Raw genomic sequence first — 1,153,433 nt, 5'->3', positions numbered from 1 at the left:
CTTTAATTATAATATGATTATTTCTCTTTCCTGTTCGTTTGGGTTAAAGATTAACTGGCCAGTTATTATTAGCCTTCCAGTTGGTTAATTTCTTTGAAAATAATTCATCTCTGTTCTTTATTTTGTCAAAAATTTAATTGGTGTTAATTAATTTTGATACTAGTGTTCTGTTAAAACAGGCATCAATGGAATCCAGTCCCATCCGCGTAATGGTACACATCAGTTATGTTTACTTTGAAATCACTTTATATTTATCATGTATTAAAGTAAAAACAGCCATATTTCGTTTTGTTAGATAATACAGTAAAAAGTCCGATATCCGTCCGATAACTCGTCGGGACTGCGAATTTGGGATATTTACCGATATTAGAGCATACGTTTAAATCTAGTAAGATGACATGTAGAAATTATAAAATTAGAAATATGAAATAGCGGTTTATGAAATATTTGAAGCATTTATGACCTTAACAAAATTAAAATTCACACCAACATAACAACAACAACTTAAAAAAAAAAAAAAAAAAAAAAAAAAAAAACTCGAAATTTATTTGTTTGCTTTATTAAACATTTCTTTCAACGTAATTTGTTTAATTTAGTTGTTTTTTGTGCTAATACTTTACATACGTTTTTTTGCCCTTTCTGTTTCTATAGACAAACATATTTTCTTGTTCAGTTACAAAGTTCCGTAGCTCAAGTCCTGTAATTGCTGCGCCGAGAATCCTCCCCCCCCCCCAAATTGTCAGTCGAAATTTTTTCGTTCTCAACAGCCTTTCTTTTAGCGATATTTTCTAGATTTAGAACCATACTACAGATTTCGCCTCGCCAACCGTTAGTTGATTGATGCCCCACCAGCGGCCGAGCAGTAAAATCCCTGAACACTGGTAGTTAGGTTCGAACAGACTGGTTGCATGGACGTTTTCAAGGATTTCCCCATGTGTAACGTGTTAATACGAGCCAGTTTCCCTTACAATGTGCTCTACGAAGGCATCTCTTCCTTCCTTGTAGTGCCCTTAGGGCGGAAAACGTAAATAATAATAATGTTAGTTGATCGATGATTGGGGCATTGTCATCGGAATGAAGTTTTATCATCTTCATCAATTACCACTTCTTCACGAATTCCCATAATTGGAAAATTTCGCTTTTGTTTGCGATATCTAAATACTTTCAAATCATCGCAGCTATCATCATAAAGCTTAGCTAGCGTCCGCTATACGCTGCTGGCGATGTATCATGAGACTGACGACCAAAGACATGCTCTTCCGCTACATGTTATTTTGCATCTATCGCACGCTGACGAAGTTAAAGCTGAGTTATATTAGTTAATTAATTAATTATATTATATACGATTACTTCCTGAACAGGCTTATCCGAGTGCCCGAATAAATAAATTCGGTTACAGCCGAAAACATCGCGGCAAAAACATCGCAGACGAAAATGTCGCGGAGAAAACAACGCAAGGCGAAAACGTTGTGCTACAAAACATCGTGGGAGAAAACATCGCAAAGAGAAAACATCGCAGTTCTAAAATATCGTGGTACAAAACATCGTCATCGAAAATAAAGCGGTTTAAAAACATCGCAGTTTAAAAACATCGTCGTTGAAAATATCGTGGTAAAAAATAAAGTATCTACAAATCATCGCATGACGATAACATCGCAGACATGCTTTTTTCAGGCATGCTTTAATAAGTGTAAATGGATATTCCCATAATGATTTGTGAGCGCAAGATGGAAAGAAGGAAAATTTTTACTTTCATATTTTTTATTAATTAATAAATTTTTGCTGAGAAAATAAAAAGGAAACTTAAGCATAAAAAATTAATGCAACTTATAGCACTTAATAGAATTTTAAACAGACATAGTTAACTAACAAAGGCCATTAATAAATCATTTTTATGAAGTTTTTACTGGTAATATTTCATGAAAAGTATAATCTATAAGTTACATTTAATTTTCTATGCTTAAGTTTCCTTCTTACGTTTTCAGCAAAAATTTATTAGTTAATAAAATATGTGAAAGTAAAATTTATCCTTCTTTACACCTTGCGCTCACAAATCATTATGGGAATATCCATTTACAATTATTAAAAACCTGAAAAAAGCATGTCTGCGATGTTATCGTCATGCGATGGTTTGTAGATACTTTATTTTTTACCACGATATTTTCGACGACGATGTTTTTAAACTGCGATGTTTTTGAACCGCTTTATTTTCTACGACGATGTTTTGTACCACGATGTTTTAGAACTGCGATGTTTTCTCTTTCCGATGTTTTCTCCCACGATGTTTTGTAGCACGACGTTTTCACCTTGCGTTGTTTTCTCCGCGACGTTTTCGTCCACGGTTTTTTCCGCGATGTTATCAGCGGACACCATAAATTCTCACATATACTTAAAGTTTATCCATGACCGGCGCTAGACCTTTCGAATCCCTACACAGCCTCTGCGAATCCGAAATTCGGCTACCAAGCGTATGTGTAACTTCTAAAATTTTGCTTCCGGTTTCTTCCCCCCCCCTATATTCTAAAGATTTGGGCATCCCTTAATTTCCGGTGCTTCTTTAAATTCTAAAAGTTTGCCTTCCCTAAATTCTACCACTCGGTGAGGCCGCAAATGTCTCTGAATTCAAACAGCACTATAATTTTTTGGCCTTGAGTATCATTTAGAAAATCCATTTTGGGGGACATTGTACTGCATATGATATATATAATATACGTTGCAGTGTATTTAAATATCTTCCTGTGAGGTAAAGATAATTTACTTGTAGTGCTGTTATGTTCGGCTTCGTCAGGAGTATTAGCCGTCCCTGACGATTCAGATGTTTAAATTTCAGCCCAAGGTGAAATTTAACAGAAACATAAACTAAACTGCTAAACTTCATTTATCTAGTTGACTATGCATTTAAAAGAGAAGCTATCCATTTCAGGCGATAAATTATTAATATTTTTTTAGCATCTGTAGACGTTTTCGGTAGTACCTAAAATAACCGTTTTCTTATACCTTTAATTACCTTTAATTATTTAAGTATGAAGCTCTTAAATGTGGTGCCAAAGAAATTATCATCTCCGGTATATAGGTATCAGACAGTTTCTTTTGGAGTTGGGATGAAAATTACATGTTCTAGCGTGCTTTTTTTACTTTAGAACAGCGCTTCTTAAACCTTTTTCAATCGGGACCCCTTTTCTTCTCTGAGATTTTTTCTCTACCCCAGATATTAAATATAAAATAAAAATATAAATAAATAAATATATAAAATCTGAAAGGTTTCAGATTTGAAATTACGTCCAAAGAGGCGTTTTTTCAACATATCATGATCTACATACTCAAACTATAAAATTCAGTTCAAGAGCAATATCGCAAATTAATTTTAAAATGAGCACATCTTTAGAATTTACGATACAGTCTCGCGCGCTGAAGATAAAAATGCTTTTCTTTTTGTACAGTGTTGCCATTACCTGCTTTGAAATCGTTTAGTTTTTTAATCAAAAATTCGTTGAAGTGTTACAAAATCTGAAATCGATAATAAAACAAATTTCAAATTCAAATTAAGGCTTCCACATTCTATGGAAGATTATGTTATCCAAATTTTGATGGCTCTAGGTACCGTTGTTTTATCACAATGCGAGAAACATACATACATTTATGCAGATTCTTCATTATTTAATCTCTTTAAATATAAGATAGGGCGATAATATATGGTGGCAACGATTTGAAAAGTGATACAGCCTTTTAAAGATTTCAACACAAAATGCCAAAACGAAATTAATAGTCCTTCAGGGTAAATTGCCCCTTTGGACTAAAAGTAAATAGCCTTTCGTAAATACGTAAATTTACTTTTTTGGTAAACAATATAACGTATAAAAAGAGGTATTTTGGGATTTATTTTTAAGGAAACAAAAATTAAAGGAAATTCTATTGAGACAGATGCGATCCTTTTCTGTTGCATAACAAATGTTGGTACGATATTTGACACTGCTGGACATAAAGCATCTTCAACATGTTTCAACACTGAACGACATTTGGTTTTAATTAGCGTTAAAGCTGAAAAAGTAGCGGAAATATGTGGAACATTTAATGCCACTTCAAAAATAGTGAGAAATTTGGTTCTAACCCTGATTCAGAATTCATCAAGGATTTTTGTGAAAACTCAAGTTTTAATTTTGAATCGCTAGATAGCTTAAAGTCATTTTGCACTTTACAGAACAGGTAATTAATCTCATTAATATAATGTTTTTAAAAGTCTAATCTAATTAATCTAATCAATTCTAATCTAGTCTATTCAATTCTAATCAATTCTAATCTGATTCTAGTCTAATCTAATTAATTCTAATCTAATTCTAGTCTAATCTAATCAATTCATATAATTATTTAAAAATCTTATGAATGCAGTTTCTTTAAATTCAACTATCGAATTGAATTTTCGCGAATCCAAAATCTCGATTTGCGACTCCGTTCGGGGTCGCGACTGATAGTTTAAGAAAAAAATATCTATAGGCTCAGTAATTACTGTTCCGTTTTTCTGGTAAATTAATACAGTTGTTTATTCAAAATTCTGTCACTTTTCTTAATTTTCTGAGAAGATTTCTTGATTCACGCTTTAAATTAACGAAACAAATACACTAAAAAAAGCAGTTTAATGATATACGATAGAAACATTATTAACTAGACCACTATCAAAACAGGTCTCTGTGAACTGAGACGGCAGTACATTCAGAGAAGTAATTGGGGAAAATATAGTAATTTTAGAAAAGTACAGCGAAAAATTACTAAAAATGTTGAATTACATTAGTGACTGAGCTTAATGGGTCAATTAACGGTCAGCTTATTGTGCATTTTAATAAAAAATATGATTTGCATTTGTTAAAAATGAAAGCAACGTTAAATGACCATTAATACTTAGATGATACTTAAAAGATAAAAAGGATGGCGTTTTAGAATGGTTAAATATAGAAAACGGAGAAATATTTTTTCAAATTTTGTGTGACGAAATCATTCACGACGTAGATCCAGAGAACAATAAAAATTGCATCGACGCTGAAACGAAAACCATTGAAATCAGTAGCTTTGGTTAAATTTGAATATGGCAAGGCAGACGAAGGCCTAAAGTTAGGGATGCCTTCGTAGAACATATTTTAAGGAAAACTAGCTTGTACATAATATTACATATATGGAAAACCATGAACGCTTCTGTACCGACAGTCCTTTCCCTGGAATTTTGAGCTAACCCTTTTCAAATTAGTAGAAATCCAAATGTTTTACTGCTCTACCACTAAAACACACGCAAAGTTATTTAGCATTAAGGTAGCATCCTGATGCTTCTTTCGTTGGTCAAAAACTGGCATGAATGTGCGGCAGCTGATATAGTTATATAGAAAACCCTATCTCTGTCACAAGAAATTGTTAACATACTTTTTCGGTCGGGAGAAGTCTCATAAAAGTGCAAGCAAAAAAGTTTACAAAATTTTACAATTTGCATAATTTTGATGCAGTTCATGCATTTTCAGTTTTTTAATAAATACTTTTGTAATGAAATAAAATACTTTGTGGATTGTTTGTTTACTGAAGGAAAGAAATTTTATCTAGTAATGAATAAGTCTGTTAAAATATTAGTCGTGTTTTTGCACTTAATTTAGAATCTAATATAAAATAATTCCAGCAAAATTTATAGAAAGGAAAATTGGAATGATATAAAATTTAGTCTTTATTAAGAGAGGTTTTGATTATCCGAAGTAATTACAGTTCCAGATAACGAAGATCGAAGTTCCACTATATTTTTTAATTCTTTCCTTGCTACAAATTCTTTTAGATTTGCGTGCACCAAAAAATATGCAGGTATTTAAGTAAAGAAATTGCTTTGTCATTCCAAGAAAAAAAAATCTGATGTGTACACCACATGACTTCCTTGTAAGGAATATTAAATTATACACATTTTTTCTTGAATTTCATTTAAATTGATTGGATTGAATTAAATCTACTTCGTCGACAGCGCATAAACCACAAAAGAATAAATGCACTCTTTAAAATTCACTATATTTGTTTACTATAACGACACTCTGAATGCACAAAATTTATATCATTTGAAGAATTATCGTTGCCACATGTTCTATTCAAACACTATAATAAAGCTAAAACGATGTATGAAAGAAGTTAAGGAAACAAAACAGAAAAGAAACAGTTTTTCACGGACGATTTTAGTATTTCTCATTCAATTAATTCATTTCTCACTTCGCGACAAGGCAAAAATACATAAAAACTCAAAATATCTGCATTAAAAATTACGAATTAAATCTTAAACACTTATTTCCTCGAAAAAATTCCAGAAAGGCTTAAGCATGATTTAATTGGCAATAATAAATGAAGGCGTTATCTTTGTTGTTGCGAAGCTTAGTCTTTCTAGATTGGCAAGAAATCTACAATTCTGCTGTTTCAAATGTAAACAAATATGTCCGCCATGTTGTTTAAAACTTAACCGCACCTAAACAGCTTTTAAATTGTTGATAATTGTACAAATATTGCTTCCAGAAGGCATAAAAACCTAAACCGGAAGATAAAAACAACATAATTCAATCATTTTTAAAGAAAAAAATGTACAATTTACAAACATATAAGAGTAAAGAAACTGAGATCACTGAGCCGGGTAACAGGGTGGATATATATTTAAATATATTTATATACGTTTGGTGCGGCCGATTGCAACCAAAATACGAGGTGCACATCTACATGTTATAGCAGTCCTATATACAAAATTTCAACGTTCTGAGGTTACTCGTTTTTGAGTTATGCGAGATACGTACGCACGCACGTACGTACATACGTTCGTACAGACGCCACGAAAAATTCTCTTCAGAATTAATTTAAAAGCAGTTTTATAATTTTTTTGGAGGAAAAGAGTCTTTTATTCTGTCCCTACGTACAGATATCACGCAAAAACATCGTTAAATTGCATTCGAAAGCGGCCAAAATGGATATTTTCGTTGAAATATGTTGCCTGAAACTTTTCGCGATTACAATACTTCCTTTTTACTTCGTACAAGGAAGTAAAAAGTGATTAACATAAATTCCAATCTATTATTTGGTGAAACTGAAACTTTCATCCACGGTAAAGGAAACCGAAGATAGGCAATGCTATGTCAGCTTTTTATCTACTCAAAAATCAGTTCGTAATAGAGACATTATATTCCACTCATAGCAAATGTGTGCTTTTTCTGCGAAGGAAATAAAGGTATTGCCCAAGTTTTCTGAGCATACTTTTTAAGCGTTCGGATAACTCCTAAAGGATTTCTTATGAGTTTCTGATGATGCGTAATGGAAATTTGACTCCTCCTATTTGTGGTTAGTTTATGATTTTATGCTGCCATAAGTGGTGTCGGCTCACCGGATTAGACGATTCGCCCGCAAATCGCCGAGTTGTTTGCTTTAAAGGGCATGTTATTTTGCTAACTGATATCTCAATTTAATGATTATAGTGACATGTCTATTTCGCGTTTTCCAAAAGTTGTATTGCAAAGGTGAATTGAATTTTTGAACTGAAGAATTTAGTTTATTGCGTGTATAATATTCTGCGCGTTTCATGAAATTGATTGAAAACACTCCATCAAACTAATTCTCTTGATTAATTATTCAATACAGATTCTTACTTAATATTTATGGTCAGCTAATTCAATTATATATTATAATTTTATAAATGATAATTAATAATAATATTTCTAATTGAATCAACCATTACTTTATTCACATGCACGTACACATAAAGAGAGAATAAAATGAAATTTCAGCTTTAATTTGTAACAGCCCTTTAAGTCTCATTTTAATTTTATTATTTCTTCTTTCTATTCTAAAAGTAAGAGCATGCTTATAATAAACCATTTTGAACTACGCGATTTCAAAATTAGTTCTTGCCGTACGATTCGCATATAACGTTCATGATGCATGTATTTACATAACGCGGAAGTCTTTTAATTGATACTTAATTTTGAAAGCCAAAACCTTAACCAAAAGAAATAAAATGGATCTATAATTTTACTAACATCTACATTGTAATCGACGCGTTTGTTCTTAGCTTCTCTGTCTTGTTATCCTTCGTCTAGCTTCTTTGTACTTTTTTAAGGCCATTTGAGATGCTATGGCAGCATCAAAAATGTATATGTTAGCATTGAAATCTGTATATGTTAGCATTATTGTGCTGCTAATCATTAAAACATCTCTTCTTCTCTACATATAATAAAAGAAATAGTCTGTCTGTGTGTTTGTCTTTCGTTCGCGCTGCGCGTAAGCTAATAGACCCACGGCTACGAAATTTGGTACAGGTGCATCTAGACAAAAGCCAGTGCACCTCGAAGCGATATTTTCCAAATTCGAATTAGATTTTTTTAATTTTATGTTTTGTAACGAAATCGCGTTATTTTGAGACATAATGGGCTATAGGAAAGCGAGATTTTACTCTACACCCTCCATTTTCACATCGTCATGAAACGTAGGCACTTAGCTATTTTACGAACTTAAAATAAATTTCGTGTTTCAATAAATCGATTAAATGCGAATTTATTTAACAAAAGGAGCTAAATACCTTTTCAGCGGGATTTTTTCTAAAAAAATTATTTTTAAAAATGTGCAGTTTATTTTTCTTTGATTTTTGGACACGTTAAACTTTCATCCTTGCGAATGCTTTTACAAAAAGAATATTGGAAAAATTATAATATTTTGTATTTTTAAAAATTTTTTAAATGAAGCTTCCGATTACACTTCTCACATCTCACATCTTTAAACATGTGAGATTGGTAACAATTTTCCTGTCATATTGTTGTTGATAGAATTTTGATGAAATCGCATCATTTTGAATAGTTTCATTCTTTTAGAAATATGGGTTTGGCAACAATTTTTCGTCGTATTTCTTATGTCATTGTTTTTAAGAGATTGGCATATTTCATTGTCATTTTTTTATATATATAATATATTTTTATTGGTTTTTTTTTTTTTTTTTTTTTTTTTTTTTTTTGATAAAGTTGTTCTGCAGAGTAAAATTCTGCGCGGAATTTTATGTTTTTTGAGTTTCTTTCCTGTTATTTTTTGCTTATTTCACTGTTTGTAAGATATTGAAAAGTATTGCGCAATTTTTTTTTCTTCAACGGAAGTTGGTTAAGTTTTTTATTAGGATAATTAATATTTGTATTAAGGGATATAGCTTATTTCATCGTAATTTTTTTTCTCTTGAAAATATAAGATAAAATATCATTAATTATATTTACTTTGCTTTTCAGATTTCTTTTTTTTTTTTTTTTTTTTTTTTTTTTTTGTATTCTTTTATGTTATTTATTGCTCATTTCACTGTTTTTAAGATATCGAAAAGTTGTGAGTGATTTTTTTAGGAAACAGAGTTCTTAACCTCCTTTATACCATTTGAGTTCTTAAGATTTTGCAAAGGGAAGTTGGTTAATTTATTTATTAGGATAATTAGCATTTGTATTAAAGGATAACTTTTTTTTTATGAAGTTGTTCTGCAGAGTAAAATTGTACGCAGTTTTTAAATTTAACGTTTGGTGTAACGTTTAGTTTAAATTTAACGTTCCGGTACATTTAAAATCCGGACGAAGGCTGGCAGCGAAGCTGCTAGTATATAAATAAAAATAATAAATTGAAACTATCTTCATAGATCTTGTTCTTCGGGATTTTCAACCTCAGCCGCCAAAATTTCTCATTAGATGTATGCGAGATAAAATTCTAACTTAAAATTATAATTACCCTCAAGTTCCCTTTTTAATTTGGTTACGTCCCTTTTCACTTCTGAAAATAGTAATATGTTTATAATAAATACTATTTCGAAAGGGCTTCATTTCAAAATAAAATTCTATCATATAATTCTTATATAACATGGGGGATGCACGTACTTATCTAGAGTATAATTTGCGCTTATTTCTGCATTTTGAACATCTTGTCCACTACTTCTGTTCTGTACCTTCCCCTAGATTCAATTTTAGTCGATTAAATATGGCAAAAAAGTTATCATAATTGATTAGAAATCAATAACGTGAACAAACAACACACAAACAGACATTCTTCTTTTTATAGAGAGATATTTTATAAAATTAAAAAATTTTTGATTACCAAACTCTGCGATTTGAAAGCGAGCTGTAGCAACACTCTTCGAAATAAAGCATTATCTCCAATGCACGAGACTGCTGCCACTCGGAAAAATGAGCGCGAAAATTAATGTTTTCAGAGTTTTTAATTAATATCTCTGCTTATTAAAGTCATACGAAGATGGGAACAGTTGAAATGGCTTCCCAAGAATTTTTGGAATCGTGAATTATGTATTTAATATTTGGCAATGCTATTTTTATTTCATATTTTGTAAAACTTCGAAATTTACTGTCAATAAACTGTACGATTTGAAAGCGAGCTGTGGCAACACTTCTCGAGATAAAGCAGATTTTTATCTCCAGCATGCGAGACTGTTGCCACTCGGAAAAATGAGGGCGAAAATTAGTGCTTTCAGAGCTTTTAATTAATATCTCTAATTTTAGCTATTTTTTTGGGGGGGAGGGGACATCAACCTTTCCCAGGACCCAGAAAAGAATTGTAGAAAGTTTGGTGATGATAGCTGTAGTAGCGACTGAGTTAATCGCGAACAAACACACAAACAAACATTCTTCTTTATATATATATAGATTATATATTATATGATTGGTGTATATGATGCGATAAAAAACCTAAGCTTCCTAAATTTTGCTTAAAGTGTTACTGGGGATATTTTACACGTCTTAAGCTGCTTGGTGTAAAACAAAATTTACTTTCTGTGCTTGAAGAAGGAGTTCGTACTTCCCGTAACTCTTCCATCTCATACTTAACTCTTCCCTGTTTGGGAACACTCATACGGAGACTTCGGCTCATAATCTTACATAAACCTTTCTAAGCACTGAAGTAGAAAACGCATATTACTTCAAGGGAGAACTATATATATCTCACCTCCATTTCACTGTCAGACACATGGGTATCACAGGATGTCCTCAGAATGTGAATTTTGTTATTCAGTAACCCAAAGCCTGCATGATGCTCTTGAAAAATAAGTGTTTCTTAAAATAGTTTGTTTTTGTTGCAAATAGAATCTGCGCTTAGCACTGAATAAAAAAAAAAAAAATAATTAAAAAAAAATTTCACTTCCGTTTCAATTATTAAATATAGAACAGTTTTAAAGCTATGAAATGACGATTATATAGATTTTATGTTGCCAAATGGCGAGTACTTATAATAATGATTAGACTGCGAATCCCTGGAATCTTAAACAAGTTTCGAAAACTTGAATCTTCACACTTTTTTTTGGTCATTCGAATTTTTCGAATTATAATTTGAAAAATCATTAAACGTTTTAGTTGTGGAAAGATTAATTATATTTATTATCGATAGAAATGTTTATTGAGAAAAGAACATGATTGTTACAGTTTCTCTTGACATGACGCATCAGTATCACCTCGTTCGAATTTATCTGCCACACTTTTAGTTTTCTGGAGAGAATTTAGCGGTGTATATTTAGTATTATGCGTGATAATTCTTGAAACAGTCTTCTTCCGTTTACGCTTGCGTTGATTAAAAAAAATAATTCTAAAATATGTTAAGAATTTGAATTGTTACTCAAGTAGCTTTATATAGCGTCTTGCATGCTTGGGTTTCATAAACTGATCTCTAGAAGACTGTCTAGTGAATAATCACGAAGTCTTAAAGTACTGCAAATCAGGAGAAGGGTGTATAGAGCACTTTAAACTCAAATCAGGTACATAGATGGCACCAATTCGTGCTTGCAAAAGCGAACACTTTTGGCTTAACTCTAGAGGTTAAGTTAAGCCTAAAGCTTCACAGTTTAACTATCGCGCAAACTGGCTCTGACTCGAAAAATCGGCATAAACAAGCTTGACGGCAAGAGCCACAGAAATCTAACCGCCAGAAATCAAAAGTTAGCAACGTGACCTACAGGCAAGCAGAATACTCTCTGATCTCACCTTCCAAAACCTTCCCTTAAATACTAACTTCTTTCTGCCTCATCTGAATACACACGCGCTAGACAATTTGCGTTCTGAAGAGTTGAAACAAGAGCAATAGGAAAGTCTCTTAAACAAAATAATCATTAATACTTGAATAAATCCCCACAGTTTTATCAAATTATATTAAGAAAAAAATGAACCTCATTTATTAAATTTTATTTGCAGTTTTGAAATAAATAATAATATTTTAAAAAATTGTAGTCTTAAATTTGTTCTTAACATTAAACATAGATTTCAAATTTTGCTTTAATTGAAAGCTTTTGACATTAAATACTTTCTTAAAGCTTTTCTTACGTAAACTCTAGCTCTGTGAAATGAACGAAACATTCTTCGCTAAAGAATAAAAATAGTTCGTGTACACATGAAAGTACAAGATTTCTTTTAAGCATGTAAGAAAGACGTTGCTGATTATATTGGTCATATTGACTAGTATGCGCTGCGCCAAAAAAAAAAAAAAAAAAAAAAAAAAAAAAAAAAAAAAAAAAAACACTTTCTTTTTTTCTTTTTCTTTCTTTCTTTCTTTTCTTTCTTTCTTTTTCTTTCTTTTTTCTTTCTTTTTCTTTCTTTCTTTTTTCTTTTTCTTTCTTTCTTTCTTTCTTTCTTTTTTTTTTTTTACTTTCTTTCTTTCTTTTTTTTTCTTTCTTTTCTTTCCTTTCTGGGGGGCGGAAGGACAGTTCTATATCTCCCGTACTATTGAGCTGATTGCCGAAATTTAGTTTGCATTTTTCATGTCTCCAAAGCGTGACATACGATACTTATTAGATTTATGTATAGTATTGTTCTAACATAGGCAATTTGACACAAAATCGGACTTTTCTGAAATGACATACCGATTTTTTCCATATTTTGATTCTACCTCTCAAATTATGCCTAAATATTAAATTCTGTAAAATTTGGTGAGAAACTTAAAAATGAATCGTGGCGTATATTTTTCAATTTGCTCCAAGAATAATTCACTTGGCGAAATTCTTAATTTATGGTACTTTCATTGTGAACGACTGAAAAAAAGATGCATTATTCATTCTTTCAGATAATTTTAATAAAGTGCATAAACCACATTCGGCGTTATTATCACTTATAACAAATATGAAAAATTTTAAACTGCGCTAATATGTAAATTCACGTATATCGTGCATCTTGGGAAATTTCGAACAGAAAAACTTTGATTTTTTTGCGTGTGTGCCAAAAAATACCTTAAGATGACAGAAAAATTTTATAATATAAAAAATTGTTTAAAAAATTTATAAAATTACTAAAAAATATGAATTTCAAAAATAAATCAGAAAAACGTCTACGAATTTCATTTGTAGTGACCCTAAATTTCGAACTGTGAAAAATTAAATCAAGTAAGTGTAATAAAAAATAAATATTAATAAATACAATGGATGGACAAAAATATGGAAACACCTTGTGAAATGCATGTTTGAAAAAAAAGATTGATTTTAATGAAATATGTAGATGGCGCTGGCGTTTTTGACTACTGACGCCACCTATACAACTTCGTAAATATGCTAAACAGTTCAGTTGTTGTCGGAGTACTGTTATGTGAAGTTGTCATTGCATTATGTCAGAGTTAACAGACTTCGAACGTGGGCAAATTGTTGGAGCACGTATGGTAGGTGCTTCCGTAAGCAAGGTAGCCGAGGTGTTTAGTGTTTCAAGAGGTACTGTATCGAAGATTTATTCCGCATATTTGAAAAGCGGAAAAACATCATCTGCTAAATCACAGCGCGGACGAAAGTGTGTCCTGAGTGATCGTGACAGACGATCATTAAGGGCAATTGTGACGAAAAATAATAAGACCACAGCTGCAAAAGTTACTGCTGAAATGAATGTTGTGTTACCGAACCCTGTGAGTACCAAAACAATTAGAAGGAAGCTTCATAAACAGGGAATTGCTGGCCGTGCTGCAATTGAGAAGCCACTCATCAGTGATGCTAATGCCCGTAACAGGAAAAGGTGGTGTTTAAGTCATAAAGCCTGGACTATAGAGCAGTGGAAGCGAGTAATATGATCTGACGAGTCTTCTTTCACATTGTTTCTCACTTCTGGCCGAGTTTACGTCTGGAGAACGCTATCTCAAGCCTATAATACAGACTGCTTGTTGCCTAGAGTCAAACATGGCGGGGGTTCTGTTATGGTTTGGGCAGCCATATCGTGGTTCTCTGCTAGCCCCATGATAACTGTGTCAGGGCACATGACTGCCAAGACTTATGTGAACATTTTGGCCGATCAAGTTCATCCCATGGTACAAACTTTGTTCCCCGATGGTGATGGTGTCTTTCAAGACGACAAAGCCTCTGTTTACACAGCTCACATTGTCCAGGACTGGTTTTCTGAGCACGGGGATGAGTTGTCCCATCTCCCCTGGCCACCACAGTCACCAGACCTGAATATTATCGAACCTTTGTGGTCTACATTGGAACGGAAAATGCGTTCTCGTTATCCACCGCCAACATCGTTATCTGAACTTGCCACCGTTTTGCAGGAAGAATGGTATAATATTTCCTTGGCAAACATACAAGAACTGTATTTATTCATTTCGAGAAGACTGCAAGCTGTTTTGGATGCCAACGGGTTTCCTACACCATATTAAGCAAAGAAACATGTTTTTGTAAAGGTGTTTCCATATTTTTGTCCAACCCCTGTATATACCAAATTCAATTAACATTGAGGAGCTAAAATTTTGAGAGCTAATTTTTAAAAAATTACTCGTGATATATTTTTTACAAAATTGACACATTGGCATAATCGAAATGTGGAAAAAAAAAATTGTATTTCAGAAAAAGTCCGATTTTGTGTCAAAATGCCTGTTTGATCAACGCTATGCAAAAATCTATTGTATACCCTTGGTCGTGCTTTCGAGACGTATAAAAATATAAATTTCGTCAACCAGCCCAGTAGAACGAGAGATATAGAACTACCCCTCCCCCGCTTTTTACTGTGCAGATTATACATCTGGTTGTAATTTTACTACAGATACAAAGTTCGCTGAGTAAATTGTGATTTTTCTTCTGGGTCTCAAGCTAGAGTTTAAATTAATGATTTCACGAAATATTCGTTATCTTCAGTAGCACTGATAGTTTTGAGAAATTTCCCTAAAAAGGATTTGGGGGGGTGACATTCGCATATGGACGACGCAAGAAGGTTACACGAACGAGGCTAACGAGGTGACCGTGGAACATGGCGGTAAATGTCATAGATATAAAACATACTCCTAAGAAATACCTTAGCAGAAGTTCAAGATGATGGTATCTGTTACAAAATGATTTGTTTTAAATTTCATTGTAAAATTAAACGTGCAGCAATCATTTCATACTGTTACGAATTTTGTACATATGTAAATGATTTTAGGGAAATTCGTAGTATTTTTAACTGGAAAAGTCTAGAGAAGCAAAGCTTTGCCGGAAAAGTAAGTTTACAAAGGTAAGTGTTTTAACATTGAGTGAATGGCTATCTCGCTAAATTGGCGAGATATCGCCAAGCTGTCGACGGTTTATTTTTGTCACCAAATTTGTCGAAAAATAGCGAAAAGTCGCCAAACTTGACGACCATTTGGTGACATTTGGCTTCGCCCATGTATAACTGTAAGCGTGAGTTCGGAGTATTGAAACCCGCTTCCAGTTCTCGCCGATGTTTTCTGCTTTATGGAGGATAACATGTCCTCGCTTTCTATCTTATTTCTGTGATCTTCCCTGGAAAATTCAGTAAAAGAACTCTCACTTTCGTTATGCCCTTCGGCGACTTTCTAAGGAGCTGGTAAGAGCTATTTTATAATAGTTGCATACCAGCAAAACAACTAGTTCTGACTTCCAAGGAGTATTGCGATATCTCTGTGGTGCTTTAGATGCGCTTTGCAATGCTTTCTGTTTTAACTTTCTTAATAGATTGAGTGTAGCTACTGATTGTAATCTGTGATACTTTGAAGAGTTGCACGAGTATTTTTGTGAAAAGTTCTAGAACTGTGAAACGTTTCTTTTGGTAAAATAAATTTTATCAAGCTTTCATCGGTTCTATGTGCATTCTGCAATAACAGAATAATAATAAATCTGCAATAACAGATTGAATAATCTGTTACGAACTCTTACGCACGCAACAGCACTAAAATGTGTATCGCGGTGTGTATTTTTTTCTAGGGTAGAATCTACGAAACAGGTGGACATTAAAAAAAAAAAAAAAAAAAAAAAAAAAAACAGGAAGTAAAAACTTATGAAATACAATTAAATTGTGAAAAGCTTATACATTAAGTTGTCTTCCTCAAAGTTTTTGGAGTATTACTATATGTAATTTTTTAATTCCTCTGTACATTCGGTAGCGGGGAAAAAATTCGTTTTGTGGCAGTACGTAATTTTAAATCCGATAATTTGGAAGTTCGCTGCAAGTGTGAAACTATCGGGGTTTTGACGTATCTTGTAAATAATAACCTCCCTCCTTTCCCCCCTCTTTCTTAATTTCTTGAAAGTGTAAAATACCTAACCTGATAAATTATGTAGACTAATTGATTAATGTACTGTTGTAGAAATTATTCATGCAGAACTTTGGTAGATACTAGAAAAGGGGGTATGAGACAATTATGCTACAAATCGTCATCACTACAATCTCTCGTCATTACTACAATCTTACTACATTATGCTACAATCTCTCGTAAGCAGCATTTGCAATATGCGTTTTAATCCACAAAAATTCCTCTCTCTCTAACCGGAAGAAGCAATAACCCTTTCTGCGTCTAGAATTCGAATCTAATCTTTCATGGACAAATGACGCATCAACCGCTAAACATTTATTTGCTTTTCCGTCTAAGTTCATCTTAACAAGGACTTTGATAAACCGTTCGTTTCCTTGATTTTGCGTTCACGGATTGTTAGTCTGTATTTTATTAGATCGACTTCAAAATGCTGCTGCCATTTTCTTTTTATCGCTAGAAAGATTGCTGTTAGTTTATTATTCGTAGAGAAGCGCAAGGGAAAAGCTTTTTTGCTGACACTACAACCTTTATTGTTGCTGAACCAAATAAACACATTATTGCCTCGGGAAAAAGAATTAATTTTCACTTACTTCACCAGCCTCTTTAATGAATTGGGTACTGTTTTAGGTTTTTATCGTTTGCTGAAACTTAGGCAGGATTATTCTTGTGAAATAAAACCTAAAGAATATTTTGGTATTCTAAATACGTAATTTTTTAATTGCTAAGCTATATTTAGGAGTTTTCAAAAATTGTAGTTTTTAAAATTATTATTAAATTCTTTAAAAATAACTGTAATACGCATGAGTTAATTTCGCATGCAAATTTTTTTAAAAGTTTTGCTACACCCGAGAAAATGGATAGTGTTTTCTGCAAAGATTCTGCTTTAATTTTTAAATCTCTTTCTCCTTTTTTGGGGGAAGGGGTTGTTTCAAATGATTTTTTTCAAAGGCTAGGATGGAATGAGAAAACACTCCTATCAAATTTTTTAAACGCCTTGAAGTTTATTGTTCTTTCAACATATCGAGATTAAAAGTTTGTTTCCATTTTGCGGATTTCGAATGAGATAATAGAAAATTTTGGCACTTGAGAGAAATACTTGTTTTAAGCTTCCCGCCCAATTAATCCAGCGAAATTAAACGTACAGCTACTAGATTTTCTTTTTAATTTTACAAATTCTACATTTTTAAATGTTTTTTTTTTAATTTTTAAACCTTAGTTATAAGACTATAATATAAATTTTTCAGGTTGCAATTTTTATTTCATCTTTTACTTTAGAATTTTAATTTCCAACTGATTAGTTTACAAAAAATTGTATCCTACATATTGTTTTACATCTGCATCTCAAAAGGCATTTGAAACATATTCCACATCTAAAGTTAAAACTGCATGTGAAGTCTTTCATCAGATGTCTTCCCAAAAGAGATTCTTTGCTATTTCTTCGATGAGAAACCAACTGAATGCTGTTCTTAGACAAGCGGAAGTTTGTGCAACCATGTAAAAATAAAGTTGTGGTGTTTCTGTTTACCTTTCTGTATTTCTCATTGCTTTTGACTTTACAGCGGGTAAAAATGTCAAAATTCTCTGAATAAATTGTGAAATTTCTTCTGGATCGTAAGCTTAGAGTTTAAATTAGTAAATTCATGAAAAATTCGCTATCCTGAATTAGCACTAATCTTACGAGTCTCAAATTAACACTAATCTTAAGAGTTTAATTTAACGATTTTGCGAAAAAATCACTATCTTAAATTAGAAACCATTTTAGGGGACGAAATCCAAATATGCTTAAACATTCATGGTCTAAATAGTGATAGTATAAAAGTGTTTAGTAACGTCAGACTACTAGAAAGAGCAATAGGAAGTATAATTTATTACAATAATTGAGGCTTGAGAAATTTTCAAGATTATTTCTTTATTTAAAGAAGTCGTAAAAAGCTGAAGTTTTTCTACGTGAACCTTTTTTATATGAATTAGATTTAAGAAGAATTTAAAAATAAGTATTTCATTGTCTTTCTATGCGTGTAGCTTTGATTTAACTCGAGCGAGCAAAGCTAAAATTCAAATCTTTTGCGACTAAATTCTGAATAATAATTTTTTTTTAAAAAATGGCATAATAATACACACACGCAGGAATAAATTGCATAACAGCTAGTAGAGGAGAATGAAGCGCCTCCCCTCGGCGAGTTGTAAGTCATGTGACTCAACAATATATTAGTTCTTTCTTTTGCTTCCAAGCTGTGTGTGTTTAGAATTTGGAATTTAAATACATTTTATATTACCGAAAGACGTTCAGTATATAGCTCAATTTCAGAACGAGAGAATCTTTAATGAAATTAATGCACATGCAAATTTATTAATGTCTGCAGAAAATAAATGAATTGGGAGTTTACAAATTTTTCACATATTTTTTTATTAATAATAACTGAAATATTTTTCTTTAGTCCTTGTAAAATGTCACATAATTCCCCTATCAACAAAACGAGAAGGGCAGCCATTTCTTTGGAACTTTCAATCCAAATTTTAGATCGTCTTGCAATTGGATAAGCTGCTACGCCTATAGAATAGGAAACAATTTTGGTGTACTTATGGTGTATTTGGTGTACTTTTGGTGTATAAGAATTATAAAAAAATAAAACTGCAATTAGGTATGCTCTGAAACAAAAGTAAGTGTTAATTCATCATCGTATACGAGAGTTAAGAATGGAAAAGGCCCTGGTGATATGGATAGAAATCACAAAAACGAGTACTAATAGATGGAAAGGCCATCAAGCAAATAGCACTAAGAATTTTTAGGCAATTAAAGAAAAGGAACTAAGCACTTCAACTCGATTAAACAGAAAGTATGAATTTTCTGCAAGTATAAGTTGAATGACAGGGTTTTTTTTTAAAAGGTATGTTCTTCTTAATATAAAAATCAAAGCGGAAATTGCATCTGCAGATGTATCGGCTGCTAAAGTTTTCCCGCAGAAGTTTGCTAATATTATTGAAGATGAAAGATTTCTTGAGCAAATGTGGAATGCAGATGAAAGTTGTCTTTTCTGAAAATGAATACCGAAAAGAACGTGCTTAGCTAAATCGCAAAAAACTACAATTAGTTTTTAAACAGCTAAAGATCGTGTGATTTCATTATTTTGCTCCAACGCTTCAGGAATCGTCTATTAAAAACACCTCTGATAAATCAAATTTTGAACGTTCAATGAAAAGTGTAGATATTATAAACTGTCTCTTCGCCTGGATGGCAAACACAAAAGCATCGGTGATCAGTGTCATTTTTACAGAATAGTTCAACAAATGTTTCATCCCAGAAGTCAGATGTTACCTGAATGTGAAAGGTCTCGAATTCAAAGTTCTTCTGACTCTTGATAATGCACGTGGCTATCCTGTTTTAGAATACCCAAACGTACAAATTGTATTTCTGCCACTTATTACAACATCTTTGTTACAACCGCTAGACGAAGGTATAATTGCGACATTTAAAAAAGGTAAAACGAACATTCCAACATGTTATGGATAACTGAATGATGAAACACTAAGAATCATCGATGAGCGAAAGAAATTCCTAACCATGAACTGTATCGATCGAGTTGGATTAGCGATAACTGAATTGAAACTGGCAGCTTTTAATGCGTGTTGGAAAGCAGTTAGGCCACAATGTATGAAAAGCAAGATCTCGTCACTTGTAACAAGACCGAATAATCCCAACATGCTTACAATGACACACACAGTTGGAGGAGAAAGCTTCGTTGATCTGTCATTTCAAGATATTGATGAATTGCTAGTCGACAAAGCTCTAAGCGAAGTTGCAATATTAGAATTTGTCTCTGAGACTCCTAATCCCACAAAACGTAGTGATAATGATGAAAATGATCTAATTCTAAATGCAGGCTTAATGAAAGAAGGTCTAGAACTGGCCAATATTTTATCAAGTATAATCCTAACGAAATTAGGATGGGAAATTTTAATGTGAAATAAAAGTTGTTTAAAGCCTCGCTCATACAGATTTGGTTTGGTTTATTTGATTATGGCAAAGTACTCCCGGGCTGCCTCCCTAAAGGGGAGGGTTGACTTCGCGGAGGACTTTCTAAGGATAGCTGGCTCGTATACACGTTGCACATGGGGTAAGCCACGAAAACGCCCATGCAGCTAGCTCCTTCCAGGGATTCGAACCTCGGAGTGAACTACCAGTATTCAGTGATTTTGCCGCTCGGCCGCTGGTAGGTCCCCTCATATAGAGAATTATATAATAGTCTCAAATACAAACACAACGTTTTATAACTGAACTCTTTCGTAAAATTGGTGAAACAGCAGCACCAGAAGAGACTTGTGCTGATTTTGCTCAAAAGCTCACAGAATTTCATTTATAAGGAATTTTATTTAATGTGGAAGAAGACAATGTCTACAAAATTTTTAGTGATGGCTATGATACTCCAATCGTTAGCAAATTTATGCGTCATTTATTGTTCGAAGATCAATTAAATCTTTCGTGTAAAATAGATTTTATTTTTCGTTCACGAAGAATTTTTTTCATTGCAAATGCAAATTTACTTCAATACATTTTCATTATATATTCGTCACACTTTGTATTTTGATGAAATAAAATACTAAGCTTAATATTTTCGTGTGGTTGTTTTCAAATTCTTTTGCTGATTTTTTAGATCCGAAACCAATCAACATTCCTTCCATGGATACAATTTTTTTTTTTTTTTTTTAAACAAATAATCTCCAGGTACGTATCTATCATATAAAAGCAGAATTAGGTTACTTTGGCTCTTTCGTTATAGCGAGTATGAGAATAAAGAATTTTTGCGCTATTTCTAGCACGTCTACTATGTCCCGAAAAAGGAAACCGCGCAAACAAATCCAAAAACCTAGTTCCTTAGAATTGTAAATTGTGGGGATGAACCTTGTCAGCCAGGAATAGTAGTAAAATCAATAAGGCCAATAAAGTGTTAAATCTTTACTCAGTTTTAAGCTTTGTTATTACATTATGTTCCTCATGTACCATCCAAAGCAGCTGCCCTAAAATTTTAGCCAAATATTTAAGGCCCCTAAATATGCATACGTATTTTATATACTTAGGCAAAATATTTGTGCGTTCAGTACGATACTACTGAAAAATTTTATTGACTTAATGCCATTTCTTATACTTGACAGATGTAGAATCGTGAAAATGTAAAATTTTAGTGATTTTTAATTTTATCATAAAACCCTAGTTTTTCATGTATAATAACGTTAGAATTGAGTTTTTAGATTTATTGTTTCAATTATAACTTCAAGTTTATTTTAAAGAATTTTTGTACATCTTTATTTTTAATATTTAGCATAGGTTAAATGTATTTATATAAAGACAGCATTATTCTAAAACAGATTACATTTCTATGAAACTGTTAGCGAAATGATGATAACCGTATTTGTTCTATATTTATTTAGCTTTATTTCGGAATTGAAAATCATTTTTTCAATACTTAAATCCTTAAATTTAGGGTAGATGGCAGCACGAGCACTCGCACAATTTTATTCAGTTCAGAGATGGCCAACCCGCGGCGCGGCGGAGTATTAAAAGTGGAACTCAAATACTTATTGAAGAATTAAAATATCCGAGAAAATAGTGATATCGTCTGTGTCAACTCCGTCGATAAATATACACATAAACTCCTTAGAATAAATATAATAATTCAATTTCTCTGCAAGACGTTAATTGTTCCCCAACTGAAATCCAAATCGAAATTATTGACCTACAACACCATACTATACTGAAACGCAAATGTGAGGAACTTATTTCAACTGTAAATGATCCAAATTATATTGCAATTTTCCAAATTTACACTATTTGGCTGTCAGGTATTGTTGTAGGTTTGGATCAACATATGTTTGTGAACAAATGTTTTCTATTACAAACAAAATAAAATCAAATCATCGTTTAAGATTTACTGATGTGCACCTAAAACACCTAATTTTGTTAGCATCTTCAAGAACCAGAACCGTTTCTAGATCATTGGCTGCCCGCGTACTTTTCTAAGATCGCCGCCCGCAAAATTAAAAGAAAATGTTCAATCAAATTTTTATTTCATGCTTACTAAGTATTTATATATGACAAATTGTATAAAAAGTACTTACACAAGACTAGTACTTGCAATGAAATTAAAGAATTAAAAATATTTAGGCGTGGTCCGGCCACCCCGGATTTTGCCGCCCGCGTACTTTTACGTGCTGCACATCCACAAGGAACGGCCCTGTCAAGAACTATACCTAATATAGATAAATGACTTCGTAAAAAATTTACATATTAAAAAAACACATTAATTAATACCGACTGTTTAATAGTTATTTAGAATTAAATGTTTTAAATTATTCATTTTTATTTTATACTTTAAAAGTGTTTATTAACAATAAAACTCTAGGTTGTACGTTTCTTTTATTTATTATATTATTTTTTGAATGTCCGCTACTCAGACTTACATAAAAAAATGTGCTATCTGTGAAAAAATCCCATAATCAGACTATAAATAACATTTTTTTGTTGGCCCGTATAACTTTTTTTTTCCCAGATACTGGCAATCTTCCCAAAAAGGTTGCCCCCCTTGATTTAGATAGTAGTTCATTCCAGTCAAAAACATGACATCCACTAAATATTCTTGCAGTTGAAGGTAAAAACTCATTAACTCTTTAAATGCGTTTGGTCAAACTTATCAAATGCGTTTGATTGAACATATTACCAAATTAAAAAAAGCGTTCGTTCTCTGAATGTATTCTCTGTTGCTAAGGTTCTTGTCAAAGACTCCATTTTTTACATATAAAATGGGAGGGGGATTCTTCTTTAATTTTCATTGAAGCATTTGTTTAACTTCTAAATATCATAAATATAAAAACCAATTTAATTTATTAGACCGCATATTCTACATTATTGATATATATTCATATTAATATACTGAGAAGTATAGTAGTAAAACATTTTGCTTTATTTTTAAGAAATTAAAGGCATCACTGTCAGTAAAATGATGAAAAAACTGCATATGTGATAGCATGTATTATTAAACATTAAAAACTCTGTGATGATCATAGACGACATTCTTGAGAAATAAATTTATGCGTTTGGTTAAAAACTTGTTATGTTGAAACATATATAAATCCTTCGCAGAGGATAGCATATTTAGAGTAAAATTTATTTATTGAATCTCCTTGAAAATCGTTATATTTTTTATTTTCACGCTGTTATCTGTTACTCATTGAGATTTTTATGCCATATTTTGTAAAATATAAATAAGATGTTCTGCATGACTAGCATCAAGTTGCTTGTCATCTTCTAGACATATCCAAGTTTCGAAAATAATCACATGTAAAGTTAACTAAATTTCGATCTATATTTTGCTTTTGTTAATTTCGCTCTTTTTATGCATTTCCTTTTATATTTTAGATTATTAATAGGAGCACCTAAAGCAGAAACGATATCTCATAACCGTTCCGGAGCAGTATACCGCTGTCCGTTATCTACTGATACCACCGATTGTACAAGACTATTAATCGACCAAAATATAAGTAAGTGCTTCACATTTTCTTTAGTTTTTCAGCGAGTTATTCTTCAGAACTGTAGATTAGTAACAACAAAAATCAGTTAATTTTCGCAAGTTACAGCCATTTGTGGAAAGTATCTAATATCAAAGTTAAAACAAATGCAAAAAGAAAGGGGAAAGTCGTGATAAGGTTCATTGTAGTAAAAGTACAAATCAGAGCTTAAATTGCACCAGAACCCGGCTCCGGTACTTTTTAGTTTTCACGATAAACCATAATTCTAGCTGGAGCGGAGCCCTAAATAAGAAGGCTTTTATGTAACTGAACAACAATTTCAGTAGAAATTTGATCTCGAAAATTTTATTTTTAGTAATAAAATTATATTAATCGCTTATTCAATTTTGATTTATTTCTTTACATTTTTAGCCTAAAGGGCGTTAGCCCAGAAGGGCTATTAATTTCGTTTTGGCATTTTACGTTGATTCACTTTTTAAACTGTTGCCACCAACTATTACAGCCCTATATTATATTTAAAGAAATTAAATAATGAAGAATCTACAGAAACGTATATATGTTTGTCGCACTGTTGATAAAATCTAGAGCCATGCAATTTTGAATAACGTAATACTCCACGAATATGGGCATCTGAAAGCCATAATTTTGAATTTGTTTTATTATTGATTTCATATTTTGTCAGACAATAAAGAATTTTTGATTAAGAAACTCAACGATTTCAAAGCGAGGAATGGCAACACTGTATGGAGGGGGGAAAAATATATATCCAGCGCGTGAGTATTTCGGAAATTCTTATTTTAAAATTATTTTGCGGTATTGCTCTTGAATTGAATTTTATGGTTTAAGTGCGAAGAACATGATATTTAATAAATAAAGGTAACACACAAAACGTTAAAAAGAATCGCCTCTTTTTAGGCGTATAATTATTTAATGAGTTAAATCATTAATTATTTAATTTTTAATTAGAATATTTAATTTTTAATATGAATCCTTTTATTTATTTATTCTTGTACTTCTTTCCTAATGGTCTTCCTTAGGGCTCCGGCTCTTCTAATTTTAGAACTTTAGCCCTAGTACAAATGATAAATTTTCGGAAATACTTGAGAATAGACTGTAAAATCTTAAAATGAGAACTTTCAATATGTTCTTCAACTTGTATAATTTCGTATTAATGTATATAATTTATCTATTATGTTTTATCAGTAAGATCTGAATGCATTCTTATTAGAATTAGAGAATTAAAGGAAGAAAAGGGTGATTTCTCAATGTTGCTGAAAATTTTAAGCTCAAGCTTCGAATATTTCTTGGGCATTTTTTTAGTCATTATCCTACATAAAGGAAAGACAGCTAGTATTTAATGTTTGATCAGCCAGACCCTTAGTTGAATCTATAGTTCATTAAGAGAAAGAAATTGCTTTTTTCACCGTGAGATTTTAATGCTGTTTTAGTCTTAGAGGGTTCACTTATTTCTTAGAGGGTTATGTTTTCGAATGCCTTCAGAGTGTCGATATTATTTCGCTTGTATTGGGGCAATATGCATAACATTTCTTCTGTTCTTTGGAGAAATTTTTCGTAAGTATCTCCAAATGTAATGAAATTATCGGCAATTGCTACAGTATATTTCGTATAACTGAACTTTTCCAATGAAGGTAAGGTGTCCTACAGTAAAAGCTGGTTATCCGAGTAACCGGAAAGCTCAAGTAACTGGTATTTTCATTTTTTTAACAAAATGTAAACAAACTGAAATATTTTCATTTTTTTAACAAAATGTAAACAAACTGAAATATTTTAATTTTTTTAATAAAATGTAAACAAACGAAACTTCGGTATAAAGCTTGAATAGGACTAGACTCATATCAAACTAAAACTGCCGCCAAACAGTTCGATTTACCTCTGATAATTGATAAGCATGACGCCATAACATAATCGTAAGATCTTTGCCTTGTCTTTATATAAACCCAATTAATTCTCTATATGTCAGTTTAAATTTTTTAAAAAGCAATATAAGTTAACTGATACTTATCTGTTTTTCAATCGCATTTTGAAAATAAATGAGTAACAATGTGGATTTACATTCGCCGAAACATCATGCAGTAGAGTATTTTCAAAATTAAGAGTGTTACATAAATATTGGCTGTGCAACGTGAAAAATTATGACAAGGAATTTAAGTTTTTTTGTGTGGTTATGTCCGCAACTTGTATATTTCAGTTACCTAACTAAATTAAGAACGATTTGTTCCTTCAAATTTTACCGGAATGACTGGTACAAGTTTGGCGAGATGTCTGCCAATTTGCAATGTCAACGGAATTTCGTTATGGAATAAGATGTTTTACTTCCATGTATGAAATGCCCTTTTTACCTTTCTTAATCTCATATAATTTAAATGTGCGCTTTTAAGATAAAATTTAATCGTAAATAAAATGACTCATTTTCTAATTTTAGACCGGAATTTTTTTTCTTTCTGTCGCTTGCTTTTTCTATCGTGAACTGCAATTTTTATACTCTCAATAATCCGAAATTTTCAGGTACCCTGAAATCAACGTTTCTCAAGCTTTTCGGATAGTCGAGCTTTTTTGAATTATTAGAATACAGGAAATAATAAATGGATCTGAAAGTGTAATAATTTATTACATAACAGAACAACTAGCGAGCTCAAGAGGCAGGAAGTGAAATAGTTACTTTTGTCACTATAAATCTGGCAACACAATTGTATGTAAACAATTATCCACGTTGAATTTTTTGCGAGTCAGAATTAAATTATGAAATGATTTGCAAAATCTCGTTTATTCGGGCAGCAAGCATGCTACATTGGAGATGCTTATTAAGCCATTTATTTTATAACCTGTCAAAACTGATGTATGAATTTATGAATAAGATTTGCATGTTTTACGAAAAATGAAAATTTTCAAGCAAATGAAATTATGTATATTTATTTATAAGAACTAAGTTTTCATTGGGGATTATAATAAATTTTATTGTATTTTAATGATTTGAGGTTATTTAAATTTTAAATTATTAATGAGCTATAAAAATATTGTACTCACGAGGTTAGTGAATTGGTTTAATGACACAGTATTTAATTTTAACTTGTTAACTTTTTAAAGACTATAATTTTTTAAATTTAAGCACTTTAGGATTGTTTTAAAATCCTGTAAATAGAATATGACAAGTATACTCTTCTTATATTTTACTTCTTGAAAAAAATAATTGCGATTTAATGAAATACTTTTTTCCTAAAAGAACACTAATGACTTCAATTCTCTAAAGCATGCAAATAGTTATTGAAAAAATTCTGCAGTATTTAATTTTGTTTAAAAAAAATAAAAGACTTATTATGCGCTAAGTTTCTAGAATAAAGTACTTAATATTATAATTTTACATGTAATGTGCTTATAGTTCTGTTTAAAAGTATGTTAACAATTGAAATTCAAACAATTTCCTGTTTTCTAACAATTATAAAATTTTAGGTTTCTGAACTTGTAAGAGAATTAATATATTGTAAAATTTAATGTTATTGAAAAAAAAGCAATCTTAATTTGGCATATATTTTGAATAATACTATGAGTTTTAAAAGTGATCCGATACCTTCTTTTTCAAAAGCAGAACTTTTTTTGCTAATTAGATTTGTGAAAAGTAAAAAAGGTTAATCTTTGGATTATGGTAACTTGGCAATTTTTGACGAAAATTTGGCAACCAACCCTGCTACAGCAACTTTCTACTTTTTTTTTTGGTGCCATTTTGCCTTCACGAAGTAAAGACAGGTTTCTTTTTTTTTATTTACTCAACATTTTTTCCAACAATCTACTAGCCACTTATGCTAGAAATTTTATGGTAGAAATTTTCCTTGCCGCGTTTTTCAGAATGGCACATACACGTTGCTTAAAAAAAATCCCAGAATTGCACAAAAATCGCATTGTGCACACTTTTGACTTTATCCACGTACACTGCTTTTTTCTCATAAATTAGAAAAATTTGCACGAAAATGCAGGAAAATTTTGTGAATCTTTGAAGTCGGTAAAAAGGACATATATGAAATTACCTGATCGCAAAAAAGTATATACCCTTTCCAAGGATGAACATTTGCACATATAAAATAAATAAAATATCCAAAAACTTTTCCCTCTAACTTATCTATTATAAACGTCACCTGCGAATTTATAACGCAAACATTAAAAATGGTTGCAAATACTTAGTGTCAAATATTTAAATTATTTTCATGCACGTTTACTTCTACTGAAACGTATTCCAAAATGCTACAAACATATAATTCACAAAATAACTATCATTTAATTAAAATATAATTAAATTAAAAAACACTACTTAAAATATAAATAAACACATACATTAAATTAATAAAAATTAGCTTAAAATCTTAATTACTTTAAACTAATTCATTGCTAATAAAAATTTTCCAATAATAGCATATTAATTTATTTATTCCTTATATTTAAAACAATGCATAAAAATAATATCCTCAAATGATTAAAAATACTAACTTACCTAATCTTCTACAGAATCTTGAGTGCATGGCAGATCACCAAATGTCCATTTTCACCAGATTTCTTGCACCGCCTTTCAAACTTATCTGTAATATTCTTCCTTTCACGCAATCTGATTTCATTTCCACGTATTGGACATTCATACTTATCCGCAATTAATCCTACACTCATACACCATTCAAGCAATTCTTTTGGATTATCAGATAAACGCAATAAAAATTTCGAATTCACTTTAGATAGGGCCATGGGATCCAAAAATTAAGCAACACTGTTTCACACAACACAGAATGAAGTTAGTAAATACAAAATGATATAAAGTACTGCAGATATTTTTCCAAATTCCCCCCTTTTCTGATTAAAGAGCTGTCATTCGTCCATAAATGTCACATGACATATCTCATGATCTCTCAAACAAAATAATCCGTAATTGGAACTGGGTACTTCTCACATTATTGCCAAAGTCCTAGGTAGTAACCTTTATCGCCTACCAAAATGTCGCCAAACTGCCTGTTACCATATTCCAAAGATTTGCCGTTAAAACTCTTGGCTGTTATCATGCTGTGAATGTTATAAAATCAAATTAACTTATTTTTATTAACCTTGCCGTTCACTAATAATGTATTAAATAATATACTATATAGAGACTTGACAAAGCCATGTGACAAATAGTAAAATGATAATGTGTATGAAATGTGTAACTAAATTAAATGTTATGTAATCAATTTTTCTATTGCACTGGCATCTGGACAAGCCAATAAATGATTTTCCTAGTATTTGGTAATTACTGTAATTTGAAGTTATTGTAACAAAGTGCAAATTGTAACAAAGTTGTTGCGATACCAAACTTTGTTCCCACGTGGTACATCACATAAATGCATAATACTACTACATGCAAATAATACATCAAACTTTGTTCCCACATGAATGACATGATTGTCAAACTAAATAGAATGACATATGATCCATCCACTTCAGACTGTGGTAGAACCCAACTGTAAGAAGATTCACAAAAGAAAAAAAATTCTTTTGTGTATGTAATTGCCATTTTAACAAACTGCTGAAATTTGGGTAATTTAACTTTTTGATAATTTTATATTTAATATCTGTTTTGAGGGAGCAATATGTTATGCATGGCATATAAATCAAGTGTTGAAAGGTAGTACTTTTAATATGTCTCCATAACCATTTGTCTAATTATGCTATGTTTATACAAACATGTTCATAGGTTGTTGCAAATCTGCTCCTGTTTCAATTTGGAAAGAATTTCTTTGTTAAGTATTTGCTGTTTAGTATCAAAAAACGTGTATAATTAAAAATCAATATACAGTCAAAAGTCGTTAATTCGGACACTCATAATCCGGACCTCAAAGCTACAAACTATCTGTGCATGCGTCGCGTTGAAGCATGCGCGTAAGACCTTTACGGCTGCGAATATGCGTGTGCGCATGCACAAAATACGTTTACGAATGCGCGTTTAATGTATAACGGATGGTATAAGCTAAGCTAAAATTATCTAATTCAGTTAATGTTGCAGATTGCGTTGTTCCTTAGTCTTCGAAATGGATCCGGCTTATTATTTTTTGCAGACTGTTAGAGCAATTTTATAAAAGTAAGCTTGAACTTTCGATTATGTCAAATAGAATTTCTGATATATATTTGCTAATATGTAAAAGATCTACAAAGCGAAAGTATGTTTCGAAGTCCATTAAACAAAAAGTGGAATTGCTGCAAAAAATGGATAAAAGCATATCCTTCGTTTATCTAACCATTCCGAAATCTGTTTATCAATTTCACGCTGCTCTGCGTGCGTGTGTGTGTGTGTGGGGGGGAAACGCCGTGGCGCGCAATGAATTGGAAGTTGATCTGCCAGCACTATCCTTATCTTCAGGGCAGATGTTTTCATTTTATTTGTCTTATAATTCCTTACTAAATGTAGTATTTCATCTCGATGTACTCCGTCTTTGATATGATTTAAATGAAATTCCTCGTCATTATAATTCACTTCCGATAGTGAAGAAAGTGACACAGAGGTTATTGAAAATGAAAAAATTTCTATTGACAAATTAGTCTTTATTTTCGACACAGCAGTTATAGGACTTGAACAGTGGAACTTTGTAACTAAACAAGAAATTATGTCTGTTTAATAGAATTAAAAAGAAAGTATTATCACATAAAACGAAGCAACTTAAACAACTTGCATTGAAAGAAATGTTTAATAAAGTAAACAAATAAATATTAAGCTTTTTTTTTTGTAAATTTTGATACGCTTTAGATCATAATTGTTCTTTATTTCATAAATTATGGTTTCATATTTTTAATTTTATAATTTCTGCATGCGATCTTACCAGATTTAAACTGATGATCTATAATCCGGAATCGACGAGTCTGGATTAACGACTTTTGACTGTATATAATAATTAGACTTATGGACAACTTGCATATATTTAAAATTGTAACATGTTCTTTATAATGACTATTGTTTTTAGATTATGGACCTCAGCGTGTGATAAAAGATGACCAATGGCTTGGTGTCACAGTGCGTAGCCAGGGTCCTGGAGGCTATGTTATGGTAAATTACTTTTTAACATGCTTGTGTATTTGAACTTAAATAGGAAGCACTTCCGCAGAGAACCCGGTAAATGTAAACATCGCCAACTGTGGCGATAATAGTTTAAACCAGGTAACCCAGCCGATTTATCGTTTTCGCTTGTTCGAAGTTTGCAACCATTTCTCTTGCGTTCATTTTGTTGAAATATCACTGTTGTTGTTCGCATTTGCAGATTTACATTATTCTTCTCTTATTTATTATTATTTTTTCTGAAATTTTAACAACGAATAGATGAAATATCTTCATAGATAGAGACCAGTTCTCGGTTCGGGATGAAAGGAAGAAAATACGGCGGGAGGGGTGAATGCTAATTTGTAACACGACTGTTCACATTGTGTGTTCTTAATTATTAACAGCTCTAAGAACCATGAGGTTTCCAACCTCTAAAATAATTTGTTTCCATAGGCCGGAAAAATATGCATGTGCATTTTAAATAATTAAATAATGCTTTTATTTTTATTATTGGTTATTGTCATCTAAAATTATGAGAATAAATCAATTTGTATGGCGTAAAATTTTAACAAGATAATATATTGTTAATGCTTTTCTAACAATAACCTTTCAGAGGATGGTAGGTGTGACATAAATAGATGATTAAATTGAAATAAAAAAATATTATTGATTATCTAAGATGACAGAATAGTTTGATGCATCACCATGGTCATCAAAATTAGCAAACCACTGCTGATGTAAGGAATATATTGTTTTCTGTGTTAATTGGAATTTAAGACAAATTTTTTTTTTTTCATTTCTCACGTTTAACCGGTTAATTTCAATACATTAATACTAATTTATAATTTTAAATGAATTTTTATTTCCGTTATAAATGCTTATATATTGTCTTATGCTTAATATATTCTTTTCTGTGCTAACTTGAATTTAATTCAAATTTATTTTCGTATATCACGTTTAACCGGTTAGTTTTACATCTACATGCTTATTATCCGTGAATTTTTACTACCATATGCTTGTTTTGTCTGCTAACTTGAATTTACATGCACTAAAAATCACGTTTACAAAATATCACATTTACGGCTCGGCTCATCGTCGATGAACCGCGAGCTTGGCGAGTAAAAATGCAACGGCGCCAACGGATTCTTTCCCGAAGTGCCAACGGGTTCTCTGCGGATGAAAAGCCCTTAAATAATCATTAGCATTTGTTAGAAATGATAGTTATTTAAAATAATGTATGTGCTATATGAAGATTATTACTTTATGGTACTATAATACAGTGAAACTTTGTTATAGTGAATCATATTTATAATGAGTGAACTTTCTGGTCCCATCTAATTTCCTAGACACTTAATGTTATTTTGTATGGCTATAGTAAACCTCAAAATATAAGAAAATCAGATGCAACAAATTTTATAGATATCTTTGATTTGAAACCTTTTTGTCTTTTTCATATCTTTTTTGTAGAATTTTGCAAGTTTTAATGGAAAAATAACTAATTTGTAAAATCATCATGTTTAGGATGTCAGGATCCACATTCCATCGATCTAAGAATAGCAGAAAAAAAACCTTTACGTTAATATATTATTAAACATCACCCCAAACTTTCTCTGTGTTCTAAACAAAAGCTAAAAGAGGCAGGTGTAACATCTAGTTCTTGGAGAACCTGGATATCAATAAGCATATCTTAGGACACCATGATTGTGTCTATGACCACTGAATGGAAAAGCTTGAATGGGTTCTCTATTCAAATTCTTTGACTGAGCTATCAAAAAAATCAGTAAAAATTTACAGTACCCCTTGGTGAATCATTTCTTTTTTTATGTCAAGATCGCCACCTGGAAGGATTAGCACCAATTTCAAGATGGCCGTTACACAAAACCAAAATGAGAAGTCAAAAGACTTACACAAACTCAGTTTCCATGTACACATCGATCTATTTTTAACTTAATAGAGAATTGCACAAACTAGGCATTGTGGAATTGCACAAACTAGGCATCACTTAACTTTGTTTATCTACACATCAATCTGTTTTCACTTAAACAAAATCAGGAAGTTAAAACAAAGTTATAATATCATCGTAACCAGAAAAAATGCACTGTCTTAACTCACAGATACGAACAAATAACCAAAAATACTTGAACAAAGAGGAATAAATAACCAAAATTAACACACAGAGATGAATAAATAAATGAGACATCAATTTTTGAATGTACCTTTTTTTCACATGCATACATTTAGGCTTCCCACCATCATCTCTTCCATCCTCCAATTAAGCAATTCAATTAAATTTTTCGTTGGTTCGGCTTATTCATATCTATCAGCAATTAAACCAGCTTTCATGCAAAATTCAAACATCTTTCATTTATCATCCAACCCTTACAAAAATTTCAAATTCACAATTTTATCATAATCCAACCCATCAAAATTTACCCTCTTAGTTACCTCAGACATACTCAAATGATGGTACCCACAGCAAAATAATAGCAAGTTCAAAATACAAGACCATACCACGCACGTGAAACTGAACACAGCAATTGAAAAGAATGGTAAGAACCAAAAACCCGGGTTCGTACGAAAGGGGTTACTATTACAAAAATAGCCAAAACCTAATACTTTTGACAATATTCGCAGAAATAACCCCTTTTTAATGACAGAAACTAAAAGAAAACCAAAATTTTCCCCTAGGCTAGTTTTGCCAGCATTATCAACATTAGGGTTACCAAAAAACCTATTTCACACAAGATGCTTTCAGACTATTACACAGGATGCTTTCATGAACAACCAATACCACTAGGCTATATTTTCAGACAAAAACCAAGGGGTACTGTACTGTAAAGTTTATCCAAAAGCTCTAGTTGGGAGCCTATGCTATGATGGAAATTTTGAAATTCTTGCCACTTAAGGAAGGAGAAGTAACGAATAGACGAACTTGGTTATATAAATGGCTCATCTTTTTAAAAATGGAAATTTTTTACTTCATCAGTTTTTTTTTCTGTTTCAGTATTTAAAATACCAGGTGTAGTCCTTAAAAGTACCTAAATGTCTTTACGTTTTTTTGAAATGATTTTTGGATCTTTAGAAGTCCTTAATTTTGGCTAAAATTGACAGAAGGTCCTTAATTTTACTTATCTGACATTTACATTTGTGCTTTTTTTACAACTGCCATTTTGAGGATGAATTAACATTTTGGAGGAATATTTTTGGGCAATGCATTGACAAATATACACTGGTGTGCAAAAATTAAGGACGGAGTCGAAAAATTAGCATATCAGCTGAATGAAGAGGCAGAGCGGACAGAAAGACCAATCAGGAGATTAAGTAAGGTGATGTACGGTAGCACATGCGCAGATATGCAGGTAGACGTAATGGGGGAGTGTCTGAGTATTATAAAGCATGTTGTCGGTATAAGATCAGTATTTCTGGCAAAGAGATTGCATGCCGTATAGCAGTTAAAATCACACAAGTTGCTGCCTCAACGAGAAATGGCGAATAATCAATCTGTTAGACGACATCTGGATGCTTTTACCCGAGGTCGAATCATTGGGAAGTTGGAGGAAGGCCGCAGTGTGACAAGTGTGGCTGCAGAGTTTGGAATTGCTCACAGCATTGTTTCATGACTTTGGAGACAATTTCAAACTACAGGAACAGCTATCCGGGGATTTAGTAGTGGTCATCCACGAGGAACCACACCCGCAGATGACCGGTATATTGCCTTACAGGCCAGAAGAAACAGGCGGCAGACAGCGGGAGAAATCGATAGACACACACAGGCGACTGGACAACCGATATCGCATTTTACCGTGACCAGAAGAAAGCACGGTGGTGGTCTGTTTGCCCGACGCCCTGTACACTGTGTACCTCTAACGCCTGCCCATTGGAGAAAGCGTTCTCTTTGGTGCCGGGATCACCGGAATTGGAGAGACAATGAATGGGGCGAGTACTCATTACAGATGAGAGCAGATTCAGTCTGAGTAGCGATTCTCATCGCATACTCATCTGGAGAGAGCGGGGAAGCCGCAATCATCCCTCGAACATCATTCAAAGGGACAAGTATGGAGGTGGCGGTGTTCTCGTTTGGGGAGGCATCATGCTTGGTAGTCGTACAGACCTTTACATCTTCGACGCAGGTTCAGTCAATGGGACCAAAGTCAATGTAACGAGATTCTTCTTCCATATGTGCGTCTTTTTAGAGGCGGTATGGGTCCGCAGTTCCTTTTCATGGACGACAATGCACCATGTCATCGCACAGTAGCTGCCGAACAGCTCTTAGAGAGTGAGGATATTGAACGTATGGATTGGCCGGCACGATCTCCGGATCTCAATCCCATCGAGCATGTATGGGATTTTCTAGGCAGACGCTTGGCAGCTCGTACCTTACCACCAGTAACGATTACGGAGCTTCGATTGGCGCTGCAAGACGAATGGGCAGCAATGCCTCAACAACTCATTGACACCCTCATTCTCAGCATGGGCAGACGCTGTGAAACCTGCCTAGCAGTCAGGGGTGATCATATCCCCTATTAAAGACCGATGTTTCTTGCTGGACACCCATCACAGGGATGTTTCGGCCTTCAGTCGCATTGCGCTCCATGCTACTTTTTCAATAAAGCTTCTTTTTATCCCTCTGATTTCTCTTTTAGTAAGTGTTGCTTACATTACTCATGTCCTTACGTATTGGGGATCTTACGGTATTAAATGTGTTGATTTGGAAAGCTTTTGTACAGTTATATTGAAAAAACCGTCTCGTCCTTAATTTTTGCACACCAGTGTAATTTCATCGAGCTCGTGAAGGGCGAATGTAAAAACAAACAACACACTATATAACAATAATACTGACATATTGTTTCTTAAGAATGCTATTAAGAATCCTTATTCTACTTATTGTTATAATGTTCCTAACTACTTCGTCTGTGCTGAACGTAGAGGAACCTATTGAACTGTGTAGCGACTTATCCCTTTATTCGATTATATAACGACAAAGTCCAGAGTAGGGTTAAAATACCGTTTTATTCACTCAAAGAAATAATAACAGATGTCCTTTTCTCGGGCTTACAGGAAAGCTACCATTTGGGGTTTAAATCAAGATAAGAAAATAAGACACTAGTCTAATACTAAACTAAACTGACTTCGCCGATGCTAGACACAAAAACCTAACGAGGTTGGCCCTTAATTAAATTAGCCGGTGATTTAAATGTGTTGATTTGGAAAGCTTTTGTACAAAGTTATATTGAAAAAACCGTCTCGTTCTTAATTTTTGCACACCAGTGTATATTTGATAGGTTAATATTTGGTTTCTTTATTACTACATCGTTTATATTATATAAATATAAACATCTATATTATATAAACGATGGATACTCAAGTTTTATGGAAAAAGAGCTGCCTTAATTGAAACATAAACATTTTGAAATTATTTCTTTTTTACAAATGAAGAGTTCATAAAATATTACATCAAAAAAACTTTTTCCTTTTATGAAATATGAGTTTTTTTTTACTATGCAGCGCTAAATTTGGCAACTATCAACATTTTGGCATTTTCCAGATTAGTTTATATACACAATTTTTTATTCGGAGATTTGCAAATTTTTGAAAGATTTCTGTTGCAAACATAATAACATTGATAAATATCATAAAAATAATGATAATATATTAAATTATTTTTAAGAAATAGTAATATTAAAACATTTTTATTTTCAGCTGCCAGATTTTAAAGTGACATTACTTTTCATTTTTCTCATTGGCTCCTGACTCCAAATTAATCTTTATAATTAGAACTTTGTTTCTTTAAATAACTTTAGTCCACATTTTTAATTAAAAAATAATCTTTATTAAAGTTCTTAGCAAATATAAACAATTTTTAGAACAACAAAATTGAATAATCTTTTCGTTTTCAATCCAAAAACAACAAGAAACAAATAAAGCAATATTAACCATTATTTAAAATTTTTGTACAAGTTCAAGCCACAACAGTACTCTCTTCTCCGTAACTATGTTACAGTAGAGCATATTATTACCTTAAAAACACACTATTTACAAAAAATATTATAGATATATGTAAATGCTAATACCGAAATTGAACAGGGGGTTTTATTGTCCATCCTATAACAATTTTATTTCTATACATGACTGTTTTGCAAAAAAGCTTTTTAATTTTAGAAGGTTTGACAGGTTGCCTTATTGACGTTGTTGATTGCTCCGTAGTAATATCTGGCATTTGCAAAAAATATGCAGGTTTTAATCTATCAATAGACACTGTAACATCTTTGTGACTGATTTTTACAGTAAAATATTTTTCTTTCATGTCAATCCCTTGAAAAGGACCATTGTAAAGAGGTTCTAATTGCTTTTTAACTCTATCTTTGTAAGTAAACACATGTGAGTTGTTTTCAAGTGTTTAGGGATGAATATTTTTTGGCCATCTTTATCGAATATGTCCAATTTGTTCCATAGTTTTTTTAGCTGTTTCACAAAAACATCAGGTGGTGTAGAAGTTGTGCTATCTTGGAAAAATTCTCCAGGTAATCATATATTTTGTCCATAAACCATTTGAACAATAGTGTATGCAGAATCTTTTTGCATAGCTGTGCGTAGGCCAAGAAGAGCAGTTGGAAGTGTTTCACTCCAGGCCAGGCTATTGTGCGCCATAAGTGTGATCTTGAGAGATCTATGGAGCAGTATTTTGAATTCATAAATGTGGGTTCAAGAATTTTGATTTCAAACCATGCGCTTGCAGGATATACCAGAATTTTCAATCACCAGCAGTATATGTCTACCCCCATGTAGATCATACTACTCACTTGCAAAGTTTCAAATTCTCAGAGCTTGTGTGTTTCCAGATTATTTTCTGCAAGGCATTGGTATCTGATAAGTACCTGCATGTAGATAATGATTATAATATTTAATATGCATTAAATTTTTATGATGGTTGCCAGTTGAAGGTCATATAAGAAAGGCTTTACTATGTGTGCCAAGCAGTAGCAAATCTTGTAACTGGATTAAAGCAGTCATATTTCTATGGCAATTAATCACCTCACTAATTCAAATGCCTCTTCATTGCCTTAGGTATCCGACCTCGTACAAAAGATGATTTTCGGTCAAAATTTCGACTTTTACTTTATTAAAGATTACATCTTTAGCTATCAAATAGAAGTTTTTGCTTGTTGATAGGTTAATTAGAACTGAAGTTATAAGCATTTTTCTGTAATGGAATAAACGGGAAGTTCCAATATTCTGGGCCGAAAGTGAGTGTTTAAATAGATATATTTAGAAACTTTATTTATCATCACGATTTTGTAAATTATAAACCTTCGTACTAAGTTTAGATATTTTGTAACACATTTTAAGAATCTGGCGATAGTTTTTACTCTTAATTTCGTATTTAGTTTGGTGCAGAGGGTATTCGATGTTGAATAAATGTGTTTCTGCTTTGTCGATTAACCTTGACAAAGTGCTTAATTTGAAAGCTATGTCACATTTTTGCATTATTTGCAACAAAATAAACAGAATGGAATACAATCTTCAGCACGACATACGTAAAGTGTAACATTATTGTTCTACAAATTATAAAGCAGCAGCTTTGGGTACGGAAGCAGTTGGTGCTTATCCGCTTTTTGAATGATCTATTACGTTACGAAAACTGAAGTTTATGGAGTATTATGAGGATGGGGATTCTAAGGGGTTTTTAATACTGAAAAAAATATATGGTAAAGATTCGGTCAAGAAACTGGAATACATTGGACATGTACAGAAAAGGGTTGGTAGTAAACTATGAAAAGTAAAAAACTCTGCTCCTGAATTGAAAGGGAAAGGTAAACTGACTGATTCTTTTATTGATAAACTGCAGAATTAGGGATTGCAATTAGAAGTAATGTTGGAAACTTAATTGAGATGTAGCAAGTTGTACTAGCTGCTTGTTCCATTGTAGCTCTTCTTCGAAGCCAATACCCTCCTCAATTAATGAGTTGGTGCAACTATGAATGTGCGATTGCAGAAATCAGAAAAAATTCGAAAAGAAAAAAATTCCGACAAAAACCTCTGGTATATCAGCATATATTTTGAATTTAATTTAACCTATATATATGGAGTTAACTACTACATAAACAAGAGTTATTAAAAAAGTGCATACATGGCAAAGCTCAAAATATAAAGGAACGTTTTAATGGTATTTTATCGCAAATTGTTCCGAAAGAAATATTCATAAACTTGCGAACATTTATGTTTGGAGCAAATGTAAGTGTTGTATTATTTAATGTTATTTAATGATGGATTTATAGGTTTGCTTGAAGCATTTTCAAGGTTAGGTATGTGTTACACTGAGCAGGGAATTCGGAAACTTGATAAAGTGCAAAATCATAACTTTTGATGGCATTCCACAAGTTTTACAAAAATCCAAAGAAAAAATTACGCTTTGTTCGAAAGAAAAAGTGCAAAGTGTGTGAAGAAAAAAACAAGGTGTCAGTTATAAAGCAGGGAAATTTTAATTATCAGGGATGCTTCTTTCACTAAGAAATTGTTTTATGAAAACTTTAAACTTGTTTTCTGAAAAATGTTTTTTCTTTAAATGTTGCCAATCGTAACAGCCATAACTCAAAATTTTATGGATAAAATTAAATGATGCTTTCTAATTATGTTTCATATAATCTGATGCATGCTCTGAAGTGGAAGATTTTAGAAATATTAATTAGAAGTTAAATTGTTACTTTTTATTTTTAGATTTTGGATGCAATAATAGGAAAATATACAGTAAATACTATACATTTTAACATATCTCAAGAATACGAGGGCTATCCAGAAAGTAGATTACGTTTTGGAATAAAAAAATAAACAAAGTATAGGAAACAAATTTTATTATATACAGATGAAAGCCACACTCAAATACTACTTTTCTACATAGTCACCATACAAATTAAGGCATTTATCGTAGCGATGTACGAGCTTGGAAATTCCTTCGTCGAAAAATTCGGCCGCCTGCGCCTTCAACCACTTCGTTACCTCTTCTTGCAGCTGTGCGTCGTCATCAAAACGCTGCATAGCCAGCCACTTCTTCATTGCTGGGAATAGGTGGAAGTCGCTCGGTGCCAGGTCGGGACTGTACGGCGGATGAGGAAACAACTCCCACTTAAAAGATTCAAGAACTTTACGAGTGACATTTGCCGTGTGGGGCCGGGCGTTGTCGTGAATCAACAAGATCTTAGAGCTCAACATTCCTCTGCGCTTGTTTTGAATTGCTCTTCTGAGTTTTTGGAGAGTTTGGCAATACCTTTTAGAGTTTATTGTAGTGCCTCTTTCCAGGAAGTCCACCAAAATTACACCTTTTCTGTCCCAAAAAACAGTCGCCATCATCTTCCTTGCCGACATTGTTTGCATGCATTTCTTGGGTTTTTGGGGAGAACTTGTGTGCCCCCACTGCATTGATTGCAATTTCGTTTCACAGTTCACATGTTTCACCCATGTTTCGTCACCGGTAACGATGCGATCGAGTAAAGAGTCACCATCCTTATGGTAAGCGTCCAAAAAGTTCAACGCTGCAGCCATTCGCTGATTTTTGTGGTCCTCTGTCAAGATTTTTGGAATCCATCTTGCACAAAACTTGTGGTAACCAAGCTTTTCGCCGATGATTTCGTGCAACAAACTTCGCGAAATTTGTGGAAAACTCAAAGAAAGTTCCGTTATTGTGAAATTTCGATTTTCACGGACTTTAGCATCGACTTTTTCGAGAAGTTCGGCGGTCACTATGCTGGGTCTCCCACTTCGATCTTCGTCGTGAACATTGGTTCGGCCATTTTGAAATCTTATGACCCACTGACGCACTCCACCTTCAGTGATAATGTTGTCCCCATACACTTCACGAAGCTGCCGATAGATTTCTATCGGTTTACAGTTTTTTGCAGTCAGAAACCTTATTACTGAGCGCACCTCGCAGCTCACGGGATTTTCAATTAACGCAGACATTTCAAACCGTCACAGTATCTGAACGGAGCACAGCACGAACCTCTCACTAGCACGGCTAGATGCAGACTGAGCTGCGCAACGCTCTGACCCCAAGATGGCCGTGCTAGCCCCGCCCCTAGCGGACACAGACGGAAACGTAATCTACTTCCTGGATGGCCCTCGTATATGAATATTTCTTAATTATTTTGCTTGATTGCATACAAAACAAGTGTAAACATAAATACAAATTAAAAAAAACTGCATATTTATTTATTTTTACATTGTAATTGTTGCTGTAAAGGTAAAATTTAAGCAAAAATTATCCCTTTTTTCATTATTTTTCAAAATTAAAATTACTTAGCATTACATTTTAAGCTGTTTTCACTCATTAATATGCTTATTTTCAAATTAATATGTTTATAGTTAAAATAAAAACCATTTAAAAAAAAATGGTACCCGAACGAGGTCGGATTTCAGTGTTTAAAGTGCCATCTGTTTGAGCTAACCAAATGTTTTGCGAAATTTTCTATCATACATGTATTTTTGAAAGCAAAATGTGCAATGTACATCTTCCTTTTGTAAAAAGTTGAAGATTACACCATTGAAACTTCATCTCTGTGGTTAGTATAGAGAAGTTTTCTTTTACATGGTAACTCTAGTAGTCAATGGTAACTGTCTGTTTTATGTTAAAGTGCAAGAATTACACAAAGCAGTTGTGCATTTTATGCACATTGTCATATGGTATGATTTTTATGTACAAAAGCTACTTTAATACACAACACAAGAATTGTTTTAAATGGCTGATTTTTCTTTTTAACTTTATTAGTCACATTTTATTTTCTATCTAGTCACATTTTATATATTTTTTGTCATTAAAAAAGAAAGAATAAAGTTTTAATGTGCATTTCAAATTTCAAATTACAAAAATGTTTTGCTGAAGAACTAATAATTTCAAGCTACAGGCAGATTCTTGAAAAGCATTTTCATTTAAAATAAAAATATATAGCAAACACCATCCTATATATAATCAAAATTTTTGTGTCCAAATTATTATGTGAGTTCTTTTTTCTCAGAAAAGAACTACTTAAGTTATAGGAGAAAACTATTTGTGCTTTAGTCTAGAATATGAGTTATTTTGTATATAAAATTTTTAATGGATCAATAATACTTATGTATTAGTGCAACTCCTTGGCTTACTTTTTTATCTTGAGTGAGTATTCCCCCTCCACTCAAGATAAAAAAGAGTTATGACTTAATATTTACAAAAAAAAATTATATATTAAAATTATATATACATGATGAATATATTTTAAATGAATAAGAACAATGCAGTGTATGAGGGTCCTTCATAGATGGTAAATCACGAAGTGGAATTTTTTAAATCTGGAGGATATAAATATAGGTATAAAAATGCATATGTCTAGAGAGAATACATTTAGTTTTAACTACTCAGTTATAATTTCTTAGCAAAATTGAAGGCTATCGAACTTAAGATTTTAAGTTTTATTTTCATTTTAATAATTAAGATGAATAAGAAAATTTTGAATGTATTTCTGAATTTACAAATGTTTTACTTTAGGCTTGTGCTCATCGCTTTATTTTGGCGGGAGATGATTATCAGTGGGGCCAAGGTATATGTTACTCTTTGACACAAGAATTGGAACTTGATAGAGCTTGGGAACCTTGTAAAAACCGTCCTGTTAACAAAGCTCATGAACAATATGGCTATTGTCAAGCTGGAACCAGTGGAGAAATTGCAGAAGTAAGATAAGCACAGTTATTGTCAATTTATTGTTGTTTTATAAATATTAAATCTGTCTCTATAATGATATAATTTACTAAGTTATTTTGCTATACTAAGTGATTAATATACAAATGCAGTAAAATAGTTTAGTCATTTCTTTTTCCGACCAAAAGTAACAGTTTAATTGTTTTAACTAAAATCAGTTAATTAAAAGGTTTTAATTAACTAACTAAAAGCAGTACATTACATGATTATCATTTAGTGATTTACTAGTATCACTTGGATCAATTAATTTACATAATTTTTTACGATTATGTTAAAGCTTGAATTATTTCATTCCGTTTGTTCATATTGGAAGTATTTATTTTTATTGGAAGTAATTGAGTTTTTGTAATATATATATATATATATATATATATATATATATATATTCATTAGCTATAAGTATCTCAGATTGGTTTGTGAATATTTATTATATGGAAGTATTTTATAAAGAAATAAAGTGCAAAATTGTTGTAGGTTATGTAGCAGAAAGAAATTAATGCTAAATAATACATTTATTATGTTGCTATTAATGATCAGATTCTCAAAGGGAAACTGCTTAACTAGAGCTGGTAGGATGTATGTTTGCTATTCATAGCTATCATGGCCCTACTCATTGATAAATATTTCCTACTAAGTTTGGTACATTCCTGTGGGTATATCCTTCTGTTTCTCCTGCAGCTGTGGTGGTTTAATCTGGCTTTTAAAGTGCTGTATTAACTTATCCCAGAGAAATTTAATTGGGTTGACATCAGGGCTTTTGCCAGATCAGTTGAGTTCATTCACTCCCATTTTCTTAAAGCACTTGGTTATAACTTTTACTTTATGAACAGATTAATTGTCATATTGAAAATGATAAGAGCTTCTTTCAAATGCTTTTCTCTGGCTGGGTAGCACATAATAGTTCAGTATTACATAATATAGTTTGTTTTTCAGAGTTCAAAGCATAAAAGCTAATGGGCCAAGAACAAACCAAGAAAATCCAGCCCATACCATAATTCTTGGAAGTTCCACAGGGAAAAGAAACAAAGCAATCTGATAAATAATGCTTATCTTAAGATTTGGCTAGATCCATATATGTTTACAACATATAGCATGATTTTTCATTCTATATGAGGCCCTTCTATTATTCTAGAGCATATGGGGAATTTGTTGTACACTATTGCAATTGATAATGAGTGCAAATGTTTTTTTGATGAATGGTAGGAATATTGACATTGCTTTCCGCATGCAGGTTAAAAGTGTATGTCTATGATATCTGACAAAGTTTTTCATTTTGATTTTCCTTTAGAGTCTGACAGTCACTAATAATAAATTATTTAGGCTTTTCTGCTTGAGAATGAGATTTCATAACTCTGTCATGTTTCCAATTTACTACTATATCCTGATGGTTATTCATGATATCTTGAACTTGCTTAACAAAATAACTGGATCAGTGGGTACCAATAATCATATTCCTTCAAGTCTGAGTTCTTACATGCATCCTTTTTAATAGCTGTAGCTAGTAATATTTCTCTGAAGCTAGTGTATACTTCTGTATATTTTGCAGGCTTACTTTTATGCATTAGTGACTTATAAGAGCTTCTACTTTCCTTTCAGGGAATATCTAACCAGTCTTTAATGATAACTTAGTGTTTTTCATTATACTGAAATTGCACTCGAATGTTTTTAATTAGTGGAATTATTTTATGTGAACTTGAAAACATATTTAATTGAAATAGTTAAAATGTGTAAAAGAAGTATTATAAATAGATTTAAATATTCAACCTAAAATTTTTCTTATCATTTCTTTTCCTGTCAAATCTATCGTAAAGTGATGTTGTAAAGTTACTGAAACTCATACTTTTTTTTAAAAATAGGACAATACTATTGTTATTGGTTCTCCTGGACCTTTCACTTGGAGAGGTACAGTGTTTGCTAACAATGTACGATTCAAACTTCTTGATGATAGACGATGGTATTATGGACCTATCAAGGAAGAAACATCACCTGTTGATAAATACAGCTATTTAGGTATAGTACTTAGGTAGTTTTCTGATATGTATGTTGCTATAAAAATAGGTAAATAAAAATAAGAACTTTAATTTGCAATAATCTCATTAACTCAATTTTAATTTAGTTATTTCATTTTTTTATTCTAAAAACAGTAGCTGCACATAATATAAACCTCTTTAAACTATATCATTTCAAAATTAATCTTTGTCATTTGATTCTTCCATAATGTTACGATGCAGATGCTGTGGTAGCATAGTGGCAAGCAGGGAAGACGAACAAATGATGCCAACACAAAAATGAATTAGACAAATTCCCAGTCTTAACTTTCATGCATATAAAATCATCTCCATAGATATTTATCCAATCATAATGAAATCCAATACATTTCTGTGTATATTGGTTTTTAAAAAGAAATGACATAGGCAGTTAAGCAAAGGCAGTGACTGATGTTGACAGAACAGCAGTTAGGGAAAGGAATAACAACGTAATTAACTCGTCAGCGGTATTTATACTAAGTTTGTGGTATAAGTATGTGGTATCTGTGATTGGTTAATTTGAGGTTGTTTTATAACATAGAAAATTTCAAATTTGGGAAAACAGATGAATTTAGAAGGAGAGCACCAAATCTAGAATGTTAATTTTGAGGTTGCTAATTATTTTTAAAGCAACTGTCGTATTTTGTTATATTTTACATCCCTTCAAAAGAAAGTTTGGGAGAGCAGGGTGGCAGAAAAGCATTAGTGAATTAGTGAAGATATGAGGAAAGACATGAAGCATCAAGGACATAACCTGCAGGTTTTCTTATGCCCCTTCTTGATTCATGACCTTTCTCATATACAGATTATGAAAGGCCTAGCATATAATTTACAAGTAATGTAATTTCTAAAGAAACTAAGCAATAAATTAATACAAATATAATTTTTAAAGTCCTCAAGTTGTCAAAATGTCCAATGTCTTTTGAATGTTGATGAAACTTTTTTTTTTATAAAGTCTCTTGATGAAAAACATTCCACCAGGTAAATGTTCAAATTTTTTCACAAAGTAAATGTTCACATGTTTTTTATAAAGTAAATGTACACTAAAAAGTCTTTCAAATCCTTGTTGATGAAAATATTTCCTTTGTAATATAGCTTAAACTTTCAGTTTAATCTGTAACATGTAGAAATATAATACTCAATTTGTGATTAATTGAATAAATTCTTCTCATTGCGGGTACACATACTTAATACAACAGAAAATCCAATGTAAAAACATAATAATATAATGCAATACTAAATAATACTTTGACGATTAATTTGGCATGTCCTTTCCAACAAAATCAGCGTACCATCTTGCTGATGGTTTGGAGGTGCTTAAGTGCAAGAGATAAAAAAACCCGCATTCCTTAAAAGTTAACTGGTTTTTGGCATTGTATAACTGTCAAAGTTTTTCCTTTAAAATTCTTTCATATTACATAATAAAAATACAATATTATACAAAATTGAGACTGAAATTTAAGAAAAATAACTTGTATAATCAAGTTAAAATCTTTTTAAATTTTTGCAAAAATATAATTAAATACTACCGTACAATAAGAAGAAAGAAAAAGAAAAATTTTTTGTTTTAAAATTTGTGTGTGTGTGGTAGCTCTTCTGCGCTAAACTGTGATCAGAGGACCGTGACTGGTAAAGAAAATACAAAAACCAAATGTCAGTCTCATGGCCATAGTTGAATCTCCTAACAAATAAAAACAGAAAAATTTTAGGGGTGTGTTAGGAGTGTTCCTAGGGGACAGTGGGCATGTGCTATCACTTCTTGTATACCTTTGCTTAACTGCCTACGTCATTTCTTTTTAAAAGCCAATGTACATAGAAATTTATCATATTTCATTATGATTGGATAAATATCTTTGGGGATGATTTTACATGCATGGAAATAAGGATTGGGAATTCGTATAATTCATTTTTGTGTCGGCGTCATCTGTTTGTCTTCACAGCCTGCCATTATGCCACCATGACTACGCTTTAAAAGCATTACGTAAGAAAAAGTCAACAGGATGTTGACAGAGCAGCAGTTAAGGAAGGGAAGAATGATGTAATTAACTCGCCAGCAATATTTGTACTGAGGTATAAGTAGAGCTAATCTGTAATTGGTTAATTTGAGGTTGTTGCATAGCATAGAAGATACTCGAGTTTGGGAGAACAGATGAATTTAGGGGGAGAACACCAAATGTAGAATGTTAATTTTGAGGTCGCCAATTATTTTTAAAGCAGCTATCATATTTTGTATATCTTACATGCATGTATGAATGTACATATAAAAAAGAAAGTGTGTGCGTGTATGGGAGAATATAAAATAAAAAGCATGAAAGAAATCAAAGTAATGAATAGTTGTATTAAATGTTGCGGTCAAATTTAGGGATAAATAATGATTAAAACTCTAAACTTAAGGTATGAATTACTGAATGATTAACCTGTAAAAACAAAAGGCATTTTGAATAAAAATGAAAAAGTAAAACATGATGAAATTTTTTATTAGTAGAGGAATGAATCATAAATAATCATCTCTCATAAATTAATAAACCGTAATGTAACAGCATATCAGATTTTTAAAGCAAAATGTAAAACTTGAAAATATGAAATTTTTGAATGGAAGTCAAACTTTTTTTTGTGTTTTATTTTCTATAAAAAATACAAAATTTTCTTCAATGTAAATACTGGAACCAGATGAACATACGAAGAGTTAGATTTCATAACTTTTATAAAATTGATTTCTTTAAACTAAAAAATACCAAAACATGAATACTTGTGTTATTTAAAACATATTTTGTAATTGAAAGTATGCATGTATGACTAGTGGCTGTGAAAATAAAAGCCGGGTAATGATAGATGCTTGGTAGATGCAATGTATATATGTACCATCCAGTACCAGTTTATCCATTTTTTAAAATTGTATTGCCAATGTAATAATTCTATTCATGAATCCAGCCTGAAATGTGTAAATCAAAAGAAAAATATTTCTCTGTTAATGATTTTTTCCTAAATTACTATTTCTTCTGAGAATTATTAAAACATCAAAATTGGCTGAGATGTAAATTTTAATATTTTATCATGCCTATCATGTTTAAAATTATCTTAAAACAATTCCTTAATTTAATTATAATGCCAGTATAATGATAATTTTCAGTATTCCCTTGTAGTTGTTAAATCAGTTTGAGTACATGTAATAAGTAAAATAATAATTTTAATTTTAAGAAATTTTATTATATAGGTATGTCAGTGACTACTGGTGTATTTTTTGATGGCAAAAGAAGCTTTGTAGGTGGGGCTCCACGATCCAATGGAACTGGCCAAGTAATCTTTTTTACAAAGGGAAAAGTTGGCGAAGCAGTATTTGATGTTCAATTAATTTTAAATGGTGAACAATTTGCATCATCTTTTGGTTACACATTAGCCTCTATAGATATCAACAGTGATGGGTAAGATTAAATTAGATATTTCTATGTGAAATTTATAATTTTTTAATATAGATGTGCAGTACAGTCAAAAGTCGTTAATTCGGACACCCATTACCCCGAATGATCTATAATCCGGACCACAAAGCTACAAACTTTCTGCGCATGCGTCGCGTTGAGGTATGCGCATAGGTGTTTACGCATGTGCATAAGACCTTTACGGCTGCGCATATGCATGTGCGCATGTGCGTTTAATGTATAATGGATGGTATAAGCTAAAATTATCTAATTATCTATTTCAGTTAATGTTGCAGCTTGTGTTGTTCCTTAATCTTCGAATTGGATGCGGCTTATTATTTTTTGCAGACTGTTAGAGCAATTTTATAAAAGTAAGCTTGAACTTTCGATTATATCAAATAGAATTTCCGATATATATTTACTAATATGTAAAGGATCTACAAAGCTTAAATATGTTTCGAAATCCAAAATCTGTTTATCAATTTCACGCTGCTCTGCGGCGGAGGGGGGGGGCAATGAATTGGAAGTTGATCTGTCAGCACTATCCTTATCTTCAGGGCAGATGTTTTATTTTATTTGGCTTATAATTCCTTGCTAAATGTAGTATTTCATCTCGATGTACTCCATCTTTGATATTATTTAAATCAAGTTCCTCCTCATTATAATTCGTTTCCGATAGTGAAGAAAGTGACACAGAGGTTATTGAAAATGAAAAAATTTCGATTGACAAATTAGTCGGTATTCTCGGCACAGCAATTATAGGACTTGAACAGTGGAACTTTGTAACTAAATAAAAAGTTATGTCTGTTTAATAGAATTAAAGAGAAAGTATTGTGACGGGAAACGAAGCAACTTAAACAACTTACATTGAAAGAAATGTTTAATAAAGTAAACAAATAAATAATAAGCTTTTTCTTTTTGTAAATTTTGATACCCTTTAGATCATAATTGTTCTTTATTTCATAAATTACAGATTCATATTTTTAATTTTGTAATTTCTGCATGCCATCTTACCAGATTTAAACTGATGATCTATAATCTGGAAAAATCGATAATCCGGAATCGCCGAAGTCCCGATGAGTCCGGATTAACGACTTTTGACTGTACTTAAATTTTTACTTATGATATGGAAAAAATAAAATTATAATGAGAGAAAATGTGGGTCCATGAAGTATTTTAGATGATATATGAGAAAAAAATTATGAAGGTCAATAAAAAGAAAGTATTTACTTAGTGTTGTTTAAAAATTTTATTCCGAAGAAAATTTTAATAAATGATCTTTACCTAAGTATACCTAATGTTAGAATTTCATCTTTCTAAGGATTCTGTGATAAATATATAAAGGATGTTTCAAAATTACGTTTACAAGCTTTCAGGATTGGTAAAGCACATCAAAAGGAATAATTTGTGATAAGTTTGGGGATGCCAGGCACTTTGTCAATGAATGTGTGCTTACCCGGAGTGCAAGCGAGAAATATTGAAAGAATTTTATGGAAAATTTTAAAAGAACCTATTCAAATTTGAAAGTTTTTGCAGAGACAGTAATGAGGAATATAAATACGAACAAAGATAGAATTGGATTTCGGCACTGAGACCCATAGTTTGGGCTTTATATGTTTTTTCTTATATTTGTCTTTTTTTTCCTGGCCTGTCCTATTTTTTTATCTTATGGTCGGCTAAGAGGATTGGGGCTGTGCCCTTATAATAATACCAATATCTCAAGGCTCTTTCACAGAAACAAATCAATGTTTGATGAATCTGATTAATGCAGGGCCATGTGGTATGTTTACAGTCCCAAATCTGTGAGGCCAATCGATCAGTCCAAATTCTGTTGAATGCAACTGCTATAATGGACTGGAATCCCTTGTTGTGTTGAAATTATATCTGGTTATAAATGCTTGTTGGAACATTGGAGAGTATGTCTAGCGGAACTTCTTCCAGAAAGATCTATTACTTCTAGGAGTGTGTTTGAGTTGGTAACAGATATAACCTGACTAAACAGTCTTGCACAAAATCTACACAGATATTAATTTTTAAGCAGCATTGCATCATATGGAATTTCACAATATGTAAGTTCTCATAAGCCCACACTTGTGCTGAATAAAAGCTCTTTCCATAGTGAACAAAACTTCATCTGTAAACAAGACAATAGCTGGGAAAGTTGTGCCTTCACCAGAGATTGGCAGACTTAACAAAATGGAAGAGACAAACCTGTTTGTTATAACAATAATTTTTAAAAAGTTAAATTTTACGTTGGTATATTTCTTTTCCATTTGAATTTCAAAAATGATTTAAGGGCCATAAATATATTTTTACAAATAAGGAAATTTTAAAGTAATATTATAAGAAGAATTATATTTAGAAAAAGTTATAATATTAATCATTGAAGATCATTAAGTCTGACATTAATAGGCCTTTTACAATGGTCTGCTTGCATTGTGATTAAAATTTCTTCTTCTATTTCAGTACCAAAATTTGCAGATTTAGAGCTCTGTAAGTCTTTAATTTAAAAATTAAATTTAATTTAGAACTCTGTAAGAACTTTGCCTGTTAAGTCTAGCAATTATATTTCAAATTTAATCACAGTGATATCAAATGGAGAAACATTTCTTTTGTATTAGCATTAAGAGGGTTTGCTGTAAAAGTTAGAATCGTTTTAACATTTCTTTGAGTAATCTGTATTACATTTCATCCTGAAGCCTTTGAAGGAAGGATTGTCTTATGTTTAAAACTGTTTGAAATAATATTTATTAATGAGAATATTATTTTCTGAGTAATATTGAGACAAGTTTAGGAAATGATGTTAAGTTCTCTTTAAATCTTTAACATAAAGAATCAGTTCCTTTTCAAATGGAACAACTTCTAGCATTGGAAAAGCTGTATTTTTCTTGACTTGTAATTTATGATTAAGCTGATTCATTTGTGATGTAATATACCATACACTGTACAATATTTGAACTAATGATCTTTTATTTTTGGATGTCGAGTACTTTTCTTATTTCTGGACATCTATTTATTTTTATTTGTGCTGTCAAGTAAAGCTTGATTTTGTTTATTAACTTTCAGTTCATAGTGATTTTGAATATTTAAATAACTGGCGGAAGAGCAGAACTTGCAAGTTTTTCTGCTCTTCTTGGAAAACCAGTATTTAGGTATTAACACAACTACATAATAGAAGTTGCTGAATTTTTGTATGCATTGAACTCTAGAAACGATGTGCATAACAATCTTTAGGCAACCATGCGTATGACAATTCTTCAGTTTTAACAGGCAACATCACCATTTTTATATCTGTTCTTTTAGTTGTATTTCTAGATTCCAACTGCTTTTATAAACAAATTGTGATTTTTTTTCCCTAGTTGTTGTGATTTTTTTCCCCTAGTTAGTTGCCTGTTCAGTTTGAAATATGTGTTTGTAAGATTTGCCTGCAGTTAAAGAAATCATGGCAAAATTTCTGCAGAAATGCCATTTTTCTATAAAATCACTGAAGGGAACAATTAGCTTAAATCTAAGTTTAAAGAGCTTGTCATAAAATATCCACCAGAACAACAACAACAAAAACAGCTTGTAAGTTTGTTTATTGGTTGAGTTTCAGGATTATTAAAACATTACATATTTTTTTTGCAACTGTAAGTCATCGCTCTTTTGTAAAAATTGCCATGATGATTGTGCTAATACATAAGTACTGTTAAGTCTTATATGAAATTATGATAATGCGATGTAGAATAATGCATGAAGTGAAAATTAGGTGATTTAATATAATGGGAAATAATAATATATGATAAACGCTGAAGTTAAAGATGGAAATGAAAATGCTAATGTAGTGCAATGATTAAAAAAAGGGGTTAATATTATATGTTTCATCTAATTTTAAAGGTCAGCTTAAAATTTAGTTTAAATTCTGCTTTAGGATGGTGACAGTTCTTCAAAACTGACACCAGTTTAAGGTTGAATTTTGCCTAATTTTAAATGATTAACTAGTGTGCTGTAACTGAATAATTATATGTTTTTAAAATGAAAGATGGGATTATTTAAATAATCAGAGTTAAAATGAAATTTATTTCATATGAAAAATATATCTTTAATGGTTATTTAATTATTATTTGAAAGATATTTTTAAAGCCTTTCTTTTTTTCATTTTTTCAAAAATTCTCTGTTAGTAATTAACTAGTATAAGTTTATGTATTTTTATTTAGTTATTTAGATCTTGCTGTTGGCGCTCCGTTTTATTATTCTAAAGCAAAAGGAGGTGCTGTATATATATACATAAATTCACCTGAGGTATGTTTATTTATGAATTTTTGTTTAAAATATTGTGATGAATTTTATCATACTTTTTATGAATTCATTAATATTATGTCACTAGGGTATTAAGGAAACTGAGGAATCTATTAAAATAACTGGCAAACCAGAATCAAGATTTGGATTTGCTATTGAGAATGCTGGTGATCTAAACAAAGATGGTTATCCAGGTATATTTTATGTTATATGTTCCTTAATGAAACACAAAACCATGCATTAACATCAGTGAAATGCATTTATATGTAACTTGTATTTTAAACTTTAAATACTTAAAGTAAATTAAAGTATTTTAAACTAAAAGTTTAAAGTTGAGTTAAAAGTCCTTAAAATTTGTAGCTGTTATTTTTTTCAGAATGAAATGCAGTATAATTCTGATAATCCACATTGCCATGGGATTAGAGAATTTTGCAATTATAGGTTATCTTTCTTGAGTTTTGTTTATGTTTGTTCCTTTATGTTTTATATATTAATATGAATTGTTTGTATTTAATGATTAACCTAAAGATACATTTACTATAAATATTTGATCAAGATTTAGTGAATGCAAAACTATTGCATTTTTTTTTTTTATATATTTGTGTACTAAAATAATATCAGTACAAAAGGAAGATGTAATGGGGAGGAAAAGAAATGACTGATAGGGAGATTTTTTTTAAAGAATGAAAGAACAGTTTTGAAAAATACATCAAATTATTTCATGTGTGTGTGTGTGGGGGGGAAGATTTATCCACTGCCAGAATTACTTTGAAAATAATTTTTATACTCTTAAATGAGAGGGAAAAAAGACAAATGAATAAAAGCATTAACCCCAGTAACAAACTGTTCTTAAATAGGCTCTTTACACTAATTCAGCCATTATATTCTGTGCATTGTGCAGGTGGATTAATAACAGTGTTAAAAATTTACTAAAAATGCTAGAATTGAAATTTTGGATTTATTAAAAGAAAATTTCTCTGCTTTTAACAGTTTGTTATCATTGTTTTTATTTTTAATGGGAGAAAAACCATTACAAATGCTGTTTTTAAGAAACTTCCTGTATTTGCCATCGATGTAAACGTTTTTGCTCATTCTCTAATATATAAACAAATCAAGATGTAATAAGATGTAATTAGGTAGGAATTAACATCTGAAAAATTGTAGCTAAAATTCTTTGCATATGGTAACCACTTAATTCAGATTAATTTAAGCAGGATGTGCACCTAAAAGTAATCATTTATCTAAAACAAAATTTTATATTCATGTTTACTTATAAAGAAGAGAATGCTTATAGGTGTGAAAAATGTGATGAGTTTGAAGAATTAAATAACAACAATAATAATAATAAATCCTGTCATCAATCAAAACATGTTACAAATAAAATGTATTTTTGTTAGTAAAGTTTGTTTTCAAATTTGTTAGAGGAAAAAGCTGCCATGCTGAATTTTTTAAGTATTTCTAAATATTATTGTTTGTATCCAAAAATAAGTGTCATATAGAAAATTAATGATTAAATTAATTATTTTGAACATAAACTTTAAGTTAATTATTTAATCAACAGGTGTCAGAGTAAAAAATAAAAGATAAAAAATTGTATAAGCTATGAATCTTAGAACTCATATTAAACTAAATTACATTATCAAGTAAATTAAACTCATTTAAAATTCACTGGAAAGGAAAATGATTGCTTCTTCTCTGCTCCTTTGATATTAAAATCCAATACATATTTCCATTAACGATAACAATGCATCTCACATCAGAATTCTATGAATATTATTTCTGACATAATGTCAACTTACATCATAAAAAATATGAGAGAAGTTAACTGCTTGGGAATATGAACAGCAGTTAACCCTTTGTGGCACGTTCTACACACACCTAAAAATTTCCTTCTGTATGCACAGAAAAATTTAATGAAAAAGGATTTAAAGGTTACTATACGTTACTCTGAACCTTCTTAATTTATAGTAGATGGCAGCTCAACACAAACCAGTCCATATGTTTTATCCATGTTTAGTTTTTTAAGACCCTCATTTTTCAAAGAAATCTTCCATATTGTTTTTAGGGTATAAAAGGAATCATTTGAAAAGAAAATTCTATGTTATTATTTTGGCTGTATGCTAATCTCCTTATTCTATATTAGTTTTAAATTTTTACTTTGAAATCTTGCCTAAAATCAATCAGCAAACCTCTGATGTTCCCAGACTGGGCTCACTGATAAACTAGGACAACTCAGAGACTGTATTCTTTGTTTCTCTGCATATCATCGGTCAGTTCATTGACAACAGAAAGATGGGTTCACATCTGTGTTTCATTTCTTCTTTTTCTCTTTCTTCTTTTCTCTCTCTCTCTCTCTTTTTTTCTTTCTTTCTTTTGGAGGAGACATTTGGTTATCAACAAATTTTTAGGTTGATTTTCTGAAGGTCAATGGTAATTTTATCAGTTAGCTGTTTGGTTTTTCACTAGAGCAGTTCTCTTTTGCTTTCATTCAAAGTTTGCTAGTACTATGTTTAATAGTTTTGAGTTGTAGACGTTTATTTAATTTAATTTTATATTTTATAATTTCTTAATTGTAGATATAATATTAGTTTATTTTTTCGGATTTTTAATTATTTTAGAAACGGAGTGGAGAGGGCTGACCATTTCTAAAACACTGAAAGCTCTACACGAATTGCTTTCAGATAGTGAATCTGATATTTATCCTCGTACACATGCAAAACATGCAATATTGGGTTGTGCTTTTTCAAAAGTGGTGTCACTTTCTTTGAAAAGTACCACCATGAAAAAATAGACTAAAGGGGAAATTTGAAATGTAAATATATACCCAAGTTACTTTTTTTTTTTTCAATTCATAAGCATGTAATCATCATATAACCTAAAAGGAGCTTTTTAGGGGTGGTGTAGAGTTGCAGGTTTTTCGTGGCACACCCTGCATAATGCTAAATCTGCTACGGTATTCAGGATCTAGTGTTTTTTAATCATAGGCAAAATCTCTTCTCTTTTATGCGCTTCCCAGCAATGCTGGTTTCAGCACTCTTTTCGAAGCTCTATTCAATCAGTGTGCCCGCTTCAGGCACACCCACAGAATTAAAACGATAAATGCTATCTTCACAAAATTTTACTTGTGTACTCCTCTAGGCTTAATTAGACTGTCTACCTTTTTTTTTAAATCGAAATTCCAATTTTAAAAGGCAGCTTGCTAGAAAGGGTTAACTCATTAAATATGAATGAGTTATGCAAAATATGTGTCAAAATTTGAAATTTTAACTCTCATCATCCAAGGATTACACATAGCAATGATTTAAATCTCTCTCTTTTCTTAAATATAATGTATTTTCATAAAAGTAATTTTAATAATCTTATCAAATTTATATATTATTATTCCAAAATTGTTTCATTGTCTAAATATCTAAATTTTCTCAAAATTGTAAATTGTTTAGAACATACTTAAAAGTACCATTGGTAAATTTTACAGGAAGGGGGCATTAGACTTAGAGAGGCAAAAATAGTAGAAGTGTTAATATTACATAATTATTAAAAGGAGTTAATACTGAATGGCTATTTAAAACACACCAGATACAATATTTGCACCTTATTTGGTTTAATTTTTATGAAAGTAAATTTTATTATAGATCTTGTTATTGGAGCACCTTATGAAGAAGGTGGTGGGACTATATACATATATTCAGGATCAAAGGATGGCATTATAAAGATCCCATCACAGGTACTTTTAGAAGTTTACTTTTAATGGTCATTTGCCATTGTTTTTGAACAGTATCTTTTTATATACAACTGCATGTGAATTCAATTTATATTACTTGGGTTTCATGTCAGTCCCTTTATATGAACTTCAGAATACAGATTTCATTATTGTTATAGATTATTCGAGCTGAAGATATTCCCAAAGTTGGAAATTTACAAACATTTGGTTATTCATTAGATGGTGGAATAGATATTGATGGTAATGGTTATCCTGATTTACTTGTTGGATCTTATGAGAGTAATGCTGCTGTTCTGCTAAGGTATTCTTTTTTACAATATAATTCCGTTTTCAGTATTTTATTTTCACTTTACCAATTTGTTCTCATATAAATTGGTGTGGAAATTAATTAATGTAACCACATTAAAGGTATAAAAATTATGCAGTGCTTTTTTTCTCTTAATATTATTTTTGAATACTCATCTTAAATTATTTTAAGATATTTTGAAATAGCAGTTCTGTTTTAGATTAAAACAGCATTTTATAGTATTTTAAAATGTATTTGATTTGATTTTGTTTAACATTTAATATTAAATAATTGGCATAGGTTCAAAATTCCTGAATTAAAGCTTTCTGTAAATTGTATGTAACTTAATATTTCTGTTTTTCCAAAAAATATTTAACCGTTCTATCACACTTCATGGATTGTTGCAAAATATGCTTATGGAGCATGTATTTAAAGATATATAATCTCATTCCCAAAGTAAAAAGAGTGTTCTAAAGTATTATTTCGCATTTGTTAGTTAATTATATTGCTAAAATGCGTATGAACAATAAAGTTATGTATTTATTCTGATCCATTTAAAATTAAACATTAGACAAAGTATTCATGTGTGGAATTTTTCATGTGTGTTTTTATGTAAGGTTACTTTTTAAGAGACCTTTAATTATTTTTCATGTGGGACATTTTTATGAATTTATACTTTTTATGATTTTTTTTTTTACAGAAGTTCATTATTTTATATAGTTTCATTCATTATCTTTACTAGGACATATGTTTTACATTGCCAGCTTTAGACAATGGTTGTGCAAGTAAAATTATTTCTGATTCTAGGTCACGACCTGTACTAGACATAGTAACTTCAGTTAGTGGCCAACTTTCAAATATTGATCCTGATAAGAAGGGCTGTGAAATGGATAGAAATGCTGCTAGAGTGTGGTGAGTGATAATTTTGATTTTATTTGTATCTGTGCTTTACTTCTAATGTTGTAAATTTGTTTTACAAAATTTAAAACTTCTTGCTCTTAATTTTCTGCATATTTAGTTAGCCAAGATTTTCATTCTAATCTTTTCTGTTTTAAGCTTTCCGGACAAGAGACATTTATCTTTGTCTCTTTGTAGGTAGTGTTTATGGGCGGAAAACACACAAGCATGATCTAATACATTGATATATAATATTAATTTATTGTATTTGGGAAGAAAAATTTTGAACTTTTTTTGTTATACAGAACTTTATAATTATATGTGTTTGATAGTATTTTTTAATTTAATGCTTCAATTTATTTTAAATTTATTAAATTATAAGAATCACCACATTTGTTTGCTTACATGGTGTAAATGGTTGCAAATTGAAGATCCATGGTTGAAATCCCAAGGAAGTCATAGTTGATTTTTTTTACAATTCTTGTTTAAAAAAAAAAAAAAAGAAAGAAAAAAAGAAAAAAAAAAAACAACACTTGTTTCTAAGTGCTAAAAAAAAAATTTGGTGAATAGTAATTCATTATTACCTAGATTTATTCTTATGCCTCTCTCCATTTGCATTTTGTTGTGGGAAAGAGCATAAGAAATTAGCATATTCGAACAAGCATATTTTTGTGGAGTAAACAATAGCATGTCCACCGTGGTTCGAGTTTTGGTGAGGGCATAGTTGAATTTTTCTTTCTTTCTTGCAAAAAAAAAAAAAAAAAAAAAGCTTTGGAAATTAATTAATCATTATTATGATTGGTTGTTTATACTGTAGATGCTTGGTTGAGATTGCTTACAGTAACAAGTGATTGAAGAAGATATGAGAGAATACACAATGCATCTACAAAGTTTTAATGCTGAATGAATAAGAAACCAAAAAGTCACTGCTTTTTTATATATTCCTTGTATTGCTATATTATTTTTGGCATGTTTTTGGAATTTTTGAATGTTCTTGTAGGAGTGAACTGTTGAAAAGTTCTTAATTTTCTCATTCACTTTGAAAAAAAATAATAAATTGGCATATTCTCATCATATGATAAAATGGAATTTCATTTTTAAGATAAAATTTCTCTTTAGATATTAAATAATAGTCTGTAGGTGCAATACCTGGTGAATAAGTGAGATAATTAAAATCAGTTAACACTATTACTTTTTACTGTGTCTAGTATTTGAATTTATAAGACTGAATACCAACTGCATAAAATTAGGCAAAAGGTTCCACTCAGATTTCGTTTCGTAAGCAGACACTGTTATAAAGAAAACAAGAAGTGTAAGTAAGTTTTGGATGTCTAAATACTGTCAGTAGTTATTATTTAGCAGTTTTGTAGGGGCTGCTTAACAAAATTTAATCCTAAAACTTTGTAGATAAAAGATAATTATGTATTTCTAGCAGATTATTCTAAAAAAATTAAAATATTCATTAAGAATGTGTAAAATATATTTAATTCAAAAGTCAATATATTTTAATGTTTTTTCATACATAAAATTCTGTAAAGAAATATCACAAATGCCACTTACTAAAAAATTAAAAAATAAAAAAAAAAAATTCTGTAAAGAAATATCACAAATTCTGTAAAGAAATATCACAAATGCCACTTACTAAAAATTATTCTGTAAAGAAATATCACAAATGCCACTTACTAAAAATTATTGGATTATATTATACTGGCACTTTTTACCAGTTGGGTATCTTGCATTAAATATTGAAGTAATTATATAATCATCCAGTAACATCCTGGTTAATCTTATTTTAAATAAAAATGACTCAAACCTGTTTAACACCTTCAAATACACCAATCGGTAATAACCAGTGTTTACAGAGAGCTACCAGTTCCATTTAATACTCATGTTGTGATAATGTGAAATATAATATTAAAACACTTAAAATTATGCTTGGTGATACATTTAGTTGACTGCCATCCACTAGTGACTATTTCAGCATGAAAGTGGTTGTCAGTAATTTAGTAGTCATTCAGTAACACATCAGTGCTTGCTTTAGGTTTTCTGCTACATTGTGCACATTGCGTGGCTCCTAAATTCTACTTTCCATTGCCTCTTTAAACTCCAAACATTTTGCTGTCCCTAAATTCTGCAACCTGGTATGACTGTACTGGTTGCAACAGCCTTATAACACCTGAATAGTTTGCCATGGCTGAAAGATTCAAGCAAATACCATTTATTATACTTTTGTGCAGCTGTTACGTTTTAATAATTTTTTTCTTTAGTTTCAAAGTTCAGCTGTTCAGTTCACTTAGGTCTTAATTCAGTTGTGTGAATGATCATTTTAAAATTTTAATGAAAGAAGGAATTATTTCTCAGTGAATTTTTTTCATTATACTATATATTGCTATTAAACGTAATAAGATTTTCAACTGTAAGTATTTTCATATTATTACTTTGCTCAGCAGGATGTATGATAATGATGATTTTTGTTTGTTCCATTTTGTTGCAGCTTTTCCTTCCAAGCATGTTTCCAATTTAATTCATCTGTTTCTACATCAGAAGCCTTAAAGTTGCAATACAAAATTGAAGCTGACACTTTCACTGGAAGAAAATATTATAGAGTTCGATTTAAATCTTCTCTGGATAGTGAAACTCCTAATATTGTGAAAAAACAAATTGTGATGAAAGGCACATCTGTAAACAGACAGCATTGTTCTGAAGAAGTAGTTTATTTAAAAGTAAATATTGATTAAAATACATAATATGATCTCATCTTGTATGAAAATTAATGATATTTCAGTATTATTTTTCAATTTTATAGTTTATGAAATTGAAGCAAAGCAAAGAAAAGCATATATTATTTTATATAGTTTTGTATATAAAATAATTTATGCTTTCTGATGTGTGAGCATAAATATTGCAATTTCTTGGAGTTTGAGTATATGTTTAAATTTTTATATCATACTAAATTATAATAACATTATTGTAGTCCTCATTTGAAGTATGTATTTGAGAAAGTGGCTTGGATTTCTTAATTATGACAAATCTCGTTTAGGCTGTGTTTTTATAAAAAAGGATTGCCTTCATTTAGGATCTTCTTGGGAAATCTGGCACATGATTGATTACATTTACACATGAAGGGAAATCTTAAAACATTCATACAGCTAGCCATTCAATCACTGAACATTGAATCACTGCTTTCTACCAATATTTTACAGCTTTACTAATTGGCCATTGGTGGGTAATGCTACCCACTAGTGAGATAAACACAAAAACTAGATTCTACCTAGATTCTGTATCCATTTCCCAATTCTAGGCACGATCTGGTTTCCACAGGTTTTTGTGTGATTTTCTGCATGTGGTTAACCTGTTCATTCAAAACTGGTGGGTGAAAATAGCCAATTTTCCTTATAAGTAACAGGATAAAAGTAAGTAAAAAGAAACTGGCTTCTATGATGATATCCTTCTTGAGGCAGATAGTCCTTAAGTGTTTTGAAGTAATACACTCTTTTAGAGGGAAACAAAACAAAACAAAACAAAACAAAACAAAAATAAATAAATAAATAAATAAATAAATAAATAAATAAAAAATAAAATAAAATAAAATAAAATAATAATAATAATCAAAGCACCATAAATGAAGTGGTTGTTTCTGATGAAATTGAATATGTGTATAGCTCATACACAGATAATAAAAGATTAAAAAATCATATTACCTCTTCACGGCTCACAACCACCCATTGAGTGTTCAAATTAATAGTTGGTCGAACCACCCCTGGCAGCAATGCATGCTTGAATTTGTCAAGGCAAGGAGTAGTAGAGGTTCCTAATGTCATCCTGCAACATATTCTGCCAGGCATTCATCAGTTGTCGCTCCAGATCTGTGATATTTTGTGGTGCCCGAATCTGGTGGCCTACTATGTCCCAAACATGCTCGATTGGTTAAAGGTCTGGTGACCTTGCTGGCCAAGGAAGAGTATCAAGCGCATAGAGACAGTCCAGAGATATGTGAGTAGTATGTGGCCTGGCATTATCTTGTTGGAAAATGGTCCAAGGATGACGTGCCATGAAGGGTAATGCAACCAGCCGCAGGATGGTATCAACATATCGTCGAGCTGTTAAAGATGTAAGGAGGATGACTACAGATGACCTGCTGTCATAAAAAATAGCTCCCCACACCATCACACCAGGGGTTATGGCTGTATATCCTTTGTAAAACAAAGGCTGATTGGGACCGCTGGCCCCGTCCTCTCCAGACACGAACACGGCAGTTTCCTTGTAGCAACCATTGCTGCCAACACCTTTGCACAGCAGTGTCTGTACGCTGCAGGTTAGGGCCTATTGCTCTGTATGACCACCCAGCTTCACGCAACCCTACAATGTGACCAAGTCTAGTTGTCTGTAAGGTCTTCGATATCGTCGTAACGGCCTCCTTAGTTGCTTCTTTACAGAATTACAATGGCAGGGGGAAAAAATAGCCTCTGTTACTGGTTTTATACTTTGCGAATTGCGCACTAGAAGTGTGCGCTATGATCGCAATTCCTGTTCATTTGCCTTGAAACTTTGATCATTTGCATGTTCGATCAAGATGTTTTTGCATACCAAATTTTGTCACGATTGTAAAAGTCCTTCTTGGTGTTTCGATTTGTTTGCAAAAGAGTGTATATAATCTGCTCTAACATACAAAATGTTAAATGCAGAAATATGTCTAAGATAAAATGCATTTTATTATTCGTTTTTAAAGAATATTTTGCATTTGGTATAACAGTAAATATTAATCTTTAACCTTATATGCACAAGTTCTTTATACAAATAAATTGAGAAGAAAATGTATTAAATTTTTCAACAATGCATTAGATTCAGTAATTTCTGAAGAAATTGCAGAAGTGAATTTGACATCTGATTAAAAAGTGTAAGAAAGAAAAAGAAAATGAAAATTTGGTAATTGGAGCAAAAACAAGAAGATTATATTTAAATTATGCCCAGCTGAATGAAAGTGAAGTAACATTATTTTTTAACTCAATATATTTTTAATAACTTTTTAGATATATATGTATAATTAAATTTAAATATATATAATGAGGAGTGTATCCTGAATTTTTATCAAAGGCTGCTGCTAAAGACCATATTTAAAAAAAGGTTATATTAATGACTGGAAGTCTGAATTTTGTATATTTTAAAGTTTGACTGATATTTATGTATTAATATATAATTAAGGGTACTTTTTTGCTACAACAGCCTTCGAGATTGAATCGTCAATCAACTGAGATATCTCGCCAAAATCTGGCTGTATGTTCATGCGATCGTATATTAGCACGGGCATTTTTGAAGATGTAAAAATGTTCTTTGTGCATCAGTTATGGAATAGTTTTGCTGTCGGTTGGGATCTATGCATACACAACACCCACTTTCTTTTGCTTCTGCCAAGCATTCTTACCTGTATGGAAATTAAAATTCCCACCCAAATACTCACTAAAATTCCTCCTGTCAAACAACATCAAACTTCATATGTATTTAGTAAGTAACACTTTGATTCTGCAATGCAGTGTCATTTAATGTCAAAAATAGGACAAACTTCTCATGCAATCATGTATTCACAATGAAAAATTCAAAGACAGAGCTAATTATAGGCTTTTTATCACCTGGTGCAGTTTCTGTTGTTTTTAATTCTTTCACCCAGTACCTCCTTAAACTCTAAAAATTTTGATGCCCCTAAATTATGCCATCCTCTTTATCTGTTCGGGTTCTAGTGTCAACCCTGGTTCAAAAATTTTATTTTTAATTAATTAAGGAAGATCAAAATAGATCTTTCATTTCCAGGTTTTTTTCAGTTATTAGTGATCAGTGAACAGGAATTATTCTTTTTATAATAATTAGTTTGAATTGATTAATTGTAAAATGTATTATAATTTTTTTAAACAGTTTTGAAAATGCTAATATAATTTTGTAGAATTCCATGTTATTCTAAATGTTAACTTCTGGAATCATGAGAGTCAAATGACTTATCATCCAATCATAACTTCTAAAATACAGAAAGTTAAGCTCAAAATCATTTTTTATTTACTCATTGGCTTGATGGTTACACAATCTAGTAACAATAACAGAAATCAAATCTCTACAACTTGTGAGAATTTCAAATCAAAATTTAAATATCAGGTAATAAGTGCTTTAGCTCAGTAATATTAAGCAGCAGTTATAATTAGAAAAGCTAAAGTCAATTCAAGTAATATTTAATTGTAATAATTTTTAGATTCACCTATCTCAATGTGTTGATGTGATATTTTGTAACCCAAGTAATAAAGTTCTCTAACCATAGATTTACATTACAGTGCATTTACTCAGGGTTGCTGCTTCTTGTAATAGTGTAAAAACTTCTTGCAAATTCTCAGTGCGCTCATTAATCATATTATTGATTACAATTAAGTCATTTAGGTAATAACTTTCTCCTCAATTACTGGTGCAGTGTAAACTGGATATTTTGCTATACTATTTAGCTTCCTGTAACTGACATAGAATTCTCGTTATTTATGGCCTATAGGTCTGGAATGAATTATACTTTTTTTGATATAGAATCACTGCCCTAGTATAGAAACTACTTCTGGGAATAATAAATGTGCTTTTAATTATCTCCTTGATATGCTTTTCAATAATTTCATATTTAATTTTGTTGTACCTCTAAGTGTTTTGCCTTATGGGGGGTTATCACCTGTGTCTGTTTCATAAGTCATTATGTGGATCAATCCAGTGTTCTCGTTAAAAATGCAGCAAAAGTGCTTACCAACTTCTACAGCTTTTCTGTGTCTTCTGGTTGCAGGTTTTACAGGTCCAGGACTGGTGACAATACATCTTTCTGTTGAATTACATTCATATCAAGCTGCACTATATCTGCATGAAAATCCTTGTGCGCATCTACCAGCTTCAAAAAAATCAAAACTTAATGTCACATTCACCTGCAAATTCTTCACTATATAAAACAGAACTCAATGCTTTTATTTTTTAACCTGGGTAGCCAATGTCACGTTATCTATGCATTCTTAATACTGACCTTGTGCCATTGCAACTTTTGTTCCCTCGACTTCAAATAACCTGTAAGTTTTCTTGAAGAACTTTGTTGCACAGACATTACTCTGTAGATCTCTGATCTGACTGATACAGTGGTTAGTGGTTCTAGCTGCAATTTTTTGATTTACCCATCTCAATCTGTTGATGTAATATTTTGTAACCCAAGTAATAAAGTTCTCTAGCCGTAAATTTACATTGATTCCCAGATTTGATTGTTGGGCTCAGATTTGATTCCCAGAGAAGGAGCGGATATTTCTTAGTGTTTGTCTGGCATAGGGATTCGTATAAAGTATTGGCCTAAAGGCCTCTTGATTGGTTTGGTGGGTATGGGAAGAGGGGTGGAGACCTTCAAATACATCTTCCAAGTGTGTTCTCCATCAGAATAAGGTTGTTTAGTTAGTGTTGGGGCATTATACCTATATGACCAATGGTGAAATTTTAAGTGTCCTACTTACTTTTGTCTTTACCAGTAATTCTACAAAGGTAATTCCATTTGAAACTACCTACGTATGAGGCAACTCCACAGTTTTTAACGCTACTGTAGTTAATTGTATGTGAGAGGTTTTCTCCTTATCCTGGGGTGACTTGCCTCTTTGATCTTCAACAACACTTCGTAGTGTAAAATGACTGGTCTTATTTTTTATTTATTTATTTTTTAACATCTGCTTTCCTATTTCTCTCAAAATCTTTCTTGGTGATTGGCAGTTCATTTATCTGAACTTGCTTTCTGCTGGTGGACATCTAAATTTGTTTCACTAAAGCTTACACTGTAGGCATACATAACCATTGATGCCGAGCATCAATATACAGTGCTGCATTATTTTAAATGTTAACTCTTGGAATTGTAAAGATAAATAATTTATTCAAGATTTATCATCTTATCATAACTTCTAAACTACAGAAAACAAACCTCAGAAGAATATTTAAAATAAACCTTTATATTTGCTAATCAGCCTATGATTACACAAAATAAAAGCAATAATTAGAAATCATATCTTTGCAGCTTTTGCGAGTTTTAGCACAACTGTTCAAGTCAAATTTAAATTTTAAATGCCATTTAAAATGAAGCTTTGGCTAAGTTCTCAGTCTGTCAGGAAGTTGTTACAGCTAGCAAAGCTGATTTAAGTAATTTAGTCATGGGAAAAGTATATTGGACTGATTTTTCATGATAACTGCCTAATGCTTTCTTTTTCTTTTCTTTGCATATATTCCTTAACTAGTTTGTATCCTTGATGGAAGTAAAAGTGAAATTACAGACAAAATGATAAGTTGATGGGTTAATTAACATAAAACCTACAAATTTTATTGTTAAACTTATAAAACATGATATTGAATATAAAATAACTTTTAAAGCAAGCAAAGGTATTTTTGAAATGTCCTCTATATGCAGCTAAAAAAGAAATATAGTCTATAATTATTTTTTTAAATTGATCTTTAACCTAAAGAGTAAACATTTCATTTGTGCTAAACTCTTCTGTTAGTATGAAATGTGTAATTGTTTTAATACATAAAACTATTGACAAAATTGCAATATTTGTAATACTGTTAAAAATTAGTTGTGGAAAAATATTTTTCACTGTGTATAATAATATACGTTTCTTATATATGTATTTTTTCCAGGATAAAAGTGACATTCAAAATCCAATACAGTTTAAATTAACTTATTCCTTGATTCAGAAAGATCCTTTATTTCCTTTACCTGGCAGTCCTTTACCAGATATAAATATATATCCTATTCTCAATCAACAAGAAGCTTCTAAAATATTTGAGGTAAAATTTTTCTAATATTATTTTATATTGTAACTTGAATTTTGATTTTAAAAAATGTGGTATTTTTAATCATAATTTAAATTTTAATTGTTTAATCATAATTTAAATTTTGATTAATTTAAATTGTTGTTTCTTGTTTTAGGCAAAATTTTTGAAAGATTGTGGATCCAATGATATATGCGAAAGTGATTTGGATGTAGTTGTAGATATAAATCTTACTAAGTATGTATATCCATTTGGAAATGAAAATGTATTTAATTTTTATTCTTTAACTATGTAAAATATATTTACAAATAAAAATTTTCTATTTCAGAAGTTAGTTTTCCTGTTACTTTGTAGTATGAATGTAGCATATTCCGTATTTTTGTTTTGAAGTGCTTACAATCCATTTTCAGTATGCTTTGTTTTTAATTTATTTCAATTTTGAACTTTAATATTTATTTAAGCATTTTTGAATGTTAAAAATGCTTAAAGATGCTTAGTGATAAAACTAATAAGCAATAAATGATAAAACTATTTCTCAACGTAGCTAGGTCGGTTTTTTATGTCCATTTACAAAATGAATAAATAGTATTAGTAATATATACTACAGTAGAAATCCAGAAATCCGCAAAGCTTAGGACCAGAGGTTGTGCGATTTTAGGATTTTGAGGATTTCAGGACAGAAAAGGTAAATCATAATATTCAGACTAAAAGTGCAAAATAAATAAGGCGTATTAGATACATTTAATTAAATTATTATGTTATATATATTATTTCAGTAACTTATGCATTAAGTTATTATTACATATATAAATTGGATATATATTATTCATTGTATTATATGTACACAGCATCGAGGTTTGCCGATTTCACCTCATGCAGAAATTTCCGGTTTCGGATTCCAGTGTTAGAATCACTGTTGCTGTAAAATTTCAACAGCTTTTTTATTTTTCCATATATCATATACAATTGTGTCACAATTCCATATGATTCTGCTATAAACCGAGGAGTAGTACTTGCCTCCATCTTTTGCAGAATTTGCACTTTTTGCATTACCGTCAATGCAACATGTTGATGTTTTTCAACATTGCAAGTAGTAAAATCATGAGTGCATTTCTTATCTGTCATTGTATTAAAAAGATCTGAAATTTAAAATATTCTTAATTCTTCGTAATATTCACAAAATATCCGGATTTAAAAAAAAGGCAGCACTAAATAATCTTGTGAAATAATATAGCTCAGAAAATACAACAACGTGAATCGTGAACATTAAAAGTTGAGCGAATTGTCTACTTTTTTACCTCGATGCAGATTAGAGGGGAAAAACTTTTATCATGATGTCAATAATTTGGTATTTCCGTTATGACTCGTTATTATTCGGTAATTATGACGTTTAAATTTGGTAAGTATTTTTTCTTCGATATTTCGTACTCAATGTTGCGATTTCCGGAACCTGTAAACCGAACGTTTATATTTTGAGAGGCAACGCGGATTTCAGGAGTTGGCAGATTTCAGGTTCGCAGATTTTCGGTATTTGACTGTATTACATTGCTGTTTTGCAGTTTGCAAGTATGAATTGCATTCCTATCCAAAACTGACAGAGTATCTCAACAACATTATTAAGTGTATAGTGGCCTCTGAAAAGTAGTTTTGAGCCACTGCATTTTTTAAAAATATATTATGGAAAAAAAATAAGTTAAAAAGAATGGAACTTGCTGAATCCAAATAAATGATTTTTTTTTCTGCTGTAATGCATAAAATAGGCAAATATTAATAATAGTGATTTCAGAAGGGAGATTTTATTGTATTAAAAAATGTTACAACCAACTAAAAAGTCAAGATGAGTTTCTTCGAGCAGTTGTGAAAACACTGAAATTAAATTTAACCCTTCCACTAAGTGGACAAGATCTCTGAATTCTAATACTTTAACGTATGTTCATTTCCTGCAGAACAAACTGAATGCATGAATTTTTATTGCTGTTTCTGCATGCAGCATAAATACAAGAATACAAGCCAGTTTTTTGTGGAAAATCTTAAACAGTAGGATGTCTTCCTTTAAAAAGAAAGTATTCGCATGCTTTGCTTTAATCGGTCAAGTTATTATTCTTTGCATGTTTATATACTTACTAGAGTTAGAAAGATTTATAAAAGTATATACAATAGATTCTATATGAGCTCATCTTGGGAAATATTGAGTTCCTTCCTGTTGGTTTGAAAGTAGTGCTTTGTTTTGCATTAATTGTTAGAAGCTATAAAACATATTTTATGTCATAAACCATAAATAAACATATTTTGTGTCATAAGTTAATGCAGAAACTTGTGCATTAACTTATGACATAAACCAATCAGCACCATTTTATAAAACCTGGATTGCCCTGTATATCAAAAAGAACGTAAGTATTATGTGTCTGTTGAGGTATAAAGGGTATGATATATTTTAAGTTACTAACCAGGTATTCTCCACAGAGTATCACTAACTGCAGTGCATCCATTTGAATAATATATTGGAACAAAAGAGATTCATTTATTACCAAAGAACTAGGTACGCATTTTAAATATACTTAATCACATGCTGCAAAGGAAATGAAAATATTTTGAGGTGGTAGATTCTTTGTTTATGAAGGCTGCTGTGCTAGACCCTTTATATTAGATCACTATTAAGAATGAGTCATTAAAGTTTGATTTCTTTTTAAAAATAGCAGTATTCACATTCTGTACATCATTTCTAGGAACTGATTAGCTTCTTAAACACAAATTACTGAAATCCTTATCTGCTGTAATTATTCTGTTCAGGTACTCGGGATCTTTTTTCCAAAACTCATTGTTAACAGATGTTAATAGGCACACATTTCCGAGTTCATACTGCACACTGTATTAACCTTTCTTAAAAGGTTTCCACTACCTGTACAAACAAGTTGTTCATTCCTTCATCATTTCTAATTTCTTAGTTTGATCATTTGAAAAATATCCTGACTTCTTTTGTGTAACTTTACAATATGTGTTCCAATATACTCTTCAGTGGTCTGGCAATTAACAGCATGTCTTTTACATCTGCTAATGTAATGCATGCTGCAGTCTGACTTTTATAGCAAGCAAAGAAATGGCAAGGGTGTGTTGGCTTTATTTATTTAAACACAATCTGTCTCCATCAGCAACAGTCACAAAAACACTGCCAATTCGATAGAATGTTGCCATTTTACAAACTTTTAGAATGGCTTCAAACACTGCTTATTCGTCAGACATAGCCAGGTTATATTATACTGTCCAGGGTGGTTTATTATTTTTTCTGATTACTGCAACATTGCGTAGTTGATATATATTTCATGACAGTCAAATTAGTCTAGAGAATTTGTGAAGATTATTTTTGCTGAATTAAAATTTCCATGTTTCTTCCATAAGAAAATTAATCACTTGTCAGATGAATTAGGCAGAATCATATGAAATAATAGGAATTATTTCAGGCTTTAAATTTGTGATTCTTTGTTAATGTGCTTTGCATTTTGTGAAAATAAAGCAATTAATTAAATTTTCAGGCAGATTAAATAAAAGAAGCATATGTTTTTCATGGATTTTAGTTAAACATGATTTAGTTTTTCCATGATTAAAATTTCTATGGGGAAACAAAATTAACCAACATGTATACATTAACTTCATTATTCTGTTCAGGTACTCGTATTCTGTTCAGGTACTTCATTATTCTGTTCATTATATAAATCTATGTAGATGATAAATTTTTATTCACAAGTATACTAATAAAAATTATCAATTTATAACTGCATTAATTATTTAAATTTTCATCTTTATTTTTAGAGATGGTCAGGGCAGACCAATTTTATATTTGGGTGAGAAACAAGTTGCGTTATCGGTGAAAGTTACAAATTCTAGAGAACCAGCTTATGATGCTATGTTGTATGTTTTTCACCCTGCTAGTCTGAGTTTTGTAGGAAGAAAGATAGTGGTAAGTTTATTTTTAATGACTGACTAATAGGTTTTATCTAATTTGTTCTAATTTTTTAGAATGTGAAAATTCAACTGTTATCCTCAATTGTATTATTTTGGAGCTGCCATTCCTGTTTAGATTTTGTATTCCTAGCAAGAAATGTTAATATATTTACTAAATACAAAGAAATGTTAAATTATAAACTTTAATATATAATAATCGTAGAAGTTGGGTTCTTTCGTTCCCCTTTTTTTTGAGGTGGGAGGGAATAGAAAATATGTTTGCTGAAATATATAATGAAAAATCTATTTTCAGAATTGGTTTAATGAAAAATATATTTTCATAAACTTTTTTTTTTTTTTTTTTTTTTTTTGTTTGTTTGTTTTGGGACTTGACAGGTTCTGTTTGATTGTGATTTGTCTGCATGCGAAAATTTGACATTTTAAACTTGTTATCCTGAATTGTGTCATTTCAAAGCTGGCAGTCATATTCATATTTGGATTTTACTTTTCTAACAAGAAATTGTTAATATTATATTTAAAATAACATTGAAATTGAGTTTCCCTTTTTTACTATACTTTTGAATACTGGTAGTTTGACCCAGATTTGAACCCAAGCTATCTATTTGGGTGTTTTTGTGGTTTTCTACATGAATGAAAAATTGAGCCGTTTTCCCTCAGAAAGCCATACATGAAGGTATGCCTTCCTTTAGGCTGATAGTTGACATGTGCTTCCTAAAATAATGGAATCATCTTTCTTTTTTTTTGGGGGGGGGTAGGGAATATAGCAAAGTGTTTCTAGTTGTGTAACTTAATTAAAAAGAAAATTTTTGTAAACAGTTTCTGTTTTGTTTTGTGCACAAGAGCTTTTTGTATTTTGTGTTTCTCTTTTGTTTATTTAGAAAGGTGACCAAATTGAATGTGTCCCTTTTAACACCACAGTTGTTACTTGTGAACTTGGAAATCCTTTGAAACAGACTGAAGTGAGTATTAGAGTGAATTCTATTTATGTTTAAAGTAAAATATTTGAGTGCAAAAATTTCTTTTGAAATATTAATTGTTGATATTCTGTGTTGCTATATGTTATTTTGTGGAGTTCATGTTTAACTGATGTTACACTGTAAACATTAATTAAAGTTAAAAAAGGGAGTAAGGAAAGAAATGAATAATTTATAGATAATAATAAAAAAGATCTAATGCTATAATATTGCAAAATTAAATTGTAAGAGAACTGTGGTAATATAAAATTTAAAATTAGGCAAAAAAGCAAACCTTTTTTGCCATAGATTTTGATTAAAACTCTTATCAATTTCCAGGATGATCATATAAAGATCCCTTCTTTTTCAGAAGCAAAAAAAAATTTTGTAGAACATGACAGGAGTAACAATCATTTGATATTAAAAGCAACGGGTAGAGTAAACCGAAAATGAACATAGTACCATATCATATGGAGAGAAAAGTAACGATAAAATGTGACAGATTGTGCTTTTTCTGAACAGATGGCACTACCTTCATTTTCATTGCACTATCACTATTGCTTAATGTAAAATGGTAGTCACGTCTCTCGTTCATTATTTACAAAAATTTTTTTGTTCCATAAGAAGAGAGACTTGTGTTGGATTGCACTCAAATTGGTAGAGTTTTGTTAAAAATTTAAAGAAAGGTTGTTTTCTTGCCAAATTGTAAACTGCAAAATTAGTGTGTCTGAGCAAGTGGACTATAATATGCTATTCATATTTTGTCTGTAATGGCTATGCACTTTATTGTAAGAAATTCATTGTAAATGGCTGATCATCTCTTAGCTCATTCATCATTGAGAATATTATCCAGGATGCATCACAGGAGGTAAACGGTTATTTTATCTGTGAAATATTTATCATAAGGTAATGCAAGCTAGCCAAAAAAAAAAAAAAAAAAAAAAAAGAAATGCATGTTTTTTGACTGTTGCATAAAAATCTTATTTATAAATTTTAATAAATTTAAGATGACCATTTCCTTATTCAGTAAATTCTGTGCAAAATTTTGATTGAAAATAATGCCACCACAATTTTCAATCATTGCTTTTTCATTATTTGTATTTTCGTCAAATATATTATCTGGTTTCAATTTTTATGAGCATTTTAATTTCCTTAAATATTTATATCATTCCTTTACGTATCTTTTAAGGGGGAAGGCGTTTTAAAAAGTATTAATTTATAATTTTACTTACAATGTTAAATGTTTGTCAGTTTTTCTGGTTGATTATTATCATTTGTTAAGTAAGAGCTCAAAAACAGTACTTATTTTCTTTAACGTGATTTTTAGCATGCCTGTCGTTTGATACATTTAAATTGTTATCAAATTTTTAAAATAATATGGGAAAAATAAAATGTGTTTCTAAAACCGTAAAAGAGTTTATGAGTGCATGTGATTACTGTTCACTTTATATTAAATGTTATGTCTTTCAGGTTGAATTGCAAATTAAATTTAATCCAAAAGATGTTGCTGCAGATGAAAGAAGTTTAAAAATTACAGTCAAGGCCAATACGTAAGTAAATTCGCAGAATAGCATTTTAGTACGAAATCCGAAATTGGGGCACATTGAAACTTTGGTTACATTAAATTTGGGATTTTTCTGGATGTTAGATCATCAGTTTAAATCTCATAAGATGACATGTAGAAATTATAAATTAAAAATATAAAATGACAGTTTATGAAATAATGAAGTATTTATGATCTCAAGGGAATCAGAATTACCCCCCCAAAAAAGGAGCTCAGTATTTACTTTATCAAACATTTCTTTCAATGCAAGTTCTTTGAGTTGTTTCATTTTTTATATTAATACATTCTCTTTAATTCTATAAATAGTTATAATTGCTTGTTCAGTTGCAAAAGTCCATTGTTACAAGTCCTGTAACTACTGTGTCGAGAATTTCCATTAAATTGTCAGTCAAAATTTTTTCCTTCTGCTAAACCTTTCTTTCATTTTCTTCACTATTGGAAGCAATATTTTCTGGTTTTAGAACTATACTATAGATTTTACCATCCATTTGATGTTTCTGACATTGTCGTTGCAATAAAAAACTTCTGTTATATCATCTACATTTATAACCACTTCTCCACATTTCTTCACAAATTCCATAAATTGGAGAATTTGCCTTTTGTTTGTGATATCCGAAAATCTTCAAATTCATAGCTTTCATCATAAAGCTGAGATAGTTTTTGCTATGCACTATTAGAGATATATAATTAGATTAGCAACTAGAGATGTGTTGTTCTCTGAATTTTCTCCTGCTTCTATCGTGCTCTGAGGAAGTTAGGCCAAAATTACAGTAGCTTAGTTATTCATTATACTTACATCTACTTCCTGCATATGCTTAAGGCTTATTTGAGTCCTGAATAAATAAATTACCATATATACTTAAGGCTTATTTGAACAACAAATCAGTTACTACTAATTCAGACAGCACAAAATATGATCATTTACAAGATCTGTTTTCTGCATATAGAATGAAATTTCTCTAATCATTGTCAGGTGACAGTAAGGGTTAGGATACTGTTTCATATTTAGTTACTAATATTTAAACTACTAATATTTACTAATATTTAAACAAAGGATTGTTTAGACATCGCTCGTGAGTCATTTCTCAAGTTGCTATGTGTTGATATTCAGTGCCATGATGAAAGCAAAAAATAATAAATATTGATTTGCCAGTTTGGCATCAGGGGTGCAAGCTATTTTTTAAGTGTAAAATTAACCATTTTTTGATATAGAATTTTTTGATTTGAGTATGACAAACAAACACTAAGCTGTTTACTTAGTGGGGAAGCAAAAAAGCAGCTACAGATTTAAATTATTGATCATATAGATTTATGCTATTAACTGCTTCTTCAATATGAAAATATTTTATTTAGTGCCGAAGTGAAATAAAGAAGCAAGATTCTCCATGTGTTTTATTATTTTTATTGTGAAAAAAATATCAAATGCAGATGCCTAAAGCATACAAAAATAAAATAAAAAATAAATAAATAAAAAGGGGGGGGGACTGGTGGTCTGGAGGACCAAAAATTTTAGATCATTCTGGGTATTGGATTCTGGATTTTGGACTTTGTACTGTATTAACTTTGACAAAGATTGCTATTTTAAAGTGGAATTCAATCTTATTAACATGGCTTGCTTTACATAAAAAAATCAGGAAAGTTATTGCAGATATAAATGTATTTCATTAAAATAGATGAATGTAATTTATAATATAATTTTGATCTTGACCTTAATTCAGTCAGTAGTATATGATGGCTGAAATAATAGAAACTGAGCAGTTTCATGTTTGATTAGTTCAACTAACAGTGTATACCTGCACGTATTACAATTTCTCTGCCCTTGCACATTTTTTCTGATACTGAAATAATTTAATTGAGGTTGGGAAATTTATATTAATTTTTATTTAGAAGTCACATTGTAATGCAATATTAATGTTTGTGCATAATGAATATATAATTTTTCCATATAATTTAAATATATCATTAAAATGCTGCCTGCATTTTTTATTATTGCTGAAATAATGTTTCACTTTTTCTCTAAAAAACAATTTATTATTGCTATGAAAATAAAAGTTAGATAAAATTAATACTTTCTTAATTTTACCCCCATCTTCTCTTGATAGAATTGAGAAGTTGATTTCATACCAATGGCCTATCACTTGAGGTCTTTAAAACACAGAGAATATTAGAAATTTAACAATGGACTGTAATTTAAAAGAGGGGAATGATTAAAATATTGTAATGTACTTTATTAATAAAAAAGTTAATATAGTGCAAAAACAGACACAATACTAATTAATTCTTGCATTGTTTGTATATGTTAAATGTTTTATTTCAAATGTGTATTTCATGCTTAATATTAATTTAGCTTAGTTATTATCAAATAGCTCTTTCTTCTAATAAATTAAATGTTTCCACTTTTATTTGTGTTATGTTTTTAAAGTAGGCTTTTTTCGTAAACTTTTAGAACAAGTCATGAAGTTTCTTCTCGAGAAGATATTTCCATAGAAGCAGGAATAGTAAAAGTTGCTGAATTAGAAATTAGAGGGTAAATTTTTTATTGTATTTTAGTTCTGTAATTTTTTTTATTGTGCTGAAAGTTTTGTAATTTAATTACTATTATTATTATTATTATTATTTTTACCAAAGGGCATCACAGCCAGAGCAAGCATTTTATGGAGGTGAATCTAGTCGTGTACCTGTATATGTTGATGATGTGGGAAGTGAAATTGTTCATATATATGAGGTAATATTTCCAATATAAAAGTTCATTTGCAGGTATAAAAGTGCTGCTTTATATATAAACTTATATTTTTTGAATTTTTAAAAAATATAATTGATAAATTAAAATGTACAGCTTTAATTATTTCAAAAATTGAATGTATTTAAATTGTAGTAAAAGATAATGAACGTAATCAAACAGTATTAGTATTCATTGTTTTTGTATTATTAGTTTACTAACTCAATATAATGTAATATCGATATGTAAAATCAACAAAGCATTAAGAAATTACATGTTCGTATATTCAAAATGTACTTGATTTATAAAAAAAAAGTTTTATTTATTTATTTGCTACAAAAAAAAAAAAAAAAAAAAAAAAAAAAAAAAAAAAAAAAATGGATGTCATGCTGTAAGCATTTAAGATTTCATGTTTAGTTGAAAGAGTTGATGAAAGCTGTAAATGCTTTTACTATTGTTGAATTTTTCACAAAGTTCAATTACAGAAAAAATGTCAAAAAGAGTCTTTCCATGATAAATAAAAAGATGAGTAAAGAAGTTCCATGATATGGTAAATAAAAAGATGATTAAAGAAGTTCCATAATATGATAAATAAAAAGATGATTAAAGAAATTCCGGTTGATCTTTACATTATGGTAACTTGGCATTTTTTTGGCGAAAATTTGGCGACCAACTCTCCTACAGCAACCCTCTATTTTTTTTTCCCACCGCCATTTTGTCTTCATGAAGTAAAGACATGTTTCTTTTCTTTTTATCTACTGAACACTTCTTCCAACAATCTACTAGCCGAATTACACTTATGCTAAAAATTTTATCTAACAAAACTGCTTAATCATGACAAATATTCACTGCAAAATTGGGAAAAATTGCACAATACCATACTCTTTACGCGTTTTTCAAAATAACACATACACATAAACCATGTACACGCCGACTTATTTTTTACTTAAAAAAACATCCCAGAATTGCACAAAAATGGCATTGCACACACTCTTCACTATATCCATGTACACTGCTTTTTTCTCATAAATTAGAAAAATTTCACGAAAATACATGTCAATTTTCTCAATCTTTAAACCCGGTAAAAAGAACATATATGAAATTACCTGATCGCGAAAAAGTATTTACCCTTTCCAAATATGAACATTTCCACATATAAAATAAATAAAATATCCAAAAACTTTTACCTCTAAATCATCTATTACATTATACACGTCACCAACGAATTCATACCGCAAGCATTACAAATACTTAGTATCAAATATTTAAATTATTTCCATGCACGTTTACTTCAACTTAAACGTGTACCAAATTCCTACAAACATAAAATTCACAAAATAACTATCATTTAATTAAAATATCACTAAACCATGTACACGTCGACTTATTTTTACTTAAAAAAACATCCCAGAATTGCACCAAAATGGCATTGCGCACACTCTTCACTATATCCATGTACACTGCTTTTTTCTCATAAATTAGAAAAATTTCACGAAAATACATGACAATTTTCTCAATCTTTAAACCCGGTAAAAAGAACATATATGAAATTACCTGATCGCGAAAAAGTATTTACCCTTTCCAAATATGAACATTTCCACATATAAAATAAATAAAATATCCAAAAACTTTTACCTCTAAATCATCTATTACATTATACACGTCACCAACGAATTCATACTGCAAGCATTACAAATACTTAGTATCAAATATTTAAATTATTTCCATGCACGTTTACTTCAACTTAAACGTATACCAAATTCCTACAAACATAAAATTCACAAAATAATTATCATTTAATTAAAATATCACTAAACCATGTACACGCCGACGTATTTTTACTTAAAAAAACATCCCAGAATTGCACAAAAATGGCATTGCGGACACTCTTCACTATATCCATGTACACTGCTTTTTTGTCATAAATTAGAAAAATTTCACGAAAATACATGACAATAATCTCAATCTTTAAACCCGGTAAAAAGAACATATATGAAATTACCTGATCGCGAAAAAGTAATGAACATTTCCACATATAAAATAAATAAAATACCTCAAAATCCAAAAACTTTTACCTCTAAATCATCTATTACATTATACACGTCACCAACGAATTCATACCGCAACCATTACAAATACTTATTGTCAGATATTTAAATTATTTCCATGCACGTTTACTTCAACTAAAACGTATACCAAATTTCTACAAACATAAAATTCACAAAATAACTATCATTTAATTAAAATACAATTAAATTCAAAAACACTACTTAAAATATAAATGAGCACATACATTAAATTAATACATACATAAATACCCATTTCGAATTCACTTTAGTTACGGCCATGGGATCCAAAAATTCACGAACACTGTTTCACACAACACAGAATAAAGCCAAATACAAAATTTCCAGATTTTTCCCGATTTCCCCCCTTTTCCGATTAAAGAACCGTAATCCGTCCATTAATATCACATGACATATCCCATGATCTCTCATTTCCCTCACACAAAATAATGCGTAATCGGAACTGAGTACTGCTCACATTATTACCAAAGTCCCAGGTAGTAACCTTTATCGCTTCCAAAATGTCGCCAAACTATCAGTTACCATATTGTAAAGATCAACCGAAATTCCATGATGATTAAGAAAAGTCCATTAGATCAATTACAGATGACCCTTTTTGAGTCATATGAAGCTGTAGGATGCAGTTGGAGCTGTGAATAATTAGACTGTTGAGATTTTTCATCAGGAAGTTTTTGATGTGAAGGAATGATACTAAAGCCTTTGCCAAATCCATGAAAATAATTTTTCCCAGGTCAGGTACAATAATGTTTGTTATGTAGAGACATAAAACATAGAAAAAGCTACTTCTTTGTGGCTAGAAGGAGAAAAAATGTTATTAACATTTAATTTCTTATTAAGGCATGAAATAAAAATTAATGATTTTCAGAATTTCATTGATATGACTTAATGGGAAAACTGCATAACAAGATTCCTAACAATGTAACAGATATTAAAGTAATTTAGGAGATTATCACTATTAATAGTGCTGAAACTTAACAAGCGTTTAGCTTGATAAACAGTACTTTCGCAAGATCTTCTTTAACTGTGGAATATATTTCAGTTTAATGAAAATCTTCTAAAATGGGAAATGTTTAAGAGAATGTAATCTTATCCCTTATTCGAAAATTTTTAAAAATATCAGGACTTAACCTTAGAAACCTGTCATAGGGTAATTGTTTTAAAAGAAGAAGAAACTAATGTGTAGCTGTTTCTGAGTGAATTTTTTATCATTACTCGCTATATTGGGTAATTTCTGTAATATTTTGTAATTAAAAAAAAATTCTCAAATTTCAGATTTTTTTTCCATTTTATTTTATTAGTAACTTATTTATTTATTTTTTGGTACCAATATTTATATTTTCTATCTTTGTAAAAAATAAAGCATTTAACTAGAATTTGATATTTTGTTTATGTGATGAAATGTGAGTCCTTTGTTAAAATTTTGATAGGTCACCACTGTGTATACTCATATAAATTTTAAGAATTGTCACAAAACATTTTACATGCTAGAAGCATTTCAAGTACATATTTGGTCTCAATGACAGAAATATTGTAAATATGAAGAAGAAAAAGTAAAAATTTATTGCATGTAATAAGCTAAGTGTAATAACCTATATAAGTTATTATATAATCGGAATAACCTACATTTATACATTTCTAGCTGTTTTTTGTGTGTTGTGGTTGTAAAAGATATGAGGTGGTAGTAGGTTTGTGTGTACATATCTACAGCTTTGAATTTCCACTTTGTAATATTGTGTATGCTAAAAACTGAATTTTTTGTTTTAAAATGTGACAAAATTTTGTGTAAAAATTCAGTATTTCAGTATTAGTTAGCAGTGTGACTCTACTATGAGCCTGTTTGTATTTCTTACACAGTGTAATTTGAAAGATATGTTCAATTTTATTAAACAATGCCAAATCATTAAGTAAAGTATACATCACGGTAGCAGATAAATTTATATTCTCTGTGTCCATTTTCACCTCTGTGGTCATAAATTATGTAAATTTTAGAGTATTTAAAAAATGAAGGTAAAAGGCAATACTTCTAATATGTTTTTACATTTTCTGTATTGTTTCATATTTATGATATAAAATATAGACCACTGTACTACTAACATTTATTGTGTTCTTAAACATCAATATTTCAACTCCTGATTTATAAAGGCTCTTTATATAAATTTTTCCCCATACAGAGTAATTTCATTAATATATAAGAACACTAAAAACAGTTTGGGATATTACTGATTTTGGCATACTGAAAACTGGCCCATTTATTTTTCATTATTCTCCAATATTACTTTTATGTCCATGTTTTAAAGAAGTATTTATTCATAATTTGTAACATAATCTAAATACAAGTTCTGGCATACTTTTCTAGATTATTAACCATGGGCCATGGTTAGCAACAGGTGTAGAAGTGGTTGTCTCTTGGCCTTATGAAGCTGCAGATTCATATGAGCATGGGAAATGGCTGTTGTATATTGTTGAAAACCCAGAGGTAAAAGTTAAAATTGAAGTTTGTTAAAGATTCTCTTTGTTTATTCGTCAGACGTAGATAAGTATTTGAAATACGTGGATATTTTTATTTTCAATTGTATTTTATATTTAGCATTAGTGAAAAATTTTTAAACAAATCTTTGTTTTTGCATTGAAGCTTCCTAAATATAATTTCTGTTTGTACTAACTTTAGAACTTCTGATATGTTATTAAATTGTTTCATATTATAAAATTTTTACTATTAAACACGATAACAGATTCAACTGAATTTTTTTAAAAATCATAAAAAATAAAAATTTTTACCTGTATGCTGGTTTTAAAATAAATTTTATAAATAAAATTAATAAATCACAGTTTTGTATGAACATAATTGAAGTTTTTGAAAGGAAGAAAATTCATAAAATCCTTCTGTTCTGTAAAAACTTAACTGTTCAGAACACATTTTTTCTTAATTTTCTAGAAAAAAAAATAATTAAAAACACAGCAATTATATTAATAATTCCTGATAAAAATGAATTAGCGTGGTAAGATGCATTCTTGAAGTGCAAAGCATAAGTAAAAACCATAACATTTAATCATCTTAACTTTAGGTATAACAAAAAGGGAGTTCTTTACAGATAAAGGTGAAGGATGCATTTTTTTTTTTTTTTTTTTTTTTTAATCACAAGAATGACTATACACATAACCAGAGCTGTGCTTAGGTAATTTTTCATATGAGGTTAAAGAGGTAAATACACATCCCTGTATTAACCAAATTAAGTATATCTGTATATCTCTATACATTTATATGCAATAAAGTTAACTACTCAAATCAACCCTTATAATATTGTTGAACATAATCTTACCTATGCAAGAAAATTATAGAATAAACAATAATACATGTAACAATTTATAATTTTTAAATGAAAACAATAAAAAATATCTTTTTGATAAACAGCAAATGATATCGAAATAATAGAAAAGTATGGCAATTTTAAACATGTTTTTTTTTAACCAAGTCAAACTGACAGTATTTTTCAAAAAAAATGTTGCAAATTCATATATAATTAAACTAAACTGTATTCCCGAATTATGTTTAAAAGATTTGATTTTGATTTAGTAATGAGAATTATAAAAATGGGGTTTTTTAAAACTTGTTATTGTATCTATAATAACAAGTTTTAAAATAATAGAGTATATAGAATATATAGAGTAGTTTTATCAATTATATATTTAAATGCTAAGTTGATCCTTTGTAAAATACCTACATCCCTCCACTTAGGCAGATAGTCCTAATGTGCTTTCCCAGACTCAGCTTAATATAATCTTTAAAATATCTAAATCTGTTAAATTTTTGCTAGTTAGAACCTGGAAATCAGAAGACATCTGATATCTTCATTTTAGTTTTGAGATTAAAGTATCTATAATTTGTTTCTGCTATAAAAAATATTTTTTTGAAAAATTAGTTCTTTTGCCGATTAATTTTTGACACTGTGATTTCTTAACTTTTTGTGTTAACTTCTTTTGTTGAAACTTCAATCAATTTTGAGTACTTGAAAAGTTTTTCAATTGAATTTGGATTCGTTTTTCACACATTGAGCTTTCTTTTACCCTCTATTCAGAAAAAGAGGTTTCTGTTACACCTTTTTTTTTCTTTCTGAACTGTAATTCCCCTTCATAAGGTAGTTAAGAAGAGGTCAGTTCCTGAGTAGTTGTGTATTATAATAAATAACTATATTATTTAAACAATTTTTTTTCATCCAGTGTAATTCTAGGCTGTTGTGATTTACTTTAAATGCTAAAAGGATAATGCTTTTTATGAATAACATGTTTTGTTATTAATTTATTTTGAAGAATGATCAGTTTTTCCTGGAGTTTGATATATCTTTTTTAAATACCTACCTACTTTGTTGAATGGGTGAAATGCATAATTCCTAAATATATATTTTTTCATTTGCTACACAATAATATGTAAAATAAATTATTATTCTGTTTATAATTATTGTACCATATTTTTAAGGTTAGTCAGAAGAATCATTTTATTTGGTTCTCAAAAGTCAAGTAACAGGGAAATTAAAAGTTGAATTTCACAGGAACCCTGCTTTTTAACGTATACAGTTAGATGTATTAGTGCTGTTTTTTCTAAAATTTATTAATATGATCTAAATTATAATTAATATATTTACTATTTTAATACTAAAATAATAAATACTAAAATAATAAAATAATAAATATATTACTAGGTAATTGGCAATGGTTACTGTGAATTAGAGCAAGCACACCTTAATCCTTTGAAGTTAAAGGTTAGTAAAAATTCTGTTATATATTATTGGAGATTATTGAAACTGAAAGAAAATACTTGATTTTGCTGACAATCTAATTCTGTATCTGAACAGAAACATCTTGAAGAACTGCGATATGCACCACAGAGTTCATACAGGAAGCGTGCAAAGCGAGAAATAGAGCCACAAGAATTACGAATGGATGGTAAAATTGTAAAAGTAGTTAGTTTGGTAAGTCCTTCAAACTAAAATATATGTATAATTGTATTAAAAAGTACTTGTATATAATAATTAAATATTTACTAACTGGAATATTTGTAAACATTGGTTTCATTCAATTCCCATAAAAAAGAAAACAGTTTTTCTCTTATAGTAACATTTATAAACCATTAGAATGTTAAAAATTTTTAAACAGATGTTTCATAGCAAGAAGTAATTTCAGCTGATTTATAAATAAACATCATATATTTTTTTAATGTCCATAATGTTACATATTTTTTTATTGCTAATATATTGACAGCAGTGCTTTAAATGAAATATTTAATGTGTTCATACTTTTTATTTTAAAATCTTTACTTATTGTTTCTATTATTCCAAAGATGGTTCTTCTGTTGGACTGTTATAATATTCTCTTCTGATAATAAATTGTTCTTTCGATTATTTAATTATCTAATTTTGTTTCTGCCTCCTTTCTTTCTTTTAAAATTGTTGTCCTTTTTTTTTTCTTTTTATAAAAGTATAGTATATTTTTTTTAAGACAACACATGCACATCACCATAAAAATAGTGTATTTTTTGGTGGTGATGTGTGTGCCTGATTTATCTTATTATTTTTTTTATTTTATTTTACCTTAATTTGAATTTCTAATTATTTTTAAACATTTATTTTTTTCTGCTGTAACAGCTAACAAATGTTTCTAATAATGATTATTGTTCAATTATTTTCATAAAAACTTTGTTTTTCCCCCCCTAATGTTTCTTTCTCTTAGCAGATTATGCATACCTATCTATCTCTTCTTATATCTATGTCTGTCTATCTACATTTACATTCATCTGCATGCATAGGGTGTTTGAAGAAAGTGATTACAAACTGTTTATCCCTGTAAATACCATAGGCATGTATGTGTAACATATGAATAGAAACTTTTTTTGAGATTATCTTTAACAGTGGTCACATATAAGCAGTATAAAATGAAATACAAGCAAATAAAAAATTAAATTTCTCATATGATCTCCATTGAGCAAATAGTTCAATCAAATTAATATTAGTTATAATGAGTTAAATGTGAAAGGTGTTTTATATCCTTACATGCAAAATTCATTGAGGTATTTTATAAGCAATATTTTCTTGATACTAGCTACAAATTTTTAACTATTGATTTAACCTGTAAGATGCTCTTAATTGCTGGTTTTATTTTGTAGTTGCTTCCTCAAGTTTAAGGAAATATGAAATTTTGCTTTAAAATGTTAAAACATTATCTAAGTCAATGTATTTTTTTCTGACACCTGCAAGAATTTTGTATGGAAAAGTATGAAATTTTTTATATTTAACTTATCAAAACATAATGAATAATTGAAATACTGGATGAATTTTTTTTTCAGGTCATATAAAAAGTTAGATTTTATATTTTAACAATTTGAAAACAAGTGTGTGGTACCCCAGATGGTATAGTGGTTAGGGAAGCCGACTGCGATCCCGAAGGGCCCAGGCTTGAATCCCGGGAAGGGGATGGATGTAAATTGTGTATTCCTTCATAGGATGTAACAGTGGCCGCTTATAAATACCTAATATAAATACCAGAAGTGGTGGCCTTCATAATAAAATGGCCACCACTTCTGGCCTTAGTAGTACTGAAAGCCTAAAAATGGCTAGAGCCCACCTTTAAAAAAAAACATATTTTCATAACTTTTCCCTCCACAATGTTGAAACTGTCTACCGTAAATTTTTTGCCTTACTTTGAAAAACTTTGTAATTGGAAGTAGGAAGGTTAATATGTGAGGAGTTGTGCTGGTTATCACTTGTTTAGATACTCTATATGTAAATTAATGTATGCAAATTAAAGTCATTTTAAATTCAACACTATCTATTATCCACCTTAAAGAGTATCTGCAACTGTATATTAGTACGTCATCATTGTTACATCATTGCAATAGAACATGTGCCATAAAGCAAACATTATAAAATAAAGTTATGATTCATTGAAAAGTAACAGCATTTAAGCCTCTACAAAATGCATAACAGGATATTTGAGAGCAAGTGTAAGCATGTGAAAATATTTTCGATATAAAACTAAAACCCTTAGGCACCATTTTAAGATTAAGCAAAAAAGCAACCCTTGATTCCTATAGATTTTGAATAAGTTCTATTGATTTTGAGGATTATCAGACCCAGATTCATTTTCTTCAGAAGCAAAAATACTGTACTTCAAATTTTTTGCTTCTGAAGAAAAAGCATATTTAACACATTTTATAAATTAAGCTACAAAAGGTATCAATATGTTGATAAATACCAAAACGGGAGTAAAAGTAATTTTTTATATTCATAAACTAAAATGAAATACTTAACAGCTGAATAAAAGGTTGACCACATTCCCCTTCTGAAGCTATAAAACTCCCTTCAAGAGAGAAATCCTTCTGTTGAGAACCACTGTTCTAGCTAGCTACAAGAGAAAACTGTTCTAGCACAGTGTATCTCTTGTAGCTTTTAACTCAATATTAACACCAGAAAAAGAGTTTATTTAGATTTATTTTTTGACACATTTGATGATCATTTGAAGCCTGTGCTCCAAGTAATTGCCTAAATAGCCCCTTCTTATTCTGGCATGATGATAGTAATGTGCTTTGAGATGTGAATTCTAAAACTTGCTCTTTATCAAGATTGGAATTTTCAAGATTTTGTAGTTCTAAATTAATATATAAATTACACAGTAATGCACGTATTTAACTACATAAGTGAAAGTTCTTAGTCTTTACTAATTTAGAGGTGTGGATCATGAAAGTGGCATAAAAAAATTCAGTTGGCTGTCATTTTGATGTAACAGAAGAGGAAGTGGATGTTTAGCTATCACAATCTAATGATAGGAATCTAAGGTAATGAAGTACTGTTGAGGATCTGGCAATATTGCATAACATGTCAGCTGATGGCGGCTTGTAATATGTAATCTTGTATCATGGCAGCATTGGTGGAAATATGCCCCAAATAATCATTTAATAAGATTAATAAAGGTAATTTTAATGAGGTATAAATAGCATCCTTCAATCCTTGTCACATGGTGGGTTGCAGCTACCAAAAGCATGAAAAATGCGTATGGAAACAAGGAAAATTAGGGCGCAAAATGAAGAACTAGTATCATTGTAAGGAGGCACACTCCAGTCCACTTGTGTTACTGATTTTAGTTGAAATTAAATATAAAAATACAGGGATAATTCATTTTTGTCAATAGAGCTGGAAAAAATGATCCTCATCGTTTGAAAGCTACAGCAGTTATGCAGAATTCTCAAAACATGGACATCACATAGCTTATAGGTGTTAAAATGTAATGTGAATTTTGCTGTAACTTCTAAGCAAGTGTCAGTATTAAAAAATAAATTGCGTATTCGGTATTCCGAAGGTGAAATTTAGTTAGAAAAAGCTTAATTTATTTCTTCATTTCAGTTATTCTGAATACTCAACAAGCAAATGTTACATATGGATGGTAAAATGTCACATATTTTTACTATAACTTTTGATAAGAAAATTGCCCAGAATATGAAGTTTACTATGAAAGAGTTTATTTCATCTCTGCAATGGAAGAAAAAATTTTAATTCATAGAAAACTGTTATTAATAATTATCTGAAAGTAATTAAGAAGTGCATTATTAATTTAGAAGTCAAAAAACAATCTTAATTAATTGCATTAAGTATTTAATGCATGGTAATTAAAAGTTTGTTTTTCCTTTTTAGGATTGTGATGCTCATACTGCTAAATGTTTCCAATTTACCTGTCATTTTAAAAGTTTAGAGAGAGACAGTACTGCAGTTATAAAAATTAAAGCAAGGCTATGGAATAATACTTTTGTAAAGGTAATGAATGAACGTGATCATTTTAAAGATCTTGTGATTTAGTTTTTTTTTAATCAGCTTTTTCTTATTTTGAAAATGAATTGATATATCGCATCTATTAATCTATGCAAATTTTATATTATAGGATTATCCAGATGTTGATTGGGTATCAGTGAATTCCAGAGCTCTTATACGTACTCTTTCAGATGATATCAAACAAGAGGATGATGATGATTTTGCTTTTGTAAGTTTGCGTCTTGTTCCTTGATAACCTTCCAGAAATAAGCCTTGAATGTTTTACAGAATTAAAACAGTTCAATTGTGCTTAAAAAATTATGCAATAAATTCACAGATGTGTTTGTCTAACCTTTACAAAATTTAAATAAAAATGTGAAGAATAATCATTGTCTGAGAACTGAAGGTTGTGAAATATGTAAGCGTGCAGTAAAATGATGTAAACACTAATCTGCCACATTTAAATTAATATGTTTACTTTTAACATATGTTGTGTTTAAATGGAGTTTTTGCACTTTTTACAGCATTAAAAAAAGCTTATTGTTTTTAACTACATATTTATTTAATGTCTTTGTATTATAATAGCATCTTTTTCTTGGTAATATGTTACTTGAGAAATTGTTTGAATTTAATTTTAAGCACTGTGCTAGAGTGGTTTACTTCCTGAAAAGTTGATATTGTTATTAATTAAATGATGAAAGGGAATTTCAACCATAAAGAAATGGGGATTTCTGTTTAAAAATGTTGAATTGTGCTTATCTTTAAGTACTTAGATCTTTATTTTTATTACTGATATTTGGTCATTTATATTGATAAACTCCTCTGTCCAGAAGGTTCACAAAAAGCCATGCCACAAGTTTGGCTGTTAAGAGACCATTGACATATTCTGTGTTATAGAAATGAAGTGACATCATTCAGAATTTAAGCTTCAGACCAGTATGATTAGAAATAGATACCTGTCGTACAATAAACATCTTAATTGCCAGATTTGTCAGTTTTTGATCCTGCTGTTCTCTCTTATGAAGATTTATATCATCAGTATTTTTAGACATTTGAAACTATCTGAAATGACATGATAGCCAGTTTATGGAGACATTTTGCCATTACTTTGCCTTAGCAAGTATATGAGTAATATCAGGTGTACTGGAGCAAGTATATGAGTTTAGATCAGTGGTTTTTTAACCTGTTTTGCCCCCCCCCAAAAAAAACAAAAATTATAAAAATCTGAAAAAAATAGGTTTTTATAGTTTTTGGTTTAATTTCACTTTTCTGTAATTCTTATTTTACATATTTATAGGATATTTTGAAATTTATTAATATTGTATTTCACTTCTTTTGGGTATTTGTGTAAAATTGGTTCTAAATTTCTTACTTTTTATCTCTCTCTGTATAAAAAATTAAAAAAAAATAAAATAAAAATAATATATAAGGGTATCTTCATTTTTTAAGCTGTTTTTCAATTTTTGGGCAAAAATTATTGTTCAGTGACACAAGAACAAATATACTTTTTTTTTAAATCCTAAACTTAATTTTTAAAGCATAGTTTATATTTTTATTTTCTATGTTATTATTTCCCTCCCAATTACAAGTTCTCTTTCTCTTTCTCTCTCAATAGGCTGAAACTAAAGCTTATCCTGATATCCATTTATATCAAAAACCTGAAGAAGTTGCTTTATGGATAATCATTCTTGCTGCTTGTGCGGGGGTATTACTACTTGTAATACTTATACTTATTTTGTGGAAGGTAAGTAGTTTTTATTGCCAAATATTATTTTATATGACATTAGTTTTTTTGGGGGGAGGGGTTGATCTAGATAAAGTTACATTTTTCACAACTCTAAAATATTACGAGGGTTGGAACTTTAATAGTGGCAACACAGCTGAAAAAACACTATGCAACAAAACCAAAGAATATCGCGTATACCACACGTAAACTACATACCTACCTTACCTCTCAGCAAAAAGACTCATCCTGCCTACGTCACGCGCATGTGGAGTGACGCGAAGAATGGATCCTTGTATTAGCTCGCGGTCTAAAGTAAAGTAAGTGTTGTCAGGATGTTTTCAAAACAAGAACAACGATGTTGGATAAAAATTGAATGTGCCAGAGGTCATACAGCACGACAGTGTCATCAAGGGCTTCAAGAGGCTTGCGGGGAATCTGCATTGCCTTACAGAACCGTAGCAAGATGGGTGAAAGCATTCAATGAAGGAAGCCAAAACGTGGCAGACATGCTGCGGCCAGGTCGTCCGAGTGTCAGCGATGCAGACATGCAAGCTGTTGCCGCACTAATGGACAGTGATTGCCGCCAAACGATTCGTCAGCTGGCTGGACAAACAGGATTAGCACATATGACTGTGCTGCACATTCTGAAGGAACGCCTGTCCATGAAAAAAATTGCTTCACGATGGGTTCCACATCAGTTGACGGAAATGCAGAAATGGCTACGATACGATGCTGCCCGAGCCTACCTGGAGCACTATGAGCGCGAAGGAGATGCTTTTTTACGCTGGATGAGACTTGGGCCTGAATGCACCAGCCAGAACCGAAACGCCAATCAAACGGCATCATCACAGGTCACCTCGACGTTCGAAATTTCGTCAGAACCACAGCAATGTGAAAGTTATGGTGATTCTCGTGTACGACTGTGATGGTGTCATCCTAACGCATACTGTTCCCCCACAGCAGACCGTCACTGCACAGTATTACTGCTCATTTTTGGAGCACAATCTCCGACCAGCTTAGAGAAAAAAACGGCGACACTTTCTGCAGAACGCTCCTCTCATTTTGCATGACAATGCTCGGCCACATGCAGCGCAAGCTGTGACTGATTTGTTCAAGCGATGGGGCTGGGAAGTGCTTTACCATCCACCATACTCCCCAGATCTAAGCCCTTGTGATTATGACTTAATTCCTAAGATGAAGGAACCACTTCGTGGCACTCGCTTCCAAACTGATCCTGAGATTCTTGCGGCAGTAGACCGGTCCATTCAAACTATCAACAAAACAGGCACTGCTACAGGTATTCTGAGACTTCCACATCGTTGGAAACGGGTTGTACACAATGCTGGACTGTAAAACGGGATTATATTGAACGGGATTATATTGAAGGACTGTAAAACATAGTCACATGAATCACTTTTGTATTCCTTGTAAATAAATAGTTGCCACTATTAAATTATTATTATATTAAAGTTCCAACCCTCGTATATGCACTAAAAATAGATTAAAACATTTTGTATTAATTAAAAAAGTTTACATGCTGTGCTTGGCAGTTTTATGATCATGATCATGAGCGTGAGTGAAGAATTTAACCTCAATATCTGCTGAGCAAGACCTTCCCTCGATCAGAAAATGTGTGTCCTTGTATTGGCTGTTGATGGCAAATATATTTTATTGTACTTTTAAATTTTAAGAATGTAAATTTCATTATAAAGCAAGGATCATTAATTTTTTAGTGGTCAACAGAATATTTTTGAGAAATGTTGTATTCATACACTACATTTTTCTATTTTGCATTATAAGTTGTCTCCCATATGCAGTTTAAAATTAGACAAAATCTAGCCTTAAATTAGTAATGGTTTTAATTAAAATTAGATATATGGATGAATTTCAACAACTTATACCTATCAACAACTATACTACAACCTCCTGGAAATCCTAATATCTGTTTTTATAATATCTCTATTGCAAATAATGTTTGCTGAGAGATTACAGTGCTCATAGTATAAAACAGGATTATTGTGGATAGTAATAGTGGTGGCAAAGCAAATGATCAGCCACTAAATGTGGAAAGACTGGAATATAATTTTTATTCTACTGCTACTCTATCACATTCTCATCATGATGTAATCAGCATTAATCTTTATAATCAATTGACATAACAAGGAAAGCTATTAAAGAAGTTCTAACGCCCAGGTTCACACAACATCATGGTGAACTACACTAATTAATCACAGCTATTAAATTTATAGTCAAGGACATACAAAAGTGTCAGCTGTAAAGAACACTGATTCTAGAAATAACTGGAATTTTTAAATTGCATATTGGAGAAAAATTAATGATGTGTTGGAATTTTTTTACATTATGTATTTTTAAAAAAAATAATTAAAAAATGTTCAGTAAGAAATCATAATGAGATTTTATTCAGTTGTATGATGGGATAGCTTTATCTGTTTAAGCAGTTGAGACTCGACTGTCTCTGGAATTGTTATTAGCTCCCTCCCCCTTCTGTAATATTTACAGTTTCTTTGAAACTCCTGATGGATAGCTGACATTTGCATCGTTTACCAATGACCTCGTTATGTTCTTCCCAGACTTCTAAGAAAATCTACACAGAGCTTTTTTAAATCTCCATGTTCATTAACATTACTAATCCACAAGCCAACATATACTATACAATAGAGAAACACGTGACCAGTCCCTCCAAAAGAATCAGGCAACCAACAAAATTTGGCAAAATGCCAATCAAAGCTGAATATTTCCTTTAATTTCCTCCAGGCTGAGTAAAACCGCGATAAAACAATTCATACTAACAAATTCTGCTTCACCCGAGTTTTCACGGGATAATAATTAACTGCAGTATATACGAACCCAAGATAACTCGGGATAATCAGGCAAGCGGTTAATTTGCGTACATTGAATTTTACACTTGAATTGTATGCTAATACCTTACCCGATTAGGAGAATTTATGTTGTAAAAATAAGGATTAGAGCTGAAAGTAGACTGATATTGTAGAAATATTAGTTGAAGTTACCTATAAATGCATTTACTGAACTGTAACTGAGTACAAAACATGTATTTTATACTCAGTTACAGTTGTAGTAGTGTGATTTAGATTTAGACTCTGAATAATTCAATTAAAGAAAAAAGTTCAAGTTCAAAATCAAGTTCTGTGCCATATTAAAGCAGTTATCAAGACTGCCTCTATTGCCACTATGCAGATTCTTTCAGAAGTTGATCCTGTTTAAAAAAGAGGAAAGAAGAATTCTCTTTTATATTAAAAATTTTAAAATAATTATTATTGAAGGAATTAAGATGCTAAGAAATAGAAGATTTTAAAATTAATGTGTGTTTTATTTAACATGTAAGATTTTTGACATAAGTTGATGTGCTTTTTGGATTTTATAAATCTGCATTGATTTGGAATTGAATGCAACAGTTAGTAAAAATGGAGTGCCTGATTTATGGGTTAGTGTGTAACCATGGAAATTATTTGTAATAAAGATCCTTGAGAAAAATACTTTACATACACTGCTCGACATTGAAAATGCAACACCAAGAAGGAGTGGTGAGAAATTTATGCAAATTTTAGAGTAGACGTACGTCACCGAGTTATGCAAATGATGTGAAATGTGCAGCTCTCCGAATGCTCGTGAAGTAAGATATAAGGAAAGGAACGTGCAGAATGGGCAATATTCATGTCGCTATTTCTGCCATACGAATTATCGATGAAAGTTGGTTTTTGACCTGGAGGATATGTGTAATAGGAGAGAATGCCAGGCCGCCGTCAACGAAGGCACTTCCAGCAGATAGACAATTTTATGAGGGGTATGGTGGTTGGACTGAGAAGAGCAGGTTGGTCCTTACGTCAAATCACAGCTGATACCCACATGGACGCGAGCACGGTGCATCGGCTATGGCAAACATGGTTGGAACAAGGAAATGTGGGAAGAAGGAAGGGTGCAGATGCAGCCAGCGTGACATCAGCACGTGTGGATCGACGCATCCACCGACAAGCTGTGGCAGTCCTCCAAATCAGTTGTACCACAATTCTGCAGCATGTGCAAGATACCCTGGATGTCCCCGTGTAGACCAGAACCATTTCCCGTTGATTGGTTGAACGGGGCCTGCACTCACGGTATCCGTTAAGAAGACTGCCATTGACCCCACAGCATAGACGGCAACATTTAAAATGGTACCGGACTGGAGCAATGTGGATGACAGAATGGCGAAACATGTTCTCAGATGAGTCACGCTTCTGTTAATCCAGTGGCAGTTGCCGCATATGCGGCAATGGCGTTGACATAGAGACAGATCTAACCCGGCAGTAACTGTGGAACGCCCCCACTGCGCGACAATATGGCAAAATGGTTTGGGGCGCTATTGCCTACGATTCCAGGTCACCTCTAGTTCATATTCAGGGCACTATGATGGCCCAACGATACTTGGATAATGTACTGCAGCCTGTGGTAATCCCTTACTTTCAGGGGCTGCCTAATGCAATTTTTCAACAGGATAATACCCGACTACACAGTTTTTGCATCTGCCAACATGCTCTGCAAGGTATACAGGTGCTTCCCTGGCCACTGTACTCTCCTGACCTGTCACCAATTGAACGTGTGTGGGATGTGATTGGATGCCGTTTACAGACTCTGCCCCTGCCTCGTTCAGAAGACAAACTGTGGCAAATGGTTGAAAGGGAATGGAGAGCCATCCCTCAGGACACCATCCGCACTCTTATGACTCTATGCCTAGACGAGTTTCTTCATGCATTGCCGTCCATGGTGGTCCTTATTAGGGGGCTGCTGTCATTCCACAGTGGCAATCATATTAATTGCCATAAACAAGCATCGCATAACAATTCTGTCATGCAAAAGTAGGGCAGCATTGAGAGGTGGCTGGCAAAACAATTCTGTGTACGGATCCAAACTTTGGTGGCTTAAAAAGAAAAATGGAAAAGCCAGTCAACTGCCATGAAGGGGCCAATTTTATTGCAAAAGCATAACAAGGCATGCCATTTCACTTGTCAAAACTATTTGTACATCTCCATTTCGAGAAATTTCAGTAGTCACAGACTTCCAATACAGCATTGGAAAAACTTTACTCCAATACTGAAGTTTCTAGAAGATTTAATATAATATAGCAGTATCCTGAATTCTGGTGGGGACTGTGTGCATATAAATGTACTTATTTAAATTTGGACGAACAAAGATTCCTGAGTATATATTTATGTAGCAGAGCTTGGTTAAGAAATTTCACCCCCCTGGTAAATCTGGGCACAAGGACTTCGTAATGGGATCCTCTTTAAAATGGTACTTTCTATGGCATGGTCAGTTTGTTGAATAGTTTATTACTGTTAATCACTTTGTTTCAAAAATAAAAACTGTACGTATTTATGTAACATTTTTTTATGCAATAAGTTTAAAATTATGTACACATAATTTTCACAGCCAAAGAAAATACAAATACATTAAAAAGTGTAATGTAATACTTCTTACATTAATTGCACACATTAATTACACTGCATAATATTTTCAGTAAAAGTAGTTTAGTATATTTTTAATGAATTCAAAATTATCACACATTTAGCAATTTTAACATGTAGAATTTTAAAACATATGAAAAAATTACATTACTTTAAGATGTTATATTTTACAGCATAGTTCTTTTAGTTCTTTCTTGATTTATAATACTATGCACATTTATATAAAAGTTATAAATCCTTCAAAAAGTTTTTTCAAAAGTTTTTCTGAAGTTTGCATTCAATATCTTCAACACATTCAAATCCCACCTTCTGTCTAGTTACACAGAGTAATTTCACTATCAGCTACACATGACTAGTCACAATTCCCAATGCTTTACAAATACAGAAAAAAGTTAACAATCTTTGCACCACAAAAAAAAAAAAAAAAAAGAAAAAAAAAAAGAAAAAAAAAAAAAAATAATAATAATATAGTTATTAAAGATTTAACTGAATTATTAACAATCAAACTCATTCAATGATCAGATGAAGATATGTAGTGAGTTCTTGAGTTATCTTGAAGAACGTGTGCTTGGGTATGATATTTATCTGTTTTGTATTACTTTCATTATCATATGACTAGAAAGTGTTAATAATATTAGGATAAGAAAAAAATCATTCAGATTTTTTCCAGTGTTTATCTGCAGTTTCATAAAATCCAAGAAAAGGATTCTTCATTAATAATGGGTTTTAAATACCTCTTAAAATTGCAACCAGGTTGTTTTTTTCTTAAATTTTTTTAAAAAAATTACGACTTTGTGTGCAGTTTAGAACCACTGAACGATAGTTGTTTCTGAATGTTTCGAAGTTTGAAGTACCTCAGATTGTCTCTTGAAATGCAGAAATACATATAATCAATGCTAGTGTTTGGATTCTGCTATATTTTAAACTTTTCGTGATCTCTACTACTCATGCGTACTCTAAGAGTACTTGTACCCCATGCACAGTATATTTGTGGTATAAAGCTATGATGCTGAAGGTAATAGGATGGTAAGCTACAGGAAAAGGTTATGTTATATTCATCCTCTGAACAAAAATACCACTTAAAGATCTGTTCTTGACATTTAGATGTCCAAGGAGTGCATATGTATATATATATACTTTAATAATTCATAATAAGAAAATTTTCCATATACCATAAAACTATCCATAAAAGTTAATTAATTACTTTTAATCACTTTATTTTGAATATATATATTCTGCTATTTCTGTGTGTAAAAAGTCTTTTTAATATTAAATTATTAATAATTTACCTTAGAGTTAGAACCGATCATAAAAATGCTTTGTTAATTTTTCTTTTGTTATTTTTATTTCAGTGTGGATTTTTCAAGAGGAAAAAGCCTGGAGAAGGTTATGGACCTGCACCTACGCATGATAAGGAATACATGTAAACTGATCCTATTCTGTGATGTCATCGAAAAAATAAAAGGTTGTGTTTATTGGAGTACAGGAAATATATAAGAAGTAATTAATTTGCAAAATCATGGAATGGTTTACTAATTAATGGAAGAAGTTTGTTGCATAAGCCATTCTGAAACTGTGACTAAGTGCATCATTGTGCCAGTGTTCTTAAAATTGCCTTTTTTAAGGTGTTTTAGTACTGTGATGAACTAGACTAAAGGCACCTGTCTTTCGAACTAACAGTGTGTTCAGAAACCAAATGTGTTGTCAAAAACAGTTAACGTGTGAAACATAAAAAGTCTGCTGCTGAAATGTAGCACCAGGCTAAGAGTTTTTTATAACTTTATTCTACAAAACATGTGATATGTTGGATATATCATACAGATTTTATGCTTTTACTGAAGTAAAATTAAATAATTTTTCATATGTAAGATTTTTTTGAGGACTGTTTCTTTTAACATTTGATTTTAACGAGAAACAGTAAAGTAGCTATTAACTATTTTAAGAACTTATAAAACAAATCATCAGTTATGGTAATCTATCTTTTGGCTGTCTGTGAATTTTGTAAACTGAAAGTTTATTTGAATGAGTAATTATTTTTAATATGAGAATATTTTTAATTTACAAAATTCCTGTAAAAAGAAAACATTTATAGGAATATTCCTTCAACTAATTTTCCTGTGATTAATGGTTATGGATAAACAGAAGGATAATTTAACTGAGCATTGTTTGTTTACGTCATTAATTGTTATGCAGAGTATGCATAACTTGCATTCATTATAGTAAGACAGTCAGCTCTTGAATTGTTTTCAGAATGAATGTGTATTCAACATTTAATACTGAAAATTTTATACTTTAATTAGTTTTTAAATAATAATGAAAAATTTCATTTGTACATACATTTTAAATGTTTTATGTGCATTTTTGTATTTGAAAATTGGCAATTTACATGATAGCCATTCACTTTCTTTTGATGCTATAAGTATTTACCATTGTTGAAGAAGTTTTCATTTTAACTTAGTGAATTAGTTATTTTAAGTTAACATTTTTGCAGTTTGCAATTTAAATAATTTTTTAATGCTTGTAAATAATGAATCTGTTGTGCCTTATCTTGTAGATATCTTTTAACTCCGTACAAATGCAATACGATGAAATTTGTGCGTAGATTTGAAATAATCGATTTTCATTGACAAATTGCTAATTTTGCACATATTGGTCAAAATTATTTAACTGAGTCTACTAAATACAGTGTGATAAATGTATAAGCAAACCTTCAGTTGAATGGATGTTGGAAAGGAGATCTACTGTAGAGTCATTAGGTTATTTTGAAGCAGGAGGCAGGAAAAATGAGCAATGCCCATGCCGGGACTTGAACTTGGACGTCTCGAATGCGTGCTGAGTGTGCTACCACGAAGGCATGCTAAAGAGAGGGAGAAAATACATTATACTACTATATTTTAAAGCTCATTAAATCAGTATGTTTTAAAATTGTATATATTGAATAAAATCTATGGATTGTAGTGTTTAACTTGTTGAATTTATAAAATGTGTATGAAATAATTAAATAAAAGAAATCAAAAAGGCACATATTACGTATTCCATTATGTAAATATTAGTGTTAATTGGATGAATAGCATTTTAAGCCTATAAATTATTTAATATTTTAAGCCCATTAGAAAATACTTTAAGAACTGATGTTTTTCAATGATTAACATTAACTTAGTTTGAGTTCACATAATAAAACACTCAAATGCTACTTTCTCTAGACCTTTTCCCACTGGCCATTTTTACATGTGATCTAATATCAACATGAAAAAAAATCTTGTGCATTATATTTTAAGTGCAAATTGTTTGAAGAGGGTCTCTCTGTGACTTTTGTGAGTATTCCCAGCTTCAGTGTTTACAGCACCCTAAGCAATCAATATAGTTTGCTCTTTATATAAATTAATGTTAATGATTCAAAGCATAAAATATTTAGTTGTCATTAGGGAGAGCAACTTAGCTAGCAAACTCAGAAAATCATTGCCCAAAGCAGTTGTATATTCTGCCTGTTTTGGGAGGCAGCTTCCTTGTAAGCTAAAGCCTAACCAAATTTTAGCAGCTATGATTTTTGTTCATAATTAATTAATCATTAATTATTTCATCATTAAGTTAATGCAGTTTTATAGAACTCCTTTGTGCTTTGTTTATAATAACAAATATTATGCATTTGCAAATAAAAAAAGTCGCAGTTATAAATATAAGAATATTAACAAGTAAATGGAATGTACTCCAATTGCTTATTTCTCTGGAATTTAAAAATGAAGTCGAATATTTTTGGCTGTTAATGCAAAATCTGTTAAATTGAAACTGTGCCATTTTAAAGCACATTACATTTTTTTTAAACCACATTATATTTAATACAAGGATTACATTTTTTTAAACCTTTATGTGGGTAAAGTAACTTCCAATTTAGATTGCATTCCTAAAATATAAAGTTGTATTAAATGAAAGATCCAGGTTTTTGATGTTATTTTTTAAAAAATTAAAATCAGTATCACAAAATTTTGTATAAACAGCTCTGTTAATAGTTGAGTAAATAGTATCTGATTTTAACAAATATATTACAGAAATTTTAGGTGTAGTATGTAGAATGATGTATAACTTAACTATATAGATACATTATTAAGTAACGCATTTTTGGTCTTTTTTGGTATTATATAATCAACACATTATTATAATATTTTATGATGCTAATGTGTTACAGCAGTAATGCCATATTTCATAAAAATCTAAATATTAAAATATTGTGTAACAGTTTTAATTTATACTTGCATATATGTATGTTGTTCTTGATTAACTGCAAAACTATCTGATAATACTGTTAAAAATGAATCACTGATTTCATGAAATTCGCTATTCAAAACTAATTTACATTTTTAAGAAATCGCAGTATTATAAAAGCTACATTCTATGCAAGTCACTGACTGTCTTCAGTTTGACTGTCACTTTAATAATATTTGTAGATAGAACTCTAAACATGATTTATGGTTTGAAAATACATATTTTAAGTATATCAGTCTTTCACAAATTTATTCTTTTAAAATTTTTTTAAATGTTTAGAAAAAATAAATAATAAAACTTAAATTTAACTTTGTTGGAAGAAAGTCAGGTAATTTGGATTAGTCTATACTTTCTAATTAAAAAAAAAATCGGTCTTTAATATATAAAGCTAAAATATATATTGCATGTATATGTAATATATATATTGAATTAATTTAATCGTAACAAGCCATTATCTACATTTTGATAAATTATCTTTGAATTGATAAACAAATAACATAAAAAACTGAGTAAGGATATGCAGGTACTGTCTACTGCAAAAATGAAATAAGTGCCATGTTTTGCAAAATAAAAGGTGATCTGTGTAAATTCTTTTATCCACCTGATTTATGATTATATTAAAATATGTATATATATTTTTTAAAGTGCCAAACTTTTAACATTTAAAGAGTCTTAAACTTGAAAAGCAATTATTATAATTGAAGCTTTTGTTATTACTAAAAGCTTAAGAAATTTTTTATTGCAGTATTTGGACTCGTATTTAAGAAAAAAAATATTTCAACCGAAAATGTGTTTATCAAGTGTAAAATATACAAAACATTCTTTAGAACTGAAATTTCCATTGTTGTTTTACAAATGTATTAAAAAGCAAAGACTATAATTTTTTTATATATTTTATACATGTAAAAAAGAATTTTATTGATATCTAATTATTTGTATCATAAATGTCACTCTTGCATTTAATAAAGATTTATCATCCAAATGTTAGCTTTGGTAACATTTTGTAGTGTTTTTAATGTGAAAGTTAAACATGCATGTTTATATATGCTTGCCCCATATCCGTTGATTCAGTATACGTGTTGCAGTTATTTTCAGCTTACAGCAGTGAAAGGGAGAGAAAGAGGCCACATAAGTTCCAAAACAAGCACCGGGTAACAATGGACCATTTGAAATATCAACTCACAGGCATGCAGTTCTGTCATCTCACAGTAATTATAAGCCGTACATGCCGGTTTCGGACCGATGTAACTAAACTGAGGAAGAAATGGTCACTGTGGGACCTAATATGATTATCAAGCCATAACAGATCATCTGAGATAATAATTTCTCAGATGTAAAAATGCGAAATATTTTCATTTATTTTGCGAAATATTTTCCGTTAAAATCATACCACTAGTTCTTCTTTGTAATTTCATTGGCGTCAAGTGTCACGAATTAGTTGGATTCTTTCTTTTCTATATTTATCTTCAAGATTGTTGCTTGCGCGACTACGTTTTTATTCTAATCAGTTAGGCCGAGTTAAGATTTTTAGATGGCGTAATCACCTAAAAGATTTTGCTGCCGCCACATTCATTTACAGTATAACATAGTCCCCCCTCCCATCTCATCTCCCTCGGTCTTGCTTTAGTAGCAAGTAGCAGCACCCATGCATTTCATGGTAAAACAGAAATGGGACATTTTTGTGGTGAATTCCTTGAATTCCAATAGCTTTTTTGTGATGTCTTAAGCACGTGCTTATTTTGTTAATACTTAATCTAGCTCTGCTTTTATGATTTGGGATTTGCCAACAATTGAAGAAACGGTTAATGAGTATAAAGGTATGAAGAGTAAAAATACAAGGCAGAATAATAAATAATAAGTATATAGGCAAAAAAAAAAAAAAAAAAAAAAAAAAAAAATATGATAAACAGCTATAGACTATTCCCAGCAGTTCCCGTAAATCACGTATAGTTAATTACTGGCCAATACCAGTGAGGAGGAATAACGAAGTATAAAACCACGTACTTCCACATCAGAAGAGTCAAAATATGTACAGAGTTGGGGAAACCAGAAAAGAAAGAAATGAGTGAAGTACAAGGAAAGCCTACATGACTGAGAAGTAGCAGAAAAAGAAGAGAGACCACTGTGAAAACGGGAGAAGAGACAGGAAAAATCGGAATTAGGTAAAAAAAAGGAGTAAAGAATCATTGGCAATGGCACATTAAGCATAATTTAGCTGTGAAAAAAGACATGAGTAAGTCGGCGGAGTCTTGAGATGGACGGCCAATCGGAGTTAATCATCATTTTCAAAAAAGGCTAACATTATTTGGAGGGCTTGAAGTCCTAAAATAATTTTATCCACTTGAGATTTTGTATTTCGCATTTTTTGAACAATTGACAATATACTTTGCAGAAAATTGAGATTGTTGTGATTTTTACAGACATCGAGGATGGGATTAAGTTTTCCATCTTCAGGGATGTTTTTTGTCTGTAGAAAGATTTTTTCGTAGCAAAGCTTATGGAGGAATTGTCTGGGTTAAATATAGGGAAATTTACTTTAGTTTTGCAGGAGCTGGGTTACTTCATTCGGCTTTCATTTGCATCTCGGCGTGTCTTTTCTGATATTCCTAGCATCCTGTGAAACAGCTTACATGATTTCGTCCGCATGAAATACATTTTGGTTCTTGACTATCCTTCAGGTAGAAGATGAGATTTTCCACTTTACAGCATCTTTCATCGTTGAAGCGTCTATGTTGAGTATGTCCAAACCTCTGGCATTTATAGCACTGTGTTGGGTGGTTCACTTTAGGCTTATAACGTTCGATGGTGACTTGGAAACTTTCTGTTGTTGACAGAAAAAAAAAAATTGAGTTCTCTTCTTAGGAGTTGTCAAGTTCAATAAAGTAGATAGACAATTTAACAGTTCCATTTTCAGTTTTCCTAGTGAACTGCTTGACTTTGCGCACAGGGAAATTTCTATTTGCCATTATTTGAAAAACGAATTTCTGAGATCGTGCCTGATATGTTTCTTATTATTGCTTTAGTAGTACGTTCATTTTCCATTTGGTACAAATGAAATTTAAGCTTATTCTGTTCCAGGAATTGAGCGAATTTACGATAAACTTCTACAGACTTGGGAAGTATGAAAATTGAACCTCTACGTAATTGAGCTTCGAATTCGTTAACACAGATTTTCTGTAGAGTATCTTCTAGCATAATCCAATCCATTTTATCATCAGCCAGAACAATCGGGGGGTGATTTTACTTTGCTGTGCCTCAGAATTAACATCAGTTTTCAGTAGTTTCGTTGTCAGTTAGTGCAGCAAATTTCAATACTGGTTGTATGTACAAGACGTATTGTTAATAAACTTTTAAGTTTTATCTTTTTTTGCGCTCTTAAAGTTTTAGACGTCTAGTTAATTTCAAAGATGAGAAGCCGTCGTAAGAACAGAGGGTTAAACAAAGTATAGTTTAATACTTAATTAGATTTAACCTTACAGATTTAATTGAGACAAAACATGTAAAGCCTTTCTATGAAGGAAAGAATGCTTTCGTGGAGGACTTTTTAAAGTACATTGGCTCGCATTCACGTTACACATGGTGAAAATCATAAAAACGCCCATGCTGGGAGCTCGTTTCCCGAGATTCGGTTGAATTACCAGTGTACGATGGTCAGAGTTGTACATCTTCTTAATGGTTAGTATTTCAGCAGAACTCGGTTAGTGTTATTCAAATACCTTTGCATTTTCTGTTCACTATAACTATCAAACAAAAGCTTTAATAAATATTTCGCATTGTAATTAAAATAAGACTTTTTTGACGGATTAAAAAATAATAGTTGAAGCAGCTCTTCGGTAAACTAAAGAAATCTGATGTGTACACCACATGACTTCCTTGTATTGGAATAATATTAAATTATACGCATTTTTTCTTGCATTTCTTTTAACTTATTGGATTGAATTAAATCTACTTCGCCGACAGCGCATAAACCACAATAGAATAAATGCATTCTTTAAAATTCACTTTAGTATTTGTTTACCATAGCGACAGTCTGGCGCTAGATTCACTTAACAGTATTAATAATTATATAACAGTTAACTTATATAATAATTATATAACGGAAACTAAGTTAACTGTTATATAATCCAATAATTATATAACAGTTAACGTGTATATTTCGTTCATATTACAACTCATAATGCACAAAATTTATATCATTTAAAGAATATAATTATCTAATCGTTGCCACATGTTCTATTCAAATACTATAATAAAGCTAGAATGATGTATAAAAGAAATTAAGCAAACAAAACAAAAGAGGAACAGTTTTTCACAGACGATTGAGTATTTCTCATTTAATTAATTCAGTTCTCACTTCGCGAGAAGGCAAAAATACATAAAAACTCAAAATATCTATATTAAAAATTACGATGTAAATCTTAACCACTTATTTTCTCGAATAAATTTTAGAATGGATTAAACATGATTTAATTCGCAATAATAAAAGAAGGCGTTATCTTTGTTGTTGCGAAGCTTAGTTTCTTTAGATTGGCAACAAATCCACTATTCTGCCAAGTTTCAAATGTAAACAAACATGTCCGCCATCGCAAAATTCATTAGGCTTAGCTGCACTTAAACAACTATTAAATTGTTGATAACTCCACAAATATCGCATGCAGATTTACTAAAGGCATAAAAACTTTAACCGGAATATAAGAAAAACATAATTCAATCATTTTTAAAGCAAAAAAATGTACAATTTACAAACATATAAGAGTAAAGAAAATGAGATCACTGAGCCGGGTAACAGAGTGGATATATATATAAATATATTTATATACGTTTGGTGCGGCCGATTGCAACCAAAATACGAGGACTACATGTTATAGCAGTCCTATATACAAAATTTCAACGTTCTGAGGCTACTCGTATTTGAGTTATGCGAGATACGTACGTACATACGTTCGTACAGACGCCACGAAATATTATATTCAGAAATAATTTTAAAGCAGTTTTATAATTTTTTTGAAGGAAAAGAGTATTTTATTCTGTCCTTACGTACAGATATCAGGCAAAAACATCGTTAAATTGCATTCGATAGCGGTTAAAATGCGTATTTTCGTTGAAATATGTTGCCTGAAACTTTTCGCGATTACAATACTTCCTTTTTACTTCGTACAAGGAAGTAAAAACAAAACTCTTAAAAAAAAAAAAAAAAAAAAAATTCTCCCCCCCCCGAAAAAAAAAAGGTACGTCTTTTTTAAATCTGTTTAGGACTTTTTTCTTTTCTTTATTTTTTTCTTTTATCAAAAAGTATTTTATTCAATTCTATTCCTCTAAAAGTAGAGGAAAAGAAAATTTCCAATTAGCTTTACCTAATTTCCCTAGTTTTTGTGTTATCCAAGCGAGCTTAATAAAGTCGTATCCAGGTTTGTACTATTCTCGTGGCTAATGTGTAAAAATAACGTTTTTCTTTTTTTAACATTTAAAAATAAAAAATACCTCTTAGCTAATTTTACTTACGGAAACGATGTAATTAAGTTTAACTTAGCTTTCTGTGAATCAATATCTTTCTTTATTTTCATATATTTTAACAACCTGCAAGGCAAATCTGTTTGTTAAGTTGTTGCTAACTTAGTTTGAAGTATTCTTTCTAGAAGTAATTTTATCAGTTATTACATAGTTTTGGCCATTACGAAAGTTCTTGTGAAAATTTACTTGAGGAAACGCATATTCGAGGAGGAGTCAAAAATTAATTAATTTTAATATCTCCACGACAGTCAAATATGCAAAAATAAGACTGAAGATACTTCATCGTTTTTATTATAATCCTCAATATGTCAGTGCAGGTAAGCTTAAATTCCTCATTCAGAAAAAGTTTCCTTTGATTTACTTCGCAGCCTTTGATGCATTGCCTCTTTTATCTTATTGTCTGTTTTAAACTTCCTACCGGGCAGTGGTTGCTTTAGAATTTTAATTTATGGGTATGCTGAAAACGTATGTAGACATACCCGGCGCTGCTTCTTTGTCTTCCGATAACCCACCAATAGCCGTTAGAAGATTGAAGTAGGGTTTTTCCTATGTAATGCGACTACGAAAATGTTTTCTTAGAAAGTCATGCTTTACCGTTATCCCAATATTCTAATCTAGCTATTAACTAATGAATGTATTCTGGTTTCTCATGTAACATAGTATTCCTATCATACTATATGCCATATGCATACATAGTCGGTTACAGTCTTGTGCAAATAATTTTGGATTTCTTAGAAACTTGTTGTTAAAGTACTCGTACATGTTGCTTTGATTAAGACAAGTGCATTAATTACACTTAAGGGCATTTCCAAACAAAAAACGCATTTATATTTTATATTACGAAATATATTTTAAGCAATATTAATGTATTTTAATATTTAGCATGACGTCTTTTGAATTTTAACAATGCCTGGATTGTTTTAGGCATTCCTTCTGTAACGAATTTACAGTGCTGCTATAGATATTTCTCACAATTCCATGTTCCATGGGCTCTTTGAATCCAGGAATTTGAATGAATAAAATCCAGGAAGAAAAGATAACAAAAATAGATAGATTCATTCAAAGAGCCCATGGAACATGGAATTGTGAGAAATATCTATAGCAGCACTGTAAATTCGTTACAGAAGGAATGCCTAAAACAATCCAGGCATTATTAAAATTCAAAAGACGTCATGCTAAATATTAAAATACATTAAGAATCTATCTATTTTTGTTATCTTTTCTTCCTGGATTTTATTCATGAAAGGGCTGGTTGCCTGAGGACTTGATGGTTCTTCTCATGTGTTACATGAATACGAACCCTTCTTTTAAAACATCCTCCACGAAGACATCCCTTCTCAGAGGTAGATAGCCCTTGCATGCTTTGTTGTAATCTATTCTAATATTATTTTAAACTGAATATAACATCAATGATTCAGTTCCTTGATTAAGCACTTATAGCTACAAGAGTTATAGATCTTTTTTCTTTTCTAATGGATGATGGTGGGAGAAGATGAATATATTGAACATAATGGATGCTTAACTTATTTTGAACGCTTGTTTAAGAACCCCTGTTTTGAATTTAAACTGTATCAGTATCTTTAGCTTTCTACAGAAGTGGAGACGATGACATGAAGTAGTGTTTGAGAAGGCTATATAGTAAGTTCTTTCAGCAGATTTTATAGAAAAAGAACAGCGCAGAGATACTAATGGAAAAATTAAATCCCAACACGCAGAAGTCAGTTTAGAGGAACTGAATGTAGGTAAAGCATTTATGTGGATTACACATTTGATTTATGCTTGAAGGTCAGAGGTTAAAGTAAACCCGAGAAGAGTAATTTCATATGATGGGAATAATAACCGCTGTAGTCCTCACAGTGATGAATGCAAGCATGCAAACGCGTATGCATTGAGTCCTATGTCATTTTATGGAATCGAGTTCCGTGCCTGTTGCTTGTGCTTAATCAAATTAGCAACGGCCCGTGCTGGTTGTAGATGACGTCGGATTTGTCTTCCAGTCATGCCCCATTCGTACTCAGTGGAAGAAAGATCGAGTGATCTCGCAGACCAGGGCAACATGCGGACACTCTGTATAAAACGTTGGGTAAAGCAGCGGTATTTCCTGTTGGAAAATTTCCTGACCAGTGTTTTCCTGTTGGAAAATGCCTCTAGACTATTGTTCAAGAATGGAAGCACAGCCAGTGCAGTCATCAGTCTGAAGTCAAATTTGCTGTCAATGCGGGAGAAAAACGTCGAGAGTGCTTCTACTGTCATAGAAAATTGCTCCCAGACCATAGCTCATGGTGAAGGCCCAATGGTCCATGCCATAAACTGCTTGGTTCTAAGCACTCACCTGGCCATCACTGGAAGCAATACAGGAACGAGTGGTTGTTTCAGAATACAACAGATCTCAACTCCACTCAGCAATGAACTCTAGCGTGAAACCACCGCCGAAGTCGTGAAGTCGCAGATGGCGGTGATTTGGAGTTAGTGGTATAGCCGATACAGGGAATCTGGTTTGGAGCTGTTCCGCAAATAAACGATTTGCGAAGAAAGCCTGGGCAGTCGGTCCTTCGGTCGGGCGCCTTTTTGCCCGCGACCACTGCTACCAACACGCATGCACAAGTCCCTGCCAAGTTTTTCTGCAGTATAGCAAAAAGGAAATTCACCTTCTCGTAGCCTTATTACATAGCTTCGTTCAAAACCCAGTAAGCTGCTGATACCGCCTTCGTCCTCTCCTTATTAAAAGTATTCTTTGATACAAATTCCGCTCACTACATCCAGTGCGGAGATCAATAAAAATAAAGCACGCGAAATTTACGTCGCGTATTTAATGCAAGCGTGCTTTGCGGGTTCATAGTTCATAGAGAAGCTATTAGGGCCACACTTATTCATCTAGCGCAAAATTTAAATAGATGTCATCTTTCAAGTATTCAAATACGCCTTCTAAATTTTGCTTACTAGCACAATACCTTCTTGGTGCTGGGATTTCATTTTCCATCAGTGTAGCTGAATTTGCTGAAGAGAAGGGAAAATTTTGGGTGTAAGATTAATGATGACATTTAAGACTTAATGGTGAAAGCAGTGTAGTCATAAGAGATTTACATCTAGATCAGAGTAGTGTAGAGGGGAAAAACCCAGGTGAAATTTTGAAATTCAAAATTTTGACGTAAAAATATCATAGAACGGAGTTTTTATGCCTATATTTCTGTTGAAAGGAGTGCAAAATTCAAAAGAGACATGCACAAATGTTTATGCTATAAAAAGATATGTCAAATAAAGTCAAGCTCCCCCCCCACAAAAAAACCACCCACTCTTGTTTAATTTGTATTTAATAAAACGGAGGAGAAACAGCTTGCATTATTTAATATTTATATTGAAATGCGTTCGATGTATTACAGCCAACTCCCGATTAACTGGCGTAATATAGGGAAATAGCACACACGGCTAAAACAAAATTACGCTTAATATGAGGACGATTTAAAATATCCATGGGCAAGACGAATAACTCATATTGTAATTAACGGAACATTTGTATTCAATTTGCCTGCATTTTCAAGGAGTTTAACCTGGACAGTAAGTTTATTTGGTTGCATAACTTAAACTAGTGTCCAAAATGAGTGTGTGTCTGTGTGTATTTAATTACGGCAAAGCACACTAGGGCTATCTGCCTAAGAGGAGGGATGCCTTTCGTGGAGGACTTTCTAAGGGAAACTGGCTCGTATACACATTACACATGGGGAAAACCACGAAAACACCCATGCAGCCAGCCCGTTCGCGGGATTCGAACCTCGGACCGAACTACCAGTGTTCAGCGACTTTACCGCTCGGCCGCTGGTGGGCAGTGTCCAAAATGAAAAGAATGCAGTTTTAAATAAAGGAAGTATAAACATCTTTAAGGAATGAAGAAACCATTACGAATGACATTAAAGGACAAATACAGGAAAATTAGAACAATACCACTGAGTTTAAATTCATGTAAAATAGTCGGTTAAAATTTAAAAAAAAACCACTTAACAAAGTTATATATCCTGTATTACATGCAATTAAATTATGTATTACTGGGAACAAACAATTAAATTAGTATGTATTATTGGGAACAAACGCGACTTCTGAATGCTGCGACTTTTTTTTCTATTTATCCTATTTTTTTCTATTTTGCGACTGTTTTTTATTTTATATCGCCCTTATGCCTCGCATTTTTCGTTTCTTTATTAGTACATTTTCTTGAAGGCAGTTTTGTTTTACCTTGATGGTTTGTGATAAGACCTTCATTATTCAGTTGTAAGAAAAAGAGTTTGGTTTTTAAAATAGGGTCCCGTTAATACGCATCCTGGTTAATTAAGAGTCGACTGTATTATTGGATATAATAAGCACATTTTGTTTCATAGAGAGAAAAAAATTCATTAAGGATTAAACTAAATAAATGTAACTAAATAAATAATTCATTTGTTAATAAAGTAAATAAAGTTTTAGAAATTAAATTCAATAAACTACAGCTCAATAATTTCCAAATTTTCCCCCCATTTATAAGTAATTCAGTAAATTAAATTAATTAGCAGTTAATTTTAAAATTAAACTTGTTTTAATATCTGTTAACTATTTAAATAGTGTAATTATTATATAAATTATTTGTATATATTCAAAGAGAATTCTATTTCTTGACGACATGTGTTTACGTTTTTTAGAACTATATTTTATAACCTGCAAACCTTCCAGATGTTTCAGCCTAACCAAAGTAATCCTACACTCTTTTGTAAAAAAATCGAAGCACCAAGAAGGACTTTTGCGATCGTGATGAAATTTGGTATGCAAAAACATCTTGATCGAACAGGCAAATGATCAAAGTTTCAAGGCAAATGAACAAGAATTGCGATCATAGCATGCAATTCTAGTGCGCAATTCGTAAAGTATAAAACCAGTAACAGAAGCGGAAAGTTTATGTCTTTTTGTTGCTGCCATTGTAATTCTATAAAGAAGCAACTAAAGATGTCATTACGACGATATCGCAGACCTTACAGACAACTAGACTTCGAACTTGGTAGCATTGTAGGGTTGCGTGAAGCTGGGTGGTCATACCAAGCAATAAGCCGTCACCTGCAGCGTACAGACACTGCTGTGCAAAGGTGTTGGCAGCAATGATTGCTACAAGGAAACTGCCGACGAAATGGAGGGTCTGGAAGGCTAAGGAGCACGAATGCGAGTCAAGATAGGATGATTGTTCGCCAGGCCCAAACCGCCCCAACGGTATCATTGTCGACTATTCAACGCACTACAGCCAGGTCTATATACCTCCCGTGGTACCGCCCACCATCTCACGGCGTTTGTCTGAGGCGGGGTTACGATCCCAAACGCCTTTAAGATGTTTACCTTTGACCCCGCAACATCGGCAGAGTCGTCTGGAGTGGTGTCGCAGCCGAACATGATAGCTGCCATCAGACTGTCATTGTATCGTGCTCAGCGATGAATCTCGCTTCACTCTTGAAGCAGATGACCACCGTGTTCGTGTCCGGAGAGGACGGGACCAGCGGTCTTAATCAGCCTTTGTTTTACAAAGGCATACAACCATAACTCCTGGTGTGATGGTGTGGGGCGCTATTTCTTATGACAGCAGGTCATCTATAGTCATCCTCTGTACATCTTTAGCAGCTCAACGATTGTTGATACCATCTTGCGGCCGGTTGCATTACCCTTCATGGCACGTCATCCTGGAGCATTTTCCAACAAGATAATGCCGCTCGCATATCTCTGGACTATCTCCGTGCGGTTCATACTCTTCCTTGGCCAGCAAGGTTACCAGTCGAGCATGTTTGGGACATAGTAGGCCACCAGATTCGGGCACCACAAAATATCGCAGATCTGGAGCTACAACTGATGAATGCCTGGCAGAATGTGTCGTAGGATGACATTAGGAACTTCTACCACTCATTGCCTCGAGGAATTCAAGCATGCATTGCCTCCAGGGGCGTTTCGACCAACTACTAATTTGAACAGTCAATGGGTGATTGGGAGCCGTAAACAGGTATTATTCTTGATTCTTTAATCATTTTATTATCTGTGTATGAGCTATACACATATTCAATTTCATCAAAAACAACCACTTCCTTCATGGTGCATCGAATTTTTTGCGAAAGAGTGTATATACCCGCCATCCACAGCTAATCTATTCTCGCAAGAAAATAATAGTGAAAGAAAAATCTTATTTCTGTAGGTATATTTGTATACAAATATGCAATGCGAAACAGGAAAAATATTTTTAGAACTTTTTCCAGGTAACTAAGTCTTTTGGCTCAATAGTTACTCATAAATGTTACTATTTATGAAATATGATATAAAAATGCTAAAACAAAAGCCTGTTCAATCAGCAATCATAACTGATTTCTGTGACGGTAATTGAACCTATTATAGATATTAATCCTGCCGCCCAGACAGTATAATGGTTAGGGGAGCCTGAGTGCGATACCGAAGGGCCTGGCTTCGAATCCCGAAGAAGTCATGGATGTAAAATTATCTGTCCCTTCATAGGAAGGTAGCGGTGGCCGCCTATTGAATGCCTCCACAATAAAAAAGACACCACTTTTGGCCTCAGTAGGGGCCAATGATAGGCAAGTGCTCGCCATTTTGGGGAGGGGGGAGATATTAATCTTTTATTTGCATAACATAATCAGAGACAACTTTACACTTTTGACGATACACAACACATTTTAGCTACATTCTTATACGCAACAAACACTTTTAAAGCGTTAAGTGATACAACTAATTACTAATAATCACATATCAACGAACAATAAGTGAAATATACTCAGGATTGGAGATGAACATTAATCAGTGGGGTCAGGGGGTTAGTTGGTAACTTCTTTACACAAATCGTAGGTAAGGCGAATACTTCATCGCTGCAAAAGTCTGATGACTGTCCCCACTAAGTTAGCTTCATTCATTGTTTATCCTTCGCACAGAGTAATTAGTTGAGTTGCAATTTTCGCAGAGACTACCTCCCCTCCTTTAGGTACATTACGAAGTCCAGCTTTTGGAGAATGTCCAGAATTTTAAAACCTCATTCACTGAACCACTGATGTAGGGAGAAAAACTAACTTGGAAAGGGACCACAAATTCGAGATCGTCTTATACGCAGACAGACCGCAGTTTAGATGTTCTTCGTACCTCATATGCTTTGTGTATTTATTTTCAAGAAATAAAAACACATTTTTTACGCTTTGGCAGGATTTTGGTTTGATTTGGTTCGGTTTATTTAATTTATGGCAAAGTCTTCGAGGGCTATCTGCCTATAAGAAGGGATACCTTCGTGAAAGATTTTCTGAGGGAAACTGGCTCGTACACACGTTACACAACGGAAAACAACGAAAACGTTCATGTAGCCAGCCAGTTCTCTGGAATTTCGAAACCCGAACCGAATTACCAGTGGTCAGCGACATTACCGCTTAACCGCTAGTGAGCCTTGGCAGAATTTTGATTTCAGTTCTAAAAATGAAATCGTTCTTAGTACCTTTTTACTATTCAGCAATAAATCAAAATAAAATTCTGGTGCTTATCTATTAGTGGTACCCACTGCTGTACTGTCAACAACCTGTTGACACCACTTTGTGCTGAAATATATTTTCGATGTCAGAAAATCCATGAAATAGGTTTGATTTCCGGTAGTTATTATTGAGTCGTATTCGGTAGTTATTTATTTCGGTAGTTGTTATTAAGTCGCAGCAGATTATTTTTCTCTGCAACTGATCTCTGACTCCATAGGAAATCTTCTACACAAAATGGCAGGCGACTTCTCTGAATAGAATTTTCATTTCGTATTTTTTACTTTTATCAGCAATTGTTGATATTATATTCCCATTTTATATCTTACGTCATGTGCAATTTCGTTGTGTAAAAACTGGAAAACTCGAGTTTTTTTTTTTTTTTTTTAAATACCGTAAACTTGGAAATAATGGATTGCTTTACTTTTCCGCAAATCTAGTAGAAACATGCTGCAAACTGCAGTAAGTAGTAACACGAGATGTACAAACGCTCTTCTCATCAGTTTTCGTGGAAAAATTATTACCCCTCTCCAAAAAGAAAAGCCTTCTTCACTTTCTCTCTTAGCCCTCCTCAGAAAAGGAAACGGTACTTTTCCGTTTCGCCGGTGCAAATTTCGCCAAGCAGACTTTGTTGGCGAAAACACATAAAAAATGTTAATAAATGTTAGTTCTAAGAATTTTTCTTTTGAAGGCATAAACATTTTAATATCGTTTAAAATTTTGTAAAAAGCCAATAAATTTGTAAAAAGACATTAATTTAAGAATTTACTAAGCTTTCATGGTACATCTTAATTCGCCGGTTCATATCACGCAACCCCAATCTCACGTACGCTACAAAAATATAATTATCTCAGTAATTATCTATATTAATTTCAAGTTAAATCTTACTATGGAATACAAGTTTAAATGCAAGAATTATTTCAATTCGTACAAATAGTTTACTCAGAAATTATGTAAAATCGCAATGCTTTACTTCGCTAGTGCATTCTCATTAGAATTGATGAATTTAACCCTTAATTTTGCCTTTCCTATATTTTCGCCTTCGGGTGAGCGGTGTGATTGCATCCTAATTGACTTAATTACCGCAAATGGTTTAGGGTATAAAATTTAACTATCTTTTGTAAAAATTCTATGTTATTGTATGCCAGTATTGAAAGAAGCAATCAATCTGATAAGAAATGGCTGCGACTTGTTTTGAAAATGAAGAGTAAAAGGTTACCAGCGAAGATTTTCCGCTTGGCATCAGTTGTACCAACCATTATTGGCGACTTTATCGTTTGCACCGGCAAAACGGAAAAGTACCAAGAAAACATTAATATGAAAATAAAAGGCTAAAAAAAAAAAAAAAAAACGTGAAGAATCTGTAACATTTTCTAGAAGGGTTTTCGAACGTTCGCAGGAATCAGTCAGAGGTAGTATTTTTAGTGAACTATCGGCGGGTATAGTTTAATGCAGTAGTACCTAAATATTTAGCTATTCAACAATATTAAAAAAAATATTGTAATCTTTTCATTGTTTAAATGTATGTTTCATTTATCAGTACATTTACTAAAGATAAATCCTCTCTGATAACGGATAGCGGTACTTTTCCGTTTCGCCGGCGCAAATCTCGCCAAGCAGACTTTATTGGCGACAACATACAGTATACACATAAAAAATATTAAAAAAATGCTATTTCTAAGAATTCTTTTAAAAAAAAAGAAGGCATAAACATTTTAATATCGCTTAAAATTTTATAAAAAGCCAATAAATAAAGACAATAAATTTGTAAAAAGACATTAATTTAAGAATTTACTATGCTTTCATGGTTCAACATCCTGATTCGCCGGTTCATATCACGTGACCCCAAGCGATCTCCTCTCAGTAATTATCTACATTAATTTCAAGTTAAATCTTAATTTGGAACACAAGTTTAAATGCAAGAAATATTTCAATTCGTACCAATAGTTTACTCAGAAAACTATGTAAAACTGCAGTGCTTTACTTTGCTAATGCATTCTCATTAGAATTGATCAATTTAACCCTTGACTTTACCTTTTCTATATTTTCGGCTTCGGGTAAGCGCTGTGATTGCATCCTGATTGACTTAATTACCGAAAATGGCCTTAGACATAAAACTGAACTATCTGATAAAAATTCTATGTATTCTATATGCCAGTATTGAAAGAAACAATCAATCTGATAAGAAAAAGCTGCGACTTGTTTTGAAAATGATGCGTAATAGGTTACCAGCGAGAATATTCCGGTTGGCATCGGTTGTACCATTATTGGCGACTTTATCGCTTGAGCCGGCAAAACAGGAAAAGTACCCGGATAGCATTTGAAAATCTGCGTTTCTTTTAAAAATTACAAATTTATTGCTTCGAAGCATTTTCTTAAGTTGGTATTGTAATGAAATTTTTTAAATATAAAAATAACCAAAAGTAAATCATAAGATGTTTGTTTAAATAAAGTAGAACGAAATGATGTCCTTTTAAGACGACAGCAATAGAATTCTTCCATGTAGTAAATTCTCCTATTTATGAAAATATTCGGCCAGCAAAACCCTGACTTTCAGCAGCATATTCATTAATTTGCTATTAAGTCAGTACATTAGATTCCTTTTTATTAAAATTCATTGCAAATAGTACTTTCACAGTGACGTACCAAACCAATCACTATAATGTTTTACAGTACAAATAACAGAAAGAAATCTATTCTATGAGAGTAGTACTTTCAGCGAAAACATTTTAAAGTAGTTACTTTAAGTATCGCATTTTACGCATTGGTTGAATCCAGAATCTGATACACTTTCTGGAGCAATCCATTAAAATATTGAACGACGTATCTTCTTATTTTAAGCGTAATATCGATGTTTTCCCTATCGATTTCATGAATGCTTAAAGCACATTAACCCTTACCGGTGACATTCAAACTATCTGACAGAGAAATAACGATGATTATAAAGGATATAGCACTGACATCACCTCTTCTTTTAGCTATCAAAAGCAACGAACTTTTTACTTTCCAGTAATCAAGTTCCACACCATTTATTTCAAAAAGCTTCACTAGCAGTGGATAATTTATTGATAATTAGATGGTACTAAACGTTGCATCAATCGAGGCTGAATTTCTATCCGTTAAAACATGGTTACAACACGCGAGTTTTAAAGATTATTCCTCCAAAAGCCGGCAGCTGATATATTCCCGTCGGTTTAACTGAAGTTCGATACGTTTGCTGCCGAAGCATCCAATCGATTACAGATTACGAAGGAAGGAAAGGTTTGGGGCTGTGTTGTTGGTTGCGAGATCCATATTCTTCTAGAGTTTGATGCAAAATAGATACAACGGTAATTTTATACGTTACCCAGGCAGTGAATGTTGCTTTCAGAACTTGGAAGAAATAACCGCGTCTATTCCCAATTGAATGCAACCTCGAGTGAGTGAAAGTGCGTGTTAATATAATTCAATTAGTACTGCTACCTTTTATAAGAAAATATAAATATGTATAATAGGATTGTTTTCTTTTCACAAAATAATGTTTGTCCTATTTAGTCCTTCACAACTTATTGTTTTATATGAATGCAAATAAATATGCTAATTTAATCAATAATTTAGTTCAGGAAACAATTTTAAAGTCTAGAATTTGTAATGTGTAAAAGCATTTCTGTCAAGATTTTGATGACTTAATGTTGCGATGCGCTTTCAAGAAATAAGCATATTATTTATTCTCAGAATTTTTGCCATAATTTTTATTACATTTTTTGCTTCTCAGATACATGTGCTTTAACACAAAATTTCACATTAGATTTCATTATTTAATCTTTCAGAATAATAACCGAATTATATGTATAATAATCTAATAACCGAAGGAAAAAGAATTAAATGCCACTAGCTTAGGAGAGACCGAGATTATTATTATCAATTTTTTTTTTCCAAATAATACAGTGGCTGTTTGCAATTTTTTTAGACGATTTTGCTTTGCTCTAAAAAAAGTCGCCTGCTTGAAAAATTTTTTTCAATTGCAAGTATATTTTTGAAAGTATAAATTATCGTCTGCCACTTAACAGTTTTGTTTTTCATGCAGAATGGCGGTTTTAAAGAAGCAATGGATGGAAGGTTATGTTTGTACCCTTTCAGAAGAAAATTATTCATATCTAGTTATTAAAAATACTGTGAAAGCATGATTTTTCGATATCTAAAGCTAGGATAGGTAATATTATCAACAAGAAAGGGAAAAGCGTCAAAGTTCGGCTTCAAGTCGAAAAAATTATCCGTAATTACGTATGAAAGTTAAAAACGAAATGTTCCGAATGTTGCAAAGATCTTTAATATTGCAGAGCCCACCAGCGGTCGAGCGGTAAAGTCACTGAACACTGGTAGTTCGGTCCGAGGTTCGAATCTCGCGAAAGGGCTAAATGTTATTCACTACTCACATTAGTAGCTCAGAAGCGAATAGACGGGCTTCTGTTCAAAAAAAAAAAAAAAAAAAAAAAAAAAAAAAAAAACCTATGATTCTTCAACATCTAAACTAACTATTACTAGTAGAAGTACCCGATGCCAGTTAAATTAGATTGAGAGTAATGCATCTAACAACAGAGAGAACGATACCGTTTTAATCCTTCTCTAATAACGATGCAAAAATTACGATTCATAGTCATACATTTTTAAGTCTGATGCGATATGGAACCCACATAAAAAATTTCGATAGGAAAATAAGCTAATTCTCTCTCATTATATCAGCAACAGTGGCACGCAGTTTTGAATGATTTTCGTCTTTCCAATCAAATGGTTGTAAAAGCTTAAGTTTCTATATTCAATTTTAGTCGATCAAATGTGGAAAAAATTTTACCATATTTGATCAGAAATCAATAATGCGAACAAACAAACAAACACACAGACATTCTTTATATGTATACATTTTGTAAAACTTACAAATTTTTTGATTAACAAACTCTACGATTTGAAAGCGTACAATAGCAACACTTCTGTAGCAATCTGTAGCAATCTTGCTTTTGAGCAAGAAGAAAGGAGGTGAGGACTTTGACGAACGCCGAATAGCAACACTTTTCGAAATAAAGCATTTTTATCTTCAACGCGCGACACTGTTGCCACTCGGAAAATTGAGTGCGAAAATTAGTGCTTTCAGAGTTTTTAATTAATATTTCGGCTGACTAAAGTCGTACGAAGGTGGGAATAGTCGAAATGGCTTCCCACGAATCTTTATAATCGGTAATAATATACTTAATGTTTGGCAATGTTATTTTAATTTCATAGTAAAACTTAGAAATTTTTTATTAACAAACTCTAGAATTTGAAAGCGAGCAGTAGCAACAACTTTTCAAATAAAGCAAATTTTCATCTCCAACTTGCAAGACTATTGCTACTCGGAAAAATGAGAGCTAAAATGATCGTTTTTCCGAGTTTTTAATTAATATCTCTGATGTTAGCTACTTTTGTTTTTTGGAAAAAAGTGGACGTCGACCCCTACTTTTCCAGAACCCAGAAAAGAATTGCAGAACGTTTGGTGACGTTAGTAGCGACTGAGTTAGTAGCGGACAGCCAAGGACACGAACCTTCTTCTAACATATGTTACGGTGAAACACCGAAATCTGGAGAATCTCGTCTTTCACCGGTAAATGTCAACATTCACATAGTCTCTTGGTGTATGTCCGAAATATTTTCCAAATACTCTTATTTCTGACTTACACCGGTCGGTGTCGACATTCACCAAGTACTAATGGTGAAGGTTGAACATATAATAATATTATATTTTCTTCTCCGTAATTCAGTCGCGAATAAACGCACTTGAGACTTGAAATAAGAATATGAGAACCTAAAACACACAATACATTCAAAATGAGAAAGGAAAATAATAGAAGTTAAAAACTTACTTAATTATACAGTACGTTCTAAATGAGAAAATAAAATAACAGTCATAAAAAACTTAATTATGTGATTCAAATCTTATTTATTGCAACAACTTAAACTATTATGGTACTTTATGACCTCTCTTTTTGACTTTCACCAGAGCATATCTGTGATTGTCGACATACACCGGTGAGGGTCCGAATATACAAGAATGTAGTGAAATATTCGGTCTTTCACCGACGTATTTGATGAATGTTGATATTCTCCGGTGAAAGTCGACATTCTCCAATTTCGGTCTTTCACGGTAACATATGCACAGGGTAATTCTAAATTGTGTTTACAAATTAAAAGGGGTGATAGTACTGATCCGGATAAGCAATAATTAACATAGAACATATGGTCGCATAGGCAACATAGGGGCACCCTGTATAGATAACTACCGCTTGAATGTTACATACAACGGGAACCACAAATTAAACTCCCACTATTTGCGGTCTTGCTAGTTGAATACTGACGCCATATTTACAAATCAAAATATTAAAATCCAACTCTTGGAACTTTTAAACAGGATTGCCGCGTACTTGAGTCTAACTTACCAGAGCTCTCTCGCCAAACTTACATTCTTGTTCGTAATTTAAACATATTTAATTTACATTTTCCAGTGGTGTAGAAGTGCAGAAAGCTACAACATAAAAAATGTACATAATTGTTAAAATAAGGTTTTCAGAAATAATAATTAAATACAGAATTTGAGTAAGAAATACAGAAGTTAAAAGAATTGAACATTTTGTTCTTAAAGAACAGAGCGTAAAAGAATTAGAAATTTACAGTCATGAGAAATTGAAAATCGATCCATAAGTTATACTTTAACGCAAAGATTGAAAAAGAGCTAGGAATTCAACAAAACAATCAACAGCACGGAAATCGGTGATGACAGTGATGGCATCTGTCAGATTTGGGTAACAAAGTTAAAGTTTTTAATTAAATATTAATTTTTGCGTTTTCAGAAAGAGAATTTAAGCTATGATGTACATTCATATTTATTCTTCTTCATCATATTTAAAAAACGTTTGACGAGAAAATTTGAAGAACGAAACTTCGGAATTCATTTTTCAATTAATTAGTTCAGTAATTATTTTAGTTTTACCTTCCCATAAATATTTGAGACTCAAATCGTTCAGTTTTGCAGAATGACAGTTCTCCTTATTTTTATAAATTTGTAGGAAGAAGGAAATAAGGAAATTAATAAACACAACTTGCGTGATTTCTTAAAGACGACTAGTGAATGAATTTTGTTTATATATCATTTTTAAATATTTCGTGACAGAAAAAAATTTTTAATATTTTTCCTTCGTTGCAAAATGGATTGCAGTTAACTCTACATTAACCGGGGACTGATTAATCAGGTTCCGAAATGACTGTGTTTTTTTAAAACTTTTTTTTAAGTTTATTTATTGTAAAACGATGGAAAAAATTACTACTACAAACTATTGTCATAAAAAACATAAACTGTTTTCAGAAAATACGAAAAGGTAAAGAAAGAAAAGTAGGGTTAGTTCATAAGTTCGTGCGCATTAAGAGTATGCGTGGAATTCACTATGACGCATTTACTAAAACGATTTTGAACCTGTTGAAACCTGTCATCATTTGCCTAACATATTATTCAGTTCATCACCAGCTTTCGTAAATATCGAACGCATTTTAGTATCCACAGAAGACGAATATAGATAATCAGTACAAACGTGCTGTGCTACATTTTTGATTTTCGTGTGGTGAATCTGCCAGGTTTGCAGCGATAAAAATTAATAGTGTACATGGTGAACACACTATTAGTGTAAGGACTGCCCAGAAATGGTTTAAAAAAATTTAAAGTTGGAAAAAGCAATATTGATGATGAACCCAGTTTCAGGGCGTTTTGAACTGTTAGAACCAAATCAAACGATTCATTCAGAAGTTTATAGGGAACAACTTTGCCGTCTAAACTCAGAATTGATCAAAACAATGCCCACGATTGGTGAATATCAAGAAAGTGGTGTTTCATCATGATAACGCTAGACCGCATACGGCTCGAACAACTCTTCAAAAAATTAGTGGATTTAGCTGGGAGCTTTTGCCACATCCTGCTTACTCCCCAGATATTGCCCCAAGTGATTTTCACTTATTTCGTGCCTTACAAAATTTTTTACCGGGAAAAAAATTAAATTCTAAACAGGATGTACACAATGAACTTTCAAGATTTTTTGCATCAAAACCAGAGTCTTTCTACAGCAATGTCATAAAAAAGCTGCGTGTAAGATGGCGAGACATTGTAGATAATGGAGGAAAATATATAATTGATTAAAATGTTAAATTGTGTTTTTTTATATTATTTAAAAATTTACCAAAAATTGCGCACGAATTTATGGACTGACCTAAATATATGGGTTAGCAGCTGTGCTGCCAAAATCAGTTATAACTTTATTTAATAATGCTTATTCTTCTTCATTTCGTATTTTTTATTTTGAATGTTAATTTAATTTAATTAAACAAAAGATTTTCCTCCCCAGATTAAACTGCTTGGTAATGCAGGTTAATATCGCACAGAACTGTTCTGTTAAATATAGTCTGGACCATTCCTTTTTCTGTGCTTTTAGAACTGTCCTCAAATTAACTATGGTTATGATGAGTTAATCTTAGACGTCATCTACAGTATTACCTCGGTCAATAAGGAGTTGAAAACAGTTCATTCATTAACGTAAAAACACGCTAAGCCTCTCTACCGAAGGCGGTTGTTTTCGTGAAGAGCATTTTGAGGGAATCGGTTTCATATTTACATTACTCATTCATAGCAAAATATATTTAATTATTTATCATTTTGCTCTATGACATTCTTTTTCCAGGTGAATGAATAGAAACTGTGACATACAAGATATCTCCAAAATTTGGAAACCTTTTTAAAAAATCGTGTAAAATCAATTAACAGTATGCGTATCAGACTGCTGTTTGCACCCGCATATTTATGATAAAGGCTGAATTATTATTATTTTTTTTTGACTTACTACAGGAAAAACTTTATTTGTAAATAAGTTTCCTCTATAGACGCGTTTTCATCTGTAGATGAAAACAAGTTTAATAAATTCAATAAGTTTCATCTGTATCTATAAAATTGAATAAATTTCATTTGTAGGTGAATGCTATTTAATTTGATAAATTAGTCATGTAACCCATAATTTATTGCAGCATATGACAACTTGAAATTAACATTTTTATCGTGTGGAATCTTATGAGTTGGATGTTTCGCTATCAGAAGAAAACACATTTCCCCCTCCCCCTTTAAGATCTGACACGATCTTTTAATAGATCATTTTACAGAAAATGGCAGTTTCTAGCAAGTTCTGCTTGTCGAACTGGGTAAGTAAACATACGAGTTTACAAATCAAAAGAAACCATTAGCAGTGCAGGGTTAGTTAGTTGTTGGACTCGGATTTGAATCCCAGAAAAGGCATGAATGTTTACAAGTGTATCGTATCTGAATGACTTGAGGGCACTTAAAATACTGGAAAGTCAAAAGTCTTGTTGAATGGTTTAGTGCTAGGGGAAAAGAGAGAAATACCTCCGGATCTATTCTGCGGGTTGTTCTCCATCGAAACTCGGGCGAAGATGCACAGTTAATGAAGTGGAACCGTAGCTGTATGACTAGTGAAATTCGATTTGGTTTGGTTTATGTGATTATGGCAAAGCCTCCAAGGCTATCTGCCTGAAAGGAGGATGTTTTCGTGGAGGATTTTATAAGAGAAACTGGCTCGTAACACTTTACCACGTGGGGAAAGTTCGCAGGATTCGAACCTCGGACAGAACTACCAGTCTTCAGTGACTTTACCACTTGGCCGCTGGTGGGTCGTTTATGCAATACTCCGGGGATGGGTACGAATGTCTCCCATCCCTCTTGCCCTACAACCAAACCACATGAGAGGACTTTCGGATCGCCATATCAAGTTGACTCATATGTCTCTCTAAAGAAATCTATTTGGCTCATGTTGTCGCTTGACAGAAAAGATCCAAAATTTTGCCTGAATGTGATTTTTTTTAAGGATAAGCTAAGCATGTGATCCCGCTTTTCGGATGATGTCTTTCTTAGATTAGAACTGAAATTTTAAATACATCACAGTAATTTCAACTACTGTTAACTAAATATAAAGTCCCAAGACAGAGCGGAAAATTTAAGACTGGGAAACTTAAAATGCAATAATGAGTCAAAAGAAGCTACACAACTCAGTGCATCTGATGGACTGCTGCACTATTAGAAGAATTCGAATACGTTGGCTAATGATAAGGAATAAGTTCTACAAAGCTTTTTTTTTCATTCTAGTCCTGTAACGGAACACTTCCAGAGATATCTGTCGGCTGAAGGTTTGAACTAAAGTATATTTTTACGCTGTGCCCCCCCCCAAAAAAAAAATCCGTCTTTTTGATAATGCTATAGAGTCATTAGTTTTTTTTTTTTTTTTTTTTTGGAAGCAGACATCAAAAATGAGCAATGCCCTCGCCGGGACTCGAACCTCGGACCTCTCGAATACGCGCCGAGTGTGCTACCGTTACATAACAGAGCCATGCAGAAAGGAGGGAGAAAATATTTTATCTACTCCCCCTTTTAAAGGGCGACTGGGGATAAGCAGGCCCAATGGCAAAATCCTGGTGGTGTGACGAATAATCGTCCACCACCTTTTAGTTCGGGCGCCACTGTAGAATAGTTAGGTTTTTGAAGCAGGAAACTTGAAAAATGAGCAATGCCCTCGCCGGGACGCGTATTTCACAAGTGCACATCTGTGTAGCCACCGAAGGAGTGGCTTCTAGGATGGACCAATAAGTATCCAGTAATATTTCTGTCATGTCACATGACCTTTCGCATCCAGTAATATTTATGTCATGTCACATGACCTTTCACATCCTTTAAGATTTAACCTTTTAACTGTCACGCCCGAGTATTTCTCGGGGTAATTTTTTTTTTGAGTGCATCGTATTGTCATACCCGAATATATATCGGGAGATGTTTATTTCGGCTACATTTGGTTTTTCCAATAACAAAATTTGACAATTTGTGTACCCAAATCATCAAAATAACTTGACAGTTAAAGGGTTAAGCAAGATGGTTGAAAATATTCTGCCACGCAATTTTTTGTTCAAAATAATTAAAGCATCGTCGATTGATTTTGAAACTTTTCATTGCGGTCATTCAAATATAGGAAATTATGAAGATTTCACTACCTGGTTGAAATAAATGCAAACACATGTTGGATACTTCGCAAAAATATCGATGGGAAATATTACTTAATAAGTGGTAAATAAAATGAAGAAAGAAATATGCGATAAACATCTGAGCCCAAGTGCAATCTTTACATAAAACTATGCGTCTGAGAAAATTATTTATACAAATTATATATGTAAATAGAAGTCAGCACTTTTTATTGCAGTCTATATGAAAAAGATGTTCTATAATATTAAACAATGCAGAATTTTATTCAAAGTGAAATTTACTAATTTGCATTCGTATACATTTAGTGCGTTGAATTTCACATTTAATAAATGCTCACTCTGAAATGTACTGTCTACACCAGAAATACTCATCAAACAGAGTGAATTTATCGTATTCACAACGAGTATATTCAAATTATTCATTATGTAATTCAATTATATAATTTTTAATGTTAACAATGGATATAATCAGATCATTTGTGTTCTGAATCTTACACTTTAAAAATCAAAAGAATGCGAGCACTGAAATAAGAAAACACTAAATTCATTGTAACACTTTAGTCATTCTCAGCTCATTTAAAAAAATATACACTTGAATTCTCTTAATCCACATAATATGAATCTTGATATTAATGCCTGATAAAAATTGCGAAAGTGAAATGTCAACGATTAATCAAATTCAGAAAATGAAAGCACTACGAGATTTTCTACTATTACGCCATATATTTATAACTGCGAAACAAATGCAAATTAAAACGTAAACAACATACGCTCACATGCACGAAGATTTAGCGTCACAAGAGCAATAGAAGCTCATTGGTCCATTTTCGAAACCCCTCTCTCAGTGGCTACGCTGATGTGCACTTGTGAAATATGCTCCCGGGACTCGAACCTAGACCTCTCGATTGTGCTGCCGTTACACCACGAAGGCATGCTGAAAGGCGGGAGAAAATACCTTGTAAGGCTTTAGGTGTAAATCACACTCTTTTAAGAAAATTTGTTGATTTTATATGACATTTTAAAAGCCGCTCACATTTATGGGACTGTAATTTTTCCACAATTGTAATGTGTAATTGTAATGTAGAACGTATGCCTTGTAGAGACATTAGGTATTTTTTGGAAGCAAGCAAGATGAAAAATGAGCAATCACCTTCGCCGGGAATCGAACCACGGACCTCTGGAATACCGGCCCAGCGTGCAGAACCACTACACCACGAAGACACGCTAGACAGGCAGGAGAAATACCTTATAACCTGGCCAAACTTTTTTATGCAGTGCTAATAATTTAAGGTAAATCATATACATTTAAAAGAAATTTTAAAGGTGACAGTAGATGCAGAATTTGTTGATAATTTCACTGAAATCCAACATATCTGAAGAAGATATATTGCAAGAAAAGTCCCAACCTTTTTTTGTATTCCTAACTCAGCTAAGATGAAGATAAGAGAAATTTTGGAGTGGAGGAATGAGGTGAGGAATGGATCCCGACGAAGTTATTCCATTTCAGCGAATTTTTAACAATATTCTTCGTCACAGGAATCCTTAAATTTGAATTTGTGCAGTCTTCGATGTACAGGCACTAGCATAAGGAATACATTTTATCCTTCATATCTGTGACATGAAATGATTTAAATTTACCAGAAAACTACGAAAGGAAATTTTATAATTATTGATGATGTTACATATGAAACAATAATGGTATTTTGTACGAGTTGAATGGTTGCCATAATCCATTTGCTTTGTCACAAAACAATCCAATTCATTTAGTTTATTATTTAAATAAAATCAAGGGAGAAAATGGCGCATCTGTTACAGTCTACTCATGTAGACCATCAAAAGGTAAGTATTTTTTGAAATAAAAATGCTTTTGGTTTTTATGTAAGTAAGTTTAAGAATTAAAAGCCTGGAGAAAGTCGGGTAGAAAAATGCATTCCTCGATGCCAGCTACACTGAAAATACCTTATTTCTGGAATTTAGCTTAAAAAAATTCATCTCAAAAACCTTCTTCAATCTAATAGGCAAATGCCAGCATTCACGACCTCTAGCAAGCAAAGAATTCGCTTTATCAGGTCATGGACATATCCAGTTTGGACATCGTGGAGAAGCTGTCATATTCTAATACACAATACGCGGTGTTTGTGCGCATAATAATGCACCCTGATTCGGAACTGAACGAGTTCTGTTCTATTGCCTCGTTTTTATTCACATTCTTCAGCGGGAGAATTCTAAACGCGTCACCTGTTCGTGGCACAGAATTCCATTGTGCGCCTGGAGTAGGCGTCATCGTCTGCGAATGGCATGAAAAGAAGATATGCTAATGAAGTTGCTGCGCCTGGCTGCGTTTCGGATTATAATTAAACACGGTGGCGGGCAGCATTCAGATTAATTTTGATCAAATGAACTCGGGAGGGGGGGCGGAAACGAACAATGCGAATGAACAATGATATTTAAATCAGGCGGGAGCTTATCCTGCAGTGAAAGCAAGTAATCACGAGAGGAATTCCTAAATGATGCTAAGAACGCTTATGTAAATATATCTCTAATTATTTCTAATTACTTCTCAAATGTTTAGTTATCTCTCAATTCGAATGGGGAGCTGGAGAACTAGAAGGTAAGAATAAAATAAACAATTAAACCTGTGATCAGTGAAACAGGATGTTTCATTTATTGAATATCACGGACGTTTCATTTAAAGAACGGAAGTATTGCTTAACCTCTGAAAAACCAATTTGATTGGAACTGACTGAACGGCTTACCGAAAGATGGTTTTCAATAAATAACTTTTTCCGCATTTTCGCAGTTTGGGAAATTCATTGACGAATAAAATAATCTAAAAACATAATTAAAAAAATCTGAAAGCTTGCAGATTTTACAGATTTTCAGTTATTTTAACGTTTTGTATGTTACCTTTATTTATTAACTATCATGTTTTTTGCACTTAAACTATAAAATTCAGTTCAACAGCAATATCGCAAAATAATTTTAAAATGAGCATATATTTAGAATTTCCGATACACAGTCTCCCGCGCTGGAGATAAAAATGTTTTTTTCTTTGACCCGTATAATGTTGCCACTGCTCGCTTTGAAATCGTTGAGTTTGTTAATTGAAAATTCGCTAAAGTGTTATAAATTAAGAAATCGATAATAAAACAAATTCCAAATTAGAGCTTCCAGATGCCCATATTCGGTGGAGGATTACGTTATTCAAAATATTATGGCTCATTGTGATAAAACAACAAGGTACCGTTGTTTTATCACAATGCGAGCAACATCATAAATTTATACAGATTCTTCATTAATTAATCCCTTTAAATATAATACAGGTAGATTGTTGGAGGAGTAAAGTGTTATTAATTTAATTTCAAGAGAAATATACCAATATAAACTTTAAAATTAGGCAAAAAAGTACTCTTAGATTGGTGTAAATATTGAATAAAACTCCATCGATTTTGAATGCGATCAGGTATAGATCTCTCTTCTTCAGTAGTAAATTTTTGAAAAAAATAGGAAAGGAACGTGACATTTATGTTGGGAATTAAGTGCAACCTTCAAAGAAATATTCTCTTTGAGGACACCTGATAGTGAGAAGTCTTTGAAACGGAATCTTCTTCTAAGGAGAATCTCAGAAAGGAAAGTAAAGAGGAGCCCATTGTTTGTGGAATAAACACCAATGTGGCAAATTTCATCCAATGATAGATCCAATGGAAGAGGAACGAGTGATGATGGAGACTGATTCATCCAAAAGTGAGTTAGACATAGAGAGAAGCAATCTTACGAAAGTTGAGCATCTGGAGTTTAAGAAGTAATATGGACATCCGGAGTCCTTAAATTTTTGCTTCTTCGCAATCAATTTTTTCTATCAACAAAACTGAAGATCGAGTTTTCCCTTTTGCAACGTCTTTTTTTCCTTGTTTGAATAGTTCAAGAACCTCATAAAATCCTTCAAATAATTTCGAAGGTATAATAAAAGGACTTTCAGCAGGTCCAATAAAATTTTCCTAGGAGCATTCATGAGCTTATCTTTCCACGTTTTAAGCTGAGGTCTTTTGTCTAGATGGGAGTTTCTTCTTTTGTTTCTTTATCCTTTTGGTACGAGGTATCAGGTACTTTGTCCAAAGTACAAAGTATGAATGAGACTTAACGATCTCCAGAACATCTTATACAGGCAATATTGTCCTCTACGTGGAGGGAAAAATATAAATAAGGTAAGTTTTTTGCACATTTCCAGGCATCTAGGATTACTGAAGCTGTTCGTGTCCATCGGAAACATTGAATGGAGAAATACCTGGTTTTAAACGAGGTGAGCCCAGCTTTCAGACTGAAAAAGAATCTTAAACTGAAGGTGGCTTTTCATTCATATACACGAAGAAATTTCCACACCAAAGGTGTAGAAGTCGTTCATCTTCTTGATTCCGTTTTTTCGCTGACTGCTAATTTTAAAAATAGGAAATGTAAGTTCTTGAATTCTTCCAAAATTTCCTTTTCAGAATAATTAGCAGTTAGGCTTCAAAGAATCATCTAGGTAGGGGTATCAAGATCACTAAACCCCGGCAGTTTAACCCGGGGTCAAATGCCGGCAAACAGTCTGGCTGCATGTGATTTTCCCCATGCTTAGTGTCCACAAAGTGCTTAGTCTTCCACAAAGGTATCCGTATCCTTAAGAAGATACCCTCCTGTGCTTTGCTGTAACCAAAATGACCCAACCCCACAAAAGGATGATTTTACCGAACCATCATCCTCAGCTGTCTAATGGAGGATGATGCTATCCAGGAACTATACTACCCAGGTCTGGTTGTCAGACATTGAACTATACTATCCAGGAAGATGAAAAATTGTCTGGCACTTACGCCATATCCAGTTCAACAATAATACTTTCTCTGAAGATTGAGGAAAACATGTTTTCGAAGAACAGTAGCTAATTCAAAGTATGGGGGACACCAGCGATATACTATGGGTCAACTGGTAATGCCTTCCCATACTAACTCTTAAAAAAAAGGGGGGGGAATTGCAAATTTTATAGGAATTTACATAGACTGAAGCTTTCCAAAAGGTCCAGAGTTTGCCTATTATGGTACGAGTGCAATCATGTGTGATTGCTCGTACATCGTGCAATCACACAGTACGCCCTACATCCAGTATTTAATTAAAATAACGATGTAGGACATAAGTAGATTACAAAATAGTCAGAATACAATTTGAAATTCACAAGATAAATTGAACGTCTGATTTGGTGCAACAAAAATAGGAGATAAACATAATTAAAAAAAAATAAAATCTGAAATTTTTCAGATTTTAAATTACGTCCAAAGGGGCGTTTTTTTAACGTTTTGAGTGTTACCTTTATTTATTAAATATCATGTTCTTTGCACTTAAACCATAAAATTCAGTTCAAGAGCAATATCGCAAAATAATGTTAAATTAAGCATATCTTTAGAATTTCCGATATACACAGTCTCGCGAGCTGGAGATAAAAGTATTTTTTTTTTTCTATATAACGTTGCCATTTCTCGCTTTTAAAGCATTGAGTTTGTTAATCAAAAATTCGTTAAAGCTTTACAAAATATAAAATCTATAATAAAACAAATTCCAAATTTGGGATTTCAGATGCCCATATTCGCAGTAGGATTTCGTCATTCACTCTATGTACCATTGTTTTATCACAATGCGAGAAATAGACAATCATTTATGCAGATTTTTCATTATTTAATTTCTTCAAATATAATGCAGGACTCTAACATTTTGTGGCAACAGTTTGAAAAGTGAACCGACGTTTATGAGTCCGACGCAAAATGCCAAAACGAAAGCAATAGCCCTTCGGGACTGAAATCCCTTTGAACTAATAAACAGATAAACATAATGAGATAATTATAATTAGTACTAGCAACATAATGTTAAAATGCTAAAGAGGTCGGTGTCCATAGGTTATTTCAGATATATTGGTTTATTGCAGTTTGGGCGTTTTCGGGATTTTCCTTATGTGTAACGTGTATACGATCCAGTTCCCTTAGAAAGTCTTCCCCGAAGGCATCCCTCCCCTTAGGCAGATAGCCCTAGTGTGCTTTGCCATAATTAAATAAACCAAAAACCAAAATGTAAGAGTTTGTTAATAAAAATTGAAAGTTGCTGTATTTCGAGAAGTATTGCCACTGTTGGCTTCCAAATCGTTGAATTTGTTAATAAAAAATTCATTAAAGTTTTATAAAATGCGAAATAAGTAATAAAACATATTCGAAAGTCAAAATTCGTGTTTCCAGGTGTACATACTCAAGTGGAGGACTAAAGTACCATCGCCTTGTCGCAGTTCGAGACACATTCATACATACATGCAGATTCTTCATTATTTTTTAAAAATAAATGAAAGCGATATCATTTGGTAGCAACAATCTCAGAAGTGAATTAGCCATATAGAGTGAATCGAAATTTATAGTGATAGGCCGCAAAAATTCGAAAAAAAAAATTGAAAATATAACGCTCATTCGACACTAATAGCCCTTTTTGGACTTAGTGATGGTGAAAAACATTAGGTAAACTAATCTTAAATATCACAAAATAAATAAAGAGGTAAACCTGGATATGGTTACTGTTGTTAAGCAGAAAACAAGGAATTAAAGCATGATATAAAAAAATAGCAGATATATATGTTGTTCTTATATTTTTTTTTAAAGGGAAAAGATCTGTGATGAATGTTTAAAATAAAAACAAAAATTGAACAAAATGAGTAAAAAAAGGGATTCTAAAACATTCATTATATTTATTAGAACAAATTCAGAGAAATGTAAAGGGAATATTTAATAATAATATATCATTTGCAAAAGTAACTGCTATCTTCTTCTCAAAAAACTAGTTTCTAGATATTTTTCTTGGATTAAGCGGTATTATGGAAGGTATTCAAATTAGAGTGAACAACCTTCATACTTGTCTGCGGACATCTGATATCCTGTTTGTGTTCTCGGACTTTTATATCAAGCAACGCTCACGTGTTAACTTAAAACTAATTTACATTCTAGCATAAGAATCAAAAGACTTAACATTTAAATTTGTGCCTATTCTGTGTTTCTTTTATACTAAGAATTAAAATTTCTGAGTCTCAAATTTTGATAGTGTCATTCGATATTGAACCATTTTAGAATAAATTTATGAATATTAAATATGCTTGTAAGTGCGCCGCTTTATATAAATAAATATCGAAACTGCATTAAGTTGTTTAAAATTAGGCAAAAAGGTAACTTTAGACTAGCGTAAATTTCTTGTAGTATACTTTTACTTCTGAAGAAGGGCCTGTATTTAATTGCCTTTGAAATGGTATAGTTTTATTCAAAATCTATGCCATCTAAGGTTATGGTTTTGCTTAATTTAAAATTTTACTCTGACGCGTTTGTTTTCTAAATTTTAAATTGAAATATGAAAGATTCTAAATGGAGATTAATGGAAAGTAAACAATAAATAAAATAGTTATGAACTACTTTTATTACTTTCCAACAAGAAACTTAATATATAACAAAAATGCGTACTCATACGAAACGTCATTTGAAAGCTTATATTATTTTAGATAATTTTTCCGAGTTTGAGGAAAAAAATTAAGTTGGAAAAAATTAACAGAATCTTCAAATGTACAATTACTAAGAACCTCAAATAAGCAAAACTAATCTCAGTTTAATAATTTACTTAAGTTACCTTGAAATTAGAAAAGAAGTTAAATTCATGAATTAAAAATAAAGGACCATTAAATTTTCAGTGGATTAAAATTTAAACATGCAATCATTGATTTAATTTTGATTTAGTCGTTGATTTAATTTAATAAAGAAAGGTATTAAATCTTCTGATTTATGTTGCAAAAATAAATATTTAAGAACGAAAAACAAAAGCAGTTTCTCTGAAGAAGATATTAAGAACATAATGGGAAAAACATAAAGCAGTTTCAACGGGAAGTTGGAAGTTACACTTGACCATTTAACTCTGAAAGTTACACTTGGCGGGACGAATAGCAGAGCACATGAACGGTTTCGTTGTTTTCTCGCGTGTAACTTGAACACGAGTAAGTTTCCCTTAGAAAGGCCTTATTGGTGTATTTAATTATGGCAAAGCACACTAGGGCTATCTGCCTAAGGGGAGGGATGCCTTCGTGGGGGACTTTCTAAGGGAAACTGGCTCGTATACACGTTACGCATGGGGAAAACCACGAAAACGCCCATACAGCCAGCCCGTTCGCGGGATTCGAACCACGGACCGAACTACCAGTGTTCAGCGACTTTACCGCTCGGCCGCTGGTGGGCCCAAGGCCTTATTGTAATTTGGTATGATGGTATTTTAATAGTCCTAATGTGCTCTGTCATAATTCACTAAATAAATTCAATGAATAGTGATAACCAGTTTTGGTTTATGTGTTTTGCCATAGAAAATGTTGGAGGTATATACGATCATTTACAGTTTTCTGTTTCTTTTTCTTTTTTTTTAATGTTGTATATTTCTATTTAAATGCTAAAGAAGATAGTCTATTTTAAACATTTGATATTTAAAAATGTACTACAACTACATTTTTGAGGAAACTATTTTTACTGGAGATAAAATTTCACGAGGTGGACTATAGTTTCGCAGTATGCATTTATCAGTAAAGCTATATAAAGTAAAGCCTATTACCGTTCCCGCACGCTTTATAAATTTTCTGTCTAAAACAGTTTTAGAACTAGGTGTTCTCCACAGCTAGGTTAAAATAAGGATTATACGTTAAGTTCATTGAAAATAATTTTCGGACTAAATTTTATGTTTAATGATTGTAGAGTATATTACTTATACATCTTTCGAAATAACATTTCTAGAAATTCCATAAAACACAGTTAAAGAACTGATAAAGCCCCATCGTAAATAGCATTTTCACAATCATGTTTTTTCTCTAAAACCAAACAGTAGTTAGATTCTAATTCGAATGCTAATGGAATGCAGAATCCATACTAATGGGCTACTTTACATAGTAGTTTTTGTAATTTTCTTCAGGTGTAAGTAGTTTAAATAGTCACCACGAAGCTATTTCCTTTTGGCGGATATTTGCTTTGCTCTCATTGAATAAGCAGAATCGAGAACCTGGAACTAAACTAAAAACGAAGTAAACTAAACAATGGTACTTTTTTCATGCTTCAGAGGAAAGATTTCAAAAAAGAAAAAGCAATCAAAACTAAAAGCAGGAAAAATACTGTAATTTAATGGATATATTAGTACTTTTTAACGTAGTAGTTTAGCTGCAATTAGCAAAATGATGAAATTGCATCTTGATCTAAATGTATAGAAAGAAATATACGTCTTTTTCTGCTCCGAGGTTTTAATAAAGTTACTTTTATTCAGCTATTCTTTTTTAACAATCAACCTTCAGTAGTTCTGTTCATTCGAAAATGGTAAAACATGAGAAATGCTGAGATGCCTTCGTGGAGGGCTTCCTAAGGGAATTTTTGTCTAATATTCTCATTACACGTTGAGAAATCATCAATAATTCTTAGTTATATCACCATTATTCAATCGTTTTTATTTTGGATACTCCAACCTTTTGTTTGTTCAAATTAGAGTATAACGTATCCTATAACTCACCAAAAAAAGTCATAAAAGGTGTGCTTCCTTTTCGCGTAAGTTTTGATACAATTTAAAAAAATGTCATGATAAAGTCGAATGTATTATCTGATATCAACTAAACTTAAAATACCAGATTTATAGTGTGTGTGATTATGGCAAAGCCTCGAGGGCCTAAGGGGAGATGTCTTCGTGGAGGACTTTCTAAGGGAAACTGGCTCGTACACACGTTACAGATGGATAAAACCACGAAAACGCACATGCAGCCAGCCCGTTCGCGATATTCGAACCTCGGACCGAACTATCAGTGTTCAGCGACTTTACCGCTCGGCCACTAGTGGGCCCCAGATTTATAGAATTTATTTTATTTGATTATGACGAGGTCACACAGTGGTATCCGACAAAGGGTATGAAACCTTGTGGAGAATTTTTAAGGAACTGTCTCGTATCCTACACGTGAAGAAAACCACGAAAGTGGCAAGCAGCCAGCCCGTTCCCCGGAATTGGAATCACGGACCGAACTACTAGCGTTCAATGACTTTACCGCTCGGCCGCTGATTGGCTGGTTTCTGGGATTGGACGTCAAAATTGACATTAAACTATTACTTTGATGTTTAAAATTTCCACCTGAGAAACAAATAACAATAGTTGAAGAACAGGAAATTTGTTTCATGAATGGAGTTAGGCTAGATGAGTTTAAGTTACTGGAATGTGGAAAACACACGTAGGTTTCCTGCGAAAGGAAAGGAATGCTTTCGTAGAAGACTTTATAAGGGGGATTGGATCGTATCCATGTTACACATGAGTAAAACCACGAACGCATCCATGCAGCCAAGCCACTTTGCCGGAATTTGACCTCCAATCGAACTATAAGTATTCAGCGCTTGGCCGCATGTTAGTTGAGAATTTAAGAATGAATTTCAAAAATACTTCGTTCCATACTATGAAAGGGAAAAATATACGTCAAGAATAAACGTAAAGAAACGAAAATAAGAGATATTTTTGAAAAAAAAAAATAACAGACAGTTATCAAACTGCTGCAATAAAAAATAGAGGAAAATATAATCAGCTCCCGATTTACCATGGTAATACTAGTGACGGTGTCTAGGATTGATTCAATCACGCCTGATGAGGGCATTTAAAAAATACAGAAAAGAGAAATAACCTATTATAATTACTAAGCAAATGCTATTAATGATTGCCAGTATTTTCAAATAATTTAATCTGGAAAATTTCATTTGTATACTTAAATAAAATCAGTATTCGAAATAAGTAACAGATTAAGAAAACATAACTGAAAATGAAAAACATCTAAGTTATAATAAATGCCGTTAAAGATGAAAATTTACAAGCATCTAACTAATTTTTTCATCAAGCAATAAAAATATTTTAAAAAAAGAAAGGAAAGGGAGCGGTTTAAACCGTAATTCAGAAGTGAATTGTGTCTTTCTAAAAAAGGAACGTTTTTGATACAGTGAAGCTTATCAAGATGAAAAAATCAAATGTTGTGTAATAAATAACTTGGCTACCCGATATTAAAAAAAAAGAAAAAAAAAAAAAATCTGAAATGTTTCAGATATTAAATTACGTCTAAAGGGGCGTTTTTTAACATTTTGTGTGTTACCTTTCTTTATTAAATATCATGTTCCTCGCACTTAAACCATAAGATCCAGTGCAACAGCAATATCGCAAAATAGTTTTAAAACGAACATATCTTTAGAATTTCCAATACAGAGACTCACGCGCTGGAGATAACAACGGAGATATTTTCACGCGCTAGAGATATTTTCTGCACAACGTTGCCATTGCTCGCTTTGAAATCCTTGAGTTTGTTAATCAAAAATTCGTGAAAGTTTTAAAAAATAGGAAATCGATCATAAAACAAATTTCAAATTTCAAATTTGGTCTTCCACATGCTCATATTCGTTGGAGGATTACGTTATTCAAAATTCGATGACTCTATGTACCGTTGTTTTATCACAATACGAGAAATATACATACATTTATGCAGATTTTTCATTATTTAATTTCTTCAAATATAATGCAGGACTCTAACATTTTGTGGCAACAGTTTGAAAAGTGAACCGACATTTATGAGTCCGACGCAAAATGCCAAAACGAAACTAATAGTCCTTCGGGATTCAAATCCCTTTGGACTAAAAAAAAAAAACACAAGGTACTTTTCGGTTTTGCCGACGCAAACGATAAAGTCGCCAATAATGGTACAACCGATGCCAAACGGGATATCTACGCTGGTAACCTTTCACGCTTCATTTACAAAACAAGTCGCAGCCATTTCTTATCAGATTGATTGTTGTTTTCAGTACTGCTATACAATTATACAATTACATAGAATTTTTACAAGACAGTTAAATTTTATGCCCTAAGACCATTCGCGGTAATCAAGTCAATTAGGATGCAATCATACCGCTTAGCCGAAGGCGAAAATATAGAAAAGACAAAATCAAGGGTTAAATTCCTCAATTCTAATGAGAATGCACTAGCAAAGTAAATCAATACGGTTTTACATAATTTCCAAGTAAGCTATTCGTACGAATTGAAATAATTCTTGCATTTAAACTTGTATTCCAAATTAAGATTTAACTTGAAATTAATGTAGATAATTACTGAGAGAATCAGATTTTTGTAGCGTAGTTTACGTGAAATAAGATCACTTGGCGTCAAGAACCGGCGAATCAGGATGTTGAACCATTTTTACAAATTTATTGTCTTTATTTACTGGCTTTTTACAAAATTTTAAACCGTATTAAAATGCTTATGCCTTCAAAATAAAAAATTCTGTGTGTACTGTATGCTGTCGCCAAGTCTGCTTGGCGAGATTTGCGCCGGCGAAACGGAAAAGTACCAAAAACAATAACTAGTGACATTTTAAAATTAATCACAAAATCTTCTTAAAGGAATTTGTAATTAATAATTAAGAAGACGGTCAAACTTCTAAATGTTTGCTGTTAAGATAACAGCAATTTATAATTTTTTCGGTAACCTGTTTTTAGAGTATTTATGAATTGATCCACTATGGAATCCCTAGAAGGGATCTATTTATTGTTAGTAAAAGGCAAACAACAGCGATACTAAACATATCCCAGACAGGCAGACAATCATTCCAACTCGTAAGATAAACAGAAAACTCTTGTTTATGTTAAATACACCAATGGATTCTATTCTATCGGCAGAGGAAGTTCGACATGTCCATAACCTTTTCGAGAAAGTAATAAATTGCTAACTACGAGAAACTCTTCAGTATATTCCTCGCCATATGCTTTCTCCCGTAGAGAAATACGATTATCTACAACTCCTGAGACAGCCAATAAACACGGAGGAAAGAAAGCAGTTTTTTCTGTCATATTTACGTGCTGGTGAAGGACTCAAAAATCATACAAAAATTCCGATCTTTTTTCCTTCTCCTTTTTTTTGAGAAATAATGAATGCAGTTTTCCCGTCATTGAAATTGGTTATATAATTTTGACGATGATATAATGTTTGCGATACCGAGGACGATATCTAGGGTTAACTCAAAATCACGGTTTGTTCCGAAACAGAAAAAAACATAGGAAACAGGAACAACTGCTATTAGGATAATTGATAGAAAAATGATTACTCATAATTTTTATGGAGTTTAATATGGAGAATAGCTTCACTTGACGACATAAATTAAATACGTATTAAAAAAACATAAATTTACAACTGAAAAAAAATAAAGACATTGTATTTCGGTGAGATTCAGTGTCAAAGTGAAGATTAATTGGGTATGTATTACATGGTTTAATTTTACAATCGAGCAATTTACTTCAAGTGGATGATTAAATATTTACATAAATTTAACTAATATATTGTTATGGATAAGATTGGTGTGTGTTTGTGTCTGTGCATACGTATGTAAGATGCAATATGCAAATCAGCTTTATAACTTAATTTAGTAATAGCCTCTTAAGTCCTCCTTTTTAATTTGGATATTTCCTCTATGTATTCTAAAATTTGCAATAACTTTACTGGATTGCGCCATTTCTAGATTAATCTATATCACATGGCTTGCGTAGCTAATTCGGAATCTGAACTCGAAATTTCGAGAACTAAACCTTTCTAACCTAAACAAAAACCTTCTCTTGATGAGCTTCCATATTGGATAATTGCGTACTTTGCTTATAGCTCTCTTGCTGTTCAGATACTGGCGTACTGCTTTTCTTCCGATCGCAATAGTGTTTAAAAATGTAAATGTTCTTGACTAGGCACGATTAGAGTGCCAAGTGAGTTGTGGCAACAAAGGTCAACTGAAATAAAAATTAATATTTAAATTTATTCGGCTGCTAAGTTTCCTAATCGTTACGGATTCAACACTTTAGCATTCTACCGCAGGCAGAATTCTTCCTCTTTTATACGGATATACGTTATAAGTTATCTTCATCTTACGCCATTCAACATATACTACATCTTTTTCTCTTTCCAATTACATGTATGTGGAAACTATTACTTTTCAGTTGTTTGAAATTCACTTCTGTGTACTACTGTATATGGTATTTGCACTGCATTTTTACAGATATGTGTGTATACTGTATTTTTGTGTTTGTATTTTGTTATATATCTGTTGTAGTATATGGATTATTGTACTAATGCAATAGGTATATTTCTTTGTAATGCTTGATAAATTTAGGACTGTAACACTTTTTCTTAACTTTATCAGTTCCATATAGCATCAAAATTGTCTGGTATGCCTTCCTGGCACCAGGCTGTGGTAAGGCAGATATGTTAATTCTCTCGGCTTGGATGACGCTTAAATTCCGTGCTACGTTACGGCTGTATCTGAAATCATCTCAGTGACGCGAAATGCAAAGTATCCTCTGAGAGTACAGAGTAGCATGCAAAAGGCCTTTAAAAAGTGCAGAAAAATCGATTATACGTTAAACCGTCTTATATTGAGGTAGGCTGACAGTTACTATTTCGGAATCATTGGGATTTATAGATTGTTATAATGTTGATGATTATGTTATAACACACGTAAGCCAAAAGCTAATCCATTCTATTTACTTTAAAAATACATTGTCAATCATTGCACGCAAGCTTGTTAAGCGAAAAAAATGTTTAAGGACAAATAATATCAAGTTTACATAATTCTATTGACATACATAAGTAATCCTTGTTTTTAATGCAGAATTTTGCCATCTCCGAGATAGACATGGGGTTCGTTCGAATCGTGGATAACAACAACAACAATAAAGATTTATACCGCAGCTCGTGAACTCAATCACATTCTGGGAACGGGATAAATCCCGTAGGCGTCACCCAACGATGACATTGAACACTCCTGCTGGGCCCAGGGTCCCACATCCCCGAGACACCAACACTTTTAAACCCTCAAATGATCGCTGAACGATCCTCTAGCCCACCGCTAAACACGAGCCAGTCAAGACCACCGTCCCGGCCGGACCGACACCACGGTGGGGTGGGCGATGGAAACTTAGGGTCAATGACCGGCCGTTAATTTGGTTTACCTGCCAGCACTACACGGGATGCCCCTCTCCTTAGACTTTACATGGAATTCCAAGGACAGCAGTGACCAGACGCTCAATGGCCCAGTTTGCTATTTGGCTACAGTAAAGATCCTTTCAGTATAATGAATATTGAATCTTGTAGGAAGAATAAAGCTAATTTTTCAGAATAAACAAAATACTTTTATTTAAATTTTAAAACAGAACCAAAAAAAATAAATACTGCAGCTCTAAACTATCAAAATTTTAAACTCTTAACTACTGCAGTTAAAACTCTTACAACTATTAAAAAACTCAAAAAAATTAAAAACATTCAACTCTCTAAAATAAAAATATATATAAAAATCTTTCGAATCCTCTTCTTGTTGCCACACCGTAAAATGCAAGTTCTTGTCCTATTATTTATATTTCACGTTCTCTTTAAGTCACGATCTTCACAAGTCATGATCTTTACAAGTCACGATCTTTACAAGTCCCCCCACAAGAAGCACATTCGTCACCGTAGAGACAATGTTGCTCAGAGTTCATTGAGAGAGAAAGAGTTAACAGCTAACCTTGACAAAGCATCAGCATTCCCATGTGAACTTCCTTTGCGGTATGTCACAGTCATGTTATACCGTTGTAACGCTAAGGCCCAACGAGACAGTTTAGCACCATGAGGGGCGCTTTGGGTCAAGTAGGTGAGGGGATTGTGATCAGACACAATCTGCACTTTGGCACCGAAAATCCATGTGTCAAATTTTTTCAAGGCTTCGATGACACAAAATGCTTCTCGTTCGATGGTTGACCATCGTTGTTGACAGGGCGTTAATTTCTTGCTGAAAAATGCTTTGGGCATTTATTTGCCATGTTCGTCGTTTTGAGCTAAACACGCTCCAATTGCGAACGCAGATGCATCCGTATACAGTTGAAAGGGCTTGCTGATGTCCGGAGTATGCAGAGATGGCATTTTAATCAACTCTTCTTTAAGTTTGTTAAAAGCTGCTTCTTTTTCAGAGTCCCATGGAATATTATTTGGAACACTCTTCTTTGTAAGGTTTGTTAGAGGTAAAACAATCTCAGAAAAATTTGGGATATAATCCCTATAGTAGCTTACTAGCCCTAAAAGACTCCTGACTTCTTTTTTAGTGGTAGGCTTAGACAGATTTCTGATGACTTCTACTTTCTCAGGATCTGGAGAGTGAGTGCCAGAACCTATTACATGTCCTAGAAACTTCACGTGGCTCTTTCCGAAATCACACTTTTCTAGATTTGCGGTTAGACCTGCGTTTCTCAGTGTCTGAAACACTTGGTCGATGTGATAGAGGTGGCCATCCCAAGTTTCAGAAAATATTGCCACATCATCAATATATGAACGGCAGTAGTTCTTATGGTTTGCAAGCACCTTATCCATCGATTTTTGGAAGGTACTTCCAGCATTTTTCAAACCGAAAGGGAGAACTTTCCATTGGTAATGGCCGGAATGAGTGATAAATGCTGTGTAGGGTTTAGCTTCTTCTTTCATAGGAATTTGCCAATATCCCTTGGTTAAATCGAGAACTGTTATGAATTTGGCTTTCCCTATTTCGAATAGTAAATCTTTAGCAATCTTCATCGGATAGGCGTCCGGAATTGTGAAGCTATTTAAAAGCCTGAAGTCTATGCACAGTCTAACGCCGCCATTCTTTTTTGCAACACATACTATAGGATGTGCCCAGTTACTGTCACTGGGTTCTATAAGATCCCATTCTAACAGTTCTTTAACTTGACGATCGACTTCCTCTTGAAGTGAAACAGGAACACGGTAGGGCCTCAATCTTTTCGGATTACATCCTTCTGTAACCTTGATGTCATGACCATCAACATTGGCTTGACCAGGTTTGCTACTGAAAACATCTACATAAGATTTTAGTACTTTAAATAGTCCTTCCCGTTGGTAATATTTTAAGTCACTTTTCAAATTTTGTAAATGGGTCCAGATATCATCAGCAGATTTATTCATAAGATCTGCTGGTGCATAGTGGATATCTCCAAACTCTTCATCTTGGTCAAAAATGATACCAACGTGATCTACACGAGCAATATATGGCCTTAACTTATTTATATGGAGTTCCCTAATACTTCCGTTTTCCATTTCGATTTTGGCAGAGTGTGGCCTGGTAAGTTTGATCACGGTAGCTGGTCCTTGCCACGTGTTGAGCAATTTATGTGATGATGATGGCATTAACACGAGGACTTTGTCCCCAACATTGAAAGTCTTTTCTTGAGAACGTAAATTGTATCTTGAAGTGTACTCTTCTTGAGATATTTTGGAATTTGCTGATGCAATGTCATGAGCTTTTCTTAATTTTTCTAAAAGGTCTTGTAGATAATTTTCAATTGAACGGGAAGCTGTAACTGGAATGCTACGTCCACCTGTCCATATTTCTTTCAGCAAAGATAATGGTCGTGGTGGTATTCTTCCATATACCATCTGGAAGGGAGACAAACCAGTGGTGCTATGTGGCACTTCTCTGTAGGCAAACAGGAGATAGGGAAGATTCAAATCCCAGTTTCTGCCATGTTCTTGGATATTTTTGTTCATCATCTCTTTTAAGGTTCTATTCCAACGCTCGACAGCACCCATACTCTCGGGGTGTCCTGGAGTGGAGAATCGTGGAGACACACCAAGTAAGTTCTCAAAGGCTCGGGTGAGTTTGGCTGTGAAATTAGTTCCCTGGTCCGAAAAAATCACTTTTGGAAATCCAGTTTGAGTAAAAAACCTCATCAAAACGTTGCATGTTGTTTTCGCACTTATGTCTTTGACGGGGGTGGCTTCTGCCCATCTGGTGCATAGGTCAACTGCACATATCACAAACCGATGACCTCTCCTGGATGGAGGTTCTAATGGCCCGATACAATCCACGCTCCATACTTCAAAGGGTGTTTCCGGCCTAACAATAGGTTGAATTGGGATTCGATCTTTGTACGTAACTGTTCTCCTCAATTGGCATTCTTTACAACTTTCACAGAATTTTTTAACATCTTGCTTAATAGTAGGCCAAAAGAATGAGTACTTGATTCGTTGAATTGTCTTTTTCTCACCGAGGTGGCCGGCAAGAGGGATTTCATGTGCCATTCTTAGGACTTCCCTTCTTTTTTCTAAAGGTAATACAACTTGCTTAATGTTTTCACCACAGATATATTCGGAATGAAGTAATATGCCATCATCGAAAGTATATGAATTTTGATTTTTATTTGCCCATTCAAAGCATTTTTTCAGAGTTTCGTCTTGTTCTTGATGTGTCTTGAATTCTAGTCTTACCTTGTTCGTTGTTTTCAGAGACTCTATGTTTTCTTGGGAAATCTGATTAACAACAGCCAAATTTGTAGTAATGTCTTCAACTGGTGAGGGTTTATCATCTGTCTCTTTGTACTCTAAGGGGGATGCATCCCAATAACGATCACAGTTAAACAGTTCGATATTCCCACAGAGTGTTTCATAAGCTGAAGAACTCAATAGCAAATCGGTAACTAGCTTTTTTGAAACAGCACACGTAATGGACACTCTACCGTGAAAATCATCGTCAATTTTCATCTGGAAAATCTTTAGTGGAGTAATTTCGTTTTCACCAAAAACAGAAGATATCTCTATTTTACTTTCTCCTTCGCAAGGTATGTTGTCAACCAATTTCTCACGGACTACTGAGATTTGTGCTCCCGTGTCTACGATTCCATTTAAAATAATATCTCCACATTTAACTTTGACAAGTTTTAATTCATCTATGTTTCTAGACACGTCCATTGATTTTGAGACAGGAATAGAGATCTTGGCAGTTAGCACTTCTGGTTTTTCTTTTTCTGCAAGGGGTGCTTGTGTTTGTATTAAGTTGTTTTGTGCTGTCGCAGAAGCACTTCTTGGTATCCGATTTTTGGTACATAACTTAGATGTATGACCTTCTTTTCCACAATTATAGCAAGTTAATTTGAAATTAGTCTTTTGTGGTTCGTCACTCTTGAGGGATGGGTACACTCTTGGCGTGTTTTCAGCGTACAGCGATTTATTTCTGAAAGCTCTTTCTGGAAGTGGAGAATGAGGTTGCCATTTTTTATTAGTTCTGTCTGCTGATGGATTACCACCAGTCCGTTTTGAGATATTACGAACACTGTCATATTCGTCAAGTTTATCAGCTAATTTGGTTGGAGAAACGAACTTCGCCCAGTCATCAAGAAGATGGTCTCTTACTTCGTAGGGTACTCTTTTCTTAATTTGGTTAGTAATAATCAAGTCTTTTAACGCGGCAAAATTTGTGATTTCAAGACCATTGATCCATTCTTCAAAATAACTTGTAATTTCGTAGCAAAAATATCTCCATGATTTTTCAGCGCTCTTTTGGTGCATCACAAATTTTTTTCTAAAGCTTTCAGGATTTAATTTAAATCTCTTCAATAAAATGGCCTTAATGTACTCATAATCTTCAAAATTTTCTTCAGATTCCCTACCAATTAATTGAATGATTTCAGATGGCATTAAAGTCAATAAACATGAAACCCAATCTTTAGGATCAATCTTTGTCCTTTTAGCTTGTCTTTCAAATAAGGATAAATAAATCACAATATCAACCTGTCTTAAATTGAATTTGGGAATAAGCTTAATTAAATCAAAATTATGATGTCCATTTTCATTTGTTGGTGGAGTTTGTGTTAGTCGAACACGAGATTCAATTTCGAGTTTCCTCAATTCAAACTCCATTTGCTCTCTTTTCTGCTGTGCTTCTAACTCTTCTTTGCTTCGTTGTTCCTCAATCTCTTCTTTCTCCTTTCTTCGCTGTTCCTCTTCTTTTCTTTTCCTCTCTTCAATAATCGTTAAAAACACTTCTTTAACAAATGCTTCATCATATGTATCACTTTAAATTATTTCATTTTTTATCGCCAGGATTTTCATACTTGGATTTACTTGAATTTCTAATTCAGCAGCTAAAGCCAGCAAATCCTCTTTTTTCCCACGTCCCATAAAAGCCATGTCTCGATTTTATTCAGCCAATAGACTCTTAGTTTAAAAAAAAAAAAAAAAAAAAAAAAATTCTTTTCTCTTTTCTTTTTCTTTTTAAATATAATTCACAATGAATTTAATTTTATTCGGCACGAAAATCAATCAGTGGAATCAATACTTAATGTGTTGTTCACTTACTCTGGCGAGTCAAACGAAATTAATGAACACTGGCGTATTCATTACTTTGACAAGTAAATAAACTAAAATTCCATGACGGAAACAATAATTAACTTTTCATAATCTTAATTAATTATTTTACGTTTACAAGGTAAATTGAGCTCTCACTTGAGTTATTTTCGTTCGTAATTATATGCGGGTAAATCCCGATCCTGTCGACTGCGCCAGTAAAGATCCTTTCCTTATTTCAGTATAATGAATATTGAATCTTGTAGGAAGAATAAAGCTAATTTTTCAGAATAAACAAAATACTTTTATTTAAATTTTAAAACAGAACCAAAAAAAATAAATACTGCAGCTCTAAACTATCAAAATTTTAAACTCTTAACTACTGCAGTTAAAACTCTTACAACTATTAAAAAACTCAAAAAAATTAAAAACATTGAACTCTCTAAAACAAAAATATATATAAAAATCTTTCGAATCCTCTTCTTGTTGCCACACCGTAAAATGCAAGTTCTTGTCCTATTATTTATATTTCACGTTCTCTTTAAGTCACGATCTTCACAAGTCATGATCTTTACAAGTCACGATCTTTACAGCTACCAATACACGATCTTTACAGCTACCCTGGTGGAAAGGACTTACACCTCCCGGCCCATGAAGAGCATGGACTTACCTCATGACCATCGGAAACCGCCAAGTTCATAAATTTCATACCGAGATTTGGCCGAGACTGCCTAGGTACAGATCCTAGCCAGTACTGTGCAGAGTACTCTACGTCGACCCCCGGGGGTAATCGTGGATAAGGCAGGGATGTTTGCAAGTGAATACTTTCTTTACGGCAGTTAAATATTGACAAAAGTCCTCTCGAGAGGTTTGGTTAGAGGCAAAGCAGTGGAAGTCTCTCAAATCCGATCCTTGGGGAGTTCTTCTTTAAAACTAAAACAAAACTTCCCTTTTCTCGAGGACGTAATTCCTGGACAACATGAGATCTTGTGCAACATTCTAGTTGATAAGTCCGCTATATGGCAGATGAGTTTGGCCTTTCCCGAAGAATGCACTAAACTGCGGTTGTTCGGCCATTTGGAACAATCAACTAATCAGTATGGTATACGAGTAGTAATTGTAGCAATTGTAACAATCTTGCTTTTAAGTAAGAAGAAAGGAGATGAAGACTTTGGCGAACGCCGTTTTCTCCAGTCCGTGAGGTTAATTGTAGTTAAAGAATTAATTAAAAAGATAAAACCGCTTTCGCATTAGTGCAACCACTTAGGCGCAGTTTTGACGATTTTTAGGCGAGATAAACAGTGTCAACATATTGCAGAAATTTTATTTAAAATAATTATTTTACTTTTTAATTAGGTATGTTTTCGTAAAATATCTATCAATAAATCTACTTACAAGCGGGTTTTTATTTCTTTTGCTCTGGAGGGAATTTCATGGCGATCGTTTTCAGAATAAATTTAAAGCAATAGTTATCTTTTGGGGTTTCATTGAAAAATATTGTATTTCTGTAGAAATTTTAGATACCTACGTCAACCGTAGAAGGAAATTTTGGCAACGGTTGCCAATTGCCAGTCGTTACTGCGGAATTCTAAAGAACACGTTCATCCATAATTGGCGCTAAATAGCACTAATTGGTTGGTTCGGAGGCATAATACGTACATACCAAATTTTACCAGTTTCTTCCATTATATTTAAATCGAAATATATCAGCTGGTTTTAAAAACCGTTGACGCTAAAAGGCATACAAAAACGGCGATGTTGTTTATTAAAATTCTACTGTGGAGAACTGTTACACAAAAGATTGCCAGAGTTTGGCACTTAATGGAAGATCTGGTGACCTCTACTAATGCGGGGCTTAGAAAGTCCTCCCACGAAGGCATCCCTCCCCTTAGGCAGATAGCCCTTGAGGCTTTGCCGTAATTGAATAACCTAACCTAACCTACTAATGCGGTTGCCCTAGCACATAGGTACCGAGATAAATAAGCTAAATACTAATTTCAATAATCAGATATATAAATTTATTTAACATTATTCAGCCAAATGAAGAAAACGAAATTTCTATGTTTGTAAATTGAGTAACTCAAAAAAAGAATCGTAAGTTTAAAGCACTAAAATGCAAAGAAGGAGAATCGCATAGTCTACTGGAAATTTATGTTAAAAGAAAGTTATATAAGAAAGTTATAAGAAAGTTACGTGTGTCATAAGAAAGTTTGTGAACATTTATTATCTTTTTGGCGAATAATAATTTATTTTATAAATTACACATATAGATAAACATATACAAACAAAAGCAACAGCCACTAAAAAAAATCAAGATAAACGTAACCCTAATATTTTGTGTACCACTAGCTAATAAAATTGTTTAAAAGAACTTATAAATAAGGCTCCATTTCGTAAGCTGCTATCTACCACTTAAAATCGGAATGAATTCTACTATGAGGAATTTTATTTTGCACCAAATTACGATGAAGATTATTTCCCTGATGACGCAGTCTATATTCAAAGGCTAGCAAAATAATTTGTACACAAATCTGCACAATAGAAGTATTTTTAAGTACGAAAAGAATAAGCTGCCATTTATTTTATTTAAATATCAACATTTTATTTAATGTTTCATTATTATTCCAACATTTTCTCGGCGCCTTAAAAGGAATAGAATTCCATGTTTCTCTGTCATCTTGCATAGTATTAAAATTAAACTTTATTTAACGAACTTTTAAATACTCAACCTCTCTTACTCAGAAAAATATAATTTAACTTTAATTTTTTGGCAGGAGATAAGTGGCAAGCAAAGAAACCTTTAATTAAAAACTGAACTTCCATGGATGAAATTTAATGCAGTGGACAAATGGGAAGAATTGTTTTATAGGTATTAAAGATTGTTTTAAGGTGTATTCTTTTAAAACGCAAAACATTTTTAACTTCTAAATTTACTTTGATGTAAAAATAATGGTTTGTTTTGGTTTACTTGATTATGGCAAAGCACTAGAGGGTAATCTGGCTAAGGGGATAGATCAGTGCAGGATTTACGTATAAGCTACGCAAGTTGTAGCTTAGGGCTCCCACTTTTTGGGGGGCCCCAAAATTAAAATATAGTATTAAAATACAATATAACAGACTTACACATATCAAATATATATAAATATATAAAGGGCCCCATACTTTCATCCGGCTCTGGGAGGGATGTATTCAAGGAGGACTTTTTAAAGGAAACTGACTTGTATACACGTTACACATGGGGAACATTTACACATTGCTCACATGAACCTATCCCGTTCGCTGGGATTCGAATCCCGATCATGGCTACCGGCATTCAGCGACTTGCCCGCTAATGGTCTTGTAATTAATATAATAATGTTAATTAAAATTGTTGTCTAAGAAGATATAGTGGCTCACCAGCGGCTGAACGGATGAGAGCCGTGAACACTGATAGTTAGGTTTAGGTTCAAAACAAGCACAACGTGCTGGTTGCATAAGTTTCTTCATGATTTTCTCCATGTACAAAGTGCATAGAACCCTTACCAAATCCAATTCATAGATACATGGATTTCTCCTAGAGGCATTTTATCCCTTAGCCATATAGCCCTCGTGTCCTCGTGTGCTTTGCCTTAACCTATTAACTTAACCTTATAAGAAACAAATTATTAATATTACGCATTTCTTTTTTTAATGTAAAATTTTTTTTTTTTTTTTTTTTTTTTTTTTTTGAGGCTACATACTTTCATGATGATAATCACACAACGAATATTCTTATAATCTATGTTATAAAAGTCCATTTTTGCATTTTCTTGATGCTAATGCCTTTTTTTGAATTTTCTTAATTAAAAATAAGGTAAAAAAGCGATTTTAGGGCAGCGTAGATTTTAAATAAAATTTGCTCGATTTCGAGTGCTGTCAGACTTCGTTTTTGCTCTTGAAGAAGTGGGTCCTACGTCTTGTCGTGCTAGATCAGTCCGCATTACTACATAAAGGAAACTACACTCATGTCCATAAATTAAAAATAATACAAAATCAGGCAAAGGAAGAGTTAGAAGCAAAACAAATTTGACTTATTTTTAAAGCTTATTTATTAAACAAAAGGTAAAGAGCAAAAAAAGATGCTATATGTTTGATATTATTAAAAAAATTAGCGATTTTTTTCTCCCTGGAACAAATTACAAAAGAAAAACCTATTTATAAAAAAACCAATATTACATGGTTGGTATGATTGTTAATACATTGTGTCTTCCAGACGATGCAATACAGTCCGTACAACGCCTAGGCATGCTGAATATCAAATTATCGATCTGATCTTGGGGGATATTACACCACTCAAAAAGCAGTGCTCTCCGAAGTTCCGGTAGACATGTAGGGGGAGGTTGACGGGCTGCAACTCGTAGGCCAAGCATATCCCACACGTGCTCTACTGGATTCAAGTCCGATGAGAATGCTGGCCAGTCCATACGGGTGATATCCTCCGATTGAAGGCATTCGCTTACGATGTTTGCATGCTGAGAACGGGCGTTGTTATCCATAAACACAAATTGTGTGCTCATGACGCCCCGAAACAAACGTACATGTTGTTCCAGAGTGACGTCCCGATAGATTTGGCTTGTCATGATTCCAATTTGAACATGCAGGTCAGTTCTGGAACCCAGAATAATTCCACCCCAAACGAGCACTCCTGCACCTCCGTAACGGTGTCGTTCAATGATGTTTTCTTGGTGGTAACAGGTACCTGGAGCTCTCTATATGAAAGTCCGGCGAGAATCAGACTACAAGCTAAGCCTGGACTCGTCGGAAAACATCACACAAGACCACTGTTGCGGTGTCCACAATGCATGCTCTCTACTCCAGGCTAACCGCAGGCGACAGTGAGTTGCAGTAAGTGGAACGCATCTGACAGGTCTATGAGCATATAGACCAATCTGCCCTAAGCGTCTGTACACGGTCTGCCTTGAAATTGTCGTACCAGTGGCTGAAGAGAGCTGACGAGACAGGTCTGAGGCTGTGCTCCGCCTGTTTTTTTGGCAGTAACTGCCAAATACCGGCCCTCATTCGGCGTTGTAACTCCGGCGTTGTACCTGTGCCGTAACGTCTACTCACATTACCATCATCTTGGAATCGTTGCCAAAGCCTGGAGATGACACTCTGGGCAATTCCAAGTTCGTCTGATACTTCCAGTTGGGTACGCCCACATTCCAGACGGCCGATAAATATACCACGTAAAAAATCATCTAAATGCGTCATTTGTGTCATAACTATTCGGTTATTGCACTGAAATGCTTATAAAGCGCCTGCGAACAATTTTACTTTTGGAACTTTGGAACTTTGCGGTTATACTGGCTTTCAGCAGGAAATTAAAGTCCTGCTCTTGCCAGTTCCTGATGTGATCCCATGTGGGGCCTGACAGAGTAGAAACCTGAAAGAAATTTTCTCTCGTGGAGGTAGAAGTGTGCTGGAGAGAGAAAAAGAGAAAAAGAAGCACTTTGCTCCTGTACTGCTACATCTTGGATGGAATCCGCCAAGCAGGGGCCGGAGAAAGAAACTTCGGATGACCTGTGTAGGATAGCCCGAATACTAACTGTTCATTCGTCGGAGCCAGTCACGTGGGAGGTCACCCTCCCAGAAACTGACCCCGATTGATGCTGCTTGAAAACCAGAAAACTGGAACTTAGAATTCTGAACTCGAGGTGGGTGGCAAATGGGCGGAGGTTTTTGTCTTCAGCCAGGATTTCGTAGATAAGAATGTCCGTGAAATTAGCGGGATTCACATTGATAATATTATTAAAAAAGTTGTTGTTTATTCTGTTGAGGTAGTCCTGAATAGTATCTATTTTTAAGTCGAAGTGGAGAGTCCTATTCCGAACATAGTAAGGAGCTTTTGTGATGATTCTTAGCACCTTATTTTGAAGCACTTGGAGTTTGCTAATTTCGTTTGCTTTGTAGTTTGCCCAGGCTGGGGAAGCATACGTGAGAATGAATCGGATGACAGTTTCATAAATCCTCTTTTTCAGTCTGAGGGTGAGGTTTTCATTCTTTAGGAGAGGAAAAAGCCTGAAAATGATCCCGTGTGCTTTTCCGCTTACTCTAAGCATATGATCCTTCCAATTGTAGTTCTTGTTAAGGGTAACTCCCAGGTAATTAGCTTTATCAACTGTAGGGATGATTTTGCCAAAACGTTTAACCTCAGTTCTGACCCGTTTCCTCTGTCTGCGATTTCGAATGAGTAGAATCTTTGACTTTTCTGGCTGAATGCACGTTTTCCAGCGACTGCACCACCCCTCAATAGCAGGGATTTTCGCCTGAATTCTTGACAAGGCATACTCTGGGTTTAGAGACTTGGTGGCTATCGCTGTATCATCAGCGTAGCTGGCTGCGAGAACATTTGTATCCTCGGAAAAGCAAGGGAAATCGTTGGTATAGATGATGTAAAAAAGCGGGCCTAAAATTGATCCTTGAGGAATACCTGCGTAAATATTTTTGACACATGAAGTTGCATTTCCAACTCCAACGGTGCAAGTTCTATTTTCAAGGAAGGACTTGATAATGAGTATCAGATTTCTGGGGAAACCGAGATGAATTAGCTTATAGATTAGCCCTGGATGCCAGACGCGGTCAAAAGCCTTTGTCACGTCTAGCATCAGGATAGCAACACTCATTCTGTTGTGCATAGCCGCGCCGATGAACTCCGTGAGCCTGACTAACTGCGTTGTGGTCGAAAGTCCTTTCCGGAAACCGTGCTGGTGATCAACGAGAAAGTCCAAGTTTTCTTGCATTCTGAGATAAATAATGCGTTCCAGAATCTTGCTTGTGGAGGACAGCAGGCTGATGGGTCTAAAGTTTGCCGGGTAATCCTGTGTTTTCCCTGGCTTAGGAATCATCAGGATGCTTGCTTGCTTCCAGAAAAGCGGGAAATAATTTTGATACAAACATGCATTGAGAATGCCTGTTAATTTGCATACGGTCTTAAAAGGCATGTTTTTCAGCATCTGGTTCGTGATCTTGTCCTTTCCTGGAGCTTTCTTTAATTTAAGTCCCTTAATAATGTTCTGCACTTCGTGCGGCGTGGTTAGTTTGATAGAAGGTTCCGTAGAAGGGGAGTGCAGCCATTGATCGTTAAGGTAATGAACTTGAATGTCCGAACTATGATCTGAGGGGAAGGAATTTGGAATGAACTTTTTAGAAAGGTGTTCCGCAAAAAGTTCCGCTTTGTCTTGATCGGAGTAAGCAAATCCGTTATCGCATTTAAGCGGTTTTCTGGCAGAGCAGGGGCGTTTTAGTGTCCTTGTATGACGCCAGATGGCGCCAGGTTCGTTATTGATCTTTTCCATCTTATCCTGCCATAAGCTAGAACGATGGTCCTGAATCTTTTGCTTGATTTTCCTATTAAGCCTGTTAATTTGAGTTTTGATAGCAGGATCCCAGGTGAGATTAAATTCCTTTCGGAGATGATTTCGAAAGCAGATTATTTCGCGAATATTGGCAGGAAGCGTGTGCTCATGTCTGACACGGTCAACCTTAGTCGTAGCTAGGGACTTAGCAGAATGCAGGTACGAAGTAAAGTCTGTTATAGCACGTTCAATATCCGAAGTGCTTTGTAACGAGTCACAATTAAAATCAGTGGTCATCAAAGTATTATGATAAAGATTCCAATCAGTATGCTTAATTGGCGGTAGGTTCTTAGCATTTTCCACTCCAAGGTAAGCAAGCACAGGTACATGATCAGAAGACATGTCACATGTTACCGTAATAGCCATAGGAATATTGAACGTCGTAATAAAAATATCCAGAATGTCAGGCCGATGGTTGAGTATATTTGGCCTATAGGTAGGCTCATCCGGCACATGCAGAAAGACAGGGTAATTACACACAAAAGCATGCACTATGCGTCCATTATAATTCGAGTTGCGGCATCCCCAGTCGAGATGCTTGGCGTTTAAATCAATCATCAAATCATAAAATCAAATGCTTGGAAAGGTGGGGGAGTCTGAGTTAATAAGTCTATCCAGAATTTCAGCACTGAGCTTGTTCCCAGGGCGGTTATACACCGCACAGAAAGTGACATCCCCAATGTTGGGTAGATTCACCACCACTTTCCATTCCATCACAATTTTCTGCACTTTTCAGATATGAATCAAATGTCTTTTTAACATAAATGAGCACTCCGCCCTCACGGTGGTGGAGTCTGTCATTACGGTAGCTGAAATAATTGGCTATCCTTAAGGAGTGCGAAGGGTTAGCATGGGTTTCTGTAATTAAGCAGATGTCTACGTCATTTTGCTGGATAAATTCATGAAGTTCCGGTATCTTGGAGGTAACGTTCTGCGCGTTCCAGAGCAGGATCTTAACAGGAGAACTTTGCCGGGAGGTGGGATTATCCATGGTTGGAGGAAGCTGGCCTGACTGTGTCCTCTACCATAGAGGCGGTAGGAATTGCCTTCGCTACATCAGCAAACATAGAGATGGCTGTTGTGAGCTTTTGAATTACCGCATTAGCTTCGTCGAGCTTTGCTTGAAGCTCACTGAGTTGTGAGAAGGTTGCTTGTGGCGCCATCTGTGGGGGAGTAGCATTACTATTGTTGACTACTCTATCTGCATATGATATGCCTTTTTGCACAAAGGATGAGAGAGGCTTGGGGTAGAACGAATAACCTTTAAAACTGGCAGTATGAGGAAGTCCGCAATGACAGCACTTTGGTAGCACATCCTTGGGTTTGGTGCAGTCACGAGACTCATGTTCCTGACCATATTTGACACACCGTGGTGCGTGACGGCATTGACTTTGAGCGTGGTAAAAGTCTTGGCATCGGAAGCACTGCGTGATACCGCGCCTACCTCTGTATCTTTCAACTGTTATCTTTAGCCTCATAAGATACTTTAGATTATTAAAAATGTCTTTGGTTTTCTCATTCCTTTCTAGCAAGATCAGGAATAGATGCATGGGGGCAATTTCAGGACCTTTTCGGCGAGACATTTGTACAACCTTTTTAACAGCGTATCCTTCTGCAATGAGAGCATCTTGGATATCCGTAACTGGGGTGTCAATCGGAAGGCTACGAATGACGACTTTGATGTTTTTGTCTTCAGCAAGCTGATATGAATGAAATTTAATCTTTTTGTCGTCAAGGAGGTCCGTGATGTTACGATAAGTCTCACTGGAATTGACTTTGATTTCAAATTCATCTACGGCTTTCATCTTTGCATTAAATTCACTGTAGCCGGAGTTATCCAATAGATCAGTAATATCCTTCCATTTCCAGTTTGAATCCTTAATGACAATCGGCGGAAGCTTCGAACTTCTTTTCGGAAACTTAAATTCTTCAGATACATGAGCATCACTTATTTGCCCAGCCGGGCACGTGACCTCATCTGTATTTTCGATAGGCCGCACCATGCTTTCCGCCAGGGACGTACTTGCAGCCGGCTTCTCGGAGGATTCACTAGATGGCTCCACTTTAGCGTGGCTACTGGCCGCTACTTTAGATGGGTTTGTGGAGGAGATTTCATTCGGCTTTTTGGATGAATCATCAGCTTTTGCAGCCCTCGGTTTCATCCTGCGTTTTACTGCAACATCGCCTTGGGTAGTTGAGTGAGTACTCCGTTCAGTACCATGGGTATGAGCTTTTTCGGGAGGAAGCTGAGTTAGCACATGGTATTTGTTTTTTAAATCCAATTCGGCTGACTTTTCAGGGCTGAGCGGCCGTTTAACACTGTGGCTGGGGGTAATCCATTCCATGCTTGAATCCACATCGTTAGAATGGTTTGACTCAGATTGAGAGGCCAAATCACTTTCCGTGTTTTGTATTATATCCATAAATCTGTTCAGGAATGCCAATTCAACTTGCTCATAGGGGGTCAGGCTATCATTCCTGGAAGTCAGTGCATGAAAGCGATCCACAATTTGCTGAATAATTGACATTTTCCAGATCAAGTCCAAGTCAAGAAAATTAGAGCTAGGCAAGAAATAGGGCACGCAAGGACCTTTTACAGTCCCCAGAACACAAGGTTCAACGGGAACAAACCTTCTGTATGTGCCAACAAGTGCAGAAATATGCGAGCAGTTAGCAGAGTAACAGCAATCAAGAGCGCGGAAAAACTCACCACCGCGAGCAAGCAGCAAATCACTACCTTTTCGCCCGTCGACTCCGCTGGCATCACCCGTCAATCTCTCCACCATCACAATTTTACTTCTTTGCCTGTATTCCTTATATATCACTCTCTTACACTCTCGTCATTGTGACGTACCATCGGTGTCATCTGGTTACTTCCTGAAATTTGCATATGATTCTTGAAGATGTGTGTAGTGATTTTACAGGTAATATATTTATTTTAGAGGTCGATTTCCGCGTGACTCGGAATTATCCTTAATTTATGGACATGAGTGCAAAATAGGCATTACCATTTGTACTTCCTTATACGAAGTAGAGGAAGTATTGCAATCGAGAAAATTTTCGGATATCCTATTTCAACGAAAATATTTATTTTAACTCCTCTCGAATCCATTTAGACGATTTTTTTGCGTGACATCTATACATACGGAAAGGACTATTTTTTTCGAAAATGGATTCGGAAAGGATTTTTTTTATTGTGACCTCTGTACGGACCTATGTATATATCGCGCATAACTCAAAAAAATGATTAGCCGTAGAACTTTGAAATTTTGTGTATGGGACTGCTATAAGATGTAGTTAAGCACATTCCATTTTTATTGCAATCGGTCGCATCAGACGCACACACACACACACACATATATGTACCCACCTTCTTACCCCGGCTTGGTGAACTCTGTTCCTTTATTCTTATACGTTGGAAAATTGGGCACTTTTTGCTTTAAAAAAGATTGAGTTATATTGTTCTTTAAGCGATTCGCTTTGATCTTTAAGCGATAAAAAGGTTGAGTTATGCTGTTCTTTAAGCGATTCGCGTTGATCTTTAAGCGATAAAAAGGTTGAGTTATGTTGTTCTTTAAGCGATTCGCGTTGATCTTTAAGCGATACAAAGGTTGAGTTATGTTGTTCTTTACGTGATTCGCGTTGATCTTTAAGCGATACAAAGGTTGAGTTATGTTGTTCTTTACGTGATTCGCGTTGATCTTTAAGCGATAAAAAGGTTAAGTTATGTTGTTCTTTAAGCGATTCGCGTTGACCTTTAAGCGATAAAAAGGTTGAGTTATGTTGTTCTTTAAGCGATTCGCGTTGATCTTTAAGCGATAAAAAGGTTGAGTTATGTTGTTCTTTAAGCGATTCGCGTTGATCTTTAAGCGATAAAAAGGTTGAGTTATGTGGTTCTTTAAGCTAAAGTGTTCCGATTAAGGTTTTTATGCCTTTAGTTATTCTGTATATAATATTTATAGAATTATCAGCATTTTAAAAGTAGTGCTATGTCTAACGAGATCGCCATTTGTTTACATTTGAAACTGTTAATAGAAGAGTGAATTAAGTCAGTTCCTGCACCAGCTTCAACCCACTAGAACAGAAACTTAGCTTTCAGTTTTGTGAACCGAAAATTTTGTCTTCTTGCCCGTTGGCCGAATTGCTTGCTTTGGCGGGCAAACTGTAATTGGAACTGCAAAATTTGAGATCTGAATTGACTGAATGAGCATTATATCTCTAATAAAATTCCAGGAAATGCGTTTTAATGAAGTGCCGCAGAAATGTCTGTAATTTAATAGGCCGTACAATGAAGTCTTGATGTGTCGACATAAGACATTTTAAGTTTAAATTGAGATTTTTCATATTACAGCAGAGTACGCCAGCAATATCTGCTTAGGTGAAAGGATGTGTTCGCGGAAAATTTCCTAATGGAAACTGGCTCGTATTTACGTTATGGTAAAAACCATGTAAACTCTCGAGCAATATCACTCCATTTTCCAGGATTTGAACATAGATCGAACTGTTTAGCTATGGTATCTGTTCCGCCTCTGGTAAGCTTGTTCTTAAACTTAGAGTGATCTTAAATAGGGTAGGAACAAAAATAATTTAAAACTCTATTAATAAAAGCTCTGTTAAAACTTGTAGAGACATTAGGATTTTTGGAAGCAGGCAAGATGAAAAATAAGCAACGCCTTCGCCGGAAGTCGAACCACGGACCTCTGGAATACGTGTCCAGCGTGCTGACTACTACACTACGAAGGCACGCTAAGATAAGGCGCGAGGAATACCTTATAAACTATCACTTAATACTTTTAAAAACATTAATTTTATACTACATTTTGTTATTGCAAGTTAAGTTCTTAATTCCTTTATTCACAACTAAGATTTGCAAGCAAGCCATTTTCAGTTTCAAATGGGAAAAGAAACTACTTTTTAATTCTTTAAAAAGACTCCTTTTGCATATTTAACAACACCTGTAGCAGATATTTGAAGTAAAGCTTTCAGGACTGTTTGGGTAACTAAATAAGTGGAAAATCAGAAAAAGTATATTATTATTAATATTATTTTGCTTACAGCGTTGAACTGAATTAAAGCCAATACGGAGAAAGAAATACCTAAAATATGTAATAGGTTTCTGTGTTAGAAAAAATTAACATGTTTACAAGAATGCATTCTAGTCTCAGATGAGGACAAACAGTTATTGTTTTACCATTAGATACATAACATATAAGAATATATTTCATAATATGTATGTAAGATAAAAAATATGTAAATCAGCTTTATTATTTAATCCAGTAATAGCCTTTTACTTGCTCTTTTTTTATTTAGTTTATTTCCTCTTTATTCTAAAAATAATAATAACATTTCTGAACTGCGTCATTTCTAGATTAATCTACGTCACAAAGCTTGCGTAATACTGTGCTGATGACGTAGTTATTTCGGAATCTAAACTCTGAGAACTGAAACCTTTGTTTAAAAAAAAAAAAAAAAACTTTCCTCATTTGGTGAGCTGCCATATTGGATAAATATTTACTTCGCTTGTAACTCTGTTTGTGCTTGGACGTTATTTCACTGTTTCGCTGTGTTCCGTTCCTTTCGCAATTGTATTCAAAAATATAAATGTTCTGAAAATAGGCACGGTTAGAGTGAGCTGTGGATCTAAATGTGAATTTAAATAAAAATGAGATTTAATATCTGCCTGGACTGCCAAATTTCTTATTCATTGTTGATCGGCATTTCAGTATTCTGCGCAATCAGTATGCTTCCTCTTCAGTATAAATCTAAGTTCAACGTCTAACAACGTAACTATGCCTTTCTCTTTTTTATGACATTGTGATTAAATATATGTTAAATTAAAGGTATAATGTTTTAAGACATTCTACGAGTCATCCTGTGATAAATATTAACCATCGAAAATTTAAAAACTGCAGCAAAAATAATTTTTTAATTTCTTATCCTTTATAATGTTAATGGACTTCAAAGACGGAAAGAAGAAACGAATTTACAGTGTCTTCAAACGAAAGCAATTAAATTAAAAAACGTAGTTCAAAATTCGTAGAAGTGATCATTTATGGTTTATGTATTGCCCATGTTCATTATAAGTTACGTATTAACCCGCCAACTGGCCAAGTAGTGTGATTTAGCGTCAGTTATGAGTGACTGTGTCCTTTGGAATTCTGCAATAACGATTGGCGTTTGGCGAACATTGGCGATTGGCGTTTGGCGAAATTTCCGCCAGCGGTAGACGAGAAAATACGTAAGTACCGTTATCTGTAAAACTTGAAACTCCTTGATTATATAGCTTCAATGATTTTGGTTTTAAACCCACTTTTAGTAGTTTGTAGCGTAGTATTCTATCGCTTCTTTCTTAGCGATCATTATTTTGATCAAGTTGTGGTACGAGGATCGCTTCTCTACTCTCAATTTTCGCATCCATGTAGATCATGAATTACTCATCCAAACAAACTTTCAGATACCTAGGCACTATGCGCTTCGAGATCTTTTTCGCAAGATATCGTATCTAGAATTTAATAATTACCTGCATAATTTATTACATTACGATATAGTAGACATCAGGAAATATGAATAGCAGAAATCAGGACTGCCAAAAATATGAACTCGTTAAAAGTTACAAATAAAAAAAAAAAAATCATAATATGATTCTGAATTTTAAAACTTAAAAAAAAAAAAAAAAAAAAAAAAAAAAAAAAGCTATAATGTTACGGCCGAATGAGGTATTTTTAGCTCTATGACATGATCGAAACGAAGATTCCTATGGATTCTAAACAAAATGGAAAGCAACTGAAATGCAAGATCGACTTGTTGTAAATTTAAAGCTATCCGCAGAACAGAACCCTTCATGTAGAACTGTAAAATATGACAAAGGCGATTCGACAAGCATTGAATTTAGCATTGGAGTTGCAACCACTTTGGCTGATGAAGAAGTAACCCAAACAGTATTTAAACTGAGAAGTTCCTAGCAAAGTACTTGAAATACTACAAGAACTGATGACTTGATCTAAGCTCAAAACTAGCTGTGGAAGGGAACCTTCTATTCAAAGTTAACAAAAATGGCTTAGATGACTGGATAAGCATTGAAGTTTGGCACTGAAGTTGCAAACATTTTCGTTGATGGAAAAGCAATCCAAAGATTTTCGGTACGTGATATATAAAGTCTTCCAACTGCAAACATCTTTTCGACCCCAATGAAATTCAGTCTTAGTGAACTGTGAAGGCTTTCAAAAGATGGTTGTCTAGGATGTAAAAGAATGGAAGTGATCAAAATTGCAATGTGAAAGTCTCAAGGGGAATCATGTGAAAAGTGTTAACACAAAGGCAAACCCAAGATGAAATGCAAAGAGCACTTTGAATGGAAGGAAAGATGTTACAGAGATAAGACCCTAATATAAAGCATAAAAATGCTAGAAAATAGCAGAAAAAAGAATGAAATGCAAAGACAAAATGTGTTCTATTCATATTAAGTGAAATTTGGTATATATAATTAATGCAGGATACATTATTTGAAAGTTGAGTTTAAGATTGGTTTGTTTAATCTGTGAAATTGCAAAATGGCTAATTTGAAAATTAAGATTTCTACACTGCGTCATATACCTCATAATTTTATAAAAAAAATTGCCAGATTAAAAAATATTTAAAGATAATAATAATAAAGCTCGTAGTAGTGCAAGAGATGAAACAAGATTTAAAAACATTCCGTCTGAAGATTCTGAAGTAGGGAAAAAAGGGAAAAATACTTCATTACTTACTTTTTGCTTTGATGTGATATTTCAAAAATAAATCAAATAATTAACTGAAAGCAAATCTGTACATTTCTTTTTACTTTGATTTTTGTTACATTATGACTTTATTCATTAAAATTGCTCCTTTTATAGATGAAGCGCACATTATTTAACGAATAAATTGGTTTTGTGTGATTATCTTTTTACTATTTGATTCTCCTCCACGACAAAATGCACACTTTTCAAAAATTAGTTAGTAAAATAACGTATCTGATTTATTAGGAGACATGTATTAACAACAGCATTTATGATTTTGATGGGTCTATGGCATATTACTTTGTAGAGTCATTAGGTTATTTTGAAGCAGGAGACGGGAAAAATGTGCATTGTTCTCCCCGGGATTCGAGCCTTGGACCTTTCGAGTGCGTGTCGAGTGTGCTTCCAATTACACCACGAAGGCACACGGAAAGGAGAGAGAAAATACCTTGTGTATTCCCCCTTTTAAAGGGCTACTGGGAAGGAAGAGAATAGCCAAATACTAGTAATGACAAATTGTCGTCAACTACCTTTTTTCTTCGAGCGCCACTGAAATGAGTCATTCGGGTTTTTTTTTTTTTTTTGGAAGCAGCAGACGTGAAAAATGTGCAACGCCCTCGGCAGGACTTGAATCCTGGATCTCTCGAATACACGTCGAGTATGCTTTCATTTACACTACGAAGAAATGCGGAAAGGAGGAAGAAAATACCTTGTAACATTTTAACTAAGATATAACATTAGAATAATCGGCTAATCTTTGGAATATGGTAACAGGTAGTTTGGCGACATTTTGGTAAGGCGATAAAGGTTATTAGTTAGGACTTTAGCTGTGTACATGGATAAAGTCAAGAGTGTGAGCAATGCCATTTTTGTGCAATTCTGGGATGTTTTTTTCAAGTGAAAATAGGCCGACGTGTACATGGATACCGTGTATGTGCAATTCTTAAAAAGGCGGCAAGGAGTGGGCGATTCTGCACTTTCTCCCAATTTCGCATCTAATCTTCGACATCATTAAGCACTTTTGTTCCATAAAAGTTCTAACATAAGCGTAATTCGGCTAGCAGATTGTTGAAAAAAATGTTGAGTTAAAAAAATAAAAAAAATAATAAAAAAAAAACGCGCCTTTACTTCGTAAAAACAAAATAGCGTCCCCCCCCCCCCCAAAAAAAAAAAAAAAAAAAAAAAAAACTAGCAGGTTGCCGTAGCAGGGTTGGTCGCCAAAATTTCGCCAAGTTACCATAATCTGAAGATTAACCGAATAATCCTCAAATTTTTATTTTTATTTAAGGAGTAGAATTCTCAAAATATCTTAGCCACCAGTCATCTTTAAGAATTGACTTGGTCATATCCTATGCTAATAACAACACTGAACTGTAAATCAAATTATTGAAATAAATCAGGATTACTGTACCACTGTATGACATCAATATTTTATCTAAACACTGTCTAAATGTTTAGATAAAACATCAATTTCAAAATAAGGGGCAGAATGCCATTGAGACATCATATCATACGTATTTCACAGAATGGAACTTTTGGTTACATTTTTGATTTGACGTTGAGCCTGAATAGAAAGACTGAAATGAGACTTATTTAAAAAAAAAAAAAAAGACTCAACTGGGAAAACCTTGAATGGGACATATCCTTTTACATAATTTTCTGGAGTGAATATTGGTATACTAGATTAACCGAGGTAATACTGCGGACAAATCCATGGTTAAATTGACAGTTAAAAAACATAGTAATCAAACAAGCCTATTTCGGTTAACAGAAAAATACTGTTAATAATTTACCTCTAGTTTCGGCCCTCAAAACATAAAGAATATTCTGGAAATAAGGGAAGAATAGACACTGTTAGAAACGAAGTAACGAAGTTATAAATGGCATTAGAGAATAGTACTTACAAGATAAGTCTCTTAGAGGCTTTATTTTTATTGTAATAATGTATCTTCCATATTCCGCAATTAAAATTACGTACAGTTGGGGAAGAGAATGTTCCCAAACGTTTTACGTCATCTGGTGTCACTCATGGACTTTATAAAAGACCTTTCTTATAAGGTCCATGGTGTCACTGCTGTTTCCTGCTCGTTTTAAAATATCTTATAATTTAAAATAAGCTTCCTACTGTTATTAAATATCACGGAACAAAATTTGAGATGACATCTTAAACAAAACATCAGAGTTCATGATTCGGCATTTTTAAATATGAAGAAATTAAAATGAAACATCGTCATTTAATAATTCACAAGTACTGTCAAGTTACAGAAAGTAATTTTGTTAATCTGACCCGCTTTATTTTATAGCTTGCTGTTGCGCCATTGATAAATATTTATTTTATGCTACTTTATTCAAATAATTGAATCACAGATAAGCTTAGAATAGGAAGCTGTTGCCATGGAAATACAGATTTATTTGTCACGAAATTTTAAATTTATTTCAAAGTCTTCGAAAGAAGACTTTATGATGTTGTTTCGAGAACTCTGATTACGAAATTTTGCTTTAGGCGCGTTTGTTTCCGATTCTTTTATTTTATACAGCAATAGAAAACTGGAACAAATTTCTTTTTTCGAAATCTTTCTTGTAACGGTAATACAGTTTTATAAAATTGTGTAGAAATAAGACATTTTATTTCATAATTTATTTAGATTTGCAGGATAAAAAAAATCGAGAAACTTTATTGCAAAAATGTTTTCTTTTAAAGTAACTTTTCAGAAATAAAAGTAATAAGTAAAAAACATAGCCCAGTGATAAAAATTCGATTTGTGATGCAGATGTCTTTTTGTTAGACAGAAAGGTGGAAAGATTTGATTGGTTTGTATATTTTTTATTCCCTTACTTTTTAATATTTACTGAATGTTTTTGAATTTATAAACGCTAAACCTTTTCTTTTCCACATACGGTCATTTCTAATTTTGTTTTTATTATCTGAGCTAAATTCTTTTTATTATATCCCGCTGTTTATGCTGTTGCATGCTACAGGTTGACACAAACCTCCTTAAATAGCTAGGCCAGATGAACAGAAGTCAAATCTTTACTGAGATAAACAGTTGTTCATACAGGAAGATAAGCAGTTATAAACACCCAAATAAGAGAAGCAAAGTGAAGTTCTTTTTAACACATATGGGATATTGCAGATCACCAAAACAGCTTGCAGAGCAAAACATAAAATAGTAGTTACAAATTCAGTAGAGTTTAAATAAACCGACTGCATTGACTCTGTTAATTTAGACTCTATTGGATGTAAACAGCCTCCAGTTTAGGGTGTTGCTTGAGAACGAGGTTAAGCACTTCTAGAAACTTCGAGTGAACTGGTTCATAGGGCTTCAAATGCTTTTTCCAGAAAGTTCTAAAGTATTGGAGAAAAGTTACCAAATGTAACCAACTTGTCGATAAAAACTTGTCATATAGCCTAGTAGAAAGATTTTTGTCGATATCTACTTAAGTTATCGTACTATTCAAACGCCAATCGACTCAAAAGATTTACAATATGATGCATCACAAACTTACATACAAAGAAAGCAAGAGACCGAAAATTCGATTATAAATACGATAAATAAATATAAAACTTTTACGCAGAATACTAATAATTACTAAATAAATAACGATATGTGAAAATACGTGAAAATTAAAAATACGTACAATAATAGACTAGAAGTGAAACACGCTAATGTGGCAATCAAAATCGTAAAAACAACCTTGTATTTAGCGTAAGTATAATGAAACAATCTATTTCGAGGGCAGCTAAAGGTCCCTCCTCATCAGGAGAAAGAAATACCTAGAAAGAAGAAAATAAAGGAGAAGGAGTCTCAGAAACACGTGGTCCTTATCAGCACTGCACGTGGTTAAAACTGGATTTTTAATCAGAGTTGCACTGGCCTCCTACTTTTACTGAGCCAGGCTATCTGATCAAGAATAAAGGACAAGAAAAATTAGCGAAGTTAAAATAGGAAGCGAGGGGCAAATGCACCTTCAAAATCTGAACTTAAAAAAATCTGATGTGTACACCACATGACTTCCTTGTACGGAATATTAAATTATACGCATTTGTTTCTTGCATTTCTTTTAAACTTATTGGATTTAATTAAATCTACTTCGTCGACAGCGCATAAACCACAATAGAATAAAGGCATTCTTTAAAATTCACTCTATTTGTTTAACATAGCGACACTCTGGCACTAGGTTCACTTAACAGTATTATATTTCATTCATATTATAACTCAGAATTCACAAAAAGTATATCATTTAAAGAATTATCTAATCGTTGCCACATGTTTTTTTCAAGTACTATAATAAAGCTAGAACGATGTAAAAAAGAAATTAAGCAAACAAAACAAAACAACAACAACAACACAAAAAAAAAATTTTTTTTCACAGACGATTGAGTATTTCTCATTCAATTAATTCAGTTTTCACTTCGCGACAAGACAAAAATACATAAAAGCTCATATATCTGTATTAAAAATTACTAATTATTAAAAATTAAGTAAATCTTAAACACTTATTTCCTCAAAAATTTTCCAGAAAGGATTAAGCATAATTTAATTCGCAATAATAAATGAAGGCGTTATTTTTGTTGTTGCGAAGCTTAGTCTCTCTAGATTGGCAACAAATCTACAATTCTGCTGTTTCAAATGTAAACAAATATGTCCGCCATGTTATTTAAAACTTAACCGCACTTAAACAGCTTTTAAATTGTTGATAATTGTACAAATATTGCTTCCAGAAGGCATAAAAACCTTAACCGGAAGATAAAAACAACATAATTCTATCATTTTTAAAGCAAAAAATGTACAATTTACAAACATATAAGAGTAAAGAAACTGAGATCACTGTGCCGAGTAACAAAGTGGATATATATATAAATATATTTATATACGTTTGGTGCGGCCGATTGCAACCAAACTACGAGGTGCACATCTACATGTTATAGCAGTCCTATATACAAAATTTCAACGTTCTGAGGCTACTCGTTTTTGAGTTATGCGAGATACGTACGTACATACGTTCGTACAGACGCCACAAAAAATTCCCTTCAGAATTCATTATAAAGCAGTTTTTTTTTTTTTGGAGGAAAAGAGTCTTTTATTCTCTCCTTACGTACAGTTATCACGCAAAAACATCGTTAAATTGCATTCGATAGCGGTCAAAATGGATATTTTCGTTGAAATATGCTGCCGGAAACTTTTCGCGATTACAATACTTCCTTTTTACTTCGTACAAAGAAGTAAAAAAAAAAAAATTGAAGTTCAGATATTGAGCGTGAAGGTGCATTTGCCCCTCGCTCCCTATTTTAACTTCGCTAATTTTTCTTGTCCTTTATGCTTGATCAGATAGCCTGGCTCAGTAAAAGTAGGCGGCCAGTGCAACTCTGATTAAAAATCCAGTTTTAACAACGTGCAGTGCTGATAACGATCAAGTGTTTCTGAGACTCCGTCTCCCTTATTTTCTTCTTTCTAGGTATTTCTTTCTTCTGATGAGGAGGGACCTTTAGCTGCCCTCGAAATCGATTGAGTGTTTCATTATACTTTCGCTAAATACAAGGTTGTTTTTACGATTTTAATTACGTACAATAATGTTTAATTAATTTATAAATTTATATTAATTAGGCCTGGTCATCTATATTTCTATTTTGATTTATTATATCAATCTATTTAGTCCTTTCATATCAATCTATTTTGATCTTTCATATCAAACTTTCGCTTCATTCGCACTTCTGCACGAATGAAGTGAAAGTTTGAATTGGTGAGAATTTATTGTAGCTTGTACATTATTTACAGTGTCGCTCAGACGGTATAGTGCTTAGGGGAGCCTGACTGCGATACCGAAAGGCTGAGTTCGAATCTCGTAGCAGGAGGCATAGTTGTAACTGTCCGTCTCTTCATAGGAGGCAATGGTGGCTCACCTATTAAGGGCCTCCATGATAAAGAAACCACCACATCTGGCCTTAGTATAGATTAATGGACTCTGTTATTGATTAATGTAACTCTCACAAATGATTAATGCAACTGTTCACAATCTCCCGTTGGAAAAAAAAGCATTATTTACAGTCATCTGATAGACGAAGCTTATCACTGTATCTAAGCGACTGTATCTAAGTGGTAACATGTTAATACGCAAGTCCTTAGAGAGCTTACTGCTCCTTTCTTCATGAGGTGACCAGCGGCCTATTGAATACGACCGATAAATTCCGGTAGTTTGACCTTAATTCGAGCGTTTTAAGAGGCAAGCGTTTAACGGAAATAAACACTGGTCATTACCGAGTTCAGTTACCAATGAATGGGCTGCGCCGACGTTTTCAAGTTTATCTTGAATACAAGCCAGTTTCTCGCAGAAACCTCTATACGAAGACATCCATTCCCTTAGGCAGGTAACTCACGTATAGTTTGCCATAATCCAACAAACCCAATCCTAGCCGGGTTTGAATATCTGCGGAGAAGCTGCTTGTAAATGTGCTTTCTCATTTTTTTTTTCTCTTGTGTAACGTAAATATGAATAATTTTCCCGGAAAAGTTTTACATGAAATCATTTCTCTCCTTAAGCAGCTAACATTATTGTACTTTATCATATTCAGTGAAACAAACAATCTTATTTTAAATAGTTTCAACTCCTTGAGATATAAAAACAGTAACGGAAAAGGTCTTAGTAGAAAGTAAAAGATCTGCACCTATTGCAGTTTGTAAAACACGGCGACAAAGCTTAGTCTGATAATTGCAAGTTATCTGTGCGAATGGTGCAGATCGTTTAAATATTAAATCTACATATTTGTCTCCTAATACCTCATTGAAGGCTCACCAACGGCCGAGTGATAAAAGCAGCTGAACACTGGTAGTTCGGACCAGGGTTCGAGTTTCGTCGAACGGGTTGGGTGCATGGGTGTTTTCATAGTTTTCTCCAAGTGTAATGAAACAGTTTCACTAAAAAAGTCCTCCACGGGTCATCCTTCCCTTTCCGTGTAGTATCTAATGGCGGAGCACACAATAAAAACACCTCATTTGTGGAATACTATGAATTAGAATTACTTTAATAAATTTCGAGGATCTTATCCCAAGAAGCAGACTTTATTTTTATCTTATTTAATATAATCGTATGCCTAAAATAATTCGTGAATATTAAAATTCTTTTATCAGGTCATATTGCTGTTACAACTTCTGCAGTATTATATATACATAGTCTATTTCTGCAACATAGTCTAAAAAATACGAAATTCCGACAAGCCGAAAATAAGGTTTTTTGAATACTTGACATTCTGAAGCCTTCAGATCTTTCAAAAATACATGCATTTTTTTTTCAGCCGACAGTTTCTTAACCATATTCACTTATGATGGCCAAAAGGAAAGAAGAATAAATATACTGCTGGAACGTTTTGGGAGGCATTTTCCACTTTTGTGCTTAGCCAAGAAAATTTAAAAGAATGTCCTCGTTTCGTTTAAAGAAACAAAAACTTATGAAATATTAAACAAATTTTAAAGGTCGAATATTCTGAAAAAAGACACAGATTTTCTTTTTCTAAATCTTAAGTTAGTGAGTTAAAAATTCCATATAAAAGTAGAATTTGAGTTCAAAATAGGTTTACTATGCATAACTGAAAAAGATGAATATAAAAGTAATCTTCCTACAGTATCTCAAAATAAACTGCAGCATTTTACGAAGGCAGTCTATAAATGGATCTAAAAGGTTTTTTGTAAATACAACATTAAATTTAAAAAATTGCTCATACATTTCCTTGTCATAATTTAAATATTCCTGCGCATATCAAGTATTAAATTTAAGCAAGAAGAATTGCTTGATTTTTTTTTATTACAAATATATGCAGAATGTGCCGAAATTTCTACCAAAGCCAAAAAAAGTCTTAATGTCCTTCGCCAAAATTTATTTCAGGGGGAAGAAATCCAACCTATGTAATAATAATATTAAAATATAGAAACAAACTAATATATGAAGGGAGTCCACCAGCGGCCGAGCAGTAAAATCGCTGAACACTGGTAGTTCGGTTCAGGGTTCGAATTCCGACGAATAGGCTAGTTACTTGGAAGTTTTCGTGGTTTTCCTCATGTGGATACGAGGAAATTCTCCCTCGAAAGTCCTTCACGAAGGCATCCTTACATTTAGGGAAATAGCTCTTGTGTGTTTTGCCGTAATCAAATAAATCAAAACAAACCAAATCAAATATGAACTGCATTTACAGATAACTTCTAAAGAGTAAGTACGAGTAGTTCTACACATGAGGAAAACAACGAAAACTTTCATATAACAAGCCTATTCGTCGGAATTGGAACCCTGAAATGAACTACCAGTGTTCAGCGACTTTACTGTTCCGCTGCTGGTTTGGTTATAGGTTTAGTTAATTGGATTACAGAAAAACACGCGAGGAATTTATGCTTAAAGATAGAGAGGGCTTCATAGAGGACGTTATAAGGAATATTATTACATATTAAAGTTACACATGGGGAAAACAAGAAAAACTCTGGTGACCGACCCATTGGCCGGGATTTGATTCCGGGTCTCATTACGAGTATTCAGGTATTACGGGCCGTTACTGGACAAAATACAGCCATATTTTGATGCTTGTGAAAAAAAGAATGCAAGCTTATCTCAGCCCTTAAACTTACATAAAGTAGTAATTAACAATTTAATGGCATTTATGTATTTATTTTGCCCTGCAACGCTTGTGATAGTGTCGCAAGGCTGGGTTTGTAAATATCGGTTTGGGAAGAAATATGCTTATTAATGGTTGCAAAGGTTTATTTGCTCTTGCTTTGGATCGAACTTGGTTTCAGTATGTTGCTTTTTGCAACTTTAATTTAGAATTTCTTCTCTTCCTCTTCCAGTTTTATTTTCGATCAATCTCTCTTTTGTGTACTATCCAATCATTTTCTAAACACATTTAGTGACTTTATCTTATAATTTTAGCAATTTCATTCATGACCAGGTTAACCAATTTTCGCTAACTTTAGCATGGAATTCCTCACATCAATACTTGTTTCACGGTAAGGTTTCATATCATCTTCTAAAATCTTAATTAAAGTATAAGAAAATGGTTGTGTCAAGGAAAGAAATTAGGTTTGATCTTTACAATATGGTAACTGGTAGTTTGGCGACATTTTGGAGGCGATAAAGGTTACTACCTGGGACTTTGGTAATAATGTGAGCAGTACTCAGTTCCGATTACGCATTATTTTGCGTGAGGGAAATGAGAGATCATGGGATATGTCATGTGATATTAATGGACGAATTACGGTTCTTTAATCGGAAAAGGGGGGAAATCAGGAAAAAATGTGGAAATTTTGTATTTAGCTTTATACTGTGTTGTGTGAAACAGTGTTGTTTAATTTTTGGATCCCATGGCCCTAACTAAAGTTAATTCGAAATGGGTATTTAGGCATTGTGATAAAGAGAAGTTTGCTTTTCATTTAGCGGAGGAAGTATGGAGGAAAAATTCGCAGAAAAAAATCTTTCAATAATTTTATTGAATGAATTAGAAAAGTGTATCCGCCACGTAATCAAGATTCTGAAGAAGATTAGGTAAGTTAGTATTTTTAATTATTTGAGGATATTATTTTTATGCATTGTTCTAAATGTAAGGTGGAAAGGAATTTGGTATTATTGGGAAAATTGTTATTAGCAATGATTTAGTTTAAAGTAATTAGGATTGTAAGGTAATTTTTATTAATTTAATGTATGTGCTCATTTATATTTTAAGTAGTGGTATTGAATTTAATTATATTTTAATGAAATGATAGTTATTTTGTGAATTTTATGTTTGTAGGAATTTGGTATACGTTTAAGTTGAAATAAACGTGCATGGAAATAATTTAAATATTTGATACTAAGTATTTGTAATGCTTGCGGTATGAATTCGTTGGTGACGTGTATAATGTAATAGATGATTTAGAGGTAAAAGTTTTTGGATATTTTAACCATTTTATATGTGGAAATGTTCATATTTGTAAAGGGTAAATACTTTTCCGCGATCAGGTAATTTCATATATGTTCTTTTTACCGGGTTTAAAGATTGAGAAAATTGTCATGTATTTTCGTGAAATTTTTCTAATTTATGAGAAAAAAGCAGTGTACATGGATATAGTGAAGAGTGTGCGCAATGCCATTTTTGTGCAATTCTGGGATGTTTTTTTAAGTAAAAATAAGTCGGCGTGTACATGGTTTATGTGTATGTGTTATTTTGAAAAACGCGTAAGGAGTATGGTATTGTGCACTTTTTCCCAATTTTGCAGTGAATATTTGTCATGATTAAGCAGTTTTGTTTGATAAAATTTCTAGCATAAGTGTAATTCGGCTAGTAGATTGTTGGAAGAAGTGTTCAGTAGATAAGAAGAAAAGAAACATGTCTTTACTTCGTGAAGACAAAATGGCGGCGGGGAAAAAAAAATAGAGGGTTGCTGTAGGAGAGTTGGTTGCCAAATTTTCGCCAAAAAATCGCCAAGTTACCATAATGTAAAGATCAACCAAAATTAGTTGTTCACAATGATACGAATTTATCGCTTATCGCTAAGTTTTCAGCTTTAAAAAATCTGATGTGTACACCACATGCCTTTCTTGTACGTAATATTAAATTATACGCATTTTTTCTTGCATTTCATTTAAACTTATTGGATTTAATTAAATCTACTTCGTCGAGAGCGCATAAACCACAATAGAATAAATGTACACCTTAAAATTCACTGTATTTGTTTACCATAGCGACACTCTGGTGCTAGGTTCACTTAACAGCGTTATATTTCGTTCATACTACATCTATGTCTATGTCTTATCATTTAGGCAATCGGCCATTAACGGCGTTTATCAATATATTATACTTGACTTTTAAATGCGCGAAGAATCGAATAAGTTGTATCCAATAATATGGAAGTACTTGTGCACATGCTGTGCTAGAACTGAGAGATTACTAGCGACGGAGCCTTCTTTTGCCGCCGTGCGTAGAATAAGTAAACCTTGAACAAATGAGGCGCTCATGTGGCGCCATCTATTAATAGGGATAAAAAGCATTTTAGTTGACTGGATCTCTGGTGGCACCATATCTTGCAGGATGTATTGTAAGGCAATTTTAAAATTTCATAAAATTATTCTTCTGATAAGCAATAATTGGCATGAAGTAAAATGATGAAAAACACAATTTGCCGTACATTGAAATACGTTTCACAAGAGTAAAAACTACTTACACACAAAGTCTACCTGCTTTGGAAGGAACAAAGTCCATAGCGCTTTGTAATTTGATAAGTAAAACTATAAGTAAAGAAAATGAAGTAAAATCTTGGCTAAATAAGAAGACGAAAATATATACATTACCACCGACTATTATGGTGAATAGTGCGGGGCCTTTTGTGACGTTGTTCAGTTGTGAAATCATAATTTCCTAGTTTTTTGATGATATTCTTAGGGTGACTGTCACATTTCGTAAAAAAGTTATGAGAAGCTTTTAGAATTTAAGAATCCGTGGGTTTAAATTTTTCATATTATAACTCATGCACAAATTGAATATAGAATGCACAAAATTTATATCATTTGAAGAATTATCTAATCGTTGCCACATGTTCTATTCAAATACTACAATAAATCTAAAACGATGTGTGATGACCTTACAGATGAATAAGGCACCATAAGGAAAACGACACCAACATTTATTAAAAATTAACTTTCAAAGAATAATGGTAAAAAAATTAACATTTAAAGAATAATGGCAAACTCGGAGCACTACCTCGCTTCTACAACATAATTAACCTACCACCTGCCTCCTCTGAGGCTAATATGCAACTGTTGTCTCTCTCTTGCTGGGCTCTGCCAGGCAGCTGATTGGCTCACCGCTGCCAGATACATGACACCCCCCCCGGTAAGACTGTGCTACGCCAAAACGAAGCAGAATCTGAAAACTGAACCAGCAAATACAAACTTAAATTGTATACTCCACATACCAAATTAATTCAAAATATATGAACATGTATACATGATGTAATAACATACTTTGAAATAAATGCAATAAACATTCATCTCACAACAGATGAACAGATGGCTTGATACAATACCGGAGTTCTGTAATAAAACATATATGCAATACTATTTCAAAACACACTATTATAATGCAATATTAAATGGAAACCAGTAATTTGATTTTCAAAACAGATGGAAAGTAGCTCTCGTACAATTGCGGAACAAAAGAAAGTAACTAATGCAAAGTTTTAAAACATATTAGTTCATACTTAGTTCACACCTATTTCATTCACCCACTAGTCTTGAAAGACCATCTGCATTTTTTAATTGTGCACCAGGGCAATGAGAAATATGAATGTTATAGCGCTGAAGTGCCATTGCCCACCTCTGTAATTTGGCTGAATGCGGTGCCGACTTATACAAATATAATAATGGATTATGGTCTGTGATCAGCTCGATATTCGATCCAAACACCCAACACTGGAACTTTTTTAATGACCACACAACGGCATAAGCCTCGCGTTCAATAGTTGACCAGTTCTGCTGAGTTTTCGAAAGTCTTTGACTGGCAAAGCTGATAGGATGCAAACTGCCTTTGCTGTCTCGTTGTGACAAGCAAGCACCAACACCATATGAACTAGCATCACACTGTATGGTGTAAGGTTTTTCTGGTTCTGGAGTGTACAGTTTTGGTGCTTCACACAGTCGACGTTTCAGTTCTTGAAATGCTGATTCCTCAACATCAGTCCATGGAATTCTCTCAGGAATTTTCTTTTTCGTAAGCTCCGTCAATGGGCGAGCTATTTCTGCATAATTCTTTATGTAATCACGATAATAGTTGAATAAGCCTAATGCACTCTTTAGAGCAGTCTTTGTTTTAGGACTTTTTATAATTTCAATGGCTTGTAATTTTTCAGGATCAGGTTGATGTCTTCCAGCTCCTATTATATGTCCTAAATACTTTATCTCCGAACGTGCAAAAACACATTTCTTCACGTTCACCGTAAACCTGAGATCACTTAATGTAGTTAGTACAGCATCTAAATGTTTGAGATGCGAATTTCAATCTGGTGAAAAGATAGCAATATCATCAATATATGCTTTGCAAAAATCACTATGTTTTCTTAAGGCATCATTCATCACTCGCTGAAAAGTAGAAGCTGCATTTTTTAATCCAAAAGGCATCACTTTCCAACGATATTGGGAACGATGTGTCTTGAATGATGTTAAATCACGACTTTCTTCTTCTAAAGGTATTTCCCAGTAACCTTTCAAGACATCTAAACAGGTAATAACATTCGCGTGTCCAATTTTATTGATTAGATCAGTCACATTCTCCATTGGAAAATCAACAGGCTTGGTTACTTGATTCAACAACCTGAAATCAATACATAACCTCATACTTCCGTCTTTCTTGGCAACACATACGACCGGGTATGCTATTTCAGCTTCACGTGGCTCAATAAGACCCAAGCTCTCCAATTCCTCGATCTGTTTATCTACTTCAGGTTTCAAAGATTCTGGGATCTTATAGATATATGGGTTTTTTCTTTCAGCTCCAGGTAACAACCGAATTCTATGTTCACCAACGCTGGCTATTTGGTTCTCCCCAGAAAATAACGCGATGTGCTTGAGTAAGAGCTCGTGTAATTCCTTTTGTTTGCTATCCTCTAAATGACTAATATCCACCTCGATGTTCCTTCTAGTTACTGCGCAATCTCCTTTATTTGGAGTGGTATGAATTTTCCCAAACTCAGAATCATCTTCAAATATCACTCCCACAGTTTGTGCTCGAACATAAAATTTTCTTATTTTGTTCACATGAACATGCCTCACACTTCCATCGGGTAATTTAACTTTGTAAGAATGAGGATTTACTCTTTCAACAATTTCACCTGGACCTGTCCACCTAGCATATAGCTTGTTGCTAGAGTCTGGTATAAGTAAATATACTAGATCACCATTTTTAAATTCTTTCAAACTTTTGCGACGGTTAAAATAATATGCATAAGCTTCTTGTTTTTCCGCGGCAGATAAAGAAGCGAGATCAGATGCTTTCTCTAAATTTATCTTTAATTCTTGTAGATAATCAACTGCTGAATTACTCACATTAAGAGGTAATGGTATTTCACCGGACCATGATGATTTTAACACAGCTAAAGGACCTCTAGCTTCACGACCGTACATAAGCATAAATGGAGATACACCGGTAGTGCAATTTGGAACTTCACGATACGCAAAAAATAAATAAGGTATGTGCTTGTCCCAATTAACAGGATCTGTGCGAATTACATGATGTAACATTTGTTTAAATACCCGATTCCATTTTCCACTGAGCCGTTTGATGCTGGGTAACCAGGTGTCGAAAAACGAGGATGAGTTCCTAACCTTTTTTCGAATTCTTGAGTTAATTGTGAGGTAAAATTAGTGCCTTGATCACTACAAATTATTTCTGGAATACCGGTTCTCATAAAAATATCTAAAAGAGCCTCACAAGTAGCTTTAGCAGAAAGACTTTTTAAAGGTATGACTTCTGGCCATTTTGAATGATTATCTATCAAACACAAACAATATTTATGTTTCCTTCCTGAAGGAGGTGAAATTTCACCAATAATATCTATATTTACTGTATGAAAGGGATATGGCGCGCGAACAATAGGAGTAATCGGAATTTTATCCGATTGTCTTTCCGGACTTTTTAATTGACATCTTTCGCATGTTCTACAATAATTTTCTACATCCTTGGATATGTTCGGCCAATAAAATGAAAGCTTAATTCTTTCTTTAGTTTTCTTCATACCTAAATGATTTCCGAATATGGAATCATGAGCTAACTGAAGGACTTTATTTCGATAATTCTCGGGCAAAACTAACTGTTGTATGTTTTCCCCACAAATTTTTTCTTTATGAAATAATAATTCGTCCTGTAAAAAGAAATTATTCTTCCCTACTTCTGCGTCCTTAAAAGAATTTATTAACGTTTGGCAGTTTCTCTGATCGACCTTAAATTTATTCGATTCCGAATAACTGTTTAGTCTTTCATCATTCTGATTCGCCACTGAGCTATAAAAAAGATTTACATTTGACAGCTCAACGGCGCCAGCCTCAAGTTGTTTTTGTTCATGAGTTTCCTGTTTCGTTTCAGGGAAGACTGTTGATTCATTCTCGTCTTCAAATATGCGATCCCATACATCTGGTGTAATTAAACATTGGATATTTAGCTTATCTGTCGACGCGAAAAGAGCTTCTACGCGCGAATATAGACAACTGTTTGGTTTTTTGTAATAAATGGGAATAGTTGCTAACGTTGCCTCTATGACGTCGCCAAATGCGGAACTTAAAATGATTTTACCCTTACTTTCTATTTTTAAATCAGGAATTAATGTAGTGTTCAAAATTGGTATTTCCGTACCTGAATCTTTTATAGCTTCTACTTGCTTCCCTGCAATGTAAATACTCGTAGTAATCTTTTCCAAGGAATAAAAATTAAGTTTTCCGTCGGAACACTCGGGTTTTTGTAAATGTTTAGAATTTACATTTGTAACAACCGCATTGTCCTTCGACTTACTTGAAGTGTTAACTTTCGGTTTGACCGGGAAATTATCGTTCTGTTTATTGGACCTCTCAAATTTATTTCGCCTGTTCGGGCAATCCTTAGCCAAATGTAAACTGCTACTACACACGTAACATTCTCGCGGTTTAAACGAATGTTTCTGTTCATTTACCACTAAATCTTTTCTTAGCGCTGGTGGAATATATTTAGAGTTTTTGTTGTATGAATCACGAAAATTAGCGCGTTTTTCACCTCTTATGTCATCAAAAGATTTACCTTTTGCGATGAAGTAAGTGTCGCATTCCTTCGCTAGTTCTTCTGGACGTAGCCAACTTTCACCTTGTCGAACTGCAACATGGCACGCTAAATCACTATCCAATGTTTGAAAAAGTTTGTCAGAAATTATTAAGTTAATTAAAGACTCAAAATCATTGACGTTTCTATTTTTACAGTAATGGATCCAACATGATCTTAAACGAGAGGCGAACTGCAAATGAGTTTCCCCCGTCAACCTTTGAGCTTGGCGAAAATTTTCTAAACATATAATTGGCGATGGTTCATATTCCTTAAGAATTAAAGATTTAATTTTTTCATAATCTTTCAAATCATCATCTTTAATATATACTAGAATATTAGAAGATTTATCACCTATCAGTTTAAGTAAAATTTCAGACTTAAACTCATTTGGTACGTTCTTATGATTAAAAGCCCTTTCTATGGAATCAAAAAATAAGTTCCATGCTTCACCCTTTTTAGGTACAGAAATCGATAATGCCTGTACAGCTTTCAAAAGCTTATCTAATGAAAGTGTATTTTCTACGTTGTTACTTTCGATTTGCATTAAACGCAATTTCAGAATTTCTTCTGACTTTTTCCTTTCTTCAACGGTAATATTAAGGAATTCAATAACAAAATCTTTATCTTTCAAATATTCTTTAGAACTTAAAAGCTTATCTTTTAATTCTACAACTTTTAAACTAGAATCGACTTCTTCACCGAGTTCCTTCAACACCGAAATCAAATCACTTTTAACTACTAAACATATTTAGAAGAAATTTTCCTTAAAGTTACAACAAAAATTTCTCACCTTTTCTCCAAAATCCAGTCGGCTTCGTTAGCTCTGGTTCTCGAAAGAGAGCGTGCTGTGATGACCTTACGGATGAATAAGACACCATAAGGAAAACGACACCAAAATTTATTAAAAATTAACTTTCAAAGAATAATGGTAAAAAAATTAACATTTAAAGAATAATGGCAAACTCGGAGCACTACCTCGCTCCTACAACATAATTAACCTACCACCTGCCTCCTCTGAGGCTAATATGCAACTGTTGTCTCTCTCTTGCTGGGCTCTACCAGGCAGCTGATTGGCTCATCGCTGCCAGATACATGACACGATGTATAATAGAAATTAAGCAAACAAAACAAAAAAGAAACTTTTCACAGACGATTCACTATTTCTCATTCAATTAATTTAATTCTCACTTCCCGACAAGGCCCCCCCCGAAAAAAAAACTTCAAAATATCCATATTAAAAATTACGAAGTAAATCTTAATCACTTATTTTCTCTACTAAATTCCAGAATGGATTAAGCATGATTTAATTCGCAGTAATAAAAGAAGACATCTTTGTTGTTGCGAAGCTTAGCATCTCTAGATTGGCAACAAATCTACTATTCTGCTGTTTCAAATGTACGTAACAAATATGTCCGTACCTAACAAATATGTTTGTATTCTGAAAATACGCCTCGTAAAAAAATATGTCCGCCATGTCATTTAAAAATTAGGCTTAGCCGAACTTAAACAGCTTTGAAATTGTTGATTAATTGTACAAATATTGCTTGCAGATTTACTAAAGGCATAAAAACTTTAACCGGAAGATAAGAACAACATAATTCAATCATTTTTAAAGCAAAAAATGCATAATTTACAAACATATAAGGGTAAAGAAACTGAGATCACTGAGCCGGGTAACAGAGTGGATATATATAGTATATATATACGTTTAGTGCGGCCGATTACAACTAAAATACGAGGAGCACATCTACATGTTATAGCAGTCCTATATACAAAATTTCAACGTTCTGAGGCTACTCGTTTTTGATAAATTGCTTTTGATAAATTTTTCTTTTTCGTTTTTGATAAATTTGCTACTCGTTGAGATACATACGTACAGACGCCACGTTCCTTACGTACAGATATCACGCAAAAACATCGCTAAATTGCATTTGATAGCGGTCAAAATGGATATTTTCGTTGAAATATGCTGCCTGAAAATTTTCTCGATTACTTTACTTCCTTTTTACTTCGTACAAGGAAGTAGAAAAACAGTGGTAGTTTATACGTTTTTTCAGAAATGTAGTCTCAACTTTTTTAATTTTAAAATTTGTGTAATAGTGTTCTAAAATTTCATAAATGAAAACATTTTAACCTAATATTTTCCCTTATATGTACAGAATGTCCTATTGAAAAACTGTTTATACTTTTTTAGTACTTAACAAATTTTCATGAAACAAAAAGCAGTTTATTCCTATGTTTCTAGTTTATTCAGTTTACAATGTAGGAATTTATTATTTGATATTTCATTTATGTCATTGCATGTATCAATGGCAGATCATGGCGCAAGTTTTAACCTTGCTTGAATGGCCTCATCTTGCATCTCAGTACGAAGTATGACAGTCCGTGGTAGAAATACAAAGATGGTGGCAAAGTGTAAAAGGGCGTTATGCCTCAGTAGATGCAAAGACCATAAGGAATAGCCATGTGAAGCTAAAGAACCTAGGTTATGTGGCAGATTATTAGAAAAAACAGTCCTCTCTCAAATTCCAGGTGGAGGGAAAATGTGCAAGCGATTCAGGAAATGTTCACTTGAAGTCCTCAGAAATCACAAAGACAGACATCTCACGAAAGTGGTTTAACCCATCTCACAATCCAAACTGTTCTGATTGAAGAGTTAAATTTTCACCCATGGAAACCACATCACTGCCAGGAATTATCGCCGGAAGACTGTGATCATCGTTTGGAGTATAAAGAGATGATGCTTGTTTCGTATGAAGATTCATCCGATCTTTTAGGTTATATCCTTTGGTAAGATGAAGCAGTAGTCCATGTTGGGGTTTTTTAAAGCGGTTCAGTCTTTATTATTGGGCAAGAGAGGATCCGAGGATAGTTTTAGGAAAAAAAAAAAAAAAAAAAGCCAATATCACTCAAAGTTCACAGTGTAGTGTGGCATGACCTACACGAAAAGGGTTCTGGGTACATACTTCATTCGGGACACAATGAATGCAGAACAGTAATTTGCTATGCTTGAAGATTGTCTTTTCGGTACTATATCTACGTGGGACAATCACAATGGCCTAATTTTTATGAAAGATGGGACCCCCGCTTCATTTCGCACGCTGTGTCTCTGCGTGGCTCGATATCCATTTTTCAGGACATTGGTTGGCATGTCATGGCTTGCAAGGAGTCCTGACATAATGTTCTGCATCTTCTTCCTTTGGGGATGGGCGAAAGATGAAGTCTTTCGCACAAAACCAATCGCAATTGATAAATTAGAGGAGCGAATCTAGGTTCTTGCAAACGTATCGCAGGAATACCTGAAGAAATCTGTAGCAAACATCCCCAACCGTTTACAAAAACTAGTGAATAATGGTGATGCTTATGTGGGATTTTTGCAATGCATAACAATTCCTACATTACAAGGAAAAATTGCTTTTTGTTTCATGAAAAATGGTTAAGTAGTAAAAAGTTGCAAGCAATTTTCAATAGGGCGTTAACAGACACTCAAATATCCACGATATTATGTACAATAATAAAATTTTATATATTTTGATTGAAATTTACCAAATTAAATATAAATATTTGTAAAATAGGAAGTGCATTCTTTTTTTTTTTTTTTTTTTGGAGTCACTCTATATACCAGCTAGATACTCCAGCGAAAAAGCATGGTTTTTCGTCACCTCTAGTAGTTTCATTAAACAATTAATGAAATAGAATGACATACATAATTTTTTTTATATTTACTTTGAAAACACAGAATATTGATGTAGGAGTTTATAGCAGCACATTTAATTCGACGGTGGTCAAAAGACAACATTAGAGCATGTATCTTCCTGCAGATCGTCTGCTGCGTATTTTTATGGATCCCCTGAGTCTATAAATGCCACTATTAATGCATATGACAGAACAGAACTTGTTTTAACACAGTTAAAGCCTACCTTATTGGATTTAAATTTCATATTTAAACCGTGTGTGTACAACGAACCATTTGTATAATATTTAATCTTGAATTTTTTTTAATCGCACTCTATATCATAATTAAAGCAACAAAAAGGAAACGATATATGAAACAACCTACCCCCCCCCCCAAAAAAAAATCAGATTTCATATTACGTCCAAACGAGCGTTTTTTTAACGTTTTTGTGTGTTATCTTTATTTATAAAATACCATATTCTTCGCACTTAAACCACGTAAAACTAAATTCAACATCAATATCACGAAATGTTTAAAGACAGCATATCTTTAGAATTTCCGGTAGACAGTCTCGCGCCCTGGAGATAGAAATGCTTTTTCCGTTCAGTTTTGTCTTTGCTTGCTTTGAAATAATTGAGTTTGGTAATCAAAAAATTCGTTAAAGGTTCACAATATATGAAATAGATAATAAATTCAAAATTAAAAATTCCTGCGTCCAGATGCTCATGTTCGGGTGGAGGATTACGTTATTCAAAATTTTATGGCTCTAGGTACCGTGATTTTTTTCACAATGAGAGAAACATACATACATACATTCATGCAGATTCTTCATTATCTAATTTCTTTAAATATAATACAGGGCGATAATATTTGATGGCAACAATTTAAAATGTTATTCAGCGTTTATAGTGAAACGCCACAAAATGCCGTTTTGAGTCTAATAGCGCTTCTAGGCTACTACACCTTTGGGCAAAAAACCATCTGGGATGAAGAAAATATTACTCATATAGTCTCTCTCTTTTTTTTTCTATACTAAACATTTCTTAGCTGATTGCTGGAAAGGAAAAGTAGAATTTTAAAACAGATAAAAAGATTTCTGATACATCAGTGTATTGCATTGGCGTCAAATCAACGTAAACGTCCTACATGATAATTTTGGCGTAAATAAATTTTCTTCAACTAAATTCTCTTATACGTGTCATTTCTTTTTTAATATTCTCTCTTTATTCTTGTGTTAGTTCTAATTTCATCTAAAAGTAATTCTGTGTTTTCAAAACAAAAGTCTGCAATATATCTTTACTAAGTAAAACAAAAGTTCTTCTGAATAATTTAAATTCTTAAAAATCTTTAGCTAATTCTTGAAGAGAGAAAAAATGTAACATGATGTGTTTTAGGGGGATTAAACAACTACTCTTCTTCTAAAACAAATGGAATAACCCACTTATTGCAGCAGCAATATTTCTTTGAGACATTTGATATTAATCATCTCTTACGTGCAGGTTTGCGTGTGTCTCTGAGTATTGAAGACTTATGATTACAAGTGAAAAAAGTGTATTTTGCTTAAAAATAATACTCAATGAAAAACATTAAAAAAGAAAGCAGCGTAAAATAAATATACTACAAACGTTTCAAATTATTTTTGTCTTTACATATTCTGCTATTTTTATATCAGACATTATAGCCGAAGCAACCGTTTCGTGTAAAATGTATTTTTTTTTAAACTCCGTCACCTCTAGAAGATGGCATGCTGCTAAAAGACTACCGAAAGCATATTATGCTGATTTCCTTCCAAATTCTTGTTTAGATGAAGTCCGAAACCGAGTATGTGGTTTTTACGAGTCCATCAAGCATAATTCTAGCCAACTCACAAATTAACGGAGACTGATTATTCATCGGCGTCAAACAGAATTGTCTACGGAAAGTAAAAAGACAAGTGCAAACGATGATAGTAGTAGTTTAGCAAATGATTCCGTTGCGTTTGAGAGTTGTTCCCATCCAACACAGAACTTAATTTAATCGTATGTAATCCGTAAAATAATATATTATTGAATATATTATTAGATATTATTAAAAGTAAATTGTTCAAACGTAAAAATAAATCAGGTGTACAGCCTTTCTTCCACACTGACTTTTCTCAAAATACAAGAGTAATGTTAATCAGAGTGTGGTACTATTAATTATAAGTTATGCGTCTTTCTTGTTTCCTAAGATTAACAATGATTGTCCTAAAATTAACAATGATTTTGAATTAATCATGAAAGTCGTCTCTAATATTACTGCAGTACATCAAGTGTGTGGTCCATCATTTTTGTAAAGAAATTATGTGAAGCAAAAAGTTGTTAACTTTTATAAAGCGCTCCATCGCTGTACACTGCTGGCCATCCAAATTGCAACACCAAGAAAGACAAGAGATATCACAACAAAATTTATTTAGTAGATAACATGTTGACCAAGCATCAAATGATTAAATTTATAGACTTCTGTGAAGTGTGGTTCCTTCCAGAATCAGTAGCCAGAGTAGCCGCCATTGTTGGAGATCACCGCTGCCACACGCCTCGACATTGATTCAGAGAGACTTTGGATGTGTTCTTGGGGTACAGCAGACCAAGCAGCTTCCACACGTTGCCAAAGTTGATCTGGTGTGGCAGCTTGGGATGTAATCTGGGTCAATCGTTCAGTAGCCATGGACCACATGTTTTCTATCGGCGAAAGAGAGCGAGCCGGCCAGGGAAGCAACTCAATCTGTTGATTGACGAAGAATCCTTAGATAATGCGTGCCACGTGTGGTCCCGCATTATCCTGTTGAAATATGGCAGTGGGCAAGCAAGCCCTGAAGGTAAGGAAGGCCAACTGGCTTGGCTGTTTAAAGTACCGGCAGTGCCTATTAGAGGAGTGCGAGAGTGATATCCAATACCGCCCCATACCATAATACTTGGTGCAGGACCAGTGTGGCGGTGCATAACGCAGCTGTTCAGCATCCTCTCTTCACGGCGTCTCTAGACTCGAATCCGACCATCGTGGTGTTGCAGACAGAAGCTTGATTCGTCAGTAAAGACAATTTTATTCCATTCTGCCGTCCACATCCTTCTTTCATCGCATCACTGGCAACGGAGATGTCTGTGGTTCTGCGTCAAGAATAGACGAAGCAATGGACGTCTTGCGGACAGATCACTCTGCTGTAATGGTACGCGCAGACACTGGATGATGCGTTACAGACTGAATGTGCTGTGCTGTGGTTCGTGATGTGACTGAGCGATCCGTCACTGCCATGCTCACAATATTCCTGTCATCACGTGAAGTGGTGCGCTGAGGTGGATGCGATCGAACACGTCGGTCCGTCTTACCCGCCAGCATCCAACAGTCACATATCCGCATTAAAGTTGTTTGGTTTCTTCCAACACGACTACCGATTTCCCTGAAAGATAATCCACACTCTCGGTAGGCCTTTATCCTTCCTCTGGCGAACTTGGATACTTCATCAAACAATGATTTCTGTTTACTACGAGGCATAATTGATCGTTTTTTTGAAAAAAACCACAAGAAAAACACAATTGTCAATCATGAAATCGTGGAAAACTCCAAACCTTAAATAGCGCTTTGAAGTGGCGCCACAGGCGCGCGTGATGTGCGTCTGCGCTGAAATTCTAACCATTTGCATATCTCACCTCCGCTAATGCATGTTGTAAATTTCAGGTTATTTGCATGCTTCCTTCAGGATGTTGTATTGTACAAGGATCGTGTTATTGATTAGGAACAAGAAATTGATTTTGATTCGAATCTAAGAAAATTTCCGATTTTTCCTTTCAAGTACCTTTCAAAATTGGATTGCTAATGTCAATTAAACTTGGCACCATACTATAAGATTCTCCGGAATATAAATACACTACAAGAAACAGGAACCTTGAAAGTTTTAATAAATTATTATAAAAGCTGCATATTATCAAAGGCATATTTTTTCCTTTTTGTGATGTAATGTTGCGATCCAAAGAAGATCAAAGCGCCAAGTGCCCCTCATCAAGTCCTGCAATTATAATTAATATTTTGCTTAGTAATTAAAAACGAATTATTCTTATTTTACTTGATTTAAATAAAAAAATAAGTATAATATGGAGATGTTGAAGTTTATTTTATTCTAGATGATGATTCATCTGTGGCCGAATAATTAAGACTGCTAAACACTGGTATGACGATTCGCGTTCATATCTTACTATGAAGGTCTCCAAAAAAGATATATATGAATCTACTTACTTAAAATGATCAATAGTAAAAACTTTAGCTGTTTATATATAGATAAACCTAAATACACGGTGTTTATACTCGTAAAGTTCCGGACCCATTTTGATGTTTAATAACTCATAAAATAATGAAGATATAAACAAACTTATGGCATTTATTGACGGAATAACTTATATATTTTAATTTTCAGGTTTGAATATCTTTACTTTTGTAAATATCGTCTGCGCGTATGGTTAATTTCAGATAATTTCATTTTCCAGTCTAAATATCTGTACCTTTTTAACTATCGTCTGCTTATTAATTGCATTTTTCTCTCTTTTGTTTTTGGCATTTTTCTGGCATTGTTAATAGCCAAAATGTGAGCATATGGGGATCTGAAAATCCCCATGAATACCGTGAGGCACAAAGGGATTCTCCAAAGGTTAATGTGTGGTGTGGACTAACGCACGACCGAGTCATTGGGCCTTTCTTTTTTTTACAGAAAAGATGGTATCATCAGTCGTATACTTAGACATGTTGAAAAACTTCGTATTTCCACAGCCACATGTCTTTTTGCAACAAGATGGTGTTTTTAAAAACTACTCATGCGATTTTTACAAAACTTGGCATTTGGGCATACTTTAAGTCGTAGAATAGAAATATGGAAAAAAATTGGCATGTCATTTCAGGAAAAGTCGGATTTTGTGTCAAAATATCTATATTAGAACAATTTTATATATAAATCTAATACATATCCTAAGTTATGCTTTCGAGACATGAAAAACGCAAGTTGAATTTCGTCAATTGGCCCAGTAGAACGGGAGATATAGAACTTTCCCATGTTTTTGGACAGTGTACATTTCATATACCTGAACCATCTGAAGAATGTAATTATATTTTTTTGAAATGACCTTTGAAAATTATTTTTTCAAAAAAGAAGAGCAAGTAAGGCTTCACACATAAATAAATTTAAACTCCAGCTTTAATACCTTTTCAAGTATACTGTATGACTTCAAACTGTAAATTTATTCCTCAAAATATAATACTTTAATCTAAATTTAATACTTCTATGAAAACGTAATTAGAACAATAGGAAAGCTGATAAAAAACAATTGTTGATGCTGATATTTTCAAAAACTCCTGAAGATGAGCAAGTTACCTGCGTATATGCACAAACATATATTTATATACGTGTATATTATTATGTACACAACTTTTGTGCACATAATATATAACCTTATATATTTATCCCACGAATTGCACATTCGCAGATATACTCTTATACCGTGGCTAAAATAAAATTGAATGCTTAGTGTTATAATTCCCAGTCACTGTTTAAATAACACGGCACCCTCCCAGCATGTGTTTTTGCCAGATTGCTGGTTAAAGATATCCATACATTTTTCACAGTACTCCACTGGGAGGGGCTTTTACAGTAATCCATGTATTTGCGATTCGCTCAATAAAACTTTTATCTCATTATGTGAATATCGGACTGTGTGTTGCAGGGGAGTATTACCTACCATTATAAGGATTTAAAGTTATCCTTGTAATTTCTAATATAAATAGAATTTTTAATCTATTAATTTTGCCTATAAAGTACTTACTATTATAAGGATTTTAAGCAAGCCTTATAATTTCGTCTTTACGTACAATTTCTGTTTCAACAGAAAAAGTGCAGTGTTAAAAATAACCTACTTTAATGGATTTGAATGATATATGATTATTTAAAATAAAGCATGGCAGCATATTCTCTTCTGCAACATTTAACTCGTAATCATTGCTAAATTCAATAACATCGCTTAGTTGAAATGGCAGCGAAAAACAGCATTGAATAAACAGTATAGGATCATGTTATTTACTGTTTTTTAATCCCTGATTTTTCATTATATTAGCATTTTCAAATAAATACACTTTTTTGTAAACCAAATAAGTAACAATATCAAAGTATTTTACGAGCAAAATTAATAGACTAAAAATTCTCGCTATCTAGGATATTAGCTCGAAGAACTGGCGTTCATTAATCAGTAATTATACTGATAAAAATTTGCTTTCTTTGAGAGTTCCTTGAAAATAGTTAAAATCTACTTTGCCTTGAAATTTCTATGAAACTTTGAAAATAATCATAGCCAGAAAATCCAACCAGTTTAGTAAAATTTCAAAGTATTCTACAGTACAATTCAAATAATTTTTTGTTGCATTTAATAAAAATATTTATCAGTCGAAAATCTTATCGGTTTGTTTATTGTTTGCTTAACTGGACTGTGGCAATTCTTATGAGTGCTATCTGTCTAAGGAGAGGAGATGCCTTAGTGAAAGCCGTTTTAAGGGAATTGGTTTGGATTAGTTTATTATGGTAAAGCATACTAGGATTATATGCCTAAGGGAGGGATACCTTCGTGGAGGACTTTCTAAGGAAAACACAGGTCGGAGCTACCAGCGTTCAGCATCTTTACCGCTTGGCCGCTGATGTGTCCCATTTTAAGAGAAAACTGGATCAGATTCTCGTTACATATGGGAAAAACGTTGCTAACTGCCATACAGCCAGGTTCTTAACCGGAATGTGAACTCAGGTCGAACTACCAGTGCTCAGCGATCTTACTACTCGACCGCTGGTGGGGTACAATTCATGCTATTAGAATTCCAGAAACTTGAAGTTTACAGTTATTTAGCCAATGTGACCAGTTTTTTTTTTAATCAAATTTTTCATTACTATTTGTTTTTGTGTGCTTACGTATTTTCTCGTCGAGAGTGAAACTTGACCCACTGTAACAGCTGGCTGAGATCCCAACCGAGTATGCCCCGGCCATTCCGGGGAAATTATGAATGAACATATAGTTCTATATTTGATCAGATAACCACAGATTATTCTGTGTTGAATCTTCAAATTATGGTAACTTAGCGATTTTTTGGTGAAGATTTGGCGACCAACCCTGCTACAGCAACCTGCAAGTTTTTTTCTGGACGCCATTTTGTTTTCCCGAAGTAAAGGCATGTTTTTTTTACTCAACATTTTTTCCAACAATCTGCTAGCCGAATTACGCTTATACTAGAACTTTTATGGAACAAAAGTGCTGTGCGAAATTGGGAGAAAGTGCAGAATCGCCCATTGCTTGCCGCGTTTTTAAGAATTGCACATACACGTTAACCATGTACACGTCGACCTATTTTCACTTAAAAAAACATCTCAGAATTGCACAAAAATGGCATTGCGCACACTCTTGACTTTATTCATGTACACATTGACTTATTTTCGCTTAAAAAGTCAAAGAAAATTGACAAAAATCCAATTCTTCTTACTCTTGTAAAAAGCGCTAAACAAATAAGTATGCGATTCTGCACTTTAGCAGCGAAATTGTTTCTAAGTGCTTATTAGCTAAAATCATGATCGGAATTTTCCGAAAAATGTCACATTACATGTCTCATGATCTCTCATTTCTCTGAGACAATAATATTCCAGAATAATGTCACGAAACATTAATAATCTGTGATTCAAACCGTGTACTTCTCAGATTATTGCTAAAGTCCTAGCTAGTAACCTTTATCGCCTTACCAGAATGTCGCCAAACTACCTGTTACCATATTCCAAAGATTAGCCACTCTTTATTTCCTTACATAATCAACACATGCAAATTAAGGATACAGCACATAAAAAATTAAACGAATATGAGCTCAAGTTTTGTTTGAGATTATCTGTCAAATTCATGTAGTTCTAGTCATTCTGGCAGCCAAAATTCTCTAATGACGTTTCAAATAACAAGTCTGTTATTTGAAGTCTCATTGAGTGCAAAACAGTCTCATTCTTTGTAAACTGACGCCACATAAATTTGCTTAATTGCACATCTAAATGATGTTGTGTTGTTCCGTTGTGTTTTTATTGCGCTATATTACCAAATCCCAGAGTCCATCAGTACCGGAATCTAAAATATTATATCGGTGATTAATATTTTCGAATCTTGTAGCGTGTACTTTATTCGTTTCGTAGGCTTTCCGGGAATGAGAAGCAAATGCAGATCAAAATCGTATCGTGTTGAATTTATTTACTTAAATAAAATGAGATCATGAATTAGGCGAACGAATGGTGTTATCAAAAATTACTGAGGTCCATTTAGTTTATACAAATACTCTTATGTGTCACCTTTTTTAACAGTTGTTTCAAAAGTACGATATCAACTCTTTCAGAAAGGTCTCTCTTATAAAATTTGTTAACAGAATTCGGTACTTTTCCGTTTCGCCGGCGCAAATCTCGCCAAGCAAACTTTATTGGCGACAACATACAGTATACACATAAAAAATAATAGTTCTAAGAATTCTTTTAAAAAAAGAAGGCATAAACATTTTAATATCGCTTAAAATTTTATAAAAAGGCAATAAATAAAGACAATAAATTTGTAAAAAGATATTAATCTAAGAATTTACTATGCTTTCATGGTTTAACATCCTGATTCGCCGGTTCATATCACGTGACCCCAAGCGATCTCATCTCACGTAAATTACTCTACAAAAATCTAATGCTCTCAATAATTATCTACATTAATTTCAAGTTAAATCTTAATTTGGAACACAAGTTTAAATGCAAGAAATTGTTCAATTCGTACGAATAGCTTACTCAGAAATTATGTAAAACTGTAGTGCTTTACTTCACTAATGCATTCTCATTAGAATGGATGAATTTAACACTTGATTTTACCTTTTCTACATTTTCGGCTTCGGGTAAGCGCTGTGATTGCATCCTAATTGACTTAATTACCGAAAATGGCCTTAGACATAAAACTGAACTATCTGATAAAAATTCTATGTAATTATATGCCAGTATTGAAAGAAACAATCAATCTGATAAGAAAAAGCTGCGACTTGTTTTGAAAATGAGGCGTAAAAGGTTACCAGCGTGAATATTCCGTTTGGCATCGGTTGTACCATTATTGGCGACTTTATCGCTTGCTCCGGCAAAACGGAAAAGTACCCAGAATTCTATGCTATGGCTGTCGTCGAAATGTTTCTTAATCACAGTGCACGTTAATGTTCACAGCCTGTTATAATAATGGTTTAACTTTCTAGCTAATAGACTGAAGTTTAGTTAACGCCATTTTCAGCAGCTCTTTGAAAAGCCACAACACGCAACGTCTATCCTATCGTGACAAAGGGAATCTCGCAGATGTGCTGAAAACTTCAGCTATTTACTTAAAACTGTTTAGTTTGAATATTACGCTATAAAGCGAGTTTTAAAGTATACCTATATTATCATACTCCCATCGTCATTTCTCTCTCTATACTGTAGAAATTTAAGATCCTCCCTCTGCTATTCTGTGAAAAATTGAAACGCTTCTACGCACGAAGTTTATAATTCTTTCTCAGATCTCTATGAAAATTTATTGCGAGGGTTGATACTCTGTAATTATTTTTGTGAACTGCTAACGAAGCAGTGAGGAGTGATAATTACAGCTTGTTTTCGAGCTCACGAAAATTTATCATTTCTTTTAAATTTATGTGCTTTAACCTAAGCGCTTTTCCTCGCGAATAAGTGTTTGTTTCATGCATATGCGAAAGTATTAGTCACACTTGAAGTGAGAAGTAGTGTTACATATAAATCAAGAAAACAAGCAAATATAAACAGTCGCTAAAATAATACTTTTCATTAACAGTGGTTCAGCTTAATTTTCAAACTGTTTCGTGACATTACTCTGGGATATAATTTATAATGGCTCTGCAGGACAAGTTACCTTTATTTAAAAACCTTACTTTAGAAAATACGACAGCAGATATTTGCTGCTGCTATGAACAAACCTCTATATTACTTGCAAACATTTGGATGAACTCTGGTGGCTAAATTATGATTTTTAACTTGTTAAATATTGTTCACTTCCCACTTAAAATTGTCAATATAGTAAATGGCAAGCGTGGGGTTTTATGTGTCGCGTACTCTTCTATTATTAAGACCGGATTCAGAAATCTCTATATATACGCATGGGTACTGTTCTGTTATAAGGACCGGATCCAGAAATGTATGGCACATGCATGTATATATATAAGCAAGAATATATGTGTGTGTTTATACATATGCACATACGTACATTCATACATTTCTGAATCCGGTCCCGATAACAGAACAGTACGTATGCAAATATGTATGGAAGTAAGTTTTCATGTATGCATATATGCATATACGTACGTATATGTGTGTGTGTGTGTATACAGGTGATTTTAAATTGTTTTTACAAATTAAGAGGAGTGACAGTACTCATCCAGATCAGCAATAGTAACCATAGAACACGGGGTCGCATTCCACTCTCAGAGGCAGAAAAGAAGAATATTAGAATTCTAACCTGAACTTACAACAGTGTTGAGACAGCGAATGAACGATACCACATTTTGCACAATCAGTTTAGTGACAAACATACAGAGTGCACAAAACGGATAAAATCTAAAACTTGGCGTTCGACTGTTAATTCGAGCTTAGAATTTGATGGCAAACACTCAAATGCACATCTTTGGTTGGCAAGGTCTCAGCCTCGCAAATGATTACAACAAGTTAGTTATCCAAATTATTAGGGAGAAATTATCTATTGGGGGGGGGAACTACCTTGATATCAAGTATCAAGAAAGCAGTTTTTTTTCCTTTTAGCCATCTTCTATCCTGTCTTCCTGGACTTAATCTGCTTCGCTCATTCTACTTGAAGCGCTCTTCTATGGGACACGAATTTCTGACAGCCAGAACGCAGCATGAAATTTTCAAGCTAATCTCGGCATGCAGAGGAATAATATTCAGCCCTTGATTAAAGAACTAACTTCTAGCAATCGTTTGCAAGGTTCAGACATTGCCAACCAAAGATGTGCATTTGAGTGTTTGCCATCAAAGTCTGAGCTCGAATTAAAACTCGAAAGCCAAGTTTTCGGTTTTATCCGTTTTATGCACTGTCTGTGAGTTCGTCACTAAACTGATTGTGCAACATTTGGTCTCTTACATTCTCTCTCCTTACAGTGTTGTAGGTTGTAATTCTAATATTCCTCTTTTCTGCCTCTCAGAGTGGAATGCGACCCTATGTTCTATGGTAATTATTGATCATGTGAATGAGTACTATCACCACTCTTAATCTGTAAAAATAATTTAGAGTCACTCTGTATATATACATATATATTAACATACATACACACATTTCTAAATCCGGTTCCGATAAAAGAAGAATACTGTTTGGCGCGCATTTACTATGCAAAACAGTGCAAGGTATTGTATAGCAAATTATACCACATGAAATAGAGATAAAATAATGGTAAAAATTAATAGAAAGTAAATGACATATAGTAAAGATAACTTTTACTTGACTACTTATACGTCTGGTTTTATTTAAACTATTGAAGAACATTCAATTAAATTAACTTAGTGCCATTTGTTTTTAACCTCAAATAGGTGCGCTTTGTTTAACCTCCCTGTACACTTACTGTCTTCATTTCAACCTGAGACCAACGACACTAAAAATCAGTATCAAGAGGTAAAACTCAAAAATTTACAGGCGCTACTACTTATATTCAATTAAAACTTTAAAACTTATCCACTGCGTTTTGCGGAATATTTGGAATACAAAGGCTTAACAGGTATAACGCGTACGAATAACAGAATTTACGTACTCCGGCTACAGCTACTCGCGACCTCTAAGAAGAAACTTCAGCAAATACCAGAAAACATTCACCGAAAACAGTTCAGCCAAATAGTGAATAACTCGCGAGAAAAACTACTTTCCTCGTGCGTTACCAAAACCCAGTTTCTAAATTACACATTCGCTTGCTATTTAAATCATTTCGGAGAGACTGACGGAACTGCGAGAGCAAAGAATTAATATAAAAATAACGTACTAAGATAAAGTTTTCAAGCTTCTACCGATAAGTTAGACTGAGGAATCCTCATTAAAAGATTCGACGTTATTCTCTGAATATCTCGAAACACAATATTTAAACGATGCGCAATAATCGTTCGGTAATTCTCTATAGCCTGCCACTTTCACTTTTCTAGTCAAATGGCACTAATGCAGAAATCTTGTCCTTAGGTTCCATAAGAAATTTAGAATAAAACAAATTATCAAATTGTATTTTTAAAAAACTGAGAATTTCAGCACAAACTGAATTGTGAGAGGAGAGAGAAAAAAATGATGACACGTGTTTGGAATCATAAGGATAAAAGCAAATAAAAAACTTAGGTCCTTAAAAACAAGCTAGTAAGTATTTGTTACAGCATTTGTTTTATTTGATTTTGGTAAAGCACAAGAAGGATATCTGACTAAGGGAAGGCATATTTTCGTCGAGGAATTTCTAAAGTGGTTAGTTCCACGTCACGCATGGGAAACCATGAAAACACCCATGCAGCCAGCCCGTTCACCAGGATTCGAACCAGATCCTAGCTATCAGTGCTTAGCGAATTTGCCGTTAAATCCCTGGTGAATATAAACATTTAAAAGAAAGCCTTTCAAATCATCCGTAAAACCAACTGTGGTTGAATTGTGCAAAAGTTGTCTTCTGTATTTTCATAATCAGTAAATATACGGAAAAATTGGTACTATTCCGTTTTGAGATCGTAAAAAATCGCCAAACTATTCTTGATGCCAGTGCTGTCAAATATAATTGCGGCAACCCTAACGCAAGAAAGGAAGTATAATAGTAAATAACTATCTAAAGATCATTGTTTTAATTTATATGAAAGGTTAATTTCATATAATACTTTATTATTATAATTTATATAAAAAAGACTAAACATAACTGAATGGAAGCATAAGAGTAAATAACTATTTCAGATCATTATTATAATTTACATAAAAAAAAGGCTAACTATAACTGCATGGGTTCCTGCATGGCTATTTCGCTTCCGAGTTATCGCTAAAACATAATTTCATCTCGTTGGTTGTTCAAACATAATTTTCTATAATGAATGATGCCTTTTCTTCGAAAAAATTCTACTGCAGACTTTTCGTCATAGACAATTCCCAAATTGTTAAATCCGGAGGATATCAAAAAACGATTAACTAGTATTCCAATGTCGTCTTAAGATATATAGAACTATCTAAACTTACGCCATTTGAAATCAGCGCGTCCGCTAGATTTGACTCGCTGTTAAATGCGCCCATTTGCTAGATTTGGCGCTTTCGGGCATACATTTTCGCTGCAAATTTTTACGGTCCTCAAAACGGAATAGTACCGAAAAGGGTAACTGATCATTTAATGATTTAGTCTTTAAAAAGTGGCACTACAAGGAATTCGGATTCTTAGCACTATTATACTAATATTGCAACGTTTATGACATATTAATTATTCTGATTAATGAGACTATATCCTACGAGTGAAGCACAAACAGACAGAACTGCTTCTTTTAAAGAACAAACAAACAGACAGAACTGCTTCTTTTAAAGAACAAACAGACAGAACTGCTTCTTTTAAAGAACAAACAAACAGACAAACAAACAGTTTTGCAGAACAAACATGCAATTGTTTTTATGTGTTTCTTGTAACTTGGTATGATGTTCTCTTCTAGCATTATATAGTTGGCAAACGTAGATTTAATTCAATTCATCCATATTCTAAAAATTTGTTATTGGTATTTGGTAAACTGTAGAAAAATAGACTGCGAATAGGTTATTAAATCAGACACAGATATAGAGCAACGACGTAAATACAAAGACTACATTTAAATACTAAAAAGAATAAGACACATGAAACGTGAATCTGATGAGGAAGCAAGTAACAAATAATAACAACAGCAACAGCTACAAGCTATTGGATATTCCGTTTAAATGAGATGTTTGGCAATCATAGATCGGCAGTTAAACTACTTTGCAGTCCCAAGGAATTTTTTAAGCGATTTAAAAAATGTACCCTTCAAAAGCAAGTTATTAAATAAATATTTAAAGTTAACAATTGGTTCCAAATTAGGTATTGATAGAAATTTGTTGCGCGAAGAACATTTGAGTTTATGAAGTTTCATGCGCAAAGAAAATGATAAATCACCTGCACAAAAACTAAACTTTGTTAAAAAGCCCTATGTAATATTGGTTAGAAATTTTTAGGGCTCAAAGACTTGCAAAATTAACTTTTAATTATTAATTTAAATTGATTTAAAAGTGTTTTCATAATTAATATGTTTTTCACCTTTACAAAGAAATTATCATGATCTCGCTATTTTAGTTTTTCCGGGCGGCGATGTAAACATTCCAGTCGAGAAGGCCATATGAATTAAAGCCCACCTTGCGTTTTGAACTATCCAAAAATCCATGAATAGTAGTTACTGCGACACTTAAGAATAAAATAAATCAACAAAAGAAATGCATATTATTCTGCAGCTAAAACGGTATTTGCTCTGTCAATAATATACTTAAGAGCTCTGGTTAGCTATCTAGGGTAAGCCGGTATTCGCCGGTGTTAATATGCTAATACCTGCCATTCTGGACAGTATGATAACAACTGTTGATTCTGATAAAGAGTACAATATATAGAATTGCTTAACCATTACCGATTCGCTCCCGAAATTATCTCCCAAATGCGAGTTGTAAAGCTTATTATAGAGAATGATTAGTTACCCAATGTAATATGTATACTCTTCCTTGATGGAGGATGAGAAGTGTCTACTCTGTCTACGGAGAGTTTCGCGTTAAAAGCATTGTGTTAAATTTATATGGTTTGAGATTGGTAAAAGTTTTAACTAACGAACCTATATAATAGCATTTTAATATCATTTCTAAATATTAATGCAATAATTAATTAAATACCCTTTCTCGTAAGTAAATAGACAGAAAGATCTAAGACAATGTTAAACTCTGATGGCAAATATCTCAGGATCTGAAGATACGAGTGTTAGGAAACAAGCGGTCCATGAGTAATTTTTAAATTAAAATTTGAAATGGTGTTTAATTTAGTTTGAAAAATCTTCATTGTCAAAAATTTCCCATCAGAATCCTGATTTCTTCAGATCTGGATCAACTTGCATACTTGGAGAGGGATCCATTTTCTGTGAAACGTTTTTTCAAGCATAGCTTTTTTATGTTTTGGTTATGCCTGTAAAAACGCATAAAGCATGATCCGAAAGTCTTCATCATTCTCGTTTAAAATTCTTTAATAATAAACTTTTTTCATGCGCATGTAACGGTAGCTTTGTGTGAATAAATTGGAAAGTTTCTTCGTTTAACTATTTAAAAATTTTCGGTGGAAGTTATTTGAATAAAACGGTTTGCAAATTTTCCTAAAATGTGAAATATTAAATACAGTACCGTACAATCTTTAAACGTTTGATTAAAGAAGGTTTGATCAAAGAAGGTCACAGAGTAGGCGTCATATCAGTTCAGTTATTTCTAATGAAATAAGGTTTGCATTGTGTTTATGTGGATTCTTTTCTTTCATATCTGACACTGAAAGGAATGAGATAAGCATTTATGTGTGACACTAGAATCCATTGCAAACGATCCTTTTCGCGCTTGGCAAGTGGGAGTATTAATATCAGAAAATATTACTTTCGTGAAGGAAGAAACATTGAGTTACAAGTATTTGAAATTAAGGAGATGGCAGCACAATGGATCCGGGACTAGCCTTTATGGCTGCTGGCGCCTCACGTAAGTGAAATTTGGCACTCTTTTTAAGAATAATCATAAAAATCTTCAAGAAAAGAAAACTATAAACATAGAAATGAGTTTATTATATTGATTGTTTTTCTCACTGCCCAGCCGACATAGTGGTTAGCGACCAAAATGCCGTCGCATGGACCTCCGACCTAAGGTTCTACACCAATCAGAGGTATGTCCATACGACGGAAAAAGAATCTACCATCCACCGCCGGCGCATTCATTGAATCAATGATAGTAATATTACAATGCTAAATTGACAATGCCATCTTTACAATAATTGTTACATAATAATACGTATGAAAAAATATTATACAATCAATTAATCATTACATTATCATGGATAGGATCCATGCTGTAGAGAGTGGAACTTATAATATATATCAGCCAGTCTGTAACCCTAGTACAGTGGTCGGCAAAGTGCGGCTCTTTGGCTCCTTAGGTGCGGCTCTGGTACAAATATCCACGGAAGGCGCAATAATATTTTAATTTAAAAAAAACTTAGTAAGGAAAAAATTACATCTTATTTTGATAAATTAAAATTCTTCTATAAATCGAGAACATGTATAATTTTTTGTTTGAATAAAAAGATAGATAGGTAATTAAAATTTTATATTGTTGTAAAAATACGTAACGAACATCGAGTTTAATTTTATTAGTTTTCGTAAACGTAAACATAAACCATGTACAAGCTACAGGCATGCGCGTGCATGCTTTTTATATAAAGTAGTGAAGGTACAAATTAGCATCACAGAGCAGCAGTTGCAGTGTAAACAAAATATGTGTAAATCTCTAATAAATCAGACTGGATCGCAGTTAAAGTAATAAACAGAGGAGCGTTCTTCCACACAACATTTATTCACGAACACCAAAGACGAACTGATACATATACATAATTGACATCACAGTTTCTTTTTACAAACAAACACTACCGCCATCTATTGGCAATCTAAAGATATATAATCCTAAACTTAACACAGTGTGAACAGTTTTGTCTTATCTACCGTGTCTGCCGTTGTCCTGTCTTATTAGAAAGTTGTTGTATTTTTTAATCTAGCTGCACATCTTACAGGTATTTTTATACAATTTTATTATACCTGCTATGTATGTTTGTGGTTCTGGTACAAAATTTGTAATCGATTTTTCGGTAACTTCTATTCGTCCAAATATTGGAAGTTTTCTTCCATTTTTGGTCATATTAAATGTTTTCTTATTCTGATGATGGAAAAAATAATTTTTTTCCTTTTTAGTGCAGTTACATATATTAATAAAATTGTATTTTTTAAAAAGATTTTTTAAAATTTTTATTTTCATCAATTTAACAATGTTAATAATTTTGTATTGGTGACTTTAGAAAAAAAAAATATTTGGAATATTTTTATAGGCACCCAAATTAACATGGCTACCAAAAAAATAAATAAATAAATAAAATAAAATAACGGAAGATGAAAACCGCGAATTTAAAGTTGAGTTACCCGAGAATTTTGCGTTTATCCAAAACTTGAAAGGATTTCCGACATGTCTTATTTGTAAGAAGAAATTCGCGCATAATAAGAAGTCAAATTTAGAGAGACACTTTACAAGAAAGCACGCGTCATTTAACACTAAATATCCTACCGGTGATGCAAGGAAGAAAGCAGTTGAGGAACTTCAGAAGAGTCAAGAGTCGTCAACTTCTGTGTTTAATAACTGGATGCAATCTTCCAGCAATATTAATATGGCAAGTTTTACTAATTCAGAAGTCAAACAACAAAAATCAGCGTTAATTTACAAAATTTTCACAGGACTAGTTTCGATGGTTTTACTGAACCATCATCTTCAGCTGCAAAACCGCAAATGAACAAGATAGATAATTTAGATAAGATAAGAAAGCCTGGACAAGAATAAGCAAGTGGCGCCATCTGTTGGCGAAACCAGAACTAAAACATAATTTCTCTAAAAGCCGAAGGCAAATTTGGATTGGAATTAGGATCGTTAACTAGAACAGAAAGATTTTTATGAATGTGAAATGCCTCTAGAAAATCCAGTTCTCCAATGGAAGATGTTTTTTGAATAATTTTGGCAGCAGAAAAATTGAAAGTGTGATTTTCGGACCAACAATGTTGAGCAACAGAAGACTTCTGTGTTTCCTTTTTTTTTTTTATGGCAAGTTTTGTTTGTAGCCAAGAGATTGCTAAGAGAGGAAAACCGTACACAGACAGCGAACACGTAAAAAATTGTTTTATAAATGCATCCGAAGAGCTATTTCGGGATTTTAAGAACAAAGCGGATATTCTGAAAAGAATTAAAGAGTTACCATTGTCTGCCAAAACCATTAAAGATGGAACAATTAAAATGTGTTCGAATATAACCATCCAGCATATCGAAGATCTAAAATTGGTTTCGGCTTTATCAATAGCAGTTGACGAGTCTTATGACATAAATGATACAGCGCAAGTTTCACTTTTTGTAAGATTTATGTCTCATTCAGGCCCTAAAAAAGAACTTTTAGGATTATTGCCACTCGAAGGTCGGACGCGTGGAGAAGATATCGCCAATGCTATAATTGAGTGTATGGATAAATATGGTATTCCCCTCGATGAAATTGTGTCGATTTCAACAGATGGGGCCAAAAGTATGACCAGCGTAAGAAAAGTTGGTTGTTGCTATTTTGAATGAAAAAAATTAATCACGAGATACTTGTTTACCATTGTATCATTTACCAAGAAGCGCTTTGCGCGCAAACATTTCCGGAAGAAATTTGTAAAGTTATGGAATTAGTGATTACCATTATCAACTCCATTTTAGCTAAAGCTCTTAATCTTCACCAATTCAAATAATTTTTATTTGAAATGGAGAGTGAGTACGCTGATCTTCTGCTTCATAACAAGGTACGTTGGTTATCAAGAGGGAACGTTTTAAAACGTTTCGCGTCCCTTTTCCCGGAAATTAAAGCATTTCTCTTTGAGAAGGGCGTTCACTATCCAGAACTAACAGACGATCAGTGGATCCAAAACTTTTATTTCATGGTAGACGTTACGTCTCATCTAAATCAGATTAATCGTAAACTACAAGGGAAAGGAAACTTAATTTTTTTTTTTCATGTTAGAAGAAGTAATAACATTCGAAAACAAATTATCCATTTTTGCACAGGATTTTGAAAGGGAAACAGTGTTTCATTTTCCAAGCCTGTTGAAGCATCGCCAAGAAAATAATTCCTTTATTGATAAACACCACTTTAAAACAATAATTTTAAATATGAGGGAAGCATTTCTCAGCAGGTTTCAGAAATTTAAAAATAGCAGAGCAACTTTAGCAATTGTCAAAAATCCTCTTAATACTACGATAACGGAGTTGAAATTTTCTCCTTTTGAAATTGACATTGGTAGCTTTGAAATACAATTGCTGGATTTAAAAAACAAGGAGATATGGCGCTCTAAATTCGAACGTCTTTGTGTTGAATTGGAAATATTGGAGAGGAAGAAATGTGATCTTAGTTCACAACACAAGTGGTCTGCTTTGAATGACCTAGAGAAGGAAGACATGCTCATTTTCAACGCCTAGAATAGTATTCCTGACTCTTACGATCAGCTGGAAAAGCTCGCGTTTGCTGTTCTTTCCCTTTTCGGTTCTACATACATATGCGAATAATCTTTTTCAAGCATGAACATTATCAAGAGTAAACTGAGAAGTCGTCTTATTGATGAGAACTTGGAACCATGCCTAAAATTAAAAACAACAACATGCAAACCTGACTTACTCAAAATTTCCAAGGAGATGCAAGCACATTGTTCGCATTAATAAATATTTATTAAGTATTAAATTTAGTTTTATTTAGTGTAATAAAAGTTTACCGAACAAGCAGATTTGGCTCCCAATTTTTTTAAAAATTGTTGTAATGTTCATATTTGGCTCTTTGACTAATATGTTTGCTGACCACTGCCCTAGTATATTTTAGTTCAATACGTCATAACTTCGTGTTCTTATCAATTACACACATAATGATGTGCCTCCGTATTGTTGCAGTTATCATAGAGTAGGCGTCACATCAGTTCAGGCAGTTGATAGTTTCACAGCCCAAAGTTTATGATATTGTGTAGACTATTCTATGTTCGTATAAACTGGATTCTAAGTTAACGTTTGAAAAATCCGAAGTACACTTTTGTTAAGTTCAATGTTCGCGTATACACTTGTCCACTTCGATGCATCGTAACTTCGTGTCCTTAGCAGTTTGCACACCTCATTATATATGTTTATAGCATTTTGCACACTGTGCCGTAGTTATCCACTAAGCAATCAAGAAATTGCAGTTGGGAAGTTCATAGTAATATGTACACTATTTTACTATTATCCACAGAAGCAAATGTTGTGTAATAAATAACTTGGCTACCCGATATTAAAAAAAAAGAAGAAAAAAAAAAAACAAAATCTGAAATGTTTCAGATTTTAAATTACGTCCAAAGGGGCGTTTTTTAACATTTTGTGTGTTACCTTTCTTTATTAAATATCATGTTCCTCGCACTTAAACCATAAGATCCAGTGCAACAGCAATATCGCAAAATAGTTTTAAAACGAGCATATCTTTAGAATTTCCAATACAGAGACTCACGCGCTGGAGATAACAACGGAGATATTTTCACGCGCTGGAGATATTTTCTGCACAACGTTGCCATTGCTCGCTTTGAAATCCTTGAGTTTGTTAATCAAAAATTCGTGAAAGTTTTAAAAAATAGGAAATCGGTCATAAAACAAATTTCAAATTTCAAATTTGGTCTTCCACATGCTCATATTCGTTGGAGGATTACGTTATTCAAAATTCGATGACTCTATGTACCGTTGTTTTATCACAATACGAGAAATATACATACATTTATGCAGATTTTTCATTATTTAATTTCTTCAAATATAATGCAGGACTCTAACATTTTGTGGCAACAGTTTGAAAAGTGAACCGACATTTATGAGTCCGACGCAAAATGCCAAAACGAAACTAATAGTCCTTCGGGATTCAAATCCCTTTGGACTAAAAATAAAGCTAATTCTTAAATTTTTTCAATGCAATTCTAAATTGTGCAAAACGACAGATTTGTTATACAATTCCAGTCTATACAAATTGACAGGTATTCCAACAATATAAAGCACATATTCCAAAAAATGCTATAATTTATTCCATTGCATGTATCTAATTGTGCTTATAAAATAGCTACAGTATTACACAATTTCTTCAAGTAGTTAAGAACTTCTACTGAAAAACAGGAACTAATTGCCGATTATAATATACATAAAATATATAATTATTCAGTACATATCATTTACCAATCAATCATACCATATAAATACACGTTTCAAATGCTGCAACTAATGTTTCATTAGAGTTAAAATATTTATTTAAAACAACAAGGAAGCTTAAGCATTCAAAAACTGAGAAGGAGTAAAAAATTAACTTTACATATAGTAGTTAGTAGAATTTTAAATTTATGTACTTAACTATTAAAAGTTCTTATTTAATTAGTCTCTTATGAAGTTTTATTGAAAAATATAGTCTAAAGATATGTAACTGAATAAGTTTACTTATATTTATTTAATTAATTGAAACAAAACAAGACCTAATTTTTACTAAAAGAATATAGGATTAATGAAGTAAAGAAGAATTAATAAAGTGAAAGAGAATAATTTTACAATTTGATAATTAATTAAACAATTTTAATATGGGTAAGTTCATATGGTTACTCATTTTACGTTCACTAAATTTTTAGTCAATATTTTTCATGAAAAACTGCCAATACAACTTCCTGAAAGGAACTAATTAAATAATGACTTTGAACAATTAAATACATAAATTCAAAATTCTATTAACAGCTTTATGTAGGATTAATTTTCTGCTCCTTTTCAGTTTTTGAATTCTTAAGTTTCCTTCTTGCATTTTGAGTAAAAGATTATTAATTAATCTGAAAATGTGAAACATAGAAGCAAAAATATTCCTCATTCTTTCTTATGCTCACAAATTGGTATGCAAACACACATTTACAACTTTTAAAATATGAATTCTTATGCGATGATTTATAAGTGCTTTATTTTTCATCACGATATTTTAAAACTGCGAGTTTTTGAATCACTTTGTTTCACGATATTTTATTCCACGATGTTTCAGAACTACGATGTTTTTCCTTGCTTTTTTGTCTCACGAGATTTGCGTTATTTTCTGCATGACATTTTCTTCCACTATGTTTTTACGGCGATGTTTTCGCCTGGTTTTTCAGTGCATGCCATCGCCCAGAGAGGCAGAAAAGAAAACATAGATGCGTTGTACAATACCAAAGAAAGACGTGAATTTCAGGCAACTTGTCGCTCTGTCACTAACCATTAAGTTTATACTATGATATCCGCATGACATATAAAACGCTCATAGATTTTCTTTCATGATTCTTGCCTGAATTCCTTTATTTTCTCCTTTCAAATCTGAACCGTTATCATAGACCTGGCCTCTTCAGTTCTGTTAAGTCAAGGTTGCCGCCTCTCAAAAAATCAAATTTACTTTCATATAATCCCTGACCTGTTGTTTCTACGACAAGTTCGTAGATACTGCAATATCTTTCATATCTAAAAATCGTATTGCAAACGAAAGCCGCTCCACATGACTACATGACTAATGTCTGGCAAACAGTCTAAAACAAGACTAAAATAATTTGGTGATCTAGCTCAGTTAAGTATATTTTTCTGAACAGAATTTCCCTAAAGTGATTATTTTGTTCTGAATATTTTTATCACGATAAAGAACGTTAGGTGTCTTTAGACACAGCCGACATAAATGTTTACTCATTATTAAATTAAGGGGACTCATACACCTTAAAACCCATAAGATCTTCGAATATGTGACTATTGCACGAATAGGGTTAACTTATTTATTTTAAAAGCAATTATTTTCAACTTTTTACAGCTGACTGGATAATATAGCTGCGTTTTGAAATAGTAATCAGAAAGTTTGTGTTGCCACAAATATTTTTATAATTTAATCCGCTTTGTGACAAAAGTTTTCGTCATGTTTCCACCTTGCGCGCACAGTTTAAAACATTCTGTTGCATAATTTAATTCCATATTTAATATATAGCATTTATAACATTTGGAAACCACTGTGAACCAAAAAATCTAATAATTTTAAGTTAAATTTTTATTTTATTTGGAGTTGAGATTATAAAATGTATTTTATTAAAAAAAATCTGTAATGTTTTCGTGCATAAAATTTTTTAATATTAAAATATTCATCACATTTTTGGTTCAGTTAGAAGATAGTGCCCGTATAAAGAATTCCATCCAATTCCAAGTATGTTGTACTATTAGCCATTTTTAAAATATCATGCACGCAAAGTGGAAACATAACGAAACATTTTGTTCCAAAGCGGATTAAATTACAAAAATATTTGTGGCAACACAAACTTTCTGGTTACCAGTTCCCAAAGCAGCTATATTATGTAGTCAGCTGTAAGAAGTTGGAAATAATTGTTTTTAAAATAAAATAAATATTCCAATTCTTGCAACAGTCACATAATCGAAGATCATGAGGGGTTTAAGGTGTATGAGCCCCCTTAAATTTTCCAAGTGGTTCTAGAAGACTCGAACAATTCCCGTTGTGTGGTGTAAATGATGTATCTGAAATTCCGAAGAGAGCCATAATTGCTCATTTAAGTACTCATTAATCATTCTAAAACTTTGCACCAATGCCCTTGTTCTTTTCCTACTTGTGACTGAAGTTCTTACGAATAAATTTATTAGTCTATAATTGGGGTGATGTTTCAAACAATCTCTTTAGACATTCCAGGTGATTACTGAATTTTCATGTAACTGAACATATTCATGAGCATTTTTCCAGCCATTAATTCCAGATTTTTCTAACATTGATTTGCTGGGGAAGGCAGAAATCTGAAACAAAAGTAATAAATTTTATGGTGGTCTCTGAGTAAATAAGCCACCTTCTCAGGAAGTTCTTCCCATTGTTTATTTTTCTACACATAACAGTGCAAAGAAACTGTTTATTTGAATCTTTTGAAAAACTGCGCAGTTTGTTATGGGATTTAGCCCATTCATAATGATGCAATAATTTCCATCTATTGATAATTCATCTGGCCAGTATGCTGGATCATTGCAGTTGACATTTATTTTGGTTGAGTTTCCAAAGTTATTTTCAACATTCCCAGTATTCTCGGCTATCACTGTGTCTAAGCCTTCAGCCGCAATACAACTGTGATCTTCATCTTTTAATTCATACATGCTGTTATTATTTTTTTCAGAAAGTACAATATTTTTGGTGAGTTTGACTTTCCAATCAACGTATGCCCTATCTTGATGAATATAGTTGAAGAAGTTGACTCTGTGTTATTTCCAGTGTTCGACTTAGGACTAAAAATTTTGATACCTTTGGGTTTTTCTTGTTGTTGAAGACCTGTTTTCTGTATCCGGATAACGTTTTGGAAGTAATTCTCCATCTTAGGAGCAGGAAAAATAAAATAAATCTAAACTGTCTATAGAAAACTAATAAAATATTACGGTACATCATTATAAATGGCAGAAAACAAAAAACACAAGAACAATTTCAGAAGCAAACAACAAAACCCTGATTATAATTCAACATCAGTTCAATACTGCCATCTATACACATTTGTTTATTATGTATATTTAAAAATTTAGTATCTGAAAAAAAAAATGCTGTAGTTCAGAGTGCAAGAAGCTGAAACCGAGTGACATACGGACTTAGAAAAGTGTTAACATCGGACTGAGAATAAATTTTATTTTAATTTTATTTTCACTTATTTTTTTTGGGGGGGAGGAAAGATTCTTGATGGCGCCCAGGGCAACTGTCCATGTTACCGGTACTTTGGCCAGCACTAACGTGAATATCTCTGTAAAATATTCATTTTGCGCATGCTACATGAGCACGTTTACCCCAGAAGTTGAGGCATGAAGGAGTTTTGTCATGTTGAAGAGTTATAGAACATTTTACTGACAAACCTTTACATTATTTTGCGAAAATGAATCAAAGCACATGGAGACTATATAGAGAAATTAAACATCTGAATTGTTCTCTTCTTCAGAAGTGTTTCGAGCCATAAAACGTTGGTAACTTATTTCCAGAACTGGCAGAAAAGGCTATTAAGAAATTAAGTTACTTCTTTATACATAAAACTTTTGAACGTTCTCTTAATCAGAAACAGATATCAAAATTGGTTTAATACTGAATAAGATTTACTTGTAGACGTTTCAAACTTTGAACCAGACATTATAAATCTAGTTGCATCATTTAGAAGGGGAAAAGTAAATATGTTTCACATTTAGTATACTATAAATATAACTTTTTTGAATTTTTAACAAAGCTATTTTTTTTAAAGTTTCTAAGCTACCTAGGAGATCTACCTGACTTTGCTATGCCAATCGTCATGAAACTTTGGGAGTTGATGAAATATATAAACAAAGCGGCAGGTGCAAAATGTGACATTTCGTAATTACTTTCATCTCTCAGAATACTGCGTACGAAGTGGGGCTCTCGCCCTCAATATTTGCAGTTATAGATTGGCAAACGTGATATATCTGTGAGTTGTAATGTAGTTGAGTGATAAGATGCAGTCTTGGATAATGGCATGCGTATCGTGCGGAAGAGACTATTGCTTGAGTATAGAACATAAGCATGTTCGATCGTCAACAAGTTTTTATCACAGTGTGACAAGTCATTAGCTGTATGATTAGCTAAACGATTGCAAAGCACCCTTGTTACAGTTTAAATATTAATAATAAAGGTAGTATAGAAGAATAGCAGATGATTTAGTTCTATAGAGCAAGTGCTTTGCATGGAAGTTATCTTTTTCTAGCAAAACACATCGCAAGCAGCAATTACCTGGAAATATATAAGACAACGCTGAATAAAGTGCGACAAATTTTTATGGAAACTGAGATTAGTTGTACAATAAAACGTAAAAAGGTATGAATTCCCACAACATAAGTACTTAAAATTTCAGAAAGCTAGTAACACAGAATTCACTGACAATAGAATGTTTCAATCTTTACAAGTACGAGGTGTATTCGGAAACTAAGTACCGTTTTGAAAAAAAAAAAAAAGTAAAACAATTTTTTTCGAATCCAATTTTATTTTTACATGAAAATACATGTCTTAAACTATTTTTCAACATAGTTTCCGCCAATGATCAAACACTTGTCATAGCGGGTGAGCACTTTTTGTATACCATCGTCAAAGAAACTTCACGCCAGTTTCGATAACCACGACTCCACAGCATTTTTCGTGTCATCGTCAGATCCAAAGCGCTTGCCACCAAGCTCCTCGCGCTTCATGTGCAGGAACAAGTGATAGTCGGACGGCGCCAAGTCCGGGCTGTACGGCGGGTGATCGAACTGCTCCCAATGAAACTGTCGAATTAACGATTGAGTGACACCAGCAGTATGGGGCCGAGCCTTGTCATGGAGCAACACAATTCCTTTACTGAGTATTCCTCTTCGTTTGCTTTGAATGGCACGCCTTAGTTTTGTTAAAGTATCACAATATCGTGCCGCATTAATGGTTTCACCTCTGGGAAGAAATTCAGTAAGCAAAACGCCCTTCCTATCCCAGAAGACAGTGCACATGACCTTTTGTGATGACATTGTCACTTTGAACTTTTGTTTTTTCGGAGAATGAGTGTGTCTCCACTCCATCGATTGTTGTTTCGACTCTGGTGTGAAATGACTCACCCAAGTTTCATGTCACAATTTGGTTTAAAAAGTTTTCTCCCTCATCACTGTACCGCGTGAGAAATATCAGGGCCCTACCAAGTCGCTTTGTTTTGTGAACATCAGTGAGCATTTTTGGAACCCATCGGGAACACAGTTTGCGATAATTCAAGCGGTCAGACACAATTTCGAACAAAACAGTACGTGAAATTTGTGGAAATGCCTCTGAATGAGTTGTCATTGTGAAGCGTCTGTTCTCATGAATTGCTTCATCAACTTTCCTTACCAAATCATCGGTGACAACAGAAGGCCGACCACTCCGAGCCTCGGCGTGGACATTTGTTCGACATGCATTAAACATTCTTACCCACTTTCTCACCATTCCATCACTTATCGCGTATTCACCGTAAACTTCTGTCACTTGACGATAAATTTCGGCCGGTTTAACATTTCTCGCGTTCAAAAATTTAATCACGCACGAATCTCACAGTCAGCAGGAGAACTAATTGCCTTAAACATTCTGAATGTGCACAACAAACTGAAAACACAACATAGAGAGCAACCAAAATGGCGACAATTGAAAGTCAGTGAACAAGAAAGACTAGTGCGCATGCGCGGGACGCCTACCACAGCGCTACGACGGCGCTAGAATGAAACGGTACTTAGTTTCCGAATACGCTACGTATATTACGTTTGCGAATCTATGGGTGCAAATATCCCGGGATCATTAGCTATTTCAGTTACGCACCTTGTTCTTGCAGTTGGGGGCAGACTACGAAATGCTACAAAACGCATCTCTTTCAAATGTTGTTATCAAATATTTCTTCATTCGAGTTTATTCTCGTAAGATTTTGTTTATTAAATCGTTTTCTCGTTATTTTTATCTTTATTACTTCTATTTTCTTCGTCTGTGGGCCAAATATTCATTCGTGTAGAATAATGCAGGCCACAAGAAACAAAAAGCAGTTTTCATTACCTAATTCTGTAGTTCCTTAAAATTAGAAAGAACATTAAGAAATCCTGGCAGTAGATCGATACCTGCTGTTTATTTTCCGGTACCTCCCATCTTTCTCCCTATAACCAACTATCGGATGTCTGGAGACATGCTGATTGCACTAGCAATTTAATGAAAAAAAATTGTTCCCATTGAAACATACTAAAGAACGCATGCATGTATAAAATTTGGGAATGCCCTCTTTGAAGTTTTGTTTTAAGAGTCCAGTCGTGTTTGATTTTTGTTAATTCCATCTATAAATGGGCTAGCAGATTCTCAACTTCGGTTGAGAAAATACTTTTGTAAAAAGGCCGTCTTCATTCGTTTTTAGCCCAAAAGTTTTAAAGGTACTTTTCCTTTTCGCCGGCGAATCTCGCCAAGCAGACTTTATTGGCGACAACATACAGTATACACATAAAAATATTTAAAAAAATGTTAGTTCTAAGAATTCCTTTTTTGAAGGCATAAACATTTTAATATCGCTTAAAATTTTATAAAAAGCCAATAAATAAAGACAATAAATTTGTAAAAAGACATTAATTTAAGAATTTACTATGCTTTCATGGTTCAACATCCTGATTCGCCGGTTTATATCACGTGACACCAAGCGATCTCATCTCACGTAAACTACTCTACAAAAATCTAATGCTCTCAGTAATTATCTACATTAATTTCAATTAAATCTTAATTTGGAACATAAGTTTAAATGCAAGAAATATTTCAATTCGTACGAATAGCTTACTCAGAAATTATGTAAAACTGCAGTGCTTTACTTCGCTAATGCATTCTCATTAGAATTGATGAATTTAACCCTTGACTTTACCTTTTCTATATTTTCGGCTTCGGGTTAAGCGCTGTGATTGCATCCTGATTGACTTAATTACCGAAAATGGCCTTAGACATAAAACTGTACTATCTGATAAAAATTCTATGCAATTATATGCCAGTATTGAAAGAAACAATCAATCTGATAAGAAAAAGCTGCGACTTGTTTTCAAAATGACGCGTAAAAGGCTACCAGCGAGAATATTCCGTTTAGCATCGGTTGTACCATTATTGGCGACTTTATCGCTTGCGCCGGCAAAACGGAAAAGTACCGTTTTGGTAAATATCTAATTCCAATTTTTATTAATATATTATAACTACACATTTGCTGCTATTTTTTTCGGGGTCAATCAAGGGCAGCGGGAAAATGAGTCAATGGCTACATGCAGCCTGCAGAGTGCGAATTCTATTTGCCTGTTCTAAATTTGCCTGCATCGGCTTTAGCTTTTTGAGCCCTCGCGTGTTTCGAGGGGCCTGAGCCAAAACTATAGTACTTGCCTTAAGAGATGCATATTTAAATTACAAAAGTTTTATCTTGACTCTTAAATTTTGTTAATTCCCTAGGAAGTTGTCATTTGTTTTGTAATTACATAAGCCGTGTAAGCTGTTAAGCTGAAGTCAAAATAGAAAGGTATACGCATTTTAAAGTTTGTTTTAAGATTGATGTTACTTCACTTAAAGGTGATGAAGGGGTGATAGATCACCTGACTACATTCCGTCGGAATTTAGCCCTAAAGAAGTTAAACTCTATGCACTGACCCTTAACGTGAATAATTAAGTACACTTAAAAACTTTTAGTGTAATTCCTATAAGGTTGCGATCTGCAGAAATACCGGTAGTTTGACGGAAAGTTTCGGACTATCAGTTTCGGTGTTAGTATTTTCTTCTCAAAGACTGGAAAAAATTTCTATTTTATCCTTGCCCACCAGCAGCCGAGCGGTCGTTGGTGAGGGTAGTTCGCCCCGGAGTTCGTATCCCGGCGAATGCGCTGCCTGCACGGGCATTTTCGTAGTTTTCTCCACGTGTAACATGTATACGAACCAGTTTCCCTTAGAAAATCCTCCACCAAAACCATACCTCTAACTTCGGCAGACAGCCCTCGATTGACGAAAAACAGAAGGTTACCTTACCAGTTGCCGTTTAAGGCACTGGACATTGAGGTAGGGCTTCAGCAGTCGAGGTGTTAAGAAAGTTAAATGCCGGAGTTTTATCTGGGTTCGATCTCAGGCGAACGTGCTCGCAGCATCGTTAGGTGTCGTTATTTTCCCCATGTGTAATATTAATACCAACCAGTTTCCGTTAAAAAATCCTCCACGAAGGCATCTATCCCTTTGGGCAAAGAGCTCTTGTATGCTTTGCTTAAACTATCCTCGGCGATGAGTTGGTACAAAGGTATGGAGAAATGCGTTTTAGGTGAACACGGCAACGAGACGTATAAATTTGATAGTTTTAAGGCTGCCGTAGTGAAAGCATTTCCTACAGTAAGGGACAAGGTTCGGTTGGAATTCGAGGCTCATCGGAAAGTATCGAGTGCTAGGGTGAAGGATTAACAACATTTTTACTGGGAAAGAAGGAGACTGTGAAACTATTGCATGGAAAGAAACCGGATACTGAAATTTTATAGTTGATTAGGCAGAGGCTGCTATTGCATGAACAGGATTTCGGCGAATTGAGGAATTCCGATACGCGAATTATTCCAGTAAATGAAAAATACGAAACTCGTAGGATCCGGGGTGCCGAAAATAGCCGTAAGAGGAAATACGATGATAAATTCGTCGGTAGCTACAGAAATAAATTTGGAGGAAGAAGTAATGGAAAGTTCGACGAGAAAACTCGAAACGGACACCAGTAGAACTACTCGACGAGGGAATAAAAGGACAATCGCAAACTGGGATTGAGAAAGAACTTTATAGAAAGATAAAAACGGTAGGTGAAACAAAAGGGCGAGTCTTTTGTATTAGGAAGGAGTGCTGAGTGTCATAGGGTTCAGTGAACTCAAGATGAAAGGAATACCTCTCAAATTCAGTTGAACACGATGGTGTTAAAATTTCGAGTTACCTCATAAGGACGTAGTTTTGAATGGAGTTGCGTCAGGATCTCGATGGAAAAATGTTTTAACAAATGTTTTAGAAGGTATAGGTCGTATGAAGTTGTAGGGACTAAAGTGGTCACGGCGCAGAGTCAGCATCGTGAGTGCTTAGGCAGTGGGACATTGAGTATATAAGTTAAGAATGAAAGACATCACGTATTGTTTTATGTAGTCAGAACTTTGCAAGTGAATGACATATTGAGTTTATATTTTTTGAAGTCAGTAGGGGCACGGATTTATTTTAATGCAGATACAATGCAGTCTAATACCACATAGAACCACTGGATGACTACTCGCGAAGAATGGACTGCATTGTCGACGTATTTCACGACGTCTGCCATTAACGTTGACTCATCTCCAACAACGTGTTCTCGAGCCGGGTGACTAGTGAAATGCAGCAGATGGGAGCCGTTTAGTTTTCAACATGAATATAGGCTCTTGCCTGATCCAGATGATGGTAACATTCATGCGAGGGGACGGTCATGGTAACGATGCTGAAATCATGTCACTGGAGAGTGGCATATTTCCATCACTTCTGACATTGCAGTATGGAGTGCTACTGCGCATGGTAACTAGTCACCTTTAGTCACTTGCGCACCACTCTGGCCGACCAATGTTGCGTCGACGATGTACCATGTACCATACTAGTCAGCTGTTTCACACGTTGATAATGACCGTAAGAATGCAGGGTTACAGCCGAAAATATCGCGGCAAAAACATCGCAGATGAAAACGTCGCGGATAAAACAACGCAAGGCGAAAACGTCGTGCTACAAAACATCGTGGGAGAAAACATCGCAATTCTAAAACATCGTGGTACAAAACATCGTCGTCGAAAATAAAGCGGTTCAAAAACTTCGCAGTTTAAAAACATCGTCGTCGAAAATATCGTGGTAAAAAATAAAGTATTTACAAATCATCGCATGACGATAACATCGCAGACACGCTTTTTTCAGACATGTTTTAATAACTATGAATGGATATTCCCATAATGATTTGTGAGCGCAAGAAGGATAATTTTTACTTTCATATTTTTTATTAATTAATAAATTTTTGCTGAGAAAATGAAAAGGAAACTTAAGCATAGAAAATTAATGCAACTTATAGTACTTAATAGAATTTTAAACCGGCATAGTTAACTTACAAAGGCCATTAATAAATCATTTTTTATAATGTTTTTACTGGTAATTTTTTATGAAAAGTATAATCTATAAGTTGCATTTAATTTTCTATGCTTAAGTTTAATCCGATTCTACAGATTTGGGCGCTTGGGCCGCGATGAGCCTAGGAAGAAGCATTATGAATATTACAAAATAAGAGAAGTAAATTTTGTTTCGATTATTTCCACATTGTTACTTCTAAGAATAGTGTTCTATGATACTCTGAATTAAGATGACTAGCTTAAATTCTATTCCTAGAATTTCAAATTCTTTAAAGATTGGGCCTACTAAGTGAATTAAACTTTTACATCAAATTGTGTTTGGAACTTTGGGTGATCGAAAAAATAGAGCTAGATTGCGTAACTTTTGTGATTTTCCATCTGATTTTAATATTGAAGAAACAAAACAAAAATTACTTAAAACTCTTACTGCAAATGATTTTATTTCTGTGTGTAATTTGTTACATCTTAATTATGATTCAAATCCTGATAAAAACTGTGATTTAATATTGAATAGTCTTTGTGATTTTAAGCTTTTAAAATCCGAAAGTGATGACGATGATGAATTATCTGAAAACGAAAGTGTTTATGATTCTGATAAAAATGATGATATTAATTCTGTTCGGTCAGAATCATCTCCCATAAATAACTCAGTGAATGAAAACATTATAATGCCTAGCAATATTTCCTTACATTTTCGTGATATCTTAAAAACTGTTTCTGAATTTAATGGCACTGATACATATCCAGTTGAATCCTTCATTGGTGATTTAGAAGAATCTTTTAAATTATTTAAGTTATCGGAATTACAGAAAATTGTGTTTGCTAAAAAATTGCTTCTGCTAAAGTATTTATTAGGTCTTTGAAGGGTATAATATCATGGGACAAATTAAAAGAAAATCTTTTATCTGAATTTGGTTCTAAAATAAACAGTGCACAACTTCATAATTTGTTACAGAATCGACACTTAAATCCTGGTGAATCACTTTCCGAATATTTAATTGCCATACGTGAAATAGCCAGTCGCGGTTCTGTTGATGATTCATCAATTCTTGATTATGTAATCAATGGGATACCAGATCAGAGTACTAACAAAATTGTTTTGTACGGGTGTAAAAATATTTCTGAATTCAAAGAGAAATTAAAAATATATGAGAAAATTCGCGTTCCAGATACGAAGAATAAGGGTTATTCAAGTACTATCATACAAAATAAGGCACACACTATACCTAAGAGTAAGGAACCAAGGTGTTATAATTGTGGAAGTTTAGGCCATAAGTCGAATTTTTGTAACAATAAGAGTAAAGGATTTAAGTGTTTTAAATGCGATTTGTTTGGACACAAAGCCGTAGATTGTTCGAAACCATCATCTAAATATATCCAAGATGCCAAAGCTGTTACTCCAATAACTCAGACTTGTCAGAAAGAAATGTATAAAACTGTTAATTCAAGTAATTTGCAAATTGATGCTTTAATAGATACTGGTAGTCAAGTAAAGCTAATCCGAGAAGGTATACATAAGAAGATAGGTTCTCCTGAACTTAAGTCGGCAGATCTACAGTTAACGGGGTTTGGTAATGGGAAAATTAAGCCTATAGGAAGATTTGAAGGTGAATTCTAAATTGATGGTTCTTCATTTAGATCAAATATTTAATCAAATATCACATATCTGAGAATGATTCTGAAGAGCAAAAAAATGCTTATTGCAATGAAAATAGTTCTGAAGAAGGATTTGAAAAAGTTGTTAATTATGGTTTTTTACTTCCAAAACCAAAAACTGATCCTGTTAGTATAGTTCCTGTTACAGCACAGAATGTGATCAAACTGGATACTTCATCTACAATCAAAGCAAGTGGCATTGATTCCCCGATTGTGAATTCTGATGATGTCCAGAGTGATGCAGATCCTGCTGTAAATGAAAATGATGCTATTAAAGATGAATTAGTGCAAAAAGGAAACTCAAGCACAATGCAATTAGCTCTGAAGCCAACGAGGAGAAACGCCACTGCAGAAGGAGATTCTGAAGAGAAGCATTTTCCCGAAGAAGAGTCATTTGCTAAAGATGATGAAACAAATGTGAATTCTACTAGAACAATTTCAGTAAAATACCTTGCAATAGAGAAGCAAAAGAAGCCACCGGAGACGAAGAAACTACAGAGACCACCGAAGAAGAAGAGAAGATTGAAAAGCAGAAGTTAGTCAGAAAACCTGATCACAACGACGCTGATACGGAAAGCAAAGACGGAACAAAAGAAATTAAAGAAAGTGAGAAAAAAGAAGCGAAAAAGCAGATTCAGAAGATCCAGGAAAAAATTGCAAATCTTTGATAATGAAATACCGATTTTGATTATTCCTGATTTAGACGTTTTTCCCAAGTTGACAAATTTCTCCCGATTTGACTAATGGACTATTATTTTAAAGACGTGAACTAATTTAAGAAGACTGAAGATGATGTCTAAAGATGAAATGTATGAAGGAAGACGGCTTAAAGAAGATGATTTTGAGAAGACGCATACTAATGACGGATTTTGAAGATATTTAAGACGCATTCAGAAGACGTATCCAGACGGTATCTAAGAAGACGCATTCAGAAGACGTATCCAGATGATGTTTAAGAAGACGCAAATACGAAGACGAATCCAGACGAATTGTTCCAGACAACATGAAAGGAAGACGTGTTTGTAAAATACATGTATTCAGATAGACTGTTCGAGATGAACGAGCACTGAAAGAGCATTTAAGAAGAGCTAACGCCGATATTTCTGAAGATGTTAAGATGATAAATTTTTATCATCTTAATATCTATGCTAAACTACATTTCCGTATGCATTGATGCCCAAGGATACCCTTAAACATATTAATCTGTAATGGTTCTGGACCGCTGTTGCTGCAACAAATAATATTACTGATTCTCTAAAAATTCTCTTGCTTTCCTCATTGTCACACCCACGTTAAAAATTTCCTCATTGTTGTTAAATAGTAACCCTTATCCTTTGTTGGGACAACTAACAAATTCATACAAAAATTAGCATAATAATGTCTGTACGTTGAAAACATGTATTTCCTTTAAGAGCTTTGCTTGCTCATGTTATTAATTTCTACAGAAACATAATAATGCTATTTGTTCTGTCATCCAAGCCCTTGGTCGGAGGAAGATCCATTTCGATGAGTAAATGATAATCTCGTATAGTGAATACCCTGGTTGGGAGTCTGGACAGTGGTGAATAGTAGTTCTTGATACAGAATGTTTTCAAGGGGCTTTAAACAGTCATCTTTGCAAGTAACTTTATAGTGCTCTGGTTAACTCTTCAGTAACTACATTATTTAAGGAACGACAAATTATTGTTTAGTGACATCATTGTCAAAACTGCTTTAAATGTTTAAAATTTAATTCCTTGTTTTTTCATAGCGCACTACTTTAGTACCCTTTAATTATCAAAATGAAGATAAGTATTAAAGGTTTGTTAACCCTTGATTAACAGAATTCCTTAATAGTAAATTTTAATGCTTAATTCTTTTTTTATTTAACTCTTAGTTATATCTTTAAATAATAGTTCCAATGTACTAATCTTTTTTTTATTACAGAGCGTATAACTCTGAATTTTAAGGCGGTAGATAGACTACTAATAAGAAGTAGGCGTTTTTCTTTACGAATAAAAGTTTTTAAGAAATTCAAAACTGTTAACTCATCTGTTAACAACTCAACTGTCAAAACTCATCTGTAAGACGGTCTGATTTACCTGATCTTAATTTGATTTATTAGTAATTTCCAGATATCACAGTTTTCACTTAATTGCTATGAAAGAAGTATTATTATAATTTCTGATATATTCCTTTATATTAGATTTATTCTTCTTGTTTCATTTCAAAGAATTTTGAAATCAGAAAACTGTTACAGCAAGGATTACATGACCTTGGACGTTAAAGAACTGGATATTAACTAAAATTTAAGGAATTAGTAAACCTATAACAAAGAAATGTCACCATATGAGACAAATTGCATTCAATTTATTTAAATTTCTCTTTGAAAATTTTGATTTAAAATCCATCATCATAGCAGGCTCTTGATTTTGTTTTTAATCACATACATAACTAAGACTATTATACAACAGTTAAACGCCTAAAAATAAAAATATTTTTTAATTTTTATTTTATTTAACAAAATCATTTGTAACCTGAAATTTTTTATGCATTAAATTCCTACCTAAATATTGCTTGAATTTGCAAAATTTCCTTGTGCCTAAACATAAAATTATGACATATAAATTTTACTTTTTAATACATTAACTAAACAAATGTAACTTTAACATTGTTTGATATATTGAATTTCTCTTCCTTGTAGATGGTATATGTAAATGTTTTCTAATAACATATTATTGGTTTATTACTTTGCAGCTTTAGCGCAGGCTATCGGCTTATTAATTTACTCTTAATTACTTTTATTTAGAATTTACATATATATTTCATTATTCTTCAGTTTATGCCATATTTCTTACCCACACACGCTAAATTTCTGAAACTAACCTTTGCGAAACTACTGCCGTAGGTGTTCTTTCGGAGTTCTAATTTCTGAGTGAACGAGTCTGTGGATAAATTGCGTGACAGAACATAAAAGGTATTTAATATTTAGTATATGCCCCAGCAGCTGCAAGCGGAATCTGGCAATAACAATATTATGATTTCAAACTGCTTTGAAATGAAACTCGTTCTCATAAATTAGAAAATTAATTAGCTCTCTTTGACAGGATCAGTAATTGAGTAGAATGTTTTCCCATTATAAGTTTGTAAATTTCTACGGAAGTATTTCGAAGCAGGTTTTATCTTTTGCGAAAGCTCAGAAGGAAGGCAGGAATTAAATCCCATCTCATTTGTGCTGTACAATGTCGGTGAAAATGAAATTCGGAAATAAAATTCCTTTACCCGGAAATGTTCAAATGATGAGACACAACTGCTTAAATTTAATAGTTAATTGGTTTCACAAGTGATTTTTTCTATGCAACTTTGTACTTCAGGGCGAACATTTTACTTTCATAATTAGCTTTTCTTGGGTGATGGTTAAAGAAATTGATCTGATTGAAATATAAAATGCTCTGATTTCTAGTATGATTTGATTTGGAGCATGAAAAATGAACCATGTCGTCCTTAGAATTCGAGCCACGAATCTTCCAGTGCTAGGTAACTTGTTGTAAGAATTGTAAGAATTGAAAGCTCCCTTCAGCCCACCTGGACACGAGTGTCCCCATAGCTCAAAAGAAGGGGCCCCTTATCTCCACAAACGAGGGCAGCCAGTAACCCAGCCACCCCCAATAACCAATTGTTAACCAAACTAACTAACATTCTAAACTTATTATCACAACAGCAAGTACTGGACCCACTTCAACTTTCAACAATAGTTGGCTTAACGCGGCCTCCGACCAATACTAAACTGTTTCCAAAGTATATTGGCTCTAAGCAATTACAAATAACAGGGCAGCCTTTTATATAACATTGAAATCAGTTGCAGTTAAACTTCATTAGCATTTTAAGCTCTCTTGCGCATGCGAATATATGTGACATGAATGAAAGGGAAGGATTAGCATTTAAATTAAGCTAAACTATTAGTTAAACTTTAAATATTTGTCACAAGTTGTTCAAACTCTCCTATATAAATTATGGTAGTGTAGTTAATTTCTCTTGATGAAAACCATAAACTAAATTTCAATATAGGCCGATATGTCAGTAACACATCGTTTTTTCGTTTAACTGAGCACGGGAAGCACTGGGGCTACAAGGAAGGGACGCCTCAGTGGAGAATTTTCTGAGGGATTCTGGCTCGTAGTTACGTTACACATGAAGAAAATCAGAAAATTATCCATGTAACCAACCCTTTTTCAGGAATCTGAACATAAAGCCTACAAAAACTTACAGAAGACTTTAAGTATATTTTTAACCCTATATAATGGGTGGTTACAATTAAAGTTACCTTAGTTAGACTTATGTAAAGACTGTTCTGTTAGATCTATTTAGTTCAAACTTGGTGTATACGTTATATGGACCACGTTTACATAAAATTGTAATAAAAAGTGATAGTTCAAATTTCGACCGACAGATGGCTCTTTTCGTTTAAAGTAGACAGGTTTATACAAATTTGGAAGGTTTTAAAAACCTTAAAAAGTCAGTGCCGTAAATTCTCACCATGCCTTTAAAAGAAGAAAAATAGAGTTTTACTGGTAAAGTTGTTTTATCAGAACAATAATAATTTTCCAACTGCACTACGAAAATATAGAGGCGTGAAATTCTTCCGAGAAGAGCCTATGTCGAGGTTTGGAAAAGATGTCTAAAGTTTGGAAAAGATGATTGATAAATTTGTAGAGTTGTAGTTGTCATGTCCATATTACAAGGAACAATGGTTGCCAGAGCCTACTGCGAAGAGACTTTGGACTTCTATTCCCCCCTCCCCAATTTTGAGGAAGAGCATCCCGGCGGGGGGGGGGAATCGCGGGTCTCCCACCTCTCTCCCCTCCTATCCCTCTCTACTCCCTCTCCCATCCCGAATCGCGAAAACGGCCTATGCAGCCACCTGTTCGAACCCAGGTCGGAATTACCAGTATTCACTGACTTTACTGCTCGGGCACTGGTGGACTAAATTTGGAGAGATTGAGGAGTCGTGTGCTATGAGGAAGATAACGGATTCCAAAGGAACTATAAGAAGTCGCTCTTGCCGTGGTAAAAAGAGCATAGGGCTTCCAATATTCTTTGAGAAACTCGAGCGGTGTTACGCAATTCTTCTCTTTCTTGATTGACAGTGTGAAAGGTTCTGCAATCCATTGTAAAATGGTATCCATACAAAATCTGAAAGAGTTGTATTCTGCAGACCCTGACAAAAGCACTGATTTTTCTGGTTTTTTTTCTCCGTAGCCGTTGACAATGCAAGAACTGGAAACATTTTGTGGTCGAAGGACTCGCATTTTACCCTAGATGGAGCAATTAATACTAAAATAAACTATCGCATATGGGGTAAAGCAAGTCCTATGTTATGCGTGGACGATCTCTGCATTCTGATTACGTCACTGCATGGTTTTGTTTTACTGCTGATTTTATTTATGGTCCCTTTTCTTTGAGAAGAACACTCTTCAAGGCTCACAAAGGTGTTCCATTATGGATGTCTGTTGCTTCGCACTTCAGCAGCAAGTCATTTCTGCCTTATAAGAACGAGAATGTTTAGAGACTACCGTCTTCACGAAAAAAGGTGCTCCACATTGCCGGACTAGTGAAGGCACTGCTTCGTGCCCTCTTCGGAGATGATCGAGTAATTACAAGAAGATTTCCTGGCCTTGTTCTCCGGATTTTAATCTCTGTGACTTCTGATTTGGTTATGGGGATTCTTAAAAGATCTTATTAATGGAGGAAGTATATGGATTATGCTCGAATTAAAAGCAAGCATAATACAATGCAATTAATCGAGAAATCATTCGTATTAAGCACGTTGTAATATATTTTGAACGTGTGATTGATGCAAATAGAGTACACAATGAAGAAATGCGAATTAATAAAGTTTTGTGCTTCTAGTATGTGTTTTTTGCTCGTCATGCTCCTCTTCTCTCCTGGAGGTTGAAATTTTAACTGTTACATTTTACTGCAGTTTTCTTTTCCTCATGGTCCATATGTATCTATTTACTTTCAACGACATGGGTCTATCAGAACGGGCTTTCAGTAGGTCTATTCTGGTAACTTTAATTGTAACCATCCTGTACAGTGCAAGCATTGGTTCTTTTAAATTTAGACCCAGTAAAACATTTGAGAGAAAAAAATGGCTTAAAAGCTGTCATTTAACAGTGCAAGATTGCGGCGTGGTATCAAATATGGCCAAACAATATAATCACGCATTGTAATCGATATTGTGAATATTCTGGAAGTGGAATACCAGTTCTTGAAAATCAGTAAATAGTATGTAGGGTTTATATTTATTTTAACTAACATTTATTTTAAGTTTAAACTATCTTTCCTGTCAAGCCTTACTTTCCCCTGGAACTGCCAATGCCAGAATATGTAAATTTTAGTAGAACGCGCAAGGATTCAAATTATCAGCGGAAGTAGTATGATTTAAATAGAGAGGAAACAAGTTCGGTGTGTGATATTCTTACTGCACGAGCGCGGAGGTAGTTAGCGAGAAATTGAAGAACCCCGCGTTGCGGCCTATGTGCTTGGCGGGAAGTAGTGGTAATCGTTCCAGTGAGCTTCAAGTCTGCTGAATTAGCAGCGGTATTGTAAAACGCGGTGAGTTAGTTATCTTAGAGAGCCTCGTAGTTAGAATCTTGTCTTTAGTTTCTTTTCAGGTTATTATTTTTATTTAAATGCCGAGTTGGCACCGTCTGTAAGCGTCAAGAGGACGCAATTGTAATTTATTACGTTGAATAAAAAGGGACTTAAACCCTTCACAAGGCTCTATCTTTTATACAAGTTTTCACAGTCACCTCTTGGTTGCGTGCAAGTTGGAGGCGCGCAACGTTATATTGGCGCCCGAACAATTATCGAACTGAAATGGCCGAAAACTGGATGGAAGCCGCTGGACAACACCAAGAAATGACAAGTCAGTTAGAAGGATTTGGATACCTGGTCCAGACTTTGAGAGCGTCAATCAAGCCAAACGTCTATTTCGACGGAAAAAATTCGGTGTCGGTATTTCTCGAAGGTCTAGAAAATCACTTTCAGCTCTACCCTGTGCCTGAAAGACAAAAAGTTGCCATCGCCACATCAGCACTAAGAGGACAGGCTGCGCTATGGTGGAAAAACATAGGCAAATTTCTACTAGGTGAATTTGGAAGCCCGACGTATACATTTGAAAATTTCAAAAAATCGTTAGTAAAGGCCTTCCCCATAGTGAAAGATCGCGCACGGCTGGAAGCCGAGCTATATAGTTTCTATCAACGGGATACAGCAGAATTGACGGACTTTATTCTACGAAAAATCAAGCTAACGGATATGCTGTATGGAAAGAAACCCGATGCGGAGATTATTGAAATAATATTACCAAGATTGTTACCCGCTGTCCAAGACTACTTTGAAATTAGAAACCCAAGCACATTGCAGGAACTTTTCGAATTGGCGGTGAAGTTTCAAAATCGCAGAATAGCGGAAAAAGCGAGAGGGGAAACATATTCTCAAAGTACCCGAAGGAAGGAGGAAACCAGAAATGGAAATCGCTCTTATGGGGGAAAGAACTATCAAGCTAACGCATCGAAAATCGAAGGTCAAGGCCCAAAAAGAAAATTTGAAAATAAACATCCGCGTACCCAGAAGACACAGATTGAAAAGAAAGCTTTAAACGAGTAGGGGGCCTGTGAAAGGGAGGGTCCAGACCCCGGAAGTTTTAAAAAAACCCTCAAATAGACATTTAAACACGGTCATCGTAAAAAACTCACAACTACCAATTATACAAGTCCTGGTTGGCGATGTACCAGTAGAAGCCCTCATCGATACAGGAGCAGAAAGAAATTTTATGAGTGAAAATTTCTTCAAAAAGAATTTTTATAGGATACGATTATTTAAAACCAGAAATACGGAAATTATAGCGGCGCAAGGAAAAACATGTCACTGCATCGGGAAATTATCATTAAACTTACAGGTAAAAGAGGAAAATCTCAAAGTATTAATTTTTGTGGTGAAACACCTGCAACACTCTCTTATTTTAGGTATGGACTTTTTAAGGGCCGCGAGGGCCAAATTAAATTTTCAAGATAGTTCCGTGGTGTTGGAGATGGACCAGAGGGTGGTGGAACCTGTGGAGACACCTGAATTGGACCTTAGCCATCTGAATGACCATGAAAGTAAAGCAATACAGCAAGTGGTGAGTAATTTTTCTTATTTGTTTTCAGAAAAACCAGGAAACTGCCAAATAATAACACATAAGATTCAATTAAATGCCGAAAAACCTTGTAGGACTAAGCCATACCGTTATGACAAACAAAAAGACTTAATCATCGAAGAACATATTCAGGAGATGTTAAAGAATAAAATAATAACGCCCATAAATAGTGAGTACGCGAGTCCAGTCGTACTATGTAGGAAAAAGAACGAGTTTCCTCCTTCGGATAAAAGGGCTTGGAGGTTTGCTATTGATTACAGAAAACTAAATAGTATTACCAAATTTCCAGTTTACCCTTTGCCGGTTATAGACGAGATCATTAGACAGATCAAATCGACAAGATATATGTCTACTTTGGACTTAACGTCTGGCTACTATCAAATAGCTATGAAACCCGAAGATATACATAAAACCGCGTTTATAACAAAATCGGGCACTTATGCATTTTTACGCATGCCCTTTGGGTTGTGTGGGGCCCCATCAACATTCCAGAGAGCTATGGACATTGTTCTAAAGCCTGTCCTAGGAAAGTCAACTTTAATTTATCTAGATGATATAATTATAACGAGTAGTACGTTGGAACAACACATTAATGACCTCGAACAAGTTTTTAAATTATTAAAAGAGGCCGGTCTTACAATTAACGCCTCAAAATGCAAGTTCGCAACTAAAGAACTTAAATATCTCGGTTATAAAATTTCGCAAAAGGGTATAGAAACGCAAGATTCAAAAATAAAAGCTATTAAGAATTTCCCACCGCCCAACACCGCCAAGAAACTTTCTTCGTTCCTTGGACTATGTTCTTACTATCGATCTTTCGTAAAAGATTTCGCTAATATTGTTGAACCACTCTTAGTAATCAAAAGAAAAGGGCTAAATTTACGTGGACAGCGGAAGCTAACACAGCTTTTGAAAGATTAAAAGAAGCGCTTATTAATGCCCCTGTTTTAAAATTCCCTGAGGGGGACGAAAACCTGGAAATTGCAGCAGATGCGTCAGACTATGCGGTGGGTGCGGTTCTTATGCAAAATAACCATCCGCTGGCATTTTTTAGTAAAACATTGAATCAGACACAAAGGAATTATACAGCTACAGAAAGAGAAACATTAGCCATATTAATGGCTGTACACAAATTTCGAGTTTATTTCGGCAAATCGCCAGTAACAGTCTTTTCGGATCATGCGGCTGTTGGTAGACTTTACTCGGGAAAAAACCTAACGCCCAGGTTAATAAGATGGGCTTTAAAACTCCAAGAATATAATATCACAATAAAATATAAACCGGGTAAGGAAAACAATGTAGCTGACGCACTTTCTCGTATAAAACTGGACGATGAAGGAAATGAACTTAAATGCGCTGTGTTGACTTCAAAAATTTTAGATTCTAGAGATACGGTTATTACTGAACTGAAAGCTGATCCTGAATTTGGAAATATCTATGCTTATTTGAAAGACCCCGAAAGCTTTGAGCATACAGATATCGATGCGATAAGAAATAGAACAAAAAACTATGAAATAATAGATAATTTATTATTCTATACGAAAACAACAAACGAAAATCATGAGTATAAGCCAGTCATCCCAGCCTCGCTTCGATTAAGCATTTTGAAGGAGTTGCACGAAGAAAAAACAGCGGGCCACCCCGGGGTCAGAAAGACTATAAAAAGGGTACGCGAGGCGGTATATTTCCCGCAATTATACAAAATAGTAACGGCGTATGTCAGGTCCTGCAATCAATGTCAGTTAATAAATGATATTAATTACAGACCGGCCGGGTACTTAAATAGCATTCGCGCTACATTTCCGAATGAAATTTTAGGCATAGATCTCCTTGGTCCCTTCCCCCAGAGCGAGTTAAATAAAAATCGTTTTCTTTTAGTAATAGTAGATCATTTTTCAAAATGGATAGAAATTGTTCCACTTAAACGCGCGTCAGCCAAAACAGTCGCAGATGCATTCTTACACAGATACATTTTAAAATACGGTGCACCGATAAAAGTCATTAGCGATAACGGAAAACAATTCATTAGTCAAATATTTGAAAACATATGCAATGGACTTGGCATACGCCATATCAAAATGGTTCCGTATAGACCACAGGCTAACATAGCAGAAAGAGTTAATAAAAACATAGTAAAAATAATTCGCAGTTACGTGAGCACACATCACAAGCGCTGGGATGGCTACATAAATGAATTAGCTTATGCTTTAAGAACGGCACATCATGATACTACGGGAAAAACTCCAGCAGAATTATTTTTAGGCCGAAAATTAATTACGCCTTTAGATAAATTATTCTTTTTGCAACAAAGAGAGCAGGAGTTTAAACAAAAAGATGTGCAAAAGTTGATTGATCAGGCGCTTAAAACCTCGGATACGGCAAGAAATAGGCAGAAACTATATTACGATAGAAAACGCCGTGAAGCAGATTTTAAAGTTGGGGATAAAGTATTGAAGCGGAAATTTTCTTTATCAAGTGCCCCAGACAATTTTATGGCAAAGCTAGCTCCAAAGTTTGAAGGCCCCTATGTAATTCAGGAAATCAAAGGAGTAGTCTTATATCTTAAGAACGAGAGAGGGGAAATCTGTAAAGCAAGTCCCGACCAGGTGAAAAAATACTATAATCCAAATGATTTTGAAATCCTTAAAAGTTTCTTGCAGGACTCAAGTCTAAACGAAAGAGAAGGTCCAGAGACTACAACAACTATTCCACCACCCAAGAAACAGAGAACTGAAGAGAGACCTAGCACTTCTACAACCCGGACGTCGGTATCAAAAAGAAAAAATAATTTTCAAACTCCAGCGTTTAAGAAAAACAAAAATACAGATGCACCGGGTAAAGAAACCGTGGTAAAGAGAAAAACACCACCTACAAAGGATAGCAGGAGAAATTACACATCAAGGAAAACGCGCACACGGCCACAGAGTCAGGTGCCAGCAAGGCCGCCGTTCCGGAAACTGAAACGCCAACAGGAGGCACAAAAATACGAGGAACAGAAGAAATTCAAGAAGGACTCCAGACCGGAGGACGTCAAGACCAGCCGTCCCAGGGAGAAACGGAAAGGTCAACAACCAGACGATTACTCCGTCAAGAGGCCAGCATGTAGAGGACGCAAAAGAAAAAGTCAGGTGGACGACACTCGGAGGGCAGTAAGGAGAAGATTAACATCCATGAAACCTCTAACTTGGGACCAATTCTGCCAAAAACGAATGACGGAGTTTCAAGCATCGAAAACTCAAAGATAAGTTAAAACCTTCTATAATTTTTTTTTCTCTTTTGTTCCGAAATGTTATGCATAAGTACGAAGTTCTATGTTTTGACGAAAGTCAATATGTCTCGGTTGAGACTTAGTTTTGTTTTACTTTATTTAGCTAAGGCAAAAGTATTATTTTCTTTAAGTGTAAAAGCTAAAAACAAGCATTTTCTGTTGGTCGAAAGACTTTATGTTAAAGCCAAAATTTGGCCGAAGATAAAAATAACTTCGTATTCTTGTATTAATAGGAATTTTAGTTTCAGTGCCGCCAGCTTGGCGAAGAATGAGTAAAGTAAAAATTTATTTTCTCTTATTCATTTTATGGTAAATTGTAAAAAGCATATGTATTAAAATTTTGTAAATGTACGTAAATACTTGAATGTTATGTAAAAGTAGAATTTAGTCTAGAAGCATAAAATTGTAGATGCTAAAAGTGAATGCTTAAAAGCAATGAAGTCAAAATTTAAGTATTAAATTGTAGATAAAGTCATGCTTTAGAGAGAAAGCCTGCATGTTTAAAGATGAATGAGGGGGAAGTTAGAATGAATGTGTTTTGTAGGGTTCTCCACCTACATTTGAATTTTTAAGAATATTAAAGTAGCTCATTGAGTTGTAGAATGTCGAGTAAGGTGTGTCTATTTGGTCGTTGAATTCTAACAAATCATGGTGGTTAGAGGAAGTGTTGTAAGACTAAAACACGAATATTCCCGTTTGACACCACACACGGTGGAGAGCCAGGGTAAAGTTAAATTAATGCTTGAAAAATTGAATGAATGTGAATTAAGCAATAACTAAGAAAAACGAATCGTTTTAAAAAAAAATTATTGTGTCAAGAAAGTGTAAATTATAATGTATTTAGAAAGATACTGATACTTATTCCTTCCAGATGCTGGAAGGAAAGACCAAGATTGATTGATGAAGTCCAGGAAAATTTGCTATAAGAAGAGAGAGTTAAAACGAGCAACAGAATACAATTTGTTACATAAGATTTTTTTGTGTAAACGAGGTTCTCGCCAGTTAGTTCAGAATTAGAGAAACTTACAACAGGTCGTTTGTAGGACCTGCTTCCAAGTTTTCCAAATTCTGGCAGCGGCAAATGTAGGGTTTATATTTATTTTAACTAACATTTATTTTAAGTTTAAACTATCTTTCCTGTCAAGCCTTACTTTCCCCTGGAACTGCCAATGCCAGAATATGTAAATTTTAGTAGAACGCGCAAGGATTCAAATTATCAGCGGAAGTAGTATGATTTAAATAGAGAGGAAACAAGTTCGGTGTGTGATATTCTTACTGCACGAGCGCGGAGGTAGTTAGCGAAAAATTGAAGAACCCCGCGTTGCGGCCTATGTGCTTGGCGAGAAGTAGTGGTAATCGTTCCAGTGAGCTTCAAGTCTGCTGAATTAGCAGCGGTATTGTAAAACGCGGTGAGTGAGTTATCTTAGAGAGCCTCGTAGTTAGAATCTTGTCTTTAGTTTCTTTTCAGGTTATTATTTTTATTTGACTGCCGAGTTGGCACCGTCTGTAAGCGTCAAGAGAACGCAATTGTAATTTATTACGTTGAATAAAAAGGGACTTAAACCCTTCACAAGGCTCTATCTTTTATACAAGTTTTCACAGTCACCTCTTGGTTGCGTGCAAGTTGGAGGCGCGCAACATTATAAGTACGCCCGCAGCTGTATGAACATACTCATATTTCAACCAGAACTGTGAACACTACCATTTATGAACACTTATTTACAGTTCCAAACGATAACTGCGTAAGACTTTCAAGGAAAACTGCAAATCTGCAACTCGTTGAAGAAATATTTCAATCATGAGGACCTGTATTTCCTTGATCTGTTTATTGATCGCAGGAAAACCCGAGTACACCATTCACTCGGAAATCGAAGCGTACATTAAAGCAGCGGAAGCATGTATATTCGAAATTTTCAAAGAAGGTTCAAGCAAATGGTATCACCATCTATAATCGACACTGGTATACTAAGAAAGGTAGTTACCAGCATAAAATCGACATGATACATACTACTGTAAGATCGACTAGATAGTTTGATAATGTAGTAATTAGCAAGAGTATCAATGCACATCTGTCACCTGCTCACAGGTGTAGGATCGACACAGGCATCGGACTGATTTCTGCACAGAATGGACATCGGCACAGCATAGAAACTGGCGTACAGTCGACAGGTGCTTGCGTAGACAAGGTATGCGCATAATCAGAAGGGAAAGAAATGAATTAAATCATCGTTTTTTGGGATACCTGTATGGGATTGACATCGAAGTACGATTGACTCTGACACAGAATCAACTGCTTTGTCAATCATGCGATGGTGAAGAAGTTATTGTTCTACACAGTCTCGAACTTATGTCACATTCTCGAAAGGAACATTATTCTCTATTAAAGGAGTAATAATGAAAAAAAAATCTGTAGACTGTGCAATATATTGTACTAATTTTGAGAAAATTGGAACAAATTATTGCAGTGTCATTAAAAATTCGGCTTGATAGAAGTGGGTGAAAAACTGACTTTAAGATTTCGGCCATAAAGGGGAGATGGGGAAAAAAGCACTTAATAAATAGAAATCATGTAATAAAAACTCTTTAAAAAGCGAAACTTGTTTAATATGCGATATTGGTTTGCTAATTATCGATAGCAATAGCAAGAACAAACACGAAATCTTCTTTGCTTGGGCAGAAAAAATAAAACAACATTAATTAATATATTTTCATATTTTCTTCTGTTCATTTTTTTAACGCTGTTAATATGCGTTCTATTCTCTTGTAATTATTTCCTACTCCTAAGTTATGAGAAATTTTCTTTTAAAGAGAGGAGAAAAAGAAAAAAAAATGTGTAGTGGCAAGAACGGAGGACGTCCTGTGTGACAATCTAGTCTTTCCTGAGCGAGCGCTTATGGGCATTTGAAAGTACCTTTTCTCTTTAGATTTTAACAGGCAATTTACGCTTGATGACAGCACTTCATTCACTACTCATTTCCAACAGTAAAATAACTAAAAAAAAATGAGAAAGAAAAGTCAAAATAAAAATTCCTTTGGGCGCTCCTGAAAAATGAGAGATGAGGAGCTGGAAAATAAAAAAAGAAGAAAAACTACTTCGAAGAGAAGTAAAAATATGGCATCGACTTTTGTTCCGATTTTTCCTCACTTCCTTTTTTCCTTTTTTTCGGAAATGGGCCGTGACGTCACGAACGGAAGAAGGATTGTTTAACGGTCTCGTGGCGAGGGGGCGCTGCTGGCGGAAACCGGCAGCCCTTGTGCGACCGGCGACTGATATCAGTTGTGTTTGGGTTAGTAGAACGGTTATGATCGTCTGCCGTGTTCGATACTAGGCATTCGCGAAGTGAAACTGGCAACGTGCAGCAAGCACTCCCTTAATTGTGTAAACGTGATTCTCCAAGAATGGGATAATAATCGCCATTAAATGTAAGTCAGATTTTCGTGTTATACCACACTATTCGAAATTTTTGACTTGTTCTGACTAGATATCGTTCAAAACATCGCTAAGTGGGCGTTCGCCGATTTGTGATTTTTGATGAGAATCAGCTGTTCAAACGATCTCTCCTTGTCGTCAGCTTTGGTAAACATTAGAAAGATGATCCACAGTTTGTTTTTTAAGTAACTTCGATGTAATAAGTCGTGAATAGTGTGACCAGAATTTTACCGGTTTAAAGCTTCTCGGTCGGCACTTTATCGGTAATTTTCCATAGAATATATTTTACTGTTCGTTACCTTATATTATATGACACAGTATTCGGAAAATTTAACGTGTTTTCTGTTTCTGGACAATATTTTGTAAGTAGGATTAAAAAAAATTTCTAATCTGGATTTCAGGGAGATAATAATATTCGAATTTATTTATGTAGTTAATATATTGCTAGCACTAATGACTTCAAGCGATATTTCAACAAGAAATACGATGGCTCGTAATATAATAACACTCTTCAAAGCTAGAAAAAAGTGTGAATTAGAATTTACTATATGATGGGGGGAATTTATTATCATAGTAATCGCCAGGTAACAGTTAAACATTTGAATAAACATTGCTTGGAACTAATAGTAGTACTAACATTTAATAATCGAAGTAGTGATAGTTAAATGTAGACAAATAATAGCTCTATTTAAAAAAAAACTTTCATGATAAAGTATCATCGCTAAATCTATGTAAATGAGGTTAACTGGGACTTTTTCTTGCAGTGGGGGGGAGAAGAACTCCCCCCCACTGCAAGAAAATTATTATCTATTATCGATTACTTTTGGGTACTAAACCCAACAGATCAGTATGCATTTGTATGCTGCTAATTGCACATTATTTTAATTGTTAGAATTTATTTAATTTTTATTTCAATTTCTTTCAAATTCGTAGAAAGTTAATACTGAAACTTAAAAGCCACGAATTCAAACTTTGCGTTATATATAAGCTCTAGGAATTATACATTTTGATAACGTTTCTCATTCAATAATTGCTTCCATTTCTTGGATCAGTTATTTAAGAGATAATGCATAAATTATTAATGGAAAACGTGTCTCTTTATATTTGCAACCGGCATGTATTGTGCATAAAAGTATAGAAAACGTAATTACATAAAATTAAAAGAAAATTGTTTTTTTAAAAGCAACTGCTCGTAAAAAGGCAAAATATAGAATAAATAATAGAAAACTATTGGTATGTTATTCAATAAGTTAGCGATTAATGCATAGTGGACTGTTCGAAATTCGCGTATATCATTCGAATTCTCAAAAATTTCGCTAACTATAGCTTTCACAGTTGATTAATACATAATGCTCTATGCATTATGTGTATCATATATGTTGCTTTAAAAAGATTTCTCACCTTAGTACCTATTCAAGGAGATCAGATATTTTCAGTTTAAATAGGAGACATTTATTTAGCTCCTAAAAATTGCAGTCTGAATAAAAAATATTTACAATAAGAAAATTTCAGTTTACACTATAAGATATCATAGGAAAAAATACCAGAATCCTTTTTAAAATTAAACTATATAACAAAATTTAAAATGTAAAAAAACGTACAGCCTTTTCGTTAGAAAAGATGTTTTCCGTTGCCAGTTTGTAAAACTGAATCGCTACTGCGGAATGTCATTTAAACTCAACCCAAAAAGATTTTCAGTTTTAACAGCGCTGGCGTTTGTTTCTATATTTCTTTTTCTAAAATTAAAACTGCATAAATAAAAAAAAAAAAAAAAAAAAAAAATCTGAAATGTTTCAGATTTTAAATTACGTCCAAAGGGGCGTTTTTTTAACATTTTGTGTGTTACCTTTCTTTATTAAATATCATGTTCCTCGCACTTAAACCATAAGATCCAGTGCAACAGCAATATCGCAAAATAGTTTTAAAACGAGCATATCTTTAGAATTTCCGATACAGAGACTCACGCGCTGGAGATAAAAATGTTTTTTCTGCACAACGTTGCCATTGCTCGCTTTGAAATCCTTGAGTTTGTTAATCAAAAATTCGTCAAAGTTTTAAAAAATAGGAAATCGATCATAAAACAAATTTCAAATTTCAAATTTGGTCTTCCACATGCTCATATTCGTTGGAGGATTACGTTATTCAAAATTCGATGACTCTATGTACCGTTGTTTTATCACAATACGAGAAATATACATACATTTATGCAGATTTTTCATTATTTAATTTCTTCAAATATAATGCAGGACTCTAACATTTTGTGGCAACAGTTTGAAAAGTGAACCGACATTTATGAGTCCGACGCAAAATGCCAAAACGAAACTAATAGTCCTTCGGGATTCAAATCCCTTTGGACTAATAACATATAAATCTGTTATAAGAGCACATCAGCGAATAAAACGAAAAAAAGTAGTTTATATGTTAGCAGAAATTTGCATGATCGATTCATCATGTCATGATGTACCCTTGTTGTGACATTTATGGCATTTATAAGAAGCTTTTGAGAAGTCCAGATAAAATTGTATTTGAATAACGATTCACTTCCTTACAGTAAAGAGCAAGACATTTTTATAAAACTAAAGGTAAATCAAGATCTTTTGGATCATTGATTGGCAACGACATCAGTTTATAAAGGTTAGAATTTTATCGTCACCTGAAAACAATAGCATCTCTGCTTAGATGTTTGTTTTGTAGTTAGCTGGTTATGGCAAAGTAATCAAAGGCCATCTGTCCAAGGGGAAAGGTATCTTTGTATCTCAAGGAAATTGACTATGCATCACACACGTAAGGTGAATCACGAAACATACACGCAGTCAGCTCATCAGGGGTTAGGAAAACGATCGAACCATCAGGTTCAGTGATGTTATCCATTTGGTCCACCTAGGTGTTAAAAAGTCTATTAATATTGTAGATATACCTGTTTATCAACAGAAAATTATAATTTTCGATTATCTATTACACTGCTTACTAGACTTCACAACCTGTTTTTTTAGGAATATCCAGTTACAATTGGGCTGATATTTGTGGAATACGCGTAGGCACGACAAAACTGCCCGGTGAAACATGCAAAAACTTTTAAAATTTGGCAAAACAGCAGCCTGAATTTAGCATAAATTTTGAATAAAACGCTTTCGAACTGTAGAGCTTTCACACACTGGCTCCCTTTTCTTAAAAGGAAAAATAAAAAAGTGGGCAAAATTTTTAAAGCTCTCGAAATTTGTTTGCTTTTTGGAGAAGAGAGATGTGGGTCTCATCGGCTCCGAAATTGGTCAACGAGTGCCCTAACGCGAGTATTTATTTAGAATTCTAGCCAAACTAAAGGTGCATTTTTGCCTAATTTATAAATTTGATGGGTCTTTCCCAGTTTGGTCTTTCACACACTTTACGCTTTACAGCTTGAGCTCTGACAGTTGCAGGCGCTGTTGCCAAATCGAGATGAAAATTGATGGGGTGAATGTCTCTTGAGTGCTCTGCCTTTTCCTCCAGGGATAACTGTCAGATTCCAAGAAGGAATGATCCGAGCATAGTATATTTATATGCAACGGAAAACTCAAGTAAAAATTAAATTTTTATCGCATCGTTATAATATTAAAACCCCGCTTAAATAACTGGCGCGCAAAAGAAAGAAAAAAAAACAGACTATATGAAGGGAAAAACTTATTGTTTATGCATTAAAAATAATTTTGTTACTAATTTTTCAGCACTTATTTTTATTTTGTTCGATTGAAATTTAGTTTATTTCTAAATTTTAAAATCGGATTACAATGAATACGGACTGATCGTAACCTGACCAAGCGAGATACTGCTGCACATTGATTTCAATTTAAAAAATGTACAAGACGCACATTTTTTGACAAAATCAAACGTAATGAAAGTTCTAATTCTTTTACTTGCCTAAATACACAATCCATTTATATTTCAACTCATGAAAAACAATTATATTAATTTTCGCTTACGTAGGTCACCTAAAAATAAAAGCAATCTTCTCTTTTTTTCTTTTCTTTTCCCCTAAAATACGTTACGTAAAATGTTAAACATATTTAGTCTTCTGATAAGAGCGAATATTTACTGTGAAATTGTTTCCATTTCTCGATTTCTTTCGTATTTAACACTTCAACGGAAGATGTAATTCCGTCACCTTTTAAAAATTTGATATTCCGGATATCTGTGTCGACATATAGCTACACACTGGAAGAGTCTGAAAAAAAGATTAGTTTCGCCAAAATTTAGATTTCTTCTAATTTCCTTTCTATCGATGATTTTTGATTTATGTTTTTCAGCATCCCATTGCGATATTTATTATCATAAATTATGAGTCATCTGATTTGTGGTTTCACATTGAACTGGAGAATTTGGATAGCTGCCATTTTACTGATCTTCATTTACAATGAATCGATGGCAACAAAAAAGTGTCCTTTATAATCTCTAACGAGCTACTATGATGAGCTCGCTGTTGTAGCTTACATATCGAAGTTACCATCTTAAAAATCTTAAATTCTAGCTCGGAAACGATATGCACAAAATGCTAATTTGCCCAGATGGGCTATTCATTTCGTTTTGGGGTTTTTCGTTGTCCACTATAAAACGGCGTTTCGCTTTTGAAGTTGTTGCAACCAAATATTAGAGCCATGCATTATATTTAGGGGAAATGAATAATGAAGAATTTGCATAAATGTATGTATGTTTCTCGCATTGTGGAAAAAAAAAAGGTACCTACAGCTATCAAATTTTAAATAACACAGTCCTCTACTTGAATATGGGCATCTGGAAGCCCAAATTTGGAATTTGTTTTATTACCTATATCATATTTCGTAAAGTTTTAACGAATTTTTGTTTAATAAACTCAACGCTTTCAAAACTAACATTGGCAACACTGTACGAAGAAAAAAACATTTTTATCTCCAGCGGGCGAGACTGTGTATCGGAAATTTTAAAGATATGCTTTTTTTAAATAATTTGTGATATTGCTGTTGAATTGAATTTTATGGTTTATGTGCGAAGAGCACGATATTTAATAAAGGTAAAACACAAACGCTCCTTTGGGCAAATATAAAATCTGAAAGTTTTAGATATTCTACTTTTTTAAATTAGTGTTAGAAATGACTTTAGTAGAGCTTTAGAAAATGTTTGGACCCTTACATTGCTCTACTGGGATTTACTTTGCTTTCGAGGGAAAACATAAATTATTTATCTTAATCACGTCATTAATAGCCAATTTTCAGTGTACTGTCATTCGCTAGTTAAAAGGTGTAAATTCAATCAAAGATATTTTTAACTTATATAACATACCACAGTAGAGAATTGCGTGGACTTTTTTAAGTTTACATTTAACTGTATGTCGGATTTTTAACACACAATTTTGTAATAAAAGTGTTAGGCCGAGAATAATTAGTTTAATTTAGTTCAGCCTATTGCAAATTCAAGTAACTTAAAAAACAATAAAATAAAATATATAATGAATGGTATATTCTCTTGTGACTTTCAGAAAATAAAAAATTAGAAAACGTATCTATCGTTCTTTGCGCGAAACAAGCTTGAAGGGAAACTACGAAGCTGCCTTACTTCCACACAACTAAAGCAAATGTTGGCAAAGTCTCAAACAATAGCTTCATCAGAGCTAAACTATAATTAACAAAATGTTCCCAATAATTTCTGCTTCCGATCGCCAGTAAAGGAGCCAACTTCTCAAACTGAACTCAAGACAAAACAAAATATCTGCTTATAAGTGTAAAGAAACATTGCAGGAATTTTCTCCTGTTTTCTCTGTCTGCTAAATATCGGAAATGCAAAACCTTTTATTGTAGCTAAACCTCCTAATCTGAAATGTAGTAAGAAAAGGTCCACAAATTTTATTATACCAAGAAGTAAGGGTTTCTTTTGTCGTTGGCTTTGGCCTTAGGTACGTTATGGCAGAACGATTGCCAAGTTTTTAAAGAGAGTCACCTGTGAGATGGATATGAGGCGATAATCGATGATCATCTCTTCTAACTTAAATAAAATTGGTTTAGGAAATAAAACTCCGCATATTAAAAGCGCATATGTATTTTTAGTTCAATCCAACAGACATAACAAAGAAGTCTGAAATAAAAGATGCTGAGGCTACGTAGCACCGTTGAATAGAGGAATAGTGATTAGAAGAAATAATTATAATGGATCCAAAAAAGTAAATTACCGGATATTTGATGGAGAACTGATCAAAAGATTTTCAAAGATTTTCTCTCACTGTATCTGTATCTTACTGCCAGATTTCGCCGATGCATATGCACTGGAAATCGTCTCCGACACGTAATCAAATTTTAGGGAGTTCGGATAATTTACTTTTTGGATAACTGATATTCGGATATTTCGAGGCTCTATGATACTCCTCATGTGGGAAGTATTTCATCCTACTATTTCAAGGGCTGAAAATTTGAAAGGAATATGTTATTGTTTAAGAGAATATATTTATATTTATCTAGAACTCCAGAAACATATTATTTATGTATTCAATTATGTGCTGTTATATATGTGCAATTATTATATCAAATATAATTAACGAAAAAAGTTGAAAAAATTAAGTGTAGCGTTAATATGTAGGAACAGAGAACAAAAGTATTTTAAACATTGTGAAGCAACCACCACAAAAAAAAGATTCCTCCCCCACCCCGAATACAGTCAACTTCCGATTAACCGAGGAGGGCCCACCAGCGGCCGAGCGGTAAAGTCGCTGAACACTGGTAGTTCGGTCCGAGGTTCGAATCCCGCGAACGGGCTGGCTGCATGGGCGTTTTCGTGGTGTATACGAGTGTAACGTGTATACGAGTATACGAGTATACGAGTGGTGTATACGAGTGTAACGTGGTGTATACGAGTATAACGTGTATACGTAACGTGTAACGTGTTTTCTCCATGTGTAACGTGTATACGAGTCAGTTTCCCTTAGAAAGTCCTCCACGAAGGCATCCCTCCCGTTAGGCAGATAGCCCTCGAGGCTTTGCCATAATCACACACACAAACACACACACCGATTAACTGAGGTAATACGCGAACGGCCGCCCAGACGGAACAGTGGTGAGGGCAGCCTACTGCAGTACCGAAGGGTCCGGATTTAAATCCCTGAGAAGAATAGAATCCCTGTAAATGTATTGTGTCCGTGCAGCATAGGGGCACTCTAAATATGTGGTGGAGTCGAAAGTCCTCTTGAGAGGTTGATTGTAGGGGAAGAGGGATGAGAGACCCTCGAACTCGTCCTCCTGGGGAGTGCTTCATCAAAACTGAGGTCTAACTGAACGAATTCGTATCGTCACCTGTTTGGTGCTCAGTGCTCTTGCCAACAACAAACGCAATCTTTCACTCCTTGCCACGATAAATTTTGAGGGCTTGTTCTGATGTTTCTGTCAGAAAAGTGAGATGAGTCATAACAACAACAGAATGTGCAAACGACATCCGTGGTTAATTTAAAGTCTCAGTTAATCCGAGGATAGTTGAAAAAGCATGAAAGAGGAAATAATCTATTTACAGAAAAATACTATTAGCAATTGACTTGCATTTTCAAACAACTTTACATAGCTTTAGTTTTGCTTTGGAGGATAGCTTTAGATTTTCTTTTCCATTTCATACAGTAAATTATTAAATAAAAATATTTTTAATATCTTTTTTCCCCAAATTTTATGTTTTGGTTTTGCGAGTTGGTTTATGATATGAAATCACTGAGCTTGTGCAACCGTATTCAGAATTCTTAAGAAGTAAAACTATTAATTAACAGGACATTTTTCTTTTGAATTTATCCCGTATTACATAGTTTATAGATGAATCAGCAAATAAAGCGGTAGTTTCACCCAAATTTTGTTTCCCCTTCAAGGTTTGTAGTACGAATTTCACACGATGTGTAAGACAGACATAAGCAATTTTCCTTTACAATGCCCTCTGTAAAAGAAACTCAGTCTTACATAACGGCCCACCAGCGGCCGAGCGGTAAAGTCGCTGAACACTGGTAGTTCGGTCCGAGGTTCGAATCCCGCGAACGGGCTGGCTGCATGTGCGTTTTCGTGGTTTTCCCCATGTGTAACGTGTATACGAGCCAATTTCCCTTAGAAAGTCCTCCACGAAGGCATCCCTCCCCTTAGGCAGATAGCCCTCGAGGCTTTGCCATAATCACACACACACACACACACAGTCTTACATAACGCTCACTAAACTACAAGACGTGGCCAAATTATTACATATTCAAAAGAATTTTTTAAAAATTATTACAGAGAAAATCTAGTAATCCAACCGTACATCACAGTCATTCGGTGTCCGCCGATAACATCGCGGCAAATACATCGCGGACGAAAACGTCGCGGAAAAAACAACGTAAGGCGAAAACGTCGTGCTACAAAACATCGTGGGAAAAAACATCGCAGTCCGAAAACATCGTGATACAAAATATCGTCGTCGAAAATAAAGCGGTTCAAAATCTTCGCAGTTTAAAAATATCGTCGTCGAAAATATCGTGGTAAAAAATAAAGTATCTACAAATCATCGCATGACGATAACATCGCAAACATGCTTTTTTTAAGGCTTTAATAACTGTAAATGGAAATATGGTTCTCATAAGGATTTGTGAGCGCAAGATGTAAAGAAGGATAATTTTTACTTTCACAGTTTTTTATTGACTAATAAATTTTTGCTAAAAAAATTAAATTATTGCATTAATTAAAGGCAACTTATAGATTATACTTTTCATGAAAAATTACCAGTAAAAATTTTATAAAAATGGTTTATTAATGGCCTTTGTTAGTTAACTATGTCGGTTTAAAATTCTATTCAGTGCTAATAAGTTGCATTAATTTTCTATGCTTAAGTTTTCTTCTTATTTCTCAGCAAAAATTTATTAGTGAATAAAAAATATGAATGTAAAAATTATCCTTCTTTCCATCTTGCGCTCACAAATAATTGTGGGAATATCCATTTACAGTTATTAACGCCTGAAAAAAGCATGTCCGCGATGTTATCGTCATGCGATGATTTGTAGATACTTTATTTTTTACCATGATATTTTCGACGACGATGTTTTTAAACTGCGAAGTTTCTGAACCGCTTTATTTTCGACGACAATGCGATGTTTTGTACCACGATGTTTTAGGACTGCGATGCTTTCTCTTTGCGATGTTTTCTCCCACGATGTTTTGTAGCACGACGTTTTCGCCTTGCGTTGTTTTCTCAGCGACGTTTTCGTCCGCGATGTTTTTGCCGCGATGTTTTCGGCTGTAACCCAGTCATTCGTACCATAAGATAATCTAGCAATTCATTCAGTAATATAGTCAAAGTCCGCTGTTATAAACTTCAAAGGAAAGTTTGGTTCATTAAATTCCGTGGTGCGTCATATGCACAGCCATAAGGAAAATGGATTGTTTTCCCAAAACCTGTAAAAATTGACTAATAAATCGAAGAAGAATTGATTAGCATTGCCACATCAATAGTAGTAAACAATAAATATTTGTTTAAATGGATCATATTTGAGTGTAAATTCATAAAAATTGCAATTATGAATTTTTCTTTTCTCATTTTTCCTATCCTCTTTTTTAGTTTCAGCATAGTGTAATTGTACACGACGTAAAGCATAAAAATCATGTTTCAGATCTTTCCTCGAAGTAGAAAGCTTCCTCTAAAATATACATTTATAATTACGAATGTTCATGTGATCCAGTATGATCTCATGAAACTTTTTGTATCCTGGTTTACCAAGAAATGTGTGTCATATCATCTCGAATAGCCTTTATTTTAAAGCATAGGTACAAGAACAGAAGCGTAAAGTTGTTTTTGCTATCCTGATAGTCTAAATATGATAGTCTAAATATGGATAATTTTGAGAATTCGTAATTTTTCAGCTAAAACTTGCATAAGTTTTGGAAAACTATTATGAAAAATGAAAAATAAATTAACTCCGGGTAATGAAAAACCCTTTTCTGTCGAAGATATACATAAAGTTCATTATATCCGATCCTCATAGGCTTGGAGGTTCACTATAGCTATATAAAATAACATTATGTGCATATTGAAACTGGGCGGGAGAGTTTGATTATATTCAGGGAAGACTCAACGGTTGCTTCGCGTCTTTTTACCATTATCAGTTACTCCTTTGCTTAAAACTTGGTGTTTATATGTGTTTACTTTCCTTATCTTTACATAAAATGTTTTCAAAACTCGATAATAAACATGTGATTTTTAACAATTCATCACTTCAGAAACGTAAAATAGAAATATTATATTAAAACGGAGGAATGCGATATTCGATCCTCTATTGAAAACTAATGAAATTTCCTATCAAGTGGATGATGTATTTTATAAATGAATGGGTGCAGAGAGATCTCAAAATGGGCCTATAGCGAGGCCTATGTTAGATCGAAAAAGCTAAGCCGTCTCAACGATTTTACCAAAAGATGAAAAATTAATAATGAGTGCAAAAAATGAATTTGAATGGATATGAGATGACCCCAAAAGATAAGAAATGAATGATGAATTAAAAACATTTGGCAAAAGACTGCTTTCAGATGGAATTTAATTTAGTTTTGCGGCAGTATAAAATTTTAGTCTGATAATTTAACATTACTTAAGTGCAGAAAGTGCCGGGTTATCGGACTTTGTAGATTTAATTTATTAAATACAAGTGTTTCAATCTACCAGGATATAATATTTAATACGGAAATTTTTGCTTTTCTGAGCACTTTAGGCATCCATTCAATTAAAGATAAATTTGTTTAGTATTCATATCATAGTGCCATATTTGAATGAGGCTTTATATAAGCTCCATTCTGCTAATAATTTCTTTTTTGCTTCACTGAAAATTTTATTTAACTCTTTATAACTGATCGAAAAATTTTATTTTGGAATTTTATCCGAACTGTTTATTGGCTAAGGCAATACATTCTATTAATTTTAGTTAAAAAATTAGAAATATTTTTTGTTTTATGTCATAATACATTATTATGCTTGAAAAGCCAATTAGTTTCATTATACAAATATCGTATTTGAGGCTAAAATCGCTTCCCTAAAATATTCAAAATCGTCTGTAACCATAGGTGGAGGATTCAATGCATATCTGGCAACTGAAATTTAAATCATTTCCTTTCTCCAGGACATAAAATTCACGTATGGAAACAATAATACCTTCGGGATGTTTATAATGTATGCGGAGCTCTTCCATGCAGCGAGAACATTATTCATAGGAATTATATGTAGCAAGCGAGAATTACGTAGCTATGAATTATGCAATCTATTGTAACAAAAATACTGATCGTGCTATCATTAAATGTAAGGTTGCCTGTAAGATTTTAGGAAGCTTATGCATACATTAGGTAACTTTCGATGCTTCCGCATTATAGCAGACAAATTTCCATATCCTTGTAGACTGAAGAAAGTTTAGAGTAGCATTTCTCAAAATTTTGATTTCTCATAGTTTTTTTAATTATTTAATTTTTCTTCTTTTATTCTGCTTTTAATAGTCAAAAGATTTTTTTCATTCATAATGTTGAAAAGGTGTAATAACCAGTATATTCATTTCAAAATTCTCTTTCAGTAGAAGATTGAATTTCTCCTGAAATTAAGATTTCAGGTACACTGTTAATAAACAGATACTACAACTAATCGATTAATTTTAATTTCTATATTCTGTGTTCTGGTTTGCATTGCATAGCGGCATTGAAATTTATGTAATCTGTGCAAAATCAAAGCAGAATTGAGAATCAGAAACAGAATCCAGTTTTCGGTTACGAATTTGCAAGATCTGTAGAACTTCTAAACAATCAATATTAATTCGACTCTGTTAACTAAATTGTAGTCAGATTATATAAGGGCTATCAGGGGGTCAGATTTGACTTAAAGTATTCTATAGCATGGAATCAATTTGTTGAATTTAAAGATATATTTCATCGGAAAAAATCACCAATAGACTGTTGTCCTTGTATCAACGGATAATATAAAATACGCAATTTTTTAAAACTAATGAATGGAATGATTTATAATTTAGAAAGCTCACCCCAAGAGAAAAGTTCTTAGATGGCGGGATAAAAATACTTCAGCAGTCCAAATGCATAGAGTATATTACCTTATCAGTGGCACCAGAAGCACAAATCAAGTATCAGTGGGACCAGAAGCATGTGCGGATTCTGGATATTATTTCACTGCTTATGCAGAACTGTGATTAGAAAACCCTGATTTGTATAGTTCTATCGACTCCTGAAATTATACGTTTGGCTAAACAATGAGTTTTGATAATTTATCCTCTTTGAGTTAAGCTGAAACTTAACTCAAAGAGCCACTGCGCACACCCTTGACTTTATCTATGTACACATCGACCTATTTTGACTTAAAAAGTAAAAGAAAATTGACAAAAATCCAATTTTTTTTACCTTTGTAAAAAGCGGCACACAAATAAGTGGACGATTCTGCACTTTACCGAGAATTTTTCAAAGAAAAGGCATCATTCATTATAGAAAATTATGTTTGAACAACTAACGAGATGAAACTATGCTTTAGCGATAACTCGGTAGTGAAACAGCGATACAGGCATCCATTCAGTTATGTTTAGCAAATTTTACATAAATTATAATAATTATTTGAGATAGTTATTTAATCTTATGCTTCCATTCAGTCATGTTTAGCCTTTTTTATATAAATTATAATAATAAAAAGGTATTATATGAAATTAACCTTTCATCTAAATTAAAACATCAATCTTAGATAATTATTTACTATTATATTTCCCTTCTCGAGTTAGGGTTGCCGCAATTATTTTTAGCAGCACTAGCATCAACAATACTTTGGCGACTTTTTACGGCCCTCAAAACCGAATAGTACCAAATATTTTATATGGAGTCATTATAGTCAACTGTGGATTTACCGGGATAGTACCAGGTATGTTGCCGACTGGTAATTTAAAATCACGATTAATCCGAGGACAGTTTATGGGAATTATAGCCTTCCTTATTAAGAAGTTTAATTTTTGGAGAAATGTTCATTTGGTTTCCTAAACTGAATGAATGTTGAAAACAAAAAGAGTTTACTATAAATAATTAAAAAATATATATCATTTGAAATAAAGAAACTGAGGTATAAATGACATTAAAGCACAGTTTTTGCAACAGAACCTCACATTTGTTTTTGTTTATATTACTTTTGTATTTCAATACGATTTTATCGGAAACGGTACACTATTTTGGATGCATAACTTGTTTTTTACTGCGCAGTTTACTGCTAACGGATAATTTAACAATGTTTAAAATTTCGGATTACGTACAGTTAAGTTACGTGCGTAATCCGACGTAGTTAATTTATCCTTTATATTTGCACTATAAGTAAAGCCACTCCTAAACACTGTAACATCATCTGCTATATTACTACTGTTACAGAGAATTTTGTTTTCGATTTTGTATTTTTTGCAGAAGCTGTCTTTTGTGCTGATGGTTTATGATAGTAGTTTTTCCTTCGCTTCGTAACAATAAACTCTTTTGTAGACAAGGCCGATTAATCTGTCCTGGTTGATCGAGAGCTGGCTATAGTTATTTACAGATTTTAGCTTGCGGGTAATCCTCAAATGATTTTGCTTTGCAAGAATTGCATATGGATTAAGTTTGTGTATGAGTGCGTTGTTTGGAGGTAGATATTTACAGATTATACTTTGCAGAGAAGTTAGAACTCATTTTATTTTGCAAGAATTTGGAAAATGGAGTTTCTGAAATGAATGTTTTATGATTTTGAAACCCGACTCAACAAAATTGGATTATACAGTTTTAAAATGCTTCGTGTAGACTTAAAATGTTTCGTGTAGTTTTAAAATGTTTCGTGTAGGAATATTGTTCCATATGAAGTGAGTAAAACTTAGTTTCGTTCAGTCGAATTTTGAAATCTCCAACATGACCGTAGTTCTTCGTTTGGCTTACGTCATTACGGATCGAATAATCGACTTTCAGAGAAATATCCTATTATTGGTTTGTTTCCTACTCCAGAATAGATGACGTTTCGGCTCTGGAATAGATGATGTGAGCTGCCCTTTCGAAGTGGAATTTCAAAATATATTTTCTAGCGTAATGCAAAGCTTACGGGAGTATTTAGATTTTTAAAATCTGAAACTCAAAATTTGACTTAATGAAATTGAAATTTTTCTAAATTTTAGATTTCTCTTAAAGGAGATATTACTTCAAAACGAAGCGGAATATTTTCTAGTTTTCCTTTAAAATTTGCTTTTTATAAGCTTTAATAACGTGTGTGTGTTTCTGGCTAACCTGATTACACGGAGTTAATGATAGTTTCCACCAATTTCTTTTATACATTTGTAAAATATTTTGATTGTTAATAATTAACTTCGCTCCAGCAGCTCTGAGTTTATAGGTATTAAAACCATCGAATATTGTTAATTCGACCAAGCAAGTCTTGGAGAATGGGATACTGCATGAACGGTTTTGCGCTTTTCCGCATATATAGCATGAATAGGAGCCAGTTTCTCATAGAATATCTTCAACGAAGATATCCCTTTGCTTAGGCAGATAGCTCTAGCGCATTTTGCCACCATACAATAAATCCAATCCAGTATTATAATTAATGTTTAATTGGTTATCCAATATTATAAGTAATGTTAATTAACATTATAATGGTTAATCAGGTATCATAATTAATGTTAATTAACATTATAATTAATGTTGGTATATCAAAAAATAATGTAAAATTCAAGAAATCTTTTGCCTTTACATATTTATCGAGAGTTCAAAAATGCTTTCGTTAAACCACATTAAAATGAATTACATAAAAATAGAAACGTATATTTGCCGACGTTGCGCGAAAATTCACGTATTTTGTATTCGCGTTACAAAGAGAAATCTATGAAACACCTTTTTAGCCCGCCTTTTCATCGATGATTGAATCCTGCTGTTGTACCAGTGTATAGCAAGCACTGTCACTAATGTTAGTCAAGTATATGCATAATACCAGCGCTGTGTAGGATCTTTAAGTGTTCTATGTAATGCTCGATTCCTCACTTTACCGGAAACATATATACGATAGTAGGACGTAGATCGACCACTAGAACTTTACCATTATTGATAGAGGTATAATCCTGACACACTACTCCACTGCATAAGAGCAAATGCGTGGTATACTAGGACTGTACTATTAACAATCAGAGCGTGTCCTACATTACAGGGAGGGGGAAATACGTACCTATAAAAATGCATTGCAGGGTGTAATAGAAGAATATATTAGAGCGGATGGAAATAGAGGTACACGCGGCTTAACGAATTCTTGGATGGGTACGTATTTGCGAGTTTAAAAGAATCTAATGATTCGGTAAGAATTACATCGTGAAATGCAGCATGTTCCGATATTTAATTAGTACGTAAAGCATTGTAGCTCTCGTCTCATTTGCCTATTTCGTATAATTTTACGTATGCATCTTTGCTAGTGAATAAATCATTTTGGAATTTCATTGTGGTAATATATTCATAAACAAGTGACTGAGTAGTGCATTGTCTGCTTGATGTGTTTATCAGTACGTATCATTAATTTTTATTTATTTATTTGCTACAGTATATCTTGGAAAATGCAACTTATTATGTGAGTATTGTAAACTTAATATAGCATGTTAATAGGGAACACATTATATATACGTCAGATAAGGTTTATTTATGAATTTTATCAGGTACGTGCAACACATTGCGTACATAACATAACGAAAAACATGAATGAAAGAGTATTAAGTGATGATAAATTTTAAAGTGAGTGCTGATTGAAGGATTTTCAGTGGATATGGCTGTTTAATTAAGCGAATTGAGAATGTATCCAGAAGGCCAAAATCCGTTAGTAAATACCTGATACTTTAAGGAATGAAAAATTCGAAACTAAATTAAAATTACGCCAGTCTCACATTAAGAGCAGCAACTTAGTTAACTGCGGAACTGTGAGTGGATAAAATCTTGTAAACCGCAAAAACTCTGCATCATTTTTTTGCCATTTTATCAAAAGATTTCAGAATTTATTCAAAGATTTCAGGAAACCTAACTGTATTTCAATGTATTTGCGACTCCATTCGGATTTAATACACATTTTTGATTGCAAACTTGTAAAGAGAATATATGGAACACATAATGCAACGCACAGAAAATTTAATTCTATTTTTGTAAGTGACAATTAACAATTTTCTCTTACAAAAAGTTTCCTATGACAAGGGAAACAAAATTTTTAGACGAACATTTGTGATACACAAACCTATCGAACAGCTATAAATGCAGTGATATTCCAGAAACACGTTCTGTACTCCTATTAAAAATTTTATGATCTTGTTTTTTCCAGTACGTATCGTTCGGATTAAATCGTAAATGTGATTGTATTAGAGGCAATAATAGTATTGTAATAGAGGCTATATTGTGCATCGCCAATACATACTGAATTCTATAGCGGTTCTTGACGTCTTTTTATCGGGCATTTGATCATTGGTATATCTTTGTTGAATTATACGAGCCACCAACACCAAAAGGTTGGACGCTGTGGGTTATATTACTTGTATAAAAGCAGAGAAAAGAAAAGGGAGTTTCAAGCAATACATTTGATTTTCCTATGCTTTACGGATCAATGTCTGTAATCTGAACCTTAGAATAAAAAATATGATGTGTACACCACATGACTTCCTTGTACGGAATATTAAATTATACGCATTTTTTCTTGCATTTTATATTGAATTTAACCTACTTCGCCGACAGCGCATAAACCACAATAGAATAAATGTATTCTTTAAAATTCACTTTGTTTACCATAGCGACACTCTGGCGCTAGGTTGACTTAACAGTATTATATTTCGTTCATATTATAACTCAGAATGCACAAAATTTATATCATTTAAAGAATTATCTAATCGTTGCCACATGTTCTCTTCAAATACTATAATAAAGCTAGAACTACGTATAAAAGAAATTAAGCAAACAAAACAAAAAAGAAACAGTTTTCCACAGACGATTGAGTATTTCTCATTCAATTAATTCAGTTTTCACTTCGCGAGAAGGCAAAAATACAGAAAAACTCAAAATATCTGTATTAAAAATTACGAAGTAAATCTTAAACGCTTATTTCCTCGAAAAAATTCCAGAAAGGATTAAGCATGATTTAAATAATAAATGAAGGCGTTATCTTTGTTGTTGCGAAGCTAAGTTTCTCTAGATTGGAAACAAATCCGCTACTCAGCTCTTTCAAATGTAAACAAGATCAATGGCCGCCATTAAATTAGGCTTAGCGGCACTTAAACAATTTAAAAATTGTTGATAATTCTAAAAATATTGCATACAGATTTACTAAAGGCATAAAACCCTTAACCAGAAGATAAAAACGACATAATTCAATCATTTTTAAAGCAAAAAATGTACAATTTATAAACATATACGAGTAAAGAAACTGAGATCATTGAGCCGGGTAACAGAGTGGATATATTTATATACGTTTGGCGCGGCCGATTGAAACCAAAATACGAGGTGCACATCTACATGTTATAGTAATCTTATATACAAAATTTCAACGTTCTGAGGCTACTCGTTTTTGAGTTATGCGAGATACGTACGTACATACGTTCGTTCAGACGCCACGAAAAATTCTTTTCAGAATTAATTTTAAAGCAGTTTTATAATTTTTTTGGAGGAAAAGAGTATTTTATTCTGTCCTTTACGTACAGATATCACGCAAAAACAACCTTAAATTGCATTCGAAAGCGGTCAAAGTGGATATTTTCGTTGAAATATGCTGCCTGAGGCTTTTCGCGATTACAATACTTCCTTTTTACTTCGTACAAGGAAGTAAAAAAATGAAAGCTCTGCGCCATGAACTGGTCAGTTTATTTCGATTGAAATTACGTTAGAAACCGCAGGGTAGTGGAACCAAGTTGTTAGGCTTTAAATCTAAACTGCGATTTGTAAATAAAGTCAATTGTTGTCGTCTACTCAAACCGCTACAAGCGGAAGTTGATTTTGTTAACGCTTCCAGTTTTCCTCTAATTTAAGGTCTAAGATAAGGACGGAATGATTTGATTCTTCCAGCAATCCAAGGAGATTAGAAGCCTGTTTAGATTAAACAATATTGAGTTTACCTTACAACTGAAGAACTTTTTATCTATGTAAAGCGTTCACATAATAAATGGGAGTTGGAACATAACGAAATGTGTTCTTACATTTTACGAGTTTCTTTAGCAAAAAAGTTAAACGAAGAACGTTTAAAAAGAGAAAACTCAGTAATTTATGCAACAGATTTGCTCATACCAAATGCTTTCCTAGAAGCTTTTCTCGCAATCTGACTCTTTCATCTACTCATTTTTTAACGTGTATATTCATATGCTTTAATATTTTATTTGATTCTATGAAAGGCGAATTATTTTTCTTTTGTAGCGATATTCTACGACATAGTCCGAACTAAATAATTTCCATCATAAAGATAATTATGCACGCACGTTATGTTAAAAGCGAGAAGAATGTTATTTATATTATCATTCTGCTGAAAGAAAGAATATTCCGTGAACCCATTTCAACTTGTTGACGGTTTGTTTGCCTCCATTACAAGACCATTTCCCTACACATCCTTCAGCGTTTAATCTAAACAATCTACAACGCTCCTTGTCATAATACGTAGTTTGGAACCAGAATTAAATCCACGCTATGTACTTGGCCATCCACGCTATGTAATTCCATTCGCATTGTACTTGGTGAATCCGTAACGAAATGAATCAGCAGAGATGAGCTTGTAATGACTGTGATTTTGTCGTCTGCAGGAATAAAAAATGTTTTTGCTCTTTTTATCGAATAAATGAACGTAAACCAGAAATGCATTTTAAAATTTTATTTGAGATTTTTTCCGATTTTGTGTACAAATATCTCTGCAGTTCATTCTAATTGTAGAAAACTCTCCCGTAATCATTGAGGTGATCTAGTATCCTTTCAAATACTTACTCGGAAAATGCGATATTTTGATCTTCATTGTCTGATAATCAAACGTAAAAACATATAAATATTTTATTCCCGTTTCACAACCGTTTTTCCTCTTAATCGCATTAAACCAAAAGGGAAATGAAGAGCTTGTTTGAATAACACAGAATTGTTTATCAGAAGGAGTACGTTATATCTAGCTCTCTAACCGGCAAGGCCGTATACATACGGCCTAGAATATTTTTTATGGTATCTGTAAGAACGTATATATACGTGTAAAGAAATTAAGGCAACGTATTAAAAGTACACACATCCAGGTATAAAATACCAGAAGAATTTTTACATTAAAATCAAGAAAATAATTGTTTCTTATAGTAGTTTTGGGAAATTTGTATTTTCTTAGCGAAAACCCTGGCCGGCCAGAGGGCTAGAAGAAAAAAAAAATCTTGTAAGAAAATTAAGAAAACTATGACTGAAAATAATTTATTTATTCTTTAGTTAAAGGTAATTAGTTAGAAATTATTTATTCAAATCAATTTTGTATGGGAAGATATTTATGAAATTTGGGTTTTCTTAAAGTAACAAAAATGTAAAACTTTACCAGTTGATTTTAGTCACCACAGCATAAATACTTGTAAAAGTTGCATAAAACTTTTGTCTTTATATTAACGCACTTGTGCCAAATATTGATTGTCCTTTCATAAAATGAGTAAGAATAAAAGAAGCATGCCAATTTGAAAAATTTACAGATAGACCTTAGACTAAATTTAGTTTCGTAGACAATGCGTCTGAAAAAGAATGTATTTTCTTCAGCCAGAAAAAATATTCTGTAATAGTAATTGGAAGAATAAATTTACGACACTGAATTGAACATATTTTTACGAATTAGAGGTTTAGTGATATAACATGGAAAAGAAACGCTCTTAAAGAGAGGCATTTTAAATATGCGCAATTCTTACGGTAGTAGCTTATGGTAGTTTCGAATAAGGTAAAAATTCTTATAATTCTTATAGTACCATAAGAATTAGATGTTTCTTATGGTAGTTTCGAAAATGATAGAGCTTTATATTTAATCTACGTTAAAGTAAGAGCTTATTAGCCTAGTTTTAAAAACTAAGAGATTGATACTAACGTTTTGTTAATTACAATAAAACTAAAATTGGTACTTATGGAAAATCCCGTCGACCACAAGAGACGGTGCCAATCGCGCCAAACCGAAAAAAAAAACCATTTGCTAAATACAAAAAGAAACGTTCTATTCTTATTTTTCTTTCAAATTTATTATATTATCATTTATTTATATTTAATTTTTCGTTAAAAATTTCCATTATTTTTTATTAAGGAGATATACTGTAAAAGTAATTATTTTCGCTAGGGTTTAATTTTCGCGAGAAAATATTGAGTCTCACGAAATACTTTTTTTTTCACCCCAAATTTTAATCATTTTTTTTGGAAAATGCGTGATAGAGGGGGAAAAAGGTGTCTTTACTCAAGAGTAATAACTAACATGTGTAATCAAGGTTGCACTAAACCCAACGTATTTGAAGAAGTCTTTTCCATTTTTTGGCGAAAAATCGTGTAGTTTTACGTCTTTTCTTTAATAGGCAAAAATGGTGGACGGGATATTCCGTAAGTATCCAAAAATTGATTTAAATTAGGGAAATTACAGTAAATAGACAATCGTTTCAATACTTTTAATGTATTTCAAAAATATGATTTGATTTCTGATTTGTTTTCTTAGGTACATATATAAAAATTTAAGTTTTTTTTTATTTAATCTGAAAAGAAGCTTTTTGATAACGTGAACTTCTTTCACCCAGATATAGTTTAACCATTCATAAAAATTTGTAAACTAAAAAATGAAAACACTAATTACGTGCAACTATAATATATAAGTACTTTTCTGTAATGGTATGCCAGTAGCCAGATTTATGCCAATGCGCCAAATGTGGCAGCCTGTTGGAATCGCGGCATGATAATCTATGCAATAATAATAATTATCATTTACGTATATATGAGATAAATATGCAAATCAAAATTGTAGCTTAAATTTGTAGAAGATCCTTAACTCTTCATTTTAACTTGGGTACTTTCCCTTTCTGTTCTAAAAACTGTAATTGCTTACATATTTTTAGCTTATACATATAGCCGAAATTCGGAATTGCGCACATTAAAAATTACATATATTATATTCATTACATATAAAATAGTTATTCTTTTCATGAAGCTTTACTGTTGCCGCTATTTTAATAAGATTTCAAGCCAGCATTAATATTTGACGCTAAGTAGTAATGTAAAGTACCAATATATATTATTTGTCTTTCGTGTTTTGTTAGAGAAATATGAAGTTTTAAGCTATTAAATTAAGCGCAATATAAATACAATAAAATTACATATTAGCGCAATCATGAATATAAATTTTCCGCTTTCCGTTTGAAGAAATATGTGAAGAATTCCTATTTTCGGGATATTTATTGATAAATTCTTGGATTTGGTATTTTTCAGGTTGCGAAGAATTAAAAACTAGGAAAAAAAGAATCACTTGTATCATAAGGACACCGGCCGAGAGGTAAAATCGCCGAACACTGGTAGTTCCGACCTGGGTTCGAATCCAAGGAACGAGTTGGCTGCATGGACGTTTTCGTGGTTTTTTTACCCATGCGTAACGTTATACGAGCTGGTTTCCCTTAGAAAGCCTTCCACGAAGGCATCCCTTCGCTTAAGCAGATAGCTCTAGTGTGATTTTCATAGTAAACTAAAACCAATTGCATTATACAATACTTAGGATGAGAATAAAATTCGATGAAGCGAATATAAGAAGAAAAACTAAGTTATGTATACAAAGCATGCATGAAGGCCCCAGCGGCAGAGCGGTGAATTCGCTAAAAGACTGGTCCAAGGTTCGAATACCGCGAACAGGCATTTTCGGGTTTTCCCCAAGTGTGACGTGTTCCTAAGAAAGTTCTCCACGAAGGCATACCTTCCCTTAGGCAGATAGCCCTCAAATCTTTCCCGTAATCACGTAAACGAAACCAAACCAAACAAAGCATGCAAATCGATTGATATTCCAGAAATTATTTAAGCAAAAAGGCAAAAACCGAATTGCTGTATCAAATCTTTAAAATTACTTCGATATGAAATCAAGTATCGAAAAATTAAAAATTAATGCAAAGAATCGCATAAAAACAGGAAAAATTACTATTTCAAGAACTGGATTTGCAAGAACTACTTATCGAAATAGATTATTAACTAGTTTAGTGATTCAATAATCCTGTAAATTAGGGGCTGTAGTTACTGATAAAGAATTTAAAATGAACCAGATTAACAATTAAACAATTCAAATAAATTACGCGCTTGATTAATACTGAAATAATCCAGATGCATTTAATGCTAGGTTAGCGATTAAATCATCCAAAGAAATTTTTGATGGATTAAAGTTTAATTGATCCAGATGAATAGAACGCTAGATTACGAGTTATATTTTAAAAACGATTTCCTGAATGAATTTCAGTTAAAATTAGAATTATTGTACCTTATAAATATAGTCAGAATTTTAAACATAACTCAGAATTGTAATAATAAATACGTTGCTACGAAACATCTTAAGATTAATGAAGTGCTTGTTAAGATTTAAAGGCTTTTATATACATTTAAAGGCTTTTATGTTTCATTGTTCTATAAACATTTATCATAAAAAAATATCGGACGCTTGCATTATCGAAATACAAATTTATTAATTTTGTGGAATGGAATATGAATAAATCTTAAGATGGTTATCAATACAAATTTATCGCCATTTCAAAATTTAAAAATTTAACTTTCTTAAGAATACAAACTAAGAACTAACAACAGAAATAAAAAAAAAATGCTAATGGAATATATACGGAATTTTTACTGTATTTAAAAGGTTTTTTTCGAAAAGCGTATCTGTCGTAATTTGGATCTTTACACTGTATGTCTTTGTTTATATTTGTGGAATTATTTTTAAAATTACATGTACTGGAATGCTGTTTAAATTATTTTTAAAATTACATGTACTGGAATGCTGTTTAAATTATTTTTAAAATTCTGTTCTTTTAAGTACTATCTACAGAAAAAAAATTAATGTTGCCACTGAATATTTCAAAGTACAAAGTATGTAAAGGAAATATCAATGAAAACCCTCACTTCCATTAGATTTCTAGAAATCAGATTTTTGAGAAAACGAAAGCCTTATTAATGCTTAAATATTTGTTTAAAATAAATATCTTATTTTAGATACTATTTCTTCGAAATAGAAGTTGCTAGAGAGCAAACATTCGATATCTGAATAATTTCTCTTCGAATTTTAAATTTAGGCATTTTTTAGTTCTTCCAGTTCAATTCACTAGAAGTCTATTAAAACTAGAAGCATTTTTCAAGAAAATGGTTTCGGAAATAACAGGAAATTCACCGAAATGTTTCGTCTTGTATGGTCTTCAAGAAATTGTTTGAGAAATATTTTACTCAAAAGATTACATTTATTCGAGTATGTCAGCAGCATGAATCGATTTCACTGATATTTTATTTAAACAATTTTAATTATTCGTAGATTGAGTTTGTTAAATTCATGAAGCTGTTAAGTTATTTTTCATCTTTTGACTATTAAATAAGCCAGCATTATTAATAATTAGAAATGTAGTGATTGAAGTTTTACCATTGATATACATTTAAGGCATGTACTGGAATGCTGTTTTTAAGTATAAACGAAAGTTCTGTTTTAAGTCTGCATGGAGTTTAACTTTCGTGTTAATTCATCTTAAATTCTTGTTTTAGTTCATCGCGTTGTAATTCAACGATAATATATCTGGAACAAATAATAAACTTATTTGTATGTTTCTTGGTGTATATAAATTCTGATAACTGTTAAGTTTTATATATATACTTTCCGTTTTGGGATAGCATGCGCCTAGCAATTTTCTGCAAAAAGGTAATGCACTAACGTTACCTATTGGCCACCGTTAAATTAACTGCATTATTCTTATATCTTATAATAATATTCTTGTTTTCAGTGTAAGTAAAAAATTTGTGAAGCGTGTGTTTCTATTCCAATTTTTGTTTATTGAAGTAACTATCCAAAGTTATATATTTCTTATGTTTAGTAACATTTAACCCCAGTCAAAAGGAGCTGATAGCGGTAATACGTTTTTTAAGCATAAACATTAAGTTATCTTTCTGTCGAAAACAGTTTGGTGCGTTTTGCCATCTAACGAAAAGGATGCATTTTTATTTGTTTGTTGAGAAAGTACATGAGTTTGAAAGCTCATCTATTTTCAAGCATGTTTAGACCGAAGGAAGTTAAAATCGGAAAAGAAAATATAATTGCTGTTTCCATCCTTTACGGAAGCCCACCACTGGCCGAATGGATAAGATCGTAGGACACATCCGGGTTTAAATCTTTACAAATGCATCGCCTGCCGGGGCGCTTTTGTGGTTTCTCCTTATTTATAACGTAAATATGAGTTAATTTCCCTCAGAAAGTCCTCTATGAAAGCAGTCTTCCTTTTAGGTAGATAGCGTTGCTTTTCAGTGATGAAATACTTCGCATTTTGATTCGAGTGATGATGTGAAGATTTGATAAATTGATAATTGAGGATATCGCTCAGACATAAAATATTTCATATAACAGAAGATTCCTTGTTAGATGTTAACTCTAGAGATGTTAATGGATGTTTGTTAAATTCTTTATGAAAACATTGACAATGACTTTCACTTTACGTTTTGCGCAAGAGAGGTTTCCCAATTATTAAAAATTTATTATTGTTTTGTTGCATCATTTTAACAAATTTCAAATAAAGAGCTTGTAATGATAAATATAACTTTCTATTTCGTTGTGCGCACTAAAGGAAGTATCATAATTGTGAAAAATTTTGGTTATATTTCAACGGAAATGCACATTTTGACCATTTCCAAAAACACTCGGACGATATTTTTGCAGAACGTCTGTGCATATGGACAGAATAAAGAACGCTTTTTCCAAAACGGATTTCCCGTTAATTTTACCAGAAATAGGATCCCAGAAAATTAATGTTTTGAAAAAACGTATGCTTTGTTAAAGTATTAAAAGTCTTTGTTTCAAAATAATTGATTTTTATCTCAGTGTTTACTTGCAAGTAGCATGACTGTAGTAGGATAGTTTACTTATAAATAGCATGACTATTACATTAGTTTCTTAATAATTGACTGCAAAATGTTCTGAGAGTTTCATACAAAATTTTATGTATTTTATCTTCCTTTACTGATTATTTGATCACACGTTTTTTTCTGTTATATATGTAGTTAAAATGTAAGATATATAAACTTAGTTAAAATATAATTTTTATAAACATATATATAATTAAGAGATGAAGAAACTATAATAATGTTGCAAGGGAAGTCTTTAATTTTATATGATAATCTCAGCCGACACCGGCAGTTCCGGATTAAGTCTGTAACGGCCCTAGACAAAATTAAAATTAGAAACGCCGATACAGATCTCAAATAAAAAATAAGTTCCGTTGCAAATGCATTTGTATCATAACCGCTCTTGAAGTGAAGTATTTAATATTGCATTTGTTTTAAAATTGGGTTTAGTAAAGATATCTTTAAATTTTTCTTTTTAGTTTTCGTAATATTTTTGTGCATGTCTCGGGATATTTTTGGTCATCGTTTGTTAATTTAAGAATGATAGTTATTTAATAAGTGGTGTTGGTGTATTTAATTTACGGCAAAGCACTCTAGGGCTATCTGCCTAAGGGGAGGGATGCCTCTTTCGTGGGGGACTTTCTAAGAAAAACTGGCTCGTATACACTTTACACATGGGGAAAACCACGAAAACACCCATGCAGCCAGCCCGTTCGCGGGATTCGAACCTCGGACCGAACTACCAGTGTTCGGCGACTTTACCGCTCGGCCGCTGGTAGGCCGTTATTTAATAAGTAAAATAGCATTTAGATGTTAATCGGCGACATTGTAGTAATTGTTTTAGTATTTTCCAATAAGGTAAGTTTATTTCAAGTTTTCTATCTTTCTTTTGATTAAGTTTACATGTATTATCTCAGATCAGATTGTTATGAGAATTAGAACATTGGCAAGAGTATTTAGAAGCTAAAAGACGTTAACAATAAGTTATGTTTTCTGAAATTGAGGACTATCCTACTGTTCATAAGAGGTGCTTGCTGGTGGTCAAGCGGTAAGAGCATTGAATACTGGTAGTTCGTCTTAGGTGCAAATATGGCGAACGATTTTGCTGTATAAGAGGTTTCGTGATTTTTCCCTTAGGTAACACGAATACGAGCAAGTTTCCATTGAAAAGTTCTCTACAAAAAATTTAAAAAAAAAAAATAAAATAAATTCTCCTCTTGGGATGATAATAGCCTCAACGGGAAATGTAATCCAAGATGTGGTCACCATTCAACCCTGCCTATTTGAAAAGAACTAAAAATTGTCGGAGGTTACATTTATTCCCGTTATCACTCGCGGTCGGTAAACAGCGCCCTTCTGTAGTGATTTGCTGAGGATAAAATCCAAGTATTTTGTTTGAGAAAATTCGATAACTGTGAATTTTCAAGACAGGTCGCGTGATATCTTGCAATTTATTAGCGATAAGTAATCGATGCTTTAATTTGCAATTTCTTGCATTAGTTGTAATCCACTAGGAGTGCACAAATAAAGGTACTGAATTTTAAATCTGCGTTTGTGTGAGTTGGTTATAATTAGAACGGTAACTTTTAAGCTAACATTTAAGATATAACTCCTAATGAAATATCATTAAATGAACATGCTTTCAAGAATGGGTGATCACTGGAGCTACAGGATTAATGAGAAATTAGGGATAAACGGAATTCAAGAGATATTTTTCTGCGAACAGAAGTTACGACGAATACAGATCTAAGAGATTACGATAAATTTGCAAGAGGACAGGAACAGCCGGAACAGACACCGCTATACGCCTCCAACTTATGCGGGAATCTAGGGAAAGGTCGGTCGGGGCGTTTGGTTCAATGTTCTCTATATACGAGGTGACGCAGTTATGAACGGGCTGTTTTGTTCCCGACGGTTGATGCCGTGTGAATTTTTGAAAGGGGAGTTTACACTCGCTGTCATTTCGAGCGTGAAGTTTCGCATACAAAATTCTGCTCGCCACACAAAACGAAATGGGCGGGGTCCTCGCATATTTCCATGATTATTCCATTTCCATGATTATTCCATTCTGTCACAGTAAATTGTTTTCCTTGGTATCTTATTTAAAATTTTGCCTCGGAAGAAATGTGCCGATGTTCATGAATCTCGAGTAAATAGAAAATCCATAAAAGTGAAACCATCGTTCATCTCTAGTAAAGATATTTATTTAATATTCTGAGACAACCAAATGAAATATGATTACTTCGAAAACTTTTAGACAGTTTCAGCCCGATTCAAGAATTAGAAGCTGAAGCGATCTTAAATGAGAGTAATTGCATTTCAAATATGTTTTAAAAGGTTAAATTAAGCAAAATTACACACGAAGTGTATTTTGGTTATTTGAATTACGTCAACGTACATGATGGCTATCTGCCGAAGGGCAGGAGTACCTTCGTGGAGGACCCTTTAACTCTTTGCACTCGAGAGGTGACTATCGGTCATCACTTGATTTGATGTGGTAACTCGAGAGACAACTCTAGGTCACCACTTGGTTTGACGCGATAAATCGAGCAGTATCAATGTTTATTTAGGTTTGGTTTGGGCAATATCGTTTTGTCAGCGTATTTAACAGTACATGCAAGTACAACTGCTAGTCTTTAATCAACAGTACAACTGCGTTTAACAGCAGTACAATTGCTATTCTTTAATCTTAAATGCGTTTTTTAGATTTATTGTTATGTATATATGCGTTCGGCGCTAGTTCAAACTCGACTATCGTGGCAATAGAAATTTTATTTTCAAAGTTAAGGAGACCAGAAAGCATGGAATACGATGAAGGGTTCAAGTGATGATGAAGAGTTTAAATGATGATGAAGAGTTTAAGTAATGATGCGGAGTTTAAGTGATAAATTTTACTTCAAGTGATGATGAGTTCGATGTTTTTCATTGATGAAAAGTTCAAGTGATGATGAGTTCGATGTTTTTCGTTGATGAAGAGTTAAAGTGATAATGAGTTCGATGTTTTTCGTTGATGAAGAGTTAAAGTGATAATGAGTTCGATGTTTTTCGTTGATGAAGAGTTAAAGTGATAATGAGTTCGATGTTTTTCGTTGATGAAGAACAAAATTACGTCTATGCATAGACTACTTGACGATAGAGAGAAGGAAAACAGTGATGAAGATAACGGATAAGTAAAAGGTATAAAAAAGAGAATCATCAGGGTAATAGGTAGTGTAAATGAAAGCGATTGTGATTCCGAAGAAGAGAAAGAAATTCGGAATGGATAATGCGCACAGCATTCGGAGAAATACCGCAAAGAATATCGTTTGTATCCAGCGAAAAAGCCTCAGGACCGCAAGTTTCTTCAGACGCAAAAGAACCATTATATTTCATTAAACTGTGTATGAAATCATTTTAAGTCAGCTGTAAGAAATTCAACAAATGTGCGGAAAATCGTTCCGAGTTGTTTGAACTAAAAAGGCCGCAAATGCGAAGGTTTAATTGAAGCTGACTCTATTCACATTATATGTTATAGGAAAGCTACTACAGTGGAACCTCGATGTATTATTTTCCAGTGGCATGGAGGGGAAAACACTGAGTACGGGAAAATGACGAAGCTGCGGTACAGTAAGACACCGCTTAACGCTGTTTCGTTTAGCGCTGTTTCGGTTTAGCGCTCTTTTATTTCAACCCGGGGATTCTCCGAAATTGTGCGCAGCGCTAGGTTTCCAAATAACATATCCGAAACAGTGTAGTTGTGTTTCTTGCTTTTTATCATTTGAAACAACATTTGTTGACATTATTGTAAGTTTGTATAATACTATAACGATTAATACAGTGACAAATATTATGATCTTTAGTTTTTATCATGGGTGATGATAAAAAACAAGAAAAGAAAGCAACCAGAAAAAGCATTTCACTGCGGAAACTCAAATGCAAGTGATTAGAAGATTAGATTCTGGTGAACGTCAATCTCAAATTAGTGCTGCATTGATTTTGGCAACTTCAACAATAAGGACAATTCTTAAAAATAAAGAAAAAATACTGTCATCGGCAACTGCAACTACGTCAAGCTCTGCAACTAGAATTACCCGTTCTAGAAATAACATTATAAAGGAAATGGAAAAACGACTGTCTATATGGATTGACGACGAAATTGAACGCAATATGCCATTAAGCCAATCTATCATAATGCCTTCTTGACAAAAAGGCAGAAAATTGGAAACCCAGAATAGACTGAATGATCTGACTGAAAATTTTATTTGTTTTTAAAAGTATATGCGTTTATATTGTTTTTATTTTTGTAAGAAATAAATGTTTGATTTTATTTTTATTAAAAAAAACGTTATTAAATTTAATGCCTAACCATTTTTTATCCGTCTTCCCCTAACCTCATTATTTACATGTTAAGATAGCCTCGCTTAGCGCTATTTCGCATTATGCTCTACTTCGATGGAACGTATCCCCCGCGTTAAGCGGGGTCTTACTGTACTTATCTTTTTGCAAACAAGTTCTACCTTGTAAATAAATATTATTGATTACCTTCAACAGGGATACGCTATTCGAAAAAAAATTACTACCCTCTTTTTAAGCCAAAAAAAAAAAAGTGTAGATCGTTCTTTGTTGAGTATTATATCAGTTAAAGTTATTATTTTTCTAGAGTTAAAAGGTTTTTCCACTCAATATCTGAATTTTCTATATAGCAAAAATGTTCCGACGTTTTATAAAGCTTTGCAAATCTCGGAAGCAGCTCGACTCCAGTTTTTGCTCATTTTTATCTTCTTTCTCCTTCCAGAACTTAAATTCCGCTTGAGTCACAACTCAGGTGAGCTGCATTAGTTTGTTGCTTAACTAAATTGCAGTATTAGTTTGTTGCTTAACCAAATTGCAAAAAATTCTGTTATTAACACATTTGAACTAAATTTTCCATGTCAGAATTCTATCTATTCAAAACATTTATGGCTTGAGAAAAGTTTCTTTTATTCCAGTATACCATACATTGTTATAATTCATCGAATTTTTATTTGTTTTTATTTAATTTCATTTTTGGGATGCGTTAATTTAATGCATTATTCATCTAATTATAATTAATTTACATTTGTTTATGAATATTTCTATTAGCCATTTTACATTTTATCTAATTTTATTTATCCATTATGCATTTTTTTATTTATCTGTTTCTTCTTATCGTTCCTGAAGGCTTTCTATAGGGCACAGGCGATTGTAAGTTTAGAAATCGGGCCTCACCTTGCTCTTTATTGACCCAAACTGAAAACAAATTTTGAAACTTCTCATTTACTAACTGAATTTCTTTTTGAAGGGGTTGGGTGGAAATAGTTTCAACTGAATGTTTAAGGGATTTTTAAGTGTTTGCTTATGATGAAATATTACTTTGCTAACATTTATTTTATTTCTAGGACGTCATCTATTTATTGGTTTGTGCCAACATATGTGTTGTTTCAATGAGATATGCTATCTTTCAATTCTTATGAAAAATAGTAAAAACACTCTTCTTTATGGATTTTTAAACTTATGAGGCTTCTCAACTTCAAAGCTGAAGTATCGCATATTAAATTGTTTTTTGAATTAGTTTTCAGTTTCGATAACATTACTTACGGTATAAACAGATGTTGCCAATTATTTATCTTTCTGCATCTATCTGTATCAACTTTGGTATAAAAATGCATTACTAAATACAGGAGTAAGTTAATCATTTTAAAAACACTGTCACATCATTTGAAAGAATGAATTGTCATCGAAAACATACGATATGTTCTCGTCTGATACGAACAAAGTTACACAGGGCTATGTTAGAGCTACGCTCAAGATTCTTTATCCGTGGCCAGGTCTTGAGATTTTTTCCACCTACGTTTAATCGTTTAAAAGGTATTTTATTTGGGCTTCTTAACAGCATTTTGGAAGAGCTCCTATTGTATAACCATGAACGTATAAGGTATTTCTCCCGTCTTCCTAGCGTGCCTTCGTGGTGTAGTGGTTCTGCATGCTGGGCTCGGTATTCCAGAGGTCCGTGGTTCGATTCCCGGCAAAGGCGTTTGCTCAGTTTTCATCTTGCCTGCTTCCAAAAAGTACCTAATGACTCTAAAAACGTCATTAATAAAACAGCTTTCTAACATTAAGTCGCCTGCAAAATTTCTGGCTCTACCTCTTACCTGTCATCTGCATTTGAAATAAAATTTAATGATTACGTTAAATTTTATATTACAAGATTCTTTATGCATTTTCTTTTATACTTTTTACTATTTCAATATTTTCCTTTTTATGTCATTTTACATTTAAAATAAAATAAATACCAGGTCTCCTAAAAGTTGAAACTCTTTTTGAGTTGTAATTTATTGTAAAGATTTAGTTTTAGTAAGTGGAAATAGTAGATATCGCTATTATTTAAGAAGCGAAGCAAAATAGTAGTATTAATTTAAGTCCTTAAGTCCAAAGGGGGCAATTTTCCCAGAACAACTATTAATTTAGTTTTGGCATTTTGCGTTAGTTCACTATAAATGCCGGTTCACTTTTCAGATTGTTGCCACCAAATATTATCGCCCTGTATTATATTTAAAGAAATTAAATAATCAAGAATCTGCATAAATGTATACATGTTTCTTTTATTGGGATAGAAAAACGGTACCTAGAGCCATCAAATTTTGAATAACGTGCTTTTCCACCCGAATACGGGCATCTGGAAGCCAAAATTTGGAATTTGTTTTATTATCTATTTCATATTTTGTAAAACTTTAACGAATTTTTGATTTACAAACTCAACGATTTCAAAGCGAGCAATGGCAACACTGTACAGGAAAAAAAACTTTTTATCTCCAGCGTACGAGACTGTGTATCGGAAATTCTAATGATCTGCTTATTTTAAAATTATTTTGCGATATTGCTGTTGAACTGAATTTTATCGTTTAAGTACGAAGAACATGATATTTAATAAATAAAGGTAACACACAAAACGTTAAATAAACGCCCCTTTGGGCGTAATGTAAAATGTGAAAGCTTTCAAATTGTTATTTTCCTTTTCTGTTTTTATAAATTTATAGTTTTTAAATTTTTATCCAAAGGGCTGTGAGTGTTGAAATATGATTTTGAGTTGTGATTCACCTTAAATGCCATCTACTGTAAATGCGTTGTCACCTTACATTACAATCTGTTGCCATTGAAAAAAGCATAAGACGTTTAGCTTTCAAATTTAAGGTCTTTATTGATTAACAAACTAAGATATTTAAAAGCAGTATGTGCAGATCATAGAAACATTATTATTTTAAATTTTGATCTCTTTGATTCATAATAAATGCTCTTATTTCATGATATATATAAATAAAACATTAAATATCTTTATAAAATTACATCATATATTTTTTCACTTTTCAAATATATTGAATATACAGTGGTGGCCAAAATTGTAGACACTTTTGGAAATTTTTATGTTTTTGAACTTTGTATGCTTATAGAAAACGTTACGTTTCACAAAATGCAAACTTGTATATATCATTTTAAAGAGAATTTATTACTGAATTCAATACAAAACATAAAATTCAATTATTTGCAATGCAAAAAAAGTTAAACGATAATTAACGATAAGTTATATTAAACGATAAGTTATAGATATACATTAGATAGTGATGATTGCAGTGAGTTATCAGTACTTATCAGTGAGATCAGTAGGGTACCCTTTATTTTTGATTACAGCTTCACATCGACGTTTCATTGAGCTGACATTCGTTATTACATGATGTCAGAAAACAATTATAGCCTCAATTAGTTCCCTTTTATTTGACGGGCACCTCATTCAGACAAGAGTTTTCAAACGGTGCCACAAATTTTCGATAGGATTGAGGTCAGGACTTTCTCCTGGCCATGACAACAATTTAATGCTCTTTGTACGAAACCACTCTTTCGATATTTTGACCGTATCGCAAGGAGCAGGATCCTGCTGAAAAATAAACGAAGCATTGTTGGGAAAGAGATCTCTGATGGAAGGTAGAAGTTTTGGTTCTAGAATAGTGTCAATGTATTTTCTGGCATTCAGTGTCCCATCGATGACATGAAGGCGACCAATACCATCTGCTGACATGCATGACCAAATCATAACACTAACTGGGTTCTTCACAGTTGCTTGAATGCAGTCAGGATGTAGCTCTTCTCCTATTCTACGTCTTACATATTTTCGCAAATCACTACCGAATAACGATATCTTAGTTTCATCACTCCATATAACTTGTGACCACTGATCATCTGTCCAATTAATGTGTTCCTTTGCCCACTGTAGTCTTTGTTTTGTTGCTGAAACTTAAGATAAGGCTTTTTTCGTGGAATTCTACCTCTCAGTCCAACATCTGTTAATCTTCTCCCGTTTGTTCTTGAACTGACAGAAACACCAGCATCATTCAGGTCACTTCTGATGGCCGCTGATGACATTTTTCTATCTTGGAGACATAGTCTTTTTATTCTTCTGTCATCAATAGACGTGGTGCACCTTTTTCGGCCTTTTCCTTCTTTGTTTTTTATTGAATTTGTCTCCTGATATCGTAAACAAAACTTTCGGACTCCAGATGTAGGCACTGAACCACCCACCTGTCTTGCAATTTCAGCATAGGAAAGACCACTTTCTCGTAACACAATAATATTACATCTCTTTCTAGGTGTCCAATCTACTCTTTTATTTGATGTCATTGATTCTTGACTAAATATTAAAAATTTTTACAAAAATTCCTACTTGTAATTGCAGTGTATAAGAAACAGGTCCTTCTACATAACAAAGCAAAATAATGAATTGTTTCAAGTGTACACAGGATGTCAGGTTCTACTGGCAGTTACTAACATTTGATTGGTTCTCAGAACAAGAACAGCGATTGGCCAGGAAAGGTAGACATTACAAACCACTTCATAACTGTGTTTTTTATTTATGTTAAAGTACATATAACTTTTTTTGTATTGCAAATAATTGAATTTTGTATTGAATTCAGTAATAAATTCTCTTTAAAATGATATATACAAGTTTGCATTTTGCGAAACGTAACATTTTCTGTAAGCAAACAAAGTTCAAAAACGTAAAAATTTCTAAAAGTGTCCACAATTTTGGCCACAACTGTATATGATGTTCTCATGTTAGTCTAAATATACGCTCATGCAGTTTCCCATAAAAGGTTTTGCTGTTCCACATCTGTCACTTATATTCCTTACCGCGTCCGATAAACCATATTAAACTTTGAAACATCCCTTCTGCATGACCGTTAAAATCTCAACCCTTTCAGAATTTTACATATTTTAATTAAAAAAAAATCTAAAAAAAATTCCGCTCGAATGCTTCTGATTAGTTGAATTTATTTTTGAAAATGTTTAACTAATCAGAAGCATTCGAGCAGAAATTTTTAAAAATCTGTTAAGAAAAATTTTGACTTAAAGCTGTACATTTAATTGCAAATACTGAATTCCTTTCATGTTAGAATGGTCAAGTAAGGAAATGTTTGCATTTAAAATTGCCTACATTAGACAGAATTACTCTTTCTCTCTGCAAATCATTCCTATATCCTTTTGAAGCAGATATAAAGGGAGGCCGACTTTTCATCAAGTTTCAAACGGATATCCGATGCTGCCGACATCAGTAAAGTTTCGAAATTGCAAACATTTCCTTTAAACACTACTAATTACGTTTTTAACGCAAAATCATGCTCTACTAATAACGAGGAGTATCATAGTTGCATGTTATTATATAAGTTAATTAATTATGGAGGAATATCTTATTAGTGAATGCCAAATAATATAATCCGAACTATTTGAACAGTATATACACCATTTTAATGGAACATAACTTCAGTAACATCAATTACTCCAAAAACATCGATATAAAAAGTCAACTAATGTTTTTTAAATATAAATTTTATTCCATATTATAAATTAGAAAGAGATGCAAGGTTGCGTTGCTCATATTTGAAATTTTTTAATTATTCGAAATGTAATCCTCAAGTTTGAAATTGCCATATTTTGTGTCACTGGAATGATGTAATTTCATTATACCGTTTAGGACAATGAAATTTTAAATTTCTTTTTAACAAGACTTGTAGGTTTTTACATTTTGGCTGCAATTTTATCAAAATTTTTAATTTCAGTTTTTAACTTGTTATGGTTCTAGCTAAATTAAAGATGCCTTGTTGGCTAGATCTTTACTTGAACTCTGAAGCAATTATTCGCTAACGTCAACCGTATTAATAACAACACGTGGAAAGGCTGAAAAGACCCTTTTATTCACTCAAGAAAAGTATTTCCAGTCGGCACTGCTGCTGTTTACAAATCCTCGCCAGTACTTTTGGCGGCAACTCAAAACAGAAATATAAAATTAAAACTAAACCTAAGTTGAATAATCAGCCGAAGCTGCACAGAGATGGTTTAAAGCGTAGTTGGCTGTTGACCATACCACCGACGTAGACTAAACGGCAATTATAATAATTACAATAATATAGACGGCCGTAAAATAGCAAGTTTAAGTAGCAGAGGAACAACGTGACCGAAAAGCAGAACACGCTCTGTCTTAAGTAACTCAGACACCAGCTTAAATAGCATCTTTCTACCCTGCTTTGCATAACACGCGAAACTGAAATCTCGTTCTGGCAAGAAAGCGGGGTTTGAAATCGAGAGCAATAGGAAAGATTGCTTCAAAATAAAATTAACTGTTCACTAAGTTAAATATATCCCCACAGACTAAGTAATTGTTCTTCAAAACATGCTTTTCACTTTTAGATAGTTATCTAATTTATTTCAGAAACTTTGGTTTTCCAAATATATAAGGTAAATGCGATTCAGTTCCCTTTAGAAAATCATCCACGAAAACAAATCTCCTTTTGCCTGATAAATTTTGTATGCTTTTCCAGTTGACTCTTTAAACGCCGTGTCGGCTCTCAACGAAGACCCATATAGCAAGTAAAACAGGCTTTCCTTTTAACATGTTCAAAAATCAAAGTCTGAAGGAAATTTCACGAATATATTGATTAGCGAGTTAAGTTTAAACAGTAGTTCGTTCCTTAAAATCATTAATTTCGTGCTAAAGTTTTGACTTTATAAGGTATTTCTCCCGCTTTCTTAGCATGGCTTCGTGGTGTAGTAGTCTGCACGCTGGGCGCGTATTCCAGAGGTCCATAGTTCGATTCCCGGCGAAGGCGTTGCTCATTTTTCAATCTCTCTTGCTTCCAAAAAACTCCTAATGTCTCTACAACCTCTTAGATGAAAGCCTCAATTTACTTATTAGATACAAAACCAGTGAGATTAAGGGATTAAAGTTGCGACATAATAGCTGCATCTTAGATTAGTCCTGAGGCAGAACGAGGTGGTTACATGCTTGCTTTCGAGTCTTTCTCCAGATGTAGTATTAATATGAGCTAGCTTCCATTTGAAAGTCTACTACGAAGGTAATTTGTAGAAAGCAGATAGCATCTGAATACTTTCTTTTCAGTTAATCAATCAACTAACCAGCGAACAAAGCTTGAGCAGTTTCATATACAAAAATTTTGTTAGGGAAAAATATAAAAGTCAACCTAATTTTTTATGTTATTAAATGTATTTAAATTTTTAGTTAAATTAAAATTTACTAAAGTTTCTGTTTCTGTTTTAGTTAAATTAAAATTTACTTAATTTTCTGTTTTAGTTAAATTAAATTTTACTAAAGTTTTTGTTTCTGTTTTAGTTAAATTAAAATCTACTAAAGTTTCTGTTTCTGTTTTAGTTACATTAAAATTTAATAAAGTTTTAAAAAATTAAATAAAGTTTTAATAAATTAAAATAAAGTTTTAATAAATTTAATAAAGTCTTTCTGTTTTAGTTAAATTAAAATTTACTTAAGTTTCTGTTTTAGTTAAATTAAAATTTACTAAAGTTTCTGTTTCTGTTTTAGTTAAATTAAAATTTACTAAAGTTTCTGTTTTTGTTTTAGTTAAATTAAAATTTACTAAAGTTTCTGTTCAAACTGCATTAAATCCCCTTTTTATGAAAATTAATACCAAACAAAAATTGATTTTGAAATACTAAAAGTGTCACGGATATCTTATATTCATTTGAGTATTTCTATACATTAGTTTCCCTCTAACAGATGACCCCTAATGGGGTAAAAATAAGGATAAGGTTTTTGGATGCAATGATATGCTGAGAATCCTAATAAAATGTACCTTAAATCTGCTAATATTTTTCACAGATGTTGGCTTTCTTTTTGAAATAAAATGAAATGCGAAATAGCAAGAAGAATTTAATTTCTCTGAGCTATTTTTCTTGGTTCTTACTCTTTTAATCATTGCTTTTAAAAAGTACGAGATTTTCGAAAGATGAATTACTGTGGAAGCATCGAAATTACTTTTGAAATGAAAAGAGAAAAGGGCATTCAGCAAGAATAATTATTTTCTTGACATTTCCCCCCTCTTATTCGGCTCTATTGTTAGTTGAGAAAGCGGATTTGTAAATGGATAAATATGCGAATTTTTGGTTATTACTTTTCTCATTTTATAATCTTGGGGTTCTCTGATCTGTGAAGATTATTCACTAGAAAATTCATCGCACCATTTTCTGTGCAGTACGTCTTTAACTCAAGTAATTTATGGACTTCATTGTACACCATTGCTTTCATTTCGGGACTTCATTGTACACCATTGCTTTCATTTCGGAGGTATTTAAATACATCTTCGAATTCTAAAATAAAAATGCTTACGGTGAGAAAATTTCCTTGATAAATATCAAGTGTTCCTCGTTTTAAAGAAAGCATTTATAAATTAACGTCCTTTAACAGAGATTAGTTTAGATGAGCTCTGAATTTGTGCTGGTGGAAAATTTAGTAGAAATGATGGTTCAGAGTTTTTTTTTCTTTGTCGTTTTTTAAAAAATTTGTTTTTGAAATGTCGGATATACTATTTTAAAATACAGCATTTTACAAAGCTCAGCAAACAGATTTCTTTATCTTCCTTTTTTTACTAATGCAAGGATATAAAATTACGTTCTCCCACATCCTAAAGTTAGGTACATCATTATTCATCTATCCTGCTCTTAAAAAAGAGAACACCCCTAATAGCTCTACAGTGGCGCCCGAACTAAAAAGGTGGTGGATGATGATTCCCCACTGTAAAGATCGTGACTTGTAAAGATCATGACTTGTGAAGATCGTGACTTAAAGAGAACGTGAAATATAAATAATAGGACAAGAACTTGCATTTTACGGTGTGGCAACAAGAAGAGGATTCGAAAGATTTATATATATATTTTTGTTTAGAGAGTTGAATGTTTTTAATTTTTGAATAGTTGTAAGAGTTTTAACTGCAGTAATTAAGAGTTTAAAATTTTGATAGTTTAGAGCTGCAGTATTTATTTTTTTTGGTTCTGTTTTAAAATTTAAATAAAGGTATTTTGTTTATTCTGAAAAATTAGCTTTATTCTTCCTACAAGATTCAATATTCATTATATTGAAAAAAGGAAAGGGATTTTTACTGGCGCAGTCGACAGGATCGGAGTTTCCCCGCATATAATTACGAACCAAAATAACTCAGGTGAGAGCTCAATTTACCTTGGAAACGTAAAATAGTTAATTAAGATTATGAAAAGTTAATTATTGTTTCCGTCATGGAATCTTAGTTTATTTACTTGTCAAAGTAATGAATACGCCAGTGTTCAAATGTAATTTTCAAAGTAATGAATACGCCAGTGTTCAAATGTAATTTTCAAAGTAATGAATACGCCAGTGTTCAAATGTAATTTTCAAAGTAATGAATACGCCAGTGTTCAAATGTAATTTTCAAAGTAATGAATACGCCAGTGTTCAAATGTAATTTCGTTTGACTCGCCAGAGTAGGTGAACAACACATTAAGTATTGATTCTACTGATTGATTTTCGTGTCGAATAGAATTAAATTCATTGTGAATTATATTTAAATAGAAAAAGAAAAGAAAAAAAATAGCTTTTCATAAAACTAAGAGTCTATTGGCTGAATAAAATCGAGACATGGCTTTTATGGGACGTGGGAAAAAAGAGGATTTGCTGGCTTTAGCTGCTGAATTAGAAATTCAAGTAGATCCAAGTATGAAAATCGTGGCGATAAAAAATGAAATAATTCAAAGTGATACATATGATGAAGCATTTGCTAAAGAAGTGTTTTTAACGATTATTGAAGAGAGGAAAAGAAAAGAAGAGGAACAGCGAAGAAAGGAGAAAGAAGAGATTGAGGAACACCGAAGAAAGGAAAAAGAAGAGATTGAGGAAAGACGAAGGAAAGAAGAATTAGAAGCACAGCAGAAAAGAGAGCAAATGGAATTTGAATTGAGGAAACTCGAAATTGAATCTCGTGTTCGACTAACACAAACTCCACCAACAAATGAAAATGGACATCATAATTTTGATTTAATTAAGCTTATTCCCAAATTCAATTTAAGACACGATGATATTGTGATTTATTTATCCTTATTTGAAAGACAAGCTAAAAGGACAAAGATTGATCCTAAAGATTGGGTTTCATGTTTATTGACTTTAATGCCATCTGAAATCATTCAATTAATTGGTAGGGAATCTGAAGAAAATTTTGAAGATTATGAGTACATTAAGGCCATTTTATTGAAGAGATTTAAATTAAATCCTGAAAGCTTTAGAAAAAAATTTGTGATGCACCAAAAGAGCGCTGAAAAATCATGGAGAGATTTTTGCTACGAAATTACAAGTTATTTTGAAGAATGGATCAATGGTCTTGAAATCACAAATTTTGCCGCGTTAAAAGACTTGATTATTACTGACCAAATTAAGAAAAGAGTACCCTATGAAGTAAGAGATCATCTTCTTGACGACTGGGCGAAATTCGTTTCTCCAACCAAATTAGCTGATAAACTTGACGAATATGACAGTGTTCGTAATATCTCAAAACAGAATGGTGGTAATCCATCAGCAGACAGAACTAATAAAAAATGGCAACCTCGTTCTCCACTTCCAGAAAGAGCTTTGAGAAATAAATCGCTGTCCGCTGAAAACACGCCAAGAGTGTACCCATCCCGTAAGAGTGACGAACCACAAAAGCCTAGTTTCAAATTAACTTGCTATAATTGTGGAAAAGAAGGTCATACATCTAAGTTATGTACCAAAAATCGGATACCAAGAAGTGCTTCTGCAACAGCACAAAACAACTTAATACAAACACAAGCACCCCTAGCAGAAAAAGAAAAACCTGAAGTGCTAACTGCCAAGATCTCTATTCCTGTCTCAAAATCAGTGGACGTATCTAGAAACATAGATGAATTAAAACTGGTCAAAGTTAAATGTGGAGATATTATTCTAAATGGAATCGTAGACACGGGAGCACAAATTTCAGTAGTCCGTGAGAAATTGGTTGACAACATACCTTGCGAAGGAGAAAGTAAAATAGAGATATCTTCTGCTTTTGGTGAAAACGAAATTACTCCACTAAAGATTTTCCAGATGGAAATTGACGATGATTTTCACGGTAGAGTGTCCATTACGTGTGCTGTTTCAAAAAAGCTAGTTACCGACTTGCTATTGAGTTCTTCAGCTTATGAAACACTCTGTGGAAATATCGAACTGTGGAACTGTGATCGTGATTGGGATGCATCCCCCTTAGAGTACAAAGAGACAGATGATAAACCCTCACCAGTTGAAGACATTACTACAAATTTGGCTGTTGTTAATCAGATTTCCCAAGAAAACATAGAGTCTCTGAAAACAACGAACAAGGTAAGACTAGAATTCAAGACACATCAAGAACAAGACGAAACTCTGAAAAAATGCTTTGAATGGACAAATAAAAATCAAAATTCATATACTTTCGATGATGGCATATTACTTCATTCCGAATATATCTGTGGTGAAAACATTAAGCAAGTTGTATTACCTTTAGAAAAAAGAAGGGAAGTCCTAAGAATGGCACATGAAATCCCTCTTGCCGGCCACCTCGGTGAGAAAAAGACAATTCAACGAATCAAGTACTCATTCTTTTGGCCTACTATTAAGCAAGATGTTAAAAAATTCTGTGAAAGTTGTAAAGAATGCCAATTGAGGAGAACAGTTACGTACAAAGATCGAATCCCAATTCAACCTATTGTTAGGCCGGAAACACCCTTTGAAGTATGAAGCGTGGATTGTATCGGGCCATTAGAACCTCCATCCAGGAGAGGTCATCGGTTTGTGATATGTGCAGTTGACCTATGCACCAGATGGGCAGAAGCCACCCCCGTCAAAGACATAAGTGCGAAAACAACATGCAACGTTTTGATGAGGTTTTTTACTCAAACTGGATTTCCAAAAGTGATTTGTTCCGACCAGGGAACTAATTTCACAGCCAAACTCACCCGAGCCTTTGAGAACTTACTTCGTGTGTCTCCACGATTCTCCACTCCAGGACACCCCGAGAGTATGGGTGCTGTCGAGCGTTGGAATAGAACCTTAAAAGAGAGGATGAACAAAAATATCCAAGAACATGGCAGAAACTGGGATTTGAATCTTCCCTATCTCCTGTTTGCCTACAGAGAAGTGCCACATAGCACCACTGGTTTGTCTCCCTTCCAGATGGTATATGGAAGAATACCACCAGGACCATTATCTTTGCTGAAAGAAATATGGACAGGTGAACGTAGCATTCCAGTTACAGCTTCCCGTTCAATTGAAAATTATCTACAAGACCTTTTAGAAAAATTAAGAAAAGCTCATGACATTGCATCAGCAAATTCCAAAATATCTCAAGAAGAGTACACTTCAAGATACAATTTACGTTCTAAAGAAAAGACTTTCAATGTTGGGGACAAAGTCCTCGTGTTAATGCCATCATCATCACATAAATTGCTCAACACGTGGCAAGGACCAGCTACCGTGATCAAACTTACCAGGCCACACTCTGCCAAAATCGAAATGGAAAACGGAAGTATTAGGGAACTCCATATAAATAAGTTAAGGCCATATATTGCTCGTGTAGATCACGTTGGTATCATTTTTGACCAAGATGAAGAGTTTGGAGATATCCACTATGCACCAGCAGATCTTATGAATAAATCTGCTGATGATATCTGGACCCATTTACAAAATTTGAAAGGTGACTTAAAATATTACCAACGGGAAGGACTATTTAAAGTACTAAAATCTTATGTAGATGTTTTCAGTAGCAAACCTGGTCAAGCCAGTGTTGATGGTCATGACATCAAGGTTACAGAAGGATGTAATCCGAAAGGATTGAGGCCCTACCGTGTTCCTGTTTCACTTCAAGAGGAAGTCGATCGTCAAGTTAAAGAACTGTTAGAATGGGATCTTATAGAACCCAGTGACAGTAACTGGGCACATCCTATAGTATGTGTTGCAAAAAAGAATGGCGGCGTTAGACTGTGCATAGACTTCAGGCTTTTAAATAGCTTCACAATTCCGGACGCCTATCCGATGAAGATTGCTAAAGATTTACTATTCGAAATAGGGAAAGCCAAATTCATAACAGTTCTCGATTTAACCAAGGGATATTGGCAAATTCCTATGAAAGAAGAAGCTAAACCCTACACAGCATTTATCACTCATTCCGGCCATTACCAATGGAAAGTTCTCCCTTTCGGTTTGAAAAATGCTGGAAGTACCTTCCAAAAATCGATGGATAAGGTGCTTGCAAACCATAAGAACTACTGCCGTTCATATATTGATGATGTGGCAATATTTTCTGAAACTTGGGATGGCCACCTCTATCACATCGACCAAGTGTTTCAGACACTGAGAAACGCAGGTCTAACCGCAAATCTAGAAAAGTGTGATTTCGGAAAGAGCCACGTGAAGTTTCTAGGACATGTAATAGGTTCTGGCACTCACTCTCCAGATCCTGAGAAAGTAGAAGTCATCAGAAATCTGTCTAAGCCTACCACTAAAAAAGAAGTCAGGAGTCTTTTAGGGCTAGCAAGCTACTATAGGGATTATATCCCAAATTTTTCTGAGATTGTTTTACCTCTAACAAACCTTACAAAGAAGAGTGTTCCAAATAATATTCCATGGGACTCTGAAAAAGAAGCAGCTTTTAACAAACTTAAAGAAGAGTTGATTAAAATGCCATCTCTGCATACTCCGGACATCAGCAAGCCCTTTCAACTCTATACGGATGCATCTGCTTTCGCAATTGGAGCGTGTTTAGCTCAAAACGACGAACATGGCAAAGAAATGCCCATAGCATTTTTCAGCAAGAAACTAACGCCCTGTCAACAACGATGGTCAACCTTCGAACGAGAAGCAGTTTGTGTCATCGAAGCCTTGAAAAAATTTGACACATGGATTTTCGGTGCCAAAGTGCAGATTGTGCCTGATCACAATCGCCTCACCTACTTGACCCAAAGCGCCCCTCATGAAGCTAAACTGTCTCGTTGGGCCTTAGCGTTACAACGGTATAACATGACTGTGACATACCGCAAAGGAAGTTCACATGGGAATGCTGATGCTTTGTCAAGGTTAGCTGTTAACTCTTTCTCTCTCAATGAACTCTGAGCAACATTGTCTCTACGGTGACGAATGTGCTTCTTGTGGGGGGACTTGTAAAGATCGTGACTTGTAAAGATCATGACTTGTGAAGATCGTGACTTAAAGAGAACGTGAAATATAAATAATAGGACAAGAACTTGCATTTTACGGTGTGGCAACAAGAAGAGGATTCGAAAGATTTATATATATATTTTTGTTTAGAGAGTTGAATGTTTTTAATTTTTGAATAGTTGTAAGAGTTTTAACTGCAGTAATTAAGAGTTTAAAATTTTGATAGTTTAGAGCTGCAGTATTTATTTTTTTTGGTTCTGTTTTAAAATTTAAATAAAGGTATTTTGTTTATTCTGAAAAATTAGCTTTATTCTTCCTACAAGATTCAATATTCATTATATTGAAAAAAGGAAAGGGATTTTTACTCCCACCACCAGGATTTGGTGACTAGTTCCCCTAAAACCCCAATCTCCCTTTAAAAGAGGAAGTATATAAGGTATTTCTCCAGCCTTCTTAGCATGCCTTCGTAGTGTAGTGGTCAGTACGCTCGATGCGTGTTCGAAAAGTTCACGGTTCGAGTCCTGGCGAGGGCATTGCTCATTTTTCATTTTTCCTGTTTAAAAGAATAACTGATGTCTCTACAAGGTACGTAAAAACAAATATTTCACGTAAAGATGATATAGTTTCATTCATAAGAAGTCTTTGATTCAAAGAAGAATTGAATATGAAAACTTTCAGATTTTTTTACTACGTCCAGAAAGGCCTTTTTTTAAAGTTTTGTGTATTACCTTTATTTATTAAATATCATGTTCTTCGCACTTAAGCCATATAAATCAACTCAGCAGCAATATCACAAAATAATTTAAAAAGAGCGTATCTTTAGAATTTTCGATACACAGTTTCGCGCGTTGGAGATAAAAAGGTTTTTTTTCTGTACAGTGCTGCCATTTCTCGCTTTGAAATCTTTGAGTTTGTTAATCAAAAATGCGTTGAAATTTTACAAAGTATGGAATAGATAATAAAACAAATTTCAAATTTGGGCTTCCAGATGCCTATATTCGTGTGGAGGTTTACGTTATTCAAAATTTGATGTCTCTAGGTACCGTTGCTTTTTCACAGTGAGAGAAACATATATACGTTCATGCAAATTTTTCATTATTTAATTTCTTAAAATATGCAGGGCTCTAATATTTGGTGGCAACAATTTGAAAGTGAAACGCCGTTTTTAGTGAACCGAAGCAAAATGCCGAAAGGAAATTAATAGTCCTTCTGAGCAAATTGCCTTTTTGGTTTAATAAGTCACAAAAGTGAGAGAACGTTTTGTGTGATATATTTTATTTAAAGGAAATAATGTCATGCACATTGTATCGTCCGTTTGCAACAAAATCAGAAAAATAATGACAAACTCATAATCATTATTTGTGAAGAAATGGACCTAGCATAATATAAAGGAAAGTTTGCATTACTCGCGTGACAAGATGCTTTAACCTAGATACCAAATAAATAAATAGATGAATACATAATAAATTATATATAAACAAACATTTCAAGAGGACAATGCAGAACTCAGTCAATTTCTATATGTACGTTGTCTTAATGCAAAACCAAAACAATTGATCTACTAATAATCTAAATTTCTACAATGTGGCCAGATGAAGCGAGAATGTATGATGCGCTACGCGCTAACTTTGCGTTCGATGACACTATAGCTGTAACAGAAACATTAGATTCTTATGAACTCGCAAAATATGTACACTTTAAGAAACCTTTTAAGCATACACCTTAATGTTTACTTAACTTTAATTTGTACTCATAATAAGCCCTGAAAACTGTTATGCTTAAGTATTTACCTTTTTACTTCCTTGTACGAAGTAAAAAGGAAGTATTGTAATCACGAAAAGTTTCAGGCAGCATATTTCAACGAAAATATCCATTTTGACCGCTATCGAATGCAATTTAACGATGTTTTTGCGTGATATCTGTACGTAAAGGACAGAATAAAAGACTCTTTTCCTCAAAAAACTGCTTTAAAATGAATTCTGAAGAGAATTTTTCGTGGCGTTTGTACGAACGTATGTACGTTTCTCGCATAACTCAAAAACGAGTAGCCTCTGAACGTTGAAATTTTGTATATAGGACTGCTATAACATGTAGATGTGCACCTCACATTTTGGTTCCAATCGGCCGCACCAAACGTATATAAATATATTTATATATAGTATATCCACTCTGTTAACCAGCTCAGTGACCTCAGTTTCTTTACTCTTATATGTTTGTAAACTGTGCATTTTTTTCTTTAAAAATGATTGAATTATGTTGTTTTTATCTTCTGGTTAAGGTTTTTATGCCTTTAGTAAATCTCTATGCAATATGTTTAGAATTATCAACAATTTTAAAGTTGTTTAAGTGCCGCTAAGCCTAATCCTTTTCTTGATGGCGGCCATTGTTTGTTTACATTTGAAACAGCAGACTAGTGGATTTGTTTCCAATCTAGAGAAACGTAGCTTCGCAACAACAAAGATAACGCCTTCATTTATTATTGCCAATTAGATCATGCTTAATCGTTTTCTGGAATTGTTGCGAGGAAATAAGTGTTTAAGATTTACTTCGTAATTTTTTAATATAGATATTTTGAGTTTTTATGTATTTTTGCCTTCTCGCGAAGTGAGAACTGAATTAATTGGATGAGAAATACTCAATCGTCTGTGAAAAACGTTTTCTTTTTTGTTTTATTTGCTTAATTTCTTTTATACATAGTTCTAGCTTTATTATAGTATTTGAATAGAACATGTGGCAACGATTAGATAATTCTATTCTTTAAATGATATAAATTTTGTGCATTATGAGTTATAATATGAACGAAATATAATACTGTTAAGTTAATCTAGCGCCAGAGTGTCGCTATGGTAAACAAATATTAGAGTGAATTTTAAAGAATTCATTTATTCTATTGTGATTTATGCGCTGTCGGCGAAGTAGATTTAATTCAATCCAATAAGTTTAAATGAAATGCAAGAAAAAATGTGTATAATTTAATATTCCGTACAAGGAAGTCATGTGGTGTACACATCAGATTTTTTTTTTTTTTTTTGGGTAACGTGGCTTTGTGATAGCTTACGGTTCTGCTTATTTAATGGTACAATCCCGTTGCGTATTGCCATATCTCTATATTCTAGAATAGTGCGACAAGGGTATACTTATATTACTAATGGAAATGTCTGGCGTCCTGCTCAATATTTTTTTGCGTAATTTGTGCATTGAGTAACAGCTTTCAATTGCTTTGGTTTCTATGGGCAGTTTTATTATTTTTATTTTATCTCATTCGTATTACACACATTTCAAACACCAGTACGAAATCAAATGTATTTTTAGTCATTATACTTTAAAAATATAAGTGTGCTGGTAGTAACATAGGCTAAAATAATTGCTTTGAAAGGGATCATGGGAAGGTGCTCGACAGAACATCCTAATTTATGAAAGTGCTTCCCTCTTGATAAAAGTGTGAGAAACCCTGCCTCACATAAGTTATGCTAGTAGTTTTTATTTTTTCCTCATAATAATACCTAGTAGGCCGCCGACACGGTATTGTGATTAAGAGAGCCGACTAAGATACCATAGGGCCGGCTTCGAATCCCGGAGAAAGCATGGTTGTTAACTGTCCATCCCTTCATAAGAGGCGAAAGTGTCCCACCTATTAGGTGCATTAAAGTGACCACCGCTTTTGCCCTTAGTAGTAGCCAACGTCGATGATTTGTGCCCGCCATTCGGAAAAAAATAATACCACGTAGTAAAATAGTCTTGGTAAAATTTATCTTAAATATGGTAAAATATTTCTTAAACATCATTTACAAAACCAAGTTAAATGCTAAATCGATAAAATATAATTTCTGTTAGATATTTATTTGGAGTTTACACTTTTAATAATTCCTTTTTAAAAATTACCGAGATTTCTTTTACAAATTATAGAGATTAATAAGAATGAATTGCTACAGGGGAATTGCAATTGATTTTGAATAAGAAGAGAAAAAGGTCAATCCTGTAAGAATAATTATTTTCTTGTAATTTTGTAAACTTTTATTTTGATCTATTATTGGTTAAGAAAAGCAATTTGTAAATGGGTAAATCTGAAGCCTTATGATCATTACCTTTATCATTTGATAAGCTTGGAATGCTTTGAAATGTGAAGATAAATCATTAAACAGTTTATCGTAACATTTTATGTGTGGCGCCTTTAAAACATATAATTTATGCTAGGTGAGATTTCATTTTCCATCTTTTACTTCATTTCAAAGATACTGAAATAATTCTTCATGTTCTGAAACGAAAATGCTTAGGACAGGAAAGTTTTCAACACATGCATAAAGTATTTATAATTTTGAAGAAAATAAGAATCCAGAGACGATCTTCTATTTAGAATGGTTGGATATAGGAGTTTTAAATTTCATGCTGATGTGAAAGAGATATGCAATGAGTAGAAAACCCATTTCAAATTTTTAAATTTGCATCTATTTTTCGAGCATCCAACAATCCTTTCCTTTTTTTACTTTTCTCCCCGCCCTCTTTTATTTTTGAAAATTACTATTTTTCATTATGCAAATAATTGTTAAAATAATTTAAAAAGTCGTTTCAATATGCCAGCAGAAAATTTTGATTAATCAATTTTTTCTTGCATTAAAATTGACTTTTAGGCCTTCAAACTACTAGCTGAATTTACTAGATGGTACCATTAACTCTATTACGGAGAGGGTTTAACTGTTTCCAGGTTTGGTTTGATAGATTATAACGAAGCATAGTAGGGTTATCTGCCTAAGGAGAGGTATGTCTTCATGGAGGACTTTCCTAAGGAAAACTGCTTCGTATACACGTGGGAAAAACCACGAAAATATCCATGCAGCCAGCCCGTTCGCCTGCAATCCAGCCCAGGCCGGAATTCAGCGATTTTACCGCTCGGTCGTTGGTGGGCCTTTAACTATGTGAAGACTAACCAACCCTGTCTAAAGAGAAAAGTTCGTTTATTCAAGACAATAGAAAAATTTAACAAAACAGCAGTCTAAAATAAAACTGTCAGTAGGAAATATAAAAAGAAAAAGAAAACTGCATATATTAATAACAGTGATAGTAAATAATATCGTGGTCATTTATAACTTAGCTTCTTTATTTTTAATGAAGTTCATTCTTCCATTATTTTCAGTGTTTTCGTTTTTGAATACTAATTTAATTTACGAAACCAGGCGTAAATGCAGGTAGGTTGTTAATAATATTCTGTTAATTATTATAGTATTGGTTTTTCCTCTTATCTGCGCTTTTTAACTGCTTTAGGATTAACTTTGAGTTTTGTTTTTATCCTTAGTCGTACTTTGGTATTGCCTCACTTGTTCGGGAATTGCCTTTACATTAACATTAATATTTTGGCTAATCTTTGGGATATGGTAACAGGTAGTTTGGCGACATTTTGGTAAGGCGAGAAAGGTTACTAGCTAGGACTTTAGCAGTGTACATGGATAAAGTCAAGAGTGTGCGCAATGCCATTTTTGTGCAATTCTGGGATGCTTTTTTAAGTGAAAAATAGTTCGACGTGTACTTGGATACCGTGTATATGTGCAGTTCTTAAAAACGCGGCAAACAGTGGGCGATTCTGCACTTTCTCCCAATTTCGCACTTAATCTTCGTCATGATTAAGCACTTTTATTCCATAAAAGTTCTAGCATAAGCGTAATTCGGCTAGCAGATTTTTGGAAAAAAATGTTGAGGGGGGGGGAACTAACAGGTTGCTGTAGCAGGTTTGGTCGCCAAAAAAATCGCCAAGTTACCATAATCCGAAGATTAACCACGTTGGCCTTAATAGCTTAATTATTTGCATAACTAATATCAGACGTAGTCTCTTTTTGAGTATTGGATACATTCGACGTAAGAATTTGATGTTCTGGCTCACATTTTGTATTTATATGTTTTTTTCTCTAAGAAACAAAACATGAAACATAATCAGCAAAGGTAAAAATGAACGAAGTAACTCAAAAAAATCCAAATTGAATTCAAACAATTTGTATGTTGTACAAAACATAAAATGCGAAAAACAAAAATACTTATATCTTTTTGTTAATGCGTGTGGTTATACCAACTCGAAAACGTAATGTTGAGAAGCAGTCTCAACAGTGATTGTGTGTGTGTGTGGGGGGGGGGGAAAGGGCATTTGTCACGAGTCAAGCGAATGGTTTTCCAAAATCGCTGAAAACAGAACTGAAGACATTTGAATTGAAATAATTACAGACACCATGACCAAAAACTTAATGGGTACTTTTCCGTTTCGCCGGCGCAAATCTCGCCAAGCAGATTTTATTGGTGACAACATATAGTATACACATAAAAAATTTTAAAAAAATTTTAGTTCCAAGAATTTTTTATTTTGAAGGCATAAACATTTTATTAATATCGCTTAAAATTTTATAAAAAGCCAATAAATAAAGACAATAAATTTGTAAAAAGACATTAATTTAAGAATTTACTATGCTTTCATGGTTCAACATCCTGATTCGCCGGTTCATATCACGTGACCCCAAGCGATCTCATCTCAAGCAAACTACTCTACAAAAATTTAATGCTCTCAGTAATTATCTACATTAATTTCAAGTTCAATCTTCATTTGGAACACAAGGTTAAATGCAAGAAATATTTCAATTCGTACGAATAGCTTACTCAGAAATTATGTAAAACCGCAGGGCTTTACTTCGCTAATGCATTCTCATTAGAATGGATGAATTTAAACCTTGACTTTACCTTTTCTATATTTTCGGCTTCGGGTAAGCGCTGTGATTGCATCCTAATTGACTTAATTACCGAAAATGGCCTTAGACATAAAACTGTACTATCTGATAAAAATTCTATGCAATTATATGCCAGTATTGAAAGAAACAATCAATCTGATATGAAAAAGCTGCGACTTGTTTTGAAAATGAGGCGTAAAAGGTTACCAGCGAGAATATTCCGTTTGGCATCGGTTGTATCATTATTGGCGACTTTATCGCTTGCACCGGCAAAACGGACAAGTACCACTTAATGTTTATAGATTGTTGATTAGATTATGCTGGATTATTTGAATACGGTTAAACACACTAAGGCTGTGTGGTAATGTTATGGATACATTCATGGATAACTTTCTAAAGGAAACTGGCTTGTGGTAAATTTTTGCATGGGAAAAAACACAAAAACTTCATGCAGCCAGCCCTTTTGTCGGGGTTCGAACTAATAGTGTTCAGCAGCCTTAACCAGTCAACCACTGATGGGTTTACGATTGCTAGAAAGAATATTTGGCACAAGAGTAGGTAAGAGTTATTAAAAAGTCGCTGAAGATGCTTTAACGCTGTAAACCTTATTGTGCCAAATTACTGCTAAGAGAATTTGAGTCGAGATAACCGATAAGTACTGATTTGAATATAACTGCAGAACTTCTCGACACTTTTTATCCATTTTTTTCCTTACCTACGCCAGAAACATTGGGTTCTATTTTGTGTAAAAACTGTTTACCAAAATTTCCTCTAATTTTGATATTGAGGGCGGCGTACTATATTGTATGCGTTTTCAACAAATGTTTTATTTCAAACTTGTAAAAACGAACGTGGGAGTAAAGAAAGAATCATGCATCTCTCAAATAAGATGGAATTTAAAGTGTTTTAAGTTACCATTTACCCTATGTTCCTACAGGGAATTTTATCAGTTTCCAGGTTTTCTTCAAGCGCTAAAGCTTTTGTGTCACGAAATTTGATACTTTCGCCTTGCCTACTGCTGTATAAGCTGGTTATTTTAGAATTTCTTTCCTTTCTTTTTGTATTTATATGCTCCCCCATTCTTTTGTATACACAGCAGCATCGTATTATCCTTTACAAAGAGGCTTCCTCTTTTTTCTGTTAAAGGATAATATAACGCACTTAAGAAGATTAACGCGTACATTAACGGAGCAAAGCTTGTTGGAAGTATTATTGAATTATTTTTATATATCTGTCAATTTTAGACAATCTTTTAGAATCAAGTTAGTCTTATAGTAAGAGTTATAATCGATATTACATTCATGCGTGCTAATAACAAAACATGCTCACAAAACTAATTTTTAACAACAAATATATCTTCGTGGTAAAGATATTCGTATTTGAGTAATGCGATTGAATGTTTTTTAGGTTTTATTACTGTTCACCGCTATACTCGTAAATAATTAAATTTAAGCACGAAAACAACCTTAGATTGGTGCAGATTATGTTCGTCGGCGATCAAATATTATGCTACTCTTTTTAAGGAGCAAAAGGCATTTTTAACTCATTCCGTGTAAGTCGATAGGTTCCTATTAAGAGTTGCTTTTTCTGGGTCTAGTTTTAATTATTTACATTGGAGTATTTCTGTTCTAACTGGATTTTAAATAATTAGTTTTTAAATTTAAAGCTTAGGTTGAAGGTTTTTAAAGTATGGACAAGGATGGCATGAAAAAGAAAAACATTCGCTGTGTTAGAGAAACAGATATGAAAAAACAAGAAGAGTTTCACCTAAGTTAAGACACATAGAGAAATTTATTCGTCGACGAAGCGCAGTTTATTTGTAATGCATTTAAATACTGTATAATGCAGTTTTTTAAAGAATGACCGGAAAAAAAAATTGTTTTTAAGCAAAACAATGTTGCGATTTGTTTTGTTTATCTGGCAGTAACATCAGATCCACGAACTTTATCATGTGTGTGTGTGCGATTATGGCAAAGGCTCGAGGGCTATCTGCCTAAGGGAGGGATGCCTTCGTGGAGGACTTTCTAAGGGAAACTGGCTCGTATACACGTTACACATGGGGAAAACCACGAAAACACCCATGCAGCCAGCCCGTTCGCGGGATTCGAACCTCGGACCGAACTACCAGTGTTCAGCGACTTAACCGCTCGGCCGCTGGTGGGCCTCGAACTTTATCATGAACGGCTTAGGCTAGAAGAGAAACACGCTAATGTGACAATCAAAATCGTAAAAACAACCTTGTATCTAGCGTAAGTATATTGAAACAATCGATTTCGAGGGTAGCTAAAGGTCCCTCCTCATCAGGAGAAAGAAATACCTAGAAAGAAGAAAACTAAAGGGGAAGGAGGTCTCAGAAACACGTGGTCCTTATCAGCACTGCACGTGGTTATAACCGGATTTTTAATCAGAGTTACACTGGCCGCTACTTTTACTGGACCAGGCTATCTGATCAAACATGTAACACAAAGGACAAAGAATTAGCGAAGTTAAAAATAGGGAGCGAGGGGAAACTACACCTTCACGCTCAAAATCTGAACTTCGAATAATGGAAAGCTTAGACTCTATAATTGACCGAGCTATTGCGAAGAGCAATGTTGCCGGTTCCAGAATTAAAACCCAAGGGCAATTGACATAAAGAAATCCGGACGTGGAGAAAATCTCAGATGAGAAAACGGACATAAGGGGAAGAAGAGAAGTACCAAAAGGAGCAAGACAATCCAATCGGACAAGTTCGCAAAACGTGACGAGCGATCATAGCTTTCAAGGCAACCACTGAACGAATTTTTATACCCTCTGGTAGTACCAAACGCGAGGAGGTAACGCCATCTATCGGCAAAAATAGTAACTGAATTAAGATAGTAGAATTTTAAAGGCATTAGGAAGGACTGGATTGGACTTAAAATCATTAACTAAACATGCTAAATCTTTGTGAATATGAAAAGTCTCAAGAAAATCCAATTCACCTATAGAAGAAACCTTTTGGATAATTTTTGCAAACCCAAAGTCAAAATTATGGTTAAATGTCCAACTATGATACGCTATTGAAGATTATTATTATTATTATTATTGACTTGTTAATTTCGCCTTTTCTGACATAAGATTCATGTTCCTTGATACGAAACTTCAACGCTCTTTTTGTTTGGCCAATATATCTTAAACCACATTGACACGATATACTATAAATTCGATACACGATAAAGGGGCTTAGGCTTTGGGTATCGTTGAGGTGAATACGAATTTTCTTTAATACCTCCCATTTTCTCTGGGAGACGGATCCCCAGGCCTCCTACCCTCTTTTCTTTCCATCAAGCTCTCGAGGGGACTTTCATATCGACAGTGGTTTACCCATATATAATAAAAAAATGAAAAAAATATATATGTGTTTGACGCGACAGTATTGAGAATAGGGAAAACTATAAAAACAGAGTGAAAGAAAATGTTAAACGATGAAATATGGGCACAATAATAAAGAAAGATGAATAAAATAATCTCCGACTCCTTTAATATATTTATAGCATCAAAGAGAATGGCAGGAGAGGAAACCCACGGATCTGAAGGGTAAATTTGAAGTTATAAGCGCAATTTGAGTTTCAAAGTGGAGACTTCCATTGCTTAAATTTGATTGCATTCAGGGTCTTATTTACGTAGGAGCAAACAGGGCACATGCTATGGGCCTTTACTTTCAAGAAAGCTTCTAAATCCTTCTATAATATATGCAACATTTTGGTTAATCTTTGGATTATGGTAACTTGGCGATTTTTTGGCGAAAATTTGGCGACCAACTCTGCTACAGCAACCTGCTAGTTTTTTTTTTTTTTTTTTTTTTGTTTCGACGCCATTTTGTTTTCACGAAGTAAAGGCATGTTTTTTTTTTTTTTTTTTTACTCAACATTTTTTTCCAACAATCTGCTAGCCGAATTACGCTTATGCTAGAACTTTTATGGAACAAAAGTGCTTAATCATGACGAAGATTAGGTGCGAAATTGGGAGAAAGTGCAAAATCGCCCACTGCTTGTCGCGTTTTTAAGAATTGCACATACACGGTATCCATGTACACGTCGACCTATTTTCACTTAAAAAAATTCCAGAATTCCACAAAAATGGCATTGCGCACACTCTTGACTTTATCCATGTACACTGCTAAAGTCCTAGCTTAATCGCCTTACCAAAATGTCGCCAAACTACCTGTTACCATATTCCAAAGATTAGCCAACATTTTATGTAATTTTCAATTCTGGCTTTAAAAAATATAAAATTAAAAGCAGGAATAATGTTAAAACTACATATTTTAATATTTCATATATCCTGTTCTATATATAGATTGGAATTTAAAATGTTATAAAGATGAATGAATTTTGATGTTATATGTGTAATGAATTATAACGTTATTTTAAGAAATAATTTATTTGAAATTTATTTTACTCAACATACAAAATTTGCATGAATAAGAATGAATAACATTAACTATGTTAAAAAGTTTGTAGGAAAAGGCACTAGTTTCATAAATCGGGCCCTGGAACGAAATGAAGGTGTAAATGCACATACACGGTCGCGATTACTTTGAGAAGAGGATGGTATTAAAGGTATTTGACCTACTGCATTGTTAGTATTTTACAATATTACGTACTTTACTTAGCTTACATTTAAAAACTTTAATATTCTCGTTTTTTGTTCCGCTGTAAACTTCGCATAACGGCAGATCCCTTGTCAACGGTTACAGGCAAAAACACCGCGGACGAAAAGGTTCCGGAGAAAACAACACAAGCGAAAACGTCGTCATAAAGACGTCGTGAGAGAAAAGACAGCAAGGAGAAAATATTGCAGTTCTAAAACATCGCGGTACATCTAAAACATCGTCGTCGAAAATGTCGTGATAAAAAATTAAGCGCCTAAAAATGATCGCATGAAAATAAGATCGCAGACATATGTTTTTCGGGCTTTGAATTCGCATAGTGATTTGTGAGAGCAAAATGAAATAAATAATATTCTTTCTTTTATATTTTTGAATGAATTAATAAATTACCACTAAAACATTCATAAGGAAACTTCAGCATTCAGAAACTGAAAAGGAGTAGAAAGTTAATGCTACTTATAGCAGTCAGTTAACATAATGTTTAAATTTGATAATTAATTAAACAGTTTTAATAGAGGTAACCAGTTACCACATGTAGTTACTCATCTTCTTTTTTTAATCTTTTTAGACCATGCTTTTCATGAAAAATCACCAATAAATCTTTATAAAAAGACTAATTAATTAATGACCTTTATTTGTTAAACATAAAAGTTTAAAACTCTATTAACTGCTGTACTTAAAATTATTTTTTTAATTCATTTTCAGTCTTTGAATGTTTAACTTCATTTTTAATGCTTCAAAAAAATTATTAGTTAAATAAAAAATATAAAACGTAAAAGTAAAAACATTCCTCATTATTTTTGTACTCAAAAATCATTATTCGAGCATGAGAATTTTTAAAGCCTGAAAACGCACGCCCGCATCTTCATCGTTATGCGATGATTTGCAGGTGCTTTATTTTTTACCACGATAGTTTCGACGACAATGTTTTTAAACTGAGAAGTTTTTAAACTGCTTTCTTTTCTCCCACGATGTTTTGTACAACAAAGTTTCTGCCTTGCGTTGTTTTTTATTGCGACGATTTCGTCTGCGCTGTATTTGCCGCAAGGTTTCCGGCGGACGCCCTTGTCAGCGGATACACAGAAATAAATGTAATGCGATATAATATTTATGTATACTGCTACTTATATGTTTACGTTTTGGTAGAACTTATGTCGATTTGATATGTCAAAGTATAAATAATTACGTTTTACTTTAATTTTGGTGGTAAAAGTTTAACGAACAATTATAAACATTTGCTTTATGATCAGTCTGTCAAGTTCGTTGAAATGTTGCTAGGTCAATGTTATCGCGTAGAACTACGAGGTTTACTTTCGCTATAGAGGAACGTGCGCCCGTTCTTTCGGCACGTGAACAAAGAAGAGCAAGGGGGTGCTTTAAAATCTAATTTCAAGTACTGTATAAGTAGTTAGATAAAATTTTCACATGTGGGATATATCATTAAGAAGGCATTTGTTGAACTCGGGAAAATGGCGTGTAAGTGGGAAAATGAAAACCGTCCCCCCTAGTCAAAAGCGTCATGTCAAAAATATGGAAATGGTTTAAAGCCACTGGTGATGTAGCCAGACAATCTGGTCAACGTCAAAAACATGCCAGACTCTTGCTATTGCTATTTGGCAACGTTTTCTAGAAAAGCAGGCAACTAACATCAGCCCATATTGCAAGGGAGTTCAGAACAGCTATAGGAACTCGGCTATCCAAATATACCAGGCATGACAGGCTGCATATAAAAGAGATGTAAGAAAGAAAACTGATGATTTGTCTCCCACTAACTACAATTACAGAAAGTGGTCGTTCGAAACATAGTATCAGCAGTTTTGTATGCTGATGAGTCTCGTTCTTGTTTGGGGAGTGCTTATCAGACGTTATACAGTCTTAAAGGAGCAAAACACACGCAATAAGCCTAAAACATCATGAGCAGACAAACCATTTTGTGTGGCACACAGTTTTACCAGTGCAACTGCTATGGACACTGAAATATATAGAAATGAAGTTCTTGATCCTTATGTCAGGTCGTTTAGGGTAACAGTCCGTAACCTTCTTGTAATGGAAGATGATTCGTCCCCACTGCATACTAATGACAAATTGACTATCTTGAGGGCTAAGAAATCCAGCGGATGGTGTAGTCCGCATATTTTCTTGCGTTAATTTGATTGAGCATATGTGGGAGGCACTAGGACGCCGATTTGCATCACTACATTTACCACGTAGTACCCTTTAGTAACTAGCTTCAAGACGTTTTTCATCGTGAATACACTTAGGAACTGGAGGAACTCTTGGTCAATCTAACTCACAGCATGGAAAATCGCTCAAAATATCTTGTGCATGTTTCATATTCGTAGCTGCAAAATCACTCAAGATTTTAGAGTTATTCCTTAAAATGTTATCGCCAGTGTATTTTGGTGGATTTGTTGTCTTAAGTTCGCAATCCATCAATTTTTTTTACATTATTTTGAATGAATTCTTGTTTTGAATATCTCATCATTTATTACGTTACCTTTTCATATGTTATTCCTTGGTCAAGGTAAGAGCAGACATGCATTCCGGTACAAGAATCTATGCGTGAGGTATTTCAAAGAGGTCATTCCATTGCATACATTTTTTGGAGTGCTTCGACGAAATAACTTTTCTCTAATTGAAATTCGGGTCTACCAGTCACGCTTTCTTTCCATTCACGCAGGCGCATGCATAATAAAACAGTTAATAGGTACACGTTTCCCCACCTTTTTTCCCTTCCTTTGCACGCTACGTTAGTAAAACCTAAGAAATTCTTTGTTTACATTTTGGCGATTCCTCAGGCTTGCTTCGTTTGGTTAGGCATCTGAACAATATCTTTAGGCACATCATGAATTTAATTATATTTACGAACACTGAATGTTTATGAACGCTGAAGTTTTGCATATCTGTGAAAATTAAAATAATAAATTTAATGATGAATTAAGTGCATCTTTAGAGGATTTTGCTTCACTTTCTTATGCAGTCGAATAGGTTTTTCTCAACAAAGAAATTTTCGGATTTAGTATGTACTACTAAATGTTTGGTCTAGGAGTTGTAAAAGGAGGCTAAGCAAAATGAATGCTTTAAACATAAGTTGGCATACATGCAGTTGTGTCCATATTGCTTAAGGCTTCCTGAGATAAGTGTATGAAATAGCTTATTCGGCACGCATCTTTTCCCTGAACAAACAAAAAATATTTTCTCGAATATTTTGTACTGTGCTACTTCTTCCATACTAGATTATTACATTGTATGTATTTAATTGTATTACATTATGCAAATCACAAACGGAAGAATGTTTGAATGTGTGTTCATTTCTAGAATAACAAGAATTTTATGTTGGATTGGAATTTTATATTGGGTTGATCGATGTTGTTTTGGTTTAAAACTTATCCCTTGAATGTAAATGGCTTATAATGTTTGAGTGGTCACGTTCAAAAAGTTGCGCAATTTCGGCATTGTTTAGTGGGAATTCTCGTGAAAATATGGTTTTAAGCAACCTTAATCAAAATATGACGGTCTTCCTGAACGTGGATCAACAGATTACGTTAAATCGCTTTTCCTGCAAAACCGAGAGAATTTGTTCCTTTCTTCAGTTAAGATGTTAGTTCTGTAAGCAACACAGATCATTTTCGCCGCTCCTGCTACACCTGATTCTTGATTAAAATCGAGTGGGCCAAATATGTTCAACTTTGAACACTTTAAACTCGCCAGTAAACGAGCGATAAAATCGCTAAACACTGGTAGTTAGAGCTGGGTTCAATTCCAGGCAAATAGGCTGGCTGTACAGCCGTTTTCATGTTTTCAATAATCAAAATACGAATGTTACCATAATAAAAATAAACCAAAGTACACGAATTCTATCTACCTGATGAGAGGGATCCCTTGGTGGAGAATTTTCTAAGGGAAACTGGCTCGTATCGAGTAGAACTTAGGTCGAACTACCAGTGTTCAGTGACTTTACCTCTCGGCCCCCAGTGGGCTTGTGTGCTTTGCCGTAATCAAATAAAATAAAACAAACATAGTTTAACATTATACATTGTTTATCTGCAGAAATGGATAAAATATATTCAAAAATTAGAAAACCCTATTTTTTCATCATTAAAAATCTACAAGCTTATTAATAACAATGGGATATCAGACAAAGAGTTTTTTGGAACGTAGTTTTGCCAGCCTATAACAAAACGTTACGAACTTATCCATCGATCCACTAGTTTTTGATGATGTTATCAATTCATATTAGTTATCTATTCACTATGAAGCCCGGCGGTCATACGAAATGACCGCTGTTCTAGATATTATAAATTGTAATTAAAATGATTTGTGCAAAGGTGTCTGCTAATTCAAACTGAATTACCCAGGGCAGGCGGCGAGGACGCCCCTTTGCTTACTGCCCCATGGGGTTTCCCCCTTCTACTTGCTTAATTCCTTAAAGTAGAGTGCAATGAAGGAAACCACTGGCTGTACATTTCTTAAGAGCCACCCCTAGCTCAATAAATAAAGATGATTTAAATAATAAAATTTTAATTCACATGCCAAAGATATCTTTGTGCACAACATTTCTTGTGTAGTTCTTTCCATCATTTTTAAGCTCGCCTTGTTTACGTCTCAATTGAAACGGCAACCCTGTGCCGTGGAAACTTCACCCCATTGGCTAGTACAGTTACGCAAGCAACCAATAAACTAACGGCGAGAAACAGGCACTTAAGCCGCATATAGATATGGGGTGAAGTAACATCATCTCTTCCGAAACGGCTGGCTCCCGAACTTAGCGAAGCACACCGCTGGATTCCGCAGGTCCGTGGCATGCCATTTTGATCATTCGCGTCTTCTTGGGACTTTAATTAGCCGAGATATTAATTAAAAACTAATTTTCCACTACGTTTTCCAGTTTCTTCCTTGGGTTTTCCCTATTAGAGGGATTTGGCTACGTGCTAAATTCTTTTCTCTCGAATATCTACGGAACGGCGCCGAGTTGAAATTCGAGACGCGTATCCTCGGATTCCAAAAAATTCTCAATCCACCGACTGTTCTCATCTTCGTACGACTTTAATCGGCCGAGATATTAATTAAAAACTGCGGAAACGTTAATTTGCGCGCTCATTTTTCCGAATGGCAACAACACACTATCGGCGACACACACTTTATATATATATATAAAGATTTTAGTTTTGTTAGGACATTTACGATCTGAATTCTTTTACGAATGTTACAAATTGCTTTCCTGCATAAAAATAGTACCTAATAAATTGCATTAATTTATTTTAGGGCTTAGTACTGTTCTTCCTGTTAATTATTTACAGAACATAATATGAACGGGTAAAATTACACGAGTGATCGGCAAAGCCTTTTGCAGTGTATACGGGCAAAATAAGCGCACAAAGACTTTTAACAGTGTCTAAAAGTCCAAAAAACTAGTAAGCGGAACAGTTTATGAATTTAAATTGATTAACCTTGCTTTGTAATACACCACATGCATGCAATACCTGCTGAGTTAGGATTACGTGATTAATAATCTGCTTCTTTTTTTTCTATCGTCAGTCTGTTCCTATAATGTTCATCTGGTCTGGCTGTACCGGTTTTGCAAACCAACCACTGCATTCTTAAATGGGTGATTTATAATTTAGCAGTCGAAGTGGACTTTTCAAATTCGGTTCATTTTTAACAATGACTGCATATTTAGCATTAATCCTGACAGAACTTTTTATTTCTGTGTATGTGCATTCCATATGTTTGATTGGCAAACTGCGAGGTTTCAATAAAGTATCATAGCAGACGTTTTAACGACACTGGTGTCCAAAGTTAAGATAGCGTACAGAAGTTCTATATCTTCAAAAGCAGTTAGTGAATTAGAATGAAGTTTGATGATAATAGCAATATAAAAACTTGGAAAATATAACTCCAAATATGATGTAGTTGACATTGGGGTTGTGTTCTTGCGCGATAACGCTCTCTTTCACAATGCTTGCAAAAAACAAGCTCTTTTGTGCCAATTAAATTGGGGCGTGTTTCAACATCCCCCTACAGTTCGGACTTGGCTTCTTCTAATTACAATCTGATCTCTGCAAAGAAGAAGTGCTTGGGATATAGCACTTCGCTGAGGAACTTCAAACTACTGTGACAAAATGGTTGAAATCGCAGGCGGCTGAGTTTTATGCAGAAGGTTTGATTTGGTTGATTACAGCAAAGCACACGAGGTCTATCTTCCTGAGGGTTAGGGAGGCCTTCGTGGAGGTCTTTCTAAGAAACACTGGCTCGTATACACGTTACACATAAGGAAAACCATGAAAATGCCCATGCAGCCAGCACATTCGTCGGGATTCGAAGCTCTGACCGAACTACCAGTATTCCAGCGACTTTACCCCTCGGCAGCTGGTGGGCTTTATGGAGAACTAATTGGCAAGTTGGTAAAACGCGATGGTAAGTGCTTGGATGTATATGGTGACTATTTTTAAAAAGTAGAGGACAGCTGTATCTTTCAGATGTAAATAAAAAATTTCTTCAGTATATGCGGTTTTTTTATTTACCCCGAAACGAAAGTTAGTTTCCGAATTGCTCTCGTATTTTAAATATTATGAAAAGATTTTGGAGGCCCATTTGAAAATAAAGTCATAGACGCGTCCTCATTTGCCCCTTCGAAAATCATTCCCTATCTAGGCTTTTGTTGAGGCTGATAAAAAAGTGCTTGTGTTACAGATTTCAGTCTTTCTTGAAAGTTTTATTTAACAAATGAAGGATCTTAAGAAGGAGGTGCTGCTCTTTTCTGGTCCTTTCTAAAGCATCATACAGGTTTTTCGGGGCTGATATCCTATGGGTATTTGTTTATGTGAAAAATGCTGGACCATACAATGTTCTGTATGTTGTAGTATTTATTGCTCTTCAGGTAAATCAAACTTTTACCTGAAACTTTTACCGGTAGCACCCCGAAAAGGCAAGATGTAGTATGCAAGTGTCTCCTTACTAAATCTCTATGCTCTCTGTAAGTTTTGTAGGCGAGTAGAGGTCTAAGTCGATACCATCCCACATTAAGTTCTGTGCTTTACTTAAGATGCCTCTTTCCCTTAAGGACCTATTATTGTTTTGGATAGGAGTGATTCTTATGGACACTGCAGAACTGGACTAAGAAGACAAGTAGGGCAGAAATTATTGGTCGTACAATGTAATATCGTTCTCTTCTGGGTGCTTTTACAAAGTTCACTACAATACCACTAATCCAGAGGAATCGGTTAAATCAAGAGTGAGCAGTTTTTGCTGCTATTTACCACGCACATAATTTCAGCTTGTGATCTAGGAAAGAAGCAATTGCTCTTTGGCCACCTTGGTATGATTATTTGGCGATCTACATTTCTGGAATTATTTTCTCTACTGCAAGCCTGTCATCTACTGCAAGATCATCTGTCAGTTAAAGTGCTGTTTTATCGGAGAATGGAATGTGTTACTGCAAATGTTTCTCAATGGTCAACTAATTATGACAATGCTGTGGTTGGTCGGAGTGGATATACTATCTGCATGGGAAATCTACTGGAATCAAGTTTTAGATATCTGTCCCCAAATTCATATTGCACAAATTAAATGTGTTTTCATTCTATGTTGATTTCCTCATGGTATGGAGTATCTTTGTAATAAAATTTATTAAAACTCGCGTAGTACTTTGCGATGTATTACACAGTTAGTGTTTATTTTCTTAATTTTGGCATTGATGTTTGGGCATCGATGCATATAAAAAACATTTAAAATCTCATGAGTAATAGCGCCGCTTTTATATATAAATATTTCTTACTTTGTACTTATTTATTACCTTGTCTTTAAAAGATTTTCCTCTTTTAGATTTCTCATTAATCTAGAAACCATTCTAATGATCTGCAGCGTATCGAAAGAAAGAGTCAAATATAGAAATACGACACTTCATGAACGAATCTGCCGACCTCTAATGCTCAGTGAGTCATTATAATTAATTACATCCAGGTTGCGTAAATGTTGCGTGTCATTAGGCTAGTTTAACCAGCATTTCTGCATTTCGGATCAGTCATCTGTAATCCAAAATAATATTTAAGCATTGCGCACACTCTTTTTTCTGTGAAATAGGTATTTAGTGCTATGCCGTTTGTGGTGGAATAAATCAAATATTAATCGATTACTTTTATATATTAATGTAAATGCTGATTATTCAAAATCCATTTTGAGATAAACGTCATTTTCTACTGCTAGTGAACGCTATGGTAAGTGGTTGGATGTATATGGTGACTATTTTTAAAAAGTAGAGGACAGCTGTATCTTTCAGATGTAAATAAAAAATTTCTTCAGTATATGCGGGTTTTTTTATTTACCCCGAAACGGAAATTAGTTTCCGAATTTCTCTCGTATTTTAAATATTATGGAAAAATTTTGGAGGCCCATTTAAAAATAAGGTCCTAGACGTGTTCTCATTTGCCCCTTCGAAAATCATTCCCTATCTAGGCTTTTGTTGAGGCTGATAAAAAAGTGCTTGTGTTACAGATTTCAATCTTTCTTGAAAGTTTTATTTAACAAATGAAGGATCTTAAGAAGGAGGGGCTGCTCTTTTTCGCAGGTTTTTTTGCAGGTTTTTCAGGGCTGATACCCCACATGGAGTATTTGCTACGGATTGAACTCTAATTTGAAGATTTCGCCAAAAAAAAAAGTAATTTAATAAGTTTTTTGTGCCTTAGTAATTATACGTTAAATTATACGTAAAATTACAGTAACTTAAGTCACCTTATATTAAAAATATATTTAAATCTCGAATTATGTAGTTGTAGAGTACTTGATACAAGCTATCAGATTGTTGGGAAGAAAAGCTAAGGAAGAGGAAAAGAAATCCAGTTATTTACCTTCATATATTACGAAAATTGATGTTAATGTCTTCTTGTTTTAAGCCATTTCTGGTCTCAAATAGCACCCCAGAAATGTCTTCTTTGAAACCAAGGCATTAAATAATAAGGCGAAGGCAAACAGGCTCTTCAAACCCTGAACTACTTTAGTTTAATATGCAATTCTATCTCCAACCCCGCCTGATAATGTGTAAAATAATGACACTTCGAATAGCTTTGCCCACGGAAGAAAATATTAGTGTCTTTAAAGGGCGAACGTGTGGCCGTAAAATAAGAATCCTTTGAAGATTGCTGTTATAAGCACCAATTGAATCCGTTATGGCTTTTCCAGGCTTGCCCCGATGGGTTTGTTCTTAATTTTACAGTCTTTCTGTAGATGAAGATCGCTTTGGGTGGAAAATAAAACGTTGGTTGATTTACTTAGCCTCAGGATTCTTTTCTGAAAATTCCAAAATTATGACCCGTTAAATAGTGCAAGGATAATGGACCGCTTGCATGATGTAGGTAGAAAGACGTATAAGTTTGCATATTAAGTAGAAAAAAGTATCGAATTTGCTTATCCCTTGATGAGCTTAGAGTGCCCTTTCGCGCTGAGATTAATGTAAAATGAACTGGTTGTGATGTTTTAAAAGAATGGTTAAATGAGTATTGTATTTTCAGTTAGACTGTTTGGAATGTTTGTTTTTCAAAATATTTCTTGATTTTGCGTTTTGTAGTAAAGTTACTGCTGTTATTTAAGTAATCCTTTCAGCGCAGGAAAGTTATTTCATATTATGCTACTTTTTGCGCAATGGTTTGCATGTACCTATATAAAGTAAGTGCAGAGTTATGTAAAATAACAATGGTTATATTATTTTTGAGGGTGTTTTCTTAACTTAAAAAAGACTCTCGGAATTTTTTATGACATAAAAACCGTAATAAAGGATTTTTTTGTGGAAATACGCATTTGCTAACTTGATCTTCCAATCTACTGATCATCGAGCAGCCAAGAGGTCGCTGAACGCTGGTAGTTCTGTCCGGGGTTCGAATCTTGGCGAACGGTTTGTCTGCATGGGCGTTTTATGTGTAACATGTATACGAACCATTTTGCCTTAGAAAGTCCTCCGCAAAGGCATTCCTCTTAAGCAGATAGCACTCCAGTGCTTTATCATAACTAACTAAACCAAACCAGTATTGATTATTGCACTGATTATTATTTATATCAATGACATTGACACTCAGGAAATAGACGAAAATACATTTGAGTACACTTTAGCTGGTATTGATGTCTGTTGGCCACTTTGTAACTAAATGTGATTTTCATATCTCTGATAACAGTGCTGTTATTTTCAAAATAAATTTTGTTGATGGTAAGTTTTTAAAATATGTAAATCTATTTTAGTTATTTGTTTACTGAATCTAAGAGACACATTTCTTATGCTTACAGAAATTTTCTAGAATGTTGGCTTATTCCGGAAAAGATTCGAATTTTTTATGATGGACTAGATTATTTGACTACTGCAGCGCTCAAGAGGACCATCTGCCTAAATTTATCCAAATTCTTACGAAAATACTTTACTATCAGTGTTAGAGAACTTTTGGGTCGATGGGTTTTAACTATCCCTATATCTTTATAATTAAAAACATTAATGCCATGTCTAGAATTCGAACCCAATCCCATTAGCTCGATAGCCGGTTTTTACTATTAACCGTCTTTTCAGAACAGGCAGGATCTTGAATCCTGCAGATTTTAAGTTTCAAAGGAATAACATTTAGATGACAGTTAACGCCAATCGGATAATTTCCTGAGCTAATGCAATCTCAATATGATATGCACACAAGTATTGTTTCTAATCTGAATTAAATAATAACCTATTGGTCATTTTAAAACCATCAAGTGCAGGGAAAAATTTCATTTATATCATGCCTTTTCATTAATTTCGGTATCATTTAAAAATCTGCTTTTCAAGCGGATTAAAATGCAAAAAGTATTTGGTAGTTACGTATTAACTAGTACACAGCTAACAATCTCTTGGCGCGTTTTGGGGAGGAAATATACAGGGTGTTTATAAAGTCCCGAACCCATTTTGATGTTAAATAACTCATAAAATAATGAACATATAAACAAACTTATGGCATTTATTGATGGAATAACTTATATATTTTCCTTTTCAGGTTTGAATATCTTTACTTTAGTAAATATCGTCTGCGCGTGTGGTTAATTTCAGATAATTTCATTTTCCAGTCTAAATATCTGTACTTTTCTAAATATCGTCTGCTTATTAATTGCATTTTTCTCTCTTTTAATGTGCCATAATGTGCGCATATGGGGATCTGAAAACCCCCATGAATACCGTGACGCACAAAGGGATTCCTCAAAGGTTAATGTGTGGTGTGGACTAATGCACGACCGAGTCACTGAGCCTTTCTTTTTTTTTTTATAGAAAAGACAGTCTCATCAGTCGTATACTTAGACATGTTGGAAAACTTCGTATTTTCACAACTAGAAGAGCTTCAGCCACATGTCTTTTTGCAACAAGATGGTGCACTACCTCATTGGCGTACCATCGTTTCGTAGTTCTTTGAATGACCATTTTACAGGAAGATGGATTGGGCGAGGAGGTCCAATTCCTTGGCCACCCAGATCACCTGATATAACGCCGCTGGACTTTTTCCTTTAGAAATTTGTAAAGGACAACGTTTACAAGGAGGAGAGAGTCGGACATGGATAACCTAAAAGCCAGAATTACAACCGCAATAGCCTCTGTGGATGCCGGCATGCTTGCCGGTACCTGGCGTGAAATTGAATATCGACTTGATATTCTCCGTGCGACGAAGGATGTACGCGTGGAAGTTCATTGACAAGGGTCATGAAACATTTTGAGTCTATCTAACCATTTATACTATTAATTTTAATCTATCTTTATTATTTTATAAGTTATTAAACATCAAAGTGGGTCCGGGACTTTATAAACACCCTGTACTTTTGACATCAACAGATCAATGAAATACATTTTTTGATTTCCAGCAGTTGTTGCTTGGTGATCTATTTCAAAATTGCATCTAATTGTAATCGTCCGCAGCTGTCTCTGTTTCAAATATAATTTCTACTAAATATTATAAGAAGACATTTGAATTTTCTCAAACGAATTTCCAGTTCTTATTCTAACAGTTTGCTCTTAGTTATTGACATTACATTGACACATATCCTCCGTCATCTAGAGTTTCATCGCATGAGAATTTAAACTCTCGCAAATTTTTACAGAATACCGTAACCCGGGAAACAATGGAATGCTTTAGTTTTATTTCTCCGCAAAACGAACAAACGTCGTCTCGAGAACGTTTCATGGGAAAAGATTTGCCAAGAAATGACGCATTTAAAAATATTTCTCCAATTAATCTGATGTCAGTATTAAAATCAAAAGAAACCATTGCCCCGTTCTTTTATCATTGCCTCTCTCTTCAAAAAATGGAATAGGTTCTACAGGCTTGCAGGTATTAAAATCAAGTGTGGTATTTTTGGCGATATAAAATACGGAATATTTTATGCTGCATGTCTGCATCTCTTTTTGGAATTCGTAATGCAATTGAAATTCTATACGTCATTTTGTTTTTCTTTTGCATTGTACAAAATACTTGATAAAGAATGAAACGTTGATGAAGAACAATGACCCTCATGTGTTAAATTTAAAAATTTGGAATCCTCGTGCTTAAACACAGTGGAACAGTCACCAAAGATATTCTTAAAGGAACTTAGAAAATTCCTGTATGGGGATAACCACAGTTAGTCCTGTATTCTACAAATATTATGGTATGCAAACGGACCTATTAAGCATTAAGTTTCATGTTCTGTTCTGTAAGATTAAGTACAAAGTAATCCTTATGTATTTTAAACATTTATCTTAGTGATTAATGTACCGTTTTCAAAATAAAAAACTTTGCTTTGTATGCCCAAGGAAAGCAGATTTATTTTATTGATTTACTTATTTATTTATTTTATTTTATTGAATACAGACTTGTTGAGTGAAAAGAAACTGAAGTTAATTGACGAAAATTTTATTTTAATAATGGCGCTTTTAGCTGTTCAACATTATCACCATATTCAATTGCAACTAAATTAAAAACAAAGACAATGAACTGAAGGAGAGATTGACGAATTTTAAAAAATTTAATTAGTAGCTAACTTAAGTTAAATTTAATTAGTAGTAGTATTGACCTTTGTAATGAAAACAGAAAGAAAAGTAACGAAAAGAAAGAAACAAAGTAATGCTACATAGGGTTGGAAAATGGAATCAGAATGATCTGTTTAAACCGGGAAACACGAGTTAGGATTTGAGCCATTGACTAGAAAGATTTTTGGATATGGATAGCTCTAAAGAAATCTAATTCGCCAATTGAAGAAATTTTTGGATGACTTTGACAGCAGTATTGAATTTGTGGCTTGCAGCCCAACAATGCTGGGCAGTAGGAGTTTTATTTTTCTTTTCTCTTTTTTAACTATAACATTCCTGCCCCTTTATGTGAAATTTTAATGTTTGTTTTGTAAAATGATGACTTATTTAACTTATCCATTTAGCTTTTGTTATTTAATTAAAGTTCTCAGTATTTTGACATGTTTAAATGCACGTATATTGGCATTTTTTAAACTTGTACTGAATTTTTTATTTTTGGAGGTTTTCTGAATCTGAAATTAATTTAAACTTTAATATGCATTCTTAGTTTCAGTAGAGTTTGACTTAAACCTTTCGTGAAATAAAGATAAATATTATCAACTTTCACTCATCCTCAGAGATAGCCAATTCTGCAAATGTTGCCATTCATCTTTTTATAAGATCATTATCTCTCAAGTTATAATTGCAATTACTCGAATTTATAGACTTAAAACTAACGAATGTACAATTTAATAATACATATATTTAATTGATATAATTTAGAATATATTTTCTTAATATTCAACGGCTAATTTTTACGAACAAGTATTATTGTAACTAATAAAAGATGTTTCTAGTTCATATATTTTGTATTTCAGAATCCTCTGGTTTTTGCATCCCTACGAGGAAGCTTGTTACATAGGAATTTTTGAAAAACTTTTCATGTTATCGGAAATGCAAGCTGGTTTCCCTCAAAGCGTCCTTCACGAAAACATCTCTAAGTGTTATGTATTCGTGTGCATAGTGCCGCCTATTCTGCGAGCTTTAATCCAATCAATCCACTAGCTTTTGCATTTAAAGTTCTGTTATCCTTGAAACTACCAGACTAAAACAGATTTAAACAGTTAAAAACAAAAAGATTTGTAGGACCACTCGCGTTTATTTCAATTTCTAAAATAAGAAACTAAAATCCTCATATGTAGTGCATATAAAAAGTTTGTTTATAATTTTTTCAGAATTTTAAAAGTGAGAATATTTACCAAATTTTTCTTGTAAGCTGTTATACAACAATTTCTATCTTAAATGTGTTTTTTTTTGTTTGTTTTTGATAAGAGGATTTGTATTTTTATCATATTTTATTGAATTAGTACATGAAGAAACGAGATTTCGCAAAATATCATTTATTTCTATTTACTGCAGTTTTCCAATTCTACAGATCAATTTATAAAAACACTAGTTCTGCTCTTCACATTTATTTTTGCCGTTTTATCGTATATCTTTGTTTATCTGCGTTTCTTTTTTCTCTTTTTTCTGTGAGTATTCTTTTAGAATTGGCATTTATTCAGATGAGTGCAATTTGCATTTCTTTTTCTCTCTTTCTGTTTCTTTTAAAACAAAGAAAAATATTCCAGTTAAATTGTCCATTTCTTTAACTAAAGCTTCTTTCCATTTGTAGCACTTTTTTGCTTTTTTTTTTTCCAGTATATTTTCTAAATTGAATTTTGTTTTTTCCGTGGTCAAACTTTTTTAAAACTAGTTGGCAACGCTTTTAATTCAGAAATATTTCATCGTTTACATGCAAAATGATAAAAGGCGGAATATATGGAATAAATGTGCCAACATAATTTTATGTATTTATGTGAAATGCAGTCAGATTCTTTAACTATTGATTCTTGGAGAAGAAATAGTCTTGTATTGAAGCCAGTAAATATTTCGGAGTAGAAATATAAAGAAACTAAATTCTTCTGTCTTCACAACTTAAAAACTGAAAATGACGGGACTGATACTTGTGCGTGTACTTAAACTGAAGGCATGTGCATAATCAAGAGTAAGTATATGAAGAATGAAAACGCAATTTATTCGTCATTATTACACAGGACAGTTCCAAAGACCCCGTTACAGTCAACTGCGACAAACACGCTGAAACAATCAGCAACACAGCCTTTAGGCAATCACGCTATAACGGTGAAGACAACTTCACAGCAAAGTACTAAAGTACAGCTCCCGAATCGGTCGACCGCTCTCGAGCTAATCTCTTAACTCAAGACACTACTATTGAACTCAACTACTCTCGATACTCTTCTACTCCGCATACAGGCAGGGTGTAAATAGCTTGTTCTCGCTCCGTCTACGGCATGTCAAATTGGCGATTTTGTGACAAATCTATCAACTTTGCCTTTCCTTGCCGCTTTCTGGCAACCCTAACTCCTCTCGACTGGTGGAGGGGAAGCTCTCTTGCCGCATAATAACAATAGTAGTAAGATTACATGCGACTTATAATCGCGGGTCAGTATGCGTATCTATCGCGTACTAGGTGTCGTAGTGGTGATCAACGGTAGGTTAATCCGAAATATAATATATTCTATCAGAATATCATACTATTACAAATTTTGTATACATGTAAGTAATTTTAGTGAAGTTATACGTAAAACTGTAGTATTACTTATAGAATGCAAGATAGAATAGCTGAATAAGTGAACCTCCGTCGGAAAAATAAGTTTACAAACTCAAGTTTACTTGACATTGAAGTAAATGGCTGTCTTGCCAAATTTGTGAGATAGCACCAAGCGAGCGATGGTTTTGGCGACTAACGTCTGTCGCAAAATGTGTGAGAAAGTTGCCAAATGTCGCCAAGTCTGGCGACCATTTGCTGACGTTTTGGTCTCCTGTAACGGAATAACTGTAATTGATCCCTATAGGTAACTGTAACTGTATATGCCTTCAAATGATTTCAAGAAATCGAAGGTACTGGGAATTTCTCGGCGGCCTATGGAAGACTGTAGAGAGCATCAGTTCTCAATTTTTAGTTCAGAGCTGACTTCGTGGTATTAAGCAATCTCCGTGCGAGCTTCGTTCTTTAGATTCGCTTTGCATTGATTGTGTTGAACATTCTTAGCAGTTTGAAGTGTTAACTAGTGATTATGCTCTGTCATACTGAGAAGAGCTGTACGAGTACTTTTGTGGAAAGTTCCATGTGTTTTTTTTTGAGAAAATAAATTTTATCAAGTTTTCATCGGTTTTGTGTGCATTCAATTCATTAAAACTCGTACGTAACGATACCTACAAGTAGGCATATCTATCGTTAGCTATAAGTATTGGACAGCAATAGAATCACTATTTTTATTCTTCATCAGTATAGACCTAGTGGTCTCGGGCACAATAGTAAATAAAATAACCATTCCATCTGTTTTCACGACTAACAAAATCTACTGGTCATGTTGTTCCTACTGTGTGTGTAAATCTAGTGGTGATACTGTGTTGAGGCATATCTATCGCTATGTATCTATCGTTATGTTGAGGCATCTCTATCGTCTACAAGTAGGCATATCATTCGTTAGCTATAAGTATTGGACAGCAATAGAATCACTGTTTTCTTTTCTTCATCAGTATAGACCAAGTGGTCTCGGGCACAGTAGTAAATAAAATAACCATTCCATCTGTTTTCACGACTAACAAAATCTACTGGTCATGTTGTTCCTACTGTGTGTGTAAATCTAGTGGTGATACTGTGTTGAGGCATATCTATCGTTATGTTGAGGCATCTCTATCGTCTACAAGTAGGCATATCTATCGTTAGCTATAAGTATTGGACAGCAATAGAATCACTGTTTTCTTTTCTTCATCAGTATAGACCAAGTGGTCTCGGGCACAGTAGTAAATAAAATAACCATTCCATCTGTTTTCACGACTAACAAAATCTACTGGTCATGTTGTTCCTACTGTGTGTGTAAATCTAGTGGTGATACTGTGTTGAGGCATATCTATCGTTATGTTGAGGCATCTCTATCGTCTACAAGTAGGCATATCTATCGTTAGCTATAAGTATTGGACAGCAATAGAATCACTATTTTTATTCTTCATCAGTATAGACCTAGTGGTCTCGGGCACAATAGTAAATAAAATAACCATTCCATCTGTTTTCACGACTAACAAAATCTACTGGTCATGTTGTTCCTACTGTGTGTGTAAATCTAGTGGTGATAAGAGCTGTACGAGTACTTTTGTGGAAAGTTCCATGTGTTTTTTTTTGAGAAAATAAATTTTATCAAGTTTTCATCGGTTTTGTGTGCATTCAATTCATTAAAGGCATATCTATCGCTATGTATCTATCGTTATGTTGAGGCATCTCTATCGTCTACAAGTAGGCATATCTATCGTTAGCTATAAGTATTGGACAGCAATAGAATCACTGTTTTCTTTTCTTCATCAGTATAGACCAAGTGGTCTCGGGCACAGTAGTAAATAAAATAACCATTCCATCTGTTTTCACGACTAACAAAATCTACTGGTCATGTTGTTCCTACTGTGTGTGTAAATCTAGTGGTGATACTGTGTTGAGGCATATCTATCGTTATGTTGAGGCATCTCTATCGTCTACAAGTAGGCATATCTATCGTTAGCTATAAGTATTGGACAGCAATAGAATCACTGTTTTCTTTTCTTCATCAGTATAGACCAAGTGGTCTCGGGCACAGTAGTAAATAAAATAACCATTCCATCTGTTTTCACGACTAACAAAATCTACTGGTCATGTTGTTCCTACTGTGTGTGTAAATCTAGTGGTGATACTGTGTTGAGGCATATCTATCGCTATGTATCTATCGTTATGTTGAGGCATCTCTATCGTCTACAAGTAGGCATATCTATCGTTAGCTATAAGTATTGGACAGCAATAGAATCACTGTTTTCTTTTCTTCATCAGTATAGACCAAGTGGTCTCGGGCACAGTAGTAAATAAAATAACCATTCCATCTGTTTTCACGACTAACAAAATCTACTGGTCATGTTGTTCCTACTGTGTGTGTAAATCTAGTGGTGATACTGTGTTGAGGCATATCTATCGTTATGTTGAGGCATCTCTATCGTCTACAAGTAGGCATATCTATCGTTAGCTATAAGTATTGGACAGCAATAGAATCACTGTTTTCTTTTCTTCATCAGTATAGACCAAGTGGTCTCGGGCACAGTAGTAAATAAAATAACCATTCCATCTGTTTTCACGACTAACAAAATCTACTGGTCATGTTGTTCCTACTGTGTGTGTAAATCTAGTGGTGATACTGTGTTGAGGCATATCTATCGTTATGTTGAGGCATCTCTATCGTCTACAAGTAGGCATATCTATCGTTAGCTATAAGTATTGGACAGAAATAGAATCACTATTTTTATTCTTCATCAGTATAGACCTAGTGGTCTCGGGCACAATAGTAAATAAAATAACCATTCCATCTGTTTTCACGACTAACAAAATCTACTGGTCATGTTGTTCCTACTGTGTGTGTAAATCTAGTGGTGATACTGTTTTGAGGCATATCTATCATTATGTTGAGGCATCTCTATCGTCTACAAGTAGGCATATCTATCGTTAGCTATAAGTATTGGACAGCAATAGAATCACTGTTTTCTTTTCTTCATCAGTATAGACCAAGTGGTCTCGGGCACAGTAGTAAATAAAATAACCATTCCATCTGTTTTCACGACTAACAAAATCTACTGGTCATGTTGTTCCTACTGTGTGTGTAAATCTAGTGGTGATACTGTGTTGAGGCATATCTATCGTTATGTTGAGGCATCTCTATCGTCTACAAGTAGGCATATCTATCGTTAGCTATAAGTATTGGACAGCAATAGAATCACTATTTTTATTCTTCATCAGTATAGACCTAGTGGTCTCGGGCACAATAGTAAATAAAATAACCATTCCATCTGTTTTCACGACTAACAAAATCTACTGGTCATGTTGTTCCTACTGTGTGTGTAAATCTAGTGGTGATAAGAGCTGTACGAGTACTTTTGTGGAAAGTTCCATGTGTTTTTTTTTGAGAAAATAAATTTTATCAAGTTTTCATCGGTTTTGTGTGCATTCAATTCATTAAAGGCATATCTATCGCTATGTATCTATCGTTATGTTGAGGCATCTCTATCGTCTACAAGTAGGCATATCTATCGTTAGCTATAAGTATTGGACAGCAATAGAATCACTGTTTTCTTTTCTTCATCAGTATAGACCAAGTGGTCTCGGGCACAGTAGTAAATAAAATAACCATTCCATCTGTTTTCACGACTAACAAAATCTACTGGTCATGTTGTTCCTACTGTGTGTGTAAATCTAGTGGTGATACTGTGTTGAGGCATATCTATCGTTATGTTGAGGCATCTCTATCGTCTACAAGTAGGCATATCTATCGTTAGCTATAAGTATTGGACAGCAATAGAATCACTGTTTTCTTTTCTTCATCAGTATAGACCAAGTGGTCTCGGGCACAGTAGTAAATAAAATAACCATTCCATCTGTTTTCACGACTAACAAAATCTACTGGTCATGTTGTTCCTACTGTGTGTGTAAATCTAGTGGTGATACTGTGTTGAGGCATATCTATCGCTATGTATCTATCGTTATGTTGAGGCATCTCTATCGTCTACAAGTAGGCATATCTATCGTTAGCTATAAGTATTGGACAGCAATAGAATCACTGTTTTCTTTTCTTCATCAGTATAGACCAAGTGGTCTCGGGCACAGTAGTAAATAAAATAACCATTCCATCTGTTTTCACGACTAACAAAATCTACTGGTCATGTTGTTCCTACTGTGTGTGTAAATCTAGTGGTGATACTGTGTTGAGGCATATCTATCGTTATGTTGAGGCATCTCTATCGTCTACAAGTAGGCATATCTATCGTTAGCTATAAGTATTGGACAGCAATAGAATCACTGTTTTCTTTTCTTCATCAGTATAGACCAAGTGGTCTCGGGCACAGTAGTAAATAAAATAACCATTCCATCTGTTTTCACGACTAACAAAATCTACTGGTCATGTTGTTCCTACTGTGTGTGTAAATCTAGTGGTGATACTGTGTTGAGGCATATCTATCGTTATGTTGAGGCATCTCTATCGTCTACAAGTAGGCATATCTATCGTTAGCTATAAGTATTGGACAGAAATAGAATCACTATTTTTATTCTTCATCAGTATAGACCTAGTGGTCTCGGGCACAATAGTAAATAAAATAACCATTCCATCTGTTTTCACGACTAACAAAATCTACTGGTCATGTTGTTCCTACTGTGTGTGTAAATCTAGTGGTGATACTGTTTTGAGGCATATCTATCATTATGTTGAGGCATCTCTATCGTCTACAAGTAGGCATATCTATCGTTAGCTATAAGTATTGGACAGCAATAGAATCACTGTTTTCTTTTCTTCATCAGTATAGACCAAGTGGTCTCGCGCACAGTAGTAATTAAAATAACCATTCCATCTGTTTTCACGACTAACAAAATCTACTGGTCATGTTGTTCCTACTGTGTGTGTAAATCTAGTGGTGATACTGTGTTGAGGCATATCTATCGCTATGTATCTATCGTTATGTTGAGGCATCTCTATCGTCTACAAGTAGGCATATCTATCGTTAGCTATAAGTATTGGACAGCAATAGAATCACTGTTTTCTTTTCTTCATCAGTATAGACCAAGTGGTCTCGGGCACAGTAGTAAATAAAATAACCATTCCATCTGTTTTCACGACTAACAAAATCTACTGGTCATGTTGTTCCTACTGTGTGTGTAAATCTAGTGGTGATACTGTGTTGAGGCATATCTATCGCTATGTATCTATCGTTATGTTGAGGCATCTCTATCGTCTACAAGTAGGCATATCTATCGTTAGCTATAAGTATTGGACAGCAATAGAATCACTGTTTTCTTTTCTTCATCAGTATAGACCAAGTGGTCTCGGGCACAGTAGTAAATAAAATAACCATTCCATCTGTTTTCACGACTAACAAAATCTACTGGTCATGTTGTTCCTACTTTTGTGTGTATAAATCTATTGGTCATACTGTGTTGAGGTAATTGTCATATCGTACCAGTATAGAACTAATGGACCATTGTAAGTATATCTATCATTGGTCGTAGAAATTAGTCACAGAGGAAATTTATATGACCACTATGTATAAGTATGTGACTGTGCACATACTTGAGTGTTTAAATTAGGGTATAGTGATAATATACTGTAATCTATTACAACGATGTAGATATAACTAGTATATCTACTTATGTATGTATCTTGGCCATAGTGGCAACAGTGGCGTAGTATGAACTAGGCCTATTTCTATCACTGTTGATCTTAGTGGCGATATTTTCATTACTCTATGTAGTTGTTATATTGCCACTACTGTGTATATAGAATTGATAGTTATATTATTATCACTGTAGAATTAATAGACATATTGTAGCCATATTTCGTGTTGGCTTTAGATTCTGGACTCGGTGATAATTACATGACACTATCTGGCTCCATCCTAGGTCTGGAGTATGGAGGAATGTGAGACTGTTTAATTTCTCTTGATTTTATCGGTTGTAATTTCTCTTGATTTGATAGGATAGATTACTTTGGGAAATCTTACACGAATGCAAATCTGTTCTTAGAGAGACAGTGTTCATATGCTTTTCCATAATCGATTAATTTTAAGACATAGCCAGTTTTTTTTCCACTTTCTTCCCTACAAACGTTTTAGAAGAGCTTTTCGACTGATATATTTCAAGTAACCCTATTTCGCTTTACAGTTACAAGTGCTCTTGCCTTAATTGGGATTCGAACTTGTGTACTTTGATCTAGTAGCAGCCTCCGCTTATGAGTACCACTACACTCTCGGGCGTATTACTCTAGGGTCATAAAATATTTATAGTTTCATGTACGTAAATTAAACAATACTTCTTCTTATTCTATTTATTAGAAAAAATTGTCTTAAAAGTTTTTTTAAATTATTTTTATTACCAAAATTCTGCTTTGAGTACAATTACTTATAATTTTCATTTAAAGTGCAAATTTAAGTATGTAAAGAACATTTGAGAACTCCTCTTTTATAATGGTTATTAAGTTTTTATTTCTTGAGCTACCACTTTTCAACCAATTATATATTCTTTAACAGTTTCTCCTGCTTTCTTAAAAACGGGGAAAAGTTTAAAAATGACGTTAAGTCTTGGATATATTCAGCTTTTTTTTTTTTTATTTGTTAAGCCTTATATTTACTCTTGGGCTTGAATTGCTCCTCTCGATATATTTACTTTTTTATTCCTTCTTATAAAAATATTTATTTTAGATCTTAATGTTTTATGCATGTGAATATAATTTGTAGTATTTTGTTAAATTTATGTGTTTACCCAGAGACAGTTCTTTTTCTTTTTTTAATGAAACAGACATAGTGATTATAAAATTTTTACGAAATCCGAAGCTGAAAAATTTTTATACAGCTATATCTCGAATTAATTTAAAAGAAATACGTTAAATAGAGTTAAGGATTTATTATATTATGACAAAGTACGAGGAGTAATGCTTTCGTGAAAGTTAAGAAAAATAGATTCATATTCGTGTTAAACATAATGAAAATCACGGAATTACCTATCCGGTCGAACTACCAGCATTCAGCACTCTTATCCACATGGCTGCTGGTGGGTCTAACAGAGCTAAAAGTATTGTTAATGAAGATAATAATTAGAAATTGAAGAGCTAAAAAGCAAAAAAATTGTCATTAATCTCGAACTTGTTTAATATCTTCGTGGAATTAAAGGGTTCTTATATTTTTATTTTTCCGGTTATAATTAATTTAATAATAATTTTGACTGAGAATTTTTGGAATGTCTGCTCTTTTTAATCCTTTGATTTTTGAGATATTATTTGGGATATTATAGCTTTAATTCCGAAATATTTTTTCCCTTAATTTTTATCGCTAATATAAAATAAATACGATTCTCTTCCATTGTAGAACAACATGGACCAAATAATGTTCTCTCAAAGGGCGTACAGCTTTTGCTGCTTTTGTTCGTTTTATTTGTTCGTCATGAAACTTTTAATGTTTTAGTTAACTTACTTCTGTAAGCTCCTTATAGTACATTTGTGGTGCACGGAGTTTGTATGTTTTCAAAATAAAAGGAAATACGTATAGGTTTATGTTAAACTAAATGTCTTGTTCTGTAGTCTTATAACAGTGGTCTTTTTTCAAAGTAAGTGTTGTCAATAAAATATGGATTCTTCACGTTATAAGACAGCATGAGCTAAACAGTTTTACAGAAAGTCACAGACGTCAGCGTTACGTATTGGCCACTGTTAAGTTGCATTGTTTTATCTATAATAATAATGTTCTTATTTTCTGGTCTATAATAATGGTGTTGTAAATAAATGTTTTTAAAGTATACCATATTTTTGTTTCTTGTTTGTTTAAGGGGACTCATACACCTTAAAACCCATAAGATGTTCGAATAGGTGACTGTTGCAAGAATTGGGATAACTTATTTATTTTAAAAGCAATTACTACCAACTTTTTACAGATGATTACATAATATAACTGCTTTCTGAAATAAGAATCAGAAAGTTTGTATTACCACAAATATTTTTATAATTTAATACGCTCTGTGAACCTAAAATTCTAAAAATTTCATGTTAAATTTTTATTTTATTTGGAGTTGAGTTTATAAAATGTATTTTATTAAAAAAAGTTGTAATATTTTCGTCCATAAAACTTTTTAATATTAAAATATTCATCAGATTGGTTGGTTCAGTTAGAAAATAGTGCCGATATTCCATCAAATTTCAAGTATGTACCATTAGCCATTTTTAAAATATCATGCGCGCAAGGTGAAAACATGGCGAAATATTTTGTCACAAAGAGGAATCAATTACAAAAGTATTTGTGGCAACACAAACTTTCTGGTTACTAATTTCCAAAGCAGCTATATTATGTAGTCAGCTGTAAAAAGTTGGAAGTAATTGTTTTTAAAATAAATAAAATATCCCAATTCTTGCAACAGTCACATATTCGAAGATCATGAGGGGATTAAGGTGTATGAGTCCCCTTAAATAACTGAGATACATAGTTTTATGTTTAATAAACTCTTCCGACAAGTACATGCACAAGTAGGTAGGAAACCATAATTTCATACTGATAAGTACGGTTATATTCCTGCCTCATCAACTGTACTGCTCAGTCCCAGCTTTGATGAACTACTATCCGAGGATCTCCCACTCTTCTTCTCGTATCAACAAACCGCTCGAGAGGACTTTCGGCTCGCCAATATTTTAAGTGCCTCTATGCTGCGCAGATACTACATACCTACAAACGTCCATGCCTTCTTTAGGCTCATGGGTAAACATTTCCGACAATCGAAATAAGAATGTGACAAAACATGTTTTCTGCTTGGCAGTATCAAGCTGACACAGATTACGTTTTGGAGATAATGGTTTGATACGAGTTTTCGGCTAGAGGAAAAAAATTCGTAAAATCTGTCTGGAATAGCCTCAGTTTTACTCTGCTACCTGGCTCGGTAAGCTCAGTTTTTTTTATTGTTATATGTTGATAAATTGTGCATTTTTTGCTTTAAAAGTGATTATGCTGTTGTCACGTTCTGGTTAAGGTTTTTATGCCTTTAGTTAATCTGCATGCAATAGTTGTAGAATTATCAACAATTTATAAGTTGTTTAAGTGGTACTAAAACCTAACGAGGCTGTCATTAAGTCAGTTCGTGCACCAACTTCATTGTGTTTTTGCCGAGTGAGACCAAAACTAAACTTTCAGTGTAGTGCACCGAAAAACCTGTCTTTCTGCTCACTGGCCAAATTGCTTGTTTTTGCTTAGAAACTCTAATTTTAATTGCAAAAAAAAATTTTTTTTTTTAACTGTATTTGGTGTTTTAATATTTGTTTTGAGTTTTTAGATATTTCTGCCTTGTTGCAAAGTGAAACTGGATTGAATGAGAATTCTAATGAATTTCGAGGAAATAAGTTGAAATGAAATGCAGCAAAAATGTGTATAATTTAATAAGTTGCACAAGGAAATCATGTGGTGTTCACATCAGATTTTTTTTTTTTGTAATATAAAACCGTTCTGACCGCTGGTCAAGGTGTTACAGCAACTAAACATTGTTAGTTTCTTTCTTCGTTTGATTTTGGTGATGGGAGGAACTTTCTATTCGCGACAACGTAGAAGCACTAGTCAAATTCGAATGCTTAAAATCGAAATTTTCAATACTGTCAACTCTCAATACCTGAGTTGACGACCACGGTTATTGTAACTCATTGCTAATCCGAGAAAAGTTATAAAAGTGCAGAAAACCGGAATAATTTGTAATATAATTAACAGAAAAGCAATATTAAGTATTTATCTATGTTTTCAAATAGCTTAGTCTCTAAAATAAGTTTACCTAATATACGCTACATTTATACGCTATTTAATGCGTAGAGCATTAAATAAGTAATAAGAAAACCACTGTTAAAATGTACTAATAGACGTCATTAGAAATAAAGAAAGTAAGTTATAAATGGCATTAAAGAAACATTTACAAAAGAAATCTAATAATATCATTGAGTTGAAAGTCGCGCAAAATGTCAGCTAGAACCTTTTGCTTTCTATTATACAATGTTTGTATTAGTTTGTCCAGAAAATAATCTAGGTTTTTAATCTAAATATGAAGCATCATAACTCAAAATAATTTTATTAATTTAAATAAGCACCAGCCGAATCAGTGCATTTGTGGCGACGAGATAAAAGTTCGTTTATACCGATAGAATAAAATTCTGGAGTTCTTGGGGCGATAAAAATATTAAAGGCGTTTTTGGCCTCTTCTTGGTTTCTGAAGAATTTCTTCTGCAGAAAATGATCCAGATGTTTGAAAAATGTGGTAATCGGTCGGCGAGAGGTCAGGGGATGAGGGAGAGTCTCGTATCCAAATTCATTCAATTTCTGTGCGGTCGGCGAGAGGTCAGGGGATGAGGGAGAGTCTCGTATCCAAATTCATTCAATTTCTGTGCGGTCGGCGAGAGGTCAGGGGATGAGGGAGAGTCTCGTATCCAAATTCATTCAATTTCTGTGCGGTCGGGCATTGACGTGGAGAAGAACTGGTCTCTTTCTGTTGACCAATGGCGGGCACATGCGTTGCAATTTTTGGTGCATTTCGTTAATTTGCTGACAGTACTTATCTGCCGTAATCATTTCGCCTGGATTTAGGAAGCTGTGGCGGATGAGACTGGCCGCAGGCCACCAAACACTCACCATAGTTTTCTTTTGGTGCAAATTTGGCTTTGGAAATTGTTGTAGTGTCTGACCGCGGTACAACCACTGAGCCGAACGTCGCCGGTTGTTATAGAGAATGCACTTTTCATCGCACGTCACAATTCGATCAGAAAAAAAAATCTGATGTGTCCACCACATGACTTCTTTGTATTGGAATATTAAATTGGAATATTAAATTATACGCATTTTTTCTTGCATTTCATTTAAACTTATTGGATTGAATTAAATCTACTTCACCGACAGCGCATAAACCACAATAGAATAAATGCATTCTTTAAAATTCACTCTAGTATTTGTTTACAATAGCGACATTCTGGCGCTACATTCACTTGACAGTATTAATAATTATATTACAGTTAACTTATATAATAATTATATAACGGAAACTAAGTTAACTGTTATATAATCCAATAATTATATAACAGTTAACGTGTATATTTCGTTCATATTACAACTCATAATGCACAAAATTTATATCATTTAAAGAATATAATTATCTAATCGTTGCCACATGTTCTATTCAAATATTATAATAAAGCTAGAATGATGTATAAAAGAAATTAAGCAAACAAAACAAAAGAGGAACAGTTTTTCACTGACGATTGAGTATTTCTCATTTAATTAATTCAGTTCTCACTTCGCGAGAAGGCAAAAATACATAACTCAAAATATCTATATTAAAAATTACGAAGTAAATCTCAAACTCTTATTTCCTCGAAAAAATTCCAGAAAGAATTAAGCATGATTTAATTGGCAATAATAAATGAACGCGTTATCTTTGTTGTTTCGAAGTTAAGTTTCTCTAGATTGGCAACAAATCCACTAGTCTCCTGTTTCAAATGTAAACATCAATGGCCGCCGTAAAAAAAAGGCTTAGCGGCACTTAGACAACTTTAAAATTGTTGATAATTCTAAAAATATTGCATACAGATTTACTAAAGGCATAAAAACCTTAACCGGAAGATAAAAACAACATAATACAATCATTTTTAAAGCAAAAAATGTACAATTTACAAACATATAAGAGTAAAGAAACTGAGATCACTGAGCCGGGTAACAGAGTGCATATATATATAAATATATTTATATACGTTTGATGCGGCCGATTGCAACCAAGATACGAGGTGCACATCTACATGTTATAGCAGTACTATATACAAAATTTCAACGTTCTGAGGCTAATCGTTTTCGAGTTATGCGAGATACGTACGTACGTACATACGTTCGTACAGTCGCCACGAAAAATTCTCTTCAGAATTCATTTTAAAGCAGTTTTATAATTTTTTTGGAGGAAACGAGTCTTTTATTCTGTCCTTACGTACAGATATCACGCAAAAACATCGTTAAATTGCATTTGATAGCGGTCAAAATGGATATTTTCGTTGAAATATGCTGGCTGAAACTTTTCGCGGGTACAATACTTCCTTTTTACTTCGTACAAGGAAGTAAAAAAGAGTCGTTTTTGTTGCGGAGAATAGGAGGACACGACACTTCTAAACGGCTATTTTTTTTTTTTCGTTCAATTTCGTGTGGCACCCACTTATCGAGCTTCTTTGACTTTCCTATAGGATTCAAAGTGATCAGATATCGTTATTTTTGTTCCAGAAGCTCTTGAACAGTTGTTTGCAGGTTTGCTTCAACTAAAGTCTTCAAATCGTTGTCACCAACAGCTGAAGCTCTTCCAGGTCAAATTCTCCACGGCGAAACTTTTGGTACAACCCTTGAGCTGTTGATTCATTAACACTTTTCTCGTCCCATACTTCGTTGACATTTTGAGCCGTTGGTGCTGCGCTGCGGCCTTGCACTCATAAAAGTAAATTTGTCGAAAATCCCGTTTTGACATTTAAAGAAAAACACCCAGTAAACATTTTTTTAAATAATTTTGGCACAAAATGATTGTTATAGAAATATATAGCGAAAATAGGGCTTCAAATTGATATATAAACCAATGTAATTCAAAATATTTTTGTTGCTAAAAATGTACAGGAAAGATAAACAATTGCAAAAACCTGCATTATTTTCCGGACAACCTATAATATTCTGGAATTGCATGCCATTAAACAGGTTCTTCTAGTGAATTATAACACATCCCAAATGCTGTTGTCAACTGCCTGCAATTATCTCACATACGTTTTCTTTCCTTCTCCTTCCTTTTCTACAAACACTTTTGTTTCATGTTGGTGATATCTGATAGTAAATTAGCCATTTTTCTGCTATAAACAAATTTGATTTTTTTCAAAAACGGGGCCCGATCAATTGGCTATACTTTTTAACACAATACTTGGTTTAAAAAAGGAAAAAAATCAAACCCATTTATTCTTTATTGTTCTAATTTCAGATGATATTAAAACAAAGTAGTTATTATTAGATACGTAACGATTCCGTAAATACATAAACCTTTGACCTCTTTCCATAAATGCCTTTTACCTCTTAGCCAAATAATATCTAACTGAAGTATCTCGAAAGCATAGCAGCTAGACTGAAAACATTCATCACTAGATATATTCTGATATTTATCGATTCAGACGTCAGAGAGGTATTTCAGAATTACTATGTGATGACGTCTTGAAAGACGGTGCTAACCAATAAAACATTTTTTTTACTTTATAAAGTTGGAGATCGTATGTCATTAGTGTGGATTGGAGTCAAGTAATAGTTAAAAGAACTTTTCATTTTTTGTAACGATATTCTAAAAGCTCGCTTTATGATGCTACAATCTTATATTTGTATTATGATGAATTTCTGCTACTTCTGGATGCATAGTCTGAATCAATCTTTACAATTTAAATCGAAATCTTGAGAAATTTAACGATAAATCTGGATATTATATATCCAGAGAATTTAAAGAAATGATAAAAAATTATAAAAAGAAATTTAATAAAATTTAATCGTATACAATATTAAAATAGTGCCTAAATTTTTATTCTTAATCTTGATAAAACAATTTGAAATATCAATATGAAGCAACAGAACCATGAAGATGGTAGATGAACTATTAGAGCTTCAGATGTAATCAAGAGTTTTTCTTATGGGTTCAACTTATAACCATTTTCTCCTTTTTCTGTTATCAAACACATCTTAAAATTTTATGGACCTAAACGTATAAACGTTTCAACTGTATTAAGTTTCTTGTTACCTGGTATTTTTTCAAAAGGAAAAATCTGACGTGGACATCATGACTTTCTTGCACCGCCTATTAAATTATACACATGTTTTGCTGCACTTCATTTAAACTTAATTCTTAGAACTATTTGACTTAACTAACAAATCTCTTAAGAGAAGCTAAAAATGACTTCAAAAACTGCAAGTTTTGAAATTGAATACCCCGATAATTTTTGTCGTACAGGAGTCAAGCTTCGTATAATTTTCATAACGAGTATAAAACGTTTTCCACATATATGTATAGGAACCGAGAGAAGTTAGATTTTGCTATTTGTCGAAAATTAATGTTTTTAAAATTTGACTTAAACATGACTATTTTCATTATTCAAAGCGCTTCTGTAATTAGGAGTGTATAACTACAACCCATGATTGCGAAAATAAAGACCAGGTAACGGGATGGGCATATACAGGGTGTTCGGGATAAATTTGACAGTTTCGTAAGGAAAAAGAAAATCCGCTTGTTGAGTAGTAGCGAAGGTCTTCATTGAGTGCAAGCTTCATAGTAGAGGCTGCAACATTCATTTCACTTGACAAAGCCCGAATTCCAATGCCAGGGTTCTTCAACACCTGTTCCTGCAGATTTGCGAGGAATTCTGCTGTACGAACGTAGTCAGATCGTCTGCTAGGGTTAGGTTAGGTTATTTTAATTACGGCAAAGCCTCGAGGGCGATCTGCCTAAGGGGAGGCAGATAGCCCTCGAGGCTCGAGGACTTTCTAAGGGAAACTGGCTCGTATACACGTTACACATGGGGAAAACCACGAAAACACCCATGCAGCCAGCCCGTTCGCGGGATTCGAACCTCGGACCGAACTTTACCATTCAGCGACTTTACCGCTCGGCCGCTGGTGGGCCGTCTGCTAGGGATCTTTCTTCTTGCTACATCTCATAACTACCATTGCAAGTCTCTAGTTCATGCCTGATTGTTTTTACTGTGTTCAGGGAGCATTGCGCAGCAGCCATAATATCCTTATTTGGATGGCCGGCACGAATCATCATGCTGCAAGTTATTCTCTTCCATGATTCAGGTGGGTTCCAGTCATCCATTCTTTCTGACATGTTGTATATGAATGAAGAAGGGTCCAAACTTTTAAATGACGAGTAGTGTGTGTCAATACCTCCAACCTACGGAAAAATATAATCAATTATAAATATGTCAAATTTATCCCGAACACCCTGTATATGTGTTTGTTTGGTACTGGCGACTGCAATAAAAAAGGGAGGGGAAAAACTAGTTATTATACCTGTCTCCCATATAAAAAAATTCAACGTTCTACGGCTAATTATTTTTTTTGAGTAAAACGAGATACATACGTACCTATGTATGTACAAACATCATTAAAAAAATCTCTTTTGAATTCAATTTACTACCCGCTTTTTAAAAAGACGATGCATTTTTTTATCTAGAAGCAGTGGTTTTCTCTTCAGTTCAGTTTTTTTTCATGCAGTTCGATATAATATGCAAATTCTCTTAATTCATTTCACCAGTGTAGTTCACATTCGTTGCCCACACGGCAGACAATCAAAACTTGGTGTAGTCAGCTCATTCAGACGCTATTAACTGAACCAAAACAAAGGGTTACTGTTTTCCTGGCTTTGTCTTTAGGCTGTAGATGTATTTATGCCTGTAAATATTGAAGCTACTTTTGAATCTTAAAAATTTTGGATATAGATCAAAATATAGGGCTATTTATTACATTCTTTTTCACAATGATGTTTAAGATTTATAATCTTTTTAAAAATAGTTATCTTTATTAATTTCCAATATATAAACATTAGGTTAGGTTATTTGAATACGACACAGTATACGATGGTTATTTGCCTAAAGGAAAGGTGTGTCTTTGCGGAGAACTGGCTCGTTTTTAGGTTACACATGAGGTAAATCACGAAATCAACCATACAGCCAATCCATTCACTGAAATTCGAACCTAGGTCAAACTACCAATATCCAGCTGTCTTAACCACTCAGCTGCTGAGAGGTCTTTCAATTTATAAAGCTGATATTCAGAAGGATAAATGGCTTTTGATTAATTTAAGATTATTTTTCTGCTTTTGCGCGTTTTAAACATTAATGTTCTTTTACCGATTAGAAATTGTAACATATGACTTAATTTTGAATAAATGAAAAAAAAGTGTATCATGTCTACTCGAAAGAATGGAATAACAGTGTATGTGATCTCTGATATTACCTTACTGTTTAAACCTGCTGTTACATATTTCAAAGCACTTACATTCATTGAAGATATGGTCTGCCAAAGGTGAAAGGAACTTCAGATGTTTTAGAGTGCTCTCACTGTATAATCGCTATTCACTCATCTATGATTCGTTATTCACTACTATTCACATTAGCTGCGCTATTATAATTACTCAGTCCTGTTTGTCTAACCAGCGGATGGAAGCATTTGTTAGCAAATTCATACAGGAACTACATCAAGAAAGCATGCGTACATGCTAAAGATAGTACTGAGAACAACATTTAGGTTGCGTTCAAGTAATACACAAATAGGAAACTATGAATGCTGGTTAAAATTTCCAAATACAATTAATATATATACATGGCTTTTAAATACATTTAGGTGATATTAACACATCTGTGAATGAAAAAGCGACATGAAATGTAAAACACGTGACAATTCAAATGCACGTATTTTGAATTGTTATATGTTTCAGATACATATTAGAGCAGTGTTGGCTTTTAACTAGCGCTTCATGTCAAAATTTATATGGTGACGAGAACATAGCTACGAATACCCATTCAGAGGTGTATTCAGGTACGTCTAATACTTTCAATGAAGTACACTTATTGGTGGAACGGTGCTTGGTGTCAAAGCTTTACTAGAGCAAATTGCAATTACGAAAACGTTATTACGCTAACTAGCCAAAAAGAAAATAGCACAATTTTTTTAATATGATTAAAAATGTAAGTAAATAAAAAAAGGGGAATAAAGTATGGTGACAGAAGTCTATTGAGCTGAGGAAGTAAGTAAACATAAGGGGGTACGAAACACTTAGTACTGGTAGTAGTAATTATAATATAGAATATACATACAAAATATACGTATATGATAAAAGATACTTGTGGTGTTGTAGTGTGACAATCTATCTTAACTAGATACCTACAAGTGTTCAATCAATTTACACGTGCCCAATATTCGCTGGCCTGAAATCTAAATTAAGTACATTGCGTTTCGAAAACTAATATCGAGAAAAATAAAATACTTTACTTATCCAAATACCTTGCATAAATATCTCAGAGAAAACAACTTCTTTCATCAATTACACATTTATTTCATCAAAAGCTTTTCTGGATTAAATATATCAACAAAGCATACAAAAATAATATTCTAAGAAACGGAATAAGAAGGACGGAAAAATGGCGCCGTCTAATTGAAGATAGAACACAAATTTTAAATCTTTAAACATCGTTCTTCCAGTGCACTGCAAATATTTTCACCTTAACTAAACATACTGCAGATGGAGCTTTACACACGCGCAAATATATTGTTTTTCACACACATTTTTCTGTTCATCACAAAACAATTACCACGAGGCGATGGTTGACGACAAAAGTGACATTTTCGTGATACGGAACACACATTAATAATTTATTTGAGGATGTTTTAAATTTTAACACAGCCTCAAGATAGATTAATTTTCAACCCAAACAGTTTCATCTAATTTTTGCGATCTTTAGGCAGCTCCTTCTTTTCATCCAAAAGAACGACGACACTCCATGAGCGAGATATGCAGGGGCTAAGCCCCGCATACCGTGCGAACCCGAAGTCAGCCATGAGAGAGAGGGGGGGGGGAAACCCGTTCGATTGGTGCTTATATATGCACGTGCAGTTCTGCCATTACGATTACTGTTACGATATCGTCCCTGATGAATGCGCTGCGTGGTGTGAGAAATTTCTATTCTCACAATATTAAAATACAAATGTAATACACGAAGCAAGACCGTAATCAGGTATACAGTAACCAGAGAATTTAATAAGGCCATAGGCCGTTTTTTGCCGTTATTGTCCGTGTAGTTGTAATCATGAATCTTAATTTCAGTATTTTGTAAATTTCTCATTGTTTGATGAAAATGTTTTGCAAGGTGATAATAGTACGTTCTTAACTGAGCGATTTTTTAGATCTTCGTGTATTTTGTTATTTCTACTATACCATGAAACATTTGAAATCTGTCTCAGTACACTGAAGATGAAATACAACTAATGTTCATCAGTGGTAACAAGTTCAAAAACCCACTATCATATTTACAGAGAGTGAAAAAAGATGCAATATGAAGACTTTAGATTATCTCTCGAAGAATTTACTATTTAAATAAAAAAAATTAAATATTAAAAAATTAAGACTTATGAAAATAAGATTGTAGAGTTGTTAAGTTTTTTGAAGTAGGGAATGTGAAAAATGTAAAATGCCCTCTCCGGGACTCGAACCCTGGTCCTTTCGAATATGCTTCCAATTACACAACGAAGGCACGCGGAAAGGAGGGAGAAAATACCTTACATACTCCCTCTTTTTAAGGGCTCCTGGAAAAGAAGGGATCTAATCGCCAAATAGGGTTGTGACGAATTATCGTCCACCACCGTTTAGTTCGGGCGCTACTGTAGAGTCATTAGAGTTTTTGATGCTGCAGATGTAAAAAATGAGCAGTGCTCTTACCGGAACTCGAACGTGGTCCTCCCGAATACGCGCCGAGTGTGCTACCGTTACACCATGAAAGCATGCTGGAAGGAGGTAGAAAATACCTTGTAACATTAAAAAGGAATCTTGAAATTCAAATTTGACCATAACAAATCTGTTAGTTTAAGTAATAGTCCCTCTCATATGCTACAGAACACAAAATCGCATTTGAAAGGAGCTGTTAAAAAAAAGCAAAACCAAACAACAGAAATTTTTTAAACATTTTTCATCGTGAATTTTTAATACTTAGTGATTTGTGACCTACAATCACTTAAACTTATTTCACTACATTGTCTGCGCATGAAGCTTGCAACAAATCTGCCCTTGAAGTGACAACAACTTTTATTTATCTTAATAAGAATCATAGAAATTGCTCAGAGAAGAAGACAGACACCATTTAATTGCTCATTTTATGAGAAACGGATTTCTGCTATAATAGTTACACCCTTAAGATTATTCTATCAAGGCATACTCCAAATCCCTCTACATCAATAGTATACATTGCATTTGTAATAATGTACTTAGTTACCAAACATTAAAAATATGTTTTCAAAATTACTTTTACCTGCTGTAATCGAAAAATATTATAATTAGTACTTCATTTCCTGGGATACATAATTTCGGCAGCACATGCACTAAAACTGTATTTGTACGTACAAGATGAGTGTGAACTTAGCGCAAAGATGGTATCAGAATCCCTTAAGGTTTTTCCGTAATTTGCTCTTTCCTTTTGGCAAGAAAACGAAAATTGATGTTAACGAATCCATTGAATTGCTCTTCACCAGAAAAAGAAACCATTGACCTTAAATCTACAAACGTTTGTCAACACCATCTCTCGGGCTAAATTGTGTACTTTCCGACAAAGTTATTCTCGACTGTAATTTATCGCGGACTCATACAAAAGGCACGGCATTCTCCACAAATTTTCAAGTGACTAATTTCAGCTACATTCCTTCGTTATATCTCAAAATATTGTTTTATTAACAGGCAATATTAAGTTGCATAGTGGAAATGTAATGCCTTTCCCTCCCCACCCCCCGAAAAATCCTGAAAAGTTTTAGATTTTAACGGTTGTCCAAATGTGTTTAAGGTTCTTTACGCTCTCGCTCAGCCCGCAGTTTACCAGTCTGCTGTTACACTCACTCCTACTAACCACCCCCTTTTTTGTCGTTTTAGCTTTGTTATTAAGCATAAATTTTCTTGCACTTATGCCATATGCAATTCAACAGCAAAATTACAAAAAATTTAAAAGAAGGATAGCAGTATACGTTTAGAACTTCCGATGTAATATTAAGTGTTGGAATACGTTTTTCTGTTTTTTTTTCAGCCTTTTCTCAGTTCATCATATCAATATTCAGTTGATTTACTAAGATAGCTTTACAAAACTTTTGTCTTTTTATTATTAACGTTTGTGTGTTTACTTTATTTATCAAATATCCCGTTCTTTGTGCTGGCCCCACATAAAATTTGATTCAACAGCAAAATCACGAACTACTTAAAAACAGCATATCTTTAGAATTTTCGATAGAAAGTCTCCCATGCTATATTTAAAAATGTTTTATTCCGTACGGTGCGCTTTTTCTTCAGTATGCTTAGCAATGGTTGCTTAATATTTCATGCCTTTGGCTGTGAATACGAAGCTAGTCATCACAGGCGAACTTATTACGGGTGTACAGCGTCTATCGTTATAAATAAGATTATTTCTGCTGCAGCATTACATTTAGATACTAAGTCTTCCATTAGGCCTCTGAATAGGTTATGTTTTTACATTTATTAATTGCCCCTATTTTATCATCTTTAGTACTAGAAACACTGTTATGCAGTGCTCGTACAATACAGTTCTCCGATGTTAGTTTTCGGGCATTTAGCTAGTTAACCATGCTTCATGGTAACATCAGTAAGTTCAAGAATGTGGTATAAGTGTTAATACTTCGATTAAGATGATGGAAATATTATTTGATTTTTCTGTGTCCGTTGAAATATCACATATCACATTTGACTCCCAGAAGTTTAATTCTTTAAACTGCCATCATATTGGACAAGATTTGCCTCACAACTCATTGAACATAACATTTTGACAAATCTTTTATTTTCAAGAATTTTATACAGTTGCATCATCCAGTTATTTCCTGTGATTTTTCCTTCCTTCTGATTGGTTGACTCTCGGAAAACAAAGTCAAAAAGAACTTTCTCGACGTCTTCGGGAAAGACTTGTGGCTAGAAATCTATTGTTGAAATCAGTGCTGGGGCAGTGGTGGCGAACTTTTTTGGGCCCAAAATGGAATGGCCACGTGCCATTCAATTTAAGGTATTAAATTAGAACTATTTATAAATTACCTCAAAATGCCTAGATCTGAGAACTGGAATTTATTTAACAATGAAAGCATTAAACCTCACCGGCAGTCTGCAATAAATTTGAATTTGTTTAGCAAACATTAGCTGCATTGGCGTATTCTTTGCCATGTCACAAGTAATATGACTGGCCCAAACAACTGAAACGTCATAAATTGATTAAATAAATATGTTTATCATTTCTATGGCGATATATGAAAATCTTATATCGAGGCGTAGTCTCTGTGCCAGTGCCATTATGCGATAAGTAATTAAGGGAAACATTCAAGAACAGATTAAAACACTTATTTAAATTACATAGTACCATTTTATTGTGATTATTGATTAACCCCTTAACTGCCGCGGGCGTATATATACGCCTTGCTCAGCCGATGCGTTAACTGCCCCAGGCGTATATATACGTCCTTCCAAACTGCTATCATTTGCTTTGCGCTGCTACACCTAAAATTATTCGCAAAGTTAACGCATCGGCTGCGCATCTGGGCGCATCTGGGGCAGTTAACGCATCGGCTGAGCAAGGCGTATATATACGCCCGCGGCAGTTAAGGGGTTAAGGGAGTAATATTCTAGTTGCGTGCCGGATGATATGTCTCTGCGTGCCGACTGTGGCCACGCGTGCCATAGGTTCGCCATCAATGTTCTAGAGGAACACTTTTCTAGGAAAAGTTGTCTATTGTATTTCGCATTCGTAAAGGTGACACAGGTTTAATAGTTTACAGCTGACTGGAGCCTTATGTGTGATATATATTGTCGATTAATGCATGTTTTGTTTACTGTTGTTTGAACGCAGGTTTTGCATGCATTAATCATATTTTGGATTTGTATCCGTATATTAAGGAAAGCTAAAGAAAAGAAATTATCCCTAATAAAATGATAAAGAAGAGAAACTACATTTTAAACTCGGTAGCATATTTTCAGAGTTTAAGTTATACCTTTTCCCTTCCCCCGCCCCCGAGCATACACTAGTAATGTAAGCTGTAGTGGAGGTATTGTCATCAAGCACGGCCACTTGGGTAGTGGAAGAACAGTAGCACAACTGATTTTTCACATTTCACGGTCTGAAAACCATATATAGGCCTTATAATATGGCTCGAACTAAAAATATTATGGAATGCTGAATTACGTCGACTAGGTTTTATGTCTCTTTCTTCTTGCTTTTTAAATGGGCTAGAATATACGACTTTTTTTTTTTTTTTTTTATTTCCACGTGCGTGCTGCTGTTATGTAAGCAGTGAAACGAGTATAGAGTTAGCGAGTTATCAAGTATTAGATCCGTGATTGGAATCCCGGCGATGATAGAATTTTTTTCACTTTTTTTTGTGCCTTTTGGTCCGAAATGTCTAATAATATCTATTCGAATAAAAGAAATAAAGGAGTTCTTATAAATGAAAAAAGGAAAATTTTGTAATCGATTTATGTATATTTGCTGGTAGTTGTTGTAGTCTTGTCCATATTACATGGAACAGAGCCCACCAGCGCCCGAGCGGTAAAGTCGCTGAACACTAGTAGTTCGGTCCGAGGTTCGAATCCCGCGAACGGGCTGGCTGCATGGGCGTTTTCGTCGTTTTTCCCATGTGTAACGTGTATACGAGCCAGTTTCTCTTAGAAAGTCCTCCACGAAGGCATCCCTCCCTTAGGCAGATAGCCCTCGTGTGCTTTGCTATAATTAAATACACCAACACACCAATTACATGGAATAATAGCTGCCAGAGCCTCCGAAGAGAAATTGGACTCCTATTTTCCATCCCCAATTTTGAAGGAGAGCACCTATCTCCACTCCGACCAATCGACACGAGAGGACTTTCGACTCTCCGCTTCTTTAGAGTGTCGCAATGCCACACCGACACTATACATTTACAAACATCCATGTCTTCTCCGAGATTCGAACCCGTGTCCTTCGGTACCGTAGTAGGTGTCCCTATCCACTATACCGTCTGGGCGACATTTACTGGTGGTAAGTGAGGAAATTGGCGAAAATCGTATGGTTAGTGTTAACAGCTCTAACGTTTTCGCATCGAGAGACGACCAAATCTGTTTTCAACAAACATCGAAAACGCCCGTGTTTACGAATTTGTCTTGGAATAGTTTTCCTTTTCCCCTGCCTGGTAGATCCATTGTGTACAGTTTCACTTTAGGGCCGGATTGCACCTGCGAACGTCAATAGCTTTCCGCATTTCTCCTTTATTTGCTTCAAAAGAATGATTGACATGTCTTTTAACAACTCGCGAAACCAATGAGCCATACACTAATTTGGAGGGGAAAGAACTAGGTAGAAAATAAACGAGGCGTTGGGGCGGTTTGCCGTTGCCTGAATGAACGGGCGCTACGGGCGACTTCGATGCGAAAGAGTTAATGTTTTATTCGATACGTCTAGGTTACGCGCATTATTTGTAATAAAGGTGTTATATCGGTGTTATATCAGTGTATATATCGAAAAAATTTCGCTTTTAAATAAAACCATGTAGTCAATACCTGCGTTATTCAAGTGTTAATTTTATGCTAAATTATTAAAAAAATAATTGTATGCTTATGTTCAAATAATGCAAGTAATCATTAAAATCATACGCTTGCAGCAAGAAACACAAAATGCAATGCGTTTCTTACATTGGGGAATAGGTTTTCCAGTTTTGATCCGAAATATCCATTAGATATTCAATAGATCCCCAATCGAAGATGCATTGAAATTTGGCAACTGGTCTCAGGTAGAAATAAGAATCTACCAGTGCGTAAAAATTCAAGACTTGAGAGTAGGAAGTCAGCGAAAAATATTTTTTTCCCTTCCTGAATTTTTTTTCATATCCCTTGCGATTTTAGAGAATTCGATGTGATGGAGATGATTCGGCAGATGCTGGCGTCTCGGGATACGTAACCTTGGCAACCGCACCTCTTGCAGTGCCCGAAAACGGAACCATACACTCGTTTCAAAAAATGGCATTTTTGGTAGATGCATGCAATAAATAGATCATATGACCGTCTGTTTCATAGCAGAAGATCACTGTGAACTTTTATATCTTTAGTTGGTTGCTGAAGATACTCCTCGCTGAAGAGTAAAAAGAAATTGCCAAAATTAAAATTTTCAACCCTGAGAGATTATTGTATAAAAACCTTTTTTTAAAATGTTAATTAATTAATTTATTTATTTTATGTATGTGTGAATTTGTATAAATTTTTGTTGTTGTTACTCCAAATCCTTAATTTCAACCTATGGCAAGGTAAGGTTTTAATGTGGTCAAGTCGCAAGGGTTTACTGTATTTACGAATTGTGTTCTAATCTCCGTATTTAAAAACTATTCCTAAAACGATTTATCTGTGTACTTTTCCTCTTGTAACCAGAAAATTTCATTGATAAATCAATAATAATGTGGCTGTTTGTGTTTTGTTAGAAAATGATCGTTTGATTTTTTTTTGTAACGGTTTCAAGTTAATATTTTACTATGGTAATTCATTTGTCTGTCCTAGTTACTAAAGAGCCGCCTTCTATGACAGACGGGAGTCTGTCATCAACAAACTGCTCTGAGTTGCTAGTACTTTTACTAGACGACAGCTCCGTTATTTAGTAGTTTTGGCTTGCGTCAGAACGAAAACAACCAAAGACGTAACTTATGTGACGGGCTAACTTTAGAAAAATTTAATGCCATTCTAAAGGCATGAGTGCCAACAAGTTCATCAAATCTTCGCTTTCTACGTAGTTAGTTTTATTCTTTAAAGTCAAGGTTTTAGACTTGATCCAAGGCTTAGACGCAGTCATTTTTGTGCATTTCTTGAATGCAAAATTCAATAACGCTTTAATTTAAATTATATGCAAGTGAAAGGATAAAATGATTAAGTAGTTTAGTTTAAATATATTAGTTAAATTGTCCTCTTCCGAAAAAAAAAAATATTATTTTATCTACAAATTTATATTAAATCAGTTAGTTAGTTGCAATGTTGATTATGCTTTTCATTAGGTCCTCAGATTTGGAAATTGCTATTTTTATCTCCTCCTATAATATCCCTGTGTATATGCGTGTGGAGTTTAGATACAGCTTCCACTAAAAATTTCCCAGATATAAATATGCTTCTTTAAAAGAAGTCAGATCTGTTGTTATTAACTAATAATCTTGATTTGTCTAGATTAAACCAATGAGTTTGTTGTGGCCAAGAGTAAACATTTGTTACCGTTGTTGGCGAAGGTGCTGGGCACATTGTATCTTTAAAATTTAAAAAAACATTTACCCAAATGCATCCCAATTTTAATGAGAAATGCCCAGTTTTAATGGGAACAGATCCAAGGGTCCTTCTCCCCTACCAACGAGATCTCGAGAGGTTTTTCGGCTCAGCAATATTTAAAGGGCCTCCATGCCATAAAGATATTTTACATTTATAAAAATTCATGCCTTCTAGAGCACTAGAATTCAGGTTCAGGAAGGCATTTGTCATCCCCAATGGCCATATGGAATAGGGACAGCGAAACGTGGACAGAGCACCAGAACTTCGGCGGTAGATTTACAGGTATTGCTTTTCCGCCGCACTTTACCTATAATAACGCATAGTGAGCCCGCACTAGAATCCAGCCCAACGAGCTATTTCACATATGTTCTTTACATGTTAAACATTTTCACTCTGAATACTCAATTACACATTGATTACCTAATTATACAAAATTTGCAATGATCTTAACAGATGGATACATTATTTATACATAATTATATTAAAACCTCAAATACCTGTATAAATCACAGTATTATGCCGCAACATACGCCTAGTTACGGCTAGCTGTTTAAGGTATGGCTAACTGCTACCATTAACAGTGGTACAATGATGCTTAGAGCACACTGGCCAGCACCATACTATATAATGTTTGGTTACAGCTGAAAACATCGCGGAGAAAACAACGCAAGGCGAAAACGTCGTGATACAAAACATCGTGGGAGAAAACATCGCAAAGAGAATACATCACGGTTCTAAAACATCGTGATACAAAACATCGTCGTCCAAAATAAAGCGGTTCAAAAATTTCGCAGTTTAAAAACATCGTCGTCGAAAATATCGCGGTAAAAAATAAAGTATCTACAAATCATCGCATAGCGATAACATCGCAGACATGCTTTTTTCAGGCTTTAATAATTGTAAATGGATATTTCCATAATGATTTGTGAGCGCAAGAGGGAAATAAGGATAATCTTTACTTTCATATTTTTTATTACCTAATAAATTTTTGCTGAAAAAGTAAGAAGGAAATTTAAGCATAAACAATTAAGGCAACTTATAGCACTTAATAGAATTTTAAACTGACATAGTTCACTAACAAAGATCATTAATAAATCCTTTTTTATACAGTTTTTACTGGTAATTTTTCATTAAAAGTATAATCTAAAAATGTTTAGAAAAAGGAAGCTACCTAACTGCATGACCTTAGCTATAAAAAATTGCTAGTTATGAGATTATTTTCTTCACTTTTGTCAATCTAATACTCTTATAATGAAAATTATTTCTTGTTCTCCTTCAGTTTATTCTTAAGTATTAAGTCTCCTTCTTACTTTTTCAACAAAAATTTATTAGTTAATAAAAATATGAAAGTAAAAATTATCTTTCTTTCCCTCTCGCGTTCACAAATCATTATGGGAATATCCATTTCCAAGTATCAAAGCCCGAAAAAAGCAGGTCTGCGATGTTATCGTCCTGCGATGATTTGTCGATACTTTATTTTTTACCGCGATATTTTCGACGACGATGTTTTTAAACTGCGAAGTTCTTGAACCGCTTTATTTTCGACGACGATATTTTGTACCACGATGTTCTAGAACTGCGATATTTTCTCTTTGCGATGTTTTCTCCCACGATGTTTTGTAGCGCGACGTTTTCGCCTTGCGTTGTTTTCTCCGCGACGTTTTCGCCCGCGATGATTTTGCCGCGATGTTATCAGCGGACACCATAATGTTTATTGTAATGTTTGTGAATACGTATCATGTTTATTTCATGGATAACGTATGTATGTAGCTGTTATCCATAGTTGGGTTTTCCAGTTATTACGTTAGCCAATAATTAATATGCGTATTTTGCATTTTAATTGTAGCAAGTTAAATCACAAAAATTTGTATGTAATTTTAACACTGTTCATAACTCTTAAATAATGCAGAAACTACATTTCATAATGGCTGTCATAAATTAAGCATGTTATTTTCCTAATTAGACAAATTGCAAGATTTACAGATAAATACAGTTCCGTATAGCATTCTGGTAAACATTGAAAGTTAAAACATTAAAAGTTTTGGTTAATTTCTAATGGCGACAATGGCAGCGTTATTAATAACAAGATATGTTGGCTTCCTTAATTTTTATATAAAAAATACCAGTTGATATTAACACAATAAATAATACATACAGCAACTGAAGATTCTTGAATTACGGTATCTTAATCGTATTTTTGATTACACATATTAAATGTTTTACGCTTGTGGTCTTGGCAGTATTCAAAATCTAATATTTTTAAATAAAAACGTATTTTTAATCAAGCTAAAATGTATCAGATTATTGGGTATATTTGAAAGTATCAGTAGTTGTCGTTTTTAGAGTCATGCATTTGCTGATGATATGCATATAAGATATTAACGTGCTCCTTTTCTCAGAAATGTAATAGCGGTATCAAGTACATAGATCTTTAAACTTTGTAAACATCCTCTGATTAATAAATATCGTGTGTATTTCCTAATGCTTTGTTATATTCTCGAGGACTTTATCTTGTTAGACCATTTCCTCCCATTTTTCAACATGTTACAGATAACTGCTACATTTCAGAAATCTTACGTCGTCAGAGTAAATTGTGAAGTATAAGAGATTTACACAGACATAGTGTGTTGACATATCTTTTCTCTATTATATGAGAAACGTTTCATCATAATAACGGAAATTTGTTTTTGTGGAATTTTCAGTAGAAAATTAATGCACTTAGGTGTAATTTGTGTCCTTGCTTTGCAATGTAGCTCTTTTATAAGGTGGCACTTGAAAATAAAATGCTCTGAATCTCCCTTTTCGCTACATATGCAGTTTTTTTTATTTCCCCCAAAGCTATAAAATGTAATAGGCATGAAAACGCGAGTTTGATTTAACGATGATGTGTATGAGATATACTGTTCTACAACTAGGAATGACGATAGAACAAATTTGAAATATACGATTCTGTGCTTAGGAATGGTGATAGACCAAATTGGGCAATATACATGTATCCTTTGACAGGAATCTGATAAGATGATCTGCTGTTGCCCTGTAGACCAGCTATCCATCGACGGTGGAATGGAATAATATGAAATTTTATCACTGAAGAACCTATTCTATTTCAGTTACATTGTTTATTTATTTATCATTAAAAAGTATTATATTAACCTACAAGGAATGGATACTTTTAGAATTCTTACACATGTCAGAGGTTTAACAATGTAGTATGGCTGAAGCACTTGTACGCTTAGAATATGTTTACATAGCAGAGTTACAAATGTTCTATGAGTGATCTTTGTAATACTAATGCGATTGTTAAACTCTTGTCAAACTTGTCTCACCACATCTCTACCAAAAATCACAGCAGCTGTTGCGATGCATTGAATAAAATCTTTCAGAATCGTAAGATTTGGAGAAGCAAAACCTTAGTCCTTGATATGTCCCCATAAGAAGTAGTCACATGTTAAATCTGGAATTCTTGGTTACCAACATGCCAGAGCCATTTTCTTGTCCATTGGCAAGAGAGATTTGCCTCGACATCGTGTTCTAAAATTATGCTGTATAACAGTAACACAGTTTGCTTTTAAACATTAAAACACACGAAAACCTACATTATTAACGACCATATTGCTGGACCGTACTGCTCACCCGACGCTGACATCACGAAAACAAAAGGGGAAGGTTTTAAACTTCAAGATTTTCTCTATAAAACTAATATTTGCTTCCAGAAAAAGAAAATCATTTTTGATTTATAAGCAATCTTAATCCAGGTTAATCCTATATATTTCCACCTACCATATTTTATATGATTCACTTACATTATCATGTCTGCAACTTCATGTTTATGAGAACTTTCTAGTTGGTTGTAACAATGTTATTTCAACAAGAAATACAATAGGCGAAAACAAATGTAGCACCTACAGCATTTCTCAAGAACCACTTCCATTTCATAACAAACGGTATTTTCTAATTTAGTTTCAACCGTATTAAAGAATGGGTTCACATGCATAGAAATATTATTTTCATTCTTGCAAGAGGCTTCCCTTTCAAGACCAACAGACCTTTCCTTTCTAAGCTCCTTTTGGTAAAGTCTTCATCCTAATTCTGCATTTTTCTCTCGCATGTCTTTTCTCGAGAAATCTGCAAATCGGATTACTGCTGTTTATCCTTCCGGCCCTTTTTGTTTTGAATTTCATTTCTTAGAAGTTATGCTATTCGCCGTATCTCCGGAAAGAAGTATCAGGCTTATCACACGAATGCTTCAAACTGTAAGATGAATTTGTTATTTGGTAAAAGAGTAACACAATACAAGGTAGGGAATGGAATACGATTACAGATAAATTCCATTGCTTTGAAACAAGATGGATTAATGTTTTACCAGTCATATGTTTTTATGAAGAATAAATATAGTTTGTTTGATAAGGATAAAGAATTCGTATCTTTAATTGATCTCTACATACATGTTTTCAGAGAATGTGAATTATTTTTATGATACATATCAAGCAACTTAATGTAAACTAAATAAGATTTTCTAAATCTAAAGTGTATTCTAGATAAAAATGAGACACTTACATACGTTAAGTTGTAGAGCCGTTAGGTTTTTTTATATGCTGGAGACATAAATATATGCAGGGTCCTCGCCCTCGACCTTTCGAATACGAGCCGAGTGTGCTACCGTTACATCATCAGGCATGCAGAAAGGAGGGAAAAAATACCCTATATACTCTTCCTTTTAAAGGGCGACTGAGATTTTAGAGGACCCGGTCGCCAAATCCTGATGGTAAAGAATTATAATCCACCTCCTTTAAGTCCGGGCGATATTGTAGAGAAATTAGATTATTTTGAAGCAGGAGACATAAAAGATGTGCCCTCACCGGGACTCGAACCTGGACCTCTCGAATACGCGCCGAGTGTGCAACCGTTACACCACGAAAGCATGCAGAAAGGAGGGAAAAATTACCTTACAAAGTATGATTCAGTAAAGAAATATATGGGGTGTTTTTAAGTTTCTATTTTTTCGAAAATTCATTTCTTATTTGCTTTTGGTTAATTTAGCGATCAGTAGGGGGTTCTAGGGATTTCGTTTTTCATCATAAATTTCGAATTTTGTCTGTTGTTCTCTAGCATGCTCATGATTATGTGTACTCCTGCGACTGTGAAGGAGGTTTTATTTAACCTTCGAAACTTAATGAACTTCCGTCGACGTTCTTCCGATTCCTGTTGCTTATAATAATTAGTTTTATCATTCGTATTCAAAGTTGCTGTAGATCAGAAATGAATAGGGCTGTAACTATGAACATCAATGGAATTAGTTTATTTTTTCTTTGACGTTACGAACGTCTTCTCTTTTTAACAATCAACCTTTTTAGGCTAAAAAATCAGCTGTTGCAGCTAAAGTTAGACAATCAATGCTGAATAATTACAAACAACAATTAGTCAATTTGAAAGAATCTTTGAAGCCAAACCATGCATAATATTGCGAACAACACCACAAGGTTGGTTTTCTACCATGTCAGTCTTCATCCATGTGTTGAGAAATCAGTGGCCGAAGCTTAAGAAACACCTCGCTGGAATTCGTTAGCCTGTTTGGTGCATTTATTAGATGGACGTTCCTTCGTTTCGATCCAAGTAGAGCGATTTTTCTGGAAAGCATTTTAGTTTAGCATTTATTACGTATAAAAACTGACTTGATGAAAGGACTATGTCAAAAGAACCAGGCATTTTCCTTCACAGAAACCATTTGTAGCCTGACAGATGGGTGCTTCTAATGAAAAAAAAAATCACTTTAAATGCCATTTTGAAGACAAGCGTGTTTTATTAAATCGAAAAAGGGCAAAGTTATATCCAAATTATGCTCTGTTGTGAGTAAAATGAATTTTCAGGTATTATGACTTAATCTGCTATCAGTATTATTTTTGCAAGAGCTTTTATTTGTATTTTCCATAGACAGTTTTTTGTACGCTGATAGTTTGCGATATCAATTTCCCCCCCTGCCACTATGCAATAAATAAACATACATGTTTAATCCGTCCCGATTGATCGTGTTTTGACTATGTTTTCAAAATAAAAGTTTTCTTTTCATTCAGATTCTTTCCTTTTTTATTATTGGTGTATACGAGCCAGTTTTCTTTAAAAATTCCTCCACGAAGGCATCCCTTCCCTTAGGCAGATAGCCCTCGAGACGTTTTCGTAATTAAATAACCTAACCTAACCTAACCTTCTTTTTTATTACCAAGCTGGCACTATTTTCTGGAGCATTTTAAAGAATACAACTCGATGTTATGCACCTTACCGAAGGCGTTTTTTTAATTGCAGTTATTCGAGCCTTTTTATTTTGTTTTAAAAAAGAAAACTTGTCTTAATCATACCTAGGGATATTAACATTTCATTTTCCATAATTTGCTATTTTATCTCATCTAGTGATCTTTATGTTGTAAACACCTTCTCTGAAAGAATTTTGTGTGTTTTTAACATTAAAAAAAGCTTATTTGAAACACAAGGAGAAAAAAAAAACAGCATGCTTCCCAATTAAGGTCTTTGAAGCTTGCATTTGTATTTTATTAAACATAAGTTGTTAGACACAACTTTAAAACAAAATATATATTCAGCCTCTTAACTTAATTAAATACCTGGAATTCCACGCGACTAAGAATAGAAAATTACATCAGCGAATCTTTTAGGTAATGAAGGGATCTTGTTTTAAAGCGCCCCGCATCAACATTTCGGAAAACCAATTCATTACCAAGGATCAAAGAAGACGCTGTTGCTGCGTTGACTAACTAAAAAAAGAATAAAATAAGAGTAGTTGGATGGGCTTAATACTATTTCGAGAGGATTTTGGTTATGATAGTTATCAGATCATGTTTAGCAAAAAAGAATAATAAAAATTCAACCTCCTCTTTGGAATATTTTTGCTCTCTTAATAGCTTGGAAACTGTACTTTCGCAGCAGTTATTACGATAGTCAATAAACTGAGTATAGTGTAGTATTTTGCAAATTCACTTCGCCTCAAAATTATAAAATGCTGTTTTTAAAGCAAAAATTGTGCTGTCTTAGACAAAACCACTGCGAGTTTTGCCATTAAGAAGACCTATCCCCAATGGCCAAATACTAGTAACATTACTTTACACTGGTACTTCGATTTGGGTTCAAATCCTGGCGCACGGCTGGCTGAATGACAGTTTTCATGGTTTTGTGCATGCTTACACGAGTACACGCCAGTTTCCCTCAAAACATCCTCCACGAAGGCATCAATCGCTTTAGTGCCTTAACACATTCCATTCTCTAACAATCATAGTGAGCTTTTCTATAGTTTAATAAATTCTAAATCTTATCCGCCGTTAAGAGCTTTTTTACTTAACAGAGACCGACACAAAATTACAAAATCATTTTATTTTATTGTAGCATTTAATCAGGAGTAAAAGTCAAAACCGAATCCGTGTTAAAGGTCCTCAAAAATACCACCAAAAACTTCGGAAATATTTTTTAGTCAAAAATACTTTTTTTAACCCTTTGTTGCATCATGTCCACTTTAGTAGACACAATTTTAAATTTGTTTATTCTTATGTAAATGCCTTAACGGATTCCATTCCTGTGTTTATTCATTCTATATTATTAGAACTTTCAACTGTCGATCATAGATGGCTGTATAGCATCACTAAGTAAAGCATTGCTATTTGGAAAATGGCTGCTACTTCTGTTTCCAAGTTAGTAAACATTATATAATATTGCTTACATTTTCTTATACTGCCATTTTTTATTCATAATTAGTAATTTTAGATATTTGATTTTAAATGTCAGTTTGAGAAAATTGTGGAGTGAGTAGATAAAGATCTACCGAAAAGAGTGAATTGAAAACCAAATGTTCTGCTTATCAGGCCCAAACACCACTGGAAATGTTTATGTTTGGCAAGGAATTTCTAGAACATCTGGCATTTGAATCCAATAGGTACAGGTTACAAAATCATAGCAAAATGAATTCAATAACAATCGACAAAATGAAGATATTGTGTGGGATCTGTATGTATATGTCAGTTGTAGATTTACCATTTAGAAGATGGTAATGATTACTGCAAACAAGGCAGGAAATGATTTCAAATGCAATGACCGGAAATCGTTGGAAAGAGATTTGTATGCATGTACGTATATGCATGCTGTCCACTGTAGTGAACAAACTGTAGCAATTATTTAAAACGAAATTTGAATAAAATTACTTTTTAAAATTATTACTAAGGTTATTTTAAGTAGAAAAAATATAAACATTTTTGTTTATCTTCTCTATATTCGGTTTCATTTGCGTGCTCTCATGTTTAAGCGTGTAGCACCTCGCATCCCAGCACGTCCCACTTGATTTCTTATGTTTCCTGATACGAAATGTTTACCGATCTCTACAGTGCCCACCAAACTAAAATATGTTGGATAATAAATCCTAAAAATCTTAGATTTGGTCAACTGGGTCTCATGCGTCGCCCCAGTGGTCTTCGATAACGAAGAATACAGCGATTTGTTACCTACTCCCGTATGGCCTATCGAGGTGTAAAGTCAGTCCCAATCACATTATGTTTCGGCTGCGTGGGACTTGACGTCGAAAGGGACAATTCTCAGAACTTACACAATTCCAGGAAACCCACGTAGCTAGGTTACCATTTTCACTTTCTACAAAGACTTGAACGCTAAACATTAATCGATTATCGCTCAGAGTTTGATCACGTGAGGCTTCAGATGCAGAACTTTCGTCTGATTGGTTGTTTCTATTCAGGACCGAGGTCTAGCCGAGACATTTTCGGTGAGGTTTGAAAAAATCCCGCTTAGCCGCAACATTGTTTCCGAGCTAGGCGGGACTTCGCTTCAGACGGGGCTCTTTTTTTCTAGGAATCCTCCCGTTTAAACCAGTGCTAGCAGATTCTCGTTTCTTAGAAAAGTCCCTAAGTGATTTATACATGAGACTTGAAGTCAGAAGATCCGAGGCACCAATCTCTTCGAAGACACATCATGTTTTCTGGTCTGAAATGCTTAATAGTCTGTACAAATTCAGTTTCAGAATCAGTCCAGTAGCCAGAAGAACACTATATACTGCTAATTCGTCTCGCTTTTTTATTGATGGTTGAACGGATTAGTTGCATGCGTTTTTTGGAGCTTTTGTGCAGCGCTGGCAATTGCTGCATTTTAATATTCCCCAGTTTTCTTTAGAAAGCCATCGTCTCGGATGGTGCGATAGTTAACGGATGGAACGAGCGGAATATATCGCGGAATATACCGGAGACGATTTCAAGTGCTTGTCATGGACATTTGTTGCACAGGAGTTTAATGGAATAAAGGAACTTATAATCTGTCGTGATTTAAATCCTCTTCACAGATGGGTCGTTATAAGAGACATAAGGCTCTGGCGATATTCCCTATTAAAATTCGGATGCAGCTTTGTTGCATCCGAATTTTAATAGGTGCTATCCGCTTTAATTTTTAATAATAATTTAATTTTTATTAATACGAATTTTAATAGGTGCTACCCGCTTTAATTTTTAATAATTTTTAATAATAATTTAATTTTTATTAATACGAATTTTAATAGGTGCTACCCGCTTTAATTTTTAATAATTTTTAATAATAATTTAATTTTTATTAATACGAATTTTAATAGGTGCTACCCGCTTTAATTTTTAATAATTTTTAATAATAATTTAATTTTTATTAATACGAATTTTAATAGGTGCTACCCGCTTTAATTTTTAATAATTTTTAATAATAATTTAATTTTTATTAATACGAATTTTAATAGGTGCTACCCGCTTTAATTTTTAATAATTTTTAATAATAATTTAATTTTTATTAATACGAATTTTAATAGGCGCTACCCGCTTTAATTTTTAATAATTTTTAATAATAATTTAATTTTTATTAATACGAATTTTAATAGGTGCTACCCGCTTAAACATGAGAGCACGCAAATAAAACTAAATATTTTTTAATTATTTAAAAAAAGTATTTTTGACTAAAAAAAATATTCCAGAAGACTTTTGGTGGTATTTTTGAGGACCTTTAACACGGATTCGATAACACGGATTTTACTCCTGATTAAATGCTACGATAAAATAAAATGATTTTGTAATTTTGTGTCGGTATCCATTAAGTAAAAAACCTCTTAACGGCGGATAAGATTTAGAATTTATTTCAGAATTTAGCCGTTATGTGCTGTGGCTAAATTAAATAATTCAATACATACCCTTATAAGATCGGCCTCTTTAGCGGCCGAGGAGTTTAGACCGCTGAATAGTAACCGTTTGATCTGGATGAAAACTCAAGCGAATGGGCTGACTATATGGGTCTTTTTCTTAGTTTTCCAATGTGTAGCGTGAATATGAGGCAATGTCCATTAGGAAGTGCTCCACAAATGTCTATCTCCTTTGACAGATAGCTTTAGTCACCTTTGCTATATTGAAATAACCTATCGGATAGGCCCTATCCTAACTTTTATAACGTCCTACTGGAAGATATCTTTTGTGGTTATTAATCCTCTTCTGTTTCATATGTTAAATAACCTAACCCTAACTAAGAGTTTTATAAATCGCAGACAAAAAGGGCAGTAGTACTCAAAAATATGGTAAAAAAATACACTGTATCTGTGGCTGTTCAGTAGTAACCCTCAGGCACCGTTGTGTATTGTCCGTGTCACACTGCGTCGGTCACTGAATATGACACGTCGACTAATGACATAAATCTCCTCTTCTGTAGGTCTGTTATACCAGGACGTAAAAGAAGCAACAGTGACATAAAAGAAGTAACAGCTTAAGTTGAAATAAAAATTAGAAAGGAAATAAATGATTAAATAAAAGGAAGTGATTTTTAATTTTTTAATGGAAAAAATAACAGGTTAATAATGAAGTTTATATTCAGATCTGGTATAACATAATCGTGCCCAGCAATCATTGACTGAATAAAAGGTAATTAATTACTTTAACGGATAAATCCCGTCGACCATTTTTGCCTATTAAAGAAAAGACGCCAAACTACGCGATTTTTCGCGAAAAATGAAAAAGTCTTCTTCAAACAGGCTGGGTTTGGTGTAACCTTGATTACACGTGTTAGGTATTCTTCTTGAGTAAAGACTACTATTTTTCCAATCGCGCATTTTCGGAAAAAATGAATAAAATTTGGGACCTACCCACTACAGAAGAGCATGCTGTTGAATATTTCCAAAGTTATGCAATCTTATCGGCTTCAAAAAAATTTCGTGTGACTTATATTTTCTCGCGAAAATTAAAACCTAACGAAAATAATTGCTTTTAGAGTATATTTCCTTAATAAAAAAATCTGATGTGTACACCACATGACTTCCTTGAACGGAATATTAAATTATACGCATTTGTTTCTTGCATTTCCTTTAAACTTATTGGATTTAATTAAACCTACTTCGCCGACAGCGCATAAACCACAATAGAATAAAGGCATTCTTTAAAATTCACTCTATTTGTTTAACATAGCGACACTCTGGTTCACTTAACCGTATTATATTTCATTCATATTATAACTCAGAGTGCACAAAAAGTATATCATTTAAAGAATTACCTAATCGTTGCCACATGTTCTTTTCAAATACTATAATAAAGCTAGAACGATGTAAAAAAGAAATTAAGCAAACAAAACAAAACAAAAACAAAACAAAACAAAACAAAACAAAAAAAAAAAAAAAAAAAAAAAAAAAAAAAAAAAAAAAAACCCAGTTTTTCACAGACGATTGAGTATTTCTCATTCAATTAATTGAGTTTTCACTTCGCGACAAGACAAAAATACATAAAAGCTCAAAATATCTGTATTAAAAATTACTAATTATTAAAAATTAAATTACTAATTATTAAAAATTAAGTAAATCTTAAACACTTATTTCTTCGAAAAAATTCCAGAAAGGATTAAGCATGATTTAATTCGCAATAATAAATGAAGGCGTTATTTTTGTTGTTGCGAAGCTTAGTCTCTCTAGATTGGCAACAAATCTACAATTCTGCTGTTTCAAATGTAAACAAATATGTCCGCCATGTTATTTAAAACTTAACTGCTCTTAAACAGCTTTTAAATTGTTGATATTGTACAAATATTGCTTCCAGAATTACAAAAGGCATAAAAACCTTAACCGGAAGATAAGAACATAATTCAATCATTTTTAAAGAAAAAAATGTACAATTTACAAACATATAACAGTAAAGAAACTGAGATCACTGTGCTGAGTAACAAAGTGGATATATATATAAATATAGTATTTATATATGTTTGGTGCGGCCGATTGCAACCAAAATACAAGGTGCTACAAGTTATAGCAGTCCTATATACAAAATTTCAACGTTTTGAGGCTACTCATTTTTGAGTTATGCGAGATACGTACGTACGCACATACGTTCGTACAGACGCCACGAAAAATTCTCTTCAGAATTAATTTTAAAGCAGTTTTATAATTTTTTTGGAGGAAACGAGTCTTTTATTCTGTCCTTACGTACAGATATCACGCAAAAACATCGTTAAATTGCATTTGATAGCGGTCAAAACGGATATTTTCGTTGAAATATGCTGCCTTAAACTTTTCGCGATTACAATACTTCCTTTTTACTTCGTACAAGGAAGTAAAAAATGGAAATTTTTAATGAAAAATTAAATATAAGTAAATGATAGTATAATAAATTTGAAAGAAAAATAAGAATAGAACGTTTTTTCTTGTATATAGTAAATGTTATTTTTTTGGTTTGGCGCGATTGCCGCCGTCTCTTGTGGTCGACGGGATTTTCCGTAAGTACCGAATAAAACTTTTTAACACTGGTCATTCGATTGGACTGAAATCCTGGTGAACGGGCAGGTTGCTTGAAGAACCATTTTTTTTTTTACAGGTGCAACTTGCATACGACGCAGTTTTTCTTAGAAAGTCTTTCTCGAGGGCATTCCTTTCTTTCGAGAAATGTTCCTTAGTACGCTTTGCTGTTATCCAAAAAAAAAAAAAAAAAAATCCAACTCAGCTTCTGAATGTTTAATTAAAAAAATTGCAGTAGAAAAAATGATTTATTTTTCTCTTTTAATGAAACAAACGTTTAGAGTGGTCGATTACGATTTTTTACTACTTCAAATTTTTCACACTATTTGTTAAGCCGCTACAGTTTAAATTTTCTTTTACCGCTACAGCATGACGTCATCACCTGCTGTGTAGTATTTTCCTATTCACCCTTGACAAAATAGCTTTGTTCTCGAATGTCGCTGAAAAAGGAGGATATATGTTTTCCACACTCCGCTTCCGGATTGCGGAACTGTTCTTTTTTTTTTTTTATACCCTTCCATTGTTCTCCACCCTTTGTTTCAGGTATTTCGGAAGCCCCTTTTTTAATTAAACGGTTCAAAATCCGGTGAACTTTCCCTTTTTCCCGCCTCTTTGCCAAAGATTCTAAAGTTTCGCAAAGACCTGGAATAATTGAAGAGCGCAAAGGGAAAGGGAATTTTTTTTCCCCAAACCGAGGGAATTTCATTAAAGTTGCCGGCGGAAGAACTTTTTGCGTGCATGCGAAAGCTCTGCGCCTCTTTCGATAACAATACTTTCGATTTAAGTTTACCGATTTGTTGTTGCAACAAGTTTCGTCTCATTGTGTTTTATCGCTCACCGATGAAATTTGAATTTCCTGAGTTTTTTAACCGTTCGGAATGCGGTAATTGTGAAACCTTTTGGAGAAGGGGGGAGGTAAAAATATAATAAATTCTCGTTTGTGTTTAGAAAGCATATTTTTTGTTGGAATAGTTTTTCATATGGAAAGGAAAACTATATTTATAATTTAAATACAGAGTTTAGAAATACGAACGAAATCTGGCCTGTTAAATATACCCGGGTTACTATTACAGTGGATTCCTGAGAGTTCGGTATATATTGCTTCAGCACGTCTGGTAATGTAATACCTCTACTATAATATTTGCCTAAGATAGCATTACTAGCATTTTATTTGGTATCTGTGCATCTATCCTTTTATAGAACGCACATTTCCATAGCTTACTACAGTAGCATAAAAATTATGCAGTTGTTTCTATTTTTTTAATCCATTTTCAGTTAATTTTTTCTCAAAACTTCAGGTTTGTATATTGTTCACCTTTTTACTTTCAGAATTTATTCAAAGTTTTATTTCTTCAGAATATTTTTAGGTAAAGAAATGAAATAAAAACTATGACTTTAACAATGCACCAGACGCTGGATGATTTTTATTAACATTAGAGATTAATGGATTATTGAAAACTTTAAATGCAAATACATACAGGAATTCGTTTGTGGAAAAAATTTTAAATTCTAAAGGCTATGTTAAAGACTTCCAAGATCAATTCAATGCAAAAGATGTAATTTTCATGACTAATATGCTTTAGAAACACGCAAATAATGCTAGAGTTTTTCTGTGCTATTGTAGGTGTGTTTAATTTGTTACTACGACTGTAAATAGAATTGTATTAAATGTTAAAAAATTTCAGAATGTTAAATTTCGTAACTGACCGCATATTCTATGTCGGAGCCCTTTGCATTCAGGTGTGAAATGAAATCATATCTGCCTATGAGATTATTTTGAGAGTTTTGCTCACGACAGATATCACAGTATTTAGGAGTTTTATTCATGTCCACAATAGTACGTGATTTCATCCTACTTTTGCCGGAATTTGTAAACTGTGTATAGTAAAAACCAAAAACTGAAGATTTTTAGAACATTTTGAGAGTTTTGCTCACGACATATATCATAGTATTTGGGGTTTTTTCATGTCCACAATATTACGTAAATTCATCCTAGTTCAATCGGAATGTATGAACTGTATATAGTATAACACAAAAAAGTGAACATTTATGAGAACATTTTGAGAGTTTTGCTCACTACAGATATCATAGTATTTGGGAGTTTTTCATGTCCACAATACTACGTAACTTCATCCTACGTCCTACTTTAGCCAGAATGTATAAACTGTGTCTAGTAAAAAACAAAAAGCTCTAACCGATGTTTTACACGAATTTGTACTCAATGATGATGTTCTAATGCTCTTGTAACTGTTATTCTTGAGGGTTATTTATAACTTATTTTCTTCATTTGTAATTAATCTGTTTCCTTCGTCATTTATAGAGCGTCTTTTTTAAAGTTAATATAATTTACGTAACTAAGTAGGCTTATTCTCTGAAGTAAACTAGTTGGAAGTAAATTTGCAGTATTTTCGGTTAATTATATAGGGTTTATTCCTCTTTCCTTCTTTTCTTAACTGTCCTCAGATTAACCATGATTTAAACATTAATGTCGGGTCTAGTATTAACCAAATGCTGCAGTAATGCGGCCGATATCAATGCGGTAGTAAATCGGAAATTAATTGTAGCGGATTCCTCTTTACAACTAAGCTGTCTGTCTTAGACTGTAGATGGCGTTGATGTAAAGGAACTTGCAATAATGAGTTATCAATTTACCTGTCAGAAGAGATATTCTGTGAGGATTACAGAATGGCCGAATTGATTCTGTATTCGAAATGCGTTTATAAATTACCTGAGAATAAGATCTAAAATTTATCTAAGAAGTTGTTTCAGTTGCTTGTCATTAAACATCCGTTAACTTAACAGTCGTAGATGAAAACTTTGTGGGAATAATCAATAAGATTTAAATATAATGCACAAAGCAAAAAGGTAATACAGAATCTAAAATTGGAATTTTTTTTGTATGCCTTGTTTTTCTTGAAACGGTGGACCAAACTGGTAAATGTCTCTGAGATAGATGAAAAGGAAATGTCGAAAATTGGATTCGTATCTGGTGACACGGAAACGATTTAGGAAGATTGGAAGGAGATACCTAGAGTTCGGTGGGAAAGGAAGATCTTTGTACTTGTGTAATAAATAATAAATGAAAATACTAGTAGTTCAAGTCATCGAAAGGTCTTTTCTGCAGTAAAGGTACATTTGATTATCATAAAATAATTTTGGTTGCTGCAAATCTGATTGCATTTCGCAACCATAATGGTGCGCAAATACATATTATCTCAATAATTATAGTTTCATCATTTCTTTAAAATTTTGTTACAAGAAGGCTGAGAATTTTAGGCTAGTGGTGAAAAAGTGCATATTGAATTGAGTGGTTTTTAACCTGAATGGTTTTATTCCGAAATATCTGCAGAAAAATGTTTGGTTAAGATGCTGTTGTTAAATGTTAAATGTTCCACCAGGAGAAAAGTACACCGTACATTTTCTCCTGGTGGCGTAAAGCTGAACATATATATATATATATACACACATATGATACCTATTTCAGTAAATCTATACACACTTTTAGGTATTGATGATATTATTACTTTCAACAATGATAATCTTACTAAAATTTGCAACATCTACCCTAGCTGACTAAAAGCTAATAAAACCAATAAAAATTAATTAGTTATAGATTATTTAGATCTTGGCATTCATAATCTTAATGAAATAAGACTATTTGATTAGAAGAGAATTTAATATTTCTATAATTTAACTTACGGATGGGAACACCTACATCTCTGAAAAAAGTATTAGCAAATAGAGTTCTTATTCAGATTACTACAGTTAAAAAAGTTTGCACAAAGAAATTAAATAAGAATAGGTTGAAATTATTTTCGTTACTACATCTTTACAAGAAAATGATATTCCAATGAACTTTACTAACAGACTTTTAAGAAAAGCTGGAGTAGTATACGCCCTATAAAAATTTTCAAATGTCTGAATTTTTTTATGTGAAAGAAAATGTTATTCCAATTAACTTTATTAACAGACTTTTAAGAAAAGCTGAAGTAGTATACACCCCATAAAAATTTTCAAATGTTTGAATTTTTTATGCGAAAGCTCAAATAGATGAGGATAAAGAAGGATGTTTTAAGGAATTTTATAGCTCTGCGTTGTGAATATTTGTATTTCTGTACACCTTATTTTTACTTTTATTAACAGAGGTTTACTCTATTCTAAGTCGTAATGATAAGCCCATGACTTGACTTTATTCTTTCCTAACTTTTGTTTCTTTTCTTCCCTTACTTTCTTACTGTATTAAAAAATATTTCTACATTAAAAAAAAGAAAAAATGAAAATTTCTTTCAAGACTTTAATTCACAGTAGCCCACCAGCGGCCGAGCGGTAAAGTCGCTGAACACTGGTAGTTCGGTCCGAGGTTCGAATCCCGCGAACGGGCTGGCTGCATGGGCGTTTTCGTGGTTTTCTCCATGTGTAACGTGTATACGAGCCAGTTTCCCTTAGAAAGTCCTCCACGAAGGCATCCCTTCCCTTAGGCAGATAGCCCTCGTGTGCTTTGCCATAATTAAATACACACACTTTAATTCACAGTTTGGGAGACTTCTAACTAATTGCCAAACTTCTTCTCCTCATTGGAGAAGCGTCTCTTCCGTTCTTTGTTTCATTATAAATGTTCTGATTCCATTCTACTCTTGTTATTTTCTATGTTTAGTATTGCTACATTTTAAATTTGAATCTTAACTTCAATGATATTCCTTATTATTCCCTTTTCCTTATTTATCACTAAAACTCTTTACATTTGAATATATTTTATACATTCCCTTAACGGATTGCCTCTGCGTCAACTGAATAAGTTATAATTTCAAAGTTTCTAAGTTTTTTAGTATTTCTTCATTTTAATTTGAATTTTAAATTTGATAAAAAAAGTAGCTATTAATTTCTTTTACTTTAGTGAACATTCGAATTTTTACAAATGGGTGTGTTTGTGTATTTTTCTATAATGAGCCTCTTGCGTTGAGGGGGGGGGATTCAGAATTTTCGGGTGAAATGTTATAATTAAATAATTTAGATGGTTCACCAGCTAATCTGTTCATAACAGAAACGCAGTGGTTTCCAAAGGGGAGGGCAGTTCAACTGAGTCTGATGCACTCCATCTTGAATACGGTATATCAGATTTGATTACATCCCTCTTCTTATGTACTTAATTTTTGTAATTTTTATTTTTTGGGGGGTTTTGTATTTCCCATTTCTTTTATTCTTTTGACCCGTGTTAAGTTTACATATTTATAGAGAATTTTGAAATTTAATATTACTGAATCTTACTACTTTTCTGTCTTTATGAAATTGGTTCTTACTTCTTCTCTCTCTTTCTATATATATATATATATATATATATATAAAGTAAGAAATTTAGAACTGATTTTTCACAAAGACCAAAAATTGAAATTCATAAGTAATACATTTCAAATAATCCTAAAAATGCAATAAACAATTTTAAAATGTTAAAACCAAAATTATTTAAGCAAGCAATACACCAATTCAAAAAAGCAATAAAATTCAAAGAAAATCGAACATAATAGAAGAGGAATTCAATCAAATGTAATGCCATTTCGTCAGGAGGAGGAGGAACATTGAAATCAATTTGAAATCTCTTTTCCACAAAAATCCTTGCTTTTCCGTATGCAGAATTAGCCGATGAACTACTTCAATGTATTTTAATTATAATAGTTCACCCAGAAATTCCGGCCCCTCCGCAAAGCTAGACAATGTAAATTTTAATTAGCATCTTGTATCTTAAATAAAGAGAATTCCATTTAAAGAATTGAAAACGTAAGTAAAATAATAAAATACTTCAGTTATAAATTCAAATCAAACTTTTAGCTTTAAACAAATAGCACATAATGCAAAGAATTTAAAACGTAAGTGAAATTTTAAAACTTTAGTGAAAGGACTTAATTAAAACACACAAGAAGTAATTAAAAACCTCGAGCACTTAACATTTAGAACACAATCAAAAATATGAATAAGATCGCTACAGTAGTGAACTATAGGTTAACAATTTTGGCTTCATTGGCGAAACTAAAATACCTCGGCGAGAAATGAATCGCTCAAAAGGCTAAAAATTGGAACAAAAGATGGAATTTTGAAATCAAAGGAAAAACTTTTTAAAACTTATAGAAAATTTTTATTTTGACAAAGAAAAAGATTACTTTACTAATTAAAATGAAATTTAAGTAAATTGACTCTTTTAAAACAGAAATGGGTATAAAGATATTCGTGTAAAACGTTATTTAAATTTTAAAATCAATTATTAGTTAAAGAAGACTCAAAAAGGTGCCCCAAAAGCGGTAAAAAAGTTTTCAATAATTGTATTGTAGACATGAGTAGAAAAAGTCATAAAGTTTAGATTTTTAATTTTTTTATTTAAAATTACGTATAACGTTAAAAGAAAGCTTGAAAAAGGAAGTAAAGGAACTATTGCTAGAAAAGTAAAGCCTTCACGTCATGGGCTTATCATCACGAATTTGAACATATAAGGAGCTTTTTTAATAACAGAATAGCAATTAAGAGAAAAAATAAATAAAATTTAAAAAAATCCTATAAACCCTTTAAAACATCCTGATGTGGTAGGCAAATTGATAAGACCACTGAACATTAGAAATTTTACCTGGATTCGAATCTGTTGGGATCATCAACAACCGAGCGGGTAGGTCGCTTAGTTGGATTTAAATGCGTGTCTCGGAGGTTTATGGGGTGGCTACATGGCCACATGGGAGATTTTCCCCATGCATAAAGTAAGTACCAACCAGTTTTCATTAGAAATCTTTCCATAAATGCCTTTCTGTCCTTAATCAAATAGCTCTCGAATGCTTTTCAATGGTCTAAATAATCCAGTCCCGCTGAATGTTTTGGATGCCAAGCGTTTCATGATTTTCTCCATGTTTAACATGAATACGAGCCAGCTTCTTTCAAAACTTCCACCACAGAACTCGCTTCTCTTAGGATCCGCCAGTGGCCGTCGGTAAACATACTCGGTTTGAATCTCGGCAAACGGGCCGGTTGCATAAGTTTTCGCGCTTTTCCCCGTGTGTAAGATGTATAGGAGCCAGTTTCCGTCAGAAGCCGATCAGACGGTATAGTGGTTAGGGAAGCCGACTTGCGATACCAAGGGACCCGATTTCGAATCCCATAGAAGGCATGCATGTAAATTGTGTGTCCCCCCAGGAGGTAACGGTCGCCGCCTATTAGTTGCCTCCGCAATAAAATGTCCACCACTTCTGGCATTAGGAGTGACAATGCTGAAAAAAGGAAAGTGTTCGCCATTCGGGAAATAAAGTTTCCCCAGAAAGTCTTCTGCGAAGGCATCTGTCTTCTTAGAGAGATAACTGTCGCGTACTTTGCCATACAAGCCGAAGCTTTCACTTGAACGAATACCTTTCTAGTCGCCTTACTCTTTTAATCTTCTAAAGGCTTTAAGATAAATTTAAGACAGCGCATTTTGTATGTAAACATCTGTGAGATATATGCAAGATAGTTTGCTTAGTTATTAGTTAATTGTTTTTGTATTTTTCTCTGTACTCATCGCAAAATCTGTAAAGCGGATATCAAACAATATGCAAAGAATTATTCTCTTAAGAAAAATATGAATTACAGTTAATTATTTTTCAATTTGTGATGTAGCTTTCTTAGAAATCCTCCTTCATTTCCAGTACTCGTTTTTTTAATAAGGTAAGAAGATTTGAAATATTTTTAACACATGAATGGTGAGTGCCTGTAATCCCTGACATACATGACAAAAGACGTCACAAACAGAAAAGTAAATATTATTGTACTTTGAAAGTGGAAAAAGCCCTTATTTTTAATTGCGTTTTCCATGCTTAATCCATAGGAAATCTTCAAGAGGATTATTTGCTCATTACACGATAAGTGGAGCGGAATTACTTTTTATGTTCTGATTACTGAAAACTCGTTATGTGTAATTATTGGCGCGGTATGTTTCGAGTTGTGCAACGCTTTGAATTGTGAAGTCTTTATGATTTTTGTATCGTTGAGGCAGGTAACGGTTTTTCATATATTTGAGACAAATTTTTGGCGAGACAAGGGATTACTGTTATTATTGTTATCATTATTGTCCTTTTTAAACAATAATTCTGCGCAATTAGGGAATAAAATTTCGTTTTCTTGTTGTCTTTAGGATATGTAGAAATTCATAAGACACACAGTTGTTTTGTTTATAAATATCTATAATTTCGAAAGATACTTACGACGATAGTTACGACAACTGTAAATATGATAAGAAATATTATGTGTGCATTTTTTACAATGCAGATGTAATTATTAGTTTTTGAAAATAAGTGACTAAACTGTATTAATTTTTTTAGATCAAATTGTAAGCTTTTCAACGGGTCCGAGAGTTTCCTACCTCTCTTCTAGTGACTACAGACTTTTAGTATGCTAAAAAGCATCTTCTTCCTTACTTTTATGTTTTCTTTTCTACCACTTTTGTAAATACGTTGGCAAGCAGCTAACCTTGTTTGTATACTGACGTTGACAGCTTCATAAAAAAAACGAACATTTGATTAAACCTAAAATAAAGGCAAAAAGAAAAGTCAAATGTAGAAATTCATAAATCAAAACACATATAATTATTCATATCGTCAGTTAAGCAGTGTCTATTCTTAGTTACAGTCGACAGAATTCTACTAAATATATCGCAAGTAAATGAATCGAATAACTGTCAAAAAAAAGAATGCAAGAAGCTTCGAAAGAGTATTCACGTTATAAATCTTCTTTTATGGACACGATCATTCGTTGCAGTGCCTTGTTGGCTTTCCGTAAACAGCAGAATACAGTTTTATTCTATAATTTTCTGACAAAGCTTTTTAGGATGAACGATACATTTGATGTCTTAGAAAAATTTAATTCCAATTCTATATCACTTGACAGCTGTCAAATCACTTGATCCATATCGATAGATATCAGTATATTTAAAAGTATATCAGTATATACAGTTCCATTTAAATTTTTGGTTTTACTAGCAGACAGTAATTTAAGGAAAGAATGCTAAAATGCGTTAATAATTGTTGCCGTTACTTTTTCAATTTGGCTGAAAATAGCCGAAAATTTTAGATCTCTAAGATTTTGTAAGCATATTACCTGCATAAAATCAAATTTGGCTTTTGTCTACATTTATTGTTTGTCTGCTTAGCTACAATTAATCAGAATTGCTGAAAAGCACTTTGAAACCGCAGTTAATTTTATGTATATGTTACGGTGAAACACCGAAATCTGGAGAATGTGGACTTTCACCGGTGAATATCAGCATTCACATAGTCTCTTGGTGTATGTCCGAAATATTTTCCAAATACTCTTATTCAATGTCGACATTCACCATGTACTAATGGTGAATGTTAAACATATAACAATATTATATTTTCTTGTCCGTCATTCAGTCGCGAATAAACGCACTTGAAACTTGAAATAAGAACTTAAGAACACGAGAACCTAAAACACACAATACATTCAAAATGATAAAGGAAAATAATACAAGTTAAAAACTTACTTAATTATACAGTACGTTCTAAATGAGAAAATAAAATAACAGTAATAAAAAACTTACTAAATTATGTGATTCAAATCTTATTTATTGCAACAACTTAAACTATCATGGCACTTTATGACCTCTCTTTTCGACTTTCACCAGAGCATATCTGTGATTGTCGACATACACCGGTGGGGGTCCGAATATACAAGAATGTTGTGAAATATTCGGTCTTTCACCGACGTATTTGGTGAATGTTGATATTCTCCTGTGAAAGTCGACATTCGCCAATTTCGGTCTTTCACGGTAACATGTATATTGACCAAAACTGTTAAGAAACCTTACTCTTTAATATCTTTATTACTATATATATATTATTAATATATTATATTTAAACTGCAATATATATATATATATATATATATATATATAAATTACTATATATATATAGTACTTTATTACTTGAAAAAGAAAATGTAAAGCTAACTGGTAACTGGTAATTGGTATTTTCCAATTTTTCCAGACAAATATCTTCTTATTTATGTAATACTGCGTTAAAATATTTCGTGGAGCTATAGCTTCTGGTAACTTTTTAGCAAGATCACTGCAATGTTTCTACCTACTACTATTATATTACTTTATTACTATATATATATTTAAAAAGTCTGATGTGGACATCACATGACCCCCTCGTACATATTTCTAAAATATTTTGCTTAACCGGTACAGTTTTTCTTAGTACATGCTGGCATGAATTCACTGCGAGATTGTTGCCATTAGTTCACATGGAGTTACAAACAAAAACAACAAATCGGATGTTAACATCTTTATTAAGCACAATTATAAATTGGCCTGTTTGTAGTTTTCTGTGTCAAAAACTCCTATGTAATAGATTGGATGGAATCCATTTTTAACTTGTATGCATGTTTAAGAGAAGAAAGGTTTATTTTATTTCATTTCCTGAATATCTAATTAGAAACACTATTTGAAGTCTTTTATGCATGTATTGACTGTAATTTTTTAATAAATTTACTCTTTGCATCATTTAAAAAACGAATGGAACTGGTTATCAATACCTAGTATAAAGCGATGTATTTAGTTTTCCTTTTGGCAAATGTAAATGAAGCACACTTGCTATGCAAATATGTCTTTATTGAACTCAAGACGGACGCATAAAGAGCTTTATTTGTTTCCCTTTGCGCCGCGATATAAAAGGATTTCAAGTATTCTTATTGAGACTACATCTTGCTTCTTGATGCTGCCTTCTGGACATAATCAGCTTTGGCTACGTCTTATTTTAATATTTGCTCTCAACTAACGGTTTAGTTTCGGGTTTTAATTCCTGTTACAGAGACCATTCTTGATGAATAAATTTAGGCTTTTGAAACAGAATAAAGCTGCTTTATTGATTGTTTAAGATATAGAGTTGTTCATATGTTGCTTTATTTTAATATAGTTTGTATTTTAATTGAATATTTTTAATGATAGAAAGCATTTATTTTATAACGTTCCTTTATGTTAATTGAAGCAGCTATTATGATTTAGCTCTTTACTGTCACTGTTCCCTTCTGTTTCGATAGCAGAATGCAAATTAGTTTAGGGTATTTAAGTTGAGATTGTTGGATTGTAAGACAAAGCGTGTTTCTGCCTTTCGAGGCCACTTTACTGGTATCTTGCTAGCTTAGATAAGGTTTCAATCTTCGGTTTTGCGTAGTGCTGACATTTAAATACTTACGGTGATTAGATTAATCAGCCAACTTTGCCTTAAACTGAATTGTGTAGTCTTTGAATTCTAGCTTAATTTACCGTTACTTTAACTTACATCGCCACAAGGGATTGGTGAAATTATAACTACGAGTTCTACATTGATATTCCAGTTCCGATTTAATAAAAAAATCTTTGTTTTAATTCACTTAACATCTTTTAGGTTGGTTTGGTTTATTTAATTATGGCAAAGCATACTATGGCTATCCGCCTAACGGGAGGGATGCCTTAGTGGAGGACTTTCTAAGGGAAACTGACTCGTATACACGTTACACACGGGGAAAACCACGAAAACGCTCATGCAGCCAGTCCGTTCGCGGGATTTGAACCTCTGACCGAACTACCAGTGTACAGCGACTTTACGGCTCGGCCGCCTGGTGGGCCAACATCTTTTAGGAGTTTGACGTTAGTTTACGCTACCAAAGCAAGTCAAACGCCGTAATTTTTATAACATGTTTCGTTCGGAGTTCATATTGTTGATCATTAACATAATGTGTATCATTTACTTGAAAACAGAGATCATTCAAGTTTTGCAGCGAATGTTTCTGTGCAATAAGTAATATACTATGTCTGTTTACCCCGCACTTTTCCCTCGCGGTCTAGGCTTCAGTCGGTCGGATAATATACAGCATGTTTTGAAGCAAGTGGATGACTGAATATTCCTTGAATTATTATTAGTATGTTTGTGGTTTCAATGTAAGAAATTTATTAAGTAAAGTAGGCATTCGAATGATGACAGTTTTAGTCATGAAATAACATATGCTAAAAAGATGCACAATTTAAACTTGTATGCTGACGTTCTACGAACTGAGCTGTAATTAATAAGTTATATTCTTTATATCACACTGAATATTTTTAGAATGTCAGGTTACATTAATTGATAAAGTATTTAAAAAGTGCGCTTTGCCTTATTCAGTGCTATTTGCCTGAAGGGAGGGACTGCAGATGGTATTTGCCTGACGCGGCTTATGTGAATGATGCATTCCAAGTGAACTTTGAGACAAACTGGCTGGTGTGCATGTTACATTTTGGAACTAGGACTGGATTATTTATATTAAGGCAAAACACAGGAGGGTTATCTGTATAGGGGAGGATTTCCTAAAGGGCAGTTGGTCGCATTCACGTTACACATGTGAAAATTAAAGATATCTTTGATGGAGATATCTCCAATGGAGCCAGTCCGTTCGCCAGGATTCGGATCCGTATCGAACTACCAGCTTCACCGATTTTTAACCACTCGGCTGTTGGTGGGCCGTATGTTTTGGAGGGAGGTGAACTAATATTTTCAAGAAATTTTTAAAATTTTCGTTTAGAAGCTCATAATATTTATGTGACTTTAGCATTGTTTGTTAGTGGTTCCTTGAAGCTTCAGTTAATGATGTTCATTGTATGAGATTGAACATTTTTTGCTTTGACTAACGTGGCCAGAAAGTATTTTTTCCATCGACTCTTCCTTCCTTCCTAATGGACTTTTATAAAAGGGGAAGTTTTGTTTATATTTTTATAAGGCACCATGCCTCTATTTGATTCATTTCTATTTTGGCACCATGGGTTTGCCATCAACTATACAAAAAATACATATATTAGTCCTAAATGTGCTTAAAATATCTTATATTTTTTATGATTTTTATTGCATTTATTTTAATTAAAATATTCTAGACTGAATATGAATAAAAATTAAATAATTAATAAAAAATCCTGGATTGACTTTTGAAATGACTGAAAATTGATAGTGCTAATTGCATTTCTTCATAATTTTCCTCATTTGATGCAAATAAAATAGATTTAAAAACATTCACCTGAATTAATTATTTTGGTCAAATTTTCATTGCATATTTTAAAAATATTGTTGAAATTTCAAAACTTTTACTGAATTTACACTCACGAGATAAATGTGTATAAAGAGCGTTTAACTTTACCAATTTTCACTGGGGACAGTGAGAGCAGGTCCGGAGGTCCGGGCAGCTTACATAAACTAGTCGGGTATCGCGTCCGGATTCTGCAAATATCTAAAGCAATACCCCAAAAATTCAACTCATTAGATGGCTATACCAGGGGCAAGATATTAAGCTGCATGCGTTACATAAAGTATATAAAATTCTCTACACACTTAAAAAATTATCTTTCAGACATAGGGCATTGCTTGCGATTGCATAGTATTATCCTCCAAAACTTGCTAATGCATACATTACACTAAATACTAAAAACATACCTGAAAATAACTAAAACTAAAAATTATTCAGGTTACACTGCACACTGATACATTGCTATACAATAATCTCATTGCTACGCTTGATAGATTATACTTTCTATAATAAACGTTACGTTAAACATCACGCTGTGCTAATGGCACATATGCAAAGCTCATTCCTGCACCCAGTAGGCTATATATTCTATGCTACGCATAGAAGTGAGCAATACTCTTGACTATTCAGCATAGCTTCTTAGTAATAAAATTGATTATATAAGACATAACTTGGTTATATACGACTTAACTTGGTTATATACGACTTAAGAAAAGTTACACGTTACAAACAAATAACAGTATGCAGAAATACACGTTGTTTACTTATTGCTGTACTCATAATATAAAAAATACAAGTAAAACATTTGAGGACACAATATATTCCCTACTGCTGTCGATTGAAGAACATTGTACTAAAAGCTTATTGTCGTATACATTTCGCTATTCGCTGAATCCACATCAAAACTAGTTTTGTAATTAGACGTTCTCATGGTTACATTGCATGTTAACACATTGTTGTACATACTCGTTGTTACAACTCAATACATTATACATCTTTATATATATAAGCGGCTAAAGTGTGTGTCGCCGATAGTTTATTGTTGCCACTCGGAAAAATGAGAGCAGAAATTAACGTTCCTGCAGTTTTTAATTAATATCTCGACTCATTAAAGTCGTACGAAGATGAGAACGGTATCGATGGATTCGGAGAAATTTTTGGAATCCGAGGATACGCGTCTCAAATTTCAACTCATTAATTATATGTATACCTGATATGATTTTGATTAACCTATGTTTTCCGTTTTATTGTAGTAAAATATATGAAGAAAATGTTGCTAAATAAGACCCAGTTGAACTTTCAGTAAAATAATAATAATAATAAAACTCATGGGATGAATAGTCACATTTATTACTGCTTCTTTATCCACTAATGATAGGTTTAAGAGTAACTGCCTTGTTAAATTACGTAGGAATATCTAAATTCTTTCACTTTCAGTCCTCAGAATATAGCTGAAGACATGCCTATTGAATTCTGCTGAAGAAGTATGTGAAGAAAATGATGTACACATTGTTTACAAAACACTGAACTTCACACTCTCGTAAACGATAAATAAATTTAGTTAAAAATGAAAAAAGAACAATATATTAAATTTGCGCATAATTGAGTTATATGTATAAACACTTAATTATCATTATATGTTTTGTTTTGTTTTGTTTTATACGGGCGCAGCCCTGCCGCCTGGTTTGTTGAACCTTATGAAGAAAAGCAGGCGCAACCTTTCCTTATCATTATATGTATTAAATTTTGTGCATTATACACTGGTGTGCAAAAATTAAGGACGAAGTCGAAAAATTACCATATCAGCTGAACGAAGAGGCAGAGCGGACAGAAAGACCAATCAGGAGATTAAGTAAGGTGATGTAACGTAGCAAAGGCATTAGTAAGTACAACTAAGTACAAGTATAAAAGTACAATAGGTGTAAGGTGATGTACGGTAGCACATGCTCAGATATGCAGGTAGACGTAATGGGGGAGTGTCTGAGTGGTATAAAGCATGTTGTCGGTGTAAGATCAGTATTTCTGGCAAAGAGATTGCTCGCCGTGTAGCAGTTAAAATCACACCGAGTTGCTGCCTCAGCGAGAAATAGCAAATAATCAATCTGTTAGACGACATCTGGATGCTTTTACCCGAGGTCGAATCATTGGGAAGTTGGAGGAAGGCCGCAGTGTGACAAGTGTGGCTGCAGAGTTCGGAATTGCTCACAGCATCGTTTCACGACTTTGGAAACAATTTCAAACTACAGGAACAGCTAGCTACCCGGAGGTTTAGTAGTGGTCGTTCACGAGGAACCACACCCGCAGATGACCGGTATATTGCCTTACAGGCCAGAAGAAACAGGCGGCAGACAGCGGGAGAAATCGCTAGACACACGACACAGACGACTGGACGACCGATATCGCGTTTTACCGTGGCCAGAAGACTGCACAGTGGTGGTCTGTTTGCACGACGCCCTGTACGGTGTGTACCTCTAACGCCTGCCCATCGGAGAAGGCGTTCTCTGTGGTGCCGGGAACACCGGAATTGGAGAGACAATGAATGGGGACGAGTACTCTTTATAGATGAGAGATGATTCAGTCTGAGTAGCGATTCTCATCGCATACTCATCTGGAGAGAGCGGGGAAGCCGCAATCATCCTTCGAACATCATTCAAAGGGACAGGTATGGAGGTGGCGGTGTTCTCGTTTGGGGAGGCATCATGCTTGGTAGTCATACAGACCTTCACATCTTCGACGCAGGTTCAATCAACGGGACCCGTTATTGTACCGAGATTCTTCTTCCATATGTGCGTCTTTTTAGAGGCGCTATGGGTCCGCAGTTCCTTTTCATGGACGACAATGCACCGTGTCATCGCACAGTAGCTGCCGAACAGCTCTTAGAGAGTGAGGATATTGAACGTATGGATTGGCCGGCACGATCTCCAGATCTCAATCCCATCGAGCATGTATGGGATTTTCTAGGCAGACGCTTGACAGCTCGTACCTTACCACGAGTAACGATTCCGGAGCTTCGATTGGCGCTGCAAGACGAATGGGCAGCAATACCTCAACAACTCATTGACACCCTCATTCTCAGCATGGGCAGACGCTGTGAAACCTGCGTAGCAGTCAGGGGAGATCATATCCCCTATTAAAGACCGGATGTTTCTTGCTGGAAACCCATCACAGGGATGTTTCGGCCTTCAGTCGCATTGCGCTCCATGCTACTTTTTCAATAAAGCTTCTTTTTATCCCTCTGATTTCTCTTTTAGTAAGTGTTGCTTACATTACTCATGTCCTTACGTATTGGGGATCTTACGGTATTAAATGCGTTGATTTGAAAAGCTTTTGTACAAAGTTATATTGAAAAAACCGCCTCGTCCTTGATTTTTGCACACCAGTGTATATTGCGTTTTGTCTAATGCCTTTTATTTATATAATGTTTAGAGTAAATGCGTAAAAAAGATTTCTAATTTGAATTACTGAGTAATTTTTATATTATAGGTTCTTGTGCGTCATAAATATTTGAATCTTCCATTGGAGAAGTTTTTATTTTCTATATACCGTAAATGGCGTTAATCATGCTCTTAACGTTTTATTCCTTTGTGTTAATGTAAAGAAGAACTTTTTATTCCTTTCGACTTTTTAACAAACCTCTGGAGGTATTCTCAGGAAGCATTAATAAAGGTATATTTAAAAACTATAACTTGTTAATCGTTCCTTATTAATGTACCCACAGCTGAAGCAAAAATAAGGCGTGCTTCATTTTCTATAGCGTCACATAATTTACCTGAGTACATTAATTAATTCAGATAATGTGTTTTAGAATACATTTCTTGAAGGTCTTCAGCAACTTATGCAAAACGCGTAACCTTTCTTCTTATCGCCTCCATTAAATTCAGTAAAACTATCGCGTGTATCCCCGAAAGTATCGTCATATGCACCTTCCCAACACCCGTTCGTTCCCAAACTTGCCTCACCTAACATCCATTTCTTTAATTTCATGGGTTTATAATGAGGTAGGGCGTCCAAAACAAGCCTGAACATTCCCGCATGACAAGGATCGCAGACCGAAAGGCAATCAAATTGCCTCAGAGAGTGCTGTCGACATGTTGCTCGGGTTGCGAAAGCTACGATGGCTAATTAAATTCATGGAACTTCATGCATGGTTTGTGGGGCTTCTTTTGCGTCCCCTTACACAGTCGCTCTCTTGCCATCGCATTAAATCATTCATAATAAGTTAATTATCACAAAGGGATCTGGAGAGAGTATCTTCCTCTTGTGTTGCTTCTTGTTGTTGTTTTGGCAGGTATAAATATGCAAAGAGCGTTAGTGGGAACTGATCGCTGTCCTTATGGCTTCTCTTCCAGAAAAGAAATATTCCAGTCCTTGATGTTGTTTAATTATTATAGCGACTTCATATTCTTCAGGGTACTGAATGACACTGCCATTGATAGCTTTAATAAAATAGGTACTAAGCGGATTACAAAACGCTAGTAAGAAATGGGGAGAATTATATTCACGGCGCAAAAGAGAAATAAATGCTTATAATTTATTACATAAGCTTTAACGTATGCCATTGATACAGCTTTCTTCTTAGTCTATTATTTCCTTCATTAGTAGCTACATGTTCGAAATATATTTCATTGCCAATATAGAATAATTCGTTCGTTCGAAGGAAATATTCATAAAGTGAGTTGTAAACATTTAATACTAGATGTAGCTGAAGGTATTTTTGGATGAAATAGGAATATTTATTGACTTTGAGAGAGTGTACGTTTAGCCCAAAGATATTGTTCATTGTCAAGACAGATACGTGTAGGCATTAAAAATGTATCTGTTTCTCATCTGGGAAGAGAAATTGCCTGCAGATAATAGTAATTTTTTTTTTATCGACGAAAATCAATTATTTACTTGTGATGGTAAGGAAAAGTAGTGTTTGGAGAAGAGAAATGGTTTATTATCTGTTAGCTATTATTGGACTTAAATTCCTTAATACCGATGTTAGACATGCACTTAAGTATTTTAAAAAATCTGATATAAACTCTGACATAAAAATCTGACGACATAACTTCCATGTACGGCCTATTAAATTATACACATTTTTGCTGCACTTCGCTTAAACTTATTTCCCCGAATTTCATTAGAGATATATTTTTCATTTAATCAATACCGTTTTCTCTTCGTTCGGTGCACAAAACTAAAAGCCAGCTTTCGGTGCCCCCTGTGCAAAAAGACACTGAATTTGGTGCACCAACTGACTTAATTCACTGTTCTAATAGGAGTTTGAAATGTAAACAAATGGCTGCCTCGTTAGACCTAGCAACACTTAAACATTTAAATTGTTGATAATTCTACAACTGTTGCTTGCAGATCAAGTAAAGGCATAAAAACCCTAACCGGAACATTAAGAGCAACATAATTCAATCACTTTTAAAGCAAAAAATGCAGAATTTATCAACACATAAGAATAAAAAATGGAGCTCATCGAGCTGAGTAAGAGGATGGGTGTATATATATATATATATACACCTACCCTCTTACCCAGCTCGGTGGTATATATATATATACATATATATGCGATGTATCAGCTTTTGTACAGAATAAATAGATCGTTGAAGAAATATAGATGTAGTCGTAGCTTAAATTATCAGACGATAAGTTTAAAAAACAGGATCCATTTATTATTGGTCAGGAGAAATAGCAGTTACAAAATCATATTTCTGGAGTAAATAAAAAGAATTACTAATAACTTTTTGTATGAAGTTTACTACATCGTTATATTTAAGAAAAAGCCCCCCGATATTCCTTTGCGAGACCTTTTATAGCCTCTGGAAAGGCGGAGCTTCCAAGAAATGACGTCAGCCTCGTCAGCCAATCGAGTTCCCTTTAAATATTTCCAGAACATTCTACAACTGTACGTGTAGAAAAGGGGGGAAAAACAACTTGACTACGGGGCTGTGGATTTAATTCCACGTACTTTCTAATAAGAGAACGTCGCCATTAAAAATGAAAAGAACATACAGTTAGAATTTTAAGTGTATTCTTGACTATGGAATTTTATTATTACATTATATATACATTTTGTGTATACAGACACATATATACATTTGGTGCAGACAATTACAACAAAAAAGAGGTGCACAACTAGATGTTATGGCAGTCTCATATGCAAAATTTCAACGTTCTACTTCTAATCGTTTTTGAAATATACGCATACGTACGTAAGTACACATACGTAGGTCTGTATAGACGTCACAAAAAAGTCCCTTCTGAATCCATTTAGAATCCATTTTAGAATCCGTTTTGGAAAAAAAAATACTCCTTTAGTGTATCCGTACGTACAGATATCACGCATAATCGTTCAAATGGATTCTTGAGCGGTCAAAAGTGATACTTCCGTTGAAATATGATACTCGAAATTTTTTCCGATTACAATACTAATTTTACTTCGTACAAGGAAGTAAAAAGATACACAGAATTGTAAGAAAACAATTGGAATACTGAGGATTCCAGGGTTCTTTAACAACAAATTTTTAAATATGATGTCCGTAGGACAAAATCTGCAATTTAAACTACTAAGAATTTAATAAGTTGATAAAAGAAGGTCTTCCATACGTAAACGTGTAAGCTTAACGGAGATATTCTGTAACCAGTTTACTGAGTTAGATAATGTTTCGATGCCAGATGTGACGTTTTGCTTTTGAGAAAAGTTAAGGACCAATTATCAAGCAAAATTTGCCCATTTTAAAGATTAATAATTTTGTCTTGACGATAACATCATTCATTATTAAGGAGCTTGCTGAAAATATTCATTAAAAATATCTTTGTGGTTTTCTAAATGTATGAAATGTTTTACTGAATAAAGTTTAAATACGCTGCTTAGCATTTTATTTTAAACTAAATATAAAAGTTATTAGTATGCGTCTCTTAATAAAAAAACTAATTTCATTATTACTGAGTTCCCCACCCAAAGTGCTTATACTATTTTTATAAGGTTATTTATTTTATGTTGAGAAACGTGTTAGAAATATATATAGACTCCTGGATAAGTAAAATATAATTTGTAGTAACATTTTCTAAACAACTTTTCTATATCTAGTTTACAGACAAATATTTGTGATGACAAGATGGTTCTGTAGACAAATCCCTTTTGCAGAACAAAGAGAACGGATTTTCTATGCCTTCGTGTATTTTCATTACTGATATGCAGTCAAATATTTGCTATTATTTCCATTTTCTGAGTGTCGTCGTTTGTTGTCGTCATTTGGAAGTATGTGAATGTTCATTAAGAATATGTGGATATATTAAGTTATATTTTCAAGTATATTGAGTTCGAGAGACTATTCGAAGTATATCGATTCAAGTAAATCAATGTAAATCAATTTGGCAGCAAGTCTTTCAACTTCGAAAAGCGGAAGTATTCATAAGGGAAATCTTGTGTGAGGTTTCTTTGAAGTAGGTAGAATTTCCTGCAAAAATAACATCAAAATAAATTTTCTCTGCCCTAAGTTTATACGTAAATTTGAAATTTTGTAACTTGATTTACACGGAGTAAAAGACCAAGGAATGCTGTAAATTTCCGAAAAACTTGAATTCAAGAATGATATTAAAGCAAATAAGTACAAATTTTATTTAATAAGAAAACTAATTTGATAATATAAAAAATAACTCTAGAAATAAATTAGGGGAAATTATAGTTTTCGAAAAATTAAATTGGTGTATTTCAGTTATCGTATATGTTTTTACTTCCTTGTACGAAGTAAAAAGGAAGTATTGTAATCGCGAAAAGTTTCAGGCAGCATATTTTAACGAAAATATCCATTTTGACCGCTATCGAATCCAATTTAACGATGTTTTTGCGTGATATCTGTACGTAAGGACAGAATAAAAGACTCTTTTCCTCCAAAAAAATTATAAAACTTCTTTAAAATTAATTCTGAAGAGAATTTTTCGTGGCGTCTGTACGTACATACGTACGCACGTATCTCGCATAACTCAAAAACGAGTAGCCTCAGAACGTTGAAATTTTGTGTATAGGACTGCTATAACTCGTATTTGGGTTGCAAACGGAAGCACCAAACGTATATAAATATATTTATATATGTATCCACTCTGTTACCCGGCTCAGTGATCTCAGTTTCTTTACTCTTATATCTTTGTAAATTGTACATTTTTTGCTTTAAAAATGATTGTATTATGTTGTTTTTATCTTCCGGTCAAGGTTTTTATGACTTTAGTAAATCTCTATGCAATAATTTTAGAATTATCAACAATTTTAAAGTTGTTTAAGCGCCGCTAAGCCTAATCCTTTTCTTGATGGCGGCCATTGTTTGTTTACATTTGAAACAGCAGACTAGTGGATTTGTTTCCAATCTAGAGAAACGTAGCTTCGCAACAACAAAGGTAACGCCTTCATTTATTATTGCCAATTAAATCATGCTTAATCGTTTTCTGGAATTGTTGCGAGGAAATAAGTGTTTAAGATTTACTTCGTAATTTTTTAATATAGATATTTTGAGTTTTTATGTATTTTTGCCTTCTCGCGAAGTGAGAACTGAATTAATTGGATGAGAAATACTCAATCGTCTGTGAAAAACGTTTTCTTTTTTGTTTTATTTGCTTAATTTCTTTTATACATAGTTCTAGCTTTATTATAGTATTTGAATAGAACATGTGGCAACGATTAGATAATTCTTTAAATGATATACATTTTGTGCATTCTGAGTTATAATATGAACGAAATATAATACTGTTAAGTGAATCTAGCGCCAGAGTGTCGCTATGGTAAACAAATACTAGAGTGAATTTTAAAGAATGCATTTATTCTATTGTGGTTTATGCGCTGTCGGCGAAGTAGATTTAATTCAATTCAATAAGTTTAAATGAAATGCAAGAAAAAATGCGTATAATTTAATATTCCGTACAAGCAAGTCATGTAGTGTACACATGATTTTTTTTTTGAATTAGCTATGATAGAGATACGGAAAGGGCTAATTACAATAGCTGTATAATTAATCTTATCAAAATAGTAGCATAAGGAATACAAATTACCTGGTTTGTTTTGAACATAATGTGTTCTATAAGCCCGCTTATTCCGAAAATTAGTTTTGAGTTCCTAGCAAAGCTCAGACAGTGTAAATCTTACAAGAGGTAGTTTTGATTTGTATGTCAGCGAATATCAAATGGTCAGGAGTTGAATAAGATGTAGACTAGTAGTTGTTAACCTATTTTGCCACCGTGTAACCCTTTCACTATTGCTAGATCATTATTCCCTTCCTTTCCCAAACTCGAAAAATACATACCGTATGTACAAAGTGAGAGGAAGACAGAGAGAGAGATTTATATTATTTTTAAAAGCGTTTTATAATTAAACAATAAAAAGTGTGAAAAATTTTGATAAATACCAAAATTTAAAGTAGCTTTTTATATTTATAAAATAAAACTAAACGTTCAGGAGCTAAATAAATGACTGACCGCCTTACCCGCGGAATTATGAAATTCTCCAGTGTTAGAGAACAGACTACGGACATTATTTGGCATGCGTGTGTCCGTGAAAACACATGCCAGGTACAAACGTTATTTGGCATGTGTTTTTACTGCATACTCGTAACACATGCGTTTAGTGTTTTTACTGCACACTCGTAACACATGCACACTAGTTGTCGAATGAATAGGATTGAATCTTAGAGAACGGAACCCATCAGTGCCAAATCTGACCACTAAACACCGATAGTTCGACCGAAGTTCAACTTTGATGAAGGAACAGGCAGCATAAGAGTGTTTTTGTGTTTTCCTCACGTGTAAGACGAATACGAATCAGTTTCTTCAGAAAGTCCTTTACGAAAGCATCCTTTTCTCAGGCAAAAAGTCTTAGTTAATCCAAATAATCAACAGAAAATGGCCCCCCCCTGGTCTGCTGACTGTATTTGCGTTTTCTGTTTTCGCACTATTAAAATACGAGTCAGGTTCACTTAAAAAGTTCTCCATCAAGGCATCTTTTTTTCAGGCAGATATCCTCGAATTTTATGTAATAAATGATCAAACTCACAAAAAATTGTCGCTTGCAAAGTTCTTTACATATGTTTGTGGAAGATTCCTACGTATGTGATATTCATGATTAAATTTCGAATGAAGTTGAGTAGAGTCATCTTACAAGTATAGATAGCCTACAGGTAACGACTAAGAGCAAGTGTAGCTCTTCTTCATGATTAAGTGTACTTTTAACGGACTGGACAAGTAATAACAGCATAAAAGACAAAATCTTTTCACATGTATGGTTTACAGAGGCTAAGTCTTATAATGTGATGAGTATACAGCAGGAGGCTGAAATCGTCCCAAAATTTTTAGGTTTATTTTACTAGCACATTATAAAAAACTCAAAATTTCTAATGTTGAATCTTTCTCGTGGTTCTATCTTTCCGTCAACTCCAGTAGAAAATGCAGATTAGGTGAGTTAAGATAATAAGTGAGAATCTAAGTCAGAACGAGAATGTTGGCAACATCAGCCCAAAATACTGTAATTATTGTATTGTTATGAAATGTACAGGTGCGGTGAGATGGCTTCTCCGCAAAGCAGTTTAGGGTTGCCATAAAATGGCAAAGGAGGGCACGGTTGCCACATTTGGCGGGAAATCGCCCATTTGGCGATATTTGGCGACAAAATTCTCGATATACCAAAGACGGTTGGAGAACCTTCTGGAACGAATTCTTACCGGTTTAGCTCAGAATGTTCCCGAACACAAGCCGAAAGCTATATAAACCCTGCTGGTCCGCAGTCAGTCAGTGTGCTTCATCCAGAGGAAGTGTGTCTCTCATCGAGAGTGTGTGAGCCTCGTCTAGCGAGTCAATCCTTGCGGAGTCGATCGAGTTGACAGCCGGGCATCGAGTGCCGAGTGGGTCGTCGAGTCCACTGAAGGAGTCTGTTAGAGTATTGCGGTTAGTGCATCGTCGAGAGAGCGTGTTGAGCTCCGGGAAAGACTGAACCGAAGAGTCAGGAGCTGTGCTCGTGTGTCGTCGAGTGCATCACGAGTTGTAGCGTGGAGAGTCTCGAGAGTACGTGGAGTTCTGAGAACGACCAAGGAGAGTCGGGAGATGTACTCCAGAAAGCAGAGTCGGGTGCTTTGCAGGAAGCTGTCTCCACCGTGATAGCCTGATAACCTGAAGGCTGTGTCGCTGATTGTGTCAGCATGTTTATAGTAGACCTTTGACGACTGTAAAACGTATTTTGGAGTTGTCCTGACAAAACTGGCTAATAAAGTGTGTTTCGATATTTCATCGTTATTCAGTCCAAATCTACGAACCCCGTACGAACGCGAAGGAAGAAAATAACACGTAACAACTGGTGTCAGAATAATCAGAAGAGAGAGAAATTACGTAACTGTGTTTTACCTACCGTTGGGCTGTGCTGATTGATGATGAATTCATTATTTTGGCTCTAATTTGATATTTGATTTACAAATCATGGAACAGTGGTACATAATCAGCCCCGCAAAAAGTCAGATTTTTAAGTTTCGGTTAAAATGTCAATTTCCTATTTTCAAGACGAAGGGAAAAAATAAATAAATAAAAAGAATAAAAAAAAAAAACCAGGAAAGATTCAGATTTTAACTTTCGCCCTAAAGGGTTTGTTTGTTAAGTTTTTTAACGCTGTCATTGAGCTTTGCAGTCTACAAGTCTGCTGTTGCTCTCCTGTTAATCCATTTTTGTCTTTTTTAGCTTGACTATTAAGCATTATTTTCTTCTCTTTTACGCCATGTACAATTCAGCAACAAAAATTAAATACATTTTAAAAGCAACATAGCAGTATATCTTTCGAATTTCCGATTTAGCTTTTTGTTTCTAATTTTTTAGTCTTTTCTCATTTCATCATATCAATGCTCAGATTTCTTAGTAAGATAGCTTGGAAACCTCTTTTGTCTTTTCATTGTTAACGTTTTGTGTATTAACTTCACTTATTGAATATCACGTTCTTCGCACTTAATATATGAAAACAGCATATCTTTAAAATTTTCGATAGGCAGGCTCGCACGAAGGAGATAAAAATGCTTTCTTTCGAACAATATCGCACTGCTCTTTTTCAAATCGTTTAGTTCTTTAAAAAGATTAAATAAGATGAAAAATATTAAATAGATATTAAAACAAATTCGAAACTCAAAATTTGGTCTTCCAGGTGCATATGTTCGGGTGGAGGACTATGTTACTCAAAATTTGATGTATCTAGGTACCATTGTCTTTTAACAGTGCGAGGAACATTTCATGCAGATTCTTCAGTATTTCATTTCTTTAAAAATAATGCAAAACAGTAATATTTGGTGGCAACAATCTGAAAAGGGATACACCCTTTTATAGGGATACAACGCAAAATCCCTAATAACAGCCCTTTTGAGCTAACGCCGCTTTTGGGCTAATAAATGTTTGGATCTTTTCCGTGGTTGAAAGAAAGAGCAAAAGAGTTTTCTATATGAAGGTTTAATGCACTAACTGTGTACTTCTGACGACAAAACGTACTTTCTTCGTCAATTTAATTCGACCTTTGTAAAAGTTTTCTCAATACGAGGAATATATCTTTACATTAATAAAAAGAAAAAGCGAAACAGAATGCCATACTTTAAAAGCGTTTTGCTGCCAATGCTTACTTTGAAAGCATGAACACTGTTATGAAAGATTTGAGCAATATGTTGAATTTCACACTGACCAACAAACAACGTTGCCTCATATACGTCTTTGCATAGAAAATTGTTGGGTGCTTGTCTGGGAAAAGATTCACATGTTTATTTTACAATTGCTGTCATAACTTTCACATGTTGACGGATTTTTAAATAAGAATAGGACGAGAATGTATCTAACAGTTGAGGAGGACTACCTAGTGTTCAGATTAAGTGTAATTAGCTTGCAATCTTACAAAATGACATTTGAAATTATATATTATGCAAGCGATTCGAAATAAAACTGAATAACGTTATATCTGAAATGTTATCGAGACAAAATATACCACTGAAAAATGTACCAGACTCTCGTATTCGGTGCTAAAATGAGTTCGATTCCTCCAGCATCTGAAATACACCCAGCTATTTTATATTTCTTCCGCCAAGCTATATTAAATCGTATATGAGTGCATACTTTACAAACCGTAGCATTCCCTGTAATAATTTCTCGGTATTCAGTTCTAAATTTTCGCCTCCTCCTCCTTCTGCTCACTCCTTGTCGGAAAATCCTCTCGGACGATCATGGAATGCTGGGCATTCTGAAAAGGTTATGCTAAACTCCACTAAACGATTACGCGAGGAATTTTGTGGTTTATATGGAAGTTCCAAGCAGAACTTTTCAGATATTTCCAGACGGATTGGTAGATGCAATTTTCGCGGGAAAGCATGCTTGAAGAATTTAATTTTGGCGATTGGGGATTCGAGAGTTCTCGAAAATATATGGAAGGGCTTTTGAGAGATTTTATGATATCTTTTAAGATTTTTAGAAAGAACATGAGCATATACAACCGGCAGTGTGACTCGAAGAGTTTTATTGATATAATATTTCTGCACTTGTGCAAGACTCCCAAGTTTGATGCATACAAATCGAAAATATTTTCGATTCCTTAGAATGTTTCGGAAGAATTATTTATTTTGAATCGTTGTGTGACTCGAAATGTGGGAATTGTGGAAATATTGAACAAAAATGAGGTATGTCTCTTTCCTATACACTTAAGTATCTTGAAAGGTTAACTGAATGCAATATGAATAAAATTTCTGCTATTACTATTTCTGCTATTATTACAACAGCAACTTTTATTTAGCAATTTCTAAAGCTAATATCGATATTGAATGCTGAATGTAAAGCGTACGTACCCTGAGAAGAGCAATTAAATGAGAAAAACTTGAATAACCCAGGAAGAAAAGTATTTTTAAGAGTAGAAAATTTTATACGCTGGCTAAAAAAGACTTAAAAGTCAAAATAAAAAAGCTGTTTTGTCTAAGCGCGAAGAATGCTTTTTAAAGTACTTAACGTTTCATTTATTATTGATATCAGGTCTTGCTACTATTAATTAAATTTGTTACTATCAGTTACTTGTTACTATTAATGACTGATTTTTTTTTGTGTTAAATTTGTTAAATTATTTCACTTGGTTTTGATAATAATTTTAGATTTACTATTAGTATATTTACTTGTTATTCCTTTTATTAATTTATTTAATTTTTATTATATTTGAAGTTTTACCTCATTATTTAATTATCATAACAATTTAATTTGTTAAAGTTAGAAATTTTTTCCTTACTTTTAACTTTAATCGAAGAATTTAATTGAACTGTAAATTGTTTAATTAATTAATTAATTTATTTTTGTTCATTTCTCCCTACAGTCTTCCATACCGGCTCGCGCTTCTAATTTTAGAAACTGAACCATAAAATACTTTTATTCGATGCCATGAATTCTGACTTTTTGAGTTTGCTATGACTTTATTTCTCTGACTCTTTGTTTGAGAGAACTTTCTAGAGGCTTTGTTTGAATCTCTGCCTTATTGAATAATGAAGGATTCTTACTAGGACTCTTCACAGAGGGCTTGCATAGACTTACATGAGATTTATAGCTAGAACTCGAATGTAAATTTTGTGGCTGGTTAATTATTACTATAAAACTTCCATATTGGGGTGATCCTCAGTAAAACTCACATATAACATCCATCCTTAATAAGTTTCGGCTTAGTAAAGTCACACTTCACCCCTTAATTTCTCCAAACAGTGTACTTTCAATAGACAACAAGTTGCTTATTTATAAAACCGTATTGCGTCCCATACTAGGCTATGCCTGCCCGGTGTGCATATTTATGCAAAACGTATAGAAAAAAAATGCAACAGGCACAAAATTGTGTCCTAAGACAGGTTACAAATTCGAAATCAAAAGTTATATGAAGAACTGGGTATAGAACAACTTAAATGTTTTTACTGCCGGATCACCCGGAACTTTTGCTAATATGAACAACCCAGTTATAAGGATTTACGATTACGACTTTAATGACACATAGTAAAAGGCATATGGCCATACTAAGTACTCATATTGTAAAACGTATTTAATCTGATATGTACCTCTTAATATTGTGTTATAGATTTAAGGTTTAATTATTACTAGTGGACCAAGAGACTCACACTACTTTGCCTACTTTTTATATGAAAGTTTTTTCTGCATCAGGCTATAGCCAGCTCATTCCTCCTTTCTCGGCCTTCCCAGATAGCATTTCAAATCTACTGAAACTTGACGCAGACTTTAGTCTTTTTAGAAATTAATCTTTTAATTTCTCTCTTATCTTATATCTATTCTTACAACTTTAAAATATGTTAAAAACATGATTTAATTATATATATATTTGTAATAATAAAATTCCATAGTCAAGAATACAATTAAAATTATAACTGTATGTTCTTTTAATTTTAATGGCGACGTTCTCTTATTTGAAAGTACGTGGAATTAAATCCACAGCCCCGTTGTCAAGTTGTTTTTCCCGCCTTTTCTACACGTACAGTTTTAGAATGTTCTGGAAATATTTCAAGCAAAGTGGATTGGCTGACGTCATTTCTTGGAAGCTCCGCCTTTCCAGAGGCTATAAAAAGACTCGCAAAAGGAATATCGGGGCTTTTTTCTTTAATGTAACAATGCAGTAAACTTCATACAAAAAGTTATTAGTAATTCTGTTTTATTTACTCCGGAGATATGATTTTTGTAATTGCTATTTTCTCCTGAAATATAATAAATGGATCCTGTTTTTTAAAACTATCGTCTGATAATTTAAGCTACGACTACATTGACGATTCTTCAACAATCTATTTATTCCTGACAAAAAGCTGGTACATCACATATATATATAAATTCTAAATATATACTAGTTATTCATGACAGTATTCGAAATAACATATCTGTTCTACAAGGGGTAGGGTCCTTCACCCAGGCATCGTGGTGCTACACCGTTTCCCCAGTGCGTCATAAACTTCCGAGTGCTGTCTCTCTAAGTGAAAGAGAGTTTCATGAAAGATTAGCAATGCCCTCGCGGAACTCGAACCTGAACCTCTCGAATGCACGCCAAGTGAGCTCTCACGAAGGCATGCAGGCATGTAGAAAGGAGAGAAAATGTACCTTATAATACATCTAATGGAAAGGATGGAGTTTCATGAAAGATTAGCAATGCCCTCGCGGAACTCGAACCTGAACCTCTCGAATGCACGCCAAGTGAGCTCTCACGAAGGCATGCAGGCATGTAGAAAGGAGAGAAAATGTACCTTATAATACATCTAATGGAAAGGATGACTTCTCAAAGAAGTTTATAGGGGAAACTGGGTAATATTCACACTATACACTGGGAAAACATAAAAATTTCTGCAGATCTTTTAGAATAGAAACCAAGTTGAATTACTGTTACTCAGGGGCCGCTCATAGTGGCCGCTTGTGGTGCCATCTTTACATCTGAAAAACTGTCTTATAAAAACCTTTATTAAGATTTTTAATAATATTTGTATTGATTATTGTTTATTGGAATTTTAAGTAAAATTTTCTTTTTCTTTCTTTTTTATGCTTGCCTCGTTTGGAATTTGGAATCTGAAGAAGCCAGTTTGCTTAAATTTGGACCCGCCTAATTACTATCGGCAGACAAGAGAGTAAAAAAGTGAGAGTTAGAAAGAGATTTAAAGGTTATTAGTTATTAATCTACCGCCAAGCTATTGCAGCAGTGCCATATTTGGAATTCTTCGAATACGGAAGCATCTGGGAGAGTCTGATTTCTCTGCGGAAGTGGGAAGTGTGAACGAGAACTATTTCATGTAAGGCAACTGGTTAAATTTATTTGTTATTGTATTAATAATATCTTAATTTTGTTTTCTTTCAGAAAGCTAGGAGCAGATTTAAGCTGTGCGTAGTTATAATTCAAGTTGAGTTTACGTTAAAGAATAATTTTAATTGATTTTGTAATTATTTCTTTTTATTACTTAAATGATTTTGTGTCAGTTTTAGGAAGTTAATTTCTTTAAAATCATATTTGCTTAAAATGTTTTAGAAAATTCTTAGTTTGACACCATCAAATTCTTAGGTATTCCTAGCAAGTAAAATTTGCTTTTTTTACTCATTTAAAATATTTTATCCCGAAGTTGATGTGTGCTGATTTGTGTTGTAATAAAACAATACACGGGAAAATAATCCACATTCGGTGCGGAGTTTAGAATGTGTATAAACTGACTTTCTTAAAATTATGTTTAGCCGATTGGAATAATTATTGTATTTCCATAGCAAGACAAAAGACAAATATTTTACAGGAATGCATTTAAAAAATGCAACACAAAGTCAAAAAGTCAATGTCTCTCCGGGATACCGGTACTCTGGTATCTCACCATGTCTGAAACTCGCGTAACGCCGAGTATCTCGTAACGTGAGGCATACTCATTTCTTCCCTAAAGCGAGAAGTCCTGGTTTTTTAAGATGACAATATGGTGTAGGTGATTCACTAGGCAGTCGTATTTAACAATAAATCTAAATTGTGCTGCTTCTATTGAACAAGATATTTTTAATTAAAATGTTTTCCTAGGTTCTGGAAGAGATATGAACAAATAACTATCAATTCTACCTGTTTCGCTTATTTCCGAAAACGTAAAAAAAACGCAAAGATATCATAAAGAAAAATTATTTTTGTTAATCATTAAGATGCTATTAAAAGTCATTCAAGAAAATGCTTCATTTTTTAGATACTTTCCTGGAAAATATGACAAAATGATTGCTTATTATAAGAATACTTTCTTGGAAAATATAATATACTGATTGCTTATTTTTAGAGACAAGAGCTCTTTTTCCTTCCACAGCCATGTTTCATGTTAGAGAGCACTTTTATAATCAATACGAAAATAAATTGTAAATTTAAATTATTTTATTATCTGAAAACCATATTTGTTTAAAACAATTTTTATAATAAGGTTTTAAGCCAGAAGTATTGGATCATTAGTCTGTCCACAATAGCAAAAATAATTTTTAACTTCTAAAATATTAGCTTTTCGCATTTATTTGGTGAATTTAATACCATTTTATTCAAGGAGTTCTTTTTGGACCTCTAAACAGACACAGAAAAAGATGTCATTTAGACGTCTAAACAGACACAGAAAAAGATGTCATTTAGACGTCTAAACAGACACAGAAAAAGATGTCATTTAGATCTCTAAACAGACACAGAAAAAGATGTCATTTAGACCTCTAAACAGACACAGAAAAAGATGTCATTTAGACCTCTAAACAGACACAGAAAAAGATGTCATTTAGACCTCTAAACATTTAAGATGTGGCTTGTTTAGGGACCATTCAGCTACATCCATATAAAATTTTTGATAAATTTTGTGAAATAATTTGAGATTTTAAAGAGAAGCATTTTTATTTTGAAACATAATTGACTCACAGAAAACTGTCCTTTAACAGTAAGGAGAGAATTTTTCTCCAAAATAGTTCTGTAATATTTTATATTTGCCTTTCGAATGCATAAATAATAATGTGCAGCAAACCGAGAAATGATGTGCAATTCCAAAACATAACTCTAAGCGAATGGTGATTAAGACAGAATGTTTAAAGCACTTTCTCTTTTAGTATGTAAATAATCTGCGTAATCTTGTATTATTTCCATAAATGATGTTTTCGTTGTTATTGTGGTGTCTATGATAAAGACCTATTAAAATAGTACCATGGGAGAGAAGATGACATTCATGGCAGTCTGCATCGTAGAGGTTTTATCTCTTAAACAAGATCCCAGTTTTTAACAATTCAGCAAGGATTGCCGAAGATTAAAATTGTGTGCTGTTGTCAGTTCTGTGTCCAGGCAGTTATCACAGTTTCTGTAGCTTTTCCTACCCTCTCTGTTAATTTTCAAGCTTCTGTGATCGCCTGACTAGTTCTAAGCCTAACTATGGCTTTAGTTACAAGTCTATCTCCATTGATGTTATGGAGCTGGTGCTTTATTGGAATTGAATGTTCCTTCAGTCTGTGTTTGGCCTTGGCATTTCCGTCCCAGAGGATGACATTTACGTCATTATTATTATTATTGAGATTTCACTTCTTTTACCCAGTTTATCTGATGTAAAGTTTATAACTGACATAAATTTTAGAAAGTTTTAAAGAATCAAAAACAGAGTCAAGGGCGATTGAACAAATGCTTTCTGTAATTGAGGATTTGTTTCATTTTTGCTAGTAAGCATAAAAAATAGTATGAAAACTAACTGTGATATTCTATGGGAATAATTGTCCCATAGAGTTTTTTTTGTCTAGGCTGAATGATTTACGAATGTAATGGTACCTTTTTCAATCCAGAGGAGAAATCCTCGTGCAACGAGGTGCCTTTGTTAATGATTCCGGTTGCAGCCTCGAAGGTCACTTTAAAGGGAGAAAGGGATAAAAGGAGTCTTTTCATCAGGGTCAGAATATGAACACCTTTGTTATGTACGAGTGAAGGAATGCCCTCCCCCCAGGAGTTCAGCGTAGGTAACGACACCAGGAGTTAGTAAGGTGTTGAGCAGCGAGAAAGGAAGGAAGAGAGAGGACTTTCCTGCTGGAGCTATATTGGCCCGCTAGAAGTATACCTCCTCGTGTATAATGTTAATAGCGATAGCGCATTCTTTATGTTAACATATTTCTGAAATTGCGGGACTGAATGTTTCCAAGTACTACATCGTCATGATCTGCAATTAATCTTTTTCTTTTTTTATTAAAACTCATATTATTGTTGGAACATGAGTTAGAAGTTAATTTCAACCCTGCATTACAACCTGGGGTTTGTGTAGCGGTTTCGGCCACTACACCACATAATGAATTTATTTATCAGAAATAATACAAATGAAACAGATAACATTTTTTTTGTCTCCTTGGTCTGGTTGCTGATTCAACCAATTCGATTACAGCTTGCAATTTTGTAATGAGCATAACTGAAGTTGCAAGTGTACAAGTTTAAGACCTTCCACGTTGCCGGAATTAAAAAAAGTCATTCAGCTCGAAATGCGTTTGCTCTATTTCCTCTCCTTGTATTCAGCTGTCAAGGGCGCTCCTGTAAATTGTCTGAATTCTGCCGTACGTTATGGGGGAAGTAGTGTTTGAGCCTCTGCTAAAACAAACAATTTTAACACATTCTATTCATTTTTTCTGAATGTTTGTAGCACCATTTGTCGGTGTGCTTTCGTATTTTAATGAAGTAATTTGTTCTTATTATTTGATGATAAAAACTCAGTTAATTAGAATAATACTGAGAATTCTTAATTAAAGCCTTTATTCTTGAGTATAGTTCAAGGTAGGACAAAGGTTAAGCATAAACCCGAGACATGGAAGTACCCTCCTTTGCTAGTCTATCAGCTATATAATTATATTTTAGATTTACATGAGATGGTATCCATTGCAGATGGAGGACGGAAGAATATGACAAGGTCTTGAGTATATCGGTATCTGCTAATAGCTTGAAGGTTTATACAATTAACTATTAAACAATCTCGGTTTGGATCTTATATGCTTTTGTTTTCCAAAAAACATACTTTGAAATGGAAACACGGTGCATAAGTTCATGCGTTTTTTTATTATATTTCACGCATCGAATGCCAGTGGCTCTCCAAAGTTGAGAGATCATATTCAACATGTTAAACCAATTCTCTCCTTGTTTTACGGTGATTCTCTGTAAGATAGTTATGTAGAATAAATTAGGATATCTTAGTCAAAATCTGGTGGTCTTCTTAAATGTGGATCTCAGATAGGTGCAATTGTGTTTTTCGAAACCGACAGAGCAGTTTGCTTGCATACTTTTAAGAACAGCTTTAGTCCTGTGCACAGCACAAATTGTTTTTTTTTCAGTTCTTGCTGCAAATGATCCTTAGTTAAAATCGAACATAGAAATATGCTGGAAGTATTCAACATTGTCCACCTGACATTTCATTTTATTTTGGTTTCAAAATAGGTAAAATTTGTTAAGAACGGTATGTGTTTTGAGGAGTCCAAAGGGGAAAATTAATCAATAATAGGGAATAAGGGAAGAAAATGTTTCTTATCAATGCACTGTGGTTAACTAATAATAAAATACTACGAACGTATGCACTGATTAATTGTTTTGAAGATTTGGAAGAGTTCGAAAATATCTTAGAAGACTAGAGATGCAGGAAAACATTGAGAATATTGTGTTCTTCATGAGTGCATGAAACATATTTAGGTACTAATTTATTTTATCATGTACGGCTATAAAATACTCGCAGATATAGTTTAAAACATTTTCTTTTTGATGTGTAGTATAAGTATCAGGTATAACATTCTACATTGTTTTTATCTTATTGATAAAGGTACAGAAAGGTAGATGATTCATTTTATAAGTATAGAAATAACATTTTGTGTCGTTAAATAGACTTCATTACTAATGGTTTTTTATCTTCTTTTTGTTAATACCTTCTGTTAATATCGTTTCCTTTTCACTAGTGTATTTTATTATAAGAAAATTTTATTTTATAATATTACTTGCTATGTTCTTGTTTCTTAATAAGGTCGTCAAAGGAAATGCAAGAAATTAAAATTTTATTGAAATAAATAACAGTTAACAAAGCAAGACAAACAACTACAAATATAAAACAATTTCTCCTCAATACAAGTGAAATATCGCAGATCACCAAATTCACTCATAGATCTAAAGCGGTAATTAGCAAACAAAATGCTCTCTAGATAAAAGATTCGCATATTATGACCTAATACTAACTAATTGACGAGGAATAGGAAACACTTCCAGAAACTTCGAGGAAAATTCCTTCTAGGGCTCCGAAAATTTCCGAAACCTTGACACATTGGTAAAATCACCAAGTGTCACCAGAGGGACAACTAAAGACATGGTTGGAAGATTTTTGCCTATATCTGGGTATTAAATTTGCCAATTAACGTTTGAAATGTGTTGCCTTCATACGTCAAACGTCAACTGACTTAGAATTACACGAACATAATACTCACAACCTACAACATAATACACAAAATAAACACATATAATAGGTAGGAAATAATTTTATTAAACAAAAATACACATTAATAGTACTACATAAAATGTCTAAGAAATACGTAACGGTACAAAAATGCATGAAACCTAAATTAGGAAGCAGTAACTACAAATATTTATAAAATTTTAGCACACTATGCATAGTATAAAAATTTGCTTTATGCTATTGAAAAGGTTCTTGCCTACTATAGGATATTAAAAGGGGAAGTTAAAAGGTTCACGTGGACTTCCGGTAGCGGGTCAGGTCGATGTTTCTAACTCCTGCTTTTTTAAAGAATCATATAAAGAACAGAAGCCTGCAGTAAGTAAATTGTATAGGGCTTCCATGGGTTTGGAAATATTGATTGTAATTTTTCAAAGATTTCCTTTGGGAAATAAAAGGAAATGTAGAAGTTGCTGGTGATTTTCTCTTCCTTGGTTTAGAAGAATGTCGTTGGTTCATGTTAATGTTTTACCTCTAGTTTTGTTTAGTGTGTCCATATTCTTTGGTTGGTAGAATACATTTCGTTTTTTTCATATGAAACAGTGTTTATTATTGTTTACAGTATAAATTAATTTACATATTAAGTGCTTTTTATTTGTTTTAAAATTATGGTTGGATTGCAAAAATTAAATGATGAGGATTAAACAGGGTTCGTAGCGGTCCTTATAAGTACTTATAAGTTCTTATATTTGAAAATAAAATATAAAGGCCCTTATAGGTGCTTACGTTTTCTTTAAAGCCCTTATTTTTTTGTTTTTAGTGCTTATTTTTTGCTTTTAGCGCTTTTTTTTTAAGCTTTGGTGTGCACGAAGAGTACAGACAGGTGCCCGTTATAAGTGCTTATAAGCCCTTATATTTGAAAATAAAATATAAAGGCCCTTATAGGTGCTTACTTTTTCTTTAAAGCCCTTATTTTTTTGTTTTTAGTGCTTATTTTTTGCTTTTAGCGCTTTTTTTTTAAGCTTTGGTGTGCACGAAGAGTACAGACAGGTGCCCGTCGTTCTATTGGTCAAAGAATTGCGAAAGCAGTAGAAAATTCCGCTACATTCGGCATTCTTTTCCTCCCACCCAAATACTACACACGTTTGAATTTCTATCAATGTCTTAAAAATTTGCATTCTCGTTCTGCTTGGTCAGTTCATATTCGTGTTTATTGTGATCGTTATGCTTATATTATGAGCATATGTATGAATGTTTATAATAACATAGTTGCAGTAACTGCTGAAGTATAGTAAACTTCCAAAAATGGTTGTGTTTTAACACAGATTAGCTTTCTAAGGAATAATATTGGGAATGGCTTAAATAAAGGGAAAGTAATCGAATAGTCAAAATAATTTCATTTTTTTTGGCCAATACATTATACAGTACGAAGGTTGGGAGGTCTCCCCTTTCTCCGCAAAATCTTGAATATTGAAACTGTTACAGTTCGCTGCAAAATAAGCAACGGACGTTGTTTTTTCGGGGGGAGGATCACTTTTCAATCTGGATTGAATAGGACTAAAAGTTCTGCGGTCTACCAACCCAAGCGAAGAATGATTCTATTCCAGAAATTTAACGCCGTATGTTGAAAATTAGAATAAAAAACACCCCAGTTATTTAGTTCTTTTTTCTCCCAATACCGGCAGTTGTTGATTCCGATTGCGTAATATCACGTAGGGAAGAATTACGGCGCACGTATTGCGCAATAATGTTTGCGATATTTTGCAGAGATAATTAATTTTGATGTTCAGTCCGAGATTTGTTTAAGAGCACTTAAAAGAATTTTACTGTGCTTGCTAAGCGGAATATTTTTTAGTTCCGTTGGTTTATTTTTATATGATGCACATATTGTATTGTCAAAAGCATTTATTTAGCAGAAAAATCTAAAGAGCGGCTACAGTCTACCCCCCGACTCCGCTCCTTCAAGTTACGCTCGACTGTCCGAATATTCGCCAATTTCCAAGTATGCGGGTTAGTTAAGCTTTTACTGTTAAAGATGACTGCATGAAGCAAATTTCTGTCTTCTGATTACAGAAATGTTCCTCTTTTTTACTTAAATTACTTTGCTTGCAATATCTATTAAGAGAAAACTGATATACAATGAAAATTTAGAAAATGTTCAGAATTTAGATTTAAATTATTTAAATATCAATATGAGTGGAAAAATAAATTGTATTTATTATTAGGTTCCAAGCAAATACAATAAATATGCCTTATTATTATTTATTTTCTCTATTTTGAACTGAAATTTCATCATTAAATCTTGTAATATAGTTTAGTTCTTCATAGGTTTTTTTATTCTCTCATTGTAAACTAGTTCTGTAAATTGAACTATTATTTAAAATTAAAAACAAAAACAAAAAAGTAATTTTTTCCATGGTTGAGGTAATGCTTATTCTCTCTTAATAAGTACTTCATTTCTCATATTTTAAATTACAAGTCTAATTTTTAAGGTTATGCAGTTGTGTATGATGTAATTAGGCAGGTGCTTATTTTTTTTCTTAAAATGTGCTTGAAAAGTGCTTATAGGTGCTTATTTTTTTTTAACTAAAATGTGGTTATGAACCCTGTTAAAAACATGAGAAAGATATGATTTATTCCAGATCAAGAAAATTTTGTTTAGAATACATTACAATAAGCTATGAGGCAACGGCAGTTTTTCAATATAATAACCACAGTGTCTAAACACTTGTTTGAGCATACCGTTCAGCGTTTGATTACCTGATGAGAGAAATATACTCCTTGGGTATGGAGGCATCGTAAAACTGTTATCTGCACTAATTTATCCTTAGCACATTGTTGTGTACCCAGATGTTATTTCAGGTTGTCTAATAGTTGAAAGTAACATGGCATAAGTTTCGGGCTGTACACATGATTCTGCAAATTGCCTAAGCGTATGACTTTCATGTCTTTTGGAAAGCCTGTGATTTTCAAGCCTTGTCATGTGTTTTATAGTCCTCTTGCTTTCTACAGTTTTGCTCACATTCCCTTATAGAGAGAAATGGCATTAATTGTTCTACCCTTTTGCATAAATTTTGCTAAAACTATTCCTTAGAAACTGAACAAATTAACAGCCGTTGAATTTCATGTGCAATTCTGGATTTCGTTCGAACAAATTTTTCTATTTTGAAATGCTGCTTCGTTTGACTATGACTGGATGTAACATTGAATTTTCCACATAAATCACGGTTATTTCGTGACTAGTTTCGATACAGTAATTTTCGTTTTTATAATGACGTCATGCTGCTGATACTACTTAAAATTTAGAATATGTTTCCAGTTTATAAACTAGGTTGCTCTCATGCTACGATGAACCTCTTACCGCTATTACAACGAAACTCGCTTTGCGAGAATGCGTGAACATGAAATATTTTCTGTTACATGCTCTATTCTTGTTTAGTTTTGCTAGGGGATGTTAGCAATTAAGCGTGTGAGTCCTGTACATATGTAAGCGGGAAATGTCAGATAATTTTATTTTGCATTATTTTGTCTTCTTTCGAAATCCATATCGATAGTACAAAATTTTGTTTCGTATAGTTAAGGGTTAGTTTTTATGTATGTTGTTCAAAGCATGAGGATAAAAGCAATGGACATGAATGGTTCGATGCTTTTATCTTATTTTTATTTATGGTGACTAAATCGTTTGGCTACGCAGTTACATATGGTTTTATTCAGGCGTATTGAGAATTAAGAACAATATTTTATTAGGAATTTCACTTGAAACAGACGCCACGGAAGTGCTCAAGAATCATCAATGGTTGAGTATGTAAGACTTATACGGTTTTTTTCCTCCCTTTTTACTTCCTTGTACGAAGTAAAAAGGAAGTATTGTAATCGCGAAAAGTTTCAGGCAGCATATTTCAAAGAAAATATCCATTTTGACCGCTATCGAATGCAATTTAACATGTTTTTGCGTGATATCTGTACGTAAGGACAGAATAAAATACTCTTTTTCTTCAAAAAAAATTATAAAACTGCTTTAAAATCAATTCTGAAGAGAATTTTTCGTGGCGTCTATACGAACGTGTACATACGTGCGTACGTACGTATCTCGCATAACCCAAAAACGAGTAGCCTCAGAACGTTGAAATTTTGTATATAGGACTGCTATAACATGTTGATGTGCACCTAGTATTTTGGTTGCAATCGGCAGTACCAAACGTATATAAATATATTTATATATATATCCACTTTGATACCCGGCTCAGTAATCTCAGTTTCTTTACTCTTATATGTTTGTAAATTGTACAGTTTTTGCTTTAAAAATGATTGTATTATGTTGTTTTTATCTTCCGGTTAAGGCTTTTATGCCTTTAGTAAATCTGTATGCAATATTTTTAGAATTATCATCAATTTTAAAGTTGTCTAAGTGCCACTAAGCCTTTTTTTATGGCGGCCATTGATGTTTACATTTGAAACAGGAGACTAGTGGATTTGTTGCCAATATAGAGAGCTTAGCTTCGCAACAACAAAGATAACGCATTCATTTATTACTGCCAATTAAATCATGCTTAATTCTTTCTGGAATTTTTTCGAGGAAATAAGTGTTTACGATTTACTTCGTAATTTTTAATATAGATATTTTGAGTTTTTATGTATTTTTGCCTTCTCGCGAAGTGAGAACTGAATTAATTGAATGAGAAATACTCAATCGTCTGTGAAAAACTGTTCCTTTTTTGTTTTGTTTGCTTAATTTCTTTTATACATCATTCTAGCTTTATTATAGTATTTGAATAGAACATGTGGCAACGATTAGATAATTCTATTCTTTAAATGATATAAATTTTGTGCATTATGAGTTATAATATGAACGAAATATATAAGTTTAATCATTGGATTATATAACAGTTAACTTAGTTTCCGTTATATAATTATTATATAAGTTAACTGTTATATAATTATTAATACTGTTAAGTGAATCTAGCGCCAGAGTGTCGCTATGGTAAACAAATACTAGAGTGAATTTTAAAGAATGCAATTATTCTGTTGTGGTTTATGTGCTGTCGGCGAAGTAGATTTAATTCAATCCAATAAGTTTAAATGAAATGCAAGAAAAAATGCGTATAATTTAATATTCCGTACAAGGAAGTCATGTGGTGTACACATCAGATTTTTTCTGCATGGCTTCGTGGTGTAACGTTAGCACACTCGGCGCGTATTCGAGAGGTCCAGGTTCGAGTACCGGCGAGGGTATTGTTTATTTTTTACATCTGCTGCTTCAAAATATCCTAATGTCTCTACAGACTATTGAATATTAACAAATCATCTGTTAAATTTTAACCAACACTTAAATTTTAGAGGAACAGATAGTTGCAGGGGATTTTGTGCTTGTCCCTTTCTAACACAAATATGAGACACTTTCTTTTCATTTCTCCTTATTAAGGTAGACCCCACTGAAATGTTTTGCCAAAATCAATTAATGAACAAGCCAAAGTACTGCTTGAATGCTTCATCATAGTAAATTACCCAAAGTAAGGTGCTGGTATGAATATGTCATAGTATATGAGGTTGCATATTATTGCTGTGCATATTAATGACGTGAACAGTTTCATATCTATATAATAATTTATAGCACGAGAATAATAGTACAAAAGGAGCTGTAATTTATGAAATGAATATTTAATTTTGTAATGTTTTCTTTCATGGAAACATAATGTTGGTTAAATCGAAAAGAAGTAAATGAGTTCTATCTAGAGGATTCAGTTCTGCTAGAAATGGAAAATGTCGAATATGAAACTCGAGCAGCTATCTTTTTACTGCTGTGTTAAGATCTTTTTACTGATATGTTAAGATAAACAAAACATTTTGTTAACTAAATATTTAATTTGGATTAGAAATTGCCATATGAAATAATAATAATTTATTTTGATTATACATTTTAATTCATTGAAAAAAAGGATTTTTCTTTTTAGTCCAAAGGGGCATTAGCCCAGAAGGGCTATTAGTTTCGAAACGGAATTTTGGAATTTTGCATCATTTTACTATAAATGCCTTTTTCATTTTCAAATCTTGCCACCAAATATTATCGCGTTGTATTATATTTAAAGAAATTAAATAATAAAGAATCTGCATGAATATATGTATGTTTTTCGCACTGTGACGAAACGACGGTACCTAGAGCCATCCAATTTTGAATAATTTGAATAGTCCACCACCCGAACATGAGCACCCAGAAGCCCGAATTTTGAATTTGCTTTATTATCGATTTCATATTTTGTAAAACTTTAAAAACGAATATTTGATTAAAAATCTCAAGATTCCAAAGCTTAATATGTCTTTCGAATTTAATAAACTCAGCGATTTAAAAGAAACGTGTTGTTACTCTCCAGATTAAAATAATTTAAATACGCCTCACGGTTGTGTGTTGTAATTCAGCAAAGCGTAAGATATTTAATTTTCTTTGACATTTATTCTGTTAGGAATCGGCAAACTAAATGATTTAAAAAGAATATGGTTAAATTCTGTACACTCGATCTTCAGAATAAGAGAAAGGTCATTGTTTACAAAAAATTTCGAAAAACCGCTCCAGATGCGTTTGGTTTAGACCGTTAGGTTCGCGCTATCAACGGAAATCATACATGCTAAGCAAGGAACATATGTTTTTACAAAAAGTAAATATTTCTACATAGTTTCAATTCTGAAATCACGTCACCCATCTTTGGATCCGGTCGCTTTTCTTGCGTTCCTGCTATCTGTTCTTACTAAAGCCATTAGATGGTGCAATGTGCATTCTTCAGTTTTCTTAAAATAGTCCTATAGTAATAGATGGCAATTTCCCGAAAAAAAGATATAAGCGATAACAAAGCAAGTATCAGTTATTACTAAAACCATGACATGGCGCCGTGTTAGTTCTACATTTTTATTCCAACTTGGTAAAAGTTTGCAAACATCACTTTGAATCAAGAGGAAAATCACTGTCTACCTAAAATTTCTGAAAAACGACCGTAAATGAAACTCGGGCGTAAAGCCCGAGTTTCATTTACGGTCGTTTGCATCGCTGGATTCTTCAGCTTGTAGATAAGTAAAAACATTGTTCCACGTGTTTTGCAGTGTGTTCTTGTTTTGAATGTTGATTTAATTTACATAACAAAATGTTTCATATTCTCCAAATTATGTACGTAAAATGTACGCAAATTGTTAATTGTATTTTTCTGTGATTTATAATGTTTTTCCCTTTTCCTAGATTTCGTTTGTGTGTTTTTTAACTGTGATTCAGATCAGCCATGACTTCGGATTAGGCGTGGATGCCATATCCAGTATTACCGCGGTTAATCTGGAATTTACGGTAATTTGAAATACAAATTCTGAGACTAATATTTATAGAAAAAACTCGTAGCACTTTTCCAAATTCCTTGCACGCCACCCTAAAAAATTTTACATTCTTTGTCGCTTCTTTAAACTTCAACAAGCCAGTCTATGCCTCCAATTTTGAATAATTTGACATGATTCTGCAAATTGCCTAAGCGTATGACTTTCATTATTATTATTATTCATTGTTATTGTGCTAGAAACATCTAGGATAAGAAAGATAAAAACTCTCTTGTACATAAATAAATACTCATCTTCCTCTCATTTGAGCACCGTAATTGCGTTGAAATGGCGCGAAGTAACCATTTTTATGAAATCAGAAAATGTGTTACGGATCTGGATAAAGAAAGCCCTCCACCGAATGGATAGATTGCTGTATCTCCACCGCAAGCACGTATCCTATGGTACCAGATGGAGAAAATATATTCAATAGATAAGGAAAGAAGCATTTGAGAGAGCAAGAAAGGAAAGTTATTATTCCGTGCTTCTGCGTATAAAGCGTCTGTATGTGCTCAGGGAATATACTTCAAGTCTCCGGTGTCCATTCAGTTTCCGATTCACGTATCGATGGCCATAGACCTTGATGTTATATTGACGTAGGATAAGGACAGTTGCTGTGTACGAACCTGTTTGACATTTTTGCTTCGCGATATTGTTTGTCGTTTTTGGACTACAGACTACACTTGTAAGAGTAGATTCGCTTAACAAAGCCTACGTAAAAGGTAGATATTAGTGGTTCTGCATACTACTGGATGCCCCAGTTCGTAATCTGGTTAAATCAGTTATTTATAGTTAATTCCTTATTAACTTGGGGGCAGATTACGAGTCTGAATAGTAACTGGGCCTTGTTATAAAAACGTTAAATTTGTTTATTGTGGAATATTGGAAAAGCTACTGTTACAAACCATCAGTGTAAAAACAGCTATTTTCGAAAAATAAAAAGAGGATAAGGAAGTTGTACTGGATGACAGCACAAATAGCAAATGATATTATAATATTTGGGAGTTATTATATTCACAATAGAATATAATTTAGTTGTATGTAATTTTGAATATATACATCATGTTGAATCTCCAATTTAAATACCTGTCGTAAAAGTAAATAATCAGTTTTCTCATTCACATTAACTTCTATCAAAGTGCAAAATGAATATAAATAAAAAAAATCTGATGTGTACACCACATGACTTTCATTTAAACTTATCGGATTCAATTAAATCTACTTCGCCGACAGAGCATAAACCACAATAGAATAAATGCATTCTTTAAAATTCACTCGATTTGTTTACCATAGCGACACTTTGGTGCTAGGTTCACTTAACAGTATTATATTTCGTTCCTATTATAACTCAGAATGCACAAAAGTGATATCATTTAAAGAATTATCTAATCGTTGCCACATGTTCTATTCAAATATTATAATAAAGCTAAAACGATGTATAAAAGAAATTAAGCAAACAAAACAAAAAAAGAAACAGTTTTTCACAGACGATTGAGTATTTCTCATTCAATTAATTCAGTTCTCACTTCGCGAGAAGGCAAAAATACATAAAAACTCGAAATATCTATATAAAAAATTACGAAGTAAATCTTAAACACTTATTTCCTCGAAAAAAGTTCAGAAAAGATTAAGCATGATTTAATTGGCAATAATAAATGAAAGCGTTACCTTTGTTGTTGCGAAGCTAAGTTTGTCTAGATTGGCAACAAATCCACTAGTCTGTTGTTTCAAATGTAAACAATCAATGGGCGCCATAAAAGAAAAGGCTTAGCGGCACTTAAACAACTTTAAAATTGTTGATAATTCTAAAAATATTGCATACAGATTTACTAAAAGCATAAAAACCTTGACCGGAAGATAAAAACAACGTAATTCAATCATTTTTAAAGCAAAAAATGTACAATTTACAAACATATAAGAGTAAAGAAACTGAGGTCACTGAGCCGGGTAACAGAGTGGATATATATATAAATATATTTATACACGTTTGTTGCGGCCGATCGCAACCAAAATACGAGGTGCACATCTACATGTTATAGCAGTCCTATATACAAAATTGCAACAATCTGAGGCTACTCGTTTTTGAGTTATGCGAGATACGTACGTACGTTCGTACAGACGCCACGAAAAATTCTCTTCAGAATTAATTTTAAAGGAGTTTTATAATTTTTTTTTTTTGAGGAAACGAGTTTTTTAGTCTATCCTTACGTACAGATATCACACAAAAACATCGTTAAATTGCATTCGATAGCGGTCAAAATGGATATTTTCGTTGAAATATGCTGCCTGAAACTTTTCGCGATTACAATACTTCCTTTTTACTTCGTACAAGGAAGTACAAAATGCTCTTTTTAATACTGATTTAACTTACGTAATCAAATATATTTATTTTACAGATGCTGCTTGAAACCAAAGCTAAATTATTAATAGATGTTTTCTTTAATTATCAGTTATTCCCATTTCCTGCGTTTTATAAATGCTTTCGGATTAGCCGTGAATTTGGTTAACTGTGGGCATTATCCTCGGAATTAAATTAAGTGGATAAATTTCAAATAAGAAAATTGTCTTCTTTTAATTTAAGGTACTTATTACCATATATCATGTCGGTTAATTTTCGAGACCTTTATTTTTCAATTAGTTGCCAGCAATAAAAACTTTTTATTTTAGTGTTACCCTTAATTCACTAACCAGTTATTTTAATTTTGGTACCTCTTCTGAATTCTCTTATTTCTCCTCCCATTTCCTCTCCAGGATGCAAATTTAGTAGGTGAACGAGAGTATTTAAACGGGTGAAACGAGTAGGTTAGACAGAGCGTTATTTCACTAGTATAGCGCACGTTTGTTATTTTGTCCTCTAGCTGTTAATCTTAGTGGCGGTTACACTTTGTGACCATTTAGGTAGTCGGTCGCCGGCTACATGGGCGTTTTCGGGAATTTTCGCATGTGTAATGAGAGTGTAGTTAGTGTCTCTTAAAACGTTCTCCATGAAGACATACGCAGTTAATTCTTGTGTGTATTTCTTCTTAGACCATTAACCTAATCTAATATTTAGAAATTCCTTCACGAAGGCATCACTCAGCTCAGGCAGATTGTTTAAGAGGCTCTAGTAGGGTTGCTGAGTCGGCCTGTTAGATTAAATTAGTACAGTCTAGCACTACTTCTTAGCTTTTGAATTTATTGTTAAATTATTTTTAAGTTCTAACCGGTGCTGTTACTGCATACAGGATCGTGCCCTTCTGTTGAAAGAGTTGTGCTCAGTAAAAAAGGGCAATTTACACCCTTTCCCAGTTGCGTTCATTTTCACGCCTGTGCGAGAATTTTCTAGGTTGGACTCTGAGATCTAGTCACATTGCATGATGGCTAAAAAGGTTAGATCTTGCTCTATTAAATAGATCATCAATCTGGTTAAATAGCTCATAGTTTTCAAGCTGCCTATTTCCTAGATTTCCTTGCGTTTACGTAAGATATTCTGAATCTAGTTGATTCAGTGCTTGCATTAGTAAGCTGAAGGGAAGCATATCAGATTTAAACTAAAAATTATCCAAAGCTAATGCTAAGATGAAGACTGTTACAGTGCCCGTCTTTTTGTAGGAGCATAAATATGCATCCCCGTAGACAGAAAAATGTACACAAGCTCAAATAAATAATTAAAAGAATCAATGAAAAGAAATATGAGATAATGAAAAGAAAACAGCATTTGCAGCCATTATAGTAAACAAAACTTAAACTTAAATGGATTAAATACTTTTTATTTGCAGGTTATAATGGTTATTGTCAATGTGTTTCTTGGTGTAAAAACTTGCAAGAAAAGTTAAAATTTTACATAAAAAATTTGAGTCTTTTTCAGAAAAGAAAAATTAGTAAGTGTTTTATAACTAGCCATTGCTGGTTTCTTAATCATTTCTTCGAATTTGGTTTCTTTTAAAATCAACCAATTTAGTTTATCTGATAAATTCTTAGAAACATTTCACATTCATGAAATTTTACCAATTCCAATTATTAATTTCAGTTCTAATACAGTATTTACCGAAGCTTGCTAGTGATTTTTAAGTCTAATCCAAGTGTTTTCCGAAGTTTTTCTTTCTTTTTATACTTTGTTGCATAGATACTGTTATTGGCTTCTTTTTAATTTAATTAGTTTTATTATTTCCTCTATTTAAATTACTGCCAGAGGCCGCATGGTTAAGTCGGCTGAATTTCGACCCGGGACTGAACTCAAGTAAACGAGCTGATTGAATGGTTCGTGGTTTTTTCCATGTGTAACGTGAATAGTTCGAAAGCAATACCAGTTAGTTTCCTTTCGAACGCCCTCCATGAAGACATCCCTCCTTTTACGTAAATATCCTTCTTTGTTTTGTCATATTCAAATAGCCCAACATACGTTTAGGTGCTCATTTACAGTTAGAACACTGTTATTGAAGAAAGCTCTTCTACCAAGGTCCTTTAAAATTCACAGATATTCTTTTAAAATCAATTTAATCTAGGACTGAATTTTGCTTAAACTTAAATTTCTCATGCATAAGAAATATTTTATACAGTCTCTTATTTTAAATATTTTATACAGTCTCTTATTTTAAATATTTTATACAGTCTCTTATTTTATACAGTCTCTTATTTTAAATATTTTATACAGTCTCTTATTTTCTCCCTACTTTCTGCGTACTTTCGTGGTGTAACGGTAGCACATTCGGCGCGTATTCGAGAGGTCCAAGTTAGAGTTCCGGCGATTACACTGCACATTTTTCGTGTTTCCTGCTTCAAAAATAACCTAATAAATCTACAGTGGCACCCGAACTAAAAGGTAGTGGAGGATAATTCTTAACCACCACGATTTGGCAAGTGGGTCCCCTATCCCCAGTCCCCAGGGGAAGTATATAAATTATTTTCTCCCTTCTCTCTGAATGCTCTTGTGGTGTAACGGTAGCAAACTCGACACGTATTCGAAAGATCCGTCGAGTCCCGACGAGGACATTGCACATTTTTCACGTTTTCTCTTTCAAAATAACCCAATGACTCTGCATTCTTGATTTTGGAATTTGCATAGCATTAAGTAGATATTTATTAGAAGATAATTTCTGTGTAATAATTAATATATTATGCCTTTACTAAAAGTTTAATTTACATTACTCTAGTACATTAAACACACCGTACTTTGCGTGCTGAATTGTATGCCCTTATTTAGACTTATTTTTCTACTAGGGCATGATAAATGAAAAAAAAAAAGATCTTAAACTTTCCACTTTTAAACGTTGTTTTGTTACTACTGACTTCAGAATTAATAAAGTATAGGCTAAAATCCTTTAAAAACATCTGACCGGTAGATAAACACTTTGACTAACTAGATTATGCAATTAATAGAAAAAGGGGTGCTTGTTCTCCATAGTCTATGAGAAATAGAAAAAGTAGTTTAATAATAAATGGAAAAATGGCAATCTTAAAAAAGTTGTTTAATGCATTTCAAACTTGATCTGTATTTCTTCTCTTAACAGGGAACATTCACCTGCAGATAATAAGTTTAGCTTCAGTTGTTGAAGTAGATTTCCTAAAGTTAATTTCGCATAACTTAAAAGTCAGTCCTCTAAAGATCTTAATACTAATTCTAACTATCCAAGCCTAGCAATGTCTGAACGGAAAAGAACGCTGAATATACTAGCAGTTCGGCTCTAGTTCAGTCTTGGATATACGGGCGTTTTCGTGAATTTCCGCATCTGTAAATGAGAGCGTAGTTGGTGTCTCTTAAAACGTTCTCCACGAAGACGTACGCAGTTAATTCTTGTGTGTAGTTCTCCTTAGACCATTAACCTTAACATTTAGAAATTCCTTCACGAAGGCATCACTCGGTTTACGCAGATTGTCTAAGAGGCTTTAGTAGCGTTTGCAGTGGTAAAATCATCAAATACAATCTTAACTATTGAATTCTTCATAAAAATTGCAGCCTATTTCATAAAAATCGCTGAACACTGGTAGTTCCAACTTGAGTTCGATTGCAGGTGACTGTATGGGCGTTTTCATTGTGTTCCCATATGTAACTTGTATGAGAGCCAGTTTCCCTTAGAAAGTTATCCACGAAGGCATCCCTCCCTGTAGGTAGACAGCCCTAGTGTGCTTTACTATAATCAACTAAACCAAACTATAATATTCTCAAGAATCTCCCTTCCTTACAAAATGGCTATAAGCATTCCTTGTACTAGTTACGGTTTCAAATAATTTCCACTCGAGAAGAGCAACTTACATGGTGAAAAGACACTTTTTAGAAATGTTTTTAATGTATGCGTTTTTAAAACGTGGCGAGTTTCTTTTATTTAAAACCTTCCTCCCCAAAAGAAAAGTATAAAAAAACCCACCCAAAACGGATTAATTTTTTCTGCAATTTTTAAAATTCTCATGATATGTTTGCTATTATGGGCAAAAGTAGTTCATCAAATTGAAAATAAATAAATAAATGGGAAAATGCTATTTTTGTTCGATATTAATCACGTTAAAAATACTTGAAGCTCATAAAAAAGAGAGAGAGAGAGGAGTTTTTAAGCTTCAAATAATTCTGCTGTTGAAGATGACGCTAAAGGTGCTCTTCGGTTTTTGATTGTTGTAAATCTGCATAATTGTTATTCAGTCTGAGAAGTAGCGTTTTGTATTTTATTGGAATTTAATATTTATTAAATATTGCTGAATTTTTGTTTTTAACCATACGTGGGAATATTTCAGCTCTAAAGTTATATTTCGAAAATACCGTAATTATAATCTATAATCAAAGAACAATAAAATGTTTATTTCTCGTTTTAATAGAAGGTTGTAGGTTTACTTGATATGATTAAATTTATCGCAAGTTCTCAAAGAGAGTAATCCAATTTTCATTGTTGCTGAAATTCGCTAATTTAAAAGTATAAGTAAGCATTGCGACTCGCTAGAGACATTTACTATCATTCCTGTAAAACAAGCTATCTAGCACGCCTAACGTATTGACAGAGAAACATGCTATCTGGCTCTCAAAATGTGATTCGACGAACTTTTCAAAAGTATCGAAGTATTTTGATTGACTTTGCCCTTTACCTTCAGAAGACTTTGAGTGATCCTTACCCTTAGAACGATATCAGATTCATGGCAGTTAGCATTGCTAATGTAGAGTAAATAGCTTCCTATATGTATTATTCATTCACGTCGTTTACTTTTTATTATTCAGTAGATATAGTACTCTGTACTGTTTCTGTACCTTGAATGATAAATTACAGGGTTATGCATAATCTGATGTTTAAGGATAATCTATCTCTATTATGGCAATTTAAATAGCAAGGAAACACCGATTTTATTATATAATAATAATATTAATGATAAATTAGATGACACTATTAACTCGGTGTTTAGGTAGATAATCTGCATGTTTCTCTGCATGTCTGTAATGGTTTCTAAGTAGTTTATTTTACAGTAAAGATAAGTTTTACGTTTCAATCAGAACGAAAAAGTAAATTTTGGCTTCTGTTGATGAAATTATATAGATGTAACATTAAAGTACGTGAAATATCATGACCACGCTTGAAAATACCTCTACACATCACAGAAGTGCTCTGAAACAGTACGAACTTGGTGTTATTCGATGGAAAATGTTATGTAGGAATCCGAAGCATTTCAAAGTATCGCAATGTACAATGAATCTCAGTATAATTAATTTAGCAAACCCTTAGTAAACTATGAATTTAAATATCAGTGAAAACTTACATGAATTCTTAAGTTTGACTATACTTTCTTATTTCTATAAATATAATAGTTGTTAAAGGCTGGTATATGAAATTTTGAAATATCAGACGTGAATTAATTTAGTAATATTAAATAGACCACAAAAACAGTCGGGGACGTCGGGGCACATACAAAAGGCTTTCTCAGAATGTAATACAAGTTTTATTTTTGTAAGATGTGCATAATGCGAGTCACGACGTCCCTTATGAAATTTTGTTTTACTTTCTTTGGTATACCTGGGAAGGGGAGTAATGAATTAAGGGACTGAGTCGTTAACAGGGAATATCTCGCCAAATTTGGTATAAAGGAAATGGAAATTCATAGGAAGTACGTGTATTGAGAAAGGGTCAACATCATTCAACAGGGTTGAATGTTTTCAGGAGTAATCAGGTTACGTAACAGCCGATATTAGAGCAGAGCGGCCTTCATTTGTATCCTCTAGCGTCAACTTGATTGACACTTAGTTACTTGTTTTTCCTTTTAGAACACACAGACTTCCCGTGCACCAAATATGTACAACATGGGGCTTACAGAAGTAAGTTAAACATTAATTACATGCATAAATAAACATTAAAAGTTACATGCATAAATAAAGCGAACAAAAGCAGAGAACAGCAGTCTGGACTTCACGAAAACAGATAAGTTCACTGGCCAAGTCACTCCGAAAATTTTCAAATCGTTCTGTAAGTGCCCTAGATTATCTATCTACTTATATAATCTAGAGCCATCAAATGTAGGGCATGAGAAAATCAAATGTTCCACATCCTGAGGAACTCTTTTTGAACATTCATATAAATTGTTTGATCGTAAATTAAAACGAAACAGGTAACTTGCAAATTTACCGTGACCAGATAAAAACTGAGACAGTTTAAAATTTAACGAGAGGAAAGAGTCGGAATTCAGTCTATGGTAAATAGAAAGAAGGAACTTTTTGGTGACTTCAGCATTACAAGATGAAATGTATTCCTCATTCCACATAGCTAAAAAGCGTTTTATAATGAAAGGACTTCCAATAACTCTTTGGAATGCTAATGTTGATATCAGTTGGTAAATTTAAGGCATCTTTAACTAAGAAATCAGCTCTTTCATTTTCGTAGAAACCATGATGAGCCAAACCGTAGAAACCACATAAGCAAAGCAGATATCAATACCTCTAATTCTAAGTGAATTAACAGTTACTAGGGTTTCGATAACTAATTTATCGCAGCTGGTAATACTGTTCAAAAGTAGAAGAGGAGAAAAAGAATCAGAACAAATAAGGTACTTTGAGGATGTTGATTCTGAAAAACATGAAAGATTCTCTTTCAAACTATCGTTATTTTGAATTTTTTTTAAAGGAATTTACGTTGTAAGAAACATTTTTACTATGTATTCATTCCTCAAAAAAATAAAAGACAGCTTGGGGATATTTTCACTTGCATTCTTGCTTATAATGGCTCACTTTCATGTTTCTACACTAAGCTGGCGTTTTAATGCCATTAAAATAAGTATGGCATTAAATTGAAAATAATATTCAGACTTAGACATATGACTAAGAGAACTGTCTGGCTGTCTGTTGGTAACTTTTATATTATTAAAAGTAATGTATAAATTTTCCAGCGCTTGGAAATATCATTATCCTGGATCCATTTGACGGCAAGGTAAATGCACAGAAGTTCTGCTTGAAAAACTGTGCATTCATTCCGTATACGGTGTCTAAAAAACAAGCCTCGGATTGGCCTTCAAAAAGAACAAATGCAAGGCCAACCTTGTTGTTCATCTTGCTGCCATCTGTAAAGAAAACCATATGAGAACTTATTTCAGCGGTCTCTCTATAATCGCAGAAGTTTATGGGTTCTAAAGTAGCGGCGTGAGGAAGATCAGTGAAGGGGACTATTCCAATTATACAGTCTTTCAAAGCATCAGTTGCCAATGACTCGAAAATATTATTCTTATATGCAATTTCAAAATCAGTAGGCAGAACTCTTAGGAAAACGACTACTTAAATGATTCTCATCGGAAAACGGGAAATGGAAAAATTGTTTTGAAAGATCACACCAAGATGTTTGAATACTTAACAGAAACGGAAGAAATGCAATGTCGACCGGTTAAACCATGATGCTTTTGATAGGTGATTACGGGTGATGAAATTTGATGTGGCCGAGCATAATTCTAAGGAGAACCGAGAAAAAAAAATATCGAAAAAGTAGATACACTATTAAAAGTGAAGTTATGAGTTATTTTATTTCTCCTTCCACAATGCCTTCGTGGTTTGACGTAGCGCGCTCGGCGCGTGTTCCAAAGATCCAGGTTCGAATCCCGGCGAGGCCATTGCACATTTTCACGCCCTTTCCCATTTTCATTTCTGTTTCAAAGTAACCTAACGACGCTACATGATTAATGTGTTTTTCGACATTGACGAAATTCTAAAGTAAGGATTCATCTCAGAAATATAGCTTATAAATCTCTACAAATGCATCCGCTACGTGGGTACCTTGAGTTGCCCACGACGTGTGCAATCGCAATTGCTGGAAGGTAGTAGATCAGATTTATATCGTGAACACTGCGCCGTTATGTACAGCAGTAATTAACAGTGAATTCCTAGATATTTCAAATTAGTACTCACAGTTATTAACAGATATCTGTATTTTAACGGTCATGATTATAAATGTTGTAATTTTCATGCAAGCCTTCCTTGAAATTGGGTAAAAGTATTTTGGCATTTCCTTTTTGACACAACAATCAGTAAATCGGTCATAATTCCAGTATTTGTTTCGTTGTTTTAAAATCGTGAAATAAAGTCAATGAAACACACAATGAAAATGGAAATAATTCGATATCAGGTGATATTTTTCTTTTAAATTAGAAAAGCTGTGGTGGAGAAATAAACATAAATGTTTAAAATTAAATAAGAAAATAAATGTTTTGCATGTGCTCCCTTGTAAAGATCGGAAACATATTTACTGATAGGAAATACTTCCTTTTTTTGTTCCAGAAGCGTTTAAAGAAACAGTAACAGATTCTGAAAAACATGAAAAGTTCTCTTTCAAACTATCGTTATTTTGAATTTTTTTTAAAGGAACTTACGTTGTAAGAAACATTTTTACTATGTATTCGTTCCTCAAAAAAATAAAAGACAGTTTGAGGATATTTTCACTTGCATTCTTGCTTATAATGGCTCACTTTCATGTTTAAGTTTACACTAAGCTGGCTTTTTAATGCCATTAAAATAAATATGGCATAAAATTGAAAATAATATTCAGACTTAGACATATGACTAAGAGTACTGTCTGGCGGTAACTTTTATATTATTAAAAGTAACGTATAAATTTTCTAGCGCTAGGAAATATTTTTCAGCTGAGCATACATAGAAAAGCAAGCATTTTCTATGTAAAAGAAAGGACTTATTCTTTATCAAAGATTAAAAATTTACAGCATCTGATTTTGTATTCATATTTCATTTTAACTATCAAACAATTTAAAACTAAGCAATAACTGTACGTTTACTGATTTAGTATTAAACCGCCAGCTATTCGAGGTACAAAATATAAAAATCATCAAATCAAGCTGTTAAGAATAATAATAGCTGCAGAAAAAATATGCTATGACATTTATTTATAAATTTGCGTTAGTTGGAGACATTTACACTATTTAATAAAGAAAAGGCGTCATTATTCAAGAGACAGCAGTGCTCTGATTTCCCTAGATGGCTTACAGAGGCTTGCTACAAATATTTGGTGCAGGTCTTGTAGATACATTAGGTTATTTTTTGGAAGCAAGAGATATGAAAAATAAGCAACGCCTTCGCCAGGAATTGAAGCACGGAGCTCTGGAATACGCGCCCAGCGTGCAGACCACTGCACTACGAAGGCACGCTAAGAAGGCGGGAGAAATACCTTGTAGTCTAACTATTACAAACTAATTAGATTTTTTATTAAAGGCTATTAATTTTGCTAGGCACTAGACCGATTCTCATCTCACTTTTAGATTAGAGTCCAATATTGTAAAGTAGTTATAACTAGCGTAAAATGTATAAAACAATATTTCAGCTTAAAATTACATAACTGCAATGTTATCAAAAATTTAAATACTGTTTTTTTTTTAAAAATAAATTAGATTTTAGTGCGCTCGGCCTAATTATCTTGACAATGTTTTTAATATATGTGGAATAAGGATCATAGTTTACATTTAAAGCTACTACATTTAATTATGATCGTATCCATTGGTAGAAAAAAGTATGAATGATAATTTTAACTTGCAAGAAAGTAATTGAATCAGTGAAAAAATTGTTATTTATTTATATTTCTTATTAAGAATGTTATTTATTTATATTTCTTCAGTTCCTCATCTCAAAAGATATTACTGAAAGAAAATTAATTATAAACTGGCTAGTAGAAAGGGAAAAGCGAAAATATCTTTGCTAGGCAGGCACGGAAGTTCTTATTATGTATAGAGCTATGTATTTTATTATTATGCTATGTATTATTCAAATTTACAGAACTTATCAACTAAATATATTATAAAACATATTAGTTCCCTTAGAAAATCCTCCACAAAGGCATCCCTCCTCTTAGGCAGATAGCCCTAGTGTGCTTTGCCATAATTAAATACACCACCTTACCTGATTAATTCGGGTAGTACTCGCTTAACTCAAAAGCGGCCGAGCGATAAAGTCACTGAACAACGGTAGTTTGATCTGGGGTTTGAATCTTAGTCAACAAGCTGTCTGCATGGGCATCTGCGTGGTTTATCCATGCCTAACACCTATATGATTCAGTTTCCCTTAGAAAGTTCTCCACTAAAGCATCTCTTCTCTTATCCAGATAACTCTCGAGCGCTTTGCTAGGGCTAAATAAACCAAACCATTCGGTTAACTCAAAATTACGGACAATCTGAATGAAATTAATAAAGTACATCAAAGATTAATAACCCATATAAAAATGCCATTAACTTGTATTTTTCAGCAATTTCATCTGAAGTTTAGTACATTTCGTTACATGCACCGTAAAAATGCATTGTAAATAACTTCATTAGAAAAGAAGAATTAGAACTTAAGTTATAAATGGCGGTTACGAACTGTAACTTAAATAACAGTTTGCTGGCGGTTTAAAAAGCGATACTTAATAGATAACTTAACAAATGGAACCTTTTATTTTTTGGCACAGTTCATCTGACGGGCATAAATGCTATTATTGCTGTTATCCCAAAGACTTTCCGTTTCATTTTTGGTTTTTCCGTAAGCAGTCTTGTTTTCGGTTGATGATTTGTGACAGTAAATTTTCGATCGTTCCGCAATGAACGGACTTAATTCTTTTTTTTGACAAGTTTGGGTAATCCGTCTCCGGTTAATCGAGAGTTGACTGCATATTGCTTCTAAGTCAGTCAATGGACTGACTTAGAAGTGACCAAGAGTTATAATTGAGAAAGTATATTAAAGATCTTATGGCAGTTCGATGGTGGTTCGAATGGCAGTTTATTGGTAGTTGTTTTACTGGATGTGTATACACTAATATATTAAATTTTTTGGAAGAGCAGCATTTTTTTTGATTGAGTGGATGACAAATGATCTGCTAATGCAACATAACGTTAAATTACTATTAATATTTTACCTGGATTATCATAACGGACCTGAGAAATGGGAAAGAATAAACTGTATATGTTTCTAACGTTAAAACAAACTTTCCGTTTCGAATTTTTGTTCGCTAATTATCTGTACGCAGAGGCTATCTTTGTTGCCCGAAGTATTAGTCATATTAGACTGGTAGTTTCGAATTTCGTGGCCTGTTACCATGAAAAGTTTAATGATCTCGAGAATGATTGGTTTGTGTTACTACCTAAAGCAAACTGCCCATTGAAGAATCCAGATGATTAAAGAATTTAAGCATGTATGTTTATTTATAAGCAGGTACTATTATATCCTCCAAAGCTTTTGAACACGTACAAGGCATCAAAGACTTGGTACGTATGTTGATTTTTCAATGTAGCCATCGCAGTCGGCAATGCGGTTTTCAGTTAGAGAATATTTCCTTGAAGTATTCTTTTTAAGAAACTAAAGTTTAAATTTTATGTAGAGATGAAAGGATATGGATAAGAATTTGCCCTCTATATAAATTATGCTACCTGTTCGCATGTTGCATTACTGTTTATCGTCATCCTAGCATAAAACTATATTCTTAGAATACATTATTTGAACAAAGGTTGAAAGTTAAAGAACTATGTATAATATGTGATGCGTATAAATTTATTTGGCTCTAGTATTGGTTAAACTATTAAAATATTTTCAAGTATATGAAATTTATCCTTGTTGTATACCTAGTTTAACTTTACTGAAGTAAAAATGAAAAAAACCTTTTTTATGTTGTAGAGACATTTTTTGGAAGCAAGATAGATTGAAAAATTAGCAACGCCCACCACACCACGGAGGAATGCCAAGAAGGCGGGACAAATACCCTATATACTCCCCCTTTTAAAGGGCGACTGGTGTTTTTAGGGGACCTAATCGCCAAATCCCGGGTGTGGGGAATAATCATCCTACACTCTTTTAGTTCGAGTACCGCTGTAGATACATTAAGTACTTTTTTGGAAGTAGGAAAGATGAAAAATTAGCAACGCTTTTGCCGGGAATCGAACCGCGGACCTCTGGAATGCGCGACCAGCGTGCAGACCACCACACCACGAAGGCATGCCAAGAAGGCGGGAGAAATATCTTATAATGTTAACATGCACTTATCCATCACATCTCAATGCAACAAAATAATGCACTGCTTTACTCGATCGCTATCAATTTCTCCAGTGACTTTTGGTTAAAATTTGTTTTATCAACATGTTTTTAATTTACTAACCTCCCCATTCGTGTAAACATCAGCCTTTAAGTCACAGGTGGCCACCGGCTTTCACAGTTACCTTCGGTTATTTATTTTAGCATTGATTTAATTTTAAATGCATTTAGTTCAAAATATGCCCCGTTGATAATATTAATAAATGTTGTTAGTGTTACATTAATTAAGAAATCTATTTTTAACATCATATATTACATACTTGGTACAAAATAGTTTAATGTTTTACCAATGGTACTGTAGTCTTGAATTATTTTTGATAAAAGTAAATGGTAATCATTAATTAATTATTAATATATTGCGGATGACTTAAATTCTTATAAGCAATAATTTTGATCAAGTAGAAAACATATTAGAATACTAAGACTAAACGTTGTGTTTTTTAGTAGAAAAAGCTGTTTTGCAATAAAATATATTCTCTTGCAGATGTTTGTAGTAACTATCTAAACAAAACAAATCTAGCTTGTATTATTTAGTATTGTTCTATAAGTTTTCACTAATGAGTAACTTTTAATAAACAAGCTTCTGATCATTATGAAAATAAAAGTGTTGTTAATGTAGAAGTCAAACAACAAAAATCAGCATTATATTTGAAATTTTCACAGGACTAGTTTCGATGGTTTTACCGAGCCTTCATCCTCAGCTGCCAAAGCGCAAATGAACGAGATGAGCTATAGTGATTAGACAAGATAATAATGGCTGGACGAGAGTTAAGCTACTGGCGCCATCTATTAATGGAACGAAAACTAGAACATAATTTTCTTAAAGGCTGAAGACAAAGCTGGATTGGAATTAGAGTCGTTAACTAGAGCAGAAAGATTTTATATGAAAACAGCAGCAGTTAATTTTGTTCCACACACGCTGTATTATATCACGCATGAATGCAAAGATTCGCTACCGAATATATACTACAACAATTCTATACCGATTATAAACTTATTGCCTAATTAAAGTTATCTTTTGAAATACCGTGAATAAGCGTTTGAAATAAATGCCAAATAAAAAGTTAAATTTTGCCAGTTATTAAGTGTGTACATTAATTATTTTAAAAATGATAAATAGTAATAAATTAGCAATTTTAAAAATTATAAATAATTAGTGTAAATTTTGCCAGTTATTAAATGTTTAGTATTGCATAATTTTTTATAGAAGTTATATTCTTGAGGTAGATATTCTGAAAAATAATCCATAAGAACACCAGGGACTTTTTTAGAGCAGGAAACATCACAAATCAACTATATTTTCTCCAAAATTCGATTTTTCCTGCGTCTTCTATTTGCTAGCTGGACTTGCTACCGCTTACACCACGAAAGCACGGATGGGGGAATGCGATAATTTCTTATAAATACAAAATCATGTGCATTGCATATCTTTTAATCGAAAATAAATATGATGTCATTTTGAAATATCTTTTGATGAATGCAATTACTTATTCGTCTTGACAGATTACTGTGTAAAATTATAGTGCTGTTGTGTAGAGAATTTGTCTGATAGCGTTATAAAAACTATGTGAATGATTTTCTGATTTATGGAAATCTTAATTTTTATTTGATTATGAATTATTTACTTTAAGGCTTTAATTTTGGGGAAAAACAGATGCTTCTGGGAATATTATTTAGTTTAAAAGAATATTATTTATTTTCCTCTATTTGCAAATCTTGTACAAACTTTGATTCATTGTGAAAGAAGCAGGGAAAGGGAAGCAATTTTTTTTTGCCAAGTCATGATTTCGCGCGCTTTGTCCTTTAGAATGTTCTAGAAGGATTTTTCATTGTGTAGTTGACATTAAGAGAGGAAGTACGTGACAAAAAGGTCAAAGGTTGCTACTTGTCTTTCAATGTAAGTCATTCAGGTTTTTGGCGATTAAGGGTCCGGTTGTTGGCTAAGTGAAGAAGGGCGCGCATGCGCGATCACCCTTATTTCCGCATTCAGGGGTTGAAAACGAAAATTTTGCCATAATTAAGGGGGCGATAATTGAAGCCATAGTGGGAGCCCGCGTTTGTGAAGGAGACGAAGAAAATTCGAGTTGGATTCACTCACTTACGGGCTTGCTGGACTTTTGGAGGTTACTCTTGAAAACCGGCTTGAAAGAGATAGGCAAGATGTAATTCACGACGAGAGATGTTTCCCGGCGGGGAGCGGCAAATATGCTCCCCGGCCGCGTTTTGGTTAAGAGGCGACACTTACTGACTGGCGTGTGGAACTTACTTGGGACGTTACTCGTGAAGCTTGCTCTTGGGATGAGTAAGAACAGGCGAGCCGTAATTGCCTAGAAAAAACGTTTCTGGCCGGAAGCTGCTAACACGCTTCCTTGCCGCGTTCTGGTAAAGAGGCGAAATTTGAACGAGTTACCTGCGTGTTGACTTAGGACTTTCAGGACCAAGCGGATAGCCGTCCTGGGCAGCAGTGCTCCTGTTTCTGTTTTACAGAGGTAAAATTAGTTTCGTCACTATGAAAAACAGTTACCTGCGTGTTGACTTTAGACTTTCAAGACCAAGCGGATAGCCGTCCTGGGCAGCAGTGCTCCTGTTTCTGTTCTACAGGGGTAAAATAACGTCCACAGTATGAGAACCAGTGTAAAGATGAGCCCGGCCGACGTCAACGCTTATTAAGATACGAGTCCTCCACTTCAAGATGTCCAACCAAGTTAAGTGGTATTTTTTTTTGTGTTTGAACTTTGAGTGGGTTTTCAATAATTTTTCTTGGAATGTAAAAACAGCGTCGACTCTTAAATTAATTCTCAGGCCTTAAATTGTTTCCCTTTCCCCTTTTAAATAACCAGACAAATCTTAAGTTTTTTTATATGAATTTAAATGAAAAAAAGGGTAAATGACAAATTGATGACTTCTCCTTAGACTCTCAGATGAGGTTAAGATTTTTTTTATTGTGATGTAATTGAATAAACTGATATTTAATCTGGAAACCTATTACAGTATGTTTTCTTTATATATTTAATATGTTTTTCCTATATATCTTGTATATGTTTTTCTTATGTTTTCGATCCTCTCACGGCGCGGTCCCGGGATGCATTTTTTTCACAACGCAAAAATGCTTTACCGTTTCACTATACGATCACTAAAAGTTTGGGTAATTAGCAAAAATTCTTAAGAGTTTAGTTTCCTTAGAAGAGGAAGTAGAAACCTTTCACGGCAAGAAGGTTCATATTTAACATTTAACATATATGAATTTCTATATAACAGTGCTAATAATATTGTTGCGTGCGTACGGGTTCGTTATGAAATGAATGCACAAGTCCGATGAAAAATGAACAAAAATTTATTATTATCACAACAAAAATGCTTAAATTTTCTCAAATTATCATGCAGTATTACAATATCTCACAGTAGTTATCTTTTAACTACTCAAATGTCCAATAGAACGTAATTCAAAACAGCTAAAGAACGTTAATCCGCGAATTCGCTACAATCAACAACAGTAGTTTTCTAAACAACAACAAACTAAACAACTACTACAAACTGAGATGTTTTCCCCCTTTTATAAGATTTTAAAATCACGCGCTAGAATTTTCCAGCACTTTCTCGAAATCAAAAAGAGATATTTATTTATTTAACGCACGCGCTCTTGTATTTTTAATTTTTCCGGCTTAGCTTTCTTTTAATATTCGTCACGCGCTGCACTGCGCGAGAAATAAAACCATTTAATTTGTAATTGAACTAACATTAGCTTTTTAAATACCAAATTCGTAACACTGCCCCCTTCCCAAGGACTGCACGTCCCGGGCAGTACAATCCCTGGACAGGAAGCTAAACTTACAACTGTGGCATAAATGCAACTGAGGCATAAACATTACATTACAATATCAAACAATATAAACAATAAATGCAATAACTAACTTAAACAAATCAAATGCTATCAAATACTAAATACAAAACAAATACTAAATACAAATCAAATACACATTTATAAACAAAAAGGACCATGGTCTGATACTATTTACAATTATTTACATTACGTACTATGGCCATAGTAATGAGCTAACCTGTCGTAAGAGTTCGAAGACTCACGGATCCGAACCACGACGTCATTCGTGTTCAGCACTGTATATGGACCATCCGAAGGTGACTGTAATTTAGGGTTCAATCTTTTTCGTTGAATTGGGTTCCACAACCACACCTTGTCTCCTTTGTTGGATCTCTGTCTAGTAGCTCTTGTGTCGCATCTGGTCTTCACTTTCTCCGTCGCTAAGTTCACTCGCTTTCGTGCGGAACGGTGCATCACTTCAAAACGGGCCTTGACATCTTGGATGTGTTCCTCAGGCGATGAAGGCGCATCCGTACGGCGATGAAACAGGCGGTCACAAGGCAGACGAAGGTCTCGACCGAAGAGCATCTGAGATGGAGAATAGCTGGTAGTCTGGTGTTTCTTTTCGACCCTAGCATGATTTCGGCTGTTTCTCGAGCTGGTTCTTTCGGACAAAGCGTCGGCATTTCCAGGTGAGGATCCCTTCTTAGGATGGATAGTCATGTCTTCAGATCCTGAAAGCAGTTTGTTGTTTTTCAAGTCTAAGGAAAAATTGTATTTCCTTAAAAAGTCCAATCCGAGTATGCATGGATCTGTAATATCCGCCACATATGCTGTGTGATGGTAGGCGGCACTTCCAAACGTGATGTTTACGTTTAACTTCCCAGTTATGTCGATCTTGTCACCAGACGCAGTCTGAAGGGTAACACAGGATGGCGTCCAAATAAGTTTATCTTTAAACTGTTCAGCTAAATCTTTCCTAATGATGGTAACATTAGCTCCTGTGTCAATGATCATACTGCAAGGAACTCCATCGATATTCCCATTGATGGACAGTCCGTTATTGTTGCCACTCACTGTATAAATTTTAAGAGCTTTAAAACAAGGTTTTTCACTATCTGGCAACCTCCGTTCCTCGATATGGTCACTAATTTGTTTACTGCGTTGTTGCTGGGAAATGGTCTTATTTTCCGTATCTCGGGGTGTTCTGCAGTTTCTTCGTATGTGGCCTTCAACTCCGCAGTTCCAGCACTTAAGAATTAGTTTCTTTTCACTTCTGTTCCGTCTCAAGCCACTGATTTGTCTGGTAAAATCATCTGCTTTATATTCCGTACCCTGGGGTGTTCTGCAATTCCGTCTTAGGTGACCTTCACTACCACATCTCCAACACCTTAGAGCCACTTTCTTCTCGCTCCTACTCCGTATCAAATCTTCGACTTGTCTGGCTAAATCATCTAAACGAGCCATCAGTTGATCCACTGGCTCATGGACTCGCACAGCTCTAACTGGGTAACGATCTCTACTAGTTGCTTGCTGGGCTGCCTCGAACTTCATGGCGTACAACAGAGCGCTTTTTATGTCCTTTACATCTGCCATTCGAAGAGCTTTCTGTATTTCAGCATCTCGGATGCCGTCGATAAAGTATTGTAAGGACAGGATTTCCCTTGTTTCTGTCGGGCATTCCGAAAAGGCGAGATGGGACAGCCTTTCAACATCCGCGGCGAGCTCCTGAAGTGTTTCGGTAGGCTTCTGTTGACGAGATTTTAATTGGAGCCTGCTGTAGTCTTTTAAACATTTCTCGCCGAAGCGCAGCTCCAAAGCGCCGGATAGAGCTTCGAAATCTAGCCTTTGATTTTCGGGAAGCGTCTGCAGGATATCCGCTGCGTCTGCTCTCAGAGAAGCGGCGAGATGACAGGCCTTAGCTTGGGAATCCCATCCATTCGCATCCGCAACGATAGAAAATTGTGTCCTATACACCTGCCAGGAGGTCTTCCCATCATATGTAGATAGTTTCAGAACGGAACGAGCAGGCATCGATAAAAATTTAAAACCTTCAGAATTGTTTCCTACCGTCGCTATGCACTTCTTTAGGCTGTCAACTTCTTCGGTGACGGCAGCAGAAACCCTATCATCAATTTGTTGTTCGACGGCAGAAACTCTCTCTTCTATATGTTCTTTTACAAAAGAAATTCTTTCTTCTACTTGTTCTTTTACCGAAGAAACTATTTCTTCTATTTGTCCAACTTTAGTTTCAACCGCGTCTATTCTGCCTTCCATAGCCTCAAATTTATTTTCTATTACGCAGGTAATTTCTCTTTTCATTTCGTCCTGACCTGCTTTCATCTCGTCTTTAAGGGATTTCATCTCTTCCTTAACGCATTCCTGGCCCAATTTCATTTCTTCCTTAACGGATATTTGACCAGCATCCATTTTCTCTTGTACAGCTTTTATATCTTCCTTAACGGAGTTGACGGCTCCTTCCATCTTTTCTTGGAAAGCAGCAAATGCAGTCATCATTTGCCTGAATTGTTCTTCCATCGCTCTTGTTATTGGCATTCAAATCCCACTTCTGACACCAAAAATTGTTGCGTGCGTACGGGTTCGTTATGAAATGAATGCACAAGTCCGATGAAAAATGAACAAAAATTTATTATTATCACAACAAAAATGCTTAAATTTTTTCAAATTATCATGCAGTATTACAATATCTCACAGTAGTTATCTTTTAACTACTCAAATGTCCAATAGAACGTAATTCAAAACAGCTAAAGAACGTTAATCCGCGAATTCGCTACAATCAACAACAGTAGTTTTCTAAACAACAACAAACTAAACAACTACTACAAACTGAGATGTTTTCCTCCTTTTATAAGATTTTAAAATCACGCGCTAGAATTTTCCAGCACTTTCTCGAAATCAGAAAGAGATATTTATTTATTTAACGCACGCGCTCTTGTATTTTTAATTTTTCCGGCTTAGCTTTCTTTTAATATTCGTCACGCGCTGCACTGCGTGAGAAATAAAACCATTTAATTTGTAATTGAACTAACATTAGCTTTTTAAATACCAAATTCGTAACACTATGATAAGGATTTATTTTTGTATCACATGCATTAGCGGCAGCACAGCTATTTTGCTGCTCCCGACAGAATCTTTAAACCTTACCTTCGATGCAAAACTGTTTACTAGCGAACTCATCGTTCCTGGGTTTTAAAAATATTATGCAGCATTAGTAATTTCATAGAATTTTCTTACTATTAAATTTACAAATTTTTCATATGGCATTGCTGGCACTTTTATTTTGGTATCTTATATCGACTGAGCCTTAGTTCTGAGATGATCACATCTCTCTGTTTTGAAAATCACTTTTTTGTAAATATTTAAAATTTAATCATAAAAAGAAAACTAAAAATTCGAAGTCTAAATATTTTCAGACAATCAAATATTGTTTGAAACACTGACGTATCGAAGAATTGAAATTCTGTTTCTTCAGTTCTTAATAAGTAAATAAATGATTTGCTTGAGATTTTAATATTTTCCTACTCTAATATTAATTAACAGAACTTTACTGTTAAAGCCATACCACACAATTTCGGCGACATTTTGTTCTTTTGAAGCAAGTTTAGGTCGTAAAACTCACAGAAGTTAACCCTCGTTTGCGTTCGAATACCTTTTGCTTTCCAACATTCTTGAAAATTGCATAGTCATTTCAGCTTCGAATCTCCTTTTTATTTGATGAGGGGTTTATTTGAATAGTCATTTTTTCATGCAGAACATATCTTTCTTGGAGAAACAGGATAACCCTTTCTTGATTTCTTGAAAATCCCAAGTCGTGAAATTCATTACAATAAGGAAAGAGGAAAAAAAAACTGAATAGATGGAAACGTAGTCGCTCTAGTTGTGCTTATAAAAATAATTATCGGCAGGAAAGAAGCCAAATCAAATTTGCGACACGTGGTGGTGATGATATACGCCAAAACAAAAAAAGCGCCAATTGGTATATGTTTAGTGTAAAATACCTAATTAACAATTAATTTAATTCAAAATATTTTTAATGACTTGTAATCGTAATATTAAAATAGATGAGCAGTTAAAATGTTAGATAGTTTGTGCTAAAATACATGGTCGTCTTTTGAAAGTACGATCTTAATGAAAATAAAAATGAAAAAAGTATTGAATACCAACATTTACTGCAGTTTTATTCTATCACCCTAATTTGATAGCAACAATTTGATAATTTGAATACTTGAAGAGCCGGAAGCGTGAAGATTATAGCATTATCAGGAGTCTAAGAATGACGGTATCAGCTGAGGGATTGTAGAATATATCACAGCACGTAAGTTCACGTAAATCCAAAACGGCAGAGTGATTATCGGATGGAATGCAGTTAATGCCGGACACCAGATATGGCGATTACCGAATGAGGCATAACCTCGGAAATTGCGCTGCATTCTAGGCGTCATAAAGCCGTTCACATTTGTCAGCGCAGTTAGGTGATGTCTGGTCAGATCCTTGTAGATAAGGCGGCAGAGCACTGATAGTTGCTCCGGGGGTTTGATTCCTACAGGTGGAATATTTCGCGTGATAGCGCGTTCGTAGTTTTATTTTTCCATAATCTACTGCCATCTTAATTCAGAAGAACCATCACAACAGGGACTCTGCTAGGGCATTTATGCTAAAGTGGAAACTGTGCCGTTTTATTAATAAACTATTTACCTTAAATGGAAATAACTACATGATATTAAAGAGATTAAGGCATTTTTGAAAAGGGAACACGAAAAATAAACCACGCCCTCGTCTGTTTAGAAACACTTCTTTCACTTGCTAACTGGATTTACGTAACCATTTACATGACGGGGACCGTATAGGGGATTACGATAATTCATTCATTTCCCCTCTTAAAAGGTGCTTGAATTGAGGCACAAATTGATCCAATACAGATGACGACAATTTCTCATCCACCGCATTTTTGTTAGAGCGCCATTATGCGGACTATTAAAAGTATATCGTAAAGGGAATTTGGTGGATCTTAAAAGCAAACGAGATTGCAAAACATTTAGCATTCCAGATTAGTTGTTTTGTTGGTTCCGCTTCCAAAATGAATTTAACCAATTCAGAGCCTAGTGTGATGTCTACAATGTGAACAAAAGTGGACCTCTTTACAGTCTTTTCCGAAGTCGTGCGCTCGGAACGAAAAGTGCCATACTGGAACTAGCTGTAAATAACGTTCAGCTATAATGCTTGTGTTTAATGTAGATGGTAATAATAAGCATTACCCTTGGGTGATCGGTAAGTCCGAGAAACGACGTTGTTTCAAAAACATAAATAATAGTTTACCTTGCATCTACTCTCATCAGCTTGGATCGACAGCTCATCATTTCATTAAGTGGCTTCTTCGTTTTAATATTCAAATGGTGGTTCAGAGTTCTTGTGACACTGCGCTAAGTTGTACAGCCATAACATACTTAATCTGAAATGTAAAAGTTCCATTTTTCTCCCCAAATGCAACAATTCGTCTTCAACCTTTGGATAAAGACATTATTGCAGTTATGAAGAGAGATACCATAAACCATAAATTAGCTTTAAGCGTTACACTTCATTTTAAGCTGGAATTCGCTATATCACAAATAAGGAATTTCTTCCAAAAATCACAAGTTCTTTTCCTTTCTTTACGCACTACTCTGAAAACCTTTTACAGAGACAAAGCACGGTAATCTTCCACACCACAAGTCCACACTCAGACAATCGGTGCTCACTGTAGTGTATTAAACTTAGATTCATTTCGGTTAACGAAATCTAAGTTAATCGAGCGTCAAATAATCTACTCGATCTTATATATATTTTATATATTTAATACAATAATGAATATTTCAGCCATTATATCTAGACACTTTTATCTTCTTGCCATAAAATATAATAAAGCGCCAAACCTGAGCATTCAAATTCATTCCATCACAACTATTAAAGATTTTCTTGGGTTATCTTCTTTTATAACCTTTTCGGGGGGGGCGGAATATAAGAGCGGTAATCCTCGACATGGATGTTCAAACACAGATAATCAGGATTTCAATATAGTGTATTTAACTTAAGATCCGCTTCAAATAATGTGAAACCCAGAGTGTGATCATCTGATAATATATTTTTCTCATATTTGTAATACAATAGTAAATATTTCAGGCATCATATATATTCTTTTATCACTACACCGTAATAAAAAATAAGGCAAGTAATCACAAAACTGATAATAATAGGCAAGTCATTTACCTTGACTGACAAAAACTTGAAATTTATCATCACATTCTTATTCCGCATTTTATCACTCCTTTTAAACGGTTTACTCTTTTACGGTGGGAAGTTATCCTTCAACGTATTTTATGCAGTTCAAGCTTATATAATCGGACATAAAATCTGAGCGTATAAAAATAAATGCAATGACTTTGTGTTCAGAGAGATCTTTCCGGATTGAATTGAACTTCTCGTAGGTGAGATGTTTTTTGGGGGGATTCAGCAATAAAATGTGCATTGTATCTTCCTGCGTGGATGCTTGGGATAGAAGATATCTAGTGGAGTAGTATCAAAAAAATAAATATAACTGTGTGAAAAAGATCAGATCTTATTTCTACTGAAAAACGCAAATAAATTTCGTATTCTATCCCTCCTAGAACGTTTTTTGCAATTCCCAGTGGACAGTGGATAGGAGCGTGTTAACGTGTGTTGAATCTGCTTCTGAGTTTAACGCTTTCTCTACATACGGTAAATTTTAATATTAATGTCGTATTAAATGCATGCATAATACACTTAACATAGTTAATATAATACGCATAATCTTAATCCTTTTGGTATGTTAGGATTATGTTAATTTTATTAACAGTTAAACTTCCTTCCCTACCGCTTCTGAATTTCAACTTACCACTTCCGGCCAGAATGTATTTTAGAATCACGTCTGAATGCTAATGAGGAAGAGCGTTATTTAACCGCAAAGTTCTACTGTCTTAGGGAGGGAGATATCAGATATTCTGGCTAGCACGCGTCCCCCTTTTTAGGCTACTCTCTCGTAAGCTATTATTACGCTCGGCTGTACTTTAGGCCCTTGATAGCTTCGCAGTCAATTAGCGTTAAGGGGCAAACTCCGTAAGAATCTTGATGGCTTCGGCTATATCTCTTTAGTTAAGATTAGTTTAGTTCAGTTCTTAGTTTACTAAGTTCAAGCCCGAGTTTCGGCTTTATTGTATAACTCCAAGACGGAGTTCTGTTAAACCTTATTTGAATAAAAAAAGGTGTTTTGACCCTTTCCCAAGTTTATTTACTGTTTCACGAACTCAAGCGATTACTCGCTTACTAGTTCTTAAGATTCTTCACATCCAACTGTAACTTAGAATTGCACAGTGGGGAATCCTACAGGTTGACTTTGCAAATAAAATAATAAAATATGCAATAAATATATATATAAATGAGATATGAAAAAAATACGCACGTGTATAGTATAATAATTTAAAAGAAATGAGATTGGAACTTAAAGAAAGTATAAAGCTATTTAAAACCCATTAATTGCAAATAACGTGCAAATTAATGATGTAATTCTATTACATGCGCAGAAAATTATTTACCTTCAAATAATGAATTCAAATCATGGCGGACGGACTAAATGCGTGGGCGATTTCGAGGATTCCCCCATGTATCACATAAAAACAATTCATTTTCCTTTCAAAATTCCTTCACGAAGGCCATAGCTCCCTTTAAGCAGATTGTCGTCGCTTTATCATGAGGGCTTTATCATGATCCAAATAATTTTAATCTTCTAATGTCCGGAATATTATAGGCAGATTTCTCTCGGGGTAGATTTCCCTCGAGGGCTTTAATGATTCAGATAATTTCAATCTCCCAGTCTCCAGCGACTGACATGAACATCAGTCTTAAATTTAGGGTCTCCTCTTAACTGCAACAACAACTATTAATGAAAGAAAGAAATCTGAATAGTTTTGTTTCACGACGGGCTCAAAATGGCTTGAAGATACATTTATTTCTTCTAAAGCGATTATATATAATTTTGCTACTGCGAATGCAATCGTCACCTCAAAATATTCTGCATTTATGAACTCTTATTCGTATTTCACAGTCATAAAAGAAAATTATGCATGTATAACAAAACTGCAATCTGTAATATCGGACAAATTTATCCGAATGCTGCCGCAGTTTGTAAGTAGAAAATTGGTTCGCTTTTGCACTCCATCATCTCCTGGCTATCACAAACAGTTCTTAAGATGTAGAACAGTAGATAACATCTGGTGTCTCTGGCTTTAGGCCAGATGGGCGCACAACATGCCCATTTTGTATATTTTACTATTTCTGCAGGAAGGTAAAGGGAAAGGAAAACACTTGGATCTTTATATAGTAGTTATTTAGCCTCTGCGGAGGGTTTTAAGAGTCTTCTGCTTTAAGATTTTTATCGGGAAATATTTTGTTGCACATTAACTATTTTAACATCCGTCTTTTTCTTTGTTTCTTTAGAAATTCTATGAAAGCTAATTCAATTTAATCTACAGTTTGAACTTCTGTTGCAAAGAGCTTTATTTATTACTGAATGTACTTGCATCAAAGTGTAGTATATTTCACGCATTTAGGAATAGCTTCTTCGTTTTAAATATGGGATTCGATTAGTTTGGGAGTTATTCATTGAAGTAATGGATATTTATTATTAATACTAAATCTTGTAAACTTAATGATGTTGGTTACTGTCCGGTATACGGCATGTTCATTTAAAGTTACAGTTACAGTTATTAGAACGTTTTAAATCATACCTGAATTATTTAAATGAAAGTTTCCAAACAGCGTTTAGCTAACTGCCTCCTTTTTGAGATTTATTTTTCTCTGTGCTCTATGCCAGTGTGGAGTTTTCTCCCCCTTTATTCTTGGAAGATTTATATATTATATGTGTTTGAATGTAATCATTAGGACTATTTGAGAATACGTAAACGTATTTTAGTTATTTAACTCCTTCACATCCAATCCGCCCGAACAGAACATTGAAACAAACAGAACCGCCCGAAAACGGCCGAGATTGTAATCTTCTTTTCTTCCCTCCCCCTAAGGTATGCAATAGCAGGTGCACTTTCCCCAAATACATTGTATCAGTTTACTGCAGACAGCTTGTTATAATTTTTTTTTATCTTTTGAATGATCGTGACATTTCGTTGTTGATTCTTTTGTGGTACAGTGTGCTTTTAAGCTTTAAACAGCAATAAAAGAGCAGTTTTAAAATTTAAGGATTATGTTTATTTTTAAACAATTTATTCCTTTCAAATCTCAGTCGTGATCATAACGAAGCCGGAAAGGCTTGTTAATCTGACCTTCAGAATAGTTTTATAAAGAACGGAGTCAAAGGCTAATGGAATCTTTGTTAGAAAGTAGAAAGGATGTCACTGGAAATCTTCACACCTATTTTCTGCGTTAATGGACGGGGAGGGGAGGAAATTGCTGTGAACCTGGAAAAGTATTTCGGGCGGTTCGGGCACTTTGAGGATACAGCTTAGCGAAGGGTCTGGATTTCAAAGAGTTAATGTACTTACACTGCATAAAGCTATCAATTTGAAACTCATCAAGCAGAACGGAAACCGAATGGTAACTATTAAAAGTATTTCACAGACATTGCTAGTAATGAAATTGCAAGACACGACAGATTCCTACCATAATACTCGTACTTGCATTTATTAAAGAACATGCGGCTTAGGCGTACTGAATGTAAGTAAGGATCCGTGGCCATGTTTTAAAGTATTTGATTGATAGTTTGTTAGTTCCGAACCGTTGGCACAGAAATATGAAACCAATGGATCAATTTGTTTAAAAGGTCAACTGATGTAAATTAGTATGATGCTTGTGAAGATGTGTAACTGTAATATTTATAAAATACAATAAATGTTTAAATGTTTAAACAACCAAATTTTATAAGCCTGTTGCTATCATTAACTTCCTAACTTCTTTCTTTAATACTCGTTTACTGCTTCGTGGAACAGTAACATCACCCTTCGTTTTATCAGTGTCCACCGGTCAGCGGTAACGTCTAAGCTGGGAAACTACGTTGTAATTCCATATACACTTCATGGTTCTCTTCATGTATGTCTCATTCTAATTACATTTTGTATGCAAGAAAGAATCTAGGAAAAGAAACCAAGCTTAATATATTTTAAATTTTGAAATTGTAAACAAAATATGTTTTATAAATTTTGGCCTATTAAGAGGAAATTTAAGCAAGATGTATTTCGTCTTCAGTTGTTGATAAGTAGAGAACTCACAGACCATCTGGTAAAAGACATTAAGGGAGAGAGGCAAGTTAGATAAAGTGCGATTATAATGTTTTCTGTTCCTGATGTTTGGATTTTAAGTTGCTCTTACTAAGAACCCTACAAATTTTTTAAATCTAATTTAACAAAAATGCACTGCAATATTTAACAATTTATCATGAAGGAATGCACAGTCCAGTACGCTTTTCATACACAGAAGGTGGAACATTTATTGTCAGTGGTGAGAATGATGTGATTATTATGTCTTTTGTGGTCCCTTTTGCGTGATATGGATTCTGAAGGACAATTTTCGTTAACGAGCCAGATATAAAAATTTTCATTACCATTTGTTATGAATGCTACTCTACCTATTGTGCTTTATTCCCTCGCCCAAACAAAAGCTCATTTGTTCTAAATATAACGTGAGTGTTGTAACTTATAACTAATGTCACTTGTCTGACCTAATCACAACAAGCCTGTGAATATGTTTCATGGTACGCAGTCCAAGATTGCTTCTGTCTTTGGCAAGAGCCTTGATCACCATACAGTAAAACTTTGCTCATTTGCTCCCCAATTCTGAAGAAGAACACGCCAGGAGATTGGTTCCGAAGGTCCTCCCACCGCTCTTCTCCGACCACCAAGAGAGGACTTTCGGCTAACCGTATATTTTGAGTGCTCCCATACTACACAGAGAATATAAATTTACAAACATCCATGCTTTCTCCAATATTCGTATCCGGGATCTTCGGTATGGTAGCCAGCTTCACTAATACCCGTATAGGCAACTATGACATTAGTGTTCCGAATGTTCTCCCACCGCTCTTCTCCGAACACCAAGAGAGGACTTTTGGCTAACCGTTTATTTTGACTGCTCCCATACTGCACAGAGAATATAAATTTACAAACATCCATGCTTTCTCCAATATTCGTATCCGGGATCTTCGGTATGGTAGCCAGCTTCACTAATACCCGTATAGGCAACTATGACATTAGTGTTCCGAAGGTTCTCCCACCGCTCTTCTCCGACCACCAAGAGAGGACTTTTGGCTAACCGTTTATTTTGACTGCTCCCATACTGCACAGAGAATATAAATTTACAAACATTCATGCTTTCTCCAATATTCGTATCCGGGATCTTCGGTATGGTAGCCAGCTTCACTAATACCCGTATAGGCAACTATGACATTAGTGTTCCGAAGGTTCTCCCACCGCTCTTCTCCGACCACCAAGAGAGGACTTTTGGCTAACCGTTTATTTTGACTGCTCCCATACTGCACAGAGAATATAAATTTACAAACATCCATGCTTTCTCCAATATTCGTATCCGGGATCTTCGGTATGGTAGCCAGCTTCACTAATACCCGTATAGGCAACTATGACATTAGTGTTCCGAAGGTTCTCCCACCGCTCTTCTCCGACCACCAAGAGAGGACTTTTGGCTAACCGTTTATTTTGACTGCTCCCATACTGCACAGAGAATATAAATTTACAAACATCCATGCTTTCTCCAATATTCGTATCCGGGATCTTCGGTATGGTAGCCAGCTTCACTAATACCCGTATAGGCAACTATGACATTAGTGTTCCGAAGGTTCTCCCACCGCTCTTCTCCGACCACCAAGAGAGGACTTTTGGCTAACCGTTTATTTTGACTGCTCCCATACTGCACAGAGAATATAAATTTACAAACATCCATGCTTTCTCCAATATTCGTATCCGGGATCTTCGGTATGGTAGCCAGCTTCACTAATACCCGTATAGGCAACTATGACATTAGTGTTCCGAAGGTTCTCCCACCGCTCTTCTCCGACCACCAAGAGAGGACTTTTGGCTAACCGTTTATTTTGACTGCTCCCATACTGCACAGAGAATATAAATTTACAAACATCCATGCTTTCTCCAATATTCGTATCCGGGATCTTCGGTATGGTAGCCAGCTTCACTAATACCCGTATAGGCAACTATGACATTAGTGTTCCGAAGGTTCTCCCACCGCTCTTCTCCGACCACCAAGAGAGGACTTTTGGCTAACCGTTTATTTTGACTGCTCCCATACTGCACAGAGAATATAAATTTACAAACATCCATGCTTTCTCCAATATTCGTATCCGGGATCTTCGGTATGGTAGCCAGCTTCACTAATACCCGTATAGGCAACTATGACATTAGTGTTCCGAAGGTTCTCCCACCGCTCTTCTCCGACCACCAAGAGAGGACTTTTGGCTAACCGTTTATTTTGACTGCTCCCATACTGCACAGAGAATATAAATTTACAAACATTCATGCTTTCTCCAATATTCGTATGCGGGATCTTCGGTATGGTAGCCAGCTTCACTAATACCCGTATAAGCAACTATGACATGAGTAACATGTACTTTATAATACATGCTTAAATTTAAAAAAAAGGGCAGCAGGATTCATTGAAAGATACTTCTTCTAAGAATATGATTGTAATATGCATTTCTTTAGCACATCGTGTGAAACACTGCATGCTTAATTTTAGAGCTTTTTTTTTCGCGGTATACTAAATTGCAGTCTGTATGGAACATTCTCTTAAAATCCACCTATTTATACTTGACGATGAAACTCGAATGAAGCTTAAAACGTTGATAGTGTCAACTAGAGACAAAAATACGAGTAAAAGATTTTGCGGATTACAGATCCTTTATATGCATATTTAATTAGTAAAAAGGATTCATAAGGTATTTTCTCCCTCTTTTTAGCGTGCCTTCATGGTGTAACGGTAGCACACTCGGCTCGTATTCGAGAGGTCCAAGTTCGAATTCCGTGGACGGCATTGGACATTTTTCACATGACCAGCATAAAAAATCCTAATGTTTCTAGAGCGGCGCACGAACTGAAAAGTGGTGGACAATAATTGGTGACCACTAGGATTTGGCGATTGGGCCCCCTAATCTGCAGTCCCTTTTAAAAGGGGAAGTATATAAGGTATTTTCTTTCTCCTTACAGCAAGCCTTCGTGTAGTAACGGTAGCACATGCACAGCGCGTATTCGAGGGGCCCAGGTTTGAGTCCTGGTGAATGCACTCTCATTTTTCATGTCTCCTGCTTTAAAAAAACTAGTGAATATACAAATTTTATAATTCTAAAAGTCTCATATTCCGAAATGGCTTCAACATTTTTAAATGGGAAATGAATCTGAAATTTTCTTTATTTAACAAATTTGTGAATTCATATCGTACTTCAAATTTTAATGAATTAATATCATGGCTTTTGACTTACTATCGTCGCCATATGCACTTTCAATTAATGCATATTAGTTTAAATTAAAGTTATAAACCTTTCTACAAAAAAGTGTATGTATCTGAAAAGTTTCTTCATTGTTTTCATCGTTATAAGTTATCTCTGTATCATTATATCACAGTTATCTGTAAATTCCACTGCATTTTACGGATGTACGATATAAAATTTCATTCAGTATATATTTATATGTTAGTAGTGCTTTTCGCTTAATATCACGATTTTCTGTACTTTAAGCTAATACGAACCAGTCTTAAATTTGAATCACAACGCATCCTAAAAGCAAAATATTTATGCTTCGAGAAAGTGTTTCATTCGTTTGACTGCTATATGTTATTTTTATATTCCCTATTGCATTTATGCGTTATGCAATATTTTTTCGATATAAATGCATATATAAGATTCTGTATCAAAGAATTGTGAAATTTCTCATTGTGAAAAAACAGAATGGACTAGCGAAACTCCGCAGCTGGAGCCTATAGGCAATCATGGTTTTTGAGAGATAATATTATTCATGAAAACGGAAAAATTCTTTACATTTAGTTTCCAGTAAACATTCCAAAAGCGCTTACGGAGAATCAGTCTTCTACATCGAGGTTTCCCAAACCGTTTTTTCCTGACCCTAGAAGATATTTTCTGCATCCTTCCAGCATGCATCCGTGGTGTAAAGGTAGCACATTCGAAAGGTCCAAGTTCGAATCCCGGAAAGGGACTGCATATTTTTCACATCTCCTGTTTCAAAATAACCTAATGACTCTACAAATGGCGCTCGAACTAATAGGTGATTAATAATAATTCGTCACCACTAGGATGCGATTGGCTCCCCTAATCCCCAGTCGCCTTTAATAGGGGGAGTACATAAGGTACTTTCTCCCTCCTTCAAGTATGCTTTCGTGGTGTAACGGTAGCACACTCGGCGCGTATTGAAGAGGTCAAGATTCGAGTCTCAGCGAGTGCATCGCACATTTTTCACATCTTCTGCTTCAAAATAACCTAATGACTCTACAACCTGATTGTTTTAATATTTTTGTTACATGATCCACTAAAGATGTTTACGGTTTATTGGTAAATTAAATCAATTTTGATGTTCAGATATTTTTCGTTTACTATGAAAGTAACAAAAAATAAATGCAAAAATATAAAACAATAAAAATTTTTAACGGGAAGTGTGATGCTGCTTCTGGTTAACTAGAACTTTCAGGTTTGCAGAAAAAGACGAGAAGTTCATTCTTAAAAATTTGGGTAGATAGTTAATCAATTTCTATATTTTTTTAAGAAAGACAAGTGTCGAGAAGGCTGTTTCACATTTATAAGTTGTAAAAAAGGCATTAGAAACTTAATTTCCTTTTATGCCAAAAATATATAATCTTGAATGCAGGCTGGTCAAAAATCTATAAATGGTATTTTGTTAAAGCTACCTTTAGCGTGGTATCACAACACAGTTCAATTATGGATCTGTATTTGAATCCAGTAATTCCATCCTTGATTTTATATTAATTGTGAAAGGGGTTTCCTTATCCATGCTTTTTTGGTATGATTTGGAGGAAAATGTTCTTTCAGATTTGTCTGCGATCCTATCATATGTTACTCGAAATTTTATTAAACATGGCGCTTTTTGCATTTCAGTTAGCTTTATAAAAGCATTATAATTTCGTGCTTCTACACGAACGGTCGCAAACTGACAGGGTTCATTTTTCTTGCACTTCATCAAATAGAACTACACTGTTGCCTTGCAGCGAAAGATTTAATTTATTTAAAAGGTAAAAAAAAGTTTCAAAGTAAGATAACTTCATCAACCAATTAACATCACTAAAAGTAATTTAAAATTCAAATGTTGCATCTTTAGCCGTTGGGGATGTTGGTATTAAAGCACTTCTCTCATTTTTAAAAGACTCTTCAAAATATTTCTTTTGAACAACTAAAAATACCTCGCGGGGGGAAAAAGTACGTTCATGTTCACCGCATATCTCTTTATATAATGCACTGAATAACACGAAATTGAAATGACGATGCTTCATAAAATTAATAAATTTTATACGTTTTCGCCTAGCAGTTTGAAAACGTAATAGCATTTTTATGGCCAAGGTTTCTGTGTATGCTGCAATACACCATACGCATTCTAGTGTTATTTATTTTTGAAAAAGGCCCTGTACGCACGCCTGTCTTCGTTGCTCAGCCCTATGCATTTTCTACACTCAGTGTCATTTCGACCAGTCACCAGGTTAAAAGTTTCTTCTGCTGTAGTTCTTTTAATCAGTGGTTTGAAGAATAGAAATTCTTCATTAGGTATATTCTCAAAATCTTATCTCACAAAACGCATGAAATTGGCATTGTGTGGACGTCTGTGCTTCGAAAATAATTACACTGTTTTAAGCGAACTACAACTGTTTCTTCGATATTACCTGCTATTTCCACAACTCTGTGCTCCATTATGTTATTAGAAAGAGATAACATATTAGATCAGTCCATAAATTCGTGCGCATTTTTTGGTAAATTTTTAAATTACATAAAAAAAACGCAATTTAACATTTTAATCAATTATATATTTTCCTCCATTATCTACAATGTCTCGCCATCTTACAGACAGCTTTTTTATGCCATTGCTGTAGAAAGACTCTGGTTTTGATGCAAAAAAATCTTGAAAGTTCATTGTGTACATCCTGTTTAGAATTTAATTTTTTTCCCAGGAAAAACTTTTGTAAGGCACGAAATAAGTGAAAATCACTTGGGGCAATATCTAGGGAGTAAGCAGGATGTAGCAAAAGCTCCCAATTAAATTCACTAAATTTTGCAGAGTTTTTCAAGCCGTATGTGGTCTAGCGTTATCTTGTTGAAACAGCACTTTCTTGATATTCACCAATCGTGGGCGTTTTTGATCAATTCTGAGTTTAGACGGCAAATTTATTCACTATAAACTTCTGAATTAATCGTTTGATTTGGTTCTAACAGTTCAAAACGTCCTGAAACGGGGTTCATCATCAATACTGCTTTTTCCATAAACCATTTCTGGGCAGTACTTACACTAATAGTGTGCTCCCCATGTACACTATTAATTTTTATCGCTGGAAACTTGGCAGATTTACCACACGAAAATAAAAAATGTAGCACAGCACGTTTGTACTGATTATTTATATTCGTTTACTATGGGTACTAAAATGCGTTCGATATTTACGAAAGTTGGTGATGAACTAAATAATATGTCAGTCAAACGATGACAAGTTTCATCAGGTTCAAAATTGTATTGTTTTAGTAAATGCGTCATAGCGAATTCCACTCATACTCTTAATGCGCACGAACTTGTGGACTGGCTCAATATTTACCTGATTTTGCTGTTATTTTATCACATATACGAGATGCCAAAATTTTAATTGCAGAAACTATCAATTTTTTTTGCATCTGTATGAGGATATCCAGTTTCAGCAATTTATTGGAATGCTTCATAAGAAACCATAATTAGATTTCTAGAAAAGGCCTCCTGAGAAAATTTCAGACACGTAATGATAAAGAGAATTAATACTTATTGTTTGCTAAGTATTAATTTTTTCTTCTTATTTATAAAGAAATATCTCGACTTGTTATTGTAGTTTGGTATCTCGACTTGTTATTGTAGTTTGGTACTTCCAACTGCCGGTTTAACTTTGAAGGTCTCAGGCGTTCATTTGCTAAGGTCTCAGAACAAATAACACGCAATAACTATGCACACATCATAACCTTTTATGAAACCAAATTCGTCAGAAGGCTGTCGAATCTAGGATGGTTTCTGCATCTGTGATGGACAGCACTTCATGTGGGCGTTTGTTATTGTCATTCTCGGCTCTCGTGTTTAGATGAGTGCACTTAACTGTTTATTGCAAGCATTTATTAACAAAATTTGTTCCTGTCTGGACATTATTAAATTGCTTATCAGTCATAACCGAAGCATTTCTTTTTGTTAAATAGTAACCATCGTTACTTGCGGGTTGTGGAATCTCTAATAGGTAGAAAATTCATATAATCTAATTTTAATCATTAAGTGGGCCCTGGAAATGGCTATTCCAACCAAAAACCTCCAACCAAGCTTCAAAATACACTTATCAAATCTGTAAATCAGTTACGTTGGAAACTCGTCTTTTGAGTTTAATACGCGACTCAGGTAAGTTGTCATAATATCCCCCTCTAAGTGACAATTTCACCGGCTACTTAACCAACTTTCAATTTTGGTGAAGTTATGGAAGAAATGGAAGGAACAGAAAAGAATTAACACAAAACATTAGTTTAGCTAAACTAAATCTTAAAACATTCCATATTAACTAGGTCCCAAGTGTAGTAGCAGAAACAGTTACGTAAAGAAACCAAGGAAATATCTAGTAAACGCCCTTATGGACCTAACCCATGTAAGAAAAAAGAAGAATTTAACCAATTCCACACTCCACTAAGAAAAATGTGGTTTCTAAAATATCTTAGTAATAACGAAACTACATATACTTAGCGAACTACAAATAAAACAAATTAATTAATGAACTGTAAACCGAAACATCCATTAAATGTTTATTTTCATTGATATACTCAAAGAAACCAAAACATGCAAATTTCTTTAATATAAAGGGGCATCTGAAAATATAATCATTGTCAGAATATTTGTCTCTTACCCGCTGGATTAAAGCGTGTGTTACGATGAAATGTGATATTCTGGAAGCTCGTTCACCTAGTGTTGCAGCTTCAACAAAGTCCTGGTATGTGCAGACTAGATCTATAGAGGTATAGTAGAAAGCCCCCTATATTTCGTATGATAAACAGCACACAGTATTTAAACGGTGTCCGCCGATAACATCGCGGCAAAAACATCGCGGCCGAAAACGTCGCGGCCGAAAACATCGCGGAGAAAACAACGCAAGGCGAAAACGTCGTGCTACAAAACATCGTGGGAGAAAACATCGCAAAGAGAAAACATCGCAGTTCTAAAACATCGCGGTACAAAATATCGTCGTCGAAAATAAAGCGGTTCAAAAACTTTGCAGTTTAAAAACATCGTCGTCGAAAATATCGTGGTAAAAAATAAAGTATCTACAATCAGGGTTTAATAATTGTAAATGGATATTCCCATAATAATTTGTGAGCGCAAGATGTAAAGAAGGATAATTTTTACTTTCACATTTTTTTATTAACTAATAAATGTTTTGCTGAAAACGTAAGAAGGAAACTTAAGCATAGAAAATTAAATGCAACTTATAGATTATACCTTTCATGAAAATTACCAGTAAAACCTTTATAAAAAATGGGTCTTTGTTAGTTATCTATGTCGGTTTAAAATTCTCTTAAGTGCTATAAGTTGCATTAATTTTCTATGCTTAAGTTTCCTTTTTGTTTCCTCAGCAAAAATTTATTGATTAACAAAAAAATATGAAAGTAAAAATTATCCTTCTTTCCATCTTCCGCTCACAAATCATTACGGGAATATCCATTTATAGTTATTAAAGCTGAAAAAAGCATGGGTGCGATGTTATCGTCATGAGATGATTTGTAGATACTTTATTTTTTACCGCGATATTTTCGATGTTTTTAAACTGCGATGTTTTTAAACTGCGAAGTTTTTGAACCGCTTTATTTTCGACGACGATATTTTGTACCGCGATGTTTTAGAACTACGATGTTTTCTCTTTGCGATGTTTTCTCCCACGTTGTAGCACGACGTTTTCGTCTTGCGTTGTTTTCTCCGCGACGTTTTCGTCTGCGATGCTTTTGCCGCGATGTTTTCGGCTGTAACCATTTAAACAGACTGGTAAATTTTTACCGAGTTACACCAGTTATACTCGTAGCAAAATAGGCAAATCTTTTGACGCCAGTAATTTTTGCTATGGATTTAGTTCTGGAAAACGTAGGTGTCTATGTGATAATAATGTCTCATAATTTACCTTATATGTCACATAAAAACCAGCATCAATTAAATTTCCATTGCAGTGTCCTTTACTAAAGTTAGTTTAAAAAACAGAATAGTTCGACTGATTTGCGATAATTAATTTAGTCAAGTTTCTGGTTGTTTTTAATTAAGGTATGGAAAGAATAGGCTAGTTGCATGGAAGATTTGGCATTTTTTCTACTATGAAGTATGAGTCCTAGTAAGCATCTGAGATATTTAACTTGTGCATAGGATGCCTAAAGAGCTCAACGCAAACCATTAACTGAATGTGCAAAATGGGTTTTAGGTGCTCTCCATTTTTGTGAAATGATATCACTGTTGTAGCGCTGAGAAATACGACAAAATGTACTCTGAGGAAAACGAAAATAATAATAACTATAAATGTAAAGGATTGAAATATAGCTGTGAATTAAATATGAGAGACTATGTTTAAAAAAATAAATATATACTGCACATTTTGTGGTATTTGTCTTCTTTTTGCATTTATTTTATCTCTTAAAAACGGAGGAAATTACACGATTCTCAAGAAAACAATGTAAAGAGGAACTTCTAAGATAAGCCAATGTTCGAATCACCGCAAGTTCTGTTTTGAGCATTATATTTTGATTTATTCAGCAGTAAATACTGATTATTTTTAAAACCGAATGCTTACTGAAGGTCTTTGGTTGAGATTTTGAATTCCATGAGATGCACGAAATAAATGGCCTTGAAACGCGTTCGCAAAAAATATAATTCCAGGAACTGGGCATTCATATAGAAGAGTATACATCCTGAATTTTGATATTAATTTAAAATTATGCAAATAAAGGAAAAGTTTCTAAATCAAACATTAAAATTGCTGAATACATGAGGGAGAGAAGTAGGTAAGTAAATATGGCATATGTATTTTAGCAAATTGGCTGATACCATTTAAACCTTTTAAAATGAAATTGATTCTGCGGATGCCGAAAACCCATTTCCGGAAAATTGATATTTATAAACTGAAACATAAAAATATATTTAAACATTTTGTGTTTCTGAAGAGATCGCAGCGGATTTTAATGTTACGTAGAGATTATTTTCTAAATTATAGGTGATATTCCAAGCCAAACGGAACTGTCTTCTTGTGAGTAATTTTACTATAAGCATTCGTTCCATATTATGTTTATGTTATGTTCATGTGAGCTGCATTCTGTCTTTACTTCTGCTTGGTGTTGAACTCAGATTACTTGAGGGCAAATGAGAATTATTCAGGATTAAAGCATTCATTTATTAAGCCGATTTTAAAGACTTTACTTTTGCAATTTACGAACACTGAGAGACAAATAAGGTATAAAATGAATGGAGAAGTGTCGAAGTTTAATATAAAAACGTTTTTTGTCACTTCTGGTTTTAATTACACAAATAGCAGGAATACAATAATCATCCAAGCCGATTCAAAATACTACAATCTGATTCGATAGCAGATGAACATAACTCCATGCTTCGTAACCGCGTATTAATTTAATATGCATAAAATGAAAAGGAAATTTCAAAATTTTAGAACATCATCATGTTGATCGTATTACCTTAAGGAAATGCTCATGCTATGTAGAATTTGTGCTGACTGAGCGTTAGACGCTGCTGTCTGTGGTCCCATCTCATAGTGAAGGGGGTAACTTCCGTTGTCGCAGAATCCTTGTGTGATGATCCTGGGGCTCGAAACTAAGTCCGTTCGGTAAAAACTGCATATTTTACAGGAAGGCAAAAGCGCACTTAGACCTCCACAGCAGATATTCCGATCCACTTTCCAATGTAAGAGGCCACAAATCAATCGCTATAAGCTCGATGTATCAATCGCTATGAGCGTAACTAGCATCTTGGGTCACTGAATGCTACGTCATTTGACTTGTTTCTTTGGTGATATAATTAATGTGTCTCGTTGTTCTTTACTATTATTGTCCTCAAATGTACGGTCACTGAATGCTACGTCATTTGACTTGTTTCTTTGGTGATATATTAAATGTGTCTCGTTGTTCTTTACTATTATTGTCCTCAAATGCACGGTCACTGAATGCTACGTCATTTGACTTGTTTCTTTGGTGATATATTAAATGTGTCTCGTTGTTCTTTACTATTATTGTCCTCAAATGTACGGTCACTGAATGCTACGTCATTTGACTTGTTTCTTTGGTGATATATTAAATGTGTCTCGTTGTTCTTTACTATTATTGTCCTCAAATGTACGGTCACTGAATGCTACGTCATTTGACTTGTTTCTTTGGTGATATATTAAATGTGTTTCGTTGTTCTTTACTATTATTGTCCTCAAATGCACGGTCACTGAATGCTATGTCATTTGACTTGTTTCTTTGGTGATATATTAAATGTGTCTCGTTGTTCTTTACTATTATTGTCCTCAATTGTACATATTCTAGAAACTTCAGTTGCTACGCAGTCATTCACGAAAGACACGCTGAGAAAAATATAAAAATATATAATCGGTTTTTCTGTTGTTGTTCGTATTGTTTCGTGCTTACGGGTCGTAAATGACTGAATGCACACAGAACTGCTGGTAGCTTGATAGAACTGATTTCCCAAAAGAAACACTTTTCAGTTCCGAAACTTTCTACAAAAGTACTCGCACAGCTTTTCTCAATATAACAGAGCACAATGAGTAGTTACCACTTAAACGTCTAAGAAAGTTAAACACAACGAAATGCAAAGCGCATCTAAAGAGTGACGCTTTAACGTAGATCTCTCAATACTGCGGAGTCTACTCTTAACTGAAAAATTAAAAACTGATGCTGTCTCCGAGCTCACATAGTTTCTCCCCAGCCTCCGAGAAATCTCTAATACCTTTCATTTTTCGAAATTACTGGAAGACATATATGGTTAAAATTACATATAAGGGCCGGATACCTCTGCTGTGATATATAGGGATCAATTACAGTATGAGTTGCAGTTATACAGTTTCCGGACCAAATTTTCACCAAATGATCGCCAAGTTTAGAGACAAAAGTTAGTAGCCGAAACCAGCTTGGCGACATCTCGGCAATTTATCGAGATAGCTATTTACTACTATGTTAAATAGACTTGAAGACTCTTCAGACTTCCACTCTCTTGTCATGTTACATTATACAAAATTCATAGCAAAATAATTAAACGAAATCAGGGAATTGCCTTTTTATAAAGTCTGGATAGTTTGCCATTCAGTACGTAATTTAATTTCTCTTTTCGTTTCTGAATTTCAAAAAGCAATTCATATAAAATTAGATAAATCTTTTTTTAATCATCCTGTATAATAACACGGCAGTGAAACATAATCATAACCAAATGAGTGGATGAGTTTCTAGTATGTCGTGCTACATGATCTGAAACTTTAAATTTTTGTTCATAATCTATGCCTGTAAAGCCTGTATAACCGTTGAAGATCACTTTTTTATTCAACGAAAACCATTCAGAAAGATTATTTAAATTATGCCCGAAAATACTGTATAATATAATTCTCTCTGTCTTCTTTTTTTAATGAAACTGAAAATAGCGGATGTTTTCTATCATGTTCTTGATTTGCACTGAAAAGGAAACAAACAAACAAAAAAAAAAAAAAAAAAAAAACGTAAACAAAGGGTAAAAGATAACTTTTATTTTAAATAATATAAATAATTAAAACTACTATAATGTAAATAAGCTAATTTATTAGTCCAAAGGGATTTGAATCCCGAAGGACTATTAGTTTCGTTTTGGCATTTTGCGTCGGACTCATAAATGTCGGTTCACTTTTCAAACTGTTGCCACAAAATGTTAGAGTCCTGCATTATATTTGAAGAAATTAAATAATGAAAAATCTGCATAAATGTATGTATATTTCTCGTATTGTGATAAAACAACGGTACATAGAGTCATCGAATTTTGAATAACGTAATCCTCCAACGAATATGAGCATGTGGAAGACCAAATTTGAAATTTGAAATTTGTTTTATGATCGATTTCCTATTTTTTAAAACTTTGACGAATTTTTGATTAACAAACTCAAGGATTTCAAAGCGAGCAATGGCAACGTTGTGCAGAAAAAACATTTTTATCTCCAGCGCGTGAGTCTCTGTATCGGAAATTCTAAAGATATGCTCGTTTTAAAACTATTTTGCGATATTGCTGTTGCACTGGATCTTATGGTTTAAGTGCGAGGAACATGATATTTAATAAAGAAAGGTAACACACAAAATGTTAAAAAACGCCCCTTTGGACGTAATTTAAAATCTGAAACATTTCAGATTTTTTTTTTTTTTACAGTATATATTTTTCTTAAAGTATTAGACGTATTATGTGTGTTTTTAATTAGCAAAAATAATTACTATGAGATATACGAAATGCACGGATATTTAGGATAAACAAAGTTTTGCTGCATGATATAAAGAGTTTATGAGAAGGCTAAATTCCTGTTAGGTTTTAAAGAGAAATTTTTTTAATTTTATTTTATTCCATTTTCTTTTACTTTTCTTATGCATAATACGATAGCTGTCATGTCTTTCAGTCCTCAGTACCTTGAAAGAACAAAAAAAAAAAAAAAAAAAAAAAAAAAAAAACATTTGAGGTAAGAATTATGCAGCAGCCCGTTACAATTATCCTACGTAAACCTCGATAACTAGGCAAAAGTTATCTCATTACGGGTAAGGGAAAAAAAAGCTTAAAATGCATAAAAAATTTAGCAGGAGTATCTGCATAAATGAGGCACTATATGATATGCATATTCGCGTGACAATTAGTAAATTCACCTTTTTTGCTTTCTTTAGCGATGAGACTAAAAAGAAGGTGTTATCTTTTAAACGATTCTTTAGAGTTAAAATTTACGATATTAATTTGCTCATTAAGGAGATGATGGACGTAAAGGTATAGGAAAGTAACAAGAAAAATCAATCTGCGGAGACACTTACCACGCATAAGCTCTTTTTTTTTTTTTTTTTTTAATTTTTTTTTTTTATTATTATTTCCAATGTACAAAAATATCTCTGAAAACTTCTCCTTAAACCTGGGAAAACAAAACAAAACAGAACAAAACATACAGCTAAAACTCAGTGGCAGAACCAGAACTTCGATAATTAAGAATAAAAGGTTAAATGTTAAAAAACGAATCTCTTGCGATCTCGAACAGCATTTGAATAGACTGTGTAGTATTCTCCAGACTTCCAGGAATAGTGAAGTATAGAATTGAGTGCAGCAGTAGAAGCATAGTTTGACAAAATAGAAAGTATAAAAAGCAAGAATTAAATTAAGTTGTACATATGCAGCCCGTGAAATTGAAACATGAAAATGTTGGAGATTGGAAAATACACCGATTAAGTCCTAAGATTTATAATTTTATCAAATTCCATAAGTTTTTTTTATCAGATTTAAAAATAATATCTTCCTACATCTTAACGGAATTCCCATGGGGACGAATTATTCAGCTTTAATTTGCAATTTCTTTTTATGCGAAAGCTCAGTTTTGTGTGCAAAATTGTAATTAAAAAATTAGTCTTACTTTTAGATACATAGATGACCTTTTCATTGTCATTCTAGATTAATTCAAACTGTTAATATTTATCCTAAATTTTTTAATTTTATAAAACCAAAATCAATAATAACGAAATTTATAACCTTGGCCTTAAGCTTCTCATTTGTAAAGAAATTAAGCTTTTTGATTAAAAATATACTTTCTAATCTTCTCTGCGGGGCCCACCAGCGGCCGAGCGGTAAAGTCGCTGAACACTGGTAGTTCGGTCCGAGGTTCGAATCCCGCAAACGGGCTGGCTGCATGGGCGTTTTCGTGGATTTCCCCATGTGTAACGTGTATACGAGCCAGTTTCCCTTAGAAAGTCCTCCACGAAGGCATCCCTCCCCTTAGGCAGATAGCTCTCGAGGTTTTGCCATAATCACACACACACTAATCTTCCCTGCCATTTAACTCATACATTGGCATACTAGTATTTGTAACAGAGTTATTGCTAACGCCATTATCAACCAACTTTTGTGAACTAAAAAAAAAAAAAACTGCAGTACATTTGAAGACATTAATAAGAAATTCAATGTCTTAAAATTACATTTATTAATATTCCAAACTTTTTTAATTTTATTAATTTGCTTCTCCAAAAGTTATACATTAGGTCACTTTTATTTTTGTTCTTGCATATGATAGGAAATTCTTAAACCAAATTTATAGGTATTTACTGGATACGTAACATTTACATTGTAGAGTTCCTCACTTTTATTCTGCTGAATTAAATGTCGAGGAACCTAATGAACTGTTAAGCGAATTATCGCTTAGTTCAAAGAGCAGAAATCGTAAACTCAAGAAGGGTTAATTATCCTTTATTTAAATTAAAATAAGATGAACAGTCGGCCCCTTTCTTCGGGCTTACAACAAAGCCTCCACTCGGGGTTGATTTCAAAAATAAGAAATAAGAACTAATTATAATTAACTAAGAAATTTAGTCGAAGCTAACACAAATGTAACGGAGTTGGCTCTTAGTTTTAAACTAGTCGGTGAACTGTCTAAAGGCACATAATAATACGGCCGAGCATAACAGCAGTTGAGAGACTTAGCGCAAAGGCGAACGCGCGTTACTCAGGATTCCTAGCTGTCTCTCTCGAAATAAGTTGAACTTTCCTTTACTTCTATTTCTTACCCATTTGCGGTCAACGCGATTTTAAAAACTCATTCTGGTAGGGAGTTGTAAGTTGAAACGAGGCAAGATAGGAAAGGTTAACTAAATTAAAATAACTCTTATAAAATTAAAATATACCTTACAGCTTTTTATTTTACTGCATCGACAGACACTGATGACGAGCATTTTCTGCCGTGATTGCAGCGGGATGTCAGTTGTGTCCTGATATGATAGGTCACTGAGCTTTTCGGAGAGGAACAAGAAAAGAATTTTGTACACATCATATTCGACAATGATCTAATTTTTAAATGGATTTTGTGTGTGTGCGTAGGAGGGGAGAGTCAGGTTAAAATTTCTGTGTCAACGTTTTTGTTTTAATTTAAATCAAGCGTTGATTGGTAATTTAAATTTCTTTAATAATGTTCCAAACACGTGACTTTAGAAAAAAATATTATTTTTAGTAATGTTGCAAAGGTTGGACAAAATATGAATTTAATAAATTTTTACTTACACCAGTTAGATTTATTGCTAAAAGTAAAGAAAAGATTTTAAATATTTAGGAGGTATTTCTCCCGCATTCTTGGCGTGCCTTCGTGGTGTAATGGTCAGCACGCTCAGCGCGTAAGAGGTCCGTGGTTCGATTCCCGGCGAAGGCGTTGCATATTTTTCATCTTGCCTGGTTCCAAAAATGCCTAATGTCTCTACATATTAACAACTGTGTTCAAACAAATACTCTTATTATTTTAAATTAACAGGTCAACTCAAATTAAAAGTAGAGACTGTCAGATGACTTTTCGATTTTTTTGCTTTCTAAATAAAAGACCATAGTTGAAATACAAGTTTAATATAAAATTTGTTTACTAATACATCGACTTGACCATTGCATAAACTCAAAAAATTGATGTAAGCAATATGCCCTTAACTTGCGATTAACCAGGATATATGTTCAAAATTAATAAAATATGAAATAAAAAATTATACGCTAACTATGGTTCGCTCTTAAGCGTTCGGGAAGCAATTGCGGCTAGTAAAAGCTTAAGCTGATAGGTTAAATTAAGCAGCAGCGAAGAAGAGTGACAGGCAGCCTATGTTACCAAGCGCTGTTTGAAAATTCAAGAATTCAGAACTTACTTTTTGCTTAAACCTATTTACATTATGCTGGGAGTAAGAAAATAAATGTTAAAGTAAAATAAAGCAATACGGTAACTGTGTTGATTTCGAAAAAAAATTACCTGCTTAATGCTTTTAATTCCCTGAATTTATTAAGCATTTATAGACGGATTAAATCAAACAAAATTAAAGATCTTATACTTCACCGAACATCAACGGTTTTTATTTGAAGAACAGGTAAATTAGATATTTTGTATTTTGTGCAGTGATATCTTACATTTCGCTCGGAATGCGTGAAAGTGAAATATGTGAAGAAGCGTAATGTAATACAACAAACACAAAAGTCAAAAAAACTTTTGGAAAGACTTTTCGTAGAGCGTTTCTTAACTTGTGCAAAAAAGAAACGTCAAATTTTTATTTAATTATCATTTTAAAACTTCCGAAATACTGTCTTAAAAATGAAATTTAGAAAATGCATAGTGAAAATGAGTAGTATCATATTTTGAATTTCGAAATATTAGAGATTATTTCCGAAATTATTCCTTTCGGAATAGAAGGTATATTCTATACAATTGAATAACTAATAGATTCAACTGTCTGCAGAGAGTTTTATAGTAAATATCATCTTTTGTTGCGAATGCAGTTATACATGTCATAGCAAATAATTGTCCTTTGTCTGTATTTATAAAGAAACTATTCGTACATTTATAAAATGGATTTTTAAAAAGTATCTTTTGTGAAAATAAGTTTCTACTTGGCTCTTGAAAATCTGATTTCATTTAAAATTCATAAATGGCAAGTTGAGATGGATGCCTGCTGCATTACATTTCAATACAGACTTCGGAAATTAATTTTAATGAGATCTGAAGCTTTATCTGACGACGCCTATTTTCCATTTCTAGGTCTAGACACCGCCACGCTTGAGCTTTTCATGTTAATGGGATGCTAGAGTATATATTTATTTGGCTTTGCAAAGTCATGTTGTATGGTACCAAATTTGAAACATAATAAATAAAGTTGTGAAAGTCATTTTCGCTGTTTGACAATCTGTTGTGTGTTTTGAAATATTTATAAATGACCCGTGCTACGACTTTGCCCAGTACGGTTCGCAGTTCGCTTTAGACGCAGTTCGGAAATATTCATCATATACATGGGCGTACATTTTTATTCCATATGCACATATGATTTCTCTTAGAGTTACCAACGGACCAAATGACTAGACACTTGCTCTTCAAGCATTAGTCAGAAATGGTCGAAACCAATAATCATTTAGCCGTCTCATCACCAAGAACGTTGCCCCAAACGAACTGCAGGGATCAACCGGTATTACTTACCCTGAAAAAAAGGAGGAGATAATCATAGACATGCATGTCTTCTCGGATTCTCAACGATATGGCAGTCAGCAGCACCTAATTGAACACGGCGGTCTGTCGAAGACGTAATAAGAATGATTTGGAAGACATATTGTTTGGTTCACTTTCGTCATGGGATAACACATGGTAAAAAGTTTTCTATGGAGATATATATGCGCTGGCGTCGTATTTTGGCTATCGTTAAATTAAATGTATTATTCTTATCTCATATAATAAAATTCTTTTTGTCAAAGTTACCGTTAATAAAAAGTTCTTGCAATATGTCGTTCTTTGTCGTTCTAAACAAAAACTCTATGTCGTTCTTTGGTTTTTGATATAACTAATGCAAGATATATATGAAACACCGAAATCTGGAGAATGTCGACTTTCATCGGTGAATGTCAACATTCACATAGTCTCTTGGTGTATGTCCGAAATATTTTCCAAAAACTCTTATTTCTGACTTACACCGGTCAATGTCGGCATTCACCATGTACTAATGGTGAATGTTGAACATATAACAATATTATATTTTCCTCTCCGTAATTCAGTCGCGAATAAACGCACTTGACACTTGAAATAAAAACTTAAGAACATGAGAACCTAAAACACACAATACATTCAAAATGAGAAAGGAAAATAATAGATGCTAAAAACTTACTTAATTATACAGTACGTTCTAAATGAGAAAATAAAATAACAGTAATAAAAAACTTACTAAATTATGTGATTCAAATCTTATTTATTGCAACAACTTAAACTATTATGGCAATTTATGACCTCTCTTTTCGACTTTCACCAGAGCATATCTGTGATTGTCGACATACACCGGTGAGGGTCCGAATCTACCAAGAAAATTCGATCTTTCACCAACGTATTTGGTGAATTTTTTGATTCCAACCACCAACGTATTTGGTGAATTTGAAATTCTCCGGTGAAAGTCGACAATCTCCAATTTCGGTCTTTCACGGTAACAAACATAAAAAATACGATGGCTTTGCTTTGCGGGAACAGGCAACCTATAATTAACTTTCCACAGTTTCAGGATCTTCCCCTGGACCCCTTTTGAAAACATTCTAGGATGTTTATATAACCGCTAGTATAAATACTGAGTACGTCCCGTTTTTTTTGTCAGTCAGACTCCTTTCTTCTAACTCTGCTACAACACCTTGCTGCTGCTCATCCCATCTTTTTCTTCCCTTTGTTAGAATAATTATGACGTAGAAAGTCTAAATTTAATCTTACTTAGTTTAAATCACTATTAAATATGTAATTTGGAGAACTTCATCTAAAGGCAAAATGTTCTACTGTGAGAATTGAATAAAGATGTGCAATCTATTGTCGTCATTTTGCAGCCTTCTACTCAGTCATAACAACGCCCAGACTATGGTGTAGTCATATAATCAAGCTTTGTCATTCCTGTGCCTGTCTGTCAAAGTATTACATATATATATATGTGATGTATCAACTTTAGTCGTAGCTTAAATAATCAGACGATAAGTTTAAAAAACAGGATCCATTTATTATTATTCAGGAGAAATAGCAGTTATAAAAATCAGATATCCGGAGTAAATAAAAAAGAATTACTAATAACTTTTTGTATGAAGTTTACTGCATCGTGACATTTAAGAAAAAGCCCCCAATATTCCTCTTGCGAGTCCTTTTATAGCCTCTGGAAAGGCGGAGCTTCCAAGAAATGACGTCAGCCTCGTCAGTCAATCCAGTTCGCTTTAAATATCTTCAGAACATTCTAAAACTGTACGCGTAGAAAAAGGCGGGAAAAACAACTTGACTACGGGGCTGTGGATTTAATTCCACGTACTTTCAAATAAGAGAACGTTGCCATTAAAAATGAAAAGACATACAGTTAGAAATTTAAGTGTATTCTTGATTATGGAATTTTATTATTACATATATATAAATGTAACATATGAAGTAAGGAAATAAATTATGATCTATAAATTATGAAATTAATTAGAAATAGCTCTTTAAATTTCTCCTTTAGATTTTTAAATGTTCTTCCTTCCTAGCATCTGACAATGTATAAAAATTTCTCTTGACTGCGTCGTTTCTATATCAATCCATATACTATATGACTTAATAACGCTAATGATGGAAATAATTCGGAACTTAAACCGAAACCTTCTTTTAATAACCAACTTAAAGTGAAACTTTCTCTTCCAAATTGGATAACTGCGCAGTTTTGCTTCTACCTCTGTTCTCGCTTACAAAATTTAACGTCATCTGGTCTCTGCTTAGTTTCCTCTATCGTTTCAGAAATGTAATAATCACATAAAAGACCTGCAGTGATTATTCGCCGCCGTAATCTAGTGATGTGGAAAAAATATCTTTTAGGAATGTTCAAAAATAAATGATGTGTTAACTCACGGCACGATTGTACGCAAATCATTTATCTTTCTACTACGCAGTTATGCCATCACCATCCGGCCAACGGTAAAAGGTTCATTCCATTGCCATTAATTACGATATTTTCATTACATTATGATGTTCATTCCATCGCCACAATTCATGTTTTTTTCATTACCTTGTCAAGACTTGTGTTTCTCTTTATTTGCGTTGGAAACATGAATAATCCTGGATAGGAAGAGGTAGCTTCCTCAAGCTATGTTCAAGAAGGTGTGAAGTAGACAACACAAGCAGGAAGGGTATACGAAACACTTTATTTTCAATGCTTTACAGGTATTTCCGAATTTCGGAATACTGAGACCAACCACTTGTGGTCTGAACGTAAGAATATAAAAACTACTAACTAAAATTCTAACTAAAAGCTAACTTTGAATTAGTATACAAATGCCTAGCACTAAGGCTGGCCTTTATTAAAAAAAAGGTACGTATGTAGTACGCGGAGCTGCTAAAACTACGATATGTCTGCAAATATCAAGAGGGCTAAACCTCTGGTCTTAAAGGCAACCAGCAACCGAGTGAAAATTCGTAAAACTACAGTGGCAAGTGGCTTGCTTCCTAAGATTCCTTCTCTCTCTCGCTTAGCAAAAAGCCACAACTTAAGTACTTGGGCGTTAGCAAGACAATTTACATAAACAAGTTAAAGCATTTAATTCTGGCCAGAAGTAGAAAATAAGAAGTAATAGTACAGTTTTCAAATAAAAGAAACGTTAGTAAAACTTAGGATCCTTACAACCTATATTTACATATATATGTATTTCATTACCTATATTTACATATATATGTATTTCATTACCTATATTTACATATATATGTATTTCATTACCTATATCTACATATATATGTATTTCATTACCTATATTTACATATATTTCATTATCTATACCTACATATATTTCATTACCTATACCTACATATATTTCATTACCTATACCTACATATATTTCATTACCTATACCTACATTAATTTAATTATCTATGTACATATATATATTTCATTACCTTTATCTATAGCTATATATATATATATGAGTGTGCGTGTGATAAAAAAAGCGAAAAAAACATACTTGTGTTACTATTCTGTTTCTAGTAGACAACTCTCCAAAATGTTACTGTAAATCTTCCGACAGCGAAATTAGTATTAATGTAAATTCATGTTCAATGAATGTATCTTGAATTTTGCAATTTTTCTCTCTATAAAAATTTTGACCTGTTGATCATTGATTAGTCTAATGTACTGATATAATATATATAAGGCATGGTACATTTAAAATATGTGCAGAATGTACTAAAAATTTATGCGAAAAACACATATTCATTATAAATTGGTAAATGGTTACGAAATTATAATTTGCAATAGAATGTGATGGTTAATTAATTTTTTTGAAGTGAGTAAATTTTAGAACTTAAAAGCTACTCATTTAGTTTCAAAAATTAAGCAAAGTAAAGAGAGAAATAACATTAACTCCTATCCTTCGTTACAGAAACTAAACGACTTACCGGAGTCATTGGGTTTTATGAACCAAGGCGAATATCTTATGAATGTATTGTGACGTCATGCTTATGCGTTATTGACACTAAATGGCATTGTCTGACGATTAGAATTTTGCTTTTTGAATATGGTAGACGAAGAATTGCGTATGTACTTACTATTGCATACAAAGACGGATGACATTATATATTAATTTTCCTTGTTGAAGGATTTTGATTGCGACGCTCGTAAATAAATGTAGTATCATTATAATCTTTTCATATATTTCGATATTTGCCTATTTAAATTGTTAAACGTATCATTAGGGGAATATTTGTATGTATACTTTAGGTTATGCTTTCAGACTGGCATAGTGCCCAAAAGGGAGGGATTGTGATTGGGAAAAAACTGAGAGGCTAAGAGGAAAAAAAATCCGTAATATCTAGGTAGAGGAACTAAACAAATAAAGCCATCTCCCAATGCATAAAGAATCCTTCTTCTGATAAGCAATAGAGAACAGTTTTCAAGTTCTCTTGCAAGGTGGAAGTTGTTTGCTTGTTGCAGCAACAACTGCAAAAAAATGGCCCAGGATGGGAAACTTTTATCAGCTCCGGAGAGAAACCACACGGAAAAAGCAATTGTCCTATCCCAGGGTGAAGATAAGGCCGGCGGCATTCGACCAATCAGGAGACGCTGTTATCTGTCCTGGCACGGACATCTTAACTGCGTGGCCGGACGCGCACGCGCCTCCTAGGAAAGTTCATTACGAAGTTCCTGTTTGCCGGAAACGTCTGTTGGAGGTGACAGGACACAACTGAATCACGAGGTAAGGAAACTTCATCGAGTTTGCTTAATTTTGCCAGCCGATAGCAGTTTGTTTGGTGTATTCTGTTTATTTTCCCACATATAAAAGAATAGAACCACTTCCTTTAGAAGACTCATTTTGATGTTCAGTAGAATGTGGTAATAACAAAACAAACAAACAAAAAAAAAAAAAAAAAAAAAAAAAAAAAAAAACTGTTAGTAAAGCAGATAGGTTTCTTTGCTGATGTTCTTTCTAATTAACCAATATAATTGTTACAGCCAATTTCCGATGAACACAGACGAATTAAACCGAGTCCCTGTGTCCAATTATCGTTAGTTTATGTCTTGCTGAACGATGGGAAAATTACTATCACAAACAATCAGCATAAAATAAAAAGTTTACGGAGAAATAAAACCCGGGGGGGGTGGTAATTGCAGTGTTAGCAGATGACGTCATAATTTTCACAATTTTTTTTTATCTGCAACTATAAGTTATTTAATTGTACGTAAACCGCAATACATGAATATTGTATTGTCGAAAACAAATAGATTAAATCGACTTTGAATTCAATGGTGCTGTTTAAAACTCTCTTATTTAGTTTCCTCATCATATAATGACATTTGTTCTTCCGTTTTCCATCCAGTTTGCTGTTTTTATTTTACTGATTAAATTCAAGTAACCAAATCAATTTCTTCTCCATATTAAATTGTGTGTGAAAATATAGGTAAATAGTCAACAGTATTTTTCTTTTAAATATAATGGGAGTTATTGCTCTTTTAGTGTTGTTTTAACTGCCCTCGTATTAACTGAGATTCTAAGTTAACCATTGTCGACGTCAGAAGTAGTACCCCCGGAAGTTGACAATATGTTGCTTATTTTCATAGGTAAAAAAGTGTGTGTCTTCCTTCAGGAAGTTGCGTTTGGTGTCAAGAGAAAGTGGGATAAAAAATTAAGCATTGTAAAAAGTGTTTTGTTTAAGTGGTATGAGCTGTTAGTAGTTTTTGTATTAGTGCTCATAACATCTCTTTCGTAAGTAATAAAATATCTTCATTATTTTTAATTTCGGATATTTTATAGGTTCTTTTTACTTCCTTGTACGAAGTAAAAAGGAAGTATTGTGATCGCGAAAAGTTTCAGGCAGCATATTTCAACGAAAATATCCATTTTGACCGCTATCGAATGCAATTTAACGATGTTTTTGCGTGATATCTGTACTTAAGGACAGAATAAAAGACTCGTTTCCTCCAAAAAAATTATAAAATTGCTTTAAAATGAATTCTAAAGAGAATTTTTCGTGGCGTCTGTACGTATGTATCTCGCATAACTCAAAAACGAGTAGCTTCAGAACGTTGAAATTTTGTATATAGGACTGCTATAACATGTAGATGTGCACCTCGTATTTTGATTGCAATCGGCCGCACCAAACGTATATAAATATATTTATATATATATCCACTCTGTTACCCGACTCAGTGATCTCAGTTTCTTTACTCTTATATGTTTGTAAATTGTACATTTTTTGCTTTAAAAATGATTGAATTACGTTGTTTTTATCTTCCGGTTAAGGATTTTATGCCTTTAGTAAATCTGTGTGCAATATTTTTAGAATTATCAGCAATTTTAAAGTTGTTTAATTGCCGCTAAGCCTGTTTTTAATGGCGGCCATTGATCTTTACATTTGAAACAGGAGACTAGTGGATTTGTTGCCAATCTGGAGAAACTTAGCTTCGCAACAACAAAGGTAACGCCTTCATTTATTATTGCCAATTAAATCATGCTTAATCCTTTCTGGAATTTTTTCGAGGAAATAAGTGTTTAAGATTTACTTCGTAATTTTTTATATAGATATTTCGAGTTTTTATGTATTTTTGCCTTCTCGCGAAGTGAGAACTGAATTAATTGAATGAGAAATACTCAATCGTCTGTGAAAAACTGTTTCTTTTTTGTTTTGTTTGCTTAAATCCTTTTATACATCATTCTTGCTTTATTATAGTATTTGAATAGAACATGTGGCAACGATTAGATAATTCTATTCTTTAAATGATATAAATTTTGTGCATTATGAGTTATAATATGAACGAAATATGTAAGTTAACTGTTATATAATTATTGGATTATATAACAGTTAACTTAGTTTCCGTTATATAATTATTATATAATTATTGATACTGTTAAGTGAATCTAGCGCCAGAGTGTCGCTATGGTAAACAAATACTAGAGTGAATTTTAAAGAATGCCTTTATTCTATTGTGGTTTATGCGCTGTCGGCGAAGTAGATTTAATTCAATCCAATAAGTTTAAATGAAATGCAAGAAAAATGCGTATAATTTAATATTCCAATACAAGGAAGTCATGTGGTGTACACATCAGATTTTTTAAATTATTATCAGTAGAGGAAGACTGCAATTCTGCAAAATAAAGGATCGTTTGTATATTCATGTGCTTCCATGCGATAATGTTTGTGTGTTATGCGATTCCAGATCTTATATGGGTACATTGATATTCCTCTAAATAAATCTCAAGCGTAAAATGATAGAGGATTCATATATTTTTATACCAAAAATCTGTTTTTGACTCGCAGGAAATGAATTACGTAAATTTCGGTTTCTGATAAAATCAATACCATATGAAATAAACATCCATTACATGCTTTTTCAGAGCCAAATATCATAATAAATAATATTAAGTATTAATTATTAATCTATAAATTTTGTGTCGATATTTCTTGGGTATTTTGTTCTTCTATTACCTTAAATTAGTTTATAATCAACACTAGAATAACCGGACGTTGTCTGGGGGGGGGAAGAAAACTAATTTTATTTCAGAAAAATATTAATTTTAGTGTCTGAGACGGAATGGAAAAAATATTTTAACAAACAATTTGCATAAACCAAAGCTGTCTACGGAAAATAAACTATAACAGCAGTGATAGTAACGACGTCTGTTATATAAACTCTGTCAAAAAGTGTTCCTAACTGCTTTTTGAACTCTTTAGGATTGTTGAAGTTCGTTTGTCAATACTGTTTTTAATGCCATTTATAACTTAAATTTGTTTTATTTCCTGTGGTGTTTTACAGTGTGTCCTTTATGTTTTGAATGCTCGTTTAATTTATGTAATCAAAGAAACGTATTCTTTAAACTCAACTGCTTGAAAATACAATAAATGGAAAATACAATATAATAAAAGTGTATATAGTATTTTTGATAATTATAATATGGATTATTCCTCTTTTTTGTGGCATTTTTTACTGGCCTCGGATTAATCGTCTTTTTGAGTTACCGTGTATCTGGTAACCTCGGCAAATCGAGAGCTGAGTGTTATTTGTTTGGATTGTCTTTTTATATGAAAACGTACTATTTTGTACCTTTTGTATGGAAATGTACTTAAGTACCATCAGCAGTTACAAATTATGAATTTTGATTTTGATAAACTGACATATGATACATAATAACTTAAAAAATAATTATTGGTTTCTCAGCCTTTTACTGCCATAGATGCGATTTTGCTTTTCTAATGAAAGGAAAGATACTGCGCATGCTCGCATGTTAACATTATTTTAAACGTATTCTATTGGTCTAGCCGGTATACCAAAATTTGAAAAACACTTTGGAACACTTTAAATCAAATCTGTTAATCACAGGGCGATAAACATTTTGTAAAAAATTCAAAGTTTATATTAGGCTTTATTTCAGTTTGTATTTAAAAGAGCAACAAGTTTAAATAAATAATTTTCATGGATGTGTGATACTTTTGAACAATGGCTGCTTCATTCAGATAAATTGTGGCTTGCAAGTACGCGGGTAGCGGCCGAGCGGTGAAGTCGCTGAACACTGGTAGTTCGGTCCGAGGTTCGAATCCCGCGAACGGGCTGGCTGCATGGGCGTTTTCGTGGTTTTCCCCACGTGTAACGTGTATACGAGCCAGTTTCCCTTAGAAAGGTCCTCCACGAAGGCATCCCTCCCTTAGGCAGATAGCCCTAGTGTGCTTTGCCAAAATTAAATACACCACACAACACCACACCATACCACACCACCACGCGGGTACTAAAAACAAAAGCTCAGTTTCTATTCCTGTGTGTTCTTTCACCAATGAATGAGAAGTTAGGGCTGTTGTGTTCGAACCACGACAAACAGGCTGGATGCATGAATGGTTTCATAGTTTTTTTCACACCTGTAACGTGAATACAGGTCAGTTATCCTTACAACGTTCTCTACGAAAGTATCTCTTCCCTTATGTAGGTGGACGTTATGTGTTTTACCATATTTAAAAAATCTAACGTAAAAGCTCCCCAGTAAAACTTGGATGCTTGTTGGTTGTTGGAGTTTTGTGCAGTAGTAATATCGATGAACTCTGAGCAACTGCAAGTCTCCCCTGAAAAATAAATATCGATTTTTTTATGTATAAAATTAAAAATTACTGTTTTATAAAGTTTTAAACATGTATTATAATAGTGAAGGACATTTTGCAAATTAGCAGACGAAAGTTGTGGAGCAATGACAGGTGTAAAATTGCTTTAAATAATAAAAAGATAGTGAATATTGAGAACATTTTATTCGATTTGAAGGGCTTTGAACATTATACGTTTAATTTTCAAATAGCAGCACTTATTGGTATTTAATGTGATCTGATATATATTTCAAAGTTGATACAAGAAGTATAAGCAGAAGAAAAAAAAACTGCATTGAATATATTTATAGAAAACAAAAGTAATTTATGCTTTAAATTTAATGAAGCTTGCGATAAATAATTACAATAAAACCTTAAATCTTGAATTTTTTAGGGGAAAATTAAATATATATTTACTTCTTACCTGAATATTAGCAGTTCTTATAATAAATAATAAGAAATTTTGCCATTTATTTTTTGCTGTCATATTAAAGTTATACTGAAGGGGATCACAGTGCAGCTTAGCCTGCATTCGCGTTGTCTTCTGTTTGCTTAGTTGCATATGATGCAGGTCTTTAATCTTCAGCCGAAAACCCGTTGTCATGTGTCAAATAAAAACAATTACAAGGTGCTTATATTTTTAAAAAGATGTGTATAAATTTTTATTTAACATGCACAGTGAAAGGGGGATCTGAAATGGTATTTCAAAAATGTGTTTTTAACTCCTTGTAAAATTTGCATTGTTCTTTGTTACTTTTTGATAGTTTATCAGCGGAATGGAGTCTGCGTTGTGTTTTTCTTCTTATCTACATTAGTGATAATTTATCTACTTGTTTAGCAATTGCAATAGCTTGGCATTTTGGGCTTTCATCGTGTTTGCCTATTCGCCAGGATACTTTCATTCACATAAGTTTTCCTGTAGTGCTGGCGCTGGAACATTTGTGACATAAATGTCAGCCCATGCTGGTTAATATTCATTTCTGAGATAAGTGTTAAAAACTCTACTAACTGAGCTATAGATGGGAAAAGTTTTTGATATTTTTCGTTATAGAGAATATACTGGTAAAATAAATACATAATAAATATATGCCTTATATTATTTATTTCAATAAATTAAGAGTTCGAATGCAGTCATAAATTTTGAAAACTTATCATGAGCAATCGTTTTCGGAAAATAAGAACACAGTTATAAGAACTACGTATTTAATTTAAAATTTGCCAATAGGCGTACCTTGTATTTTGGTTGCAATCGGCCGCACCAAACGTATATAAATATATTTATATATATATCCACTCTGTTACCCGGCTCAGTGATCTCAGTTTCTTTACTCTTATATGTTTGTAAATTGTACATTTTTTGCTTTAAAAATGATTGAATTATATTGTTCTTATCTTCCGGTTAAGGTGTTTATGCCTTTAGTAAATCTGTATGCAATATGTTTAGAATTATCAACAATTTTAAAGTTGTTTAAGTGCCGCTAAGCCTAATAATGTATTTGATGGCGGCCATTGCTCTTGTTTACATTTGAAACAGCAGGATAGCGGATTTGTTGCCATCTAGAGAAACTTAGCTTCGCAACAACAAAGATAACGCCTTCATTTATTATTTAAATCATGCTTAATCCTTTCTGGAATCTTTTCGAGAAAATAAGCGTTATAGGCGTGAATCTCAGCTACGATCTGTTAAAATGGGTTTTTTCTTTATGCTAGAACCTCTACATAATTCTCATAAATAAGAGGAACTCAAAAACGTTCTCCACGAAAGCATTCCTTCCTTTGAACAGAAAATTCTCCAGTCTTCTGCTATAACTTAATGATTCCAATCCTCACAAAAGTTAGAATAAAACTATGGCATATACAACAGTATCTTGTTGGCACACTGTAGAGAATTGTTTAACAAGTGTCATCCTGTAACGAAAATCCAAAGTTCCAAAGATGATACAACGTTTTTAGGTGCAGCTGATTGTTTTTTGTAAATACTATGGAAACGAAATATGTAAAAAACATAAACATGATTCAACAAAAATATTTAAGATATAATTTTCTTAGGGATTTCAAATATCGAGATGTAGATCCCATTTTTTTGTGCTACTAATTTCCTATCCTATTAATGAGTTTACAGAGTTTGGTGTTTTTTGGTAACATAAACTACGTCCAAAACTCTGAAAGATGAGACTCGAATTATCACTATATCTTGTAAGTACCACGGAGACGGGGAAAGGGTGTGTAGAACCCTTTCATTAATCCAAATAAGTTTAACAGATGGCATAAACTCGTGCTTACAGAAGCGAACACTTTAGATCAAAGATAAATTAAAATTAATGAAATTTCAGTAAAGATAAATTAAAATCAATGAAATTTCAGTAAAGATAAATTAAAATTAATGAAATTTCAGTCAAGCCTAATTAACAGTTAAGTAAACAGTGGCGTAGCGAGTGGGGGGCAAGGGGGTGTATGATGCCCCGGGCGCCCCTCGCAGAGGGGCGCCAAATGGTCTCCAAACAAGATTTTTATCATATCACTGTGTTTTTTTCGAGCGGGGGAGGGGGCGCCAAAAAGTTATTTTGTCCCGGGCGCCAGTTATGCTCGCTACTCCACTGGATTTCACAGTTTAACTTAAATTGGCTGTGGTCAAAGTCGGCGTAAACAAGCATAACTCGACGCAGCAGATTTCTAATCGCTAAAGAATCAAAGTTAGCAACGTGGCTTTCAAGCAGGCAAAACACGCTCCGATCCCACCCTCCAAAACCTTCCTTTAAATATTTCCTTCTTTCTACCTACTTGAATATCGCGCGTTCTCCAAATTTGAATTCTGCAGTGAAATGGAACGAGGCTTGATAGGAAAGGCAATTAACGTAAAATAAACAGGTTATAAAAATAAAATGATCCTAACAAGTTTTCTCATCGGACATTATTTTTGAATAATCAAATTTCCTTTACACAAAAAAAAATCCATTATTTTGTGTGCATAGCCATTACAGTAAGTTGAACTGTATTCTGTATTAAATTCTATACAGTTCAATTCTAACGTTATTTTCTTCAGTGTTTTAAATTCTAACGAATTATCTTCAATTTTTTTTTCAAATCTGCTGCATTCTGGTTTTAACAGTGATCGATTGACATTCGATTTAATTTTCCTGTGCAAAATATTTTCGTTCTGCATATGTAATGAATGAAAGGCTCTGCATGCTCGTCTGCTTTGGCTAGCGTGTTCTATCAGAAAAATTCTAGACTGAAAAGCAGAAATTGTATTTTTAGTTCCATGCTAATACCACCAAAGAGAGGTGGTGGTGGTGGTGGTGTATTTAATTATGGCAAAGCACACTAGGGCTATCTGCCTAAGAGGAGGGATGCCTTTCGTGGAGGACTTTCTAAGGAAAACTGGCTCGTATACACGTTTCACATGGGGAAAACAACGAAAACACCCATGCAGCCAGCCCGTTCGCGGGATTCGAACCTCGGACCGAACTACCAGTGTTCAGCGACTTTACCGCTCGGCCGCTGGTGGGCCTCCACCAAAGAGAGAAAGCGTCTGAATTTTTCTGAAAAAGGAAATTATCGTTTGTTCCTTACGAAACTTTAGACTAAGCATCAAATAATTTGTCTCGATGCATCAGCTGCAAGGTTTCCATTACTAATTAATTAAACATTTAATTTTCATTTTCTTCAATTTAAGCAGTTTTTTATTATTTTTTAATAAATTTTCTGCCTTTTATAAATATACGCAAAGTATAAATAAAAAGATAAATTTAACTATAGAATTGGCTGAAAGACAAAAATTGACTGAAATATTCAATTTCAAAATATAGGATACTTTTAAATTTTCACTAGTGTTTATTAGCTTGCTTTCAGAGGTCATTTAACCACTAAATAAGAATAATTCATTGTTGAATTTTGTCCCATTAATTTCATTTCGAAATATTTCTTTATAAATTACTTGCGTGTAATAATCTTTAATATATAACTTTATTACATCTGATATCCCGAAAGCATTTTCCACAAGACATTTTAAAGTTTTTCAGGTGCTAAAATTACATTAATAATATTCACATATTATTATTACTTTTCACTGCATTTAGGAACTGGCTGTGTGCCAGCACTGAAGACTTGTATCGTTTCCTGAAACAGTAATTCTAAAAAATCTGATGTGGACACCACAAGACGTATATTTCTCCCGCCTTCTTAGCATGCCTTTGTGGTGTAGTGGTCAGCACACTCGGCGCGTATTCGAGAGGTCCGTGATTCGAGTTTCGACGAGGGCATTGCTCATTTTTCATCTCTCCTGCTTTCAAAAACTACCGAATGTCTCTGCAGTGGCGCCCGAACTAAAAGAAAAATCATGATTCTTCACCACCTGGATTTTGCGATTGTGTCCCCTAATACCCAGTCGCCCTTTAAAAGGGGTAGTATATAAGGTATTTCTCCTGCCTTCTTAGCATGCCTTCGTGATGTAGTGGTCAGCACACTCGGCGCGTATTCGACAGATCCGTGGTTTGAGTTTCGGTGAGAGCATTACTCATTTTACATGTCTCCTGCATTCAAATATCCTAATGTCTGTACAGAATGGCCGATTGAATTATGCATCTATTTCGCTGCACTTCATTTAAACTTATTCCCTTGAATTTCATTAGAGATATATTTCTCATTCTATTAAAATTTAGTTCTCACTTCGTGGCGAAGCAAAAATACATAAAAATTCAAAACATCTTCAATAAAATTTGTAAAACATAGAGAAACACCACATACAATTAAAACAGTTAAGAAAACAATTTTTACAGTTAAAATAGAGTATCTATGCAACAGCAAGCAATTTGGCCTGGGGGCAAGAAGGTAGATTTTTTGGTGCACAGAATTGAATGTTTTCTTTTCATTCCGTATGGCAAAAAGACATTAAAAGCGCAGAAACTGACTGAATTCCCTGTTCTATTGAATTTTAAATGTAAACAAATGGCGGTTCGTTAGGCTTAATTCGCTACTTAAACTTTTAAATTGTTGATAATTCTACAACTATTGCATGTAGATTAACTAAAGGCATAAAAACTTTAACAGAACATAAAAACCATATAATTCAATTACTTTTAAGGCAAAAACTGCACAATTTACCAACATGTAAAAATAAAAAAAATGCTTAGCTCACCGAGCCAGGTAACAAAAAGGGAATATCTGTCTATCTATATATTTATATAATATTGGTGCAGCCGATTTCACCAAAAAAGGGAGGTGCACAACTGCATGTTATAGTAGCCTCTTATACAAAATTTCAATGTTCTACTATTACTCGTTCTTGAGTTATGTGAGATAAATACTTTTGTACGTAAGTACAGACGCCAAGAAATAATTTCTTCTGAATCCATTTTAAATCCATTTTACAATTCTTTTTGGTAAAATCAGTCCTTTATTTTGTAAGTACTTACAGATTTCACGCAAGAACATCGTTCAAATGGTTTCAGGAGGAGTTAAAATGGGTATTTTCGTTGAAATATGATAGCCAAATTTGCGATTACAATACTTCGTTTACTTCGTACAAGGAAGTAAAAACAGTGTTCTCTGATTAAGATATCGTTTTTGACCAAAAAAGATTATGTTAATCAAAACTTTTCACTTAATTCCTCAATGCTCATCGTGTCCACTGTCTAGAACCCTTTTTTTAAAACTGAAAGTTTATTCTTATTTATGTAAAAATTTAAGTATTTGGTTGATTGATTTGTATTCCAGCCTTGAATTTTCAGGTAACAATCTCAAACTTTAGAATTAAATACTTGAATCAGTTTTTGTCGTAGGGAATCAAATCTTCTTCATATTTTACAGGTAGTACAAACGTTTTCTAAATATAACTACATAGAACGAAAAAGCCGCTTAAGAATTAGATTTTGTAATTCTAAACAAACTGATTTTAGAAATTTGAAAATACCCAAATATAAATATTTGCTTTATTTTAAACATTTTTGTAGTTTCAAGTGTATGCCTACGACCAAACTGGTGCGAAAATAAAGACTACTTAAGGACTTTTATCGATCCATTATACATCCCTTTGAGAACGAAATTAAAATGAGAATTTTAATTCACTGTTTTATCTTACTCGATTTGCGAATCTAAAATCGTAAGAAAAAGAAAATAAAGCTTTCAATTTTTAAGATGTTAATTTGAATTTAATCTGCTTAATCTTGCTAGATTCATGAGCCTAAAAAATCGTATACAAAGAATCATGATAAAAATAACTAAAAATGCTTCATATTAATATATAGAAAATTTCTACTTAATTGTTATTTAAAGAGTAATAGTTTAGTATCAGTCTATTATTATACTAAGCATATTTTAATCTCATATCTTTAGTAGCAGTTTTATTAGTAATTTAATTTCAAACTCTATTCATAAACTTAAGGAGCTATTAATGCTTATGAATATAGTCGTAAATTAAATTAGTAATAATTAAAAATGGGCGTATTTTTTGTTGCTGTATTACGTGAGATTTTGAAAGATGCAGGATTTTCTTCTTAAGCCTTTTATGAAGGAAATTGTTTATAACTATAAAGAACGGTTAATTATGAATATAGCTATAAATTAAATTACTAATAATTAAAAAAGTGTGTTAAAGTATTCTTAGTATCACGTGGGATATTGAAAGACGTTGAATCTCCTATTAAGCATTTTATCTTTTTTTTTTTTTTTTTTTTTTCTGGCAAATTACCCGCTTGCTCTTCGCCATAATTTAATTTCCTAAGCTTTTAAGAGCCTAGAGAGTTTAAGTTCTTTAATTCAGTTACTTTGCTATATTCTTAAATAATCGAATATATTTTTATTATTCATATTGTTAATTATATTTCAGTGCAATTATTTTAACATACGATGTTCTTTTCTTTCCTGTGTATTCATAACGCATATTTATTAACAAACGTTTGTGGTATTAACTCCGTTACTCGGGTAATAATTTTCAACAACCATCACTGTTCGATGTTGCCACAAATAGCATCGACTCCTACATATAACGCGATATCATCTTTATATATACAAGCGGCTAAAGTGTGTGTCGCCGATAGTTTATTGTTGTCACTCGGAAAAATGAGCGCGGAAATTAACGTTTCCGCAGTTTTTAATTAATATATCGGCCGATTAAAGTCGTACGAAGATGAGAACGGTATCGATGGATTCGAAGAATTTTTTGGAATCCGAGGATACGCGTCTCGAATTTCAACTCGGCGCCGCTCCGTAAATATTCGAGAAAAAAGAATTTGGCACATAGCCGAATCTCTGTAATAGGGAAAACCAAGAAAGAAAGTGAAAATGTAGGGAAAATTAGTTTTTAATTAATATCTCGGCTAATTAAAGTCCCAAGAAGACGCGAGTCAAAATGGCGAGCCACGGACCTGTGGAATCCAACGGCGTGCTTCGCTAAGCCCGGAAGCCAGCAGTTTCGGAGGAGATGATGTTACTTCACCCCATATATATATATGCGGCTTCAGTGTTTGTTTGTCGACGATAGTTTATTGATTGCTTGCGTAACTGTGTTAGCCAATAGGGTGAAATTGCCACGGCACAGGGTTGCCGTTTCAATTGAGACGTAGACAATTTCCTGTAAAACTTGCCTTTATTATGACCGTCCATAAGTCTCAAAGCCAAACGCTTAAGCGTGTTGGCATTTTTTTACCTGAGCATGCATTTGGACACGGTCAACTTTATGTTGCCTGTTCAAGAGTTCGTGAAAGCACGGACGTAAAATTAAAAATATTGGATGGTCCTCTGCAGGGCGAGCTTAATGATGGAAAGATCTACTCAAAAAATGCTGTGTACAAAGAGATCTTTGACATGTGAATTAACATTTCATTATTTAAATCACCTTTATTGATTGAGCTACCGGTGTGTTCTTAAGAAATGTACCGCCAGTGGTTTCCTTCATTGCACTCTACTTTAAGCAATTAAGCAAGTAGAAGGGAGAAACATCATGGGGCAGTAAGCAAAGGGCCGTCCTCGCCGCCTGCCCTGGGTAATTCAGTTTAAATTAGGAGTCACCTTTGCACAAATCCTTTTAATTACAATTTATAATATCTAGAACAGCGGTCATTTTGTATGACCGCCAGGCTTTCTAGTGTTAAGATATTTCAGTATAAAATTTACTTGCAGTTTGTTTAAAACACTGCATAATAGTATTAAATATAAAGTAAGAATAAAATCTACTGTACTGTACAATATGCATCTACCGACCACTTTTTGTCTTGTTTGAACGTAAAGAGATTCCGGCGTTTTAACTTAAGCGGAGAGGATCATGTAGAGTTATATTTTTGATACTCTTTTATCGCTTATGGAGTTCGTTTAACATCTGAAGAAAGTATTTTTAACGTTATAAACCCAAATTGGAGGCCTAAAATTCCCCGTGGAATCTTCGAAGTTATGTACTCTGAGAAGATAACTCGGAAAGAGGAATTCGACTGGGCAACGACCCTTAGCCTAGCTGATCAAATCCAAGTATAGAGAAATTATCGTTCGTCACATTTTAATTCGTATCACCACGTTTCCGTTCGGGAGACACTATAGAGACCTGTTAGATTTTACTGAGCGTAAGGCGTGAGTAAATCATTTGGCCTTTGCCGAGATTCGAGCCATGGATCTTTTAACTGCTAGCTGGACGTGCTAACCCTGTGAGAAATCAAACGGAGAATGCGGTAATACTTTTTAAGCAATTTTTAAAACTATTGCAGAAATTTACAATATTCTCTGTGATTTTATTTTATGACAAAATAAACACAAGGAAATTCTCGCCCTAAACTGGTTGAATTGCTTCTGTGTTGTCTTAAACTGGTCAAATTATGTTCTAAACTATCGAATTCTTGCTCTAAACTGTCCAAAACTAGTGCTAAACTGTACAAATTGGGTCAAATATGTGGCAATTTTCAAGGCTCTTTTTTTTAACTCAAAGGACGTTAACCCAATAGAGCTCTTAATTTCGTTTTGGCGTTTAGCGTCCAAAACTTCAAATGTCAGTTTCACTTTCCAAATTGTTGCCACCAAATATTATCGCCCTGTGTTCTATTCAAGGAAATTAAATAATGAAGAATCTGCATATTAGTACGTATGTTTCTGGCAGTGTGATAAAACAACGGTACGTAGAGCCATCCAATTTTGTAACGTAATCCTCCACCGAATATAGGCATCTTGAACCCCAAATTAGGAATTTATTATTGGTTTCATATTTTGTAACACTTTAACGAATTTTTTATTAACACACTCAACGATTTCAAAGCGAACAATGGGAACACTGTACGAAAAAAAAAAACATTTTTATCTCCAGCGCGCGAGACTGTGTATCGGAAATTCTAAAGATATGCTCATTTTAAAATTATTTTGCGATATTGCTGTTAAATTTAATTTTATGGTTTAAGTACGAGGGACATGATATTTAATAAAAAAGGTAACACACGAAACGTTAAAAAAACGCCAATTTGGGCGTAATGTAAAATTTGTAGGTTTCAGATTTAGGAAAAAAAAAAAAAAAAAACTTTTTTTTTTTTTTTAAGTGAAACAAAATGACTATAGGAAAGATAGTATATAATTATAAAGTTCCTACACGTGAATTTATTATGTTGGACACATTCTACAAATAAAAAAAATATATAAAATAATTACAATACTTCGAGGTAAAGCTAAGTATTGTTACTTTATTTTAACTAACTTTTAAAATATATAAAGGATAAATTAACTAATTTTCTATAAGTAAAGTAATATTTAATAATATGCTAAGTAACCTCCTCTGAGATGTTTAGTAATTTCTTAGATAATGCAGTTTAACATCGCTGAGTATAAGCAGTTCGACCCGGGTTCAAAACCCTTCAAATGGGTTAGCTGCATGGGAGGTTCCGTGGTTTGTATAACGTGGATACGAGCCGGTTTCCCTTAGAATGCCTTCTACGAAAGCACCTCTTTGCTTGATAAATTCCCTTCTAGGTGCTAAATGGCCGTAGCCTAAATACGAAGAAACCGTAGCGATAATTTAAATAAAAAATTGTTTAGATTGTAGAGTGTACAGTAGTGAAATACCTGTTTTAACAATCCTAGCTTTATTTTTCTGTTTTAAGAAATGCTTTTTATGTTTGGTGTTCTGTTGAAAGGTAGAGTTACTTCTCCTCTTGTTCAGATATAGTATAAATTAAATCTGAAATGCGATCGAATTGAACGTTGTTTTCATAATGAGCTAGTGCAGCTGTAGGATGTAATATTTGTTTTCTGTGTTTACTTCAAGTAATTGAATGGATGACGATATGAGGAATCAATACTCGTAACCTTCAACGACAGGATAAGGAATTCATGTAATTTTCAGTGGATATTTTTTGCCAGAATCAAAGTTTGGATTTATTTTAAGGAAATGGTTTTGTTTCGTATGTCTAGTTTAACTATTCCATTATACGTAACTACTTTTTAACTATTCTCCAGAATGTCTTACTTATTTTTTTTTTGTCTTACGTATTTTTTTGCTTTTTCAAAAGTATTTCTTAAAAGACGCAAGATACCCATTAAGTATGTAGTGTTTTTATGAAGTATTTATAAAGTATATCTATATAAAGTATTTCTCAAAGTAAGTAGTGTATTTTATTAGAATTCTAGTTATTTAATTTGTAGGGTTTACTTTACTTTCCTAATAGTTACTTTTATTTTGGAACAAGCCTTTCCTTCTTGTTTCCCTGCCAGAATGAGTTTTGAAGATTTCGATTTATGTTAATGAGGTAGAAACGAATATTTAAGCTGAAGTCTGGGTCACTTCAGTAGAAGAGCGTAGGGCAGTGTATTCTGCCTACGTTGTTGCTGCTAGTTTAATCTTAATGTTATTCCGTCGTATTGTTTCGTGTCTGCTGGTATATGCCGGTGATCTTAATAAGAGCCAACTTTGTTAGTTAATTCTCTGCAGCTTCGACTGCTTTATTTTAGTTAGATTAGTTTTATATTTTCTACCGTGAGTTAAAGCCCAATTGGAGGCTTATTGTAAGCTCGAGAAAGGGCCATCTGTTCTTTTATTTTGAGTCGGAATAGGGTAAATTATCCCTTTTTTAAACATCTTACTTAGAACTCAACGAACAGTCGCTGCATAGTCTATCTCTTAAGGAACTCTAATTCAACTAGGATATTACAAATTCTTCATAGAATCAAAATTTTTTTGCATTCCTTTGAAACCGCTGCACAAAACCACTAAGCATTTGAGAAGGGGGATAATTTTTCTCAGATGTAATTCTTGTGACATTAAAATGCATTATTGCTTACAGTGGCTGTTTCCCAGAACAGCGATGCGCTGCCAATGCAGCAAAAATTTAACCTGTGTATGCAATAAAAAGAAAAAGTTTTAAGAGCAATTATCATAAGAATCAATTATCGAGCGAACATGATGTGACATTTACTTGATTGTGATTGGTCAATTCGTCTCAAACTTGGCTCATTCTTGACATAAAATTGAACACTTCGCATACATTCGCTACAGACCATGCGCTTCAGAGTAGGTGGTGGTGGTGTATTGAGAATACAGCAAAGCACATTAGGGCTATCTGCCTAAGGGGAGGGATGCCTTCGCGGAGGACTTTCTAAGGGAAACTGGCTCGCATACACGTTACACATGGGGAAAACCACGAAAACGCCCATGCAGCCAGCCCATTCGCGGGATTCGAACCTCGGACCGAATTACCAGTGTTCAGCGATTTTACCGCTCGGCCGCTGGTGGGCCCGCTTCGGAGTAGGATTAATGTCATATTGTTGCCTTATGGAAAAAATGCTTATGCAGCTCTTGTTACTTATGTCATAATTGGAATACACCCTTAAACTGCATTACACTAAGGAGTGAGTGAGTGAGTGAGTGACGGAGAACGTGGGCACCATCCCTCTACGGTTACGGTTAATTGGTATGAGCACCACGTCCGCCCTTATCTAGAATGACATAATTAGGTACTTAGGTTATCACTACCCATTCATACTTGCATGGTACATATTGCCATACTCTGACTTGCATGACTATTATAGATGCCGTACCATATTCGTACTTGCTTATTCATACTCTAAAGAGTAAGTAATATAAAAATCACAAGCAAAATCTCATTATTAGGCAACGGTACGGCTTTAAACTATAAAAAGGATCACAAAGCGTCTGACGCAGGAGCTGAACATTTTCAAATTTATTCCAAGAACTGGCCTCAACCGAGATGAAACTTATTGGTTTTGCAAAATATCTGGTATTGCAAGATCTACGGTTCTTAAAATACAGAAACAATTTAAACTCAGCAAAGTATTCTTTAGGGAACACATAATATTTATTGGACTGTTCCATTTTTAACAAAAACAAAAAAATTATTATTATTATTATTATTTTTTCATTTTCTTATCACGCAAAAATATAGAAATTTAAAATTCTTTTCTGTGTAATAACGTAATATTTTGATTGAAAATGATCTTTCAGAATCAAAAGCTGGAAATTTAAGTTTCTTGCGGGATATATATTGAAGATTTGGGTGGGTGTTAAATATGCACTTTTAAAATTCTGTGAAGGACCATGCTTGCTTGGGCTTTAAATCTAGAGCAGTGGTCGTCAACCCTTAGAACTTCACGCACCACTACATATATAATTTTATATTTGGCGGACCACTAATATGAATTAAAAACACTTAAATAAGACCTTAAAAACAACATATTAATACACAAAAACAATATTCAACTTTCCAATACATGTAATTCTAATTTTCATTTGTTAATATAATTACCGAAACATTTGGCGTTCAGCAGCATGCCTTTATGAAAAATTCAGACTACGCCCCTGATTATGAGTAACAATTAAAACACTATTAACACTGATACACATATTTAGATCACATTGAAAAATTATATGAAAAGTACAAAAATCTTACCTTCTTGCACAGAAAGGTTCACATTTCCATATCACCGAAAAGCAAGAACAAACCGGCAAACGCAAAAATATATCAATAAGCTCAAAGTGTTATGCCGCCAAATTTTAATTATTGTAAACATAATAATCATCGCATACTCAGCAATGGTGCCATCGATCAATAGTTGGACAAAACAAAAACGGAAACTTCCAGTGATGCAATTATAAACAAGAATGCAGATGGTTCTCATAAAATCCATCAAGTTGCCTATGTTGACACGGAGAAAAACTGTGTTATTAACGACTACAATAGCATGTGTTTGTAATTTGAAAGGAAAGAGAATTCCATTTCGCGCTATTATTGATAACAGTAGCATATCCATGGATGCCAACTCTCACTTTCAAATGTAGCTAGGTTCACCTGCAAAAGTAGCTAAAAAGTCGCTAAATTCAGAAGGAATTTCGTTAAAATTAGTAGCTAAAATTAAAACAAAATGTGTAATCCATATTCCATAATAGGTTTTGTTACTCGTCATTTTTTAAACTGAATCTTCATAAAAATATAAATAATATCCCAATTTTTCTGCGGACCCTCAAAATGTTTTCCCGGGCAACCAGTTGGTGACCGCTGATCTAGAGCACCCGAATGGTCACTTGATATAATGAACTTGTTATATAATAGTTCTCATGTGTAAGCCATAATTTTACAGCATCTTTAGATGACTATTACTTTCATAAACTATCATCGCAAATCTGAATTTTAAGGGCATCGAAATGTTAGATATTTCTATAACGAATCAGTGTTAGCATAAAATTCTATGTGCGAGGAAGTTCTGTTCTGTAGAAAAGATGCGACAAGATACTAAAGCATCATAAAGTTCCAAGTTAGGCCATTATGCCTTTCAAACATCGCCGTTTGGAACAGACTGGAATCAACTTTTACGACTGTCGTAACTGGGTCGGAAAGTAAGGTAATTGCCTTCTCTCTCTCATGTCGTTCTCCCACATGGGGCGCTGGCGGGCGCTTCAACCCCCAGCTCTGCCCATTAAATTCCTTTGGCGGGTGTGCGACTTTCTCACGGTTCAATCATATCTTTCTCCACTATCCTAATGAGATTCCATACAGTTCGTCCAAGGATGAGGTGTTGAGAGAAGTGGGATTATCAAAATTTCGTTGCATGTTCATTCTTGTGGAAAAGGTACAGGCGATGCATCTGAAATATAGTTGTTCACGAGGATGGGATATAGTTACATCATTGAAATGTACTTTCTAATGTCAGTTTAAGATAAGTAGATGCTTTTGAATGACTTAGAAGTTGTGGTAGGAAAGAAAATGAATTTGAGAAAGAAATGCATTTATAAATTTCGGAGAAAATGTTATTATGACAAAACGTATTAATGTGTAATTTTATTCTGCTTCATCTTAATGCGTTTTGCAGACTAACGTTTATATAAGCTTAATCGATCATTTTTCAGTCCATATATAGCACAACGTTTGCAAGCTGTCTGTCTAATATGATGGAAATAAACTTCTGGCTTCTTGATTAGTACTACCCTGGGAAAAATTACACTACAATACATAGAATGATTAAGCAAGATGAGCAGAATTTAAATATCCACTTCAGTGAAGATCACCAGCAGTAACAAAATAATTAAAAGAAAATGTGCTTTGATTTTAAGAACCGCAGAGCTTTCAGAAAACTCCATATACTTGGCTTAGAATATGTTTTGTAACATCTTTGAATTAGTATACATCTGTACATAATAAAATATATTCAAGAAATTAAAGCAATATATTAAAAGAAAAAAGGTTTCAGGTATAAAATACCAGCGGCATTTTCGTATTTTAATGAAGAAAATACCTCAATTTAAAGGCAGTTTGAAGGAAAACTCTTGGCCGGTTGAAGGGTTTTACAAAAATGCAACACAAATCCATATTTACACTACTAACTAACTCTGTTTCAGGTAATAAAGATTCTAAATCTGTACTCTGAAAGATACGAAATTTACTCGTCAAATCCATAGTTCGGCTAGGTGGGTGCTTCATAGTCTCAGACTAACACGCTGTACTAGATGGTTTGCCACATACTGTCTCTCCTTAAACTATATATTCAATTTTTTACCCTTAACCCTCTGGGCGGCCAGGGTTTTCGCTAAGAAAGCACAAATTTCCCAAAACTACTATGGGAACAAATTATTTTTTTTGAATTTAATGTAAAAAATCGACTGGTATTTCATACGTGGATTTGTTTTCTTTTAATATATTGCCTTAATTTCGTTGACATATTTTAATATGCACGTATATATACGTTCTTACAGATATCACAATAAATATTCTAGGCCGTATATATACGGCCTTGCCGCTTAGAGGGAACCAAACTTTTGTTTTGGTGACGACTGACGGAGGAAATAAAAGGTACAGAAAAGAATTAACATAAAAGTAATGTATTTGCTAATATAAATTTTGCGAATTTTTTAATCTCAGAAACTGTTTTTTTCCCAGAACATTACTGTATTTATATTTCAGAGAGTATGAAATACTGCAGAAATAAATTTTATAAAGTTTTTCAGTTACAAGTAAGTTTTTAAACCTTACTACATCCGATATTATGACATTTAATGGTTGTATAATTGATACAAGTTTCGAAGTAGTATTTCTCTCATTTTAATGTAAAAGTTAAAAATGATCATTCTTAGAATTATTTTGATTATGGTAGATCTCGCTAAGGCTAGCGTCCAAGGGAGAGGGATGCTTTTATGGAGGAAAATTGAAAGGCCATTGTTGTATTACACATGGCAAAAATCACAGAAACTCCAGTTCACTCAGCCCGTTCGTTTGGGATTTGAATGCGAATCGAAATACAAATGTTCAGTCACCTTCCGATGCTGGTGGGCCTCAGAGAGAAAATGTCGAATGCCGAGACATACTGAAAACTAGGTCTCTTGCTCAAGCATCCAAATGGTTTAATTTAGTTTGCTTTGTTTGATCATGGCAGAGTATACGATAGCGATGTGCTTAAGGGGAGGACTGCCTTCGGGGAGGATTTTCTAATAGAAACGGGTTCGTATATCCGTTACAAGGGGGCATTTATATTCCATAGGTAGCAAAATATTTTTGTAATTCATTTTATTTCTTTAATCTATTTATTACATATTTTGTAACCCAACACACAGTATCTGAAAGTATTACTGAAATACTGCATATTTTGAAAAGGTAGTCGTAATTCCGCTTCTATTAAACTATCATCATTAATGCTAATGTGAGGAAGAATTACGAGCGAAAGAATATCTCCAATTATGCGTAAACCTTAAATCAATGCTTCAAATGTATTGTCTTCATTACTATATTGCTAGTGAAATTTTTAGTTTAGCGAAAATGTAGTTTTGGAGTGGGGTTGATTTTAGTGAAAAGTTCTCTATATTTCAAGAGAAACTCTCTTCTTTTAACTGCAGATTTTTACCATTTTTGTGTCTTTGCAACATTTGGTCATGTATCGAAGCTTTAAACGGGTAGCCAACACAGATGGTTCAGATGCGGTGGTTGAATGACTAAGCCGCGTACCATTGACAGTTACTTAAGCTGGTTTTCCTTTTGCAGTTGAATGAGCTGCCTGAGATCTTCTTTGAACTTCATGCAATACAAGGTTAAAACTTCTTACCAAATGCATTTCTCTCCACATACGTAGACAGCTCTTATGCTGCTTACCATAATCAGATTATCCACTCCAATCTAAATCCGAACAAACAAGAAAGTAGTCTCGACTATCTACCATTTGGGTCAAATTCTCAACATCGTTAACAGTGAACTGTGATAGGATAGATTAGAATGTTGATCATTAATTACTTACGATTAAACACTCGAACTTCTGCTTCGGAAAGGGCTTTTTATGGTATACTTGTTACGAGTGAGGAATAACAATATACACTTTATACAACCAGCTCTATTTCGTCACATTTTTATGTTCGAATGGTACTCTGGTTTGAATGGTTCTTGTTCGAATAGTACGAATGTACTAAAATTATGTAAAATAAAAGTTGGGCAGAAGCCATTTTAGTGGCGCATTGCTCTTTTACTCTCCGAGGATGAAATCTGAGAGATAGTTTTGCTTGCTAACTAAATCTGACAAAACACATAAGGACCTTCTACCTCAGGGAACGGATACCTTCATGAACGGTTCTCGAAGAAAACTAGTGAGTATTTGAATTCTACAAAGAATAATCAGCAAAACATCCATACAGCCAGCCAGTTCGCCGGTATTAGAACTCTGTCGAATTCCTATTATTCAAAAGTATTTCTCATTGTTTGGTTCTGCACAAATCTGAGAGATAGTTTTGTTTGCTAACTAAATCTGAGAAAACACATAAGGACCTTCTACCTCAGGGAACGGATACCTTCATGAACGGTTCTCGAAGAAAACTAGTGAGTATTTGAATTCTACAAAGGATAATCAGCAAAACATCCATACAGCCAGCCAGTTCGCCGGTATTAGAAGTCTGTCGAATTCCTATTATTCAAAAGTATTTCTCATTGTTTGGTTCTGCACAAATTGTGTTCGCCATTTGTAGATGGATTCAGGGACGAGTTCCAGGGTCCAGGATCCAGGGACCTCTTTGTAGACGGATACAGGTTCAAACATCGCGGACGAAAATGTCGCGCAGAAAGCAACGCAAGGTGAAAACATCGTCTTACAAAACATTATGGGAGAAAATAGCGTAATTCTAAAACATTGGGTATAAAACATGGCCGTTGAAAATAAAGCGGTTGAAAAACAGCGCATTTTTACAACTTAATCGTAGAAAATATCATAGTAAAAATGGAGCACCTACAAATCATCGCATGGCGATAACATCGCAGACATATATGTTTTTAACCTTTTGTTGCTAGACTGGACAATTCCACTTTTTGATCATATGGCCGGCTTGTGCCGGCTAGGAGGATCGGGACTTGCCCTTATGATGATGTTTTTTAAACATTTAAACGTCGTAAATGTATATTCGCATAATGATTTGTGAACCCAAGAAGGAATGAAGAGTAGTCTTAAATACTTCCATATTTCATAATTTTCAATTAGTTAATAATGTTTTGCTAAAGAGGCAAGAAGAAAACTAATGAAAAGGATCTAAATAACTAAACAATTTTACTATAGATAATCTCATGCAATAACTCATCTTACCTTTTCTAAATTATTTTTAGACTGTATTTTTCATGAAAAATTACCAATGAAACTCTAAAAATGAGACTAATCAATGACCTTTAACAGATAACTACATAAGTTGAAAATTCTGTAAATTACTATACGTAGCATTAATTTTCTGCTTGATTTCAATTTTTGAATGCTTAAGTTTCCTTTTTTGCATTTTTAGCAATAAAATTATCAATTCAAAAATATGAAATATGGAGATAAAATATTCCTCATTCTTTCTTGTGCTCACAAATCATTATGCGAATATGCATTTGCAACTTTTAAAGCCTGAAAAGCAAACGTCTGCGATGTTATCGTCATGTGATAATTTGCAGGTGCTTTTTTTTTACCATGGTATTATGACGATGTTTTAAAACTGCAGTGTTTTTGACGACGATGTTCTACATCATGGCGTTTTAGAAAACTGCGATGTTTTCTCCTCGTTGTGTTTTTGACGACGATGTTCTACACGGTGGCGTTTTAGAAAACTGCGATGTTTTCTTCTTGTTTTGTTTTCTCCTACTATGTTTTTGCTTTGCGTTGCTTTTGTCTGCAATTTTTTGTCGCGATATTTTCTGCAGACATCATGAATTACAATACTTTTACCCAGCTACTGGTTGTCTTGGTAAATTATGGATTAATTCTTACTTTTGTCTCGTAAATATATTATTTGTTAGTTGGATCGCAATAGTTTTATATGAAAATGTTTTGTATTCTTGGGTTTTACTTCTGACACCAGTTGTTACGCTATTTTCTTCTTTCACGTTCCTACGGGGTTCGTATGAATTTGGAGTCAATAATGACGACACTTGACGATGAAATATCGAAACACACTTTATTTAGCCAATATTAATCAGGACAGCTCCACTCTAAGCTGTAATAAGTCACTTTTTACAATCATCGAAGATCTACTATTAACATGCTGGAACAATCAGCGACACAGCCTTCACACAGTCAAGCGATAACGGTGGAAACTGCTTCACTGCAAAGCACCAGAGTACATCTCCCGATTCTGCTCGGTCGTTCTCGGAACTCCACGTACTCTCGAGACTCTCCACGCTACAACTCGCGATGCACTCGGCGACACACAGAGGACAGCTCCCGACTCTTCGGTTCAGTCGTTCCCGGAGCTTAACACACTCTCTCGATGATGCACCAACCACGATACACTAACAGACTTTTCGATGCACTCGGCACTCGCTAGCCGGCTGTCAACTCGATAGTCTCCACACGGACTAACTTGATGAAGCACACTCTTACTGACTGCGGACCAGCAGCGTTTATATAGCTTTCGGCTTGTGTTCGAGAACATTCTGGGTTAAACCGGTAAGAATTCAGTCCAGAAGGTTCTCCATCCGTCCATGGCATATCACCAATTTTGTCGCCAAATGGGCGATTTCTCGCCAAATGTGGAAACTCTGCCTTTCCTTGCCATTTTATGGCAATCGTAAACCTGCTTTACGGAGAAGCTATCTTACCGCGCCTGGACATTTCGTAACAGTATACGTAATTATGTTTGTTTCTAAAAAGTAGCAATAGCAATAAAAATATTATACAAAGTACTTGTGCTTTATTGCATGTAATAGACCTGAAATAGTTTCTGATAGTAATGGGAAATGCTGTAATTAGAGCAATTTGACTGATCCCTTGTTAAGTCTGAGTATTATCCTTCATCTTGCTTTCCATTGCCACAATGTAATTTGAGTATATTTAATATTCGTTTATGTTCTAATTATTTTCATGAAAACGTGCTATGATACTGACATTTAAAATCGAAAATTAAGTAATTAGGTAGCTTTATCATATTTTATGATGTTACAATTAGGTAGCTTTATCATGTTTTATGATGTTACAATTAGGTAGCTTTATCATGTTTTATGATGTTACAATTAGGTAGCTTTATATTAAATATATTGTGTTTAAAAATCAAAACCAGCGGTGAAGTCGCTGAACACTGTTAGTTCGGTACGAGGTTCGAATCCCACAAACGGGATGGCTGCAGGGGCGTTTCCGTGGTTTTCCTCAGGTGTAACATGTATACGGGCCAGTTTCCCTTAAAACATCCTCCATGATGGCATCCCTTTCCTTAGGCGGATAGCAATCTATGCTTTGCCGTAATCACATGTACAACACAATACCATTAAAAATTAAAATCTCTTTTGACATTAGAGATCGTGTGAAAAGGGCCAAGGTTGTATGTGCATAATAAGTAAAAGAAACACGAAATGTTATGGCAATAAAGGGTTCTGAAATTATAACCAAATGAAATGCTTTTTTAGCTCATTTTATGAACAGTCTTTTGTCGTGTTTACAACAAAGGCGTATAATTTTTTTTAACTTAGTTTAATACCCATTTTTATTAATGCCCTTCGATACTGCGCTACATGCTTTGGCTTTTGAGTAAGTGTAATCGCGAACTTGTAATCCTATTAGCGATAATCTCAAGCTCTTATCAGTTTTGTTAACACAGGAAGTTTTAATTCATGATATCTTATCATTACATCGTTTGGAACAATTCAGAGTTTTTATTTATGGTGCGTAATATTACTTTTGTAATTTTATTCTTTTTGGAATATTTGATTTTAATTCTGCTGGCACATTTACGCGCATTTCTGGATGTTAAAGCAAAACATTCATATTTATTGCCTCATACTCTAATTAGTGATAAGTGATAAACGAAAAGCCATACCGTGGTCTAAATGGGCTTTATCTCGTTCCGGTTTTGCTGGCGATAAGAAACATGGTTACATTTCATTACTTAGGATAACGTAGCATAAGGCATTTTCTCCCTCCTTTCTGCGTGCCTTCATGGTGTAACGGTAGCACACTTGGCGTGTATTCGAAAGGCCCAGGTCCTAGTTCAGGCGAGTGATTGCTCATTTATTATGTACTGTAACCTAAAGACTCTACAGTGGCGCCCGAACTAAAAGGTGCTGGATGATGATTCTTCATCACCAGAATTTGGCGATTGGGTTCCCTAATCTCAAGTCGCCCTTTAAAAGGGGGAGTATCTAATGTACATCCCACTCCTTTCTGCATGACTTCGTGGTGTAATGGTAGTACACTCGGTGCGTATTCGAGACGTCTAAGTTCGAGACCCGGCGAAGGCTTTGCTCATAGGTCATATTTCCTGCATCAAAGTAATCTAAAGCCTGAACAAAAGTATATGCAAGTATTTTCTTTTATTTACTAAACTCCATAAAAGAAAAGGGGAAAATCTGTCTTTTAGTTGTCATTTCCACTTATTTGCAACGACGAACATTTGGAAACATTAAATGTTCAAAATTATTAGTGAGGTATATGCAGATGGCTATGCTGGAAGTCGAATGAAATGAAATTCGTCTAAAAATTGCTGCTGCATTCATCAAATTCCAGTTCAAATGCAATTTAACGATGTATATCCGTGATATCTGTACGTAAGGACAGAATAAAACACTCTTTTCCTCCAAAAAAATTATAAAACTGCTTTAAAATGAATTCTGAAGAGAATTTTTCGTGGCGTCTGTACGAACGTATGTACGTGTACGTACGTGCGTACGAACGTATCTCGCATAACTCAACAACGAGTAGCCTCAGAACGTTGAAATTTTGTGTATAGGACTGCTATAACATGTAGATGTGCACCTCGTATTTTGGTTGCAATCGGCCGCACCAAACGTACATAAATATATTTATATATATATCCACTCTGTTGCCCGGCTCAGTGATCTCAGTTTCTTTACTCTTATATGTTTGTAATTGTACATTTTTTGCTTTAAAAATGATTGAATTATGTTGTTCTTATCTTCCGATTAAGGCTTTTATGCCTTTAGTAAATCTGCATGCAATATTTTTAGAATTATCAACAATTTTAAAATTGTTTAAATGCCGCTAAGCCTTTTTCTTACGGCGGCCATTGATTGTTTACATTTGAAACAGCAGACTAGTGGATTTGTTGCCAATCTAGAGAAACTTATCTTTGCAACAACAAAGATAACGTCTTTATTTATTATTGCCAATTAAATCATGCTTAATCCTTTCCGGAATTTTTTCGAGGAAATAAGTGTTTAAGATTTAGTTCGAAATTTTTATAGATATTTTGAGTTTTTATGTATTTTTGCCTTGTCGCGAAGTGAAAACTGAATTAATTGAATGAGAAATACTCAATCGTCTGTGAAAAACTGTTCATTTTTGTTTAGTTTGCTTAATTTCTTTTATACATCGTTCTAGCTTTATTATAGTATTTGAATAGAACATGTGGCAACGATTATATAATTCTTTAAATGATATAAATTTTGTGCATTCTGAGTTACAATATGAACGAAATATAATACTGTTAACTGGACCTAGCGCCAGAGTGTCGCTATGGTAAACAAAGTGAATTTTAAAGAATGCATTTATTCTATTGTGGCTTATGCGGTGTCGGCGAAGTAGGTTTAATTAAATCTAATAAGTTTAAATAAAATGAAAAAAAAATGCATATAATTTAGTATTCCGTACAAGGAAGTCATGTGGTGTACACATCGGATTTTTTTAAATAGTGTGGCTATCTATTTGGTTTTAATTAGTCCTTTCTCGACGACAGAAGTTGCCATCAGAATGCCGCCAATGCATAGGTCATAGTGCCATTAATTCACAGGGTAAGTAAAAAATAATCATCCTTTTGCAGATGCTTATAGCAAACAGTGTAATATGAGCATATTTAGTTGCCTTCCACAAGCTCTTTTTAAAACAATTTCGATAAAGAATAAAAAAAAATATTAATGCTTTAGATTACAAACTTCTTGCGACAGCTTATTATTTAAAATGAAAAATAACGTCTGCTACTTTTAAATTTATTCTTCTTTCAAAATGCTGTAGATTGAAGGATGTGCTTTTACGATTTTCGAAGAGAAATATGCCTATTCCATGATACAAAAATATTGTGAAATGCGTATATCAAAATTTCTAAGTGCAAAATAAGCAATAAATAATTAATCGAAAATAGAAAAACCGTTAGTCTTTACTTCTGCATGGAAGACGCCAAGCGAACACCCAGATAAAGATAAGTATTGTTTCTATTGTTTCTAAGTTATATCATTGATGGCAAGAGAAAATCTGCTGACGCTGAAATCAGTTGTCAAATACATCTGTTGCAACAATAAATAAAATGATAAACTAAGATTTACATTTTGAAAACGCTGAAAAACGATGTTCACCACCTTTTGCGCAGGACATGTGGCTGAACGCAGAATAATGTGTATAACCCTGTATAAAAACTATATAACAGGAGTTAAATGGAAATAAATTTAGACCCTTGATGAAGCATGGATTTACCTAAACGACCTGAAAGAAGTATTTACTATGGAAAACGAAGGACAAAAATGTACACACCTGGTTCGGTCAGTGTACAAAAGCTTAAGTCAGGGGTTTATTATTGTTGCAGGATTGACTTGCAATGGGAGATTAGAAATAAGTGGAAAAAAGGCTTAAAACCAACTCAGTGTAATGTCAAGAGAACGTTTTACGTCCAATATTTACAGAAGAAATTCCATTTCTTTATCCTAATGACTTTCAAACAGTGAAACTTTATCAAGACAAAGCAAAAGTACTTTGTAAAGTACCCCTGAGTTCCTTGAAAAACGAAAGACTGATACAAATGTTGCATATATACTTTTTCAACGTATTTTATGGGAATTCTCTTGACGTTTGACCTATAGATTACTACCACGATCTGGTGGTAGGTTTGCGTTACCACGTTAGGTGCCACGACCACTGTGGAAAGTCGTGGAAGAGGAATGGAAATTAATACCCTTGGAAATTTTACGAAAAGCTCTTTCATAACAGATATCACAATGCAAACTTATATTCCAGAAAAGGACTATCAGTTCGAAAATTAAAAAATACTATCTGCATTTTAAATATTAATGAAACGATTCCGAAATCGATCTAAAAATTTGCAAGCATCTTCTGTATATTAAATTAAGCTTTGACAATCCTCATTTCTTCTCTCATATTACAGATGCTCTGCGTGAGAACTTTTTGCCATATGATGTATATCCGGTCTGTAATTCAAACCAACAAACGATAAAATATTCTTCACTTCCAACTGTACCGGCCATTCATCCTTACAGTGTTTTTAATGTGTTGATTATATGAAAGATATTATTTTTATACTGCTTTTTGCATCCGCATTTGCTTAATTTGAAATCCACATTATCCAGGCCCTCATGTGCAGACTAAAATTGTCTATATAAACTGGGTAATTATCATGGGATAGAAAGATCCCACATAGAACATCTGTGATCTATGAAAAGAACTTAGACTACCAATAAGTATTTGGACACCTATGCAAACGACGATATCTGCGGTCCTAAGATACGTCACGGACTCCGCCGGTATATATCGTGTAGGAAACAGCATCGGCTTTAATGGCATGCAAGATGCCTCGCAGTTCGGAGCTCTCTGATTTCGAGAAAGATATAATTATGGGGTATCACAAATGTGGCCGATCCTTAAGGGACATATCTAGCGATCTGAAGTACACAAAATCGACAGTGGCCTATGTGATTAAGTAGTGGAAGGTGAGCGGTGATTGTCGGAATGTGCCCCGAGTCGGCAGACCAACGAAACTGGGAGATAGAGACCGACGAGTGCTGTCCAGAGAAATTCGGAAGAACCGCACCCTACCGATGGCCCTCATCCGCGAGGAGTTTCAACAGGCATCCGGGAGTATTGTTTCAATGAATACCATCCATAAGGAAGCACATCTGCTTGGTTTTCATGGTCGTGCTGCTTCCCATAAGCCTTTGATCACAAAGTCCAACCACGCTGCTCGGTTAATGTGGTGCAAAGCACATCGAAATTGGACCGTAGATCTGTGGAAACGGGTTCCTTGGAGTTACGAATCAAGGTTCACCCTTTACCGTTCGGATGGCAGGGTCTGGGTCTGGCGTCTACCTGCAGAACGTCTCCTGCCGGAATGCATTGTGCCAACAGTGAAGTTCGGCGGAGGTGGAATTATGGTCTGGGGGTGTTTCTCCTGGTATGGGCTGGGACCCTTGGTCCCCATTCATGGTAAGCTCAACTCCGATGCCTACTGCACTATTTTGGATGGCAATGTGCTTCCTACGTTGTGGCAGTTTTACGGGTTGGAGCCCTGTTACTTTCAGGACGACAATGCCAGTTGTCATGTTTCGACGTTAACCAAGGCTTGGTATGGTGCCAATGGAGTTCATCGAATGGACTGGCCTTCCCAGAGTCCAGACCTGTATCCTATCGAGAACCTCTGGGACGAGTTGCATTGCCGAATTCATGGCTGCACTACCCGTGCAATACCGGTGAAGGAACTTCTATGTGTTCTCCAAGCCGAGTGGAAGAAAATACCACTAGCTGTCATACAAAGACTTGTGGAAAGTATGCCCCGGAGAGTCCACGCTGTAATTACCTCTTGTGGAGGCTCTACCAACTGTTGAATAAAGTTAAATTTTCTTTTCTATCACAGGTGTTCAAATATTTATTGGTAGTCAGTGTATAAATATGCTACAATTCAATTGTTTGCTTTCACAATTTCTGATAGGATATTTTTTTACTTACGCTATACTCTGTACTCGTGAAGGGTATTTGATTGATGCATGCTAGATCTGATGATGAATACAGTCGGCGCCAGCCTCTATGAGACATTTGGTAAATGTCAAATATAATCAGGGCTAATTGTGAAAGGGTTAAACAGTCAACCAACTGTAATTTTCAATTGTTACAGATGGAACTCTTAAGTTGGATCTTAACATAAAATTAAAATATTTCGAGTTTTAAGTCATGCAGAACACCAATCTAAATTATACATTATCCAGAAACATCTATTGCAATGTAGATTAAACGCGTCCACATTTACAGATTAAGCCACTTATTACTGAAACAAGTTTGGAACTAGTTCAAAATATTGTTCTCTCTGACGTCAGGATTTTTTCAGTATAGAAAATGAAGATGTAATTAAAGGTATTTTAGTACCTAACAATAAACATTTTAATACCTTTCAATACTACCTTTAGTATTGAAAATTTCAAGGTGTTCTCTAATCTGCTTATGCAATGTATCGATGAGCATGTCGATTTAGGAATTCAAAGAGTTTTCTGCGGAACTTCGCTCCAGAAATCTATGTACTTATGACCTCTTTGAAACAATTATTTACTACGCTTGCTAAACAGTAACAATGAATCCAAGTACCTTTATTTCCTTAGCTACTGTAATTTATCCTTAATTAAAATTATAACTTCGTACAAATGTTAACCAATTATGCAGATACAATTTTGCTATTACTTTTCATACGGTTTGAATAGAATGAAATGTTCTTATTCAAATGTAGCTTTCGAGATACGACATCTGATAATTTGGATAAAATTCTGTTAAGTTTATCCAGACGGTAGGGGAGATTAATTATCTAAGTGTGAAATAATTAATTTTAATTTACTATTAAAATTATCCTGTTTACGTTTACTTACTTGTATGAATATTATGAAGAAAACGTTATTCAGATACCTGTATTTTGATACGAAATTCACAGTTTTCCAGCTCCGCCATTGCATAATATGTAAAATTCTTAAATTCTTTTTCCATAAAATGAAATAATCCTTTCTTCAATTAGATATGCTATGCGTATCTCAACTATCAGCTAAACATTTATGACAGTTATGTCTGAAGACCGTTCTCAGAGAAATGTTTCTTTTGGGGGTGAGTATCCAATTCATATCCGGCCGAAACATTCAATTTTAGTATGCGACAAGGAAATGCTCGCGGTGGTTTATAGTTGGTAATATTAATATTTACTGATTTATTTCTAATATTGAGACTTGTTGATAATCAATTAAACTATTTTATCGCATTGCCAGACCTTTTATATGTTTATATTTTTCCATAACTTTTTCCCTTCAAAAATATTATCTAGAATAGGGCTACATAAGTAAAGAAAGTTGGAAATAATAAACAAGCATTATATGAAACCACGTACATATATGTATACGTGGTTTCATATAAGTCTACATGTATTGCTTATTTCTTAATATAAATATATATATAAACTTTAAGGTATTTCTCGCGTCTTCTTAGCATATCTTCCTGGTGTAGCGGTCAGCACACTCGGCGCGTATTCGAGAGGTTCGAGTCCCGGCGAGCGCAGTGCTCATTTTTCATGCTTCAAAAAAATCTCAAATGATTCTACAAACTGTGTAAATAAAAGGTCGGGTAGAGGCCAATGAAAACGTCGGCAGACGAAAATAGAGGCTGAACAAAAGACGAAAATAAATCCCGGGTAAGAAAAGTCCTAACCGGCCTTTAATTTCGAAACGGTTGGATGTAGGCATATGCTTCAAGTTATAAAAGTATTTTAAGAGAAGCAAGTACTCAGGCTTTGGCATTTTTAAATTAAAAAAAAAATAACAGTTTTATAAAAATTACGAAATCTTACTTTTTATACTACATCTTGGTCAGAGTATTTATACTCAAGAAAATTTTGTACTCATCTCAATGAAAAATAGTGGGATATCATGTTGTTCGATTTTCATGCAATAGCAATTGACAGAGACATTTCAAAATTTGGATTATTTTACATCATTTTCAGCTTGCCATTGAGTTGATTAATAAATAGATTAGAATAATGTGAGACTAATTTTTCCCCTTTAAATATCATTCTATGATATTCTTTTGTGATCACATTCTTTAACTTATAATTTTGTTATAAGAGAAATTTCACACAAGCAATTTAGGAGTTTGTAAACATTATAAACATATTATTTTTATGTAATAATCATACAAAAAAGTAAGCTAGAAAAAGTTTAATTTTTTTTTTTTTTAATTTATGCAAAGTACGCGAGAAGTTAGCTACATGCGAATACTGAAGCGTATTAGTGTTTTCAGGAAAACACTAAATATATGGCACTTTGTTACTGAAATCTTCATTTCAAAAGAATTATATTGATCAATATTTGAATTAACTGATTTTCAAAAAAATTATATCGATCGCGACGATCTGTGTAGAAATATTCGTTATTTAATCTATTAATATGAGACACCTTTTGCTAAGCTGTTATTTTAGTTATGTAAAAACGGAAATAATTTTTTTATCACTTTGGTTACGGATTTTGAATCTGATTACTATTTTTAAAGTAAAGTATCTTGGCCTATTTTTGTCATTCAAGAGTTACTGATTTGTGTTTTATTTTTATAATACACTTGGGGTACAAACGGAGAGCACAATACAGAATTTAAACTCTACTATTTTATTAACTACTTATTAACTAAAAATTTGTGATTAAATAAGAAAACTGGATAGCTGGGATTTAGTACAAAGTTGCTGGGCAACCTGACAAGAATATGATAGTCCATACACAGGATAGTGTATACTCATAACCCATTTGGCTGGATTGCACGCACTATACTCCATAGTCTCTGCCACAAAGTTAAATAGTCTCAAATGCTAGCTGAATACTATAAACATCTGGAAAGACCCTCTTCTTCTACAACTCCTGTTGTGAATCGTCTGCCTACCTCCAGTGGGTCCACTCTGACAAAGCCCGTCTGCTTTCGTCCACGTCCACTGCTCATCTGAAACTGTGCTGGCGGCAGCCTGGAGTGACGTCAGTTCCACATCTCGTGGCTGGGTGTAACTTCTTACTATATGTAAAAGTTTCTTAAATATATGTGTAAGAACCGGAGAAATGTATAAAAAGTTGGATTTAAAAATTTTTTAAAAATTGTTTTGTAAATCTCAAAGTGTAAAAGTATGAGTATTTTCGTTATTTAAAGCATTTTTGTAATCTGAAGTAGATGGTCATGACCATCAGTTACAAAATTAAAGCCTGGTATAAATTTCTCTGGATAGGATGTTATGCTTCTAATGAAATTCTTTCTTGTAATATCTCTGTAAATTTTCTTATTATAACTTAATCATAATAAATTCTTATCCTATGTAATTGACATAGAATAGAAATTTTATGATGCGCTTGGTATTTGATGCAGACATCGACATGCTTTATGAACATGAAAGCAAAATTTAATGAATGTGTGAGTTTCGTATTTTTGTTAGTCATAATTACCCTTATATGAACCTTAGCTGTAATACACTTCTCGGTGTAACATGTGCAAGAAAATAAGATTCAGTAAATTTTATCAAACAGTGTTTTTATTAGTTATGTTAGTCTTTATATTCATTAGTTGATTTTAGCACTCGCAATTGTGTAAAATATCCCTTAAAAGCTGCTACTTTGGTAGACGGTTGCACGGATTTTTGGCGATTTACGTTGGCACAATTGTTGGCGCGATTTTTACAAACGTCAGCCATCTTAAAAAACGCTGTTTTTACGCATAGTAAAGTATTCGAAACTTTAAAAAAAATAAAGATCGTTAAAAGTAATGGATTAATTTTTTTGTTGAAAATGTTGCTTTTTAAGATGGCAGCAAGGGTAAATAAATACATTTACTATAAGTATAAAATACTAAAGTAAGGTTACTATTACTTTCATATAGATAAAGAGAATAAAAACACCTCTATAAAACATTGTGCCAACGTTTAATTTGATTAAAATATTACTGAAATTGAATATCGAATTTAAAAACCATCATACCAACATTTAAAAGAATTAGAATATTATTAAATTCAAATACTTTAAAATACGTTATATAGAATATAATTAACATTAAAACATATGGACAATAATTATCTCAGCAATTTTTGAAAATAGTTATTTTATCTAAAAAATATTTTGAAAATATTAATTTTTTTCAACAAAAAAATTGAAGTATACAATTATAAAATAAAGGAAAAATATGTACTTACATTTTTTTAGTCATTTAACCTATTGCTTATTGATAAGTACCACAAAAAAAATCGGAATCATAATTTAAATAACATCTTTGAAGACATCTTTCAAGGAATTCGAAGATATGAATTAAATTTTAAAACGGCGCGGAAATGCACAAATTTTCAGTAACCAATCAGGGAGCTGATTACAGCTCGTTAATGCACAAATATTCTATAACCAATCAGAGAGCTTATTACATCACGCCTAGAATTAAAATTATTTAAAAATTCATACATAATAAAATCATTTTTTTAAAAATTGCAAAATTAAATTGTATTTTAATATTTAACACCCATAAATAATGTTTAAAACATTAGATTACATTTATACATATAAAAACCAATTACTTTTAAAGTAAGGTGACGTCATTGGTTACATCATCCAAAACATAAAATTTCATAAAATATAATAAACAATAAAATTTTTATTTCAAATAAAAATGCAAAATTAAATTGATTTTTAATATTTAGAAGCCATAAATAATATTTACAACACGGAATTTATGCACAATAAAACACATTATTTTTTAAATAAAATGACAACAAAGTATCGGTTACCATAAATAACTTATCCATCAATGGGTTTACCATAAGTTGTATTACTCGCCAAAAGAAAAATCGCCAACAAATCGCCAAAATCCGTGCAACCGTCTACCAAAGTAGCACTCATAAATATCCCAAAATTGGCCATTTTAATTTCTCTTGTATTGTGTACTCCAGATGTCGAGTAGCTAAGATCACTGAAAACAAGCAGTTCCACCGAGTTTCAATGGACGTTTTCGAAGTTTACTGCATGTGTGATATGAATATCAACAAAGTCCTTCTATAGAAAGTCTTTTTCCTAAAGAAATACTTCCTCTCAGCCATATTTAAACAGGTATTCTCGGTGTTTTTATCGTAATCAACTAAGAAACAAAAAATATTATTGTTTTTAGCTATTGTTTTATTTTTATTATTATAAATCTGACATTATTATTGCTTCATATGTTTAGTGTTATGAGTAAATCACTTTCTATAGAAAAAAGACTTTCTATAGAAGGACCTTGTTTATATTCATATCACACATGCAGTAAACTTCGAAAACGTCCATTAGAATCAAAGAAACCTATGTTTAGTATGATGAGTAAAGCATCAGAATCAAAGAAATGAAGTTTCATTCAAATATTATAAGGTATTTCTCCCGCGGCCTTAGCGAGTCTTCGTGGCGTGGTGGTCTGCACGCTTAGCGCGTAATTGAGAGGTCCACGGTTCAATTCCCGGCGAAGGCGTTGCTAATTTTCCATCTCCTCAACTTCCTTTTGCTTCCAAAAAATACCTAATGTCTCTACACTGGCGCCTGAACTAAAAGGTTGGTGGATGATGATTCTCCATACCTAGGATTTGGCGATTGGGTCCCCTAAAACCCCAGTCGCCCTTTAAAATGGGGAATATATAAGGTACTTCTACTTAGCATGCCTTCGTGATGTGGTGGTCTGTACGCTAATTCCAGATGTCCGTGGTTCGATTCCCGGCGAAGGCGTTGCTGATTTTTCATCTTTCCTGCTTCCAAAAAAATACCTAATGCCTCTACAATATAACGAAAGTTATACAGAAAGACTTTAGCGATATTTACGGTATACGAAAATACTATAGCGAAACACGTTACAAAATGTTTTAATATTTCATCAAAAAATTAGAAGTATGTTATTTCAATTCTGGTTAATGTTGGTGTGTATAATGAACAGTTAGCTAATTCTCCGGAGCAAAATTACTAAGCTATTTTCGTTTCATATGACTATGAGAATTTAAAATATGTTAAATGCATGTAAGTTTCATAAAATAAAAAATCATTTGTTAACTAAAATTTTAAATTTTTATGTACATTTCCGGTTAATCATTGATACCTTTTCAAAATAAAAAAATGCCGTTTCCTTTGTAAATTGATTAACATATAGCACATGAAGGTTATTCATCATGGGAAGGGACGGACGCCATCGTGGAGAACTTTCTAAGAAACTGACTGTTATTCACGTTACATGAACGAAAAACTCTAAAAATCCTACGTAACTAGCCCATTTCATCATTATTATGAATCAGGATCGAGTTATCCACGTTTAATGGATTTATATGTTTAGAATCTGGCTGATCTTCAAGATGAAAAATTCATGATCTTGAATGCATTCATCAGTTATACAGGCTATCATTATTTGAAATTATATGACACGTTTTTCAGAAATACTGCATATTTTAAAATATGTTACTCCAAACAGATCCTAATATTTTTTAAATATCTTGCTGTAAATGCCGAATTTTATTAAAATTAGCAACTCAATAATGAGTCGAAATATGATACTGCAGTCACTATAAAGACCAAAGTTATTTCTTTTCGTAGTTTCGTTTATCGATCATTGTGTATTAATGCTTTTTGTTTAAGTGCAATTAACTCGCCAGCATGATAATAACATATTAAATCATATCTTATCTTAATGCAAGAAGTTAACAAAACCAACGTTAATTGGTGTAGATTTTTATTTCAACAAAAGTGCTTTCAGCGATTGAACATTTATTGTCTTCTTCAACTGTAAATAAATGAAAGACAGAAGCGGACAGGAAACCCAGATTAAAGAAGTTTTGAGAAATTAGGCCAGTAAGGTTTAAAATTAGGCTTTTTTGCTTAATTTAAAATTCTACAGGGACGTATTTTCCTTCTGTTTGGTTTAGTAGTACGCACAAACAAACGCACAATTACAAATCTGTCTGTAATTATGGATGGAAGACTACTGTTAGTTGTGGAAAATCAAAAATCTCCTGTACTGTCTTTCGATTAGTTGCAGTTGAAAGAGGCAATGCTGTTCAACTGTTGAAAACGCTACGTCAACTAACGTTAGTTTACTTGGCTTGTTTTTTCTTTTCCTTGTTATTCCTTTACTTCGTTTGTTATTCCTTTCCATTTTCCAAACTAATATGTTTCACGTTACAGAGGTTAAACAGGAGATGCTGTACGCAATTAGAAGATGCTTCTTCTCTGCACTATCTTTTAATTTAAGGAATTTAGTTTAGATGCTTTTATTCTGGAGAGTTTTATTGTGTGTTTCTGTATATTTTTGAGTATTTCAGCACTTTACCTTCAGATATTTTTGAAAGAACTTTCAAGTACCTTTAAAAGTCTTGAATCTAAGGCCATTTAACTTTCCCTCCTCTACTATTCACAGTGAGCTCATTACTCCCTGCTGCACCTGCTTATCAGGAAGACCTTGTATGGGAGCTCTGTTTAAATGTCATTATCTCTAAAGAGTTATTTTCCGAATGCAAGTCCACCCAACCGGCAGGAAGCTCGTCTTTACTGTTTTAAACACGGATACGGCTTTGATGAGCTGATTAGATTATGTCGGGTGCAGTGCAATGCTCGCGGCAGGTCCACGCTAATTGCCATTAAACTAACTTTGCAGCCCATTTCTCTGAAATTCCCAGCAAAGCGGGATTAAATGCAAACACTTTCAACTTAATGTGCAAAGGAGGGAGGGGGCTTTAGGAGTTTGAGATTTTGATGCGACAACAACGGGTTGGATGCTGCGAAATAAGTGGCGAAAGACCATTCAGCAGTAATTTTCACTTGTTCTCGGTGTACGTGGTAGATGAAGGTATTGTTATATCTCGCTTAGCTCGCCTTACGCTTTTGGAGAGTTAACGAAAGTTAATCAAATTCGCATAATACGCGAAAAAGCTTTGTTGATAGTTCTTGGTCATTAGATAATGAAGAACATATTTCCTTTTATACAATCTGTTCGTGGCAGCGGCTTGACACTGAATATACAGTTAGTTTGATCATCTTTGATGAATGATAGCTTTCACTTCGTCGAATTAATGTTTTTCTTTTGGATGTAAATTAAATATAAAATATATATTGTGCATAAAACATGTAGGTGCATCATATCTGGAAAATCACGTACGCCGATAGTTGACAGAATTCAATTGAGGCAGTCTTAAGATATAGGCTCCAAAAATATTCAATCTTTACCGTCTTCTGATCCCTACTTTTATGAGGTTAAACAAGAAAAAAACAAAAGAACTGTACAACCCCGATCAGTGTAGGTGTTACGGTGAAACACCGAAATCGGTAGAATGCCGACATTCACTGGTGAATGTCAACATTCACATAGTCGCTTGGTGCATGTCCGAAATATTTTCCAAATACACTTATTTGTGACTTACACGGGTAAATGTCGACATTCACCATGTACTAATGGTGAATGTTGAACATATAAGAATATTATGTTTTCTTCTCCGTAATTCAGTAGGGAAAAAACGCACTTGAGACTTAAAATAAGAACTTAAGAACATTTTAACTTAAAACACACAGTACATTCAAAATGAGAAAGGAAAATAATAGAAGTTAAAAACTTACTAAAATATGCGATTCAAATCTTATTTATTACAACAACTTAAACTATTATGACACTTTGAATTGCACAAGAGGCTCTTGCTTTTACAACTGCATTTATTTGTGGAACACTTCCTTTTGCCAATGACAGAGTGTACATATACTCCTTTTTTTCGACCTACACCAGAGCATATCTGTGATTGTCGACATACACCTGTGAGGGTCCGAATGTACAAGAATGTAATGCAATATTCGATCTTTCACCGACGTATTTGGTGAATTCTCCGGTGAAAGTCGACATTCTCCAATTTCGGTCCTTCACGGTAACAGAGGGATTAACAGTGTCTTTTGCCATTAGGTACGGGTTCTAACCTCGGAAAAGGTATGAATGTTTGTAAAGTATGTTCTTTGTGGTACCGCGGCACTTCAAATGCCATCAAGCCGAATATACTATCAAAGGAATAGTGATAAAGTATGAGCGTAGGAGATTTGTGGATCCTTCTCCGACGAAAGTGAGCAAATGTCATGCTGTCACTTGTTGCTAAGGCATTTTTTTATCTTAATTATGATTAATCTGAGGATCTGATCTACGTAATATCTCAAGATCAATAACAAAAGAGCAACAACAACGAAAAAAAAAACTTTATTTCTCTCGAGTTATAACTCGTTTATGGGATCATAAGCCTGGACCTCGTTGGATTAGGCTGTAATCATGGACTTGAGCTTGGGCAAAGAGATAGCTTATGTACTTGTACTGCTCGTTTGTACCAGAGTTTGAGGACTATCATAAACAATAATAGATGGTTTTTGTAGATTTCCTGAAGTTTTGTGCATTTCGTTAGGGTGTGAGCAGATTACCTTGATCAATCATAACTCATTTTCAATTGCAGCGTTCTTTTCCACAACAGTTTCCCTGCAATATTGAAGATTGCAGATTTTCGTTTTTATGTCTGAGAAATTCTGTTGTTTCAGGCAGTTGTTTAGTGTGCTATCTGTCTATGATGGCTGTCCAACCATTGACGATGTGTTCAGATCAGTGAACAGAGATAATCTAGCATAATCAAGATTCAAAATTTAGTTACATGTGCAGTTTTGTAGTTTCCGGGTCATATGTAAACATGAATGCTAGCTTCTTTTCCTAGAACGTTTACCAGGTGACAGGTGACGGAGGACGAGGACGCCTGATGTTTAACAGAGGTAAACAGGCATATGTCCCGCGCCTTCCCCTATCTAGTGGCAGGAACTCCCTGGAGCCTCATGAGGCCACCTTGGGAGTTTATTGAAGAATTTTACGTAATTGTGCATGGCCATACAGGGAGTCCTCCCTTTATGTGATAGCCATGGAAGGCCTTGCCATAATCTATCAGAAAAAACATATAAACTATTGTCTAACCATAGATAGCGGTATCCTGGTAGATCCATTGTCGAAGCTCGTAGATCAGTTTAGTACAGTATATGTAGCTGTCTTGTACCCAAACCCGTGACCCACATGTGTATAGTTACGATTCAACGCGACTTATTTGCAGATACGTGCGATTTATCACGACTCGAGCAACAAATTTTCTTTGAAAGAAAGAAGGGGAAAAAGAGATTCTTAGAAGAAAATGATGTGATAAATATAATAATAATAATACTTAAACATATATAACCATTCACAATTAATTGGTAATCATAAATAATTTCGTAATTACAGGCACTTACAAAGTTATTGGGGGGGAGGGGAATCTTGCTTAAAAATTTTTGGTTACTTACGATAAATTCTTTTCAGATTCACCAGTGGAAACAGATACTCTAAGAGGCTCGGTCTAATAAGTAGATCAAACAGAAAACATATGTCTGACAGGATTTCAGAATGTCACATCTTAGTTGAATCTGCTCACGAATATTGCGTGTAAAAAATCTGTTATATAGTTATCTCGACGAAGAAATTTCGATCCCGAAGGCCCAAGTTCAATTATACAGTAATATTATTCATGTTAGTTGTCTCTAGAACCCTTTTGAGTTAGCAATGCGTAAGATGTTACTTGCAGAAAAATATTCATTTACCGGTTATTTACATCAAATTACTCGAAAAAAAAAAAGGTTTTATACTTCCTTGTACGAAGTAAAGGAAGTACTGCAATCGCGAAGAACTTCAGGTGTCATATGTTGACAGAAACATCCATTTTGACCGTTCCCGAATCCATTTGGACTGTTTTTTCCGAGATAACTTCGACATCTAACGATAACTGATATCTCTATGTACGCAATAATCTGCACGCACTCGATCGTTTCTTTCCGAAACACATTGTAAAATGGATTTTTTTGTGACGTCTGTACGTATCTATGTACTCACCTTGCGTTACTCAAAAACAATTAGCCGTAGAACAATGAAATTTTGCATATGGGACTGATATAACACCTTGTTGTGCAGCTCCCTTTTTTTACTGCAGTCAGCAGTACCGAACGTGTGTAGATATACACTCAAGAGCTACATTATGACCACCTGTCAATAGCGAGAGTTGGGCCACCTTTGGCGCGCAACACAGCTTCAACCCGCCTTGGCATGGATGCCACAAGTCCTTCATAGATGGCCGGAGACAGATTGTACCAGATGTTGTAGCAACGGTCACGCAAATCCGAGATATTGCGAATTGGTGGTCTTTGACCTCTGAGCTGCCGTCCCATGACATCCCAAATGTGTTCTATCGGATTGAGATCCGATGAGTTAGGGGGCCAGGACATTAACTGGAAATCAGCATCATGTTCCTGGAACCACTCCAACACAATTGTTGCCTTGTGACACAGGACGTTGTCCTGTTGGAACATTCCATTTCCAGCTGGAAAAACAGAGGCCATGTAAGGGTGCAACTGGTCCGCAATGATGTTCAGATACCCTGTAGCATTCATGGTCTGCTCTACCACAACCACAGGTCCCAGAGATGCCGATTAAATCGTCCCCCAGGGAATAATACCGTCACCACCGGCCTTTGTATGACCTACTGTGCATTGAGGGAGCAACTGTTCGCCTGGAAGACGGCGTATCCTGACACGGCCATCGGCGTGATGAATGACAAACCGTGATTCATCTGACCAGGCAACTTTCTGCCACTGATCCATGGGCAAGTCGCGATGTTCCCGGGCCCAGCGCAGGCACAGTTGGCGATGACGCTTGGTCAGTAAAGGCACACGAGTGGGACGTTTGCTGCGTAGCCCCATATTCAACAGTGTCCGCTGAACAGTGTGATTCGATACTTTTCTACTTGGCTCTGCATTGTATTCGGCTGTCAGCTGAACCACTGTCTGGCTCCGGTTTTGCTTCACCATGCGAGACAATCTCCGACGACCTTTTCCTTTGATAGCGTGTAGATGTCCAACACCATGTCGTCTACTGCTGGTTTCACCGTCATTCATCCACTTTTCATACGTACCAACAACTGTAGATCGCGAACAACCCATGGGTCGTGCAGTTTCGGAAATACTTGTTCCGAGCCTTCGAGCAATTACAATATGCCCTCTATCAAAGTCGCTTAGATCTGCAGCCTTTCCCATCACACACAGAAGTAAGTGAAAGAATGATTCTTCAGACTCTCCAGCAGCAGTTAAATACCACTTCACCTGATTACGTGCCTTCCACGTCATCCAGGCGCGTTCATCGCAAAATGTAGGTCTGGTCATAATGTTTTGGCTCTTGAGTGTAGATATACACATACACATGTATATATATAATATATATAAATAGACACACACATCTTAAAAGTTCTTACTCGGTCTTTATTTTCGCAATCGTTGGTCGTAGTCATATACTTCCAATTACAGAAGTGTTTTAAATGTCGAAAATATTTATCTTTTGGAAAAGCAAAATTAAAATAAAAATTAATTTTGGACAAATGGTGAAATCTGGTTTATATCGTAATATTTTGGAAAGTTTTATGCTCGTTACAATAAAGTAAAACTATAAGTAGTTTGATTCTGATACGAGAAAAATTGACAGAGATACTTAATTTAAAAAAAAAATTAAAATTTCGGATGTCATTTTAAACTTGTCTTGAACGACCGGTAATTCGAGTTAGAATAATATCAGGAAATAAATACAACAAAAAATGTGTAGGATTTATATAAGGAACTCACGTGGTCTCCACATCAGATTTTTTACTTTTTCCAAAAATGACTTCTCAGAGGTTAATATTTGGAATAAATTTATGCTTGTCCTGGAAGAATTAATGAACCATAGTTTCATATAAAACTGATCACTAGGATTTAAAAAAATACTTGAAGTTATTAGAGTAATGGAAAAAGTTTATGATGCGAATAATTAATTCGATGTCATAGAAAATTCCTAGAATTATTATTCACGCTCAGTTATGAAGGCGTACTGCATTTTATTTCTATTATTCTTTTCTTTCTTCCTTTTTTTATTGTAGGTAGTTAAAAATAATGGATAATTTGCATATTATAGCATTTCGGTTTGAAAGAGAAGAGATTTTTAGCAAATTTCGAAAATAAAATTCGTAAACAATGAAGCAAGAAGTCAGGGATATTTAAAGGAGTGCTTAAATTAAATTAACGTTTTCTCTTTCTTTCTTCAATAATGCGATTTGATTATGCAAATATTCTTACGTGCTGGCAAAGGATACGAAGGCATTTCTTTCTTGAAAACTAATATATGAATATTTTATGCGAGCAGGTTATTCCGTACGTAAAATACAATAATATGGCTTTAGAGGCGTTTTTATATTAATTATTTAAATGCTAATAGACTTATTTATCTGATAAGTTATGTAATGCATTAAAACAGCAGTTTGAATATTTATAGAAATTATTTATTTAAACAATAGAGCCTTTTGCTTATAAAAAAAATTTCACTTATAGAAGCCTTTCACTTATAGAAATATTTATAAGAATTATATGTTTGATAAATATTTTCACGTTTAAGCAATATTTATATACGTTAATATAACTCGCGCAGAAACATTTTACTTTTGAATAATTCTTTTACATAAGCAAGTACACTACTGTGATTTAATGTGTATATGTATTAAATCCTAATATAATGCAGATAAGATTATCAAGAAGATTAAAGATAAAAATTGCAAAGAAATATATCTCTTTAACACGTTAATTGGGACCCGATTTTGTAAGAAAATCTCCATTACGCCACGAGCTCTGCTATACTATGCGTCAATTGTTTCCGACTGTAGGAATTTAAAACGCCTAGAATGAAATATTTTGATACATGCATATTTAGTTTAAAATCTTTCCTTAAGAGCGACATATCTAGAAAAGGGTGTAAAATTCGCAAATTAATTCTTCTTTTCCGAATATTTTTCCTGTAGTGACATATGGTTGAAATTTTTTTTTTGTGTTAAAGCTGTTTCCCAACTTTTTGCAATGTCTAAAATAAATATGAAAGAATAATTTTTAGTAAATCATACTGCAATGAAGAAGGAACGTGCTGCGAGGCTTACAAATATGCGAATAGTAGCGATGAAGAACAATCGGGATTTTTTTAGAAAAATAATTTATAATCTTCAGATTATGATTCAAATGTAGTGATAATAAATGTGGTGTAGATGCTACTGAATATATTTTACAAGAATTGCTGGTTTAGGAAGGGAAAAAATTTGATACCGAAGAAATCTCGATTCTGTTTAGTGAACGGAATGAATTTAGCTGTCGGCAGCAATAATTTTCGTTTCTTTCAACAGTCAACCATCAACAATCAGCGGGAACTCGAACCTAGACCTCTAGAATACGCGCCAAGTGTGCTACCACGAAGGCATGTAGCAAGGAGGGAGAACATACCTTATATATAACATACCTTATACCCACTTTTAAAGATTAGAGGACCTAGTCGCCAAATTCTTCACCACCACCTTTTTTAGTTCGGGCGCCACTTTAAAGTCATTAGCATTTTTTATAACAGAAGATGTGAAAAATGAGCAATGCCCTTGCTGGGACTGGAACCTGGAGCGGGAGAATACGCGCCGAGTGTGCGACTGTTACTGCACGGAAGGCATGCAGAAAGGAGGGGAAATGCTTTATAAATCTTCTAACTGCCAGCTGGACGTGATAGCCGCTTACGATCCAACAGTGTATTTGGGAGATGCAATAATTACTTACATTTCTTCCTACTTAAAAATCGACTGGAAAGACGAACGGAGAACTGCAATAATTGCGTATAAATTTAATTGAGAAAAATTATGTGTGAATTTTCATAAATTTATGTGTCATCATTTTCATTAACTTATGAAAATTAGAGTAAGCGTAAGTCTTCTACTAATGTGTTTCACTCTCAGCCCAAGTGTTTCTTACTTTTACTTCACCAATAATACGATCACTCGAGGAAAGACCACCGTCAGATAAGGATGCCGTTATCCCGGAGTGGGGAAAAATCTTCCCTATTTCAGCAAGGATCTGTTTTCTTTTCTAGACACTAGAAGTACAACCTTGGTTCTGTTGTTTTCCCCTTACAGCCGCGGTGAAATAAAAAGGAAGACGGGGAAAAAAGTCTAGAATAAAAGGAAAAATAATCCATCGAATGGGTTTTACACTGAAAATAACCTTCCGTCCGTTGTTGAGGGAAAAATAACCCCAAAAAAATTCGATGTAACAGCTTGGATATGGGTGTCTAAGGATATTGTTTCTGTTCGCTTCTGGATAGGGTTAAAAGCGTTTAGAGTTCCATTTTTATGCTCCGTTGCAGAAAATTTAACCTTACATTGGAGTGTCATTTGCGCTGCTTAAGCAAACTTATTCAAGAAAAACAGAAACACAGAGTAATAAAAGCGTAGCTTTCTTCAGGTTTCTGGAATGTTTTCTGTTTATTTTCAGAACGAGGCAGAATTTCTCTTTAAAGTAGTTCCTTTTCTTTCTTTTTTAAAAAGGTGAAAGTTTCTTTCGTGTTCACGGTAATTAAGAAGTCGACTGGATGTTTTAATTGTAATTAAAGTTTTATTCTGTGTTCGCATTTGCTTAGAATTATATCCATTGTACTAGTTGATGATGTGCTATATTTATTTTCTTAGTAATAAAAGACCTTCGATATGTAATTAGTAATAATAAATTACATTGGTTCTGGAATCTTGATTTTTTTTAAACTTTTCAATCCTTTTAGAGAAGTACTATCCTTTCAACAACATCTCTCTAAGTAAAAGTGTAAAAAAAGAAAAGAAAAGAAAGCATGAAATGATTCAGATTTTAGTCTCGCAGCAGAGGATTTGTTGAGGTTTTTATGTTGTCCTTGAGCATCTCAGGTTACCAATCTGCTCATGGACTTACACCTGCTGACACAATTTTTATTTTATTTTTTTTTTTTTGTATTTTTAATTTTATTATTAAGCACCGCTTTTTTTACGCCCTTTCGCTACATACACTTCAATAGTAAAATTTCCAAATTTTTAAAAACATTGTAACAGCAGAGTTTTAGAATTCCTGATAAGTGTTCACAAGCATTTTTCTGTCTTTTTTTGTTTTCCAGTCTTCTCACAGTGCATCATATCAATGTTCAGTTTTCCTCGCTGAGATGACTTACAAAACTTTTTCTATGTCCTTTTATTATTAACCTATTGTGTGTTTTACTTTATTTATTAAACATTACGTTCTTGGCATTTACACCATGTAAAACCCAATAGCAAAATCAGAAAATACATATAAAATATCTGATGTGTACACCACATGACTTCCTTATACGGAATATTGGATTATATGCATTTTTTCTTGCATTTCATTTAAACGTATTCGATTGAATTAAATCTACTTCGCCGGCAGCGCATAAACCACAATAGAATAAATGCATTCTTTAAAATTCACTCTATTTGTTTACCATAGCGACACTCTGGTGCTAGGTTCACTTAACAGTATTATATTCCGTTCATATTATAACTCAGAATGCACAAAATTGATATCATTTAAAGAATTATCTAATCGTTGCCACATGTTCTATTCAAATACTATAGTATAGCTAGAACGATGTATAAAAGAAATTAAGCAAACAAAACAAAAAAAGGAACAGTTTTTTACAGACGATTGAGTATTTCTCATTCAATTAATTCAATTATCACTTAGCGACAAGGCAAAAATACATAAAAACTCAAAATATCTGTATTAAAAATTACGAAGTAAATCTTAAACACTTATTTCCTCGAAAAAACTCCACAAAGGATTAAGCATGATTTAATTGGCAATAATAAATGAATGCGTTATCTTTATTGTTGCGAAGCTAAGTTTCTCTAGATTGGGAACAAATCCACTAGTCTCCTGTTTCAAATGTAAACATCAATGGCCGCCATAAAAAAAAGGATTAGCGGCACTTAGACAACTTTAAAATTGTTGATAATTCTAAAAGTATTGCATACAGATTTACTAAAGGCATAAAAACCTTAACCGGAAGATAAAAACAACATAATACAATCATTTTTAAAGCAAAAAATGTACAATTTACCAACATATAAGACTAAAGAAACTGATATCACTGAGCCGGGTAACAGAGTGAATATATATATATATATATAATATATATATATATATATATATATATATATAATATATATATATATATATATATATATAATATATATATATATATATATATATATATATATTTATATACGTTTGATGCGGCCGATTGCAACCAAAATACACGGTGCACATCTACATGTTATTTATATGTTATTTATAATCTACATGTTATTGGTGCACATCTACATGTTATTTATATTTGTATATAGCAGTCCTATATACAAAATGTTAACGTTCTGAGGTTACTCGTTTTTGAGTTATGCGAGATACGTACGTACGGACATACGTTTGTACAGACGCCACGAAAAATTCTCTTCAGAATTCATTTTAAAGCAGTCTAATAACTTTTTTGGAGGAAAAGAGTATTTTATTCTTTCCTTACGTACAGATATCACGCAAAAACATCGTTAAATTGCATTCGATAGCGGTCAAAATGGATATTTTCGTTGAAATATGCTGCCTGAAACTTTTCGCGATTACAATACTTCCTTTTTACTTCGTACAAGGAAGTAAAAACATAGTTTTATAATTCCAGACAGGAAGGTCAGGATTTGCATACATTTCGTTTTACATTCGCTGTATTATTTCTCTAAAAACTAGCCGCTTAAAAGAGCTTTTCTGAAAAAGGAGAAAAAATGCAAATAGGGATGTTTACGAGTCCAGCTATTGATATTTCATAAAAATATTTAATATTTCTAATTAGACATCTCATGATTTAAACGCATTTTTATTTAAATCAAATAGATGAAAAAGCAGAAAAAATATTTTTTGATGTTCCATCGCTTGGTTTTCTACTCAGTAACAGAATGATTAAATCTGAAAGTTAAATATCTTATGATTTACAGAACGTCAGCACGCTAATGCCTGAAGATAATGAGTATTACATTCCAAGCACTGGCAACATATTGTTTTTCAAATAGCCGAATTTATGGATTAAACGTAAAGAGAAATATCTTACATTTTATCGAATAGCGACAGTCTAGCGCGCTTGAGATACGCTGGAAAAGCACTGCAAATTCTGAACAAAACATTTTGAACTGAAAAAGCTACCGGCAGTTTACGAAATTAAGAATACAGTTGAGAAACTGTTAATGAATAATATAAAAAAACACGAATAGAAAACAATTGTTTATTAAAGTTAACGATTTCATCAAATACAGAATTCTAGAAATATTTTTATATGAAGTTAAAAAAAAATTCGAAATTGTGTAGATAGTTTAATTTTAGCATTAATTCTTAGCTGTTTATTGTAGGATTAATTATTGGATTTGTTATTAGTTATTATTTTACAAGCTGTCTTATATCTCGAAGCTTTGTAAGACTTGTTTGAATTTTATTTTAAGACGGCTCAAGAGGAGTACTTGAATGACTTTTGATAGGTATGTGTTTAGTCGGAACAAAAACCGATAGAGATTGAGCCCAGCGGAATATACGAGATCCTCATAGATTTGACATCTTGTACAGACCTAAAAATCGCATTTCAAAACCAAAGTCTTCCTGCGATTTTACTGCATAGAAGATAAATTCAAGATCTCGTCTGATAAAGAAAAATTATTGCTGCTGACTTTCTTAATTACACTACCTCGTAAAGCAAGGTTCTTCACCTAATATACAAAATCCACGTCAATACAGAGAGAGCAAAGCATGCGTCTGCAATTGTCAACAGGTGAACCTAAAATAAGTATAAAATGGTAACCTCAGTTATATCATTAAACTTAACTTTTTGCAACTGATGACTTAATTTAGGTCTACAATGTACTCTAGTTGCATAATAATAAAATTAAATTGTCATTGTTTTTATAAAATTAATAATTAATGAGGAAATATGTACGTATTTAGAATTTCATGTAATAATTAACTTGCAGCAACCCAATTTGTTATAACTACTTTTATGACGCTCTCAGCAGTAATTTACTATAAATAGTTTGTTGATAACAGAAATAGATTTAGCACAAAGACAAATTTTTTTCGTCATTCTCAACTCTTGAGATAACTCCTTACTTGTATTCCCTCACTATCTAAACCTCTTTCCTGCCCTTGTTCTTAACCTACCCTTATTTTTAAACATTATTAACTTGTAAGGCATAAAAGGAGATAAGAGCTGAATCTTTGAAAAGGATTTCTCGAGTCGAAACGTTTCGGAACTGCTGACTAGTGTAACTGAGATATCTGTTCGATGCTTCTGTCAGCAGGCTTATTCCGCTTGCTCTTATTTCGTAACTCAGTAACTCATAAATGTGTCAATTGGCAGATGTACTCGCGAAAACGCTTTCCTTTTGTTTTTATCTTTCATTCCTGACACCTGTTGTTCCTCTCTCTCTCTCTTTTCATGATTCAGCTGTTCTACGAAAGCTTTGATTTAGTTTTTCATGAATGACAGACGGCACAAGCTGGGTCTGTTTTCTAGCTTTCGTTAAGTTCCATCGTCACTGTTCCAATTATATGCATTCCTGTCCTTCCTTGTTTCTGACTTCCTCGTTTATTGACGTTGAAACAGTCGTAAAGTTATTTTCGTGTTTTTGTTTCGCATTATTCCTATCAAATGTGTTTTTACGTCCTTCAAGGTCAAGTGGTAATATCATTCTGTACTGGTTGGTATACTAAATGTAGCATTTCCCCCTAAATTTCCTATAATTTGTGTTATTTTATGGAGGCGTTTTGTATATAAGTGCTATAGCAATTTTCGTTTACATTTATGGTACAAACGAACATTCTAAGATGAAAATGATAATGATGTTCACGATATTTTATAGATGTGATTAGTGAAGATAATAATAATAATAATAACAATAACATAGACTTTCTTAGAGCATTACTGTGTACCGAAAAAATTTTTTAAATCCTTAGGCGAAAACAGTACCTTAGCTGTCTTACATTGTAAATAAAACTCTCATCGATTTCGAATGCGATCTGACGTAGTAAAAATATCACTAAAGACCCAGTTTCAAATTATGCAGAAAAACAGCCTTTGATGAGCGCAGATTTTTAATTACACTATAGATTTCAATGCTTTGATTGCTCTCGAAATGGCACAGTTTTAAACAAAATCTACCCCGCTGATGGTTTTATTTTTTCCCTAATTTAAAATTTTATGTTGGCATATTTTTCTTCCAGTTAAACCTTAATTTGTTTACGTATTCATAACTCCCCTAGTGTGCAAATGTCTATCCGTAGCCGAGTGATTAAGACTGCTGATTACTGGGAGTTCAACTTGTGTTCGATTCGAGGCGAGCGGGATAGTAGAATGGTTGGTTTTTGTGGTTTTCCCATGTGTAACACGAGTCAGTTTCTCTTATAACGTCCTCCATGAAAGTATAAGGGCGAGTCAAATGAAAGTGAGCCAACCCCTCCTCAGAAAGAGTGGTTCGGTCCATCATCTGCGGCGCATGCGCGTAGCACAGAGACAGCCTTCATTTACGAAAGTGGCGCGAAAGTGTGAGGTTAAAGTTCTTTAAGTCGCTCTTACACTGGGTTGAAGACGGTAGCGTGACAGCACATATATGCAGCACATATTAGCTGTTATGGGATGGAATATCGGACACCAAGCAAGAATAAACCATTCTTCGTATTATACATTGTCCCACACCTGGAAAAAAATGTTAAGATTTCATATTTTAACCTTCACTCAAAAGGGTTTGTTAAAGTTTTTTACGCTCTCGCTTAGCTCGCAGTCTACTAGTCTGCTCTTGGATTGTCTTCCGCTAAGCCTTTTTTTTTTGTCTTTTTAGCTTTCTTATTAAGCGTTGTTTTATTCGTTCTTACGCCATATGCAAAATCACAAAATTTTTAAAAGCTGCATAGCGGCATATTTTTAGAATTTCCCGCGTAGTATTAAGTGTTGGCATACACTTTTATATTTTATCAGTCTTTTCTGAGTTCATCATATCAATATTCAGGCCCACCAGCGGCTGAGCGGTAAAGTCGCTGAACACTGGTAGTTCGGTGCGAGGTTCGAATCCCGCGAACGGGGTGGCTGCATGGCGTTTTCGTGGTTTTCCCCATGTGTAACGTGTATATTTACATATTACATTTTGAATAACAGATTTTTTTTACATGCAGTAATGCAGCTTTTTTTCTCGGAGATTTTCCACTGCTCCAATGAAAATTATTAATTTTCATATTAAAAGAAATTTCGGAATATTTCAACTAACAAAGTGGCTTCTTAACCTGTACCTGTTATCTTTCCAAGGTTTAAAATGTTTTTTTTTTTCAAGTAATTTAAAAGAGATGTTTGATAGAATTAACTCTTCATCATACTTGCTACCGCAATGCTCGAATACATTTTTACTTTATGAAGACATATATAAATTTCTCATTTGTTTATTAGTGTAATTTAATTTTGTCCATTATACTAGTTTTTGCTTTATTTAAACTTAGATAACAATAAAAATTATATAATTTCACAATAACAACTGAATTTTTATCTTCAGAATTGAATGTTTTCCTATATGCCAAAACTTTTTGAGTCTCTGTGTATTGATATACTTATATATTATTTGGAACTTCCTGATGTAGCACCAAATATACCATCCCTGAGTCTGATATTTGCCAGGGTTTAGAAATCCTAGATGATGTTCCGGATTCTTCTAGGGAATGTGAGATTTCTTTACACTGTCTTTTTCTTTTCACAATGTTTTTCCTTTCTCTCTTTTCTTTTCATGATTAAGGGAGGGTGAGAATACCCTCTTTTGTTGTTTCACCGTGAACGTCTGACCAATTAGAACAAAAATATATTTGCTCTGCATCAAGATTTTGGTACTCTTTCCCCGCGAAACGTTCTCGAGCCTATATTTGTTTGTCTGGGGTCAATTTTTGTCGCATTTTTCATTATGCATTTTGTAGATATACCGATAAATTAAGTAAATGCAATCAAATGTTAACTGTATAAGGTATTTCTCTCGCCTTCTTGGCATGTCTTTCTGGTGTGGTGGTCTGCACGCTGGGCGCGTAATCCAGAGTCAGAGTTCGGCTGTTCGATTCCCGGCGAAGGCGATGCATATTTTTCATCTTGCCTGCTTTAAAAAAACCCACTAATGTCTCTACAACTTTATACTACTATAACTACAACTAACTATTTTTATATTACATTTTTCATCATGCATTTCGTAGATATACCGATACATGAAGTAGAAGTAATAAAATGTTAACTTTTATTGCACTTTTTATCATGCATTTTGTAGATATGCCGATAAATGAAGTAGAAGTAATCCAATGTTTTATTGCATTTTTCATCATACGCTTTGTAAATTTGCCGAGAAATGAAGCAGAAGCAATCTAATATTTCTAAGATTACAGAATTAAAAAATTGCGAGTATTCCAATTCTCTGGCAGTGAAACTGTACATAGCAAAGGATACGCGACGGAAAAGTAATTTCAATAACACCTGTCATATTTTGGAATAAGAACTGGAAATTACTTCGATGGAAATCATTTGCCTTTTTATTTAATAGAGTTCATGCAGAAGCAGAGACAAGCTGCAAAAGATAATGCAGTTTTGAATGCTGTTAACAAACAATAACTGATAATTTTTATCTTTCGGCGAGTAAATAATAAAATTAATTTAGATTTTCAAATCTTGTATAAGATTTATATCACATTGTTAATTAATTAACGCCATTTCTAGATTTCCGGAAAGCTACGTTCATTTTGGTACTGAGGGCCCACGAGCGGCCGAGCGGTAAAGTCGCTGAACACTGGTAGTTCTGTCAGAGGTTCGAATCCCGCAAACAGGCTGGTTGCATGGGCGTTTTCGTGGTTTTCCCCATGTGTAACGTGTATACGAGCCAGTTTTTCTTAGAAAGTCCTCCATAAAGGCATTCCTCCCCTTAAGCAGATAGCCTTCGAGGCTTTGCCATAATCACACACACATTTTGGTACTGAAAATACTGCAAAATTGGACTCCAAATCATCAAAATCCTTTTCTTCAAATTCTTATCAGCTGAGTTAGAAGTAATGTATTCGCGGGCCGCCATTTGAAACTGCTGCATTATCATAGGGAATTTTGAAAGAAGCCAAGAAATTAAAAAAAAAAAAAAAAAAAAAAGAAGGCAACTTTAAACTAAAGGTACAGTACAATGCAAAACTTTGAAGAAGAATATTCGCTTTTGCTTAATAATACCTAAACCATAATGGTAACTGTACCAAATTCAGTGCTTAACAACGAGCATTCATTTCCTTCTGAATGCGATAAAAGTACCGCATGCATTTAGGGAAAATTCACGTACACTTTCATGTTGCGGAAGGGAAAAAAGAGAAAAGGTTTTTCCCTTTGTTCTTGTAAAATACACTAGTTCATTAATGATGCTGGTATTCACACAGCCTGCAGAGGTAGAATTAGAGAAAGACGCGACAGCGCGCACTTTATCTTATTTTAAATTTCTTATTTTAAGTAAAGTCGATGATTGATTGCAAAGCTGTATGTTAAAAGTAATTAGTGAAGATTTTATTTATACGATTGAGATAAAAAATAATAATTCCTCTTTCGGCTGTTTGAAATTTATAGGCATGTAGTAAAAAGGCGTTCCTGATTATAAGAATAAATATATGTCGAAGGCGGTGAAAAAGCTGTTTCATTAAAATCTCGATTGCCCATTGTTTACATTAAATTAAATTCCAGTGAACGTTTCTAACACGTTATTTATGCGTTTATTTTACATGCATTTTTTTTACTATTTATTTAAATAATTCTGTGAAATTTCACGTATGCATTCAAGAGACAGATTACAAGCAAATATTTAAAAAAATACCGCAGAAAAATCTCAAAAGAATATACTTGTATAAAAATATGTTTAACATTAGGAGCATTTTAAATACCTGTTTACAAAATTCGTTTATTTAGGTATGGGTGTTCTATACTGCAGAGCGACATTTGAATGATCGTAAGTTCAATTTTGCCCTAAGTGCTACAGATTAATTAAATTCTGGCAGAGCGTCATTCATTACTAATGAGCTTTCTGATTATAAGCTGCTTTTGAAGGGCAGATATGTTTGATTTTCAACTAGCAATTAATATTTCAAAAGGTTTCTATAGAGGGAAGTGTATGAATGTGCAAACGGTGTACCATAAATTGTATTGTGTTGCAGCAAAAATATCATTTAAGAGTGGGTTAATTGCAGACAAATGATAACTTGCAATTATTCAAATGAAACTGACATTTTTAGAGAAGAAATGAATTTTTAGTTTGCAAGAAATTCTGTGAATGCTATATAGATTTTCAAATAAAAGTGTACTTGTGAATAATGTTACTTGTAATTACACTAAAAATTGATTCAAAGAGCAAAAAACAAGTTTTTATCTCTTATTTAAGAAAGTTTCTGTAATTTCAACACTTTTTTTAATCAGTTTTAGGAAATATTTATCACTTTGTAAGAAATTTTATGTCAGTTAACCAGTTATTTATAATTTCAATCTTTACTTCTTTAGTTTAACTTCTCCTTTTCGTATTTCTTACCAGAATGCAAATGAGTAATCAATCTTTAAAATTTAAGCCTGTTTTTGGCATCGTGTGCGCTACTCTTGTTAATTTCTTGCCAAGTCTGATAGTTGTAATTATTCGGCATTGCTTTCAATCGCTGCCGAGACTTCAATTCTGACGTTCCGATAGAGTAGTGAGTCAGCTTCTAATATAGTAATTAATTGTGTAGTCTTTGACTACACAATTAATTACTATATTATACTGTACTACTATACACAATTAATACGATATTACTAAACACAATGAATAGTATAATACTATATATATATATATATATATATATATATATATATACACAATTAATACTATATATACACAATTAATACTATACTTCTATACACAATTAATTACTACACTATAATAAATAGTCAAATTTAAAAGTTTGACTATTTATTATTATATTCTATAATAATTTATACTATTATAGAGTAATATAAATTATTATTATAATAATAAAAATATAATAATTTGTGTTATTATAGAATAATATAAATTATTATAAATTAATAAATTCTATTTAGTTGCATCATCACGAGTTGCGGCTTATACTGTAGCGCAAGAGAGTGCCTTTGTTTTCTAAATTCTGTTTAAATTAAAAAGTTATTTTTAACGTCACAAGGTTATTTTTAAACCTTTGCATGACTTTGCTGTTTTTCAGACATAGCGATAATTTGTTTCACGCATGTTTCGGTTATTAAACAAATTAGCATTACCAGATCAAGTGATCGACTTTTAATTCGTCAGGTTTTATATGTAGTTATCTAAAGTAACATTTTTAATGCTTCCAGTTATTTAATTATTTAAATATTACATTGCTAAAGGTTGCTTTATTTCATAAAAGAACATTTGACGTAAAAATTTAACTGCTTAAAATATAATAATAGTCAGAAAATGTATCATAATTGATTAAAAATGTGCCCTTTTTATCAAAAGTTCTCCCCAGTCGTTCATTTTTCACGCATCGTTTTGAAAATGAGAATTATATTCTTATATTATGGAAATATTTGGTAACTCAAAACTGTACAGTCGTTCCATATCAAAACATAAATAAATTTTCATTTAAAAAGAAAAGATGTTGTTTAGAAGATTTTTGATTTATTTAAAAAATTTAGTAAAATGCTCTGCTTAATGGTTGCAGTGCAGTTAAGATAAAGAAAAGTACAGCTGGCATTAGCCTGAAAGATGACGAGTATTATAGTAAATTTTGCAATTGTGTGTGCTTATTTAGATTTTTCTGTGTTTTTTTTATATTTTATGCATTTTTACTGTGTTATGCGTGTTCTTTTACTTATTTATTTAGTGTTTTTTACAGAAGGATGTTATGCTTATTTATTATTTCACTAGCCTTCGTCTGGCTTTTAAATGAACCGTACAAATGCCTAAAGAGAACACCAAACATTAAATTTAAAACCTGCACAGAATTTTACTCTGCAGAACAATTTATCAAAAAATGTTCAATAAAATGTATCACATATTAAAACAATTACAATTAGGTAAGCAATATCCCATAATTCAAATATTAATTATCCTAATAAATAAATTAACCAACTTCCCGTTGCAAAATATTAAGAATTCAAATGGCATAAAGGAAGTTAAGAACTTTTTTCCCTAAAGCAAATCATGCAAAACATTTTATATAATTAAAATTATATATAATTAAACATAATATAAAACATTACGATGAAATAAGCAATAAAGCTCATATTTTCAAGGAAAAACAGTCAGCAGTCTAGTATCCAAAACAATGAATGAAAAATTGTTGCCAAAACCACATTTCTAAAAGAATGAACCTATCATCAGAAAGCAATAACCAATCAAAAGTGTGCTTTGTGGACATAATTCAAAATACACAAACCTCTTTACCATTAGCTAATAAAGAGAGAGAGAGAGAGAGAGAAAAAAAAAAAGGAAATTCTTTGTGTTGTGCCTCGCGGAAATACATGCGCGTCAGAGTAATAAGATTGCGATGTGCGTGTTTGTCCAAAAATCGAAAGAATATAAGCAGCATGAAATAAGCAATATCCTTTAATACAGATATTAATTATCCTAATAAATAAATTAACCAACTTCCCGTTGAAAACAAAAGTCATGCTAAACTTTTTATTATCTTAAAAACAGTGAAATAAGCAATAAATATTTTATCTCATATCAACAGTCAGCCGTCCAGTATACAAAGCATTGAATGAAAACCTGTTGCCAAAACCACATTTCTAAAAGAAGGAAACTATTCAAAATGATGCGATTTAATCAAAAAAGATAAAAATAAAAAAATCTGATGTGTACACCACATTATTTCCTTGTACGAAATATTAAATTATACGCATTTTTTTTTTTTTTTTTTTTTTTTTGCATTTCATGGATTGAATTAAATTTACATCGTCGAAAACGCTTAAACCACAATAGAATAAATACACTCTTTAAAATTCACTATATTTGTTTACCATAGAGACACTCTGGCCTTAGGTTAACTTAATAGCTTTACATTTCATTCATGTTTTAACTCAGGATGCACAAAATTTATATCATCTTAAGAATTATCTAATCGTTACGACATGTTCTATTCAAATACTATTATAAATTTAAAAGGATTTATAAAAGAAATTAAGCAAACAATAACAACAAAAAAGGAACAGTTTTTCACAGACGATTCATTATTTCTCATTCAATTAATTCAGTTTTCACTTCGCGACAAGGCAAAAATACATAAAAACTCAAAATATCTGTATTGAATATTATGAAGTAAATCTTAAACACTTATTTCCTCGAATAAATTCCAGAATAGATTAAGCATGACTTAATAATAATATATATATATTTTTTTGGGGGGAAGAGTCCTTTATTCTGTCTTTACGTACATATGTCACTTAAAAACATCGTTAAATTGCATTCGATAGCGGTCAAAATGGATATTTTCGTTGAAATATGATACCTGAAATTTTTCTCGATTACAATACTTCCTTTTTACTTCGTACAAGGAAGCAAAAAATCTGATTCGAATTTTGAAAAAATCCCTTCGAGGTGCACTGGCTCTTGTCTAGATGCATCTATGTACCAAATTTCGTAGCCCTGGGTATATTAGCTTACGTGCAGCACAGACGAAAGACACACACACAGACAGACTCTTTCTTTTACTATATGTAAATATTAGTTTCGTTATTTCATTTGTGGTCACTTATGTTTTCATGTGTTTATTTCATACATTATACTGTAGGTATAACTTAAACAGAATCAGATATAGAAAGAAGCCCTGGTTGGTATCAGTTTTACACTCCGGTTTGCGACATTCGTTGATTTCTTGACAGTTTGGTGACATTCTGGAAGTTTCCGGAAAGCTAAGAGCTTCCAGAAATGCTCACCTGCGCCTTTCAGAACCGTGTAAATAGGCGGTTACGAGTAGCCATGAACCAGTTGTATTGAGGTTTTTATTTTGTTTACATTGTTTAGTTTCTGTTCTTGATTATTCCTTTGGATTTTGCTGCGCAAGCGATTTTGGCAATCTGCGATATTTGTCGAATGTTAAGGAGAATTACACCTTATCTTTAATTTACGCCTTGGCATATTTATAGTTGTTTACTTTATCTGTAAGAGCTTATATTTATCTCTATAATATTTCAAGTATACCTGTTCATCTGTTCTCGTTACCTCTTTCTTAGGCGTAACGGTATGATTTTTTAGATAAGTAATAGTCTTACTTTAGCATTCGATCATTATAATTATGAAGCTGTTGTAAAAAAAAACATGATTTAAATATTACATGCGAATAAAGAAACATGCTTTTTATATTACATTCATATTACAAATGGTTTGTTTGTTTTGGTTAGTGTAGACTGCGACAGCATTAATTTTTTTTTTAAATTAGTACGTGTACTAGTAGATAATAGAGCCTTCCAAAATTCCCTTTATTTTTAACAGCAGTTATTTGATTTATTGATTTATCTAAATTAATATTACTGTATTTTTTTATTTATAAAGATGTGCATAAAGGTTGTGAAATTTCAGTTGTAATGTCGTATGTAATATATTAAAATTTGTTGGGAACATTACATTTTTCGAAATAATGAACACTTGCAATTTTCTCAAAATATGGCAATTGAATTTTTCTTGTGAATTTACTGCAGCTTATCTCTGTTTGATTTTTGATTTTGGATTCAGTAAACATCAAAGAAACAAATAATAACCTGCAGGATAGGGCGTAATGAGCATTGCAGGTCTAGTTTCAAAGGTTAAACAGAAACTTCATAGCATTTCTTTTATTATAGATAACCTACAAACCAAATATAACAAATATCAAGTAAACAACTTCAAGGCTTACGGTAAATGTATAATGCAAAGCACTAAAACAACGGAAGACAATGATTAGTAAGAAATTTCTTCTACTGTCAATGAAATACAATCACGCAATTTGTGAATTCAATCAAGTTTAATGTATGTGAAAACCGCAGTAGGCATCCCTCCCGTTAGGCAGACAGCCCTCGAGTGCTTTGCCATAATTAAATAAATCAAATCAAATCAAATCAGAACACCGAGTGTCAAAATTATGCTTTTCAGTTATGCGGATCAGCAGAGAACTAAGGCAATATTTAAAGTAAAATGAGAAATTAGATGATGTTCACGGTGGGACGTTGTAAGTTTACATTTGTCTCATTTTATTTTGAAATACATTCTTACTTACGTTATATGATTTTCAAATGTAGCTGAACTAGGAAAGGCACTACAGATGAGTGTAAAGATAAATACTCTGAGCGGAGATTCGTCTTAAATTAATGTTATCTAAAAGTAAATGATTCACGTTGAATTACAGATTAGGTTCGCCGAGAAAGTACCTAAATGGTAAACGCGTGATTGTATTTCTTTGACAGTAGAAGAAATTTCTTGCTAATCATTGTCTTCCGTTGTTTTAGTGCTTTGCATTATACATTTACCGTAAGCCTTGACGTTGTTTACTTGATATTTGTTATATTGGTTTGTAGGCTACCTCCAATAAAAGAAATGCTATTCAAGATAACAGAAAGAACACGCCGAAGTACTAAACGTTAAAGAAACTAACAATAAGCAACAAGAATTGGCTTAACGGGAGTGAATTTGCAGGTCTAGAATTTCAAAAGTTTAACTTCAGCTTCGGCTGGAGTGCAAGTGACGTAAAAGAAACATGTACGTGCGCGAAAAAAAGGATAGATTAATTCGCTTAAACAGAAGGTTCTGTTTAACCTTCGAAACTAGACCTGCAATTTGGTTCTAATTACGCCCAATCCTTCAGGTTATTATTTGTTTCTTTGATATTTAATGAATCCAAAAACAAAAATCGAACAATCATGCTAATCATGCCCTAGTTAAATTGTTAGATTGGAATTATTTAACAGGCCAAAAGCTACGTCGTTGCCGTAGTTAATCAACAGATATCCTATTCGAAATATCTTCTATTTGAAATCTTCACACTTGGTTTATATATATTTGTTCCTCGCATATATTTCTCTAGTCGGTGATTAGTAAATTAACATAGTTTTCTCGAAGGGGATTCAGTGAAGAATTAATGTAAAGAGGGGAAGTAAGCATGAGGCTGTCTTCTTAAACTATTTTCCTTGAGCATACTGCTTTGACAAACTATTAGCTTCCATTAGAGTTAATAAGCTTAAATTAATATAAATTAATTTCCTAAGTGTGTTCTGTTTGCAGCTAAGGGAAAATAAAATTAAATAGGCTTTAATAAAGTACCTTTAAGACTAACAGGCTTTGGAAATCTTCTCTTCGCTCTTATTCCTAAGAAGAATTTCGTTGGCACATGTGCTGATTATTTAATTATTAAATGGTATGATGAAATATCTGTACGTAACTAATGTTGCTAGATTAGTAGATAACTAATGTTGCTATATTTAGGCACATGGATAAACTGATACTTCCTAAAAACAGTTTTCAAATATAATAAACAATAGTTTGTAGAAGTAATTAACAATCTCAGATGCCTTGAATGGTATAGTAGTTAGTGTAAGCTAATTATTAACCTGAAGCCAAGGATGCGTCTTCGACTTCCGCGTAAGAATTGGCACTTTGTGTGTTTTTTTCTCTTCGTTCGTGGCGGGTATATATCATTCTACTCTATGATGCACTGATGAACACTGGTAGTACGGACCGGATTTGGATCTAAGCGAAAGAGCTGGTTTGGCGGAGTTGGTTTTCGTCGTTTTCTTCATGTGTAGAAATGTTACGAAATGTACAGGCGCGGTAAGAAAGCTTCCCCGCAAAGCAGTTTTAGGGTTGCCATAAATGGAACGGGAAGGTAGGGTTGCCACATTTGGCAACAAAATTGGCGATATCCCATGGGCGGATGGAGAACCTTCTGGAACGAATTCTTACCGGTTTAGCCCAGAATGTTCTCGAACACAGGCCGAAAGCTAGATAAACCCTGCTGGTCCGCAGTCACTCAGTGTGTGCTTCATGGAGAGGGCGAGTGTGAGCGTGTCTGCTCTAGCGAGTCAGTCCGTGCGGAGTCGATCGAGTCGACAGCCGGGCAGCGAGTGCCGAGTGGGTCGTCGAGTGCACCGAAGGAGTCTCTTAGTGTATCGCGGTTAGTGCATCGTCAAGAAAGCGTGTTAAACTCCGGGAACGACTGAACCGAAGAGTCGGGAGCTGTGCTCGTGTGTCGTCGAGTGCATCGCGAGTTGTAGCGTGAAGAGTCTCGAGAGTACGTGGAGTTCCAAGAACGACCAAGCAGAGTCGGGAGCTGTAATCCGGAAAGCCGAGTCGGGTGCTTTGCAGGAAGCTCTCTCCACCATAATAGCCTGATAACCCGAAGGCTGTGTTGCTGATCGTGTCAGCGTGTTTATAGTAGTTCATCGACGACTGTAAAACGTGTTTTGGAGCTGTCCTGACAATACTGGCAAATAAAGTGTGTTTCGATACTTCATCAAGTGTTGTCGTTATTCACTCCAAATCCACACGAACCCCGTACGAACGTGAAGGAAGAAAATAACGTAACAAATGGTGTCAGAAGAAAATGAAAAACGCAACAATATAAATACGAGTCAATTTTACTTAGTCCTTCATGGAGGCATCACTGCTCTTAGAAAGGCCTACTGTGCTTGCCATATTCAAATAGCCTTACCTAAGATTCAACCTGGGCAACGTTCTTGGTGAGAAGACTGTTAAAACATCCATGGGCTGGATCATTCGCGACCAATTGCATGAAAGCAAGAAGTGTCTGGACATTAAAAATATTACTTTTTAAATAAAGACCCTCGCTATTTTCACTATAAATGGTGCATGTAAATAAAAATATCCATTAAATGAAACTAGTTAGTAAAATAACTATTAAATGCTTAGAATTCTATGGCCTTAGTGTTCCAGTTTAAACAACTTTCTTTTGTCAAACTAAGGAATCGAATAATTACATAAATATATTTGCGTTAAGGTATAGGGTATTGCGTTAAAGCTACGTTTCTTTAAATAATGGTTTTTATGTAAACATGGGCAAGAACTTTTTCATTTCATTACCTTTTTTATCAGGTATCAATTAGCAATCAGTCATTTTAATTAAATACAAATAATATGACACAGGGAAGTTTTTGTAAAAGGCGTAGCATTGCTGCGATGCCAAAACCACGAATGAGAAAAAAATCGTTTTTAAGAAAAATTTATTTAAATGTTTGTGAAGATCGCATTTAATGGTTTTTGAAAAAAACTTAAATTGTAATTTAGTAATTCGGTTATAAAATTATTGTAACACAATAATTGTTATCGCATAGAATATGTTGTTATTTGTCTAGAAGATCAAATATAACACTCAAGAACCTCTTAAAATTTCAAAAGTTAGATTTGTTGTTTTGGCTTGCCTCCGACGTTTAGTCTGTGGATGCAAGGCAGTAATAATCTGCTTTAATCTATGTAGTTGTGTAAATGGAACTGAATCTGTGTAATTTTTTTATAGGAGTATAATATGGTGGCATTTAAGTTTTAGAAATTTTTGTTTGTAATTAAAGTAAGCTAATGGATAATCCATGGAACGAAAATTTTGGTTCTGTGGGGATCATATAAAAAGTTAGATTTTATTTTTCCATTGTCAGTCCTCACTCACAATATCGAGGATGTTGTCATAAATTCCTATACTTTATTTTGAGAAATTCTGTGTATGTGAATATATCTAACTGAAAGTTAAACTCATTAACGTAAAATTTAAAATTTAAACGAAAAAAAAAAAAAAAAAAAAAAAAAAAAAAACGCCTTAGTATGACAGATTTTGGATAATTTTATCGATTTAGAGGATGATCAACCATATGTCTCATTTCTCCAGATGCAAAAATTCTGCAAAATATTTTCCTTTTTGACAGTAGAAAAGATGGGAAAGGGAAAGCACAGGGAGGAGAACCTACAGGCTCTTTCCAAAAGTTACCTGCTCAATTAATACATACAGCGGAGCACAAACTCAATTCTACACTGGCCATGGTCCCTTCCCAGATTATTTTAAGAGATTCGGCAAACGAGCATCAGAATTGTGTAAATGTGGTGCGGTAGGTGATGCAGATCACTTCCTCTTCTCCCACGTCTTCCGTTACTACTACTACTACTACTACTACTACTACTACTTCCTCTTCAAACTGCCCACAAACCGATAAGCTGCATTTAAAAATGCCAAGCAGGGAATACTGGCCGCAATGGGCGGAGAATACCTGCGGCAACAAGCAGACGAAAACTGAAATAGAGGAGATAATCAGCCTATGCTCAGCAAGGTACTAAGAAATTCTCCCCCTCCCTTGCGAATTGTATCTTCGCAGCATAATTTTAATAGCATTTCAAAATACTGCAACAACTGAAAATCAACACTAGAAGAATAGCTCTCCCCGTAGAATAGTAACAGGACTGTACGAGCAAAACTATTGTAATGTAAGCATATTACTATCCAGTTTGTATATACTTGATAAAAATAATATTGTAAAGCAGTTTAAATGATATTGAAAATCCAGTCAATGTGTAAATGAATTACAAGTTTACTTTGATTATCTCAGTAAATGTATTGTAAATATGAATTCAGATAATGTTTAAATGTACACATAACTGTCATGATTTTATGTAACTATCATATGTAACTTGTACAAGACAATGTTTGTAATCAACATATCTATGCTTATACACAGGCCTTGTATGCCCATGTAATATTTATATTTTTATTTTTACAAAGAGGAAATATTCCCTTCTGCCAGGATGACTACTAACACTGTAAGACTTTTACAGGAAAGTCAGGTCAGTGGTTATCTCAGGTGGCGCTCAGTGATAGATAAAGTTTAAAAAAAGTTTTCTTCGTGACGTCATAAAAGGCCTTTCGCTATTAGAAATAATCATAAGAATTTTGTTGTCACCCCATTTCTCCTTCTCTAGTTACAAAATTTCTCTGATTCACTACAAGTTCAATTTACAGGCAATTTTCATTTTTTCTCCTATGAGTATACTTCTTTGTTCAATTGTTAAAGACCCCCATCTCTGATATTAATTTGTGGAGAATTTAAACATTCCTTGAGAGTTTCGGTTTGACATGCATCAGGGTGAGAGCGTTAAAATCATGGAAAACAAATATTATATTCAAGAAAGATTAATAAATAGATCTTCTGATAACTGATCGTAATTGAGCACTTAATCAAAGTTTCGACTTAGATTCTGTAGAAATGTTCCAGAAAGCTTATTCAATGGTTGAAAAAATTTTTCTTGAAGCCTTTCACATTCATAAAATTGGGGCCTACCAGCGGCCGAGCGGTAATGTCGCTGAACACTGGTAGTTCGGTCCGAGGTTCGAATCCCGCGAACGGGCTGGCTGCATGGGTGTTTTCGTGGTTTTCCCCATGTGTAACGTGTATACGAGCCAGTTTCCCTTAGAAAGTCCTCCACGAAGGCATCCCTCCCCTTAGGCAGATAGCCCTAGTGTGCTTTGCCGTAATTAAATAAACCAAACCATTCATAAAATGTATCTTCTATGGTTAATGACATGAGCTGCAATCCATTTCTTCCCAATGTTTTCAATATTCTAGTATATTTATTTTTTTGAATTTAGTTATCATTTTCTTCAACAGATAGCGCTACATTGGTTTTAGCTTTGTTGCTTGCATTAGCTTAGTTATAAAATAGTTTTCATTTCTTTCACCCCTGCAAAATGTTTTTTTTTTTTTTTTTTTGTTGTTGTTGTTTTTGTTGTTGAAGAAGAGAGACCTATGTCTGATAGCCCTCGAAAGTGGTAGATTTTTATTCAAAATATTTGTTAATCTAAGTTCACTTTTTTGCCTAATTTTAAACTGTAAGTATATGTCTATGATGAATAATTAAGAATATAAAATCTCAAATTACATATTTTCGAATATCTTCTGTATAGTTTTAGCTTTCAATTAAAATTAGTGTCTTAATGAATTGCTGTTTCACTTTCTTTCTGTAAACAAATCATAGTATTTCTGCCCGCTGAATAAATAAATATTGCTGTCTTTGAATAAAGTAAATCGAGTTATTTTCGGTGTCTAACTGTAACTGCTAATTTGGCATCAGAAGCGGCAACGTCGATCGTCCCGAGAACGTTGATAGGTTGAGAGATAGTTCAGCCAACCGCTGTTAATTACCATCCACCGGCCTGGGAATCAGAGCAGGTGTGTTCTACAATAGGAAGGAAGCTTTTGACGAGGCATCCGCAATTCACACGCAGTAACTCTTCGGTATTTATATCCTCCTTGCTTCCCCCCTATATTTCTTTCTACCTGCTGAAATGGGAGCAGCGCGCCTACGCCTAGCTTTCGCAGATCGAATAGTGGTGTAATTAAATTTTAACTCACTCGCTAATCGAAATTTCTGAAAGTTTAAAATGTAGAAACAAATGTTTGATGCCTGTTTACGAGTGTGGCATACGTGATGTGTAAAGTAGGGGAATTTAGTAGTTGCGTCCTTTTCATTTTCGGCGGTCTGTTCCATGGAAGGTAGGAAGTAGTTTATTCTTTATTCTTTAACGAAATTTATAATATAATACATCTTCACAAGCATTCGGAAATGAATGCATTACTTATATTTTTACTGTGACTAAATTATATTTGGAAGCTAAATACGAAACACATGCGCATTACGACGTTTTCTAATTTCTGACATGTTGGTAGGCACATTTATGTAGCAGAGCATATAATGAAGTTGTGACTGTGGAGATTATTTCGAGAAGAGATAGCTTTACCATTCATTTGTTCTATATATAATATAGAAAATCTTTATATCTAATAAGACACTTTTATTAGAAAGGCGGATTCTATTTTAATGAACTAATGAGGTTATCTTGCTTTCTTCTGAACATCAAGGGAAGAATAAAGATTAAACAATAAGAGAAGTTATAAAATTATAGACCTTTTTTAAGTTAGTGACCTTTTTAAACTTGAACATTTTGGAAAGAATAAAGATAAAACATTAAGTGAATTTATAAAATTATAGACCTCTTTTAAGTTAGTGACCTTTTTAAACTTGAACATTTTGGAAAGAATAAAGATAAAACATTAAGTGAATTTATAAAATTATAGACCTCTTTTAAGTTAGTGACCTTTTTAAACTTGAACATTTTGGAAAGAATAAAGATAAAACATTAAGTGAATTTATAGAATTATAGACCTTTTTAAAGTTATAAAATTATAGACCTCTTTTAAGTTAGTGACCTTTTTAAACTTGAACATTTTGGAAAGAATAAAGATAAAACATTAAGTGAATTTATAGAATTATAGACCTTTTTAAAGTTATAAAATTATAGACCTCTTTTAAGTTAGTGACCTTTTTAAACTTGAACATTTTGGAAAGAATAAAGATAAAACATTAAGTGAATTTATAGAATTATAGACCTTTTTAAAGTTATAAAATTATAGACCTCTTTTAAGTTAGTGACCTTTTTAAACTTGAACATTTTGGAAAGAATAAAGATAAAACATTAAGTGAATTTATAGAATTATAGACCTTTTTAAAGTTACACCAATTTGTTCCCTTGTGTAAGGTTTATTTTGTTTTTCCTACTTTTTACATCCTCCGCCCTTAGTCACTACACCGAAAGGGAGTGAAGCCCCGTGGAAACTGTCTTCTATCCACGTTACACATGGGCAGAGCTTTAAATTGCGCCGGAACCCGGCTCTGGTATTTCTCACTTTATGGGATAAATCATAATTATAGTCAGAGCGCACTGGAACCCTAAATAACAAGGCTTCGGTACTCCTTTTATGTAATTACGGAACACTAATTTCAGTAAAACTTTGAGCTCAAAAATTTTATTTTTAACAGCAATAAAATTATATTAAAAATTCCTTATTAAATTTTAATTTACCTCTTTAAGTTTTATTTCATTTTAATTGTTTAATTACTTTAATTATTTAATTATTTTAGTAAATGATTATCAATCATTAATTAATTAATTAGTGATTAGATAATAATTAATAAATATTAATTGTTGATAAATTATTAAATTATGGTTTATTAATTTTATAATAATTAACTATTTAATTTTAAAATTATTAATGATTTTAATAGTCATTTTTGTTTATTCATGTACTCTTGTTCCTCTTTCCTGACGGTCTTCCATAGGGCTCCGGCACTTGAGGAAACCACGAACACATGAGGTTACACATGAGGAAAACCACGAAAACACCCATGCAGCCAGCCCGTTCGCGGGATACGAACCTCAGACCGAACTACCAGTGTTCAGCGACATTACCGCTCGGCCGCTGGTGGGCACTATTCATTTAGGAGGGAGGATTTTCGAATATTAAACAGCATAACATCAGCCAAAGATACGACAGAAGACACGAAGACATTCTAAATATATTCTAAACAGAACAACCAAAATGATGATGTAATAAAATGTTGATATTTTAAGAGCACATTTGTTCAATAAGGTGTGTGGTGTGGTGTATTTATTTATGGCAAAGCACACTAGGGCTATCTGTCTAAGAGGAGGGATGCCTTTCGTGGAGGACTTTCTAAGGGAAACTGGCTCGCATACACGTTACACATGGAGAAATCACGAAAACACCCATGCAGCCAGAACGTTTCCCGGGACTCGAACCATGGACCGAACTACCAGTGTTCAGCTTCTTTTACCGTTCGACCAATGGTGGGCACTAGCAGTTCTGGCAGGGGAAAAATAATTTTTTACAGTAAAAAAAAAAGGGGGGGCATCTTTTCTAAAAATGTTTCTCAGAGGGTTTGAAGTTTGCAAATTAATAAGCAACTGCTTTTAAATCGTTATTTATACAGCTAATTTCCAATGATTGTTAATAAAAAAAAGTTTCCTATTGTACGTTTATAGCGCAGGGATACAGAAATCAGCCATGTGCAGAGATTTATGAAATGTTAAGAAGTACACAAGATGTTTGTTTTCCACCTGATGCTTGTTCTGGATGAAAATTGGCATGAAAATGGAAAAATTACAGTTATTACTAGTGGCCGAGTTCTATAACTAGGAAAAGATGCACAACCTCACCCACCGGCGATTTATTTATGAAGTTGCCTGCTCAAGGATTCGAGATGTGCCGTCCAGCCGGTATGGTGGTTAGTCGTGACTGCCGTAGTGTATATGAGCACGGGTTCGAATTCTGGAGAAGGCATGGTTGTAACTGTCCGTCCTTTCCCTGGAGGTAACAGTGGCCAACTATTAAGTACTTCCATAATGAAATCACCACTTTGGCCTTTGTAATGGCGCAAGGCTAATGGCTATAAAAAAATTCCTAGCCATTAAAAAATATTCGAGATAAAGAACATCAATGGTAACAACGGTTTTGGTAGATGGTTATTATATTCAGTGATATCAAATAACGTCTATTTTTCTAAAAAAACTGAATGAAATATTCTGTTTCAAAGTGCTGAGTATAGGAAATTTGGAGAAAATCTACCAAAATAATTTCTTGGTATATATCTAACAAAATATTCGTAGTATGAACTGATGTAACAATGATTGGTTTCGAATACTATTTTTGCTAATAGATTATTTTAATAATAAAAAAAACAAAGAAAAATGCTTTGTGGATGACAGGGCGATGAACAGTTGCAGTGGAGCGGAATTATTTTGGTTAACTTGGGGCGGATATCCTATCCAGCCGCGGTATTTATTTGTGTTATTTGTTTTTTGACAATAATGTCCATTTTTAGTTTCTGTACGCTGCTTACCGAAGTAGAAAATATTCCTGGTTAAGAGTGGTAAAAATAAATCTGCTGTAACTAAGTTTGCGTTTCTGCTGTAGCTACATACAGTGGATGGACAAAAATATGGAAACACCTTGTGAAATGCATGTTTGAAAAGAAAGATTGATTTTAATGAAATATGTAGGTGGCGCTAGCGTTTTTGACTACTGACGCCACCTATACGACTTCGTAAATGTGCTAAACAGTTCAGTTGTTGTCGGAGTACTGTTATGTGAGGTTGTCATTGCATTATGTCAGAGTTAACAGACTTCGAACGTAGGCAAATTGTTGGAGCAAGTATGATAGGTGCTTCCGTAAGCAAGGTAGCCGAGGTGTTTAGTGTTTCAAGAGGTACTGTATCGAAGATTTATTCCGCATATTTGAAAAGCGGAAAAACATCATCTGCTAAATCACAGCGCGGACGAAAGTGTGTCCTGAGTGATCGTGACAGACGATCATTAAGGGCAATTGGGACGAAAAATAAGAAGACCACAGCTGCAAAAGTTACTGCTGAAATGAATGTTGTGTTACCGAACCCTGCGAGTACCAAAACAATTAGAAGGGAGCTTCATAAACAGGGAATTGCTGGCCGTGCTGCAATTGAGAAGCCACTCATCAGTGATGCTAATGCCCGTAACAGGAAAAGGTGGTGTTGAAGTCATAAAGCCTGGACTATAGAGCAGTGGAAGCGAGTAATATGGTCTGACGAGTCTTCTTTCACATTGTTTCCCACTTCTGGCCTAGTTTACGTCTGGAGAACGCCATCTCAAGCCTATAATACAGACTGCTTGTTACCAAGAGTGAAACATGGCGGGAGTTCTGTTATTGTTTGGGCAGCCATATCGTGGTTCTCTGCTAGCCCCATGATAACTGTGTCAGGGCACATGACTGCCAAGACTTATGTGAACATTTTGGCCGATCAAGTTCATCCCATGGTACAAACTTTGTTCCCCGATGGTGATGGTGTCTTCCAAGACGACAAAGCCCCTGTTCACACAGCTCACATTGTCCAGGACTGGTTTTCTGAGCACGAGGATGAGTTGTCCCATCTCCCCTGGCCACCACAGTCACCAGACCTGAATATTATCGAACCTTTGTAGTCTACATTGGAACGGAAAGTGCGTTCTCGTTATCCACCGCCAACATCGTTATCTGAACTTGCCACCGGTTTGCAGGAAGAATGGTATAATATTCCCTTGGCAAACATACAGGAACTGTATTTATGCATTCCGAGAAGACTGCAAGCTGTTTTGGATGCCAACGGGTTTCCTACACCATATTAAGCAAAGAAACATGTTTTTTTAAAGGTGTTTTCATATTTTTGTACAACCCCTGTATGTTACGTATCTACTGTACTGCTCGTATACATTTTATATTCTTTCTAAAAAAAAAAAAAAAAAGTCTCTCTAAGTTTGTAAAAGTTGAGTTTTCTTTCTTTTCATGAAAATGTCGAGGAAAAAATGACGTTATTAAGATATAAAATTTTATCCATATGACTAAATTTTTAAACATAAGAAAACCACAACTAGTGATTATCAGTGGCATACAGAAGACTCGATATGGATGCAATAAAATGAAAGTATGCTTCTTTTTGTATTTGCAAACTATTGCTTTGCGCCGAGTAGCTTTTTACGAAAAATCTGAGTTATTTAACTATATTTATTTCAGCTATGCTGAAGAAATTCGAAGTTAAATTTTGCTCTATCGCCCCCCCCCCGAAAAATTATTAGAAGTGAAAATAACATTCAGCATTTATTTTAAGAAACTTTTCGAAAATGTCAGTTCAGATCGTATAATAGCTGGCTAACAGGCTTGATGTCGGGGTTTCGGCTTTGATTCTCGCATGTATCTTTTGTTTTCATGGTTTTGTTTTTGTTTGTAGAGGTATGAGGTTATTTTTATGCGGTAGACTTAAAAAATTAGCAATGCCCTCACCGAGACTCGAACTGGACCTCTCGAATACGCGCCGAGTGTGCTAACCGTCATACCACGAAGGCCTGTTGGAAGTAGGGAGAAAATAAGGGCGACTGGGGATTAGGGAAACCAATCGCCAAATCCTGTTGGATCATCCACCACCTTTTAGTTCGGCTGCCACTGTAGACACATTAGGATTTTTGAAGCAGGAAGCATGAAAAATGAGCAATAACCTCGCCGGGACTCGAACCGAACCTCTCAAAAACGCGCCGAGTGTGCTACCGTTACACCACGAAGTCACGCCGAAAGGAGGGAGAAAATACCTTACAAGTCTTCGCCAATTAAAAATGATTTTATTGATGGAGATGGTAGGATTTTTCAAAATCATTCATTTAATGTTACTTTCCTTTATCATTTTGTTTAAGCATCGTTTTCCTGCACTGACATGTAATCTATGGCATATATTGTATTTGAAGTTCAGGCATTGACACATCATGAACGTAAAAAGATACCTAAAATCCTATTTCAAACATCGTGTTAATTAATCTATCTCTCTTTTCGTAGCGTTTCCTCTTTCTGAAATGCATTTTAATTTAAGAAAAACATGTGCATTATGGTAAAAAATTAGTTTTAATTTCCCTTTCCTTTTACAAGGAATTAATCAAAATGAGTTACTGTTTGCATATTTTTAAATAATAGAAGTAAGATTTTCATTAGAAGCATTTACCCGAAGATATATTTTCTTTTATCGAACGTTTCATGATTTTGATCCAAATTTTAATTAATTTTTATAATGAATCTGTAATTAAAAGCCTGTGGCATGTATTATTTATACATACAAGTTATTTACCTGTACATATAGCGATAATATGCAAGGGGTTAGTGTGTGCGTGTATAATTATGGCAAAGCCTCGAGGGCTATCTGCCTAAGGGGAGGGATGCCTTCGTGGAGGACTTTCTAAGGAAAACTGACTCATATACACGTTACACATGTGGAAAACCACGAAAACGCCCTTGCAGCCAGCTCGTTCGCGGGATTCGAACCTCGGACCGAACTACCAGTGTTCAGCGACTTTACCGCTCGGCCGCTGGTGGGCCCCTGCAAGGGGTTAGAAAAAGCGGTATTTATAAATGTTTTGTTACTGAAGTTTGTGCTCTAATTCAGTGTTTCTTAGTCTTAACCTTCCGAACCATGTGCATATATTTGCGATTCATCGCGCTACACGATGCATGTAATTATTACCGCAAATTGCATTAAGGGGTGTTGGAACCCCAAAATTTTCAAAAAATTGTGATTTCGGATTTTTGCATTTTCAGATTCTCTACACTTTTATCTTTCTAAAAATACCATTCTTTAATCTCTATGAAAATTAGAACTGTAAAAAAATCTAGTTTTAATTTGTCATCTACTGCTTTGATCAATGAGGATCTTTACATAAAAACGCGTTTTTCTCCAAACGTCATTTTTTTATACTCGGTGTACCTTTTCTCAGGAACTACTGCTCACAGGTATCTAAACATTTTATGTCTTATTTATTAGGTTACCTAATATTTACTAAAATGAGCTTTTTGTAATAAACTTAGAAAATTTTTTTTGTGTGAGAAAAGTGCTAAATTTTACTATGCCTAACAAAATATTCTGTAATTTACTCTAAAATTCAAAATGCTTCAAAAGCTCATTTCAGTGTAATCAGATAGGTATACTTAAATTACAGAAAAAATTTCAAGCTTGTATCTACAGCAGATTTTGAGGAAAGGTACATCGAAAATGGCCAATTTAACATTGTCGGTATAGGGGTTTCTGATACCCCTTAATAGAAAATTAACTATTAAGGGTAATTTAAAATAACTATTATTAAATTAACTATTAACTAAAAGGTTAGGTTTTAGCTATTTTAACATGGAAAAACACTCGAGGGCTATTGACCTAAGAGGAAGAATTCGATCGTGAAGAACTTTGTAAAGGAAACTGGCTCGTATACACATTACACTTGGAAAAATTTCGAAAACGCCATGCAGCTCACCCGTTCGCGGATTCGAACCTCAGGCCGAACCATCAGTGTTGAACGACTGTACCGCTCGGCAGCTGGTGGGCGTTTTAATTTAAAAGAAAGGAAAGGAAGGTTCCTAATAGATAATAGTGCAATGGTGAAATAATAAAAAATAAGCATATGTAATTATTAACAATGAAATTTTCATTATAAATACAATCGTATTTACACATGAATATGTATAATTATACGATAAGCAAAATCTTTAAGACCCCTCATAACGAAAACTATCTTCCAATCCAATAACGGGTTGCCATCCACATTTTGAGAACCATTAACCTTAATTATTGCAAATTTGTGCTTTTAACGGCTCATTTTTCATACTACTAAGCAATGCATGCATTTGATTTGAAACAGGATACATAAATAAAAGCTTAGTAATGAGCGTGTGTTATTTTTAAATTCTCGAATTTGTCTAATCAGTGCTGTGGTAGTGTAACATGACATGACGCGAAGAATATATGACTTGGACATTTTTGTAATATGTTACATACTTCAAAAGATAGTTGTAACAGAATCTACGCGTTATTTAAAATATAACGCATTCCTTTTTAAATATGCTGGGTAACACCATTTGTACTATACCTCGAGTTTGCTTATGGCACTTATGATAGACATTTTCGTATCTAGTAAAAACGTTTCGTAGAATTTTGAGCGGATAAATTTCGTAGCTGATTTTATCTTTTATCTTATCTACCGAGAGAAATTCCGTCTGCTTATTACGTGCTGTTATCAGTAGTGATACTGAAGTCAAGTTGAACGATATTCTTGTAAAAAGGTTGAAGGGAAGTACAAATACGCAGGTGTTTTATATTTATTCATTTGCTGTCTGAGGCTATTTTCAGGAAGTTTGACTTTTGTCCCCGTGAGGTTTTGGTTCCACAATTTTCGTTGCTGATGCAAAATGCAGAGTGATATAAAAGTAAGTAAACTCTAAAAAATATTGTATATCAGTGATTTTATAATTTAAAATAACGTTGTTGGCTGACAAATGCATAAAACCACGTGGATCAGTTAAAGAATTTTATTATGCAGTGTTCAAGGAATTATCGAAGTCCCCACCCGCGTGTGTTCCCATATTGTAAGAAGTAAGCACGTAAAACTAGCAAGTGGAAGATCTGTGCTTCGAATGCTGGCAAGGGTTCATTCGATTTTACACGGTTCCTGCTCCCGCAAATTAATAAACTTTACTATAGCCTATAAGGTATTTCTCTCACTTCCCTAGCGTGCCTTCGTGGTGTAACGGTAGCACGCTGAGCCGGTATTCCAGAAGTCCGTGGTTCGATTCCCGGCGGAGGCGGTTGCATATTTTTCATCTTTTCTGCTTCCAATTAACCTAATGACTCTACAAGTTGGCGCCCGAACTAAAAGGGTTGTGGATGATGATTCTCCGCACCCAGGATTCGGCGACTAGGTCCCCTAAAACCCTAGTCGCCCTTTAAAAAGGGGAGTATATAAGGTATTTCTCCTACTTCCCTAGCGTGCCTTCGTGGTGTAACGGTAGCACGCTGGGGCGGTATTCCAGAGGTCCGTGGTTCGATTCCCGGCAAAGGCGGTTGCATATTTTTATCTTTTCTGCTTCCAACTAACCTAATGACTCTACAAGCCTCCGAACTAAAATATAGCAGGCGATAATTCATCTCCAAATGGATAGGGTTGGCGAGAGATAATTCGTCTTTTGCTTCTCTTCAATCTTCTTTTAAGTGGGGAAGAATGTAAGGATTTATTGTATTCTCCCATGCGTACTCTTCTGCTTTCAGTGGTTAGCTTGTCCAGCTACGAAGTGGAAATTTCATAGTTCAAATCTAGGTAACGGCACAATTGATTGTTTATGCTTCTTGTGCCCCAAATCCTAACAGTCTCTATAGTTTTAATTATAGCCATTATCGCCTTTACTAAAGTTGTAAGCTAGGAACCTTTACTAACGTACCCTGGTGTAAAGGTGCCAGCACATATACACATATTTGACAATTTGACAATATTAAAAACTGAACAACTGTTTCGTGTACTTTAATACTGTATTACACTGAACATTTAAAAGTAGAGTAGGACTAGTTGATATTTTTCAGTATCATCAATTATAATTAATATTTCGAAATATTGTGAAAGCTATAAGAATGTGATATAGCTACGAGGTTAGCAAATGTGGTTACCAAAATGACGCCGAACGACGAGCTGCCTTAAAGATTCCGAGAAACTTTCGACTTATAAAGAAGCAAAGTTACTAAGAATTACGTTAAAGCGGAATACGCCTGTATGTGAGATATGGCTTAGGATGCCCAGTCAATTCAAATTCTGTAGTTCTTATTATACGTACACATCGAGTTTTTATTTCTATCTGCCAGGAATGCTTAACACCAAAACAGGGAGATAGGATTTCTTGTGCGAAAAATATTAAATTTTCCATTAAACATATGTTTCATAAATAAGCTATGATCCGCTTCCTTATTTCTTTTCAAGAGTGCTATCTGGATCAGACGTATGCATGTGTATAAAAAGGAGAGATCTGGATCATTATTTGCTGTTCTGTTTCATTACGGAGAATTTCTTTTCGAAAAGGCATCAAATGATAAAAAATTCTTCCGTGCAGTATAAAAAATATTAATGTTGTTCTGAGGTTATTATCAACTTACGGAATGGGAATATGCCATGCCTAACGAAAGTGATAAAAATCATTTACAGAATATTTATCAACCTTTTCTGAGAAATCATTCCTTTTTTATATTGTTGAATTTTAGATATTAACTACATGAATTTGCATTGTTTAGTACTTTTTACGTAGGAGTACCCGTGAAATATCGAGGAATGTATAGAAGTTCAAAATTTGATTGTAATCTCTATTTACCGTTTTATGTATTTTATTATGTATGAATGTTTCTGTTACGTATTACGCGTTTATTATACAGAGTGTATCAGTACATCGATGACAAACTTTCAGGAGTACACCTAGACGATGGGAAATCACATAGAAATGCATGGTCGGAAACGCTTTCCTGTCGCGGTAGTGACGACACAAAACGCAAAAAGGGGAAGGACACAAACAGGTAAAGGTAAAGGTAAAAGTATGGGGGACACCAGCGATGTACCATAGGTCAACTGGTAATGCCTTCCCATACTAACTCTTTGAGAGAAAAAAAAAAGGGGGGGGGTAATTGCATACAAATTTGCATAGACTGAAGCTTTTCAAAAGATCTAAAGTTTGCGTATTATGGTACATCGTGCAATTCCACAGTACGCCCCGCATCCAGTATTTATTAAAAATAATGGTGTAGGGCATAAGTAGATTACAAAATAGTAGGAATACAATTTGAGATTCACAAGATAAATTGAACATCTGATTTGGTGCAACAAAAATAGGAGATAAACATAATTAACAAACAAATAAACATAATGAGATAATTATAATTAGTACTGGCAAAATAATATTAAATGAATTGTTATAATAATGCTAATAAAGAGGTAGGTGTCCATGGGTTATTTCAGATATATTGGTTTATTGCAGTTTTTAAAGTTCACGAGCGGATACATTTTGTCCCTAATCACAGCATGTAAAAGTTCACTAAGTTAAAACTGTATGTGGACTTACACTTGACAGACATCTAGGCCGTAGGAAGAGAGTCGTTGCATAATTTTCTGAAACTTTGGATATTGATGTTTATCTTTAATTAAAAAGCTTTGGAATGTCAGGAGGTCAGTTCTTGGGGATTTTATGTGAATATCCTGTAATATCCTTTGTGAAGGACACAAACAGTGAGACAAAATATATTTTATTATTTGAGTACAGCGGTAACCTACAAATAAGAACACAAACAAACAGCAATCGTCATTAAAGAAGGTGTTCGAAATTAGGACCCCGGACCGTGATGCAGGCCTCACTTCTCTGGCGCATGGAACATCCTGCATCACGAATGGAAGATGCATGACGCGCGGTTCCTGCATTACAGTCCGAGTCGTAATTTCGAACACCTTTGATGATGATCGTTGTCTCTTTATGTTGTTTTTATTGTACTTCGAATAATAAACATGTTTTCTCATCCCGTTCGTGTCGTTTCTTTCCTGACTTTTGTCTCGTCACTACCGCACCAGCAAAGCGTTTCCGACCGTGCATTCCTATATGATTTCCCATATTCTAAGTGTACTCTATCTCTCCTGAAAGTTTGTACTGATACACCCTGTATATAAACTCATTATATTTAACTGCTTCTTAGCATTAACAGGGCAATCGAAATTCTCTGTACAATATGTCCTTCAAAATCTTTCTGTAATATTTTGTTAGCATTTCGTATTTCTTATATCATATATATTTCATATCTTTTCGGCAGTCTCCAACTGCATGAGAAAAGAAACGAAATGGGCTAAATGCACGAATTTCGTTTCCTTCTTAAATACTAAAGGGTGTTCTTACGTTCTAAAGAAAACACCTAGAAACAAAGCTCTTTTTTTTTTTTTTTTTTTTTTTCAAAATTTTGAGCGGCTACTACTATATCCTACTTTTTAGAAGGCATATTATAACCAAAGATAGTAAAATATTTTAATTCTCATACTTTCCTATATCAAACCGTACACACTAAAAGTACTGTTTCAAAATTTTATATTTGAGAATCAGTAGAGGTTATAAAGCGAATTTTGCACGCGAAAAGATAACATTTAATTTTTAAAGAACATAAACTATAAGGTCTTTCTCCCACTTACCTAGCGTGCCTTCGTGATGTAAAGGTAGCACGCTGGGCCGGTATCGCTGAGGTCCGTGGTTCGATTCCCGGCGAAGGCGGTTGCATATTTTTCATCTTTTCTGCTTCCAATTCACCTAGTGACTCTACAAGTGGCGCCCGAACTAAAAGGGTTGTGGATGATGATTCTCCGCACCCAGGATTTGGCGACTAGGTCCCCTAAAACCCTAGTCGCCCTTTGAAAAGGGAAGTATATAAGGTATTTCTCCCACTTCCCTAGCGTGCCTTCGTGGTGTAACGGTAGCTGGGCCGATATTCCGGAGGTCCGTGGTTCGATTCCCGGAGAAGGCGGTTGCATATTTTTCATCTTTTCTGCTCCCAATTAACCTAATGACTCTACAAAATAACCAAATATTTTGCAACATGTGAATAATATTTATAAAAATCGAGAAGTCTGGTATGGTAGATTACGGTAAAGCTGCCTAAGGGAAGGGATGCCTTCGTGGAGGACGTTTTAAGCGATTTTGCTACTCGGCTGCTGGTGAGCTAAAAATCGAGAAGGTAAACAATATTAAAATTCTTTAATGAAGCGATAAATGAATAGTCTACTTTTAAAGTTATTCATGAAATTGTGTTATATACAGCTTTTACTCAATTTTATGATGTTTTAAATTATTTATTTTTACTTCCTTCTACGAAGTAAAAAGGAAGTATTGTAATCGCGAAAAGCTTCAAACAGCATATTTCAACGAAAATATCCACTTTGACAGCTTTCGAATGCAATTTAACGATGTTTTTGCGTGATATCTGTACGTAAGGACAGAATAAAGGACTCTTTTCCTCCAAAAAAACTAAAAAATGCTTTAAAATGAATTTTGAAAAGAATTTTTCGTGGCGTCTGTACGAATGTATGTACGTACGTGCGTACGTACGTATCTCGCATAACTCAAAAACGGGTAGCCTCAGAACGTTGAAATTTTGTATATAAGACTACTATAACATGTAGATGTGCACCTCGTATTTTGGTTTCAATCGGCCGCGCCAAACGTATATAAATATATTTATAAATATATCCACTCTGTTACCCTGCTCAGTGATCTCAGTTTCTTTACTCTTATATGTTTGTAAATTGTACATTTTTTGCTTTAAAAATGATTGAATTATGTTGTTTTTATCTTCCGGTTAAAGGTTTTATGCCTTTAGTAAATCTGTATGCAATATTTTTAGAATTGTTACAATTTTAAAATTGTTTAAGTGCCGCTAAGCCTAATTTGATGGCGGCCATTGCTCTTGTTTACATTTGAAACAGCTGAGTAGATGATTTGTTGCCAATCTAGAGAAACTTAGCTTCGCAACTACAAAGATAACGCCTTCATTATTTATTTAAATCATGCTTAATTCTTTCTGGAATTTTTTCGAGGAAATAAGCGTTTAAGATTTACTTTAATTTTTAATACAGATATTTTGAGTTTTTATGTATTTTTGCCTTATCGCGAAGTGAAAACTCAATTAATTGAATGAGAAATGCTCAATCGTCTGTGAAAATTGTTTCCTTTTTTGTTTTGTTTGCTTAATTTCTTTTATATATAGTTCTAGCTTTATTATAGTATTTGAATAGAACATGTGGCAACGATTAGATAATTCTTAAAATGATATAAATTTTGTGCATTCTGAGTTATAATATGAACGAAATATAATACTGTTAAGTAAACCTAGCGCCAGAGTGTTGCTATGGTAAACAAAGTGAATTTTAAAGAATGCGTTTATTCTATTGTGGTTTATGCGCTGTCGGCGAAGTAGGTTTAATTCAGTCTAATAAGTTTAAATAAAATGCAAGAAAAAACGTGTATAATTTAATATTTCGTACAAGAAAGTCATGTGGTGTACACATCAGATTTTTTTATTTTTGCTAGACTAAACTTTTCTTTCTTAACACTTAATGCATCGACTCCAGGTATCCTGCTGTAGCTCTAGGATGCGAGTGTAGGAAGTGCTAGCGTTATTGATCAAATGTGCTCTTATAATATCAACATTTTAATACATCATCATTTAAAGTTGTTCTGTTTACATTATATTTAGAATGTCTTCGTGTCTTCTGACGTATCTTTGGCTGATGTTATTCTGTTTAATATTCGAAAATCCTCCCTCCTAAATGAATAGTGCCCACCAGCGGCCGAGCGGTAATGTCGCTGAACATTGGTAGTTCGGTCTGAGGTTCGAATCCCGCGAACGGGCTGGCTGCATGGGTGTTTTCGTGGTTTTCCTCATGTGTAACGTGTATGCGAGCCAGTTTCCCTAAAAAAAGTCCTCCACGAAGGCATCCCTCCCTTAAGGCAGATAGCCCTCGAGTGCTTTGCCGTAATCTAATAAACCAACCAAACCAAACCTAAATGAATAGTGAATCGGGATAACATCTGGTGACCGCTGGTGGTGTGCTGGTGCTTCGTTTTGCTTGTGCCTATGCTTGTATGTGGTTTATTGTGTTATTAAGAAATATAACTTTATTAATGAAACGCCTAAAATCCAAAAAAAAAAAAATGCCAAGAGTTATTTGCAATTTTAATAAATAAGGCTTTCTGAATGAAAATTCTTTGCTAATCCTAAATCTTCACACATAGAAATAAAAGCAAACAGTCACAAAACATAAATCTCATATTGCCTTTCCTATAGTAAAAGAATTTATACATTGTATATTATTTCTTGTATATTATTATCTTCTATATTATTTATACATTGTATATACATTGTATATTATTAATCTACAATGACTCGTCTGATGTCATTGTCTGGTTATTCAATGGAAACGGAGTCCTCTAGTCTACTTAATAGAAGTCGCTCAGAATAATAGGCAACGGTTTACTCGTAACTAAGCAGCTAGCCCTTTATTGAGATTGCAAAGGGGAGTTCGGAAGCGAAGTGGGGGAGCCGGCACCGCCCTTACATAATTTATTCACACGAATGAACGCCCTTACATTGACCTTCCACTAGCGTTTCATCTGTTCCTGTCTGTGTGGTTCGACAAGTAAGTCTGTTTCCATCAGCATGAATGATTGATTTTCGATGTCCCCTCGACGTTTTTAACCCTTACGGTTCAGGTTTATAATCAACGAGCTGTGAAAGATGACACTTGGTTTGTGCCTTTTCTTGGTGTCGCTGGAATTTGATCGTCACATTCCTGATCAGTTATATTTTATTTATGATTTCATTTGCTTGATTGCAGCAGTACACATTTAAAACTGTATTGCGAAATGATACAGTGTAGGAATTTAAGAATAGCATTTAGTTATGAAAGTGGCCAAACACCATGCCTGAATCTTTCGTTGGAATGGATGAATAAATTAAAGGAATTTGATGGATATATTATCGTTTAAATGTTTGCACAATTAGTGAATAGTATCATAACAGTAAAAGACCTCTTTAAAGTAAAGGAATAAATACTGGTCACACCCAGTTACTACTATTCGAATAAGCTTATCAATTTCAGATTATGTGTACGTTATTGTCAACTAAAAATATTTGGAGAATTTATTATTTCTTTCATTTTGTTATTTATACTTTTTTCCCTGAGAAACTGTATAACATTTTAATTTGATAGAATTAGAGAGAGGTAAAATTGACGGCAATTACCAGAATATTCAGTCGTAATAGTCTTCAAAGTCAAACATGAGAAATTAGTTTCAGTAATTGGTAATTTATAGAATTTCCAGAGAACATTCTATAGAAAAATCAGATGAACATTAACATTAATTGCATTAATTTCTCCTCTCGTATTTACATGTTTATGTTTGACTTTATGAAATCGAAGTATCTGGAAAACATGAAGTATGGCGAAAGTTTTTATCTCACCTCGAAATATTTTTCCAAATTTCTTTGCAAATTAGGGCTTTCTGTAAGTAAATATGATTTTCATGGATTAACTGTTAATGCTTATTGTATATACCCGAAATTTAATATGGGATGCTACAACAGAAGTTAGATGGTGTCACGTATTTGATAGTCGCAACTGGCTCATTGGTAGACAAATGTCTTGAAAGTGTTCTACCATTTGCTTCACCTCCTTACCTCAGTTCCATCGAGGTGATAAAATAGGCGCGAGGATACTAACTGCCATTTTTGTTTTGGAGCAGGAAACATAAAATGTGTGCTATGGCCCTTCTGGAATTCGAATACCGAACTTACTAGCCAATGTACTTTCTAGTCACACGACGAAGGTACGTGGTAAAGAGGGAAAAGAAACCTTACAGATGAAGTTTCATTACCGAAGGAAAGGAAGCCAACCAGTCTTCTGCTGTGCTCTGCTGAAATAGACGCCGGGTTCACTGTTGCTATACAGTTCATAACCAGAATCCTTAAAGTATCTGAGCAGCAGGTGCCGCCAAAAAGAACTGAGAATTTTTAAACTGACGATTAAGAGGTGATGGATTCGTTTGCCATCCCCTCGAAGAGAAATTCACATTCATACCTTACCGAGGTGGATCATTGTGTTGGCTATATATCAAAATCTAGAAATACATTAAATGTGAGGGAATGCTTTGGCTCGAACTGGTTGATATTTGCGTAATTTCTAATATTTTTACAGCATGAGAATACTAACCGAAAACATGAATGAGATTAGCAAAAGTTGACTTGCTTTGCTGTGGATTGTTACAGAATATATCTAAAACACATGTTTAGTTAACTTACCCTTAAGTACATTACATTCCTTCCTGAAATTTCTTGTAATTTTTCAGAAGTTATGGATTCATTTGCTAATAAGTGTCTCCTCTACCTACTCTGTTCAAGACTTTAATTTTAGAGAATTTATTTCAGTGTTTTGAATTTATTGCTTGGAAAACTTTACTAAGTTTAAAAAAATTGCGTGAGAAATTTCTCTTATCATCCATGTTATCTCTCTCATTAGCTAAGCAAAGACCTGATTGATAAACGCTGATTGATACTTCAGAACAATCACTACACCTTTATATACACTCATGTACACATGTGCAAAATTAAGAGAATTTGCGCAGTATGTCGAACTTCTAAAAACCTAATGAATAGATTTTAATGAAATTTGGTATGGACACACTTTTATAACACAGAAAGAGGGATGTGAAAAATCCATTTTGTGATATCGAACTGTAAATGAGTCTAATATGGGGTATGGTCCTCTCGCAGCCAGACAGGCCGCACAGCGTGACGGCATACTAGGAGCCAGTTGAGAGGTCCCAATGGTAGTTGATCCATCACCTGCAGCAAGGCAATTTACAACATCGCGATAGTTCTCGGAAGTGGAAAGAGAGATGAAATTGTCTACGATGAGTGTCCCAGACACTCATCGTAGAGAATTAACATCAGGAGATCTGGCTGACCAACCTATGCGGCGAATGTCCTCACTTTCCAGGTAATTGTCGATCAGTTTAGCCCTAAGTGGACTAGCCTTGTCGTCCATTAACGGGAACCCAGGACCATCTGCGCCTCTTAAAAGACAAATAGGGCTCTAAGAAATGCCTGCTCAAACCTCTACAATTCCTTCACCGTAATGATCCTTTTCCCTGATGAGGTAGGGAGTTGTGTTGCTTTCCCGCCCATTTTAGATACAAGGACGCCGAGAATCAGTGTCCAGTGTACGCTGAATCTCGTGTCGTATGTAAAAAGCATGGGGCTTTGCTGAAGTCGGGTCTAAGGCACACGTTGTGTGCATCTGCTAAATGGACTATCTTGTATGTTGCCGTGAGTGGTACGCAAATAGAGTGTCTTCTGGCATACAGCCTTAGACCGTGAAACTAGAGTTCCAGTGGCACAGTTAACGTGAGAGTTGTGAAGCTGTAGCAGTCATGTGTCGCCGCGCTGAAAGTGCCAAATATCGATTCTCATTCGTCGTTGTAGATCTTGTTTGATCTTGTTCAGGACTTTTCAGTCTTAATATGGATCCAATGTCTTGTAACTGTTCCCTTGGGGCTCCAAGGAGTTCTTGTGTTGTACAGTTCCAGATTCTGAACGACACCCGAAATGTCCTTGTAAGCCACCCGACCCGGTGTCACCTGTTACCTGTAACTGTTCCCACATATTGCAGTCTACACTGGACGTTGCATTCAGCTCTGCAGTTACCTGCCCTTATAACTGGACTGCTTCCAGCCCAGCGACAATTCTCCATCTCATTCCGTTATCTCTACGTTTGGGGCTATTTTTTTCATCTGATTCTGTGTATAAACTTATATACAAATGATAAACTCTTACAAGACACGTGACGAATATGGTAAACTCTTACAAGACACGTGACGAATGTCATGAAGGAATGCGAACGCACAAATAATCGAAAACCCTTCGTGCGCTTATATCCCCTTCTCAGCCACACCTCCACAGACATACACGTGAGCGCTTACGTATTCGACTCTGAATATTTGCATAATTCTTCGACTCATAATTAGTACCTTTCGTTCAATATATTTCGTAAAAGTAGACGTGATTTGCAAATTCTATTAATTCTGCACACGAGTGTAGTTAATTCTAGGACTGAAGTCTTCAGCAGTTGCTTTTTTTCTTTGCTGGCTCTGTTAAAAGGTTTGTTAAAGGATTTTAGTTAATGGGTCTACTAATTTCATTACTTCCACATCTTCTGTTCACTGTCTGCAGTAAATTTGCAAGCATAATAAACCTTACTGTATTTTATTATTTAACTTATGATTCTATTTTATTCACTTTTTTCCTTAACGATGTGAAATCACCGTGGATTACTGAAGGGAGAAAAAGAGTGTAATCTATCATTTTGCACCGGTTTTCTAATAAAATGGCATAAAAATGTTTCATTGGAAAACAGGCTAAAGTAAAAAAAAATTCGGATTCAGAAAAATTTCTTTCATTTCGATTGGATTCGAATGAAACGCTGTTGAATTTATGATGTTGGTTATGATATTTAATGCTGCTCATGCATTTTTCTTATCCCTTCCTACAAAACTTTGGGAGTCCTTATAGCTACAGAGTTTTAGGTGAGAATATATAGTTGAGGAAAGTAAAAGAAAAAAAATAGTCTCATTACAGTATTAAAAGATCTTTTAGTTTATTCTCAGTTCTGCTATATAATATTTAGATGACTATGTAAGTATTTAACACATTTGTATTAACACTTGCAATCTTTTTGCGAGAAACTATAGGTCCAGATGGCAAAATTTGAAATTCGCGAATTTTTATATCAAATTTTTAAATACGTGCTTAAGAATTTGTGAGTCAACATTTGTTTTAATCTTAGTATGTTAACGAAATGAACTATCAAGAAAATTTCCCAGCCTATTTTAACTCTTATATTTAACTATCCTTAAAAGTATGTTCACCGTAAGACACTTTGTAGTGACATTAGGTAATTTTTGGAAACAAGAGAAATGAAAAATTGTGGGAACTGTAACTGTAATTAAGATTATGTAAGAGCGCCATCTAGATTAGGGTGTGGTCAGACGACACGTGAACTATAGTGAGGACGGACGTGTACAAAATGTTTTGACAACTATTATTTTACTTTTATTTTCATTCTAATGTAAATAAATAAATCCTAGTTTAAATTCATGACTTGTAGTCATGTTTATCATCAAGTGTTTACTATATTTTGGTGCCAAAAGTGGTTTGTTTTCGATTCCGTGCCCATAGTTGGATTGTGCCATTTGGATTAGTAAAGTTTGAATTATGTGGGAACTGTAACTGTAACTATGATTATGTAAGAGCGCCATCTAGATTAGGGTGTGGCCAGACGAAACGTGAACTATAGTGAGGACGGACGTGTACAAAATGTTTTGACAACTATTCTTTTACTTATATTTTCATTCTTATGTAAATAAATAAACCCTAGTTTAACTTCATGAGTTGTAGTCATGTTTATCTTCAAGTCTTTCCTATAAAACGAGCATATTAGATTATTTTTTAAAGCAGAAGTGATGAAAAATGAGCAACGCCTTCACCGGGAATGGAACCACGAACCTCGTTTCCTTTCGTTCTAAATTTGGTTCTATTCCAGGCTAATGGCTGGCTGCATGGACGTTTTCGTGTTTTTCCCATTTTCAAAAGTCAATATCCATTAGAAAGTCCTCCACAAAGACCTTCCTTCCTTTAGGACTAATAGGCTTTGCCATGTCCAACTAAACCAAACCAAAACTTTTCGTTATCTTCTTTATCTTTTCTTTGTCTTTCTTTTCCTTTTATCTTTTTTTTTTTTTTTTTTCTTAAAGCCTAAACGGGAATTAGCCTCAAAACGGCACTTTGCGTCGAATCACTAAAACCGTTGAATCTCTTTTCAGATTGTTGCCACCAAATATTATCGCCTTGAATTATATTTAGAGTAATGAATTATATTTAATTAATGAAGATTCTGCATATATATATATGTATATTTTTCGCTTTGTGAAAAACAACGGTATCTAGAGCCATCAAATTTTGAATAACGTAATCCTCTACCAGAATATGAGCACTTGGAAGTCTAAATTTTAAATTTGTTTTATTGTCTATTCCGTATTTTGTGAAATTTTTACGAATTTTCGATTTCGAAACTTGACTATTTCTGAGCAAGTGCTGGCAACACTGTACGAAATAAAACACTTTTATCTCCAACGCGCGAGACTATTTATTAGAAATTCTAAACATATGCTGTTTTTAAATATTTTTAGTTCAGAGGAGCGTTAGCCCAAATGCTCTCGAAACGTGTATGTGTGTGTGTCAATGAAAAAAAAGTCATTTTGAGCGTAATATAAAATCTGAAAGCTTTCTGATTTTTTAACTTTATTGTTCACTTTCTTTTTTCCTCATTTCATTCTTTTTTCATACCTTTTTATTTTTTTCTCTCTTTTTCTTTCTTTTGCTTCATTGTGTGAGGATTATCGTCTTCTCTCGAGCGTGTTGTCGTGTGAAAACAGTTAGCATTGCACGCTTGTAGATGCATTAGGATTTTTTGGAAGCAGGATATGTGAAAAATGAGCAACGCCTTCGCCGAGAATCGAACCACGGACCCCTGGAATACGCGCCCCGCTTGCTGACCACTACACTAAGAAGGCATGCAAAGAAGGCGGGAGAAATACCTTATATACTCCTCCTTTTAAAGGGCGACTGGGGTTTAGGGGACCTAATTGCCATATCCTGGGTGTGGAGAATCATCATCCACCACCCTTTTAGTAGTTCGGGCGCCACTGTAGGGACATTAGGATTTTTTTGAAACAAGGAAATCAAGAAATGAGGAATTGCCCTCGCCGGGAATCGAACCCCGGACCTCTGGAATACGTGCCCAGCGTGCTGACCACTACACTACGAAGGCATGCTAAGAAGGCGGGAGAAGTACCTTATAAGTTTCGTGGATCGGATCTTGCCAATCTTTCTTGCTTTGAAAAAGCTAATCATCTGTAATGTGGAGAGCTAAAATATGGTAGGCGAAAATTCATCACCATCTGGGGTTGATCGAATGGAGCTCGTACCTGTCCCCAGACGTTTCTAAAATAGGGTTGAATATAAGGAATTATCGCATTCTCCGTTTGTTCTTTCGTGATGTAAGTGAACAAAGCGTATATCTAACACTGCGAAACATTTTTTATTCTAATCTCGGCTAGTATGAAAGACTAATCATATCTGCTATTCTCTTTCTGTATTTTTTCCTTCTATTTTCTTTTCAGTTTAATTTACAATAATTTTATTTATATTAGCTTTTTATATCTTAGCAGCAGTTTGTTTTCAGCAGATAAATTATTCTATCAAGAATCTGTCTTTACATCAGTGTGCAGAAATTTATTTCTACTTAGTTTCAGAAAAGTTATACTTTGTATTAAAAGAACCTTTTATTACATTTTTTGCAGTATTTTAATCTCGAAACATAATTGCAGCACTTTAAGGGAAATTTTAAATTATTTATTAAAATACTTTTCAATCCGTTGAAAATTAGTTAAGAACTGCCCTCCATCAGATACTTAATATTACTTGAAAAGTATTGAACACCAACTCGACTTTAATTAAGCTTTCTAAAATAAAAATTTCCAAACAAAATCCTTCCAACGCCATGCTTGTCGTCACGTTTTCGGAAATAATACGCTTCTTTTCATGGGATAAATCAAATTTTTTCCTACTCCACTTCGGTCCTTTTAAAATTTACACGCGAGTAAACGCAAATATCCCATTCTTGCGCTAATTAACGCCGTTAATTATGTACAATTACCGGGACTTATTTTTGTTCTTTAAAAGCTTGGGCCTGAAGGGTTTTAATGGGTTTGATATTAATAGCAGTCTATCATTTAAACTCTGCTAACCATAGTTGCTGTTTTCTGATTATAAATTTTACTTCCGATTTTTGAATTTTCTAAATCTTTTGATATTTATTTGTATTTTGCGGTTGAAGGGAGTTATTTTTTTTAGTTTAGCTGCTTCCAGTCACCGAAAGCCGTTACCTTTTCCTTAACGCAAAACTTCGTCGTATATTGTAAACTTCAAATGCAAAGATTTAATGAAGCGTTTATTTGAAATGCGTTTAAAGTAGCAGAAACGGAATTTTTTTACCTTCTTTTATTGCATTTTTAACTTTTATTTCTACATCAAAAGGTAGTTTGTTGCCATACAATGGAAAATGTTTGAAAACCTTCAAACGATACCGCGTATTGTTAAACATAGAATTTTAAAAGAAGAAATATTTCTTAACATAGAATTCTTAGAAATATTGCGACGAATTTCCTACAAAATAGTCCTGGGAGACTTTTGAAGTTTTTTGGTTATTTATTTTCTTAGAACTGTTTTAGATTTGATCGAAATACTTATTCTTTTGATTCGTTTTTTAAAATGAAATCTTTTATTGTATTACAGAATCACACTAAGCATTTATTTTGTGTTATTCTAATGAAGCCATTTTTATTTTTAATGCATCATTATTCATACATCGACCTTACAAATGTCTATCTTTATTGTTTAACACCTACAATGCGTTCATTATCTTCAAAATTATGACAGAACTTTGTTGGCAAAACAAAGTTATTTATTTAAGAACGATATGTATGTACTTCTTAGTATTATTTTAATGCCATACGTAGCATTAGATTTATTAATGATTATTTAATTAATCTATAATTAAGAAGACATTCACACTTTGCATTTCATATAGCAATTTCTTCTTTAATTTTTTCTCGATCTGTACGTGTTTCACTATATGAAAGCGTAGTATGTTTCTCTCTTCCACATCTCAGCAATTTTCTATGCAGTATCTTTGTTGATGTTAGCTAAATTTCCGATATTTTAAGCGACAGGTGACAATCATTTAGTAACAGCTGTTGAATGGGTACAAAGGTCTACGTTGCAGATTTTTCAATTTTAATGCAAAAAAATTCATTGCTTCTGTCTTTTTTTGTCGTTTGCAGTACATATTAGCTGAACAAAATCAAACCAAATTCCATTTAAACTTATTTTTGTAAGCAGGAATATTTTAGAGAAAGCAAAATTAAGTGCATTCGGAATTAATTTTTTTTAATTCCTACTATTAGCTCTCACTCTCCCTATATCTTGTTCAAATTTTCAATCCTTAATAAAATCCTTTTTATTCATCCACTCAAATTCAAACACATTTTTTTAAACTCGTAATGGATGACACTTAATGTTCATACAGTTTTTTCACATATTTAAGTCAATTCCTATTTATTCATTACTGTTTGTCGGAACTAAAGATATGGTTTTTACTTCCTTGTACGAAGTAAAAAGGAAGTATTGTAATCGCGAAAAGTTTCAGGCAACATATTTCAACAAAAATATCCATTTTGACCGCTATCGAATGCAATTTAACGATGTTTTTGCGTGATATCTGTACCTAAGGACAGAATAAAAGACTCTTTTCCTCCAAAAAAAATTATAAAACTGCTCTAAAATTAATTCTGAAGAGAATTTTTCGTGGCGTCTGTACGAACGTATCTACGTACGTATCTCGCATAACTCAAAACCGAATAGCCTCAGAACGTTGAAATTTTGTATATAGGACTGCTATAACATGTAGATGTGCACCTCGTATTTTGGTTGCAATCGGCCGTACCAAACGTATATAAATATATTTATATATATATCCACTCTGTTACCCAGCTTAGTGATCTCAGTTTCTTTACTCTTATATGTTTGTAAATTGTACATTTTTTGCTTTAAAAATGATTGAATTGTGTTGTTCTTATCTTCCAGTTAAGGTTTTTATGCCTTTCGTAATTCTGGAAGCAATATTTGTACAATTATTAACAATTTAAAAGCTGTTTAAGTGCGGTTAAGTTTTAAATAACATGGCGGACATATTTGTTTACATTTGAAACAGCAGAATTGTAGATTTGTTGCCAATCTAGAGAGACTAAGCTTCGGAACACAAAAATAACGCCTTCATTTATTATTGCGAATTAAATCATGCTTAATCCTTTCTGGAATTTTTTCGAGAAAATAAGTGTTTAAGATTTACTTCGTAATTTTTAATGCAGATATTTTGAGTTTTTATGTATTTTTGCCTTGTCGCGAAGTGAGAACTGAATTAATTGAATGAGAAATACTAAATCGTCTGTGAAAAACTGTTTCTTTTCTGTTTTGTTTGCTAAATTTCTTTCATACATCGTTTTAGCTTTATTATAGTATTTGAATAGAACATGTGGCAACGATAATTCTTCAAATGATATAAATTTTGTGCATTCAGAGTGTCGTTATAGTAAACAAATATAGTGAATTTTAAAGAGTGCATTTGTTCTATTGTGGTTTATGCGCTACCGACGAAGTAGATTTAATTCAATCCAATCAATTTAAATGAAATTCAAGAAAAAAATGCGTATAATTTAATATTCCGTTGTAGGGTTTATATTTATTTTAACTAACATTTATTTTAAGTTTAAACTATCTTTCCTGTCAAGCCTTACTTTCCCCTGGAACTGCCAATGCCAGAGTATGTAAATTTTAGTAGAACGCGCAAGGATTCAAATTATCAGCGGAAGTATTCTGATTTAAATAGAAAGGAAACGATTTCGAGGTGTGATATTCTTACTTCACGAGCGCGGAGGTAGTTGGCCAGAAATTGAAGAACCCCGCGTTTCGGCCTGTGTGCTTGCCTGGAAGTAGTGTTAATCGTTTAAGTGATCTTCAAGTTTGCTGAATTAGCAGCGGTATTGTAAAACGCGGTGAGTTAGTTACTTTTAGAGAGCTTCGTAGTAGAGTCTTGTCTTTAGTTTCTTTTCAGGTTATTATTTTTATTTGACCGCCGAGTTGGCGCAGTTTGTGAGCGTCAAGAGCACGCACTTTATTACGTTGAATAAAAAGGGACTTAAACCCTTAACAAGACTCTGTCTTTTATCCAGTTTTCACAGTCACCTCTTGGTTGCGTGCAAGTTGGAGGCGCGCAACGCTACACCGTACAAGGAAGTCATGTGGTGTACACATCAGATTTTTTTATTAAATATATTATAAGACTTACAAATAATGGCCGTTTATTAGGAATTATCACGTGCTGTAAAAATTAATTTTATAACAACTTATAAATGACTGTGATAAATGGGATTGTAATATTTAACAAAGGTAAGTGGCAACAGTAAGACAGAGTTCTAAAGATTTTTAAAGCGTATGGAATTAAAGAATTGTAGTTTTATAGAATTGGATGAAGCGGACGTAATGTCCCATTACGTAGCAAAAATTCTCCCCATATTTATATATTAACGTGATAATATTATATATTTAAAATATAACCCTTTAAAATGCCCCTTGCTTCACAAACGGAGAATGCGAAAAGAAACTACAACACAACGCAAGCGATGATTAGTAATCCATTAATATTATACTCTTCGGAACAGGTCAAGTATATGTCGCCTTGAGTCGTGTAAAATCATTAGATGGAATATTAATTGAAGAACTGGACTGCTCGAAACTCTGTGGAAAAGTTCCTTGCAATAAATTATTAAAAAATATACTAGAGTTTACTATTGCAGTTGCTCACGATCTAGAACAGGCAACCAAAGCAACATACATGTAAATCCGCAGTTGCCACAATTCTTTCCGCGGAATAAATATGCATTTGAATGTTGGGAAGTTGCAAAAGTTGCTCATCTTGCGGTGCATGGTTGTTGACAATAAAGACAATCAACGTATAATTTGCTAAAATTAAATAATCCCACTTGTTTAAAATATGCTAGTAAGCTTTTCGTAAAAGATAGACTTTAAATAGCAGAACGCATCTAATGATTGTTCCCTCACCGCGTAACAAGATAGCAGCTGCGACAATTGAGACAGCTTCTCATCGAGCTACGTTTCGCACCGATAACTTCAGCATAAGGAACTGTTTTGCACTTATTATAGAAGAACGGTTTCTTCATATCTTACACTATACCCTCCCACCCATTTTTTCATAATATCATCTACTTTATTTTCAGAGGATTTTTTTACCTCTTTCTTCCCTGCAGAAGAAGGATCTTTTACTTGCTTCAAAAATAGTGACTTATGGTTGTAATAACTTTCGACGGGCGATATAAATTTATTTATATTTTATATCCATCGTTTTCATCTGAGAACAGGAAAGGGCAGTTTAGGATGTTGGGCCAAAAAATTTATGGTTGTCTTTTCCGAACGTATCGAGAATTCTGAACGGGGATGGCTCTGACAACCATTTGGGACCACAGATTCCGAGAATTTCCCGCTTTTGCCTCTAATCCCGAAAGCAGTTTGCGGAATAAGGATTGCTCCATTGATACGGAAAAAGAAATTCTCTGACTTTAATTCAAATTTATGATATGAGTTGGGATATCTCGAAGTCGTTATGGAAGATAGGAAGAAATTGGATCGATGATAAACGCTTTCTAGTTATCTAATTTATATCATATTAAAGGATCTATAAAAGAGCCACGTGGTAAAACACGATTCCGAGCAATGGCGAATTCTTCAGGAATGGATATATTTTCGAATAAAGCCATACGTTTTAGATAGCAAATTTTTCAACAATGGCCAGTTAGTGTTTCAACAATGATCATTTCATATAAACGTTTTACTGATGTTTATTATCTTACAGTGCCAAACAGAAGATGCAATGCTCATTCATAAATTAAAGTGGTCAGCCTTTACGTTTTTAAAATTTTGTTCTTATATATCGAAAGAAGCAGTTATCGAATGGGACAGCGTTTAGATTTTCCAACGCAGAGTAATTTCTGCCTACTAGCGGCCGAACAGGTAAGTCGACGAACACTGGTAATTCGACCTGGATTCGATTCGAAACTCGGGCTAGCCGCTCGAGTTTTTCATTGGATTTTTCCATGTGTAACGTGAATACCAGCAGTTTTTCCTTAGAAAGTCCTCCACGAAGACATTCCCCTCTTAGGCATATAGCCCTAGCGTTTTCAAATAACCGAAACCAAATCAGAATAATATCTAATACCAAAGTTCTTAGTCTTTCTTGAATATTGATTTAATTTTTTGAATTCAAGCTGGAGCTTAGTTTAGCAAAATATCAAAATACAATCGAAAGAGAAGATTTGAGAATTATTGAATAAGTCAATTAAAATAAATCTGATTAACATTTTTTACAACATTTTAGTCTTGAGTTCCTCTTTTAGCAGATTAAAAAGATTACATACACGTTTTATAATTTTAACTTATTTTAGCTACTTATATTTCTTTATTTTCGCGTGGGACTTTTTTTTTATCAGCTATTTGTTAAAACTTATGCAGGATTGTTGTATGTATGATTCAAATTCAGTAATTTTCTACTAAACAGGTTTATGTTTTCTACATCTTCCATTTGTTTTAATGAGTGGCATTGCTGCCGTTATCCGGTGATGAGATTTTTTGTCTTCCGGTTTATATAAGTTTTTAATTTAAAATATTTTGCTTTCTTGCTTTTTTTGATGATGAAAATAACATCTTAATGAATGGAAGTTTATGAAAACAGCTACATTAAGTAATTATACAAATTTAGTTATTTAATGCGGTTTCAGTACAGGTCTCTATGAGCACATCTAGAAACCAGCGCCCCTCAGAGAGTTAATATAAGAGAAGACATTTTCAGTGCTCAAAACATTTAATTGTGAACAGCTTGCTCTTGACTTTATCGATATTTAAACATAAAAAATCTATTAAATCATATTTTGCGTGTTATATATACTAAGTACTTTGTTTTATAGTGTGTAATGATAGAAGACAGTAAATTAACCAATTCCCTGGTAAAACGAAAATATCTGATAGATTGTTCTTAAACTGATGTTGTGTTTTATTCCATGTTCAGATACTACATTCCATCTTGCTACATAAAAGTGCAAAAATATTTTTTTTTAACTTTGTAAAGTTGCGAAAGTGCAACATTCACACGCTCCCTTTTACTAAGTCAGACTTGTTTGTTAATATTCCGGATGTTACGATGCATTTTATTTACCATACGTGGTTATAACATCTTAATGATAAATGGTTATAACATCTTAATGATAGGTTATAACATCTTATCCGACTGTTGAAATATGTACATCATTTCCTTTTGCTGGGCTTTATTCAACCTTACGGCCTAATTTATTAGTTTTAATACATACAAAGTTTATTTTATCAGACATTTTCTCCTTTCTTTCTGCATGCCTTCGTGTTGTAACTGGAGGCAAACTGGACGTGTATTCGGGAGGTCTCGCGTTCGAAAGCCACCGACCGCCTTGTTGATTTTTCGTGTCTCCAGAATAAAAAAACCTAATGATTCTACAACTTCTGAATGTTTGCACAGGTTTTCCCATAAGAATTTACTACTTTGGAAGGCTATTTTGTGAAGGTTAAAGATAAAAATTAACGACTTTTTTCAAATACAATTTTGGAGCAACTTAACCGCAGAAATTGCTATTGTTGTTGTGACTTGTCTCACTTGTCTGATGATAACACCAGAAGAAACCCACGAAATTCCTCCTGGCAAGGAATGCAAGATCGCGACTGTCGTTGGAAAGAGCCTTCAGCACCATATGGTTGACAGTACGACTTAGTTCAGCTACCCCCACTTTTGATGGAAACACCCCTGGTGCCTGGTCTGAGGGTCTCCCACCTTCTCCCCTTACCACAAACTTCTCAAGAGGACTTTCGGTACACTTCATATTTAGAGTGCCCCCATGCCGCGCAGACATAATACATTTGCAAACATTTATGCCTTCTTTGGGATTCGAACTCCGGCCTTTTGGTATGACAGTCAGTGCCGCTAACCACCATCCCGGTTGGTCAGCGCAGAAATTGGTTCTGTTATTAATTAATGATACTATATTATGTAAAACAGTCGCTATTAAATTTATAGTTGCCGTTGAGAAAATATTAGTTACAGGTATCTCAGCGTTTTCCATGTAAAGACATGGAATGATTTTATTTCATCTTTAAAGCGTAAGGAATGGTTAAGTAAGGGTTAAATTTGCTTTACAGAGATCATATAAAATCTTGCATTTCATATTTACGTTACCCATCTATCCTCAATGCTAAGATGATTTTCATAAATTTTTCTACGTTATTTTGAGAAACGTTGTAACTGGAAGGTTGGCGATAAAGTTAAAGTACTGCAGTATAGGAACAGACAACTTCAAATGAACTAACAGTGTTGCATAAATATTGTTGCGTTCCACGGGTTTGTGAATTTGGAGTGATTGATGACAACACTTGATGTAGAAACAAAGCAAAATTTATTTATCAGTATTACACAGAAGAGTTCCAAAGAGGTCTTTACAGCCGTCGAAAAATTACGATAAACACGCTGAAACAATCAGCAACACAGCCTATCAGGCTATAACGGTGAAGACAGCTTCACGGCAAAGCAGTGAGGTACCTCTCCCGACACCGTCGATCGCTTTCGAGCTAATATCTCTGAACTCAAATCACTGCTATTGAACTCAACATACTCCTAGATATTACTCAAGACACTCTTACGGTAGAACCTGTCTATGGCACATCGCCAAATGGACGATTTCGCCCCAAATCTGGCAACCCTGCCTTTCCTTACCAATTTCTGACAACCCCAAAACCGCTTTGTGGAGAAGCTATCTTACCGCAGTTGAGCGATTCATAACAATATAATCATCAGTATTGTCTCTGTATGTTCTGAATATCGTGTAGTAGGCGATTCTTCGATCCCCTTTCTGAAATACTTTAAATTTGTTATTTATTTATTTTAATTATTTTGCCATAAAATAATTAATTATAATGCGATTTCCTATCCATTGTAGAGCTTTGCCCTGAAGACGACATTGTAATGGTTAAAACAGGCAATAGTTAAAGGAACTAATATCTGGGTGCGTAAGTGAATGAGAAAGAACTTCACATTCATGTGCATTAAGATTTTATCAAGTCACTCTTGCCGTATAGTTACAAATTAGCTAAAAACCATGGCATGTACTGAGAAATGTAAGCAAGTGGGTTTGAACAACTTTTTCTCCAATCGTGGTGAAAGCAAACTCTTCTTCGAGTGCAGTCCTAGTTTTGCTCTGGGATTTAGGCTTTTTCTAGGGTAAGACTCAGAACTTGCCTTTATCATATAACATTAATATAAAAAATCGATTTTTAATATGCTGACACAATACATCTTAAGAAAGCCTGCATTCTATTTTTTTTTGGGATCAGAGAAGCTCCAACTGATACGCGTTCCTGACGGTTTTCAACGGTTCTTTGTGTTCCTGACGGTTCTTTGTGTTCGTGTAGAAAACAATCAACGTACAGAAATTTCCTATTCGTTTCAAGCCATCTATTGTTGTTGCTTGTGCCTGTGAAGCCTCTAAGCCATTTTTTTATTCATGATAAATGAATATAACTTTGTTAACGTCATCGCTAGTTCATTATTATCCGTTTACTTAGCCATTCCTTTCAAAGCTCTTTCTCAATATTAAAATTTCAACGTCAAAACTTCTTAACCTGTGAAGTTTATTTTAATTAACATGTTACTTTTTTAAAATCTGTTCTGTACTTTTGTTTCTTCTCTCAGGTTCGCTCGAAATGTAGATCGGCTGGGTTTTAAATAGCCAGCAAAAGTGTAAATTGGGAAAGCAAGAGAGAAAAGTTTATCAACACAGCTTCCTTCGTGATTCATCCATCCGTTATCAGCACTGGTTTTGGGGAATGTCTTGTGGACTGTGCGATTATTTATTTTTAAAAATTGGAAATAATTGGTAACCAGATTAATAATACCTAATGTACTAGAATTGTTATCACACGCTTAAAAAATTGGAATTTACAGATTCCGCAAAGATCGGTGACTAAGTTGTTATTTAGTTATATGATCAAGTTGTACACAAGCAATATAGTTTGGCTATTGTTGTATTTCTTAAAAATGTTTGACTTTTAAGTTAATCCATTGCCAGTTGTTATCCCCATTTGAAGATTTCTTCGCCTCGGACTGGAAGGTCGTGTTTGCTTTTACAGTTGATATATTCGTAGTTTGGAATGTTTACTTGAATTCAATTTCACTCTCGTGGTTTTAGGGCATAATTATTAATTTTTCTCTTGGATAAGTGCAGTTGGTAACTCATATCAAACGTCTGCGGTTTTGCGCAGGAAAGAAAAGAAAATGCTGATCGTCCGAAACAAACCTTAGGGATTGATGTGGGCAAGGCAGTTTTGGTTACTTAATATTATACTCTCTACAGTGTCATAAAAATAGTTCATAACTGCTGCGTTCTACAATGGGAATCTATTAAAAATACACGAATGCTACCAATAATTGACGTTTTTTAGATAAAAATATCCCGTATGTCTTTATGATGTAAAAGCAACCTATTTTTGAGACAAATTAAAAAAATAAAAAAACAAAATATCATTTAAAAGGTTAAAGTGATACTGTGAGAAATCATTTGTAAGATTATAAGGTATTTCTCCCGCCTTCTAAGCATGCCTTTGTAGTGTAGTGGTCAGCACACTGGGCGCGTATTCCAGAGGTCCGTGGTTCGATTTCCGGCGAAGGCGTTGGTTATTTTTCATTTCTCCCGCTTCCAATTAACTTAGAGGCCCACCAGCGGCCGAGCGGTAACGTCGCTGAACACTGGTAGTTCAGTCTGAGGTTCGAATCCCGCGAACGGGCTGGCTGCATGGGCGTTTTCGGGGTTTTCCCCAGGTGTAACGGGTATACGAGCCAGTTTCCCTTAGAAAGTCCTCCACGAAGGCATCCCTCCCTTAAGGCAGATAGCCCTCGAGTGCTTTGCCGTTATCTAATAAAACCAGAATAAAAAAAAAACAATTAACTTAATGTCTCCACAAGATAAGAAAGTTAAACGCGTGAGTAGTTTAAATGCAAACTATGTTTAATCTTTCAAATTTGCTGAAGCAGGGGACTCAGCTGATAGCCCACATGGGTCTGGAAATACATTGGAATTATTTCCGTGATAACTGAAACTTATAGAGTATGGCGTATTGAATATGTAGCTTATCATGTATTTAGTTATGAATATAATTAATGAAATGTTAATTCGTTCTATTTGGAAAAAATACCATTTTATCAGGATTTTGATAATAATGTGTAAAATCATCCACTACTGAATCGCTACGCAGTGCTTCCATGCTTTTGCATTTCGGGAAGCTAAAATCCTTTCCAATCATCGTTTTGCAAGCGTCAAGGTTCAATATTTAAGGAGTATAGGATCAATATTTAAATATCTAAGATCAATATTTAATAAAATAAGATCTATTGACGCCTTTTCGAATGCTCTGTATAATTCGGCACCTTATGGAGGGAGGGAAGAGAGGGGAAATGTCACTTGGGAGAGAGAGAGAGAGAAAGACTGAATAGTCAGAATGTTTTCCTGTGCCATGCATACAACTTAAAGATCAGTAGTTTCTATAGATATGTGAGAAATAAAAATGTAGCAAATATCACAGCGAACCCAAAGTTAATAAGGAAATTTTTAAAAATTGTAAATTATAAATTATCTTAAATCTTGCGAAGATTTTTAGAAAAAATATGTCATATATACTGTTTCAACCTGACATCTTTTCTAAGAAAAACATAATAAAACCGAAGTTTATTTGGGTAATAAATATAATTTTGAACAAAGCTAGCTGCTGCGAGTAAACTGGTTGATAAATTTAAACTGAATCAGGGCATTTTGGATCAGAATATTAAAAAGATTTCGCTAAAAATACGTTATTATTTCTCATGAACTTATTAAATGTTATTAAACATATTGAAACTATTATTACACATGTAAAAGTATTTTACTGAATTGGAAGTCCGATAGTGTGTCTTTACAGTTAAGGTTACAGTTAATTAATTAAATCCACGATGGCTATTTGCGTTAAGGCAAAAGATGCCTTCGTAATGGACTTTTTAAGGAAAATTGGTTCTTACCTATATTATGCATGACGAAAACAACAAAAGTCCCATGTAGCCGACTCGTTTGTCAAAATTCGAACATAGATCGAACTATTAGTTTCAGCAATTATGCCCCTCGGCTGCTGTTGGGCCTCTTTTACAATTAAAGAATAGATGATTGCTTGTAATATTTTCTTTAAATTAACCTGATAATTATTCCTTACTTCTGAGTTAAAACAATTATATTAAATGTACGCTGATAAATTTTAAGTATGTAAAAGGTTACGTAACAGTATGTTAAATCAGAATTTTCAGTTTTATTGATATTGAAACATCGAGTTTAGATTAATTTTTTTACCAAATACGTTTGTATCAGCATATTATCCATCAACATTTCCAAAGTATTTACGAAAATATTCTTTAATATCTCTAATGCCTTTTCAAATCATATAAAACTGTTTTCTAAAATAGGAACTTTATTCTTTAGAAACCCATAATCGTTTTCTTTGCTTATCAAAAACTCATTCTAACAGATTAAAGTCATTTGAATTTTATTTTATTTTAAAACATTGGGGAATTATAAAAATTTTGCTGCAGACGAAGGAAATTTAATTTGGTTACACAAAGGGCATTTTTAATTTCTTCATATGCTTTTGCAATAAAATGCATTTCCAAACTTTATTAAGGAAATTTTCTGACATAAGCGCATATACTTTAAAACATTTAATATATTTTGATTGCTAAGAATTGCTTTCTTTACTGGTTTTTGAATGTATTTTATGAATGATTTTTGATAAGCTTACTTTGCAAAATATAAAATTTTAGTGCTACTTGAGCCAGATGTTTTCTGTATTACGTAGTATATTTAATGCCTTAAGTATTAATGCTTGATATGAGTTTTATAGTGTATTAAAAATATGCATAAAACAATAGTGCAATGCTATAAAAAGGTATAAAACGTACCAAATAGGATTAAGAAGTTTTATGGTTTGCAAAACGAAGCTTAAGAATAGAATTAAAATGATTGCTATTAAAGACTTTAATAGTCGTTAGGTTATGGAAAGTGCAATTGTATTAAAATGAATGCGATTGAAGCCTTTAACTAGTTACTACATTATGGAAAATACATTACATTTAATGGCATCCTTAATTGTGTGCATCTTTAAATGTGCGTAGGCATAGAATTTGTCGCTCTATTAATTTGAAATTAGTTTTGGTAAATAACAAATTAAAGTAAATGCTTGTTTGCTGTATGTTTAATTTTGTTAGTTTATTTAATTTATGCAGATCTATCCCATGCAATTTCTGTCAAATGATTTTATATTTGATTTCTGAGAATTTGACTGCGAAATTTTAATTACATTGCTGTTCAATGGAACTGCGATATTAAAACGTGTTACTGGATCACTCAGAGATTTTTATCATTTACCAGGATTTTGTTTCAATTAAAATTCAAACGATTAAGGGTTCAGCTTTATAAACAAATAGAATGTATGCGATGCCGACTAAAATACTGGGACCAGTGGATATACTAAACCAGGATTATAAAGAGCAAATCCCGAACAGTGCGTTCATTTGATATTGAGTGAAACGTTCCTGAGTAGAAAACAAAGCATGAACCGTTGACGAGTTTCGAAAGTGGAAATTTTTGAACTGAGAGAAATGGTGTCTGATATCGTAACATCCCTTGCAAGGTTTCACGAAACGTTGGCAGACTTACGCATTCATGGAGATAATGAGTAGAAGAAGTTTCATCGTATCGAAGAGAGAGAAATGAAGTACTTAGAGTTACAACTGAACAAGAAAACAGACATTAGGTGCGCATGGCAATGATGGATCCTGACACAGCATATACATAATTATCACGGCAATGGAAAGCACTAAACCATCAGGCGATGTCTACCATTCTATTCGCCAACTACAGCTAAAGATAGAACTCATAGCTAGATGTTGTTACTACGACTTTGAAGCTGTGTCATGGACGTGAGCTACACTCATGTCCATAAATTAAGGATAATTCAGAGTCACGCAGAAATTAAACTCTAAAATAAATATATCACCTGTAAAATCACTACACATATCTTCAAGAATCATATGCAAATTTCAGGAAGTAACTAGATGACACCGCTGGTACGTCACAATGACGAGAGTGATATATAAGGAATACAGGCAAAGACATAAAATTGTTCGCAGGCGTTTTATAAACATTTCAGTGCAATAACCGAATATTTATGACACAAAGGACGCATTTGGATGATTTTTTACGTGGTAGAATTATCGGCCATCTGGAATGTGGGCGTACCCAACTGGAAGTATCAGACGAACTTGGAATTGCCCAGAGTGTCATCTCCAGGCTTTGGCAACGATTCCAAGATGATGATACTGTGAGTAGACGTTACAGCACAGGTCGCCCCAGAGATACAACGCCGAATGAGGACCGGTATTTGGCAGTTACTGCCAAAAGAAACAGGCGGAGCACAGCCTCAGACCTGTCTCGTCAGCTTTCTTCAGCCACTGGTACGACAATTTCAAGGCAGACCTTGTATAGACGCTTAGGGCAGATTGGTCTATATGCTCGTAGACCTGTCAGATGCGTTCCACTTACTGCAACTCACTGTCGCCTGCGGTTAGCCTGGAGTAGAGAGAATGCATTGTGGACACCGGAACGGTGGGCTTGTGTGATGTTTTCCGACGAGTCCAGGTTTAGCTTGCAATTGATTCTCGCCGGACTTTCATATGGAGAGCTCCATGTTCCCATTACCACCAAGAAAACATCATTGAACGACACCGTTACGGTGGTGCAGGAGTGCTCGTTTGGGGTGGAATTATTCTGGGTTCCAGAACTGATCTGCATGTTCAAATTGAAACCATGACAAGCCAAATCTATCGGGACGTCATTCTGGAACAACATGTACGCTTGTTTCGGGGCGCCATGGGCGCAGAATTTGTGTTTATGGATGACAACGTCCGTCCTCACCGTGCAAATATCGTAAGCGAATGCCTTCAATCGGAGGTTATCACCCGTATGGACTGGCCAGCATTCTCACCGGACTTGAATCCAGTGGAGCACGTGTGGGACATGCTTGGCCGACGGGTTTCAGCCCGTCATCCTCCTCCTACATGTTTACCGGAACTTCGAAGAGCATTGCTTTTTGAGGGGTGTAATATCACCGAAGATCAGATCGATAATTTGATACTCAGCATGCCTAGACGTTGTACGGACTGTATTTCATCGTCTGGGAGACATACAATGTATTAACAATCATACCAACCATGTAATATTGTTTTTTTGTAAATAGGTGTTTTTTGTAATTTGCTCCAGGGAGAAAAAATTGCTAATTTTTTTAATAATATCAAACATAATAGCATTTATTTTGCTCTTTACCTTTTGTTTAATAAATAAGCTTTACAAATAAGTCAAATTTGTTTTGCTTCTAACTCTTCCTTTGCCTTATTTTGCATTATCCTTAATTTATGGACATGAGTGTACTTCACTGATACAAAGAGGGAAGACGCTAGAAGCCTGAATGTGAGCAAACCATCTTTCGCAATGAGCCTTAAGCCAATCTTTAAACCGCTGAGCGTTGGACCTTTGTTTACCATTAATATGCTTCCCCACATTTGGAAATATTGACATTTAAAAGCATCCTAATGATCACATCATGAACATCATAGTTTGGGGTGTTAATGTTTCATTTAGTTTTTTTACTTGTATGAATTTAAGGCACTAAGAAGAATCAGCTATAGCAAAGACGTTTTGGGACCAAATGTTATGCTTCTGCTATAAAAACCTTTCTAGGGCTACCTTTTAACAGGACGATATGCTTACCATCTATGTCACATGCAGTGTTTTCTCGACCAACACATACTAGCTTTTCACTGGCCAGCCCATTTCACCCGATTTGCTCCTCATCGATCATGTGTAGAATACAATTGTTGGAAGGTTGGTCTGAGCTTTAGCAACTATGGTCACTAGTGACACTTTATGGATGTGTGTTGAATCTGCATAGAATAATATTCCTTAGACAGCCATCCAGAACATTTATTTATTATTGCAAGGCTGTATGATATGTGTAATAACCGCTAACAAGCACATAAACTGCTGAAGTTTACATGTTCTTACATGTTTCTTTTGACGTTAGATTTGTTATTTCAATTCTTTATTTTATGCTGTATTTATTCGCTACTATAAATATCTGCATTGCAATTTATGTCCCTATTGGTGTCGCAAATTCACCAAACAGCAGTGTGTTTTTAAACACTGGTATACTGTTTTTAAATCTTACAAGATATTATAGCATAGCATAAATGCATGCATAAAATCTAAATCAACTTTCGTCTAAGAGATATATTTAAGCCAGAAACTTTTAATCACTTTTTGTGAGACTAAAACATTTATTAGAAATAAAACACTTTAACTTGTTTCCCCTTCTCATTGGTCCAATAAAGTAAACTGAGGCTCTAAAATTGTATTTCTGGTACTTTCCAAGAAAACCACGTGGGTGTATTACCGCAGACTACTGAAGGAAGATTCCTGCCTCTCTTTGTCCAACAGCATTTCAAATATTCTTGGCATGGACGAATAATAGCTTATTTCTTATTATTTTACCTCCACAAGAAAGATACTGGACAAAGGGCAGAAGAGACAAAAACCACATAGTTATAATTCAATGACATTTATTTAATAAGTGAGAGTGAAGCATTTTCTCTAGGTGATCGACCGCTTAGATGGAGTATGCAGTATTTTGTATAAAAAGTCTATCGGGAGTCTTTGTAGCGAGAAGGTTATTTGCTTGGATTGTAGTAAGGATGGGTTAAACTATTCATTTACAGTCAATGTGTCTGATATATGGAATAAGAAAATCTCGTATTTCTACGTTTTTCATCTTAACATTATCTTATATAAACCTTAAATTTTATGCCGAATATGCTATTAACACGTTGATAAATATGATTATAAGTGTCTTTATTCTTTACTTAAAGCTAGTAAAATTACCCACCATTAAATTAGCATGTAATAACGCTTTGAAAGTGCAACTAATATTATTACTCTTTGTGAATCTGTATGTGAATGCCTTTTTGAATACTAAACGTATTCAGCTATGCATTTCTGGGTAGGTATCCTTTTCAGTAGACGCTCATTTCTTTAGGTTTTAAAAAATATCCACTTATTTATGTCAATTATTTGCAAACCTGGTTTCGCGCAGGTTAATGCATTAAATATGCAAATTAGCTGAGTGACAATATATTGCCTAAATGATGCATGTTGGAATTCGATTGCGTAGTGTTGTTTAAAGTTTTTCTGAGAGTGGCCAGCATTAATTAATTAAGCCTCAAGGGCATCATTTAAATGAAGGACAAAAGTTGCAGTTAATTGGTAGACTGATAGACGGGGAGAGGGCAAATACAAATTAATAGGCCAAAATCTGAACACTTCTCAGAATGTAGCAGGTACACGTGTAAATGGAGCAAAAGACCAGAAATTCATCGTTGGTCATACATTTATAATGCCATCGCACTAGCTGTTAATCTCCGCCCGAATTTTGATGGATGATTTTGATTCCGGAGTATCTTCCGATGGTCTCCATTTCTCTTTTCCTACCACAAACACTCGAGAGAATCTTCTGCTCGCCGTGTATTTGGAGTAAACCCGCATAGAATATATGTTACAAACATACATTCCTTTTCCAGAATTCAAACCCGAGCCTAACGATACAGCAGCCAGGAGCTCTAACCACTTTAACGATCAATTTTCTTAACTGTATAGTGACATAAGAAAGAAATGAGTTTTAATGACTGAATGGATAAGACCTCTGAACCCTGGCAGTTCGAGTTTGGCTGAAATCTTTAGGAACGGATTAGCAACATGGGAAGTTTCATGGTTTTTTTTCTTACCTGAGTGAGGGGAACGTGATAAAAATGAGGTTTTTTGGTAAGTGCGAATACGAGCCAGTTTCCCTTAAAACGTCTTTCGCGAAAACATTTCTTGTCCTAGGAAAATGCCTTTGTATGGTTTCCCATAATTAAATAAATGCATATTTTAATATCTGTTCGTAAATGGAAATACTCTAGTTGGCTTATATAATTTTATGCTTTTTATTTTTAGTAAATCTGAATATCTTTTCTATGGAAGTCTTTTCAAGCCTTAAATACGAGATAATTTATTCTGCACAAATGCAAAATTCCTTTATTTAAATTCGGTCTCCAGTTTTAATATAATGATAAGAGTAATGTTAAAATGAAGCAGTTAAAAACTTGCAACATGATGTAAAAATATATGTCTTGTTACATAAATAAAGTAATCATATCGTATGTAATTTGAATAATTGAATAATAAAACAGGTACAGTAAAGTTTTTTTTAGTGAATAGACATTTGCTTGTTAATTTATCGAGAATGGTCGAGCCCGTCGATTATTTAGCCATCTTATCATCGAGAACGTTGCCCAGGGTATATCAGCGGGAAAGGGGCGATCCATGTTATGCTCACGAACAGTGAAGAGGGGAATTGCAGCCAAGTTTTTCAAAAGCGTAATGCACAGTCTTGGTTTCAAGGCCAGCTCCGTTAACCCCTGAACTGTACAGGACGGCATGTGCAAAAGATTCATACGAAATGTAAATTACATTAATCTTTGATATTTATTCTATTATATATGTATCTAGTACGGATATATCTATAAATGTAAATAATTGCAAACTTATTACACAATCAGTTTTATGTAGCATATAACTGATTGTATGTAACTGACAGATATGGAAGCAGATGTAGATAGATATATAGAGATCCATTCTAAGAATATATACAGAAGAAAGATGTGTATGAGCACTCTGTGGTCTAATATTCGCACAGATTGAAATACGAGAAAAAAGAGGTTATATTTAAATAATACATGAGTACACAAAGAAAATTTCATAACTTATTTCTCTTGTATACCTGAAAGTTTTAAAACCCTGAATTTATGTATCTTAATTTATTTCTTTCCAAGCCAGCATAATTAATTCATAGTCAAGGCTTGTTGGGAATATAGTTCAGAAACAACACACACAAAAAAAAGAAAAGGGTAGAGTTTTTGACATGCATCTAATCATTTTAATGGTGTTTAGGATATTGAAGATAGCCCGGTCAAAATGGCTACCCACTCGTCGTTAATTCTGCTACTACATCTCTCATGAATTCGCGCTTTCTTGGCATATGAACGGGGTTCTTGAATGATAATTTATTAGCTGTATGTGCCGACTGAGATGAGAAATGGTCTTAAGAGAGACGTGTTGGTGGGTTAATTGATGGCAAGCCTTTCTTCGCCGAAGATGCCCCCATTAAATTAACATGAAAGCCTTATTTGGAGCCTTGTCCGGTTCCAGTCTTTGATTTAATAATTATGTTAGTAAGGGCATAGGCCCCTTGATAATGGTTATCTGCTATGCTCAGAGCATTCATCATGTACAAATAATTACATACTTACAGACTTTTCCAACACATGCGTGCTGACGGTATAATTTTACCAAAGAAATAGTGTTTTTTTGCTCTCACTAAGTAACCGTTGAGCATAGTTGATTGATTGTTTCTAAGCGAGATGCAAGAAAAGTGTATTGGATGTTGTCTTTTCAAAACACTTTTTTTCAGAACATTAGTTCTCAAATGTCGTTTCTCACATTACTCATTGTTTCTTCCTTTTTTAGCCTGTAAGTTAAAAATATTTTTTTTCTCTTAGAAATTTACTGTTTTTAATTGTTTAACATATTTATATTTTGAGGAGAATGTAGCCCTGAATTAATTTTATGTTGTATGATCATCGGGATTATAGCCTCCATGTGTCCGTTTGCTTTCACAAGAAAAAATTAGATACCAGTTAATTTTTAGCCTTTGGAAGTATACTTATTCCACATTTTTCAACACAAACTCCACCTTTGTCTATGTATTTGTTTGGACAATTGACAGTTGTTCCTAACATACGCTACCGAGGTAATGCTGTTCAATAAATACTGTGCGATAATGCTTCATAACGAGTAATAGGTCTAGTCTGATGAAACGCAATGATATTGAAAGGATTGCGTTGAAAATATTGAATACCTGAGCATTTTAAACAAAAACAACTTAAACGGACGAAATTAAACTGGCATTTCGTCTCCAGTATACTGCATATTGATATATTAAATGTTACGATGGATGACATTGTCGATTTATCAACACAAAATGCAAATGCTATATTTAGATTGTTCAAACTGTTATAATACAGTATGAAAAGGAAGCGGACATATGACAATACAATTTTTATGGTAACTTGCCAAATTTGCAAGTCTAATATTTCAATTCATGCCGTAAACAATTCGTATACGTTCAACATTTATGCAAATGCTTACAGTAAAATACTTACTCGATTCAGTTGCACATAAAGATTAGTTAAGAGATACAAAATACTATCTTCCGAAAGATAATAAATCTCTTGTTTTTTCATCATAGAGGTTTATTATTAGTTTAAAATGAAATGGCTCAGATCTTTCTATGTTAGGACATGCGCGATATCACTTCGTTTCAAGCGTTATATTAGTGTCTGGTACGAAACTGTTTCAAAAGCATTATGAATTTAATATTCCAGTTTCGCAGGTATCTTTATAGTTTGCATAAATGCAGTCACTTCTGTTTTGAAACATATTTATTTCGTAATTTTAGCCTGACTTTGGTTTTCTGCAAGTGGTCACCTTGAAGAACATGGCCAGCGATTATGGTTCAATGTTTTTAATTAATTATGTTTATAGAAGTGCTAAGAAATTTCAGAGATGGTAGTTTAATGGAAGTGATAGCTGGGAAAGGTTTCACGATAGTTTATCTCCTATTATACGGTTAAGAAATGTTAGTTCTTCATAGTTATCAGTAAGTCTTTAACATAATATACATAGTTTCGGCGACGTAATTGTATTTCGACTTTACAAAAATAATAAATTAACCTTAAACCTAAAATTGACAATAGAAACAGATGTGAAGCGGAAACTAATTAATTTCGACTTATGTAAAGTAATTGAAATATATATACTGCAAAGCTGAAGATATTGGGGATTTCATACAGGCAAAAGGTAAATCATTTGTGAGCCAAAATTTGTCTCAGACTCTGGGCAAAACGTCAAATTAATTAAAACCTGCACCTCATATGACTATGCTGGTATTTAAGTTTCGGACTGGAGTTTTGGAAAGAATTCAATACATTCCACAAGGTTCTTCTATCAAAGACCGTCGAAATGTCTATACAGTTAAAAGTAGTATCCGAATCATAAGTGGTGTACGACAACTCGTCACTTATATGAAACTAATATCGTCATAAATATTATAGATTTTACTTTATTTCGCGTACTGGTAGAGGACCTTACCAGCCTCCAGGAAAGAGAAAGCTCTTCCAACACGGAATTCGCAGTTTGTTTAAAAAATGTACATGACTTTACTCGTCTAAAAATACAAACTATGAGAAAATAGCTTCCTAATATTCTATAGGTAATCAAAAACCAATTTTAAATATGGAGCGTTTGACCGTGATTGGCGAACGTTCTGACGAATCTGATCGCCAGTGGTAAATATTCAACCGAAAAATGTCATGATATCTCCAAAGTAGCACTGCATCACCAAATGCATTTATTTAGATTTGTATTTCTTGAATTTTCTGTAAGCACTGATTTGCAGTTGATTTTTTTTATCATTAAGTACTTCTAAATGAGAAAAGCATTTGCAGGTTTCTGCGTATTGGTTTATTACCAATAACTTCAATGCTTTTATTGGAAATATTTTTTCGTTTTTTCTAAATAAAATTGCAATCTGCACTTACTTGAAATTTAAACCGATCGTCGGTAGCAAATTTTTTTGATTAAATCCTTTTTTAAGATGGAGAGAAATAATTGAAGATATTCTTTCCATGCTTTTTTATTGTTGGTTAGAAAACCAATCCTGTACTATAAAGACCCAAATCCGATTTTTAAGAAGACATCGCAAATTTTTTAAAAATGTCTTTAACCATAATTCCCAAAGTCTATGAAAATCCGTGTGAATGATCTAGCTGCGCGAGAATTTTCGTGATTTTTTTCAAAGTCCTCCATAAAGGCATCCTTTCCATAGACAGATAACCTTTTAACATTTTTAGTAATTTAGATAATCCAATTCATAGTCTATGGAACCATTGGCCCAAAAATGAACAAAAGGCTAGATTCAGGAAGTTAGAGTAGTATATCCGAATTTTGGTTATGAACTGGCTTGCTGCATGAGATTTAGTGGTTTACACATGTGTAATGATATAGATATGGGAAGTATTTCCCTTAAATTGTCCTCCATGAAAATGTCGAAAAATAGTCTCGAGTTGTTGTAATCAGAATAATCCAGTCAAGTTCTCCATGAAAGCTTCACTTTGAGCATACACAGTGGGTAAAAAAAGTGCTGTGACTGTGCAGCTATGACTTTAAATAAAACTTAATTTGTCACACAAAATCTTTCGTGAAGAAAATGAAAATTGACAAATTAGTTCAACACAGTTGCATCTATTGTTTATGAGTGCATGATATTTCTTTTTTGAAAGAGGTTTAACTTCGCAGCTCTTCCAGATCCATCTCTCTCCTCAAAAGTTTGAAGCTTGTTCTATCTTTTAATACGAGTAATATACTCTACTCTAAGCATAGATTTTTTACGATTTCACCAGTTTGTTCCATAGCTAATTAATCTATCATTTTGTATCTGAATCACCAACTTACGAATAGATTTATTAATTTCCGTTTTAAGACTATCATCTGTAAGCTAGAATTATACAACTCATGCTCAATGTCTTCGTAACGCTTACGTACTATATATTTCCGAAGGATATAGAAGACGTTAGGATTAATTTGCTTAATGCGTATGGAAACATTTTTTGCATGACACTTCGCAACATCTCCTGAATATCTCAATTAAAACAATTGCCATGTTTTGTAAAAGTAGACATTTATTAAAAATTTATTCTAAAGACGCAAGTTAAGCAAATTTCAGATACTTCAGGTATGAATCGAAGATTAGAAATAATGCTAATATATTCTTAACCTTGGCTTTCGTAGTAAAACATTTTACTCTTTGTAGCTTTTTTGTTATCGTCAAATTCTATTAATCTCTAACCCAGTTATATAAAGCAAAAGTCTTTTACAAAACTTTGCCTGTGCACTAGAGCTAAAATATGTCTTAAGATTATAGACATTACGTATTTTTTTTTTGAAGCAGACAAGATGAAAAATGAGCAATTGCCTTCGCCGGGAATCGAATCACGGACCTCTGGAATACCGGCCCAGCGTGCAGAACCACTACACCACGAAGGCATGCTAGGAAAGCGGGAGAAATACCTTATATACTCTCCCTTTTAAAGGACGACTGGGAATTTAAGGGGGACCCAATCGCCAAATTCTTGGTGAGGAGCATCATCATCCAACACCCTTTTAGTTCGGGCGCCACTGTAGAGACATTAGGTATTTTTTGGAATCAGGCAAGATGAAAAATTAACACTCGCGTTCTCCGGGAATCGAACCACGGACCTCTGGAATACCGGCCCAGCGTGCAGAACCACTACACCACGAAGGCACGCTAGGAAGGCGGGAGAAATACTTTATAACGTAAGTAGGGTCATGAAAATTTCGGTCAATTTAATCTAGGTGTTGATGAAGACGTTAGAAGAAAGCTATTCTAGAGCCTTTATTTTATTTCTAAAAGAGAGAGAGAATGAAATATAAAAACTTAACTTTGCTTGAAATCGATTTCAATTAAGTGTAAAGCGAAATTATCGTTGAAGAAAAATACGCAGTGTAATGAAGAAATAAGTTAATTTAATCAAATTTCACATCATATTTAAGAATCGCCGGTAGGTATAGTGGTTGACGAACCCTAACTACTAATTCGAACTCGGAGTTGTGGAATCGATTCCTACGTAAAGCTATTTGTCTGTGTCTCTTCCCGTTTTCTTGCGGGTGCAGCATCGGTTCTATCCCTGGCAACGTTCTCGGTGTTGCGAGAGCAATAGATCTATCGGTTTGGCTATTCCGAATGAATCACTTCGGAGCAAGTGTCCACTCTGAAATTAAAAACATACCCTATTTAAGAACACTGTCTTTTAAATCTTCAACAATTATCTCTCAAATGAGAGATTTCCGGAATTCAGCGATTTGGTTGCTGCAGTATCTCCGCCTGTGAAATCGGTTACTTGCGTATGCATACCTTGTTTTTATCTCACTGAAGTCTCAATGTCGTTAATTTGAGACATGCTTAAGCTGTAAGGATCCTAAGTTTTACTAACGTTTATTTTATTTTAAAACTGTACTATCACTTCTTATTTTCTACTTCCGGCCATAATTAAATGCTTTAACTTGTTTATGCAAATTGTCTTGCTAACGCCCCAGTACTTAAGTCGTGGCCTTTTGCCAAGAGAGAGAGAAGGAGTTTTAGGAAGCAAGCCGCTTGCCACTGTAGTTTTACGAGTTTTCACTCTGTTGCTGGTTGCCTTTAAGGCCAGAGGTTTAGCCCTCTTGATATTTGCAGACGTATCGTAGTTTTAGCAGCTCGGCGTACTACATACGTACCTTTTTAAATAAAGGCCAGTCTTAGTGCTAGGCATTTGTATACTAATTCAAAGTTAGCTTTTAGTTAGAGTTTTAGTTAGTAGTTTTTATATTCTTACGTTCAAAACACAATTAGTTGGCCTCTGTATTCCGAAGTTCGGAAATACCTGTAAAGTATTGAAAATAAAGGGTTTCGTATACCCTTTCTGCCTGTGTTGTCTACTTCACACCTTCTTGAACATAGCTTGAGTAAGCTCCCTGTTCCTATTCAGGATCATTCATGTTTCCAACGCAAATCAAGAGAAACAAGTCCTGACAAAGCAATCCATTGTTCTTTCAGGAATAAGACAATAAATTTTACGTCTGAGTGGGGGGGGGAACCCTATGTATCTGATACTTGTTATTTCAGTGGGGATGACAGCTCTAATACAGAGAATGAAGATGGTAGCAAAGGAAGGGCAAGTTTTGTGCAAATGGTTATTGTAACGTAACGTATTGTAACGTAAGCTTTTTCAGTTTTCAGCTTTCTGTTCATAAAAAAATATCTAAATCAATTCCGCCTTTTACGGCTTCTTCTATTGCCGTTTTTCTTCAAATCAAAATTTTAGTAGTACAGCGCTAGTTTTAACAGCAGCATTTACGTTTATATTATTTGAGCAACATTTTAGTTTAATGAGCTTTTATATTTTAGGAGCCTGTTGGTCTCAAAAACGCATAAACCCTCTTCTTATTTCGGTATCTAAAAACGAAATCCCTCCTCACTTAAGCATGGGAATGCCTGCCTAAAGGCCCAAATACTCTCGCATAATTAACATAAAGGCGAGAATAAATCGAGTGGCAAGTAGCAGACAGAGATAGAAAGGCCATAAAAATAAATAACTCCACTTTTCAAGACTACATCACCCTTGGAAATAGTTCCGAGATATTAAACTTCCTCGTCATTTTCTCGAATGTTTTCTCCTCTTCACTTTAATGCTAAACAATCGAGTAACGCTTCTCTAAACGCTTCTATTTCTAGACGAGGAAAAAGTGCTCAGAATCGATAAAACGCTAGAGGACTAAAAAGACGATTCAAATATAAAGCGCTTTTGAATATATTCTTACGTCGCCTTTTGCTTCTTTTTTCTTTTCTTCTTCGTGTTATTATTTCCGTAAACGAAGCTCCGCTCGTCGTGTATTCAACTGAGTTTAAAATGAACGACAAACGAGGCCCGAGCGTGTATTGTAAACCGTCGACAATAGTCGTTGTAAAACTCAACTGAGCAGAACGCGTTCGTAAATGTCCAACTGTTAGAATTTGCTATTCATAAGTGCACTGATACATTTCGGTTGCATCCGCTTGTGTATGAAAGCGTGGATACAAAATAAATAAATAAATAAATAAAAATAAATAAATAAATAAAATAACTAACTAAATAAAATAAATAAATAAAAAGTAGAATTTTTTAAAATTTTAATGCTTCTTATACATACTTTTCAGTGTTGGTATATTTTCCCACTGAAATCTGTTTTCCTACTTTGTCGCAATATTTTTGGCATATTTGTTTGATATGTAGTTAGTAGGACTGCCGACAAAATGAGACGGAATTACGGTTTTAAACTGCTGCTATTAAGCCTAATTGACAAATTTGTTAATGTTTAATTTGTCACATACAGACGGGCCTGAGTTTGAATCCCGGAGAAGGCATGAATGTTTATAAATGTATAGTGTCTTTGTGACATGGGGGCACTCTAAATCGATGGTGAGCCAAAAAGTCCTCTCGTGTGGTTTGGTGCATGGAAGTAAGAAGTAAGAAGGAGAGGCTCTAACCGGTTTTCGTCATACACTGCTTTGAAGCACTGGCGATCCATTCGCTATTGACCAAAGCATTTAGTGGTTTGGTTTGGTTTATTAGATTATGGCAAAGCACTCGAGGGCTATCTACCTTAAGGGAGGGATGCCTTCGTGGAGGACGTTTTAAGGGAAACTGGCTCGTATACACGTTACACATGGAAAAAACCACGAAAACACCTATGAAGCCAGCCCGTTCGCGGAATGCGAACCTCGGACCGAACTACCAGTGTTAGCGACGTTACCGCTCGGCCGCTGGTGGGCCACAGCATTTAGTGACTTACCATTAAGATCAATGGGTTTTGACACGATCGGATGTAAATAATTTGTAATTACGTCGTAAATATACATATATTTTCTTTTTCTATAATATTTCAGAGTCCTAAGTATATGAAAGGAATACATTTTTAAACAAGATTTCATTCTGAAAGGAATTAAATGCTATACTTTTCACAGAACAGTTTACTCTGAATGAAATATTTTCACAAGTTTTCGTTAATTACAGTAGAAAACATTTTAAGGTAATTCGATTTTATCCGGTTAAAGATTACAAGAATTAAGATGAAAGTTTATTGTATTATTAATATTAAAATTATGCATTATTTCTTTTCTATTTATAGAACTTCTTCCTAAAGTACTTTCTCAAATATGACATGATTTTTTTAGCTTCTGAGGCATACTTTAAATAAAAAAATTGAAGTCAATTTATAATTAATGCTCCATTCGGTTCATTTCAAATTAGAGCACCTTTTATTTTAATAGTGAAATACGTTAAAAGCATACTTCTGAAAGGGAATGAAGAAAGGATTTAAAAAAAAATATTATTTAAAACTTGTAAATGAGTTATTATAAAATGTAAGGGAATAATTCTTTTAATTATACTTATCAGATTTTTTTACCCTTAATTTCAACAATACATATTCTAAAACTCTTCTTTATTACTCCCTTAAGTACGCATCTCATAGAATTTGATTTACAATACCTTTTAACAGATTGCTTTCCAGTAAGAACAATTCTTGCTTAAATAGTTTTATAAACGTATTTGTCAACAAAATTTCAATTTAAGTTTACAATTCAGTGTTAAGATTATTATATATTTAGATAATATTTATAATCATTATAAATTTAGATACATTTAATAATTAGATTTCTTCACAGTAACTTTCACAGGAGTTTATGAATGAATAAATCCTTCATTTCAAATGCATTTATAAATAATTTAATATTCTCGTATTTTGCTTACATGTTTTTTGCAAGCATATGTATAAATACTCATACATATTTCATATTTTTCATTTTCGACATGTGCAAGTCTTTAATTTCTGTGCATTCACTGTATTTTTCGAGTAAAGTAGTTTAATTTAGCATATACCCGAAATTTTTTTGTATGAAATATGTATAAATGTAATTTGAATGAAAATTACATGCATTATTTTTAATACCCAAAGGTCAGTTTTACTCTGCATAATATTGCTTCATTCGCCGAATTCGCAATTGTATCCGTCTTCTGTTCCACACATTTGTAAAAATTGTACATAATTTTACATATTATTAATTTTGGCGAGGATTGCAGCATTTGGTGGTAATTTTATTTTTTTAATTAACCCAAATAAGTAAAAAGTGCAAATCCAAAGCGATTATTTTTCAGTTATATAAAAATAAAATGTTGAGTTTAAAATGAGCAGCTATAAAGCCTCACCTCTAAAATTTTTTTAAAAGTACATATTACATTAATATGTGGATGACAAAAAATGTTTTTATTTAAAACATTTTGGCGTTTGGAGCATAAAACAAAAGTAACGAATACTATATCAAGGCTATTGAAAGACGTATACAATTTTAAAGGTACCGTAAGGTATTTTTCATTCTTTAAGCATAACATCTTTGCTAAAATCTATATTTTTGTAGTTCAAGGCTTAGGATTTTATAAAACAAATTCATAATCAAAATCGCTGTTGTTAGTTATCGAAACATAACCAAGATGTGATTTTTGTGTAAATGTCACTAAACTATTCAAGCTGCTGTTATTCATCACACAATAAATGTTTCTTTTATGCGGAATTGTCTCGTTTTTTAATTTCTAGAGAACTGTCGTGTGTCAAAATACTATCAAAGCACTGTCAAGGGAGCTTCTGAATGTAAACAAAAAACACCCCATCTGGTGTGTGGTGTATTTAATTATGGCAAAGCACACTAGGGCTATCTGCCTAAGGGGAGGGATGCCTTCATGGAGAACTTTCTAAGGGAAACTGGCTCGTATACACGTTACACATGAGGAAAACCACGAAAACACCCATGCAGCCAGCCCGTTCTTGGGATTCGAACCTCGGTCCGAACTACCAGTGTTCAGCGACTTTACCGCTCGGTCGCTACACCCCATCTGGAGACCTAAGCTCAGAGCAGTGCTTGACTCGTAGTGCAGGCTTGGTCCCGCCTTCCTTTCTTACCTCCGTGGGTTTGGTGGAAGGGTAGAGGGGTGGGAGACTCTCAGAACCCCCCCCCCCCATGCCTCGAGTGCTCTTCCTTAAAAATTGGGGTGGAAGTAGGAATAGAGAAGTCCAACCTCCTTGAGGCTCTGGCAGCCACTCTTCCATGAAATTCATGGACGAAACAACTACTACAACACGTTTAATAGTCGCCATAGATTTTTAGGTTAACCTAATTATTACGAATTTAACTATTTTTCTAATTTCATTCGCTGATCGAAATCAATTGTTTTATTTTAGTAGAATAGCAAACCATTGTAAAAGGAAGATGAAAAAGAGTTTTCAAGGAAAAATTGTTTTGCTATTGTTCAGCCCTTAACGCATGAAAAACGAAAAGTTGCTGAAGGGTGCAATTACGTTAGCTGCAAAGCAATTAAAGTGTAACAGAATTACCGTATCAAGAATTTCGAAACGTGCTTCCGAAATTAATTGTTAAGACGAATCTTATGCTAATGTTGATTCTTTGGAAAACGAAACTGTGGGCATAAATGCAAGCATTATGGAGAAAGACATATTCCTCTTAGCAGAAGAGGCATCATAGAAGCAGTAAACATAGCCTTTGATAAAATTTCTACCGAAATATTGAATAAATACGTTTCTGTCACTTATTCAAGTTCGCTGGAATCAATGAAGAATGATGGCTCCAATAGTTTTAAGCTCACACGAACGTAAAGCTTTGAAGCAAGGAATCGTATCTACAAGTTTAAAATGCTGTAACGAAATTATTGGAAAAAAAAAATATTTGAGTACTCAAAATAAAATTAGGAGTAATATTTTTTACTTATTGTATAATGTATTTCTCCCGGCTTCTTAGCATGCCTTCGTGGTGTAGTAGTCAGCACCCTCGACGCGCATTCGAGAGGTCCGTAGTTCGAGTGCCGGCGAGGGTATTGCTCATTTCTCATCTCTCCTGCTTCGAAATAACCTAATATCTCTACAATTGTTTAATTTAATCTAGCTATTTTTGTAATAAATGTTGCGTTCTATATTCATTTTCTTTTGCTGCTAAAATTATTATGGGACTAATTAAATTTATCTATTTCTACTATTATTACGCGTCAGAGGGAGTATTATTTTAGGAATAAGTGTTTCTCGAGTGTGTGTTACATAAGTAATGCGTAAAATGTCTAACCAGTAATGCGTAAGAAGTATCAGTAATGCGTAAAATGTCTAACCAATTGGGATCTAGTTTTCCTTTATATCACTGAATGGCGCAGAATACAATTGTGCTCTATTCTATCCTAAATTAGCTATTATTTTAATCATTAGCTATTATTATTATAATAAAAGACCTAAATTAGCTATTATTTTAATCAATAGCTATTATTATAATAAAAGACCTAAATTAGCTATTATTATAATAAAAGACCTAAATTAGCTATTATTTTAATCATTAGCTATTATTATAATAAAAGACCTAAATTAGCTATTATTTTAATCATTAGCTATTATTATAATAAAAGACCTAAATTAGATATTTTAATCATTAGCTGTTATTATAATAAAAGACCTAAATTAGCTATTATTTTAATCATTAGCTATTATTATAATAAAAGACCTAAATTAGCTTTTATTTTAATCATTAGCTATTATACTAAGAAAAGACCTAAATTAGCTATTATTTTAATCATTATCTATTATTATAATAAAAAACCTAAATTAGATATTTTAATCATTAGCTGTTATTATAATAAAAGACCTAAATTAGCTATTTTTTTAATCATTAGCTATATTTATAATAAAAGACCTAAATTAGCTATTATTTTAATCATTAGCTATTATTATAATAAAAGACCTAAATTAGCTATTATTTTAATCATTAGCTATTATTATAATAAAAGACCTAAATTAGCTTTTAATTTAATCATTAGCTATTTTTATAATAAAAGACCTAAATTAGCTATTATTATAATTATAAAATAGTTAAAAATTAGCTATTCATTTTATGAACTTAGACGAAGATAATTCGAGTAATTGTAATAAAAATAAATGTCGGTGTTAGATCACAGATTTAAAAAGTAAACTGAGAACACGTTTTTCAAAGATAGTGCAAAATGATTTTGATGGAATAATGATAGAACTTGCTTTATGAAATACACAGTAGCTTATGGTATTTGCAATGGAACTCTTACACGCCCTTGTATGATTCAAGAAATCGCATTAAAATTTCGATTTTATAATTGCACTATATCATACATGATATACTTTGTGAAGAATTATCGCATTCCCTTGTTAATGCTATCAAGGTTAAAGTGTTTAACACGCACAGTTAGCAGTTGTGAGATTCGTGGTTTGAATTCCCTTGCAAGTACAGTAGATTTTTATGTTTCCTGCTGTGAAAAGCTTAACGGTCTTTTACAGAGGAGTCGGGACTAAAATATAGTGGATGATAATTTGCCAATACCTGGATTTTGTGAAACGCATCTCGTGCCTCATCCTAATTGTTCTGTAAATGGGTAATGAGGGAGAATGTAAAGAATTATCGCAATCTCATTAACACCTGTTGTTGTGTAAACGGGTTAAACATTGGCTAGCATATTGGCAATTGCTCCGCGAACATAGGGAAAAATCTGTTCTTGTAAAATGAAAAAAAAAAGTATGTGCCGTTTCTTGCGGAAGATTTTGGTTTATAAGGTAATTGTAAAGAAAGTTGGGAATTAAGTCGCTGGGAACGCTGATGTTCTTCTGATTTTTAAGTTTAATTTTCTCACTTTGGTGATTAAATAAGAGTCTTAAACTTAAATACGTCTTAAATAATATTCATTTTTATTAATATTCATCAGTAACCAGCAATAAAGTGCATTAAAAAACTTAATTTTAGGAACGTGATATTGTTTGTTACCTAGGACCAAGAATATTACCACAGGTAAAAAATTATTTTTTGTTTCTTGAAGCACTTAACTAAAACAAAGTAACGTTTTCAGATTTTAAGATATAAAAATGCGTAAAAAACATTAAAGAAAGAAGAAACTGCATTCGAATAACGGAAAATTATTTCTTTTTATCAGCGTTATATATACCTTCTTTTTTTTTTTCAAGACCTGTCGACTTATTATATTGCATATATTTGTATTCAACATTTAAATTTCTGTTTGATTAAGAAAATAGGTTCTCGGTTATTACTAAAATGATGAGACTACTAAAAATAAAGCTCTCGATTTAAAACTATATCATTGTTAGCTGCTACAAAATAACTTTAAAAAAAGGGTGTGGGATCGAGTTTAAAAATTCTCAGAATTACCATATTCTTTCAGAAATTCCAGATTTTTTTAAATTAGAATATTATTTTTCGATCTCTCTGTAAAGAAATGGTCGAAATTTTATGCTGATTAATTTGACTTTAATCAAGGATATGTGAAAATCATTCAGCTCTAAATAAACGAACACATTTTGATACTATTTTGGAAAAAATTAATAGTGAATATTATGTTACCTTTATTGATAAGTATATATGAAAAATTATGAGAAAATCGGATAGGTAAAGGAGGATCCAGAATTAATTTCAAGATTTGGCTAAAGCAAACAAAATGTAAAACTAAGTTAAACAAAGCCATTTAAGTATACCTTTCTCGATACCCCATTTTATCAAGTTAGTTAAAGAGAAAGTTTATGTTTATTGCAACATATTTGTGATTGAAGAGGATTTTCATAATTCTGTTAAAGCACAATATTCCAGCAGCTTCGGATTTTCAATTTAAATTAACTAACATTAAAATTCTTGAAAATAGTTTAAAAAGTTTTAATTTCAATCAAACAGCATGAAATAGTTTGTTTGCTTGCATCTTCTGGAAAGACGTTTAGCTAAGGACTCAAAATCTCATTAGGTAAGGAAAATTAGTAATCAAGTGTTTTCTTGAATGCAGTAATGTATCGTAATGCCGTAATGCATACCGTAAATGAAGCGACAATGTAAACTAATGGAATTCTAATGGAAACTAATTGTTCTGTAAATGGGTAATGAGGGAGAATGTAAAGAATTGTCGCAATCTCATTAACACCTGTTGTTGTGTAAACGGGTTAAACATTGGCTAGCATATTGGCAATCCATTTGAATCCCGCGTGTTGCAGAAAAATGATTTAAGTCAGTTTTTAAATGTATTCGACGATTAAACATTATCAGCATAAACACAATCTTTAACTCTTTTTATTGATAATATTCTGTGAAAACTGATGACAAAAAATTAAAACGCCATACAGTATCCGATTGTAAACTGTTTACTTAACTGATCATAGTAAAAGCATATGGGGTATATTTGCCCTATGCAACGAATACCTTCGTGAAAAATTAGCTTGTGTTCATTTTACACTAGAGAAAATGCCAATCAGTTTGGTGCTTGGCAAATCTGCCGGACATCAAACCCCATTGAACTGCCACTGCTGAGTCATATTATCCACTAGGCTACTGTTCGGCGACTACCAATGAGCTGCGATGTTTGTTTATGCAAAATAAAGGAAGTATTCTAATAGCGATAAATTTCGTGTACCAAATTTCAAGGGAAATATGCATTTTGACCGTTCCCCAATTCATTTGGACGATTTGTTTTTAAGCATGACATCTGTACATAAGAAAGGACTAATTGTTTTCAAAGCAGGTTGTAAAATGGGCTTAAAAGGAATTCAGAAGTGATCTTTTTTCTTGACATCTCTACGTAGATGTATGTGTGTTCGGGCCTGGAGAACAATCATCTTATTTTGCCTCGCATTTCTATTCCTTGGCATTTCAAAGCATTCATTTCGTCGGCAATTTCCTTGTAGCAACCATTGCTGCCAACATCTTTGCACAGCAGTGTCTGTAAGCTGCAGGTGGCGGCCTATTGCTCGATATGACCACCCAGCTTCACGCACCCCTACATTGCAACCACGTTCGAAGTCGTTTAGTTGTCTGTAAGGTCTTCGATATCTTCGTAATGGCACCTTTAGTTGCTTCTTTATGGAATTACAATGGCAGCAACAAAAAGAGATAAATTTTCTGCCTCTGTTACTGGTTTTATACTTTGTGAAATGCGCACTGGAAATGCTCGCTATGATCGCAATTCCTGTTCATTTGCCTTGAAACTTTGATCATTTGCCTGTTCGATCAAGATGTTTTTGCATACCAAATTTCGTCATGATCGCAAAAGTCCTTCTTGGTGCTCCGAGTTTTTGCAAAAGAGTGTATATATATATACGCATTTATTTCCTGACTCTGCTTAGAAGTCCTTACCCAGCATTTATTTTTTCGTTAATCGTAATCATATACTTTCAGTCATATAAGTGTTTGAAATGAAAATATTTATGTTTTGGCAATGTAAAATAGAAATAATTAATGGGGAATAACGAAGTTTAAGCTTTTAATGCCGGTTTGTATACTTATATTTGGGAAAGTTTCATACTCATGAGAAAATAAAATTATAAGAAGTTTGACTGAAGTAGGACCAAAATTGACCGGATATTTAAATTCAAAATTTGTAAGTTTTGATTTTATTTTAATTTTACCTTGAGGTGTTAGTTTGTTAAGTTGGAATAATTCGAGAAAATAAGCTTAGCTGAAGTGCAGCAAAAATGTATATAAATTAACAGACAAGTAAGTCATGTTTTGTACGCGTCAAATTTTTTCTTTAAGGATTAATAAAATGTGTTTATTTTCCGAAAGTCACCGCTGTTGTATAGACATTTTTATTTCTCTTTATTTTTAAAAGGTTTGAATACAAACTGATAAATGTAGGTTCTAAAAACTAGATTAAAAATATTAAAACCTTTAGTAACAAAATTAGTTAATTGCACTTCTTTGGCTATTCTCCCAGTACTCTGTTATCTAAACTCAAAAACAAATTTACTAAATTCAGTACACGTGTATAAGGAAAACATTTTTCTTCATTGTCAAACGGTGACTATAATTATATAAAAATACAAAATATATCCTAAAAACAAAAAAATAATCATTCATATTCATCCTTACTTCTCAGTTTTAAATTTTCAGTAATTTTTCTTTAAGCATATTAACAGGAATTTTATTGTTTGCAAAAAATGATTATTATCTCAGCATTTAGAATTACGTTTACATAGCATGGATATGTAATTCAAGTTGTAGAGTCATTAGGATTTTTTAGGAGGGCGGAGAGATGAAAAATTAACAACAGCCTTTGCCGGGAATCGAACCACGGACCTCTGGAATACCGGCCCAGCGTGCAGAACCACTACACCATGAAGGACGCTAGGGAAGTGGGGTATTTCTTATAATAAAAGAACTGTGACCTAAGTTCCACTGTGAAATTTCGCGAGATTTCATTTACTTGAAGCCTTTTGTTGGTAGAAACTTCGGCCTAACTAATCATTAATACACATTTTACAGAATTACGTTTTAATCACCTTCTTCCACTAAACTCTGCATCATTTATATTAAACTTAACACATGAGAGTGCACTGAAACTTGTTAATCTCATAGTAACACAAAAGACGCATTTCTCTAGTAATAATAGTTTTTTAATGCTTAAATCATAATCCAATGCTAAAAACAAAAAATAAGCAAACAGCATGGAGATGGCCTTTTGATCCTTATCGGCGCCAAGGTGTTCTGTAGCAGAAAACGAATCATGTCATCCAGAAAAGGGGAAGGGGGTTTTCCCGTGCGTTCGCTTCTCGGTACGGTTTGTTTAAATGCGGCGAAGTTACGTCGAATTTTTAAGTTTCGAGTTTATATATTAGGATTATAACCTGTCGAGAGCGTCTGCCTTATAAGGTGGTGACCAGGATAACTACCAGGATTCGGTTGATTGAGTTTTCTGCCTTTCCCCATTTTATACTTTAAGTTAAGGGGGAGCGTAGGCATTTTATTTCCTCGTACTTGCTGTCATTTTATAAGTAATTAATACGCCCAGATTGTAATTGGAAGGCTCATGGCTCGAATTCCGGCGAATCACAGTTTGACTTTTCTTAGTTGCTGATCCCTAAATCTAAAGACTTTTTATTACAGCATTATTTATAATGTCATCAATAAACAAAAACCTCACCTAAAGTTTACGACGATCGGAAAAAACGCGTAGTGTGTTAAACACTCTTCTCGAATATTAATTGTAGTTAAATTGAGGTAAATCGCAACTATATGTACAACTAGGTGTACATATAAACTATATTTTAATCTATGTTACTTCAATTATAACACCATAATTCCTGGACCACATTTTTATTTGTACTGTAAAAGTCGATTGAATCAGAAATTACAAATCCACAATTCAGATATTGCAGTTAACAAATTCTTTGCTTCATTTTTGAGCTACAACGAGGAAAATATTCCTTCTTCCATTTACTTGTTCTACCATAAGGCTAAGAAATTAAAAACCATGACAAATAAGCTTCTTCTCTTCTCTGATCTCAAGGAAATCGACTGCCGTCCGACCACCCTTTAATATCCCCTATTTCCCCCTGTAAACAAATCATAAGTCAGCCACAAAGACGCAGCCAAAGCAAAAGCCCTCGCGTCTCCCCGAACAACTCAAATATTGACGATGGCTGGTATCCCAGAGTTTAATCTCAGAGAAGAGATCGGTGGAGACAAGAAGGGCTGGTGGAGGGGCTGGAGCTTTGATCTCGAACAATCGCGAAAAATCTGCATTCTTTAATGAAGCATTGTTGTCGGGGGCCTCCAGAGGACTCCTTTGCAATTAGTTTTCGGAAGCGAAGCGAAGAGATAAGGCACCGGCAGGGAAGACTATTAAGCTGAATAAATAGTAAGAGTGTTTAGAGAGTCTGCTTTTAATTGCGTTATCTTAAGTTGCTCCCGCAGTTAGGTTTTGCTAAAGGATTGGAATGCGATCTTACAGTATTACGTTGTTTTGTTTCTGTAACAGTTGTTTTCAACTTTCTATTCTCCAGAAGTAGGTTTACTCCAGAGTTTTATATCTCTATAGAACTTATTCCTGAGCTTCCCTGCTGGCAGAAGGAACTTCTGTATTGTGTAAATAAACTTTGAGTTTTCTCTAGCGATTTTAAATAGCGAATTTTAAAATCTAGATCTTATTTGCATCCTTTGCCATAAAAAAAACTGTTCAAGCAGTAGTGGATAACTTTGTTTTGCTTTGAAAAAGTGTTTTGCGTTTTACTTTTTTGTAGCATTAGTTCACTAAGAATTATTGATTAAAGAAATTTCTGAGATTGTTTGAAAGATCCTCAACATCAAAATCGATATCCGTATTTTTGTTAATATCACAATTGAAATTAAGTCACCAAAGCTGTTTAGAATGCTTTAGGTAAAGTAATAATGGATGAGGGTAAAATTAGAAGCCTTCATCCACAGTACACAGTGATTTATAGCATTTGGCTGAAAGTGTTTCTTGGAAAAAAAAACTGGAACGTACTATTGAGAAATATTTTGAGATGTTTTGCGATTAAAAGCTCGATGAATTTCGATCTTTTCAGAGAGGAATCATTTTTCATTCCAGCAAAGCATCGATCTTTGTGGATGAAAACGCAGAAGAAATTCTCTGGACGACTTCCGGATGGACCCCATATTTCTTTCATGACTCAGCGGATAATTATTCGCTTCTGGAATTCATCATAAGAGTCTGAGAGGAGATCGTTAATGGCGTTTTCTAAAGTCTGAAGAGGAAGTTAGAGATGTTTTTGACTATGTGAATGTCTGTTCGGCGCGTTTATGAATTCTTCTAATTAGAAAATATGGATTAGGCATTAAGCAGTTTTGATATTTGATTTGAAAATCTGAATTCTTCATTGAAATTGATTTATAAATCAAATCTATCCAAAACTACATCACAAAATAATAAACGCTTGAAAATAAAAACTCGGCTGAAACTTTGAGAAATTTAGTGATTCCATATGATGGTTCTGAATTATAAGAAGAGATGTGGTAGAAAAATAAAAAAAATTAAAAGGAATACTTATAGAGTACTACAAACAGTCCTTTGCAAAATGGCTACTTTAAAATAATAAAGGAAATATGTGTAGAAATGCTTTCAAAAAATGAAGATTAGTGAAAAATTTTGACACGTGCGAAGTCTACATAATATAATATGCATACCGGTTTTAATACTGTCTACAGCAATCCCGCAAAAGAATCGAGATTGTGTTGCTTCAATTCTTCTAGCCTAAATGCATGGGTCCATAAAAAAGTCGCCATGTTTTATTAGCAATAATGTGCCCATGGTGTGGCGAGGACTTACTGGTTATACAACAGACTACTATTTAGTCCCACCTATTTGTAAATGGCATACCAAAAAGAGCAACGCCACGTTTTAAGTACTGTATTTACTCTAAGCCAAATGTCAGATTTCATTGGGTTTCGATGTACGAATGCCATAGCTTCCAGAAGTTTTAGCCGTAGACATTTCAAGATCTGAAATTTTCCTAAAAATAAAGTTTAATTGTTGATTTCACGGCTGCAACAATTTAATCACGTGTCAAATTATGTGAACATAATGGTTTCCCGTTATGGACAGAAAGTTCAAAAAAGACTAGATCTTACTGTGTTCCATGACATCAATGGTCATAAATTTCACACAAGATGGGAGATTGGAGGCTTTATAACGAATCTTAAGAGTTATCTCTGCAAACAGTTTTACTGCATAACGGAAATGTGTGACTTTCAATACCTGTTTTCTGTGCACTTGATCTTAAAGCAATCTATGAGATCAAAAAATAAATTTTTCAGTAACTGGAATATAATTGATTTCAGGATGATAAATCTACTGAGACTTCAAGGTTGTTGGAATTTTGTTGGGTAGAAAGCGGTTATACAAAGAGGCAATTTTGCTCGGTATAAATGTGTTGCTGGAAACAAAGGGATTTGCTAGATACAAAGAAGGATTTTCCCCCTGTTTTCATAAGAAACTGTGTTTGATTAAGAACTTAGTGAATTCATTGCAGAAATATGGTTGAAGATTTTGATGCTTATGCAGCAAACTTTCACGCCTAAATTTGGATAAAATAAAAGAAGAGATATATTTATCAGGTGATTTGTTACATGATTCTAAATTAGAACAGGAACTTAACGATGGACAATAAACAGCATTGAGCGCATTTCCACAAGTGTATTAGGGATTTTTTGGGAACAGAAGAGCGGGGATTTATGGACAAATAGTGGTAAATCTTATGACATCGTGCGAAAAGATTAGTGGCCGAATACCACTAAAAATGCATATCACCGATTCTTGTTTGAATTTTTTTTAACAAATGTAGTAATGTTAGCGATGAATATGCAGAACGAGTTCATTAGCAAATTGTAACAATAGCATAGAGACACGAAGGGAAGTCAGGTGGAAATGGAAGTCTTTGGTTCAACTTCGAATCTCGGATAAGGTATGGACGTTTTTGATTGTAATGTCTTTTGATGCATTCATGTACTTTAAATCTGTCGAACGGAAGGTCCTTTTGAGAGATTGGTGGTTTAGAAAGATAGGCACAAGGTCTTCATATAACATCTTTATGAGCCTTTCGGTAGCAAATGAAATGCAGTTTAAGCAAACATATGTCTTCTTCCTACTCTAAAATGAATAAGCCAGTCAAACGTCTGGCAATTCTTGTGTATTTTGTTGTATTCAATAAAACTGACAGTTTTCAGAAGTTCAGTTCGATGCTACGGGTATTAGTTGTTGGACTTCTTCTGTCTTTAAATTAATGGTTTGTGTTTAAAGGATGTTCATTTTCAATGCGTAGCAGTATAATAACGCCATTTAGGAAAATTCGAATAGTAATATCTGTTAGGAAACGAGTAAATGAGAATTCGTATAATGTTCTTAAGATTTCAACTCTGAAGCGGAATGGGTAAAATATTTTCTTCTTAATTCATTCCACAAAAGTATTTTACGTTCCTTTCGAGAGAGTTAACACCTATGAAAATATTGTGAAAGAAAAAGCAACTTGTTCAACGATAAAGAGAGTTGTTCAGAACTCTATAACATTCTCGCAGTTTGTATTGGCCGCTGAGTTGAAATAATACTTTAAAAATATCAAGGTTTTCATTATTTTAAATAGTTTTCTTTAACACCTTATTTAACATCTACTCTTCCTAAGATATTGCTTTTATTAAACAAATGAGGGAATTTATTATTTCCAGGGTTAAAATATACAATAAAAATATGCGAGGATCTTTAGTAATGGAAGACCAGATTATCGAAGCTCTGTCTTAAGTTGCGTAAGACACTACATGAAAATTAATAGTAAATATTAAAATCAAAATATAAACTAATAATCGCTTCATTTAAAAATAATTTAGGCATCCCATTTAAACATAACTTCTGTAATTTTATTTCAGTTGTGTGCTATGTGTGTTTATGTATTCGAAGAAAAAATAAACTTTTCGACAGGCTTTTATCTTTTTTAACTTCATTACAAAAGAATGGAATAGTTCATTGCGAATGTCTGGAGTTGGCGGGTTTATAAAATATTGGAATTATTTTGTAATTATAAATAATAATATTTTCATTGTGCATTTGTTAAAAGAAACTCGTTACATATTTGGAATATTTTGCATTCAAACATTTACATTTTTTATTATATTATAAATAAACGTGCGTATTTCTCTTTTAGGTATAAGTATACTACCTGCAGCTGTGCGGAATAGCAAACGTAAGTGTAATTTTTTATCATTAATAGCTCTTATAGAATATAGTTTCGTTGATTGCTATTGTTTCCATATTTATTGTGATCAATAGCAGTTTTCATTTTTAAACCAATGATGTTTAATTAATGCATCTGTGTTAACGTTTAATTCGTTAAATTACAATATGTGCTGTATGCCGCGTTTTGATGTTACTTTAGTCTAATGTTTCTAGACTAATAGTTACCTAAACAACGCTGTAAAATAGGTCCTAGAGGCATTACGTTAAATAATCTATACACATAATCATCTAGAGCAGGGCTTCCCAAAAACGGAGATGCCACACATTGGTGCTCTTGTTGAGAATCTCAAAAGCATTTAATTGATTATTTTACTTTTTTGTGAAAAATCATGGAACTATGCAAGTAATATTTTATATTCTTGTGCGTTTTTATATTGCAAAATGTCAAAACGGTATTCGCGTAGAAAAAATACGCTTTTTACGTGTGAGCATATTTTAATGTTTCTTAATTTATTTAATAAAGCTGAAAATAAATATGGTACAATTTCCAAAAACTTTGTTTTAATATTTTAACATTTTTCTCTTACGAGACTTTACGTTAAAAATGTGCTAAAACAAATGGTGGCGCTTTTAAAATTGAAACTTTTTTTTAATTGAGTTTAAATTTTATTCAACAGTAATTAATTAATTTTACAACTTGGCTGTAGCAAATATTACTTTTATTTAAGAAGGCAAACGAAGTATTTGTTTTACACGTATTTTATATCATCCTATATTATGTATTACTGGTCTTTTTGTATTTTTGTAGCTTTTCGTTTTTTGTAATTTAAAAAATTTTTTAATTGTAATGGTTATTTTTTCTTCAAAATGTTAGCTGATAATTAGTAACTATCCAAGTGTATATTTTTATTATTTATTTATTTTTCCAAATTTATTATTATTGTTGCGTGCGTGCGGGTTCGTAATAGTTTGAATGTACACAATTCCGATGATAGGTTAAGAAAATTTATTTTATCAAAATAAACACTTCAAAGTACTGTAACTTTACACAAAACTATTCCTTTAAATCTTAACAGTACCACAGAGTACAATAAGAAGTCACACTGCAAACTATAAGAGAGTTTAAACACAGAGCAATACAAAACTCAGCTAAAGAACGAAGCTCAACCGGATACAGTACTAGAAACTCACGCTGAGCTAACAACTAACAACAGCAAGTACTCAGGGCAGATGCTGTCTGCGGCATTAAATAGTTTTAATCTGATCGCTGAGATATTTCTAGTACTTTCTGCTTCTCGAAATTACTGGACGGCAGTACGAGGGTTGAATTTCTATTGTAGCTAATATAGTGATCAATTGCAATACTTATTACGGTTATACGGTTATACTTAAATGTCGCCAAATGGTTGCCAAATTTGCGAAAAATATTGGTCGCCAAACCCTTGCCAGCTTGGCGATATCTCGCCAATTTAAGGAGATAGCCATTTACTCAATGCTAAATACAATTGCTCCTGTATTATTACTTTTCCGCCGTAGCTCGTCTCTCTAGATTTTCATGTTACATTACACAGACAAATAAAACAATTTCACATATAACTGCATTAAAATCATCTATCTATGTACAAAATATGTAACATTATTTTAAGAAACGATGCGATGGGATCAATATATACTATTTCAGATCTATAACAGCCGTCATAAATGACAGTATCCCTCAAATTTCATTTCTATTTAACAAATGTCTAGGTAGAGAATTTATTAAATATTTGGGAAAAGGCATTTTTAATAGCATCTAGTGCAATGCTCAATTCTTGTGCTTTCAGTATTAAGATATACCGGCACACGTATCAGTCGAACTGAAACTTCGAATTCGATTACCTTTCCAGTTGAAGAACTTCCTTCAGTTTCGCCAGCATCACTTAGAAACGGTTCAATGAAAACTAATTATACTCGTACGCATTTAATGACGAATACTTAAACAAATCACGGGGACGATTGTGAAATGCAGAGGGATTCGTTTATCGATAATCAATAAAAGCTGAGGAAAAAAAGCACAGTGTATTCTTTTATTTTGCATTGTTCTTTACCAAAAAAGCCCTCGTTTTATTCAGTAAGATAATTATATCTTCTAATTAAAGTACTCATTTCAATTTAGAAAACAAATTTTGATATAAAGCGTCTCTGAAAGAAGTTTTTTCAGTTAAAGACATATTTTTAGTCATGTAACATTTAAGAAAAAACTTCTTGATTTATTATTTTGAACGCTTATGTTGTGACACTTCTTGTAGCTCATGTATGTACTATCAAAACAATTAGAAACTAGTAAAGTAGTAATAAGAAACTAATTTTGAACTTATTTCTATTGATATCTCTCGAAATTTTATCATTTTTAATTTGTTATTCCCAATGTAGACGAGTAAAGTCGAAGACGACGTCTATGGATAATCCAAACCACAGTTAATATGAAGCCAGCGAACAAAAAAATTAATAATGTGTTTAATAATGAGTAGAAAAATACCATTCACAATTTATTTGCATTTTAAGCAATTTAATCTGGAGAATATGTTCATTCGTTTATTTAAATTAAATCTATGCAAATAGCGCAAGAATAAAAAATATTAGAAATGTAGAAACTAACTTAAAAATGGCAGTAAGTTCAATATTCGCAGCGGAACGTCAACAATATCGTTGGGTTTCAAAACTTAGATAAAATATTCGATTATAACTCTTTTGTTTTTTATTAGGCGATGTTTTATATAATCTGGTTTACGTGCAATTAAATTATGTACTGTTTGTTGTGAATAAAAAATGTTCTAAATACTGAGATTATTTGTTGTTAGTGTTGTTATCGCAAGCAACTTTGGCTTCATTTTTATAGGAAGCTGTTTTTATGGTAAATAGTTTATGACAGTTATTTCCCATGTGTCCCGCGAAAGAACGTTTTTTTAAAGACAGGACCTCCATAGTCTTCAGCCCAGTTAGGGGGCTTTCCTTGATCTGCTGAAAGTTAAATAGTCCAAAACCGCTAACAGCCGTAAAGCGAATTATGAAGTAACTATTGAGTCAGATAAATCTCTCTCTATATAAGCGAAATACCACTGACTTATCACGAGATCTCCGAAACTATACATCCGATTGACTTGAAATTTTGCATAGTTAGCCATTCCACGATGTAGACGCGCACTTAGAACAAATTTCACGTAAATTCTGCCCCAGATGGATTTTTGTAGATACAATAGAAGTTTCTCATACATTTGGTTTTCAAATGCAAGTTCAGAATTTTCTTCTGTTGTTGCCAAAACTAGATATGAAATAAAATGTTGCTAATGAATGGATTTCCCTTTAAAATTATTAAAATGGTAAGTAAATTGCATCTATCCAATGAATACAAACAACATTTAAATGATAAGGTTAATAATAAGATTTATATTTAACTGTTATCAAAAGTTTCATGAAAATAAATGTTAGTATTAAGAGAAATTATTGCGATGAAAAATAAAAATGTTGTTGTTATTTATAAAAATTGCTATACATAAAAAATGAAGGACAAATAATTATAATTGATTAAAAAATTTGATTTAATAAAAAAATGAAGAAACATTTAAAAAATTCTCAAAATATGTCCTTAGTTTTATGTTGGCAATTTTTCGTGGTGTAGGCGTTAAATAATGGGGACACATCTCAAAGCACAGTACCTCATGAGTGATGTGGAAATCTGTGTATGACAGATTCACTGACAGTAACTAATTCCCGAGTTTAAATTAAAAAAGTTTGTGTTAATTAGCAATTCGAAATTAGACATTTTGTCCATATAAGAAGTTTAGGTTCACATTCAAACAGATAGTGTGCCCAGCAAAGCGGGCGGGTATCAGCTAGTGTTTAAATAAACCTTCTTATTTAAACAGAATTTAAAACATAAATGCATATTCTTGAGCTAACAAAATCAATCTGCAGCTGGTGGTGATGCAACTAAATAGAGACAATGAATTTCAGTTTAAAACGTTGACTAGTACTCGAAAACTACACAAATAAATTAACCGTATCCGTGTAACAAATTGAAATGTCGTCAGCGATAACGCGAAGCCGAATGATTACAACTTATCGGAGCTGGCAGGAACTAATGTCGCGTGCACGCGCAGGCCAGAAACGTGTTCTGTCTTACAATCCTCAAACCTCGATTTAAGTACTATCTGAAAGATCTGCATTCTAATGAGGAAACGGAAAGAAGAAGTTATAGTAAAGGCTGAAATTTTAAATAACTGGTTAGTTTAAATAATAACGTTATACGGTTAAATCATTCTCGGTTGATCCAAAGTTGACTGTAATGGAGCTAAAATAGTCTTTAATTAAAATAACTTTCGTAATGTCAGTGTCAATTAATTCGACGTCAGCTTCTAGAATCATAAGTTTTTTTTTTCTTTTCTTTTTTTTTAAAGTAGGCGATATGAAAAATGTACAATGTCCTCGCCGAGACTCGAACCTGGATCCCTCGAATACGCGCAGTTGCAGCACAAAGGCATGCAGAAAGAAGGCATGAGAAAAATACTTTAATACTCCCCTTTTTAAAGATCTACTGGGATTAAGAGACTCAGTTGCCAAATCCTGGTGATGAAAAATCTTCATCCACCATCTTTTAGTTCGTGCACTGCTGTAGAGTCATTGGGACATTTTGAAGCAACAGTACACGAAAAATGAGCAGTGCCTTCGCCGAGACTTAAACCTGGATCTCTCAAATACGCTTTAAGACTTTATTGATGGAGATTATAGGGTTTTCAAAATCATTCATTTAATGTTACTTTTCTTCATCATTTTTTAGTGCACTGACATGTAATCTATTTGCGTGTATTGTAACACATAGTCTTGCTTGTTCTTGGTTTTTCATTGATATTCTTATTTTATTCTACTTCTGGCTTGTACGTAACCATTATTACACGCTACTTGCATTTATGTATGTATTAATTTTAATATGGAAAGCACTTGTCTAAATCTTCCAACATTTGTGCTCAAGTTTTGCAAACAACTTTTCTTTTATGACCAACTACACTGAACCAATTCATTGATCAGATTTCTGCAATCTACGCAGATCTTCCAGTCTTTCCTCTTGCTTTAATGAAGCATTAAACCCGAGAATCTTTAGATTAAGTTCTAGTCTTTGCCAGAAATTCCATTTTCTTACGGGTGGAAGTAATGCCATCGTAGAAAGAATTCATGAAAGAATGGCGTTCTTTTATGTCTGAGCTGAGGTTAATTTTGACTCATGCCTCTTTATCTGTGACATCACGTGTCGCTGATCGGCTTTGAGCCTGAAACTGTGTTGATTCAGCTCAATGAAGGAGATTAATTGCATAAGAGAGAAGATTAAAAATGTTTTGGTCTTTGATTATATCCCTGGATAAAGAAGAACAATTCCTTTGTTTTACCGTTATTATTTATCATTTCTTATGGTAACGTATTTCGGCTTCTTTTTCCTGTTATTGTAATAGAAACTTTCTTAATTACATCGGAAATGAGAAACACTGAAACATCTTCCACTGAATTAGGCGCAGTTTATAGGTTTCTGGTTATTACAGCTTTACTAATATTACAATTTTATCAACAGAAATGGTCATTATGGTGGATTGCTTTGAGTAAGAATTTCAAACATTATTTATGTTGAAAGATTAACTTCGCGTTTATAGTAGATGTTAATATGTTAAGTTATTTGAATTACGGCAAAGAACACGAGATCCAAAGGTAAGGATGCCTTCATGTAGGACTTTCTAAGGGAAACTAGCTCGTCTTCACATTACATAAGGGTTAAACCACAAAAGCTACTATGCAGCTAGCTTCGATATCTGGTCAAATTACCAGCGTTCAGCGATTTCTCCGCTTGGTACGAACTTAAGCATAACAATATAGTTTAGGTTGCACGAGTAGTTAGGGCTAGTTATTACTTACAAGATTAGAAAACTTTTAAAAAACCGAATAAATAATAATTAAAATTTTACTTTGGGCAAAACTCATGATATGCAACTTTAAAGCAAATTTAGTGGTAGCTAGGTTTTTAAATCAGAATTTATATTATCATTTAGATTGAAAGATTGACGTGACATTTGAAGCAGGCATGCAATATTAACTTAAAATTTTTTTTCTTCAATTTAATTCAGCTTAGCGGTTTAATTTAAGTTACACTAGGGTCAAGTCGATTTAGTTCTTACAAACACAAAGAATTTACAGATAAGTAATACTTAAAATTTTATTTTAGCTATAACGTGTGAATTTTTAATTTTCGCATTTTAAGCTATGGCACAACACGTGAAGGTTATCTATCTAAAGGTAGGTAAATTTCTTGAAAAGTATTCTAGAGAAAATTGGATCACGTATAAAAGCAAAACGTATAAAAGCTCCGTATAGACGGAAAATTCCGTATAGAAGGATGGCTTTCGTATTCATTACATATATGTATTTCTGCCAGCTTTTGATATATCCGAATTCTAATTGGATGTATATCGGAAGAAAAGAAATCAAAGTGCAAAGTGAGAGAGTCATTGTTTAATTATAATTAAAAAAATACCATTTATTCATAACATTTTGAGCAACCTTGAAATTTCATTGCTTAACCCGTAACGCTTGCAGTGTTCAAGCAGTTTAGATGGCTGGGAATATTCTAAACTTAGCTACAAATATTTTCTTTCAATATTCGCTTGCCAAATAATTAATGGTTCACAGCATAGAAAATGATGCAGAACAAAGCTTTAAACTGACGAATTGATTGACATGGAAGCAAAAGCTAATCGTAACAAAATCTAATTCAGTAAACCAAAAAGGGGTTGAAACGCTGACGTCACAAAGGGGAGAAGCAAAGAGGGAAAGATAGTAGTCGATCTTGAGCAGACTAAGAGTGAGCGATGTCACACAAAAGCAAATCTCGTACTGCCAGTAATTTTGGGGTAAGTACAACATGCAGTTAGAAATCCGCACTATTTAAACTTCACTGCCATGCTGTAGAATCGATGTCTTTTTGGTATCATGTAATAGTATCGATCTTAGTAATAATCCAGGTGACTTCTTGCACAGGCTTTAAGAACTAGAACACAGAGAAAAGGGTTTAAATTGTCCCTTTATTTGATTAAAACTCTTTAACAAATATGCACACAATAACACCTACTACTTGTGGTGGGATTAAGAATAATTTAACAGTAAATGGCAAAGAGTAGTGTACAGTAAGTGGCAAAGAGTAGTGAGTGTCAAAGAGTAACAGTAAGTGGCAAAGAGTAGTGAGTATTGAAAGCTAGTCGCCTGACTCAGCAACCTACACTGGCGAAAGACTTCAATAAACGACCAGAAGGCGTAGTAGTAATTAAGACTAACAGCAGGAAAGACAAACTAGCAATGTACGCTATACTAGCAAAATCACGCTCTGTCTGCTTTCTAGTCTTCCCCGTTTAAATACTCTTCTTTATTTTAACTTAATTTGCATCCTGGCGAGGAAATGCGAGGGGAATTGCAGAGTTCAGAAAATATTTCAAAATTAAAACAATTTTTAGTTAAACAAAAGGGAACTCTAAAATGTAACTAGATTTGCATGAAATTCCTAAATTGGGCTATTAATATGAAAAAAGAAAGAACAAAAAAGCAAAAAATTAAAATTTTCTTTATTAGGAAATGAACATCTTGCTCTGTTGTATCAAAACATTTTAGAAAATGCAAAAAGATGTAAATTACATTTTTGTAAACTGTTCTGTGATTTTTGATTACATTATTATTTCTAAGTTTGAAATTATATTTCTTTCTCACATTTGAAATCAGATTTCCTTCGACCGTCTGAGGACAAGTTAAGACGACTGGCCTGTAAGATTATTTAATGTAGCATAGCTTTCAATACGTAAATGTCGTTTTCGATCGAAAATTGACTTGGAAAGAGCATGTTGAAAGGATTTTAGAACGCGCTAGTAAGACGCTAACTTTAATAATAAAGAGAATTGCTGGATCTAAGTGGGGTTGTTCTAGACTTGATTGACTCTTGATGTGACGCAATGCTTCTGTATTCTACCTCTTACTCCTCGTGGCAGCATCTAACCAAGTGGTCGATGTACTCGAAAGATTTCACAACCTGTAGAGACATTAGGTATTTTTAGAAAAGCCGTAGAGATGAAAAATGAGCAATCGCCTTCGCCGGGAATCGAACCACTGACCTCTGGAATACCGGCCCAGCGTGCAGAACCAATACATCACGAAGGCACGCTAGGAAAGTGGGAGAAAAACCTCATAAACCTAGCTCTCCGACTTATTCCTGGTGTTATTAAAATCACCGGAGCTGATGCACTTTTACCAGGTACTCACCATATATGCATTAAATCCATTGTGGAAGAGTAAGAACTAATCCTATAGGAAAAAAATTAAGAGAGCCAGACTGCTTTTCTCTGTGGAACTATTGCCTTTTATCGACAGCGAGAAATCTTAAAACTCAGAATTCTTCAGGCAGTCTTTTCCGTCAGAGATAATCTAGGCCATAGATGAGAAGCTGGAAATTTTGTGTCCAGTTGATAAAAGAGAATATGCAATCAGAATTAATCTGATAATCATCATAAATTAACCTGAAATACATTTTATTATCAACCAGAAGGGCTGCAGCACACTCGTATATTACATTACATTACACGAAATGCTGAAAAAACGAAACAAATGACCAATTTGTAAAATCTATGTCTTTGGAAACAATTAATGCGATATATTCTGAGAGTGTCTACATGTATTTACGAATGGCTCTTTGTTAGCTGATGGCATTAACGCAAGCGCTTTTTTTGTCATTTTAAAATCCTGTTAGAAGGAACAGGACTGCTTTTGATGCTGACCTAACGTCCATACTCAAAGCCTTATCCTAACTTGAAAAATTGTTATAGACTTTATTTCTAAAGATGCTCTTCTAACCCTTTCTTATTTCTTCCTTTGATTCACTAATGTCTAATGATATTTTAAATTGTAAGTAATTAATAAATAACTTAGCTCAGGACGGCGAAGATTGCCATAAAATGGATACCATATAACACTATGGCCTTCAGGGAAATGATGAGGCAGATTTGTTGGCGAAGAAAGGTGCGAATATGCCCCAAGTAATTAATAACCACATCCTTTTTCACTCTGCCAGAAAAGTAATAAAAAGTACTACAGAGAAGTTTTTTGGAAAGACGTTACTAAAATAAACATTCATAAAGCAGTGATTAACAGAATTTTTGACATTCCTTTATGTCTCAGAAAGAAATCTGTTGCTATCTTTCATCTTGTTACTGGCCGCGATTGCCTTTTAAAATGTCTGCATCGAATAAACATTGTACCAAGCCCCCAATTTGTAAATTGTGTGTCTTTCATGAAAAAATCAATGCCTCACATCTGAGTCGTTGTCTTGTATTTAATGCTGTTTCACTCTGAAAGAGATACTGGAAGGTGAGACAGAAAACTTTTAGATCTATGGCTTATATTGTGGATAGGCTTTAGTTTTGTTGTCCTCTTCATATTTGCTTTTTTTTATAGTTGTCTGTAATCTTCCATTAGAAATAAAAAAAATATTGTTATGAACCTTTCATTCTTTTGAATATTACTAAAGTAAAATCATATATAAATTATATACAATTAAGATGTTATGTTCCGGCAATATTCCAGCATGACCGCAGTGTTTTTCTAGACATCAAATATTTCCAGGTGTTTTAGAAACAAACTTTGAAGTATGAGACGATATATTATGAATATTTGTATGTTAATCTGTAAAAATGCTTATTATTCAAATGCTTTATCAGCCATTCAAATTGAAATTGTTTGCTTTAACGTGATTAAAAAATATTTTTAAAACCTGATTTCAGTTTTTCCTTGCAATAGCTTAGTATTCATAGTCTTTCCCTTGCTTTATTTAGGTAGACTATTAAATCCATAATTCAACAGCGTTTTGTTAGTTAACGTCAAGCGTTTCGTAAACTTCTCATCATATTAAGTAAACAGAAAAAAATTGCCGTTAAAAAATCTTACCTTGGACTGAGTTACTTCAAAATTGATGACAACATGTATGACGAAAAAAAATCTTGTCTGTTCTTTGGTTTTTTTTCTGTAGTCTGTTTGGTTGAAATCTAATTTATTCTTTCATTCCTTAAAATTATTGTTTAATATAATCGCGATTTTCTGCAATTGCAGCAACGAGTATTAAACATGTATAATTTTGAGTTAGTTTGTGGAAACATTAGGTTTATTCGTAGTTAAGGTATGTGATAAATTAGCACTTCTTCGCCAGAATTTAATGTAAGAATCCTCATTTTGCTAAATAGATATGCCACCACAACAAGAGCAAGCAATGGGGTGCGATAATTCTTTTACGTTTTCTGTCACTTGAAGGGTGACAAAAGAACAAGGCTTTCTTTTTCCAATCAGAAACTTCAAAAAATCCGCTGTGCTGTCTTGGGTGTCGTACTGTGGATCTTTCATTTGTTAGCTGGAACGTGCTACCAATTACGCTCAAGAGCTTTCGCGGAAAACTGCGATAATTTTTTATAGGTTAATCACGTGCTTTTCATTTAATTTAGGTTATTTTTAAACAGCTCCAAGATACTCTTTACACATCTTGAAGACAAATCTAGGTATTTTAATCAATGATACAAATCTAGCCATTAGACAAGTGAATAATCTAGTAATATTAATTTTTTAAAATCACATTTCTCTCTTAGTGTGCGGGTGGTTCTTTTAGGATTAGAGGCATCTTTCTTCGAGGAATCTCTTGTACTCGGTGAGCACTGTGAATCTTTGGGACCTTCAGCACATCAGTGTTTCAGGTTATCTAACTTGAAGCATGTAATATATTTTATGAATGTGAAACAAGTTTAGTTAGATGGGAATCTAAAGCCACAGAAGCGATGCCGAACTGACACAATCAGCATGAGCAGTTAATGTAAACCATTATAAATTACGAACAGATATCAGAAAATTATTTAAATTAAGCTAAAAGCTTCGAACTGGTCACAGGCTATATTGTAAGGTAGGACAGAAGGCAATTAAATACCTGGAATTAATTTAAAACCTGTAAAGATATTTTACAAGAATGGCGTGTTTGTAAATCAGAATATGATCTTTCTAAGCATTGAGGCGCATCTTCCTTGAGTATTTCAACAATAGTTGAAATACTCAAGGAAGAATCGGCATTTTTAAGACTTCTCAAACTTGAATTTAAAAACATATTTTCTACATAGTTTGGTTTTTATTTACTTGCGTATTTTCACCATTGTGAGGTTTCTTGAAGATGTTTGGTGATGCATTGAAATATTAGTATCTTTGTAGGCACAGATAGATGAAAATTGTATAAAAATGTAGCATTTCCCAGCATATCGTTTGGATGATTTTACTTTTATTAAAGCCACAATTTGAAATATAACATTTAAGTCCATACGGTCTCTCTAATTCCAGCTTTTGAGCAATCTCATTTCTATTTCGAATGTAACAATACTCAACATCTTCGACACGTTCCACGTGTCAGCTTTCGTTCCTCTCGCTCCAACAACTAACCGAATACATAAAGATTTATGGTCCATTTCCAGAACATGTTTAGCATTAAAGTTGGCCATCGAATGCTCGGTATCATTTGCGAATCGCATTTGCCATTTGCATTCAAACCAGCGCGAATTTCCTTCTGTTTGCTGAAGGAAACCCCAAGCGGGATCTGTTACTCAGAATTCTCTGATTTAAAATGCACTTCTTTTTTACTTGGAAATCGGATCTTTCTCGTATAAGGTCGTTTCGCGTTGCTCGTAGGATGGGATGGGATGGGATTGCCCTCTTTTCTCAGTGTGAGTGGAATTCCATGAATATAAAAGATGTCTTTCTTTTTGCCTATGGAATATCCCGCGTGTGTTGCGCTTTATGCATTCTATATTAAAAGTGTAACTTTATGCGCATCTTATTAGTATGTATCTATACAAAAGAAAAAGCGTTCAAATGTATTGTTCCCTTTATCTTTAGTTTATTCGCAGTAAGAAATTCGTGAGATATTAAATGAAAATGTAATATTATATATACAAATCTATCATATGTAAATGATGGATATTTATAAACTATGGAAATAATGATATAGTTCACGAAGAGTTGAACATATATGGGGGTCATATACAGACCATCTGGGAAAAAATACTTTTTTTTATATCACGCCAACTCAAAAACCTTAATGGGGAGTATTCACCGCAGGGTGTTCAATATTCTCCTGCAATATGCGAATATGTGTAAGACTTCATGTATCACGATCATCCAGTTCTTATCAAAGTATGTTAAGTGTTTCTTTGGCCATCCCTCCTACCATTCCCTTTTCTTTTTCTATTTGTCCCCTTTTTGAAGGAGAGGTTGCTCCTGGAATTAGTACTGCTAAACTAGAACATAAGCATTATCGTTTCTAAAGACGCATTTAGAAAAAAAAAAAGGCATTGACATAAATCGGCTAATCGTGGGGTGCAATTTTAATAAATATTTGTTGTTTATATTAAAATTTTGTGAAACCTTCACGACAGTTGTTTTTAAAACAACATATCTGTTTTCAGGTCGCATTAATATGATTCTTATATCTGCGTACTCCTTTGCGTAATAAGTTATTGAAAATATTTTTATCCTTTAAAAGCTCTGTATAAGGTTTGTTATCTGTATAAGCTCTGTATAAGGTCCTGCTGTATAAGGTTTGTTCTGATTATTGATTATAAAAGGCGTTCCACCATTAGAAATATGCGAATAAATTTATATTTATTTTTTTTTTATAAATTAGAGCATTTCAGAATATCTCAACGATAATATCGAGCACGGACATCAATTCTTTAACGTGTACAGTTTTGAGGTTTTCTTGGAGGGGGGCATGAGAAATAACAGCTATGTTCTCACCGGGATTCGAAATTCTTATCTTCCGATGCTAGTCGGCTGTGCTATCACTTATACCACCAAGGCACGAGAGAAGGAAGGCAAAAATTCTTTCAAATTGGCATTACATGTGCGCTATTAAGAATAATGAATAAATATTAATTTTTCATTTGCATCAAGATTTTGTTATCAATGGTATAGGTCTTGAAGGTTTTCGATAGCTTTAGTTCAATATACAGGGTGTTTATAAAATCCCGGTCCCATTTTGATGTTTAATAACTCACAAAATAATGAAAATATAAACAAACTTATGGCATTTATTGATGGAATAACTTATATATTTCCCTTTTCATGTTTGAATGTCTTTACTTTTGTAAATATCGTCTGCGCGTGTGGTTAATTTCAGATAATTTCATTTTCCAGTCTAAATATCTGCACTTTTCAAATACCGTCTGCTTATTAATTGCATTTTTCTCTCTTTTGTTTTTGGCATCTTTCTGGCATTGTTAATCGCCATAATGTGAGCGTATGGGGACCTGAAAACCCCCATGAATACCCTGAGGCACAAAGGTATTCCCCAAAGGTTAATGTGTGGTGTGGACTAATGCACGACCGAGTCATTGGGCCTTTCTTTTTTACAGAAAAGACGGTCTCATCAGTTGTATACTTAGACATATTGGAAAACTTCGTATTTCCACAACTAGAAGAGCTTCAGCCACATGTCTTTTTGTAACAAGATGGTGCACCATCTCATTGGGGTACCATCGTTCGAAGTTCTTTGAATGACCATTTTACAGGAAGATGGATTGGGAGAGGATGTCGAATTCCTTGGCCACCCAGATCACCTGATATAACGCCGCTGGACTTTTTCCTTTGGGGATTTGTAAAGGATAACGTTTACAGGAGGAGAGTGTCGAACATGGATGACCTAAAAGCCAGAATTACAACCGCAATAACCTCTGTGGATGCCGACATGCTTGCCGGTACATGGCGTGAAATTGAATATCGACTTGATATTCTCCGTGCGACGAAGGGGGCACACGTGGAAGTTCATTGACAAGAGTCATGAAACTTTTTGAGTCTATCTAACCATTTATGTTATTAATTTTAATCTATCTTTATTATTTTATGAGTTATTAAACATCAAAATGGGTCCGGGACTTTATAAACACCCTGTATTTCACAAATTCTGTTTCTGCTACTCCGAATTTCATGACAGTTTATAATTTGTCGACAGAGTTAAGTTTAAGAAAGAACCCCTGATGTATGCTGATATTATTTAAGTGGTGCTGATCTAGCTCAGGTGTTCTCAGCCGTTGAGGTTTCGTTTGATTTATTTAATTATGATTAAAGTAATCGAGGCAGTCTACTTAAAGGGACAGATGCCTTCATGAAGGGCTTCTAAGAACTGACTCTTATACACGTTACCCATGGGGAAAAGCACGAAAATTCCCAGGGGGGAAAATTAACAAAGAATAATTGAAGTGTGGTTAAGTTACGTGACTCAAGAAAGTTAAATTTACACATAGCGTAAGTGAAGTGAAATCAGTAGAACTACTTCCTTGTTAACACTTATTAAATGATGTGATAACAGTAACATATTAAGCATAGAAATAATGCGTATATATTAGATATAAAAGACTTTAAATTTGAATACTAATTAAATTTGAATGATTTCGTGTGTTTCATATATCTATGAAACATACGAAAATAAAAAACTTTTTTAATTTGAGCTATTATTTAAAATGCACCACTTTAAAAAAAGCGGAGGGCGGGAGTAATGGAGCAATAAATGTTAATTACTACTCTAGCTGTAGCATTATTGTTAAGATCTTCAGTTAAAATTTATATTTCGTTATTCCTTTTTATACACCAATAATTCTGTCACTCATGTTAAATGAAAAATTCAATTATTTTTTCTTAATAATGTAATGGGAGCAATATAAGATGTATTCATTTAGTTTAATTTAAAACTATTTAGGCTGAGTAACTGTCGAAGTTCCAATGCGCTTGCACTTAGCACTTCTAAATCATTCCTTTATAAAAAGAAAACTCAATAGTCCAATAAAAATGCCTAATTCATTTAGATTTTATTATGGAAGTGTAAGTTTTGTGTTCCTTTAGATTTATGAATTGCTTGAATCCTGATACTCGGAGACCTTTCAAATAACGCCCCTAGTTTTAATTCCCATAATTTTTAGAACTGAGCTATTGGAGGAATTGCTGTCGTTTAATTGCGATATAATCTTCTTGAATGTTTCACAGACCTACTGCGTAGCTTTGCGAATGTTTTGTTTCACAATCTAAATTTGTGTTTATCGTTGTAATCATGTTGCAGTCTTGTCACTGAGTGCTTAAACTAATACCGAACTTGTATGCTTACAGAGTAACTCAGATGACCATACAAAGAGTTTTCATATTCCCATTGGGCTCGCGCCCTAGTTATCATGTCCAGCTAACGATTCGGACATTAGGGTTTCGAATTAGGGCGAGGACACAGTTGATCTTTTCATGCTTTCTTGTTTCGAAAAAATATGATAAAATATTACAGTAGGGGTGCCTGAACTAAAATTTCATAGATGCTAACTCATCATCACATGAATACTGTCGACTTCAGGGTGGACGTAAGTAATTATCGCTTGCGCCCTTGCTTGCTGTCATAGTATAAACACATCAGCATGTCCAACTAGCAAACAGAAGATACGTGGTTTCAGTCTTAGCGAAAGCACAGGTGATTTTCCCTGGTTTTAAGTAGGATTTTGTAGAAAACATGAGTTGTATTTCAGATTCATTAGAAATGTGGCTAAATCATTTTTTCACATTTATTATTCAACTTGGGGTTAAGTACTTTTTGTATTTGACCTTTTGTAATACCTTTGTAATATTTGACCTTTTGTAATTAAGTACTTTTTGTAATTTTTTGTATATTTTGTATTTGACCGTGAGTTTGCTATTTTGCTATTCAATGCGAATTTGAAGTTCTTAACCAAGCAATATTTATATCGGAAATAAAGGCAAATGCAGGGTGTCCCATCAAAGAAGTCCAAACTTTGCATAGATAGATTCCTCTCTTGGAGTACATAAAAATGCTCTAAGGTTTGTACCTGTACAACTCATTGTTTTCGAGGTAAATGTGAAAGAAAATATAACGTCGTCTCTGTCGCATCGCCTATGGTTCTAGCACAATGTAGCTCAGGATTTCAGAACTCCTACAAGTGACCGTCTAGATATAGGATGCCCAAGCCTCTGGGTTGGATATAATCCCGGTTGTATTGGCCGCCATGACACTTCTGGAATTTTTCAAATGGGATCATATGAAGGAATTGGTCTATAGAGACCTAGTTGTTACAGAAAGTGGTTTAGTTACTCGTCTTCATGTGCATGTTACTTTGGTGGGCTCCACCCTGCTGCAACGTGTGGAGCCAGCCATTCTACAACGCCGCGCATGCATGCCGCGATATGCGCGGTAGACAATTTGAACGTCTTTCTGTGCAAACTTAATGAAAATACGAATGATCATGTTTCCAGTAAAGCTGCTTTTCTTGTACCGGATACGACGTCATTCACTCCTTTTGCATTTGTCTCGAAAACTATAGGTCGTACAGGTACCATTCTTTGGGCATTTTTTATGTATTCCGTGTTATGAATTTTTGTGGGTAGAATTTAAGTGGTCTTGATGGAACACCTCGTATAAATGCCACTATCCGTAATAAAGTATTTAATGATACTACTTTGTGCATTTTTTCAAAAGGGATCAATCTGGTGCGTAAATGTGCAGTAAAAAGTCAACTGTGTAAATAGTTTTGAGATAGAATATCGGAAATTTAGTCAAGAGCATTATTACCGATCCAAGAAGGAAGGGAAAGCAGCATATCATTGAAAAAAAACCATAATTAAACTGCGGTAAAGAATAATTTGAAAAAGGCTATATAGTTAAACCAGTCCTTCAAAAATTTATAATTCCGCTGCTTGGGCGGAATTGTGAATTTTCGAGAAATGCTTATCGAAAACTTTTTAAAGTGAATTCATTTATTCAGTCTGGCTTTTTCGAATTTTTCTTTTAGTCTTTCCAGTGCCTTTTCAGCATCTGGTATAAACTATTCCAGACGATTTTGCTGAACATCTCATATGTGAGGTAAACTTGTGTGTATATTATAATAGTTATAGACTTACGTGTCTTCGTATGCCTTACTGATCTACTTGCATAGCGAATTTAGGAAATTTAAAATTTGTTATTATTTTGATGTTTTTCGCTATTTGATTAAAATTTTAGCCACAACTTAAGTATTTCGATTTTATTTATATATTTTTTTAAATATATAAGTTTATTGATATATCTAATTTTTTTATATAATGAGAAAGAAATATATTGGACATGTCAAAAATACAGACATGTCGCCAGACAATTTTTTTTTTCTACACAGGAAGATTTTGTATCTAAGTTGTTCTGAGCTACTAAGAGTCAAAATAGAAGATGTTAAATATTTGCATAGTCGCCTGTGGTAACGGCAACCGCCGGCAATAAAAGGAGGTGCTTTCCTTAGTGGCACCGCAGTTCCTTTTAGTTTGAGCCAGAATAGACCTGCCCGGGGAGAAGCCAGGGGATGAGAGATTCCGGTTCCCGCCCTGTTCCGGTTTCCGTCTTGTTCCAGTCCAGTTCCGGTCCTGATCCAGTCCTATTCCAGTTCCAGCCGTGGCCGTGTAAGTCCAAAACACGTAGGAGCGGATGTCTGAATTCAGCGAAATGGAGATATACGCCGAAAGGGCTAGATGGATTCTGTCTTTTAGGGGAAAGTGTTCTTCACCGTGCCGGCATAGCTGTTACTTTAAAGCACTTTGAAGTTTTTCCACCCAAGATGTTAAGTTTTTGTTTGTGATGTTAAGTTTTCATCAGTGTTGAAGTTCCAGTTAAATAAACCTTTAAGTTTTAGACAAGGTTTTTGTGTTCTTCAGAAAATTTTAGATTCGAAGTCAGATACAGCACATAGGATTATTATCGGAAAAATCAACATTTGGCATCAAGCGACAGGATATTGTCTGCAAGGTAAGCGACTTTTTTATTTTTGAATCATGGAAGCTTTAAAATTAGCAAGAACTCAATATAGAAGACTATTCAGTAAAGCGTGTAATGAATTTGACAATGAAGAAACTAAATTTAATCAGGAAGAAAAATTAATTAAAATAAAAGTTATTTCCGAGAAAGCTAAAGTTTTGTTTGATACTGAAATGAAAATACGAGAATTAATGTTTAAAGAAATTACAGACGAGACTTTACTTATTAAGGAAATAGATGGATCTGAATTATATTTTGATAGGTGGAGACTTCTGGAAAGCAAAGTAAAAGATCTTACTTCTGGAACCCCGAATGTAACTTTAATTGAGCCGTCCTTTATTCAGAATAAAATGTTACATTATCCGAAGATTAAATTGCCTATCTTTGACGGCAACGTGAAGAAATGGCTAGGATTTTGGGGGCAATTCCAAAAGATTGATAAAGATCCTACATTAGATAATAATGATAAATTTGCTTATTTAGCACAGGCTATGGAGAAGAATTTTCCTGCAGAGGAAATAGTTAAAAGCTTTCCGCCAACTGGCGATAGTTACAAGAGCGCAATGAAAGCATTGCAGACGCATTTTGGTAACAAAGAATTACTAACGGAGATTTATATTCGTGATTTGCTAACCCTTGTTATTCAAAAACAAGGTACACACTCTTTGCGGAAACTATACGATGAACTGGAATCTAATCTAAGAGCCTTGGAGATATTGGGAATAAATAGAGGCAAATATTGCGCGATATTATATCCATTGGTAGAATCAGCATTGCCGAATGAAGTCTTAAAAACGTGGGAGAGACTTAGGTTTTTGCGTAAAGGATCAGAAAGTTTAACCGGCGAAAACGCCGAGTTAAGAGAAAGGGAATCTGACCTTGAGCACCTTTTATGTTTCTTGCGCGGTGAAGTTGAAAGTGAGGAAAGAATTTCTTTAGCAGCTAAATCTTTCAATGTTTTCGATCGATTGGCTCACGGTAATAAGAAAGGGAATTCTGGTTTAAAGATAAGAGAACCTCGCTTAAAACCTACGGCAGCTGAACTGTTTACTTCTTCTAATGAAGCTAGAAAATGCTGCATATTTTGTTCCAGTATAAATCATGGTTCTGCGGAATGTTTTCAGGCGCGTAACTTATCGTTGTCAGAAAGAGAAGTTTTGGTCCAAAGAACACGCTCTTGTTATCTGTGTCTGAAATCTGGACATTCTGTCAGGAGGTGTAGATTAAAAACAGTTTGTTTTACATGCGGCAAAAGGCATCATATTTTTCTATGTAAGGGCCATTCACAAAAGAGTGAGACAAGGGCAACGGAACAGCCTCCAAATCAGGCTGAAACACTCGCCAACATTTCTTCAAGGTCTCCTAAATTTTGCTGCAAACAATAAGAGTAATAATTAAAGGGGATAAAAAATCTCGTTCGGTTCGAGCTATAATTGATACTGGTTCTCAAAGGTCGTATATTCTACAAAGCGCAGCTCAAGATATGGGTTATAGGTATATGGTAAAGGAATACCTTAGCCACGCATTATTTGGCGGTACAACGACCAGTTTGTGTGAACATAAAGTTTACAAAATTCATCTATCTAATATGTCTGGCTCGTACAGTTGTAATTTTGATGCGTTAAGTCAGCCTGTTATTTGTAATAGTATACCTTCTATTGGACAAGGAATATGGCTTAAAGAGCTTGCTGACTGTGGAATAAGTTTAACAGATCGTTTAGAAGGACCCATAGAAATTTTAATAGGAGCCGATGTTGCAGGACGATTATTAACGGGGAATCGTAAACAAATTTCAAACGGTCTTGTGGCTATTGAGACAAAGTTAGGATGGACGGTTATGGGAAAAACCGGGGAGTTGAATAGTGAAGGTTCAACATTCTTAGTTACATCAATGTTGAATAATGAGGCTCGTATTTCTGATTTATGGGCCCTCGACTCGCTTGGTATTACGGACCCATCCGAACAAAAGACTAAATTGGAATTGTATGAGGCTACCAGGCAACATTTTCTTGATACTGTAAAAATAGAAGATGACCGCTTTGTAGTGTCTTTGCCTTGGTTGGAAGGGCACCCTCCCCTGTCGGATAATTTTGAGTTATCGCTTAAAAGGTTGCACGGTACGATTAGGCAACTTGAAATAGATAATCTTCGCCAAGAGTATGAAAATATATTCCAAGAATGGCTCAAAGAGGGCATAATAGAGGAAGTACCCGTAAATGAATTAGATTTACCCCATCATTATTTGCCACATAGACATGTTGTTAAGGAACATAGTACTACGAAGTTACGGCCAGTATTTGACGCTTCGTCTAAAGCAAAGGGTTTTCCGAGTCTCAACGATTGTCTTGAAAAGGGATTAAACCTTATTTCATTTATTCCTACAATCTTAAATAGATTTCGTCAAGAAAAAATAGGGGTGATTTTTGATATTCGTAAGGCCTTTCTACAAATTGGCCTGAATTTTAGTGATAGAAACTTCCTCCGATTTCTTTGGATAAAGGGTGAAGATGGCTTGAAGCATTTTCGTCATTGTCGAGTCGTATTTGGTGTAACCAGTAGTCCATTTTTACTTGGAGCTGTTATTCAATATCACTTAAATTCAATTTTGGAGAAGAATGATGCAGATGTAAAATATTCTTCCAACATTATTGTTAAATTAATGAATAGTTTCTATGTTGATAACTATGTAACAAGTGTCGGAAGTGAAGATGAATTACAGCGCTTCATGAAAGTAGCTTCAGATGTTATGGCAGAACGAAAATTTGAATTGCGGGGTTGGGAATATACCGACTGTAGTTTAGAAACAGAAACTATTGTGAATGTATTAGGTTTGTTATGGGAAAGACAAGGCGATACTCTTCAAATAAATGTTGCTAATTTACAAAATCTTTGTTTCGAGAAAGTTACGAAAAGAAGTATTTTGGCAATAGCCCATGAAGTATTTGATCCCATCGGTATAACATGTCCAGTCCTTATATTACCTAAGATGTTATTACAGCGTACATGGGAAACAAAAGTAAAATGGGACGAAGAAGTTAACACCGAAATTAAAAGTAAATTTTTGAAATGGGTAAAAGACATTTCTCTTTTGAAAAACATTAAAATTCCAAGGTGGATACGATATCAGCCAAAACAGTGTTCAATCCATGTTTTCTGTGACGCCAGTCAAGCAGCGTATGCGGCAGTAGTTTTTATTCGTGTAGAAGAACCTGAATCAGTTAAAGTACAGTTGCTTCAGGCTAGGTCTAGAGTTTCCCCTTGTGGTAAAAAGGAAACTACCATTGTAAGATTAGAATTGTTAGCAGCAACTATTGCATCTCGTCTTGCTGCAGACGTTCTAAAAGACTTTGAGACCAGAAGTATATTTTTCTGGACAGATTCAACTACTGTCCTTGCATGGATAAAAAGGGAAGAACAATGGGGGACATTTGTAGAAAATAGAGTACAGGAAATAAGGCTTTTGACACGTGTGGAGGATTGGAGGCATATACCTGGTCACCTTAACCTCTGCAGATCTTCCAAGTAGAGGGTGTTCAGTTCGCCAACTCTCCCGGTCAAAATGGTGGGAGGGTCCGAGCTGGCTTTTAAAATCGCAAGAAAATTGGCCGAGTGCCGAATTTTTAACTGATGAAGCGGAAATAGCCAGCGAGAAAAAAAAGGCAGTGGTTTCATCTCTAGTGTCTACTGAAAGGTTTAGTTTGAGTGAGCGATTTTCTAGCTATCGAAAAACAGTTAGAGTTGTTGGTTGGATTCAACGATTTTTCTTTAATTGCAGAAATAAGAAAAAAAGGAAAGGTGAACTCACTGTTGATGAAATTGATTTTGCAGAAAAGGTTGTTATTCGCTTGATTCAATCGGAATCGTTTCAGGATATACAAGACGCACGCTTACGAACTCTTAGTCCATTTTTTGATGCGGGAATTTTAAGAATTAGAACTAGTAGTTTTCGGGATATAAAATACGGTATTAAATCAAGTAATTTACAAAAAAGATTTCAGTATATTCAAACTGTACGAGAAGCATTTAAAAATAGATTTCGTAAAGAATATTTGGGAATTCTCAAGGTTTCGCATAAAAGAGCTGAAAGGAAAGTTACTATTAAATTAGATGATATTGTTTTGATCGGTAGTAGTGACAAAAGACTTTTTTGGCAACTTGGTCGTGTCATAGAACTACTTCCAGGACCTGATGGAATAAATCGACTTGCAAGAGTAAAGACCCGAAATGGAATTTTGCTTAGAGCAGTTCGAAATCTGTATCCTTTAGAGGTAGCGCAAAATGATGTACCCGTGAAGCTGCAGAATGAAAAACAAGATTCGTTGTCTGAACTTAAACTCAACATAGATGATAAATCTGTCAGGCCTGTAACACGATCTGGTAGAACTGTAACTCCGCCGGACAGACTGGCGTATTAAGGCTCTTTGGCATTGTTTTACTTTGATGTGAAAGTTCCCTTTTTTTTTTTTTTTTTTCCCTTAGGTGGAAGGATGTTAAATATTTGCATAGTCGCCTGTGGTAACGGCAACCGCCGGCAATAAAAGGAGGTGCTTTCCTCAGTGGCACCGCAGTTCCTTTTAGTTTGAGCCAGAATAGACCTGCCCGGGGAGAAGCCAGGGGATGAGAGATTCCGGTTCCCGCCCTGTTCCGGTTCCCGTCTTGTTCCAGTCCAGTTCCGGTCCTGATCCAGTCCTATTCCAGTTCCAGCCGTGACCGTGTAAGTCCAAAACACGTAGGAGCGGATGTCTGAATTCAGCGAAATGGAGATATACGCCGAAAGGGCTAGATGGATTCTGTTTTTTAGGGGAAAGTGTTCTTCACCGTGCCGGCATAGCTGTTACTTTAAAGCACTTTGAAGTTTTTCCACCCAAGATGTTAAGTTTTTGTTTGTGATGTTAAGTTTTCATCAGTGTTGAAGTTCCAGTTAAATAAACCTTTAAGTTTTAGACAAGGTTTTTGTGTTCTTCAGAAAATTTTAGATTCGAAGTCAGATACAGCACATAGGATTATTATCGGAAAAATCAACAGAAGACGTGATGTGTATCTGGCAAGATATCGCAACGAACACAATAATTTGCAAAGTTCTCAATACTTATAATTTTCAGGGTATGATTTTTTAAATAAGTTGTAGTAATAATAATAACAATAACAGTTATAATAAAACAGAAGGTTTAATAGCAAATAGAAAGCAACAGTTATTAGAAACGCTAATAAAAAAGCAAAAATGCAAAGTACGAAAAAGAAATAGTTATAAATTAAAATAAAATAATGACGTGGGGAGAAAGCAATTAATTTTGAAATGTTATATATATATCATATGTAATGATTTCAAATGCGTAGATGAAAGCAGTGGACCTCCCAACAGCTTACGATACTGTGTAGATGACCGAGAAGACCGTAGTGGCTTGAGTTGGCAGAGTGGAAAGCACGATGACGTAATTTAGCACAACATATCTTGAAAAGTCACAATCTTTATTTTTTCCATGCATATCAAATCATCCTTTTTCAGAGAAGATACTTCTTAATAATATTTGAATAGAATAACTCCCATTTTGAAGTACGACGTCCATCTTAAGCGAGTAAGCGGCAGCAGCATGGATGAAGGGCGTCTTACCAGCAGTAGAGCGAACGCAAAAAAGGGGAAGGTTATAGTATTTTCATAGCAAGAAGGCTGAAGTTTCAGTTCACAGTTTTGGTTTAGAATTAATTTGATTGGACGAGAGGCATCTGCATTAAAACGTTACATAAGATAGAAAAGTCTGGAACCTGTGAGAAGAGATGAATTTAGGGGCAGATTACCAAATTTAGAATGTTAATTTTGAGGTCGTCAATTATTTTTTTGAAACAGCTATCATATTTTGTTATATCTTACATATCCCCCCTTCAAAAGAAAAGTTGGGTGAGTAGGGTGGAAGAACAAGCATTAGAGCAGCAAAATGTGAAAGATATAACTTTGAAAATACAAAACAAAAAATTATTGTCATAAAATTTTGACCGATATTTTGAAAGTGATTGTGGCCACAAATATCAATTGGAAATAAAAATGGAATTAAAACTGCCAAGTTCTTTAAATACTACGCAATCAAAATTCTTCTTCAATATGGATCTAAGCACGCATCTACAGTGTTCCGTCATTTCCTTTGCTTTTATTATGACATATATATATATATTCTGCAGGTTAATCCGCGAAATTACTAGTGTGTGTTTATATTGTGTTTTCAAAATTAATTGTTTTGTATTATATATATATGTGTGTATATTTAAAAAGTCGAGATGATAATCCAACGAAGATATATATATTTATATATATCTGTAAAATATAAAAAAATACTATGGCTTTGCTCTACGCGAACAAGCAACCTCTAATTAACTTTCCGCAATTTCAGGATTTTCCCCTTAGATCAGTACTTTCGAGAACATTCTGGCATGCTATGTAACCGCTACTATAAATGTAGGGTTCGCGCCATTTTTTCATCAGACCGCTTTTCTTCCTCAACTGTTATAAGACCTTTGCTGCCGCTCTTCTTATCTCTTACATTGCCGCTCTTCTTATCTGTCTTCCTTTGTTTGAACAATATGACGCAGTAAATTTATAGTTTAAATTACTATCGCATATGTAATCTTGGAGAATCTAAAAGAATAATGATTTGCCATTTGAACTGAATAAAGATGTGGAATTAAAGCAGCTAACTTCTTCTTTGTCATCATTAGATGCCAAGTTTCATTCATGTGCCTGACTGCCACAATATGACATATATATATATAATATCACTCATTTACATAAAAGAAGAAAATAGATCGAGTACTTCAGATATAGCATAAATTATAACAAACATCACTGGTAATACTAATAGCATTTTATGTATATTAATAAAATGCATTATTGTATGTTACATGCAAAAGTTTCAATATTTTTTTATATTAGCAAAACTGTTAATGACTGAATTACAGAAACAATAAAATATTTATTTACAGTGGGAAAATGAGAAAGTAATTCAGCTGAATTCGAACTCACAATCTAATGGTTTACGGAAAAATTAACACTCGATAAATGCGCCGAGTTAATTAGACCTGCTTCGAAAGTTGAAAAATCATTAAGAAATAAAAAATCGGGAGATGTAATCTAATGCAAACAGAGGATAAATTAAGCTCTCTTTGTTTTGTTACACATCTCGGAATACAAGAATATAGTAATCCCCTTAAATAGGAAAAAATACTATATCAGATTTAGTTAATGCTAAACAAATGAGGTAAAAAATACATTGCTCTATAACTTACAATAGCAAATCACTTGTATTAAGAGGTGTATTTGGTGTTTGGTGTATTTAATTACGGCAAAGCACACTAGGGCTATCTGCCTAAGGGGAGGGATGCCTTCGTGGAGGACTTTCTAAGGCAAACTGCCTCGTATACACGTTACACATGGGGAAAACCACGAAAACACCCATGCAGTCAGCCCGTTCGCGGGATTCGAACCTCAGACCGAACTACCAGTGTTCAGCGACTTTACCCGCTCGGCGCTGGTGGGCTGTATCAAGAGGGGAATTCTATTTATAAAGATATCACTTGGAAATTATGGTCCAAAAGAATAAGCGCATCGTAAATTCAGTTTGTTGGAATAATAACAAAAACTTCATACGATTCACGGCATATGTTATTCAGTAAGCTAAACGCTGAGAGTATTCGCCATTGCTCTTCGAACACGTGAATTCATTACGGGAATTTCATTGGCTGTCGACAGGTGTGTCTCTATCCCATCATGCTCAATGATCACCATTCCCAGCGGATGCCGTAGACAGAACTTTCACGTTCCGGTCGAGTTTTCCCTGTATAGACATACTGGCGTAGGCGTCACAAAAATCGAGAGATGTTTGTTCGGAGATCTGTCTTTTCGAGAAAACGGGCTTTAAATGGCTATAAATGCTTTGTTAAATAAGAGCATGTGAATTTACCATAAGTTTTCATCACTACAGCAAAGAAAGAAACCTGAAACTGTGAGGTCTGGATATCGTGGAGGCCATACGAACAGGGTTTAATCATGTTCAGCAAATTACATAATCTAGAAATGGGAAAAGTCTCTGCTGTTTTTAGCCATGTGAATTTTGAAACTACCATGTAAACTTGAATACTTAACGTTTATTTTAGTGTATCATTCATTATACTATGTGTATTATTTTTTGGACAAGCAGTGCTTTAAAATATGATTAATCATTTATAATTAGCCTTTAGAAATGGTGTAATAATATTGTAGTAATAACATAAAATTTTAAAGTTAAAATACTCGTATTGTAGAGACATTAGGATTTTTTTGGAAGCAGGAGATGGAAAAAATGAATAACTACTTCGCTGGGACTCGAACCACGGACCTCTCGAATACGCGCCGAGCGTGCTGACCAGTACACTACGAAGGCGGGAGAAATAACTTATATACTCCCCCTTTAGAAAGACTCGCTGGGACTCGAACCACGGACCTCTCGAATACGCGCCGAGCGTCCTGACCAGTACACTACGAAGGCATGCTAAGAAGACGAGAGAAATAACTTATATACTCCCCCTTTTGAAAGGCGACTGGAGTTTTAGGAGACCCAGTCGCCAAATCCTGGTGGTGAAGAATCATCATTCACCACCTTTTAGCTCGGGCGCCACTATAGAGACATTAAGTAATTTGTTGGAAACAGGAGATGTGAAAAATGAACAACACCTTCGTCCGGACTCGAACCACGGGCCTCTCGAATAGCGCCGAGTATGCTGACCACTACACTACGAAGGCATACTAAAAAGGCGGGAGAAGTACCTTATAGCATTATATTCTTATATCGTAATTTCAATTTTGTATATATTTTTAAAAGAAAGATGAAAAGAGGAAAGACATACAGATGGCGCTTTACTGTAAAAACGCATTAATTAAAAACGAATTCTTATATAGCTATATTAATTAATAACGCATTATTATTACATATTAGTTAACGAATTGTTGTATACTTGAGTAAATGACTGGGGTATATGAAATCTGTATGCATATTTGATGATGTTTAGATGAATTGAATTATACGTATGCACTACATTAGCATGACATTTTAGGTAAAAAATATTTGTGCTATGCTTAGGAGTTCCATTTATGCATCTCATCTCAGAGTCCAAAAACTTTTGTCTTCCAAACACGTCTCAGGATTGCGTTATAAATAGAATCTCGTGTTCTGTCATCTCAAAAACAATTTTAGGAATCCAGTCTTCGGAACGCAAATATTAAATTCCTTTGAGCCCATTTAACTTTCACGGAAAAGAAAAAAGAATTTTGTTTTCTGACTTTTCTCGGAGACTTTCAAGCCTTTGCGGAGATAAAAGTTCTTTTTCATTCTTCTGCTTTTGCTTCGCTAAAGACATATTATGATAGATGATTTACGGAAACAAGTAAATCGAATGACTTTATATATATATATATTCGTTTTGTTTTTAAATTTTAACGTGTACATTTCTTTCTTGGGATGTAATGAACTATTTTCTTATTTACTGCAATGAATGCATAGATTTTTGTTGGTTTATTTGTTTATTTACTTTTTGTTGTTAGTGGAACTTGCGTGTTCGAGTACCATACTCAGAACTGAAAATCAATTTCGACGAGGGACGTTTGTGCTTTTTATTTTATTTACATTTTTGTATGCTTCTTTCGCTATCATTTAGTTTTGATTACCCCAGTCATTGCTATTTCGAATGAAATTTCAAAAAGGTTGAAATTTTAACCTTTTTATTCATTGTTTTTTTTCCCTTTTTGTGTCCGCGAATATGACATTGTCTTATTATAACGTTGCTCTATGTATAGATGTTTTGGATATTACACGAGAACTACTTTAAGCCACCTACAAGTAACATATGTCTTATTATAACATTGCTCTATATATAGATGTGTCGGATATTACAAGAGAACTACTTTAAGCCACCTACAAGTAACATATGTCTTATTATAACATTGCTCTATATATAGATGTGTCGGATATTACAAGAGAATTACTTTAAGCCACCTACAAGTAACATATGTCTTATTATAACATTTCTCTATATATAGATGTGTCGGATATTACAATAGAACTACTTTAAGCCACGTACAAGTAACGTGGTTCCAACGCCTAATAACAGAAGTGTCATTTTTGAGAAACCTTCTCTTACAAAATAATACATCTAATAAAATTCAGAAGCTTAAAACCTCAGCTCGTAACAACCTAATCCCTCACTACTGACAAAGTAGATAAAACGGTGAGCAGACAAAAGCCCTCTGGATTAACAGCAAATTAAAATTTCGAAACAAAAAATTAAATTATAAAATATGCATGTAATAAAAATTAAATTATAAAATATGTTACAAGATTACGAAATGAACTCCCCCAGAGTACTAATGTTTTTCGTGTGACCGTAAGTTTGAATAAAGACTTACAGGACTTTTCTGTGCGTTGTTTCATTGTCGATTGTTTAAAAATAATTCTTAAAATTTTCTAATGTGTGAAAAATTATTCTTAATTTGTAAAGAACAGAATAAATAATATATTATTTAAAATACTGTAAAAATATTCTTGCTTATACCTATTTTATATGCTGCTATTACTCCATAATCTAAAAGTTTTAAATCATTTGGTTGTGTTAACTGATTAAGGCGAAGCAAGTCGATAGCTATCTGCCTATGAGAAGGAATGCCTTCGTGGAGTACCTTTTTAAGGGAAACTGCTCTGCAACCTCGTTACGCATGGAAAAAATCACGAAAACTAGCCCGCTTGCCTGGATTCGAACTTGGGTCTAACTATCAGTCTTCAGCGACTTTACTGTACTGTCGTTCTTGTCGAAACTGCTCTGCATCTTCTTTACGCATGGAAAAATCACGAAAACTAGCCCGCTTGCCTGGATTCGAACTTGGGTCTAACCATCAGTCTTCAGCGACTTTACTGCACTGTCGTCCTTAAAAACTTTTGGAAGCCCTTGCATTTCACTCGAGTGTTCTCAAGTAGCGGACGTTTCGCCTACAGCTTGAAGAAGAAACAACAGCAAATTCTTTTAATCTTAAGTAGCTAGATATTTTCGTGTTTTCCGCTAGTGTACCGCCAGAACGAACCAATTTTCCTTAGAAAGTTTTCCACGAAGTCATTCTTCCGCATAATCTATTAATTTAGATAGGTCTTGCTTGCTTTGTCGTAATTAAACATCACCAACAAAGGTCACAAAGACTGTTTGTTAGTAGCATCAAACAAACATTCTTTGTGACCTTTGCTGAAAAGATTCAGTACAAAAAGTAAAGAAATGATAAATTCATAAGACAGACATAATTTTAAAATAATCATGTGTGTAATAATCATATGTTATAACCATGTGTGTTTTTAATCATATGTTATAACCATGTGTGTTTTTAATCATAATGATCTTAAAATGATCTGTTTTTAAAAATCATGTCTGTAATCGAATTTTAAAACCACTTCTTCAATTTCCAATGAAATATTTTGCTCGATATTTTGTTTAGATGCAGGACTGTATGATTAAAAAAAAAAAAAAAAAAAAAAAAACTTTGAAGCTCCCTTAAAAGTTCCTTAGTTGCGCTTCATTATGAGAAAAATAATAAGCAATTATCGTAAATATTTTAAAGCCTTTCTTCTGCGAAGTCGTAATCTATTGTACTTTCGATGTCATTACTTGGGAGCTGTGTAATTAAAAATAACTTACTTTTCAACAAAGAATTATTCAAATAGGCACAACAAAGGTTTTTTTTAGAATAATAAAGGGATATTCATTTAGTATATCAAAGCAATTTCACATTGAGAAACTTCAACATAACTTTAACTGTTTGACTACATGAAAGCAGCAAAGAATAGGAAATGATTAACATTCTTCAGTAGGAACTAAATTATTGTAATTCTAAGTTTAAGAATAGGTTGTTGTGAAGAAATGATACATCCGTGAAATACTGAACGTTATTGTTTAAAAATAATAAAATTTTATTCAGAGGTTAAATATATAAAATCTCTTAAGAAGCTTAGTTTGTAATTAAATTTTTCATTATGGAACGCCATTAAAGGTATTATAAATATGTTAAAAAATATAAGATATATTCACGTATAAACATTTACTGTAATTATTGGAAGGAAATACTGAAGTTTTGTATTAATTACGTCAACGTTAAAAAAATTATGAAAAGAACACATTTAACCGCTCTTAATAATAACCTTTTTATTTTAATAATAATAACCTTTTTGTTTTAATTAGTTTTTAATGAAATTCATAGACGCCAATATTTAATGCCGGTAATAATTTACAAAATATTTATTCCAATTGAAAATAAAAAGTAATACGTAAGACTACTCGTGTAATAAAAAAAATAAACACAAAAATGTTGTTTTTAATTATTTTGTATAAATTTAATTGGGATTTAATTTAATTAAAATATTAGTTCAATATCTTTTTTTTTTTTTTTTTTTGTGTGTGTGTGTGTGTGTGTGTGTGTGTGTGTTATTAAGACGATGTTAACAAGGCGGTCTGTCAAGAAAAGGCATGCTTCCGGGAGGACTTTTTTTAAGGAAAATTATTTTTGTTAAACGTGCAGAAATTCGCGAAACATGTTTATTTTCATGTATATAAATGAAAAATCGATATTACAAGTAGATTATTGCAAATTGTTATTTCATACTAAGATATATCGGCGTGGAAAACATCTTTGTACTAATTACAGTATTGGTACAATACTGTACCAATCACAGTACTGAAACTGTACTGGTCTTAAAAAATTATGAGAATATAAACAATGTATAATAGTCAATTATATAGTGTATTAAAATGTAAAAGTAAAGGTATAAATTACCAACAAATACATTTATTTTCTCTGAATTGCTTTCACTTGCGTTATGAATTAAACGATAAAGCTTATGGATTATAATCTTTAGTTTATGACAAATTAGGCACGAGGTACTCGTTCCTAACAGTCCTTTGAGGAAAACTGGTTCTTTTTCACGTAACAAATGAAATAAATCCATGAAAACTATTCCGCTACCATCCCTTTCTCCAAGATTCGAACTGGAGTCAAAATACTAGGGATCAGCCTTTTTACTGCTCTAACACAGGTAGGCTCTCAGTAAGACATAAAGTAACTTATGTCATGTCTGATATGAAAACTTTGAAATCTGGCTATTTGCTCGGATACGTGGAAGACAAATTAACCATCTCATAACTTATGTAATTGCAACACTTTCCAATTAAGAAATAAATCGCAAAGGAAGAAAACCTTTAGAAAGACTTCACGAATACTAATAACAAAAGTCTTTATTAATACCAAAATAAACAAATAAATATATAAAAAAATTCTGAAAGCTTTCAGATTTTACATTACTCTCAAAGAGGTTTTTTTTTTTTTTTTTTTTTTTTTTTTTTTTTTTTTTTTTTTTAAACGTTTTGTGGTTTAACTTTATTTCCTAAATATCATGTTTTTCGCACTTAAACCATAAAATTATATTCAACTGCAGTATCGCAAAATAGTTTTAAAATGAGCGTATCTTTAGAATTTTCGATACACAGTCTCGCGCGCTGGAGATAAAAATGTTTTTATTTACCGTAGTGTTGCCATTGCTCACTTTGAAATCGTTGAGTTTGTTAATCAAAAATTCGTTAAAGTGTTACAAAATATGAAATAGATAATAAAACAAATTCCAAATTCGGGCTTCCAAATGCCCATATTCAGGTCGAAACGTACGTTATTCAAAATTTGATGGCTCTAGGTACTGTCGTTTTATCACAATGCGAGAAACATACATACATTTAAGCAGATTCTTCATTATTTAATTTCCTTAAATATAATACAAGGCTGTGATATTTGGTGGCAACAGTTTGTAAAGTGAATCAACGCAGAAAGTGATTCGACGCAAAATGCCAAAAGCGAAATTAATAGCCTTTCTGGATTAATGCTCTTTGTGCAAATAAAATTGATTTATTATGATGTAGTATATACTTGTGTTTCGTGCGTCTCATACCATACAGAATTATTAAATGTTTTATAGTTTAACAAACATTTAATATTAATGTTTAAAATTTACTCAGACTTACTGCTTATTCATTAAATCGCTTATTCTTTCTTCTTGTCATTAGAATTGTGCTTATTCATTAAAAAATTATTGCTTATTCATCAAAGTGATTTTAGTGCCGTTCACTAACAGCTTTTCGAGATATTGGTAGATTAACTCTTATTGAAGTGTCGCTGGTAATGGTAAGGTAAGGTTGCGCAAGTCGAACGTTTTAAATATCACCCCATCCGCGTCTTTTCCAGCAAAACGAGTTGCTTATGGTCAATTATATTTTTTCACTTTGTGTTCACCTTCCTTTAATGTTTGTGAGGAAGACCGCGAAGAAAATATGACTCAGTAACCTAAAATGCAAAGGATGACTGCATGACTTATGTACTGGAGTACACGACTTTATGTTTTGGAGTTGACAAGAAAATGGAAACATATCTTTGTGATCATTGTTCTAATTAATTGTATAAATAAATTAATTTGAGAAAAAGAAAGTTTTATTATAATTGTCCAATTTTAAACGACTTAAAACTGTAGGTGGTACGACTTAGGATACTAAATTAGTATTTTAATTTATAAAAAGTTCGTGTTCATAAATTTTTATCAATTTTTTCCAAGATAGTAAGTAGACTGTGTGGAATTTTATTGTGATAAATATCAGGAACGACAGTTCAAGATATTATAAGACATAAATTAAAGGACCAGACATAAATTAAAAGGTTTTCATAGATCTTACGATTTATACCTATTTTTTCATAGGGGATACAACTTACGCAACCTTACATTGTAGCGGTTGTTAGTAAATGAGTGTCTTCTCTACAGTTGAGCCGTAGCTGAGCTCCATAGTTGAGCAGATGCAGGTTAGGCTTTACTGCAAGGCTCTGTAGTTTGTATGTTGTTGTGGTTGCAAGATCAGTCGCACCCCTCTATGCAATGCGTTTTGCATGCTCTATGCATGCCTTCGTGTTGTAGTGTTCAACACACTCGGCGCATATTCGAGAAGTCCGTAGTTCGAGTCCCGGTGAGGGCATTGCTCATTTTTCATCTCTCCTGCTTCCGAAATAACCTAATGTCTCTACAGTGGCGCCCGAATTAAAACAGGTGGTGCATGATAATTCTCCACCACCAGTATTTGGTGATTGGATTCCCTAATCCCCAGTCGCAAAGCAATTTTGGTTTATTAGCATCGCGTTCTCAGTGAACCGTGACACAATTTAAGAAATTAGGATCCCACGAAAGTAAGTAATTTCCCGACTTCTGGGATGAGAAAGATTTAAAGGAAACATATTGCTTTATTTTCGCTTTCTGAAGGCTGATTTGTTCGGCATATGTTGTAAAAGTATTTTCTTCACGACGCCTGGGAACCTGGATTAAACTAACAACAAAGATTTCCATCTTTCGTTTAAAAGAGTCAAATGCAGAACAGTTATGACCTAAGAATTATTTAACTTAAGGAAAGTCAAATAATAATGACAAATAAGACTAAATAGCAATTTCTGGACATCAGAAATGTCTTAGAAAAAGTCGTTTCAACATTTTATTTAAATATTGTTACGAAATGTAAAGGCGCGGTAAGATGGCTTCCCCGCAAAGCAGTTTTAGGGTTGCCATAAAATGGCAAGGGAAGGCAGGATTGCCACATTTGGCGACAAAATTGGCAATATTCCATGGACGGATGGTGAACCTTCTGGAACACAAGCCGACAGCTATATAAACCCTGCTGGTCCGCAGTCAGTGAATTAATATCGAAAGTGTGCTTCATCGAGTGGAAGTGTGCGTCTCTTCCGAGTGAGTGTGTCTCATCTAGCGAGTCAATCCCTGCGGAGGCGATTGTGTTGACAGCCGGGCAGCGAGTGCCGAGTGGGTCGTCGAGTGCACCGAAAGAGTCTCGTAGAGTATCGCGGTTAGTGCATCGTCGAGAGAGCGTGTTGAGCTTCGGAAACGACTGAACCGAGAGTCGGGAGCGTGCTCTGTGTGTCGTCGAATGCATCGCGAGTTGTAGCGTGGAGAGTCTCGAGAGTACGTGAAGTTCCGAGAACGACCAAGCAGAGTCGGCAGCTGTACTCCGGAAAACAGAGTCGGGTGGTTTGCAGGAAGCTATCTCCACCGTTATTGCCTGACAGTGTGAAGGCTGTGTCGCTGATTGTTCAGCGTGTTTATAGTAGAACTTCGACGACTGTAAAAAGTGTTATTAGAGCTGTCCTGATTAACATGGCCAAATAAAGTGTGTTTCGATACTTCATCAAGTGTCGTAGTTATTCACTCCCAATCCACACGAACTCCGTACGAACGTGAAGGAAGAAAATAACGTAACAACTGGTGTCAGAATAATCAGAACAGCAGAAAGAGAAAAACGTAACAATATGCAGTATTTGTGGTGTTAATAGGAAAAACAAAAAGCATTAATTCTTTGAGAAGCCCTTTTTCAATGCAGCGAAATTGAGTGCTTGAGGACTTTATTTAATGACCTTTTGTACTTTTTACAAAGTGTGTGCCAGGAAAATATTTCTTCAGAATGCCAAAAAAGCAGTATTGCATATGTACTACATTTGTCATATGTGCTTGTGTCTTAAACTAGAAGAGTAATTGTTAAAGAAAGAATCGGATTTTTTTTAGAATAATTTTTATTTTCACTTTTGAATATAATAATAAAAGAAGAAACACATTAAAGGAGAATAAATGTGTTAATATCTGAATAAAATGAGAAGCTACTGGGTACTTATGTACTTGAACTTACTGAAATGTCGTATTTTAATACTTCAGAATTAATAGGAAATAGATTCAGGCGTGATCTAAACACTACTTCAGTAAATTTGTAAATTGATGTACGTTGTGAGTTGCACCATCATCATTTTGACAAACTTCTAATTTAAATTCATTTATCACACGCTCCCATATTCATATAAAAATTTCGAGCGAGTTTCAAAATTATCACTTTTATGACGGCGGCTGCGATAACATTTTCCACTCGTGACCTATGTCGAATATTTAGTTTCGATTCTTGCGGGGGTTTGCCGTGTCTCCAGACGTTTTTAATATTATAGTAATTAAATGAAGAAGTTCACGGTAAAAAATAGCACATGCTGGGCAAAAGAGGAAAGAAAACCAAACTGACTTCAATTCTATTGGAACTCGTCCAACATTCCAAATCGTTGCTACTGGCGTTTAAAAGTTGTATCGCTTAATGCGGGAGTGTGAATGCTTTGTTGAAAGAAAAAATGTAGAGTACTTTTTCCATATCATCGACAGCAACAAAATGGAAGCTAAATCATTAACGAGATTGATGCACTTGAAAATTTCGGAGGCTTCAATAAAATTCAAATTGAGAGATGAATGTAAAGCGAGGTAGGATAACACTTGTATTACTGCAAGCAATACAAATCAAGGGCAATTACCCCTCAATTTTTATTCCATAATACATGCACAAATTGAGGTTCGAAGAAGGATAACATACACAGTTAGTTTAATTTTATTTTCCGAAAAACGAAAGTTGTACTTTGTGTCTTAAGAATGAAATGCTATTGAGGACATTTTTACTTCCTTCTGTCTTGTTAGGATAAAAACCACAACTTTAATTTTTCTGAGGCAAAAAGGGATTTCTGATACTGTAGAGAAACATTAGATATTTTTTGAAAGCAGGAGAGACGAAAAATGAGCAATGTCCTCTCCGGGACTCGAACCACGGACCTCTCGAATGCGCGCTGAGCGTGCTGACCACTACACCACGAAGGTATGCTAAGAAGGCGGAAGAAATACCTTAAAATACTAATTCGCCCTTCAACTGCGAATTTTTGAAAGCTTCCAAAATTATCTTACATTGTCTCGTTAATGACATTAGCTTCCATTGTTGGAGCGTAGGCCCACCTTTTATTGTTTCGATTTGGTTTGGTCTTTTGTGATTATGGCAAAGCATCGAGAGCTATCTTCCTAAGAAAGAGGGACACCTTCATGGAGGACGTTCTGCGGGAAACTGGCTCGTATACACATTACGCATGGGGAAAACCACGAAACCGCCCATGCAGCCAGTCCGTTCGCAGGATTTGAACCTCGAAACAAACTACCAGTGTTCAGCGACTTTATCGGTCGGCCGCTGGTGGGCCCCCTTCATTGTTTTTACCAAATGCTCCAATTTACTACAACATCTACTGCTTTCGCCATATAAGCAATGGTTTGATGAAATTGCTCTAAAACTACAATCATAGTTCATGCGGCCCCTCACACTTTCCCATACCATCTTGGGTTCTCTACACAAGTGGGACGCGGGGCTATACAAATTAAGCGCTATGGTAGAGAGGTGGTGCTCGCGTCCTCCGTCAGTTATCACTTGTCTAAAACTACAATCAGCGAGAAAGATTTAATGTTTTGATTACGCTGAACTTCTTCATTTATTTCTCATTAAACTACATTAAGTTCTTTACCTAAAAAGGTTCTGAATACAGTATATTGTAATAACAAGTAAAACGTAATTAGTAAAATAAAAAAGTGAAATTCATTGGCTAATCTTTCATTCTTTGGCTAATCTTTGGAATATGGTAACAGGTAGTTTGGCGACATATTGGTAAGGCGATAGAGGTTACTAGCTAGGACTTTATCAGTGTACATGGATAAAGTCAAGAGTGTGCGCAATGCCATTTTTGTGCAATTCTGGGATTTTTTTTTTAAGTGAAAATAGGTCGACGTATACATGGATACCGTGTTTGTGCAATTCTTGAAAACGCGGCAAGCAGCGGGCGATTCTGCATTTTCTCCCAATTTCGCACCTAATCTTCGTCATGATTAAGCACTTTTGTTCCGTAAAAGTTCTAGCATAAGCGTAATTCAGATAGCAGATTGTTGGAAAAAAATAATGTTGAGTTAAAAAAAAAATGCCTTTACATCGTAAAAACAAAATGGCGTCCCCCCCCCCAAAAAAAAAAAAAAAAAAAAAAAAAAAAAAAAAAAAAAAAAAACTAGCAGGTTTCTGTAGCAGGGTTGGTCGCCAATTTTTCGCCAAACATCAAGTTACCATAATTCGAAGATTGACCCTCTCTTTTATTATTCATTAAAGTATCTTTGTTAGAGGTGATTTTAAAGTTACTTCGCTACACTCATCGCTGTGAAGTCATTTTGGCTAATATTTGAAAGCTGTCCATGATTTATGTTTCGAGAGAAAAGTAAGAGCTATCTGACGTTATTTCGAATAGCAAAAGTTACAAAGCTAAAATGTTTATTCTTGGGATCTATAGTAAGCGGAAGAAGTAAAACTTATGCAACAGGTTTCCTCTTTGAATGCAGTGCTGGGAATTTCAGTGACGATACAGTGCGATGAAAGCCCATTAGCCAACATGTTGGAGATTAGCTTTTATTTTACAGTCGGCGGAAATTTTGTTGAGTAGTTATGTTTGTAAATGCTTCCGCTTTCATATAATATCAGTTTTTATGAACCTCCTCTAGATTTACGACAATCTTTTCTTACTAAAATATACTTTTATGTTGCATTACGTCAACTTCGCCTAAGCTGTAGTAAAATATATCATCAATTATAAGATTAGATCAGCTGTCTTAGGTATATAATTAGTATACATATTTATTCTTTTTTATTGTTTTTAAATGCTTTTCTTTAATTTTATGCGTAATAACGAAAATTTTTCATTAATAATCTTAATATAATCAATAATAAATAATAGCTTCAGGTTTTGAATGCTTCCTTGTCTTCATTAGCATCAGAGGAGCTATTATTCTTAGTCCTCACTTTTGTATTTAATCACTTACATAATGTGTCACTTTTTAACTCAAAAATCCTTCTCATATAGATATGTATAATATCGTTGCGATTGCAATTTACGTAATTTAAAAGCAAAATTATTTATGATGATGTAAAAATTTATTTGCATTAAATGTAATTTTCTTATGTTAAACTGATATGTCGTGCATTTGCGCACAGTTACGGCGTTTCAGTACACTATCCTATATTTAACACAGTTTATTAAAAAATCATAAGTTAGAATAATTATGAAATCTTTATTTAACAAGTTATAGCGTCTCAGATAGAACATAAATAGAAAACAAGTAAAGTTAACAGTTTTTAAAAAACATTTAAGTAGATGTGTTAAATTAAGGAATTTACAAGATATTCATTTATAAGTTTTAAATATATTCAGGATTACCTATTAGGCAATATTATCAGAAGTATATTTCATAAAAGAAGGTAACATGCTAAGTAGAATCGTCTTTCGCAATATATATCGTTTGGCGCTCGTTTGTTGAGTTTCTGGCTTTGCTGAGTTTCATTATGCAAAAGCGACAATAATGTATTCTAACAACAAACTATCCTGTAATTTTTCTTACTATTAATTGTAGCAACAATACGAATTAAATGAGCTTAAATAACGAGAGAGAAGTTTAGTGACACGGTTTTGGCAACTACAACCAAAATCACTTTTATTCGCAGATTCTGCCTGTTGTAGTGTTATTCTGATTGTTGTGTTTTTTTATTTTATTTATAGTTGTGTTAGCGGGTTAGTATAGGAGTCAGGTTCAAAATCACTTTTATGGTATTTGTTTTGTAATTAAAAGAATTATTGTAACATTATCAGCAAGCAATAAACGAAACGTTAAATTTATGTTAAACATTTTTTGTCACTTAAGACGAATTTAGTTAGGATTTATCCTTACGGAAAAAAGGTTATAATTTTTTAAACTGAAAGTTTATTTAAAAAAAACTTTTTATTTAAATGCATTATTTTATTTACTACATTCATTCTTTATTGTTTAACCGAATATTTTACAGCAAATATGACTTTTTAAAACTCATTTAATTTTTATCAATCGATAACATGGAATTTTACCACACAATTGTGTTAAAATTCTTACTGTTTTGACAACTTATTTAAAGAGGAAGCTTACTTTTCTTTTACAGTGTATATTTTGCATTACTTATCGAAAATAAAAGCCAATAGCCCTCATGATGTTACTCCATCATAGGAAATCTGGATGCACAAAATGGTGTTCTGAAAGATTTTGATTTATATTTCTTACGCTATGTTCGCGTTGACTGAATCTTATTCAGTGGAAGAAAAAAAGCCGAAAAGAATATTCCTGTATTGAAGATAAATTTTCATGTTTCGCATCTTAATATAAGTCGGAGGAAGAGTTTTAAAATAGCAGTTTTAAAGGATAAATCCGAAAGAGGAGGGGAGATAAAATGAAAAACTTTTATTATACCTTGCCGTGAAAGGCAAAAATTTTTTATTATTATTTTTCAGAGCGCGTTAAGTTTGTTCTCCGCAACTAAATCGCAGAAAAAATGTAAAGAAAAATTCTTTTGAAATCGGAAAGAGCAGCTAGAGCACAAAGAAAAGTCGGAAGAGAAAGTTCGGAGAAAGAAATTGCATTGCAATATCTTCAAAAAAATTGGTCAATGCGGTCTGCGAGAGAAAATGCGGATAATTTTTTTTTCTCCTCCCTTGATGATTCCTTTGTGAATTGCCTGACAGGTACATATGTTTGTGTGCTGTATCATTCATAAATGTATTTTTTCCCCTTCGGAAGGGGAGAAACGTCGTTGCTGATGGCCAAAATCTGGACGTTTTCGCGAGTAGAATCGGTTTTATTCGCGAAAGCCAATTTTAAGAGATCGTGCTGGAGGAAATAGTTTGAAAAAGACTTAAAAGGCCTCTCTTAGAAAACCTACATTACATTTAAAAGACGTAGAATGCTAGGTTATTTATTATTGGTAATTTAAAGAAGCTTATCTTTGTATGCTTTGACTAGTTCTTCAAACATAGTCTGGAATGAATTCGAATGATTGGATGAAATCGTGTACATGTTGTATCTTTTTGACGAAAGTGTAAAATTAAAGTATAAAATAGTTTCCAATTTATATAAAATTATAAGCTTACAAGTGCATTGAGGTAGATAAATTTCCAATTATCTGCTCTGTGACTATATATTTGTTACAAAATAAAATTCAAGAAATACTTTCGTAAATTGCTATACATATTTTTGTTTACGTGTTTGTATTTTTTTAGCGCTGTTTATCACTTTTTTATGCATTTATTTACTACTGCACTTCATGTAAAAAGTTTATTATGAATTTTTATTTAATTGAAATTTGCAAATGTTTATTTTGTATATTATATTGAATATCTTTTAATTCGGGAATCGATCCGAATTCCAATTGTAAAAGTAGCTCTTGGTCCCAGAGCTATGAAGCGAAACTCTCCTAAATTCTTACACTCTGCATTGTCAATAGGGCAACATTTGGCAAGTACTTGCTGTCTTAATTTCATTTGATAAACAAGAGGGAGGGGTCGCCTTCACAACGGATCCGTAGCTTTATGTAGTACAGCACTCTTCAAAGAGGAAGAAATTTTCATAATTGTGCCGCGGCGTTACTGAGCATGCACAAATGAGGATCAGTTTCTGGTCCGAAATTGATCGTCGGAACCTTTATGCCAATCCACCGTTTTTCATAAAGCGCACCTTTATGCAAATCCAGTTTTAGTTTCAGTTGCTGATTAATTACTTAATTAAGAGTAGAAATAAGTATTCGGTACCTTTATTAAAATGGAGGCTTGGCACAAGGGTGCTTGCAATTTTATATAAAACGCTGATGTATAAATTGTTACGCTGATGTATAAAGTTAATTGTTACGCTGATGTATAAAGTTAATTGTTACGCTGATGTATAAAGTTAAAACGCTTGTTATAAAGTTGGTTAAACCTTTATGAAAAAAGCAAGCTAGGTATGAGTCTGTGGAAAGTTTCTTCAATTAGGACAATTTTTCAGGTTGCGCTGCTGCTCGAAAGAAGACTCGGATTTTCAATAAATTAAACTTTTTTCAATAAATTAAACACGAAATGCCAAACATACATGTAAGAGGTAAAAAGGTAATACATGTAAGAAATAAAAATTTTGTATATAGTTTTACGTTTTTAAAATTTGGCATGAATATACAAGGTAACCTTAATAAAAACTTCTTAATGTAAATGTTCATTATTATGTTTCGCACATTCTGTGTAATAACTCTAGTTTTCTTTCGACTATCAATGTGCGTGTCAATTTAAAATATAAAGATGAGATTTTACTGTTAATAATGGGATGTTTCGAATCCCTTCCCTATTTAACAGATTCTTTTTTCTAGTGTTTCCCGGATGTTTTAGCCTTGCGACCCACGAGCTCTCTGGAAAGAAAAGAAAGTTGTTTTCTAGAAATTCTATAGAAAAATTGCTCTTTGTGGAAGAAAAAGAAGGGATATAGAAGAAAATAATTTTATAACGGATTAATAGTAAATGAATATGAATAATTATCAAGAAACGATTAAAAAGATGATTAACTGTAAATTAATACATAACTCAAACAAATATACATAACTGTAATAGCAAAATTTAAAAAAGTAAATATCTTTTCAACGCCTCATCAGAATTTATTTCACGACCCAACCGATGTTACTATTCTAGTTTATTTAGAGTTTAGAATATGTGTTTCCAAACAGCAGGGCCGGCTGTTTCTATAAAGGAACACAGATGCACACTTTTGCAAAGTGCCAGACTGGCATAAAGGCGCCGACGATCAGTTTCAAGCGAGAAAATAGTCTTCTGTTTGTGCGTGCTGTCTTATGTGCTGCACCGTTATGAAAATTTGAGTCTTTTTCAATAGCAGTCGGCTTGTATTAAGGTGTGGCATCGTTATGAAGCTGGCTTAGATGACATTAATAGAGAATGCATTTTCGAAGCCTAACTTTTTCTGGAAGCTTCCAGAAATGCTCGGCTAATCCATCATCGATTATCTACATCAACAATGTAGCTCAGACCCGAACCTGTGTCACACGTAAACTCTACTCATAATGTGCGTTACGTATCTCGATAACAAACTTTTTCTGACCTTTTTATAAAGCTCTTGTTATCTTTTTAACATTCTTGTAATCTTTGTAAACTAAATAAACTTCTTGTAAAGTTTTTGTACCTTCTTATGGTGACTCGGTACCTTTTGAATAATTTTTTTTTTATTTAAGAACTTTCATCTACTTTTTATGAGAAGTATTTTCGTAAGAGAAAATGATTTTAAGCTGAAAAAAAGTGTTAACTAGTAATTCTTTACAATTAAAATGTTTTTCTTGTCTTCCAATTTTCAATGCTTTTTTCTGCAAATTTATTTTGTTTTATTTATTAGAGAGTTCTAAATATCTTTAAGAATCGATTTTGCAATTAATGAATTAGTTTCTGAGAAAAAAAATAAAAGCACCTTTTTATGTGAAAACTTCGGAAAAAAATAATCTCGATCACATGTCTATTTCCATTAATGTTTCTTTTCAGTATTTTGCAAAACCCTTCCTTGTTTCTATTAAGTATATAATTTCGAACAAGCCGTAAAAATATTAAATAATTTAGTCCATATCTGTATAAGGTTTATTATTTTAAGTAAAAGGATTTATCGAAAAAATGCAAACTGAGGAAACATAGTCTAAAAAATGTAAATTGTCTATATGGTCGTTAAATCATTTTCAAATTTCTTAAAAATTTAATTACTGAATTCCAGTATACACACACACACAGAGACATATATATATATATTCAAATGTTTAAAGCATGTCTTTAATCAACTTATTACTTCCAATTAGATTTGAGTTTTAAATACGCTCTTTATTTGTAAGTATTCTAGTGATTATTTCGTTTATTTTGTAATTACACTTTCATTGCACTTTATTTTACTTCTGTTAAAATTTTTTTCACCGGAACTACAGTATCACAACCACTTCCAAGCGGAAGCATTAAGAATATTCTTTTTACCTTATATATATATATATATAATAATAATAATAATAATAATAAAACTACTACTATTCAATTGGCTAATATAAACATAAATTACAAGCTTTTATTTAAAACCTTATCTGGCCAGAAATACTGCAAAAAAAACTATAAAATGCAAATAAAATTTTTTAACATTCTTTTGTTTTCTGAAACGCTGTCAAAACTATTTTAATACATGAATTAATTATATTTCTTAAAATATTTATAATCAATATTAATAATATTAATTTGTAGTTTTATTAAATTTTTCAAAAAAGAAAATTTGAAATTTGAACTAACATAAAACATTTTATTTAAAACAGCTCAGCAGCCTATGTGATTTCTTCTCTTCTTTTATCCCTTTTTCCTCGTACATAAATTGCATTTGAAATCAATTTAGGTGTATTTTATTTAATAAAAGTGTTCAATATGTCGGCTGCAGCATGATTTTCAATAATGCTGCCGCCAGGAACTTAATCACTTTCATTCAGCCCTCTTTCTGTTCATGCCTTATCACAAATAATTTCAATTTTTGAGAAGCATAAAAACATTGACTCGAAATACACATAGAAATATTTGCTTAGCTGAATATATATGCAAGATAAAAAATATGAAAGCAAACTTCTAATTTTAATTCGCAATAACCTCTTTTGTTTTTCATTTAATTTGTGCACTCATCTCTCTCAGCCTTAAAAATAGCGATATAAATCTAAACTGCGTCATCTGCGATCTTACGTAACCCTTAATGCAGATATCTATTGCCCAATCAAAGTAATATATGCAAATCAAAAGCCTGTTTTGACTCCCTCCTTTCTTTCTCTGAAGCACTGCGACACTTTCTTTCTTCTCGCTTATACTTCATCCTATTAAGACGCTTCTGTGATCGTCTGTGTTCGCTTCCATTTCCATTGTATCAGAAATATTCTGGAAATAGGCACGATTGGAATGCCAAATGAATTGTGGCCACAAATGTGAATTTAAATTATAAGGTATTTCTCCCGACTTTTTGGCATGCCTTCATGGTGTGGTGGTCTGCACGCTCAGCGCGTAATTGACAGTTCCGTGGTTCGATTCCCTGCGAAGGCGTTGCATATCTTTCATCTCTTCGGCCTCGAAATAACCTAATATCTCTATACTGGCGTCCGAACTAAAAGGGTGTTGGATGATTCTCTTTACCCAGGATTTGACGATTGTGTCCCTCCCGCCTTCTTGCCATGCCTTCGTGGTGTGGTGGTCTGTTTACTTATGTTAGACACCAGGTGCCCCGTCCTCCGTAACCTGTAATCTATGGACGCTCTGAGAATCATGTATCTACGCCATCAGTACATCTGCGTTTCTACGTCTCAAACTTGTGCTTTCATTGCATTCTTCGGCCAGTTCTAATTATGAAGAAATCTACACGGGTTTGTTATTCTATGTTCAGAGTGAATCATGGGAAAAGTCCAATTTCGCCGAAAATTTAATGCATTGTGTCGTATTCATAATCAAATCATTCATGTCGTGTCCTCGAACCGCAGTTTTATCACCTATCTATATATCTATATATCTATATATCTATATATATATATCAGCGAGTTTAAAAATGGAAAAAAATTGTGTGGCTTCACATAATATTTAAATAAATCAGTTTATACATATAAACAGAATTTGCTGATAGTTGCAGTCGTATTTAATTACATTCTTCTTCTTTTACACTGATATTAAATAAGATACTCAAACAATAATAAGTGAAAAAAAAGTAAGACACTGAGGGGGTGTGGCATTTAAATGGCTGTCAAGGTTTTTGAAAACCTTTTTATACAATTTATTACCGTCAGATCATTTCGAAATTTTTCTTCCGTGTAGTAATGGTTTTAAGGTATTTTTAGCAAAAAATTGAAAAACAGGTAATTTCATCAGTTCTGGGAGTATCAAGTCCCTTTAAAATTTTAAGTAAACTTACCAGTTTGGAGCCTCTGAAGGGGCCAGATGGTTAGTACTGGCAGGACTTTACCAGTTTGTCTATGATGTTGTTTCGGTGCTCTACAATTTGTACCTGACTTGATCTGACCTGTATTGTTTACAGAGAATTTTAAAAACGGTCTCACATGTTATTTTTTGTCACGATATAGTTTTCGTTGCATTATTTTGTTACAGAGGTGTTCCAATTAAAAGTACACCGAAACTTAACCGGAAAGCTAATTGATTTGTGGCCTACTTCTGTTGATAATGCTAGAAAAATCTTGGTTTTTGCAGTTGTGTTTTGTTAAATTTAAGGAAATCTGCACTGCAGATTTTGATTGCGTAACAGCAAGTGGATAACATAGACGTGCAGTGCATGAAGATGATGCTAATATTGAAACAAACAATTTTTATTATAAAATCAAAAGTAAAAGGTACCTCCTTTAAAATTTGTCGAATTAATTTTCATGCTAATTTTTTCGTTATATTGGCAACACTCGGTGTATTCAAAATGTGGAGTTAAAAAAATTGGCATCAGACTGAAAAGAACTTACCTGTATCTGCAGGCGGTAGGACGTCAGATCCAGCTTCTCCCGTAGTAAGACTACGTTTACACATGCATAATACAGAGCGTTTTTATAGTGAAATTCTTCTTATGGATACTTTTATTTGGTAAACACTGAAGATTATATGGAATTACTGCATATCTTGAGCTTGCTGTCAAGATGTAAATACTCAGCTGTGTTATACTTCACTGTGAACATAGAATAACAAACCCGTATAGATTTCTTCAGAATTAGAACTGGCTGAAGAAAGTAATAAAAGCACAAGTTTGGGAACACTGAAACGTAGAAACGCAGCTATACTGATGGCGTAGATACTTGATTCTTAGAGCTTCCATAAGCAGTAGAGCCGGATTAAATTTCATCTTTATTTTGTAGAGACATTGGGTTATTTCGAGGCCAGAGAGATAAATAATATGCAACGCCTAAGCCGGGAATTGAACCACGGACCTCTCAATTACGTGCTGAGCATGCAGACCACCACACCACGAAGGCATGCCAAGAAGGTGGGAGAAATACCTTATATACTTCCCCTTTTTTGGGAGGTTTTAAGGAACCCAATCATCAAATCCTGGTTGAGGAGAATCATCATCCAATATCCTTTTAGCAAGAGGGAGATCTGTTGTTGGAGTCTGCTATTTTTTGTCATAATTTGCATGTCTTCTTGCCAGAAATATCTCTGTAGTAGCCCGCGTAGAGAAACTTTAATGTTTTCCGGAGCGATGAAGAGACCAACTTCTGCCCTCACCAGAATTTTCACTACATATCTTATCTTCAATTTCTAATTGAATGAGTTACTTACATCACGAGAACACGCTCGGAGGGGTAATGAGATTATTACGTACAAGGTAACAATAAATTTTACTACTCTGAAATTTTGAAGCTATGAAAAAGTGGTCTTATTTCTGTTGATTTGTGATTACGTCGAAGAGACTAGGCTTTGGTTGAGTGCATTTCAGTAGTGATGATGTAGCAAAAAGGCATATTTATTTTAATGAAACATCAGTTCCTTTCTTGTTTTAGAAGATGAAACTGTAAAAATGGCCTTATTTTAATTAAAATGCTTTTGAGATTTAAATTACAACTCTAAATAAATTGGATATAAATGTTAGAAATTAGGTAGATAAAACAAGTGCGTTAGTAATTTAATTTCATTTTTGGCTGTTGTAGCGAAAAATAGAAAGCGTACAGAATAATGAGTTTCAGTTTGAGTGGAATATTCATTTTCAGATTCTGTTTCTGAAATTGAAGAAACCTTACTGCGATGATCGACAGAGGCCAAAAGGACTAGTAATAATATCATCGAGTCTATGTTAAAGGAGAAAGTTTACGAAATTGGTAAATAATGTAATTTTGAAAATTTCATACTTCACGTAAGAGTGATTGCTTTAAAAAGTGGCATAATATTGTGCAAAAGATTTAATACGGAGAAAAGGGAAATGCTGGTGCTGAAACTGTTAAAAACATATTAAGAAAGACTACATAAGTTTTAAAAAGTTATTGCACTTGAAACAGCTATAGTACTGAAGGAACTGCCCTCTTAGATTATTTACAGAAAATAAAGTACTACGGTTTAGGCGTAAAAACTTCTGCTGTGGTATGAAAAGCAAACTTTGTGATTTTAGGGAGAGCTCTCTAGGAGAAAGGGGCACTAAGACCTGTCTTGCTCGAGATTAGCTTTTACGGTTAATTGCTCCAATCTCTAGAGGCGATCCAAGGAGGCATAAACCCGGTCAACCCGGGGCACAGTTTAAGTTTCACAAAGTCTGGGTTTTGTAGACAATGGTGGACTGCAACGAATCCACCGAAAAAACTTAGAACGCATGTTAATCATTGACCTTCCCCCAGTGTTGAGCAAAGGAAGCCAAACATCCAAGGGCCACCTTCGATATCAAACAATATAGCGTCAATCAAGGGGCAGAGAAGACAGTATCATATCATTCCTGCCGAATCCAAACCTACGACCGAATAAACGATGGTTCTAGTAACTGTTAATTTTTTTCCAGAAGTCGAGTCTGTTTAGGTAGGGACCTATCCAAAACGACGGAATTGATGCCAGTCGACCCTCGAGGGGATGTTATTTTAGGGTGCAGTTTTCCACGTTTTCTTATCTGTTAACTTTGACAAATCCTGAAAACTCATCCCTTACGTTATATGCAACTCACGAAGCTGATGCACTTAAAAATGTTAGTTTTCAAGCAAAATACAGATATAATAAAAAAAGTTATGGTTGAGAGCATATTCATTTATCGAATAGCTAAAAATTTAATTAAAAAGCGATAGGTTTGAAAAAATATAATATAAATAATTTTTATCTACCATCTTTATCCTACTCATATGTCCCGTTATCATTCCTTAAAGCAATAATATTAGTGAAATACAGACTCTGGATATGGGGTTAATTGAAATATATATAAGGAAGTACAGAAAAATAATAATCCCGCGAGCGATCGTCTGGATTTAGCACATTTTTCTGCTGATTTTATTAAATCCATATTCATATGTATTTTTAAACGTATTTATTTAAAGCGCTATATAAATGTAGTTAATAATGAATAGTTATGCTTGTAAAATTTTCCAACAAATATTAGCACGTGAATCAGTAAGGTATTTCACAGCACGATTTATCTAATATCGGGTTTTATGTTTGTTCAAAGCTGTATGTCTATATGCTTAAGAAAATGTTTGAAAAACTGTTGAAAAGGCTTAACAAATATATAAAACAGAAGAAGTCGCATAATCCAAAGATTTAAAATTTTATTTTTGCTGAACATAAAAGAAAATATTGAAGCAATAATATTTTTATAAAGGACCCGTTTTATTGAGAGAGATTAAATTTCCTGGAATGTATTTTACGGAAAAAGATAATTTGCTAAAATAAACTATTTAATTACTTAGCGTTTTTTTTATAAAACTACATTGATTTAAATGTTAAATATTTTTTGTTGCAATGTAAATATTAAATCGTCTATGTCGGGAAATTATTGGTTGTCTCAAAATACCTGTGAATTTTAAGGAAACTTGACTGTGCACATATAGCTCTTTTTTCGCTTGGCTTCAAAGAACTGTATTTGTCTTTAGGACATTTCGTTTTACTAATTAGCATTTCTTTTCAGTCAAATTTGAAAAAAAATAAAATTACAAAATTGATTAAGCAATCAAAGCGAAATTTTTCTTTAAATTTACCAAGAGAATTCACTCTACTATACATTTTTCTAGCGTACTGAAATTTCATGGACAACAAGTTATTGTAATTTAAATATTTAAAAAGAGCTTGATTTAATTATAAATCGCTTATTTCTAATGGGCATTATAATTTATATTTAAATGGAAATGCAATTACGTAAAGTTTGATTACTTTATTTTTTATCCTGAAACTACCGAGTTTTATTGTGTAATCAAAAAAAAAAAAAAAAAAAAAAAAAAAGTGTAATTACGTATTTCGCAGAATATTATGTATAAATGAATGCAAGAAAATTATGCTTTTTTTTCAATAACTGGTGAAATAAAATTTTATTCGATATTAATTTCAATAATTTTTCTTTTCAAATTTAAATTAAAGAAAATCTGAAAGAGTTTTATCGTTAAAGGCATGTAATGCAAGCGGGATCTAAGCTACGCAGGGATTTTACCATTAAAATTAGCATTTTCATGTATGCATTGCTGTAGCATTGTTTCCTCTGGTTCATCCCCGGTTATTGATATTTTTCCCTTAAGAGATAACTTATGAAGTTGACTTAGTCTCATCGTAGTTTCAGGTTTCAAAAAGAAGCTTTATTTCACTTAATTGAATTTGAATAGCTGGTTCCTCTTTAAAATTTTTTGGTAGCTTGACCATACATTTTATTTTCTCAAACTAACCATTTATTTACTACATTGCTAAAGGGCTTTTTATTTTACCTGCGTTACTGTAGAGTCATTAGTCTTCTTGAAGTAGGAGACGTGGAAATGTGCAGTGCCCTCACCGGAACTCTCCGAGGCCTACGTGAATCTATCACGTAGGCCTCGGGAACTGTCTTAATTTGCGTCGAGTATGGCCCCAGTTACACCGCAAATGCATGTGGAAGGAAGAGGCCACATTTTAAAAGGTGACTGGGGATTAGGGGACCCGATCGCCGTATCCTGTTGGTGACAAATTATCGTCCACCACCTTGTTTTAGTTCGGGAGCCACTTGTAGAGTCATTAGGTTATTTTGAAACAGGAAAGGTGAATAACGTGCTGTGCTCTCGGCTGGACGAACACCGTTACACCACGTAGGCATGATGGAGGGAGGGAGAAAGTACCTTATAATATACAACTGACATTCAAGCCTTAAAAATCTGCCACCCATTAAACAAACAAACATTTAGAGCGAAACCAATAAGGGTAACACACATTAGGTAACGAGCATAAAGCAACGAGTATTTAGGCTTCAGGCCTTTAGCGGATCTTTCAAGAGGTGCAGGTTTAAATGGTAAAAATCAGAAATTTTGTTCTGCTTTTATACCTCTGTAAAACTACTAGCTGCGTTAAAATTTCATAATTATGTTTAAATAATGCAGATATAATTTAACATTTTCCATAATTTTCCGTTTATAGCACCACATGAAACTTAAGTTCCGGTATTTTGAATTCCAACAGGCTGCAGAAAGACATTATGGAATAAATCCTAAATCTTATTGTACGCTTTCTCTGAGAAACAAAGAACGAGTTCTCTGATGTTTTTTGGGATTTTATTCTCAAATGAAACCAAAATGTGCAATCCGTTTAGGAAACGTCCCGTGGGAGACATTATCTTCCTGAAGAAAGTAAAGGTTTATAAACAATTCTCGTTTTATCAAATAACCTTCTCTTGAGGACGTTTTCTGAGTCCTTGTTATATAATTTGACAAATTAGAAGCTCATTTGTGACTAACACATAAAACATTTTTTTAAACGTATGCCTTGAAATGCATTCACGTCGTAGTTAATATTTAGTATGCCTGGAAATGCAGTGATGTTATAATATAAGACTACATATAACAAAGAGGCATTTTTTTATTTTTATTTTTCGTTTAGATATTAAATATCATATGATTTTGAATTTAACTCTTAAATGTTGTGCTGGTCCTTAGCATGTCATACATTCTTTTGAAAACTAAAAATAAATGAAAAAACGTAAAGAAAAATTTGCTGCGTAAATATATTGTCAACTAAATTTTTGAGAGCTGTTTGTACATGTAGAACACTGCATACTAAGTGCTAGGCAGGTCTAGTTCATCAAGAATATTTTTATTTTTCAATCAATTGCTCACTGAAAACTTTAAGAGTATAATGGGATTTTCGGTAACTCATGTACCTTTCTGCAAATACTCGTTAAACCAGAATGAAAGATGGGACATTTCTTGAGCTTCATTTATATTCCCGTATTAGATAAATATGCTCAAGGAGATATGCACACTTTCATACACTATCATGCAAACAATATTTGGAAGTAATTTTGGCTTTTACCTTAATGAAATGGCCTAGCGTTAAAACCAACCTAGATGCTTCCTTTCACGGGTTTGGTCCAGAAAAAAATGCTGGATCCACTCCTAATGCCACACGTAACAATGATTTCGGTACGAGCCGCCATTTTGAAGAGCATCTAAACCAACCACCTGCACATCATTACAACATTTAGTACTGCTTCAGCATTCCACCACATACAATTACTTTTTTCCCAACGCCATCTTTCATAGCCACATCGTAAATTATAACACATTTCGAATAATTTTTTCCATTTTTTTTATCTCTCTGTATGGCAACCAACTCATCTCAGTTGATGGTTGCCTTGTAGGGTTTATATTTATTTTAACTAACATTTATTTTAAGTTTAAACTATCTTTCCTGTCAAGCCTTACTTTCCCCTGGAATTGCCAATGCCAGAGTATGTAAATTTTAGTAGAACGCGCAAGGATTCAAATTGTCAGCGGAAGTAATCTGAGTTAAATAGAAGGAAAACGAGTTCGAAAGTGTGCTTTCTTGCTTCACGAGCGTGGAGGTGGCTAGTTAGAAATTGAAGAACCACGCGTTTCGGCCTGTGTGCTTGCCTCGGCAGATTGTTAAATCTTTCAACGTAATATTCAGAAGTTTGCTGAATTGTCAGCGGTATCTTAGAACGCGGTGAGGTTAGTTACGTTTAGAGAGCCTCGTAGTTAGTCACTTGTTATTATTCATTTTAGTTTCTTATTTTTATTTTACCGCCGGGTCGGCGTAGTTTGTGAGCATTAAGAGCACGCATCTGTAATTTCTAAAGTTGAATAAAAAGGGATTTAAACCCTTCTCAAGACTTTGTATACTTTCCAGTTCATAGCAGTCACCACTATTGTTGCGTGCAGGTTGGAAGCGCGCAACATTACAGCCTCATACGGTAATCTCACAATTTTCTCAACCTTTGTAAATAAATCCAGAACAAATATACATCAATAGAAGACAATACATCTAAATATATACGTCATTTTACTGATATATTGGTTCATGATTTTTGAAATCTGAACAACACTGTTTCACTGTTCACTGTTTCTACAAACTGAGTTGAATCAACTGGTTATGTAACTGTATGGAATATGTTTTCCAAAAATATACTTTGTGAATTTTACACGATTATATTTTATTTATTTATGTTCATATATATAATCTGAGTAAAGAGCTGTTTCAGATGGTGACTGGAAAAAAGTATCCTTTAAATTTTTGCAATATTCAGTAAATTGACCATTTAAATGTATGAAGTCTATTAATCGTCAAAACTTGTAGACACAGTTGATTTATCACATTTCTTGGCTTTTAAGTAGCCAAATAATGTTTACAAATCCTATTATAGATTTTATGCTTGAAAAATCATTTTGAGCCCTATAGTATAGAAAGATGTCATAAGATCGTTAAAACTAGTTATATTTTATCAAAATCATCGAAACTGTGTTAAATATTGCAGCATGGCTTGCCTTGAGATAAGTTTTTATTCGAATAAAATGAAACTTGAAACTTCGCTGAAGTTTTTCAGAACACTTTTTATTGAATGGTGTTTTCGATAACCTAACCCAGTTTGAAGCTATCTGGCTGTAGAAAACTTCCTACCAAAACCATTTTCTGCCTGCGAAATCTTTGTTGCTTCGACAGAAAAAAAATAGAAAGCACAAAAGAGAAAAACGAAAAACACTTCCTATTGTATTGCATATAAAAAGTAAAATACCAAAGAATTCTTTTCGTACCTAATATTAGACTCGGAATGTTTGGAGAAACTTTTCAAATTCTGCAAATCTTCTCCAGTTGGCGAATTTTCTGGGAATATGTGAACGGCCAAGGTCCTTCCAGATCCGCGAAGCCGAATTGTTTATTTGTTCTGATAACGAGACAAAGGTATAAAGAAAGAGTTTTAAAAGTTCTTTCTTGCGGAAACAATAACCGTTTTTTTCTTCTTTTTTTGTTTTGACTGCTAAAGGTACGCTCTCCATTACAGGAGACTTTTACCCCTTGCGCGCGAGAGAAGAACGTAAAAAAATTTCTGTCTTAGTTTTATGGCATTTTAGACGACTCAGGTACAAGATGCTGCTTTCCTTTGAGGAAGATCCGTAGTTTTGTTGTAAGCGAATATACTTAGAATGTCACACATGTTTTTAAATTGTGTTTAGTAGTTTTAGTATAGCTAATCCCTGCATAATACGATCTCTAGGCTTCTAAATTTGCCATTTGCTCCTAAATCAATCAAGGATTTAGGAGCAAATCTATAATTCGAAATAAGAAACTAGATTTTTTACATAAAATTAGATTAAATTAAGTTAATCAATTATATGATGCGATTTCCCGTTTATGACTACCAGAAAATTGTTTACTGAAAGTATCAGTAACGGTAGAAAGAGATTCACATGCACATATTATTTTATATTTAGGTGTTATTTTTTGTACTAAACACTACTAAGCATATTAGAAGAGCACAATATTACCTCTGATAACGTCAGCACTTTTTTAATTACCATCTCCGATTTCTTGATTTTTAAGCTCTACGTTTTCAAAACGTCTGCCGTTTTTATGTTTTTGCGTTTTTTGTGAAGTTAATCATTTATGAATTCCTTTGTAGAGGCATTAGGTTATTTCGAAATACTTTGTAGAGGCATTAGGTTATTTCGAAATACTTTGTAGAGGCATTAGGTTATTTCGAATAAATTCGAGTGAAAAATTAGTAATGTCCTCGCCCGGACTCTAATCCCGGACCTCTCGAATACGCGTCGAGCGTACTGACCGCTACACTACGAAGACATGCTAAGAAGGCGGGAGAAATACCTTATGCCTTTCTTTCTTTTCATTTGAGGGCCATATTAAATTTCAAATAACCATCAAAGGAAGTCATTTCACTAATAGATAGATATGCATTTCTTAAAGATTATTCTCAGCTAAGTATTTGATTTTTTCATATATTTTAGCCGAACAGTTCTGTTTCTTTAATTTTGGGTAAAATTTTGAACTTCAGAATTTTCCTATGGCAGAATTTCCATCTTCTGAATTGAATTTGATCTTGATGGAATAACCTTGAATAACCTTGATGGAAAACCTCGGGAACGAGGAGGGAATCAAGAGCTGTTAGTACCACAGGACGAATGCCCTAGGAGTATTTCTACGAACTCTTCTCAGCACAGAAGTATCTGCTTACGTTGCTGGTCACATATTTATAGGTATTCAGTTTTGTTTCTGGTAACCACTAAAATTGACTGAGAAAAAAATTAAAGTTACTTTATTTACACGTAGTATATGTTTAATATCGGCAAATACGTGGAATTTATCTTGACGTATACCCGCAAGAAAAACATCTGTATGTATCCACTGGATAGTAGAGTGACTAAGAAATAGGGTAAGTTTTATATACCTCGTAAAATTCTTTGTTTATATAATCTTGTACAACCTTACATCTTAAAAGAAAATTTCCATCTTGATACTAAATTATTTTTGGATTCAAATAAGAAATTGTGGTAACAATGAATAATTTTATTGGTAAGAATTTGTATTTATTAAGTTATGGCAATGCATACCAGAGCAGTCTTCAAAAGAAGATTGATATCCGGGAAAGACTTTCTAAGACAATCTATTGTAATCGCATTACACATGGGAAAATTATGAAAACGTCTATGCAGCAAATTGTTTCATCGAGATTTTAAACGAATGGAATAATCTAAATCAGGAATTCGGAAGGAATGATCTAAATCAGTGTTCTAGAACTTACTGTAATTTGTTTGCGCAGCTTCCTTAAAGGATATTTAAAAGGCCCTTAATTTCGACAGAATAAAGTAACATGTTTAAAAATGCTTAATATCATTTCCTTGTTAAATTCAAAATATTTCTTAAATTCTTTGTAAAGAATAACATATCCATACAACAAAGTTTCTTATTCCATTAGCATTAGTAATGGAACCTAAAGATGTAAATAGTGAATTGCTTCTAATCTTTATAATATCGTTAGTTCAATATTTTCTGTATTTATTGAACCAGTTACAAAGCCTAAGAAATTTCAGAAAGCACTTCCATCATGTTATACTTTATCCATCTAATCTTTCCTTCGCTTGCAATATTTTTGCACGAGTGGCGCCCTTCTAATGTTGGTTGGCACAGAAAAGAGGACGGTCTCTCATTTATATCTGGATTGCATTGCGGTAAAAGAATTACATCCTCTTTAAACGAAAACGTACGTGATGTGAAAAAATGTCCTTTGGCGCATCCATTTGACTCATTTTTCGTTTCGTTTTATTGTTTATGAGTTTTTTTTTTCCTTTCCAAATCCATTTCTGTTCTTCGTTTGGCACAAACTTCTATATAAAAATTCCACTGGGTAACGGGAAAAAAAAGTACAGAATGCACTTTAATCTGATAAAATTTTCTTACTGTAGCATCTTGTTGCTGTTCTTTTGTAATTTTTTGTTGTTGCTTAGAGAAGGATGCCGGCAATATATCTTGGATTTTCAGGAACTGCTGTTATTTTATTAAAAAAATGATTCTACTGGTTGACCACTACAGCTTTAAGAGTGGTGGTAGTTGCTTCCCGTATAAGAAATAAATACATAAAAGTAAATAATACGTTATTTATTTTCTTTTCTTCTTTGGCTTAAGATATTATTTTTCACAGCATACGTTCGTTCAATGCTCCCAAAATTTAAAAAGAAAAGTTTGGAGAAGAATTTTAATCAATAAGATTTCTAAAAGGTTTATATCGAAAAACACTTTTTCGGGGAAAGGATGTTTATCCAATACGTGCCTATAAAAGGCGACCGAGATTTTTTATTTTGAGCATTGTATATAAGGTACTTCAGAGACAAAGCTGTTAGCGGGTATAGAAACAAATTAAATTTGCTTTTAAATAAAGAAGGCTTTTGTATTGATTTTGCATGGAAGTCGGTCTGTTTTAGAATTTAGTATTGGTAAGCACGAAGAAGTAGGGTTCATAATTAAATCACATTTTGATTTCGTGGTTTTAAGTTTTGGAAATATATGCATTGAGTAGGTTCATAAATTCATGTGGGGGCTTTTTAATTCCTTGTACGAAGTAAAAAGGAAGTATTGTAATCGCGAAATGTTTCAGGCATCATATTTCAATCTGTTCTTCGGATTATACAGTTTAATATACAGTTTGACCATTATCGAATGCAATTTAAAGATGTTTTTGTGTGACATCTGTACGTAAGGACAGAATAAAAGACTCTTTTCCCCAAAAAAATTATAAAGCTGATTTAAAATGAATTCTGAAGAGAATTTTTCGTGGCGTCTGTACGTATTTACGTATGTATGTCGCATAACTAAAAAACGAGTAGCCTCAGAACATTGAAATTTTGTATGTGGGACTGCTATAACATGTAGATGTGCACCTCGTATTTTGGTTGAAATCGGTTGAATACAAACGTATATCAGTTTCGATCAGAGTTTCTTTACTCTTATATGTTAGTAAGTTGTGCATTTTTTGCTTTAAATATGATTGAAATATGTTGTTCTTATCTTCCGGTTAAGGTTTTAATGCCTTTAGTAAATCTGCATGCAGTATTTGTGGAGTTATTAACAGTTTAAAAGTATTTAAGTGCAGCTAAGCCTAATTATTTTTGCAATAGCGGACATGTTTGTTTTATATTTCAAACTTGGCGAAATAGCGGATTTGTTGCCAATTTAGAGAAACTAAGCTTCGCAACAACAAAGATAACGCCTTCTTTTATTATTGCGAATTAAGTCATGTTGAATCCATCCTGAAATTTTTTCGAGGAAATAAATACTTCGTAATTTTTAATAGAGATATTTTGAGTTTTTATGTATTTTTGCCTTGTCGGAAAGTGAGAACTGAATTAATTGAATGAGAAATACCGAATCGTCTGGAAAAAACTGCTTCTTTTTTGTTTTGTTAGCTTAATTTTTTTATACATCGTTCTAGATTTATTATATTATTTGAATAGAACATGTGGCAACGATTAGATAATTCTTCAAATGATATAAATTGATATGCATTCTGAGTTATAATATGAAAGAAATGAAACGCTGTTAAGTGAACCTAGCGCCAGAGTGTCGCTACGGTAAACAAATATAGTGAATTTTAAAAAAGTGCATTTATTCTATTGTGGGTTATGCGCTATCGACGAAGTAGATTTAATTGACTCCAGTAAAGTTTAAATGAAATGCAAGAAAAAATGCATATAATTTAATACTATTCCGTACAAGGAAGTCATGTGGTGTAAATTAAATTAGTGTCATTAAATTAGTGTACATTTATTGCTTTGAGTGTTAAAATAATCATCCAACGCATGTATCATTGTTGCACCCTCTTGCATTATTCGCAATCTGTTCCTAACAAAATAGCATTTTTGGATGTCATTTTTGCTAATATTGAGTGTTTTGGATGCATGAAACCCGCCCATAAAAGTTGCATTATAGATAATCATTATCTTGGAAGGCTCACCATGGAATGCATTATCTGATCGACCGCAGCTGAAAAACTGGCAGGATATAGAAGAACCCCCTAGCTAGGCGGCGTAATAGTAAAAGTCATATTTGTATAATCTGGTTCTAGTGTTGTCCATGCGGATGTTGAAATTGATCTTGATGATTTGTTTGGCCTTTTCTCATGAAATTTTGCATGGACACAGTTTAGTTTCTTTCAAAGCAAATAAGTTTACGAGTGGTTTGATGTGAGTCACTATAGATCAAATTATTCTCATCAAACTGGTTAAAGCGATAAGAATGTAGGTCATCGCTGAGCATAAATGTTGCACTATAGAATCTGTCAATCCATTCCCAGGCTGCTCTTTCAGAAATAGCGTTATCTCCTCATACAACACAGATTTTACTGGAAGCTTCTGCAGCTCTGAAATCTTTGTTGAACTCAAAACAGAAGGGCACGCTGGATATGCTTCTTTTTTTCCAACCTCACATTTAATATACTTAGAGGAAAAGGAAAATAACCGAAGCAAATCACACTGATGTAAATTCGGGATGTAATTAATTAGCTAAAGTTTGGAGTCTGTCATTCTTTCCCCAGATATAAAAGACTTCATTGCATCCCGAGCCGAATTTCACAAACAGCTAGAAGATAAGCAATGATTAAGACACAATAACACGCCGAACGAATACTAATTCAGAAGTCAAACAACAAAAATCAGCGTTATATTTTCAAAATTTTCACAGGACTAATTTCGATGGTTTTACCGAACCACCATCCTCAGCTGCAAAACCGCAAATGAACAATATAGGGAAAAATGATTAGAAAACCTGGACAAGAATAAGCAAGTGGCGCCATCTGTTGATGAAACCAGAACTAAAATAGTTTCTTTAAAGGCCGAAGGCAAAGATGTATTGCAATTAAGATCGTTAACTAGAACAGAAAGATTTTTTTGAATGTGAAATGCCTCTAGAAAATTCAGGTCTCCAATGGAAGATGTTTTTTAAATAATTTTGGCAGCAGAAAAATTGAAAGTGTGATTTTCGGACCAACAATGTTGAGCAACAGAAGAATTCTGTGTTTCCTTTTTTCTAACATAGGCCTCAGGTTCCTTGACGCGAAATTCATCCGACATTATTAATCAAGCAGTTAAAAATTGTCATGTTAACACACTAAAAGGCACACTCTTGTTTTAGGAGAATATAAAAATTCTGTTGTCATTCCCTTCTTTCCATCAGTTAGCTATAAAGTTGCACATATTTTGCAGAAATTTAACTTTCGGGTTGTTTATTCCCCATTAATAAAATTCCGAGTTCCATACTCAAGGACCCCATTCCGGATATGAATTCCTGGGGTATTTATAGTATTCCTTGCCAGTGTGGTTTAATTTACATTGTCCAAACTAAGCGAGCCTTAAAATTTCGCGTCAAGGAACATGAGGCCTATGTTAGAAAAAAGGAAACACAGAAGTCTTCTGTTGCTCAACATTGTTGGTCCGAAAATCACACTTTCAATTTTTCTGCTGCCAAAATTATTCAAAAAACATCTTCCGTTGGAGAACTGGATTTTCTAGAGGCATTTCACATTCAAAAAAAATCTTTCTGTTCTAGTTAACGATCCTAATTGTAATCCATCTTTGCCTTCGGCCTTTAAAGAAATTATGTTTTAGTTCTGGTTTCACCAACAGATGGCGCCACTTGCTTATTCTTGTCCAGGCTTTCTTATCTTATCTAATCATTATTTCCTATCTTGTTCATTTGCGGTTTTGCAGCTGAAGATGATGGTTCGGTAAAACCATCGAAACTAGTCCTGTGAAAATTTTGAAAATATAACGCTGATTTTTGTTGTTTGACTTCTGAATTAGATGAACAATGGTTAATCGGTACGGAATTTGTAGCTAATAGAAAACACTTGCAGTGAACCAGCTGTCCAGTCAATGCGGGTATCCAGACGTTACCTAAGTAGTCTATGAAAGACGCCTGGGTGCCTACACCCTGTTCTCACCAGTTTACCTGTCCAGCCAATGAATAAAAGTAAAAAACTAATACACTCAAGAGCCAAAACATTATGACCATCCCTATATTTTGCGATGAACGCGCCTGGATGACGTGGAAGGCACGTGATCAGGTGGAAGTGGTATTTAACTGCTGCTGGAGAGTCTGAAGAATCATTCTTTCACTTACTTCTGTGTGTGATGGGAAAGGCTGCGGATCTAAGCGACTTTGATAGAGGGCAGATTGTAATGGCTCGAAGGCTCAGAACAAGTATTTGCGAAACTGCACGACTCGTGGGTTGTTCGCGATCTACAGTTGTTAGTACGTATGAAAAGTGGATTAATGACGATGAAACCAGCAGTAGATGACATGGTGTTGGACGTCCACACGCTATCAAAGAAAAAGGTCGTCGGAGGCTGTCTCGCATGGTGAAGCAAAGCCGGAGCCGGACAGTGGCTCAGCTGACAGTCGAATACAATGCTGAGCCAAGTAGAAAAGTATCGGAGCACATGTTCAGCGGACACTATTGGATATGGGACTAAGCAGCAAACGTCCCACTCGTGTGCCTTTGCTGACCAAGCGTCATCGCCATCTGTGCCTGCGCTGGGTCCGGGAACATCGCACATGGTCCATGGATCAATGGGAGAGAGTTGCCTGGTCAGATGAATCACGGTTTGTCATTCATCACGTCGATGGCCGTGTCAAGATACGCCGTCTTCCAGGCGAACAGTTGCTCCCTCAATGCACAGTAGGTCATACACAGGCCGGTGTTGGCGGTATTATGCTCTGGAGGACGTTCTCTTGGGCGTCTCTGGTACCTGTGGTTGTGGTAGAGCAGACCATGAATGCTACAGGTTATCTGAACATTATTGCGGACCAGTTGCACCCTTACATGGCCTCTGTTTTTCCAGCTGGAAATGGAATGTTCCAACAGGACAACGCCCCGTGTCACAAGGCTACAATTGTGTTGGAGTAATTTCAGGAACATGATGCTGATTTCCAGTTAATGTCCTGGCCGCCTAACTCACCAAATCTCAATCCGATAGAACACATTTTGGATGTCATGGGACGGCAGCTCAGAGGTCAAAGACCACCAATTCGCAATATCTCGGATTTGTGTGACCGTTGCTACAACATCTGGTACAATCTGTCTCCGGCCATCTATCAAGGACTTGTGGCATCCAGGCCAAGGCGGGTTGAAGCTGCGTTGCGCGCCAAAGGTGGCCCAACCCGTTATTGACAGGTGGTCATAATGTTTTGGTTCTTGAGTGTATATGGACGCAAAATTTAATGAATTAAATATAACATTTTAGAGGATGATAATTGCATTATATGCATTGAAATCTCAGTTTACGTTATTAAAATCTTATTTCATTAAAAATCCATTACTATAAATTCTTAATATAAGGCATGTTACTGAGATTCAGAAAAACTGAAATTTTTATTACTATATCACATGTAAAAATTATAGTCGCGTTGTTAGAGGCGTTTTCTTCTGCATTTGTCGATTTTGTGTCATTGCAAACTGTTGTAAATTCTGATTTAAAAATCCATTTAATATTACTGAAGATAATGTGTCTATTATAATTTCTGAATATATATATATATATATATATATATATATATATATATATATATATATATATATATATATATATATATATATATATATATATATATATATATATATATATATATATATATATATATATATATATATATATTACTGTGCCACAAAGCGCAAAAACCGTGTCTTGCAAAAAGCATTACCAACTCATTAACTGATAAATCAGCTAAGGTTTATAAGGTTTTTTCCTGCTTTCTTTCCTCATGCCTTTGTTGTGTAATTGAAAGCATACTCGACGCGTATTCGAGAGGTCCAGAGTTCGAGTGTCGTCGAGGGCAGTGCACATTTTTTACATCTGCAGCATTAAAAACTCTAATGACTCTGGCCCCCGAATTAAAAGTTGGTGGACGATAGTTGGTGGTAATAAAAGTTGTCGGACCACCAGGATTTAACGATTGGGTCCCCCAATGCCTGTAATCCTTTAAAAGAGGGAGTATATAAGGTATTTTCTCCTCCTTTCTGCATGTCTTTGTGGTGTAATTGGAAGCAAACTCGACGCGTATTCGAGGTTCTAGTCCCGGCGAGGGCACTGCACATTTTCCCCGTCTCCAGCATCAAGAACCATAATCACTCTACAGTATAACAATTATCAATTTATATTCAACAATACCTAATAAGATGTGTTGCTGATTCATATATTAAAGTTACTATTTCAGTTTTTTAAAAGGTTAAAAATCAAATATTATATGGCAATGTATATCTAAAAAAATGTGCATAAAAGTAAATTGCTTTCCATTAGTAAAAAAATCAATTTCAAGTTTTTGATGGCTTATTTTACTACGCAGTGATGGAGGTATATGTCAGACTTCAGCTGTAAATCTGAAATTTGACAAATATGGTTACAACATTTTTGTTGAAAATGTTCCTAATTGCAGTATTTAAAAATTCAGTTTTAAGACAAAAAAAGAAAGTTTGAAAAGTTCAAGACCAATTTTATTCTCAAGGCTCTGACGCCATATTTTTTTTTAAAATGAGTATTTTGGATTTTAACTGCTTATTTACCTTCTCCGTTAATTACCGCACCTCCCGTTCCTTGAAGTTTTTAAAATATGATACAGCTGCATTTAATTATTTGCAAGAATAACTGTGTGTTTACGGACCATATAACGGCTGAGATTGATTCGTTTAATGTCAGTATTTTTCCAAAGAACGTCTTGTGATTTGTTCTGTCTGTTCTTACTGGACATTAATAATGACAAATGAGGGTAAATGTCGTTTGAGACATTTCAGCCTGTTCCTTTCCGACCTGTACCTTTCTGGATCATTGGCTATCGAAGAACTGACTAAATCGATTTTTCCTTTCCTGCTTGCAAAAGAAAAATTTCATCATCCTCCATTTTATTATCATGACTATCTAAAAAAGGTATAGCTCTGAGTTTTTCTAACTTACCAATGTCGCTTAACTAATAGCGACAAAATGTCCCTGCACTAAATTACAGAATTGTTTGACACTTTGTTATTTACTCAATTTACATGTACCGCAGAGGCATAATTAAAGCACAGTTTCATTTTGAAGATTAGGTAAAAGAAAGGAATTCGCGAAAAATTCTGAATTAAATAATCATTCAGAAGTATTTTCGTTTTAGGGTAGATCCATCTTTCAATAACCGTTATATGTTCCAGGGCAGCGGATAACAGGGCAATATTTGTACGTTAAAAAAAGCTCAATATTTCAACTTAATTCTGGACTGCAAGCTAATGTACACTGCGGAAAAAAAAGGCAGTTCTATATCTCCCCTTCTACCGGGTCGATTGACGAAATTCAACTCTCATTTTTGATGTCTCGAAAGCGCGACTTAGGATATGTATTAGATTTATATATAGCGTTGTTCTAATATAGGTATTTTGACACAAAATCGGACTTTTTCTGAAATGACATGCCAATATTTTCCATATTTCAAATTTAGGACTAAAATTGTGCCAAACTGCTAATTTTTGTAAAAATCGCACGAGTGGTTTCTAAAAAAATAGCTCTCAAAATTTTTGCTCCTCAATGTTAATTTAATTTGATATGTATTTATTAATATCTCCTTTTTATTAAACTTATTTGACTCCTCCTTTGATAATTTGAAATTTAGGTTCATTCCAAATAAAATTCGCCTATTTTCTATGATTTATTTTTTAAATTTGTATTTTTAAATAATTTTTATAAATTTTTCGGAAAAAAATTTAAATTGTAATCTATAAACGTTTTGCCATCATCTTAAAGGAGATGTATTTCTAAGCATACTTGCAAAAAATTACAGTTTTTTATTCAAAATTTCCGAACATATACTTGAATTTATATGTTGGCGCGTTTTGAAATTTGGCATATTTTTTGAAAGCGATAATAACATCAAATGTAGTTTAGACATTTTTGAACGTAGAAACGGTGTGACATTTTTTTTTTTTTTTTTTCGTTCAAGCACAATGTAAAAAGCTAGGAACGCTGTGACTTTTTTCCGCTCCTCCACAATGGAAGGGAAAGGAGAATAGGTTGCCATATATTAAGAAGTTCGCCAAGTGAATTATTTTTGGCGCAAACTGAAAAAAATGCGCCAAGTTAAATTTTTAAATTTCTTCTTAAATTTTGCAAAGAATTAAAAAAATATATATTTAGGTATAATTTGAGTCGTAGAATCGAAATATGGAAAAAAAATTGGTATGTTATTTCAGAAAAAGTCTAATTTTGTGTCAAAATACCTATGTTTGAACAATGCTATATATAAATGTAATATATATCCTTATTCGCGCTTTGGAGACATGAAAATCGCAATTCGAATTTCGTCAATCGGCCCAGTAGAACGGGAGCTACAGAATTGCCTTTTTTTTTTTGCGCAGTGTACTTAGCCAACTAAAACATTATAACTTAGCTCATCTTACTTTTAAATGGGCTCAAATTTACACCAGCGTGCAGATGGGCAAAACTATGTAACAGAAGTCTTGAGTAATAATAAAGTGTTTATTACCTCGTATAATTTATTGAACATTGAACTGAATTTGGAAAATAATACGATTGTGTTGATACTTCCTATTAAGGTATGCACAAAAGGAAAAACATTATGCTTAAATACTTGACAATCAATTTGAGTTATTACTTGATGATAAGTATACTACAACAGCATTGTCTAATTTTCTTTTTTACTTCCTTGTACGAAGTAAAAAGGAAGTATTGTAATTGCGAAGTTTCAGGTAGCATATTTCAACGAAAATATCCACTTTGACCGCTTTCGAATGCAATTTAACGATATTTTTGCGTGATATCTGTACGTAAGGAGAGAATAAAAGACTCTTTTCCTCCAAAAAATTGTAAAACTGCTTTAAAATTAATTCTGAAGAGAATTTTTCGTGGCGTCTATACGAACGTACGTACGTACGTACGTACGTATCTCGCATAATTCAAAAACGAGTAGCCTTAGAACGTTGAAATTTTGTATACAGGACTGCTATAACATGTAGATGTGCACCTCGTATTTTGGTTGCCATCGACCGCGCCAAACTTATATATAAATATATTTATATATATATCGACTCTGTTACCCGGCTCAGTGATCTCAGTTTCTTTACTCTTATATGTTTGTAAATTGTACATTTTTTGCTTTAAAAATGATTGAATTATGTTGTTCTTATCTTCCAGTTAAGGTTTTTATGCCTTTAGTAAATCTGTATGCAATATTTTTAGAATTATCAACAATTTTAAAGTTATTTAAGTGCCGCTAAGCCTAATAATTTTTTTTATGGCGGCCATTGCTTGTTTACATTTGAAACAGCAGAGTAGTGGATTTGTTGCCAATCTAGAGAAACATAGCTTCGCAACAACAAAGATAACGCCTTCATTTATTATTGCGAATTAAATCATGCTTAATCCTTTCTGCAATTTTTTCGAGGAAAAAAGTGTTTAAGATTTACTTAATTTTTTATAATTTAATTTTTTATAATTAGTAATTTTTAATACAAATATTTTGAGTTTTTGTATATTTTTGCCTTGTCGCGAAGTGAGAACTGAATTAATTGAATGAGAAATACTCAATCGTCTGTGAAAAACTGTTTCTTTTTTGTTTTGGTTGCTGAATTTCTTTTATATAAATCATTCTAGCTTTATTATAGTATTTGATTAGAACATATGGCAACGATTAGATAATTCTTTAAATGATATAATTTTTTTTGCATTCTGAGTTATAATATGAACAAAATATAATACTTCTAAGTGAACCTAGCGCCGGAGTGTCGTTATGGTAAACAAATACAGTGAATTTTAAAGAATGCATTTATTCTATTGTGGTTTATGCGCTGCCGGCGAAGTAGATTTGATTAAATCCAATATGTTTAAAGGAAATGCTAGAAAAATGCGTATAATTTAATATTCCGTATAAGGAAGTCATGTGTTGTACACATCAGGTTTTTTTTTTTTTCTACAGAAAGAGGATGGAGAAAAGGTAAAACATTATGAGAGTAATTTTGATCCTGAAAGTTCACTGCATATATAAATAACATAATTAAAAACTAAATGTGATGTCAAAAGACTTTGGGCTTAGTCAAGTTTAGAACCTTGTGCTTTGTTTAATTGCTGTATTAATTTTACGCGAAATTTAAACCAGTTTCTTCTTTTCAGTTCTGTTTTAGTTTCGTTGTCTGTTTTAGAATTCATTGAGCATTTGTTTATTGTTGAATTTTATAGGAAACAACGAATTGCTGTTATCATATTAAGATACTTTTAGTCTGATTGTCTTTCACTTTCGTATTGTTCTCATTAATTATATTTTAGTGTCACTTTGAGAATCGAATTTGTGCAATCAAAACTAGATGGAATTTTTGTTTTGAACATCTTGGATAATATTTATTTCGCTGATTGCATAAATTAGGAAATAATTTTCTATTTTTATATACTGTTATTTGTGAGAACGTTTCTGCCGTTTCAATTTTTAGGAAAATATTTCTTCACTAAAATGTTCTCGAAATATATGAGCTGAAAGACGTCTATGAAAACAGTGCCAAATAATATATAAGTGCTTTCGGATTAAAAAACGTTTTCGTGTGCAACTGAGTAAACCTTTTGTTTGCAGGTTTGTTTGTTATAAGTTTAAAGCTGCAGACTGAAGTTGTTACGCTAATATTACATTCAGTAAGCGTATTGTGAGAAAGTGCAATGTAAGATATTGGTTGATATATACAATTTCTATCTTGCAGTTCATCCTCATTTGGACGCCATCCATTGACAGATCGCAGCAAACTGACGAATAACGGTGTGTTAGCTTGCAGGGATCTTAATGAAAAAGCTCCTTTGGAAGTTGTTTATCCTAATAGCAAATAATACCTCTGCAACCGAGTCTGTTCATGCATTTGGCATTTAAAGCAGACATTAGTAATTACACAATTTATCTACCGAAATTGCATGCAGTGTGTTTGCACTCTACTGACGCACTGCCTGATTCTGTTGTCTGACGGAAGGAAAAATGAAATCAGAAGAATTTCGTATGATAAAGAATTAAGTACTTAGGCATTAGTTGATCCATTTGAGTCAAATGAGTGTACATGCTTGCCAAGATGAACGAAGCATAATTCTTGAATACTTGCTCCCATTGGTCACCGGCATCACAACCTGTTATGTTAACAACCATAATTGCTTTTTGACGAATTTTTTTTTTCTGTTTAAAATGCTGAACAGTGACGCGAGGCAGGTTTGATAAAGAGCTTCTATTAAAAATTATATGTGAAACTATTGGATAGTTGCAAAATGGAAGCGATGACTGATAATATGAGTCCTACAAGAAGCCACGTTGACAGGTTCTTGAGTGATTCATTAGCTTATCTCGTATAAAATTTCACTGGCTTTTCATAACTGGTAAATGTGATTAGCTTTTCAGATTACCTGTTTGGAGAATGTAATGGTGAATGACGTGGACAGTAATAGACAAAATATGAAGAGATTGTTTTGGGCAAAAACGACTAAAGGATGACTTAAGAAACAGCCACGGAGGATTATGAAAATAAGTAGGTGTACACTAGTTTAATAGCGCAATGCAATACCAGAAAGCATTGTCTACGAAACAGCTGGCAGCGCATTTCCACGCGTAGAATTTCTCAGCAGTTGCCCTGTTCGAGTCTTGCTCACCAGTTTCGTAAACCACTCAACTTCATAGATAGTAGGCGTGAAATCATCAAAACTGGAATTAAAGGATGATTGAAACAAGATAGGTGTTTGCAACGAAACTCGGCTTCAATCGATTTTTACCAGGAACAACCCAAAATCAAAAAGCGTCAACAATATAAGATGATGGATATCAACTGCTTGGTATCAGTTGTTAAAGTAAAGTTATGTAACCGTTTGAGCTGCGTTTTCTCCTTAATAACCAAATAATATTAAATGTTCAGGATTGTCTTGGCATCACTGCTTATTACGTGAACTTCTATATGAGCAATACCCGTTTTGATGGAGAGCCATAATTCCAGAGAGATAATGTTCCATGTTATAGCTCCTGAAGATTATATGCTCCTGAAGATGATATGATAATATGCTCATATTATCTTCAGGTAGCTCAAAGTAGTAAGCCATACACTTTTAAGTACTTCCTTTTCATCCATAATGTGAAAATCTTATTTTCTTGAGAACGTAAGAGAGCAACTCCAAAGACAGTCCGCAGCAAAGAGCAATCTCGAACTACTGTTCGCAATTTAATGGATGTTGTAGGTCTGTTTGTTTGGAAATAGCTTTAGAGAAACAAATATTAATAGTTCACTTCTGGTATATCACCTTGATAAAGCAGTTGTTTGAAGGCCAAAGCTGATTCAAAGAGTTATTAGATAGATATTCATAGTGACATGCCATTTCAGCTTGTAAAGCATAATAATAACAAAACTCGAAACATTTAAGTAGATTTTATTTGAAAATGTAAAAGTATTGCTTCTGAGTATGTTTATAATGTATTGTTTCCGTAGTAGAATTTTTAAGCAGTGGTTAAACAAAATAACTGTTTTTAATTAGTTCAAAATATATTTTGTTTTATTTTTCGTTAAACATAAATCTACATTAAAGCTGAGATTCGAAAACATTTCTAAGAAAAAATAAATCTATAAAGAACAGTTTTTGAGTTCCTTTTTTTTCTTTAACTTCGTTAGTGTCCCAGTTCTTTCTCTTTGAATTAAAACTGTAAACGTGGCTTCGTTAGGATATCAGAGAAAAAAGGAGTATTTTTTTATAAAAGGGGTTTTTATTTTACTTTCGGAAAAGTTTCTATTCTTTTTCCTTGATTTAAATGAGAGGAAATGCTTTGTTTGGGTCACCACTATGAATGAATAAGGACTCCTGTGAGTTTTGATGACAGAACTAGAATTTGTCTGAAGAAAACATTTTCGTATCAGAATAAGTGGTTTCTTCTTACTTGCTTGGGAAGATATCAGAAGAATGGTTCATAAGAATTCTTATGAACTTATTATAAAGTTTTCAAGAATAATAATAGCAGGCCTTAAAAGAATAGTTATTTACCATATAGTCAAAATACAGTTTGTAGAATTTAAAAATTCAGAATAAAACCTTCACTTTTAGACAGGTATTTTTCTTTCATTTGTTTATTAACATTTTCATTTGGTTTATGGAGATTAATTTTTATTTTATTGTGCGAAGTAAAGGAACTATTGCAATCGCAAAAAATTTCAAATGGAATAATAGTTTTGACCTTTCTCAAATACATTTTGACTATTTTTTGTGTGAAATCTGTACGTGTGGATAAAATAAAGAAATCGTGCTTTCGAAACGGATAGTAAAATGAAATAAAAATGGATTTTTTGTGACATTTGTACGTGCATATGTATCTCGCATAGCTTAAAAATGATTAGCCATTAGAACGTTGAAATTCTGTATATGGGACTGCTTTAATATCTAGTTGTGCACCTCCCATTTTATCGCAGTCGTCAGTTCCAAAAGTATATATATATTTGTATTAATAAAATTCCAAATAGTCAAGAATACACTTAAAATTCTAACTGTATGTTCTTTTCATTTTTAATGGCGACGTTCTCTTATTTGAAAGTACGTGGAATTAAATCCATAGCCCCGTAGTCAAGTTGTTTTTCCCGCCTTTTCTACACGTACAGTTATAGAATGTTCTGGAAATATTTAAAGCGAACTGGAATGGCTGACGAGGCTGACGTCATTTCTTGGAAGCTCCGCCTTTCCAGAGGCTATAAAAGGACTCGCAAAGGAATATCGGGGTCTTTTCTTAAATGTCACGATGCAGTAAACTTCATACAAAATGTTATTAGTAATTCTTTTTAGTTACTCCGGATATCTGATTTTGTAACTGCTATTTCTCCTGAATAATAATAAATGGATCCCGTTTTTTAAACTTATCGTCTGATAATTTAAGCTACGACTACATCTGTATTTCTTCAAAGATCTATTTATTCTGAAGAAAAGTTGATACATCACATACATATGAATATGACTTCTTCTTCAAACATAAACTTATGAAAAGTAAATGTCAAGACAGAAAATGAACTGTAAGCAACTGTTCTTATTTTAGTTTTAAAATTGTGCAAATACATATGTTTAATTCAGGTGTTCTCATATTTATATTGTATATTAAATTAACTAAAAATACCTAGATTATTAGAATTCTGGTATAAATTAAAATCTTGACATATTACCATCAAGTAGTATTTAAATTACATGGGTGTATTTTCCATCTAAAATTATGTTTGTGTAGAAATCATTTACGCATTAAACGGAAGCACGACTATTTTTCATACATTTTTCTTCTTTCATTCTACTACAAAGTCTTAAGAAGGTTGTAAATAACCTTCTGTGGTTAAAGCTGGAACTTAAACAATGCACAATTTGTGCTTATGAATTAAATTCCGCCACTTATAGGTCTTAAATAATAGAAAACCTAAATTATTAATTAAACTGGATTTGTAGCCAGAAACTTCAATATAACAGGTTTATCTAAGTGTTGGTTTAAAATTCAAATTTCACAATTAATGTCGGCTAGAAAAATGGCGAGCACCAGAATACTAACTTAGAACTGGGCGAAAAAAAGTAAAATTGGCGAGCATCAATGCCAAAATTTCAATATCTAAATTTTTCATGAACTCCGCCTGAAACAGCATGGATGTAAGAAGTAACTTCCATGCTAAATAGTCTTAATTTATTTGCATTGTCGTGAGGGTTAACGAAAGGGGGAACTTATAGTATAGATCTGAATTATAACAAAATGGCCGAGCGATAAAGGTCGCTGAATGGCCGCTAAATATTGGTAGTACGGTCCGAGGTTCGAATTCCGCGAACGGGCTGGCTGCATGGGTGTTTCCCCATGTGTAACGTGTATACGAAGCAGTTTTCCTCAGAAAGTCCTCCACGAAGGCATCCCTCCCCTTAGTCAGATAGCCCTTGAGGCTTTGCAGTAATTAAATAACCTAACCTAACCTTAGAATGCGTCTGCATTGATATCCGTCCAATTAACGTGTTGATGATTGCTTCTCTCTTTCATTTATTGCATTTGCCATAGGATGTCAAAACGTTACAATTGCAAATAAATGTAAATAAGAATGGAGCCATTTATTACGCGCAGTTCTATGTATAGTTTATAATAAAGATTTTTTAAGAGTTATTTTATTCATAAATTAACTCAAGATGACCGCTACATTTAATTGTAGCTGCATAATTATACGTCTAAACGCTATCCTTATCTGAAAAATCAAACTTGATCTAAATTATCTGAGGCTTGTCCAGCTAAATCAGACATGTCAGACTCAGTACCTTAAATGAGATAAATAGTCAACAGTGTACAATAATGTGGGTAGTAATTAAAAAATGAAGCCCATTTTCATACTTAATGATTTAAAAGGTGAGTAAATAAATACTTGTGTATAAGTGTATCGCCTGAAAAATAAAAGCAACACAAGGACATTTCTGGTAGTAGACGAATACCATTTGACCCTTTTCCCGACACTTGGTATCTTTTCCCGCAACCAACTTTTGGATGTCTGGAGACATGCTATCCGCACTTGTTTTCAGAACAGTCTGTTCATCTGGATGTAGTTGGGCAATAGCTAATTCATTGTTATTAATTCCCTCAGAATTTCTGGTAATTCCATTCGTAAATAAGCTCGCAACATTCACAATTGATTCAGAGAATACTTTTGTAAACAGACTATCTCGAGAATCCTTTTTAGCTTTCAAGCTTTTATAAAAACCTTGATCTTCGTTGAAATTTCAATTTTAATTAAAATATTATTATTATTATATACTTTTTATTATTTTCTCGGGGTTAACTGAGGACCGCAGAAAGATGAATCAAGAGGCGCAAGCGGCCGGTTGAACGTGAGTTTTCTTGATATAAATAATATCTCAAATATCCTCGAACAAATGAATAAAAAGACAATGAGATCCTTAAGTGTGAAATGTTATATCAATTAAGAAATAAATTAATTATTGATTTAAAACTACATTTCGTTTAAGTACATTTATGTAGGATTATAATTTGATATTATAAGAAATTATAAAAACTGCATTTTCTTTTCTACGAAAAACGTTTGTACATTGAATTATTTTATTTGCTGACTGGCATAATAAACTGTCTCATCAAAATTTGGTTAATGGAGCCATGACAAGTTCATATGGGACAACCTTCAGATCTAGTGATGTTCTGTAAGTTAATAACGATTAAATACGTTAAAAATAGCCCTTTTCTTAAAATGTCCTCATGAATTTCACAATCATGATTTGATGTCAAAATAATAAGGTTCTTTAGAAACTGGTAGGTCTTAGTGATAAAAATTGAGATGCGTCTTGATTCATACTCTCAGTAATAGTAAGGTCTATATCCAAAGATCGCCATGTCTCCTGGTACACACATTTATTATTATTTATGAGGCCACCCTTTTTTGGATATACGAGAACCATTCTACTATAAACAGTCACAGTGACTGTTGTGCTTTTGTGCAGAATGAGTAGATGAATTCCACTTTATAACGGCCTCATGGACAGGTTTCTGAAGTGAATTCGTCTCGAAAACTCAATGGAATAACGATTTATGTTACATGATAATGTGCCGTAATCCAATTCCATTCTCATCAAGCAGTTTATAGTAAAGAAAAGTAGCAGTTCTCAACCATTCTTCTTATTCGCCAGTTACAGTTCTTGCACACTTCTTCTTCTTCTTTAAAGTAAGATATGAAGTCAGGATCATTATTTTATATGAAGTGAAGAGATTCAGAAAGCCATATTTAGAGAGTTAGATGGTATTTCCAAAGATGAGTTATTCGAAGGAATACAGTAGCGTAAAAACGTGTAGAAAATTGGGTAGATTACAAGGACTGTGCATTGAAGATTAAGAAATAAGAATGCTGTTTTCCACAACTCTCAGTTTTAAATAAAATTAATCTTAAAGCTCTGCAGACGCACTGTATACATTATAATGAAAAGCACAAGTTTAATTAAGTAATAACGTTTTCTTTCATTGAAGCACTTTTCGTAATAAAATAAACCAAAAGAGCTCTGAAATAGAAATGAAATATACATTTTTGTTCTTTCCTCATCGAAGGTTGTTACATAAAACCTCTACAATGAAGCGTTTGATGGAGGGAAGCAGTTTTTAAAATTCTGTTTTTTTCTTCGGGATACCACTGAACAGCAATTACATTTAATGAAATCTTTCTTTCGAGGGTTCTTTTACACTTATTATGTATTCAAAGCTTGCCTCGTAACGAAGACATCGAGTTCATTAAAGAAATCATTTTCCTTTCTTTTTTTCTTTAACTTTTCACTTCTTAGATTCACTTGCGCTGAAATTTATTAAAAAAAAAAAAAAAAAAAAACTGTCTTCACGCAACACATTTGATTCAAGTGTTTTTTCCTGTTTAGTACAGTAGTATTAATCACGGTAAAAGCAGAACGCAGTTTGCTCCAACTCGGAACATAATTCCGTTTGAACTCTCGTTTCTGTGGTTACTTGCTATCGTGCTATGCTTACGACGAATTGAAGCTTTCATTATTCTACGGACATGCGAAGTTTTGAAATGTGTAATGTTCATTTAGAAACGATTGTGTCTGATGTGATTGGACTAGTCTATGTTTCAATTCTACAAATTTGGATAAAAGAAATAAAATTTGCTAGAATTAAAAAAAAATTGCGGTTTGGATTATTGCAAAGCACGCAAAAGCTAGCTACCTAAGAGATGACTTCACTGAGGATCTTCTCCGAGAAACTAGCTCCCATTCACGATACACATGAAGATCGGAAAACTATCCCTCAGGCAGCCCTCTCTCCAGAATATGAATGCGTATTCTGAACTGCTAAAGTAAGTTTCCTTACCGCTCGGTCGTAATTCTTTATTTACATTATATGCTGCTTTCTTATTAGAAAAAAATTGATAGACTTTTTGTTACCCTCAAAGAGTCCTTGTTGGATTATTTAATAAATACTCATATATATGCAAAGAATGACAGTCAATCTCAATGACAGTCAATCTGTAATAGTGAGTCTTCCGTATAAAATTTTGAAATATGTGCCAAAGTCTTATGGGTATAAATTTCTTAACCCCGATCTTCTGGAGAATATTATTTTCGCTTTGCCAAATTTTGAAGTATTTATAATTTTAAAGTATTATTGAAGCAAATATAAGAGTCGCTCAAATGAAAGTGGAATTGCTGTAATAACTCCGCCATTTGAAGAGAAAGATGAGTGCGCATGCACCTATAGAGGGCGGTGAGTGCTGGAATTGCATGGGATATCGTCAGATCCCGCCAGATGCGTGCATTCATAGCGTCGGAACACGTTAAGAGGCATCGTTCGCATCATGGATGCCTCCAAACTGTGTCAACGCACGGTCGCGCAATTTTTAACAGCGGGAAATGCGAGTGCTTCTGAAATCTATCGTCGAATGCAAACTTTGTATGGCATGTCTTGTATGAAAGGCAGATCGGAATTCCGATGATGTAGGGAATTTTTTATTGGAAGAAGCAGTACTGACGACAGGCCACAACCTGGTCAAGTGCATGTGGTGATCACCCAGGAAGCAGTTACAGATGTGAACCGTCTCGTGAAAATGAATCGGCGAATCACCACTCGATAAATAACGGAGGAAATGTCTATGAGCATCGGAAGTGTGCACATAATACTGCTTCGTGGGTAATCACTACATGCGCTTGACCAGGTTGTGGCCTGTCGTCAATATTGCTTTTCACGCCAGTCGACAACTGACGTTTCTTTCCTAAATAAACAAAATATTTTTTAGAATATTTGTTTTATATTTAATTTTACAGATGCTTCCAACATCCCCTTTTTAATACCCACAGAGACCTTCCAGAATTAGCCGTTAACAAAATTATACACCTTCACAGTGGCATCAGTTATTTAAATTTAATAACTTCTGTTATTCTTGTAATGGCTTAAAATTAACGGCTTAAAAATAAAATACCTGTCTATCTAATAGTGGTTCGTCATTAGATTTTTCACCTTTCTTCTTTTGTTAAATTTAGATTTGATATTTGCACGGGATGATGCACAGTCAACCTTATGGTTTAAGCTTATGTTTTTATGTTAGGTAACACTTTTTTTCTTCTGTATTATTTTTTTTTTGCTATTATTAGCCTTACATACTGTGAGGTACATTCCGTAAGAGAAGAAGAGGAAGAATGACTTTGTTATTTTACGCTAGTTATACATAAGTCATGTGATATCTGAGGTCATCGAAATGTATTTAATTTATGGTAACAGATTTACAATATGTTTAAAATTAATACCTAGCAAATGACAGCCATTGTTAACGCGACATGTCGTACTCTATTCAGTAAATGTTTTATAAATTTTGTTAGAATTTCGGGTATTAACTCTTGAATTGCTTACCGAATTTCGGCTTTAAACTGCTATATGTATGTAGACCCAGAGAAAAATGTAAGAGGCTTGGTGATAACAGTGGCTATCTAAAATTTGAAACTTGGAAAGCTAAGTGATTGCCAAAAATTTCCTTCAAGAATTCCACTGTTTGTTATTTAAAATGTTAAACCAATGCTTAAATTATTGGCGCTTTTCAAAGGTTAAAGGAGTTTCAGCACACTCAATGTTGGGAAATAAATACATTCGACCTACTCACTACGACAAAAAGCATATGTTAATTTTCAAAGTAAAATTCAAAAGTATTCCTACTTTGTTTGGTGGGAAAACTTTCCACTAACAAATCTACAAATATTAAAAAGAAATGAAATAAAGTATAAAAAAATGTTCTTTCTATTTAAATCATAATTATAATTCTACCTCTCTTTATACATTCATTTGATGTACATTAGCTTTTATTAAAAATTAGCAAATTTTAATTAATAGAAAACTTCTCAGGCTCAAATGGATGTAGATTGACATAGACACCCTGTAACAGCTTTAAATATTATTAAAATCTTGTAGTTTAAATAATTTAAATAGATGAACATTAAGGTCGTTGTGAATGGCAATGTTTGAAATCAGGCTCGAGTGCCACGTGCTACTCTCGCACGAAGAACGTAATTTATTTTTAAATGTTAGAATTCGTTTGTTCTTCGGGTTTGTATGTCGCCATTTTGTGTATTAAATAAAGATTGTTGTATTCAATCATTGGAGTTTGCTTGACATTGTTAAAGAAGTATTACAACGCACATAAAAAGCACTAAATATAACATCCAAAATTATATATGTCTCTAAAAAGAGATGAAGATCAAAAACATGAAGGTGAAATATATGACATTTAGCAGTATTAATTGTATTTTTGATACGGATCATTATTTATAAGAAATTGAATTCTCTTTTTCGATTTGCGCAAAGTAAGCTTTTAGCCCATGAAATTAGATAGGTTAATAGTCTCAAAACGGCATTTTGCGTCGAATAAATATGAAAGTCTGAATCACTTTTCCAGTTGTTGCCACCAAATATTATCGTCTTGTATTATAGTTAAAAAATAATTAATGAAGAAGCCGCATGAATTTATGTATGCTTCTGACATTGTAAAAAAAACGACGGTACCTAGAGCCGCTTAATTTTTAATAACATAATTCTTCACTCGAACATGGGTACCTAGAAGACCGAATTTTCAATTTCGAACTTGTTTTATTGTCTCTTTTATATTCCGTAAACCTGTAACGAATTTTTGATCAACACACTCAATGATTTCAAAGCGAGCGGTGGCAACACAGGACTGGAAAAAATCCAGCGCGCGAGACTGTCGATAAAAGATATGCTGTTTTTAAATATTTTATGATATTGTTGTTGAGTTGAATTTTATGTAGCTTAAGTGTGAAGGACAAGATATTTCATAAATAAAGGTAAAACACAAAATGTTAAAAGATGCTCCTTTAGGTCGTAATATAAGATATGAAATTTTTCACATTTATTTCTATTTGTTTACTTTTTTCCGTGTTCATATTTATTCTGATATATTGATTAATTTATTGTGGCACAACACGCAAGGTCTATCTAACCCAGGATAGGATGTGTTCATGGAATACTTCCTGAAGGGAAACTCTTTCATAGTTACATTATACACATGATATTATCCTTCAGATCTAGCGGAAAAATTACGCAAGACTATTTTATAAATGTTATTAATTGTTATTTTAGATAATGAAACTCGAAAAATTAATATACCAGAAATAACAGTTTGATTTCTTTAAAATATGAAACATAGAAAAGATAAAGTAATCGTTAAAAGAAAATTAAGAAGGCTTAGGTTGTTGTTAAAAACTATTCGTACCATAAAAATGTTAAATTAATTAAAAATTTTAAACGGAAGTTTTAAAATATTGTCAATATGTTGATACATAAACTCATAAATATTTTATAACATATACAAAAATACTGCATGGAAAATTGAATATATACACTAGATTTCTACAAAATCAACGATTTTGTGTGGATATTTAATTTAAATACATACAGAACGTTTTATATTTATATATACATATATACTTGCCTTTGTCAAATTTTTGTTGAAATTTATGAGCTTGTTCGTGATTCTGCTCTTGTCTCTTATGAAGCATGATGTCAATAAAGAGGAATATAGAGTTATGGAATATTTTTTAATTTAGTCAATGTACTTTATGTTAGGTATTTTTATTATATAGCTAGAGTTAAAAACACTTTAAAGCACTCATTGATATCTATGTTACTTAACTGATCTGCAGTTAATTTTTAGTTTTTCTGTTTCATAGCCAATTGAGTCTGGATTTAGATATAAAAAATTGTGACGTACTTTTATGTGTATGTTAGCAGATAAAATCTGATAGCTTATCATATTTTATTACGTTAGAATGCGTCCAAAAGAAGTTCGGAAATACTTTTTTTATTCCCTAAAGGTGGAAAAAGTCCACGTACGAGGAACATTTGCAGCTAATTAGGATTTTAATTGGCTGATCATCTTTTAGAGAAATTTTCCACTTCGAAATGTTAAGTGGAATTCGCGAAACTCTTAATAATGGAAAATAAAACAACCACGCGCCTTGACTAGATTATGAGCAGAAATGAAGGAAAAAATGGCTTGCCACTTAATACATCATTATACTTAGTGCGCCAAAAGAAAAAAAAAACACCTTATTAGATGAGTGCTTGCTTAATGGAAATATTTTTTTCCCCTCTGCGTGTTGCTCGTTGATTGGATGCAGCAAATGCTAATAATAAAGAACAGGGCGCCAGAACTTAACCTGTGTTTAGAGTGGTTCTTGTTAATGCCAAAGTTGTAAATTCAGCTAATTTTTCGTACCTGCAAACGTGATTTATGATGAAAAACTTACCAAATGGCTTCAGGGATTTCCTTTGATTCTAATCTCTTTGTTTCTCAGTAAAAATGAATAAAAGGATTATATTATGCTAATTTGAGCGAGTTGGTTCAGTTGTTTTGATTATTTAACATATTAAAAAGTTCATTAGGGATAAAACAAGCGTCAAGCATTTCTTTTTCATGCGTCAGTGCTCATTTGGATTGTCATGTCTGAAAAGCTAACAGTATTTAGAAATTAAATGTTTTATTAGATACTGAGATTTAGCCATTTTTGAACTTTTGAAACATGTTCCTAGACACTTTTCAAACTTGTTCCTAGACACTTTTGGCACTTGTTGCCATTTAGAAAACTAAGAGCAATTGTTTTACCAAATTTTATACCATTTTAGTATCATAACCAGCGGCTTGGCTCTTGCAATCGAAGTTACGCAGTCGAGGGAAGGTAATTTGAAACAATATGGGCCATTTACCGTTTCATTACGATAGACTATCAGGACTTTAGAACTAGTGATACAAGTGTAGTTCTATCGGACATGTTATAAGGTATTTCTCCCACTTCCCTAGCGTGCCTTCGTGGTGTAACGGTAGCACGCTGGGCCGGTATTCCAGAGGTCCGTGGTTCGATTCCCGGCGAAGGCGGTTGCATATTTTTCATCTTTTCTGCTTCCAATTAACTTAATGACTCTACAATGTTTCCTTCTCATCATCGACACAAAAGCTAGTCTGCTGGTGCTTATTAGTACGTTGAGTACTGAAAACTTCGATTGCTTCTTCGACTGTAACTTTGATTGCAAGAGCCGAAGTTACGCTGTCGCAGGAAGGTAATTTGAAACCAAGGAGGTTAGAATAGAAGGAGGAAAGGTTCAACTCAAACGGTGAAGCTTGGCGGCCATCTTCCTGTTATCACCGTGACTTGTGCAAGGAAGTCTGTCTTTGCAACATTTTTTTTCTTTTCTTTTTGAAGCATGTCAGCTTGTATTGCATATGGATGCACAAATAGATTCTCGAAAAAAATTCCGGGCATTATTTTTCACACGTAAGTATTAATTTTCTTTTTTTATGTAATATGACAACTATGTCAAAAAATATCACAATGTCATGTGGTTTTCTTTCCAGATGTGAAAAAAAAGGACTTAAAATAGGTTATTTAATATAACTATAATCAAAATATATTAAATACATTTTAATATTTCTGTTTATAGCTGGTATCTTCGTTCCTTAAGATACAATGTTATATGGTAGGATTTAAATTGTATAATTTGAACGTTTTAGTTAATTCGTTTTATAACTTTCATGAAAAGTAAGAAATCAATTGTTACTATTTTTATTAATTGTAAAGGTGTTAAGTAAAGCAATGCTTTTCTTTATATATTAATTATTATTCATTTTTTTAAGTTAAAATAAACTGTTCTGTTGTTAAAAATTTTTTGCGTAAACTTACAAATTTCTGTGCAGTATAGTGATAAAATTAAGTAAAATATTTACACAATTGAACATGTGGAAAGATGTATCCAAAAACTTATATAGGTGTATTTCTGTAATTCAACTTAATTAAAGGCAGTTTCTTTGAGATTAATAAATATGAAATGCGCATAAACTGAAATCAATGAATTCACATAAATCTGTTTTATTTTATTAAGATTTATTTTCTAACCTAAGCAAATCCGTGAAATATGCAGAAACATAATTTTTTAAAGGCTTTAATGTTATGCGTATGCATTTAGATTTCGAACTATTTCTTAATAATTTGCTGTACATAGTAAATTATGGATATAATCTTTATTACTTTAAAACAAAAATTCAACAATAGCGAGGGATTTCATTATAAATTTAACATATTTTTACTGGAAAATAAATGCACGGAACAGCTTAGAAACACGTACATATCACTGCCGTAATGCAATGTTTTGAAGTCACAAACATGGACGCCGCTTGTTCGGCGGAGTTTCATTCCCCGATAGTGGAGGAAACTGCGAACCCTCCCTCCTTCTATTCTAACCTCCTTGTTTGAAACAATAAGGGCCATTTACCGTTTTATTACGATAGAATATCAGGACTTTAGAACTAGCGATACAAGTGTAGTTCTATCGGATATGTTTCCTTTTTCATCATCGACAGAACAGCTAGTCTGCTGGATTGAGGTGCTTATCAGTACGTTGAGTACTGCAGATAGGGCTAACAAAATTTGATATATTTCTCGAGACTTGGCAATGCAAGATTAAAAGTACTTAAAGGTGGACCGAAACTACGAGAGGGAAAGTACGTGGTGTACATAACCGCTGTCGCAACAACTTGAAAACTACCGATATTGAAAATAGCAATTGTTGGAGGCCATAAAAGGGAAAGATCATTATTGCACTCTCAAAGGAGACGCAGAAACACATAAATAGGTGTATGTAGTAGCTAGACCAGCACCTGTGTAATACTATGGATGCTTAAAGTACTGCTAAACCTAGCTGAATGTTAAACTTGAGCGCTTGAGAGAGAAAACCCTGGAGACGGTCTGAGGAACGCCTACCTTCTCTACCACACCTCTCGAGAGGACTTTTGGCAGACCATGTATTTTGAGCACTCACTTGCCACACAGACACTATATCCATGCTACTTACAAATATCCATGCCTTCCCCAGGATCTAAAACTGAGCCCATTGGTATGGCAGTCAGCGTCACTGGGCTGCAGATAAGGCCTACAAGGAATCAAATTTGCGCCTTTGATTTCAAAGCTGATAGTCCGACTTTTTCTAACCACCGTAATGTGCGGAATCGTAGCGTAGCTTGGTAATCAGGGTTATTCCGAACGTATAAATATCTAACTTTTTGCTCTTTCAAACAAAATAACATCAAATGTAAATATTATTAACCAAAAACATGACGAAGAACTAATTGCCAAAGCAGCGAATAATAGTAGGATTGGTGAAACATGAGAACAGTAATCGACATAACGTAATAAGTAAAATTAGTTGACGCAACGTAAATGAATTTGACCTTAGATTCTATAGCCAAATTTATGGACTACAGCTTCGAAAGTTATGGTCTAGAAAATAATGAAACTCATTTTTAGTGTGTAAACATGTTTCACGTTTTAAAATTAACGTTAATTTTATATTAATACAGTGTTTCATCAGCAAAGGAATCTTTGCAAATTTGCAATATTTGTTAAACGAAAAAAAAATTCTTTCTGTCCCCTTTTCTTCTATTCTAAATCTATTAATTCTAATACTTAAAATTCCTTCTATATAAAAATACATTTTGCTATATCATCCAGCTTTTATGACTGTTCTGACTTTTATTGTTCTTATTATCTTTCCCAAAATTTTCTATGATCATATATTTAACAATTATTTTAGAAGCGCCACCCTACTGGCATGATACCAGGGGAGCCAGCTGCTATTACGTTGAGCGCAGGTTCAAACCCTGCAGAAGGCATACATGTATAATGTTCTTATGGCATAGGGGGCTTAAAATACTATCCAATTGCAAGTTCACTAGAGAGTCTGATGATTAGGAAAGAGGATGGTCGCTTCTTGTAGCACGTAAGAAAATTTACCAGTATCGTACGACACTTTAATTTTTTAAATAAACGCAATAAAATTCTTAAAATAGCATTTAGCGCAAAAATTGAGATCTCATATTAATTGAGCGCAGGTTCAAACCCTGCAGAAGGCATACATGTATAATGTTCTTATGGCATAGGGGGCTTAAAATACTATCCAATTGCAAGTTCACTAGAGAGTCTGATGATTAGGAAAGAGGATGGTCGCTTCTTGTAGCACGTAAGAAAATTTACCAGTATCGTACGACACTTTAATTTTTTAAATAAACGCAATAAAATTCTTAAAATAGCATTTAGCGCAAAAATTGAGATCTCATATTAATTCAAGTGTCTAAGCAATAAATCAATTCACAATATTATTTTGATTAATGCATAGCATTTTTATAAGGTTTACAAAAGTACACTTTTGGCAACAGATATCATAAATCGAGCTAATCTTTTTCTCAAGAAAGACTTACTCCGAACTAGAAAACTCTGAGCTGGAAATAACAATATACAGTATGAAAGTAAAGTTATTTATTTATTTAATATTACTTTTGTGATGGTAATAAGTTTTATCTTCTGCTGGAGCTTCGGGAACCCATTCTCACATGAAATTTTATACTTTGGATCATATTTTAGGAACGGCTTCACCGTATACACAATACTACTCTTTCTTATTAGTGCTGTAATAATTGATGCTGTATTCAAAGTGCAATGATTTCATTTTTAAGGTTTCCTTTTCACCCTGTTTCCGTTTCGTAGCTCTCCATTGCACTGTGTTTTCTTATGAACGCTGTCTTTTTTTTATCTGTTCATCTTTTAATTATTATTTTTGTTTGCTTGAAGACAGCAAAGCACATAAGGGTTAACTGCCTAATAGGAAAGGTGACAATGAGGAAGATTTTCTATGGAAATCTAACACGCATTTGCATGTTAATACATTGGGAAATCACCAAAACACTCACGAATGTAGCCTTTTTACTGGGTTACGATTCCAGGTTGAATTATCATTGCACAGTGGTTTTAACCACTTTAACTGATGGACACCATTATCGTATCTGGTGGATATTTTTTCATATATGTTCACGTTTGAACAACTTTTCATGATGTATCTTTTTTGCAATAGAAATATGCGGTAAAACATTTCATTCGTTGTAAAAATTATCAATTAGTTTTTTCCAAGCTTCAGACACATCAGAAGCTGTGAAATCATCAACAACATTATGAAATCATTGCATATTTGTGAAGTGTACAAGGTTTAAGGAAACGTAGTCTAATCTCTGTTGACAAAGTTATTGTTTCTTATTGAGAATAGTAGCATCATTGTCATCTGATCTTTAGAACTTAATATGGGCAACACAAATCACAGTTCGTTTATATGAACTACAATTCCCATAAAGACTAGTAACAAGCTTAGATAAAATAAACATCACTAGATGACGCTAATTTGATTAGTAATGGCATAATTTATGGGGTACAATTTAGAAGCCACTATTCGTATGGAATTTTTCCCTTTAGATAAAACAGCAGTCTTTGCGATGTCAAGCATATTCTTGTCAAGTATAAATACGTGTTTAAAATGGCAGCGTAATGAAATCTTATGTAAAAGTATAAATAAAACTGATAATATTCAGACTGTGTGAAATACTATTTTTAATTTAATTACCACTGAAGTTGCTTTATAAGGTATTTTTTCCGCCTTCTTAGCATGCCTTCGTGGTAAAATAGTCAGCACGCTCGGCGCGTATTAGAGAGGTCCGAGGTTCGAGTCCCGGCGAGGGCACGTTTTCATGTCTCCTGCTTCGAAATAATCTTATGTCTTTATAGTGGCTAACAAAAGGGGGTGGATGGTGTTTCTTCACCGCAGGATTTGGTGACTGGGTCCCCTAATCCCCAGTCACCCATTAAAAGGAGGAGTATGTAAGGTATTTCTCCCGCCTTCTTAGCATGCCTTCGTGGTGTAATGGTCAGCACGCTCGGCGCGTATTCAAGAGGTGCGAGGTTCGAGTCTCGGCGAAGGTACTGCATATTTTCCATGTCTCCTGCTTCGAAATAATCTAATGTCTGTAAAGTTTCATTAATCAAGGGCGTAATACTCTTAAGGGGTATCAGAAACCCCTATACCGACAATGTTAAATTGGCCATTTTCGATGTACCTTTTCTCAAAAGCTGCTGTAGATATAAGCTTGAATTTTTTTCTGTAATTAAAGTATACCTATCTAATTATACTGAAATGAGCTTTTGAAGCATTTTGAATTTTAGAGTAAATTACAGAATATTTTGTTAGGTATAGTAAAATTTAGCACTTTTCTCACACAAAAAAATTAAATTTTTTTTTCTAAGTTCAAAAAGCTCATTTCAGTAAATATTAGGGAACCTAATAAATAAGCCATAAAAAGTTTAGATACCTGTGAGCAGTAGTTCCTGAGAAAAGGTACATCGAGCATAAAAAAATCACGTTTGGAGAAAAACGCGTTTTTATGTAAAAATCCTCATTGATCAAAGCAGTAGATGACAAATTAAAACTAGATTTTTTTTACAGTTCTAATTTTCATAGAGATTAAAGAACGGTATTTTTAGAAAGATAAAAGTGTAGAGAATGTGAAAATGCAAAAATCCGAAATAACAATTTTTTGAAGATTTTGGGGTTCCAACACCTCTTAATTTGTTCATTTGTTAAATCATTGATAAAAAATAGTGCTTTAACTGCAAATATAAAAATATCGAATCATACGTGTATTTCATAATATAGGAAAATATTAGGATGAAAATTTTTATTAGAGTTTTTGTGTTACATTTAATAAACAATTCTATTATTCTCTCACCCAACAGAAATTCATATTACATGAAATTATGTTATTAATTACAGAAATTGAAAATCTCAAACACTTAATACGTTAGCTACAGGTTTTACTGATAAAATAGTACTGAATGCTCTCTTTCCATTAATTCCCAGTTCTTTGAAATAAATGTCCATTCAATCATTGTCTTTATCAAAGCATATTATTTTCAAAGCTCTCCTCATTATGGAGGTCATAACCCTCGAGTGCTTTGTCACAACAATTTAATTATCAACCAAACAACTCAATTAGAGAGACAACATACTTTTTATGCACCCAATGTAATTCGGAAGGAAAGGGAAATAATATTAAATACGATTTAGATATTCATCATATTTAAATAATTGAGCAATAAAGTGTTATTTTACTGTCCATTTATTCGCAATGAATGCATTCCAGAATCCGACGGTATTGCTTTGTCTTCCACTCTCTTTCTCGTAAAAGCTGTTATGATCAGAATCATAAAAGTTATGTGGGAATAAAATGCAACAACAATTTTTATCACACCCAGTGATATCGGTTAAGATATCCACTAGTTACATTTTATATGAAGCAACTTTTTTTAATTGCTTAAACATGCTGTTAAGAATTAAGAGCGTGTTTCTAAGTGTTATTATAGTGAAATAGTTAGCAGATTGTGTTAGAAACACTGAAGATACCATATCCGATTTTATCCAAGTGTATAGTTTATTTTTAGGTATTTCTCGCTCCATAAATCCTATTAATACCTCTTATTATATTTAAGGGATCATCAGTTGTGACTTACAGCTACATTGTATTGGAGATTGCAATCATCTTCCATAAATAACGGAACAACAGTTACTTGATTTGTTTGGATTTAATTAAGATAAGCATTTAAAGGCTAGCTGTTTAAGACGGCTTACAATTTTGACTGAGAATAATTCGGTAGATGGAATCCATGGATCTTTGACCTCTCTTTCTTTACCATAATACCCACAAGAATGCGTATTGAATGGCAGATTGTTGGTGTTTTATAATGTACTATAATGTCTTCTATAGTTGTAAGTAAATTCGAAGACGAAATTGAAATTATGTAGCAACCATAAATTGCTGTTCCATTCCAGGCAACAAATTCATGTGTATTCTTCTATTAATTAATATAATTTTGAAAAAATTTAACGAATTTTTGATTAAGAAACTTAACTATTTCAAAGCGTTCCATTAACATTAACATCACGTGCATCTTCAAGCACGGATATTTTATGCGCGACCTTTCTTTACATTTTTTACTGGTATGATGTTGTTAGCAAAAACGTTACAGTGTGTAACGGTATTTTGCGTCGAATGACTTTGAATGTCTGTATCATTTTCCAGTCCCGTTTTGAAGTCCTCATGAAGAAAACGCCGCTTTGGGCGTAATGTAAAATCTGAAAGCTTGCATAATGATTTTTAGTTTTCTAATTAATGCTGATAATTATTGATGTAATGTGATGAATACGTATCCAAACAGTCCTTAATTTCGGAGTCCAGAATAATGTAGACTTGCTTATCTCTACAAATACCCGTCATTTTGACGGGTAAACTAGATTACCCGTCATTTTGACGGGTTAATCGTAATTTTAAAGTAGCTAGAATATAGATACTAAATAAAAATGATAATTCAACGCAAATATCTTTCGATAACTTTGAAACCACTATCAGCACACCGTAATTTCCCAGAGCAAGGGATATGTCCCGTGTAATTATCTGTCGATCATATATGCCTAAAACGTAAACATAAAGCGTTCGGCTCAAGACAAGCAACTATCTGCAGTTGTTGAGTTCCATTCAACGTGTCAGTATGTTTTAGAAAAATGTTTTAGTAAATGCGAGTACAGACGATCGAGAAGAAAGTATTAGATTATTACGAGTCTTAGCAATGCCATTATAGAATTAGAAAAAAGTACTAGTTTTTCTTTATTCTATCGAAATACTCTTCTTTAATCATCGTGAATAATTATAAAGAAGTGATATGTAGCTGCTGGAAAGATTAGTTAGTATCATCAAAAATTGCTCCTGTAAGTCTGTTAACATTTAAACTACCGTAACATTTTTACACCAATAAAAACATCTACACATTTGTCAAATTGACGGTTATCAGTAGTGCTTGTATTAAGATGATTGTAAGTGCTTTTAAATTAAATTAATTGCTTTTTTAAGAAAATACATTGGTGAAAAAAAGTGTGACTAAAAATTTTGCAGCTGTCTTAAAACGGATTTATAATGCCTCACGAATTTTTATTCAAAAGTATTCTTATTCCATTTGTTTATTAAGGAGGAAAATTAGTACATGCTGCTCCCTCCGAAAAAAAGCATTATCTTCTTAAATAGTTATAGACCCCAAAGTAGTAGAAGAAGCTTTTACAGAAGCTCATTTTCAAAAGAAACATGTTTAAACTCCTTCAGTGTGAACTGTTGCGAACAATAAAAAACGACATAATAAATAACAAAGGTAAACGGGAGAGACAAAGAACATAGCCCCCCCCTCCGAAAAAAACACCACTTAGTAGCTTATTAAAGCTATTGGGAAGCCACTGGCACTTTTAACGTTGAGCAATTTTCTCTACTTTGATATCTTTTTAAAACTATGCGACAGATGGCAACGAAAAATAAAAGCCATTATTTCTTTCACCTTAACCTTTATGTCCTATTTTTGATGAATAGCCTTACTAAAGGAGAATAACTTTTTTGAGCTGAATTGCGATAAACACCACCATTGCTTTGAGAGTGTGCAAGAACGATGTAAAATGTTTTACTCTGTGGCCCTACTCTCCATTTTAATTAATTTTGGATTTCTCGTTTTGGCAACGCGAAGAGGAATTCTGTGGATAGCTATCGAAAAACCTTCTTGAAAGAGAAATTTTTTTAATTATCTCTCAACGGATACTTCATCTGTGCAGGAAGTAAGGATGAATGCTGTACTTTTTCCTTATACTTCAGATTAAAAATGCTCATTTCAGCTCAATAAGTCAAATGGTCTTGAGCTTCCTGTATGGTTTTTTTGGTTCTGATTTTGTGTTATTTTGAAATGCAAGGGAGGAAACTCTGAACTTTTAAGGAGAGTAAAAATTAAGATAATTAAATGTGCTTGAGTTTATGCATGCATATTTCTTTCTGAAAATTAATAGAAAAATCTTAATATTGCCTTTTAGTTCACCCTTAAAATCTTGTATGTGTTTAAGCCATTAAATTTGTCACAGCAGTTTAGAGCAAAATTATCTACTTTTCTTGCAAAGTGCTTTTGCTTTTTGTTGAAACATTTAAAACATGAAGCAACCAACCGACAAACTAAAAAATGCAAAATTTTCAAAAGTGCTTCTTTGCAAATTGAAAATCCAGGTTTTGTTATTACGAATATTAATAATAAAAATATGCGCAAGATTAGGCGGAGAAAACTGTACCTACAATTTTGTTCAGATCCCTAAACTTTTATGTATGGAAATCGTTTTAAATTGTATTTAAATTTCCTCTAATATAGTTATAACAGTATGGGGTATATATCATATTGTTACGAAATGTACATGTAAGATGGCTTCTCCGCAAAGCAGTTTTAGAGTTGCCATAAAATGTCAAAGGAGGGCAGGGCTGCCACATTTGGCGAGAAATCGCTCATTTGGCAACATTTGGTGAAAAAATTGGCGATATACCATGGACGGTTGGAAAACCTTCTGGGATGAATTTTTATCGGTTTAGCCAAGAATGTTCCCGAACACAAGCCGAAAGCTATATAAAGCCTGCTGGTCCGCAGTCAGTTAGTGTGTGTCTCTCATCGAGAGTGAGTGTGTCACGTCTAACGAGTCAATCCCTGCGGAATCGATCGAGTTGACAGACGGGCAGCGAGTGCGGAGTGGGTCGTCGAGCCAACCGAAGGAGTCTGTTAGTGTATCGCGATTAGTGCATCGTCGAGAGAGCGTGTTGAGCTCCGGGAAAAACTGAACCGAAGAGTCAGGAGCTGTGCTCGTGTGTTGTCGAGTGCATCGCGAGTTGTAGCGTGGAGAGTCTCGAGAGTACGTGGAGTTCCGAGAACGACCAAGCAGAGTCGGGAGCTGTACTCCGGAAAGCAGAGTCGGCTGCTTTGCAGGAAGCTGTCTTCACCGTTATAACCTGAAGGCTGTGTCGCTGATCGTGTCAGCGTGTTTATAGTAGATCTTCGACCACTGTAAAACGTGTTTTGGAGGCTGGCCTGATTAATATCGGCCAATAAAGTGTGTTTCGATGCTTCATCAAGTGTTGTCGTTATTCACTCCAAATCTACAAACCCTGTACGAACGTGAAGGAAGAAAATAACGTAATGTCAGAAGAAAAAGAGAAAAACGTAACAACTGGTATCAGAAGTGGGATAGAGAAAAACGTAACAATATTTTTCTTACAGTGCCAAGATTACTGAATACTGGCAGTTCGATCCAGACTCAAATCCCGGCGAGCAGGCTGACAGTTTTCCCCTCCGGTAATATGAATACGAATTGGTTTCCCTTAGATTGTCTTTCACGAAAGCATTCCTACATTTAGGCAGCGAGTCCTCTCGTGCTTAACATAATAGAAATAATAATTACAATAACTCAATTCTTTTGTATATCTTTTATCTTCCAGATGCACATCATTGGCCGAGTAGATAGAACTGCTGAATACTAGTAGTTTGATCTGGGCTTTGAATACTGGCAAATGGGTTGGTTACGTGGCCGTTTTCGCGGTTTCTCTCTTGTCTAATTTAAATATCATAAACCAGTTTTCTTTATGAAGCCCTTTACGAAAGCATCATTTTCTTTGGACAGATAGCCCTCTCTTTAGTTTCCATAATTAATTAAAAAATTTATCTTCAATAGCTTTTCAATATGTTAACAATTTAATAATCGCTGGTAAAAATCATACATTTAATCAAATGGTTCTAAATCGCAGCAAAAATATTAGATGGGGAATTTAGAAGTACGCATTTAATTATCCTTTAAAGCATTTAATTAACTTATTTTTTGTTCTCCTTAAAAGTTCAAAGTTTCCTCCTTTCATTTCAAGATACCACAGAATCAGATATACAGAAAGCTGAACACCTTACTGACCATTTGGCCAAGACCATTTAATATCCATTAACAATTTTATTTCTAATGCGTTTAAAGTCAAGGCAAAAATTGTTATACGTGTCTTGACTGTACTGTGCAAATAAGATTTAACTTTTAATGGTTTAATTACAGCAAGTTTTGGAAGCATTGAAAGTAATCATACGAGGGGGCGCACGAAATGTCATACCCTTTCATTTGCTTATTACTATATTTACAACACATGTTATAATCAAAATATTAAAACAAATAATGCGTAATAGTAAAATGTCTGCTCGTGGAAGGTGAGTATAATGCAGAATGTGTTCAATTGGCCCACCATTTTCTTTTACAACCTCTTGCAAGTGAATATTTGTATTTGTCACAACGCTCTGGTGGCATACATCCATCGAAACTGCACAGCACAACTACACGAAAAGAGTCTTCCATTGCGCTTTACAAATTTTTACCTTTATAAAAATTCTATAAAACAGAAATTGCATGGATTGATACCCGGGCTATGCCGGAGTCATTGTCATCCACTTTTGCAACGCTCAGGAGACCCATATGGCGTTTAAAGCACATTAACACCTCATACAGAGCATCACGAACAGCATTGGCAGCGTTTGTACAGGCGCCAGATTCCATTAATCACTGTGTGTTAGGTTTACGATGAGAACCGGGTTGCGTTTCAGGTGTACGGACAATTGATGAGCGTTTTATATTCTTCTCCAACACATAATCAGTGTGTTCCAGTTGCAGTCTGTGAATAGTCTATTTGCAAATATCCCATCTTGTATCTGACGCAATCTGTGAATGCTTTATTTACAAATATCCGATCTTGTACCAAAGCGTGCACGAGGACGTCTTTGTGTCGCCGTCAACCTCTTCATATATTCAGAAAACATCACATATTTCATCTTCTATTCAACACTCTGTAGAGACATTCGGTATTTTTTTGGAAGCAGGAGAGATGAAAAATGAGCAATGCCTTCGCCCTGACTCGAACCACGGACCTCTCGAATTCGCATCGAGCGGGCTGACCACTACACTACGAAGGCATTCTAAGAAGGTGGGAGAAATACCTTATATACTCCCCCTTTTAAAGGGCGACTGAGGTTTCGGGGTACACAATCGCGAAATCCTGGGTGTCGATAAATGTCATCCACCACCCTTTTAGTTCGGGAGCCACTATAGAGACATTAGGTTATTTTTTGAAAGTTGGAAAGATGAAAATTGAGCAACGCCTTCGCCGGGAATCGAACCACGGACCTCTAAAATACGCGCCCAGCGTGCAGACCACCACACCACGAAGACACGTTAAGAAGGTGGGAGAAATACCTTTTAACTCAACCGATTGTTATCCACCATCTTTCAAATCTTTGTTTAAGCTCAAATTAAAGATCAGTACTGAATTCAGTATGTAATATTAAAACTTTTATGAGGTGACTGAATGCTATGAGATTTTGTGCCCAACCTTGAGGTCAACGGTAACAAAATGGGTATACGTATGACAAAATATTTTAATAATCCTATGCTATTTTAATGCAAGCTTAGGTTTTTCATTTAACACATTCCTATATCTTTATTGAAAGTACTTCTAACGATCTAAAACTTCCAGGCAGAGAAGGATATGTGGCCATAAACTCTCACTACGCCCAAGGACACCTGTATGCCTCTGCTACAACTTTCTGTTCCAGGAATAGAAAACAACCTTGTATCAATTCGCATCTGAATTTAATGAGGGCTATTAGCTTGTGCAAAGACTGCATGTCGTTATTGCAAAAATCGGATCAATGCGCTATTAAATAGATCTGGAATTTCATCCGCATCGATTTGGAATATAGTAAATAACTGCATGTGGCCTCTCCTTTTGAAATAGAGCGCAATAAATGCGACGAGCCTTTCTTGTCCAGTTCTTACTGAAAACATTTTTAGTAAAATAGCCACCTGACTAGTTGCAACATTTGGCAAACTTAAGCGCATAATGTGTAGCATGCAAATTTTTAATGTCGTCAAAACTTGATATGGCTAGGAAATAACCTTATTTTATACTTATTTTGCAAATTTAGCCATTTTATTACTGCATTTGTAAATCTTATCTCTTTTTTATGAATTTGTGTCTGTTCATAGACAATAGAAAATTTTAAAAACATGTTTAAATAGGCATAGAAGATTTCTCATCCTTCCGTCATGTATTTTTGGATGATTAAATGAGATATATATTAATACTTTTCATTTTTTCGGAATCATCTGCTTAATGTTAATAAGAGTTCGTTTTTAATTTAGCCTGAACTTTTTTTAGAAAAATACTGTACACTACATTTTTCTCATTAATTATTTTGCTCCATCCTCATTGTTTTTTCGACTAGTATGCATTTCTACTATTTTTCCGAATTTAAATCAGGTCTTTTTTATGTTTTCTGATATTATTAATAAATTAAAAGTACCTGTTTATATAGAGAATCTTTTCTAATTAAAATTTCTAAATACTTTGAGTAAAAATATTAAAATTCTGTCTTTTATTCTTAACATGTCTCTAAGTTAATTAAATTGAGTAGGTTTTTAAATAAAAAATTCTATTGCGATAAAATTAAACATTCTTTTTTGTTGATTAATTTCTAAGATAATTAAGAAATAGTAGCTGCCTAAAATGCATCTTGCTCTGCATATATGAAAATGTAAAGTAACTGCTTTATAGATTGAAGTAAAGAACGTTTTTTTGTATTCTAACATAAATCATAGCAATCAAATCATTTGAAAGAAAATCGCTGAAATTTAAAGTTGCTGAGGGAATACATTAAGAGCTTTCCCTGTAATTTTGCGTCGTGATTCGATCATCGTCTGAGAAACGCATCATTTTAGAACGTCTAAACTACAATAACATCTCTTAACAGAGTTTCATGAAAACATTTGATTGATTTTTCCGTTTAAGAAAATGTTAGGATAATTACATCTGAGAAGATGTTAAACTAAATTCTTCTAAGAAAAGGTAAGAATAACATTTTAAAATGAGTTTTACGCTTCAGATGAAAAAAATATAATATTCTTCTTAAGAAATAAGCACTATGGCAGTTAATCTGGTGATCGAATTCCGAAAAAATATTAAGCTCTCATGAATTTTATTCCCTTGACCAGAAGAGAGTAAAACTTGATATTCCGTTAAATGAAGAAAATTAATATAAATAAACGAAATGAAAACAAAAAATAAATAGCCGTTTTGTTTTTCATTTTGTTAAACGTAATTTAATCCAAGAATTTTTAAAGTGGCAATCTGGTTGCCCTAACGGTTCAGGGTAATACTGCTAAATACATATAGTCTGACCTGAGTTCAGGTCCCAATAAAAAGAATGGCTGCATGGCGTTTTTATAGTTTTCCTCATGTATAGCCTTAATATGTGCCTGTTTCCCTTTAAATGTTCTTCATGACGGCATCCTTTCCTTAGGTAGATAGCCATAAAGTGATTTGCAATGATCTTCTATATCCAGTCTAGTTTAATTATCTTCGGGTCTATTGATGCTTAATTATTACAGCACTATAATAGCTTCTTCTTAAATTTCATGAATGTACCATGATCTTTATGAATAAAAAGCAGCTCCATTGTAAGGAAAATTAAACACTGGATACAAGTACTTTTAATGCATTTATTTAACATTCTCTGGAGCATTATAAATCTCCAATAAGATCCCTGTTTAATGACTGGATAGGTGACTGCGCGTGCGTTGGGATTGTCACTTTTCAGCAGCTAACGGAATTTCAAGAAGCAATCACCACGGCGAGCACTCGATGTCAAATTCTAATTAGACGATGCAGAAACTGCCACTCTCTTGTCAGCACGTTGCTAGCTGCTTATTCGAATGTTCGTCCCAGGTTTAATCTCTCTTGAGTGGGTTTGATGCATGTTTAGGATATTTAGTATTGGTATCTATAAATGGAAAAGCAATTTGAATTTAGAATTCAATGCGAAAATTTCTGCAAAATGAATGCAATCTGACAGTGATTTCTTAGCTAGCGAATTATATTTTTTACATTCAAGGAGACTAAGCTCGCATTGCATACCATTTTGAAAACTGTTAAGATATTAATATTCTACGTTTACTGTGCCGCCAAACCGGAATAGTGGTTAGTGACTCTGGTTGTCGTACCGAAGGGGGCGCTTTGAATCTTTGAGAAGGCATGGATGTTTGTAAATGTACAGTGTCTGTGTGATGTTCTAAATATGCGGCTATACGAAAGTCCTCTTAATAGGTTGGTGGTAGCTGAAAAGCGGGGGAGACCCTCAGACACTGTCTCCTCGGGTGGCTGTCTGTCATAACTGGGAGTGGAACTGAGCGAATTCGTACTTTACCTGTATGGTGCCCCAGGCTCTTGCCAACGACAGCCGCAAACTTGCCTCCTACCATGAATTTCGTGGACTTGCTTACAGACAAGCGAGATTAGTCACAACAACAAGAATGTTTACTGTTGATATACTATTGCTATAACGTACGCACTCTGGCATTACAAGGAATAACTGTATGCTGCCGTGTGCAGCTAACGACTGGAATGTCCAAAGGTCTGTGGTTAGAATCTAAGTGTGGACGCAGTTGATTTTTTATATTTCTCGCTTCGAAAATGCTCTTTAATGGTGCCCGGAGTAAAAAATGTAGTGGACGATAATTACTAACTACCATGGTCAACTGGGTACTTTTACCCAATTGTGATTTTTGAGGGAGATATATTAAGAATTATCGCATTCCGCCCCCGTGCGTGCTCTCGTGATGTAAGTATCAACGGCGATTTAGCGATTGCAAAATCCGTTCTTCGAGTTCCATGGAGGGTATAGTTGACTTTTCATGTTTCTTGGCTTAGAGAAATAAAATGGTTTTTAAACATGTCTTTAACTCACAAAATGTTAGGTACTTAGTTAAAATTGATTTCTAATAAATTTCTGCACCAGAGGGATACTTAGTTTGAAAAGGATGGCTTTACAAATGAATTTGTAAAGGGAAACTGAATTGCATTTACATTACAGATATGGTAGAAGATCTGAGACAGCTTACGCAGCCAGTTCGTTGAGTCGATGGGAAACCAGTCAATAATAAAACGCCACTACTCAGTGATGTATTTTTTCGTTGGTGCGTCTATAGTCACCAGATGAGTTAAATCACAGAATCTCGTAATCATCTGTTTGTGCCTCGGTTGTACATGTTCGAAATTTTTAACTTTTATAAATTCCGAGTAGACTATGAAGATTAAAGGTACTGCTTTGTTTTATAACTTCTGACATCATTTTAACAAAGCAGGTATTTTCAACACGAGAGCATTTATGCATTTCAGATGTTAAAAGTGAGAAGGTTGAAGACGTATTGTCTATTTCAAATCATTGCTACTGCATTTATAGTTTTTTTCCGCCTAATTATGGCAAAGCACACGAGGCCTGCCTGCTTAAAAGGAGGGATGCCTTCGCAGACGACTTTCTAAGGGAAACTGGCTCATATACACGTTACATGTGGGAAAAGCTCGAAAACGCTCATGCGGTCAGACCGTTCCGCGGGATTCCAAACCCGGACAGAATTACCAGTGTTCAGCGACTTTACCGCTCGGCCTCTGTTGGGCACATTTATAGTTTCGATAAGAAAGAGTTACTTCAAAACTTTTGGAAACTACTGAATATTATAATTTCAGAACTTTTGGAAACTGAATATTATTTACATCTGCAAAATTACAATCATGTAATGTTTACAGCAGAAATATGTTTCTACGTTTAAAGTGTTGAATTTAGTGAAGTTTTTTCATTGATATTGATTATAAATATTAATAAGAGAAAGTATTTTATCTCTACAGTTCATGCGCAACTTAAGAGTTGTATGTAGAGACTTTAAAATAGAGCATAAATCTGAGCCTATGTGTCGGGCGACAACGGTTTCAGACATATTCAAACTCGAACCTTATCCCTCGTGCAAATCCGCACCTAAATATGTAGAGAACTATCAGTTAAAAGGTGGTGTGTGTATTTATTTATGGCAAAGCACACTAGGGCTATCTTCCCAAGGGGAGGGATACCTTCATGGAGGACTTTCTAAGGCAAACTGGCTCGTATACACGTTACACATGGGGAAAACCACGAAAACGCCCATGCAGCCAACCCGTTCACCTAGGTTAAAAGGAGAAAGCTTTGTGTGATTTCTGTAAAATGAGTCGCATTTAGGTATGTCCTTGACTATCTGAATACACTGCTCGAATAGTAAAGAAATTCCAGTAAAACCCCTGAAACATTTACAACTTGAAATTAAGACACTGAAAAAAAAAATGAATGAGAAAGAACAGCAAAACTATCAAAGTACTAACAGTTCCATTTTACAAGAATTCGAAGAAAATGCCAATTTGCTTACATTTTTAAAATTAGATGTTAGAACCTGTGGAGAAGTAAAAAATATAAAAAAAATCTTCCTTGTAAAAGATAAAAAAGTTGTAAAAACATAAATTGGCTTAAAATCTGGTAAATATTTGGAAATTCTGGATGCAATCGAGTAAAGAAATTAGATTTTTTTACGAAAAGAACTTTACTGTGAAGACTTTGCTAACCTTGTTTTCCGCCTATATAATGCCGTGGCTTAAAGCATTGTTAATGATTTATCGCAAGGTTTATTATAATAAGGAAGTATTTCTCTTTTGTTAATTTAAACGCCTTTTGTTTTTTGTTCAAATTTTCAACAGAAGACTCTTTTTACAAACAACTTTAATAATGGTGGTTACAGTTCCAACCGAGCTTATGTCCTATCAAATGAAAACAGCAGATTTTCCCCCTACTATTTGATAGCAAAATGATAAATAGTAAAATGATGTTTCAACAATTGCTAAATTAAACAAATCAAGGAATAATTATTCTGCTTCTTTCTCCTTCTAAACCTACTAAAGAAGAAAAGTCTGAAAACAGCTTTCATTAATCTTGATTTCCGCTGAGAATGTTTCGAGTTTTATTTCATGACGCATTCATCTTCGAAACTCGAAATCACAATAAACGGTTCTTCTTTCGCCGATTAAGTACCAAGCAAAATAACTAACTCAAAGTGTTAATTATAGTCTTATCAGAGACTACAGTTTTACCGCTAATTTCGTTAAGTAACCGCACATGTCTAATAAAGTAATAACTGCGAAATCTATTAGGATTATTTATTTACTTTTAAATGGTCCAATAAAACAGCTGCAAGGTAAATTTGAGTAGGGAAATTAGGATGAGATTCGCAAGAAACGTTCTAGTCAAGAAATACTCCGTTTTATTAAAAGATTTAAGCAATAAAAGAAAGTCTCTATTATTATTGCATTACACATCTTTTTTGCTGTGAATCGATGTAGAAAATGCATCTCCTTTAATCTGAATTTAATTAGTTAATATTTAAGTAGATAATTTAGATACAAAATTAAGTTAATGTAGTTAAGTAGATGTTTTGAAAGTAGGTAGTCAAAGAGTTTATCGGATACATAATATGTTAAGTTTATATATAATGTGCTATATTATATATAAATGTTATATATATGGATATGTAATATGTTAAGTATAAATATGTAAGTTTATTAATAGGTTTTCTTTCTTTTGTTAATTATCGTTAATTATGGGAACTTTTAAAAGATTAAACGTTCGCGATGCAACACTATGTATTGAGAACAGCGCAACAGCGCATTTCTCCATAGTCAATGTTTTTTTTTTTTTTTTTAACTTCTCCTAGCGCATTAGTGGCTGAGCGGATAAGACAGCTGAATACAATATTTCGATACGAGCACAAAATTTGCTTTGGCAGGTTTGTTGCATGGCGACATGTTTTATATCGTTGAGAAATGCCCAGCCGCGGTGAGATAGCTTCCCAGCAAAGCAGGTGAGCTTAGGGTTGCCAGAAAGTGGTAGAGAACCGCAGAGCTGCCAGATTTGGCGCGAAATCACCCATTTGGTGGTATGCCATAGACGGAGCGAGAACATTCTCGGACATATTTTTCGCTGTTTTCTCGAGAATATTCTCGAAGGTAGGTTAAAGCTATGTATATTCTGCCTGTAGAGGAAGAGAGTAGTATGTTGAGTTCAGAGATTAGCTTGAGAGCGATCAACCGAGTTGGGAACTGTAATTTAGTGCTCTGCTGAAAGCTGTCATCGACTAAAACTGCCCAACAGCGGCCGAGCGGTAAAGTCGCTGAACACTGGTAGTTCGGTCCGAGGTTCGAATCCCGCGAACAGGCTGGCTGCATGGGCGTTTTCGTGGTTTTCCCCATGTCTAACGTGTATGCGAGCCAGTTTCCTTTAGAAAGTCCTCCACGAAGGCATCCTTTCCCTTAGCCAGATAGCCCTCGAGGCTTTGCCATAATCACATAATCACACACACCACATCGTTGACTAAAAATATATTCTAGAATATAAAGCATTTATTTTCCATGTCGGCGTGTTTCTCTTGCATTTTGGAATGTTCTCGCTGGTCTGTGCCGTATCGGCAATTTTGTCATCTGGCAATTTTGCCTTATTTTGTCACTTTCTGGAAACCCTAAGCCCGCTTTGCGGAAAGCTATCTCGTCGCGTAACCGCTGGGTGTTGTTTTGCACAATATATTACTGAAAAGAAAAACAATAGTGCATTCGTATAGAAAAACCAGATTTCGAAGCAAAAAATTTGAAAAATTCATTTTGTCCTCGCCGGAATTTGAACCACGGAAATTCCAACTATTAGCTAGATGAGTACCACGTACGCCATGAGAAGATGCACAAGATAATGCGGCAATTTCTTACTCATTTTTTTCTACGAAAAAATGTGCATACATCTTATATAAATGTACTATGTGCCGGTTAAACTTCAGATCTGGCTTCTGTTAAACGTTTATGATCATAGTGTTGAACTCAGAAAATAAGAAAAAAGGAAATAATAAAACTAAAATATAGAATACGACGTAATGCAGTCATAAAATTATATTGTATTTTATTAGATCTACATTAGTTTCGAAAAGCAATGCCATCAAAAGGAAAATATAACTGTAAAACTTTAATAGAAAAATTCATTTTATTTTTGTATTGGGGGTGCTCAAAAGTACTTGAAATCCCGCTAGTCGAACTTAATTTATACAGACTGCATCGGAAGACGTCACAGTTCGAACTTCTACGTGAATTTGTAATAATATTCCTATTCGCTAAATTGGCATAAAATAAGTAATAACTTTTAATGATGCTGAAAATCGATAAATCCAATAGGAAAACTCGCTCGTCTAGAGTACTCAAGTGAATCGATACGCAGCAATAAGCCAACTAAACTCCAGCCATTCAAATCCAAAGAAGAGAGAGAGAGAGAGACGGATAAAAAATTACAATTGAGCGTCAACTCCTACTCTAAAATGACATTTATTTCACCAGAGCGAAGAAGTAGGACGAATCAGAGAAAGGCATAAAAGCGAGAGAAATAAGATAAATAACAGGTCCACCCGCCGAAAAATCACTTTTCGAAATGTAAACGTCCGGAAGCGGCAAAAAGCGGTTCAAGTATCACTTAGCTGATTGGATTCAATCGAGGCATTTGACTTATGCTATCCCAGAGCTGTCATTAGGAACCCTTTTAAACGGCACCTCAACACATCTCGTCGCCAACGTCACAAACTCTCAACAGTGAACTGACTCGCGTTAAACTGATTAGTCCCAAAAGGCATCAGAAATTCCATTTTGTACAGCAGAATATACACGGGAAGACGGGAAGGGCGCGGAGCGAAATGAAAATGGAATGTGTCTTTCTGTGATAAGCATTTAGATTACTTTTCATTACCAGCAATCTAATGTATTTACTGTATTTAGTTTTACTGTAATCTAATGTATTTACTGTATTTAGTTTTACTGTAATGAAAAAATTCGGGTGTTATTTAAAAATACAAAGATTTCAATTATATGGGTCAATAATTATTATAATTCCTTGAAAATATTCCTCTCCCATTGCAATGCATTTATACCAAAACTTTTTCCAATACTTGGCTTAGGTTTTGATTTCGTGACAACCGTCCAGAAATCGTAGCAAATTTTCTTTTTATTGCAAAAGTAGACTCAAGAATGTGACTATGAAGCATAACGTTTAACTAAGGAAACAAAAAAGTCACACCGTAGCATGTCAGGTGAGCATAAAAGCTTGTGGAACCGTACTGGTGTAACAGTACTGGAGCCGCACTCAAATAATATTCTTCTAACAGTTCGGTCAGGTATTAAACACTCTTAATGGATAACCCCACGGCAATCGCAGGAAATAGTCAACGTTATTATTATTTTTTTTTCTGTCTGGTTTGATTTCGTCTTTTCGGTCTTTCTTCACTTTTCCAGCACCGTTTAACTTTATAAAGGTGTTTCTCCCGCCTTCTTAGTATAATTTCACGGTGTAATGGGTCAACACACTCCTGCGCGTATTCGAGAGTTCCGAGGTTCAAGTCCCGGTCAAGGCATTGCCCATTTTCACCTTTCTTGCTTCAAAATATCTTAATGACTCTACAGTGGCGCCCGAACTCAAAACGGTGGTGGATGATGATTCTCCACTACCAGGATTTGGCGATTGGGTCCCCTAATCCCAAGTCGGCCTTTAAAAGGGAAAGTATATAAGGTGTTAATCTCGCCTTCTTAGCATGCATTCGTAGTGTAATGGTCAGCACGCTCGGCGCGTATTCGAGAGGTCCGAGGTTCGAGTCCTGGCGAGGGCATTGCACATTTTTCGTGACTCCTACTAAGAAAAAAACCCTAATGACGCTACAACTTGATTCATGCTCTGTTTTTGTGTTAAAAGCGTCCATACATATTTCAGTAAGAGTAATAGTGTGTTTGGTCGTGAGAAAGCATTTCTTGGCTACTTAAATATTTCGTTTGGGAAAGAAAAATTCAACGATTTTGGAACAAACGTGAAATGACGTTTGATAAACACCAAATCTCTGACTTAAACGACATATCGCTCATTAATTGAAGTAGATCGTCCACCAATGAATGGTTCATTTTCGATGCATTCTTTGCTTGAATTAACCCTTTGACAGCTGACGATACATATATGTCCCACTAAAAGTTTAAAAAGTACTGCTGGGTTAAAAGTACTCAGAATCTTCTGAATGTTGGAGATCATCTTCCAGTAGTCGGAAATCAAGACGCCGCTGTGTTCGTTGTACACATATGAACATACAGAAAAGAACAAATATGAGTTGTCCAATGTGTAAAGTTGGGTTATGCAAAGACTGCTTTACCCTGCACCATACGATGTAAAATTTATTTCATATAATAAAATTTTCCAGAATAATAGATGTGCGTATAGTAAGTCGAATGCTACGTGTGGGACAGATGTTTCCCACCATGAACTACGGCTGGAACATACGTGTCCCAGCCTTTGGCTTGAAAACAGCTTTCGTTTGTCAGAAAAATCTTAAATGCTAAATTTACCTTATTTATGACATATTTTGTTTACTTGGATATAAAACGGGGTATTTTTTGAGAGGGTGAATGAAATTAAATATCTAGATGTTTTGTTGAACAGCAAATTTAACTGGAAAAAGCATATTTCTTACATTTCTAATAAATGTGAGAGACTTCAGCGTGAGCTGAATCGAATTGCATGCAATAGTTTTGGTGTTAAATCGAATGTTAGCGCAATTATTTATAAACAAGGCATTGTACCCTTTATTTCATATGGATGTAGAGCTTGGGGATTGTCTTTAAAACTCTAAACGCCTGCTTCGAGTTCAAAGACGAATTTTGCTGCGAGTTATAAACGGTTACCAAACTATTAGTTACAATGCTGTTTTCTCTCTTGCCGGATTTCCACCACTGAATTTGTTTATTCTGACCTTTATAGATTACCAGAATAGTTTTGCAAATTACTCCAATTCTCACTTTGATCGTTTATTGCCCTTGTCTGTTCTACCACATCCTTCTGTAAGACAACCAGTACAGATTCTGGATAGTATGGACACCGATGTAAATTCATTCTCATTTATGCTGTATACGGATGGTAGTAGGATTGATGATAAAGTTGGTTTTGCTTATGTTATTTTTGAAGATGATATTGAAATTGAGTGTCACCAATTTCGCATTAGAAATGAATGTACTGTATATATTTCTGAGCTTCTGTGAATTAATTTTGCAATCAAGTGGATAATTAGCCAGAATGGACGTGGTTCCAGCTACTTAATCTGTACGGATTCACTCTCTTCCCTGAAATCTCTTAAAAATACCTCTTTATGTAATGATATTATTGTCAATATACAGCAGTCTCTCGGAGGTTTGGAGAAGAAGGGTATTTCAGTGTTTTTTACATTTGTTCGTGGTCATTCGGGTAATTATGGAAACGAGAGAGCTGATTGGCTTGCTAAGAATGCAACTAAAAATGATATTAATGTTGATGTAAATATTCCAAAATCTTATTTAAAAAAGCATTCAAAGCTAAAATGATTGAGCGGTGGAACTGTGATTATATCTCTTCTGATAAGGGATCTGTTACAAAAACATTCTTCTCAACTATTTTTGAAAGACTGAAAAGTAAGGACTTGTTGCTCAATTTTAAAGTTACGCACTTCTTGTCTGGACATGGTAAGTTTAATGTTTATCTTGAACGATTTAAGCTGACATCTTCCAATTTGTGTAATTGTTGCAATCTTAGCGTTCAGCAAAGTGTTTTCCACCTGCTTTTTGATTGCCCACTGCTTGATAAAGCAAGAAATCTTTTGAAATGTAGATTGAAATTCATTGGAATTCATTGGCCGCCGAAATGTTATGATTTTGTATCCTCGACTTCGGCCTACCGAGCTTTCAATGATTTTGTTGACTTTTATTTTAAACACTGTTAATGATTTGTTTATACATTTTTATACTTTTGTATTTACTTGTGTTTTTTTCCCTTGTTATGATTTCATTATATTGTTGAAAACTGATGATATTACTTACTATTTTGCCTTTTTTACTTACGATTTGTAAGTCTCGTGTGATACTTTGTGGTGCAAGAGGATTTCTTTTTCTTTAAATTAAAAAAAAAAAAAAAAATCTGAAATGTTTCAGATTTTAAATTACGTCCAAAGGGGCGTTTTTCAACATTTTGTGTGTTACCTTTCTTTATTAAATATCATGTTCTTCGCACTTAAACCATAAGATCCAGTGCAACAGCAATATCGCAAAATAGTTTTAAAACGAGCATATCTTTAGAATTTCCGATACAGAGACTCACGCGCTGGAGATAAAAATGTTTTTTCTGCACAACGTTGCCATTGCTCGCTTTGAAATCCTTGAGTTTGTTAATCAAAAATTCGTCAAAGTTTTAAAAAATAGGAAATCGATCATAAAACAAATTTCAAATTTCAAATTTGGTCTTCCACATGCTCATATTCGTTGGAGGATTACGTTATTCAAAATTCGATGACTCTATGTACCGTTGTTTTATCACAATACGAGAAATATACATACATTTATGCAGATTTTTCATTATTTAATTTCTTCAAATATAATGCAGGACTCTAACATTTTGTGGCAACAGTTTGAAAAGTGAACCGACATTTATGAGTCCGACGCAAAATGCCAAAACGAAACTAATAGTCCTTCGGGATTGAAATCCCTTTGGACTAAAAAAAAAGGTTAACACATCTTATAATAGCCAAAATCTCTTGTTTATAATAAATTATTTCCCTAAAATGCCTTTCAGTAACATTTTAAACGCCTTTATAGCAGAAAATCCACTGAGGAAACAAAATTTATTGCATATTCTTACCACGATTACATGAGATTCTTACCACGATTTGAGAAATTGCAATTGATTGAAGCAAAAATTCATTACTTTTTTAATTGGCACACAATACAAGGAATTGAAGCCCGAATTGTTTTCGATGTCAATGATATTCGTAACAGCTTCTGAAAGAAATCTAAAAGTGATTTCTTGCACGGGCGTATTTTAAATGAATCATTTCAGATCCTTTTGATCACAACAGTATACACGCTCAGCTCTGTAATTATTAAACACATTCTCCTAAACATACTAGGTTTTTGTCCTTGGTATTTAATCTAGAGGTTTAAAATACGACAAGATACTAGGACCCGATGATGACAGTCTGCGCCCTTTGACACAACCTTTTTTCCGCTTCATAGTCTTCAAATTTTTTAAGAAGGAGAAGTAGGAATGTGAGAAACTACTAAATGATTGGGAACGATTCTAAAAACTGCGGATTTTAGAGTCGTTTTTATCTTGGAAAAAGAAAAACCAGTGCTTGCGAAATTATCTCAGTTACCGTTTTATTACTAGAAACCGTTATGGCCTTAACTCTTTCGCATCGAAGTCGCCCGTAACTCCCGTTCATTCAGGCAACGGCAAACCGCCCCAACGCCTCGTTTATTTTCTACCTAGTTCTTTCCCCTCCACGTTAGTGTATGGCTCATTGGTTTCGCGAGTTGTTAAAAGACATGTCAATCATTCTTTTGAAGCAAATAAAGGAGAAATACGGAAAGCTATTGACGTTCGCAGGTGCAATCCGGCCCTAAGGTGAAACTGCACACAATGGATGAAACCGCAGGGGGAATAGAAAACTATTCCAAGACAAATTCGTAAACACGGGCGTTTTCGATGTTTGTTGAAAACAGATTTGGTCGTCTCTCGACGCGAAAGAGTTAAACACAAAATACGCTGTCGCACGTTTTTACAAGGAAAAAAAATATCTTGTTTTCCTGAATAATTTTTGGTATTTACGTATTAACGCAACCGCCTTAGTCGCCAGATTTTCAGAGTATGCCAAGTTCTAACAATCATGTGCATAACAATTCTTCCGGCAACCATGCTGATAATAATCTTTTAGTCGATCAACGCAGCCATTTTTGTATGCGTTCTTTGCATTCCGAGTTCCAACGGTTTTCTCGTGATATTTTGTGCCTTAAACTTAGTTTCAAAATATGGGCTTGTGGAATTTGTTTGCCAGCAACGGAAGAAACCGCGATAAAATTTCTGCAAGAATGCAAAATTTTGCTGAAAATTTCTTAAAGGAAACAACGAGAAATGAGTTTCGTAGATGTTGCCGAGGTTTGCGCGAAACCGAGCGTCTGCAATTCTCTGATGTTTATTTTAAGCGAAAAGAGATCACTGTGTCCTTCGGGAGAAGAATAGCACAAGCAGATTACAGAAAGATTTGAATAAGAATATAAATGTTTTATTTTTTAATACATACGTTAATCCTTATTTAGTAACTAAAATTTGTATTTTTAATTGCTAAGGTATGTTTTCTTGGGGAAAGTGCAGAATCACCCACTGCTTGGCGCGTTTTTAAGAATTGCACATACCCAGTATCCATGTACACATCGACCTATTTTCACTTAGAAAACATCCCAGAATTGCACAAAAATGGCATTGCGCACTTCCTTTATCCATATACACATCGACCTATTTTCACTTAAAAAGTCAAAGAAAATTGATAAAAATTCAATTCTTCTTACTGTATAAAGCGCCAAACAAATATGTGGGTGATTCGGTTCTTTAACCGCTTGCTTTTCTTATGTTGATTAAGTTTACCGACATACTGTAAATATCGATTCTCGAAAGGTAGCTTAAACTGTACTTTTCCGTTTTGCCGGCGCAAGCGATAAAGTCGCCAATATGGTACAACCGATGCCAAACGGAATATACTCGCTGGTAACCTTTTACGCCTCATTTTCAAAACAAGTCGCATCCTTTTGTTATCAGATTGATTGTTTCTTTCAATACTGGCATATAATTACATAGAATTTTTATCAGATAGTTCAGTTTTATGTCTAAGGCCATTTTCGGTAATTAAGTCAATTAGGATGCAATCAGAGCGCTTACCCGAAGCCGAAAATATAGAAAAAGTAAAGTCAAGGGTTAAATTCATCCATTCTAATGAGAATGCATTAGAGAAATAAAGCACTGCAGTTTTACATAATTTCTGAGTAAGCTATCCGTACCAATTGAAATATTTCTTGCATTTAAACTTAACTTGTGTTCCAAATTAAGATTTAACTTGAAATTAATGTAGATAATTACTGAGAGCATTAGATTTTTGTAGAGTAGTTTACATGAGATGAGATCGCTTGGGGTCACGTGATATGAACCGGCGAATCAGAATGTTGAACCATGAAAGCATAGTAAATTCTTAAATTAATGTCTTTTTACAAATTTGTTGGCTTTTTATAAAATTTTAAGCGATATTAAAATGTTTATACCTTCAAAATAAAAAATTCTTAGAACTAAAATTTTTTTAAATATTTTTCATGTGTATACTGTATGTTGTCGCCAATAAAGTCTGCTTGGCGAGATTTGCGCCGGCGAAACGGAAATGTACTGCTGAAACTTATATATACCGTTCCTGTCCTGAGAGAGTTGCATTGTCTTGAGTTCAGAGATTAATCTGAGAGCGGTCGACCGAGTTGAGAGCTGTACTTTGATGCTTTGCCGCGAAACTGTCTTCATTGCTTTAAGGCTTATATTGCTATTATGCTATAATAGCAATAACATATTATTAGCAATAATAGCTAATTATTGCTATTATAGCAATGATATATTATTAGCAATAATAGCTATTGCTATTATAGCAATAATATATTATTAGGAATAATAGCTAATTATTGCTATTATAGCAATAATATTATTATTGCTATATATTGTTATTTCTTGTATTATTGTTAAGCATATTATTGTTATTGCTTGAAGGCTGTGTTGCTGATTTTTTTAGCGAGTTTGTCGTAGTTTTTCGAAGAGTGTAAACGTGTAAATTTTGTTTTGATTCTTCTTCAAGTATTATCATTAATTACTCCAAATCCACGAACCCGTAGAACACAGCAATATATACATTAGTTTCAGTCATGCCGCCTGACATATAACTCAGTGTTGCCAATTTTGATGAAATTAGCCATACTTCTCAGGTTTATTTATTTACTTTTACAGCTGTTTAATCGATATATGTTTATTAGCATAAGCCCAAAAATATTTTTTCCCAATCGCTATACCCGTAAAAATTATTATATGACACACTTTTTTTCTTTGTGTAGAGGTACCCAAATGTCACGGTACCAAATGTAATAAGGGTGCCAAATGTATTAATTTGGCAGTGTGTGTTAAAGGATTATTAAATGAGAAATCAAATGAATTGCTTACTTAGTGGATTGCGTTGTGGAAGCACTAACCCATAATACTTACAAATGTGCAGATAGAAATGTGTGATCTTGAAAGGAAATATGAAATCAAAGTGACTTACCGGAAAGTGTAATTATTCAGATAACACAAAACCAATTAATTTTATTCTTTCTTTAACACCTTCACTTCAGAATAGGCATTAATGTAAAAAAGAATTTATCAGCCAGACTGACGAATGTAGGTCTTAAACAAAATCAGGATAGGAACATCTAGCACGTGTAATGCGCATCATCAAAATAACGTTGCACTCAGATTAAAGTTAATCTTTTTCCATCTGTGTGAAACAAAGTTTCGGTGAAAAAGGAACAGTCAAAATTTAACGGCAATAATTAAGCGTACTTGATTAACCATGGTATTTTGCTTTTGTTCTTTAAATCAGTAAATTTCCTGATTTTATCCTGTCCTGATAATTCAGATATCACAAACAAGTGCGCGCGAAGAGTTCTCAAAAGGTTGAAGTGGTTGAACAAAAATTATTTTCCGAAGCCATGTATTAGAAAACTGGAGTAATTATTTTCTTAAATCTCATTTCAACATCTCACTAAAAGGAAATTCCATGTGTTAGCAGACAGCAAACGAGAAGAAGAAAAATGGCACATCACGTCGGCCAGAGTGAGATAGCCAGGGGCCGTCCTACACCTCCGAACCCCAGCAGCAGCAGAAGGAGAAACCGGTTGTTGCAATCTTTTTCGCCTTGTCCCTGGGGGGTTGCGGTTAGCGCACCTGACGTTGAATAATGGGGAGACTTGCCTGCACACTTTGAAAATAGATCTGAAAAACGGAAAAACGGGGTGCATCTTATACTGCGTGTTTTATGTCGTTTATGAATGGGTCAAAGATTCATGAGATGCTGTGAAAAGGAGACGGTGATTAAATCATTTAAAAATTGTGGCATTAGTAATGCACTAGATGGTACAGAGGATAGTTTATTGTATGAGGACTCAGATGCTGATTTAGCCCTCTCAGCGTTAAGGCCGGAAAATTCCGTACAGAAGATTGCCTTCCACATTCATTACACATGAAAATTTCTGCTAGCTTTTAATATATCTGATTTCAATACACTAGACGCTCGTTAATTCGAATTAAAATGCTCTCAGGACACATTTCGAATTATCCTATGGTTAAGAAAAAGGACAACTTTAAAAGTATATCACTGAAGAAGAAAAACTTTCTAGAATGTATAATGCCAGAAAATGTATTATAGTAAGCAATGTAAAATTAAACATATTAAAAAGCAATAAGGACTTAAATTTAATCATAAAATTAAGTAGAAGATATGCAACAGTATAAAGTAAGGCAGTATAAAGTAAGCCAAATTAAAAATATAAATTAAACTTTTGGATAAAACTGTTAAATGGTTGCTTGATTTTGTTTATTATGCCTACATTTTTCAGCCAGCTTCTTGATTTGAAGTAAACATTAAAATTAATTTTCAGAGGAAGGTTCAATCTGAATAAATGCTTTCGGAGTTTTTATAGCGTCCATTAATGCTTGATCATGAGGATGCTTATCAGTCTCTGCATAATCTTCTGAATCCGATAAGGTCTCTACCTTTTTCATCCTCTCGGATAGTTTTTATTATGTCATCGTCGCTGACTTTTCCAGACCTTCAAGTAAGTCTTTGCAAACTGAGCCATACATAACGAAGATTATATAATTATCCTTACATAATCAGAAAAAGTAACGTTATCACATTTAAACTTTATGAATTCAGGAAAAGCTGTATCAGTATCGTCACATTCTTCGATATGATTATTATTTTCTACGTTGTAGTTGTCAGCAGAGTAATATCGTAGCTTTCAACAGAATTTAAAGAAAAATGACTTGTTGTAAGAGTCACTTGTGACAATTTGTTTTGAAATTCTAAATGATTCCTTGATATGCTTCGCCTAAACGATATGAACCTCAGTTCTGGAAGGTTATTGCGGCAGGTTGCATTATCCAAAAAATAAGAGAATTTTACGCTTTTCCCTCGAAAACTGCTTATTCATTCATTTTAACATGTTGCTGAAGATATCTCGTGTCATCCATACTTCTGTGTTAGATAAATAATCAACTGGCAGTGTTCGAATTCCTTTAAAACACAATGGATTCTTAGACTTTCCAGTCACTAATCATTTAAGCTTTTCGCTGCCATCCGTATTAGCACAAACTAAAGCTCTAATCCTTCGTTTTTGCTTTTACGTTCTCCGCAGGCGTCTTATTTAAAATGTAATGTCTTTTGGCAAGCGTGTATTTAAAAAAAAAAAAAAAAAAAAAAAAAAAAAAAATGCAGTTTTATCCGCATTCAAAATATCTTTCGGCAGGTACGTGGAGAAAAGCTTCTGTACCGAATTTAGTGCATACGTCTTCGTTTACATCAGAGCTTTAGCCGCATACAATTTGATAAGAAATATTGCACCTTGACTTAAATCGAGAAAGCCATCTATCATTGCATTTAAAATCTTCAATACTTGGCAATTTATTGGCCTTCGTTTGCAATGCTACTGCTATGCCATTTATTGGAAAATTTCGAGATATAGCCTCATGGAACCATAAGTTTTCTAGATATTTTTGGGACGCATTTCTCATGCATTTCCTTCCTGTAGCAAATTTAGATTTTCCCCATGAATCTAAAATTAAATCCGTGTTTTTCAAACAAGTTGACAAGGTCTTTTTTTATTTAGCTGCTAACTTCATTTCTGTATAAAAATATTCATTTTAGAAATACTATTTTTCAGTTTTATATCCAGCGCATATTACTCTTTTGAGCACATTACTATAAATGATAGAATTTTGTAGAATCAAATCCACATAATAACACCGAACAAAACCATTTCGTAGCCTGTGCTTATCATCACTTTAAATTTGTAACGCTATACTTGCAAATAAAGTGAAGATGTCCTGAATGAAACCGTATATTTACAAGAAATGAAGAAATTATTTTCTTATGCATCCCACAGTGAACTTCAGAAACATTTTAATGCATTAAAAGCAACAAATTATTCAAGCTAACATTTGTCATTTATTAGCACACTGAAGTGTTAACACATTAAAAGCAGCAAATTATTTAAATTAACACAAGTTATTTATTAACACATGGAAGCGCTATAAAATTAAGGTGAAAATATAACAATATGTGCACCAAAATAAAATGAAAAATCTCGGCAAGTCAAAATCATATCGTTATAAAATTAATTTTTAAGAAACAATATCGAGAGTTTCCACTGTTCTTGGATTTGTCTGAGCTTCAAACATTGCATTAATTTAACCGTAGTTATCTAGGCCTGCTGGCTTAATGTGATTTTTTGACGTTAAAACGTTTTTAAAGGAAGCTTCTCCAGATTACATTATGTTATACTTCGTTATGTACTTAAGTAATTTTAGTACTTAATTACGTAACGAAGGATATGTACTTAAGTACTTTAATGCCACTTTGTTAAACATTCTACTTCTAGACACTAATGATATTCAACTCGTAAGACACTGGTGACCTGTGGCTTTGATGATGATAGGCCTTAAATAATATTAATATTGTTTCGAAAAAAAATCTGTCTAATTTTACTGTATTATTTAATGCCGTGATCTACGGGTTGAGCGCCATTCAACGTCAGTGGCTCACCGGTGTCCAACTGCTTTATCGGGCATCGGCATCTTCAGTTTAATTTTATTTCTGAAGTAGCTACTAATCCGCTCCACATCGGTGTCGATCATCGGTGATTAACGGTTTTTACGGTCATCTCTATTTTAAGTTATTTATTTACATATCTGATTATTGCAAATTATACTAGGGTTATCTTCCAAAGGGAATGGATACCTCAGTCAAAAGCTTTCTAAGAAATATTGATTCGCATTCATGTTACATATGTTAAAACTGCAATCCATACCAGTCCTTTTGCCAGGATTGAAATCTAGGCATTAGCATTGAACAACCTTATTTACTCTGTTATGGTAGTTTTATAATCTATCCAATTCGTTTAGATTATATAATTTAAAATGTATTTATAAAGGTATCAACTGATAATTTTTATGAACTACTATAAGCATGCTTTAACAATACCATGGTCCAGGAGTAAATAATACTACTGCTTCGGCCCAAATTCATTAATAGAACCAACTTAGGAAATACAGAAAATAATATGCATGTGGCAGAATCACGGGTAACTTGTTTCCCTGCAGTGTCATCGTCTGGTCTTGCCCACCATGACAGAGTAAATAAGGTTGTTGCAATGCTAATAAATAACACTTGTTGTTCAATGCTCTGCAATAACTGGAGTACCATATGTAGGTCCATCAATGGCCGTACACTGAATACTGATAATATGACCTGGGTACAAATGCGGAGAACGCGCTGGTTGTACGTAACTGGTTGTAGTTTTCTCCCTAAGATTATTAAACGAATACTTTTATTCCAACTTTTGAGTTCAATGATGTCACTTAATGTACAGAAGTGAGAGAAATAAAGCCACAAATATACATATGTAGTTAACTTATACTGTATATATATATATATATATATATATATATATAGAATAGTAGTAGGTAGGAATATTGCTGCGAACTTGCTAAAAAGTTACCAGGAGTTGTAGCTCCACGAAATATTGTAACACAGTACTACACAAATAATAAAAAATTTGTCTGGAAAAACTGTAAATACGCGATAAAACTGCCAAATTTAGTGCTGGAAGACTTGCTAATGCACTAAAAAATTAATTAATTTGACCGTTGTGAAATGTGAAAGTTTAACTCACATGAAAAATAGATCGACGGAAAAAAATATATATAAGGAAGGTATAAAAACTTAGATTATAAAATGTCAATATATAAAATGCCTATACATAAAAAATTAAAATTAAAAATTGCCAATATATAAAATGCCTATACAAAAATTAAAATTAAAATTAAAATGAAGACACAAAATGTATCAATACAATTTACAATAAACAATAATTAAATAGCGGAAAAATGATAAATTAACCCACTCGTTCTCTCAGTTGGCTTTTCAAGGGGAAAAAACTGTTTTACGAAATAGGTTAAATACCATTACGTGTTTCGCCGAAACAGACCATTGAAGCTCTTGTTTAATGCGAAAAAATTTTCGTAAAAGAACATTAGTATTTCCGAAAAATTTTTTTGGAATAAATCCTTTTTTGTAGCTCCACTGCTCTGTTCCTTTTTCCCGACGCGTCCGCTGAAAAACACATTAAGGTGTCAAAAGCTATTATAATTCCGAGCAATATAAAAAAAATAAAAATCAAAGTAGAAAAATAATAAAATAAAATAAATAGCGGTCTGCTATTAGTCAAAAAAAATCACAACAACGTACGGGCTGCTCCTTTAAACCTTAAAGAATATGTAACTTTTATTAGAAGAATGGTGCTGTAAACAAATAAAAATGTAATCAATTTTGTAAGTAAAAAAACCGTCGCAGGGTCTTATTAGGACCAAAAACCTAGACAATAGAAACAAAAAAACTGACCTGAGAGGTTCCGTCCTCAGCTTTCGAAATATTTTTGGAAAAGGGCGCATAATTCCTTCTTGCCTAAGTCAACCTTCCTTATCCTAATGTGACGTCGTCGTGCGAAGCTATAAAATCTGAAGAGGCCAATGGGCTGAGATTGTAGGTTGGCGGGAAGTCTTGTCCCCCCTTTTTTTACAGAAGGGGGTGACAGATGAGAAAAGACACGTGGAGCTACAACTCCTGGTAACTTTTTAGCAAGTTCGCAACAATGTTCCTACCTACTACTATTCTTTCAAATCTTTTTGCATCATTATGCGCAAATGTTTTTGAGACCAGATAGGTCTTACGTCTAATTACCAGTTAGCTTTACAGTTTCTTTTTCATATATATATATATATATATATAACACATTTATTAGCAGGAACATGTTAAATATACACACACAATAGCAGGAAATAGTTGCTTTGCACTATGAGTCAGTGACGTCACTTTATAGAAAAGCAAAACCTTTTACTTTTTTATTAGAAATTTTGTTTTTTACCATGCAAAGATGCTTTTGGTAACTATCATAGATACGAAACAGTTTCGAAATTCCTCAACGAATACATCTCGTCCTTCAGGCAGATAGCCTCAGCGTAAATATTTTGACATATTTTACTAATAGAAGAGTTGTCCTTGAATTCTTCCATGTCATTTTTAGCAGCTCCAATGTAATATCCGGAATTGCAGGAGATTTTATAAAGGAAGAGATCATTGCATTTTCTTGAAAACGTTTTTTTCAATTTATAACTTTTCCCCTCTAAATAGTATAAAAATAAAATATTCGTGGTGATCTATGCAGTAATGCCTTGAACATAATTACTGCAATAATAGTTATTTTTCACAATAATTTTTTTTTTTTTTTTTTTTGCAACAGATCGTCTCGCAAATAAATTGTTTGATGGAGATTATTATATCCGTACGTAATTTTTCTATCGCAGAACCTTTTCCTTAATAATTTGCTTCGGCTACATTGTTATTATACGAAAATTGTTTATTAAGAGAACTAATTACTGCTGTCTCTGATATAAGAAAGATAGAAAAGTTTTTTAAGGTATGTATATGACTCAGCTAAAAGATTCTGCAACCTAAAGCAGTTCTATAAAACATATTTACATTGTTATTATCATTAGCTGATTCAATCAGGAAACAAGCTTTTTAATCATATTCTATACATAAAAATGTGCTTACTGCTTGAAAAGCAATTATAGCTGAATTGTATTATAATTAATCTCTTTTTTTTCTTTTCAAAGTTATTAAGAACTGAATAAAATAACAAAGCGTTAAAGATATTTTTTAAGAGGAAGGAAACAGATTTTGACTTTCAGTTATATTTCGTTATCTGAAGAAGATAACGAAATATAACTCAAAGTCATATATATATATATATATATATATATATGTGACTGTCAGTTGTGTTGATATATATATATATGACTTCAGTGATATAACGCAAGTAATGCATGAAAGACAAATATAACTGCAATAAAATGTAAAAGAGGTAAACTTGGAAAAATACATACACGAAAAAGAGAAACTGTTTCAATACTAATGAAATTTCTTATGTAGAGGATGGTGGTACAAAACTGGGTATGCAACTGTGGCATTTAGTTATACCAGGCCGGGAAAAATTGACGATAGGCTATTTCTTTTAGTTTAAAAAGCCGCTGGTGTTTATTGCGTAGAATTACCAACGGAAGTGGGAGAATGTTATAGATAAATAAAAGAAACAAAAAGATTTTGTGCATACAATATATTTTATTTTATTTTATTTTTTATTATTAGTCCAAAGGGGCTTTGTGCCTAAGGGACTATTATTTTCGTTTTGCGATTTTGCGTCGGATCACTCTGAATGCCCGTTTCACTTTTCAAACTGTTGCCACCAAATATTATCGCTCTGTATTATATTTGAAGAAATTAAATAATGAAGAATCTGCATAAATGTATGTATGTTTCTCGCAATGTGATAAAACAACGGTGCCTAGAGCTATCCAATTTTGAGTACAAATTTCGCTAAAAAGAAAATTATTTTCATGAAATTTCCTTCAGTTTTTTTGGATAACCAGAAGATTTTGAAACTGATAATTAGTCTAATAACCCCAACAGACGGGAAGAGAATTATTGCTATGTCTGAAGCACTACAAGTCGTGAGAAAGTTTTAAATAACCTTTTTTAGAATAGAATTTAGAAAATCGGCCAGAGCTGATTGTGATGCAACTAAACAGAACAGTCAGATTCAAGTTAAACATGTAATATAATAATGTAATAGTAGTCAAAGACAACACAATTTAAATCTTACTCTCGAATCTGGCTCCAGAACTTCTAACCAGGGAATGAAATTCATTTGCCAGCAGCATTAACGCAAAGTGGAATGATTATAGCAACTATCACTGCTTCCAGAAACTAAATGTAGCGTGCACGCGAAGCCAGAAACACGGTCTATCTTAATATTCCAAAAATGTGTCAATTTAAATGGTGGCTATCCTCTTTGCACTCTGATGAGGTAAACGGAAAAGAGAATTTAGATTATGAAGTTATAAACAACTGGTTAATTTAAATAGTGACATTATAAGTTAAGTAATTATCTTTATACATCTTTATACAGTAGGGCCGTTTTTCTTGCCATAACTATCTTGCAAAAACTTCTGTACCGAGTGAGCTTGAATTTTAAAATCAGAAGAAGTAAACGACAATCGAACATAAGAAGATCTGGTTAATAACTCTTACCATAACTACCTTGCACAAACTTCTGTACCGAGTGAGCTTGAATTTTAAAATCAGAAGAATTAAACGACAATCGAACATAAGGAGATCTGGTTAATAACTCTTACCATAACGACCTTGCACAAACTTCTATACCGAGTGAGCTTGAATTTTAAAATCAGAAGAATTAAACGACAATCGAACATAAGGAGATCTGGTTAAAAACTCTTACCATAACGACCTTGCACAAACTTCTGTATCGAGTGAGCTTGAATTTTAAAATCAGAAGAATTAAACGACAATTGAACATAAGATCTGGTTAATAACTCTTACCATAACTACCTTGCACAAACTTCTGTACCGAGTGAGCTTGAATTTTAAAATCAGAAGAATTAAACGACAATCGAACATAAGGAGATCTGGTTAAAATAACTCTTACCATAACTACATTACACAAACTTCTGTACCGAGTGAGCTTGAATTTTAAAATCAGAAGAATTAAACGACAATTGAACATAAGGAGAGCTGATTAATAACTCTTACCATAACTACCTTGCACAAACTTCTGTACCGAGTGAGCTTGAATTTTAAAATCAGAAGAATTAAGCGACAATCGAACGTTAGGAGATCTGGTTAATAACTCTTACCATAACTACCTTGCACAAACTTCTGTGCCGAGTGAGCTTGAATTTTAAAATCAGAAGAATTAAACGACAATCGAACATAAGGAGATCTGGTTAAAATAACTCTTACCATAACTACATTACACAAACTTCTGTACCGAGTGAGCTTGAATTTTTAAATCAGAAGAATTAAACGACAATCGAACATGAGATCTGGTTAAAATAACTCTTACCATAACTACATTACACAAACTTCTGTACCGAGTGAGCTTGAATTTTAAAATCAGAAGAATTAAACGGCAATCGAACATAAGGAGATGTGGTTAATAACTCCAAAAAAAAAATCTTCAAGTTTCTTTTGTGATATCGTGATCAAATAAGGAATCAAAAGAACAGATAAGTAACGCATTCAAGAAAGTTTATGTGATTGAATAGTTGAATAATAGTGATGGATGGACTGTAATAAGTGTTTTTTCTCAAAATTTGGAGTAGTTGTTTGCGAGAAGAAGTAATAAAAAGTTCTACACTGGGATTATTTATTTTGAAATTTCTAAAATGTTAACCCTAACTCACTCGAAATGGGTAAAAAAAGTATCTGAAGAACATGATTCTTAGAAACACTTTTCCTTGAGGCATTGCGACAGAGCGTTGCATCAATCCTAAAGAAAGACAGTGTTGGAGAAGTCCCACATTTTAGGGGTGGGTTTAAGCTGGATTTTCGAGCTTCAAAGAGTAGTTAAGGGGAAAAGAATCATCAAAGTGGAAAATAGAATGAAAGAATAACAGGAAAGAAAGCTCTCCAAATCGGATTTCGGAAAAGAATTGCAGTGCAGCCCAAATGGAGTTTTTTGTTCGCTATTCACTCATTTTTTTGAGAAGGAATAGTTCTTTGTATTAAAAACCTCTTACTGTAAGAGGAAGCTGTGGTTTCAACACGCAACTTTGTCACGATGCAAATTCAACTTGCTGAGATACACTGCCGCTGTTGACAGCCCATATAACGAATTCCAAAGATGATGGAAATTTTCAGGAAAATGCTGCATAAAATTTGTCCGCGTTGCCGATCTCGCTCTACTTCAGACGTTTCTTGGCAAAGATTTGAAAGACAGCAGTATTCTATAAGTGTAGTTTAAGGGGTACTGGGCTTAAAAAACAATCAAAATTGCTTAGTCATTGAATTTTAACTCTTGATATTCCTCGATTTCCTTTGTTTTATTTCAGTGGTATTTAAACTGGACTCTGCCAAACCCCAAATATGGTGAAATGTTTCAGGAGTTCTATATTTTGTTTTTATAAAAACTTTGCTTTTTTCACGTATCACGTAATTTAATATTAACTTTAATGCTTTTTATCTTTTGATTAATTTCTTAATCATTAAATTAAAAAAAAATCTGATGTGTACACCATATGATTTACTTGTACGGAATATTCAATTATATGACATTTTCTTGCATTTCATTTTAGCATATTGAATTAACAGTTAACGAATTTTGAATTAAGTCTACTACGTGGATAGCGCATAAACTACAATAGAATAAATGCACTCCTTAAAGTTCACTATATTTATTTACCATAGCGACAAATCAGCGTTAGATTCACTTAACATCTCATTCATTTTATAACTCAGAGTGCACAGTTATATCATCTAAAGAATTATCACAAGCTCTATTCAATTACTATAATAAATCTAAAACGATATATAAAAGGAATTAAACAAATAAAAAGAAACCGTTTATCGCAGATGATTCAGCGCCGTTTACATAATGCGTATGCGCTATTAATTCAGTTCTCGCTTAGTGGAAAGGCAAAAATACACACAAATTCAAAATATTTTCATTAAAATTTTAAAGGTATAGAAAAATATAAAACGCCAAATACAGTTAAAACAATTTAAAAAAAAATTAAAATTAAAGTTACAGTTTCTACGGAAAAACAAGCTAATAACTTAAAAGATAATTCCAGAATGAATTAAGCATAATTTAATTCGCAATAATAAAAGAAGATGTTACTTTGTTTCTGCGAAGCTTAGTTTCTATAGATTGGCAACAATCCTCTACTCTGCTAAGTTTCAAATGTAAACAAACATGGCTGCCATGGTAATGAAAAATTAGGCTTAGCTGCACTTTAAAACTTTTGAATTGTTGATAATTACACAGTTATTGATGCAGGTTAACTAAAGGCATAAAAATCTTAACCAGAACAGCATTTTTCAATCATTTTTAAATAAAAAATGCACAATTTAGAAACATATACGAATAAATAAACTGTGCTCACTGAGCCAAGTAACATAGTGAATATATATATATATATATATATATTTATATTTATATATTTTTCGTGCGGCCGATTGCAACCAAAATTCAATAACATCTACATGTTATAGCAGTCCTATTTACAAAATTTCAAACTTCTGAGGCTACTCGTTTTTGAGCTACGCGAGATACGTACGTACAGATGCCACGAAAAATTCTCTTCAGAATTCTTTTTAAATCAATTTTATAATTATTTTGGGGGAAAAGAGTCCTTTATTCTGTCCTTACGTACAGATGTCACGCAAAAACATTGCTAAGTTACATTGATAGCGGTCAAAATGGGTATTTTCGTTGACATATGATACCTTGAATTTTTTGTGATTACAGTACTTCCTTTTTACTTCGTACAAAGAAGTAAAAACGAATATGCTCCTATGTATATTTTTGATATCCATAGTGTGTTTCACGGATAACTGAGTGGACACTTGTCCTTGAATTGAATTATTCGAGGAGTCAAGTTGTTCCAAAATTTAGTTTTGACGATCCTATCGTGAGTCGCGTTGACAGGATGGATCTACTCTGTCGTATATAAGTGACTTATTACTTACTTAACTTGAAATGAAAGTTACGCGAAGGTTACTTTACGCGAAATGAAAAAATTGATGATGCATTGAATCTTTGCGAAAGGGACAAAATGCAAATTATGCGAAAATAATATATCGGGTAAAATTAGCAGAGCTGTATAAAAGTATTATCCACAGTATAATCAGTATGGTGCATAATTCATCACAGAAGTGTATAAAAGTATTAGTCAAGTATATTTCGTTATTAGCAGAAAATCAGCCAAAACTAATTTTAAATAAATAATCTATTTTTATTGTCAAGTTAAATAAAGGTAAAGTTCTGTGACGGATGTACTTTACGTTTGCTTTAGGTATTATGGCAAAGCACATGAATGGCATCTACCTATGAAAAGCAATGCCTCCGTAGAGAAATTTCCAAAGAAAATTATTTAGTATAAATATTATTACGCATTGGATAAACGCTCTGTACGTGGAGATTTGAGCTAGAAACCAGCCGCTAGTGCTTAGCATTCTTATCCTCTCTGTCCTGGTCAGCTAGCATAAATACGTATAAAAAATGGCTTTGGAAATATCTTTTAAATGATTATATTAATTATCGCGTTTTATGAAAAAGTTCAAGAATATTTGTGATGCACAAGGAAATGGAACACTAAAAACATAAATTCTCATGAAAAATGACTCTTTAACGCTTTTGATATGGTGATAGTTTGTTACTTAGACGCGCTATTATAGAGCTCGAATAGACGAGGCCGATATATACAGAGACATAAGTAACCCATCACTCGTCCGAGTCTAAATAAAGATACTCGTAAAATGACGTGCATTTCGGTGATGTACTGCGCAGGAAATAAATAAGAAAAACTCGTATTGATGGTGTACTCGTATTAATGGTGTTTTTCATATCGAAATTATGAGTTTACTTGAGTGTCTGCAATCGTTAGATGTACGTGTCCTACTTTTGTCAAAAGTTTTGGACATTTTTTTCCTGTTTCAGTTATTAAAAAGGTTTTTAATTCCTCTTCAGTTTTCCTTCATTAAAAGACAGTATATTTTATATCGAGAAACAAGTTTTTCTGGTGCATATTTTTTCCTCTGCATCACATCACATCACCGAAATGTATGCAAATATTCTACAGTACAAACGTTATAATAAGAAAAATTCAGTGTTTTCGCAATCGTAGTGTTTAATCTAAAAATATCACAATTATTTCTCCTGAAGAAAATGTTTGAAAAACTCTGATTTATAAATTTTCTCACTGATATGTTTTTAAATAAATTAAGAATATACCAATTCTCGCATAGCGCAGTTCCAAATGACATTTTTAAATAAAAAAATACGTGATTAGAGTACGATGTTTATTTTTGTTGTTACGCCATTAATTCTTTTTAAGAGCTGTTTATTTTTGCATTCATTTACAGATTTTGGTACTTATTTTACTTTAGCTTCAAGGCAGATTTCTGATACCTTAGTTCTCTTTTGCTGAGAATTGCAAAACAACGAACAAAAACATGTGAACTGTACTCAGGAGCTGGTTGACTTTCGTTTTAACAACAAGGAATATCATCACAAAGATATTTACTTTATGTGTTTATTAATCATTTTGTTGTTGTAGAGGAGCGATTTCGCTCCAAAACATTTTAAATTCTCAGTCACAAAGCTGTAAAATGTATTACAGCAAGTACACAAAACAAAAGAATACTCAATTCAAATTACGTAGGTCGAGAGTATAACGCGCTAGCAGCGCCTCCTGTCCGTAACTCTTAATCATTACTGAACAACATGTACGAGCACGTGTGTATTTTTGACAATGTGTGTTGTTAATTTAGTATATACAATCTTTTCATTCTCCTCTGGTTTCAAAGAATGCTTCATTTTTGTTGTAGTTTATATTTATGTCTACTAAAAGTATTTATTGTTTAATGAAAGGTCAAACTGGACTCGAAAGCATTGATATGCTTAGAACTCTCGTTTATTTTATTTGCGTTTGGAGTTATAAAATCTGTTGTAAACACGAGATGTATTTCGATAGTGTGAGGGATATATTCTGATTGTTTCTTATCTCGAGTCCGAACATTGGATGCATTACTCGGATATGGCTGGTGAATAGTCATGTGTAAGTACATCTGTGCGTTTTATGATCACGGATTCTTAGTACCAGTGCAGAATTATTCAAAATGATGGTACGAGTTTGATAAATCCTCCAAAAGTTTGATCCAGAACATCGCGATAATAGAAGCTGAGTGTATGGTTTCCTTTTCTCTTTACTATTAACGTTTCTGTCTTGAATTCTTGGGAAATTTATAGTTATATCGTGTCAGTGTGGTTTAAGCTATATTGGCCAAACAAAAAGAGCGTTGAAGTTTCGTATCAAGGAACATGAATCTTATGTCAGAAAAGGCGAAATTAACAAGTCTTCAATAGCGTATCATAGTTGGACATTTAACCATAATTTTGACTTTGGGTCTGGAAGAATTATCCGAAAGGCTTCTTCCGTAGGTGAATTGGATTTTCTTGAGGCTTTTCACATTCACAAAGATTTAGCAGGTTTATTTAATGATTTGAAGTCCAATCCAGTCCTTCCTAATGCCTTTAAAATTCTACTATCTTAATTCAGTTTTTTTGCCGATAGATGGCGTTACCTCCTCGCGTTTGGCTACTACCAGAGGGTATAAAAATCCATTCAGTGGTTGCTTTGCATTATTTGAAGTTCAGATTTTGAGCGTGAAGGTACATTTGCCCCTTGCTCCCTATTTTAACTTCGCTAATTTTTCTTGTCCTTTATGCTTGATCAGATAGCCTGTCTCAGTAAAAGTAGGTGGCCAGTGCAACTCTGATTAAAAATCCAGTTATAACCACGTGCAGTGCTGATAAGGACCACGTGTTTCTGAGACTCTTTCTCCTTTATTTTCTTCTTTCTAGATATTTCTTTCTCCTGATGAGGAGGGACCTTTAGCTGCCCTCGAAATCGATTGAGTGTTTCATTATACTTACGCTAAATACAAGGTTGTTTTTACGATTTTGATTTCTAGAAATATTTTAGATCATTAAATTTTAAGTATTCCCAATCTGCAAACTCATTGCAGTACGCGAATATCATCTTTGAAGCAGAATTTCAAGCTGAGTCAGTCATTATAAATAGCTCCTTCTCTATAATCATAGAAACTGTCTCGTCTTTGGCGTTATTGTGTATCTTAACCTAGAGTTTAAGTGTAGATTGATAATAGAAAATATGATAGTTTAATGGTTTTTCTTCTTTTATAGGTTAACACGCTTGAATTTTCTGCGGAACGATTATATGACCCGACATTGCATTTTGATCCCCGCTAAACTAGAATGTGTCGCTTTCAATTAGTCCTTTAGTATAATAATGTTTCTGTTGTCAAAATAAATATTTTTGATAAAAATCACTCTATTTTATTCCTTATTTATTGGAGCAAGTAAAGAGAGCTATTTCTTATGTTCATCAAATTCATCGAAACGAACTGATAATAAAAAAGTGTTTTTTTCGCTGCTAGTATCAAGTTAACACACACACCTATATATATATATATATATATATATATATGTTTTTAGAGGAAACATGTAGTGTTGTCTGTGAACTCTGTCTGAATGCCAAGTTTTGGTCTATAATGGAAACGAGGCGATAAATGGTGTAAATTTTATCGTGTTAATTGAACACCATTTAAGCGTTATTATCCTTTTATCGTGAATTAGAATAGAACTCGTGAAATTGTTCTGAAATTCCATCATAAATTCTAGATATGCGGGATGAATTTCCCGTAAAATCTGTGAATTTTTATATTCATTTGCAGATTGGGTCCTCATACATCCATGTAACCTTAAGACATTTCGATTATTTGACAAAAAGAAGAAAAATGCTTAAGAAATTAGCATTTCATTTTCCAGAATGATAGTGTTTAGTATTCAAATGGTAGTGTAGATATAAACATTTTGAATGAAATAATAAGTTACTAGATAAGCTCTTCTAATGAGATCAGTTGCTGAAATGTTTTTTTGTTATTTACAGTAATTGTGCAGGAATTTGTAAAAAATCATTGTATTTAATGTCGCAGATCAAAAGCACATATTCTAACATAGTTTATAATTTTGCTGCAAACAAAGAGTTTTAAAACAATTTTAAAACCTGCTATTATTCCTAACTGTCTCACTCACTTCCTGTCGTCATTTATTTACAAGTCTGTAGATCGTAAATTTATAAGATTTAACTTAATTTACTCTTTATTGTAGTTTAGCATTTGTAAGCTGAGACGACCTATCGATATCTCCTTTAACTTAAAGCCATGTGTAATGTGTGTACGAGCCAGTTTTCCGTAGAAAGTCCTTCATAAAGGCATTTCTTAGTCAGATAGCCCTCGAGTGCTTTACCATTATTAAATAAACCAAACCTTGAACGTAATGTGCTAATTAAATGCAGCAGAAGTAAAATGCGAACTAAAAATTTGCTTGCACTTCAACTGTTAGATATAAATTGAAGGGTAATAACTTATTCATCGCTCCTTGTGGAGTATGAAAATGTAAGTTAAATATGTAAAAAAAAAAAAAAAAAAAAAAAAAAAAAAAAACATAAAGACCACACATCTGCATTTTTTTTTTTACTTATTACGTGCTCTGCCCTTAGGCACTGCACGGAAGGGAAGGAATGCCCCTTGTCTTTTTATGAGAAACTGGCTTGTATCCACGTTACGCATGGGGAAAACCACGAAAACGTACATACAGCCAGTTCCGTTCGCCAGGACTCGAATTCCGGATCAAACTACCCGTGCGCAACAGCTTTTACCGCTCGGCTGCTGGTGGTCCGATGATGCTAAAAATGATCTGCGTTGACTGTTGTATTTCCTCGTAATCCGTATAATTATGCAGGATCTCTCGATCTCTCAGCATAAATATTAGCAAAAGCCAGAAAACTCATCTAAACTAGAACAGTTAATCAGACAGGTGGATTATGAGATGTACCAGAACACTGAGTTTTCAAACTTTCTCTACCTCACTTGCCTTTCGTTCGTTATTTAAAACCTACTTAGTTAAATTTCTGTTGAGACTTGCAGCAGAATTACAAGACAGGCTGAACATAAACTACAATGAGTTAATTAAAATAAACCTCTCAAATTACAGGTCTCTTTATGTGCATTAAAAAGGTATCATAGAGTGTTTCGAAAAATAGTTGAACTATGTTCCTAGAAGCGCATGTAAAGACAGGAAGAAAATTATGTTAATATATATTTTAAATATAGATATTTCATTTCAGAATTTCAAATTTTAAACTGGGTGGAGCTTATAACTTAACATTTCGTTCAAAGAAAATATTCCGCGAATCGTTGCAGTCAAGGTATATTTATCTATCAAGATACTTTATCTTTGATGTTCTCAAAGCAACTGTTTTTCTTTATCTCTTAGCTGTATTTTGTCTTATATATACAGAAGAATTCTTGATAAATGATCTCCACTGAGTATTTTCTTTGTAATATGCGTGTGTAATGGATAGAGATATACTGAATAACCCGTGCATTAAAGGGCTGAAAAAGCCGTGTTGAAATCTGCTGCAAACATATGCATCGTTGAAAGTTGATCCCTTGTTCGAGAAAGACATTAGCGAGGTATGATCAAATAACGATTGAAAATTTTATTCTATCAACTGAGAGAAGTTATTTTCTATAAAACTGGCTACTAATGAATATGAATAGACGTGAGATATATGAAAAATATCTCCTTAAGATGATTTTTTGACTTGAATTTTATAGGAGAAGAAATGATGGAGAAAGGACAAATAGAGTCTTTTAAACAGCTTCAACATTCGAGGGTAACTAGGACATGTTTTTTTTACCATTCCGGGTAGTTGTCTGTTTTCCATCGACACCATTAGTAACGTACCTAATGCTTTCTGAGAACTCTGTTTTTTAATCTTTTGTTTCTACGAACTTGTCAACAAGACAAATGACCGTATGCTCGTTTCATTCAATGGAGTATTAGGTTTATGTATTGGATGTGTTTTAGTATTAGCATGATCAATAAAGTTAAAACTGTGAAGGCTTCTTCAGGATTTAGAGCAATGAAAGTTAATGCATGCTGCTTATTTGACCCTTTATCCTTCCGCTATGCATGATTTTAGTTTTGTTTATGTATAGAAAACCTTTTGCTCGCATTTTTTAACTATGCGAATTATGTATGTGTATTTGTTTGCTTGTGCGTGTGGAGATGAATGACTAATCTTTAAATGAAATCGTATAAAAATTATTTTCTGCCAAACTCGTTTACGTTTGTATAAATTTCTTTCTCACTTTTGTACACTCATTAATTTCCGAATGTATGTGTTAAATGAATAGAGAAATGTTACAGTATTCCTGTTGGGAAAATCGCTTCACACTATACATGCGAGCTCGTCGCCATCAAAAGTGCTCTGGAGATTTATCTCTCTAAAAAAGACCAGAGTTCCAAGGGCATCATCATCTTCTCTGACAGCAGATCAGCATTGAAAGCCATCCAGAAGGGCAAATGTCAACTCAGTCATCAGATCATTGAGCTCACAAACAAAATCATTGCTGCCCAAAGATCCCGCATCTTACGAATGATACCGGCTCATGTAAATATTTTTGGTAATGAGAAGGCCGATGAGCTTGCAAAGGCATCCCGTGATTCTCCTCAACCATCCAACTGCCTAACCCTCGTTGATGCCAATGCAGTTGCCAGCCAAAGACTAATCGGCCAAGTTAAAGGAAACTCCATTCCGGAATTGAACTGTGACAGAGCCATATCGACTATCATAACCATACTTAGGACAAATCACTTAAAAGGCATGAGGATTTCTGCAGACGGACAGTGTAGTTACACCAACATTTGCCCTCATTGCCCAGATGACATCCCACTGTCTCGCCATCACATCTTCAGCTGCCCAGCAATCCAGGCCAGACTGTTTAACATCGGCATTGAAGACCCAGTGGACCTACTTTATACTGATAGAGCTGCCGAGGTTGCAAAAACTGTCTTTGACAGCTTCGAAGCTATATAATTGCACTTTGTTATAGACACGACATCATCATCATCATCATCAAACGAATAGAGAATATCCTGCTTTGAGGAGTAGCAGAAAAATGTTATATCCTGACTTACGCGAACTCGAAGTTACGCGTTCGCTGATTTTCTTTCCTCCGGTTCCTTACAGAATTCTAGACCAGCGGTTCTGAACTGAGAGAGAATTTCATAGTTGTATGGGGGATGTAGTCAGCCTTTTATTGACTGGCAAGTATTTATTAGTTTCATTGCATGAAATAACAAATTACCTCTATTCAAGCTTTAGTATTTATAAACATTTTTTATACTTTTCTTGCTTAATTTATAAAATACGTTAAAAATAATCTAAATTTTAATAAAAACTACATATTTTTCGAGTTTCGGAATGTAAACGGAAGGAATGATGGTTTAGAAATTGTAAAAGAGGCGAATGGAGGAAAAAAGTTTCAGAACTACTGTTCTAAACAGATAATGCCGTAATAAAACTGTAAGGTATATTTTACTTTTATAACAGTTATTTTAATTTTAAAGTAATTTCCTATCAACTTTTGTTTCCACTTAAAACTCCCTACCAGAATGAGTTTTCAGAATAGCGTTGAATGGAAATAAGTTAGAGGAAGTATTTAAGGAAGGTTCAACTTACGTCGTAAGAGAGAGAGAGCTAGGAATCGTGAGTAGCGCGTGTTTTCCTTAGGCTAAGTCTCTCTTGAAGTTGTTACGCTCGACCGTATATTACGTGCCTTTTGATATTCGCCGTCTAGTTTAAATTCTGGGCCAACTACGTTAGAAACTTGTGTTATCTTCGGCTAAGTCTCTTAGTTAGTTATAGTTAATTCTTATTTTGAGTTCAAGCTCGAGTGGAGGCTTTGTTGTAGGCCCGAGAAAGGGGCCAACTGTTATTCTTTGTTGAGTGAAATACTCAACCCTATAAACCATCCAACCCTACAAAATTCTGCGTTTCACACGTTGTAAGAATCGTTGGAAAATTTTGGAACGGAATTTCACAAAATGCCTTGAAGAGCGTCTGGAAGAATTTTTTCCCATTAGTATTCAAAACCGACGTGATAACAACACCAGAAACGGATCATGACACGCATGTAATCAAAAGATGTCAGTCTGCCAGGCGAATGGATCTGAAAGTCGATAGTGATGACGTCAGCAAGCTGTTGTATTTAGCAAAGAGCTGATAAGCGATGGCTTTATAGAACTGTGTAAGCAATTTATTACTGAAGAAGCCAGTACCTCAGAGATAGATTCTGTAGTAAAAGCATGTGACAATTTTAAGTTAGGCAGAAAGTCTCGCATCAATTGAAAACAGTGTTACAAACGTTGGTAAACATAAACTCTGTAATGAAGAAAGCCTTCTAGCTGCTATGCCAGGGATTAAAAAAAAATATTAACCTGCTATGGCGAAACGTTTAGGTACTTAAAAAAACGTATCTGATGTGGACACTACAAGACTTCCTTGTACGGCATATTGAATTATACACGTGTTTTTGCTACACTTCATTTATACATATTTCCTCAAATTTAATTACAGATATATTTCTTATTCAATCGGCTACTCGTTCTTGAGTTATGTGAGGTTTTCTGAATCAATTTTACAATCATTTTTGGCAAAATCAGTCCTTCATTCTGTCCGTACGTACAGATGTCACGCAAAAACATCGTTTAAATGGTTTCAAGGCCGGTTGAAGTGAAAGTTTCTTTGAAATATCGTACCCTAAATTTTTCACGATTACAATACTTCTTTTACTGAGTACAAAGAAGCACAGAAATGGTGACGTCAACATTTTTCTATATAACGTAATTTTCCGTGTACAGTATTCATCGCTTATTAAACTTAGCCGCTTATTATGTACAAACTTCTAGAATTAAAACAAATACATCTTAATCAATAAAAAAACTGCCTCCATTAGACTCATCTCTGCCGTTTATTAAAATCAGGTAGTCAAAACCCTGATTTTTCGGTTCGAAAATATCCTACTTGTACCTATCAAAACTTTTCGCAGTTTATTCATTTAACGTGTTTCACCGTCAAAACATATTTTTCTTTGCACAAATATATTATACCTTGCCGCATTATATTAATTTAGTTTAATAATTCTGTTTAGTTTAATAATTTTGTAGAGACATTAGGTGTTTTTGGAACCACGGACCCCTGGAATACGCGCCTAGCGTACAGACCACCACACCAAGAAGGCAGGAGAAATACCTTATAATTTAATTTAACAATTTATATAAAATAATGTATAAAATGTTTTTGTGTAAAATTGTATACAAATATATCATTACACATGACATATTAATTTTAAGAGAAGAATGCGCTGACACGATTCGAAAGTAATTCCGTTTCCCATTTAGATTTCATAAAAATGTGAATTTTCTGCTCGTATGTGTGATTTCCCTGAACTAGCCGATTAAAATTTCAAGACATTTTGACGAAGCATGTAAACATTGCACCCGCATAATTTTAAAATCGATAATATAACTTCTGTTATATCAGAGATTTAGCCGCAATTCTCTTTGATACTGACATAATTTCCCAACTAACTATGTCTGATTTCTTTATATCTCATACTTGTAAAAGACTATATATGCTACAAGCAACCTTAATTAAGTATACAAAAGGTAAACAGAATTATTAAACTAAATAAATTTAATACGGCCATAATCCGATAAGATATAATACAGTCATGTAAAGAAAATATGTCTTGACGGCGAAATGTCTCGACGGCGAAACGGCCACGGTGAAATGGCGACGGCGAAAAGTCCTAAATCCTGTAATACTTTAGTAAAACGGGTTTGATCTAAGGTTTCCTACCGCCGCCCCATACCTGTCCTGTGAAGGCACTGTATCCAGGGTTTTTTTGTCCGAGGACAGAATTTCCTTATCTTAAGATTAACAAACAGAATCTTGAATGAGTAAATGTGTTCCTTCTCGAACACCAACTGACAGGAAATGGAAATTAGGTAGGATAGGAAATGCAATTTAATTTATTTAACAAGGAATTATAATTAATGAAGAACTAATAACAAACTGTCTGAAGGTAGCGCGAAACTTGACAGACATTGAAACTCTTTTCTAGAATTGTTTCGATCTAAGAAATGCTTCTAATTACTTCTAGAGCTTTTTTCATTAATTCGCGATATCCTAGGATAGAATTTTATATGAACTGACATATGGTTCACAAACTGGAGAAAGTTAAATCCAACATTGCCACACGAAATTTATAATACAAACGAAACTGCAATGCGTTACAGAATATTATCAGCACTCGCATTAGTATTTAAAGGTGAAACAGCAGTTGTTTTAACCCATATCCGGCACGCTACCTTTTAAAGTCGGAGTTTTGATTTTAAAAAATGTAAGCAGTCTAATTAGGCCTAGAGGAGTACACAAGTAAAATTTCGTGAAGATAGCACTTATCGTTTTAATTCTGTGGGTGTGCCTAAAGTGGCACAATGATTGAATAGAGCTTCGAAAAGAGTGCTGAAACGAGCAGTGACCAATGAGATGCGGAGAAACAAAGGATACAGACTCTCAGTTGTCCTAGATTATCGGTGAGCCCGGTCTGGGCACACTTGGGGTTCGCCGTTTGATTTCAGGCAAGATTTCAAGATAAAAATTTAAAACTAATACAAAATAAGGAGATTAGCATACAGCCAAAAAATAATATAGAAATTTCTTTTCAAACAATTCCTTTTATACCGTAAAAAAAATCTGGAAGATTTCTTTGAAAAATGAGGGTCTTAAAAAACTAAACATGGCTAAAATATATGGACTGGCTTGTGTTGAACTGCCATCTACTATAAATAAAGAAGGTTCAGAGTAACCTATAGTTACCTATAAATCCTTTTTTATTCAATTTTTTAACAGAAGAAAATTTTTAGGTGTGTCCGGACCAGACACACTGTGTCGCAAGGGGTTAAGAAACTGAAGGAGTAAATTTCTGTGTTATTAACGTGCAATGGACACAACAAGTGAAAAGACAGCACTGGTTATTGACAAAGCAGAAAATCTTGATGTTTGGAAGGAGTCATGAATTTACTTCTAATTTATCATAGCAACAAAACTCATAGAATATAATAATATTTTAACGTGTTTCTTTTAAAATGGGGCAGCGTACTGAAAAATGAAAAAAACAGCTTTGCTAATTCAGTAACTGCGCAGCACATATAGCTTTGATCTCTTTCTGTAAAAAATTACTGTCTCTTCCCGCTAATTTTAGGGTATTATAAAAGTTCTTAAATATGATTACAGAAAGTTGTTCAGTAAATAATGAACGGAAATGAATTTTGTGAAACTGTAAGCACTTCAAAGCGTGTAAGTAAGTCAATATATCTGCTAGAGACCACATATTGTAATCAATGCAGAGAATTAATCTCTGAAACTCAGTTAAATACTGCTTTTGAACATGTAGCTATTTATCTAAGAGAAGCCGTATAGGAATTGCAATATGTAGCTAATGTTTCAGACATTTGTGAAGATAAATTTGATTGGTTGTGAGATTTCAGACAATTGACAACAATACTACGGCAATGTGTATAAAATCTGACTACGATAAAGTGTTAAAGGAACTGCAGAAACTTACAACAAATGTGATGCAGAAAAAGGAATGCTATGCTATCATTAGTCGAATCTAGAAAAGCACTTGCAGATTCTTTAAAAAAAAAAAAAACACACTCTTGAACTGAAAACTCATGATCAAACAATCTGCCAGCACTTTTACGAAATTAAGGAAGAACCGAATTAATTAAAACACTGTTGATCAGCAATCCAAAGCAAACATAGATAGAACAATTGTTTGCAAAAGCTAACATTGTATTAAATACGTAATTGTAAAATTTAAAATATTATAAATAGATTCCAAAATAGTTTAAATTTAGCATTAATTTTTAATTATTATTTTAAGTCTAATTGCTGAATAAGTTGTAAGTTATTACTTTTTATATAAGTTTAAAATTTATATCAGAATTTGCAAAACACAAATCCCTGTATATGAAACTCAGCAGATTAATAAACTCAAATAATTTTGAAACGAAGTAATTTCAATAAGTAGCGGGTACTGTATTCAATTTAATTCTTATTTGATGCTCTATTTTTCCTCAAATAGCAATTAACCCACAGACGATTGAAATAGTTTTCAATAAAAGTTAGTTTTCTTATTATTTTCGAACGCAGTTAAATTAAATTAGCAGTCTTTCTGAAGTGACTGTTTAATTTTCGCTTAAATGAAAACGGCTTTTATAAATCAGACTATGACTTGAAAATACGGGGAGGTGAGAATCAGTTTTAGCGAAGTCGTATATTTAGTTCATGTTCTTTAAAATTTTATTTATTGTTTATTTGAATGTCTTGCATATTTTGTTTAATTGCAAGGATTCATTGTTACCAGATCAAATATTTGATTTGAGGCATAATGCGAATTATCGCTATCTCTGAAGTAGCGAAAAATTCGTAAGCCTTTTTATTTGACCAGAATTTAGAATATAAGCGCACTCTCTTGTGCAATAATATCAGCCACAACTTGTACATATGTAATTAAATAGAACAGAAAAGTTTAAGTCAAACGTAGAATAGTAGTCAAAAACTACACAGCATTACTGTAAGCTGACTCAAAATAATTTACCGGATCGTCAAAACGACAGTGTCAGCAGCGATAGAAAGCACAGCTGAATAATTACAACTATCAGAGCTGGTAGGAAACGAAAATGTAGCGCACCCGCTAAGCCAGAAACACGCTCTATCTGGAAATCCCAAACCTTAGTTTAAATACTGGCTACCTCATTTGCATTCTGGGGAGGAATATGATATGGAGAAGTTATAGTGAAGACAGAAATCATAAAAGTTCATTAATTTAAATAATAGCCAACATAATAATATCTGCTTGCGTTAAAACTCAAGAATTATTTCTTCGCGAATATGTGTGCTAACATATAAAAAAATAAAGTTGATTAGAACTGGAGATGTAATAAAAACGTTTTAGAATGAAATCTTTCAGACTTTTTTTTTTCATATTTTCTGAGAAATTGGTTCATAGATACTCGATTGCTTTTTCACTTAATAACTTTGAATTTTTAAATAGTTTTCCGATAACATTGTTTCGTTATGCATCTTGTAACTGCACCATCATGTAAAGTGATTAATATGAATTCACGTAACCATAATTTCATAACTATTAACTATATATTAATGTGCAACAAATAGGAAATAAAGTATTCGTTTTCTTGTATTTTGCCACTAGGACTCATTTTATTTTCTTTAGCAAAGGACTTTCTCTCGTGTAGATCGATCGCAGTGGAGATGATGACTTTTGTTTATCAACTGGGTCTTAGGTCACCGAACTTTAAGTCACATGAGGTTTTGATTTGGAAGCACCTTAAGAATATTGTACTGGTGCAGCATTTTCTGTCAACACATAGATGATTTCAAAAACCGAATGATTTCTGCGACTGTTTTTCTTCTTACAGGTGTCAGACTAGGCGTAGTCAATGGTGTTCTTTTCATTTAATTCGTGCTAGAAATCATTTGACATCTAAGAAAAGGAACAGAAAATATCAACTTTGCTCTTATCGGGATTTGAACCGTAGATCTTCCTCTTGTTACCTGGCTATGCCAGTTACTATTTTCTCCCTCCTTTCTGCAGCATGCCTTCGTGGTGCAAAGGTGAGCACACTCGACGCGTATTCAACAGGTTCAAGCTCGAGTCCCGGCAACTGCACTACTCATTTGTCAGGTCTCCTGCTGCAAAATAGCCTGATGACTCTACAGTGGCGCCCGAACTAAAAAGTAGTGAATGGCGAATCTTCACCACCATGGTTTGGCGATTGGGTCCCCTAATACCTAGTCGCCCTTTAAAAGGGGGTAGTTTTTCTCCCCTTTCTGTATGCATTCGTGCTGTGACAGTTAGCGCACTCGGCGCGTGTTCGAGAGGTCCAGGTTCGAGTCCCGGTGAGGGCATTGCTCGTTTTTCACCTCTCCTGCTTCAAAATAACCTAATGTATCTACTCCTACTTTTATTACTTCGAGAGCAGGAACAAGGAAATGATAATACTAGTTTAAGATGCTATTTGTCATTCTACATTAGTACGTTTCAAATTTAAAGTTACTTGAAATTTGAGCAATCGTTTTAAATAATGCTGTATAAAATATTCTTAATATTATAGTAATATTCAAAATAGTTTAAATAGAATGATGCTTATGTATTTTGTCGTAAGCGTTATTACCTTGTTGTGATACTGTTACCAATTTAAAAAAATTCTTATCATGTGATTTCTTGAAGGGGGGGGGAATCGGTGATCGAAATGTTCGTTACCGATGCATACTTTTCTACTTATTATAATTAATATATAGAATATAGTACAGAATGCAGAAAATTTTCTACATTCTCTGGGAATCGGAGACCGGTCATTTTAAACTGTCGAACACAACTATCCCCGATTCATTTCTAATCAATTATTGGTTCAAACTAATTTTATCTTAGTAACCTTAATTAATTTATCTTCATTTTTTTAAACTGTCCTACGGCATGGAAGATCTGGTGTTCTTAAGAAGCATACAGTTAGACCAGACCTCTAAAAGGACAATTAGGGAATTATTTCTATGTCTTGTAAGTACCACAGAAACAGGGAAAGGCTGTAAAGGACCCTTTTATTAATCCAAATAAATTTTAACAGATGGCATCATCTCAATCGTACAGAAACCAACACTTATGACAGAAACCAATACTTATGACAAAATCCAACACTTACGGCTTAAATAAGATAAACAGAACGGATAAACTAAAGTTAAGATAACGGATAAACTAAAGTTAAGATAACGGATAAACTAAAGTTAATAAAACTTAAGAGTAGCCTAATGGCTTCACAGATTAACTATCGCGCAAACTGGCTCTGATCGAAGTTGGCGTGATTGCAAGAACAACTAAACGCCGCAGAATTCTGATTCCTATAGAATCAAAGTTATTAATGTAGTCTTCAAGCAAGGAGAACACGCTCTGATATGACACTCCACAAACTTCCTTTAAGTACTTCATTCATTCTACTTAATTTGAACATCGCGCGCGATGGAAATTTACATTCTGGCGGAGAAATGAAAGAAGGCTTGTTGGACAAGTAATTTAACTTAAAATAACAGGTTAGGTAAAATGAAACTTACAAGCATATATTATGACAGTTGCTGCAAAAGTGTAACTCAAAAGTTCTAATTACGATCTGGCAGTTGTAAGTTGTAGATTTCATTAAAAATACCTTGTTCATTCTTGTTATTTTATAAGCTAACAGTAATTTTAAGAAAGAGTGTAATATTTTAACAGAGGAACAACGTACGGTCACCAGATCATAAAAGCGTAAAAGTCAAAAGAGTGGGTCTAAAATATTCCCCATTGCTTATTATACTTGCTGGCAAGATAACTCTAATGAATATTATTTATATAAATTGTCATTGGACAACAGCTGACTTTCGTAAGGATGCATGAAATATCAAACCATTGCTTTATACATAAGGTGATTCTAAAATATCTGGCAAAAATATAAACACTGGTAGAGGGGACTCAAATAAGTAAATTTCACAATGGAATATGTGTGCGTAGGTAGCGTCTTGAGGTGGTAAAGAGTGTTGTCGAGTTTGGTAGGTGAAAGGTGGTCCGATCATTCCTTGTGCGGATTTCTAATCGTATGCATGGCTACACGACCACATAACTCACCGACATGCATTAATGTTTCAGCTGCAAAGGGGAAAGAAGTAGCTGCTGAAAGGATACATAAAGAACGATTCCGGACTTGACAGCTGCCGAGCTGTGTGAAGGTAGATTGTTTAATGATTGCAGGCGCGATGTGGATAGGCGAAGATATCGCAGAACGTTTGAAGTAGAAGATGCTGTAATACGTTCATTAACTCTTTGCGATCGCAGGTCTGCTCTCAGCCATCAAAGGTTTTTACCGTTCCCATTGCATGTTTGCTGTCAGGCACCAAAGCATTTTCCCATTCCTGTCGTATGTCTGTTCTCAGTTACCAAAGCTTTTTACCATTCCAATAGTATATCTGATTCCAGCTTCAATGGCAAAGAACCATATTGATTTTATATTATATTCCCTCTAAGCGGCAAGGCCGTATATATACGGCCTAGAATATTTATTGTGATATCTGTAAGAACGTATATATACGTGCACATTAAAATATGTCAACGAAATTAAGGTAATATATCAAAAGAAAACAAATCCAGGTATGAAATACCAGGAGAGGTTTTGCATTAAAATCAAAAAAATAATTTGTTCTCATAGTAGTTTTGGGAAATTTGTGTTTTCTTAGCGAAAACCCTGGCCGCCCAGAAGGTTACGTCGACAACCTTAACAATCTTGCATATTATGTATTACTGTTCGTTCAGTATAACTTAATTCCTACCATCATTATACAATTGCCTTCCAAAAGTTAAAGAGCAGCATGTTTTTCGAAGCTCGCCATTATAAAAATGCCAGTAACGTTTAAATTCACTGTTCATATGCATGACAGTAACAAAGTTTAAAAAATACATTACTGATCAAACTTACTGATCAAAGGCAAAAAGAAATGCTTATGTTTAAATACATAACACAAATCTATATGCTTTTAATTATGATCTGCACGAAAGTGTCCATTATATTCTGGCATAAAACTGCCTCTATTCATAATTCTGAGTATTTTGTCTGCTAGTCTTGTTTTTGCTTCTGTATCTGTAATTGATAAGGTTTTTGGGAGAATTTTTAGCAGCTATCAAACACAATGAGGTCAATCGTCCAGAATTATTTCTGCTAACCATTAGAAGTTGATAACAACATGTTTTAATTTGGTTTGCTGCTATTTTTCAAAACATTAGTAATTAATTATACTTCTTTATCAAAATTTGAAATTCTTTTTATGCATAGTTCATAATATTTAGCCCTATGTGCTTCTTCATAATGTTTAGTCCTAATTATAAGGTTTGCGTTATACGCATTTTATTGAGTTATATTCTGCTACTGTAGATAATATTAATTTAGAAAAGATGACATATTGTTGAAATATCTTCCTTTAATATAATTAAGATGATAATATTAATATAGAACTATTATTCTAAATAATATGATAACATGAATTTAAATGATATCCAAAGTTTTAAGATGCTAAGGTGGGAACAGGTTTTATATTGAGATGAAGACTATTTTCTTTTATATTTACTGCTATTTCTCAAAATATTTAATAATAAACAATTCTTCGTTATGAAACTTGCAATTTCTTTTGTCTCATAATTCAGTTTAGAATGAATTGCTTAATCCCGATAATTAGCTTTACGTATGGTTAAAAAATAATATACATGTAAGGAATTTTATGTTAATTAACCAGTTGTTTGTAATTTCAAAGCCTTTACCATAACTTTTCGGTTCCGTATTCCTCACCAGAGGGCTCATGAGTAGCTAGTATTTAAACTGAGGCTTTTAGAATTTAAGACAGAGCGTGGTACTGGCATTGCGTGCTGTCTATGGTTGTTAGTTTCCTACCAGATCTGAAGATTGTAATTATTCGGCCTAGTGGTGTACCGCTGCCGACCCGTAAATTCTAACACTAGAATTTAAGAATTTAATCCTGTAGTGTAATGATCCAGCTTCTGGTATGGTTATTAATTGTTTAGTCTTTGACACTGTTCCACGTTTAACTGGGGCCCACCAGCGAACGGCTGGTCAAGTCGCTTAACACTGGTAGTTCGGTTTGAATTACGCGAACAGGCTGACTGCATGGGTGTTTCCGTGTTTTCCCCATGTGTAACGTGTATACGAGTCAGTTTCACTTTGAAAGTCCTCCACGAAGGCATCCATACCCTTAGATACCTCTTAAGGCTTTTCTGTAATCGCATAAACCAAACCAAATCCACGTTTAACTTAAATTTTACTGTTCTGTTTAATTACATTAACACGAGTTGTAGATTATATTGTAGCACAAGAGAGTACAGCCTTTATGCTTTAATTCCTGTTTAAATAATAAGGTTATTTTTAATCTTCTCAAGACTTTTTCATTGTTTCAGACAGCGTTAATTCGCTTCACGTCTGTTTGTGTTATTGGCCATAATTAAAAGATTAAGTGAAACCCTTTATAGCATTTGTTAAAATATCTTCTGGTAACTTCTTTTACATGATAAAATGATAATATATATAGTTGGTTTAAATACCTTCTGAGTGTAGATATGAAAATAACACAAACTTAAGAAAGAACGCATATAATTTTTTTCCCTTCTAACCTGTTCATAAAAAACTTAGAGATAAAGCGTCGGATTGTTAATGCTAAGATTCTGGAAACAGCATCCTACAATTATACCTGATGCATGACTTAATTGTTGATAAAACACCTTTAAGACTATGTGTTCCTGATTATATTACATTCATCAAAAGCTCTTCTTTATCTTGAATTTTGTTTATTTATAGCAAATACTTGTTGTAACGCGTTCTTTAATAAGACGGCAAAAGAAAAAGTGTCCTCAACCACAGATTTTTTTTCCGTTCTTTTGAAGGACGAACTTTTGTTTTGTGTAAAGTAGTAATGAAGTTGGAGCCGTGTGCCACTGGCTCTTTACCGTTACGTTTTAACGATTCTATTATAGGATTGGATGGCTTCGCCCCCTTCCTCTTCAGGATATCCATCTTTCTTTTGTAGTTGCTCACTGGAGGGCGCTTCTCGAGTAATTGGATTCCTGATCGATTCGAGTCTTCCCCCCATTGTTTCCAAACTCTCCTTTTATTTTCCTTTATTAGAGATATCACGTTTTTATGAAAGACTTCGGATCGCTGCAGATATATTAGACGAAAAGAATGGGAGTTTTTGTGGTTAAATTTGAATGAGCGTTTCTTCTCACGAGGATGGGAAGATGAGCACTGTTAAATATTTCAGAAGAGTTTCCTCTCCTTGTTCTCGTTGTACGACGGTTATATTATTTATGGTTATCATGAAATGTAACGATAATTCGAGCAAAAAGTAATCAAAATATCGTTGGAAATTAAAAAGCATTTGATTCCGTGCTATTCAGTTCCGTATTTCAGTGAAATGCAGTTATGAAAGAAATCAGATAGCTCAAAGGCGTTACAATGAAACATGTACTTTATACAGCGTGCGTGTCTTAGTTTTCAGCTTTTATCTAAGGCTCTTTGAAATTTGATGATTGCTTCCAGAAGTGCAACAAAATCGCTAATGAACAAACTAACTTTTTAATAAAGAAGCTAAACAAGTAAACAGAATAAAGAAAATTGGAAATATGCTTGAATCTGTTAGATGTGCCTTGCCGTATTTTTTTCTCGCTTTCGACAACTTGCAGAATATGAAAAAAGAATTGTTTGTTCTTTCAAAAATTTAGAGGAAAATATGGTGGACAATTCTCAAAGTCTAGAAAGTTTAATTCCTCTACACATTCACAAATTAAACAGAAATATGAAAACATTTAGTAAAAGAATTGAATTAATTCCTGACAGTGGTTTTGCTTTTAAGATTGTCGGATTTTTTTCTCGTAATCTATAAACATAAGCTTTTAGTGATAGTTAATGAAATTTTGTGCCATTTTGGATGGAGGTGAGCATTGAACTCAAAACTTATTCGCCAGATTTTACAATAGAGATTCTACGAATGAGGAGAGTAAAATCGATGACACGAAAGTTCAAAGCCCTGCTGAAAAACTAGAATTCAATGTTATGCGAAGTACTTAAGTGATGGGTTCTGTCTTCTTCACCAATGCCATCTTCTACAAAAAATAAAATTTGCACTATAAAATGCATTCACGAATAACTTAGGCCACAAGCTGAAAACGGTGAGAAGATCTCGATGTCCATCTTCCACTGATCTGCAGTCGTTGCAATAATACCCTTTCTTCACATCGTTGATCAACGCTAAACCAGTGCAGTCTCCACTTTTGATTAGGTGATTGTTTACTCAATCATAAATTCTTTACCAGGGAAGTTTTCTGTTCTCTATTTTTGCTGGACAAGGTTTTTAAAATTCCTTACTAGGGAAGATTTCTGTTCTCTGTTTTTGCTGGGCAAGGTTTTTAAAGCACATTATTCAGGTCAGCAATTACATTTGCAGCTATTGTCTTCTAAGTATTAATCAAAACATTCCACTATTACTTCTCTTTTTAACATTCAATTGATTTGCATCGATGCGGTAATTATCTCATTTCGGTTTTCCAGAAGAACAATATTAAGTCATAATTCCGGACACAACATGTCTTGCGGGTTGTAAGGATTATGCTAATTTTATTAACAGTTAAATTTTAAGTTAAAGTTCCTTTCCTGTCAAATTCTTAACTTCAACTTACTTCTTCCGGCCAGAACGTAGTTTTGGGATCTTGCTGAATACTTAATGAGGAGCAGCAGTATTTAAACCACGAAGTCTACTTGGAGAATGAGAGAGAATCAGAGTTTCTGATTTGCGCGCGTCTGCCTTTTGGCTACTCTGTCTCTCAAAGCTGTTATTACGCTCGGCCATACTCAGGCCCTTGATAAGCTTCGTAATCAAATAGAGTTAAGGGGCCAACTCGTTTAGAATCTTGATAGGTTCGGTTATATTTCTTTAGTTAATCTTAGTTTTAGTTTATTTCTTACACTCTTAAGTTCAAGCCCAAGTGTCGGGTTTTATTGTACACTCTAAGACGGAGTTCTGTTAAATCTTATTCTAATAATAAAGGCTTGGTTACTTTTCCATCTTGTGTTTTCTTGTTACACGAACTTAAGCGATTATTCGCTAACTAGTTCTTAAGATTCGTCACTTTCTACAGTAACTGAGAAACACATTAGTGAGAATCTTACACGGTAATCCAAATAAATTTGAAACTTTAGTCATATATGCACAAACTGTACTGACTACAAAATTAGTCTTTTTTGAAACGCTGCGAATTTGCAAACGTTTCACTTGCAATTATACAAAACGATGATCTAGAACGCAAAGTTTCACATTGGTTATTTTTCTTATCACACAAGAAATTCAGCAGCTGTACTACTACACTGTTTTGCCTAGTCCATTTTCCTATTCCGTTGTACTGGTAGTTTTCATATTTTATATACTATATTTTAATATATATATATTATGTATAAACATTATATTTATTTTTATGTATATATTATGTATAAACATTATATTTATTTTTATGTATATATTATGTATAAACATTATATTTATTTTTATGTATATATTATGTATAAACATTATATTTATTTTTATGTATATATTATGCATATTTAAGAGGTTAAACATCTGTACCTTGACAGTTCATAAAATGAAAGAGCATTTGCGATATATTGGCTATTATATATATGTAAATAAACTGTTGGGATATTTATAAATCCTTTTTTATACTCAGTCAATGAAATTCATGTAAACGATTTTTTTTCAATTAAATTTTGAAATTTTAAGTGCATTTAAATTTACTTAATTTCTTGTAGTTATGATGCGTTTAGGAAATTAGATTAGTAATACCATTAACTACAAATGAAAAATAAGATACCTGAAAGAAATGTCCTTCAAGTACTTTATATGTATCAACAAAACTATGTTTCAGCTTAGGTGTTTCTACTAAATTCTCTGATTAATTGAAATTATAATTGAGTTAGGTTATTTATTATAAAAGAATCTTTGAGGGTTTTGCTTGATTTTGGAAGAAAGCTTTCGGGAAGCCATTTCTAAGAAAAACTAGAACGTATTTTTGTTATACATGTGGAAATCTCACAATGCCGTACGAAGTCAATACTCCAGTTATCGAGAGTAATTTATGCCTAGAGATTTTACCATCGGTTTCCTCTGTTTTCTGGTTAAACAAATTAACTTTTTTTACGGTAAGATCAAATCATACTTGAGAATAATTTAAACATATTGATATAAAATTTATACTACTGATAACAATATTATTTCCATTGATGCTCTTGTGCATTATATATTACATAATCATTGTACTCTTTCTAATTTTCCGTGTCTGCTAGTTTATCATCTTTTATACATTTAATGTTATTTATGTGTTTATTTATTTTAAAGGTACATATGTTACTAATACAATTATTTTCGATATTTCAGATTCTTCTTGCACAATTTAGAAAAATTAGTATGAAATCTCAATATGAAACGAATCTGAAAATTGTAAAGCAGAAAAGTCTATAAAAGAGTATTGCTTCAGAAAAATCAGTGTAATCACGTGAGTAGAATTTTAAATTATTTAAAAAGTAATTTATTTGTTCACCTTACAGGTCTTACCGAGTCGAATTAACGTCACTTGAAAGCTGGAAAAACAAATCTTGATTACTTGAAAGATTTAACTTATAGAAGACGAGCTAATTAGTAGAATATAATTGCTGGGAAAATCCTAAGTAATAAATCACATAAATTTACGTGTTTCGGCAACTGCTTTTTCTTTTAACCATTTTGGAAAATTGTGCATGATTTTTCAGGTCGGCGACATTAAACCATAAAGCATAATGCATATAAGCTCCTATCATATGACGGAAAAGTCAAGTGAAAACATTGAAATATAGAGGGATGTACATTGATGGGGTATTAAATTTCAACGAAAATGTATATAAAGATAAAACAAGGAAAAAATGTTATAAATGCGAAAGGTTATGTATCCAAATAGGAAGGAATATAACATTGGTTAGAAAATGGAATACCGCCGTATGAAAATCCAAAGCTATAATCATAATATATTAAAAGAAAGAGGTTGATGAAAAAAACTTAAAAATGAGGAATAGCATGCGTAAAATATTTCATCAGGAGACTAGAGACATACCATGCAATTTGGAATTTAATCTCTGTTTCTGTTGTAAATTTATGATCATTTCCTAAAATCGAAAATAACTACTACTAATTCAGAAGTCAAACAACACAGATTAGTGTTATATTTTCAAAATTTTCACAGGACTAGTTTCGATGGTTTTACCGAACCACCATCCTCAACTGCAAAACCGCAAATGAACAAGATAGGAAATAATGATTAGATAAGAAAGCCTGGACAGGAATAAGCAAGTGGCGCCATCTGTGGATGAAACCAGAATCCTAATTAAAGAAATTATGTTTTAGTTCTGGTTCCATCAACAGATGGCGCCACTTGCTTATTCATGTCCATGCTTTCTTATCTTATCTAATCGTTATTTCCTATCTTGTTCATTTGCTGTTTTGCAGCTGAGGATGGTGGTTCGGTAAAACCATCGAAACTAGTCCTGTGAAAATTTTGAAAATATAACGCTGATTTTTGTTGTTTGACTTCTAAATTAGTATTTGTTCGGCGTGTTATTGTGTCTTAATTAACTAAATAATTGAAAAATAAAATTAAAATATTTCAATTAAAATAATATTATTTTAAATTAATTAAAAATAAAAATTAAAATAGGATTCATTACACAAGCCTTCGATGACTGTATTTTTTAATTTCGATTATTGATTCACACGTATTTTAATGCTGAATCCGAAAATGACCTTAAATCTTTACCGTCGTCATTTCATTTCATTAAGATTTTCGCAAATCGCAAAATAGTTAAAAAGTCGAAAAATTGGAAAATATGAGATATTAAAAGAGACATAAAAACATTTTCTCATAACTTATTCTTTTTGTTAGCTTATACTAAGTATTAGCAATACAGTTCAGCGGTCTCTTTGGAGGAGGGAATCAAATGACTCTTTCAATTTTCGAACGAAAGTTCAGATAAATGGGCCTAATTTTCTATTTTATTGCAATTTTATGTTTTTCATTAATTTTTTTAATTTTTAAAAGGTATATCAGGGTTAAAGCAACATTCTGTTTGCTTAAAATAGCGTTTGGAAGATCTGGAATATATTCTCGATAAAAATTAAGTACAATGTTCATTTTCAAAATAGTATAGATACTCTTAGGACAGCGAGGAGAGTACATAAAGTTTCCTTTTATTGTGAATGATATATAGGGACAGATAATGTCATTGAATAAAGAGAGATTGGCCAAAAAAGAGTTCATAAGAAAGTGGAACCCAAACTATGACCTTAAAAGCTCTCTTAGATCATAATGATTTCCCCTTTCACATCTACCTATCAAATTAGGCTTGATGGAACAATTTGTTAAAGCCTTATCAATTTTCAACCTTATCAACTGCTAAAGTAGGGTGTATTTACTGGTTCTGACATTAGAAAATTTCTCAAAAATGATAATTTTGAGAACAAATGGAAGTTGCAGATATAAAAGCATAGAGAGCCTTTAAAGACGTAGTAACTAATTTTCTGAGTCAGAAGAAGGATCCTAACTTAATAACTAAAATAAATCAGTTACTGACAATATACCGCAGAAGAACAAAAATTTAGGCTTTTTCTTAAGCTTTTAAAGATTCGCTTCCTAAGTTTACATTTGGATTATTTTTATGAAACACTTGCCATTTTAAAGAGATGGATGGAAGATTGCATCAAGACATCAAAGAAATAAAAAGGAGGAGTTAAGGAAAATGGACTACTTCGATGATGTCTGACCATTGCTGTTACACTGAGATGAATTCATCAAGAACATACAAGGAAAAGCACGAAACAGAGCATGAGCAGTCCTCGAAAACTTCAACACTGGAAATAAAATTGTGTATTTTACTTAGTATACAGTCTTAGCTAATAAAAATAATTTTGAAAGTTGTCAATTTCGAATATCACCGATGTGATGGGAAAAATAAACGTCATTTTCGTATTCAGTGCTAAAATACAATGCGAATCAATCAGAAAAAAAAAAGTTTTAAAAACGTAACACAACCCAAATTTTGCATGCATATGTTATTAGTTGAAGTAATAAGATCATTGAACTCCGGTAATTTGACCCAGTTTCGAATTCCGATAAACTGATTTGTTGTGTGTCCTTTACTGTGCGTAATATAACAGTGGGCTGGTTTCGTTTAGAGTTTAGAATCCCTCATGAAGTTTAGAAGACAGCCCTCGCGTATTCTGCCGTATTCAGATGAAACGGCATACAACTAAGCAATTAAAATTTTAAAAATAGAATGAGTAAATTAATATAACCATAAAATTTTTATTTCTGCCCCTACCTATGGAACAAATTAGTCGCTCAGTTATTTTTTCTTGCATTATATTTTTTTAACAACTGATAACCATACATGGTATCCGAGTGGTCACTTTTAATAAAATGACGAGGAACATATAAAATTGTGAAAAATTATGTTTTGAAGAATTTGATGGCTATTTTTAGCATCACTTTTAAAAGGATACGTTTCGTTAAGTCTTATTATAACTATTATTAACTTATTATAGTACAGCGTGGGAGTATAAATTACAAGGGAATCAAATGTTCCTGAAATCTAATCTAAAAATTCCGCACCTTTAGACCTTTATTTTGTGCGTATAATATTAGCTCATAGAGTTACTAAGTCTTATTATAACTTATTATGAGCTAATTTTATGAGCTAATATTATACGCACAAAATAAAGGTCTAAAATTGTGGACTTTTTAGATTAGATTTCGGAAACATTTGAATCCCTTGTAATTTATATTCCCATGCTGTACTATAGTATCGAAAAGGAGACATATTAAACGGAATACTTTCGATAATCCAATTCTTAATAGTACAAATTCATAAGAAACATAGGTCATATGCATAATAATGAGGATACAAATATCTTATACAGTCGTTCTCAACTAGGTGGAATTTCATATTTTCAGGGGAGAGAAATGAGGTCAGACTTTTATTTACCTGTTAAATATTTAGTTTTAATTTATGGATATAAAAAACTATTTTTATTTAAGTTTTGATATTTATTAACATTTTGTATGCTTTTTATTCTTTAATTTATAAAATCGCTACCAAGCTACCAAGCAAAACTTCATGTGTTTAGAACTATGTTTTCTCCTTTCTGGAATAAACCAGTAACTTATGAACACAAAGTTTGGAATAAACCAGTAACTTATGAACACAAAGTTTGGAATAAACCAGTAACTTATGAACACAAAGTTTGAAATAAACCAGTAACTTATGAACAAAAAGTTTGGAATAAACCAGTAACTTATGAACACAAAGTTTGGAATAAACCAGTAACTTATGAACAAAATGTTTGGAATAAACCAGTAACTCATGAACAAAAAGTTTGGAATAAACCAATAACTTATGAACAAAAAGTTTGGAATAAACCAGTAACTTATGAACACAAAGTTTGGAATAAACCAGTAACTTATGAACAAAATGTTTGGAATAAACCAGTAACTCATGAACAAAAAGTTTGGAATAAACCAGTAACTTATGAACAAAAAGTTTGGAATAAACCAGTAACTTATGAACACAAAGTTTGTAATAAACCAGTAACTTATGAACACAAAGTTTGGAATAAACCAGTAACTTATGAACACAATGTTTGGAATAAACCAGTAACTTATGAACAAAAAGTTTGGAATAAACCAGTAACTTATGAACAAAAAGTTTGGAATAAACCAGTAACTTATGAACAAAAAGTTTGGAATAAACCAGTAACTTATGAACAAAAAGTTTAGAATAAACCAATAATTTATGAACAAAAAGTTTGGAATAAACCAGTAACTTATGAACAAAAAGTGAAAACTAAGACAAAAGTGGATATTACCTGCATAAAAAACTTTTTGCAGTTAATTTTTTTGTTGTCATTTGAAATGATTGATATGAGTGTTTTTCATATTATAAAGGTTATCTAGCTAGTATGATGATATCAAATTAGCTTTTAAAGTTTTGGTTAATCAGCCAATTATCTTATAATGTATTTCTCCCACTTCCCTAGCGTGCCTTCGTGGTGTAACGGTAGCACGCTGGACCAGTATTCCAGGGGTCCGTGGTTCGATTCCCGGCGAAGGCGGTTTCATATTTTTCATCTTTCCGGCCTCAAAATATGATATAAATGTGGCCCCCGAACTAAAAGGGTTGTGGATGTTCATTCTCCGCACCCAGGATTTGGCGACTAGGTTCCCTTAAACCCTAGCCGCCCTTTAAAAAGGGGAGTATATAAGGTAATTCTCCCACTTCCCTGGCGTGCCTTCATGGAGTAACGGTAGCACGCTGGGTCGGTATTCCAGAGATCCGTGGTTCGATTCCCGGCGAAGGCGGTTGCATATTTTTCATCTCTCCGGCCTCAAAATAACCTAATAACTCTACAATCTTATTATTTGAACAATAGTTTCCGTCAAGTATCAAGAGGATATAAATTAGATACGTCTGTAAAAAATTCAGAGTTTCTGAAAGTGAAAGAGAGAGCTTTGGTAGCTATTTTGGCCGTTGTGCATTTATCACGCCAAATTATGAGAATTACTTTATTCGGCGTTAGCCTTTAGCCAAATTACTCACGTAAATTTCACTGAGTCGACACTTGTAGGCTTGTGAATTTCGAGAATTAAATCCCGTTTTATCTTATCTGAAATCCGTAAGCTTTGGTAATTTATTTGTAAGAATAAACCGTGTGCTTGTTAAAGGGTTTTAAATAAGATTTGTTTAGACCTTATTCTGAGATTATTGTTACCTATTCAGATGAGGTAAGTCGTCTGATAGTCTCAGAGCAGAAACGAAGTAATTAATTGAGTAGAACCCAACAAAACCTTTACCTAAATTTTGTAAACAAGTTAACGCTTCAGATTACCTCAACAAAGATTCAAGCTTAAAAGTAGTAACTGGAATTTCCTAAACCCTTTTCTTTTATTTACGAAAGTCGGAAACCTTTGTATGCAAACTTAAATCATTTAAAGAGAAACTTGCCCGAAGATATACGATTCCCCCTGGCAAGATTACCGTAAACACAACAACTAGCAAATTAAAGTCAGATAATCCGTTGTTATTAATGCATGTTTATTCTTGGTTATCCATTAAGGAGCTCATTTAACCATTTCTGCAAAATATTCTGTTAGTCACATTTATTCAGCAGCATAATTTAAATAATGTTTGCTACTGAGTGCACATCTCGATAATAATATGCATGAATACTTGAACTCTTTCATATAAAAATATTTTAAGTATTGATTCATTATTGTTAGTCATTTTTTAAATAACTGAAGAGAGACACAAAATAATTAACTGAATTTGGTCAGCTTTATTGTAAACGTTGCGTAACGTCCGGTAATCGAATAATAATTTTCTTCTAATATTTGCCATTTACATAAAACAGCGGTCCAATATCGCTCCTTAAAAAGTTGTTCGACGGTTTATTTGAGATTATTCGAAATGCGTCTTCAATGAGCCATTTGCGATCTGAAATTCTTTGAAGGGCTGTTTGGGAGTCCTGATTTTTAAAATATATCCACAAGTAAAAATTACGAAAATCGAATCAGACGAATATGGAGGATCCAAGATAAAGATTTCGTTGACCGTAAAAAATAACATTTTGCCTCAGCTGCTGTTGAAAGAAGTATAAACAGCCAAATGTTTCGGTGTGTGTTTAAGTTGTTTTTTCAATTGATTTACATCCTATTCTATTAATCCGAGCATTCAAAAACATAGAATGCGATAGTCACGACTTGTTCTTGTGCTTTCGTGATCACTCAGTTTGAGGTTCATAATGTGTATTACTTGAAACATTCAACGAGCACCAGCATAATTAATTTTTCAATGAGTTTGTTTGAGCAAAAAACCAGCTAGTGACTACAGCTAGTTTCATTCGTTAGAATGTTAATTATGACAAACTTAGCAATGCTTAAATTAGCCATGATTAAAACTTTTGACATCGTTAACGTCAAAAATTTATAGGTGGGTATATAATTAATGAACATTCTTAGAGCGTAATAACCACACAGTTAAGCAAAATACGGGCCTAGGTCCCTCCTATCGAGAATTTAGAGCAGAGATCTCCAAATTATTTTGCTATCGCAATGCTAAGACGAAAATAATTGTAAGTTGTACCCAATGTAATATAATATAACATCATTAAACCCGATACATTTATGATGTTGAGCTCTCCAGACGCTAATGAAACCAGACACAGTGACCAAAGTGAGAACCTCGCACTCGCGTGATACGTGATCATACAATAAATAAATAAATAAATAAAATAAAAAATAAATAAAAATAAAAAAACTCGCAATTGACCGTGACTATTACTTTGACTTAGCCTCAAGTATCGCGTGGCGTATCCCTTTTTACACTCAACTGGCTTAGAAGTCCTTGTTCAAACTCTTGTTTAACTATACAATCCTTATGAATAAAATATGGTTATAAGCAAGCATTTTCCTTCAAAACATTAAGGAAAGTCCGTGTTGTATTTCACTGAAAACGCAAATCAGAAGAAGTAGTAAATATATCAGTATGGGCATCAATATAATGTTTAATAATACTCTTGTTATTTATTTTTGTATATGTCTTGGTTTCATTTTAAACTATCAAAATTCAGGAATGACCAAGCCCAGTGGATATTTAGTTGTATCTTCATTGAGAACAATGGGCAGGGTGTAATCTTGTTACACTTGAAAACATAGGAGTAGTAAACTGCGTGCTTTCTAAATTCGAATCCGGAGCCGACCCCCGGTATGAGAAATGGTTCTACTAACCAGCGTAACGAACACGACGGCAACTATGATTTTCTTCATGTATACATGTTGAATTATTCTTTCGAATGTTGTTTAACATTAAATTACTACTTATGTGTTAATATGAGATGGTATGAGGTACTGTTACAAAAATTATGCCCTTACTTGCATTAAAAGCTCTTCAGCATACACAGATTCTTGCAGAATGTTCAAGTGTTTCTATAAAGTACTATATAATTTGCATTTCGGGGAACTGGTATAACACTGGCTGCTACGTCCTTAACATTTCTCGGTTTTTATTGAGAATCATCCCCTCAAAATGAAGTGAGAAATACCAAGGATTGCCATGCCACATTATATTTATTCATTAAATATTACACTTTCATTAATCATTCAGATGCAATCATCATTTCAGGAGGAAGTTATCAGATTTATGAGGGACATTCAGATACAAACGGCTATTTTCATGTTTGGCTGTTGTGAAGAATTTAAGTAATCGTGACTCAGCGTATAGCATTACAGCCAGTGTGCAGCCATAACTTTTCGATAATAATGCTAGTTTCCATTACACCTATATATTCTAATCAACATTATCGGGGATTCACAACAGTGCCGCGCAACGAACCATCATTAAGTTTTTGACTAACGAAGGCGTTATTCGGTTTCAAATATATTCGAGGCATAAAAGTCAGTTTTGGAGTAAGAATCTCTCTTGATCTACAGCAGAATTTCCCAACCTTTTCTGGATAACCGCCTCCTATATATAAGAAAACTTTCCAGCGCCCTCTCTGGTAAAATAGTTCATTTTACCAAATATTAAAATATTATTGCATATTAGCTATAACTATTTTATCTGTCTATTTATCTATTGAGAACCATAAAGTAGAAATGAACTAAAACAACCATCAAATGTAGTAAAAATTCATTTTTTTAAATATTAAAAATAAAAATAATAAAAATAAAAACATTAGTCAGAGGGTTGAGGCTGTAGTAGTTTTAACAATTTGTTAATGTCGAGCTTCAGTTTCGTTAACATCAGTCACTAATGGCCTTGTTCGGTGATGTTCAGTCTGTTCGTTTTCTTAGACAGTAAATTAACTTTTGCACTGAACTCATGCTCAGCCAAATGCGATGAAGGAAAAGCAATTAAAAATTTCTGTACTCATGCCTACAATCCAGGGTAGACAGCTGGTATTGATTTTTGAAACCAGAACTCTTATTATCCCTATAGATCCATTATATCTGAATTTCCCCTTTAGTTCTTCGTTAGTTGGGAGTTCTATGAGTTTCTTTTCTAAATCTGTATTTGCGAAAAGATCTGAAACCCAACTCTGTATATTCATATTTGAAAGACACTAGAATTTCTTCGTAAATTCAGCATGAAGAATGTTCAAGTGTTGGTATTAAATAAGTAAATCTTCCAGTTTTGAAGAGACTGCTGATAATGTGTAAAAGTGGCTGTATTCAACTCTACTTAGATTTCGCTGGAACAGAAGTTTTCCCACAGAAGCAGCTATGACGTTTTCTGCTTTAATTAAATCCAACTCATCACTTTGCATTTATAAATTCATTAAATTTTTTAAACAGGTGTATTAAATAAATGACGTCAGATTTAGGTGTAATCAGGATTTCGCGCAGTATTTCATTTCCGTTTTCAAGGAAGTCCGGTTCAAAAATAGATTGAAAAAGGATTCAGACAAATATTTTCTGAAAGCCAATGAACTTCTGTATGCAAAAGCAATAGATTGAAATCTTCTATACGAAGTTGGCCGTAAAAATCTGTCATACGTTTAATTGCTTTTAATCAATTTTATTGACTGCTCTAATAACGTAATGAAGCGATGTATCATTTGTTAATGATTTAAGCCCTTAAGTTATCAATTGCTTCAAGCACAGGAAAAAAACACAAGGGGATAAATCTGGGAATCTCGATCGCCAACAAAGCAATGGCATATCGTTTGACCCAGCATGGGCAATCCAGCAAAATGGGGTAGACTATCGTTCAGATACTAACATACGTTTTTATGCCAGTGTGGTAAAACACAGTTTTGCTGCAGAATGAAGCCGAGAATCTCTTCCACCAACTGAGGGAATAAACACTCTGGTAGCATATCTTGGTAAATGCACCCGTTAGTCGATTTTTCCACAAAGGAGAGAGGACCAAAAACGTACCTGTTGAAAATGTTTTCTAAATTTCTGCGATTATAAAGAGACTGCTGAAATAAGTTTTCATATGGTTTTCTTTACAGATGGCAGAGAGATGAACAACAAGGTTGGCCTTGCATTTGTTCTTTTTGAAGGCCATTCCGAGATTTGTTTTCTTAGACACCGTATACGGAATGAATGTACAGTTTTTCAAGCAGAACTTCTGTGCATTTATCTTGCCGTCAAATGGATCCAGGATCATGGGACAACATCCTCAAAGTACCTTATTTGTTCTGATTCTCTTTCTTCTCTTCAACTTTTGAACAGTATTACCAGCTGCGATAAATTAGTTATCGAAACCCTAGTAACTGTTAGTTCACTTAGAATTAGAGGTATTGATATCTGCTTTGCTTATGTGCGTGCTCATCATGGTTTCTACGGAAATGAAAGAGCTGATTTCTTAGCTAAAGATGCCTTAAATTTACCCATTGATATCAACATTAGCATTTCAAAGAGTTATTGGAAGTCCTTTCATTATAAAAAGCTTTTAGCTATGTGGAATGAGGAATGCATTTCATCTTGTAATGCTGAAGTCACCAAAAAGTTCCTTCCTTCTATTTACCATAGACTGAATTCCGAGTCTTTCCTCTCGTTAAATTTTAAAGTGTCTCAGTTTTTATCTGGTCACGGTAAATTTGCAAGTTATCTGTTTCGTTTTAATCTACGATCAAACAATTTATGTGAATGTTCAAAAAGAGTTCCTCAGGATGTGGAACATTTGATTTTCTCGTGCCCTACATTTGATGGCCCTAGATTATGCTTACAGAACGATTTGAAAATGTTCGGAGTGACCTTGGCCAGTGAACTTATCTGTTTTCGTGAAGTCCAGACTGCTGTTCTCTGCTTTTGTTCGCTTTATTTATGCATGTAATTTTTAATGTTTATTTATACATGTAACCTTTAATGTTCTAGTTAACGTACTTCTGTAAGCCCCGTGTTGTACATATGTGGTGCACGGGGAGTCTGTATGTTCTCAAAGGAAAAAAAAAAAAAAAGGTGAATGTTTTCTGCGTTCCCCTTTGAGAATCATACGCATGTTCCATTACACCATGTGGATTTTCCGTGCCCCCAAATCGTAAATTATGGCAATTAACTGTACCAAAAAAGTGAAAAGTGTCTTCATTCATAAACACAAGTCTGTTCGTGATACCATCTACCTGCAGCTTATCTTGCGAATTCTCACAGAAATCTCTGCGCAAAGGTTTGTCTTAAGATTTTAACGCCTGCACAATCTGGAAGGTGTATGGCTTGAAATGTCGATGTTTCCGAAACTCATGGCACGCCGTTACATGAGACACAATGAGCTCAGAACTGGCACGACGTATTGATTTTGTAAGGCTTTGTAAAAATGTTTTACGTATACTTTCAACCACTTCGGTTTGGGCTGCTGTTCGTGTTCGGATAGCTTCCTTTTACATACAGCCATGTCCTGAAATTGCCGTTTGATAGTGACAATGCTGTCGTTCTTTACCATATTTCGTGCGAAAATATCTTTGAATGACGGTAAACGATAGTGGTTTTTGGCGTATTCCAAAACACAGTACGCTTTTTGCTGCATGCACAGCGCCATTTTGTTTAACAGTGCCTCTAGAAGCGATTTCATAATCCGAAGATTTTTCGCTATTGCCAGCTAAAACTTGCTCAATTGTAGTTTCAGAATTAATTTGTTTCGGCTTAATAAATCAATTACGGAATTTGCAACATTCTATTCTTTTTGTTCCATTCAATATGGGGCCCACCAGCGGCCGAGCGGTAAAGTCGCTGAACACTGGTAGTTCGGTCCGAGGTTCGAATCCCGCGAACGGGCTGGCTGCATGGGCGTTTTCGTGGTTTTCCCCATGTGTAACGTGTATACGAGCCAGTTTCCCTTAGAAAGTCCTCCACGAAAGGCATCCCTCCCCTTAGGCAGATAGCCCTCGTGTGCTTTGCCATAATTAAATACACCATTCAATATGAAACACCCAGTATTAATTTTCTAAATGAGTTGGTTCGCCATGGATGCTCCTCTGGCCTGTCTTAACCTCTTATTTGCCTCTAGACCCCTTATTGCGCCCACGAAAAGCTCCAGAGCCCACTGGGGGTCGGTACCGCTCCCCTTGGTCTACGATCTAGACCAAGATGTTATGTTTAATTAATATCTTTTGAAGACTAGCTGAACACCGTCGATGCACTAATTCGGTTTGATCCAAGATTGATCATCAGAGAAATCGCCTAAGGATGTAAAATACGTGTTGACAAAGATCGTGTTAAATTTAGCACAAAGAAAGAAGATAGATTGCAGTCACACAATTTCAGCAGCGTTATAAAAAAGATGGAGACAAATTTTTAGACGTCACAGGAACCTGTGATGAAACATGGGTACACTAGTGGTCTGTCGGCTTAAATGAACAAGCATGTGATTGTCAAGTCTAATGACAGATAATTGAAGCTGTGGATGAATGTATGGGTATCAGAAGAGTTTTATTATTCTGAAATTAGGAAACTTTCTGGCTGGTATATGTATATTGCAATGGCAGAGGATTACAGAGAAAATAATGTTTAAGCCCTCCCGTTGTATTCATTAAATAAAGTTTGGCTGATAAATTCTTGTTTTTGTTTGAACGTTCATTGTATACTATGTATTTTATTTACCGGTAGTGGGCTAATCCATTAAAACATATGTGAAGAGAGGAGTTTGGGTTCAGCTCTTTTCAAATTTTATCTTGCTACAATGTTGCGTTTATACATTGTATGCATACATAACAATTATCTTATTTAAGTGACATTTTATAAAGGGCCAAATGACGCAAAAATTTTACTTTTCTGGCATAATTCATGAAATTTTACTTCTTCATTAGCTTTTGTAACTGAACATGTACGAGCAGAAACCCTTTTAAAGCATTAATTAAGACACAATGATGTCGCAACTGATTAAAACTCTTGTCGGCCATTCCAGAAAAACACGAGAAACTAATTGAGTTCCGCAAAATCCTCTCTTTGAAGGCTGCGTTTGTTGCTTAATCCGCCGGGGATTAAATAAATTCCGCGTGAACAGGAGGATGAAAGGAGACCATTGATTAATTTGTCTCGATGAACAATTTAGTTTTCTGCCTGCCCGGAAAACTGCGTTTGTTTCCTGCCCCTGTGATTAATTCTTTATTAAGGGAGATTAAAACCTTTTCTCGGTATTAATGGCATGTGCGGCGCGCTTAGAAAAGTGTGAAGTATTTTTATTCCGCGTCGTTAAGCATGTTGGGGGTTGTTGTTTATATTTGAACTTTGCTTACGTGCATTTTTGGATCCACCGTTGATAAACTATAAATTGCCTTTCAGGATGAAAGTAGAGTTCTGAGACATCGGTTGTGTTGAGTGAACCTAACCATCAAGTTTAATGCGGTGAAGCTTCTGTTCTTTACCTTACAGTAATAATTTTACTAAGCGGATTTTGTGCCTTTGAAAAATAAAAAATACTGAAATTTAAATGAAATGCTTTATTTTAAGTTTCATACGTAAGCGGTCTAGAGAAATACCTGAATTGCTGTGAATTGAATAATTAAATCTTTTTCTTGTTAAATACATCCAAGTTTCACGTACGTTAATTTACGATAAAATAATGTGGCTTTAAATTTCAAAACTACAAAAAAGAAATCAACCTTAGCTTAGTGTTAAGTTTTGAATAAAACTTTATAATTGGGAGGGCAATCAGACACTGATCATCCTTCTCCTGAAAACAAATGAAAAATCAATTACTTGGAGTATTGAAAACCGTTTTATATGACAGATGCCGAGCAAACCGATAATGAACGCCTATAAAGCAGAAACAAATTACGTCATTTAAATTTATTACAAATTTACGAATATCTAAAGTCAGTGCATAATTTTCAAATTTATTTTTGGAAAGTATTTTAGGACCATCTGCCTAAGAAGAACGGTAGCTTTCGTGGAGGACCTTTCTATGGAGTGGTGACTCGTTTTCACGTTGTACTTGGGAATAACAATGAAACCTCTCATACAAAAACTTGATCTGGGTCGAAGTACTGTCGTTCAATGATTTTGTTTTTGGCTCGTCCGCTGATTGGAAACCTTTTCTATTATCCAAAAAGGAATTCCGTGTTGACGAAAGAGACATCAAGATATTTAGGGAAATTCATGCCGTGGAGAATGAAAAATGCTCCTATTCAGCGAACATAAATTTATAAATTATTTAATTTAAAAGTGCTGACATAGTCCTGTGTGTTTTGTTAATAAATAAAAGTATCTTTCTTAGCAGAATTTGCCAATAAACAGCAACAAACTATTTGACAAGGCAACTCGTCGACTTCATTTTGTGTCTCTGCTTCTTTATTTTATTTTATGCGGAAGACAAAGTCCTGGATTCTAAAAGAATTATCTGTTATTGAATGTCTCTTTGTCATATAATCAAGAGATAATTAGTGGAAATTTAAAATAAATTCAAAAATTGTTTGTTTGTTTTTATGCTGCGAATGTTTTTAATGCGAAATTTGCAATTTGTTTTATTTTCAGAAGTGTGAAAATAGGTTGGAAAATTCTCTGAACACCAGAGATATTAAAATTTCTAAAATCTGTTTTGGATTTTGGAACACAGGACGTATAAGCCAAAATTCATGCATTTATTTCTAATTTATATGGTCTATAATAATATTGTGCATCTAGAATCTGAAACCTTTGATTCTGCATAAAGCATATGCTAATTTTATGCATCTTAGAAAATTGAAATGGTAACAATTTGGCGAACGAAAGTTTTGTTTACAACGTACCTGGAAGGAAGTTAAAGAAGATTAACTCTGAAAATATTTTCCTTTTTTAGGCTAAACTTTTCTTGCAAAGTGGAAGATTTTATCATAAATGATGATATTAAATAAATGATTTATGATAAATATCATAAGTCATTTTTTGGAAAAACGTTATGCAGTATTTATTGCATAACCTGTTACATTTTTATTTCAAGAAAAACTGATCGGGTGGTGTAGAATTTATATTTGTTTTAGCACTAGTTTTCTTTACAGTTATTTCAACCACGTTGTGAACTAAAATCTCGTTTGCAGAATTTTTTTCATTTTCATCGTATATGAAACTGAATACTCATTTCAGGGATTTAAAACACAGAGGCAGTAAGAAAACAACAAGGAGCTTTTTTAGTGAAAGGTAAAGAATAAACAAAGCAGAATTTTATGTCTCACTGTAGCATTCTCAGTGATCAGTTACGTATCAGATGTAATCATCCTGAAATTAAATTGTGAAAAATGAAATAAACTCAACCAGTGTTATTGTATCATTTTTCCAAGCCGTTAACTACAAATGTTTACAGAAAATTTAATATTATCAATTAAATGTAGAATTAAATATCAATTATCAATTATTATTATTATTATTTAAATCAATTATCAATTAAAAGTAGCATGTTAACAATTAAAAGAATAGATATACCTATTTTCTTTGAAATGTTTCTTCTACAATCAAAACGAAACAATTAACACAGGCATTTATAACTATTACCACTGAGGGTCGCTATTTGATAAGTTCACGACACCTTTACTTGAGTTGATCGAAAGCTTCAAGAGATAAGTCGCATAAAAGTAGTTTGAATTGATATTATTCAGTTCCTCCGTGAGTGTATAGATGAGATAGATCGATCTAAATATTTTTTATAGATTTGAATCTTTCATTATTCAAATCTTTAGGGCTGATCATAATAACAGCGAAACTCATTTCTACAATATTATGGTATTTCATTAATCTTAAGTAGTTGATATTTGTTATCTTGGGTATAAAAGATTGCTTAAGTTTGGGCTTATTTTATAAAAAAACGTTTTATTTATATTTTGACGAAAGAGGATATTCAGAAATCTTGAATTCTTGAAACGTGTAACAAGAGTAATAAACAGTTCTTCAATAGGGTGCACTGTAAAGAACATAAAAATTAGTTTTGTTTTTTGAATTGTTAAAAAAGAGTAGTTTGTTTTAATACTTAAATAGAAGCAATGCTTTATTGTTATTTTAAGTGTGCATCTTTTTTTTCTCTTGTCAATTCCAACAATTTCCAGACTTCTATTACCTCTACAAATCCCTTTTCTCGCATGGCTTTGCCGCCAATTTCCTGATTTATAACAATGTTCTTGAATCTCAAACTAATCTATCGGCTAGGAGGAAATCAACAAAGTAATTTTCTACAAGAAATTCTTCAGAATTTGGCCTTCTCTATCATACAAAAATATTGGGGCTATTTCGTAGCCACTGTTCCGTAAAATGAGATACAGAAGAATGAAAAGAAAATAACTCACGATTGAGAAAGCAGAATGAGGTGGAGGAAAAAATTCCTGGCAAAGTTACACCTTTCAATAAGAAACTAATTTATTTTCCTCGTTCGCTTTTATGCTGATTGAATTTGATGGCAAAATAAAAAGAACTCAGACTTTTCTATCTTCGGTATTCAAATCTCTTTGCATGTGCCACAAGCGAGTTGTAGTTGTATACTAGTGACACGTTTTCAATATTCTTCCTTTACGACTACGTCTAACTCAAAATTTTTCATACATCGTCTTTCGGTCGTCGTCGATGCTTTTTAGTTTTTCTTTAGTCTCGCTTTAAAATTGGCCGAGGCGCGTTTTTAAATTATGTTTCGTGCGCAAATGATTCTTTTTGTGCCGCGTACTGAACTATTTCCAAGCCCCTCCGGTGGTTTTATAGAAGACATTAATATATAAATGTCTGGGTATAAGTTTCGTCTGAAAGCCTGGCAAATAAAAGCATTTTTTATCATAACTTTGATGCATTTACTTTAAAGTCATAACATACGTACTGGGAAGAGATGTGTTATTAGGAGAACTGATGTAATGGTGCAAAAACGTTTTTTTCGTGGGAAAAGTATTTGATTTGAAATGAATCTTCTACGGATGGTTTTCAGCGTTTTTCTTCTCTGACTGATATTACCCGATAGATTTTTTTTTCTTATGACACTGCAGTAGAATTTATGTGTTAAATTTTAGACTGTAATTAGTTTATTTAACACATTAGTTTACAATGCAATGAGTCGGACTGTGCTGTTGTTTTGTGATATTTTGTTTAATTGACTAACAACCTATGTTGATTTTTTCCTCTACGCCTAGTTTTGTTACTACTCAGTATAGAAGATTATGTAGATTTTATGGCAAGCGGCGTGGGTAAAATGAGATTAAAAATCGTAATCGGCATGATTTGCAGTAGAGACCACACTTCTGCTTATAGAAAAAAGGCTGTCGATCGAAACAGACGAGAACACCTGACATTTGCAAATTGGTAAAGGTCGGTAATTGGTTGAGCTTTATCCATTCGCCACAGTCAGGTTATAGCTTTGAGTAGATTACATGGTCAGTAGAGTCATAAGGTTACATCGAAACAGGAGATGTGAAAAATATGCAGTGCCCTCACTGGGACTCAAACCCTGGACCTCTTGATTACGCGTCGAGTATGCTTCCAGCTACACCGCGAAGGCCTGCGGAATGAGGGTAAAAATACCTTATAGATGTAGTGCAAAGTTTTAGCGAGATCTTTGTTGTCGAAAAGACTTTAATTTGTGTTGGATTATCTTAAGGGGGCTCATACACCTTAAACCCCTCATGATCTTCGAATATGTGACTGTTGCAAGAATTGGGATATTTTATTTATTTTAAAAGCAATTACTTCCAACCTTTTACAGCTGACTACATAATATAGCTGCTTTGGAAACTAGTAACCAGAAAGTTTGTGTTGCCACAAATATTTTTTTAATTTAATCCTCTTTGTGACAAAATATTTCGCCATGTCTCCACGTTGCGCGCATGATATTTTAAAAATGGCTAATGATACATACTTGAAATTTGATGGAATTCTCTATATGGGCACTATTTTCTAACTGAACCAAAAATCTGAGGAATATTTTAATATTAAAAAATTTTATGGACGAAACCATTACAGATTTTTTTAATAAAATACATTTTATAAACTCAACTCCAAGTAAAATAAAAATTTAACGTAAATTTTTTAGAATTTTTGGTTTACAGTAGTTTCCATATGTTATAAAAGCTATATATTAAATATGGAATTAAATTATGCAACAGAATGTTTTAAACTGTGCGTGCAAGGTGGAACCTTGACGAAAAATGTTGTCACAAAGCGGATTAAATTATCAAAATATTTATGGCAACACAAACTTTCTGATTACTATTTCTGAAAGCAGCTATATTATGTAGTCAGCTGTAAAACGTCGGAAGTAATTGCTTTTAAAATAAATAAGTTATCTCAATTCTTGCAACAGTCACATATTCGAAGATCTTATGGGTTTTAAGGTGTATGAGTCCCCTTAAGTCGAACTCATCAGCGATGAAGATATAAAACTAACTTTTACTTCCATGTTGTATTTTTTGTCCTTAATGCTGTGTGTATTAAAAGAATTTAACAAAGGCAATAATTCACCGACACCATATACAGAAATAAATTCTAAAAATAATCCAAGGAGAAATAGTTTATTAGATAGTTAGACATTCTACCTTTATATAGAAATGAATTAGCCGAAATAATTGCTGAGTAGGTAAATTTAAGCTTTTATTTTAGCTCTTAGAACGTGATATTTAATTAATGAATTTCACTCACAAAACGTTAATAATAAAAAGGCAAAAAAAGATGTTTTTCATGCTATCTTAAATGAACATTGGTATGATTAACTGAGGAAAGACAGTAAAAAAATAAAAATGTATGCCAATATTTAACGCTGCATCGAGAATTCTAAAAACATATGCTACTTTTGAATTGTTTTAATTTTGCTGTTGAATTGTATATGGTGTAAATGTGAATAAAATTATGTTAATATTAATGCTAAAAAGCCAAAACGAAATGGGTTAGCAGGAGTGAGTACAGCAGCAGACTGGTAGAATGTGAACTCAGCAAGAGCATAAAAAACCTTAAAGAACCCTTTTGGACGGTCGTTAAAATTTGAAACCTTTCACCTTTTTCTTTTCTTTTTTATATTAAGAATGAATTATTTGAATTCAGCTGCAGATGAATTCTTATGCTCTGTATAACGCTTTATTTTTCAGCGAATGTAGAAAGTTCAATGGAAAGCTAGTAAAGAATTTTCATGAATCTGTGTGGAAATTAATCGCGGAATATGATCACAGAAGGTCTAATTTATCAGTAAATGTGATATTTAAAACACCCTTACGAGATCCTCTCTTTAATCCTTAAGAAGGCAGTTTAGTCTTACTTCCGGAATACGAACTTCAGTTGTGGATTTGGTGTAACATATCAGACGACGAAGCATATACCGTATTGAAAGTGCTGGAGTAAGATTTTGTTTTGGGTAGAAATGATAACTAAAGAATTACAGCCACCGATCGATCTAGCTACGCCCACCAGCGGCCGAGCGGTAACGTCGCTGAACACTGGTAGTTCGGTCCGAGGTTCGAATCCCGCGAATGGGCTGGCTGCATGAGCGTTTTCGTGGTTTTCCTCATGTCTAACGTGTATACGAGCCAGTTTCCCTTAGAAAGTCCTCCACGAAGGCATCCCTCCCTTAACCCGGCGGAAGTCGCACCAAGAAAAGTTACTAGAGTGGGCGCGTGGGGTATTACATACCCCAATATTTAAAATACAAAATAATAATAATAATAATAATATTATTTAGTTTTAAAACTTTTTTTTTGTTTTTGTTTCTCGTGTATTCTAAATAAGTGAATAATAATTGGGTTTCAAAAAATTAATTTCTGAAATAATCTTACAGTTAAATTTAAGATAAATGAAAATAATAAACATCATGCCTCTAAGTTTCATTGCATCTCTAATACACCATGCTTATTTTATTTCTTCACATTTTGAACGAAATACATTCATGTGTTCTTGGCACAGAATGCTTCCACATTTTAAGCATTGCATTCACGTTCTTCTGTCCTTGGCGCGAGGGCAAAAAATTTAACACATCTTTCATACTTAGTTGTTTCGAATTTCATGTATTCGTTTTAATTCTTCATCGAAACTTCTGCTTTTGTTTAGCATGCAGTACGTCAATTTCTTGGAAAAGTATTAATCTCTGATCTTTGTTCAATACTTTTTTTCATTAATTGTAATGCTAAGTCCTTCAGAAACAGACTTTTGTTTCTTGTTGGTGGATTAGCAGTTGAATGTAATATAATTCAAGCACTTATTACAGCAACATTCAGTGCAGAAAAGAAAATTACCTTTGGCCACCTCCTGGTTATTCTGGCAATTGAATAATGGGCTGACATTTCATCCCCCATATCCACTGCTCCTTTAGTCATATTATTAAAACATATAATTCCTGACATTTTATTTTCTCCAATAGTATGATCGTTATATAATGTTGAAAGCATAAGAACAGTTTTTCCTTTTTTAGGAACATCAGGAATTAATGTTTTATCTTTTTCGAAACCAAAACATTGTAGAAAATATTCTTAGTTTCATCTTCAGTTTCCGAAATGCAATCTTCATCGCTTTGAAATATTTCTAATAAATCTCACATGCGTTGCATCTCCAGTTCATAGGGGCTCATTCTTTTTACCATAATGCAGTTAGAAATTTTTAAGAATTTAATGTCAAGTACTTTAAAATCACTTGCGAGTAGAAATATTTACTGTTACACTCTAGAAATAAATTTCTGAACTAAATATTCAGTCAGAAAAACACTTACACGGACAGGCGCGTGGGGTGTGTCATACCCCAGTTCCAACAAAATACCGATAAATCTTTTATTGAAACACACAGGTAAAGAAAAAGCGGTTCTGAAAGTCAACCACAACTAGAAACTCAGCTACTGAAAGCAGCACAGAATTTCAGTTTCACATGTTAGGAATATTCCACTTTTATGTAGGGTTGGGGTATGATACACCCCACGCGCCTTCCCGCGGGTTAAGGCAGATAGCCCTCGTGTGCTTTGCTGTAATCTGACAAAACCAAAACCAAAAACCGATCTAGCTGCACGTATATTAGTGGTCTAGACCAAAGTTCTGAACCGATCTAGACCACTAATATACGTGTTTCTTTTGCGTACCAATGGTGGTACGCAAAAGAAAAATAGGTGGTACGCAAAGAAGCAAAGTATTTTTAACTATTAAATTCAAAAATTAAACATCCTGATTGTGTTTTTGTTTTCTAACACTCGTAAATTTATGCCATCTGAGCTTTGTTCAAAAGTGGTGATTGTAGTAGCACTTTGTAGTGGTGGTACTAAAGGTTTTCAATTTTTGTTTAGATGGTAGGCGTTAGTCGAAAGGTTGAGAATCGTTGGTCTAGACTATATTTCATGGAACGCTTAAAACGTCTATGCAGATAAACTATCCATACGCTCTATAATAGTTGAAAATGAATACAATCTAGATAGATTCTAATATATAATATAATGGAACATAATAATGAAAAGCTCCAAACGTTTGCTAGGAACTGGCTAAAATGGGTAGAAAATTGCGCTGCATTGTAGGATGTCATTTTCAACCTAAATTGTCTTAAAATATTACAGGCTTTTTCTTTCTACGACCAGCTAATCTCCTTTTAAACAATATGCCTTGTATATCTGAAGTCGCATAATAAGAATACACATACGCGCACACACACATATGTGTGATTTTATGTGCTTGTGTGGGTGATTATATGAATCCGTTTGAAATTTTGTACCATAGTACTGTTACAAGATTTTATTTTCAGAGATAAAAAATAATTAAATGAAACTTTTCTAGTTATGCAAGTTATTCTAGGAAAAGCTCCAAATTTTTTTTTTAAGTCCCATTTTTTAGAAACCTTTGGGAAACTTCAAAGGCTTATAATATCGTTTCAGTTTAGGGAAAAAACGGGGGGATTTACTTTGAGATCTGTATTAAAAAATAATATAACACTAACTTAAATTACGTTAAAAGTCAGAAACTAATTAAGGAGGAAAAAAGCATCTGATGTTATTTTTAAAAGAAAATAATATAAGAAATAAAATGTTCAATTCGAATGTGTAGGTCACATTGGGGGGGAAGCTTAATTTGAAATCGCAGATAAATTTTTGCATTAAAATTTAAAGGTGCTGAGGTGATTATTTTTTTAATCTTGGGAATTTTGCCCGTAAAAAATTCTTTTACCTGTTTTTTTTTTTTTTTTTTTTTTTAATTATCGAAACTATTTTCCTTTGATGAAGGAAAAAATTTATTTAGTAAATATTTAACCTATTAGTATACCTAGTAATTAACATATTTATTCCTTTTGCTGTAGATGTTTGTGTGGGATGATATGGATGTAAGAACTTTAGTTTTATGTATATTGTATGAATATTCTGGAGAAACAGGTTCATTTTTGTATATTTAAAGAAAACATATTTGTTAACTTGATTGGAAATGAATAGTTAACCACATTTTATATTTGGTCATATTTGGATTTTTTAAAGTGCGTTAACTTTTTGTCATTTTGAAACTATAAATGTTGAATTTTCAGAAAAGATATTATAATATTCAATTATTCCAGCATTTAATATACAAATAATTGAAAAGAAAACCGTGATTTTATAATTATGAAAGTAGAAATTAAAATATGTCTATTGTAAGCATTTTTATAGTGACATATCTTGTAAACATTGCAAATAATGAAATTTTATAGACATTTTAGAGAGTTACAAACGCCCAGGCTCCCTTTTTCAGGCTTCTTTTATGAGCATTCGCCTTTAAAGCTCGTCTACATATCAGGAAACATATCTCCGAATAAGTATCTCTGGACATTCGCGGTGCCTGCGCCAATCCGTCTTAGGGAAACATATCACCGTTCTGTCAGACGCCAAGTCGGTGGCGTCTGCTCCAGGAGGCATGAACATTGACCATAGCAACACAAACTGTCGACGGCGACATATTTAGCGATAGACTCTGAAATTTCGTAGCCGAAAAGCAATGATGGCTACTGAACCAACGTTTAGCTTAATGGGTAACATATGCCCTGAATTTTTTAAAGTTTTTGTTTTAACTTTGCGAAATTTAATTTACGATGTGACATTAATTTCTGATTGATTTTCTTTAAATAGACTATTTTTTTCCCCATTGATGTAAGTGATTTGCTATTTTAAGCGATGAAACAATGTATTTTGATTTGTTATCACCGAATAACTTATTTGTTATCGTCGAATAAATCCTTAAGACTATTTTTTCCTGTTAAAGAAGATTATTATATTAAAATATTCTGAGAAGTCTGACTGACACGAAAAGCTTAATTTGTCGTCTGTTTGCATTTGATATAATTTCCGATTTCTATTGTTAATGACTTTTAAGTTTTAGATTAGGTCTTGCTAACTCGATCGCTTAGCGCATTTGTCGAAGTGTAATCGTTTATCTGAACCAGCAGACTGTGAGTTCGAATCCAGGTGAACTGTCTTCTGATTTTTCCATTACAAATAAACGTTTTATTGATTCTGTAACTAACAGAATTCTGTTAATATAAAAATAGTTAAAATTTTTACATGTAACGTGTAAAAATTTTATTTTATTTTATTATTAAACGTAAAATGCGGTTTCTATCTCAGTTAATTTTTGCATAAATTTATATTTATTATATCAATATAATAAATTATTAGGTTTTTTGCATTATTTATAGAGCGATAAAATTTCGTTCCTCCTCTTTCAAGTATTTAAAATGCAAGCTTTATTATACATCTAATTATCAACAATGTATAATGAACCTTGTGCTGTATGTAAAGTAATCTTTTCGCTTTTCTTTTTTACTTCCTTGTACGAAGTAAAAAGAAGTATTGTAATCGCGAAAAGTTTCAGGCAGCTATTGCAACGAAAATATCCCATTTTGACCTCTTTCAAATGCAGTTTAACGATGTATTTGCGTGATATATGTACGTAAGGACAGAATAAAACACTCGTTTCCTCTAAAAAATTATAAAACTGCTTTAAAATGAATTCTGAAGAGAATTTTTCGTGGCGTCTGTACGAACTTATGTACGTACGTGCGTGCGTACGTACGTATCTCGCATAACTCAAAAACGAGTAGCCACAGAACGTTGAAATTTTGTATATAGGACTACTATAACATGTAAAATTTTAAAGTTGACTAAGTGCCGCTAAGCCTTTCTTTTACGGCGGCCATTGATGTTTACATTTGAAACAGGAGACTAGTGGATTTGTTACCAATGTAGAGAAACTTAGCTTCGCAACAACAAAGATAACGCATTCATTTATTATTGCGAATTAAATCATGCTTAATTCTTTCTGGAATTCTTTCGAGGAAATAAGTGTTTAAGATCTACTTCGGAATTTTTAATATAGATATTTTGAGTTTTTATGTATTTTTGCCTTGTCGCGAAGTGAAAACTGAATTAATTGAATGAGAAATACTAAATCATCTGTGAAAAACTGTTTCTTTTTTGTTTTGTTTGCTTAATTTCTTTTATACATCGTTCTAGCTTTATTATAGTATTTGAATAGAACATGTGGCAACGATTAGATAATTCTTTAAATGATATAAATTTTGTGCATTCTGAGTTATAATATGAACGAAATATAATACTGTTAAGTGAACCTAGCGCCAGAGTGTCGCTAGGGTAAACAAAGTGAATTTTAAAGAATGCATTTATTCTATTGTGATTTATGCGGTGTCGGCGAAGTAGGTTTAATTCAATCTAATAAGCTTAAATGAAATGCAAGAAAAAAATGCGTATAATTTAATATTCCGTACAAGGAAGTCATGTGGTGTACACATCAGATTTTTTTATATAAATGAATGAATGAAATATGTATATATGCCTTACGTTTCTCAGTTAATTTCTTTCCTTTCCCACTTCATGAATTAATTTTTTTTTAAAATTCGCATCTTCTACTTTTCGTATCTTGCATTTTTGTTGGAGTTTTTAATCCCTGTTATAAGGCCTCTTTTTTATTATTACTCTTATTTTTATCATTTATTAGAAAAATTAAGCTCTAAAAATTAAGTTATTGAAATTTTACAAAATTATTATGTTTGTTGCGACGCCGATAAAAAGTCTCTTATTGGGTACAAAACTCATCACCTACTTTGACTGCTCAGATTTGTTTGACTACTACTATTGGCTTAGTAGCTCAGAGCAACCTAGATACGAAATCACCTTGTGCAGACAAAACGCTTTCAGGCGATATGTCAGCGAATACAAGGAGATTTTACTGTGTCGCTGAGCAACTTTATCTTCTTGTGTAGACGGTCTTTACGTGAACTTTTCATGTTCAGCTAGAAAATGGAAGATCGAGATTCGTATACATAAAATGCAACAGCTGATTTTTCACGTTTCGAAAATCTAATAGTCTCTTCAGTGGCACTCGAACTGAAATGTGATAAATGTTAACTCACCAGGACATTGATTTGGTTGAATGGGTCTCATATCTATCACCTTTAAGTGTGATAGAATATATATAATTACTGCATTTTTGCATACGTGCTTTCATGGTATTAATACGTCCAGTCAGCAAAGAAAAATCTGTGGTTCGAATTCCGGCTATGGCACAGATAATTTTTCATTTTTCTAGTTTCAAAAAGCTTACTGTGTCTACAATTTGACGCCAGAACTAAATTTTGAAGAAATCGCTTCTCAGGAATCATGTAAACGTCAAGCACAATAAATATTTTTAAATATAGGTTTATATTAAAAATATGCAAAGAAACAACCTTCATTAGGCTCAAAATTTGAATAAAGCTATTTTTTATTCAAAGTTTCTAAGTCGCAGTCTGCGTGGAATTGCTGTTTTAAAATGTGAAAGACGTTTAACGCTATGGTACCTTACATTAAACGAGATAGTGAGTAGCACAGTAAGCCTGCTTCTTCTTGCTTAGATATTCAAATATTAGCATCTGTTTGGAAGCAAAGACACTTTAGTTCTGAAAGCTGACTTTCTACCTTCATATCGCTTTGACAACAGCTGCTATTGAAAATCCTTCTTCCCCTACTCTGCAAAAGAATTAAAATTCTTAAAAGCGGAAAATGCAGAAACGGGAAAATGCAGAATTTTCCTTTCTTGATACTTTAGATATTTTATCATATCTCCCTTGATTAGATTTCGAAGAATACGGCAAATCATGTGGGAACTATCTAAAGTGTTTCATAAATTCGCGGTTTTGCCCAGGTGTAACATGAATCCGAGCTAGTTTTCCTTGAATAGTCCTCCACGAAGACAGAAAGTCCTGTTGTCTTTTTTTATATTCTAAATACTCCTAATCCTAATAATCAGGAAAAAGTGATAGCGTAACTTTAACAACCTGCTCACTAGTGAGAAAATTCAACCTGCGATTATTTGAACGAATCTATGATTATTAATACTAATCTAATTACTTTTCCTACATGTATACTAACCGATAACCGTCGATACATCGCCAAAAATACAACCCCGATTCTGATTCCTGATAGCGTTCGCCAACCCTAGAAGCTGTTGATTATTAAAAAGATAAAAAATGAGTCTCCCTTTAAGAAAAAGTAGAGATGGCTCTTTTTCTATTTCAGCATAAACTTCATATCAGCTGAAACAAACACGCATTTGCATTGCATCTATTTTTTCGGTAACTCTTTCCCCGCGGGAAGTTCTAGGAACAATGTCTCTGTCTCGGGCAAATTTTTACTGCATTTTGCATCATGCGTTTATTAAGTTTTCCGAGAACTGATCCATTATTTTCAGGTATATATTTTGCCGAAAATTCGCCAAAGTTCCAGTGTCACACAATGAAGTCGAAAATATAGCATGAGGTGTTAATGTTAACAACTTCTGACAAATTGTTAAAGTAACAGCAAGAAGCTGGTTTCAGAGAACTCTCTTGCCAACCCTATTTAGCAGATTTCATATGATAGCAGAAACACGTTTTATTGACTAACAGTCTGATGCGATTTTGAATGTGATTGCCGGACAATACAAGCTGGAATTCGAAAAATACATTTTATTGATCTTTTGACGTCTAAAATCTATTTCAATCCAAAAGACGCCAACATACTGTTGGCGGTATGCCTTCGAATATATTTTAGTGAAGAAATACACTTCTTTAAAATACTATAAATAAAATATCCAACTCAGATGCCTATAAGAAATCGAATAAAGCTTTAATATCAAATCTAGCGCAAAACGCGTGCTCATTGTCTTTGGAAATTATGAGTAAACGAAATTTTATTGTGAACCTAGTCAAGCGTAGAGCTAAAGAAAATCAGATTTAGAGTCCATCATTAAGACCAATGATTGCTATTAATTTCGCCATACATAATTAGAATTAAATCAAATTAAAACAGTTATTAATAGCTATTTATTTAGAAGAAAAGGAAAGAAAGTGTAATACGAAGGGTTTCATAGTTTAACGAGTCGCCCAAAGGAGTTTGTTAAGCGATTTTACGCTGTCGCTGAGCTAGAAGTCTACCAATCTGCTGTTACACTCACTCCTATCGACCCATTTTTTTTGTCTTTTTATCTTTATTATTACGCATCATTTTCTTCGCATTTACGCCATATGCTATTCGACACCAGAATTACAAAATTTTAAAAGCAGCATGCGTATTCGAAAACTAAGTACCGTTAAAAAAAAAAAATTTTTTTTTTCGAATCCAATTTTATTTTTACATGAAAATACATGTCTTAAACTATTTTTCAACATAGTTTCCGCCAATGATCAAACACTTGTCATAGCGGGTGACTACGTTTTGTATACCATCGTCAAACAAACTTTCCGCCAGTTTCGATAACGACGACTCCATATCATTTTTCGTGTCATCGTCAGATCCAAAGCGCTTGCCACCAAGCTCGCGTTTCATGTGCAGGAACAAGTGATAGTCGGACGGCGCCAAGTCCGGGCTGTACGGCGGGTGATCGAACTGTGCTCCCAATGAAACTGTCGAAATAACGATTGAGTGACACCAGCAGTGTGGGGCCGAGCATTGTGATGGAGCAACACAATTCCTTTACTGAGCATTCCTCTTCGTTTGTTTTGAATGGCACGCCTTAGTTTTGTTAAAGTCTCACAATATCGTGCCGAATTAATGGTTTCACCTCTGGGAAGAAATTCAGTAAGCAAAACGCCTTTCCTATCCCAGAAGACAGTGCACATGATTTTTTGTGATGACATTGTCACTTTGAACTTTTGTTTTTTCGGAGAATGAGTGTGTCTCCACTCCATCGATTGTTGTTTCGATTCTGGTGTGAAATGACACACCCAAGTTTCATCACCTGTCACAATTTGGTTTAAAAAGTTTTCTCCCTCATCACTGTACCGCTTGAGAAATGTCAGGGCACTACCAAGTCGCTTTGTTTTGTGAAGATTAGTGAGACTTTTTGGAACTCATCGGGAACACAGTTTGCGATAATTCAAGCGGTCAGACACAATTTCGAACAAAAAAGTACGTGAAATTTGTGAAAATGCCTCTGAAAGAGTTGTCATTGTGAAGTGTCTGTTCTCATGAATTGCGTCATCAACTTTCCTTACCAAATCATCGGTGACAACAGAAGGCCGGCCACTCCGAGCCTCGGCGTGGACATTTGTTCGACCTGCATTAAACATTCTTACCCACTTTCTCACCATTCCATCACTTATCGCGTATTCACCGTAAACTGCTGTCAATTGACGATAAATTTCGGTCGGTTTAACATTCCTCGCGTTCAAAAAATTAATCACGGCACGAATCTCACAGTCAGCGGGAGAACTAATTGTCTTAAACATTTTGAATGTGCACAGCAAACTGAAAACACAACATAGAGCAACCAAAATGGCGACAATTGAAAGTCAGTGAACAAGAAAGACTAGTGCGCATGCGCGGGACGCCTACCAGAGCTCTGCGACCGCGCTAGAATGAAACGGTACTTAGTTTCCGAATACTCTACGTACATTTAGAAATTCCGATGCAGAGTTAAGTTGTTCGCATACTTTTTTTTCTGTTTTCTTCACTCTTTTCTCAATTTATCATATGAATGTTCAGTTTTCTTAGTCAGATAACTTTCAAAAACGTTTTCTTTACTTTTTATTATTAACGTTATGTAGGTTTACTCTATTTATTAAATAGCACCTTATTAGCGCTTACGATGCATAAAATTCTATTCAATAGCAAAATCATAAAATACTTAAAAACAACATATCTTGGAATTTCCGATAGATAGTTTTACAGGCTGCAGATAAAAATATTTTATTCCGTACAATGTTGCCACTGTTTGCTCTGAAATCATTGAATGTGTTAATACAAAATTCTTAATGTTTTACAAAATAGGTAATAAAACAAATTCGAAATTCAAAATTTGGGTTTTCAGGTGCCTATGTTCGGATCGAAGACTACGTCTTTCAAAATTTGATGGCTTTATATACCGTAGTTTTTTCGTAATGCGAGAAACATACATACAATCCTGCTGATTCTTCATTTTAAATTTCTTTAAATATAATACAGGGCGATAATGTTTGGTGGCAACAGTTTGAGAAGTGATACAACGCATTTAAAAGGACACAAAAGGCCGTTTCGAGACTAATCTCCCATTCGGGACTAATGTCACTCTTTGGCTATTAACTGGTCATTTATGGCAACTATTCATTTATGATACTTTCGAAGCATAATCTGATTTTCGAATGTGTTTTTCTTATTTGTTTTCGTGATACTTTTGCACGCTGCAAGCACTGCGTAACGGTACGCTGACTTTTGTGAAACTTCACAGGTATTTTTTCTTTCTGCATCCAGAGTGGACTGCAGGACATAAATATGCAGGTACATATACAGATAGAAATGGACAAGACACCACAGTGTCACCATAGGTCATGTAGGTATTATCCCACCGTATTAAATGTGCAGGTCCATTCCAGGATTGATGGAGATACCCTAGGGATGGATCCGTGGCATTCTGTTCCCATCGTTTTCTACTACCAATTCACTCGACGTTTCGCCAGTATGTTACGTGTCCGTATCCTACACAGACACTGTGTATGCATGTTTATGTGTCATTTCCAGAATTTGAAATAAGACCCAACGGCAAAGCAGCCAGCGTCGCTAACAACTAAACTGATGGCGGTACATTTATGCGCATAATGAACCAGTAGAACTATAAGAAAAATTTGAGGTCACACTGTTTTAGCAAACGACTGTTTAAGGTAAACAGGTTTGTGTATATGTAAAATACAAAATTCGCACTTTTCTAGTGATTACAGTCGACTTCATTGTACAATATATATTCTAATATATTTGAAAAGAATGACTATATTCCGCCGTGTATGCTGTTGTGCAACAAGTCATGAAAACAGTTCAGCTCTTCAACAAGCCAAAAATACTAAAATCAACCAACTTCATTCTGCAATAGTATGGCTTGATGTAAAATCAGCTTCTGATCCTGTGTGATGGCTAACTGTTTTAAAATCTCTGCTTTCCTTTAAGGCCCTCAAAATTTGTTCCTAATTATTCAAGATTATTTCCGAAATAGGAAAAGTACGATTCTTCACAACAACATTAAAATTATGCATAATCAATTCAGAGGTTATTCTCAGGGGTCGTGCATGAGTGTAGATCTCTGGATATCATTTTGAACATCATTGTCTATCAATGGAGAAAACACCCAAAAATTATCGCTTTCACAGACGATATTTCTTTTGTTTGCAAGTTGTCCTACCAGAGACATTTCACAGGATGACTGTAACGAAGCACTTCAGATATTTAACTAACTTTGTAAAATTCAAAAACTGGAAATCTCATATAGTAAATTTCAAGTTTTAAGAATCCATAAACCAGGGAGAAACATAACCGAAGCCTCAGCTCTAAAAACTGGTAATCAAACAATGAAGCCAGTGAACAGAATCAAGTACCTTGGGTTAAAAATTGAAAAGAAATTATCGTGGATTCCTCATCTACAAAATATTAAACTTTATACACCATCAATGGCTAACTGCCTACGACCTATGGATATAATTGGAGATTAAATATCCAAATAACCCGGATTTTTTTTAAACGAGTTACATCAAGAACGGAGCTGGAATGTGGATATAACCAATGACAGTAAGGAAAGAAAAATTTTTAATTCAATTCAAAGGCCTTTTACTCTTTGTATTTACACAAGCGTATCGCACCATTTTAAATATAGCTCTTGTTACTTTAGCTAGTACTTTTGCGCTATCAGTCAGTATAGAAATGGAAAGCATCTACGTGAAAGTCCTTCAAGACAGGACAAAAAAAGTGCAGGGGCACCACAACTTCATACACAAATCATAGACAAAAATGGTATTGCCCCACTGCACTAACCTTTTCTGTCATTTATTGAATATAAAGACAAAAGATTACATATCAGGTCATTACATTTCACTGTTGACATAATAGATTACATTAAAGTAACAAGTTATTTAGATAAAAAGAACAAACATACAGATAAATTGTGGTACAGGCAATCGAGGTACAGATGTATTGGTATACAGGAATCAAGATGCAGATAACATGTTACAATTAATTCGGTGTTGCAATTTGACATTTGTTGGTGTGCTTGGATGAATACGTTAGCTTTTGGGAAGATGGGTGTGATGTGAGTTATAATGCTATGTTATTTTTTGTGTTGGTGGTATCGTTGTGTGATTATGCACAGATTTCACAGAGTTCACTTTGCACAGAATTCATTGTGCATAGAGTTCAATGTGCACAGAATTGTGCGCAGCAGTATGGAGAGCACTTTGTATTATGAGCATCAGATAATAATGTAAAGTTCAATGTTCGTAGTTCACATATCTGAGCTTCAGAGTGTAGAGTACTGGTATTGCGCTTTGGCAGTTGGAAGTGGCACCTTCAGCTTAACCAAGCTGCATGATTTAACAACCAAACTTTTCTGCCATCCAACCATGAAAAGAAAAATAATCCCATCCTTATTCATCCAGCGTTTTGCTTCAACAAAATAAAATTCTCCATATCTGATGAAAATTTACATAGTTCAATTTCATTTTCATTACATTCCATTACTACACTCACGTTTGTGAAAATTGCAACACCAAGAAGGAATCGTCATAATTGAATGCAATTTAATACACAGTTGAGTGGTAGTGGTACAAATAAATGATTAAATGTTCAAAGCAAACAAACAAGAACAAGAGATCAGAATCAGTATTTTGTGTGGCCACCACGCGCCGCAATAAGTGCTGCTACACGACGTGGCATGGAGTCAAACAAAGTTTGAATGTCTGACTGAGGAAGAGCATTCCATATCGTTTGTACGCGTACCCAAAGTTCGTCTGCAGACGCAACAGGACGAGGATCACGAGCAAGACGCCGACCAATGACATCCCACACATGTTCAATTGGCGACATATCCGGGGAACACGCAGGCCAAGGAAGAAGCTGTACCTGCTGCGCTGCAAAGAAGGATTTAACAATCCGAGCAGTATGAGGGCGGGCATTGTCCTGTTGAAATACAGCGCGTGGCAAGCTTTGAAGGAAGGGAACAGCTTCGGGCTGTAGAACTTCACGGATATACCGGTTGCTGTTCAGATTGCCCACAATTCGTAGCAACTGAGATCGTCTATGATATGCTATGGCGCCCCAGACCATAACTCCGGGTGTTCGTCCACTGTGGCGTTCGATAATGCACTCCGGAAGGTGGCGTTCACCGGCATAGCGTCTGACACGAATGCGGCCATCATGGTACCACAAATTAAAGCGGGATTCGTCAGAAAACACGACATGCTGCCAATCAGCACGCCAGTCTCTATGCTGATTGGCCCATTGTAGCCGCAGGCGGCGATGGTCGTGCGTTAGGGGGATCCTGTATAAAGGAGTCCGTGCGCGCAGTCCACACTGCAGCAGACGTCTACGAATTGATGAAGCACACAATGAAACACCTGTAGCTATTGACCACAGTGCTGCCAATTGTCTAGAGGAAGCTGTACGGTCCGTCCGCGCCATGCGGACCAGGCGTCTATCATCGCGAGCTGACGTCACATTTCGGGGTCCACTCCCGGATTTCCGAGTTGTCCGACACTCGTCCATCCACTGCTTCCAAACGCGCATCACTGTGCTGCTGTTACGCTGCACACGAGAGGCTACTGCACGATACGACAATCCAGCTTCACGAAGGCCGATGATTCTCCCTCGTTCAAACTCTGTAAGTTGTTCAAATCTCGCTCTCTTTCGTCGACGAGGCATAAGTACAGATTGAGTTAACGTTTACCACTAGCAGATAACCACCGATAACCATACACGCCTCGCTACAGCCGTCTATTTATTCGGATCCATCAGCCGTTCAGAGGGCGCTGCTCAGCATACGCATGCGCTACGGATTTGCAATTCTAATCATTTGCATATCATGCGCTACTTTGCATTTCCTGAAAATTTCAGCTCACTCGCGTAAGTCCTTCATGGTGTTGCAATTTTCACAAACGTGAGTGTATATACTGATGGATCAAAATTGAAAAGTTGGTTCAGCAGTCTATTTTTATATTGCCCCTTCACATATCATAAATTGAAAAAGTCATCTACATAACAATAAGAGTGTTTTCCAGGCAGAATTGTTAGCCATAAAAGCAGCGACTGAAATAGCCATTTTCAAGAATATCAACGAATGTATCATAAAATTTGACATCCAGACATCTATTTTAGCGATTAACTTTTCTCTCCATTAGTTTTAAATTCCGGGCATAAATTCTTTTCTTACTTTCATTTCAAACTACAAAATTTAAATTTCATAGATCAAAGGGCATAGAGACCACTTTAATAATGATCAGGCAGATGAATTATCTCAAAGAAGCAGCTTTTAATCAAGATAGAAATCATTCTTCTATGGCCTTGTTCAAATTCCAAATACCAACTAAAACAACTTGATTCAAATATTGGCAAAATTTGTGGAATAATGCTTCACAATGAAGACCAATATAATCTCATTTCTGATGTAGACTTCGCATCTCTGTACTCGAATTTTTCATAACAGGACATGGACTCATTTTCACATATTTCTACGCAGAAATATGGCAAAATCTGACATCTGTTTATGAGAGGAACAAGGAACGCCTTATCATTACACTTCTCATGCCCCTTAACTAAGAATAATCCCATAAAATCCCCACAAATTGATCTCCTTGCATTCCAGACGTTGCTAGTTATAGAAAACCATCAGTATCTTAAGTTTCAAAAAATTATGCAACGATTCTCTTCCTACGGCATAGATCTTTGTTAAGTATAAGTTCCTCACGCTGCTTGAATTTAATGAAATTTCATATCGTGAATATGTTCAAAAGGATTCCACTTGCTAATTTTATAAACTGTAATGTTCTGCTGCAACATAACATTTTACAAAGTACCTTTTTTAAAAGTGTTAGTTTCTTGTCAACATTATTTATTTATTGTATTCCCAATTTTTGTATTTTCAAATCCCTGAACACTCAGGTTAACTCACAGTGTTTTCTGACGTTATTCTCAAACGATTTGACCCCGTGAACATTTCTTTAGTATTATTATAAGTATTATTATAAGTATTATTTTAGTATTATTATAAGTCCATTATAATATTTTGTTCCCATTGCTTATTATATTTATCTCATTTTGTTTATTTGTTATTTTTGTAACATCAAAACATATGTTCTCAATTGAATTTGTGGATTTCAAATTGTGTTTAACCCGGCGGAAGCCGCACCAAGAAAAGTTACTAGAACGGGCGCGTGGGGTATCACGCGCCCGTTCTAGTAACTTTTCTTGGTTATTTAAAATACTAAAAATATTTAAATACAATAAAAATAATAATGTTTAGTTTTAAAACTTTTTTTTCTCGTGTATTATAAATAAGTGAATAATTAATTGGGTTTCAAAAAATTAATTTCCGAAATAATCTTAGAGTTAAAATTAAGATAAATGAAAATAATAAACATCATGCCTCTAAGTTTCATTGCATCTCTAATACACCATGCTTATTTTATTTCTTCACATTTTGAACGAAATACATTCATGTGTTCTTGGCACAGAATGCTTCCACATTTTAAGCATTGCATTCACGTTCTTCTGTCCTTGGCGCGAGGGCAAAAAATTTAACACATCTTTCATACTTAGTTGTTTCGAATTTCATGTATTCGTTTTAATTCTTCGTCGAAACTTCTGCTTTTGTTTTGCATGCAGTGCGTCAATTTCTTCGAAAAGTATTAATCTCTGATCTTTGTTCAATACTTTTTTCATTAATTGTAATGCTAAGTCCTTCAAAAGCCGACTTCTGTTTCTTGTTGATGGATTAGCAGTTGAATGTAATATAATTCAAACATTTATTACAGCAACATTCAGTACAGGAAAGAAAACTACCATTGGCCACCTTCTCGTTATTCTGGCAATTGAATAATTGGCTGACATTTCATCCTCCATATCCACTGCTCCTTTAGTCGTATTATTAAAACATATAATTCCTGACATTTATTTTCTCCAATAGTATGATCGTTATATAATGTTGAAAGCATAAGAACAGTTTTTCCTTTTTTAGGAACATCAAGAATTAATGTTTTATCTTTTTCGAAACCAAAACATTGTAGAAAATATTCTTAGTTTCATCTTCAGTTTCCGAAATGCAATCTTCATCGCTTTCAAATATTTCTAATAAATCCCTCATGCGTTGCATCTCCAGTTCATAGGGACTCATTCTTTTTACCATAATGCAGTTAGAAATTTTTAAGAATTTTATGTCAAGTACTTTAAAATCACTTGCGAGTAGAAATATTTACTGTTACACTCTAGAAATAAATTTCTGAACTAAATATTTAGTCAGAAAAACACTTACACGGACAGGCGCGTGGTGTGTGTCATATCCCAGTTCCAACAAAATACCGATAAATCTTTTTCTGAAACACACAGGCAAAGAAAAAGCGGTTCTGAAAGTCAACCACAACTGGATACTCGGCTACTGAAAGCAGCACAGAATTTCAGTTTCATAAGTTAGGAATATTCCACTTTTATGTAGGGTTGGGGTATGATACACCCCACGCGCCTTCCCGCGGGTTAAATTATACTATAATCTATTTATATCCAAAACCGCTATTTTTAATAAATACTGGATGCGGGGTGAACGGTGGGATTACATGATGTACTATAATTGGTAAGTGTAAATGCATTGGAAAGCATCAGTTGCTCATTTTCTCAATCTTTCTAAATGTTTATGAAGCTTTCATTTTTTATCGTTAGTTAGTATGGGAAGATATTACCAATTGATCCATGGTACATCGCTGGTGTTTTCCACACTTTTCCTGTACCTCTGATGTTAGTGGTTACTACAGCCAGCTAAGTTGGTCTAATCTGTGGTTTGGATGCCGGCGAGGGTGCAGTTAATTTTTCGTGTTTCCTAGATCTGAAAATTTTAATAGTCTCTAAACTTTTATTCGCTTGATTGTTGTTGAATAATGTGGAACACATTTAATTACTTACGGTATTAAATAATATATTTGTTTACATTTAATGAAACTCACGGTCTGTACAAGGGATCTCTAAATAGTTAATTGCCTTTTCAGTCCGCTTTTAAGTTTCGAAGAATAACTATTTATTTCAAATTCACTACTTTTGTAAATGTTTCGAAGAAGTTCTCGTCGCTGGGAATCGTTTCATTGAGTGTCCAATAAAATTACCTAGTTATTTTAATAGATTCAAAATAACTTTCCATCGTTTCAATACATTATTGCATTTAAAAGCAGCTCGAATTGCCTTAGAGAATTTAGCTTTTGTATTGATCAGAGTGGATTATTTGTAAGACATCAAGAAAGTAATTCAGATGAATATTACAGTTGTTAAAGTTGTTTCAGATATGCATCTGTAACTATGCATTTAAAAGCTTCCAGCATTATACTACAGGTAATGAATTTCATTAATCTTTCCATAGGATCGATGTTAATTGTCTCATCTCTTCCTTTGCCTTTAAGGCAGAAAATTAGATGACAAGACTAAGTTAATTTATTTACGCAAAGTTTCACAGTATCCAGATTGTTGAATTTAATGTCTTGGGTATACCTTAATCAATAAATTATAATTTTTACGGTCTTGAAAGTTCCTTAATTTCTGTTGCGTTTAGCAAACATTTGCTGTTGATGAACTGTGCATAATTTATTTTCTGAATTTCAACAATGTGGTACAGAATTTCTAATGATTAAATGGCATTGCCGATTTTGTTCATCTAAGAATTATTAAATCATACAAAAATTGTTGAACAGAAGTAGCTTCTCTGTAATCATGATGATGATAACAACAATACCAACAATAGCAATAATTATAATAAAAATAGTAACATTTTCTTTCTTTGAACCGTAAGTCATTGTTCAGGAACAACAAACACTTAATTTTTAAACTAGATTAAACAAGCAGGGTGAAGCTGTACGATCGGCTTTTGAGTAATTGACTGTTATCCTTAGCAACTTCAGGAATAGGTGGGTAAAATGTAATCCAGGTATAATTAAACAGCTTAAAAAATTAGCAGATTTCAGTCTAGATTTTTTTCCTTATTAAATATTTTCATTTTAAGAATTTTTGCAGTTTTTAAAACTCAGATTGGCATGGGTGGGATAACCTTTAAGTGCTGATTAATTGTAATTCGCGATGCATATAAAATTTACATGTTTCGTTTATTATATTAGTCAAAGAATGTAAGGTGCTACTTTGGTAGACGGTTGCACGGATTTTGGCGATTTTTTGGCGATTTTCCTTTGGCGAATAATACAACTTATAGTAAACCCATTGCTGGATAAGTTATTTATGGTAACCGATACTTTGTTGTCATTTTATTTAAAAAATAATACGTTTTATTGTGCATAAGTTCCGTGTTTAAAATATTATTTATGGCTTTTAAATATTAAAAATCAATTTAATTTTGCATTTTTATTTGAAATAAAAATTTTATTGTTTATCATATTTTATGAAATTTTATGTTGTGGATGATGTAATCAATGACGTCACCTCACTTTAAAAGTAATTCGTTTTAATATGTATAAATTTAATCTATTGTTTTAAACATTATTTATGGCTGTTAAATATTAAAATACAATTTAATTTTGCATTTTTTTAAAAAATGATTTTATTATGTATGAATTTTTAAATAATTTTAGTTCTAGCCGTGATGTAATAAGCTCTCTGATTGGTTATAGAATATTTGTGCATTAACGAGCTGTAATCAGCTTCCTGATTGGTTACTGACAATTTGTGCATTTCCGCGTCGTTTTAAAATTTAATTCATATCTTCGAATTCCTTCAAAGATGTTATCTAAATTATGATTCTGATTTTTTTGTGGTACTTATCAATAAACAACAGGTTAAATACTCAAAAAAATGTAAGTACATATTTTTCTTTTATTTTATAATTGTATACTTCAATTTTTGTTAAAAAAATTAATACTCTATTTTCAGAAATTGCTGAGATAATTATTTTCCATATGTTTTAATGTTAATTATATTCTATATAACGTATTTTAAAGTATTTGAATTTAATAATATTCTAATTCTTTTAAATGTTGGTATGATGGTTTTTAATTCGATAGTCAATTTCAGTAATATTTTAATCTAATTAAACGTTGGCCCAATGTTTTTATAGCGGTGTTTTTATTCTCTTCTTTGCTATATGAAAGTAATAATAACCTTACTTTAGTATTTTATACTGATAGTAAATGTATTTATTTACATTTGCCTGCCATCTTAAAAAAAGACATTTTCAACAAAAAATTAATCCATTACTTTTAATGATATTTATTTTTTTTTAAAGTTTCGAATACTTTACTATGCGTAAAAACAGCGTTTTTCAAGATGGCTGATGTTTGTAAAAATCACGCCAACAATTCCGCCAACGTAAATCGCCAAAAATCCGTGCAACCGTCTACCAAAGTAGCACCGAATGTAAAAGTAAACAAAGTACATTTAAATTGCTTTTATTGCCATTAATTAGTTTCTGTGCATTGAAATATTTTCCAGTTCTACTTGCGTATTAGCTAATCAGCAGCACTTTGTCAATGTCAGATTCTTTTCGTAACTATTCAGCGGTTCTGTACTTCTCTTATTCCTTTGTTTAATTTATTATAACAAAACACAGACAGGTGTTTTTTTCCTAACAAAATAAATGCTTTGTGGAGGACATTTTCAGGAAATCTTGTTCATACTCATGTTACACGGCCAAGAAACAATGACAACGCCTTTGCAAATTATCTACTCACTTAATTCAAATTTGGGTCGAACTATCAGTGTTCAGCAATCTTATCCTCAGTGGTAGCATTATTCGATTTTGCAATCAAATTTCAAAAAGAAAAACATCACTAAACTACAAAGTATAACTATGATATCTTTCTCTCATAGATGGGCGAATCAACGGCTATTCAAGTTAACTTAATTGCATACGTCTCTGTTACATTCGGTGACACATGTGTCAGGCTTATTAACATAATAATTTGTGTATTCGTTTTAATTCAGTTTAATTTAATAGCTGGACTAAAAATTTTAATTTTGATTCTAAAAAATATGCAGCGTAACTCTAGTCTTATTTTCTGTTAATATGCTGTGTGCTTTAATATTTTCCATCAAAATAAAAAAACTATTTAATCTGTAAGAGCAGAGATTTAATGGTGTGTATAATCTTTTTAATTTGGTTATTTTCCTGTAAAAATTACGTCTTGTTTAATTTGAGTTGAACAGAAATAGTTTGTACCTTTTGTTTTATTAAAAAAACTTTGCTTAGTTTTAATACTGTAAAATTAAAAACCATTAATCCTATAAAATAATCAGATTAAGTTTAATTTCAGACTAAGACTAAAAGTTAACTTTCTTGTTTTATTTTTATTGAAACGAGATATGAGTTTAAGCAAATATAAACTATTTCATCGTTTAATTTTGGAGAACAAGTGCGTTTTATACTTTATTTAGAGAAATAAAATAGTTCATTTTTTTATTTATTAAAATGAAATACCAAAACGAAAAAATATGAACTCGAAATTATGATTTTCTTTCGTGTGGTTCAGTAAATATACGTTTGGCTTACAGAAATATAAAAAGACAACTGAATTATTCGGAATTTTCAAATGGTTAGATAGGTTACATTCCCACTGTTTCGCGTTTATTGTCAGTAATAAATGCTGTTTTACTGTTGAAATAAATGTGTTTAAGTTTCACATTTTAAAAAATCAAGAATAAATTTGTTGTTTTTCTAGAAGTATTTGCTCTTGAAAGAACTTTTAACGTAGAATATAAGTAGTTATTTTATTCCGATGCTCATGTGTGAACGAATCATATTTTTCTCGAGATTTGATGGAAGTGCGAATGATGGGGTGTGAAAATAAGGGAATTCCAATTCTGCGAGTGAAAAAAAAGGCGGAGCTGGAAAAGCGGAAAAAATTTAGGGTCATTTTATAGAGGCTTGAACTCAGGTAAATGGGATACAGACAGATAAATGGATTTGCTGAACGAAAAGGATCCATTTCTTTCCCTTGCAGCCCCTCCTTTTTCCTGAATAAAATAAGAATATATGTATGTACCATATTAGATATATATTTCAAACTCTGTTTGTTATTTGTAATCTGAAAAGAATTTTCTGTGAGCCAGAAAATGGTGGAAAGAAATTCCTTTTTTTTTTTTTTGGCAGCGGATGTTAACTTAATATTTGCGTTATTTTCTTACTCTGCCTTTATGAATCCAAACTCTAGCAAAATTGTTCTAATTACTTCTTGTAGCTCAAGGTAAAGTTATAAGGTATTTCTCCCCCTTCCCTAGCGTGCCTTCGTGGTGTAACGGTAGCACGCTGGGCCGGTATTCCAGAGGTCCGTGGTTCGATTCCCGGCGAAGGCGGTGGCATATTTTTCATCTTTTCTGCTTCCAATTAACCTAATGACTCTACAATTGGCGTCGGAACTAAAAGGGTTGTGGATGATGATTCTCCACAGCCAGGATTTGGTGACTAGGTCCCCTAAAACCCTAGTCGCCCTTTAAAAAGGGGAGTATATAAGGTATTTCTCCCACTTCCCTAGCGTGCCTTCATGGAGTAACGGTAGCACGCTGGGCTGGTATTCCAAAGGTCCGTGGTTCGATTCCGGGCGAAGGCGGTTGCATATATATATTTCATCTTTTCTGCTACCAATTAACCTAATGTTCTACAAGGTGGCAAAGACTCATAAGGCTTTACCTGGTTTTTTCAGTTGCTATCTGGATGTGCTAATCACACCTCCAGAATACTCATGGAAAGAGATAATTCCTTATATTCTTTCTCTCCTCTCTCGCAAAGGGCAGCTGGGGAGAAACAAGTCACCCAGTCGACCAAATAAGGCTGATTGCGAGTTATCGCCCACTACATATTAGTTCAGGCACTACTGTATGGAATTTAAAATTATTCTTCAAACCTAGGAAACTAGTATAAAAAATATTCTCTTTTTAGGAATCGGGGTCTACCAGCGGCCGAGCGGTAAAGTCGCTGAACACTGGTAGTTCGGTCCGAGGTTCGAATCTCGCGAACGGGCTGGCTGCATGGGTGTTTTGGGGGTTTTCGCCATGTATAACGTGTATACGAGCCAGTTTCCCTTAGAAAGTCCTCCACGAAGGCATCCCTCACCTTAGGCAGATAGCCCTAGTTTGCTTTGCCATAATTAAATTAAATACACCACCTTTTTAGGAATCGAACCACGGATCTTCCACTTGTATTTGGGTTGGCTAACTATTTATGCCTTAAACCACGAGAACACGCAAAGAAAAATGTGGTAATTTCTTAATACACCTTAGACATTTTAATCGTTCTGAACGATGGTCGCTCTCTCCGATATATTAGTTGATATAGTTAACTGCAGACGCCGTTTAACCCAGATTCAAATACCAGATGAATTAAGAACCTCGGTGACTGTATTCTTTTTGTGGATTGTTTCACTTAATATATATCCACCTTGAAATGTAGTGATTAGAATACAACAAAGCACGTTAAGGTTATATCTCTAAAGAAACAGATGTCTTCGTGGAGGACAATTTGAGGGAATTCATTCATATTCACGTTACACATTAATAAAACCACAGAAGCCGACATGCGTCCAGTCCGTTTACGGAGATTTGAAACCATTTAAAAAGCGGTAGAAAAATTTTGTACATGATCGAATTTTGCTTATTTTTAAGTTTTAATGGTCAAAGACTTAAAACTCAAGGTGTTACAGATATGTAGGTACTTTAACCCTTTTCCGGCACTCTGCCTTTTAAAGTCGGAGTTTTGATGAGAAAAAAAAAAAAAAAAAAAAAAAAAAAGTAGCAGTCTAATTAGGCCTAGAGGAGTACACACGTTAATTTTTGTGAAGATAACACTTATCGTTTTAATTCTGTGGGTGTGCCCAAATTGGCACACTGATTTAATAGAGCTTCAAAAAGAGTGTTGAAACGAGCATTGTTGTTCATGAACTGACCGAAGAGATACGGAGAAACAAAGAATACAGTCTCTTAGTTGTCCTAGATTATCGGAGAGCCCGGTCTGGTCACACCTAGGGTTCGCCGTTTGATTTTAGGCAAGATTTCAAGGTAAAAATTTAAAACTAATATAGAATAAGGAGATTAGCATATAGCCAAAATAATAACATAGAAATGTCTTTCTAAGTAATTCCATTTATACGCTAAAAAAAAATCTGAAAGATTTCTTTGAAAAATGAGGGTCTTTAAAAACTAAACATGGCTAAAATATATGGACTGGTTTGTGTTGAGCTGCCATCTACTATAAATAAAGAAGGTTCAGAGTAACCTATAGTAACCTATAAATCTTTTTTCATTCAATTTTTCTGTGTGTACAGAAGGAAATTTTTAGGTGTGTCCAGATCGGACACACTGTGCCGCAAAGGGTTAAAGAAACAAAATGCTTCCAAAAATCCTTTATAGATGAAATTTGAAATATGATTTTAAGTACAGTAGTTTATTAAAACAAAGAAGGAAATACTTTTTTAGTGCTATTTAACTTAACTGTAGGTGAAAATTATGTATTTTCGTATCCTCGTAATCATGGCCTCGGTTCATACCAATCTGATCTGTAGTAAGATTTTTTTTTTTTTTTTAATTTTGCCTTTGAAAATATTTTTGTAGAGAAATTGGTTCTCCTAAATAGTGATGTTAGTATATGAACATACCACTTTAATTTCGCACATTCACAATTGAAGTCATTTATGAAGTATTTCATCCTTCTTTTGACCTAAATCAAACAGCAGTAAAGCGGTAAAACCGCTGAACAGTAGTAGTTCAGCTCCCAATCAAACCCAGGCGAATGGGCTATTATTATGAAATTTATCGTGTTTTATGTGTTATCGTGAATACGAACCCGTTTCCTTCGACGAAGGTATTTCATCCTTTTCGCAAACCTTTTGGCGTAATATAAGATAATCTTAATCCATCGTTGTTTAGAACTACTTGTTGTATTACAGAGTAACTATTTTTAATTAAAATTCAGATAAAGTTTCTCAAAAATGTTAAAATTCATTTTTCAGGTCCCAGACGTAAGCATTTGGCAGCCTGTCGTTTGTGAGCTCCGTAGTTTATATACTTTTTTCAGTGTTTTATTTCTTCGAGTTAGTTTTGTTAAACTGTATTATCCACTAGACATCAAAACCATATTTTAACAAAAGAAACATTCAGTTGAATTTGTATTTCTGAATTAAATGTAGAATTTCCTTAAAAGTTAAATTATGAGAAATTATCCCATCTCTCCCTTGCATGCTGTCCGTAGTGTAATTGGTTGACTGTCCATGCTTTAATTGCAAAGTCTGTGGCTAGAATTCTGGCAAGATTATATTTTATCTCTTATTTTAATGGCTTATAAACGTTTCTATAATGGCGCACGAACTAAAATGTTGTTTGGACGATAAATCATTTCTACTTTTCTACTGTGTGTTGTGCTTCTTCCCAATCGCTCTGCAACTGAGGTAAAATATAAATAATTCTCTCATGCGTGCTCTTGAGGTGTTAATGGCCATCTCGTCTGGGTAACAATGGTAGCTCCATCATTCAAAATACGGGTAGTTTGTTTTGCTTCATGATTTGTAAGGTATAAATATTTGTAAAGATTTCATCTTTACATCTGTACCTGCACCTACACCCTGTCCTTATTATATTTCTATGCCTAATATCTACTATAATTATGAAAAGTAACTAAAATATGTATTGAATTAGTAGAAGTACGTAATATATTTGCAAAGGTCTTGGTAATGCAGCATCTATAGCATTTCTTAAAAAACTTTAATCATGTAACTATCAGTACGCACTTTAACTTTGATCACATTGTATCGACAATGTCAGTATCTTCTTGCAAGTAACAGCAACTTTCCAATGCTCAAGATAAGCGGTCATCAGGGCGTTTTTCCCATTCGTCTCAAGTGTCTCCACCATGCACTTTCTTTCTATGTTCTGGTTCTTCTTGCAGTGTTTCTCACTCTACGTAGTCAATTCCCGGAGGACATAGTACTAAGCTCTAGTTTTTTTTTAATTCCATCGACGGTATCCAACAGGCTGAAGAGAAGGCACCTAACCCAGTGAACCAGATATTATATCGATGGTGAAAAGAAAGAACTATAAGGTATTTCTCCCGCCTTCTTTGCCTGCCTTCGTGTTGTAGTGGTCAGCACACTCGGCGCGTATTCGAGAGGTCCGTGGTTCGAGTCCTGGCGAGGGCATTGTTCATTTTTCATCTTTTCTGTTTCGAAATAACCTAATGTCTCTACAGCGTCTGTTCGGAAATCAGTAAGACTGGTCTATTTCTGAGCAAACGGGCGTATGAGAGGCGGTCTACGGACACACGATCGGTGGACGGGTATATTGGGAACGCTGGGAAAAATTGGCAGTCGGCCGTTGAAGAGTGCAGGTCACTTGTACCGTAAACCCCTGTCGAAAAATCTTGTCACGGAGAATCAAGGAGCGTTTTCTGGAGCAGCAATATATGATTAAATTTTGTGTAAAGCTTGGTAAAACGGGCAAAGAGACTGACAAGGACACCTACGGTGATGCTGTCAGGGATAGATTTTGTGTTTTAGAGTGGCACAAGCTGTTCCGAGAAGATAGAGAAAAAGTGGAAGATGACGAACGCTCCGGACGCGCTTCGATCAGCAAGACCAACCAAAATGTGTCGCGAGTGAAAGGTTCACTGAATATTGATCGTAGGTTTAGTATCAGAATGATTGCTGATGAATTGAGCATTCCTCAAACCCAAGTTTTTGAGATCGTGACAGAAAGCTCAGTCATGAGGAAAGTGTGCGCGAAGTTAGTGCCCCGAGTGTTGTCAGAGGAGCAAAAGGCCAACCGGAAAGCGATCTGTGAATGAGGACAACGACTGTTTCTTCATTTGAATTAGGACCCTTTGTTTGGACAATGTAGTGACCGGTGACGATATGTGAGTCTTTAAATACGACCCGGAGAGCAAGCGGCAGAGTTCAGAATGACACACCCCATTCTTCCTCACGCCCCAAGAAAGCACGGATAAGCAAATCCAAGCAAAATTCCATGCTCATTTGCTTCTTTGATCGACATGGTGTCATCCATAAAGAGTTCGTACCACCCGGACAAACAGTTAATGTAGTTTTTTCCTTGGAAGTCTTCAACAAGACAGCGAAAATGCATTGTTCGTGTCTGCCCAGCCATCGCCAACGACTGGCGGCTGCATCATGACAACGCACCGAGCCAGACAGCGTGCCACGTAGTGCCTCGGCTTGCCCAGCACAATGTGGCAGAGCTGCCTTATTCCCCCCTGCAGCCCCGACTTGGCCCCGCCAGACTTTTTCTATTCCCGAGAATAAAATCTACGCCGCTCAAGGGTGATCACGGCTCGGTAAAGGCGGTTTATAGGTCGTGACGATGGAGCTAAACAGCATTCCGGTACAGGCGTTCATGGAGGCATACGAAAACTGGAAATCTAGTTGGCAGCAGTGTGTAGATGCGAAAGGGTACTACTTCGAAAAATTCTAATCGTTTGTACTATTCTCACGAATAATTTTTTTTTTTTAAATGAGTCCTACTACTTTCTGAACACTCCCTGTACAAGACTTCTCTACAAAGTTTCCTGAAAACGCTTTCAGAGTGTAACTGTGTATTATAGCGTAGCGTTTCAGCCTTCAGTATAGATTTCTTTCTACATTTAAGTAAAGTTTTTTTTTTCGAGGAATATAAAACTATTTTTAAAAATGCATACAAGTTTAGTGAACTATCAAATGTAAAACAAGTTTAGTATTCTAAACCAAAACCAAAACCTTTCATTAACTGTCAGCGTTAGTTTCAAATTCTTCTGTAAGAAATAACGTTATCGATTAAGAGAGTTTTCTCAGTTCTGATAAACCTTTATCATTACTTTTTTAATGGAATCTTTCGATTTCATTTAAGAAACTCTCAGCTTTTTGAGGTTCTCAGATTTTCAATTTTCATCACGCTGCTGCTTTAATCTAAGGCTTTTAAAGCTAGATGCGAAAAAAGATAGGAGAAACTTCTTTCGATGAAAAAACAGAAGTTTTGCCCATAAAAATTTGCCTTATCTGTACTACGTAAGATAGAGTGTCGAAGTGAAAATTTTGACTTCACAGTTGAAAACATATTTCATACAGAATACTGTGAATTTCATAAAAGGCTGAGTTTTACTGTAAACAGGACGATATATTGTTATTTGCTACGGATTCTATGACAATTACGCTAGAGGAGCAAGAAAAAAATTTAAATAAATTAAATAAATTTAAATATTGATGAAATAAATAACATCTCTACAGCAAGCTAAACAGCAATAAATAACTCAAAGAGGAATGTAGAAATGAGGCATATTCTCTCTAACGCAAGAAGAAAATCACAGATCAGCAAAATCACTTACAAAAAAAATTCTGAATAATTTTAATAACTAATCAAAATAACCCTCGGTTCCAACGCAGCCGTATTTGTATGGTTGCCAACATTTCTGGAAGCTTCTAGCAAAAAACGCTTTTAGTTCTTAAAAGATCAATTTTCTGAAAACTTCCAAAACGTCGCCAAGTTGGCGGAAAATCGCCAAACGCCACTAACCTGTCGAAGATGTCTTGGGCCCGTCAATAGCTCAGTAAAACTCATAATTAAATAAATCACTTCACACAAAAACTCAAAAATGGACTGTATACTAAAAATTTTTAACTACTCAAAAAGCCGCGTAGTTAGTTCACATCTCTCGGCTGCGTCTCAGAACACACTCAAAAAACTCAATCCAAGTGGCCGCCAGATGGCGCTATAAAAACAGAAGCGTCATCGTTTTAGAACACAAATATTACATATTTTTCACAGATGGCGCCTCTGTCGTCAACATGTCTTAATATGCTGGATTTTAGCTTAGCAATTGCTGAATGTTTCCCTGGTAAATGCCATAATTCAGAAATCGTTGCTTGAGAATCACATGAATTTGAACCTGAAGCTCAAGCACACCTATGAAAATCTTGTTGAAATCACAAGCGCTGCCAAGCTAGCACGGAGCAATACATTTGTTTGGTGAACATGAGATGCAGCTCTATCGTACATGAATTATACTCTTAATTCTTTAATTATACTCGTTTACTAATACGGATACTAATACTTTTATGTTTCTTAATACTAATGCGAAATAACATTATAAATAATAGCAAAGCAATTTACAGTGATGTGAACTTGTAATTAAGCTCCTTAATTACAAGTTCACATCACTGTAAATTGAACCTGAAGCTCAAGCACACCTATGAAAATCTTGTTGAAATCACAAGCGCTGCCAAGCTAGCACGGAGCAATACATTTGTTTGGTGAACATGAGATGCAGCTCTATCGTACATGAATTATACTCTTAATTCTTTAATTATACTCGTTTACTAATACGGATACTAATACTTTTATGTTTCTTAATACTAATGCGAAATAACATTATAAATAATAGCAAAGCAATTTACAGTGATGTGAACTTGTAATTAAGCTCCTTAATTACAAGTTCACATCACTGTAAATTGAACCTGAAGCTCAAGCACACCTATGAAAATCTTGTTGAAATCACAAGCGCTGCCAAGCTAGCACGGAGCAATACATTTGTTTGGTGAACATGAGATGCAGCTCTATCGTACATGAATTATACTCTTAATTCTTTAATTATACTCGTTTACTAATACGGATACTAATACTTTTATGTTTCTTAATACTAATGCGAAATAACATTATAAATAATAGCAAAGCAATTTACAGTGATGTGAACTTGTAATTAAGCTCCTTAATTACAAGTTCACATCACTGTAAATTGAACCTGAAGCTCAAGCACACCTATGAAAATCTTGTTGAAATCACAAGCGCTGCCAAGCTAGCACGGAGCAATACATTTGTTTGGTGAACATGAGATGCAGCTCTATCGTACATGAATTATACTCTTAATTCTTTAATTATACTCGTTTACTAATACGGATACTAATACATTTATGTTTCTTAATACTAATGCGAAATAACATTATAAATAATAGCAAAGCAATTTACAGTGATGTGAACTTGTAATTAAGCTCCTTAATTACAAGTTCACATCACTGTAAATTGAACCTGAAGCTCAAGCACACCTATGAAAATCTTGTTGAAATCACAAGCGCTGCCAAGCTAGCACGGAGCAATACATTTGTTTGGTGAACATGAGATGCAGCTCTATCGTACATGAATTATACTCTTAATTCTTTAATTATACTCGTTTACTAATACGGATACTAATACTTTTATGTTTCTTAATACTAATGCGAAATAACATTATAAATAATAGCAAAGCAATTTACAGTGATGTGAACTTGTAATTAAGCTCCTTAATTACAAGTTCACATCACTGTAAATTGAACCTGAAGCTCAAGCACACCTATGAAAATCTTGTTGAAATCACAAGCGCTGCCAAGCTAGCACGGAGCAATACATTTGTTTGGTGAACATGAGATGCAGCTCTATCGTACATGAATTATACTCTTAATTCTTTAATTATACTCGTTTACTAATACGGATACTAATACTTTTATGTTTCTTAATACTAATGCGAAATAACATTATAAATAATAGCAAAGCAATTTACAGTGATGTGAACTTGTAATTAAGCTCCTTAATTACAAGTTCACATCACTGTAAATTGAACCTGAAGCTCAAGCACACCTATGAAAATCTTGTTGAAATCACAAGCGCTGCCAAGCTAGCACGGAGCAATACATTTGTTTGGTGAACATGAGATGCAGCTCTATCGTACATGAATTATACTCTTAATTCTTTAATTATACTCGTTTACTAATACGGATACTAATACTTTTATGTTTCTTAATACTAATGCGAAATAACATTATAAATAATAGCAAAGCAATTTACAGTGATGTGAACTTGTAATTAAGCTCCTTAATTACAAGTTCACATCACTGTAAATTGAACCTGAAGCTCAAGCACACCTATGAAAATCTTGTTGAAATCACAAGCGCTGCCAAGCTAGCACGGAGCAATACATTTGTTTGGTGAACATGAGATGCAGCTCTATCGTACATGAATTATACTCTTAATTCTTTAATTATACTCGTTTACTAATACGGATACTAATACTTTTATGTTTCTTAATACTAATGCGAAATAACATTATAAATAATAGCAAAGCAATTTACAGTGATGTGAACTTGTAATTAAGCTCCTTAATTACAAGTTCACATCACTGTAAATTGAACCTGAAGCTCAAGCACACCTATGAAAATCTTGTTGAAATCACAAGCGCTGCCAAGCTAGCACGGAGCAATACATTTGTTTGGTGAACATGAGATGCAGCTCTATCGTACATGAATTATACTCTTAATTCTTTAATTATACTCGTTTACTAATACGGATACTAATACTTTTATGTTTCTTAATACTAATGCGAAATAACATTATAAATAATAGCAAAGCAATTTACAGTGATGTGAACTTGTAATTAAGCTCCTTAATTACAAGTTCACATCACTGTAAATTGAACCTGAAGCTCAAGCACACCTATGAAAATCTTGTTGAAATCACAAGCGCTGCCAAGCTAGCACGGAGCAATACATTTGTTTGGTGAACATGAGATGCAGCTCTATCGTACATGAATTATACTCTTAATTCTTTAATTATACTCGTTTACTAATACGGATACTAATACATTTATGTTTCTTAATACTAATGCGAAATAACATTATAAATAATAGCAAAGCAATTTACAGTGATGTGAACTTGTAATTAAGCTCCTTAATTACAAGTTCACATCACTGTAAATTGAACCTGAAGCTCAAGCACACCTATGAAAATCTTGTTGAAATCACAAGCGCTGCCAAGCTAGCACGGAGCAATACATTTGTTTGGTGAACATGAGATGCAGCTCTATCGTACATGAATTATACTCTTAATTCTTTAATTATACTCGTTTACTAATACGGATACTAATACTTTTATGTTTCTTAATACTAATGCGAAATAACATTATAAATAATAGCAAAGCAATTTACAGTGATGTGAACTTGTAATTAAGCTCCTTAATTACAAGTTCACATCACTGTAAATTGAACCTGAAGCTCAAGCACACCTATGAAAATCTTGTTGAAATCACAAGCGCTGCCAAGCTAGCACGGAGCAATACATTTGTTTGGTGAACATGAGATGCAGCTCTATCGTACATGAATTATACTCTTAATTCTTTAATTATACTCGTTTACTAATACGGATACTAATACTTTTATGTTTCTTAATACTAATGCGAAATAACATTATAAATAATAGCAAAGCAATTTACAGTGATGTGAACTTGTAATTAAGCTCCTTAATTACAAGTTCACATCACTGTAAATTGAACCTGAAGCTCAAGCACACCTATGAAAATCTTGTTGAAATCACAAGCGCTGCCAAGCTAGCACGGAGCAATACATTTGTTTGGTGAACATGAGATGCAGCTCTATCGTACATGAATTATACTCTTAATTCTTTAATTATACTCGTTTACTAATACGGATACTAATACTTTTATGTTTCTTAATACTAATGCGAAATAACATTATAAATAATAGCAAAGCAATTTACAGTGATGTGAACTTGTAATTAAGCTCCTTAATTACAAGTTCACATCACTGTAAATTGAACCTGAAGCTCAAGCACACCTATGAAAATCTTGTTGAAATCACAAGCGCTGCCAAGCTAGCACGGAGCAATACATTTGTTTGGTGAACATGAGATGCAGCTCTATCGTACATGAATTATACTCTTAATTCTTTAATTATACTCGTTTACTAATACGGATACTAATACTTTTATGTTTCTTAATACTAATGCGAAATAACATTATAAATAATAGCAAAGCAATTTACAGTGATGTGAACTTGTAATTAAGCTCCTTAATTACAAGTTCACATCACTGTAAATTGAACCTGAAGCTCAAGCACACCTATGAAAATCTTGTTGAAATCACAAGCGCTGCCAAGCTAGCACGGAGCAATACATTTGTTTGGTGAACATGAGATGCAGCTCTATCGTACATGAATTATACTCTTAATTCTTTAATTATACTCGTTTACTAATACGGATACTAATACTTTTATGTTTCTTAATACTAATGCGAAATAACATTATAAATAATAGCAAAGCAATTTACAGTGATGTGAACTTGTAATTAAGCTCCTTAATTACAAGTTCACATCACTGTAAATTGAACCTGAAGCTCAAGCACACCTATGAAAATCTTGTTGAAATCACAAGCGCTGCCAAGCTAGCACGGAGCAATACATTTGTTTGGTGAACATGAGATGCAGCTCTATCGTACATGAATTATACTCTTAATTCTTTAATTATACTCGTTTACTAATACGGATACTAATACTTTTATGTTTCTTAATACTAATGCGAAATAACATTATAAATAATAGCAAAGCAATTTACAGTGATGTGAACTTGTAATTAAGCTCCTTAATTACAAGTTCACATCACTGTAAATTGAACCTGAAGCTCAAGCACACCTATGAAAATCTTGTTGAAATCACAAGCGCTGCCAAGCTAGCACGGAGCAATACATTTGTTTGGTGAACATGAGATGCAGCTCTATCGTACATGAATTATACTCTTAATTCTTTAATTATACTCGTTTACTAATACGGATACTAATACTTTTATGTTTCTTAATACTAATGCGAAATAACATTATAAATAATAGCAAAGCAATTTACAGTGATGTGAACTTGTAATTAAGCTCCTTAATTACAAGTTCACATCACTGTAAATTGAACCTGAAGCTCAAGCACACCTATGAAAATCTTGTTGAAATCACAAGCGCTGCCAAGCTAGCACGGAGCAATACATTTGTTTGGTGAACATGAGATGCAGCTCTATCGTACATGAATTATACTCTTAATTCTTTAATTATACTCGTTTACTAATACGGATACTAATACATTTATGTTTCTTAATACTAATGCGAAATAACATTATAAATAATAGCAAAGCAATTTACAGTGATGTGAACTTGTAATTAAGCTCCTTAATTACAAGTTCACATCACTGTAAATTGCTTACACAATAGCTCAGCAATTCACATCACTGTAAATTGCTTTAAAGAAATACAGGCTTAGCTTAAAGTCAGAAGTAAATCCCGCATGTCAAGCAGTCAAATACAATGATTTTTCATGCTACACATCGGAGAGGGAAGCATCCCATCTGCTGAAGTTCTGTTGTTTACTGGTTCTTTTAAGCTTAGATGTATCTCGTCTGTCCATTAGTCTATTCCAGAACTACATTTCGTTAACAACCATTTTTCTGTTCTACAATATCACAAAGTGCCAAAACTACTAAAGTTGTAAAGCCATTCAGATGAATTATCGCCTCTTTTGCTTTCTAACTGCTATCATAAACTCGAAGTCCAGATTTAAAATAAACTTATTTAAAAACACGTTAAACCGATGATTATAGAAAACGAAAAAATATAACAGAAACAACTCTGCAGCTTTCAGGGAATGAAGAACAAATGTTCAAGCCAAATTAAATGTGAAATACAAATTAACACGCACCTAAATATACCTCGGCTAAGACTTAAGTATTCGCGGAACAAATGATGTTTTCCGATGCTAAAAATGAAAAATCAATTCAAGCAGCAGGGATGAACTGCAGAATAACAAACAGCAAAGGCTGCTAAAAGTCTCTCTCAAACTCAAGAACTTTGCGATTTGAAACACTTCAACTAACTGTAGAGTTCTGTAGCTTCAACTAACTGGTGAGAGCTGACGAAGTTAGATGTGAAACTGTAAACAAATTAACAAGTTAACTGATTTAATTAACATACAATCTTATAGCATTCTTTCGGGAAGCCTTAAGCAAATTCTGCAGGATTCTGAGTTCCTTGTGACCTCAGTTGTTGCCCTTTGTAGATTTTATTGGGTACCACTATATAGAATGGATCATAACGCTTTTCACATCGTAAACCAGAGAATACTCAAATCGCGTCTACTAATCGAGCGCTGGTGAGTGAATATTGAGAGAAGAAAAGTTCTGCGAGCAATAAGAGCCACTTCGTCAACAGCTTCTTGCTGAATGGTTCGCCGTCCTCTTCCTGGAGCCATGCCCAAATTTCTTCAAATTTATTTATTATCTTACATAATTCAGATGATGTCAAGAACCCTTTTCCCAATTCTTTCAGACGACGATGGATTCGTAACGCATCTGGACATCGCCTGTCATTCTCCTAAAATAAACTGACGGCCAGAGAATATTATTTATGATCTAAAGGCAATTTAATCAAAACAGAATAGTTTTCTAGTAGAAATGACTCATTTATTTATACAGACGAATATTTTTAAGTTCCACAAAAGAAAGAAATTTCTAATTTTCAGTATAAATTTTCTTGAAAATCGTTATCTAGTGGTAAAAGGTTGCACTATAATCAAGCATATCTCTCTTTATGTCTAACTGAACTGCATATTCATTTTGATCTACAAATGGCTTTGAAAAAGGATACTTTGCAGCCACCGTACATAGAGACTGAGATAGGATGAATATGATTTTGAATTCTGATATCTTCCTTGCAAAAGAGGGCTGGGAGTTTTATTTTATGATTCGTTCTTAATCGTTAAAAATAGGTAAAGCATGTATTTCTCATATTTTGTGCAGATCTAATTTTCAGGCATTAGTTTTATAATACGTATCATTCAAGAAGCAAAAGATACGCATGATGTAAACGTGTTATGCATTTAATAGCATTTATAATATAAAAGAAACGCATAATTTATTAAATCATTCTTGCAGTTTTAAGGACCTTCTTTTTATCCCTAATGGTTTTGTGCAAGTTTACAGCTTGTAATGCTTTTAATTCACTTCTTTTAGCATAATTTGATGTATAATGCATACTGAATACTGGAATTTTGCATAACACAAAAGTGATGAATGATTTATATTCTACGAACTGCTTAGTTTCCCTCATTGTGATGCATTAAAGCTTTGTTCCCTCTATTTGCCACAGGGTTGTTACTTTGCGGTGAAAAACTGATGCAGTTTCACATGTAAGGGAGATAATATTGTTATAAATATTCATTCACATATTTAAATTCTTAGATCAAATTTTTCCACATTTGAGAAAATGCATTTTTTTTTTCCTAAACAAGGATAAAGTTACAGTTTGTATGATAACACGAATATAGAACAGCGTATGAAAAAATTTTCAAATGTTTTATTAAAAATAAAAATTTATTTATTTCTTTATAATATGTATTTAATAATTAAAAATAATGGATAAAATGTATAAGGAGTATATGTATGAAGCACTATACAGAACAAACGTCTTCTTTTTTATATCTTACAATATAAGGTATGAAAGTGTGAAAAATTGATGTATCGTACTTGTATAATATCTTTGAAAATATAATCTGATAATCTTAAAAATCTGTAAGAAGATGCTCTGTAATCGTATGCTTTTCATGCAACACTATTTTGAATAAAAATGCGTCTAAGTAGTAAAATTCCTCTGTCAAGGAAAAAAAAAAGAATGTAACGTTCTAGTGAAACTAGCTCAATATTTTTTTAACTTAAACCATTTATGACTTAGACAAATATTGTTACGACTTACAGATCAAATATTATGCGCACAATTAGTGTCTAAATAAAAATGTGAATAATTCAAATTTTTCTCCTTGTAATAAATAAAGAGTCAAAGGTATGGTTCTCTAACCACCATGTACACTTTCTCTTAACTGTCCAGTTAGTCCTCATGCAGAATCTGACGCATTGTTTCGGCACACAGTAGCTCAGAACATTAAAGTAGTATGCTGGCGAATAACCATCCATGTATTCAGAATGCATCTTACGTATGTTCATATGACGCGTAAATTTTCTTTAGCATTTACATATTCATTTCATATTCAAACCAAAAAATGTAAGCAGAAAATAATAAAACAGCTTTACTAAAATCAATCTATAAAGGATGAAGTGTTATTATGCTTTAAATAATTATAAAATATTTTTTCTCAGAAAAACTCTGCTGCCTTCATGAATTTGCATTTTTTCGTAACTTTGTAAGGTTTATCCTAAGATTTTAACAGTTTAGTTTAAGCCACATTCCTATCGCTTCTTAATTTCACCTTACAACTTAACGCCAGAACGTGTTTTTAGAAGCGCGGTTCAATGCAAATGAAGGAAGAACAAGTATTTAAAGTTGAAGTTCTACTGACTTCATTAGAGAGCCAGCTATTCTGAGCAGCGCGCGTTTTCCTTTTAGGCTGCTCTCTCTCTCTCTCTTAAGGTATTATTACGCTCGGCCGTACTTTAAGCCCTTGATAGCTTCGCCGTTTAGCTAGAAGTTTTACTTCTTAGTATTCCTGAGGTCAAGCTCAATTGGAGGCTTTGTTGTAAACTCCAAGAAGGAGTCGTCTGTTAAATTTATTTTGACTAATAAAGGATATTTAACCCTTCTTGAGTTCTGCTTTCTATCCACTGAACTAAGCGATTCTTCGCTTACCATTTCTTAAGGTTCCTCATTCTTAGTTGTATCTCAAAGGTTGGAATCTTACATCCTTTACTTACAGTTTGTTGCAGATCTGCAAACTAGAGATCAAATCTTGTAGAATTATAGACATTTTCTTTAATTTCATCCAAGTCTTCCTTAAAGTAAATAAGAATACAAGATTTTTAGCAGCAATTTAAAACAGTTACTGGGAACATATGAAATTACTTAAAATTCAGTCAAGACTTTGGCAAACAGGTTTAAAAATACTCACTCTATTTTGTGCATTTAATAAACTATAAGTACAAAATTTTTAAATATCAAAAGCTATTTCTGTATTCTAGAATGGTGCATTTTTTTAAATTTTAGTTCTCCGAAATTCATTTAAAATTTGCTTCTCCTGTGCAGCATATTGCATAATAACAACGGACTTACTTTGACACTCAAATATGCGAAAACTTCAGTAGGATACTGTATGCATTTTTTTTTTAGCATTTTTGTCTAAAACGATTTCAGTGATATTTTCCGTAAATGTAAGGATTAAAGTTATACATTCACAATGTTACTTCATTTCAGGGCTAGCGCATATGAAGAGACACTAATACCTTTCACTCGAAATGCAGTGTGATATGTAGAACCCTTTTGTTACTGATTTAACAATAAATGTTTAAATCAGTCTCTCTCTCGCATGTTACAATATTTATCTTGCTTCACTTTTTCCAAGAATTTCCAGAAAACTAACATTTATTTTACACGCCTCCTGCTTCGCACTGTCCATAAAATGGGATATTTCTTTACTTTTTAACGATAAAACTATACTTTCTTGAGACCGGGTCATTAAGGAGACAAAGAAATAAATAAACCAAACCTCGGAAACAGTTTTCGAAACAATTCTTCTTTTCCGCAAATACTCGGCTAATACGGATATCGGTTGTAGGTATCCGGTCGAGATGCAACTCTGCCAGCTTCTAGATTAAGGGGATTGCTCGAAAAGTAGGTGGCGGGGACGAAGGGAGAAAATGGAATCGATATTCTTACAACGAAACTCACTTTCAGGGCCCTTCTCACGTGACATTCGTACCGGAAGTTTTCCTTTTTCCTCCTCCTTCTTCAGTGGTCAACTCTCCTTGATGAATGGGCTTTCGCTATCGTGTCCAATTTGGACCTCCCCTGGAGAGAGGCAGAACATGAGAGGAAAGTGTGATACGTTTTAGCCGCTACGAGAACAAAGTCCAATTTCTCTCGGGTACATAATCCAGTGGCGTTCATTTATCAGAGATGAAGAACGTAATATGTATTCCTGAAGTTCTCACGTAATACGGGAATAGTTTTCCAGAGACCATGTACGTTTGGCTTTTAGAGGCTCTGGAATTTGATAGGTAGAATAGTAATATTTTATTACTTTGAAATTTCGTGATTTTGTCAATGAAATGTATGCAGAATCATTGAAACAGGCCTAGTATTTTTAAACGCAAATAATACTTTTAAATGTTGTACCTGTGCAAGAGATATTCCTGTTAAACATCGTTTTGAAATCAGAAGTTTATATTCGAGAACAGATAGAATCAAATGTTATAATATTTTATATGATATTACTATATTATTAACATAATTCTCGAATATCTCTAGCACGTTCCATTATAATTAGTCTTCAGATACTTCATCACAGTATCTGTAATGGCGTTCGTTTCTGTTCATGGACCATGTGAGGATTATTTCCCTAAATTTGTGTCCTTTGGATATCTCAAATAATTGCAATTACTTCATCATACGTACTTGCTAAGTCCTTAAAAATAATGGTTGAAGAGTATTCTGTCACAGTAATATTGATTCAAGTAACAGAAGGCAGTATTCACCGTATGTGGAGTCCGTTCAGTTTATCGATATTTTATTTACGATTAATGTTTGAGAAAAACAGATTTTGGCGTCTATCGATGCACAATTAAAAATGGACAACGATAAATGTAAATCTGTTAAGCCAAATTCTAAAACTAATATTAAGTCCAATTCTAAAACACAAAGCGATCATTTTGGAATTAAATTAAAAATAAATATTCTCTTCTTCAACTGCGGTAATCTTAGTGATATGGGACACTTTCTCAAAAATAAGAGTAAAGACGAAAATGCTTTCGATGTTATTTATTTGGACATGCAGCTGCAGAATGCGTGAGAAATAAAACAGATGAAAGTGTCATGGATCACGCGTGTGTAAACAAGAAGCAATTAAATTATATGCATAAAATTGTGTTGATAGATAATGTAGAAGTAAAAGCTTTCACAGAATCCAGGAAGTGATATAAATGTAGCATTATAAAGTAATTGGTTCACCTAGCAGAAATATTTCAAATTTGACTTTTGTAGAATAATAAAACAAAACCTATTGATTATTCAATTCGAATTGATAAATGTAAAATTAAATCCAATATTTATGTTGTTTCTCAAAAAAAAGTACAAAATGCTGTTATTTGGAATCAACTATGAATTACTTTTGTGAGTGAAAATTACTATGAACAAGGGTGAAATTTCTGTAAAATTATTAGAAGTTCAGTCGAATTTATTGCATATAAATGTAGCACAAGAAAATGATTTAGATATTTGTTCGAATGCTAATAAAGCCCATAAATTAAAACATTTAATTTAAAATTGCATTGCTAATAAAACAAAACTATTAATATTCAAATGCCCATCGCGTTAAAAGACGACCAACCTATTTCTCTTAGACCCAGACGTTTACCAAATTAGAAAGTGATATAGTTGATAAATAAGTGGAAGATTTATGATCTAAAGAACTTATTCTAGCTAATGAGAAAATGTTGTAAGAAACGAAGGTTCTTGAAAAAGAATTATATGGCTAAAAAGGAAAAAATAATAACAGCTAATGGAAAATCTATATCACATTTGCAGACTACTGTAGACAAAAAGGAGATAATACTGGGCCTGTTAAGATACGAGAATATTGAAGTGAAAAGCAAAATTGAAACTGAGAAAGCAGATAGTGTTAAAGTTTGTTTGGAATGTGAGGCGTTAAAAGGAACTATACAAGAATTATCAAATCAAAGGATGCAGACAACTGATGTATTAAGAATTCTTTCAGGAAATGAGGAAATCTACGAAAAAGATATGTACCAAAAGAGAAAGAAATTATTGCTGAAAAAGAAAAAAAAATATACCGATTAGAAGAAGAATTAAAATATGTGACATTTCGCTTGGATATTGTGACACCTCGAAGATTGAAAACAAAACCCAGTATGAAGAAATTGAAAAATTGAATTCAATTAGCCAGTTACCACAAATTAAAGGTAGAAAACAGATGTTCAAAAAATAAATTCATTTCAGTTTTAGTTGATATAGTATAATAAACTAGAGGAGAATAGAAACGCAAATAATGAAATTGAAAAGATGAAGCCTCGCCCTTCCTAAATGCGTGTAAATAATGCGAACGTTATAGAAAATAATTTAAAAGCAATGGTAGCTAATAATAAAGAAAAAAGTATGTCTTGGCATATACTGCTCTCCAATATACCTGAAAAAGAATCTTTCGATGTAGAATCTTTTAGATCACCAGAAAATGAAATTATATTGCAAAAGTGAATTAATTCAATTTATCAATAAAGCATAAACACTACTCTATTTGAGTTATTATTCGTTGTCAAAATGAATGCAAAATGTTAAACATAAAGTGAAAGCTGACGCAAAATTGACGCAATTAAAAGTAATTTTAAAATTTACTGCGAAGAACTTCGAAAACATTCGAAGAAACAAATATTTAAAGCTCTGGGAAGAAAATAAAAAAATTATTTTTTGATATGAAATTAAATTTTCCTAAAATGTTAAAAGTTGAAGACGTTTTTCGTTTTAATGATTTTTAAAATATAGGAGAACGAAGGACAACTGAGATGTTTTATTTCAGCATTGTCTTTAGCGCACACTCCCTTCCAATCTCTTTTTGGATATCTTTTTATGTCTTTCTCAGGGTCCAGTTTGTTTATGATGATGGTTTCTTTCGTCGAAGACAAAAATGATATAAAATGACCAAATGCTATACGATGATTCACGATGTCAAGAGTAGGATGATATTATCGAGGTCGACTCATCTCTAGAAGGTCGACTGCGGGATTCTCCACGGTTTAAATATTTTACTCTTGCTTCAGTGCAGTTAAACTGTTAACTGCATGTATAGAAAGACAACTTTAACTAGTCTTAAGAAATGTAAGAAGCGAGTAAGACATATGACGTTTCTGTATGGTAAGATGTCATTACTATCATAAATATCTTGTAAATATTTTATATATTATTAAACATCTATTGTGAATAATGATGTAAACATCTATTGTGAATAATGATGATGGGACTCTGAGAGTCCCATGTTACGAGTATGGCTTTTATTTGGTTCGATTTAGCCCATTTCGATAATGGCTACATAAATGGGTGACTTCCTGGATTTATCGATAACAAGCATATAATCACAGAGGTTATTTTCTTCTACTTGCGCACAGAAAAGGCACAGATTATTTCTTTAAATTATGTGATAATTAATTTTTTTTTTTTTTGCGAGTTAAAGCGTTTTAATGGTGAATGTCTACTGGGAGCTGTGAAGTGTTTAGTCAGTCCTCCCAAAAATCCAAGATGCAAATGCAACTTATCAAGATGGCACCTGCAACTATGATGTTGCAATTAGGGACACAGAGTTAACTGCTTTGCGTAAGAAAATTTTAATTTTCAAATAGGAGCGCAGTGTTTGTCTTGATAATCCATTAATTCCTGAGTTAGTTTGTAAAACAATGAATTAATGCTGATGACGTTGATAAGCACATAGTGTATTTTTATATGCATATTTCACATTTATATGACATTCATTTACGCGAAATACATATTATATGACACCCATCTCTATGAAAATTTATATGAAAATATATTCGCACTCGTTACGAAAGAAATGTGGAATAGCCAAATCATCTTCAGACGAGAGATTCGTTCATTCAAATACATAAAAAACTTCTTTCATTAAATCTCGTGTTCTAACTATCTCACCATAATATTTTATATTGCACACATTTGTGTGATTCATAAACGAAACGACGGCACGAAAATATTTAACTAATGATTGACAGATGCAATTAAAAAATGCATTCCTTTAAAGTTTTAACATCGTTAAAAAAATGCTAGTGGAGCTTATTATATCCGTCAAATTTCGAATGTTCTTTGACTTACACGTGAATTCGTTTTTTTTAACCACATTTTGAGAAATTTTGCGTTCTAAAAATAAATCTGTCTTTCATCTTCTAGCGTTCTTCTTTCAACTGCTGCTATTATTTTTTTTCCATTCATGAAGTGAAGTCTACCCATGTCGCATTAAGGTAGCGATCGATCTGCCAGTTACGAAAATTCTTCATTCTTCTTTAAAGAGTAGCTGGCCGGACATTCTCAGGCGTTGAAATTAATTATGGACCCCGAAAATTAGGAAGGAGTAAGGAAGCGAATGCATTTCGGCGATGATTCCACGGATGAAAGAATTCGGCACCATTGTGGACGGATGAGTGGTGGTGGTGGGGATCGATTTAAGTTCATTCCGTTTTGTGGGCCCCTGTCGGAAAGTTTAGGAACTGGTTTCGACTCAGTGATGGATCGCTCCCTTGGCTGCACCCAATTTGGGAAGCTGATAGGGTCGTCGAAATGGCTTCTGAATGTAAGAAAAGGAAGCGAAAAAAAGTGTCCCCCTTTTTACTGAAGTGAAAAGCTTTTTTTCGGAGTATTAATTTACGAATTTTTTCTTTTTATGTTGTGCTAATGTCAAGGCAAAAAACCACTTCTAGACAGCGACAAGAGAAAGGTGGAAAGTCCGTGGATTGAATTCTGTAAAAGAGAAGTAAACAAACCCATGCAAAAGAATGATTGTTGTTTACTTCTCTTACTTTTTTAACTAATAAATTTTAAATTATAAATTAATTAAATACTTCAGCACAAATTATATTTCTAAAATATTACTATCTTATAAGATGTTAGTAACAGTATGCAGGACCGGGGCTAAACGTTTTGTCGCCCGGTTCAAACTCTTCGACTCCGACATTTTGCCACCTGGTTCCTTCCTAAATTTCAAGAATTTTGCCGCCCGGTGCGGCCGCGAAGCAAAGAATCTCCTAGAGATTCTTTGCGCGAAGGTTGTCCCGGCCTTGATAGCATGCTTCCCATCGATCGATTTGCTTAGATATTATTTTTCCAAGAAGTGACGAAGTGTCTGTTGCAATTGTATTAATTAAGCGAAATTAAACAATTATATATTGTATATTGTTTATTGTATTACGTATTTGTGTACTGTAAATAGTAACATATATTATAGTTTTATTTATTGTTTTGTATTTACATATTGTAATTTTATATTGTAACATCGATGATTCCACGGACATGTAGGACAAGTTCCGGTAGACATGTAGGAGGAGGTTGACGGGCTGCAACTCGTCGGCCAATCATGTCCCACACGTGCTCTACTGGATTCAAGTCCGGCAAGAATGCTGGCCAGTCCATACGGGTGATATCCTCCGAATGAAGGCATTCGCTTACGATGTTTTCACGGTGAGGAAGGGCGTTGTCATCCATAAAAACAAATTGTGCACCCATGGCGCCCCGAAACAAACGTACATGTTGTTCCAGAATGACGTCCCGATAGATTTGGCTTGTCATGGTTCCAATTTGAACATGCAGGTCAGTTCTGGAACCCAGAATAATTCCACCCCAAACAAACAAAACAAACAAAGCACTCCTGCGCCACCGTAACAGTGTCACTCGATGATGTTTTCTTGGTAGTAACGGGTACCTGGAGCTCTCCATATGAAAGTCCGAGGAGAATCAGACTGCAAGCTAAACCTGGACTCGTCGGAAAACATCACACAAGCCCACTGTTGCGGTGTCCACAATGCATGTTCTCTACTCCAGGCTAACCGCAGGCGACAGAGAGTTGCAGTAAGTGGAACGCATCTGATAGGTCTACGAGCATATAGACCAATCTGCCCTAAGCGTCTGTACACGGTCTGCCTTGAAATTGTCGTACCAGTGGCTGAAGAGAGCTGACGAGACAGGTATGAGGCTGTGCTCCGCCTGTTTCTTTTGGCAGTAACTGCCAAATACCGGTTCTCATTCGGCGTTGTAACTCCGGAGCGACCTGTGCTGTAACGTCTACTCACATTACCATCATCTTGGAATCGTTGCCAAAGCCTGGAGATGACACTCTGGGCAATTCCAAGTTCGTCTGATACTTCCAGTTGGGTACGTCCACATTCCAGACGGCCGATAATTCTACCACGTAAAAAATCATCCAAATGCGTCCTTTGTGTCGTATCTATTCGGTTATTGCACTGAAATGCTTATAAAGCGCCTACGAACAATTTTATTTCTTTGCCTGTATTCCTTATATATCACTCTTTTACACTCTCGTCATTGTGACGTACCATCGGTGTCATCTGGTTACTTCCTGAAATTTGCATATGATTCTTGAAGATGTGTGTAGTGATTTTACAGGTGATATATTTATTTTAGAGTTCGATTTCCGCGTGTCTCGAATTATCCTTAATTTATGGACATGAGTGTATTTGTATATTGTAAATATCAAAATTTAGTTTTAGTAATATTTTCTATAAGTTTATTTATTAGTAACATATCATCAATATGTATTCCAATAACTGTGAAATGTCATTTGTAGTAATTGTGTAATATTTATGGAAACATGTCAAAATTGTTCCACATCCAAATGTCACAATTGTTAGTATACTGAAACAGATTGTTAAAATTACCTTGTATACATATCAAAATCGGATTGTAATCTAAAGATATAATCTGTACATGCAACTGACTCTGTATAAAATTTGAAAGATAATAAATGCCGTTGATCAGCCAGCCCCTACCTTGGCGGGTGGAGGCTGCTAGTGGTAGTTATCTCCGCTGAGCTAATATTTTCTGTTTGGTATATCACCTAAGGTCGGAAGTCAGCTCAGTGGCCTTAAATAAATTAAATAAATAAGAAAGTGAAAACATTATTCAGTATTTAAGGTGACTTTCGACTCGACAACGCTTTAAGTTCTCACATACCCCAGATGCACTATGTATTATTTTTACTACAAATTTCCATGCCTTCGTGATCCCAACACAGGGTGAAAGGTATAGCAGTCGGCATTGCTAATTACCATACTGGTACGGGGCAGTAAATAACTGAAACCATATGTACTGAATGAACGGATGGTCACTCTATCCGTTCAAGCATTATTGAGAATGATCAGTAACCAAGTTTTAAGTTGTTAAAATGTCTGAGCCAGAATGTCCTTCTCCACGAGTCCGATTTCTATAACGGATTCCGTTTCGCACACCTCCCTAGCAGCTGTGAATATCTTGATAGTACTATGTGTATTCGGTTATGGAGGACTTAAATCATTTCAGCTGTTTTACATGCTTAACAGTTTATAATAAAGGCATTCTGAAGCGGCTGCTAATGAAACCGTGTTCTGTTAATCAATAATGACATACGCAAATCCGATAATCCCTTTCTATTTCTTTGAAGGAATTTTGCTTCAATAGCAAAAACAATATTTTGCTTAATTAATTTCCCTAGAATGATGTAATGAAGTTTAATATTCCTTTTTATACATTTGAATAAAAATTCTTTTCGTAAGTAGAATCCTCTTACAGTTTTATCTTTTCTTCCTGATTATTAAATTTTTATTTACATTTAATTGGTTATATGGTTTCTTTTGTATGCATTTTCTTCTCATACACACAAAATTAATCTTTCTAAACATTCTTCCTCTCTCATAGAATTTGGACTTAATCTCTTGGGCAATATACCACCCTTTCAGTATCAATAATCTAATATATTTATTCCGGTTTGGCAAAATTTTGCACTAAACAAGGGGAACTTGTAAAGTCGTATAACATAAATTAATTTGGTCTATATCGATTTCTCGGTATATGATATTCAGAGTTCCATGGCTTTTAAATCCTTTGAGAATAATTGAATATTTCGTTTCGCAGAATAATTAGGAATCGTACCATCAATAATGCATATTCGATAAATTAATTTTGCAGTCTGCTTCCTTCTTTGTTTATTGATGAGGACATTATTTAAAATCATATTTTTGGTTAGGTACTTCTTCATTTACTCCAATCATCCTAAAATGCATTTCTTTCATTTGTTTAAGATCAAACTTCTGATATTTTTCTGATCGATCTATTTTAGTATTCCCTTTTATGGAAGCGTATAGTATGTCTAGATACAAAACTGAAAATATACAAATCTAACGTAAATCTAAATATTTGGCGATGCAGCGCTATTTTGGAGATTTTATAAAATTTTAAAATTTTGTGAGAAAGTTCGCTGTTGGTGATCATAGTCGTCAGGTTTGCCACTGGTGATCAAACTGTCCATATTTAATAATATATTTTGGATTTTAATAGAATATAAACAACTAGCTCCTTGATTATTTTGTATATTTTAATAAATAGATTCATATACATAGATATATATTTATATTTCTGAAAAAATACAGAATTCAGGGTTTTAAGACCTTCCTTGTAAGTTGCCAAATCTCTCTTTTTAAATTTAGGTTTTCGCTCGTTATTTAAACTCCCTTAATTTGCATTTACGATGAAGCTAACGGTAACATAGAAGTACAAGAACGATAGAACAACTTTATGTAATAAATAAATTTTATATAATCTTCTGAATAATCTAAATCTTGTCAATAAAATGTTACAATTTATGAATAATAATTCGGAAATTCCGTTAAAAGCCATTACAAATTGACTGTCTTTAAAATGCAGATCCTCGGACAGAAATTTTAATACGTATTTATCATATTCACGAAATATCTGTTCTTAACGAGTCTGAAGAAGGAAATTACAATCAAGATATAGGATTTGAAAAAGACCAGAAGATTATCAGTTTCAGAGAGAATGTTTACATGCGATATACTGCATTCTTTAAACCTCAAATCACTTACTGCTTCTCATTATGCAGTTACGGATTCGGTACAAGCGTCGCAAGTGAATGGTTTCAGTAATTTAATCATCATAATAATAAACTACCTTTTCTTGTCCGACTTGCACCAAATTATTATTAAGAATACTGATAAGGAAGACTGAAGCGCATTAACAACAACATTGAACGATATCCTCATTAAAAATACTATAAATGGTACAGATATATTCATACTTAAAAACATATTTTCATTTGAATCAAAATCACGTTTTACAAATCCCAAGATGTTAGCAAATTTATTTATAAGCTTGCAATTTTTTTTTCTAAATTAACAAGAGCTTCTTAACGACTTTTATTTGGGCAGTTTTAACATTTGAGGATTTTCTGATTTTTAGAGGGGCCCACCAGCGGCCGAGCGGTAAAGTCGCTGAACACTGGTAGTTCGGTCCGAGGTTCGAATCCCGCGAACGGGCTGGCTGCATGGGCGTTTTCGTGGTTTTCCCCATGTGTAACGTGTATACGAGCCAGTTTCCCTTAGAAAGTCCTCTACTAAGGCATCCCTCCTCTTAGGCAGATAACCCTCGAGGCTTTGCCATAATCACACACACACACTGATTTTTAGAGTCAAGGACATATTTTTCGCTTGAGCTTGCAAAATGCTTCAGCTTACAAAACTTCTCATTCCGCGTGTGCTCAAACACAACAAGATTAGGAATGTTGATCAGTGAAAGGCTGCCATTAATATCCAGCCATAGTGACCAGCCAGGTATCCCGGACCATTATGTCACCTTCTGCCCACTAACACGAGAGTGGCATATGCCGTTTTACAACACAGATCCAGCCTATAAAAGATTCTTTACTCGCCAACCAGCGGTACTTAAAAAACTCAAAAGTATTATGGACAGACTGCAAGCATTAGGCCAGGACTTGTGTGATTCGGCTTAACCGCAACCCTATCCTTTCCACATAACCAACCTTTATATCCAATGTACCTATGGCAATGTGCTTATGTATTGTGCCTTCATTAATTGTCACTAATTCTTACCTATGTTATTAATTGTCATTCAATATTTCATTAATCACCAGTGCATCTCCAATAATTGTTGCATACTATTACTTTAGCTTTAACTATCTAGATCAACGCACTTTTGTATCCAACGCACATCATTCGTTTAAGTGTACCATCCCTGTCTATGTATGTAAAGCCATGTAGCATAACACAGGATTTTGTGTTATGACTAATCGTCATGTATCGTTTTACTGTACAAGTACCATTTTCAGTGCATCTTCTGTAGTAATGTATCAGTGTTTAAGCGTATCATTTCTACTAATGTCTATATTGCCATGTAGGATAACACACGAGTATGTATAATCATTGTCATTTTTCGCATTAATACACAATTCAGTGTATCAGTTTTATTAATGTATAGGTGTTAAAGGTTTCATTTCTAATAATGTATACATAGCTATGTAGGATAATTTATGTTCATGTTATTAATCGTCATCTTTCATATTTATCCACAAGTACCATCTTCAGTGTGTCGTTTCTAGTATTAATGTTTAAGTGTAGCACTTCTACTAATGTATATATAGCCACGTAAGACGATATGCGATTATGTGTAAATATTAATTGTCATCTCTCGCAATGATGCATTACAGGCATTACACTCAGTGCAACATTTCTGTCAACTTACAGGTGCATAAAATATCTTATTTCTATTCATGTACGCATAGCGCAGTAGGATAATACATGATTATGTGTTATCATTACTTGTCATCTTTCGTATTAATGTGAAAATATCATTGTCAGTGTACCATTTCTATTAATGTATAAATGCATCATTTACCATGTTATAAATGTATATTAATGTATAAGTGTATCATTTCTATTACTGTATGTATAGCCACTTAGGATGATACACGATTACGTGTTACCATTATTCTTCATCTATCGTATAATGTATAAATGCCATTTTCAGTATTTCATTTCCATTAATGTATAAGTGTTTAAGTGTATCATTTGTACTAATATATATGTATAGCCAAGTAAGGTAATACACGAATATGTGTAACCTTTAATTGTCATCGTTCACACTGATACACAATTTTCATTCTCAGTGTATCATTTCTGTTAACGTATAGGTGTGTATGTATCATTTTTATTGATGTGTGTATAGTCCAGTAGAATAATGTATGATTATGTGTTTTCATTTATCGCCATCATTTGTATGTGTTTATGCATATCATTTCTAGTAGTTTATGTATAGCTATATAGTTATACACGATTACGTGTATTCATTAATTGTCATCTTCTGCATTATTGCGCCAGTTGCGTCAGTGTTTCATTTCTTTTAATGTATAAGTGTTTATTGTTTGCCTATCTCATTAACCCCTTAGACCAATATACATATGTATCCAATGTAGTACCTATACCACCAATGTACCTATGTATGAAACTTTTTATTAATTGTATACTGAAGCATATATATGCACACGCCCTTGTTTGGCCACGTCAATACCACATATTCTCCATTAATATATTCCCGATGCAACCCTTTCAGGAAGTCGCCAGGGTTGTGTTGTTCTAAATAGGTGCGGGTACCGGACGACACCCGATTTGTCATATTAAGCCGTCCGGGTGTCCGGGCCCTGCATTCACCTGTCACCTGCCATTAATATCTGTTGAATCCAACTTTGTGTACATTGGAATAACGCAAAGGGTAAATGCAGCAACTTTCGAAAGAATCATTTATACCAATAATGCGAGTTTGGATTAACTCATACTGAAAGCTTATGGGCTAGTTTTAATAACTGTGGCTTAAGGCCATAAATACATATGGACAGTATAATAAATTAGTATGCTCACGGAAAAATTTTAAGCTATTCCGTGGACTCTTTTTTGTACAACATTTACAATATTCTCATAAACTATTATTGTAATTTTAAGGTTCATAGAGCGATACTATCATATGAAGAACATACGTAAATTGGAATGCAAGGAATGGCTAACTGAAATGGCAGATCTAAATTCATCAGATAATATAATGTGATAAATTTTAACAAATAGTGGAGACTAAAATAACAATATCCCAGGAATCCTTATTAATTGCGGAATAAGACAGTTCTTACATTTCTGAAAAAATTACCCAAATGTTTTAAAATAAACTTGCCAAGAATTATTGTCTTGATTTCTATATGTGAAGGAAACTTTATAAATTTGTTTGTCATTTATTTGAGATTTTGCCTTTAGTTTTAAAATTAAATGCGCGTTTAATATGATGAAATGCCTCGTTCGAGATTTTTGTGTGCAAACAGTATGCTTTATGAATATCTTTTCTATCTTTTAAATGATATGCTTCTACTTCACATTCACATTTCGGTTGTGCTGGTAAAAATACACATTCTTTATTTACAAGAATCAAGTAATAGGAAATAGTGATTAGAAAATTTCTGGAAAGTTAGCATTTTCTCGATACATTTTATATGCTTGGGAAACCAGAAAAAGCTTATTATTACGGATTCTTAACTCAACCAGATAAATAATAATTCAAACGAAAAACATTTGACGTATAATATATGACGCTTATTAGTTTTCAATGACAGTAGCTTGAAAGAAACTTTATTTAAAACGGAATCATTTTGTTAAATGACGTAAGAATTAAACCGTGGCAACCAACAGTACAGTTCGTTATGGTTACCTTATGTTGAATGTATCTTGTACCTCAAAACTTATAATATGTTAGTATTTAATTAAATACTTTAATATTATTTTAATTTTTAATCTAATTTTTGCTGGTTGGAATTGTCTTATATTGTGCTGGAGCCATGTGTTCTCTTTCAAAATTTCTTTGTGTTTACCACTATACCTAAACTCAACATGCTTCTTCTCGAAGCAACACGATTGGTTAAGTCTCAGCTTGTTGCGTCTTGGAAATCGATGCGTTGACATATTGTTCATTCTCTTTATCAATAGCTCACATAGAATATTTGCGTAATATCGATTCGGAAACCAATCTTGGAAGCTCATTGGGCGAAATAATGGATATCATAGCAACAGGGTGTCCTTCCGATGCTTTTGGAATTTCCTAAACACTCCTTATTAGCGCTGCTGTGCTCGACATCTGCGTAATGTAATCGTGAATTTATTGCTTCCTGGTGGGCACTAACTCTACTCCACTGGCGAGTGCAGAGGACAGTTTATCGAGCCCATCGACCACTGCGTTCAACAGCAACCGAGGTCGTGGTATGCAAATTTCCGTTTTACTGGCGTGTTCTGTTTAAAAGGATTGCTACAGAATGTTATATCCTGGTGTCCCACATGCGGGGTGAAGCAGCTGAGATTTGATGGGGATCATCACCAAATGGATCTTGCGAAATATTACAGAACGACTTCGACGCGCGAGATCTCTGAATGCCAGATATATAAGAGCAGTAAATCAAAATAATGCGGTCACATTTTAATACATAGAATCTTTTGTGAATAATGTTAAGCTTTTATTCGATACATTGAGTCATAGAAGTGCTTTCAATTTTAAATTGTGTTCATAATTTTGTATTCTAAATGTAAGGCATAGGGACCAATCAGCAGAGGCACTTTAAGGTGGAAGTGAGGGAGAAGATATGGTATTTACTTCGGAATTAAGTAAGCAAAATGAAACTCCTAATTGACTGCAATTTCATATAGTCAAAGGATGATTGCACAAAATGGCATGTAATGGAAATGATTTAACGCAAACGTGCATTTGGTTTAGGGAAAACGTTTTTAAATACCTCCTCTCATTGCTGTTATTGCATTTTGTATTTCGCACATATTACATTTCGTTACCATTTTCGCATTTTGGATAAAACATTCTGGTGATTGTCTCTTTATCTCAAACTTTACTTTTAGTATTTTATTAAATTACTCCAAATGGTAATAATCATATTTAAATTTCTACATGGTCTATTTTATTCTTACTGTATTTGCAATTAAAGTTTCTAAAAGACTGTTGTATTTGTCTATCTCTTAAGCATTTGTTTTTAAAATTCAACCATACAGAAGTGCTGTTTTAGTACTTCTGTATTAATTCGAGCCATTTATTACATGCACCTTTAATACTCACAATACACCAAATTCTTTCATTAATAACACACTAATAGTTTTCACTATGCACGACGTGAATACTATCGATTTTCCCTTAGAAATTACTTGACGAAGACATCCTTTCTCTTAAGCACATACCCTCTGAAGGCTTTTTTATACCAATTAAATAAATAATAGCGCAATAAATTAGGGCTTTTATAATATAAAATTAGGGCTTTTAAAATCATACAATTGCTTGAAATGAAAAGAAATATCTTGCGTCTATCATTTTAAATCTAAAACTAATTAATTAATTAAAAATGAATCAATACTGAAAGACATGTCGAGTATTGAAACAAACTGAAAATTAGGCCGACAATTGAAGCATGAATTGTGAACTCAAAGGAAAAGGTCTTGAAGTAGGTGCTACTTTATTGGTTAAAATTGCTATTTCAGCGAGCACAAAAATAGCAAGAATGCAAAAGAAGTTAATTTTTATGCACTGTAATTTATATACAGGCTGTCCAGCTTTCTAGACCTTCTGGGCCGAATACAAAATCATCTTAAGAGCTGTATGATCTATTTAAAATGCAAAGCTGGTAGATACATTAGGTATTTTTTTAAAGCAGAAGACATGAAAAATGAGCAATACCCTCGCCGAGACTCGAACCACGGACCTGTCGAATATGCGCCGAGTATGCTGACCACTACATCCCAAAGGCATGCTAAGAAGGCAGGAGATATACCTTATATACTCACCCTTTAAAAGGGAAACTGGGGATTAGGGGAATCCAGTCACCAAATCCTGGTGGTGAAGAATCATCATCCACCACCTTATTTTTAGTTCGGGCACCACTGTAGAAACAGAAGATTATTTCAAACAGGAGAGATGAAAAATGAGCAATGCTCTCGCCAGGACTCAAACCACGGACCTCTCGAATACGCGTCGAGCGTGCTGACCACTACGCTACGAAGGCATGCGAAGATAGTGGGAGAAATATCTTATATACTTCCCCCTTTTAAAGGGCGACTAGGGTTTAGGGGACCCAGTCGCCAAATCCTGGTGGTGGAGAATTATTATCCACCTTGTTCCTGTTCAGGCGCCACTGTAGAGGCATTAGGTAGTTTTTGAAAACAGAAGAGATAAAAAATGAGCAATTCTCTTGCTGGGCTCGAACCACAGACCTCTCAAATACGCGCCGAGTGTGCTGACCGCTACAGCACGAAGGTATGCTAAGAAGGCGAATCCTTATAAGCTTTTACTTTCAGCAAGTATCTGCGATGCCATCAGTGCATAACATTCTATTAAAGGTTTCATAGCGGATGGTGGAACTTTTTATTAGTGGTTAATGGATATGACCACTGTACACTGGTAATTCAAGCTGAATTCCAGACCGAGAGAAAAGTGTTGGCTGCACAGGTTTTTTTTTTTTTTTTTGTTTGTTTTCCTCGTATCTATCATGAATATGACTCAGTTCTCTATTTCTTACCTTAAGAGATAGTTTTTTGTGTATTGTTATCTCTTTTATCGTCAACTTTTCCCTGTCGTTGTCCCTATGTTTTGTCATCGTCATATAATCATATAATATTTCCATTTCAATCTATTTTACGAAATCAATTTCAATCTGGTTTTAACGAAAGCTTTCCGCCAAAAAACGTTCTTAATAAAGTTAGAAAAAAAACATGAAAGCAGTACCTTTAGTACGAGCAGTAATCACCACCCAAATCTATGATTTTCTGCCAACGTTTTGGTAGTTTTTTCCAGCCTTCGGCCCGGAAACTTGGTGGTCGCGAGTCCAAAAACAGATCGCCTCATTTCGGACGTCCTAAACAGGATGGAAGGTAGCACCAGTAAGATGTAGCTACAGGTGTGAAAAAATGTAGAAGTCCAAAGAAGCGGTGTCGGCGCTATGTGGTGGGTGTGGCAAAAGATCGCATTCGAGTGCGTACAGAATTCAGCCGGTGAATGCAGACACATGTGCTCTTTTAGTGTCTTGATGAAAAATTCTCTTGCCGGAACTCGGATGTTTTTTCTTCTTTGCAGCGTCAAAACGGTGTAGCATCTCGCTGTAAACCTGTCTGTCGAAGGTTTTACATTTTCCCACATACACTTTGTGAATAATACCAGATACAAAACGTGATCGTTTTGGTTGGTCAAATTGCGGTTTGCGACGCTGCCGACGGGCTCATCAGGCGCAGACAAACCCCCTTTTCAGCCTGTGTTGTTGAAGAAAATACAGTGTTCATCATAAGTGGCGATGCGGTGCAGAATTTTGTCCGTGCGTTAATATTCGAGCAGATCAGTGCGGGCGCGAACACGTCTGTCCTTATCTGCTTGTATCATCTCAGGCGGCACCCAGCGATTGAACTTGTACGTCAAGTTTATGCAATACATAGCGCGACTAATGGACATGGCACTAACGTCTAACTCCTTAGCAAGTTCTAGAGTGTTGCATACTGTTCTTCCTTAAGTTCTCCCAGGTGTCCTCATCAGCATCAGTAGGCGGGCCAGAGCTCTCTGCTTCTTGAGTGTCATAGTCCTTGTTTTTGAACTGTACCAAAACTTCAACAATGTCATTTCATACAACATTAGTACTTAAAGCTGTACACATGATTTGGTAACATTCTGTAGCTGACCTTTTGCAACAGAACTGGAAGTAAATGATGTTTCTAATCTGGTAGCGTGATAGTTCCATTTCAGACAGCTTAACCAATCTGTGCCGTTTATTAACCTCAAACTAGCTAAAGACTCATTATTCAAAGCCAAAATATCCTATTGATATTTAAGCCTTTTGCAGTTCATCCGAGTGACGCAGTGTGGACTGTGGCTTTATCGTTCAGGTATGTGGTGCTTCTATAAAACGTGTTTGGCTGATTTGTTTTAACCTCTGGGGTCTCTGTAACTGTGAGACACTGTTTCCAGAGTTCTTTGTGTGCAATGGATTTCAGAGGGACATAATTTCATCATCTTAAGGTTAAGAAAAACAGTTATCTAAAGCAGAATCACTGTAAATGATAGCGATTTCTTTCTTGAATGCCAGCTGATAGCAGGCTAAAGTGCAACTTTTGTATCCCATCTTTTAAGATTCTAACATTCAAAATCTTCTCTTTGGTATAAATACATTATATTCACAGAGAATTACAAAAAAAAGTTACATGAAATGCTTTTTAGCATTACCTTTCATTAAGAGTGATTGAATGGAAAGGGGGTGGTAATCGTAGGCTGAAGAAAAAGTAAGGAAAGCGTTGGTCATGCTTGCAATCAGGAAGTAGTAGTTTGAGTAAACAACCAAAAAAAAAAAAAAAAAAAAAAAAAAAAGCAATCTTTCTACTGGCTAGGAACATAAGTTTTTGAAATTTGAATCAACCACTGAAAGAGTCATTTTTAAAATTGTGTGCTTAACATATCGAAAATGTCAAATGAAAAGACATAAGCCTAACAGGAAAAGGTAAATTGTTAAAAGCCTTAAATGGTCTTGGTATTTGCAGCTAGAGAAAAAACTACATTTAAATTGTGAGTTTCTAAACAGCATTGTGCAATTCACTTAAAGAAGGAATTATAACTAATGAAGAACTATGAAAAATGTAAATGGCTGAAGGAAGAGGGAAAAGAAAGACAGAAAGAAAATCGAGAAACATTGAAATTGCTTTTCCAATATGGTTTCAAGGTATACAACTAAAACGTATTTATATTTGTAGAGATAAATTATAAATGAAAATTTTGTGTCAACTAATAAATGGTTCACAAGTTGGAGAAAGAGAAATCTAGAATCTTCGTCAGAAACTGCCTGGTGAGAAGGAAAGAGCAGAACACCATGCAGCTGATAACTAGATAAAAGGCATTTTCTCTTGAGATAAAGATGGATAATAAATTATGTATTAAACACTTATATAATTTATTATGTATAAGTTATTCGTTTTATCTTAATAATGAAGATTTTAGTAAATTGGCATTTTACCTTGAGTTTAATTTTACACTTAGAAAACCTTTCCATCCTCAGTATTGAATCTGCGTTCATAAAATTATTTAACTCAACAGAGAAAGGTTTCTGATTGGGTCTATATTGCCTGAACAAATGTTTAAGAAAATAAAGCTTGCAGTCGTCATTTTGGAACACTGTGCATATAAACGAATGACGAATAAATAAGATAAGAATTTTTCCCTGTTCTCTAGATTTCAATATTCTATATCTCAAAGAATGGAGGGGAAATAATACTGCAGTCTGTTATTCCCTTCTCATAATCTCTGCTTTCCCTCTCTTATGATTTATCCTGTCGTATTCGCTTTATGGACTGCTATGAATCATTTTTATCTATTCGCGAAATACCATCTTCTACTTACCTTAACGTAATTGGCACCATTCTCTATTCAATCCCAAAAAGGAATGAAAAAAGTCTTATGAATTTTTATACACCTTCTTTAATAATGCCATGAAAACTGCTGACTCATGTCGAACAGGATAAAAAAGGCGCTGTCTCCACCATTCTAATCTGTATTTCAAAAATGCAGAAAGAAATCCTCAATCATACCGGGATTTTAAGACAAATAAAATTCCCCTCCGCCAAATCCCTAAGCAGAGAATATTAGATTGTAATTCATTTCGTCCCCTTCTATTCCCCTCAACGAGAAAAGCTGGGATCGATGTCTGTCTTCTGTCCCCTACCCCTTCCTGGCCAATGAGGAGGATCGATTTCCAATGGGCTTCTCGAGGAATCCGATGCATTAACTTCATCACACCCAATATGAAATGCGTGGCCTGTTATGCGTGGAGATAAAACTGCATATTTTAGCGAAGAAAGATGGGGAGAAAAAATTACCAAGCGAGCTGCATTTCGTATAAAAAGGAATGAAGATAAAAGCGCTTGGTAATATTTTTTGATTTGGTGGGGAGTGCTGTGTTTTGTCGCTTTCAAAATTCTTGTAAATAGCCATATCGACGTCATTCCGTATCTGATTGAACGAGTGGATGAGACCATCTTTGTTGAATGAATATTTCACTTTAAATGCTATTATTAATGGATAAAGGGGTCCAATCCTGCATTCTACATTTCGTATTTTATTTTATTTTACACATTTAATAGACTGTTGGAACTTGAAAGTATTTAACCATTATACGCATGAATTAGGAAATCCCTCTTATTGCATGAGAAGTCCATTGCTTTTTATGTAGGATTTTATCTGCCTTAAATAATTTTAAAATTTAAATAGACCTAGATCTCTTTTCCCATATAGGATTATAATTTTTTAATTACTTGACTGCCCAGTTGGTTTATCAATGGCCTAGTGGCTAAAATCTCTAAGCTGTAGTAGTTGGACCCAGGATTGAATACTGGCGGAAGAGTTCGCTACGTAAGTCGTTTTGTACTTTCTGTCTGTGTTACATAAATGCCTGACATTTTCTCTTAGAAAGTCGCCAACTAAGGTAACCATTTCTTAGGGAGATATCTTATATGTGTGCTTCGCCGTATTCAAGATGGAAACGAGTAGAAAGCACCAAAAGGTATGATGGCCATAAATTCATCTCATACGTAACTAAGGGCCCAGCAGTGGTCGCTGAATACTGGTAGTTCGACTCGGCTTCAAATGTCAGCCAACGAGCTAGCTGCATGGAAACTTTAGTAATTTTCCCCATGTTTAAAGTGAATACGAGCAATTTTCCATAAAAAGTCCTTAACAAAGGCATCATCAACTTACACAGATAGCATTTTCTTGCTGTATTATAATCCAACAAAATTAAGCCACGCCCATAAGGATTAGCTCATTGAGCCCATGAGGAGGCATGAGTGTTTATCACTCTAGTCTTTCTACAGATTTGGAACACTTAAAATCTTGCCAATACAAATGTCTTTTAGAAATGTCTGGAAAGCTTTGAAGCAAAATCTGATCTGTTACCACAAGCGCCTCAAGAATTTTAGCTGATGACCTGTCAGTTGTACTGATATACGTTTATCCATTTGGCTTCTCCATGTGAATAAGCATGTATGACTTAGTGTTGGGACATGGAATCAGTATTTGCAAAACCAACGAGAAAACGTCAAAGTGAAACATAAAATTAGTAAAGCGACCTGTGTTGGTCGTATATTTTTTCTCGTTCGCTTAAACAGAGAACCACATTTTAAAAGAGAAAGGCTTGAAAATCAACTATACTACTGCTGTAGGCTATTAAATATTGTTACGTTATTTTCTTCACGGGTTCGTGCAGATTTGGAGTGAATAACGACGACAATTGATGGAGTATCGAAACACACAATTTAGCCAATATTAGTCAATATCAATCAGGACAGCTCCAAAACATTTTTAACAGTCGTCGAAGAACTACTATACACTCGCTGACACAATCAGCGACACAGCCTCCAGATTATCAGGCTATCACGGTGGAAACAGCTTCACGGCAAAGCACTAGAGTACAGCTCCCGACTCTGCTTGGTCGTTCTCGGAACTCCACGTGCTCTCGAGACTCTCCACGCTACAACTCGCGATGCACTCGACGACACACAGAGCACAGCTCCCGACTCTTCGGTTCAGTCGTTCCTGGAGCTCAACACGTTCTCTCGACGATGCACTAACCGCGATATCCTATGAGACTCTTTCGGTGCACTCGACGACCCACTCGGCACTCGCTGCCTGGCTGTCAACTCGATCGACTCCGCAGGGATTGACTCGCTAGACGAGACACCGACTCGATACTAACTATCTCGCATTCTTGACGAGGCACTCTCCCTCGCCCTCTCGAGGTACACACTGACTGCTGACCAGCAGGGTTTATATAGCTCTCGGCTTGTGTTCGAGAACATTCTGAGCTAAACCGGTAAGAATTCGTTCCAGAAAGTTCTCTAACCGTCCATGGTATATCGACAATTTTTTCGCCAAATGGGCGATTTATCGCCAAATGTTGCAACCCTAAACCTGCTTTGCGGGAAGCTAATATTACCGCACCTGTACATTTCGTAACAATATGTCTCTTGCGACCGTTGTTTTCTGCTTTTGCAGATTTCTTGGCTTCTGATGAATAGGGACCTTGCCTGTTTGCCCTCGAAATCGATTGAGTTCTTGAATTAATCTATGCTCATTACAAGGTTGCTTTTTTGCTAACAATAACAGTTATATTTTAAATCAAACATTTTATACATTTTAAAACTTTAATTTCTTAAATAAATATGTTATTACAATTATACAAATGAATACTCTTCTGACGGTACTACTACTACTACTACTACTACTACTACTACTAATAATAATAATAATAATAATAATAATAATAATAAATGTAATTTAACAGCTGAGCTTAACTTCGAAGTGTACAAAAAAAGCAGCTTTTTATTCTGAAAATATTTTTAAATTCGTAAGCATATTTCAGATTTACTTTACTGTATTACTTGTTTGTAAACGTATATCAAATCTAGTTAATTTCGAAAAATGTGTAAATGGAATCTTAGCGAGAACTAAGTTTCCAAAATGTTTCGCTGTAATAGTAAGAATGTTACGAATTTTGTATATATGTAAATACTTTTAATGAAATTTATGTGGAGTATCTATTGTATAATGTAATATGAGAGGCCTCAAAAATGCTTAGCAGGAAAAGTAAAGCTACAGGGGCAAGTTTATTTAACATTTAGATAGCTGGCGAGATAGCGCCAAGCTGAGATAATTTCTTTGTCCAAAACGTTGACTAACTCCGTCTGTTATTTCAAATTAGTTAAGCCTGAAAGGATAGGCAATTGAGTGAATTATCAGCTGTTAAAGTATGCTCACAATATATTTAGGATCTAGTACAGGTTGCGAGGTATTTTTTTTTAGAACATTTTGGAATATATAATATTATCTGTATTTCTTTTGAAACTGAACTAGCATCTGCATAAGAAAGCCAAATAAGGATTTAGGCAATATTTTCATGTTTAGAAAAATATCGTCAAATCCTTATCTGACTTCTGAACTGGTTGATGAGCGAAAAATACTTGTTGTCTCGTTTTCATTTCATTATCACCGAGATTTGTTGAGCACATATGTTATGAAGCAGCCCCTCGAGTTACGAATCGATTTTCATGCGTGTATGCATCCTGAAATGCGTTTCAGATGGGCTTCCTCACGATAGCAGTCATAAATCTAACTTTTAAGAATATTATTCGCCTCATTTGTCTCGACAAAATACGAAGCAAGGCTATTATGTACGGAAGTGTTGGCGCATCTGTTTCCAGTTATCTTCTGGAATAAATGTGAGTAACTGTAATCCAAGGATTCGAGGTACTTCATGACGCAGTAGTGGAGAATAAACTTAGCGTTGATCTAAAAATTAATCTTACTGGAATATTAAATTATACGCGGCGTATGCAGTGTATTGTAAAACTGTTTGTGATATCCTGTAACTACTGTATATGATGACCGGTTTTCTACAGATTAAGTCTAGTCAACACCGAATTAGTGGGAAGCGAATTAACCGCATTATGAATTAATCGGGTCTTTAAAAGGGCTAAACTTCTGGACTGCAGAATGCGGAGAAATATTTCTATCGAAAGAAAATTATCTGCGGAAATTACGAAAAGCAAAAGAAAACTAGGTGGGAACACAGCAATTGATGTTTTAGTATTTTGGCGTTGATTTTATCCACAATTGTACGTAATTTGACTGTACGCAATCCGGAATATATGGAAACTTTGTACCACGAAAAATAAAACATGCTGATTTTTTTTTTACTCCAGTCTGAACTCAATGATATTATTCAAGTTCTCTAATGAATAATGTTTTTTGATGCAATTTATAACTTCGGTTTCTTCGCATTGAATTATGTTTATTTCTCGCTTATTTACAGTGTCGTTTCGATATTGATTTCACATAAGCAAATAAACTCATTTTCCTGGTTAAATAGCTTGAAAATGCAGGTAAATTGTTAATAGTATTTTTTATTGATTAAATTGTGGGTTATTCTTCTGACTAGTGTTTCCCTAAATACCTCCGTATTAAACGTAACTCTCAGATGACCGCAGATTGCCATCCCTACTGCTACGCCAAATGACCGCACTGTCCAATTAAACAGCTGAGAAGTTACATATCACAGATTATAAACTTTCTTAATTAATTTCACTCTGATGTAAATGAAAGTAATGATAGCACATTCTTGTACATTTCGTTATAAAGTATTTCTCCCGCCTTCTTAGCATGGTTTCGTTGTGTGGTGGTCTGCACGCTGGGCGCGTATTCCAGAGGTCCGTGGTTTGATTCCCGGCGAGGGGGTTGCTCATTCTTCATTTCTCCTGCTTCCAAAAAAGTACCTAATGTCTCTACAGTGGCGTCCGAACTAAAAGGGTGGTGGATGATGATTCTCCACACCCAGGATTTAGCGATTGGGTACCCTAAAGAGCCCAGTCGACCATTAAAAGGGGGGAGTATATAAAGTATTTCTTCCGTCTTCTTAGCATGCCTTCGTAGTGTGTTGGTCTGCACGCTGGGCGCGTATTCCAGAGGTCTTTGGTTCGATTACCGGCGAGGGCGTTGCTCATTTTTCATTTCTCCTGCTTCCAAAAAGAAATGAGAATATAAGGAAATATATTCCTTAATTCTCCTAATGAGAATATGAGGAATTTTCGCATCCCCCTTCTGCGTACTCTCATGACATCCGGTTAATATGTGGAAGATCTGAGATTCAAATCCAAGCTAGGACATAAATGATTTTTGTATGTTTCTCCCACTTAAAAATCTAAAGTATCCTGCGGATGGTATCGAAATAAAAATATGGTGGACAGTAATTCTTCTCTACCCTATATTAAGTAAATTAGGGAAAGGCACGAGACGATGTAATCGGCTTTTAAGTGGAGAAGTCGGTATTGCATTGCCCTGTGAATGTTCTTTTGGTGTTAATGGCTAGCACGTCAGGGTCGCAAGCGGAAGATTAGTGGTTCGAATCCCGACGGCAATATAGTTGATTTTCAAGCCTTTCGTTTCGAAAAATCTGAAAGAGTTTCTACAAAGACACATATATGAATAAAAGAAATAGAGTTTAATGTTATATATTTAGCTAATGCATTATATATTCAATCACTAATGCAATAAATGGTTTGGGGACTTTATCGTGAATATCTAATCTCCTTCAACGAAAGTACATTTCAATGAAGAGTACGTAGTATAAGGTAAAAAAATGTTAACATGGGGTGAGTTCCAAATGTTTCCAAATAATTGTTAGCTTTTAAACATAATCTCTGCTTAAGGTTCTCGACGTCGTGATTGTTCTGTCACATGTAGCGATTATCGAAATCATATTCGAATTTGTCTTAAATGTAATAGAGATGGTTTAGATACATGTCGCATTTTCGATTTCACTTTGTGTTTCTGAACGGGAAAAACGAAGAGGATCTCTATAGTTATTTGCTTTGGTACTTACGTATTATCGCAATCACTTTATTAAAAGTCGCCAAATTTTCATAATATTTCAAATCCTGGCAACAGTGCGCATAAACATTCATCAGGCAACCATGCTCATAATAATCCTTCAGTCAAGCGAAATTACTATTTTTCCTATACGCTCTTTTTCCCTCTTAAATTGTATTCCTGGCTCTAACGGTTTTTATAAACAAATCGAAGTATATACATATATTTACCTTCAAACCAATTTTAAGATAACGCTTGCGGAAATTGCCATAAGTGGAAGAAACTGCATTAACATTTCAGCAAGAATACAGGAATACAGTATTTTGACGCAAAATCACTAAAAAGAACAACTATGAGATGCGTTTGGTTGATGATGACTGGTGTCAGTTTGTGCCGTTCTCTGACATTTTTAAGTGGAAACAGATCACTGTGTACATAGGGAGAAGAACGGAGCTAAAGAATTATTCCGCGAAAAATATTTTTTTATCTTTAATGTTTAATATAATTCTTATTTATTATATATTATTATTATTTATTACATATAATTCTTATTTCTTATATATAATCTTTATTTATAATTAAAATTTATTTCTAAAATTTTTAAAGTGAGGTTTCTTTCGAAATGTTAACGTTTATCGACTTACGATAAGTATCTATAGTTTGGGAACATTTGTAAGAAACTTCGCGAAAATCATTGACTTGCATGCGACAATAACTTTTTTCTTTTTATTTGTAGGAGTAAAAATCAGCAAACTGAGCCAAGGCGGTTGCGTTAATACGTAACAACCGTTATTTTTTAAATGTGCCAGAAACAGCACAGTAACAGATAACGAAGGTATTTTGTTCTCCCAAATAATCACCATTGGTTTCAATTACATGTTCCCAACGAGACACAAGCTCATAAATGCCCTTTTTGAAAAAAAATTATTTTTTTCTGGAATCAAAAAGGTTTCATACAGCCTTTGTGACATCATCACGTTTTCTAAACTTTTGTTCCTTCAGGTAGTTATCCACACCCAAAAACGGATGATAGTGCGATGGGGCAATGTCCGGGGAACCAAATGCTGAGGCAGAACATCCCAGGGCAGTGTTTTAATCACCTATTTAGTCCCTTTTGCCGTATGAGATCTGGCATTATCGTGGAGGAGGAGAATTCTTCATCTGTTGATCATTGCTTCTGGTGCTAAGTGCAGCTGAAACTATTGGAGCTTGTTTTTCTAGGACAGGGCGTGAACAAACTACTTGATTAGTTTCCATATCATTGAAAGGTTATGAGGTTGTGATGGAATTGTTTCATCAGAAACTTCAAACCTGTGTTCAATCTCCTGGCAGCTTTGATGACTATTCTGCTTGATTTTCTCCTCCAGCAGGACTTTGTGGAGGGTGGTTGGACAACCAGCACGAGGCTTGTCTTCAATTCTCTCGTCTCTGGGAGAAATTCAACTGAACCACTTATACGCCACTTCAGTCCAATCACTCACTGACGTTTCTCGAAATGCGTTGCGTATTCTTCTAACGGTCTCTGCAGCTTTGTTTACTTATCTGTACTCGTAAAGTAAAATAGCCCTCAAAATCTCTTTTCTCCAATGACAGGTTCTTTCGAAGATTGCGCTTCATACAAAACCGATAGCGAAATGTGCGATGCACTAAACAATTCTCTACTGAATAAGATTTTAAAGGAATGTAAACATCTGACGTCGTCAAAATCAATTTGACCACACTAACGCGTCAAAAGTAACTGTTGTCAAAACCGCATGAACTTTCTTGGTTACCTGGGAGTTCAGAAATCGTTAGCTCATCTCGTAAATAATGCGAGTTTTACATGCATGCCTTGATAATGAAAAACATAGTGGCAAAATATGTATCTAAGTAGCTCCAATTTGTCTATTCAATGGAAAGCTGATATTTAACGTTATAGGGAAAGTAATTTGTAAACATATAAATCGTTTTTATGAATGTCCGAGAAGCATAAGAATGGGTCTTTTCACTTCTCACTTTAGAAGAAAAACTATACTTTAATCTAACAGTCACAAGTGATGAAAAAAAACGAGTTCATACCGGTTAATTTGTCGAAAAGATAAGTAAACTCTGCAATTGCTGAGATACAAATCGCAGCTCATAAATTACCAGTTGGACGTGTTAAAGTACCAGATAAAGTCGGCCTGATGAATTATCATCATACAGATTTTAATTCAGGCAATACTGTAGAGATAATTATAATTTTTGGAGAAATAAACGTGAGGAATAATCGAACTCTTGCCAAGATTGGAATCATGGATTATTCGGTTGCTATCTACATGTGGTAGCCATTTACAGGACATAAGTACACTCTACAAAATGCGATAAATCTTTACAAGTGTATCCTTTGCAATATAAAACAGATACATTCTTTTTAAAAGGTGTTGAGGTAATTTTTGTCTGACAATGATGAGCTTATATAGCACGATAACCACTGCAAAATTTAAAACAATTTGAGTGGGAAATTATTATTCATCTTTTGTATTGTACTCATTTGGCATCAAGAAATTAACCGTTTTCCAAAGCTTTCGAAGCCAATCAAAGGAACTTTTTATTATAGAAGATAATGTTTCTAAAGAGCTTCATGCATTTGCTTAATTAATGCACTTATTGCCAAATTATTAAAAATGTCAGATTAAGCGAAACTAGTTGTTCACTAAGATAGAGGTGACATGGGAAGAACCTCACGAAAATAGCAGTACTAAATGTAGCTTAAAGTTGACTTTTTCCGTTATTTTAACATACACTGTGCATTATTCATGGAATTCCCAGTAGATGATGCAGTTTTCATAGCAGAGTAAATACGATAAAGGTTTATATATAGTAACGTCCAATTTTAAAGAGTATGTGCTATTTTGTAATTCTTGATATAATGATAGTGAAACTTTTGCAGAAATATATTATTTTACATTACATTATTAGTCCAGAGGGGCAGTTTGCCCAAAATGACTATAAATTTTGTTTTGGCATTTTGCGTCGATTAATAAGCGTTGATTCAATTTTCAAATTGTTGCCACCAAATTATATTTAAAGAAATTAAATAATGAAGAATCTGCATGCGTGTATGTATGTTTCTCGCATTGTGATAAAGCAGCGGTACCTAGAAAAGAAACTCGAGGATTTCAAAGCGAGCAATGGCAACGTTGTACAGAAAAAACATTTTTAATTCCAGCGCGAGATTGTGTATCGAAAATTCTAAAGATAAGTTCATTTTAAAATTATTTTGCGAGATTGCTGTTGAACTGAATTTTATGGTTTAAGTGCGAAGACCATGATATTTAATAAGTAAAGGTAACACACAATACGTTAAAAAAAACCCTTTGGACGTAATTTAAAATCTGAAACCTTTCAGATTAAATTGTGTGATTATCGCTCAAAATTTCATGAGTAATTGCTACTGTTTCTTTCATTTTGGGGAGAAGAGATTTGAAATTTCGAATAACGTCATACTTTGGTTTCACAAGAAAGCCTCGTTTAGACTCTCACTTTATTGAACGAAATTCTGAAAGATAAACAGTTATATGTTAAATTTGTAAAGAAAACTATTCTCAAAACTGGGAAGTTACGACGGAAAACGAGTTCTATCAAGTGAAAAGGATCAATGCTGTCTGTAGGGGAGATAAAAGGGAAATCTAAGACTTGAGGGAACTACAACAGTTTTCCCATTACAGATCTGAATTCTTTAAGAATAAATACAGTCAGAAGGCTGTGGCTCTCTCGAGTCTGCTGGGTATACTTTGGCTGTTGACAAGCTTTCTCAGGCCGGAATCATGAAAAGATAGGGCATGAATGAATGAGCAATTCAGGGCCTATCCTATGAATGGCAAATGAAGGTGTTTCATTGTCAGCGCAGTCTGCTATAAAATAATATACCCCTAGTTCGCTGAAACTTTGATGTGTATTACTTCGTGTTTCTTACTTTTTGCTAATTATGATGTTGGTCCTTTTTATAACATCAGGACAATTGTTATTCTTAGCGCATTCTGCAAGATCTTTGGAGTTGTGTTTATTGTAAACAAGTACCAATATTAACAGTTATTTTGACTGCTATGCTTCATTGGTTCGTGGATCTGAAAGTCATTAATATCCTTTAGATTGCTGTTCTCGAAAATTCTGCTCATTAATGAGGCATGCTATATGATTTCTCTTTAGAAATCATACCAATATAGCATTAGACTGAGAATGTATGAGACTCAGAAATCCTATCAATAGGTATTAGATTGAGAAAAATTTCCTGATTATATATACTATATATACTATATATATATATATATATATATATATATATATATAATAATATATATATATATATATATATAATTACAAAACAAGTTTTTAAAAACAAAATATAAACATGTCAGTGAGGCTTGAGATATATTGGCCAAACAAAAAGGAAATATAAATCAATATAAATCTGCCTAGTATTTTCGCGCTTTCGGCTGCAGAAAATTATCATTAAAGACAAAAGTAAGAAATTTAGAACTAATGTTTCACAAAAGCGAAAATTTTGAAGCGCGAAAGTACGAGGCATATTTATATTTTGTTTTTTTTTTTAAATTTTTTTGTAATTATGAAATACAAAAAGCAGCTATTAGCGCTTATACTATTCTAACAGTTTAACAAATTTAGGGATTAGAGTTAACATTACAAAGGTAAGGGCTAAGTTTTCCTATATAAACTTTACTGTAATTTAGGCTAGCACCCTAAATACTTTTACTTATTACTCGTAATTAGATTATTTGAAATTTATTAGTTATAAATTTCAAAATTTTTGTCTTTATGAAACATTAGTTCTAAATTTCTTACTTTATATATATATATATATGTATGTGTGTAATAATAAAATTCCATAGTCAAAAATACACTTAAATTTCTAACCGTATGTTCGTTTCATTTTTTTAATGGCAACGGTCTCTTATTTGAAAGTACGTGGAATTAAATCCACAGCCCCGTAGTCAAGTTGTTTTTCCAGCCTTTTCTACGCGTACAGTTGTAGAATGTTCTGGAGATATTTAAAGCGAACTGGAATGGCTGACGTCATTTCTTGGAAGCTCCGCCTTTCCAGAGGCTATAAAAGGACACGCAAAGGAATAACGGGGTCTTTTCTTTAATGTAACGATGCAGTAAACTTCATACATAAAGTTATTAGTAATTCTTTTTTATTTACTCCGAATATCTGATTTTGTAACTGCTATTTCTCCTGACCAATAATAAATGGATCCTGTTTTTTTAAACTTATCGCCTGATAATTTAAGCTACGACTACATCTATGATTCTTCACTAATCTATTTATTCCGGACAAAAGCTGGTACATCACATATATGTATATATATGTTAAATTTGTAAAGAAAAACAAGAAAAATTTTTAAACTTAATAAATTTTAAAATTTATTAAATTTAAAAGATTCGTCTTGTTTTTCTTTAATAAATTTTAAAATTTATTTAAATGATTGAGAAAACAAAGGCCGGCTAAAAGGATATATATATATATATATATATGTGTGTGTGTGTGATGTACCAGCTTTTGTCAGGAATAAATAGATTGTTGAAGAATCATTAATGTAGTCGCAGCTTAAATTATCAGACGATAGTTTTAAAAAACAGGATCCATTTATTATATTTCAGGAGAAAATAACAATTACAAAAATCTGATCTCCGGAGTAAATAAAAAAGAACTACTAAAAACATCTTGTATAAACTTTACTGCATCGTGACATTTAAGAAAAAGCCCCGATATTCCTTTTGCGAGTCTTTTTATAGCCTCTGAAAAGGCGGAGCTTCCATGAAATGACGTCAGCCTCGTCAGCCAATCCAGTTCGCTTGAAATATTTCCAGAACATTCTAAAACTGTACGTAAAAGGCGGGGAAAATAACTTGACTACGGGGCTGTGGATTTAATTCCACGTACTTTCAAATAAGAGAACGTCGCCATTAAAAATGAAAAGAACATACAGTTAGAATTAAGTGTATTCTTGACTATGGAATTTTATTATTACATATATATATATATATATATATATATATATATATACATACATACATAAGCAATTAGTACAAACACAATATTAAAAGAATTTTTTTAAGATTATTCTATTTTAAGAAGATTGTTCTGGGTCAGTACTTGACTCGCATAATGTCATGAAGAACGAAATGTGCGTTCGGCATTAATTAGTTGCCCAGGTTTAATGTTTCAAATACTAACCCTTTGAAAAGTTCCATTTGAAACATTAAACATAGGGTTATTAATAGTTTTTATTTTTATTTGTTACTTCTGTTCCTGCATTTTTATAATTTTAATGGCCCTTTAGGAGAAATTTTCTTATTTGCGGACATTGCAGACATACATACGTACAGATATCACGAAAAAATTCCATTTTGAATCCGTTTTAGAATCTGTCTTGGTATAAAGAGTTCTTTATTCTGTCAAACGTCACACAAAAAATAATAAAAATAGATTCGGGAACGATCAAAGTGCATAATTCCGTTGAAATCTGAAAAGCGAAGTCTTTTCGCTATTGCAATATTTTTTACTCCGTGCAAGAAAGTAAAAAGGACGAGCGGGAAAAATCTAATACTTATTCTTTTTCTCAGATAAATAGCCAGACGAATGAGTGGACATGAAATATGAATTTTGGGGCCTCCGTGTTTAAAATCGGCGTTCCTTGAGCTATGACGCTTTCTTCGCTGACATTTCAAACGCCTGCGGATGAAAATGAAGAAATGCCATGAAAAATGAGACAGGATTTTAACACACGGAGAAAATTTTCCCTTTTCTTTTTCTCTGCGTTATCGTTTCGGGACCTGATCCCTGATGGATGCCTTCGGATGTTGGAAAAGCGAAAAAAAATGAAGCCTGGACTCATTTCATTTCCTCTGGCTTCTTCTCTGACTTCGGATTGACCGGGTATTAGTGCCAGGTGCCGAAGTCACTCGAGCCCTGAAATATACCTTCTCTCTATATTCTCCTAGCAACCCCTCTAGCAGAAGCAATATGTGAAGAAGCGGTTTCGAGTTCAAGCTTAGGAGAACGAAGACACAGAGAGGGGGTGAAAGTCTCACACGAATAACTAAACTAAAAACGGACTGGAAATGACTTTTTTTTTCATGCGATGAGGATTTTCTTTCCATTATTTTTCACTTTATTTCTCACTTTTTTTTTCAGTAGAAAACTGATTATATGGTAGTTTTTTTTTTTCAGAGAACATGCCTCCATATTGCTTCTAAAAGTGTTAGTATTCATTGCGGAACTGGCCGAAAGCCTATGTTTTGAAAAGTCATTTTTCTTTGTCTTTTGAAGAAAACATTTCCGTCTTTATCATATTTATTGTACTGTACTTAGGAATGATTTTAGCGTAATATCAGGGCACTTTATACGTGTCTGAGATAAATGAATCATATTTTATTTAGCGAAAATAGCATTTGTCTAAACTGAATTTACATATAAAATAGAAAATTGGAAAAATAAATAGAAAAGTAAAATTAATTTAATGCCCTTCATTAATTATTATATTAGGTTTTCAGGGCTCACATTATAACGCGAATGAGTAGGCCAAACTTAAGCGCCCTAATAAGGCTTGCCACCTTACACTGAAAAACGTTAATCAATTTTGCCCCATAAATGGAATATTATATATATATATATATATATATATATATTCTTTGTAAACTCTAGTAAAGCTTGGAATTCGTTTTTAAAGAGTTATCTAGTATGGGAAAGCATTACCAGTTGACCCATGGTACATCGCTGGTGTCCCCAATACTTTTACCTATACCTGTTGAAATTTCAAGCTATTTGTTTCATGCTTATGTTGAAATTTCCTTGTGCTTATTGTTAGCTGCTTGCTTGTTTTGTAGAAAGTCAATTTATTTAATTGATATACGTATTCTTGCAAGACAATCATTACAGAAATAAATTCTATGATTGCTTGCAAATATCAGAGCTTCAGTGTATTTTTAAGTTTGCTTTAAAAATCTCTATGGATGAGGGACAAATGCAAAAAAAAATGTTTTAGCTAATGGATACAAATGAGAAAATTTAACCTAAAATTTAACTAAAATGAGAGAACAAGAAAGTTGAGAAAAAAGAGAGTTTTGATTCTGTTATTGTTCAAGGCCTTAGGTAGGTAAGAGTGGGAGTTTTCCATTTCCATCCCATTTCCAATGGGGGACGATCCAGGGGATGGATCCGAATATTGCCTAATTTTCATATTCTACCACCAACTCCTCGACAGCAGTTTGAATGTTCCCATGTTTCTAAACGATAATATATGCATTTACAAACACCCATGCCATCTATGAGATTCCAACCTCGGCCTAACATTATGTCAGGGTCCTCTACCTACATGGAAGCAGGAGCACACCCATGCCATCTATGAGATTCCAACCTCGGCCTAACATTATGTCAGGGTCCTCTACCTACATGGAAGCAGGAGCAGAAGTATTGGAACAAGTTTCGAACTCCTGAAGCAGGTTGGGCCTGTTGCATTGGACCAGCTTAATTGGACCAGCTTATTTGATTTGTTGTAAATCTTGGTTTATTACTTTATTTATTGTTGCTGTAAATGTATTTAAAGACTCTGCAATGAAGTTGGCGGTGTTTCTTTCGTTACCAATGATTTACCTTTAGAAACAGTAAGTACGTTTTTCGAGTATTCGTTTGGAGCTTTTTTTCTACGCAGAAGTAATGATTGGAGGCTTTTCCCTTTTTGATTAATAATATTCCTTATTTTGCACTTAGAAATTTCAGTATCATTCATTTCACAGCGTTTTTGAATTATGGAATTGGAATATTTCTCTTCGGAAAGCCCAAAAACTTCCTCATACACAGTTTATTTACATGCGCTATTTTGTAAGAAAAATAAATTTAAAAGAAGCAGATGATATTTCTTTTATCAAACAATAACCTTTTGTCACAATTCTTTATTCAAGAATGATTTTTTTAAAATTCTATATCGAAACTATTCCAAAAACGAGTATACATTCTAAATTGCTGAATATTAAGCAGCAAAGAAAAGAAATTCTTAATTATATTAATTACGTAAGTTACATCAGATCATCAATGTAGTTACATCAAATGTATTAGAACATTGTAGTATACCTATCATGTTTTAATATATATGATGTTAATAAATTAGATTTATAAAATTAAATTACTATCACTTTCATTAACAAAGTCGAATTTTTCATTAGCAAACACTGACGAGACAAGATTTTCTGTACATTATGCAGACATGTCAGGTAAATAACAGAGAACTGAGCTCCTGTTTTGGGGGTCTGGTGATTCAAAAACATTAATTAGAGAGTTTCCACTGAAATGGAGTGTCTGCTGGCGAAGGTTCTGCTTAAATGCGAAGAAGGGCTAAGTGACCTCGTTTTATTAAAAATGATTTTATAATGAAAATTAGAAAAGTGAGTTTTGTAAAAATTATAAAATATAATCATCTTTTGCTCACACCTTTTTTTCACATGTTGTGAAATTTATTTATTGCATGTGAAATACAGTGCAACTTAGAATAACTTAAAAAAATATGTTGCAGATTTATACATGTACAAGCTACAGCTACGCTGTTGTGTAATTGTCAAATAAATTAAGCTGTAGACTAACGTTTATGGTTTTTAATTACGGGAGTACGTTTATTTGCAAAGTACCGTTCGCTGTTACACGATGAGTCTTTAAATAATTCAAACATTAAATTACATTTAACTTAAAATCATATTTGCCTTTCTCTTCTTTGATTTATGAGGCTCAGCACATAATTGCTTATACGACTTACGCATTCCAGAAAATTCTTTCATCATATAACGCTACGTGTATCGAAAATAATACATAATACATAAGCTAAATAGGTAGTCGTTGGCGAAATTTCTAAAAATTAAAATATAAAAAAATAGTGGGAAACTTTATGCCCTGCCATTAACTTAAGGAAATTGAACGAAACCCAAATTTTATTCATAGCCTGCAGATGAGCTCTAGAGTAAAGAAAACAAATTACGAGAAATTTCACAAAATATTTTAACAAATGTTTTCTTTTCATCAGATAACGATGTAAACAACACGCTCCTGAAATATAAGACTGACTCAAAAACTGGATTGAAAAACATTTTGCGTATAACGTTCACTCAAGTCGAAAAACAAATTCCTTCGATTCCAGAACCAGCATTACTGAAACGAACTACTCGAGTTTAGTTGCACATCTGCTACTCTGGGAGTAAAAGAATACTTCTCGAAAACTTAGATGTACATTGTAGCATTAACATTTAAATACGTGTTTCGTGAAAATGATTCTGAGGTACTGTCATTTTGGCTAATGGAAAAATCAATAGCATATTCTCCCTCTTTTTATTTTTTTGAGTCTTTCGCTTTCTTTTCGATTTTCATTTGTTCAGTTTATCATCCTTTCATAGTGTTCCTTCTTTTGCAATACTCTGAAGACCATACAGAGGTAAATAAAATATGACATTAAATGCGTATTCAAGATTCGATCCTATTTCACGCCGTTTGCTCAAGTAATAGTCGCTTCATACGATGCATTATTCTCTTTCATATTTTTTTATCCACGCTGTTCTCTTCCCAGACTTCTTTTTCATCTCTTAACAAATATTTATCTGGGTACATATATATATATATGTAATAATAAAATTCCATAGTCAAGAATATACTTAAAATTCTAACTGTACGTTCTTTTCATTTTTAATGGCGACGTTCTCTTATTTGAAAGTACGTGGAATTAAATCCACAGCCCCGTAGTCAAGTTGTTTTTCCCCCCTTTTCTACACGTACAGTTTTAGAATGTTCTGGAGATATGTAAAGCGAACTGGATTGGCTGACATCATTTCTTGGTAGCTCCGCCTTTCCAGAGGCTATAAAAAGACTCGCAAAAGCCTTTTTCTTAAATGTCACGATGCAGTAAACTTCATACAAAAAGTTATTAGTAATTCGTTTTATTTACTCTGGATATGTGATTTTGTAATTGCTATTTCTCCTGAATAATAATAAATGGATCCTGTTTTTTTAAACTTATCGTCTGATTATTTAAGCTACGACTAAAGCTGATACATCACATATATATAAGAATAATCCTTACAATTTGCAATTCTAATAAATTTTTCGTTAATATCTAAATCCCTACTACCATGGAATGATGCCACAGCTGTTCTCCCAACTTTCAAGCTAGCTTATTAACACTAAATCCAGGCTGTCTTTCTTTATATCCTTCCCATAATTTGAAGGCTTTCTCTTGCGAAATGGGTCCTTTATCCAGTTTCTTTAAGGCGTCCAGTTTCATTTCTCTTTTCAGGTTAATTTGTTTTCTTTTCGTTCGGACCTTTCACTTGCAAAGATAATACAATACTTGTAAGCCTGCATATTAACTGTAAACCTGTACCCAGAATAAACTGAAAGTTGAAAGTTCAGCTTACAGTAGGGCACAGCCAAAAACCTTGAGGCAAGCCTGCTAACAGCTAAGTACCAGAAAAGTATGCATGGAGTTGACAGCGGCTACTAGACGTTCTTGAGAAAGGACAATAATGAAGTTTCCATGAAAAGAGCAAAAGTTATAACCCATTTCATTAGACATATTTGGCCAGCCAGAGGCCGAGCGGTAAAATCGCTGAACACTGGTAGTTCCGACCCGAGTTCTATTCAGGCGATCAGGCTGGCTGGATGTGCGTTTCCGTGGATTTCCTCGTGTGTGACGGCTGTGGCGGAACTTGTAGTAGACTTCCACTGATCAGGCACTATTCCTCTTGGTAATCTTTTAGATAATCATAGGTCGGAAGCCCGCTCGGTGGTGCTATATGCTATATATATATATACGAGAAATATCCCTTAAAAAGACCTCTACAAAGGCATCCCTTCTCTTAGGCAGTTAATTTGAGTGTGCCTTCCATAATAAACTAAAAACCATTAGACAGCTCCAAGAATTAACATCACAAAGGGAAAGAAACGAAATCTTCAAAAATATTGTTACGAAATGTAAAGGCGCGGTGAGATGGCTTCCCCGCAAAACAGTTTTAGGGTTGCCACATTTGGCGAGAAATCGGCCATTTGGCGACAAAATTGGCGATATCCCAAGGACTGTTGGAGAACATTCTGGAACGAATTCTTACCGGTTTAGTCCAGAATGTTCCCGAACACAAGCCGAAAGCTATATAAACCGTGCTGGTCTGCAGTCAGGAAGTGTGCTTCATCGAGAGGAAGTGTACGTCTCTTATCGAGTGAGTGTGCCTCGTCTAGCGACTCAATCCCTGCGGAGTCGATCGAGTTGACAGCCGGGCAACGAGTGCAGAGTGGGTCGTCGAGTTCGCCGAAGGAGTCTCTTAGAGTATCGCGGTTAGTGCGTCGTCGAGAGAGCGTGTTGAGCTGCGGAAACGACTGAACTGAGAGTCAGGAGCTGTGCTCTGTGTTTCGTCGAGTGCATCGCGAGTTGTAGCGTGGAGAGTCTCGAGAGTACGTGGAGTTCCGAGAACGACCAAGCAGAGTCGGGAGCTGTACTCCGGAAAGCAGAGTCGGGTGCTTTGCAGGAAGCTATCTCCACCGTGATAGCCTGATAATTTGAAGGCTGTGTCGCTGATCGTGTCAGCGTGTTTATACTCGTAGTAGTTCATCGACGACTGTAAAATGTGTTTTGGAGCTGTCTAATTGCGTATTGTTCTGATTAATACCGGCTAATAAAGAGTGCTTCGATACTTCATAAAGTGTCGTCGTTATTCACTCCAAATCTACACGAACCCCGTACGAATATTAAGGAAGAAAATAACGTAGCAAATGGTGTCAGAAGAATAGAAATCAGAAGAGAAAAACGTAACAATATATTATCGTAACAAATCTTAAGATCAAGAAAATATGAAGACATTCATATGCATATGTACTGTAATTACAATAGTACCGTAATTAAAATGTACCTATATCGTTTGCACCGTATAAGAAATATTAAAAATTACAGCAGACTACTATATATTAATACAACACTATATGATTTCAAAAATTATGATCTGCATAACTTGCAGAAATCATTTAGAAATAAAAAACATGGTCTTCGAGTTATACGGAGTCTCGAATAATCGGCACCCTAACTTTATATAGTTAGGGTTTGGTGCAAGTTTGAGACTTAGATAGATCCATATATTGGACCGAATAGACACTTATTTTATGGTCGATCTGCGTTCTGAAGGTTTCTGTATATTTTGTGAAATACAATCAAATTTATGTAAAGATATAAACGAACGTAATATACTAATTACTTTGTAATAAAACATGTTACGATGTTTTCACTGATAATTTACGAATACAATTATGTAAAAATATAAACAAAACTTTAGGACTACTAACAGCTGATTTAAATTTCGATTTTCTATTTAAAAATTGGGAATTTATGAATAAATGCTCTGGTAATCAAGTAAAGAATCTTAGAATGATTTGTGAGTCCATCGTTTTGTGGAAAGACGGTTTACCTAGGGCGATCAAATTTGAGACATATCTCTGAGAATATGTACCGCTAAGCGAATTTTGAATTTCGAATTTGTTTTTAATTGTTTTACATTTAAAAATATTTAACGAAATTTTGACATTTTTTCCCTCTACCACAAACAGTATTTATTCAACACGGATTTCAAAATCGTACACTACAGCCATTTCTCTGTCAAAGCTTGTTTGTTCCAGTGGTTAATTTTGAAAATTAGATTTCCTACGATTTTTTTAAAACGTCATACAGTGTGAAATCTTTTGATTGAAAATAGCTAATGATTGCGGAAAGTGTATTTTATATGCACCATCTTGAAAGCAAAATATTTCTATTTCTGATTTTCACTTCTATATTTTAGAATATATTTCTTTTAAGTCACTTGAGATCTCTTTTAATAATTCTTCGCTTTAGCAGAACATGCATCTTGCTTGCGTCGCCGGTGAGATGAAACAATAACATGTTACTGGGAAGTTTTGGCAGCGCTGTGCTCTGTTTACAAGCGAGTTTAGATGCTTAACATTTTACTATATTCTGAATTTTTATATTTTCCTGAATGCGCGTATTTATTAATTAAAAATACTTTATTTGTAATATTGATTTTTCCCACACACTTTGGCCAAAGTATCAAAATTTTAAATTATAATAAACCTAAAATATTGCTTTTTTTGTATGTGTGCGTTTTCGTTTCGTGTTCGACCTTCAATTTTGTTATTTTTCGTGTTTTACGGAAGTGTTTATTAATTCTATGCTAGAAGGAAGCTAGCTTTGCAGTTTCGCAATTAATACTAGTACTGAAGCAATGCTTCCGATTTTACGCTTAATTACATTCACCAGAAAATAGAATAAGAGAAAAATGTACCAGGTGATATTCTAGAAGTGGAAAAAAGCTGGTGTATTCTGTTTGTTAAAATTTACTAAATGGGGCATTCTATTTTCAAACCTTTTTAAATAAATTCAGTTAAGAATCAGAAGCATAAACATTTTCTTGTCTCGTCCTCTTGCCATTTTCAGCAGTAATCTTCTCCGAAAAAACTCAAAGGTTTATGAATGCTGTGTTTCAAAAGATAACATTTCTTATTCGTTGGAAGTTTTACTGTTCCTAAGAATATATTCCATGGTAACCACGTGGACATCAGATAAAACTTTGAACATTTCTTATCATTTCTTCAACTGACATAAATTGAGAGTTATTGCTCCAGACTTGAGCGGATTTCTCAAAGTAAATATTTTCTTCCACTGTAAATGTGCAGCTCAGTGAAAAGTGTTATTTCCTTTGCAAAATTACCATGCATGTGAAAATAAATGTTTGGTGCTTTGTTCTGTTGAAATCGTCATATATCACTGACGAAGTGAAAGAAACTGGGATCTCAAATAAAACAGTTTACAACTGGTCTCGACAGCAAGAAAATAAATTTCGAATTTTAGTGACAATTTATTTATATGTAGCAGAATTCTGTTGGTGACGGTACTTTTTTATTAGGATATTTGTCATGTGTTGGAGAAACGAATTTAATGAAAAAAAAAGAGAATTTATAAGCTGGTTTTCCTTTCATAAGCTCTCTTTCAAAAAATGAGAAAAGAAAAACTATTGTATATAACTACTGAGTATTTTATAAACACATATAAATAGTTTTATAAATCTCTCCAAGAACAAGCATTAAAGTTTCCGTAATATTTTTAGTTTCACATGTCACCGAATATTTTATTTGCCGTAATGTATAAAACATATAAACAGTCGTAAATATTTGCTCGATAGATATGAATGCAATAACTGTTTTTTGATGCTTCATAGAAAATATAGAAAATTATACGTACACTGCATGGCGCATAAAAAATTCAAATTATTATTTGGAAGTAATTGCCTTTATTAACTTTTGTTTATGCGAAAGATTGTTAACGTGCATTGATGCAATATGAAAATTAATAAAATGTTTTTTATGATATAAGGATTCAAATTCCAGGCAGCAGCGTCTTTTTCAAAGCTAATTCTCGTAGTAATTGTTTGACCTTTATATATTGAATAGTAGAAATCAGATTTAAACACAGTTAATACTTAATTGATAGAACGTTTGCTCGTTGTGTAACTTAATAAAAATAGTTACGTTTGGGTGGTTTTAATTTCGGCAAAGCACGAGAGTTACCTGCCGAAGAGAAGGGATACTTTGTTAAGAACATTCTAAAATAATTCCTACTCATATTACACAAGAGGAAATCAACGAAAACGTTCTTGTAACCATCCTCTTCACTCGGATTTCAAAGCTGGTCGAACTACACTGATGGAAAATGCAATCTCAACACCAAGAAGAAATCAGTGTAAAGGAATGAAATATAGGAAAGCATTTCTCTAGGTTATATATTTATTTTATTAATGTTTCAAGGTCACAGTTTATGTGAGTATTTTCACAAGTATGCGCGAGAAGAACCATTTCAAGTGTGAAATGGTCGTACATTAATAGCCGTTGTAGTCACCACGATGTTCGATGAAAATATGCAAACGCACATGCATTATGTCGTATAGGTACCGTATGTCATTTTGTGGTATGGAGTCGAGCTTCATGCTTGTTGCAGTCAGTCAATCAAATCAGCAATAGTCTGAACTGGTTGTGGATGACGCTGGATTTCTTGTAAACCATGTGCCATACATGCTGGACGGGAGAAAGTTCAGGTGATCTCGTAGGGCAAGTCAACACGTCGACATACTGTATGTTGTTTGTTTGAGTATTTGGCAAATAGCAGTGGTATGGGGACAAGCCTAATGCTGTTGGAAAATGCCCCGAGAAGGCCTGCTCAAGCATGGCAGCACAACTGGTGCAATCACAAGTTTGGCATACAAATTTCTCTTAATGTGTGTGGGATAACGAAAGTCGTGCTCCTGCTTTCTTCCACTGGAAAATATTCTTTCTTTTGCTGGTTGTTCTTTCTGCTGGAAAATATTCTAGATTCCATAATTCGCGTAGGTCGTGTATACGCCGCAGATAGTTTGATTCCAAGCGCTGACCTGACCTCCTTCTAATCAACTTACTGCCGTCACAGAAAAGGTTGTCATCCGAGGACACAAAAGATCTCTCCCTCCAATGAGTTCTAGCTTGACACCACCGAAGTCGCCGATGGCGGCAATTTGGACTTACTAGTATGGCCGCTACAGGCGTCTGGCTTTGAGCTGTCTCTCAAGTAATTGATTTGTTACAGTTCGTTGGATCACTCTTATGCCAACAAAATCTTGAATCTTGGATGCCTGTTATAGCTGCAGTGCGATGCCCCAAAGACTTTCTGCGAAAACGGCGCTTTTTCCTTTGAATAGAGGCACGTGTGCCGCCTGACCTTGGCTTTCTTGAGACAGCACTTGCTGCTAGCACACATGCACAGTGAAGACATCTCTGCTAAATCATTGCTCAGTATCGCGAAAACAAAATCCACCTTCATCCTATTGTACAGCGTTCAAACTTAGTGAGCTGCTGAAACTCCTTAAAGGCATTTCTGACTCAAATTTCGTTCAAAACGCCCATTCTGAATAATAAATAATTAAGGGATTCTGCAGGACTTGAGGGAGATTTTTCTGTTAATTATAAGTATGGGCTATTTCATCTGTGTTCTGTTAACTGCCCTTGGATTAGCCATGATTTTAATGGTTCTATATAAGCTTCAGTGCAGTTAGTGAAATGATTCTCATTGTACAGCTTTCATTAATTCATTTATCACTTCTGCAAGTGATACAGAAACAAAACATTATTTTATTTTTTCGATATATTTCTAACATATCGGTAATAAAATTAATTCTTGGTGTCAATAATTGTCTGATACTCGCGACCCAGAAGTGCATATGTTTCGAGAAACTTGTCGGAATTTTCTATTAATCTTTTTTTGCAGACGATCTGTCATTTCTCCCGTCAATAACATAATCGAATTTTATTTTTTATGAATATTAGTTAAAATCAAGAACTCGGAGCATTGTTTAGATGAAACATTTGCAATGAAATATTGATTAAATATTAAATGTAACTACTTATGTTAAAAGGAAGTTTCTTTTGTGCTCATAAATCATTCCTAAGAGAAACATTATCGACAAGTGCTATAAAAAACCTTTTAAAGTGCCATCCGGGCAATTTTCGTTTAAAAAAGATCTTGTTCATTGATCCCTATGCTTAACATCTTTAGGAAAAGGTGTCATTTAGGCAAAATATTATAATTAATAACATGAAAAATAAAAATGACGGAAATAGTCTATGAATGTAAAAATGCAGTATTAAAAAACTTCTAAATAAATAAGTAGTGCAAAAAATAATAAAAAAAACAAGGTACTAAAACTAAAATAAAGTAAAAAGATGTCGATTTTATTCATTTGAATTTATAATTAGCAATGAAAGTCCACTTAAAAAAGACTTTTAAGAGTTATCAAGGCAAAATGTTGGTGAGGGACAGAGAAAGGGGAAAGATTCTTGTTTTGAAAATGATGAAAAATGAGATTTACTTTACTTCGCATTTTCTTAAATAAGAATAAATGTTTATGGTTTTTCTGATTGGAAGAAATGAATGTTTGCGTTTTCTTAGTTGGAAGGAAGATGTGTAGTGATTAAAAATAAAAATTTCTTGTTTTGGTGTGAAATATTTTTCAAAAGAAGCGAGATTTATAAAGAATAAAAATGTAATTTTTTTTTATTATCTAGCGCATGTTATTTCATTAAATCTACATACATTTTTATTTTCTGTTTTGAAACGGAGTTTATAATACCTTTTTATTTTTAGATAAGAAACAAATTTAAATTCTGAAAAATGTTTATGGAGACATAATCTAGAAAACTGAAAATTCAACTTTTTGAAAGAATCTAAACATTCTCCTAGTTAATATTTTTAAATAATTTAGAATATTCGCTTGTCATGCTAAGTGCTTTTAGCAGCATGTATTACAGTTATTTCAAACCTTTTTTTTTTTTTCATTTACATTTAGAATGATCTTTATGTGTAATACTTGTATAACAAACTATATCATATTTACAATTATTTAAAAAATAGTTTACACTATTTTATATTTATATGATAGTGTAAACATTTAAAATTATATTGTTTGTTTAAAGTATAAATACTTTCCCTTTAGTTCTGCATTAGCTATTGTAATAAAATAACGCTACTTATATAACAACGCGTGAATTGCGCTGAAAATGAAATACAATAATCGTCACACTGTGTAATAATTTTCTGTTAAGGATAAAATCATTTTCTCTTTAAAAGGATGAGCTTTCTCAAGTAGCTCTGATATTTAATCGTATTTTCTTATCATCTCCTCTTCCAATTGGCTGAAGCCACTGTTAATTCCACTCGAGTTTTGATCTTGGTGGGCGGGTATTTTCGTGATTTTCCCTATATCACCAAAATACTCTCATGGGTATTTCCGTGATATAGAGAAAATTAAGTGTAATAATGTATATTATTACACTTAATATTTAAAGTGAATACAAGCGAATTTCTCGCAGAAAAATCTTCGAAAATGGCATCCCTTTCTGAAACAGTTCTATTGCCCTTTTTAATAGCCAAATCAAATAAATCAGTTATTGACCTTTATTAACCAATTATTGATCCTCAATAAAATCCCTTATTGACCTTTACTTCTGCTGTACTTTAGTTCCTAGCAAAGTTATTAGTATTATTCTCGCTGAGATAAGGTAGATAATAACTAATACCAATATTGTAAGTTTCGAATGCTGTATAGGTAGATTATAAAATAAGATACTAATCAACTTTAATAACCATTGCTCGTTTCTAATGTGATTTTATTCTTGCCATTTTCACTTTCGTTCTCCAATTATTGTGTTTCGCAATCGATTTTTATGGCAGCTCACCACTGACCGAGTGGATCGGAGCTGTGGTCACTGGTAATTCAATCCGTACTAAAATCCAGGAAAATGGGCTAACTGCATAGATGTTCTTTGGGTTTCCCGCATGTATAATGTGAAAACGAGATAGATTCTCTTCAAAAGTATTCCATGAAAGTATCCCGTCTCTCAAGCAGATAACCCTTGTATGCTTTGTATTAATTAATTAATCTAACCTAACCGATATATTTTCATAATGGACACTGATATGAAACAGAATTATTCACTGGTATAATTTGGCTTTTGCTAGCAGCAATTTCGAGAAATCATCCATGCTCTTGCCAGAATGAAACTGAAGACCTTCCATTTGCAGGACTTTCACAATAGAAGTGAACACAGTAGAAGACTGGATTTTATTCCTTACATTTTCCTGCTTAAGAGTGAAACTTAATTAGATACGCGAAATTATATTTGCTAAACTTTCTTAATTCCTACGAATTGTCATCTTCGCGCTTAAGCAGAAGTTTCGAATGCAGATTGTAAGGTATTTCTGCCGCCTTCTTTGCATGCCTTTGTAGTATAGTAGTCAGCAAAGTCGCCGCGTATTCGAGAGGTCCGTGGTTCGAGTCCCGACGAGGGTGTTGCTCATTTTTCACGTCTCCTGCTTCGAAATAACCTAATGTATCTACAATGGTGCCCGAAATAAAAAGGTGGTGGATGATGATTCTCCACCACCAAGACTTGGTAACTGTGTCCCCTATTTCCATTCATTCCATTCCATTGACGGCAGACGCGAGCACTGTACCTTTACCATAGGGTGAATCAGTTCAGCACCGCGCCCCCCAAGATCTAGAGCAGCCAAAGAGGCCACACGAGAGCCGCGCACAGAGAGACCAAGCCCAACGCCGGATCCACTCAGGGCAGTTCAACGAACCAAAGGCCCATAGGGGACCCACACCCCGTCGCCCAGGCGTCAGATTTATAAAAGAAATATTTACATGGCCAAACAAGGGCATAGAGAGATACAATTAAGTACATTAATAATATATCAAGGATTGTACAAATTTAACAATAAGAGGTAAAGATTACAAGGTTACAAGATAAAGCAAGTTACAGGAAAATAAGTACAGAACACAGAAGGCGTGTTGTAAGTTAAGGGCATCACGATAAGACAGAATAGGCCTATTACTGGTTAATGACATCACAATAATACTAAATCTGAATTAAAGTTAAATATATTAAATAGGCCAGAGTACATTAGGGAGGATAAAGTAATGGCATGGGTACATAACAAATACAAATCAAAGATATGAGTGCATGTGAGTAATAGAAATATGAGTAAGTATAAGGGCAGTACACTATAAATGCGTTACCAATTCAGTATATGACAATGCAGTTAATATTAATCAACACATATCCGATACAGTACAAAAAATAAATAAATAAATAATATAAAAAGTCAGTATAAATCAGGTAATACAAAGTCAATGCGTAATAAATAGAATCAGAATGGATCAGCACTTAACCAATACGAATAATATAAATATAAATAGTACACTACAAATGACAATATTCAATAGATAACAGGTAAATCAAATTCAATGCTGTAGAAATGCAATCAAGATGAAACAGCACAGAACAAATACGAATAAAATAAATGCAAATGCATTATAAATTCAGTATAGAACAAGTAATACAAATATAATAAGTGAAACAAATTCAGTGCATAATTAATCTAATCAAGATGAACTCATATAAATGCAATATATAACAGGTAATGTAAATTCAGCGCAGATGCGATACAAATTTAGTATATGAGAGGTAATACAATTCAGTATGTAATAAATGCAACCAAGATGAATCAGCACATATCTAGTATGAATAATATAAATAGAAAGATAAGGGTAGTACACTACAAATGCAGTACAAATACAGTATATAACAATGTGATCAATAGAATTCAGCACATAACAAATATTGTGAATAGAAATATATACAGATTCAGTATATAATAGACAATACAAAGTCAGTGCATAATATATGCAATCAGGATGAATCAGCACATTATAAAAATGAAGAATATAATATGAGGATAAGGGCAGGACACGACAAATGCATTACTAATTCAGTATGTAACAATGCAATCTATATAAATCAGCACATAAGAAATACAAATACTATTAAATATGAATGCAACACAAATTCAGTACAGAACAGGTGCATATATTATGAACCATTACTTAACTAATACAGATGATATAAATATGAGTACAAATGCAATATTTGAATATGAGTGCAATATAATTCTATATGCTAATAAATATGCTATTAAATATAAATGCAACACTAATTATTGAAGTTAAATGCAACACAAATTATTGAAGATAAATGCAACACAAATATGAATGCAACACAAAAATTATAATATGCTGTTAAATATGAATGCAACACAAATTCAGTGCAGAACAGATGCATTTATGTTGAACCGGTACTTAACTAATACAAATGATATAAATATGAGTACAAATGCAATACAGAAGAAACTGCAAATTCAGTATGCAGTAAATAATATGTGCAAGTAATAGAAATCACAGATAAATTGTTGTTACATAGTGCAGCATAATTCGTATTACTAACAGTATTGAAACAACACTAGACAATACATGTCAACATACTAATTCAAAATGCAAAGGATATGGTAACAATACAGCTAAATTAATTGATAAATGCAGTAAATGAAACAATTTGACATATAATATAGAAGGTGTAGGAACAGCAAGTAATTAGACAGGTTGACATAAGTCGGTACCAAGATGCATAAGTTTTGACATGATGGCAGTCAGTTTCCGAACAAGATGTCGTTGTTTGATTAAAAACTTACTAAAAGCCTGCTGATGTTGAGCAGGAAAAGGGATATGCAGTTCTCGTGTAAGTTCACAAGAGGATACATAATGCTCAGGCGTACCCGCCTGGCCACAAACACATTGATCAGTTGAAGTGATGTTAAAGCGGGCAAAATATACGGGAAAAGGCCCGTGACCTGTGACATATCTTACCATTTGTGAATTGGCAAGAAGACGAGTCTCATCAACATAGCCCAGGTGATAATGCGCTCTGCGGCCAGTATCCTCTGCATCCCAGAGGACCTGCCATTGCATAACTGACTGTAGGTGCAGTTTCCGAAGAAAATGTGATATGGGCCAAGCTAAGGGAGAATTAATAGCATCATCGTTCATGGCCGCTTGCTTAGCTAATTTATCAGCAAGTTCATTTCCAATTGTGCCCATATGAGCACGTGTCCAAAACATTTGAATATTAAGGTGAGCACCTAATCGAAGTAGTTCTTGAAGTTGCGAAATTATTATTGATGGATGCACAGGATTCATTGCAGCAGCCAAGACCGACTGACTGTCCGTTACAATGCAGCAGTTCAATATTTGATGTTCCAGAATATATTTAGTGGCATTGACGATGGCAAAGGCCTCTCCCTGGAACACGCTGTTATGTCCATGGATATGTGCTTTCCATTGATGCAATAAAGTGCCACGGTGAAAAACTGCAAAAGCACAACCAGTATTATCTTCTATTTTTGACCCATCAGTGCAGATGTAATAATCACCATCAGGCAGTTGTGTAGATTCACGTAATGTTACATGAACACCAAGTACATAAGCAGCTGGATGGAGACGTAGTCGATTGTAGGGTCGTTCATAATCTTCAGGAGAATAATGTTCGCCATAGAAGGTGACCTGTTGATTTAGCAATTTAAGTAGTTGTCGTGCTCCCTCCTGTTCCGTTCGGAGATGGAGAGGCAGAAGACCAGTTATTACTTGTAGGGCACTAGTTGAAGTCGTTCGAAAGGCTTTAGATATATTGAGAAGAAAAGAACATTGGATTGATTGGATAGACCTTACTTTACGGCCCTGCATTGGTTGACTCCAAACAGCTGCCCCATAGGTCACAATGGGGACAATAACCGTTTGGTACAGAAGTTTCTGTATATGGGGGTTAAGCCCCCACTGAAAACCACTCATCTGTCGGAGCCTATATGCTATGTTATAAGTTTTCTTTTTAATGTGCAAAAGATGTTGAGCCCAGTTCAATTTATCGTCAAAGACGATGCCAAGGTATTTTAACTGACGAACAATCTTTATTCTTTTATTATTAATTTCGATGCGGGGTCGACGTGCCAGAGATCCACCCTTTTTCGGGATTAGGAGTATAAAAGATTTATCTTCAGAAATCTGTAGATTTATATTTAGACATAGTGTAGAAAAAAGGTTGCACGTTTCTTGAGCATGGCGTTGAAGCTCTTCTCTTGTTTTGCCACGGACAATAAAAGCGACATCGTCGGCATAGGCATAAGTAGATGTATGTGCAGGCCATTGTGCAGCTAGAATTTGATTGAAAGTGAGGGTCCATAAGTCAGGGCCCGCACAGGAGCCCTGTGGACAACCTCGATTCTGCAAACGATGGACTTGACCATTATTATGGACAAAAATAAGAGAGCGTTCCGACAAATAATTGCTGAAGGTCTGGAAGAGATTAACAGGGCACTTGGCTTGTTGCAAGGCTTGAATAATGGCCGGCCACCACAAGGTATCGAAGGCGCACTTCAAGTCGACACTGATAAAAGCCGTGTGGTAGCCAGCCAGTTTATTCGTATATATGGCATCGGTAACACCCTTCAGAGCATGCAATGTGGTCTTACCAGCACGAAAACCGTACTGTCGATCGGAAAGAAAATTGGTGTTATGAAGATGATGTTTAAGGCGTTGTACTATTAGCCGTTCAAACACCTTGCCTATAGCTGACAAAAGGCAAATAGGACGGTATGATGTTGAGAGACGGGCATCTCTGTTCTTCTTCAAAAAGAGAATAACTTGACCAACCTTAAATTCAGGTGGAAACGTACCAGTGCGGAAAAGCTTGTTAAAGAAGTCACGGAAGAAAGATAAATTAGATAGGATAATAACTTTAATAATGCCATAATCCACACCATCCAAAATAGGTGCTTTCTTCTTTGGAAGATGATTAACTATATAAGAGATTTCTGAAAGCGTGAAGTCAGGGTCTGGTGTATTATTAGGAGAGGATGTATTCCGGCGAATGTCAGCTTGAAGATGTGTATCTGCTGAAGCATCATCCATTGGAAAAATGTCATCCAGAAGGTTAGAAATCATCTCCTCAGTAGAGCAGATCGTAGGTGAGTCTTGTGATGGTGGAGGAAAATGCAAAACCGCAGGTTTGAATAATTTATCCGATGCTAACTTATGATGTAAACCATAAGTTTCGGTATTATTGGTGCAAAATTCACGCCAAGATTGAAGCTTAGCCTGTAGAATCATTTTTTTATATCGGGCGCGTTCGCGCCGGTAAACTTCTAATAGTCGGTCTGAGGTGCCGAGACTTCGCAATTGTTTGAGCTTCCGTCTCAAAGATCTGCATTTCTGCTGTTGTTGTCCTAAGGAAGAGTTCCACCAGGTAATTGATTGCAATTTCTTTGTATGTCGTTGCGGCAAAAGATCATTACAAATTGCCTGTATCGATGTCATTAGATGGACTGTGAATTCATTCAACTCCGTTGACGTCGTGCAACGATGCAAATGTGGAACTAAATTGCGAAGACATGCAGTAACACGACGACGAAAGACAGCAATTTTATGCCCAGGCAGCCGATAGCGACGGACAATAGATGTACTGGTTGTATGCTCTAATTGAAAGAGAATATACTTATGATCTGATAGACCACTGATATCATCAACCGTCCAATTTTGTACATAGACAGCTGTTGGAAGCGTGGATATAGTGAGATCAGGCCATCCATATGTAGAAGCTTGTTCAAAGGTCGGAGGAGCATCAATAGTGTTATGAAGGACTAGGTTATTTGAGTTAAGAAAATCCTCTAGAAGACGACCTCTAACATCTGTTTGAGGATAACCCCATATTATACTATGGGCATTAAAATCGCCCGCTATAATATTATGTGGCACTGGGTAATGTTGCCGGATATATTCTCGAAATAGAAGTGCTGATTCCAATGACGCTGTTGGTGGAGAATAAATGGAATAAAGGATAATTTTAATATCAATTAATTCCAGTAATATAGCCACATGGTCACGATCAGTCTTGAGAACAAGTGGAGACCATAAGGGATTAAGAATTACGATTGCTGCTCTAGGAGGCTCTGCCTTATTTACATGTTGATATATCGACCAGCGTAGTGGAAAGCCCACAATCTTACCATCCCTCGTGTAGGGTTCTTGAACAATTAATATATCGGCTTTAGCATTAACTGCGTAATCAGCAGCATGTGCAGTAGCAGCACGAGATTTTTGTAAATTGATCTGGATAAAATTAATACGTTCAAGAGCTGGAGTAAAATGTAGATTCATGGCAGAACTTTTGACACCAGAAGGAGTAGAGGAATTAGCATTACTGTGTGAAGGCAGTGTATTAGAAATTGTAGAAGAGCTGGTAGAAGTACTTCTAGTATTGGGTGATACTTCGAATGTATTCTGCTGTGCGTTGATATGATGGACATTCTGAAGCATAGGTAGGGTGTCGGTAGTCATACAAGGTGTCATGCTGGTGGTTGCTGTCTCGACAGTTGATACACTCCGGTAGTTCGGCGTGACAGTCTTTGAGACTGTGGGGGCCAGCGCAATAGGCACAAAATACGGTTGGTGATGTACAGCGCTCCTGCGTGTGCCCATATTGCTGGCACTTGTAACATCTGAGGATGCCCAGAAATTCCGAGATGGGAAGTGCATTCCAACCGAAGAAGAGCTTTCGAACTGCGATGACTGCCTGGAAAGTGGTGGAGTCACATTCGACAATCCAGCGTACTCTTTTAGGGGTACGTTCTTTAAGTTTAAACAAAGGTCGGATTCCATTGTTTTGTATATGAGCAGCTGCACTTAATTCAGCTATCAAATCGTCAGATGAAAGATCTTCAGGAACGTTTCGAATCACACACCTGGGCTTACGACGCTGGCGACGTGTTACAGCAATGTCCAGATTTGTATCTTGAAGTTTATGTTCAAGGCGAGAAATGTCAGATGGAGATCGACAAAAGACTTCTAAACCACCTTGAGGAAGAGAAGAAATACGTTGGACAGCAACTTGAAGCTTATTAAGCGGTGCGTGAACCTGTAGGTCCTGACGCAGTTGAGCAGCTGTTTTCTTTGATTTGGATTTTATTATAATGCTAGGTTGTACTGGCTGTCGAACCACTTCTGCAAAAGTAAAAGGTGTTTGGGCTGAAGAGACAGCAGATGATGCAGGTGCTACAGTCGAGGCAGAAGCCAAATATTTAACAGGCGTGAGAATAGTGGAATCGTGTGTAGTTGCAATTGGCAGAGGTTGTTGATGCAGAAGTTCACAACACACCAAAGTAGAAGTATTTACTTCCGCGTCAGCTGTAGTCGGCGGAGGTATGTAATCCGGACCCTGTAAGGCAAGCTCTTTGAGAGCGTCTAAAGACCGGGTCAATTTATCTCGTAATTCAGATCGTAGAATATGCTTACCACCTCGGAATGTAGTAGCAATAGAGTGTATACGAGTGTATAATAGATTAATTTTATCACTATACAATTGTTCGGTAGTAATCAGTTCAAATGGGTCTAAGTCCTCAATAGGTACTGTGTCTACATGTGCAACAGATGATCGTGACATTGTTCAACGAAATCAACGAAATGAATTTCGTTCTGCCTTGGTAAAACAGTCACAATAAAAAACCGTCTGAAAAGTGTTTTCAAATGCAGTCAATTTCTCTGTCTGCTTCGTATTTCTCCTCTCTCTATGAAATAGAAAGCCTATTGTGCTGAAACTCACTCTGAGGTGTCTACAGCTAAATAAATTCTAAAGCATTGCAAGTATCTGCAGAAAAGAGGGGCAATTTTGTCCCCTACAGAAGAGAGGGACAGATTTGTTCTTCAGCAGAACTCCCTTAAGTTGAAAATTCCTGTGGTTACTTTTGTAGCCCTGATTGCTAGCGGTCTCTTTAATAGGGGGTCAACTTCGATGAAATAATCCTAACCGTTCAGCGCAAGGGCATAAAGTCTGACCGAAATGGTTTTGTAACTCAATTTTCCACGGCACGCAGCAAAGGACGGGGCACCTCACCTCGTCCTCGCCGCAACTTCGTCTAATTCCAATTTTTCTCCAAAACTTATTCTGTAGCTTACAGTACTATAATGTGTAAAATTGAAATCTGACAGAACTGCCAAAAATTAACCACAATTCAAAAAAAAAAAAAAAAAAATCATTCGTGGAAAGCTAATGTCTTTCTAAAGACATGTTCGAAGGGCACTGTTTATCAGTCGCCATGTGCTACGGTGTGAAATTTTTCAAGCGTAATGTTGAGCAACTTCTTCGTTCTTAGAGAAAATTAAGTATGTGTTCTAAAGAACGAATACTTCGACGTAATTTTGCAATCTCTATAATTCATTATGAAAATGAAATAATATTCCTTAGTGTTATACTTGCTTCGCTTAGTGATGGTGCGCGGTAAAGAACGGCCTCAGTATAAGCGATAATTTTGGTACAATTATGAAAATCATATACACAATCAAGAAAATAGTACTATGACCTAGTAGCTGCTAGTAAATAAAGTGACCAAATGTGTAAATTGTACTTATTATGTGCTTATAGGTGAAATCAACTGGCACTATACAGATAAGTAAAACTATTTTAATGTTATAGAGTGCTAAGTAATATGAAGGATTATTCCGATATTTTTAATAATTAAGTTATTAGACTTACACAGAGCATTAGATACATATCTAATTGAAGCTCATTTGCTTAGTTTCATGCTCATTTGCTTATTTGCTCTAATTTTCATCAAGTAATTAATCTTGAAAATTTTATCTTATATCCCAAACATAACCTTTGCCATAAAATTTGGTCCCTCAATATAACAGGGAGTAAGGAAGATTGGATCCATGGGTGTAAATTGCAATAGCTTTGAACCACGTTGGTGACTTACAGTTAATCGAAATATTGAATATATATCCATGATACATTTTCACCATTTTGGAATTCATTCTCTTACGTCTTTTAAAGCATCCTCAGGAAGGTGTTTAGAAGCATCATCCCTCCCCCCCCAAATAATGAAGGCTGGGACAATTGATTGAAATTATTCTTTGGTAATAACTTGCTCAATAACTATACTTCAATAAATGAAACAAATTGCCGAATGCTCTAAGTTCTGAATTTGTTTTTCTTATGTTAGTGGATCATTAAATTTTATCTTTTATGTCTGTGATCCACGTTTCCCATAATTTAGTTGAATCAGTCTTGTTTGATCCTTTACATTTTCTAACTTCTGGATTTTATTTATGTCTTCTTAGTAAAGTAGGTAACTTTTATTGTATGTCTTGTTCACCTTAGGTTGTACCATTTCTCTTTACTTCTTCCTGATTATATTTGGCATTTTTTCAATATTTCATTTATGTTACCTTATATTACAAATCTTATTTATGTGTTATTTGATTTAATACACTTACCTTGTATGTCTTTTCAATGTTCATTTTGTCATCGTTTCCTCTCAGATTTCTTTTCGATATTTATTTTTTTAGAATCGTTATCGTTATATCCAAGATTCTTATCCTCAGATTTAATTACATACTTACATTCAGTGGACTTCATTTAGAAATTCTTTCTTAATAAGGCTTACCCATTGTCTTATTACTTTCTTAGTTCTATTGTATCCGAAATCACAGCCTTTTGTTCTGTGAGAATCATTAGGTTTCTACTTTCATAATTCATGAGTATTATGCCAGTTAATTCGTTTAAATTTGCATTCTTACTCCACATCTTTAGTTAATTCCTCTTACTTTCTTATGGTTTGATATTCAAAATTGATTACATTTATATCTTAATTTTAATTTCTTTTGGCCTGCGAAGTTCATTACAATTAGTACTAACATAATTCCATTATATAACTCTAGAGGATTCATGGTCCTATGCTCCCTTTCTAAACCGTTACATTTTCTTTAACTCTCAGTTAATTATGGGTTTTGTTCAAACTTTTTTTGAAAACCTGTAATGATTTATATCCGTAAAGTTCATTAAGTTATGGCATTTTTTTATATTCTTATTTTTCTCAAATTTTACGGTATTTTAATGAATCTTCTGTGTTTTTATATCCTTAAGTCTGACAAATGATAGTTTTCAAATTTCTAAATGCAAAGAAGTTTTTTATTTTCTGTATTTAATACCTATTTCTTTGAAAACATCTCTTTTACTATTTGGATTTAACCAGTATTGTGCGCACACAGGAATACCATTTAGTTAAAGACTAAAACTAACTCAGTGCAAAATATAAAATACACGGATCTCTTTCGTCATATAAGGGCTTTGTTAACCGGTTTTTACCGAGGCAAGATTTACTGAATTGTAACTCTTGGAACCGTTAAGGGAACTTACCCAATAGTACCGTACCGAGTCTCGAACAAAAATTACTCGGAGGTGGTTAATGGATCCAGATAACGGCGAAGAAGACCAAACCACGTTGTCCAAACCAGGTCTTTATAATAACCACTATTAAAGCATAACTATTGAAAGGTTTAAGACTGTGAGTCTGATAACATCACTTAGACAAAACTACGAACAATCTCAAGCAGTAATTATTCCGAGTCTTTTAATGCATTAAGGGAGAACAGCTGTAAGAATTATGTTAATTTTATTAACATTTAAGGTTCCTTTCCTGTCGATTCATAACTTAACGCTTCCAGCCATCTGAATACATAATGAGGAAGAGCGGTATTTAACCGCGAAGTTCTTCGGTCTTGGAGAGAGAGATACCAATTCTGTTTGCACGCGTCCGACTTTTTAGGCTATTCTCTCGTAAGCTATTATCACGCTCGGCTGTACTTTAGGCCCTTGATAGCTTCGCAGCCTTTTAACGTTAAGGGGCCAACTCTGTTAGAATTTTGATTTCTTCGGCTATACCTCTTTAGTTTAAGTTCATTCTTAGTATCTTAAGTTCAAGCCGAAGTGTCGGCTTTATTGTACCCCCCAAGACGGAGTTTTGTTAAACCTTAGTTGGAATAATAAAGAGTTAGTTTACCCTTCTATCTTGTTGTTTCCTGTCACACGAACTCAAGCGATTATTCGCTTATCAGGTCTTAAGATTCTTCACTTCCAACAGTAACTTAGAATCACAGTGAACAGATCTTTCTTTGGGACTCAGATCTTTACAAAAACCATCAATCAAAATGCAACTACTTGAACAGCAGAAAGAGCTCATTCCATTATATTGGTTAGTCAAAACAAAATCTATACGAGTTACGAGTAGAGTAGAAAGCTTCCAGTCCTTGTTGCTAGCTCTAGATAATAAAGAAAATGGAATATCAACTGGTATTAGGGTCTTTACAGAGGACACTGAAAAAAGTGTAAGCTTTGGCCCAATAACCAAAGCCATCCCTTTGCCGGTTCTAATGAGGAAGACATTTCCTGTTGTAAACAGGAGGTAAGGCTATGACGTAAACAATTACTAATAGTAGTTATACTGTTGAACTTCATTTGATTTAATCTAAGCTGCGGTCTAATTTTCTAATCTGTTTGAAGGATTATCGTCCGCGTTTACCTTACAGTACCAACACACTTAAAAATGCAGCAATATACATCAGTTAAAGGATTTTGACTTCCAGCTTGAAGTGGCAGAATTAAAAAATTAACAAAATTAACTTGCGCTTCTTGAGGGCTGAACGCAGAACAATGATCCAAACTATTCATGAGTCAAATTTTAATTTTAAAAACTAACAGCTTGGATCCGTTATTTCACGACTACTAACTTAAATTTTGATGAAAGTCACTCTGCAGCTTGTAACAGCAAAACTCACATCAGATAACAGGAGAGGAATTTTACCATGAAAAGCTGAGATTGCCAATCCTCTCTTTTAAACTTCGAATTTCGCTCCTACTTAAAACTCATTTAATTTGCATATCCGTATAGAGTTACCGAAACAGCAGATTTAATATTAGAAATAATGCCTGAATTAAAATAATCGTTGCATAGTTAGTCTAAATTACACAAGTTTTATGCCTAAAGAAAAAAATATTCGTTGGTAATCAAAGGCTACAGAACGTCAGTTGCCCATAGCAAATTTACGTCTTAACCGTTTTACAAATTAAAATATTATTCATGTCTATAATTTTACCCGTTATGTCTTTTTTTTTAATCTCAGACACTTTGTGCAAAATCCTTAATATTTACTGATTTTTAAACCCAAGGAAAAATCTCGAAATACGCAAAATTTTTATGCAATATACCATACTGCAGCAGTTGCACCTGTATTTTTTTTGGTGCTTCCATTCTTAGCTTATTTTCTTATTTGTTATGAATAATATTTACTCTTCACATTTACTTGATATAACTTTTTAAACTTATTTATATTTCTTAATCCTGTGTAAATATCTTCCATTTTCATTGATTTCCTTTAAACCTTCCGAATTTCATTATTTCCTTCATTCTTTGAAGTTTGTTTTTATGCTTTGATTTCATCAATTTTTCATTCATTTTTCTTATTTGTGTGTGTTATTGATTTTCTAGGCTTTTATCTCAGTTTGCAAGATTGTCAACTCTGTTGTGTTGATACATTTATTACATTTGTTTACGAGGCAAGGTTGATAATATTTTTCTTTTGTTATGAGTTCTGGTATCAGCAACCCCTATACCGACAATGTTAAATTGACCATTTTCGATGTATCTTTTCTCAAATTCTGCTGGAGATACACATTTGAAATTTTTTGTGTAATTAAAGTATACCTATCTGATTATACTAAAATTAGCTTTTCAAACATTTTTAATTTTAGAATAATTTACAGAATATTTTGTTAGGCATAGTAAAATCTAGCACTTTTCTCACACAAAAAAATTTAAAATATTTTTCCCCTTGGTTTATCACAAAAAGCTCATTTCAGTAAATATTAGGAAACCTAATAAATAAGCCATAAAAAGTTTAGATACCTGTGAGCAGTAGTTCCTGAGAAAAGGTACAGTATAAAAAAAGCACGTTTGGAGAAAAACGCGTTTTTATGTAAAAATCCTCATTGATCAAAGCAGTCGATGATAACTTAAGGGGACTCATACGCCTTAAAACCCATAAGATGTTCGAATAGGTGACTGTCCCAAGAATTGGGATAACTTATTTATTTTATAAGCAATTACTTCCAACTTTTTACAGCTGACTACATAATATAGCTGCTTTCTGAAATAGTAATCAGAAATTTTGTGTTGCCACAAATATTTTTATAATTTAATCCGCTTTGTGACAACATTTTTCGTCATGTTTCCAACTTGCGCGCACAGTTTAAAACATTCTGTTTCATAATTTAATTTCATATTTAATATACAGCTTTTGTAACATTTGGAAACTACTGTGAACCTAAACTTCTAAAAATTTGATGTTAAATTTTTATTTTATTTTGAGTTGAGTTTATAAAATGTATTTTATTAAAAAAATTGTAATGTTTTCGTCCATAAATTTTTTCAATATTAAAATATTCATCAGATTGTTGGTTCAGTTAGAAAATAGTGCCCATATAAAGAATTCCATCCAATTTCAAGTATGTACCATTAGCCACTTTTAGAATATCATGCGCGCAAGGTGGAAACATGGCGAAATATTTTGTCACAAAGACGATTAAATTACAAAAATATTTGTGGCAACACAAACTTTCTGGTTACTAGTTTCCAAAGCAGCTATATTATGCAGTCAACTGTAAAAAGGTGGAAGTAATTGGTTTTAAAATAAATAAAATATCCCAATTCTTGCGACAGTTACATATTCGAAGATCATGGAGGAGTTTAAGGTGTATGAGTCCCCTCAAAACTAGATTTTTCGCAGTTCTAATTTTCATAGAGATTAAAGGATGGTATTTTTAGAAAGATAAAAGTGTAGAGAATTTGAAAATGCAAAAATCCGAAATCACAATTTTTTGAAGATTTTGCGGTTCCAACACCCCTTAAGGTTAAGAATATTTTTATCTCTAATTTTCGCTTTTTTTCTCTGTATACATACAGAGGATGTTTCCACATATTTAGAACGACTTCGATAAAGAATTTAAAAAGAAAGTAAATGTTTTAAAATAAAGAATTCTGGCAGCAGCTTATTATTTCAAATGAGAAATATCGTCTGCTACTTTTTAATTTATTCCTGTCTCAATATGTCACATGCAAACAAGCTGTGGAATTGAAAGATATGATTTGAGCTTTCTGGAGAGAAACATTCCTGTTGCATAATTCAAAACATTCTGAAATGCACGGTATTAATGTTTATAAGTGCAAAAGAAGCATAATTATTAATTGGAAAGGGAATAATCGTCAATTATTATCTTTACATAGAATAAAGACTCCAATCGAATGCCCAAAAAAGGTACGTACTATTTGTAATGCATAATAAAGCGTTGGTACCAAGCGAAAATCCGTCGTCGCAGGAATCAATTGCACATTCTTTAAATACATTTTAGGTACAATAAATAATTAATAAACCAGGATTTACAACTTAAAAATGATAAAATATTAATATTACCGTTTTTCCCGAGGCTTGTGGCTCAACGCAGAACAATTTGTAGAACTCTGTATGAAAACTATTTTACAAGAGATAAATGGAAATACATAGTGATCCTTAATAAAGCGTGCCTTTCCTAAATGACTGCAACAAAAAAGAATCCATTTATAGTCTGTAAAGAAGAAAAAAATATGTACAAACTTGGTTCTGCCTCTGCAAAAAAAAAAAAAAAAAAAAAAAAAAAGTGTCAGTAAGGTGTTTATCAATATCGCAGGAATTTTTACACTGGAAATTGAAAATAAGAAGAATGGGGAAAATGTTAAAATGGTTATCTTACCATACTATCAAGAGAAAGTTTTGCGTCCGATATTTTCAGAAAAACAAGCCATACTTCGAAAGGTACCACTGCGTTCTTTGAAAAAATGAAGACTGGTACGGGTGTTGTATCATGGTTGAGGTACATTTTCAACGCATTCCTGCGAAGACGTGTGACGTTTCATCTATGGACTCTTGTATCACTGGTCCCACGGCGATTCCGAAAATTAGTGGAAGAGGAATGAGAATCTATATTCCTGTAAATTAAAAAAAAGCAATTCTATCATGAAAACCACGATGCAGACTTGTAGCCTAAAAAAAGAGCTATCAGATCGAACATTTACATTTTAAACATTCGTTAAATGGCCCCAAATTCATTCTAATTATGTGTAAACATCCTGTGTATATATAAAGCAATAAACATAAATTAAAAAGATTAAATTAAACAATAACTTAAAAGAACACGAACATAAAACTATACAAAATTATGCTTTTGCATATCTTTGCATAGCTTTATTTTCTTCTTTACATAAAATGTCGACCATTGTCTATAATAATTTAAATTATTTATATTGCTGTGTACAAAGAAAGATATGAATTAAAAATATTAATTAAATTAGCCATCATAGCTGATAGGAGGTATTTATCATACTGCATTTGTTTAAAATTTAATGCTTAGTCTCTGAGGCTTCGGTAAGAATAGGAAATAATTATATTTTAATTTTAAAAGGAAAAGAAACTGAGTTCGATTTAAAGGAGACGCGCACAAATATCATTAAGTACAACAAATATAAAACAGCATGAAATGGGAAACAGAAAAAAGATCAAGGAGAGGAAAAGAGGTATTTTTTATTATAGGATACTTTTCTTTCATTTAGCCATTACTTTTTATTTCCGTTTTCGCTACTATATTTATTGCGTGTACCTGTTGGACAACCTTCTGTGGATTTGAGTATAAGCTAGTTTCAACTTATTTTAATATCAAAATTTGAAGCGTAATGTTTAAAAAAAAACAACTGGCTTTTAGCATTTAGCTTTTGATTTTTACTTTTACTTTCATCATTGTATCTTTTTTCCTAGCTCTTGGCACCTTTTCCAAAAATTATTCCTTGGTTCTTGTGCAAGACAATTTTTGCATTATTTAACCTAATTTTTCCTCTACTTGTACTTTTTTTTTTTCTAAAATTAAACATATAAAGAGGCATAGATAAAACACGCCGCAAGGTGAACGTACACTGAAACATTTTCGAAAAATTTCATAAATAAAATTATCGTTTACCACTTTTTACTTCCTTGTACGAAGTAAAAAGGAAGTATTGTAATCGCGAAAAGTTTCAGGCAGCATGTTTCAACGAAAATATCCATTTTGACCGCTATCGAATGCAATTTAACGGTGTTTTTGCGTGATATCTGTACGTAAGGACAGAATAAAATACTCTTTTCCTCAAATAAAAAATTATAAAACTGCTTTAAAATGAACTCTGAAGAGAATTTTTCGTGGCGTCTGTACGAACGTATGTACGTACGTACGTATCTCGCATAACTCTAAAACGAGTAGCCTCAGAACGTTGAAATTTTGTATATAGGACTGCTATAAAATGTAGATGTGCACCTCGTATTTTAGTTGCAATCGGCCGCACCAAACGTATATAAATATACTTATATATATATCTACTCTGTTACTCGGCTCCGTGATCTCAGTTATTTTTACTCTTATATGTTTGTAAATTATACATTTTTTGCTTTAAAAATGATTGAATTATGTTGTTCTTATCTTCCGGTTAAGGTTTTTATGCCTATAGTAAATCTCTATGCAATATTTTTAGAATTATCAACAATTTTAAAGTTGTTTAAGTGCCGCTAAGCCTAGTAATTTTTTTGATGGCGGCCATTGCTTGTTTACATCTGAAACAGCAGGTAATGTATTTGTTGTTAATCTAGAGAAACTTAGCTTCGCAACAACAAAGATAACGCCTTCATTCATTATTGCGAATTAAATCGAGCTTAATCCCTTCTGGAATTTTTTCGAGGAACTAAGTATTTTAGATTTACTTCGTAATTTTTAATACAGATATTTTGAGTTTTTATGTATTTTTGCCTTCTCGCGAAGTGAGAACTGAATGAATTGAATGAAAAATACTCAATCGTCTGTGAAAAACTGTTTTTTGTTTTGTTTTGTTTTGTTTTGTTTGCTTAATTTCTTTTATACATCATTCTAGCTTTATTATAGTATTTGAATAGAACATGTGGCTAATTCTTTAAATGATATAAATTTTGTGCATTATGAGTTATAATATGAACGACATATAATACTGTTAAGTGAACCTAGAACCAGAGTGTCGCTATGATAAAGAAATAAAGTGAATTTTAAAGACTACATTTATTCTGTTGTGATTTATGCGCTGTCGGCGAAGTAGATTTAATTCAATCCAATACGTTTAAATGAAGTGCAATGATATAAATTTTGTGCATTATGCGTTATAATATGAACGACATATAATACTGTTAAGTGAACCTAGAGCCAGAGTGTCGCTATGATAAAGAAATAAAGTGAATTTTAAAGACTACATTTATTCTGTTGTGATTTATGCACTGTCGGCGAAGTAGATTTAATTCAATCCAATACGTTTAAATGAAGTGCAAGAAAAATGCGTATAATTTAATATTCCGTACAAAGAAGTCATGTGTTGTACACATCAGATTTTTTTACTTCGTTTTACTAAGTAAAGGAAGAATTGTAATCACGAAAAATTCGGGGTATCGTATTTCAACGAAAATATAAACTTTGACTGCTATCGAATGCAATTTAAGGATGGTTTTTCGTGACTTCTGTACGTGAAAGCATAATAAGGGAGTCCTTTTCCCAAACGAATTATAAAATTGATTTAAAATGGATTCAGAAGATATATTTTCTTGGTATCTGTACGTAGGTACGTATGAATGTGTTTCGTATAACTCAAAAATGAGTAGAATCAGAACGATGGAATTTTGTATTTAGCTTTGTTATAACATTTTGGTTGCAATTTGAGTTGCAATCGGCCGCACCAAAAGTTCATAAATATATATATATATGCCCACTCTGTTACTCGGCTCAGTAAGCTCAGTTGTTTTTATTCTTATATGCTAGTAAATTAAGCATTTTCGGCTTTAAAAATGATTGAATTTTGTTGTTCTTATATTCCGGTTAAGGTTTTTATGCCGTTAGTTTATCAGCATGCAATAATTGTGGCATTCTCAACAATTTAAAAGTTGTTTAAGTGCAGCTAAGCCGAATTTTTTCCCATAGCAGCCATATTTGTTTACATTTGAAACTTAGCAAAATAGTTCTAAGTCAATTTCTGCGCCTTCAGTTTATTTGTGCTGCGTGGGGCTAAAAGGAAATTTTTTGTTTTGTGCACAGAAAAATCTGTCTTGTTTACTTGCTGGCTAAATTGTTTATTTTTGTGTAGAAACACCAATTTTCATTGTAAAAATTACTTTTATCTGCATTTAGTGTTTTATGTTTTTCTATATCTTTCAGTTTTTAATTTTCATATTTGGAGGTTTTATGTATTTTTGCCTTGCAGCGAAGTGAGAAATGAATTAATTGAATGAGAAGTCTATTTCTAATGAAATTCGAGGAAATAAGTTTAAATGAAATGCAGCAAAAATGCGTATAATTTAATATTCCATACAAAGAAATCATCATATGGTGTACACATCAGATTTTGTTTTTCATTTTGATGTTTATTTATAAATTTATATTATAAAATTCTACTGTGCAGTATATGATAAAATGTTTTAAAGAAGAAAATCGGATCGAAAATAAAGTTAACTGGGGAAGTTAACTCGGCATGATCAGAGATTTGTTAGAAACTTTGTGAAAAATCTACGTCTGAGTTCTTTAAAGTTTTCTATAAAATTTATTAAAATATTTCTACTTGAATTTCACCTGAAAATGTTCGACGAGAACTCAGATCTGCTGAATTAGATGGATGCTCTGCACGAAGAAAAAATTTTGGAAGTGCAATTATAGAAAACTTAGGCTTTTCTTTGCAAAATCAATAGTATATAAAGCCGAAGCGTATTGGAATCATGTCTTGTTGCAAATGAAAGCAAATTTAACATTTTTTGCACCAATGGGTGCATAATCGGATGGCAAAGAAAAAAGGACGAACCTTATCCCAAAACCTTGGTTGGTACAGCAAAGCATGACAATGGAAGTGTACTTGTGTGTCCAGAATCAGGATTAAGTAATTTAATATTTATTGGCAGCATGATGAAACATGCTCTATATTTAAATATTTGAAAAGATAATTTAAAATTATCTGCCCAAAATTTGGGTATTGGAAACATTTTTATTTTTTATCAGGATAATGATCCTAAGCACACGGCCCTCAACATTGGTTTTTGGTGCGTCTATAATTATCCACAAGTTCTGAAAGTACCACCTCAGTCACCAGATTTAAACAGATAGAATACATTTGGAGAGAATAAAGGTTAGGTTGTCCGAAGAAAAAACGAACAACACTGAAAGAAAAAACGAACTAAAACCTGTAATAATGGAAGAAGGGAGGACCATTGATGTAAATATTACCCCTCCCCCCGGGGAAAAAATATCGAGACAACTTATGACAAACTCGTGAGGTCTATGCCCAGATAATAGACCTCACGAATTTGTCATAAATTCTATAGGCTATCCTACAAAATACTAACTGACGGAGATACAATATTTACTAATATGTGCCAATTTATTTAAAGTGTGAGAAGACGTTTGTGAAGTAACTTTTCTGCAAAAACAAATTTTAGTATGCTCATAAAATAATTAATGTAAGTTTGCTAAGAGAAATTTATATATATCATTAAAACATTTTCGTTCTCAAATATGAATTTTTATTAATGAATAAATCAATATTTCACTGAAACTCGTAAGTGTGCAAACACGTTTGAGAGCCACTGTAAATTAATTGAATAATATTGTACTTTTTGTAAAATATTAGGTTAATTTTTGAGCCGTGTCGCGAAAGATTATATTTTGACAAATGCCTTTTTTAAATTTCGGTCAGTTTTTTAAAATATTTTATCTTTAAATTTTATTTTCAATACTTGTAAAAAATATTTCCATGTGATCTCTTTTTGTTTGTTTTTTATATAAATTGTCGTTTTAAATACAAAAGAGAATATATTTATTTAATTTGTTTTCAATTAGTCATTTAATTAGTTAATTAGTAATCGGAGAAATGTCCATGCTTTAGTTGGATGTACTGACCGCTTTATCGCGTGAACACATCAGAGAATTAATTGCCTTTTAATTTCTTACAGGATAAGAGCATGGCATTTTCAAAATTAAAATCTTTAAAGTAACTGAATACTTGAAGTATATATTTTTACAGCTTTCAGATTATGTACTATGAATATATTGTTACATATATCTTTAACTTAAATTACAGTAGAATATTTTCCTTTTAATTCTGGTTTTTAGAACTGCTATTTTTAGTCGCTATGAGCTAAAAGGGAAACTTCTTCAGTGTCTTAAATTAGGAAATTGTTTTCAAGCATTCGATTTTTCTACGCTATATTTTTATGCCTTTACAAGAAACATCTCGGAAATCTTTCCCATTTCCAAAGCATTACCTAAAAATGGGAGGAATTAGCTCATATATCAAGAACTGCCAGGGTCTCCGTCAACGTTACTATAGAGGAGGACTATTTGATTGATAATATCTGTTTTGTGAGGGAAGAGTTTTCATCCATCAAGTGCTGTCATCGATTGATCGCCAAGAAGTAACTCCGTTTATTCCCTTTCCATGTCCAGATTACAACAACTAGGAAATCTTTATCCACTTATTACGGAATTTCATTTATTCCGTTTAACCATTGGTATAAAGAAGTAAAAATGCCACATGGAGTCTTTCAACAAGACCTCATTGCCGTGCAATGTAGTACACATGGTCTGTTCGATTTACCATCACTCTTTTATTGCTGATTGCATTTAGGATGTTCATTATTATACAGGATTGCAGAACTTAAATTTATCTTAAAATACTTAAATTTATCTTAAAATTTTTTATTTTAAGATAAATTTAAGTTTTGCAATCCTGTAAAATTTTTTATTTTAAGATAAATTTAAGTTTTGCAATCCTGTATAATTTAATCTTAAAAGTAAACAACTGAATTTATCTTAAAAGTAAACAACTGAAGACTAAGAATACTGTCAGATTTCAATTAACGGGAGGCAGAGTAGCTAGGATATCGGTTAATCGGGCTCTGTTTAAAAAAAAAGAGTGGTGTTACTACTCAGGTTTATTGTGGAACGCTGGAAAGCTTACTATCGCAAAATATCAGCAAACAAAACAAACATAACTACAGGAAATACTTAAAAGAAAAACAAAATATGCATGAGATAACAACAGTGATAACAGGTGGCGTGGTAGTATTTGGAATAAAGAATGTACAAACATCGTAAGATAAAAGGCAAGAGAGTGCTATCCGACATTTTTTTTGCAAGTTTAACCTCACTGACAGTTTTCGGGTTCTTTTGTAAAAAAATGGGACAGTTCTATATCTCCCGACCTAATGGGCCTATGCCTTTAAAGCGCGACTCAGGATATGTATTATGTTTATATACAGCATTATTTTGACAAAACTTCGGACTTTTTCTGAAATAACTTAGCGATATTTTTTCCCATATTTTGATTCTATGAGTAAAATTAGGCCTAATTATTAATTTTATATATTTGGTGAGGAATTTACTAAGAAATTTAAAAATTTATCTTGGCGCGCTTTTTTATTTTCTCCGAGAATAATTAACTTCCTATTTTCCTTTCGCTTGTATTGTGCACAACAGAAAAAAAATGTACATCGTTCATTCTTTCAAATAAATTTAAGAAAGTGTGTAAACCAGATTTGGTGTTATTTTAGCTTATAACAACCACGCCAAGTTTCAAAACGCGCCAATATTTAAATCTGATATATCTTGGGAAATTTTGAACAAAAAAAAACCTGACTTTTTGCACGTATGCCTTACATCTACTTTAAGGTGATCTTATAATTTTTATGGGTTATTATTCAAGAGGCCTTTCAAAAAATTTACAAAAGTTACTAAAAGATACAAAAACAAATTAGAAAATATATGAGAAATTTATTTGGATCGAACCTAAATTTCGAACTATAAAAGAAGGAATCAAGTAAGTTTAATAAAATTGAGGTATTAATAAATTTACAGATGATATCTAATAAATAAAGGCAGCACACAAAGCGTTAAAAAAAGCCTCTTTGGAAGTATTATAAAATCTGAAAACTTATTTTCATTTATTTTTTTAGTATTTATTTTATACAATTTTAATTATACACTATTTACAGTTTTATTCAACTTCTTCCTGGCCTGACAGCTTTAAGACATCGGCTCTTTTAATTTAGAAAATCATGTCTTGTTTACATCTTAATTACTTAATTTACATCTGTTATAGTTACTGTTAATTTAAGCCTTATTAATATAGAAATACGTATATAGTTACTGTTAATTTACATCTTATTAATATAGAAATACGTAGATGAAGTATTACAATTGTTCATTTGTTTAGTACATTTAATTTTCTAATTTAATTTCTAAATTATAATTAAATTTTAATTATAATTTAATTACATTTAAAAGAAATTATGGGATTCTTCAGTACGCACTCTTGTCGTCTGAGGGGATGGCACGTCCAACTAGGAAGTGAAAGATGCGTAAATCAAATATCGGCGAGGGCACAGCGGAATTGCTACGTTCTTGCGCTCCGAAGAAACCTTATAATCTCTACAGTGGTATCCGAATTTAAATGTGTGAGACGATAGCACTTCACCGTCTGTATTTTGTCGACTGGGTCTTGTGCCTCGCCCCCGTTGTCCTTTAGATAAGGAAGCATTTGGCTGCCCTTTAGGGAGCAAAGTATCGTGTTCTCACATGCGTTTTTTTTGTGGTGTAAATAGTATTCATATAATAAACTTTAACTCAAGGAACTATTATGAACTGTTATAAATTATGACTATAAGCCTACTATTATTATACCTATTATAACTACTATAATTATATCTAATAGATATGATATCAATCAAAATATCGATATACTATTTATACTGTTATATTATGTTATATCATGTGTTATATTATACTATGTAGTATTTTGAATATTAACTTTAAAAATAAACCGAAGTGTAGTGGGACTATACCTACATTACTTATAGTAAACATAGGGTGTTTCACTACATTTCCACCTGAACCTGAACCTGGTGTAAATAGTTATCACAGTCAGCTTGTAAGTGAAATATCTGTATTTTGAGTTCCAGCGAGGGCATAATTAATTTTTCATGTTTCCTGAAGCTGACATGCCTGATGGTTTTCTTGTCTTAAAAAGTTTCAACAATGATACGAATTAAAAAGTGTTTTTTATTTGACATAAATAGACGAACGTCGCGGGTTTTTAGTTACTTGTTGGGTTACTTAAGGCTTATTTCTGTGTTCTGACTCACTTATAATACATACTCATACATTAATTTTATTGCCGAGTTATTTCGTGATATTTTGATTGTAAATGTTCTACTTCCTCAGCTTATGTTTTTAATATTATGTTTCAATCTGAATATATTTTAAATTTCCTTTCTTTGGTATCTCCCCTTTTTGGAAATGCTTTCTGCAGGTCAAAGCTTATGATCTATATTTACAAAGGCCAAATATATCATGATCTGATATTTATACATTAAATAGTTGTTTAGGGGATGAACTATAATTCTCTATCCATTTGGTACAGCAATCCATCATATCAGAAAGTTATATTATAAAGGACATGAGAAAAGCATAAGGGTGATGCCAAAATTCAATATAATCTGTCACCCATCCAGAAAACATTTTAGATACCATTACACAAACCATATTTCGCCTTCTATTCGTCAAGAATAGGAGGCATTTTGGATTGAAATGTGACAGAACGTTGAGAAATGGATTCACTGGGTCACGATCTACTGGGGAAAGTATCACAAATATAGGAAGGAAAAAAAAAATGCATTGTGAAAATATCCGGAGATGTATATTCAGTTCAAGTAAGTTATGTCTAACGATAAAGTAATGTAGGAACTGGTGAAATATAATTAAGTAGCGTTTCTTTGCAGGTAGCCATAGGAAAAGAATATGAGATTTTAAAAACAAACCACAAAAAATTATTAAACACATCCAAGGTCATTCAAATATAAAATGTCAAGAAATGAGTGAGGATTAATGGGTTTCTGTATTTTTAGTACAAAAGCGACTATTAATCTCGAAACGGTATTTTACGTCGGTTCACTATAAACAGAGTATCACATTTCAGATTGTTGCCACCAAATATTTTCGCTCTATGTTACTTTTAAAGAAGTTAAATGATGAAGTCTCTCTTAGTATGTACGTATATTCCTTGTATTGTGGAAAAGCTACGATACCTAGAGCCTTCAGATTTTGAATAACATAGTCCTCTACCCGAACATATTCACCTCGAAGCCCGAATTTTGAATTTGTTTTATTATTTATTTTATACAATAAATAAGCAATAAACTAAGAGATTGAAAGCCACTAAACACAGTTTTTAAGAATATTTCTTCTTACGTTATAATGAGATTGATTTAAATATACATGTGATGTACCAGCTTTTGTCCGGAATAAATAGATTGGTGAAGAATCATAGATGTAATCGTAGTAATAAATAGTAGTAAATTATCAGACCATAAGTTTAAAAAACAGGATCCATTTATTATTGGTCAGGAGAAATAGCAGTTATAAAATCATATTTTCGGAGTAAATAAAAAAGAATTACTAATAACGTTTTGTATGAAGTTTACTGCATCTATACATTAAAGAAAAAAACTCCTATATTCCTTTGCGAGTCCTTTTATCGCCTCTGGAAAGGCGGAGCTTCCAAGAAATGACGTCAGCCTCGTCAGCCATTCCTGTTCGCTTTAAATATCTCCAGAACATTCTATAACTGTACGTGTAGAAAAGGCGGGAAAAACAACTTGACTACGGGGCTGTGGATTTAATTCCACGTACTTTCAAATAAGAGACCGTTGCCATTAAAAATGAAAATAACATACAGTTAGAAATTTAAGTGTATTCTTGACTATGGAATTTTATTATTACATACCTATATTAAAATCTTGAGATATCTAATTAGCATTATTTCATATTTTTATTAAATTACACTAGTTGGACTCATTAAAATCATTATCTGCTTTTCTTTTTTAAGTATCTTTTTCAGATGGGTAATCACGGGAGAGGCTAGTTTTTAAAGAAATAATATAGCGAATATAAAATTATGTACGGCAACCTCTAACGCTCTATCGGAAATTCTAAACATATGCTGTTTTTAAATATCTTGGGATTTTGCTGTTGAAATGAATTTTATAAGGCGTAAGTCCGAAGAACATGATATATAATAGAGTTAACGCATGAAAAGTTAATAATATAAACAGAAAAAACTTTTATTTAGCCATTTTACTAAGAAAACTGAGTACTGATACCATGAACTGAAAAAGGACTGAAAACAATATAAAAAGTATGCTAATACTTAATGCTGCATCAGAAATTCTAAACATATGCTAATATGCAGCTTTTAAAAATTTTGTGATTCTTTATTGAACTGCATGTGGCGTAAGTTTGAAAAAAAAATGCTTAATAATAAAGCTAAAATGACAAAATGTGTTAACAAGAGTGAGTGCAGTATCATACTAATAGACTGCGATCTCAGTGAAAACATAAAAAATAAAAAAATAAAAAAAAAAAAAAAAAAAAACATAAAAAGGTGTTTTTGAGCAACCGTTAAAATCCAAAACCTTACAGGAGTTTTTTCTTTCACATCTCAGACGTCGAAACTTTGTTTTGGCTGCTTTTGATACATTTGTAGTTGCTGTGGTCCATTGCCGTAAGTAGTGATCATCTCATTGTAAATCGTATAACGTTTTCTTGTTTTCTATAGTTTAGAAGTAAAATGCCATATTCTGAAACTTACTAAGAAGAACTGAGACTTTTGGCCAGTTAGCGGACTGATCCCTCCATTCGGATCTAGGTGCTGAGAATATTCTAATTTATTACTAAAATTATTTTTGTGTTTATAAATGTATTTGCGAAACATATTTTTTTATTAACTCAATATTTATTTTCATTTGCGATGGTCCTGCACGCAAGCAATCTTTCTCCCCCCAAAATTCAATGTAAAATACATTCAGTGTAAAATATTGAATGCTGACGTAGTTTATTTATCGTATTCATTTGCAACCAAGAAAGACGATTAAAAGAAATCGTTTTGCTTGCCAAGAGTGTTGACGTGATGTACGTGGTTGGTATAACCTGGCTGATGATTTGAATACACTGGATTTGAGTCTGGGCAGAACACAGATGATTTTTGAAGTTTCTACTACGGAGAGCTTAATTTTCACTGTAGTGGCTTCCGAACTCGAATCTGCTGAACGACAAACCTTCAGTCGTCCTAGTGGATACATCAGTGGGACAGTATGTAAAACAGTTATCGCATTTTATCCCTGCGGTGTCTTAGAGTGTAAGTAGTTAGCACTTCCAGATAGCAACTGGATGAAATCGTGGTGACAGCACAATTGATTTTTATATTTTGTGCTTCATAAAGTGTCATAGTCTCTTTAACAAGAATTTTTAAGGTTGAGGATAACAATTACATATAAAACACTTTTGCAGAGAATGCTAGGGTTTTTGGTGTTTCAAGAGTTAGAGGATGAACATAAATATATTTTATAAATTGAGAAGAAAGCTAGAGTTATGGTTTTATAATTCTAGCCGACTAAGATATTTTTTTTTGTGTGTATGTGAACTGTAATTTTAATTCCTGGTTTTCCACAAATTATACCACGAGGTAATACACAGGTAAGTTATACCACTAACAAAATGGAAAAATGTACAGTAGCACTGCAAATTGGTAAAAATTATTAAAAAGTAATAAATAAATTAAAATAATAAATAAATAAAAAATACGCAAAAGAAAAAAATAGAATAAAAAGTAATAATAACATGGTGATAACTCAATAATCTAAATTTAGAATGAAATTTTAAAAAGCAGAAATTGTCTCTTTAGTCCAAGCAAATTCAGAAAAAAAAAAAAAATGGTGCCCAAGATACAGACAGTACTTCAAAGTTGCCTGAAGTGTCTTCCTCTAATTCAGAAGTCAAACAACAAAAATCAGCGTTGTATTTTCAAACTTTTCACAGGACTAGTTCCGATGGTTTTACCGAACCACCATCCTCAGCTGCAAAACCGCAAATGAACAAGATAGGAAATAGTGATTAGATAAGATAAGAAAAGTCTTACTCTGCTGGACATACATTCGAAAAGAATATACTTAACATGCTCATCGCCAAAATCTCAGCTGCACAAAGCACTTGAAGCCAATCCAGATTGCTTTAAATAGCTTTTAAAATTGCCATGTCCAATCAAAAATTGAGTTAATTTAAAACCTGATGAAAACTGATCAGCTTTTATCCTGTGAGAAATTGTAGAAAAAACAGTTTGGTCCTTAGTGCTTTTGGTACGGCCAGATATTCTATGTTCCAAATACAGATAGCATCATTTTTGTAAAAGTTCTTCCAATAAGAAACACGATAACGGAGATTTAAATCAATGGGCCATTTTGTGGCTAGCTTTGCTGGAGCATTAGCTCTCTCATTTCCAAAATTTCCACAGTGTCCACGAACATAAACAAAATGAATGTCGATACGTAAGCGAAATGAATGGCGTCTTGCAAGGTCTAGATAATAACCTGAATTTCAACAGCAAATTTCTCTGGAACACGAAATTTCTGTAATATATGTATCGAAGAAAGTGAATCGCTGCATATTACAATAGGCATTGAACTCAAATCACCACAAGAATCTTGAATCCATTTCACAGCAAAGTTAAAACATAGCAACTCGGCCTGAAAAACGGAGCACCTATCATTAATTCTGTACTGTTTGAAATCTCTTTCTTGTTTATCTTCATAAACAATAAAAGCAAGGCCAACCTTATCATTTATCTTACTTCCCTCTGTAAAACAAATTAATTTGTACTCTTCAAGAACAGCATGGGTATAGCCAACAACTAGTATATAATTCATGTTAAAAGGATGCGGTAATGAAGAAACTGGAAGATCACGAGAATCATTTTCTTAATCCTACAAATACCTTTTCGCACTATCCTGAGAGATGGAAAATATGATATTCCATTGAAATTTGTTATCCAGGATAACTCTTAAATATTTTATTTTAGTAACTTCTTCCATGAGAACGCCTGCAAGGAATAAAATTATTCTGCAGTTAGTATTCATTTTTATTTATCATCATAAGCTTGTTTTTAAGCGGATTTAATTTCAATTTATTAAGCCTGCACCACTGAAAAGTAATATCAAGTAAATCTTGAGACAAAGAATAAGCATCCACGAAACTTTTGCATTGAACAGTTAAAAGCAAATTATAAAATTAAAGCAAAGTGAATTTTAAAACAGTTTTGAAAATCAGATAGTTCATACTAATGATAATTAATTACAAGATTCCTCGAAAAGTGTTCAGAAAGTGATCCTTGGGGACAGCCAGCTTTCCAAACCAAATTAAATTTTTTCGTAATATCACCTAGAGAAAGTTCTACAGTGCGAGTATATAAAAAAGTCCTTGATCAGGTACAAGATATTCCTAGTTGTGTCAGCATGTTTCAGTAAATTTATGATTCTTGACCAAGCATGACCAAAAGCCCCTTTTATATGCAGAAATATCAAAATCCTGGCACAGTTTTATAAGGTATTTCTCTCGCCTTCTTAGCGTGACTTCGTGGTGTAATGCTCAGCACGCTCGGCGCGTATTCGAGAGGTTCGTGGTTCGAGTCCCGGCGAGGGCATTGCTCATTTTTCACGTCTCTTTCTAGCATCAAAAATACTAATGTTTTTTACAGTTTTGATTTTTACCTTACTTTACTATGTCATATAAGCGAAGAAGCACATCTTCGGCTGAGCGCTGAGACGAACTGCATTTCATATTTACAACTATCAATTTCAGGAAAATGCGAACAATATGTTTTTCATTGTCATTTTTATTTTCGAGTTTAATGCACCCAGGTTTGGAAGTGCATTTTCCAATTAGGTATTTTATTTTTCAGAGTGTATTGAAGAACACTCATTTGCCAATGTTGCTGTAGAATTCTAACTCTATCTAGATTTGGAAATATCACTGTATGTAAATGTTGAAAATTATAGGGATATTTAAATATGTCCTGTATTTAAGAAACGTAAATTCACTCACAAAATAATAACTTGAGATGGAATTATTGTTTTTCCTTTAGCAGTTTCTTTTAACTTTATAACTATCAAACCTTATCCAAACATATCTTCAGTTGGTAAACTCGTTGAATTTTTTCTTTACTTATTTACCAAGGAATTGTCCGCAGAAATACTCAAACATGAGTTCACAATATCACAGAGTACAATCAGTAGTTACGCATCAGACTACTAAGAACGTTAAACACAACGCAAAGTAAATCGCATCTAAAGAAAATGCTAATTCGGATATCTCAGTTCACGCGGAACTAATAACTCCCAACAAAAATAACTAAACAACTGAAAGCAAATGCTCTCTATTCGGTAACTAGTTTTCTATTCTCTATTCGGTAACTAGTTAATTCCTTAACTAGTTTTCGATCTTCGGCCGAGGTATTTCTAGTACTTTCTGCTTCTCGAAATCACTGGAAAGCAGTACGAGAGTGGAATTAAGATTACAGCTAACATAGTGGTCAATTACATTTATTCAATTTCAATACATATACGGTGATACAGGGATCGGACCGAAATGCCGCCAAATGGTTGTCACATTTAACGCCAAAATTCACATTTTAGACACATCGCCAAATTACCGAGATACCCGCTTTCTCAACGTTAAATGCACTAACCCCTGTATTCTTACTTTTTCGGCACAGCTTCTCCTTAGAGTTTTAACTTCTTTGTACGAAGTAAGGGAAGTATTGTAATGATGGAAAATTTCGGGTACCATATTTCAACGAAAATATCCATTGTAATCGCTATCGAAAGCAATTTAACGATGTTTTTGCGTGACGTCTGTATATAAGGACAGACACACCGGATGAAGGACCTCCCACCGAGGTTCTCATTATACGGAACCCATAAAGAGTTTGAATTATCCAACACCCGTGGAACCTTCGTTCTCGCGGGCGCAACCCCCGCAGTCCCCGTCCGGCTTTTACTAAGCATTGCCAGAACGCTTCGTTGCAAATTTAAAACGCTGTCACCTTGCCTCCGGGCACCACTCCATCGGCTAAACCACATTGTATTAAGGTGCTATGTCCGCTTTGTCAGTCCCCGCCACGAAAACTGAATGGGGTCAAACCCCCGGGAACTCAGTCGACAATATAAACCATGTAGCTCCACCACAGCCGAAGGAACAGACACGACAGTACCAGTACGGTCCCTGCCAAGCCTGAACCAACCTGAGTACAATACTCGGGTTCTAGTCCTGTGAAGATAATTTGTATACCCCCGTAGTTGAGACTGCCTAGGTACAGGTCCTGGCCAGTACTTCCCAGGCGTTCGCCTGAGTCAACCCCCGGGGGGGGAGAATAAAGGACTCTTTTTCCCCAAATGGAATTATAAAACTGATTTAAAATGGATTCAGAAGAAATTTGTTTCGTGGCGTCTTTGCGTATGTACTTATGTATCTATCTCGCATAACTCAATGGCCCATCAGCGGCCGAGCGGTAAAATCGCTGAACACTGGTAGTTCGGTCCGAGGTTCGAATCCCGCGAACGGGCTGGCTGCATGGGTGTTTTCGTGGTTTTCCCCCATGTGTAACATATATACGATCCAGATCCCCTTAGAAAGCCCTCCACGAAGGCACCCTTCCCTTAGGCAGATAGCCCTAGTGTGCTTTGCCGTATTCTCAATACACCACACTGCATAACTCAAACACCAGTAGCTTCAGAACTTTGAAATTTTGTATATAATACTCCTATAAAATGCAGTTGTGCATCTCTTTTTTTATTTGCAATCGGCCACCCCAAAAGTATATATATACCCAATCTGTTACTCTGCTCAATGAGCTCACTTTTGTTTTCCTTATATGTTGGTCATTTGCGCATTTTTGCTTTAAAAATGATTGAATTATGTTGTTCTTATCTTCCGGTTAAGTATTTATACCTTTAGTTAATCTACGTGCAATAGTTGTAGAATTATTAACAATTTAAAAGTTGTTTAGGACCGGCTAAGCCTAATTTTTTTTTCTATGGCAGCCATATTTGTTTACTTTGTAAACTTAGCAGAATAGTGAATGCACCGTTAATGTTTTTTTGCCGAGGAAACTTTTAGTTTTGTGCATCGAAAAATCTGCCTTCTTGCCTGCTTGTCCAAATGCTTGTTTCTGCGTAGAAACTTTAATTTTAATTGTAAAAATTGATTTAATTCTATTTGGTGTTTTATGTCTTCCTATATCCTTCAATTTTTTAAGAAAATATTTTGAGTTTTTATGCCTTTTTGCCTTGTTTTAAACTTACACACCGATTACGATAATAGCTTTGTTCTGTATAAGAAAATATGGTTTTTCTAACTATGGAAAAGTAAGATAATTCTGTCTTTAATGAAAGTGGTCCAGATATTGTATTTCTAATAAAGAAAATTCTTCGGGAAAATTTTATCTAACGGGTATTTAAACAATTTTCCTTCTTTAAGCTTTATAGCAGTTTTTTTTAAACTTCAGTAGGAAATTCTTTACAGATAACATCCTAAATATTTTCTGCAATCTTTTCCTATTAAATTCAAGCAAGAGAAACTGGGAAGTCCAATTTTAAAACTTTGAAAAGAAGCATATTATATAAAAATTTTAAAATGTCTCGTTTTTTGATCTTTAGGCGAATTTATGTGGAAGACAAAGAAATAAAGATATTTAAAACTCAAGCTATATGTCAGACTTTACATTACGAATCAGTGTTCTGCTTTGGAATGCATAAAAGCTTCAATGTTTCGGAATATATAAAAGCATTATCTTCATTAATATTTAAGGTTAAATTCTGAAATATTTCTTAGATAAAGTATTATATTTTAGTGCCCCTAACATTTTAAACCTAAACGTCCAGGAAGAAAAGTAAAAAAAGTATTAAATTTTATCTTGCCACAAATATAACGGACTGAATCCTCTTTGACCTATGAGAGATATTCATGAAGAGTGTAATCAGTTTGAATAATACATGTGGAACTGAAGATCCAAAATCTATTTGTAGTAGGAATGTATGCATTTTTGTCATGATTTAGTTTATGATGTCAATATCTTAGAAACCTACTTTAGGTTATCACATATGTCATTTATTAAAAATGGCTCAAGGTTCATGTAATTACGAAATTTACTAAGTAGTATTATTTATGTGGTGTTTTTATATTATTATAGCTTTTACAAAATCTTTTACGAGTCGTATTGTGAATAACGTAAGCATTCATAAGATACCGCAATTAAATCTATTTTAATTAGCTATTTAACTACACCGTATTAAACACTTTAGTGCTTTTGATGAGTTCTTTTCTTTGCCTTAACTAGAAGTCTGAAATTCCAAGAACTTAAGTACGACATAACTGAAAGGTTATTTTTAAAACTGCATCTTGTAGATTAAAATAAAGTTTAACAAAACTTACCCACTGCTACCTTTAGGGTCTAATAAATATAGATGTTACCGTGAAAGACCGAAATTGGAGAATGTCGCCTTTCACCGGAGAATGTCGACATTCACCAAATACGTCGGTGAAACATCGAATATTTCTTTACATTCTTGTACATTCGGACCCTCACCGGTGTATGTCGACAATCACAGATATGGTCTGGTGTAGGTCGAAAAGAGAGGAGTGTATGTACACGCTGCCATTCCAAAAGGAAGTGTTCCACAAATAAATGCAGTTGTAAAAGCAAGGGCCTCTTGTGCAATTCAAAGTGTCATAATAGTTTAAGTTGTTGCAATAAATAAGGTTTGAATCACATAATTTGGTAAGTTTATAACTTCTATTATTTTCCTTTCTCATTTTGAATGTACTGTGTGTTTTAAGTTCTTATATTCTTAAGTTTTTATTCTTAGTCTCAAGTGAGTTTTTTCGCGAATGAATTACGGAGAAGGAAATATAATATTCTTATATGTTCAACATTCACCATTAGTACATGGTAAATGTCGACATTTACCGGTGTAAGTCAGAAATAAGAGTATTTGGAAAATATTTCGGATATACACCAAGCGACTATGTGAATGTTGACATTCACCGGTGAAAGTCGACATTCTCCAGATTTCGGTCTTTTACCGTAACATAGGTACTTAAACAGGTACACTACGACAAGCAGTTTCAGTTGCCTAACCAATCCGGCTTCATCTACTCGTAACTTCTAGCCTTGAAGGTTAACAAGTTTAAATATCTTTTACCACAACCGAATTGGTTGACACTGGTGAATTACTAAGCGGAAACATCTCTGTCTCTCTAAATTTGAAATTTACTCACTACTTAAATTCTACTTGATTTGCATTTCGCTGAAGACTGACGAAAGAAGTAGTAGTTTCAGGAAAGAGTAAACAAACAAACAAAAACATAAAATATGAAAGCTTTTAGATTTTATATTATGCACAAAGGAGTGTTTTTTTTTAAAGTTTTGTGTGTTACCTTTATTTAAAATTCAGCAACAATTCCACAGCAATATCACGAAATATGTAACAGCAGCATATCTTTAGACTTCCCGATAGACAGTCTCACGCGATGGAGATAAAAATGTTTTTCTCCGTACAGTACTGTCATTGCTCACTTTGAAATTTTTGAGTTTGTTAATCAGAAATTCGATAAAGGTAATAAATAGATAATAAAACAAATTTGAAATTCAAAATTCGGACGTTCAGGTGTCCATGTTCGGGTGGAGGAGTACGTTATTCAAAATTTGATGTCTCTAGGTACCGTGTTTTTTTTTTTTCTTGCAATGCTAGAAACATACATGCATTCATGCAGATTCTTCTTTATTTAATTTCTTTAAATATAATTCAGAGAGATAATATTTGGTGGCAGAAATTTAAAACGTAATTCGCCGTTTATAGTGAAATGCCGCAAAATGCCATACGAGACAAACAGCTCTTTTGGGCTACCGCGCTAAGTGTTTGAGATGAAATAAGACTTATTAAGTTCAGTAGGTATGATTTCAATCTATTACCGTCATTGCCCGAAAAAGATTTGTATCACATTTTGAGATTCCCTAATAGTTTATTTATATTACAAGCCTCATTTAATGTATAATACACTAGTAGTACATACAGAAGTAGAAAGGTAGTTTTATTACTGAAATTTAATCGCTTTCTTGATACCGAAAAGATTTTACATGCTTTTCGAATTTTCTGGATAAGATAACGATGCTCCTTCTTACTTTGAATGCCCGAATGGAATCTTGGAATACTTCAAGAGTCCTGAATTTCCCTCAGCCCAGTAAGATTCAGACTTACTTGCTGGTAGAATTGTATAGTTTTCCAATATTAATGTCTCTTTATAAGTTGGAGTCTGTCGATATTTTGGAGGTTTTTGGAGTTCAACGCTTTCCAAACTTTTGCTTCAAAATTGTTTTATTTAAACTTAAATGAGAGAAAGTATATAATTATAAATTAACAACGTTAATCATGAACGGCATAACAGAATTTAATAAACAGTGACAGTTTGCTGGTATTCCATATGGCAAACTGTCACTGCAGTAAGTGTTATTTAGTCCAATTTCAGATAACTTAATGATGTTTTTCAAAAAAGCATAATATTGATTATCACACTTCTTGTATTGAAAAATGCATTAAAATGCTTAAGAATATTAGTATCGTTGCGTGCGCATGGGTTCGTAAAAGACTGAATGCCCACAGGTCCGGTGATAGGTTGATAAAATTTATTTTATCAAATTCTTTTGATAAAATTTTATCAAAAGAAAATAAATTTTATCAAATTTATTTTATCAAAAAATAAATTTAAAATAAATTTTATCAAAAAATTTCTTTTGATAAAATAAATTTTATCAAAAATAAATTTTATCAAAAGAAACACTTAACAATTCTGGAACTTTCTACAGAAATGCTCGCACAGGTGTTCACAGTAACGCAGGGTACATTCAGTCGTTACGCTTCAAACTACTAAGAATGTTAAACACAAAGGAAGTTCATCTAAAAGGCGAAGCTTTCAATACTCGTAAGTCGATCTGAAGTAACAACTCACAACAACTACTCATAGCCGATGCTCTTTCATATCTTATATAGTTTTCACCCGTCCGCCGAGATACTTCTAGTACGAAATTAGTGAGGCATATGAGGGCCAAATTACGGTTACAGCTACACAGAACATCAATTATAATGATTCAATTACTAAGTCTATTATGGTGATACGGGGACCAAACCAAAATGTCGTCAAATAGTCGCCAAGTTTGGCGATCTTGGTCCAATTATCGCCAAATTTGGCGACAAAAACGTTAGCCTGGCGATATTTTGCCAAATTAGCGAGAAAGTCATTTACTCAACGTTAAATATATTTGTCCCTGCGTATTCTTACATTTCCTGCAAGCTTCGCTCCTTTACATTTTCATCTTACATTATACAAAAGAAATACAACAGTTTCACATACAATTGTACTAAAAACTCATGTTTGTATGTAAAAAATTCGTAACAATATTATGCACATTTTAATGAAACGAAATATGATAATTATCATGAAAAGTTTTTTAAAAATGCTGTTATTTTATTAAAACAAATATGAAATCCAGTTATATTATAGATGACTCCAAGTAATTGACTAATTTCCCTCAGGGTATAGAATTATATTGATTTGGATTATTTGTATTGGGCATAGCACCCGACGGCAGTTTGCTTTGAGAGGAATGATGCCTTTATGGAAGATTATTTAAGGGCATTAAATCGCATTCACTGTATGCATGGAGAAAACTTTTGAAGGCATGTTGGTTATAATTTTATGTTATGCGTATAGTAAATAGGTTTCTTTCCTCCCTTTTTTTAATTCTCTCCAACTTATATACGTAGGTAAGGGAGATAAAACTTTCGGTCCAAAAATTCGGCAGTGAGATCTCAGTTAAATAAGCGTGAATAGGGTCCCCACAACACGTTTTTACTATTTTTGCAATGATGTTTGTCTCTATATTGTGTATGTATATGACAGTTATGGCATCTACTGTAGCTCTTATATCAAACTTCCAACAATTTAATTTTTCTGTATTTCAGTTTTTTTTTTTTTTTTTTTTTTTTTTTTTGGGGGGGGCATTCGTATAAACAGCCTTTCGTTCGATTTTGGATAAAATTTAATAACTAGAAGTGGTTCTTTAATTTGAAGCCCATGAAACAGTTTTGAAACAATCAGCCAAACATATTGTTGCATATATAAACCATAACATATTGTTGTAAATGAGAGATTACTGTTTTTTGATATGTAAATATGGCTGGGACATAAGTATAGATCAAAATGAATTTAGAAAATTAAATTATTCTATTTGTTAAGTATTTATTGTAAATATTTTATAAACACTTAATTTTCTTAATTCTAATAATACTTAATTTTCTTAATTCTAATAATACTTAATTTTCTTAATTTTATAAACAATTCTAAAACTAATTAAAATATACCCAATAAAAGAAAACTTTAATCAAAGAAAAAAAGGGCAAAACATTTCATCATGTTGCTATAAATTTAGGAAACCCAGTTTTTGAATTTGGCCGATTATGCATAATAAAATATAACTCAAAATTTCGTATTAAAACTCGTTGCTAGTTAAAATATGGAATTGGCGGGCGCTCATATGATAACCAAATCAGATTTACTTCTGAAAGTCTTTTTTTAAACCGTTAAAGAAGAAGGATACAAATATTTCAGAATTATTATCTAATTTAAGCATTCGCCACTTGGACGGCTGTTTTAATTAACAAATTACACTGAAGTGACAAAAGTCATGGGATACCTCCTAATATTTTGTCGGTCCTACTTTTGGCCGGCAAAGTGCAGCAACTGGACGTGGTATGGACTCAACAAGTCGTTGCAGGAATATTGAGCCATGCTGCCTCTATAGACGTCCATAATTGTGAAAGTGTTGACCGTGCAGGGTTTTGGGCACGAACTGACCTCTCGATGATGTCCCAGAAATGTTCGATGAGATTCATGTCGGGCGATCTAGGTGGCCAGATCATTCGCTGAAATTGTCCAGAATGTTCTTCTAACCAATCGCGAACAATTGTGGCCCGATGACATGGCGCATTGTCATCCATAAAATTCCCATCGTTGTTTGAGTACGTGAAGTCCATGAATGGCTGTACGTGATCTCCAAGTAGCTGAAGGTATCCATTTCCAGTCAATGATCGGTTCAGTTGCACCAGAGGACCGAGTCCATGCCATGTAAAAACAGCCCAGACCATTATGGAACCACCACCAGCTTGAACAGTGCCTTGTTGACAACTTAGGTCCATGGCTTCGTAGAGTCTGCGCCACACTCGAACCTTACCATCAGCTCTTACCAACTGAAATCGTGAGTCATCTGATCAAGCCACTGTTTTTCATTCGTTTAGGGACCAATCGATATGCTCACGAGCCCACGAGTCGCTGCAGGCGATGTCGTGCTGTCAGTAAAGGCACTCGAGTCGGTCTTCTGCTGGCATAGGCCAAGGAAGCCAAATTTCGCCGCATTGTCCTATCGGACACGTCCCTCGTACGTCCCAAATTGATTTCTGCGGTTATTTGACGCAGTGTTGCTTGTCTGTGAACATTGACAACTCTACGCAGACGTCGCTGGTCTCGGTCGTTAAGTGCAGGTGGTCGGCCACTGCGCTGTCCATGGTGCGATGTTATGCCTGAAATTAGATACTCTCGGCACACTCTTCACACTGTGGATCTCGGAATGTTGAATTCCCTAACGATATCCGAAATGGAATGACCCATGCGTCTAGCTCCAACTACCATTCCGCGTTCAAAGTCTGTTAATTCTCGTCGTGCGGCCATAATCACGTCAAAGCCTCTTCACATGAATAACTTGAACACAAATGCCAAAGCACTTCGCATTTATACATTTTCTACGCCATACTACTGCCATCTGTATATTTGCATATTGCTATCCCATGACTTTTGTCACTTCAGTGTATATCTTACACTAATTCTTTCCTGCACATGTACTGTTATGTTAGCTTCGCTGAAAAAAGTAACTGGATTGATTTTTTAATAGGAATAATAACAAAGGGGGAAAGGCTATCAATTTTAACCTGATATGCTGAAACTTTTGTATTGATGTTAGTCGTAAAAGCGCGGTTGCTTACGAGGAGGTGAGTCTGGTTTGGAAACTTCAGCTTGTAAATAATTTAAATCATTATTTTCTGTGCAACATGGGAGAAAAAGGAAGTTAATTTTCCTAATGTTTTGATTTCTCTAATTTGAGCTTTAAGTTTAAATAAATTCTTTAGGTTAAAATAACACGCCGAACAAAAATTAACGTGGAAGTCAAACAATAAAAATAAGTGTTATATTTTCAAATTTTAACAAGACTATTTTCTAAGGTTTTACCGAAGTATCATCCTCAGTTGCCAAAGTGCAAATGAATGAGATAAGATATAATGAAAAGATAAGAATGACTGGACAGAAGTTAAGCTACGGTTCTAAAGATAACTAGCTTATGTTCAATAGATGGTGCCAGTAGCTTAACTTCTGTCCAGCCATTCTTATCCTACCTTATCCTTTCACTATACCTTATCTCGTTCATTTGCGCTTTGGTAGCTGAGGCTGATGGTTCGATAAAACCATCGAAACTAGTCCTGCCAAAATTTCAAATATAACGCTGATTTTTTTTGTTTGATTTTAAAATTAAAATCCTTTAGTTGCTTACACTCGTAATTATTTAATGTTCTGATACTGATAGTTAAAGTAGGCAAAAATTAGTAAAGTGGTTAAAGTAAGTACTTAAAGTAGGATTTTGCAATAGTTAAGTAAATAATAGTAAAGTAGTTAAAGTAGGATTCTGCAATAGTTTGAGAAGATAAGACTAGTATTCAGATTAAGCCAACTGAATTTAACAAAATACACTCTATTCCAGATTTAGGTATGTATTAAAACCTATTGTTGCGTGCGTAATAGATTGAATGCACGCAGAACCGATGACAGATTGATAAAATTTATTTTGCCAAAAGGAACACTTTACAGTTCTGAAACATTTTACCAAAATACTCCCACAGCTCTTCTCATTATCACAAAGTACAATCAGTAGTTATACTTCCAACTACTAAGAACGTTAACCACGGATGCTCTCTCAGAACTTATATAGTTTTCCTCCGTCCTCAGAGAAATCTCTACTTCCGCCCACTTCTCGAAATCACTGGAAAGCATACGAGGGCTGGATAAGGTTATGGTTAAATATAGGGATAAATTATATTTATTCAAATACAATAATTAATTATTGAAGTTATTAACCCAGTTACAGTTATACAGTTAATAATATAATATTTATTAATCAAAATCTTTATTTACAGAAGTAAAGTAAAATTGTAATTGTATTACACTTATATTACATCTTCATATTGCAATGTAACGCATTACTTCTCAAAGTCTTTGTCTTCTTAGCACGCGTTTACCGCTTTTGTTTCTTAGTTCAAACATGTTATAAAAATCTGAAAACTAAAATTATAATAATTCAGGAATTGGCCCGTAGATTACGCCAGTTTGTCAGTAGTTGTCAAAAATGTTTTGCTAAAGATTTAAGAAGTTTTTGAGTTCACAAGTTTTGTCAGCGGGGCATCGTTTACGTCATTCATCAGCATGTATATTTTTGTCAGTATTAATTTAACAGTGGCAGTTTCTTTTATATACTGTAGAATAATTATGTCATCAAACATTTTCTTCTTTTTATAGGTTTCGTGCCTGTCGTCAAGCAATCCTATAACATCCAGTTCTTCCAAATCTGAACTATGATTCTATTTCACAGAAGAAAATCCCTTCTCATTAAAGTCCTTCTCATCGTTCCTGCCACGTGGTTAGTTGTCACAATGCTGATGACATACTCTGAGAAACTGCGGTTGGAGAAGGAGGACAACACTGACGTTGTTAATCACGTTGACCTAAATAACAATGGTGCTAACGTTGAAAAATACGAGGGTCGAAAGCCCAGACAGTCTTTAGAGGATAATAAAGTTCAAGAGCCGAACCAGGATCCTCAGTTGGGATTTTTGGCACCACCTCAGGATCCTGATGGTCCGGGAGAGCTAGGGAAACCAGTGAAGTTGACGAATTTGACGGAGGAACAAAAGTTGTTGGTGAAACAAGGCTGGGAAAAGAATGCTTTCAATCAGTATGTGAGTGATCTCATCTCTCTTCACAGAAGTCTACCAGATGTGAGAGGCAGAGGGTGAGTAATTCAGTATTCGAAACGGCTTCTACCAATCATTTTACTGAATTTTTTTATGAAACTAGAACATCTACATGTATCATTTTAGCATCAAAGCTCATATTGTTCCTTTCGCTGTTTCTGTCGGTATATAATATGAGGTTTTTACTCAATTTGCATGAAAGTATGAAACCGAAATTTTTATCTTACATTTTTACTTCCTTGTACGAAGTAAAAAGGAAGTATTGTAATCGCGAAAAGTTTCAGGCAGCATATTTCAACGAAAATATCCATTTTGACCACTACCGAATGCAATTTAACGATGTTTTTGCGTGGTATCTGTACGTAAGGACATAATAAAAGACTCGCTTTCTCCAAAAAAATTATAAAACTGATTTAAGTAAAGAATTTAAGAGTTAAGAATTTTAAGTTAAGAATTCTGAAGAGAATTTTTCGTGGCGTATGTGCGAACGTATGTACGTACGTACGTACGTATCTCGCATAACTCAAAAACGAGTACTCTCAGAACGTTGAAATTTTGTATGCAGGACTGCTATAACATGTAGATGTGCACCTCGTATTTTGGTTGCAATCGGCCTCACCAAACGTATATAAATATACTTATATATATATATCTACTCTGTTACTCGGCTCCGTGATCTCAGTTATTTTTACTCTTATATGTTTGTAAATTATACATTTTTTGCTTTAAAAATGATTGAATTATGTTGTTCTTATCTTCCTGTTAAGGTTTTTATGCCTATAGTAAATCTCTATGCAATATATTTAGAATTATCAACAATTTTTAAGTTGTTTAAGTGCCGCTAAGCCTAATAATTTTTTTGATGGCGGCCATTGCTTGTTTACATCTGAAACAGCAGGATAATGTATTTGTTGTTCATCTAGAGAAACTTAGCTTCGCAACAACAAAGATAACGCCTTCATTCATTATTGCGAATTAAATTGAGCTTAATCCCTTCTGGAATTTTTTCTAGGAACTAAGTTAAGATTTACTTCGTAATTTTTAATACAGATATTTTGAGTTTTTATGTATTTTTGCCTTCTCTCGAAGTGAGAACTGAATTAATTGAATGAGAAATACTCAATCGTCTGTGAAAAACTGTTTCTTTTTTGTTTTGTTTGCTTAATTTCTTTTATACATCGTTCTAGCTTTGTTATAATATTTGAATAGAACATGTGGCAAAGATTAGATAATTCTATTCTTTAAATGATATAAATTTTGTGCATTATGAGTTATAATATGAACGAAATATAATACTGTTAAGTGAATCTAGCTCCAGAGTGTCGCTATGGTAAACAAATACTAGAGTGAATTTTAAAGAATGCATTTATTCTATTGTAGTTTATGCGCTGTCGGCGAAGTAGATTAAATTCAATCCAATAAGTTTAAATGAAATGCAAGAAAAAATGCGTATAATTTAATTTTCCGTACAAGGAAGTCATGTGGTGTATACATCAGATTTTGTATTTGAAGAACTGAAATTTTATATTAGAAGGTATCTTAGGAATATTATCACCTAATTGTCTCTTAACGTACTTCTAGTTTACGTTTTCTGGGCTGCAGATGACTTTTCATCTTATCCAAAGTGATTTCATTGCTCTTTTTGAGTCCTGAAACATAAAAACAATTACAACATAGTAGGACTTAACTAAGTACACAACCTGGTTCTAAATTGTAATTAAACTTTAAGCATAAAAACTGGCAAATGCCAGAAATTATCCAGTCTCACTTAGACTATGGGTGAAAAGTTCACGAGAGAAGCAGCTGTTATTTCTGTCTAAATTTACACTTCACTCGCTATTTAAAGCTGACCTAATTTATATTCTGGTGAAAAAAAATGTGGTATTATTGAAAATGCCGCGAGTATGCTTAACGTTGTATTAAGTTAGAGAAGAGATGAACGCTGTTGTACTGAATAACCTAAAGTCAAGCATTGCAAAGCTCCTGCTATAGATAAATTTCACCAAATGTGGTTCAGATATTGTCTCAAAAAATAGTTAGAAATCGCTCTAGCCATTTGTTACGCATTGTAAGTCATATCTCGGCGGTGGTTAGCTTGAAAATCTACGGTTCCTTAGATTTTTCGACGTGAACTGAACATGTGGATCATTTATAGATCTATGTTTGGTAAACAAATTTCTAAGGAAAAAAATACATGCAGTAATTATCAAAGGCATTACGTTTCCTCGCAGTATTTAAAACAATGCGTTCAAGTTGTGTAAATAAACCAAAAATGAGATGAACATCAAAAACTGCATACCTACTATTCAAGTAAGTTGCAATATGTCAGAAATTTAACCTAAAATGTGTAACTTCGGTCCGAGGTTCGAATCCCGCGAACGGGCTGGCTGCATGGGCGTTTTCGTGGTTTTCCCCATGTGTAACGTCTATACGAGTCAGTTACCCTTAGAAAGTCCTCCACGAAGGCATCCCTCCCTTTAGGCAGATAGCCCTCGTGTGCTTTGCCATGAATGAATAATCGAATCCAATAAAATGTGTAACAGAAATGCAAACAAAAAGAAAACTTCTTCCAAAATTGTTACCTTTATAGACTGTAGATTAGGTTTGTATGCGATATAATATAATTTGGGTAGAGTAGAATTTAAGGTACCCCTTGTATTATGGCGAAGTTGTTGTTTGATTTATCGCCAAGTTGTTGTTTCATTTATGGTAGCCTGAGTAGTTGAATGTTATGGAAACCCTATTGTGACGTAATCGGGTGCATGATTCTGGGAAATTTTGAATCATGGGATGTATTGCAAGCGTTTTTGTGGTGTGTGTTGGTTTGATTCTTTAGACGGTAGAATGACCGAATATAGTAAGATTTATTTGAAGTTTCTATACGATTTGGAGCGAAAGAGGAAAAGAGCTTTAATTGACTGGTGTGTAAATGAAGGTTTACTTAGTAGTCATTATAAGTGTCCTGCATGTAGGAAGGATTTGCGTCTAGTCGAACTTAAAAAATGTTTATATGGTTTGAATGGGTTTCTAGGAAGTAAGGTTCCGATGGTCACTATGTGAAGCGTTCGATCAGAAAGAGTACCTGGTTTGAAAAACGTCATTTGAGTATGATTGATATTTTGATTTTTACGTATCTCTGGATGTACGAAGCGAACTCGAAAATCATGGTAAGTGAATATTTGCTTTTGGTAGTGCTTTTTTTTTCCTTTTTTATGTTATTTTATTGTTTGGTTTAAAATGTATTTTGTTGAGATTATGTATTTTTTGTTTGTCTATATTGTAGAATTTGGTGCTCCTTTGTCTTTTTAAGTGAAAATATATCGATGTGTACAAAGTGAAGGGAGTGCGCAATGCAAGTTTGTGCAATTCTGGAATTTTTTCTCAAGTGAAAATAGGTCGACGTGTACATGGATAAAGTTAAAAGAGTGCGCAATGCCATTTTTGTGCAATTCGGGGATTTTTTTAAGTGAAAATAAGTCGATGTGTACATGGATACCGAGTTTGTGCAATTGTATGTCTTGTTATTTTGGCTTTGTGTAACGGCGATTTTTGGCGCAAAAATCGCCGCTTCGCAAGCCAAAATAACGAGTTAAAGAATTGCACAAAATCGGTATCCATGTACCGCCAAAAATCGCCAAGTTTCGCCAAGGGGTACCCTAAACTATACTTTTACCTATAATTTATCTTTATTAAAAGTAACATGTATTTGAGTTGCCTAGAAGCTACAGTGGTTAGTGGATCCTACTGCGGTACCGAAGGGCCCGGGTTCGAATCCCGGAGAAAGCATGAATGTTTGTAAATGTATAGTGTCTTTGCGGCATTAGGGCACCCTAATATATAGCAAGCCGAAAGTCCTCTTGTCTGGACTGGTGGTAGGGAAGAAGGGTGGGAGACCTCGAACCACCACCCGTAGTGCTCTTCCTCAAAATTGGGATGGAAATGGAAGTCCAACCTGCTTGAGGCTCTGGCAACCCATGAAGTACATGGAGAAGACAAAAATAATATGTCTTTGAATATAATGCTGTCAAAACGAGTAAAATGCTTTGAAATTTCACTCATTTCTTTCTCCTGTGGGACTCAGCGATTTAACATTCTTTTCTGAAATATAAAATAATAAATTTTTAATGAAAATATCACTGAATAAACCTAACTTTTCTAAAATAAAAATAATTTTTGAGATTAGAATGAAGATTTAAAAAAATCATTTTCTAATGCCAAAATGATACCTGCGGCTTTAATTATTATTCTCTCCTACAATCTCTTATAAAGTTGTTTATTTCGGCGTGATGCGCACTCCTTCGGGCATTTTATTATGCGAGAAAATTAATAATCATGCATAATAAAAAAAGGAAAGATCCGAGGAGGAAATTGTGGAAGTTCTTAATAATACGCCATTTTGAAAATTTCTAATAGCGCTAAATAATGTGTCTGCCGAAACGAATTAAGAAATTAAATCATTGAGCCTTAAACTTTGTGTTGTGTAAACCGTCAGAATGGATGGCTCTCGCCTGAGGTCATAAACATGTTGAATGTTTAAAAAATTTTAGCTTTTTGTTCAGTATCACTATTTCACCATACAGAATACTAAAGCTACTATTTCAAAAAAAAAGTCCTATCCGCCATTAGTTAATCGCTTTGATTAGGGAAAAAAACTGATATGGTTAATTATCTAGACATTACACCCAAAATTAAACTTACTTTTAGTATTCGTATTTAAAATGTCTTGATTCCGAATTTCAGCTTGTGGTAAAGCTAAATTCGTTTTTCCGAAGACATAACATTCTCTCTGAAATATGAACCGATTCACATAAATTGATTGGCATATGAAAGATATTCGGTTTCTAATAGAAAGAGAAACAAGCCAATAGCTAATCATTGTTAATCGTTTATCCCCAGTTTAGATTCTAGCTGTGCGAAAATTTTCGGGTAACATACATACATACATAAAGAAACAGGAAAATGCTAAGATATCAGAATTTTTGAAGTTGTTGGGCGGAGTTGGGTAAAATGCAATTCCAATGTAATTGTAATCGTAACTGTATTTTTATGTACTCTGCACAGCAACTTTTAATATTCGGTGTCTGCCGAAAACATCGCGAACGAAAACGACGCGGAGAAAACAACTCAAGGCGAAAACATCGTGATGCAAGATCGTGGGAGAAAAGAAAGCAAAGAGAAAACTTCGCAATTCTGAAACATCGTGATCCACAATATCGTGGTCGAAAATAAAGCGGTTCAAAAACTTCGCAGTTTAAAAAAAATCGTTGTCGAAAATATCGTGTTAAAAAATACAGTACCTACACATCTTCGCGTGAGGATAACATCACGCGCATGTGTTTTCAGGATTTAAAAGTTGTAAATGCATGTTGGCATAATGATTTGGGAACGCAAGAAGGAAAGAGGGATTCTTTTACTTCTATATTTCATACTTTTGAATGAAATAATAAAATTGAAAAAATAAAAAGGAAACTTCAGCATTTAAAAATTGAAAATGAGTGGAAAATTAATGCAATTTATAGACTGTAAAACAATTTTAAATTTACATAGTTAATTAATAAAGGTTATTATTAAATTAATCTTTTTATTTCCCTGTACGAAGTAAAAAGGAAGTATTGTAATCGCGAAAAGTTTCAGGCAGCATATTTCAACGAAAATATCCCATTTTGACCTCTTTCAAATGCAATTTAACGATGCGTTTCCGTGATATCTGTACGTAAGGACAGAATAAAACACTCTTTTCCTCCAAAAAAATTATAAAACTGCTTTAAAATGAATTCTGAAGAGAATTTTTCGTGGCTTCTGTACGAACGTATGTACGTATCTCGCATAACTCAAAAACGAGTAGCCTCAGAACGTTGAAATTTTGTATATAGGACTGCTATAACATGTAGATGTTCACCTCGTATTTCTTAACTTAATACTTACGAATAAACTGAAGCAGAACAAGAAATAATTTTCATTATAAGAGTATTAGATTGACAAAAGTGAAGAAAATAATCTCATAACTAGTAATTTTTTATAGAATAAGGTCATGCAGTTAGGCAGTTTCCTTTTTCTAAGGAGCCCACCAGCGGCCGAGTGGTAAAGTCGCTGAACACTGGTAGTTCGGTCCGAGGTTCGAATCCCGCGAACGGGCTGGCTGCATGGGTGTTTTCGTGGTTTTCCCCATGTGTAACGTGTATACGAGCCAGTTTTCCTCAGAAAGTCCTCCACGAAACATCCCTCCCTTTAGGCAGATAGCCCTAATGTGCTTTGCCATAATTAAATACACCACACCACCTTTTTCTATACTTTTTTAGATTATACTTTTAATGAAAAATTACCAGAGAAAACTTTATAAAAAATGATTTATTAATGACCTTTGTTAGTTAACTATGACAGTTTAAAATTCTATTAAGTGCTATAAGTTGCCTTAATTTTCTATGCTTAAATTTCCTTCTTACTTTTTCAGAAAAATATTATTAGTTAATAAAAAATGAAAGTAAAAGTTATCCTTCTTTCCATCTTGCGCTCACAAGTCATTATGGAAATATTCATTTGCAATTATTAAAGCCTGAAAAAAGCATGTCTGCGATGTTATCGTCTTGCGATGATTTGTAGATACTTTATTTTTTACCATGATATTTTCGACGACGATGTTTTTAAACTGCGAAATTTTTGAACGGCTTTATTTTGGACGACGATATTTTGTATCACGATGTTTTAGAACTGCGATGTTTTCTCCCACGATGTTTTGTATCACAACGTTTTCGCCTTGCGTTGTTTTCTCCGCGACGTTTTCGTCCGCGATGTTTTGGCCGCGATGTTTTCGGCTGTAACCTTCTCCTTACTATCTTTTCTCCCACGATGTTTTGTCCATGACGCTTTCGCCTTTTCGCGATTTTCTCCGCAATGTTTTCGGCTGTAACCAAAAATTCTGATATCTTAGCTTTTTTTTTTTTTTTCCTTAACAGATGGCGTTATATTTTACTCCAACCATTACTGTCCATACAGAATTCTTCTTGCTTTTTATACCTCAGCAGTTCTGTGTTTGTTTTCCTAAAGAAGAGCACCTATATTTGATCATCTCTGCAACAACTAATGGTGATTTATTCAGAATTTAAATCTATGCATCTCTTTTGCCTAATTTGAAAAATTATAGCTCTCTCTAAAAAATGCGAATATTCTTTCGAATGCAATTTTTTTTTATATTTTCCCTTCTTCCTTGAATTTTAGTTTACATATTTTTTTTCTAAACCAAATGGCTAAATGTAAAGTCGCCTGACCCAAAATTTCAAAATTTACATAATTTATGTACAACGCTTGCATATGCTTAAAAACATTACACTATTTTCACAGTACCAACATCTGATTCACTTTCTATTGTTTTAATTTTATGTCACGGTGAGGTATACTAATATTTTATTGAAAACAGCTAAGTAATTCAAATAAACGGAATATTTTTTCTTTTAGTAGTAATAATTTTTCATGAAATAACATAATATAAACAATAAATTAGATAACTCGGAACTATTCAAATTTGCAGCATCATAATTTCTCAGTTTCTATTCCTGAATTAAACCTTTCACAAATTTACTTAGAAAAAAATTAATGCATTATTTTTTGACGCATAAAGATGCATTAAAATTTTCGCCTGTCTTGATGTCATAAAAATAAAAATAACTTACTTTTTTTAGTATTTAACTTAATTACAAATTGATTAATTTTACTATGCTAAAAGTGTATATTGATTAATCAAATTAATTTGATTTATCTAACACATTTTATGTTAATTGGGTTTCTTTTATAATCAACATTACTTTTTTCTTAAAAATAATCGCATTAAAAAAATCTTTATCATTTTTTCCCTTTTAAAAACTACTAATTTTTTTTTTAAAATATGTACCGTCCTAAAGAGCTGTGTACCGTCCTAAAGAGTTATTTAAAATTTAATATTTTTCCGAATAATTTAATACAGTAGAAGTTCCCCTCCCCTCCTGGAAAAAAGAAAATCGCTGCTAAGAAGAACTTTCCATTTCCTATACCTCGCCTGTTACTACTGACAGTGTCTTAAAAAAACGATAAAAGAATTACTAAAGGATAAGCAAAGGATTAATAAATAAGATTACTACTATTTACCGAATATTATTAAAGTTTACTAATATTAATACAGTATATTACAAATATTTACTATCATTACTGCTACTATTCTAACTGGCACTGCTATTACTATTTTTAGTATTATTGCTGTTATTTTCTAACACTTATTATTACTATCATTATTCTAACAACTACTATTATTGCTGCTAGTACTGTTAATACTATTTGCTTACATATTATGGCAATTAGTAAGTCATAATATGCATTAGTATTATTACTATTTAATTACAATTATAGTGATAGTGATAGTGACGGAGGACGTGGCCACCACCCCTTTACTATTAAGTTAATTAGCATATAGGGCCACGTCTGCCCTTATACAGAGTAAAGCCAGAGCGGCCACATGGGAGGCTTGCACAAGGCGCCCAAACCCAACGCCTGGACCATCCGGTTGGCAGTTCCGCGAACCAAATGCCACCGGGTAGACACCCGTCCAAAGTGCCCGGGTCCAGTGATTTTGAATCTTCAGGAATAGCATTGTACATGGCTAAACAAGGGCAGATATGCATTAGTAGTTATTTACATGCTTCTATTAATACATATTTGCTGACATGCAATCCAACACTGTTACATACATATACTTTCTAAATACCTACATGACATTACCTTAATTTGCTTTGGAATAATAAGACAGAGCTAGTATATACACTTAGCACAATAAAAATAAAAATAAAATAATAATAATAACTACAATTACTATAACAATTATTAAGTTTTACTGTTTATTATTACTGTTGTTGCGTGTATTACTGTTGTTATTACTACTAATAATTATTGGCCTAAAGTGACAATTTGCCCAGAAGGACTATTAAGTTTTGACATTTTGCATTGGTTTACAATAAAATTCTGAATCACTTTTCAAATTGTTACCACCAAACATTAGAGCCCTGCATTATATATAAAGAAATTGAATAGACATCAAATTTTGAATAACGTAGTGCTCCATTCGAATATGGGAATCTGGAAGCCCAAATTTAGAATTTGGAATTTGTTTCATAACCTGTTACATATTTTGCAACATGTTACGTAATTTTGATTAACAAACTCAACGATTTCAAAGCGAGCAATAGCAGGACTATTTAATATTTAATAAACAAAGGTAACGCACAAAACGTTAAAGAATGCCTCTTTGGATGCAATACAAAAATCTGAAAGCTTTCAGATTTTTTGATTTTATATTGCTATTTTTTTATTATTACTCTTATTATTATCATTTTTAGTCCAAAGGGGCTTTGTCCCTGAAGGATTATTGTTTTCGTTTTGCGATTTTGAGTTGAAAACTTTAGAAGGCTGTATCATTTTTCAAATCGTTGCCACCAAATACTATCGCCCTGTATTATATTTGAAGAAATTAAATAATGAAGAATCTGCATAAATGTATGTATGTTTCTCGCATTGTGCTAAAACAACGGTACCATCCAATTTTGAAAGACGTAATCCTACTGCGAATATGGGAATCTGAAAGCCAAAATTTGAAATTTGGAATTTGTTTTTTTTACCGATTTCATATTTTGTAACGAATTTTTGATTATCAAAATCAAGGATTTTTGAGTGAGCAATAACAACGCTCTATGGTGGTGGTGGTGGGGAGAACATTTTATTTCCAGCTCACGGAGCTATGTATCGGAAATTCTAAAGATAGGCTCATTTTAAAATTATTTTGCGACATTGCTGTTGAACTGAATTTTATGGTTTAAGTGCAAATAACATGATATTTAATAAATAAAGGTAACACACAAAACGTTAAAAAACGCCCCTTCGGACGTAATTTAAAATCTGAAACCTTTCAGATTTTTTTTCAAGTACTATTATTTGTTTATTATTACTATTAATAAATTTAAAATTTGCTTTTTCCTAAAGAAAGTATAAAAATATTTTTCATTAGCCACATATAATTTTATAAACTATTCTTCCTTTCTAGTATTTTCTGTACGGCATTTTTATATAGTAATAGTTTGGGATTAAAAACAAGTTCAGTGATGCACGTTTTTAATAAATTATTTCACTATTAATTAGTATTGTGTGAACTTTGTTAAATTAGTCAAATTTACTTAACTCACGGAATGCTATTAATCTGGCTGGTCACGATGATTTTAAACGAACGATGCATTATAAAGATTACGCACAGTAGAAGATCGCTATGTTTATACTGTGATAAAAATGGCAAAAATAATCGAGGTCTCACTGATGTATAGATATTGTGGGAGAAAGTAGATTGAAGGAACAAGAAGAACTTATTAACTTTAGTCTATACCTTAATATTAATGTTAGATTGAAAAATGTAAGCCCCTTTGTTCTTTTCACACTACCTTGCGCTATGAAAAGGTAATTATGACACTTCTTTGCGAAAGAGAATCTTTTGATCCTTAGTTGAAAGATATTTAAACAAATCTACCATTTGTATTCTGCAGACATATTAAAATAGCTTATGAAATTATCTGGAAATTATCTTCTTTCCTATGTTCGCAATTGATAGCTGGAAATGGCATCTTACACTTTCCCTGCTTATTGTCCGTGGACGAATTAAGTTATGAGTTTGACTAATTGTTCCCTCGATGGTTTAAAGGACACGGAATTAGGATGGATGCTCCTCTTGGGAGTAATTAGAGAAAACAATTCCATCTCTTGTGATAGAAATTGCTACACTCCCTCAATAGTCCACACTTCCCCCCGTTCCTTAGGGCTGTTTCTGTGTGTTCAAGAATGTTTGTTCTTTAGGGAACAGCTTGGCAATTGATATCCGGTTTGGGTGACTTGAAAGAATGGGAATTCGATGCCTTTTCAGGAAACAAACATATCTGTATTTAAAATTTCATTTGCCATTTATAAAAGACGGAGAACCTATTAAATACGGATTAGATAATGTAGAAACCAGCTTTCTGAACTTTGCTTGTTTTGTAGCTAGTAGAAAGGAGAATGTTTAAGTTTGTATATTGCTGAAACGAAAAATAAAACTCAACAGAGGATTTTTATAACTAACAGTTCAGTTGTTCATGCTGAAACAGGGAAACTTTTCCAGAGGACGAATACCTCTCTTAGATGACCATCTCTAAAAGGAACCTGTATTTCTGAAAGCATAACTAAGTGTCGATAGTGAACATACGTATTTTGTACGGTTCATTATAATTAACATGTTATTTCTTATGTTAGAGTTTTCTACACTTCTATTGCTTCTTCTTTTCCACCGCAATATGAAATTAAGCCTCCGATCAGGCGGTGTTATAAATGTCATAGAGGCATGAAATGTAGGAGTTCCGTTCACGTCTGCGATACAGGGTCTAAGGCGTAGCCAATTAGAGAAGCTAAATTTGCGCATGCGTGTTGTGTCTACGCCCATCCCGCTGAAGAGGTTTAACGCTTTCGCTCTGATTGGTCAAGTGTTATGCCAAATTGGCATAAAGTGGAAAAACTTCGAACTTTATGTCAAGACCTCTAAAGCAAGTCGCCCGATGTAGCAAGGTCTGGTCACCTAGCAACGAAACTCGGCTTAGACCACTTATTACATTTAGTCCCCGTCTGAACGAAGCCTATAAAAAGTTTTAAATATGAGCTTGAATCTAAATCTAGGAGAGAGGATTGGCAACTTTAGCCCGACATGATGGAACTGCTCTATAGTACTGTTAGTACCACTTCGTGAGTTTATCTGGTACTAAAAATTAACTTACTTTCCGCACAATAGCGGAACCCGGCTGTTAGGCTATAAATTCAAATCTAATTTATAAGTAATTTGAAACTTTTTCTGCCTAGCCTCAGGTAACGAAATTTTATTTTGTTAGTTTTGTAATTTCTGATGTAAGTTAAATCCTTTTTTAAAATTTTTATAATTATTTAGTGTTTTGGTATCTAAGAGTAAAGACATGACTAAAATTCGTTAGATAATATAAAAGGTTATACTAGTGTTTAGATTTAATTAAATTAAATCAAGCCTTATAAACTTCCACTCCCACTATTTCCACAAAATCTGAAACTGTCTGAAGGGATTAGGATGGCCGTCTTATGAATGTTTTATTGTTCTCCTTCTGCTAAAGATTTAAAACTTCGGACTTTTTTTACTCTCTTAATATATTAGCAAAGTATTATCTTATATTATGCGTTAGAGTTGTTTCCGTACAGAAATGTTGCATTCATTATAAATAATAGTATGAGCTTTCGGAAGAGTATTGAATTACAGAATATACTTTATTTAACTCAGAATCACTTAGCCTATTGTGCGTGCAAATGTACAGAATGTAAATTGGTAGAACGTGAAATTTGTTAAGCAGTAGTCTAAAATTTCATTTTCTTAACAAACAGCGTAACCCAGACTAGTTTTAATTTTATGTGTCAAAATAATTCATCTCTAAATATTTTTCCGTCTAAAAGACATTTCTAGAGTTTTAAAGAAATTATCTTTTATTTTTAAATTTTTCCATTGCAATTGTAAAGCTTTCTTTTAAAAAAAATGTTGAAGGGTATTTTAGCATCTTAAAACAAGTGATATGAAAAAACATTCAGTTCCATGATCTCTTCCACGCAGATGGACACGCTGCTGTAAAGGGTACATAACCAACTTCTGTCACATATTCTGCTTCAATAATTGAACTCGGTATTTCTTACTTGAATTACTGTTTCACGATGACCTGTGACAGTTAAGCCTACATTCGGACGTGTAGGTTACAAAACACGCATTGGTTTGGTTAATAAATTTCAGCTGGTTTCTTTTATTTCAAACCACTAGAGTAATGTTTATGAGAGATATGTATGAATCTTTATTGTTAGACATGAAGGGACGTTTTGTCGAGAACTGGGCTTATTAATTCTTCATAAAATATTGATATTGACTCATATGCTTGTTAGCTAATCCACTTTATAAGAAATATACTTTTTACAATATACTCAAAATGTATAATTAGCAAATAAGTTTTCACAGGTGGAAATATTTGGTTCTCATGAAGGTAAAGCTTCAGTTGGTTTGGAAACCACCTAAAATTTTAGGAAAAAACAATATACCAGATGAACTGTATTTTTTAGTTAGCTTAAAGCATTTCCATGCCAAACTTTATTTTTAAAAGAATATTCTTTACGATCATAGAATTCCTCTACGATCAGAGAATTTTAACTTTCTATCTAAATCCAGGGTGAAAAACAAAATAAATTGCAACTTGACCGTCTTTATTTGAAAATCTGGAAAACTATTCAAAATAAAAAATATTTTATTGTGTTTATATTTTGTGCTTTTGCGTTGTAACTGGAATTAAACATTGTGTTTTAATTGGAAAATTATGCATGTGGTCTTATCGCTGAACTATTTATTGCTAATGGCGTACTTCTTAATTTTGAGTACCTGTGTGCGACAAATTTTTAGAAATTCTTAATTAAAGCGAATGAAATACCAATTAACGTATATCTAGCGCATAAAGATAAAACTAAGTGTTGAGTAAGAAAATTTTAATTGCGCGTATGCATTTAATTAGCTGAAATAAGAGTTTTTATTTAACTGAAACAATTTGTGACTAGTATAGTGGGAATTTATTTTGGCAGTCAAAAGCTTTCGTTGCATTATTTTCGATGCTTAGGTTTTCTCACGAAGAATAGGGAGTATTATTTCGGAACATCTGGATACAAACGGGAGATCGAATTACTTGGTCAGTGTTCCCCAAACAGATTCTCTGGGCGAGCTATGAATAGGAATTACTTTGAGAATAAGGAGTTTAAAGTTTTCGTCACTAAGGGGTTGTGTGTGAAAAATAGAAAATATTGGCGTCTTTGCTTCACCTTTGCTTTGTGAAGGTTGCAGTTGACGGATAAATGGGTTTTTTGAACGGAGAGGCGTGTATTATTTCGGGTGGCAATTAAAGGGGGAGGCTTAACATTATCTCCATGTTGTTCTAGAAGTTAGCACGGGTTGAATTTCAGTTCTCACAGTTTGGATGACTCATTTTGCGGGTGTCAAGATGACAGTTTTTGTTGTAGCAGTTGTACGTCTATTCGTCTGGGTGGATTGAAAACACAAATAAAAATGTAATAAAAAGAAAAATGAGAAAATTCGAATTACCTTTGCAGACTTTTAAATTCTTGTCAGAATTTTTTAATGATGATTACTCCCCTTCTAAATTGATTCTGGTCCTTATATCTCGACACAAAACTTAATTAAAAAGACCTTCTTTGAGTTTTTACCTTTTTTATCATGCGAAAGGCATTATCTTATAAAGCTATATTTTTATTTTGGCTTTCAAAATGTTTAAACTGTTTGACGAACCCTTCTTTTTATGTAACTTATTTTTATCTTTTGATGATTTCGCGTCAAAGGCCTAGCTTAGCGTACTCCGTAAATTGACTTCCTTGATCCTTGATCATCCGGGTTGGTCAAGCATAATTTTGTGCTAATCCTTCAGCCTGTAGAATCCAAGTGGGCAGAGAATTGAGATTTCTTCGATTCATGTGCGAGAATGAAAATAATGAATTTGAATTGGAAGCAGTAAAGCTTCAACGACACAAAAACGCCACGGAGAAAAATTAAGTCTCGAAAATGTGTAAGGGGACGACAGACTTTACAAGCGTAAAGACAGGCCTTGAAATTCATCTATGAATGCGATCTAAAACCGCCAGCAACATCTGAGAACCTGTCAGAGTGCTATATTGAATTATTTAAAAGTGTGAATTCATTACATAAAACTTTGAAAGAAAGCAGTTGGAATACATTCTTTATGTTCTCCTCTTCCTCCCCAGAAGAAACATCCCTCTAAACTTCCTCACGTTCCTGGTTAAGAAGAGCATTGCAGTTCTCCAGTGGTGATATGTTTTTTTACCAGTTTGATGTGTCCTGAAATTCGCGTATGGTTTTGTAATATGAGGCCATATTCATTATGCAGAACATTTTGCGTTTTGTGCGCTATGCAGGCATTCTTTTATGCGAGGGTTGATTATACGACACGCCAAAATATCTCGTAACGTATTCCTTAGAATCCTGAATAGTTCTGGTCCTAAGTATTTTGGATAAGGGAACTCAGTCTATAAAATAAATCATATAGTCTATAAAATAATGCGGTCAATAGAAAACATTCGAAGGATAATTAAAAAACTGATAGAATAGATTTTTAAATTAATCCTTTTCTGAGAATATGCTGAGTATTTTTCTCATTTTCTTTCTTTATGGGTGTTCGTGTGACAAGGAAACAAAGGGCGAAAATTTTTATATTTTGTGTTAAGTAATATTTTCCCTCTGTTTAATTTTTCTACATTATTTACTTTCACTCTTTATGCAGCATGAAGTGTCGAGAGAAGATATACGATATCGAAAATCAATCAATATTCTTTGAAAGGCGCCCATCATATTGGCTGTAATGGCCTTCAACAGAATGTTAGGTTAGCGTCAGCACCATGATGAGCATTCAATACCTGTGGACATATCGGGAAAGATTTGATTAATGCATTAAGTGGTGGTGAGAATGGTCCCGTGTTATTAAGAATGCTGAAGAGGCGTTACTGGATTCTGCTGGATGAATAATCATACCGAAGTTCGGTTTCTGTTCTTCGATTGGTTCTTAGCAAGCAAAATTGTCCGTGTCTTTGGCGATGACAGTTCGGAATTTTTTTCCATGAAACATTTTATTAGCTTTAATAGCTTTAAAACTGTGAATTTGATGGAGTGGCTATCAATATATGCACGCACAGTTAGGAAACATGCCCATTGATCATTCAAGGAAGTACTAGATGTTGATATATCAAGAATAATTCTGCAGTATAAACAGAAGCAAGAGAATTTCAAGGCTACTTCCGCAATATAACAAAAGTAAAGTAATGTGTTATTCATAAAAGTGGGTATTTTATAATTCGAAATATAAGCAAAGGAAAAATGGTTCTTTCCAATGAAATTATAAATATAAATAAATAATCAGAAAAACAAATGAATAATAATAAAAAAAATCTGAAAACTTTCACGGGATTTGAAAAGTAATACAGACTTTCGACGCAAAATACCGTTAAACATTGTAATGTCTTTGCGTTGCTACGCTACCAACATAATACCAGTAAGAAATGTAAAGAAATCTCGCGCATAAAAATGCTTAAAGATGCGCATGATGTTAATGGAACCCTTTGAAATCGTTGATTTTGTTAATCAAAAATTGGTTAAAATTTCACAAAATATGAAATGGATTATAAAACAAATTCCACATTCTGAATTTGGGCTTCTAGATGCCCATAGTCTAGTGAAGGTCTACGCTATTCAAAATTTTATGTATCTGGGCACCGTTGTTTTTTTCACAATGCGCGAAATATACATATATTTATGCAGATTCTTCATTGTTTAATTTCTTTAAATATAATACAGGGCTCTAATATTTGGTGGCGACAATTTGAAACGTGATTCAGATTTTAAGGGGTATCAGAAACCCCTATACCGACAATGTTAAATTGGCCATTTTCGATGTACCTTTTCTTAAAATCTGCTGTAGATGTAAGCTTGAAATTGTTTCTGTAATTAAAGTATACCTATCTGATTATACTGAAATGAGCTTTTGAAACATTTTAAATTTTAGAGTAAATTACAGGATATTTTGTTAGGCATAGTAAAATTTAGAACTTTTCTCACACAAAAAAAATTAAATTTTTTTTCTATGTTTATTACAAAAAGCTCATTTCAGTAAATATTAGGGAACCTAATAAATAAGCCATAAAAAGTTTAGATACCTGTGAGAAGTAGTTCCTGAGAAAAGGTACATCGAGTATAAAAAAATCACGTTTGGAGAAAAACGCGTTTTTACTCGTATGTAAAAATCCTCATTGACCAAAGCAGTAGTCGACAAATTAGAACTAGATTTTTTTACAGTTCTAATTTTCATAGAGATTAAAGAATGGTATTTTTAGAAAGATAAAAGTGTAGAGAATTTGAAAATGCAAAAATCCAATCACAATTTTTTGAAGATTTTGGGGTTACAACTCTCCATAATAGTGAACCAACTCAAAATACCAAAACGAAATTAATAGCCCTTCTGGAGAAATTACTCCTTTGGGCTAAAAATAAATTGTTTGAATAAGTTGTTCAAATGATGACTATGAAAACCGCTGAAATATTTTACTGCATGTTATGTGAAATATGAAAATTCAGAAAATAATGATTGGAAACTGTTTTATTTTTCTTTTTTTTAAACAGTTAAATCTTTGTTTTTTTTCTTTGTGTGTGTGCTTATTCTTTTTTCTCATGCCAGAACTATATAAATGAAGCGTGAAATAGAATGGTTTAAGATAAAACACGTTAGCAATAATTCTTATGCGTTGAGGTAAACAATTACGTGAAACTAGTCTCTGTAGATTATCAAATTGCAAGGTCTAATACCTTTATGTTTATCTTACACTTGTTTAATTTTTTTAAGTTCTATGAGCCTTTTATTTATTTTCATACAGAGCCGTAATAATCCTTCATAAATTATTATTATTATGAAGGATTATTTATTGCGCATGGAATATTATTAAATGCGCGTTGCGCATGGGAATAATTTATGAAGTCAGCAATAAATTACGAGTATAAGTTACTTTTTATTGATTAATTTGCTTTGCTCTTTAGTAATACAATATATCCCGACATTTCAACAATATGTTTTACGTATTTAATTCTTATTATAAGTAATGTATGTTTACTCAGTCTACCTTGTAGAGTTACTTATGTTATTTGCAGTGATAGTGAATTTAAATATGAGGAAAAGGTTAGAGGCATTACCTTCGAAACTTCTTTATAGGTTACCCGCAAGATCATTACGTGATGGATGTGCTGATATTGTTTGATCCAGTGAGTGATGGCCTACTTCGGCCATGTACTCACTTGATAAAGGCGTAAGACATAATTACGGCAAGAAATAAAACAATTAAAATATTATTAGGCCCGTATATTTTTAGTATTTTTGGTTTTAAGTGTGTTATATGTTTCTGAATCTTTACGAAATACCTTTAACAGTTACTTATTTAATGTTCATAGGTCATAAACATTATTTTGGAACCTTTTGCATAGAGACATGCATGAAAATATCTCCTAAAATTTGAGAAATTTAGAGTTATTGATGAATGCAATTTTCCAATGCCATTTAGGATTTTTAAGAAAAGTCTGATCCGAGTTCAAGGTCTCTTTCAAATCCGAGTTCCATAGCGTTTGTTTTTACGACTTTTAAACTCTTCTTGTTTTTCTCTCTATAGAAAATAAATACATTCTGTATAATCTATAAAAATAAATACATTCTGTATAATAATTATTATAAATGGCATAAAGTGTGCTTTTAATGCTTTTCATGTTTATTATAATTTTTTTCACGTGCAAAAACTCTTATAACAGAAACATTATTTTTAATTCTTTATAAGAACTCTCTGAGAATGAATAGTTGAATTTCGTGAGATCTTTTTGACGTACCAATCGATTGAAAGTAATTTTCTTGAATTATGTTAATAATATTACTAATAGAATAAATAGGTTTCAGTGTGCGTACCATTAACAATACAAAAGATGCCAGTGCGATATTCAGTTTCGGTTAATACTCTAGTTCAGTACTCGCAATTGTGTTCAGCATTCTATCCTTGAGCTGGTCAAAATTATCAGTTCCTTTACTATAAATCTTATATTTGGCAAAGTTGCAGAGGAAAACGTCTAGTGGAGTAAGAATAAGATTTCTTGTGGATAATGGGATAGATCCACTTCTGGCAATTTGCTGTCCCGAACTTCTATGATTCAGTTCGCTTCGCATATGATTTGTGAAAACGGGCCGTATTGTCGCTTGGTCTGTAACTCAGAATTTTCTACTTTCATGTTATCAGTTTGAGAGAAAAAGATTTACAGCATGTTCACTTACACTGGGAAAGTGATTTTAGTGTCAGCAGAATAAAGAAAAAGGTTCAGAAATGGCATTATGCCTCTTTAAATATAGACCGACAGGAATGTTCAATGTGCTGATGTATAACACACGGATTTTCAGAGACGCAAATTAGAAAACTGTAGCGATTCATGCAGCTATTTACATGGAAGGGTGAGGTTACTGGAGTTTAAAATGGCGCTAGGGGAAAAAGATTCTTGTCTCCTCTTTCCTTAATGATATCCTTTAACAAAATGCATACCTACGTGATCGTTTGGATCTAATGAGTTAAATAAAAGCGTTTTCAATCATTTAAAATTTTATTTATTTTAACGCTGGCTCTTGTAATCTTGTCATTCATTTTCGGAGACCCGATGTATTATTCAATCACTAAACTTTAAAATATAATTCTAATTTCTTTCTTTTTCATTAATCTGTAATTACTTCCAGTTTGGAATTTTCAGTGACTATATATTTAACTTCATCAGACATCTAGACTGAAAGGAATCATTATTCTATTTAAACACATACAGTCAAGTAAAGTCAAAAATTGCACACTTGTATTTGTGTGCGATAATACTGGATGTAATTTAACCCGGCGGAAGTCGCACCAAGAAAAGTTACTAGAGTGGGCGCGTGGGGTATCACATACCCCAATATTTAAAATACGATAAAAAGTAGTTTTATGTACTTTTAAAGCTGTTTTTCTTGTTTTAGTGTATTATAAATAGGTGAATAATAATTGGGTTTCAAAAAATTAATTTCCAAAATAATCTTAGAGTTAGGTTAAATGAAAATAATAAAAAAATAAACATCATGCCTCTAAGTTTCATTGCGTCTCTAATACACAATACTTATTTTATTTTGAACACATTGAACAAAATACATTCATGTCTTCTTGGCACAGAATGTTTTCACATTTGAAACATTGCATTCACGTTCTTCTGTCCTTGGCGCGAGGCAAAAAATTTATGACATCTTTCATATTTAGTTGTTTCGAATTTCATGTATTCGTTTTAATTCTTCGTCGAAACTTCTGCTTTTGTTTTGCATGCAGTACGTCAGTTTCTTGGTAAAGTATTAATCTCAGATCTTTGTTCAATACTTCTTTTCATTAATTGTAATGCTAAGTCCTTCAAAAACAGACTTCTGTTTCTGGTTGGTGGATTACCAGTTGAATGTAATATAATTAAAGTATTTATTACAGCAACATTCAGTGCAGTAAAGAAAATTACCATTAGCTACCTCCTTGTTATTCTGGCAATTGAATAATGGGCTGACATTCCTCCCCCATATCCACTGCTCCTTTAGTCACATTATAAAAAAATATAATTCCTGACGTTTTATTTTCTTCAATAGTATCTTCTATAGTATGATCGTTATATATTGTTGAAAGCATAAGAACAGTTTTCCCTTTTTTAGAAACATCAGGAATTAATGTTTTATCTTTTTCGAAACCAAAACAGTGTAGAAAATATTCCTAGTTTCATCTTTAATTTCCGAAATGCAGTCTTCATCGCTATCAAATATTTCTAATAAATCTCACAGGCGTTGCATCTCCAATTCATAGGGAGTCATTCTTTTTACCATAATGCGGTTAGAAATTTTTAAGAATTTAATGTCACGTACTTTAAAATCACTTGCGAGTAGAAATATTTGCTGTTACACTCTAGAAATAAATTTCTGAACTAAATATTCAGTCAGAAAAACAGTTACGCGGACAGGCGCGTGGTGTGTGTCATACCCAAATTCCAACAAAATACCGATAAATATTTTTCTGAAACACACAGGCAAAGAAAAAGCAGTTCTGAAAGTCAACCACAACTAGAAACTCAGCTACTGAAAGCAACACGTAATTTCAGTTTCACAAGTTAGGAATAACACACTTTTATGTAGGGGTGGGGTATGATACACCCCCGCGCTTTCCCGAGGGTTAAGTATGCTTTTAATTATATTTCTTGAAAGAGAAGCTAAGTACTGTTAATTTTTTTTTTTAGTCCAAAGGGGTTTGAATCCCGAAGGACTATTAGTTTCGTTTTGGCATTTTGCGTCGGATTCATAAATGTCGGTTCACTTTTCAAACTGTTGCCACAAAATGTTAGAGTCCTGCATTATATTTGAAGAAATTAAATAATGAAAAATCGGCATAAATGTATGTATATTTCTCGTATTGTGATAAAACAACGGTACATAGAGTCATCGAATTTTGAATAACGTAATCCTCCAACGAATATGAGCATGTGGAAGACCAAATTTGAAATTTGAAATTTGTTTTATGATCGATTTCCTATTTTTTAAAACTTTGACGAATTTTTGATTAACAAACTCAAGTATTTCAAAGCGAGCAATGGCAACGTTGTGCAGAAAAAACATTTTTATCTCCAGCGAGTGAGTCTCTGTATCGGAAATTCTAAAGATATGCTCGTTTTAAAACTATTTTGCGATATTGCTGTTGCACTGGATCTTATGGTTTAAGTGCGAGGAACATGATATTTAATAAAGAAAGTTAACACACAAAATGTTAAAAAACGCCCCTTTGGACGTAATTTAAAATCTGAAACATTTCAGATTTTGTTGATTTTTTTGAAATTAATTTTTCTTTACATTTTGTTTTGCAATAGAGCAAAATAAATACCAATCTTATTATGTTAAATTAACATAAAAATTGTTGGCTTATTATGAAATATTGGCTATAGTGACGCATGTATATATATTGTTATTTGAAATTCCATAAAACCATTTTAGTACATTTACGAACAGAACCGTACTATTATTTTACATATACGGTTATGCATTATTAATTTGCCCTGTTCCTTCGGAAATGAGATATATTTAGATATTTCAGCAGCATATTTTATGAAGCTGTTAAGTATGCTATTCATGAAACACGGCAACTTAACTGTAAAAAAGAAACATGCCTTGAAAAAAAAGGGGGGAAAAGCTCATCTTAAGCTAGGGAGCTTTCATTCAAACTGAAGGAAACATATTCCTTTTATCTTGCAAATAATGCCGTCCGGCAACTTCATTTACTCCCTTAATGGAACGGCGCCGGATTGCCGGATGTTAGGACGTGGACGGGAAATAAAATTTGGCGCAAACGGAGCTCTTCCACCGGAAATGGTGCTGGGGGGAAAGATTTTACCCCCTCTTTCCTTAACGATATCCCCCAACTGCTGTAATTGCTGATGGAAAGCTTCGGGACGTTCCTTACTGAAGCAGATCCCACATCAAGAGTGTATGTATGCGTCGGGAGGGAAGGAGTAGGTAGGCAATCAATCGGTCGGCAGTTTCTTTCTTTCCTGGTTCACGGAAGGAAGAGATTTCTGGTCGAGAGGTATACTTAAATGGATTTCAGCACGAGGCCCCCCGGGATTTGTTCTTGGTACTTAGTTCCGCTCTCCTCGATGTGTGTTTTTAGTTTAATCAACTAGTACGTGTCAAGTGAAGTGCTTGGGACTCAATTCCAGTTATGGGTTCTTGCGTAAATATATTACATTTGTTTAGGAAGTTTTACTCATGTTCTCCGGATATTTCTTTCAAAAGAACACAATGAGTTCCAACACCGGAAATCGACTTCAAGCGACACTGTAAGATCCGGATATCAGACGGATTTTGCTGTCAATGTACATATTTATTTGTATTGTAAAAACTTCCTTTCAGGCTATTAAGCGGTGGTATTATAAGATATCTTTTGGCATAAGCAGTTTATGCTCTTTTTTCAAATGTAACTGCACTTTCTTAGCATCATGAGTGAGAATGGAATAGTGAGTTCAGGGTATATGAAGGTAGTTTATTCAGGGCTTACAAAGCTAGTATGGAATTTCATTGCAATTTTTAAGCATTCCTTGAATGTTCTGCCAAAAGGTTGAATGTCTATATTAATTGACATAATGATCACTTGATTTATTACCTAACACAATCTGTATTTCGCTAACTTTTGTATAATGAAATAACACTTAACCCGCGGGAAAGCGCGTGGGGTATGTCATACCCCACCCCTACATAAAAGTGGAATATTCCTAACTTGTGAAACTGAAATTCTGTGCTGCATTCAGTAGCTGAGTTTCTAGTTATGGTTGACTTTCAGAACCGCTTTTTCTTTGCCTGTGTGTTTCAGAAACATATTTATCGGTATTTTGTTGGAACTGGGGTATGACCCACCCCACGCGCCTGTCCGCGTAAATGTTTTTCCGACCGAATATTTAGTTCAGAAATTTATTTCTGGAGTGTAACAGTAAATATTTCTACTCGAAAATGATTTTAAAGTACTTGACATTAAATTCTTGAAAATTTCTAACCTTATTATCGTAAAAAGAATGACTCCCTATGAATTGCAGATGCAACGCCTGTGATATTTATTAGAAATAGTTGAAAGCGATGAAGATTGCATTTCGGAAACTGAAGATGAAACTAGGAATATTTTCTACACTGTTTTGGGTTCGAAAAAGATAAAACATTAATTTCTAATGTTCCTAAAAAAGGAAAAACTGTTCTTATGCTTTCAATATTATATAACGATCATACTATAGATGATATTATTGGAGAAAATAAAACGTCAGGAATTATATATTTTAATAATATGACTGAAGGAGCAGTTGATATAGGGGATGAAATGTCAGCCAATTATTCAATTGCCAGAATAACAAGGAGGTGGCCAATGGTAATTTTCTTTCCTCACTGAATGTTGCTGTAATAAATGCTTGAATTATATTACATTCAACTGCTAATCCACCAAACAGAAACAGAAGTCTGTTTTTGAAGAACTTAGCATTACAATTAATGAAAACAGGTATTGAACAAAGATCAGAGATTAATACTTTATCAAAAAACTGACGTACTGCATGCAAAGCAAAAGCAGAAGTTTCGACGAAGAATTAAAACGAATACATGAAATTCGAAACAACTAAGTATGAAAGATGTAATAAATTGCCCTCGCGCCGAGGACAGAAGAACGTGAATGCAATGTTTAAAATGTGAAAACATTCTGTGCCAAGAACACATGAATGTATTTCGTTCAAAGTGTGAAGAAATAAAATAAGCATTGTTTATTAGAGATGCAATGAAACTTAGAGGCATGATGTTTATTTTTTAATTATTTTCATTTTATCTTAATTTTAAGATTATTTTGGAAATTAATTTTTTTAAACCCAATTATTATTCACGTATTTATAATACACGAGAACAAGGAAAACAGTTTTAAATCTAAATAAAACTATTTTTATCGTATTTTAAATATTGGGGTATGTGATACCCCATGCGCTCACTCTAGTAACTTTTCTTAGTGCGACTTCCGCCGGGTTAAAACACATATTAACTCGAATGAAATTATAATTTGCTTTGAGCAGTTTTATATATTTTGGAAGTTTTCAGCTTGGTTATAACTTTTTGATTGCATTCGCGTGCTTTATATTGCCTTTACTTCGAAAATTTTTTATTGTTACTCATAAGGGTCTGTTGATTTTGTTTTTTATGAAATAAAATGACCAGATTTGAGGCCAATCTGGACAGCATTGCGACAACTATCTTTAAGTTAACTAGCAATTAATATTAGAATAAACTTTGACCTCTCTTCTCACTGGCTCATTTGTCATTAATGCTTCGTTCAGACGACGGTTTTATCGTCGTAACGCTTTGTGGCTTAAAGCATAACAGTCATTAAGTCTATTAATACCTGTTTAGCAGGTTTTAAGCCATAGCTAGTCAGGTAAGGAAAAGCTGCGCATGCGGTAAATGTGTCATCGAAACCCTCGACTGATATTTACTTCGCTGTGATTGGTCGGCTCTTATACTGAGTGGCATAAAATTGATAAGCTAGAACAGTAAGGCAAAATCCTTAAACCAGTGTTTCTGGCATAGTGAGGTCTGGTTGCCTAGCAACAAAGCTCGGCTTTGACCACTTATGATTTTATAGAGCACGCGAAAGGAAATTTGTGAACTAAACAGGCTAACTGAACTCATGCCTGTATGAACGAACGCCTCTTTCAAATTAGCGATACTCTTTTATAACTGGAAGACTGCTGTACTGCTAACTGCTGTGGAAGTTTGCAAGTGATTTTAAGTTTTTAATTCATAACAAGTAAATAGGTGCGTTGTATAGATACTTGTTCTTGAAAATGTTCAGTACAAAAAGGTAAGTTGTGTCAACTTTGTTAACGCTTCATCGACAGATTTTCAAATGTTTTCTGTTATACATTTTAACTTTAGTTGTAACTCACCAGGAATGGAAAAATCTTTCAAAGACTTTGTCCCACGATTCCAAACGATGTTGATTTTCTATGGAGGTGGTCTTTTTAGAGAATATAATTATTGGTCATGCTCGATGTTAAATTTTCTCTGTATTTTCAAAACTGCTCGTCACTTTTAGAGATAATTTGCTATAAGAAATTTCTTGTACCTATCTTAGAAATGCATACTGATACTACATTAATTCTTAATAATGCAAATTTCAATTGGTAATGGCTATAAGTCGGAAATAAAGGAGTTTATTCTGAAAATGAGGAAAATCTCAGTCCATTTCGCAAACTTTCGATTTTCTGCTGACATAGCATTTTCATTGATGTTAAACATCTTATAAGAGATTTTAGTGAACAACGTATTATCAAAACATTCTTTTTTCTCGAACGGGTTCACCAGCGTCCTAGCAGTAAATGCACTGAACATGGTAGTTCAATTTGAGTTTAAATCTCAGCCAGCAGGCTATATGAAAATTTTCCGTACGTTCTTCCACTTAAATGCAAGCCAAATTCGCATTAAAAAGTCCACCGCGGAGGAATTTCTCCTTTTAAGTAGATAGCAGTCGAGTATTTTGCCATAATCACTTTGCCTACATATTAGTAATTGAATTCCTTCTTCAAAAATATTTTCTTTTGGAACTTAAGTTTTTTTTTCCCAGTTTTCTGTATATATTATTTTATTTTATATTAACTTCCAAAGAAGATCAATTTAATGCTATACTATAGATGATTTATTTGATATGTCCTTTTTTTTAAAGTTTGGAAGGGAACCCATAAATTCACGACTTTATATTTTTGACCTAAACAGCATTATTTGATTCAAAAATGTGCTTCTGATGCTAGAAAAGTATATCCAAGACAAAAAGAAACAGCACTAATAAAATACATGCCATGGTTTTAAAACATTTAGCGATATTTACGAAATCCTGCATATTTTGGGGGAATTTAATTGCAGTGAGATTGTAGCACTCCATACAACCTAGACCGTCTTGCCACTTCACTACACAAAGCAAGTCAGAAAAATTTACAGTGCTGAAATGTAGTTTTCTTACTTTCATAGATAATGAAAATGAGAAAAACGCCAAGTGGACATTAAAGTATTACACTGGGAAAAGTGCACTTTTCCGTGTGAGGGCTTATTAGTTTTTATTTCTGAAGCTGGTATTTTATCGCATACATTAAAGGTGATATTTACCTAACAACTTCTGTTAGATGGTTGGTTTGTTGATTTATGTCATTATGGGAAAGCCTCGAGGGCGATCTGCCTAAGGGAAACGATGTCTTAGTAGAGGGCTTTCTGAGGGAAACTGACTCGTATACACGTGTAAGTACACCTGCTATGAATCCTCAGTTGATAGAATGCAATAAGATGCATACAAAGTTTTACTATTCCAAGGATGTTTGACTGAACTACAAAAAAATAAGAAGATTATCATATCAACACCAAATATAATTTTATTAACCAACTCAGTAGCCAAAAACTCATCTTCTATTTTTTAAAACAAATTGGATTCCAAAGATAAAACGATAATACAATAATATGCAAATTAATCATTTATAATTATTAAACTATTTGTGAGTTACTTTCAAGCTAATTATTTTCGTTTTATGCCGTTACACACGTTACACATGTGGAAAACCACGAAGACGCTCGTGCAGCCAGCCCATTTGCGGGATTCGAACCTCGGACCGAACTACCAGTGTTCAGCGACTTTACCGCTCGCCTGCTTCTATTAGATAAATATAAGAAGAAGATTATTAGATTGAGAACTTCTATTAGTAGATTGAGAATCTGTAAAATACGGCATTATCTACGTTAGTAAAGAAATATTTAAAGTAAAAAAAATATCTATTGGAAGTTAGTATGTTATTAAATTTTTTTAATTAATTCTAAAATACAGAGACTTGGATCCAATGCATAAAAAATATCTAGATGATACATGTTCTAGTGCATTTGAGATCTTAAATATTTAGAATATCTAGAAGTGTTTACGGAATTATTTTTCTTTGACTGCATGTTTTCATATATTCATCTCATATATTTTTACTTCCTTGTACGAAGTAAAAAGGAAGTATTGTGATAGCGAAAAGCTTCAGGCAGCATATTTCAACGAAAATATCCACTTTGACCGCTTTCGAATGCAATTTAACGATGTTTTTGCGCGATATCTGTACGTAAGGACAGAATAAAAGACTCGTTTCCTCCAAAAAAACTAAAAAACTGATTTAAAATGAATTCTGAAGAGAATTTTTCGTGGCGTCTGTACGAACGTATGTATGTACGTGCGCGCGTACGTGCGTATCTCGCATAACTCTAAAACGAGTAGCCTCAGAACGTTGAAATTCTGTATATAAGGCTGCTATAACATGTAGATGTGCAGCTCGTATTTTGGTTTCAATCGGCCGCTCCAAATGTATATAAATATATTTATAAATATATCCACTCTGTTACCCGGCTCAGTGATCTCAGTTTCTTTACTCTTATATGTTTGTAAATTACACATTTTTTGCTTTAAAAATGATTGAGTTATGTTGTTTTTATCTTCCGGTTAAGTTTGTTATGCCTTTCGTAATTCTGGAAGCAATATTTGTACAATTATCAACAATTTAAAATGTTTAAATGTTTAAGTGTGGTTAAGTTTTAAATAGCATGGCGGACATATTTGTTTACATTTGAAACAGCAGAATTGTAGATTTGTTGCCAATCTAAAGAGACTAAGCTTCGCAACACAAAAATAATGCCTTCATTTATTATTGCAAATTAAATCATGCTTTATCCTTTCTGGAATTTTTTTTCGAGGAAATAAGTGTTTAAGATTTACTTCGTAATTTTTAATGCAGATATTTTGAGTTTTTATGTACTTTTGCCTTGTCGCGAAGTGAAAACTGAATTAATTGAATGAGAAATACTCAATCGTCTGTGAAAAACTGTTTCTTTTTTGTTTTGTTTGCTTAATTTCTTTTATACATAGTTCTAGCTTTATTATAGTATTTGAATAGAACATGTGGCAACGATAAGATAATTGTTTAAATGATATAAATTTTGTGCATTCTGAGTTATAATATGAATGAAACATAATACTGTTAATTAAACCTAGCGCCAGAGTGTCGCTATGGTAAACAAAGTGAATTTTAAAGAATGCATTTATTCTATTGTGGTTTATGCGCTGTCGGCGAAGTAGGTTTAATTCAATCTAATAAGTTTAAATGAAATGCAAGAAAAAATGCGTATAATTTAATATTCCGTACAAGGAAGTCATGTGGTGTACACATCAGATTTTTTAGTAAAAGTAAAGCTTTATAGCCAGTAATTAAATTTTAAACGTTAATAACTTTTTTAAATTATTACCCGGAAATAAAACTCCTAAAGAATAACACTTTAACCTTTGCAGTTAGATGCAAGCTCATGCCTGTCAACAAAATTTATCTGAATCTATATTTTCTTTAAGAGGTGCCTTATTTAGCATAGTTTGACTATAAAATATATTCTGAAAGAAATATAGCCTGCATAAAACTCGAAGGAGAGTAAGAAGCGAGGAATGAAATAACAAAATCTAACCTGTTTTCTGGGAATTTTCTTTCTTGTCTTGAGAAGTAAAAGAAATATATGACCTATCTACAAAAAAGAAAATTCCGAAATATGCACAATTTGAAACTTCTTTCACGAAGATGCTTTGTGCTTCAGACGTTAGCCATTTAAAAATGTTTATACAGTATTAACTATTAATGTCTCTGATCAGTATGAATAGTGCAGTCTTTTGTGTAGCAACACTTTTTCAGAAATTGTTATATAATTCATTTATTAATATTTTTTCGTCAGCAATATTTAAATTCTTAATAAAAATAATAAGTGTGATGAATGAATATTTTAAAATGGTAATTAAATATTTGAATATTCAATTTATATGAAATTTAATCCTTTTCCCTTTTTTTCGCGGGGAGTTCAGGAAAAGTCAAATTCTTTTTCATTACGAAGAAAGGATTTTTTTTTCTTCAATCACATTCTTCTGTCGTTACTTATTTCACTTGTGGGACAGTAACAGGACAAGCCCACAAAATCCATTGTAGCAAGAAGAGCAATATTGCACCTGTCGTTGGCGAAAGCGTTGAGCACCACACAACTGACAACACGACTTTGCTCTGTTCTGCCCCCCCCCAATTTTGACGGAGAGCACCCCAGAAGTACGAATCCGGGGTCTCCTTAACCCCCTCTTACCCTACCAGCAAGCACACGAAAGCATTTTCGGCTCTCCATAACTTTACTGTGCCCCCATTTCGCAAAGACACTATACACCTACAAACATCCATCCCTCCTCGAACCTAGGTCCTCCATTCGAACCCAGGTCCTGCGGTACCGCAGTAGGCTCCTGTAACTACTCTACCGTCTGGGTAGCAAACACAGTCTTTTATCATGAATAAAAGGGAAAAAAGTACATGTTATAAGTTTTGTATTTTCTGTATGGGCTTGTATTTTCTCTTACATATTTTTACGAAATGTAAAGGCGCGGTGAGATGGCTTCCCCGCAAAGCAGTTTTAGGGTTGCCATAAAATAGCAAGGAGGGCAGGGTTGCCACATTTGGCGAGAAATCTCCCATTTGGCTACAAATTTAGCGATATACCATGGACGGTTGGAGAACCTTCTGGAACGAATTCTTACTGGTTTAGTCCAGAATGTTCCCGAACACAAGCTGAAAGCTATATAAACCCTGCTGGTTATCGAGAGGGAGAGTGTGCATCTCTCATCGAGTAAGTGTGTCTCGTCTAGCGAGTCAATCCCTGCGGAAGCGATCGCTTTTGACAACCGGCCAGCTAGTGCCGAGTGGGTCGTCGAGTCCACTGAAACAGACTCTTAGAGTACCGCGGTTAGTATTTCGTAACAATATTATAGATATCAAAAATAAATTACGGAATCTCTTTAGCTAGAAATTTTCAAAGCCCTGCCATTTGAAAAGTAAGAGAATCAAGATAGCCTAAGCGTGTTCCGAGAAGTTACCACGTAACCTAAACAACCTAAAGGTATTTTTGTATAATGAATCCGTTAAACAAACAAACAACTTAACAAGGGATGGGAATGCTTTTAATATTTTAAAACCCTTAAAATCTGCTTATTCGGATTGTTTTAATCCATATATTAACCGTATATACCCTTCAAAGGCAACTGCGCATTCTGTTTCAATACAACTGTTAACATTATTAATTCAGGTCAGATCTTTTGTCATGATACTTTGTTCCATATATGTGATTGTGCTGTTAAATAAGGTTCACTTTAGTTACAAGAGTAACACCTGCTTTTTAAGTCTTCTGATTATGATCTTTCAACCGAGATTGCATTAATAAGGGCTAAATAATTTATGTGCGGAAGATATACTGATTTAGCATTTTTCCAAATACCAGAAATCATTTTGGAATTTACTTTTTTTTCAGTTTAATATAAGCTATTAGTTTCGAATAAATATTATAAAAAGCTTGAAACTTCATATAGGTAAATAGCTCATATAGAAAACGAAGAAAAACGAGGATAAAGCGAAAAATTCTTAACACTCGAGAAATGTTCCAAATTACCAAAAATCATCATCGAGCAAAAGCTCATTGCATTTGCATGATTCTGAACTGAACTAAATGACTAATGACCGATCTGTTTATAAGATTGGTCAAGGGGGATAGGGAATATTTCTGGAAACATCGAGAAAATTCGTGGCGAAAACGTCTGTTTCAAGAATGCATGAAATAAGCACATACAAATGCACTAGTAATTCAAAATTCATATTAAATAGAATACACAATAGATAACTCTAAAAAGTTCTAAAAACTTCATTTAGTCTAAAATTTTCGTCTATATTTATTTCGTCTAAAATTCGTAATATTTAATTTTCTATTTGTAAATATTTATTTCGTCTAAAAACTTTATTTAGCTTCTAGCTAAATAAAGAACTAGATAAATAAGTAAAAACAAATGCACAATAGGGCAAAAATATGCAAAAAAGTAAAATTATAAACAAATGAAATCAGACAAAATTTACATAAATTCATATGCAAAAATGTTCAAAACAATTCGCTATTATTATTTATTTTGTGTAATGATTTATTCAAATTAAAGAATAGTTAGCATTTAGTGAAGGTGAGTCAGAGTTAAGCACTATAATGCGGAGCATAACATTTCCTTTTTTCATATTATTATACTGTGTTACGTTGCGTTGCTATATAGCAATAGGAAAATTCCCATTGCGTGGCTAATTGCCAATTCATTGTAGAACTGTCGCTATCCCACGCTATGTAACATACACTGGCGTGCAAAAGTTAAGGACGAGACGGTTTTTTCAATATAACTTTCTACAAAAGCTTTCCAAATCAACTCATTTAATACCGTGAGATCCCTAATACGTAAGGACATGAGTAATGTAAGCAACACTTACTAAAAAAGAAATCAGAGGGATAAAAAGAAGCTTTATTGAAAAAGTAGCATGCAGCGCAATGCGACTGAAGGCCAAAACATCCCTGTGATGGGTGTCCAGCAAGAAATATCCGGTCTTCAATAGGGGATGTGATCTTCCCTGACTACTAGGCAGGTTTCACAGCGTTTGGCCATGCTGAGAATGAGGGTGTCAATGAGTTGTTGAGGCATTGCTGCCCATTCGTCTTGCAGCGCCAATCGAAGCTCCGGAATCGTTACTGGTGGTAAGGTACGAGCTGCCAAGCGTCTGCCTAGAAAATCCCATACATGCTCGATGGGATTGAGATCCGGAGATCGTGCCGGCCAATCCATACGTTCAACATCCTCACTCTCTAAGAGCTGTTCGGCAGCTACTGTGCGATGACATGGTGCATTGTCGTCCATGAAAAGGAACTGCGGACCCATAGCGCCTCTAAAAAGACGCACATATGGAAGAAGAATCTCGTTACAATAACGGGTCCCGTTGCCTGAACTTGCGTCGAAGATGTGAAGGCCTGTACGACTACCAAGCATGATGCCTCCCCAGACGAGAACACCGCCACCTCCATACCTGTCCCTTTCAATGATGTTCGAGGGATGATTGCGGCTTCCCCGCTGTCTCCAGATGAGTATTCGATGAGAATCGCTACTCAGACTGAATCTGCTCTCATCTGTAAAGAGTACTCGTTCCCATTCACTGTTTCTCCAATTCCGCTGTTCCCAGCACCACAGAGAACGCCTTCTCCGATGGGCAGGCGTTAGAGGTACACACCGTACAGGGCGTCATGCAAACAGACCACCACCGTGCAGTCTTCTGGCCACGGTAAAACGCGATATCGGTCGTCCAGTCGCCTGTGTCATGTGTCTAGCGATTTATCCCGCTGTCTATCGCCTGTTTCTTCTGGCCTGTAATGCAATATACTGGTCATCTGCGGGTGTGGTTCCTCGTGGACGACCACTACTAAACCCCCGGACAGCTGTTCCTGTAGTTTGAAATTGTCTCCAAAGTCGTGAAACGATGCTGTGAGCAATTCCGAACTCTGCAGCCACACTTGTCACACTGCGGCCTTCCTCCAATTTCCCAATGATTCGACCTCGGGTAAAAGCATCCAGGTGTCGTCTAACAGATTGATTATTCGCCATTTCTCGCTGAGGCAGCAACTCGGTGTGATTTTAACTGCTATACGGCGTGCAATGTCTTTGTCAGAAATACTGATCTTACACCGATAACATGCTTTGTACTACTCAGACACTCCCCCATTACGTCTACCTGCATATCTGCGCATGTGCTACCGTACATCACCTTACTTAATCTCCTGATTGGTCTTTCTGTCCGCTCTGCCTCTTCGTTCAGCTGATATGCTAATATTTCGACTTCGTCCTTAATTTTTGCACACCAGTGAACTTAACTTTTACCTTTCAAATAATAGTAGACTATGTATGATTGAAAATTAAATAGGTTTAACGAGAATAGCATTTTACGTAATAAAATTAACTCTGGTTTTAGCTGGATAATACTGGGATAATGTCCACGGTTATTGTGCAAATTACGGTTAAATGAAAGGCGCCTCCTGCGGGGAAAAAAAAAAAAAAAAAAAAAAAAAAAAAAAAAAAAAACAGCAACAGCCCATTTCATAAAAAGCATTAAAATGCTCTTTTAAATTAAGTTTATAAACCACAAAGAGCTTACTGTCAATAACGGAAGAGAAAACTTTATTAAATACGAGTATTACAAAAAATGAGTTATAAATTATATTAAAGAATAATATTTGCAAGGAACTTGAACGACGTCATAAAGTTGAAATTCGAGTAAAAAGGACGTTTATAACTTTTTATTTTCTTGTTGTACACTGTTTATATATTCCAGAATACATAAAATTAAATTACGTGCAATTATGGGTAAAAACAACTTCCAAACGTTACACTGTTACGTCATCTACTAATATTGCACTTATCCCGCGCAGTTTTCTTTTCCTTTCGTATTTTCCGAAGATAGTTTAATTTTATGCTGATGGTTTGTGATAATAATTTTTATATCGTTCCGCAGTGCATAAAGTTTTATTTTATTTTTTTATTTTTTAAAAAGACTCGATTAATCCGCTTCGGACTAACCGGGAGTTGACTGAAGTACTTTTGTTTGTTTGATGTAATATTTGCATCATGAGTGAAATTAAAAAAAATCTGATGTGTACACCACATGACTTCCTTGTATTGGAATATTAAATTATACGCATTTTTTCTTGCATTTCATTTAAACTTATTGGATTGAATTAAATCTTCAGGGATTCAATCCGGGTTCCTTCGGCACGGCAGTCAGCGACTCTAACCACTATAACATTAGACGGCTTATGTAACAAATAAAATCAATAAGAAATCCATTGACTGCTGCTCTGGTATTAAAGCAGTCTTTCGCTCAACCCATATAAGCAACCCATGTCTGGTGTGACTGAAGCAAAGGCAACAAATTATCATTTTGCAATAAGTAACTATTCCTCAAAGAAGTTAGTGATGAGCTGAGGTGGAAGGTTACAATAGATTTAAATTTTGCGAACATGCCTTTTGTTGAACATACATGCTTTTTATTGCTCAATCGCAATTTTCATGCGAACTAGCTAGCTAAAGAAGATGGCGTCATTACAACCAGTCAAATATTCTGCGCATATCAAGCTGACGTCACACCTTTCGCCAGTCAAAATTAGAGATATTTCTAATTACAGGGTGGTTATAATTAAAGTGAACTTATTCAGACCCCTGTAGAACCCATTCTTTTAACGGAGTTCGATGAAACTTAGTATATACGTTTTATGGTCTATGGAGAAATGATTTCTGCAATAAAAAAAATCTGATGTGTACACCACATGATTTCCTTGTACGGAATATTAAATTATACGCATTTTTTCTTGCATTTTATTTAAACTTATTACATTGAATTAAACCTACTTCGCCGACAGCGCATAAACCACAATACAATAAATGCATTCTTTAAAATACACTTTGTTTACCATAGCGACACTCTGGCGCTAGGTTTACTTAACAGTATTATATGTCATTCATATTATAACTCAGAATGCACAAAATGTATATCATTTAAAGAATTATCTAATCGTTTCCACATGTTCTATTCAAATACTATAATAAAGCTAGAACGATGTATAAAAGAAATTAAGCAAACAAAACAAAACAGAAACAGTTTTCACAGACGATTGAGTATTTCTCATTCAATTAATTCAGTTCTCACTTCGCAAGAAGGCAAAAATACATAAAAACTCAAAATATCTATATTAAAAATTACGAAGTAAATCTTAAACACTTATATCCTCGAAAAAAAATCCAGAAAAAATTAAGCATGATTTAATTGGCAATAATAAATGAATGCGTTATCTTTGTTGTTGCGAAGCTAAGTTTCTGTAGATTGGCAAGAAATACACTAGTCTCCTGTTTCAAATATAGACATCAATGGCCACCATTAAAAAAAGGCTTAGCGGCAATTAAACAACTTTAAAATTGCAGATAATTCTAAAAATATTGCACACAGATTTACTAAAGGCATAAAATCCTTAACCGGAAGATAAAATCAACATAATTTAATCCTTTTTAAAGCAAAAAAAGTACAATTTACAAACATATAAGAGTAAAGAAACTGAGATCACTGAGCCGGATAACAGAGTGGATATATATATAAATATATTTATATATGTTTGGTGCGGCCGATTGAAACCAAAATACGAGGTGCACATCTACATGTATTAGCAGTCCTATATACAAAATTTCAACGTATATTCAGCGTATATTCAACTATATACGTCAGACTGAGGCTACTCGTTTTTGAGTTATGCGAGATACGTACGCACGTACGTACATACGTTCGTACAGACGCCACGAACAATCCTCTTCAGAATTAATTTTAAAGTAGTTTTATAATTTTTTTGAAGGAAAAGAGTATTTTATTCTGTCCTTACGTACAGATATCACGCAAAAACATCGTTAAATTGCATTCGATAGCGGTCAAAATGGATATTTTCGTTGAAATATGCTGCTTGAAACTTTTCGCGATTACAATACTTCCTTTTTACTTCGTACAAGGAAGTAAAAATAACTTTTCGCATGCCATGCCGCATCAGAATCTGTAATACATTTGAAATAATTCTTCTTCAACAGAATTAAATATTTAGGCAATTTAATTCAATTTTATTTATCATTACAATAAATTTAGGCAATTTAATTCAATTTTATTTATCATTACAATTAAAATGCAAGATTATTCCAAAAGATGACCCTGATATTAAGATTACTATATTATAATATTGATCTTAAATCTATTTTCTTAGTCTTGATACCGAAATACAGGTTGGTTTTAATTAAAGTGACTCTATTCAGAGCCCTCTAGAACTTGTTCTACTTAGTGAATTTTGATGAAATTTGGTATGTATGTTATATGGACCGTGGGGAAACGATTTCTGCAGTACAAAAAATAGTTCCATATGGTCCCTTTTCGCAGTCCCTTTAAATGACGATATTCACGCATTGCAGTTAAGTTATTGCTGACGTCCTGATAAAACAGTTTTACCAGTAAAGTTCGATCTTTCTGCTGTAAGAGGGGGTGATTAACAATGACAAAAGCACTTAGAATAATGTTCTGGCTCTGAATGCAAGTCTCTTTAAAGTTTTGACTAATTTGCAAAAGGAATGTTTGAAAATTGCTATCTGGTGATCAAAATTCGAACTCTTTTTTACTTCCTTGTACGAAGTGAAAAGGAAGTATTGTAATCGCGAAAAGTTTTAGGCAGCATATTTGAAGGAAAATATCCATTTTGACCGATATCGAATGCAATTTAACGATGTTTTTGCGTCATATCTGTACATAAGGACAGAATAAAATACTCTTTTCCTTCAAAAAAATTATAAAACTGCTTTAAAATTAATTCTGAAGAGAAATTTTCGTGGCGTCTGTACGAACGTATGTACGTACGTTCGTGCGTATGTACGTATCTCGCATAACTCAAAAACGAGTAGCCTCAGAACGTTGAAATTTTGTATATAGGACTGCTATAACATGTAGATGTGCACCTCGTATTTTGGTTGCAATCGGCAGCACCAAACGTATATAAATATATTTATATATATATCCACTCTATTACCCGGCTCAGTGATCTCAGTTTCTTTACTCTTATATGTTTGTAAATTGCACATTTTTTGCTTTAAAATGATTGAATTATGTTGTTTTTATCTTCCGGTTAAGGATTTTATGCCTTTAGTAAATCTGTGTGCAATATTTTTAGAATTATCAGCAATTTTAAAGTTGTTTAATTGCCGCTAAGCCTGTTTTTACTGGCGGCCATTGATGTTTACATTTGAAACAGGAGACTAGTGGATTTGTTGCCAATCTAGAGAAACTTAGCTTCGCAACAACAAAGATAACGCATTCATTTATTATTGCCAATTAAATCATGTTTAATTCTTTCTAGAATTGTTTCGAGGAAATAAGTGTTTAAGATTTACTTCGTAATTTTTAATATAGATATTTTGAGTTTTTATGTATTTTTGCCTTCTCGCGAAGTGAGAACTGAATTAATTGAATGAGAAATACTCAATCGTCTGTGAAAACTGTTTCTGTTTTGTTTTGTTTGCTTAATTTCTTTTATACATCGTTCTAGCTTTATTATAGTATTTGAATAGAACATGTGGAAACGATTAGATAATTCTTTAAATGATATACATTTTGTGCATTCTGAGTTATAATATGAATGACATATAATACTGTTAAGTAAACCTAGCGCCAGAGTGTCGCTATGGTAAACAAAGTGAATTTTAAAGAATGCATTTATTGTATTGTGGTTTATGCGCTGTCGGCGAAGTAGGTTTAATTCAATGTAATAAGTTTAAATAAAATGCAAGAAAAAATGCGTATAATTTAATATTCCGTACAAGGAAATCATGTGGTGTACACATCAGATTTTTTTTATTGCAGAAATCATTTCTCCATAGACCATAAAACGTATATACTAAGTTTCATCGAACTCCGTTAAAAGAATGGGTTCTACAGGGGTCTGAATAAGTTCACTTTAATTATAACCACCCTGTAATTAGAAATATCTCTAATTTTGACTGGCGAAAGGTGTGACGTCAGCTTGATATGCGCAGAATATTTGACTGGTTGTAATGACGCCATCTTCTTTAGCTAGCTAGTTCGCATGAAAATTGCGATTGAGCAATAAAAAGCATGTATGTTCAACAAAAGGCATGTTCGCAAAATTTAAATCTATTGTAACCTTCCACCTCAGCTCATCACTAACTTCTTTGAGGAATAGTTACTTATTGCAAAATGATAATTTGTTGCCTTTGCTTCAGTCACACCAGACATGGGTTGCTTATATGGGTTGAGCGAAAGACTGCTTTAATACCAGAGCAGCAGTCAATGGATTTCTTATTGATTTTATTTGTTACATAAGCCGTCTAATTTTATAGTGGTTAGAGTCGCTGACTGCCGTGCCGAAGGAACCCGGATTGAATCCCTGAAAAAGCATGGCTGTTTGTAAATGTATAATGTCCGTGCAGCATGGGGGCACTCTAAATATGCGACAAGCCGAAAGTCCTCTCGAGAGGTCGGTGGTAGGAGAAGAGGGGTGTGAGACCCTCGGATCCGTCCCAACGAGGTGCTCTCCATTAAAATTGGGGGGGGCTGAGTTGAATCGAACTGTCACCTGATGTGTTGCCAATGTTGCTCAGATGTGTTTCCAACGATAAAGCATAATCTTGCGCTCCGTGCCAGAAGGAATTTCGTGGGCTCCGCTGACTATACGTCAGACACGTGAGCATTAGTCAAGGACAACAACAGCTTATTACATAATGAACAAATCTAAACTTTCGTGCTTAATTTAAAACAAAAATTATTAAGCTTCTTTAAATGTATTTCTTAACAAAAGTTTTAAAATCACGTTCAAATATATTTCGATTAATTAATCGTGGAAAAATTTTCTGCCAAAGGAAAAATGTTTCCTAATATTTTACTGATTAAAAAAATATGAGGCTACAATCTAATTGCACTTAATTTAAATGTTGAGTATTTTTACTGGACTAACGAGGAATTTTCATCCCATTGTAACTAAAAATTGTTCTACAACGTAAAGGGACAAAGACAAACGTATATAAAAACAGCTAAAATGTTTATTGATACTTGCTTGAAGTTTACGTCTAAGGAGATCAACAAAAATGAACTTTATCTGGACCGAGACTACACTAGTAGTTCAAATATTAAACACCAAGAATCTGGCTCCTGTGCTAACACATTTTTGCACGTAACTGCGGACGAGAAGCTAACTCACCAATTACCGTGCCGTTAGAGGCAAGTGCCCGCTATTGGAAAAAAAACATTTAACACCCCAAGTCGAACAATCATAATCCTCGCTTTCCGTGTTTCAGCTGCCCCAAATTTTCTTTCTCTCTATATATATATCTGGAGTTTCATGATTTAAAAATTTCTTAATTTCAGTCAAAACAAATTGTTTTTAATTTTTTGGTGGAGTTACTAAACACTAGAGTTACAGCATAAGTTCAGCATTAATTAAAACAAACCGCATAATATAAAAAGTATTATGCATATACCTTAAATTCTATATGATTGTAGGAATGGTAAAACATATAAAAAAACTCATTTAAATAATTATCCTGCGTTGCTTAATAACAACACCAGTATGAGAATACTGTTTCCGAAAACGTTGTTCTCTTGATGAATATCGTGTTACATTGGTAAACTGCTACTTCTGGTTTGTATAGCAAATAACAGTTCCCGTCCGCTATGACAAGAATCCGATTTTGCTAACAGTATTACGACGTTAAGTGGAGAACAATTCATTCCTTTAATTCTTTCCTCTTTCTTTTTGCCTCTAATCAATCCCTAAACGCGGTGTTTTGCTCTCTTTAATTTCCGGCCCTCAGCGATTTCTGAAAGCTATTATCATTAAGGATCCCTAGGAATAAGATCTAGAGATTCCAGGGCAAAGTTTTTCCTTGCAACTATGCGTTATTTTTCTTTTTCTTCGCGATCTCTTAAGACGTAGGCCTAAATGGTGGAATAATCTAATATGGATGCTTCTGTTTTGCTTAGGTTTACTCTGCTCTGGATGAGAAGTGCCATGGAAAGGGTAGCTTTGTTTCAGAGGCTACTTTTAATACGTACTTTGCTACCGACAACGTGATTAAACGACAGGTTCGGTTTTTGTTGCAATATCTAACAATTTTCTTTCTTGACTAAGAGATGGAAGTTAGAAGCATTATTTGCAATAAATGTTTTAACATGTTGTAGAGTCAGTAGGGTATTTTGATGCTGGAGACGGGAAAAATGAGCAATGCCCTAGCCGGGACTCGAACCTGGACGTCTCAAATACGCGCCGAGTGTGCTATCGTTGCACCACGAAGACAAGCATAAAAGAGGGAGAAGACACCTTATATACTTCCCCTTTGAAAGGGCGACTGGGGATTAGGATCCCAGCTGCCAAATTTTGGTGGTGAAGAATCATCATCCACCACGTTTTAGTTTGGGCCCCACTCTAGATAGCCATTATGGTATTTTGATGGTCGAGATGTGACAAAATGTGTAATACCCTCGCCGGGACTCGAACCTTGACCTTTCGAATACACGTCCACTGTACCGTTGTACATGCATGAAAAAAGGAGCAGAAAGCATGCAGAAAGGAGGGAGAAAATATCTGCTAAGGTTTTTCACAGATATATTATGGTAACATTTATTACCCATCCTAGCTATTGGTTTTAGAAAATAAATAATACGTTATCATCAACTACCACTTCTGCTATTCCGTGCATTTTTTCTTTTCTTACTATATTTTCCCTGGCTAATTTGCTTTACGTTCATGATTCCAGTTTCCCCATTGCTCAGCAATAAATATCATGTGTATGAATATAATAACGTGTATATGAGTATAACGTGGGCTTTTAGATATAGCAGTAGCAGTAGTTTAGTGGAGTGTAATTTTTGTTTCCTCGATATGTACGTAACTACTTATTGTCAAACTGCACTACGTATTTTTCATAACACATATATGCATGTTATATTCATTACGTGCTATATTATTGCATTATTTCATTAAAAATTATGAAAAAGAATATGTGACTAAACTTGGCTGGATGTCCTGACATATTCCTGTATTCATTAATGTCCACTCACAATAGAATCTTTCGAAAGAAATATTAAGAAATTACGACATTAGCTGAAGCCGACGTTTTAATTCTGCATTTCAAACTAGATCAGATGGAATTTCATAGTTGATTATTATTTTTATTTAATCTTTTTTTTTTCCTAGCTCAGCTGGTTTTATTAAAACAGAAAAAGAGAATTCTTTAATTTTTTTTATAATTTCTTTTTCTCAAAAATCAGCATATATTTTGAATACTCATATTTTAATCTTCAGTAGTATATCACTTTCTACTGCTTCAAAATGATTATTTTTTTTTTCATTTTCTATAAATGAACAATAGTTAACTTAATTCCATATTTTTCTCTCTCTTTGACCGAACTTTATCTAATGAAATTATTTTGTGATACGTTCACAAAGCAAATTTTGGCAGTTGAAGAATTCAAATAATCAAATCATGATAATTAACATGAATTCATGTTTTAATTATAAAATATTCCTTATTATGCTTCAATTCTTCTCCCGATAAATTTCCATTAAATTCAGATATTTAGAATAACGATTAATATTTAACCTATTATTTAATTGAACCAGCAGCGTCCGATTGGTAAATTCGCTGAATACTGATAGTTTCGTCTGGAGTTCGAATAACGGTGAATGGATTGGCTGGATGGCCGTTTAATTGTTTTTACCATGTGTAACATGCATATGAGCTAGTTTTCTTTAGAAGTTCCTTTACGAAGGCATATCTTCCTTTAGGAAGGTATTTAGAGACATTAGATATTTTTGGAAGCAGGAGTAATAAAAAATGAGCAGCGCCCTCGCCGGGTATCGAACCACAGAGCTATGGAATACGCGCCCAGCGTGCAGACCACCACACCACGAAGGCATGCCAAGAAGGCGGGAGAAATACCTTATAGGTAGCCCTCGAATGCTTTGATATATAATTAAATAAATCAAACCAAACCATCTATCGTATTTACATTGTCGCAGATTCTGCTATCGAGGAATGAACGGACGGGTTACTTGGGGTTTTGTGATTTCTTCTGCAATCAAAATATGAATAGGATTTGCATATAGACTTATTAGATTGTGCCAAAGCACATTAGACTTACCTGTATAAGAGAAGGGATGTTTTCATAGAAGACTTTCTAAGAGAAATTGATTTGTGTTCGTATTACACGAGAGAAAAACTACGAAAACACACATGCAAATTATGCTTTCCTCGAAATTTGATCCTAAGCTAAACTGTTAGCGTCTTATTCAATCTGCCACTGTAGTTCTGATATAAATAAGAGCCTATTTTCTTTGAAATATCATTCTAGATGGCTTCCTCAGTAACTTTTTTAATGTTTTTTAATAATTACCTATCACAACCAATTTTATTTTTATTTACTTGAAATATTACGAAAGCATACATTTTGTGTAGATATAACTACACAACATTTAAGAAATATTCAATCAAAGATTTTTTTTTTTGTGTGGGGTGGGGCAAACTAGGGAAGATTCTGCTGAGCCTACGTGTGGGAAAAGTTCCAATCTCTTTTGTTTGGACTGTTCTCGGCTGAGATACTGGAACTGGGAAGTGGTGAATAAAGGAACAGCTCCGGAGACAATAGAAAAGGAAGCTACCGAAATTGGATTCGGATTCTGGGGGCAGAAAGAAAGATTTAAGAGGATAGGAGAAAAGGATATCGAGATTTCAATGGGAAAGGAAGATCATTGTACCTGCGTAATAAGAACTGGAAACAGTAATAGTTCAGAGCGACGAAATGCCTTTAGTATTGCTATTGATACCTATTCCTTTTACCAATTTCAATCCATTAATTGTGGAAATTAAGAGTCATTTAGAAACTTTGAGTTAATATTGAAATATTAAGCTACATTGGGTTAAAGCTCATAGTGGCTTTATTGGTAATGAGAGGGCCAACAGCCTGGCCAAGCAGGCGGTCTCAATTGTCAGTGCAATGGATATTGAAGTAACAGGTTCGAAGAGAATTGCTATTCGAAGAATGAAAACCTTTTACATTAACAAATGGAAAATACAGTGGTTTTCTTCACCTAAAAACAAACGATTTATGGAACTAATTAAAATTACGAATAAAATGAAATGTATAAACATTATTGGTGTTAATCAGGTTTTAACTGGACATGGTAGATTTGCGTTCTATTTCAACCGATTTAATCTGCAGGAAAATAAACTATGTAAGAGTTGTCAGGTTGATGGTGATGCTAGGCATTTTGTGTTTGAATGTAGTTTAACAGCCCCTATTAGACAGATTTCTAACATTACTGATTTTAATGTAAGTGTCATTAATTAATTTTAAAGTTTTTTAATCATATTCTATTGCTCTAATGAAGTTTATCAATGAAAATATGGCGCTGGTAGGAATCTTCTGTTAAAATTGAATTTAGTATTTATATGGGTTTTAGATATCTGTGGGGTTCTATGTTGTGGCTTTGTGTTTATGGATTTTTTTGTTTGTTTGTTGATGTGTAATTTTGTGTTAGATGTGCTTACATATTTTTGATTTAGTATTTTTGTTTGTTGTTTGTCTGGCTGGGTTACTGGCTGCCCTCGTATGTAGAGATACGAGGCCCCTTCTTTTGAGCTATGGGAACACTCCTGCCCAGATGGGCTGAAGGGAGTCTCCAATTCTTACAATTCTTACCTGCTTTTACGTTCGCGGTTTAAATCGCTAAGCAGTTTACTAATCAAACATTTGCTTTTAGATATAATGTGGGTGCCGTCTAAACCACATGTGAATGACGCGTTTAAAAAAAAAAAAAAAAAAAAACAGTGATTCTAAAATACACGTAAATACTTTACATGCGCGTTTAAATAAAAAAGGAATGTAGCGGGGAGATTTTGGGTTGCTTATGCATTCATAAATGTATACTGTCGCATAATTCACGTTGAATTTAAATGCTATAGCACCGCATTTTGTTTTGTTTTGTTTCGCTTTGTTAGTCCAAAGGAACAATTTTCCCAGAAGGACTAGTAATTTCATTTTGGTATATTACGTTGAAATGTCGGTTCACTTTTTAAATTGTTGTTACCAAATATTAGAGCCCTGTACTATATTTAAAGAAATTAAATAAGGAAGAATCTGCATGAAAGTTTCTCGCATTGTGATATAACAACGGTACCTAGAGCCATCAAATTTTGAATAATGTAATCTTCCACCCGAATATGGGCATCTGGAAGCCCAAATTTGGAATTTGGTAACTGTTTTATTATCAATTTCACATTTTGTAAAATTTTAATAATTTTAAAGAATTTTTGATTAACAAACTCCACGATTTGTAAGCGAGCAATGGCAACACTGTACGAAAAAAACAGCATTTTTATCTCCAGCGCGCGAGACTGTGTATCGGAAATTCTAAAGATAGGCTCATTTTAAAATTATTTTGCGATATTGCTGTTGAACTAAGTTTTATGTATTAAGTACGAAGAATATGATATTTAGTAAATAAAGGTTACACACAAAACGTTAAAAAAAAACGCCCTTTCGATCGTAAGCTTTCAGGTTTATATATATACTACATACATTACTTATATTACGTTTTGATTGAGATGTACAAAAATGTGTCTTAGAAGCTCACTCTGCACTCAAGTTCAGATTAAGCAGGTTTGGTTTGGTTTACTGAAAATACGGCAAAGCACACTAGGACTATCTGCCTAAGGGGAGGGATGCCTTCCTGGAGGACTTTCTAAGGGAAACTGGCTCGTATATACGTTAAACATGGGGAAAACCACGAAAACGCCCATGCAGCCAGACTCGAACCTCAGACCGAACTACCAGTGTTCAGCGACTTTACCGCTCTGTCGCTGGTGGGCCAGATTAAGCAGGAGTGGGCTCCCCGGATTGTGAATTCATCACGTTTCGCACTGAAAAAGTGTTAAAATTGTTTATTGGAAAAGATACAAAACATATTATCATAAACCTTCAGCGTAAAAAAAATCTGGAAATAAAAAGGGGAGAAGAAAAAAGGAAAATGTGTGTGATAATAACAGTTATAGCATATGATATCAGACTATTTGCGAGATGTTTTTACTAACAACGATGATTATTTTAATTATAACGGATCCGGAATGTGTAAACATCATTAAATCATCTATTAAAAGTAAATTCTTCAATTGTAAAAGTGAGTCAGATATAGTAGTAATCATGTACTCCAGCGAAATACAATAATAATAGAAATAAAAATATTGTTCCTTTTATTCTCAAGTACGTTATATTTAAAACTGGCTCAGTTAAATTAACTTTTATTCTCCATATTTAACGGCTTGAAAATACTGGTAAACTGTATTTGTCTGTTAATTGCATGATTCTTCTTTCCCGTGTTTTGTTAACTGCTGTTGGATTAGCTTGACTTTGAGTTAACCGGTGAATATTATCTCTGGTATTATTCGGATATATTAAGTTTGGTTTTGTCTTGCTTAATTATGGCATATCATCAAATCATGTCTGCCTTTAAGGGAAGGGATGCCTTCGTGGAACATATTTTAAAGAAGAATGTTTCAATTATGTTTGTTTTTATAATAAATATAATTATATTCTTAATTTTTATGTTTAAAGCGTATTGTAATTATTTTCTTAATAAAATTTATCTTATTATTTTCCCCCAATAAATAAATAAATAAGTAAAATCTGTTTCAAAATGTAAATACCAATACTGGCTCGAAACGTCTTCTCAATACACATGTGTTCTTTGATTCTTCTCATCCGCAGCGAAACAAGGTGCTGACGCGTGGTATATTGTATCTAAGCATGAGTCTGGCTGTAATTTGTGGATTATCCCTTGGGCATTTTCTACACCTGTACGATACGTATATCTTTCTATTCTTTTTTGGGGATAGCCGCTGACAGGGAGATAAAAAAGGTCATGGAGAAATGTTCTGCTTCTGTTCTGGAAATGATATATAGTTCTGAAATCAATTTACGCATTTCGGCTTACTTCTGAGGTCTTTACCTTTCTGATTCTTGGTATCGAAACACAAAAAAGCAGTTTTGTCTGCATTGCACCATGAAATATCTATTTTGAGGCATACATCACCGGCTAAGTGATTGCGATGTATCCATTACGAAACTATATAGTTTTCCCAGTCCATTTGGTATCTCCCGTTTTCTTCCATTAAGTATATAAATCTGTTCCTATCCATATTTTTTATCTGTCACAACACCGTACTGATTGATGAAGAATAGTGGTATAAATCAGAGATTATATCTTTCTGCTGCTAAATTATTTTACGTTATCGAATTATTTAAGTTCCTTTTTTAAGTAGAATTATTAATACAATCAACTCCCTGTTTGTGAAGGTAATACCTGGAACAACGATCGCCGTTATCTCCACAATGATGACTAATCGAAGGGCAGTTAAAATGTCCCGGAAGTAAAACTAAACCACGTTATAATTAATAAAAGAATATTATTAACAATTTACCAGTATTGTCAAATAGTTTAATATGGAGAATAAGCTCATTGCTTAAGTTTATTAAGACAGTAAAACAAACATACTATAAATGATGGAAGAATAAGTATCATTTGAAATCTTGAAAGACACTAAGAATTGGATTGGATTGAATCATATAGATCATGGAAAAGCACTCTAGGGCATAAGATAAGTGATGCCTTTATAGAGCCATTAGGATTTTACGAAACAAGAGACGTGAAGAAGGAACAATACCCTCGCCGGAACTCGAACCTGGACCTCTCGCATATGCGCCGAGTGTGCTACCATTATACCATGTAGACATGCAGAATGGAGGGAGAAATACCCCATACACACCCCCTTTTAAAGGGAGACTGCGGATTATGGGACCCAATCCCCAAATCCTTGTGGTGAAGAATCACCATCCACCAGCCTTTTAGTTCGAGCGCCATTGTAGAGAAATTAGATTTTTTTGTTAAGCAGGAGACATGGCAAATGTGCCCTAGCCGGGACTCGAACCTGGACCTCTCGAATACGTGCCGAGTGTGCTACCGTTACACTACGAAAGCATGCAGAAAGGAGGGGAGGGAAAAATACTTTACAAAGTATGGTTCAGTAAAGATATATATGGGGTGTTTTCAAGTTTCGATTTTTTCGAAAATTCATTTCTTATTTGTTTTGGTTAATATATCGATCAGTAGATGCATGGCCAACTAGTTAGCCATGATAGATGGTGCTAGGGATTTCGTTTTCTATCATAAAGTAAAAATATTCTCGAATTTTGTCTGTTGTTCTCTAGTCTAGTAGAATTTTGTTTGTTCTCTCAATGTAGAGTCATTGGGATTTTTGAAGTAGGAAACACGAGAAATGAGCTGTGCCGTCGCTGGGACTCGAACCTAGACCTCTCGAATACGCGCCGAATGTGCTACCGTTACACCACGAAGGCATGCAGAAAAGAGGTAGAAAATACCCCATAATTTCATGGCTGGCATTTTAAAGAAAACTGGCTGCACACGGCAAAACACGCATGCAGGCAGTCCAAGGTTTAAATTCAGGTCGAAGTATCTGTGTTCAGCGGCTTTAATACATGACCTCTGTTTCAAAAAATATTTACAATAAAATTTGAACAAAAGTGTATCAGTAATTTTTAAATGAATTTAAATTTCAATGAATTGAAATAGTAATTTTTTCAGCCTTCGTTAATAAGTGAATGCAACCTTTTTCTTTTAGGTAGGGCCTGTTTAATCGACAACTTAGTTAATCCACTCTGGATTAACTCTTTGAAATCCAGACCCTTCGCTAAGCTGTATCCTCAAAATACCCGAACCGCCCGAAATACTTTTCCAGTTTCACAGCAATTTCCTCCCCTCCCCGTCCATTAACGCGGAAAATACGTGTGAAGATTTCCAATGACATCCTTTGTACTTTCTAACAAAGATTCCATTAGCCTTTGACCCCGTTCTTTATAAAACTATTCTGAAAGTCAGATCAACAAGCCTTTCCGGCTTTGTTATGATCACGACTGAGATTTTATTTCCGTTATTTTTATAGGAAGGAATAAATTGTTTAATAATAAATATAATCCTTAAATTTTTAAACTGCTCTTTTATTGCTATTTAATGTTTAAAAGCACACTGTACCACAAAAGAATCAACAACGAAATGTCACGATCAAGCAAAAGATAAAAAAAACCTCTTAGGACAAGCTGTCTGCAGTAAACTGATACAATGCATTTGGGGAAAGTGCACCTGCTACTGCATACCTTAGGGAAGGGAAGAAAAGAAGATTACAATCTCGGCACTTTTCGGGCGGTCCTGGTTGTTTTAATGTAGGCCCGTGTCGGGCGGATTGAATGTGAAGGAGTTAATCAGAAGTTGATTATGATCAAGTCATAATTTATGTCAAATATTATACATCTTCTTTTACTTTTCATATCACAAACCTTAGAATTTCTGAGATGTCATTAGGTCGTTCTTATGAAACAATGTTACTTTTTGAATTATAAATGATGAAATTGCTATTAATCCTAACAACATATGCAGTTTTGTTTATGTGTTCCTGTCTCTTAAATTTTTCAGCAACACTAATTGTTCTGCCCAAGATTTCTCATATGAACTGGAAATAAAGCTTATTGTGCCGCATTATGAATTCAAATAAAAAATTAATATCACGTATAACTATCTGGGTAATATAATGTAGCTCTTTGGCCAACAAAATGTAAAGTTGAACATAACGCTAAGGATACTAAAAAAATCAGTTCGTCATATAATGTATGTAACAACAACGATCACTGTTGTCACTGTCACTTATTAATCGTCATCTCACAATTAATAAGTGAGAAGGAAAAATAAGCTTTAACTAAAGCTGGCAAGTTTTATTGATGATTAGAGTATTCAAGGAGATTCTAATTCAGTTGAAATAACTAAAGCAAAGCAATTTTAAGGTAAAAAAGGAAATCTGACAATGTCATTAAAGTATCACGATTGATTAGCCGAGAGATGTCGATAAATTTCGTTTTTTAATGTGAGACATTGAAAGTATTTTTACTGTTTTCTAAAATCGATACTCCTAAATGTCATTTATGTCAATATAATGACTTATTCTTTGTCAAAAGATGAAAATGTGTTGAACAAATGTTTTGGGATCTTCTAAAACGAGACTAATTTTCCCTTGAAATAATGGAGGCTTACTTTTTATTGGAATTTCCCTAAATTCTGGAATTTTGATACGCATCAATTTTTATTTGCTACACTTGTGAATGTTTTTTCTATTGAAAAATGCAATTTATCGACGTTAAAATGTTTGCTGCTTAATTTTGGTTAGTCGTATGTAAATGTCACAAATCATAATATTAGTTACATACAAAAATAAATTTCTTAAGTTTCTGTTCACTTTCATTGCTGAGACATTCGAAGAAAAATCAAAGTAAAAGCAATTGTTAATAAAATTTAGTTTTTACACTAATTTTCACAAATTAACGCCACCAAATGCAGATTAAATTTCCAAAGGAATTAAAAAGTTAAGTCCCTACGTAAATGCTATCTTTAGAGAAGAAGAAGAAGAAAAAAGCTTATGATGACTACGACTGCGACTGATTTTGAAGTGTTCGTAAGAGCTTGCAATTTGTTCGCGAATTCTCAGAACATCCAACAAATATATCAGTGTAAGTTTTTTATATAAGCTTTATAAAAATTAAAATAGATTCTTTATCAAATGAATTATGAGAAATGGAAAATTTATTACTCCATGCGAATTTTTTTCGATACTTTGAGAACCTCGAAGGTACCTTCTGGAATATTTTAAATCAAAATTGAGGTTGCATTAGGCAGGTAGCTCTCGTGTACTTTGTCATAACTGAATTCTTTGAGGTAATACACACACACACTTTTCGTAGTATTAAAAGGCCCACCAGCGGCCGAGCGGTAAAGTCGCTGAACACTGGTAGTTCGGTCCGAGGTTCGAATCCCGCGAACGGGCTGGCTGCATGGGCTTTTTCGTGGTTTTCCCATGTGTAAAGTGTATACGAGCCAGTTTCCCTTAGAAAGTCCTCCACGAAGGCATCCCTTCCCTTAGGCAGATAGCCCTCGAGGCTTTGCCATAATCACACATACACGTAGTGTTAAAAACACCGCTAAGTTTTCTGGAAGATCTTGCATATGTTCATTAATTGCGTTTAAGAATTTAAATATTTTTCCAATGCTGAAATATGCTGTATACACTGCATAAAATCAATATCGTCAACGAATATTCTTATCCGACATTTATTTTGGTAACTGTTATTCGTAGATGTATATTTTCAATTAAAATTAAAAAGATTAAATGACCCAAATTATTCGTGTTATGGTTTTTTCAGTAAGTAAAAATATTTTTCTTAAAAACACATATCCCAGTTCATATAGTTATGTTTAGTAAACTTTTATGTTAATTTTGAAAAATAATCACAAGAAGTTTCCCTTTCCTGTACGACAAAACGGTGAACGAGGTATTCATTTTAAAATTTTTGATTTTTAGTAATTTTCCAGTTCAGAAAGCCGAATTTATTGCTGTCATAAACGGATCGGTTAAAAAATAAATTAGCTTGCTTTGACGTTGATTTCTTCCCATTTAATATCATTCAGTGACATTCCTTTCTGATTTATTAGGGGGTAATATTTTTTAAGTTAACAATTTTGTTACGTGTTACATGCCGAAAGCATTTTAACATAATTAGTTTATAGGCCTTCAAGTACGAAAAGTGCATTAATAATATTCATATGCACTTTTATTAAATTAGTATCATGACCTAATAGTCATACAAAAAATCAAATGACTTTATTTTGAATTATGCAGATAAAATTAACTATGTGCCTTTTTGATAGAATACTCATTGTATTCAATTTGCGAATGATTTCTGTATGATCTCAAACTTTAAAATTAAATGTTTTTGTCAGTTTTTGTCGTTATGTTTCGTAATTTTTAAACTGATTTATTTTTAAATTAAAAAGATACCAAAACTTGTATATTTGCCTTATTTACAACATTTTTGTAACGGGAAATATATATCTACGACCAACGGTTAGGAAAATAAAAGCCACGTAAAAGCATATATATACTCACAGTGCATAGATTCCCGGGAAAAAACTAAATGATAACGAAGTATGGTTAATGCATTCAAAGCAGAAGATAGGTTCTAACCGTAAAACTCTTTAAAGTATTATCACATTCCTTCGTACACGTTTTCTAAACGAAAAATGGTTAACACATCCATCTGAGAATCAAAATCCGAAAAACCTGTAAACCCCCCAAAATCGAATACAAATAATGAATTGTCTTTAAACAATGTTATACGAAAACTTTCGACTTATATTTATATAAGTCGTATTATACATTAAGTATATTTTTATTATTATACATTATTATTAAATAAAAAATATATTAAATATATTAAATAAAAATATACTTAAATGTATACATATTATACATTTAAGTATATTTTTATTTTATTTATTTATAAACCTCAGATCGTATAGTATCTGCGTTCATATGCTAGATGCTTCAAATGCAGATAGCCCTCAGGGGCTCAGTCTTTCAGTAAGGGTACTCGGAGCCCCGAGGTACTCTAGCCCTTCAAGGGCTAACATTTTTCCTTCAAGGCTCATTGATTCAAATACCCGAAGTGAAGTTTCTAGAAAACATGTTCGACCGGACGTTTATCTTTCTTTCCCGCGTTTTATACTTGACGAAAATTGTGTTTCAAAATATTAAATATTTATTTATATTAAATACAAAGTCTTGGCGGACACCTCCTGAGGTGTGGGATATTGTTCTATTCGCAGATACTTGTCCACTCCAGATTAGATCACTGCTCAGTTGTTATTGGATTGTTATGTATCTCAGTTGTTCTTCCGTTTTATTGAAACTTGATGCATTTCACCATGAAGCTCAGCGAAGGTTTTCTGGAGACAGAAGTTTTTCTGGTCTTCAGGACATTTCTATACAGAGAAGCCTTTATATTCACGACTACGAAACAGCGCTTCAGTTATGGCGTGAACGATTGTTTTTCATTAGTATTTCAGTATTAAGTCACAACCTTATCCTCCTAACCAGATCTTGTGACTTCTGCAGCACGGTCGCTTTGCATATATCCGTCGTGTGAAAGGGCTTGATATTTGACAGAAAAATACCGCACGTTTGATGTGAAAAACAACGCAGTGAAGCATTTCGATATCGCGACTTCGACAAACTGCAAATTTAACCTGTGGATGCTTTCCATCACCTTGATATGAGGAACAACAAGGTAATGTCCGAAATCGTAAAAGCAGCGTTTTCTTGAGCACAAGGATGAATACAGAAGTTTTTTTCTCATATATACAAAGTGTTCAAAACAGTTGGCCATGTGGATATCATGCTACAGCTGGTCATGTGCAGCTAGATACTCTTGTAGAAGCGTCTTTTGTGATTGGTTGCCGTTTCGAGCGCAGGCAACAAGATGGCAGGCACAACAGCAAAGTCTGCAATGGTTTGGTCGACTCGTTTTGTACCCTACAGTTATATTAGAATGTTAATCAGGCAGAGAATCCTAAGTAAATGGCAATCATATTGGAATCATCAATCTCTGAATGTGTTGAAAAGCATCAAGCCTAAACTAGAGTAATGGGATACCACTAGGAAACAAGAAAGTCTTTAAAATTGGTCATTCTCGAGTCACACATAATTACCCTTTGAAGGCCAAGAGTGAATCTATATGTTAAAATCGTAATAGCCTTTTGTCCATGCGTCCATTTTTAATTGAATGTCCGTATTTTAGCAGACTTCCACTGAAGAATTTTAACGACTCTAACTTGACTCTTAAACTTATTGGGAAAGTTGTTAATTCTAATTTGTTTCAATATCTGAATGAGAGAGTTCTCTATTTTTAATTCAGGTTTTTTAAAATTGTTTTATTATTTTTAACAGTACGTATTTTAATGTAGCTCATGTTTTCTCTTCTCCACATCTGAAATTCTTATCTGAGCGTTATGCAATTGTTCATCTCAGCATTCATGATATTATTACTTTAATTGATTTTAGAAGCCTGCTATTGTTTTAAACGTCTGTATGGCAATAACTAATACGTTTATCTAACATGTGTTTGGCGCTTATAACCTTTCAAGTTATTATAAAACCTACTAACATCAACAAGTCAAATGAAAACCTTTCTCCAAGATTTAAAATTTGAAACTCCGTTATTAAAAAGATAGCTTTGTCGGTTTCTGAACAATACGATCTTATGGTAAATCTTACAAAAATACCTGAGGTGTAATTTAAATACCAGATGATAAAAATATCTATTACTTAGCAGCAAGATTCAATAAATTTAAACTCGAAGTAACGTATCAGGATGTCTTGGACAGAAATAATCTTTCAGCATTAACAATACGAAAAAATGTTTTTATAAAAAGCTCAGTCTGAACCATGTTAGGTCAAAGGTCAAATTAAATCACGTAAAAAGTGCGTTAACTTGTTTTAAAAGCGTGTCAAAACAGCGTAAATCAATTAAACGCGTTAAATCAATTTAAATGTATTATCAAAATGATTTAAAATATCAGAATTCGCATAAATAAATTACGTTACCAAGCTATCTAAAAACGGAACTAAAGTATGTTAGAATCAAATCATAATGAGATTTAAAATATATAGAAATAATCAGAAAAATAGAGAAAAAGGAAATAGAAATAGTCAGTTATATTGACCATTAGAACTATTTAGACTGGTAATGATATTTAAGATTAATATTTATCGAAAAATTATGGAGCTATGGTACTCTTCTAAGAATGATATAAAGCACTCATCTAAAGAGTCAATCATTGCAAAAAGGACAGCAAATATGAAGTTAAACTTCATGTGGAGAGATTTCAAAAATTTATGTAAGTACTGGGATGAATACAAAATCCTTGCAGTATGAAAAGCTTCACATTCAAGCTTAAGTCTCGCAGCACTTTTCTGGAGTAACGAATGTTCAAATCACAGCACGTACTGCTCACGGAATTTATTCTCACGTGTTAGACCTCATTATTCGTCAAGCAACTATTTTCCTCTGCCCCCAAACTGCGTGATACGAATGTAAGTTTCCCTTATACGTACATATAGATGTCATCGTTGCTATTATCGGTTGTTGCAAGACTGCAAATGATTTTTCGATCTCGTTTCACATATACACGTAAAAACATTTTTTCGTATTTGATTCCTTCTAAATATCAAATTTCTTGCTATTATATGCAGTACAAATGTAATACATAATTTCATAAAGCATTACTGTAATTTAACCAAAATATAAAAAAATATTTGAACCTATCTATATGTATATATATATATTAATGTAAATTTATTCTTTTACCACATAAAATATCCATTAGGTTAGAAATTTCTCGAATTTCAATACATTTTATATGCTGTGCTAGATTAAAATTCACTCTTTTCTGAAACGTAAAATTGTAATAAAAGATACAGCGCATAAAAATTCGTTTTTTTTTGGGGGGGGGAAACTTGCTTTCAACTCAACTATTGTTTTCAGAAATTTTGATTTGCTTCATCTATGGAAGAAGGTTTTCAAATTTTCTTTTAATTGACATTACAGAAACGACAAACTTTTAAAAATGTTTTCTGTATGAGTAATTATCCAATACATTTATTATGATTTTTTTGTATCTTTATCGATTAATTATCTACGATACTACTAAGCTAGTGGAAAAAATTGATGAAAAGTGTATTATTACAACCGTTTTCTGCTCTTCAAATATTGAATTTCTTGCTGCTCAAATTATAGTGTTCAAGTTCACAACCCGGTGATGAAAGCTCGCCAGCTGTATCTAATCAACACTTTTTCATTCCTCTTCGTTCTTTCCTCTGCCTTTTTTTTAACTATTAGATAAAAGTTAATTTAGCTTTCGAAAAAGAAATCCTTTTTTTTTATTTCTGCGGTCGGTCTTTTAATCTGAGCAACCTGATGGCAACTTGTTACGGTTTTAATGGCAGTGATTTAGATTCTGTATCAAATAGAGCCAATTAACTGTTTTCTGTAATAATTACACGAAAGTTTCATTTGAGATTTTTTTTTCTGAATCTCGTGAGTGGACTTCTTAAATTATCTTTAAGTGAATCTGTAGCTCATTCATTCTAGAAAATTCGTTATTTATATTTATTAGAGAACATTAATATTTTTTCCAGTAGTCTTGAAGTTTATTAGTCGCATTGAGTGTGACTATATCAATATTTTTGGATTGTAATTCCAAATGGTGAAAACATAATTATGCTGGTAAAGCATATTATCCAATATATCGCTATGTTCATGTAAATGCGGACAATTTTATCTATCTATGTGTAGGCATCTCGGCTTACATTAAAAAGATCGACATAGAATGGACATTGCGTAAAGATAACACCGAGTAGTACGCAAAATGAAACGTTGCCACAGGACGGGCACTTAATTGCTAGCATACTATCGACACGATAAAAAAAGTGTTATAATGTTGTAAAAATGTATAAAAGCATCAATGCGTATTTATCACATGCTTATAAGCGCTGTAGATATACCATCGACACTGCATAAAGTCGGCACTAATATAGTACTGAAATAGCTAGCTATTAGTCCACAGTGCGTACAATCGATATCGGTATAAGTTGATATTGACTTAGAGTAGACAGTGTTTATATTTAACAAAAGTGCACAGTCAAGAAGAAAATACAATTAAATTATTGTTTTTAATTACCTAATCAGAGTAAGACGGTAGCTTACGACCGGAACTGGCATGGATCGGATATGATTTTTGAGCTGTTTGTTTGATATGATCCTGAAGCAGCAGATGTTGTGGATCCTATACAGGGCTCCTCAAACGTTGCCAAGTTTAACATATTTGTCTGTCATACCATAACAAACAAGATTTACATAGGAAATTGTGTCCGAAATTGCGAACGGCAACAGCTAGAGGGCAACGTTCGCGGGCTTATGGGAGTATAGGAAGCTTGATCACTTTACACGAGTACGTTAGAGAAGGATGAATCGATTTACTAACTCAGAATTGGCCGAGGATTGGCAGAGGTGGACCATTCGCATGGCCAACATGATCTCCCGACATGACTCACCTGGATCCATGACCTATGGGGATATTTGAAGCCTATGGTGTGCGAGACGACCCTAATATCGGACATGGATCTCATTGTCAGGATCATGGAAGGAGCGACACGTGTTCGTTATACGCCTTCCCATTTGGAACGGTTCCGGGTATTCATGCGTCGATGTTGTGAATAGAAGGAATTCTGAATAACTTCTGTTATTTAACCATGCTGTTTAATAATAGTCATATTAACACCTCTTTCAACATCCTTTCTCCCCTTCTACACCTGCCAACATTACCCTCTAGCGGTCGCCGTCTGCATTTTCGGACAGAAGTTCTTGCATAAATCTTGTTTGTCATGGTATGACAGACCAGCATGTTAAATTTGGCAACGACATTTTGAGACACCCTGTCTACATTGTTGATTCTCTACTGCATTTTTGCTTCTGTGTCTGTCCATGCTTTTTCTATTTGTCTATACTGATATATCTTCTAGTTATCTATTTTTCAATACAAAGTTCTTAAATTAAATGTTTCATATTCCTGTTTGCTTTAAAAGAGAAATGCAAATATTTAATTTTGTTTAGGAAGATACCGATGAATTGAAAGGCTTTCGAGTGATGAGAAATAATTTTGAGTAAACAAACTTTTAAATCTAGGCGCGATTCAAAATATCCATATAGTAATATGGATATTTTGAAACATTATTGTACTCCAAATGAAATGATGATTTTAAAGAAATATTTAAAAGATATTATTGTGAACTGATAATTTTAAAGGAATATTTAAAAGACATTATTGTGCGATTCATTCTATATTACTAAAATATTTAAAAGATTTTATTGCATTTCCTCTGTCCAGAAGTAAGTTTCTGAATCGAATTTTCTATTTGTCCATTAATATGTTTGCGTTTTCTGAAGACTAATTAAATTAGAAGTTTAAAACATATTAAACAAATTTTAGTTATATAAAACTATGCTTGCCGTCTGTTTAGGGAAAAACTGGGTATTTCCTTTGAAAATTTATGGCCACCACGTTATCTCTCTCGTCAATATTTAGGGCAAAGGCTAATGTGGAAACTGACAGAGATGATTAAATAAAAATATCTTTTAACTACAAGTAATGAAAAAAAACGTTTACGTATCATTTCTGATGTTTATTTGTTTAATGTCAAAGTTTTGCTTTGATTAAATTTTCTTAATTATCGCGAGTTAGACAAGAATTTTTGGACAGAAAAGTGCAGATGTGTTTACACCAGCATGTCAACAAGAAACGTATACCTAGTGTGCAAAAATTAAGGACGAGACGGTTTTTACAATATAACTTTGTACAAAAGCTTTCCAAATCAACACATTTAATACCGTAAGATCCCCAATACGTAAGGACATGAGTAATGTAAGCAACACTTACTAAAAGAGAAATCAGAGGGATAAAAACAAGCTTTATTGAAAAAGTAGCATGGAGCGCAATGCGACTGAAGGCCGAAACATCCCTGTGATGGGTGTCCAGCAAGAAACATCCGGTCTTTAATAGGGGATATGATCTCCCCTGACTGCTAGGCAGGTTTCACAGCGTCTGCCCATGCTGAGAATGAGGGTGTCAATGAGTTGTTGAGGCATTGCTGCCCATTCGTCTTGCAGCACCAATCGAAGCTCCGGAATCGTTACTGGTGGTAAGGTATGAGCTGCCAAGCGTCTGCCTAGAAAATCCCATACATTCTCGATGGGATTGAGATCCGGAGATCGTGCCGGCCAATCCATACGTTCAATATCCTCACTCTCTAAGAGCTGTTCGGCAGCTACTGTGCGATGACATGGTGCATTGTCGTCCATGAAAAGGAACTGCGGACCCATAGCGCCTCTAAAAAGACGCACATATGGAAGAAGAATCTCGTTACAATAACGGGTCCCGTTGACTGAACCTGCGTCGAAGATGTGAAGGTCTGTACGACAACCAATCATGATGCCTCCCCAAACGAGAACACCGCCACCTCCATACCTGTCCCTTTCAATGATGTTCGAGGGATGATTGCGGCTTCCCCGCTCTCTCCAGATGAGTATGCGATGAGAATCGCTACTCAGACTGAATCTGCTCTCATCTGTAAAGAGTACTCGTCCCCATTCATTGTCTCTCTAACTCCGGTGTTCCCGGCACGACAGAAAACGCCTTCTCCAATGGGCAGGAGTTAGAGGTACACACCGTACAGGGCGTCGTGCAAACAGACCACCACCGTGCAGTCTTCTGGCCACGGTAAAACGCGATATCGGTCGTCCAGTCGCCTGTGTCGTGTGTCTAGCGTTCTCCCGCTGTCTGTCGCCTGTTTCTTCTGGCCTGTAAGGCATATACTGGTCATCTGCGGGTGTGGTTCCTCGTGGACAACCACTACTAAACCCCCGGATAGCTGTTCCTGTAGTTTGAAATTGTCTCCAAAGTCGTGAAACGATGCTGTGAGCAATTCCGAACTCTGCAGCCACACTTGTCACACTGCGGCCTTCCTCCAACTTCCCAATGATTCGACCTCGGGTAAAAGCATCCAGGTGTCGTCTAACAGATTGATTATTCGACATTTCTCGCTGAGGCAGCAACTCGGTGTGATTTGAACTGCTATACGGCGTGCAATGTCTTTGTCAGAAATCCTGATCTTACACCGACAACATGCTTTATACTACTCAGACACTCCCCCATTACGTCTACCTGCATATCTGCACATGTGCTACCGTACATCACCTTACTTAATCTCCTGATTGGTCTTTCTGTCCGCTCTGCCTCTTCGTTCAGCTGATATGCTAATTTTTCGACTTCGTCCTTAATTTTTGCAACCAGTGTATACTCTTACATTACTTATACGTTTACTCTCGTTTAAACTCACGGCGTCCATACGTTATCCAAATCAGTAAGAATACTTCCTGAATTGCCGAATTAAATTTCTTGGAGTCTTTCTAAGACTCCATGAAATCTAATTTCATAAGAAGTACCTCTCTTTAGTCAATGGTTTAAACTCAAACTATTATTTTCTGTCAGCCTATAAACATATATATCAGCTCTTTACATGATTTCACATTTCATCCTTATGCGGCTGAAAGTTTGGAAAAGGACAAAATTGTTTTGTTTCTAGTGACTATTGTTCTCTTTCCCTTCATTATATAAGGCGCTGTTGTTAGGTAATAGTAAGTTCTCAAAAATTCGTTGATTTCTCTTTCCGTTCGGGATACTTATTTATTATTTACATCCAGTTTATATTTGCTCAAATATTGCTTTTTTGTAAGGAAATAGTAGTATACAAGATCAGTTTAGTAAAATTTGTGCGAAAAACGCGAAAGTTTCATATATCTCTGAAATCACTAAAATAAATTTATCTCAAGTAGTGCTGTTTTATCTGCATTCTGTTTGAGGATCTTTTCTCAATCTTTTTCCGTTTCGTTTTTGTTTATGCATAATTTATAAAAATTCATTGTTATTTCTAAAGAAACTGCTCATTTTCTTGTGAACATCAGCTTTCGTTTAGGTTTGAAGAAAGAATATGTTTCAGTTTTCTGAATCAGCTTCCCGATAAAGAATTTAACCTTATAAATTTTATATCTTAAATTTATTCTGTGTAATTAATTATTTTATGAAGCAGTAACAAATTTACTACATACTAGAAAATTTTAGAAACGTATTATGTACCGTTCTACCAGAGAAAAACATATAATTACAAATTTCATTGCTTCTTTTTGTTTTTCAGTCTTATGTAGTTTTGGCCTTGTTTTACTAGTGTCATATGTTTGAAATGCAAGAGTTGAGGTGTTTTGGCGTTAACTGCCTTTTAAAGATAATGTTTTGCTAATTAATGTAATTAATAATCCAGACTGTGCAGTAATATGTTTTCTTTGTCAGGTATTACTTCCATTACTTTATTATCCAAGTCAAGTTTGAAAAATAAATTGTATTTTTTCTTTTCTTAGTTCTCCTAAAGTAATCTTCATATCTTTTTCATTTTTCGTTACTTCATTTATCATGTATTTGCAACATTCATCAGTTTGATTCTTTTACATTATGCAAGAAAAATTCAACAAATCAAACATCATCAGATTCAGCTACATTTAACGCATTCTTTGCTATTTATTACTTTTGTCTGCAACAGTTTTGTGCTAACTAAAAGAAAGATTAATGAAAAATGTTTAATTATATATGCATGGCACATTTTCTTTTGCATATATACTATTTTTTATTACAAAAGACTTTGCATGATTATATTGTTATGAGCGGTACTAAAATATTTTAATATAAGAATTATACCACAATTCATAATTTTTTGGAAATCGATATTTTAAAATAAGATTTTGAATGAATTTCTCTATACTGATGTATGAGAATGTATGTAATTATTCCCATACATTTATAATTTAAATCGAATCTCCAAGCAAATATGAATTTCGTAAAGCAAACTAACAGTATTAAAGTTTTGCAAAAAAAAAATAATTTTTAGAGTAGCAAATAAACCACAGGCAGACAAAAATTAACTTTAGAAAGCGATCGTTTTTATAGTTCTGTTTTGACGTTAATTAGCATTAAGAGAGTTTTAAGCCTTTTTCGGGGAAGTTTTTAAGCTTTTTTCATTTTTTTTTTATTTATCTCCTTGTTAGATTGAATGAAAGTGTAGAATTGGCTGGATAATGTTTTGATAATTACTATAGATTTAATAATAATCTTTAAGAATAATTTTCTCTTTTTGAGTAAGAATGATCGATTTCATTAAAATACGTGGAATCCATTTTGAATTTCTCAAATCTATATTTTTCGTTTATTAAAATATTTATATACTCTGGCTGCATACATAACATGTTAAGTAAATGTATTCATAAAGTTAGTTGACTTGCATTTAGCTTAAAACCTAATTAAAAATTAATGAGCTTAAAAAACTTAAAATAATAAAATATCTGCATATTACTCGTATTTTACTATTTTAAGCCACTAATAAAAGAATATGCAGATAGCTAATTCGTAAAAGGCATAGATAAATCTTTCCTCATACCCGAAAACTTTGTCATTTTCTATCTTAACCTATGAAAATTTCAGATTTAAAAGTCTAGCTTTTTAATTTGGTTAAATAAGTATGTACGTCTTATCTGGGCTCGTATAATCATGTAAATCGTCAGCGTAATATATATGAACTGTAATAGCATAACTTTTATTTTCTGGTGTAAAATTTTTAGTTCTCTTAAAATGAGCAAGCAGAAATGTTGTCTATAAATAATAAATATAAGACTAGAGTAGCTGTCAATATTTAAAGCTAAAAGTTTCATATGAAATCTAGTGGAAAGAAAGAATTGAAATACACTTTAGTAATAAAACAATACTGTGAGAATGAACGAAGAGTAAGCATTTTTGATTAATATTTCTTTCTTTTAATGCAAATGTGTAAATGTACTATTGTTTCAGCAGCTTAAGCTACAAGGTATTTTTACATTTATACAGCATTAATAATAAAGTTTATTGAAAATATTTGATTTAGTAACTAAACTTTGAATATAGCATGCTTGATAACTAGGAAATCACACTTATTTTATATGTGTAAATTTTAGTTTTTAAATCTGAAATCATCTCATCTAATATCTCAGTTTTCATGGTTAATATGGAGGTTTTGGCGAATTTTCGTCTGCGTTTCAAGCGGATGAACTAATCAACTAGGAGCAGTTATTGTAAGATAGCGTATGTTTTGATAATAAAAATAAACGCTTTAAAGCATGTTCTCGAAGCATGTTTCTGAAAACATAAATATCAAGTACGGAGCATCACTAATTGTCATACTCTTTAATCCGACTAGGTTCAAAGAGGGAAAAAACCATTTAAAATCATATTTGTGAGAATCCACTGTTACGTATGAGTTATTTAAATATTTTTTCGAAGCATATTACATGTTTGAAAAAATGGTATTGTGCTACATCCAATTCCTCTCGTTCCCCCTCACAGAATGATGGAAATTGTTTTGTTCTCACTGTCTTCAGAAAAATAAAGTAACTTTTTCCTTTAAAAGTGTTGAAGATTGTTCATTCTTTGGCTACATTCTTGCTAATACGAAGATCTTTAAAAATAACCCAACTTTTAGTGCTCAGAGTCGAACAAGGAAATTTATATTTATCCCTATCTCTACTGCAACGACTGATGCTTTCAGTCTGCTACATTAAATAGATAGAATGTATGTAAAGTGAAGCTTTTGAAAAATGTATATTACGTGTCTCTCCCCAAGCTTTCCCCTCTTAGTCGAGTTTTCATCAAATTCGATTCACAGTCAGACAAAAAGAACTTTTTCATCGATCGTGTAACGTGGCATCGACTGATTTTGAAAGACATTAATAATCGATTCACTAGTTTAAGTTGCCACTAGAGACTGCTTGAAAAATTGCTAAATTTCATAAGAATTTTGAATATAGTAAATTTTTCTGTTCCACATTATTTAAAATCTGTTGTATTGTGTATGTTTATCTAAGTTATGGAGAAATTGTAGATTTTTTTTTTTTTTTTTTTTTTTTTTTTTTTAGTCCAAAGGCGCTTTGTCCCTGAAGGACTGTTGTTTTCGTTTTGCGTTTTTGTGTTGAATCACTATAAATGTCCGTTTCACTTTTCAAACTGTTGCCACCAAATGTTAGAGTCCTGCATTATATTTGAAGAAATTAAATAACGAAAAATATGCATAAATGTATGTATTTTTCTCGCATTGTGATAAAACAACGGTACTTACAGCCATCGAATTTTGAATGACGTAATCCTCCTACGAATATGGGCATGTGGAAGACCAAATTTGAAATTTCGAATTTGTTTTATTATCGATTTCATATTTTGTAAAACTTTAACGAATTTTTGATTTAAAAACTCCATAATTTCAAAGCGAGCAATGGCAACACTATAAGGGGAAAAAACCTTTTTATCTCCAGCGCGCGGAACTTTGTATCGGATATTCTAAAGAATAGGCTCATTTTAAAATTATTTTGTTGTATTGCGATTGGACTGAATTTTATGGTTTAAGTGCAAAGAACGTGATATTTATTAAATAAACGTAACACACAAAACGTTAAAAAAAGGCCCCTTTGGACGTAATTTAAAATCTTAAAACCTTTCAGGTTTTTTTTTTTTTAAATTTTGATGCTTATTTTTTTTTCTTTTGTGGGAAACTACCAGCTTTGACTCAGTATGAGTTACGTAGATTTAAATATAAGGTTAATGCTGCGCCATGCGAATTCGTAGTACGCCAAATGAGTAGGAAGAAATTAAAACTTTACTGTAAATAGTAATTCTTAAAAAGTAAAACATATGTAACGCAAATTCTTCTCAACGTGCGAATAATATATCAGATCTCCAAAATGATTGACAGCAGCAAAGCAGTAACTGAACGTATTGTAATAGTAGGCTGATTAAATGGACAGAGTAGCACTTATCTGAACTAATTACCACTCGGCTTCAAAATAGCTATATTTATAGGCTTCCCTAAGCACTTCTAGAAGCTTCGATAAAAATTGCTCCTAAGGCTTCAAAAATTCATTTTATGAAAGCTTGTAGAATGTCACTAATATGGCATTTTTACGGAATCAGTACAGATGGAGATTTTTCGCAATACATGAAGTTTTAACTGAGCTATCTCTAAAATTCAAACGGTAATCGGTTCAGAATTACAATTTATTCAATATAGTGTACATTAACACTATTATGTAAAATACTTTAACTAAATAAAAATTAATCAAAAATATGCAACACTATAAAAAGTCATGAAGCATAAAATACAAACATATGAACACAAAGATTTGAAAAAAAATTTACATTATCTTACCAGTGTTTCTCAAAATCCTCATCCTCTCCCTTTTAAGATGGTTGAAATAATATTAGTGCCTCCTTATACATAATCATTTAAGATAATTAGCCATATATTTAAGTATGATTAGCTTAGTCACTGTAATTTATTGCAGACCCCTTATTGATTTCTTATGAAGCACTAAGGCTTGGGAAAGCCCCGGCTGGAAACCGGCTGTGATTATGCTTTGTTAAGTAAACGTACACTATACCTATATATCTGTATATTATCTGCTCATTTATCACAATTTCTAGCGAACTTCTTATAATTATTCCCAAGGAAAAAGAAACATGTACCATACTGCGCGAAGACTGACTCAAGCTCAAGCGCAAGCGATTTTCAGTTTAACCCCTGTCAACAGTGTAATATTAATTTCCAAAGACAGCTCTGAAGAATCTTCCAAACAATTTCAAACACATGAATGGTTAACACGGAACGAACACTAATATAAATACAAGGGTGCAGTAACAAATGTAAACAGCGTAAATAATATCTAATTTTCCAATACTGTATGTTTTGTCTCATTGCTTTAAAAAAATCATCTTTAACTGTATCAGTATATCTTCTAAATAAATGACTTGATATAGTTATTATACTATAAAAAGACATATTTTTGCGTAACAGTGATGATGCACTTGGTTCTCAAAAAAGTTCTTATGAGACTTTTATTTTCACAATCACTGTTTACAAGCATTTACTTCCAGTTAAAATCATGCTAGAAAGGATGCAATTTTAGAATTTTCAAATTTAAAACCAAATTGCACAATTTGCGCAACCTAACATTTTATATGGTATCCTAACAGACTTCTACAAGCTTATACTGATTATAAACTGTAAAAAAACAAAATGTTTGACTCTCATACTATGAATAAAAAGACCAAGATATTTAATTTTAAAATTTGGGATTGTTCCCGTCGTTTTTTCAACTTGCCTTGAAGGATCGGTTAAAAAATCAAGTTAGAATAATTCGAGGTGGATGTTTTTCCCTGTAATTTATTCAGCAATTAGTTTTTTGTGATTTGCTAGTGCAAATATTTTTTATTCGTAATTTTTTGCTATGAATATTGTGCCGAAGGCCTTTTTCAGAAAGTAATTTATGAGATTTTAGATAATAAAAATAAGTTATTTATATACGCATGCAACCAATTTATTTAAAACCATATTCGAATATTTATACAAAAGTGCTTAAAATAGAAATAGTTTTCCTTTTCAGTTTATGCAAATACTGTTATGAGCTGGCTGTGTGGCAACTCATAACACCTCGAATTATTACCACAGCTTTCTAACGCATGAATTCTATGAACGTTTGGAAAGAAGATCTTTTTCTGACGCTAAGCTTTCGTAAAAACCTGAATAAAGTGTCAGAATGCCGATTGCGCAGTGTCATCTCTGTGAAAGATCAAAAGCTTCTCTTGTCCCGCAGGATAACCATAAAAAAGTTACAAAGAACTAAAATCTTACAAGCTGAGGAACAAACGGTACAGCTAAGAACAAAAAAACCGAAGTCCTTGCCTAAGGAGCACTCTTGCCTCCCAGTAACTCGACTCTACTGTAAGACCACGAAGAGTCCCACATCAAAGCAGGTGGTCCCTGTCCATTTCTTGTCCAGAATTACAAAGTAGGCAAATGGGATCGCTTAAAATGCCTATGAGATGCAGGTGGGCAGCAAGGCAATCATGTCCTGTAGACAGACGGAGGGCCGCAACTGCATTGCGTCTTGGACTATCGGGAATAAGAGAAGGACTTGTCATTTTCCGTCTTTTTAACTCTGTACGAGTCTGAAGATTTCGTAAGATATTAGACGTAAATAAACTTCTTAAAAACACTTTAATCCTCAAATAAGAAATGGTTATATTCTGATGTTGTAGTAAGCTGGCACCTGGTTTTGCAAGTAAGTCTGCTCGTTCATTGCCCCAAAGGTCACAATAACCAAGCACCCACTGGAGAACGATTTGTTTCTCCTTTAAAGGGAGAGTTCTCAGGAATTATTGACATTACAAAATTTCAGGAGTTAATGGGTGTTCAACAGTGTGTGCAAGTATTCTAAAATGCTTAATTTAATCATATTCGTAAGCTCTCGATTATGTGGTTTGGTTAATTATGAACCATATCTATCTTATGCCGATGTCGACTGCATGCCAGTATCGATTCTATACGGTATAGGTCTAAAACCAGTGACTGTCCCGCGATGTCGTTGTTTGCCTTTTAAAATGCACATCGTATATTATGCTCTATGCTCGTGACAAACGACTCTATCCTGGTGACCAAAGTGCATTAATTCTGTTATTCATTTTTACAAACTTGCAATATTTCGTTTTTCATTGTTTGTAATGTTTTTTTTTTATATATATATACTGGTAAATACTGTCGGTGGTTGATTCTGTGCCGTTTCGATGGATGGATATGTGGTGTCGGATTCCCTGGCGTGTTGGTTCCATGTAATGCGAGTCCTTCACAATATTTAATATAGTAGATAGGCAACAAATATTATCTTGGATATATTATGCAAATTAATAACAGCTCCTCACATTTAATTTAAATTACCATTAAATAAAATATCCCTTAGGAAAATCAATTCCCGATTTGCCAGAGTAGTATTTTGGACAACGTGCATAGTTGAATCACGAACATATCCGAGGGCAATTAAAAAAACGTAACAAAGAGGAGTTATCCATATTATATTTGCAGAAAAATGCTATTTACTGTTTATTTCTATTTTCAAGCAATTTAGTCTGGAGAATAAATTAGTATGATTAGGTAAATTCAATCAGTATTCAAAACACGAAAGAAGAAGTTACAAATAATGGAAGAATAAACGAATAACTAAGCTATAAATGGCACCATTTGTTTATTTAAAAGATATTTAAACTTCTTGTATATTATAGTATATGATATGCAATATAAAACAAGACCTGCAGTGCTGAGTGAAAAAATGACAACACAAAATGAAATAAAATAAAGTTTACAAATTCTTACATAAAAAGTAAAAAATAAATAGAAATGGCATTAAAAAATGTTTACTAGAGAACTTTAAAAGTCTCATTAGCAATGTTTAATAATGTTTATGCATTCCTAATTATATTGTTATACTTCACTGCATGCTTTTGGGATGAAAAAAATCTCCCAAATACTATGATATTATCTTCTATCATTCTAGTTATGCGATGCATTTTTTGTTTTGTTTCATGTTTTCGGTAGACAGATCTCTTCCAGAAACAATTTCCAGCCTAAGAATTAAGTTCTAAAAAGGATGAACGTTGCTGTAACGAGAAAAGAGAAAACAAAAACTTCAATTTGCGAGCTATAGCTTGGTCAGCATTCTAAATGAACTTTATGCAAAGAAAAATTTGTAGACATGGCTACTAAAAGTCACTGGCACGCGTTTGCCTACTCATATTTTCATGTATCTTTCGACAATGAAAAAAAGGAAAAAGATATTACTCATATACAATGCTACGTCTTGCAACGGCTTGCACTATTTACAGCTTCTTCAAGCATTCCATTTACTGTCGTTTAGACAGTATGACAATACAGTAGATAGTTCCAGACATTTAAGTCTACAGGCATTATTTGCTCCATAGGTTACATTTTGTACTCTTTCGTGCGACATTTGAGATTTTAATGAATTTCTCCTCCCCCTACAATTTTAGGATTTTAGGTTTACAAACCGTTTATTTTATTATTTTGTTTTTATTGATACTTCTTCTTTCGTCAGCTCTCGTCATGGTGCACATTTGTTAGTGTATAAGCAGAGGAGGTGTAAGAACAGAGGAGAGAACTTTCGGCAGCCATCGCTGGCTGTCTCAATACTGTTTTGTTCCACCTTTTAACTACACTTTTTTCAGATTTTGCCTTTGTTGGCAAAGTTCATTCGCGAAAAACAAGGGCCTAAGCCAAAACTTATAAGCAGACTTTGTCTGGTGAATATCGTATTTTTAATATTAAAAGTTTACTTTTGCTTTTGTATTCTGTTAATTAGCGGGCAGCGGAATTTTCTGTTAGTATTTGAGCTGTGTAAATTTGTTACTCAAGGGATTTAATAAAAAGATTTGTTTTATACTTTCTTCTCAGCCAGTTTCTTATGTGTTCGGTGTAATTTCACATGTAAGACGAAAGCAGCGAAGAGTCACCTGACACGGAACAGAGATAACATGCAAAGAAGTTAGGTTCTATACGCCTTACGTTTGCCTACATTCAAAGCAATCTGTAATTTCTGATGCATCATTCAGAATACTCAGTACTTATAAAATCAAATTGATTACAATTAGCGCTTGTTAGGCAACACTGAACATATTTGAACATATCCCCTCAATAATATTAGTTACACGGTATTGTATTCATTAGGCCCTTTGAGCCGGGTAGCGAAAACGCTCGCTTATCGCTGAGGCCGGCAGTGTCTTACGCGAGCGTCTCTCCAGGGCTGGGGGCTTTTTTGCTACTAAGCCTAAATCCATGAAATTTCCGAAGTATCAACGCATTGCTTAATAATGCTCTATAGAGTATTTAAACGGCTTATGCTTTATAGATATTTATATATATATATACTTTAATTACCTTATTTCTTGTTTAAATGCATATTTTACACATTTTATTTTAATTACCCACCATTTTATGAATTTTAACATTATACATCTGAAAACTAAATATATTAAAATTCTCTTTTCGTATGAAAAATTTTAAAACAGGGATCTACACACAGTCCTACGTTACATTCCTTGCACTCGTATTAACTCATTTGCCGTTTTGGAGGATTTTTCCGGGAATGTGAACAAACGAAGCATCGTCGTCTCATTTTCTTATCAGTCTCTTCTGAACAAAGTTTTGGAAAATGTCTTTCGGTTAATCTTTCAGAATCAATATGAGAATATCAGAATTTCGGAATCAATATCTGAAATATTTTGCATCATTTCTGCTATTTCATGCTCTGTTAAACATTTTCGACGCTTCGACATTGCAACGGTAAAAACAAAGAATTCACGTCTAACAAGATCTAATTATTTTCTAAAAACTGAACTGCAAACCGAAATACCCAACGCTTTAGAGCAAATAAAACTTCTCTACTTACAGTAAACAACTACCACGTGCGAACAAAGTGCGATTTAAAGAGACGTCATAAATCACGCCATTCGGAAATATTTAGTTCCCCGTTTGTTTATATAATCAAAAACACGTGTATGTGAGTCATGCTTCTCTCATTTTGAGTAGAAGGTCTAATGTACATGTATCTGAAACCATATGGACATACAGTGCCATCTTGTGGCAGAAATTATAGTTTGAAAAACGTTCCAAAGTACTGGCACGAATACGTGACAGTCGGTAGAGAACGGAACAATCCTCTGGCACGCCTGCGTGTTGGCCGGTAGATAAGTGTGTTCGTTGCTGGCACGTATACGTGACAGTCGGCGCGAAGGGGTTAGTGTTGTTCTGTTCTATTTATAATCAGTAGCATAACGCAACAACCGCCCATGGCGGGGGGGGGAGTGGCCAGCGCCGGCACAGGTTCGGGATTCGATCCGCTGGTTGGGCAAGGTTTACTCCCCCTTTCGTCCCTTAAATGGGTCTATCACGTACTCACTTTATCTAGGTACTCATTTTATTACTCATTCCACCGGGGATCCTGCGACAAGCTGACCACTTGCCCAGGGCATATGCTGATGCATTCCGGATTGGATTATTCAATTATGGCAAAGCACACGAGAGCTATCTGCCTAAAGGGAGGGATGCCTTCGTGGAAGACTTTGTAAGGAAAACTAGCTCGTATACACGTTACACATGGGGAAAAAACCACAAAAACGCCCATGCAGCCAACCCGTTCGCGGGATACGAATCTCGGACCGAACTACCAGTGTTCAGCGTCTTTGATGTATTCTGGAACCCAAAGGTCAAGAAAGCAGAAAAAGGGCACTGCAGGCCGTGATCCACTAGGCCTGTCGCGCCACTGAGTTTAGTTTTTTTTAACGCAATATTGGAGATGGGAAATGCAGTATTATCCTTTTTATACAATATATTAAATATTAAATATAATGATTCAACAAGATGCAATAATTCTAATATATTACAATATTGCTAGTAATAATAAGTGGGTATTGAAGTCATAAATATAACTGTAAATGAGGATGTGGTATATATAATATATACTATTACATTATATATTATATGCACCGTAATAAATTATTAATATTATAAAAAGTTAAAAACAACTGAGAAACGTAATACAAACGTTGAAGCACTTTATGCTGGATTAATTGTACTCACAGAGAGAAAATGACCAACCGTAAAAGACACGTTGATATGCGTATTATGTAAAATGCTCAGCAAATTTGCTAGTTTTTTTTAATTGCCATTATAAGGTATTTCTCCTGCCTTCTTAGCATGCCTTCGTAGTGTGTGGTCTGCACGCTGGGCGCGTATTCCAGAGGTCTCCGGTTCGATTCCCGATGAAGGCGTTGCTCATTTTTCACATCTCCTGCTTCCAAAAAAAATACCTAGTGTCTCTACACCATTTTATTAACTATCAAATTCTAGGTCAACTAGGACAGTTCTCTAAGATGATGTAGCGTTTGTGCATAGAGTATTCCTTAAAATTACTTATCACAGAAAGAAACTGTTGAGATAGAAGATATTTCGTACCATCGGTCTCCCAACTGAAAGTGTCACATCTGAGGTAACTCTCAAAATATAAAACTTATTAATCAACACGTCGACCTGACGGTTACATAAACTCCAAAGTTGACAAAATCTAAAACTCCGCTATGTTGCGGATAACCAGAACATTCTTTCGAATTAACTCTTTCGCATCGAAGCCCCCCCAAACGCCCGAGCATTCAGACATCGGCTGGACGCCCGACACGCCTGAATAATTTCCTACCCAATGCTTTTCCCCATTACGTTACTGCATTACTGATTGCTTTCAGATGTTGTTAAATCACATGTCAATCATTCTTTTGAGGCTACTAAAAGTAGTTATATTATTTTAATGCACCTTCTCTTTCCTTTGTTTACTGCCAGTATTCAGCTTTTGATGCCCGAAGTTGCAATCCCGTCCCCATGGGGAACTTCACACAGTGCGAAAGCGTCCAAGAAAGAAGTTCCCGCTTTACTTAAGTAAGGCTATTGTTAGCTCTGTAGTATTCAATTTGTCGTGGGGGAAGGAAAAGCATTCCAGGAGAAATTCTTAGATACGGGCGTTTTCGATGTTTGGGGAATAGAGATTTTGCCCTCTCTCGATGCGAAAGAGTTAAGTAGTGTGTAGAGTATAAAGTTACAGCTTTATCTTGACTGCGAAGCGATAGCGGCTAATACTGTACCATAAAAAAATCAATTAGAACTTTTTATTAGGCATATTTTTATATTCCGGATTACATACAATTAAATAACGTATAACTGTGGATGAAAACGACTCCCAGATACTATGGCATCATCTGCTATCACTGCTGTTAAACTTGGGAATTTTCTCTTTCAGTTCTTGATTTTCCGCAGATAGTTTCATTTCGCGTTAATACCTTGTGATTGTAATTGTTGCACTATTCCATAATGAACAAACAACCTCTTCTTTGACAGGGGCCGATTATTCCGCTTTATGGTTAATCTGCCTTAGATTAGAGTTGACTGTAGCACATTTACATCATCTTGAATCAAATCCGCAAATAAGAATTGTATTTTTAATATATATTAATATATCGTGCATAACTACACGATGGGTAATTTTTAAAACTTCTAAAAAGTGGTAAGAACATAAAATCTTTTCCTTTTTCCAGAAAGTGGTAAAAACTAATGCATACATCCCTCCCCAGCTTCCGCTGCAAAAAAACGATTCCCTCCGAAGCGAACAACGACAGCCCCCATTCCTGTGGGTAACCTCATAAATAAAACCTGCCAGTACAGAGGAGATCAAGAACCCAAAAACAGAAAGTCATTCCTGCCATCTCCGAAAAAGGACTTAATTTCCTGGCAGACTTGACAAAGGACTGACAAGTTCCCCTACCGGAGAGAAAGGAAAACTTTTCCATGGCGGGCATTTGCCACGGACGCAAGAAAAGGAACAATTGTATCACGTTCCATCATTCATGAAGGGAAGTCGACCGGGAAAACTAGAAAACGCCTTTTTTTTCAACCTCTGTTATTTGCCATTCTGAGTTTGCAGAGTTTTAGGGCCCCGAATTGAAAAATCTATCGGGGAATAATGGAGGCGATAAATTGAATGGAATGCATCAGTCATGTCGGCGAGAGATCGTAGGACCTGGCAAAAAAGACAACTTTTAGACACGTTTTAAACTCACTGCCAGTGATCATAATTCTTCTTTTCTGTAGCTTGGAAGCTATATATATATATCATTTTAACAGCCGATGAAATGATATAAAATGGTGTAATTTAGTTCTAAATTATATGCACATTTTCTGTAAATAACCTCATGATTAATATAACGTATTGAGAACAGCTAAAACTATTTCCACTAAAATAATAACGGGAAATTAAACATCAATACATTAATTATTTGGATTTATTTAAGTGCATTAAGACTATCTCTTTAACTGCAGAAATGCATTTGTAGAAGAATTTTTAAGGGAATTGACTCATATACTATATATCACAGAAAGAAATACCATAAAAATTTCCATACAGCTAGCCCGTTTGCCGGGTCTTAAATTCGGGTCGAACTACTAATAGTATTCTGCTGTTATATCTGCTCAGCCACTGCTGGCCTTTCAAAAGAGAACTTATAAATGATTATGGACTGAATCTCGCATGATTCATAACATAAAACGTTTCTTTTGAATGTTGTACCAAAAGCATACAGAAAATATCATGCAATGTCTTAAACAATGATCTAAATGCCACTGAAATAATATTTCTTTATATTAAATGGCCGAAAGACCTGTAAAAATTTTAAATTAAAGTGACGAATTGAAAAGATCCCTCTCGTGACGCAGGGATTAGCACATCCGGCTGGGAATTGGAAGATTGTGATTCAGTTTCTATGGAAAAATTAAGGAACTATTGCTTTCATCCATGAAGGCTTTCGTGCTGTAAATGTTTAGTCCGTTTAAGTAACGAGTGGAACTATGGTTTGAACCTCAAACGAAAAAAGAGTACAATTTTTTATGTTTCCTGGTATAAAATTATCGGATGATCTCTACTGTGGCTGCTTATCTACATTACAGCGGACGATAATCCTTTATTTCATAAATGTGTTCGATTGGATCTCGTACCTCTTCCCAGTCGTCCTTTAAACGGGAAGTATATAAGGAATTAGCTCATGCGCACGTACGTGATCTCGAGAATCGAGATCGCACGTACGTGAACATGTTTAATAACATGTTCAGCTAGCAACTGGATAATGCACAGTTTGAGTCTACCTAAAGGCTCAGTTAATTGGTTAAGTTTTTTGGAAGGTCTACACGTTGCCAATTACTCACATTTCCTGCAGTAAAATAGTGGATGATATGGAGGAGTCGAAACTAAAATATGGCTGTTGATATCGTTCCTACACCTAAAGATTGAAAGTGTATTTTGTTTTCAGCCCGAAGCCCGAAAGACGCGATTAGTCTCGAAACGGGAATTTGCGTTGGTTCATTACAAACGCCGCATTACTTTTCAGATTGTATTCATCAAGTATTATCGCCCTGCATTATTTTTAAAGAAATTACATAATGAAGAATCTCCATGTATGAATGTATGTTCTTCGCTTTGTGAAAAAAAGACGGTATCTAGAGTCATCAAATTTCGAGTAACATAGTTCTCCTGAACACGTGTACGTGAAACCCCGAATTTTGAATTTCGTATTTGTTTCATCATTTATTTCATATTTTATAATCTTTAATGAATTTTTGATTAGCAGCTCAACGATTTGAAAGCAACCATTGGCAACACTGTTCGAAATAAAATATTTTTATCTTCAGCTTGAGACACTGTTCCCATTCAGGAAAATGTAAGATATTTAGCTTTCAGTTTTAATTAACAAATCCGGCTCTATGAAAGTAATGCGCTGCCCCGCCAGAAATCCAGAGGCTATTCGCACATTTCTTAGACGATTTTCATTTTAATTACAGAAATATTTTACCTAGCTTCTCGGCAAAGCAGATTTAGGGTTGCCACAAAACGGCAAAGGACGGCAGGGGTGCCACATTTGGCGAGAAATCGCCCATTTGGCGACAAAATTGGCGATATGCCATGGACGGATGGAGAACTTTCTGGAACGAATTCTTACCGGTTTAGCCCAGAATGTTCTCGAACACCAGCCAAAAGCTATATAAACCCTGCAGAGAGTGTGCCTCGTCTTGAGTGCGAGATAGTCAGTCCGTGCGGAGTCGATCGAGTTGACAGCCGGGCAGCGAGTGCCCAGTGGGTCGTCGAGTGCACCGAAAGAGCGGTTAGTGCATCGTCGAAAGAGCGTGCTGAGCTCCGGGAACGACTGAACCGAAGAGTCGGGAGCTGTGCTCTATGTGTCGTCGAGTGCATCGCAAGTTTGATAGCGTGGAACGCAAGTTTGATAGCGCAAGTTTTGATAGCGCGGAGAGTCTCGAGAGTACGTGGAGTTCGGAGAACGACCAAGCAGAGTCGGGTGCTGTACTCTGGTGCTTTTCAGTGAAGCTGTCTCCACCATGATCGCTTGATAACCTGAAAGCTGTATCGCTGATCGTCCCAGCGAGTTTATAACAGTTCGACGACTGTAAACGAGATTTTGGAGAAACGACGACACTTGATGAAGTACCGAAACATTTTGGAGCCTTCAAAATCTCGTTTACAGTCGTCGAATAAAGCGTGTTTCGGTACTTCATCAAGTGTCGTCGTTTTTCACTCCAAATCCACACAAACCCCGTACGAACGTGAAGGAAGAAAATAGCGTAACAACTGGTGTCAGAAAAAAAGCGACAATATTCAAATGCCAATTTCGATAGCATGATAATCATGTACATAACTAAATATGTTAACACAAAATATTATTTACGCATTAAATAAAATCCGTATTACTAAAGCAAATTCTAACAGCTGATATTTATTGACTGTGGTAAAGAAAATAAAGAAACTTAAAATCCCAATACATGAAAAGGAAAAATCTACACAAATTTTATGAAGACAAAAATATATCGAATTCAGTAACCTCATACCATCATTAATAAAGCATCCACTTTCGAAAGCCATGTTTCCGTCAAAACTATTAAGTTATATATATTCTAAATACGCTAATACAAAATGTTATTTAAAACTTCATCCATGGAAGTTATTAAATTACATTTTAACATTTGGTACTTGACTATTTTGGCAAGGGAAATTTCTGACTATAATAAAGAATCTTTAAAACGTAATTTAAAGAAGAAATAAACATTACAATAAATATTTAAATGATATTTTATAAAAGGAAAAGTATATTTGATTCAGTAACCTTACTAAAGCATCAATAATCGGTTTGCACATTTTTAGACTACTTTCATAGTATTTACAGAAATATTTTACCTAACATTTTTCTGTTTTAAATGTTCCATATGATAACCCTTTCACTTTTTTACACTCCGTATTTTCCAAGACAATAAAGCTTTTTTATATCGGAACAGGTACTTTATCCTATTGCTCTAGAACAATTTTCCAGAGTCAAGTAGGTCGATGTTTGGACATCCCACTTTTTAAATGTCCAAAGGTGCAAAAATACACTGGTGATAGATCAGGAGATTCAGTAGGGATATGAACGTACGGTATGGCTTTGATACCTGTCTCTTATTCTACGAGTATTTTACCCAGCAAGTTAACAGTAGACTTTGATGTGCCGCTGCTTGCTTTCTCTTGATGCAGTTCTACTGATTCATGGCACTGTGTGCAAAGATAATGCATATTTGTTATATATTTGAAAAATTGGTATAAAATATGTTTTTGATAGTATGTGGAATTGATCTTAACATTATTCTCCACTCTTTTTATTTTTAATTTTCCGTTTTATGAAAACCCAACAACAATCATAAATCCCTTTGAAAAACTTTCTTTAGACTCTTTGAATCATGTTTTAAGATTTTTTCTCGTCTTTGATAATAATAAATAAATCTTTCTTTATTGTAGTCATTTAAGTACACGCAAGTCTCGTCTACTGTGACAACATTTTCCATTTTTGTCTGAATAAATGTTTCTCATAAGGAATTCTGCTGCGCGTTCTGCGTTTGCCGAAAGACCGTGGAGGAAAACGATGCACATCATGTTTCGTCGCCTTTTTAAGATTCATATCAGCATTAATCACTTTGTTTATAGTTGCCACTTAGCATTTTAATGCTTTTGCAACTGTCCTTTGATTTGGTGGGTTTTTTTTTAACATTAATGTTCATACTATCTCAACATTCGAAAATTCCGTTTTTTCCTTGGAAACGTATTTGGAACAATTTTTACACTTGAAGCTAAATTATTGTTGACAACATTACCTATTGTAACCTTAGATATCTAAACATCATGGCTTTCACAACGTTTTTTAATGACTAGCAACAAATGTTTTTTTTCGGAAAGAATACAAACATAGCCTTAATCCGCTGCTTCTTCAAACGCGACATTTTGCATGAAAACAAAACTGTTAAGTAAGAGAAGATAATTTATACTTTCGAAAATATAGTTAAATTAAAAAAAATTCCAGTAGAAGATTTTTTAACTGCAAAGCAAAATCGTCTAATAAGAGTGCGAACAGACTCTGTGTGCATAATTAGATACGAAATTTCACATATATCTACTATCTGTCTCTCTCTCTCATTCTCCATTTATCTATCTATCTATTCATCTCTCTCTCTTTTTATACATAACTTGCTCAAAATTGTCGAGAGACGTTTCTGTCACAAACAGTAAAAAATAAGTGAAAATCAATAATTCATTGTCAGTCATGCGGTGTATTTAATCTAGTTTTGAAACTGAACATCAGTGTAACAGATTGAGGCAATATTCGTTTACTAATACCATTTCGATATTTCTCACTGACAACAAAAATGTTAATGAAATATTTTAATTTTAACAAATACTTCCAGGACACGTTTTTATTGCTACTTATTTTTTTAAAGCTGGTGCATTAAAAATATGTGCATAAAGTAAATAAATAAATGTAATGAAATGATAACTTGGATGATCACATAGTTGTCCCATCCGGGTAAAGGTAGCGTTTATTTGCCAAATATTACGTACTGTTATTGATATACAAAACGTGTCAACAAAGTTTCAAGATTGATGTTTTTATTGATAATGTGGCAGCAAGTAACAATGTAACATCTCAGGTTGTTTTTCCTAGAACTTCGTCAGCTTACGGGAAGAAGTTTCTAGGCAATTAATCGTCTATTTCGTATTGATTCAGTGAACATAGCTATCATGCATGCTGTAAAGCAGGATGTATTTCAATATATTTCCTATTTGAAATATTATGTGAAATATAATACAGGGATCATAACACCATTAGACGTTTTTTCCCGAACGGGCAAGTTTGTGATAGACGTAAAGATTTGCGAATGAACCCTATCTATCTATCGGAGTGTTGAAGGGACGATAAAAACTTCGAAGAATGTTGGTCCTGAAAAGTCATAACCTGTCACTCTGAATGACACCTGACCTGAGAACCTGAGAACATTCAAAAGAATAAATTGTTTCTGCTGTACGATAATAAGCCTTACACAAATTCATTCTCGTTCAACAGTTTCTGAGATAGAAAATTATCACAATACTAGATTTATCACCCACAGAACAACTTCTCTTCCATAAAAATGAATCTAACTTCAGAGGTCATTATTTTAATAGCACTAAGCGGTTTGAGATAAACCGTCACCAAAGACATAAACAGTATTCTAAAAAATGAATTCTACAATTTAATCAAGAAGGCAACTGCATAAATGTGCCAGGTACTACATAGACATAAAAGTTAAGAAGTAAGAACGTTTGAATTCTCTATTTTGCATGAACTTAAATCATTGTAGACGTGCAAATGTATTTAACCTTTTTACGTTTTGAGTGTGTCAGTTATGATTATTTGCGAATTATGCCATACCATTGATTATTAAGTAATTATATTAAGCTTGTTTCGTATCACTAAACATCGCTAAAGGTGGAAATTATAATACGTTATTTAATACGTTGCTGTTTAAATTGCTTTAAAATAATGAATGATATAGAAAATCAACAAAAGTAAGAGTACAGGAGGAAGCTTTTGGAAAACAAAAGTCCTCCTTCCCTTCTTGACTGAGAGACCAAAAAGAAAGAAAAAGTAAATTCGGTATAAAAACAATTTAAGATCGGCATTATTTGCAGAAAAACCTTAATAAAAAATTCTTATTTAAGTTTTTTATCACCGTTTTCAAAAGCAGACTTTTACGTTGCTTTACTAAAAATAACGGAAAAACACTTTTCGCAAAAGGAAAAAAAAATATTTTATCAACTTTATAGCAAAGAAAATTATTCATTTTTTGTAACACTGCATCACTATAATGAAAACCATTTTTTGTTTATAACTTTTTTTATATTTTCTACTTCGTTTTAAACCGATAAGAGAACAAGTGATTTTTTTCATATCTCATTAAAATGGATATATATGAGTCTCTGCTAATTATGGTTCTGATAATTATACCTCCTAAGTAGTACAAAACCTTCTGCCTTTAGAGGTTATTTGAATATTATTACCAATGTTATTATCCTTCAGAATGCTGCATTTTATACAGTAAAAGATAGAAGCAGATTGAAATTTTGAAAAATAGATATTAAAAGCTCAGAAATAAGATCGCAATTATAAGATATTTTTAATTATTGGCAATCATCTTCATGAATATGCAAACCTTGATCACCTATTTGCATATGATGCGTGGAAACTTAATCATGTGTGTTTGTTACGCATACTCAGAAACAAAGAATTAAAAAGAACATTCTGAAGGTAAAAAATAGTCAGAAAACGAAGGCGTATGTTACAGATAGAAGCAGATAAATAAAGATAGAAGCAGATTGAAATTTTGAAAAATAGATATTAAAAGCTCAGAAATAAGATCGCAATTATAAGATATTTTTAATTATTGGCAATCATCTTCATGAATATGCAAACCTTGATCACCTATTTGCATATGATGCGTGGAAACTTAATCATGTGTGTTTGTTACGCATACTCAGAAACAAAGAATTAAAAAGAACATTCTGAAGGTAAAAAATAGTCAGAAAACGAAGGCGTATGTTACATAGTTCAACTGCCAATTAACTAGGAGTGCATTATCAGGTTGCGGATTAACCGAGTCCTTTTTAAAAAGTTTCTTTAGTCTAGAAACGAAAAAAGCCTTTGTGCAGCATAATAGCTCGTACTATCAGCGTAAAACAAAACTTTAATGCCAAGCAGAAAAAGAAAATAAGAAAAGCGTGAGATAATAACTGTTATGACAGGTTATCTTATAGAACTTGGGCGTTCTTTTTTATATCCAAAAGGTCATAGTTTAATACGCGCATTCCGGATAAACATTGTACTGTAAAAAATGAAAGTTCAAACCGACTTTTTTACGCAAGTTTGAAATCAGCAACATTGTTCAAATTAGCTAATGAATACTACTTTTCAATGCCACGGTTCACTCAGTTTTTTCAAAAAAGCTTAAGCAAAATAATTTTATGTAGTTTTTATTCAGATTATTTCAAAGCAAACTGCAGTCAACGATTTTTTTTTTTTTCCATTTTATGTTATGTGTTAATTTATACGTTGGATCACCTTTTGTTTACTTTCCTTCATTTTTAATGATGATTTCTCTTCCAATTACTAAAGTGCGCATTCTCTTTGCTTTGGTTTGATTTAGTTCAGGGTTTATTAAACGTTTTTCAATCAAGACCGTTTTATCACTGAGATTTTTTCGTGACCCCCAGGACCCCATAATATTTACAAACATTTTGTCGGACACCATAAGTATTTGTGGGACACACACGCATGAGTGAAACTGTTAATTTTTTCGCTTGTACTCAGATATACTATTGCAGTTTTAGGTCATGAACTTTAATTTCTAATTTTAAGACATAGAACAAAGTCAAAATTTTAAATAAGTAACGAATAAAATGACAGCGTCACGTGCAAAGCAAGGAACATGAACGTTTATATTATAAAAAGAATGCGTCGAAACGTTTTCGTTTTTTGTCTTGTCTTTATCTATTTTCAGATAAATTGCGTAAAAATATTTGGTAATTGTAAAATTATTATAATAAGTTACAGAAATATTAAAACTGCTAAAATTTTCGGCGACCCACAGTTTAAGAAACTCTGATTTAGTTGATCGTGGTAAATCACACTATGGCTATCAGCGTAAGGGGAGGGATGCCCTTCGGGGAGGACTTTCTACAGGAAACTGTTTATTTATCTACAGATACTACTTATATTTTTCTCTCTTATAGACGAAATTTTAGGATTTTTAAAACCCGGAAATATTAAAAAAGTCTTTATATTTGAATCACAGATCCTGATGCTACTAGCTGTACGTGTTACCACTTACACTTCGATAGAACATACGGGGAAAATGATTATTCCTTAAAAATGCACTAGAGGTGAACGCTTAGATATGTTTTTAAATAAAATGTCATAACTTAGCTTAGATATGTTTAAATAAAAATGCAAAAATAACATAAGCGTTAGTCATTGTCAAATGTTCGTAAGATTTATTTTTTCTTCACAAATTTTCTTTCAGAATAGTAATAAAAATAGTGACAAATCAAGCACTAGAGAAAACATTTGACCTCAAAATCATAGATTAGATTTTGCGTAACATGTTCCACGAAATAAATTTAGCTACAAAGATCGATACAAAGCTGATAGAAACATATTGAGGAAGAGAGCACAACTTTCCCTCATTTGGTCACTTTCCCTCATTTTTGGTCACTTTCTTCTTAAAACTTCTGTAGTAAAAAATAACTTAATTGAATATTCTTCAATCAAACGGTTTAAGGTGAAAACGCTGCGAAGAAAAACATGGCCGAGAAAACAACATTGGTAACCCATTGGTAAACATCGTGAGAAAAAAGAAAGCAAGGAGAAAACATCGCAGTCCTAAAACATCATGTTGTAAAACAGTGGTACAGTGGTCTCAAACTCGTGTCCCGCGGACCGCTTAAGTCCCCCGAAGTAATTTTATGTATCCCGTGAGTATATTACAGTTACGAATTTGTTGTGAATACGGTAAGTACGGTGTAAATACGGCGTTACAAAGATTTCAAGAATTCCGTTATTTGCAGTTCGAGTCTACATCATTTTTATTACCATCAAAAACGAATATGAATACTGCAGAAGAAAATCTACAATTGGAGCCAGTTAATTCAGAGTGTGATAGAAACCTTATTCGAAGATTTGAAGTAATCGCTTTATTTGGGAATATATATATGAGTATATTTATGTGTTAACAGCTTTTCTTTATAAGTGAAAATCGGTGAGAAAAGAACCGAGTTGACCGATGAGCATGTAAAATCCATGATGAAGATATTTTCTAAAAATTTTTCTCCAAGGTTTCAAATCTTATAAGAATCGAAATGCCATCGAGTGTCAAACTATAGCAAGAAATATGGAAGTTTATAATTATTATATACAAACATACGTATTTATATCTATGCGCTGCATAAAAATTGAAAAATAAGAGAAAGATACAAGGTTTTCATTATTTATTCTCAAGTTTAGATCCACTTGGAAATTTTTCTTTAAAATCTTAGAACGTTTTATTAATTTATTTATTTTTAATTTAAAGTAATTTATAATTTAAAGTAAAATATTGAATGATTAATTAGCATAATGCAAATTATTCTAACTAAAATTTAATTAAGGGATTTATGATTTATTATTTATATATCAATTAATTATTAAAATGTAATTTAATTAAATTCTGAAAATTTAATATCCAATTGTTAGTGTGTAACTAACAGAAATTTCTTGCAGATACCAACCTTTAAATTTCAGACAAAAAATAAATATAACTTTGAACTTTTTCTTTTGCGCTATTATTATTTACGTATCTTTAGATAAGTATTAATCAAGCAAAATTTTAATTATTAAATTGTTAATAAAAATTTTCATTACGTATTTAGAAAACATCTAGACCGTCATCTACTTTTGGATCGACTTTTCAGCCCGCGTGTAATTAGAGCTCGAGGCCACTGCTATAAAACATAGAGACAGAAAATTAAAGCAGTGCAAAAACATTTCGTAGTTTTAAAGTATTGTCGTACAAAATATAGTTAATAAAACATAAAGCATCTAGAAATAAATCAATAATATATAATATTTTATCTCATACTTTTATATTAACTACTGGTTTTTTTACTGAAAATGTAAGAAGGAAACTTAAGCATTAAAAATCTGGAAATAAAAAAAATAATGCTACGTATAGCAGCTAATAGAATTTTTTAATTTTATATAGCTTCCTCTTTTTAACTTTATATGCTATATTTTTTTCATTAAAATCTACTAATACGTTTTTATAAACGAGTTAATTAAATAACGACTATTAATCTTTAACAACATAAGTTTAAAATTAAGTGCTGTGCGCAGGATTAATTTTTATTGATTTTTAGATTTTGGATGCTTAAATTTCTTTCTCGCCTCTTCGGTAAAAAATTTATTAGTTAATACAAAAATATTAAATACAGACGTACAAGTATTACTTATTTCTTTTTGTGCTCACAAACCATTACGTGAAAATTAATTTAAATTCTTTTTAGTTAGGAAACGCATGCCTGCGATTATTTTCAGTGAACATCATGGTAAATGGTATTTGTCGTGAATATCGTGGTAAAAAATAAAGCTTTTCATTATGCTAGATGCCTTTTTTTATTTTTTATCACGATATTTTGTTTGCCTATGTTTTTAAACTGTTTAAGGTTTTTTCTCTGCGTTTTATACCATGATGTTTTTCTTTCTTTCCTCCCATGATATTTTGTATGACGACGTTTTATCCTTTACATTGTTTTTAAGTGACATCTCGCAGCGTTGTTAACAGAGGACACAAATCAAACGTCTATATACGCAAAGTTATCTTCACTTGTTGACGAGATATCGGCCTTCATAGCTCTATAAGCGTCAACATGAAATCCAACCAAATTAAAATCGATTTAGCCTGTGGGTTATAATTGAAATTTTTTTTAATGCAATTTAAGATAATAACCAAAATAGTTTAAGGTGGGGAAGACACAATTATACTCAAAAGTCTTTAATCCGACCTCGTCGGAACTTCGGCGATTCCGGATTATCGGTTTTTCCGGATTATAGATCATCAGTTTAAATCTAGTAAGATGGCATGCAGAAATTATAAAATAAAAAATATGAAACCGTAATTTATGAAATAAACTGCAATTATGATCTAAAGCGTATCAAAAGTTAGAAAAAAAGCTTCATATTTATTGTTTACTTTATTAAACATTTCTTTCAACGCGCGCATGCGTAAAGCATACATTATAATCGAAATTAGAAAATTGCAACCAAAAAACTATTTTATGTGTATTCGTAATATTTATAATGACCAGGAATTTGATTTAAATCACATCAAAGACGGAGTACATCGAGATGAAATACTGCATTTAGTAAGGAATTATAAGCCGAATAAAATAAAAACATCTGCCCGGAAGATAAGGATAGTGCTGACAGACAGACGAACTTCCAGTTCATTGCGCGCCGGACGTTTCCCCTTCCCCCCTGCAGAGCAGCGTGAAATTGATAAACTGATTTCGGGATGGTTAGAGAAACAAAGAATATGCCTTTATCCATTTTTTGTTCGATGGACTTCGAAACATGCTTTTGCTTTGTAGATCCTTTGGCAGCTCCAGAATCGGAAATTCTTTTTGACATAATCGAAAGTTCAAGCTTATTTTTATAAAATTGCTCTTACAGTCTGCAAAAAATAATAAGCCAGATCCAATTAGAAGATTAAGGAACAACGCAATCTGCAACATTAACTGAAATAGATAATTAGATAATTTTAGCTTAGCTTATACCGTCCGTTATACGTATTATGTGCATGCGTAAACGCATATACGCATGCGTTAGAAAGTTTGTAGCTTTGAGGTCCGCATTATAGATCATTCCGGATTATGGACGTCCGGATTAAAGAGTTTTGACTGTACATGATTTCAGTTTAGCACTACGTCAACTATTTGTAGATGGCGCGGTGTAAGCGGTTTAAAGCCTTTGGTTATCATACAACATTAGTCAGAAGAGCTTCGAGCTGAGTGAATTTTGCAGGAAGTTGTTGCAAATGATAAAACACACCGCGATTCCTGGACCATCCGATAGTATCCGACGAAGCTTTCATCTAAACAAATATGCAAGTGCGGAGAACTTCAGCTATTAGGCAGAAGATAATCCAGGCAAGTCAGTGGCTGTCCTTCGGGGAATATTTATGCGACATGTCATCTCTCACCTCGAAGACATTGAAGGGTTTCCATACTCACCTGATTTATCAGCATGCGATTTTTATCTATGGTTCTTTTTAAAACATAAAGGCTACGCCCACCGACCTCACGTTATATAGTAATTGAAATTTACCTCTAACGAAGTTCACCTTATAGAGTCATTAGGTTTATTGGAAGCCGGAGAGATGAAAAATATTCAACCGCCTTCGCCGGGAATCGAACCACGGACCTCTGGAATACCGGCCCAGAGTGCTGAATCTCTACACCACGAAGGACGCTAGGAAAGTGGGAGAAATACCTTATAACCTGAATAATTTTATCTCTAACAAGCTACTCGAATCCAAAATGTTTTTTCTTTTTTTTATAACCCCCCCCCCATTTAGCTATTATTTAATTTTCAATTAAAGAGTTAGTTTTCAAGGTATTATTATTTTGGACTCACCCTGTATAACAGTTATTATAAACATTAAAGCTGGTTATTCTGGTCGCTACCATTCTAATTACTTAAACAAGATTGTAATTTTTAAACCAGAATCGCAGTATTGTGAAACTTAGGATCATCAAATTTCTACAGAATTTACCACCAGATTTAAGTTGTTTGTAACTAGAATATCCTTTAGAAGAAAATTATTATTATAAATAGGTCGAAATTGGTTACCGAAATGTAGAAAGTTAATTTCACTAAACGCAGAATGCGAAAATCCCGAAGTTTTCAATTTTTTTTTTTTCAGTACATATATTATAACCTGCATCGATTTTTAAATTGAATTTTTAACTGCTACTGTTCTCAAAAAGAAAGAAGAAATGTAAGAGCTCGAACTCAGAAAGAAAGTAATGAATTTTTGGATTTGTCTCTCTATAACAAAGTCCCCCATTAAATATCAGCTATATGCGAATGAGGCTTAACGTATCGCACGGTAGAATGAATGAAATTCGTTTGTGAGTTGGAAGAAATGCTCAACAAATTTCACAGGAAATAGAAAAATAAAAAATCTGATGTATACACCACATGACTTCCTTGTACGGAATATCAAATTATATGCATTTTTTTCTTGAATTTCATTTAAATTGATTAGATTAAATTAAATCTACTTCGTCAACAGCGCATAAACCACAACAGAATAAATGCACTCTTTAAAATTCACTATATTTGTTTACTATAACGACATTCTGAACGCACAAAATTAATATCAATTGAAGAATTATCTTATCGTTGCCACATGTTTTATTCAAATACTATAATGAAGCTAGAACAATGTATGAAAGAAATTAAGCAAAAAAAAAAAAAAAAAACAGAAAAGAAACAGTTTTTCACAGACGATTCAGTATTTCTCATTGAATTAATTCAGTTCTCACATCGAAGGCAAAAATACATAAAAACTCAAAGTATCTATATTAAAAATTACGAAGTAAATCTCAAACACTTATTTCCTCGAAAAAATTCCAGAAAGAATTAAGCATGATTCAATTGACAATAATAAATGAATGCGTTATCTTTGTTGTTGCGAAGCTAAGTTTCTCTAGATTGGCAGCAAATCCACTAGTCTCCTGTTTGAAATGTAAACATGAATGGCCACCATTAAAAACAGGCTTAGCGGCAATTAAACAACTTTAAAATTGCTGATAATTCTAAAAATATTGTACACAGATTTACTAAAGGCATAAAATCCTTAACCGGAAGATAAAAACAACATAATTCAATCATTTTTAAAGCAAAAAATGTACAATTTACAAACGTATAAGAGTAAAGAAACTGAGATCACTGAGCCGCGTAACAGAGTGGATATATATATATAAATATATTTATATACGTTTGGAGCAGCCGACTACAACCAAAATACGAGGTGCACATCTACATGTTATAGCAATCCTATATACAAAATTTCAACGTTCTGAGGCTACTCGTTTTTGAGTTATGCGAGATACGTACGTACGTACATACGTTCGTACAGATGCCACGAAAAATTCTCTTCAGAATTCATTTTAAGGCAGTTTTATAATTTTTTTGGAGGAAACGAGTCTTTTATTCTGTCCTTACGTACAGATATCACGCAAAAACATCGTTAAATTGCATTCGATAGCGGTCAAAATGGATATTTTCTTTGAAATATGCTGCCTGAAATTTTTCGCGATTACAATACTTTCTTTTTATTTCGTACAAGGAAGTAAAAAGAATAACTCAAACTCTACAAAACGAGCACCCGGCAAGCATTAGCCATTTTTAGTCTTCGCCATTTTTAAGGCCGAAAGCGTTGGTCATTTTACTATTTACGCATCTAATTAGGCGGGCCACTATTACCTCCTATGAAGGGACAGACGGTTTACATCTATGCCTTCTCCGCGATTCGAACTCGGCTCGTTTGATACCGCAGTAGGCTTCCCTAATCACTATACCGTCTGGGCGGCGCAAATCTCAAAATAAAATTGAAAAAAAAAAAAAAAAAAAAAAAGCCGTGCTTTAATAAACAAGCAACGTTAAAGTGCAGCGTACGTTAAGAATTTTAAAACCTTTAATTAAATAAGACTAATAACCATTATTGTTGTTTTTGCTGTGACTTATTTTTTATTTAATCAGACGAAAGCCATGAAATCAATTATGAAAGTGAGTATAAGGTGTCTCGTGTGGTTTTGTGAAAGAAGAGAGGGATGGGAGATCCTCGGATCCGTCCTCCCCCGGCGTGCTCTCCACCAAAATTGGGGCGGAACTGAGCCAAAGCGCACTGTCACCTGTTACGTGCTGAAGGCTGTTGACAAAGACAGGAGTAATCTAGCGCTCCTTGCCACTAGGAATATCGTGGGCTTGGGCTGACTGCGTCAGACAAGTAAGCATAAGCAACAACAACAGTACAAGTTTGCGTCCATCATTGGCAACGGCTTTGAACACTATACAGATGACAGTTCTTCTTTGCTCAGTTTCGCCCTAGTTTTGAAGGAGTGAATGGTTTCGAAGGTCTCCCACCCCACTTCCCTTACGACCAACTTCTCGACAGGACTTTCTGCTAGCCGTATATATTAAGTGCCCCCATACCGCACAGAAACTATAATATATTTACAAGCATCCAAACAATTTTCGGGATTCGAACCCGGGCCCTTCGGTACGGAATCAAAGTCGCTAACCACTTTCCCGACTGGGTGACTATAACCAGTCACTAACCACTTTCCTGACTAGGTGACTATAACCATTATTACAAAATTTTACATGAATTTTAACCTTTTCTAAAATTCTTAAAAACTCTTTTTCACAGAACCGAAAAGAAAATTATATTTTATCATTTTTTCATTTCCGTTTCATTTATAAAGGTGTATTTAGTTAATATACTTTTATCTGTGAATTCGCATTTCATTTTCATTTGTTATATTGGAAATTGGCCTTTCAAAAAGCAATTTAACATGGAAGTCCGAAGCGTCAAATTAAAATTTCTCTCTTAGGCGCTAAAAGAAAGAAATTAGACTAGCTCAATATGCATCAATCGTTTTTAATAGCGAAATGCTGGAAAATCATTAAGTTACAAAGTAAACAATTTCTTGCAAATTTTTTTCATTCACTGTGAGGCGCTGCAACTCAAATATCTTATCTTTCCAAGTTCTTTCTCTCTCTTTTTCTGACGGCGATTAAGGATAGGTAATAGCTTCAGTAACTTCCATAAATGCGTTATCTTCTTCCTGTCTTGCCAGATCCGTAACCGTCCTTTTTTTTTTTCTATCGATGTACATTTGCATTATTATCGTTATCGCCAGGCCGCGGGCGTTCAAAAAGAGCATTTTTTTTTCTCTTTTTCTTTTAAAAACGTATTCTTTTATCAACTTATTTCAGTGTCTACGGATATAAATTGTTTTCTGTAGTGGATAATAAAGAGAAAAATCTGTCCTAGCTAGATTAGGATGATAGGAAGTGAAAGAAAGTTTTATCACTAACTTTTCTGTCTCTTTTTAATTTTTTTTAATACTTCACAAGTCGTGACAATGTGGTGAAAGTAATGATAGGAGATGATTACGTGAAGAAAGAAAATACGCTTTGAAAAACACAGGAATATTAGGTCGTTAAAACGGTAGTATTGAAAATTAAGTCAGTTAATTTCCAACGCGTTTTCTTTAAAATGTAGCACTAACAGTTTAAGTAATTGTTTATTGCTGTTTTATGAATAGCTGATGCCTTCAAAAGATAGGAATGGACTTCCGGAATTATATTATTATTCATATTATAAGGATGGCGCAGCGCTGCAATTTTTTCCTTTATGAGTTATTGCGAAACTGCTATTACAAGTGCTGAGGGTACGTTAAAATGAAAAAGCTGTTTCATCAAAACTATATAATAATTGATACTGCGTTCTTTCTTACCTGTTTAAGCTATTAAATGTATTTTATTCTATGATACGGGTAACTTCTGATTAACTGGATCTTGGCTTATAATAGGTTAAGTTTGTTTATTATGGAAAGATCTAAAAATTATTAGTACAAATTATCAGCGTAAAATAAAACTGTCTATGGAAAAGTGACCGTGGGAATGGAAACCACAGAGTTTCATTCGCCTTTGTGTGCGTCGTTTCTGAAAATGCAATTACGTAATGAAAATGCAAATGCAAAAAAGCAATGAACACCACTTCCTTTCTCCAGCAGGGGAAACCAACATGGACAGCGGGAACCACGGGAAGACAAACTTAGAATTTGGGACCAAATGTACCTGAGAAAACACGTAATTCTCTGACCTCAACCACATTGTTTTTAGCCCGCCATTTATAGCATACCTTACTTCACAACCACACAACAATAGGACACAGGGGGTGGTGCCTGATTACTATAGTTTCTCTGCGAACAAACAACGTGAAAGGTTTTACCTAGACGAAACCAGTCATCTTATTATTTTGACTCTAGTTTTGTCAGCTTCCATCTCATTGCAAATTAGTTAATAAAGATCAGATTAATAACGAACAATTAATCCCAGATTCCAAGTGTTTTCAGAATGCGCTCGGCAAGATAATCTGACTGTCGCTCTGTTGTAGCTCCCTTACTGTTTGATTTAGCTCATCGGCTTAAACTTAGAGCCTTACCTTCTTGGGAAGCATGCACTAAATCGAGACTCAGGAAGAACTCAGAAAGATGTGAAAGACCCTTTCCTTAAGAATTCAAATAGTTAATAGAAGGCACTTCTTATGCTTACAAAACCAGCCAGCATTTATGGCATAACTCAGTAGGTAAAATTTCAAATTAAACTGAGTGCTAAGTTAGCCAAAGGCTACGCGGAAATTAAAGCTCAAGTTGTCTCAAACCTATTGGCAAGAATAAAACAGCACTGAAGACTGCTATCGTGGAATTTCAACCAGTAACATGGCCTTCAGCAGGCAGAACATGCTTCAATTAAACAATCCAAAACCTTTCTTTAAATATTATCTCTTTCTACCTCATCTGAATACGCGCGAATTAAAATGAACTTTCTGACAGGAAAACGGAAAAGAAAATGGCAATAAAGATACGTAACATAAAATAACTGGTTAAATAAATTTAATACCTTGCAATAGTTTGAACTTTGGTGATATTTTTCAAGTTCATACAAATTGTTCTTTAATGCTATTTTTTTACATAATTCCTTTACTTTTGTTTATTCGTTCTTTCATAAACTGATTTGATTACTCACCAGTTGTTTTATTTTTCACTTTAAACTTCTTGGAGGCAAACTGCTAAAAAATATTTTCACTCAACCTTCACGCGGATTTATATTTTTCTTGCCACTTTTTTAACTGCCGTCAGCTGAACCGTTATTTTGAATTAACTGTGTATTTTATCATAGTATTTGCAAAGTACATCGGAATTGTGTTAAGGGATTAATATATCTAAAAATACAGTAAGCAATTCTGTTGACTGGATACAATCCAAATATTCAAATCTACCCTGTATTTTGAGAATGAGGATAATAGAATACCTCATAGTAAACGCGATATTTTGTAATGCGCATTAAAACTGCCTATTAAATTATTTGTAATGCGCATAAAAATTGCCTATTAATGCACAGTAAGGAATTTCTAACATTCAATAATTAAGGTTGTAGAGACATTAGGTATTTTTGGAAGCAGGCAAGCTGAAAAATTAGCAACGCCTTCGCCGGGAATCGGACCTCTCATTTACGCGCTGAGCGTGCAGACCACTACACCACAAAGGCTCGCTAAGAAGGCTGGAGAAATACCTTACATTTTAAAGGGCGACTGCGGTTTTTAGAGAACGCAATCGCCATATCCTGGGCGAGGAGAATCATCATCCAACACCCTTTTAGTTCGGGCGCCACTGTAGAAACATTAGGTATTTTTGGACGTAGGCAAGATGAAAATTTAGCATCGCCTTCGCCGGGAATCGAACCACGGACCTCTCAATTACGCGCTGAGCGTGCAGACCACTACACCACGAAGGTTCGCTAAGAAGGCGGGAGAAATACCGTATAAGGTATATTCTCTTTCCCCTGCTTATGAATATAAGGAATATACACATTTTGCTTAGAACATGAGATCAGAACATGACAAAAAAGTCAGAAATGCAATATTGTACACTTTTATATAATATAAATTCCAAGACATGATCGAAATACAAGTCATTATTTTTTCAACAAATGCAAGTAAAGAAAGATGAATAAAATATTCCCTGATCAGGTATATTTGCTATTTCCTGGCTGTAGTATTCGCACTTATCAAGTAAATGTGTGAGCTAAAGAAGGCATATATCTACGAAGATGTTCTTCAGGTTATAGATTATAATCTATAACCTGAATAATTATAATCTATAACCTGGAGAACACTCACAAGATTTAGCACATATAATTTATATTCTCACTATTCGGTTATGTGATTCTGAAACGCACATGCAGGTGCCGATGTAACGACTTCTGTAAGAAGTTAATATTGAGGAGTGTGAGTTGCTGTGTTTCACTATGTCATTGATTATCATTAGGGATTATTTTGATTTCCGTCCTTGCTTTTTATTTGCTTGGACTTAGGACCACTTCCTGTCATAGTATTATGTACTGAGAAAGAAAGCAGTTTTATCTATTTTATACAATCTTGGAAATTATCCAACGAAAGCTGATCTTAGTTATCTTAAATGTGTTTTATGATTTTTAATTACTTAGAATGTAATGTTACTGAGTTCATGCAGATGAAGTGGCTAATGAAGACAGAATGCAGACCACAAATAAAAAGATTTTTGAAACTGGAAATTTATGAAGAGAAAATTTTGGATCAAGCCCAATCGATTTTGAATCAGACACTGATGCCTTTTCTTCAGACAAAATCCGGTTGCAAAAATGAGAAGAATTACAATCATTTTATAGAAATCGATGAGTGTAGCAAAACGAAAAACGAACGTAATTTTATCTCTCAAAGAGAATAACGACGAAACGTGAAAAGGCTAATATATTAGAATTTTGAAAGCGTTAAGAAGAATTCGAATGACATTAATGTTATTAATTTAAAAATATAAATCTTTGTGAATATAAAAATCTTCAAAGAAATTCAATTTATCATTTGAAAATGAGCTGTAAGTAGCATTGTGCTTGTGTACATTATTCGTAAGAAAAGCAAAAATAATTTAATACTTCCTTTTTATATAAAATGACAGCAACAATTTATTATAATTTTTCTGTAATGTGAATAATATATAATGTAACCTTCTTTTCTAATTTTTCCAATTTAATTTAATTATTAGAACATTATACAAATTATTTCGGTTTATAAAAAGGAAGTATCACCCAATTCGAAAGATATCCAGTGTAATTTTATAAATTTAACTTTTTCATTTAAAATTTAAGGGTATTGAATTTTAACGAAATAAAATTTAAAACCTCTTTTTTAATAATTCATCTGAAATAAAATTTAACATATGCGTTATTTGATTGTGAAGTATAATGATTAATTATATTTTAAAGAATATTATTATACATATTGAAATGATTATTACGTTATTTATTTGAAATTAAAACAAAAATAATTATAACTTTTAAATAACGCTTTTAATAATTTACCGGAAATAAAATTTTATATTTTTAATTAATGTAATACACTTAATGGTACTTTTTATCCTTTAGTATTTACAGGGTGATCAGCGAATAAGCCCTGATTTCAAAATTAAATATCTCTACAACAAAGATCGATAGAATTATGCGGTCAACTGTACGTTTATTAGCAAAACTGTAAAAATGGTGTACGGAAGTTTAGAAAATTTATTTACAAAAATCGTTAACAGATGGCGCTCTGCGCTGAAAACTTTCTCTGAAAGGAGTCTAAAAAAACAATAAAGTAAAGCGGGAGTAGCGGGATTGTTTCGATAGGCAGTGTCTTTCAATGCGTCCCACAGAAAGAAGTCACAAGGACTCAGATCGGGAGAATATGGAGGCCAAGCAATTCCTGTGTCAGTAAATTGCGGATAATCTAACGCAATTACTCTATTCTCAAAGTATTCATGAAGAAAGCGAAAAACGTTATCTGTTCGATGTGGTCGAGCTCATCTTGCATAAACCAATCGATACCTGGTCGATGCTCCAACGCTACTTGAGTGCTGACAAACTGTTCCAAAATTGTAACGTAACGTTCAGTGGTTATCCTTTCTCGTACGAAAAAGGGTCCGATAATGCCTTTGGCCCGTACCGCAGCTCATGCAGTAACTTTAGGCGAATGCTGTGCTTTCTCTTCACACAAATGAGGATTTTCGAAACCCCAAAATCTCCAGATTTGTTTATTAACCATTCCATTCAAATGAAAATGTGCCTCATCTGTGAACCAGACGCAGCTCACATCAAATCTGTCGTTGTCGATCATTGATAGAATCTGATTCGCAAAGTCAACCCTTTCTTGCACACCTTTCATGGTGACTTTGGATTTTGTATGGAAACATCCGTAGGCTATTTTTTAATACTTTTTTGCGCGCTCGTGTACTTTAAACCTGTCTCTGATGCAATCCGTCGGATGCTTTTCCTAGGATTTTGCTGAACAATTTCAGAAACTTTGACTGCATTTTCAGGAGTGACTACAGTTTGCCTAGGCCCAACATTTCCCTTTCGATCATCAGCCACGCTGCCAGTCCGTTCGAATTTCGCGAAGAGCATGGGAATGGTTTTCGCATCGCGTCCAACTGGAACATTGAATCGATTTTGAAAACTGCGACGTGTTGGCGTAGGACAGTGTTCTAATTAGTGAAGTTGCAGGAAAAAAAGAAAAAAACCACGTTGTTCAATGGAATACATTATTTCACTTTCTTCGCTAGCCTCTTTTTACTAGACAACAGTCGTACTAATTCACTTTCTACTTCGATGCACATTTTAAAGGCTATTGATAGGTCATTGCGATTACAGCGCCCTCTGCTGACGATTTTCGAAACTAAATTTTCTAAACTTTTGTACACCACTTTTACAGTTTTGCTAATAAACGTACAGTTTACCGCATAATTCTATCGATCTTTGTTGTAGAGATATTTAATTTTGAAATCAGGGCTTATTCGCTGATCACCCTGTAAAACAATTAAATGAAACTTGTTTACCTTAAGCTATAGATTGCTATTTAATAATTAATTTTTTGGTCTATTAATATTAAATATTATTATATTATTAATATTAATATAAAAGTGTGCAAGAAGTTCTTTTTGACAAACATTTTCTATTAAATGGCCATGAATACAGAAATGAAACATTAGTATGAAACTAAATTAAAATGATGAACATTTATCACTTTTACGCGTTTTGTGGCTTTTCCGCATTACATTTAATATGCATTGTCTAATTAATATTTCTGAAAATTTGTGAACATTACAGGAATGTAATAAATAATGGCATTCACTGGAACTGTTTTCGCTGAAGTATGTTCAATAGTTTTTCACACAGCTGATTCTCACTAATTTTAACATTAATTCTACTGGAACTCGAATCTCCACTTCATAATAGTATTTTATCTAACTTGCGTAGAATTATGGTCACAACTTTCTGGCTTATTTTTTCAGTTCACGTTAATCCCTGAATCGAAAAATTAATAAACTTGTTCTCATTATTTCAACATGTCATAGCTTGCGTTTTATAAAAATCATAATAGTGTTAATAGCCGTATAGTAGCTAATATGCGGATAATATAGCTCGGCATATGAACTGCATACATTTCGTGTCAAAGGTGTGTCGAACTGCGTACATTTCTGTCTACCTATATTTTGATTTGAACATAATGAGATTGATGGATACACTATGACCTTTTAAAAGTACTTTTCCTATGCATTGTTTCAAAAAGGGGCCATGAATGAACACTGGTAGCTCAGACTGGATTCAGATCTCGGTCAATGGACTGGCTGCGTGGACTTTTCATGTTTTTATCGCATGAAATGTAAATATGGGCCAGTTTCTGTTAGAAGGCATCCATCCCTTTAACCAGATAGATTTAAGTAACATAACTTATTTCGAAAATTTTAGTTTTGGTTTATGTGTCATAAAGTATTTTTATATAGCATGCATTTTATTTATAGTCAGTTATTGCAAAGCACACGAGTGATCTTTGCCTGAATGTGGTGTACCTTCGTAGAAGACTTTCACAGTAAAAGTGCTTTCATACTTATGTTGTATGTGTGGTAAACCACAGAAACCTACATATAGCCAGCTCATTTGCCAAATTGTTAAACTAGATCGAACTATCATTATTTACTGTTTTATTCATTCGGCCACTGATGAGTATGTATCGTGTTTATCATTTGCTCAAACGTTAAACTATTTTCGAAATCTTAACTTCTGATTTGAGAATATATAAGATATCTTTATCTGAAAGCTTAAAATAATAACTGAACAGTCCTATATTTTTTTTCCATTCGCGGGCACAAGTCATCATAGACGCTGGCCACTACTAAGGCCAGAAGCGGTCGTCACTTTATTATGGAGGTAACGAATAGGCCAACTTGGCCTCCTATGAAGGGACGGACAATTACAACTATGCCTTCTCCGGGACTCGGGCTTTAGGTATCGTAGTCGGCTCCCCTACCGTCTGGGCGGCAGTCCTGTAACTAATTTCTAACTTACAGTAAAGGCGATAAAACTGGAGTTCATTTATTAAGTATTACTAACTTTGGCGACCTGTATTCGCTAAGTTAAGTTGTAATCTGCTACTTTAAAGCTAGTAATTCTAATCTTTCTTTTATTATCAACTCTAATTATATGAATATACGTAATTAGCACAACGCTACATATACGTTTTACACCAGTTCAGCTGTGTATCGTATGCTTTAATAATGTTACGGAAAATTGTGGTTGAAATGTGTTAAACATCCAGTTTTATGTTCAACAAAGGTAAGCTCTGATTAAAATAAAAATATATTTCAGGAAGAGGCTTACGATTATTTATTATAAATAAAAAATGTTAATGCAGCGGATTTTATCTCTTATAATTAACAAAATTAATATCTCATATATACATACACGCACGAGTGTAGTGTTTGTTGTAAATAGATATAACGAAATAATGTTTTAGAGCTGCGCGTTCAAATGCTGAGTTAAATTTAAATGAGGAATCCCTCCTTGGCATATTTTACTTACATTTTTTTCTGATCCATCTCGGTTTGTACACTGAAAAAAAAAAAAAAAAAAAAAAAAAAAAAAAAAAAACTGAAATGTTTCAGATTTTAAATTACGTCCAAAGGGGCGTTTTTTTAACGTTTTGAGTGTTACCTTTATTTATTAAATATCATGTTCTTTGCACTTAAACCATAAAATTCAGTTCAAGAGCAATATCGCAAAATAATGTTAAATTAAGCATATCTTTAGAATTTCCGATATACACAGTCTCGCGAGCTGGAGATAAAAGTATTTTTTTTTTCTATATAACGTTGCCATTTCTCGCTTTTAAAGAATTGAGTTTGTAAATCAAAAATTCGTTAAAGTTTTACAAAATATAAAATCTATAATAAAACAAATTCCAAATTTGGTATTTCAGATGCCCATATTCTCAGTAGGATTTCGTCATTCAAAATTCGATGGCTCTATGTACCATTGTTTTATCACAATGCGAGAAATAGACAATCATTTATGCAGATTTTTCATTATTTAATTTCTTCAAATATAATGCAGGACTCTAACATTTTGTGGCAACAGTTTGAAAAGTGAACCGGCGTTTATAGGAGTCCGACGCAAAATCGCAAAACGAAAACGATAGTCCTTCAGGGACAAAAGCCCCTTTGGACTAAAAAAACAGTTCTATGTATCCTGTTCTACTGGGCGAACTGACAAAATTCAACTTGTGTTTTTCATGATTTGAAAGCGCGACTCAGGATATGTATTAGATTCATATATAGCATTGTTCTAATATAGGTATTTTGACACAAAATCGGACTTTTTCTAAAATAACATACCAATTTTTTTTTTCCATATTTCAATTCTACGACTCAAATTGTGCCAAACTACCAAGTTTTGTAAAAATCGCACGTGTAGTTTTTAAAAAATTAGCTCTCAAAATTTTAGCTCGTCAATGTTAATTGAGTTTGGTATATATTTATTAATCTCTCTTTTTTTATTAAACTTATTTGATTCTTCCTTTCACATTTCAAAATTCAGGTTCATTCCAAATAAAATTCACCCATTTTTATGATTTATTTTAAAAATTTGTGTTTTTAAAATGTAGGGTTTATATTTATTTTAACTAACATTTATTTTAAGCTATCTTTCCTGTCAAGCCTTTACTTTACCCTGGAATTGCCAATGCCAGAGTATGTAAATTTTAGTAGAACGCGCAGAGTATTCAAATTTTTAGCAGAAGTAATTTGAGTTAAATAGAAGGGAAATGAGTTTGTAAGTGTGCTTCTTGATTCACGAGCGTGAAGGTTGCTTGGTAGAAGTTTAAGAACCGCGCGTTTCGGCCTGTGTGCCTACTTCGGCAGTTAGTTGAATTCTTTCAACGTCTTAATCAGAAAGTTTGCTGAATCTCAGCTGTATCTTAGAACGCGATTAAGATAGTTACAATTATAGAGCCTCGTAGATAGTGACTTCGTTAGTTATGCATCCTGTTATTTAGTTTTAGTTGTACTTTCTATTTTTGGTTTCACCGCCGCGTCGGTGTAGTTTGTGATCGTCAAGTGAACGCAACTGTAAGTTCTAAAGTGAAATAAAAAGGGATTAATCCCGTCTTACAAGTTTGTGTAACTTCCAGTTCATAGCAGTCACTACTAGTGTTGCGGACAAGTTGTGGCCACGCAACATCACAAAATTATTTTTTAAATTTTTCAAAAAAAAATTTATTATAATCTATAAATGTTTTACCATCATCTTAAAGTAGATGTATTTCTAAGCATACCTGCAAAAAAATACGATTTTTTATTGAAAATTTTACGAAGATATGCGTAAAATTATATATTGGCGGGTTTTGAAATTTAGCATATTTGTTGAAAGCGATAAAAAATCAGATGTGGTTTAAACACTTAGCTAAAATTATTTGTTAAATTATTTAAAATAGAAACCAAGTGACTTATTTTCCGCTTCTACACAATGTAAAAAGGTAGGAACGAAGTACCTTTTTTTCCTATCCGGCATAATGGAAGGGAAAGGAAAATTGTCTGCCATATATTAAGAAGTTCGCCAAGTGAATTATTCTTGGCCAAACTGAAAAAAAATTCGCCAAGCTAAATTTTTTAATTTCTATGTAAATTTTGCACCAAAGTTTATAAAATTTGATATCTAGGCATAATTTGAGTCTTAGAATCGAAATATGGAAAAAAATGGTATGTTATTTCAGAAAAAGTCCGATTTTGTGTCAAAATACCTATGTTAAAGCAATGCTATATATAAATCTAATGTATATCCTAAGTCGCGCTTTCGAGACATGAAAAGCGCAATTTGAATTTTGTCAATCGGCGCAGTAGAACGAGCGCAGTGTACATATTTCAAATTTCTTTTATATGATGGAATTGTCTATTCCTGTAAATCAACAAAATATATTTACAGGCAGCTTGCCAATCCATTTTACCAGTGCCTTCGCTGAAAATTTAAATAGCTTGAATCCCTGAAATGTAGTTTCTGATTCTCCTGCTGAGACGAAGATCAATCCCTAAGATTTGTCTCATCTGCGTTACACTGAAGAGAGCTGTCCAATTAAGGAAATGCTGTATTGACTTTAAGTCTTTAATATTCAAGGACTGGCATGTGTTTGGGACTTACACAATTAGAGTGGATGACGCTAATTGGTAAAACTCTTTAGCATTATCCTTTGCATTGAAGTTTCTCCTTGTTAACTGGTGAAGATGAACTTGTTTATCATTGTTCCACGCTAGTATGAAGTATTTATTTATCTTTGACTAAACATAAGGATGAAATATGGTATTGGAAATATTTGAGTTAGAACACCTTTGCAAATTTTGGAGAAAGTAAAAACATCTAGAAATCCCAAAGTTCCATGTTTGCAGGATGTATACAATATAAGATTTTGTGGAAGTTAGAAAATGCATATTTTTCGCATTCAGTTGAAACAAAAGTGGAATTTTGCAACATGTTTTACGCTACAATCGCGTTTAGTTTTAGTTTGGAATTACAAATTAAACCGACGTATTTAATTCTGACTGACTTCAAAGGCACAGACAAAAGAACTTTATTTCACCAAAAATTTATTTTTGAGTGTCTGAAACCTTAAAGTTAAAATGCTGATGTTAAAAATTGTAATCAGAATGTAATATTTTTTGAATACTTATATGTGTATTTTAAACTGCTGATGCTTAAAATTGCAGACAAAATGTAATATTTTAAACATATAATTTGTATTTTAAATTTTGTAAAAAAACTACAGAACTTTTGGGCTATATAAATGAAAGAATTATGATCCTTTTAGTCAAAAAATTTTGTTAGATTTAACGAGAATGTACATAAAATATTTTTTGATTGCTCATTAAAAATATTACCAAAAACATTATTTCATTTGAAAAGGATTTTCCCAATGGCATGAATTTCCGCTTGCACTTTCGAGGAGGCTTCTGCTTTCAAACCCTCTTAGAATATATAAAATATATAATAATTTACGTAATTTTCCTATTCCAAATATTAAAAATATAAAATTAGAAACAGAATTCATCAGAAGAAATGATTTTTGTGAATTAAAGTAAAATTATAAAAAAGGAAAGTTTTCAAATTTTATATTACGCCCAAAGGGGGTGTTTTTTTAACGTTTTGTGGGTTACCTTTATTTATTAAATATGATGTTCTTCGCCCTATTAACCATAAAATTCAATTCAACAGCAATATCACAAAATAATTTTAAAAGAGCATATTTTTAGAATTTCCGATACACAGCCTCGCGCGCTGGAGATAAAAATGTTTCCGTTTCCGTACAGTGGTGCTATTGCTCGTTTTGAAATCATTGAGTTTCTTAAACAAAAACTCATAAATGTTTTATAAAACATGAAATAGGTAATAAAACAAATTCCAAATTTGGGATTCCATATGCCTATATTCGAGTGGAGAAGCACGTTATTCAAAATTTGATGTAACTAGGACCGTTATTTTATCACAATGCGAGAAACATACACAAATTTTTGCAGATTCTCCGTTATTTAATTTCTTTAAGTATAATATTTGGTGGCAACAATCTGAAAAGTGAAACGACGTTTATAGTGAAACACCACAAAATGCCAAAACGAAATTAATAGCCATTCTGGGCTAACGGCCTTCGGGCAATTATAAAATATTTTACTTTATTCAACGAGTTTTTAAACATGTTTCATATTATATAGATTATTAATATTTTACTGGAAGACCTTTATTTTTAATTACTTATGCATATCGCTTAGGCTTTCTACTCACCATTCGTCAAGGTAATTCATTATAATTAGATGATACTGGCATGAAAATAAAGCTTCACTAACTTTATTTTATAATTTGGATTCCTTAAACTGATTTTCTGCTTCAGTGCCGCCCAAATGTTTTTGAATTAAGATTTTTTGATTAGGAATACATTAAAAGTTTTGAATTGATTTAAAAGACAACCACTTGTCTACTATCATGTTCGATGACCTTTTTCTAACAAAAATAAAAGACATGTATGATTTTTGCATGTGTCTAATGGTATTTTTTCTGCATTCATTTTGTTTATTTATTTTATTAACTATTTGCTACATTTTGCTTAATAATTTTAGTGTATAATCTTTAAATATATAAGAGGCTAAAGTGTGTGTCGCCGATAGTTTATTGTTGCCACTCTGAAAACTAAGAGCGGAAATTAACGTTTCCGAATTGGAATCCGAGGATACGCGTCTCGAATTTCAACTCGGCGCCGTTCCGTAGATATTCGAGAAAAAGAATTTGGCACGTAGCCAAATCCCTCTAATAGAGAAAACCCAAGAAAGAAAAAAGAAAATATAGGGAAACGTAGGGGGAAATTAGTTTTTAATTAATATTTCGGCTAATTAAAGTCCCAAGAAGACGCGAATGGTAAAAATGGCGTGCCACGGTCCTGCAGAATCCAACGGTGTGCTTCGCTAAGCCCGGCATATTTCACAAGTGCACATCAGCGTAGCCACTGAGGGAGGGGTTTCAAAATTGGACCAATCAGCTTCTATTGCTCTTGTGACGCTAAATCTTCGTGCACGTGGGCGTATGTTGTTTACGTTTCAATTTGCATTGTTTAGCAGTTATAAATGTATGGCGTAAAAGTAGAAAATCTCGTAATGCTTTCGTTTTATGAGTTTAATTAATCGCCGACATTTCACTTTCGCGATTTTTATCACGCATTGATATTTGGATTGATGTTCACGGCATGTTATCGCTCTTTACACTGAGAAAATGTCTCAAGCTACAATTAGCCTCGAATATTATGCATTTACTAACAAATGTGGATTAAAAGAATTTATGCATATAGTTTTTTTTTAACTTTATTTTGAGCTGAGAATGACTGTAAGTGTTACAATGAATCTAATGTTTTCTTATTTCCGTGCTTCCATTCATTTGATTTTGAAAGTGTAAGATTCAGAATACATATTGTGTATGATCTGATTATATCCATTCTTAATATTAAAAGTTATATGTGAATAAATTGAATATATTCGTTGTGAATAGAGAAATTCATTCTGTTTGATGAGTATTTCTTCTGTAGACAGTACATTTAAGAGTGAGCAGTTATTAAATCTGAAATTTAACACACTAAATGCAAATTAGTAAAGCTCACTTTGAAATTCTGCATTGGTTATTATTATAGAACATCTTTTTCATATGGACTGAAATAAAAAGTACTGACTTCTATTTACATATATAACTGGTGTCAATATCTTTCTCATATGCATAGTTTTATGTAAAGATAGCATTTGGGCTCGGATGTTTATTACGTATTTCTTTCGTCTTATTTATCACTTTTTAAGTAATATTTCGCATGTATATTTTTGCGGAGTATCCAACAAGTGTTTGTATTTATTTCAAATTCTTTCAACCAGGTAGTGAAATCTTCAGAATTGCTTATATTTGATCTAACTTCGGAATGAAAATTTTCAGAAGAAATAGACGATGTACAGAATTTTGTACAGAAAATTGCGTGGCAAAATATTTTCAATCATCTTGCCTAAACTTTAAAGCGTGCGAAAGGTCATGTGACACGACAGAAATATTATTGAATGCTCATTGGTCCATCCTAGAAGCCACTCCCTCGGTGGCTACACAGATGTGCACTTGTGAAATATGCGCCCGGGAGCCAGCCGTTTAGGAGGAGATGTTGTTACTTCACCCCATATATATATATATGTAATAATAAAATTCCATAGTCAAGAATACACTTAAAATTCTAACTGTATGTTCTTTTCAATTTTAATGGCGACGTTCTCTTATTTGAAAGTACGTGAAATTAAATCCACAGCCCCGTAGTCAAGTTGTTTTTCCCGTCTTTTCTACACGTACAGTTATATAATGTTCTGGAAGTATTTAAAGCGAACTGGATTGGCTGACGTCATTTCTTGGAAGCTCCGCCTTTCCAGAGGCTATAAAAGGACTCGCAAAAGAATATCGGGGCTTTTTCTTAAATGTCATGATGCAGTAAACTTCATACAAAACGTTATTAATAATTATTTTTATTTACTCCGGATATCTGATTTTGTAACTGCTATTTCTCCTGAATAATAATAAATGGATCCTGTTTTTTTTAAAACATATCGTCTGATAATTTAAGCTACGACTAAAGCTGGTACATCATATATATATATATATATATATGGCTCAAGTGCCTGTTTGTCGCCGATAGTTTATTGGTTGCTTGCGTAACTGTACTAGCCAATGGCAAATTTTACCTGAGCCTGCATTTGGACACGGTCAACTTTATGTTGCCTGTTCAAGAGTTCGTGAAAGACGGACGTAAAATTAAAAATAATTGATGGTCCTCTACAAGGCGAGCTTAAAAATGATGGAAATGTCTGCACAAGAAATGTTGTGTACAAAGAGGATAACATTTAAAGGTAGCAGACGATATTTATTTCTTATTCTAACTAATAAGCTGCTATTATTTACAATAATAAACAATGGTTAGATTGTCCTGGGCATTTTTGCCTCTGGTTGCAAAATTTGTTTATTTAGCTTGCAGGAACGTTGCCCTTAATAGCGGTGCACAGAAGCTTCCAGATGGCAGGGAGTCCTATATAGTATGTAATTAATGCTCCGAGAACATACGAGTGAGCTGCTTCAGAAACTTAGTGTAGTTTAAAGAATTAGATGGGTGAATTCTAAAATTGTACCTGAAAGTATACGTTCTAAGTGATATCGGTATACTTCAGTATTTCTCATTTCTTTTTGAAGAATTTATCTTATGTCTATACTTTCCTGGAATTATTTACAGCTATTAATTTTGCTATGTACTATTATTTATTTCAATAAATTGCCAGTTTCTTCCTGCTCATCTGTTGTTGAAGAAATCTCCACGAACCAGTTTGTGTATTTTTCCCTTCCGCTTTTATATTAACTTAAAAAATTCTGATTTATGACAGCAGCATAAAAGGGATGAACGCATACTAAAGCACAATGTGTACAAAAGAGTAGTATTGATAGCGAAATCTTAACTAACACATTTCTTAGAAATATGGAATACAGTATTATTACTACGTATATTCATATGTGCTTTTTAATCGTTATCTTATCTTTTAATTTTTCATTTAGTAATAGTATACATCCTATAAATTTATCCTCTCAATAACAAGCGAGAAAATAGTAAAAAAAGGAGAGGATATATGAGTGATTACGGTATCTTGAAAAATTTAGAGAAAATATTTTGATGATGAGTTTTAAATCTTTATAACTTAACTGCATATTCCAAATAACATTTGCATCTTGCTTAGTATTTTTCGTTCCCAGACTTTTGATAAGTTTTCCATGCACAGAAATTCCTTAAAATCATCTAAAGCAATAAAATGTATGTCTTCGTTTCAGATGTCAGGAGGAGAAATATCGTGACAACCTGCCCCCTACCAGTGTCATCATTTGCTTCCACAACGAGGCCTGGAGTGTGCTTCTGAGGACGGTCCACAGCATCCTTGATCGATCTCCACCTCACCTCATCACCGAAATCATCCTTGTAGACGACTTCTCGGACTTGCGTAAGTACAGAACTTAGAGCAGAAGGATTAGCTTGTCGGGAAATGAAGTCCCATGGGAAGACGGAAATAATATTTGTCGATGCTGGATATTACTCAGTATTATGTTTCGAAATCCATTTGTTTCGTGACCCATTCAGATGGACTTTTCAGCTAGAAACATTACATTTGTGCCAACGAGAGTAACTAGTACTAATTTATCCTTAACTGAAATTGCATGTTTAATTTGAATTCTTTGTTGTTTGTTTTAAACAAATTAAATTTAACCGCGTAGAATGACAAGATTGTAAACATTTTTGTGTTTACGTCCACTTTGGAATATGGGAAGCTTGTGTTTTTTCTTCTTGTGCTATTATTTGTGAAGTTCCCATGAGATTTTGCAACGTCTGTATAGATTTTCTCTTATTTATGTTATTTTTATAATTTACTAATAGTGAACGTAGACACTGCTCTGTCTTGGAAAAAAAATGACATGCCAAGTAAAATTGACTGTAAGATAAATAACGATAATTGACGTAGATTACACAATTTGACGTAGATTTTAACAAAAGCAACCTCAGCGATTCAAAGAATATTCACTAAGCACCACTAGCAAGTGCTTGCCAAATGTTTATGGTAATTATTTTCAATTATTTTAATAATTATAAAATAAAGTCTCTCTCAGTTACCATTATATATATACCGGGTGGCCATAATTAAACTGACAGTTTTCACAGTATTCTGTAGGGCGATCTATTTGCGAGAATGACGCCACATTTTGTAGGAAGATTAAACAAGACGGGGGACGAAGGATTTCGCGAAAAAAAAATTAGTTCCAAAAGTCAACGCTAGGGGAATATTTGGCGCTGTTTAATAGAAAATAGAGTGTTAACAAATGCAAATTAATACGGAATAAAATTTATCGTAGATCCATTCTTCTATGAGAACATTACCCCGACAGGACCGGAAACCTGTTCTGTTAGCGGAGAGAAATGTCGCCACATGTTGAACAGCTTTGTCATTCCGGCACTTCAGCAAAGACAATGCCTGGGGGAAATCATTTTCATGCAAGATGGAGCCCCTCCGGACGTTGCTGTACAGGTTCAACAGATGCTACGACAGAAATTCACAACAGAAAGAGTCATTAGCCGCTACTTTGCAACTGCATGGCTACCTCGGTTGCTTGATCTTACCCCATGCGACTTCTGGCTATGGGGTTACCTTAAGTCCAAGATCTATCAAGGAGTAGTCCAGGACCTGGCTACGTTGAAGGATAACATATCACGGACTGTACGCGAGATTCCTGCAGACATGTTACTTTCTGCTGTTGTGCATACTGTGCACAGAATGCAATACGTGGTCCACAACAGCGTCACCCACATTGAACCTCATTTGAATGCAAAATAAAAGGTAATTTCAGTATTGATTTGCATTTGTTAACACTCTATTTTCTATTACACAGCGCCAAATATTCCCTACTTTTAGAACTAATTTTTTTTTTCGCGGAATTCTTCGTCCCCCCATCTTGTTTAATCTTCCTACAAAATGTGGCGTGATTCTCGAAAATAGATCGCACTACAGAACACTGTGAGCACTGTCAGTTTAATTATGGCCACCCGTTATATATGTGTGTGTGTGTTCAACATTCTACGTTCTACGCCATGTCAGCCACAAATCACTTGACACTCTAATCATGACTATTCAACAAGATTTGTATTTTGAATGCTGTTGCGACAGGAAAGGTGCAGTCACGCAACGTCTAAATAGGAACAGAGGTAGAAGCTAATGTACGCAGTTATCCAATATGGAAGCTTTCTAGGAGAAAGGTTTCAGTTCTAAAAATTTTTAGTTCATTTAGTTAAGCAAATAGTATCTACATACAAGAATCATTTTTCATTTCACGTTTTTAGGCCTGAAAAATTTTGAAGTTCTTCATTTCGTGCCTGTAAACACACTTTATCATTTTCCCGTTGATACAGAATTATTATTTATTAATTTATCATAAGCTACTTCTTAAATAATTACTTTGATTTTATATTCTGAGGAAATATGCTTTATATGTTGGTTTTATATATTTATTTGTTTATTGATGTTAGAAATATCTTTTAAGCGTTTTTCCAAAATTTTGAATTGCTGCGTTATGTTACTTAACTTATTAAGAGTATATAACTTATTAAGCATATAACTTATTAAGAGTTTCTAGTGGACTAAATATATGACCTTCGTATTCCACACTGCCTAGAAAATTCTTAATTCGACAAATTGGGATTCGAGGCGACACTGCAACTTTCACTTTTTATTTCAAATATTAATCGCTTAACATGGTGAGTCATTTTAAAACACTGGGCGAAGTTGTTAATATCAAATAGCTTTATTTTATATTTAGTAAATGACGCAATTTAAAATAAATGTAATCTAGTTCATAATTTTGACGAACATTTTCGAATAAAAATTCAAAATTTCATAAAGGTATAATCAAATTAGGACTACAATTTTGTTAAATGTTTTAGAAAAGGTTTTAAAAAAAGCTTGATAAAGAATTATTCAAATCTTATTTAAAGCTTTAAAGAAAAGACATCGGAATACATTCCTTGAAGCAAAATTACCAGACAACTGCATCCATGATCGAAAAATATGTTGTTTTTTGAAAGCAAGATTACTTCTAATGTTTTATAACCATTCTGCGTAACTACTAAAATATATGATTTTATTTTTCGTTAGAAAAGTTATTCATGCGTATTTTTGTTTTATGAAATACGTTTTGACGCAGCATTAAGAACATTTTAATTTCTTTATTTATATATTTACCGTTAAAGAAAATGTTCTTAACATTTTGTTGTATTTTTTTTACATGTATTTGTCATCTTTCGTTTTGTAAAATAATAAATTACGTAAAACAATGTGTTGTTTTTGCAATAATCAAATTCAATATTGTCAAAAATTCTTTCATAGCTTATTTGTAATTTTACAACACATCGTTTATTATTTTTATGCAGTATGACATTATATTTTAAAATTGTTTGATTTATTAATTCAGAAGTCAAACAACAAAAATCAGCGTTAATTTACAAAACTTTCACAGGACTAGTTTCGATGGTTTTACCGAACCATCATCTTCAGCTGCAAAACCGCAAATGAACAAGATAGGAAATAATGTTTAGATAAGATAAGAAAGCCTGGACAAGAATAAGCAAGTGGCGCCATCTGTTGGCGAAACCAGAACTAAAACATAATTTCTCTAAAAGCCGAAGGCAAATTTGGATTGGAATTAGGATCGTTAACTAGAACAGAAAGATTTTTATGAATGTGAAATGCCTCTAGAAAATCCAGTTCTCCAATGGAAGATGTTTTTTGAATAATTTTGGCAGCAGAAAAATTGAAAGTGTGATTTTCGGACCAACAATGTTGAGCAACAGAAGACTTCTGTGTTTCCTTTTTTCTAACATATGCCTCATGTTCTTTGACGCGAAATTTTAAGGCTCTCTTAGTTTGGCCAATGTAAATTAAACCGCACTGGCAAGGAATCCTATAAATACCCCAGGAATTCATATCCGGAATGGGGTCCTTGAGTATAGAAGTTGGAATTTTATTGATGGGAGAGTAAACAACCCGAAAGTTAAATTTCTGCAAAATATGTGCAACTTTATAGCTAATTGATGGAAAGAAGGGAATGACAACAGAATTTTTATAATCTCCTAAAATAAGAGTGTGGCTTTTAGTGTGTTGAGATGAGAATTTTTTAACTGCTTGATTAATAATGTTGGGTGAAAAGCCCCTGTCAATAGCTATTGCTTTTAAATAATTTAGTTCTTCATCAAGGGCTAGTTTGGAGGAGCAAACTTGAAGAGCACGGAAAACATAGGAATAAAATGAAGCTAACTTTTGTTTAGTCGGATGACATGATTTAAAGTGTGGTGGAAGGCAAACCGATGAAGGTTTACGGTAAACTGTAGTACTGAAGTTGGATGTGTTACGTGTGACCAGAATGTCGAGAAACGGAAGAGAATTGCAAGTCTCAAGTTCAAAAGTGAACTGAAAATTATTCAAAATTATTCAAAAAACATCTTCCATTGGAGAACTGGATTTTCTAGAGGCATTTCACATTCATAAAAATCTTTCTGTTCTAGTTAACGATCCTAATTCCAATCCAAATTTGCCTTCGGCTTTTAGAGAAATTATGTTTTAGTTCTGGTTTCGCCAACAGATGGCGCCACTTGCTTATTCTTGTCCAGGCTTTCTTATCTTATCTAAACATTATTTCCTATCTTGTTCATTTGCGGTTTTGCAGCTGAAGATGATGGTTCGGTAAAACCATCGAAACTAGTCCTGTGAAAGTTTTGTAAATTAACGCTGATTTTTGTTGTTTGACTTCTGAATTAGTATTTATTCGGCGTGTTATTGTGTCTTAATTGTTTGATTTATTGTTATATTTTGTCATTACTTTAAACCTAATTACTGTACTGTTATTAAGAAGCTAAAATAACATAAAAAAGACAAACTGAACGCCCCAGCAAAAACTTTACTTAAAATTTTAAATTTTAACTGAAGTGAAATTTGTGTGTGTGTGATTTCAACACATTGCAAGAAATATTACCAAAATAGAGTTTAAAATTTAAATTATTATTAAGTCCGCATAATATTTAAATTATTCAAGCCACTAGATATTCAACACAGCCGGCCTCATGAAATTGTTATATGTATTTACAAATAATTAATTTTGGTAAGACTGTTAATTGTGATTTCTACAAAATTATTAATTCTTAATTTACTTTACTGTGACTTAGAAATTATTTTCAGGGTCAAATATTTTTATTACGACCGAGAGCGATTATCTTTTAGAATGGATACTTTTACAGATATGCTGGGGAAACAATTTGAAAGAAAATTTCCATGCATTCGTATTCTTAGAAACATGAGAGACCTTAAAAACCATGATGTATGGTTTAAAGAGTCAGTCACTTAGTGCATGTTAAAGTTTTGAACTTTCCAAAGAATATTATCATAAAAAATAATAATAACTTGGTTAAATATTTGCAAATTCTTTTCAATAAGCCCTTTTTATTTCCACCAGATTTATGAAAAATCTCAGTATTAAAGTGAATTAATGAAAATCGTGAAACAAAGTAAAAAATTGTTTAAGTATATAAATGAATTCAGTGAGTATTAGAACGAGGCAGATTATATGTGATAAAACATGGTATTGTAAGAAAAAGTAATCATTATAGTAACAAGAAGAAATTCGCTAAATATAAATTTATATTTTACGAAAATGGTGGAATAATAATATTCTTTTCTTAGGAATTAATCCCGAGTGTATTTTAACGGGTATGAATTTAAAATATATCAGGAGTTTTTAACTTAATTGTTAAGAATATCATTTACTAACTCGAAACTCTCCGTCTCATCTATAGAAATTGAATTCAATATTCTACAAATTTGGTTATTGTTAAGTCGAAAAAACCGATTCGCGGAAAAATCTTGCTGTTAGGATTATATCCAAAAATTCGGAAAGTCGTTTCATTAAATAAGTTTAAATTGTCAAAAGGTAAATTGTAGCTAGGATAAATGTGCAAATGAGCCATAAAAGTGGTATTTTGTAAAATATAAAATATGTACGAATTTTTTCTCTGATACATTTTGCACACAAAAAGAGATTTATTGTTTCCACATATCATATCAGTTTCTGGTTTTGCGAAATTAATGAATAATAAGATGGCAGGAATGTAAAAGAATACTTTCGCAAGCAAAACAAAACACTGAAATAATTTAATTTATCTTCCATGCGCCTTCGATTGTAGCTAATTTTAAAAGTGGTGCTGCCTGCAAAACGTAAGATTTGAAAATTAACTTCCGAGACTAATCATGTTTTTACTGCTTAACAAACCAAGCTATTTCAAAAGAATATATGTGCTTTTAAAAATTTAAATATTTTATCTAACTGGAAGTGAAAAAAGTCAAATTTTATTTTAAGAAAAAGGCAGCCTTTGACTGGTATGGATTTCGAATGAAACCCTATCGATTTCAAGGATTATTAGATAAGATTTACTCCCATTAATCATGGAGTAAAAATGCTTTTGCAAAGGTAGGAGGAGCGATAACCGTTTTACATATGCAAGCCAATCCTCGCCTGGTGGCGCTACGTTCCTTTTCGTTTTACTCCGCATACTTGGTTACCGCTCCTCAAACCTCTGCAGTTTTTACTTCCTTTTGCGAAGTAAAGGATGTATTGTAATTGCGAAAAATTTCGGGTATCCTATTTTAACGAAAAAACACATTTTGACCGCTCTCGAATCCATTTAAATGATTTCTTGTTTGGGTGACATAAAGAATTATTCAAATCTTATTTAAAGCTTTAAAGAAAAGACATCGGAATACATTCCTTGAAGCAAAATTACCAGACAACTGCATCCATGATCGAAAAATATGTTGTTTTTTGAAAGCACGATTACTTCTAATGTTTTATAACCATTCTGCGTAACTACTAAAATATATGATTTTATTTTTCCTTAGAAAAGTTATTCATGCGTATTTTTGTTTTATGAAATACGTTTTGACGCAGCATTAAGAACATTTTAATTTCTTTATTTATATATCTGTATGCATGGATAGAATAAAGGACTCGTTTTTCCAAAACGGTTTGTAAAATACATTTAAAGTGGATTCAGAAGAGATTTTTTTTCGTGACATCTGTACGTACGTACGTACGTATCTACCTCGCCTTATTCAAAAACCAGTAGCCTTAGAATGTCGAAATTTTGTATCTGGCAATGTTATAACACGTAGTTATGCACCTCTTTTTTCGTTGCAATCGGCCACATCAAAGGTGTGTGTAGGGGGTTTATATTTAAATTAAAATTTAATATATATGTAATAATAAAATTCCATAACCAAGATTACACTTAAAGTTCTAATTGTATGTTCTTTTAATTTTTAATGGCGACGTTCTCTTATTTGAAAGTACGTGGAATTAAATGCACAGCCCCGTAGTCAAGTTGTTTTTCCCGCCTTTTCTACACGTACAGTTTTAGAATGTTCTGGAGATATTTAAAGCGAACTGGATTGGCTGACGAGGCTGACGTCATTTCTTGGAAGCTCCGACTTTCCAGAGGCTATAAAAAGACTCGCAAAAGGAATATCGGGGCTTTTTCTTAAATGTCACAATGCAGTAAACTTCATACAAAAAGTTATTAGTAATTCTTTTTATTTACTTCGGATATCTGATTTTTGTAACTGCTATTTCTCCTGAATAATAATAAATGGATCCTGTTTTTTAAACTTATCATCTGATTATTTAAGCTACGACTAAAGCTGATACATATCTATATATATCAACTCAATATTTTGTTTCTTATATGGTGGTAAATTGTGCATTTTTTTTTTTTTTTTTTTTTTTTTTTTGCTTCAAACATGGTTAAATTTTGTTGTTCTTAAGTTCTGGTTAAGGTTTTTATGCCTTAATATTCATGCAATAATTTTAGAATTATCAACAATTTAAAAGTTTAAATGGCGCTAAGCCTAACAGTGCCGCATTTGCTTACATTTGAAACGCTTAATAGAATATTGAATGAAGTCCGTTTTTGCACCAACTCAGTTCTTTTGCCCATTGGGAACAAAAGTTAACTTTCAGATTTTTGCACCAAAATTTGGTCTACTTCTCCATTTGTCGAATTGCTAATTTTGGCGTAGAAACTCTAATTTTAATTTTAAAAAAAATTTCTCTTTTCTATTGCATTTGTTGTTTTAGGTTTTCTTGTATTTTACAAATTTTAATGGTGTTTTGAGTTTTTATGTATTTTTTCCGCGAAATACGACCTGAACTGATTGAATGAGAAAAATATCTGTAATAAAATTCGAGGAAATAAATTTAAATGAAGCTCGGCAAAAAATGTGTGTAATTTAATAGGCCCTACATGGAAGTCATGTGGTTTTGAAGAAGCGGGACTATGTCAGATCGCGAAATCGAGAGAGTTTTATTAAAATTTCCGTCAATCAAATATTTGTTAGGCCTAAATTAAATCTTCTATTTTTTAATAATATATTTTATTGAAAAATTAAAATGCATGCAATTTATAATAAAATTTCATCAGTTATCCAATTGATAACTGGTGTTAACTTTTCGATTTATTTACAAAACAATTTCTAATTCCAGATGTTACGTTACTAATACATAACCGTTCTTGAAAATTTTCATGATGTTAAACAATTTTGATTTTTTAATCCCTTAACTTTTTTAAGTAAAATATTCTTTTAAATATTAGACGGTAGTCTGAAATTCTGATACTCTAATTTTTGGTGTTAAAAGTTGTTATTTTTATTAACATTTTAAAATTTAAGAACTCCAAAAATTCATTTTTTCTTCTCTATCACGACCGCTCTCAAAGTATCTTGGCGTATTTACTAAAATAAGTTATTTTTAGGAAAGAAAATAAGACAAATGCACTTAATAAAAAGAGTGGCACGTGTTTGTTGACTGGAAATACTGGATATTCAAATATTACGCTTTGTTTTCATTTCATTAAATTTTTCTTTCAACAAAAAGGAAAAAAATCTTCCCTTTTATATTCTTTTTCATATGCTATTAAAGCAGTGGCAAAAGAAAACCGGAAACTATTTTAATTGGTTAATTGCCATCACCTTTTTACTTTTACTTACTGCTTGTTTTTATGATGGGAAAAGTTTAAACAAAGAAAGTAAAATTGCGAAAAAGTCCATTAGGTGAAGATAAAGCACATATATGTAATGAGTTTCTTCTTAAGAATAGGGCACCAAGAAATTTATCTTTTATTTCTAGTTTCACAGCCGTTATAAAAAGCACTCAATGAAAGAAAAACAGCATACCTAGCAATGTTTTATGTAATCTTTGAAAGTGCTTACTTTTGATCGCATTCCTTTGTGAAAATTCTGTGAAGAAAAAGAAATGTATTCATAGAGGAATAAGACCGAAACATTAATTGCAAATTGGAGAAAAAACTCAGAATTTTATATGCTGTTAAGTATTGATGTAATTAAAGTTAAATGAGCTTTTAATTTCTTACACAACTTTCAGTAGATTTCAAGGTCATTTTTTGTGAAGCTGTTAAACAAGCTTTAATCGCAAGCGTTTTTTCTCGCCTTTTTTCTAAAGGAATGGACTTAAAATTTAATGCGCTTATGAATATTTAAATGAACAACGTAGTAAATGGCACTGGGAACACAGTAACTGATGGAGTATTTATGAACTGATTAATTTAGCGGCTGTGGTATAATCAATATTTATATACATATATGTTGTTCCTAATAAGTACCAAAAAATTTAGCCTTAAGGGGACTCCTACACCTTAAACCCCTCATGACCTTCAAATATGTGACTGTTGCAAGAATGGGGATATTTTATTTTTTTTAAAAGCAATTACTTCCAACTTTTTACAGCTTACTACATAATATAGCTGCTTTGGAAACTAGTAACCAGAAAGTTTGCGTTGCCACAAATATTTTTGTAATTTTATTCTCTTTATGACAAAATATTTCGCCATGTTTCCACCTTGCGTGCATGATATTTTAAATATGGCTAATGGTACATACTTGAAATTGGATGGAATTCTTTATATGGGCACTATTTTCTAACTCAACCAACAATCTGATGAATATTTTAATATTGAAAAATTTTATGGACGAAAACATTACAATTTTTTTAATAAAATATATTTTATAAACTCAACTCAAAATAAAATAAAAATTTAACGTGAAAATTTTAGAATTTTAGGTTCACAGTAGTTTCCAAATGTTATAAAAACTATACATTAAATATGGAATTAAATTATGAAACAGAATATTTTAAACTGTGCGCGCAAGTCGGAAACATGAGGAAAAATTTTGTCACAAATCGGATTAAATTATAAAAATATTTGTGGCAACACAAACTTTCTAATGACTATTTCAGAAAGCAGCTATATTATGTAGTCAGCTGTAAAAAGTTGGTAGTAATTGCTTTTAAAATAAATAAGTTATCCCAATTCTTGCAACAGTCACGTATTCGAACATCTTATGGGTTTTAAGGTGTATGAGACCCCTTAAGTAAATTTTGATAATTAGAGGAAAATTTTATTTAAAACTGTCATGTGTTTCTTCCCCTTGTTATAACCTGACCTTTTTACATTTCCTGTAACGAATTTCTTGCTCGTTTCAATTGGGAATTACTCAAAATAGGCGTTGTTATTCTTGTGACTAATCTGTGGCAAGGAGGCAAGATTGTGCTTGGTGTTGGCAAGAGCCTTGAGCACCACACAGGTGACAGTATGACTTTGCTTAGTTCCGCCCCCTATTTTGAAGGGATACGGGTCCGAGAGTCTCCCGCCCTCTTCTCCTACCATCAACTACTCGAGAGGATTCTCTGCTCGCCACTATTTAAAATGTCCCATGCCGCACAGGCATTAGACATTTACAAACATCCATGCATTTTCCGGGATTCGAACACGGCCCTTGGGTCCGACAGTCAAAGTCACTAATCCCGGTTGGGCGGCTGAAACAGATGTTATAAGTATATATAATAATAACGTATATTCATGCACTTATAAGCTAGCATTAGTACTATTGAACTGCTGATGCTTACGAATCACATAAGATGCATTATCAAATTTACAGCCCTGTAACTATAGCGCAATTATTATATAAATCATTTCAGACATGGGAATTCAAGGAATTTTCAAAAGATTTCTAGAGTAATGTTTTTAAGCCTGTAAAATTTGTAATTCAATCATTGCATATGTTTACCGAAGGAAGTGCAGCAAAACAGCATACATTTTACATATATATTTTTTACAATAAACAGCATATATTTTACACTTATATAAGAACTAAAAATTCACGGAATGTCGGAAATCTGAAGGTTGCCATTGACAGTAGAATTAACATATATTGAGTACTTCATTATGGCTATGCGCATGAGAATTTTCGTGATTTGTCTTATGTGTAATGTCAATACCCCTGACACTCCTGCATGGAGGTATTTTTACCCATAAACAGAGAGTTCTTGCTTGCTTTGCTGTAATTCAAATAATCCAGTGCTCTCGAGCAATTAATCTCTGTGAACGAGATGGTTTCTTAGGGTTTAAGAAGAGTTCCCTTATGTGTAATGTAAATATTGACTACTTTTCTTCAAAAACTCTCTTCATTGAACTTGTTCTGTAGGCAGGTAGTTATAGTGTAGGCAGGTACTATCTGCACAATAGGAACAGAGAGAGTCGGGGGATAAACGGTTGTGATTTAATTAAATATAAACAACTTCCAATATAAAAGAGATTAGTCAAATTTCTCTCCAGCTATTAAAGCAAAAGAAAAAATAATGTACAAATAATTGCAAATAACGATATCTTTTTGTAGTTTTCCAATTAATGAGATTTTGTTTTCTAAATGTTGTCTACTACGTTAAAAGATAATTTTAAATGTAACAATGTTCTTTGAAAGTAAAGTAATGTAATAATAGTAACAATAATAAATAATGTAGCATTAAACGCATTCAATGCCAGTTAACCTAGCAAAAGTAAAAAAGAAATAGGAGAAACGTAATTACGAAACCTCATTACATGAAACAGAATAATTCGGATCTAATCAATAATGTTAGGATATGAAAAAATAATAAGAAATCGAACGACGCGAAATATGCTTAATTTAATTTTATAACAATTGAAATAAAAAAAACTGTAAAATATATGAAGTCTTATAACAATAATAATAAACTGGAAGAAATATGGAATCGTATAACATTAAAAAGAAAGACTAAAATTATTCTTACAATAATAACAAGAAAAAAGCTCAAAATAGGTATTTCCTTTGAAATATGATACCCAAGGATTTTCACGGTCACAATACGTCGTGCAACAAAAACATCTGCAAGAAAAATCCGAAATTTTAGGATTTAATCGATATTTGCGTAATTATAGGAAATTCCATAAAATTTGCGGCAGAATAAAACTTTCGTTTTAATCATTATACATTTAATATTATAATTATTTGGCTGGAAATATTTATCTCAGTCATTTCCACCAAGTATCTTTCAAAATCTTATTTATTCTGCGAAACAGGCTTTGCATTTACGACTCATAAAGAATACGATTACATTTTGTCTGTCATTGGTACAAGATATCCTTGCTGAAAACTTTAGAAGATTTAATTTGAACGAGAAACAGATTGAAATACATGATTTTTCAACAGAATTTTTCCTTTTATTCTCTAAGAATAGAATGTCTCAAACAGCTGTAGGTTTTGTAAACGATACCGATCGTCTGGAGGGAATGGAACATCTCCTTTCATGTTTACCCCTCCGTCCACGAACATGCAGGCAATATCTTCGATTTAATTTCACCTCAACGTCATATCAGAGCAGCTTGACTGTCCCGTTGTTCTGCTTTTCATTCCAGTTTTTGAGAAATTTAAAAACGCATTCAATTTCGTTTCCTCCTTTTCGCTTAAATAATGTTTACTGGGTCTTGCATTTTTGAAAGTGGTCGAAATTTTAAAGCGAATCGTTATCATCCCAGAGTACTTGGATGCAGAAGGAAATTGCATATTCCGTAATGTGTCATCTAGTAACACGTTTTCGTAAAGAGTGACATATTTATTACCTCCTTCTTTTAAGCGAAAATCTTCGTAGTTTTCACCGAATATTTTTATGAAAGAATAGAGGAGAAGGGAAATGTTAAACCTGGGGAATTTTATTCCCTTGTTGTTACAAAATATTTAATACGCTATTGAAATAAAAATGTATTGTAATGCTGTTCCTTGTTGCAAACCAAATTTCGATTAAACATTCTGAATATAACACTTTGTAATAACTGTCAGTTGTTGGTATATGACTAGACGCTATTTTAATAAACGACGCTACGTTAATATATGTTAAAAAAAGGAATGATGAGCTTATTACATAGAAATGAAGCGTTGCACTTTTATTTAACTTCAATTTTTAAAGTAGCTGATTTTACACTGGCACTAGTTTCATTTAAAAAAAAACTATGTGTTTCAAAGTTTTCACATGACTGATATGATGCCCCTCTTTAATAAGTAACGTGTCAATTCTATTTGAAGTAACGAAATAAATGGATAATGAAAAAGGTAAATCAGAAGTTATTGCTTCCGTTTTATTTAGTTATCATCTATTTCTATGAATAAGCGAGAATTTATAGCAAATACTTTTCATCTGAAATTTGTGAAATCGGCTTGTATGCCTCTACAAAATGGTGCACAAATAATTTGACCGCAAAAATAAATAATTGAAAAAAAATATTAACGATGGAAATTAAATGAAAAAATATTATTTTATTTTGTTTAATCCTAAGATTCATTTATGGAATTTATGAATAACATTAACCGACTCGGAGTATTATAGTAATTCTCGGAAGTATTCTGCAATTACATACCAGTCTGGGTTAACAGCATCCCCCTTCATTTCACCTTAACATCGTCGCCATGCTTTTTCTAAATCAGTGTTTCTCGACAGCCGGTCCAGGGACCGGCACCGTTCTGCGAATTTGCGAGTTATTTTTGGCTTCATCATTTTTTATGTGAAAAAATTGTGCCAATGCGTCGAATTGTTAAACTTACCGGTCCGCTAGAACATACCGAAATATTTTACCGGTCTTTGAAGTAAATCCAGTTTAGAAACACTGTTCTAGATAATATCATCTTTAATTCCGTCCTTAGCTTCAACGAGGGTCGAGATGAGGTTGAAAGAAAAATTACATTTTAAGAAAGTTGTAGGGTTTATATTTATTTTAACTAACATTTATTTTAAGTTTAAACTATCTTTCCTGTCAAGCCTTACTTTCCCCTGGAACTGCCAATGCCAGAATATGTAAATTTGAGTAGAACGCGCAAGGATTCAAATTATCAGCGGAAGTATTCTGATTTAAATAGAAGGAAACGAGTTCGGTGTGATATTCTTACTGCACGAGCGCGGAGGTAGTTAGCGAGAATTGAAGAACCCCGCGTTGCGGCCTAGGTACTTGGCGGGAAGTAGTGGTAATCGTTCCAGTGAGCTTCAAGTCTGCTGAATTAGCAGCGGTATTGTAAAACGCGGTGAGTTAGTTATTTTAGAGAACCTCGTAGTTAGAATCTTGTCTTTAGTTTCTTTTCAGGTTATTATTTTTATTTGACTGCCGAGTTGGCACCGTCTGTAAGCGTCAAGAGAACGCAATTGTAATTTATTACGTTGAATAAAAAGGGACTTAAACCCTTCACAAGGCTCTATCTTTTGTACAAGTTTTCACAGTCACCTCTTGGTTGCGTGCAAGTTGGAGGCGCGCAACGTTATAAAGTAAAAGCATTCTTACCGTTTTCTTTTGCCGTTTAGAGCCGACCAGAGGTCGAGCGGTAAAGTCGCTGAACACTAGTAGCTCGGACCTGGATTCGACTCCTACGAATGAACTAGCTGAGTAGGCGTTTTCCTGGTTTTCTCCGTATGTAACGTGTAAACGAGCCAGTTTCTCTTAGAAAAGACTCTACGAAGGCTTCCGACGTTTTAGGCAGATAGCCTTTTCGTTCTTAGACATAGTTAAGTAAACCAAATCAAATCAATCTCTTGTCGTTTAGTGCCCAACATATCAGTCAGATAATCAAGATATCTACGTTTGATTCTCGGTGACAGCATAATGAAATTTTTTAGTCCTTATCCCAAAGATTTTAATGTCTTTACAATGATATTTGGATTAAAAGTGGTTGATGAAAATTCATCAACAACTTGCGTTATTAAAACTAAGTGACATCTTGCCTCAGCCGCTGTTTAAGCGCATAAATTTAAAAAATAGAAACCCTCACTCTCATTTAATATTTCGGTACATTGGTCAGTAGAAAGGTCCAGTGACTTGAAAACCTGGATTCGCTCCCAGTACGGTTGCAGTGTAGTTTTCAAAATATCCTCCCCAAAACTCACAAAAATGTACTACGCTACTGTAGTTTCTGGCAATTTACTAGTTGCCCAGATTTGATAGTGCTGTTTAGTTAAGCAAAGGCAATTGTCGTATATAAACAATAATTTTATTTACCTCTTGTTATAAAGAAACACAGTGCTAATATGAAGGCACATCCTTTAATTATTGCTGAATATTTCTATTACATAACTGTGAGATACTGTGATTTTGTGTTTTTCCTATGGCTCTACAAGGTACAATGAACATTTGAGTTGCAATTTTAAATCTCTGAACCTTTGCGATTAGAGGGAAACTTTGAACACTTTAATTCGATTTTAGAGACAGAGTAGCATATTTTCAAGACTGAAAAAAGTATAAAATTAATAATGCCTGCCTTTAAATTATAAGTCTCTTACTATACGGTTGATCCATTATGATTGTTATAAAATTGCTGTAAGATTTAAAGCGTTTTTAACCCACGGGAAAGCGCGTGGGGTGTATCATACCCCAACACTACATAAAAGTGGAATATTCCTAACTTGTGAAACTGATAGTTGTGGTTGACTTTCAGAATCGCTTTTTCTTTGCCTGTTTGTTTCAGAAAAAGATTTATCGGTATTTTGTTGGAACTGGGGTATGACACACCCCACGCGCAGGTCCGCGTAAGTGTTTTTCTGACTGAATATTTAGTTCAGAAATTTATTTCTAGAGTGTAACAGTAAATATTTCTACTCGCAAGTGATTTTAAAGTACTTGACATTAAATTCTTAAAAATTTCTAACTGCAGTATGGTAAAAAGAACGACTCCCTATGAATTGGAGATGCAACGCCTGTGAGATTTATTAGAAATATTTGAAAGCGATGAAGATTGTATTTCGGAAACTAGAGATGAAATTAGGAATGTTTTGGTTTCGAAAAAGATAAAGCATTAATTCCTGATGTTCCTAAAAAAGGAAAAACTGTTCTTATGCTTTCAATACTATATAACGATCATACTATAGGTGATACTATTGGAGAAAATAAAACGTAAGGAATTATATGTTTTTATAATATGACTAAAGGAGCAGTGGATATGGGGGATGAAATGTCAGCCAATCATTCAATTGCCAGAATAACAAGGAGGTGGTCAATGGTAATTTTCTTTCTGCACTGAATGTTGCTGTAATAAATACTTGAATTATATTACATTCAACTGCTAATCCACCAACCAAAAACAGAAGTCTGTTTTTGAAGGACTTAACATTACAATTAATGAAAAAAAGTATTGAAAAAAGATCAGAGATTAATACTTTTAGCAAGAAACTGACGTACTGCATGCAAAACAAAAGCAGAAGTTTCGACGAAGAATTAAAACGAATACATGAAATTCGAAACAACTAAGTATGAAAGATGTGTTACGTTTTTGACCCTCGCGCCAAGGACAGAAGAACCTGAATGCGATGTTTAAAATGTGAAAACATTCTGTGCCAAGAACACATGAATGTATTTCGTTCAAAGTGTGAAGAAATAAAAAAAGCATGGTGTATTAGAGATGCAATGAAACTTAGAGGCATGATGTTTATTATTTTCATTTATCTTAATTTTAACTCATTTCATTTATCTTAATTTCGAAAATTAATTTTTTGAAAACCAATTATTATTCACTCATTTATAATACACGAGAACAAGAAAAACAGCTTTAAAACTACATAAAACTATTTTTATCGTATTTTAAATATTGGAGTATGTGATACCCCACGCGCCCACTCTAGTAACTTTTCTTGTTGCGACTTCCGCCGGGTTAAAGGGACACGCAGGTTAGTAATTTTAAATTAAATCTTTGTAATATTCCATTGGTAGTTATACTAGTTCTTAAAAGTAATTCTTAGAATCTGAAATTTGCAGATAAAAAAATACTGTGCATTCGAGGTAATTAATAGCTGTAAATACGTATAGTTAATTAAGGTTTAATTCTCTGAGCTAAACGGATACAAATTTAAACCCTCACGAACGTCTAGCCTAAGAAAGTTAAGTGAAATTTCCTTGCTTCTAATCTTACCTTTCCTCGCACCAGTAAGATAACAGAGCTGTTCGTCGCCATGCACTGTGCAGCTTTATAAAAAGGGTTGATTCAAGTTACAACTATTGTGCGCTCTAATATCTATCGTAACTCTTACCTCTATGTTGGTTCCATTTGTTGTGAATCAATATGCTAATATTCAAGCATAATGCGATTTCTGTCAGTTAAGCCTTGCAAGTCTTCCACGAAATCATTTCTTCTCTTAGCAATAGCTTTCGTGCTTTGAAGTTTTGGGGTAAACAATTAAACAAAATATGGATGTTGGGAAAATGAATACAGAAAAAAAAGATCAAATTCAAATGAGTCTAAATATTTATTTTAGATTGAAAATAAAATTTTAAATGTTTACAACAAGAAATATAAAATACAATAATATAACGTAAATGTCATATTAAGATCGGAACGAAGTTGCGTTCTGCGTCTGTAGACACTTATTTTAACAGCAGAAAGCAAACATTCTAAACCTGCTGTACAATATATTTAGCAAAGAGATTCCAGCTATTTTCCGCCAGGCGTAAAATAAGACATCGGATGCTTTAGTGTAGTGCCATTTGTATTATCTGTGGAAACAATGTGAACTGATATCATGCTGTCTTCCAGCAGTAGGCACTCCTAGTTGTCAGTTCTTCTAGAGTCAGTGTCAGGTCATCTTAAATAATTTAATTCATACAAAATAACATTTGCACTTCTACCCGTAGGCACTTATAGTAGATTTCTGGTATTCAGTAGTCTTGTAGTTTCATAGTATGATGCTATTAAGTGGTGGCGCAGAGTTATTATAAAAGAAGTCGCAATTCATCCCAGCAGATCTTAACGTGCTGTTTTCAATGGTGAACGCACAAATGTATTTTGCTTTATGTATTTATTTGCTAATATATGAACAGTTAAATACGTATAAATAAATATAAGCAAAATCACGTAAATTTAAAAGCTATACCATGTAAATAAAAAAAATATACCATGTTTCTAAATACAGTGGAATTGTGGCCAAGCACCGAGCCCTGTTACAACTACAGTCTCGTCATGGACAATTTTAAAGGTGATCTTCTTATCAAATTTCAGAACCTCCTGTCAAGCTAACTTACAGAGTGGGTCCTTCTCTTCATCTGTCGAGTATTGTTTCGTTCTCGTTACCTTTTTCTCATGTGATGACAAAGAGGCTGTAGTTCAATGACTTCCTGGCCATTATGGAGTTCAGGGTAATGAGACCAGCGATTTCTTGGCTAAGAAGGGAGCTTCTGTCTTTCAAACATCACCACCTGGTCTTCCGTACATCCCCATCAGTTCAGTTTTTAGAAAAGGTCTCAGGGACTCCTACTTCAAAGAAATCGCAGGTAGAAATAGAAATAAATCATGGTTTAAACAGATTCTTTCAGTACTCAAATGACCTAAAAAGAAATCTGTCGCAATGTTCCGTCTTATATCTGGCCATGACTGCCTTCGTAACCACCTCCAACACATCATTGCATCTCCTGACTCTCTTTGCGCCTTCTGCAACCTTAAGGAAGATAAGGACTTGTCACATCTCCGCAAATGTCCTGCTCTTCCTCCTATTTCGATTTGGGGGTGCTACTGGGTGGTGAGGAACGCCCTGTGTTTATAAATATAATGATGTCAATTATCTTGTCTATGTTTTGTATTTTATTTGATGTTCAGTTGTTTTGTAATGTGCTATGAGATTAATTTGGAAGTCAAACAATTATATTAGATATTTAGAAAAACATGTATTTCTAAAGATTTATGGTTCCTTGTTTAAGCTTAATTTTAGGTATTTCTAAAGATTTATGGTTCCTTCTTTATAAAAATGTAAGTTTCCATTAGAACTAGTTTCACATCTTAAAAATCTTTAGCTACATATAAACATCTTTAAATAGATAAAGTGGTGCATTTACAATAAAATTGCAAATGCGTGAATGCTGATGGAAATGTCAATGATTGCGCAGTAATCAATTAGAAAGTTCAAAAACTTAATTTTTGTTCAGTAAATATATAAATTAAAGTAGGAAATAACGTGAGTAATTTCACAAACTAAGTGAAAATGATAAGTAACGAAGTCACACTTATGAGTCTTAGGGGAAGTATATGTGTAACTTCCGTTAGTTTCTGACGGTACCGATTCACGCACGAAAAAAATTAGAAATTCGAAAAAACAAAATCGCTAAGAAACTGCTGACCCTATCGCAAAGAAACTATTGCGATCCCTACGCAGCTTCAGAATTTTGTTTGTTGAAATTGAATTTTGTTTGTTGAAATTGAATTTTGTTTGTTGAAATTAATTAATGAAAAACAGTATTATGATCATTCCAAAAAGTAGACTTAAGAAAGCCAATATGTAGTAATGGAAAAAGAAAGATAAATGCGTATTAAAAATAAATAAGAAGCTCACCCAGGCGATAACAACAATACCATAAATAATTAAATTAAAATAAATCAGCAATTAGGATGAAATAATAAAGCAAATTTAAATGCACCTTTTTTTTAGTCCAAAGGGATTTGAATCCCGAAGGACTATTAGTTTCGTTTTGGCATTTTGCGTCGGACTCATAAATGTCGGTTCACTTTTCAAACTGTTGCCATAAAATGTTAGAGTCCTGCATTATATTTGAAGAAATTAAGTAATGAAAATCTGCGTAAATGTATGTATATTTCTCACATTGTCATAAAATAACGGTACATAGAGTCATCGAATTTTGAATAACGTAATCCTCCAACGAATATGAGCATGTGGAAGACCAAATTTGAAATTTGAAATTTTTTTTATGATCGATTTCCTATTTTTTAAAACTTTGACGAATTTTTGATTAACAAACTCAAGGATTTCAAAGCGAGCAATGGCAACGTTGTGCAGAAAAAACATTTTTATCTCCAGCGCGTGAGTCTCTGTATCGGAAATTCTAAAGATATGCTCGTTTTAAAACTATTTTGCGATATTGCTGTTGCACTGGATCTTATGGTTTAAGTGCGAGGAACATGATATTTAATAAAGAAAGGTAACACACAAAATGTTAAAAAACGCCCCTTTGGACGTAATTTAAAATCTAAAACATTTCAGATTTTTTTTTTTTTTTTTTGAATTCCAGAATAAAGCGAATGCAAAAATTGAAAATGGCGTATTTCTAGGTACATACTGATAGTAAAAATGCATTCAGAAGTTTTTCAGATGCAGTTTTGAATGAAAATGTTTAGTTTTCATACTAAATGTATAAAATAGCTCTCATTAATAATTTAACATTTACATCCCATGATGGTTTTTGCATTTCAAAGGAAAGCAATTTTTGACTACATGCGATTATTCTAATAAACGTAAGGAAATTTCTTGGGAATATTTTTCATACTTCTAAGATTAACTATCTTTTATAACTGATACTGAAATTTTCGGGATCCGTTTTTGATAACAACTTTCAAACGCATGCGAAATATTGAAGGAACAATAAATATGCAATACGTACATGATTTTAAAGCGATGCATTGGGGACAGAGGACGTTTATCCAACACAAAGAATTTTAAGAAATGCAATATTCTGCAGTACACTTTTGCAAATATTTACTTTAGAAGGAATTGAGACTTTTAGATTTGCATTCGATACACAACTCCATTGTTCAGCACGTACCTGGGAAATAATATAAGCGAGTTCTTGTTACGTTCTGTAAACAGAATAAAATTCAGATTCCGACTAACATTATTTTCATTTTCCTAAATTTTTCGATATCTTACAATTCATTTCGCTTATCAAATTTGTTGGTCGCAGTGCTATCAGAACTTATATATCACCATGTTATTTCGTTCTTTGTAAAAATTATTAAATTTTATTTCGTTATTACCCCATAGATTTGAACATAAACTAGGTCTTTTAATAAAATGTATTTAATATGACGCGAGGTAGAGTTGATGTCATAAATGTAGTATACATCAACGCACCAGCTGATTCCACGCGAGATTAAGTCCTGCAGCGAGATAAATAAAATATTCTGTTATTCATATTGTTGTTGGTTATAAGTTGATGGAATGTTTATTGTTGCGTTCATACTTGTTCTTATAGATTGAATGCACCAGGTCTGATGATAGGTTGATAAAATTTATTTTATCAAAAGAAACATTTCAGATTTCTGGAATTTTCCGCAAACGTAGTTGCACAACTCTTCACAGTATCACAGAGTATAATCAGTAGTTACACTTTAAGCTACTAAAAATGTTAAGCAAAATGCAATGCAAATCGCATCTAAGTAGCGAAATTCACCCTCCGGTATCTCAGTACTCCAAACTCACGCTGAGCTAACAACTAACAACTGAGGGCAGATGTTATCTTCGGTCTTATATAGTAGTTTTCACCCGGTCGCCGAGATATTTCTAGTACTTTCTGCTTCTCGAAATTACTGGAAGTCATATGAGGTCCAGGTACGGTTACAGCTACAGTATACTAAAAATCTGAATTACAATACACATTGGAGGGATATAGGAGCCAGATCCAAATGGTCGCAAAATTCAGCGACTTCTGAAATCTGGGGAAAAAAATTAGTCGCCAAAACTGTTGCCAATTTGGTGATATCTTGCCAAATTAACGAGATAGCCATTTTCTCAATGCTAAATTGACCTGCCCCTGTATTCTTATTTTCTCGGCACAGCACCATGCTACATTATGTACATTTTTATGCTACATTATATAGAAAAATACAACAATTTCACGTGTAATTTCACTAAAATTATACATATATGTACAAAATTTGTAACAGTGTATTATTAGATTTCATGAACTACTGAAATGCAACATTTTAATACAACAAGACACTAACTAGCTGAAACTACATTGTGTATCTAAATAACGTTTCCACTTTTTGAACGTTACTGAGAGGAAAATCTTTAACTTGAATATGCATTTTATTTTTGAAACTATTGAAACACATGTGGTTATTGTGTTGCTTTAAGTTGCGTCACGGTTTAGCTACTTGGAGGCAGGTATCAGTTCACACTAAATTACTGAAGTGGGACATTTCTATTATGTAATGTAAGAGAATTTTAAGCTGTTATCGGGAACATAAGAATGTTTGCAACGTGCAAAAAAAATGGACAACAGAATTTCAATCAGCCAGGCTGGCACAGTCATGTATAAAAGTTATCAAATGTTATCCCAAATTTCAGAAGGAAGGAATTGGCTATGTTCTGAAGAAAGGATGGTGTAGTAAGAAGATAAAAACAACGGGAGAAGTATGGAGAGACAGTGTTACATATTTTCGATATGAATTCCACTAGGACGACATGAGACATGCGACTGAGACTACCTATGCTTCCTTCCCGTTAAAATCACATCTGCCGTTGTAGATCTACTCTGTAAGATTGCAAATGATGTCTTGCTACCAATTGCTACCACTTTAAACACATAACACTTTAAAACATATGATATCAAAAATTCTAATACTTTTCATTTTTAGTATCCTTCTATTAGCGTTAAAAATGTAAATATTATTTTTGGAGCACCCTGTACATAGCTTGCTTAACAAACCTTTTTTATTTATATTATAATGTTGCGAGGCCCCAACTGGTCAGCAACAGTAGTAGTGACTGCTATAAACTGTAAATTACACAAACTCGTAAGAAGGGTTTAAATCCCTTTTTATTCCACTTTCGAAATACAGCTGCGTTCACTTGACGCTCACAAACTACGCCGACCCGGCGGTTTAACAAAATAGACAAAAATGCAACTAAAAATAAATGGCAGGAGGAATAAATAACGAAATCACTACCTACGAGGCTCTATAATTGTAACTAACTTAACCGCACACAGCTGAGATTCAACAAACTTTCTGATTAAGAAGCTGAAATTGGGCAGCTCAACGAACTGCCCAAATAGGCACACAGGCCGAAACGCGCGGTTCTTAAATTTCTACCTAGCAACCTTCACGTTCGTGATTCAAGAAGCACACTTACAATCTCGTTTCCCTTCTATTTAACTCAATTTACTTCTGCTAAAATTTGAATACTCTGCTCGTTCTACTACGATTTACATACTCTGGCATTGGCAATTCTAGGGGAAAGTAAAGGCTTGACACGAAAGATAGCTTAAAATAAATGTTAGTTAAAATAAATATAAACCCTACAACATAGTAGGCGAGCATTAACTTATAGACACTGAAACTGCTAGAAAAGTGCACCAAACTCAGAGTTTTAATTAAATTTATATTCATTTTTAAAACTACATGTATGGTAGAATATACGTTTTCGTGTGAAACAATAAGTGAAATCATCATAAAGTGAAATCATCGAATAAATACTTCATGGACTTATTCACAATATGTTAAAAATGTTAGCAATGTCACCCTTTTTTGTGAGCTAGTTGGCATGCTACAGTATCCAGAGTATGTTAACTTATTCGATTTACATTTTAAACTCGTAGATATTTTGCTAAAAATGTATTCAAAATGGCATTTTGTTTTCCTCATGTTATGGAGACGCAGATTATTTGACGTGGGATGTTTTTTTAAACATTTATTAAGAGAATCTAACGCGGCTCTTAAGATTACCGGATTCATATGTGGACGTCTTAAGAACGAGCCATGAGAGGTTTTCCTTTAATTCCTGAATTCGTAACAGGCAAATCCTTTAGACGAGGACGGTGGCAAATTCCAATGGTAAAGAAAATTCAAATTGCATATAGGTTCCCAGAATATTGATGTCGGTAACTTTATATTGGGACATCGCTGTGAAGATTTCTGCTCATGCAACCTCTATTCAACCTGCTTAAAGGCTCCATCATCTTCATAACTGAACATAGTTTTCATGTTTCTCAGTGGTTTTCTCAGTGGCAGATCTCAGTGGTTTCACAAACAGTAGATGGCAAGCAAAGCAAAAATCCTGCCACGATTACTGCTGTTAATAAAGTTCATAGTTATATGAAAGTACAAGATGAGTAAAAAATTCAAATCCTATTACACGTCATTGCACTAAAATATAGAACTGACACATATTTACCTGTAATATATTTAACTTTAAGAATTAAATGCTGTCCATTACAGATGCTTTACATGAGATCCTTTCATGACATTATTCATATTCAGCCCAAAGGAACATTACAGTGCGTTTTTCATCTAGCCTTTACATATACCAGACCTAACTCCTTGCAGATTATTTTTAATGAAGATTAAATATTTTTAAATTGGGATATTTAGATTACTAACAAACTGCATAACGGCGTTGCTGTTAACTTAAATGATCCAATGCATCAAAATGAAGGGATGACTATAAAGGATTTTTTAAAGTAGTTTTGCGTATTCACATTAAGAGCAGGATTACTTTAAAATCTCCATCTTGTAAGTATTAGTTTGGTGCCGTATAAAAATATTGGTTTGGTACCGCTGTTGTTATTAGACATTGAAGAACATGTCAGATGATGTTATTTGACATTAATGATCCACATTATATATACAGTCGAGTTAATTACATAGGTTTTGCCTTAATGATGCAATGGATTCTAGATTGCAATAAAATTCTTTATAGACTAGATGTGTGTTCTGCGCAAAATTTGTCTCACATAAAGGATCTGTAAGATGTAGAAAGAAATTTAGATAATTAAAAGTTTAATTTGGTGAATTACAGTTAAATATGTAGCATATTAATCGTTTTATCTAATCACTTATGACAAAATGATTCTTTTTGACTTGTCATGGAATTCCGAGATACACATTACAGTCTGATCAGTATAAAATTTCAAGAACTGTTATTTATTTGACAGATGAAATGAACCAGGCATCCCAGTCAAGCATAATTACAATTTACAGGTGACCATTGCGCATCTATATGGGGTAAGATAAAATTCCATTTCTATTAGTTTTCAGACAAAATGGATTCTTTCTTTTTCCCAGTATTAAATAATATGCTTGCAATGTCATATTACAATGAAAGTCCAGTAATTCAGTATTAAGCGCCGTCCGACAGATGGCGCTATGTTACCGTGGCTTCCCCTTCGTTCAAGATTTTGTTGCTCCTGATGAACAAGTACCTATACTCGGTTGCTATCGAAATCGATAGATTCTTTACTAAAATCTACGCTAAAAACACAACTAATTTTATGTTTTACTTTGGCATGTTTCTCTTCTCTTTTAATATTCGTTTGTCTTCAAGTTTCTTCCGTATGTCAAACAAATCGATTATGCACCATGCATTTGCCCCATTGTAAACTTTTCTGACGCTTTGTATTATTGAATCTACTATCCATCCATATAATCTTTCCAAATGTAGGACGAAACTATTACTACTACGTTTAGATTTAGTATATTTTATTAAGTTACGATAACAAATATCTCTCTCACGTAATTCCACGTATACGCAGAAATAACACCCTCAGAATCTCTAAAATTAATTTACTGGTGAACCTATTAGATTGATTGTCATGATGATTTTGCCACTTGCATTTTTTTAGATCAGTAGAGAAAGCGTATAATATAAAGAACTTCGTATCAGTACAAAAGATACACGTAACATTAACTACCCTTTTATTCAGTGTCTTTTGTTTTGCATATAAAAAGACAACACAAGATTCAAAATTAATTGTAGTCTTCATGCCTCTGACACTGACTTTTCTCTCGGGATTTTCTACTGAAATCCTAGATCTCTTTTCAGAGAAGAAAATTCGAGGATTTGTTACTTCGGATGTTTCTCACTAAGTTAGAAGATTAGGAAGATGTTCTCGAAGTCGAAGAAATTATTGGTGAGGTAGGAGAAAGAATTTTATTCTAAATGGAGCTTTGCTAAAGTTTTTATCTAAATCAAGTAGTCCAGCGCGTTGTTGTTTACTCCAATATAAAGATTCGAATCGAGATTTCAAAAGAAGAACATTCGGAAAAAGAAACTTTAGAATAAAGTTTCAAGTGTAATTCATGTAATAGCTGCAACAAGTATGTATTTTGAATTCGTATTTAAAGTAATAAATATTGTATTATGTTGTCGTTTGTGAGCAGCTCAGATGTGTGCGCGTAATTTGAATGTTTATTTGCTAAAACTTGGAAATTATTTATAAGAATTACAACATTACGCGATGATATCGCATCTTCTTCATGCGAGTTCCCGCTGCGCAAGGGGCTAGGACGTCTTGCTAACAAATTTGAAGATTCATTCTCGGAGAAGGTTTCGATCCTAGCGAACGAAAGATTGACTTTTCATGTTTCTACACCTAACTAGTTTCTACAAAGCCTATTTTGACCTAAAGTGTTTATTATATTATGGTATAGTAATTCATGACCACCAAGAATTGAATGAATTAGTTCTCGTGCCTTTTCACAACCGCTTTTTAGGTAACACGAAAATAAGGAATTATCGCATTCTCCGATACATACTTCTCGGATGAAAGTAGACAGCACACTGAGACAGCGCATCCATGATTCAAGTCCCATTGAGGATGCGGTTGATTTATTATGATTTTTGGCTTCGAAAAAACCAATACACTTTGCAATATGGCCTATTGTTTTCCATTTAATTAGTGAGTTAACAAATAAATATTACGTCACATCAAAACAGAAGAGCCACACGCCAAACTAACACCAGTATTCAGGTACGACTGGTTTATTGCGCGAAGCGTGACGTTGTCTGTTCTGAAGAAATACACATGATTTTAAAGAATCAATGCTGGATGGATCCGAAGGACGAAAGCAATGAGGAGACGAACTGAAAAAAGGGTAACAGTTTGTTACCATGAGAGGACTTTGCTGCGTCGATCTTGTATGAACTAGAAAGCGACGGTCGCAATGGTGGTATTTATATCCTACAGTTGGGTATAAATACGACCCCGGGAAAATAACGTTTACATTTTGATGCTTTCGTCTCTGCCGGCATTAATATGAATTATATCTTGCTTTTCTAGCACCTCAAGTAATACCCGGATGAGGTGGTTACCACACGTACTAAACCTCAAGGAACTTTCCGGTTGAAAAGACCTAAAATTAAATTTAGAAAATAAGAGACCCTAGCTTCAGGGAAACAAGGAATGCAGTCGACGGAAGCTTGCAGGAACTAGCGCAGGCTGTACTGTCACGTGACTTGGAATCGAATCAGGCGTGATGCACCACGATGTGTAGAAAAATTAAGCATCGGGAGATTCAAGTTAGCATCTCAGGAATGGGACAGATCCTACGCTACGATAAGTACAGCTAAGAGCCCGTATCGGTGTGAACCCATAGAAGAGAAGAATGTAAATTGTAAATTAAAATGTAAACACGTGTGTCAGCTGGGAGGGTTAACTGTTCAGAGTGAGCTTTCTGAGGTCATGAGCAGTGTATGGCTGTTGGTTAAAGCCTATTTCTGTAGTAAAATGCAATGGTCGTATTTATACCCTACAACAGTTAAGCGGAAGAGAAGGTAGCACCATGTGTCGAAATAGTAACAAAAATTGTAAAATTACATTAATAGAATTTGAAAAGTGTTACAAAGATTGGATTGGACTTAGAGTCATTAACTTGTAAGGATCTTAAGTTTTACTAACGTTTATTTTATTTTAAATCTTTACTATCACTTCTTATTTTCTACTTCCGGCCAGAATTAAAAGCGTTAACTTATTTATGCAAAATTTGTCTGGCGAACGCCAAGTACTTAAGTTGTGGCTTTTTGCCAAGCGAGAGAGAGGAAGGAGTTAGTCGAAGCAGGCTGCTTACCTTAGAAGTTTTACTCAGTTGCTGGTTGCCTTCCAGGCCAGAGGTTTAATCCTCGTGATAATTTTTAAACGTATTGTAGTGTTAACAGTTCTCTGTACTACATACGGCTTCCTGTTAATATAAGGCCAATCTTCCACGTTTATTATTTCAAAGTTAAGTTTAGAGTTTAGTTATATTTTTATATTCTTACGTTTAGACCACAAGTAGTGGGTCTTTGTATTCCGAAGTAAGGAAATTTTTGTAAAGAGAGAAAAATAAAGGGTTTTGTATACCCTTCTTGTGTATCCTGTCTACTTCCCACAGTTATTGAACATAGCTTTAGTAAGCTCTCAGTTCCGAGTCAGGTCCTTGCATGTTCCCAAAGAAAGTAAGACGGAACATTGAACCTGATAAACTAATCAAGAAAAATATGTGTGAATGAGAAAAGCTTCAAGAAAATCCAAATGACCAACGGAAAAAAGCTTTTTGGATAATTTTCTGAAGACTCAACGTCTAAGTTATGATTAAATTCCAAATATGATTATTTATCGAAAACTTGTTAATTTCGTCTTCTGGAACATATGATTCGTATGTGTCGTGTTTCTTGGTATGAAAGTTTACCACTCTTATAGTTTGGCCCATATATCGCAAACCACACTGACGCAATATAACTATGAATTTTCCAAGAATTAAAGTTGGAAATGTAATCTTTAAGAATCGAACCACGGACTTTATTGATAGGCAAGGAAATGACTTGAAAATTGAACTTCTGGAGAATCCGTGCAATTTTATAACTGACAAAAGGATGAAATGGATGCACAAGAAGGTTATTAATGTTATTTCTAACAGCGGAATGTCTTCTTTGATAACAAAGTAACATTTTTAAATGCTTTGTCATTGACCACGGGAGAAAATCTTGGTCGATGGCCACTAATCCTCAAATAACTGAGTCTATTAGCAAAGAAAGGTTCTGAAGAACACGCTTCGATGGAGCGAAATACGTCCAGGTGACATGCCTTGACATGGTGCAATAAGCAAGGATTTATTGTAAGCAGTAGTGCTGAAATCAGAATCGTTGCGCATTATAATAATATCAAGAACACAAGGAAGGGAAGCAAATTGTCAGATTCAGTTTCAAAAGTGAACTAGATGGCTGGATCAATAGAATTTATAATAGATAAAATCTGGGATAAATCTTTATTACCATCAAAACGCGTGAAAGTTTCGTCTACGTAGCCAATTCAAGAAAGGACTGAATTCAACTTAAAGTCATTAGATAAACAAGATAAACCTTTCTGAAAGTGAAAAATCTCTTCGACCTCGAAATCTAATAAGATCTTGACTAAATATACAAAAACTACAAGGCTGTTTCTTTGCTAATATTCTGCTACATGTTCAGTATTGATAAATAGGTTTTGAAGTAGAAGGAAGATTCACGATATATAACAATCGGATTAATTCGTACACTGTATCATACTAAAAATGTCTAAAGGTGCACTTGCTTCTCCATTTTCATCAAGGCGTACGAGTCAACCAGTTTTTTTTTTTTTTTTTTTTTTTTGTTTCTTTGTGAAGAGAAACTCGTAATCGATATTCTGAAAGTGCACAGAGCTTCTCTGTGAAACAAAACTTGTACTTGAATTAAATTAAAATTATGTAAAATTAAATTTTATTTCATTTTTAAGTTCATGTCAAAATTTATGTCTATCCTCTAATATTTAAGTGTGTGGTACCTCCTAATAATAATAGTGACTACAAATAACATTATATGATCAACATCAGTTTTAATATTTTATGCCAGTATTCGATAATCTTCCTTTCAAATAACTTCAAATTCTTAATCATGTGAGACAAGCCGCTGCTGTTGATTGTCAAATTAAATTATAATCTAATAATCAGCAACTGCATATTTCCATTCCTAATATTTTATTATCACATGCCGAAATTTCCGCGAATGTGAATTATGTCCGTGTAGTTTAAAAACTTATTATTAACTTAATTTTCCTTAATACGGTGAAGAGAACGTTTAAAACTGTCAATTTATACAAATTAATGGGACGCATCATCCACTAAAGGTATCTTACTAATACGATAATGCTCTTCAAGACATCTGCAGAGTTGAAAGCTCGATCTAAATTTACAAATATGAGAAATCTGCTTTGATTACTAGGGATTAGGAAAATTGACCCCAACGCTGTAAGAAAATGCATATGGCGTCCTTTAAACTTAACTTAAACAACCAAATATTGAGTAAAATATTTACCATAATATAAACCAATAGATTAGCACCAAGTTTACGTGTTCTGGGTATACATATTATGTCTTCAGTAACTTAAAATCAAAAAGCGAAAAGAGTACTTACTCGAAGTTGATAGGAAATAAATTGACAATATTACATTATGTAAGCAATAACTAGGTTTATATCCTATGTTTGTAACATTAATTACCTCACATCTGTTTTTACACTAGAACTGTCTTATATGATTCTTACACGATGTAAAATAAATAGATATATGTTATGCGTATTAGATATATTACATTTGATAGCAAAATTGAACAATTTTATTCTAGATATACACGTATAGTTTTACTAGAAAATGAACAGTCTCATTATCTTTATATATTTTTTGCGTTCTTAATGTATTCAGCATATTCTTCCAAATTTTCTAATTTCTAAGTTTCTATTTTTAAGTAAGATATTTCTAAGTTGCCCGATACATATGCAAGCGTTTTTCATCGCAGGTTTCGAAAACACTTTGCAGTTTTTTTACTGAAAAATATTTCATATATTAAAGGAGATTGCAGTTAAAAACTTGAAATTTTAGAAACTAAATATTTTGGTGTTTACTTGAACTTTATATGGGTAATGAATAATAGTTTTATATTGAAAGAATCATAAGGTTATGTCTATATCAAATTGTTCCTTTTTTACCTTCTTGTGTTACAGTCCACCTCTCGTCTTCGCACTCAACTAGAAGCTTGGAATTCAAAGAATACAGACAAGAGCTGAAAACTTTATCCGAAGGTTTTACTATTAAAACTGCATCTTGCAATACATTTAAAATTTAACAAAATTTAGTCCCAGTTCAATGCATAAACATAATATTTAAATGTGAATAAAATAAGAAGTAACTTTGTCAGGACTGCTGTTCCTTCTAATTGCCTTTGAAAACATTAGTAACCCCGAATAGGAAAAGGGAGCTTGCTCAAACTATGCTCGTTTGTTGTGGAGGAGATAGAGAACAAATGCGAAAGGTTAACTTTACCCTTTATGTTTCACAACGTACAGCAGCTCCCGCACTTCGGGATACAGAGACCAGCACTTATGGTCTAAAACGTAGAAAAGAAATAAACTAACTTAATAAGAACTAAACTTAGATCCTTTACAGAGACTAGTAACGCGAAGATTGACGTTTTAACACTATTATCTATTGAGCTAAATGCAAAAAACTGCAATATTTCATCAAATAACAGCGAGAACTAAGTTCTGGCCTTAAAGGGAGACATGAACTGACTGAAAAAGACTCGCGAGGTAAGGCAGCAGGACAGGGCAGGACAGGAACAAGTACAGGGGGCACCACGCCATCGCCATTGACAAAAATGGTATAGCCCCCATGCACTACCTCTCTAACGTACCGCCCATTCCACAGGGGACCTGATTACGGTAAACATAGGACATAGCACTAACAACATATAAGACATAGCATTAACAACATATAAGACATAGCATTAACAATATACTGTTACAACATACTTCGACACATAGGACATAGCATTAACGTACTATTACAGATTATTTACAATGCAAGAAGTTATGGAGGTAAGGCAGCAAGAAGTCTCTCTCTTCTCTTGGCTAAAAGCCACATCTTAAATACCTATACTGTTTGCAACCTGATGAGTATAAACAATTTTACTCACGCTTACTCTGGCCGGAAGTGGAAAATGAGAGAGGATAGCAAAGTTTTAAAATTAAAAAAAAAAAAAAAAAAAAAAAAAAAAAACATTAGTAAAACTTAAAAATCCTTATAACTTCAGACCTATATCCATTCTGTTCCTGCTCTCGCGGTTTTAAACCTATACTCTAACAAAGTTAAATACACCTCTTCAAGCCCAGATTGGCTAACAGGTGAACTATTCGGGAAAAAAAGAACTATTTGATGAGCTGCTGTAGCTGTCTTTCTAATTTTAAATTCAAAGGTTGTTTAAAATCAGTTTGACATGCAATCTGATGATGGTTAACCAGAAGAAATTGAAGGTACATTAATGAATTAACATAACATTAATACATTGGTTAAAATAAATTTTATAAACTGCCATGGACTTCTTGTGTTTTTTGTAACTGCTTCGACTCAGCTATTCTAATGTGTGCCTCAAAATAACGATTAATCGTTCTTCATAATTACATCCAATGTTTGCTGCTATTTGTAACGTTTAATTTTGCTCACTTGAACGATAAAAATTTCGAAGCTATTAAATATATCTTTCGAGTTTTTCGGAAACCAGCTGTTGAGAAATTATTCTACGATCCCAAAATGCTAATTTCCCAATATACTGCGACATAAACGCGAGATATCCGCTTAGAAAAGAAATACAATTCTTTAATTGCATAATCATTTGTTTACGAAGAAGACAAGTAACAACAGTTTCATGATATTGTCCTTCTTGCACCCCTTCCTTTACTTTCTTCAAACTGATAAAGAACCTCGAAACTTTGTTGTCTCCTCCTTATCCTGGCTATTGTCTGACGGCGGCTTCGACCTGAAGATCGATGGACTGGGGGTATTCGAGAGCAATTCGTTCCGCCGCTTGCATTGTTATGTTTTCTTCTTTCCCTTGAAGAGTCATCAATATGCAGTTAGGCATTACCTCCTGCAGACGATTGGCATCGCCGTTGCCTATTACTATGTGCGTAATAATACCACTGGTGTTTGTAACGGGATGCCATTACAGCCGTGCTGGGAGCGAGAATAAACTGCAGATAATCGGAGTTATGTCTTGTTAAACAAGGTTAGCCACCCGTCCACAATTTATTTCATTCTTCTTTCGTTATATCCTTAAATAAAGAACACTAATCTGTAAAAGTCTCTGTATCTCTGTGAAAACGTTTCAGCGGATTTATATAAATTTACGTTGCATAATAATATGACAACAATTTTTCTCCGACATCCTGCTTTAATTTTTAACTAATGTAGATCTTTTGTCAAAGAAACATTAAATAAGCAATGCGATTTTTAACAATTATATTATTTGTGGTGGTTAAAAAAACTGTCTTTTTTATTTGATTGGAAAAGTTATTACTTGAATTATAAATTCTTTATACTCTTACTTTTTCAACTTTTATTACTTTTGAAAACATCGTATTTTTCAAAACCTTCATTATTTTTGGAAATTTTATAAATCTTACTATTATTGCTCTATTTCTCCCCCCCCCCGACAAATTTGCTTTCCAGGGATTGCGGATATCTCAAATTGTAATATAATTATATCTGGACATATCAGATATTTTTCTCTAGATTTCCGAGAATCTTAAAAAATTTTTGGAAAAAAAATCTAAATTAAAAGATTAAGAGTGCAAAAGGCACATTTTAACGAAAACATAAGACTAAAACAATATGCTAAATGGAAATTATTAGGCTTACTTAAATTTATTCCTTTATTAATTATTTTAGTTGTTTGAAAAATACTAGTATTTAACTCTTTCGCTACCGGGATCGCCTAAACACCTGCATCCTAAACATTGGTTAATCGACTGAGCAACCAGAACTTAGTGCACCCCTCCTGTCGTATTAATATATGAATTACTGGTTTTGATGGATTTATTGAAATAGTTATCATTCATTCTTCTTTTTTGTTTGTTTCTTCAAATACATCTTTCATATGAATGACTCATTCCTTCTCTTTTATTTAATGTCAATTCTTTTCATCTTATTATTGTTCTGAATCCTGACCTTACTGACATTGATATCATTGTAAATGAGTCAAGGGACTAAACTTTAGAAGTAGAAATCAAGGGACAAAACTGAGAAGTAGAAGTACACGCAAAAAGCCTAAAGCTTTATGCAAGCGAAATGAAACAGGCAACATTTTCTACAAGCACATTCCCCCAGAATTATTTTGAACAAGTTTTTAAGAGAAACTTTTACTAGGATAGCTAAAGCTTTCGCTCAGTGTTTTTGCGTAAAACTACCATTCAGAATGAAGAAAAATTATCACGAGATCTAATTACTAATCTAACTATGTAAATTTCTAAAAGGGAAAATTCTTCGAAAAGATATGGATAGATATGATATCTAAGAAAAGTAACCTTTCCAATTAAATAATCAATTCCCCAGTTTATTATTGCATCACACTTTATAAACATGTAGTTGAGTAAACTCATGGGAAAGGAAAATTAGTTTTCAATTCAAAACAAAGTGAAGATTTTTAAAGAAAATATATTTTATGTTTAATGTAATGCAAGTTTAAAGTAAATTAAGGAGCAGTGTCTGGGAATCCCAGACAGGTAAAATTTTGCAAAATTGCACGAGTAACTAATGAGAAAGTCAACTGTAGAAGCCAAAGTTTCAAGAAAATATGAAAATCCAAAACACTGCGAACATGCACGAAGTATTAAAATTTTATATGCTATAAACAAGTGTGAAAATAATTATATTATATGCCACGTACTTGTATAGGAAATAAAGTGCTGAAAACTAGAGTAAAATGCTGAATTCACAATGCTTAAAAAGTAAGCACTCAGTTTTCAAAAATAAAATTTGAATCAAACAGCAACATTAAAAAAAATAAATAAATGAAACACAAACTTAACCAGAAAGGAAAATACTTATTAACTCATTGCCTCATTAAATGACCCGATAAATCAGAATTATAAATAATGTAAAACGAAAATGTACCTTTTAAACAACAGGACATATGAAAACTGAAATATGCACATAACATGCAACTGTACCAAAAAATTATTACTCATAGATCAGTGATAAAAAAGGATTATCTTTAGTTAGGGAACTATTTTTGCGAAATAAAATTCTTCGACAACGTGATTTCAGTGGAGTCAGATCAAGTGAGAAATTGTGTGAATAATACACAAGTTTAATGATTGTTGTGCGGTTCCAGTAGCAAATACTAAAGTCATAGTAAAAATTACGGCATATAGTTTGATTTAAACTACTGTAAGAAGTTTTCTAGTTGTAATAGTAGTTACAGCATTGTGGTATATTAACCCTAAAATAACGCATTTGAAAATCAGCACTGGCAGCGTTGAGCAGTACAGCTGCATTAAGATACACATGAATGGGAAAAAATATCAACAAAAGGCTGATCAATGTTTGGGAGTTATCAAAGTCACGGAACATCGATAGCTTGCGGTAGATTGTGGTTTCAGCTATTCCAAAGGCTCTTTGCATGATATTTTCCGTTTTTTTGTGACAATTTAAATGCAACCTAGTTTTCGACAGAAATTCCTTCTCGAAAGCACCCTTTTGTCTCTGGTCTGTTTTGTAAACAAATAAATTGTTTTGATTTATTTCTTTGTGTAACTGATAGATACTTATGTTTAAGCATTCCTTGGGAAGATGTCTGAACCGATCTGTGGTTTAGCTATCTTTTAGCCAAGAAGCTTGTTCAGAATTCACCATGGGGGATGAAAAACAATATATGTTCAGTAAACCTTGTACGGAAGTCGAATCCATACCCCTTGTTTTAGGCTAATAGTATTTAGTATCCAATGAACCACCAATCTCTTCATGAGATCCACAATCACGCAATGAAATCTTAGTCATTAAACAGAAGGGGAAAGAGAATAATTTCACTTCACAACATTGGTTTTTATTCTAAACTTACTTAATATGAAAGAAAATCCTTCTTAAACGCATTTTCTCCCGAAAGCAGACAGACTTTATGTGTTTTGTTATAATTCAACAAATCTAAACATATTTGGTAAAGACCAAAATAAATCATAACTAAACTAAGAAAAAAGCAAAGTTGCTGACTTTAGGAACTTCAAATATTATTAATCTGTTTCTCGACTCGTTGAAAAGAAGTCTGGAAAATTTGTTGGTGGTATTCAGGTAGATCTTTCACTCCGGTAGATTTCTCACTTGGGCGGTTAGAAGATAATTTTAGCTGCATTATTTTTTTTTTTGAGAGACGGTTCTGTGATCGGTTTGCAATAGGTGATTAGAGATATCCATCTACCGATGTACGATGTCATGCGAAGTAATTCCATCAAGTGTCAAATTTAGTCGGCAATTCAACACGGATAAATAATAAAATTACTATTAAAAAAGGGAGTGATCAGAGGAATAGGAGAGAGAACAGTGATTCATTGTGAATTGACAATCTCAACGTATTTTCGATATGAGAAAAAGAAAACGAAATAAAAATTAAATAAACTGAGGATAATATAAAAAATGGGAAGTGGAGAGCAAGAAAAGGATTAGTTCAGCAGATTTTGATTGTATTTATGCTGAGATGCGGAGCGAGTTAAAGAAATAGAAGATTGGTGTAGACAATCTGCCTGATGTGGTTATGCTTTGAGATGTAAAAAAGGAGAAACATCCAGCCGTTCCAGTCTATTTATTTAGTGTGGATGAAATGATCCTGTTAACAGCAACGAGAAAGGTCTATGCCTACATGGAATAGTTTTGTCCGAGTATTGCGGATAGCTCGCTAATGAACACTACCTACTGTTCTTAGATTAAGATTCCATTGATCCATGCAATTTATCATCGGGCTGTCTTTCAGAACGGTTGAACTGTGGTAATATACAGAAGTATTACTTTTACCTAGAGGTCTCACATTATAAGGTATTTCTCCCGCCTTCCTAGCCTGTCTTCGTGGTATAGTGGTTCTGCACGCTGGGCCGGTATTCCAGAGGTCCATGGTTCGATTCCCGGCGAAGGCGGGTTGCTAATTTTTCAGTCTCTCTTGCTTCCAATTACCCTAATGTCTCTACAACTTTTCCCGGGAACTCCTGAAGACGCTACCGTAAGTAACGGTTACCTTTTCCTAGCTAAGGATTATTCTAGAATCTTTATATCAACTCAAACCTGTTTCCTTTTTTGAAACGTTTTTTAAAAACATGATAAATGACATTTGTAGATTCAAAATAAGAGAGTCATCAACTCAAACCTGTTTCCTTTTTTAAAAAACATGATAAATGACACTTGTAGATTCAAAATAAGAGAGTCATCAACTCAAGCCTGTTTCTTTTTTTAAAAACATGATGAATGACACTTGTAGATTCAAAATAAGAGAGTCATTGAAAATAAATATGGAGATAATTATAAAAGTAGCAGAAATAATTAATGGTAATGGAATAAATGAACTAAAATTGCAGAATGGATCCCATTATTTCAAAGTAATTTCTCGAAAGTTTGTTTAAAATTAAACGAAAGTAATGTATAAAAACAAATAAGAGTGTAGTATTCATAGCATACTAATATAACTAATATCTTAAAATGTTTTGTATTATATAATTATAATTCCTAAGAACTTATAAATTTACTTGTGTTTTGTATGATTTAGAGCATAACCTATTTTAACACAAATGAATGAAAAACTAAGTTTTTAAAAATAAAAATTGAGTTAATGTTATTCAGCAGTTTACGAAACATTAAATTTGAGAACGGTGAGCAAGTTGCTAAAGTATTTTTGTGGTAGGTTAGGTTCAAGGTAATCGCTATCATCATCATTAGAGGACGGTTATCTGCAAAGCTGGAGAGGACTCGAGGCGCAGATTTCGCAGACGATTTGCAAGCCGATGGAGCTTGACAGTGGCTGACTGAAGCATTTTCTGAAATATGTACGCCACTAAGAATTGATGATCATTTGTGCTGTTGATGACACAACAAATTATCTGCTAATATTATAGACATCATTATTATGGAAGTTATAAAAAACGAAAGTGCTTATAATGTGAACGAAAGAGAAAGAAACTTACATTTTGATATGAAAGTTTGAAACTTTTACCATTAAGTGCGAGATAACTCGGAATATTCGAATTATGTCGCATAAGTCCTTTTACATTCCAGTAAATTTCTCAGAAAGGTAATTATGCATGTAAAATTTTATTTATGATATTGCCGAAATTTTTTGCATTGGAGATTACAGATACCGATTCCCAGACTGATTGTACATTACAGTTTAAATCAATAATAGAATTGGAGAAATGGTGCTAAAGTAATATTTATTTTACTTACCAAGAAGTTTTTTAATCAAGTTAAAAACAGACAGCAGAAGAGAGTAAACAGTCACCTTCGCAGCTATTTTGGTTCAGAATAAAAAATAAGTCAAAATTACCGATCAGAAATTATAGCTCTCCCGTAATACGCTGCTCCGTAATACCGTCTCCCGTAATACGCTGCTCCGTAGAGGAGAGATTCTGGACTACATTCGCTTTGGAGACTTTAAAAGTTAAAAGTGGTAATACGGTCAAAAAGTTTTAATATATCGGTATATTTGGGTGTTTCAGCTGAAAGATTGTAAAGACATCGAAATTTCGTACATTCTACACGCATTTGGGCGGTTAGACTTAGAGGATCCACGTGGTTTCAGAAAAATCCCGCATGGCGAACGTTCAGAAATGTCCCTTCCAGCCAAGCCTTAATGTCACAAGGTCAGTCGTACGTTCTACACGCATTTGGGCGGTTAGACTTAGAGGTTTCACGTGGTTCCAGAAAAAACCCGCATGGCGAACGTTCAGAAATGTCCCTTCCAGCTAAGCCTCAATGTCACAAGGTCAGTCGTACGTTCTACACGCATTTGGGTGGTTAGACTTAAAGGTTTCACGTGGTTCCAGAAAAAACCCGCATGGTGAACATTCAGAAATGTCCCTTCCAGCTAAGCCTTAATGTCACAAGGTCAGTCGTACGTTCTACACGCATTTGGGCGGTTAGACTTAGAGGTTTCACGTGGTTCCAGAAAAAACCCGCATGGCGAACGTTCAGAAATGTCTCTTCCAGCTAAGCCTTAATGTCACAAGGTCAGTCGTACGTTCTACACGCATTTGGGCGGTTAGACTTAGAGGTTTCACGTGGTTCCAGAAAAACCCGTCATGGCGAACGTTCAGAAATGCCCCTTCCAGCTAAGCCTTAATGTCACAAGGTCAGTCGTACGTTCTACACGCATTTGGGCGGTTAGACTTAGAGGTTTCACGTGGTTCCAGAAAAAACCCGCATGGCGAACGTTCAGAAATGTCCCTTCCAGCTAAGCCTTAATGTCACAAGGTCAGTCGTACGTTCTACACGCATTTGAGCGGTTAGACTTAGAGGTTTCACGTGGTTCCAGAAACACCCCGCATGGCGAACGTTCAGAAATGCCCCTTCCAGCTAAGCCTTAATGTCACAAGGTCAGTGTGATGCGTATAAATTGTGATATGTATGTGATTTTATTGTGCACAAGTATAAAAGAGGTCGACACTCCGGACAGTAGAGATTTTTGATTCTGGAGATAACCGCTCTTCTGTGCGAAAGGAGTTCCTGGAAGCTGCATGGGACCACTGTGTATTAATGATGTTTGTTTGATTATTTTAATTATAAATAGATTCTTGTTTGTATTTTAATCTAGAAATAAATGTTTTCACGCCTTTAATTTTGCAGTACTGATTTTCAAGATAGTCTGTGGTATTGCGACATGTGAGATTAAACATAATTAACTAATAAACTATACCTAATAAACTTACTGTACTTGAGACATTTTTATCTCCATACGTGATGGAATTAAAACTCGAAGGATACAGACAAGACGTAGAAATGAACTAAAAGAGTTATTAAATCCTACGTTTTACGACCAAATTTAACAAAATCTAATCTCGGCACTAAATTCAGAGAATTAAATATGTACAAAACAGAAAGCAACTTCAACGCCTAAATTTCAAAATTATAAATTCGATCGCTATTTAAGCTCAATTTTGCGTTCTGGTTACCGCTGATGGGAGAATAAGATGTCAGAAATAATCAACATGAAAATAGAATATTGAGATAAAGCCTTAAAAGCACAGCTTTTAAACTTTATCATTGACGCTCTAGGATTTTCTTTTCGAAATGTATGGTAAACATGTTTGTAATTCAGTGTTCGAGAAATTATTATACCGTTTCCAGCTTTATATATCAGATTTTGTCAAATTTAACTGTGTCATCTTTATACCTACTTTCTTGCACAGCTATTATAAAACTAATTGTATTATTTACGTGGATATATTTGGCCTATTGTTTTGCAAATACCGCGAACAATGTTTTGGACAAAAACAATAAATAAAAAACAAAATACCCCAGGTTTATTTCTTTGTTGAAAAGATTTTGGTGTTAGAAAAAAAAGTTTCATTCTGAAATATCTTGCAGTCAAGCAAGAATGGCAGACAGTATTGTCGAAAACAATCTTCCGTTGTGTACAGTAACAGTATTGCAGATATGGCATCTGAAATCGTGCATATATCTATAAAGAATAAAATTTATCTTGTACAATGGATCATAAATATGTATGCTGTTCAATTTTTTTTTTTTTTTTTTTTTTTTTTTTTTTGTCAAACCACGCATGTGGGATCAGAGCGAAATGAATATATCGCTTAGGGCAAAGATGCAAAGAACCATTAAGTTTCTAAGGTCATTTTATAAATATTCAATTACTCATTAGCAGAAAAATTTTTCTACTTCTTTAAATTCCTACCACCTTTAACTGTCGGCATTGTCTTTTTCATTTATAAATATTTTGTTTTAATGAACATGGGTATTTTGTTGCTGTATTTTCAAATATCCCAAATGTCTAATCTTTAAAAAATATACATAACTTTCAGAAAATAAAACAGGGTTGCGTTAATTTATAACATAATAAGAGATACACTATGTGACTGTATAGTGATTAATAGACATTCCAGATTCTGAAAAATGCAATGACTGCAATATATTTAGAATTTCTTGAAAATTAAATTTAATTTAACTTTAAAGAGAGCCTAACTTTTAGCTAACCTCATTTACATCATTTACTTTAAATGAATTCATTGCCATCAGCTAGCTTTCACTTTTCATTTAAAATACGCACCTCCAAAAATACATTTAACTTTTACGATACATTTGTCCTTAACGTAATTCATGCATGCAAAACATTAAACTACATTCGGCATACTGAAATTTTAAAATACCTCACTTAATCTGAACGTTGTATTATATCTCAAGAATAGCTATAATTTTCATCGCATTCGCCCCAAAACTGTGTATTCATTCTTGTCTTTCGGTAAATTCTAGCTCATTCGAGCCTATAAAATAATCGTGATTAGCACATACGCATAAAATCCTTAAAAGTAGACGACTTCGTTAACTGTAAAGATTCGTCACCGAGAACTTAGATTTCCTCGCTGAGGGTAGCAATGAAAGTATAGAACAACCTGGTTCTATACATAAAATGAAATAAACTGAATACTAAAAAGGAAGGTACATTTTTATTTATCTTTTATTTCTATAGAATTCAGACATTCGCTTTTTTAGTAACTCCGTCCACTTGGGAAAGGGACGGGTTCTGTGTAACATTATCCAGCTGATAACGCTTCTGGTCATTACATTTCCTTGTTGGCTTTTGGACTACGCTCTTTATACTTGTGAATTTTGTTGTCTTTGCGAATATGTGGAGCTAAGCGTTTCGTCGGCAGGCTCCTTACCGGTACTTTGTTTGCAGCTTCAAGTATGCCGTTCCCTCTGTGCGGTTTGCTCATTCCATCTGTGCCGTTTGCTCAGATTCCATCTGTGCCGTTTGCTCAGATTCCATCTGTGCCGTTTGCTCACTTGGTTCTCTTGACTTCCCGTTTGGTTGGTTTCACTTTCGGCGGCCTTTTGTGGCATAGATATTGCCTTGGCTGATCAGTCATTTTCCCGTCACTGCAAGGTTTTCTGATGGCATTTTTTGCCAGAATTTTGTAATTTTTTGCCGTTCTTCAATCTGCCTTAGTTTCTTCCTCCAGTAGTCGCTGCGCCTCAGGGACTTTTGAAGTTTTCCTTGATCCTTTGATAAATTCTTTGTTCTGTTCTTTCTTCTTAGATCTTCATCCTCTGTTGCTTTACTTTTTGAAGCATCGTAGAACCCCATTCTTTTCTGTACTTTATCCTTCCTGGAATCCTTTCTTTTTCTCCTTGGACGTCTTGTAACACGGACGCCGAGACTGGATCAACTGAATTCCTCGATTGCCCTACCCTGCTCGAGCCAGGCCGTTCTAGCAAAATTTCTCTCATAAGCTGCATAAAAGCTGCCTAATAATATTTTATCACCTGATCCATATTCGCTTTTACGGATTCACCATTGTTCTCTTTTAAATACACAATCGTTTTGCTGATTCTTTCGATTAAAAAAAGGCCTTCAAAATTATTGCAAAATTTTCCAACCATTCATTCAGGTGAGAAAGAATTAGAATTCTCAATATAATGTTTCATGAAAAAAAGGCGAAAGTTTCCAATAATAGTAAACAAATTTAAAAAAATATCAAACCGTAAAATATAGAATATAGTTTCCTTTTGAGAAATGCTTTTTTTTTAAATTTCTAGTGTTTCATTTATTTTTATTTTTTTTAACGTTTTTTAAAGCTAAGATAGTGATTTTAAGGTTTAACATTTTCTGCTATAAGAAAGAATTTCTCGTAAAAGAAGACTTTACCAAGACTTATTGGGAAACCAAATCTGCAGCAATTTCAGTATTTCTTTATTTTGGATCAAAGCAGCATTAAAAAATTTTCATTGCATTAAAATTGTAAAAATTGCATTAAATTGTAAACAAATCTTCAAAAAATATTTTCTGAGAATTTCCTTTATTCTAACGTTTTTATTATGAAATTATTCTATTTCTTCTTATTATTGTTTTTTGACATCTCGCAGATATTTAGCATTAAATTATAAACGCGAATAACCGCAAAACACCCTATTTCCACTCATTCTGATGTTTTGGCATAAATGAATCATAAAATCAAATCACTGGAAAAAAAAAAAAAAGGTGACATGTCATTTCAGAGAATGCGGTGATTTTTTTGTTAAACATCGAATGTTAAGACAGTGCTATATAATGGTTGCCTAAAGTAAACAAATTTCAGTAAAATTTATAAATTATCACTTTATCCTCAATTAGACAAAAAAATATGTTGTAATGATAATTATAAACCATTCAGAAAATTTTGGTATAAAAAGAAAACTTACTGAATTGAAAATGGAAGAAAATATGACTGATCTTCAAAACAGCTGCGTGGAATACAATGACCTATTATCATTAATGGTAAATTAATCCCAGACTTAGTATGTCCCAAAACATGCAGCAAAAATTTTTAATTCATATAAAGTGTATATAAATCCAGAATTCATTAAAATTAAAATCCGATTTGTTCGTTATATCACATGGATGACAAAACAATCTATAATAATCTATATAAGAACAGCAGAAATCAGGTTTCTCTTTCGTGGAAGTCTATAAAAATAATTCTCAAACTTAGATTCAGGAATAATATTTGCAGGTAAAAGCAATTTCAGCATCTTTACTTGTGGCCAGTTTGTATTGTGAAGCCTAAAAGATTAAAATGAGGAATTAATAATCCACATAAAATTTTAAAAATTTCTTCATTCAGAAAATAATGAAAACGTATAGTGTTAATATTAGTTTCTTTTTGGTAATGAGGAATTATTAATCCAAACAGAATTTTAATAATTTGTTCATTCATTAAAGAAAATTTGAAACTAATATTTAAATCATATATGGTTAATATTAGTTTCTTTTTGGTGATGCTGGAGGGGAGGAGAAGGTGGCGGAAAATTAAAGGTCAAATTTTAATCGGAAATAACTGCAAAACTGCTAATTTGTATTCATGGTATCTGGATTTAAGTACGATCTATTTGATCTTTAAAATCTATTTTTAGAAAAGAATCGACGTGTCATTTCAGAAATATCTATTTTTATGTCAAAAAGCGTATGTTTGCAAAGTACTATGCATAGATCTCAGAAATATGATATGTCATTTCTCCAAAACATGAAAAATACATTTTAAATTTCGTCAACCTGCTGACTGCAATGGGAAAGATATAACGTTCCATTCTCTCTCTACATTCTGAAATCTTATCATCAATATAAACATTTCTTCTCTTCATTTTTTGCATAAAATGTGCCCACTATACCTCCAGGTTTCCAGGCATTTAATAATTTAATAATCCCCAAAAGCATGAACAAATATCAAAATAACGGAAGCTTCCTCTTGAAATATGAATAAATTCTTAATTTAGATGCACTTAATTTTCGTTCTCCTATATATTGTACTATTTATAAAAAAACCCTACGAATGAAAGAGATCACAAGTGAATTTCCTAGTTATTACAACTGATTGTTATTAAATAATGGCTCGGATATTGTCTAACCTTTCGAAGGTAATGTGGAAAATTTTAGAAGAAAAACTAACAAAATGAAGAAAATAAAAGTTTGAACAAAGTCTTAATTTGATACTGTAATCATCAAAAGTACTTTTCATTCTTTTTTAAATTTTTATAATAATCTTTTTTTTTTTTTTTTTTTTTTTTTTTTTTTTTTTTTTTTTTCAGAAGAATTTGTACCTGAAGAGGTTTCTTTCCGGGAGTTTCTCAATATTTTTAGTTTTTCATCTCAGGATCAACTAGTCTTAGCTCAGAATTTAGAATTTTTGGATTTATTCAGCTTATTTGACATCAGAGAATTCATTTACCTTTCCTGACACATTTTGAGCACTAAATTTGTAAAATGAAAATCGCATGGATTTTCGTATTATTTTACCACAGAAGTTTAATCACTCGAGCTCGATAATGCATGGAAATAATATTATAAAACTTTTATTGAAAAAAAAAAAAAAACACTTTACTAGCTCGCCAAAATATTTATGTTTGTCACATTAATGTTAGGAAAAGTAAAACATCAATAGTCTCCTTAACTTCCAAAATGTCTGAATGTTATTTATTTACAAACACTTTGAAAGTTGTAGATTATTACCCGCTTAAGTGGAGCTTCTGCCATTCTGTATTTTTATAATGCATTTTGGTTTTGAGCATGAATAATTCAGTAGTTATTTCTTTAAGTTTAATAATTCAGAAGGCGTATGTCTAATAATTCTTATTCTTAATGCTATATTAGCTACGTAAATAAAGTTTACATATTGCGTTAAAGTTTTTTATAGCTGGAATAAACGAAATACAAAAACTTGTAGAGACATTAGGTATATTTTTATAGCAGGAGTGATGAAAAATGAGCAATCGCCTTCGCTGGGAATTAAACCACGGACCTCTGAAATACCACCTCAGTGTGCTGACTACTACACCACTAAGGCACGCTAGGAAGGCGGGAGAAATACCTTATAACTCCCTCTTTTAAAAGGCGACTGGGGTTTTTAGGGGACCCAATCGCCAAATCCTGGGTGTGGAGAAGTCATCATCCAGAACCCTTTTAGTTCGGGCGCCACTGTAGAGACATGAGGTTAATTGGAAAAGCCAGAGAGATGAAAAATGAGCCTTCGCAGGGAATCGAACCACGGACCTCTGAAATACCGGCTCAGTGTGCTGACCAGTACACCACGAAGGCACGCTAGGAAGGCGGTAGAAATACCTTATAAACTTAACTTCATTTTAGAAAGAACTCAGAATCATCGTTACATATCTAAAAGGAGACTGAGAACGATTCCCAGTCTATTAATCTAAAAATTGCGGCAAATTATCTGCCTCCGTTTTAATTCGAGTGCTAGATGTCTTAAGATTTTATTCTTTTCGCTATCATGCAAATGGCTTGATCTTAGTAAGAAGACTGGCGACTTCTCGCACAGGCGTGAATTTTTTTTTTTTTTTAACAGCATAGAAGAAAGATGTAAATGGCCCTTTTATTCTGAAGCTCTTTAACAAAAAGCACGTATTTCGTTCTCACAATAACACCATAATACTTGCTGTGTGGAACCTGAGGATAATTTAACAATACATTCAAAAATGGTAAAAATATAGTAGTACTAGACTACACAACTTACTTAAAGCTAACAGGCTGACTCAAACAACATACACCGGCGACAGAAGAATAAACGGCCAGACTGCGCAGTCGGAACTAAAATTAACAGCTGAAGGACACACTAGCAACGTGCGCTACCTAGCGAAATCACGCTCTAACCGTCTCATTTCGCCTCTTTAACTAGTCTTTCCCTTAACTTTGCATCTTGATTAGGAAATGCCTGGAAACCTGGAGGAAATAAAACCTGGAAGTGCTGGAGTACTGTAAAAGGCCATCAGAAATGACGAGGAGAAATGAATGCATTAATTGATAATGCACAAACTATTAAATAATTAATTATTAAAATTAAATAAAATGTAAAAGGGCAAATAAATATTTATTAATTCATATACAACAGTGACAATTAGTGGAAAAATAAATTGAATCAACTAATCAGTTTTAAAAATTAGATGAATTAAAGAACTAATAAAAAATGGTAAAATTTATCCATACGTAGGCATGATACACTAAAAGTAAAGAAAAGTTTTAAATACTATCGGCGATTTCCTTATTTGCTTCTTAATTAAATCCTTCCTAACCAGATGTTAGAAGAGAAAGTTTTAAATTCTAAGCTAAAATGAATTTATTTTTTAAAATTTAGCAGCTCATGGCGCTAATTTTATGTATAATTAGTTCTTTCGTTTTTTAACTACTTTATTATATTTTCTTAGATATTATATATAGAGAGATATCTAAGAAAATATCTATATAATATATTTCTTAGATATATTATATATATATATATATATACAGATATTTTCTTAGATCTTCCTTAGATATATCTTAGATATTCTTATATCTCAGATATATATAGATTTCTTAGATATATTCTATCTAAGAAATCTAAGAAAATTTCTAAGAAATCTAAGAAATCTAAGAAAATATAATATATATTTTCTTAGATTTCTTAGATACGTGGGAAAGTATAAGCTGTTGAAAAGCATTATATATCTTTGTAATATATAATGCTTTTCAACAGCTTATACTTTCCCACGTATTTTGCTTTTCCAAACTGAAATCATGCAGTAGCTCTGTTCTAAGAGATTTCCAGAAAAGTCAAGTGTGATGTCGCGTGTCCACATTGAAAATCCACGACGAGACGAATCGAAGTATTGGTCTCCTAAAATTTCGTGCGTGACAGCCATGACTCCAAATGATCGTACGACCTTGGGGCATGCAACCAATCGCAGTCAACCTTCAGACCTCGGCTCTTTACGGGCGGGAAAGGGCCATCAAAAGAATGGGAATCAGCCACGCAAGTGTAATCAATCTGGGCTACAGATTTCGTTGGAAGCACTAAAAAATAAATCTGACGGGGCGAACGCCATTTACTTTTTCCACCTGAATATTCCATCAGGAAAAATCAATAACCACACAACGTTATCTTTGTTTGACTCTAGTAAAGTAAAAGTGATCTTTCTGTGATCCATACATATATTATACATATATAATAACACGAATATTCACATATATATATTAACAAAACGAATGTTTATACATATATAACATAAATTATGTTTAATTTTTTTTTCATTCTATAAAAATCTGCAATTGAAAAATTTAAATTCAAGTAAAATTGAAATTTTAATAATGTTTTTCAAGCTATTCCAATTTCAGTATCTTTGGAGAACTCTATAGCCTGTCTCCCCTTCTTGTTCTAAATCTCCGAATTTGAATTTGAATTTGAATATATTAAATTATCAAATATTTCTTTTTTTTTTTCAATGGCGGACACTAGCCAGTATAAGCGTTGGTCACTACTAGGACCGAAAGCGTTGGTCACTACTAAGACCGAAAGCAGTGGACACTTTATCATGGAGGCACCTGATAGGTGGGCCACCGTTGCCTCCTATGAAAGGGAGAGACTATTTGCATCCATGCCTTCTGCGAGATTCGAACCCGGGCCTTCGGTACGACAGCAGGATTCACACACAACATTTCCGTCTGGGAAAAAAAAAATATCAAGTGCTAAAGCAAACTTTTATAAAATTAAATTTAACTCAGTTTTCCTTAAAACATCCTCCACGAAAGGATTAGTCTTTTTAGGAAAATAACTCTAGGGTGTTTGCGATAATCAAATAAACGCATGCTTATAGTATCTGCAAGGTATGAGCCAGTGAGGTAATTTCGTTTTGTAATTTTCATATTTGTACATGTGCACATAACTCATGTAACTTCAAAAATAAAAGCCTTTCTCGCAGTTTAACAGCATTTCTTTTATCAGGTTATTATTTTACCGCTACAGGTGTCAAAATTAAGAATAAAAATATTAACTATTCCTTTTCTTTGTTTTAGTATGAAAAATAAGTTTGTTCATGGATATGGATCTCTCTTTCTCATGAATAAGAAACGAGGTCGAAGAACACCTTATTAAATGGAAATACTTTTGCTAACTGAGCATACTTAAGCATTCTAATCTTGCCTTTCTTTCTTAATGCGATTTTTCGTTTCTTTCGTTCTGTATTTGCATAAAACGCAGCCAGAAACACGCAAAGAAGTTAACTGATCGATAAAATGAATTCTTTAATAAAGCATTTTTATGATAAACCTTGTATATCGCTTGGTAAAATTTTGCTGCCTCCGAGAATGTAAAAGTATCTAATTTTCTTAACATTAATGAAACATTTCCTATTGAGATGCAAAGATTTTATTAGATGGAAAAAGAAAAATGTTATATTTTATTCGTTAATAACAACCATGTTTAACCAGTAAGCTTATTTTCTAAATGTACGAATCGAGAAAGCATATGGTAATTTTTAGGGCTCACCGTTTAGTGACTATTTCATATTAATAAATGCTAAAGAACTTATTTGATGCAGCAAGACTCTAAGCTTAGACATGAAATCTAATAACTAACTAAAGGAAAAAGGGGGTGGAATAATAATGTAAGTAGATACATGGTTTAAAAATGAACAATTTAATGTGAAAAAGCATTAATTCATGAAGTTAAAAATCACGATTAATATGCTGGTGTAGGTATAAATGTCATAAATCTTGCTTATAAATGTGGCAGATCACAAAAAGTATCTCAATTAAATGTCCACTGTGAACAAAAGAACTAGAACAGTTCTATATCTCCCGTTCTACTGGGCCGGTTGAAGAAATTTAATTTGCGTTTTTAATGCCTCGAAAGTACGATTTAGGATATATATTAGATTTATATATAGTATTATTTTATATTAGGTACTTTGACACAAAATCGGCCTTAATACGGCATTTCTAGAGGTACTAAATTTTAAAAAGAACCTTTAAATTTATCTTCTTCTTGTCTTTACCTTAGATACATTATCTGCTAATGGGTGATCGAAGTTTCAGGAAAAGTAGTTTTTATTTTGTTAAGAAACATTATCAGATCATAATTGATAATTTCGCTTGAAATCAATAAAATCAAAGCTGACTATTATTTATTATCTCTTAATGACAACACGTTCCTTTCAGTCGATTTTACTGTCTTTGCGAAGCAGTGTATTTTGAATTATATCTTTTATTTTTCTTAATATCTGTCAAGAACATGCTCATAAAGAACCATCGGTATGTTTCGATATTAATCAAAGAATGTGTAAGGATTACTTTATTTTTGTTATTATAGAAAAAGTCATGACTTATCGTTTTCTCCTTTTAATGGTAATTTTGATGTCAACTACATCCATGCTGATGATAAATCGCCGCTCGTGTTAAGGGTACTGAAAAATGATTGACGGTATGTTACCATAGCTATTTTGAAGAGTACTTAGAAAGGGTAGATGTTTCTTGCACGCCATTGTTGTGTTTCTTCTTCCTTTCTTCCAATTTAAACTACTTACTACTTTTCTACCCAAATTCTATTGAGGGCTAAAAGTAATGCACACAGATATAGTATATGAGTTGAATGGATAACATAGGCTACCGGCCATTATAAATTTAAGAGAAACGTAAATCGCCACTCAGCAAATAAAAATATTTTTAAAATTCCTTGTTTGCAAAAGTTGCAAAAGTCTTAAAAGTTTCAGGACTAAATTCATAATTTTCTTATGCCTCATTTTTCAATATAATAATCCTTCTAAGTCTGTAGAAAGTTCGACAAGTCCATAAAACTGCTTGATTTTTTCGTAGTGTTAATTTTTTGAAATCATGCTTAAGTATGGATTATTTTCTAAATCTGTTATGTCTAGCAATATTCAACAGATGAATATTGCTATTAAAATAATAACTTATGATTGAGGTTTCTCTTTAGGGAAAAGAATGTAGCTGGCAGTTAGAAAACCATACGAATAAGGTGTTGACTTATTCGTATGGTTAATGACCACCATGTTCGTGAAATGTAGCACTTTTATTTAATGAAAACTGCTTGAGGAGAATGAATTATGCTACGGCGCATTATTGGTGCAGCATTTAGCAGTTATTCGATTGAACGTTTTCAAGCTTATCGCCCTAAAATATCTGCAGGTGTCTGTTCATTCGGTCTTCATAAAATATATATTTCATAATCTCTTTGTCCCAGAGGAACATAATTTTTGTGAATATTACATTTCCAATTGAAAACGATCACCCATTTGATATTTTATTTCGAGAATTTTGAAACCTATGTCTCTATGCCCTTCTCCAACCCAAACAGATGACTTCTGTTTTGTCTCTGAATCATAAACAAAGCACAATGCTTCAACTCCAGTGTCAATTCGTTTGAAAAACAAATCATGATTTAATTCTGCATTTGCATAAAATCAGGGCATACAGAAATTCGATATTCTTTCTTTACTACAGTTAGTGCTTCAGAGACAAGACGAGAACAATTATTTTTAAGATTTTCTACGAAGGATATTGAAAACATTGCCTTTACTTGCTTTATTTAATACTAAACTCATCAACTATCAAGCTGACGGAGGCTTTGAACTAAACATTTCAAATCTTTTACATGTTCTCATCCGTTCAAGACTGCGAAAGGACTCTTATTTTAACATAAACATTTCCAAGTCCAACACCAAATCATTCGAACCAACGAAAAACATTGAAAACAATGTTAATACTTCTCTCCATACTTTATACAGCACTATACATACTTTTTTGCTGTTCTTAAGGATTTGCATTTCTTAAGGATAACAGGATTGCTATTCCTTGCTCAGGTTTCAAATCCATGAGAATAGATTTTCATTGGACTAAAGGCAAAAATTAGCTGCAGAGGAAATTATGTCCGTAAGCAAAGGACTAAGAAAAAAAAACAAAGGGAGATGCTACAGTAACAAATGATGTCCTTTAACAATTTGTTGGAATTTAGATTAATCCTAAAACTTCATAGATCTATTGTATATTTGTTAGGAATAAATCAGTACGTCTAAACATCAAACTGATAAGAATGATAAACGTCTCTTGACACATTGTTGTAACACATTGCTCGATGAGGCCTTTGGTAGAAAACATTTCCTTGCGTAAAAATGGTGGCTATCTGCGAATCTATAAAATTTGTATTTAAGGAGATTGTCTAAGTCTAATTTTACATCAAACGGTTCGCTCGAAATGTACTTTTACAGATTCAACGTTTAATTTAAAAAAAAAGAGTTTATTAAACACATCGCAAACAAATGCAGTCGATAATCTGCATTTGTTTGCGTTGTTTGCATTTGTTTGCACTAGTTTGTTAATCTGTATCTATACATAAATCAAAGAATGTTGTTATTTATTGCCACCTAAATTGAATTTGAATGCGCTTTTACATTTGTTGCGTTGTTTGGTAGAGAAGTGAATTTAAGTTAAATGATAAAACTTTATCACATTTCCAGTGCGTGTTCTTAAGGTAGAAACACTCAGTACATTAAGCTGGTTTTGGAAGCTCCAGAATCTCGGCAAAGATATAATTCTTTACTTCCAAAATAAAATATATTTGACGATATTTCATCGCCACCTGGATTTTAGTGGACTATGTCTTGTGCCTGTCCCATGTCGCCCTTTAAAGTTAGAGAGACTGTAAGGAATAACCCCATTTACCTTTAAATGCTTTTCCAGTGTAATTGTGTAACGCATTTAATTGACATTCTAAGGTACGTAGTTTGAATCCTCGCAAAGGCATTGATGATTTTTCATGTTTCCGGCTTCGAAAAAGTGTTGGTTAATTATTTCTGAAAACACTAATTGGTTTACTGATTGGTAATATTAGCAAAATCTGCTCTTCATTAAATGGTGTCTCTAAAATTAATCAAAGAATTAAATAAGCTATAAAAATACTGTATTTCCTTCTAAAAGATTATTTGCCATGAATTTTGCATGAAATGGCTGTCTTAAACACAAAACAGCCGGCAAAGAGACCCAAAACGCCGCTTTTCTGAGACTATAAAAATTTGTTTATTTATTTACAATTAAAAATTCGTGTTATTTTAAGTAACTGAAAATACAAATAAGTTTAAAATTGAAATATTCAAGATTTATTTTTGGTATAAATGTATTCATCAACAACACTATTGACGGAAAAATTGCGCTCAAAAGTAATTATTTCTGTTAGATGTATAAACGAGGATGGCTATTGACAACTAAAATAATCGTAAAATTTCATTGTAATTAGTTCAGATAAATTATATTCTCCTGTGAGGCATTTTATTCATCATTATTGGGAATTATGATCAAATTTATTGAAAGTAGGTCTTAAAATGGGCGAAAATTACTCATTTCTTCTTTTTTGAAAACAGGTTGTTACGGGCTATTCAGATAAATATTTTATAAGAACTTGCTGCGCCCCGATTAGTTCTGATAAACGGTATCCTATTGTGAAACTTTTCTTTTAGTTTTATTGAAAGTTATAGCCTAATTTAACGTGGATCTGAATATATTATTATAGCTTCTTTAATGATGTCTTCAGAAGGTTATTATTATAAATTAAGATATGATTACCTTCTAAAATTACCATTGACTCTTTCAATGAGAATGGTCTCGCCTGAATGGCTTTTATAGATGTACAAAGAAGGAGATTCTTTTGACAATTGGTTAGATAAGTTACAGTCATTATCAGATTTTATTCTGTATTCTTCTGTTAAGTCAGCTTAAAGAGACAAGCCCACCGAAAAGGCTCCAATAAAATTAATGAGACCAGGTCTTCAAATGCGAACCTTTAGATATATATTTTCCCACAAGATGGAAAATATATTCATTTAGGAAATTTAGTTTCATTCAAAGAGTTTCAAAAGAAGAGACGATTTGGAATGCCCTACTATTTTCTAGATATAGTGGGTATTGAGTCAATTTGTTTTTTCATTTATCTTTCGTAGAATCAGATACTGCTACGCGTAAAATATATGAACTGAGCTAAGGTCTGAAATCAAATACTCTGAATAGTTCTAATAACAAGTAACTTTAAGGAATGAAAAAATGGCACGAGTTCTTAGAATGTGTGAATTTAACACTTGAGAACTTCGTTGTACTGACGAATGCTGATAATTTAAAATTACAGAAAATCCAATATGAGATAACCTTCCAGCACGCGCGCTTGGCAATTTTTACATGAGCACGCGCGCGTGGTATTTTTTACGACATCCGTTATTTTACCGTTTTTGGCAAGTAAAACGACAGAAATTTGTGAATATTGATAATAAATTTGTTAAGAAATAAAATAATAATCTTATTATTGCAAAATACAAATTGATATCACATCCAAATATAAGTAAATTATTTTTTAAGTTCTTATGTTAGTGAGATGGAAATGTAATGATGTATTTCATTATAGAAAATTTTAAATTTATTATTTAATAATTATATTTTAAAATCGAAGCTAATTTTAATATTCATCAAAGACAAGTATAGACAATAAAAAATGAAAACACCTTGGTAGGAAAAAACGTAAGTTTAGCATTACTTACTTCTGCAAGGAAACTTACTTCTTACTAGTTACAAAAACGCACTTTAAACTATCGTATTATTTTTATTTATTTATAAAAAATAGAAATAAAAGAAAATAAAGAATGGAAATCGCTACTGTTCTCCCATCCAAAGGTTTCCTTGTCTTCCTTTCCTTCATCAGATAATTTTTAAGAATCCGAGCAAAATCAGCTGGTTGCACATATTTTTTTGTCATGAAAACCGATATAAAATTTACAGAGCCAAATGTATTCAAATTGAAATAATACACGGCAATTAATAACACAAAAAAATATTTGAGAAAAAAATATTTTCCAAATTTTAAAACACGACCACGCGCGTGTCGTAAATTTTATGAAAAAGTTGCCACGTAGCACAGAAGCCCAGTTTTTTAAAAAAAAGTCAAATGACTTCCTGTTGGCACATTCCATGATGTGGGGAAGGGTAGAAAGGAGGAATAGAAATGACCTTCAGACGTCTCAGCTTCGATATGCGAAATATGTGCATTAAAAACAAATTTGTCGTAAATTTTGCCCATACGCGCGTGCTGGAAGGATAAACCAAGTAATATAGAAAAACAAATTTCAATTCCTACTTAGGTCAACAAAGAAAAATTTTATTTTAGTTACTTTTTATTAATATTATTGAAATTTTTTCGTTTCTAATTTATGAAGCTGATGGTGGTCTATGATTTCTCATTCTATCCATCTCTTGTAATGCTTCATTATTGCAAGGAATTTTAATTATTCTTTAATATGTGAAAAAACTGTATTAACATTAAGTGTCATCCACTAAAAGTTTAAAAAATTTGTTTGATCGTAAGTGGATGAATAAAAAGTATTTTATTAACGATTGAAAATTTGAACAAGATATACGGAGAGTGTGAGCTAATAGTAGGAATTTTAAAAAAAGGATTTTATTAAAAAAAAAAAAAGAAAGAATGGAAAAGAAGAATATGTGCTTTCTCTCATAAAATAAGTCATATGGCGTGAGTATGCATCTTAAAGTAACAAAGCAAGAATAATTAAATAATATTAATACAAATTAAAACTGCAGCACCATCTCTATAATAATGAAACATAAAGGTCTATCTATACCCTATAAATCTACTAGTATACCAAGCACAAAATCAGAATAATCAAGAGTGCTAAGAAACAAAATTGTCCTTTGTTTAAAAAACACGCATTTACATCAATAAGATCCCATATTTGACTTCTGTAACATAAAATATAAAAATATTTGCAATAAAACTTACCATAGTAAAAATAAATTATATCAGCAAGCAGAACTAGAACAAAATTTAATGCCATAAAAATGGAAAAAAAAAAAAAAAAAAACTATACCTTCTAAGACATCACATTCTGTAAAGCAGTGCTTATGCTTAAAAATTATTAGCACTGTATAATAACAGCGTAAAAGTCTTTACGCAGCCTTTATTTTTGCAATTTTTGTTATCGACTTGTGCATCTAGTGTTTCAATAAAATGTTTCCAATTCAATTAAATGTTTTAAATTACACTGCTATTTATATTATAAACTAAACTAAACGCTGGCGCAACAGCAGTAGTGGACCACGGCCTGCAGTGCTCTTTTTCTGATTTCTTGACCTCTGGGCCTCGGAGGCGTAATGGAAAACCGCACATTGAGTTGATAGTGTTAAGCGAATTTCGCTTACTGCGCATGCTTGATGGTGTACATTTGGCGCGAGGAGAAATATTGGCGAGTAAGCAACCCTACATTAGCTTATTCGTGATGTTCGTTGCTGTCCAGTCTGGTTCAGTGATGTTTACAATTGGAATATTATGGAACTTTGTTTACTCGTTATTTTAACGTCCTTACTGTTTGAGTTTGCGTTTTTTTTATTAATATATGTTTCATTTTAATTTAGGCTAATTAGCTGAATTTGCATTTAATATTTGTTAACATATGTTCGTAATAATTCGTTATTTAGATTTAATTTGTTTACATGTTTTAATTCAGTAATGTAAACTGGATTTTCTCTCTTAGTTTTGTAATGTATGTTGGCGGTTTTTTTTTTTTTTTTCCTTATTTCAAAGAATTAAGTAAACAGCATTAAGTAACTGTAAAATTTTTCAGTGTTATTTGCAAACACTTGCTATATTCCTCTGAAGGAAACAAATCCTTCCTTAAAACTTTTTTCTTAATGTTACAATATATAGAAATTTAGGAAATGTAAAAAAAAAAAAAAAAAAAAAAAAAAAAAAAAGCTAATGAACTGTATGTGTATTAAGAACGATGATACTGTGACATAGTACATAAACATACTTGCATTTATAACATATCAAATTTACTGAAATGGGAAAATACATACCTGAAAGCAATCTTGCAATAGCATTTGGTTTGCAGTTCTTGCGCTGGGCATTTGTATTTACGCTGATTTCCTTTACCCATTTTTTGCACTCTTCAATCGAATTCATACTTGATCGTATCATTCAGCTTTCCAGTTGTTCGAGCAGTACAGGAAAAAATCGTATTTTAACACAGTAATTACTTTACATTTACATTATACTCTACGAAGATTTAAACGCTAGATTTGTTTACAATCAGATGATAGTTGATAGTTGGCGGTACATTTACCATATACCGTATTTATCTTCTTTTCAAATCGCGCCAACATAATAATTACGCCAACTTTTTTTCTGGGCACGCGCAGTATGCGACATTCGTTTAACACTGTTCAACTCAATGTGCGGTCTGCCATTACGCGCCCCGGCGTGCATTAGCATATGCCCTGGACAAATGGTCAGCTTGTCGCAGGACTCCCGGTGTTTAGTCCCCAAGCGAACTTCGTATTCATTTTATCAACCCAGTCAAGGAAAGAAAGGCTGAGTCAGTGTTGGCCAGCCCGGCGATCGAACCCCGGACCTGTGGTGCAGCTGCGCGACGCGCTAGCCACTTTGCCACCGGGCGGTCTATTTATATTATGGCATTTTGTAATTAAAAAACCAATTTTGCAAAAATTACGAAATAAAATTTTTTATGCTGATCTCCAGTCCTCATAGCTATTTTAATAAAAGTTTATTCTTGCGTGCATTTACAGTTATGTTTAGTAAATGCTTACTCAAGAGAAGATGGAGTTAATGATCTCAATTCAGAGCCTGCTAGTCTTAAAGTGCTTAAAAATCTAATGTCTTATTATTTAAATGCTCTGCTTTCCGTATATGGAAAAAACAGGTCAAAATGAATTAAAATTAGGAGAAAATAGGTTAGATTAGCGAAGATTAAAAACAAATTCTATCGATATCGAGAAAAACTGTCGCAGATTCTTCTTATTCGAGGTGGGAGAAGAATTGTCATAAGTCCCTCTTCTTGAGGAAGAAGAAAAATATTCTTCCTGTTTTTAAATTTCTTAGCGTTCTAAACATTGCATCAGTTTTCATCCTTATTTATATATATATTTTTTTCTATTCCTGAAAAGGGGGCATTTCCAAGAAAATGGATAAGACTATTGCTTTCTGAAGAAAAGGGATTCCTTTCATAATCAATCGAAATGCCCCTAAGTTGAAACCATGGTACGTCGAAAGAGCAATCGCAACTAATGGCAGGATTCTTTTCCATCATTTGCTGATACTTATTCGTTTCGCAAAAAGTCTCTTGATATAGCAAGTGTTATTATACAAGTATTATTGTGTGGATTAGAATCATGCTCATCTAACTAGCACTTCAAATAGTAACAAATGCCTTTTACAAAAAATTCGCATAGCTAATATAGATAATTTTATTTGTCTTGAAAACACTGCAAATACTGGATTATCCGGAACATTTTACAGTTTTTTGATGATAAATAAAATTGTCAGCAGTACAAAAACGAAAGAAAATTTCGTTAAATCACATAAGCGCCATTTTGTTCTGTGACTTTTTGCTATATCGCCAGTAGCTAAAAAATTTCGTTTTCAAAACTCAGGTTTATTCGTAAAGTCCTTGTTCAGGGGCTGTTTGACAGTCTCTAAAGAAATTATTTATGACCATTCGGAGAATTTGGAAGTGACCTGTAAAAATGAAAATTCAAAGGCAGGTGACAGGTGACGGAGGACGGGGACGCCTGGCGTATAACATAGGTAAACAGGCATATGTCCCACGTCCTCCACTATCTCAAAGAAGCAACTCTCTGGAGCCCCGTAAGGCTGCACTGGGAGTTTACATGGCCAAGGTCTGGTGAACATGGGGGAGTGATACAAAACATCCTGTCCATACCCAATAAGTCTTTATTTGACATTCGTCAAAATGTGAGGCCGTACATTGTCATGGTGGATGATAACATATCGACTCTTGATCAATTTCGGACGCTTGCCTTCAGTTTCTGCTTTTAAAACTGCCATTGAGGAAGAATACTTTTCAAAATTATTGTAGGAGTTTGGTGGCAACAATTCATAGTATACAGTTCCTTCGTATTCCCGCTATGCACAAATCATTACGTTTGGGGAATAAAACTCCCTTCTCGAGGGTATTCATTTGGATTACTCCATGACGTTTTCTTGTAACATTATTGTATAGTATCCACTTCTCATCTCTAGCAATACAACTTTTCAAAAAAGGAGCTTCTTCATTTTTTTCCATCAGAGAATCATAGGCCGAAATTCGAGCATGCATGTTAGCGGCTTACATATCCAGCTTTCTTCAAACAATCCTATAGTTTGCTTTTTGAAATATTCTGTCTGTCTGCTAGTTCTTAAATTTATATATATATATATATAATTGTTTTGCAAACTCCAAAATAAGCGGCATTTAAGTTTATGCTTAAGATTTTAATTTTTATGTAACTTTAAGTCACAGTGCAAGGAAATGTTTAGTCGCTTTTACGCTTGTCGTTATCACTTAGTGTTGCTGGTTTCTAAGTTAAAAGATTTAAATACGTTATTAATGGCTCGATTAGCAGTCTAAGACGATTACTCAGTGCTCAGATTAAGCATAATTAAGGTATAACTTTACAAAGAAATCACGAAAACTCACACCGTGGTAAAATTAGCGCCGTAGGTATAAATGATGCCATTTGCCAGCTAATTTGTACGGTAATTCGGATTATATATTTGTAATGTAAATATTTGTTGTGGTAAGGGAATGAAAAAAAATAAAAATTGTTTCATTTCCATAAGTGGGAAGGAATATGCATTTATATATTTGATCCCCATAAAATTCTATTGAATCATTGTCACATACCTTTAACCTTTAAAGTCAGTAACGACCCCATCATGAATTCTGACCATTCACATTCAAAAGTAGTTACTTCCTTCGGGAGAAAACTTTTCTTTTCTCCCATCCTGTCCAATAATCCAACTTCAGCGTCGAGAGTCGTATTCTTTGGACAGCACTCATTTCTTAATGGAAAGTGGAGATTATCGCGAAATTTTCTTCCATCTTTTTATTATTTCCTTCATTTTCTCCTCTCCTGCCCTTCCATAGTAAGGAACGGCCCCAGGTCAATAACTGCACTTCTACTAACATTAATCACGTGAGTTCTCTGTACCTTTTCTTTATGCTGCTTTTGCTCCCGTGGATTTTTGCTTTCTTTCTTTTTTAGTTTTCTTACCACGCTTTCTTCTGCTCTCTCTTTGCATGCTTTTTCCGAGGTTCGAGGTCCATTAGCTAACTTGCTGCTGTTCCTGCCCCTTCGGGTCTTGATGTTCTGCTGCTGCTTTTCGTGAGGCTGTTTCCAGGTTTTTCCTAGAAAGTGCGACACTTAAATAACAATGGCCTCAAGTGGAGGGTTGGCTAATGGGATGTAGTTTGCATTTCGTGTTGCAACAGATTTAAAGTTTATTCCTTAAAAATGAGATTTCAGTTTATTTGGCTTGTAATTTGTGACGGCTGATATCCTTAACTGAATTCACTCTTTATTTGCACAACGCTGCTGTGGTATTTTACGTACTTGCGTTTCTTTTGTTGTTGTTTTATTCGGATATTGTTATTAAACTGCTGAAGTTCAGCCAAATATTTTGCAAAAACGCAGATAATACATCACTTATTGCAATCAAAACGTCGGTTAATATTACCAAATATTATACAGTAAATTTTTTAGACTGAACTTAAGTGGCTAGCGTTAAAATAGCGCTTTAATTCCCAAAAATTTATGACTTATTGACATCTTTTCCGGGTTTATTTTGGCAAGCGTCACATACTTTAGCAACAATCATTATATGTATCTTGAATATAATCTGTAAGCACTCAAATTACGTACGTAACGAAAACGTACTCAAATTTTCCGATATTATTCGCACTTTTACCGCATCTAATTATTAACCAAAATCTATCAGGCTATACGGAAACAGAAGGGCAACGATTAGAGATTTCTCAACACATTTATAGTAAAGAACGTGTAAAACATGCGAAGATTTTTGCCACCTTGAGACTTATTGAAAGAACATTTTACTTTGGAATATCTGTTATCACCACAAGTACGGATTTATGATTATACTTTTAGAATATTAGATTGATAAATAGTAACTTCTGATTCCTTGGAATAAAAGCGACATTTCCTTCATCTTGGACCAATTTTTGCGTAGAATCGACTCACATAGTTTGGTATGACGTTTGATAAGTTGTGTAAATATAGCTCTAATATGATCACATGAATTTTTAAATGTTGTTTTAGAAAATGTTTAAATAGCTAAATTCCTTTAGCGTGTTCTTTGTATCCCCTTGCTTCTCATTGCCTTCTAATTGACTCTAACGACTCCTTTCCCAATACTGAGCGATTACATTTACACTAGGAAACTATAAAATAGCAGAAATTGCCAGCTGACAGCTAAAAGTTGCAAACCAAGAGAAAAGTCACCAAACAACATTTTCCTTTGTTTGTTTCAAGTCAGCCATGTACAAAAGAACATACATTTCAATTTTTACAGCTGACAGTGAAAAGCTGCTAACCAAGAGAAAAGTTGTAAGTCACCAAACAATTTCCTTTGTTTGTATCAAGTCAACCATGCACAAAGGAACATACATCTCAAGTTTTACAGCTGATAGCGAAAAGTTGCTAACCATGAGAAAAGTTGTAAGTCACCAAACAACGTTTGTTTCAAGTCAACCATGCACAAAGGAACATACATTTCAAGTTTTACAGCTGACAGCGAAAAGTTGCTAACCAAGAGAAAAGTTGAAAGTCACCAAACAACGTTTTCCTTTGTTTGTTTCAAGTCAACCATTTACAAAGGAACATACATTTCAAGTTTTACGAAGCTCCTCTGAATTAAGGAGTTTAACAAAGCTGAAATTCTACTTGAACTTGCATTTTTATACTAAAATAATCATTTCTCTTTGTTTTGAGCTTTACATTTTAATGAATATTCTATGCTGGAAAGAGCATATCTTTATTCTGTTTAACCTCTTTTAGTCATTTATAACAACTCTTTTTGTATAATTTGAAATTAGGAAGACTAGTCAAGCCATGATGACATGAATTCAAAGAAATATTAAATGGATTTATTATAAAACTATGACGAGCTTCCAAAAAATGGGTAAACAGAATGCTTCTTATTAGTTAAATGTCTCAGCTCCTCTTATTCAAACGAAGGTATCCCTACCCTTAGGAATATAGCCCTAGTGTGCTTTGCCATAATTAAATACACACATACACACACACACCTCTTATTCAAGATTTTAAAGAATCATCAGTCTACTGTGTTGGAAAGTCAAAACAAAATCTGTGTAAAAACATCAGTGCTTTCCAGAAAAGGTCATGATGTTGAGAAAACACTGAAGTTTTGGTTAATAATTGTTTGTAAAAATTATGTGACAGTCAACGGTCCGTTGATGCGGCAGAAAGTTAACGTTGTAAAAATGATGAAAGGTGATTTTGCAGCGAGAATTGCCTGTTTTAGGCGAAGGAAAAAAATAAAGGAAACATTATTTATAAACGCATTAATAGTAAAAAATCTGCATGTATATATGTATGTTCCTCGCATTGTGAAAAATTGAGAGTACCTAGAGCCGTCAAATTTTCAATAACATAGTTCTGCACCCGAACATTTATACCTCGAAGCTCGAATTTTAAATTTCGAATTTTATGTTCCCTATTTTATGAAACCCTAATGACTTTTTGTTTAACAAACTCAACGGATTGGAAACAAGCTGTTGCAACATTGTACGGAATTAAAGACATTAGGTATTTTTTGAAAGCAGGAGAGAAGAAAAATGAGCAATGCCCTCACCGGGACTCGAACTACGGACCTCTCGAATTCGCGTCGAGCGTGCTGACCACTACACCACGAATTAATTGTATATGGCATTAGTGCGAAGAACATAATGCTTAATAATAAAGCTAAAAGACTAAAAGAAACCGGCTAGCAGGAGTGATCGCAAAAGCAGACTGCTAGACTGTGTTCAAACCTTAGAAAATCCTTTTGGGCAATCGTTAAAATTTGAACCCTTTCAAATTTTCTGTATTTTGGGGTCTTCAAGTATTTTATTCTCACCGTTTCGGTTGAATAGATATCTTAGATCGGAAATTTTACATTATTAAATATTTGTTGCTACATTTTTCATTAGGTTGTATTTGTTACTATTAATGTCGAAGTTCAGAATTTTAAAATTTCTTTCAGAAGATATATTAATATATTTATATTAAAAAATTGAATTCCGTAGTTATTTTTTATATTTAATAATAGTAATACCAGCACAGCTGCGATTATTATAACATTCACATATTGAAAGCACTGCTAGAAAAAGTAATTTCTTGCTGTAAAAGTTTTCAGACTTAGAAATGCTAAGTTTTCTAAAATAATTCTCATTATTGTATCATACAGTTGAAAGAAATGTTCATCGTTCCCTGAATCAAATATGTATCTGTTAGCTTAAGTTGAAAGTTTGACATTTATAATGAAATATTCTTCTTTGTATCTTCAAATGCATTTAATTTGAAACAAGATGCTAAAATGCTTCAGAGTTAAAACATTTTAATACTGCTTTCGAAATAATGTCGTTGTTCTCCCCCCCCTGAAAAAAAAGAAAACATTGCAATTACACGGTTTAATTTCGTTCCTCTTTTGTTATAAAATGCAATAAAAAGAAAGTAGATTTCGTTATTAGAGTACTGAAAATATAATTTCAGAATTTAATCTGTCTAGAGAACATACTTTACCTTACACACAATTCCTTACGAATGTTTATAAAGGAAGAAATTTTATTATCTATCTAAGAGAAATCTAGAAACGAATGTTTTTTTAGTACATATGGAAATGGCTTATTCTATCATAAATGGTATGAACCATTTTACATTATTTGTATTCATCAGTCGGTTGATATTATTTCTTTGAATGAAGAAATTATGTTTTATGCTATCAATAAAAATTTATAAATCCATTTGTGAATGATTTAATCTCAGTGGGAAATTTCCATCTGCCAACATCAACTAAAATTCTTCCTTAACTGATGAATTAAATTTCTTCGAAAAACTCATATCGAAAACGATCTCTATGTATGAGTGTGTGGTTTTAATTCTAGTCTATATTTCCCTTCAGTAACCCTAATCAGTTCTTGATTTCTTTGCATTACTGGTTCCGTTTTTGTCTGTAGTAGTTTTGTACATTTTTGCTTTGTTTCTAATTTTCTTTATTTCCTTTCATTTCAAAGGAATCATTGTGGCTATTAGAACGTTCTCAAAATTTCATTCTTCGCATTCGATTTATGATGCTAATATTTCAATTGGTTGCAACCAAAGAAGGTAATGCAGGTGTAGAGACATTAGGTATTCTTTTAGAAGCAGGAGAAATTGAAAATAGCAACCGCCTTCGCCTGGAATCGAACCACGGGCCTCTGGAATACCGGTCCAGCGTGCAGAACCACTACACCATTAAGGCACGCTAGGAAAGCGGGAGATATACCTTATACAGTGAACAATGGAAAGTGTGTGATGTCTAGTCTTCTTGATTAGCATAGAGACCATAGCTTCTTGGCTAGCATTGCAACTTATAGCTATTGTACCGACTTAAAAAGTCTGTTAGTGACTCATCGCTAAGATTAGATGGTGAATACAACAGACGAATGGTGTAAAAGACCCTTTTATTAAACTCAGTTATTTACAGGTGGCATAGTCTTTGTGCTGGCAATCCAGCATCCACTTGTGGTGATAAGACTAAGGATAATGCTAAACTAAACTAAAGATAAGCCATTTGTTGAAGACGACACAATTAATTTAACCTAGCAGATTGACTCAGAACTCTACACCGACGTGATGTTAACTTTGGCAGCAAGAATGCAAAGCCGAGATTCCGAATTCAAACAACTGGCAGAAACACCACCGGGCGCACTGAATAACGAAGTACGCTGTGACTAATCTTTTCGCTACTGCAGTTTAAATACACTCTTGTTCACCCTAACTCATTTACATCATGACGAGAAATCGCGAGATAAACAAGAAGTGACAAAAAAAGGCTAACATATTTAAATAACTATTAGTAAAACTAATATGCACCTTACAAGCGTTTCTTTTTCAATTAATCCCTACGATTAGATTTATAGATTTATATCTTTTGCACTTATTTAACTTGGCGTGCCATTCGTTTTATAATATACAAAAATATAGAATTATTCTTAAATCCGTGACACATTTTGAAACTTCATAAAAATAAATTATGGAGCCTATGCCTATTTATTACGCAAAAATAGAAGACAACGTAGTGTTTTCTACACGCTTTACGAAAGCTCAATAGGTTTTCTGTTACAACTTTGTTTTTGCACACTGAGCGTCGTTGGTGGGATTTACTTGAGCATACTGGAAAGCGACTGATACTATCTAACTTGTAGAGTTGCGCGCCTCCAACCTGCACGCAACCAAGAGGTGACTGTTGAAACTGGAAAATAGACAGAGTCTTGCTAAGGGTTTAAGTCCCTTTTTATTCAACTTAAGAAATTACAATTGCGTACTCTTGACGCTCACAGACTACGCCGACCCGGCGGTAAAATAAAAATAAGAACCTGAAAAGAAATAATAACAAGACTCTAACTACGAGGCTCTCTAAAAGTAACTAACCTCACCGCGCTTTACAATACCGCTGCTAACTCAGCAAACTTTGAATATCACGTTGAACGATTAACAATTCTCCGTGGCAAGCACACAGGCCGAAACGCGGGGTTCTTCAATTTCTGGCTAACTACCTCCGCGCTCGTGAAGTAAGAACAGCACACTTCGAACTCGTTTCCTTTCTATTTAACAGAATACTTCCGCTGATAATTTGAATCCTTGCGCGTTCTACTAAAATTTACATACTCTGGCATTGGCAGTTCCAGGGGAAAGTAAGGCTTGACAGGAAAGATAGTTTAAACTTAAAATAAATGTTAGTTAAAATAAATATAAACCCTACAAACTTTCAAATATGTTCAAATAAATGAAATTACTGAAAATCCAATGGACTCGGAGAAATCGCTGAAGGACTCCAATGAAATCGTAGTGAAATCACTGATATGTGTTAAAATATGTAAATGACATCTGCGAAAGCAGTGATAGTTTCATCTTTCAGCAAGCGTACCACTCTAGCTCGCTACCACGTAGGCCAATATCGGGGGCATTTGCAACAGTACTGCAAACGAAATTTGCCACAAAGATAAAGATCATTTGTGGGAAAGTTCAGTGGAAAAGATAAAGATCATTTTTGGCGGATAGAATGGATAAGGCTTATAAGATGAGGAATGATGCCTTAATACGGTAGCCAGTCTAATTGCTTGGATTTAATCTCGATTGACTTCTTACCAAGTCTACTGCCATTGTGTTTCCATTTTCTGCTGACGTACTAGAGCTTCAGAACCGTATTTTCAATGCTGAGGAATAGTAGGTCGTGAAACGAGTAGGAGTAGGTTCCACTAGCGTGGAATTGTTCATAGCGTATATTTCTATTATGTTACCAAAAGTGAACTAATTTCTAAAAAATGTTTGATAAGTTTGCCTCACTTTAAGTATAATACAATTTGGTTTCGGTTAAGTAATTTATCTGGTATGAAATTTTCAGCTTCTTTTTCCACGAACTTAAGAACAAGCCCGTATTATCAGTTTATAATTAAATTTCAGAATTGATAGTGACTTATTCATCTTTGCATCTGCAAATGCATTTAATTTGAAACTACTGTTAAAATGCTTCAAAGTTAAAGTGTTTCAATACCGTTTGTGAAACAATATTGTTTTCAAAAAGTAAAAGAGAACATTTAAAATGCACAGCTTAATTTCCTTTTCCTTGTATTATAAAATAAAATACAAAGAAAGCGAACTTCATTTTTAGAATCAAGACAGTATAATTTAACAATAGAAGTTATTTATAAAAATCTTACTTTACCAACAATTTTATATGCAACGGTTATAAACGAAGAAATCTGTATTACCTGAAAGTAAAATATCGCAAAGAATATTTCTTTATTAAAGACAAAATACCTTCCTGTATCATAAAGCATTTTAAAGTACTTACATTATTTGTATTCTTTCGTCAATCAATATATATCCTTTTACATGAATGAAGTTTAAGTATGAAAGATAATGTTACTCTAATGTTTTAAAGTACCATTTACATCAGTCTGAAATTAAAATTCGTGAAATATTGATATTTGTACAAAACATAATGTATGTTTTGTACGTATCTCATTTCCCAAGACTAATTCTTAAGTTCTTAGTCTAAGGAATCAAAAGTTACATTTTGTATGGTAGTAATAAATTTTAAAATCTTTAAAAATTGCTACACAGTTTTTCATGAACTCTGTGTTTATTTTTTTTTTAAATTTATGACAAGCTATCGTTGTCTTTTATTTTTAGTTAGCTTTGTTTATATTTGTATTATTTACCTTTAAAAGGTAATTCTTAATTTTTAGTGAACATCGTATGTGTATTATTAATGCATTGCAACTTATAGCTAATTAAGTCTTTACTCAGGTGAGAAAGCCAAAAACAAACGAAGGATCTCGTAAAATTTCATTTGATTTATGTAATCATACCCCCCCCGCCAAAAAAAATTAAGCTACTCTGGTTTTGCCTAATTAGCAGTGTTCTTTCTGCATTAAAACCCCTTCGAGCCGGGTAGCGAAAACGCGCGCTTTTCGCGGAGGCCGGCAGTGTCTTCCGCGAGCGTCTCTCCAGGGCCGGGGGCGTTTTTGCTACTAAACCTAAATCCATGAAATTTCTGAAGTATCAACGCATTGTTTAATAATGCTCTATAGAGTATTTAAACGGCTTGTGCTTTATAGATATTTTATATATATACTTTAATTACCTTATTTCTTGTTTAAATGCATATTTTACACATTTTAATTACTCACCATTTTATGACTTTTAACATTATACATCTGAAAACTAAATATATTACTTAAAATTCTCTTTTCGTATGAAAAATTTTAAAACAGGGATCTACACACAGTCCTACGTTACATTTCTTGAACTCGTAATAACTCATTTGCCGTTTTGGAGGATTTTTCCGGGAATGTGAACAAAGGAAGGATCGTCGTCTCATTTTCTTATCAGTCTCTTCTGAACAAAGTTTTGGAAAATGTCTTTCAGTTAATCTTTCAGAATCAATATCAGAATATCAGAATTTCAGAATCAATATCTGAAATATTTTGCATCATTTCTGCTATTTCATGCTCTGTTAAACATTTTCGACGCTTCGACATTGAAACGGTAAAAACAGAAAGAATTCACGTCTAACAAGATCTAATTATTTTCTAAAAACTGAACTGTAAACCGAAATACTCAACGCTTTAGCGCATATAAAACTTCTACTTAGAATAAACAACTACCACGTGCGAATAAAGTGCGATTTAAAGAGACGTCATAAATCACGCCATTCGGAAACATTTAGTTCCCCGTTTGTTTATATAATCAAAAACACGTGTATGTGAGTCATGCTTCTCTCATTTCGAGTAGAAGGTCTAATGTACATGTATCTGAAACCATATGGGCATACAGTGCCATCTTGTGGCAGAAATTATAGTTTGAAAAACGTTCCAAGGTACTGGCACAAATACGTGACATTCGGTAGAAAACGCAACAATGCTCTGGCACGCCTGCGTGTCGGCCGGTAGATAAGTGCGTTCGTTGCTGGCACGTATACGTGACAGTCGGCGCGAAGGAGTTTATTTCTAAATCAATTATTTTTCAATCTTTTTTTTATCATTTTATCATTAGAAATACGTTGCTTACTTAAAAATAACACATTTGGGTTAAAATAAACTTTATCTTTTACTTAATTTGTTCTCTTTGGTTTCGGAATGATAATACAGATAGCACTAATTAAATCATTGTAATATTTAATTTTTATTATGCATTGGGTAATTATTATCATTTCAGACACATATGTGAGTAATTTAATAAGCAGGAGACATAAGTTAAAAGAAAACGTTCTGGTATAATGAAAAATTCAAATCTTTTTAGTTGCCTCTATGCAGAAAAATTTCAAACTGATCTTTCAAAAGAAACATTCAAAGAAATATTTTCGAGATTCTCTAAAGATTTAAACTTCTGCAAAACATATATCATAATTCCAGTTGCATGTTCTTGAAATTTCCAGTAGAAAGTTCTTGAGTAAGAATGTTTTAAAATTCATAAGTCTAGAAGAAAACATTCGGCACACTAATTTTTTATGAGCAGGTAATTTGACAGTGCAGTCGAACTTGCGCAAGTCATATTTCTTTCACCGCCATGAAAGACGAACATTAATGGGGAAATGAGTATCTCTCTAAAGCATTTTTTCAGAGATACTTTTATATCTTATTTTTAAGAAAGTAAATGGCAGATGATAGACTGGCATTTCTTAACTCATCATTTACGAATCCCGAGCACTCAGTTCTTAAGGCATTAATAGTTAATACTTTTTAGATAATATCTATAATTTTAAAAAAAATTGAAATTTAGGATTCAATTTAGAACTTCAAATTTAACAAAAACCGGAGACAAGTGTGCAATAGATAAAGGAACCAGCTTTTTAAATATTAAAGCTATTGAAAAAATATTCATTTTAGTAAGGCATTAAAATTATTTTCTCGATATTTTGCACTTTATAAGGCTGTTGTGGGAAATTAACTTTAACTGAACACTTATTTGAAGAGCCAATATGGAGTTATCGTAGTTAAATAGCTGCATATTATTGCTTTTAACAACTCTTCAACTACAGATAGAAGAGCGAGTCAAATTAAACTCCACATTAGAAGTTTATTAAGACCTTCTTGGTGGCTTACAGTCGAAATTGTAACACAGATTGAAAGATAAGTATTTACGAAAAACTAATAAATGTTATTGCGAAATGAGGCTGTTGCTTGTCCTGTAACTAAATTTTAATTACTTCCTAAACAAAGTTCTAATGCAAAGTTAAATACCGGGTCTGCTTATACTAAACCTCTAAATCAATTACCAACAACATAGTTACTAACTTGTCCTTCGATATATTCCGTAAGAACCAATTTTCAAATAGACAGCTGTGATGCAGCGAATACTCCAATTTGTCACAGTCAAGGTTAAATTCCTAGATTTATATTGATTTTACATTTCAATTTGCATTCTGATCGAAATATATAACATATTGAAATGTACAGGCGCGGTGAGAGAGCTTTCCCGCAAATCAGGTTTAGAATTGCCATAAAATGGCAAATGAAGGCATGGTTGAGACATTTGGCGAGAAATCGGCCGTTTGGCGACATGCCATGGACGGATGGAGAACCTTCTGGAACGAATTCTTACCGGTTTAGCACAGAATGTTCTCGAACACAAGCCGAAAGCTACATAAACCTGCTGGTCCGCAGTCAGAGTGCCTCGTCTACAGTGCGAGTTAGTGTGTCTCTTCTAGTCAGTCCGTGCGGAGACGAGCGAGTTGACAGCCAGCCAGCGAGTGCCGAGTGGGTCGTTGAGTGCACCGAAAGAGTCTCGTAGTGTATCGCGGTTAGTGCATCGTCGAGAGAGCATGTTGAGCTCCGGGAACGACTGAACCGAAGAGTCGGGAGCTGTGCTCTGTGTGTCGTCGAGTGCATCGCGAGTTGTAGTACTCAATAATACGTGGAGTTCCGAGAACGACCGAGCAGAGTCGGGAGTTGTACTCTGGTGCTTTTCAGTGAAGCTGTTTCCACCGTGATAGCTTGATAACCTGAAAGCTGTGTCACTGATCGTGTCAGCGTGTTTATAACAGTTCGACGACTGCAAACGAGATTTTGGAGCTGTCCTGATTAATACCGGCCAATAAAGTATGTTTCGATATTCCGTCAAGTAATGTAACCACAATTATTCACTCCAAATCTACAAACCCCGTACGAACGTGGTGTCAGAAAAACACATAACAATATGTACTCTTTTATGAAATCATCTATAAATTATGTAGCATATGTAATCTAAATCACTTACTAATAATTTGGTTCTAGGGGTTATTTTTAATTTTGAAACCCTTTCCTTTATTTCCTTGTTTCCCCCTACAATTCCCTACCAGAATTTTCAGTATGGCTTTTTATGTAAGCCAGTATTTAAGGGAAATTACCAGTATATTAGGTAGAACCAGTATTTAAGGGAAAAATCTTGGTCTATTCCATAGGAGACCTTGGAAGCTCTTAGTAGAACGTATTCTGACTTCTGGTCACGTCGTTACTTTTAGCCAAATCTTATTACGTTATTCTTACGTGCCTGCTAGCGTTCGCCGGTGAGCTTTTAGATAAGGATCAACTCTGCTAGTTATTTCTATGCAGCTTCGGCTAGCTTTTAGTTTAGTTAGCATTAGGTTCATATTTTCTTGCTTAAGTGGAGGCTTCCTGTAAGCCCAAGAGAGGTCAACTGTAAATATTCTTGCGAATACAAGAGTAATTTAACCCTTCTTTGGACTTCTTATTACAGCCTTGGAAGTAAGCAATTAGTCCCTACACACTTTTCAAGTATTCCAGTTGTGTAAGACAACTAATTTAGCTAGAATCTTATTTATTACAGTCAAGGTCAAAGTCCTACATTTAAATTATATAAACATTTCAATTTGTACTCTAAGCGAACTATGTAGCACGAGCTAAGAAAGATAGGACAGGTTTCGACTCAAAAATCTAACCATTAGTAAAACTTAAACAATCATTTTCACAACCTGACTGTACATCCATGTCTATAGAGATATTTTAAAGGACATAAATGTTTCGTTTGTTGTTTTGAATCCAAATATTATTTAGAACTTCTGACAGATGTGATAATGGATTAAAATATTAATTTTATTTTATTCAAGGATTTTTATGATGTATTCCAGTTTATTATGATAATTCTAGTTTCATTAAGTTTTCATAATTGATTGTTCTAGTTTCATAATCACTTTTATTAAATATTTTTGAAGACCAAAGATTTGTAGGTATAGTGATCGAACATCAGAGACACATGGTGATAAATATTACAATGAACAAATTAATTATTTTTCAGATTCTTCCCGAGTTTAAATTACTGGTTATTTATGAGTATATTTAATTCTTCATTCATGTTTACTCAAGAAAAGCTATCTCAGAAAGGGAGTTATTTTTCAGTTGTTATTTTCGAATTCTTCAAATATAATTTCTAGAATTTCTAAGACACAGTTTTATTCCAAAAACTAGAAAATATTTTAATGAATTTCCAAAACACAATTTTAATTCTAAAAGGAATTTTCCTAAACTTAGAAAAAATGTTTAATGTGTAATGTAACATTTTTTTAAATGCCGTGTTAAACGCTGATGTTAATTTCTAAAGGAATGGAGTTATATATTTTTCTTTCGCATCCTATTTCTAACTTTTTATAAATAAGCTGAAACATTTAAATGAAAACGATTGCGTGTATATTCTATTAGAGAATATAAAATGTCATGAACAAGACTGAAATATTAAAAAAGGGAAAAATCTGAGTGCTGAAAGCGGTTCTTCAAGTGAAAATGAGAAAATCATAGTTTTTAATTTCTGAGGAAAGTCAACAAAATTTAGAATATGAGTATTTTAAATGAGATCGCTTTGAAAATATTTATACTAGTTCTGCGTCACGTTAACTGACATATGTTCTTGTTAAAGTGCTAACAGTAGGCAGTGCTTTAAACTCTCATGAAAGAAAGTGTTTTTTCGAAAAGGATGGTTGTTAGGAACATTGAAAATTATTCAATGCAGTTACAATTTTCAGCACTTTTTATATTGATGAATTCGAGATCATGCATATGAAACATTCACATTCTTTTCGTGAATCATTTTATTAAGTTGTAATAAAAAATGTTTTAAATATTTCACGAATTTATTAGTGTATGTTTATTAAAAGTCCGTTAAATTGCATTTTCTGTTTCATTTATATAAACAAGTAACGTGCTCTTTCACTTTCCGTTAGCCTCAAATATCTTGTAGTTCTGATATTATAAATCACAGTCCATTTGATATTTTGTATTTGAATTTAAAACAAATGATTTCCGATATCTGACGATTAGTGAGAATTTACCTCCTTATCTTTGTGTCTGCATTGAAATTATGGACCAGATATGAACGTTTAATCCCATAGTTTCTTTGAAAATGGCGTCAGTTAAAATATGTCTCCTGAAACGTTCTTTTGAGAAATTATTATTGTAAAAAGAGAAGTAAGGGAATCAAGTATTCCATTTCCTTGGGTTCTAATGTTAAAAATTCAGCTTCAATGTTTTAATTATTTCATCTAAAACGTATTCTATCCAAATAACGAAAAATATTAGAAAGCGTTTAGGTGAAATTTCTTTAGATTGTAAGAAAAAGAGAAATATAAGCCTTTCAAAAAACGGTAATTTCACATATAATTCTATGTGAACACTTTTTCACACTTTTCACATAGAATGAAAAGAAATATTAGATTTTAAACATTAGTCCAGAATATATACCGCAGGTGATTTTTATAGCCTTTTTACTTCTTTGTACGAAATAAAGGAAGTATCGTAATCGCGAAAATTTTTGGGTGTCATATTTATGACCACTTGTGCTGGGAGTTGTTCTTCTTACTCCTTCTTTTCCTATAGTTAAAACTTATTAAATTAATTGATTTAATAACGAAGGTTGCTATTTGCATTTCTGACCTTGGCCACAGTACGTGTTGCTGGGCGACTGCAGACGATTCCAATCAAAAGTGTGAAATTTTTAACCATAACGTCTGCAGAACGTTTTGCCATTTTAGCTTGATTTATTTTGCTTACAGTAAAATAAAAAAATTCATTTCAGGCAAAAAATGGAACTGACACGTGAATATTTTCATGTGATTAGTTTTCATAACTTTCGTCGTGGAGTATCGAGACAAGAGTGCTTCGATGAACTGAATTCTTTATACAGCGATAAAGCACCATCCTATAGAACAGTAAAAAACTGGTATAAAGAATTCAATCGTAATCGACGTTCGCTCTAGGACGAATCCCGTGAAGGTGGTCCAAAATCGGTTGTTGTGCTAGAAAATGTCTATGTTGTGCGTAAACTGATAAAGCAAGATCGTCATGTGACATACCGTGACGTTGGGGCATCTTTGTGCATTAGTAAGAGAAGCATCAATAAGATATTACATGAACATTTGGCCGTAAACAAATTTGTTCACGTTGAATCCCGGATAATCTTACAAACGCTCAAAAGATGGCTAGTGTGGATTGGTGCAAGGAAATGTTGGAAATTTATGTTCAAGGTGCATCAAAGGCTGTGTATAACATCTACACAGGTGTCAAATCATGAATCTATGCATGTGAGCCTGAAAACAAACAACAAATAGCAGTAGACTGTATAGGTCTTCCAAGACGAGCCAAATCCAACAAAAGTTGTTCACGGAAGAAGCACATCAAAGCAAATGGTTGCTTGTTTCCGGCATTACCAGTCACGTGGTGACAGTGGCTTTAGAGCAACACAAGGCGATCAGTTCCGAATGGTACACGACCATTTGTGCACGACCTTCTAGTCTGCGCCTAGAAGTTATCGGAGAAATTCGAAAAAAAAAAAAAAAAAAAAACAGAAGAAGCGAATCATTCTGCAACATGGGACAATGCGAACTCTCACACATCGGCTCGAACAAAGGAATTTTTGACTGGCCAAAACATTGAATTGATGAGTCATTCGCCGTACAGCCTCGATTGAGCTCTTTTTTTTATTCCCGCACATAAAAATAAATTACGTGGTCAGCGATTTGCGACACCCGAAGAAGTTGATGCATTCAAAAGGCATGCTGTGGCGTTACCTCAATCGGAGTGGAAAACGTCCTTCGAAAATTGGTTCAAACGCATGCAAAAGTGTATTGATCTTTATGGAGAATATTTTGGAAAAAAATAAAACCGATTTCGATCAAAAAGATTGGTTTTTCCATTATTAAGCCAGAAATATAAATGGCGACGCTCGTATATTTTACAATGCAATTATCTATATCAGAAACTCCCAACCTTTTGCATCGACCCGTCTTAAAAGAATGGTTTACTTCATCTTTCCCCAATCGTTACAATATAAAGTATACTACATAATCGCAATCGCTAAGGTGGCAGCAAATTAGCCTGTTTTGTTTTTGTCAGCTATAAATGATACACCTATACATTCATTAAGCAATTAATTGCCATTTTATCATAACTTTTGTCAAAAAGTTTACAAGGGCCGACATGGGTTAAGGTCTTGGCGCAGACTTTGTTGTGGTTCATTAGTTTTGCTTTCGTCGTATTTTTTATTGCGTTTTCTTGTGCTGAAATTTAATTTTGTATACTGCACTTATTGCTTAAAAAATTATATGTTTAAAGCTTATCATTGATGTTTAAACTATATTAAATAATTTTTATGTGTTTTCCTCTTATATTTATTTTCTATGATTGTTTTCCGTAGTTCACGATATAGCTTTATATAAACGAATAATTATCAAGTCTTTTAATATATTTTTTGAAATTAATCAGATCTTGCTTATGCCGATAAATTGCCGATACGTATTTTTGGCTGTCAAACCTTTGGTAATCATCGAAACCCTTTAAAATTTCATCGACGTTGAGGGGTCTATATCACCTAAAGTATCTATCTGTATTTTTGGGTGTCTAAGACCTAAATGCTCTTTAAAAGACCAGGCTAGACCTCCTATTCCACTGATATCTCGCCACTGATGCGTAGGGGTATAGACATTGAAATTAATTTCATATATAGTGGACTCATAAAACATTTATTAAGAGGATGGAAAATTTACGTTGGCAGTCTGCCAAGAACATATATTATGTCACATAATGCTCTGACAGGCGAATAAAACCTAATAAGGAAGAGAAATCATATTAATGGATTACATCTCGGAATCTTCGGAGTTATAAATTAACAGCATAGGCAGTATAAAAATATAAATGTTCACCGTGATTTATTTGTCAACCAAAACAGTAATAATTCAAGTTTTTAAGGCAGAATTACTTCAATTAAGCCAACAAAAACAATGATTGCTTATAATATTAGTAACAGATAAAAAGAAGTGTGCAATAACAATTAGACAATTCGAAATCTTTAAACAAAGTTCTTTACTTTCAGCAACACAGCCATGTTTATTAAATATTAAATGTTAATAAACAACTCAAGCAGTTTTATCCAATGGAAAATCCTTGATAAGCTGAGCTTACAGCTAGTCCTTACAAAATTACTGACAGGGCTTCATAGTGAGCTAGAACACAAGTTGATTTCATCTTATTCGAAGCTAATATCTTTCCTTTTCCGTGGATAGCTCCCTGATAATGCATGTGATTATGTGGCGTCGGAAGCCAGGGCGTTTATTCGATATTTGTTATGTCCTCTAGAGATATCAGCATCATTAACGAAAAACCATTTTCCTAGCTAGGATTATGTTTCATCTCTCCCCATGTCGATGGTTGCATCGGCGCGAAAACGAGTGGTTTGAAGGGCTCGTAATAGCTTATTTAAGGAGGGATGTCGAGTGCATTACCTTCCATGCTTCCTAGAACACTTTGTGTAGATATGTTTAACTTCCAATAAAGGGGGTAACAGCCGTCTGTGACGCTTCTCAAAGACATTTCGTTTGAGTACAATAGGGAGAGGATTTGAATTTACGATTCTTATGGAACTATTGGTCAGCCATCTTGTTTAAGATGTTAGTCAAATAAAGTATACTATGAAAGGACAGAGTTTATGAGAATTAACAAAATCCCATGCTACATCCCAAATTTTTCTGTTACTTTTATAAAATAGATATCTTCTAAGCTTCAACGCTTGTTTGTATTTTACACATTATATGGATTGCTAATTTAAAGATAACAATTCATTTTATAAAGTTATCGTCCTGTGAGTATTAAGAATGCTTGTATCAAAGTATTAATATCGAATGTGCATTTTTAGTTACATATACGTATCGCAATATTCGTATATTTGTTTTAGAGATGTCCTGAATTAGCATATTAATTGGAGTAATTTATGTGTATAAATAGTATGTGCATGTGTGTGTATATACATAGTGCTCGTGATATAAATTCAGCAACAATGAAGTTGTTATGTGATGATTAGCTGGTATTTTAGGTATTGCACATATTAAGGGTATAAGTAATCTCTCAGTAGTAGCAGTTCCTTCTCCTCGCCCTAAGTACGAATTTTATTTTTTCAACTGACTAGGCAATTGTTGACATTTTGCGTGTAAAAGATATCTGATTACCTCAAAGGTTGGCCAACCGGATGTCTCAGTCGCCTTTATGTGGTGAAATGCTGTGCTTAGCCTGGGGTTTCGTGGTTAACATGTCGAGCTGACAACTAGAATCCGCGATTCGAATCCTGGTGCAAATACAGTGTGTTTATCACAGTTCGTGCCCCAAATAAAAAAAAAAAAAAAACTAATCTTCTTCGAAAATGTTTCGCGTTCATCTGAATTGAATTAATAAGGCATTTTATCCCTCTTTTCCGCAGTCTCTAATGCGTAACTGGAAGTAAGCGAACACGCTCGGCGCATATTTTTGAGATCCGAAGTTCGAATCCCGGCGAGGTCATTGTTGATTTCTTCAGTTTTCTGACTTCGAAAAAACTCTAAATAACCCTACCAACATTTTCCTTTTTTGAAATGGGCGTGGCCTGTTATGACCATGAGACCAACTTGTATGGTTAGGTGTGTCGGGCTGAGCTCACTACTGATATCCTACCGGTGGCGCCTGAAGTAAAATATGGTGGACAAGTGGACGATAATTCGTCACCATCAGGGTTTGACGATTGGTACTTTAATTCCCTGTCGTCCTTTAACGTTTGACATACAAATAAAATACATGTCGATGCGTCCGAAGAATACCATTTAATTTGGCTCAATTGTGGGCGCTAAAGTGCAAGCTTAGAAACAAAACGTTTTATTTTCAAATTTACATTGCTATACAACAATACTAATCAACTGCGCGGCGTTCGCGGAAAACAGTTCTTCACGTCTCGGAGACGTCAAAGTCTACAGTGGTGCATGAAATGAAATACGTTTCACGGATGTCTTTTTATGTCAAAGGCTTAAAAGGGAAGTAAATCAGGTATTTCTTCCCCCATCCTTTTCACATGCTTTCGTAGTATTAAACACGCTTGATACGTATTCATAAGGTTCAGAATTCAAATCCAGGGGACTTCACATTTTTCACGTTCCAGAATCAATACAACCTAATGACTTTGTAAGCTATTTTATCAACGTTAAGAATCAATGCGAAAGGTTTTTACCATAAGATCAATATAGAACTTTTAAAAAGACAGAGCTTAAGTTCTCTCTACTCCACAAAGACATTGCAGTCATAAATATTTATTCCTTATCAGGTTTCCGATTCTGGGTGCAAGGTTATATTAACCAGAGATTAGTAAACATCGTAATCTCGTACAGCGATTTATATAATTATTAGGAGCCACGGAAGATCAGACGTTACGAAACGCAAGCATGCACAATTAAATCTTTTTATCCCATTTACATTTTGTATGCTAGTAATAAAAAGTATGATGTATACACTTGTAATATAAATAACAGAAAGTTACCTCTCGATTTGATTGGCCAGTACTAAATGAAAAATCCACGATTATCTCAAAATCATTGTTAATTCAAGGGCAGTTAAAATGCATGAACGAAGGAAAATCCATGTTTTAATTTATAGGAATATGGTATTAAAGAGTTGCCTGTCTTTCAAGCAGTCATAATATGGAATTTTATAATCTGGAGAATACGTTTACTTATCTACGTAGTTATATGAGTATTCAGAACAAATGCAGCGCACTGTAAATAACTAAGAATAAACATAATTTGAAGAGAAGGAACTAAGTTATAAATATAACGATATTTACTACAGAATTTAAACAATGACCTTGAGATATGATGTCTTTCCATAATTAAGCAATTTATTTTAAACTGATGTTTTAACATGTTTGTATATTCCTTGATTACCTACAATTAAGTTATGTAATTTTGTGGCTGAAAGTAACTCTCAAGCAATCAGTTCATGATCTTCTATCATTGTTATTACCTTCCACATTTTTGTTTCTTTTTTATAACTTCCGTAGATACGTATGGTTTGAAATCATAATTTTTCATCATTCTCCAATAAACGAAAGTTTTTAGACAAAATTAGGTTAATTTGAAGCCCGATTAATCCGATAGTTAGGAAATGACTGCATTTTAATACAGCAAATATAATCATAAAGTAAAAACTTACAATGGAATCATGGAAGTGTGAAACGTTTCAAATATGTATCTTGAATAAAGAGAAAAATAAATTGCAGATTTTGCAGCGGTCTATTATAGAATGTAATTATGTACTTAAGAAGTTTCTTCTTTCTTTCCTTTAGCTCACTTAGGAAGGCAGCTTGAAGACTATATCGTCCACCTTCCGAAAGTGAAAATTGTTCGGGCGAGAAGACGAGAGGGTCTAATCCGTGCTCGCCTCCTGGGTGCCTCTGTGGCTAAAGCTCCCATACTCACGTATCTGGACTCCCACTGCGAATGCGCAAAAGGTAAGCTACATTTAGTACTACTCAGTAATGCTACCAGAGCTGAAAGGCATTGATATAAAATGAAATGAATGCTATCGTAAGCAGGATACTGATATTGGCTACACATCCGAAAACACTTTCGAGTAATTATTGCGTATAAAAATGCAAAGTACATTAGTGTATATAGACTATAATAATTGTGGTTGACTGTGGTTTATTCCAGGTTGGCTAGAGCCACTTCTTCAACGCATTGCCAACAACTGGACGACTGTTGTATGTCCAGTTATTGACGTTATCAACGATGATACGTTCGAATTTCACTTCCGAGACTCTGACGGCATAAACGTGGGCGGGTTTGACTGGAATCTTCAATTCAATTGGCATGCTGTTCCTGAGAGGGAAAAGAAGAGACGAGAACACTCCTGGGACCCAGTCTGGTGAGCATGCTGTGCTTGTATGAAACTTACAGTTTGGATAATTCCAATGGAATTTCCAACACGAAATTGCATTTTTAACGTTAACAATACTATTCATATTTAATCAGAACCAAAGAGATAGAGATGTGAAAGGTTTTACCCATTTACAGGTCACATTTGTGATTCAAAGTAACCATAAAGAAAAATATTTATACATTTCTCATTGAAAACGTGATCTGAAAATATCTGAGAATAAAAAATTAGAAATTTTATCCAAATTATGTCATCATATTAATTATAATTTCAATTTTACGAAGTGTTCAAAATTCCTCAAAATAAAATATGCATTATTATCTCGTCTAATGAAAGGTTTGGTCATTTAACGCGAAAGGATCAGAGTTATAAACAACGATATACGATTTAATTCAATTTCCCATGTCTAATTTGGAAAACAAATGTGATATTGGATATTTTTCAGTAATTTTTCTTGAATCCTGATATTCCTTTCTTCTCAAAAGATTTTATAAGAGAGATGCAATCATTATTTTTCTTTTTCACGCCCTCTAGTCAATATATAAGTTTCCTTATACAAGAAGATACTTTGACCATTCCATCGATAACTATGGCATATTTTCCTTAAGAGTGACAAATTCATTTCTTTCATTTTGCCGAGACTGGTAGGCATACACCATTTTACGCACTCAGGCTTGTCATTTTGAAGAGTCACCAGTACAGCGTTATGGTTCATTAAACATTTGTGTATATCAAATATGTGAACGCATTTCCTTGAGACAACCACCTTAGTTCAACGTGTAGTAAGAAGAACTCATGAAGGCTACCCATAATTATATATCGACTGCTTTTAAGAGGTCACAATTTTTTAGTTTATTATTTTGTGTTATCACCTTTATTAATTAATGCTTAGTAATCACATAATCAAACTTTTCAATGAAAATAAATGCATAAAAACTCATGAAAGGATCGCTAAGAAATCGCTGAATTATCGCTATGAACATTCACTGTGAAGTTACTCTAAATCAGCTAGCCCCTGTATTTAGATTGGTCTAAGTTTCAAAATGCTTTGAGCAGATTCCAAGGAATGGCCAAGCATCGTCTTATAAGGAAACATGATATTCGACTTTTTTCCACTTTCAAAATGCAGTTTTGCAATTTCCGATCTAAATTCTACTTTTTATTCTTTAGCTCCATTCAGGTTTTGGTTATTTTGTTGGAACTAATGTGTAATAAAATTGCTGAACACTGATAATTCGGTCTGGGGTTTACGAGCCAGTTTCCTTAGAACATCTTACACGAAGGCATCCCTCCACTTAGACAGATAGTTCTCGAGTGCTTTGCCATAATCAAATAAACGGAAGCCCAAAACCCTTGAACTGCGGAGGAGCCCCGGAGAAGTGCAGACGGAGCTCCAAAGGCTACTCGGAGTACAGATTGGGAACAAGTTCCCCTAAACGAATTGGTCATCTCGAAACTTGTATTTTTAAACGTACAGAGAAGAATAGCACACGATCTCTGATTCTAAACACATTTATTGAGGCTGTTTCGCCTGGAAAATTAAGTAAAACTATAACCTATCTTGGGTTCAATAGCTAGTTCAGTCAACCAAAAGGTGTCACATGTAGTCTTCAGATGAATTTTCAAAAACAGAATTCATAAGCAAAAGTCACACAAATTGGAGAATTTTAAATTTTACTTCACCTCTCCACTTGCGATGATTAAACTAAAGGTATGCAACTCAATTTACCCAGTTACTAGAATGTCTTACTCAAGCATTCTTCAAATTACTGTAAACTCGAACGGATTATTCTATTCCTAATAAGGACTATAAGCTTCTCCTAGACCACAACAGAATTCAATCGCACAATTTATCAGTTGCACTACATTATTTAATTCAAGATAGCCTCGGAGTTGTTAGCAGGGTGGTGGAACATTATTGCTGCAAAACAGCGCCAGCGGACAGGCCGAAACTGTGATATACATCTATGCACAATTCTTCTAACTTTGAGTAAAACTGCTTATCACTCGAATCTTTATAAATTCTGGGATGAGCGAATCTCGTGCTGAGGTAAGGCGGATAAGAAATTAAATAAAATTTTGTTAGAACGTATTTTCTTAAAAACCAAAACTGATTTTCTTAAAGACCAAATATAATGGACTTTTCTAAGATGACCACAATGAGATAAGTTGTATTTCTTAGAATATAGCGAAACTTTTTTCCCTAACCTAAGAGCCGGACATTTGCAGGTAAAGCATTTGCTGTGAACCATGACAGACCCAACTGATCTTTCAGTCATTTACTTACAACAAAATGTTTCCGAGAGATGTGTTTAAGGAAACACACTTGCAAGGAGAGAAAAGATCATTCATATACAGCCAAGCCTTAAACGAAATTCACCCTTGCATCCGTAGTTTCAGGCTAATAGTCACCGTCCCATATCACGGAACACCTTAACTAAGGTGGCTTAAATAAACGTCAGTATTAATCATTACCTCTCAAAAATGATGACTTCTGTCTAGTCCAAAACCACTTGAATGGTGGCTGATCATCTAGGAGAAGGATCACTGTAGCTAATAACTATAGAAATGCAGTTCTTTTCGATTTTGTTTTTAATTTTTAGCCCAGAAGGTCTGTTAGTCTCAAAACGGCATATTATGGCTTTTCACTATAAACGGCGAATCACATTTTAAATTTTTGCCACCAAATATTATCGCCAAAATTTATCTAAAAAAATTAAGTAATGAAGAATCTGCATAAATGTACGTATGTTTTTCGTATTCTGAAAAAACTTAGAGCCATTAAGTTTTGAATAATGTACGTCGCCACCCGAATATGGGCATCTGGAATTTATTTTATTATCTATTTCATATTTTGTAAAGCATTCAGGAGTTTTTGATTAAGAAACTCAACGATTTCAAAGCGAGGAGTGGCAACACTGTATGGAAAACAAAACACTTTTATCTCCAGCGCACGAGAATGTACTGTGTATCGGAAATTCTAAAAATATGCTCTTTTAAATATTTTGTGATATTGCTGTTGAACTGAATTTTATGGTTTAAGTGCGAAGCACTTGATATTTAATAAATAAAGGTAACACACAGAACATTACAAAAACGCCCCTTTGGGCTTAATATAAAATCTAAAAGCTTTCAAATGTTTTTGTTTTATTTTCATTATTTTCACTATTTCTCATGCCAAACTAGTGCATGAATATTCTTTTATTATTATGAATGATATTAAACTGTACTAATTTCGTTATTTTCATAATCGCCTTCAGACACTGAATAAGAAAAATTTTCTTTTCAAAACGAATAATCATAATCTTCGAGTAGAAAAATTTTAAAGAATTGATCTAAAGCAAAATGTGTTTAAATAATGTATTAAATTATAATTTAATTTCAAAACGATGACAAATACTTAAATTATTTAGTAATTTAGTTTCAAAATTATGACAAGTTTTTGAAAACTAATTTATTTGGAATATTTCACAGTTTTATTCAATCAGAGCTGTCAACAGTTTATGAAACAAATTTTCCAATCGTAGTGAATAAAATATACAGAACAGAACTGTTAAGTCAGGGCTGAAAAAGTCACTTTTCGCAGGAAATAACTATAACTAATGAAAGAAACATCAAGCTGTATTAGCCTAGAAATTAGTGAATAAGACTTTTTTTTATTTATTAACAAATGTTATTCATGTATTATTCATGTAGTAAGCAATGCATGTATGCGCTTTTATTTTATTTTTAATCAACATTTTTCGAAACAGCATAATTAATCTTTGCTTTAAAATCTTTCATAAAATATTTATGAAAATACTTTTTAGAGATAGTAAAAGACAAACTGGATATATCAAAACGAAAATCAGTTTATAATTGTATTTCGTTATAATTTTATTTAGACTTTGTTATATATTTGTATAAATACTGGAAAGAAAGAAACACACGAATAATTTAAAGCTAAATCACAATCATCTGGATTCGAAATAACTTCTTGCATGTCAAATGGGATGTATTTATGATTCCCCATATCTCAGGAGTATAACTAATTATTATATGGTAAATTACTGAGTAGGTAAGTCCGCAATCTATATATAAACGCAAGCATTCACATTTCAACTTCGATTATTTAATCGTTATCGAAGTCGCCAATTTCGATTATTTAATCCTCATCGAAGTCGCGGGCGAGTTTTTAAATTGTCATCGAAACAGTTTTCCCTTCTCTTGAACGATGGACAGCCCCACGGAGAGAAGAAGACTCGGCCTTGCTCTTCCCAGCTAGATTGTGTTAGATGGGTGTTTCGAGTTTTCTTCAAGTTTACCAGTTGTCATGATAGTACTTTGAAACTTATCTTCGAGTGGCTTCATTCCTCGCTAAATGAACTTTTTTCACCACAAGAGACTATACGTTTCTGAACCGACCACAAATTGGTATTTTTGACTTTGCCACGTGCTGGTGTCTAACTTGCAGCCTGCTCCTAAGTTTTCAAAAATACTCTTCGTGCGTGTAAAATGAGCAGCGCTCTTTCAACGGAATGATGTCCTCAACTCATATCCTTTATTTACATTTTCGTAGTGCAGTTTTTAGAAAAATGAAAATAGATATGTACACTGCGCGAAAGAAACAACTGAAAGATTTCAGATTTTAAATTACGTCCAAAGGGGCCTTTTTTTAGGGGCTTTTCTCTTCTACCTTTATTTATTAAATATCACGTTTTTTGCATTTAAACCATAAAATTAAATTCAACAGCAATATCTCATAGTTTTAAATTGAGCATATCTTTAGAATTTCCGATACGGAGTTTTGCGCCCTGGAGATAAAAATGTTTTTTCCTGTACAACGTTGCCATTTTTCGCTTTGAAATCCTTGAATTTGTTAATCAAAAATTCGTTAAAGTTTTACAAAACATGAAATCGATAATAAAACAAATTCGAAATTTTCAATTTGGTCCTCCACATGCCCATATTCGCAGTAGGATTATGTCATTCAAAATTCGATGGCTCTAGTTCCGTTGTTTTTTCACAATGCGAGAAACATACATACATTTATGCAGACTTTTCATTATTTAATTTCTTCAAATATAATGCAGGACTCTATCATTTGGTGGCAACCGTTTGAAAAGTGAAACGGACATTTATAGCGAACTAACGCAAAATCGCAAAACGAAAACTATAGTCCTTCAGGAACAAAGCTCCTTTGGACTAAAAAAAGGACAGTTTTATATCTCCCGTTCTACTGGGCCGATTTCCTAAATTCAAATTCCGCTTTCGATAAAATGAAAGCGCGATTGAGGACATATATTTGATTTATATATAGCTTTGTTCTAATATAGTAATTTTGACACAAAATAGTCCTTTATTTGAAGTAACATACCAATTTTGTTCCATATTACGATTCTACGACTCATATTATGCCTAAATATTAAATTTTTTAAAATTTGGTGCGAAATCTAAAATTTAACTTGTCACATTGTTTTTGGTTTGAACTAAGAATAATTCACTTGCCGAACTTCTTAATATATGGCAACTTATTTTCCTTTCCTTTCCATTGTGCAGGAGCTGAAAAAAGTCACATCATTCCTATCTCTCACATTGCGAATGAGCGGGGAAAAAGTCACATTGTCTTACTTTCAAGTAATTTTAACAAAGTCCGTAAACCACATTTTGGTTATTATCGCTTTCAACAAATATGGCAAATTTCAAAACGCGCCAATATATAAATTCACGTACATTTTCGGAAATTTTGAATACAAAACTATAATTTTTCGCAGGTATGCATAGAAATGCATATACTTTAAGATGGTGGTGAAATTTTACAGGTTATGATTCAAATTATTTTTCGAAAAAAATCATAAAAATTATGTAAAAATACAAAGTTAAAAAATAAATCATAAAAAATGGGCCAATTTTATTTGGAATGAACCTAAATTTCGGAATGTAAAAGGAAGAACCTAAATATATACCAAATTGATTTAAAAATGAGTAGATAAACTTTTGAAAGCTAATTTTATAACATTTGACAGTTTGGCGTAATTTAAGTCGTACAATCGAAATATGGATAAAAATGTCACTTCAATTCAGAAAAAGTCCTATTTTGTGTCAAAATACCCATATTAGAACAATGCTATATATATAAATCTAATACATATCCTAAGGTGCGCTTTCGAGACATGAAAAACGCGAGTTGAATTTCGTTATTCGGCCCAGTAGAACGGAAGATGTTGAAATGTCCCCTCCCTTTTGTCCATCCCCTTCGCAGTGTAAATTTCTCCCAACTTACTTAACATAATGTGATACGCTCATGACGTAATACGTTCATTTAATAAGTAACAAAAACATGGTAATAATCCCAGCGAGGATACATTGACTTTTCATGTTTGTTATGGAAGTTTCGTACTCAAAATTTCTAATGGTTTTTATGTGGCTTTTGATTAAGGTATATTGCAATGACATTTTGAGAAAAATTTAATGTCTGAAATGTCGATTTTAATCTTTTGCAGAAGACGATATTATAATAATTTTAATAATATATTTCCATTTATTTTATAAATATATTAACTGTTATGTATTTTCTGAGGTAGAAAATCACGAATGCGTTTGAATTCATTAACAATAATCAATTTATTTTAATATATTCCTCTTGCTTTCAGAAATAATTATCCAAAATGTCGAGTTTGGATTTAGAATTTGTAAACGAAAGATAAATGTAATTAAAATGTCTTCCCTGTCATGTTTACTTGGATTCAAATCATGACAGTTGGCACTCTGGTCCTCGAAGTTTATTAACGCAGAGCCGAGAAATTGCTCTAGTTCTCAAAACATTTTAATTTTGTCTGGGAACTGAAATGCAGTCGTCGGAATCAGATCTTATTCAAGTTGTCATATATCCTCCTCTTTGTCTAAATTATTAACTTAAGTAAGAACAATCCAGTGTCTTCAATGTCTAGATAAGTAAGGGTTCATTCTACTAAAGTTGTCATCTGAAATTCATTACTAAACGCCACATGGTTGTTTTCTCACCCGAAACAGTATGTATGCAGAGTAGTATGTTTTACAGGCTGTATATTGGGGGGGGGCGGGAACTAGGGAATTTATTTTCTACAAATTAGATGCTTATTTAAGGACGAAAATCTTGTAGTGTTCCCATCTTATGAGCCTCAAATAAATCGGTCATATATAGAATAGTCAAAGATTTAAACAATAATTTGCCAATAAGTTATATTAATGTGTAATCTAGCTATATAATATGGAGAAGCACAACTCCAGTATATAATTAGATTGACATAGATTTTGAAGACAATCAGAAATAGGTCTCCCTTTTTCAAGTTTCTCTTTTTCAGTGCACTGTCTTATCTTCTTCGAAATAGATAGTGTTTCTTTCAATAGAATAGATAGTGTTTCTCTCAAGCTGCTTTGTTAATAATAATAATGAATTTGAGTAGCGTTTCATTGGAACTGGCAAAGACTAGAGCGGATTCTCAAGATGCAAAAGAGAGTCTTCTTTAAAAAAATATTTATATGGTGTGTTCATGCCAACTAAATTATTCTAAGAAACTAAATGTTAATTTATACTACTTTAATTTGATGAACCCACATATGTAATGACCTTTTGGAAAACGAATCGAGGGATATTTTAGGTAATTGTGATTTATAACATGCAAATGTGAACTCTTTCGATTATATTGCATTGTATCTTAATTAGATAAATCAATACAGTTCAACTCTTGAGAAGCAAAAATTGAACAGATAAGTCTGAATGGTTCAAAATTCGACATATTGGGTAAAAGAAAGGTTAATTTCGAATTTCGTATTTTGATTTTCAGTTCGATTTATCGAAGACAGTTCTTGAAATTGTCCTGTGTGGGAATTAAAATTCACAAAAGGTTGTTTTTGAATTGGAAACCAACATTTAGATGTCATGAGAGATGATGTGCTTCTAAATTGAAGTTGAAATGAAATTTTTATATGCTAAAATTGATCATTAAGAAAACTCATTAAATGATACAAATTTCCTCAAATTCTAATGTTAGCCTGCCCTTCAGTGATAAGACCTTCCTCATAAGCCTACTATAAGCAAAAGCAAAATAGCTTTTTATTACTGCTAACACAATGCTTGCAAACAAACCAGTAAAAAGAGTCTAATTTTATAACTAGTTAATACCATTATACATTCAAAATCGTAAAAAAAAACAACCTTATATTTAGCGTAGGTATAATGAAACACTCAATCGATTTCGAGGGCAGCTAAAGGTCCCTCCTCATCAGGAGAAAGAAATACATAGAAAGAAGAAAATAGGAATCACAGAAACACGTGGTGCTTATCAGCACTGCACGTGGTTATAACTAGATTTTTAATCAGAGTTGCACTGGCCGCCTACTTTTACTGAGCCAGGCTGTCTGATCAAGTATAAAGAAATATTAGCGAAGTTAAAATAGGGAGCGAGGGGCAAATGCACATTACGCTCAAAATCTGAACTTCAAATAATGGAAAGCAACCACTGAACGGATTTTTATACCCTCTGGTAGTACCAAGTGCGAGGAGGTAACGCCATCTATCGGCAAAAATAATTGAATTAAGACAGTAGAATTTTAAAGGCATTAGGAAGGACTGGATTGGACTTCAAATCATTAACTAAACTTTCTAAATCTTTGTGAATGTGAAAAGCCTCAAGAAAATCCAATTCGCCTATGGAAGAAGCCTTTTGGATGATTTTTGCAGACCCAAAATCAAAATTATGGTTAAAAGTCCAGCTATGATACGCTATTGAAGACTTGTCAAAAAAAGGGGAAATTAACAAGTCTTCAATAGCGTATCATAGCTGGACTTTTAACCATAATTTTGATTTTGGGTCTGCAAAAATCATCCAAAAGGCTTCTTCCATAGGCGAATTGGATTTTCTTGAGGCTTTTCACATTCACAAAGATTTAGAAAGTTTAGTTAATGATTTGAAGTCCAATCCAGTCCTTCCTAATGCCTTTAAAATTCTACTGTCTTAATTCAATTATTTTTGCCGATAGATGGCGTTACCTCCTCGCACTTGGTACTACCAGAGGGTATAAAAATCCGTTCAGTGGTTGCTTTCCATTATTTGAAGTTCAGATTTTGAGCGTAATGTGCATTTGCCCCTCGCTCCCTATTTTAACTTCGCTAATATTTCTTTATACTTGATCAGACAGCCTGGCTCAGTAAAAGTAGGCGGCCAGTGCAACTCTGATTAAAAATCTAGTTATAACCACGTGCAGTGCTGATAAGCACCACGTGTTTCTGTGATTCCTATTTTCTTCTTTCTATGTATTTCTTTCTCCTGATGAGGAGGGACCTTTAGCTGCCCTCGAAATCGATTGAGTGTTTCATTATACCTACGCTAAATATAAGGGTTTTTTTTTTTTTTTTTTTTTTTTTTTTACGATTTTGATTGTCACATTAGCGTGTTTCTCTTCTAGTCTACCATTATACATATTAACTTGGTCCGAATCTGAGCTTATAAATATGACTAAAGCGATTTTTTCTAAACTGAATTTGGTTTATTATAAACCAGAGTTTCTCGAACTTTTTCTAAACATCGACTCCTTTTAAAATAATGATTTTCTTCATTGACCCTCTTATATGTTTCCACAAAATAAAGCGCATAACCTATATTGGACATAAATAACATAATGATAATAATTAAACTAAATATTAACAGACGTTTTGAAACACAAATGGTTTATTAAATTAATGTTGCATTATTTTTTGCGTTATTATTATTACTAATTTTTTAAATATAACACAATTTCAGAAACAAAATCACAAGTTCTAATTGCACAAAAGTTTGGTATTAATTGATGTGATCGCTGCGCTTGATTTATTCATTCTGCCTTTTTTATTATTTTGCATGAAATTGCTTATTAAAGAATATTCAACATGTTTCTTTTTTTTGATAGTAAATTATTTACTTGAATAAAGCCTGTTTGCATTAGGTAAGAAGAGGTAGTTAGGTAACTTTTATTTGGGAATATTTCTCTGGGATGACTTAAAACTTAGTGTAACCATGTGTTTAAATAATGCTTGCGCTTGAATATCTTTCTTCAATGCAATCTATGCTTTCTGCTTCATAAAATAAAAATCAAATATATCGCAATTTAGCGGTTCTTTGATCCATTAAAGTTTCATTTCTATATCGCATTTATGGCAGGCAAATGTATATATTTTTTTAAAAACATAATTGATTTTAGAATATATACAAATATTACACCGTTTTTCTCTTTTTACAGGGTGTTTATAAACGCTCTACGCATTTTTGCTGAAACAGGCTTTATTCTGAAATACAAGTTATTTACATGAAAATGCAACATAATAGAACACTAAATTTGTACAATTTAATGTGCCCCCATCCATGTGTCTAGGCACAATTGTCACCATTCCACTACATTCTGGAACACCTTGTGTAACGTTATGGGTGTAATTTCAGCTGCTGCAGCCATGCTTCACTGTTTTAATTGTTCAATACTGTCAGTCTTCACTCGGAACACTTTGAACTTGACAAAACCCCATACAAAGTCTAAGGGAGCTAAGTATGATGATTGTGAAACCCAAAGTCGTTGAGAGCCACGAACAAACCACCTATCAGGAAAAGTTTTATTGAGATAATCACGCACAATAATGGCAAAATGGGGAGGTTTTCCGTCCTGTTGGAAGACAACAGTGTCAATAATGCCATTTGATAATACCTGAGACTCAAGATATTGTTACAACAGAAAAAGATAAATTTCTCCAGTGATGGTCTTTTCTGCAAACATGAAAAGTCCACAGAGCTTAGTTATTCCAATCCATACATTAATTTTAAATGTGTCTCCCTGAGATTCGTGTGACACGTTTGGTTGTTCATCAGCCCTCATTCGGCAGTTATGTTTATTAACATGGCTGCTGAGATGGAATGTGGCTTCATCGGTGAAGAGAACATTCACCATTCAAGTTCTCATTATCCACAACTTCCAACAAATCACAACACATGGCTTTAACACTACCTTTCGTTTGAATTTGTTTACCAAGGTTTTAATAGCTGCTCTGGTAAGGGCTTGTTTTCTGAATATGCAGGCGACTGCATATGTTCATACGTTAATCCAGGTATATGGGCGCAAACAATGGCTATTCTTTTCTCTGTTAACAGCATTTTTACAGATCACGCCCAAAGAACTTGCAATTAGAACGTATTTCTCAAAAATGTGTAGAGACTTTATAAACACCTTGTATATATTTTTTATAATAGCATCTTTGCTACACGATTTCTTAATTTCTACATGATGCATTGTTCATTCAGTAAACAATTAATTATCAGTTTTTAATTAATTTTTATATTCAATAAGATCCTGATTATGTTTAACATTTAATTTTGCGTTTTTAGCTATCCCCTTGATCATCATTAACCCCTTTTAAAATTTTATGGACTCATTCAGAAATTTGGTCAAAACACTGGACTAATCTTCTTGCCTGTACTTTCAATCTAGAAAGTAACAACAGTAGCGTAAAATGAAACTGAAACAGTTGCTTTCACTTCAAATTGAAGTTTCCAGTAAAACGGAAACGTTAACGAAATGAACTTGGGGGCTGGAGGGATAATAATAAGTGTGGAGTGATAATAATGTGCGGGGGGAGTGATAATAATGATTGAAATGATTTAAAAGTTCAGATGTACTAATTGCCTGAGAACATAGTTGTGATACTCCGCGACTACTAACACAGTCAAACTAAACCCGCTAATTATGAGCACAGCACGAAAGCCACCCAACTGAGAAATTTTAGCATGAAGTTGCTACCTTTGTCATTGCGATCTGGGCACAGCAGAACACTACGTTCTTAAATGTCCTCTCACGGAAGAATGCACATTCCGTTCTCGCAAACGAACATTGAGGCATTCAACAGATTTATAATCAAGCAGCGACACCAGACCAACAAAATTACTCATGTAGTACATAAGCTAATGGACATAGGTATATATATATAACTGGCCAGTACATCAGCTAATTTCAATGTAAATCAGTATCATTCAATCATAAGTAATCTAGATATGTCTGCGATGTGTGTATATAGTGTAAGCAAGCGTGTCCTAATGTATGTTATTATTATTATTATTATTATTGTTTTATTTTATATTTATTTTTATTTTTATTGTGCTAGGTGTATATACTAGCTCTGTCTTATTATTCCAAAGCAAATTAAGGTAATGTCATGTAGGTATTTAGAAAGTATATGTATGTAACAGTGCTGGATTGCATGTCAGCAAATATGTATTAACAGAAGCATGTAAATAACTACTAATGTATATCTGCCCTTGTTTAGCCATGTACAATGCTATTTTTGAAGATTCAATAATCACTGGACCCGGGCACTTTGGACGGGTGTCTATCCGGTGGCATTTGGTTCACGGAACTGCCAACCGGATGGTCCAGGCGTTGGGTTTGGCCGCCTTGTGCAAGCCTCCCTTGTGGCCTCTCTGGCTTTACTCTGTATAAGGGCGAACGTGGCCCTATATGCTAATTAACTTAATAGTAAAGGGGGGGTGGCCACATCCTTCGTCACTATCACTATCACTACCTTTGTCATTGTTTAAACTTAGACTTATCATTTTAACTAATAATTTTAACTAACTATAACTTCTTGTTATTTTAACTAACAAGGCATTTTTACTTTCCCACAGCATGCGCCTTTGTGGTGCAAATGGTAGCTCGCCCGGATGGGCAATCTGAAGATCCATAGCTCGAATTACGAAGGCCTAGCCAATTTTCCTTGGTTTCTTTTTCGAAAATCCTAATATATTCTAAAAACTTACATTTTCTGCTGAAGTAGACCAAACAATAGAAATGCAGGACATATTCAACATAGGAAATAATGTATTAATTAAAATAAATCATACAAACACTTAATAAATAAAAAGACGATTGGCTTGAACTCAGCGCTAAATTAGATCCGCTCTACAGAATGCTAAACCAAATAGATAGCCCGATAGTTTTATAAGCCAGAATAATCTGTTGTGAAAATACATAACTATATCTGTTATTAATTCAGAAGTCAAACAACAAAAATCAGCGTTAATTTACAAAATTTTCACAGGACTAGTTTCGATGGTTTTACCGAACCATCATCTTCAGCTGCAAAACCGCAAATGAACAAGATAGGAAATAATGTTTAGATAAGATAAGAAAGCCTGGACAAGAATAAGCAAGTGGCGCCATCTGTTGGCGAAACCAGAACTAAAACATAATTTCTCTAAAAGCCGAAGGCAAATTTGGATTGGAATTAGGATCGTTAACTAGAACAGAAAGATTTTTATGAATGTGAAATGCCTCTAGAAAATCCAGTTCTCCAATGGAAGATGTTTTTTGAATAATTTTGGTAGCAGAAAAATTGAAAGTGTGATTTTCGGACCAACAATGTTGAGCAACAGAAGACTTCTGTGTTTCCTTTTTTCTAACATATGCCTCATGTTCTTTGACGCGAAATTTTAAGGCTCTCTTAGTTTGGCCAATGTAAATTAAACCGCACTGGCAAGGAATCCTATAAATACCCCAGGAATTCATATCCGGAATGGGGTCCTTGAGTATAGAAGTTGGAATTTTATTGATGGGAGAGTAAACAACCCGAAAGTTAAATTTCTGCAAAATATGTGCAACTTTATAGCTAATTGATGGAAAGAAGGGAATGACAACAGAATTTTTATAATCTCCTAAAATAAGAGTGTGGCTTTTAGTGTGTTGAGATGAGAATTTTTTAACTGCTTGATTAATAATGTTGGGTGAAAAGCCCCTGTCAATAGCTATTGCTTTTAAATAATTTAGTTCTTCATCAAGGGCTAGTTTGGAGGAGCAAACTTGAAGAGCACGGAAAACATAGGAATAAAATGAAGCTAACTTTTGTTTAGTCGGATGACATGATTTAAAGTGTGGTGGAAGGCAAACCGATGAAGGTTTACGGTAAACTGTAGTACTGAAGTTGGATGTGTTACGTGTGACCAGAATGTCGAGAAACGGAAGAGAATTGCAAGTCTCAAGTTCAAAAGTGAACTGAATAGCAGGATCAATAGAATTCATTGTTGAAAGAACTCTATTTAAATCATCTTTATTACCTTCAAACAGGGTAAAAGTATCGTCTACGTAGCGGAACCATGCCGGGAAGTTTAAAGTTTCAAATAATTTTGATTCATAATAATGCATGTAGATATCAGTCAGGATGGGACTGAGGGGGCCCAATCCTAATTCCAATCCAAATTTGCCTTCGGCTTTTAGAGAAATTATGTTTTAGTTCTGGTTTCCCCAACAGATGGCGCCACTTGCTTATTCTTGTCCAGGCTTTCTTATCTTATCTAAACATTATTTCCTATCTTGTTCATTTGCGGTTTTGCAGCTGAAGATGATGGTTCGGTAAAACCATCGAAACTAGTCCTGTGAAAATTTTGTAAATTAACGCTGATTTTTGTTGTTTGACTTCTGAATTAGTATTTATTCGGCGTATTATTGTGTCTTAATTATATCTGTTATGCTTCTTGTAAAAGGTATTTCTCTCGCCTTCTTAGCAAGCCTTCGTGGTGTAGTGGTCAGCACGCTCGACGCGTATTCGAGAGGTTCGTGGTTCGAGTTCCGGCGAGAGCATCGCTCATTTTTCATCTCTCCTCCTAATGTCTCTACACTTGTACATCACAAATTTGCCGTTTATGAAAGATGGGTTTTGCTTCAAAAATGGAAATCTCTAAGGGCTCATTAACTAATCCTGAAAAGGGTTAGTTCACCTTTAAATATAAATCTAAAAAAATAATGATGAATTCTCGTGAAGATCAGTCATCACGTCCGCGTTTTGATTCCTCTCAGTAACACAGTTTTACACATTTTAAAGACATAACGCTGAAAATACATAAATAACAATCGACAAACCTGTTGTACTTTCATTATTTTTCTAACAATAAAAATCGATGTTTAAAAAATGAATTACGCTTTTCTCTTTTGATATCCCATCTGAATATATTATTACATCTGAATTCAGAAGGAAAAAAATGCGTTTAAATAACGCCCTTTTTCAATTACGCCAAGTTTCACTTAAAATAATTTTCATCAGCTCAATAGTACCTTTTGAAGTTATTTCATCTTCTAAAAAATATTTCTAAACGAAGAAGATTTTTTCTATATATATATAAATGTATATATGTTCGTGGTTTAAAGAATTTTTTTTACTTCTGTATCTTTCCTCCCAGCATCTTAATCTTTTTTTTCATGTTTCCAATAGTTTTTCTGCTAAGTATGGTTGCCAAAGCAGGGTAAGTAATGATCCAAGACAAATCGAGCATTAAGATGCTGTACGAAATTCCTTTTTTTGTGGTTAAAATTCGAATCATCTCTCTTGAGGTAATGATATTAAGAGCAAAATCGATATTTTGTAAATTTTTTTTTTAGCCTTATTAAGTCTTTTTGCTATTGATCGTATTTTACTGATGTGTAAATTTGTGCTGTTTGTAAATATATTATCTTTATTCTTTAACTTTCTTTATTTCTGTTTTCATAATTCGAATTATTTTGCAGAAAACTAAACTCTCCAAACAATAAGATATGTGCAATTTAAATTCCTTAAAGAATATTATAAGCCATTAAAATTGAAAATAATGTATTCATTTTAATTTCTCTAAAACTGCTGCACCGATTTTAATTTGTTTAACGATTTTGATTGATAGTGCCGCTGCTTAATTCAATATTGTTTTAAAACCACCCAGACGGGAAAGTTGTTAGTGACACTGACAGCCGTACCGAAGGGTCTAAGTTCGATTCTCGAAGAAGGTATTGTCTGTTCCTTCATAGGAGGTAACGGTGGCCGCCTATTGGTGCCTCCATAATAAAATGACCACCGCTTCTGACCTTAGTAGTGGCCAAAGCGTTAAATGGGGTTATAGCCGAAAACATCGCGGGCGAAAACGTTGCGGAGAAAACAACGCAAGGCGAAAACGTCGTGCTACAAAACATCGTGGGAGAAAACATCGCAAAGAGAAGACATCGCAGTTCTAAAACATCGTCGTACAAATCATCGTCGTCGAAAATAAAGCGGTTCAAAAACTTCGCAGTTTAAAAACATCGTCGTCGAAAATATCGTGGTACAAAATAAAGTATCTACAAATCATCGCATGACGATAACATCGCAGACATGCTTTATTCAAGCTTTAGCATGGCATTTTTACTTTCATATTTTTTATTAACTAATAAATTTTTTTCCTGAGAAAATAAGAAGAAAACTTAAGCATAGAAAATTAATGCAACTTATAGTACTTAATGGAATTTTAAACTGACATAGTTAACTCACAAAGACCATTAGCAAATCATTTTTTATAAAGTTTTTACTGGTAATGTTTCATGAGAAGTATAATCTATAAGTGCATTTAATTTTCTATGGTTAAGTTTCCTTCTTACTTTTTCAGCAAAAATTTATTAGTTAAAAAATTTTTACTAATAAATAGTTATTTATAGTTATTTATTAGTAAAAAAATGTGAAGGTAAAAATTATCCTTCTTTACATCTTACGCTCCCAAATCATTATGGGAATATCCATAATTATTAAAATCTGAAAAAAGCATGTCTGCGATGTTATCGTCATGCGATGATTTGTAGATACTTTATTTTTTACCACGATATTTTCGACGACGATGTTTTTAAACTGCGAAGTTTTTGAACCGCTTTATTTTCGACGACGATGTTTTGTGCCACGATGTTTTAGAACTGCGATGTTTTCTCTTTGTGATGTTTTCTCCCACGATGTTTTGTAGCACGACGTTTTCACCTTGCGTTGTTTTCTCCGCGACGTTTTCGTCCGCGATGTTTTTGCCGCGATGTTATCGGCGGACACCGTTAAATGGATAGTGCCCGCCATAAAAAAAAATTATTTTCAATATTACTTAAAAGCTTTTGCTCTTTCAGTACTTGCCTAACTTTGCGGACAATCTTACATAGTTTTGAAATCATTGGCGATATCCTCATTAGCGTGAATTCTGGAGTCATTAGGATTTTTTGAAGCAGGAGACATGAGAAATGAACACTACCGTCACTGGAATTAGAATCTGGACCACTCAAATGCGTGCCGAGTGTATTACCATTACACCACGAAGACATGCAGAAAGGATGGAGAAAATACCTTATATACTTCCCCTTTTAAAGGGCGATTGAGAATTAGGGGACCCAATCGCCAAATCCTGGTAGTGAAGAATCAGTTCTTCTTGTAGTTCAGCCGCCACTGTAGAGTCATTAGGCTTTATTGAAGCAGAAAGACGTGAAAATGTGCAATGCTCTCGCCAGGACTCAAACCTGGACCTCTCGACTACGCGCCGAATGTGCTACCGTTACACCACGAAGGCTTTCGAAAAGGAGAGAGAAAATACCTTATAAATTAAAAAAATAAGTTTTGGAATTATTGCTTTGCTGTAATTGTGTAAACTCTTTTCTTTTTTCTTATGAATGTGATATTATTATGTGAGTTTCTATAGATTTTTGCAACTTTAAATCTTGTTGTAATTAATTTCTACATACTATCGCACGAACAGTATTTATTTTAATTCAAAAGAAATATAAGTTTAAAAAAATTGTTAGTGGATGTAAGCTAATACGTCCAAATAAATAATACAATGTTCCAGATAAATGATACAATAATTTATACAATCAAATTTCAAAATTATGTTAATTTGACCATTATTACTTTCTCATATTTAATTTATACTCAACTCATACTCAATCTGCATTCATTGAGATTTTTATACATTAAAAATTGTACATTTGACGCATTAGCTGTCGTTAAAATACGTAGTCTAAAAATGCTGTGAAAGTGCGTAATATTTACTCATCTACTTTGCTACTTACATCAGTAATATTTACTCATTGTGCCATGAAGTGTGCCATTTAATCATTTTACTTTACTACTTACATTAGTAAAGTTTACTCATTGTGGCGTGAAGAACTCAGCAGAATATCACGTACTGGGTTTTTCTATAAAAAACAGTGTAACACATTCTAAAGTTTATTCTTTGCATGATACTACATGCTAGTTCGTTGACACTTTGAAATTCTACAGAGCTGTACATTAGAATACCCTTGCGCATATCTCTCGACTGTACAAAATACTGGAAGTAAGATATTTGTAAAGCTAACAAGAGGGAGGTTCTATTCTTATTTGCATTTTTAACATTCATGTTCACTGCGAGGGGAAAAAAGGACAGTTCTACAGGGGTTGGACAAAAATATGGAAACACCTTTAAAAAAACATGTTTCTTTGCTTAATATGGAGTAGGAAACCCGTTGGTTTCCAAAACAGCTTGCAGTCTTCTCGGAATGGATAAATACAGTTCCTGTATGTTTGCCTAGGGAATATTACACCATTCTTCCTGCAAAACGGTGGCAAGTTCAGATAACGATGTTGGCGGTGGATAACGAGAACGCACTTTCCGTTCCAATGTAGACCACAAAGGTTCGATAATATTCAGGTCTGGTGACTGTGGTGGCCAGAGAAGATGGGACAACTCATCCTCGTGCTCAGAAAACCAGTCCTGGACAGTGTGAACAGGGGCTTTGTCGTCTTGGAAGACACCATCACCATCGGGGAACAAAGTTTGTACCATGGGATGAACTTGATCGGCCAAAATGTTCATATAAGTCTTGGCAGTCATGTGCCCTGACACAGTTATCATGGGGCTAGCAGAGAACCACGATATGGCTGCCCAAACAATAACAGAACTCCCGCCATGTTTCACTCTTGGCAACAAGCAGTCTGTATTATAGGCTTGAGATGGCGTTCTCCAGACGTAAACTCGGCCAGAAGTGGGAAACAATGTGAAAGAAGACTCGTCAGACCATATTACTCGCTTCCACTGCTCTATAGTCCAGGCTTTATGACTTAAACACCACCTTTTCCTGTTACGGGCATTAGCATCACTGATGAGTGGCTTCTCAATTGCAGCACGGCCAGCAATTCCCTGTTTATGAAGCTCCCTTCTAATTGTTTTGGTACTCGCAGGGTTCGGTAACACAACATTCATTTCAGCAGTAAACTTTTGCAGCTGTGGTCTTCTTATTTTTCGTCACAATTGCCCTTAATGATCGTCTGTCACGATCACTCAGGACACACTTTCGTCCGCGCTGTGATTTAGCAGATGATGTTTTTCCGCTTTTAAAATATGCGGAATAAATCTTCGATACAGTACCTCTTGAAACACTAAACACCTCGGCTACCTTGCTTACGGAAGCACCTACCATACGTGCTCCAACAATTTACCCACGTTCGAAGTCTGTTAACTCTGACATAATGCAATGACAACCTCACATAACAGTACTCCGACAACAACGGAACTGTTTAGCACATTTACGAAGTTGTATAGGTGGCGTCAGTAGTCAAAAATGCCAGCGCCACCTACATATTTCATTAAAATCAATCTTTCTTTTCAAACATGCATTTCACAAGGTGTTTCCATATTTTTGTCCATCCACTGTATATCACCCTTTCTACTTGGCCGATTGACGAAATTAAACTTGCGTTTTTCATGACTCGAAAGCACGACTTAGGATATGTATTAGATTATATATAGCATTGTTATTAGATTATATGTAGCATTGTTCTAATATAGGTAATTGGACTTTATCTGAAATGACATGCCAAATTTGTTCCATATTTCGATTCTACAACTCAAATTGCGCTATCAAGTTCAAAAAAAATCGCAGGAGTAGTTTCTAAAAAATTAGCTCTCAAAACTTTAGCTCCTCGGCGTTAATTGAGTTTGATACATATATATTAATATATTTAATATATCTTTTTTATTAAACTTACTTGATTCCTTCTTCCAGAATTCGAAATTTGGGCTTAATCCAAATGTAATTCGCGCATCTTTTATGTATTTTTTTAAATTTGTATTTATAAATATTTTTTATACATTTTTTGAAAATGTAATATAACCTGTCAGATTTTAATGTCATCTTAAAGTAGATGTATTTCGAGGCACATCTGCAAAAAATTGGAATTTTTTATTTAAAATTTTCTAAGATATACATGAATTTACATATTGGCGCGTTTTGAAATTCGGCATCTTTTTTTTTTTTTTTTTTTTTTTTTTTGAGTGACAATTACGCACTTTGTTTAATTATTTGAAAGAGTGACCGATAACTTTTTGTTGGCTCGTCTAGAATGAAAAGAAGGAAAGGAAAATAGATTGCTATAAATTAAGAAGTTCGCCAAGTAACGCAAAACTGAAAAAAATGCGCCAAGATAAATGTTTGAATTTCTCCACGAATTTCGCACCAAATTTTACAAAATTTAATATTTAGGCAGAATTTGAGTCGTAGACTCGAAACGTGGAAAAATATTGGCATGTCATTTCAGAAAAAGTCCGATTTTGTGTCAAAATACCTATGTTAGATCATGCTACATATAAATCTAATATATATCCTAAGTGGCGCTTTGAAGACATGAAAAATGCAGTTTGTATTTCTTCAGTAGAACGGGCAGAAAGAAATACAATTTTTTATGGAGATATAAGAATGGAGAAATTGTATTTTATGGGGATATAGAACTGTCACTTCCCCCCTTTTTTTCCGCAGTATACATCTTTGAGAGCATTTCAAAATTTACTTAAAAACATTTTACCCATGAAATTTATCGCATTAAATGATGGTTGGTAGATGTTTTCGCTTTTTTTATAATCGTAATGGCTTTAGGCTTATATTACATTTTAGACCTTATTATTATTTCCTTTCTATTTCATATTTTAATTTTGCATTGCTACAATCATTTACATCGAGAAAAGAAGAGTAAAAAATATATGCGATCATAATTTTAACTAAAGTAAAATGTATTTTGTCAGAAAAGGGGAACGGTATCAGCAAAATTTGGCGGCTTACTAAAACGTAAAAATAAGTATTAATTCCAAATAATATTATTACATTTTATAACTGAATTTTTCAGAAAATGCAGCTTGTATTTTATGTTGTTGTTGTTGCATATGCTCGCTTGTCTGACGTAGTCAGTCCAAGCCCACAAAATTCCTCGTGGCAAGGAGCGATAGATTACGCCTGTCGTTGGCAACAGCCTTGAGCACTTAACAGATGACAGCGCGATTTGGCTCAATTCCACCCCCAATTTTGATGGCGAGCACTCCGGGGGGAGGACAGGTCTAAGGGTCTGCCACCCCTCTCCCCTTCCACCAAATCACACGAGAGAACTTTCGACTCGCTGCATATTTAGCGACATATTAGCATATTGTAATGCGCACCGACACTATACATTTTCAAACATCCATGCCTTCTCCGGGATTCGAACCCGAGTCCTTCGGTACGACAGTCAGCGACACTAACCGCTGTACCGGTTGGCCGACGTATTTTTTGTTAGTTACTGTTACCGTTAGCAACTCGTAAGCTTTAAATTTCAGTTCTGATGAAACGAAATCAATCAGAATAGCATTAACAACGGCATTAAATTAGCTTCTTTTGTAAAGGAATAACCTGAAAAATATCCTTTGTGTCACGGAATCGGCTTTTTTTTTCATTTGAATAAAACGTTTTAAAGCTGCTGTGACCGCCCAGTTCTTACGAATGTAGTACAGAACTTTCCTTCCAACTGGTAAACATTTTAACCACTTAATTCTCCCAACCCGCCTCTCTCCATGACGATTTATTTCCTTTCAACCCGCACTGCATCATATCCATGTACTATAATGCTATGAAATTTTGAAATCCTCACATCTTTCGGACCACTTTGTAAATGATGCTGTATTGATTCTTTTAATAGATTCTGGTTTAAAAGCGAAGTCTTGGAATAAAGATAAACAAACATTTAGCATTCAATGCACTTAGGAACAACCAATTACACATTTTAAATATTGCCTACAGTTATTTAAAAGCAAACATTTTAATACATTGCTTAACGTTTCATAGTTTAAGAATAAATAATCAATTAAATAGGATTCAAAATAGCAAACAAATTGAAAGAAAGAAATATTTTTAAAAGCATTTGAACTGCATTAAAGCTAGTTTCGTAAAACAAGTGAATTTAGTTCACAAAATGTGATAACAATGAATCAAGATACCTGGTATTTAATTTACCGGCAGTTCAAGTAGTTGTGTATATGTAAATAACGAACCCACAAAAGTCCGGCCTTTATTTCCACAGCCATTGGTCGAAGACTTATACTTCCAGCTATAAGAATGTTTCGTATGATGTAAATAATCATATTTTAGAATTTGTAAGTGAAAAAAACTGTTCTATGAAAATTACGAAATATAACCTTTTATACGTTTTCCAGCCCTACGTACTTATACTTACGAAATGTTTACACTATATGTGACGGTAGTATGCGAAAAACTGCTCGAGATATTTCATTTTAAATTTCGACATCATATTTAGGGGTCGTACACGAATTGATGAGCGAATGTTTGAATTAGTACGGAACTAAAAATAAAATATCAGTTTAAAAAGAATTAATGATGTTAACTGATTAAATGACGAAAGTTTTGATGCAGGTTATTGTGAAATGTCGAGTAATTTAATTTTTTTTTCAAAAATTAAACCTATTATGAATTCAGTGAAGTTGTGTGATTTACTGAATTCACACACAGCCTATCATTCACAGAATCTACTCGCATCTATCCCGTAAAATAATTTACATAAATTAAAAATTAAAGATATATCTAGTTTAATGAATTCTTTGTATGATTATGTAATATTTCTGCTCAGACGGTATAACGATTAGTAAGCTTGTAAGGATCTTAAGTTTTACTAACGTTTATTTTTATTTTAAATCTTTACTATCACTTCTTATTTTCTACTTCCGGCCAGAATTAAAAGCTTTAACTTATTTATGCAAATTTGTCTGGCGAACGCCAAGTACTTAAGTTGTGGCTTTTTGCCAAGCGAGAGAGAGGAAGGAGTTAGTCGAAGCAGGCCGCTTACCTTAGCAGTTTTACTCGGTTGCTGGTTGCCTTCCAGGCCAGAGGTTTAATCCTCGTGATAATTTTAAACGTATTGTAGTGTTAACAGTTCTCTGTACTACATACGGCTTCCTGTTAATATACGGCCAATCTACCACTCCGGCCCTTGTTTATTATTCCAAATTTAAGTTAAAGTTTAGTTAATATTTTTATATTCTTACGTTAAGACCACAAGTAGTTGGTCTCTGTATTCCGAAGTACGGAAAATATTGTAAAGAGTGAAAAATAAAGGGTTTCGTATACCCTTCCTGTGTATCTTGTCTACTTCCCACATTTATTGAACATAGCTTTAGTAAGCTCCCTGTTCCGAGTCAGGGTCTTTGCATGTTCCCAAAGCAAGTAAGGCGGAACATTGAACCTGATAAGCTGACTACCGTACTGATGGGTCGAGATTCGAATCCCGGACCTGGGTTTGAAGACCCGTAGAAAGTGTGGATGTTTGTAAGTGGCTAATATCTGTGTAGCAAACGGGTACTCAAAATATCGGCGAACCGAAAATCCTCTTGAGTGCTCTGTGGTAGGGGAAGAAGGGTGAGATCTCCCGGGGATCCCCGCAAAACTGGGGTGGACCTGCACAGTTGGTGCGACGGGACCATATTTGTACAACCTATGGGAAAATTCTGGTGCCCCACCTACGTATACCTGTATCTTTTTGCGTGATTAAGTAATAAAAAGTTCAATAACGTATTTAAAACGTTTGAAAATTTATAAATTATTAGTGTGAAAATTATTTCGGCATGCCAGTTGTAACCAAATTACAAATCAATGAATGTTATAGACTAACAAATCAAAACAAAATAACTGAATAGCATTTAAGAAAGAAAAATAATCACCTCCGTTTGTTCTAATTTATTTAATAACGGACACCTCAAGACAAATTGAAAATGACGCCAAGTATGCAAATTTTAAATTAAATATGTAGGTTAATTTTTGTCGTACAGGTGTCAAACGTCGTACAGGTGTAAGTTTTGTCATACAGGTACAAGTGTCAAACGTCGCACAGGTGTTTGATTATTTATAGTGAGTATAAGGTTTTCCCAAACGTAAGTATGGAAACCGGGAGAACATATAAAATTAAGAGTTCATACTTTCTATATAATTGATTTTTCCTCATTAAACGTGGAAACATGAATGTTTGCATCGTTTAAAACATTTTTGTAAATTAAATTATGTCTAAAACCACCGTTTGTGGGCATAAAGAGGGGAAAAATTTAGTAATCCGCTGGGTCAAATTTTCTCGAATATTTTTAATACATTCTGATTCTCGGCTGCAAAAAAATTTAGTTTCGAATACATATCTTCGGCAAATTTATCAGTATTTTCATTTATGTTTACAGCAAAACCATGAATCACGAACTTTACTCCTTCCGGAATATTGTCCATCATCCGAAGTATTCGTAAAACTGAAGACTCATTAAGGTTTTTGATTACTGGAGACGTGAAAATTGTGCTCTGCCTTTAACGGGATTCCAATTCCAGACCTCCTAAATGCGCGTCAAGTGTGCTTCCAATTAAACCATGAAGACACGCGAAAAAGAGGGAGAAATTACCTTATAAACCGAAGCAATTTTCCTCATAGTAAATAATCCATTCCCAGATCCCATACGTTTTCCTAGAAAAGAGTTACAGTAGAACTCCAAGTATTCGAATCAATTGGAACAGAGCCCCATTCGGAAAATAGGATTTTTCCTTAAAAAAACGGTCTACGTACGCTTTAATTAATTACTTTATGCACAATATGTTGAAAATAGAACAAAAAAACTATTTTTAAAGAAAAAATGTTTTAATTAAATAAAATGAAAAAGCAACACTTTTACGAACATATTATATAGCGTACTGGACAATACGTACAAATGCTGAAAGTTATTGCTTGCTGAATATCTCTGTCAAAGTAGTTTGGTTTGGTTTGGTTTATTGAGATTACGGGAAAGCACACTAAGGCTATCTGCCTAAGGGGACGGATGCCTTCGTGGAGGACATTCTAAGGGAAACTGTCTCGTATACACGTTACACATGGGGAAAACCACGAAAACGGCCCTGCAGCCAGCACGTTCGCGGGATTCGAGCCTCGGACCGAACTACCAGTGTTCAGCGACTTTACGGCTCGGCCGCTCGTGGGCCTTGGTCAAAGTAAGTTGTCAGACTGTCTTCATCCGTTTCCGAGCAGCCAAGTTGCGCATTCGCTTGACAATGAGAAGTTGCATGTGGTCACACTTGGCCTGACGCCCCATCCACTTCGAAACAGTTTCACGGCCGGCAAATGCTTCACTAGTTGATGGTCCGGTGTCTGCTTCAACTGCGACATTCAGGTCATCTTCCTCGACACTTTCAATAAGTTCATCACCATTTAGAATTTGAAACCCAGAGTCTGGTGAATCACACACCGCCTCTTCTGCTTGTCCTCAGCACTAACATCCAGGAATTTTCAAAAGCATGTTTCTTAATACTTCAAGTGACACGTCATCCTCCTCTTCTCCTGTCTCTTCCCTTATCAGGTTCAGTGTTCCGCCTTACTTTCTTTGGGAACATGCAAAGACCCTGACTCGAAACAGGGAGCTTACTAAAGCTATGTTCAATAAATGTGGGAAGTAGACAAGATACACAAGAAGGGTATACGAAACCCTTTATTTTTTACTCTTTACAATAATTTCCGTACTTCGGAATACAGAGACCAACCACTTGTGGTCTGAACGTAAGAATATAAAAATATTTAACTAAACTTTAACTTAACTTTGGAATAATAAACAAGGGCCTACGTGGAAGATTGGCCGTATATTAACAGGAAGCCGTATGTAGTACAGAGAACTGTTAACACTACAATACGTTTAAAATTATCACGAGGATTAAACCTCTGGCCTGGAAGGCAACCAGCAACCGAGTAAGACTGCTAAGGTAAGCGGCCTGCTTCGACTAACTCCTTCCTCTCTCTCGCTTGGCAAAAAGCCACAACTTAAGTACTTGGCGTTCGCCAGACAAATTTTGCATAAATAAGTTAACGCTTTTAATTCTGGCCGGAAGTAGAAAATAAGAAGTGATAGTAAAGATTTAAAATAAAAATAAAAGTTAGTAAAACTTAAGATCCTTACACCCTTTCCTTTTTTATGAGCTTCGTTTTCCTTTTTCTCCTTTTCCTTCTCTTCTTCAGTTGATTTCCAAAAATTCTGAAATTCCGAAAGCGATTCGAATAGTCAGAGTTCGGATGAATATATGAAAGTTCATACTGCAAAACTAATGGATTTTTATAAAACGTGACACATACGTAATATTTAGCGCAACAGTAAATATATAAAAATATACCGTATCTCTGCAAAAGAGGGTTGTCGGCGTTAAAATATTATTGTTTGACAAAGAAAGCCTTTTCTGTGAAAATATCAGACAACTGTTGTCCGTCAGGAGTTTGTTCTTTCTTTTTCTTTTATCTTTATGTAACACCGCTCTCCTCTATTTGAGAATCGCTAAGCCCTTTGTCCCATTCAAAAATTCGGCCACTGTGATTTTTATGTGTCTTTTTCTCAAATGTTCGTAACGTCTCTGCAAATATTTATGCTACGGCGCTTATTTCTGCTTTATCGCGGTGATAATATTCTAGGAACCTATGCGCCTTACCTTATTTTGCACAAATTTAGTGTTACCTTTCCTTCCGTCTTTTTCTTCTTAAGGGGACTCGTACATCTTTAAAACACACAAGATCTTTGAATATGTGACTGTTGCAAGAATTGGGATACCTTATTTACTTTAAAAGCAATTACTTCCAACTTTTTACATGTGAATATATAATATAGCTGCTTTCTGAAATAGTGATCAGAAAGTTTGTGTTGCCACAAATATTTTTATAATTTAATCCGCTTTTTGGCAAAATATTTCGTCGTGTTTCCACTTTGCGCGCGCAGTTTAAAACATTCTGTTGCATAATTTAATTTCATATTTAATATATAGCTTTTATAACATTTGGAAACTACTGTGAACCAAAAATTCTAAGAATTTCATGTTAAATTTTTATTTTACTTAGAGTTGAGTTTATAAAATGTATTTTATTAAAAAAATCTGTACTGTTTTCGTCCATAAAATTTTTTAATATTAAAACATTCATCAGATTTTTGGTTTAGTTAAAAAATAGGGCTCATATAAAGAATTCCATCCAATTTCAAGTATGTACCATTAGTAATTTTTTAAATTATCGTGCGCGCAAGGTGGAAACGTGACGAAATATTTTGTCACAAAGCGGATTAAATTACAAAAATATTTGTGGCAACACAAACTTTCTGGGTACTAGTTTCCAAAGCAGCTATATTATGTAGTCAGCTGTAAAAAGTTGGAAGTAATTGATTTTAAAATAAATAAACTATCCCTATTCTTGCAACAGTCACATATTCGAAGGGTGTTAAGGGGTTTAAGGTGTATGAGCCCCCTTAAGACGTATTCTCCGCTGCTCTAACGCCATTTTGGAGTCTCATTTGTAGCCGGCTTATACTTGCGTGTACCTCGGAGTATCTTTCGTCTTCCAACAATTTTTCGTTTGGAAAATCTGTTCGTGAATCAGGGTTCCACTGTATTACGATAGATTCCAAACTCTAGTTCAATGCTTCAACTATATCGTATTTAAAAGTATTATGATTCCTGGATTTTTTCGTAGATGATACTCTAGTGTATTTAAATTAGAGGAAACCATTTGAAAGTAGGAGACACGGACATTCACAGATTCCTTTTCTGTCTGATATATTATTTTTAGATACAAAATGAAAATGCAATTTTGCGATAACTTAGACATTTTTGCTGAAAATCTGATGTCAAATATTGATCTGAGATAATGTCAAATTTAATCCAGCCATAACAATTTGTTTCATTTACTGTAAAATTTCGAAATCCTAAATTTAAAAATTGTTTAAAATTCGTTAAATGCATTTTATCATGTAAACATTTGCCGTTCTACCTACAAAAAATTCCATATTTCTTTTATGTCCTAAAGCCACCTGACAGGCTACAATAGGAAAGCGAAAGGTGAAATATTTCAATGTTGATAACTTTAAAAGGTGTGTTTTCAAATATATTTTTTGTCCCATTTGCAGGGATTAGAATAGATTAGAATATTTAACATAATCTAACGATTTCTACGAGAAAGGAACGAACTTTTTGTCTAACTCAAATAATTCGCACTATTTATGTACTTGCTTTTACCTTTAGCTTTTAATAAATATTTCAGTTTTGCACATTTTATTGGCTATCAATAATTTTATTGACTATCAATTATCTCTTATGCAGCGCAGTTATCTTATGGTTTTAACTTATAGCCTGCCGATGCTTCGTGTATACTGCATCGTGAGCCCTAAAATTTAAATCTCTATAGACGATAGTATTTCATACACTGTCGGAATCTTTCACTTGGAAAATTTATATATCACCCCGATATTTGTTACTTTTCTTTAAATTCCCCGTAAGTAGAAAAATTATGCTTTGTACGCAAATGCGTTTGGCTCAATTTTAGCTTCAATTTATACACTGTCAAATAATAATTCTTCTACATTTATATTTTACTAACGGAAGTACCTGATGCCAGTTAAATTAGATCCAGAATAATGTATCTAACAACAGAGAGAACGATATCCTGTAATCCTTCTCTAACAACGATGCAAAAAAATACGATTCATAGTCTTTCAGTCTGATACGATATGGAACCCTCATAAAAAATTTCGATAGAAATATAAACTAATTATGTCTCATTATAACAGCAAGAATGGCACGCAGTTTTTAATAAGTTTCGTCTTTTTATTCAAAGGGTTGTATGTTTATGTGTAAAAGCTGAAGTTTTTAGTCGATTAAATATGGCCCAAAACTGATCACAATTTATCAGAAACCAGTAACTCGAAAAAAAAAAACAGGCATTCTCCTTTATATATATTTTGTTACGAAATATCCAGGCGCGGTAAGATAGCTTCCTTGAAAAGCAGTTTTAGGATTGCCATAAAATAACAAGGGAGGGCAGTGTTGCCACATTTGGTGAGAAATCGCCAATTTGGCGATATTAGGCTACAAAATTGGTGATATACCCTGAACGGTTGGAGAACCTTCTGGAACGAATTCTTACCGGTTTAGCCCAGAATATTCCCGAACACAAGCCGAAAGCTGTATAAACCCAGCTGGTCCGCAGTAAGTTAGTGTGTGTATGCCTCGCATAGAGTGCGAGAGAGTCAGTATCGAGTGAGTGTGTCTCGTCTAGCGAGTCAATCCCTGCGGAGGCGATCGCGTTGACAGCCGCCCGTGCCAAGTGGGTCGTCGAGTGCACCGAAACAGTCTTGCGGTTAGTGCATCGAGAGAGCGAGTTGAGCCCCGGGGCGACTGAACCGAACAGTCGGGAGCAGTGCTCTGTGTGTCGTCGAGTGCATCGCGAGTTGTAGCTTGGAGAGTCTCGAGAGTACGTGGAGTTCCGAGAACGACCAAGCAGAGTCGGGAGCTGTGCTCTAGTGTTTTGCCGTGAAGCTGTCTCCACCGTGATAGCCTGATAATCTGAAGGCTGTGACACTGATCGTGTCGGAGTGTTTATAGTAGTTCATCGACGACTGTAAAACTGGCGATTTCTCGCCAAATGTGACAACCCTGCCTTCCCTTGCCATTTTATGGAAACCCTAAAACTGCTTTGCAAGGAAGCTATCTTACCGGGCCTTGATATTTCGTAACAATATATGTATATATATAGAGAGAGATAGATTTTTTTAAAACTTACAAATTTTTGATTAACAAACTCTACGATTTGAAAGCGAAGAGTAGCAACACTCGAAATAAAGCAGTTTTAACTCCAACGCGCGAGACTGTTGCCACTCGGAAAAATGAGTACGAAAATTAGCGTTTTCGGAGTTTTTAATTAATATCTCGGCGAATTAAAGTCGTACAAAGATGGAAATATTCGAAATTGCTTCCCGGGAATTTTTGGAATCGGGAATACTGTATTTAATATTTGGCAATGCTATTTTTATTTTATTGCAAAACGTATAAATTTTTATTCGCAAACTCTACGCTTTGAAAGCGAGCAGTGGCAACACTTCGAGTAAGACTTGCCCCTCGGAAAAATAAGAGCGAAAATGAGCGTTTTCAGAAGTTTTAATTAATATCTCTGTTTTTTTTTTTTTTTTTTTTTTTTTTTCTTACATGGATGTCGTGCTTTTTCAGGACCCAGAAAAGAATTGTACAAAGTTCGCTGACGATAACTGTAGTAGTGATTGAGTTAATCGCGAAAAAACAAACAAACGCACAAGCAAACAGTCTTCTTTATATATAGAGATTTATAAATTGATTTCAATGCAAAACTACATTTGGCTTATATTAGCTAAAAATATGTTGAAAAAATTAGAAGCTTTCACGATAATTTTCGAACTTTTTGTTTATTTTAAATGTATTATTAAATACGTTAAGGGATTCATTAAAGACATAGTATTCTACTGAGAGGGCAGAACGTGGTATTGGAAACATTTTTACAGGTTTGAAATCCCAATACGAGATATTTAACGTTTTTTTTTTACACTCTGCATATTTTCGTTTCTATAGAACGTCAGTTTTTCGAATTGTTGTCACAGCTAATTAATGCATAATTACACGAGGTACATTTTCGAAGTGTACATATTTTTAAAACAAGAATTTTTTATAAATTTCTAAAAATCAGCTTTACGTTACGCATGTTTTTTAAGATCTGAAGTATATTATGAAAAGTGCATTTTAGGAAACAAAGGTATCACTTGCTTTACATTTTGTTAAATCCCCAAATGAATAATTTCGCGATCTTTAATTCATAATACTACTTCCTTACGCAAGTTTTCTGATATTCTTTCAGAAATATGGCATCAAAATAAATTCCAGAGTAAACAGATTGTTAAACAAGGGTAGGGCTTCTTTATCTTTAAGAGATGTTTCTTTTAACATTAATCGTTTTCTAAAGTGTTGAAAACAATTTTATTTTAGCCATGTATCTTTTAGCTGCTGCATGACAAGAGAACTGATCGTTATATTTGAAAGCGGTTTGTCTTTATTTGGTTATTGGTTTATTTATTATTTTATTATTTCATTAATATATCAGATTTTCTAGATTAGTTGCAAATGTCACGATTGAAGATTACAGCAAAATTATTGAAACTACGAACTACTGAGCCCGAACAATACCCTCTTCATAAACGCCGTAAGGAATCAGTCAAATCTCTAAAACGCCAATTTTAGCTACTTTTTATGGCGTACAATCTACAAATTAATTAGTAACACAGATTAAATTGAACTACTTATATATATCTTATTACTTCTATGAATCATTTGATGCCGCTAAGCAAATCAATGCATTAATTCTTATTAGCACAACTTCTGACTCTGATGTTTTGATTTGAGAATCAGAAGTTGAAAGGGAATCCAAAATTTCATAGTTGTACAGATGTAGATTTGCCACACTAGGTGTTAAGTCCCGCCCCAGATTTGGTGAAGAACACCCCCAGACGCCTGTCCGAGATGCTTTCACCTTTCTTCTACTACCAAGACATTCGAGGGCTTCTCGTGCATTTTGAACCGCACAGAATGCACTGATTGTTTAGAAGTTAACAACATCCATGCCTCTCCGGAATTCTCCGTATTTTGAGCTATCCAATGCCGCACAGACACTATACACTTACAAACATCCATGTCTTCTCCGATTTTCGAACTCTGGCTCATCTGTAAGGCAGCGAATGTCGCTAACCGATCAGCGCAATCCATCTGAGGAATAGTAGAAAATAAAAGAATAAGAAAAAGATGAATTTTTGAAACATAATTCTCAAGAATCATTCTTTCCTGCAAAGAGGAGGCCTTGCACACTTGTAAAATGACAGTCCTTCATTACCGATTAAGTATAATTGATGTAGTATTTTTTGCTCCACCAGTTGTCCAGTGGTTAAGACCGCTGAATACTGGTAAATCGAACTACTCTGGGTTGAACCAAGGCGAACGGGGTAGCTGCATTTTCCAAGTGTAACGTGAATACGAGCCAGTTTTCCCAAGAAAATCCTTCACGAAGGACTTTCTCAGGAAAACCTACCTTCTGTGGTTTCCTGTTCGGCAGATAAGCTATGTGACTTCACCATATTCAAATAACTTAGATGTGGCATTTTCCGTTGTTTTCAAACGCTTAACCCTCTGGCTGATCATCTCGCGATTTCCACAGGCAATTCAAATGTAGCAAAATTTGCTTATCCCGCAATTTCCGCGGTTTTTCGTCCTTTATTGAGGAGCGTATCCCCGTTTAACCATTGAAATAAATTATATACAATATTAGGCGTTTAGTTTGCGTTTGGGACAGCAGATATCGTCAGTTGTCCACTAAATTGCGGCATTTGAAGGCACATGGTATTAGCGCTCAAACTTCACTTTTTTGTCACTTTTTTCTTACAGAAATGGCTGCTAGAAAACGTTCAGCGATTATCTTGATTATTTAATTAAATTATTGAATTATTAATTATATTGATTGTTAATTATATTTATTGAATCTGGTGCAAAAACTGTGAAGTTGGACTTTGCCTTGAACCCTGTTTTGAACTCTAGCATACTAAATTGCATTTCTAAGGTATTTTACCCTCAGCGCTTCATATTTTCTTAAATTTTATACATTTTACTTTTTTATGTTATGCAATGAAGAGAAATTAACTGTAATTAGACTGAAATTTATTTTTAAAAAAGATTTTTTGGTGAGAACATCTGAATTTGTTTTTCATGATAAAAATCTATATAAAAAATACTTTCTAGAAAGAAAAAGTGCATATTTCAATTCTCCAATATATATAGATTTAAAATATGAAAAAATTACGTAATTTTGGAAGCGATTTCAAATTCCACAAATTGAGCGGTTAGAGGGTTAAAACCGTTTCCATGCATATTGTCTTCACTGTTTATCACCGTTGCGACTGCATCTATTAAGAATGACAAAACTGCTGACTGAAAATCCTTATTCTGCATCCATCAATAAGAAAGTTTCAAAACATCTGCTATACTGGGTTCATAATTTCATAGTCGGTCATAATTTCATAGTCACAACGGATGTGATTGCAACGATACTTATCGAGATCGATTCTTGCGTTATAATTTCTTTTTGTAAACATAATTATGACAGTTTTGCGATAATATCTAAGATGCAATTCACACATTAAAGTAATAATTTCTGTGTCATTTTAATCACTGACGTATTGATCGAGATATAATCACTGAATAAATTTTGTGCTACTTTTATGAATCCTTCAGCTTGTTAAGCAACTACCGTAAACAAGAGTTTGTTTAAATGTGATTAAGAAGAGAAAAAATGATGATAAAATGCAATTCTTAGAGGAGAAAGAAAAAAAGCGTATAAATCTCAACATCATTAAAACCTGCTCATTATAATAAGGAGAGGCTAGTGTTAATCTATGTATGCATTAACTAGTATTGCTGGTACATGTGAATTAATGACAAGTAGCCTGGATTTTAAATTAAAGTGTAGTTGTACGTACTTCTTTCTGGCAACTCAAAAGAATCTGACCTGAAGAATTTAGATTTATGGGGAAAAAGGTCGAATCTGTAAAATATGGTTTTATTTTCTGAAGCCAAATAGAACCGTGAAGAGATATAACAGAAAAAATCTTATTACGAAAACCCTCATAGCATAGATAAGGTGATCTGGTGCTTCCTAGGCGTTCAAACCGACCCTCTTTCCAATAAACATATATAAGAATTATGGCCACGTCTATTTGTTGCACTCACTGGACGCCACTGACCATTCGAAACTGCAACTTTGATTTCTGGACTCCTTCAGGCTCTATATCGCTGCTTGCAAATTTCCTTTCGTGTTATCTGCTGATCCACCACAACAGGCAGGATAAGAAATACAATGTTTTTTAAGTTGGCGAAAATTACCTATATATGAAGAGAATACGGAATGAGCAAATCCATACCATCCAGTATTTGTCACAAATGCGAAACTGTTGATATGTCTTAAAAAAAGATTGGTTGAAGAAATAAGAACTTTGCGTGACGGAAACTGGGTTATCTCAGCAATTATAACAATAATTGATTAACGTTTTAATTATCAATTCCTATTAATTTTGTCATATTATTTACATTATTAATTAACATCACCTTTACTGTATTTAGAGCATTAAAATAAATGCCGCTGTTTATGTGACAAATAATAATGATTACTTATTTAGCCATGTTGGTATTAACGTACGGAAAATGCATGTATCATGATGTATCTGATATTATTTTTGATAATCATATAGCTTAGAAGGGATTTGAAAAGAAATTCCTTTTAATAGGAGAGAGATAAATCATTGTATCAAAGAGATATAATATTGTTACGTTATTTTTCTTCTTTTCACGTTCGTAAGTACGGACTTCGTGTGGATTTGAAGTGAATAACAACGACACAGCACTTGATGGAATATAGAAACACACTTTATAAGCCGGTATTCATCAGGACAGCTCCAAAGTCACGTTTTTACAGTCGTCGAAGATCTACTATACACTCACAACAATCAGCGACACAGCCTGCAGTTTATCAGGCTATAGCGGTGGAGACAGTTTCACTGCAAAGCACCACAGTACGGTTACAGCCGAAAACATCGCGGCAAAAACATCGCAGACGAAAACGTCGCAGAGAAAACAACGCAAGGCGAAAACGTCGTGCTACAAAACATCGTGGGAGAAAACATCGCAAAGAGAAAATATCGCAATTCTAAAACATCGTGGTACAAAACATCGTCGTCGAAAATAAAGCGGTTCAAAAACTTCGCAGTTTAAAAACATCGTCGTCGAAAATATCGTGGTAAAAAATAAAGTATCTACAAATCATCGCATGACGATAACATCGCAAACATGCTTTTTTCAGGCTTTAATAACTATACATGGATATTCCCGTAATGATTTGTGAGCGCAAGATGGAAAGAAGGATAATTTTTACCTTCATATTTTTTATTAATCAATAAATTTTTGCTGGGAAAATAAAAAAGAAACTTAAGCATAGAAAATTAATGCAACTTATGTTTTTATACTTATGTTTTTAAAATTAATGCAACGATGTTTTTAAACTTATAGCACTTAATAGAATTTTAAACCGACGTAGTTAACTAACAAAGGCCATTAATAAATCATTTTTGTAAAGTTTTCACTGGTAATTTTTCATGAAACGTATAATCTATAAGTTGCATTTAGTTTTCTATGCTTAAGTTTCCTTCTTACTTTTTCAGCAAAAATTTATTAGTTAATAAAAAAATGTGAAACTAAAAATTATCCTTTTTTACATCTTGCGCTCACAAATCATTATGGGAATATCCATTTGCAATTATTAAAACCTGAAAAAAGTACATCTGCGATGTTATCGTCATGCGATGATTTGTAGATACTTTATTTTTTACCACGATATTTTCGACGACGATGTTTTTAAACTGCGAAGTTTTTGAACTGCTTTATTTTCGACGACGATATTTTGTACCGCGATGTTTTAGAACTGCGATGTTTTCTCCCACGATGTTTTGTAGCACGACGTTTTTGCCTTGCGTTGTTTTCTCCGCGACATTTACGTCCGCGATGTTTTTGCCGCAATGTTATCGGCGGACACCCCGCAGTACAGCTCCCAACTCTGCTTGGTCGTTCTCGGAACTCCACGTACTCTCGAGACTCTCCACGCTACAAATCGCGATGAACTCGACGACACACAGAGCATAGCTCCCGACTCTTAGGTTCAATCGTTCCCGAAGCTCAACACGCTCTCTGGACGATGCACTAACCGCGACACACTAAGAGACTCTGGTGCAGTCGACGACCCACTCGACACTCGCCGACCGTCAACTCGATTGACTCCGCACGGACTAACTCGAGACACTAATTCGACGTACCAGCAGGGTTTCTATAGTTTTCGGCTTGTGTTCGAGAACATTTTGTTCTCGGCTAAACCGGTAAGAATTCGTTCGAGAAGGTTCTCCATCCGTCCATGGCATATCGCAACCCTAAAACTGCTTTGCGGGAAAGCCATCTTACCATGCCTGGACATTTCGTAACAATATTAACGAAGGAAAGAAATATAAAAAATAAGATTAACCTTTGTCTTTTATTCATTTACTTTCCTATTCGGTTTTCTAAACAAAGGCTTCGCAAACAAATATACAAAATGATTTGTTTGTGCTATGTGTCAGGAAGCTTTTGTTTTTACAGCGTCTCTAGATAACTAGGGAGAGCTTCCTCTTGAAAGACATTCCTGTACAAGACAGATCTTGTTAGTCAATCAATCAGAAATACTTTCTTTATTTAATGTCTATTACCTATGTTCTGTTTGCTCTGCTTTAAGTGTTTTGCAGATTTTTATAGTTATATTGCTTCTTAAGTAACTTATACATTGGTCTTTACCTACTATTATGAATATACATTGAGCTTCTCTTGTCTTATTTGGCATATAACATTGCAATGCAAGACTTTTAAAGAATTGTTATAAAATAAGCCCCCAAAATATATTAAAATACTATAATTCTATACATTATTTCAAATTATACATTATTATTATATTTAAAATTTATATTCGAATCAGATACCTGCTTCAGAATATAAAAAGGGATAAAATATAAAATGGGGAAAAAATTAATCTTAAAGCTTTCAGATTTATATTATGCCCAAACGGGCGTTTCTTTTCTTTCATTTACAGACAAATACACATTTCAAGATCATTTCGACTAACGCCACATTGGGCAAAAAAATATTTAAAAGCAGCAGATCTTAAGAATTTCCGATAGACAGTCTCGCGGACTGAAGATAAAAATGTTTTTCTCCTTACAGTATTGCCACTGTTGACTTGCAAATAGTGAGTTTTTATATTCGTTAAAGGTTTACAAAATATGATATAGACAATAAAAAAAATTACAAATTCGGGCTTTTAGGTGCTCATGTTCGGCTGGAGGACTATGTTATTGAAAATTTGATGACTTTAGGCACCACTGTTTTTAACAATGCGAGAAACATACATACATAGATTCATGTAGCTATTTAATTATTCAGTTTCTTTAAATATAATACAGGGCGATAATTTTTAGTGGCAACAAATTGAAAAGTGATTCGAAGTAAAATGCCATTTCGAGAGTTAACGATCATTTGGGCTAATAATTTTATGCTGTGTCCGTTGTTTCTTATTTGTTTCTTATGCTTAATTTCTTACTTAGAATGCTTAAACACAGTTTGATTCTGTTGTTTGAATGCTAGAAATTTCTTTCTGCTCTCACATTTTTTTTATACCATTAACGTCCTATTCATTGAGCGCTCTACCTGCAGTTTACCTGTGCTAATCTGTTGTCAGTCCATGAGACTTAATGTAATATAACTTTCAATTTATTTCATAGAATTCATGTAAGAAATTAAAACAACCTTTTAAATTACTTTATTGTTTAAGAATTTAAATCATATTAATACATTTCTTATCAGTCTAAAAAATAAATATTCATAATATACTTCTTAATAACTGGAAATAGCATATCAATAACTTTTCTAAGAATATAAAGCTTGCAATGTTTGCATTTATTAACTGACAGTTGAGTGTGTTTACATTAATTGTATTAACTGACAGTTTCAAGTGTGTTTACATTAATTGTATTAACTGACAGTTTCAAGTGTGTTTACATTAATTGTATTAACTGACAGTTTCAAGTGTGTTTACATTAATTGTATTAACTGACAGTTTCAAGTGTGTTTACATTAATTGTATTAACTGACAGTTTCAAGTGTGTTTACATTAATTGTATTAACTGACAGTTTCAAGTGTGTTTACATTAATTGTGTAATACTTAAACGATAATTCTTACTCCATGTACTATACACCTCTTGTACACATCAACCAGTTGCTTAAAATGAATTATATTTTACCATTATACGCACTGTAAACATTAGTCGCGTTCCTTAAAACCTCCATCTTTTTTAACAGGCAAAGAGGGAATAATCCGATTAACAGTGGGGTCACTGAGAAGCATGCTTTGGTAAAGAAACAAGACGTTGTTGAGTGTTTTTCTTTGGCTACTGCGTATGTGTTTCAATAAGAGAAAAGAATATTTTATGCAGTTTCCTCCTTTGATATCCCTTTTCCCACACATAACTTCACTATTGAAATGGCGATCCGAGTCGACGTTGATAAATGGAAATGTTTTTTCTTGCTGGTTTTCCGCAAATAAGTGTGGTTCCGGATTTACGTGTTCCAGAGATTTGCTTCCTTTCCTGATTTTTCTTTTTATTCTTTTTTTTTTAACTTCGTGGACGCATACTCCCTTTTGAAGCTTCCTTTTCTTACTTTGGGCTTAGAGAATGAGATGGTCGTTGTAGAGAGGGAACGACAGCAAATTGCAGAAAAGAATGTTTATCTAATAGACTTCGTTTTATAACCAATGTATGCAATGCATTTTGTTTATTCACATTTACAAGAATGTCGTGCATAATTTTAAGCTACAGCATCGTACGGCGTCTTGGAAAATTCTCGAAGTCTTAAAGGGCCCCCGAAGCCTTAAAAATTTGCCACTATACATGTGGAAGGCATGCGATCAATATGTGTGCAAAAATATGTTGGTGATCGAAAATATTCACACGTGTTGCTGAATTCCTCTGCGTGACCACCGGCGTTGTAATGAAGTCCGAAATCAAAAGACTCCAAATTGCAGGGTCAATAAATTTCGAATTTTACTGGCTAATTTTATTCATACTTTATCGTAAAGGAAACATTTCTGTGAGTTTTGAACCATGACGTGCTTAGCTAAAGATTAATGCTTTGCCACAGAAGAAGGACTGATTTATTTAGATAATTGTAAAGCATAAACAGCTAACTTTCTAAGAAGAGGAATGCCTTTGTGGAGGACCTTTTGAAGAGAATTTTCTTATATTCACGTTAAATTGAAGATTCGCATGCAGCCACACTTTTCGCTTAGTTTTAAACTCTTGTCGAATTAGAATTATTCTAAAAACTTATTGATTGCCCTCTGATGGGTTCACAAATCATATGGAACAGTGACTGACGAAGGATTCGTTTTATTTTATTTGCAAATTGAAAATTGTATTTCCCTTATTTATCCCAATATACGATATTGAGTAATCAGTTATAGCAGTAATAATAATAATATTTCTAAAATATGTAGTCTTTTGTACTGCTTTCAAAAAAGAATATGATATACATATATATACAAAAAAATTGAAAAAAGCAATACTTTCAAATAAAGCCATGAACTAAATAACATATTATACGCTGCAGTAAATTTAATAGCAATACTAAATAAATAAATAAATAATATAAACAAATTCAAAATATGTTTAGAAAGCAAGAATTTAATGCTTTAGAAGATAAATTGAAGAAAGTACAAATAAAAAGGTACTGAATGAAAAATTTACTAAAGGAAAATAAATCAGAAGCGAAAAGAAGTGTTGTATTTCTCGTAACAAAGCCTAGCAAAACAATCATATTTTTGAATGGTTTATTGAAGAGCTTAATAAAACCAAAGTTTTTTATTTTTTAAATAAACAATTTTAAGCATAAAAAGTAGTTAAATTTTCATTAAAGTAATGAAACACCTCTATACCTATATCCCAGTGTAGTTCGTTCAGAACTAAATAAATAACGCAAAATGGCAGTAGGACGAATTAAAAAAAAATACTTATTGGTTTTAAATATAAACAGTTGCTTTATAGAATGTTTAGGAATGTATTGTTTTAACGAATAGTTCAGAAACATGACTGTTCAATTACATTTTCCTGTTGCATTCATTATACATATATACACTCATTACACTGTACTTTCTGTTACACTCATTATATACATACATACACACGCACACATATATAGATATAAATATGTAGGATACAAAATATATATAAATCAAAATTATAGTCAGTTAAATTAGTAATTAAAATTAAAGTTAAAATAGTAATAGTCTTTAATTCCCTTCCTATTCTAAAAATCGTAATAAGTTTTCTCAGCTGCGTCATTTCTTGGTCAATCCATCTTGTCTGGCTTGCTTAACGCTTATGACGTAGCCCATTCGGAATCTGAACTCAAAATTTCGAGAACTGAAAACTTTCTAACCTTTCTTTCTTTCCACCGACCGCGAGGCAGCCGATCCATTGGATAAGTTAGCATATCGGCCAGATAGAACCGCTGACGGAATTAACTTGGTCCATATAACTCATTTTGGTACATATTGTGCTAGATGAGTGCTGGGGGCGGTGCAAACAAATGCTGGGCGAGATGCAAACAAATGCTGGGCATTGCGGGTGAGGAGAACAATTTCAGTTACATATTTACATAGTTATGGATAGGTGGTTACAATAGACATCCACAGCGTGAACCTTTCTAACCTAAACCCAAACCTTCTCTTGGTTATATACCATAATGAATAACTGCGCAATTTAGCTTCAGATCTCCTGCACCCAAGATGCTACTCCGCCACCTTTGCTTTATAGTGCTGCTAACTACGCTGTTATCTAAAATGTGATACTCTATATAAAGTTGAGGGTTGCGTATTGCGCCCATGATCATGTGTGATGAAGAATATATTGCGCAGCCACGTCTGTCTACAGGTTTTTCCTTTTCAACTACGCAGTAAAGTCTCTCTAAATTATAACGCAGAGAACTACTGCGAATCCATTGCAACTTTCTCCAAATCATCTTATTATATATATATATATGTAATGTTTTCAGTTATTCCAACACATCGTGGATGAATGGTGAGGCTATTCTATTTCACGTTTTGGCAGATGGTTGACGAAACTGGGATGATTGCACGACGGAGAAAAATGACGACTCAGGACTTTTCACTTTTAACAGTATATCTTTATTTTATTTTAGAGCAGATGATTTTTCCAGATGAAGGTACTCAAATGACTTAGTCAGTAATTGAATTATTAGATACGACTGACTTTCTAAAGAGGAGCATAGCGGAGGCGTTAGCAGAACGAAGGCGAGAAGGCATCTGTGTAGGAGAACTTATGACGCAGCATTTATATGAAAGGTTTTGATTATACAAGTTATCTGTCGTATAATTTTGATTTTATATGATCATTTATTTTTCTAAAACCACTTTGAGGTAATGTACAATGCCAAAAACCAGTTACCTTGTATTAGGCAACGGAGGTTTTTCGATATTTGTACCTAGCACCCCCAACCATCAGCAAGTATCCACGCTGATCTGTTGGCGAGAACATGCCATAGTTTTAAAGTCAAAGTTTTCATGTTCTAGTGTATAACTGTATTATTTATATTGAATTGTTTTTTTAATAATTATAATATTTCGTATTGAAGTGTAAAATATGTCAATCTTTAATTGCTTACGATGAGAGGAAAAATGCACATAATATATTATTCATAAATTGTATAATACATTTATGACGTAGCATTTATATGAGGAGGTTATGTAATAGGCGCGAATGTTCTAGAAGGTACTGGTCTAGGGGAAGATCCTGAATTGCAGAAAATTAATTAAAGGTTGCTGGTTCGCAAAGAGCAAAGCCATCGTATTTTTTTTTTATATTTTACACACACATATATATATATATGTACAAGTATTACACACACTACAAACACATATATATATATATGTAATATTTCAAAATGTTTTGATTATTTATATTCAAAATATAATGCTCAGTTTCAAAGCAGTTCTTTGCTTTAATTATCAAAAGAATTTAATTTTGTCAACCGCCACAATTTGTATTCAAATACTTCAGGGAATCTGAATATTGTCAAAGGCCCAGAATTGAGTGAAGTCATGAAATTGGGAACCACATTTAGACCAGTCTCTAAAGTCACCAAAAGTATGCCTCAGCACTATTAATGAATTTGGTATTAAAATTAACCATAAAATTAATCCTACTACTGCCACATTTTTAGAATGGAAAGCATCTTTTTAAAGAGTATTAAAAATTAAGCGTTCAAAATTTCAATTTTTTTTTCTATTTTCCTGCCCAAAATCGAATTTAAAAATAAAGTTCTTTAGCTCAATCAGAATTTTAAAAAACCAAAGTTGGTAAAGTTAGTAACAATTTCAGTATTTGAAAAACATTTATGGCTTTCTTATGGAAAATGAGCTTCGTTACCCCCCATTTATCTACAGAATTACTCAAACCAGCGTTTCTACAATTTTCAAAAAGCAGTTCCCGAAAACACAAGATTTCCGTCCTTGCAGATTGCAGCAAATTTTCTAAACTTTATACGTTACTAAAATTCCACAAATCACCAGTAAAATTTATGTTTACTGTAAATGGTACTAGAAGTTAGAAAAATGCGATTGTCTGCATATTTGTTCTCAAGTTTAAAAAATTGTGTAATAATTTTTGCAGCAACAGCGTGATTAAAATTAGAATATTAATAACAACAGTCCAGTCCTTTCAAAACTTACAAATCTTGAAGCTAAAGAAATCAATATTATGATTTTGAGGATTTATACACGTAACTTCCGTTAACAGAAATTTAAGAAACTCTACAGAAGATGCTCACGCATTTTTGTAACGATTTTGCAAAGATTTATATATAAACAAACCTTATAATTTTATTTTCTAATATGCTCAATCTGATAAACCTTTTGTTAATCTGATATCCGTTTTGTTGAACTATCATATTACATATTCATTTCCAAGATATTAGTCTTTTTCTTAAAACATCAAGATTGATCCTATTCCATTCCTCTTTCACAATCTTTCAGAGTCCATCCCATGTTTTGAGATGCCACTTATAAAAAGCTTGTTTTAAAACTCCAAATGCACAATAATCCATAGAAGACACATCAGGGAACTTTGGTGACATGCATTTAAAGAGAATAGCTTCAATTCCGGTTTCATTTCTCATTTTTTCAAAAAATAGAGCAGTAGATTTAGAGGTATGGCTTTGGAGCCTTATCTTGATGGAAACTAACACAGTGAAGATTGTTTGTATAAAGAGATGAAATTCCTTCTTTAAAAATAGGTGTTAAAATATATTTCTGATAGTAACCCAAATTAATTTTGACTTACATTTTCCAAGGGAATCCAGTAATAACCATAAAACCTTTAAAAAAACCTTTTTCCTTGTTTTCTCTGAGACAACATTTTAAGTCATTTTCTCCTCGTTTTCGGTACTAAAGTGATCTTTTCCTATTGCAGTCAGATAGGTACATCCAAGCCTCATCAATTGTAACTATATATTTCCATTTTTAATCTGCCAAATAAGTTTCGTACATCAATCTGCACATAGTCTTACCTTGAGAAACATCTTTCGTCGTTAGGTGAGGATATCTTTTTTTTTTTTTTTTTTTTTTTATTTGCTTTAAATCAGATTTTGTGATTTTGTTCACAGTTCTTAGAGAGATAAGATTTTGAAATAACTCTTTAGGTGGCTGGATTTTCCTTTAAAACATGAGACGTGACTTTAGACTTAATAAGAGCTGTACATATCTTTGTTGCTTATGCATTTTTGGCCTTTTCCCCAGTCAGATTTAAACTTTGAATTTCTTTTCTTTCACATTAAATATGTCACTTAGTTCACGTTTAGAAATATTAAAACCGTGCTTTTCACAGCTTTTTTAATAACTGAATAAGTGCATTTCTCTTCGGAAAGCGCAAAAATATAGCCTTCGATCCATTGTTTATTTTTCAGCGATATTTTAAAGAAAAGAATATTTTTAATGCTGCAGACGATAATTAAATCTTATTCCACTTGGATGCCAGTCATGTTTTTATATTTTAAAATCAGTCCATGAAGAAATAAAAATCGTTAAAAAATTGTGTGAAAACCCTCTGTATTAACTGTCCCTACACTTTTCCCTGAAATTTTTGTAGTAATTACAGAAAATATTTTGAAAATGTTTCTTAATTACGCGCAGTTTCATAATTATCTTCAGTATAGGTATTCTGATTTTTCCAAATATATGTAATGCCTGTGGGCTCTAATTTTTCAATGCAAATTTTTAACTTTACCTTTTTTTCGAAAGAATTTCACTGACAAGAGACACTTAACTAAGTTAATAAAAATTACCTCAAAATTACTTTAACATATATTGATGATCTTATTACAATTAATAATTTTGAAAATACTGAAAGACACGATATTTACACTACAAGCTTGGTACTTAGGAAGACTAATACCACTAAAAAGGATATTTGCTTTTCAAACTTGCAAATTATTTATCAAAAAGTTAAACTTTATGACAAAAGACGAGATTCTAGTTTTAACACATGCCTACAAAAAGAGGTCCTTCAATTAGTCAATATTTTAATTGAATATAAAATACCAAATTATTATATTTAACATTCTCCGTAAGAAGTCGGCATTAAATACTAAATTTAATCTCTATTTTTATTATTTAATGATTGCGTTATTCCAAACCTGACTAGGAGAATTAGCTGGACTGTAACTAGAACTAGAGATTTTTAAACTATGCATATAGTTTCTATTATTTATGTATAAAGTTTTTGTACATATTTCTGGCTTTTAACTCTCTGTCTATATATATATTTCTGGCCAGCATTGTTAATAAACAATTGGATTTTCGATTTCATAAAGGCGCAACTGAAGCCACTTCGTGAAGACGTTTTGCTGCAATCTTTCTATTTTCGTTTTCCGTAACTTTGAACCGGAATATAATTAATAATTTCTTCAGTAGCTATCTTGAACGGCTTCCTCACTTTTCTACAATCTTTTAAAGCAAAAATGATTCTTCACCACAGTTTCTTTGTTGCAAAGTACAACCACATTCTACTAACAATTTCGCCAATATTTTCGTCTACGCTTTATAGTTAATGATACTACTTTTTATGATATACGTATTTCGTATAGATTTCAGTCTGAATTTTTCGTTTCTTCTACCCTTCTGAGCAGTGATTTTAGTTTTCAATGGCAAACTAGTTCCATTCTAGCATCTTGTGTTCTCGGTAAGAAAGTTTAAAAGTTTCTTAATTTTTGCAGGCCCATTTTTCAAGATGTGGTAGCCATTTTATTTTCGCTTTTAGGAATGTTTGAAGTAAGTTATTTAATGTATGTAGAATCTGAGTAGTTATTTTTTATCTTTCTGATTTTTTCATGAGTTTCTGATTTGTATTACTTAAGTTTTTCACAGTTAATGTGCTTGCCGATTTTTAGTTCTTTTGGGGTTTTAATTCCACAACTTTAACATTGGGAATTACGTATATTACACATTGCTTTTATTCTATTGACTCTACAATTTTTTGCCTCCAATAGTAGCTCAGAAATCTCGTGGGTGCTTTGTGCGTATTCTCGTGCGTGCTCTCGTGTGCACTTGAAACATTAAGTTTTTTTCGTTTTTTTTAACTTTTGCCAAAATGCCGATTCGGCTAGTAACTTTCAGAAAATGTGGATTTTTTTAAATATCTTTTTTCTGTTATTTATGGCCTTTTCTAAAACTCATTGAAATATTTGACGTGATTAGTATATTAATATAGCATTGTAATCTTTGATACTTTCTCCTGATGGGTCTATCTCAAACATTAACCTAAGAGTAATTGAATACTGTGTCATTAATTTAAACAATTTTTAAATTGTTTTAAAATATTCTTTTTTTATTTTTGGAAAATTAAATTTTAATTCGTAATCTTAATTTTTACTTTTTCTCTGAATTTATTACTAGTTGCAACAGCCATTTACATTCTTTTTTTTCCCCCTCCCGAAAAGTAAAATCGATATATCTTGAAAGTAAAATCGATCATCCATCACTCCACAACTGTGGCTTTTTGTTTCTTATTTTTTTCACAAAGTCTTTTTAGTACTTCAATGTAGTAGTGTTGATTAACAGCCTGACTACTGGGAACCCATTCAATCATGATGAACGCGCTGGGCGCCCAAGGAGGCGACCAGTACATTTATCATTTTCCACACTGTCTCTTCCCCCTGAAAACCGCTTACGCCTTTCAAACACACGTGCATGAGACGAAGTGTCATCTCCATAAGCCTAGGTTACATTTGAAATGTTTTCTCCTTGGCTGATTTCTTAGGTTTCATAAGAAACTTGATGTTGGTTCGCTCTTCGGTTTTTACATTAGACATTTTCCGGCAGAATGCAGTTGCACTTGTTCACTCAATGACGCAGTACCCCCCACTGGAGTGGTCGGCTAAGTCGAAACTGGCCGCATGAATAGAGGAGGTGTGTGGCATGACGTCACCAAAATAATTGTTGCCAGCTACACACTGTTTTCAAGCTACACACTTTGTCTTTTGTGTGTGTGTATCACACCTCGTATATGTATTAAACCCGTACTTGTTCTCGATCTTCCTGAAATATGAGATTTGAAATTCGTTTCGGTAAATGAGAAATATCTCGTGTAAAACTTTCTTAAAACTCTTTTTATTTTTGTATCAGCTTATGTTGATGTTTCAGCGGAGATCAAGAAATTTTGATACATCTTATTCATGATTTTTGTGAATTTGTTTCGATGTGCTGATTCTGGTATTTTATAGAATGTCTCATGTTTTTATAGCATATTGTAAATAGAGACTCCTACTTAGACTTAAGCGACTTAATAGCAGGCCCACCTAGTATTTACAAATCAGCCAGCGTTTATGGCGTGAACTCAAAAGTAGAATTTTAAATTAAACCTAAATCTAATTCTTTATTAGTCAAAGGCTACCTAGGAACATTTGAACGTACAAGTCGTCCATTAACCTAAACCGGCGTTACGGCACTATCGGCAAGAATAAAGCAACGCCGTAGATAGGAATGCTTATCGTAAAATAGCAACTAGTGACATGGACTTCAGCGTAGCTATAACTAAAACAATTTCAAACCCTCACATAAATACACGGGATCGAATGTATATATTCTGGCAGGAAAACTGAAAGAAAGAAGTGACGGTACCAATTCGTAATATAACTAGTTAGCAAAATTAAACCTTACAACTTATTTCAACTCTTTCGAACGGAATCCGTTCCAAATGTGAGTGGATGAACAATGCATAGGAAGAGTGTTCTGACATATTCTCAGCACAATGAAAGTTAACTAAATCACATGCTAACTATATATTTAGTCCTAGATACTAAGCTGAGAATGAATATCAGCAAAAAGGCGAAATCTTCGGACATTGATATTTCTACAGGGTTACAGCCGAAAACATCGCGGCAAATACATCGCGGACGAAAACGTCGCAGCGAAAACAACGCAAGGCGAAAACGTCGTGCTACAAAACATCGTGGGAGAAAACATCGCAGTTCTAAAATATCGTGGTACAAAACATCGTCGTCGAAAATAAAGCGGTTAAAGAACTTCGCAGTTTGAAAACATCGTCGTCGAAAATATCGTGCTAAAAAATAAAGTATCTACAAATCATCACATGACGATAACATCGCAGACATGGTTTTTTTAGGCTTTAATAACTGTAAATAGATATTTCCATTGATTAACTAATAAATTTTTGCTGAAAAAGTAAGAAGGGAACATAAGCATAGAAAATTAAATGCAACTTATAAATTATACTTTTTATGAAAAATTACCAGTAAAAACTTTATAAAAATTTTTTATTAATGGTCTTTGTTAGTTAACTATGTCGGTTTAAAATTCTATTAAGTGCTATAAGTTGCATTAATTTTCTGTGCTTAAGTTTCCTTCTTATTTCCTCAGAAAAAATTAGTTAATATAAAATATGAAAACAAATTATCCTACTTTCTATTTTGCGCTCACAAATTGTTATGGGAATATCTATTTACAGTTATTAAAGTCTGAAAAAAGCATGTCTGCGATGTTATCGTCACGCGATGATTTGTAGATACTTTATTTTTTACCACGATATTTTCGACGACGATGTTTTTAAACTGCGAAGTTTTTGAACCGCTTTATTTTCGACGACGATGTTTTGTACCACGATGTTTTAGAACTGCGATGTTTTCTCTTTGCGATGTTTTCTCCCACGATGTTTTGTAGTACGACGTTTTCGCCTTGCGTTGTTTTCTCTGCGACGTTTTCGTCCGCGATGTTTTTGCCGCGATGTTATCGGCGGACACCTTCTACAGATTTAGTCATACCTGTCTTTTTGCTCGATGCGTGCCCTCAGAAATTGCGCTTTACCGTGTGCAGAACAAAACATATTTTCTTTCCGCAGAAGTACATCAAGTTATCAACTCAAAGTAATCGTATAATACGCAGACTAAATGATATTTGCTGCTTGAATGCATTACCCTATCACTTATACTTATCAACGATAATCACGCGTCCTGAAAATTAAACTTTATTCTCCTATTTGAACAATAAAAACTTATCTTCACGCCCATCACTCTCATTCAAACAGAAGCATCGCTCCAAAGAATTGGCTTCATCTACTTACCTTCCAACACTTGGACTACTTTTGATATATTCAGTTACATTATTGCTGACAGGTTCAATCAGATTTGAGTTAAATTATTATGGTAAATCTCGTGAGGAATATTGACCTGTTGCATTACGTATCTACTTACTTCTATTACATTACTTTTGATGATAGGGACACCGTGAGGTGGAACCCAAAGATATCGTATGCCGTCTTTCTATACCATTAATCTGTTTGAAGAACTTTTCTATTCACCTCAGATTTACATGAAAAATTATGAGAAGAATGCAAGTTGTTACATTGCTTTTCATAAATAAAGACATCGTTTTGAATTAAAAATACCTCACTCTAGTTAATTACATGTAATATATTAAACTTACTTTTTAATACACCATTTTTGAATCTGTTGATAATTATCAAAGTATGTTCTGGTGTAGGAAGAAATGTTTATGAGAACAGCTTTTTATAATCACAGATGGTCGTTTAGCCCAACATATAATTGCTTTCAAGAAGCGCTCGAGAAATTACATTTCTTTTCAGTCTGAATCGCCTTTTGATGATAATAATGACTTGCGAATAGAGATTAATTAATTAGTTGGTATTAGTTATTCAAATTAGCCTTTGATCTCTTAAAAATTAGTTATCTGATACATATACCTAGCATAAAAAATGGGACTCTCCTATATCTCCCGTTCTGCTGGCCAATTGACGAAATTTAACTTGCATCATGTTTCGAAAGTGCGACGTATTATATTTATATACAGCATTATTCTAACATAAGTATTTAGACACAAAATCGGATTCTTTCTGAAATGACATAACTGTTTTTTCCATATTTAAATACGCTTCAAATTGTGCCTTCTAAAATTTAGTGAAAAACTTATCGAGAAATTTTCAAATTTGTCTTCCCGGCTGTGCCAAAAATTGCTCACTTGACGAAATTCTTAATTTGTGGTAACCAATTTTCCTTTCTTTCGCTTTCACTATGCAGGAAGGAACAAAAGGTGCATCGTTTATTCTTTCAAATAATTTTAACAAAACGCCTAAACCATATTTGGCGTTATTATCGCTTATAATAAATATACTTTTACATTTCAAAACGCGCTGATATGTATAAATTTACGTATATCTTCGAAAGTTTTGAATAAAAAATTGTAGTTTTTTGCAGGTATGTATAGAAATAGTTCATTTTAAGACTAGGGCAAAATTTCATAGGTTATATTTAAAATTGTTTTCTAAAAACTTTATAAAATTTACTAAAAAATACAAATTTTAAAAAAAAATCAGAAATTAGAGGCGCATGTTATTTGGATTGAACATAAATTTCAAACTGTGAAAGAAGGAATTTCAAACTGATCAGTAAGTTTAATAAAAAAAAAGAGATATTAAAAAATATGTACCCTATATAATTAACATTGAAGATCTAAAATTTTGAGAGCTAATGTTTTAAAAACTACTTGAGCGATTTTTAAAAACACTCGGTACTTTGGGATAATTTGAGTCGTAGACTCGAATAATGGAAAAAATAGGTATGTCATTTCAGAAACAAATCTGATGTTTAGTCAAAATAACTGTATTATGATTATAATCTTTCTAATTTTAAAATATAAAAGTGATATTTTATATTTAAAATCTCATTAGAAAATTTTGCATTTAAAAGTTATTGTAAAATGTTAAAGTGATGTTTAGAATTTTAGTTTAATTTCAGAGTTAATTCTCTTGTTTAGTGTTGTTTTTTACACTATAAGATGTTAACAATTTTATGCTGCTTTCCCATGTGAAGCCGCTAGCACCTATAGTGCCATATTTATAGGATTTATACGTCATACAAGCACATATTTCGGAAATCCATACAAGTTGCACTAGCTGATATTTGCTCGTGAACTGATAATCTTTATCAGCATGCGTGCATTAGCATTCTTATTGCAATATTTAGAATATATAGTGTCTGGATTTCATGATACAGACGTGTTCTCCTCAAAAGTAGATTATATTACACTAAAGTACAGAAATTTTATAATAAACTGACATATAGTTACATAATAGATGGAGGAAACAGTGGAAGTTATCATGTAACCAGTCCAGGAATTGAAGCAGAGTCTGATGGTGACCATGGAAACAATAGTTGCGGAAAAAAGGTCAACTCACTTAATTTGTTTTGGCCACTTCATTTCAGTTTATTATGTTCCGCTTCTTCCTGAGAAACCCTCGAGAGAAGTCTGACTTGAACTACATTCTCAAATGGTGTGTGGTGTGTTTAATTATGGCAAAGCACACTAGGGCTATCTGCCAAAGGGGAGAGATGCCTTCGTGGAAGACTTTCTAAGGGAAACTGGCTCGTATACACGTTACACATGGGGAAAACCACGAAAACGCCCATGCAGCCAGCCCGTTCACGGAATTCGAACCTCTGACCGAACTACCGGTGTTCAGCGACTTTACCCCTCGGCCGCTGGTGGGCCTCATTCTCAAATGAAGTGGAGAAAATAAATGCTGTGCGGTGATGGCAACACAAACTACGATCGGAATTGGAGGGAGAATACCAAATGGCTTCAAAGTGCCTACTTAGAAATAAAAGAGTATATAATTGGAATGTCCTAATGGAAATATAAACCTTAAAATCATAAGCAGTATGTCTCTTTTAAAATAAAAAACCTCGAAGCAGAGATATTTATAAGTAAATAGGTTTATATTTCCTTTTGACGGTTCTGTATGTGATGTGTAGATTTAAAATAATGTAATTTAAAATTAAAGAAAATGGTTTAGTTTTATCTTGCTTAAAATACTGAATATCTCTGTTTCTTAATTTTTTATCTGGTACTTCAGTTATAATTCTTCTAAATCAAATTTTTGTCTTGGTTTATGATGCGAATTCCGATTTTCTATCCGCATAGCTCCATTTTTTTATTATACGATATTTTTAAATGTGATATACTTTGATGTATTCAAATCTTCCATTGCTTGATAAAACTATAGCAAATGCCTTAATGTCTAGATTATCTTTTACAAGCATTTCAATGTGAGAATTATGATATAAATTTTTTCTTCTTTTACACAAAATTATTTTTGGAGGGAAGCAACTTCACATAAAAATTTGCCTACCGTTTTGTTTTAAAATTTTTTTAGTAGCCTGATTGTTTGCGGTTCGTGCCTTAATTATAAATTATTTTAAAACAGATATGATTTTGTTTGCTTGACACGGATTTTCAATTTGCTATGATTATTTGCGCTCATAATGTGGCTTTTTATAATAATAATCTATATTCAAATTTACATGTGCTTTTCAGTAAAGAAGTTTTTTAGAATATTTACCGAGTTAAGCAAATAATAGTTATAATTAATTATGACAGATCACTTCTTGTTAAACAAAATGCATATCTTTAAGAGGAATGTTGTGCTTATTATTGCTATCAGCTTAAAATAACATGTTGATTTCAAAATGAAGGTCTATGCGATTTTGCAAAGTTATAGAGTTGACAAAATATTCTGATTTATTTCTGTAGCCTAACAGAATAACTGAAATTTCTGTATTATCTCAATTAATTTTGAACATAAATGCAATTAAAAATGCAACCCTAATGTCTTAACAACGTCAATAATAATAAACTTCAGATGTACTATCATTATGTCTCAGATTCAGTCACTGATTTCATCTTTACTAATCATGTTATCTATAAGCACTACATAATAGCAAATAGCTGAAGAACCTGATATTTCCTGAACATTACACAGAGTGAAGAGGCTTCATTTAAGTGGATGAAGGTATTTTTTTTTTTAATCCCGTTTTCGAAGTATTCGCGGAAAGCGCATTTATATTCTCCTCTAAAGGTTCTACACTCTTCTCAAAGCACAAACGAATAGGGCACCATCTAACAATTTAAGAAAGAACGCCAAGTAGCGCATGACGTAGCAAAGACGTTGCCACGGCCACTTTGCAACCTATCGGACCAGTTTGCAACGTCTTTGCTACGTCATGTGCTACTTGGGACTGTTAGAGGGAACGTAACAACGAAGACGTGAACATAAGATGGGTAATGTGTACCCAAGATGGATCTTGGGTGAGCCATTCTAATATAAATACCCAGACAAGTGAACCTTCGTCTTGTTTTAAAGGTAAAGTGTGCAAAAGTTCATAAAGATTGCAATAAAACTGTCGATTTCTATGAATTACACATACATACAAACAAACAAAAACGGGCACACTTAATTATATATACAAAGATAGATTACTTTAATGAATCCAGCTGTTGTAATTTCATGCTTCCTGTTAATAATTACTAGTAACTTAAATGAATCTGCATTTATTGCTTGTAAATCGCTTAGTTTGTTAATTATCAACTAAATAAATTTGAAAGAACAATTAAATATCTTACATTTTTTGAACGATAACATACTTACGAATATTTTAATTCTGGCAGTATTAACGTTTCTTTTAAATCACTGAGTCTTTTAATTAAATTTGAAAGACAAATATATTGGTTTTATTGAGTGGCAAGCCATTTCTTTTATACAGCCGAATTTTCTGAATAAATTTGAAACATAAATATTTTACGCTTTGCAGTCTGGAACGCAGACCTTTTAAATCACTGAGTTTTTTTTTGTCAAAAGCTTGTTAAATTAACCTAAAATATATGTGTATAGAAATGCAGACACCAAGGGGTGGTTTTGGAAAAATCTTATATAGACACTGACCTTTCTGTTGTTTTGAAAGTCAAGTGTTCCAAATTTAATCAAGATCGGAATAAAATTGTAGATTTGTATGAAAGACGAACACATACACCTTCTTCTCTACTTATAGAAAAGCATTCTAAAAGGCATTTTAAATTTTAAGAGTATAATTTCCATACAAAATTAGCAAAGATAAATAATGTAGCATACTCATGTGTATATGAAGGATTCACCTCTAAGGTTCTGCCTACGGGATATTATTTGTCAGCGAAAAAATACAGTCTTCTATTTGAAATGATGCCAAAACTTTCTTTTTATAAATCTTTATAAACTATAATTCTGCTCACATAAAATAGACTATTTATCGCACAGCTAACCTACAGCCATACATATAATGCAGTCAAAATCAAATGCATTATGTTTAATGTACTGGCGAGTCCCAAACGCCTGAGGGCTGTTAGCTTATGAGGCAGTGTAGACCATGAATAAATAATGCGCAAAACACTACCGCATCGAAGTTCTTTGCTACTAATGGCTAAATTCCTTCAGAGTTCCAAATTTAAGCAATAAAAAAAAACCGCTAGAGAAGAGACTTTCAAAATGGTCGCTTAGCTGCTGAAGTTATATTAGATCGTTTTAGGTATTTTGAAGTTTTGGATGATTTGTAGTTGCACTCAGTTTTTCCTTCTGTGGGAACATTGTAAGTCTAGCACACCACTCGAATGCTTCTTTTCAGGGGACATTAAAGTTAATAAGTGAATGAACGGGCTTTTTAAACTTAACGCCAGTATAATGTTTCGAAAAACAAGTATATTTTCTGTTTTAAAGGCGTAAACTAACAAGCCGAGTATATTTTTTATGCCGGTATATGTCTAACAGCCGCTGTTGCATCGGAAGACAACACGTAAAGTTCATTTACGGTGCTCTATCCTAAATAAAGGGATAAGAAGCGTATGGTTTGAAAACATAGAAAAGAAATATTTAATACGCTAGAGTTAAAGAAACTGAACCTTCAAAGCTGAACGTATCTCGCTTTGCATTACAGAAAAGTATACATGGAGGCTTTCACTAAGTTTTACAGTTTTTGAGAAATTTTATTTTGTAATTCGTAATCTACATTTTCGCAGTCAAGTGCCCTATAACTGTTGGAAGATCTGCTGCGTGAAGGCTTTGAGTGTAAAAGGTTAAGTTTCGGATACATTCATAAGATAAATCGTCCATTCTTTCAAAGAGTTTGTGAGATATGGTTTGTAAGATATGATAAAATGTAGGTATCTTTTGAGCCTTTTACTAATATATGGATTAGAGCCTTGTTAATGTGTCGAGAATCTGCATTAGAATTTTCTTTGTAAAACTTGAATTTTCTTTCTCTGTATCGGTGACATTGTTAACTAATTAGAGATTGCATATGTCAGCCTGATAGTTGTTAGGCAATGTTAAGTTTTACTGAAAAGCCTGTTATTTTTTCCCTGATGGTATAAATGTTCATGAATTCAACATTCGTTTTTCTTACAGTTAGTTTCATTCACTCGTGGAATAAAAGTAAATTTGTTGCCTTGCATTACTCCCAGAAAGTTTAGCGTGTTTGCTGTTGCGGATGATTTCATTGTTAATAATAAAGTTTTCTATTAATATTTTCTATAAGAACCAGATTACATTTGTGTTTTGATTGATATTTTTTGTGTGTACGAATACTATTTATTATTACACTTGCTGATAAGTTTTCTTTTATTTCTTTGTAGATTTTATTAAAATATGCTTTATCTTAAGAGTCCATGTAACGCTGATATATCATTCATATATCATGGCGAATTTTAAATTTTGTCATATGTTTTCCCGTACATTTTCTTTAAGTTTGGTTACTGAATTATTTCCTTTGTTAATATTCTAAATGACACAATTAATTTTGTAATTACCATTTAAAGCAGAGGTATTTTCAGCGATACTTCAGCGGCTGTGATTACTCAGTGTGTTAGTGAAAATACTCTAATTTTATATAGGAACCTTCTTTTTTTGTAATTTTGAGATTAGTGATGAAAAGTAAAGTTAACCGGAGAATGATCGAGGACTAGTTCTATTATAACTTGAAGACTAACTTGAAGACTGGGGAGCATGCATACACGCTTCTTCTATCTAGCAAACAGTTTTTACTATATTAGTCTTCTTTGCGGCAGCTCAAGATTGGCTCAAGCGGTGATGCCTCAATCTGCTAAACACTGATAAATGAATAACAAAAGATATGTATTTACAGTCAAATTAATATGGTGGTGAGAGGATACATAACAATATAGTTTCACTGCAAAAAGAATTAATTATCTTAGGAAATTAAGTATATGCTGAGATAAGAACTTTTGAAACCTAGACATCAACAAACCCAAAACCCATGCCAATGCTAATGAGTTTTACACTTTTTATAAGAGTATTAAATATAATAAATATATACATAAAACATATATAAATGATAACATAATATGCATGGATGTAATATTAAAGACATTTCCTTTTTCTTATAGGTAAAAATGCCTACATAAACACTATATTACATTCATATATAAATATGTTTAGATATATTAAAAAGGAAATATCTCTAATACATATAAAGTTTTCGAAGAAAGACTCCAGTTTTATTTTTTTAATATTAAACCTAGATGTATGCCAACCATTTCAAGTCATCTTAAAATTTAACAGTAGTTTTATAAAAATATCTGATGTTTGTGAATTGGGAGGTTTCTGTAAAAGGTTTAAACTTTTTTATGACGTACTCGTATATTACAAAAGTCCCTCTTAGTTAAATAAAAAAAACATATAGGGTATTTTCTCACTCCTCTCCGCATGCCCTTGTGTTGTAATTGGAAGCATGCTCAATGCATATTCTAGAGTTCAAAAATTCGATTTCCAGTGAGGGCATTACATATTTTTCGCATTTTCTGCTTCTCCCCCCCCCGCCTCAAAAAAAAAAAAACCTAAAGACTCTACCACCTTTTTATGAAATTAAAAGTTTGCCTTTAAATTTAATGACGAAAGATAAATTTTAGTCGAGTAGATAAGTGTCTTAATTCTTCGTAAATAATAAGTAGAGACAAATGTTTTTTGTTGCAACTCGTTCTCTATATAATAAACTCGTTCTCTATATAGTGTATAGTGAAAAGAGACAAATAGTGTTTTCAAAAATATTACTTTTATTCTTAAGTAAACACAGTGATGATAAGAGTATGAATGCAAAAAATAATAATAGTAATAATAATTCCTCGGCAGTAAGTATTTACTACTGAAATCAAAAAGTTTCGCGAATATTTCTACATATTTAAATATTTCAATTTATTGGCCAATATTTATTACATACTCTTCAAAAACAATCCTATCCGACGGAAATGTATATATGCCGTCCTTTTTTACAATCCTCGATAAATGTTTCAAGTACACGCGCGGATTATGAATGAGGTCAGTTCAAAAGGACTAATGACCATGAATTAGTGACATTTATGATTTAAGTTTTACTAACAATGCACTTTATGTTAATGTATTTCATGTGCGCCTTACTTCGTCAAAATATTTGCTGGGAACAAAGATTGGTTCAAAATTTATGGCAAGCAGAATAGTTTAAAACTGGGATGTAATCTTAATCAGAAGTTCATAGGATTCGTTTTGGAGTATATTACCATCCAGCTGCACAACATGCTGGAAATGAAGGAATGGATAAATATCTTAGGTCTTGGCAAAGCGTTAGAAAGTTAGGTAGTTCCGATTCTAGTTCTTTAAGTATGTTATCCATCTGCATGAGTTTCGTTGTTGTACCGTTATCTTCAACTTCCAAAAAAAAAATGCCCACCAGCGACCGAGCTGTAAAATCGCTGAACATTGGTAGTTCGGTCCAGGGTTCCAATCCCTATGAAAGAGCTGGCTGCATGTGCGGTTTTGTGGTTTTCCCCATGTGTAGTGGGTATACCAGACAGTTTCCCTTAGAACGGCCTCCACGAAGGCATCCATCCTCTTAGGCATATAGCCCTCAAGTGCTTTGCCATAATCAAATAAACCAAACCAAGCCAATCAACTTTAACAAATATTATCTTCTGTCTTTAACAAATTCGGCAGTAGATGTTGCTGAAGTCAATGAGGCGTCGCATAAGTCAGTTTTTCCTTAACTTTAAGGATATTGTCTCTAGCTGTGGATAATGACAATCTTAATTTATGTTTTAGTAGTTAGGTAGTAACTTAGCGGTACTTAGTGTAAAGACATTAGGTTTTGTTTGGAAGCAGGAGATGGGAAAAATGAGTAACACCTTCTCCGGGACTCGAACCACGGACCTCTGGAATACGCGCCCAACGTGTAAGCCACTACACCCCGAAGGCACGCTAAGAAGGTGGGAGAAATACCTTATATACTCCCCCTTTTAAAGAGCGACTGGGATTTTAGGGGACCCAATCGCCAAATCCTAGGTGTGGAGAATCATCATCCGCCACCCTTTTAGTTCCGGCGCCCCTTGTAGAGACATTAGCATTTTTCTGGAATCAGGAGATGTGAAAAATTAGCAACGCCTTCACCGGGAACCGAACCACGGACCTTTGGAATACGTGCCCAACGTGCAGACCACTACACAGCGAAGGCTCGCTAAGAAGGTGGGAGAAATACCTTATACTTAGTAGTTTAGCAGTAAGAGAAGTGATAACTCGCCAACTATTAAATAAGCTCTGAAGTTCAGCCGTTCTGAAGTCAGTGGCTGAAGTTGACGAGGCTTCGCATAATTCAGTTTGTCCCTAATTTTAAGGATATTATCTCTAGCTGTGGATAATAACGTTATGTATTGGATTTATCTTTGAATCTTGATTTATGTCTTAGTAGTTCAGTAACTTAGCAGTACTCAGTAGTTAAGCTGTAACATAAATGATAACTCGCCAACTATTAAATAAGTTCTGAAGTTCTGCCGTTAGGTTCGAGAACAAGCAGTTATAATTAGTTAGTCCAGTATAAAGTCCAATTAGCTGGGCATTAAACAGAAATCGCCGGAGTAAAAATTATTTATTCATCATAAACAAATCAAAATAAAGGAAATAGCAACAACTTCTGAAAACAATTTACAAATTATTTCTTGAGCGTTTTATATTTGAAATGAATCAATCCCGATAAATGTTCATTGCAATAGTATTAATTACGCAGAAATGTTTAAACAGGTGGCTACAAATCTGGTATGCCTAAATGTTGACATGAAAATACACTTCTAACGAGAGAGTTTCTCAAAATAATGCAAAAGGTGTAATGCTAATAGTTTTTGCATTAGAGTTGTGAGGGACATTTACACAGCACTATAAAGAATATAAAAGTTGTAAGCAAGAAGGCAATGGTGCAACGAGTGTCATCGCAAAGTGGCAGTTAGGTTCTATTTAATGTAATAAAGTGTGATGAACGGTTATATGAAACTTGCATAATGGTATAAAGTCTCTTTACTGGCCATTATAACTTGAGGTTGTACTAGTTTTTTTTTTACTCTGATGCAAATTATGTAGCGGAATAGTCTGAAGAATACGTAGGGAAATTTTCGTGAATTTTAGCATAAATTTTGAACTGATACGTTCCGTCATTTTGTGACAAGAAGAAAAATATTGGTTAACGGTGCAGAATATGTTTAAGTTTCTTGATAATCAACAAATAACGTTTCGTTGAACAGCATGACAGCAAGATTTATACTTGTTTTTAGCTAATATATAGAATTTCTTACGCAAACTTTGGGGATTTTGTTTAGTTTCCCTAGACTACGAGGAAAAATGTATGGTATTTGAAATGATAGAAAAATATAGTTATTTCCTCTCCTGTGAGAAAATGTTGAAAAAAGGTTCAAACTACAAAGTATATAGTTTTTCCCGCAACAAAAAAAAAATATGAATCACATTTTGCTATCCAGATACTCTTATGAAATTGAGAGATGATGCGAACTTGAAATCCCCTTTGGGGCTGTGCTAAGAGAATGTTGTCGATCTTAAATGTTGCTTCTTGTAGAAGCAGCCTTGAATTACAATTTTATGCTGATTGCATTAATTTGTTGAATGACTGTAAATGGAATAAGAAAATTTTGATTTTTTTGCAGCAGAACATAAATGATTTTGAAAGTGCATAATATAATTATAATACTGAATGCTAATCACCTTGTATAGCACATATACATTTCGGCAATTCTAAATACAGCAGAAAGGTAGAGTGCCAAAATCTTTATGTAGATGAATTCGATGAATCAAATTTTTTGCCCTCATTAATCTAATAAAGAGAAATCACATGTATATTGAATATATTTGAAAGATCACACGTCATTAAACATGACTTGTAACAAAAATAATACTAATAATAATACTAATAATAATAGAATTAATTGATTTAGTTTACCCTTTTAGTTCGCTTTTTCTTTTCTTTTCCAAAATACCCTGATTTGAAGAATAAGGCTGCAATTTATGTTTATGAATGGACCAATTTTCTGATCTAGAGTCTAGCAGTCCATCGATTAGGTTTCCGGATGAGTAGCTTATCGTCTGGTTTTACTTCCTAGTACGAAATAAAAAGTAAGTATTGTAATCGCGAAAAGTTTCAGGCAGCCTATTTCAACGAAAATAAACATTTTGACCGCTACCGAATACAATTTAACGATGTTTTTGCGTGATATCGGTACGTAAGGACAGAACAAAAGACTGTTTTCCTCCAAAAAAATATAAAACTGCTTTAAAATGAATTCTGAAGAGAATTTTTCGCGGCGTCTGTACGAACGTATGTACGTATGTACGTACGTACGTATCTCGCATAATTCAAAAACGATTAGCCTGAGAATGTTGAAATTTTGTATATAGGACTGCTATAACATGTAGAAGTGCACTTCGTATTTTGGTTGCAATCGGCCGCACCAAACGTATATAAATATATTTATATATATATCCACTGTGTTACCTGGCTCAGTGATTTCAGTTTCTTTACTCTTATATGTTTGTAAATTGTACATTTTCTGCTTTAAAAATGATTGAATTATGTCGTTCTTATCTATCGGTTAAGGTTTTTATGCCTTTAGTATATCTGTATGCAATATTTTTAGAATTATCAACAATTTTAAAGTTGTTTAAGTGCCGCTAAGCCTAATATTTTTTTAATGGCGGCCATTGCTTGTTTACATTTGGAACAGCAGACTAGTGGATTTGTTGCCAATCTAGAAAAACTTAACTTCGCAACAAAGAATATAACGCCTTCATTTATTATTGTGAATTAAATCGTGCTTAATCCTTTCTGGAATTTTTTCGAGCAAACCAGTGTTTAAGATTTACTTCCTAATTTTTAATACAGATATTTTGAGTTTTTATGTATTTTTGCCTTATCGAGAAGTGAGAACTGAATTAATTGAATGAGAAATACTCAATCGTCTGTGAAAAACTGTTTCTTTTTTGTTTTGTTTGCTTAATTTCTTTTATACATCGTTCTAGCTTTATTATAGTATTTGGATAGAACATGTGGCAACGATTAGATAATTCTTTAAACGATATAAACTTTTTTCATTCTGAGTTATAATATGAACGAAATATAATACTGTTCAGTGAACCTAGCGCCAGAGTGTCGCTATGGTAAACAAATAGAGTGAATTTTAAAGAATGCATTTATTGTATTGTGGTTTATGCGCTGTCGGCGAAGTAGATTTAATTAAATCCAATAAGTTTAAATGAAATGCTAAAAAACATTGCGTATAATTTAATATTCTGCACAAGGAAGTCATGTGGTGTACACATCAGATTTTTTTATGTTTAACTTAACTAATGATATCGCATGCAAAGGCAAATAGAATCAATAACCATTAGTTAATAACTACAACTTCTGTCTAACAAAACTATAAAGATAGAAACTATCTATTTTACTATAATAATCTATGTAGAGAGCATTAATGTTTTGTTGTGAATCTGCATATCGAACTGATCTATGCAATAAAACGAGAGAAACAGCAATCCTCATTAAATCCCACGCTAAGCTGTTCACTATCAAAACATGAACATTTATCATTCAGCAAATCCTTGAGCCCATCTGCGGCTGCTGAAACAGTGGTAATTCATTCCGGGGTCATATATTAATCAACTGCTGGATGCATGGGCATTTTCTTAACTTTCTTTATGTGCAAGGTGAATGCGAACAAGTTCCCGTTAGAAGGTCCTCATAAAAAAGATCTCTTCCCTTAACCAGATAGCTGTAATGTGCTCTGCCTTCGAATCCAAATCCAAAAACACCAGCAGAACATTTATTCTCTAACATTATATTTCTGGTAAAACAGGTCACTAGCTCCATGCTACTAAGCCCTGATTCAGGGTGAGATTAATCGCTATCTATGCATGATGAACTTGGAAAATTATTATTTTAAAGTAAAGTAGGCGAGAGGATTATCTGCGTTAGTGTGATGCGTTTGTAGAAGTAATTTTGAAGGGAATACGTATTCGAATTAAAGATGGAGAACGTGAAACTTTCCTGGGATTTCAACTTGTGTTAAACTACCAAATTTCAGCCATCATAAATCGGATAAATTCTGTTTATTTCCCTTAACTATTTTATGTAAACTCTGAAGCGAATATGGTATATTTCAAAATCTCATCGGGAAAAAATGAAATTAAGAATGTTGAAATTAAGACAGTCATAAACAGCTTCAAATAAAATCTAAATAAGGTATAACCTAAAATAAGGTTGTTTTTAAAAGCATAAACAAAAGTCTCATTATATTAACGTGTGAGTGTGTGTGAATGTGGCAAAGCCTCGAGGGCTATCTGCCTAAGAGGAGGGATGCCTTCGTGGAGGACTTTCTAAGGGAAACTGGCTCGTATACACGTTACACATGGGGAAAACCACGAAAACGCCCATGCAGCCAGCCCGTTCGCGGGATTCGAACCTCGGACCGAACTACCAGTGTTCAGCGATTTTACCGCTCGGCCGCTGGTGGGCCTTATTATATTAACGAATCATGTTCTTAAATATCTCTTTGAGGAGGATGTTAGCTGCGTATTGACGGAAACCATCGAAGTCGTTGCCATCATTGAGTAATAATGTAAAACAGTAATCTTCCTATTTTCGTGCTTTTTATTAACTTGCATTTTTATTTTGTTAATGCTAAAAGAGGTTTATATTTAATTTATAAATTTATAAATGCCATTAAATAATTATTTGTTGCTTTTTTATACTCGTATATCTGCGACTATTGTACAATATATGCCAAAGAAGAGCGAGAATGATTGCTCCCTTTACACTGTTTTTAATTTATTCTCTGTTAAAAATTGACATTTTAAAGAAATTGTATCATAATTGCTGGTGCGCTTATTCTTCATAAACTGCGACAATTTTAATTAACAATAAATATATTTAAATTAATTAAAAATTTCATTTGGTTAACGTAAAGATCCTATGTTTAGATATCAAGAGATATTTAATACATCGTTGAGGATAATTTTCTCAGACAAAAATTTTAAAACTTGATTTACATTTTGCAGTACGTCTCTATTTTAATTTAATAAATAATACTTAAAATAAATAGTGATTATGGTAGTTTTCATTTCTTTTAGTTATACCTAGTAAATGTAACTGTATATATATTTTTTAATGAAATTTAGCCTCAGAAATCTGCTATAAAATGTGAATTTATTCTTATCAACAGCCTTAAAATTGAAGTTGCAATATGTATAAAGTGAAACATATTACATTATTTTTTAAATAAAAATATCAGAACTATGCAATAGCACGGATAAAAAATAACACACAATTTGTTTTAAAATAAGATTACAATATTTCAGTTGATATTTTCATTAGAATTTCATTCATACATATCATTTTATTGATAAATTTTATCTTAAATTCCAGTTTTCCATTCTATTTCACCGACATAATAAATAACATTCCTTTTCATTGAAAATTCCACAAAAATAAAATTCTGCAACATATTTTAAAACCGAAACAAATATGTTGCAGAATATGATGTAAATAAATTACATTATATAATAGATTATAAATGTAAAATGTAGTATAAAACCAAACTAATTAGATATTTAGTATCTAGAACTTATTCACATGGATTTTTAGGAAAATATATGCATAGAAGAGTGAAATTAAATGTCCCCACTGTATGTTTTATAAATTTATTTTCATTGATAAATAAACAAAAATAGTTTACTATAGAAATTAAATTAGTGCAGCAAAAGTCTCGATTTAAAAATTAAACCCAACGAAATTTTTAAGCTAAAAATTATATTAAATTATACAATTAATATACTTAAAAAATCATTTCTATTGTTAAAAGCAAAACACTTGAAAATGGTTACATGTTGGTGGCATTTATCAAAGCCCTAACACTGTGTTACAAATTCAATATTCTACGAATTATCTACTGAATTTTAGGACTAAATTCGTACAAAATCTAAAACAAAAAACATTGTTACTTCTCCTTCTTTACATACAATCGTTCTTTGTCTGTAGAATATTTTATTGGCACGTTCACAGTTGTGTTAGATATTTCCCTACAATTGCTCGTTCAGAGTACTGTTTAATGTTCTGGCTACGACTTATCTAAATCTCTTTTGTAAAAAACAAATTATCCTTCTATCCATCTTGCTCTCATAAATAATTATGCGAGTATCCATTTACAATTATTAAAACCTAAAAACCACATGTCTGCGATGCTATATCGTCATGCGATGATAAGTGCTTTATTTTTTACCACGATATATTCGACGACGATGCTTTTAAACCACGAATTTTTTGAATCGCTTTATTTTCGACGACGATATTTTGCACCCCGGCGTTTTAAAACTGCGATGTTTTCTCTTTGCTTTATTTTCTCCCACGATGTTTTGTATCATGACGTTTTCGCCCTGCGTGTTTTCTCCGCGACGTTTTCGTCTGCGATATTTCTGCCGCGATTTTTTCGGCTGTAACCATAGAATAGTGCTTACGAATTGTAACACTTCTCTTTGCTGGAAACTGCTTGATAAGAATTAAATTATGGTGAGTGAAGTATCTGATGAGAAAGTAATTGGTACACATATTGCCATGGAACAGAAATCAGTTTTAGTCGATTGAGCTTTAGCACATTGATTTTTTTTCAGATGTCTCTCCATGACGTCTGTCTAAAGTATGAAGTTCATCGTGTGTAAAAGATTTCATATATTGAACAATTTCTTTTCATTTTTGAGAACCGTGAACTTGGTTCCTGAGTTCATCATTTGCGTCTTCATACCCACCACAAAATTGTCTGCATACCAACCAAAAGCCCTGGATCGTGTTAATGCTTGGGTTCTGGATGCTTTACATGACACTTTCATATCAAATACCTCTGTTACTGTTTCTTTAGCTTGTTTAGTGCCATTCTGTGCTCAAAACAAAGGACTGACTAGGTCGAACAATTAGTCCGCAAACAGCCAATACTTAGGAGAGAAAAGTTATAATGTCTTAATAATAAATGCTGTCAAATACTATTTAATAGTTTCAGTGGAATTGTTTAAAAATTAATCTTACAATTAGGTAGACGCACTGTGTAATTTATATCTGCAAATAGGGTTTGTCGCAGTATTGGATTTCATACAGAAATTATATCCAAATTTTACAGATTAATGCTCGGAAAAGTAACTATATATTGTCCAATAACACGTTGTAAAAATAGATATATTTCTAATAACCATCTAAACATTCCATACATCATTCTATTTTTTTGGGGTGGCAGGGGAGTTAGTCGTACTGCGCAGCATCTGCGAAATATTAGCCAGAGTCATATATGAAATATGTCTTTTTGAAGTAAATAATCTCGAACGAGCTCAAAAGTTAGAAAACAAAAATAATCCATTGCACCTGACTATTATTCTTAAAAGCACCAATATTATCTAAAACATACACATAAAAAATGAAAAACATTTGTTCAGTATGTTTGTAAGCTTAGCTTTTTTTCTGTTTCCATCATACATATATCAGAAAGCATATACAGTTCTTCAATATTTTTTTTTGTTTTCATTCTTGTAGAAAACAAAGAGCCTATTAAAAAAAAATATTGACTTAAGTTTTATTGACTTTTTTCTTTTAGGTCTCCCACTATGGCCGGAGGTCTCTTTTCCATTGACAAGAGGTTTTTCGAGAAACTTGGAACATACGACAGCGGATTCGATATATGGGGTGGAGAAAACTTAGAACTTTCCTTCAAAGTAAGTAATGATTCTTTGCCTCTGGTGTCTTATCCGTATTCCATAAGAGGTTTACTGTATTTGTGTAATAGAAAGTGGATATATTGATTGATTGCTTGATGCCCGATTCAGAAGATGAAAGATCTCTGTTTTATTTTGTATTTTGTGGTTTAGCTATTGAGGATCGGTTTCTTCCTACTTGCACATTATAAGACAAAAAATTTCGTAAGAAGAAAGTTTATTAGCAAAATCTTTGTTATAAATTTTAATGAAGAGCCGCTTATATATTTTAGAAAACAGTTTTTATATTTTTTATATAAAATACAAATCAGATTTACTGTTAATACACATACTTGACAATATGTGTGTGTGTAACGCCGAGATTTAAGTAGTTACTACCGATTTACTGTGCAATGCAATTTACATAAATTATTTGAATTAATAATGTGAAACAAATATCAACACGTATTTTATCTAATTATAAGGAATTATCTTATCCCTCTCATGCATGCTGTTGTCGTGTAAATGGAATATACCGGGAGTGGTATCACGTCCATTTACTGTGAAATGTCCGTGATACCACTCCCGGTGAGGATATCGCATTCCGTTTGTGGTTTTGCTCCTTAAAAACCTAATAGTCTTTACATAATAAAATAGCAAATACATCAACTCATCTGCCTTATTATATATGCAGTGTGGTTATAAAAAACTTTCCCAACATATGAACTATTTGCGGCTTATGCGCTCAACCAATCGAAATGGAATTTCTGATATTTTTATTTGAAGGTATGCGCTCGAGATTGTGGTGGTTTAAAGCAATAGACATATTACGATTACAGTGAAAAGAATTTCAAAATTTTCGAATGACAGCATTCACTTTTTTTCCCGCGCAAATTGGTGAGCCCATTGAAAAACCATGTATTGCATTAGAACGATATACGTATGACGAAGTAAGTACCGGAGTAAAGCATTTACAAAGAATAGCATTGTAAAGGACCAATGAAAACATAGACAGAACATGTATTGGCGCACTCTGAATAATTCACAGAGATAGACAGTAGAAGGATCAATTACAGATTATCATGGGCAAAAAAATTGCTTGTAGAAAACCTTTAATATGCATTATAGGAAGATTGTTTTTTGAATCGTGTGTTCGAATAACAGGAAAACAACCAGGCAAATTGATAAACCTTTTTTATCTGAACCAGGAAAATGTTGCCGAAGCAGTTCGATTTATTAGCAAAATCATAAGCTAAGATGAGGCCCGTGTTCTGTAAAAACATATTTGTTGAAAAATTATAAAGAAACTGGATGCTCATGGGACAGATCGGGATCTAGACAACCAAGAATTCCTGTTGAAGTTGTTGCGGAAGTTAATAATACGATTACTTGCAAGTCCATTCCATACTGCAAGAAGTGTTGCGGGCAGTTTTTATGTACCGAAAACCACAGTCATCAAGCTTTTGCAAGCGCTTTGCAAGATGGTGCAATCTAGAGACGAGCACCAACGCGTCGACTGTACGAAATTTACCTTATCAGATATGATGATATCAGATATGGCCACTGCGTATGGATGAAAAAGGCACACTTCATCTTAACTATGAACGTCAACTCCAAGAACTGCGCTCATTGAAGGAAATTCTCACGAAGTGGCACCAACACCCTTACACGAAGCTAAAGTCATTATGTGGTGTGGCAACGTGAGCACATTCGCTCTCGGTCCGTACGTCTTCCGTAGAGTTCACTTCCGCGGATATGAAAACGTCCTGGATAAAAGTGCTCCGTTCACAACAATGTTGTAGAATTACGTAATTGCAGCATGGCAATATTGTTAATAAATGTAGTCATTAGTCTCCAGACTAGCATTTTTTTCCGTATCACTTTTTCAAATTGTTGCCACTAAATGTTATCTCCATGAATTATTGAAAAGATAAATAATGAAGAATCTGCTTGTGTGTATGAATGTTCCTCGCACTGTAGAACAACGACGGCACCTAGAGCCACCAAATCTTTAATACACATAGTCCTCCACCCGAACCTGTGCGCCTTGAAACCCGAACTTTGAACTTTAAATTTGTTTTTTATTTATTTCATATTTTGTACAAATTGAATGCATTTTTGAGTGGCAAACTCAGTGATTTTTGAGCGAAAAGTGGCAATAAGGTATTTTCATACTATAGTAATAACAGGTCACATTTGCTCCCTACTTCCGGCATGCCTTTGTGGTGTAACTGTAAGCACACTCGGCGCGTATTCAGGAGGTCCAGGTTCGAGTCCCGGCGAGGACATTGCTCATTTTTTACGTCTTTTGCTTAAAATAACTTAAATCTCTACAATTGTTTGAAATAAAATATTTTTATCTCCAGCGCGCCAGACTCTTGAAATTCAGCAAAATGCATGATAATTATCCTATAAGTTTAATCAGCAAACTTGGCTAATCAGCAATTAGCTATTTGAAAGCAATGTGTTGCCACTGCCGGAAATAAAATATTTTTTTCCACGATCCAGCTTGTTCCAGTTCACTAAAGCCTATGATATTTAACTTTTAATTTAAACTGGAAGGTTATTGAGTAAGAAACTAAGCGATTTAAATGCAGTTTAAAATTCTTAAAACTGCTTTTTCTGCATTTTAATATGATTGATTTAAACAAAAATGCACTAAAATTATCAGCTATCTAATTAGAAATATGAAACACTTTTATTAAATAACGCTTGCTAGAATCATTACAATTATTGTGCACTTTTTTATAACTACTTAAGGCGGTTGGCAGTGCGAGCAACTAGTTTTAATAGAAATAACAGGGCAGATATAAAAGAAAATTTATTGCAGCTCCTTAAACTCTATCGGGCATTCTAAAGATAATCTGACTTTAAATAATTTATAATATTTCTGTTCAGTTATGTGATGTGAGTGCAAAGAACTTAACGTTTAATAAATGAAGTTAACGCTACAAAAAGTTTATAATAAAAACATAGAAAAGTGTCATATGTCCTCATACAAAATTTTCTAAGAAAATTTGACATTGATATGATGCACTGAGAAAAACAAATTAAAAATAGTAAAATATGTGCTAGCTCTTTCACTGTATCAAGAATTCCAAATGCTTTGCTGTTGAACTGTATGTGTCGTAAGCGCGTAATAAAGCCAAAAAAAGTGTGTTAGATTTAAAAAAACAACATAACTATACGTCTGATGCGACGTTGAAATCTGAATCCTTTTAGCTTTCCTCCCCCGTCTTTATCTTAAAGGAATTTAGAAACGTCTCTAACAAATGTAAAATTTTACATTTATTTGTAACATTTGTAATATTTATTTGTAATATTTGACACACTTTTATTATTAATTCTTCAACTGTCGCGTGACTTTTCATGAATCTAATGATAAATGAACTTCATTGATTTACACTTAAATTATTCTAATAATCCTATTTTATTTGAAATATCATTACAGATAAGTTCGCGCTAAGAAAGAGCTTCAGACTGCATTGCAGCAAAATATAGAATTTCATTTCCCGCCTTTTGATTTTGATGAATTAATTATTTTTATTAAATTCTCCACAAATAATAACTCTAAATTTCTCAAAATAATTATGTCCTATAATATAATCCTATAATCGAAAGATTTACATAGACAATCTTTAAAAGTCTCAATTTAATTTTATTATTTCCATTTTATTGAAATCAAATTTTTTCAGAAATTTTGGTTTCCTTGTAGAGCGTATTGCGTCAATAACAGATTTGACGGTTAGGAAGAAAACTTTATAAATGATCTGTGTGTAATTGAATTCTATTGATTCATTTTACACAGTTCTTATTCAATCAAAATGCTTTTTTTTTCTTATTTTAATATATATAGTTCATTAACTTCCGATATTTATTATCAATATTTTCCATGCTGAAAATAAGTTTTAGTTTTCTACATTTCTCCTGTTTCCCTTCTGTATTTACTGATATTTGAGTGAGAAATATAATTTACACTTTCGCATTCTAGAGAATAAAGAATTCTAGAGATCTTAATAATTAAAATGTCAAATGATTAGGCAGAAACTGGAACGTTTCCTGGGGGGGGGGAGGTTGATATATCAAGGTAAATATCTTTAAATAACCCAAGATGAACAAGAAAGGTAAGATAAATTATCCTTAACCCGCCGTGAATATCGCAGATTATCAATATCGCTCACAGAGCAAATTTCAAAGAATCATCGAATAACTGTACACTAGCATGACTGTAAATTGAATAACTGTATTGAATTAATTCTCAGAAGTTCATAGAGTCCTATTTATATAATTGCTAAAGAGGGATTATAAGCCTTTCTGGAAGTTTCTGGGGTAATAGCGTCTGGGCTAAAAACAAAATTCTAAAAGCATCTAAAATGTCTTGATTTCGGGAAGAATTTGATATATATCGCCAGATTAAGCATAAAAGTTAACTACAAGACACAGAAGGTGGACTTTTTTTCATCTCCTTCTAAGTAAGTTATCAAAAGAATTCAAAGATATATCCACCCAGAATTAAACGATTTACAAAATAATACATTATCAGGACTTGTGTTTCTCTTGATTTGCTTTGGAAACATAGTATACCCTGAATAAGAACAGGGAGCTTACTCAAGCTATGTTCAAGATTTGTGTATAACAGACCACACAAGCAGGAAGGGTATGCGAAACCCTTTATTTTCAGTACTTTACAGGTAATTCCAAACTTCGGAATACAGAGACCAACTACTTGTGGTCTGAACGTAAGAATATAAAACTACTAACTAAAACTCTAACTAAAAGCTAACTTTGAATTAGTATACAAATGCCTAGCACTAAGACTGGCCTTTATTTAAAAGGGTACGTATATAGTACGCCGAGCTGCTGAAACTACAATACGTTTGCAAATATCAAGAGGGCAAAACCTCTGGCCTTAAAGGCAAGCAGCAACCGAGTGAAAACTCGTAAAACTGCCGTGGCAAGCGGCTTGCTTCCTAAAATTCATTCTCTCTCCCTAACTTATGGCAAAAAGCCACAACTTAAATACTTGGGCGTTAGCAAGACAATTTGCATAAACAAGTTAAAGCATTTAATTCTGGCCGGAAGTAGAAAATAAGAAGTGATAGTCCAGTTTTAAAATAAAATAAACATTAGTAAAACTTAGTATCCTTACGACATAACATAATAAACAGCTGTAAATTCGATTAAGCAAAATTTTACAATTACCAGGCGGCCTTTGCACAATTCGCGATTTCACTTATTTTAACAAATTAATTTTTTAAAGACTTTTTTTCGATACTGCAAACATTGGGATTTAGATCTGAAGCCAATATTACTTAACTAAGAGAAAGATCTCAGAGCGTTTGAAAGGGAAAGGTAAAGTATTTTTTCAGCCATTTGTAAATTAAATAAAAGGCCTGGGTTGTTGCATTTGAAGACTAGCTTACTATTCACTTCGTGCCGGCATTTAAGATATATTGTAAAAATAAGCATTTACACTTTAAAGCATTATTAATCTTAGACAATGCTCCAGGACAACCATAACCTCTGCAGAATTTATACTCAGAAATCAATGTTGTGTTTCTTCCTCCCACTACTCCCTACCTCATACAGCTCATACATCAAACAGTGATAGCTACGTTTAAACGATATATATTATGAGGACAAAAATGAATCAAGGCATTGGCAGGGAATGTGGCTGCATTAAGCAATATTTTAAGAAATATAATGTATGGGAGACAATGAAGAAAATTAGAGACTCGTAGGTTGAAATGAAAGGGTCAACAATGATAGGTTCCTGGAAACAATTATTGCTGAGTGATTTTTATAAATTCTGAAGGAACTTCCGAAACTATTGCGGAGGAAATAGTTAGCCTAATGAATGAATTAAATGTGGGCGTTAACAACGAAAACGTTAATGAATTGATTAGATCTTATTAAGTACCTCTGTCAGATGAATACTTACTTTGAGCAACAAGAGTTTTAATAAAATATGCAATGAAAGAGAGGAAAAAGAAGCTGATACAGCTGTCAAGACTTTGAAACTCAAAAATATGAATGAACCCTTCATGCATCTTGACAAATATTTTATTATCATGGAAGAATGTGATCCCGATATTTATGTATCTCAGGGCCAATAGGACGATTCAGGAAAACATAGTATATTGTAGAACTCTCTATCAAGAAAAGAAAAAAGGTGCTATTAAACTAACTCTATAAGGTATTTCTCCCGCCTTCTTGGTGTGGTGGTCAGCACACTGGGCGCGTATTCCAGAGGTCCGCGGTTCGATTCCCGGCGAAAGCGTTGCTAATTTTGCAATTCTCCTGCTTCCAAAAATATACCTAATGTCTGTACAGCTCTTAGCACGTTTATAAAGAAAACAACTGAAAATGCTTAAACGCCGCTTTGCTAATTTAATTATGTATGTTAATGGATAAATAATATTATTGATGAATAAATATTTTAAAGTACACTTTTTAATGTTTCATTCTTTAACATCGATCTATTTTCTAACATTCAAAATTCAAGAACCATTTATGTGTGAAAGTCGAGAGCCGCCTGTAAATTTTTACATAAAATGAATTAAATGAATAAGTAAAGAAAGAACACACACAATACAAAAAACCACATAAAAGCCTAAATTATAAATAAATAAACACAGCTATTTATATTACATTACAATAATATTTCTTAGTACGTCAGCATTATCGTTTTAAATTTAGGCGAAAAAGCAGAAGTTTTAGTATGGCGTAGATTTTGGGGGAAAAAAATGTTGATGAAAAATGTGTACTTTCGAAATCAAGAGAATTTTATTCAAAATCTGAGCTATAGTAAGATGGCCTTTTAGCTTGATTTTTATATGACTGTTTGTATGACTATTTATTTGACTGTGATCTCTTCGAAAAAATGGAAAAGGGAAAGAAAAACATTGAAAGGTATCGATTGCAATAGTAAAGAAGCGGTTAGACGTACTTCAGGGAGGTTGTTGCGGGGCATCATCACAAGTATGCATCTTGATTGTGTATGATGCGCTAGTGCTCTAGACTGTGTGCGACACTATGGCAAATATGGTAGGCATTTATACTGAGATATTTTAAATTACTGAAGCAAATACTAAGGTATTTAATTATTTGTATAGAGGCATAAATTTACACATCTGCTGTCATAGCCTAATTTTTATGAGCAGGCTAATTTAATCATAACTTGATTTTTATGACTCATATTCATAGCTGAATATGTATTTTTTAATTTAATCGTAGTTTAATCATAGCATAACCTGCATAAGTCATAATAATAGCTTAAATCTCAATCATATTTTAATTAATTTATTTTTATGACACAGACTTACACAGTGCGATTCTATCTAGGTTTACATATCCGTTATTTTTCCTTTATGTGCTTTCCATATGTGCTCAATGCTAAGTTTTCTAAATGCAGAAATATTAAATTTTTTGAGTAATGAATCGATAAAATGATCAACATCGGACAAAATGTTTTCATACTGTTTAGTGTTTAAATTCATTATTTTGCTGTGACTGATTCTTATGATAAAATTTAAATCTTTAACCATGCACGAAATTATCGTAATAAAAATATTCTTTTAATTTTCCCAAGGCCTTAAAAGATGTAATGCCTAACCACTGAATATTTTCATACCTTGTTATTTTATTCAATACTTTTTCATGAGATTCTATTACAAATTAAACTATTTTTAGAAATGAAAAATAAATTAATTATTATCTTTCCAAAGGTTTTTTTTCAAAGAAAGAAACCCCCTAGAAACCTAAACTAATTTAATTTTCTTAACTTTAATAAAATACTTCAGTTGCACAGCAACTATTCTAAGAAATTATTTCCATCCACTCTGTACAGGAAACGAATCTTTTTGATCTCTTAATTCCTGACTCATTATATCTTTCCTTGAGGGCATGTATCGTATGGCTTTTTTATGTCTATCAAATTAAATAAATTGAGCCAGAGAATTTGTTTCGTGTATTTTTAGGAAGAGCTGCAGATGAATCTTCTATTATAGCGAAAGTGCAAATCATGAAAGAGGTCTTAAATTATTTATGAAATTCTTTCTGTGTCAGTAATTATTTATGCAAGAGAAGTATGGAAGTAATATTTTACGCTATCATTAGGAATCATTTTGAGCGTATCTCCATTCTGTTAATCCTAAATAAAAGCTGGAAACTATTTAATTTCATTATTATTTATATGGCTGCTTATGATATGCTTTACTTTCATTTTACTTCTGGTAAGCATAGCCATGATGGACACTTCTATCATTTCGATTTCTGTACGTGCACAAAAAAACATGGCTTTAATGGGAGCTCCGCAGCATTCAAACATCCTGGAATTGGTTTCCAAACAGAAATTGTCGTTATTGATCTTCTTTCCTGTATTCTATTATAAACAAACGTCTCCATACTTAGAAGTTTTGGATCCAGATGAAAGCTATTGACATATCGTTCCAATGTACTGGCGTGTAGATTAAATCACGTAAATGTGTTTTAACCAGTTGTGCACCAACAAAGCATGAGATAAGCTTTAGAAGTAGTATTGTCATTTCTTTGATGGGAGCTACTCGATTTCTGAAATTCACTAAATGAACTTTAATACAATTTTTACTCTCAGCTCTATCAAATTTCAAACACAAGCTGCATCACCATGCTTGCTAGCATCTGAGAAAATATGGAACATTACATCATCTTCATTTTCAATCTTCATATCTGATTTAACCACTTTAAGCTCTTTATCTCCCTATATTTTCTAAATCTATGTTTCTTGCAAAATCATTTTTAGTGTTTACATTAAAGTGAAACATAAAGGGTCAGAATTTTTCTGAGCTACCAGATATTTCTTTTTGTAAATGCTGTATTTATTTTAAATGTTTCTTCTATCTTTTAACTGAAATTGTCTTCTTCTAAATCTCAAATTAATTCTGATATTTGAGATGATTTTGTTTTGTTTTCCGTCTTATCAATCGTTACAATAGGCCTATGTGACGGCCAAAATCTTAAATTAAAGTGATCCGAGATCAAAATCATTTCCTCTGCTCTACGATGCGATTCAGCGAGCAGTTTTATGCTTCTTGAATACGATTTAGCTGGGAGTTCATTGCAGCTTAAGTTATAACTGCGTAATCTTGCCTTCGAGCGTGTTTTTCAAAAGTCAATACGGTCAACAATGCTTCTTTCATGGAGGAGTCAGGAAACACCGTTCTCTGAACATCAAATGCTGCAGTGAGCCAGTAACGTAAATCGATTCATGAAATGGCGGGGGAAAATATTCCCGTTTTTTCATATCAGATATCACTTGTACGTAGATGTCGTTCGCCATATCGCCCCCTCGTCGTGCCGCCATGTTTTTTGACAGAGGCACATCTTTTATAGCTGAAATTACTTCACTTTTATTTTTAAATTCATGAAATAAAGACTCTGACATTGCCAAAATACTCGTAGCTTGCTTCGCAATCGCACCGTCTGGTTATTCTTTCGATGTGACACAGGAATGTAACATACTTTGAAGGTGCTTCTGTGTGATTTAGTTCATTTATGAGTGCGAAAAGACTTATTTGTTGTTGGTTTTTTCTTGCTTTAAAACGCTAGCCCTGATCGTTGCAGGCAGCTTAATCCTAATCTGCCACCATATAAAATCTAAAACCTCCGGAAACGAGACAAAATGAAGGTGATAGAAAACACGCAAGTAGGTGAACACAAATGCAACTTTCCTGTACGTGATGTGTAATTATACCTTTCTTATGGTTGTTTTCTAAATTAGGATTAAAGTTTGTGTCTTATGGGGATGCGGCGATGGTGGCTAGTTAGGACCTAAAGATAGGATTGGAGGCTACCAGGCATTTACGAGATCACCGGTTGGACGCCAATGGAGTAGTCGTTCGTTCAAAACCCCCTCGTCTGTGTCGGTAAATTTTTAAATTCTTGTGAGATTCAAACCACAAAAGTCTTTAAAGCACTCGATCATTATCTGTTATTTTATTACCGAAAGGCCTTTTTCAGATCGAACGAAATATTCCAATGTGATACTTTCCAGTGCGGTTAATATTCTAGAAATAATTTCTACTAAGTATGGACCTTTAACCACACAGTCATTAAGTGAGGGAAGTTTCTAGAATGAGCAAACGCATTAAAAGCCGGTCAAATTTTAATTATTTCGTTTGACGCTTTAGTTAAGGATGATATGAAAAAAAAATGTATCCCTTGATTATTTTCCTCTGTTACTACTCCAATAATTTCATTAGCTACCCAATATTCGACTATTTCTTCGTAATCTTTACTTAGTGTAAATTAATTTAGTTTTCACTAAGAAAGTCCTTTATCAATAAGGAAGTTTTTTATCATTAAGGAAGTCCTTTGTCTTTTCTTTTCTTAGTGTAAATTAATTTAGTTTCTGTTTTGCAGTGGAACTTTCCGGCCATGAACCGATTACTAGGTAAGACAGAGACCAATTACTGGGTATCAACAATCTTTCATAAATACCATTGCTGTGTCTTTTCACAGTGACTGAAAAGTGTTTCTAAGTTTCTTCTTCTAATAAGCCTTTTGTTTTGTTTTCTCCATTGGAAATTCCTGTGGTGTCTAGACGTCATAAGTCTCACAACTTTGCTTCAGAAACGTGCAGAGACAGAGATAGGACCGTCGGGGAATTCTCTAAGCTTGCGTTTTCATTTTTTATTCTTCCGATTAAAGTCCAGCCTAACTTAGTATTAAGGTCTGCTATTCTGACCCCAGTGATCCTATTCCACCCAGGCTGACATTCTGTGAGCTGTAAACAAATGTGGGGTAGAGGACGGTCCTAACAATAAATGTTTTGATGAATTTCGTCAAGCAAACAGGGATTCCCATTCTGACAGTGTTCCTGATATATAGTCTCTTGTTTTTTAGTAAATCGTTAAATTTATCATCTTTAACCTCTCGTACCGAGAAGAAAATTTTTGTTTCATCTAAGGCTTCAATTTTGCAATTATATTTCGCATTTCAACTGCGAAGGTTGAGTTGGTAACAATTAGGATTTTCCGATATTTTTATACCCATGAAAAGACAATGTTTAATTTTTTCTCTTCTTAACTTTACTAATTTTAACATCTTAGTGGCATACTTGGTTATGTATGAATTATGGCTTACAGACTCTATTAACAGACTTAAATAACCTTTTATACCAATTACGATATGCTGGTAACCACATCGTAAATACATGACTTTTGACCTAGTCTTTATACACGCCACTCCTCAAATATCGAAACCAAACTTCATTCTTAAACCTCATGTATTTTTTCATCAATATTTGATTTCGAAAGTACAATATTGACTACGGTGTGTTATTCATCACAAAATGCCGACATCAGCCTTTCTATTTGCTTGAACATCTGTTGGTGTTGACTCCGAAGCGAAAAAAGCGGGTTTTTCTTTCTTATAATTCTTTACTCCTCATTAATTTCGTTTCAAAGATTCAGAAGCGCCGCTTTACCTTAACCCTTAAAAAAACCGAAGCCTTCGCTAACCCGTATGCGGAAACGCCCATCCCCGTTCTGCCGAATCGTACGTGTCCTCCCCTCCCCATCCATTAACGTGCAAAACAGTGTGAAGATCTCAAATGACATCCTTCCTACTTCCTAACAAAGAAGCTTCCATTAGCCCTTTAGGACAAGCTGACTGCAATAAACTGATACAATGTATTCGGTGGTCTTTTGAATGAAAGGTCATCGAAGATGAGGGAAGATGAGGGACGAAGAAACGTTTTGATCCTAAGGGGAAGTTGCCAAAACGCCGAAGATGAGGGGCAGTTGCCACGTTTTGATCCTAACGGTGAGTTGCGACGTTTTGATCCTTTTCGCTCTTTCACGCGATAAAGAGACTCGACAACAAAATGTAATTTAAAGCGTTCTACATAACTGAAAGCGATAAAATATAGCAAAATGCTGGTGTGTATCACAGCTTTCTGAACAAGGAGAAAACTTGTCGGATTCTTACAAAATACACTGTATAATTCTATAAAACTACTATTAGTCTTATAAATGAGACTCTTGCCGAATTTTAAGTTGAACATTTGATATACATACCTTTTGTATCTAATCCTAAAATTATTTTGAAACTTAATCATGTTCAAAATTTTTCTTTTCCAGACATGGATGTGCGGTGGAACTTTAGAAATAGTCCCTTGTTCACATGTTGGCCATATCTTCCGCAAGAGAAGTCCTTACAAATGGAGATCGGGCGTAAACGTGCTAAGAAGAAATTCTGTCCGACTGGCTGAAGTATGGCTTGATGATTATAAAAAATACTACTATCAAAGGATAGGAAATGATCTGGTAAGTTGATCATGGTCTTGGAGAGTGAAATCTTTATTCCTTCAACTCCTTTCAAATATTCTAAATTATCTTCCTGCAGGCAGCATATGCTCAAAAATAAATTGACTGCTATTCTTCTTTCATTGCTTATTTTTTATTCTATTACCATGAATTATGAGCATAGTATCCAAACTGCAAGCATAGAAATTAGTAACTAACGAAAGACGTTATCGCTGAAAATGCGGTTGAAGCCGGAAGCTGTTAAAATATGAGTATGTCTTATAAGATTGAACTCTAATTTCGCTCAATCTAAACAATGGGTAATTTTGCTAGACTTCCAGACGAATTCTTTCGTTTCATTTCTCTAACTAGAATCCTCTAACAAAAAAGGCTAACAAAAATGCTATGAAAGCAATCAAAATATTTATTAGTACTTCAGCATGAAATAGTGAAACTTAATTTTAAATAACCAAGTTATCTTATTGATGCGGCTTTTCTATAACTTCTACTTTCGTAAGCTTTGGCCAAACTGAAAATTAATTAAACTATCAATGAGCTTCAAACTCCTGAATTCTCCGAGAGTGTCTGACAGCAAAATTTGACCGTCAATCAATCTGCTTTAGTTACCCTGCTGCTTAAATTTGTCTTGCTGACATTAGCTTCTAGCCTCTACGTTTTTACGGTTAGAGGTTAACCAAGATTTAAAGTTGTTTGCATTTTGTACACAGCATTTTTTTTTTATCTGAATGTGTATTCACTCGTCGATATTTCGCTCCTATTAATTAGCGAAACCGTCATATTCATGAGTTAATAATCTCTTTTAAACTTTACCTTGGTTATTGCTACTTTTAGTTAGCAGTCAGATTGGACGAAATGTCGTGCTGCAGTCCCTTAACTACTTGGTAATTTGATAGTTCAAAGTTAATAGCATAATCGAATAAAATTACGCAGCTGAGGTAATTAACAAAAAAAAAGGAAATTTCCTCTGATAGCGGCCTGAGAATATAATAATAGTTCAATCATTTAAAAATAAAATATTAAAGACTGATAACCTGGCTCTTACGCTAACGCGCTGTTATTGTATACACTAAATGTACTTCAGAAGATTGAATCAGTATTGCAATACTTTGAGCCTAGGTTCCCAAAGCTCTTTCTCTGAATTTAGATTTCCATTCGTTATTTAAATTCCTTAATTTACTTATAAAGTAGACGAAAAGACAGAAATCCTGAAAAGATTCAGCATAAGGAATAACTTTTTAATTAAAATAAATTTTACAGAATAAAGTGGATTGGTAAGAAGTAATTAATTACTCTCTTAAATGTCTTAGGATAGTCTAGTATATTATTTAAGATATGCCCAACTTCTTAAACTGATGATATTTTCAACTGAGCTGTTCGGAATCATTCACTTTGCCGGATCCAGTTCTATTTGTGTATGAATTTCAGGCAGTTTCACTTTGACTAACTGATCTTATTGAAATGATGGGATACGCCTTTGTCTCCTGTTCAAGGAATTTTGAATTCGAGGATCATAGACAAGAGTTACTTACTTCTTCGACTGTACGTGAGTTTTCGCAGCTTTTCGTGAAAGGTTTAAATTCTTTTATTATAGATATCTCTTAGAATATCTTCATAGAAAGAATTCCTTCCGAGACTAGATAGTCCTAATTCTTTTGCTTTGATTTCATTAGTTACTTAAACTTTCCAAGCTTTAAAAATTTTTTAATCAGCAGTAATATTTTAACTTTTTTTTTTCACAGAAATCATTCTACTAACTTTAAATAGGCGTCATTATAAATTCCTATGCTCGACTAAGGATCAAAGCCAAAGGGTCTTTAGAGTTGTAAGGTGTTCTTACCAGAAAATGCTTTATGCTGATAGGTGTTCTCAGCAACTAAGCTATTTGGAGGCCTTAAATCGATCTCATAACCATGAAAATTTCTGTAATATTACCGAGACTAACTATTTCGCACGTGATATGACCGAGTGACTGAGTCACTTTTAACAATGACCTGGGAAGTTATAATTCCTGTGGTACGAAATAACTAAACAATATTCAAGTATATAGTGATTTAGTAAGTTAGCTGACTTTGCTTATAGTATGCAATGGAGTTTGTATAAACACTAGTATGGATGCCTATCGTAATAACCATCCGCATAAAATTTATTTTGTAATATTTATGCTACATAATTCGCACACAATAATTATGCCGCTCAAAATTTTGGGACCATTTGTATATTACTAGATTATTGTTATTATTGATTTGTCCCCGTTTCGACAGATAGTAGAATTCCCTTTTCGGGTGGTACAATTCCACTTGGTTCACCTCCGTGGTAGGATGCGATCTCAGGGACGCACTTACTCAGCTATAGGTTACACATATAAAGTGCTTAATTTGTTAGGGATTTATTGTCCCTAACAAATTAATTATTTACATTATTTCCATTATTACACTGATAACATAAACACAAGCCGAATTAAAATCCAAATAAAAATTTATTTACCCTAGTTGATTACACTCAAATTGAGGTTTAGTCATTAAAATTATCAAATTTAATCATCGAACCGATAATATATACTTAATTTTTGCGTTAAAAATTAAGATTTTACAAGAATTAAAAGTCAAAAGTGAAAATTTCGCACTTAATAACATGTTAACTTCAAATATCGCCTAGTTTAATGCGCTGGCCATTTTAACAAGCAGGTAAACATTTAGTGATTAGCAAATTAATTATATAATTAATGAAACTGAGTAAAACACCGCAATCATAAATTAGTGTAATTACGTTAAAAATTAGTCAAAATCATGTTTATACTGTAGGATTCTCCACTGTGTAATTCTAAGTTACAGTTGAAAGTGAAGAATTTTAACAACTAGTAAGCGACTAATCGCTTGAGTTCGTGTACAGGAAACAACAAATAAGAAGGGTGAAATAACCCTTTATTATTCCAACTAAAGTTTAACAAAACTCCGCCTTGGAGTTGTACAATAAAGCCGATACTTGGGTTTGAACTTAAGAGAATAAGAATCAAACTAAACTAATCTTAAACTAAAGAGATATAGCCGAAGCTATCAAAATTCTATCAGAGTTGGCTCCTTAACGCTAATAGACTGCGAAGCTATGAAAGGCCTAAAGTACGGCCGAGCGTAATAATAGCTTACGAGAGAGTAGCTAGCCTAAAAAGGCGGACGCGTGCAGCCAGAATATCTGGTATCTCTCTCACTAAGACAGAAGAACTTCGCGGTTAAATACCGCTCTTCCTCATTAGCATTCAGACATGATTCTGAAACTACGTTCTGGCTTTAACTTAAATTAAGAACCGAAAATTAAGAATCGATAGGAAAGGAAGTTTAACTCAAAATTTAACTGTTAGTAAAATTAACATAATCCTTAAAATACATTACTGATTATTTATTAACTCTATTTCTTGTGAAGCTCCTTGGGATTTCCTGCAGAATACTAAGCTTCCAGAGAATATCCTATTGAGAAACGCTGTTATAAAGAAGTAATTTAACCACTTTATTAGTTAAAAACTATTTAAAGGATTTTGAACACGAATGAGACCATGCGACTTCAAATCCTTAGAGTTCTAAATGGGCTGCTATGAGCCGTTTTGTTTTCATAATTTAACAACATCATAAACTATTTTTTTCAGTCCTGTGGTTTGGAAATGAAAATGCCAAGATTTTCATGAATAAATAATGAAAACTACTTTTCTCTATAGGTATACATTATTTATTTTATTAAAGGCATATCCGAATACGTAGAAAGCTTATGAATAAGTAATGGAAGTGGCTTTTCTTTATATGCATATGCTGTTTATTTTATTAAAGGTTTAACCGAAGATATAGAAACCTAACATAAACATTTCTTGAAAAGGAAATAAATGTCTTAAATTTTGTTTCTCCAAAATTCCTTAAACTCAACTAAAATGAAAAATTTAACACAGCTCCACTTTTATTAGTCGTCATTTTAGTCTTTAAAGTCACTTAATATTGCAATATGCCTCATTTATTGAAATTTTTCGTTTAAAAAATTCCTTGGTCAAAACGTTTTATTTAATGCTGTATCTCCTTCATGGTTTCATAAACTAACGCTGAGCCTCTTAAACAGTTTTTTCGTTTTTCTGAATTTTTCGTAGATGCTTTTAGTTTCTTTAACGTAATATTTTCCGCTAAAAGAAACCTAGACCGAGTTAAGATGTGCAGCTTTATAATCTGTGTTAAGAAATATTTTGTTTAATTTAATATTAGAATAAAAAATATATTCGCCTTTTCATTAAAAATGGATTAGCGCAAAATTCATATTAAACGTGTTAATGTAAGGCGCAGTGTTACACATTATGAAAACGCTAATGTAAACCTCGACTTGTTTCCCTGAAAATAAGAGATTTATTTATTGCATTTAGAAAAAAAATAAACTTATTTTTAAATTTCCATGCAAGCTTATCATAAATTTATGAATAATGATTTAATTCATAGAACTAGTAGGAACTAATTTAAATAAATCTCTGTCATAAAATTTAAAAATGTATTATAAAAAGATGTTATTTCAAGTATGAAACTGAATGTAGTGTTAATTTACAATAGCGTGTTAAGAAATGGTTAATCATGATTAAAATATTTTGCTGTTTCTTTTAATAGAAGTACGTGTTAATATAACATTTTAATAACATATAGCAACTTATTAGAAGGTACACATAATTTTCGCATTAAAAAATTCAGATTTTTCAAAAATGAAAATTCCGCATCTAATCGTTAACAAATCACTGTTTTTGACCTTAATGTAATCAAATAAGCTACTGTAATAACATAAAAAATAACTGCAAGCTAATGTCATTTGTAACATCAATATTCACTTGCTCGAGTCTTCTTCGAGCCTTCTATTCGTAAATGCGATACTAAAAATCTCTCCTAGCACGCTCGCTTAACAAGATTGTGAAGTATTTAATGACGGAATGTTGTTCTCTTTAATAATCTGTTTGATATGAACATTGATTCTGTTGACAGACTATTCTAAGAAAATGTTTACGAAAACGATCGCATCCATCAATGACCTTATCTTTTCAATATCTTTGAAAATCTCACTTTAAAGGAGTTTTTCAATGTTTGGCTGAAATATTTATTATAATAAATTGGCAATGTTTGGCACATGTATGTTTTGAATTTGTATCAGACGCTGTTTCATATTTTTAATGAAGTATGTAAAACTCATTTTCTGTATTTTCAGGGTGACTATGGCGATATTCAATCCCGAAAGGACCTTAGGAATAAACTGCAATGTAAATCTTTCGATTGGTATTTGAAAAATATTTATCCCGAGTTGTTCATACCTGGTGAAGCATTAGCATCTGGAGAGGTAAATATGCTTATAAATTTAATAGAAAGCCCGGTGTTCATACGAAATGACCGCTATTCTAGATATTATAAATTGTAATTAAAATTATTTGTGCAAAAGTGTCTGCTAATTTAAACTGAATTACCCAGGGCAGGCGGCGAGGACGCCCCTTTGCTTACTGCCCCACGGACTGCCCACCCTTTGCTCACTGCCTCTTCTACTTACTTAATTGCTTAAAGTAGAGTGCAATGAAGGAAACCACTGGCGGTACATTTCTTAAGAGCCACCGCTATCTCAATAAATAAAGGTGATTTAAATAATAAAATGTTAACTCACATGTCAAAGATCTCTTTGTACACAACATTTCGTGTGTAGATCTTTCCATCATTTTTAAGCTCGCCTTGTTGATTACCATCCATTATTTTTAATTTTACGTCCGTTCTTTGACGAACTCTTAAAAAGACAACATAAAGTTGACCGTGTCCAAATGCAGGCTCAGGTAAAAAAATTCCAACACTCGTAAGCGTTTGGCCCTGAGACTTATTGATGGTCATAGCAAAGGCAAGTTTTACAGTAAATTGTCTACGTCTCAATTGAAACGGCAACCCTGTGCCGTGGCAACTTCACTCCATTGGTTAATACAGTTACGCAAGCAACCAATAAACTATCGGCGACAAACAGACACATAAGCCGCATATATATATGTTCTTAATCTTAATATGTTTCACAAACTATAATCAATTAACAAATGGACTGTATTCCTACACTTTTACTATTTCATTACACTAATTATAAATAATATGTCAGCGATGCGAAATAATTGATACAGAATAAGCGAGCCATTCTACATGGCTGTCACAAACACAATTCTATCAATCAATTATCTTGTTGCCACACATAAAGTTCAAAACTAAAGGAAGAAAAATAAAAGGAATTTACGCTCTTTGCAACAATAAAATGAAGCAAACGATACTCACATAAACATCCTGGCCCTCGTTGAAATCCCAGGGGATTTCAACAGTTGGAGCATTTTGAAACTTCTTAGTCTGTGATAAAAGATAAACATAAGAAAAATAATACAAAATATTATATGCGAAGCAGTTCATAGTTTTTAGTCTGAATAGGAAGAGGACACAATTTCACGACTGGTCATTTTATGACACCATGACCAGTTTTAATACTAGCAACTCTGACTCTTTGATCTGAGCCGGCATGAACAGCAATTATTCTCCCTAACCTCCATTTAAGAGGCGGAAGGTTGTCTTCTTTGATGAGGACTAAGTCATTGACTTCTAATTGTTTTGACCTTTTTGCCATTTAGGTCTTTGTTGAAGTTGAGACAGGTATTCTCGACTCCATCTTTTCCAGAAGTGCTGAAAAATAAACGGTCTTACATGCCATCTGTCAATGTGATTGAAGGAACTATAATTTAGGTCTGGTTCAGGTATGGCAGTTAAAGACGTTCCTATTAGGAAATGACCAGGTGTTAATGCAGTTAAATCATTTGGATCAGCCGATGTTGGACACAATGGCCTAGAGTTGAGACAAGCTTCAACCTGCGCTATCAAGGTCTGAAATTCCGGATAGGTCAGCCCAGTATCACCAACAGTCCTTTTTAGATGTAATTTCATTGACTTTACTGCCGATTCCCATAGTCCACCAAAATGGGGTGATGATGGCGGGTTGAATATCCATTTTATTTCCTCTAAAGACAAAAATTTGTGAATTTCTTGATTTTGCTTACATTGCAAAAAACGTTTTCTGATTTCTTAGTCTGCACCTTTAAAGTTAGTACCGCAGTCACTATAAATCTCAAATGGTTTCCCTCTTCTTGCAATAAATCGCTTCAATGCACTTAAAAATGCCTTTGTTGACAAATCTTCTACCACTTCAAGATGTACTGCCTTTATTACAAAACACACAAATAAGCATACGTAATATTTAAATGATTTTTGTCCACGATGTTTAATCATGAACGGTCCAGAAAAATCTATTCCAGTTCGATGAAATGGTCGCGATTGTTTTACTCTAGATTCCGGTAGATCAGCCATTATTTGACTTGCAGTTTTAGCTCTAAGTTTGCAACACGTGATACAAGATATTACTACTTTTTGGATAGCAGATCTAGCAGCTATGATCCAAAATTGCTGTCTAATTAAAGATAGAAGAAGTTCCGGTGCTGCATGCAGATATTTGACATGAAAGTGTCTAACTATGATTTCTGTCAGATTGTGTTTTGAAGGTAATAAGATTGGATGTTTTTCATTTTCTGATAGTTGCGCATTTTTCAGTCTTCCTCCTACACGTAACACTTTGTTGTCATCTAAAATTGGACACAAGCTAAGGAGGTTGCTGTTTGTAGGTAAGTCCTTTCCCAACTCTAAACATTGAATTCTTTAAAAAAGTGAAATCGCTGTATTATTCGGACAATACAGAAAGTTGCAGCTCGAATTTCATTACTAGATAAAAAAGACGTATTTCTTTCTAGATATGCTACTTTAGAATTCGATATGAATCTTAATATCCAAGCAAATATGCGTTGTAATTTTGGAAATGAAGATATATTTGATATAATAGCAAATTCCTGTACAGGTTCCGAAACTACAAATGAGACTGTTTTACGTGCATCTGGTAATGCCTCTTCATCTATATGAATATTTTTAGACAAGGCAATTTCACTGCACATTAACCAAGAAGGACCATTCCACCACAATTGATGAGATAATAGTTCTGCAGGAAATAACCCACGTGAAGCACAATCAGCTGGATTTTCCTTTCCATCAACATGACTCCAGTTCTCAGGTGATAAGATGGATTGTATTTCAGAAACTCTATTGGATACGAATACTTGCCATTTTTTAGGATCTGACCTTAGTCATGACAACACGATTTATGAATCATTCCAAGCTTGCACTAAATCAAAATTTATAACTAATGCAGCTTTTACAGCCTGAATCAAGCGTGCCAATAACACTGCTGCATATAATTCCAGTCTTGGAATCGTAATAGATTTTAATGGTGCTACACGAGTTTTAGCTGTTACAAGTTTAACATTAATGCCAGAGTTATTGCAAGTTTTGATATAAATAACTGCTGCATAACCTCTTTCAGACGCATCACAAAATCCGTGAAGTTCACATCGAAAATAATCAGGTAGCAGAATTTTCCTTGGTATGTTTATAGAATTCAAAAGTTTAACTTCTCTACATAGATTTCTCCAATTTCGATCAATCTCTTCTGTTACAGGATCATCCCATGATAATTGTTATTTCCACAATTGCTGAAGGATCATTTTAGTGAGAATTACAAACGGAGCTATCCACCCCAATGGATCGAATAGTTTTGCTACGAATGACGAAATAATTCTTTTAGTCGGAACACTTTGATACTCTTTTACACCGACATTACATTTGAATTCATCATTGTCCGGATGCCATTCCAATTCCAGAACTTTCAATGTTTTGTCTTCTTTTACACGATGAATATTGTCACTATCTGTGTTTGTTAAGCCAGAGGTTTTTAACAATGACGGTTCACTTGTCGACCATTTGTGAAGCTCAAAGCCACCACTTTTTAGCAGTTGTTGCAATTCGTCTATCAATGCAATACCTTCCGAACTATCTTTTACACCAGTTAACATATCATCAACATAAAAATCTCTTAAAACTATATTCTTTGCCTTTGGAAAGTTCAATCCTTCATCAATCGCTAACTGACTCAAAACTTTGGTTGCAAGATATGGAGCAGCCGCAGTTCCATATGTTTTGAAACGACAAACTTGTATTTGCTTATACGCGCTATCTCTCCATAATATTCTCTGAAAATCTCTATCTTTTTCATGAACCTTTATCTGTCTGTACATCATTTTAATATCAGCGGTTATTGCAATGTTATGAAGTCTAAATCTTAATAAAATACAAATTAAGTCATCTTGTATTTTTGGGCCTATCATTAGTGTATCATTTAAAGAAACACCTGTGGTTGTTTTAGCGCTCGCATCGAAAACAACTCTCAATTTTGTTGTTAAGCTAGAGTCCTTCAACACGAAGTGATGTGGGATATAATAGTGTTTATTCTCTAATTCATAATCTGTGTCTGGCACTAATTCTACGTGTTCTAGTGAAAAGTACTCTTTCATAAACTGAATATGCTGGTTGTAAATTTCTTTCATAGATAACAGCCTCTTCTCCAAGAATTGAAGTCTTCTGTACGCTATTTCATGGGAGTCACCTAGAATATCTCTATTATGTTTGAATAGTAATGCAACTGAATAACGACCTGATGTGTCTCTAAAATGCGAGTTTTTAAAATGTTCTTCACAAAATTTTTCTTCATTTCTTAAAGGTTGTACATTTGGAAACTTTTCTAACTCCCAGAAAGAATTTACTAACTCATCTGTGTTTGTATTCAAATGATTTACATATACTGGTTCAAAATTTGTAGTACCCGAAATTATCCATCCCAACCTCGAATTTAGAGCAAATGGTAGATCAGGACCACGTTTGACAATTTCTCCCGTCATTAAATGCAGAAATACATTTACTCCAAATAAAATGTCAACTGGTTGTGACTTGTAAAATAATGGATCAGCTAATTGTAAATCACTGAAGTTATCGAAGATGATTGATGGCAAAGATACATAGGGAATGTTATCTGTCACCTTGTCCAGTACAAACGCTGATGTTGATACACGAATATCACTTTTAAAATGAGAAGTGAATACTAAATCGACTTCCCCATTACTTATAGTATTAAATTCTCCTAAACATGATACGGAAATGGAATTATCTTTCACTCGTAATCCTAATTTCTTCACACAATCCCTTGAAATAAATGATCTCTGAGATCCAGTGTCACATAAACATCTACACTTCACAAACTGTTGTTCAGAATTTGAACTTTTATTAGAACAGTACACAATAAAATGTGACTGGTTTGATTACCTTTTGCATTCGAATCATAATGAGAGGCACGAACGGTGGCTGAAACGTCTTTAGGACTCGTTAATTCATATCTTTTAGGGATAGATTGCGTAGGCGGAGATATACTGTTTAACTGAGTTTTATTCTTTGAATTATTTACAATGTGCAAAATACTGTGATGCTTCGTAAAGCAATGTTGACATGTATTTAAACTCTTGCATTTTATGAGCAAGTGCATATTAGATAAACAATTAAAACAGTAACGATTAGATTTTACAAATTCTATCCTTTGCTGAACCGATAAATTTAGAAATTTCGAACATTTGGCTAAACTGTGATCTTCTTTACAATAACCACAACCCGAAGTAGCAACCAGAACATTATTCTTATTTTGAAACACAGATTTAGGTACCTTATTACTTGTTTATTTGCTATTTTGAAGTGTTCTTGCATAGTTTTTTAGGAATTCAATTAAAGTCGTAAGTTTTGGAATTTCATTACATTTTAACTGACGTTCCCACCATAATTTTGTAGAAGGGTCTAATTTTTGCAAAATTAAATAAGTCATTAAAGTGTCACCAAAATTATCAATGGTTTGATTCAATACTTCTAAAGAACGAATTACTTCATTAATATTGTCAACTAAATTTAAAATAGCAAATGCTGATTCATTTTGAATAGTTGGTAAGCTTAGAAAACGTTTAATATATGCAAAAATTTGTTCTCTCTTATTTGAATATCTTTCGTCTAACAGATTCCATGCTATTTCAAAATTACAATTCGAAATTTGAATGGTTTGAAAAATGCGATATGCTTCACCTTTCAACGAAGCCTTCAAATACTGCAATTTTTGAGCATTAGATAAATTTGTATTATTTCTTACACAAGCACTGAAGAGATCTTTAAAAGCTATCCATTCTGTAATATTACCACCAAAAGTCGGTAATGTTAACTTGGGTAATTTAATATTGTCAAGAACCTGTTCTGAAATTACACCATTAGAATTATTTTTACTATTTTGATTTTTTAATATTTTTTCACCTTTAAATTTCCACAAATAAATTTTATCTGTGTACTCCTGAACATTATCTATTTCGTTTTCTAATTCTTTAGTATCTGTAATTAAACTTTCGATTTCAGAATCAAGCTTCTTTAACTCAATTTCTTTTTGTGTCAATAATTCGACACATTCCTCTAGTTCTATTAAATTAATTTCATCTGCAGTTAAAATAGTTTCAATTTTCTTTACATAATTAGAAACACTCCTGCGTAAGACCGCTCTTTTTGTTTGAAAAGTTATAAGTTCACTCATAATTGATGAATTCAAAAACAGAAATTGTTCTTAAATCACTTAACACTATTATTAAAATGAAATCGAATTCTATGCTGTATTACAACATTGTTCTTAAAATTTAACAACAAATTAAACGAATTTTTGTTCAAAATCCACTTACCTCACAAAGCGGAGAAATATTTTCACCAACCATATGCATATTTGCGTTGTTAGAATACATTTAGAACAGTCAGTATCTTCACTAGCTCTCCGGCTAGACTTTTGATCAACAATTTATGTTCTTAAACTTAATATGTTTCACAAACTATAATCAATCAACAAATGGATTCCTACACTATTATTTCATTACACTAATTATAAATAATATGTCAGCGATGCGAAATAATTGATACAAAATAAGCGAGCCATTCTACATGGCTGTCACAAACACAATTCTATCAGTCAATTATCTTGTTGCCACACATAAAGTTCAAAACTAAAGGAAGAAAAATAAAAGGAATTTACGCTGTTTGCAACAATAAAATGAAGCAAACGATACTCACATAAACAATATATATGGGATGAAGTAACATCATCTCCTCCGAAACGGCTGGCTGCCGGGCTTAGCGAAGCACACCGTTGGATTATGCAGGTCCGTGGCACGCCATTTTTACCACCATTCGCGTCTTCTTAGGACTTTAATTAGTTGAGATATTAATTAAAAACTAATTTTCCCCTACTTTTTCCCTACATTTTCCACTTTCTTTCTTGGGTTTTCCCTATTAGAGGGATTTGGCTACGTGCCAAATTCTTTTTTCTCGAATATCTACGGAACGGCGCCGAGTTGAAATTCGAGACGTGTATCCTCGGATTACAAAAAATTCTCCAAATCCATCGATACCGTTCTCATCTTCGTATGATTTTAATCGGCTGAGATATTATTTAAAAACTGCAGAAACGTTAATTTCCGCGCTTACTTTATTCGAGTGGCAACAATAAACTATCGGCGACACACACTTTAGCCGCTCATATATACAAAGATATTTTCGAAATTTCATTTTAAATGCAAAGTATTTCAATAGCTGCTATGATAAAATAATAAAATTACGTTTTATTTAAAACATTAAATCTAAAACTAAAAATTAAAGTAAACATTCGAATCAATGCGATGCCCCCACTACTAGTTATTCCCGCTTTGTGATTTCCTAATCCATTCATTCAGACGATATAGGATTGCGTGAATATTTTATTTACATTCTTTCATTTACTATAATGTAGCCCCTTTGTATATATTAATTAATTTATACATGAGTTCGAAAACAATATAGTGTGATACTAATGTTTCTTGACAATTAAAGCTAAAATTTGCTAAATTTGGTTTTTTAAGTATTTTCCATTTTCGAGATTACTCTGGTTTCTAACTTTTTAACTTGTTTTTAACTTGTATTTTCGTGTTATAGAACTGTAGTTTGTTTAAATACTTCTATGTTTAAGCAAATATTTGATTCAAATAAAACACTGGCGTTCAAAATATAAAAGACGTTTCAATAAACATAAACTAAGTTTTCTTCGAAAATAAAATATAGATTCTTAATTGACAGGCTATAGACTGCGAAGATGACTTCCGTCCTAGGTCGTGCCGTCCGGAATAGAACGTCATTTCTGCTGAAATCAGTTAATACGTTGACATACAAAGCCTATTGTACAATACCTATTTTGTTCTTTTGTTACAGGACAATCTCAGTAACACAGTATCACATATGCATATTTATATTACGTAATTGAATACATATATATATGTATATATATATATATAAGGATATTTATATGGTATGTATTAAGTTTAACATGTGTATGCATATGACAGTGGATTAAATGAATACTACATTTGATGTATAGATATGTCAAATGTGCTACTTTGATGATAGTCAATGTAGAAAAAAATTTGTGCGCTATAGATACGTATAAATAAAATTATGCAATAATAAACTGTAATTATTATAGTTAGAAAAGCACAAGTTCTTTTTCAAAGAATGCTAATTTTGAGGCTGTATTTCCATTGATAGGATTTGAAATTCATTTGTTGTTCTCACTTCGCTTGAGCAAGTAATGTTTAAAAGGCCCTTGCAGGATGTTCTGAAGTTGATTCTTATGATGTGTTTGATTTCGCTTGTAAACTGAAGCTAATTTTATTGCCAAGAATTTGTAAAGTGTCTCGGATATTTAGATCTCATTCTTTCAGTGTATAGTTCTCATTAATGCAGTTTTTTAGCATTTTGAGCATGGAATCAATTTTGTAGGACGCTGTGGAAGCATTTCGGTAATCATTAGCTAAATTTAATAAATTTTGAAAACATATCGAGTAGTTATGCTAGTTCTTGAAGCCTTCCATCATTGTCAATTTTCAAGTTCCTTTGAAATGGGTGGTTTCACAAAACTTTCTTGGCAGAGACACTAACTCTAAACTTTGCGACAAACAATTTCTGTCCTGTGCAAATATCTAGTTTTTCATTATTTATCTGTTTATATATAAATAGCACTTTACAATTCGAAGTTTAAGACGAATTTTAAACAAAGCTTCACACTCAAAGTGGTTTGCACATCATAATTTAAAGAAAAAGAGCTATTTAACTGACTTGATAATTCACTAAAGGCTGAAACTGCAGTCACTGTATACGATATGATGGGACATGAAAGGAAAAATGGCTATATATGGTACATTAGGAATCGATAAATAGGACACGTGTGGGCGTAACTAGCTAAATCCTATCATGTTGTTTTTAAATACATTCAGGTAATAAATAACATTAAAATCGAATTAGTCAAACTGATTTTCTTTCTGATCAATGCCAAATTTAAATTTTCTGAATATTTAAATTTTTATCAGTATTTATTATAACACTTTGTTATGTTCCGTAATATCTGATAATTTTTTCACGTATCCCTAACGTTACACATACGCTGGGTTTAGAATCCTTGCTGCAGAACAAGAGATATTCATTCATCAACGTCGCTTCCAGACGTCTGTCTCATTTGATTTGTAATCCTCGATTTTATTTGATGCTAGTTATTTCTCAGCCTGTCGAATGATAAGTATTAAATTATCATTTAAATTAAAATTATGCTCCAGATATAATTTACATATATGTGGGAACTGTAACTAAGATTAAGCTGTCTAGATGAGGGCGTGGTCAGACGAGAGCTGAATGATAGTAAGAACAGACGTGTCCAAAATATGTGACGATTATTCTTTTTTACTTTTCCTTTTCATTCTAATGTAAATAAATAAATCCTAGTTTAACAATAAATTCATGAGTTAGTAATGCCTACTGTGAATCTTCCCTTGTAGTGATGCTTATTTACCGTGAATTCTTTCCTATATATACCTTTTTCATTTTTCTCACTTCCACTATTTCTGTATGATTGAAATATCTAATTATCTGTGGCACTTATCGATATGTACCTATGTATACTATAGCATTAAAGCAACTCTTTGAGAATTTTACAGCTCAACCCAGTTGTATCATGCTTTGTACTAGCAAAAAAAGAAATGCATATGAACATCATGAAAAATGTAATTACCTTATAGCCTCTAGGAATCTTAAATTGTTTGCATGCTCTGAATATTTTCCAATTAATCTTATTCTTGATTGCTCTCATCAATTTTCTGCATTCAGACATTGTTCACTATATCAAAGGTATTTACTAACTCAGTATTTCAAGTCAGGTTAATAGGTCAGCTATTGTAATTTCTGGGAGATTTCTGATACTATTGGGGTTACCTAATGCTGACGAGTATCGGTTTTGGGTGAAAAGGGTGAGGTGGAGAGAGATGTTTATGGTTTTCATTAGCTGGTTCGTAGGATAAATTTGTTTAGACCATTTTTGATGTATCTATGTGTAATTTTATATAAGAAAACTCTGCAAACTCTCATTGCCCAGTTTTCAGACTGAAATAAAAAAAAAATATTTATAATACTATGAACTGCAAAATATTATATGAATCAAATGTATTAATTAAAAATATAATTTATAAATTAAACCGTAATGTGTATGCCTAATATTTTATTTGATATTTGAGTTGTTCTTGCAAAATAAAGATCTTTTGTCCTTTGTTTTCAAAATACTATCTACGTAATTTGAAATTTAGAATATTCCTTAAGTACATAATTCAAATAATTTTACCTACACAACTTAGTTTTATCTCTTTTTAATAGCATACAATACTTTTTTATTTAGTTTTATATTGTGCAAGACATGGATGCGTATGCAGAGCTTCTAAGTCCATTCAAGTGTATTTGGCAATCTTGAATAATATTCTTTTTGAATCCATCAAAGATGAAAGTGTTTTGCTTTCCTTTTTTTTTTTTTTTTTTTTTTTTTTTTGTAACTTTAACAAATTGGATTTATTCGGAAAACGGCAGCGAAAATCTAGTTAAAGTCCTTTCTCTTGAAAAAAATTCTTTGCAGCTATTTTTCTTTTATGTATTAGTTCAAATATCTTTAAAAAAGTGTTTCTTTTTCCATTTATGTTGAGTAAGTTTTGAATTAATGTTTTATTCTCCGAGCGTTCTCATACTTTTCATCTTTATCGAAATCCAGTTAATGCTTGCTTTAAATATAAATTACGAAGGCGTTCGTTTTCATTTTAAAATAGCGTTTTTCTGATCAAAGTTTAGAGTTGAAGCAATGTTGATCGTTTTCCTCCAGCTTTTTTCCTTGCTTGCAGCAGTGCGCTAAAACTTGTTTAAATAGAGTAAATAGATCCATTTGCGTTTCATTTTCTTTTCAAATACTCGTGGCGATGAATATCGAAACTTTAATTCAAAGCTATTAAAAGGTATTTTAAAAATTCTTAACATTTTATTGAATACATATTTGCATTTATTATTAATATGCCTATTTTATTTTTTGTACAAAATGTATAAAATGACATTCATTTTATTTTAATTCCTGCTCTCTGAATTCAGATGCTAAGTTTAATTTTTGAAAAAAAAAAAAAAAAAAAAAAAAACATTAGGCGTTTTAAAACTGAATAAATATTCTTTTTATGTTTACAATATTTAGCAGCGTTGATTTTTCCTTTCATTTTGTGTAATATTGAAATATGTTGAAAGGCAAAATGTTATGCAAAAACAGTAGTTGAAAATAGAATATAACACGCCGTACGCATGACCTGTGCTTGTTAGTTTGATCTGTGCATTACCTGTGCTTGCTTGAGTACGCATTACATGTGCTTGATCACAATATCGTTTCACAATAGGTTTCAAACAAAGCATTGATTTTCAAAATGGACTTCCTTTTGGAATGGCAGCGTGTACATATACTCCTCTCTTTTCGACCTACACCAGAGCATATCTGTGATTGTCGACATACACAGTGAGGGTCCGAATGTACAAGAATGTACAGAAATATTCGATCTTTCACCAACGTATTTGGTGAATGTTGACATTCTCCGGTGGAAGTCGACATTCTCCAATTTCGGTCTTTCACGGTAACATATGTATATATATATATATATATATATATATCGTACAAGGCCACATTTCATTTTAATTTTATTATTTGCAGTTTTAAACTTTTACCTTGCCTTATATAATTTTAGAACTAGAGCTCTTGATTTAATTAGAGTAATTAAAATTGTTTTAAACACATTTCACCCTCTGAGCATGTTTGAAGCAATCTTTATTTTTGTATTTTTTTAACATTTATTTTCTAAAGTGTTTTTTTATACTGTTTTAATTAGAAACACATCGAAGTAGAATATAAAATTAGCAAAACAACAACCTTGTGTTTGGCATCCTCAAGGTTGTTACTTTGATAGTTTTACGTTTCACTGTTTTAAATATTCGGAAACATTTTTCATGGTTTGAAAATAAACGGACTAACCTTTTATTAATTTTGCCACTTAAAATTAAGGAGTTTTTAATTAAATTTTTTGTTTGATTATTGATTAATTTGGCTGCTTTAGAGAAAATTATCCTTTACTTGGAATTACACATAAAAATTATCTTACTTTCTTGTAAGTGGATATAAATATGTATAATATATGTAATATTCTAGAATATACATGCCATGCATATACTTTGAAAGATATTTATAAACGCTATATTTCTTCTTCTTACTATTAGCTTCAGATTTTTAGATGCGACTAAAGCAAATAGCTATTAAATATGTTGCTACCTGTGAAAATTTCAAACTATGCTAACAAGTCCTTTGTTCTGAAATGACCTATATTGTACCTCTAATAAACTTTATGCAGTTTTAAAGTAAAAATTAAGTAGGATTACTTATGAGATATAGAACAGCCTTGCCGCGAATCATGATGTGTACAGATGACGGAAAAGGAACATTTTTGTTGAGCATGATTCTGCTGAAAAAATATGTCATCATTTAACGAGCATTTAAATCTAGAATAGTATTTCAAATGTACGATATTTTTAGTCCAAAGGGATTTGAATCCCGAAGGACTATTAGTTTCGTTTTGGCATTTTGCGTCGGACGGATAAATGTCGGTTCACTTTTCAAACTGTTGCCACAAAATGTTAGAGTCCTGCATTATATTTGAAGAAGTTAAATAATGAAAAATCTGCATAAATGTATGTATATTTCTCGTATTGTGATAAAACAACGGTACATAGAGTCATCGAATTTTGAATAACGTAATCCTCCAACGAATATGAGCATGTGGAAGACCAAATTTGAAATTTGAAATTTGTTTTATGATCGATTTCCTATTTTTTAAAACTTTGACGAATTTTTGATTAACAAACTCAAGGATTTCAAAGCGAGCAATGGCAACGTTGTGCAGAAAAAACATTTTTATCTCCAGCGCGTGAGTCTCTGTATCGGAAATTCTAAAGATATGCTCGTTTTAAAACTATTTTGCGATATTGCTGTTGCACTGGGTCTTATGGTTTAAGTGCGAGGAACATGATATTTAATAAAGAAAGGTAACACACAAAATGTTAAAAAACGCCCCTTTGGACGTAATTTAAAATCTGAAACATTTCAGATTTTTTTTAATTTATTTAAAAAACAGGTCAAATATAATTTTAGAACAGTGTAAGATTTTTTATAATATAGTAATCTTAGTTAAAAGTGATTATCGAAGTCAGCTGTCTTACTCTTTTGCTTTTGTGGAATTCCTAATCTCGCAGAAAAATTTTCCTTTTCGAAAGGGCCAGATGCGCCATTGCATGCAACTATTACGGCAGCTTTTTTCTATCGTTACGCACGTAAGAATATACTATCTACATTTTAGTATGTGCCTTTCTGAGTAACTCGACCTCAAAATAAACCACGATGATCGTGTTCTGCTTTGCAATTCAAGGCACACTTTTGAGGAATGTACTTTGTACTTTAGAACTCCCTTGCCCATTTATGCGAGGTTTGGGAATATATTTCCTTTTACTGCACATACTTGATATCTCTCTCTCTCCATCCTCGGATATTCTTGTTGAAGAAAAATACTCGAACTCACCAATCTAGCTTCTACCGCCACATTTCATATGCGAATAAGTAGTTCAGTTATTCACCATAAAAAATTCCTCCATTTTGCCCCTTTCACATGTATTTAAAGGCTAGAGGATGCACCTATCCTCATATTTGAGCTTCTTTCATGTATAAAGTTGTTTTTTTTTATTTTTCTCTTCCAAAAATGGAGATGCAGTCTTGTTTATCTCTACATACATAAAGAATCTTACATTTTGAGAAAAAAATTCGGTTTTTGATGTTTACTTTAGATCCTCTTAGGGTTGTTTTTATTTATGCTCAGCACTGTGGCCATGCTTATCGGTTTTACGCCGAAAATCTTTGAAGCTTTTACATTTCCCCCCTACTGAGTTGATAAAGCTGAAAGGTTCTGGAACGGATTCTGATTTCGAATGAAATGAATAAAATATTAAAAGTCTTTTGGTGACTTGGATGATTTATTTTTATTTTGTGAAAAACATGATTCTCTGGTGTTTGCATCTCTTCTCATCATAATATCAAAAGATGTCAAAAACAACTACAATCGTAATGTCCAATGTATTCCTTTGGTAGCGTATATGTTTGTCTACATTCTATTTTTGGACGATGTCGACAACCAAAATATTATAAGAGACGAATTTCAATGAAATAATAAATTTGTATTCATACGCTGTTTTTCGGTTAATTTGCCTTGTTTGTTCATTTCACCATATCAGTTCATTGTACCATATCCATTCATCTTATATATCGTTATGACTATCATATTCTGTATTCTGAATATTTGCTTGAAATGTTGTTTAATTCTTCTTTAGATAAGTAACACTGTTCTGTATGAGCATTTTCCCAGCCAAACTAATGTGTTATTTCGATAATCTATACCAATGTAATCCTTACATTAACCTGTCAATTGTCGTATCACGTAGCAAAATTTATAAAACATCAAAAACATTTTTGGTTTGATTGCAAAGTAGGTGTAATGACCTACGCGATATATAAGTTTTTATAGCATACCAGGATGCGACGTAACCAAGTCTACGTTTACTCTAACTTTAGAGAAATTGTGCACAATCTGGCAATACAGGTACAGGTAAGAAGCTAGGCCAGCACGTCCGTAGTACTACAGGTAATTGACGTATTGCTGAACCTAGCTCACTGTTAAGCTTCTGCTCCAATTTTGAGAAAGAACACCCTGGGGGCGGTCGGAGGTCTCCCACCTCTCTTTCCCTACGACAACCTCTCGAGAGTGCATTCGGCTCTCCGTGCATTTAAGTGTACCCATGCCGCAAGGATACTATACGCGTACAAACATCTATGCGTTCTCCTTGATTCGAACCCGGGCCCATCAGTACAGCAGTTGGTGTCACTAACCGCTATACGGACTGGGAGGCGTTGAGCAAAGCATAGCATTTCGACATATAAATAGAGGGAAGAGATTGTACATGAAATCTTAGGCAACTGAGGCATCCAAAAGTCAAAATATTTGTGTTTGTGCAGTTCTTTTACTTGTTATTTTTGGCTGAAAAATCGCCGCTACACAAAGCCAAAATAACAACTCGAAGAATTGCACAAACTCGGTAACCATGTACCGCTAGAAATCGCCAATTTTCGCCAAGGGGCATTCGTAAATTTATTTTTACCATTATAAGTCCATGACACATAGGTCAATGATACATAAGTCCATGGTAATCATCATACATAAATCCTAATTAAAAGTCCTCCAATAGCTTTGTATAGCAAGTTCTTATACGTTTTAGAGCTCAATCTAAGGTATTACCTTTTTCATTCTTTTATATTGCCTCTTCCATTCTATTATATTTCGTCTTTTAAATGAAGAATAGTGTACCGAGCATTAGTTTATAATTTCACTTAGTTTCCTTTTAATTTTGTCCCTTCGAATGAGTTTGCCGGATGATTCCTGAAATCGCAAAAGAAAGTTTTATTTGAGAATCTGAAGCGGGTGGAATGTGGTATTCCACAATGCATTAAGACTGAGACACTTACTGAATATCGACTGGCTTGTCATTAAATATTGAAGGTTACATCTGAATTTGGAACAAGAATTCAAACAACCATAAAAAATCACTTTTGATGTTGATTTGCGTTTTTTACATCGGACTTTCAGTACTATGGGTTTCTCTTTTAACAATGAGAATTCTTCTTAAATCTAAAAACGTTAAGTGTTTCCATTATTTTAGTAGTGATTTTTCTAGATGGAAAAGTATCAGCAGTTTCAAAATTTTAAAACATTCTGTATTATAGGGTCTCCTTTTTCATAGCTAGCATTTATTTAATACTATACATTTACATTATTTTCTAGCCAAATTTATCTTAATATAACAATTTCTTCAATATTTAGGTGAGAAATCTTGGTGAAGGAGGAGATACATGCTTAGATAGTCCAGCTAGAAGAGACGATCTCCACAAACCAGTAGGTTTATGGCCTTGTCACGGTCAAGGCGGTAATCAGGTAAGTAAAAAATCTAGCTATTAAATAATTATTTATCATATATTTTAATTTATTATTCCCTTAACCATCCTTGAGCGCATATCTAATACAATACATAAGTCTTGTGAAAGACTTGAAAGCTCGTTTCCTGTTTGAAGTAATTTAACCTAAAATTAGATAATTTAATGTAATAAATATAAAATCTTCCAACTACATAGATAATAATATAAAGTTTCAATGAACTAAATTATAACTCTCAGTGAAGTTGGTAGGTCAATTATCTATGTAAGTAAGAGATGCAGGACATATAGGCAGAAAATTTCAAAGCTAAGACAGAGTTATATAATTGAATATGTATATTATAGTAATAGAAACAATAATTATAATAACAATATTTCGATAATCTAGCTTTTATTTGTAGATCTCGGAGTTACTAGACGCAGCAGCGACTCAAAAAGAGGTCTTTAGAAAAGAATTTGTTCATACATTAAAATGGTGACTCTGCAATGGCTTAAGTACCAAAATACCGGTAGTTCTCCAGGGGGGTGGGTAATATATTTCCGGTAATTTAGTGGGCATGCTACCTTTGGTTACTGTTTTTAATTCGTATATAAATTAGCTATTTTCTAGTTTTTCCTACTGATTGCCTCACTAAGACTCTTCTTTTAAAGCAGATAGCCTTAGTACTTTACAGTTTTACAATCCAATAAAACTAAAATTGCTTTAAGAGTACTAGCTTGATTATTTTTTTAATTTAGAAAGGTTTTAAAATCTAATTTGTGCCTGACGATCAACTAATTATCTTTGAAAAAATTCAATGAAAGGTACAACATGAAACTTATACAGCTAGAAACATTTTGACAATCATTAATATTTCTTGAGAAAGTATTTCTTAAATAAAGTACTCAAAGCTTAATCTGTAATTAAGTACTCATTTCAATGATATTTTCCGTAAAAGTTATACAATTTTCCTAGTAATCCAAGTTTGGTAGAACTGCACACGACTGAAAAAGAATGCATTGCCTAAGGAAATACAACATATCAATAACCTGGCCGACAAGACCTATCTTGAAGATCAATAACCTGGCCGACATCAATAACCTGGCCTGCAAGAGTGCAGGTTGAGGATAAAACTGGTACAACCCACATGGATTTACATATATCATACATTTCTGGAGAGTCCTTGTCAGTTGTACCCCAAAACAATTTCGAGAAGCGTCGTGGAAGTGAATTTACGATCTCAGTACATCTTGCATATGCTTCGGTTTAATGCTGAAATAATGGCGTCCCCATTTTCAGTACTACACCAAACTGAGAGTCTTCATCTGGCGCTGTACAGTGTTCAGAGATAAATGCCGTTTCATTTTGAAACCTGATGGTCATCTTGCAAAATCTTTTTGTTCAAATGTACAATCAAATCCTCATTGTTTACAATAGTTCGAGATTAACAATACATTTCCGTCTCGCCACTGCAGACATTACGATTTAGGAAGCTGAAGCCTAAGAGGGCTAATTTGCCATAGAATTCGCACGTAGAATAAAAGGCTCTGCAGGTTTTTCCGACGAGATCCTACGGTTTACTTCCTAACCGGAGTTCCAGGTGCATAGCAGGATTCAGGTGCTTAATGAGGATTCTAAGTGCAGTATATTTCAACAGCAAAATACCCCGGAGCACACGAAACTAGTGTCACGATTAGACATTTCCAGGTGCATAAAATGGTCTATCATCTTCCTAGATACGTCCGTTATCGAACATGTTTTAAAACATATGAAGCAGCAGCTGCCATCGTGCTACAATATGCAAGATTCAGCATATCATCAGGTGTATGTTCAACTCATGCTGTATCGAATTTCATTGGAGCGTTAAGCTTTTGAGAGGGACAGTACTTTCTCTCATATCTTTCTCAAAAACTGCTTTACTGATCTTTTTTGGTATCATGCGTGTCATCGTCTCTATTATTAAATCAACAAACTTTCGGTTAATCCAATGCTTCATTCTTTTTGCGCTAATTCCATTGCCTTTGTGTATAATACCACTCTTTTTAAAACAGTAGTTTTCAACTTTTGTCCTATTTACCCTTTCACTATTGCTGGAATATCATTATCCCAGCCTTTCCAAAACTCGAAAAATATATATGCAATTATTTAGATTAAGATTATATTTTTACGTGTTTTAGAAATTAAGTTGTACTAAGCATTGAAAATGTTGATAAATTCCAAAGTTTGAATAAAAGTAGTTCTTTTATATAAGCTGAAACTAAATACTTGACAAGTAAATAAATGGATGACCGCATCTGCCTGAAACTTTGAAATTCCTCCCTTTATTAAGAATGCCTTTTTTTAAACTTTCTCCATGTATCTTTCTAGAACTTCAATTTCATATAGGCTCATTTCAAAAGAGTTTCCATTCATAATGATTCCTGCTTCCTTCGTGCATTTGTTGAGCATTACTAACAAAGAATTCGAGATGAATAATTTGTTATTCTTCAAAGAATGAATGAAAGGATTCTTTTGTAAGCACCTAATTCAGTGGGATAATTTAATATTAATTGAATGCTTAACGTTTAATTGTAATGTACTTCATTCAAGTTTCTAGGATTCCCATTTAGCCTCAGTATCGGATATACCAAACGCTTCCCTATTTAATCTAGCACAAATCGGAAGAAGTATAATGTAGAGGTATAGGCACTTGAATAGATTGATAAGAGAACCTCACCCTCTAGAAGACAAAGAATTTCTTTCCTTTCCTTAAAGTCCAAGATGTCCTCTTGACTGCAAGCTCGAGGATCTCTATTGAACCTCTTGTTTCAGCTTAGGATGAAGAAGTGCACTACATCAGAATTTGCTATTGATTTTCTGATGTGATCCCGCAAAGATAATCTTTTTTTGAACCTTCTATTTTTCCAGATGATTTTTTTGAACCTTCTATTTTCATTTGAAATAATATAAATTACCTATTAAAACGTATGGTGTAAAATTTGAAACACATTGAAGATTTGTGTTATTGAGATGTATAATTATAGAAATGTTTTTATTTTGCTTGCATTATGCACATTGAAAACAATAATCTTTATCATAAGAGAACAGATTTGTTTACTGTTTATTTTGTTGTAGTTATTTTAATTTTGATCCTTATGATACAATGAATTCAACTGGTAGATTGAATTTCTCATGTTTTCGAATTACAACAAACACAAGGAATTAAGCTCTACTGGGGTTTCGATTCCGAGCGTAAGATGAACGCCCTAGGGAAATAGTTCATACTAATTTGTTGAAGAGAAATAAGAAATTTGGAAAAAATATATCGAGTTAATATTTGATTTTGTTCTATTCTCTTTTTATTATGTTATTATCTTATTATTATAAATGAACTCGATCTAAAACTGCTAAATTGCTAAATTAGTATTAGTCATATAATATGAAAAGAGAAAATAGTCGATTCATCATTATATAGTCATCTGTGTAGCTTACATTTTTAATTACTTAATTCTTCTATTTATACATGTAAATATTTTAATTATTTCATTTATTTAATACCCTAATTACGCGTATTTTACGAATAAAAAACAACGCTGGAAATATTTATTTATTATTTTTAACAGATGTAAAAGCAGTCGTTATTCAAGGGAGTTTTTAATTGACTTTTATTCACTGCCACTGCTGATGAAAAGGAAAATACAATAGAGTTACGACTGATATTGTTAAATAAAGAAACATTTATCCTGTTACATCATTTTTCAGTTCAAACTCCCTGAACTCTTGGCCTTAAGTCTGGGCTTCTGTAGTCCTTAACAGATACCTTTCTTTGCAAAAATCTTGATTTGAATACAATAGTATTCAAAATGATTCAAAGAATTCAGAGTAATTGGCATTATACCGTAAAAGTTGCCATAGTTTGCACATTTCAGAATTCAGCATTGTTTAATATTATAATGCAAATTTCTAAAATTTATTCTTTCGAAACCTTGTTTAAGATCACAGCATAAGTAGTATGTTATTTGAAAAATGTCAAGATTTAAAGTGTCTTAATGTCTCTCCTTGGAACTTAAATCTCACATAAACTCGTTTCAAAAAACGTTTCTATCTACGCCTCTAGATAATCATTTTCTATGTATAAAAACTGAACATTGTTGGCTGGGATTACATTTTTCATTTGGTATCGCTTGGAAGATATTTGAATACCTGATGTCATTTTTACTTCCTTGTACAAAGTACAAAGGAAGTACTGTAATAGCGAGAAGTTTCAGGCAGCATATTTCAACGAAAATATCCATTTTGACCGCTATCGAATGCAATTTAACGATGTTTATGCGTGATATCTGTACGTAAGGATAGAATAAAAGACTCCGTATGTATTCTTCGTAACTCAAAAACGAGTAGTCTCAGCACGTTGAAATTTTGTATATAGGACTGCAATAACATGTAGATGTGCACCTCGTATTTTGGTTGCAATCGGCCGCACCAAACGTATATAAATATATTTATATATATATATCCACTCTGTTACATCCGGCTCAGTGATCTCAGTTTCTTTACTCTTATATATTTGTAAATTGTACATTTTTTGCTTTAAAATGATTGAATTATGTTGTTTTTATCTTCCGGTTAAGGTTTTTATGCCTTTAGTAAATCTGTATGCAATATGTTTAGAATTATCAACATTTTTAAAGTTGTTTAAGTGCCGCTAAGCCTTTTTTATGGCGGCCATTTATTGTTTACATTTGAAACAGCAGACTAGTGGATTTGTTGCCAATCTAGAGAAACTTAGCTTCGCAACAACAGAAATAACGCCTTCATTTATTATTGCCAATTAAATCATGCTTAATCCTTTCTGGAAATTTTTCGAGGAAATAAGTGTTTAAGATTTACTTCGTAATTTTTAATACAGATATTTTGAGTTTTGTGTATTTTTGCCTTTTCGCGAAATGAGAACTGAATTAATTGAATGAGAAATACTCAATCGTCTGTGAAAAACTGTTCCTTTTTTGGTTTGTTTCCTTAATTTCTTTTATACATCGTTCTAGCTTTATTATAGTATTTGAATAGAACATGTGGCAACGATTAGATAATTCTATTCCTTAAATGATATAAATTTTGTGCATTATGAGTTATAATATGAACGAAATATAATACTGTTAAGTGAATCTAGCGCCAGAGTTTCGCTGTGGTAAACAAATACTAGAGTGTATTTTAAGGAATGCATTTATTCTATTATAGTTTATGCGCTGTCGGCGAAATAGATTTAATTAAATCCAATAAGTTTAAATGAAATGCAAGAAAAAATGCGTATAATTTAATATTCCGTACAAGGAAGTCATGTGGTGTACACATCAGATTTTTTTGGATGTAATGAGATTCGTGGATATTCAGACAGAAATAATGAATATATTGCCCACGTTTTTTAGAATAAATTATAGGAATAAACTAGATTTAATTAAGGTATTTTCTCGTACAGGTAAAATTTATTTATCTTATTCAATGTAATCTTTTGCAGTAGATAATATACTACTAAATGGACTATAGCACTGCAGGTAAAAAGTACCATATCTGGTACGAAATTAACTGAAGTATACCGCAAGGATGAGGTATCTATGCGCAATTAACTGAAGTAATCCTGGGCTTGATGTCTACGGTTAATGTAAAATTATGGTGCAACTAAATAACACACAAAAGAGAAATAACCAGTAGTACAATTCAAAAGTAAAAATGCTATTCTGAATTCACCTGTATTTTATAGGAGTTTAATATGGAGAATAATTTCACTTCGTTACGTAAATTAAATCAGTATTTAAAAGAAAAAGAACACGCTGCAAATAACGGGAGAATAAATCTGATTAGAAATGAAGAAATTAGCAGGGTATTAAATAACAAATTAACATGAGAATTTGAATGATATCATTTAGTTCACATTCGCATGAAATATAGTCTGTTCATATTATCGCTTTTTCCTACCAAGAAATCAAGAAGACCACAATAAAACAGGATTATTTGAAACTTTATCTCCGATCAAAAGATTTTTCTGACAAAAAATACTTGTCAGGGTGAACTAATTTAAAGGAGAAACTAATATGCATAGGTGAAATGGGTTTTACAAAGGTTTGAAGGAATAGCAAGCTAAAGCAGAATAGCTATTCACCAGATATGTATGTGATGCTAGAGCAAGGGTGAAAGTGGTAAAACAAAAAGAAAAGCATGTGTCAACGATGAACCTGCTGGTTTGTTTTTGCTTACATTATTTTCGTATTTCAGAAGGAATCGACGTGTAATATAAAATTAATAGCTATAGAATTGATTTATTTTGGCGATTAAGCAGTTTACTTTTATGTTTCATAGATTAGTTAATGGAGGCTGATGTTTTTTATGTTCCGAATTACGAACAGCTCATTCCCAAATTCTATCCGTTATCACTGTTGTTATTCCACGCGTTCTTCAATTCCTTTTTACATTTTTCGTAAACAGTTTTCTCTACTTAAATTGTGCATGATAATAATTTTTCCATAGTTCCGCGATAAAGTACTAATTTTTAGATCCGGCTCAATCAAGCCCTACACGGTCAGTCAACCGCCCGTTTAGTCAGAAGTCTGTGGTACTTCGCTTGACATCTTGCTGATCATGTAGCATAAGTCATGATCTAAATTTGTAAAGACTGGATTACTCTTTAATTACTGTATCATTAATAAAATTCCCAATGCTAAACAGCTATTTAAATTAACAATTCATCAATGCTCTAGCTGATTAGTATTAGGGAAGTATAAAATCCTTCTATAACATTCAGAAATCATAAGACCAACTCCAAGTTGTTCCAGAGAATAATATTTTTATGCCATTTGATTAAACAAGCAACTATATTGATGTACTTCAGAAATAATTTTGCGATTGAAATGTTTATACCATTTTTATCATTCGATGCTGCCTGAGATCAAACATGAGTTTATTTTTCTCCCACGTTTTACCTTCAAGTTTCATTATAAATATATTTTATTGGCTGCCGCTTTCTTATTGACTAATTCAATTTTGGGGATCAGCTCAGTTACTTAATATCTGTCACATCTAATTTGCAGACTGTCACTTGCCGTAATATAGCAAAAATATGTGTTTCACGTATATGTACAATTTCGTGATTAATCTGGTTGCCATATTTATTTTATGTTCAAAATTATATTTTTATTTGTTGACTGTCATTTTTCTTTATCATTCTTTGCTTGATTCAATGACATTTTCAACATCGCAGTTTCCTGCACTGAATAAATTTCAAAACCCAACTGCTTAAGCTAACAGTCTTTCATATTAACAACTGCGTTGCTACTTCTTGGTGATGATGAGTGAAGTTTAATTATAGTCAATTCCCAGTAACGATGGTAACAATAGAAACGGCTTGCACGGTTTACTTGATATCATGTATTATTCTAATGTAATGTAAAATAAACAAATAAGAAGAGTAACCTTTTTATAATTAACAAAAATACCTTATTCTCCTACCTATGAAATTTGCAACACAATAAAGGAATCAGACGAATAAACTGAAACTTACAGAAAATGCAAATTTAGTCATGATATACAAATGGTTAGAATTTCAGGATGATGGATGGCAAATGCGTGGGCTGAAGAACTCTTCCTATAAATGAGGTATAATTGGTGTGCCATAGCAGAATGTTGAAAGAAGTGTTCTGTTATCTGCAAACGGTAAACGTTTTGTGAAAAGCTACTACATTTTGTTCTAACAGGAGTGAATGATTGGCTTATAAACAAGAAGTTTTTTTTTTTTGTTGTTGTTGTTAAATCCCAGCTCGTATGAAGTAAAATGCCTTATCAGTGAAGCATGCGTGAAAGCAGGGAGCTCAAGAATATTGGATAGGTCGTGTAGCCCAACGATGGAACACTGCTACAGGTGTGCCATTGTTAGCTTCAACATTCTGTGCACCGTACACTGCGTATATGTATTTCTTGCGAGAATTATCCTGCCCCAAAACCACCAACCCCTGTGGCTACGGTGGAATTATTAGTGCAGTCACTTGACGTGCTGATTGGCAACTAATTATCTCTTCGAATGCATCCTGCTTGTATTTGGAGTACAACGACGGTTGAATATATGTTAGACACTATAGGATGAACGGCATCTTTCGGAATGCAGCGTTCAGCGTCATACTGGAACGATCGTCAAGCGTGACAATCTGGGACGCCATTGGATATGATAAAGATCTCGTCTGCTAAGAACTGAAGGTACACTTACCAGCAAACGCTACATCAGGAAAGTTATGAAGCCGAAAGTGTTAATCTTCATGCCACGCATTCCCAAAAGTCCGTTTCAACAGAACAACGTCCGTTCACTTACAACGTCCGTTCACATACCGCTAAACTGTTTAATAGTTCTTAACTTGTCAGATACCACTATTGCATGTCCATTCACCAGATATGTCACTTAGAATATGTCTGAGATTTCGTGCAGAGGTAAATCGCTCGTGACATTCGTCCCACAGCCAAATCGAATCAACTGTGGGATCGGATAGAAGCAATAGGTAATGCTACTCCTCAGGTACTCATTCAAAACTTGAATTCAGTACCGCGATAAACAGAAGCTGTTATTGCACTACATGGGGATTAATGAAATACTGATTATCAAGATTTAATACTCTTTTATTACTTTGAACATTTAACCGTTTCTTTGTATCCCTTCACGCTGCATGCGGAGTAAAATTTTATTCAATTTTCATGATCCTTTCATGAGATTGTAATTTTTACAAATAAGAGCAGTATTTTGAGGCAGTTTAATCTGGAGAATGAGCTAATTAAGCACGTGTTTAGGAAACAATAATGGAATAATAAACATGAAAAGAAATGACGAAATTAAATAATAAATGGTATTAAAGAACAATAAGAGAACTTCACCAATAGCATTTGAATCGAACTCATCGAGGGGGGGGCAGAATATTTTTGTTGGAACGTTTTGGTTTTGAGTAGAATTTTTTTTTCTTTTCCTTTATTAAGAGAGATGATTTTATGTTGCGGGTGATTTGAGAATGCTTATACATCCCGGATTATGAACAGTTACGTCGCATACTATTGTGAATATAAACAAGCTGTAAATACTATAACCCATAAGTTATCACTGCTGTTATACCAAGCATTTGTCTTTTCCTTTTTGTAATTCTATAGGGTATTGTTTTAGACTTTCGATTTTAAATAGTAATTTTTCAATCAGTCCGCAGTGAACATATTTAACTTAAACTGTTTTAGATATAACCACATTTGTTCCTCAAATCTGTTTATCCGTTGTCGGGTAATCGGGGTTTGACTGTATCACTTTGTTCACAGAAAATTTCAGAGAAAATCTTTCAAATATAAATATTGAATGCGAAAAGAATATATTTGCTTTCGTACGTTTTGCCATTGTATTTTTTCTCTAAATATGTTTTTCTCCTGAAAAGTTATATGTTAATATGTTCTTTCTTTGCAGTATTGGATGCTGAGTAAAGAAGGTGAAATCCGGCGAGACGAATCCTGTCTGGATTACGCCGGGAAAGACGTTATTTTATACCCCTGCCACGGATCCAAAGGCAACCAGCTGTGGTTTTACGATGCCAACGTTAGTATATTAAGTCTTTATAGCTTTTTTTTTCCAGTTCAAACAAAGTCCAGCGCGTTGTTATAACTTCGCGATTTATGCGGTAATAAATATTGCGCTGTACCCGAACTATAAAATGCTGTGGTTTTTTTTATACTTGTAAAATATTTGACTAGTAAAATGAAGGGTTGGTTTGCATTTCAATTAGAGTGGTGCGAGTAAGTTGTAAAGCCGCCTAATGGGTGCTTATACTAGAGTTTCTAAAAAGCGTTTTAACTCTTCATTACCTAAACTGAAAATAACTGTATCACTATAAACTAAACGATGTGTGTACGGAACTAAAATTGGTGTATTAAATAGTAGAGGATCTTTCTCTTTTTCAAGTCTTTCGTTCAATATTTAACTTTATTGTTTATCTTAAGATATACATTTATAATCTGCAGATTTTATGTTCAAAAGACAGAACAGCTAATTACTGTGTTTTCATTAATTGTTTTTCGTTCGTCTGCAATAATTTCTTAACAGTCGCTTGGACTTACTTGGAGTAAAGCAGTACCACTCGGATGTTCCTGATGAACAAAAGATTCTTTCGTTCTCTAAATAACTGGTGGCAAATTTAGCTATAGCTTTAATTTTAATGTATAGTTCAGCAAAAGAACTATATCTATAAAATAAAAGCTGCAGTTTCCCTTATTAGTGAAATTCATAACTTAGATAACATCTCAAAAACTATGATAAATGAGAGAAAACAATCAATTAGAAAGTTTTAAGAACCTCGTCTAAAACCATATTGCGTATGAAGATATGACAATCTCTGCCTAAAACAAGTCATTTTTTCAAGTCAGATTTTCGAGATTAGGATTAGGTTTTGAAGATGCTAACAAAATTAGGTGTTTTAGGCGCATATCAGTTAATTTTGAATGATATTTTGATTTTATTATGTTCAAATTAGAAAATAGTTGTTTCCAAACATATGTTGATCCAAACCTACAACAATACCTCATAGCCAAGTAGTGTAAATTTGGAAAAGTGCTTGTTGGCACAAATTTCCAAAATTCAATAGAATTCGGATCTCTTGCAGTTGAAATAAGTTCCTGATATTTGCTTTTCAGTGTAGTATGCTTCTGAGGTCAATAATTTCGATATGGATTTCAGATGGATAACAATTAACTTCTTACAGAGAAACTGAATTATTATATTTAATCTAATGTGCTTATGTGTGTATCTATCGACGGAGTTGATACAGGAGACAGATGAGAGTGGGGTCCGGACACCCGGGCGGTTTCACTGACTATTTGGGTATTGTCCGGATCCCGCATTTGTCCAGAAGAACATTGTTGAACAGGGGCTGATGGTGGAAGACAGACGTATTGCGGATTCTTACAATATCAATGCTTATTATATATATGGTAATATAAAGATATCTTACATCGAAAAGTGGTGTTACCCCTAGTAATTGTACGTTTTACATTTTTAAGCACGTTGGACATTTAAAACATAGCATTAAACATTCAACAGCAAAAACGTGGTGCTATATTGAATTAAGACTCTAGTAATACATCGTTATACATTAATAGTGCACTCGATGTATTAATACATGCAATAATAAAAGTTCCTAAAATCTACAGACATATTGCACAGCAGTACAAGTGCACATTATTTGACTTATGACTCAAAAGCACGTTACATCGAAAAGTGGTGCTTATTAATTATACATATAACGTATTAAGTAAACATACCTTATGCATGCTTGTTAACTATACATATTACGATTATTATTACGAAAATTGACCTACACTCGAATTTTAGTCCATCTCCTTAGTCCATCTCCAAGCGGTGGGTACATTTTTATTCTTGGTACGTTTGGTTATAGCAAGTGTGTCAAACGTTTTTGGCTGAGGGTCAAAATCAGCAAAATGTGCTCACTAAGAAGCCGTTTCAGTTCAATGGTAATTTAATATTAAAATAGTCTTTCTTGGTGATTAACAAGGTAAATTTAGTTGCTAAAATAATTCCAATACGCTTTAAAATTTAAATCTAAAAATGATAATTAGTTTAAAATCAAATATAACTGAATAAACTTTATTTTTCTCTTTGATATCAATGGCTTCCTTGATGCTGAACTCGTGACGTCAATTTAATTAAGTCTGGTCTTATAGTTAACCATTTTGAGACAAATACAAGCATCGAAATTTTTGATAGTTAAGCTGCTCATGTTTTTACTTAAAATACATTTCGTGTGTGAAAATATTTGCTCTGATTTGTAAGTTGAACTGAATGCGGACAAAATGGCGAAACCAATGTTTTGGGTTATGGATCACGCATCGGAGTTGCCAGATTTATAAATTTCTGCTTTAAATTATGTTATAATATTTTTAAATGCATATTCGTTACAACAACTATGTACACAAACAAAAATGTTATTGATGCTATTTATTTACGGTTTATTTTTAATGTATCCTTCAAGTGTTTGTTTTATATTTATGTTTTATAATTCATTTTTAAGAGTTGTACTTTATTTTCGGAACTTTCGGAGTCACTTGAAATTATAAAATGGGTCACTCGGTGACCCACGAGCCATTGTTTGCCGAGGCCTTGGTTAGAGTATCCTTTTTCTGCTTCCATATGAGCATTACTGTGTTTATCCACAACAGTATCTGTGTGACTTAGGTACAAATACACTGTCTAGAAGTACACACTGTACAAACATTCTGTCAGTTATTGCTTTTTTACGACTAACCCATACTGATAAAAAATTTCGATAAGTTTGTTTAACTGCTCATTTAGAAAACAGAATGAAGGAAACTTTGCACTTCAGTTTGTGTCGTAACTGCACTGGCTGAGTGACTGCTACTAGGGCCTAATGAGTAGGAACACGTAAGAAGGAGATAAGATTTCAAACAACATGCGAATAACCAGCGCGCCGCTGGATAGCAAATGGCATCTAAATGATGAATGGCGAACGGCAAATGACGAAAATTATCTTTCAATACTTATCTTTCACCTGTTTTCATTAAAAAGTTTCAAAAACTATATTTGGCATTTGATTGCTAATACTGATGAATTTCGCCTTTATTCTCTTCTGTTTTGTAAATGCGAAAATTACGCCTCTCTATTCAAACGATCGAATTCTTTCAATAAAGAAATAGATATATATTTAAGAATCTTAATGAATATTTAAGAATCCTCATCAGATCAATGATTTTATTACAGGAAATTGAATTAAGAATTTAACTCAAATATATTTTGAGTTAGAAAATCATTCTTAACAGAATAGTTGTATTTTAAAATATTTAGCATTGTTATATCTATTCCTTTATCAAAACTTCATTGAAAATTTCTGAAATAAAGCAAACATTATAATAGATGGAGCATTAAAATTATTTGTACAATATAGGACAGTTTAAGAGAGTTAATATTTGCTCATTTTAAACTCAAATTTGGTAAACAAAGTTTTATCATAAGCTCATGGAATAGAGCTCAGTAGCGAGCTGAAATAATTAATTTAATCGGATTTTATATAGCGCCCAAAAGGGCGTTTTTTTAACATTTTCTGTGTTACCTTTATTTATTAAATATCATGTACTTCACTCATAAACCATAAACTTCCATTCAACAGCAATATCACAAAATATTTGAAAGGGCATACCTTTAGAATTTTGATACACATTAACGCGCGCTGGAGATAAAAATGTTTTTTTTTTCCGTACAATGTTGCCATTGTTCGCTTTGAAATCGTTGAGTTTCTTAATCAAAAATTCATAAATGCTTTACGAAATATGAAATAGATAATAAAACAAATTCAAAATTTGGGCTTCCAGATGCCCATATGCGAGTGGAAACGTACGTTATTCAAAATTTGATGGCTCTACGTACCGTTGTTTTATCACAATGCGATAAACATGCATACCTTTATGCAGTTTCTTCATTATTTAATTTCTTTAAATATATAAATACAGGGCTCTGATGTTTGGTTGCAACAATTTAAAAAGCAATTCGCCTTTTATAGTGACTCATTGCAAAATGCCAAAACGAAATTAATAGCCCTTCCGGGTAAATTGCCCGTTTAGGTTAATAATTACTAAACCCGCCCCTTATTATCTGTACCAAAACTTTCCAATTCTTTTGGAAAAGAAATGTTTGAAGGAAGGCAAATGTTTGTTGGACATGTTTTGGAAGGCAAATGTTTGTTGCTTCTAATGAAAGTAAATTAGAGAAGTTCATTTCGTTTTGCTTAAGACGTATATTTTGTTTATGAAGCCCGGAATTCTGTTCAGTTTTAAAATATTATACGTTAAAATTTCAACAGCTCATCATGTATTTATTATACGTTACACTGACTAAATATTGTGTCCATAAAAGTCTTATACGGCCTTGAAATTTCCAACCATTGGTGAGAGACATATACTTCCATGTTACAAAAATATTTTAAATAACACAAGCATAAATATTTTTTATATTATATATGTTAAGATCATATTTGGTGCCAGTATACAAACTATAGAACGAAAGGTTGGTACTTGCATATAACTAGAAATGAAACACCGCTTTAGAAAAGTATTGATTAATAATTGTGTTTTCATTAGAAGATGTTATTCTAGAATCTTATGGCATTCGGGTTCTAGAAAAGAGAGACAGACTTCAATATTCGCACGCAACCAACTCATAACTTTATTTGCATAAATTAAAAAATCAAAAATACATCTAGTTTAAGTAATTTTCGTATGATTATTAGATTATGATTCTAAAGGCGTAAAACCTTTGAAACCTTATGAGAATATCAGTAACGTACTTTTAACGTTTAAATACTTATAACAAATTACTTAGGAGAAAAGGCTTTCGAATTTCCAAATGTGCAAAACTTATAAGTTAAAGAATGTTACGCATTAATAAATCACAAAAGAATGTTATGACATTTAAAGGGGAAAAAAATCAACCTCGAATAATTCTAATGTATTAATTCAGTGACCTCTCCAGTTAAAGAAAGTTAAAGCGACGTCAAATTCTCCAAAATATGAAATTAAATTTATCGATAAATTTTCGTCGCATTGAAGTTAACTTGCTGGTGTTTAATGTTTTATAATGAATATAAAAGTTTTCTAATTCTAACTATAGGAAAACTGACTGACCGTATAAAATGTTAGATGTCGTAACTTTTACATTTTTTTTTAAATTTGAAAATGACAAAATATGAATATCTGCGTCATTTGAAATATTTTAAAGGATTTTAAGTAGTGTAAGTATATATCTGCAAAAAAATCGTTTGCGAAAAGGAAGGCGCGTAAGGTAATTTGTGGACACATTTTATAGTTGATTTGTCTAGAAAAGTGTTTAATAATTAATGTTAATGTTATTACAGACACATACTATTCAGCATGGCAGCAGTCGGAAGTGCCTGGAGATTTCTACCGACAAGCAGCGCCTGCAGATGTCTGAATGCAACGGCAGTGAAAGGCAGAAATGGAGCTTTCAGAATTATGATCCCTCCAAACTGGCTCCCGCAGCTTCTCGTTTATAGTCAGATATCGATTATTCATCCATCATCATCGTCATCCTATTCATTGTCACTTTGCTGGATCTGCATCCTTCTGTTCCAAGATGGACTGACTGCCAAAGACTTCTACAGTGGATATAAATTGTTCCTGATGACGAAGGCTGCTTTTGAAACAGACAAGGCAAATTGATCGGATACACATACTTGCCCAATCAGCATTGCCTTTTACAATGCCCCCACTAGTCTGCCAAATATTAAGCAGAAACTACCGACTGTAGAATGAAAATTTATTGACAGTTTATTCCACATTCCCGTGCAAAACATTTTTAATTAGAGACTAATCTTCCACAAAATTAGAAAAAAAAACACATAGTCCAGGGATTGTGTATTATAATGAAATGTTCTTACAAAACAGGGACCGTTGCGTAATGTTTCCGTTCTTTATTGTGTTTGAAAATGTTTATTCTAATACAGGAAAGTGCCTTAAGAAGATTCCTGTATTCAAGACAAAGGAATCGGAACTGACGAATTATAAAGAATAAAGAATACTGGAGTTATATACTTATAACATTCCATTATGTATCTAACTGCATTAATGACTAAATGAGAGCACTTTTATTACGAAGAGCACTAAACTGTTTATGTATGAAGTATGAAATTCTGATTCATGAATAGAAGAGGTTGTGGGTTACTTCTAAAATCTTCATTATTTTTGTACGAAACTGACTGTGATTTGGGTGTTTATATTTTGATAGAAGCTGTGAAAGCAGATTTTGAGTAATAGAATTCAAGGATTCTTATAGTTGTTTGATTTTTTTTTTTTTTTTTTTTTTTTTTTTTTTTTTTTTTGTAGCGTTCTGGCTCTGAGACGATAGCAGTCGTAGAATGGGAACTTTATGAAATTAAAAATTTTTTAAAGCTTAAACATATTTTCTAATCAATAATTCACCAAATGTTATTCCTAAGCACTTTTGTCTCAAGTATTGAGGTCTCAGAAAATAAAAAATGTATGGTTATTTAAAATTATATACAATTAAAAATGAAGAATATTATATACAATTAATATATATAAAATATTATATACAATTAAAAATGAAGTTTATTAATTTTAAATGAAACATTCTATACATGTAATTTTCGATAGAAGAAAAGTAAAGAATTCATTCATAGATTTAATTTGTATCTAAATTAAATACAGAGATTATTAGTTTTTGTTATTACTTAATTACGGGAGTATTACTTAAATTTCTTGAATACATTTTATTAAAAACAATATCTCTGATTTTACATGAAGATATGCAAACAACTTAAATTTTGGTACTTACTTCTCAGTGCAATGTCTGTTATAGTCTATTACATAAATCTAGTCAATTTATTGATCTATTAAAATGAATATATATACATACATACACATCTTTATGTGTAATATATGTATTATATTGTTTGTACTATTTATTATTTGCAAGTTTGAATGATTAAAAGTGCAAAATGTTATGTAATTATTTTCGATATTAATATCAAAAATTCGGTTATAATTAATATTATTACATCGCATTATTGTTTCATAAAATAGTATTTATTATTTATTAAGTAAAAATGTCAGTTATTATTTGTGCTTTAATGCAATTTGCATATTTTTAGATTATTTGGAAGATTTGTTTAGCTTATTTATAAAATTATTTGGAACTTGATTAAATTTGTAAATTTTATAATCATTTGAAGCTATAGCTGTGTTAAAAAAAATTATAGAACTCGGTATTCAAATATCTTGGAAATATGGAAAATTATGTTAATGCAGACAGAAGAAATAAGTTTCGATGAAATATTTATAGAATTTCACAGTCATAATATAGCCCAAAATATGTCTCATACATCTCAATATTACTATTCTTACTGTATCAGAAAATAATATGTATAAACATATGATAGTATTTAAGCTGCTTAAGTCATATTTGTAATGCAAAATCATTTCTTGTAAATAAAACTTAACTTACACAATTATATTAAAACTGGTCTGAGAAAGTTATATCGTTATTATTTAAACTTAATAGTAATAATTTGCTTAGTTTGACACTATTATTTCCTGATATCAATCAAGCATTTAGAATAAGATTCGACTACACGTTTTCCATGCTTATTATAAAATTACGATCACATATTACATATATAATTTTTCTTTTAAATAAAATAAAAAAATATGAATCAATTTTTCTATAATTGTTTTAACTAACATTATTATATAACATTTTTTGAGTAATTCATTCTTATAGAAAACTTATTTACATCAGAACGTAAATTATTTAAATTTTACTTAATAAATTTTATTTAATAATGTAAACTAATAAATCAAGCCATGGAGATTAAGTTTATGATTTTGATTTATAATATTTTAAATTTTAAATTAGCTTTATATTCTGAATTTCATTTAATTTGCTGTTTAGATAAAAGTTAATTTATAGTTATTTAACAGTTAGATTTCATCTGAAAGTTAAATTCATTAATTTACAGTCAAACAAAATATTATAGTCATATCTGTTTCTAAACAAGTCACATTTCAGTTCTTGACGAAATACTGTGCTAAATAATTTGTTGGGCTATATCTTAAAATGAATTATAAAATTCTATTTGAAATAACATGCAGTTGCTTGATACAAATGTTAAATCAAGTGTTTAATTTTAATCAATTATTTTAGTATTTTCTGTATCTTACGTGAAATACTTTTGTATACCCGAATTATATAATTAAATATTTTGAGCAATATTTATTTTATTCTTGTCATTTATACACACATATTGCTATTGTTCTTAGCAGAGAGAAATTTGATTATCAAATTCTAGCATTTTCAGAATACGGCAGCTTTAGTTTCCTTTACATTAAATTGTTTATTTAGTCAATACGTGAAATCTGTTTTATATTTGCATTCTGAAATTTTAAATATTCTTTACATTTTGTCAAATTTATTGCGGAATGTCTTTCATATCAGAATAATATAAAAGATTTTCAGCTTTTGAAAGTGATAAATATTATTAAGAATGTTACAGATCTTCATTCATATGGTTTTTATTTTGTTTGTGTTTAAAATTAAGGGAAAAAAAAGCGTGAGTGTTAAAATTCTTTATATATCCACCTGATAAATGAAAATAAAAACGAAAATGAAAATGGATGACGGATTTCGGAATTAAATTACACTGAAAATAATAAACCAGCAAAAACATTTTGAATTTCTTCTTCTTCTGATCCGCACCAAGATGCACACTTTAAGAGAAAACAAAATTCGTTATTTATTGTAAATGAGTGATAAATATTTCTAGTGTTATTAAATTAAATTAAAGCAGAGAAAATCTAGTATATCTCAATAGATGATGTGTGTGTAATATATGTATGTCAAGAAAATATTATCAGGCATAACCCAACATTGTAACGTAACCAGAGTTCATGTTGTAATTAAAAAACCTTTAGAGCCACAGGAAAATTTTATCATTTAATTTCTATTAATAGTTTTTTTTTCCTAAATAGGTATTTAGATGCAGTATTATTTCTGTTAAGGGTTTCAACCCAAAAATATTTTCAGAGGATTTTAGGAAATATAAAAGTGAAACTAGCTCAGACCAATCTTACGTTATTGACCTAACCTCAAATGATAACGGCAGTTATCATCAACAGGGGAAAATTGATTGAAAAAGAAATTTAAGTAATAACATCCAAAATGTTATTTGTTATTTCTTAAGAGATTACAATATAATTAAGACACAATAACACGCCGAATAAATACTAATTCAGAAGTCAAACAACAAAATATTTTTTAATAAATATTTTAGGAGATTATAAAAATTCTGTTGTCATTCCCTTCTTTCCATCAATTAGCTATAAAGTTGCACATATTTTGCAGAAATTTAACTTTCGGGTTGTTTATTCTCCCATCAATAAAATTCCAACTTCTATACTCAAGGACCCCATTCCGGATATGAATTCCTGGGGTATTTATAGGATTCCTTGCCAGTGTGGTTTAATTTACATTGGCCAAACTAAGAGAGCCTTAAAATTTCGCGTCAAAGAACATGAGGCATATGTTAGAAAAAAGGAAACACAGAAGTCTTCTGTTGCTCAACATTGTTGGTCCGAAAATCACACTTTCAATTTTTCTGCTGCCAAAATTATTCAAAAAACATCTTCCATTGGAGAACTGGATTTTCTAGAGGCATTTCACATTCATAAAAATCTTTCTGTTCTAGTTAACGATCCTAATTCCAATCCAAATTTGCCTTCGGCTTTTAGAGAAATTATGTTTTAGTTCTGGTTTCGCCAACAGATGGCGCCACTTGCTTATTCTTGTCCAGGCTTTCTTATCTTATCTAATCATTATTTTCTATCTTGTTCATTTGCGGTTTTGCAGCTGAAGATGATGGTTCGGTAAAACCATCGAAACTAGTCCTGTGAAAATTTTGTAGGTATAACGCTGATTTTTGTTGTTTGACTTCTGAATTAGATTACAATATAAATAAATTTGCGAGACACCACTAGGGCCTATTCGCTTATGGAAAAATACTGGCTTACCTGAAGCAGCTAACAACTGCAATCAAATTGCCTGAACAAACCTGGAAATTATTTAGTCGTAAATACAGATCTCCAGATTCAAATAAGTCTTTTCAACGACTCAGAGCCAAAAGCAATGAACGAAGGTAAATCTAGCAGAGACAAACAGTATTTGCAAATTTAACTTGTTGTTAGAAATTAGGCATCTGTAGGGCTTAATTTGTAAAATTAGAGGTGCCGGAGCGTTGTGCAAGATTATCAGGAAGGAAAGAAACAAATAAATGAAACAACTAAAAATTAAAATAATGAAATCAAAACTTAAATTATTAAATTATAAAAAGTTAAAGCGAAAAATATTGAAACTTGTCTTATTTGGGGCTCTGGCTGGAATGACAATGCCACTCAGAAGCTGGGAAGTAGCTTAACTGATGATCGAGTCTGAATTTAAGCCTTGGTTACATATGTATTGTACAATTTCAAGTTATGATAAGTACAAAAACCACTCCTTTTTCCAACACACCAATGAAATAAAAAAAATGCGTAATCAAGAATTATAAGAAAAATTCTAGAAAGAGTATGAAGATATGAAAGGAAATTTTAACGGAAAAGTGCAAGATTTTCTGATCGCGATGCTCTGTCGATATAACTCATACATTTCCTTGAATACGATCCTGTAATAACACCAGAATAAACGTTAAGTCTTCTCTATACAAGGGATAGCAGTGGTCCTCCGCCTTTGGTTCCATCATTCAAAAGTCTGCAGTAGGATGTCACAAGCGTGGTACGCGTATAACCAGGGTGATCACATTTACTACTTTCAAGAACGAAAAATTTACCCGCTTTCATAAATCTATTGCACTTCCTGGAAATAAGCCTTTGACAAGTGGTGGGGGACTTTTCTTTCCTTAAAAGCCTCGATCTTCATCCAAGAGTTTGTTTCCTTGGGAAAGACAGGCCTGCAGTAAGAAGGCCCTGCAGTAGTCGATTTTTAAGACTTTTTTATTATTAGAATAAAAAATTTTCCCCAATTTGTGGTTCACTTACATAAACGAAGTGTCGGATCTCTTTTATTTAGACCTCCGGTGCACTGTAGTCAGTATCATAATTTATCTCAAAAACTAAGTCGGACTTCGGCGCAATTTAAATCTTAGTGCTCTTTAAACATTATTCTTGCGCTTGTAAAATGTGCACTGAAGTCATGGTTTGGACGAAATAATGTAATAGAGAACGAAAGAAAAGAAGAGCTTAAGAATTTCAGGAACGAAAGACTTTCAGGAATGAAAGGAATTTCAGAATTTCAAGAACGAAAAATTTACCCACTTTCATAAATCCCTTGCACTTCCTGGAAATAAGGCTTTGACATGTGGGTGGGAGACTTTTCTTTCCTTAAAAGCCTCAATCCTCATCCAAGGGTTTGTTTCCTAGGGAAAGACAGGCCTGCTGTAAGAAGGCCCTGCAGTAGTCGATTTTTAAGACTTTTTTATTATTAAAATAAAAAATTTTCCCTCAATTTGTGGTTCACTTACACAAAAGAAGTGTCGGATCATTTTTATTTATGTCTCCGGTACGTTGCTGCTAGTATCATGATTTATCTGAAAAATTAAGTCGGACTCCAGCGCAATTTAAATTTTAGTGCTCTTTAAACATTATTCTTGCACTTCTAAAATGTGCACTGAAGTCTTGGTTTGGACGAAATAATGTAATAGAATACGAAAAAAATAGAAGAGCTTAATAATTAAAATTTTTAAATGTAAGGAAATTTAAACAACAGCCATATGTTTAGAATTATATCGAATAATAATTGCCTGTAACTGCATCCAAGAACTTTTCAATCCTATTTGCTCGGCTTAGGAAATTTCATTTATGCATTACGCTGCTGTTTACATTAATTCGAATATTCGTAGATGAAACTCTCTTTGTGTTTTGCATTATGTTGAAGAAATAAATGTCACAATTATTACTGATGATATTTTAAGAAATATTAAATTGCTTGTGCACTCAAAGTTAATTTATCAAATTTCATGATTTCTAAAATTTTTAAAATAAGATTAAATCTTTGCAAAGACAGGATGTAAAACCTTTCTTTCTGGAAATGCTAAAAGTTCTCAATTATTTGTTGATAATTGTGCTTTATATATAATAAAAGTAAAACATTTTGGAGATATTTTAGTTTCCCTATGTAACACTATGTTATTACGTTTGGTTTCATTACGTAGAGTTTGAACACCTATTCACTTTCTTCAAGCTGTCTGGCGCTTTTCTGTATCTACTGATATGATAGCCATTTTAGTTAGACTCGTTGTAATTAGTTTATTATTTAGAAGCTTTCGTAGTCATTTTGGTGTGAAAAGCAGTATGAACTCTGGTGCATAATTTGGTATCTTTAAATATTGCAAATTCTTAGATCGTCATATTTAGTATTACTTTTACCAAATGTTCACTTAATGATACCTTTACGTATAGAATAGCACAGCTCATTCCGTTACTATCATACTACTGCAGATTTGAATTATGAATTTCTGTGAAACTTGTGAATAATACACAAACAATATAATTATTCACAAGTAATAAAATAATAACAAATAAGTTCACATTTAAGAAAATATATTATCTTAGCTAAATGTGAAATTATTCAGGAAACCATTACATTCCGGATTCCATAAATTTTTCTAAAGAAATATTTCCGATATTTCTACAAATTTCAACAATATGTCATGATTAAACATAGCATAAGAAAATTTCATAGACTCCTTTTTTTTAGAATGCAAACTATTAAAACAGATAATTCCGTTACGTCTGTCTGTATGTCGCGTGAATATGTTTACAGCATGATATTTTTTATTAAAAAGGAAACTAAAATATTCATCCAGTTTCTTGAAACTCGCTGGATTAGTTAAGGAACTTTTCTTTTCAGATAAGTGTACTAGGCCGAACCAAATAAAAATCACTTTTATTATTTGAATTATTTATGTTGTTTCACTATTTTAATTATATAGAATTTTTTTTATAATTTAAAGAAAATATATTAAAATAATTTTTCAAAAAATTACTTAAAAATTTATCTCTGTAATATTTTTTTCTTTCTCAAATTCTTTCTATCTAAAAATCCATTTTACTTGCTTCTGGTACGGCAGCAAACATACAGTTTAATAATTTTAAGCTGAAATTGAATCACATGTACGTTTTCATTTCTGCGAAGTAAAATGAGTAATGAAAGAAAAATTTTCTTCATTCTATTACGTTTGTCATAGTTTGTCATAAGTGTGAATTGAGCCGAAAAACAGTCTTTCACACATTCTTGTTTTTTTTTTTTTTTTTTTTTTTTTTTTTTTTTTTTTACCATGATTCTTTACTTTCATATTTCTGCTAGAAAGAATCAAATGCAATCAGTTAAATAGCAGTTACCATAAACGTATTTCTTTAGAAAACTAAAACTAGCCACAGTAGTTATTGCGAGGGATATCTCAGTATGATAGCTAACATAAAAGAGAAAGTTTCACGTATTTATTGAAATTCTGCACATTCAATTTAACTGCCATCTGTAAATAGAATTAAATCCCTTCCAATAGGGAAGATGCAGTGCCTTACCACTCAAGTATAAAATAAGCGTTTGTATTTGGAAGTAAAATAAAAGATAAATTCCTGATCGAATGTGTGTTTAATTGCGTGTATAAACATCTACATACATCCTGACAAAAAAAAAGAAAAAAAAAAAAAAAAACACTAATCCAGGCTGTGAAAGTAATAGAGATCTCAACCAGATTAATATTTACAATTATATAATGCAAATAATTTTTGTTGACCTTTAACGTACACGAATCTGAATAATGCGGTTTCAATTGTACGAAAAATAGGTTTTTAAAATGTCTATAGAGATATTGTTTAAGATTTAGAGCTATTAGAAAGTAATTAAGGGACAAATTATGTAACGTGAAAATATAAAAACATAGCATCATGAATGTATAAAATGTGATGTAGATCCTTATCTATTTTATCAAAGTTTACTGTAAAACGTAACGCAGATAAATCTGTTATGAAACATAAATTTTTGCTAGCATGTCAACTTGCAAAGCTTGACGACTTCATTTGGCACCACAGATAGTGATAGAAATATAAATAAATATTCAGGTAAACCATAAAATTAACCATAGTACAAAGAATCAACCAACGTACTCTTCTCATTGCAGAACCTATAAACGCAATATCGAAGGCATCCAATGACAGACCAAGTACACATAAGACCAGCAGAGCCATAACAGAGTCACAAAATAAAATAGTAGTTGTTGCCTCCAGACAGCGCAAGTACCGGGACAGGCAGTTCAGTATGCAGTCAATTACACTGGTGTGCAAAAATTAAGGACGAGACGGTTTTTTCAATATAACTTTGTACAAAAGCTTTCCAAATCATAAGATCCCCAATACGTAGGGACATGAGTAATGTAAGCAACACTTACTAAAAGAGAAATCAGAGGGATAAAAAGAAGCTTTATTGAAAAAGTAGCATGGAGGGCAATGCGACTGAAGGCCGAAACATCCCTGTGATGGGTGTCCAGCAAGAAATATCTGGTCTTTAATAGGGAATATGATCTCCCTGACTGCTAGGCAGGTTTCACAGCGTCTGCCCATGCTGAGAATGAGGGTGTCAGTGAGTTGTTGAGGCATTGCTGCCCATTCGTCTTGCAGCGCCAATCGAACCTCCGGAATCGTTACTGGTGGTAAGGTATGAGCTGCCAAGCGCCTGCCTAGAAAATCCCATACATGCTCGATGAGATTGGGATCCGGAGATCGTGCCGGCCAATCCATACGTTCAATATCCTCACTCTCTAAGAATCACTCACTGCTGTTCGGCAGTGAGTGATTCTTAGAGATCTAATTCTTAGAGATTAGATTAGTGAGTGATTCTTAGAGATTCTTAGAGATCTGTTATATCACTCACTGCTGTTCGGCAGCTACTGTGCGATGACATGGTGCATTGTGGTCCATGAAAAGGAACTGCGGACACATAGCGCCTCTAAAAAGACGCACATATGGAAGAAGAATCTCGTTACAATAACGGTTCCCGTTGACTGAACCTGCGTCGAAAATGTGAAGGTCTGTACGACTACCAAGCATGATGCCTCCCCAAACGAGAACACCGCCACCTCCATACCTGTCCCTTTCAATGATGTTCGAGGGATGATTGCGGCTTCCCCGCTCTCTCCAGATGAGTACGCTACTCAGACTGAATCTGCTCTCATCTGTAAAGAGTACTCGTCCCCATTCATTGTCTCTCCAATTTCCGTGTTCCCGGCACCACAGAGAAGGCCTTCTCCGATGGGCAGGCGTTAGAGGTACACACCGTACAGGGCGTCGTGCAAACAGACCACCACCGTGCAGTCTTCTGGCCACGGTAAAACGCGGTATCGGTCGTCCAGTCGCCTGTGTCGTGTGCCTAGCGATTTCTCCCGCTGTCTGCCGCCTGTTTCTTTTAGCCTGTAAGGCAATATACCGGTCATCTGCAAGTGTGGTTCTTCGTGGACGACCACTACTAAATAGGATAGCTGTTCTATTTAGTACCCCGGATAGCTGTTCCTGTAGTTTGAAATTGTCTCCGTGAACAATGAAGTCGTGAAACGATGCTGTGAGCAATTCCGAACTCTGCAGCCACACTTGTCACACTGCGGCCTTCCTCCAACTTCCCAATGATTCGACCTCGGGTAAAAGCATCCAGATGTCGTCTAACAGATTGATTATTCGCCATTTCTCGCTGAGGCAGCAACTCGGTGTGATTTTAACTGCTATACGGCGTGCAATCTCTTTGCCAGAAATACTGATCTTACACCGACAACATGCTTTATACTACTCAGACACTCCCCCATTACGTCTACCTGCATATCTGCGCATGTGCTACCGTACATCACCTTACTTAATCTCCTGATTGGCCTCTCTGTCCGCTCTGCTTCTTCGTTCAGCTGATATGCTAATTTTTCGACTTCGTCCTTAATTTTTGCACACCAGTGTATAACATAGACATAATTATAGCGCAAGAACCGTATCATAAGCACAGCGAGATTACAGGCTTCCCTGTAAGATGGAATGTACTCTAACACAGTAGTCAGTTACCATAAGATGCACTAAGAAAAACGATAATATGCTGCAGCGTAATCGTTCTCCGTTGATTATCAGACAAGAGCGAGTGCAGGTGGCTATTCAAATAAAGACACATTACCTACAAGCAGCATTTTCTCCACTTTATTAATCACCCATAGTTGATATCGACAGCACATTACACTCCACGAATGGCAAAGAATTAGTGCTTGAATATTACATCGCCTCAAAACATCTGATAATACATAATACCCTATCCTCAACTGATACCAATTACAGCCGCGATGGGGCAGACCTTAAGCTCTCAACCGCTCAGGTCGAATTTCTTGTCAAAGTCTGGTAAGTAGTATACACGCTATGTCTTTCTGACCACAAATATATGCAACTCAGTATCTACTAGTAATTTCTTCATAACCGTCATTCGAAGTTTTAGCCTTCATAACAATAAAGTTAAAGCACGCCTTCTTAAATTCCACCACCGATTACAAAACCAGGCCATGGAGTTGCCTGTATTCATTACTAAAGGCCATCTGAAACAATTCATAAATACCGGAACGATATGCACAACATATGCTGGAAACACTTTCAGAAAATCAAGCCAAAATAATATTACATGCAATTCATTGGTAGACTAAATAGATTCGGCTGCTTTTTTTAGATACAAATGATGACAGTGTTGAACAACAAGCAATAGCAATGGCGTAAGATCTATCAAAGAATAAGGCACCGGGTCACAAGGCAGAGACAACAAAATCATCAAAATACATACCAAGTCAATCCATAGATCTTACATAATCTCTTCAATAAACTCCAACTCGCGAACGCTTTTCTTAAAGCATTCAAAATTCAACAAGTCAGATATTTTAGAAAACGCCTAAACATCCAACTCGTCCAGAGTCCTTTCGTCCGATATTCCTCCTTTCAACGTTTGGAAAATTAAAAAAAAAAATAATTAACGACTGGATGAAACATCACCTTAGGAAAAAGATTCCTCAACCCTAGCAATACGGCTTTCGCACAGGTAAACCGTTAATTTATGCCCTAGCAATAATAAAAGACAAGTTAATTTTATATAACAAATATAATGAATACATAACAGCAGTAACCAATCTCGACTTTAAAAATGCTTTTGACACACTGTAGTTGCGGACCCAAACACTAAAATACGTCCGCTGTCCGGGAAATTTATATCATAACATGGCCCACAGAAAGTTGTTATAGTAACAGCGTCAACGTATTCAGAAAACAAAGCAGAGGTTGCTGACAAAGTTCATGCGGGAACTTTACTATGAACCGTTACATTTGACAAAATCCTTACAGCTGATTCGCCTGAGCATACCAAGGTTGTGGCTTATGAAGACGATACAGCATTTGGTATTCGTGGACGCGCACTGGCAGAGCTAGAAATAGATGGCACAAGCTCCTGCCAATTATTCAATACCCTCTGTAGCGCCCTCAAGCTAATCATTTCAAACTCCAAATCATCGTCGTTCATTCTATTCAAGAAAACCAAAATTCTCCATAGCAGACCAAGCACCAAATTAAGCAGCAAAAACACTAAAACAGTAAGAATGGTATTCTAACCTTCCTGGCCATTAATGAGGCATATGGAGGTCTTTATGGACCTATTCTAATAAATTAATTTAGAATCGAGCTAAAGCGCAATCACGATACCTCAACTTATCTTCAGCGATTGGAAACTCCCTTGGAACCACCAACAAATATATTTATTAATAAACAAAATGCACACTTTGACATACAAGCAATTTATATTTAAATTGTTATATAGAGTAATCAATATAAATTAACAATAAAATAAAGTAACACATCATATCTTTATTGCATGAAGTTAACATTTAGAGTCTTCTTTATTTTATAACCAGTGGAATTCCTTCAAATATCTAGATAAGTTTTTACACACTTATAATCTGTTTAACGAACAAACAATTCCAACAATTGTCTCTTTAAATATCCATATTTAGAATCTAATCTGCAAGGATTCATTTCATTCGTGTACTACAAATTTGCACTTTTAATACATTCGAGATCTTTAGAACAAAACTTAAAATTATCTCCGATCCTGAGCAAGGATCACATGTTTTCTGCGTGTTACATCCTGATTGAAAATGGCCAAAATCTTAACACTTCAAAAATCTAGTAGCAATAAGTACTGATTCGCTATTATTCGAGCTCACCTTAAACTGATCTTTCTAGACGGAACCTCAGACCTAAACTTTTCGGGTTGATTTTGGGCCATCCAGTGCAATCACCATTTTTACCTCTTATTAGGAACAATAAATCAATATCCATATTTTTAAAGATCTTTTGCTATAATAAGGCTTTCATTCTCTTATCTAGTGCCATCTGTATCATACAATATTATCGTTGGTTTCTTCTTTACAGGTAATTTAGTCTGCAGTTCATCTTTCAATAACGGGTTCACATTATTTTCTTTATCAAAACTACCAGTGTCTGTCTTATTTGAACATTCTATAAAAATACCATTATTTTTGAGTTTTTCTTCATTTCGAAGTCTAGTTTTTAATTTAACAGGATCCATCGCTTACACAATTTGACATCTTATTTCTTCAGAAGATTTGTCATTTTTCTTCGGATAAATCAATACGTGTTCTTTCTTTTTTATCTTGTCTCACTTTTAAACAGTCTTTTTCGCTACATTTCATTGTTCTTTTACAATATCAGGAAATGAAATTATGTTTTCTCCTGAAGAAGAGAAAGAAAGAAGAAGAAGAGAAAGGAGGTATTAAAGGCTTCTCCTGAAACTTTGAAACCTCCTTTCTCTGTTCTAATTTGCCAATCAACAAGCTATTTTCTGAGGCTTGTGATACAATAATTCCCAAAAGCAAATGTTCGGCATTTAATATTTTTTCTTTCTTCTTTCTCTTCACACTAATCCTTGGAGAATCATCTACTGCAGTCTTTATTTCGCTTAAAAGAGTTGGAGTTTTATTAAGCACTTCATTATTTTCAGTGACAGACTCTGTCTGTACTTCTTTAAAGAGTTTTTCAGTCATCTTCGAGAAATTCGGTTTAGAGTGTCTTCCTCAGGAGGCAGAGCGCACAGACCACGACAAGTTTCCCAACTACTAGGGAGTATGCGGTGAAAAACTTCAAAATCTCACAATTCTCTCAAGCCAATAAATTTTCTTTTATCTAGAATGTTTTTAAACTATATTAATTTCTCTCTGTCAAATTAAAATAGTAAAAGAATTAAAGTACTTGGACTTGATGTGGAACTCAGCACTCACGTGGATCCCACACATTACAGGGCTGAAATCCAGCATTCTTGCAATAATTCAAAAATTAAAGCAGTTATAAAGAGCCAATCGGGTCTCAGCACCCATATCCAAAATATTCTGTATAGCAAATGTCATAGCAGATCTTCTGCCGTTACATATTCCAGCTGAATAAGAAGCAATTTACCAGCAAACCACACGGCTGCACAGCACCATAGCAACCTTTGGCGACAACTTTTTCTTGGCCCTCTACGAACGTCCAGCATTAAAGATACGTATTCTTCTTGCAATATAAGTTAACGACTAAACGTACACTTACGATCAGCATATATCTCTTAAGCCGGCCTTTCGCCAACTGTATAAATGAACGGCTACAATATCAATGACAGAGTCGAATGTACCTTTTTCACATACCGATAGAAATGACATCTTAGCTGTCACAAACGTATTTTCAACAGTGTCACAGAGTCAATAGCAATAGCCAAGAAAGTCAAATACATCGCTGCAGGAAACATACACCGTCCACATATATGCACCGGCTGTACATCCACATTGTACTCCATCACTAACAGTACACATGCATCATTAATAATAATTAAGATCCACATGACCCGAAGTCTGCAGTGACATAACAGCAATCTTCATTGGACATGCAGGGCAACACTGGCAATGAATGCGCTGATAAACTCGCAATGAATACTATCAATAACAAAAACGCCGACTTTCTAGCCATTCATTCCACTAACCCGTTCATATCTCAAGCATCAACTAAAGAGCAAAGCCTACATACACCCAATAGCAAGAAGAATGGATCACCGTACAAGAAGAAAGACACGCATTGTAATATACCGAAAGTAATCATGACAAAAATATTTCTATTCCGCAATTAATCCACTAAACCCTTCTCGACACATTTCTATAGATTTGGGATCTCAAACACTGACCGTTGCGTATGTGGCACGCAAGGTACGACGGAACTCTACTTAACAAACTGCGAAATAACAGGAGAACTGCATATAATGTTTCCAAACAACAGTCCGCAAGTATTCAGCAGATATTTAATTAAGGAACATCGCTTAGTGCGGAAACTCTGCAAGATAATAAATGTACCCTCCTAGTACAGAGAAGATCTGTGTGACACTGCGTAATATAATAACTCGAGACACAGCAATTTACTACCGCACTTATCTTTTAGCATAACAGCAGTTCGTAAGCGGATAATATTCTAATAGAAATATTATACATGGTACCATAGATTTACGATAATTGATTTGTCACATAAAGTACCAGTAATGAAGTGTTAACAGTTGTCTGCGGTCAGGCAAGTGAATTTAGAATTATGTTTTAAAAGAAACCAGAAAGAAAAAAAAGTTTCCCAAAACTTCATTTCTATTTTTTGCTTTTTTTGCATTACTTACAGTTCCTTTAATAAAGTGGAAATTAATCTTAAAAACTTCGTTCATTTTCATAAAAGAAACAAGTGTGCTTTTAATGGACAATGGCGATACGAATATTTAAAATAATTTATAAAGCACTGAGGCAGAAACGAGAGTTGCCATTCAGCTGCAAAAAGTTAAGGAGAAACTAATTACTGATGATGAGAAAGAAATAGTTGCATTGTTACGCTTCAGCAATAGTTTTGTTGTAAAATAACTCCATTGTTTAGCCTTATATAAAAATAAAACCCGAGGTTTCAGCGGCTACTTTGCTGAAATATTTTTTTTTACTAAAAAGAAGAGTGGAAACAAGGTTATTATTTAACTAAGCTTCAGTGTTTCCTGATTTTGAGAACTTTCCGTTAGGCGCCAGATGTTTCAAAATAAAAATTACATGTTTATCTTTCAGGACCTTTTATTTTTTTAAGTACATGGAACTAGCATTATCCTATCATTGTTCAATACAGGTCAATACACGGCGTTCGCATAAAAGTGTAGACACGTTCAAAATTTTGTAATAATAACAGTTTTAATAGTACAGTTGAAATACTCATTTGATTAGTAAACTATGTTTTGTTGTTTACATAGCTAAATTATAAATATTCTATATGTGACTCATATGTTACCTTACAGGTATAAATACTATGCCCAAACTGTTAGAACCACTTTTATTTACTTCATAATTAAAATATCAATTCCCAATATACTTCCACCTTTGCTTTGATAGAGTCAATAGCAATAACCAAAGCAATAAAGCAAGGCAAATAATTATATTTCAATTAATTCTAAACACTTTCAAGAAGTTTTCAAAATTTAAGAAACTTATTTCTTAAAATTTTTGAACCCAATAATAACTTAAAACTTACAAACTACCAAAAACGTTCTAAATAAATAGTTCAAAAGTTCTTTAAAACCCAGCTTGTTCGGCTTAAGTATCTGTCGACCGCTTGATGTGATAACACTTTATGCTGGTAGGTAAATCAGCTTCCTTCTTACTTATTACCTCTTTCTTACTCAACAGGTTCCGCCATCCGCTCGTTTTCTAGCAAGGCTTGAATATTATTCAGAAAAATACATATGTGGTTCGATCCAAACACTAAAGGATATAATCGCTTACTTACTTATTTACCACCAGCTGAGTCACTGTACCGCCTGTTATATGACTATCAGCATTCGTACTCAATTGGTGGAGCATTCTATTGTCATTAGGCCTAGCCAAAGTACAGAGTATTAAAATTTGCAGCGGAATTTATAAAGTTACTTCGGAAGATGGGTTTTATGACCTGTGGTTATTAAAGAGAGAGACCCTGACAAGACTTTGAGTGTGCTGAATGATATTTTTAAAAATTTTGATTTATGCAGTTCAGTGCTAGGCTCAGTTCGCAGTTCATTGCCAGGATATAATCACTGGAGTAGACAAATTAATTCCGTAGGACTTACATGTTTAGCCACACGTTGCTTTCCATCTCTGCATTGAACAGTTCAATCACTCGAGCCAAATCTCCAATTAATTCTTTTAATGTTATCGGAATCTACTATAAGTATATCTCCCTTTTTTATGTTCCTCTTCATATAGTATTTTCTGGATTGCTCATTAGTTTGGGAAAGAATTATTCCTGAAATATATTTCTAAGATAATCTCTGACTTCTAAATATAACGAGTTCGTCTTCTAGGATGATTGCTCTATATCAAATCTAAATCTGCTATCTCTACACTGAAGAAGCATTTTGGCTTTCATATAAGAAGTGACCCTCGTCAATGGTAGCGGTTTATTGGGATCTTCTGACAAATAGGTGATTGGTCTTTTATTTATTATAGTCTCACAATCGCTCAGGATAACCGTGCCATGCCCAAAAATCTTTTAATAAAGCTTTTATACTGCGAAACATGCGCTCCCACTAACCACCATAACATAACTGAATTGAACTACCTGTACCTCTATTAGGGGTTTAGTGGTGCTATTTAATTGAAGAAACGTTGAAATCTAAAACAAGGCCTAAATCATGCCTTTAAGCTGCAGAACAACCCCCATACTACTTAAAATAACTTATAATAGAATTAAAAACTAAAATATGAACTTTAACTCTTGACGCTGGTGAGATTTACGAGTAGCCCCAACAAATAATACATTATTACATGCTTCGTAATACAAAATATAACACATGTTACTTACATGCATAAAAGTATGTTACTTACATAGTACAAAGAAACAAAATAACATAATAGTATAAATATTTTAGTTTTTCTCAAAACAGATAGAGAAATTTTAAATACAATTAATATATAAAATCATTTCCTTTACAGATATGCATTTTACGAAATTTAAAAATTTCAATTCAGTCACTGTATTTTACATAGATAACTTAGTGTATTCAATTTAACAATGTCTGAAATAAATCTTAGAATAACATTTTTCAAAGCAAAGCATCTAAGCAACAGGTGCTCAAGAACGGCATTACTTACTCCACAAGGACCATTAGTCACCAAAGTCATCGATGTCTCCTTCTTTCTTTAATCTGTGCCTATCCCACACTTTAAGAATATCAAATGACAATAAAGACTTTACAGTTGGATATAACATGGCTGCATAATTTTCTCTTGTTACACCTAATGTTTCCAATGCTCGTAAATAAGTTCCTAATTAATCATAGAAAACACTCAGTTTCATAATTGAAAGTTTAGTTGCCAAAATCAGTAAATCTCAAATATAAATTTCAATCAACAAATCATCCCTGCCAAAACGAGATTTTTTAAATGTTCCACCACTTTGGGATAATTCTGTTTAGAATACGAATAGCTGTCATTTATATCTCTATCTCTCGATTTAGGCTTCAACGAAGATAAATTAAAAAAAATATATATGAATGAAATAATCATTGATACACTTGAATTACACACAAGCTTTAAAATAATTCTCAAACTCTCTTTGAATATCTATGAATTTATCTCTTTACGATATTAAATTCTTCATCGGTAAATTCAATTAATTCTTTAACTGATCATCACTATTAAACAAATGTTTAGATTTATCAACAGTCTTTAAAGAGAATGAATCTGCTTACTTTCGATTTCGTTTTGTAACATGTGACCTATAAATTGATTGCAAGCCATAGTAAAAGAAAGGCGCATATTACTTCTTTCTCTTTACCACTTTTTTAAGACGCTTACAATCTCGTTATCTTCTGTTTTTATCTTTCTATTTCTGGAGTAGTCATCTTTACAATTTAAATTTCTGTTTACTTCCGCTTATAATTTAAAATATTCGTCGAGACTTAATATTTATCTTTCACAGTCGCTAACGCCAGGAACTAGTTATTACAACTGAGTCAATAAATAGTGTAGCTAATATAAAGAACCTATTTATTCACACTATGTATGTTCAAGAAACAAATAGTCTCATTCTTATGTACATTAATTATTTCGTAAGCTTTAGAATCCAATTTTAAACATAATTTAACAATCATTACATTTTTCTAACGTAGCCGCATTCTAAAGTTATGAAAACATATTATTTTATTATTAAGACACTCGCACTTAACGCTATAAAGTATATTTTAATTTTATGATAGTTATTTTAACCCGCAACTGGAGAGTTGCGGTCTGAGATACTGCTACAGGTGTTGTTCCTATCACCCCTATTCTATATTTAGACTGATTGAGTGGATTCTCCTTTTGTGACCTTGATAATTCTTACCCATTGGCTAACATTTTTTGCACCTGCTTCATTATGAAATTCTAGTCCTTTGGCCGTGAGAGCGGTATATCAGACCGCACCTCCCTCTTAGTGTTACGATTTCTGTCCCAGGTGGAAACATGGCTCTGAGACTCGGTCCGAGAAATATCATATATCCTTCTAATTCGCGTTATGCAGAAGAACTGCAAAGAATTCTTGATGAAGTGGGAAGTGAATTTAGCGATAAAGTTGAATGCCAAGAAGATTTTGCAAATGAAAGTTCGCATTCCACGACATCAGAATTTTCTGAATCTGACAATGAATGCACTGAACCAGAGACTGAAGCCATTTCATCCACAAAATATTATTATGGGGGAAACCTTTCAAGTGGTCATTTATTGAACCTCAACGAAATGTGAGAACTTCCGCGCATAATACAGTTCGTCTTCCAGGATTAAGAGCATATGGAAAATTGAGTAAAAATACGGATCCTAAAAGCGTTTGGGAACTCCTTTTCACAAACGAAATATTAGAGAAAAAGAAAGAACTGAAAACTTCGTATTTATGCGTAAGTTGTAAAACGCCAGTTTGTTTGGCTTGTACACAAAAATTATGTCACAAATGTGCACAAGAATATGCTGAGTAAGTTGATATTTTTTGCAAGAACACAATGGTATTCTTAATAATTAAGATAATTGAAGATAAGTGTTTATAGAATGTATGGGTAAAATAAAATTTTAATACTTTGATTAGAACTTTTTATTTAAATCATAACGAGACGCGGTCTCTGTGACCACACGTCTCGGTTATGTCCCAATATTTGACCTCCCCTGTAACGGGTTGATCCGTTAACCTTTCCTATCTTGCCTGGTTTCAACTTACAACTCCCTACCAGAATGAGTTTTTAGAATCGTGTTGAATACAAATGAGGAAGAGATAGTATTAAAAGAAAGTTCAACTGACTTCGTGAGAGAGAGCTAGGAATCCTGAGTTGCGCGCTGTTACGCTCGGCAGTATTATTACGCGCCTTTTGATAGTTCTCCGGCTAGTTTAGATTACGGGCCAAACTACGTTACAGTTCTGTTAGCTTTGGTTAAATCTCTTAGTTTAACCAAAGCTAACAGAATTTGCAAAAATAGTTAGTTCTTATATCTTACTTTTAAGCCTAAGTGGAGGCTTTGCTGTACCTCCGAAGAAGCCTAAGTGGAGACTTTGTGGTACCCCCGAAGAAAGGGGCCAACTGTTAAACTTATTTTGAGTGAATAAAAGGTAATTAGCCCTTCTTGAGATTACGATTTCTGTCTTTCGAACCAAGCGATAATTCGCATAACAGTTCACTAGGTTCCTCTACAGTTCAGAATAAAAGTGAGGAACTGCACATCGTCATAATTAAAATATCGGAGCACAAACATTGTTAAGATGTCCATGTCCCAGTCACAAGAACTACTGTAATGCGTTACTTAAGATCTGACAAACTTGTAGAAATACGAGGAAAATAATTTTATCTTCGAATCCATGAACGTTCTTGCAAGAAATAGTCATATGGTATTAAATTCAGAGGTTTTAGTCGCCAACATGTCAGAGTCATACTCTGGCCTGATGAACAACTAATACATCGCGGAAGCAGTTTCTAAAGCAACGATGTAGAAGAGTAATAACCTGTTTCTGCATATTGAACCACTCAAAAAACTTTTTCTACCTAATTCGCTGTCAGATTGCTCGACAGACATCAAGAGCCCAGATGTAGTACTGACGTCATGAAAACTAACAAGAGGAGGAAGTCGTAAGCTTGAATACTTCCTCTTAAAATTGGTGCTGAATGCTTTCCTGATAAACACTAACTTTTGCGAATTATAAGCCTTTAATATGATAGTCCTTTTAGGCTAATCCTGTATCTGACAATTTATTGTTATTGTAATTTTAGAAATCTTCTTGCAAGCATGATTGTTCTAAGCACTTTAGGTAAAAGAAATAAAATGTGATATTAATAGCTTCAAACTCTTCGGCATAGAAACTAGGCTACGGTGAAGACAGCTTCGAGTTTGCTAAGTACTACCCACACCGTAGTCACTGCGTGAGCAGACCAATAGCATTTATTGACTGAAACAGAAAGAGAACACACACTGTGCAAGAACCCGAAGGCACTAAGGTACGTAACGGGAATTAAAGGAATAGAATTATTTTGATGGCGGATATCGCCGCTTCAATTGCGAAGTTTCATAACGGCACAATTCAACGTCTTCTTAAGAAATGAAAATTTTCAATAAAAATAATTTTTAATTTGTGACTGTTTGCAGGCATGCTACTGTTTCAGGAACTCGTCATTGAAAGCATGTACGAAATATAATCGAATTACGAAATTAGTATCATAAATAGGTAGTTCATTTAATAAAAGGTCCAGGAGGATACCAATTCTACGTCCATATTATTATCAAGAGAGATGAAAGACAAAGTAAAAGCGAAGGAAATGTTGCAAAGGTCTGGTTACAAACTTCTGGTAGCGATGAAAATAAATGGATTGAAAATATTGGTTTCCATAAAATTCATCACTTTTTCTAAATTTGCAAAGAACCACGAGCCAAAAAAGCGCAAAACACTGAATATCAACTGAGCTCAAATCCTTGCAAACGGCTGGCTGTATGAAATGTTTCTCTTCTTTCTCCATGTTTAAAGGGAATGTGAACTAGTGGTTCCTGAAAGTCATCCATGAAGACTTTCTTTCCTTAGGCACATAGCTTTAGTGTACTTCATCATAACCGAATTACGTGTCTTGCCATACTCCTAATTTAAAGGAGTCAGTAAGAATTGTAAAAAAGAGTCATTAAGGGAACTAAGGGAACATTACTTCAAGAATACTTCAAAGGGATATGTAAGATATGTATATATAAAGAGATATGTGAAGAGAATAATTACATAATCACAATGTGTCACATAAGATAAATGCATCTTGGTTTAAAATGCAAAACGAGACAATCTTTTCATTAAAATGAGTTAAAGAATGTCGCAGATTTAATTAAAAATTATTATTTAATTACTTTTCCTTCATACGAAATTTTAAATCAAATGCTTGCTTATAAGACAAAACTGGAATTAAATTTTAATAAACAGAATAAAATGAATTGCTAGAACGCAACAAAAAAGAACATGGAAAACGAAATAAAGCTTTATTTTATTTAATTTTTGCTAATCACATGACAGCTACTTCTCTAAAAGGACGAATGTTTCTGAAAAACATTTTAAGGGAAGCTGATCCGAATTATGCGAAGAGAAACGACGCTAACTCCCATTTAGCCGACCGTTCGACGGGGTATTAACTAAAGCCGAACTACAAGTGTTCTGCACATGTAACGTTTGGTCAGTGATGAGGCAAACGGATTAAAGAATTTTTTTATTCATTAGCATTTTATTCAGCACATTAAGGGCGTTTGAAAAGTTATCAAAAGCTTTATTTTCTTAAATATTTTAATTACATTTATATTTGCAGTTTCCATATTTTACAGAAAGAGTAAGCTATATATCAAAACATTTTCAACACTGCAAAAGGACTGCGGCGTGAATCGTAAATTTTCTGCGATTTATGTACAACCAAAAGTGCAGTTAGAATAATATTTAGTTTGGTTCTCTAAGTTACACGTAAAATATTCAGCTACTTTACATGCAAAATTCCTATAGACATTCGTAATTAGTATTTTTCAGCATCAGCTATATTGAATAACTATAAATAACACTTTGTCGATTATGGACGTCAAGAATATAATCGCCGATATGTATAGCTTTTTATATTGTTGTTTAGTATTGTTTTTAGTGCAGATTTAATTTAGATAAAAACTATATATTGGAAGGTGATTTAAGAAAACAGGTGTTTTCTATGATACATCGTATATCCAAGCATCCCTCCAAATGTATGGAATGATTTGTATTCATTAAAAGATATTATATTATAAGATACATTTCTATTTGGAAATTTTCTTTCATGAGGGCCATATGAAATGCTAGATTTATATGCCTACTGATATACCTACTGATGTAGTAGAAACTGTTCTCATACGAATAGTTTTCATAATCTAAAAACTTTGTAATAAGAACTGTATGAATCAGCGCAATGTTTAAAGAAGATAAAAGGCCTTTTATTTGATATATCGTATATATTTCCATCCATAATTACTGCATTTTATGTTCTGTATTTATAAAAATATATTGTATACATTATTAATAGGAAATTTTGTTTCATGGGGATCATATGAAATAGTAGATTTATATTTCTGCTGAAGAGGTAGAAACTGTTCCCATTCAAATATGAATGTGACTTTATGAATATATGAATGCATGAATGTATGAATATGTGAATATATGAATGTATGAATATATGGTATAGGATTCAGTGCAAAATTTAAAGAGGTTAAGTATGTAGTTTAGCCTTTTTTAAGGCATCTTATACATATTATGTTAATCATATTTTCATAACTTATGAAACATATGAATTTGAATCTTATACATTAACAAGCAAATAATAGTTATTTAATGCAGTTACAAAGGGGATGAGTGATATAATAGCGTAGCTAATGTAAAGAACCTATTTATTCTCTCTATGTATGTTCAAGAAAAAAATAGTCCCATTCTTATGT

At 33.6% G+C, this 1,153,433-nt stretch overlaps 2 protein-coding genes, 1 non-coding gene and 1 pseudogene across 8 annotated transcripts in view; all 4 read left to right on the top strand.

The window, feature by feature from the left end:
- The window catches only part of LOC118188030 (integrin alpha-PS1-like), a 266,270-nt gene extending 166,592 nt beyond the window's left edge, over window positions 1–99,678 (top strand). Inside the window, exons 2-26 of one of the 2 annotated variants that reach the window (XM_085816620.1) lie at window positions 23,906–24,027; window positions 31,002–31,084; window positions 42,588–42,770; window positions 44,654–44,807; window positions 48,039–48,246; window positions 52,437–52,521; window positions 52,607–52,712; window positions 56,151–56,242; window positions 56,398–56,540; window positions 57,333–57,437; window positions 59,917–60,145; window positions 66,090–66,239; window positions 66,382–66,461; window positions 70,032–70,179; window positions 71,063–71,143; window positions 72,608–72,687; window positions 75,148–75,228; window positions 75,330–75,426; window positions 79,864–79,983; window positions 82,205–82,264; window positions 82,358–82,474; window positions 86,186–86,305; window positions 86,430–86,528; window positions 87,915–88,043; window positions 94,861–99,678. In XM_085816620.1, coding sequence (XP_085672746.1) covers window positions 23,906–24,027; window positions 31,002–31,084; window positions 42,588–42,770; window positions 44,654–44,807; window positions 48,039–48,246; window positions 52,437–52,521; window positions 52,607–52,712; window positions 56,151–56,242; window positions 56,398–56,540; window positions 57,333–57,437; window positions 59,917–60,145; window positions 66,090–66,239; window positions 66,382–66,461; window positions 70,032–70,179; window positions 71,063–71,143; window positions 72,608–72,687; window positions 75,148–75,228; window positions 75,330–75,426; window positions 79,864–79,983; window positions 82,205–82,264; window positions 82,358–82,474; window positions 86,186–86,305; window positions 86,430–86,528; window positions 87,915–88,043; window positions 94,861–94,935 — 2,947 coding nt within the window. In that variant the 3' untranslated portion in view covers window positions 94,936–99,678. Of the gene's footprint in view, window positions 1–23,905; window positions 24,028–26,737; window positions 26,873–31,001; window positions 31,085–42,587; window positions 42,771–44,653; window positions 44,808–48,038; window positions 48,247–52,436; window positions 52,522–52,606; window positions 52,713–56,150; window positions 56,243–56,397; window positions 56,541–57,332; window positions 57,438–59,916; window positions 60,146–66,089; window positions 66,240–66,381; window positions 66,462–70,031; window positions 70,180–71,062; window positions 71,144–72,607; window positions 72,688–75,147; window positions 75,229–75,329; window positions 75,427–79,863; window positions 79,984–82,204; window positions 82,265–82,357; window positions 82,475–86,185; window positions 86,306–86,429; window positions 86,529–87,914; window positions 88,044–94,860 lie in introns of those variants that run through there. The other variant, XM_035358364.2, reaches the window with a different exon arrangement.
- Window positions 99,679–224,630: 124,952 nt separating this feature from the next.
- On the top strand, window positions 224,631–1,132,581 carry LOC118187773 (putative polypeptide N-acetylgalactosaminyltransferase 9). 5 transcript variants are annotated; one of them, XM_085816616.1, is made up of 14 exons: window positions 224,631–224,766; window positions 362,726–362,940; window positions 553,876–553,914; window positions 693,622–693,739; window positions 833,432–833,924; window positions 937,203–937,369; window positions 1,015,397–1,015,561; window positions 1,015,764–1,015,977; window positions 1,080,927–1,081,044; window positions 1,093,146–1,093,331; window positions 1,098,543–1,098,671; window positions 1,114,675–1,114,785; window positions 1,124,219–1,124,347; window positions 1,129,686–1,132,581. In XM_085816616.1, the coding sequence occupies exons 5-14, from the start codon at window positions 833,488–833,490 to the stop codon at window positions 1,129,842–1,129,844; spliced, it is 1,815 nt and encodes a 604-aa protein (XP_085672742.1). In that variant the 5' UTR covers window positions 224,631–224,766; window positions 362,726–362,940; window positions 553,876–553,914; window positions 693,622–693,739; window positions 833,432–833,487; the 3' UTR covers window positions 1,129,845–1,132,581. The 5 variants fall into 5 exon arrangements, with proteins under 5 accessions (XP_085672742.1, XP_085672741.1, XP_085672744.1 ...); XM_085816615.1 differs by lacking the exons at window positions 224,631–224,766; window positions 362,726–362,940 and adding an exon at window positions 426,658–426,946; XM_085816618.1 differs by lacking the exons at window positions 224,631–224,766; window positions 362,726–362,940 and adding an exon at window positions 428,613–428,666.
- Window positions 698,308–698,379, top strand: TRNAT-AGU (transfer RNA threonine (anticodon AGU)). Its single transcript has one exon. It is a non-coding gene; the product is annotated as a tRNA-Thr (tRNA).
- On the top strand, window positions 738,025–738,405 carry LOC118184350 (protein GVQW3 pseudogene; annotated as a pseudogene).
- Window positions 1,132,582–1,153,433: the final 20,852 nt, after the last annotated feature.

The sequence above is a fragment of the Stegodyphus dumicola genome, chromosome 5 (genome assembly GCF_044657685.1).
Source record: "Stegodyphus dumicola isolate Sdum_Otavi_A_Nest chromosome 5, ASM4465768v1".
In the NCBI taxonomy this organism is placed as follows: Eukaryota; Metazoa; Arthropoda; class Arachnida; order Araneae; family Eresidae; genus Stegodyphus; species Stegodyphus dumicola.
Note: the sequence above shows the minus strand (reverse complement) of the source record. Positions and strands in the feature narration are given on the sequence as shown.

Excerpts from the sequence above, each read along its gene's own strand:
- LOC118187773 (XM_085816616.1), top strand. The coding sequence starts at position 833,488 with ATGATTCTATTTCACAGAAGAAAATCCCTTCTCATTAAAGTCCTTCTC. Across the intron at positions 1,015,562-1,015,763 it reads CCACTGCGAATGCGCAAAAG|GTTGGCTAGAGCCACTTCTT; the intron begins GTAAGCTACATT and ends GGTTTATTCCAG. Across the intron at positions 1,098,672-1,114,674 it reads AAGCATTAGCATCTGGAGAG|GTGAGAAATCTTGGTGAAGG; the intron begins GTAAATATGCTT and ends TTCAATATTTAG.